Raw genomic sequence first — 1,153,433 nt, forward strand, 5'->3', positions numbered from 1 at the left:
ACTAATGGGACAGCAAAATATTTGGGCCACAAAAGACATTGGAAACCAGTAGCCTATAAATCATGTAGTAGGCAGAAAGTACTGGGATAGGTGGAAGTAGCCAATATGCTGAACCTGTGGCAGTACATCAAGCTATTAAAACAGAACAAAGAGGACAATGTCATATATTTACTGATTCATGGGTGGTAGCTAATGGGTTATCTACATGGATACTCATGTGGAAAAATCAAAATTGGGAAATTCATGGTAAACAAGTCTGGGACAAAAGAATTATGCAAAGATATATGGGACATGTCTTTGGCTACTAATTTGTCAGTTTTTCATGTAGATGCTCATGTGGCTTTACAATGCCAAAATGTGAGTACAACTAGCAAAGATTGCTACTCAACATATTGTCCCTACTCTGACATCAACTGATGATCCAGTACTAGAAAAATGGGTTCATCAAATGGTCAGCCATTTAGGGGTCCAGACCACATACTGGTAGGCACAAGATTGAGGTATTAGTATCTCACATTCATTGTTAAAACAGAGAGCAGAGGAATGTCATATATGTCAACTGAAAAAGGAACAAACTGTTCCTTGCATAATAACTGGAGAGATAGTAAGGGGAAAAGTCCTAGCCCAAATTTGGCATATAGATTACATTGGGCCCCTACTCCAAGACAAAGGATGCAAATTTATATGTACTTGTGTTGACACCTATTCAGGTGTACTAGTGGCTTGTCCTTATAAAAATGCAAATCAGAAAACACATGTAAAATTCTAGATATCATATGTCTATATTATGGAACCCTAATGCAGATTCAAAGTGACAATGGGTCACATTTCAAAGGTAATGAAATGAAGAGATTAAACAATATAGAATTGATATATCATATTCCATATTATTCACAAGCATCTGGGTTAATTGAAAGAATGAATGGATTATTAAAAGAACAGTTAAGGAATTTAAGTTCTAATAATTCTTATTAACATTGGAAAGAATTTGTTCACTGCTTTACATTAGAATAATAGACCATTTGGAGAAAGTTTACCTCTAACCAGAATGATGACCCCAAATTACAAATTAGAAAACAGCAAACACATAAGATCCCAAATACTGAGTATTGGACTGTGAGGCAAGATAACACACTACTGTATCTAGGAACACCTGGTTCAGCAGGATATGATTTACATTGGTTAGAAGACTTTTGGTTGGATAGAAAGGAAATAAGGAAAATCTCTACTGGAATATGTATGAGAATTCCTGAAATAATTTTGGATAGATATTGAATGTATGTATCAGCTGGAGTGATAGATTCTAATTATCAAGGAAAAATTATTGTGCCATTCTAACATTTAGGTAAAGAACCTACACAGTTTTGTAAAAATGGTGATATAGTTCAAATGATCATTATTCCTTGTGAAATAATACCTTTGGGAAAACTGATCCTCCTTCCAAAACAACTATCAGAGGAACTGAAGGGTTCAGTTCTACTGACAGAATAAAATTGGGAGCTTTTAAAGTATGGGTAAAGTGGAAGCCAGATGATGTTCCAAAGGCTGCAGAGGTTACAGCACACAGAAAAGATAATACTATAACTGTTGTTTATTCTCAGAGGAGATGTTTACTAAATTGTGCCTTTAACTCATATATTTTACTGCGAATAAGGTTGTGATAGATAGTAGGTTCATAGATAGACTCCAGAAGCACAGATGATACTATATTTAGCCTGCTTCTGGTTATTGTCTCCTTATTCTTTTTGGCTTTTGTCTGTTCAACTTGTTTGCTAATTTGTCCCCTGCAGACTTAGTGCCCTCTACTTGTAGATGACTGACTGCTTTAGCTGGATGTCACCCTCTGTCCAAGATTGTGATGTGTCACCCCTGAACCTGGCCTCAACCAAGCTCCAGATACCAGCTAAAGCACTGACCCCTCAAATGGGACCTCTCAAGGCAGGGACAGCTTTATGTCCAATCTCAGAAGTAAGCAGTTATAGAAGAGACCTTCATCCCTTACCCCAAGGGATTTTGGGTCCCATTCATTTGAGGATGGAATGATGGGGTACTCATTCTCAATCCCCCACCCTAAGAGATTGTTTTATGTTATCCCTGTTATTTTGTTGTGATGTTATATTGATACCAGTTACCCCTAAACTCCCATTGATCTATATAATGTATACGTAACATCTTGGAGCCAAATATAATGTTAATGGAATGGGAAGATTTTTCTCACCCATTAATAGGCCTATGTGACCTGCTTTGAGTTCAGGCCCAGCTGACTGCTGTGATGGAGCCTGAGTTACATAGAGCCTGAGTCCCAAGGAACCAATGGTGGGAGGAGTTTGATGAATGGGTGGAGCAGGAAGTAGGACCAAGGCAGAGCTGAGGCAGAGAAGCTAGCATGAGTGAGTGAGGGAGAAATTTTACCTAGGGGAGTTTGTTTGTGGGGAGGCCTAATGGAAGGAAGGCTTGGGGATGTCAGTGTTCCCTGGATTGGTAATGTGTATAAACTTCTTTGTTACCATGGTAGAATTTGCTTTCTGGTATCTGGATAAATATCTTGATTTCATCTTTGAAGAAGAGAGATTGTTATATTTTGCTATTCGACCCTGGAAATACATCTGCATACCCATAACAGCTTCTGTGGCTATCACATTGGTGATATACCTCTCCAGAAAAAAAAAAATTGTGTATCTAGCTCCAACTTCAGTAAGCTGAGCTTCATTTTGCTAGCCTTGGTTTCACTTAGGGCTATTATTTGAATGCAATACCTACCAAGTTCTTTCACACCAAGAACTGTTCATCTTTCAGGTCTCACAGGATTTCATGTTGTCCGTAAGCTTGCACACATTCCATGTACTGATAGTGAGTGAAATCATCTTCACAAATGTTTTATTACATTTTTGTGTGTTTTGACTACCAGGGTAAGATCCCTGCCTAACATAGCAAGGAGGCCAAGGTTTGGTGAAGCAGACAATTTTTAGGGCACCTTTTCTAGCCCCTTCCTCATGCCAGGAGGTGAGCAGTAGGATCCTTATAAAAGGCTGCTTAAACACCCAGAGGGCAGCCAAATCCCACTGCTGCTTCAGTTCAGTGAGAAGATTACCTTATGGCCTGGGCTGCTTGTGTGCAGGGTTGTGACCACAGCTCCTGGTGTATCTGCACCTGCTACTTCATCACTTTGCCTGTCATCACAGGACTTTGAAGTAGGTAAAAATGGTAAAATGGAATGGGTGATATCTTGATTCATGTGTAAATTGGATTTAAGTGAAGCAGAGTGATGCCAAATTATTGGCCTTACTCTCTCCCAGAGTCGTCAGAGTCCAATGGCAAGACAAAAGTCAAGACAATTGGTGATGATTCAGGATGCAGTGGATGACTTGGGCATCTTCAGTGTTTAACCAAGTTCTAATGGCTCTGCAGTGATTGTTTCAAGCTCATCTGTAAAATGAGCTGGAGAAGGAAATGGGAAAGCACTCCGTTATTTTTGTCAAGAAGATCTCAAATGGGGTCATAAAGAGTCAGACAAAACTAAATAATAATAACACCTTCTAGGGCTGTTGTGAGGATCAAAGGAGTAAAATCTGTAACTCAGTACAGTTCCTGACACATACTGGGCACTGAATAAATCCCTGTACCATTCTCCCTCCCTCTGTCAAGACAGGATAGGTTTGAGGACTGGAAGAAGCTAGCAAAAGAGGACTCAAGCAGCACCTCCTATCACATACACTGCCTCCAGCAATCACACTCCACACTTTGGACCTCCCAGGGTTGAAGAGGAACCTAGGAACAGGAGGAGAAGTATTACTGATGACAAGCCTCATCTACAATCAGATTCAATTCAATACACCCTTATGAAATGTCTACAGTGAAAGACATTGTGGTAGATCCTGGAGATACTAAAACAAAATGGAAAACAGTCCCTGTTCTAAAGGATCTGATGTTGTCCGGGGATATAACATGTAAACAGACAAATGTGGTCATGATAACTTGAAGAGGAGGAAGACAGTGCAAGCCCCAACAAGAAAGGGAAGGGAAAGGCTTCCTGTTAGAATTAGCGCATGAACTGAGACTTGAACAAAAGTTCGGGAAAGAATGAGTAAGGTAATTGGGCTTCCCTTCTGTGAAGGGAAGTATTGGGTCATTTGTCTAGAAAGGGAGGCTGGAGACAGACTGTGAAGGACTTTAAATGTCTAGCTAAGGAATTTCCATTTTATATTAGAAGAAACAGAAAACTATTAAAGTTTCTTGAGCAGAAAAATGATATGGTCAGATTTAAGTTTTAGGAAGATTACTAAAATAAGAGTATGGAATGGAGTGACTATAAACTGGGAGTCCATTTTGGAAGCTATTGAAATAGTTCAGGAGAGGTGACAATGGCCTAAACTTGGCTGGTGTTGGTGGTCATGTGAATGGAGTGGAGATAAATTGGAAAAATGATATAAAATAGAGGCTTATTCTGAAGCAGTGAATCTGAGTGACTAAGATGAACTGATCATAGATTTAGAGCTGGAAGAGAACTTCAAAGCAATTTAATCCAAATCCTTAATTTAACATTTGGAGAAACTGAGGCCCAGAGAAGGGTAGTGATTTATCTAGTCTCAAGGGAAGTAGAAGAATGTTTGAACACAAGACTTCTTACTCCAAAACCATGCCATATTTCTTCTCAGTGTTGGAGCCCTCAACAGAAATAAGGATGTTTGGAAGAGAGATGAGTTTGGGGAGTAATATAATGAGTTTCCTTTGGGGCATGTTGAATTTGAGATGCCTACTGACATCCACATGTAGATATCCAACATATAGCTAGGAGTGCAGGACTAGTGCTCAACAAATGACTAGGACATCTGAGAATCATCTGCAGAGAGATGATAAATGAACCCAAGGTTTCTATTGATCTCACCAAGTGAGTGAGTGTGGAGAGAGAAAAGGGTTCAAGATAGGACCTTGGGGAAAACCAGGGAAAAACTTGGGGGGGCAAGTAAATGGGAGACATCAATGACGATCCATCTAATGAGACTGAGAAGGAATGGTCAGACAGGTAAAAGAAGAACAGAGAGTGGTCAGTGTCACAAAAACCCAGAGAGTATCGAAGAGTGTATAGTCAATAATGTCAGATGCTACAGAGAGGTCAAGAAGCATGAGGCTGAAGAATGAACCATAGGATTTAGAAATAAAGAGATCAAGTCTGATCACAGAGATCATTAAATCAGCTTTCTTTTCAGGACCAGTCTTAGGGTGGGCCTAAAATGATATCAGAAATCTATATACCAATTCATGGTGTTATCTTTGTTCAGTCATCTCAGTCCTGTCCAACTCTTTGTGATCTCATTCGGGGTTTTTCTTTTGGCAAAGATACTGGAGTGGCTTGCCATTTCCTTCTCCTTCTCCACTTTCCTTTCCTTCACTTCATTTTATAGATGAGGAAACTGAGGCAAACAGGGTTAAGTGACTTGCTCAGGATCACACAGCTAGGAAGTATTGGAGGCCAAATGTGAACTTAGATCTTTCTGACTGTAGGCCTAGAGCTCTATCTACTGGTTCACCTAGCTATCTCACATCAATCCACATTCCCTGTTAAAAAAACAAACACCTATCTCCCTAATTTGCTCAGTGAGGCCTGAAATTTCTTTAAAGGTAGGACAAAACCTTTCATACTAAAATTAGAGATAAAGAAAAGTTTTACAATTCACATATTGGTTGCAATAACGTACTGAATGAAACTCACCTCAAAGTTCATTTAGAGAATACAATACTGGCATTGAGCCCTGAATAAGGTATCTATCTATCTATCTATCTATCTATCTATCTATCTATCTATCTATCTATTTCTATATCTGTCTACCTACATATATATGTGTGTGTATGTACATATACGTACATATATATATATTTAATCATATCTAGTAAGTCAAAAGGCATGAAGGTAATGGTGTGTTTGCAAATGTTTAACAGCCAGGAAAAAAAGGTATGACACACTTGTAAGTTTAATGCATAGTATTAGCATTGTTTCCATCACTTTCTTAAGTCTAGATAACAAAATAATAAATCAATCCCTGCTTTGTAGCTTTTGCCTGTTTCCAAGGTATAAATGACTACAATGAAAATTTAATAACTGACTCTCCAGAACTGGCTCGAACTGGCATTAGTACATCCCTTTAGAAGGTGGCTCTTCCTTATTTTAGTAGGAGGAGAGTCAAAAGACCGTGGGATGGTGCTGTAACCTAATAGGACACTTACCACTGTGGGGAAATGGATGCAGAGAGAGAAGACTCCAGGAACAATGTGAGCAAACTGAAATGACTTACGAATTTGTCCTGGACTAGCCCTATCTCTTTTAATCTGGACAAAAACAAATAGAAACGAAAGAGATGTTTCATTTGTACCAATATGAACATAAAAATTTCTTTTTAAAAATTTATTTATTTTTAGTTTTCAACATTCACTTCCATAAGATTTTGAGTTGTAAATTTTCTCTCCTTCCCTCCCCAAGATAGTGTGCAATCAGATATAGGTTCTATATATACATTCATATTAAACATATTTTTACATTAGTCATGTTGTAAAGAACTATTAGAACCAATGGGAGGAAACACGAAAAAGAAGAAACAAAAAGAGAGAGAGCAAATAATGTGCCTCCATTTGCATTCAGACTCCAAAGTTCTTTTTCTGAATGTGGCTAGCATTTTCCATCATGAGTCTTCTGGAGTTGTCTTAGATCCTCACATTGGTGAGAAGAGCTAAGCCTATAGAAGTTACTCTTTGCACCATGTTGCTGTTACTATGTACAATGTTCTCCTGGTTCTGCTCATTTCACTAAGCATCATTTCATTTAAGTTTTTTCAGGTTTTTCTAAAGTCTGCCTGCTCATCCTTTCTTATGGAACAATAGTATTCCATCACATTCATATACTACAATTTATTCAGCCATTCCTCAAATGATGAGCATCCCCTCAATTTCCAGTTCTTGGAAACCACAAAAAGAACTGCTACAAATATTTTTATACAAACAGGTACTTTCAGTGAGAATGAACATGGCATCAAGGTTAGCTACTGTACTGATGGCAAATTCTTCAACTTGAAAAAGCTACAAGCTAAGACCAAAGTGGAGGGAGTGTTGGTGCATGACTTTCTATTTGCAAATTGTGCACTCAATGCAGCCTCTGAAACTGAGTCAACAAAGTTTGGATCAATTCTCTGCTGCTTGTTTTGGCCTAACAATTAATCAGGAAAACATAGGTGCTCCATTAATCACCACCCCAGCATCTGTATGTGGAACCTTCAGTTACAGTAAATGGAGAAGTTTTTAATGCTGTGGATAAGTTCACTTACCTTGGCATTATACTTTCCAGGGATATACACATGGACAGTGAGATTGATGTGCATATTCCAGAGCTAGCTCAGTGTCTGGGAGGCCCCAAATGAAAATATGGGAGAAAAGAGGTTATTAGACTGACTACCAAACTGAAGGTCTACACAGCCATTGTGCTGACCTCATCGTTATATGCCTGTGAAAGCTGGACAGTCTACCAGCACCATGCCAGGAAACTGAATCACTTCCATTTGAATTGTCTTAGGAAGATTCTAAAGATCACCTGGAAAAGGTAGCAGACACTGAGGTCCTTTCTCAAACTAAACTGCCAAGCATTCAAACTCTGCTTCAGAGAGCATAACTCTGATGGCCTGTCTATGTTGTTCGAATGCACATTGTATGCTTGCCAAAAAGACTATTTTATGGAAAACTCACACAGGGCAAGCATTCACATGATGGTCAGAAGAAGCGATACAAGGGCATTCTCATCTCCCTCAAGAACTTTGGAATTGATTGGGTGACATGGAAGATACTGGCACAGGACCACTCAGCATGGTGTGCCTTTATCAGAGAAGGTGCTGTACTCTATGAGCAAAGCAGAATTGAAATAGCTCAAAAAAAATCCCACAAGATGCACAAATTTAGAGAATCCACCCCAAATGTTCACATAGACTATTTGTGCCTGACTTATGGTAGAACATTCCAAGCTCATAATGGTCTGATCAGCCACAGTCAGACACACTGAAACTTGACTCTAGCATATTAATGTCATTTTGGTCCTCTTCGAGAATGAAGGACAGCAACCATATCACAGCTTGTTCAGCCATTCCCCAATTGATGGGCATCTCCTAAATTTCTAATTCTTGGCCACCACAAAAAGAGCTGTTATAAATATTTTTGTACATGTGGGTACTTCTCCCCTTTTTATCATGTCTTTGGATATAGAACTAGAAGTGATATTGCTAGGTCAAATGGTATGCACAGTTTTATAGTCCTTTGGGAATAGTTGCAAATTGCTTTCCAGAATGGTTGGATCAGTTCACAACTCCACCAACAACTCATTAGTGTTTCAATTTTTCCACATTTTCTCTAACATTTATCATTTTCCTGTTTTGTTGTGTTAGTCAATGTGATAGATGTGATGTGGTCCCTCGGAGTTGTTCTGATTTGCATTTAGAGCATTTTTTCATATGACTATAGATAGTTTTAATTTCTTCCTCTGAAAGCTGCTTATTCATTTCCTTTGACCATTTATCAATTGGGGAATGACTTGCATTCTTATAAATTTTTATCAGTTCTCTCTATATTTTAGAAATGAGGTCTTTATCAGAGACACTGGTTGTAAAAAGTATTTCCCAGCTTTTTGCTTCCTTTCTAATCTTGACTTTATTTGTGCAAAAATTCATAAATATTTCTCTTAAAAGCTCATTCTCACATGAAATACTAAGCTCATTTTTTTCCTGGCTTTGGCCAAAAGAACAGGACTGCTGACAGAAAAAAGGACAGTAAACAAATTAATTACAAATATATTATTCAATTGTTTAATAGTAAAACAACAAAGCCTATTATAACAAAATAGGGATCATTCAGATGTGACTTTTAAAATGAGGTCAACTTAATTATAAAGAACCTTCATTCTTAGAGGACTTGTTAATTTAGGTATCATTGATGAAAGGGAACTTACCTGGAGGAGAGAGACTAATATAATGAGGGTGCATTATTTTCCTTTGTTTGATATTTCTAATAGACATAGGCCTGAGTAGAGCTGAGGCTAAGGTGTGTTGGTACACTAGGATATGTATAGTACTCACTCTTTGCCAACAGATGAAAGAAATAGTGTTCAATGTTTTCTCTTGAATGGAGCTTTGACTCTCTAAAAGGAAAAAGAGTAAGATACACTTATATAATAAGAGTATGAAATCTATGACATTCCTATTCAGAAAGGCCTGAGTATTTCTTCCCAATTTCAACAATAAAATCTTCAAAATCAGATTCAACTCTGTTGATGCAACTAACGTGATAAGTGAAAAATAATTCCAATGACTGGTTTGGCCTCTTTTGAAGATACCCACCTGGCAGAGGAGGACAGGTCAAATATAAACATTTCAAGATGAATGAACTCCTAAGTTTCAATATTTCAATTATCTGGAACATGATATGGTAATATATCTCTGTCTATATCAATTATTCAAAGACATCATCAATTTTAAAATTTTAATGTGTATATGTATCAACTGGGAAATTCATGCATATTAAGACATGAAATTGAAAACCTTGGAAACATTATTTGGTCATTAGTAGGTACTACAGAGCTGCACACTATTGCACCTCTGCTCACAGCTGTGATGGCTTCTGAAATGTGACCTTTAAAAACAATCAATGTCTCAGAGCATTCTAAAAGCCTAGCTGAGCATTAGTCATCCTGTAGTGATGTGCATTTCAGTTTTAGAAAAAACAAAAGCATCCTCATTTAAGATAAAAGCTATATATTTTTATTATAGTCCTGTGATTTGATGCTGCAAGATTACTATATAGATTTAGCTTATTTAGGAAAACGAGCTAATGATAAAGGCATATTGAACTAGAATTGCTGGGTCATAAATCTTGGATAAAGAGAACTATGAATTTTGCTTTGGTAATGTACTTCTCCTAGAAAAGTGGAATAGCAAAACAAAAAGAAGTAAGTACAATAAAATAAAATTTTTTCTCTTATTATATATACACTGGAGTAAAAGCACCTCTGGGAAGAAATAGGAAAATACTTCTATTTATGTATACCAGGTCTATAATTCATTGAGTATATTTTTTAAGCGCAGATTGACATGAAATATTGAACTGATGTCTTTCCCTGTATTGTTCAAAATAACAGGACTACTGGGGGGAAAGACTGATTATGAATAGATCATTTAGTTATTCAATTGTGAAACAACAAAGCTTATTACAACAAAATAGAGATTATTCTGATGTCATATTTCTAGGGATTCTAGAATGTTACAACTAATAATTAGAAAAGAGATCTAAGTATAGGTTATTTTAAATGATGTATTAGGTTTTATTTTCCGTGCTTATTTTTAGGGAAATAATGACTCATTTTTGTGAAGCTTAAAGTGTTTACTCTAAATTGTAATTAAATTACACTGAGATTTTAAATTCGTGCTCTGATACCCAAACATATTGAGATCAAATTAATTATACCAACAATATTCTGTTTAATAGCAAATTGGGTCATGACTCACATCCGCTAGTGGTATTAGATTTAATTTTGCTTATCTATGATTTTAAAAGTGAGCTTTCTTTTTTCCCTCTTGTAATAGATGTATTAATAAGTAAAAATGAATTTTATTTGATAATCTAAGAAAATTGTTCAATACTTTCTGATTTGTAATATATATATAGTTTATTTTATAGCTTCAAAATCCATTATTTGGTTTTATTTTCAGTTTATGACTGAAAATTATAGTTTTTTTGCTTTATGACAGATTTTATAGATATTTTGGAAAGGACCTAAAGCTAGAAATCTTGATGTAGGGCTCTTGTTGTCTAACAGTGTTGTAGCTATTACCTAACAATCTTGGTTTGTAAAGGTATCTTAAATATCACTTAGATAAAAACATCACACAGAATTATTCTTCTTGTTCAGTTATTTCAATCATGTCTGACTCTTCACGACCCCACTTGGGGTTTTCTTGGCAAATATAGTGGAGTGCTTTGCCATTCCCTTCTTTAGCTCATTCTACAGATGAGGAAACTAAAGTTAACAAGGTTAAATGACTTGCCCAAGGTCATACAGCTGGTTAGTTTCTGAGGTCAGATTCAAACTTGGATCTTTCTTACTCCAGGTTCAGTACTCTATCTACTGCACCACCTACCATAGAGAGTAGGCTTGTCATTGACTACATATGCATATTAGAGGCAAGAAGATGATTAATTAGAGGGAAAATGATTGCCCTATCCACTGTACTTTTTCCCCTTTTGTTTTTATGGAAGATCAAAATAATTTGGACATTAAGAAACTCACAAGCCTCAAATCAAGAGTCCTTGAAAGGGTAGTCTCTAAAATAATGCTAATTAGAAGTCTAGCAGTTTGAAAGTAAGCAGGGATCCAACAAGGAATTTCTAACCCTGAGTTATAATATGACCTCTGAAAGAGTCACTGTCCTTCGTGAGCAGGAAATCAAAGTTAAAAAATGAACTTGATCCTGAAGGCACCAGTTAATCCTACTAACAATATATTCTAAAAAGCTTGGCTGCTGAAACAAAAACCACTATCCAGAAAGGAAACACCTAATCCATACAGAGATAAGTGAAATAGATGCCCTGCCTCCCGCAATGGCAATGTTAAAAAGCTTGGAGGATTTTCAGCCAAATAACCAATGGTAGAATGTCTTTTTCCTCTTACAGGGAAGATAGCACCTCAGCTAAGGACTCCAAGTGAAGCCAGAACCAGAACTATAACTTATGTCCAGCAGAGACACACCTAGTATTAACCATGAGACTAGCGGACAACTACTAGATACCAGTATAATAGGGTATGTTCATAGGGTGCTATTTTCATTTCCCTGTGTAGATTGTGTGTGTCCATATAGGTCTGCCTAGAGGTGGCTCACAGAGAGGCAAGAAAAAATATCTCTAGAGTCTCCTCCTTCCAAACCCTTCTTCAAGAGAGAATTTTTTATTCTTGCCAGAAAGAGAAACAGGAACTTGGGGAGAAAGGCTGTTCACTCTGTTCTCCTCAGAAAGAAAGAGAGCATGAAGCTTCATGGATCTGAAAAGAGATTGGAATTGTGCATCTTATCTCTCAATGATAGAAACTAAAAGAGCTCAGGATCTCTCTTCTCTCTGACTGTCGCCAACTTGACCCACTCCTCATGCAGGCAGAGGGCAATGAATAATCAAGAGTCCCAAGCAATTGGCCCTTTGAGCCAAGGATTACACTAGCAAGAAGCAATGATACAAGAGACAGCACATCTGATAAAGACTGTGCCCCCTGAGACCAGCAGAAAGCACATCCAGCAACCACAATGCAATGCCATCTTTGGAAGATATATGTAACCCTGAGGCATTGGAAGCATGAAATCCACCTACACATTTGTGTTCTGGCCACAGGATCATAGATGTAGAGTTAGATGTAGAGTTAGAAGGAGTATCTAGTCCCAAGCACTCATTCTACAAATGAGAAAACTGAGGCTGAGGTTGCCCAGGTCATACAAGTAGAAACACAGGCAGGCATACTTACATGTGTATGTCTTGTTTACATGTTCCCCTCTACCCATGTTCTCTATGTATGTTTTCTCATTATTCTTCCTCAACTGTATTTGTGAAAAATTGTGCCTTCTATAGGGAGAAGTGTTTAATTGCTATTTTGCTCATTAAGTACCTTTGGGAGCTTAGTGTGTCCAAGAAGCTGTCAATGCCCATGTCATCTACATGGATCTGGTAGAAGACACCTATGATCACAAATAGCCCTCCATTAATTTGGGAGATTTGCTAATTTTCCATACTTTTTTGCCCAGATCGCATACCATATCCAGACATATACCAGATCACACTAATTTCTTGTCTCTTTCACCTACTGCTGCAAAACAGGCTCTTAAGGTATTGAAAAGATAACCCGTGACTGGTCTCAGTACTAACAAACCCAGATCCACAAAGGTATTTTGTTGGAGAAATGTCCCCTCTAGTGCAGCAACTGTAGTGACTATCTTCACCAGAGGGACTTTGCCCTATGTAGACTATGCTCTAAACTTATTTAAAGTTGAAAAAATTATAGGATTTGGCAAGAAGAGCTATTGACCCATGAATGGTGCATTCAAGATCTGAAGCCTTCATTTGGAGGAAACCCAGCACCCTAAAGAAGTTCAATGTGCTGACAAAAGCCTCAAACATCTCTAATAGGCAGAAAATTCAACCAGAAAGGAAAAGTGGCCATTTTCTTCAACCAATTTAATTTTGCCTTAGTCTAGATTCCAGGTCACCACAGTTAGCAAACAGGCTCACTGTCACAGAAACTGGAAAACTATCAGCTAGCTGGTGAGTAATAAGGCCATCTGGAGAATGTTTCAGCATGGGAGTCAGCACAGGTGCAATGGAACAAATACTGTTTGGAGTCCAAGAACCTAGGTTTAAATCTCAGTTCTGCTACTTAGATACCATATGACCTTGGACAAGTTATTTAGCCTCTCTAAGCCTCGGTTTACTCATATGTAAAATGAGGGGTTTGGTCTGGGTGCTTGCAAAGGTCCCTTCAGCTCTAGAGCTATGAACCCTATCTAAATCATATTGCATTTATACAAGAAACACAAGACACCTACTGTCCACTACCCACACCCTTTCTCTCCACTACCCACAGAAGAGATGGTAGTCTACGATGGACTGCTTCATCTGTAATCAATGGCATCTGTTTCCCCAGGTTAGGCTCCATATGCACAGTCACACAGAAATTTTGGTGGCCCCATCTCAGCATGATGCCAGCCCTTCGGTCCTATGGAACCCAGAAGAGAAAGAACTCAGTTTATTATAACTGCTCTCAACTCTTACTGGGCTACAGTAGTGAAGCATTCTGTCACTGAGCTGAAACCTTCACAAGGGTATAATTTGTCATGGGTAATGGTAGATACTCACACAAAAATGGCTTGCTCTCCCTTCTGCACAAGCTGCCCAAATAGACCTGAGGCAGCTTGGTTATTCCTCAAGGCTGAGGAGGAAAGATCTGTGGATTTGGAGTAAAAAAAACTTGAAATCAAATCACTTCTACCTCTTGCCACCTGTGTGATCTTGAACAAGCTGTTTACCTTGTGTGGGTTTGTTTCTCATGTTTAAAATTAGGGGATTGTACCAGGTGACCTCTGAGCTCCCTTCCGGCTCGCACCTTGAGACTTCCATCCGCTGCTGGGTACAATGTGTCCCCTGAAGAAAGGCTAGTAGGGGTCAGGCAGGAGTTTTCCATCTACACAGGGATTCTCCCACTTCCTTCTGCCACTTCATAGCCAGACTCCTCAAGGGAGAAGATTTCAGACCACAGGTATACTTGTACCCTGAGCCTTCCATTTCTCCCTGGGAGCCACGTGTCCGCCGAGGAAAAGCTGCTAGGGGTCATCTTCTACTTCCTGCTGCCAGCCCAATCCCCCAAAAGGATGTGGGCTCAGTACAAAGAAGAGCAACCCTCTCTTCAACTTCAAGTCTTCCATCCCCTGCTGTGACTGTCCTTTGAGGGTAGAGGAGTGCCACCCTCCACTCCACGATGAACATTCTCACATCTGGATATACCCTTCACATCCCATTGACTCCTGCAGATCATCATCCAAACCTCACTGCATACCTCCTACTGCCTGATTCTTCATTTACATCCCCCTCAAGCCTCTTGCACCCCAAAGTTTCTTCCAAACACCACCCAGCCTTTCATTGTACCCTCTAGAATGCCTGTTCCATAAGCGACAAACTTCCCTTCGTCTTAAATCTTTCCATCTGGCTTTCTTTCCATTTACGAGCTGTTACTGACACTTGGCTCCCCCCTGATGACACAGTCTCCCAAGTCATCCTTTCCAGTACCAGTTGCCCTATCACTCATTCTCCTCAGCTCATTGGTCAAGGAGGAGGAGTTAGAATACTTCTTGTTCCCCACTACCACTTCCAGGTTCTCCCCCTTCCTCCATCATTCAGTTACCTCTCTTCCCTTGAGGTTCATGCTATTCATATCTGCCACACAATCAAAATCCTTGTAGCTGTTGTCTACTGAGCCCCTCCTGCCCCCAGGTCACTCACCTCTCTTCCTCAACAAGTTTAATACCTGGCTCACATTTTTCTCTCCTCTTCAGCTCTTGCCCTCATACTACAGGACTTCAACACACATATTGATTCTCCCTCAAATACTTTAACCCCTTTTTTCCTCAACCTACTGACCTCCCATGAGCTACTCCAACATCCCACCTCAGCCACACATAAAGATGATCATAACTTTGATCTTGCCATCACCTACAATGTACCATCTCCAGGTTCAAGAATTCTGAACTCTTCTCATTTGGCCATAATCTATCAACTTTTTACCTCTCCCTTTACTTATTAAATCCTACTCTTTATCCATACCATGACCTCCAATCCCTTGACTCCTCAATTCTCTCCCAGATCATCTCTCCTGCACTAGTCATTCTCTCCCCTTCTCCCCATCTTGAACCCTTAGTGAACCAATTCAACACTACACTGACCTCCTCTCTTGAATCCCTAGCCCTCTTATCATATTACTGATTACACCCAAATGAGTCTTAGCTTTGGTCCCACCATTCACTCATCCACCTTCACCCCTACACACATGCTGCCAAAAAGAAATGGAGAAAATCACACAAACATTCTGATTGGATCCGTTACAAATGTATATTACATAACCTCAACTGGGCCCTCACTACCTCTAGGCAATCCAGTTATACCTCCCTTATCAACTCACTATTCCACTCTCTACAAGGGCTCTTCTAAACCTTTTCATCTGTCATCAAACTTCCTATTGCTCCTCTTACCCCGACTCTCTTAATTGAGAACATTGCCTCATATTTTACAGAAAAAAAAAATTGAGGTCATTCTCTGAGAGTGTCCTCTTCCCTCCTTTTCCTCATCTATTACTCAGATGCCTTCTGACACTTTCTCCTCCATCATCCATCTCATAGGTTAAAGTGATCCTACTTCTCATCAAGACTCATCTTTCTACTGGTTCAGGTGATCTCATTCCACCCTGTCTTCTCCAACAGATTACCTTACTGTCATTCCAGTCTTTCATTTATTTTAAAACTTTCCCTTTCCATTGGTTCATTTCCTACTGCTGATAAATACCTTGATGTCTCTCCTATCTTGAAAAAACCGTCATTTGACCTTTCTCTCCTTGCTAACTATCTTCCTATATCTTTTCTGCCCTTTGTGGCTGAACTCCTAGAAAAGGATATTTACAGGACCGCTTTTTCTTCCCTTATCCTCTTCTTAACCCCTAACAACCTGACATCTGAATTATCATTCCACCAAAACTGTCCTCTCCAAAGTCACCAGATCCAATGGTCTTTTCTCAGTGTTAGTCTCTTTGACCTCTCTGCAGCCTCTGATGCTGTCGACCACTCTCTCTCCTCCTTGATACTCTCTTCTCTCTAGGTCTTCATGATACCAGTGTCTCCTGGTTTTCCTCCTACTTGTCTGACTTTGCTGGATCCTCCTCAAAATCACACTTTCTAATTGTAGGTGTGCCTCAGGGTTCTATCCTGGGCCCTCTTTTCTTCTCCCTCTACATAACTTCACTTACTGATCTCATCAGCTCCCAAAGATTTAATTACCATCTCTATGCTAGTGATTCTCAAATCTGCCTACTGTGTTCCAATCTCTCTGTTGACTTCCATATGCCTTTCAGACATCTCAAACTCAAAGTCCAGTAACATCTAAAATTCATTATGTCCGAAACAGAACTCATTATTTTTCCCTAAACTGTTCCCCACTTAAATCTCTCTGGGTCTTAATTTTCTCATCTATAAAGTGGAGTTATAATGGCACCTACTTCCAAAAGTTTTTGCAAAGATAAAATGAAATGATATTTGTGAAGCATTTTGCAAACATTAAAGTGCTATAGGTAAATACTAGCTGTTATTGGAACCTCCAGCAAGCACTTCCTTGCTGCCTGCTTAACACTCTTGAACCTGTGGCAAGTCCTGGGGAGCCAACAGGACTCTAGAATAATATTTCCACTTATATCTTCCACTATCAAATGACTTCTTAGTCCTTGCGACCACCACAGAGTTGTGCTATAACAATTCAATTTGTTCCTCCATGTTGAATATCCCCTTCCACTCATTTTATGCTTCTCAGTCTCACTCCTTGCCCTTCGGTGCCAATGGCAGACAACTATCTGGGACAACTGGAGGTGGGAGAGACTTTCTCCACACCTACAAACTTAGTGTCATCCTTGCCACCATTCACTCACCTTACACATCCATTCTATTGCCAAATTTCATCAGTTCCACCTTCATGACATCTCTGATGAAATGACATCCCCTTTTATCCACTCATATAAACAACTACCCTTACAGGTCCTCATCACCTCTCACCTGGACTGTTGCAATAACTTTCTAGCTAGTCTCTCTACCTCAATTCTGTCTCCACTCCAATCCATGTTCCACTCAGCTACCAAGTTGATTTTTCTAAAGTGTTGGCCTGCTCTTGTGACCCTCCTGTTTGTCATTTAAAGCTCTTTACCACCTGTTCCTTCTTACTGTTTCAATCATTTTACACTTTATTCCCCTCCATACAGTAAATTATTTAAATACATTGATCCATTTGCTGATTTTCTCACAAAAGGCAATCCATCTACTGACTCAGTCCCTTTTCACTGGCTGTTCCCCCATGCCTGGAGTTCTCTGACCCTTGACCCCAGTCTCTTAATTTCCCTGGCCTCCTTCAAGGTTCATCTCAAATCTTATCTCTTGTTGGATAACTTTTCTGGTCTTCCTCCCACTCACACTTCCCCACCCGTAGAAAGATGCCTTTCTTTTTAAAATTGCCTTCATCCACATAGATAGAAATATGGAGAATATAGATTTACATATACATACATATATATGTCTTGTACGTACCCTGCTATTTATGTCTTTTGTCCACCACCCCACTACCCCACCCCTGTCAATTAGAATGTGAGCTCCTTGAGAGAAAGACCTGGGTTTGGGCTGGGGGAGGGTAACCTTTATATTCGCAGCACTTAGCATTACCTGGCACATAATAGGCAGGATATAAATGCTATTGTTGTTATTATTATTATTTCAAGAATGTTAGTTGAAAACAAACAGGAAAGCCTACAAGAAGGGAACAGATAACCCTAGAATCTCTGGACAGTCTTTGCAAGGGAACCAAGCTTGAGTCAGCCCATGGAGCCTCCAAGAAGACAGGATTTTCTAGGAGCTACTGTCCAAATAAAAAGTCCACTGACCTTCCAGCTAAACTCCTCTCATCCACATGCATTCTCCCTGTGTTCCTGTTCTGCTACATATGTACTGACATAAGCTGCCCCATTCAGAGCTACACCTCCTCCATTGCTGTTTGAAGACAGTAAGAATCCATGGTTAAAATCCTCAGTTCCAAGGGATATAGAGATTATATCCAGTACTGAATGGAATGGAAAGCATATGGATTAGAAGAGAGGACTTTGGAGCTAACCTACCACTTCGGCCCTCCAAACCTGGTAAAGACCTTCCATCAATGGCATCTCATTAAAACCATATCCTTGGGGAAGAGAGAGGGAGTACCGCTGTGGGTATGAATGGCATCCACAGATTGGTTAATGAAGAGAATGGCATCATGAGGAATTTACAGGTGATTGGGGATTTGAGCAAGTTGGAAAAATTAATTGTCAATTCACTATATACTTGTGCAAGAGGTGGCATGTGTGTGTATGTATATATATATATATATATATATATATATATATATATGTATATATATACAAATGGGTCAGTGTATTTAAATAATTTACTGTATGGAGGCGAATAAAGTGTAAAATAATTGAAACAGTATACATGTATATATATGTATATATATGTACATATGTATATGTACATGTACATGTATATATGGAAAAAGAGCTGTTTACTGAGAATCATAAAAGGCAAAGTTCTAAAATTCACATGGACCTTGTGCAGCATTTGAATATAAAGAACTGAATCCTCTCTCCTTGCTTAGCTTGACCTCACTGCCTGTCTCCTAGCAGTGAACTCCTGAAATTTGAAGTGCAGAATATGTCTCCTGCTAGCTCCCTTCTAGAACCATTATGAATTTTTTATTTTTGTTTTGCTTCTGTCTCTGACAGTGCTTGCCACTTCTAGCTGTTTACAATTCATTGACTGACTGACCTGTCCATCTGGTTCCTGGTACTGGCTTGTGCTACCAGCCTCTATTTACCCTGGAATTCCCCAGTTACACTTACTTCCCTTTTCCTCCAGCAGAATTTAATGAGCAAATGCACACCCTGGAAATTTCCCAGTCCTTTTTGTATTTGCAAGTGCTTAAACTAGCTTGGGAATCAGACGATAAATGGAAGTGCAAAGAGAAAAAAGGGTTACAAATGAGAATATTGAATGCTCAGAGCAAATTTCATTTATTTCACAATTTTACCTTGGGGCTAGCCCCGCTTGGTTAACCTTAGTCCTGTATCCCTTAGATTCCTTTTCTATGTATTTTATCTTCATTTGGTTACCTTGTTAAGGTATATTGTAGCCAAGTGGCCAAATTATAGCACTATTTCTATTAAACATTTATACTACCAGCTCACCTCCCACTGCTGGACAGCTGGAGGTTCCAAGGTTAACATCCAAATCTACAACCCTGGAAGTATAGAGAGGTGAGGTGTGAGGTAGAGAAGAGAAATTAAAAAGGAAGAGTCATGTAGTCAGTACCATGGGAGTACACAAGAACAGCTGTCAAGGGGTAACAAACTAGGTAGAGAAAAGCATCCAGAAATGGAGATAAGAATCAAAGCATCCAGACCAGCCAATGAGGAACTAGAGAAACAGTCAGGTGCTCACAAAGCTCCAACAGAGCTTTGGGGTGGAGAGGAAAGAGAGTAAGGTTGCTGGGCAACAACACATGGTTTTGTGTGCCTTCTTTTAAGTGGTGAGTTTGGAGTGCTGGCCAGCCTGAGGTCTAATTTCCTTTTAAAGAGACAGGCTTATTAAGACTTATATACCAGATATGCCAGTTCAAGGGGTAGTAAAGCATATATCTTTCATATCTATCTATCTATGTGTATGTATGTGTGTATATATATAATATTATATATATTCACATTTCTATATATATTCTCTATGTGTGTATTATGTGTATATATGTGTGTATGTGTGTGTAGTTATGTGCGTGTATGGGGGGGGGGTGTATGTGTAGAATGGGAATCATTGGGAACATGGCAACAAGCAGTCCTAGTAGCTACAACTGGAGAATAAAAAAGCATTAACAAATATAGATAGATATCTCATCCCTTTAAAGAAAAGCATGGGAAATGGGTCCAAGGTCAAATAAATAGACTTGACATTACCAAATGGAGATGGTCAACTGAACTTAATAAGTGTTTTATCTAATCTTATCTAAACTAAGAAGATTACAATGAACACACTTAGAGAGGAATGGTAGGTAGACCAGGAGAGGTGTTTTGGTTTAGAAAGTCACCAGGATAACGAGTAAAACCATAAGAGACTTGACTGACACACTCTTTCTATTAATTGTCCCAGTATTAGTTTGATTATAGTTGGGGGGAGGGGCAGAGAAGGGAAGGTGCAAGTGTCACAGGCAGGATGGATGGCAAGATCTAGTGTTCCAGAAGGTATAGCCACAGTCAGGGTGGATTGCAAGAAAATGGCCAGGGTGTCAGGTGAAGCATGGCTAGGACTGACTAGCTAGATACAATGAGTTAAATGATACACCAACCAATGATGACATCTCCAGCTCTACTGCAGGAGCTCTAGGAGCTAAGAGGGTTAAATATCATCCCACTCCCCCCAAGAAGAATGTAGCAATTGAATAAATGCCAGGGTCCAAAAGCATGGGTAGGACAAAAAGGAGGGAAACTGCCAGGCCAGGAGAGATCATGGAGAGGGAATATAAAAAAGGCAAAGCACAAAGCCTCAGAGGCCACCCGAACTTAGAGGGTAGAATGAGAAATAGAAGCAGACCTGGAAGAAATATGTGGGAGGGCAACCAAAGGACAGCAGTATTCCAAAAACCAAGGAAGATCAGGGATGATCAGTAGTATAAAATGCTGCAGAAAAGTCAAAAAGTATGAGGACTGAGGAGCCTCCAGCAGTTAAGAGGGCATTAGTGACCTTGGACAAAGCAGTTTCAGAGACGTTCTGAAGAGAGAAATGAGATTAAAAGGGGGGAAAGAGTGAGTGTTCATTAGGAAGCAGAGGCAGCAAATCTAGACCTTTCTAGAATTCTATCTTTGATACTTACAAACTATCTGACCATGGGCAAGTCACCTCATTTTTTGAGTCTTATCTTTAAGATGGGGATAATAATATCAGTAATCACTTACCTCATAGGACCGTCATGAAGGTCAAATGAGATAATGTATCAAATACTTTGCAAATATTAAAGGACAAAAAAATGAGTTATTATTTTATTATATTATTATCATTAGTTTGATACTGATGGGGAAGAGATAAGGAATGAGTATCTAAGCATATTTTGACAAGGCTGAGAGGTAGATAGTACAAATATGAGGAAAATGAGGATTAGAGAAGTTCTATGCCTTGCTCATGGTTACAAGAACCAGTAATTGTTGGGAGTCAGAAAATGCACATGGGTCACTAGTACAGCAAGGCCAGTGCTCCTCTCATTATAACATTGAAAACATATAATTGTTAGAGAAAGAAAAGGAAAGGATGAGACCAAAGATACAAGAGTGGAGAGGTTAGCCCTGGTATAAAAGAGTTACTCATCTTCTGCAATCATAAAGTAGGAAGAGAAAATTAGTAAAGCTATGGAAAGATTTCATTGAGTGCTTTCAGAATCTTCGTGATCCCATTTGGGGTTTTCTTGACAAAATTTATTTCCTTCTCCAGATTATTTTTACAAATGACCAAACTGAGGTAGACAGGATTAAGTGATTTGCCCAAGGTCACCCAGCTAGTAAGGGTCTGAGGCAGAATTTGAACTCATGTAGATGACTCTTCCTGACTCCAGGCTCAGCAATCTATCCACTGCTCCACCTAGCTGCCCTTATGAAATAGTCAATTTTCTTGGTGAAAAGGAGGAGAAAATTGAAGGGAAAAAAATACCCTCAATACGTAGATGAAGAGTTCTGCAAAATAAAAATATGCATCTATCTTTCTGCATTTTAAATTTATTCTTCTCTGTCAAGGAGTCACATTAGTTAAATGACATGAAAGCATCAGAAAAAGTTCATTATAACACAGCCTCTCAGGGACTCATGTATTCAGTAGTCCATTAATTCATTCAACAAACATTAATTGTGTGCTGTGCTAACCCCTGGGCATAAAAAAAAAAGACAAGAAACATAGTCCCTGACATCAAGGAGTTTTTAGCCTAAGTGGGGAGATGAAATACAAGACCAATGTGTGATATGTGGTAGAGTGTGATAGAGAAAAGTAAGGATTTAGACAAGGTGTTATAAAAAAAATTAATAAAGTCAAAGTCACTTCCAACCAGGGGGAATCAAGGAAGGCTTCATGGAAGAAGTGAGGAATTCAGCAGATGGAGAGGAAAAAGTAACATATTCCAGATATGCCTAAGTACACAGAAGTGACAAAATCTACTAGCAAACAGCTAGTAGTCCATCCTGAATGTAATGTGAAGTGTGTGAATGAGCGTAGTATGAAATAAGACTGGAAAGGTGAGTTAGAGTCAGGAAACAGGTAGGGTTATGACTTTTAGACTAAAGAGTTTACATTTCATCCTTTATGCAAAAAGGAGGAACTGAATATTTTTGAGCAGATTAATGACAAAGTCAGATCTTTATATCAGTGACAATATGATGTGGTGTCAGGTTTGGAGTTAGAACAGCCTTGAGTTTGAATTCTACCTCTTATACTTCATAGTGGTGTGACCAGAGGAAAATTAATTAACTTCTCTGAGCCTTAGCTTTCTCATCTGTAAAATGGAGAAAATAATCCCTATAATGCCTACCTCAGAGGGTTGTTATGGGGATGAAATAAAAACGTGTATGTGTAACAGATCTTGCCTTGGGAGCACATCCATATCAACTAGCATGGATGTCCCCTGCATCCATACTATGTGAGTGGAGGTAACCTCCTTTGATTGGCTGCTCAGTCAGAAAGGCTGCTGTCTATAAAATTGGATAGAGACAATCACTTTCCTTCAGGGAGGCACTATGAGCTAAACTAGTGGGTGGGAAAGGACTTCTTTCCCCTGCTCCCTTTTTACTCCAGTTCTGAGAAATGAGCCTAGGGATGATTGTCTTCTGTGTTTTTTGTCCTTCCCAGTTTTAGGTATCAGCAGTAATCTCCACCAGACTGGAGTCTGAGCCATAGTGACCATAGAGTTAAGATTCCAGGTGGAACCATTGTTGAGCAAGTTAGCCTACCAGCTAAGCCCACAGAAGTTAGGATGAGAGCTCAATTTGGGGGAGAGGGTTGGATTTAAAACTGGAACTGGGCTATATAGAAGCCAATCTACACTAGGGACTTAATCCCCTCCCCAGACACTGAGGTGGTGCAAAGAGGGGAAGGGAATTATGCCTTCCACGAGTTGAGGGAGTGAATTTGCATATCTGCAGTTATTCCTTTTGAAAGTAAATATTCCTTTGTTAAAGCTAATCTGTTAGTGGATAAGTAGAACTAGGGTGTAGGGGTCCCCCCTACAACTGGGAGGAGGATATGATAAAGGGGTTAGATCTATTAGCAGAGAGCCTAGCCATTTCGAACCCCTTTATAGGTTCTGGAGAATCTTGGGAGTATGGTGAAATCTAACATGCCTGCCGTTCCAAGAAGTGAAAACCAGGGTAGCAAGTGTTACATATGTTAAACACTTTGTAAAATTCAAAGCACTCTACAAAGGCCAACTATTATTATTATCAGGAAAATTATTTTCAAGGAATGTGAAGAATGGATTGGTGAGAGAAAGACAACTGACCAAGAGATTAGTCAGGAGACTATTATTATAACCCAGGCAGAAGATGATGAGGGACTGAATTGGGATTTTGACAGTGGGAAATCCAAACCCCCACGGATAGAATTCAAGATTGGCTGCTTTATACCAAATTCTACTTGCTAGCAAACAGTACAATAATGAAATTCCAAGGTGCTCTTCTGACTACGTGACATTCATTAAACTTACAAGTCAATAACATAGGCTTTACACATTACCATCTAGGATTTGTTGTATCTTTTTTTTTTTAGCATGTCATTTGATTGGGGATTAACTTCAGGAGCCCTTCTAATCTGAATAACATTAAACAGTGCCTAAAAACTGTGGGGTTCAGAACACAAGTCTTTAAAATTCTATCTTGAAACCTAAAAAAAGCTGTTGCTTTTTAGAAAGTGATTGTTCTGCCAGATGTCACAGCTGTCATTTAACCTGACAAGTGCAAAATGCAGCTACCTGGAAACAAGCATCCAGTCTGCAAAATCTGATGAGATGAGCCAAAACCCACCTGAAAAGCTTCATGCTTCAGCCTCTCCTCTCCTGGAATGGCAATGTGTTTATGTACATGCTTCATTAACAGCTGAGCTCCTCTGTACACTTTTCCCTTAAAATGGCTCGTCCTTTGAGAGGTACTTAAGAGCCGCTATCAAATTAGAATTCACAGAGCAACCTACTTAAAGTGAAGTTCTAAAAATTATAGCGTTGCAAGCAATTCTAGCTACCTTCAACATTTCCACATGCTCCCTATTCTATAGAAAATGCCAGTCCCTCCCATGCTAACTACCTACATGTTCTTCTTCTAGGTCTTTATTGTTGAATTCTGCTCAAATGCCATCTCCTACCAGGTGCCCTTCATGCCTCTCCTGCCCAGCAAGGTGGTGAAATGGATACAGTGGTGATCTTGTAGTCAGGAAGACCTGAAATCAAATGTGACCTCACACTTACTAGCTATGCGACCCTGCGCAAGTCATTTAACTTCTGTTTGATGCAGTTTATAAAACTATAATATGGAAGTTACAATAGCACCTACCCCACAGTGTCATTGCAAGGATCACAATGTGGTTTAGAATAAAATCCTTGAACATATCTAAGTACCTAAGGAAATGATAATTGATTCTAACACTTCATGAATTCCAGCTTTTTTGCTTTTATACTATAAGAAACACAAGTGTGGTCTTAAATTGTGGAAGTTTAGATGAGACGATATTTGTGATGTGCTTAGCACAGAGCGTAGCTTTTCATAAATGCTAATTCTTTACCTTAATAATAAATTCCCTTTAATAAATGCTTGTCCTTTCTCTTCCCTCCCCACCCCCCAGATGCTAATGCTAATGTATTGTGTGTGTGTGTGTGTGTGTGTATATAGACATATATATATGTTTGTATATATTTTGCATGCAGGTTAATGTGTGTGTGTGTGTTATGTCACCCAGCAGAATATAGAATATACTCCTAGAGGGCAGGGGCTGACTTCATTTGGCTTTGGATCCCTAGCATCTAGCACAGTGCCTTCAATGTAGTAAGCATGCACTTAATAAATGCTGATTGATTGATTGAACTCTGAGAATCTGCGCGTCTGCCATTCAAAAATACATAGATTCCCTAGTAAACTGAACAAAATAGGAAAAGAAAATAGAAGCCAAGGTTAGGAAAGAAGTGTGGAATTTTTATTATTCTTATTTGATTTCTTCTAGTCCTGGATTAAATGGCAAAATGTTTATTTTGATGACCATAAGTGTTTACTTGAATGAAAATAAAGAAAACTTTGGGCTAAATTTTGCAAGTTTAACTGAGTGCCAGGTGGGTCATTAAGAGGAACTTTTTTGGAATGAGGTTGCACTAATGAAGTAAGGAAATGATAAACTGATTCTAAGCCTCTTCTGAGTTCTTTCACTTTGATGATATAAGAAAGGCAAATGTGACCTCAAATTGTGGAAGTTTAATCATGGCACTCAAAGATCCCTGCACACGACAACTGTAGCCATGAAATTAAAAGACACTTGCTTCTTGGAAGGAAAACTATGGCAAATCTGGACAGCAGAGACATCACCTTGCTGACAAAGATTCATGTAGTCAAGGCTATGGTTTTTCAGTAGCAATGTAAGGCTGTGAGAGTTGGACTGTAAGGAAAGCAGAACTCTGCAGAATCATCACTTTGTAATTATGGTGTTAGAGAAGACTTTGGTGAGTCCCTTAGAGAGCAAGGAGACAAAAATTAGTCAATACATAAAAAAATAAATTCAGGCTATTCACTGGAAATTCAAAATCAGAAGATTTAATACTTTGGCCACATAATGAGAAGATGATACTCATCAGAAGAGATTCTAATGTTGAGAAAGATTGAAGGCAAAAGGAAAAGAGAATGGCAGAGGATGAGATGGATAGATAGTGTCATGGAGGCAATGAACATCAACTTGGACAAACTTCAAGAGAGTGGAGAATAGAAGGGCTGATGTGACCTCCATGAGGTCACGGAGAGTTGGATGCAACTGTACAATAACAAAAAAAAAATCATGGCACTGCAAGCCTATATTCTAGACTTGAAAGATCACAAGTTTCAGCCTTATAACTGATGGCTAGAAAGCTAACTACAAGGATTGAACATTGATAAAAAGGTAAATAAAGATAAGTAAAAGTACATGAAGGGTTTCTGAAAAATAACAAGTGTAACATAAATATAAGGCATTTTTATTATTCTTTACCAATGTTACAATCCATCCATTGTTCTCAACCTACTAGTTTTTAAATGTTCCAGGGGTTATTTGACTTCATTTGGCCTCTTTCTGTAAGCTTATTTTCCCCTCCTCTACTTCTCACTGTTTGAAGGGATGATATTGCTTATAATTTTCTACCATCTTTCTCCATAAGATTTTCTTATTCTAAACTAGTGTTGTTCTTGGCTACCATATCTCTCCTTTACAAGAAGAGATTTGCTAGGTAAAATTGTTTCTTGGTTCTTCTGATTCCCTCATTTTAACAATTGATTTACATTGATCAAACATCCTTAGGAAGTGTTGACAGTCTAAGTCAATACCTGTTCTTTTACCTTTTTCCCATTTTTCAGCATCCATATCTTTTTAAAATAGATCAAGTAAGAGTTGTTTTAATTTCATGCTATATATTGTCCTTTTTATTCTTTCTTCTAATTCCTTGGAATTAATTTTGGTTTTTTGCTCTAATAAGTTGAGGGCCTAATTACAGAGAGTTAATTAATAAATTATTCTCACATTTATAACCAATCATTTTCTATTTGCTGAAGATAAAATTCTGTTTATTGTGATGCTAGGTACCACCATGTCTTTACTTCTAATTCTATCCTTAAATAGTATATTTATGGTTATAGGTATGAGAATTCCATATCATCCATAAGACTTTTTTCTTTTCTCTTTTTTATCCCTAAATCATATTTTTTCAGCCTAGTTTTTGTCATTATCCCTCAACCGTGTGCCAGAGCCAGCTTGTACAGGATCAAGGGAGATGATGACTAGATTTTTAGTATGAGCATTTACACCTCAGAAATCAGCAAATTCTACAGAGCAGAACTCAAATTATTATTTTGTTGGCTGTCTAAACTTAAGAAACTGATGGAGAAAATGTGAATTATGAAGATTAAATTGAGAAGTGTGCTGCACAAACTTTTTTTCTGTCCAGAGAAGAGATTTTGTTAAACATTTACTAACATACCCTTACTTATCATTCAACTTCTCATTGAAATCACTTCTAAAGGACTTTTTCATTTGTTTGGGATTTTGAAGTTTTTTGCAAGAGGTAAAGATGAGGAAACAGAAAGCCTAGAGTTACGATTTTATCTGCATGGGGAACCCCCACTGTAGAAACATCCTCTATGGATGCAAATCAGCAACTCCTCTGTAATTTATAGTCTTTGAAAGTTGTCTCTTAGTTATACTGAGAAGATAAGTGACTTGTCCGTGAGCATTCAGATAATCTGTGCCAGAAAAGCCATGTGAACCTAGTTCTTCCTGAGTACAATGTTAGACCTCCATCCACATTACTGTGGTGCCTTTGCTAAATTAAAGTATTTATATATTTAACGTGAAGGGTCTTATTTGAGTTCTTGGTAGAATTTGTCAACATTCTCATCTTCAGCCACAGATGGTGGAGTATAAGCTGTAATTATGTTCATGGCATTTTTTTGGTCATTGTTGATACTGTAGGTGTTCATCATAAGCATGATGATAGGAGATGACCAAGTACCTTACAAAAAACAATTCTTGTTACCGTTGGACATGGGATTATTTATGCCTTTATTTTCTTCTCCAAGAAGAACCCATAATGCATCTTTCCTTTTAGGTACAATTTCATTTTATCTTTTGGCTTAATTTATGAGAATATATCAATGATTTGGTTCCTCTAGTAGTAGATACACGCATCAGTCAGTGGAAAAAGGAAGAACCTCACATTTAGAATATCAACAATTGAACTAGTACTCATGGATGGTATAAAAACTGTGATTCTTAGTACCCTCTGTTTCTTCTACCACTATCATTACAGAAACAGAAAAGGACCAAGCTGGACTGAGAGAAATTTTGTATACTTCTTGGTTTCATGGGCTTCCATGGCCAAAAAAAAATACGCATCTCCTAATGCTCAATACACGAGTGTCAAATCTCTCCCCATATAGTTTAGCTGGTACACAGAAAACATACAGATTCTGTTGCTATGACCATATCTACAATAGAAGAAGTCAGAGCTTGTGCCAAAAGTACAACTTGTAAGAACCCAGAGTCACCTCTGTGCAATCATAATGCAATGTGTCAAGACTTTATGAAAAATTATTTAAATTATTTGTAATATTGGTTGCATGGAAATGGAAATAATATATCTAATAGAATTTTATTAATAGCTAATATATAATTCTTACTGTGTGTGTCAAGCATTGTGCTAAAAGCTTTATAACTATTATCTCATGTGAACAGCAACCCTGGGAGGTTGGTGCTACTATTATCCCCATTTTTTAAGTGAGGAAATTGAGACAGTTATTAAATATCTTGCCTAGGTCCACATAGCTAGTGTCTGAATCCAGATTTGAACTCAGGTCTTCCTGATTCCAGTCCCAGGGTTCTATTAAAATGTTTTGAAGCAAGTTTGCAACTTGTTATTCCTTTTTAATGTTCTATCCTTTCCCAAACAGAACTACTGATCTACAGTCAATAGAGTATGTGCTAAATTATTTTCCCAGAAGTACTAATTTTTCTCACTGAGTTATCCATACTCATCTAGTATCCTCTAGGACCAATGATACACATTTGATATAGTTTGTAGTCATATAATTGAATTTTTTTCCTATGCTATCTCACTTATGACTTGGATAATCAATCAACAAACATTTATTAAGAACCTACTATGTGCTGACACTATATCAGATGCAGGAAATACAAAGACAAAAAATTAAATAGTCCCTGCCCTAGTCTTTATTTCCTTAGTCTCAACAATTCCACAGACTCAACTATCTCCCTTTCAGCCTTGCACTAACCTTCTATCCCTTTAACCAAATTGTCCTACTCATCAATTTACTATATCAGTTTGTTTCACTCTCTAATTGTTTCACTTACTTTTTCCTACTCACCTAGCCTTCTCTAAAAGTCTACAATTCTCTTCCTTCTTCATATTCAGGTTCCTCCCCTCTCCACCATCCCTCAATCTTCCTTTCTCCTTGACCCTGCTCTTTATCCAACCCAAACTGAGGATATGAATCAATATCTGGGTCTGGAGATTTTCCCTCAACATCTCCAAAATTTTTCCAAACCAATTCAACATCTGATCTATTTCACTAGTTCAAACTTCTCCAAATTACCTCCACAATCTTCATTTTCTTCTTAATTTAGATCATATCCTCTCTTCTCCTTCTTCCCCTACCAAAGCTTATAAGTGGGAACATAGTGAGTAAGCCATAGCATCTATCAAGCCTATTGTAGCCCCTCAGTAAATATTTAACCAAACCACCTAGACTGAAAGCAATGTTGAAAGCTTTGTTTTTTAACGTGTAGTACCTGGGTCCCCCTTCACTCATGGGCCCATAGAAAGCTACTCAAGTTTTGGGTATTTTTTACATAAGGCTTCTCATCTCCAAACCATAATCTTTGAGCTTCCATCAATGTGATTACCTTTATTAGTCAGACAGAGTGTCCACTTAGTTTGAAGCAAGGGCATTTAATGAAATAACACAGTAAAACAAATTAGCAATGGTACATTCTCCCCATGAACCTGTAGCTCCCTATCCCACAAATACACATGCCCTCAGAAAGAAGAGGTGAAATGTATAAAGGTCCATGGGAATACAAACATTGAGAATGTGTGGCCACTGCACACACATGGAGGGCCAAATCATGCCTCCAACTCTGCAGAGGAACAGATGTATTTTGGCAATGTTACTGCTGCAGACTTAGAACCTCTCAATGTCTGTTGGGTGTCACCCTCTGTTGTTCCTTCATTTCTACTCACTGGGCATCACTAGCTATGGTTCTCTTGCCAGGCATTACTTCTCTGCCCCATGTGTTTCTCAGCTATCTTCAAGACCACTCAATAAGATCACAGTTTAGAGTTAGAAGGCACCTTAGAGGTGATCTAGTCCAATACCCTCATTTTACAGATGACAAATCAGTTTCTTTGACCTCAGGGCCAAAGTAAGTGAAGTGATTTGTTCAACGTCACATAGATACTAAGCAATCAAAGATAAGATTTGAACCTCCATCTCTAAGTTCAGATTCACTATATTCTGTACTAGATCTAATATCCCACAGTATCTTCCCACTGGTGGCACTGCAATTAATAAACTTCTCCCCCATAGGGGAAGAATACAATTCTTTTGCCTGATGGCTGTGAACCATTCTTGGCCTGGCTACAGCAGAAAGTAGAAGATGCCCAGGCTAAGCCCAGGTCTGATCTTTTAACATCTCGCCTTTTATTGTGTCTTGGGAGTATTTCACTCCCAAGGAGGCTATTTAGATTTTCCATTTAAACCAAGTGGTATGCACCATAATCCTAGATCAAAGACAGAGGTCTGAAGCATGAGAATTCAACTCTTGTCTGACTTAATGGTCAAAGGAACATTTAAGTTTTTATGTCTTATCCAACCTTCCTAGCTAGGGTAGGTGATCCTAGGCCTCTCCTTCCCCATATGTGAAAGAAAAGAAGTTAAACTGTAATCAGGAAATTGCTTTTCCAGAGGAGCAAGACCATCATGCTCCTAGTCTAGTCTATAAAAATCACCAGGACAAGGCTGGTTGAGGAAAATTGACAAGATATAAGACCTTTGTCCTGTTTCTCCCCAACAACAGATTATAGCCTATTCCCTCCCCATGCCTATAATTGAATATCAAATAAAGTCTTGCCCAATAAGGGGAGGCAGGATGGGATAGTGCAGAGGTATCAATCATGCAAGCTGTATTCAGCCCACAACATTCCCAAGTACAGCCACAAACAGATTGAAAAGTAGTTCCTTTCTAATTTGAATATGTTATGTATTAATTTAGAAAAAAATAAATATGTAAGCATGTATGGTTTTATAAATCAATGTGTGGTCTGTGGGGATTCTTATGTATAGTTTAGAACCACCACCCCCCCCTTACTCCAATCTCTTTTTGAGTTTAACACCACTGGCATAGTGGAAAGATTACTGAATTTAGGATTGGAATCAGATGTCCTAAATATGTGGGTGTATATGTACATACACATTATGAATATGTATGTATGTATATGTACATATATATACACACATATACACATACATCCTTTTTTGTCACCTACTACCTATATGATCTCGGGGAACTCACTTAACCCCCTCTGCGCCTCAGTTTACTCATCTTTAAAATGAGAAGATTGGATTACATAAGATCAAGGTCCCTCCAAGATTCTAATTCTATGATCCTAAGTTGGTGTTTACAACCAAAAATAGTCAATAAGCTCAATGTGGTATAGAGGAAAGAATGATAGATTTGGAATCGAAGAACATGGGTGCTGGGTTTGAATCTTGACTTTCCTACTTAGTACTTATGTAGCCTTGGACAAATGACTTCTTTTCTCTAGGGGTCCATACCCTTATCAATAAAATTAGGGATTTAGATGATATGATGTCCTTTTCAAAATAATAATGATGATGGTGATGATGCCAGTATTATATATCTATATGCGAATGTGTATATAAACATGTATACACATATGTGTATATGTTTATATCTTTAAGATTTGCAAAGCACTTTACAAATATTAATCAATTTGATCCTCACTACAACTCTGGATGGTAGGAGCTCTTATTATTCCCATTTTACAGCTGAGAAAATTGAGGGAAACAAAGGTTAAGTGACTTGTCTAAGGTCATAAAGCTAGTAAGTATCTAAAACTGGACTTGAACTCATCTTTCTGACTCCACTGAGCCACCTAGAAGATGAATGTAACATGGGAAACCAATCTCTGGTGATGGACTTTGTCCCCTGTGTTTAGCTCTCCTGGTTCTGTTTTAAAATAGTATACATTTATAATCTTATTTAATTTCCAAATTTATGTTTTTGCTCCCTATGTCTTTATATATGATATTTTATATATTATATTGTATTATAGTATATATTATACTCTATTATTATATATTACATGTGTATGTGTATATATGTGTGTGTGCCTGTGTCTACATATCACAGGCTTACCAATCTAACAGTCAGTTAGCCATCTCCCAATTAGACAGACATCTCAGAGTTTAAGAGGCTGTGATATTCCAAGGGAGGGATTCAAAAGAGCAGCACATGTGTTCTAAAATCAGTGGCATAACTAAGCTGGGGCAACCAAACCAAATTTCTGCCTCAAGGTATTAAAACTTCATAGAGCTTAAAACAATTAAGCTTCATTCTAATTCAACTTGAACCTAGCAGGTATAATTATTTTTAAAAAGAAGCTACAAGCCAATGTATCAATAAGCATTTCAGGCTCTTACTGCGTGCTGAACACTATGCTAATTGGTGTGGCTACAAAAAGCGAAAAGTTCCTGCCTTCAAGGAGTTTCCATTTTAAAAAGGAAAGCAAAATATACATAAATTGCTATGGAATGCCTACTACAGTTATCCCTTCCATATCATGACTTTCCCCATCAAGTTTTCAATATATTGCAGGTAAACATAAGAAATTAAAAAGGAATTTTGGGGGAGTTTTGCAGAAGCTGCAAACAACACAGAAAAAAAATTAGAAACTCAGAAATGCATAAAATATATGTATAGTATTGTGTAATATCAACATATTTTATCTTTTAATACCATAATTCAGATTTCTTTTCTGATACAAAGGAAGGGCCAAAAAATATCATGTGGATTTTCTAGATGGGGGCGTGGGGGCACCATGCACCTAATCCCCTTGATGTGGAAGGGATAATAACTGTACTTTAAAACGTAAAATTAAGACAAACAAACCCAGAGAATGGATCACCAGTTCATCACCAGGGACTGGTTTCAAATTGAGGGTCATAGATTTAGAGCTAGAAGTGACCTTAGATGCTATCTCTTCTTACTCCTTCATTTTACAGATGAGAAAAATGAGGTTTAGATAAATAAAGGAGTTGCCCAAGGTCACACAAATAGCAAATGGCAGGGCAAGGAAATAAACATAGAAGAGATGGAAGGTAACTAAGAGGGGAATATACTTAGCAACTGGGTGGACCAGGAAAGGCCTCCTGCAAGGGATGGTGTTTGAGCAGTCTAAATAGATTCTAACTTTCTAAGAGTTAAAAGTTAGGAGGGAGAGCCTTCTGGGCCTGGGATAATTACTACAATGGCCCAGAGAGAAGAAATGGAGCACTGTTTGTGGCTAGACCAAAAAAGCGTAAGGTGAGGAATAATATATTAAATGACTGAAAATATAGGAAGAAGCTAAGAAATATGTAAAGAGGCTTAAATGTTAAATAGAGGCCCTTGTATATATTATATACATATTTTATATACGTTACATATATTATATATATTATATATATATTGCTAACAGGGAGATATTGGAGTTTATTAAGCAGATGGTGATTAGAAGTATGATTTAGGAAAATCACTTTGATAGCTAAATAAATGATGAATTGGAGGAGGGAGAGATGATACATGGAGTACAATTAGAAGGCTATTATATATAGAAGGCTATAATAATCCAGATCAGCTGTGATCGAGTCCTGAAAGAGAATGGTGACTGTGAAAAGGGAATTTTTGTGAATGGAAAAAGAAATTATAAAATTTTAATTTAATTTTAATTTAATTATAATATTCAGCAACTGCTTGAATATGTGGGGTGATCAAGAGAAAAGAACACAGGGTTTATGAACCTGCTTAACGTGGAAGGAAAGTAATGCCCTTGACAATACTAGGATACTAATACTAATATTCTTCTCAGAAGAGGAGATGGTTTTGAGGGAAAGATAATGACTTACATTTGGACATGTTGACTTTGACATGCCTACAAGACGTCTAATTCAAAATATCCAAGAAATAGTTGGTGATGATGAGCACTCAGGAGAGAGACCAGGGCTGGATAAATAGATCTGGGAATTATCTGCAGGGAGATGATAATTGAACCCATGAGAGCTGATGAGATCACCAAGAGAGAGAAAGAGAGAGAGTATATAAAGAAAATAGAGCAAGGCCTAGGACAGAGCCTTGAGGGACACCACAGTTAGTGAGGATGTCATGGCCCAAGATCCATTAATGGATACTGAGTGGTCACACAAGTAGGAGGAGAGCCAAGAGAGGAGAATATCCAAGAGAAGCTGGTTAGATCCTGAAGAAAGTATAATAGACAGTTTATCTCCCCTTCCTTTGGATAGCCCCACTCCAAGGAAGTCTCTTCTCTTCGAATTCAGTCTCTCCACCACTGAATGGTGTACCAAAGACTTAAGGACCAATTTTGTGTTGCTTACACAGAGGCTCTTAACCCCGGAGCAAAAATTATTAATTATGGCTTTGCTGACAAGTCGTGTCCTCAGCCTTGTGAGCTGCCAGAGTTCCATTTTAAGGGCAGATCTGCGGGCTGAAAGCCAGCTGAGGCCAACTGGTAACACACTCTCTGCTTCCTAGGACTTTCCCCAAGGTGCTTTATAATCTTCTGTCACTATTGCGGATAGACCAATCATCTCAAATCAAATGCTTCAATTCTTAAATTATTTTTCCTGATCCTTTCCCCTTTGACTATCCCTCAGAAGGCAACTACTGTGCTTTTTCTTTTGCTTTTGTCAGTAAATACCATTTACCAGACAGTCCTTAGACTGGCTGGCAAATACAATCTTATTTGATAGCATTTCCAAAGTAGCTTGTATATTTTCATTATCTCATTTCTGCCTATCCATAATAACTCCTTTGGGAGGCATGACATCTGTTCCTGGAAGAGAATCAGCTACAAGCTTCCCTTCTGGTTTTAGTCTGTCTGCAAATCTCTAATGAAGTCACTGTTCCCTTATCATTTTTACTTTCTAGATTTCTGTATAGGAAAATGTGAGGAAAGAAAAAAAATCATAACCCTAAAGTACTAATTAGCCATCAGAGTCTCATGAGAGAAGGAATGGATTCAGGAAGAAGGATGCAGAGAAAAGTGGAGGAGAAACCAATGGGATTGAAAAAATTTTTCTATCTTCAAAATAAATGACAAATTCTTTAGTTCTCAAATATTAACCTATGGCAAAATAATATTAATACATGATCTGTCCTAGCTTGAGGATGACACAGTTTTAGAAGTTGAGTAACTTACAGGGTTTTTTTTCTTTTTTTGAGTGTATAGTGAAAAAGGATATTTTGATTTTTTTTTTCTTTGCCAAAATATTCTGAAACACCGTATCTTACAAGTTGCCTGGACCAATTTTCATTATGAATTTCATCACTACAGGCACCGATTCTTGGAGGGGGAAAAACCTGCACAGTGATGCCAGAAGTACACTGCTCTCTTTCTGGTAGTGGCTCTTTAATTTTTACATCTCCTATCCAAGAATTTTCAGCCCAAATTGTACTGAAGCTTACTTCTCCTGATGCCTCCTGATATCTCTAAGGCAAGGAGGTTCACCTCACTCTTCAGGCTGTGACTCTCATTTCATAGCAAAGTGAAACTCCATATTTTAAATAGTGTCTCAGTTTTGATTACAGCAGTCTTCTACTGTTCTTGACCCCTGGGGAAGGGTGTGTGTGTGTGTGTGTGTGTGTGTGTGTGTGTGTGTGTGTGTGTGTGTGTGTGTGTGTGTGCATGCGCACGGGCTCATTGGGGGTGAGGACTTGGGGGGGGGGTGACTTCCTCAATGTCAAAACTATTTTTAAAGTAATACAGTCAGGGTCAGTCAACAAGTATTTATCAACACTTACTAACTGCATGTGCTAAATGTTGGGAATACATATACAAGCAGAAAGACAGTTCCTGTGCTCAGGGAGCTTACATACTAATTAGTGAAGCCAATACATTAAAAAAAAAAAGGCTGAAAGGGGACTCATGAGGTAGGGATGGAGGAAGTTGGAGGTGCAGTTTGGAGAACCTGAATGAAAACAGGCCTGGCTTGGGCACCTTCCTTAAATGGAGGTTTGGGGAGAAACTGTTTAATCAGAGGGAGAAGTTTCAGAGGAGAAGTAGGCTTCAGTACAATTTGGGCTGAAAATTCTAGGAGACATAATGGGTTTGGGATGTACTATAGTATAGATACTATAAGTAGTCCACAAGCCCCCATCACTTTGCTTCTCCCACTGACTATCAGTAGACATCAATTAGTCAGACTTAATTAGCTTCTAGAAAGGAGTATTTATTAAGTTGTATGTTATTAAGATTGTATAAAACAGTCCCCCCAAAATTCTGTAACATGACCCCTTTAGGAAGTTATCGGGTTCCCTTCTGCTTGAGTATGATGTAGCTCTCTTTTAGGTTCCTTGCAGAGGCTTGAAATTACCTTTCCTCAACATGTCATTTGTTCTTGCCTTCCAATACAGATACTGCTGCCTAATATTTTGAGGACCCTACCAGGATATTGATGGGAAATTCAAAATTCTCCACACACTTTAAAACATCCTAGGTCCTCCTCTGACCAAGGTTGGAAGGAGACTGAGGTTGAGGCTCTTCCCCTCCTCCACTCTGTCCCCGTCCCCAAAGAAATTCTACTCTCTCACAGGGGCTTTGCTGGAACAGCTCCTACCCAGTAAACTGCCCAAAATGCCCAATTACAAATTAACTTGCTGGTTTTTATCTCCATAGGGGATGTAACTATATCTTCTCTATAATCTGCATATATACTTATTGTGTAAAATGTCTTCACTTCATCCAATGACAATGAAGTAAACTAAGGATTTTTGACACCTACCGTTTTTGGTTGATGTTTGATACAATAGAGCTGTTCTCACCTGATTGATTACAGTAATTAAGGGGTGGAGTGATTGATTCAGTGGACCCTACATCCTTACACAGGTATCACCAAAGACATACATTTGGTAAGGTGTGGGACTGAAATCAGAACTGTTGCTTTTTCCTAACCAGTTCAGTGCTATGCTCTCTCAGATTGCCCTCCTGGATCAGGCTTTCACTATGCAGACCTGATTAGAGCATATCTCAAGTCATGATTTCTACCCTCTAATACCTCTACAGCAGCAAATCCTACCTAAGATAGAAAGTGCCTTGAAGGCAGAGAGAATTCTCCTTCCTGTGTGTATCTCCCCGTAAGATACCTAGCACACAGTAGGTCAGTGATTCTCTATTTTTTTTAACTTAGGGTGCAGTATTCATTACTATGAAGAGTGAACTTTTAAATAAATGGATGACACTAGGGGACTTGCTCAAGCAGTTTCCCTTAGATTAAAGTATTTACATATGTGCCAAGTACTGCTAAGAACTTTAAATACAAATACAAGCAAAAAGCAGTTATTTCCCTCAAGGAGCTTCTACTCTAACATGGAAACACAAGGGACACAGGAAGAGACAAGGTGGAAAGTAAGTCAGAGAGTTGGGGGTGCTGAGCCATATTAGAAGTGAAAGTGACTGACCAGGCACTTCCTCAGCTGGTCTTAGGGAAGGAACTCAGGAATCTGAGCAGGTTGCAGGAGTGGAAATGTTGCTGGAGTGTGGAGAGATGGAAAGGTAGTCCCTTAAGTAAAAGCAGTCATTTCAGTGGTATTCTTTTGAAGTTCAAATCCTGAATTGTTTTGAGGTTTGTGTATGTGTGTATATATTTGTGTATATGTGACCAATTTTTATCTCTACTGTAAGTAATATACTTACCATACTACATATCCTGAAAATGTAAAATGTATATTAAGCAAAATTATATTTTTAACATCTGCAGGAACACAACCACCAAAATTCCAAAATTTCGCGGCAAACCTTAACAGAACTGGAAACAGCAGTGGATATTCATAATAGCTAACATTTTTACAGCGTTTTAGATTTGCAGAGTATTCTCTCTATGTGTATATATGGTATATACATGTGTGCACGTGTACCTTTGTATGTTAACGTGTGTGTAGATGTACATGTGTGCGTGTACATGTGTGTATGGGCATGTATATATTGTATAATCTCCTAAACCCTGTAAGGTAGGTGTTCTCTCTGTTCAATGCTTTCAAATTGTGCTGCTGGAGAAGACTTTTGAGAGTCCCTTGGACAGAAAGGAAATCCAATCAGTCCATACTGAAAGTTAATTCGGGCTCTTAACTGGAAGGTCAGACACTGAAGGTGAAGCTTAAATACTTTTGAAGACAGGACTTACCGGAAAGAACCCTGATTTGGGGAAAGATTGAAGGCAAAGGGAGCTAGGCAGAGGATGAGACAGGTAGTGTCCCAGAAGCAATGGACAGACGTAGGGAGACGGGGAGGGCAGAAAGGCTTGGTGTGCTGCTTCATGAGGTCCCAGAGAGCTGGACAGAACTGACACCCCAGATCCACGACCGAGGCTAAGGGAGGACAAGGGCTATGTCCAAGTTTGCGGAGCTAGCAGCGTCTGGGGCCAGACTCCAAGCTCGGGACGCTCTGGCCTCCACCGTGCCACCTGCCTCCCGATCAAACGCTGAAATCCAGTTAACAATCTAAAGAAAATCCAGTCCAATCGGCACTGAACGGCTACCTGCCACATCCAAGAGGCTCGGTGTACAAGGACAAAACAAAGACCGGATCAGGGTTAGGATCCGAGGCTCAGGGGAAGAAGCGGGGGGACCCAGGGACGGCGTCTTTTCCGTTCTTGGGTCCCCAAGCCTCGCAAGGTGCCCTTTCTTTGGCAGGTGCCTCCTGCTTGTAGGGGGGTTCTGGGGCTACGCGGCTTTGTGACCTTGATCCGTCCTTTCACCCCACTCGGTCCCTTTTTCCTTTATCCATAAAACCGACGCCGGACTAGAGGGACCCGTTCCTGCCGTGCCCACACCCACCCACCCTTGCCGAGGCTCTAATGTGGTATTTCTCCCTTTGGGTCTGCCCTCTGACCACCCACACACACACACACCCACACACACACCCACACACACACACACACACACACACACACACACACACACACACACACACACACACTCACTCACTCCCATAAATAAATAACACTTCTTCCTAGAGCAACCCGCCCCCGGGAAGGCGCCCCCAGAGAAGTGTTTGTTGACTGCATTTCTTTTCTGCGGGCCTCTGGGGGACCTGAGATGGAGAAACGGTAATCCTCCTCCTCCTCCTTCTCCTCCTCCTCCGGAGGTGAGGCCGGGGATGCCCGCTCCAGGGGCCGGCGCCCGCCGCGGAGGAGGCGCGCCACGGAGGAGGGGAGCCCCAGCGCAGATGCTCGCCGCCCTGCATCCCGAGGTCATCCCGCAGGGCAGAGGGCGCGAGGTGCCCCCGGCGGCTGGGCCCCAGCGAGGGAGGGGGCGGGCGGGGGCGGAGCCGGCGCCGGCGCGGGGCCAATCCCGGCGGGCGGCGTGGTTCTCCCGGGTGGTCCCGGCCCCGCCCCAGCTCCCGGCGGCTCCGGGCTCCCGGCCCCGGCAGAGAGCGCAGGGGGCGGGGCTCCGCTTGACAGTGGCAGGCGCCGGGGGAGAGGAGGCGAGCGGCGGCGGAGGAGAGCGGAGTCAGCGCCAGCCGCGTCTGGCCGAGGCTCCCGCACCCGGCGGCGGCAGCGGCAGCGGCGTTGGGATCTTCGCGGGGCTGGCGCCCGGAGCGCAGCGGGGGATGCGGAGGAGCCGCGCAGGAGCCGCGCAGCGCGCGCGATGCTGAGGCCGTCCCTCCCCGCCCGCCGCTGACCTGGCCTCTCCTAAAGGTAGACTTCCGCGGGCATCGCCCCCTCCGCGCCCCACCCAGCTCCTCCCGAGAGGGGCTACCCCGGCTCATTCCCACCCCCTCCCCTCGTTGCGCCGCTTTGTGTCCCCTGGGCGCGGAGTTCGCAGGGAGGGTGGGTGGGGAAGGATGATGCGCGGGGTGGGGTTGGGCTGGGCTGGACTGGCTTCCCTCGGAGGAAGAGGGTGGGAGCGACGGGAAGAGGGGGAGGGGGAGACCTGGGTGCGGGGAGCAGCTGGCAGCGCCTCCATCCTCCGTCTGGTCTCCAAGCGGTCACATTCCGGGAGCAGGAGAAAGTTTGGTGCTGAGCTGGGAGAAAATGAGGCTGGGCCAAGCCCGAGGCCGGCACCTTGTCCTCGGGGGCCCCTGCCGCGCTTGCCACCGTCAGACGGGCACAGGTGGGGCACAGGTGTCCCTCGCTGTCCGCTGCTTCCCAGCTGACGGCCCGTCCCCATCTTCAGGTTGGGAAAACCCTTTGGGTGTCCCACGAGGAAAACTCGCCCCCCTTCCACCTCTTCCTAAGCCACTCCAGACAAATTGCCCCCACATCTTGCCCCTTTTTGTACTTGCACGGTGCCTGGCGCATAATAAGTGCTCATTAATACTAACAAGGAGTTCACGCCTACAGTTTGGGCCCCTCCCCTATCTCCAGACACTAGCATCAGTCCGACGTGAAAAGCCGTGACAGTGCTGGCCCCAGTGGTGTGAATCGCCATCCCCAGCGCTGGTACAGTATTCCGATCTGCACACCGTGGCACCAGCGGGCACTTCTCACCAAATGGCCCTGAATGTGTCGGGCCACCAGCCACACATCCTACTTCCCACACTGGAAGGTGCAGCACAGCCTATAGCAGGTGTCATGAGCTTTGTACTCTGGGACACCCAGTGCAGCGTACATGAGGTCAAGAATGGAATCAAATCTGCCATCACATGTGCCAAGGTGGCCCAGATGCCATCCCTGACCCTTCACCAGCCTCTCCCTTGCACTCTAACAAGAAATGGCCACCTGGCAGCCTTCACAGGCAGATACACACACTTGCTCTTTTTTCCTGTTAGCCTCTCCCTATATCCCTAAACACTTCTCTATGTGCACAAATATTAAAACTTCATAACCTTGTCAATGGATGAGAACTTCCCATGGATCTGTGAGTATTGTGCATGTTGAATTGCATTTGTTCACATTCAGTCTACTCCACCCTTCCCCTGCTACTTTTGGTCCAAAAGTGAGGCAGTGCTATATATTGAACCCAATTGTAAATGAATTATCTTTGGATATGGGAAAGTTACCAAAAACTAGGGATTTGGTCCCATGCCCTTCAGGAGAATACAATTTAATGAGGTGGTATGATATAAACATGATGTAAAAATGCCTTGCATGAAAAAACCATAGAGCTATATACTGATGTGGAGGAGGCTATTTGGTGTAGTAGTTAAAGTATTGGATTTCTGGTTAGAAAGACCTGGGCTTAAATCCTACCTGTGACTCTTAGTTTTAAGTTGTGATTTGATTTACAATCAATTTATTCTAAAATTTTCTGGAACATATCTATTGGTTTGGGGAGACAGCATGTTATAGTGGAAAGTTTTCTGGTTTTTAGGTCAGAGGGCCAGAGTTCATATCCTGCCTCTGATGTTTATTACCTTGGTGTTCATGGGTGAGTTATTCAGTCTTTTCTCAACTTGCAAAATTAGTGGATTGGACTAGATGGCCTCTGAAGTCCCTTCTAACGCCAAATATGCCATCAGTGAACGTTTGTTAAGCACCCACTATGGCCAAACGCTGTGCTAAGCTCTGGAAATAAAGAAAGACCCAAAAGACAGTTCATGCTCTCAAGAAGTTCACGATCTCAGGGTCTGCCATTTTATCATGGAGGGTACCAGGGATAATTTATGTAACCAGTCTTGTTATCTGTCCATATCTCACTTATATATACATGTTTCCTTGGTCTAAACTCCTTTCTTATTCATTCTCCACCCTAAGTTAGCATCACACATCTTTACTTACTTAAAAGGCCTTGGAAACCAACACCCTGCTTGTTGACATTACATTTTAATTCATACTTACCCATGGGCCAGGAGAAATCACACAGATAAGAGCACAGTTCTCTTTTGTAGGCCTCATGCTTCCTGATTAGCATATGCACACACAAAGCACCTGACATTATAATTTACAGCCTGCAAAAACTTGTCCATGTTTTGAACAGTGGGAAATTCACATATTCCAACACATAGCAACTTCAAGACCCAGCCTCAAACATTCAGACAAGTGTGCACTCATGTGCCTAGAGCAAGTTGTTGTGTAACCATGAGAAGTTCTTTATTTACCAAGTCATTTCACCTGATTGATCATCCCAAGGATTTAAATCAAGCACCAATCTCAAAATACTTCAGATCTGGTTACCTTTTAGGACAAAGGGCATGGGGAGAAAGGGTGACCAAAAGCATTCTCAACTGGCAAGGATGGAGAAGGACCCCAGTATCTGCCCCACTTCATCATACAAATTGGCCTCAACTTAGCAAATACCTAGACACTACACCAGGGGACAATTTTACATCCTTGGAACCCCTTGTCCTTTCTCCATCTCCCCACTTACCTTAAATACAGATATGGATTCCAGTCTAGGCACAGGCAACTTTGCTTGACTTATTAAATCAGAAGAGATTGCAACTGTCGACTGAAGTGAAGTTATTAAGGTTTTCTGTGGATTTCCTTAATCCATGTTATCCCTGAATGCTGTCATTGCTATGAATTATTGAGGGTGGATCGCAACTGAAATATATATATGTGTGTGTGTATGTATATACACACATATAAATACAAAAACACACATATCCCAACATTTCTAGAAATGATAAATTCTTAAAGAACCAGAAATAACTCTTTTCCGCATTATTAAAAATATTTCTCCAGTTCCTATTACAGCATCATATATCGAAAGGATCTCAGAACAAAATTCTTTATAAGATTGTGTGAAGAAAGCTGTTACCATATTTAGATGCTACCACCTGTTGCCTTATGTTGGGTGTGAAATCCTGTGCATAGCAACACACCTTGTCCTCATTTCCTAGACTTATATCTTAACTCTCACTTGGAGAAAGGCCTTTTGCTGGAGTACAAGGCACATTTGAAAAGTGGTATCATGGCAATGAGGCACTATTTCCCCCAGGCTATATAAAATCAATAGTTTTTATTTAACCATTTTTCTTTACAAGAAAACTTGTGGATAGAGGAATATGTATATATGCATATATGTTCCTTGTTGGTGTGGGTTTTTTGCCTCCTAACTCATCTTCTGGTTGCAAACCAAACCACAGCACTAAGCGTTCTTAAGAAGTAAAACGCAGGATTTTGAGCAGTTGCGTTATGCTCTCTGGGAATATATTCCCCAATTAGTATTTTACTTATATTGCCATCATGCTAAAAAGCACAAAATCCCACATCCCTATTTTGGGATTCCAAGTAGACTCTCCTGTCTGATCTTTGTCTTAATGGAGGAAGGAGGAATCTCTTCAGTATAGGGCCTTCCTTGTTCAGAGGAGGCACCCCATAAATACTTGTTTCACAGAATTGAATTTCCTGTCTTCTCTGTGGTAATTAGATCTTGGCTTGTTCCCCAACTTTGGACCCCATCTCTTATTCTAAATGACTTAGGTGGTGGTTGTTGTTTAGCCCTTTAGTCTGACTCTACCTGACCCCATTTGGAGTTTTCTTGGCAGTGAAACTGAAGTGCTTTGCCACTTCCTTCATTAGCTCATTTTGCAGATGAGGAAATGGAAGCAAACAGCTTTAAGTGACTTGCCCAGGGTCACACAGCCTGTAAGTACCTGAGGCTAAATTTGAACTCAGGAGGATGAGTCTTGCTGATTCCAGGCTTGGTACTCTATCCACTTAGGTACTGGAGTAGCCTCATTTGAAATGTATGGGAAGAGTTTGTTCACTACCATGTTTTTATTCTAAGTTTGGGGTGAAAGGAAGTAAGGCAGTAAGCATATTGTTTACACCTGTGTTCCAAACATTGGAAGACATTGTTATTTTGACAGAATTTTAAGTGCATGCAAGAGACAAGTATGATGTAGTGAAAAGACCACCCAAATAAGGGCCAGGGAACCTCTCTCCTGGGTTTACAACCATCTGTGTCTTCTAATACCAAGTCATCTAATATCTCTGAGCTTTAGTTTTCTTATTTCTTATTTATTTCTTATTATTTCTTATTTATCAAATACAGGAGTTTGACTCAATCCTGAAGTTTACCATTTTATATTCTATGATTTTATGACCTTGCCAACTGGCAATGCCAGTTTGTTATGTGTGGGTGTGTACAGAGCCAGGCAGCCAAGAGAATGCATGCCATTTTATATGGGGATTGTATTCCCCTACTCAGTTGGAATCACACATTCTGACTAATCTGAGCTCACTTGACATGATAAGCGCTGACGTTCCCCCATATGTGCATGTGTAGCTGCAGTCATCATCCTTTATCTCCGCATTGTGATTCGAATGCCATGCCCCACTCATCTGCACCCTTCATTCAGTCCTCCTGCTATGCATGTGCTGATGTGGCTGCGTTCTTTGACATTCTGTTAGATATGAAAGTGTTTTTTGTATATTTTAATACTTTAATCATTTTAATCCTGACAAATTGTCATAGATGTGTATCTGTATGTGTGACTATGTATGTTATACACACACATAATATATGTTACACACACGCACACACACACACACATACATACACATATATATAAATGTGCAACTAGGTGGCAAGAGAAGCCAGGAATCAGGAAGACCTCATTTCTAAGCCAGAATCACACATTAACTGTGGGACCCTGGTCAGGTCATTTTACCTCTGTTTGCCTCAGGTTCCTCATCTATACAATGGGGATAATAATAGCACCTACCTCCCAGGGTTGTTTTGAGGATCAAATGAGATAATAATTATAAAGTACTTAGAGTCCTGGTGCATAGTAGGTGCTATATAAATGTTACCTAAGTGTGTGTGTGTATATAAAATATCCATAAATACATGTGTACACTAGCCTCCTCCATCATCATCACACCCCACATACCCTGGAATGTCATTGAATGGATTAGGACAGTTACTTTTCAGTAGCTTATTTGCACAAGCCCATCAGCATACAATGTGACACACATTGCATTTGCAGTTATATTTTAAGAAATACCTGTTGGAAGAGTTTGTTTTTGCTTTGTATTATTTTGTGTATTCTGAAATGAATTATAGAAATATGTGTATATAGTGCTATTTTTGTATATTCTGAAATGATTATATTATAGATGTTAAATTATATACAATATGCTATATGTTATATATAATTGCATGTGTATATAGTATTCTTTTATATATTCTGAAATAAATTTTATATGTAACATATGTACAATTATATTTATCTCTGTGTGTATACGCACATGTAACACACACACATAATGTAACTATTATTTAGATCATGCAGTTTCTCCTGCTAAAAATGTCCCTCCACATACACTGCTGATTTTAAAAACTTGTGTTCCCCTCCAAATCAGAGGGTCTCTCCTTCAGATACTTAGTGGCTATAATTGGGTTTGGGGTTTTCTGGTAGTTTGCAGATCAGCACCTTGATTTTTTTTTTTTTACTTTTTTTGGTGCTCAAATTGAACTTTCGTACAGATACTCTAGTGTACCTTGGGGATGATAGGCTTATAGATTTAGACCTAGAAAGGACTCCAGAATTCATCTCATTCAACCATCTCTTATTACAGATTAGGAAACTGAGGCCCAGCGAGGTTAGTGACTTGCCCAGATCATGCAGGTAGAAAGTGGGATTTGAATTGAGGTCCTCAGACTCCAAAGCCAGCCCTCATTCTACAATACCATGCCTCCTCTCAGTCTGTGTACCATGTTGACAATTCCATTTGCATCTCTCCTCTTCAGTGGCTCTATAATGTCATTGATAAGGGTATCCTCTCGGTACAGATTGCACTCCATGCATGCTTTCCAATCCATATTCTTACTTTGGTTCATTTCTGGTTTTTCATTCAGATAAAACATAAGACTAATGATTAAGATACTTCTCCATTCCCCAAACTTAGTATACCGAAGGAAGACATCAGCCGTTTTAGCTTTCATTTCTATGAACGTGTACTACCCATATTAACCATATTTAATGAAAGCAATTATTGAGTATAGAATTAAAATAAGTTACTTAATCATTACCTTTCCACATTATGCAAAAACTGCCTTTGATCTAGCAGGCCCTTGTAGAACACAACAGTAGTGCTTCAGGGGTATTGATTCTGAACACTCTGTCAGCCCCTTGATCCTTAAGATCTTAGATTTAGAGCTAGGCCCTGTAAGTCCAGCCCCTTCACAGTGTTGTTCAGTCATATCTGACTCCTAACTCCTAATCTAGCATATTCTCCACTGTATGATGCTGTCTCTTCAAGGAATGTTACTGTACTTTAAACTTCCTGATTGGTATTGTTATCCAGTGTGATATTAATCCAGGTCAACAAGCATTTATCAAGTCCTTACTATGTGCCAGGTACTATGCTCAGTGCTAGAAATACAAATACACAGAAAAATAGTCTCTCCCCGCAAGAAGCTCACATTCTAATGGAGGGAAGGTGATAAAAAAGGGAGCTGAAAGCGGGGTGGGAGAGGAAAGTACCTCCCAGAAAGGGGAGGTAGAAAAAGTCGAGAAAGTCAGAAGGGGAGCCGGAAGAGGAAAGAAACCTTGGACAGTCTGGGCATTTTCCTTAAAAAGAAGGTTCTGAAAGGAAGCAGCCACAGGAGTGGGTTGTAAGTCCACTGGGAGAAATCCCAGTGGAGGGAGGTTCCAGGGTGAGAAGGTTTCAGCAGCATGGTAGAGAAAGCCCAGAGTCAGGGGCAGGGCCTGCAAAGGAAGCACAGCTTCCAGGTGTTAAGAGTAAACCAAGTCATTGTGGTGTGTGGTGCAGTTTTTTTTCTTTGGTTGGGCCCAACTCCTACCTGGACTTCAGGAACTGGTTCAGAGCTTATCATTAAACTCTGCTAGCCTCCAGCTTCTGGATCTAGGGGATGAAGGAGAACAAGCATTTAAGTGCCTATTATGTGCCAGGAACTGTGCTAAAGTGCTTTCCATTGATTATTTCATTTTATCCTCACAACCCTTCAAGGTAGGGGCTGTTATTTTCCCCCGTTTTACAGAGAAACTGAGGCAGATGGAGATTTATTTTTTTTAAGTAACTTGCCAGACATCACAGCCACAGGCTGCATTTGAACTCAGGTCTTGCTGACTGCAGGTTGTTGCTCTTACGAACACACTCTTTGACAGGGGTTCAGCCAGTGTAACATAATCATGAAGTTGAAGCTCCACATTTTCAATGGAGGTTTTGGCTATTTTTTAAAAAGAATACATTAGTATATCTATAGAACCCTCTTCAAGTCAATAATTAATATTTAGCACCTCTGAAAGAAGATTTGTAATCTGGTACATCATCACTTGAATGTTTACTTCCAGACAAAATCATTAGTATCACATTATTATTCCCGAGGGACTATTTCATTGAAGCCTCTTAAGGGAAAAGTATTTTCCAAGACAACAAAAGTATGTTTTAATGTTGGAATCCTAATTCCATCAGAAGGCAACAGGTGGCAAAGTGGTTAGAATGCTGGATTTGGAGTCAAGAAGACCCAAATTCTAATCCTTCCTCAGATACATACTGGTTAGCTGTGTGACCCTGGCAAGTCACTTGACCTCCCTCTGCCTCAGTTGCCTTATCTGTAAAAGGGACATCATAACAGCATCTACCTCACAAGGCTTATTGTCAGAATCAAATGAGTCTAAAAGCCTTTGCAAAACTCAAAGCATACTACTGTTATCTGTATTACTGTTATACTCTGAAAGTTAACATTAGTGAAACTAGATTAGTGTAGCTCTGAATTTAGCAGTTTTCCATGGGTTGGACAAAACCATCTAAACACAGTTGGTTTTGTGGCCATGCAGCGATCAAAGATGATCTTTGGGAACCTCAGACATTGTCAGGTACCATCTCCTCCTCTTACTGTTGAAGAAACCGTGTCAGGTAGCAAGAAATATCTGTGGTTCGAATCCAGGTTCCATGATTCTCAATCCAAGGCTCTCATTACTACAAACACATTGCCACTTACACAGAGAAGTTACCTGGGATGGCTCAAGTCTCTAAAAAATAACCTCAGAGCTTAGAGTAGGCCAGCCAGTGCAGAAAACTTAATGCTGATCATACACTTTTCCCTCTGTCCTATCAACAAGCATTTATTAAGTGATCACTGTGTGCCAGGTACTGTTCTGAACACCAGAAATACAAAGAAACAACAAAAACAGTCCCTGATCTCAAGGAGTTCACATTTGGTTATCCAGGTGGTCCCAAGGGCTGCTCTTATATTGAGGTATATCTGTTTAGCCATGGTGACCTGCAGCTAACTTAACACAGCAGTTCACATCATCCATCTCTGGTTTGTAAGTGCTCTGAATTCCCAATCTTTCACTTGCAAATTGTACCTTAAATTACAATTACTTTTGTGTACCTTATCTTCCCCCTCCAGACTGTAAGTTCTGTGAGAGTAAGAACCCCATTTCTTTCTCTATTGCCCACAGCTCCCACCACAGTGCTTCATGATGATAATAGCTTATACTTCCACTGTAGTTTTTCTACTGTAAAGGGTTTTCCTCCTTATGATCCTCTGAGATACAGTAGTTGGCACAGGTATTGTTATACCTGGTTTATAGGTGAGAAATTGACTTGTACCAAAGCCACAGTGTCAGCAAATGGATAGAAGCAAGACTCAAACCAGACCCAGTCCTCCTGCTGTTCTGAGTAAAGAAAGACAATAAATATATGTTGGATGTGGAGTGAATTGAAGGAAACATTGGGAATGGAGGTCTCAGTCCCCTGCAATGCATTCTGGGGTGGGGCTAGTAGCAAAAAAAAAAAAAAATCACATCGTAAATTAAAGAGTCATCTCCTGAGACAACTTTCTGGCTCTTCTGTTTGTAGTTGCCTAATGTTTTTTTTAAAAAGCTTTTTTTGAAGTTCTAGGATATTTCCTCTGAGATCTGTGTATGATGAGGAAGAGGCAAGGCTGATATCTTAGAAGTATTTTATCCTTCCTGATGCGATCTCCTAGCAAAAATATATTTGTTCCAACTGCGGCAGTGACTTCATTCCCTTCACCCTGTGGCCCATGCACAGCTTCCTTGACTCACATCTGGCCTAGCCAGTGAGAATGGACAGCATATTAAAAATATCAAAGAAACTCAGATGCTCCCCTGTGGAGTTTCCCTTCTTGTCCATAGTGAATGTCAGGACATCTTCACTCTCAAAGTTAAAGAGCACTAATAAACATGTATTGGCCCATATAAACCTTTCAGCACAGTTGGGCCCAGAATAGGAGCACCTCTGACATACCACCCCCACCAGTCCCACAGTTCTCAGAGCATGTTCTTTATTTCGCAAAATAGGCTTTTAGAGGTTTCCAGTCTCAGTGCAAGAGTAAAAATGTCACTGTAGGTATCTCATTTGCTTTAAGATGTTTCCTGATGTCCCTGTCTCTCATCAGCACCAAACAACTGGGGCATCATGATCAGAAAGATTTATAGCTGTAACAGCTTCATACTTAAAAATGAGACTGTGCCTCAAATTGTATTGGTTGACTTATAGAGGGAGGATTTCCCAACTTTTATGGCTCAAAGCTGCTGACAACACTTGTAAAAGTCAATGGTAAGGCTTTAGTTTAATAACTACCTTGGATTTTTTTTTTTTTTTTTGCTGTCAGCCCGCACTGCCGGCTTATAAAAGAAGCAAGTTCATAAGGGCATAATTTTAGGCAGTTTGCAACCACACCTAGAAAGTTGTGAAGCCCCCATCCTTTATCCCACACAGGAGTGTCAGTCATTAGAGTTCAGTGCCTTGAAAGCAAGCTTGTCCCTCTTTGTAAATAAATTTCACATGCAACCACTGTTAGTTATCCTGCACAGTGTTTTTAGTTGTGTTTTCTTTTCTTATAATGGGAAGTGAAAAGCACAGCTTCTGTTCCTCAAAGTTCCAGCAAAGACGATTTATTTATACAATGAGGAAGATGAACAGGGTCATTATTCCAAGTCATCCTTAAGCAGTTGTTAGAGTATATCAACTTCTCTTTGGCATGACAGCTACTTGGAAAGCAAAGGACAAAGTTTTGAGTGTGTGCATTTGTCCATTTATAGATGTGCACACATATACTACCACACATATACATATGTATGTATGTATACATGTATGTATATATCTCACATTTGTTCATTCTTCTCCATGAAACTAGTTGTCTTTATTGGCAATTTCATTTTGATATGATCTTTTAGCAAAGATATATTTGGTCTGACTGTGGTGATACCTTCTTCCCAAATTGAAGTGGTTCCCTTTACTCCATGGCCTTTGCACAGCTTCCTTGTGTCATGTCTGGTCTCACCAGGGAAGACAGGCATTTCCTTTTTAGCTTATAAAGCATTTTTTTTAGCTCAAAGTTATAGTGTATAAATATACATCCATGTTGCATGAATTGTTAATTTTTAAATTCTTCCAGTCCTCATTCCATGTTTGGTATCCTATTCAGACTCTTCTCATCTTCTGTTTGCAGTAGTCTCCCTAACTGGTGTCTCTACCTCTTCCCTCTGATTCTTCCTGCATAATACTAATTTTTTTAATATAACATTTTTGTCATAGGATCATAAAGTGTTAGAGTTACAAGGCACCTTAGAGATTCTCTAGCCCAGGTGTCCTTAAAATATTTTTTTCATGGACCCCTGTTTGTAGTTTGGGAAAGCCTATGGAATCATCAGAATAATGATTTTAATTGCATAAAATAAAATATGTGGGATTACAAAGGAAACCAATTATACTAAAATGCAGGTATCAAAATAAGTACATAGATTCCCAAGTAAAGAACCTCTGCTCTATTTTAAGTCTTGTTTTTGTTGTTGTTTGTTTACAAGTAAGGAGGAGAAGAGAGTGTTTGTTTAAGGTCACCCAACTTATTGAGTAGGAATGAAGACTGGAATCTAGATCTCTTAACTCTTCATTCAGTGCTCTGTTAACTGTGTCACAGAATTTAAAAATTTGTGCAATGTGAATATATATTGTTGTGTACTGCTGAATTTAAGCAAAGTTAAAAATGTCCATTTTCCAGTAAAAGCAATTGGGTTTTGAAAATATGCCTAGTTATGTTAATATGAACTTGGTTGTTTTAGGAGGCTCTCAATGATTCTTTTAGACATATTTTCAGTCATTTTAGTCATGTGCAACTTTTCGTGATCCCATACAGATACAGAAGTGGTTTTCCAGTTCCTTCTTCAGCTCATTTTATACATGAGGAACCTAGGCAAAGAGGGTTAAGTGACTTGCTCAGGGTCACCCAGCTAGTAAGTGTTTGAGGCCAGATTTGCATTCAGGAAGACAGTCTTTCTGACTTCAGGCCCAGTGCTGTGTGCACTATGGCGCCACCTAGCTGCCCTTCTTTTAAACACATCTGATGTGCCTTTCTCCTGTTTATTCACTTCCTATTCTTGATCATTTTGGGTCTATATTCCCCAATCTTGGCTATCAGTTCTCACCACAATATGGTGAGATATTATTACAATATTGCATTAAGTGACTTATCTTCTGTAATACGTTAACTGAAGGCTAGTCTTCTCATTGGATTACATGCATATACCTATGGCACCATGGTTATCTTTTATGTTCTGCTGAGCATGGGATTTATGATTAAAAGTTGGTGGGGAGTTATAATAATGAGAATGGTATAAAATTTCAGAAAGGGAGGGAACATAAGAACAGAATCACACTATAAGGTGCTTTACGTGCTCATGAGTAAGGGATTGAAATTAAAGTTATTAAAAGGACTTGACAACCTCTTTCCATAACTCCATTCCTGCTAAGTACTGTTTGAATAGTTACCTAAAATTGTCATTTCTTTGCCTTCTGGATACATTTTCTTCTCAAGTGAACATATGACTATTTGGATGAGCAGTTTCAGAGCCATTATTCTACTCAGATACACAAATGGATTTTTGCTGATTTCATTGATGTAGGGGTCCCCTCCAATGGTACAGATCGAAGCCCATCCACTTTTACCCATGCTGTATAGCTTCTGTCCATGTCTTTCCATAAGTTCACTTCAGGAGGCCCACTCAATATGCTGGGGGCTTTTTTTACTTTCTCAGCACATGTCAAAGATACCAGTGGAGCACTTGGAATGTTCATCTGTCATCCCTCACTGTCATCATGGCACCAACCCATTTTTTGTTGTTGTTTTTTTTTTGTTTTCTTACTCGTACTTTTCCCTGATGACAAGTTTTATTCTATGTCTTCTTTGATGTTCCTTACTTATTATAGTTTGTGTATACCCACTATACACAACACCATTACATGTTGACTTTTATGTTTTGATGGTGGCCACTAACAAAGCTAGCAGTCCACAGACACTGCTCTGAAACTCCAAGATTGCTTCTGGAGAACATGTAAGCAGGTGGTCCCAGTCTTATGAGGCTCTCCTAGTTTCCCTTAGGCAAGTAAGAATTGCACATCTGGACCCTACATCCTAAGAATATCACAAGTAGCCTTATTGTCACGATGAACTGATATTCTAGAATCTACTGATAATTCTCTGAGCAGTCCTACCAATTCTGTCACAGAAGCATAAGAATGTTACCCATCTGCATTGTATCCCCTGGTGGTCAAATACACATGAGTGTCAAGAGGCACACAACCTGATAGTTGGCCTCTTAAAACCCATCCTATCTGCCTAGGAATAGCTACCATTCTGAATCCTTGATTATTTCCCTCCTGCTTAATTATTTCCATTTCTACAGCCCACTCTCAAGTTGTCCGTTCTCATGGGAACTAAGAGCCTATGGATAATTGAAGCCCCTAAATAATACCCAAGCTTCATGGTTGTTTCGATCCTTTTTCCAATTAGACTTTCAGCCAATATTACTAACAAGGAATAAATGGTTTGATTTGTTTCCCCTTCCATTCCCCTTGTTCATCCTCTGATAGAGGTGCTAATGAACAGTGCTGTGGTCAGAAGGCTGACAGCCAGAGAGGAGAAGCAGAAGCCAAGGGCCTGCATAATGTACCAGCTAGATTGATTATGTCAGCCTCTGAACAACCAAGCATCGACCATATTAGGAACAGTTATTTTACAATCACTTCAATCTGACAAGCATTTACTAAGTGCTTACCCTATGCCAGGCACTGTGTTAGGTGCTAGGGAATTCAAAGACAAAAACTGAGAACAGCCCCCACCCTGAAAAAACTGATATTCCCCAAGAGGGAGGTGGGAGAAGGGGTGGCATGTATGCAAATAAAGTTAGACAAACTATATACAGAATAAAAACAAAGTCATGCAGTCTTTGAGTGAATGATAACAACTGGGGAGATCAGGAAATTTCTTGTATGTGGATTGGCACCTGAGCCAAACTTTGAAGCAAGCTATAAAGTCTGTAAGGTAGAGCTGAGTACAGAGGGGGATAGTTTCTTGACAAGGGTAAGAAACAGAATTAGGCATCCTCTTTTCCTTTTAAGTTCTTCATCCACCTGCTTTATCAAAGAACAACCAGTCTGATTCTTTACTATTCTCTTTCTGGCCCCACCTAATGCAACTAGTTAGTAATCTTTTACGCTGCTGACCAGCACTATAGGCTTCTCACCCATCCCCTAGCCCTGACCTGGATACCCACAATTTCTCCCCTTCCTTTATTCTGCTTCTTAAAGACAGCACGCTCCAGCATGAATATACAAATAGAAAGCAATTATTAAGCACTTAGTGTATACAAAGCACTGTGCTGTGCACTGAGTATACAAAGAGAAAAGTCTGTCTGCTGTCCAGGAGCTCATGTTCTAATGGGGAAGCAGCACATATATAGGAGGTTTCACCTGTAAGTCAGATGCAACAATCCCATAGTCCTTAAGGTGCAGCAACTAAGCTAATGGTAATACATCATCTTTACTGTAATTTCCACTGATGAAATCAGTTCAGTTTCTGATGGTAAACTGTTTGACAGTGCCAAGGCCTTTGGTAACAAGAACTGTCTTCTGTGTCTCCAGTAGCTGGAACACCACAGAAAGGATTGCCAGGCTGAATCTCCATGGGAATTGCTTCTTGTACTGATGACTGTGGGGGGCTGAAATAGAAGCAGAGCACGTGAACGTCTTTGTTGTTATACTTTCTCCACTGCCTCACCATGTCCCACAAACCATAGGTCTGCAGAGGTACCTCATGTGCCAGCATCTTTGCCTCCCTTGCTAGCTAGCATGAGACAGCTTCCATGCCTTTCCAACTCTCTCCACCCTTTCCTTCCTCTCCTAATTCTCAGTCCCACTTGCCAGATTCACTCTTCTCTCAGCATTTCCATTTCCTCCCTCTCCCTTGCCTTCTCTTTGTGTAATGCCATTTTCTAGTCCACTAACTTTCTGTTCTGTGAGTGAGGCATGATGTCTCTGGGAAAACAAAACCAAGACACAGGCTACGATCAGCAAAACAAATGAAATCCCTCTGAAATTGACTCTATTTATTCAAACCTATTTTTTCTTCAGAAAGGTAGTTATTCTGTGGTTTGTCTTTTATAATGAGTCCTGTTGTAGCTAACTCAATTGTAACTTTAGATGGGACTGCTGCTTTTCATGGTTAAATTGAAGAAGCTAAAAAGGGCTTATTAAAATTAATCTAGGTATACCAAATCATTTGTTTCGGGTATGTCCTTTATATCAATGCTTGATAATTCCTAGCAGGGGAATATTGATTTTAAGTCACATGGGGCTATGCCTGCTTCTTTGAATAAGCTGTCAATAACATTAAAAGCTTTCTCAGATATGAACATTTGCAAGCACTTACTGGCTAGTGCAGATGAATTGGATGAATGCCTTTCTGGTGTTTTTAGTTTTTCTTCACTGTTTGTTAAACAGTTGAGATATTTGTCAGGAATGTCACTGACAAAGGAGCACAACACAATATGTTATTTCAGTTATGCTCACGCTCAAATCATAAGCACTTGCTTTCTTGATGGATCATGTCCATAGAACTTGACACTCCAGTTCCATTCCAGTCAATCAGTCAATCAAATTTATTAAGGACCTACTATTTGCCCGGCAGTGTGCTAAGTGTTGGGGATATAAAAAGACAATCATGCCCTCCAAGGACCTCACAATCTAGTGGGAGAGACAATAGACAGATATATAAATGTGTGTGTGTGTATTACATACATATATAATATATGCACATATATGTGATAAATAGGAAGTAATTAACACAGGGAAAGTACTAGAATTAAGAAGGGTTGGGGAAGAATTCCTGTAAAAGGTGGGATTGTCGTTGGGAACACTCTTCACAAAAGGAGAAAAGGACAGGTCAAAGTTGGCATAGCCTTCCACCACATTATTGGGTGGAACTCACCCAATAATAGCCTTCCACCACATTATTGGGTGGAACTCACAGTGATCTGGTGGACAGGAGAGAAAACTCCAGTACTGGTGCTGTCTCCACAAGGCAAGAAACCCCAGCCCTATTAATATAGGAGTGAGTCAAAGCTCCCCCGACCCAGGACCATGGAGTTTAGGATGTAGGAGAACAGCTCATGAAAAGAGCTAAAAAGCCTTGATGTAGAGAGCGTCCCCACAGTCAACAGTGGAGAGGCCCCATCTCTCCTTGCTGCTTTTGTTTTTCTCCTTTGTATGCTTTCCTTTCAACTTCCCTGCTCACATGAGCCTTTCTCATTTTTTCTTTTTTGAAGTTTTCTACTGACATTTGAATGTCAATAAAAAAGCCAGCTCCTTTCTTTATTATTGCTGTCACTTGGGTAATTCTCCCGATTTAGGATTACTTTTTGTGGCCTGCTTTATTTGAACTTTTCAAATGCCCCACACTGTATTCTGTAAAAATGTCAAGCTCTTTGTAAGACGAGGCCTCTTGGTGGCTGAGTTTGGGAAGCGTGACCAAGAACACCACCAAACTTCTCTATGTTTTTGAAGAGTTTCACTGGGCCTTGGGATCTGGTTGGTGTGTGCAACTTTCCAAGCAAGGTCTCTTGGAGCTTACTGCATGTGTTGAGTAATAAAGGTAATAAGGTACACTAGATCAGATGCAGTTTTCTCTTTTAAAAAGCTATAAATGTAGATCATTAGAAACCATGAGAAGCATGCATGGCAGTGATATTCATCTGAAATTACTGTTTGATCTTTTTCCATGTCTACCCTGCCCAAATAAAGTGCTTTGTTTACAAATAGAGTCTTTTATTTGGCAGAGTATCATACTCTAACGTGTTGCTTAGAGATTTTTCATTTTCTTTTTAAAGACAAAGTCAAGTTTGTCATTTACCACATCATAAGTATAATCATGACTTACTTATCCAGCTTTGTAAAAGAAGGTGTCCCAAATAAATGAATTTTCCAGATAACTTGCCGCTTGCCCTTTTATGTGCCAAGTCTTTGGTTTTTTTTTAAACTTTTACCATTTTGGATGAAAATATTCCTGAGGCAAGTTAGGTGTTTCCTTGCGTTCCTAAATATGGTGTACTAAGCATAATTTAACCTTTTTTTGATTGGCCAACATCGTCATTGTAAATATTAATTTTTTTCTTATTTTAATAACTTTTTTGTTTTCATATATCTTTATTTCCAAATTTATCCCTGCCCCTCCCCATGCAGTCAGCAATTCCTTGTAACAAAGATTAAAAAAGAAAGAGGTGGAAAAAAGCAATGAATATCTACTATTATATTGTGCCATAATAGAGTAATGCCTTGAAGTTTGCCCTGACGTTAAAGAGTCCCACATGGCTTTGTTCTTAGAGTTCATTTGTATGCTTGCTACAGTTTTTCAGTTTCCTTCATGTATTGTCAATTGTCACTTCTAACAGCTGTCAGCCATTCACTGATTTATGTTATATACATTTGTTTTGGTGAAGATTGAGGATACCCCTATACCTTTTCTTCAAACTAAAGCTTACTTGGGAAAAGTTATACTTTTTAAATTAACAAAAAGAAATATGTAGAACTGAGTTCATTCAGGACCATAAATTTTTATGTTCTAATTATATTTCTCAGAAACTTGTAGTTTTCCAGGGTTTAAGTCCACTTTCTACTTATATGACCTTGGACACAGTCACTTCACCTTTGAAGGCCTTAGATTCCTCATTTGTAAAATAAAGGAGTTGAGTTAGATTCCCCCAAAGGTCCCTTAGATCTATGTGATCCAGTGATCCTAGTTAGAATATGGCACCAAATGATTATATGAAATGATATTTCAACATAATGAATTTGGTTATTTTCAATCCTTTATTCTACAATATTTCAGTACTTTGATGGAGCTGTGGACTCATCAATATGGGTATTATCTGAAACAGTACATATCATTTCCCATCTATGGCAAACCTTCCCCAGCTCCTCTAAATTTCAGTGCCTTTACTCTATCAGTTATTTCCTGTTTATCCTCTTCATAGATTGCTTTGTATATATTTGTTTTCCCCCATTAGATTGTAAGTTTCTTGAAAGCAGGGATTGTCTTTTGCCTCTTTTTGTATCCCCAGAGCTTAGTACAGTGCCTGGCATATAGTAGGTGCTTAATAAATGTTTACTAATTGATCTAGTCCATCTTACTCTTTGTGATTTATGTTCATTTTCTTTCATGAGTCCTCCCTAGTTCATACTGCCAGAATATTAGTGGCCTTTCTTTTGATTATTTGCTGTTGCATACATACCAATAAAGTATACACGCTGTCCATTTATTATCCCTTTGCCTTGTTATGAGATTAGCCTACCCCTCTGTCGAGTCATATGTCTCTTTGATGATATGTTTTATCCATTTTCTGATTGGATAGTTCTTTAACTCATCATGTTCTCCATGCATTTCTCCATTATTATTTGACTTGTTCGTAACTTTAATTCTTTGGAAACTATGGTTCATGTACAGCCATATAGCATCACTGGAAGAATACAGGTTATAAAAGTAGTGCTTTGTTTCAGCAGAAGCTTAGTACTGTTAATGCTCTTAGAATCACTGTACAATTTCACAAATGTATTTAACCCATTCTCCTCATTGTGCATCTACAATATCCACCCAAGATTTATGCACTTGATGTACCAACCTCTTGGGCTGACCTTGGATCTGCACACTCTTTTCATAGGCACTTGTTTTTCATAGGCATTCTTCTTCCACTTGTTTTTTCCTGTGTAGATAGTTAGACTGAACTCTCTTGAGTGACTTGGTATTACATTTAGAAGTCTGCAACATTCTTGGAACTGATACAAACAGCACAATGTTACCCACAAATGGGAGCATCTGGAGAACCTCACCATCTATATAGAATTCCTCTACCATCTGAATTCCACACATTTTCCATGAAAATGGTAAATACCTTTGGCAAGCTTTATGCCTTGCTGCTTTAATCAGGGGATCATTGAATAATTATCTCTCATTTTGCACCTCTTAAGGAATCTTGCATAATTTTAACATATGCATTGAAAATCATCCTTGGGAGACATTTTTAAACATTTATAACCAACAAATAGAAAACATGGAGGCTGAATCTTAATTTCTCTAACCTTATAGTCAGTTGTGTGACATCTAAGATAAGGACTGCTCTCATTTAGGAAAGCCTTTCTCTTCTCTTCCATATTTCCAAAAAGAAAGCACTTGATAAACTGTGTAAATTATTCTCGTGACTATTTTCTAGAAATAAGAAGTTAAATATAATGCCAGTTTCAAAAGCTTCTTCTACATTGGCTGTGGAAACTCATTATGGTAACTCTGTACTTCACATTGCTATTCTGCTTGGCTTGAACTCAAGGGCTCATTTTCCTCCTCCTCCCCCTACCCCCCTTAACTAGAATAGCACTCTTCATTCCTTCTCCTTCACCTTCTTTTTGTTGTATTGTCTTCTCCCATTAGATTGTAGGATCCTTGAGAGCAGAGACTGTCTTTCTTTTTCTTGTTTGTATCCCCAGTGCTTACCACAGTGCCTGGCACATAGTAGGCATTTAACTGTTAATTGAATTGAATCAAACTATTGCCTCTTTAAGAGCGGAGGAAGCTAGGTGTTATGTTTATAACTGTTATCTTATGAGATCCTTCTCTTTATGGAGTCAGAGGGAAGTGTCTATGAATTTCATTTTGATGTGTGAGATAAACTAGGGAGAAGATTTAGAGAAAGAAGATAAGAACTTTCATGTTAGAACTGTTATTTTATTAAGAAATATAAAAAAGATAATTTTATAGGGGGGGTGAATCTAAAGAGAGTCAGAGCAGCTTGAGAGAAGCTCTAGTTTTATTAAGTTCAGTTTTATTGTTACATCTGGAAAGACTGAGAGAGAAGAGAGAGAAATAAGATGGAGATATCTTTTCTCTTCATGAAACTATCCTAACTTTTATCTTGCAAAAGAAGATGTAGAAGATTCTTGTGAAGAGACATTTTGTTAACCTGAATAGGGGGCAAGTTGTGTTCTTAGTAGCAAAGAGAAGTCATTTGCTGTTGTAGTGAGATTTGTGGTGGATCTGGCTGTAATCTTTCTCACAGATAAAATATTTTCAATGATTACATGTCTTATTTGATCATTAATTCCATTTTAGACAAATTAAAAATTCAGTAACTTTAACATTTGCTTAATTCTAGGAGATTAAGAGATTTAATGGAGAGTATGAATAGCTTCTAGGGAAAGGAAGTCTCTCTAGTTTGTTAAATAAATATTGATGAATGAGGGCTTAGGTGGTTAATTGAAATCCAGTAATTAATGAAATATCCAAATATCCCCTTAGCTTACTTTAGAATTCATATGATAAGGTTAAATATTGTAATAAGCCAAGTAGCAGGCTGAGGTTTGACCTACAAGGGAGTGTGGTGGACTCTGATAACCTTTCTACTCATGGGAGCATATGTGTTAGTTGTTGATAATTTCTTGACTCTATAATACACTCTTTATAATATTCGATGTTTAGTCAGTTATTGTGAATATATTTATATCCATTTAAAAATCCTTCTAACAGCTCTGCCCCACATTTATCTATTTAATGTACCTTTTTTAAAGCAATACTTAGTTTCCCTGTTATCTATAATAAACAATGGGCAGCTAGGTGGTGCAGTGGATAGAGCACCAGTGCAGGAGTCAGGAGGACCTGAGTTCAAATCTCACCTTAGACACTTGACACTCACTAGCTGTGTGACCTTGGACAAGTCACTTAACCCCAACTGCCTCATCCTGGGTCATCTCCAGTCATTCTGATGAATACCTGGTTACTGGATTCAGATGGCTCTGGAGGAAAAGTGAGGCTGGTGACCTGCACAGCCCTCCCTCACTCAAAAACAAAGTCAAGTGCAAGCCATGTCATTATTTCTCTGATGGCATGGTCTTCTTTGGCAATGAAGGACGAACACAAATATTATAAACAATACAAGTCACAGAAGAGAGTATCATAGGATTGAAGATTTAGAACTGCAAAGGACCCTAAATGCTCGAAGGGATAAATAAATAGGATTTTTCAAGAAGCACTGATAAATGAGATTTTACAAGATATCAAGGATATTTTTTTAATCTTTTCAGGAACATATATATTATAGTATGTGTTAGAATTTTTTCTTGTGGAATTGGTATGGGCTATACACTGGCTGACTTGGGCTCAAACTTTTATTTTCTTCTCACTATACATATTTAACAATCTGTAGTGTGTCACTGTCATTGAAAAATAAATGAGTCCATAATTTTCCCTCTACTGTATTTAGTAGAGGAATAGAGCTAGTACCACCATTATTTCTTAAACTTGTTAGGGATAATATACATTTCAGCATTATAGACTGATACATTTTAGCGTATGAAGAAAAAGTACGTCTAGTTTTCTTGAAACATCTGTTTGTCTTTATGATAAAATCTCTCCATGAGATAATTTTAAAACAATAATTAGATTAGCTACATATTTCCATTCCTTAAAGAAATTCTGTCACTGTTCTAGAGTTCCAATCTTTCTCACTTTCACAAGGAAGCATTTCGAAACTTGATTTTCTAATACAAAGAGCTGGAAGAGACCTAACATAATATTTATCCATTGACCCCCTCATTGTCAGATGAGGGGACTTTTCAGTTCTGTGTTTGAGATTTCTTGGACTCTTTCTACATTCAGGCAATGAAAATAGAGAATTGGCAATTAGTGATTAATTTGGCTGACCTAGAGACCAGTGGCATAGTGGATAGAGATCTAGCTTCAAAGCCAAGATGACCTGAGTTCAAAATCTTACCTCTGAGACATATTGGTCATGTGACCCTGCATTGCTCTAGGCAACTTTAGAAATTGTAGAAAAATGCCAAACTATACTGTTAGAGGGAGTTTCCTCACTAGAGAGTTCCTTAGACCAGTGAAATCACAGTTGCAGTCCCTAGCCTAGGACAACAGTACCACCTAATACAGATTGGGCCTATGAAATTATGGGCCAGAATTATATATAGATGAGGATCATGTTACTGTTTGGCTTTTAGATTTTGCCTATAGAGTACATGTTTTATTTTTGGAGGTTTATGTTCCAGTCCATTTGATTCTGACAGAAAAACAATTGAATAACATTCAGTTTGTTTTTAAATCTCATTTTCCTGGTATTAAAAAACATAGTATTTCTTTATCCTATCCTTATTTGACTATATTCACAATAAAGAGCCAGCAGATATTTAAATCAGCAATAGATAAATGACAACAGACAGATTTGCACCATTCCTCTTCCTACATGTCTATCTCAGTTTGTGACCACTCTTAAGGGTAGTAAAGGGAGGTATGCCTGACAATGGTAATTTACTAAATTACTTACTTGTCTTTGACTCAGATTCTGAATACATTTGACTGAGTACTTAAGCATGGTAGACAGATCCAGATCTGTTCAGCAATGGGACTCCTGCCATCAGACCTTCAGTTTTGTGAGCCATGGGGTTGTCATCATCAGGGGAAATCGTGCTCGCCAGACATTTTTTTCCCTTTATCTTCAGACATAGACAACTGAAAATTATCACTTGTATGGAGAAAGTCCTGGTCCCTTGCTGCTGTTTTAATGACTTCCTTCATCAAAATCAAGTAAGACACTCATGCTTAATTTGTCATTGTACAAGTTAATGAGATTTGGCATCCTCTCCTAAGGACTGGGGAGGTGAAAATAGGGGGAGGGCAGGTTTTCATAATTATTAAGTTGTCATTACATGATCATTAATATTTTTAAGTGTCTTGTGTCAGAGAAACCATTCTTACCCCCCATAACTGTGTGTCCTTAAAACAGATGCCACTCAGAAAACTTAGAGAAGATTGCTGTGGGAAAGAAAGCAATTGAAGCCAGCCCTGAAGTAGGGAGGAAGGCTCCTTCGGGAAATCTTGGATGACATGATATTGTCAGTAATTCTTGGTTTGGGGGAGTGAGATGAAAAGGAATCCTTTCAATGACTATATTATAATTGTGTCAAGAATTACAAGTCTCTTGTTATTAAGGACCTTAGTAGTCAGTGCTGTAGCAATCCTTGTAATCTGTGCAGTCCTGAAAGACTGACATGTTGGATTAATGATACATGATTGTAGCATCACAGATTTAGCTCTGAAAAAGACCTTAGAGGTTTAGAGGCCATCTCAAGGAGCGGTGTCAAACTCCAGTAGGAACAGAGGTTGCTGAAAACCACATGTTCACATTGTTTATGTTCTACTGTATTTGTATTTATTTTGTTAAATATTTCCCAATTACATTTCAATATGGTTCAGGCAGCACTAATGACTCCAAGATTGAACAGTCTCCTCATTTTACAAGTGCAGAACCTGGAACTTAAAGAAATCAAGACCTTTTCTATGGTCATATAAGTATGTAGTGGCAAAGCCAGAATTCAAACTCAAGTCCCTTGACTCCAGAGCTGATTGATAGATAGATAGAGAGATGGAGAGATAGATAGGTAGAGACAGAAATAGTGTGTATGTATATGTATATATGTGTGTATATGTATATACATAAGTGTATATATCTCATATATACATATATTTTACATACTCCATCGGGGTAGCTAGGTGGTGCAGTGGATAGAGCACCAGTACAGGAGTCAGGAGGACCTGAGTTCAAATCTCACCTCAGACACTTGACACTCACTAGCTGTGTGACCTTGGGCAAGTCACTTAATCCCACTTGCCTCATCCTGGGTCATCTCCAGTCATCCTGATGAATATCTGGTCGCTGGATTTAGATGGCTCTGGAGGAGAAGTGAGGCTGGTGACCTGCATTGCCCTCCCTTACTCAAAACAAAGTCGAGTGCAAGTCATGTCATCATTTTTCTGATGGCATGGTCTTTGTCAACAAAGGACAAACACACACATACTCCATCATTCATGTTTATAGGTCATAAAAAAGAACACAAACTTTGAAGAATATAACTTTATCTGTTATGCTGACATGAAATGATAACTCTATCTTCTGTGACTTTGCAAAGCACCTTGTAATGATGAGATCTGTAATGAGCAAATTAATTCCAAAATGTTTTACCTTTTTCTTTTAAGCACGAAAGCTTTGTTTTTTAAGTTAGCCTGATTGCACTGGTTTATCCTTGTTAGAACATGTATCATATTTCTTTGTTTCTAATTTGATTTCTTGGAAATTATTATCACTAGAATAAAAGAAGTCTTTGATTTATGCATGATGGGAGCAGGGGAAAAGAGTAAGGAATTCTAGTTCAGGAAATGATCTGAGAACACTTTACTTCAGGAAATGATCTCTTCTAATTAATTTCACATTCCATTCTAAAGCAACCCTTCCCATGACTCCATAATTAGAGAGATAATATCCAAATGTGGACATGTGGGGAAATAATATCCTTCTGTGGGACTTCTAGTCTCCACCCACACGCACTAAGTTAGCTTGTTTTATTGTCGCCTTTTCCATTTGAATGAAATTTACTTAAGTAGTTAAGTAAAATCACAAGTAATAAAAAAACTCAGTGATTCACAAAATTTACAGTTTCAGAAATTTCACTGTAGGAAAAAGTTTTCTGTTTATATGTGGGTGACTTGTGAACAAGACAAGTCCTTTGTAGTATGCTTATGGTAAGCCATTCCATCCTCATCAGTTCCCCATGACATGTGAACTTAGTCACTTACAGTGACATTTCCACTGCCTTAAAAATGCAACTGAAAATATTGATATGACACATAGCCCCTCTCCTATGTCTGATAGACTGCTTGGCTTTTAGATGAGTTTTTTTCTAATACATATAAAATGGATCAGTGTCTGATAAGCCAATTTTCCAGAAATAAAAACATCCATATTCTTATTATTACTTCCAGATGATGTTTATTAAATACTCTACCCCCCAAAAAACCAAATATTGTAGCCATTGTACTCAGGCTTATACAGTTTCAAAAAAATAGAAGAGAGTAGAACTCCTGCTGTTTAAGAACCTCTAAGGTATAAATTTTTTACAAAAAGCATATATCTGAAAGTATATAAGCTACAAGTTACATATACAGAGTTGCAATGTATGTAAGAGATCATCTTGTCCAATACCCATGCTTAAATAAGTCAGAATTTGAACCCAGGTCCTCTGGTGTATATGCGTATTAGTGAAATCTCTGGGTCAAAGGATATGGACATTTTAGTCACTTCATTTGTAAAATTTCAAATGGTTATGCTGATTCACGGCTCTACTAGTGGTGTTCTGATGTGCCTATCTTCCCACAACCCCTCCAAAACAGACTATTTCCTGTCTTTGGTCATCTTTGCCAATGTATAGGGTCTTAAGTACAACCTCAAGGTTGTTTTGATTTACATTTCTCTTATTATTAGTGATTTGGAACATTCTTTAATGTGGTTAATGGTTTGCAATTCTTTTGAGAACTGTTCATATCCTTTGACCATGTATGTATTAGGGGAATTACTTTTGGCTACCATGCCCTTATCTGAGAAACTAGATATAGAGCTTTTTTTTCCTCATTTGATTGCTTCTCTTCTTGTCCTAAATATATTGTTTGTGCAGAAGCTTTTCAATTTCATATAACCAGAATTATCTATTTTGTATCTTGTAATTGTTTAGTTTTTTTAGTTAAGAACACTTTTTTAGTTAAGAACATATCTCTCACCTATAACTCTGAAAGATAGATGATCTGTTTCCTTTCTAATTTTTTAATATTGAAGTCATATATAAATTTGAAATTGTTGTAGAATATGGGGGAAGATTTTGGTCTAAGCCTAATTTCCACCAGACTACTTTCCAACATGCCAAGCAGTATTTTTTAATGAAATGGAAAGTTCTTTCCTAAGTAATTGATTTTTAGCGTTTATTGAACTTTGGGTTAATGAATTTTATTGTTTCTGATTCTCTTGTCTAGTCTAATCTAATGCTTTTAGTGACTAATAATTTATATAAAGTTCAAGATCTAGAAGTGCTGTTCCTTCTAAAGTATCCCTTTGGTATAACATTAACATTAACATTACTGGGAGCATTGTATGTGTGTATGTATGAGATAAGTACATATGATACACACAAACACACGTGTGTACACACACACACATACACACACATAAAGGGCAACTGGGTGGCACTATGGATAAAATGCCTAGGCCTAGAGTCAGGAAAACCTAAGTTCAGATATGGCCACAGAATCTCACTAGGTTTGTTACCCTAGGGAAGTTACTTAACCCTATTTACCTCAGTTTCCTCCTCTGTAAAATGAGCTAGAGAAGGAAATGGTGAACCACTCCAATCTCTTTGCTAAGAAAATCACAAATATGGTCACAAAAAATGCACACAACTGAAACAACTGAACAACAACTATCTATCTATATGCATATACATACATATATACATATATACATACATATGCATACACACACATATATATTTTACACATACACACATAATGTACTTGTCTCCTTCATTGGAATATACTCTTCTTGTACGTAGCTATCTTTTTCATTCTTTGTACTTCTAGCACTAGACCCTAGCACAATATTTGGCGTCTAGTTGGTTCTTAATAAATGCTTGTTGATTACTTAACATGTGCCAAATCAGCCATTAGATATTTATTGAGTACCTACTATGTATCAAAAGCATTATACTGAATGCTGGGGACTACAAGAGAAGTTGAAGATATTGTCCCCATTGATTTCATATGAAAATGGTGCATAGGTGAGACAACATATTTAGAAGTTGATTTCCTTGCAAAAGTGCATTATCCTATACCTTTTCCTTTGGGTGTCATGGAAGAAAGAAAAAAACCCTGATTCAGAATCCTTACTGACTTAGGAACTTTGTCTTAAATTCTTAAACTGGATTCTGTGAACTTGTTTTTGTCTGTTATGAAAACTACATTTTAATATCATTGATTTCCTTTGTAATCCTATGTATTTTATTTTATGAATTTAAAAACTTTATTCTGAGAGTCCACAGCCCTCACCAGACTGCCAAAGAGATTCATGATACAAAGAAAGTGAAGAAGTCCTGCTTGAAGCTAACTGAAAGATTTTGCCATCATTTTCTGCTCTGAATAAGCTGCATGTTTCCCCCCCAGCAGTTCATGCCATGTTAGTCTTAATAATTACTTGCTATAAAACGGACTTTAGAGAGGGCTCTGATTATCAGGACCTAAAACTTTCCCTCTTTGGGCATACTTTGATGTTAGCCAATAACTTTTCAGAGTGTGCACCATTAAAGTTGAGGCTGAAATTGTATTTGAAATGTTGCTGGGCCTCAGGTTTCTTTATTTATTGTCATTAAAAGTGGTATTCATCAGGCACATAACACAAAACCATGTGTTCAGTGTGAACAAAATGTCAGCAAAAACATGGTGAAGGACGGACTTTATCAAGTCATATTTTCATTGGTAACTTGTAATCTAATTAATCATAGATCCCCATTCCTAGAAGTCTGATACAGTTTTAAGCCACAATAATATTCAACCTTTCTTAGCTCTCTGTGGCCAGCACTTTTTAGACCTGCCCTCTTCATAAGCTATCAACATTTCTCTGTGGGATTGAGGTTCCTGTTTTGACAGGGTACTTGCCATATACCTATTTCAGATGTCCTCTGCTCTTTCATGGAAAATGTTAACTAATTTAATATATTGCTCATGTCAGAATTAAGTCCCCAGAAGTGATGTAACAGAATTATACAAAAGTTTGTTCTATTTATCACCACTTAATATGAAAATGCTATTTTAGTAGGGACAAGGAAATGGACCCTATAACTTAAATTTTGTCAAGTGATCATGTTCACCTAAAAAAAAAAGTTAGCTATCATTTTTGTCCCTTCCCCAATTATATCATTGTCCACAGTGTGTCAAATGGTAAGGTAAACATTCAATGAGACATCTTGTTGTCTGGCAATACAGATTGACACATAACACATGTCCAAAGTCCAAGGCACATTTCAACATAGAGAGCAGAAGGAAATATTTCAAATGTGTTTCCAAATATATAATTAAAATGTAGGCACAAAGTATCTTGAAATTTTCTTTTCTTTTTTGGGGGGTAATGAAGCCAAATAATCAATAAAGTATTTATTGAGTGCCTTCTATTGAATACCCAGCAGTGCTTTGGAAACAGAAGTGGTATCATGTGTGGCTAGATTTGTGGCTAGACTCTAAGGAAGTGTTTTCATGACTTCAGAAGCACCCAACTGGGAAAATTAGGTGGCACAGTGGATAGAGCACTGACCCTGCAGTCAAGAAGACTTGAGTTCAAATTGGCTACGTGTGACCCTGGGCAAATCACTTAATCCTGATCTCCTCCCAAAATACACAAAATAAACATAAAAGCACACAACAGAGGCTGTTCAGTGTCTAACAGGGTGACATATGTCACTGCTTATACCAGTGAATCAAGGAAGCTAGAATTTTGAGTCTGAATGACCGCAGAGATCATCTCATGCAGCCCTCTCATTTTAGAGATGAGGAGACTAAAGCCTAGTGACATTAAATGACTTTCCGATGGTCTCACAAGTTCTAAGAAAGAGAACTAGAATTCAAAGCTAGGTCTTAGGATTGTAAATCTAGTATTATTTCCACTTGTGAGGAGAGGTGCCCTTGCCCCATTTTTTTTTACACTTGAATAGAACTGTTCCTCCCAATCCCACAGGGCCTTTGTGCACAGCTTTCGCAAATGTATTTTGCTAAGTATTTCTGCCTTGGGTGCAGACATGATTTTCCTGGCAAAGGTTTGATTAAGTCGGTTTTGAAACAATTCTCTCAAAACTCTTTGATTACTGAAGCCTGGCTGCAGATGGCTTCCTCAGTATACATATGTATACATGTATGTGTATATATATACACATATACATATACACATGCACATACACATATACATACACATATATACATATACACACACATATATATACACACACTCACACTCACACACATATGAAAGGGTAAAGCTTAGTTAAGTGAAATATGTTGAGAGACCACTTGGTTAACAAAATGAATAAAGATCCCCAGTATTGCTGGGTAGTGTTCACCTATTTTTATGGGGCCAACTCCTAGTGATGTTAAGACTTCTTGAGGGGCATGTTTGTGGCTCTTTTCCTTGGAGAATATCTAAGATGGGTTGGGTCAGTGGGGCAAAAAGGGCTTTTTTCCATCATCATCTGAAAGGAACTGGGAGCATGATATAAAGGAAATAAAGATTCTGGATGAAATCAGAGGCCTTGGGTTCAAGTTCTGCCCCTTCCATTTATTACCTGTGTAACCTTGGGCAAGTTGCTTAACCTCTTTTAAAGTCTATTTCCTCAATAAGTGGGTTGGACTAGATGACCTCTGTTCTAAATCTGTGATCCCATATCTTATGACTAATTCTTTCCTGGTGACAGGAGGAAATTCGTGACACCTAGTTAATGGTATCAAGTATCTTAGTGATTTACCAATTAATCAGCAAGTCTTTCTTGTGCCTGGCACCACTGGAAGGAGAGTGAGGGTTACAGAGGCAAAAAAGAAACTGTCCCTGACCTCAAGGAGGGGGGAAACATGAACATATTTAGGTATATGTAAAAAATATGGGGAGAGGATTGCAACTAGACCTCTTAGTTATCAATATAGATGAACTTCTTCTGCCAATACAGATTGGTACCTTCAATATAAAGCCTTGGAGACTTGCCCGTGGGCACTAAAAGGTTAAACCACTTGCCTGGGGTCAAGAAATCAGTGTATGTCAGAGGCTTAAGGCAGGTCTTTTTGTCACCAAGTTATCTTTCTATCCACTGCACCACCATGCCTCACAAGATTTCTAGATTATAAATGAGGTAATTTGGAGGTGGGAAGGCAGTTTTAAAGAGTTGGTGCTTGTGCTGAATTCGGAAGATTATGGATCCTAAGAAGTCCATTTTGGGGATGGAGGGCATCCCAGGTGTGAGGGACAGCCAGGGCAGGGGCCCAGACTACAGAACACTAAAAAGGCCATTTGGTTAGACCAGAAAGTATGTGAAAGGTCTTATGTGTAATGAGGCTGGAAAGGTAATGTAGCAGCAGGTTATTGACAGCTATAGGGAATAAAGGCATTTCTGTTTGACTTCAAGAATAAGGGAATTAAAGGCTGGTTGGAGCCTCATTTCCGGAGTCTTGATCTCTCAATTTCAGGACTGTAATTCTAGACCATGTATGCAATGACCTTGTGTCATTTCCTCCACAAACAATGTGACATCCTAGGCATTTATAAAGATCCCCCATCTTACAGCAGCCAAATATGGATAGCATTAGCACAAACATAACATTTTTGTATGGTCATGTATGTGGCACATAGCAGGTACTTAGCAAATGCTTATTGACTAATTCATTTACGCCTGTGTTCTATGAACAAGTCACTTAACCTCTTTGGCCCTCAGGTTTCCCTTTATAAAATGGGAGGACTGCACTAAATGTTCTCTAAAGTCCCTTTCAGCATTATCTTATGATCCTACAATCCCCATTTTATAGGTAGAGGCAACATGATATAATTGGGGTGAAAAGAATCAGGACACCTGGGTTTGAAATCCAGTTCTGCCATTTGGGGTTGTCATTTTATTTTGCTGGCAATCAGTTTCTTCATCTGACCATAGTCAAGACCAAGAGTGGGGAACCTGCGGACTTGAGGCCACATGTGGCCCTCTAGGTCCTCTAGTGCAGCCCTTTGACAGAATCCAAACTTCAAAGGGCTGCTGCACTTGAGGACCTAGAGGGCCACATGCGGCCTCGAGGCTGCAGGTTCCCCACCTTTGGAAGACCATGTCACTTCCCTGCTCTGTGAGTTCCAGGGGCTTTTTATGACCTTTAGGACCTAATACAGATACCTCTCTTTGCCATTGAAAGCCCTTCACAGCCTAGCTCTAACTTAAGTTTTTGCAGGTCTATCATGAATTACTCCCCCCTTCACAGAATCCATCCAAAAACTGTCCCTTCCCACTTTCACTTCTCACAATCCCTAGTGTTCTTCGGCTCAGTCACCACGCCCTCCATGATTCCTTTCCTGATTCCCTTAGCTCCAATTGATTCCCTGTCCCCCTCAAAAAATTACCTTGCATTTGCTTTTCATACATTTTATATATACTTACATGTGTACCTGTTGTTTACCCCCAGTAAAATGCACACTATTTGAGGGAAGGAGTATCTTTTGTTTTTGTATCCCCCACACTAACCAGTGTGACCTGGTGGATAGAACTGACCTTGGAGCTGGAAACACCAGGGGTGAAGTCCTACTTCTGAGACGTACTGACTGTGCAATTCTGGGAAGGGTTCTTAGCCTCCTTGTTTTCTGGGCCACTCTCCAAAGCTATAGGTTGCAAAGAAGATGTTGAACTCTTTAGTAGGAGGAGTTTCCATATTCACCATGTTCTTTATAGCCGTGAAATCACAGGTCCAGTCTCTATCCTTATTTCTTTCTCTACGTGGGCATATAGAATCTCAAAACTCCAAGAATACATTAATGGAGTATCACACATTAAAGGCTGGGTTTTATGATACCTTGTTTGAAAAAAAATTCAAATCCTGCCTTTTCCTTATGTTTTACAATGATGTCTGCCCTTAAAGCACCTATATATTAACACAGGGATTCATAACTAATGGATGCTTTTACAGTGAGATGATTCTGCCAAATTTTTTAAAAAGGAAATTTAAAAATTAATAGCAAAATCATCTTCTAATCCTATGAAAATTTATTAAAACAGCAAATAGAAAGCTCCTTTTATCCATATAATAAGAGAAATATGGAGGATTCACAGTTATATATCTAATTCAAACAAGACCTAAGTCTGGTCCTAAAGTGTAAGTTGAAAATTAATATCAAAGCAAAAATCATGATAAGGTTCCTCAATGTGATAAGTAACAAACTTCATTCTTGGCCTCATCCAAAGTTGTCACCTATATTTTTATATGTAGATGATCTCTCTCTCTTACATAAATATATATTACACATATATGTATATATTTTTCCTTACTTGGTCTTAGAAATGACTATAAAAACTCACTACTAATAAACACAAAAAAGATAATTCACATCCATTCACCAGATGATGAATAATCTTTTTTTTTAACTTTCTATTACAGATGTTCTTAACCTGGTGTCTGTGAGTTTTTTTTTAATATTTTGATAACTGTATTTTAGTGTAATCAGTTTACTTTGTAATCCTCTGTATTTTATTTTATGCATTTAAAACTATTATTCTAAGAAGGGATGCATAGGTTTCATCAGACTGCCCAAGGAGGTCATCACACACACACACACACACACACAGACACACACACACACACACACACACACACACACACACACACTGAGAACCCACACACACACACACACACATTGAGAACCCCTGCTTAGTAGATTTAATATTTTAAAATTTTGTTTTAACACCTTCAGTTTCAAGTGTTTTCCTCCTCTCTCTCCTCCCCAAAGAGCCATCCTTTGTACCAAAGAATAAACAAAAAGAGGAATAATGAACCGCAAAATTAACCAACCTTTCAGCTTTCTCCAACATTTCTGTACAATGTTTCACATCCATGGGCCCCCACCTCTTCCAAGATGGAAGGAAGGGAGATATGTTTTCTAACCTCTTCCATGGTTAACCCTTGAGTTTTTTGTCTTTGTTACTTTCTCTCTAAATCTATAGCCTATAAAAGTGACTTCTAGTCAATAGACGACAGAAAGAATGACTCCTCATAGTTCAGTAGAGATCAGTCAACAAAAAGGGGAAGTTTTAGTTTTGGAGAGTTTTGTTAAACCAACAATTTTTTTAAAAGGGTAATAATCCCAAAGATTATTTCTGTATTTTGTTCCCTCCCTGAGGAGTCTGTTTTGTAAACATTATCCTTTCCCTATCTCCCCCTGGTTGGAGACAGCTAGGTACAGAGTGTCTACAACACTGGACCTGTAGTCAAGAAGATCTGAGTTCAAATTCAGCCTCAGACATTAGCTGTGTGAACCTAGGCAAGTCCTTGAATCTTTGCTTGCTTCAGTTTCCTCATCTGTAAAATGAGCATGATACTAGCACCTACCTCCCATAGTTGTTATTAGGATAAAAGCAGATGGTATAGTGTTTTGTAAACCTTAAAGCACTACCTAAATTCTAGCTATTAGTAGGTTGGAGGGATTAATATTAATTGGTTGTTTAAAATGTTAATATTATGATGATTGTATTATCACTATGAAAATTGCTAATGACCAGGAAGAATTATTTCTAAGCTGATTAGTTTTCATTGTAATTGATGAGATTACTGGAAGAAGAAAGTGGAAGACCCACTTCCCTGCTTTCAGTTCCTTTAACCACTTAATTTTTATAACTTCTCCAAGTAATGGTAGTAAATAAGCAGTGAAATTTCACAGATGTTTTATACTCTTGAAATGTTGTGAAATGAATTCTACCTATGAAATTGGAAGCCCTGGGCTATTCTGTTTTTGCTTGTTTGGGGTTTTTTGCTTTGTTTATTGTTGGTTTTTCTTTTTTTGGTTGGTTTTTATCAAAATGAAATGCTGGTGTATTTACTGTCAAAGGCATAATGTATAATGGCATAAAAACTTGACGATGAAGAATTGTGATGGAAGGGAAGCTTCAAGACATCATTGTCATTGTCCACAGTTAACTCAGAGCATGTTTTCTGCACTTTGTCCTCCCAGGTACTCTTGGGATACAATATTGGTCATTGAATCTTGTCAGAGTAGATCTAGTGAGTTAGTGAATCAGTGGCTTCTGTGTACACCCTGTTACATACATGTCCAGGCTCAGACACATAAACAGGTCACACTCCATTCTTAATTTTTCAAGAATTAGTAGTACAAAAGTTATCACTCCTGACTTATAGGCCTAATGGAAGAATTAATTACCTCCTTTTAACTTATTTTTTAAATTTAATTCAAAATTAAATTGTATTTATATAAGATGAAGAGTTTAGGTGATGGGTAATCAAACCATTGAAAAGATAAATCTCTGGCCAAGCAGAAAGAGCCCCTGCCCCCAAAGTACTTGGGGAAAACGGGCATGCTGTATATGCAGATAAGTATGTGAACAATGTTTAGAGTCAATGCAAAGTTATTTTAGTGGTGGGGTGGCCAGAGGGCACTATCAATTCAGACCTGGGTGCCTTAGGTAGATTTTAGCGTTTGAAAGAATTGGGTAGGGCTTGTCAGATCTTGAGCTCCACTGTCTCTCATAGAGAACTCCGGGTCAGTTCAGAATAGGGCATAAGTGGAGTAATGTAACCTTATCTTGTTTATGTTTAGCACTCCTAAAATAATTGATAGGGGAGATCTTAGATTAAAGAAAGCTTTTTTAAAAACACATCATATCACTTAAAGAGCCCAAGGATGCCAGTGATGAAACATACTTCTCTACGTGGAAAAACAAGGGGCTATAGGTACATAATGCATACATTGTCGGATGTGGTTACTATTATATAGGTGGGAATAACTGAATATGAAAAGTATAGTGGTATAGTAAACAAAACATGGTATTTGTAATAGGGGAATGTGAGTTCAAATATTAACTTTGTTCCTCACTAGTTATGTCAACATGAGCTAGTTTCTTAACCTCTTTGGGCCTCAGTTTCCCCATCTGTAAAAATGAGGGAATTGAACTGAAATGATCTCCAAGCTCCCTTCAAACTCTATATTCTATTTTTGTGAAGCAGTGGAGATAATTCAGAAGAGGTCAACTGTGAATGTAAAATGCTAGGCTAATAAAGGTAAAAGTGGAGAACCTTTAAAATAAAGAGTAGTCCATTACAATTGGTACAAAATAAGGGAGAAATTAGTAATGGAAGATTTAAAACAGTATCTTATTTATTTAAGGCAGTAAAATAGTAATACCTGTAATAGCTAGCATTTACATGGCACTTTAAGGTTTACAAAGTGTTTTGCAAATATCATCTCATTTGATCCTCACAATAGTAGGTACTATTATTATTTACATTTTAAAGCTGTGGAAATTGAGGCAGACAAAGGTTAAGTAACTGCCCAGTGTCCCAAAGTTAGTAAGTATCTGAGACTGGATTTGTACCCTTACTCTGTCCACTGTACCACGTAGTTGGCTCTTATAGGAGAAGGTTATATTAACCAGTTCCATATGACATAAAATACAGATGGTCTAAAAGATATAGGAGAAGAATGATGACCTTGGAGTCCAGAAGACCTCGGTTCAAATCCTGCCTTAGGCACTTACTAGTTGTGTAACCCTGGGCAAGACACTCAGTTCCTTCATCTGTGGGATGGGGATAATAACAGCATCTTGCGCTATTGTTAGTGAGAATCAAATTATATAAAAGATGTAAATGTTATCATTTGTTATTGTTATCATCATAATAAGGTGGATACTCTTCACCTGAAAGAGTGACCCTTTTTTGCCCACTCATGGTAGTGTTGAGACATAGGAAAGTTTGGGAAATGAGCCTAGCTGGGAAAAGGTGAAGGCAATTAACAGTGCTGAGGAGGGAAGCTTCCATGTTGTAGTAAGTCAACTAAGAAGACTGAAATTAGGCTAGGATTCTACTGTATAAAATATGATGAGTAAGGAAAAAGACTAAAGAATTGTGGGCTTGATTTTTAACGATTTTGCAAAAGTGATAGTAGAGGAAATGGCTAGCAACAGTAACATTAATATAAACTTAAGGTTAGTATGAGCAAACTGAGGGAAATCCAGTCCCCTCTGAGCATGTAGCTGAAAGTGTCTTACCATTTATTTCTTCTACATTCCAAAAAGAGACACCTAGCCTTAAAGTTTATTTGGGGTTTTCTTTGAAGGCATCAAAGCCAAGAACCTGGCTGATGCAGACATTGAGCAAAAGGAAGAAGAATATTCATATTTTAAATGGACTAAGAAGGGAGAGGTGTTTAAGAGAAAGAGTTGATCTCAGGCAGCTGAAAGTAGTGCCAGGGAAAGACAACTGGCTAGGAGAAAAGAGACCTAAATTTTGCTACTGGGTAGCCTTGACCAAGTCACTTAAGCCCCTCTATGATGCAGTTTTCCTGTCTGGCATCTGTTTCTTATCTGAGGAGTATGGTTCTCTTAAGGTCCCTTCTTTCACTCAAAGTTTCTAGGAATCTTCTGAACCTCTGAAAAATGGAAGGAATAGAATGAACTCACTTCCCTGTGCCAGGCCAAATTGTACTGGCCTCTAGGGGGAGAAGAAATGAACAGTGCTGTTCACCTTATTAATGCCCTGGTTCTTGATGACGTTTATTCTTTCTGGCTGTACAAAACACTGGCCCACTAACCTCCCACCCCCACCCCTATCCCCAACTTTTCAAAGGCTTCCTAAAACTCTCTGAAATGCAGTTTTACCATCTTTAGTTTTCATTGAATTTCTGTCTGTTTCACAACATTGAAACCTTAAGCATGAAGGTTTGTGCCCATGGTTAATGTTTCCTGCTGTCTGTAGCTTTGTCCTGAAGTGTATGTACAGATGCAGGCATGTGTGTGTATGTGTTTGTCCTTGCCTACATCTTTTCTGTCTCATTACTGTCTTTTTTTGAAATATGAACAACTGAAGAATGAAGACAGTGTCTCCTTTAATTCGCTTTGTTGTTTGCAAAATCAGTCTTGTAAAGATGAGATTTTAGGAGGGCTTTGAGGTGTGGATGAGACTATGCTTTATATACACAGAGAGGGGGGTGGGGAGCTGTTAAACCATGAGACAAATAGGCCAATTGTGAAGTAAGCAGCACCTTTTCACTTCCCCTAACCCTAGAGGTCAGTGGAAATGGTCCAAGGAATTGAGTTCATTTTTTTCTTCCCATACTCATAGACCCATGGAACTCATGTAATCTTAAGCAACCGTGGAGATCCAAACCCTCCATTTAACAGACAAGGAAACTGAAGGTTTGACAAGTTTAGGGGACTTATTCAGGATTAAAGAATTGGTAAGTAGAAGAAGCCAGTCAATCTGTAAAATAAGAGGATTGGATTCAAAGACCTCTTAGGTCACTTCCAACTGTAAATCTATGATCCTATGAATCTGATGCTACCTACTTGAGCCATTTTCTTTTTCCCCGAGTACCTCTTAATAAATGACTTAATCATATCAAGATCACTGATATTTTGTGTAATATACCTAATGTCAAATCCCCAAGAGCACAGGCCACCTCTTTTCATGCACAAAGAGCTAAGCACACTATCATATGCTGAATGAATGACAATAATCAGGGTAAATTGCCAAGGGATGTGTGACATTTTGTGCTTCCAATTAACTGTGGATTGTCAGTGCCTTTAATAAGGAAACTGTAGAAGTGTGATTTTTATAGTACGAGGTATCAATAAGGATGTACAATGAGATCCGAAGAGTTAGAAGTGAAAGACATCTACTATAGGTGCTGATTTGGGGGAGTTCTTTAAGGGTATTTCATACAAGTAAAAAGTCTCCTGTTTAAATAAGATTTGGAAGAGAGGCTCAGTAGCCAGAAAGAGCAAATCATTGGGGGGGTGGAGTTTGGGTAAGAGGCAAGAAAGTGAAGAGTCAGATAACAAGACTGAGCAGAGTAAGGGGAAAAGTTTATGAGGAAAGTTGCAGACAACAATCTTGGTCATATTACACTTGAATTGCTGATGAGCTACTGAGGAGGAGATGCTAAAGAGATAACTGGGAGGCAAGATTCAACAGGATAAAGAGATGTGGGGTAGACAGTAAGATTTAGGAACCACAAGCACGGGGTGGATGGTAGAATCTATGATCTCAGGGAAAGTGTGAAAAAAAGAAGAGAAATTGCCCAAATTCAGAAGCCAGAAGAGATCCAGAATAAGTAGGAGATAAAGCAAAGTCTCTAAGGCTATGTCTACACTACATTTGCAAGGGACGTCTAGTGGACCAAAACATCTTTTAGTGTTCATTGCATACCTCCAGCCTGGAGTTCCCAAAGAAATTTTTGAAACGGATGCTCCGTCTACATACGAGGTAGGATATTTCCTGATTGTTCCTATATTTCCTATGATGTTCTCCACCTCAGAAGTGATATTATTTCAGTTGTAGAGTGGTCAGTGCCAGAATGGATCTTGGTTCCTGACTATTTGGGTTCATTTGGATCTATAATGTGTACATGTCATTAACTTCCCTGGTCATGTGTATTAGATTGAAACTAAATGATCCAGATGTGTTACTGGCAATCTACTTGACATAGTCAGTCAGTCAACAAGCATGTATTAGCTGCTTTCTATTTGCCAGACATTGTGCTATATAATGTAGACTTTACCTGAGTGAATAGTTGAAAATATTATGGAAAAATCCCAGGGAAAAGCATTGTATTAAGTGAATCCTAGGATAGTTAGAATCAAGGGTCCGGCTGTTACCAGACAGGATATATCTACCTACAGCTTTGTAAAAATAAAGGGGCTGTAGAAAAGGGGCAGTTAGTCTCATTGTCAAGAAGCTAATTGTTGACATCATTTTGTTTTGTTTTGGTTTGTTGTTGTTTTTTCAAGCAATAGAGATTTCATTGAAGGAAACTGAGGAGAGATTTATGGGGAAGTGAGAGCATGATTATGCCAAAGTGTGTTCCAGATTATTGTTATTGGGTGAGGGGTAGAAGAGTGAGAATAGAGAAAATGAATGATAACAGCAAAGGTCACTGGGGTCAAATGAAGCTTTTATGAAAATTAGTTTGAGATGATGACATTCATAATTAATGATGTGAAAGGTCATAAAACAACATTTGCTGTACTTTCTTGCCTTTTGGCTTAATTACCCTGCATTCACTAAGATATCTCTTTCCACAGCTGATTTTGTAAGGGTTTTTAACTGTCACATTTGACTAATGTGTGTGTAGTGTATATACATTTAATAACAGGAGTAGGACATGTAATAATATCAAGTTTGTAGCTTTATTATTTTCACCTTAAGTTCTTATCCTTCACTGTTACTCACTGATAGGACTTAAGATTTATTTAAGGATGTTCATATTTGGAAGATGTCCTCTTTTCCCCTATTTTACTCCACTATTCTTGTATAAACTATTAAGTGACAAACTTATGAATTTCTGCTTACAAGACAAACTGGTGAAAATCTAGTCTTTTTTCTTCCAGGCTTGTTTCTTAGTTATTGACAATATGAAAGTCTGCACGGTATAAATTTTTATCTTTAAAATAGAATTATTTTCCCCTTCTGAATGTAGGAAAATCTTTGGGGACTTTTCTGTTGTTAGTCGAATGGAAAAGTCCTATTTTTGGGACTTGACCCTGGATGTTTTAAAATAGTTTTAGACTCATTGCCTCATTTAAGCATAGTATTGAATCAGCTGCACAAACAATTCTACAAAACTGTATTTTTAAAGCACAAAAGCACAGCCACTACTGTATATTTCATGTAGTATCTGTATTTCATGCAGTATATTTCATTCATTTCACTTTTAAAAAAAGGAAAGAAAAGAACCGTGTAGCTAATTAACATGGAGGCAGCCTAAAAGGAACTGGGACACTTTAATTATTTGAGGCAAGTTTTTGTCTTTGAAGACAATAACAGTTGGCCTCTGTGCTTAAGCTGTTATGTACTCTATCCAAATTCAGGTTAATAGCTTGTTTACACTAAAGCTTCTGTACAAGGTGAATAAGACGTTCCAAAAGCTGCCTCTGCTGCAGCAGTTTCAGGGGAAAATGAATCAAATCATGACCACAGTTAGTGGCTAGACATATTTCCAAATTTACTCAGACTTTTAGCTTAAGTGTAGGATAATTGACTACAGATTAAATAACAAAGGGAATTGAGACACAGTGGAAACCTGAAGCCAAGTCGGATAAAGAACCCTATCATAGCCCTCCGTATTGGACCGAAGTGGAAGAGGAATCGGGGATACTGATGTGGTGATAGCTTGTCCTGAAACATTATTCTTTCTAGGTGTTGGCATGGCCCCAATCATACATCTGTGCAAAATTTTTAAGTCTAGTTTAATACTCCAATATTACCCCAAATATATGGGAGCCCTTCTAAAATTGTTACTTTCTGCTGTATATGTAAATTTATATGTGTGTGTATGCATATATGTATTCTGATATGTATAAACGTATTGTAGACAGAGAAAGAGGGGAGAAAAAGAGTGGGGAGAGGGAAGAGATGGAGGGAGGGAGGGAGAGAGAGAGAGAAAAATACCCCCTCTGCAATTTACAGGAAGTTGTCTGAACACTTAGAGATGAGGTGATTTGCCCAGGGGTGCACAGCCTATGTCAGATGGTTGAGCCTAGGTCTTCCTATATCATGTTTCCCTTGGTAAACTCCTGGAAAAATATCAAGGTTTCAAACTGGAAAGAAATGCCCTTATTGTAACAAATGCTTTGCCTGTAAATGTCTTTAAATACTTTTGTCAAAATGTATATTTTTCTTTTTTAAAAAAAAAAACTCATTTTTACTACTTTCCCTCTGAAAATTTTTAATGGAAGTAATGAAATTCATTAAAATATCTTTTGTATATTCGATAATTTATTTGCTGGAGGCCTAAGAATTTTGTGGAGGTGACATCATAGAAACACAAGAAAATAAAAAAAATCCTATCCTGAGATTATCTGTCTTTTGGAAAATGATCTCCAGTAGGAACTCAGGAGTAAGTGTTTTGAGGTGTAACACTTAACCAGGCATTTTCAGATCATGGTAATGAGAATAGTTCTTGTAAAAGAAACTTTAAATCTCTTTGAAACATGTCTAAGCCCTGGAGGACTAAAATATATCACTGTGTCAGTGACCATCATGGATATTTGTAAGTCAATTTCTGAGGCTTTGTTTGATATATAAGTTTGGAGCTTTTGCTTTTAATTAAATTTTCCACTTAGTTTCATGAGATTATATATCATGTGAATTAAATATTGGATAACAAGTTGTTATTATCTAAATATTTATTTAAAACAATACTAAATATAGTAAAGCATAAAGAGATATGTTTCTAAGATTGTTTTCTTATAGTAATAGTGCCAGGATTGCTACCATTGTGGTAATTTGAAATTTATGATAGCTCAGGCATTGGGCACTAATCTCACCCCCTTTTCTCTTTTTATGATAAAAGAGGTAGCTGAGCTAAATACATAATAGAATCAAGATTGTTCTGTTTAACAAGAAGAAATTCTTTTTAAATGGTTTAGAAGAATTTATCCATTCATTTAAATATTTGTTGAATGACTATTATATGTGCAGCTTTGTATTAGGTATTGTACAAATCATTGGGGTGCTATTTATGAATCATCCAATCCTTTCTTTATAGTTGATATTATGAGGAACTCCACTTGCCAAAACATTTTTTAGGCTAGTAGAGGTCACTGTATATGTTTGAAAGTAATAAAAACATCATTTCTTCAAAAATGCCCTAGAATTCACTCATTTGACAAACATTTATCAAGATTCTATATATAAACCTGCTCTAGTAACTAGAGGACTGGTCTTGAAGTCTAGGTAACCCAGGTTCAAGTCCAGCCTCTGACACATGGTTACTGAACCTTTCAGTATCTCTATTAAATTACAGATTTTAGAACAGCTAGGTGGTGCAGTGAATGCAGTACTGGTTCTGGCATCAGGAACACTCATCTTTCTGAGTTCAAGTTGGAACTCAGACACTTACTAGCTTTGTGACACTGGGCAAGCCATTTAATCCTGCTTGCCTCAGTTTCCTCATGTGTAAAATGAGCTAGAGAAGGAAATAGCAAATCACTTCACTATCTTTGCCAAGAAAACCCCAAAGGGGGTCATGAAGAGTCCGACACAACTGAAAAAAAACTAAACAAAAGTTATTGATTTATTAACAATCTGCCTCTGGAAGGAAATTCAAAAATAAAATCACAAATACAGACCAAAAAATAGTGTCTGAGACCAAGTGTTAGGTACTGAGAGAAATACAAAGCTGAATAAGACAAGGCCCCTGTTTTCCAAGAAGTTTGAGTGTAGGCAGTGAGATTAGAAAAAAATGCAAATAACCATAATTCCAAATAAAATGATAAGTATATTAGAGAGGTATGATCAAGACCCATCAGGCAGGCAATAAATATTTATTAAGTACCTACTGTGTACTAAGAACTGTGCTAAGCACTGGGGATATAAACACAAAAAAGAAAGACAGTCTCTACGCTCGAGGGGCTTGTAATCTAATGAGGGGAAAATAATACATCAGAGGAATCTGAAAAGAGGGGTGGGGAAAGGTGCTGGACAGGGAGTATGATGGAGACATAAAAAGTAATACATCCGAGTGGAAAATGAAGACATGGCTGACTGAGTTCCTTCATTATATGGAGGTTTTAGGAGGAGCTCTTCATTTTGCCCTCCAGTCAGAGGGGCAGAGGTTATTGTTGATATGTGAAAATACCAGTGCTGATGAGGTTCCTGGGGGCATGATGCTGAGGTCCAAAGAAGTGTAACCAGGTGGGAAATGGAGGTGCTACTAAAGTTTATAAAACTTGGTGTATTTATAGATAGATGGAAAAATAAAGCATTTATTGTATACATATTATGTATTAGAAACCATGTTTATAGGTTTGCTTTGTCTAAATTATCTTGAATTATATTTTTATTTAATATAACCTTTACTAATGCAGTAATTATTTTCTTTTCATTTACTATGATCTTCTTTAAATTTGTATCTTTAAAAAATGTTTAATAGAACCAGATAAATGAGATCAGTGATTCATTAAAGTCTCATCTACTATCTATATGAACTTCAACAAGTCATTTAATCTCTTTGGGCCTCAGTTTTTTCATCTGTTAAACAAGGATGTTGGACAGGATGACCTCTAAGGTCCTTTCCAGTTCTAAATCTATGACCTCATGATTCTATTTATTTAATTATTCTAAGAAATCTACAGTGATAAGATTCTTTATGAAATGATAGTAAGCATAGTTAAATGGGTAAAATTGCTATCCAAGATAGACATTACCACAATATAAATGAATTTTAGTATATCTTATATTAAGAGGACAAGGTAAGGGAAAAAAATTAAAAGAAATGAAAATAGAAATGTTTGAAAGATTTAAGCAAGAATTTTGTCCTCAGCTATTGCCCAATCAATTATTCTTTATGACACAGATATTTATGTCAAGATAAAATTAAAATAACTTTTTGTTTCAATCAATCAATAAGTAATTATTGCCTGTAATAAGTAATATGCCTGTTGTGTGAAAGATGCTATGCTATAATATAAAGACAAAACAAAACAGTCCCTTCTATCAAAGAATTTAAATTCTACATGGGGAAAACAACACATACTCATAGAAGTAAATACAGAATATACACATGGAAACTTTTGAGTAGGATTGGCACTAGGCCCCATCTAGTTGGTAGCATTTGAACTGAGCTTTGGAGGAAGCTAGGGGACCTAAGAGATAAAGGTTAGGAGGAAAAGCATTCCAGGAATGGGGACAGCCTGTACCAAAGTATGGAGATGGGAGAGAGAATGTAACATGAAGAACAGCAATAAGCCAGTTGAGGGGGGAATGTAGGGTACATGAAAGAAAGTAATGTATAATAACACTGGAAAGGTAGACTGGAACCACAGAAAGGAAAGGGATTTATTTAAATGCCAAACAGAGGAAATGACATTTTCTCCTAGAGACATTAAGGAACACTGGAATTGTTTGAGTGAGGCACTAATATGACTACTTCTCTGTGTTGGGTATATCTTTTCAGCAGTTATGTGGAGGATGAATTGAAGTGAAGACAGACTTGAAGCAGGGAGAATAATTAAGAGGCTAGTGCAGTAGTCTAGATGGCAGGTAATTATGGCCTGCATTAGGGTGGTGGCTGAGGGAGGAAAGCAGATAGATAACAGAGAGGTGGTGGAGGTAGAATTAAGAAGACTTGGCAACTGATTGAATAAGTTAAAATAAAAAGGTGAGGATGACTCAGATTGCAAACATATGTCACCAGATGCATGGTGAAGCCCTCAATTAGGAATAGGGAAATTGGAAAAGGGATGGTTTTTGAGTCAAAGATAATGAATTCTCCTTTTGGACCTGGCAAATTTGAGACGCCTACAAAATGTGTCCAGTAGGCAATTGGTGTTGTGGTCCTTGAACTCAGGAGACTGATGAGGGCTGTATATATAGTTCTAAGAATCAAAAGAGAAAGGACAGCAGAAGAAAACACAAGTCTTTTAAAAACAGAAATAGATCTGGAGGGAAATTTATCGCTATGGGATTATTCAATCTAAATAGGATTCTTATCTAAAGAATAGTTCCTTGGTTTGCACAACACCGACACAGTTGATATTGAATACTCATCATCTCAGTTAGTCACTTCAGAATACCATGGAGGTGACATGAAGCTAACTTTTCCAAAAGGTGTTTTTCAAAGTATTAATTGTAGCTGCAGTGTATTTTAGTCTGTGCACCGATGGACTTTACTGCCTATTCATCTCAATCCACTCCATCATTCAGCAAGCATTTATTAAGCATCTGCTGTTTGCCAGGCATTGTTCTCAGCACTACAGGTGTTACTGAAAAATGTGTGTAGAGTTCCTCGCCACAAAGAATTATCTAAACCAGGGGTGGAGAGCCTGCAGCCTTGGGACTACATGTGACCCTGTAGGCCCTCAAGGATGACCCTTTGAAGTTTGGATTCCATTAAAGGCCTGCACTTCTAGACCTACAGGGCTACATGTGGCCTTGAGACTACAGGTTCCTCACTCCTGAAACCTACCATCAGCTAAACTATAATATCTTTCTCACAGATGAACTGGGAACTTAGTACCACAATCACATATATGCTTTTACTTGACCTAGTTTCTCAGAAAATGTAGTGGCAGACTGCATTCTTATAATGGAAACAGCTCCACCAGCCATCCCCTGTATCAGTGCAGTAGAAGGACATACCTGGTTCTTTGGTCCTTAGTAGATATGCTCCTCTGTAAACATTCTGTTTGAATGATAATATGGAAACCATATTTATCCAGAGCTATCCTTGAGGGAAATTCTAAAAAGGTAATCATTTTCTGTTACAGCAGGATCCACACACTGCATGGAAACATATAATGTGTGAAGAAGGGACCAGCCCTTCAGACATGTGGATCCAGGTGTCTGGGGCACCTTGGAAAATCCTGCTTGTATTAAGGAGTATGGCAGAAAGGAAAAAGAGAGGTAAAAATGGAAAAGAAACAAATTAAAACTTCTGCCAATTATCACTTACCAGTTAGAGTGGCTCTGGTGAAGCAAGGAGCCCCAGAGGAATTCATCTAATTACTGTGGTTACCTAAGCAAAGAGAAGTAGAGAAATGTGTAGTTATCTGATGAATTAAATCAGTATAGACTGCCAGACTATATAATTCAGTCCACTATATGATACTCACTCTACCTAGGAACATGTGTATGAAGAGGCTATTTTTTTTCTGTCTTGCCTAGTTAAATTAGCCATGAAATTGCCACAGCCCCACAACATACGCTCATTTTACTTTATTTACATAGGTATCATCTTTGCTTGAGAAACATATGTATGGGATTGAACTTGACCTGTTCTTAGTATATACCTTGTTTGCTAAGAAAATAATAGTAACTGAGAAGAGTTGTATTTGTCACTGACAATTACCCAGTTAGAATAGATATTTTGTTCTTGGCATAGATTTCTTGGTCCCACAACTTCTAATATTTAATTTTAGTAGTTAGCCATTTGTCTGTTTAAGTGTATCAGGAGACCTTTTGTTTAAAAAAGCTATTATCCAGTGTAATCAGAGATTGATGACATTCTCTTAAGTGCTGAGTCTTATCAACAGTTCTCCAGAGCTGTGATATAACAGATCCTGAGAGTGGTTGGAATTAATTTTTTAGATTAAAAAAAAACAAAGTAAAGACTTTGTTTTGTAAAGGAGTAGATATAAATGACCACAATATGAAAACTAGACTTTTCTACTAAATTTATTTAATGTAATAAAAAGTGTTAACAAGCAAAGTGGAATTAAATATTGGACAGTATTGTCAAAATAGGCTGTTTATAATGGAGCAGCTAGGTGGCACAGTGGATAGAGTGCTAGGCCTGGAGTTAGGAAGACATCTTCCTAAGTTTAAATCTGGCCTCAGACACTTACTAGCTGTGTGACCTTGGGCAAGTCACTTAATCCTGCTTGCCTCAGTTTTCTCATCTGTAAAATGAACTGGAGAAGAAAATGGCAAACCAGTGCAGTATCTCTGCCAAGAAAACCTCAAAAGGGATCACAAAGAGTTGGACACAGAACAATGGGCACTAAGACATGAAATTGTCTTATGTGATATAAGACTTATGATACCTGTTTCTTTGGAGATTATTTTCTTGTTTAGCAGCAAGAATTTTCAGACAAGCCTTGTGGAAAGATGTTAAGGTCTTCTTTAAGACATTAAGTTATCAAATTTGGAAGTGATAACTCATCATGGAAAAAAAAATGCAGGGCATCTAATCTTGAACAGGGCTCCAGCGGTCTTGAAATTTTAAAGTGTGGAAGTGTTGTCCTGTATACTATCCTTACACAGTTGGCTTTATACTATGATTTTATAAGTCCTTTTCCTTTCCTAAACTAAAAATGTTGGTACCTTAAATACATAATTGAATGCATGCAACATTATATTCTGCCTAGTAATTTCCTTCCCTCCTGACTCCAGTATTATAGCTAATATCAGAATAATTATGGAAGTCTTTGGGTTAGGAAGCATGTCCTATTCTTTTCTTGGGTAGGAACCTTCCCTTTGTTTTGGAAAAGAAAACCAAGATAGTTCTTGAGGAGGCCTTGTAATATGGTAACAAAAACAGAATATGCCTGAGACGAATCTTAGTGAAGTCACTTAACAATTCACTGCCTCAGGTTCCTTAATCGTACTGTAAATTTGCCACTCCACAGACCTTAACTTTAGAGGTATGTTATACTTGGGATCATAGGAATCACAGATCTAGACCTGGAGAAGACTTGAGAAGCCATCTAGTTCATTTTAGACAAGATAACAGACCAGTAGAAGTTAAATGATTTGCCCAACCAAGGTCTCATCTGTAATAACAGTTTGAACTTCATGCCCTTAAAGATCCCTTCTCACTCTAAATCATTAATCTTATGATCTATGAACTTGCCTTCTTTAAGAATATCCAGTGACCACTGATATAAATTAGAATCTCCCTGTGACTTAGATTATTTTCATGAGTTGCTGCAGCTGAAAAAGCAGTGAGCTCTGTTGATTGGTGCTGTTCCATTCTGTCTGACTCTTCATAACACTATTTGGGCTTTATTGGCAAAGATACTGGAGTGATTTATCATTTCTTTTTCTAGCTCATTTTACAGATGAGGAAACTGAGGCAAATAGTGTTAAGTGACTTGCCAAGGGTCACATGGTTAGTGTCTGAGGCCAAACTTGAACACAGAAAAATGAATCTTCCTGACTCCAGATCCAGCACTCTATCCAGTGTGCCTCCTAACTGCTTTCTCTGTTGATGAACCTCTCCAAACCAAGCTAAGCTGGTCCTATCATAACAAAAAAAGCCTTCTATTTCAGTGAACCTATTCTCAAAGCCATTTCAGTTTGGAAGGACCATTCAGAGCTTAAACCCTCCTGGTATGCATTTTGGAAAGCATCATGGTATCCTAATCACAGAGGCTCTTTAACCTTTTGGGGGGCCCTGGTGCTTTTTGGCATTCTGGTGAAGCCAAATGACCCTTCTCAGAATCCTGTTTTTAAAGGCATAAAATATATATGATTACAAAAGAAAACAATCACACAGAAAAGGTTATCAGTGTTTAAAAACAAGTTCACAGACGCATACCCTTTGATCCATCAATAGCGCTACTAGGTCTACGTCCTAAAGAGATCATAAAGAAAGGAAAAAGGACCCACATGTACAAAAAATATTTGTAGCAGCTCTTTCTGTGGTCACAAAGATTTGGAAAATGAGGGAATGCCCATCAGTTGGGTAATGACTGAACAAGTTGTGAAATATGAATGTAATGGAATACTGTTGTTTTATAAGAAATGATTAGCAGATGAATTTCAGAAAAACCTAGAAAGACTTATACGAACTGATGCTGAGTGAAGTGAGCAAACCCAAAAGAAAACTGTGTACACCATAATAGCAACATTGTCTGATGATCAACTTTGGTAGGCTTAGTTCTTCTCACAATACAATGCTGTAAGACCATCCAAAAGATCCACATCCAGGGAAGGAACTATGGAGTCTTAATGAAGATTGAGGCATGCTATTTTCTCTTTTTGTTTTTGTTTTTCTCATGGTTTTTCCCTTATGATTCTTCTTTCACAGCATGAGTAATGTGAAAATATGTTAAATATGATTGCACATGTATAGCCTGTATCAGATTGCATGCTTGGGGAGGAGGATAGGGAGAGAGGGGAAAAATTTGGAACTCAAAATCTTATAAAAGAACGTTGAAAGCTAAAAATAAGTAAATAAGCAAATAATTTTTTTTAAAGTTCACAGACTCCATATTAAGAACATGGAGTACAGACAACACAGACTTAACACTTGGTACTTATTAAAATGTTTCTTGATTGATAGTGAAACAACCCTGTATTTGGGTTCAGAAAACCTTAGTTCAAATCCTAACCTTACTAATGATCACTTGTGTGACCTTAGACAAGTTTTTTTCTTCTTTAAATGTGAGTTGACCCTTAAAACTGTAAATAATATTTTGTAAATCAAAGCTGGCACTTTTGCTATCCTTTTTCATCACTCGAATTGAATCTTCACAGAGTATGAGCCTCATCAGTTAGGTATGTTACAGTATTCTGTTATTGAAGAAGAAATACCTAGATGACATTCCTGCTGAATTGATACCAAAATATAAAAGGTTCCCCAGTTCTGTACAGTGTCCAACTAGTGTTTGTAAAATTACCCTCAGTGGATGAGATAATTTTCTTTCTTTTTTCTTTTGTTTTTATTACTGTTATGATTATCTTTCAGAACAATCTTCCGTGTGTGCTGAAATACCCTCAGAATCAAATATTTTCCCTCCTATCCTGTGAAAGGAAAGTTAAGGTGGGAAGAGAATCTGGTGTGTAATAGAATAGCTAGTCTCAAGATACTTAGCCACACCTCTTAGAGTTGCCCATCTTCAGCTGACCCTGGACAGAAAGGCAGCCACTTGTAGTGAATTCCCAACTCTGAGAGCAGCTGAACTTCAAAAGGAAGCAGATTTCACAAAGGGGATATAAAAAACCTACGTCTTACTTAGCCACCCCCTTGTACTTTGGGGAAATTGTTTTTCTTGGGAAAGCAAACCCTTTAGATTCTCTGCTGCTTGATAGATAAAGTCTTGGCTAGTGGAGCATCATCTTGACACTGAGAAAGCTGAGGCTGGCAAGGTTCCTTACACTTACTAAATCATAGATGACCTGTCTCATTGAGCCTCATGTTTTAAAAATACAGGTAGTTAAATTCATTACAAGTTGTTACTTGCAAGGGACATTTCACAGGCATACTCATGCAACTTCATTTTATATTATGTTTATCACAAGCAAATACAATAGCCTGACAAAGTTTTTTTATATACATGAAAAATATAGCATTTGCCAGCATATAACATTGCATGAAACAAATAAATACATAGACCCTACATCCAAGTAAAGTATGACCTAATAATACACAAAACATAAAACTTATTTAGTGCATCAGGACTTTTTTAAACTAATTTTAGTTGCTTAAAAAATAATTATGCTGTCTGGCTTTTTTGGAAAATTGTTTGGTTTGGCTAATGTTTTTATTTTCATAACTAACTCTAGCTCTACCCACTGTTTTGATTCATGCCCAGCCAAGTTAATTGAAGCCCTAGACTTCTTGGTTCACGTTTGTTCTCATGGATGAGTTATAATCACTTTGAAAAATGGCGGAAATGGTCCCATCAGATTTCTTATGTAAATTTATCCTCTTATACTTTAGAGGAAAGTTCATATTGATATATTCAATATGTTTATATATGTGATGTAAAAATATTCCTATCTGCACTTAATTAAAAAGCTTATGGACTCAGGGCCATATAATTTATACAATTTTTGTATATTTTGATGTCATTTTTTTATTTATGAATCAATAATCAATGAAAATAACCATTCTCAGTTCAATCTGATTTGCCCTAAAGATAATACTAAATTGTATGAACCACTTAAAACAACTGAACAACAGGACTAGATTCTTGAAGACTCACAATTCTTTGGACATGTCCACAATTTTTGTAAGTACATATGTAGGTGATATGAGGACACAGATACATCCATTTAGCTCTAGTCCTAATTCAGTGGTTGCATTCCATATTCTTTGTCATTAATCTTATAATATCTCTTTTTATGTAATTATTTTCAGGCCTAGAGGCCTGGAAAGCTCTTTTTCTAAGCTGTGTATGAGGGTCCAGATCAAATCATAAATGATCTGAAGTCAGCCACAAATTTTGTGTTTCTGTGTCCCATAAATATATTCTAAATATTTCAAAGTAGCATTGGAAAGACTTGAAAACTATTTATAGTCATGTACAAAAGAAGAGCCAATTTCCTATTGGAGGATATGTGTGGGGGTAGAGATGTCAGGGGCAGGGACAGAGTTTTAAAAGTTGTGCCAGAATGTTGGCCAAAGGCTTTAAAATTCCAGGAACACTGTCCACAGCAAATTTATTCTCAAGGCCACAGGAAAAATGTGTTGGGGATGGCAGAATGATGGGAGAAAAGGAAAAGGGTTTGGTTTTGTTTTATTATTGAATGATGTGAGGGTAAGGATGAAACCTCCCTAATTATTCTTCTGTCCCACAGGCCTGTTTGTGCTCATACTCTTCTCTCCCTCAGGGATGTCTCTTCTTCCATCCTTTTCTTCACAGTCTCAGGGTCATGGATTTAAAGTCGGAAGGAACCTTTGAGGTCATTTAATCCAACCCCCTCATTTTGCAGAGGAGAAAGCTAAGGCCCAAAAAAGTGAGGTGACATTTAGTATCCCACAGATATTTTGAATCCAGATCCCCTGACTCTAGGCAGGTCTAGTGATTTTTCTACTGCACCATACTGCCTTCAATACCCATCTCAACACCCACCTCCCCACCGCACTCCCTTAGATGAAGCATTTAGGGTGCTTCTGCATTCTTATCTCCTCCCCTGCATCTACCTGAGGCCCCCTACTTTTTAAAATTGGTAATTATAGTTCAGTGAATGGCTGAGAGCTACTGTGTATCCAGAAATGTCCTCAGGCCTGAAACTGGAAACTGGTGGGAGGAAGAAAGTACAGTTATCCCTTCCACATCACAACTTTCCCCATCATGGTTTCAGTATGTCATGGGTTAGCATAAGAGATTAAATGGGAATTAGGGGAGAGCTTTGTAGATGCCTCAGAGAACATGCAAAGCCAGCAGATGACACAGCAAAAGTTTAGAAACTTTGAAATACAAAAAATATATGTATAGCATTGTATAATATCAACATATTTTATCTTTTAATATCATCATAATTCAGACTTCTTCTCTGGTATGAAGGGAGGGCCAAAAACTTTTATGTGGATTTTCCAAATCATAGGAGGAGTCTTGTGCCTTTAATCCCCATGATGTGGAAGGGATAACTATAATTTTTAAAATGGAGAGTTGGGTGAAATTTCCTCTCTCTGGAGTCTTGGGTCTAGTTGGGGTATGCATCTATCCTTTCCTGATGTGGTACTGCCACAGTCAATAAAAATCTGTTAACTATTTCATATGTGCTAAAGCCTGGGGGTACAAATCCAAGCCAAAAAGAAAGACAGTCCTTGTCCTCAAGAAGCTTCAGTCAAAGTAGGGGAAGACAGCACGTAAAAGAAAGCTGAAACTTAGGGTTGGAGGGGCACACACAGGACCATGGTAGCATGAGAAGCAGAGCTGGGAGACATGAAGGATGGCCAACCCAGGTCCTTCCCCAGAATGGAAGTCCTGGGAGAAACTTGCCAATGAAGGTGTCCTAATTCATGAATCCAAGTACACCTAAAGCTTCCTATCTTACCAGAGTTATTACCATATTCTGTAATAGGAATGGTAGGAGTCAAGGGGAGAGATGAAGGCTAAATAACCATTATACATTGATCCTTGTGATTTTTCCCTTATCATAGTGTCCTATCCTGAAAGAGTGAGAGCTGCTCTGATTACCCCAAAGTCACTTCCCCATGGGATGGGACACAGAAAGGTATTTAGTGAGTTCCTTTTGCTTAAGGAGAGGACAGAAGTTGATCCTTGTCAGAAATATTATAGCAACAGCTACCCACAGATTTGTTATTTTCCCTTTTACCTCATAGACTCATTCTGTATCTGCTACGTGCCAGAAATTGTGCTAATACGCACTTTACAAACTCTTACCTCAGTTGCTTCTCCCAGCAGCCCTGGGAGGTAGGTGCTGTCATTACTCTCATTTTGTAGCTGAGGAAACGAGACACAGATGCTGAGTGAATTGCCCAGGGTCACCCAGTTAGTAATTATCTGTTGCTACTGCTGTTGGGTCATTTTTCAGGCATACCAAACTGTGTCTCCTTTTGGAGTTTTCTTGGCAACGATACTAGAATGGTTTGCCCTTTTCTTCTCCAGCTCATTTTTACAGGTGAGGAAACTGAAGCAAACAGGGCTTAGTGACTTGTCCAGCATCACACAGCTGGTCAGTGTCTGAGGCAGGATTTGAACTCAGGTCTTCCTGACTCCATGCCCCACATTGTTGTTGTTCATCCTTTGTTCTCCGAGGACCAATGACATCACTGGGGTGATACCTTGACTTACACATGAACTGGATTTAAGTGAGGCAGAGCTCCACAAAGCCAGCAGCCTCACTCTCTCCTCCAGAGTCATCTGGCCTCAGGGTTCTGTCTGGTACCCAGAGAGACCTCATGAAAGGGGAAAAGGAAAGGAATGGGTATTGGATTGAAAATAAGAGATCTGAGTTGGAATCTGGGCTCTGTTACTTCCTGCATCACCTTAGTCATTAGTTTAGAAATCACATCATTTATACCATGATCACACCCTGGTGTGGTTCATTTATTTTTTTCCCTATAAATTGAAAATGACCCTGTGAAAATCCCTAGTTACTGCCATGTTATTGATGTGAAGCATTCATGGATACATCTTAGGATGTGTTTCTAATTATGGAACATGACAACGTAATTTCTTTTTCTAGATATCTGAGTTAGACTGCTATACTTAATATGGGAAATCAACATTTCCTCTTTTTTGTGACTGAAAAATAGAAGTTAGCCTGTCTATAGTGACAGCTGAGCATGAAATGGAGCCTATTCTCTCACTGTAAACATAATGGACACATGCTTATTAAGCCTCATTATCATGACAATTGCAATCACCCCTTGTCTTTCCCCCTCCACACACACTCCTTCCCAAGACTGGCTGAGCCATCAGATCATTATAAAGAGAGGGGGCTTCAGAGAATAATTACCAGCCTAGCCTAGATTTTTGATTAGTTCTATTTTGTATTCCCTACACTCTTTTTTTTTTCATTTTTCTAGCTGTATTCATGAAGGAGTTGGGGAGAGGGGAGGGAAGGAGAGATATATTAATTCAGAATGGAATAATTTTTTTAATGCCACACAATTTTGCTAATAGTCATAGACTCACTGATATGATAAACTATGTTTTCCATGGGAAAATATTGGAAGTCTTACCCAGCAGGAGATAATATGTACAAAATTTCCCTTTTAAAATCATAAGCAAGGCTAAGCAATAACATATTTTAATACTGTATTAACTTGAAAAGAACAGGAAACACATTTTGTATTTTCTCTCACATAGCTCTGCAGGCACAGCATGATGCTTTTAAATCACTTTTAGGCTAATCCTTGGTTACACAGTCCTTCTTTTACAAAAGCTGAGTGACTGATAAAAACAAACCTGTGTGTTCAAAATTGACATTCAAAGGGAGAAAATGACACCCAGCTATTATCTTCTTAATTCCCAATGTAAAGTTTTACTTAAGAAAATAAATCCAGCTTCTTGAGAGTCAGTATTAATCAACAAGCTGATACGTACAGGACTGACATATGAACTAATTCATGAAATCCTAAATCTAATGTTTGTCGGTTTCACAAATGAATAAGAAAAGGGCACCATGTTGTCATGGTGAATTCCCTGTAAGTTACTCTAAGCAGCAGCAGACTGGTAAATAATTGATATGTTCTTCAGATTAGAAATAGTGATTTGTAGGCAGTTCTTATGTGATGTTCACACATCCATCAACCACTAGAAAGTCGCATGGAACCCCTACAACGGAACAAACAATGAGGATGACACCTTCCCATTTTGTAGGAATAATTTGCTCATGCCATTACTAACTGGGAGCAGTCATATACATACACAGTAAAAAGATAAGAGCCCTTATTCAAAATAACTGTACAGTCCTTTTAAAATGCTGGTTATGAGTCAGGTGAACCTTATGTCCCTGATAGTATATTTTAGTTTGGGAGTTGTTTTTAAGTCAGGTGTTATTAGTTGGAGACAGTCAATTTTCTCTCATTCCTGAAGGAAAGCAATTTTGAATTAGTCTGAGGAAAAGGGTATGAGAAATGCCATGAGAAATGCTTTGCTTTTGTTTATTATCAGGTGATCTTAAAGGAAACTAGTATCATAAAACAAGGTTCCCTTTTTATCTGTTGGAATGTGCTGGTTTCAAGTGTGACACCTAAAATCACAAAGTAATGGAAGACAGGAAAGAGAGAATTAATACTATGTGTCCTGAGGTCATTTCATGGTGCTAAGAGATTATGGAGATTAAAAAACTGGTGACTTTTAGGTGAAGTGGGCATCACCATTTAAGTACAAAAAGGAATGGTTCTACATCAAGGCCTATTCCACTGAAATTCCTTTTCATTTGGGTGTCTGACCTCAGACACTTACTAGCTGTGTGACCACGGACAGTGGTCTTTTGGCCTAAGAGGCAGCTAGATGACTCAGTGCATAGAGTCAAGAAAACCCCAAATAGGGTCTTGAAGAGTCAGACACAATTCAGCAATACCAACAATAGCAAAGCGTAGGAGAAAGGGATGCTAGAAGGGGAGACAGGAAAACCTGGTTCTGAAGCTGGCCTTCCATTCTGACCAGCTTTGTGGCCATCAGCCAATCCCTTCACCTCCCAGAGTCTTGGTAATCTGTGAAATGAGAATCTCATAAGACCCCACTTCATGGAGTTGTTGCAAGGCTCACATGAGATGATAATAATATATGGCAAGCACTTTGTAAACCTTAAAATGCTACATAAATGTCATCTGTTCAGCTTTCAAACAGTGGTCCTGTTTTAAGAAAATGAGTTGCCACCTGAGACACCTAATTGCTCTAAAGAGATGCAGAGGAGAAAGTGCAAAGAAGAGTGGCAAATAGGTCACCTCTTCAGTCCCTTATCTCTGGGTGCTACCAACCTCAAATGTATAGTAAGCCTGACAGAAACTTTCAGAGGACCTAGAAATTTGATGGCAAAAATCAGTTTTTGTCATAACTCTCTTTCTGTCTCAGACTGTCTTTCTGACTCATTCTCTCTCTCTTGCTATAAATATAGCTATGTCTATGTATATGTGTGTATATATGTGTGTATATAAGGATATGCATATAGATATACATACATGCATATCCTTATATACACATGTATATATTCACATATATATACATACATAATTATATTTTTTTCAAGTGTCAGTTATACATAGAATACTTTGAAGTGACAGCCTATTGACTCAGCCAAGAAAGAAAGGAAAAAACCAGACATTTGTTCATTCACTGCCTATTATGTGCCAGGCACTATGCTAAGCACTTTACAAATATTATCTCATTTGATCCTCTCAATAACCCTGTGAGGTAGATGCTATTATTTCTATTTTACAGTTGAAGAAACTGAGGCAAGCAAAAGTTAAATGACTTGCCCAAGGCCACACAGCTAGTAAATGTCTGAGACAGGATTTGAACTCAGATCTCCCTATCTCCAGATCCAGTCCTCTGTTCACATTACCCCTTGGCTACCTTAATAGAGATCTGGGAATCCAGTATAAGAGAGCCCATTATTATTATGTCCCTAAAGTTGCAGTTTAGGCAACTAGGTTTTGAGAGTCTCTATATTCAAATCCAGTATTGATCCCATGGCATCTAGGTGGGTAAGTTATTATTATGAGGATTGAAGTGGTTATGAGGTAAGAGTTTCAATGCCATCTTCACAATAACTTCTCAAACAGATGCAGTACCTGAGTTGAATTCAGAGGTTCTGCGTTTGAATTCTGGATCTGCAACTTGTCAGTTTGGTAACAACATATCTGGACTTGCTTCCTTCCCTACAACCGGGGTGGGGACATATTGGACAAAACGACCTCTAAGTTCCCTTCTGGCTAAATATGTGATGCAATTATTTCTATTCCTCTGTCCCTACTTCCCATAGCATTTCCTTGGAAGTTGGTAGAATTTTCTACTTTTAGCAGTTATCATTGCAAATCACATATTCTAAAACCTGCTTACCTAGTAATTCTTAATGAATGACAGATCCAGATTTTTCTATTTCTCTTTTGGTCAGGTTTCCTATTATGAGAAATAAGTTGATGAAAAACACTTGAAGAATATTATAGTGTAGGTCTAGTTTTATGATCTAGGTATAAGGCATTATGTAGACTTTTCAATATATAGGAATTTATTATAAACAATATGAAAAATTGCCTTGCTGTACATTACTGGTTAAGACTATAAATTTAAATTAAGTTGGATCTGATTTTCTCATGGAAACAGTTCTATAAAAAGGAATTCTCTTCTTGACTACAGATATACTGTCCCATTTTTTATGGGTGTCACTAGAAAGATCATATTTTTTCCCTAAATCAATTAACTGTAAATTATATACATGCAATAAGAGTAATAACAACTGACATATACCCATGTATAAAGTACTTTCCTAATAGCAATCCTGTGAGGTAGATAGTATGGGAATTTTCACTTTACAGAAGAGCAAATGGAGACTCAGAGAAGTTACATGATTTTTTTTTAAGGATATATAGCTAGTGACAAAGATAGCTGATATTCAAACACAAAACTTGTGATTCAGGATTGAATGCACCCTCCTGTATTCTATAGACACACCAAAGACTTCTTAGAACAAAGATCAACATTTGTGTATAAGGACAGAAGAACGAAAACAAGAAAAAGATGTCATGAAATAAAAAAAAGAAAAAAGAAACTTCCAACTTGACCTGTTTAAACAAGTTATTGACAACACAGTATGTAAGTGCCAAAGAACAGTCAAAAATAGTAAGTGCTATATAATTGGAAGGAGGCAGAAAATTCTTATAGACTGGGAGAAATTTCATAGAGGATGTTGGAGTTCAAGCTCAACCTGGAAAGACTAGAAGCTTTTGGATAGATGAGAAAGACATAAAAATGTCTTGTAGGCTAGATGAGAGTGTGAGTGGTCTGAGATAGAAAGAATCTTAGAGGTCATCTAGTCTACCTACCCCCAACCCCGTTTTATAGATTAAGAAACTGAAGCCTAGAGAAGAAAGTTCCCCCAGAGTCATATAGTGATTTAGAGAGTGGTGAGTGTAGACCTCTTTATATCTGGACAGGCCTAATATGTCATTTCTGATATTCTTATTAAAGTAAATAGCTTTTTAACATGCATGTTGGTTGCATGTTATTTGCAAAGTATCCCACTTCATGTTTGAATTGTTTAAGAATATATATTTTCATAGAAACATGCTGTTAGAGATCATCTTGTCTAACTCCCTCATTTTATAGATGGCAAGCAGAGGTATTGAAAATGGTATGAATTGCCCAAGATCACACAGTGGGTAAATTTTGTTTTCCTTTAATATTTCACACTTGGGAAAAATGTATTTTTAAATAATCAGAATGGGATTATGCAGAATTTAGAGGAATTATTAGGATTCTGAATTCTTATTATCTTAACCTAAAAAATTGAAACAAGGAAAACAAAACCCACTCTCTCAGTACTTTCTTGAAAAAGAGTTTGTACTAATTACAGAGAAGGCATGTTGTCAGAGAAGTTTGGGGGCCACATAGCTCAGAAAGCTCATTTCTAAATACCACTCTCTGTCAGAGGTGTCTCTGCTTATGACTAAGAATTTATGTCCCCAAAAAGAGTTTCAAAAGATTCCATTCCATGGAAGATATCAATTCTGGGTAAGAAGAGGGAAATCTTGGAGACTGTCTATTGCTTGTGGCAGAGGAGGGCAGCCAGGAATACCTCACAGAGTCTTAAATAGCCAAGAGAATAAGAACTTATTTTCCCACCCTCAAAATAGGGACTCCACCCTCAGAACATAAAGCAGCCTTCATAAATGCCTGACTGAGGAGACCCATGGGGCTTCTGTGAGCTAAAAACCACAGTGGAGACTTTTCTCGGCTGGGCAAGGCCCTTAAAAAAAAAAAGATAATTTTAGACTCATGAATAGAAAGAGAATATGATGTTAATCAGCTTGGGAAACTAAGTGGAAGAAACTGGTAAGAAGCAGATAGTTTAACAGAAGAGTATTAAGAATCACCTTCCAGCTCCCCTTCTGACCCAAAGAGCAAGCCAATTTAAAACAAACATAAAAATACAAATACTAGTTATTTCTAAATACCAAATCTCAACATAGCTGTCATTATTTTTCATTTGTGTTTGTTTCTTTATTTAAATACAGGAGAGTGTTTGTATTGCTCAGTGCTTCCTGCTATTTGGACATCTATTCCCTGTTTATTTACTCTTTCTTGGTATTTACTGGTTGCACATGAAGTATAAAAGAGAGGGAGACCCACCCACCTACCCACAGCCACAACCACTACTTCAGGGGCTGAGAACCTGTTAGAGAAGCAACTCGAAAGAAATCAATTGAGGCTGAGTCTCAGAAACATTATGCAAGTTTAGGGCCCTGTAAATAGGTGCTCAGATACACAGCAAGTGCATGTTTATTAGAAATGTGCCTTATTAAAAGAATCTTTCTTTTAAACATTATTATTTGAATATTATGATACCCTGTTATAAAGATCCTTTAGTATATTATAGACTCATCTGTATAGTAACCAATCCACAGATATATTTTAAGTGATTATTGTATCCCAGCTCTATGAGGTTTTGTTTTTGCAATTTTTTTTGTTAGCTTCTGTGACTGCATTTGGTGTTGTAACTGCTGATGAGGAAATCCCTCTACCAGTGTAGATGAGAAACTTATCTGTAACTGAAGGAATTAGTTTCATGGGATACTGAGTATTAAGTGATTTGTGTAGGGTTGCATGGATAGATGATAGATAGATAGATGGATGGATGGATGGATGGATAGATAGAAAGATAGATAGATAGATAGATAGATAGATAGATAGATAGATAGATAGATAGATAGATAGATAGAGTGAACATGTATTAAGCACTTTCCACATGCTATGCTACACTAAGCACTGGAGATGCATAGACAACAAAAAAGAAAGACATTTCCTGTCCTCAAAGAGCTAACATTCTAACAACACATAAAAGCAAGATGGAGAAACAGTCTGGGGAGTCATAGGCTAGTCTGAGTTTAAAGAGAGCATGGCTAGCATGCTTTTGTCATTCGGTTCCGTCATGTCCAGCTCTTCATGACCCCATGGGACCTTCTTGGCAAAAACACTGAAGTGGTTTGCCATTTCCTTTTACATTTTTTACAGATGAGCAACTGAGGCAAATAGGAATTAAGTGATTTGCCCAGGGTCACACAGCTAGTGAGCAGCTAAGCCTGGATTTGAACTCAGATCTTCCTGATTCCAGGCCCAGTGTTCCATCTACTGTACCACATAGCTGCACCATACAGGCTTCCTCAAAGTGAGATTCAGACAGGAACTCACACAACCTGTGTGGGTCAGGATTAGGGCTTGAAACCAGATTTGCCTGATTCTGAGGACTTACCTGTTTCCCCATGGCCCTTATCAAATCATGTCTAACTTATCTAGTTCTCTATGTATAAAAGCAATATAATGCAATTATTTTTCACTATAACATGCTAGCACTTAAATTAGGTATTATTGTTATCCTGTAGCAAGTTTTACAATGGAATTAGTATTCACCATAAATTTGAGATTTTTTTTTATCAGGTACCTCTTATGTACAACATTTTGTGTTAGTCTCCCGTGATGTTCATAAAGACAAGAAGCTTAGATTTCATTCATTTGACAAATGCTTATTAAGTAAGTACCTGCTAGGTACAAGTTGCTATTCTAGTCTCTGTAATGTATACAGAGGTAGAATCAAGATGGTAAGGAGTAAGTAGAAGTATAGGCCAGCTCCTCCAACATAACCTCCACTATAAACTGAGAAAATACATTAGACAAAGTCCTAATCAGAAAACCTAAGAAAAAAATCACAGTGAATTATTGTTCCAGCTAAGGTTGATAAAGAGAAACAGAGAAATCAGTGAATATTGGGAACTTCTCTGGCCAGTAGTATGCTGGATTAAAGAGTGTCCAATCCAGTGACCAGGGACTGAGAGAGAACCAAACCTGCGTACCAGGGCAAGATGAGGTCCCAGATTCATACTGGGGTATCACTACCTGACGTAGGACACAGGAGCAGGTGCCAGCTGGTAGCTCTGTTGCTCACTGTGAAGTTCTCAGTGACAGATCCAAGGGTGACTGAGATGGGGATGACATTCCTGAGTGGAGACCAGTCCTGAGCCCTAGAATGAATAAGGGACAAGTTCAGTAGCAATCACAGAAGCACAGTTCCAGCCAGCAGCCCAATCTGAAACTTGCAGTGGAATAACCAGGGCAGAAATGCCAGACCAACAGGGGAACTGTAGTTCTGTTCCTCTGAACTTACAGAACCCAGGTAGCTGATAGGGTCTGACTCTAGCAGCACTCTATTGGAACTTCCAACCAGGTCCTGAAGAATATTGCTCAGACCCAGACCAGGTCAGGAACTTGCTGATTCTAGACTAGCAGGACAATGATCAGACTTTTTCCCTGAAATCTTGGGATAAAGCAACACTTAACATCCCAGGAGAGCAGGATAAAAGCTCAACCCAGACATTTCCCCCCAGAAGTGTATAGAACTCTGGCCTAAAATAAAGTCTAAAGTCAAGAAATAATACTGGGAGAAAATGAGTCCCACTCTAAAAGACTATTATGGTGATAGGTATACCCAAGACACAAACTCAAAAGAGAATGACTCCAAAATAAGCAAAACCTCAAAGTTTTTACAGCCTGAGTATAAACCAACCATAACTCTTAAAGAAGATGAAGCAAGAGTTTTTAAAAAGAACTAAAAAATTATTTTGAAAAACAAATAAAAGCACTTAAGAAGATGGGAAAAGAAAGAGAATCAATAGCTTGGCACAAAAGGCACAAAACCTTTCAAAGAAAAACTCCCTGAAAATTAGAATTGACCAAATAGAATCTAATGACTCCATGAGACAAGAAGAAATGTCAAAACAAAGTCAAAAGGCTGAAAAAAATAGAAGAAAATGTTAGATATCTCATAGCAAAAAACAACTTACCTGGAAGAAAGATCAAGGAGAAAATATTTAAGAATTATTGGACAACCTGAAAACTATGACAAAAAATAGAATCCTAGACATGAAATCATAAAAGAAAACAGCCTAAATCTCTTAGAGCCAGAGGACAAAATAGAAATAGAAAGAATTGACTAGTGTTTTACTGAGAAAAATAAACAAAATGAAAATTGTCCAACATTTTATAACCAAAATCCAGAGCTTCCAAGGTCAGAGAAAAAAATATGGCATGTGGCTAGAAGAGAATTCAAATACCAAGGAGCCACATTCAGGATCACACAAGATTTAGTAGCTACCATTATAAAAAAAAAATAAATAGCTTAGAATACAATATTCCAGAAGGCAAAAGACCTAAGACCAAGAATGACTTCTCCAGCAAAACTGAGTATAATTGAATAGGGGAAAAACAAACTTTTATTGAAAAAGAGGACTTTTGATATACCAAGTAAAAAAAAAATACAAACACAAATCAAAGAAGCATAAAAAGATAAACATAAGAAAGCAATCCTAACAGACTAAATAAGAATAAAGTATTTACATTTTAATAGGGGTAGATGATGCATGTATTCCCTCAGAATTCTACCATCATGATGAACCATAGAGGTAGTCTTATTAGACGGATGACCTTGGAGTGATTCTGTTATTTTTTGATGATCTTTAAAGAAAAATAGAAAGGCAAAAGTAGAGGAATATTCAGGGTCAGGGGAGACTGGGGAAGGTAGAGAAGAGATAAGGGAAATGATCTCACATAACTGAGATACGCAAGTATAAGTCTGTACAAATGAAAATCAAAGGGCTGTAGAGGGGAACTGGTGACACTTAACTTTACTCTCATTTGAACTGGTCAAAGGAGAGAAGAACACACACACACACACACACACACACAGGAGAGAAGAATATATACATACCCCCACACACACACAGGAGAGAAAAATACATGCACACACACACACAGACACACACACACACAAAGGAGAGAAGAATACACACATACCCCCCCCCCCGACACACACACAAAGGAGAGAAGAATACACACATACCCACAAACACACACAGGAGAGAAGAATACACACACACACACACACACACACACACACCACGGTATAGAAATACATTTCACTCAATAGAGGAACAGGAGGGAAAGGGGAGAAGAAAAAGTGGGATGTGGGAATAAGAAAATGGGTAGAATAAGAGAGGGATTAGTCTTAAGTAAAACAGACTCTTAAATTCGAGGTGGGAAACAGAGAGGGAAAAGTATAAGAGAATAACATGAAGGGAAATAAGCAATTCATGGTCATACCTGTGAATAGGAATGGGATGAACACACCCATAAAACGAAAGAGAATAGTGGAATGAATTAGAAAGCAAAATGCTGAAACAGAAAGATGCACAGAGTTAAAAAAAAATATGACTAAAGAAAAAACTCTCATGCTTCCATTAAAGTAAAAAAGGAAGGAGTAGCAATCATATACTCATACATAATAACAGCAAAAAGACCTAGTTTAAAAAGATAAACAGGAAAACTGTTTGCTGAAAGATGTCATAGACAGTGAATTAATATCAATCCTAAGCATATATGCATAAAATGGGATAACATTTAAATTCTTAAAACAAAAACTAAATGAGTTATAGAGAGATATAAGCAGTAAATGCAGGTCCCCAATGTACCCCTCTTAGACCTAAATAAATCTAACCAAAAAAGATAGTGAATACAAAAATGGATTAGATATATGACCTTTGCCCTCAAGAGTTTACAATTCATTCAGTATTTATCGAGTGACTATTTATATGCAAATATGTGACTACTATATATAGTCAAGATTTAATCATAATATAGTAAGTAACATTTATAGAGTGTTTGAGATTTAAAGTTTACAAAGTACTTTGTATGCATTATCTTATTAGATCCTCATAGTTATACTGGGAGATAGGGCCTATCTATTTTACAGATAATCAAACTGAGGTTTGTAGAGGTTAAGTGATTTGTCCATATTTATATATCCATTAAGTATAGGAGGCAGGATTCAAACTCATGTCTTTCCTGCCTTCAAGTCCAGTGTTCTTTTTATTATATCACATTGCCTCTTAATTTTGTAAAAAAAGTGTAAAAAAAAAGAAATGTGATATATATGAATGTGATATGTAAGATAGAAACCAAATGCTACGAAAGGTCAGAAAGAAGAAATCATTTGCTGCTAGAAGACCAAGGATCAGTGAAAGAATGACAAACGTGGCATTTGAGTTGGGGCATGGACAAAAGTGATCAGGTATGGAGCGTGTTCAAGAAAGAGCAAGTCTGGCTAGATCATAGAGTATCTAAATGAGAGTGGTACAAGGTAAATCTATTAAACTAGATTGGATTAAGCTAGATTAGCTGGAGGAGATTTTTCAATGTTAAGCTAAGAAGTTTGGGACTTCATTCAGCAGACCATTGAAGATGTTTGAGCAGGAGAATGACATGTCAGAGCCACATTATACAGATAACATGCATTATCATTTAAATTGCTTATTATTAAGTCCTGCTATAATACTTGTGCAGACTATGAGGATGCCCACCTGATTGAAAGAGTACAATGATAAGATTCATTAAGAATATAGTGACATATACATACATTAATCAAAGAAAGACAAAGACTTTTCAGGAAGGTTACTTTGGGAGACAGAACACAGATGCAGCTAGTTATAGAACAGAGTGATTTAGAAACAGATGACAGCATGACAAGAAGATATAATATTAAAAGGAAATTTCCTTGTCCCCTGGGAAGATTTATTCCAAAGTGATAGGGCATAATGTTTAAGTTATCTCCATTTCTGTCATGTTGTTTATTTCCTACATGTATGTGTACGGTGAAATGTTAGTTATGGTTGACTATATAAACTTCATAAAGGATGTGAGATTCTGGCTGAGATTTGAATGAGATGAGGGAATTGGTTTGAATAATGAATAAGAGTGAGGTAGCTCCAGACATAAAGGACAGCAAACAAGAAATCACAAAGGCTGAAGCATGCCAGAAAACCCTCAAAAATCAGAAAGAGACCATAAAGGAAAGTCACCTTATTTGATAGACAGACATAAGACATAAGGCAGAAAAAGACGTAGGTGAGACAGACTTTTAGGGGATCTGAATCCCCCTCCCTCTCTAGCTCTTAATTTTCTTGACTCTTGCCCCTATTCTTTCCCTTGCTAATCTCATCCATTTACACGGCTTCAACCTGCCATCTCTAGATCCCAGGTCCCAGATCCCCATCTCCAAACCTGACTTTCCTGCTGACTTCCAGTTTCACATATCTAGCTACTTACAGGATACTTCCATTTATATGTCTCAACACCACCTCAGATTCATAATAGCTAAAATGACTTTATCTTCCCCCTTATACCTGCTCTAGTTTAGGATTTGATTGTGTCTGTGGAATCCCTATCGACCCAAATTCCTGTATAGCCTAGGGGCTGTGCCATAATTCTGCTTAAAAAATTTCAGTAGCAATTGAAAAAGATATAAACAAAGTTTATAGAGGCTCAGAGGAGAGAAAGTAATCTGCTCTCTCCTTCTCAAGGGCCTTTATTTATCCCCATAAGTTATGCCATTGGTAATAGTTACACTTTAAAAACCCAGCTGTGGGAGTTTTATGTCAGGACAGAAAGAGAACAAGAAAGAGTACAGATATAGTTTAGTAAGCATACAGCTAGCTGGTAGTATGTGATTTAGAACTGTTCCAGCATAAAATTGCATTTGAGAAATAAATGAAGGTTATCAGGTGACTTTAGGAAACAGATCAAGGTTTTTGTTTTGTTTTAAATCTAGAGATCTTAAACAGTAAAAGGGACTTTTACAGTTTTATTTCAACATAAATAATGCATATAAGACAGTCTTACAAATAGTTTCAGAAAACTAGCCCAATTCAGTTTTATTTGATCCATATAACTTAGATCTCCCACATTTCCCTTTTACTCTCCATTAACTCCATCTTAGTGAGGCTAAGAGAATACGAGACTTTCCCTCATTTGAAGACTCATACAATTTCCTCAGTAAAATGTTTCTGAAAATCAACTAGCAAAATGGACATAAAATGGAAAAGGGAAAACATTCTATTCAACTAATTTCTTTCCCCGCTATCTAATTTTTTTCTTGGTCTTTCCTGATTCCTCTTAAGCTTTGTACATATTCCCTGAGCCATTATTTGAATCCATTTATATTCTTGGCTACAAGTGATCCAAAAAGTAAAGAAAAGTTAGGTGGCTACAGCACATTGTCAGCTAAGATTTGCAATGGGAGAAGTGATCAAAAAGACATACTCAGCAATCAGAAAAGGTGGGCAGATCATGTGGCAAGATTGAGAGGCATAACAGATAAATAGATCTAAAGGCTGTATTGGAATCCACAAATTATTAAAATATTAAATAGAATATTTAATTTTATTATTGTTTCTTAAGTTTACTATTTATCATAATTAATTATTAATTAAAATAGTAGAAGAACCAAAGGAAGATTTCTACCACATGGGAAAGATCTTCTGTGGAATATTTATGGAGAGAGATGAATAAGGATCACACAGGACAAGGCATAGATAGATTTTGATCTTTATGAAAGTATATTCATGGTTGAATTCAGATAAATAAATGTGGTTCCAGGATAAGCTCTCTGATGAACTCAAATGCTTGTGTATCTGTGTGTGTAGAATAGAGGAAGGAATGCAGAAATGTGATCCAAAAAGATCAACAGATTAGAATGAGCCGAATATAATAAGAATATAATAGGGATAAATATAAAGTTCTTCATGGGTTCAAAAAGTCAATTTGCATAAGTATAGTAGAGGTTGTATGTGACTAGTGAATAGTTCCTGTGGAGAAAAATCTGGGGGATATTGTGAGTTTTAAAATCAAAATGAAAAACAATGTGAGTGAAGAAAGCTAATGTTAGCTTCCATTAGATTAAGAGAAACCTAGTGTTCAAAGTAAGGGAGGTGATGGTTCCATCATACTCTGCTCTAGTTAGACACTATCGTGAATACTGTGTTCAGGTCTGGGCATTACATTTTGAGAATGACATAGTTTAAGCTATAGGGCAGCTGGAGGAGGAGGATTAACTTGGTGAGAGGTTAGTGGGATTGCACTGACCGTAAACCGTCATTAAGGCAAAAAGCTCACAGGCGTTAAGCTGAGGTTATTATTATGAGGTTATCTGTGCACCAAGTTATGCTTTGCAGGGTAGGTACTTTACAAAATTCTCATTTGGGGGCAGACATTCAGATTCAGCCTTAGAAATAACATCATGGTTTGTGAACAAATGAATGAATAAATGAAAAATCTTCTTTTGGTGCTTATTCTATACTAAGGATGCAAATATAAAATTGTTAAGCCAATCCCTGCCCTCAAAGACTTTACATTCTGATGGGGGAGACAACACATAAAGGGGAGTGAGTTTTGGTTTAGAAAATTGAAGGGATGTGGAGTAGAGCCATACCGAAATAAATATTAACATATCAGAATTTGACTTGCTTCAAGGGTACTTGAGTCAGCTCACCTACTAGTAACCAAGACAAACATTAAGCATCTTGAACATAAATATATTTATTACAGAGCAGATAAGAACATAAATGGGACTCAAATCTAATTCAAATAGCAAGGAAAAAACTCACAGTATTAATAGGGAAGTCCCCACAACATGGGTGGGGCTGGAGTTTCTTTAGGAAAGACCATGTTTTGGCTCCAGTCCCCCTGCCTCTGGTTTCCCCTTGGAGTCTTGCCCTATTCACTTCACTTGGTCCAGGGACTCAGCATGGCTCGGGAACTTCATGTATTCCAGAGACCTCTCTGCCATTCTCTTGTCATTTTGCATTCCTACCTAGTCCCCGTTTAGGAGCCCCTGCTGCTTGTCTGGAGACAGCTATTGCCTATACCCCACTCCAGTCCTGTAGATCTTGCCTTAGTAGAAAGCCTCAGGCACTGGCTTCTAGCCAGGGCCTCTGCAGCTGCCACGGCTACCACTTGCCATTTCCCAGAAAACTCTTTCCTCATGGTTCATGTCTTTCCCTAGCAACCCTGGCTCATTGCTCTCCTTCATGTGCCTTTGACCTACAGTGTCTGAAAAATAGTCTATCCTTACCATTGCCTTGTTGCTATTATCTCGTTTTGTCTTCACAACAATCCTGGGAGGTAGATTATGTAAAATATTATGTATAACCCCCCTTTTTTTTTTACAAAAAAAAAGGCTGAGATTCAAGATACTTGGATCTGCCCAAAGTCCCACAGCTCCTAGACATCTGACGCAGCCTGAAAGAATAAAGAGGGACTCAGAAGGTGGTGTCAGGGTCACAGCTGTCATCAGTTGCTGTCTTTGCCCAGCCCTTTGGTCTACTCTGTGTCGAAAATTTTAGGAAGCTTATGGCACAGGCCACTGAACGGATACAATACAGGGGAACATAAACATAGACACAAAGGGAAAACCACCTAGGTAACCAGACTCCCAGAGCTGCAGTGTTCATGGGATCATGGAATTTAGAGCAGGAAGGGACCTTAGAAATGATCTCATCAAACTAATTTGCTGTTGTTGTTGTTAATTGTTTCAGCCATGTCCTACTCTCCATGACCCCATTTGGGGTTTTCTTGGCAAAGATCCTGGAGTAGTTTGCCATTTCCTTCTCCAGCTCATTTTACAGATGAGGAAACTGAGGTAAACAGATTTAAGTGACTTGCCCAGGGTCACACAACTAGTAAGTGTCTGAGAGCAGATTTGAACTCAGGACGATGAGTATTTCTGATTCCAGGCTGGACACTCTATACACCAGCTGCCAAAACAATTTTTACTTGTCCAAGGTTCCCACATGTAGTAAGTAACGTAGGTCTTCTGATTCCAAATACTGTTCTCTTTGCACTGAACCACACTGTTTTGCTATGACGTCTTACCTGATTTTACTGCTGTCTCATCAGCACACTCAGCACTGCAGGTACAGTATATAAAGAAAGGGAAGTTTACATATACCAGCCCACACACTTAGATTCCCTTTTTCTTTCTATGCTGCCAGTGGGCAGCTTTGGGCGGGAAGACAGGAAGAGTCCCCTTAGAGTTATTGTCACCTATTGTTTTCCTGTTCTCCGGTCTTAACTACTTGGCTTCTCTTCTTATGGAAACAGTCAGTTTTGGGTTTTCAGTTTTTAAATCTCAGTGTCTCATTCAGTTGTCTACAAAGGTGTTGAGGAATTACAGTCTGTATTACTTGAGGGAGTTTATCCACATCAATGCAGTCGTAGAATCTTTTGATGTTTGAATCTGTCGATCTAAGTCATTATCACTTTATCATGTCAGAACTTCTGTCTTCAGGTAGAAGGTTTTGAGGAGTATTTCAGAAACCTATATATACATAGAAAGAAAGTAGAAGAGGTACCTTTGGAAGGTTTTGTTTGTAACCATGCCATACTGAGTTCTTGGATAAGTATATACTGATGAGGCTCTGATGGATTGTTTGATATTGGAGCTGGTAAAAGGTACATGTTCCATTTAGCTGGTCATGACTTCTATAAGCCTTTGATTTCTTGAGCTTCCAGTATACAAGTTGGGTCAATTTGTTAGAATTTGTTGCTCATTAGGCCATGAATGCTTCCTTGTCTATTCCTGAGCAGATTCATGAGTTCCACAAAGAAGTCACTTCCATAGGCTCATTGTTGTTCAGTCATGTCCAACTCTTTGTGACCCTATGGACTCTATCCATGGGGATTTCTTGGCAAAGATATTGGAGTGGTTTGCCATTTCCTTCTCCAGTGTATCACTGTTTTACAGATGATGTTAAGTGACTTGCCCAGGGTCACACAGCGAGTAAGTGAAGCTGGATTTGAACTCATATCTTCCTGACTCCAGGCCCAATGCTCTGTCCTCTGCAACATCTACCTCATATTGAATTCCTAATCCTGGCCAAACTAGCTTATTAATGTATGTTGTTAATCAGAAAGAGACATGAGAGTCTGAGACCATTGCTACAAAATACATTAATAGTAGTAAAAAAAATCATCTCAGAATAATGTAACGTGCTGATGGCTAATAGTAGCATTATTCCTTCATAACCAAACCAATATATTAAAATAGATGATTGCTTCCCAGCAATTATCTTCACCCTCTCTAACAACTTCAGCTCTTCCTCTTTATATATTTTATATACTGCTGAGGCAGCTAGGTGGCAGAATAGAAAGAACACTGAATTGGAGTCAGAAAGATCTTAGTTCAAATCCAGCCTTGGACACTTACTGTCACTTAACCCCTATTTGCCTCAGTTCCTCATCTGTAAAATGGGAGCCCACTGGAGAAGGAAATGGCAAACCACTCCAGTAAAATTTGCCAAGAAAACCCCATAGAGAAAAGTCTATATACAACATTGCATATTTGGATTGCCAGTCTTCAAAGAACTAGTGAATGACACCAGTATGTAGCACACACATCTCTAAAATGATGCTAAGCATATTTAATCTTCTGTCCATGACACATATGGGGGTACCTCAGGGGTCATTGTCATGAACATCACTTATCATTGCACTAGAAGAATACGGAAGTGCTGATTGTGGAGAGTTATGATTTAGCAAGTGCTAGATATGGTAGGTTTTGCAGCATTTTAATTACTGTGTGACCTTAAATCTGCTTCTTAAAAACCTAAGAAACAGATCCAGAAGAGGAAGGGCTCCCTTTTCAGTGAATGTTCAAGTGCAGTATGAGATCATAGACAAAGGATGGACTTTAGGCTGAAGCAAGAGAAGAAATATTGTTATTCAAATGTTATGGTTGGTTTATTTTTACAAATCATGGTTTTTTCATCACTTCCTCAAAGAAAGTTCTTCAACTGACCTTTCCTTTTTTATAACTAATTGAGATTTCTCCCTTGGGTGCTAAATAATATGTTGGGGGTTTTCTGCTCAAATGTAGGCAATTGTGAACTTTCATAAAATATATTCAACTTTTCATATATCAAAAATATTTGGGAACACATATTAACTTTATGAAGAGTTCAGTATAACAAAAACAGCCAGCGTTTAGATGATTTAAAGTTGCAAACCATTTCACAAATATTATCTCATTAGATCCTCATGACAACCCTGAGAGAGGTGGAAACTGAGGCAAAGAGTAACTTGCCCAGGGTTACACAGCTAGTAAATGTCTCCAGCTGGATTTGAACTAGGTCTTCTTGACTAGCATTTCAGGTCCAGGACTCTATTCACTGTGATATCTATCTGCCTCTTATTGAGCATTTGTAGGGCAAGAAATTAATGTGTATAATAAAAAGCAGAGAGTATGATTAGGAGCATGATCTGTGGGGTAACCTATACTTTCTCCCCCATTTTTGGAGAAGCAAGGATTAAGGAGAAAGGGAACAAGCATCTATTAAGTACTTGTTATGTGCTAGGTACTATACTAAGCACTTTACAAATAATGTATCATTTAATCCTCACAACAACCCTGGGAGCTGGGTGCTATTATTATCCCCATTTTATAGTTAAGGAAACAGACAGAAATCAAGTGTCACACAGCTAGTAACTATCTGAGGTTGGATTTGAACTTAGGTCCTCCTGACTCCAAAGCCAACACTCTATCCACTGAGCTATCTAGATGCCTAGCTATATCTGGATGCCTAACTAGATGCTATCATTGGAAAGTGCCTGGTGACCTAGGAGTATTTAAATTTGCCTGACCTTGTAGAAATTATCTGTTCCTGGAAGACTGATAGAAATTATTATTAATAGCGAATGATTTGGGGAGATCCAAAGTTTTCCCTTTTTCTATAGTCCTCACTTCAGAGTTCAGTCTCTTGAAGTACATTACTGATAATGAGATTAAATTAACTCTCCTCAATCATGGTCAGACCCCACCTAACTTTACAAAGAGTTTAATCCCATTGTACTCTACTCAGGTTTGGCTGGTGATAAATTCTCTGATTAAAGAATTTTAAATTTTTAAATTTAAAGACAAAGCTGAGTGTAATTTAGAAGTAAATGATATAATCAAAGTTCTTTAGAATAGGTCCAGCCTCTCATTGTAATATTCATTCTCTCATTAATTGTTAACCAATCAATGTTGATTGCCACTCTCAGGAACTCTTCCAAGGGCATATAATCTGTGTGCCTGCCACCCTGAGGGTCTCTGTCATTTGAGAGTGCCACTGACCTCTTTTATTAAAACGTTAGCAGTTTTAATAAAATGACTAGTTATCCAGAAATTATGTCTCTCGAACTTTTTAAACATCACACAAGACACTGTCTTCAAAGATGTCTAAATTGGGAGGAGGCTCAACAAACATTGATAGATGAACACAGGATGAATTTTAGAAATCTATATTATCAATGAAGCCCAGTTTTTCTGTGGTAAATTTGGATCAAGATAATATGGATTATTAAAATCTGTAGATAATACTCAGATTTTATCTAGTTTTGAAGCCATTCCCAGGAAAAAGGTTTTACTAACGAGTTGTAACAATTAATTGATTGAGGTCTCATCTCTTCCTACCACTGAGCACCTGTGGCTGGGAACTGACTCAAAGGGAAGAGCAAAGATAAAGGATTGGATAAATTCAATTCTTGGATCATCAAGCCTTGACCTACCAAATCCAGTTTCTGGGGGTGCAACTAGAGATACGGACTAGATCTGGGATTTTATTGGTGTGGGGACTCCCAGATGAAAAAAATATCACGCAGACCAGAATTTTCTCTGCAACTTCTAAGTCTTAGAGAATTGCCTGGGAGACTTAGAAATTAAATGATTTGCTGAGGGTTCCGTAGATAGTATGTGTCAGAGGCAAGCTTGAACTCAGGTCATCCTCATCTCCAAAGCTAGAATTCTATCCACTCTGCCAGGCTGCTGCCTCTCATGCATATTTAGATGTGTGTAACAGTTTAAAAGAGGGAGAAAAAGACACTGGAATAGTTGCAGGTTGTGACAGGAGCTTGGGATAAGTCAGTGACCCCTTACAATACATCATTCAAGATATTTACAAAGTCCTATAGATTTTGAAATGGCTGAATATAATTTGCATTCTGCTTAGTTTTCCGCTTCTCAGCCTTTTTCAGATTCTTCCTTTATCACATTTGACTAAGATGTAGTATAGTGGGAAGAACAATGGATTTAGAGTTAGAAGTTTCACTTGAAACCTAGCTCTTGTCAGTTACTAGCTCTTTGACCTTGGATTTATTATTGAATCTTTCTGACTCTTTTCCCCTAACTTAACAGATGAGATAGTAAGCCTTGACCTGCCCAACCTACCGTGACAGGGTTAAATTAGAGTTAATTTAGAGCATGCATTCTTAACCTGGAATTCATGAACTTTTTTTCCTATTTTGATAACTATTTCATTATAATTTATTTTCTTTGTAATCCTATGTATTTTACTTTATTCAGTTAAAAACATTTAGAGAAAGGCGTATAGAGGTTTTGCTAGATTGTCAAAGGGGTCCATGTTACATAAAAAAATTAAGAACCCCTAAATTAGAGGATATATGGTAAATCTTTTTTTTTTTTTTTAACCTGAGTTTAAATCTGGTTTCATACACTTTGCTCTCTCTGGGACCCTGAGCTAAACCCTTAACCTCTATGTGCCTCATTTGTAAAATGGGGATAATAATAACATCATCTCGGAAGTTTGTGAGGATCAGTTGGGATAACATTTGTAAAAAGCTTTACAAAACTTACAGTGCTGTATAAATACTACCTATCGCTATTTCTTTGGGGGCCTGGCAGAAGGAGAGGAAAATGAGAAGTCTTTCCTTCACTCAGGTTTCTTTTCTTTTTTTAACATTTTTTCATTTATTTTTAATTTATGGAATAAAACAATTATTCTCATAACATCATAATTTTTTTTAAAAAAGATGATTGCATGTGAAAACTGCACATCTATTATGTACAGCTTGCTATTCCTTTTAAACATATAATAAAATTATCATGTAAATTTCTTTTCTTGGAATGGACTATCTGGATTCAAGATTCTTAACAGACTTAAAAGAAGCCCTAGTTCAGATTCTTACTTGGTTAGAACTACTACCCGTCATCATTACAGTGGAGAAATCACTGGATATGTAGTCACAATACCAGAATTTAAATCCCAGCTCTTCCATTTATTAACTATGCAATTTTAGGCATATTATTTCTCCTTTCTGGGTCTCAGTTTTCTCATCTGTAAAATGACAGTTTAGTTTGAGGTAATTCCCAGTGCTATGGGTTCTATGAACAGTGACTCATAGAAATTAGATAGGGCTAAAAGAGTCTCATTTTAATTTCTTTTCTAGGATTGATTGTCCTTTAAACCATTGCTCTTGACTATGAAAGATTCTTATCAATTCTCCTTCATTATTTAGTTGAAAAAACTCATTTACAAATGAAATTTCCCTTCAGCTTTGCCATTCCGTTGGGATTCTGGCTGTCCACCTCACTAATGGGACCTGTGTGACTAAATTAGCCAATTGCTAGCTGGTTACTACTTGGTCACTTCAGTTCACATCTGGAGTAATTCATTAGCAAACCAGTCAGTTTAGACAGAGCACTTGAACCAGCTGTGCTACAAATAAAAGTTTATGCTCATGGAAGTGTTTGATTTCTTAGATTTTAATGACTGAATGTCTATAAGTCCTTCCTCTTCACAAAATCACAAGCTGAAAACAAAACCCCCAAAGTAGGTCATCAAGATGAAAATCTGGTTTAAAAGAGCAAAGAATATATTTTGTGCTGTGGCATTTTCCTGCCCCCATGCTTTTCCTCAAATGGAATAATCATAGTAGTAGCGGCAGCAATAGTACTAGTATTAGTAATAGCTAATATTTACATAGAGGTTTGCGACAAGCTCTACAAATATTATCTCACTTGACCCTCACAACAGCTTCTGGAATTAGGTGACACTATTATCTCCATTTTACAGATAGGGAAAATGAGGCAGAGAGAGATTAAATGACTGGCCCAAAATCATACTGCTAATAAATCTCTGAGACCAGATTCATCTACTATGCCACTGATTTCCCCACATAAATGTTTCTTTCTCCAAACCCTATACTTCCTTCATGGCCTAGCTTGCTTGGGGATCTTTGAACGCAGGCTGGATGACATACTAGTAGTTGCTTATTTGGGGTTCTGCAGAGGAGATTGTTCAGAAATAAGATAAGCCACATGGTCTCTGAGGGCCCTTCTCACTCAAGAGTTTGTGATTCTGTAGCAGAATCTCCTGCAATGGCCTGTGCAAGCAGAAAAGAAACATTATGCATAAATTATCTTTACAGGTCCCCAAAATTATTATTTTTAGAGTTGCCAACTGTGCAGATTTGCAAACAGAAATAAAATACAACCACTATCCTGCCCATCCAGTTTTCTTCCATATTTTCATGTAGGTGGTGCAGTGGATAGAGCACCAGTGCAGGAGTCAAGAGGACCTGCGTTCAAATCTCACCTCAGAGACATGACACTCACTATCTGTGTGACCTTGGGCAAGTCACTTAACCCCAGTTGCCTCATCCTGGGTCATCTCCAGTCATCCTGATGAATATCTGGATTCAGATGGCTCTGGAGGAGAAGTGAGGCTGGTGACCTGCACAACCCGCCTTCATTCAAAACAAAGTCAAGTGTGAGTCATGTCATCATTTCTCTGATGGCATGGTCTTCTTTGGCAGTGAAGGACGAACACACATGCATATTTTCATCTTGCTTTCAAAATCCCTGAGAATACATCCAAAGTACTTATTTAAATAGCTTTTATCAAATGAAGATGAGATGTTTTTTAAAACCCCTTTAGACAGTAGTCTAAATTAGTTCCTAAGGATTAATCAGTAAGATATGCCTTCACCAACATTTGGCCAATACTTTGAATTCCTAATTTTCCTGCATTTTATGATAAGGACTTTGACAAGAATCTTGAGGCATCTTAGCACTTCTTAACAAAATTTTTAGCAAAGTACTTCTGTTACCTTTCTGATTAGAAAGAAGCATAGGAGGGGAGAGACCATTTGATTAGAAATTACAACCCCTAGCATTCCATCCCAGCTGTGAATGACCCTGATTTAGGGAAGACAGCAGACTCAGAAATCCTAAAATTGTACTGAGGGAATTCCTAGTCCTGTCCCCCATAAACTATCTTGTTTCTAGGGAGAAATGAGAAAAGAAGAAGAGATAGTACTGGAATCTATCCACAGTTTTGTTTTCCCTTAATTAGGGTTCATCACCTCCTTATTCCTTGAGTGACCTTGGACAAGTCACTTCACCTCTCTGTGACTCAGTTTCTCCATTGTAATATGCGTGAACTGTACTAAATCATCTCTAGACCCCCTTCCACCTCCAGCTGTAGCTCTGCGATCCTATGATCCCATGACCTGCATTTCTAGGGAGCTAATTGCACAATCACTAAGCTAGTAATGAAAGAACCAGGACCTACTATCACTGAATCTTTTCTCCTTTGCCAGCTCCTATGTACCGAGGAAATGTCCCTGGAAGAGCCCTGTTTGTTTCATTCTAATCATAAGGTACTTTCTTGACAGTAAATACTCAATTTGCCTAGAGAGGAAACTTAAAATTACTTACTTTGATTCTTTCTGGATTTACTACTTGCAATCAAATAACGTTTGATTGTTTCATTTCCTTGTGGGAAGGAGGGGGGCGTTTTCTCTCTTCTATCTAAGTAATATGTCCTTCATCCTGTTCCCAGTCCTTCCTTTTTCATTTCACCATTGCCAAATGTGGTTGCTGTCGTTTTCCTCTGTTTTGGACCCCACCCTTCCTGTTGCTAAGCAGATGAACAGTGTTGCACAAATTGTCAGTCACTGCATTGCAACAATGAAAAGACCAGGCTGCAGGAGCCAGAATTGTTACCAATAGCCACAATCTAGAGAAAATGGCTTCCTTCCAACCCTTGGGATTTAGGATTAGGCTATTCGCAGATGGAAAAGGGCAACGGGTGAAGCTGATTGCCAAAAAAAGTTAGATTTGTACAGTTGCCAACCGTGCAGATTTGGAAACAGGAATAAAATGCAGCCGCCACCACCACCCCTATCCCCATCCAACTTTCTTTCCATATTTTCATATTGCTTTCCGAAATCTAAGAATACATCCGCAGAATATTTACTTCAATAGTGTCTATCAAGTGAGGATGAGTTATATTTTAAAACCCCTTGTTGAAATAGACCTGGCTGGTTTAAAATTCAGAAAGATGCTTTTTTATTCAGTTTTTAAAATGTATTGATATCTTTTGTTTTTACATGACTTTCATTTCTGAATACATACCTCTCCCCTTACCTAACCAGTGACCCATTCTTTATAACAGACTAAAAAAGGAAACACAAGTGAGCAAAACCAATTGATACAACTAAGTCTCAGTATATGCAGTACTCTAGAAAGTGTTCATTTTAACTCCGTACGTTTTCTAAAAGCACACGTTTACCTTTGTGAACTACAAACACACACACAGAAACTAAACTGACTTCTCGCTGGGACTTTTCACTCTCTCACTTATCCAATTTTTTTCCCCTAACATGAAGGGATGGGGAGCAGAGGTGCCCATAGTTTTTGCCCTCAATTAAGAAAATGGCCCCTTCGACATTTTATGGAAAATTTCCACTTGGAATGATTGTGGAATAGGTAGCAAAGATGACTCCCTCGTGTCACAGTGAAGAGAATGTAGCTGGAACAGACAGGGAACCTGATTCTGTCCCCCATTGCAGTTAGGCAGTATGTGCTGGGTGATAAAACTGAGATGAAGCCATTAAGATGTAGTTGGCTTACTTAGAAACACCATTATGTTGTAATGTTCCTGCTATTCTGTTTTCTTTGGAGAGGCAGTCTCTCCTCCAAATGCATTTGTGTTCCCAAGAATGTGAAGTACATACATTACCAGAGCAATGGCGCGAGAGGGCGCTGAAGTAATGCAGATGATGCTTTCTACCCTTCCCCTTGCAAAATCCACTGAGCTCAGCTATGTAGTTGGAAAGGAGTTAGGCATAACAAGCACTGATGGGAAAATACCGTTTATTTTAAGTAGTACTACCACCCACCATCAAGCCTTGTGATGTGGGACAAAATTTTGCTAGTATTTATGTCTTTGCAGAAGTACTTCCTTTCTGTTTTTAACATCAAGGAATCTTAGATCTGAAAAAGTCCTTATAGGTTATCTGGTATTTTTTTAAGTAAAGATAGAATTTATCTAGATGCATACAATGCCTAAAACTCTTAGGGTCATAAGTCTTTCATCTATTAACTCTTGTTTCAGAACATTATGCTTAGATATGAAAGAAGTACAGCTGTAGGTGAAATCACATGGAGTTTAGTGGTCTAGTAGAAGTAGACACAAATAGGAATAAATAAAATACAGGAACTGCATGAGTGCAGAAGATTATGAGAAGACTGAGGGCAAAGGTCATGATGAAGCAGTGAAAGCATCTTGGAGGATGTTGCATGTTTGGGAACACAAAACTGTGTTTGAAATTTTGGGATGCTCTGTGGTCTACTTTCACTTTTTGAATAACAAGTTTATGTATTAAAAAATATTTAGTGATCCTAAAGTTACAATAGGTTGATCATGTAGGTGTTAAGGAGCTGAAATAATTTCTATTTACCTGAAAATCCTTAGAAACTTTCATCAGTACTTGCATGCAATGGTACTTCAAGGATCTTTTATTATATCCATGTAACTATACATGCCACAGATCTGATCTCACTCAGCCTTTATACATAAGCAAATTGTTTCAGGAGCTCCTGTGGTCAGAGGAATTCTCCATTTGTCCTCAAAAGAAAGACATATTCACCCTTACTAGTTTTGTATTAGAAGTCTTTCCAACTTGGAAGCACTGACCAGAGTTTGTGGTCAGCTGGTTTAGCTTGAGGGAACTGAATCCCTTCAAGATAACAATGAAACATAGGAAATAAGAAGTGGAGGACTGACATGTCTTCACATGCATTATTTAGACACATCTAATTGTCAAATTTTCAAATTGGAAGGGACCTTAGAGATCATATAATTCAACCCTCTCCCTTTACGGTTGCATACACTGGGGCCCAGAAAAGCAAAATAACTTGACCAGCACCATAGAGCCAGTAGAAGAACCTGGACCGCAGTCAGCTCTCCTGATTACCCGTTTAATGTTCCTTCACTTGAAGGCAATCACATTCTATCAGTGGGTAGAATACAAACCCCACTAAGCTTTTACTGGTCAGAAATGACAAATATTTCCTGGCTTCTCTCCAAAGAGAGGTAGAATGGCATAGTAGATAGAGAGCTGGCCTCAAAGTAAAGAAGGCTTCTATTTAAGTCCTGCTAGTGACATATCCTGGCTGTATGACCCCAGGAGACTCACTGAGTCTCATAGCTTGATGCAGTGCTCTAAGACTATATGTTGTAGACAAGGTACCTACCTGCATTGGTAGAAGGGGTTTCCTTACTCTGAAGCTCCCTCTGGCAATGAAATCACACTCCTTATTTCTCCATGAATTTAGATTAGTCTGCAATCAATCTGTGAGTAATTGGGCATTTGTTCTGTACTTATACCATGTGTGAGGCACTGTGCCAAGATGTAAAGAATGAGAAAACTCCATTCTTGGAACTCAAGGAATGCACTTCCTAACAGTGGAGACGATGAACAGATAAGTATTCACTAGATAAATAGTGTACATAGATAGAGAGTGTGTATACACACCCATACATACACATGTATGTATGTATGTACGTATATATATAGTGTCAGTGGAAAGCAATTATAGAGGGAAGGCATTAGGATGAGGGCCAGGGAGGGGGTGGCTAGGAAAGGCCTGCTGCAGATCTTGGTGCTCCGAGATGAGCCTTGAAGAAGGCTCAGGAAGCTAGGAAGCAGAAGTGTGGAGGAAGAGCATTCTAGGCATGGGGCTATTCAGCATGGGTGGGGTTGTTAATTCGTTTCATATCCAATTCTTCTTGACTCCATTGAAGGTTTTCTTGGCAAAGATGCTGGAGTGGTTGGCCATTTCCTTCTCCAGCTCATTTTTCAGATGAGGAAACTGAGGCAAACAGGATTAAAGTGACTTGCCCAGGGTCACACAGCTAGTGTCTGAGGATGGATTAGAATTTAGGAAGATGAGTTTTCTTTACTTCAAGCCTGCCTCTACCCACTGAAATGCTGAGCCAGGCAGTACAGGGGTACAGATTTGGAATATTGAGTTTCATATGTGAAGAACAATGGCCAATATGGGTGGATTGTAGAATGTATAGAGGGGAATCAAGTGTAAGACTGAGGGAAGAAGAGGTCAGGCTATGCAAGTGCTTCAGATGCCAAATGGGGGAGATGTAGTTATGATCCTAGATGTAATGGGAGCACATGGAATTTATCGCACGGGGGATGTCATGGTCAGTTCTGCACATTAGAAGGATTACTTTGGTAGCTGAGGGGAGGGTGGATTAGAGTTGGAGGGACTTGAGGCAACAAGTCAGGTCAGAAGGCTACTGTAATAGGTGAGGGGAAAGGTGACATATTTCTATAACAATAACTTTTATTTATCAATTTTATCCATTATTTGTTTATAGTTATATTTGTTTATTGTTTTATATATACATATATAAAATTTTGTCAGTATAGGGTTTTTTGTCATTATAGGTTTATTATCTTTATAGATGTTGTTTATTTAAAAAGTAAAGTCTGTTTTATGTTCATCCAACAAAATAATTGAGTGTCTACTATGTACTTATGTTCTATTGGAAACTTGAGTCGGGGGATACTAAGTATTATATATAAATCTTAGAGTGATGCCTACCTCAAGTTTACTTAAGGACACGCATTACGTATGGATGAAAAGTTTTGTTTTGTTTTTTTTTAAATTCAAGACAATACAAGAAATGTTTTGGCACTGCCTAACTAAACGTAACTGTGACTTCACAGAAGAGAAAGATCATTGAGAGTATGTGTGATTAGCAAAGACTTCATGGAAGAAGTGAGATGAGCTGGATCTTGAAGGAGGGGTAGGTTTTAGATAGGCAGAGAAAAATAAAATGAGTAGACAGCTGAGGTAGGAATGTGCATGGTGTGTTGATAAGACAATGAGTAGAAAAGTCTGACTGATGAAGACAGAGGGAAAATAGTGGGAAATAATCTTGGAGGAGAGGGCTGCAGTCAGATTGTGGAGGATGTTAAATACCAGGCTAAGGATTTTGGATTTTATCTCATAGGCAATGGGGATTCGCTGAAGGCTTTTGATCGAGGCAATAACATGATGAAAGTGGTGTTTAAGGAAGATTAGTCTGTCAATGTTGCATAAAATGGATTGGAACAGAGAGAGACTGGAAGTGGGCAAACCAGTTAGGAGGATGTCACAATAATCCAGATATGAAGTGATAAAGGTCCAAATTTGTGAGATGGCTATGGATTAGAAAGGAAAAGATGATTTGAAAAAAATTAGAATCAACAGATTCAATCAGTGCATATGGGATAGGGACAGCTATAAATGAAATAGATTCCAAGATTTTGAACCTAATTTGGAGAATGATACTACCAAAAGAAATAGGGTATTTAGAAGGATTGGCAAAGCAACCAAATACAAAAGACTTGTACGTAAATGGAGGACAAGTCAGGGCTCAGATGCATTTGCATAGAAATAGTCACTAAATTCATGAAAATGACTGATGAATTGTACTGAGCCTGTCTTCCTCTTCTGACTAAAGAGGTTACAGATGTGGAATGTGATACTTACAATCAAATATGGTTGGTGAGTTTTGTTTAAACGTTTTTATTTGTTAAAAGGAAAAGTCCAATGCCAGGGAAGGGTGTTATAGGGAAATGACTAGAATAAAAACACAAGGCAAATATGTACACATCTATGCAAATGTGTGCGTGTCTCTGTGTCCGTGTATTAGTTAAGTCTATGTAAGAGAATGTATGTGACCTGTGACTTTGTTTAAGAAGACTTAAAATGTGTAAAAGACCTGAGTGAGAATATGTTAGGCTACACAATCATCCTTCTATATATGATGGAATTATTGGGCCAGATTTCAGAGACTATTATAAAGATGACATTTACATGGGAGCAAATTTTTTTAAATATAAGATAATGAATATATGAAGTAAAAAAAAAATGGATCATGAATTTAAAGGAAAGAATGTGGAGAGAAAGGAGTAAAGAGCTGAGGACTGGGAGAAACTCCAAATTTAGGGCATAGGAAGGAGAAGAAGAGCACTGGAACGAGATGGAAAGAGGAAAATGAAGTTAATGTAGCATCCCAGAAGGCAGGGTAGTTTCAGGAAAAAGATGAGATGGTCAATGTTGTTAAATACTACAAAGAAATCAAGGAGTGTGAGTATTTAGAGCATTGTGTATGAGTTTTTAGAAAAAGCCATTGGATTTGAGGTCACTGAAAAATTTTGAAAGGCTTTATTTTAGTAGAATGGTGAGTAAGGGCAGCAACCTTTGTTTGTTGGAGATTAAAAGAGTTGAAAGTAGTAGGGAAATGGGAGTAGCAGGTGTAGACCACAAGTTGCAGGCTTTTGGTGACAAAAGTTCTATCTTTTCGTTGAAGAGTTTGTTTTATTGGAACAGATGCCTTTAAACCGTTTACAAACTTGTATATGTTTATTTTTACCTAAGACCATTTGAGTTGTTTTGCAAAAGCAAATAAAATTTCTTATCGCCTGAAACTGATTTCTCTTTATTTGAAAAAGGGATAATCACACTAAATTAAACCATCAATGTCTTATACTTTGACCATTTAAAGTTAGTGAATATGCACTCAACTCTGCCATTCTCTTTTATTTTCCATTCCCCAAATTAGCTTTGTTTCATGTTTCTGAGTCATAAAATGCCACATAAATTAAAACTGGCAATGATAATTTCCTTTTTGAAATAGTCAAGATTGATAGAGAACTATAGAAAAGCTTTAATGCTCTGGATAAAATAGAATATTATTCCCAGTTACAGAAAAACCTTCAAGTTGTTCTATCACCTTTAAAAATAGCCTATAAAAGGGACTGTGTCCATTGGTGAACTATTCCCTTCTCTGTTTCCCTAAATCTATTTATACACAACACATTCCACTTCCTTTCTTTTGTCACTAGAACACATGCAGACTTATTTCAATAGTCTCGTGATTCATCATAATGTAAATATTACAATCATCAGTGTGTGTGTGTATGGGGGGGGGGGGTATTGGAGATGGGGGATATAAAATAACAGACCAAGTACCAAACGTTTAAGAAGAAAATAGCTCCTGCCTGTTTGTTAGGCCATAAGGGAAAGAGATGAATGATACAGCCTCTGCACTTAGGGTGGGTGTAATCTAATGGGGAAGATGAAAATGTTATGTAAATAACTGTAATACAAATTAGACTATAGTGGATTCAAATCCTGCCACATTTACTACATGTCTGACGTTAGGCAAATCATTTAACATCCCTTCCTTAGCCTCCCTGGGCTTCAGTTTTCTTACTGTAAAGTGAAGGGGGTTAGACAATAGGGCCCCCTGAGATCCCTTCTAGCTCTGTATTTATGATTCTATGATTCTAAGTGTTTAGAAGTTGTTGTTCAATTGTGACCCCATTTGGGGATTTCTTGGCAAAGATACTGGTGTGGTTTTCCATTTCCTTCTCCAGTTCATTCTACAGATGAGGAAACTGAAATAAACAGGGTTAAGTAACTTGCCCAGGGTCACTCAGCTAGTAAGTCTCTGGGGCTAGATTTGAACTTAGGAAGATGAGCCTTCCTGACTTCAGGTATGGTACTCTACCCACTGTACCACCCAGTTGTCTCCTTAGAAGTACTAAATGCTGCCAAGTAACTGAAAGCTGAGAAAGGAGAACTTGAGTCTAGCCAGGCATATCAGGACAAACCATCACAGAATTTTAGAGTTATAATGTCCTTAAAATATCTAACCCAACTACCTTATTTTATATATGAGAAAAGAAAGGCCAGAGAAGTTGTGACTTGCTCAAGATAACACAATCAGCAAGCATTAAGTGCCATTTATTATGCATCAGGCATTTCAGTAAGTACAAAGTTAAGACATGATGAGGCTGGGATTCAAACTCACTTCCACTGACCCTAGATCCTGTCCGTGCTAAGAGTTTTCTTTCTTCCTCCTCCCTTTATTTTGGGGGGGAACTGGTTCTCTCTAACTTGCTCAGGCTAGGTATGCAGTCACTCATAAACTCAATCCCACTGCTGTACAGCACTGAAGCTTTGATCTGTTCTGTTTTCAACCTGGGCTAGAACCAAGTGGTTCTTGAGTTAAATTGAACAGAGATATACCAGTCATATCAGCAAATGATTTGAGAACAAGCTTTGTAAATCAGGACCTGAATTTGGTTTCAATGTCCTCTTCACTAGGGTAGTGACTATAATAAAATATAATTGTGATGTTCTTTAACACAGTAAACCAATATTTAACACCTATAATAATGTTGAACACATTGTACAGGTGAAAAACCATTCAAATGAATGGGCAAAATTAGAAAGTAAAATTTAAATTTGTTGCATAAAATCTCACAGAATTTATTTTATAACAGGTGGAAAGTACCTCATGAATTCTCTCTATAGCATCCTCAATACTTTCTGCTCAAAGACCTCCAGGAATGAGAAATTCACTTCCTAAGACTACCTATCCCAATTTAGTATAATTTTAATAAAAATTGCCTTATATTGAGCTGAAATCTGCTTCCATGTAACTTCGCTTCAGTCCCACTTTGCCTTCCAGTGCCAAACAAAACAAATCTAAGCCTATGTGTATGTATATATGTATGTATGTTCATTGGTCAATATCAAAATAAGCTGACTAGAGAAATGCAAATTAGCAAAAACATGGGCACAGCAGTATTTTACTTCAGTTATTTCAATAGATGATGCTTAAGAATGCCATCCTTGTTATTGTTCTTCCTTCATGTAACTTTATAAAGTTATGTTGCAACACTGCAGTACTGGTGCCATTCCAGGACCTCATAATTGGTAATCCAACTTTGACACTAACGTAGATTTTGTGAATATTAATAGAATTGCTCAAGAAACTCTGATATCTGGGTAGACTCACCTCTTATACTTTTATAAAAGAAAGTAGAGAACTCAGCTGCCTTCTTATCTTGTTTATAAGGTTTGGAACAAGATCTGCCTCTGTCTTAGGACAGGCAGCGCAACCAAGTCAGTGAAGAATATGTATATACATATACCCATATATGTAGACACACACGTGTATGCCTATACACACATATATGTGTATATATACATGTATATTATACATATACATATGTGTGTACACAATATTTTACACTCAAAGTCAGGGTATAGTCCAAGACTTGAGGGAAGTTGTGATAAAACTGACAAAAGTCATGGGTATCATCAGATTAAAGCATTGGCATGATCGACTCATGCATAGGGACAAAATGTTAGGCAGATGAGTTCACAGCTGAGTCTCTAAGTAGAATCAAGAAGCAGTTTCCTCATCTGTAAAACTGGAACTACAGTAGCATTTATTTCATGGGGCTCTTGTGAAGAGCATATGAGCTAGTGTATCTAAAGCACGTTGCAGACCTTACTGTGTGCTATATAAGTGGGCAGCTCTTATTGCCACCATTCCTTGAGATCTTTCTGTCAAGGTCAGATAGCCAGCTGTTAGGAATACTATAGGTGGCATTTTTCCTTCAGGTAGGAGTTGCAGCAGTGTTACTTCAAACTCTAAGATTTTATGATTTTGTTACCATGGTTAATTTGAAAATTCTGTTCAATTCGTCTTACTAAGAAATAACCATTCACAAAGGTAAAATATTGTCCCTCCAATGGTCATTTATTTAAATGCTTAATCCTTACATGTAAGCATCCTTTTTCCAAAATGTCCTATTTTCCATTAAGTTTGAAATCCTGAAGAAACATGTCTTTCATAATTGTGCAGATAGTTGGGTGGAACAATGGATAGGGTTGGACCTGGCATCAAGAAGACTTGAATTCAGATCTAGTTGCGGACCCTTACTAACTGTGTGACTCTGGGCAAATCATGTGACCACTCTCTGACTCAGTTTCTTCCTCTGTGAAATGGGGATGTTAACATTAGCGTCTTCCTTCCAGGGTTGTTGTGAGAATCAGATGAGATAATGTTTATAAAGTGCTTGCAAACCATAAATGCTAACTATTATGATATTTTTATTATTGTGTGATCTTAATAGGAATGGTGTGTAGATTAGTTTTTTTCTTTTAAATATTAATATCATTTGAAGTCAGTGCTTGATTCATTGCTCTTCATGGTGCACCTTCTGTAGCTCTAAAATCCAGATGTGATTTTGGAATTTTAGCTCTTTTTATAAACTAACGGACTAGCAGGAATCCAGGACTTAGATATGTGTGCTAGTTAATTATCCACATCAGGCTAATGCATTTCAGTTAAGTATCGGCTTTGTGAACATTTTCTGGTTTTGTAGCTTCCTCTTCTTACTGCTTTTTGAGTCAAATAAATCCAGTATGGGTTCTATTGTACAAAATACTTGAGAAATTCACCTTTACAAATAACCGAAGAAATAAAAGTAGTTGTGGGCTCTTTTGTCTTTGTGAAGCTTAAAATAGACATTAAAAGAGGATGGAAAGGGATTGTCTCCATTTCAGATTTTACCAGCCATTCTCCTAAAATATTTTTAAGAAACTCTGGGTTACCCAACTGTGAAGGTAGAGGGGCAATTAACAAATTAAAAGACAAAATGTTATGTTCATGAAAGGAATTTAGTATTTGGAGAAAAAGTCCAACATGACTCCTTCCTAGTCCTTAACTCTCTCATAGGAAAAAATTACAAGTAGGGATAGATTTACCATTTAGTCAGTTGCCTCATGGTCATAATACAAAGAAGTTTGCAAATTGGGAATTGCAAACAAGATTTTTCCCATAAGGAAGGTCAGGTCAAATCTCCATGAGGAAATTGACTGTCTTGTTGATTTATTTGGAACAAGAAAAGGTAAAGCACAGAGCAGGATTCCTAACTTAAAGCCATACCAGTAACTCTTGAGAGCTCATTCATCTGAAGAAAACAGAGTTGACAACGCTTTATAGTTTTCTTTTGGATACATGAGAACTAGAATTTTGCCCCTGTCACATAGTTGGTTATACTTGAGAATAGTTTGATGGCAAGGGGTTGCCAGGTCATCCTGAAATCTGGGGCTGACGTGCCTGCTACAAATGTTCCAGCTTCTTTAGACTAAGCAGAAAGTGGCTATAATTAAAGGTGACTTTTAATAGCAAAGACTGTTCTTGTTTTTGTTTTGTGCTTCTTACTATTCTGGGCATTTTATTCAGTGCTGGTATGAGGAGTTCCTTCAGGTACATCTGGTAATGCTAAAGACAGATCGAATGTATTGCTAAATAAAGATAGCCTTTTGGTATGTTCTCTCCTTGAGTTCTCATCACTAGGCTAGGTACTTAATGGATCAGAGGCAGGCAGAAAGCCATTAACCTCAAGTATTTGCTTCTTTTGCACTTTCCTGACTTTCCATTTTTAACCACACTATACCCCTGCCTTGGAATGCCCTTTTTCTCCTCTCTGCCTATTTAATTCTTACTCTTCCTGTGAGGCACAACCCAACCTCTCCACAAAGCCTGGCCTTACCACTTGAACCAGTCAAAATTTAGAACCATGCCTTGTTCCTCTTTGTATTCTCCACAGCACCTGTCAGAGTAGGCACTAGAATGAAATGTATGTATGTATACACGTATACACCTATATACACATACATACATATACACACACATATATAAAAACAAGGCAAGGCCATGATTTCCTCAGTAATGGTAGCTCTAGGGATATAGATAGGCACCTGTTTTACAATTTAGAGTCTTAGAACAATGTCTGGGAACATTAAGAGATGAGTTTTAATTTGATTGTGTGTATTTATTATTCAGGGGTAGCAAGGTGGTGCAGAGGATAGAGAGCCAGGCCTGGAGTCAGGAAGATACATCCTCCTGAGTTCAAATCTGACTTTAGACACTAGCTGTCTGACACTTAACCCTGTTTGCCTCAGGTTTCTTATCTGTAAAATGAGCTAGAGAAGGAAATGGCAAACTGTATCAGTATTTTTGCCAAGAAAACCCCAGACATGACTGAACAACAAATTTATTTGCATAGAGAAGCATTTTCTCCTTCTAGGTAAAAAAAACTGTTATTGGTTAAAATTCATTACTGATCACATTTTGTTGTTTCCTTTTAATATAGTTGGGTGGGGCTGTAGCTTTTAAGGGTGGAAGACCTATAGATTTTAAACTTGGGGCTGACATTTCTCTGATTGAAGTCTGGAAATATTAGCTTCCTTGTTATTGCATAGTCCATGACAGAAAACTGGGTTGTTGTTTGTAAAGCATGCTAAGTGTCCTCCACCATTGTTAAACAAGTATAAAAGGAATTTAGTATCCAAATTGAGTGCCATTTATTTAGTATAACACCATTCACCCAGTGTTACCATCAAAACATTTGGCAGAAGGCTTTAACCGAAGTCTAAACAGCAGTTGTCATGGCAGCAGGAAGAATGCAGAAAGTACATAGGGTTTATACCAGGACATACTTGCATATGCATTAATGTACTGGGTTATATTAGGAGAGTCAATTTTATATTCAGTCCTAATAGGTACAAAATTACTGAAGTTAGTATCTTGGATTATTAAAGTAAGTTTAATCAATCTGTCCTTAAGTGTTAATAATTCACAACAGTAGAAGCTGAGTGAATATGTTAAAAATAATTGGGCAAGTTTTTGGATGATGAGATAAAGCAGGTCCCTCATTTGGCCTATGAGATTCTGATTTTTAACATTATTTTTAGATGCATTGCTTTATTTTTCTAAATTTGAGCATTTTTATCATAGGATCATAATTTTAGAGCCGGGAGGTACCCTGATGTTAATTTATTTACATCTTGTCCAGTTCTTCATGACCCCATTTAGGTGTTCTTTGGTAGGGATACAAGAGTGGTTTGCCATTTCTTTCACCATCGCATTTTATAGATGAGAGAACTGAGGCTGGCTTAAGTAACTTGCCCAGGGTCACACAGCTAATGACTGTCTGAAGCTGGATTTGAACTCAGGAAGTCTTCTTGATTCCAGACTCAGCCTTTTATCCACTATGCCATCTAGCTGCCCCTCCAAGGGAGGTACCTTGGAGATCATGAAAGATCACTCCACTCATTTTACAGATGAGTAAATTGAGGTACAGTAGGTAAAATGACTTCTAGGGTCACACAGCTAATAAGAGATTGAGGTAGGACTAGATAAATCCTTTTGTTTGTTAACCATGACTACACTTCTCCTTAGCACGTGCTCCAAAAGTGTGTTTATTATGCACAGTATTTTATGTAGTGTATTTGCTTGTGCATATAAAATAACTGAGACAAGATGGAAAACATGAAAATGGACAGTTGCTTGGTGTGACTCAGGTCTTATGGGTGAGGTGGAGAAGTATTTGGATTGAGGAAACATAGGCAGTAGTGCTAAATTTAGCCAGTGATAGCATATTCTGAGGACAGCTAGGTGGTACAGTGGATAGAGTGCCAGGTCTGCAATCAGGAAAACTCATCTTCCTGAGTTCAGATCTTGCCTCAGATGCTAGCTTTGTGATCTTGGACAAGTCACTTAATGCTGCTTGCCTCAGTTGCCTCATCTGTAAAATGGGCTGGAGAAGGAAATGGTAAAACCTTCCAGTGTTTTTCCAGGAAAACCCCAAATGGGGTCATGAAGAGTGAGACACAGCTGAAAATAACTCAACAACCACCACAACATCAAGTATATTCTTGTGCCATTCTAACCAAATTGAAAAGATCTGTGCTATCAGCCACCCTCTTTGGTTTAAGCAGCATACTGCTTCTTTTCAAAATATTCCCTTTTATATGATCTCATTAAAATAATTTGCAAAAATAAAATTAAATATTAATATTTATTCATTTAAATTTAATTAATTTTAATATTAAACATTGGAGAATTTTATTGATTAGGATATTAGATGCTAATTATTAATGCAGTGGGTAGAGCAGAGAGCATATCCTCCTATTAGATCTGACTTGTGCAAGGATGGAAAAGCAATACACCATCAGTAATCCAATATGAAGCACCTGGGCCTCTGGGGGTACACCTGAGACTCCCCCCACACCTACCACTGCTCTACCTCCTTCATACGAAACTCTAAAATTCTTCTCTCTAACTACAACCTTTCTACCTCTTACACCTTTGGCTTTCTGACCGAGTCTGCTTTTAACAATCCTTCAATTCCCTCCTCTTAAAAACAAAATCTTTGTTTTAATCAACCAAGATCAACCTTCACTCCCTCCCTCCAAATGAGAAAACAAGAAAAGCAAGGCCCATTACACACATGTAGAGTCACTCAAAACATATTTCTACATTGGCCATTTACAAAAATAATTTGTCTCAATTTGCATTCTGAGTCCTTCACTTCTCTATCACTAGGTGAGTGGCAGGTTTCATCATTAGTCCTCTAGAATCATGATTGGTCATTACTCTGGTAATAGTTCAATACAAGAGTTTTTAAAAATTCATATATATCATAAGTTATTCATCTGTTCCCTAATTTATCCCTTCAGATTCCCATTCTTTGCAACCTCAAAAAGACCTATGATATTTTTGTTTATTCTAGAGTTTGTTTTGTTTAGGATTAATCCCTCTCTTAATCTGACCACCATCTTATTCCCTCTCCCTCCCCTCCACTTATCCTCTTTCTCTTCTATTTCCCGGTTGAGTGAAATGTTTTTTTCTGTACCCAGTTGTATGTGTATATGTAGTCTTCCTTTCTTTTACCAGTTTAGATGAGAGTGAGGTTCACATGACAGCATTTCACCCCTCACCCTTCTTCCTTGTTTGTGTAGTTACATTACATCAAGGCATGAAAGATACACTCTCAGGCTTTCTCCAATTAAATAATTATGTGACCCCGATGATTATAGGGTTCAGAAGGGACACATGTATCTCCATATTTCAATATAATATATAATATAATATTATAATATAATAATATATTCCTTTGTCATTGCTCATTCATATTTACCTTTTTATGTTTCTCTTCATTCTTATGTTTGAAATTTAGAAGTCCTTTTTCATTAAAAGCCCTTTTTTCCTTCTTGACTATAAGTCTATATTCTTTGCCCTCTAGAATATCTTAATCCAAGTTCTCCTCTCCTTTATGGAGATAGCTCCTAATTATGTGATTGTGACTATGGCTTTTCAGCTATTAAATTCTTTCTTTCTGATCATATGTAGTATCTTTTTTTTTCCTTTGGCATAGAAGCCCTGGATTTTGGCTGTGATATTCCTGGGAGTTTTCATTAGGGTATTTCTTTCAGGAGGTGACCTATGGATTCTACTTCTACTTTGCCCTCTGGTTCTAAAGATCTGGGCAATTTTCTTTTAAGATTTCTTGAAATAGAATGTCTAGGTTCTCTTTTTGGTTGTGGCATTCAGATAGTTCAATGATTCCTAATTTTTTTTTCTTCTCAATCTATTTTCCAGTTCAGTTATTTTTGCTATGAGATACCTTACATTTTCTTCTATTTTTAGATACTTTTCACATTTTAATATTTATTATTGTTTAATGGAGTCATTGGCTTCTGTTGGGTCCATTCTAACCTTCAGAGAGTTCATTTCTTCTGTCATACTGTCGCTTCTTGTTTAGATTCTTTCTTCCACAGTTCTCATTTCTTCTCCAATTTTTTTCTCAGTTGTATTTCCTTTATTTAAAAAAAACAAAAAACATTTTGAATCCTTTAAAAAAAATCTTGCTTGCTTCATCTCTTTAAGGAATTCTAGTTGAGTTTGTATCTAAGCTGTGTTTTTCTCTGAGGCCTTGCTTATAGATACTTTGGAGTCATTTTCTTGGATTTGTGTCGTGAGTGTACCTGCCATCATAATAGCTCATTTTTGAGGGTTTTGCAGGAGGGGGGTGCGAAGAGGATGAGGTTGTCCATTCTTCCATCCTACTTCCTTCCTTTGGACTTGATTTTAGGAGTAGTCTCTGTCATACTTCTAGAGGGAAGGCCAAGGCTGGTCCTGTTGCTGCTTTCTTGGGATATTGAATGTTTTGTGTGTTTTTTTTAATTCCCGGGTCTCAGGAATAGGCTCCAGACCTTAAAACTTTCAATGTTCCCAAAGTGGCCTCATGTGGCACTGGTCTGAGCTCTGCAAATTCCTAATCTAGGTTTGAGTAAACCTCAGCTAGACTCCATCTCTTTCAGCCATCTGGAAAGCTCTGTTGGTTCAGAGTAGCAGAATTGTTGGCTCCTCATTGGTCTGTGATTCCTACCGTGGGTTAATCCTCGGTAGCCTAGGCTAGATGCTGAAAGTGAGAACCTCTTCTGCTCCTGGAACGTGAGCTACAGTGCTGCTGCTTGCATCTAAACTTCCTGCTTTTCCCATATGCTGCCAGGGCCTCCCTAATAGGGAAGGCCACACCCCTGCCAGGCCCTTTTCTCAGGCCACACTGAATCTGTGACCTGGAACTGGGTAGTGGGCAACAAAACTCCCAGTTTGCGCATGTCCACATTATAAAGACCCATCGTGGGTCTGGGGCTGCTCCATTATGAGTCTAGAACCTCCCCTTTCCCTGGGGTACAGTCTCTTCTTGGGTGCTAGAATGGCTTTACTCCTTCCCAGTGTTTACAGATCTCCCTGGCTGTCTCCTTTATGCCAAGGCTGGGCAGGACTAGTAACCTTTCTGTTCTTCTCTGGTCAACCCCTTATTATCATCCTCTCCAGCCCCAAAAGGGAAACTTTCCTTTTAATTCACTGAGAAGACTGAGGCTTTTGTTTCGAGTTCCCTCATTTCTAGTCTTTTCTGGCTCAAAATTTCTCTTTTTTTATACATTCTCTATTCCTAGTATTCTGTGTAAGAGGATGTAGTGGTCCTCCTTGTCAAAGCTGATATTTTTAATTACCTATAAGACCTTGATTCTGTTATCCTCTTGCCTTCTCCAGGAACTTGCTCAATGAATCACTCCCTTCTTTTATCTTTTCTTTCCCTCCTCCTCTTCCCCCCTGCCCCCCACCTCCTGGACATCTCTACTGAGATTTCTTGCCAGTAACCTCAAACTCATCATTTACAAAATTTAATTAAACATCTTCCCCCTGCCCCCATCCCTCATGTCAGTTTTCACATTTCATTGTTGACATCCACCATCCTCCCAGTGATACAAGCTCAACTTTCAAGCCATCTTTGATCCTCCCTCATTTTAATCCCTCACAAAATCCTCTTAATTCTGACTCTGTTATCTCTCACTCCTATCCCCTTCTTTCCACAAACACTGGCTATCACCTTCATTCAGGTCTTCATCCTTCACTTGGAATATCAGCCTACCTGATCCCCCACCTTAAATCTCTCTCTTACTTTCACATAGCTGCCAAAATGATCTTCCTAATGCCCAGAATTAGGTAAGCCCTCCCGTTATTCCTAAGACTCCAGTGTCTTTCTTCTGCATAAAATACAAAATGCAAAATTCTCACCCTGACATTTAAGGCTGGAACAATGTCTCCATCTTGACCATTTTCAGTCATTTCATACCAGTCAGTCCAGGGCAGCAAGGTGGTGCAGTGGATAGAGCACCAGAGCAGGAGTCAGGAGGACCTGAGTTCACATCTCACCCTCAGACCCTTGACACTCACTAGCTGTGTGACCTTGGCCAAGTCACTTAACCCCAATTGCCTTATCCTACATCATCTCCAGTCATCCTGATGAATATCTGATCACTGGATTCAGATGGCTCTGGAGGAGAAGTGAGGCTGGTGGCCTGCACAGCCCTCCCTCCCTCAAAACAAAGTGCCAGTCATGTCATCATTTCTCTGATGGCATGATCTTCTTCGGCAACGAAGGACAAACACACCAGTCAGTCCCCTTTACCTCCTTTATGTTTCAGCGACCTTTGTCTGCTATTCTCCCATCTCTGTACATTCACAAGTCTTGCATCTAAATTATTTTATTCCTTGTCCCCCCTCAGTAAAAATACTTCCACTTCTTTGAGGCCCAATTCTTGTGCTGTTCACTTCATTAAACCTTAATTTATCACAGCAGTTTATACTTTCCCCATCACCTCCCATCCAGCTGAAGGTGATCACTCCCACCTAACATTTTCCTAAAGTCCTTGGTCTTTATCTCTCCTTTGCCTCTATCACATTCTACTGTATTTCATATTTACTTGTGTTTGTATCATATCCTTCCTTTGGATTGTAAGCTCCTGGTCTGGGCCCTCTTTCATCTTTGGAAACTCAGTCTTAGTACTTATTAAGTCTATTAAATTGAATGTTTAAATACATGAGTAGAGGCCAGACGCCAACCATTATCATATTCGCCATCATTGTTATATTCATTATTGTTGTTATAAATAGTAATAATAACTAGCATTTATATGGTGCTTTAAGGTTTACAAAATGCTTTACAATTATCTCAGTTGATCCTCCATTGCCATTATCTCCATTTTACAAAGGTGATAACTGAGGCAAAGCAAATGATTTGTTAGGTGATTTGTACAGGTTCACATAGCTAGTAGGTGTCCGAGACAGGATTTGAACTCCTGTCTTCCTGACTCCTGATCCATCACCTTATGCATTGTACAGTATAACTGCCTGATACAGAAGAGAGGGTCCCTCGTATTTTCCTTATTATTTCAGCTTCAGTTGTATGAATTCTTGGATTTAGATTGGAGATTTGGGAAAGATAAGGAAAAGAACCTGCCTTTTTACTCACTTGAAGGTTGTATAATACTGTTATTTTCTTGCCTACATAATCTAATTTTCCTTCTTTGTGGTGGTGGTGGTGTGTGTGTGGGGGGGTGATTGCTGGAAAATCTGCCCTTTTGTTTACTTTATTACAAATCCCAAGCACTGTACCATGAGTCTTATAGGTGGACCCACTGAAATCAGCCTTCTGAGACTGCAAAATGACTGTAAAGGAAATCTTTTTAAATGGATACCTTGTTCAACCAGCCAAGGCATGCACTGCCTTTGGCTTAGATTCCTGAATTCCTACAAGCCAGTTGGAATGGAGTTTGAGGTTGCCTCTTAGTCCAGTGTCAGAGGTCATAGGAACCAATGACTGCTTTTAAATAGGTCACAGTTTAGAAAAAGCTTGGAAATAGGAAATCTTGCTTTTCTGGGGGAGTAGTTGTTGATACTAATCCCATCTCCGTCTTTTTAATGGTGTCTGACTTTTAAGAAGTTATACTGTGTCCTGAAAAGCTGTTTCTCTAGAAGATCCTGAAACAGAAATTGAGGAAAACTCCTTCCTTAGGAAATTTTTATTGTGGGGCAAGGGGCCAACTAGAATTGCCAGGGCTCTAGAATAAGGTCACAGTTCTTTTCCTTTCTGTGGGATAGAGGTTAGATTGTGTTGACACAGCCTGAACAAATAACCCTCCTGTTTATTCACGTATAGGTGCAGATCCCCATATAGTGAGCTTTGGGTATTAGAGTTTCAGATAGCCCAGCAACACCTGTCTTAAAGGCACAGTCCCCAATGGAGGGAATTCACAGACTGAGTCAAAGCTCAGCACATCTTGGTCCGGAGCCCACATCCTGCTCCCACAGTGTTCCATCTTTGAACTGCTCTTCCGCCACCCTGAATACCATTGTTCTTCCTGACCCTGGGTGAACTTTTACCCAAAAACCAGTCAGAAAGGCTGCCAGCTCCTTGAATTTCACTTTGAGGAGCTGGGCCAGTAACCAGGATAATAGGAATTGAGAGAAAAAGAGGAACAAATTGAGTAAGACGTGCTTAATTAATAAACACCAGCGGCCTGGTTCTGATTCTGCTCTCCACGCCTTTTTCCTTTTCCAGGCTGTGGCTTGTAACACTAAAAGTTAGGAGTGAGAGCAGTAAGGCACAAATCAGCATAGCCAGAATCTGCAGATCCCTTTTTGAAAATAAGCTTTTGTAAGCCTTGGGAACTCTTGGTTTCAGTTACGCTTTTAACTGGGTAATTTGGTGTTTGAATTGACTCAGTCAGTTAACGTTAGTGTACTTTGCTTTATGAAGTGAATGCAGTCCTGGAAAAGATGCAAGTAAATAGAATTTTTATGTTGAATAAAATTTTAAACTCTCTGTAGAGGTGAATTCTTTTGTAAATGAAAGTATTTTGTAATAGGAATTATTCTTATTGAGTTCTGTAAATGCAAATTTTCGTCCACTTTACATAGGAAAGGATGGTGTCTTATCTGAATTTTCTATCTCTTAGTACCCATCTGTATCCTCTGCCCACTTTCTGGTTCAGCAGATGTTTGTTGAGTGATTCAAAAAAGTTTGTTAAGTTGGAGTGAATTGTAAACTCCTTGAAGGCATGGGTGGGCATTTGTACCAATCCCACCCCCGCCTAGTATAGGGCCTTGCACATAGCTATTAGCTAGCATTTATCTAACTCTTACCACATTAAGTGCTTTACAAATGTTATCACATTTAATCCTTATGACAACCCTGGGAGAAAAGTGTTATGATGATCTCCATTTTACAGATGAAGGAAATGAGGCAAACATAGGCTAAATAACTTGCCCAGGCTCACACCGCTAGTAAGGGTTTGAGGCTGGATTTAAACTCAGAGCCCCACCTAGTTGGTAAATGTTCCTTGAATTGAATGCAAAGTAGGCTAATGCTTCCCAAAGAGTCAGCGTTTCAGACTCTCAGTTCCCTTGTATTTTCGATGATGAAAACAATCTGAGTCAAAGTAAAACGTAGGAACTCTCTCAAAGGCATCATTCCATACAGCATTCATTTCCCTTATATGTAATGAATTATGAGTTAGGTGAAAGCATGGTAGGTTTACGACTTTATCCCTGGATCAAGCTTTCAATGGAGAAATGACCCATCTAAGAGCAGTTATTTTGCCTTTAATTTCTTTATTGATATTCTCCCTTCTTTTTTTTATGTCTATTTTTACATCTTATGGTCTGAAGCCAAGGGAAGGAACCTTGAATTGCTTTATACATTAAAACTGCAGCAAACAAAGCCCTTTTTAGAATTTAAATCTTTTAAATAATGGCTGTGGCCCAGAAAAGTCTCAATAACTTTAGAAGGGCTGGTACTTTGCTCTAATCTGTGAAGGGACCCTGTCTATCAAGCAGGCTTATGGAAGGTTAAGAGAATAAGCATTTACATGGTCCCCCTACTGTGTACCAGGCACTTTGCTAAGTGTTTTTACAAATATCTCATTTGATCTTCACAACAGCCTTTGGAAGTGGGTACTGTCATTATCCTCATTTTGTAGTTCAGGAAACTGAGACAAATAGAAGTGACTTGCCCAAGGTCACACAGCTAGTTTGGGGCAGCTAGGTGGTGCAGTGGACAGAGTGTCAGGCCCGGAGTCAGGAAGATTCATGTACCTGAGTTCAAATCTAGCCTCAGACACTTACTATCTGTGTGACCCTGGGCAAGTCACTTAACCCTGTTTGCCTCAGTTTTCTCATCTGTAAAATGAGCTGGAGAAGGAAATGGCATACCACTCCAGTATCTCTGCCAAGAAAATTCCAAATAGGGTCATGAAGAGTTGGACATGACTGAAAAATTACTAAGCAACAGTAACAACACAGCTAGTACCATATTTCACCTCATAATCATCATACCCTTTTTTTATTTTAGTCTAAAAATTGATTTATAACCTTTCATTACATAATCATCACATGGTATAATTCTATTTATCATCCCACTTAAACAGAACAGCAGTGTATTCACCAGTAGCATATGGATACATTCATTGAAAGCCATGAGCCTTGAATTTTTAGCCCATGCTCATTGTCAGTGTATGTCCCAAAGCCGACTTGCATGGTCTGTTTAGAGTGCTGCTGTATTGACAGTAGTCCCATTTAACCCAGTACAGAGCTGTCAACACAAGGGGAGCTGGTGAGCAGTGTAAGTCATGTGATATGATAAAACTTGCATCTTCCCAATTTTAACACACATTCATGAGTATTCCATGCATCCTAATCTTGCACCAAAGACAGGTTAGTAGTAAATGATTTTTAAAGTAATTCCAGCCCAGTTTTTTTAAAGCTTCACCTAATGGTTGCATGCCACGTTTTTGGAAAAAAAAAATTGGCATAAAATCTGCAATGATTATGCAGTGAAATACAGTAATTGGTTACAGGCTGAAGTTGAACTTTTCCTGATTGCAGGACCAGTGCTCTGTCCATCTCTGTCCACTCTGCCACCAGCTGCTTGTAGAAAGCAGAGAACATTAGATTTGAACTTAAAGAGATCTGGGTTTAAAAATAGTGGACATTGATGTTGTGCTTTAAGGCCCCCAAAAACACTTTATATGCATTATCCAATTTGATCTTCTAGGTACTTTTATGGTTACTTCCTTTGTGGTCCACTCTACAACCTACTCATGCCTTCTAACTTATTGGACTTTGGTCTATGATCTCCTATGAATCCTTTTCCCCAGACAGACCTTCTAAAAGTCTCCACATTAGATGGCTAGCACTTTATTGGAAAAGTTATTCCTCACTTGTGCTGGATGACCAGCCCACCTCATCATCTATACATCTACCTCTTTGAAGAGATCTTTTTTACTACAGTAATATTATCCCTATTTTATAGATGAAGAAATGACTCAAAGAGACTCAGGGAGATAAAGGAACCTTTCCCATAGTCCCATAGCAGGTTGTGCTAAAGGTAGGAAGGAATTAACCCCAAATCTCTCCTGACCATAGGACCAGTGCTTTTTGCACTACCCCCCAATACTACTTGTGTGTGTGTTTGAGGGAGAGGGTCAAATCATTGAACTTCTCTGGACCTCAGTGACTTCCTCCATAAAATGAGGGATTTTGACTTGAGCTCTCTTCCAACTCTGAAGCCTATGATCATCTTCCCTCTGATCTTTGTAAGATTTGTCAAAGAAAAAGCAATTAAGGAGGAAGCAAGAATCGGGAAGTTAACAGCTTTCCAGGTCATTCTTAGTTAGGCATTCACAGTGTGACTTTTATCATTTTAGTTAATTAAAATGCATGAATTCTTTGAATGCCAGAAACCTTCATGTTCAAATCTAAGCATAAAGTTGAATTACAAAATAATACAAATTATCTTGAATCCTTTACTGAGCCTTTTTCCCGTCTAAAACTGTTGGTTTTCATTTATCACTTACATCCTTTATTAATTAAATGGATAGAATAAAGAGTGAACAAGATATTGGATAAAAGTTTTGCCTGCTTTTTTATATGCATTTTTAAATGAATTATTTTTTTTTGTTTTTATGTTACAGTCATTTCTGGAAACCACCCCCTTCCAATTAACCCTCTTTATTAGTAACTAAGAAAAACAATAACAAAAAACCAATATTTAACATTTAACAAAATTTATACATCTGATAATGTATAAAACACTATGTCCTCATCTGGATTTTCTTAACCCTAAATACAAACTTGAGTTATTCAAGTTTTTAGGTTCATTATATAACTGATGATTTGATGGGCATGGCATTAAGGCATCGGAGAGGGAAGGAAGTCTATAACGTAACAGTTCAAGAGTGGGTTATTCTAAAACATGGAATATTGTCTGGCGTATATTCTAATCCTAGAATTATACTCCTTTATGGATGAAAAGAGAGACAGCACTATATGGTGGATAAAGAATCCACTTTGGAATTGGGAAGATCTAAGGTCAAGTACTTTCTCTGAAACATATCAGAAGTGTGATCCTGGCCAAGTCACTGAGTCTCAGTTCTACCCCAAGCAACTCTTTAAGATGATACCTTGCACAGAGCCAAGATGGCAGAGTTAGAGAAAGTGCTCACCTAAGCTCCCCCAGCATTCTCCTCCAAATACTTTTAAAATAACACCTCAAATTGACTTCTCAAGTGGCAGAGCCAATGAAAGATCAGAGTGAGATATTCTACCAGCCCAAAATAACTTAGAAGGTTGGAAAGAGAGATCTGTAAGGTGGGGTGGAGGCTGGTCCAGAACCCACATGACTCAAATATCAGTGGTGGATCTAGGTGGTAGTGATAGAAGCAGCAGCAGCTTCAGGAGCTCCCAAACCAGAGATGATAAGAGGATCTGGCAACCAGTCAGAAAGAGATTACAAGGAGCACTTGTGCTAGCACTGGACTCAGGACTGACCATTTCTGGGTCACAGTTCAAGGGCAGTGAGGAGCATTCTGGGTAAAGAGTAAGTGAAAGCTTTGAGAGGCAACTATTTAGCAGTTCCATTGTTAGTATCCACTTCTGGGTCACAATTCAAGGGAGGCCGTCGTGCTGCAGACGCGGAGCCCAGCCTGGACCTGCGGCGGCCGCAGCTCCGAGAGGTACAGATCCGATCAGGCTTTAGGGACGGGATCTCCAGCGGCGGCACAAGCCCCCCCACCCACAGGTGACGAGGGTCGGTGAGAGAGTCTCTTTGGCGGGTCGAGAGGGAAGTGGGGTGCCCCCATGGCTCGGGTCCCCCCGGGAGATAGAAGCTGAGAGGCAGCTGCAGACAGGGGCTCCCCAAACAGGCGGGAGCCTGGATCCATTGTGGAAGGTCTGTGCATAAACCCCCTGAGGGAACTGGGCCTGAGAGGCGGCCCTGCCCCGACCTGACCATCTGAACTTAATTCTCACACTGAATAGCAGCCCTGCCCCCGCCAAAAGCCCTAAGGCAGGAAGCAGCATTTGAATCCCAGTCCCCAAACGCTGGCTGGGAGGACCAGGAGGCGAGGTGGGTGTGAGGAGAATATTCAGAGGTCAAGCCACTGGCTGGGGAGAATGCCCAGAAAAGGGAAAAGAAATAAAACTATTGAAGGGTACTTTCTCGGAGAAAAGACACCTCCTCCCTTCCTTTCTGACGAGGAAGAACAATGCTTACCATCAGGCAAAGACACAGAAATCAAGGATTCTGTGTCCCAGCCCACCCAATGGGCTCAGGCCATGGAAGAACTCAAAAAGAATTTTGAAAGTCAAGTTGGAGAGGTGGAGGAAAAACTGGGAAGAGAAATGAGAGGGATGAAAGAGAAGCATGAAAGGCAGATCAGCTCCCTGCTAAAGGAGAACCAAAAAAATGTTGAAGAAATAAACACCTTGAAAACTAGCCTAACTCAACTGGCAAAAGAGGTTCAAAAGGCCAATGAGGAGAAGAATGCTTTCAAAAGCAGAATTGGCCAAATGGAAAAGGAGATTCAAAAGCTCACTGAAGAAAATAGATCTTTCAAAACTGGAATGGTACAGATGGATGCTAAGGACTTTATGAGAAAGACAGATATCACAGAACATAGCGGGAAGATTCGAAAAATGGAAGATAATGTGAAATATCTTATTGGAAAAGCAACTGACCTGGAAAATAGAATCAGGAGAGACAATGTAAAAATTCTGGGACTACCTGAAAACCATGATCAAGAGAAGAGCCTAGACATCATCTTCCATGAAATTATCAGGGAAAACTGCCCTGAGATTCTAGAACCAGAGGGCAAAATAAATATTCAAGGAATCCGCAGAACACCGCATGAAAGAGATCCAAAAAGAGAAACTCCTAGGAACATTGTGGCCAAAATCCAGAATTCCCAGGTGAAAGAGAAAATATTGCAAGCAGCTAGAAAGAAACAATTCAAGTATTGTGGAAATACAATCAGGATAACACAAGATCTAGCACCCTCTACATTAAGGGATCGAAGGGAATGGAATAGGATATTCCAGAAGTCAAAGGAACTAGGACTAAAACCAAGAATCACCTACCTAGCAAAACTGAGTATAATACTTCAGGAGAAAAAATGGTCTTTCAATGAAATAGAGGATTTTCAAATTTTCTTGATGAAAAGACCAGAGCTGAAAAGAAAATTTGACTTTCTAACACAAGAATGAAGAGAACCATGAAAAGGTGAACAGCAAAGAGAAGTCATAAGGGACTTACTAAAGTTGAACTGTTTACATTCCTACATGGAAAGACAATATTTGTAACTCTTGAAACATTTCAGTATCTGGGTACTGGGTGGGAGTACACACTCACACATGCACACACGCACACATACATAGAGACAGTGCACAGAGTGAATTGAAGAGGATGGGATCATATCTTAAAAAAAAAAATGAAATCAAGCAGTGAGAGAGAAATATTGGGAGGAGAAAGGGAGAAGTTGAATGGGGCAAATTATCTCTCATAAAAGAGGCAAGCAAAAGACTTATTAGGGGAGGGATAAAGAGGGGAGGCAAGAGAAAAACATGAGGTCTACTCTCATCACATTCCACTAAAGGAAAGAATAAAATGCACACTCATTTTGATAGGAAAACCTATCTCATAATACAGGAGAGTGGGGGACAGGGGCACAAGCAGGGTGGGGGGGAGGATGGAGGGGAGGGCATGGGGAGGAGAATGCAATCCGAGGTCGACACTCATGGGGAGGGAAAGGATCATAAGAGAATAGAAGTAATGGGGGTCAGGATAGGATGGAGGGAAATATAATTAGTCCTATACAACACAACTAGTATGGAAATCTTTTGCAAAACTACACAGATTTGGCCTATATTGAATTGCTTGCCTTCCAAAGGGAAGGGGTGGGGAGGGAGGGAGCTAAAGAAGTTGGAACTCAAAGTGTTAGGATCAAATGTAATGTTCTTACCACTGGGAAATAAGAAATACAGGTTAAGGGGTCAAGAAAGCTATCTGGCCCTACAGGACAAAAGAGAAGACGGAGACAAGGGCAGAGAGGGAGGATAGAAGAGAGAGCAGATTGGTCACAGGGGCAATTAGAATGCTTGGGTTTGGGGGGGGAGGGGATAAAAGGGGAGAAAATTTGTAACCCAAAATGTTGTGAAAATAAATGTTAAAAGTTAAAAAAACAAAACAAAACAAAACAAAAAAACAATTCAAGGGAGGGAGGAAGTGAAAGCCCTGAGGGGCAGTATCACTTTTGGTCCCAAGGGGTCAGGGACACTTGGTAAGGAACAGAGTACAAACCAGTTGAGCAGTAACCACACTTCTCCCGAGATTATACCACATTACAAGTACCCAAAACTCCCTGTCCCCCAGAACTAGTTCTGAAAACAGTAGTTTGAAAAATCCTGAAGCTTGAGACAATTCCCCTCCATCCCCCCAACCGTGCTGAGAACAGAGCCCAACATTAACATAAAGTTCCAAATCAAGTAATAAGGTAGGGAAAATGTACACCTCTCACCCCCCAAAAAATAGCAGTATGAATTAGAAATGAGAATCAATCAATGTGCTGTATACAAGAAGCTCACTTGAAACAGAGAGACATGTATGGAGTTAAAGTAAGAGGCTGGAGTAGAATCTGTTATGCTTCAGCTGAAGTTTAAAAGACAGGGGTAGCAATAATGATCTTAGTCAAAGCAAAGGTAAAAATAGACCTAATTAAAAGGGATAAGCAGGAAAACTATTTCTTGCTAAAAGGAACCATAGACAATGTAGTAATATCTATACTAAACATACGCACCAAATGGCACAGCATTCAGATTATTAAAGGAAAAGTTAAATGAACTACAATAGGAAATAGATAGTAAAATTATAATAGTGGGAGACCTCAACTCCCCTCTTGGAGCTAGATAAATCTAACCATAAAATAAACAAGAAAGAAGTCAAGATGATGAATTGGAATCTTAGATTAAATATGGTAGACCTCTGGAAAAAACTGAATGGGAATAGAAAGGAGTATACCCTTTTCTCAGCTGTATATGGCACCTTCAAAAAAAAAATGACCACTTGCTAGGATATTAAAAACCTCACAACAAAATTCAAAAAAGCAGAAATCTTAAATGTATCCTTTTCAGACCATAATACAAAAAAATTACATTTAATAATGAGCCATAGAAGCATAGATTAAAAGTATGTTGGAAACTAAATAATCTACTCCTAAGGAAAGGATGGGCAAGAAAGCCAATCATAGAAACAGTTATTTCATTAAAGAGAATTTCAACAATGAGGTAACATTCCAAATTTGTGGGATATAGCCAAAGCATTACTTAAGGGAAAATTTATAACTCTCAATGTGTACATCAATAAAAGGGGAATAGAACAGATCGCTGAATTGGACATGCAACTAAAATAGATAAAGAATAATTTAAAAATCACCAATTAAACACCGAAATGGAAATCCTGAACATCAAAGGAGAGTTTAGTAAAAGTAAAAGTAAGAAAACCATTGAATTAATAAATAAAACTAGGAGCTGGTTATGTGAAAGAAACAATAAAATAGATAAACCATTGGTTAATTTGATTTTTAAAAAGAAAGAGAAAACTAAATTACTAGTATCAAAAATGAAAAGGGTGAATGTGCCACCAATGAAGATGACATCAAAGCAATTATTAGAAGTTATTTTGTGCATTTATATGCCAGTAGAATGATAATATAAGTAAAATGGATGAATATTTGCAAATATATAAATTGCCCAAATTAAAAGAAGAGAACACAGAACACCTAAATAATAACCCCAGTTTAGAAAAAGAATTTGAACAATCAGTGAACTCCATTAAAAAAAAAATCTCCAAGATGAGTTTGAGTCACAAGTGAATTCTACGAAATGTTTAAGGAAAAATTGATCCCAATATGATATAAATTATTTGAAAAAATAGGCAAAGAAGGAGTCCTACCAATTCCTTGTATAACATAAATGTCATTTTAATACCTAAACCAGGGAGAAAAAAAGACAAATTTCCTTAATGAATATCAATGCACAAATTTTAAATAAAATATTAGCAATGGAATTTCAGCAATCTATCATATAAAGATCATACACTATAATCTGCTGGGCTGGTTCAATATTAGGAAAACTATCAGCATAACTGACCAAATTAATAGCAAAAAACAACAAAAATCATGATTATCTCAGTAGATGAAAAAGAAGCCTTTGACAATATATAACACACATTCCAATTAAAAACCATTGGAAAGCATCAGAATCAATTGAGTCTTAAAATGATAAGCAATATCTCTCTAAAATTGACAGCACATATTATCTGTAATGAGGATAAACTTGAAGACTTCCCAGTAAGATCAAGAGGGAAGTAAGAGTGTCCATTATCATCACTGTTTTTCAACAAAGTACTGGAAATGCTAGCTTATCGCAATAAAGCAAGAAAAAGAAATTGAAGGAATTAGAATAGGCAATGAGGAAATAAAACTTACTCTGTGGATAATATAATGATATACTCAGAAATGAACTAAAAACTAGTTGAAACAATTAACAACCTTAGCACGGTTGCAGAATGTAAAAGAAGCCTACCTAAATCAACAGCATTTTGATATACTACCAGTAAAACTGTGCATAACCTTTGATTCAGCAATATCACTATTAGGTTTTTATCCCAAAGAGATCAAAGAAGAAAGAAAAGGATCTATTTGTACAAAAATATTTATAGCATCTCCTTTAGAGGTGGCCAAGAAATGAAAACGGAGGGGGTGTCCATCAGTTGGGGAATGGCTGAACAATTTGTGGTATACGATTGTGATGGAATACTATTGTGCTATAAGAAATGATGAACAGTAAGAATTCAGAGAGGCTTGGGAGGACTTATATGAACTCATGCAAAGTGAATTGAGCAGAACCAGGAGGATATTGTAAGGATGATCAACTGTGAAAAACTCTGATCAAGACAATGATACAAGACAGACCCAAAGGACCCATACTGAAAGATGCTATCCAATTCCAGAGAGAAGTGATAAAACACTGAATGCAGAATGGCATTTTTTTTTACTTTATTTTTATTGTTTCATTTTGTGTTTTCTTTTGCATCATGGCTGATATGGAATTATGTTTTGCATGATGTTACATGTATAATCATTACCAAATTTTTTGCCTTCTCAGAAATGAGGGAGAGAATTTGGAACTCAAAAATTTTAAAAATAAGTGTTTAATTGGAAAAATATTTAATGAAATAAAAATAATTTTTAAAAAATAAGATGATACATTGAATAACAGTTTCAGATCTACTAGGATGCTGATGAGATCTCCAGAGATAGATAGATAGATAGATAGATAGATAGATAGATAGATAGATAGATAGATAGATAGATAGATTGATTGATTTTATCTAGGATCACACATCCACTAAGTATCAAGATCCGGACATAACCTCAGGTCTTTGGACACTAAGACAGGACCTCTTTACTGTGCTGTAATTCTGTCCAATAATTTTTGAGGAACTTTCTCTGCTTTTTTTTTTACTCTCTCTCTTCTTAAAACCAACGTTTCATAATTTTATAGACTCTCTATAAGCTAGAAACATTATTTTTATTAAAAATGATATTTTTGGTCATGTCAATACTAAATTTTATTCTGACCTGAGAATGATACACAGATACTCTTTATATGGTCATTAATAGGAACCGTGGTCTTCTTCACTTTGGGAGTCTGGTATAAAAAAACTGGATCATTTGTTAACATAAATTGTGTTTACTAATTACAGAACTATGTCCTTTTGTTCACGTAAAGTCATCATTGAACTCATATGATCAAAATTTAGTAATTTTTTCCTCCTTTTCTTGCTCTTGTAAAAAATATAGGAACAACTAATGATGGTCAGGTTCTCTAGTATGCTAAGATTCTTTAAATCTCTCAGAATTATTCCAGCAACTTCCTTCCCTGGTAGTTTTCACTTACACTTACAAGGTGTATCAGCACTTTATATGGGCTAAGGAGCAGTATAAGAGATACATAATATGAAACAACAGAAATGAGACAGGGATTGTAACAATAATTTACATTTATGGGACAGCTAGGTGGCATAGAGGAAACTGAGTTCAGATTTTCAGAGACACTTGGCATTGGCCAGGCAACCCCTATTGCCTGCAAAAATAATGATAATAACAATTTACATTTATATAGCTCCTTAAAGTTTCAAAATGCTTTATATACATTATCTCCTTTGAACCACCTACGTGGTTGGTGCTACAGATATTATCGGCTCTCTGTTTACAAATGAGGAAATAAGCCCAGAGATTTGCCTCTGATCACATAGCCAGTAAGTGTAAGAATCAGGATTTGAACCCAGGTCTTAAAAATCCAAATCCAATCTTCTATCTATTATGCTACACACCTCTTAAACACCATGCTGGGGTAGCTTGTAGGCAGGTGGAAGAACCACAGAATCTGAGGAAACTACTGGTGTGTGAATGAATCAGCTGCCCTTCTTCCCCTTTTTTTTTTTAAAATTTATTTATTTATTTAACTTTTAACATTCATTTTAACAAAATTTTGGGTTCCAAATTTTCTCCCCTTTTGTCCCCTCCCCCCACCCCAAAACACCGAGCATTCTAATTGCCCCTATCACCAATCTGCTCTCTCTTCCATCATCCCTCTCTGCCCTTGTCTCCATCTTTTCTTTTGTCCTGTAGGGCCAAATAACTTTCTATACCCCTTTACCTGTATTTCTTATTTCCTAGTGGCAAGAACAGTACTCGACAGTTGTTCCTAAAACTCTGAGTTCCAACTTCTTTTCCTCCCTCCCTCCCTACCGCTTCCCTTTGGAAGGCAAGCAATTCAATATAGGCCAAATCTGTGTAGTTTTGCAAATGACTTCCATAATGGTCATGTTGTATAGGACTAACTATATTTCCCTCCATCCTATCCTGCCCCCCATTACTTCTATTCTCTCTTTTGATCCTGTCCCTCCCCATGAGTGTTGACCTCAAATTGCTCCCTCTTCCCCATGCCCTCCCTTCCATCATCCCCCCCACCCTGCTTATCTATCCCCCACTTTCCTGTATTGTAAGATAGGTTTTCATACCAAAATGAGTGTGCATTTTATTCCTTCCTTTAGTCGAATGTGATGAGAGTAAACTTCATGTTTTTCTCTCACCTCTCCTCTTTATTCCTCCACTAATAAGTCTTTTGCTTGCCTCTTTTATAAGAGATAATTTGCCCCATTCCATTTCTCACTTTCTCCTCCCAATATATTTCTCTCTCACTGCTTGATTTCATTTTTTTAAGATATGATCCCATCCTATTCAATTCACTCTGTGCACTCTGTCTCTATGTGTGCGTGTGCGTGTGCGTGTGCATATGTGTGCGTGTAATCCCACCCAGTGCCCAGAAACTGAATAGTTTCAAGAGTTACAAATATTGTCTTTCCATGTAGGGATGTAAACAGTTCAACTTTTATAAGTCCCTTATGACTTCTCTTTGCTGTTTACCTTTTCATACTTCTCTTCATTCTTGTGTTTGAAAGTCAAATTTTCTTTTCAGCTCTGGTCTTTTCATCAAGAAAATTTGAAAATCCTCTATTTCATTGAAAGACCAATTTTTCCCCTTAAGTATTATACTCAGTTTTGCTGGGTAGGTGATTCTTGGTTTTAGTCCTAGTTCCTTTGACTTCTGGAATATCCTATTCCACGCCCTGCGATCCCTTAATATAGAAGCTGCTAGATCTTGTGTTATCCTGATTGTATTTCCACAATACTTGAATTGTTTCTTTCTAGCTGCTTGCAATATTTTCTCCTTGACCTGGGAACTCTGGAATTTGGCCACAATGTTCCTAGGAGTTTCTCTTTTTGGATCTCTTTCAGGAGGTGTTCTGTGGATTCCTTGAAGACTTATTTTGCCCTCTGGTTCTAGAATCTCAGGGCACTTTTCCTTGATAATTTCGTGAAAGATGATGTCTAGGCTCTTTTTTTGATCATGGCTCTCAGGTAGTCCCATAATTTTTAAATTGTCTCTCCTGGATCTATTTTCCAGGTCAGTTGTTTTTCCCATGAGATATTTCACATTATCTTCCATTTTTTCATTCTTTTGGTTTTGTTTTGTGATTTCTTGGTTTCTCATAAATTCATTAGCCTCCATCTGTTCCATTCTAATTTTGAAAGAACTATTTTCTTCAGTGAGCTTTTGAACCTCCTTTTCCATTTGGCTAATTCTGCTTTTGAAAGCATTCTTCTCCTCATTGGCTTTTTGAACCTCTTTTGCCAATTGAGTTACCCTATTTTTCAAGGTGTTATTTTCTTCAGCATTTTTTTGGGTCTCCTTTAGCAGGGTGCTGACCTGCTGTTCATGCTTTGACTTCATGTCTCTCATTTCTCTTCCCAGTTTTTCCTCCACCTCTCTTACTTGATTTTCAAAATCCTTTTTGAGCTCTTCCATGGCCTGAGCCCATTGAGTGGGCTGGGATACAGAAGCCTTGACTTCTGTGTCTTTCCCTGATGGTAAGCATTGTTCTTCCTCATCAGAAAGGAAGGGAGGAAATGCCTGTTCACCAAGAAAGTAACCTTCTATAGTCTTATTTCTTTTCCCTTTTCTGGGCATTTTCCCAGCCAGTGACTTGACTTCTGAGCTTCCTCTTCACACCCACTTGGCCTCCAGATCCTCCCAGCCAGCGCTTGGGGTCTGAGATTCAAATGCTGCTTCCCAGCCTCAGGGCTTGGCAGGGGCAGGGCTGCTATACAGTGTGAGATTAAGTTCAGGTGCTCAGGTGGGGGCAGGGCCACCTCTCAGGCTCAGTTCCCTCAGGGGGTTTATGCAGAGACCTTCAACAATGGATCGGGGCTTCTGCCTGCTTGGGGAGCCCCTGTCTGCTCCCACCTCCGCTGTTGCCTCCCGAGGGGGCCTGAGTTATGGGGGCACCCCACTTCCCTCTCGACCCACCAAAAAGGCCCTCTCACCAACCCTTGTCACCTGTGGGTGGAGGGACCCGCGTGGCTGCTGGAAATTCTGTCCCTGAAGCCTGCTCGGATCTGCTCCTCTTGGCGCCGCGGCCAAGGCTGGGCTGGGCTCTGCTCCAGGTCCACGACGTGAAGGACCTTTTGCGAGAGGTTTTCAGGCTCTCTGGAACAGAAATTTCGTCTGCTCCGTTGTTCTGTGGTTTCTGCTGCTCCAGAATTTGTTGGGAGTTCTTTTTTTCAGATATTTTATGGGCTGTGGGTTTGGAGCTAGCATATATGTGTCTTTCTACTCTGCCATCTTGGCTCCAGGGAGCCTTCTTCCCCCTTTTGCTACTCTTGGTACCTTGTCCCCACTGCCTGTTACACTGGAATGACATTACACTTTTTGCACAAACCTGTCATCCCTTCCTTGGAATCCATAAGAAAAATGAGAGAAAAGACAGATTTATTTTCCTTTTTGCATGTCTGAAGAAGTTAATTTCCTCTTTCAGATGGGTTGCATTCACTGTGACTGTGAAAAATGAGCAAAGGAATTGTCAGGAGTCAGACCTTTTGACTAGTTGTGAATCAGAAGATTCAGCCTTCTGTGGACAGGGTGACTTTCAGCTTCCTGTCAGCTTTTGTTCAAAATACTTCAGGGTGCTTCGAATGTTTTTCATGGCTTGGCCTGCTCAAGCCTTCTTTTTTGTTGCGTTACCTATATTTGTGTTTCTTTGGATGTGTGAACGGATAACCCTGAAACTTAGACATAACACGTAGAGAAAGTAGAAGGAATAAGAAGAAATATATAAACTTATGAAAATCCATCAACTTCTGCAGGAATTCAGTGGGCACTGGAGGAACCCAAATGAGACCAAAACCATACAGTGTACACAGGTTAAAGGAAACACAGTAAATGCAAAGGATAAAGGGATCAGCAGCTTCCCATGTGTTAATGCCAGTGTTGAAATCTAAGGAAACTTTAAAGGAAACAAATTAGTACTTTTACAATTTCTGACCTATGTAGGGTATAAAACTCAAAAGAGAATTGTTTCAGGAAATCGAAAGAAATAATGGACAAAATAGAGTAAACCAAAAAGAAACATCTTTGCTAAAATAAAACAAAACAAAACAGCTACTGCTTCTACTCTCCCCTACCCCCAAATAAGTATTATAGGAAGAAATAGTTTAAAAATTCTGTCCAGTAAGAGAATACATGATGATTACATGATGTGAAATAGATTTCAAGTTATTCATTTGTTCAGTGAGGAAAAATAAAAAGAGAAGTAATATTAACAAAGTCAGAGACCCTTTATTATTTCTGATCACTGCATATTAGAATATATCTGCATGTGATAGAGCAAAAAAGAATTTGGTACTGAGAATCAAGAGACCTAAGTATACATATAACCTCAAACAAATCATTTAATCTTTCCCCTATAAAAGGAGATGGAAAATTATTTTGTAGTAGAAAAAGCATTGCATTTGGAGTGAGAAGACTTGGACTCTGATCCTGGCCCTGATACCCATAATCGGTGTGGATTTGGACAAGTGGTTTAATCTCTCTGGGCCTCATTCATCTCCTCTATAAAATGAGGGCTTTGGACTAGATTATGTTTATAGATGCTGTGAGCTTTAGATCCTGTAAGTAAAGGATATGTCTGAAGTTCCTTATAGCTGTAAAATATTATGATTTTCTGGGTATGTGTTTGGAATCTATGACCTGTTGTACACCACATTTTTGATAGTGTATACTTATGTGAGACTTTTTCTTTCTATACTATGCACCAGTACAATTGGTGGCTCCTTTTCCCAAAAGGGGCCTTGTAGCTCTTTCTTGCTAGGATTTTCTGGAAGTCCCATGGGTATCTCAAATTCAAAATGTGTAAAATGGAAGTGATTATCTCTCTCTTTAAATCTCCCCATCTCCCCAATTTCACCATTTCTATTTAGGGGCCCCACCATCCTTCTGGGTACCCTGCTTCATAGCCTCATAGTTATTCTTTACTCTTTTAATCTCCTTCTCCTATATCCAGTCAGTTGCCAAATCGTATCAATCTTAAATTCACAATATGCCTGGAATCCATCTGTTTCATTCCCTGACCAGTGGTCATCATCATTATACTTCAGTTTTTCACCATCTAAACTGTGGCGGGGCAGCTAGGTGGTGCAGTGGATAGAGCACCAGTGCAGGAGTCAGGAGGACCTGAGTTTAAATCTCACTTCAGACCCTTGACACTCACTAGCTCTGTGACCTTGGGCAAGTCACTTAACCCCAATTACCTCATCCTGGGTCACCTCCAGTCATCCTGATGAATAACTGGTCACTGGATTCAGATGGCTCTGGAGGAGAAGTAAGGCTGGTGACCTGCACAGCCCTCCTTCACTCAAAACAAAGTGCCAGTCATGTCATCATTTCTCTGATGGCATGGTCTTCTTCGGCAATGAAGAACGAACGAACACACACACACACACACACACACACACACACACACACACACACACACACACACACACACACACACACACACACACACACACACACACACACACACACACACACACACACACACACACACACACACACACACACACACACACACACACACACACACACACACACACACACACACACACACACACACACACACACACACACACACACACACACCCCTAAACGGTGGTAACAGCCTCCTCATTTGCTTCCCTGCTTCTATTCTCCTTTATCTCCCATCTATTCTCCACCCAACTGTCAAATAATCTTCCTAAGGACCAGGTGTGACCAAATGACTCCTCTACTCAATTATCTTTAGTGGCTCACTTCTCAATGCATCTAGGATAAAATGCAAGCTCCTCAGATTGGTATGGATTTAACACATTTCATAATCTGACTCCTTCCTAACTTTCCACACTTGTTTCATATTATTCCTCTATACACACTTTGCAGTTTAGCCAGGTAAGTTTGCAAACTCAACATGCCATCTCCCTCCTGCAAATCTTTGCCCAGACAATCCCTCAGTGCCTCCAATGAACTTCTTATTCACTTTTGTCTTTTTGAATCCCTTGATTCCTTCAAGGCTCAGCTCATGTGCCATCTGTGAAAAATCCTTTCCTCATCACCATAGTTATCATTGTTCTCTCCTTCATCAATTCAGCTTTATTTACTATTTACATGTATTCACCAGTAAAATGTAAACTCCTTAAAGGAAGGAACCATGTTTGTCAGTGTCACTTTTGTCTTTGAATTCCTAGCGCCTTGAATGTTGTAGGTATTTAATAAATGCTTTTTAAATGAAGTCGAATTGTATATACAGATTTAGGAATCATCTGCATGGGGCAATAACTGTACTCACAGCAGCTTATGAACTCACAGAGAGAGAACATAGAGAAGGAAAAGAAGGTGGGCCAGGACAGATCCTTGTGGGACAGTATGAACATGAGATGAGAGATGTCCAGCAAAGGAGATCAGGAAGGAGCAATAAGGGGGAGAAACAACAGGAGCAGTGACAGAGAAGTGAAGGGAGGAAAGAATATTAAAGAAGAGGAAACCATCAAAAGTGTTAGAAGCTGCAGAGAGGTCAAGTAGAACAAGGACTGAAAAGAAGGATGCTGCATGGAGTCGTTAAGAGATGACTAGATGCTTTGTAGAAGAAGGTTTCTGGTGAATGCCAGAGAAACAATTGGGTAGTGTAGAAGTGAAACGATGAGCATAGATTTTATTTCTAGGAGTTTGACTTTATGAGATTAAAGATAAGACCACAGCTTAGGGAAAGGTAAGGGTTAAGTGTATGTTTTTTAAGGTTAGGGAGATAACCTTGGACAAGTTACTCAACTTCTCTGGTCCTCAGTTGCCTCGTGTAAAATGAGGAGGTTTAACTCAATGACCTCTAAGACCTCTTTTAATTCAAAATGTGTGATCCTGGAGATCCTGTGAGCTAAGCACATCTGTAGGTAGACGTCAGCAGAGATGAAAGAGAAGAAGGGAATGACCAATGCTCCTGGAGGAGATGAGAAGTAAAGGCATGAAGGGAACAAATGGGAAGTGTTTACCTTGGCAAGAAAATGGACTACTTCTTTGAAAAATGGAACAAAGGAGGGGAGAATGGGGGTGGGGGAAGCACAGCAATGTAACAGTATGGAGTACGGGAGAAGAGAGAGTTCATATTACATAGTCTTATTAGCTCTGCTTCTGTTCTGTGTGGGAAGATTTTCTTGCCATCAGTGACTTGTTTGCCTCCCTGTGCAAGCCCTTTTGGGCATTAAAACCACTGAAAGAAATTTGAATTTGATTTAAGGAACCAGAGCAAGCATTCTTAACTGGGGGTCTGCAAACTTAAAAAAAATAGTATTTGATAACCATAGTTCAATACTGATTCCTTTGTAATCCTATGTAATTTATTTTATATGTTTAAAATATTATTGTGAGAAGGTGCTCTATAGGTCCACCACACTGTCAGAAGGATTTATGACAAAAGAAAAGTTAAGAACTTCTAAAGCAGAGGAAAGGTAACTTTCTGATTTTGTGTTTTAATTTTATTTTCTAGAATGTTTATTTTGAGCTGAGTCAGAAGATGGCAGGCTAACATGTTAAGATTGGATTCAATAGTTGGGCTTTATGGGTAGGAGAACTACACTTTAAACCAGTACCTTTGAGTGCTTTACTTTGTTGCTTACAGAGTGTGAATTAGCATCAACCACACTTAAAAAGTGGAGATTGGGAACAGCCTAGAGATTTAGAGTAGCACAAAACATCTTGGATTTTAGGACCCATATTACCGAGTAAAAAATTTAGCATCCCCTTCAGTAAGATTGTCTCTGAGGCAGCTAACATTAAATTTTAATTTCATTAAGAAGGAAAAGTGATAGTAATTTTTAAGTTCTGTACAAAATCAAAATGTAATTTGGATTTTTCTTGCCTCTGAATTTGTCTTTGAAAGGGAAATGAAGAAAATGGTGACTTTTCTATAACCCTGTGAGAGGAGAAGAACTAGAAAGATACCTTAATGTCTCAGGTGACTCAGTGGTTTCTCTGGTGATGAGGGTAATAAAAAAAGACCCTAGAAGAAAGGGTAAAGACAAAAGAAGAATAACATAGTTGAAATATAGCGAAATTGGACAAGTGAAGAAAAAGGCAAAAAGAAGCTGACAATGACTGAAAATTGGAAAGAGAGGAAGAAAACATATCATTTGTGGAGTGAAAAGGATCCACACTTTCATCTCAACTACTTAATACTTGTATGCCCTTAGGTAAATCACTTAACCTCTCTGGGCTTCAGTTTCCTCACCTATGAAATAAGTTAGATTATAGGGCTTCCAAAGATTCTTCCATGTGTAATTCTTTGAGTCTACATTTATTGATTAGAGTATTAACCACGGTGTATGTCTTGTAGCAAATTATTTGGAAAAAAGTATAAATGTATATATGTATGTATATGTGTTTATTCACATTATACAAGCAGTAAGATAGTACTATGATAAATATAGTCCTTGTCATAGAATCTCAGATTTGGAAGATATCATAAATGTACTCTAGTATAATCCCATCTAAATCATGAATCTTCTCTGTGACTTTCTTAAGAAGTGGTCCATCCACTTGTTGGTGTCATAGAACACCCTACCTCTCAAGGCCATTTTGGAGAGTTTTAATTGTTAAAAGTTTTATCTTGTAGAAAGCCACAGTCTGCCTCTCTATAACTTTCTATTGATCAAGCAATCAACCAGTTTTTATTAAGTACACCACATTCTGACACAATGATGATGTATGTGTATATGTGTGTGTGTGTGTGTGTGTGCACGTGTGTAATAGATCCTTCCCTCTGGGACCACGCAGCATGTTAGCGCTTTCCCTTTAAAAATATTTTTAGATACACATACTGAATCATTTTCTAGAGACTGGAACTGAAATTGCATGGAACAAAGGGAACCCAATGAGTAAAATGTCACATTTCAAGTATACTAAATTCAATTTGTCATAAGGTTATGCCTCTATTAAAACACTTGACCTACAACTGCATTGATTGGGAGAAAATGTTAACTACCCTGGTTTTCTGAAAATTAATGAGTAGTCTATAACACACTTTAAAATATCATCGTATTATTTTTAATGGATTTTAAAGCCATTATAGATATTGGTTATGTTTTTTATATTCGGAAAGGTCAGATGGGGGTTTGGCCTGAAGAAAGCTCTTTGAATCATAGAACTGAAAGAGTCGTCCACAACAGTGCTTCTGGCCTAGCTGTTTGCTGTACTAAGGACTGCATCAAAATCATTCAAGATCAGTGGTTGATCATACTGACTCTAAAAATTCTTCAGGCCAGAAGTTTCACATCCTTCCTTGGTAGCTTATCTAACTCCTCCTGTCAGTGCTCCTAGCAAATCTCTTAAGATTATAAATTGTAGGGCAACAACTAATCTACATTAGAAGAAGTTGCCATCTCCCTGGGAGTTCTCAATATCCATGAAATCACAGGTCTAGATCCCTCCCAAAAATACAGCAAAACAAAAAAGGACATATTAAAGCTCAAAATAAGCTGATGCTAAGAATAACCCTAAAAACAATAAAAGCATTATTTGTTTTTTTTTAAAGGACGTTGGGAACAAGAAATGGATCAAGCAAGGAATAGAATTTCTACTCAGCATGGATGGGATAATGACCATGGGAAGGCAGAATAACTCAAATTATATTTTCTTTTTCAAAGAAAATGTTTTTAGACCAGGAAGGATTAGACAAATATGGTTAACAGGGAGTTGAAAGCAAAAATAGATGAAGAAAGCATCTAGCTGCCATCAGTGAGTTCCAGTCACTGTTTGGGGATGATTTAATTGCAACACAGTACTGGAAGAATGGGTAGACAGAATTGAAGAGATCCTATCAGTAATCTTTAATAGACTGCAAAGAATTTCAGACTCTAGAAGGGCAAATGTTACCTGATTTCCAGAAAAGAGTGGAATCCATAGAGTGTGTGTTTGGAAATTCCTGGCAAAAACTCTAGAGCCTATTATTAAAGGAATGTCTTATGAGCATTTAGCAAGTAAACCAGTGATCATTAAAATGTAGTATGGCTTCATCAAGAATAGGTTCATGACACCAACACATTTGGGACCGTAAACAGGCCTAGCCATTCGGGAAAGCAATTTGCGATTTTGTTTTTTTAAAAAAGGAAAGGGACTAAAATGTCCACACCCTTTGATGCAGAGATAGGTCCCATTGGGAGCTGTTGAAGATACAAAGACAAAAAACAAATCAGTCTCTGCTCTCAAAAAGATTGCATTCCACTTTGAGGATTGTTCAGAACAAGAGGAAGGGGAATATCCTTTCACTGAAGATTAGCTATTGAGTATGAGTTCAATTCTGGGACACAATTTTGGGAATGATATTGTCAAGTTAAAATGCATCCCAAAAAGAGTGATCAAGATGGTGAATAGATGGAGATCTCATGTCATACGAGGATTGCTTGAAGGAGGTCAGTACGCTTATTCTGGAGAATAGGAAGACTTGGAGGGGGTGCTTGGAGGGCAATATCTATATTCAAGTATTTGAAGAGATATTATGTGAAAGAACAATTAGATCTATTTTGCTTGGGCCCTGAAAGCAGAATCTGGGAACAATAAGCAGAAGTTTCAAGGAGGCATAATCCAGTTTGGTAGGAAAAAATGTCTTAAGGATTGTTGTTGTTTAGTCAAGTCCAAGTCTCAGTGACCCCATTTTGGGGTTTTCTTGGCAAATATACTGGATCATTTTGCCATTTCCATCTTCAGCCCATTTTACAGATGAGGAAACTGAGGCAAGCAGGGTTATGAGACTTGCCTAGGGTCACACAGCTAATAAGTGTCTGAGATTAGATTTGAACCTAAGATGAGTCTTCCTGACTGCAGGCCCAGCACTCTAACCACTGCACTGCCTAGCTGCCTTTCTTAAATTAGGGACTTGTAATAGTTGAATGGACTGCCTGGAATGAGGAGAGATTGGGTTCATCCTCACTGGAGAATCTTCAAGTAGAGACTGGATGACCCCAAACCTTGAGTGTATTGTAGAGGGGTTCTTATTCAAGTACCAGATGACCTCTGAAGTCCCTTCCATCTCTGAGATTTTATCTCATAAGGAAATAGTAGAATGACAAAAGTTTCTTTTTTCACTGGTCATATTCTGTTAGAAAGGAGAGTTGGCTAATAAGCACTTATCAATGTCTACCAGCTTCTCTCCCAGAGGAAACAGTGCTTTGATTTTAAATGACCAATCTGGAGACTTTAGGTAGAAATAATATACCTAAAATGGGAAAAGAAGGTTCATCAAGCTTCAATGAAGTAATGGAATTCTCTTTCTGGAACACCCAACTGCTCTAAATCTATACTCACACAGCAACCTTCTGATTCTGTAGTTGTGGGGTTTTTTTTTCTACCAGTGGCCTTAGTCACCCAAAGGGAGTGCTCTGTTCAGACAACTCATTCCAGTTCTTGTGCCAGATGCTGTGAATTAACAAATTGTTTCTGTCAGAGTCCTGTGAAATTTATTAGTATGAACCAATTTATCACTAGATGAATTGATAAGAACAGATTTTTGAGCCTTTAAGACCAGACCATAGAATGGAGGTGATGTCATCTAGGGGTAGATAACTTAAGAGCCTCAGATTGAAACAGCCTGCTGGTCTCTCTTAAACTATAGCCCTCATTTAAGCCAAGCAAAATGGTTACAGAATATTGGAACATGTATTTTTTTTAAAATTTATACCTAATTTAATAAGGTTCAAAATAGTAAGTATAATAATGTATTTAAATAATACCTCAGTAAACCCTAGCCCAAACTACTTTGCAGACATGCAATCCACTCAGATCCCCAGTCAGATGTTCTGGGAACAGATATACTATTGTCTTTCTTATTTTATAGATGGAAAAAATGAGGTAGTGAATGATGAAGGGATTTGCTCCAGGTCATCCACAGAGTAGGTAACAGAGTCAAATGGCACACATAGCTCCTAATTCCCAACATAGATTTGTAGAAACCATACCTGAATGGTAAAATTATAAGTTCACCTGTCAACATGATACTCAGGGCATTTGTGGGTCTTTATAGATTCTAAGCATGCTGTTATAGTTGTTAACTCTTCCAGCACCTTTCATTTAAGAAGTTCAGTCATTAATTAGTTTAATCCACACAAACTCTCTTGGAAGGAAATAAAGCCTAACCTCTTATGTAGATCAGGACACCAAGACAGTTGTTTCCTGGTGGACAGGGTTTTCATTTAACCAAAACTTGTATGAAGAAACAGGTAGACAATCTGGGAGCTTCTACATAGCTTGTCAAGCAGATACTTTTTTACGAAATATGTCACATGGAATAAATGAACCTGCCGAATTCCACTTATTTTCCAAAGGACATCATTATTTCTAGCTTTTAAAATTACAAATCAGTTTGGGGAGATCATATCATTTTCTATAGTCAGGCTATAATACTTTCAACATGAAATTTAACTGGAATAAATGCAAAGTCCCATATTCTGACTTTAAAACAAGTCACTTGTGTGTGTTCATCATTGCCAAAGAAGACCATGCCATCATGAAATAATGAAATGACTTGCTTTTGACTTTGTTTTGAGTGAGGGAGGGCTGTGTAGGTCACCAGCCTCATTTCTCCTCCAGAGCCATCTAAATCCAGTGACCAGATATTCATCAAGAGGACTGGAGATGAGCCAGGATGAGGCAATTGAGGTTAAGTGACTTGCCCAAGGTCACACAACCAGTGAATGTCAAGGGTCTGAGGTGAGATTTGAACTCAGGTCCTCCTGACTCCTGTACTGGTGTTCTATCCACTACACCTCCTAGCTACCCCAAGTCACTTGTGTAAGTAGAAGATGAAGGAGACACAGCATATTAGTAATTTGTACTTTAAAGAATCTGGGGAAATTTAAAAAATAAAAAAAATCAAAAAGGAGACTCGATAATTTTTTTTACTACCTTGATAAATTTAACTAATAAGATCAGTTTTTTAAAATACAGTTCTTTTTTGTTCTTTGAATATTGCAATATTTATATTTGTTAATGATTAAAATTATAATTTCACATTTTTTAAAATTGTTTTAAAGATCCAAGAAGTTCATTTGACTACAACTCAATAATATGATATGGTTGCTTAGAAAACTAATACAGTCTTGGGTGGCATCAAAAGATGTATGATATTCAGGTCAAGAAAGATAGTCCTACTGAATCCTGGGGTCATCAGACTACATCTGGAATATATAGAATATCATAGAGTCATAGATTTAGGGCTAGAAAAAGGCTTAGCAGTCACCTAGTCCAATCTCCATGCCCTTTTTCCTTCTTCCCATACCTTTTTTTTTTTTAGATGAGGAAAAGGAGTTTCAGATGGGCATTCATGATTAACCATGTGACTGGTTAATAATTTCCCCAAGGTCACATAAGCTTTACATGACAGAACTAGGATTTGAACCCAGAGTCTCTGTGATTTCCAAATTCTTTCCACCATACCTTGCCAGTTCTGGGAACCAGATTTTAATAGAGACATTGGCAGACTAGACTGTTGCCAGAGGAGTAAAACCAGTATGGTGAGAAAGGTATATCAGACAAGGTTGAAAAAACTTGGAATGTTTTGCCTGAAGAAAGAATATACATTTGAACACCACTATCTACAAATATTCAAAGGACTGTCATGCAGAAGAGAAATTAGATTCTCTTTCTGTTATTTCAGAAGTCACACCTAGGATAAGAGGGAGGAAGTTACAGGGAGGCAGATGCCAGCTCTGTAGAAGAGAAAGCTACCAGAATTGTCCAACGGTGGAAGAGGCTGGGAAACTGCTATTTATGGTTTTTGGGTGGCAGAGAAAGAGGAAATCCCAGAGTAAACACTGAGAAGTTCAGAAAAAGGGGCTCATTAAATGAACATTTAATACGGTCAGAGGGAGATCTTAGAGCCAGGATGACTAACTCTGACAGCCCCAGAACATTCTTGGTTGATCATTTCTAGGAATGTACTAGTTTACAGTAGTAAAAAGCCTCTCTGATTTCAGCTTTTTAGTAAGAAGCAAAATGATTTTTTAAATATTGTTTAAGAACGCATAGAAATTGTGGCTGAATGATAATGTTCATTTTATTTTTCTATGAAGCAGTGCAAATCTTGAAGAGATACATAGAAGATTTGATAGGGAGAGGGTCTGAAAACTTGAAAAAGTACACAAGAGATGCTCATATTATTAAATCAGCCTCCTTTAAAACACAATATATCCTCTTAGAGAGAGGAAACTGAAGGTTCACAAACAAACAAAAAGCCTTTGGTGGTCAAGCAGAGTTACAGGGGGAAGTTTAGTGCCATAGTTAAATTCTAAGTTGTGGTCCTAGCAATCAGGCAATGAAGGTACAGTGGGTTTTTCCAACATTAAAATATGATTTGCTCATAACATATCAATGACATTTTTATGAAATAGTATCCACCAGGCCAAAACTATATGGAGTAAACCTATCTACCATTTAGAAATGGAGGTTTATTCAATTTCATGCCTCTCCATAAAAGGACTAATTTGCATTCCTAGCTTTTGTACAAAAATATCCATGTTGTGTTATATATGCAACCTGGTAGTATCAAATTGATTTCCTAATTTTAAATAGAATAGATATATGTATGTTTTAAATGATGTCTGTTATTTTTATATCATAATCATTTCTGACAATATGTTGCTCCCCTTTTCTCCCCCAAATTGAATATAATCTTATAAAGAAAGAACAGTTCACCAAAAATATTCAATGCAGTGACTTCATCTGCAATGTGTGTGTATGTATGTATATACAGTACATATACTCACACAACATATATACACTACACACACACCCCTTTTAGAGTATACATCTAACCCTGAGCTGTTCTATCATTTTTCCTCAAAGAAACAGATTTGAGTAGAATGGAGTCTTATCTGTGTAGCAGCCTTGGGAGTGGCAAGATGATTACAAGCCACCTCCATTCTAATTATAAAATTATAATTTATGTGATTTTTAGGTTTTCAGTTTTGTATATCTGGGAGTTGTTACTGTTTTTTGTGTATATATCTGTGTTTGTGTGTGTGTGCGTAGATATAGATATAGATATATTTCTGTCTTAGTAGTCCCCTTTCTCACAAGAGGAGAACTAACTTTTGTTCAAGGCAACAGATTTTCAGATATTGGGTTCCCTTTAGTGATCTTTTCATTTACATTATTGGGTTGATGTGAACATTTTTCCTTTTGTTCATTCACTCTGCGTTAATTCATACAGTTCTTACCTCATTTTTTCATATTTGTCTCTCCTTGTTCCAAAATAATATCCCATTGCATTCATGGAGCATTGTTTTGAAAATTTTTTTTGAAGTTGTTAATCAATGAGCACCCACTTTGTTTCCACAAAATGTGTTGATATGAAGATTTTGGTGGAAATTGGACCTCTGTTTTTTGACCTCATGCCCAGTAGTGTGATTAGTCCCATTACATATTAATATCATTTAATTAGAGAGTTATTTAAAAAATAAAAATTTATAAGTGTCTCAACTTCTACACTTAGGCATATTCTTTTTTTGACTCATAAAAATGACATCCAATTTTTGGCAGTCAGAAAAGTGGATGATTCAGGAAGGGAGGATTAGTTTAACTTTATTAGACATGAAGATTTTCACTTAAATTGAATCAAGAAAAATTTATCCGTTTGGTCTATTTTATCTATTTGTTCATCATTCAAATTATCAGTCAAATATGCATATGTATATATTCATATATTTTAGGGATATTTTCCCCTCTCTTTTTCCTCTTTAGATATTTAAGAACATACATTTAAAGGAAATTGTTCCTGCTGGACAGTACTCCTTTTAGAATATACCTCTAGACTATTCCATCATTTTTCCTCCAAAAAAACGATTTAAATGGAGGAGAGTTTTATCTACATAGAGGCCTCCTAAACAGAGAATATTTGGGAGTGTCCAGATTACAAGTTGCTAATTCTGATTATAGAATTATAATTTATGTGATTATTAGGTTCAATTGTTTTTTAAGTTGTAACTAAAATCTAAATTCTGAAGGTTCAACTGTTTTTTAAATTGTAACTAAAATCTAAATTCTGAGGGTTCAATTGTTTTTTAAATTGTAACTAAAATCTAAATTCGTAGATAAGGAAATATCTGTATTTGAAATAGATTTTAACATTGTCATATCAAATCTTTAACATATTTAAATGACAAAACTCTGAACTTTATTCCTCCTGTGTTCATCTCTTTCATTCCATAGGCCATCAAAAATCTACTTGTCAAAAGCCATTCCTCCATAGATAAGGGAATGTCAAAGAGTAAGAGCACACATTTCTTAAAAGAAGAATTGAAAGCTATTAACAACCATATGAAAGAATACTCCAAATCACTCATGATAAGAAGAAATGAAAATCAAAACAACTCTGAGACCACACTTCATATATAGAAAATTAGCAACAACGACAAATAATGGGAATAGCCAATGCAAGAAGAATGGTAAAAAGACTAATTGTTGGTAGAGCTTTGAATTGGTCTGTCCATTTTGAAAAGCAGTTTGGAATCATGCCAAGAAAGTGACTACCATGTCTTTAGATATATCTTCCAAGTAGAACAGTGTGAAAAATAAAGGTCCCAAAGGTACCAAAATATTTATAGAAACACTTTTTATAGTAGGAGAGAACTGGAAACAAGGCAGATGTCCATAGCCAAACAAATTGTAGTACATGGCATATTACCGTTCAATAAGAAACATCAAATTTGATGAATATAGAGAAGCAGGGGAAGCCTTAGATCAACTGATGAAGTAAGCAGAACCTGGAAAACAATGCACATAAAGGCTACAACAGTGTGAATGTAAGGACAAAAACAAAAGACTCAGAACTGAATGCTGCAAAATTGTCATGACCAATCATGCCCCAAAGAAGAAATATGTGAAGCACCTCTCCCACTTTCTGGCAGAGATTAGGGATTATGGATGTGGAACCCTGCCTAAAATTTCAGATTCTTTTCAATGAAATGTTCACTTTTCTTGAACCATTTTATGTTTTTCTTTTAGTTTTTGTTATAAAGGATGCCTGAGGGATGAGGCAGTGAATGGAAGATATATACATTGAGAAATGTAGGTGTTGTAAAAAAAATTTTTTTCCATTTAATTATTAATTAAAATTTATTTTTAAAAAATCTCATCATCAATTACATTTAATAGGTCAACAGAAGATAAATAGTGCTGAGTATGCAGATGCAAGTGAACAAGAAACTCTCTACCCTAGAGGAGCTTAAATTCTAATGGGTGAAGACAGCGTGTGACTGGAATCTTGAAAGGGTTGTTGTTTTTATGTTTGTCCATTGCTGAAGAAGACCATGCCATCAGAAATGATGACATGACTTGTACTTGACTTTGCTTTGAGTGAGGGAGGGCTGTGCAGGTCACCAGCCTCACTTTCTCCTCCTGAGCCATCTGAATCCAGTGACCAGATATTCATCAGGATGACTGGAGATGACCCAGGATGCACTGGGAGACCCAAAAGGAAGGTAGAAGAGAAGGAAGGGCAAGGGAGTTTTTGAAGAGAGAGAGAAGACCACATATTGAGCTGAGCTTGATCTCTATTGCTTGTAAATATTACATACGGAATACGCTTAAAAATCAAAAACATGGTCTTTCTATGTAGATGTAGTACATGTGTAACAATGTATCACTGATCTGGATTTTTTTAGCCTCATAGTTCTTTTAGGATACCTACTATAAACAAAAACAAAAGTGTAACTATACACTATATTTATATTTGTGTATGGCACTGTTTGTTAATAATACCTTTCACATCATCTCATTTAGCTTCACAATGTTTATTATGAGTTGGAAAGTGGTAGGTATTATTTTCTCTATTTCATAGGTAAAGAAACTGAAACACAAACAAGTGACTACAAAGTTCATAAAGTTGTTCAGTTGCAAACCCAGACTCAAACCCAGGTCAGCTGATTATTGTTCAATGCTTCCATTAAACGTGGTGTCCCACTTGAAAGGGCTTTGATTTAAAACTAAAATGCTGGGGGGTGGGAGGAACAAAAACAAAACAACTCTACTCTTTTAAATAAATCTTTTTTTTTTTAATGTCTGCAGAGAAAGTCACAGGATATTTTCTGCTGTCCATGGTCATCTTAGTCTCTCTGAATATATTAAGATGTGCCTTTTGGGGGAGAAAGTGGGGAGTGTTATATTTTGCTTTATTTTATGTTTGAAAATCATCCTCAAAGCTTTGTCTTCTTAAAACTATTAATTTTCTGTCCATTAGATAATTATAACATGGAGAATGAGCATGACATCATATATAAAGAACTGGCCTTGGAATTTGATAAGACTGGGTTTAAGTTCCAGTACAGGTATAGATCAGCACTGATGGCAGAAATTTCCCCACACCAATGAAATCATAGGTCCAATTTAAATATATATAAATAAATATAACTATATCATGATTTATGATAAATATATAATATATAAACACATTTAAATTTATATGTATATATTTTATATATGCATATATATGTAATCCGATCTTGTACTTCAAAAATTTACTAATAAAAAAATCAGTTTCTGTTCAGTAAAAGGAAGTGTGGTATGTAGAGTCAGAAGACCTGGGTTAGAATCTTGACATTATTATAGTTATCCTTTATGAATCTGTACTGTCATCCTACGTCTGGGGTAGCTGTAACCTGTGTGCCTTCAAGCAAATCATGTCACCTCTCTAAGTCTCAGTTTCCTCATCTTTAAAATTATAGGGCTGGACTAGAGGGGGTCCAAGGTCTCTTCTTGATATAAATCTGTGAACCTATGTGCTTTAAAAAGTTGTCCAGGATTCTCACTGTTTCGAAGTGTATGTCTGTTTGATAGTGAGCCCCTTCTTCGTGTTTCCAAAGGGCGAGGAATATAGGTAACCCCCAAATTAATAGTACTGGCATAGGAACTAATAGTGAAATTGACTGACTATATAAAGTAGAGTTTATGAGGTTCTGATGATGCAGGAAACACATGTGGTAAAGAAAACTCTAATATTCAAAAAACTTTGCAGTTTAGAAACCTCATTGCTGTAGGATTAAATAGGGGAAGAAATTTCCACTTACTATGGCCTTGATTAGGTAAGACGGCACAACTTGTGAATTTTAACAAAGAGCAAAACCTACTTAGCATCCAGGAAACCTAAGTAACCCAGCAGTTGTTCAGCAACTCAGTGATTTTGAATGGTCCCTTGAATTTCTGTTTTAAAAGCCCATCATTCTGACTATACGCATTTTCAGCACACTGGCACCCATTTTAAATGAGTATAAGCTCAGACTTATTTTGTGTTATGTCTATGTTATTAAAAGTATACCCAGAGAAAGAGAAGATTGAGAATAAAAAGTGAATTTGTTTTTCCTTAGGGGAGAGCAACCACTTCCATTTATTATTAGTCATGAGTGGATATTTTGTATAACCTGCCTTCTCCCTGTCTCTAATTACCCATGCCAGGCAATAGGAAGAGAACAGGAAAGGCTGAAGTCTGACACACAGTGCTAATAGACATGAGGTGTGTGCTGACTGATCTAGCCTTGGGGATCCCTAGGAAAGGACAATAATAGGAATCATGTACAGTCAGCCAGGCAGAATTGTAGAGGAGAGTTCCATGTGCATAGGAAGGGGAGGAGTGGGAATAATGAGCTAGATAAAATATGGAAAAGAAAAAGGGAAGAAGAATTGGCACAAATAGGAAACTGTACAGAGTAAATGCCCCCTTTTCCTGAGGCAGTTGACCCATTGACCCCAAAGATTATAAATCAGGAGGATCCCCACCCCTCCCAACGACAGTAAAATTTTAGTCACCAGCTCCTTAGAACGTAGAAGCTTCTGGAATTAACACTTGTTTCCGGGATTCCTGACCCGAATGCCAGATGCTTTTCAAAGCAGCTCCCTTCCTTATAAAGCCAATTTAGGAAGGAGGAAGAAGTGTACAGTATTTGCTGGTGAGCTCCAACCTTGACATATGCAGATGATAAGATTGTTTACAGATACTTATAATGCTGTTCAGGTCTTCTCTCATCTTGTTTTGCCAGGCTTCTTATTTATTATCGGTTAGATAAGAAATTTATTAAATGCAGAAGTTTATTTTGATCATGCACACAAATCATGAAGTATGTGATTAAAACTTCTACAACGAACATTGATCAATTGAGGCTGTTTGGGGAAATCATAGTAACAACCTTAAAAAGAGAAAGATATACATCTTGCAGAAGCATTTCTTCATAAATAACAAGTCTCCTTTTTGCAGAGAATCTAAGAAATTATAGATAAGGAAGGACCCCTACATCATGGGCTGCTGGGACTTTCCACTTGTTCAAATTTCCGACTTTTTTGAAAGCTATTGTCAACCTAATGATTTTCATGCATCTCCTCCCCTGTGCTATTAACTGTTGGAAAGGAGGGGCTACTTAGTAATTCTACACCTGTCTAGCCCACGCCTATCAACTTGCTAAACTTACCAAACAAGTGTTTGGTAAAGCATGAGAACGTCAGAGCTGGGGATGGCTGCGGCTGCCATTGGCTTCTCAGACTCTGGCTGCTAAGGGCTTACCCTTGTATGATGGCAGTTGATGACAGTAATTTATATTCCAGGACGAAGAACAAACTAAATGCTTCTCAGAATGATCATAAATCTTCAAGACGGAGTAGCCTACCGCCAGAGTTGCTCATAGGAAATGACATTCGAGGAAGACTTCAAAGAAACGTTAAGAATTTGGACCCCGTTCACCTGAGGCGTCCTAAGAAAAGGCCTTCTATATTTCCAGGTAAGATAAATTCTTTTTTTCTTTTTAAACATGTGCCTGCTAGTTAAAAACAAAACAAAACTAACCTTTATTTCGTTAGTTATGCTTTCAATTCAAAATTTGTTCCAGGCATGATTGAACTTTGTAGTTGAAAGGCAAAACAGGCATGCTTAAATTTAAAAATCCAAACAAATCTGCATTTGAGAGAATGCCATCTTATTATTGGGAATTTTTTCCCCCTGCACATTTTATTTTATATGCAAATGATTAGATGAAGAATCTGTGATTTGGGTCTATGGTTCTAATATTTAAAAAATAAGTACATTTAAATGCAGAACTTAATGTACCTTAGGTATATTTCCAAATAGCCAGGCATCAGTCACTGGGCTGTTTATCTCGCAGTTCGGAAGGACCCAACTTGCTGCGTCTCACTGGAACTTATTTGCTTTACTTTCCTAAGATACTGACTTGTTAAATGAAACTGATGTTTATGTTCAGCCAGAAATTAACACCATTAAATACTCAGATGCATGCTTTGAATTCCTGTCCTGCATTGGAGCCTGAAAATATTTGTAGTAGGGTTCAGCTGTACACTTTGGATGGTGAAATTTAGTAATGTACAAGAGAATGTTGAATTTTTAGTTCTGCTTACAGGCTAAATTGGCATTCACTTCAAAGGTGCATGTATATACATGATTTATAGGTATAAGGCAAATTCTTAAAACAAGAAGACACTTGGGGCTACAAACTGTGACTTAAGATAATTGATTTTTGAATTGGATGATTTTAACTATGGAGAGAATTTCAAGTAATTCTTTATTGCAGGGATTTCTAGTAAAAAAAAAAAAAGCACAACAAAAAACTAGAGGTGACTTTCTAAGTAGTCTTTTTGGTTAGATCCAACCTTAAGGGCTGTCTGATAACATAAAACTATTGAAAAGTAAAGAAAAATCAAGGAAGTTTTCACTGATAACGATAGTTCACTTGCTTAAATCAGATGCTCTTTAGGCTGCTTTGGGAAGTCACATAGAAGTGGAGCAGAGGTTTAATATCACACTCCAGAAAATAGCCTTTCTGAAGGATTTCTGCTCCAAAGGTTTGTTCTTAGGTTTGAGATGAGTCCCAGGTGTAAAGAGCAAATACCTTGAAATGGGTACCAAGGAAATGTTCCCAAGTATTTTTTTCTGAGTTATTTTCGTTTCAACTTCCAAAGAAATCTAGGAACTTCCTTCTTTTTCTCTACTTTATTCAACTTATCCACTTTGGGGATTAAAAAAAAAAGTTTTCTCTGTTTTATTATTGTTTCTACTAAACTGTTTTGGAATAAAATAACTTTTCTTGTGGAAATTCCTCTTGCATCTATCCTTAGTAACTTTTCACCAATCTTATTCCTGACTTTTATTTTCCCCTAGCTTTCCCTCTTCTGCTTTCCTTTATCAAGTACATATATGTTGCTTCGCATTTTGCACCTCCCCCCAACCCCAGCTCATTTCTCCTCTAATCTGAAGGAATCTCTTCTTTCCAGCTACCATGATCTTTTCCCTATATCTTATCCTAGGACAAGATCCTAGTACTTGCTCTCGCTATTTCTACCATTCTTAATTTGGGACCTTATATTTCATTACTTCTAAGTAAAGTAGCTTAAGCTGGGGAGCAGACCACCTACTTAGCCTGCCACTTCACTCTGATCTTACCCAGTTTATCTTACCCAAGTTTCTAGGCTAACACTGTAATTAGTTTCACTCAGGTTGCACTGCCTTCCAAATTGGATGTGCTGGGTACTCTAGTGCCTTGTAAATGTTGCCAGAACATTTAAATGTTCTGCATGAAGTGAGATGCACACTCTGATTTTGATGTTGACACCTGTCCAACCTTTCTAATGAGAGGTCAGAATAGAGAGTTTCTGGTGGGTGAATCAGCTTTTATTCTGAACACTCAAGATCTAGATATCTGGTGGCAACTCTTTTTTCCCTTTGGGTTCCATTTTGTTTATTCTCTTTTCAATTATGAAACCAAGGAGTTACCAGTGTGGGAATTTGGCTGAGGATGATTGAGGGACCATGATCACCCTCCTACAACTTTCACAGAATCATATGGCTCTAATATTTGAGTTCTTTCCAAATAATGCCGCACTCTGGATTATTGTTAGGTACAATCATTTATTGGGAGTATAAATAAATATTGGAGTGATGATGATGATGGTGATGATGATGATGGTGATGATGCTGATGCTGCTGATGATGATGTGTTTCAGTCATGTCTAACTCTTCATGACCCCATTTGGGATTTTCTTGGCAAAGATACTGGGGTAGTTTGCCATTTCCTTCTCAGGCTCATTTTACAGAAGGGGAAACTGAGACAAACAAGGTTATATGACTTGCCTGGGGTCATGCAACTAGTGTCTGAGAGCAGATCTGAACTGAGAATATGAGCCTTCCTGACTCTGGACCGAGCACTTCATTTAGTGGGCCACCTAGCTGTGCTAAAAAAATGTGGAAATTAACACTAATAGACATTGCTGTTGTTGTTTAGTCATTTTTTTAGTGAAGTGTGACTCTTTGTGAAAACCCATTTGGGGTTTTCTTTTTGTCAATGATACTGGAATGGTTTGCCATTTCCTTTTCCAGGAGAGGAAACTGAGGCAAATAGGATTAAGTGACTTGCCTGGGGTCACACAACCAGCACATATCTGAGGCTGATTTGAACTTAGGAAGAGGAGTTTTCCTGACTCCAGGCCCAGCACTCTATCTACTGTGCCACCTAGCTGGATGATGATGATGATGATGATGATGATGATGATGATGATGGTGATGATAATGATGATGATGATGATGATGTGATTGATGGTCATGTGGGAACAAGATGAAATACGTATCATCCCTTTTATCCTCTCTGGTACTAGTGTTGTACTAAGGGTGCTTTCATTGAGTCTACATAGGACGAGCTTACATCTTAACACTTCCATTCAACTATAAAAAACAATAATTTTATCCACCTGTGCAAGAATTCAAAAAACATGGTATATAAAGGAATACGAGCATTATAGTAACTTGTCCCAGGACCATTTCTTTCCAAATACCATCCAAAAAGATGAGGCTGAAATAATCATGATATACCTCGCGAGGAATGAGCTGATGAGGACTTCAGTTAAACATCAGATGTTTGCACTCTTTACTTGATTAGCAAGAGATAAATCCTTGTGCTGCAAATACAGACTTCAAAATATCCTAGAGAATACACAAATTGTACAAATTATCATAGAATTCTATCCTACCTCTCTTCACTTTTGCCTATCTCACTTGGTGATCTCATCAGTTCCCATGAGTTTAATATCATCTCTGTGCTGGTGATTACCATATTCTTACATCTATCCTGTCCTGAGCTACATACAGCCCCTCATGCCCAGCTCCCTTTTGAGCATTTTAAACTAGATGTCCCATAGGCATCTCAAACAGCATACTCAAAATAGAACTCATTGTCCTTTCACTGAAAATGCTCCCCTCTTCCAAACTTCCCTATTACTGTTGAAGATGTTACTATCCTAGTCACCTGGGCTTCCTGAGTTTCATTGTTAACTCAGTTTCACTGTTAACTCTCACTCATCCCACGTATCTATTCCATTGTCAAATCTTGTCATTTCTTCTTTCCAAACTCCCTCTTCCTACTCACACAGCCACTATCTTAGTTCATGCCCTCATCAACTTTCACTTGGACTATTGAAATAGCCTTCTAAATGGTCTTCCCTGCCTGAAGTCCCTCCCCATTCAGTCCATCCTCAAACCAATTGCTGAAGTGATTTTCCTTAAGTGTAAGTCTGTCTAGGTGTCTCCCCTTTTCTATAAATTCTAATAACTATTTGTTACTTCCAAGATCAAATATATAGTCTCCTGTTTAACATTTTAATGTCTTCATAACTCAAATTTTGTTGTTGTTCAGTTGTTTCAGTCTCGTCCAAGTTTTTGTGACCCTATTTGGGCAAGGACGCTGGAATGTTTTGCTAATTCCTTCTATAGTTCATTCTACAGATGTGAAAACTGAGGTAAACAGAGTTAAGTGACTTGCCCAGAGTCACACAGCTGGTAAACATCTGAGGTCAGATTTGAACTCAGGAGTTTCTGACTCCAAGCTCAGTGCTCTATCCCCTGTGCCACCCAACTGTCCTATCTTCCTCCATTCCAGTCTCCTAACACTGTATCTTTCTACATGCTACACTCCTGCAACCCTAGTGTACTTGCAATTTCTCACACATAACATTCCATCTCCTATCTCTGTGCCTTTTTATTAGCTCTTTCTTCTGTGTTTTCCTTACCTCTTCCTCTTAGTTTTCCTGGCTTTCTTCAAGACTCAGCTAAAATCCCCTCTTTTGCAGGAGGGCTTTGCTGGTGTAGCCTAGCTGCTAGTTCCTTCCTCTCCAAGATTATTTGCATCTATGCTGTGCTACATTGTATCTGGCTTTTTGCCATTTGTATCAATTAGAATTCAGTTCCTTGAAGGCAAAGATTATTGTTGCCTTGCATTCCAAGCACTTAGCACAGAGGCTGGCACTTGGGAAACTCTTGATAAATGTTTTTGTTTTTTTTTTAACTAACAATGATCCATAAAAACTTCAGAACAACATTTTTTATAGATGTTGCCATAACACATACTTATAGCCTTCATATGACATGAAATGAAAAACTTTCAAAATAAGAGACCCAGCAAAAATCAAAATAATGTGGGAATGGTATGAAGGACATGTCATCCCTCCTCTCGTCCTATCTACTACAAGACCATGTCCTCAGTCAGCCTACGGAGGATGAGTTTACAGCCTAACATTTTTATTAAACTTCAGAAAGCAGTGCTCCATAGTTTGTAGAAGATTATGAAATATGAAAAAATAATAAAGTAGTTACTTGTTCCATGACTTTTTCTATCAGAATTCCATAAAAAAGATGTTTATAGTGAGTTAATAATAATAAACATTAATGTTAAATAGAATATTTGCTTCTCCTAGAATCACGTCTGAACTCTATTGAACAAAGTCAAGAAGAATGGTTTTTCTTTTACTACCAAAAAACATTCACATGGAACTTTCATAGTGTTTCATATACATTATTCCATTTTTTCACAACAATCCTATGAGGAAAGTAGAAAGGACTGGAATTATTTTTCTTATTTTGCAGATGAGGAAAACAAGGTTCCCACATTAAGTGATTTGCCCAGTCACATAGCTAATAAGTAGCAGAGGCCAGATTTAAACTCCTGTCTTCTTGATTCTTTACACTATATAACAATGCTTCTCAGAATAAGAATACATTTTTCTACCATCTAGCTCCCCTTTACCTTTCCAGACTTCTCTCCAGCTATTCCCCTTCATAAAACACTATGTCCCACCCCCATGCAAACCAGCCTCTTATATTCACTATTTAGAGCACACATTTTGCATAATTACCTTCAAGGCCTCCTTCATCAGTCAGAATGAATTCATCAGTTTTTCCCTATCTCCTTCCTTTTATTTGAACCCTCACTCTAAATTTCAAGGCCCAGCACATTTCTTACTTCTTTCATAACCACGTCAGCCTGAAAGCTTTCTCCTCCATTCTCTGAATTTTTATAACATCGCCTCCACCACCACATGCAGTTTTTCTGGAATTTATATATTGCCTTTTAGTCTTAATTACTTTTTAATGTACATCTTTCTTTTTCTCAACTAGATACTATGCTCCTTCAGAAAAAGACCAGAGTTTTATATTCCTTTATTCCTCCTTAGAAGTTGCTTTATATTAAATGTTTTCTGATCAGTTTGTTCCTAACAGGAACAAATCACATAGTTTTCCATTGATTTAAAGAAAAAAAACTGAGCTTGTATATGGAGTATGTGAGTTTGGTTGCTGACATCACTCCAGGTTATTCGCATGGCCTTGTTTGTCAAGAAGGCTGGTTCTAAGATCAGGAAGGAAAACACTGGCAAACATAGGCTGGTCAAAGGGAAGGGTAGGGCTGAGCCTGACCTTTTCCCCCAATATGAACTTTACATGGAAGAAGAGGTGTTTTTCCATGCTATGTGCTCCCCCTTTAGTCCACTACTACTGGGGTCTGGGGGTGAAGAGCAATCTGGGCAAATATATACTAATTTAATATTCATTTACTTACTATTTAAACCAATGTATCTGTCAAGGGGTGGTGTGGGATATATATGCACCTACAGACAAAATAACTTAAAAAAACTAATGATATGCCTCTAGAAGATTTATGTAAAAATCTTAAAAATAAAGTATTAATGTGATTCTTGTGAGAATAATAACTGACTCAGAGGACATAGGGATAAGAAATCAAGAGATGGTGCCTCTTGACTGAGAATACACCCTGGTTCCTGCTCTAGGGTGAATTCCAACTGTCATTAACAAGAGCACTACCCACAGCTAAAGCATTGCCATGGGGCTCAGTTTATCTAAGGAAGGCAAGAGTTTGGGGCTGGGGAAAGAGCTGTTATTATAATATCACAGAGCTAGAGAAGAGGCCTTAGAAGTCAGCCAGTCCCACACCTGAGTCCCAAGAAGGTAAAGTGACTTGCCCAGGGTCCCAGAGATCATACCCAGCAGAGGTAGAACCTGAACCCAGGTTCTCAATTCCAAACCACAGAGAACTTCATAGATTGGACCTGGTAGTAAATGATACTCAGTCTCCAGGTGTAATGAGTTGTCCATTCAACGCCCTTAAGCAAACAGGCTGGTGTGTTTAATCAGCTTGTTTTTACAGCAATCTGTTTGTGGAAAGTTAGAGACCAGCTGCTGAGTGGAAAGAGGCTACTCCATATACTTCTGTGTTGCTTATTTTGGGGACAAATCTTGCAAGAAATGCTCACTACCAGGAAAAATGATGAATGCTGACTGAATTATATAATATTGGCAGCTTGCGTTCACATGATGAAATTGAAACTCAAATTTTTGTTTCCCCAAATCCACAATTCAGATCCACAGTCTGTGAAACAGGGTGTTATTAAATGGTAAATTTAATTTTCTTCCATTCTAACAGGTTTTGAAAGCGTATTGGGGCAATATTTTTTTTTCTTTTCTGTGTGCCTTTTCACTTAGAAATTTGAACATCTATGGTTTGTCCCAAAAGTCTTAGTGCGCTTTTAGGCTACCATCCTTGGAGCCACACTAAGACTTTTGGGACACCCTTTAGCTAAATCAGGCCTCACTTTGCCCAGATTCCTTAGATGTCACAAAGGGCTTGAAGATGGTGTAATCTGTTGTAATATTTTTCTAAGTGTTCATTACATTGAAAGAAGCACTTTAAAATAGATGTGTCTCCTCAAGTTTATGTTCCATGCTACACATCTCAGTCATTCTAAGAATTCCATCTTATTGTGCAGTCATCGGACCCCACTGGGGTTTTTCTTGGCAAAGATCTTAGAGTGGTTTGCCATTTCCTTCATTTTACAAATGAGGAGCAGAGGCAAACAGGGTTAAGTGACTTGTCCAGGGTCACATAGCTAGCAAGTATCTGAGGTCAGATTTGATCTCAGGAAAGGAGTCTTCCTGATTCCTGGCCTGCATTCTATCCACTGCACCAGCTAGCTGCCCAAGAATTCCATACTGGGAAAGTTCAAATTAAATGGGTTTACAATTTAGTAATACTTTCAAGAAAATTTCATTCAGAGCCTTTTGAAGTATATACTTTTAAGAGTTTCCTGTAATCTACATGTTACTGAATTATAAAGTTAGCGTTCCTGAAACAGAGGGACTAATGACATTGACTGAGCTAGGCAAGGTACAAGTTCTACAAAAGTCAATGTATGCATCCTCTCCTTCCCCCAAATTCCATGTAATTTAATCTTGGTCACCTACCTGTTAACCTAAAAAGCCCCAAGCAGAATATTCCACAGCAGGCAGTGGACAAGCACCCGAGCATCAGAGTTCTCCAATGAGAATGTTTGAACCCTGGGCTTTCTCCAAGGTCATCATCATACTTATCCCTTAATGAGTTTGATTGCTTGGTACTTTTCTTTCTGAGAGATTTTCATTCTTCTGTTCTGTCTTAGTTTTATAAGTCTGTGTGGCTTGGCAAGTCAAATATTCCCAACTTGATAAGATCCTTTCCTTCCAACATCAGAGCTATATAGTATTCTGAATGATACTAGCCCACAGATCCAGGGTATTTATTTTCCAAAGATGCCCACTAAATTTTGATGTGGTTGTTCATCACTTTGAAGAGGACCAAGGATGTCACAAAAGTTGATGTCTTGACTTGCAAATGAATTAGATTTAAGTGAGGCACTTAACTTTGAAAGACTTAATTGTAGCTAGGCTGAGTATTTGGATAGAGTGATGGACCTGGAATCAGGAAGTCCTGAGTTCAAATCCAGCCTTAGTCACTTGACTAGCTGTGTTATCCTGAGCATGTCTGCCTGCCTTATTTTTCTTGTATATAAAATGGGGATAGGAATAGTATCTAGTTGCCAGGGTTGTTGTGAGAATCAAATGAGATATTTGTAAAATGTTTTGCAATTTTAAAGTTCTTTGTAAATGCTAACTGTGATTATTATTAATTACTACTTTAGGCCTGTGGTTGGGAAAAAATCTAGATGTAAAGCTGTCAGAGATTGTACTTTCAGTATAATCTTTCACTAGTTTTGTCACCCTCCCCACATGATGTGCTACACTGTCCACTTAGTTGGGCTATGGCTTTGGGGCTTTCATGCTTTCTATAACTGACCCACTAGGACCAAAACCTAATAATAATCACTGACATTTATATATTGTTAGACAGATATTATCTAATTAGAACCTTACAACAACCCTGGTAGCTGGAGACTACAGGTATTATTATCTATGTTTTACAGAAAAAGAAACTGAGGCTCAGAGAGAAAAACTGTCTTGTCCATGATCACATATAGCTAGTAAGGCTGGTTTTTGAACCCAGGTCTTTATGGCTCAAAGTACAACACTCTATCTACTACATCATGTTGCTTTTCAATTCATAGGGAAAAAAAACCTTCAAAATCAAACACATTAGTGAATCTTTATTTTTAAAAAACCTTTTTTGCTTTGTACTAAAATTTTAGTAGGAGGTGAGGAGGAGAATTTCAGTCAGTAAACATTTATTACATTTATTAAACACCTACGCTGTGCTATGGGGCACCTAGGGGGCAAGGTAGATAGAGCACCAGGCCTGGAGTCTGGAAGACTCATTTTCCTGAGTTCAAATCAGCCTCAGATACTTACTGGCTCTGTGACCCCAGGCAAATCACTTGCCCCTGTTTGCCTCAGTTTCCTCATCTGTAAAATGATCTGGAGAAAGAAATGGCAAACCACTCCAGTATCTTTGCTAAGAAAATCCCAGAGAAGGTCACAGAGACTCAAATATGACTGAAAAACAGCTGAACAACAACAAAAACGCCATACTAAGAGTTAGACATGCAATGAAAGGTAAAAAACACTGTCCCTGCTCTCAAGTTGCTCACAGTCTGATATGGGTGACAACATGAAAACTAAGATAAATTGGAGATGAGAGACACTAGAATTTTAGGAGGATTATTTTTTTTATTTTTTATTTTTTAGAAAAGTATTTTTAAAAGTAAGATTTTTAGATAGGATGTAAAGGAAGCTAGGGAAGCCAGGATAGAGATGGGGGGAGGGGAGCAGAACATCCCAGGTATGTTTTAAAAACAGCTTGAATTCAATTAAACAAACATTTAAGTACTTTGTATGTACAACACACTGTGTAGGTATTTGGCATATACCACAGGTGAAGGTTGCCCCAATTCCTGCTCCCTTATGATCTATTCAAAGCAGAATATACCTTCTTGAGTGTTGTTGTTGTTTAGTTGTGTCTGACTCTTTGTAACCTATTTGGGGTTTTCTTGGCAGATAATTATACTGGTTTACCATTTCATGACTTGCCCAGGGTCACATAGTTAATTAAGTGACTAAGGCAGGGTTTGAACTCTTGAAGATGAGTCTTTCTGACATCAGGCTCAGCACTCTTATCTGCTGCAGAGGTGTAAAAATGATTTACTACTTGCAGATTAGACAAAGAAAAGAACTTCTTATATGTTAATATTAGGGGGTTTTGAGTTTTAAAGAAACATTTTTCAAAGTCATTTTTCAGCTGTAGGTCAAATTTGGAAAGATATTTGTAATGGTTATTAAATGAGTTGAAAAATTTGATAAAATAAAATTTGCTGAAGTTTCTTAGGTTTCTTAGACAACTGCATGTGTACTTTTTATAAGATAGAAAATTATGACATTGCTAGCTTTTTCATTATCATTTTTGTAAAGTAATAAAACCTAAAATTCTTAAGACTGTGTTATTCTTTAGAAAATATGCTCCTTTAAAACTGTTTGCATGGCTTAAAGAAGAATTTTTTTCTTAAAAAAAAATATTCCTATCTTTTGATTTTATATCACCATTACTTCCAAGTATATCCTTTTACTTTTTTCCTATCCAGAAGGCTATCCTTTGTAACAAAAAAAAATACAAAATAATTAGAAAAAATCAGTTTAATAAAACTAACAAATACATTAACTGAGTCTGACAGTGGAACACCCATGGTTTTCCACCTCTTCAGGAAAGAGCTGTGCATTTTCTTATCTGTTCAAGGCCAAGTTCTTGGTCATCATAATTATACAGTGTCAGCTTTGAGTTTTTGTTCTTTCCTGTGCCTTTTTGGTAAACATTGTGTATATTGTCTTCTCAGTTCTACTTATTTCATTTTGCCTTGGTTCATATGAATCTGCTGCTTTCTTAAATTTTTCATTTTCATTTTCCTATAGTGCAGTGAAATTCTATAACATTCACGTACCACACTTTTTAGCCCTTCCAGAACCAAGTGGGTTTTGTTGTTGTTTTTTAATTTTGTCACAGCAGCTGATGGAGTTTCAAATTGGAAGGGGAAACATTAGATTTGTAACTAATTCAGTTACTAGCTTTACTCCTCTCACAGTTAGAAAACACAGGGTCATGACTGCAGGTCGAAGCTGATGAGTAAAGAGAAAAAAATACCCTAAATATGTCTGATCTAAGATCTGGTTATTCCTATTTTAGATCCATAGTAGCTGTATAATTTTTTTAAATTTGGGGCTTCCCCAGTTCCTCTCCCCCCTTTTAAATAGTTTAGTTCATCATTATACAAAAGCTTTAATTATGCATTTTCCTCCTAGACTTTATTAATGTCAAAGGGTTTTATTTTAACCAGTTAACTAACCCATTTACTCAGTAAACTTCAGTGTTATTTTTGAAGTATTTCCATCCACTTGCTTGGGTAAATGATGCCACTTTTTCAATGGGGGGAACTGGGGAGGGGGAACTAATCATTTCTATATTTGCTTAATAGTCCTGAATGACAAGAGTCCAAACTCATTGCCTCAGGAATTTTAAAGAACACTTCCTTTTCATACTTAATCATATACATATGACTAAGAAAAGCTTTTATTTGCTTTAAAAATAAATACTGAACTGAAAGTAAATTTGTAGTCACTTCAAGATAGAAACAAAAGCGCAAGAACCCTTGTAACGTGTTTTTCCCCTTAACACCCTTTAAAGTCTTTTAAGCCAGCCTGAGCATGGCAGGAGTTAATCTCCTGCAATTAGTCAAAGGTGTTCTTTTGTCCAAATGAACCAGAAGTGACTGTCTGCCTTAAGCCTGGAGCACCCAACAGTCCATGCAGTCTGAGCCTCACAGTGTGGGTGGTGTGGTCCCATTTCTCCTTAGATCAGACAGCCTTGAGACAGCCTCATCTGGGGAACAGTGGCCATACTTTGGCCTCACCCTGACAGTTAATGAGGAGCTAACGTCATCTTAATAGAATAATCAATACTGGATAGAGCTCTGTGTATGTATGTAACATGCATGTACTTGGGTGTTAATTGATTTTTTTTTCTGGACAGGATCACTGCTCTTTAAAGAACTTGATATCTTTGTGTAAAAATTACAAAATAGGTGACATTGAAGTAAATGACAAATATGACATTAACCATAACATTCATACGGTAAAGATGCTTATTAAGTCTATGGGTTGTGTATGAGGCTCCATACTAGATGCTGTATAGGATATGAAGGTACAAATCCACGGTAATATGCTGCACGTCTTTTATTTTTCACTCGTAAAAAACAATATTGTTGCTAACATAAAGGGAAAGGAGAAAGAGTATTGATTAAGCACCTACTTTGTGCCAAGTACTATGCAAAGCACTTTACAAATTTTATTTCATTTGGTCTTCGCATCAGCCCTAGGAGATGAATGCTTTTTATACAGTTGAGGAAACTGAGATAGACAGAAATTAAGTGATCTGTGCAGGCTTACACAGTTAATAATTCAGGTCTTCCTGACTCCAGGACCAGAATTTTATATATTGTCCCATTTTATTTTTTATGAAGAAAAAAATTGTTCTCAAGAGCAAAGTTCTTAAGCCAATATGCTACAGAGAGTATGTGGTCTGCTGTTGTTCAGTTGTATCTGACTCTTTGTGACCCTAGTTGGGATTTTCTTGGCTAAGATCCTGGAGTTATTTGCAATTTCTTGCTCCAGCTCGTTTTACAGATTAGGAAACTGAGGCAAACATGGTGAAGTGACTTGGCCAGGGTCACACAACTAGTAAGTGTCTGAGAACACTTGAACTCATATAGAGGAGTCTTCCTGATTCCATGCCTGGCACTCTATCCATTGTGCCATCTAGCTGCCCTATATGTAGGCTGAGTGTAGTAAAATCTGGCATGTCCATGTGAGACCCCCAATACTATTTGACAAAATGGAAAGAATAGCAGATTTGGCATTAGGATGGCTAGGTTTGAGTCCTGGTTCTATCACTTCCTGCTAGCTAACCTTGGACCAATCACTTACTTTCCCCTCTGATCTTTTTCTCATATCTAAAGTGGGAATAATGGTAACTGCCCTTCTTGCTACATATGATTATTGTGAGGACCAAATGAGATAATGTCTGTGAAAGGGCTTTCTAAACAATAAAGTCTATACAAGTGAAAAATATTATCATTGTTTTTATTATTCAGAGTTAATTGAAATTCACTGTGCTATTTGCCAGCCATACATAATGATGAATCTTCTCACAGTTAGTACAGAATGTGGTCATTTATTTTCACCGATGGTAGTGAGGATTTATGCTCTACCATGACATGTACCCATGGTCTCCTTTAAGGTCAGTGGTATATTTAGGTCACTCTGAAGCCAACTGATTCAATTCATAAGTTGCCACATTTGGCAAGAACTCATCTGAAAACAGCACAAATACAGGACAAAGGCCTGGACTACCTGTCCAGAAGCCAGTATTCTAACCCCTTCTCTGTGTGTTGTCTGATCAGATGACACTGGGAAAACCATTTGACCTTTCTTTGCATCCTTTTCCCCAACTGTAAAATGGGAACAAAGTGATGTGACTGCCACAGGGACCTCGTTAGAATAAATTAGGTGGATGAGACTTTGAGGACCTTTTGAGTGAGACTATAATAATAATAATACATGTATTATTAAAAATATGTAGACATTATGTGGAGAAGGATTAATGAGGACCATGCATAATACTGAGTGCCAGAACAAAACTACATTGTTCAAAACTGGAGTAAACCATAAAAACCAAAATAAACTGTCTTTTCTTTTGTTGTTGAGTCACCCTCACCCAAAATAAATAGAACCCCATCCGTTTCAAGGAGAAATGTTGCCAAAAGGTAATTATTTTAATAAGGATACCACAAATCAAAATGAGATCATTATTAAAATAAAAGGCAATAGTCTGCAGCTTTGAATGAATTACAGCATTCCATTTTTATGTAACTGATCTTCAGCATACTTTGTGCCAGCATTTTAAAAACTTTAGAACCTGACCATTTCCAACGGACTGAAATACTTCATTCAATAAATGTGACTCCACCTCCTGAACAGTGCATACTTAACCTTGATTCATCCTTGTAATGATAGAAATTATTTTAATTGGCAAAAAGCAAACACCTGATTTCATTTTTCCAGGGGTGGGGAAGAAATGGGAAAGATGACTGTGTCCTTCACAAGTACCTAAAATGTATATATAAAATACAAAGGAACCACATTACATAATTGGGAAATATTTAGCAAAATAAATAAAAATACAGTAAAACATAGATAACATTACATTTTAAAACTAAGTCAATATGCAGCCCTTGAGGAGACTCATTATGAATTAGTGGCCCCATTTCTATTTGAGTTTGACATCACTGGTCTACCCCAAATGACCTCTTATTATAGCCAACAACTTGAGTAAAATGAAGCCTTCCCACAAGGCACCCAAGTTCCCAGGAACATCCCACTCCAAGGAATTCTAATGTGGTTTTTACTGAGAAAAGTTTGTTGATATGGGCCAGGCAACATGATCTACAGATATGAAACCAGGTCTCATCATGCCAGAGAGGCAAGTTCAGCAGTTGACTTAGGTCAGGTGTTCCCTTGGGTAGGTATGCTATCACTGAGAAGCACCCTCCTTGTGTGGGAAGAAGGGAATGCTGTTCAATACCTGGTCACACAGCTACTTAAGGGACAGAAGAAACTCAGGCTTAGGGCTTCTTTTGAGAACAATATTCGGTGAGGGATGTTTGGGTTTTTATTCCCCCAAAAGGTTCTTTTAATTTAACTATGAAAATAACAGTGGGGGGAAATAGAGATTGAGTTTGGGGTTATAAAAGGAGTTTCTTTCCTATCCTTACACACATGCATGCATGCACACACACACACACACACACACACACATACCACCTTGTCTGTTGCCTTTCCCTATTGACTTCAGGGCTTTTACAAAAACTGAAAAGAAAACTTAAGAAATTAAAGTGGGCACAACAACAGATGAGTCTTTCCCTCTTACCAACTTGAAAGTATGCATAATAGTTCTGCATTATACATGACATGCATAAAGAAATGTTTCAAGTCTTGGGACTTTATTTTGTTAGACCTTCTAAGTGTTTTTTAACCATCTAGCTATTCTCTGTTAGCTGGAGAGGAGCAAGAATTATACAAATATGAAATCATGCGAGTCAGGTAGAAAATAGGCACTGTGAACCACTCCCCATTGTTTATTATAGCTAGAGAATGGAATTAAAAAGTTAATTCCAACCTGCGAGGCACTTTCTGATTATGCAGTCATTACTACATTGCTGGTTTAAGCTTACTGGAAATATGGGACCTTGAGACATACGGAGAAGGGGAAGAACCTTGCCCAAGATCACACAGTTAGCACTGTAAGGGTATTATCATCATCATCATCATTATATTTAATTATTTATTTAAATAGCTTGTGGAATTATTAAATTAGCTGCATGGAAGTACAAGTTAATAGATTTTGATTGATAGAGTATTGTAATAAAGAGCCTAATATAGGTTCATATGTGAAATATTAGTAGAAAATTTTCAGATTCATTGTGAATTCAGCATGGAATTGCGTATAGTTGCTAGAGGTGATAGTGTCGTATTTATTTTAGGATTTTATTTTTAAAAGTTGAGAGTCTATTAGTTCATTAACCCTTAGGGCTTCCCCATGATGCAAGTTGGAACCATCCCCTTCTAAAGATAAAATGTGAAGAATGGGTAGTAATACTCAGTATTATTATGTAATTTTTAACGTAATTATTTAAAGGTGCATTATGTCTTACTATTTGTGATTACAGAAGAAAGTTTTGTGGATTAGACTAAGGCCAAAGCTATAATTGAAAACAAACCTAAAAATACAATATTTACTTCAGTAAGTTACAAAAATTCTCTTGTTTTAAACATTATCTTTAAAAGCAGTGTTAGAGTAATAAATATTGCTATCTTTCATTCTATGGCATATTTTTTTCCTATGGAAATGTCTGCAATTGGCATGGAGACCCTTCCTCAAAGTTTTGACCACAGTCCTCTTCTCATTTCCTCTTCTTTACTCATTCATTCACTGAGAAAATATTTGTTGAGGACCTGTTATGTATAATTACTGTGAAGGTTACAGAATTATATAAGCTCCTATTAGTTTGATTACTATCTCTTTGATGATGACCCCCCAGTATCCAGCCCTAGTGATCCTCCCAAGCGCCAGTCACACATCATTAACTGGCTGACAATCCACACTGCTTATCCCAAACTCACTATGTCAAAAACAGAATTCTCCATCTTTCCCCCTCCAAACTCACCCCTTTTCTGAAATTCCCTCATATTACCTAGGACTTCACCATCCTTCTGGACCTCCCAATTGGCACCCTTGGTGCTGTCCTCAAATCACTTTCACCTATCCACTCAGTTGCCAAATATTGATCTCCATGCGCAAAATTTCCTCTCTCTTCACCTCAACTTCTCATAATTCTTGATTTCTTTGAAGACTCATTTCATTTACAACTAGTGGGTGAAGCTTTTCTTGATCCCAGCAGCTGCTAGGGCTTTCCCTCCCAAAACTTTTCATTTTGTATATGTACAGATTGTCTGTCTTATTAGAATAAAAGCTGCTTGAGGACAGGTACTTTTTCCTTATTATTTTTGTCTCCTCACTCCTTATAATAGTCCTTGGCATATTGTAAGTACTTAATAAATACTTGTTGGTTGAAAGAAGGTTAATACCTACCATCAGAAAGTTTACTCTCTAGGAATATCAGCTTGGTGCTGTGGACTGTACTGAAAGTCAGGAGAGATGTGTTCAAGGCCCAGTTTGGCATAGACTAACATTTGAGTTGGTATTAGATGCGGAATCAGGAAGGCCTGAGTTCTAATGTGGCCTTAGACACTTAATTACCTATGTGACCCAAGACAAGTCACCAGTCTTCCGGTTGTCTCAGTTTCCGTAAATTAGGGATAATAATAGTATCCGCCTTCCAGAGATGTTGTCAGCATAAAATGAGATAATGGTTTTAAAGCGCATAGCACAAGACCTGTCACATAGTAAGTACTATATAAATGTTAGTTGGATTAACCTTTCTACTTCCAAAATTTCCTGACTCTCATCTCCAGTACTGGGGCAAGCTCCACAGGAGTGATCCACATTGCTTTACGAGTAAGAAGGATCATGTTCAGCTAACATGATCAAGGAAGGCTTTTGTAAAAGCAGCAGAATTTGAACTGGGCCTTGAAGGATACAAAATTTTCAGTAGATAAAGATGAAAGGAGTATCCTTTACAGCCCCTGGCTAGACATCAGGGCCTAGCCAGACTGAGCTTCAGAAGAAACAATGCCTAGAAAAGTAAACAATGATATTTTTCATTCTTGGCCCACCTTTCCCCATGGACGAGCCTGTTATTGGCATGAGATATTCCTCCAGGTCATGAACATAGCCCTCTCCTTTTTTCCCTGTTCTCTTCTAATGTATTCACTGCATAGATTTTTCTTGAGTACCTATCATATACAAGAAACCATGAAGAATTGTCTAGGTTTCTGTGGTTTCAATCACTACCTCTGTGCTGATAATCCTCAGATCTATAGATCTAGCCCCAGTATCTCTCCTGAGCATTCCACTTCTGCTGTCTGTTCGACATTTCAGACTCAGGGATGCCCAGAGCCATCAAAAGTCAGTGACAGCAACCAAGAAATTGTCCTTTCAACTGTCCCTTAATAGCATTGCTGTTCAGATGTTTTTGTCCCAGCTTCCTCTTGTGATCTGCTTCTTGGACTGCTTTTTCTCGGGACCCTTTCTAGGACACCCTTTTCTGCCCTCCACCTATAGCTTAATGGGGATTTGGGGGGGCAGCATAATATAATGAAAATACTGCTAGATTTAGAGATGGAGGACCTGAGTTCAAATCCAATATCGTATCATTTACTTACTACCTATATGTCATTGGGCAAATCACTTAATACCCCTGGACTTCTTTCCTTATCTTTAAAATAAGGGGACTGAACTAGATGGCCTCTAAGATCCCTTCCTATTCCAGATGTATAATCCTGTGATCTTTCTGGTTCTTGAGAGATTGCTTGTCTTCCTGTTGTTCAGTCATTTTAGTTGTGTCCAACTCTTCACAATCCCATTTGAGGTCTTCTTGGCAGAGATACTGGAGTGGTTTGCCATTTCCTTCTCCAGCTCATTTTACAGATGAGGAAACTGAGGCAAACAGGGTTAAGCAACTTGCCCAGGGTCATACATTATAGCTAGTAAGTGTCTAAAGCCAGATTTGAACTTGGGAAGATGAATCTTCTGGACTCCAGGCCTGGCACTGGTAACAGGATCCCCCATTTATAGCTCTGTTGGACCCAAGTCATTGCCATGACTTTCTTCAGATTCAAAAATTAATGTTGTACGACCCAGAGTTCCTCATGATAAAAGAAACAAGCAAAGATATAGAAGTAAAAAAACCTAATGCATGCCTAGGGTAAAACATGCAGCCCACATTGACTGATCCAGAGGCATCATGATGTGACATAAGGTTGGAAGGTAAGTTGGGGACAGATTGACGTGAGCCTTGAATGCCAAGCTAAGGAGTTTGCACTGTTTTGAGGGGTATTTATGTGCTTTTGAGCAGAAGAGTGATATAATCAGAGCAGTGTTTGAGAAGAATGACTTGGGAAGTTAAGGGTGTGATGAATTGAATATGAGTTTGTAGACAGGGAGGCCAATTAATATTATTGAGAGAGTCGGAGAAGTCAGGGGGGCTAGAACTAGGATAGTGGCAACAGAAATGGAAAAGCAAAAACAGATTTGCGTTTGAGGGTAATTATAGCCACATATCCATATTAGGACGTGACCATGCACCACAGCTTTCCTTTATCCATTCTTAATGCCATTTGCTATGTACCAGTAGAGTGCTGTATGCTGTAGAGAGTACCTAGGAGAATTAATGCAACAAATATTTATTAAGCACCTATCATATGCGAAGGACTATACAAGGACTGGATGAGGTGACAAGAACAACAACAAACCGGTCCTTGCATTTAGGAGCTTGCACAAAACTTGAGAGATATATTATGTCCACAGATAAATAAATAGAATTCAGTTTAAGCAGAGAGGGAAAGGGAGAGGGAGAGAGAGAGAGGGAGAGGGAGGGAGAGAGAGAGAGAAGGAGGGAGACAGAGAACACTAGAAACTGGGGAGATAAGGAAAAGCTTGGAGAGGTAGTACCTGCCAAGTTTTGAAGAAGATAAGAATTCTGATAGGAGAATTTGAAGAGGAATTGGGTTCCACAGAAGATCCCTTGCGTGAAATGCTCCAAGGTGGCGAAGCAGTAGCCACTGGCTATTGGGAAATAGCCAATAGACCTGTTTGTCTGGAACATAGACTGTGTGAAGGAGATAAAACAAATCTGCAAATAAGCACAGATCCTTGAATGCCAAGCTAAGTAGTCTGCATTGTTTGTATTTTATCCTTGAGGGCATAGGAAGCCAATGGAGATCTTCCAGCCAGGATGTTTGACAGTCTCAGAAAGATCAGCAGCTACTGTATGGAGGATGGATTGGAGAAAGAGAGACTGAAGAGAGGGAAACCAAGAAGCAGATGATTATGAGCAAGTTAGATAAAAGGAGGTAAATGCCTGAACTAGAGTGGTATGAGTGGAGAGAAAGGCATGGATGGAAGAGATATTGTGGAGGGAGAATCAACAGGACTTGACAACTAAATGTATATAGTTGGTGAGAGAAGGAAGAATCATTGAGGATGCTGAGGTTATTGATGCAGTTTATGACACTTTTAAATGGTTGCACTAGTTGGACCTAAGTTCCCAGGGATTTTTCAAAATCTCTGGTTGGTTTTACCTTCTGCTCCAGTGTTTCAGCACAAGGTTGTATATATTTTTCTTATTTGATAACCATAAACAAGTCTATTTAAGTAGGCATTACAGGAATCTGGAAGGAAGCATCTATTTTCAAGAAAGCCACTTCCTAATTTAAAATATATATATATCCTTATCATAAATTGTAAACTATTAGATTGAGAGCTTCTTAAAGGCAAGGACTGTCTTTTGCCTCTTTTTATATTCCAGTGCCTGGCACATAGTAAGTTCTTAATAAATGTTTACTAACTATTGATTATTTTGTTGTTCACTTGTTTCAGTCATGTCCAACTTTTCATGACCCCATTTGGGGTTTTCTTAGCAAAGATACTAGAGTAGTTTGCCATTTCATTCTCCAGCCCATTTTATAGATGAGGAAACTGAGGCAAAAAGGGTTAAGTGACTTATCCAGGGTCACATGGCTAGTAAGTGTTTGAAGCTAGATTTGAACTCAGGAAGAGCCTAACATAGTGTTAGACACACACTAGTCCTTGTTAAAGATTTGTTGAATTGAATTGAATGACAAATATGTATGGAACACCTACTATTTGCAGGGTAATACTTTTTCCCCCTTGGGCTAGATTACTGTCCTTGACCTCAAAGAGCTGAATTTTAAAGAAGAGAAGTCTCTTTCAAAGTAGTTAAAGTGGTCTCTGTTTAATAAAATACAAATGTTGACACAAATTCAGCTGTACAGTTTTCCTCACATTCTGACCTCCTTCTTGTTCTTGGTACCAGATACTTCTAGTTCCATGCATTTTCACCTTTCCTTCTCTTTCTGTCTTTCTTCCTTTCCTTCCTTCTTTCTCTCTCTCCTTCCTTCCTTCTTTCCCTTCCTTTTCCTTTCCTTTCCTTCCACCCTCCCTTTCTATCCCCAGTGTTTAGCACAGTGCTGCCAAACACATACTAGGCACTTCATAAATGTGATTGTAGTCATTGTAAGGTAGTCTATGAGAGAGATTGGTGCAATGGAGAGAATGCTAGGCTTGGAGTCAGGAGAGAGCTTGGGGCTCATCCTGCCTCTGGTAAATACTGACTGTATGAGCATGAACAAACCATCTAACTCAACTGAACCTCAGCTTCTCATTCATGAAATACCAATAATACCTGTTGAGCCTATCACAGGGTTCTTATAAGACTCAGGTGAAATGATATCTCCAAAATGTTTTGTAAAATCCTAACATACGAGGCGGCATGTTATAATAGATAGAGTGCTGGACTTGGAATAATGAGGCCTAGATTAGAATCCTGACTCACATACTAGCTGTGTGATCACACAACTTCTCAGAAATTCAAATTCCTAATATGTGTGGGTAGAATATTTGTGCTCACCACCTCATAGGTTATAAAGAAAGCACTTTGCAAATCTTATAACTGTAGGTAAATGAGTTATTATTAGCCAATCATATTAACCATGTTTATTTTTTTAACATTTAAATGATAATTTGATAGGTAAATATTTGATTTATTATTTCTTGCGGAAAACATATTTGAAAACCAAGAGTGAAGAAGTTACAGAGGTTTTTTTTATTGTTATATAGTTATCTTGTTAACTCTGTTGGGCCAAAAAAAAATCATCCTCGGTATAGACAGGAAGAGTTTATCTTTGCTAAAGTTCTTTTGCTAAAGAAAATGTTGGGCTGCATTGAGAAGCCTCACATCCCAGGCTAGGAAAGCACTGGTTCCACTGTTCTAGAGTATTGTATTCATTTCTGGACATCATATTTCAGGTAGATGGTGATAATGAAGAAAGCACTCTGGTGAGAGTGACAGGACTGATAAAGAAACTCAAGCTTCTGCTCTCTGATAATTTGTTGAACGATCTTCATTTTACTAGCTAGAAAAAGGGAGAGGGATGGAAAAATTCAGAGTTAATAATAATTTATATTTGTATTGGACTTTATAGTTTGAAAAACTTTCCCATATATTAATTCATTTGCTCTCTAAAATAGCACTGTGAGTTAGCTTGGAGGAAAAATGAAGAAAAGGAGAGGCTTAATGGTTTGCTTTCCCTAGGTTGTATTAGTAAGTGAAAATAGAATGAGAATTCACACTCAGGTCTTTTGACTCTAAGTGTTTTTTGTTTTTTTCCACAGAGCTTCTCATCCCTACAACGATCTGGTACTATATGTAATTAAATGCATCAGAGACTTAATTTTTTTCTCCTTTGTGGTGGTAATAAGGGAGGATAAATGTATGTCTTTTCTTTTTATGTTAAAAAAAAAAAAAGAAAAATATTTTCTTTTAATTTTTTTTCTTCCTTTCTTGAATGTCTTGGAAGCATTGCTTGGTCCTTTGAATAACCCCACATGATTGGTCCCAGAAGTACTCATGGGACAGCTGGAGGAAATTAGAGTGTTTTGACAGCCTTCCAGATCTTTGATAAGTGCTGATACAAATAGGAAACATGCCACTTAGGTGCTGGGGGGCAAAGGGTACTGGATTGTGGATTGACTCTAGCCTCTCTTGATTGTAATGATGGAAACCTATTCAAAGATTAGAGCAGCAGGTTTGCACTCCTGACTACTTTGTGAACTGCTTTGAGACAAAGAGTCAGCAGGAACTAACACACAAAGGAAATGCTTCAGGGTGGAAGCAGCCTTCGTAGTTCAGTGTTTCAGCTGTAATGCTGCTATGACAGAGAAATTCAGAAGTTTCTCTCCTTGCCATTCTGAAATAGGCATCCCCACCCCCTATCTCCAGCAGTAAAGAAGCAGGGGAAAGGGGAGGGGCTAGTGATGCCACCTGCTTGGAGCTGTGCTCAACTTCTGGCACAGTAACCAAAGAGCTCCATGGCTGGAAGAGTGGGCGGAGTAACAGCCAACTGCCTGAGAGCAGCTGCAGAGGAAGAATGAGAGAGGCCACCTGCTAGATGCTAGAGCAGCAGAGAATTGCAGAACAGTGAAAGAAGCCTTAGTGCATGACTGACTCTAAGGGACTGAGGCCAGACAGGTCACTGGGAAGGGATATTCATTGGAGACTTTAAGTATTTTCCATGAGGTCTGAGAAAAGAGAGATTTGTTTACTTCCATCTATAAAGAAACTTTTTTTCCCCTTTCTTAGCTTTATAAACCATGTACTCGCAAGGACAGTTAGTGGCAACACACTACCTTAGGGTTGTATGGTTATATTCCCAGAATATTTGGGTGGGGGAACAAGGTAGAAATGTATGAAATCCCACAAAGTGTACCGGATTTTTTTCTGTCACCTAAGCGCCTCTGACCTAAGAATCGCAAGAAGTATGAAAAGTGAATGAGCTATTTGCCTTGGGACAGTATAGTCATTGACTTTCAGGCTCCATTTAGTCACTATGAAGCAGTGACCCTATTGACCTGAAACAATTGAATTTTCCACTTTAAAGAAAATAGGACTCATCATGAAAGACAAAGTGTAATCCTCTTGTATTTGAAGAAAATATGTACTTCATGCTTTGTCCAGTATGACAGCAGTCTTTCAAATTATTAAATGAGCCTTTATGACTAGAGAAACTGCTGAAGCCCTTGGAATGAAAGAGAGGAAAAAGGAGGCAGGAGTGTCTGGTGGGAATCCTGACTTGTCTATGACTTCTATGATATCTTAATAGTAATAACAGCTAGCATTTATATAGCGCTTTAAGGTTTGAAAAGTGCTTTACAAATATCTCATGGCTCATTTTATAGAGAAGGAAACTGAGGCAGACAGGAGATTAAGTGACTTGCCTAGAGACAGAAGCTACTAGTCTAAGGATTTCAGCTCAGGTTTTCCTGACTTCAGGACCCGTGCTTACTCCACTGTGCTACCCAGATAAACTGATATTTACCTACCTGTTCTTATGTATAAGTGAAGGTGGTAATATTGCCCTATACATCCAAGAAAAGCATAAGAAATAATTAAGTTCTTCCTAATGCCAAATAACATCTACTTGTCTGTTACTGATGTAGTCTGGAAAAAGGGTTATTTTTTCCCACTAAATAGTAGCAGATAAGGACATTAGGAAATATGCTGTCTTATAAATAAAGGAGTTGATCCCAGTTCTATTTGTATAACACTTCATAATTCATACAGCACTTCCACATAGGCTTCTAACCTACCTCATTAGATCTTCTTGACAATGTCTATGAGGTAGGCAGGGCAGGCATTCATTTAGGAGCCTTACAGATAAGGAAACTGATGCTCAGAGAACTAGCTTGTTAATGGTTTCAAGGCTAAGGACTGCCAAACCTTACTCTTAAATATTCTGATTCTTAATCTTATGACCTTTTCATGCACCACATTACTTCTCTATTTATCTTTCTATCCCATTGTCCTAAATTGCCAAGATCAACTTTCCAACATAAGCCAAGGTTGTAGTTTGGTACTGTCAATTAAAGCTTTGGTACGCTCATTAGTAAGGGATAAGGCTTGTATTTCTGTGGCCTTAAGAGGATTTATCTTGCCAACAACATGTTTGTGTTCACTAGACTCAGTGACCCATAAAGCCAACTCATATGGAGGACAAAGCTTGCTCAGAAACAACCTAGTGAACTTTTCTTAATATGATCTCCTTGTAGTGAGTGTGACATAATACAGATCTTCTTGAGTTAGAGGAGTACTACATGCATTTACTCTTTTTATGAAAACTCCAGATTAAATTGAGAAGATTGGACCAATGTTTTCATTTGTTTAGGTAGTTTATGTTACATATGTATCTTTATTAGAAGACTATATACATATATGTGGGTTTGAAAATCAAAACCTGTAAAAGACAAAAAGCTTGGTAGCACAAAATAAATTTTCATTTTACAGTGAAATTCACAAATGTTTCCTTTCAGGAATATATTTTAAACTGGTTTGTTTAAAAAACAAATCTCTTTTCAAAGTGAATAGTGGTTTTAGGAAGGGAGAGAAGAAGAAGGAAGTGTTCATCCAGGCCTTATTTAAAGACCTTTGGTGAGTAGAAACCATTCTTTCTCAAGATAACTTGTTCTACTGTTGGGCAACTCTAGTTATTTATGAAGATTTTACTCACATCAAACTTAAATGTACTTCTCTACTACTACTACTACTTCTATCCCACTGCTCCCTCTCTGAGACCAAGCAGAATGAGTCTAATCTTTCTTCCCACTGGAAGTGTTTTTCAAACCAGACTCTAACCCAAAGAATCATATTTACTCTTTTCTCTCCCTAAGATAAAATTTAATAAGAATAAGTAAAAATTTCTAGACTTAGATTAAAAATAATTAACTTCACAAGAAAATGATGAAGAAAGCACTGGCAAACTATATAAAAAAGATATAGGTATTTTGCCAGAACACAATTTTGATTTGAGTCAGCAGAGTGATGGAGCAGCCAAAAAGAGGTAAAAGTATTTTATGCTGCTTTCAGAAATATAGTTAACCTTTCATTCATTTGAAAAGCATTTATTAAGTGTCTGCTGTATGCCAAGAACTGTGCTAGGTACTGAAGATTGAAAGACAAAACAAAGTCCCTGACATGAAAGGGTTTATGTAACTTTTGGGAATGGAAAATAACATGAACTTGAGTAAATACAAAATATATGCAGTGTTACTTGTAAGGGGGTAGAGGTGGGAAGGGATACTACTTGTACCTTGGAGGATCGGGTTATATCCAGTATAAGAGGTTATACTTTGGTTATGGACAAATAGGTGGTACAGTGAATAGAGCACTGGGCTTGGAATCAGGGACTTTTCTTTCTGAGTTCAAATCCTGCCCCAGACACTTACTAGCTGTGTGAACCTAGACACAACCCTGGTTGCCTCAGTTTTCTCATCTGTAACATGAGCTGGAGAAGGAAATGGCAAAACATTCCACTCTCTCTGCTGAGAAAACCCCAAAATGAAGTCACAAAGAGTTAAACAGGTCTGAAAATGACTGAAGGAAACTTTAATTAGATCTTGAAGCAAGCATGGGAGTGAAATGGTCACATCTGTTTTAGGGATATCACTTAGGGCAGTGTGGTGAGAGGAGAGACTCAAAGCAAAGAGACCACTTAGAAGACTCTTAACAATAGTCCAAATGAGAGATGAGGAGGGTTGTGTGGTTGTGGTATAACAGCCAGTGATTGTGAGAGGAGGTGATGATTGCCAAAAATACCATGGAAGTAGAATTTGAGAGGAAAGTGAAAAGTTGTTGATCACTCCAAGATTTGCTAACCCAGGAAACCAGAGGAGCTGATTTACTCTTCAGAGAAATAAGTTAGTAAGAGAATGTAAAGATTTGAAGGTAAAGATACTGAGTTCTCTTTTTGATATGATGAAGTGATATTGCCTAAGTATGTTTAGTTATAAATATCCAAATAGAAGAGTAGATAGAGCTCAGGAGGGAAACTAGGGCTGGATATATAGATCTGTAGGTTTTCTACCTTAGTTGAACCTATGAGAAAACAGAAGAGAGTCCTTCGTCCATCCACATCTTGAGGTAGGACAATGATGATAATTCAGCAAAGAGAGGACTAAGACATTATGTCCATCCAGGTGGGAGAACCAGTAGAGAGCATTGTCACAAAAACTCAGGGAGGAGAGAGTACGCAAGGGAAGGTGGTGATCAGTAACTTCAGATACTGAAGATAAGTCAAGAAGAATGAGTCCTGAGAAGAAAACACATGATTTGGCAGTTAGAGGAATTATTGTTAACTTCAAAGAGATGACTTTCATTTGAATGATGAGGTTGTAAGTCAGATTGCAGGGAGTTGAGAAGTTAGTGTAAGGAAAGAAAGTGGAGACATTGGATATAGATAAATTTTTCTAGGAGTTTGGCTGAGAAAAAGGAGGAGATACGTGGGATATATATTCAGAGCCAGAGAGGCAATAGGCAACATTCTTGAATACTCTGTTCAGTCCTGGGTACCACTTTTTAAGACTGTGAGGAGACAGAGAGCATGACTGCCTGTAGATGGTGAGTATTCAAGAAAAGAAAGATGACCATTGTCAGTTAGGTCATAGAGAAGGTCTTGTAACTTGATGACCTGTGAAGTTACTTCCAATTTTTAGCTTGTCTATTTCTGATTCATCTCTTACAACTAGTCACTCAAGAACTCATATACATTTCTCATCACATTCAAACTTTCCTTTTCACTCCCTGTACTGTCACTTGCACTCAGGGACTCGCTTATTCTTCTTTCTTCCCTTCACTATTTAACTAGTATCCCCTTCTTCAGCATCCATCTTACATATCACTGCCAGAGTAGATCTAATCAGGTCATTTTTTCAAAAAGTTTATGTAATATTGAAATTAATTGTTCTCTTAGTGTTTGTTAGAATTCATTTGTGAATCCATCTGATCCTGGAGTTTTTCTGGAAGGGGAAATTCATCTAGAGCTTGTTCAGTTTCTTTCTTTAACATTAAGTATTTTAAATGATTTATTCATTTGTTAATCTGGGCACTTTATAGTTTTGTAAGTATTCATCTATTTTCTTTAAACTTGGTTATCATATAATTGGGTAAAATAATCTGTGAATTTCCTTTATTTCCCCCCTAGGTGCTATGAAGTCTCCTTTTTCATTTTTGATACAAATGATTTGACTTTCCTAGCTCTTTTTACAATCGTTTTGGCTAGTAGTTTATTAGTTCTTCAAAATAAGCTTTAATGTTACATATTTAATCAATTTAATTTACTTTTACTTTCAGTTTTTAAAATCTCTTCGATTTTTAGAATTTCTACTTTGTTGTTTTGTTGTAGATTTTTAATTTGGTGTGTTAGGTTGTGTATTTTTTTAGTTGTGTGCCTAATTCTTTTCTTTTGTTGGTGAAGTATTTAGGGATGTAAATTTTCCCCTGAGGAAGACTTTAGCTTCATCCCGTAAGTTTTGATATATTGTCTCATTACTGTCTTTTTCTTTGAAGAAATTTTCTATTGTTTCTATAATTTGTTCTTTGCCCCACCAATTCTTTAAGACTAACTTATTTATAAATGTCTCAAATTAATTTTTAATTCTTTCTTCAAAGGCCTTTTACTGAATATAATTTATCACTCTCCTATTTAAAACAAGTTGCTCTCTACAGCATAATAAATAAATTACAAACTTTCATCCTATTATTTAATAAAAACTGAATTGTTCCACCAACTTAATAACATTTGCCAAAGACAAATTATCACATATACTTACATAATAAGGAGTAACATCTTACATAAAACCATTAATAAAAAAGGTTGTATTAATACAGTATAATATAATATAAATGCATTAAACTAATACACACAATCACATCATACACTTTTATTGTTCAGTTGTTTTAGTCATGTCCAACTCTTTGTGACCCCATTTAGGGTTTTCTTAGTAAAGGTACCAGAGTGGTTTGCCATTTCTTCTGCTCATTGTATCGATCAGGAAACTGAGGCAGACAAGGTTATGTGTCTTGCCCAGGGTCACACAGCTAGTAAGTGTCTGAGACCAGATTTGAATTCAGTAACATGAGTCTTTCTGACTTCAGGCCCCACGATATATCCAGTGCCCCACACTTTATCTAGCTTTCCATATAATATATATTGTATTGTAGCATATTATTGCTCTCTCAAAGGGCACACATTCTAATGAGGCAGACAACATGTAACTATCTAGCTACATAGAAGACACTCCATTGTCATTCCTCTATAATTAAAAAATGTCTCCATGTGATCCCAGAGAACTCTCTATGCTTCTTTTTGAACCAAAGGGACTCCCTTTCTCTCAGAAGACTTAAATTCCCCCAATCCCTCAGTGGCCCAGCCGAAAGAGAAAAAAGCCTACAGTCTCACTTTCAAACATCTCACTTGAGCCAGGATGTTACTCCAATCAGGAAAAAAGTTTCTCTTGGTATCATGCATGCTTCATGTCATTTCTCACGGATGTTTCCCTCTTTGTTTCCTTCTTTCAGCTTCCTACTTGTGTACAAGTTAGTTTACAGGTAATGGCTGAGTTATACTCTTTGAAATGTCAACTTCTATGGTTTTTACAACTCAGCTGTCTGATTGTTATCCTTAAAAGGTCAGGTTTTTTTCACCTGAATATTTTAAAATTCCATTTAAACACAAAAGAAGTTTCATTACAAATTATCATAAACTTAATAACCATTAGTAAAAAACAAATCATCAAATAAAAATGCAAAATAAGGACTACCATCTTACATAAAACCCTTAACATTTAGCAAAGTAGAAATAAATGAATTAAACACCAAGGAAAAAAATATTTTTGTTGGCTATTTCTTTCTGGGGACAAGGTAGGAGTTGAGGGTGTTGAGATAGTTTTCAAGCCTTTAGAGAGTGATCTTATTTACCTTTCATTTTGAGTAATTTAATTCATTGAGACTTTAACGCTTTTCCATTTTGGCACATATGTCCTGACACAGAAAACTTCAAATGTCAATTAAATTGTATAATATTTTACAGTTTTTTCATTTTTTTCATTTGTTTCTATAGAGCATAAATTGACTCCTTTTATATGGAAGCTTCTTCCTGATTGTGAAATTCCAGTTCTCTGATATTCTCCCTTGACTTTCCACTGTTTGGGGACCACTTTGTAATGGCAGAGCCAGTAAGGACTGTGCCTGTTCTCTTACTAAATACAAGTGTGGTGTAGGAAGAAACAGTAAAGAAAGACACAGATAAAGGGAGTTAGCAACAAAAAACAAGCCCAAAAACTCATAGTTAATTTCTTTTTAAAAAATAGTATTTTATTTTTTTCTCAATTACATGTAAAAACAACTTTCAACATCTGTTTTTTTTTAAAATTTTGAGTGCCAGATTCTCTCCTTCCTTCCTCTTTGCCCTCCTTAAAATGGTAAGCAATATGATATAGGATGTACATGTGCAATCATGTAAAACATATTTCTATATTTGTCATTTTGTGAAAGAAAATTTGAACCAAAAAAAATAATATGCTTTGGTCTGCATTCAGACTCCATCAGTTCTTTCTCTAGAGGCAGTTTTCATCATGAGTCCTTTGGAATTCTCTTAGATCACTGTATTGCTGAGAAGAGCTAAGACATTCACAGCTGATCAACATACAACTTTTTTATTACTGCGTAATGTTCTCCAGGCTCTACTTACTTCACTCTGCATCAGTTCATATAAATTTTTCCAAGCTTTTCTGATCATCCTGCTCATCATGTCTTATAGCACCATATTTAATTTCTAAAAAGTTATTATGGTAGAATATATTTATAACTTTTTATTTTTTCAAAGAAAGTCTTCATACATCTCAATTATATTACAAAGCTGATTCTTTGATGTGTTGAAGTAGATCTCTAACTTGATGGAATGAGAGAACAGACATCTCTAAAACAAGCAACATAACTCCTTACAGCAAGCCCCTTAGGGCAGAGACTTTATATGTTTGGCACAATTATGCTGATTGCGTAGCAGTGCTATATAAATATTTAATGATAGCACCTCCCACGCTTAAGCCTGGCTTGTCTAGTCATCCCAACTTATCACATCCAAAGTCAGAACCCAACGTGTATTGTGCACTAGTCATCTGTGAGGTGATGCCAGTTTATAAGATTCATTTATATGTGGGTTGTTTGTCTTCATACCATCCTCTTTGGGGTTAGGTATAAAACATTGAGCAAAGAAGATTATCTCTTCCTGTCAGCATCTCTGCGCTGTAGAAAAACAATGGATCATTCTCACTACTGCCTAAACCCATATTAGAGGAGGATTTAAAAACCCTTCTTCTTAAAGGTTTAGTCTAAAAAAGTGACCCCCCCCCCTTTTTTCAGATTAGTTATTACTTCCATTTGCATTTATCCAGAAGAAATAAAGACATGAATTTTAAGATCATATCTTTTTTTTAAAGGTCATATCTCTTAATATCAGTAGTGTAATGGAGATCAGGTTAACCTTGGAGTCTGGAAGTTCCAGCTTCAAGTCCTACCTGTGAAATATATGGTTTTGTGACATTCAGGAAGACATTTAACTTCCATGCGTCTCAGGCACTTCTAAGATCAGAAGTTATTGATGAGTTGCTAGTCTATGTCCATAGGAAGGGTTTCTACCTGGGAAGTTCCCTGTACAATGAAATCATAGCTCTAGATCCTCTCCCCAACAAAATCATCTGATTTGTTTTCTTATTCTTTTTTTTTTTGATTGTCATTAACCTAACATTGATTTTGTAACAGATTATCATAGCAGTAATATTCTAACGGACCCCTAGGTGAAGCAGGGAACAGAGCATTAGACTTTAAATCAGAAAGAGCTGAATTCGAATCCTGCCTCAGGCACTTTCACTTTGACCCTGGGCAAGTTACTTCACTTCTTTCCATCTGAGTTTTCTCAATTGTAAAATGTAAATAGAGTCACGCTTACTTCCCAGGGTTGTGAGGGTCGAATGAGATAATGTAGGCAAAATACTTTAAAAATCTTAAAAAGCTGTCTAAATGCTAGCTAGCTATTATTACTTTTCTGAAATTTAATACTGCAATAAACCTAAACATCCAAAACTTTTTAAAATAAAGAACAACTCAAGTCAGATGTGTTCAGGATGGTCACCGAATAAAGATTGGCACTGCGCCAATTCTGATGCTAGTACCAGTTTCTGCTTTGATGCTTCTCTCCTTTGGCCTGTGGATTCTCCCTTTCTGCATAACACTGTGTATACCACCTGTGAAAGAAGTGCATATGTGTGTCCGATATTTCATATCTATGGATTTTTAAAACTAGAACAAACCCCCTTGATATTCAAGACAAATATATAATCAAAAAAGAATTTCTGTTTCAGGGAGTTTGTTTTTAATTTCTTGCTTACTTTTCTAAATGCCATATAAATGTCACCTAATTCCCAGACTATCCTGTTGACTTAGACAGGAAGCAAAGTCTATTATCGTCCTTTTTAGCAAAATGATTGGTCCAGGGTGCTTCAGCACATTAGGGAAAGTCTATAAAAAGGAACCAGGGCTCCTGGTTCCCAGACAGACTTTGTTCAGTAGAGCAGGGTACCTTTGGAAATTCTGTGGTTATTTTCTCCAGATGGCTGGTTTAACTAATTTATAGCCATGTGGATATGTGTTTGTACCCAAAATGACAGTTTAAATGTTATATTTAAAGATTATGAGAAGATAATAGGAAGAAGAATTTCGAATAGTTCTCATTCCCCCTGAAGCCACTGATCTTTTCATATATTTCTGCTTCTGTACACCAAGATCAAGTTTATATCATGGCTAAGCAATCTGAGTTTTCATGCATACATAAGGAAGTGTATATGGAGAGTTTATTTTTAACCTTAATAATCCTAATTCATTAGCTTAACTTTAAACAGTTGAAAGTACCATGTGAAAGCCTAGTTTTTGAAAAGTATTTTCAAAATAATTGAGATATGTTAACCCCTGCAGAATTATGGTGCAAATATTAAACATGCACTTAATAATTTTTAAAAGATATGATTTTATATATATATATATATATATATATATATATATATATATATATATATATATACATATACACATGTAGTCATTATTCCAGTGGGAAGAAATTCTTGGCCTGTGGAACATAAAAGAGAAGCAATGTGATAGAGAAGACAGAGCACTGGTCTTGGAGTCATGAGAGCTGGAATCATGTCCTGCCTTTGACACATATTAGCTGTGTGATCCTAAGACAAATCATTTTATGTCCCAGGGTGATTGGCAACTCTGTAAAATTCTAAGTTAGAGAATTTCTGATCTGCATTAGTGGAAGAAGTTTTAGCATAGGGCATTATCTACCATGATTAATCACCAGTCCAGGAAAAAAAAATTGAACATGAAAATTTTAGAAATGAGCAACATGACTTTCAGATGATAGCATCTCATGGCTTCTATGATCCAGGGCAAAGTGGGGGGGGTGGGGGGAAATGTACTATAACCACTTGGGACAACTGGATCCTTTTCAGAAACATTTCTCTAAAACCATACCCTCATGTTCTTCAGCAAAACCCATTAAATTTGACATCACCTTTGTGCAGTATGAATTCTTTGATGTGCTTGAGGTCTCTGGGGGATAATACTACCTGATTGCACTGCTTTGGAATTTCTCTCTCTTCTCCACCATGATCCAAAAATCTCATTATTGGGGAAACCTCATCATCCTGCAAGATCGAATCAGTCATTATACTCACACCTCATCACTACCTTCTGCCCCTCTGATTCCCATTTGACTGCACACTACTTTGACACTTCCCTGGCATTTCCACGGTGTCCTATGTCTTCCTTCCCCACCTCCTTCAGTTTTGTGTGTGTGTGTGTGTGTGTGTGTGTGTGTGTGTGTGTGCGTGTGTGTGTGCGTGCTTTGTCTTCCCTTATTAGACTATAAGCTCTTTGAAGGCAAGAACTCTCTTTTTCATATGTGTATCCCCAGTACAGTACCTGGAACACAGTAGGTGTTTAATATATATTTACTATTGACTGTTTAAATATTAAGCAACAGATTTTCCCGTCACTATGATACCATTTCCGGAATCTTAGATGGAGATGTAGCTCAATATGTCAGCAACATGTTACCTCCTCTAGAGAATGAATCAACCACACCCATTTCAATGAAAGCTATGGTTCAATGACAATTCTTACTGTGATTTACTCATACTTAGAGTTATTTTTGCTACATTAGGATTGTGCCTAAATATAGTTTAGCATCTGATCTAAGCCTTATTCAGAGGCTCAGCCCTAGAGGAGAAGATCTTCTAGCACTACATTTTAAAAAGATTATCACACTGGGCATGCTCAGACATAGATCTTAGTTATCCCTGGTAAAGTTTCTAGCTTGTGAAAATATTGATTCAGATAATAAAGCTGACTCAATGAAATTGACTCAAATGATGCATATGTGGGTGTAGGTATGTCTATGAGAGTATACTTTCATATATTTGCATATAAGTAATTGCCATTTATACTTGAAGTTACTGCTCTTTATTTTATAGTCATATAATGTTGTTGAAAAGTCTCTGTTGAAAAGTCAATTAGTATCCAATTATAGGATCCTAGTTCTAAAGCTGGAAGGAACTCACATCTCATCTAGTCAACTCTTATATTGTATACGTGAGGAAACTGAGGCCCAGAGAGGTGATATCATTTGTCCAAGGTCACATAAATAGCAGAAATGGGATTTGAATGATGGGACCCTTGGCATGCTGAATCCCACTAAATGAAGCACAACTTTTTGTTGAGGGAGATATTTAATCCACATAAGTAAGTACATGAATTTAGGGGGGAATTTCTCAGTACAAGTACAGAAATGCAATACAATAACTTCTGTAGTTTGGAAATATGATCATTAACAATAACCTTAAAGATACAAGACACACATATATTCTTGGCTAAAAGATGGCAATGAATGACCTTTCTTGGACCCAGTCATGCAAGAAATAACGAATAGAGCTTGGACAAAAATCCAAGTCTCTTAACTCAATCCACTGCCTCTAAATCATTTTTTTTTTAATCTATCACTCTTTCCTAAGACAGTCTAGATAGAACAAACCAGAAAAAGTCAACAAAACAAGTTGCCTCTATTAATTGTGCTGCAATAAATTGTCATTGATATTAGGCACAGAGGAAATTAATTATAAATAATGTTTATTTAGACGCTTCTATGTACTGGACACACAGAGCTTGTGGGAAATGCAAAGCAAATGAGACATAACATAGACCTGCCCTTTAGTAGCTTAAAATGCAGTAAGAGAGAAATCTGCCTCCAAATTGGGTAAAGGAGTGCATTTCAAGCATGGTGGACAGTCTTCAAAATAAAGCTACAGATCTGGTAGCATTTGACAAGTTTTCCTGTAGGAATAATTTCTTGGAGGTTAAGTCAAGATTTGCATGTATGCCCTGCCCCCCCCCATGTATACGCACATATCTATATGCATATATGTACATATATGCTTATATGTGCACATGCACACATGTGTGTTGTGTGTGTGTTTGCTGTTTTCTGGACTTTCCCCTCTTAGGAATTAGGTCAGAATTGTTTTTTTTTTTTTAAACAAGAAACACATCTATTGTCTCACTGACACTCCATTTTTTCTATTTCTGTGGTCCAGTTGCACCAAAGGCAGGTGGCAAGGACAGGACGATGTACTTGAGAAGAGTAAACATGCGTTCTTCATTTGTTGTTTTGAGATGTGAAACAGCTGCTCTGCCTAAACCCACTTGGTTCACCATGTAGAGTGAGAATGTAGCATCTGTTCTAACAAGCATGAAGACTTGGCTGTCCATCCAGTAGCTTGAAGTTGGGGTGATGTGACTGGGGAAAAATGATCACAGGGGGAAAGCCCAAAGTGAAAAATCACAGATGCCGCAACATGCGAGTTACAGGACTGTAGAAAGTTAAAAGAAAGTAGAGAATGGGGAGATGACCGAAGCCAGTGCTGTAGTATAGGCTAAAAAAATAGTACTGGTGTTTGTTCTATGGCGGGTTTTATAAGCTGGATTAGATATTTCCCACTTATTAAAGTCTTAGCCTCTGGTTTGAGTAGTCTCTCATTTTTCCACTTAGTCTCACTGTTTATTTCCTGGTTTTCATAAGATTACAAAACACATTACTTTTAGACTTTTCCAAGTTAGGAATTCAGATTTTCTGACATAAAATATCTTCCTATCTTTTAGTATATCTTATAATTTCTCACATTATGAAATTTGATTTGAGGTCATTTGACCTCAGAAATCCTGCCTAGAAGTCTTTCTGTGAGGCTGATTTAGCATAAAGGAGAAAGTCTTCATTTGGAAAACCTCCTAACTTGTGCATTGCTTCATTTTTAAGTGATATTATACTACACAAGTGTACACATGCACACATATGCAGAGATGTGCATGCAAATATCCATATTTATACTACTTAGTAAAGGACTATTGCATGCTTCTAATGTCAGACTAAAGTGGGGCAGGAGAAGATGAATAAGGATTTATAAAGTGCCTACTACATACCAAGTAGTATGCTAAACACTTTTTACATATGATCTCATTTTAAAAAGCCTAATCTGAACTTTACCTCACAGAACTATGTGTATGTATGTCTTCAAATGAATAGTATTGTTTTTTCAAAAATCACAGATGGGTCTTTGAAAGGTAATGTAGCCCATATTTCTACTGCTATCTTTAAAAGTACTAAAATTTTAGCCTTTTTTTGTAATGTGGACCCCCTCTTGGAGTCCAGTAAAGCCTTTGAATCTCAGAATAATGTTTTTAAGTTCATAAAATAAAATATATAGGATTACAAAGGAAACTAATTATGTTAAATTGCAGCTATCAAAATATATTTAAAAACAAACACAACTTCACATATCCCAGGTTGAGTCCTTAGCTAAGGTACTTTCTAGCAATAACATCTTATCCCCTTCTACCTCTGATCCTATGAACTCTTTCTAACAAGAGTAATTTAAAATTTACCAAATGTCTTTTATTGTCTCCTTTGATCCTCATGACAATTCCTTGAGGTAGGTAGTTACTATAGTGTCATCAACACCCTATTGGAAGATAAAGAAACAGAAGCTCAGAAAAACTAAATAATTTGTTCCTGATGACACAATTAATAAATGTCAGAGGAGGATTTTAAATCCAGATCCCTCCTGAGGCCAAGGCCAGCCCTCTTTCTATTATACCACACTACCTATAGGATAAGACCATCATTAATTAGATCCTGAATGAATTGTCTTTATTATTTCATTAATTATAATAGTGAACATTTGTGTGTTATAAAACCCTAGAGATTTACAGTCATTTCTGGTAATTATAGAAAATTTTATTTCTTTCTCTTCTGAATAGCACATTGCTTAAAAATAAAAGTTGCTGCTAGTCATAAGCATAACAATGCCTTGCATAGACAATAAATGTTTATTGAATTGAATTTGGGGTACAGATTTTACTTTGAAAATGATAAGAAAACACACCATCCACCTGATGGACTTAGAATGCATTATGAGACATATTTCCACATACGATCAACATGAGAATTCATTTTGCTGGACTACGTATATTATGAGGTCTTTATTGTTTAGTCAATCAGTAAACATATTTTAAATGCCTACTTTGTGCCAGGCACTGTGCTAAGCACCTGGAACACACAAAAAAGCAAAAGACAGTCTCTGCCCTCAAGGAACTTACAGTCTGATAGAGGAGACTTTTTTTTAATTCAATGAAGAAAGCAGTGGCAGACAAAGATAATAAATACTTGCAAAATTAAACAATTAAAAAAATAACATCAAACATCATACATACTTCTTTATCATAGTCAGTCTTAGTAAGTCATGTCAGAGTTGTTTAGTGCAACCCTCAGGCACCCCTCAGTTGGACCATTTGCTTGATTATTTCAGGGGTTGGAACATGGATACTACTAGCAAGGAGAGCACCAAGCGACCCAGACAAGTCAATTTTCCACACTAGCATTGTATTCTACCCAGATCATTTTTCTTTTAGTAAAACTGTAGAGGACTATTCCCTGGGCTGAGTTAACCTTTCTCTCCAGCATCCCGAAGCCTGCCCTACAATTTACATGTCCCCTGGCTTGCAGGCTCTAGAACTTAAGGTATCCCATGACCGTGAGCTGAGCAGAGAATGAAAGAAATCGTGTAACTGTCATCTCTTTCTGGTTAAATGAGCAGTTCAGCGATTTGGGGAGATAAACATTACCCTTAGCACAGCTCTCCCTGCAAACACACATAGACACATAATTGGTCTATTGTCACTGAAAACTTTTCCAGTTACATAATGTTAGGTTATATTGCCAGCACATCAGTGCCCTCTAATTACTTTACAAGTTTAACTCTAAAGGATAGTACTCAAAATTTTAAATCATTCTTTAAACAACTTGTGAGAGTTGTGGCTTGTTGTTGGTGGTGGTTGGGTTTTTTTCCCATCTTGAGAAATTTTGCTAGGTATTCACATTTTACCAATGTAAAAGAGTTTTGAAGATTGTTAATCATTCTTTAAACAACTTGTGAGAGTTGTGGCTTGTTGTTGCTGGTGGTTGGGTTTTTTTCCCATCTTGAGAAATTTTGCTAGGTATTCACATTTTACCAATGTAAAAGAGTTTTGAAGATTGTTACATCAGATCCTAGGAGGAAGTATGCTCTAGTGGTAAGAGGACTGATGAGGAGTCAGTAGAGCAGACCTGAGTTTGGATCTTGTCTCTGCCGAGTACGACTGTGATGACCCATGGCTAGTCATTCAGACTCTCTTGGTCCCAATTCTTCATCTGTAAAATGATGGGATGGGGAAATTGAAAACTCTGATAGAAAAATCACTCTTTGACTCAGCAATACCATTTCTGGGAACAGAGGTCAAAGACAAAGGGAAGATCCCATATATCTGAAAATAGTCAAAACTGAAAACAAAGTGGGAACCCATTGATTTGGAAATGACCAGACAAATTGCAATATATGAATGTAATGGAATAATATTGAGTTAGAAGAAACAGGGAGGAATTCAGAGAAACTTGGGAAGGCTTGTATAAATTGATGACATACACAGTGACAACAGTAATTTTTTTAAAGCAACTCTAAAAGAAATCAAAACTCAGAGCGACACTAATAAAATATACCTCTGGCATCTTGGCAGCAAGGTGGACTACAGGCACAGAATAAAACATAATCTGTCATACACAGTCAAATATATATTTGTTTAACTCTGCTCTGAAGAAAGAAGAGTTCTTTTGGGTGGGAGTGGGATATGGTTTTGAGAAGTAATGAAATAAAATGCTCAATAAAACACTTAGAGAAAAACAATAAAATTGGGACCTTGAGCCTTCTGTCTAAGATTTTATTCTGTGACTTTCTCAGTGATCATGGATCAGTGAATCCTATTCAAGGATAGGCCTCAGTTCCACACCCATTAAAAAGATGAGGTTGGGCTATCTGACCTCTCAGGTCTCTTTGAGCTGTAGAATCCTGTGAATAGAGTAATCGGTTCCAAAATACACGTAATATATTCACTCTGCGTAAGGTACTGTTTAAAGTGATGGGAATAAAAGCATAAATGAGATAGTCCTTGTCTGCTAGGAGTTTACAATCAAGTTCAATATATTAATCTAAAATTTCAGTATTTAAAGATTTGCTTTTATCTCTATAGATGCTTCCCATTTTAGAAGATCTTAAGTTGCTGTGGCTAAAAAATTTACTGCTTAGTGGCCAGTGGGTGACTTTCCAGTGATGAGGCTCTGCTTAGCTAGGCCGCTTTTCTGACTTTTGCTGAAAGCATCATCAGCTAACTGCCTGAATTTGATCGCCTTTGAAAACCTGGGGTCAGGCAGGCAGTAAGCAAGTGTGTGCTGTGTGCTTGTTAGGCCAAGCACTGAGTTAAGAGCTGGAGATGCAAAGAAAAACAAAAATGGCATCCCCGCCCTCAAGGAGTTCACACAATCTTGGTCTTAAATAAAGAGAGAAAATTTGCTTCCCACCCTTCTTTGTAGAAGTGTAAGACTGTAGGTGCTGAGTATGACATACTATCAGACTTTGTTGATATGTAAGTTTTACTGAATAGCTTTTCTCCCTCCCTTATTTTTTTTATTATGAAGGATACTGCTAGGGGAAGGGGGAAGAGAGAGAGAGAGAGAGAGAGAGAGAGAGAGAGAGAGAGAGAGACACACAGAGGAGAGAGAGAGGAGAGAGAGACAGACAGAAGAGAGAGGCAGACAGACAGAGAGAGGAGAGAGAGAAAGAGAGAGGAGAGAGAGCAAGAGAGACAGACAGAGAGACAGAGAGGGGAGAGAGAGAGAGCGAGAGCAAGAGAGACAGACAGAGAGAGAGGAGAGAGACAGACAGAGAGAGAGGAGAGAGACAGACAGAGAGAGAGGGGAGAGAGAGAGAGCGAGAGCAAGAGAGACAGACAGAGAGAGAGGAGAGAGACAGACAGAGAAAGAGACAGACAGACAGAGAGAGAGATTCCTGTATATAGCTGCTGATGAATTCTAACCTTGCATTTTTCTTTAGGACAAGTACAAAGCCCTATCAGTTTGGCCCACTTTTTTGCCTGATTGCTTTTCAATCACATTTCCCATCTCATTGATTCTTGTTGCTAATTGAGGAACATTTCTCTGTTCCTTGGAGAAACAAGTAATTTCCTCCTGATTCATTATTTTTTCTCTCTTTTTCACATTAGTACCTGGCTTTACTGTAGGTTTGCAGCCCTTCCAAGAGATGGAGCTGTTAAGGGCCCCCTCCCCACCCCCCTGATGGAGGCTGCTGCTCAGACCTTGACTGGACTAGAGTTTGCCAGTTCTACTCCTGACGAGCTGTGTGGCCATGAGCAAGTCATAGCTCTCTGTCATCAATCTCTTTGAACTATTAAGTCACTAATCTCTCTGACCTCATTTTTCTTATTTGTAAAATGAGGGTACCAATTCTTTTACTACTTTATGAGGTTCTGAGAAAAATGCTTTGAAAACCCTAAAATACAGCAAAAAATGTGAATTTAACAAATTTAACCTGGTCGCTGGACCAGCATCTCACATTCAGTGAAATGACAATATTTATAAATGATTCTTCAGACTCCTCTTTAATGTGAAGAAGCAGTATTACCTGATTCACCCAGGGGTGTGCTGATGCTCACTGTAACAGGCTTGGTGAGTGCTGATCATTAAATGCTCAGTGTGAACGTTTATAACTCAGAAATGAGCAAACGCTACAAATCAAGAATTGACTTACCCTTTTGTTGAATTCTAGAAAGTGAGGAAGATATGTTAATGGTGCATTTCAAACTGAAAAGTGTGTCATGGGTAGATTTTGTTTTTCTTTTGAAGAACTTCAGTCCCTCAGGCTCCCAACCTAGGAGTCATCCTGGATTCCTCCCTGTCTCTCTCACCACCCCCACATCCAGTCTGTTGCCAAGACCTGCCAATTTCACCTTTGCAGTGCCTCTCTAAACATACACCTCCTTCTCTGCTTTAACACTGCCACCATTCAGGTGCAAGCCTTCATCACCTCAAGCCTAGATTGTTTCGATAGCCTCGAGTCTCTCCTCACTCTTATCCATTCTCCAGCCACCAGTGATTTTCCTAAAAGACAAGTCAGGTCATGTCACCCTCCCACCCTTGCCCCCTTAACTCAGTAAACTCCAATGGCTTCCTATTGCCTCCAGGATCAAATACAAAATCCTGTGCTTTGCATTCAAAGTCCTGCATAGTCTCACCTTCTTCTACTTTTCCAGTCTTCTTACACCTTACTGCCCAACACATACTCTTGATCTAATGATATTGGACTCCTGGCTGTTCCACAAACAAGATACCCCACCTCCCAGGTCTGGGCATTCATTCTGGCTGTCCCTCATATCTGGAACACTCACTCTCCCTCTTCTGCTCTGACTGTTGGCCCCCCTAGCTATTAAAATACCACCTTATACAGGAAGCCTTTCTGCTAATTATTTTTTGTTTATCCTGTATGTAGCTTTCTTGATGTATATTTGTTTGCAAGGTTATCTTCCCCAATAGATGGTAAGCTCCTTGAGGGCAATGACTTTCTTTTGCCTCTTTTTTTGTATCCTCCAGCACTTTTAGCACAGAGTAAGCACTTCATGTTTATTGATTGAATTATTGATCGGGCTAGTGGATGAATATTTGCCAGCACACTCCTGGTTCTCTTTATCTGACAATATCAGCTATTCAGAACACAGCCAGGTCGAAAGGGTTCATTCAGTGCTCACTTTGTGCCAGGCAGTGTGCTAAGCCAAAATCCAATTGGAAAGCAAACTAGATTTCTGACTAGCCAAGAGAGAGGCAACCAAATTCATGTGATAAAACTTGTGAAATTCATGTTAAGTCATTGTTCAGTCACGTCTGACTCTTCATGACCCCATTTGGAGTTTTCTTGACCAAGATACTAGAGTGGTATGCCATTTCCTTCTCCAGCTTGTTTTACAGATAAGGAAACTGAGGCCAGCAGGGTTAAGTGACTATATAGCCAATAAGGGAATTTGTTTTGCTTTATTGATTTAAACTTTATTTTAGACAAGATTCCAATAAATTTGCTCATCTGCTTATTAGGACTACTAGAAATTGGAAACAGGAAATCTGACAGAGCACTGGGGATGTGTGGAGAGAATGGTGATTGCTTAGAGACAAGCTTAGTGAAAGGAATAAAAAGTCGAAAGCTAAGAAGCAGGGAAGGACACCAAAACTATAAAAAAACTAAGAACATGCACATGCTCACATTTGGCTCTGCCTTTACTATTTCTGTGACCTCTGAGAGGTCGAGCCATCTTGCTGGGCCCCATTTCCTCATTTATAAATGAGAGCAGTGGATTAGGTAGAGTTGTCAAACAGGCAGGGACATGCTGCCCATAACACTAGGAATGTGGCCTGAACCAGACTAAAATGCAATTGGAAAATGTTTAACAAAATAAATAAAAACACAGTGTACATAGTGTTAATCTGTGGTTTTCTATCAATCTGTAGCCTGCAGAAATCCTTCTGTATAGTTTAGTGGCCTCACTTCTACTTGAGTTTGACTCCACTGAATTAGATCAGAGGTATCAGTGACTTGCAGGGTACAACAGCTCTGGGAAGTACCTCCTGAATCAGATTAAAATATAATTGGGAAATGTTTATGAAATAAAAATGCAGCATCGATAATGCTGATTTGTGAGTTTCACAGTCAACATGTGGCCAGCAGGGGTTCGTTTCTATTTGAGTTTTATACCACTAGATTATATGATAAAAAAATTAATAATAATGACAACATTTATATAGTGTTTACCATGTTCCAGGCACTGTGCTAAGTGCTTCACAGTTATCATATCATTTGATCCTCATGATAGAAGATAAGTGATACTGTTGTCCCCATTTTACAGTTCAAGAAACCGAGGCAAACAAAGGTTAGGTCACTTGCCCAGGGTCACACAGTTTAGTAAGTGACTGAGGCTGAATTTGAACTCAAGTCTTCCTCCAGGCCCAGCACTCTATCCACTGTGCCACTAGCTGTCTCTCTTCCTTTCTAGTTCTAAAACTATAATCTTCAGAACTCAAAAAATCATTTTACCTAGGACTAGATAGCCCTACACACTTCAGTAATACCCCACCACACTCCCAAGTGAGTCAGCAAAGTATTGTAATTGAGGTTCTTATTGATCATGAAGTCTTAAAATCTTAGAGCTGCTGGCAAAGTTAGAGGTCACCTAGACTAGTAGCATTAAACTCAAATATAAGCAGATCCTTGCTGACCTCAGATTGGCCTAGAAAACCACAAATTAACATTCTCTGTGAAGTTTCAATCCAAATACCTACATTGTCATCTCTATAAAAATCTTGGTGAAAATATTTCATTTAATTTTTGGTCTTAATGAGAATATGAAAATCTTTTGCCCACAGTTTTCTATAGCAGCCTATTACTTCACAGTCATAGAACTGCTTAGGAAGTGTGTTAAGATTTTTGTGTCTGCTATGTGTTAGTTTTAAAACCATTTGGTTTGGAGGACACTCACTTTAAAAATTCTCCTCAAACAAGGTGCTCCTCACAAAAGTCCTACTCCAGTGCCTCATCATGGTGTGAAAATGAACCTGGTCCCTCAAAGGCTGTTGTGTGGGATACAGCGACCCTTACTCAAATTAAACTCAGGCTTCTCAAGGTAGAAGGCAAAAAGGAATTTATTACAATCTCATGAGAAGGGGCACTTCTCGAGAGCCCATGGGTGGTGTCAGCAAGGGAGTGCACCCGAACGGAGCGGAGTACAGCATTAGATAGTCCCTAATTCGGAAGCCCACTAGCCTCTCTTCCCATTGACTGGGAATCTAGGCATACAGGCTAAGCAGGGGGATCTAACCCAGAGACAAAGAACATGAAAAGAATCGTTGTTCACCAGTGAGGGTTTTTATTACCAAATATGGAACTTAAGGGAAGAATGCTGGGGTAGCTTGGCACAAGGGGTGGTGAAGGGGAAGGGTACACCAGATCACATGATCAGAACTTTGGTGGTTCTTCTCCATCCTGGAGCATTTTATTTGCCTAAGGGGGATACTTGGTTATTTTAGTTTTGGCAGGAAGGGTGGAGGTTTGGGGGAATTGATGCCTGAGGGGTCTTCACTTAACCTGATTTCATTCACTGTGAAAACCGACCATAAAGTGTAGTAGGTTCTGCCATGTTAGAAAGGCTTTTAGTGTTGTCCAGGAGCAGACTCTCTGCTGTCCAAAGACTGCTCCAGCCAAGCACAAAGAGGATCATCACCAAATTTATTTATTTATTTGTTTGTTTTTTTGTTTATTTGTCTCCTATTCATATAATTAAAATTACTTAATTCTAAGATATGTGGTCACAGAGAGAACTTCATTTAACAAAACACTGAGAATCAGCATCAAACAAGGTATAAAACAGTGTGAATACTCATTTAAGGTGACCTCTATCCTGGAAGATATTCTGTACAGAAATCAACCTACTGATGTAAAGGTTTTCCAAATGTTCCTGTTTATAGGGAACAAGAAATTGATTCTATCAAACCTCAGAATTCAGCAAAACCTCTGGTCACAGGATATGACTAGATCATCTTGAAAACATTTTTCTTATCAAGAACTTTTTGTTTTTCATTTTTGGTATGGTCAGAATTTAATATTACTACAATTATTTAAATGTTCTTTTGAATTCTTGCCATTACAGTGCTTTTTTTAAAATAAAGTCTATCTTCATCCTATTAAAAATACCAGAATAATTTCTAAAAGGTAATAATATAGGCACTTTCTATAGTTAAATTATAGGTATGGTTATTTTGAATACATCCATCTAACCAGAAACTTTGGAAAACAAAGTAGATGAAAAACATCCATTGCTCAATTTATGACATACAGCTGGATAGACAACCCATTGAACTAAGTTGGAAAACCAAAACACACATATCTATAGATATATGTAGGAAGGTAAATTTTGGATCGGTGTTAGAGTTAGACCATGACTTAGGGCCAGAGTTGATTAGAATGAAGAGAAGGCTTTGTCACACTTAGAAAATTACATAATAGCACCAATTATGTTAAACATCTCATTGCTTATTAATGTCAGTATTCTCCCAGTGATGCCATATGACTTGAATACTATGGAACAACTAAATTAAAAGTAATTATTAAATTAAAATCAGTTATTATTTTAAAATTTTCAATTCCAATAAGCTCTCAGACTTAGAATTATAAGGGACATTAGACGTTATCTAATCTAATCTCTTCATTTTGAAGATTAGGAAACTGAGACTCAGAATAGTTTAATGACTTATAGGAAGCTGTACAACTGGTAAGTGATGGAGCTAGGATTTGAACCCAGGTCCTCAGATACCAAATTCCAGAACATTAGAATTGCAGATCAGTTTCATTACAATGGAAAGATACCATGTGTGTATAATACCAAAAAAGTGGCACTGCATTTACATAAAGAGAAAATGAAATTTGTGGGGTTTTGTTTTGTTTATCCCAAGTCGTATGGAGCAAAAAACAAACCAAACCAAAAAAAACCCCAAAAAATAAAAAACCCCAGCTATTCTTCCATTTGTATATGAATGCCCCCCTGTGGTGAGCTGGGTAACTACTACAAGGTAAAAAGCTTTGTGAATGGATTCAAATGTCATGGGATTACAGGAGGCCACAGGTTTTCAGTAAAGGTTTGGTAAATGGTCTGTGATAAATTTCACAAGAATCAGCAAGCATTTGTTAAATCCTTGTTATGTGCCAGACACCATTTTGTGCCCAGGAGATACCCAAAAAAGACAAAAAAAAAGGTGTGCCCTTGAGGAGCTCACATTATGATGGAGGAAACAACATACAAACAGCAGTGTAATTTAAGATTTTCTTTGAATGCTCAGAATTACAGAATAGTAGAGACAGAAAAAATGTGGGAGAAGTTGAAAATGAAAAAAAGTGACATCATAGAAACGTTTGAGCTCTAAGTTATCAAAACTGAAGCAAAAGTAGAGTGGAATTTCAAGACTGAAGAGGCTCTTACAAGTCCAACCTAAAATCTAAGGCAGGAATCTTCTCTATAACATGTAACAGCAAGTTTCTATTTGAATATGCCCATCAGTACTTTCACAGTGAGACAGTTTTATTTATAGTCAATTTTACTTGCTAGAATATTCTTTTTTATGTTGATTGGAAATCTGTTTCCACCATTTCCCTATAATTTCTGTCAGTGGTCCTACTGATGTCCTCTGGAGTCACATAAAATAAGTCTAAATCTTTTTCCACACAATGGACCTTTAGATTCTTGTCCCACCCCCCACCCCCCCCCCGCAAACCCCTCATATCTTCCCTATTCGCTGCTACACATTGTCAGTTCCATTCCTCAGATGACATGGATCCTAGGCCCCAGACCACCCTAGTTCACTCTCCACTAAGCACAATGTAGTTTATCTATGACCCTCTTAAAGTGAAACTAAACTCAACATAGTATTCTAAATGTATCTGCTCAAGAACTGTTACATCCCTTGAGGTTAACTTTTATTAATTAGTGAAAAAGATTGTGACATAGTACTTGCATAATAGAATTTTTTACCCTAGTTGAAGGACTTTACATGAACTTCTGTTGAATTTCATCTTATTTACTTTGGTAGATCTTTACAGTATTTCAGTTTATTTTAAAATCTTAATTATGTCACCTAGTGCTGGGCCTGCAGTCAAAAAGACCTGAGTTCAAATGCAGCCTCAAATACTTATCAGCTTTGTGACCCTGGGTAAGTCACTTAACCTCTCTCAGCTTGTTTCTTCAGCTGTAAAAATGGGAATAATAATAGCATCTACCTCCTAGGGTTGTTATGATACGATCATATGTGTAAAGTGTGTAGCAAAGTGCCTGGTATATAATAGGGGCTTAATAAATGCTTGTTTCCTTCTTTCCTACATTTTCCAATTTATGTCATCTACAGCTTTAAGAAGTATGCTTTCTATGTCTTATTATAGGTCATTGATAAACATGTTGAACAGGACCAGGCCAAAGATAGAATCTTGTGACAGTCTTCTAAAGACCTCTTCTTTCCTTGTTGACATCAATTCTTTATTCCATACTCTTTACCTGTGGTTATATAATCAAATATGGATTTTATTGGTTCATCCATCCTACCTCTTACATAAGTTTGTGATCATAGAATCATTAATTAATAGTTAGAAGGAAGCATAGAGGCTGTTGAATCCAAGTCCTTTATTTTATAGATGAGATCCATGGCTGGGTAGGGCCTTTTTGGTGCTAACTGAACTTTCCTCTACTTAGGTAGTATGGAAAGAGTTAGCAGCAGAATCCCCAGTGCAACAAACCATGAAGACCCCCATAGACATGGATGGAAAGAGTCAGAGTTTTGGTAAGTGGTAGCAGAGGGGGAAGCTGAGTCAAAACCAAAAATCCACAGGAGTCAAGGAAGACAAAGTCCATGATTCAGGCTGCAAGAATTAAGCACCAGATAACAAACAAGGAGTTGAGATAGAACAGAAGAGTAGCAATTCAATCAATTCAGCGTGCTGCTGAGACTTCATACTCTTCTGCATCCTGTGTATCTGCCACCTCTGTTAACCTCCACATAATCTTCAGGACAACCAACCTGAATTCCACACAGAGGTATGATGCCTTAAAGCATACCTCTGATGGTCTGATCTAATGAAAACAATTATAATAATATAGAAGGGTCCTAAAAGTTTCTGTGTAATTTTAGGCTATTACTTAATAGCTTAAAGCTTTTGAAGCTACTGAAAAGCTATTTTTTAAAAGACTTTTTAAAAACTTTTAAGTTATTAAAACCTCAAATTGCACTAACATTTTTGGGATACCCTGTATTTTATAAGAAATTTGGCTGATTTGACATGATCATCCTAAGCCCATAATAACTTCTAATTGTCGCTGAACCATCTCCTTTTTAGATGATTTGATCCTAGCATTATACAAACCTTTTCTCTGCGTCACTACTAGAGTGCTGGAGAAAAAGTCAAAACAGCTTTTGGTAAATCATACTGAAAATTTTATATATATTCTATATAATTTAAAAATTTTTTGGTGTAATGTTTAGCAAGAGTTTTAAATTTAGGGTAATTTTCCTGTGTGTATGTATGTGTGTCTATAACATGTGTGTTTATTATTCCAGGGCATCCCAAAAGTCTTAGTGTAGTTTTAAGCTTTTAACATGTATGCATATACACATACATGTACACACACATGCAAATATATACATGTGTATATATTATATATAAGATGTCCCAAAAGTCTTAGTGCAGTTTTAAGCATTTTATATATGTTACACACATGTATATACATGTGTGCATGTGTGTATATAGGATATCCCCCAGAGTTTTAAGTGCAGTTTTAAGTTTTAATAACTTTTTAAAAATTAAGATTTTGAAAAACAAAAAAGCTCCAATAGCTTAAAACTGCACGAAGACTTTGGGATATCCTATATATGCAAATGAATTGTAAGTATAAAATAATAGGCTTTAAGGATTAGATGGGATCTCAGAAAATCTGGGTGTGCAATGGATCTGTGTTAGACTAGAAGTCAGGAAACCTGGGTTCGAGTTGTAGTTGTGGTTGCTGTTCATCCTTCCTTCTTGTAGAGAATCAGTGACATCATGAGGGTGATGTCTTGACTTACACGTGAATTGGACATGAGTGGACTTGAGCTGCCCAAAGTCATCCGCCTCACTCTCTCCTGCAGAGTCATCAAAGTCCAGTGGCAAGGCAAAAAGTTAAGATGCCTGACGATGGTCCAGGATGCAGTGGATGATGGTCTATTTCTTCCACTGATTAACTATATGACCTTGGGAAAAAATCACTAATCCCTCTGGCCATCAGTTTACACATCTGGAAAATGAGGGAGTTCAGCTTCATGATCTTGGAAATCTCTTCTAGGTTAGTGATTCCATAAATTGTTGAATCTTATCCTTACTGCTAATTAGTCATCTGACTTTGCGCAAGTCGTTAAGATTTGTTCTTCAGCAAAGTATATATAGTCAAGACTTGCACAACTTCCTGTGTCACGAAGATTATTATGAAGAATGCATTTTAAGCCCATTAAAATCCTACCTAATTGTGAGTCAATCAATAAGGGCTTCCTGTTGCCATGCACCATGTTTTAGATGTAGTCTAAACATGGCAGAGAACAGTCGCAATTCTCACTTCTGTCTTTCTTTTTGTGTCTGGACCCTTTCTTTCTACATTTGTAGCCTAAGTACAGGTGAGTCTTTTTAGCTGCTGATTATCTTGAATAATGAAAATTGCTCCTGATAATGATATGGAAGATGCGTATAAGCTGCCTCAGTAAAAACTCGTCCTTTATTATGTGTCTATTAATACATGAGACTTCTCTGCAGAGATGGGAGACTGGGTGTGGAATATCGCATATACCATAAGGCTTCATTGGTGTGTATTTTGCTCAATGTTCTTTTTCCTTTTGTTCTGTTACAAAGCATAGCCAATAGGTGGGGGCAGGGGAGGGATATATGTAGAAATGAATGTGTTGATATTGATAAAAAGCTGTAATATCAATAAAAGCTTGATAAAAAACGAGATCAAAAAAGTCAGGTTTTTTTAAATTAAAAGACTATCAAGGAGAAAGAATAGAAACATGTCACTGTGCAAGTTAGTTTGGTCACAAACGCAAGATTAGGAGACACATTGGTTAAATATATGAAGCTGTCAAAAAACTAACAAAAAAAGAGATGCTGATGCTGTCCCCACTATCCTCTGCATCTTTATCCACTCCTGTTGGAGATTTCAAGTGCCCAGCCAAGAAAGATTATTTAGAAGGTGAAGTCTATCAGTTCCTCTGACAGCATTAAAAATTTCTAACATTGCAGATAATACAGAAAGGATGGAAACAGAGGAAATTAAGGAGGAAGAGTGGGTTATAGTTCTTTATAAGGAAGGACAAAGGGAAGAGTAATGCTGCTTCTCTTGTCTCTTGAAAATAGTGTCAAGAATCCAAAAAAAAAGGGAAGGGGGCCTATTTGTACAAAAATATTTATAGTAGCTCTTTCTGTGGGGGCTAAGAATTGAAAGTCAAGGAGATGCCCATCACTTGGTGAGGCTGAACAAACTGTGGCATGTGATGGTAATGGAATATTATTGTGTTGTAAGAAATGACAAGCAGGATGATTACAGAAAAACTCAGATTTACATGAACTGATGCAAAGTGAAGTGAACAGAACCAGGAGAACATTGTACCCAGTAACAGCAATATTGTTCAATGAAGAACTGGAAATGACTTAGCTATTCTCAGCAGCACAATGATCAGAGATAGTTCCAAAGGATTAATGCTGAAGTATACTGTCTGCCTCCAGAGAAAGAACTGATATTGATTGAATACACACTGAAGCATGCTATTTTTCACTTTTTCCTTTTTTTCGCGTTTTCTTGTACAAAATGACTAATATATAATTGCATACATACAAAATAACTAATATGGAAATGTTTTATATAATTGCATACATATAACCTACATCTGATTGCTTACCATCTCAGGGAGAGGGGAGGGGAGGAGAGGGAGGAAAGGAAGGGATAGAATTTGGAACTCCGAACTTTAATAAAAATATTTTTTAAATTAGAAAAAAAGTTTCAAAACAAAACTATAAGATATGTTAAAGGCTGGATTTAGAAAAGTTATAATCATTAAAATTTACATAAAAAACATTCTCCTGGTTAAAAAAAAAAAAAGTTAAACCTTAAAAAAAGAGTGTCAAGGCCTGGTGGGATGAGCACAATACCAGAAGGCACTTGAATAAACAAGCACTGAAATCAGAGAATACCTACAGGTCTGGGCTGTGCCAGTTTCCTAAGGCAGACTCTGAGGTCACATCCCTTGCCAAGAAGCAACCAATCTGTCCCCCTCCAAGGAGAACATTTTCTCTTTGACTGTACAAGGTGTCACTCAAAGCCTTCCGGTCCGTTTTTGGTGTGCTAAGTTTTGACTAATCATATTAAGTAAGTAATTGATGAGGGGAAAAATTAATCCACATTTCAAAGAAGCTGTTCTAATAGTTTCAGGTGTAAAGAAAATGCACAATAGACTCTATCTGGGCAAATGTGACTAAGTGATTGGTGTCAACTTCTGCCTACCAATCGTGGGGGAAACTGTTAATTCAAGGTGATTTAGAAAGAGAATTGTGGGGTGCCAGCTGTGATAGAGGAAACAGCATTGTTTTTTAAATTCAACACTTCCTCTTGGCCCTCTGACTAGAAATATGACTGGCAAAACAATTTTTAGAATGAATTACTTTGAACATTTTAGCTGTATTGTGTATACATTGTTTCATGTATATGAATACACATGAGATTCTAGGGACTTTAGTGCTGTGAATTCCACTTTTGACCCTTCATGTAATGTCAGTTTTCTGTGTGCCATGATCAGGTTTTTTTGTTTTTTTTAAATCAGGCGGTATTTATTAAATATCAGTTAAGATGAGCTCTGTGTTAGGCCTAAGAAGCTGGAAGAGTGACGAGAAATGAAGGTCAGTCTCAAGCAAAATGCTTGCGAGGGCCAAAGTTTGTGTCTTCCCCTTCCACCCCAAGTACCCAGTGTCCTCTAGTTTTCTCTCTATGCAATTAAGCTGTCATGACACAACTCAGAGACCATTTCATTTGATCTTTCTTTTTCTCTTTCTCCTCTTTAATGTCTCTTTCATTACTGGCACCTTCTCTTCTACTTGCAAAATACTCATTTCTCCCTTATGCTAAAAAAATAACCATCCCTTCAAGTTGCAGCTTTATTTCCTTTCCCTTTTAAATTCTTGGAAAGAGACTCTACACTCCTCACCTCCATTTTCTTATCACCCATCCAGTCCTCAGCCTATTGCAGTCTGGTTTCTGAATTCAACGTACTACTGAAAATGCTCTCTTCGAACATCCTCGTAATTGTTAGATTCCCTAAATAAAAGCTATATAGCTTTGACCCAGCTCCACCACTGGTATATGTGTCCCAAAGTGATCAAACAAATAGTCAAAACTCCTAAATGGACAAAAATAAAATTTGTAGCAACTTTTTTTTCGTGATATCCCCAAAATGAAAACTGAACTGATGGATGCCCCTGTCGATTGAAGAATGGTCAAATTAGTTGTGGTATGTGGATATGATAGAACCCTGTGGTGCTGTTGTTAGAAATGAGGAAAGAAATAATTTTGAAGAAACATGGAAAGACTAATATGAACTGATGTTGAATGAAATATGCAGAACAAAAATAAATTTATATTGTAACATAAATATTATAAAAATTAACAATTTTGAAGATTTATAAAATAAGGAAATGAGAAAACCAAGAGAAAAATTTATACAATAACAGTGGAACTGTAAAAACTACCAACTCTGAAAGCTCTAAGAATTATGAAAAGCACAGTAACTATCCATGTTTCCAAAGAACTGATGGTGATACACAATCTATCTCCTGATAGAGTGGTAACATATTTAAAATTATATATCATATAACATAATTCAATATAAAATATTACATATTGTAGGTAATAGTGTATATATACATAATACAGCATATTATATATACTGTGTGTATGACTGTACACACAGTGGACAGAGAGAGAAAGAGAAAAAGAGTAATTTTCAGTCATGTGCAACTTTTCATGACCCTTTTTGAGGTTTTCCTGGCAAAGATAATGGAATGATTTGCCAATTCCTTCTCTAATTCATTTCATGTATGAGGAAACTGAGGCAAACAGGATTAAGCAGCTATGTCGCCAAAGGGGAAATTTGTTTTGCTTTACTAGCAAACTTTGTTTTTACATACTGTCAGCTAGGTTGGTGATGTAGAGAGAGCTCTGGGCTTGGAGTCAGGAAGACCCAAGTTCAAAGGCTGCCTCAGGTGCTTGCTATCTGTGTGAACCTGGTCACATCACTTGACCTCTGTTTTCCTCATTTTCCTCATCTGTAAAATCGGCATCATAATATCCACCTCCCAGAGTTTCTGTGATGACCAAATGAGATAATAATTGTAAAGTGCTTAGCCCAGTGACTGGCATGAAATAATTTATATAAATGTTAACATTATTATATGTATTATATTATTATAATATAATAAATTATACATATTAGCTTTTATATATTTGCATATTATACATATTTGCTTTTCTTGAATCTTATTTTAAAATGAGGTGGGAAGGAGAAAAAATAAATTTCTGTTCATTGAAAAAACTACTCTTTAAAAAATAGATTGGAGGGCACTACAGACGTGGCATGTTGCATGTACTTTCAGACGAGATCACTGTATTATAAGCTTTCTCCTAATTATTTTGCTTTATTAACAGAGAGCTTCCATGGGTTTGGGATAATTTGTAAATGTTTGTAATATTTAAAAAATATATATATCAATAAAACTTTTTTTAAAAATCCAATAACCTTTTCTCCATTCCTTTCCTCTCCTGCCATTTATTCAACATTTGCTCTTGCCAGCTCTGGACCTCCCTTCTATACCTTGGCCTTGAGGTTAGTGTTCTCGTCTAGCTCTCCTGTCTTTCCTCTCTTTCTAGGTCAACTCTGCCAGATTGTTGTATTTCTGCTGTTTTTAACTCTTTGCTGGAAATCTCCATCTGGATGACTTGAGTCACTTCTAAATCTATATGCCTAAAATGGGACTCTTCATCCTCCCCTCTAAAACTGGCCCTTCTTCTCAACTTATCTGTTTCTACACTATTTCATCCTCCAACTCAGCTAGACTCAAAACTCTTCAATTATTTTTGAACTTCAACACTGAAGGAGAAGGAAGAGTCAGTTAGTTGTAAGACCTATTAATTCTTCCTCCGCAGTATTTCATGAGTCTCCTGCTCTCCATTCACGCTGCCACTGCTACGGTTCAGGCCCCTAGTACCTCTCACCTAGACCCTTGTTTCAGCTTCCTAATTGATCTACCTGCCCTTCTACCAGGTTCCTACCTCTTCTATCCATCCTCTGCAAAGTTGTCAAAAATAATCTGACCATATCACTGTCGCATCACTCCAGAGCTTAGTGCAGTGATAATAAATGTTGATTGAATAATTACTCTTTAGGTCAAAAATCTTTAGGAGCTCCATTGTCCCTTTAGGGTAAATTATTAATGTTTTCTTGCCATTTAAGACTCTTAACAGTTTGTCTCCACTCCCTTTCCAGCCTCATTTCTCCTTAGTCCTCTTTTTACATTCTGTTTTCCAGCCAAGCTGGACTACTAGCCGTTCCCAGATTTCATCCACTCGCAATCAGTCATTCAACATGTATTAAGAGCCTACTATGTGCCAGGTACTGTGTTAAGTGCTAGAAATACAAAAAGAGTCATTCATGCACATTGTCCCCCATACCTGACTTGAATACGCTACATTGGTATACTTGTTGAAATGTTTGTTTCCTCAAAGCCTAGTGAAATACAACCCTAACTGTAAGTGATCTCTCCTTTCTCAGACTGTCCTCGCAAATTTTGTCTGACTCTGCTTTACCTTACCACTTTCTACCTTGTTCTTATAAAGGACATACTCCTACATCGTACTATAAGGTCCTGGAAGACAGTGATTGTGTTACCTTTTACCTTTTTTATCCCCAGCAACTAGCACAGTTCCTGACACACATTAGGAGCTTAATAAATGCTTATTGAACTTAAATGAAATGAATAAAGGAATCTGAAACTGAGTCACACAAAATTGTAATTGCTAAAGAATAGTTTAAAGTATAGCCCTTCCTTAGCAAAGGATACTATCAGCTCCTGTTCAAAGGTTTTCATTTATTCTTCATAATGTATTGAATGAAGTCCATATATTTAACTCAGGCATTCAAGGACTCCTCAACCACACAATTCCCCTTAACCTTTTGGAGCCTATTTTTTCATCTCTGAAAGGAGAGAGTTGGAATAAATGGTCTCTGTCGTCACTTCCAGTTCCAAAACTTTTGTCCTAAGATCAAACTAGACCCAACTTACCTTTCTTGCTTTCCTTTCCTCTCTTCCCAAAAGTCAGAATTAAGATCTTAGAACTAGAAGAAAATTTAAAGGTCATCAATTCCAAACCATTCATTGAGCACATGTGGAAACTTAGGCCCAGAGGAGTTGACTCTCTTGCTCAAGCTTACACAGCAGAGCCAGAGCAGTAACTTCTCATCTCCTGACTGCTAGTCCAGTGCCCTTTTCCTTTATACATCATGTTCTCTGTGCTTTAGCCACATGAGACTTTGCTGTTCTTTAACCAAATGTTCTGCTTACTCAACTCGTTGCCTCTGGTTATTGCATTTCTTCTCTCTGGAATACTGTGCTTATATCTCTATGTAACAAAATTCCATCAAGGCACAGCTTCAATCTCCATAAATAATAAATAACTCCTTCATCTGGGTTTCTGCAACATTCTGTTTACAATATTTATATAAAGTGCTCTAGAGCTGGAAGAAACTTTAGAAATCATTGAAGCCAATGTTTTCATTTTTCACAGGAAAAAATTAGATATCATGGAGGTCAAATGGCTTGTCCAAGGTCATACAACTAGTCAGCAAAAGTGCCAGACTTAGATCTTCTTACTCCCAAGTTCAGTCCTCTTTGCATTACACCAGACTTCTGCTTACCTGTGTGCATAAAGTATATGTTTTTCTCCTCTACTGGAATATAAATTGCTTCTTGGTAGAAATTACAGCACTATAGACTTTGACTCTGGAGTTGGAAGAGACCACAAGAATCATCTAGAATATTTAATCTTTGTATCCTGTACAGTTCCTAGCAAGTACTAGAACATAATAAGTCTCCAATAGCTTGGTTTTCTTAAATTTGTGAATGGATGAATGAATAAATGAAGTGAATAGATATAGGATGCCAGTCACAAAGAATAAGTTTTACGGATTCTTATTAGTAGAAGTATCCTTGAGTACCCAAAATATTTTGAGAAGTCCTAATGCAAAGAGTCATGTGAGAATAGGATTTTAATCAGTGCTGGTATACATCTCCTGTCTTTCCTTCCATGTCCCTTATCTCCTCTGCAAAAGAAAAAAATCAAAATATCATTTTATTTAAGCTAATGTTACTTTATGTATGTTAAATTAATGAAAATAATTGAAACAAAAATAAGAATTACCAATAGTCTGAACACCCTCCCCACCCAGAAAATGTTCGAGTCCCAAAAGAGGAAGCCCAATTAACCCAGCTATCTCCAATGGATGGAGTGTGTTGGGGTCTTCCCTGAGGGTTTCTCCCCCATAATCCGTTCCAAAATACATAAAACTAGTTTTCTCAGGAGTAGTAGCCAAGAAAGCCTCCCTCTGTCTTCTAAGAAGTTCTGTATTCCTGCAGGCTCAATAAGTACAAAACCTCATTGTTAAGAAAGATATAGCAAATACGAAAATCCAGTGAATTGAAAGGTCTCCTTAGCATGTCATCAGAATATCTATATCATTATTACTACCTGGACCACAGTACTACTACTAATAATAAACCACAGTAATAATTCTTGTGCACAATGAAATTTCATAATACACTAAGATTTTGTAGATGGAATTCTTCACTTGAGTAGGAGTTGGAATAGCAGCTAATCTGTGAAGTTCCTTTCAGTTCTGTCTGTAGTTCTGTGATTCTCTAGTCTAATTATCTTTCCCAGAAGGAATATATGACCTTTGTGGAGAAAGTTAATTATTTTAGCAACATAGCCTGTCATTCTGCCCTATTTTAGATCATCATCATCCAGTACAGATAACTTAAAGATACTTTGAAGACTAATTTCTCTAGAAATGCTAGAAGCCCAGAAAATTAAGCATTAGTAGAAAGAAGACCAAATTTGGAGTCAGAAATTCTGGGCTTGAGTCCCGGCTCCTTCACATAGTAGCTGTGTGTCCTTGGCCAAAGTACTTGACCTCTGAGCTGAAATGTCTTCATCTATGGTGTGAGGATATCAGTTCTTGTACTACCTGTCTTACAGGACTGATTTGAGAATCAAAGGAGATGATGCGTATGAAGCTCTTTGTAACTGTGAGGTGTGAGTTATTATTACAAACCCATTCATACAGCATCATAATACTTATTCAGAATAGCAAGAACATTTGCCATTTGACACACAACTGGATGTCCTTTAAATGTTGCCCACCTTTAAATGTTGCCATGAAGTTTGCAAAGAACCCTTTCTCTTTGGTTAAAGCAATGAGGAAAATACTAAATAATCTGAGTCAATGTAATTCAGTCTGTTCTCTGCCTCCCCATCACCACCCCAAGTCCTTTGCATTTCTAATTAATGAGGTTTTGCAATATCTGAAGCAACATGTCATGGGAGAGATGATTTGGCAGACACCAGACACCAAACAAGCGTTTGTGGTGAACTTGGGAGAACAGCTGGGTTTAGAAAAGTGAACATGTTTTCTTCTTTGTAACTCATTTGCCAGTGAATTTAACTGTGTCCACTTAGCCTTAAAAATTACATCACAGAAACATGTAGGGTCCAACACCTGGTTTCCTACAGGGCAATTGAAAACCTTATGTGTAAGTATGCTGATGTAACCAACAAAGATTAAAATGTCACCAGAAGAAATATCAGACAGCTGCCTTAGACTAGTATTAATGTGTCTAGTACCTGGCACATACCTGGTGTACCTGGTAAATGCTTATTGAATTGAATTCCCACAACTTAGCAAGCCACCAGGCCCTCTAAATTGCAAGTGGGTACAGCTGGCGCAGCCCAATTCACTGTTAAGTGAAAGCTAGACAGAGATAGGCACAATCACATGACTTCTTCTGGCTTCCCTATGTCTGCTCAAGCTTCATGCACACCTGAAGGATGCCTGAGTTCTGGTTTAGAAAGAAAATAAATAATGGATTTAACAGTCATTTATGCTCTTAAAAAAACACCCTCCTGTGATATAATCTCACCTCACCTTCCTCTTGGCCAGGCCCTTTCTTTGAGATTTCTATGACATTCTTGCCACTCAGAAGAGAAGAGTAATTTATTTTGGGTAAATTAATTGGGTAATAGGGAAAGAAGCTGTGGAAATTTAGATGACAAGATATAAAGGGCATCCAAGATGTCAAATCACTTTATCTCCAGGTAGGATCTTTCCTGTGGCTTCTTTTATTTTATTTATTCCTTTTAATAGGGAGAATGAGATGCTACAGGACATGGAGATGGAAGACATTGTGGTATGGTGAGAAAGACTGAGTTTGGAGTTGTAGGACCAGGTAGTAAATAGAGTAGATAGAGCTCAGTGGATAGAGTGCTGGGCCTGGAATCAGGAAGACCTGAGTTCAAATTCGGCTCAGACGCTTGTTAGCTGTGTGATGCTAGACAAGTCACTTAACTTCTGTGTCAGTTTCTTCTTCTGTGAAAAAGGTATAATAATAGTAGCTACTTCCAAGGTTGCTGTGAGAATCAGTAGATCAGTCAATGAACATTTATTTAATGCCTGTTCAGTTCTTACCTAGCCTTTAATTGCTGGATGGGTATTGGCTCAGACAGACTGAGACCTGGGAAAAACCTTGACTTAGGGAGGCCTCTGGGGCCATCATCAGTCATCTTGAACTATGTCTTGCCCTTGGACTCCTTTGACTTTGGAACAGAGAGAGAATGATGACTTTGCACAGCTCTGCCTCACTTCAATCCAGTTCCCTTGAAAATCAAGATATCACCCTCCTGATGTCCTCCTAGAGAATGAAGGATAAACAGCAACAACAAATGCCTGCTACGTGCCCAGCACTGTGCTAAGTGCTAGGGATCCAATAAAAAGGCAAAAGACAATCCCTTACCTCAAGGAGCTTACAGCCTGATTGGGTGGGGGTGGGGGGTGGGAATTAGCAAACAAACATGAAAAAAATAAGCTACAAACAGAATAAATAGGAGATAATTAAGGGAAGCAAAGTACTAGAATTAAGAGAACTTGAGAGAGACTTTCTGTAGAACATGGGATCAAATGAGATAATATTTGTAAAACACTTGGCACAAAAGCTGACACATAGTAGGTGCTTAAAAAATACTCATTTCCTCCCTACTTCCTTCCTTCCTTTCCTATCCTGATGAATATCTGGTCACTGGATCCAGATGACTCAGGAGGACAGGGTAAGACTGGCAACCTTGCACAGCCCTCTCACTCAAAGCAAAGTCAAGTGCAAGTCATGTCATCATTTCTGATGTCATGGTCCTCTTTGAAAACAAAGGATGAACACAACCTGTGAGTAGACAGAGCTGCCTAAAACCATCTACCTACCTCTGCTACTTACTATCTTTGTGACCTTGGCCAGCAGTACATATGGAATGAAGTAGAGAACCAGGACAGAAACCAGCGATCCAGAACTGGGGCATTAGTCAGGTATATATGAAACAGACATGAGGAAGAGGACAGAGTACCATGCAGTTAGATGCCTGTCTCTGTCCAACTTCCACTTAGTAAGTTGAGCTAGATAGTACAGTGGATAGAGTGCTAAACCTACAGTTAGGAAGACTCATCTTCCTGAGTTCAAATCTGGCCTCAAACATTTACTAGATATGTGACCCTGGACAAGTCACTGAAGCCTGTTTGCTTCAGTTTCCTCATCTGTAAACTGAGGTAGAGAAGGAAATGGCAAACCATTCCAGTATCTTGGCCAAGAAAACCCCAAATGGAGTCACGAAGAGTTGGACATGACTGAAAATGACTAAACGACAACAACAAATGACTAAACGACAACAGCAAATGACTAAACCGTGGTGACTAGCAACAACAGAAGGGAGCCTAGGTTTCCAGCACTGTGGACAAGTAGGATTCAGACATGTGAGATGTGCTTAGCTATTCTCACACTTAAGGTCCCTTTCAGTTGTTAGTCTGTACTCCTCAGATCTTTTGTAACATCCTATGTAATATCTCCAGTCCATAGCACTGTGCCTGGTCCAGAGTAGGCACTTCATAAGTGCTAGTTGATTGACTCACTGAAGGAGATTGCCCAGGAATTTTCCCCCTGCATTGGGGGCTGCTTGGTAAATCAAAGGTGGCTTTCTTTCACTGACAGTTCTGCCAATGGCTGCAGCAACCAGGGAATTTAGAAGTGAGGAAAGCCTCAGTACCATTGATCAGACTCGCCTACGCATGGTGCAAAATGAAGAGGCTGTGTTGAGGGTCCAAAAGGACGAGGAGAAATGTCAGCAGTGGGGCCTGTGGTGCTGGGGCTCCTGATGGTTTTCTCCTCTTTGTGTCTTCATTGGGGTTCATCTGAGAAATTCACATGTATCTGTATTGGTTTGGGGGTGTGATTTGTACAGCCCAGATATAGCGTATACCACCAGAAGAGGAGGAGAGAGCAATGATAAAATTGTTCCAGCTGTAGCCTGGCACTGCCTGCCTCCCTGTCATCAGCGAGCTTCCTCACATTCCAGTAATGGGGCCAAGCAGCTGGCACTGGGACCTGACAACCTGCACTTATTGGCTTCCCCAGCCCAAAGAGAGCCCTGTGGGAGAAGGTTTCCGTTTCAAGTTGTCCCCATTGAAAAAATTCTGTTCATCTCTTTACTGTAACAAGGCACTATATATTCTGATCATGGGATTTCTACATCATTTGGGTCATCTTGTCTGGATGAAAGGATCATTATTTTGGACCACCTGTTAGAACCTTCTTAATGGGTGTCAGAGATATAGATTGTGGAAGCCACACATCCCTTAAGAATACTTGTTACTACTTCTCATTACTACTACTTATTACTACTGTCTTTTAAGGTGACAAAATGTCATAGGCCATGTTCCATCAAGACCTCACATAAATGAATTCTACTTGTCCCATTCTTAAATCAAGCACAGTGCTGGAAGCCTAGCTTTTTTGTTGCCCTTAGGGAATCTAATAGATGTCCTGTTCATCAGCATGGCATGAGGTAGCTATTGGCCAACTGTATAGTGAGCCCTAAAAAGCTCCTGCTGCTGTTTCCTCCTTGTTTCAGCCCAGCTGGCTTCTCGCCTTTATGTCCCTGTGTGTGTGTGCATTCTATCCACCAAGCCATCAATAAGCATTCATTGTGCTTGCTATGTGTCAGTAGTTTCTGGGAATACAAAGAAAAGCAAAAGTAATTCCTGTCCTCAAGGAGTTTACATTCAATTTCTCACTAACCCCTTTATAGATAGATAGATGTAGATTGCAAGGACTGACAGAGAAGTTTTCCAAAGACAGTGACAAAAGTTTTCATCTCATTTAATTCAGATTTTATAGAATGTCTTTTCCCCCTAATTCTAATTCATATTACCAGCATTTGACAAAATCAGCATGGGATTCTTTGATATAGAGCCATAAATTATTCCAGGATAACCATATCTGTGGATAATTTAATTCCATAGTTAGTACCCAAATCTCCTTTTGTGCATTTCATCATGCATTTCATCAGCCTTTTCCCTGACCAGATATTTTATCAAAATTCATGTAGATATAGCAGAATTGAGTAACATGCCCACTTTTCTGGTCAAGAGGCTAAGGAAAAGTATCTGAGAAGATTAACAATATAAGGAAAGAAAGAAGTTAGGAAATTGAATAACCTAAAATGTATCAATGAAGTCTTTTTAAATTAAATTTTATTTTTTGCTCTAAATCGCTCTTGATTAGAGAAATGCAAAATAAAACAACTCTGAGGTACCACATCGCACCTATCAGATTGGCTAACATGAAAAAACAGGAAAATGATAAATGTTGGAGAAGATATGGGAAAATTGGAACACTCATGCATTGTTTGTGGAGTTGTGAACTGACCCAATCATTCTGGAGAACAATTTGGAACTATGCCCAAAGGGCTCTAAAACTGTGCATACCCTTTGATCCCGTGATAGCACTACTAAGTCTGTATCCCAAAGAGATCATAAAAAAGGGAAAAGGATTCACATGTACAAAAATATTTATAGTAGCTCTTTTTGTGGTGGTAAAGAATTAGAAATTGAGGAGACGCCCATCAATTGGGGAATGGCTAAATAAATTGTGGTATATGAATGTAATGGAATACTATTGTTCCATAAGAAATGGTGAGCAGGCAGACTTCAGAAAACCTGTAAAGACTTGCATGAACTGATATTGAGTTAAGTGAACAGAACCAGGAGAGCACTGTACACGGTAACAGCAACATTGTGTGATGACTAGCTTTATTAGACGAAGCTCTTCTGAGCAATTCAGTGATCCAAGATAATTCCAAAAGATCCATGATGGAAAATGCTATCTGAGTGTAGATTTTCTCTTTTTGGTTGTTTTTTGTTTTTTCTTTCTCATGGTTTTTCCCTTTTGTTCTGAGTCTTCTTTTGCCACATGACTAATGTGGAAATATGTTTAATATGAGCAAACATATATGGTTTATATCAGATTGCATGCCATCTTGGGGAGGGAGGGAGATATGGAGGGGGGAGAGGAGCATTTAGAACCCAAAATCTTATGAAAGCAAATGTTGAAAACTAAAAATAAATAATTTTTAAAATTAATTTTATTTTTTAAATTATCATTTTCTTTTTTTCTTCCCTTCCCCCAACTAATTAAAACAAAAAACCAGTGTAACAAATATACATGATTAAGCAAAGTAGACTCCTACATTAACTGTCCAGAAATGTGATTTATTTCACATACTTAGTTGATCACCTCTCTGTGAGGAGGTGGGTGGGATTCTTCATCATAGGTCCTCTGGAATCATGGTTGAATATTGTGTTGATCAAAGTTCTTAAGTCTTTAAGGTCATAAAATAACTTATCTTTACATTGTTACTAGGTGGCACAGCAGATAGAACACTGGGTTTGGAGTCAGGGAAGACTAGAGTTCAAATCCTACCTCTGACACTTAAGAGCTGCATGATCCAGAGCAAGTCCCACAATCTCTGTTTGCCTCAGTTTCCTCATCTATAAAAATGGAGATAATAATGGTACCTATGTCCCAGGATTTGTGAGGATCAATGAGATATTTGCCAAACACTTAGAATAGTACCTGGCTTAGCAGGTGCTTAGTAGATGCTTGTTTTCCTTCCTTCCTTCCTTGTTGTTATGGTATAAACTGTTCCCTTGGTTCCTCTAACTTCATTGCATCAGTTCATGTAAATACTCCCAGGCTTCTCGGAAACTCTTTTTCATCATTTCTTATGACAGAGAAGTAACAGTATTTGATTAATACCATAGTTTGTTCTGCAATTCCCCAACTGATAGACACCTCCTTATTTTTCAGTCTTTTTACCTCCACAAAAAGAGCTGCTACAAGTATTTTTATGCATTTTTATTTAATGCATTTAGGACCTTTTTCCTCTCTCTTTGATCTCTTTTGGGGATAGGTCAAGTTGTGGTATTGCTGGGTCAAAGGATATATATAATTTAGTAACTTTTTAGGCACACTCTCTAATTACTTTCCAGAATGGTTGGACCAATTTATAGCTCCACCAGCACCCTATCAATGTGCCTGTTTTCCTTCAGTCCCTGCAACATATATTATTTTTCTTTTTTTGTCCACTTCATGAATCTAATTTTTAGGAGGTGGAAGCTTAGAGTTACTTTAATTTCTGTTTATTAGTGATTTGGAGTATTTTTTTCATATGGCTATCAGATAATTAGCTTTTATAAACAGAATTATATACTGAACTTGCAGGCACTTTCTCATGGAAATAAAATTCATTATCAATTCAATGTCAGCATTTATTAATTGCTTGCAAGCAACCTGCGTCCGTATTCTGTATGATTATGATCTATTTTAAAATCATCCTGGAATAGATTAGTGGATCATAGAACTTCAGAACAGAAAAGCGTCAGACGCCATCCAGTATAAACGAGCCCTTTTTACCATAGACCCAACAAGTGATCACAATGTCTTTCCTTAAGACAGTAAATGAGGGAGATTCATGATTTTAATTCTCCAACAGCTCAACCCTATTTTACCAAAGCAGTTCAGCATACCTGTGGCTGCTGTGAAAGGAAATATTAATTTCACCTTGTATTAATAAAGTACATTTTTCCAAGGATCTAAAAGACATTTACTGATTTAATTTAATGCAGGAAATGTTGCCTTTCTTGGAAATAGTCAAAGCAGTTTACATTCTATAGAATAATGTATAATAATAATAATAATGTACATATACATATTTAAAAAGCACAGACCCAGCTCATCTTCTGCTTCCTCTGTGTATTCTTCTTTGCCCATCTCAATCTGAAAGGAATCTCTCCTTCCAGAAGAAGTATGATGTAGAGGAAAATCTCAGTTCCTCTTAGGAAGAGCAAAGAGTTTGAAACCTGTTTCTGAGGCTCACTAGTAGGCAAATCATAGCCTCACTATGTATCAATTTCCCCCCTGTATAATAGGAATACTAGACCATTTTTACCTTTCTTTGTATTTCCAGTCTTAGCCCAGTACCTCACATACAGTAAGGCCTTAATAAATCCTTATGGATTGATTGCCTTATGATCTACCTGACAGATTTTTTGTGATTATCAGATGAGATAAGTGTGCTGTTTTGTGAAACTGAAAGCACTGGAGATATACCATCATGTTTTTCCCCTCTACCCATCTTTGAACACAACATTTATTCCACTGCCTTATTTTATCAGTTTCAAATGTATGCATCTCATCCTGATCCAAACTGTAAGCTCCTCAAGTACAGGGACCAAGTTCTTTGTATGTTCCTTCATACTTAATATAAATTTTTTTTGTGTATTCATTTGTAGGTTGGTTGATTGCAAAGAGGATCCTACAGTAATTCAAATTAATAAATATTTGCATTTGTAGAGGTTTTACTGTTTGTGTTTTGATATGATATATATGTATATGTGTGTATATAGATGCAGTTTGTGTCTGTGTATTAGAATTATTTGCCACCTGCTACTAAGTGGGGTGGGAGAGACAATTGTCTCTTTTACTGTAGTCAAGAAAGGCATCAGAGAGAAGTGAGGTTTCAAATGATCTTTTAAAGATAGAAGCAAGGCTGTTTGGTATGCATGTTCTTCATTTGAAAGAATCAATTAAACAATTAAATTAATTCTTAAATTAAGGAAGGTGTAAGAATAGGAGAGTGATATCAAAAGGCTAGGAACAATATAACAAAAAGTAAGGAGATGTAGGGCAGTCTTGGATAGCCTGGTGAAGATCCTTGAAAGTCCTTGAGATTTTAGGTTTGCAGCACAACACAAGAGGAGACATTGAAATGTTTAGGGTCGGTGTGTTATCATTAAAGTGATGGCACCATCGGTCACAATCTACTCTAACTCACAAATCCTACAAGTGCCAAGGGTGGAGTCGGACAGAACACTCAGTAGTTTCCAGTTGAATGTTCAGTCCCTAGTGGGGGGCTGACTTTTATGATGGTCTTCTCAGCTGCTTTAAATTATAATTTTCATGAGAGCAATCTGAAGAAAAATACAGTCACCATCTGGAAGAAGGGAGTACACTTCCTAGGGGAGCTCCCAGGGGCTGAGGGGAGGAGATGCTAACTTTTATGATGCTTTTCCTTCTTAGTTCCCATGACTTTTGGTTTCCTATGATTGATTTGGATAGTAGCACAGCCATCATTTGTAAGGAGGGAGTATGTTCTCTAGATAAGTTCCCGGGTTCCAACTCGTGTTCTGTGGCCTCTGCTGGAGGCCACTCAGAGCCTCATTCCATTCTAACTCTTGCACCTTTGATCTTCTCAGTAGAGGACCATCTGCCCTACTATTACTCCCTGAGGCACTCAGAGACTTGCCATGTGGTCTGGCCTTTCCATTAGCCATTAGCTCATCATGAACGTGAATCCTTCTTTATTTGTGGTCTCCCTTAATTAGAATGTGAGCTTCTTGAGTTTGAGAGCTATCTCAATTTTGTTTTGTATACTTAGTGTTCAGCAATGTTTCACACCAAGTAAATGGTTAATAAATGTTTTGCTTGACTATTTAACTACCTTCTGACTCTGGGCAAGTCCCTTGAAGTTTCTGATTCTCAGTTTCTTTTACTATAAAAAAAAATGATCCTTGAAGTCCCTTCCAACTCCAAACATGGAGTTCCTAGTGGAGGTGTTATCAGTGGTTGCCACTAGATGTCACTTACAAAGTTAAAAGAGTAGAGGCTCTCTGTTGCTGCTTCCTCTGAACCGAGTTTGGGGGCAGGGGGAAGGACCAGTATGATGATGTCTGGGTCCTGGGACATCAAAATGAACAGCACTGCTTCCCTGGGAGGTTCTATGACATGGAATACTCTGAAGACTCATGTTCCTCTATAGGTCTGAACAGGGCATGGGCTGACTATTTCAGCTGCCTTGGGAAAAGTGCACTTGAAATCGCATTTAGGTGGCAGGAGATAGAGGGATGCTCTTATCATGTTTGGCATCTCCTTCATTAAGATCACTTAGCCTCATTTATTTTGGCAAAGATCCCAGAACCAAGAAGGTATAGAGAAAGTTTTGTTGGCTTTTGCCCCAGTGTTCTCAGCATCACTGAGAAAAAAGATGACATGAGATGAGAGGCACTATAGGGCAGTTGAAAGAACACTAGATTGGCCACCAGAGGACCTAGATTCTAGGTTCATTGCTCCCATTTGCGAGTGACCATAGGGCAAGTTATATAATTTCTCCGAACCTCAGTTTCATCATTTGTAAAATGGATTTTTCATTTCTAGAGGTATTCTTCAGAGTCTCATGCCACTCCAAGACTTGGACCTTTTATACTCTTGGTAAGGAACCATCTGCCTCTCAAGAGTCTCCATATGTCATGTGTGTTGTTTGACATTCGGCATGAATCAGTCAATCACTAAACATGTCTACTATATGTCTGGCACTGTGCTAAGCAGTGGGAATGCAAACAGAGACAGAAGACTCTCAAGGAGCTTACAATCTAATGAGGGAATGAAGTTCCTGTTCACCATTACAGACTAGTTGACCTCCATGGTGCCTTCCAGCTCTAGGTATATGGTTTTATGAAATTCAGAGGTCCAGGCCAAAGGTTGGGGCAAGTCATATCTCATCCCCTCTCTGTAGTCCATTTGTATTACTTTCATTCTTCATTGGAAAGGACCACATGCTAGGTTTATGGGATTGAGTTTTTCTGTCTTCCTTCTTTGGACTAAAAAAAATTAAATTTATAACTACAACCAAGCATTTTTTCCAAAATAAATGTTATGGCACCATAAAAATTCCTACCTTTCCTCCCCCTGCACCTTCCACCCTTACCATTCCATGGGATTTGGGGTCCAGGTCTGCTATATTTTGTTTGAGAGAATTTTTTTAAAATGTATATTCCAAAGACTAAAAAGAAGTAGCACTAGTAATGGTGGACCTGTGATAGGTTGCAGCAGGAATCAGCTAGGTGGTGTTCTCTATTTGTTAGAAAAGTCATCGTGAAGCCCTGAACTTCATAGTCTGTTTCCTAATCTTACAAGTCTCTAGTCTTTTCTCCCTTCATCCTAACCATGACTGAGTGTATGATCTTTTTCATTTGCATCTGGTCAGTTTTGATCACTACTAACCTGGCTCAGATTTCCTCACACTTTTCCTCATCCTTGTCTCTCTGTCATTCTCTTCCCTGACTTTATTTATTTGTGTGGAGAAGATGTCCCCACACAAGAGATCTCTCTGTAATCTTCAAAGTCCCTCTACTTTTTTAAGCAGATGTTTGAAACATGTTTGAAACATGATCCTTGAAGTACTTTCCAACTCCAAACATGGAGTTCCTAGTGGAGGTGTTATCAGAGGTTGCCACTAGATGTCACTTACAAAGTTAAGAGAGTAGAGGCTCTCTGTTGCTGCTTCCTCTGAACCGAGTTTGGGGGCAGGGGAAAGGACCAGTATGATGATGTCTGGGTCCTGGGACATCAAAATGAACAGCACTGCTTCCCTGGGAGGTTCCATGACATGGAATACTCTGAAGACTCATGTTCCTCTATAGGTCTGAACGGGGCATGTTCAATGTTCTGAAGTTTTTGGTTTATTGTTTCCTTGGGTAACAATATCCCATAACCTTTTTGGAGTGGGAAAAATCCTTACGCACATGTAGTTTTTATAAGTAAACTGGTCTCTATCTTGTTGACACTAGCTTGGGAAGGTCGTGGATTTAATCTGCTGATAAGTCTTCAATTTGTATTCACAACATAAATGCAAAAGTCAGGTATTTAAATTTCCTCTTGTATGTATGTTTCTAATCATTTCTCTTCTTCAAGACTTTACTGTACTACTTATAATCAGATCTTTTCTCTAGAGACCTGTGTAGCACTGTCAAGAAAGGCCTGATTTTATGTTAGTTTTAATATATTAAAATTATTATTTGGCCTGTTGACCAAGAGAACATGTCTGTTGGTCCTCCCTGGAGTCTTTGTGTCTTTGACTCTCAGTGTAAATCAATAAATAAACATTAACTAGGCGCCTCCTATAGGGGAAGCTAAGTGGTACAGTGGATAGAGCTGATTATGGAGTCAAGAAGACTCCTCTTCCTGAATTGAAATCCAATTTCTGACACTTACTAACTGTATGACCCTGGGCAAGTGACTTATCCCTGTTTGCCTCAGTTCCTTATTTGTAAAATGAGCTAGAGAAGGAAATGGCAAATCACTCCAGTATCTCTGCAAAAAATAAAATGAGGTCATGATGAGTCAAACAACTGAAAAAATGAAGCAAAAAGAGGCTAAAGACAGTCCTTAAACGCTTACAGTCTAATGAGAGAATCAAGTTCCCATGCAGATGCCTATGCATAGTCTAAGTCTAAGAAATCATGACATAGGACTGGGAAGAAATGTATGATACCACTGGTTTGGACATAAGGGGCCTTTTCAGTTGATGAGATATATCTAGAATTTCCAGGATAGCCTTGGACAAGTAATAAGTTCAAATGCATGTGATATGTATACCTTCCTTATATGGTTCTTCCTGAATTTTTATCCTTTGTCCTCCTTATAAATAAAAAGGATTTCAATAACAGAGTGGAGACCTAATTCTTTTTGCTCTTAAGCTTTTTAGATAGGCTACAGTCTGATAATGACTTTTAGAGCCTTTTAAAAATCCTTCTATTGCAGTTTGTTTATTAAATGAACATTTGCTGGTGGTGTGTGTCCATACTCATAAAAGCAAATTAGCTTTCTCTTATGTCTCTGGAGCAGTTTTTCTTTTAATTGAAAATATTTATTCCCAGAGCTATACTAAGCTCATCAGTACAACTTCTAATGCATGAAAATGTTTTGAGAAATATTCATACAGGATGAGGAGATGATTCCAAACAAAGACAGAGGGAAAATATGTTTCATCATTTTAATAACCACTTTAATTAAGCAGGATAAAGATCCAGCCAGTGAACTGGTTCTCTCCAGAATGCTTCAGAGTGGGGTGGCAAGGTTAAATTGCAAGAACACTTTGTGGAACACTGAAAATCAGATCTAATCAGTTCAGTAATAGAATCTGCCCTGTGAAGATTCTGAACAGGGTGGCCTAGTTGCATAGATTTAGGGTGCCTGTAGATCACCACTGGATAGTGACAGGAAGAATCTAAGGTGTCACTTCTGGAATAGACAGTGGTCCAGGATGCTCCAATTCTTGCAGAAAGAGCTCAAAAGCAAGAAGTAAAAGGATAAGAAATGATAACCATTAAAATATATCATCTTTCCTGAATTCAGTCAGGCCTAAACAAAGGGAGAAAGAAATAAATGTGACAAGAAAGTCTCATGAAAGAGGCATCATTTTCCATCTCTTTCCCACCCACAACCAGAATTCAGTTTGTACGTAAGACCCTTATTTGGATGGTGCTAAAGAATGACAAAGGTCATAATAGGCTACGATTTTTATTTTGAAGCACCTGAGTAGCACAGTGGATAGAATACCGGCCCTGGAGTTAGAAAGAACTGAATTCAAATCCAGCCTCAGTCACTCACCCTGGGCAAAAGTCACTTAACCCTGCTGGCCTTAGTTTCCTCATCTGTAAAATGAGCCAGAGAAGGAAATGGCAAACCACTCCAGTCTCTTTGCCAAGAAAACTCCAAAAGGGGTCACAAAATATCTGTAATAACCAAACAACGCCAGCAAATTTTCATTTTCTCTGCAGAAAAATAATGCCCATTTGGAAGCATAATCTTTTATTTAAAGGATCGTTTTGTAAGATGCCAATATATGGCATATATTCCCTCATCCATTTTAATAGAAATTCTATCATATAAGAATGATTCAGTCCCTGGTTAAATATTCCTGTCAGGCTCAATTTACCCACACCACATTTGAGTCCTAAAATTCAATGTGATACATTAAAACAGCTATCATGAAAAAACACATCTTTGAAATAATGAAATTATATTAGTTTAATGCATGGAACAGTACTTACAATTACCTTGTAACAGTAATAATTACCTTTTAAATGAAACCATAGCAAGCATTCAAAAAATCAGTGTATTTAATAGTTATTATTGAATACTTATAATTTTATTTTTAACATTAATAATCAATGGATTCATTTGTACTTTGCTTATGGATTATTCTTCCTTCTTCCCCATATTTACCAGTCAATTAAATATTTCTGGAGTTTCTATCTATGCTCCAAATGGTGTTCCTTTTGTCCATACCTGTATTGCTTTTCTGAATCTGTGATCTGTGTCTAGACACCTCCTTGGCATGAATGACTAAATTACTGTATGCTTTTGCCTTCTGCAGAATTAATCTTGAAGGTTTCAGAGTTCTCCAAATTGCTGTTCATTGTACCGGCCTCCATTCAGTAATAATCTTTTGTTAGATTTCATTTCATGCATGCCTTTTTCATTATTTTCACATGACTCAGCTCTTGCTTCCACTTTACTATCAGTTCTGGTACTTTGAGATTTTATAATTCAAGTAAACTGTAAGCTTTTTGAGGAAATGGACTCACACATTTCTGTAAAATACTCAGAAGCAGTGCATAGAAGATTACTCCGTGAATCTTTCTTGAGGATGATGGTGTGTTCTTCATTATCTTTCTTTACCCTGCCTTACCCAGATCACTGCCAAATCTCGTCATTTGTAACATCAAGCTGTCTCTCCTGTATGTTCCCTTCTCTGCACTTACACAGCCACAACCCTAGTTCAGGCCCTTGTCACCTCAGCCTTGGACAACTTCAGCAGTCTTCTAGCCCATCTCCAGCCTCCATTCAGTTGCCAAGGGGATTTTTCTAAAGGGCAGATCCGACCATGACCCCTTCCCCACTCGCCAGACTGCCCCATTTAATGGACTCTAGTGATTTTCTGTCACTTCCAATAGAAAAACTTCTGTTTGGACATTTAAAGTTCACAAAAACTTGACCCCTTTTTACCTTTGGATCTTTCTTACACTTTACCCCTCTTCATGCTCTCAAACTCTAGGGACCCCAGCCTACATTGCAAGTCTTTAAAATGACTCTCCATCTCTTATCTTCATGTCTTTGTACGGGCTCTCTCCCATGCCTGGAATTCCCTGCTCTCACCTCCATCTCTCTGGGCCCTGACTGCCTTCAGGACTCAGCTTAAATCTCAGTTTCAGCAGGAGGCATTTACTAGCTCCAGCTTCCCTCTCAGACTGCCTTCTATTTACTCTCTCTATATTTAGTATAAACCTGATTGTGTTGTTTCTATTAACACAGAAGCTCCTTGTGGGCAGGAACTTTGTGTCCCCAGAGCTTAACCCTTAATAAAGGCTTTGTTTAATAAAGACTGACCTATCCACCTCTTCCACTGGAAACTTTTTGCTTTATTATTTCTGATTTTCATCTTTTCTTTAATATTTATTGCTGCACATTCCAACAACAATTTACCACATCATATCTGTTAAACTATCTTCCTTCCAATCCTTCCTAACTCACTCAAATCTCCTCATCTCCAAGATGCATTCTACAAGTACATGCAGCATGGTAAAGATTCCTAGGTCTCCAAAACATCAGTGACAATGAAATCTCTAATAGAATTCAAAAATTCAAGGAAAATAATTTTTAAATGCAATTATTTCCTTGGATATTGAGCACTTATAAGGCAGAGGTGTTGCCTTTTATTAAAATTCTGTAAAGTTTCCAGAACACATGATGGATGCTCAGTAAATTTGAATTCATAAATAGTGATAGAAGTTGTTTGTTTTAAAGTGCAGTCAGTCCAAAAGCATTCATTAAGTACCTGCTGAATGTGGGGCACTGTACTAAGCACTGGGTATATAAATTACAAGTTTAAAAAAAAAAAAGACTCCCTACCCTCAAGGACCTTACAGTCTAATGGGGGAAGACAACAGACAAAAGGAAGCTGAAAGGGAATGGTAAATGAAGGAGAAGGTACTCAGCTCGAAGCAAGATGAAGAAATCAGAGAAGTCCAAAAGCAGTGCAGCCAGAAGGAAATGAGGAGAAGACTGTGCAGAACCCTTTTTTTAAATAGGGGCCCTGCAGCCTGTGGCCAACCTGCCCTCCAGCCAGAGGGTCCAATCAGGGCAGGCTTTCATCCCAGTCATGGGACTCCAAATCCACCCCTCTTTCTACAACATCCCAGTTCAGCCTCTGTGCCGATTTTCATGCTATTCCAGGCATACTTAAATATTCCTCTCTCTGCCTATTCATCTTCTCTAAATGATTGCAGCATCCGATATCCCTCCTTGAATCTTCAGTCTTTTCCCATCAGTTGGGTTAAAGCCTGGCTCTGCTACTTACTAGCTGGATGACCTTAGAAAAAGTCTCCTCCTAGCTAAAATGAGGAGGTTAGATGAGAAGATCTCTAATGTCCTTTCCAGCTCTAAAAGCCTCTGAACCTAGTATTAGTGGAGTTACAGATTGTAATGTAAAAAGCCACAAGCAATGAAAGTTAAAGTTCTTCCCCCACCTCCCATTAATAGGCCTCAGGTGGAGACCATTAAGGAAAGCTTGAGTAGGGGAGGCCCACACCTTTTGTTAATTTCTAATGAGGGCTCTCAAAAGTGTCTGTATATATTCTGAGATGAGGTTTTGCTTTGGGGCTTACTCTTTGGAAGACAGTTTGTGTGATATGACCAGATGCGACTGGATAGCTTTTAAAGACCCCTCCCCAAACATCCACCCCCAGCTTTGAAAACCCAAATGTTGGTGCCTCTCTCTCTAGTAACTGTGTGTAGGTATGTAACCATCAGACAGTTGGATCTGTCTGTTGATCTGTGATGTATGTATTGCTTGTGGTCAGACAGAAGCCCTGTCTATTGGTCTATATTTCCCTGCTTGTATTTTCTCTGTTAGTATATGTAATTAAAGAAGGTTGTTGACCCCTCAAAAGTGGCTTCCCTTTTAGAAAAGGAGATCTAAAGACTTGTGGTAGCAGGCCCTCCAGGATGTGTTAGAGTGTTTGCTGCTACACAGATCTCAAAGAATAGAAGCACTCTCAACTACCTCTAACCTCACTACAGAATTTGTTAATATCAGTCATTGAACACACATTTATAAAGCCTGTTCTGAGTGCCGGGGCTAACTTCTCACAAGGGAGACAACATGCACATGTGTATATACAGGGCAGCTAGGTAATGCAATAGATGAAGCGCTGGGCTGTGAACCAGGAAGACTCATCTTCCTGAGGTCAAATCAGCCTCAGATACTTGCTGCCTGTGTGACCCTGGGAAAGTCACAACCCTGTTTGCCTCAGTTTCCTCATCTGTAAAATAAGCTGGAGAAGGAAATGACCTCCAGTACCTTTGCCAAATACTCCAATGTCTTTGCCAAGAAAACCTCAAATGGGGACATGGAGAGTTGGATGCAACTGAAACAACTAAACAGTAACAAAATATATATATACATATGTATGTACATACATACACACACACACATATAGATATATATACAAAACACATACAAAGCAGGTTTAGAGTAACCTTGTGTGGACAGCACTAGCAACTGAAGGACTAGGAAAAGTCTTTTTTTTTTTTAATATATAATTTATTTTTCAGTTCTTAACATTCACTTCCACAATTGTTTCTTTCTGGCTGCTTGTAATATTTTCTCCTTGACCTGGGAACTCTGGAATTTGGCTAAAATATTCCTAGGAGTTTTCCTTTTGGGATCTCTTTCAAGAGGTGAACAGTGAATTCTTTCCATTCCTATTTTACCCTCTGATTCTAGAATATCAGGGCAGTTTTCCTCAAGAATTTCTTGGAAGATGATGTCTAGGCTCTTTTTTGGATCATGGTTTTCAGGTAGACCAATAATTTTTAAATTATCTCTCCTGAATCTGTTTCCCAGGTCAGTTGTTTTTCCAATGAGATATTTCACAGTCTTCTATTTTTTCATTCTTTTGGTTTTGTTTTATAATTTCTTGGTTTCTGACAAAATCATTGGCTTCCATCTGCTCCATTCTAATTTTTAAAGAAATATTTTCTTCAGTGAGCTTTTGAACCTTTTCCATCTGGCTAATTCTGCTCTTTAAAGCATTCTTTTCCTCATTGGCTTTTTGGACCTCTTTTGCCATTTGGGTTAGTCTATTTTTATTTTTTTATTTTTTTTTTTTATTTAACTTTTAACATTTATTTTCACAAAGTTTGGGGTTACAAATTTTCTCCCCTTTTATCCCCTCCCCCCCCAAACCCAAGCATTCTAATTGCCCCTGTGACCAATCTGCTGTCTCTTCTATCCTCCCTCTCTGCCCTTGTCTCCGTCTTCTCTTTTGTCCTGTAGGGCCAGATAGCTTTCTTTACCCCTTAAGCTGTATTTCTTATTTCCTAGTGGTAAGAACATTACAGTTGATCCTAACACTTTGAGTTCCAACTTCTTTAGCTCCCTCCCTCTCCACCCCTTCCCTTTGGAGGACAAGCAATTCAATATAGGCCAAATCTGTGTAGTTTTGCAAATGATTTCCATACTAGTTGTGTTGTATAGGACTAACTATATTTCCCTCCATCCTATCCTGTCCCCCATTACTTCTATTCTCTTATGATCCTTTCCCTCCCCATGAGTGTCGACCTCGGATTGCATTCTCCTCCCCATGCCCTCCCCTCTATCCTCCCCCCACCCTGCTTGTGCCCTTGTCCCCCACTCTCCTGTATTGTGAGATAGGTTTTCCTATCAAAATGAGTGTGCATTTTGTTCTTTCCTTTAGTGGAATGTGATGAGAGTAGACCTCATGATTTTCTCTTGCCTCCCCTCTTTATCCCTCCACTAATAAGTCTTTGCTTGCCTCTTTTATGAGAGATAATTTGCCCCATTCCATTTCTCCCTTTCTCCTCCCAATATTTCTCTCTCACTGCTTGATTTCCTTTTTTTTTTTTAAATATGATCCCATCCTCTTCAATTCACTCTGTGCACTCTGTTTATATGTATGTGTGCGTGTGTGCATGTGTGTTTGTGTACTCCCACCCAGTACCCAGATACTGAAATGTTTCAAGAGTTACAAATATTGTCTTTCCATGTAGGAATGTAAACAGTTCAACTTTAGTAAGTCCCTTATGACTTCTCTTTGCTGTTCACCTTTTCATGGTTCTCTTCATTCTTGTGTTTGAAAGTCAAATTTTCTTTTCAGCTCTGGTCTTTTCATCAAGAAAACCTGAAAATCCTCCATTTCATTGAAAGATCATTTTTTCTCCTGAAGTATTATACTCAGTTTTGCTGGGTAGGTGATTCTTGGTTTTAGTCCTAGTTCCTTTGACTTGTGGAATATCCTATTCCATTCCCTTTGATCCCTTAATGTAGAGGGTGCTAGATCTTGTGTTATCCTGATTGTGTTTCCACAATACTTGAATTGTTTCTTTCTAGCTGCTTGCAATATTTTCTCTTTCACCTGGGAATTCTGGATTTTGGCCACAATGTTCCTAGGAGTTTCTCTTTTTGGATCTCTTTCATGTGGTGTTCTGTGGATTCCTTGAATATTTATTTTGCCCTCTGGTTCTAGAATCTCAGGGCAGTTTTCCTTGATAATTTCGTGGAAGATGATGTCTAGGCTCTTCTTTTGATCATGGTTTTCAGGTAGTCCCAGAATTTTTACATTGTCTCTCCTGAATCTATTTTCCAGGTCAGTTGTTTTTCCAATAAGATATTTCACATTATCTTCCATTTTTCCAATCTTCTCGCTATGTTCTGTGATATCTGTCTTTCTCACAAAGTCCTTAGCGTCCATCTGTGCCATTCTAGTTTTGAAAGAACTATTTTCGTCAGTGAGCTTTTGAGTCTCCTTTTCCATTTGGCTAATTCTGCTTTTGAAAGCATTCTTCTCCTCATTGGCTTTTTGAACCTCTTTTGCCAATTGAGTTAGGCTAGTTTTCAAGGTGTTAATTTCTTCAACATTTTTTTGGTTCTCCTTTAGCAAGGAGCTGATCTGCTTTTCATGCTTCTCTTTCATCCCTCTCATTTCTCTTCCCAGTTTTTCCTCCACCTCTCTAACTTGATTTTCAAAATTCTTTTTGAGCTCTTCCATGGCCTGAGCCCATTGGGTGGGCTGGGACACAGAAGCCTTGATTTCTGTGTCTTTGCCTGATGGTAAGCATTGTTCTTCCTCATCAGAAAGGAAGGGAGGAAATGTCTGTTCTCCAAGAAAGTAGCCTTCAATAGTCTTATTTCTTTTCCCTTTTCTGGGCATTCTCCCCAGCCAGTGACTTGACCTCTGAATATTCTCCTCACACCCACCTCGCCTCCTGGTCCTCCCAGCCAGTGTTTGGGGTCTGAGATTCAAATGCTGCTTCCAGCCTTAGGGCTTTTGGCGGGGGCAGGGCTGCTATTCAGTGTGAGAATTAAGTTCAGGTGGTGGTGGGGGGGTGGCATGGCCGCCTCTCAGGCTCAGTTCCCTCAGGGGGTTTATGTACAGACCTTCCACAATGGATCCAGGCTCCCGCCCGCTTGGAGAGCCCCTGTCTGCAGCCGCCTCTCAGCTTCTATCTCCCCGGAGGCCTGAGCCATGGGGGCACCCCACTTCCCTCTCGACCCGCCAAAGAGACTCTCTCACCGACCCCCGTCACCTGTGGGCAGAGGGATTTGTGCGGCCACTGGAGATCCCGTCCCCGAAGCCCGCTCGGATCTTTTCCTCACGGTGTAGCGGCCGCGGCAGGGCTGCCCTCTGCTCCCAGTCCCGGCGCCCAGTCCACAGCACGAAGGACCCCCCGCGAGAGGTTTGCAGGTCTCTCCGGAACAGAAATCTCCCTCACTCCAATATTCCGTGGCCTCTGGGTGCAGAATTCACCGTGAGTTGGTCCCCTCTAGCCGTTCTGTGGGTTGTGGGTTCGGAGCTATGTGTATGTGCGTCTTTCTACTTCGCCATCTTGGCTCCACCCCCGGATTAGTCTATTTTTTTTTTATTTTTATTTTATTTTTTATTTTTTTAATGTTTAACAATCACTGCCATACAATTGCGATTTTATCCCTCCCCACCCACCCCCCACTACCTCCCTCCCTCCCCACGACTGCATACAATTCTGTATAGATTCTACATATACTTTCCTATTGAGTATATTTTCACTATAGTCATGCTATGTAGTCAGACTAAGATAAATGAAAGAATCCGTATAACAAATCAGAACATGATACACAAACAGATATACATACACAAACATGATCTGCTACATTATGTGAGTGACTTCCATATTTCTCTCTCTGAGTGTGGAAGGCATTTTGCCTTGAGGTCCACCATTGGGATTTTTTTTTTTTTTTCAGAAGTTCTTGTGTTATTACAAAAATCTAAGTCTACCAGAAAAAACTCTCACACACTGTGGTTGTTGCTGTGCATAAAGTTCTCCTGGTTCTGCTCCTTTCACTCAGCATCAGGTCATATAAGTCCTTCCAGGCCTCTCTGAAGTCTTCTTGTTCATCATTTCTTATGGCACAATAGTACTCCATTACATTCATATACCATAATTTATTCAGCCATTCCCCAATTGATGGACATCCCCTTGACTTCCAGTTTTTGGCAACTACATAGAGTGCTGCTATAAATATTTTTGTACATGTGGGACCCTTTCCCATTTTTATGATCTCTTGGGGATATAGTCCTAGTAGCGATATTGCTGGGTCAAAGGGTATGCACATTTTTGTAGCCCTTTGGGCATAGTTCCAAATTGCTCTCCAGAATGGTTGGATGCGCTCACAGCTCCACCAACAATGAATTAGTGTTCCAACTCTCCCACATCCTCTCCAGCATTTATCATTTTCTTGTTCTGTCATGTTTGCCAATCTTATAGGTGTGATGTGGTACCTCAGAGTTGTTTTGATTTGCATCTCTCTAACCAATAGTGATTTAGAGCATTTTTTCATATGATTATAGATAGCTTTAATTTCTTCCTCTGAAAATTGCCTGTTCATATCCTTTGACCATTTATCAATTGGGGAAAGACTTGTATGATTATACACTTGGGTCAGTTGGATTAGTCTATTTTTAAAGGTATTTTTTTTTCTTCAGTATTTTTTGGGTCTCCTTTAGCAAGCTGTTGACTCGTTTTTCATGATTTTTTTGCATTATCATTTCTCTTCCCAATTTTTATTCCAACTTTCTTTCTTGATTTTCAAAATCCTTTTTGAGCTCTTCCCTGGTCTGCATGTTTATTTTGGAGGTTTTGGATGCAGAAGCCTTGACTTTTATGTCTTTCTCTAATGGTATGCATTGTTCTTCCTGATCCAAAAGGATGGAAGAAAACACCTTTTCACCAAGAAAGTAACCTTCTATGGTCTTATTTTTTTTTCCACTTTTTTGGGCATTTTCCCAGCCAGTTACTTGACTTTTGAGTCCTTTGTCAAGTAGAAGGTATAATCTAGGGACCTGTAAGTTCTCAGTTCCTGAAAGGTGGCACAATCAAGGGAGAGGAGTTTACTCCTCTCCTGGCCTGCACTCTGGTCTGGGAGCAACCACAAGCACTCTTTTGCCCAGGATCTGTGAGTAGGATTCCCTCTCTAGAGCCTCCACCAGCTCCACCATGCTACTGTTCCTCCTTACCCTAGAGCTGCCTCTCAGAACTGAGACCCATATTAGCAGTTCAATTCACACAGGGTCTTTAGGCTGAGGGCTCCAAAAGTGGATGCTGCAACGTTGACTGCCACTGCCCTGGGGCTGGAGCTGGGACCAGACCTCACTCCCCTCTCACCCAGGTGAAAGAGCTTTCTCACCAACCTTTGAAACTGTCTGTGGTATTTGTGGGTTGAGAAATCTGGAAACTGCAGCTGCTACCCATGATTCCATTCCCTGAAGCCTGCTCCAGTCCTGTCCATGCTCTGCAGCCAAGGCTGGGGTACACTCCGCTCATTGCCAGGTGTGATAGACCTTTCCTTTCGGCCTTCCAGGCTGCCTTGGACTGGAAATCTCTTTTACTCTGTCGTTTTGTGGCTTCTGCTGCTCTAGAATCTGTTTAGAGTGATTTTTTACAAGTTGTTTATAGGCTATGGGGGCAGAGCTAGAGCAGGTCCATCTTTGTACTGAAAAGTCTTAAGTCTTGAAGGAAGCCAGGGATTCCATGGTGTGGTGATAAGGTGGGAAGGGGAATCATTCTGGATATAGGGGACAGCCACTACAGAGGCATAGAGGTAGGAGATCCAGGGTTGGGTGTGATGGACACTAAAAAGGCCAGTTTAGCAGCCCTGAAGAGTGCACAGAGGGCACTCTTGTGTAATAACCTACAAACCACCAAGAGAACGCTCACCTATAAAGAATACAAGGAGACGTGATTCTGCCTCCCCACTATTCTTGGGTCTGGTTCTTGGATATATGAGATTAAACATGAAGGTATGACCCAGAAATTCAGTTCTGTGAAGAAAATAGTCTCAGAGCTTTTGTTTTTACAAACAAACCAAGATGAAAGGAGATAAAGTGATTTGCAGACCTTTAGTTATCACTGTTGTTATTATAAATACACCACTCCCAGTAAACAAGCTGCAAGTACCTTTGAATCCACCAATCATGAATAAGCTAGGGATTGTCAGTATTCTTTTCCTTCTGCATCCATGGATCTACCAGTCATTCTAGTGGTTATTCCCTCTTCTCCTACGGGAAATAGCCCATTCTTGCCAGCCAGGCTTCACTGGAATCTGTTCCTGATCTCCCCAGTGCTAAACTCTGCACAAATTATCTTATATTTACTTATCTTTGTATATGATATAGACCCACCCTTTGGTAGAATGTAAGTTCCTTGATGAGATTTTCATTTTTGTCATTGAAACTCCAGCACTTTTCTTTGCATGTAGTAGTTAATTCATGAATATTTATTAAGTTGAAATGAATTGAATCATATGTTTGTAAATGAGAATTTTTTTATTTGTGTATTGAGTTAATTGTTAGGTCCCTTCTATGAAGTGGTAATTGAGAGTAGGGAGGCATTGAAAATTGACTCTGTAGTAGCATAGTGGTTACTTTTTGTGGAGGAGTAAGAGATATACCTAATTTGGTAGGGTGGAATTCGGTGGTGCTGATGTCCCAATATTTCTATTCCAGAATAATCTTCAAAGCCCATGCTTAAAAAACAAAATCTATTTTTATTCTTGCTTTTCCATTTGACTCCTTGGCCCACTACAGGTAAACTGTGGTTTGGGTTTGGGACCTGGTGGTCCTTCAGGGATTTTTTTTTCAGATGGGAAGCAAAAACTTTAAAAATAATTCTGCTAGTATGGGACTGCTTTAATTAAACTGCACCAGTGTCATTATTCTTTGCAAACCTCCATTTGATTTGTGCATTTGTTTGTTTTCAAGCATTCACTCAGTAAATTCAGACTTACTTTCAAATGTTCTTGAAACATTTTGGTTGAGACCAGAAGGAAAGAAGCGATGCAGCAGTGCTTTTATAACCCACAATATGGGTCAGATCCATTCAGCCTCATGACCTTTATTTTGAGAAGGATCTGAAGAAATGAAAAGGTCACTTTCAGGAACTGACACCCTACAAGAATGCCAATGATGCTTTGATGTTGGAGAACATTATATGTTGTGGCCTGTTGCTTTATGACAATCCCAAAGTGTCCCAATTACCCTTAGTTCAGAATCTTTGGCACTCCCAGTCCCATCCACCCTTATTCAGGAAACCACTTTTATTGAAAGAGCATCTATTCAAAGGGATGAATATTCTTGCCAAGGGGTGTAGACTGGAAAGTAGCTTAGATGACCCCCTTAACCTGGCATGGATTCTTGTTTGGTTTTATAGTGCTGTAATTGTCAGAAAGAACAAGGTAAAAAAAATGACATCAAATTATGAAATTCACTTGCTTGAAAGCCAATGCTAACATTAACAGGCTTTCATTCCTCCAAAGAAAGTTGAACCCTTTTGAGAGCCATGGAAACTTTTGACAATCTGGTGAAACTTAGGACCGCTTTCTCAGAATATTTTTAAATGCATAGAATAATACACATAAGATTACAAAGGAAACCAATTACAGCGAAATACAGTTATCAAAATATTTTATTTTAAAGGCTTATATATGCTAGGTTAAAAACCCCTTCTCCAAAACAACAAAGAGTAAAGTGGTTGATTGGGTTCCCTTGTGTTTTGTTTAGCACACCTGGTCTTACCTCTTAAGGGAGGGTGGTTTAAGTGCCATGTGATTTTATTACAGTCTTTCCCTCTTCAGGGTTCAATCAAAGTCGAGGGCCAGTCTTTTTCCAGTCAATTCAGTTCAATTCAACAGTCATTTGTTAGGTGACAGGCATTAAAGTCCCAAGGACATTTCAGTAAACTTGTCCTTTTTCTTCAGCTGGTTAGCTCAGTGCTAATGAGGGCAGGCTCTTGGATTTGATCCCTGCTTAAACCAGTTAGCCTCACCCTGTTTCACAGCCACAGAATGCATCCTGATCCTGACCAGCTGTCTAGAACATGCATGCCCTTGGACTCAGGGGACACCAGACAAGGAAATTTGGAATATTCATTGAACTAGCATCATTACTACTAAATAGTAGGGTCTACTTGACAAAGATGATTGAATTTCCCTGGTCCCCTTTGTATTTTACCTGCATTTATGAGTTACATATATAATATGTCCAGTACCTCTATCTTATTTATATTCTCTATTAATCTTTCTTTCTTGTCTTTTTTCTCATGAGGCACCACCAAGTCTAGCAGAGCAAAAGATTTGGATTCTAGTAGTTTAAAAAATAGCCTTTCTGGGTTAGAGGTAATAATCAATTGCTAATTTTGGGAGGTAAGGTTAACTGAACCAGGAAAATGGCATTGGTGCCATTATATCTACAGTACTCCATTACTGTCACATCCAAATCTGCTGTCAGAAACCTAGGTATACTTAACTCTGATCCATTTTTATACATAGGAACCAAGTGTTCCAACATCTATTTTTTTTTTTTGCCAGTATCTACCCTTTCATATTACTTAAACCACATTTAAAATTTAATGGACTTTCTATACTAAAGGCTATATATCTCTCATGATTTCTCCATATGTTTGCATAATGGTTTCAGCAGAAAATGAAAGTACAGTATTAATATTTTTATTAGATCCTAATAGGAAATGTCTTGGGTCCTTATTACTATTCTTTGAAGTAGGTAGGTAGATTTGCTCAAAAGAACTTACTGTTAGGCCAAATAGATCAGAACAGTTGATCAGTCACCTCTTGAAACAGACTAGTTCCCTTTTTGGACAACTCAGATTGTTAGGAAATTTTTCCTTACTTTGAACCTCTCTGTAACTTCTCCTTACTACTCCTAGTTTTACTCTCTGATTACACAGAACTGTGCAAATAGAATCTTCTTTTCAATTCTTTCTCTTCTGGTTAAACCTCCCCACTTTCTTCAGTCAGTCTTAACTTCTTACATCATGATTTCAAATGTCTTAGCATTCTGGATACCCACCACTGAGCACAGTCCAGTTTGCCCAGATATAATCCTCTAGATGTGATATGATCAGGACTGAGTATGGTAGGCCTATCACCTCTCCTGTGCTGGACAATACACCTCTACTAATGTAACCTAAAACCACATTAGCTTTTTTGGCTACTATGTCACAGAATTAGCTTACCTTAAGCTTGAAGTTGACTAAAACACCAGAATCTTTCCCACAACAATTTTCATTGAACATTTCCTTCTTTTTGTACTGGTACAGTTGAATTTTTTAGTCCAAGAATAGACTTTATGTATAAACCCATCACCGCCCCATTTACCATCAAGGTTTATTTGAGTCCATCTATGTTGGTAAACATATTAACTTTCCTTTCTAGCTTTGTTTAATCTGTAGCTGTGGCAAGCATGTGTTCTATGCTTTTGATGAGGACATTGATAAAAATGTGGAATAGCACAAGGCCAATCACACCTTATTAGAGTACTCCAGTAGAGACTTCACTTTAGGTTGGAAGTCATCCATTAATTGCTGCTCTTGTAGGTTCAATCATATTAGTTCCCAGTCTACATAACTAATCATCATCTAGCCTATATCACCCTGTCTTGTCCACAGGAATTTCATAAGAGACTTTGTCAGACCTTATCTTTGTGAAATTTGTCTATCAAGTTTATGAAATCCCTAGCTTAATACTCTATGTAGCATGGAATAACTATCATAACAACTGGATGAGGAATTTCACAAGTAGGACTTATTCAAAACAATACTTTTTTTAGCTGTTCCATAACCTGAAATAAAAATGTTTTATTGATCCATACTCTTTTTCCACATAATTTTCTAATTTATTTATAAAAGTTGTTGTTCACTATTCAGTGTTATAGAACAGTTGTTTATTTAGATCTCTTGGGGTGATGATTTCTCATAATAAAAATAATTAGCTTAGTAGTGCAGACAAAATGTGAACAAAAATAATTTTAGGGTAGATGTACCACAAACGCAGGTATGTGTTTGCATGGAGAAGCTGCCATCTTGGATTCATGTATAATGTTGTTTGTGTTTGAGAAGTTGAAAACAAAGTCTGTGGAAGGAGTGAGGGACTGAAAAGCATGTCAAAGGGGTGGAATAAATACCCACAAATATGAAAATCATGCATGGGATTAACATTTTCATTTCTCTTCATTACTTGCACTATTATAGGCATTTATCAGTTTCTTAAAATATTTATTATCTTTCCTTTTGAATTTTGAAGTTGGGAATAAACCTTTCAATGGAATGGGTACAGATGAACCCTCCATTTTGTTTTCTCTAAAGATATCTCTATATTTTTGTCTCTTCTCCCCAGTGCTTTCTGGGAATTTTTCTGCAATCCCTGGGAGGAAGTTAACTGTCTTTTATGTTGGAGCTGTGTCTGTGCCAGAGGAGCCTCTGGAGCCACAATAGGATTCACAAGATTCTTTTAAGTTGCACTGTGTTCTTTGAATCCTGGCTCACTGAAATATCTATGGGTAGCTACAGGCATAGCCAGAATCCACCATCTGCTTCTGCTCTTGGGAGTTTGAAGAGATGATGATCATTTTTAATGCTATTAATTATTCATTATTAGATAGTTAATAAAACTCTACAATGTGTTGTATGCTAGAACTGAATGGAAAAAGGGCCTCTGCCCCTGGGGCTCATAATCTAGATTAAATAACCTTATGAAACAAAAATGAGATTAAAAGAACATCATGTTTTTTCTTTAAAAATAAAAAAAGTTCACTAAATCCAACTTCCCCCCAAAAAAGGTAATCAGAGTGAACTGTAAAGACAAGCAAAGTGGGATTTTTGTCTTTCTTTTTGGAGTTGTTTTCCAGGCTCAGGCTCATTGAAAACATCTGAAGGATTGATCTCCTTTGAACCCTGATAGTTCACAGCTGTGCTGAGTCATGTAGGTTTTAATGCCTAATTCTGAGCCAATCAGGAGCCAAGTCTTTGTTATATATGTTGGGAGGTTGGTATTTTATTTTGTGGGTTCACTTCTGAGAAGCACCTTGTGATTCCCTAGTCAAGACTCCAAGTAACCATATGTTCAGACTCCCTGATTGCTCAGATGTAAAGGCTCTCTCAATCCAGGGATGTATGTAAAGTATATAGCAATATTGCTTTGATTCAGGCAGTAGAGCCCTGTCTGTTGGTCTTTATTTCTCTACTTACATTTTCTCTGTTTGTATTTTCTCTGAAGTTCAGAGTGCTAACTTTTCCCCTGAACTAGTGAATGTAAATTAAAAAGATTCTTGACCCCTTCAACAGCTATCTTTCCTTGTAAAGTAGATCTAAGAACCTGTGCTAGCCAGTCATCCTGGGTATACTAAGGTGCTTGCTGTTACATGAACTTGTCTTAGGATTTCACATTTCTTCTTCTTAGGAGTTAGAGGCTGGAGACAATAGGCTGAGGTCAAAGCAAGAGATTCAAAGACAAAATACAACAGTAGGTGGCATGTAGTTTTTGACTGGAGTTGTTATCCAGACGGAGTTGTCTATTCATTACCTTTAGGTAAGGGATATCGTCCACAGTACTTTTATAGTTTGGGAAAACTGATTTCATCAGTGAAGGTATTCCCTCCTTCAGTGCAAGTAGCAATCCTTCTTGCCTGTGAGAAGTGGCATAAGAGACACTGTGGTGGACACTGATGGTTAGAAAAGGAATAGGGACAGTTACATAGCAAGAGACAAGAAAAGACAGCCAATGGACTGTGCACCTGGTACGAATGTGGTAAAAGTCCTCTTTTGCATTGAACAGAACCTCATTGGATAGTGATAATGATCATCATAAACCGAGAAGTTATGAGATGGTAGCAGTTCTCTTAGTAGAATATTATTAGCAATGCTGCTGTTCAGCAATAAATACTTAAAAGTACCAGCCAGTCATCTAGTGAATGAGCCCTTGTTTAGGTAGCAGTATCAGTGACAATAAAAGTGCATCAAGAATCTGCTTGTTGCTTTGACTCTCCAAGTTAAGTGGCCTATTTCTAAAATGTTCCCTCATCAAAGGAAGCATTTGTCATAATAGACCATGTAGCAAGTGCCTTTGTCAACCATTTCATTCTGTATGACAAATCAAGGTCAAATGCATCTAATGTATTTCATTTGGAACATGGTGAATGGAAACTGTTTTAATAAAGGAAAGAATATAGCTATTTTGTAGCAACCAGCTGAAAGATTGGGGTATTCTTGTTAGAAGGTGTCGGAAAGTTTGGTCAAATATGAAGCAACATGAGGAATTCAACACATAAAGCAAACTGTGGCAATCAGTGAGGTGGCATGGCATGGCCAGATCAACTGCACATCAATCTCAGCATTCACTTGAGCTCTAGGAAAAAGCAATTTTCAAAACAAGCAATAAACTGGAAGTGATCTTTGGCAGTCATCTAGTTCAACCTTCTCATTTTATAAGCAGAGAAACTAGGAGACTGAGAAGTTTGTCTTGTATCTGACGGGGGTCGGTCCTAGGCGCCTGGGTGGATAGGGGCCTCCCCGGGAGTGGCAGCCCACCAATCCGAGGGAGACACGGCTCCCATAGAGGAGTTGTGAGCCCACGGGATTGGTCGGGTGGGCTGGATCCAATCGGGTGGTAGGCCTCGCCCTCGGGGCGGGTTAGGATGGCAGCCCGGAAGAACCTCCCTATATAAGACAACGCCCTGAACTGCTCGTGGGACTCCTCCATGCAATAAAGCTATGAACCTCCTGCGCATTGCCTGATTATTGCCTGCCGCCGTGTCCCCCGGGGTAGGTCCGGAGACGTCCGAAGCGGTGCCCACCGAAGGGAGATTCTCACTCGAAGGTCCCGGGGACAGACCCGGGACATGTATCCACCAAGTCATAAAATGGTAAAGCTAGATTCTTAGATATCTTCTAGCTCTCTCATTTTGCAGATAAGAAAACTAAGAAAAGAGAAATAAACTTGACCAAAATTATATAGTTAGCAAGTACCAGAATTGAAACTTCAACCCAAATATTTCGATCCACACATCTTTATTTTAGCATACATCATAGTGAAGTGCTAAAGTTTGTGAGATTTTTTTTTTAATAATGTAGATAAGTTTGTGTATATCTCTTTAGCATACTTCATGTATTGACCTGGACATTCTGCATTGATTGCGTGCTATACCAAAAAAAGTAAATAGAAATCAAAAGAAAATATGTTCGTATGCAAAGTTGAGTTACCTAAAAGAGGACTGTTATGAGTCTGTGTATTGCAGTAAGAAGCATCATGTTGTACTAGAAAGAACTCTGAATGTTCAGGAGACCTAGCCCTGCCCTGACTAACTGTGTGAGCCTGGGCAAGGCCCTCAGACTTTCTGTATGTGCAGCTCCCAGTCTTTAAAGTGGGGTTAATTATATTTATGCTACCTACCTCATAGGGTTATTTTAAGGGTTAAAGAGGAGAATGTATGAGTAGTGGTCAGTGACTGCCAACTGCTGTGTAATCATGAGTGAATGATATTATTACTAAAAGAATAATAAGTGCTCTGTAAAGGCAGGCTATGTTCCTTCTACAAGCAAATTCTCAATTGGCTAAACCAATGGTTATCAAGCATTTAAACAAAACTTTTGCAGACTGATGGCAGATCTTTAATTTTTTTATGTCAATTACTAGTAACACCAAATAATATGTGGCCAGTTTAAAAGACGAGCCACAAAACAAAAGAACCACTTGCAGTTTTAAAATTTATTTTCATTCAGATGTAACTACTAGAAATAGTTTTCTTAGAAGGATGTGACTTCTTAGTTTAATTTTTATGACTAGCGACAGCAGGAGATGCAATAGCTCTTCAATTGCTTACGATCATTTTCTGTTTTCTCTTTTGCTTATATAAGCCAGTATTTGGTGTTAGTATTTCAGTTCACCACCTTTTTTCTTCAGAATTTTGAGTTTTATTTTTAAATTCACTGTTTTGTTTGTAAATTCATTTATATTTTTTCTTGACTCATAGAACTATTTTTGTAAGTTGCTAGTAATATATACTAAAATCATAAGGCAGATGTAAGCTCAAAATAGGGACATAAGAGCTTAGATGTAGAACTAGAAACATCTCAGAGACCCTGTGGTCCAGTCACTCCATTTCAAAGATGAGGTTCATGGACTTGCAACAGTTCACACAGGTAGTAAGCATGGTTATTGCATTTTTTTTAATCACCTCCATTTTTGTTGCAATATTCTAACCAGGTTTGTGAATATTTATTTCTTCATTGGAATTTTTAGCAATTTGTACTTTCGTTTTCATATCTCTTCAAACTAAGAACAGACCGGTTTTCTGTGTGTGCTCATCTTCTGCCATCACAATCTTTATCTTTGTGGAACCACTTAAATTGTTCTGTGGAACATAGCATGAGAAATGCAGAACTGAACCATTAGCCATGAGGTCAATTTTTATGCATAATGGTCATAAAATGATAAATATAACTTGTACAGAACTCGTTCATATCTTAAAAAATGGAATGAGGCTAGAAGCAGATCCATTGCATGTAATTTACATATAAGTTAAAACTTCAATAGAGATTTTAAAATAGGAATGTGTCAGATAAATATTCTTAGTGTGAGATAATTTCCTAATAATGTCCCTACTTTAACACATACAAATTTTTTTTTACCTTCTTTGTGCTTTACCATTAATAGTGAATCAGTGCTGCTAATGCTATGATCAATGATCATTTTCTTCATGGCCCATAAAAATGCACAGAGATTAAATTAGATTAGAAATGGAATCTGTATACAATGTGTGATTTTGTTTTTCATTTTTTTCCTATATATTTTCTCAATCTGAATCACTTAGATCAGTCCTCAAACACTAATTAGAGCTCTCTCATAGTTATTTCTCAATTCAGTAGTGGAGGAGAGTTATTTTTCCTTTTTTGTGGCATAGAAAGGGTAAAGAGACCTATGAGACCAATCTCTTTCCATATAGAATTTGCCTTGCTTCTTTCTCAATGTCATTCTGGGCATTGTGCAATTTTAAGATGCTGAGATCCTCTTCTACTGAATAATAAATAATATGATGTATCTAAGCTTGCATATGATAGAAACTAAATTCTGATAATACAATATTAAATTTTCCTTGTGAAGGAAGAAAGGGGATGGCATGTAGATAACGTAGGAAATTCTCACATAAATTCTTATTTTAAGAGGACATATGAAAAGAGGAAAGTGGTGGGGGTACTTTACTAAAGACAAATACAACAGATTTGTATGTCTCTGTAGTGATAATACCTGGCAGGTATATTTTTAAAATGATTTAAAAGCTTTTTAAAGTCTTTTCAATATAGAAAGAAGAATATAGACCCATTGCTTATGAAAATATTATTGAAAGACAAAGTGAAAAAAGAATTTGCTTAAAAGAGGTAATGGTCATTGTGCTTATTAAATATTTAGTGAAATAGGATGGATTGAAAAGCAAGACGTATTCAATTGTAATTTTTACATACTCTTCCCTTTCAGTTAGCATGATCTTAAGGTAGGGAAGGATGAAACTAGTATGGGTAGAGAGAATTAAAATTCAGGATAGTTAAGGAAAAGGCAGCTAACAACTAAAGCAATGTAAGACTTCCAGCTTTTGTGAATTACAACTCAGAATACTGAAATTATTTGCAGGGGCTAATTGTAAAGAATGAGAAGCTGTTGGAAGAGTAAAGATGAAGGAAATGTCATTCTCATTTTCAAAAAATAGATTCTATATTCCTCAGACTGGTGACCTTGACACCAATCCTCATCAAATTTGGGGGCACTTATGATGGGAAGTGGTGATTGCTTGCCAAGCGCAGAAATACATTTATGCCAAAGAAAATGTATTCCTTTTTTAAAAAAATAGTTACTAGACTGGTAAATAAAGGAAATAATGTAGATGATGTATATCTGCATTTCAGAAAAACATTCAACAATTAGAGACTGTCAAGGTATCTGTGTGGATGTATGAGCTATCCCTCTTCCCTGGAGGTCCCTGTTCTCTAGAATTGTGTGAGATGAGGCTGGATATTGTAAGATATATTCCTTCCTGGGATAAGAAGTTAGACTTGGTGACTTACCTGTCCCTAACAACAAACAAACAATTCAATGTTCTAAGACAGGACTTGGACCAAAAGTGTTTAATGTTTCCAGGAGATATGGTAGAACTATAGAGCTTCTCCCCTGCTTGTCTAGCTTGAATGGCTACAACACAGGAACCAGAATTGAGGAATTTGCAGTTATCCTTTCCTACAAATCTTAGCACTTTAGATTCATGAATGACAACGTTACAGGACAAATAAATATGACACTGTCTCTTTGTTATAATTTCTGAAATGCCACCAGCATTATTTTAATTGGTTTTCTAAGGGACATCCACAAAAGTAGTGGAATGGATGTTTTGCCTCCTCATATGACCATGAACCAGTATGGCTAAATCTAATCCCTCAGTTTCCCCATCTACAAATCCTAAAGACAGTATAATTTCCAGAGCCGTTATGCAGATTACTTAGTTCCTGCTTATAAAAGACAGCCATGTGAAATCCATTTACCTCTCTTGCTTTCAGCAGCCATTGTCTGAATGACCAGTCTTGTATTTCTGTTTCAGTGCAAATTATGCCTTGTCATTTGACAAGCATTTGGAAGGCTATTCTGAGATTTCATAGGTCATGTGCTGCATCTGCCTTGTTGTTTTCAAAGGTTGAGCATATGGCATTTAGGGAAAATTTGCAGTGATGAGTGAAAACTTTGAAATTAATCTCTGGGGTTTTAATGCAGAAGAATAACATTCTGCACATCCTACTTTTGACATTTCGCATGCATCTTAGAGTATCTTGCTTCCTCCTCTGTTTCTTCTACCTTTCTAGAAAAACCCGCTTGAGTGAGCCTTAACAAAGACCTGGTTTTTTTACTTCTTTGAAGGATTGAGGAGAGATCTGCCGTCTTCTCTCTTGTTTTATGCACATAGATATAGAAAGGTAGATCAGTGGAACAGAGTAGACATACAGTTTACAGCAGCAAATGACTATATAACCTTGTGTTTGATAAGTGTAAAGACTTGTGTTTTGAGATTAAGAAAACATTACACTTAAATTTAAGTAGCCAGGTAGAATGCCCCCTACTCTAGTGCATCATCCCTTAGTTCTGGATACTGTTAACAGGATATTGCCAAATTTATTTTAAGGGCAAAGGGTACAAGCTTTTATCCTAAAAGGGATTCCTAGTTGGACTAATCACCTGGGAATCTCTAATGCCTCCGGGTAACTGGTCAATAGTGAAAAGATTTCAAGGTCTCATTGAAAATGTAAATAGCTTTAAAGCAAATGATCCACCAAAGAAAAGAAATCCTACAGTTAACAATGAACAGTAGTATACATTATTCTCTGCATTCATTCCTTTTCACTGCAAAAAACAAAAATTACCATTCCAGTTTCTTGTTGTTTTCCTACCCCTCCCCCCCAACATCTGCACCTCAAATTATAGCCAGTCTATAAACCTTTGTAGCTTGAAATGGCTATTCTGTAAGTATCCAGGGTCTGTATTGGGCTGCTGGAATATTAGCATGGATAAAACTTTATCTGCCTGTAGCTGATGATAAGAATTACAAATGCATATAGTATCACAGACCCAGTGCTGGAAGGGGTCTCAGATGAACCATCATGTCTAGCCTCTCCCTTCTAAAAATGAAGAAACTAAAGGCCAGATGCAGGAATTTCTCCAACCATCACATAGCTAATAACACAAGTAGTATCAGGTCTTCCAACTGCAAATGCAATGCCCAAATGCCAACAGGAATAGGAAGAGTAGAAGGAGAAATGAGAAAGCAAACATCAGGGGGGAGAAATCCAGGATCTTAGGTGAGGGCCTATTTTTTTTTCTCAATCTCTCTCTTCCTTCTTACATGAATCCTCTCTAGACCAAGCCATGCTTCATGAGACTGGACTTTGAGACACCCACCAGTAAATGATTGTTGCGTGATTAACTGACCACCCAACCCTCAGACAGATCTTAAGAAGCCTGAGAAGACCTCAGATTTAAGGATCACAAAAAGCCTGAGATTGAGCCAGATTCTGAAAGGAAGAGTGGCCTTATGAAAATTTTCAGCAGGATGGTTAGAACAAGATTTTTATATATATGTATATATTTACGTAATACATAAAAAGGAACAAAGATGCAAGAACATTGAGCAACATAATGACCAATCATGATTTCAAGGAAGTGATGATAAATGCTACCCACCTCCTGAGTGAGAGGTGATAGACTCAGAATACAGGGGAGAGTCATATATTTTTTAACGTGGCCAATGTGGGAATTTGTTTTCCTTGGCTATACATATTTGTTGCAAGAATTTTGTTGTTGTTTATCTTTTTTTCCCAATAGATGGGATGTGATGGGAAGGAGAGAAAAATAAATCCTTGTTCATTTAAAAAATATAAAGTTTAATATAAGATGATAGGATATAATGTCATGTAATAAATTGCCTGTCCCCACTTACTACCTTATACCCTTCAGTGTTCTGTATGTGCCCTAATCCTTCTCAAACACTTTGTTTTCCAAAGTTACTTGTTACTTAATTCAATTAAATTCAACAAGAATTTTTTAAGCACCTGCTGTAGATACAAAGACAGAAACAAAAATAATCCCTTCCTTCAAGGAGCTTACTGTATGTACAGACATGAGTAAATAGAAGATAGGTACAAAGTAAATACAGATTTATACAAGCTAATTCCTACAGACAGAAAGCACTCCCAACTTGGAGAGGAGGGGTGTGTCAGGAAATATTTGTTCCAGGAGGTAGCCCTTGAACTTCCTTTAAAGGAAGCTAGGAATTCCAGGAGGCAGGGGTGAGTTGGGAGCATTTCAGGCATGGGGACAGTCTGTGCAATGTCCTAAAGATGGGAGATGGAATTTTGCTGTCAGTGAACATTTTGACCCAGACACAGAGTGCACAATTAGAGAGTACAGTCACTTCTGCCATAGCGCTTGTTTTGAAAATGCAAATTTTTGCCAATGGGATTGAAATATTAGGGCACAGTATGAGCATAATGTAAATATGTTTGCTTATGTGAAAGTTAGTCATGGAGAAAAACAACTCCGTGGCAGGCGTGCATAAGGGGAGTGTCCTCAACAGATGGGCTGGAGATGGGGAGAGCACTACCAGAATGCAGTGGGGCCTGTGGGAAGAGATGTTTGACTCCAACTAGAGGAAAGCTCTGCAGCAGTCATCCATCTTCCTGGATCCAGGATGCAGTGAATTTATGGGGAGAGGGGATGGGGGCAGGGTAAAATGGGAGAGAGAGAGATAAGGAGGCTGGAGAAGAAGGCACAGAAGGGAAGGGAAAATAGAAGGCTCTCCAATGAGCTGTGCCCTGCCACTAAAGAACAGATTCGATTAGGGGGATCCCATCTGTGTTCCTCAGCCAGTGGCTGGTATTGTTTGACTAGAATCCCACAGTGTGTGTTTCTACTTTTGTAGCTGCAGTGATTTTTCCCTAGGACTGAGTTTGAGTATTGTGTCCCTAACCCCATTTCCCCACAAACCCTAAAGTTTTTATATGTTTGATTTGGCAAAGAGCAGAGATTTTAAAAACTCAAATTATGGCAGTCATGCCACATTTCACCCATTTAGTTTTATTATGCTATTATTATATCAATATTATATGATATTGTTTTTATTATACTGTTATTACATCAGTATTATGCCATATTATAATTGTCTAAAATATGAATCAGTTTGGAAAGGTCAGACGGGTTGGGGTCAGATTGTGAAGGGCTTTAACTTCCAAATTGAGAAAGTCACATTTTACTTTAGGGTCGAAAAAGAGCAACTGAAAATTCGTGAGCAGAAGAGCAGCGTGGTCACATCTGTGCTTTAGGATTTCTTTATTATAAAGGGGTGAACTTGTCCTCCCTCTCTGTCTTATAAGTGAACTTTCTAAAAGAGATTGGCATTATGGAACAATGAAAAGAATGCTTGATTTGGAACCAGACTTGGATTCTCAACTTTGCTGCTTACTTACTAAATGACCTTGATATATCAGCTAATATCGCTAGATGCCTCAGTTTCCTCATTTGTAAAAAGACAGGGCAGGAATAGATGGATCTCCAAGATCCCTTTGAGGGAGGAAGAAAACAGTCATTTATTAAATGCCTACTATGTGCCAGGCACTGTGCTAAGTGCTTTATAAATTATTACTTCATCAGATCCTCATAATGTCCCTGTGATGTGGGTGCTGTCATTATCCCCATTTTACAGTTGAGGAGACTAAGGCAAGCAAGTTAAGTGACTTTCTCAAGATCACAGAGCAAGTAAATGCCTGAGCCTGGGTTTGAACTCATTTTCCTAACTGGTGTTCTATCCTCTGCACCACCTAGCTGACTCTAGTTCTAAGGCCGATTTTGTAAAGTAGTAGCAATCATTTATCCTTGTCTTTTTCTATACAAATCCAAACATTTGGCCTCATATGGTATTTTTGTGCTTCTCCTCAACCTGTCAGTTTTTTTCAGTAATGCAAATATAGTTTCTAACCACCACTTATCTTTACAGAGAAGCCAGCCCTTCATCCACATATTTGTCTTTCCTCTTTTAGGTCCAGTCTCATTTTCTCCCTTAATCTTACTTTTTCTTCCCAGTATCACTTGTCCCAAATGTAAATCTTTTGAAGATCTCTAAGTGCCTCTTCTGGTTAATAAAAGACCTCTTGAAGACAAGATCTTTTTCTTATTTCCTAAAGAATATATCCAGTCAATCATCCTTCTCCTGCCACCTTCCCACTCTCACTTTTTTCCTCATCCCAGGGGAATAACTTGGTCTAAGTCTGATACATGCTCTCATTTTTGCTGTTCACTATACAAGTGTTTGCTTGCTTTCTTCCTTTTTGATATTTCCCCTCCAATACCTTATCCCCTTTTTCTGCTTTGAACATTTCCATTTTCTCTCCCTCCAGTCATATTCTACCTTAAATCCTGGGGCAGCTAGGTGGTGCAGTGGATTGAGCACCAGTGCAGGAATCAAAAGGACCTGAGTTCAAATCTTACCACAGACACTTGACACTCACTAGTTGTGAGACCTTGGGCAAGTCACTTAACTCCAACTGCCTCATCCTGGGTGATCTCCAGTCATCCTGAAGAATATCTGGTCACTGGATTCAGATGGCTCTGGAGGACAAGTGAGGCTGGTGGCCTGCATAGCCCTCCCTCACTCAAAACATAGTCCAGTGAAAGTCATGTCATCATTTCTCTGATGGCATGGTCTTCTTCAGCAACGAAGGAAGAACACACAAAAACTGTAAATCTATGAAGTCTTACATAAGGACCAGAAACAAATCTTCACTTCACTATGTATCTTTAGTGAGAGTTTAAACTAGGAATTTTGGTGCTTTGGGTAAATACCTCAAACTGGAGCCTAGGGAAAATAGCACATAGTGTGCCCTTAGTTTAGGGGTAGATACAGAGACTCCAAGATCTGAGCATGAGCCTACTGCTTAGAAGTTGATTATGTATCTGGAGGGACTCACTTCAGCTGCCTTCTGTTAGCTCCCTATTTTAACTAAATATTCTTGGTAACTAGGTGCTAGGCTTGGTTATTTCTACTCTGTAGAAAAACTGAAAATGGTATCAATGTCCTCTAAATTTAGCACTCTGGGAGAGAGTTCCATTTACCCCACCCTAGTTAGGGTTCTGTAGTGTCCCTAGAGGTCCATCATTTTGTAGTACAAAAAACCGAGTCCTATGTGGAAAAATTGAGGCACCAATGCACTGTAGAATTGTGAACTGGTCCAACCATTCCAGAGGACAATTTGAAACTACACCCAAAAAGTTATAAAATGTGCATATCCTTTGCCCCTACTACTAGTTCTGTATCCCAAAGAGATTGAAGAAAAGGAGAAAGACCTGTTTGTGCAAAAATATTTATAGCAGCCCTTTTGTTGGTGGCAAAGAATTAAAAATTGAAATGATGCCCATCAGTTGGGGAATGACTGAACAAGCTGTGGTATATGATTGTGAATAAAGTACTACTGTGCTATAAGAAATGGCAAGGGGGATGTTTTCAGGAAAAAACTGGGAAGACTTGCATGAACTGATGCAGAGTGAAATAAGCAAAACCAGAACATTGTTCACAATAACCAGAGTCTTTGTAATGATGGTCAACTGTAAAAGAATTAACTATTCTGATCAAGACAATGATCCAAGACAATTCCAAAGGATCCATAATGAAAAATACTGTCTACCTCTGGAGAGAGAACTCTGAGTACAGAGTGAAGCAGTTTTGTTTTTTTACTTTGTTTTCCTTGGTTTTTTTTGTGTGTGTTTATGTGTGTATGTGTTTTCTTTTGCAACAAGGCTAATATGGATATATGTTTTGCATAACTTCACATCTATAACCAGTATATTGCTTGCCTTCTTAAAAGGGTGGGGAAGGGGCAGGAAGGAGGAAGAAAACTTAGAACTCAAAATTTTTTTTAACAAATGTTTAAAGGATTTACGTGTAATTAGGAAATAGTTATTGAAATAAATAAAAATATGTACAGATAAAAACCAGAAACTGAGTCCCAGAGAGGTCTGCTGCCAGAACTAAAGCCCATATTTTCTTTCTTCTTAAGGAAAACTGGAGTTTCAGGAAAAGTCACTGTGATTCTTCTCAGCTTAAGCTACATGCCTCTAATTTAAGACTAGTCCTGGGTTTCTCAAGATTATTGTATAACATGAAAACTGGCAGTCAGACATCTTTAATTGTCTGATGGCACATGAAAGCAGCTTCACCACTAGATGGAGATGCAATGCCTTCAGTAACCCCAGGATGTAAGGGAGAAAAATATGGCCAGCCTTGAGATAGATGGTACACAAATAAATGAGAATATGAATACTAGATTACTTGGTGAGTTAGGAAGCTGGTATTCAGTGTTGATCAAATTTTGTTGATGAGACAACATAACAGATTCTCCATTTCACTTGGAATTTGGAAGATCTAGTTTGTCTTTCATCATCCACAAGTAGTTAAAGAGTAAAATACATATGTATGTATGTATATACACACACAAACACACACACAAATACATAAATCACATATTGCGCCAACCTACCCATGAGATTTTTAGATTTTTCTCTTCCAAGTCTGGACACTGTTTTCTTTATATAGAAATGTTGCCAAGTTATGTGGTACATGCTTGACTTGGGACATTTCATACGAGGATTGTAGCTAACCAGTGTTGAGTAAGCAAACAGCTTCTAAACTTTCTCCTTTTAATTTTTTTCAAATACCTTTAGTTTCTTGTGAAACAATCTGAAAAGATAGTTTTGAGGGGGAGGGAGAGAAAGAAGAAAATTAAGATAACAAATTTCAAGTATGTAGCAGTTTTTAAACTGGCACCTACCTCTCCATCCTGCCTCCCCACCCCCCAATCTCATCCCACCCCCACATACTTCCACCTTTGTTTTATTTCATCATTCTGCAAAATACTTTTGAGCTTTTGAGGTAGGAACACATCAATGCTTCAATGGATCCCTAAAAACTCTGATGTGGGCACGCCCCCAAATGTTACTGGCCACAGCTTATCCACACTCCATCCTGAGTGATATGTCTTTACTTAAGTTTTATCTACCCCATGCACTGGAGGCCTCCCTCTAGGTATTTCAGCATCCTGTAGGAATCCTATAATGTATCATTGGGCTGGCTATCTGCTGTGCTTCACTCTCACTAGACAGTAAGCCTCCTGCTCTAGTCATCATACCCAGTTTTATAAATTAACTGAATTCCTAAGGACTTTGTGACCAAGTTAAATTTATTGTTAAGACTAGAACCTTCCTTCCTTCCTCACTAGGTTATACTACACAGCCAAAAAATAGCATTAATATAGATACTCATTATTTAATAGACATGTTTTTTCATGTTTGTACTGACTGGCTATATGTATGTGCTTAAGATAATTGCCTGCATTGCTCTTATTTCCCTTCTTAAATTGTCATCTTCTAAAGGTCAAGGACCAGCATATTATAAATCATGTAGCACAGCACAGCGAACAGATGGGCATTTAAAAGTTCTTCATGATGAGATCAGTGATGCTCAGTGAAGCAGATGCCTCATCTTTTCAAAGCAATAATGTAATGAACAAAAAAATTCATAATGAAGTCATGATACATTCACTATAATAGAAATAGTGTTGCATTTGGATTTAGAGGGGTTTAAGTTCCAGCCCTACAGCTTATTACCTGGATAGGGAGGGCAAAGACATGATCTCTCTGGGATTCAGTTTTGTCATCTATACAACGAAGGCATTGGATTAGATGACCTCAGAGGCTCCCTAAAGCCCAAAATATGTCCTTGGGAGCTTTTTTAAAAAAATGTTCCATGTTTGTTTGTTATGGAGTATATTTCCAGGGAAAAAAAGATTATCCACTATTAACGGAGAGAAGGGATGAATATCAGAATTAGAATATGTAGAAATAATGTGGACCATTGCAGTTAACCAGAGTTGGGTAACTTCTCCAATTTGATTTTTTTTTAGAAATATATCTTGTAGTAATGAGTCTGTTTTTCTTTTGGCTCTGCTGTCTTTATTCTACATCACTTACTAAATCTTTGTATGTTTCTCTCAATTATTCATATTCATCATTCCTTTTAGGACTGTTTCATTATATTCATACAGCATATCTTGTTCAGCCATTTCCCAATCATCAGATCTCTACTTTGTTCCAGCTTTTGGTTATGCTGCTATTAACAGTTCTGTACATACAGGTCTTTTCTTATTGCCAGTAATCTCCTTGAGACATAATCTCAGTGATGGAATCTCTGGATTCGAAAATATAGACAGTTTAGTAACTTTTCTTACATAATTCAAAATTATTTTTCTGAGCTCTTGAACCAGTTTTCAGCTCCACTATCAGTGAATTCATGCTCCTATCTTCCCACAGCCCTTCCAACAATTTCCCCTTCTTCCTCCTCCCCCTTTTTTTTTTTTTTTAGCAATCTTGCTAACTTTATGAGTATGATGTGCTACTCCATAACAGTTTCAACTTGCATTTCTCTGACAACATTTTCAGGCAGTCAGTGATTATACTTCTACTTTTCAAAACAATTCATGTCCTTTGACCACTTTCCTGAAGCAGAAGGCTCTTACTCTTATAGATTTGTGTCAATTCCCAATAAGTCTTAGATGTTAAGCTTTTTTCAGAGATATTTAACACATATTTTTCCCCCTTAGGCTGTGTTTTTTTAATTCTAGTTGCATTGGTTTTGTTTGTGCAAAAGTGATTTCTTTTATCCTTTGTCTGGCTATTTATGCCTGCTTTCCAAAGATATAAACTTCCATTCTCAACTAGTTTTCATGATGTAAATTTGTTTTTATTTAGATTATTTTTCTACTTGGAATTTATTCAACAATATAAGATGCTGATCTAATCTTTTTTTTCACTAAATTGTTTTCCAGGTTTCTCAGAAGTTGTTATCAAATAGCTCCTTTTCCTTTCTTTATTATATCTTTCAATATTTTAGCCTTTTGTTTCTCCAAATGAATTGTATTTCTTTAATTATTCCATGAAATTTCCCTTTGATAATTTTATTGATATAGTACTTAATCTTTAATTTGAGTAATATCATTTTTATTATAAAATGAGAACATTTGTCCTTTTCTTTGCCTTATGTTTATTCCTCAATTTCTGTGTATTTTCTTGTTGCTAAATCTGGCATTTCTAGAACTCTATCAAATAATAGAGACCAGGGCCATCCTTGCTTTTACCCCTGATTTATTAGGTCATGAGGTCATAGATTTAAAGATCTCACAGAAGGACAAAACCTGAGGGAGCGTCTGGTCCACCTCTGTCATTTCAGAGATGAGCACACTGAGACTCAAAAAGGTTATCGCTTGTCAAGGATTACACAAGTACTCATACCATAACTAGAACTCAAGTTCAGTGCCCTATAACATGAGAAGGCTTCCACTGTTTCTCTTTTATAAATAATGATAGTTTCTGGATATAGACAGAAGTTTTTGGTCACATGAAGGAAAAGTCTTTTTCTTGCTGTGCTTTTCGGTATTTTTGAACACAAATTAATATCGTGTTTTATTGAAGGCTTTCTTTGTCTACTTTTATTGATATAATCATGAAATTGTTATTTTTGTTATTGCCTTGCATTTAATAAATGTTTGTGGATTAAATTAATCTGTTACATTGGTAGTTTTTCTAATTTTATATCATCTTTGCATTCACAGTATAACTCTTACCTGGTCAGAGTGAATAATTTTTAATATATTGCTATAATCTCTTTGCTAATATTTTATGTAATATATTTGTATCAGTGTTCACTGGTAATAAGAGAAGTCCATAGTTTTCTCTTGGCTTTCTCTCCTTGGTTGGCTACTGGGACCATATTTGACTCATAGAAGGAGTCTGGTAAGGTCTTTCCTTTATCCATTCTTAGGAACACTTTATATATATATTATAGGAATTACTTGTTTATATTTTTGATACTTGTAAATCCAGCTTAACAAGGTGTTTTGTTTTTCTGTTTTATTTGGGAAATTTATCTTTGACTTACTCATTTTTTCTTTGTGAGACTGGATTGTTTAGATTCTCTACTTTTTTTAATCTAGGTATTTTGTAGTTTTTAAAATATTCATCCATTTCATTGAAATTTTTAGTTTTATTGGCGTATTTTCTGGTAGTTGTCACTATTTACTGTAGTCATTGTGAATTTTCCTTCTCATTTTTTATGTTGGTAATTTGGCTTTTTTCTTTCTCTCTTCATAAAATCAAATTAGCTCAGTGGAGTTGTAGAGCATTGGACTTGAAGTCAGAATGACCTGAACCTCTTCTGTCTTAGATACTTACTAGCAGTGTGACACTAGGCAGATCACTTAACCTCTCTCAGCCTCAGTTTTCTTATATGTTAAATAGGAATAATAATAGTACCTACCCAGAAGGATCTTATGAAGATGAAGAATAACATAGGTGAAGGACTGTATAAATGTTCAGATGTTTTATAAATGCTGTTAGTACTTTATTGATTTATTTATTTTAGTTCTTTAGTTCTCAAAATGCATTACTTATAATTTTTCTAAGGATCACATAGTTTGTAGCCATTATTATCCATTATTAGTTTTGCAGATTTAGGCACATCTTCATTTATGACTCAAATTTTACACACAGGTGCCAGTTTTCCTTTAAGCAGAGCAAAGCAATTTGATACATAGCTCATTAATTTTCACAAAATATAGTAAGCTATCTGTTCCCTACACTTTATTATTCCTAATTGATTTTTTCTTCCCAGGTCAGTTACCTCTGAACAGCCAGCCAGAGTATGCCTAAGGAATGTCAGTTGCTTCTAATATTGGCTTTGTTAAAACATAATTGGAAAACTAAATTTGTTGTTAAAACGTTGTTATTGTTGTAGTGTTCGTCTTTTGTTGCCAAAGAACACCATGCCATCAGAGAAATGATGACATGACTTGCACTTGACTTTGTTTTGAGTGAGGGAGGGCTGTGCAGGTCACCAGCCTCACTTCTCCTCCAGATCCATGTGAATCCAGTGACCAGATATTCATCAGGATGACTGGAAATGGCCCAGGGTGCACTGGGAGACCTCCTTTAGGCCTTTATCCCTTCCCTTCCCTTTCCAAAACCTTAAACCTACTGCACTCTGAAGCCCATAGATTGGGCAACACTAGGCCCCCATCTCAGGGGTGTTTTCTGGACTGCACTTTAAAGTAATCATGAATTACTGTGTTGATGATATGTTTGAATAAAGGATAGTTTTCTATTTGTACAGTTTATTCCAAAGCCATATTTTGATGACTTGATATCTTTCTGTGCCACTCACAGTTCATCTCTAGCACATATAATCAAAGTTTGATTATATCTCTGGATGACAAAATAATCTGGTGCTAAGGAATGGTATCTCTGATCTAATATTGGAGTTATGTGACCTATGCAAAGTTACATATTGGCAGAGTTCAAAGATCATAGGTCAGACGATCATAAAATTAGAGTCTGATTGTACCTCAGAGGTCATCTAGTCCAAACCTTTTCATTTTACAGATGGGAGCACTGATGTCCAGTGAGCTAAGTGATTTGCCTTGTTCACACAGGTAGTAAGTAAATGGCACAGCTGGTGTTTGAATCTAATTCCAAATCCAGTGTCTTATCTATAACACGGAGAAAGATGACAGTCTTGATTCCTGATACAATGATCTTTGTAGCTGGATAGTGTATAAGGGATCATATCCGTGAGAAAAGCCTTAGAGGCAGTTATTTAACTTAAATCAAGTGATAAGCCTGACCTTAATAAACAGAGCCAGAGCCAGTTCTAGGCAACTAGGTAGCACAGAAGAAGACCTGAGTTCAAATTCACACTTAGTAGCTATGTGACCCTGGGCAAGTCATTTAGCCTTATTTGCCTCTGTTTCCTCAACTGTAAAATTAGCTAGAGAAGGAAAAGGCATACTACTACTCCAGTATCTTTGCCAAGATAACCCCAAATGGAGACACAAAGAGTCAGACCCAACTGAAATGACTGAAAAACACCTACTTTCTATGGAGCATTGGTATGAGAGGGCAGTATGGGGTAATTTTAATATTTTTTGTAAGTATGCATTTTTAATTTCAGAAGATTTCCACATTTCATGGCATATAAGTTATTTGTGAGGAGTTGGGTTACAAGTGTTACACTGGAAATTTGGCATCTCTCTGGTGGACAGTGACATAGAGAGGAACAATTTTCCAATACAGGGAGTTGCCATTTTTAAACATTGCCTAGGATGCAAAAATGTTTGGTCCCAGCTCTGAGGTGTGTCTTCTCTTCTCTCCAGTCTCATTAGTTACAGAAATTTACATTTCAATACCTGACTAAATTATGTGGACACATTAAAGAGGAAATATTGTGAGTCCCTCAGGCTCAATGCAATTTTCTTTTACCTATGGAATTAGTATTTGAGTTCTGGACCAAGAGGCAGCCTAACTAGGTGGAAAGAGCACTGGAGTTGGAGTGGGTCAGATATTTGCTGGCCATGTGCCCTTGGATAAGTCATTGAACCTTTCTCAACCTCAGTGACTTTATTTGTAAAACAAAAATAATAGCACCTACTTCACCTAGTCTTTGTGAGGAGAAAATGTACTTATGTATAATACACATATATTTGTATATATACATATGTATATATGTGTTTGTATGGTACTTTGCAAACCTTAAAGCACTATTATTTGCTATTAATATTAATGTTATTTCAATGAACCTGACCCTAAATTGAACTTAGATAAAGATTTTACTATTCAGTCATATTAATGAAGTTTTGCTGAATTCCCCACTCATCACCCAGTGCCTAGCACAATACCCTGCTAGAGATGGCAGTTTGTAAATGTTTATTTAATTGACAGCACCCATGGCCATATATCTGCCTATGTTGTGTTCTGAGCTCCTGAGGATTATGCAGCCCTTAACTAGAATATAATTCCGTGTCATGTGGAGTTACATGCTTAGACGTAGATTTTGTTTTCTGGTAATAGCATAAGAATATTATTAGCATTATGTGATAGACAGTTTCATGTTATCAGGATCTGTGCCTTCTGGTAATCATATTTTATAAATGCTGAAAATTGATAAAAATAAAATAAAATAAAATGTAAAGCAGACATTTAAACATCATTTGAAAATAAATAAAAGTTTTATCATTGCTTTTTGTTTTAATATTACTGTCATCTCTGTATACTGCCTTCTCTGACTTCCTTTAAGTCCCAATTAAATTCCATCTTCCACTGGAAGCCTTTCCCAACCCTTTTTAATTCTAGTACCTTCCTTCTCTTAATCATCTCCTATTAATTTTGTATATAGTTTGTACATATTTGTTTGCTTGTTGTCTTTCCCATAGTAAGCTCCTTGAAGACAGGGACTCTGTTTTTGCACCTTTTTTTATCCAATGTACTTACAATTGGCAGCTAGTTGATGCAGTGGATAGTGTACCAGGCCTGGAGTCAGGAACACTCATCTTTCTGAATTTAAATCTGGTCTCAGACACTTACTAGCTGTGTGACCCTTGATGAGTCACAAATAACCCTATTTGCCTAAGTTTCCTCATCTGTAAAGTGAGCTAAAGAAGAAAATGGCAAACCACTTCTGTGTCTTTGCTAAGAAAACCCTAAATAGGGTCACAAAGAGTAGAACGCTACTGAAGAAGCAACAAACAAGTGCTTAGCACAGCACCTGGTCTGTCCAGTAGGCCCTTAATGCATCTTTACTGATAGAGCATTGTTTCACTCAGAACCTTCCCCAAGACTAAGCACTCTCTTGTGACGTAGAGAAAACAGTTAAGTAAAACAGTGGGACATAGAAACCTTGTCTGGAAGTGTATGTAGCATTCTGTATCCATAGTCCTCCACTTTTCTCTTGGGAGGAAGGAGTTAAATTTCATCATCTATTCTCTGATACACATATGTTAATCATTATTACTCAGTGTGTTACTTCCTTTTAATGATCTCTTAATTCACATTATTGTGATCATTGTTTTCTTGATTCTGCTTATTTCATTCTCTGTTACTTCATCTGTTACTTCATGCTTCATCACTTTATGTTGTCTTATATTTTTCTAGAATTCTTCATATTAATCATTATTTCAGGTACAGTAATATGCCACTGTATTCATACATCACAGTTTGTTCCACTATTTCCCAGTCAGTGGATACTACTTTGTTCTCGTATAAATAATTTCCTACGTATGAAGCCCTTTTTTTTAATCTTTAAACTCCTTGGGGAATAATCCTAATAGTGGGTTCAGTGGATGGAATTCTTCTCCTGCATGTCACACAGCCAGATATGTTAAGAGATGGGATTTAAACTCAGGTCATCCTGACTCCAAGACCCAAACTGATATAACTCTACAGTGGATTCTCCTTATTCTCCCCACCCTACCCCCAATTTGTACATCTAGTCAGAATTTGCCCCTGGTCTTTGCATTCAGAAAATCTCTGGAATCAGCAGAAACCCATAGTTCTAGTGACTAGAAACATCTGCATTTGAACCAAAATATATAAGAAAAAATTATCTGAAGCAGTGAATTCTCTTTATTTGCAAACATTTCTCATGTAAACATTTCCAAAGCTCTCAGGAATCTGTTTTCATAAATATGATTGCTTGTGGGTTGACTTTTTTGGAAGGTGGGAAGAAAGGAGAAGGAGGAGGGGAGGAAGGAAAGCCAGGATTCCTGTATTTCATGTTTGACTTATGAAATAAATGATATCTGGTGCTATTTCAGCTTTTCTGTATATTTTTTGGAATGGGCCAGAGCAGCACACGTGTTTTTAAAATAGATCAAAAGAGCAGTTTCTGATTTATCTGGACACATTGTTCTCTAAGTTCTTTCTAAAATACCCCTGATTCTACTAGTTTTAAAAACAACAAAAGTAACAGCCCCTACCAAATCCACCCCTCACCAATATGCTTTGTCATCACTCATCTTGGCTGCTATGTTTCTAAATCAACTCTTTTTCTATTTGATGTAGTTTTGAAAGTCCTCTTCTTTAGGCATATCCTAGAACGTTATTGATATAGTATGCTTAATGCTATTCTCCAACATAATGGTCAAATATGAATCTCCTAGCCAACCATATATCAAGCCAGTTTCCCCTATGTTAAATGATTCCCTTATTTCCTCAAATCCTTTAATTAGTTCCCCAGATAGAAAACACTGTACTATCCCTGTGTATATCCTCTACATGAATTGTGAAAAATACTTTTACATGCTTGTACACGTAAACCTTTCTATTTCTACAGCAAATTGAAGCAGATGCCATGTTCTACAGAATTGTAATCTTATAACCATGTTGGAAATCATGTAGAAACTGGAATCACAGGACCTAAGTCTGCATCCTAGTTCTGAGACTTACTACTTGTATTGATCTGAGGCAACTCACTTAACCTCCTTAGGCTTTAGTTTCTTTATATGTAAAATTGTTTGTTGTTTGTCATTGGAGTCCAGTGGCAAGACATAGGTCAGGATGACTGGAGATGACCCTAGATGCAGTGGGAGACCTTGGCCGTTTTAAGCTAGGTCTTAGTTTGTCTGAGGCAAATTAAAGCTTAGGTAAGAATTGAGCCAAAAGATGGCTTAGTTTACCTTCTCAAAACAATCAATCTGGGGCTGGAGCAGATGAATTTTCAGGTTCCTCTTATATTACATTTTTATATTTTTTTATATTAATATACCATATATATTTTATAACATGTATTATAAAATACTTTAACATTCAATCAGTTCTTGTCAAATAGGGAGTCATTCCCTAGGTAATTTATTCTCTCCTATATGAAAATTGCCTCTATGAATGCAGCACAGCAACTTTTCTCCAGCTTATAGTATTAGAGAGTTACATGAGGCATTGAAAGGTTACATGACTTGCCCAAAGACACACAGCCAGATATGTCAGGAAATGGAACTAGAACTTAGATCTTCCTGACTCCAAGGCCAGCTTTCTATCCAGTATGCCATGCTACCTCTCAAGGCATGTGTACAAAAACCATGTAAAATGTTATTATGACATATAAAAAGTAAACATGTAAGGTCATACAAAGGCTTGCAGAGCACATTACACAGCATCAAAACAGCATATATACTGACTATAACTACATTAACAGCAACAAAGCCTACTCAGAAGAAAAAAGTTCAGAAGCAAGTAATTTATTATTATTATTATTCTGTTAAAGTTTACAAATGGAGAGTAATATATGTTTTCTTTTTAATTAAACTACAGTTTATGGTTTTATATATGATTTTAATATATTTTTGTTTATTTGAGATTTTGAGTTATTAATGTCAAAATATTTTCTCACAGATAAATATTACTAGATGCAATAAAAGGCAGTGTGTCATAAATTCCCTCAAAGAGGGGCCAAAAAAATTGCTGTAGCAGATCAGAGGTCAAAGGAAGTACTATCTGAGCTGGTAGGAATTTGACAAGTAGATATACAAAGCAGAGAGAACCCCCCATATTGTGGAATGGCATAAGGAGAGGTATAGTGACAGAAAAGCACATGGAATGTTTGGGGATGGGGAGTCACTAAGTTTGTTTGGAGCTTAGGGTATCTGTAAAGGAGTAGTGGGGGTAAGACTGGCAATTAAGTTGGAGCCAGACTGTAGAGGACTTTGAATGCTGTGCCTTGGAGTTTGGATTTTTATATGGTAGGTTTTAGAAAACCATTTGGAATAGGGAAATGACATGACTGAGATTGCAGTGGTGGCCAAATGTAGAATGAATTTGAGAAACTAGACATGGGTCCACTTAGGAAAGTATAATAGTTCAAATGAGAGACCTTGAATTGAGGCAACAGTGGTGGGAAAGAAAAGAAAGAACACATGCCTAAGTCAAAGCAGGAATTGATAGTTATTGGTGCCCACATATAAAAGGTAAAGACCGCTTTCAGATTTCCACTCAGGTGACTCAGAGAGAGATGGTTACATTAAGAAAGCTAGGAAAGTCAAAAGGAGGATCTACTTCTGCTGAAGAAAATAATTTAATTTCAAATACATTATGCTTGAGGTGCTAAATAAACACATAAAAATGGAAATAACCCAATAAACATTTCCTTTTTTGACACTGTTAACCACCCTCTTCTTCTAGATACTCTGTCATCTCTAGGCTTCCATGACACTATTCTCCTCTGGTTCTCCTTCTATCTGGTTCAGTCTCAGCCTCTTTTTTTGGATCTTTGTCCATATCACATCCTCTAATTGTTAGTGTTTCTCAAGGATCTTCTCTAAGTCCTTTTGTTTTCTCCCTCTATCTTTTCTCAGTAATCACATCAGCTCCCATGGGTTTAATAATCATTTCAAAGATATTTATGTAAATTTCTCTATATTATATGTGTTTACATGTTCAGCCTTAGTATCTCTCCTGAGCTTCAGTCCGTCATCACCAATTACCTACTGTACATTTCAAACTGGATGTCCTATAGACATCTCAAACATGACCAAGAGGGAGCTCATTCTCTTTCCCCTTAAACTATCTTCTCATCCAAATTTTCCTGTTTCTGTGGAAGACATCACCATCTTTCCAGTCTTCCAGATTTATATCCTCAGCTTTATCCTTGACATATGGCTCTCTCTCACCCCTCACGTTCAGTCAGTTGTCTCAGCCAACATCTTAGTTCAAGCCCTCATGTCCTCTTAACTGGATTATTGCAATAATATCTTTCCATGCCTCAAGTCTCTTACCACTCCAGTCCATGCTCCACTTTTCTACTAAAGTAATTTTTCCATAAGTGGAGATCTGATCCTGTGACTCTCCAAATCAGTCAACTCTGGTGGCTTCTAATTTACCTTTAGGATAAAATATAAAACTATTTAGATTGTGAAGTCCTCTGCAACCTGGACCTATTGTATATTACTCCCCCTCTTATACTCTGTAATTCAGACAGATTGATTTCTTCTGTCTTCCTTAATCATATCTTTGTGGTGGCCATATCACATGCCTAGGATCTCCTCCATCCTTACCTCTAACTCATACAGGATCTCTTTTCCTTCAAGACATAGCTCAGATTAATACAGATAGTTAATTCCTGCAAATTTGCCAGTTCCTTTCAGATTGGTGTCTTAGAACTCAATTTTACTCCAGGGCAGAGTCTGAGTAAGTAGTCAGTAGAGTATTCATCTACTTATAAAGTCTTCTCTAGGCTGAATTTATCTTCTTAGAGGTTGTCAACTATGGTCATTTTCTTGATTGTGGTCATGAGCTCATGGAAACAAATTACTTCCTTTCCTGTACCTCTAGAGTATACTGGGCACTTTCTTAGCTCCCTACCTCATCGTGATGTCTGCTTCTATGCCACAGACTTTTACCACTTTTCTCCCCTCCCAACCCTTGCTTCCTTCAGTATCTCTTTTTAGATCTAAATGTAAAACTTTTGTTTCATTCAAGCCTATTTGACAGAGTTATAAGAATTATATTTTCCTTTTGGTTCAATACACAGCCTGTGTTCTTGTTATTTCTTTTAAAAATGCTAACCCTGATTACCCAACTTTAGGAGTGTGTACAATATATCTCATTTCCTCATGCAAATCCAATATTCTTCTTTAAATAGGAATCTGTCTTCTTAGGTTCCCTTCTGCCGTTTCTTCAGAGTTGACCTTAAAAATCTGCCTGTTTTGGCCCTGAATACCCACTTATTATTCTGGTACATTGACAAATTTCTGTTACCATTGAATTTGGGGGTGTCAAGATGGTAACAATCTCTGTGGTCATTTTTGCCACTCATCAAGTGTTCAGTAAGACCTCAATAAAGAAGGAAGAAAAGTAGCGAGAGATAGAAAAGCAGGTCATTTCAAGAAAACTTTCATTTTTTCTGAAGTCACAAGATAGAATAGAGTCCGATTTTATTCCTAAGCAATCCTTGGGCTGGTTGAGTCGCTCCTGAATCCAAGCACCTCTATAGTTTGCTTTTTTATGACTAAAACTGAAGATAAAAGGATAAATGTTGAATCCAGGTTGACAGCAGGTATCATTCTGCTTGATTTATAGTCCCTTTTTAAAAGCCTTTTCTACCCTTTCATAGCATATACCTCTTCCAAGACATCCAAATTTTAAAAAAAATTATACACTGGAGAAGAATTCAAGTTTTAAGAGCAAGAATTGTGATCTCTAACACTGATGCATTCACATAGAAGACTTAGAAGAGGCCATTGGCAAAGTTTCTTCTAAGTTGTTCTTCAGATTTTTTTCTGGTTCTTTTTAATAACATCTTTATAGCTCTTCAAATTCTGTTGCAAAAGCATTCTCAGCTAGTTAGTAATTCATATGGAATAGTTAAAACTTAAAGCCAGGCAGTCTTTCTTTTCATAAAGCCAATAGGAGGATCCTTTCTAAGTCTGAATAAAAAAAAATAGCCATTTTGTTTATATGTATGTATGTGTACACACCCATATTATATATATACTATTTACATATACATACATAATATTTTATATGTTATGTATAATATATTTATACTCTTTACATACTATACATGTACACACATGTATATGTGTGTACATATACATATATACATGCATACATATGTATTCCCATCGCTGAGGAATACTGACTTTGAGATCCTGGTCAAGGCACTTTATCCTCTCAATGCTCTAGGTAACTGTTTAAGACTATAAGTTGCAAAGAAGGTGTCAATGTGCATTACTGGGGGTGGGGTTCCTTATCCAGGGGTTTCCCATGCCACAGAACTTCAAATTCCATTCCCTGTTCCTATCTATACATTACCAAAAGGGTATATGCCATTAATATTCAAAAGATGTAGACTTTTAGAAATCCTTTATAGAATCTCAAGAATTCAATTTATTGAACACACAGCACAACACCAAATATTCATAGTTTTATACTATGCCATGAACCTTCACACTGGAAAATGGAGAAAGAGAAAGTCCTTATTGAGCCATCAGTCAGACAACAAGTTCAACATATGTCCCAGACTACTTTTCCTTCCCTTTCTTAGATGAGGTGTATTACAGTGCAAAAACTTTAGGGTCCTCATTTCATCTAAACAACTCTCATATTCAAAGCCCAGATGAGAAAATCAGTCTGCACTTGGCTGAAGTGTTTGGGGTAAAACAGACATCAATCTGGTTATAGGTTTCATGAAAGATACGTACATGCACATGCATCAGTTGAGTTGTGTTTTGTTTATTCAAGACTTTTGCTTTGTGAAAAGTGGAGAATTTAATAAAATTTGTCCCATCAATAAAGGGTATTTCAGGACATGGCCCTAAAATTACCCTTCTTAATGGATGTTTACATTGTGTTGGGGGCAGTTAGGTGGAGCTTGGAGTCGCAGAATCATCTTCCAGAGTTCAGATTTGACAACAGATGCTAGCTGAGTGACCCTGGGAAAGTCATTTAACCTTTTTTGCCTCAGTTTCCTCATCTGTATGATGAACTTGAGAAAGAAATTGAAAATCATTCCAGTATCTCTGCCAAGAAAATCCCAAATAAGGTCACAAAGAGTAGGATATGACTGGAAAACAACTGAACAATACCGCATTATATTTCCTGTGTTACATTGGTGTGGGTACTCTTTCCAGACCCAGTAGTTCATTTCTCAGGTTGCTTGTCGCAAAAAAACCGCAACACAACACCTGGCCATTTCATATGTATGTTGTTGTATGTGAGGATATATAGGTATGAAATGCAGCCTAGCGTAGTGAGTAGAAGAGAGTCTACCACAGAATCAGGGAGACCTGGGTTCAAGTTTTGTCTGAGGTTCTGGCTCTGTCACCCTGAGTAAGTCATTTAATCTCCCAGTGCCCCAAGTCACTATCTGAAATTATAACAAAGTTGCTAATCCGCCTTGGTGAAGGCAGTTTCCATACTTAGTCTTCTACATCAATGAAGGCACAAATTCAGTCAAAAACAGATACAATTAAACACATATACGTGTGATCTTGATTTGTGCTTTTACTTGGAACACCTAGTATGGAAACTTCCTTCATCAGTGTAGACCAGCAACCAATTTACAATTTACAATCTTAGTTACTTGGCTTCCCAGAGGTCATACAGCCAGTACCTGTCAGAGTCAGAGTTCTATCCACATTACTTTTCAGTTAATAATAATAGCTTTATAAAGTACACTCTGTATTTTCCCTTTCCTTGCTTTCTGGTATGAATTCATATTCTCTGTGTCTATATGTTTATATTTATTTGTGGGAGCAGCTGAATTTTTGCTGTGTTAATAAGTCATGCTCATCAGTTTTAGAAAATTTTGATTTCTTTTGCTGGAAAGCCTTTTAATGATGATAGCCCTGAAATAGTGTGCAGGCAGACAAAATAGAAAATCCACTCTTTATTTATCATGGGTTTTTTAGGGTTAGTGGCTAAATCCCGCCCACACAAATGTCATTACTAAAGTACAATGCCCCCCTTTTTTTTTTTTTTTTAATCCTACTCAGGCAAGTGAAGTGACATGAACCACAGCTAGCTGAAACCTGAGAGCAAGAATTCATGGAGTCAAAAAGCTATGGTAGGGCAAAGAAAACTGATGCTCTTGTTTCTTGCCCTCAAATATCAGCAAAATGAATAAATAAATACGTAGATAAATAACATCCCAAAGCCAGTTTGCGAGACAGGTCCATTGTGATGTGGCATGCAGTGAAATTGAATAAACCCACAAAATGAGGAGGAGGAGGAGGAGGAGAGAGACAGACAGAGGAGACAGAGAGAGAGTACTTCTCCATCCAGTACCCGTTGTGCCAGTGTGGCTGCTCCTCTCAATGTGCGGAAGAGTGACATAAAGTGAACATTTGACTGTGGTTGAGGAGGGGTTAAAAAAAACTGAAGGAGAAAATCTCATGGAAAAATTGTTTTGTTGTTCTGGATCTGCAATTGCTCGCGACCTACTCTCCCGCATCTAGGCTGAGGGATGGATGGGGCTTTTTAAACGTCATTGCAACCAGATCCACGGGTGCAGCTTCTGCTTTACCGCAGAGTGATGCAGTTGTGTATAATTCAGCATGTGGTGCCTGGAAACAGGCTGAGGGGGAAGTAGCTGACCAGAGGATGCATGCGATGTGCAGGGGAGGCTTCTCTGAAGCGGAGAGGCAGAGAGCGAGAGCCCCACGGAACCTGGGAAATTCCGCCAGCCGCGGAGAGGGAGGAGACGTTTCTCAGGGAGGCTTCAAGTTGATACTGTGAGAAGGAAGGAGGTGCTTGGAGCTGGGTCACTCAGCCTCCCGGCCTCTTAAAGGGAAGCAGTTTGGACAGGGGGGAGGCTGCACCTTGGGAGAAGCCCAGTTAGCTCGAGCCCTCCCCTCCTCTCCCAACCCCCCACCCCCACCCCCCACCCCCTTCTTTGAGAACATTGCATACTGTGCAGATAGCAACTACCTGTCTGAAACGGAGCATGTGGACAGGCAGCAGGCATCTGGGGCCGTGGCAGCCCAGCAATGCAAACAGCAGCAGCTTCTGAGGGGCTGCAGGGGGAAACAGAAACCCAATAAAACTAAGTCCAGGAGCTGAAGGAGGAGCAGAGGCCAACCATCGCCTTCTTTTTAGCCTTTTCTTAGCATTATTTTTTAATGAGGACTACCTGCCAAGGAGGGAAGAAGCAGATCTGCAGAGCCTTCGTTTCCTCTCCTGACCTCTAGTTTACATCACTAACTGGTGACAGTCACATCTCCATACACAGTACCTGCCACTTCAGCTGCTCAGAATCATAGAAGCGCCTTTGTATGCCGCAGACATGGCTAGCCAGCAGGATTCAGGCTTCTTTGAAATCAGTATCAAATATTTACTGAAATCCTGGAGCAATAGTGAGTAGTAGAAAACTGATCTCTTTTTCATACTGTGTAATGTTTGCTCAGTAATGTGGGTAACTCAGATAATAACATCCCAAATTAGGCTTGGATACTGTTATTGCGAACCCAGGAAGTTTTTTTTTTTTAATTTTGCGTATATCTGTTGTAAAAAAAAAAATCAAGATGTCAGAGATTTAAATAGCTTTCATTAAGTGAAAAGGCTGTAATGGGATTACTCTAGATTTTGCTTGATTAAATTTTCAAGTTAGACTTGCTTTCAGACTCCCTGGTACATCCAATACCATGCATTCCAGGCAGCATTTCCTGCCTTGATGTTTATTTGATTTGTTCAGGCTTTATCTAAATATTTTGTGAAGTGCTGTTTAATCAAAGGGGTGTGGCATGGCTCTGCCAGTACTTTGTAATTATTTTATTATGGCATTATTGTCTAAGGAAAAAGTACTTGACATTCCCAAATCCGAGATTCATCATTTTGAGAATAGCAGGCTATTTGCAGATTCATTTTCTCTGTCTTGCCACTCTAGCTGATATTCAGATTCCTGTGTTGTACCAAGAATGGGGAGAAGAAATTCTATCTCCATACAAAAAACAATAATACCCCAGGTATTTTCATGGTCTAGATAGGGAGCCTTGTAAAATGTAAACAAGTGAGATTCAAATGCTTCCCCATTTATTACAATATTAGCATACTGTAGATTGGGGAGTTATATTCTGAGCCTATCTAAAGATTTTCAGGAATGTGTTATTTCATAAAAGAAAATCTTCAAACCTTTGTGATGCCAGAAGATGTAGTTAAATCAAAATTAGGCCTTCAGGTGATCCATGATACCATCTATTTTTGTCTGGAGTTTAAAAAGATAGTGTCATGTCTCTTACCAGAAGGCTTTGTGCTTGTTTTGGTTAGAAGACCAGCAGAAATTTTAGACTTCTTAACAAAACCATGCTTCATAACTAGGCACAGTTTGGAGTGAAAACAACGTCTCCTGGAAAATTCTAATATTGGATTACGTACATGCTAGTGATCACAGATCTACAATTAATTATCCCCTGCACAAAATAACCTGTGGCAATGATTAACCCCATGCAAGCAAAACCTTTGGAGAAAATCCTGTGGTTTAATCACTATGAAAAAACAAAAGTATTTCTACCTGGATGATAGGCTGGGATACTCATGTCTAAATGATATTCATAGAAACCATTTTTTCCAGGTCATTTTACGCTACCCAATTCACTATAGGACTCATCTGTGGATGTTTTTCTACCATGAGGGCAAAAACCATTTGGGAATAATACTGTTATCCACACATCATTGCTTTACTTATTCTCATAATAAACCATTTAATTCAGATTCATCATGTATGTTATATACATTGTTCCTAAAGATGAATCTTGGACTACTTTTTGATCAGTTTAAAGAAATAGGATAGTAGACTGCTTTATGACACTGACATGACAGTAAATACCCCAAAACTGATTGTAATACTATGAAAAGAAAGAAATTACTTGTGGTTTTATTCTCAATATGGTTTATTTTAGCCCTTATTTGAATATTCTCAAAACAAAGGCCAAATTCTACTTTTCCTCCCATATTTTTGTCATCATATCATTATAAGTGATGTTGTGACAATACTCAGAGCAATGGTATTTGTTGAAAAATCTCCCTCTCTCCCTCTCTCTCCCTCTCTCCCCCTCTTCCCCTCTCTCCCTCTTTCTGTCTTTCTCCCTCTCTCCCTCTCTTTTTCTCTCCTCTTTCTCTCTCCCTCTCTTTCTCTCTCCCTCTCTCTCCCTCTCTCTCTGTCTCTCTGTCTCTCTCTCTCGTTCCCTCTCATTCTCTCTCTATCTCTCTGTCTGTCTCTGTCTCTCCTTCTCTCCCTCTCTCTCCCTCCCTCCCTCCCTCTCTCTCTCTGTCTCTCTCTCCTCTCCCTCCCTCCCTCCCTCTCTTTCTCTCTCATCACCTCATTCAGTCCCTCACTCTTGTCTCTCTTCACTCCAGGAAATGTTTTAAATGATTTGTGTGTTTCTCTATCAAAAGCCTGGGTCATACTGTGTTACTCAAAACACTGTGCAACAGCCTCCCTCCTTTATTACACAAGAGTAAAATGGACATTTCTCTGATCTTTCTTTATAGACAGATTTCTCAGCTCTTGCCTAAAAGAGAAAGAGGAAATAAAATCCTTACCAAGTCTTTCTCAAGCTTGTTGCAACACTAACCAGCTTACAATCCAAGATGAGCCTGCTTACCCAATTTTACATAGTTTTCAGTGGCTGGTAGATAAAGGAATTTGTCTGTTCAGAAGACATGGTAAAACACAGAAGCCCGAGGGCTTGAAACTGCTGGGTTAAACCTGGTTTGGGGGAAGCATCATAGCATATGTGGCTGCCACACTTGCACATGCATGCCTCAGATCATATTTTAGGGAAGATATGGGGCCTGTCCACATACCTGAGAGAAGAATCAGCTCCCTAATTATGTTACGGTTCCTGCCCAGCAGTAGTAATACCTGCAAAAGTGCAATTAAAAAAATAAACAAACTATATGTTCATAACTGATAGCACGCCAGGAAGGTGATGGTAGGAAAGTTGATTCCATAAAAGTTTCCAGCTTGAGATTTTGATTAAACTGGCACAGAGTGGAAAGAGCATTTGTGTCCATGTATCTACACTTGCCTCTTCCTGAGACCAAGTTCATTGAATTAGGCATTGCCTGCCACAATGTATTAGTTTTCTACACAAAGAATTCACTATGTGACTTTTCTTCCTCCTAAGAGCTGGAACTGTGTCCCTTTGATTGATGTGTGATACCTGGATAAAATGTTCTCAGTACTCACAAACAAAATACTAGTTTAACATTACATTGTTGACCCTCCCTCTCTCCTCCCCTCTCCTCTCCCCCCCTCTTTCCTCCTCCCCCTCCTCCCCGTGTATGTACACACACACACACACACACACACACACACACACACACACACTACACACACACACACACACACACACACACACACACACACACACACACACACACACACCCACCCTTCTATACAGATATATACCACAACTACATGAATTTGTCCCTTTACCTACAATGTCTTCTTTCCTCCCCTTCTCATCATCAGGGTTCAATACCTTCTTTTCCCTTCTCTATTTCACATCTCTTCAGCATGCTCAGTGAATACTAAGTAAAGCAGGAGGCCTCCATGGGCAACTAACATAGCACAGTAGAAAGAATGCCTGATTTGAAGTCAGATCATCTAGGTTAGAATCCAGCTATGCTACTTATTTGTGTGACCATGGGCAGGTCACTTCAGTTTCTCCTTATTTAAAATGAAAGGTTGAACAAAATGATCTCCAAGGTCACTCTTACCTCCAAATCTGTGATTCGAAGCAGCAGATAATAATAAAAGTTGTTCTTGTTTGATTTTTCCCCCTCAAGTCTACCTTTCTGATTATTTTCTTAGGCTAATATTAAAATGAGTTTGCCTTCTTTCAACACATACCAACTAGTGAAGGGTGGGTTATGGGAGAGGAAGTGGTTTGGGAGTGATCTGGATAACGGTTTTAAACCAGCATGGGCTTTAAAATGTACTGTAGAAAATCTACAAGTATATAACCGAGAGTTGTATTTATGTCAGTTTGTGTTTAAGAACGTTGCTTTGTGTTATCATTCATGTTGGTTTATGAGTATGCTGCCTCTCCCAACTACACTGGAAACATATTAGGAGCCAGTCTTTTTTTTTTCTTTTTCTTTTGTGTCCACTCATAGCTGTTAGTCATTTGAATATATGCTCATCCATGAATGAATGTAAGGTATATTTCAAAAACTCGCCAGCAATGCCACCTTATTTATTCTTCCTAGAGCTTCATTGTTCTTGTAAAGACTTTTCAGCTAGTCTGGTCTCCTCACAATGGGCAAGGTCTTCCAACTGGTTACAGGAATGTTTTAGAAACATGTTAATTAACTCTTTCAGATATGGAGGGTACCATTTGGTAAATTAAATCCTATTTGTGAACTGCCTCTTCCTTGCTTTCTTGTTTTTTTCTTTCCTTCTTGATTTCTTTTCCTTCCTTCCTTTCTCTTTCTTTCCTTCTCTCTGTTTCTTTCTTTCTCTCTGTCTCTTTCTTTCTCTGTTTCTTACCTTTTCAGCTTTGTGGCACGAAAGAGTTAATGTGCTTTGCAAAGTCCATTGTGCCACAGGGAGGCTTCTGCCAATCAGGAGAATCTGACTCAGCACTTCTGAGTTGTGTTGTTGAGATGAGTTGTGGTGATAATAGCTCTAACTCTGTTTAACCCAGAAATGGAAAATTGTGTGAGCCCAAAAGAAATCATGCTATAGGCAAGTCGGAATTGAAAAATGCCATCCTTTAGCAATGGTCCCCAGTGCATTTATTTATTTAGAATATTGATGCTAATGGAAACCTAAGGCATCATCTCAAGGACACTGGTAAGGAGGAGAAGCATTTGTGAAAATTCTATAGGATGCTGAAAGTGGTTTTAGACCCAGGGCTGACTGAACAGTGGAGGAATCCAAAGAACAAGGAAGTACAAGGAGAGCATGGTACAGTGGGAAGAGCACTAGATTTGGAGCTGGAAGATGTGGGTTCTAATCGTGGCTTTTTTAAGAGGTCATTTAGGTGACCCTGGGCAAATCACTTAAACCCTCTTCAGTTTTCTCATTTGTAACATGTCCCTTATTACCTATCAATCAGTGATCCTGAATGATTGGCCTAAAGCTGAGACTTGATCAAGTATTATAGCTGCATTCCTAAGAAGCCTTCACTTGCTGTTCTCTGAACTCATGAGCAGATGCCTGGAACCGTCCTTGGCACTTAAGAGTATATAATAAAGATTTGGTATGTGTCTACCCTCAAGTACTTTCAAATGCTATAGAGAAAGAAGACAGAAAAACCCATAGTCAACATAAATAGATGATAATAAAGAGGTTCAATCATAGTCCATCCCTCCCTTTCAGTAAAGTATCTATGCATATCCTGCCCAAGGCACTGTGGTAAGGACTATAATTAATCCATTTCAATTTGACAGTAATTTAATGAGTGCCTACTGGTTGCAAGGTGCCATAGGATCAGAGAGATGGTAAAATCCCTACAAAGCAGATATAGAGGAAAAACCTTGGATATCAATTCAGAAGACCTGAGTTTGAGTTTTGGGTTTGTGATTCCAGGCATTTCGCCCCTCTGAACCTCACTTTGCTGCTCTGTAGAATGGGGGCAGTAATAACATTTGTGTTACCTACCTCATCAGGTGGTTGTGAAGATCAAATGAAATAACAGATGTTAAGCATTTTTTTAATACTAATGTAAATGAATGTTAAGTGATAGATGATGATAAAACCATCTTGGCCTGGTGGATGGAGAACCAACCTTGGAGCCAGGAAGATTTATGGCATGGTGTAATACAAATTGGATTCGTTCAAATCCTGTTTATTCGACTATCTGTGATCTTGGTTAAATTACTCTATGTCCTTGGACCCTAATTTCCTTATCTCTAAAATGGATCTGGACCAGATGACTTTTGAGGATCCTTCTGATTTTTAATCTTTATACCTGTAAACCTGAGTTTAAGTACTTCCTTTGACACAAACTAACTTCATAACCGCGGGGAAGTCTTGTGTTCCAGACTGCTTAGGCTCCAGGACTATAAATTGCAGAATAGTTACTGATCTGAATTGGTAAAGGGAGTTTTTTCACCTTTACAATAAAATCACAGGCTTGGCCAAAAAAAAAGTATGTGTACATATACATATACATACATATATTCACATGCATATATTCATACATGCATATATACGTACACTTGTATATGTATATGTGTATATACATATCTGTGGAGGGGGGAAGAGAGAGAGATATGGAAAGCTTACAATCTAATCAGGGACCCAAAGGAGTCTCAGAGGAAAGAGAGAGACAGATTACTTTTCTCTTGTGGGGGTCAAGGAAGATTTCATAGAAGGAAGAAAGGAAGTAACCAAGCATTTAGTAAGCACCAGCTGTGTTCTAAACTTTTCCCAATATCTTATTCAATCCTCCCAACAACCTTAGGAGACAGGTGCTATTATTTTATTTATTGTTGAGGAAACTGAGTCAAACAGAGGTTAAGTGACTTTCCTAGGGTCCCAGAGCTTGAAAGTATCCAAGGTCAGATTTGAACTCAGGCTTTTCTGACTCCAGAGCCAATACTCTTATCTACTTTGCTACCTAGCTGCCTCACATGTGGAAATAGAAAAGAACTCTAATAAGATGCTTGAGGAGGAGGAAAAATAAGTGATCTTAATATAGTATTCTAATATTTGCAACGCTGTATACATGTTATATGTATACCTGTGTTATAAGTGAGGGTAGCGGCACCCCTCTTCCCTTTCTAAATTTAGCCTTTATTCTTATCCAAGGTGAACTCTGTGCTCCCTGCCCTTTTCTTGAAAGGAAGGGTAGCATATTAGTTAGACTTCTGGACTTGGAGTCAGGAGGCCTCGTTTTAAATAGATTTCCAAATGTATTGTCTCCCCAATTAGAATGTGACCTTCTTGAGAGCCTGGGAACAGGGACAGTCTTTACTTTTCTGTTGGTGTCTCCCGTCCTTAGGGGAGGAATAGCTTTGAATGACAAATGATCAGTTTTGTTTTGAATATCTTGGGTATGAGGTGCCATCAGGATGTTCATGGTGAAATATGTAGCAGCAGGTCATTGAAAATGTGTATTTTGAAATATGATGGGTTTATGAATGAAGCAGATCATAGGTATTTTGGCATTTAAGAATCGTTTGCTGCTAACATTCACAAATTAGAACTAGTTACACAACCATAGACTTCTCACGACCCTCCAGGATCTCCATGAGTTACTCTCCTAGCTTAATGTACTTGCCTTATTTCCCCTCCAAAGCCCAAAGTCACAGAAATGATATAAACTTGATAGATACTCCTTAAGTGATTATCACTGTCAGTTCATGAGATGCCAGGGCCAGCTTGCAAGATCGTTGAGTGAAGCCCAGCTTTTCCATTTGACAGATGCAGAAACTGAGACCCAGAGAGGAGAGGGAAGGGACTTGCCCAAAGTCACAGAGGTAACTGAAAAGAAAAACCCAGAGCTCGGATTCAGATCCAGGACTTCTAAGTCCATATATTTCCATTATGCTCTACTTACTGGCTCTTTTCTTTTTAAAACTTAGAAGCTGATTCTTTGTGGTCATTGTCAAGCCAACTTTTGGTGGGTAGAGTAATAGGTAGGGTTGATAGCTCACAAATTAATTCATATTTTCAAGATACATATACCCTGTACTTTCCTAAATTAATGTTGTAGATATTTGCTCACAGCTAAAATCCCACCTTCTACAGGAAACCCTTCCCAATCCCTCTAAATTCAAGTGCCTTTCCTCTATTGATCTTCCCCACTATGTAACTTCTTTGTAACAAAGTTGTTTGTGTGTTGTTTTTCTCAAGCAGACTATGAGCTCTCCAGGAGCACAGACTGTCTTGATTTCCTTTGTATTCCCAGTGATTAGTTCTGTGCCATACATAGTAAGGTACATAGTAGGTGCCTAATACATTTATTGACTGGCTGGGTTTTGTTTTTTGTGGGGAATTCCTGGGGGGAGTTGTCTAAGACGAAACAAACATATTGCAAGGAAACCATCCTTACTTGTTATTTGTTTCTTTAAGATTCTTAATGTTTATTTCTTTCTTCCATAATTTTTTTAAAAGATAATTTTAGCGATCTGGGAAAGAAAAATGCGTCAAGAGCTTTTCAAATCTACATCTCTTCTGTAATGGGGGTGATGCTTATCTTGTTGAGTAGAGAAAATTACTTTAAATGTGTTCTCCTTCAGTTGAAGAAACTGCCACTAACTCAAATTGACATATAGCAATAGAGGCTAAAGAGAAAGCCAGGAATATCACAATCTGACCATAATCCAGAAATCTGACTTTAGCTGGTAGTTTGTCTCTGTCCTCATGAAATCGTTTACTGAGCTGGCGGCCGAGGAATGATTGAATTTCCCTTTTTCTCCTTCCCCGTCTGACCGTGATGCTGCCTGATTCAGTCATCATCAAACTCTGAGATGGGGAGGAGGGGGAAAGAGGAGAAAAGGGGACCTGGGTAATGGAGATCCTAGTTCATCACCTCCAGGATATTGCGAGAGTTTCCTGTATCTGGATGTTTCAGGAAGTATAAAATGCAGATGTCAACAGTAAAATCAACAAAAATAAAATTCTCCATATTTGTTTTTATTATAAAGCCTCTGTAAACTGTAAAGTTTATAAAGTACTCTCCTCACCACAGCCATAGGTGGTATCATTCAACCAGCAAGCCTTTATTAAGTGCTTACTATGGACCAGGCTGAGGGTTGCATAAAGACAAAAGCAGAACCAGCCCCTAACCTCAAGGGGCTTATGTTCTAACAGGGAGACAGATACACTAACATAGATAAATATAAAACACGTACAGAAAGATAACTTTGAAGAGAAAGGAACTAATAGTAGCTCAGGGAGGCAAGAAAGCCCTCGTATAGGAGGTGGCTGTTGAGCTTTGGCTTGATGGAAACTAGTATTGTTATACCCATTTTACAGGTGAGGAAGCTATGGTTCAGAGACACTGTTTGCCCTAGTTCACATTGGCAGAGTCAGGACTTGAACCCAGGTCTTTTGACTTTATAACCAGTGCTCTTAACTGCTGAAATGTTAAGAATATGTGCTAGTGATTTTATTTGTTATTTGTCTCTGTTTAATCCCCCTAGATAATTAAAACATACTAGTTGAAGATACATATTTTAAGAAGTTAGAGAAGGATATTTTTGGTGAAAGACATATTTCTGTATGTAACTTAGAGTATTCCTAAAAATTAATGTACCTCAATATTGGATGTATCTGTTGGGTTCATGTTGTAGTCAAATAATGACATCCTTCTTAGTATATCTGGGTGGATAGGTGGAGAGATAGACAAACAGCATGTTTAAAGTGCTTACTGTGTGCCACACATTGTGGATGGGAAGCAGTACAAGACAGAGGCAACGCAGGACAGTGAAATGGGCACCAGACCAGGAGTTAAGAGACATGGATTCAAAACTGGCCGCATCACTTGCTAGTGGTGCAGTCTTGACCAACTGACCCAAAATGCCCAACATGTCTCTGGACCTCTGTTCCTCATTTCTAAAATGTGGGGGCTGAATTAGATGATTTCTGAGTTTCCTTCCATTTCTTAATCTATACAACAATCTATTTTTCCCTCATTCATATATTCTTTCTCTCTATCTCTGTCTCTCTCTCTGTCTCTCTGTCTCTCTCTCTGTCTCTCTCTTTCTCTCCATCTCTCTCTCCCTTTCTCTCTCTCTCTCTCCTTTATCCAAAACTTCCTCTTTTCTCCTCAAGATTCCTGCATCCCTTCCCCCTCTGAAGAGGATCTCATATCCAACTTTATAGAGAAAATAGAAACAAACTCTAAACTTCCGCTTCTCCTCCTCTCATTTTTCAAAAACCTTCAACATCATCCCTCCCATTCTCTCCTCCTTTGCTTCAGCCTCTGATAAAGGGACTTTTCTCCTGGCCAAGGCCAACCCTTCTACTTGTGCTCTTTATCTAATTTGTCCTGGATATTGCCCCTTTAATCATCTCCCTTTCCTTCTCTTCACCATCCCTCCCTTCCCTTTCCCTATCTACTGGCTACCTAAAAACATACCAAGGTCTCTTCTGTCTTTAAAAAAACAACAACCTTCAGTTGATCCACTAAGCTGCCGTCCTAGATCCCTTCTTTCTTTAACAACCAGACTCCAAGAAGGAAGCTATCTATACTTATGCCCACTTCTCCCATTGACTCCTCAGCCCTTTGTGTAATGTTGCTTTCGAACTCCTCACCCAACTGAAATTGCTCTCTCTAAATAATTAATAATCTCTTTGTTGGCAACAATGGCCCCATTGCAGTGCCCATGCTTCTTAACATCTCTCCAGGATTTGATTTTGTTAACCTCCTAACTATTATCTTTTCCCAGGTTTTCATGACAATGTTCTTTGCTGATTTCCTCCTACTTTTCTGACATCTGTTTCATGGTACCCTTTGATGAATCATCTATATCCCAACCCCAAACCATGGTTATCATGAGTAATCAGATGCCTTGGCCACAGTCATACATGGAATTAAGTGTGTAGTAGAGTTGCAATTTGAGTTCATATCTTTTTATGACAAATCCAGCATTCTTTCAATTGCAAGAATCAATGGAAAGTCACCCAGTTTTATAAACTTGAGGTCATCCTTGTGTCTTCCTTCTCCTTTACTCCATATCCTATCAGTTACCAAACCTTGTTTCCTCCTCTACTATATATCTTGTATCCATCCCCTTTATTTATTTACACAGCTTGTATTTAAGGTTAGACCCTCATCATTTCTTAACTGAACTGTTACAATGACTTTATTTGGATTCCCAACTTCTGTTCTCTCTTCTCTGCATTTCATTTAACACAAAGTGGCCAGAGTAACCCTCCCAAAACACATCTGACCACATCATTCTCCGTGTTAAGAATCTTTGTTGACTCCCTATTGCCTCTAGGATAAAATATAAAATCCTCCAGCTGACATTTCTGTTGTTGTTCAGTCATTTCAGTTGTGTCCAACTCTTCTTGACCCCATTTGGGGTATTCTTGGCAGAGATACACTACAGGTTGGCCATTTCCTTCTTCAGCTTATTTTATGGATGAGGCAAATCAGGTGAAGTGACTTGCTCAGGGTCACACAGCTAGTAAGTATCTGAGACCACATTTGAAGAGTCTTCTTGACTCTAGGTATAGTGCTTGTATACTATAGCACCACCTAGCTGCCCATTTATAGCCATTCACAATTCAGTTTCAACTTAACTTTTCCAGACCTAGTTCACATTCTCCATCATGCACCAAACTGGCTTGTTTAGCCAATATGTAGCTGTATGTAGCCAAGACTTGGTATCTAGATGGCCTGCCCTGTACCTCTGCATAGATGGACCCACATTACTGGAATGCCCTTCTTCCTCATCTTGTTCTCTTACAGTAGAATTCCTGTCTTCTTTCCATACTCATCTCATATGCCGCCTCCTAGAGGATGCCTTGCCTAATCCTCCTAGCACTTACTCTCTCTCTTTTCTCCTGTATTTATTGGTAACTATGGTCAGACAGTTGGACCTGTCTGTTGATTTGTGATATGTATGTTGATTATGGTCAGACAGAGAAAGCCCATGTCTGTTGATCTTTGATTTCTTTGTATTTTCTCTGAAGTTAAGGGTGTTGACTCCCCTGAACTAGGTGAATGATATATGTGCTTGATTGTGATTGTTAACCCTTCAAAAGTTGTCTTTGCTTTCATGAATGCAGATCTAAGAATCTGTGATATTAGCCCCCCCCCCCCGTGTATGCTGGGGTGCTTTTACAGCTTATATGAGGATCAAGTGAAATAATAATTGTAAGGTGCTTAGCATAGTGCCTGGCACATAGTAGGTACAGTATAAATGTTAGCTATCATTATTATTATTAACTAATTTTAATTAACAACATACAATCATGTTTTGCATTCATTGTTTTTATCTTTTTGTGAAATTAAAGCCCATAAAACTTTAATACCTAAAGTATATGATTAGTGTCAATTTAAGAAAATTTCTCATGAATTCTTTTTTTGCACCCTCATTTCTTTTACTACTGTTTATTTTATACCTTTCTAAATCTTGGCCATGCTTTTCCCTGTTTCCATCCCACCCCATCCCCAAATCCCTCCCCTACAACTCCCCCTTACCATAATGTCTTTTGGGCGTAGACCACAACTTGCATGCCAGGCAAGTGTAGCAAGTCGCTTAACCTCAGCTAGTTCATGAATACATGGATGGCATTTGTGGAATAGTACTACATGTTTTAGACTGACTTTACTCTTATGTCCTCTACACCATGTTTATTGAGTAGAATTGCCACATCAGAGAAGGCTTATCTACAGGAAGAAAGGAAGGAAGGCTCATGAAAGATTAGAAAAAACATTATTCTCTCCTCAAGAAGTCTACAACACTGCCTTCCTAAGTAAGCTTTCCTAGAAATCATCTAGCTTGAACTTTTCACTTTCCCTCAAAATCTCAGAATCTCAGAATTGGAAGGGACTTCAAAGGTTATTTAGATCAACCTGTCCTGGATCAGAATGTCTCCTCCAGTGGAGCTGACAAGTGACCACCTCGGCCTTACTGGAAGACCTCTAGTGAGGAGGGAGCTTTCTCAGGCACCCCCACTGAGGTCAGTACATGGGGCCATGGATAAAGCCCTGGCCTTGGAAATCAGAAAGACCCAAGTTCAAATCCAGCTTCAGATACATACTAGCTGTGTGATCCTGGGCAAGTCACTTCACCTTGGCCTCCTCAGTTTCATTAACTGTAAAATGAGAATAATGATAGTGCCTACCTTCCCAGGGTGATTGTGAGATAACATGCTTATTTCCTTCCTCCTTTCATACTCCACTTTTGGATAGTTCTAATTTTTAGGAACAATTTTGACCCTTTGCTCTCTGTTTTACCTTCAGGGATTTAAGAAGGATGAACATTTCTAATCCTTTTTCATTATAGGTCTTCAGTGACTTAAAGAGACCTAAACTGTCTCCAAAAACTGAATCTCTTGGTGACTCTGGAGAGGAAATGCATTTATTATGAATATCATATAATTCTATATTTCCATCTGTTAGGTTTAGTGATGCTATCTCTCGTATGCATATATACACATCCTTTCTCATTTTCAAGAAGCATGTAAGCAGATAACTGTTAGTCACCAAGAAGTCCAGTTGCTAAGCAATAAAAGTTTATTCTCTGCCAAGGTATCAGACTCTCTGATGAGCCTGATTCGGTTTAGTCATTTGTTGAGCAGGAAGGGAAAACTTAAGGCAAGTCATTATTATTTCAAGTTGGTGCTTAAGGGATTTTAAACTTTTTTTCTAGAAGCCATTCAAATCTGAATTAAATGTTTTTATTACATAAATTTAATATCAGAGTTATATTATGTATGTTGTTGTTCAGTTGTTTCATGACCCCATTTAGGATTTTCTTGGCAAAGATACAAGAACGGTTTTGTCATTTCCTTCTCAGCTCATTTTACAGATGCAAAAACTAAAGCAAACAGAGTAAAGCGACTTGCCCAAGGTCACACAACTAGTAAGTGTCTAAGGTCTCATTTGAACTCAGGCCTTCCTGCCTCCGGTCCCAATGCTGTATCCACTGGGTCACCTTCCTGTTTGTCCTTTTTGCTATTCTGAACTGACTACAAAGTAGCAAAGCAGTTAAAGACAGGAAATCAACTTTGAAATTTCTAGTTTCTAAGTTAGTGCCACAAGTGTAATGTTATGGAAATTTACAATTAAGTTTCCATTAAGAAAACTCTGAAAGCTTAAGAAACATTAGACTGGTTTGTTTGAGTACAGCCCTTAGTAGATAAATATGTGCTTTGGCAGCTTAAATGAAGTTAAGGCATTAGATTAACTAGGACAATGCTCTTGTAAAATTCCATTTGTAGTTCTTGCGTTTATTCAGAAGAGACAAATCAATAATAGAGAAGAAAACAGATTTAGATTTTCTTTCTTATGCTTTCATTGTTGGTGGTGATGGTGGTGGATTTTTTTTTCTGTGATCTATGCATAGACTAGGTTATTACCTTACTATATAAAATAGACATACTTCATATTTGCTTTCTTATTATTAATGTGAAAAGTGCTTTAAAACCCTCGATGAAACATGCTCTAGTATTTTTATGATACCTCTCCAGCAGCATCATAATCATAATTAATATGAATCACATAAATAAAGCCTGTCTGACATGGACATACAATAGTAACTTTTTAAATTCAGAATGTTCATATTGTTTTTTGTTTTATTTTTTTTTTTGAAGAAGGAAAAGTTGTATGATTAGAGACTTTATCAGATTGTCTTGTTAATTGTACGGTATGTCATTGGGGTGTTTCACTCCATGAAACTTCACTAGAAAAGAATAGCTGGAGTCTGAACAAGGTGCCTAATGTTCACCTATCTAAAGCCTAAATCTTCTGGATCCGGGCCTTCCTTAGTAAGCTCTGCATGGTCACAGTAAAATTTGTTTTTGTAGGAAAAGCAAGGCTTCTTCTACTGCCACAATTTTATTTGAAAACACATTGGCATAGAAACAGGAAGACCATTTTCTTGTTTTTTTGCATATAACATGCCTGAGTTAACCTGTCTAGGGACAGCTTGAGGAAATAGGTCAGAGAGAGAGATGTAAAGGTCTGAGAAAAATCTGCCTGAAACATTTAGTTATGCCTTTCCTTACGATTATGATAATTATTGAGCATCTGGGCAGCTAGGTGACACATTATTGGGCCTGGAGTCAGAAAGAACTGAGTTCAAATTTTACTTCAGACACTTCCTAGCTGTGTGACCCAGGGCGAGTCACTTCACCATGTTGCCTCAGTTCCTCATCTATAAAATGAGATGGAGGAGGAAATGGCAAAACACTCCATTATCTTTGCCAAGGAAACCCAAAAGATGAGACCACAGAGTTGGATATGACTGAAATAACTCAACAACACAGTTTACACAGTGCTTTAAGTTTTGCAAAGCATTTTACAAATTTTATTTCATTTAATCCTCACAATAACTCTTAGAGGTAGGTTCTGTTATCTCTAATTTACAGACAAAGAAACTGAGGTAGACAGAAGTTAAATGAACTGCCCATCATTACACAGTAAGTGCCTGAGGCTGAATTTCAACTAGGTCTTTCTGACTCCAGGTCCAGCACCCTAACCAGTTGTACCACCTTTTCACCTAAAATGGCCATTGCAATGTTAGTTTTGTGACATGATCAAAGAAGACATTAATAAAACTTATTTTTAAAATGTTAGTTCTTGAAACGTAGAAACCACTACTGAGTGTGAAGTTTTCCATCACTGGTAGCTTACTACGGTGTCATGTGTGGATTAGATGGCAGAATTTAGGTTATATATTTTATAGCTGTCTCTACATAAGACCAATTGTTTCTAAATTGTTACAGATTAGGAAGTATAGGGGGCATTGTGTATTTTTAAGATGAATATCTTAAAAATAGTAGCTTTGGAGCTATTGAAAACAATAGCACAACAGATACCAGCATGTATGTACAAGCCAACGTTATGGAAATAGAGTAAGTCAAAAGCAATCCCTGTAGTAGGTGAAGGAAAGTTTTCTGGACCTTTTCATCCTGGCATTTCAAACAAACAAACAAACAAACATTTCTCAATGCTAATCTCCTAGCTGGTCACCTACATCTGGATCACTCTTTTGTTGTTGTTTTTTTCCAAATGGAAAGGGTTTCCAGTTACTAGTCCCAGACCTTCCTTTCTCATGCTACCTTTTCTTTAAATATAATAATATTCAAATACTTGAGTATTGCATCAATTAGCTCCTCTTTTTCACAAAGAAATCATTTTAATCTTATATATCTTGTATGTATCATCTTTTCAATGTGGTAAGGGAATTTTATTCATTATGCTTAGCTTTAAAAGAAATCAATGTTGTATTAATTTATTTCAACTAAAAAATGCATTTTAATAAAGCAAACACATTCTTTTCATTCTCTTCCAACTGAGAGCAGAAGTTAATGTGAAAAGAATATTGAATGTCTCCAGTTTCTAGGCTAAGACCTTCCCTTCTTGTGCTACCTTTTCTTTACATAGTAATGCTCACTTGAATATTACTGAAATGTATTTTTTTAGTTGAAATAAATGAATACAGCATGACTCTCCTTGAAAGCTAAGTGCCATAGATGAAATTCTCCTAACACATTTAAACTATGATACCCGCAAAATATACAAAAGATAAAAAATATTTTGTTTTAGGTCCATCAAAAAGCTTTTCTTAAGCACCAGATACTTTTCTAGGTGCTAGGGGATGCTCTTATTTCATGTTGAATAGCAATAGTTGACCCATGTTTATTGAACAGATATTTGTTGACCACCTGCTATGTACAAGGCATTGTATTAGTCATTGTGGGACAACAACCTCACAGAGCTTGCCTCCTAATCAAAGGGAAAATGTATGCATACAGTATAATACAAGGTAACTAGGTGACAGTGCCACTGAATTGTACCTTGGTCAGGCTACATCCGCAATATTGGTTTCAGTTCTGCAGTCCATATTTTAGGAAATTACTAAATAGTAATTGTTTCTCTTTTACCCAGGAACCCTGAGGGTCTTCCCTTCCCGGTTTGCTTTTTTTTTTTTTTTTTTTATTAAAGGGGCCATCCCTTGAGTAACTACTTAAAGAGACCTGTTCACTGTATTTGTATTGAGTGTATCTCACTCAAAGTAAGAATGTGATCAGACCTTAGCCTGAAAGGTCCAGGGTCTCCCATTGCATCCTGGGCAGTCTCCAGTCATCCTGATGAATCTGACCACTGAACTCAGATGGCTCAGGAGAAGAGAATGAGGTTGGTGACCTTGCACAGCCCTCCCTCACTCATATCAAAGTCAACTGCAAGTCATGTCATCATCTTGATGTCAGGTCCTGTGGTCCTCTTTGAGAAGGAAAGACAAATACAACCACAACCACCACCACATTTTAGGAGGTATGTTTAAAAGTTGGAATATATCCATATTAGTAAGTTGACTCAAAGCATGTCATCTGTGGTATACTTGTTTGTCTTAGAAGAGAGAGAATTTAGGGATGACATGGTTATTTCAACAAAGTGCCATGATGTACTGAAAAGAATTCAGAATTAAGAGACAGAGGAGCTGGGTTCCAATTCCACTTCTGCCATACTACTTCAAGTGATCTTAGGCAAATAATTTAATCTCTCTAGGCTCCAGTATCCTTATCTGTGAAGTGACAGGGTAACTTCCTTCCAGTTCTAAATAAATGAATTCATGATCCTTTGAAACATTTGAGAAGTTGTCATGTGGAAGAGAGAAAGAAGACTTTCTTCTGCTTAGCCCCAGATGGTAGAACTAGAGCCTCTTGATGGAAGTTATAGCAAGGCAGATTTTAGCTCAGCATCAAGAAATTCCTAAAAAGTAGTAGCGTTGTCTAAAAATGAAACTATGTGCCTCAGTAGAATGAGTTAACCTCACTGGAGGTCTGCTTGTAGAAATGTTCTGGAAGGAAATTAATGCTTCAGATATAAGCAAGTCCAATTTGAACCTCTGAGGTTCTAATTCCCATATATTATGTATTTTAGAAGGAAAATCTGAGAGGTACTCAAAGTACAACAAAAGGGTAATTCAACAGTCTTTCAATTAAGTTTATACTTCCATTTTATGTATATTAGTAATAAGATTTAGCAATTACTTTCCAGGTTTTCCCACTGTCAATTAATTTTATCCATCTTTCATTCCTGTAAGTAGATCTACAGTGGCCTAGCAAAATAGGATACATTTGAAATATAAGAGAATAGGAAAAAAACAAACTCAAAACTCTGAAGTAACAGGATTTGGAATATTCATAATTTCTGTTAAGGAATCATAGGGCATAGAATAAGTATATAGTCAGCTAAGGAGTAGAAATTATTTTCATGTATATTACTGAATATTGAAGTTTTATCATATTGCTTTTTCCCCCAAATTACAAAATTAAATAATCTATTCATTTCCTCAAGAAAATTTTACCTAGAAGATAAGTGAAAAATCTAATGTTAAAAATTAGGAATTTAACCTGTGCATGGTCCCTTTGCCTGAATATATTGCCAAAGATTCACAAAATTTTCCTAAAAGTGTGATAGGTGGAAAAAAGATAAGTATGAAACTCTTAAGTCGGTAAATACAATTCATTCAGGAGTTAGTAAATAAAACAGCTAGGAATAATACTTGTTTGAATGAAGAGAATGTTGTTTTATTTTCAAAATATGAAGATCTTTCTTTATAGCCAGAAGTAAAACCTTTATTATTGTGTGGCACTAGCTTTCTTTAAAAAGATACATGGAATTTCTGTGGATATTTATTGAACATTCTATTGATGAAACATAATCAGAATGTCTTTTCAACTAGAGTTAGTTCTTAAAGACAGAATATGATAAGGAATAATGAGTAATTTATGAAGAAAGTAGAAAAAGATAAAAAGTTTATGCTACGAGGTCATCTTTCCATTTTTCTCTGTGGAAACACTCTTTCTAGGATCACTCCCTTAACTCTCATTGGTGCTGTAACATTGTGTCCCAAGAAGGACAGCTATTGCTGCTCTCAGGAATCCTGGAAGTAACCCTTGGGGTGGATACCCTGCTGATGCTGTAGCTCAGAAAGCACCCACTGGTGTGCTTGATCTTAACAACCAGCAAGTAGACTCAAATAGCTTTGTAGAAAAGGCATTTACTCAAATGGGATAGCAAAAAACAGTAGTTACAAAGCATTTCCTTCCAAACTTGGGGTCTACAACATAAATATACAGAGTCTGTAGGGGAAAGAATGGGAACAAACCTACAATACAATGGTAGTGAGGCACAGCTGTAGGGAACACCTGTGGCCAGTATAACTCATTACCTTGCAACTATGAGGCCCCAACTTCCTTTGTGTCTGTGGAAGAACCTCTTGAAGTTGACTGTGGGTATGGCATCACTGACAGAGGAGTCACTCCATGGCATCAGTGGCATAGGTTGTTCTCCTATGACACCTCAGCTGGGTCAAGCCACTCTTAGGCTGGGTCAAACAGGTTGCTCAGCTGTAGAGCAGCTTCTTCTCACCAGATTCAGTTAATGCTGGATTGAAACGTGCAAGTCATTTGGCAGCTGGGATGCTATCAAACTGGGCTAAGAAACTCAATCAGCCACTGAATGCTGGCTTCCCGGGCTCAGCTGCAGAGCTTTTTACAAGGTTTGGTGTCTCTGTTGGACAAGTCCATCCAGTGGACTCTCTGGATGTGTTCTTCAATGAGCAATTATATTCTTCATCACCTTTAGCTGCTGAACATTGTTGCTTTTTTCAGCTGGGTGTTGCAGGGCATTTTTCAGCTGGGGTGCTTTGACACTTTTAGGAGGGGCAGTGACCCCAAATCTTGATTCTTGAGTTTCATCACCTTTTGATAAGAGAGGATAATGATCTAATGTCTTCCATTCAATAATGCTTCTCATGTCAGAAGTGGCTTCTGTCAATAAGAGACTCCATTTTTATTTATGGTGATCAGCCAGTTGTATTTTTCCAAATTTCCATTGGAAATTTATTCAAATGAGTGGCTGGGAACAAAGCTATTGAAACAATATGTACCCTGGAGCAAGTCTATATAAGGAAGTGCAATTAAGCTATTCAAGCCTCAGAACCTTTCTGAAATATAGAACACTTCCTTTATATCTCAAAAGACTTCTTTCATTTCAGTCTTTTTCTTTTTGGCCTGTTAGACCCCCAGTTTTGTAGAAGACTAAAAGGGACACAGGGTAGCCAGGTAATGCAGTGGACAGAGTGCCGGGTCTAGAGTCAGAAAGACTCATTTTCCTGAGTTGAAATCTGGCCTCAGACACATACTAGCTGTGTGGCCATAAGCAAGTCATTTAACCTTTTTGGCCTCAGTTTCCTCATCTGTAAAATGAGTTGGAGGAGGAAATGGCAAACCACTCCAGTATCTTTGTCAAGAGAACCCCACATGAGGTCACAAAGAGTCAGATATGCTTAATCAACAAAACCAAAGGGGGCACAGTCTTACATCAGCAGCAGTCACCGACTTATTTATTATGGTATTTTATTCAGTTTGCAGACTTGTAGTTGAAGTAAGACATGAATAACATAGATATTCATTCATCCATTCATTTAATAAACATTCAGCATCTACTATGTGCCTTGCATTGGGCTTGATATTGAAAATAGACAAAAATGAAGCAGTTCTTGGCTGTCCAGGACAAGTTGAATGATGAAAGAATTTCATCTATTAAATAATGAAAAATTTCAGTGTTTGAAATCTGTAAGAACTGGGAATATCAAAGGTAGAGAAGCAACTAGCTGGAGTTAACTCATATGACTTTTAGGTATCTGAAAAGTTGCTATATAGAGGATAGTTCCATGTCCAATAAAGAAGGATTTAGTCTAGAGCAAAGATGTTTCCTGATTTGAATGGTTGTAAAACATCTAAATTCTCTCCCAAGGAGATTATAGAATTATTCTTTTCTGAAGAGGATTAACCACCCAAGGGTCTTTTGTGTCCAGAATGGTGTAGGTGGGCTGACCTAGAGCTCCCTCAAGGTCAGCAGGATGCAAAGAGCAGCTAGAAAGTAACAAAATTCATTCTGGTGTGTGCCTTGCATAATCAGTATCATACCTCATACTTGTGAATTAATGAGATAGGTAGTCTGGGTAAAAAATATAGTGCAGACTTCCTATCCTCTGTTGGCTAAAAAGGTTGTCACTGAAAAGATAGTCTGATTTCATCAACAGCGTAAGGAGTATTGTAACAGACTTGGCAAATACAATGACTGTCTTGGAATTTTAAAATTGATTTAAAGATCACTCCTTTTCTGAGCACCACCTCAGTATAAAATAGGCAAAAGTTTAAAAAAAAGGTCATTTTAAAATTAAAAAAGTTAATTTTGCTGTGGTTTCTTCTTACTCTTCTCCACAAATTTTTTGAGTTGTGATGCTTTTATTAGCAGTCTTTTGTTAATGATTAAGACTTAGCAAATCTTGTTGAAAAGTAATGGTAAGTAAATGTATCCTGCTCTTCAGTGTTCTCTTAGAAATGATCTTTGAAGGTAAAGGACATGTTTTAGAACAACTAGTTCCCAAATAATTATGTCTCAAGTATCATTTGACACTTGGTTGCAAAATATCCCCCAAATTAATAGAAAGAATTTTCACTCAACATAGAAACAAGATATTATGAAAAAAGAACATTAAAAGATTACAGGGTTAATTGAAGAAGTAGGAGTATTTTGTTCCTTCTCAGCCTTTTATTTTAAATTCATATTAATTTATTAACTTGTAATTCTCATGCAGTTTCTAAATGTACTTTTGGGAAGCATCATTTCATATTTTGAAGTAAATGGCTAGTTGAAGTAAAAGTGTTTAATTCATATGAGAATGACTTATAGAAAAGATTTCAAATCCAGTGAGTTTGAAGTAGCGTGAACTGGAATGATAATGTGAGTGATTGGGGCAAGAGAGAAGTGGGTTGTTTTTTGTTAATGTGAATCCAACCCTCCTCCCCCATTCCATATGATTTTGTGTATATTTTTAAATTTACTTATCTGCGTACATGTTGTTTCCTTCCGAAGGAATATTGGAAGCACCAGCAAAAACCCAATTGCTTCTGAAGGCAGGGACGATTTTCTATTTTGTGTTTCTTCCTACGTAGCCTGTTTCCAACACATAGTACCTTCTTTAATAAAATGCTTGCTGAATGACTAAATGAGTTGTAAGACATTGCACTCATTTCTGGCAGAGGGGCTACAAGCACTTACCAATGAGTGAATTACTTGAGACAAAATAAAATAATTAGATTGACATAAAATAAACGTTGCAAATTTTTATATCCTTAAAAACCTTCTATGTACCATTTTCTTCTTTAGCTGAAATTATTTTATATAATTTGTCATTGAGATCCAAAAATTTTGACTCATATTCTTTATTTCTTCATCATGAAATCACATTTTTATTGCATTGAATTGATCAATAAACATTTATTGAGGGCCTACTATGTGCCAGGTGCTCTGCTAAGCACTGGAGATCCTAAAAGTAGCAAAAAACAGTCTCTGCCTTCAATTATCACTTTCATGGGTTGCTGAAAGCAAATGGGAGATACAAGCCTAATGGGAGATACAACATCCAAATAGATACAAGCTATATGCAGAATAAAAAGAAAATAATTAACAGAGGGAAGGCACTAGAATTAAGAGGAATTGTAAGCTTCCAGTAAAAGATGGAATTTTCAGTGGGACTTAAAGAAGGCCAGAATATTAAATATATTTTTCAAGAATGGAATATTTTCCCAAGTCTAGCCTTAGGCTGTTTTAGTAATTCATTAACTAATCAGATGATTTGGCAGCCATGGTTTGTCATTTATTAGGGTTGTTTTCTAATTACTGTACTTTCCTTTACACTTTTGTAGAATGGATGCTATTTCATTGTGAACTGGAACGAGCTTTGAAATGCTTGACTTTCCCACACAAACCAGTGTTATGATATCTTTAACAGCCTTGCTCTTTGAGGGCCACAATTTTTGCATATTGTCTTAAAACAGAAGTTCTTAACCTGGGGTCTATAAACTTAGTTTTTAAAAATGCAGACAGTTTTATTCCTTCATTTCAATATGATTAGCTTCCTTTGTACTCTTATGCATTTTATTTTATGCATTTAAAAAAATATTATTTTGAGAAAAGGGGTCCACAGGCTTTACCACACTGCCAAGAGGGTCTGTGATACCTTACCTTGGAGTAATATCCATGCCTAAAAACTACAGAATTAAAAACACAACAGAGAGCAATACATGGGTAGGGCATGAAATCTAGTACTCAGCTGACAAAAAAATTAATAACTTGGGGTGAAATCAGCTCATTCCAGTTTTTATCCAGTCAAAGTCAGATGTCTAAGTCAGTCTAGCTTCCGTAGAAGTTCACACATGACTATGGCTGTCACAAATTGAAACCATATAAACATTATCATTTGTCCTAAGTAATTTGCACGCCACTGGACTGGAAACACTATGCTTATGCTATCAGCTGAATCAGAGTCAGCTTGGTGTAGAGTAGACAGATTATCTCTTTCATGGGTTGCTGAAGCCAAAGAATTTCTCCCCTAATGCAGCAGGCATCATCTGTCACAGAGTAGTACCCAGTCAATTCCCAGGATCATCAGAATATAGGACTTTTGTATGGGGAAAGGATTGTATAAGTTTATCAAGTAAGTAGCTTGCTGAAGAAAGGGTTAGCTAATACAGTCTTCACAATGTTGTCACTATTTTTTATCTAAAAATACACATTGCCACAAAATTTGTATCCACCCTAATCTCTAACCAGTTATTACAGAGGGATTCCCAGACTACTCCCTTCTCCTGGTCTGACTGCTTTCTTAACCCTCTTCCAGGACCCCCTTAGAGGTCCTATCTCTGCTCACTAGGAAATCTTTTGCTCCCTTTCCTGTGACCAAGTACTCCTTTTCTAACCAGCTTCAAAGCATGCTGGTACATTCATTTTGGAGCTTCAGTTACCATCTGTCCGTGAACAATTCTTTATTTCCTCATCTCTCCAGCACTAAAATTCCCTGCTGATCTGCATCCCCAGCTTTTTTTTTTCCCACTAGCATGGGTAAAGAAGATAAAACTTGTTTTCTGCATTCTGGAACTCATCCTCATGCTCAGTTTCTCCATCACTCACCAAGGAAGAGATGTGAGTCATTTTTGACTCCTTGCTATTGGCATTCAAGATATATATTTTATTACTAAAACTTGTCATGTTTGCCTTTTCCAAACATCCCCAACATCTGGCCCTTCATCTCTATCTCAACAGCCAAATCTTTGTTCCAGGCTCTAATCACCTTCCATCTGGACTATTGCACACCATCCTTTCCTTGGCTTCCTGCCTCTTTCACTGCTTCCTTATAATCAATCCTGAATGCAGGTCTTATTTCCCATGTCTTTACCCACTTCAGTTGCTTCCTTAAAATCTTTGGTGTCTGCCTCAGCCCTACAGATTTATGCTCTCACTTGTACATAATTGCAGAGCACTAGTTTTTGATGTAGATAATTACAAATCTGTGGGTATTGTTTACAAATCCTTAAAAACAGAGATTAGTGTCTAAACCAATTTTATTGACCATATGTATTCAAAACACTGGTTTTTCTTAAGTGTACATGAACTATGAGTGATAAACTTAGTCCCTTCCCATGGATGACAAGTCAAAGTGATTCGCAGTGTATTAGCCAATGTCACAGGCTAGGGAAGTGTTGAAAGTATGATCAGAGTGTTAGAAATACTCTTTAAAGCACATTCTCTTGCACACATCTATATACTGACTAGGCTTAAGGAGGAGGGCTTTGGCAAGGCATAATAAAGCAGTAGGAGAGAGTTCCCAAAAGCAAGTAACTGCCTAAAGTTAAATAATAGACAAAAAAAGCAAAATATAATAATTGAGTTAATATTTTGATTGTTCCTAGGCAGAGGATATCACTTTTGTTGGAGTGTACACACTTCAGGGATGGAAGCCCACTCTACAATTCTCAAGTGTCCCTTGTACACAAAATAACAGCCATCAAACTGGTCCAGTAAGCTCATTAAATATCACATTGTTCTGCCAGACAAGGCTCTTGTTTTAGGGCGTGACTAAGACACTGTCACTTCTTGGGCCAGGGGGAGAGAGAGATCGGTCTTCAGGCTCTGGGAGAAGGGTAGAAGATGTTCCCCAGTGCAGATTGTGTCTGATTGTGCTGTATGTTTTATATTTAGGGAAGGCTATAGGCTTTGCCCAACTCACGCCAAGGCCAGGATTCTCAAGGAATTGCTACAGCAATTGAGGAATTCTGAGATGTATTCATGCCAGGGTTAGAAAGCCAGGTGTGAATTCAAGATGCAGACAGTACAGATGCCTGGGTCAGCCAATGGCAGGAAAAGAAAGAATTAAGTACTGCTATGTCATTTTTGTGGCATCTTCCCATTTGGAGATGTGGATTTTCAGGGAAAACACAAGTGAAACACTCTGTTCACTGAGAGAGGGATGACTGCAGAGGGGAATGAGGCAGCACTGGTCACATGGCATCAAGGATAAAGCCCCATTATGCAAACCTCGTTCATCATTGTTTTGGTGTGTAAAGAAAGCTCCAATAGAGGGACTCACAAGTAGCATATGATTGTTGTTTATTGAGCTTGGCTCTGTCTCTTATTGTGACAGTGCCTGTGACATTTGCCTTGTTTGCCTGTGCTGTCTTTGGGATTGCTTGAGGTTCCTGTTTGTTGTTCAGTATGAAACTTGGAAAAGTTTTATTTGAGATAGCTAGATTATGACTGAATGGTGGCAAGGGAGCTGGGCTATGTGATTTTGGGGGTCCCTGGAAATCCTATATCCTATAACGTTTTCATTTCAGAAGTTTTATTGATATAAATCTTTTTATTACATGTAGAAATGACTTTGGTGGATTTTAATTATTTACCAGTAAACTCTGTGTATGACTGAAGCACACTGCAGTGTCTCTGTGATACCATCTTGGGGATCTATGCCTTGGTGCTACCCGGTTGAGGAAACCACTTTACAATGAAGTCATTTTGCAATTTGGGTAAATAATCCTTTTGAATGGATCCAGAATGGAACAGCCTCGTGCAGTTAAGGTGTCCAGAGAATAACAAAAACAACAAAGGATCAGTGTGTATTACAAATTTTCTTTAAGATTAAGTCATGTTCTGCCAGCCTTGTTTCTTTGACCTTGAACATGATTCTCGGAACTAACCTGAAGCTATTTGATTCCTGATAAGAATGGGTACTTATGAAATCTTACATAATACCTGTCCTCTAGGTGCGTCAGTGGATCAGAACATAGAACACGTGAGCTTTCAGTAGATATTCAGTCACAATAACAATAATGGCTGAAGCCCTGTCAAAGATTCATTTCGGTCTTTAACCACAGTTTGTATGGCATTATTTTTAGTATTAGCCACAAAGACTCTAAGATACCTCCTAGCCATGTTGCTGTGCTCTGGCCTCTACTCTGGACCTAACACTATGAGCTTTTGCCCTGGGACCTCTGTCTTCTGTTGGCTGAGCATTTACCATTTCTTACTTAGACCCAGACCCACCAGACCTCTCCTTGATAATCTTCATCCTGTGATGTGTACTATTTTCCCCATTTCTGCTTTCTGACTGGCTTCATAAATAGTAATCAACCCTACCAGAATACTCTTTCCTGGCCACCATTCCCTATGTGCATAGTCTTACCCAATTAAAATGTCAGCTAATTAAGAGCAGGAAATGTCTTGCTTGCTAGCATTATATCTCCAGCACTTAGCACAGTGCCAGGCATATAGAAGCCACTTAGTAAGTGCTCATTTGCTCATTCAACTTTGATATCCTCAAGTTTTTTCTTTGGATAAATCCAGAAAGCTAAATTGAATTTATTTTATCGGCATGACAATATGGACTTCACATTAATCATATAGTCATATCCACAGAAACCAAAATAAGGTATAAATAGAACATTATATTTAAATGATGTCCAACCAAATTTAAGTAATGTTTCTTGAATAAATGAAGTGTTTGTGAAATGTACATATGTTTATTTTGAAGGGATTTTTATGCTGTTAAAAGATTTTTTAAATAGAAATATTATCTTTGCTTTATCCTTGTGTACTGACATGGCATGTAAATTGGCATGATCCACTTTAAAATTATAAACATTAAATTGAGGTTTGGGCATTAACATATGCGTCATTTCCTCCAAAAGTCCTCTATTATCAGAATCTAAATCCAGAGTTATATAGTAGTAGAATGTGGTGAGGCTAGATTTGAACCTAGCTACCCTGACTCCAAAGCCAGGCATTTCTCTCCTATACTTACAGAATCTTAAAGGTAGAAAGTATTTTTAAGTGTTTGCTTTGCTCTAATGCCTATGTGGCTTCAGATAGACAAGGATGTGAAGGGAAAGAGCAAATACAGAGGATAATTCTGAATATTTTTTGTTACCTAAGTGATGCTCTAGGTAGCAGCAGAGAAATAACTCAGAGAGAAACCACCATAGGGCGCTTCGGCTGGCAAGCCTAGGATGACTTCCTGCTTGGAGAATTTCTTCCAGATCTCACAAATCACAGTGTTCTCTCCCTGTGGCAGCAGAATGATGCGAGTCTGTTTTTATGGCAACAGCCCAGGCCCTAACTCACCAGATGACAGTTCTTATAGTGGTTCTTGGCCACTGCTCCCTCTTCTGCCTCTGAAGAGCTGATTTTACTCATGCTCTGGACCCCATCCTCTTGACCCTGCAGATGAAGTTCCTTGAGATAATAAAAGTAACTGTCATTAATATAGTGTCTCCTATGTACTGTGTGCCTGGCAATGTGCTAAGGGCTTTATAAATGTTGTCTCATTTGGTCCTCATGACAACTTGAGGAGATAAGTGCTATTGTTATCCCCATTTTATAGGTGAGGAGACTGAGGCAGCTAAAAGCTAAATGAATTACCCAAGGTCACACAGCTAATAATAAGTGTCTAAGGCAAGATTTGAACTCAGTTTTTCCCAGTGCCAGGCCTACCACTCTATCTGCTCTACCACCAAAATGCCTACTACACTTAATACAAAGTGAGAGTTCACATTGATGCAAATAGGAGGAAAAACCCCACTGAATTCATGACCTTTATAGAAAGGATTCCATCTTTGTTTCTTTTGGTGGTATAGAATAGGAGAGATTATCCACAAGAACCTTTCATCTTCTCCAAACTGACCAAGCTTTAGTCTGGAAAGCTCTTCTTACCCCTTTTCTTGTGGATCCAATAAGATCCAATATGTGTAAAGAGTTTGCAAACCCCAATACTCTGTATAACTGTGACCCACTATTATGTTCATTTAACAGAAGACCTAAGGCAATAATTTCCAAAATTTTCATTGTTCAGTTCCAAGATAAAACTCATCTAAAGTGTTCTTTGAAAACCAGTTGCACATATGTGTGTATGTGTCCATACAAAGAGTTGTTGGTATGTTATTTCCCCTTTTTAGAACATGAACACCTTAAAAACAGGGACAACATTTCTGCCTTTTTTTGCATCCCCAGAGCTTAGCCCAGTGATGAACAGTTGGTCAGCAAGCATTTATTAAGCCTTACTGTGTACTAGGCATAAGAGCTGGGGATATGAAAAAGATAACATGGTACCTGAGCTCAAAGAACTCCTATACTAATGGGTAAGACAATATACAAAAATGCACGTTGTAAATGGAAGACATTCTCAGAGGGAAACTATCTGTTCAGTACATAGTAGCAGCTTAATATATAGTTCTCAATTGATTTAATAAGACAGCTTATTAAACAATATTTCTGATACTGATTCTTTTTCCTGTAGTCACTGACTAACCCACTGCTGAGTATATAAGAGAATAAAATGGGAGAACTAGGCTTCAGGGAGAAGAAAAAAAACAAAAACTTTTTCCAGCAGTGGGGAATTGGTTGGTGACACCAACATCACACGGTTGTTATAAAGCTTTGATAGCCTCTATTCATAGGTAGAAATATTGCAGTAGAAATGGTTCTTATAGTAGAAGTATTGTGGAAATGTAGTAGAAATATATATGTATGTACGTCATTTCAAGTGAGAATGTATATAAAGCATTTTGCATATTTCAGAGTACTATCTAAATGTTAGTTATTAGTCAAAGAAAGATAAAACTCATCTAAAACTAGGAATTCTTATTATGATTCTTATATAATTATTATGTATTTTATTCTTATAGAATTCTATTACAGAATGATTATCGAATTTTATTGTTATAGAATTCTATTATTAAATTATTATTGTTGAATTCTATTCTGTTATAGAATGATTATACTTAGTACATACTTCTCATTACAACTTGGGAATATGTTGTTTTCCCCTGGTCAGTTCCTTGAGGATAGGGACAGTTTCGTTTCTGTCTTTGCCTGGGATATATTAATGTGGGCTGATTTTTTTAAAAGGAAATCAGTTGATGAAAAATATTCCAAATGCCCTTGATGAATATCAGTGTGTAAGGGGAAGAAAAAGGACTTCATTTTATAGTATATAGACAGCATACAGTCTTTAATGAGGAAGGGGAAGAGTGCCAGAATGAAGTCAGCATCTTAATATTTCTGATTGCATCATCGACTCCAGTCATTATTTCACCTTCAATCCAGAGCAGGCATGACTAAGTAAATCAAGCAAACTGTGGTTTTTTTTAAATTGTAAATGTAAAATTAAGGTAGGGAAGCAATTGCCTGAAAAACAGTGTCTAAAGGATGATGCTTTGGCTGGGCAGAAGCTATGCTCTCTATAGTTTACTTGAAGGGAGCAACGGTCACTTTAAAATTACCTATTAGCAACACTTGCCACCATTGAAAATAAAAGTGCCTTTTCCACAGTTGTTATAGCACAGTCCCTCTTGTTTGATGGATATTGACAATTTATAGACTGGCAAGTGCATATTGTTTGTTTTCACTGATAACAAATGCCAAGATGCTGCACTCTTGAATTGTTTAAATGTGCAAAAAGGCACTCTGTGGACACGTCTGGATTTCCCAGCAAGATTGCTTTGGGATGATTACAGTGTGTCAGCTAGCCTTCACTAACTAACTGCTTTTGGATGGGGATGCCTTTCGTGAAAATAAGACGTTATTACGTAGGAGGAACCCGTTGCATTAGCAAGGCCACACAGAAATTGCTTAAGAAAACACAACAGAGGATTATGCCTGCTCTTTTCTTAAATCCCAGCAACAGCTGTTCTGGTGAACAGTAACAGTAGTTACACCATTTGTTTCAGTCTTCCCTTTCCATCTTTGTGTGGGGCAGTAGTGTGCTAAAGTGAGCAAATAAAAAAAGAAGGTAGAGGGAAGATAACCTGTTCCTCCACAGAGTTGTGGTATCAGTGAAGTTCAGAAAGTCAGATGCAGAGCTAGGAGGAACATCATATTGTGAAGGAATGTGTTGGGTGGGAAATGAAGAGATGGCTGACTTGAGTGCCCCCCTTAAACAGAGGTTCAGAGAGAAACTCTCATTTGGTCCAGCCTGGTCATTTTACAGATAAGGAAACTGACACCACGAGTGGCTTACCTAATGTAAATAAGTGACAGCGCCAGAATAATAACCCAGGTCCTTTGATTCCAAATTTAATGCTCTTTCCATTTAGTCTTTCCAAGTCTTCAGTTTTCTGATGGCATGTCTCAGAATAAGGTGAATTAAATTTAATTTTTTACTACACACACACTACTCTCTCTCTCTCCCTCTGGCCCTCCCCGCCCCCCCTACACACACCAGAGAGCATTTCTAGGAGAAATGACAAAAATAATAATAGAATCACAATTCCAGACAGGTTGAGAATTACTCTTATAAGATATAATGGCATAAAAGGGACAACATCCATGCGAACAGATATTTCAGATTAGCAGCAGCAGAAGGGAATTTTAACATAAAGTGAAGAGGTCATGTGTTTAGGTAAAACAATATTTATCATGTTTTAGTTCTTTCCTCCTAGAATATGGGAGGGATATTTCTTTAGACAGGAAAATAATAATTTCCCATCTTTGTTTGGTAAGGGAGGGTTTGAGGAATAGGTGATATTTTAAAAGGTCTTTGAAGGAGGGAGGAGATTACTTGGCAAAGTAGGGGGGAAAAGGCATGTCAAGGAGAATTTGTAAAGCCACTGAGCTGGGAGTGGGAGCACCAAAGGAAGGGAGTGGTGAGAAGGTTGGCATAGATAGATGGAAGGTAATTAAAGAACTCCCTACTCCAATGAAAAAGAATCCTAAGAAAAATTTATAAGCATCTCAACCCAGTTAAGATACTCCTTCCATCCTCAGCCCTTCTTTCCTCTAGCCTAAGGTACTCCTCAGTTTGAAGCTTGGTCTTATTTTAACTCTGTGAGACCACCAGGGGATATCATTCTCTCCTACAGTGCAAATGGATTATTTGTTCAAGTGCCTAGCATTTGGTATCATAAGTTTATATGAACATTTCTCACTCTGTCTGTTCCTTTATGTGATTTTTCCTGCCTTAAATTTAAAAAATCCATTCTGCAAATAGTTCATGAACGCCTCTCATTCTGTGCTTCAAGAAATGCAAAGAAATATAAAGCAGTCCTTATCCTCAGGGAGTTTATAGTCTGCTTCAATTCAATAAGCATTTCTTAAGGACCTACAGTTTTAGTGGTCCCCAGGGCTAGGGTTACCCAGATGAAATATGACACTGTTCCTTGTAAAATCTGAAGTCTTTTAAAGGGCATAAGACACATTAAACTTATTGTCCTTTTGTTACTCCTCATATGTATGTGATATTCCACAGTCCATCTCCATGCCTTTGTGTGGGCCATCTGTTCCCATTACCTAGACTGTTTTCCCTCCTTTTCTCAAAGTTCCTCTTACTCATGACCTTCTCCATTAAGTCTTTCCACATCCCCACCAATTCTAGTGCCTTCTCTCTTCCTCAAAACTCATATTGTGTTTGTAGATTCATTCTGCATATGTGTTATTTCCTCTTTGAGTAGGTATCTCAAACTCAATATATCCAAAACCAAACACATCTTTCCCACAATTTTACCCCTCTTTTGAGCTTCCCCTGTTTATGTCAGAGATACCACTGCCTTAGCCACTCAGGATTTCAAGGTCTGTCTTATCCTCCAAGTATTCTTTCTCATCTCACGTACATTCAGCTGCCAAATCTTGTCATTTCTTCCTGTACAACATCCCTGGCATCCATTCTCTTCTCTCCACCCACACAGCCAGCATTCCAGTTCAGTCCTTCATCACTTCTTGCATGGGCTATTGTATTATTCTCCTAATTAGCCTTCCTACCTCTAATGTCTCTCTATTCCATCTAATACATCATCTTCCACACAGCTCCCAAAGTGACTTTTCCTAAACCACAGGTAAGATGATGTCATTACTCTTCTTAATAACCCCCCAGGAGCTCCCTATTATCTCTAGGGCCAACTATAAATTCCTGAGTTTGGCATTTAAAGTCCTTTGTAATCCAGCCCCAACCTACCTTTTCAGCATTGTTACAGATCATTCCCCTTCATGTATGCAATTACTGGTTTTTGTATCTTGTACCCTATTTCCCACTTGTACTGTCTCCTCATGATTAGAATGTACTCCAGCCTTGCCGCCACTTCTCAAAATCTTAAAGATTTAAATCTCAAAGATTGAACTGAGGCCCAATCACCACCCCCTTTCAATAGGAGACTGTTCCTCATAACCCCAGTTGCTAGCAAACTAATTTATTTCCATTTTATATATTTGTACGTATTGTATTCCACAATGGAATGTAAGCTTCCTCAATTTCTAGAGGGTTCATTTTTCTCTTTGTATGCCCAACATCTAGCACAGTACATGTAGGTCCTTGACAAATGTTTTTTGATTGATGAATTGATTTACTTATGTATCAATTAATACATTCTGGAGTTCCAAAAGGAATTCTGTTTTACGGAGGGGCCCAGACCAGCCCTTGCTGGCTCCAAATAAACTTTCTGAACTTTCCTGAGACCAGACCTCCCAGAAGGCATAGGCATTTTCCTTTTCCCTCCATTTTTGCTCCCTTTTTTGCGATGCCTTCCCCCATTAGACTATAAACTTATTGAAGACAGGAACTGTATTTTTACTTGTATTTGTAATCCTGAGACTTAGTACGAGTGCTTAATAAATGCCTGTCACCTTAATGAGAATCCAGAGAGAGGTCAAAGAAGGGAGAGAGATGTGGGAGAAACACAGGAAAAGATAAATAATTATGTAAGAATTAAATGATACTAATGGCAATAATGATAAAAGAAATAAATCACAATGCAATATATGATCATTTAGCAACTGAGTAGTTACTAAATGAATAGTGTAGACCAGTATTACCAAACTCAAATAGAAATAGGGCCACTAATCCATATACAAGGATTCATGCAGGCTGCATATTGACTTAGTTTTAAAATGTAACATTATCTATACTTTATCATATTTTTATTTTTTAATGTTTCTCAATCATATTTTAATCTGCTTTAGATACACTCAGGAGTTTTGTGGGCTTCATGGGGTTTGATGGCAGCTTATTTGACACTTCCAGCGTAGACAATGATTGATGTGAGGTACTTAATTTATAAAAATGCAACTTCTAGGACTTCTTTAAATACACATAGCTGAGTTTCATTCTGCTCAATTCCAATCACCAACTCCTTTTATGTCTCTGCTATGACCTGGGTTCTGGGGGCTACAAAGACAAAAAGAAGATCATTCCTTCCTTTGTGGAACTTACTTCTACATTCTTCCAAACCTATAGAGGTCCTCATTGCTCTTATGTATTCTTAATGATGCTATTTTCACTTCTTGGCTTGTGTCTGTTGTTTAATTTGTATGTGGATCCACTGGAGTACCATGCTTTCCAAACTCTGTGACTTTTGCTGGTGGTTTTAGCTTGTTAAAAGTTCCCCATTTGTTTTTCTGATGTGCCCTCACCTTCATAATGCTATAGCAGGGGCTGTAATGGGGACAAAACAGTTTCCCAAACCATTGTCCAGCATGGCCCCATAGTCCTAAGCAATAGAATGGTTTCATAATGTCAAGTAATGATATTCTACACCTGCATTTGTTGTTGATGTTGTCTCGTACTGCGTGTGCTAAGTGATTCCAGGCAGTGAAAGCCAAGGTTGTCATTCTGCCCATTGAGTTGTAAGAACTGAACTTGAATAAGGTGACCTACATTAGTGCAGGAACATGGTGTTATTTCTGAAATGTTGAGGGATGACCCCATCATACTCACTCAGTGTATACTCAGAAACTGCTTCACAATTTTAACTTATCCTTTTACTTATTTTCATCCCAGGTAACAGTGTTTCTGAGCTGTGCTGTTCAGGTTTCAGTTCTTTTAGGTTCTAGCCGGTCCGCTCTCCTTCTGACAGGAGAACTTTATTAGTTTAAGGTTCCGTGGAACACAGCATCAAAAATAAAATGTCACTAAACCATAGTTCAGGGTGGAGTTTGAAAATGTTGGAAACATAAGCATCTCAAATGCCCTTTCTTTTTTTCCTTTCTTAGCTCAACCTTTGGTGAGATAGGTCCATTCCCCTTTACAGTAAGGAAAGTGAGGGAATTGAGGGGATTGATTAGGACAGCAAGTGGTTAATTGTAGGAATTGAATGAACCATACTGATTTGTGATTCATTTCTGGAGCTGTATCAGTTTCTCTTCAGTTATGAGTCTAGTTCAAATTCTGTCTTTTGAGAAAAGTTTACTCAATTGTGGGAACTGGGAGAAAACTTTATTGTATTATTTGAACCTAGCAGTGAGATGTAAAGATTGATAGTTTTGTCATAATTTTATGTCTTAAGCGGCCCATATGTCTTATCTGAAAACTGGCCCCATACTGACCAATCATTATCAGTTAATGTTTCCATGTTCTTTTGATTGTTTACAGATGCTTTAGGGAGTGGGGCACCTCCTTTTCTGATTTTAGGGAATTATACCTATTTGCTCTCTCCCTTCCAACTTGGAAAGGCCCTAATATTTCATCCAATTAGAAATCAAATAACCTAATGTATTGTTTCCTTTTAATTGGCCTATTTAATTCATTGTTTTTAATATATAAATTCTGTCTCCCTCTGAATTTGGGGTACAGGCCTAAGCTGAGGAGGTCTGGCCCTGGTTTGTTGGGCAATCGGCATGTATTGTTAATAAATCAATATGCTTAGCAAAACAAACCTTCGTTTCCTCAGTCATTTCATTTTTTTATCCATCACAACAGTAGCAGGTGTGTGACACCTGCATTTGCCTGAGAGTAACCATCTGTCTGCCATAGGGAGTGTAGAAATTATAGATCAGTGTCCATTGAATGACCTTCAGAGTGACCAAGATAGATGAGGATGCACTGCATATTAGAACTTTTTATATCTCTAATATAAGTGCAGATTCTTCCCCAGAGTATTCAGAGGTAAAAGATACAGTGTGAGCTCTTCTGTCACAGAATTCTCAAGTATGGAATTTTGCTGTCTGTAAAATTAAAATTGTTACAGCTGGCTCATGAAGGTGGGGACTGGTGCTGGCTTGCCTTGGAAATATCAACTTGTACTATTGCAGTTTTGTTCTCTTTTCTAAATAGAAGTAGTTTATAAACTTTGTCTTTACATGAATATGTATAATTCTCAAGTAGGAGGTTCCCAGTGTTTTGAAGCAAATGGATTGTAGACAATGGAAGGACAGTAAATGGATTGGTATATTTAATCCAAGAAAACTTCTTGCATGGAAAATAGTAACTAATGTTTATAGAATGCTCTAATGTTTGAACATCCCCTTGACTCCATCATCTGACATGAGCTTTCCAACAGCCCTGTGAGGTAGATACTATGGATATTGTAATCCTCATTTTTGAGGAAACTGAGCCTCGAACTCTAGGATCAAAGATTTAAAACTGGAAGGAAACTTGGAGAACATCAAGTTCAATCTCCTCATTTTGCAGACTAGGAAACTGAGGTTTGAGGGAGGAACGGGAAGGGAATAGATATTTATATTACACCTACTAGATGCCAGGCACTGTGCTAAGTGCTTTTTACAAATATTATCTCATTTGATCCTTACAACAATTGTGCAAGATAGATGCTATTATTTATCCTGATTTTACAGGTGAGAAAACTGAGGCAAACAGAGGTGAAGTGACTTGCCCAGGATCACACAGCTAGTAAATACCTGATGCTAGATTTGAACTTAGGTCATCCTGACTCCAGGCCCAGCACACTATACACAGTGCCACCTGCTGCCTCCCAAGGTCTAATAAAAATTGTAATTGCTAATAAAGATTAGAAGTGAAATCTGAACCCAGGTGTTCCAGACTCTAAATCTAGCACATGCATAGTGATAGGCCATAGTATAAGTCCATACATTACATATTGACCGTAAGTGTTGTTCAGTTGTTCCAGTCATGTCTGACTTTTCTTGACCCCATTTGGAGTTTTCTTGGCAAAGATATTGGAGTGGTTCACCATTGTCTTCTCCAGCTTATTTTAGAGATAAGAAACTGAGTCAAATAGGGTTAAATGATTTGCTCATGGTCACACAGCTAGTAAAAGTTTGAGTCCAGATTTGAACTCAGGAACATGAGTCTTCCTGTCTTCAGACTTGCCATCTAGCTGTGCTGACCATAAGTAGAAATATGTTATTTTCATTATTACATCTGAGTCCTGACTACTGGGAACAATGAATCCTGAAAAGTGATCACATTATTCAAATTTGCACTGCATATTTCCATTGGGCTGAAACCAGTGATCATATTTTACAAAATTATAACTTTGAAGAGTGTAAATTTGAATGCGTGCAACTTCACAGGGTTCATTATCACACTAATTGAAACTTAACTGTGCTTCATTTTCCTAATCATTACCTAAAACTCTAGAAGATTATATGTGTCAAACCTAGGCAAACTAACAAAATTACCTGGTCATTTATGACAAAATCTTCTATGATTAAAGTAGCTACTAAAGTCTTCCAGAGGGCCCCAGAATGATTAGCTTCAGAGATAACCAGTGATCAAGGGAAGCTACTGGTTGATCCAAGAAGCTCCCATGCCATTCCTGAAAAAGTTTTTCATTCTTGTTCTCCCAAAGTCTAGTGATAACCTATGAAGTTGTCTTTACACCTTTATGTCATAATCTCCAGATCACTTTCTCATCACCTACACAATCTCACTGCTTTGTTTAGTCATTTGTAAAGCATCTACCTGCGCAAAGCACTGTTCTAATAAGTAACACAAATACAAAGACCAAAAAAAAATGGATCTGCCCCTGCCCTCAAGAAACTTACGTTTAGAATACGTTCAATTATACGTTGCTCTCAAGAGTTTTTGCTTTCTTGATGTTCTGAATATATTCTTTGAGAATTCAACTACGCTTCTCATCTTGTGAAAAAAAAAATCCCCTAATAAAACTTTAATACAAAAACTAATAATCATAATAAGTAGGGGGATTAGGAAAGGCTTTTCCACAGGTGGTGTGCCCTGAGTGAGGCCTTAAAGGAAGCTAAGAATTTTCTTTAGAAATTTGAAGCCATGTGTTAATAAATGGTTTGAATAGGCAGTTTTTTGATAAAGAAATCCAAATTATATATAGTGACATGAAAATGCTCTAAATCATTGTTATTCAGAGAAACACAAATTAAAACACCTTTGAAATATCTCACACCTATCAAATTGGGGGAAATGACAAATGCAGTGGATGTGGACAAACTGGGACATTGTTACACTGTAAAACTGTGAACTGATCCAACCATTTTGGAGAGTAAGATGGAATTATTCCCAAAGAGTTGTATACCCTGTGTATAAACTGTGTATACCCTTTGACTAAGCAATACCACTATTAGGTCTGTTTCCTGAAGCAATCAGGAAAAAAGGAAAAGAACCTACATGTTTGAAATTTTTTATGGCTGTTCTCTTTGTGGTATCACAGAACTGGAAATTGATGGAATGTCCATTAACTGGGGAATGGCTGAACAAGTTGTAGTATATAATTGTTATGGAATATATTGCACTGTAATAAATGATGAGCTGGTTGATTTTAGAAAAACATGGAAAGACTTGCATTAAATAATGAAAAGTGAAATGAGCAGAATGAAGAGAAGTAACAGCAGTAACAGCAAAGAATAATGGTGAACAAACAAGCTATACTCAGTACTATAAATATTCAAATTAACCATAAAGGACCCATGAAGGAAGATCCTGTCTACCTCCAGAGAAAGAAATGAGAAGTAGAAATGAGGCATAGCATAATTTTTACTTATATTTATAAATCTGCATCAAATGGTGACATTCCCCAAAGCAGATTGAGATGGGAGAGGGAGACAATTTGGATCTTAAAATATAACAAAATAAAGAAAATTTGAAAAGAAAAAAAAGAACTTTGAAGACATAAATGTTTCCAAGCCTTTTTCCAGTTATTCCTTTCTGTGAGCTAGTATTCCTTCTCCCCACAATTACTCTTTCATTTTCATAGCCTAGCGAGCTAGCTGGCTGGAATGCATATAATGCTGTAAGGTTTCAAAAGCATTTTACAGATACATCATTTGACTCTCACAACAACTCTGGGAGTTGTTGTTATCCTCTATTACCGGTGAGGAAACTGAGGCAGACTTACACATTCACAGAGCTGGAAAGTACCTGGAGCAGGATTTGAGCTCAGGTCTTCCTGATTGCAGTTCTAGCACTCTATGTATTGCACCACCTAGCTGCTTCTAGTATAACTAATATATTGAATATCTATCTCAGGCAAGTGGCAAAGAATTTCTAAAAACTAAACAACTGAAAATTTGATTCTTGTGCCTTTTATTCTGCAAATTATTCACGTGCTATTACATAATTACCTAGTAATGTGAGATAGTAGAGGATTCTTGGGATTGCTGAAGGTTTTCAAGCACTGAATGGAAGGTCCTTTGGAGTCATCTCTTACCTGAAGCCTAATACGTGGTGGACTATGTGGCCAGACAGGTGGCAGTATTCCAGGCCTTTGGCTATGCCAGAACAAACCAGTATTTTCCTAGAGGCTCACCCTGTAAACATCTGCATGATAATATTTGTTAGTAGCATATGTCTTTAGGTAATGACAATCCCTTGCAGATTTTACCTGCAACTCATACTTTTAAGGAAAAGTGTCCTTTTCTAATCTTAAATGTAGAGCAAAATATCATGGAATCATAGGTAGTTTGAGAGATCGATGTCATAGAGGTCATAGGTTCATAAGGTTGGAGCTTCAGGAGAACTTAAGAGGTCATCTAGTCTGATTCCCTCACTGCCCTCATTTTACAGATGAAGGTAAGGCTTAGAGAAGCCGCCAAAATGGCCGAACTAGTGGTTGAGCTCAGGTGCTATTCACCAAAGTCTTCACACTGTACTAGAAGAACACTGAACCATTATAATCTGGTTGGCATAGGTAAGAATTGTTAGCAAGTTGCTTATTGAATCCACTAACACCTCTTTATTAAATTTTCAGAAAAATTAAATCTATTTGTAACCATAAACAATGAGATTATCTTGATTACTAAAATATGTTGCTAAAAACTATAAATTTCAGCATCACCAAAATTTCAAAACAATAGCAGTGCTTGCTAGTCCTCCGTTGAAAGAATAAACGTTGAAGGATTGGGCTACCAAATCATGGACAAATAAGGTCAATGGTTGTCCCAGTTTGTTGTTAGTGTTTTTAATTGGCTTAAATATAAAGATGGTGCCACAACATTTTCATCTGAAATAGAAGTGTTAATCAAAATAGACATGATAGAATCAGGAAAGACTGGGTTCAGATTCCACCTCTGACATGAGCTATGTGAGGATGGCAAGTCACATAATAAACTCCTTGAGCCTCTGAGACCTCATTGTAAAATGATGTTGAGAGTATCTGTAGTACCCACTTATCAGGCCTTAGAACCCTTTATTATAATGTCAGTAGCTATTTGTAATCTCTCCGAATCTGTTTCCTCCTCTGTAAAATGGACTTGAGCTATTGTGAGGATCAAATAAGATACTTTCTATAAAGTATTTTGTAAACTTTAAAAGGCTATATAAAGACCAACTATTACTAATGCCCCCCAAAATCAACTTCAGGAGTGGCTTTTATAACATTATAGAGTGAATTATCTGGACAAATGTCCATGTAGGTGAATAGAATTTGTCATGTATTCTTCCTATCTTAAGGTTGGAATGATAGAGTAGGATATCAATCAATGGTTTGATACAGGCCATTCTTGGAAGGAGTAATGGATAATAAATGAATTCTCAAGATACCTTCTACCTTCTCATAACTTGTGATAGATGGTAGATGCAGTGGATTAAGGAGATTTCAATTTGTATTTACAATCCTGCTACCAAAAAAAATGCAAAAATGTAGAGGACATTTTTATGGATGGTTGACAGGTTCATTTTTGTGGATGAATGAACAGTGACAGGGAAAAGAAGAGGAAAGCCAAAAAAACTCAATCCTTTAAATAACAATAAGAAACATTTACTATATGCTGTACTACTAAGCACTGAGAATACAAGTACAAGCAAAAAGCAACATGTGTGAACTCAAGGAGCTAACATTCTAATGGAAGAAGACAGCAAGCACATCAAAGGAAGTGGGAAAGGGGAAGGGGAAGAAGAGGGTAGTTCCCCTGAAACAGGGGCATTGATGGTATACTCTGATGAGTATACATAAAAAGATGATGACTGACCTGCTGCCCTCTTTCAGTGGAAGTTCTGGGAGGAGTCATCCATAGGGAGGGTAGAAGGTACTTCAAGGAGTGCAGAATGTGGGGAGGAACATCACAGCTTTAAAATATCAGTAATAGGGTATATTTTGTTCTTTTAGTATACACAACAGCCATGCGGCTAATAAAAATACAAAATGGCCATCATTCCTCTGTGATCCACTTTAGTATTGGTTGTGGAGTGGTAGAAAAGGGGGCAGAAGATAATAAGAATCCCCCAGTTCTTAGATCCTCTTTAAATATTAATTTAACTGTTAGTCCTCTGTGAGACTGTGGCCAGAAACCAACCATTTGGTACAATCCTGGCAAAACTACGCTGTGTACATGTAACACTTTATTATGGGACGCTCACGTTATTAATGGAGATGCCCCAAGCCTTACATCAGACACAGGGCAAAGTTATCAAAAGGGCCAAAGAGACTCAATCTCTTCAGCATGCTTTGAGTTCTCTTTGGTCTTCAAGTTGCTTTGGACCTTGCCAATGGACAACCTGAGTACTATGCTGGTAACCATGAAATATTAAAAGAGAAAAACCTCCAGCTCCCTGAGTATATACTCTATGGAAGGATATTGTAAAAATAAATATAGGAACAATCCAGTTGAAAAGATTTATGATTTGGAGTCTGTACTGAGAAAATTATCAATGGTGATGATCTCATAGGTGCATTGAAATATCTAATTATTATTAGGGTATGCAGTGTTCCTTCTGAGCTAGTTTTCCTTGTTTATGAAGCTATTTTAAATACCAAAATATTTTTATTTCAACTATTCTGCAGTAAAATATTTACAGATTTTATAGCATACTTCTTAAATGATTTAAAATAGATTTTTATTTTTCCTCCATGATTCAGTAATCAATATAGACACCAGTTTTTAGATTATGGTATAATATAATAATGTACCTTAAAGGCTAATGTGGTATTTACGACTGTTTTCTTCTAATTCACTAAATACTCTACTTTTTTAGTGTGTGCATCTGCTTTTATAGTCTCTCTAAGTCAAGCTATTAGTTGTTACTTCCTGCTGAGCTTGGTATGCATGCCTTTAGTAACTCAAACATCCTTCCCTCCCCTCTCTTGTGTTCTTTCCCCAATTAAAGTTATATGGGCTGAATAAATCTGATAATCATATTGTTAGAATTGCTTGTAAAGTAAGAGCTAATAGGTGGCAGGAGAGGCGGAATCTCCTTTATGAGCAAAAGGTACAAGCTTTCAGTATGTTGACTACAGGTACTATTTTGGCTGTGAAATCTTTTGTGCCTATTTCCTAGGTTTCCATCGGTGTTCTAAAAGGATGAAATCATTTGATGATGTGACTGTTAAATAATAATATCAAAACATATTTGTATAATAATATACTATTTACAAAGAATTTTTGAATCACACCTCTGATTTAATCTTCAGAACAATCCTGTGAGGTGGAAAAGGCAGGTATCATTAGCTACCTCTTACAGATGAAGGCCTGAGGGCTCAGAGAGGTCAGCTGACCTCTGTGGCCATGGAGCTTTCTTTGGGCTAGTTGAACAGATGGCCTCTGACTAGCAAAAGTAACAAAGGCACAGTGTAAAAAAATCACAAAGTACTAAAGTCAACCTCAAAAGGTTTAAATAGGCAGTAATTTTTGTAAGCCATATTTATGTAGGTTTAGCCTCCATAAGCCCTGGGGTCTTGATCCTAGCGCTTTATCACACTGAGGGGTTAGGTCTCCCTGAGTAGGGGTGACCTGATCTTCTCTTCATGGTTCTAGGGGTGTACATGTATAGTTAGGGGTCTTCTCTAATACTATTGGCTTGTGCCTCATTCCACTGAGTTCTTAATATCCTTTGCCAGTTATTTTTTTCAATATGATCCAGTGATACCATTTATCTCCTCAGCATCATCAATGATATTAATTAATGCTCAAGTGTCATTTAGCCAGTTAACATCCATTCATTTTTACATGATTGTTTACTGAGAAGATATAATAAGAACATTAGTACAAACATATCCCCTGTAGAACCCTGGGGTATATTCTGCCCTACAGTACCTCTGTCTCTAGGCAAAATGGGCTCAGACTTCAAGTGATTACTACAGAGTATTTTCTCCCACCAAGTTCATTTCTATATGTATCTTAGCCAGTGGACAGAGTCGATCCATTGCCACAACAGGAAATGGGGTCTCAAAGTCAATCCACTGCTTGTAGGTTAAGCAGGTCACTCCTCAAAGCCTCACTGGCACACCAGGCTTGGTTGCCAGTTTCCGGACCTCTGGGGGCCTGTTTTCCCAGGCTTTCACAACTCACGAGGTCTTGGCTTTCTCCAATACCCTTCACTTAAGAGTCAATCAGTCAATAAGCATTTATAATTTATTATGTGCCAAGCACTGGGATAAGCCCTGGAGATACAAAGAAAGGCAAAATATAGCCCTAGAACACTAGCATTTAGGGAGATAAAGGAAGATGGGATTTATCTGGGACTTAAAAGAAGTCTGAGAAGCCAGGAGGAAGAGATGAGAAAGGAGAGAATTCCAAATATGGAGGACAGCCAGTGAAAATACTTAAAGTTTAGAGATAGCATGTCTTGGGTGAGACCAGTGTTACTGCATGCATCACAGAGTACTTGGGGTGAATGAAGAGTAGAGAAGACTGGAAAGGTAGGAGAGAACGAGGTTGTAAAGGACTTTAAACGACAAATATATTTTATATTTAATCCTGGAGGTAATTGGGAACTACTGGAGTTTATTGAATAAGAGAGTAACATGGTCAGATCTATACTTTAGGAAGACTGATTTAACAACTGAGTGGATGAATTAGAGTGGGGAGAGACTTGAGGCATGGAAAGCAACAGACTTTATAGCAACCAGGAGTGAGATGATGAGGGCCTTTGCCACAGTGATTAAAGTGTCTGAGAAAAGAAGGGTGTATAAGAGAGAGGTTATACAGGTAGAATCAACAGACCTTAGTAATAGATTCTCTCAGGGAAGGAAGTAAGAGTTAGGAGTCAAAGGTGACCCCTAAGCTGTAAGCCTGGGGGACTTGAGAGGCACCCTCAACAGTAATAACAAAGTTCAGAAGTAAGGATTTGGGGAGGAAAAAATGAGTTCAGTTTTAGATATATTGGGTATAAAATGTCTTTGGGACAACCATTTTGAGATGTCTAATGGGTAGTTGGAGAAGTGAGTCTGGAGTTAAGAGAGAGTGGACACAACAAAGAGAGAAACAACAAGAGGGCTGTTCTCACAGATCGTGGCCCAAGTGTAGATAAGGCCCAAAGCTTCTCCCTGCCACCCTGCTCTACCCAGTATTCTTCCCTTAGTCTCCCCAGGAAAGAGAGAGGTCAAGTAGTCCCACTGGAATCTTTGTATGCACACTCAGTTCCAGCTCAGCAGCCAATCAGAGGCCTCGAATACATGGTAAACAGACAGGAAGCAATCGTAGAATCCCTGGGCCTGCTCCAAAGTCCACATAGACTTGTATCAGAGTATTCTGTACATGCTTTTAACAGCTGAACTCTCATTGGCCAGCTGTCCTTTACACAGAAGTATCAAATCATGCTTAGAAACCTCAATCTTTAAAAGTCCTATAATAAAATCAGAGTTTTTTTCTGGAAAGAAGATAAATGAAATGAGCAGAGATGGATTTTATTTCCATATTCTTGGGATGCTAACATAAATAACATTGTTTTTATTGAACAATGAGCACAACTTGAAAGGTTGATCTCCAAATAGCTCAGGCAACTTGGAAGCTGTCAGAGGTCAAACTTTAAGTCCCATTCAGGCCCCTGGTTTTTGGTAAAAGATAAATTGAATGAAAGAACTCTGTTCACAAACTCTTGACATGTCTGTGGGCACATACTATATTTGATCCCATTTTAGTAATGCATAAAACAAAGGCTTTATTTCCTCCTTAGCTTTCACATTTTGAGATAAAATCCCTAAAAACTAGGATTCTGTCATTTTAAGAAGTTTTAACCAGGATGGTATTAAGTCCCAGCCACTACCTATGTCTGTTTGATTATAGTGAATAGTCTTTCTTAATCTGAAATGTCCCCCCACCCCGACCCCATTCAATAATGAAAGAAACAGAGAAGGAAGTGAGGAAGGGAGAGAACAGTAGGTCAGCAAGCAGTTAAGTACCTATTATTTGCCAGGCACTATATTGAGAGGAGGATACAAAGAGAGGAAAACCCTTGTCCTCAAGGAACTCACAGTCTAATCTCTAATGCAACTGGAAATAGAAAGGAAGGAAGGAAAGATGAAAGTAAGGATCAGAAGGAAAGAAGGACTTCCAGCAAGGAAGGAAGAAGGGAAGGAGGAAAAGGAAAGAGGAAGGAAAGGAGAGTGGGAGAGAGGGAGAAAAGGAGGGTTTATTAAGCGTTTACTATGTGCCAAGCACTTTTATAAGCAGTAGGGATACAAATACAAAGGCACGGACAAGCCCCGACTTTAAGGAACATATGTTTTGATATTGGGGACTGGTAGCCAGAGAGAGGCATTTTGGTCTGGAAAGTTACTAGACTGGTGAGTGAGACTGTCTCTGAAGAAAGCCTTTCTTTAATGAATTAAACAAAAGTTAGAACGTTTCTTGTCTTACGGTGATAGTCATATTTTCTTAAACTTCCAAGGATGAGAGCAGGGCCTCTTTCTTATTTCCCTCCATCCTACTCAGGACCTTTGGCAGTGGTGTACAATAAATGTTTGTTAGGCAAATGAATGAATGTCTACACCAATTTTCTGTTAGTCAGTGAAAATAGATTTTATAACTAAAATTGTGCCCAGGTAAAGATCAATTCATTTCATTTTGGTTCAAGTAAGAATGATTTTGAATTTTCCTTTTTCATGTCTTAGTCATTATCCTGTAAAGCCTCTCTTCTCATAAAGGGCAAAACACTTAACACATACAAGGCTTGGTGCACCTTCTTGCCCTTACAAATTAAGTCCTTAGGTTGGTTTATGTTGTGTGCCTTTTTAAATAATATAATTATAGTTTTAAAAAACCAATCACACTTCCTTGAGTTATTTCAGCCGATTTTAAGCATGTCATTTTCTTTAGGGGTGTGTGGTTTCTCCCTGACTCTTGACTTGGAAAAAGGATTGTCTCTTGTTGATTTTGTCTGAAAGAATTTAAGCTGTTTAAAGACCATTTGCACTTCTGGTGAAAAGTTCAAAAGCTAGGGTGTTTATCACCCATCCTATGTTACCTCCCTCCTTTACATTTCTTCAGTCCCAAAAAAATCAACCAACTCCAGCTAGTTTGGACTGTGGGAGAATGAATGTATTTGGTATGCATGGATTGTTTATGGACAGACTGGGGGGGGGGGGGGGTTCAGTCTCATGTTCCTGGAGTGCTTTGACTGGTTTCACTAATCTGTCAGTAGAGTATGTACTTGGGAGATAAATATAGACAGACAGCAACCCTGAAAGTTGTAGGTCACTGTCATACTGTGGAGCTAAAAATTACCCCTTTGGTATGGAGAGTGCCTGCTTGTACTGAAGACTTGCTTTAGTTTGTATCTTACCATAGGTCTTTAGCACCTGCCCAAGAGTACACCTTCTCTCCTCCCCTTTCCCCCCCACCAAAATAAGACACAAGCCAGCCTGTTGCTGAGACATTTATGTCAGAAGTGAGTTACGGGACCATGGAGTTGGCAGCATTTCTTGCTCTGGAAAACAGTCTGTTTTAGAGGCTTGAGAATTTAGTTTGTTATACCTTCTTAGGCTCATGGAGATTACAACAGCCTGTTGGAGAAGATCCTGTGTGATCAGCTTTATCAAGGGGCTTGGTAGGTATAAAAAAGTCTGTTTGCATAGCCGTTTCTGTCATTTATTTACTTAAATGCAGTTTAGAACACGTATGGCATGCTTAAGAGGGCAGTGGATTTTTAGGGTCCGTTAGAGACAATAGGCTTTCTGCAATGTTTATGTTCAGAGGCAGGACTGTTTCCTACCTTTTAAGTGATCTGATAGAATGGGCTTTTATAATCTATGGTTGTTATGTTTTCAGAGGCCATGACTCGGTCCGTATTGTAACTGGACCTGCATAATAAGTCATTGTAACAGATTTTTCTCTATAGTGAACTTCTGAAAATTTGGATGGTATGAAGTACTCAGTGGTTATAATTATAAAAAACAAAAGAATCAGTGTATAAAATAGCTTAAAAAATTGTGTGTTCACCCCAGTATTTTCCTCATTATCCTTGGTAGTGAGACAGAGGACAGATTCAGCTCAGCTTATTCTAAATACTGTAACTCCTTCTCTGTCACTGGGATTTAAATACAGAGATATGGATTCTACCTCTATAGTTCCATGCTTATCTTTCTCTGACAATTAAAAAAGAAAATATTTTTTCCTGGTTGCTCTTTTAGGGGGGAGTTCAGGGGAGGAGAAGAAGACTGAGGGAAGTAAAGGACCAGATTTGTGATGTTTCAGTTTGGGCAACTCCTGGTATAGGAACTCCTTCCACCAAAACTAATTCCTAATTTATCTGTGAGTTACAGCTGTGTGACTTGCCCATAGCCAGTATGTGTCAGGGGCAGGACTTGACCCCAGATCTGAATTCCAGTGTGGCTAGCTAGCTGTGTGACTCTAGGCAAGTCACTTAACCATGGTTGTGTTTTCATTTGTAAAATGAGCTGGAGCAAGAAGTGACAGACCAATCCAGTATCTTTGCCTTAAACCCCAAATGAGGTCATAGAGAGTCAGACATGACTGAAAAATGAATGAACAACAAGAAAAGATACTTACTAACTATGTGACCCTGGGCAAGTCATTCAACCTCTATTTACCTCAGTTTCATCATCTGTGAAATGGGAATAATAATAGCATCTACCTTCCAGGTTTGTTGTGAGGATCAGATGAGATAATATTTCTTAAAGTGCTTAGCACAGTACCCGGCATATAGTAGGTACTATATAAATGTCAGCTGTTGTTGTCTGAAAAAAGAAAACAACTAAAAAGATCTGTGGGTTTTGATAGATTGTAAGCTAAATTTAAGTCAACAATAGGATATGACAGCCAAGAAAGTTAATGCAGTCTTAAAGCCTAGTGTCTAGGACTAGGGAAGTGCTAGCCCCTAGCCCCTAGTGCTTTGCCCTAGTCAATCTACATCCATACTGTTGTGTTCAATTCTGTGTGTTGCATTTTTAAAGAGCATTGGAGAGCTAAAGAGTATTCAGAAAAGGTTGACTAGGACAGTGAAAGGTCTCAAGTTTATATCTTATGGGGATCAGTTGAAGGAAATGGGGGTATTTGGGCAGGAAAAAAATACGTGGGAAGGCATAATGATTATCTTCAGTGAACTATTATCTATGTGAAAATGTCTGTCTGTTTTCTTTGGCCCTAGATAGGAGTTCTTAGAAAGGTTATCTGTAGACTTTTTTTTTTTCATTATCTCTTTTTAAAATTTTTATTTATTTTATGCTTAATTTATGAAATAAAACAAGCATTTCCATAATAGTATAATAAAAAGATGATTGCACGCAAAAGTACAAAACTCAATATTTTTAAAAATGTTTTTGATAATTGTATTTCAGTGTAACTGGTTTCATTTGTAATCCAATGTATTTATTTTATGCATTAAAAATATTATTCCAAGGAGGGGTTCATTTTCTTCACACCACTGAGATCTATCACACACACACACACACACACGTTAGGAACCCCTGCCCTAGACAGGAACAGTAGGTTGCAGGGAGATAAATTTAGGTTTGATATAAGAATTACAAATAGCTAGCAATTAGGATGATCCGAAAATAGAATGGGCTTTTTCAGGAAGTAGTAGATTCTCCTCATTGGAAGTCTGGTAGGCAAGGCTAGATAAACACTTGTCAGATTTTCTTGTAGAAAGAATTCTTATTCAAGTATGTTTTGAATTAGATGAAATTGGATGAAATTCCTTTCAGCTTTGAAATTCTATGATCTGTGTTCCTCTAGTATCAAAGTTATGGTAGTAACTTTCATTTTAACATAAAACTTTAAGCAGTCTAACTGTGGGCCTCCATTTCACCTTTCTGTTTAAAGAGATGTAAGAATAAAATAGCATATGATTGATGACTAGTTAATATGAAGAAGAATCATACTGAATTCTTTTGTTAACAAAAGCAGCTTAGGGAGCGTCACACATAGAACGTTGGACCTGGAGTCAGAAAGACATATCAGTTGGTTAAGATACTCATTGCATTTATTGTTAACACTTTTTAATCCGTGTAGGGTGGGGTTTTTTTTAACCTTCAAAATTTTAAAAATGATATACCATATATACAGTATTGTTTCTTAAATTTGAAAGAAAATGCTGTTGTTATTTTGTGCCTCAACATGAAAATCTTCCCAGTCCTCTTATTTGATAACCCTGAGATATCACTGGACCATGTTATAATTGCCTGTATCCCTACCTTCTCTTATCTTCCCCTTTACAAATAGCTCTACTAAATTATGCAGAGATATCTTTTCATGGGTATAATAGACAAATTTTATTTTAAGTACTCCATGTTGATTTGTATATTTCTATATTAGTATTAATATTTCATATTTATGTAACATTACAAGTTTTGCAAAATACTTTCCTTTCCATACATTAATTATCTCTGATTCTCCCAACAACCTTGGAAGGTTATATTTGCATTTAACAGGAAACTGTAACTCAGGGAGTTGAAGTGATTTTTTTTTCCCCCAGGGGTCATATAACTGATGTGGGATTCATGCTGAGGTCTTCCTGATTCCCAAGTATCAGAGCTCTGTCTGCTTACACCATGCTGCTCAGTCTACAATCATCACTGTTTCTGATACTAACCTGTAAATACCTAGTCATGGGCTGTGTTTGTACATGATGTGTATTTCACTTCACAATTCTATGTGCATTGAATAAGTATTTGGATGTTATTTAGACATACATACTTCAAAGAGCTGATCTTTCACTGGAGTGGGTACTCTCTCCAGTGATGCAGTTCATGATCCCTTTGTGCCCTAACTATCTTATTTTCAAGAGTTCCTGTGACCAAAAAAAGAAAAAGTAATCAACTTCAGACCAGTCTTCCAGTGATGAGCTGGAACTTAGCTCTGCTGATGTGCAGATGGCGGATGTATAGTCAGTGTGGTGCTGGGCTCAAACTTGAAATCTTTCCAGGTGGGTAGGACCTGTCAGGGCTTGTACTCTGTTGTCACTTCATTCAAGAAGAATGGAGGTGATATGATGAGGTGATTGTGTTATGCATAAAACACACACACGCATGCACACATGCTAACTCTGCCATGAAGACTTTGGCATAAGGATATGTCCCAGATAGGAAAGAAATAATAGTCCTCGTAGTTGTCTTGGATCATCTTCATCATTCTGCTCAGCTCTGTCTTCCATAGCCAAGGATATAAGACAGCTCCTATCACTAGGGTCTGGGGATACTTTGATCTCTTATGTTTTATAAGGTTGGAATTTTTCAGGACAATACTTTTACTGGTCAACTAGGAAAAAGACAAACAAACAAGAAGGGAATGACAGAAATCAAGAAGTAGAAGAGGTGTGTGTGGTTTAATCTTGAGGGAAATAGGGGCTAATTACAGATCAGTCTGACTGACACAGCTCATGGCCCCCTTATCTTTAATCGCTCTGAGAGTTTTCTCTCCTTTCTTCTTCAGTTATGCTTCTGTTCCTTGATCTGAACCTGGTTTCTCTTTGGTCTGGGGTTCTTAACCATTTTTGTGTATCATGGAGCCCTTTGGCAGTCAGGTAAAATCTATATATGCCTTCTCAGAATCCTGTTTCTAAATGCATGAAATAAAATATGTAGGATTACAAAGGAAAGTAATTATATTTAGCGTAGTCATCAAAATATATTTTAAAACCAAGTTCACAGACTCATTGTCCTAGTCCCTCCGTTGCTTTATTGACAAGCACCATTGTCCCTGGAGTCTATCTGGATATTATAAAATCCTGTGCAGTATCCAGGGGGGAAAAGTCTTATTTCTATATCCGGACTTTCACCCTATTAATCTGCTCACTAAGCTTTGATTTCCATCTTGGGGGAAGCCTCTAATACTTAATTTGTTTGGACAGTAGAGATAGATAAGTCTTGAGCTCACTAAGGTAATAAGCCCTGGTTGCCAGCCCTGCCCAACAGCTTGGGTTTTCTTGTCATCTTCCTTTATAACTCCCAATGAGTCTTCTAGCAGATTAGGTTTTTTTCCTTCCCCCTTTGATCCTGTTGCTAGAGGGTTACAGTAGAAAAATACTCCATACCCATAAAAATGATAACTGAAAATTATAATTGGAAAAAATGTGATATGGTAGGAAGATCATAAAATGCAAAATCAGAAGACCTGAGTTAGAATTCTAGTTCTGACCTTGACAGTGTTATTTAGCAAATCAGTTGTCTTCTCAGGGCCTCAGTTTCCTCACCTCTTCTTTGACGTTATGTTATTCAGTAAGTAGGGGTATCATAGTTGCTACAATGTCACTATGGTACTATGTTTTTACATATGTATGCACACACATACGTGTGTACATTTGTCCACATACACACAAGTCAGTGCGTGTAAAGATATTAACTAAGCATGACAGAAGTCTCCATTTTTATTGGGTTTTCAGGTATAATTCTGAGAAGATTCTAAAATATGATTTTATTCAGGTTCTTGTTGGAGTAGCCTTCTGTTTGTTCTCTCTGCTGTCAGTCTTTCCTTTATCATATATATCCCAGAAATCACCACCAGGTTATCTTTCTTAAACTATGACTTTGAGCATGCTACTCCCTTCTCCCGCCCCCCCTCCCCAAAACTCCAATAACTCCATTGCCTACAGAATAAAATTCTAGTTAGCTTTGTGTTCCAAATCCCTTATAATCTGGTCCCTTGCCTATTTAACTCCACTCATGGACACTCTGCCCAAGCCAGGCCTGATTTCTTGGCCACACATTCCACTTTCCCACCTGTTGCCTTTTTTGTTCTGTTGGCCTATCAGAATCCTGTCCTTCCTTCAGAATCCATTTCTGATTCCCACCTGTTACATAAAAGTCTTCTCTGACCTTCTCAGCCAGAGGAGGTTTTTCGCTTCTCTGATCTCTTTTCATTCTCATTGACTATACTAGTCATATAATAGCAAAATGTGGAAATAGGACCAGGAAAATCTGGGATCAGGTCCTATCCTGACTGTTCATTGATTGTCTGACTTTAAGCAAGTCATTTGACTTTCCTGAGCATCAATTTCCTTGTGAATGCCTCATCATAGATGGTAATAATGTACTACAGAAATGCAGATTATGGTTGATTTGGCCATTCCTAGATTGTCATCTGATTATCTGTACATGTGCCTTGTCTATCCTAGTGGATTATAAGTCCCTTGAGTGCAAAGCTTATATTTTATGTTCTTCAGTGTCATCTGTACAGCCTTTCAACCAATATATCTACTGAATGAATTAATAAAATTTGGTGCACTCTTAACTTCAGTTTTCCAAGCACCTTGCAATTCATTCTTCTGAGCTCACCAATTTAAAATCCCACTTTCATCCTTTCCAAATGAACAAGTATATATGCCTTCACCAACTAAACCACAATCACTAATATTCTTTGATCAAAGTCATAACAGCATGGGAGCATGTGGCTCAAAAAGGAGGAATTTGGGATCTTGTAAAAGTAGACATCAAAGGGGAGATGGGAGAGTCAAGTCAATAGGCATTTATTAAGAGTCTGTAATGTACAAGCACAAAAAAAAGGCACAGAAGGTCCCTGTTCTCCAGGAGCTCATAGCCTGATAGAGGAAACAATATACAAACAACTGTGTACAAATAACATACATACAGGATAAATTGGAGATTATCTCAGTATGAGGGAAGTAGAAAGTAGAAGGGAAAGTAGAAAGAACTTCTTGAAGGTGAGATTTTCGATGAGACTTGAAAAAACCCAGAGAGCTAAGATAAGGAGGGAGAGAATTTCAGGTCTAGGGGACAACAACTGAAAGAGTATTGTGTCAGGAGATGGAATATTTTGTGTCAGGAACACCAGGAGGGTCAGTGTCACTGAACTTTGGTGTATGAAGCGTGAAGTATCAAAAGGACAGGATCAGGTGGTAAAGAGTTCTGAAAGCTTAACGGAGGCTTTTATATTTGATCCTGGAAGTAGTAGGGACCCAACAAAGTTTATTAAATGGAGGGAGGAGGAGATGGGGAGAAAGACATGGTCTGACCTCCCTCTGTTTTAGGAAGATGACTTTTACTAGCCAAGCATCAATACTAAGAGCATAGAAAGTTTTAAAAGGTAAAGGAATTAGGCATCTCTCATGGTATGCAGAGGAGTATCCCTTTGTGAGTGCTCTTCCTGCCCCTGCCTCCTGGGGACACCTTTTGTAAGTTAGCTTCTAAATATTTGCTTCAGTATATACTAGATAGTATTATTGAATAGTAAAAATTGTTGCTTTGAATGTGTTAAATCTTTTGCTGCTTCTGGTATGGCTCGTCACTCTCATATGTATAGAAGTCACACTTTGACCCTCCAAATCCATGTCAAATCAGCAAGTTAATAAGCATTTATTGAGTTCCAGTCAGTGTGTTAAATGCTGTGTGTGTATAATCTGTTCATTTATCAGGCCTTTTGTGGAACCCATAAATTTAGGTGTTGTTGAATGAATCATGCAGAGGACTTCATTACTGGTTCAACATCCCATAACCAAGCACAGATCAGTGGAGGTATGGGACACCTGTTGCCACATTGACATTAAACCCTTGATGACCACCCTTTGCATCCAGCCATATAACTATTTCTGAATCACTCTAATGTGGTAACATATTGTCCATATCTCTTCCATCTTCTTCATAAGAACAGTATGAGATTTTTTATCAAAAAAATATGACACATCATTAGAAAATATGACACATCATTTAGAGAGAACCTGGAAAATCTGGGTTTAACCCCTTCCTCAGATAAATACTGGCTGGGTGCTGGGCAAGGTACTGAACATCTCAGTGCTCTAGGCAACTTTCTAAGACTATAAATTACAGAGAAGGTACTGATCTGCATTGGTAGAGGGATTTGCTCACATGGGAGTTTCCTTGACCAATGAAATCATAGGTTACTCCCTATCCTTATTTTATCAAAAATGTTGCAAAAATCCTTGTAAACTATATCTGCAAATTTAGTGACTGTCAAAAAGGGAGGGGAGTTGAAAATGTCTTTTAATAGTTAAACATTCGCACATCAACGATCACAGTGTGCGAGAGTTTTTTCTGGTAGACTTGGATCTTCATAGCCAATGCAAGGACAAAAAAAAAATTCAAAATGGTCTTCTAAGGCAAAATGCCTTCCACATTCAGAGAAAGAACTATGGAATTTAGTTGCGGAATGTAGCAGATCATTTTTGTGTGTTTGTGTGTGTATTATGTTTTGGTTTGTTACATGATTTCTCTCATTTATTTTAGTTCGTCTACACAGCATGACTATAGTGAAAATGTATTCAGTAGGAATGTATGTGTAGATCCTATATAGAATTGTATGCTGTCTTGGGGAGGGAGAGAGGTGGTGGGAGGTAGGGAGGGGGGGAAATCTAAGTTTTATGGTAGTGATTATAGAACATTAAAAATAAAAATTTAAAAATTTAAAAAAAAAGAATCAGTCAAAGGGAAAAACTTGGTATTATTAACCTGGTGACTTCAAGTAGTTAATGGATCTCTTACACTCTTTAGCTAAAAACTGCCTCCTCTTTTGTACTTGGTTTGTAAAATACAATTTTGCATTTGTCAGTTAAAAAAAAAAGAGAGAGAGAAAAATAATACTAATTAAACATTCATCTTTGCTAGCTTTATTTATACTATTAATTTGTCTAGCGGCCTTTTCTTCCAGTTACTATAAAGGTAGATTTTATCTCAGCCCCTATTCATATTAATCACAAATTGCTGATAACTGGAATCCAGATTAATGAGATTGTTTTACTGCATAAAAATATAAAAGCAGTGTTTAGGAAGAAAATATGATTTGCTAAATAAAAGAAGGGAGAGTGGAAAAAGGAGCAAGAGAGAAAGGATAGAAAGCAAGATTTAGTAAGAGACAGAGTACAATATGTCATTAACAAATGTTTACTAAATTGTTAAATCAATGAGAGACATCAGTTGGGGTCAGAAGAAATAAGAGGGTTAATTCAAGACTACCTTGCCTACAACAGGGTATCTGGTCATCATATTAACGAAAGACCTTGAAATGGCCAAGTGGCTAGTCCTTTCCTTATTTTTGTAGATCTTGGCAGATATTCTTTCAGGCTGTAACAGAATTGGGGGATAGTCCATACCATAGCATCTCAGCAGGGTTTCTCCAGTAGAATAAATGACACCAAGGGCAAAGGAAGGTTTTGGAAAGAGAACACAGAAATAGGGAAAGGAAGGGAAGAGAGTGGTAAGGAAAGGAAGGAAAGAGAAAGGATATAGGAGAAGAGAAGGAAAAGAAAAGGGGAAGGGAAGAGAACAGAAACAAATGGTAGGAAAGGGAAAGGGAAAAAGACAAAGGGGAAAAGGTGAAGGGGGAAGAGACATTTATATAACATCTATCACATGCTTAAGTTCTTTACAAATATGATCTCATTTGATCTAATGGTACTGCCTTCTCTCTGATTCCAGCATATTTCTCAGTAAATCTCATACATATAATATTTTCTTTTTATCTGATAGCAAACTTTACACACCTGGATTGCATAGGCCTTGTCTGTGACTTATCAGTTCTCTGTGTCTCTTTGAATATCACTCCATAGGTATTAGAGTAAGACTCTGACTTTTCTATGAGTTAGAAGATGTTAGAACTAATCAAGGAAATTTAGTCTTAGGAAGCAGAAGAAACGAGCCAAAAACAACCAACCAGGAGTGAAGGATCTCAGGAAGTGATTTTTGCATAAGTTTAGGGGGCAAGTGTTTCATTTTTTTATACTCTGACATACCAACCTATGGCATAGTGTCAGAGAAGGGCCTGGACATAGGTGCTCACAAATTAAACATTCCCATCAGGATGGTGCTTTTTTGTTTGTTTATTTTTCAAGAAATTCCTCAGGAATATCTTTTGGAAGCCCAAGGCTCCATGGAACATAGTTTAAAAACAAGTGGATTAGGTGTACTAACTTAGGGAAGATAAAGGAAGAACATGTTCAACCCACTTCAAAATTAGTCGCCTCTTTTTTCACCTCCATTAACTTTTCTCTGGTCCAGGCATGCAAAATGTGCACTGAGTTACTGAACCTGCTGCTCTTCCAAGGCCACAGTTGTTCAAGCCTTTTTCTCCTTTAAAGCTCTTTGCTAAATCTACTTTAAAATATGCAAAACTCCTTAGAGGTCATCTTTCTAAGGAGTCTTACTCTTGAAGACATTTTCCAAATACCCTATTTTTTTTTCTCTTCTCAACTTTGAATCACTTCTGCTGGTATATTTCTCATTACCCCTTGAAGGAATTCTTTCTGAATCACATTTATGCATTTTCCTTGGGCTTTATTTACTTTGCCTAAGTTTCTGTTCACTTCAGAAATCCAGGACACATAAGTGTTTCCTTTTGAGAATGTGGTTTTCTAAACACACTCATAAATACATTAGTGGTCCATTTATGGTTGCTGAATATGCTTGTGTTACCTGTTCTCACAGTCACTACATCATCCTTGGCCTGTTTTGTTTAAAGAACTGTTCCTGTAATGTCAGTTATCTAGAGGAGTCCTATGGGAAAAGGAGGAGTGAGAGGGGAGAATGCTGTCCTGAAGTAAGGAAGACCTCACATCTTGTTTACTGAAAGGGTTTGTCTTCAGAGCTGTACAGGATGAATGAGCTGCCTTGCTCCCCAGCTTTGTACAGACAGATGCAATGAATTACTCCTGTCTAAAAGGTTAAGTCTTCTATTGGTCTCTAGGAAAGTAAAGTACTTGTGACCAGCATTTCTAGGAAGAAAGAGAATTTGTTTGTACTGCTAACAGCGACCAATCTCACAAGTACTTTAAAAGCCAAACAACTTTTGGTTTTGAATGCTTTAGGTCAGATCCTAGTTATCAGGAAGAAAACAGAGGATATAGTTGTTTTAATCCACTCAGTATTTATTCATTTTTTTTGCAAATGACTTTATAGGCAAAGTTTTGCCTTCTCCTGATTTTGAGACCTTTGTATCTTGAAGGAAGCTCCAGTTCATATTATCATTGGCTGGGCAAGGATCCCATGAGAGGCAACATAGTACAGAGCAGTGAATCCTGGACTTAGAGTCATGAAATCTGAGTTTCAAGTCTGGCTCTGTCACTTCCTGACAATGTGACATTGGTCAGGTTACTTCATTTCTCAGAAACTCAGTTTTCTTATCTGTAAAATGGGAATGGAAACATCTTCTATAAGAATAATAAGAGCTGAGGGGAAAGGGGGAGCCAAAATGGCAGAGTAAAATCAGGGACTTGCTACAGCTCTCCCTCCAAACCCAGTCAGGTACCTGTAAAAAAAAAATAACTTCAAACAAATTCTGAAGTTGCAGAACCCACAGAATGATGGTGTGAAGCAAATCTGTAGCCCAAGACAGCCTGGAAGGTGGAAGCATCTATTGTGCTGCTGAGAGCAGAGCCCAGTCCAACACAGGCCATGCCAGCACAGATGAGACCTGAACAGGCCTGGGTGGGTTGGGGGGTGGGATGGGGGATGGACTGAATGTCTGGCACCTACAGTGGTTTCTAGACTTCACAACCCCAAAATGCCAAGGACAAATTCGAAAATCAGTTGGAAAAAACCTGTGGGATCTATGTAAGAGAATAGAATGGTCCAGCCCCAAGGTGGCAGAGGGGTTGAGGAGCCCACCACAGTCTCAGGAACAGCAGCAGCTGCTTTTTCTAGAATTGTAGGCCCACCCATTGTGGGGGGATCAAGTGGCTGACCAACCTCACTGGAAGCAGAGAACTGCCTTGACAAAGAGCTCAAAAGTCAAATAAATGGCTGGGGAAAGGAGCAAAAAAAGAATCACACTGTAGAACTTACTTTGGTGATAAGGAAGACCAAAATATATAAACAGAAGAAGACAACAAAGTAAAAGCTCCTCCATCCAAAGCCTCCAAGAAAAATATGAAATGGTCTCAGGCCATGGAAGAGCTAAAAAAGGATTTTGAAAATCAAGTAAGAGAAGTAGAGGGAAAATTGGTAAGAAAAATGAGAGTGATGCAAGAAAATCATGAAAACCAAGTCAATAGCTTGCTAAAGGGGACCTAAAAATGCTGAAGAAAATAACACCTTAAAAAATAAACTAACCCAAATGACAAAAGAGATGCAAAAAGCCATTGAGGAGAAGAATGCTTTAAAAAGCAGAAGTGGCTGGATGGAAAGGAAGGTCCAAAAGGTCACTGAAAAAAATCATTATTTAAAGATTAGAATGGAGCTTTATGAAAAATCAAGAAATTATCAAATAAAACCAAAGGAATGAAAAAATAGCTGACAATGTGAAATATCTCATTGGAAAAACAACTGACCTGGAAAATAGATCCAGGAGAGACAATTTAAAAATTATTGGACTACCTGAAAGCCATGATTAAAAAAGAGCCTAGACTCATCTTTCAAGAAATTATCAAGGAAAACTGCCCTGATATTGTAGAACCAGAGGGTAAAATAGATATTGAAAGAATCCGCCAATCGCCTCCTGAAAAAGATTCCCCAAAAGAAAACTAGGAATGTTGTATCCAAATTCCAGAATTCTCAGGTCAAGGAGAAAATATTGCAAGGAACCAGAAAGAAACAATTCAAATATTGTGTAAACATAATCTGGATAACACAAGATCTAGGAGCTTCTATATTAAGGGATTGAAGGGCTTGGAATATAATATTCCAGAGGAATGGAGCTAGGATTAAAACCAAGAATCACCTACCCAGCAAAACTGAGTATAGTACTTGAGAGGGAAAATTGGTCATTCAGTGAAATAGAGGAGTTTCAAGCATTATTGATGAAAAGACCAGAGCTGAATAGAAAATTTGGCTTTCAAATATAAGAAGCAAGAAAAGCATAAAATAGTAAACAGGAAAGAGAAATCATAAGGAACTTACTAAAGTTGAACTGTTTACATTCCTCCATGGAAAGACAATATTTGTAACTCTTGAGATTATTCTCAGTATTAGGGTAGTTGGAGGAATTACATACATATAGACAGAGGGCACAGGGTGAGTTGAATACGAAGGGATGATATCTAAAAAAATAAAATTAAGGGGTGAGAGAGGAATATATTGGGAGAAGGAGAAAGGGAGAAATAGAATGGCATAAATTATCTCTCACATAAAAAAGAGGCAAGAAAAAACTTTTTCAGTGAAGGGGAAGAGTGAACCTTACTCTCATCAGATTTGGCTTAAGGAGGGAATAACATGTATACTCAATTTGGTTTGAAAATCTATCTTAAACTACAGGAAAGTGGAGAGGAAGGGGAGGCATGGAGGAGATGATACAAGAGAGGGCAAATGGGAGGAGGGGGTAATTAGAAGTAAATACTTTTGAGGAGGGGCAGGGTCAAAAGAGAGAATAGAATAAATCAGGGGCAGGATAGGATGGAGAGAAATAGTCTTTCACAACATGTCTGTTATGAAGGTGTTTTGCGTGACTACACATGTATAACCTATATCAAATTGCTTGCCTTCTCAATGGAGGTGGGTGGGGAGAGAAGAAAGAAGAGAAGTTGGAACTCAAAGTTGTCAAAACAAATGTTAAAAATTGTTTTTACATGAGACTTGGAAATAAGACATATATAGGTAGTGGAGTATTGAAATCTATTTTGTCCTATCAGAAAATAGAAGGGAAGGGGATAGGAGAAGGGAGGCAAGATTGGGAGAAGGGGTAATGAAAATGCATGCTGTCTCAGAGTGGGCAGAGGGGAGAGATGGAGAGAAAATTTGGAACTCAAAATCTTGTGGAAGTAAATGTTGAAAACTAAAAATTAATTTTAAAAAGGAATAATAAAAGCTAGCATTTTTATGTAGTGCTTTAAGGTTTGCAAAACACTTTACAAATATTATCTCCTGAGCCTCACAACAAGCCTGGGAAGTAGGGTTCTTCCCTGTTTTACAGATGAGGAAACTGAGGTAGACAGGTTAAATGACAGCCCGAGTCTGAAGTCAGATTTGAACTCAGAATTTCCTGACTTCAGGTCCAGCACTCTATTATCAGCACTACCAACAACTACCTTGGGGTTGCAGTGAGGGAAAGATTTTTGTAAACCTTAAAGTGTTAAATGGATATGCATTATATTTGTGTGTTCTTATAGACACACACACACACAGATAGGACAATCTGAGTGCATGGATTAGTATTTCAATTACCCTGTAGAGAGACTATTTCATAAGCAGTGGAGTTGAATGGGTTTTTTTTCTTATCACCATTTTCCTACCCTCTATATTTCCCTCCTCAGACTTCCTTCCTTGGACCTTTGCCCTATGGAACACCTAAAGAGAGGAAATAAATGTATGCAAAGCATCTATTAAGTCAGAAATTAACTCTGTGTCAGCTATGTAACTACTAAGAATAACCATAGCTATGTTTATGATGGCTTAAGTTCTGGTGGAACTTTATGTAGGATCATAAATCATAGCTCTAGACTTAGGATGTACTTTAGAGTTAATCTTATCCAACCCCTTCATTTTACTGAAGGCCCAGAGTGCTTAATTGTCTTGCCTGAGGTCACACAGGAGGTAAGTGGCAGTGCCAGGGTCTGAACTCAGGCACTGGTGACTACAAAGTTCAGTGTTCTTTCCACTTCTAGCTCAGTACTAGAGGGAAAGGAACTAGGATTCAAAGAGGTTTAATCACTGCCTAGGGTCACCCAGAAAGGAAATAGTCACACCAGGACTTGAATTCAAATACCATGATTGTGAGTTTATCATTCTTTCCATCCTGTGAGGTTCCTGCAGCTCTTCAGTCATGTCCAGTTCTTTGTGACCCCATTTGAGGGTTTTTGGCAAAGACACTGGAACAGTTGACCATTTCCTTCTACAGCTCATTTTAAGGATGAAGAGCAGAGGCAAACAAGGTTAAGTGACTTGTCCAGGATCACACAGCTATTAAGTGTCTGAGGCCGGATTTGAACCCATTTGAACCCAGCTACCTAGCTGCCCTTGAAAGATATGATTAACTCTATGGTAATATTAGGAAAGGAACTTGGATTTCTGACAGATTCAATGACTTGATCAATGTAATGCAGATAATATGTGGTGGGATTTACAGTATAGAGGAGGTGTGTTTACAAAGCAGTTTATCTGAAAATAATCTAGGAGTTTGAGTGGGCTTCAGACTCAGTGTGAGGCAGACATATATTAATGTGCCTTCCAGAAATGCTAGTGGGATCTTGGACTGCCTTAAGAGAGAAATAGCTTCAGGAAAGATACCAACCATGCTTCATTTCATTCCTGACTCTGTCCTTTTCCTCTGTAGCTAAATGGTCTCTTCTCTCCCCAGAGAAATTTCTGCCCTACAGCCTGCTTTCCTTATTCTTACTATCTCCTGTATTTGAGAAAAGGCCCCATCCACACTCCATCTCTTCAGTCAACTCTTTGGCCATAGCCTTGACAGCCTTTCCCCTGACACCATTTCCTTCCTACTCCCACTCATTCTACAGTTCCGGAACCAGGAACAGTGATCAAATCAGCTCTGCCTTTGTTCCTGGATGGGGGTGTGTATCCATCTACTGTTTCCTTACCCCACTCACCATCCCAATAATTTTCCAGACTAAAGTGTCCCACTCCCAAATGCTACTCCCCTTTGTGAGTTGTCTCCCACAATTAGAATATAAGCTCCATGCAGGCAAGGACTAGTTTTGCTTTTTGCATTTATAATCCAGTGAGTTTATCACAGTGCTTGACACATAGTAAACAGTACTTTTTTTTTTTAAGTTTATGGGAATAAGGAGGCAGCAGATAGTTCTGCTGCACTCTGTCCTGCTCAGACTACATTTTGAATGGAAGGATGTCAGTAACTGGATAGCATCCAGAGAAGAGTAACAAGGATGTGAAGGGCCCTAAGTTCATGTCATAGGAGAATTGGTAGAAAGAGCCAAGGATGTTTTTGTTTGGAGAAGAGAAGACGCAGAAGGCATACATAATAACTGTGTGCAAGGAATTGAAAGGTCTATGGAAGAAGGATTTGACTTGCTCTGTTTGGTACCAGAGGGAAAAACCAGAAATAATGGGTGAAAGTTATAAAGAGGCAAATTTGATGTCAGGAAAAACTTCCAGGCCATTAGAACTAAGCACAGAACTGCTAGGGGAAGTAGTGGGTTCTGTCTAATTGGAGGGCTTTATGAAGCTGCGTATGGCTGATATGAGCTGACCTGGGTGGCTGCTGAGGTACCTTCCAACTCTCAGAGTCTCTGATTCTGTGATGAGCTCCAAATATTTTGTTAACCTGAAAGTGCTGTAGAGATATCAGTAATGAGAACACCACTACCAACAAAAACATTTATATCACAGCCTGAGGTTTGCAGAACCTCATACATTATCTCAAGGATCCTCTCTGCAGTCATATGTGGTAGGTATTTTAAGCATGCTTGCCTTCATCTTACAGCTGAGGAAATAAGTTTAGAGGGGATCAGTGACTTGCCCAGGGTAACATAGACCATGTCAGTGACTGGATTGAAACTCAAGTTTTTTGTGATTCAAATCCTGCATGCTTACCACTATATCATGCTGAAATAAGGCCCAGAAGCAGAGGTAGTTGAGCCATGTGCTATAGATCTGGGAATTATATTACCTCTCTGACTGTCTTTCTGGGGATAACAGTTTTTTCTCTATGTAGAGCTAGATCAGACCTAGGGACAAGGAATGTAAGAGTAGACATCTCACATTTGGAAACAAAGAATTTCCTTTCCTTCCCCTTCTGTATTATAACAAAATACAGCTGAAGAAATATCTGTATTGAGATTGAGATTGCTGCTTTGGTTAGTGGACTGGTAAATTGAAGGGCACAGTTGGAGTAGCCCCAGGGACATGCATCACAGCCAGCTGAGATCTGCCAACCCGAAGATTGAATGAATTGTCAATGAGCTGGAAACAAAGAATAGAAAGATTTTCAAGAGATGGTCACCTGCTGGCAAAACTGGATCTGGTCAAGAGAATGTGAATGAGCCAAAAAAAGACTCCACATCAGACTTCCTGGAGTTTGGAGTATGAACCCAGGCAGCTGAAATACCAAGTGGGACACCCAGGAAAATAGCAAAAGAAAAAAAAATAACAAGTTGAGCAAATAATGCCTCAAATAAACCATGGAGCAGCATTGATCAGAATCGAGGATTAAAATTCAGTTCAGCAGAAAGAAACTTTGGAAAAAAGAAAATGATAAAGCCATAATAGGTTCCAACTCCCAAGCAGATGGTTAGAAGAGAAAACAAAATTAGCATTTACATGAGAAACAATGAAAAAGCATTTTTCAGAAAGGTTAAGCAATCAGGAATCTAATTCCTATAGGAAACTGGCTTGTTCTCTAAACCCGTATCAACTTTCTTTTCCTTGAGAAGTAGACATGAATAGCCATCACTGAGCCTCCGGATGCAGTTTTTGAGTCATTCATTCTGGAATAGGGCTGTTACTTGGGGAAGCAAAGACAGGAAAAAGTTAAGTTCAGAATTTTAAATAGAAGGAGCTGTAAGGAAATTTTTTATAATATGTATTTATATAGCACCTACTTTAGTGCCCAGCTCTGCCCTAGATGCTGTGAATGTTGTTAAAGAAGCATATGACTGTGTGGTCTACACCAGTGCTGTCAAACTCAACTAGAAACAAGGCCACTAAACCATATAAGAGGGCAGCTAGATGGTGCAGTGAATGGAGCAACAGACTGAGAATCAGGAAGATTCATATTCTTGAGTTCAAATTCAGCCTCAGACATTCATTAGCTGTGTGACCCTGGGCAAGTCACAATTCTTTTTACCTCAGTTTCCTCATCTTAAAATGAGCTGGAGAAGGGAATGGCAAACCACTCCAGTATCATGCCAATAAAACCCCAGATGGAGTCATGAAGAGTTGGACCCAACTGAAACGACTCAATAACAGCAGAAAAAAATCTGTTTTATTGTATTTTTATTTGTTTTGTAAAATATTTCCCAATTACATTTTAATCTGGTTCAGGTTACCCTTGGAAGTGTTACAGGCTGCATGCGACCCTGTTACTTCTTGTCTAGATTACCTCCAAGGTCCCTTCACACTCTCTGATAATGCCATTTTTTCCTACCAGTCAGAAGTACCAGATGGGTTCTGAGAATATTAAATATTAAAATTTATAGAATAAAAGGAGGAAAATCTATATGGGCTGAAGTAGGCAGAAAATATAAAAGAAGGTAGAACTTGAAAAAGTCTTTAAAAGATGAATGAATAGAATGTGAAGAAAGGAAATAGAAGTATGAGGAAATATTCCAGAATGGTATGAAGGTGATCCAAATTGCATACCTGATGTGTTGCCCCATCAGGAAAAATTGCCCCCCCCCCCTAAAAAATCAGATCTGTTAACCAGTCAGGTGTTTACAAATACTGTAGCCAAAATGTGCATTGAAATACAAATGAAAATGGATATAAATACTATAGGACATCCAAAAATCTTAATGAAGTTTTAATCTTTAATAGCTTAGTGAAGTTTGAAGTAGTAACTTAAGCTTACTAATACATTTGGACATGTCCTGCGTGCTTTATAGAAGTCCTAGATACAGTTTACGGAAATTTGCATTTATACAAATCTAAATATACATTTTTAGATAAAAAGGAAAAATGTGTTTTAATTAATAGTAAATTTCAAAATTTGACTTGAGTCATGGTGGCCAAATGAAGTTGCCTTTTTGAAAACCCTTAAAACCAGTAAAACAGTAAAACATTGGTTATCTGCAACCCTTGAAAAACAAGTCATTCTAAATAACCACATTTTGCAGATAGTTGAGAATTTTCCCTTTTACCAAATTTAAATTTTAACCAGAAACCATAGAATATTTTAAGTAGAAGGGAACTTAGAAGTTATGTAGTGCAGTGGTATCTTGCTCAAATGGAAACAGATCCCTGCTAGCCCTGTATTGACTTAGAAAAACAGAAATTACATTGTCTGTGTTGTATTATATTTTTATTTATTTTGTGAAACATTTCCTGATTCCCTTTTCATCTGTTTCTGGCCACTTGGGAGTTTTGCCAGTTGTTTGCCATATGTTTGATATCTCAGTAATCCATTCCTTTCAATTTACAGATAAAGACAGTTAAGATCAGGTAAATGAAGTAAATATTCAAAGGTCATGTAATTATTAAGGGCCAGAACCTGGACTGGAATTGAGGTCTTAGCACTCTTTCCCCTTTACCCCAGTGGTAAGGAACCTGGGGCCTCAAGGCCACATGGGGTCTTCTAGGTCCTCAAGTGCAGCCATTTGATTGCATCTAAACCCTTGGTATAGGGTAGAGTACCAAGACCTCAATTCCAGTCTAGGCTCTGGCCCTTAATAACTGTACAACCTTGGAATATTCACTTCATTTACCTGAACTCAACTCTTCTTATCTGTAAGTTGAAAGGAATGGATAGCGAAATATCAAGCATATGGCATCTACAGTTCCCCTGCCCTGTACCATGCTTCCCATCTCGCTGCCAGTTGGAATTCTGTCTCTCTTTTGATCCTGGCACAAATGCCACTTCCACGTCGTACCTTTTCATTGTCCCTCCCTGTGTCACTTTTCAGCAGTAATCCTTTATTTTTTAAACTCTCTCAGAGCTTTGTAGTTCTTATGTATCTTCACATTCTACTTTGTCTAATATTTATTGGTGTCTCATTTCTTGATTCCCCTTTTTTGTTAGAAGCTTCTTAAGGAGAGGGGTCATATTAGGTCAAAAAGCTTTTATTAAGTGCCTATTATATGCCAGGCATTGTTCTCTGCCCTGGGGGGATACAAAGAAAGGGCAAAAAAATGTACCCCCTCTAAACAAGCTCATGGTCTATTGCTGGAGATAACATGTAAACAAATGTACAGACAGGATTATAAGGGAGAAATTGGAAGTAATCTCAGAGCAAACGTGATAAAATAAAGCTTAAAAGTTACTGGAAAGGATTTCTTGTGGAAGGTGGGATTTTAGCTGGAATTTGAAGGCAGCCAGGGAATTCAGAAGATGGAAATGAAGGGAGAGTACTGCCAGTGAAAATGCACAGAACGGAGAGATGGAAGTGTCATAATTAAAGAACAAGGAAACTAGTATTACTTCATTGCAAAGTAAATAGAGAAGAGCAGGCTTAAGGAGACGGAAAGCTAGGAAGGGGCCAGGTGTAATGAAGACCTTTAAAAAACAAACAGAGAATTTTCCATTTGATTTTGGAGCTAGTAGCAAGACATTGGCGTTTATTGAATAAAGGGATGATGTGGTGAGACAGGCTTTTTAGGAAGATCATTTTGACAGCTGAGGGGAAGATGAACTAGAGTGGGGAAAACCTTGAGGAAGGGAGACCAGATAGCGCGAGGTATTGTAATAGTCTAGGTGTGAGGTGATGAGGGGCCTCTGGATGGTGCAGTGGATAGAGAACCAGTCTGAGAATCAGGAAGATTCATCTTTCCGAGTTCAAATTCAACCTCGAACACTTACTAGATATGTGATCCTGGGTAAGTCACTTAACTCTGCCTGTCTTAATCCATAAAATGATCTTTGCCAAGGAAACACCAAATGGGGTCATGAAGAGTCATATACAACTGAAACAATTCAATAACAGCAATAGAGAGGTGATGAGGGCCTGCACAGACTGGCAGTAATATCAGAGGAGAGAAAAGGTTACATATGAAAGGCAAGGAAGGTAGAATACATAAGACTTGATAACAGATTGAATTATGGGGAGGGAAGGTTAGAGTGGGGAGTCAAGGATGATACCTAGATTGTGAGCCTGTGACTTAAACGATGGTGGTACCCATGACAGTGATAGGGAAATTCAAAAGAGAGGAAGGTTTAGGGAGAAAAAGATAATGAATCAGTTTCAGACATGTTTAGTTTAAGATGTCTATGGCAATCCAGTTCAAAATATCCAACAAGCAGTTGGAAATGGGAGACTGGAGATCAGAAGAGAGATTTAGGCTGGATAAGTAGATCTGCTGATCTTCTGCATAGAAATGATCACTGAATCCATGGTCGCTAATGGCAGGCTAGTATAGAAGGAGAAGATAGAGCATTGAAGGATACCCCCAGTTAGTAGTGGGCCCTATCCACCTGGATGGGAATCCAACAAGGAAGACTGAGAAGGTACAGTGAGGCAAGTGGGAGGAGAATCCAGAGGGAACAATGGTATGAAAGCCTAGAGAAAAGACAGTATCAAGAAAAAAAGGGGGAAAGATCATCTATGTCAAAGAAGGGAGTCAAGAAGGATGAGAATCGAGAAGAGGCCATTAGATTTGACAATTAAGAGATCACTAGAAGAGTTCAATCCTGTTTGTGTCTTGACTAAAGGGGACAAATGTTACTATCTTAAATTCTAAGGGGAAGGGACCCCATTCCTCATAGAAGGTTGTGAAAGTGGATCAGGCCTCTGAATATATCCTAGAGAAGGCAGCTGAGTATACACAACTGACTTAGGAAAGAAATATTTCAGATGAGAAAATTTCCGACATAATATGCAGGGCCTGACTGTATAACTTTCCCTGTTTATTTTTCCTCTAGTTATCCATAGTGATGAGACCCTGTCTCCCCATAGTCCCACACTACACCTGTGTACACACATATTTGCCTTACAGAAAGTGAAGAAACCTACATTGCATTTTTGTTTAAAAACCCAATACATTCATGCTCTCTTAGATTATCTTGTTCTTTTATTTTTTATTTATTTTTTTCCTTATCTTTGTCTCCTCGGAGCTTACCACGGTACTTGCAGGGCACATAGTAAGCACTTGAGAAATGCTTGTTGACTAGTAGCTTTTCCAAAATTTGCTTTCATAGGATTTTAATGAGAGAGTGGCTGTCTTGGGAAGTGTTTTGAGGTGGAGATTAGGTGACTTGTCCCAGGTCATACAACTAGTAAATGTCTGAGGCTGAGTTTTAAACCAGGGCTTAGAGTCAGGAATTCAAATACTGCCTCAGACACTTACTAGTAGTATAACCTGGGGCAAGTCACCTTACCTCTGCCTCAGTTTCCTCAACTATAAAATAGAAATAATAATAGCATCTACCTAAATAATATCTAATGGCATTAATAATATAATCTAATAGTATCTACCTAATTAGTATCAATTAGTATTAATAGTATTAAGCTTATAGTATTTACCTAACTTGGATGTGTTTGTATTAATACTGTTGATCTAATTTTTTTTGTTGTTGAGTCATTTTTCAGTTGCCTGACTCTTCATGACTATATTTAGGGGTTTGGGGAAAAGACACTGGAGTGATTTGCCATTTTCTTCTCTAGCTCATTTTGCAGGTGAGGAAACTGAGGCAAATAGAATTAAGTGACTTGTTCAGAATCATACAGCTAGTAAGTGTATAAGACAGGATTCACATTTATGTCTTGCTGACTCCAAATCCAGTACTCTAACCTCTACCCTAAGCCTGCTGGATAGAGTGTGACAAAAAACTTCTCTAACAGTAAAGTCAAATGGCTCTTCAGACATCAAGATGCCCATCTGGGTGTGAGTGGGGGGGGAGTTTAAGAGTGACTTTGGAACCTAAAGCATGTGTTCATGTACTCAGGTACTAAATCTGAACCATCATCGAAGATTGCAGGCACTAAAAATCTCCTGTTTGTTTTCGCAGCCTCTCCAGTCGGTAACGGTTACATCAAGCCTCCAGTTCCACCTGTTTCTGGCACACAAAGGGAGAAAGGGCCTCCCACCATGTTGCCCATCAGTGTTGACCCGGAGAGCAAACCAGGAGAATATGTGCTCAAAAGTCTATTTGTTAACTTCACCACTCAAGCTGAGCGCAAGATTCGTATCATCATGGCAGAGCCTCTGGTGAGTAAATCAAATGAGAGGCATCAGCCTCCTTCCAGTGTCTTCCTCTGGACTGTGTGTAGTAAGCCTATCTTTTATAAGGAAGGGTAGACTACCAGAGATGCCTTCCTCTGTCTTGTAAGGCTTGTTGATTTTTATAAGAGCAGCTTTTAATGTTTATGCTTAGCATGACTGAGAGGTAATAGTGGGCTCTCAAAGGCTGTGTCAGGGAAGCAAAAGATATGGTAGCATCTACTAGGCTGGATAAGTATCTAATCCATGGTCAGTGAATGGCGTCACTGGACCAGCCTCACTGAGTCCAGAGAAAGTCACCACTGGGCCACCTGCAGGGCTGACTTTTGATAACTGTCAAAGACCAGAGAGGCTACGATTTGTGGCTGTGGAGGGAATATCTGCACCAACTGGAACCGCACTTCTTTAAAGTATTTTCTTTGAAAATGCAATAAAATTGCCTTTGCCAATTACATTAAATAAGAGTTGATCTTCATCTTCTATGTATAGCTCCTTGAATACAGATACTTTTTGCCTTTCTTTGTATACCCAATGAGCCTGGTACATTATTATTGTTGTTTAGTAATGTCTGATTCTTCATCACTCCAGGGACAGTTTTAAAGATACCAAAGTGGTTTGCCATTTCCTTCTCCAGTGAAATAAGACAAATGGGGTTAAGTGACTTGCCCAGGGTCACACAGCTAGTAAGTGTCTGAGGTCAAATTTGAACTCAGGTCTTCCTGACTCCAGGTCCTGCTGTCTGTTCACTGAGCCATGTAGCTGTCTGGTGCATAGTAAAAATGTAATAATTGCTTGATTGAGATGATTATAGTAGTACTTCTAGTAGTAACAGAAGGTCATATCTATATAGTGCTTTAAGGTTTACAACGAACTTTATAAATATTATCTTGATTCTCATAACAACCCTGAGAAGTAAGTGCAGTTATTATGCCAATTTACAAATGAGGAAAGTGAAGCACACAAATTGAGTGGATTGCCCAGGGTCACATAGCTAGTTTGTATCTGATGGAATTCAAACTCAGGTTTTCCTGACTCCAAGCCCAGAATTTTATCCATTGCCCCAAAGTTATCAGCATGGTTGATAATAAAAATAGTAATTATACACAAAGTTAATGTTCAGGAACTGTCTGTCCCCTTTTAAAATCAAGAGAATCCCATGTCATTACAATAATCATTACAATGGCCCTGAAGAAGAGCTAGGACAATGAACTCCTCCTCTTTTCTGGGAGAGGGGTTAGGTGAACTAGAGCTAGGAGTTACATACTGTGTCATGTATGGCTTTTAGTTTTGCTCTACTCTTGTGTAGAGTGGGTGTGGGCAGGAGTATAGAAATGGTACACAGAGGTGACTGTGGTATCATAACGAAAGGCATTGATGATCGCATCTGGATTTTTTTTAACTTATAAAACAGTATTTTAAAAAATAGAAAACCAAATGATTGTTCCCCAATGGATGCCTAGAATTTCAGATATTGACAACATTGTTATGATGCCTTCTTGGGGTCTTACCGTCAAACTTTGTTGTTTCCAACAGCGAGTCAGTGATAGAAGTTTCAAAAGACAGGAGATTTAGATTCATATTCACCTGGCTTGGGTCATGCTTTTTGTTGTCACGTAGATGATGATGCTCTTGTCTGTTAAAGGTTTCCTTTCTAGATTCAGAGATGGGAAGTCAGGGATACTTAATATTATTATAACTACATTAGGGGAATTCTAAAAAAAAAAAAAAACCAAAACAGTAGTTTGCTTTGCAAAGGGAAATACAGATTACTTGATTTCTGACCCTGTCCTGGCCCCTATAGCAAAGAAGAAGGAAAAAAGTCATAGAATTGCAAGGGATGAAGATCTCTTTATGAAGCCTGGGCTTGTGCCTTCAAAGAAGACTAGTAGCATGATGGTCATTGACGTAGTCAAGATGGATTTTGCTTCCTAGCCTCTAAAGTTAAACAAATGGAGTAGATTATTGTGCTTTGATCAAAATGCAAACCCTATGGCCATTTACCAATCATAGCATTCACAAGTGCCACTTAGAATAGCAATTATGCTGAACTATTTTTTTCTCTTTTAGTTCTTTGTTGTAAGAGATATCTCTCTGAGAGGTAGATGGATAAAAGATATATTTGAAAATTTTAGTGATTTAAAAACAAAAGATATCAATTTGTAAAACTATACATTAAAAAAATTACCATTTGGGGGATTGGGAATTTTTTAAAAATAGTAAATGAAAATCACAATATCCCCAAATCACAATTTATTAGAATTTGGTACTAAGATTTAGTCCTTTATGGGACTCTGAACTACAAATAGCAACCAAAGAAAGTCAGCCTCATTTCATTATCATTTAAATTTTGTATAGAACCTTGTGCTTTCATATTTATCATAGAGATTTTATCTTCCGAATTTTTTTAATATGTCTGCTTTTTTGAGATGGTGATTCTTTCTTTTTTTACTTCAATATCTACATTCTCACCTAAAACAATAAATAAAAAGACTTCCTTTTATTTGAGTCAGGCAGTTAAAGAGGTAACCACCATTTCCCAAAATAATTCCCAAGAGTAGATTCCTCTACATTGCTTTGTCAGTGCTGAGGGAGTGAGTGCTCCCCTTCACCTTGGGAAGGGTTTTATATCATTTTTGTATCAAGGACCCTTGGGTGTTCTGGTGAGGCCTGACGTTTGTTGCCTATATTCACAATTGAAAAACCTTAGATCTCAGAAGTTTGTGAAAAGAAAGATGTCATTTTTTGTCATCCAAGTTCACATACCCCCTGAAATCTATCCACCAGGTTAAGAATATTGACACAGAGGAATGAAGTTTCTGTGGGACTTCACTAAGCTATGCCACACTAAGGAGTAAGGGAGAGATTGCTTTTCCCCTTTCATTCTATCGAACCATGCAAAGGGTTAGATTACCTCATGGACCATGGTTCCCTGATGTACTTGTGCTGGAGCCAGGAAAACAGTGCAATTCTGAATATGGAGAAAGACCTGAAATATTTGGATCCTGAGTATTTGTGAGCCATTTTTAATTGGGAGTTGGGAACAAAAGTGGTGTGTGAGAATCTTTTCCATACCTACACTATCCTTGAGTTTAGGGATGTCATTTCTTATTCCTGTTCTGTGAGAGATTCATATTTAATTGTTCCAGAATGAGATAAGGGGAAAAAAACAGAAGAGGAAAGGCAAAAATTATCAACAATGAACACTGAGTGCTTAATAGCGATGAAGCCCTTTGCTAAATTGTTGACAACAAAGTAGATAAAATAGGAGTGAAAGAAATAAGCATTCATCAAGTGCCTACTATGTGCTAGACACTGTGCTAAATGCTATACAAATATTATCTCAGCTAGTAAGCCTTTGAGGCAGGATCCATTCTCAGGTCATCCTGACTTCTGCCCCAATGCTCTCTATCCATTTTATCAAATATATGTTGGCAAGTATGCCAAGTATACATTGAGCTTTCATATACTCTACATTATGTGTACATTTTTTCTTTTCAATAAATTTTAGAGTGTAGCTTATTTTTTTTAAAAAGAGCTTTTCCAACTATTTTAAGTAGAACCTATAAACTTCCACTTCAGTATTGGTTTCTTGTCTGTTGAGAAAATGCTAAGTCATTACTTATTTGCCTCTGGGAAAATTGGTATTACTGAATTGTATGGCCTATTATGCCATTCTAAAAATGCAGGTGTGCATCAGGCATTCTGATCAACCATGTCAAGGATTGTAATCGTTGACACTTTGGGCATCAACCTGACATCTTGTGAGGATGTACTGTACATTTTGCATGAAAGATGAAAGTTGTTATCTCTTATTTTGGGTGGGAGGCATGAGGCAGAAACCTATAGATTCATTAACAATAGAAACTCTCTCCATCAATAACAATCGGCAACTTAAATTATGATAATAGATAAATATAATATGTAATATAATATCAATTGTTATGTTATTATAAGTATTATATTATTAACATACTATTTATTATCATCTTATTACTATCACATAATATATAATAAATAAATATAATAATAAATAATAACTTAAATAATCAGCAACAATTAAATAACTTTTATCTTGAAGAGTTGCCTGGTACCTTGAGAAGTTAAAGGACTTATCTATGATCACATGAGTAGTATATATATATATATCAGAGCCACAACTTATACCCAACTCTTCTCAACATCCGTGGCAGCTTTTTCTCCACTATATCTTGCTGCCAGTCATCTTGCACATAGCTAGAAATTTGATGGGGGAAGTTCTAAGAATGCCTAAATATGTATTTATCTCGAAGGTGTTATATAACAGAAAAATATGTAGCCCATGTTCTTAAGGATTTCACATTACTTTGTAAGGGATGAGTTATAAGTCATTCATATGTCATGAATTATTCACAAATAGTTATGTTAGAAAATTATTAAATGTAAAGGAGAAGTTAAATAGAATAAACTGAAAAATTCAAGGAGGGTTTCATGAAATAGCAATAACTGAGATAGTCCTTGAAATAAGGGAGTAATACCTGTTTGCCTCAGTTTCCTCATCTGTAAAATGAGCTGGAGAAGGAAATAGCAAACCACTCCAGTATCTTTGTCAAGAAAACCCCAAATGGGGTCAGAAAGAGTCAGATATGACTGAACCAACTGAACAACAACAACCTTAATAAGTAGGGATGGGAGGGTAGGCTGCACAAAGACAGAGATTCTGTAAAGGACAGGACAAAAGCAATGATGATTGAAGAGTGACTGGAGGAGAGACTGAGTAAAAGAGATAAGACTGGAATAGAATATAATTTCCTTGAGGATATGAACTGTATCATTTTTCTCTTCATATCTGCATTGTACTGCACAGTAGGGGCTGAATATTCTTATTGATTGGTTGGAAGTGTATGTTGGAGCCAAATGGTGGAAAGGTTTGAATGCCAGGCTAATGAATATGTACTTTCACCTTTGGTGGTGTTAATGGTTGTAGGAGTAGGAGGAGCAGCAGCAGCAGTAGAAGAAGAAGAACTAGTGATAAAGACAATATTTATGGAGTACTTTACATACATCATCTCCTTTTTTGAGCTGCAGAATTATGTGCTTAGATCTGTTCATCAGAAAGATTCTTTTGGCTGTAGGATACAGAATGGATTATGCAGAGGAGATGTTGGAGTCTGCTGAGAGCTTGGAATTGGAAAGTGGGCCCAAAAGTACAAAGGATCTGTGGAACATTACAGCGGTAGATTCACTAGAACTTGCAATCAGTTGGATAAAGTAGATAAAGTGAAAATTAAGATTGATATTTTGAATTTAAGTGAGTGGAGGTGCCATCAGCAGAAAAGCAGAAGTGGGAATAAAGGCAGGGTTTGGAAAGAAGAGGATAAGTACAGTTTGGGGCATGTTGAATTTGAGGTACTCTAAGGACATCCAGATGGAGATATCCAGTAGAAAAATGAAAATGGAGAATTTGAAGTGAGAGGTGTGATCAATTTTTGATACAGACTTAGGAGTTATCTTTATAAAGACGGTAAATAAAGCTATGGAAGTAATTGAGGTCACCAAGAGAGAGAATGTAGAGAGGGAAAAAAGGGCCAAAGAAAGACAGAGCCTTAAAGGAAATCCATCCTGAAGTGGTAAACTCTGTAGGACTTGGGAGGATGCTTATCTAGCTTTGTGAAATAAAGGTGAATTCCCCACTGTATGCTAGGTGCAAGTGATACTGCTTCTCCACCCTTCCACCTTAGGGCACCTAAGGATATCTAATTATACATTGATGCGGTAACCTGCTTCTTCCCCCTTCCCCCTCCCCCCCTCAAAGAGAAGGGAGAATCAGATTAACTGATACCGTATTACAGTGAAAGCCAATCTTTGTCTTCCTTGCAAAGGGCAGTAGAGTTTGACGTCTTTAACCTAGAATTCTCTTAGTAATGGTGTAACAAAATCAAATCATAGGTCTAAAGAAATGAGTTAGTTTATTCCTCCTACCTTGATACAGGACCTTTTTTGGTAGATAATATTCTATCATTCTATGGCCATCCATTCTAGAGTTTAACAAATCCTCGTTATCAAGAAACCCTTCTGTCTAAACTCCTGTCTCATATTGCCTGGCATTTCCTTTTACTCTATCCCACAGGAGATAGATGGAGAACACTTGGCTACCTAATACTCCATTGAGGAGCCTTCCATATATTTAATGCTCTTCCTTCTCCTGATTGACTAGTCTCAATTTCTTTAGCTTGTCCTCAAGAAGGTTTTATTTTACATTTATCCCCTTTGCCCTTTCTTCCCTTCCCATCCACCTATTGAATTCAAATGACACCTCCAGGTAGTCTTCCCTGACTCACCCCTAAGTGGTAATGAACTGCCCCTTCTCAGGGCCCACATAACATAGCATGAATCATAGATTTGGAGTCAGAAAGGCCCTTAGAAGACATCAGTTCCAAATCTATCCTACTCATTTTAAAGATGAGGAAAGTGGGATTCTTAGAGTAAACTGCCTTACCCAATAGTAAGGAGCAAAGTCACTTCAAACTCAGGTCCCCTAACTCCAAATCCAACCTTTTTCATTTATTTTTTGACATTTCTCTTATGCACTTATCACGTATTATAATTCTTTGGGTAGTATACTTCCCAAACCCTTTGAGAACAAGAATTGATCTAAATTTTGTATATCTCTCAGTATGTAGCACAATGTTCTCCACACATTCGGTGATTGATCAGATATTTGCTAAATGAACAGAAGTCCTATTTGCCAATCTGGACTATTGTGGGAAATGACAATCTAAAAATAAGAATAATGGAGGCTAATGCTAAACAGAGAGATACTGGATAAACCATGACTAGGACAGAAGCAGTAGTCTCACTCTGTATGTGTATGTATTTATTGTCTAACCATGTATTTCACCAGCATCTATCTTTATATATGTTTATGTTTCCTAGGAAATCACTTGTCTAAAAGACTGGCCAGCATTTTTAAACTCAAGAATCCCTTCCATGCTAGATTCAAAGATGTATGAGATAGCAGCAAGGATCATGGGGTAGTTCCAAGAATGCATGGCCACCAAACCCAGTGACCTCTGCTGTCAGGTTGTTGTTTTTTCGTGGGCGAGTTTGACCTTGAGCTACTCCCTCTCTTTGTTTTCACTTTTAAAATTCAGTAATCAAATTGTATTTCTTAATAGGCTAATGTATGTGGTACAGAATTCAGCTCTATGAAAAACAAGTCTAAATAAATATGATCTGTGCAGAAAAAGGGCGGGGGGAGAGTAGGGAGGAGGAGGCGAGTACAAGTTATGATAAAAGGAGAAATGGTGGCAAAGAAAAACCAGTAGGGGTCACCATGAGCCAGGATGGCTGGTGGCAGGCAGCCACAGGGTCTCTTAACTTTTGGGGGCATGGATCTCTGTGGCAGTCTAATGAAACCTATGGACCCCTTCTAGAAAGAAGATGTTTAAGTGCAAAAAATATATAGGATTGCAAAGGAAACCAATTAAATGGAAACAGTTATTAAAATGTTTTTAAAAAATAAAGGTAACAAACCTTAGGTTAAGAACTCCTGATTTGGTAGTCTAGGGGTATCACAGATTAGGACCTTTTTCTCACCCCTCTTTTCACAGTGGAGAACATAAATAATAACATTTGTTCTCTAGTCACTTAAGGACCTCAGTTACTGTCTCTCTGAGGTTATTTATTGTCTGTACAGTTGGATGCTCTCTCCAAAGACACCACTCCCAAGTTTTCAAATCAATGAAGTCATTAATCATTATTGTTATCATCTACAAGGGAGCTAGAGTCTCAGGAACTTAAATCCAAATGTGGTCCTCTAATTGTGACAGCAGTATGTTCTTCTGGAAGACCAGCAAATCTTGAAAATATATTCATGTACTATTTTTGAGTCACTTCCCAGAAGTTGATGTATTCCATCCATATATATATATATATATATATATATATATATATATATATATATATATATATATATATATATATATATATAGCTGTAGCTGTAACTATGAATTGAGAAGATATCTAGATAAGAATATAGACAACACGTGTTGTTGTGTACAACAAGCAAGCTGTGTACAGCTGAGGCCTAGGCCCCAGTTCTAGCTCTTGTCATAACTAGATAGATGACCTTCAACCTTGAACAAGTCATTTTAACTCTCTTTCTTCCTCTTTAAAATGAAGACTTAGGTCTAGATGACCTCTAGTGTCCCTTGTAGATCAAAAATTTCCCCATTTCTTCTATCAGTGGATCTATGAATAAGCATATTTAGATACATAATTATTTTAAAGTGAGAGGCAGCATGGAATAGTTAGTGGATAGGGAAATGGTCGCTAGTCAAGAAGACTTCCATTCAAGATCAGCCCATACTAACTTTTAACCCTAGGGAAGAAGGCACTTAATCTCTCAGTTTCCTAAGTAACTCTCTAAGACTGTAGTTTGTAGAGAAAGTACCAACTTGCTCTGGTAAAGGGAGTTTCCTCACCTGGAATATTCCTCTCAATAACAAATGAAATCACAGGTCTGGTTCCCATTCCTAAGTATTTTTTTTACAAAATGAATGCTTTTATGTTCTTGTGTACGACAGAAATCAGATGTACGTATTACCTTGACACATCTCTAAGAGCTCACAGGCAACATCTTCTGGAAGGGAGACTGTTTTAAAAATTTTCCTGTTAGAGATAGTAACTAAGAACCAAAGTCAAGATAGGTAAATTGGCCAGAGGGTGTCTTTGTACCTTGATCCTTGAGAATTAAATGTCTGTAGGAAGAGTAAAGATAAACTCTCATTAGCTAGACTGTAACAGTGACAAAAAAACATTAGTTCTCTTTGAACTTTGAATGAAACCTGGAAGGAAGAAGAGATCTGTTTGACTTTAAAAGAAGAAAAAACAACTCAAATATTCCTCTTGTTAATTAGCAGAGAGCATGGCTTTGTGAAAAAGAAGGACTTGCTTATTTATAAGGTCCTGGAATTTGTGAAGCCTTTGTGATGAAAGACAATATGTAATATAAGTTATTTCCAGGGGTCTTCAATAGTGACTAATTTCTCTTTGTCCCTTATCCTGGTTCATGGAGTAGGCTTTTGACAGGTTTCAATGGCTTGCTTACATTCATGTTGTGTTGAATATATTCTCTGTTATACCACTACTAGGTCTGTCTCCAAAAATGATTGAGGGAAAGGGAAAAGAACCTATTTGATCTAAAATATTCACAACACGTCTCTTTGTGGTTGCAAAGAACTGGAAATTGCAAGGATGTCCGTCAAGTGGGGAATGGCCAAACTAGTTGTGATTGATTTATAATTGTGATGGAATACTATTGTGCTGTATATGATGAGCTTGGTCATCTTAGAAAAACATAGATAGACTTGCACAAAATAACCAAGAGTGAAATGAGGAGAGATGAGAACATTGTACACAGTAACAGCAATATTGTTTTAAGAACAACTTTCAGCGACTAAGTCATTTTCTCTCTTATAAATACCCAAATCAACTACAAAGAACCTATGAAGGAAGATTGGAGAAAAAACCGATAAATAGAAGTAAGTGGAGAATGATTTTACATGTGTATGCAAATTTATGTCTAATGATAGACATCTCTAAGGCAAGTAGGGGAGAAAAAAAGGAACAAAGAAATTTACATGATAAATTTATTATATATTTAAGAGGAATAGCAAACTGTACATAACAGATTTGTGGCTTCGTGTGCAGTTATCTTTTTTTATTCTGTTATGGAAATGCTTGTTTTATTTCATAAATTTAAAAAAATGATTTTTTTTAAAAGAATATATTCTATGATGTCTCAAGAATGTATTAAGTGCCTTTTTTGTGCTAGGTACTGTCTTAAGTCCTAGGGATATAAGACAAAGAATGAAACAATCCCTACCTCTCAAGGAGCTTATATTCTAGTGGGGAAGATAAAAGCATATGTAATATAAATATAAAATCAATAAATACAAATATATACAAAGTGTTTAAATATAAGGTTTTGGGAAACTAGCAGTTGGGAAAGGCTTTATGCAAAAGGCAGCACCTGAGATACTACATCTTAAAAGAAGAGTGGGACTCTGTGAGGTAGAGTATGGTAGGAGTGCATCCAGCATGGGAAATAGACATAGCTAAGCCAGAAAGATGGGATGAATGGCCAATGCAAAGTCAAGGAGACGTGAGATGGAATGTTGCCTGTGAGGATGAGAGAGAAGGTCAGAGCATGGGAAGGGGAATAATGTCCAGTGAGAATGGAGAGGTAGATTGTGACCAGGTTGTAGGGGAGAGGGAGGTTAAAAGCTAAACAGAGAAATATATCTATTTTATCCTAAAGACAATAGGAAGCTGCACGGCCAGTTCTAGGCTAAAGAAGAATCACTTTAGGGGCAGTATGTAGGCTAGACTGAAACAGAAAGAGACTTGAGATAGGGAGACAACAGGTTATGAGGGTTTGAACAAATATGGTACTGTTTGAGGGGGAAGGAGTTGGGTAGGAGAAATATTGTGAAGATAGAAGTAGCAAGATTTGGCAACTAATTGAATTTGCAGAGAGTGAGGGATTCCAGGATAAGGCTGAGATTATGAAGCTGAGACACTGAAGAGATTCCTAAAAACAAAATAGGGAAGTTTGGAAGAGAAGAGGATCCAGGGAGAAAGTTAATGCATTCAGTTTTAGATATGTTGAATTTTAAATGTTCCTGGGACTTTCAGTTCAAAATATCCAGAAGGCAGTTGGTGATGGGGAACTGGGGTTTAGGAGAGAGGCAAGGGCTGGATATGTAAATCATCTGCATAGAAATGATAGTTAAACCCATGTGTTAGCCTTCTTGTGATATTTCACAGAAGTGCTCATTGTAATATTCCGGAAGTGAAAGCTTGAAGTCATACTCTCCCCACCTGCCTCAAAAAAGAAAGGTCTCTTTTCTTTGTATAAGATAAAATGTTCTATGGGATATTTTTTTTTTACCTTTTACTTTGAGATGGAAAAGTTAACTTGTCAAGAAAAACAAAATTAGGGAACTGACTGACTCTGAAGGAAATCTGGATGCCAAATTTCATTGCACCACACATGAATCTATAATGAAGCATCATGCATAGAGATTAAAGTATGCCAACATTAGTCATAGCTAGCTAATATAAACATGTATAGTAGAAACAATTAACCACTTGCTGAATTGTTGTTAATTATATTGCTAAATGTTTACAGGTGTTAATGTTTCTCCTGAATTTACTATCATTTCTTGGCTTCTGTTAGGAACAGCCATGACTCTGGTGGGGACCCTACTAATTCAGGTTCCATGTTGGGATGAAATGAGGCACTCATAGGTCATTGAGCAATTAGCCATAATATAGAGATAATATTCAGTAAGGATACACTAGCACTTAGCCCAGCTAAATGTTTCCCCCACCTTGTTTCCATTTCATATGGAAAGGTGTCTAGTCAGGAAAGAAGGGTGTGTTAATTCACACAGTCTTGAGACATGCCCCAAATAAGGCTTTGTGTGTGATACATACACCTTTATATGTCTGTAGGTGACCTGGATTATTTATTTATTTATTTTTGGTTTTCAATGTTCACTTCCATAAGATTTTGAGTTTTTAATTTTCTCCTCCTTCTTTCCCTCCACCCTCGCCAAGATGGTGTGCAATCTGATATAGCTCTACTTATATATTCATATTAAACATATTTCCACATTAGTCATGATGTGAAGAAGAATTAGAACTAATGGGAGGAACCACAAGAAAGAAGAAACAAAATAACAAAAGAAAAGGAGAGCAAATAGTCTGCTTCCATCTGCCTTCAGATTCCAAAGTTCTTTCTCTGGATGTGGACAGCATTTTCCATCATGAGTCTTTTGGAGTTGTCTTAGATCCTTGCATGACCGAGAAGAGCCAAGTCTGTCAGTCAGTCATTGCACAGTGTGGCTGTTGCTGTACATTGTTCTCCTCATTTCACTCAGCATCACTCCATACAAGTCTTTCCAGTCAACCAATGCACTCAAATAATTTCCTTACATTACAACATTCCAGGTAAATGTTATTCATAATGACTTTGTTGACAAATTGTTCAAACAGATTGTTTGATGGCCAACTGACATCAGTGTCTGGATGTCATTTTAGATTTTAAGCAAAGTTCAAAGAGAGATAAAATACAAAATCCTCAATCAGGCGTTTAAATCCCCCTACAATGTGATTCCAGCCTAACTCTCCCTGACTTGTTCACTGTACTCCACACACTGGGCATGCCAGATAAACCATCCTACGTATATTTCCTCAGGCCTCTCATTCTATCCCCATACTTTCCTACATGCTGGCCCCCATTCACCGCATAAACACCTTCCTCAACTCTAACTCTTAGAGACCTTAACTTCCCTTCAAGACCCAGCTCAGGTCACCCCTTCCACATATAAAGCCTTTCCTAACAACCCTTCCCACCCCTTATGAAACTTCTCTCCCTCCCCAGATTATCATGTGTGTGTATATGTGTATGTGTATGTGTGTATGTGTCTGTGTGTCTCTGTGTGTGTGTATATGTGTCTAAGTTCTACCATCCAGTAGAATATTAGCCTCTTGAGGGCAGGGAATTCTTTTTCTTTCATCTTTATGTCCACCACCCAACACAACAACTTACATTCCATTCTTGAATTGAGTTAAACTGAATAGAATAGTTATTAGTACTGCTGCAGTTATAAGAAGTAACAAAAAAGGAAGATTTTATTCTAAGGGCATTACAATTCGAATTTTAGATGATAAAATCTCTCCCTTTTCTGGCCATAATCTCCAAATAACCAAATAAACCAAAATAAGATATTAACCTTTGCTGAGGATGCAACTGCTACTGAAAATGGGTACGTCTGTATACACACAATATGGTATGTGTTACATGTATGTTTCCACATGGTACTTTATTATGTATAGATATATATGTATTTGAAATAATCTTAATAAATTAAATAACAGTAACAACTCAATGAAATCCCTCTACATAGATTCTATCAAAAAAGCTAATAATTCACTCTAACTCAGAAACCAAGCATTATTTGAGGATGAAAGCAAAAGATAATGGCTGTGAGGTTTCATTTTAATTACTGAACGAGGCTAATCTTTCAAGAGAGCTCACAGGCTAATTTTTTCTGGGTGATATTCAGTGTAATTTCATTTCTCTTACTGATGATGGTACCTGACATTTCAGATATATATATATATATATATATATATATATATATATATATATATATATATTCAAAGCATCTCATTTGCTTTTTCCATTCAGGAACCTTATTGTGGTTGTGACTGTTCAGAAATTAAATTAAATTTGCCACAAATGTAAAAGTCTGCATAGTATAGAGAAGGGAACTTTTCCTTCAAAAACAGGAAAAATATTATGAAGCAATTTTTGAAGTCAGAAAATTATTTGCTGAAATTTCATGTGTTAATGATTTTCAATATTTTCTTCCCACTTACTGCTGTCAAAAGAATATTCTTGATATTTTTCCTTACATTCTAGCAGTCAAATAAAGTATACATAGGCTCTCAAGGTTTGTTAGTCTTTTTTATGAAAATCAAAGACATTTTAAAAATATAAATCGAAGAGCTGTCTTTTGGGGGTATTATGTTGTCATGTTTTACAAATAACAGACATGATGTACTAAAAAAACTCAGTTCCTGGATGTGGATCTCAGGGCTGAAATACTGAACATAGGTACCCAGCATCATCATCATGCAATAATCCACTGTCAGACTGCTTTCCCATTGTTTGCATTTCAGAGCCTGTGAATGCACAAATGTGTACTTGTTGGCAGCAACGACCTTTGCTATGGCATTATGATTAATTTTTGCAACCAGGACAGCTCTTACTTCAAAAGGTTGTGCCCTATTATTCACATGCCATTTCCTTCTGATACTCCAATAATACTTCCCACCAATACAGCATCTGAGTTAAATAGAATCTTTTGGCTTAAGTGTTTTGATTGGCTCTAAGAAGGTGGCATAGTTGCTAAGTAATAAACTGTACTAAAGGACTGAAGGTCATTAAATCAAGAAGTCAAGATACTCCAATTTTTGAATAGCTTTGAGGGAAAGGTTTTTGGTTAAAAAAAAATGGACAATGTCTCTCCAAGACAGCAAGAAATGGAGTTATATGGCCAATTTAAAACAGCCTTTATTCAAAACAAGGAGTCTATTTGCCATCTAATACAGATTTTTCTATGCTTGCTTATCTGATCTTCCTCTCCTGGAACCAATCCTTTCCTTTGCTAAAGAATTACACCTCTTTGTTCCTCGACTGGGATAATAAACACATTCAGAATTTAACTAGGGCAAATTATGTTTTTTTTCCTGAGCCATGTGCACTTAAGCATGAAATCAGTACTTTCTGGTATTAGTAATTATGAAGATTTTGCCTATAAATTTTCTTTTTCAGCTCATACAAAAAATTAAGACCCTAAATACTTATGATTCTTGGCAGTTTGAAAGAATTAGAACTGTGTAAGCTTATGTGCTAACCAGATCTCTGATCAGAAATGGTACTCTCTTTCATTCCTGTTTCTGATTTAGTCTAGGTTAGTCTGGTAGTTCTTGCAATATCTATATAGTTTTGTTCTGGAAATCTCCTTTTCAGGATGAATGAAATGGATTTTGCATCTTTGTTATGAGCATCCTCTAAATTGGCAATGCACTGAGATAATTAGCTGAAAATGCCTTTTTAAAGGTGTAGCACTTACAACGCAGAGGTAACTGCTCTAGAATCTTCCAAGTACTGACATCAAATAAATCGTCAAACACAGATGCATTTTCACTAAAGATGTGTACAAAAGTCCTGTCAAAAAAAAAAATCCCCCATCAATGGTGAGTTTCTTCAAACAATTCTAATCACAGATTACAGGAGACTAATTGCATTGAATTCTGGAATGCTACAAATCCTTCTCAGTGCAACTCACAGTAGTATAAAAGGCATAGTTTAACAAAGTGGATGAAAAATGCATATTGCTTATCCTGTGACATACAGATGGACAAACCACCTACCTAACTCATTGATCAGTATGTGCCCAGGCACTACCCATATTCAATGAGTTGAATCTAGAATTGATAAGAGGAGATTTTCCTTATTCAGCTCAAGTATTACCTTCAGCATGATGTCCCTGCTGATGCTTTAGCTGTTAGTGTCCTCCTTATATTTTTTGCATGTATTTCTTGAATATATGTATATGCATATCTTCTCTCCTTTGATAGAATGTTAGCTCTCCAAGGTCAGCAAATATTTTTTTTTTTGGTCTTTGTATCCCTGTACCTTGAACAATGCCTAGCACATAGTAGGATCATAGAATCATAGATTTAAAGCTGGAAGGGAGCTTAGAGGTCGTTGAGTGTAAATGCCTCACTTCAAATGAGAAAACTGAAGAACGGAGATGTTGTGGCTTGCCCACAGTCACATCGTATGCAAGTGTCTAAGTTTGGATTAGATCTTGACTTCCAAACTCCCAAGGCCAGCACTCTGTCCACGGCATCGTAGTGTTTCCTAGGTGCTAAATAAATGTTTATTTGATTGATTATGTCTAGTGAAAATCTACATATTTGTAACTATTCTGTTCTCTGGAGCTAAGCAAAATCATTCTAACCCTACTTCCAGATGAAAGATCTTCAGATTTGTAAAGGTATCTTTTATCTTCCTACCAAGTCTTCTCACAGGCTAAACATTACCAGGTCTTTCCACTGATCATCCTGTGGCATGGTTTTGCAGCTCCTCATCATTTCTGGTTGTCTTCCTTTGACTGGCCTCCAGGTTTTCAAAGTCCTTCCTAAAATGTAGCTCTCAGAATTGAACACAGTACTCCAAATGTGCTCTTACCAGTGTACAGTAGAATGGGACAGTACTATGTGTATGTTTGTTTTAAGTCTCTTTATTTATCTTAACTATATTTATCTTTATCTCAGTTATTTTTGCCCTTTAATTCCAGGTCTTCCTATAATTTTCCTGAGGTGGGGAACAAAAGAGATGTCACTATTTTCACCCTCTCACCTGTTATTTTCCCGTGTCCTTCTTTTATTCCTCTCTTAGGATCCTAGAAGGTACTTAGAAGTCATCTAATCACCTTTTGTCCTCAAAATAGATATTTTTAAAGCCTTTTTGGTTGTCTTTAATTAGATATAAAAATGAGTTTGTTTTTTAAGCACAAGTGCTAACTCAGGTAGCTGGAGGACTGAGGCAAAAAAATAGACTGACTGTACTTACCACCTCCCACACCACCACCTTACTTCAGATGGACAGCTAAGCTTGTTTTTTTTATCCTGTTAAAGCCTGTACTTGACTGATATAATTGTATTTCTTATAAATACCAATGGTTGATCATGTCATTTGCATTTCCTTGTATCCTTTGCCTATGGCATGAAGACTTGAATATGTGTCTGGAAGACACATAGGAGAAAGTAAATTCATAAATATTATCTCATTCAATCCTCACAGCAGCCTTGTGAAGCAGGTGCTGTTATTATCCCCATTTTACAGCTGAAGAAATTGAGGTAGAAAGAGGTCAAGTGACTTGTCAAAGGTCTCACAGCCAATAAATATCTGAGTCTAGGTCCCTGGTACAAGGTGAGAATCCCAGCCTTGCATGTCTTCTCATCACCAAAGCCCATGTACTTCGTCCCGTAGTCCATTGTTAGAAAGTTGTCATTCTCAAATTAGGGCATATTCACAAGGCTTCATAACATACTTATAAAGGCAGAATTACTATAAAACTAGGGTCTTTTAAATCTGCCACATGGGACCACAAGCCCAGCACAATGACCTCGATGATTACTGTGCTTTAGCTTTGCTCACAGTCTTAAACAGCCTTTTTCATTCATTTTAAATTATCTGCTCTGGATTGCATCTTGTTGCAGATGAACCAGATCTGATAAAGAAGTCATTAAAGAAATTACAGAAAAGACCCTGGTAGCCATAGAGAAATCTGTATCTCAGAAGGTTGCTGCTGCTATTCCAGTTTGAGCTGCAGGTAAACCCTCAATATCCAGCTCAATATTCACCTTCTCAGCAAGGAGTAGCTTTCAGTTCTGAAGCTAAGCAAAGAGTTATTCAGATGGTAAAAATGCAAAAAGATCCAACTGAGCCTCCAAGATTGAAAATTAATAAATCTGAGTTGGTCAATGAATTCCCTGTGTAGCCACATCAGTTTCCTTAAAGAATGCCCCCATTTCTTCTTCACAGAAGTCACTTGTGTTGATTGGAAATCAGTAAAATTTTGTTCCTGTGAGATCCACATTGATTTACATCAACTTCCCCTACAGAATCTCAGATCAGGGGTTCTTTGATATCTGCTCTCAACATAATACCTGGCACACATAGTAAGCTCTTAATAAATGTTAACTGATTGACTGATTGTGTCCATGTTAGTCAGTGAGTGGCTTTTCAGTCCTTATTAATCATAAGCTCTAAAATAATAGAATCCCTTTCTCCCAAGCTTTAGGTATTTCAACTTCTGCAATCATATCTTCCCTATGTCAGAATTGGATCTACCATAGTCATTTCCCTCATTTCTTTCTCCATCTTCTGAAGGATATATTTTTCGGCAAGGCATAGTAGGACAGTAACTTATCTGCCGCTTTGCTTTGGCAGAGAGACCTCTAACAGATGTCTGGATAGTTGAATTTACTCATCTCTATTGTCACAGAATAAGCCTTGCTAATTTTGAAGAAATTCATTACCAAGTTGACTGGGGGTGATGAATTTTTCAGCTGCAATTAACTCAAAGGTCATGTACTAAGTTTAGAAGGGTTGTGACTTCCTCTGGTGAAAGGAGTATCCATACTGGCACAAATAATTTCTGTATTCAAGAAAAGCAGAATTAGTTAAATAACTTGATCTGGCTGCACAGAGAAGTCATCAACCAATTCAGATTTTAAAGAGCTATATAGAAGATAGAAATGATGGCAGATAACCTAAAATTAATATAGATTTATATAAAAAAGTAATCATATTGGCATAAGTTGTTTGGTTGGGGTATTATTTTCATTCAGTGCTTTTTAAATAACATCAAAATGACATTCTTTGGAAGGTATACAATATGCAGCCTTTCGGTTATCTTTGTGATAGTCTTTGTCCATATCCTCTTTCTGGCCAAATGGTCCATAGCATACTCTCACTAAAACAAAAAACAATAATTACAGTTTCTGTGGTGGAAATACTCTGTCAGATACAGAGATACTTGAGACAATATGTGCTTTTAAAAAAATGTATCATTTAGTAGGGCTAATAAACCATGTATAAACATTTTTGACCTCTGAGGGTAGAACTAGGAACAATATGTAGCTATCCCAAAGACAAACAGTTGGGAATATAAGGAAAGTATAGATTAGTTATAATCCTCACTATAAAGAAAAAATTCCTAACAATTAGAGGTGGTTATATTGGTTACCTTGGGAAGTATTGACTTTTCTCTTACTGGAAATTTTTAAGCAAAGGTTGAACTTAACAGGTGCACCGAAGAAGGGATTTTCCTTCAGGTACAAATTATACTAGACAACCACTAAGGTCCCTGAGTTTCCGTGATTCTATAACATAACCGCAATAATGAGCAGTACTTGACATATGCCATAAAAGTACAAAGTCTAATAAGAGCTTGGAAGAGAAGAAAACAAGAGGTTGCATCTCACTGAGAAGATCAAGGAATGTTTCATGGACAAGGGATCACTTGAGCTGGCTCTCAAGAGGGTGATTTTGATAAGCTGAGAAGGGGAGATTGGGCATTCTTTGTACCAAGGATAATATGAACAAAATGAAAAGGCAAGAAGGCCACTGTTTGTTAAGCAGTAAGTGCTTTTAATGTTTATGCAGTAGAGGAATAGGAAATATTATCAAGAAAGTAGATAGGTACAAAACATGGAGAACTCTGACTGACAGACAAAAGATAATTGGAATTTAATAAGTAAACAAGGGTGTACTTTTAAAAGTTGTAACAAGGAGAAAGAAGTGATAGAGTAGTTATGCATTATGTGTAGTACAGATTACAGCAGAGAGATCAAGTAAAAACTCAATTATAATAGATTAACAAGCTTTAATGTCTTGAAATAGAGTGGAACCAATGAGAGAGAAAGAGCCTTTATTTTTACCTTTTTCATTGTCAATCCACCCTCTAGATTTGAAATGTGTCTTGTTAGTAATTATCACCTTCAGACGTTGTTGTTCAGTCATTTTTCAGTGTATTCAACTCCTGGTGACCCCATTTGGGGTTTTCTTGGCAAAGATCCTAGACTGCTTTGCCTTTTCCTTCTCCAGCTCATTTTACAGATGAGGAAACTGAAGCAAAGAGTATTAAGTAACTTGCCCAGGGTCACACAGCTAGTAAGTGTCTGAGGCCTAATTTGAACTCAGGTCCTCCTGACTCTAGGCCTGGCACTCTATCCACTGTGCCACCTAGCCTCCTCAAGACTACCCTACCTCTTAAATTCTCTTCTCTCACCTGGTCCACAGTTCTTTTCCCTGGAAAGTTAAATGTTTTTCTATACCAAATTCTTTGTATGTGAGCGTATAACTGAATATGTATATGTTAAAATCTCCTTTGCCAGTTAAGATAAATAAGGTTCATACATAGGCTACTTCCCTCCATTTCCTCCACATTTGTAAAGTCATATCTTTCAGCCAGTTATGAGTAGTAAGTTTCTTTCTTCCTTTCCCTTTCTTCTCTAATGTATTACTTTCCCCCTTCTTTTTCTTTTCTCTCTTGATACAATCAAAACAGAAGAGATTCACTTCAACATCTTCTATCTAATTTTTTTCTCTGTGACCCTTCAAGACACTAAAACTCTGTTCAGATGAATTTATATTGCTAGGTTATCCTTCACTCCTGTGTTTGAATTTCAGATTTTCTATTCAGGTCTGGTTTTTTTAATGAAGAATGCTTCAAAAGTCTCTATTCCATTAAAGATCCAGTTTCAGTTTTGTAAAACGCTCAGTTTTTCAGTGTAAGTAATTTTTGGTTATAAACTTTTATCTAATTAGCCTTTTGGAATATTTATTTCTAAGATCTTCTCTTTTTTTATAATGGTAGCTGCCAAGTCTGGTATGATCCTGACTGTGGTTCACTAGTAACTTGGCCTCTTTCTCTCTGGTGTCTTGCGATATTTTTTTCTTTGATCTGGAAGCTCTGAATTTTCACTGGAAGTTTTCATTTTAGGGCTTTCTTTTAGGAGATAACCAGTGAATTATTTCTGTTTTCACTTTGTCTTCTGGTTCTGAGAGATCTGCACAGTTTTTAATATGTAATTTCTTAAAATACAATATCCAAACCTTTTTGGAAAGTCAGGTTATCAGGTAGTCCAAAGATTCTTAGATTATCTCTCTGTGACTTGTTTTACAAGTCAATTGATCAGTTAGTCAACAAATATTTATTAAGTACTTACTATGTGCCAGGCTCAGGAGAGATTAGGACTGGATATATAGATCTGAGAATCATCTGCATAAAGATGACAATTGAACCTATGTAAGTTAATGAGATTGCCAAGTGAGATAGTAGTAATCGATGAAAAGAAAAGAGGACTTTGTAGGAGCTTTGGGGAATACCCGCTATTAGAATATGTAGCCTGGATATATATTTAGCAAAGAAGATTGAGGAGTAGTTAGACATATAAAAAGAGAAAATAATGTCACCAAAAAAAAACTAGAAAAGAGTATCTGTAAGAAAAGGGTAATTTACAGTGTAAAAGACAGTCAGGCCATTAAATTTGGCAATTAAGAGATCATTACTGACTTTGGAGAGAGAAGTTTCAGTTGATTGATGAAATCAGAAACCAATCTGCATAAGATTCAGAAAAGAATCGCAAAGAAAGGAAGTAGAGGCATCAATTATAGCTAGCTTTCTCAAGGAGTCTAACCATAAAAGGGAGGAGAGGTATATGTGTAAAACTATTTGTTGCTTGAGATTTTTGTTAGCTCTATTGTATGTGTGTCTGCCTTCACATTTCTGTAGAATGATGTTGTGCCTTATCACTAGTCATGAGTCTTCCTTTCACATCCAGCAGGGCGGAGACAAATTTGCATTGCTGTCTCACAGTACATCAGCTTGTCATTTCCTTGAAGAATTGTTTCCATTTTACTCCCTTGAATGATGTCTGATGTGTTTTTCTTGACATTTCCTGGTAGAAACAGATATTTGTGGGTGTTTTTAATATCCTCAAATGTTACTTTATATTACTTGTAGACACTGAATAAGAACAAAAAGAAAGAAGAAAAAAACGTTTCTTCTGTCTTTCTTCCAAGGAGTTACTACTAAGCATTAAATTATTGGGTCTAGTTGAAGAGAAGGGATCTCTGTTGGCATAGTTTGGTTCTCTAATGCTCTGTGAAACCACCAGGTTAGACCATGAACTGTTTATTCAACCAGCATTAAAAAATACACATCAAAATGCATCAAATCCCTCATTCATTTTTAATGCATGAGAATGTTCTTATCAGAAGCTTGGTATTTTGAAGGCTCAAGAGCTTTTTGACATTTACTTGGATGTTTTCATAACCACCCTACTATTAAATTAAAAGGTCTCTTATAAGCTTCATGTTAAAAGCCAAAGTCAGTTCTGCTGGTAGATTTTTTAAGGGATATGGGCAATTGCTGTTTTTATGGCCATCATTTTTAAAATTGTGTATAATATAACTTTCTAATTATACTTAGATGTTTCCAAGAAATTTAAATTAAAGCTTTAATTAATACCAACAGGAATGTGTATAGCCTTAGGAAAGGTACTTAGAACTTAATTTCAGCTCTTGAGAAATATAAAAGATGGCACACAGTTTAGTTTCATCTGATCTGGATAGCAGCAATGTTTTTAAAATTCTTGATGAAATCATGTTGGTCTCATTGGGTTGGGTTTGGGAAAGTTGTTTTAATACAGTTCTGTGTTTTGTTAAAGGGCACCAGAATGTCTTTGTCAGAGAGATTTGCAGCATTCTTTCTCTTTCTCGTATATTTTCATAAGAGCAGTGGTGTTATCTAGTGGCAAAGACCAAAGAAGTACAAAGCTTACAGAAAGTAGCAGAGGGCCATGGCTATGTGCTCCCAAGAATATTTGTCCCAAGATCAACCCTTAGTTTATAGCTGAGGGAAATGAGGGACAGAGAAATTAAATGACCTGCCCAAGTCATAATCTGGTAAATGTGCAGTCTAAGATTTGAACCCTCGTCTTCCTGACTCCAATTTGAGTGCACTATCAACAACCACTAAGCTATTTTCTTTCCCTTAGACTTTGTCAGCTTCTTAGGTTATGAAAGGTGCCAGTCAAAGATCACTGGACTCTGACAAAAGGCAATGCTTGATTTTTAAAACACTTAGTACAACAGATGATTCTAATATACCTTTACTAAATTTCCTTTCCATAGCCTCACTATAGTGTGAAGGTGACCTTGGGTTCAGACTAGTGGAAGGTAAGTTCTGACAGGTCCTCTAATGCCAGAAAAATTTTCAGTCTGTAACCTAATGACCATCCTAGCTAAGTTCAAAGACACTCATCACCAAAAGGTTGGTCTGAGATATCGAGTTTGGAGGGGGTCATTAATAAATTTTCTATTAAGTTGTAGAGGTTTTGTGATTGGTATCCATGAGAGGAGGCAGCTGGGTAGCATAATGGATAGAGTTAGGCCTTAATCAGAAAAGACTCATCTTAGTGAGTTCAAATCTAGCCCTAGATGTTTACCGGTTGTATGATGACAGACCAGACACTTAACCCTGTTTTCCTCAGGTTCTGTAAAATGAGCTGGAGAAGGAAACAGCAAACAGCTCTAGCATCTTTGCAAAGAAAACCCCAGAAGGGGTCACAATGAGTTGGACATGACTGAAAAATGACTAAACAACAAAAATCCATGAGAGGAGAATCCCCACTGGTAATGTCATGGAAATTTAAAATATTGATGCTGATAAAGTCCCATTCAGGTTGTATATAGTCAAATTGTTGGTGGAGAAGATGTTTTGCTTTCCTTCCTCCCTGTTTCCACCTGGTTTTGTAGAATATATTATTTTCTAATAAGTAGATGGATATGCCTGATTCTTATGATATAAGTTTTAAAACCTCTGCAGAGGCTATGGGCTGAGACTACTCTTGTATTTTGTATATTCTTACAGAAGGGTTTTGTATTTTCTGCTCTCTTGACATGAGTGTCTTCATCTTTAAACTAGCCTCTGCTTCAGCATAAATTAAGCAGGTACACCTAAACACCCATTTCATTTCTCCTACCCCAGATCTTTTGTAAGGTCAGCCACAGAGGCACTCTATCCAGAGGCCAAAAACAGACTTAGCAGATAGCAAATGTTTATTCCCCCTCCCCAAATACAACAAACCTCTCAGTCCCAAGGCCAACTAGGGACATGAAGTTATGGAGCCAACTATCTGACCCTCGTTATTTCTTGATACTCTATTTATTCTGGTTAAAAATGACTTGTGCTCAGAACTCACTAGCTAGCTGAAGAAATTTTATAAATAAATTGTTCTGTGATGGTTTTCTACCTGACCTTTACTTCAAATTGTTGAAAAGTAGTTCTTTTTACCAAGACACAGTGAAATTAGTTGATTCAGTGACATAGCATTTATTGAACACCTATACAGCACCAAGAAGTAGGCAATCACTAGGTAGATCCAGCTGAGCAGTTATTTCAAGGATTAAAAATATTTAGTAGATCACTGCTATAATTAAATCCTACTCCGAGGAACTAACAATAGTTTCTAACAGGTACTATGTCATTCTGACTTTGGACACAGAATTGTATAACAAGTTTTTGGCAGCAAACACTCCAGTGCACATAATCCTGGTGTGTTAAATTGAGTAAAGTACTGATATGTAAACCATTACAATTAGCACTCTAGCTTATGTTGAAAATTGGTCCAACCTCCCCCACTTCTCTTCGGGGCTGGGGATGGGGGTACAATATGGAATACTGCAAATATAATCAGACTTATTTGATATGTTTATTAGGTTGTTTGTTTTTTCTAAATGGTTTCTTTAACTTTCTCCTTCTGTGTTAAAAGGGAATATCTTGCTAAGTGGAGCTAGCTCCAATTTGGAATTGGAGGGAATATAGAAATAAAAGAAATCAATGAAATTTTCACAAATTTAGTTAATATAGATAACACTGTATATAATTGTATTGAAAATTCTCACTTACAGTATTCCATAGAGATTTTTTTGGGCATCTTAATTTGTTAGAAGAAATGTATAGGAATTTGACCAAGAAAAGAGAAAATATATTTGACATTAGGAATATGTATGAAATTTTGCTTTTGTGATCATGTTGTCTTCGGTGTATCTGTGATCTCTTGGGGGGTGGTGATGACACCACCTAAAATTCATATGTGATAACAATATAGCTTTATTTCACATTTGTTATATTTATGTATACATCTCTGAACACATTGCAAAAATCACCTAAATCCTGTTTTATTAATAAAGATCCTCCTGGATAAATATAATCTACTTGTGATTGCTTTCTTTTTAATCCACTATAAAAACTTCTTCTTTGGTAAATGATTTGTCCATTAAGGACAGATGAAATTTCAAAATGCCCATCTTCCTATTAAGATATAGTTTATATGTTGTCTGGTTACCTACATCACCATAGGTGCTGGTGTAGTCTTCATGAGTTGTATAGATAACTATATAAGAAATTTTTTAAAAACAGTCATAGTGTGTGGTGAAATTGTTTAAAAACCAAGGTAGAAATCAGTGTCTTTTCTCTGCCCTTTTTAGGGACATGTGAATACAAAGAGCTTTTAGAATTTTTGTTTTCTTAAGGGGAAGGTGGGAAGAGATTTGAACTCCCTGAGGTGTGAAAAACACAACTAAGACCTGAACTTTTCCTGTGAAAATACTGAAAACCCCTACAGTGTTCCAGCATGAGAAAATAGTTGCATTTATTTGATGGGCTCAAACAGCAGTTCTCATTCATTGACCAGTAGGGAGGAAATCAACCTCAGAGAAAAGCCCACTGTGTAGACTAAGAACTAAATCTGGCCTTCCAACATAGAACTCAAGAAGTTTGCCACCCAGTCCTTCCTGATTTGCAGGGGATAAAGGGAGAGTGTGAGGAATTTAGACCATTTACCACTCCCTTAAAGGATGATTAAAATTTTCACAATAGAGCTAGTAGAGGACATTTTACTTTGGTGATCCATATTAGGTTTTGAAAATGAAGTATTTCAAATTCACTTTGAGAAGAGTAATAAATCTCTGACACTTCACACTATGGCATGGTGGACATTGTCAAAGGGTTTATTTTCTGCTCTTTTGACCTGTCTCCTCTTTCATTTGATACCATGATGTGAATCGATGTTGTTGTTTAGGAAGGCATACACCTAGCATAGTAGTTTAATGTTTGGAAAACATCTCTTCTTTCTCCACATCTTACCCTCAAATAGTTCGTGTCCTAGCCAAAAGAGTCTACTTTCTCTCTCCTGAACATGGCCCCAGTTCACCTCACTTTGCTCTCCTAACTTTGCTCATGCTGATACTTATGTTTGGAATGTCTTCTATCTCCATCTCCTCCTGCTGATTGGTTCTGTAAATGCTTCCTCTATTATGAAAGCTGATACCCTAATCTAGAAGTTACCTGTCTCTCATCTCATCTCATAACACTTCCTACTCATCAGTCATTAATTTATTAGCATATAGTCCATCAGTCAACAAGAGTTTACTGAGTGCCTATTATGTGCCAGACTTCTTGCAGAAGGTGGGATTTTTGGTGGATATTTGAAGAAAGTCAAGAGAGAGAGGAGGAAAAGATGAAGAAAGAGAAAGTCCAGGCATGAGTGATAGCCAGTGAAAATGCCCCAAGTGAGGAGTGTCATAGACAAAGAGGAATAAGGTATAAAAAGACTGGAAAGGCAGGAAAGGGCCAATTAGGAGGATTTTCTATTTAATCTTAGAAGTAATAAGAAGCCACTGGAGTTTATTGACTAGGAGAGTGACATGGTCAGACCTGCACTTTAGGAAGATCATTTTGATAGCTGATAAAGTGGGGAGTGATTTGAGGCCAGTAGGCTAAAAGTCCAGGCATGAGTTGATAAGGGCCTGCACCAGGGTGGTGGCAGTGTCAGAGGAGAAAAAGGGACCTATATGACTAAAGTACAAATGACGGGACTTGACAAATGATTGGATATTGGTGGGGAGGGGATGAGAAAGTGAGACATCAAGAATGAGACCTGGTTGTGAGTCTGGGTGTCTGGAAGGATGGTAGTACCCTTGACAATAGCAAAAAAAAAAAAAACAAAAAACAAAAAAAAACTTTAGAAGAGGAGAAGCTTCCAGAGGAAAGATAATGATTTCAATTTTAGATTTGTTGGATTTAAAATGCCTACTGCATACCCAGTTTGAGATGACTAATACGCAGTTGAAGATGATACTGGTGATCAGGTGAGAGCTTTGATATGAGAATATTTAGCATAGGTTTGATCATTTAATCCATGAAAGCAAATGAGATCAGCAATTGAAATAGGATAGAGAGAGAGTGGAAGTAGGCCCAGGACAAGGCCTTGAAGTACACCTATGATTTATAGGCATGACCTGGGTCCAGCAAAGAAGACAGGGAAGGAAGCATTAGACAGATAGGAGGAGAACCAGGACAGAGAAGTGTTGTGAAAACCTAAAGAGAAAAGGTGAGGAGGGCAGTCGTCAATGTCACAGACTATGGAGTTCAAAAAGGATAGAGGCTGAGAAAAGGCCATTAGAGATGTTAATTTTAAAAGATCACTGATAGCTTTGGAGAGAACAATTTCAAAAAAGTGATGAGGTTGGAAGCCAGACTGCAGATTGTTAAGAAGAAAATGAGAGGAAAGGAAGTGGTGGCATGCTTTGTAGGTAGCAACTTTTATATGGAGGTAATCCACAAAAGTTGGCAGGGGTGGAAGGAAGAGATATAGGGTAATAATGGCAATGGATGTAAGGACTTTTTGAGAAGAGGGGAGACATCAAAATGTTTATAAACAGTATGGAAGCAATCAGTAGGCAGGAGAGATTGATATGTGATATTAATATAATAATGGGAGAATTATAAAGGGGGTAATCTGCTGGAGAAGATGGGAAGAAATGGGGTCACTTGTACATCTAGGAGGATTTTTTGATTTGGCAGAGAGGAGAGCTACATCTTCATGTGAAAAAGGTATGAAGGAGGAAATAGTCATAGAGAGCATCTGAGTGACAGGAGCTGAGGAAGAAGGGAGAAGAGGGAGCTCTTGGTGAATGGAGTGATCCAAGGCTGCAGTTTGGCAGGGCAACATTTTTGCTAGGATAAAGAAGCATGGACCTCAAGAGAAGAGTGTAAAGTTGAACTGGTTCACCATGAGGTCAAGATGGGGAAGGAAAGAGGATTGCAAGTGTAAGAGTGATGGCTTGGAAAATAACTTCGGGATGAAGGGTTGGAGATCTCAGTGAAGACAACCCATGGGGTATGCAAGTCAGGGAGAGGTGGAATGATAACAGATTATCAGATAAAGGAATTTCAGAGATCATGAACATGGATATGGAATACTTGAGGGTGACAATAGGATCGAAGTTATGACCATTTCTTTGTGTAGCTATGGTAGGGTGGAGGGGTAGGTCATGGGAAGTGAATAAGTTGAAGAATTGAGAGATCAGAATATTTAGCTATGTATGCTGAAGTCCCGTAGTATGTGGACAAGAATTGGGATGGAGAGAAAGGCTATGGGCCAGGCACTGAACTGAAGAAAGGAGTGTATTCTGTGGGTTAGTAGATAACAAGCACCAGAATCTTGATTGGGTGACTAATTGTGGTTTGTCCTTCATTTTCAAAGAGGACCATGACATCAGGAAGATGGTGCCATGACTTGCAATTGAATTGGATTTAAGTGAGGAAGGGCTGTACAAAGTCACCAGCCTCACTTTCTCCTCCAGAGTCATCTGGGTCCAGTGGCGAGATATAGATCAGGACAACTGGAGATGGCCGCTGGTGACAGATATGGATTGGATGAACCTCAGAGGGTCAGAGTTTACTGAGTGTTAGTGGCAGAAGGAGAGTCTGTAAGTGGCCATGGAAAGCAAGAAATATTTCTATTGCCAGCTGTGACAAGTGGGTCTTGGGTCTGAGTGAAAGCACAACCAGTGCTGGAAAAGTGAGCCAGGGAAGCTGTCGTTAGGAGGGAGTCAGGTTTCAGAGAGAGTAGGATGGAGAGAACAAGAAAGCAGAAGGATTAAGATCAAAGCCAGTCTGTTATCTGCAGAGCAGGCATTTACAAAGGGCATGGTAGAAGGGCTGGTTTGCTTCATTTGTTCATTGTTTACTGTGTGCCAGGCACTCTACCAAGGAAAGACAAAAACAATTCTTTCTCTCAAGGAGCTTACATTCTAATGGGGGAAACAGCATGTGTGAATCAAAACATAAAAGATAAAAACAGACTAGATAGAAAACAACCTTAGAGGGTATGGCTCTGGTAACTGGGGAAAATGAGGAAAGATCTTAATATGTACCTTTGATATTTTAGTTTGTATTATATTTTTAATTTACATTTTTTTTCTCTGAAACATTCCTCTGTGAAGTACAACTTCCCTCTCAGAGCAAATTCTTCTTTCTGTGTTTCTTGTTTCTAAAGCAGCATTTTCAGGTCCTTTCAGACCTCCCTGTATTCATTTCTCCCCTGAGCTTCTTTCTGACCAAGAACAAATCCCTAGGGTCTTGTAGGATCATCCTCTTCTTCTTTCTGAGCTAGTACAGATCTCTGGATCCAGAGAAACCCCTGGGCTCGGAAGCCATCTTTATATTTAGATAGACTGTAGTAATAATCTCCCTCAACTTTTTTTTTTTTTTAGTTAAGCTCCTCTAAGATGCAGAATGGGTGAATGATTCAGAAACTTTTTTTTAAGACTGGAATTAATTTGCTGTACAACTAATATAGGCTAATTACAGTTAAGCAGACTATCACAAGATTCACTTACAAGAGAAAGGCTTGGTAGTCAGCCACAAGCTGTTGGTTGGCTTGGAGTTCCAGTGAAAGAACATTGGGCATTAATAATCAAATCCGTCTGGCATGTTGGGGGCCATTTACACAAAGCAGGAGTGCTAAGCATTTTTTGCTTATCGATGGGGACAAAAATGTCAAGTGGTTAGTCGATGACGAGTGACTTCGTGTGCCTGACAGACATCGCAGTTTTTGTGATGTCTTTGAACTTGATTGCTTTCAAGTATATTCTTCTGAAAAGAGATAGTGGGTGGGCACTGTGCCCTCCCTGAAAGCAAAGCTCAGTGACAACCTGCTGAAGCAGGTTTTCTGTAGAGCAGTACATTTGTGAAGGCCGTAAAGGGCTGGGAGTTGAGCCCTGCATCTATATTTTATTCTCTAAAGTCTCCCTCCTGTCTCCTAGAATCTCATTTCCTTTGGATTATAGCTTCTTCCCACCCAGATCCACTTCTCTAGGTGGTAGTTGGTGGTCAACATGATGAGTTTCTTTTTTATGTGAAAGTATTTGGGGTTAACAAGTAATTAATAGAAAAAGGAGTTACTTCATGGTGGCAGTGTGGAACAGTGGGGAAAAAATCAATGGCTCTGCAGTCCCGGGCTTATTATCTTATATCTGATTCTTATTCCCTTTGCAAAACTCGCTGGGCCTCAGTTTCCTCATCTGTAAAATGGGGAGGTCAGACAAGATGACCTCTTAGGTGCCTTCCAGCTGTTATCCTATTAACTCAATACTAGTCTTAGCAACAGAATTTAGCTCCTGAACTCCACCTTTGTGTATGTTTAACTTACTCATATGAATAATATGCAGTGGAGAAAGTGAGGAATGGAATATATTGCCTCCCTGGGTAGTACTAATGTAGCCACCACCCTCCAATATATTTACAATTGTATATAGGAGTGAACATAAAATATGTTATTACTCAGAATTCCCTCCCAAGCAGTAGCACGCAATAACTTTCTTGGATTGGAGAATTTACTCAGTGCCACGCCAATGTCAACACCATCACCTCTTCTACCATTAGTGTTGGTCCCCAGCCCTAACCAGACATTCTCATAGCCTTTGGGGAAAAGGACTGAACACTACAGCCTGAGGCACTGAGAGGGTCTATTGGCTATTTTGCCCATTTTTGTACAAAGATGACCCAATAAAATAATTACTTTAAAAGGAGTTCAGGATTGTGATTCCTAAGGCTGGATATCTGAAACCTATAAGGCAGTATTTATTCCCATTAATGAGGGGGTTGGGGACATGATGTAAGCCCAGCACCACCCTTCTCCACTTCCTTGTTTTGCATATTTGAATGTGAATAGCTTTTATCTTAGTGTTTTAAATGGCTTGGTAAACTGCATAAAATTAATGCAAAGCTTTCCATAGAACTTGGCAGACAGAGGTAGCTATGAAACTTGTGCCTTCCTGTGCAATCAATAACTTGACTCCTTTTCTTTCTCACTGAATTTTTATTCCATCTCTCCATTTCATCTCAGACACCTGCCCCGTGGCCATTTTGTCCCAGTGGGTAATAGTTGAGAAGAAAATGTTTATTGGCTCCTAACAGCACAGAATTACCTTCATTCTGGATTTACAGATATTCATTAGATCTGTTAACAGAGAAATTCCTCCAAATTTAGGGGAGCAGACGGGACAAATAGAGAGAGCCCCCTTGCACATTCATGAAGAGCAAAGACATTCTCTTATCTGGTCTGTACTTGCATAAGGCACATATTCTATTTTCTAAGGGCTTTCTTTGATCTGTTTGGAGAGAATAGTGTCCTTTAGACCATCTACATTAATTCAAGCCCTATACCCTGTGAAGAAGAAGGAAATAAGCATTTATATAGCACCTGCTATGTGCCAGGCATTGTGCTCAGCACTTTTCTTAAACAGTTCTCTCATTTAATCTTCATGATAACCCTTGGCACATAGGTGCTATTATTATGTCCATTTTACAGATGAGGAAACTGGGGCAGAGGTGAAAAGGGTCACCAAAGTGTCAAAGGCTGGATTCGAAAATGATTAGTGATCATGAGGTGGAGGAGCATGATAATGATGATAACAAACATTTACATAGAAATTACTATGTGGCAGGCTAACAATTACTATCTTGTTTGATCCTGATAACAACCCTGGGAGGTACGTACTATTAGATAGGATTTGCACTCAAATTTTCTTAACTGCAGACCTGGCCTGTCCACTGGGCCACCTACTATGTCATGTGATGTGTGTTACATAATTTATATTTGGGCGAATAAACCCCAGGTAGACTTAGATTGGATGTAAATGTCTTTCCCCAAAATGAATTTTAATACAAACGAGGAATAAATTGCTGTGAAATTCTGATTCAAAGAAGTAGTCAAGATTTCCTAAGTGGAAAAAAAAAATTGAGAACCCTAAATTATTGTTACACAGGTTTGGATATGCTTTTGATCAGAGCAAGGCCTCCAAAATGTTACTACATCCAGGAAATGCCTAATGTTACCTCCAAATACATTATAAAGAGCCTATTTTGTGGTGCTTTTAGATGTGGGAGACCTGGAGACCCATGCTCCCTTTTAGGTTCATTAATCTATCTCTGTCTGTTGTTATGTCTTTCTCTCTGTCTGTCTGTCTCTTTTGTCAGTAACTTACATGTGTTCCCCAACTGTATAAAATATTATTATAATAAAATATAATAGTCCCTAATAATTTTTGTGTTTTTTTTCTTTTTTTAGGAAAAGCCATTGACAAAGTCTCTTCAGAGAGGAGAAGACCCTCAGTTTGATCAAGTAAGTGGAAGTGTATTATGTACTGTTCAAGAATGTATTTCAAATACTTTTTTTAAAAAAAGGCAGAACCTGGCTGCCCATTTAGTGAGCGTAATAATGGGCTTCTATGAATAGCATTGACATATCGCATTTAATCAGTGTTATCATTTCCAGAGCAGAAAAACTAGAGAATTTGTAGAGATACCCAGGCTAGGTCCTCAGAGGATTTCATCCCTAAATCTTTGGATACCAGCACTAAGGAAGGTTGAAGAACAAATTAAAAGGAAGATAATGAACGTGTTTAATATTGGAGTATATGTTCAACTGTAGCATTGTGAAAGAACCAGAGAAAATGAATAGACTCATTTTTAAAAGATTTTAGGTGATGCCTATTTTGGTTCACAGAGGAAGTTATCAAAGAAAGTTAGGGATGTTTCATACTTTCATGGATCCATAGTTTCATCATTCCGTGTCCTCCTTCCTTTGATGGTGATCATAGTCCCTCTAAATCCTCTCAGGTTAGAGATGTTTTTGCCCATTTTTTGTTTGTTTTTTCCTGCAGTAAAGTCTCCATGGAAGATCTGTCTGGTGTACTTGAAAACTTTCTGTTATCCTTTTGGTATCTCAAGGACAATAAGCCACTCATGCTTTCCAGTAATGTTTTCTATTTCACAATATAATCCCTCTCCCACCCTTTCTGGTCATCCATATACTTTAGAATATCCCAGACTAATACTCAAGGATTTGGCTTGACTTGTGCTATAAACCATGTGTTTGTTCAAGGGACAGAATGGATCATAATTTTCATCTTTCATCAACAAGTTAGCAAACTCAAAAGAAGCACAAAAGAAGAAATTTTGATAATGAAAGGAAAAATAGATAGAATAGAAAATAAAACTACAGAAATTATGAACAAAACTAAAAACTTTAAAAAGACCAACAAAATCATTAAACTCTGAGCTAACCTGATTTTTTCAAATGGATGAGGTAAATTCACAATAAAGAAGAAAGAAAATAATCATTAGACTAAACTAGACAGAATTATACCTGCTCAATGGAAATGATTACCTGCAAAAATATGAAATTATCGCATTAATCAAACATACCCTAGAGCTCTTAAACAGCTCAAACTCAGAAATAAAATCAGTCACTTAAGAAATTACAATAAATAAATAAATAGAACCTGGTCTGGGTGGATTAACGTGAATTCTATCTAAGTTTTAAAGTACAGTTAATAGCTGTTCACCAGATCATCTGTCTCCATTCCTGGAATGAATGTCCTCCTCACTTCCACTTCCAAGAATCTCTGGTTTTCTTCAAGTTTATGCATTACTGTCTATATGAAACTTTTCTTCACCCCTCCAACCCCATAACCCCATAACAAGCAACATTCACTCAAAGTGATCCTGTATCTATTTTGTGCATATTTATGTATAAACATGTCTCCTCCAGTTTGAGTCAACTGTTTTACTGTTTTACTTTTGTCTTTGTATTTCTGTTGACTAGCACAATGCCTGACACATAGTAGGTGTTTAATAAATGTTTGTCAATTGAAGGGGGTGGGGGTGCGGATTTGCACATTTTAAAATGTTCTATAAATGTCATTGTTTATTGTTGGCATGCCAGTAGTACTGAAATACATTATGCAAGTAAATGTCTCTGGTATTCAAAAAATACTCGATGCTCATAAACATATAAGCATTCTGGCTCTGTATCTATCAAGGAAAGCAAAAGAAACTTAGGTGGCTAGAGGGCTGTTCTTAGAATTAGCTCAATTTGATTCCTGGTTCAGACTCTTCCTAGCTATGTGATCCTGGTCAAGTCAGAACCTCTTTCTGCATTATTTCCTTATCTGCAAAACAGGGATTAATAATTGTACCTTCCTTTTAGTATTGCTTTAAAGATCAAATGAGATAACAAATGTAAAGTGCCAAGCACTTTATAAAAATTAAAGAACTATATAATGTTAACTGTCATTATTTTTGTTATTGTTAGACCAGTTATAAATGCTAGTCTGTTCATATCAAGGGCAGTGATAATTAAAAGACTAAAAAGAAGAACAAAACGAGTTAAAGAGAACAACTATAGAAGGCAGATAACCTAGATGGTTGTTTTGAAAAATAACAGCAGTTTACATTTATATAGGCTTTCCTCACAACAGTCTGAGGAGGACTGTAGTTCAAGTGTTATTACTCCATTTTGCAGACAAGGAACTGAGGTTCTAAAAGATGAAATGATGTTATACTAAAATAGTAAGTGTTTGAGGTGGGAATTGAGTCCAGATCAGTCTGGACACATCTAGCAACGTGTCAAATCTTAAAAATATTCAAAACCACCAAGTGTCACACATTAAAACAAGCCTCTGAGCGGCTGCCAAATAACAGCAGCAGCTAAATATGAAATAACCACGTACTCTGCATGATAAGAGAAAAGATAACACTTGGCCAGATAAAAGATAACTTGGCCAGAGTAAATAATTTTTTATTATGTTGTTTTAGTCTTTCTGCTTTAATTTTATTTAAATTTTTGCATCAATATGCATTGGTAATGTTAGCCTATAGTTCTATTTTCTTGCTTTCTTCCTCGCTGAGTTTTATATTATAAACCATATTTGTCTCATAAACAAGATTTGGTTGACTGTTTCTTTCTTAATTATTGAGAATTTATGGAGAATAAGTATCAACTGCTTTTTAAATATTTGATTTGGTTTCACCTGTAAATCCTTCTGGATCAGAATTTTTTTTTTTTTTTTGGCCATTCCTTAATGACTTGTTCAATTTCATTTTCTAATTGGACTATTTAAGATCTCTAGTGTGTTTTATTAATATGAGTATTTTGCATTTTTGTAGGTAACATCTGCTTTCTTTAAACTCACAGTTTTGAGTGAAAATAATTGGATCTAGTGTTATTCTAATAATTGTTTTTTTCTTCTCTGTTATAAGTTTACTTTTTTATTTTGACAATGTGCTTTTTTTCTCTTTTTAAAATAAAGTTTAACTAAGGGTTTTATTCATTTCGTCTTTTCTAAGAGTAGTTTTTAGTCTTGTTCATAATTTCTGTAGTCTTTGTTTTCTGTTTCATTTATTTCTCTTCCCATTTTCGAGATTTCCTCTGCGCTTAAGTTTGTCAACTTGTTGCTTCTTTAGAATTTTTATTTGCAAATTCAGTTCATTAATCCTTTCTCTTTCATTAATGTATGGTTTAAAAATATTATTTTCCCTCTGAGAGTTTTTTTTGCACTGACTACAAAAAATTTGATTTTATATTCTCATTCCCTTCTCCTTTACATAGTTCTTGTTTCTCTGATTTGTTCATCAACCACTCATTGTTCAGAATACTATTATTAAATGCAGGATACTGTATCTTTCACATGCATGTGTTAATTTCTGTTTTTACTCTATGTTCTATAAAATATATATTTAGTATTTCTGTCTTTTTACATTTCTGTATGATTTCTCTGTTGCCTAGTGTATGGTTTATTTTTAATATTGGTAAAGTGCCTGGCACAGAGTAGACACTTAAAAAATGTTTGTTCCCATTCCAATAGTACTGTCTAATATTGAGAATATGCATGATCTTTAATCTTCCCATTAATAAGATCACATGTCTTTCAAACTAAACTCCTACAATACTTTGTTCAGCACTATATTTTTCCTTCTCTTTGTAATCTCATACAGGTCTGAGAAAAGAACTCCCAAAGGGACTAATAGACAAATTAATGAGAAAATTCATTTGAAAGTCTAGAATCTTAAGGGAAATAATGAAAACAGTAGGAATGAAGGAGGAATAGGATGTTATAATTCAGTGATCATCATTAATCTTGTAAGAAGAGATTTGCTGAGTAGGAGAGTTGGAAATTTGGAAACAAATTGCACCCTCTATATACTGTATATACTATATGTAAAGATTCTTATCATAATTCCCATTCATCAATGAGTCTGGGGCCCCAAAGAAAGCTGAAAAAGCAGAGTTCTAGGGGTATTTCTGAGGAATTGGAGGTAATTTTATAAAGCCATTGGCTCAAGACCTCACTGGTGTACTCCCCAACCCCATACCAAGATTAACAATTGAGATTACCAGATTTTAATTAGCCAGCCTTAACTAGGAGGTTTTTTTTTGGGGGGGGGGGGGGTGGAGAGGGGATTGTTTTTGTTTGTTTTGTCTTGTTTTGTCTTACAAAGAGGTATTTACTGAAGTGGAATAGTAAGAATGGTCGCTACAAAACCTCCCCCACCAAAAGTCTACAACATAATTTCCCGCAAGTGTATTTAAATTCCATGATAAAGTAAGCTTAAGTTTTGAAAACATGTGGCAAAGGGATAACTCACAGTTCCTTGTTGCTGGAAGTCCTTTTCTCCATTTATGGGGTATCAATACACTTCAGCATGTGTCTAATCTGCCTTTGGCTCCAAATGCAAACCCAGCTGTCAACTTATCTGAAAGCCCTTACTGGGACACCAGTGAGAAGATGTGGAGTCCAACATTCTGTGGACCCTTCAAAGCTCCCAAGATTGAAACTTGGGCTACTCCTTCCCCTGACCTCTGTCACACCCTGTGCTTCCTTCTCAATGGGCTTAGCTAGGATGCTGCACTCACTCCAATTTCTGGCATCCTTTGATTCCATCTAACTTGATGTTTTATGCCGGGCCAGTAGAGCTATGACTAAATTCCTAGACATCCTATCTACCATCCCCTCACTTTATCTGAAGATTTTCAGTGATCTTTCACAGCTAGTTCAAGTTCCATAATTGATTGCTTGAATGAGACACATTCTTACCAATAAATGTATCAGATCTAAAACAAGGGTGGGGTGATTTTGACATCACCTTTACAAATATGATGTAAAAACAAAAGATATCAGTACAATTAAACATTAAGAACAAAAGAATCTATGATAACAGATTGATCTGATTCTTTTTTTGATAGGATCACTAGACAGGTAAATCCAAGTGTAGCCCTCTCTCAAAACCAGGCCATGCAGCATCTCTCAGTGGTTTAGGGCAGAGGTGACAAACTAAAATACAAACAAGCAGCACTAAATGGTACATAAGGATCCTAGGTGGGCACATATTGACTTAGAAAACCACAGATTAACAGTATCTGTGTTCTTTAGTATTTTATTTATTTTATTGAATATTTTCCAAATACATTTTGATCTGGTTCCTGCCCCCAGCCGTGTGTTTGATCTCTATCTAGGTACACTGAGACAGGTCTCTTACTTCCATTGCTGTCAGCTCAAACACCCACTACCAGTGCTCTACCACTAACCACATTGTAGGGACCAGTTGTTAGCATTGTTGTTGTTCTTCAGTCATTTCTGTTGTGTCCAGCTCTTCTTGGTTTGATTTTTTTTAGCAAAGATACTGGAGGGGTTTGCCATTTCCTTCTCCAGCTCATTTTACAGATGAGGGATTAAAGCAAACAGGGTTAAGTGACTTGCCCAGTCACACAACTAGTGAGTATCTGAGGCAAGATTTGAACTCAGGACGATGAGTCTTCCTGACTTCGGGTTTGGTATTCTATCCACTGCACAACCTAGCTCTGCCAGTTCCATTTAATCACTTAGTATCAATTAGATTTTATAGTAATATATATATATATATATATATATATATATATATTTTCAAGATATAGTAAGAACAAAGGTATAAACATTTCCCCTCCAAAACCTCAGGGACATTCTCTTCCCTACAGTCCCACCTCAGTCTCTGGAGATCACAGGTTCTAAACTTAATTCAGTTCTTATATAATATTAGTCCCACCAAGTAGATGGTGTGGTATTACTGAAGAGCGAGTGGTCATCTCAGCTTCCATTGCCCTGGGTTCAAAAGGTCACTCCAAGAAGTCACTCTTTGCTCCTCTGGATAGAGATACTGAATAATAAAATTTGGTCTGGACCTTTAATTCCCAGATTCCTTAGACACGTTTCTGATTTTTTTTTAATTTACAAGGTTAGAGACTCCACTCTTATCACCTAGAATAAAAAAATAACAAACACAAAGCCCCAGGATTTCTCAGGGCCTCATGGCCTCATGAGAACTTATCTTTGGAATTCTTCTGTCAGTGGAGTCCAGCAGATAGACAGGAGAGACTTGGTAGAAACCAGCTAAGGCTTTTTGAATATCCTTGTAATTATTCAATAAGCTTCCAATTCACCATATGGCTAGCAGATTGGAACCAGTTACAGAGTGAATGTTCTATGCCCACTCCAAAGTCTCTTCAGGGTACTGACTTCCCTTACACATCATTGTGACTTCTAGAAGTTAGCTCCTCAGTGTTTCCATGAGGAGAGATACTATCCAAGCCACTTGGTGAATTTTCCAAAGCTGCATTACATAGAAAAAGCCATGGATGTATAGTTTACCTATATTTCACTGAAACATTTGACATCTTTCATGCTGTTTCATGGATAAAATGGAACAGTATATAGGCTATATACAATAGTATCATTCTGTGGATTTTGAACTGGTTAAATGGCCAAAGAGTAGCATTAATGGTTTGATTTCAGCTTGGAATAACAATATAATGTTTTCTCATTTGATTTGGAAAGAGGTCTCTCCCTGTGGGTGGGATTATATAACCTCTGAGCTGCCTTCCAACTCTCAAGTTCCAAGATTCTTGGAAAATGAGATGATCTCTTAAATCCTTTCAACACAAGATTCCTATGATCCCATAAAAATCAAGAGTAATATGTCATGGAAATTAAGAAAAGATAAAGCATTTGAAGAAATGGGGAGTGTTCAGCCTTTTGAAATGCCACAGAGAGAGCAAAAAAAAATGAAGACTGAGAAAAGACCACTGAACTCAACTATGTGAAAGTCATTGGTGGTGGTGAAAGCAGAACAAGAACAATTTGTATTGGTGACAAAACTGTAAAAAGAAACAACTTTGAAACACTTAAGAATTCTCAACAATGCAATGACCAATCACAGTCTCAAGAGGACCCATGATGAAACATGTTACCTCCTGCCAGTCAATAAATGTTAATTAAGTGCCTACTATGGGCCAGGCACTGTGCTAAGCCTTGGGGATACAAATCTCTTATTGTGTTTGTTCTTTGTTTTCAAAGAGGACCATGACATCAGGGAAATGATGACATGACTTGCAGTTGACTTTGATTTGAGTGAGGGAGGGCTGTGCAAGGTCACTAGCCTCACTTTCTCCTCCAGAGCCATCTGCATCCAGTGAGCAGATATTTTTCTCCTTGATGAGTGTAAGGATGTGCCAAGGACATCATAGAGTACAAGTCTATAGAAGGTGATGATGGTAGTTCACAAGCAGTTATCTCAAGAAAGGTGAAAAGCACTCAAATGAGGAGAGAGTGATCCTGAAGAGAGCTTGACGTGAACCAACTAAGCCAGATCAACCTGTTAGAATTTGTATATAAGTAAAGAAGACAACAGAATCTTAAAAAGGGGAAGATTCCAATAAAGTGTAAAAGATCCTGGATTTAAAAGAAAGGATACAAATAAAAACAAAGACAGTGTCTGCCTCCAAGGAGTTTACAGTCTAATAGAGAACAACAACTCAAAAAAGGAAGCTGGAAAGTGAGGAGAGAGGAGATATAAGGGCATGGTGGAGAGTTCTGAACAAGTTTAAACCTATTTATAGCTGGTTGGAAAGGATGAGAAAAACTGTGCTGAGATCCCTCCTTAGAGGCTCTGGAGCTCACGGACCTGCCTCCAATCAAAGAGGGAGTGGGTGCTGATGATATGTGAGTAGCAAAGCAAATTCAGTCTTTCAGCATAATGAGATTTTCCAATGATGAGTCTCCTGGGGAAGGAAGGTATAATGGAAGTTCCAAAAAAGTCCAAAAGCAGTGGAGATGGTGGGAAATAGGTGGTGGATTCAAGGTGCAGAATTTTTTATATGTGAGTGTGTGGTTATGTACACACTCCCACACCTACACAGATATAGCTATATACACGTATAGATATGTATTTATATTTATACACACATATATTTGGACATGGCCAGTATGGAAATTTGTTTTGCTAATGTAAAGGGAGTCTGGAGCATGTGACAAACAACATTACACTTGACTATGCATATTAGTTACAAGGGTTTTCTTTTTCCTTTTCCTTTTTTTTAACCAAGGGGGCTGGGTGGGAGGAAAAGAAAATCAATGGCTGTTAATTGAAAAACTAAAATTTAATTAAAGCATTTCTGAAAAAGAAAATTACAGGTGATCATTGGTTGTGCTATTTCAATGTGTAACTTCTAATTGACATGTAAAACATTTTTGTTAGATATTTAGATTGGTGTTAAATAGTGCCTGCAACTTGCACATCTGTGTCTTAGGATGATTGACAGGACTTAAATATACTAGGGGTGATTGAGAATACACTCACTGTATTTGCAAAGCTATACTGTACATGCAACAGCAGAACTGAGCTCACAAATGTATCTTCAGATTTTCCTGGCATTCTTTTTTTCATTATAGGTAGGTAAATTGTTCTAGTACCCAAGCCTTGTTGCCCTTTTCTTTGTTTGTATAAGATGTTCTTCAAGTTACAGCAGGAAGATGAAGGGAGTGTCCCTTATGACTGAGAGGCCTGGCACATTCTGTTACTTTTGTTTTTATTATTATTATCATTATTAAGCATTTTTGCAGCACTTTTAAGATTTGTGAAGTGCTTTACAAATATTATCTCATTTTATCCTCATAAGACCCTTGGGAGACTGGTACTATGATTATCGCCATTTTATAGATGAGGAAACTCAGGGAGACTCAGATTTAGTGGCTTGCTTAAGTTCATACAACTTGAAAATGTCCAATGTCAGATTTGAATTCAGAGCTTGCTGACTCCAGGTCCAGCGTTCTATCCACTGTACCACTTAACTGGAAGGATTTCTACCAAGCTCTCTTCACTTCCCCAGATTCAGCGAATGGGATGCCTAGGTCCTTGGCCTGAATTCTTCAGTGATGCAGCTTGGCAATGAAGAGAAAACCCAGGAGTTTTAGAGGGAGGTGTGGTATCTTCTAGCAATCTCACTGATTTATCTGTGGTGTCAGAGGCAGGGGGAGCTCCAGGGATTAACTAATGAGAATCTGTGGACTATAATAGGGTTGGATATTTCTAGCATGAATTTTGGCATGGAATAATTCTACAAAATGGGTATAGACTAGGGTGCCAGGCAGGAAGAGTCATGTGTAGAGCAGACAATCTGTCACCTCCAAGCCTTATGACTCTTCAGAGAGCCTCCAAAATGGAGATTTTTCAGATTGTCACAACTGTTTTCCTGCCTTTCTTTTTTTTAAGACAGCAAACAAAGCTATTCAGCCTTTTCTTGATGGCTCAGGGTTAGCATTACGAGCATCATTTATCGCGCTGAGCTGAGATACTGTGATACTCTTGGGGGCTATCAAGGTCTATACAACTGTTGGCCCCTATGGTAAAAAATCTCAGGCTGCTGTATTTTTATAGTTTTGTGCCTGCTTTTCATCGGTCTCTCTTCTCCTTTAGTGTTAGCTGTCATTTTTCAGTGCTATAAAAGTGTCTGTCTCTAAGGGCGCCTTCCTCCCTCCTACCCACCCAACCCCCTCCATCATCACTAATTTGCTGTTTCTAATCTTCTGAAGGCGGAGAAAACAGATAACCAAGCTTGTTAGAATTGCTTATAATATGAGGTCAGTGATAGCAAATCAAGTCTGCAAATATTTATCGAGGATCTTCTATGTAAAGGTCATCATGCCAGGGACTGGGAAGGATACAGAGAATTGTAAGATAGTCCCTGTCCCCAAGATGCTTACAGGAAACAAGAGGCAAGGACGTGAGAGTAAATAACAGTGGAAGCTTTAATTAACAGTTCAGTACTACCAAAGGAGAGATGCCACAAGGAAGTATGTGATTAATTGCCCACTGAAAGTGTAGGCAGCTACATGCTATAATAAGTCAGGAGGAGAGAATTCATTAAGCTAAGGCAGTTTGGGTGCTGGTTTATGGTAAAGGTGTTTATAGAATTTGTACAGATGGCTACCTTCGTTCTCAATCATTCTGTCCTTTATACAACTACTAGAATAATTTTTCTTACAGCGACATCTGGCCATGTCACTTCTTTGCTCAAAAAATGTTAGAGGCTGTATATGAATGTAATGGAGTACTATTGTGCCATAAGAAATGATGAACAAGAAGACTTCAGAGAGGCCTGGAAGGACTTATATGACCTGATGCTGAGTGAAAGGAGCAGAACCAGGAGAACTTTATGCACAGCAACAACCATAGTGTGTGAGAGTTTTTTCTGGTAGACTTAGATTTTTGTAATAACACAAGAACTTCTGAAAAAAAAAAAAAATCCCAATGGTGGACCTCAAGGCAAAATGCCTTCCACACTCAGAGAGAGAAATATGGAAGTCACTCACATAATGTAGCAGATCATGTTTGTGTATGTGTATGTGTTTGTGTATCATGTTCTGATTTGTTATACGGATTCTTTCATTTATCTTAGTCTGACTACACAGCATGACTATAGTGAAAATATACTCAATAGGAAAGTATATGTAGAATCTATACAGAATTGTATGCAGTCATGGGGAGGGAGGGAGGTAGTGGGGGGTGGGTGGGGAGGGATAAAATCGCAATTGTATGGCAGTGATTGTTAAACATTAAAAAAATAAAAAAATTAATAAAAAAAAAAAATTAAAAAAAAAAAAAATGTTAGAGGCTCAGACTTATAAAAATCTCACAGTTAATTAGAAGGGACTTTGTGGACCATCTAGACCAATGGTGTAAAATTCAGATAGGAAGAGAGAGACCACCAAATGGTACATAAGGATCTCTGCAGGTCATGTTATTGTTGTTCAGTCCTTTATCAGGAAGGTCTGACTCTTCTTAACCCCTTTTGGGGCCTTCTTGGCAAAGATACTATAGAGGTTTGTCATTGCTTTCTCCAGCTCATTTTACAGAAGAGGAAACTGAGGTAAACAAGGTTAAGTTCTCAGGATCTCACAGCTAGTAAGTGTCTGAGGCTGGATTTGAACTCAGGAAGGCATCTTCCTGACTTCAGGCCTGACTTTCTCTCCACTGTGCCACCTAGTTGCCCTGTAAGTCACATACTGACTCAGAAAACCACATCTTAACATTATCTGTTATCCATTTTATCTAAAATTACATTTTAATCTAGTTTAGGCTGTGTGTTTTACACCTCTGATCTAGCCCAAACTATTGCTGAAAAAGAATCCTCTCCTACAACATACTCTACAAGGGACTTGACAGTCTCCACTTAGGGAACTCAGTATCTCTCAACACAGTCTGTTCCCTCTCACACTCTAATCTGCATCTACTGCTCTACCTGGCTTAACTCCTGGGAACAAGATGCCTCTCCTGCATTAAGCTCATCATCTCTAATATCATCACCAGGCTACTAACTCAAGCCTTGATTGATACCAATTCCCTCGTCTCCTCTCCCTTCTGATTTGAGGGTGGAGTACTAAAGTCCTCTCAGTGCCTTCCTTTATAGAGAACAGAAACTGATTTTGGGGGCTCACTCCACTCTGCATCTGTTGCTCTGCTTGGTTTCAACTACATGGAACAAGGACCCCCTGGTTTTCCCTCTTCCTATTCTGTCTTCTTTTCTATGTTGTCTCCTCCCATTAGATTATAAACTCCTTGAAGGCAGGGACTGTCTTTCTTTTTATTAATTGTATCCCTATTAGTTAGCACAAGTAGCTAGATGGTTCAGTGGATAAAGACCTGGAGTCAGGAAGACCCATCTTTGTGACCTCAGACACTAGCTGTGTGACCCTGGGCAAGTCACTTCACACTGTTTACTTTTGTTTTCTCATCTGTAAAGTGATTTGGATAAGTAAAAGGCAAACCACTCCAGTATCTTTGCCAAAAAACAGAAAAATTCATATGGAGTCATGAAGAGTCGGACATGACTGAAAAACAGCTGAGCAACAGCCAAGCAGTTGGCAGCTAGAACGCCTTCTCCTCTGACTATTCACCAGTTAAATTCCTACTCATACTAAAAGTCCAGCCACGTGACCCTTATCCATGAAGTCTGCCCAGATTCTCTCTTCTCCCTTCAAACTCACATTGCATTGCCTTTAGCAACTGTCCAATGTCTTTCCATAAGGGCAGTCACTATGTCATATTACAGTAGTTTACTTCTTCTAGTGCCTAGCACAGTTCACCGCATTCAGCAAGCACCTAATAAATGTTTTTGAATGAATAAATGAGTGGAACAGAGAAAGAATAGCATTGTATATGAGGATACAAAAATACAAAGGTGGAAAAGTACAGGAGGTATTCAGAGGAATATGAATAAGGTACCTGGACTAGTGAATTCCTACAGAGGAACAATAGAAAATAGTGATATAAAGATAAATGAAGAACACACATTCAGTTAAATTCAATAAACATTTTTAGGTGCCTACTTTGTGCCAAACACTGTGTTAAGTGCTGGAGATACAAATAAGAAAAAGAATGATAGGCCTTGCCCTCAAGGAGCTTACAACCTAATGGGAGAAGACACAAAAAGAAGCTGGAAAATAGGGAATGTGGGGTAGAGCAGGTGGTACCCAGCATCTTGTCCTGTGGAGCTGAGACCAAGCAGAGCTACCTTTGGAAAACAGTGAACTGCAAAGCCCAGACTCTGCCCTCTGGCTAGAATTTAATCCTCCATCCTCCAGGCCTCCTGTCAGAGGGGAGAAGAGGCTGAGGGAGCTGGGAAGATGTTGAGTGGCCAGGGCTAAATGAGCAGCAGGTGATGAAATCTGAAGTGATCAGCGGATCCTGGGAGAGGCATCTTGAGTTGAAACCAAGCAGATAGAAAGTAAAGACATATGTGTGTATTTATATAGAGACACACATATTTATACGTAGGCACACTCATATACATATATGTCTATATGGAGTTGATAGTTGAAACTGAGAGTTATTTCAGTCAGTATGACCTTATCCAAAGGTCCCATGGAGTTAAGACAATTCAATTCATGCTGGGTTGGGGAAGGAGATGAAAGTTTGTCTTCAGTGAAAGACTTTGTCAGCAAAGTTTTTGTCCTCTAAACAGTCTCAAAATGTCCCAAGACCAAAAACCTCATCTCCTTGATGTGGCCATGTAGATCAGAAGGCAGCCATGTGCATAGAACAACAATCAAATATAGGGGCAGAGATAAAAATCAGAGTGGAGAGCCAAATCAGTTGTTGCTTGACCTTCATTTTTGGAGAGGATCAATGATGTCTTACGCATTAATCGGATTTAAGTGAGACAGAGTCATCAGCTTCACTCTCTCTTCTTGAGTCATCACAGTCCAGTGGCAGGACAAAAGTCAAGATGACTACTTGGTACAATATGGCAGCCAAACAAGTTAATGTGAGCTTGGATTTCATTAGAACAGACAGCTTCCAGGAATGAGTGGATAATACCACTGTTCTCCACCATGGCTAGACCACATTTGGAGCATTTTGTTTAGTTCTTGCCACCACTTCTTTGGAACGCCATTGAGAAAATGGAGTATATCCAAAAAGGGGCAACCAGGATGTGAAAAGTCTTGGTTCTGTGTCATTTAAGGATGGATTGAAAGATCCAGTGATATTTAGCCTACTGAAGGCTTGGGAAATAATAGCTGTCTTCAGGTACTTGAAAGGATGTTAAATGGAAAAGAGAGTAGGCTTATATTGATAAGCTCCAAAGGACAGAACTAGAAGCAATAAGTAGAAGATGCAAAAAGGCAGATTTAGACTCAACCTAAGGAAAAACTTCCTAATGGATATTCTACACAAAAATAAAATGGGCTGTCTCAGAAGTAGTGGGCTACCCATGAGTAGAGGTCTTTAAGAAAAGACTGGGTGGGCGGAGCCAAGATGGCAGAGTAGAAAGGCACACATACGGAGGCTGCCCCCACACAGCCCATAACACACCTATAGAGACGACTCTCAACAAATTTTGGAGCAGCAGAAGTGGAGAACAACACAGTGGAGGAGATTTCCAGCCCAGGGTGACCTGAAAGACCCACAGGAAACATCAGTTGCACCAGATGTGGAGCTCAGAGTGCAGAGCCGTGCAAATGGCTCGTGAATAGCCCTCCTGGGTGGAATCTCCAGTCGCAGAATCCCCAGTCCCAGCAGCAGAGGGTCTGCAGATCCCTCAATGCACAGGCACCAAAGATCAGTGACAGGGTTTATTCAGCTGGCCAGGAAGGGAGAAGGGTCTTCACATCGGGCAGGCATCAGGAGTTCTCAGGGCAGCCCCTACAGCAGCCTGAGACCATAGCTGGATCATAAAAACCCCTGAGGACACTGAAGAGCTGAGTCTTACCTCAGCCCTGTGTAGACACCCTGAGGCAGCTGGTCTTTGTCTCATGCTGAATGGAGGCTCTGTCCCCATAGCTTGACTGAATCCCACCACGCCCCCCATTGCTAGCTTGGTGGAACTGGAGGTCAGGTCCCTGTAGAGAGGAAACACTGCTAAGATTCTGGGCACAAAAATCCTTCCCTGCGCCCAGACCAGCACATACTTGATTGTGTCACCTTGGAGGAACTGAGATCTTACAGGTCCTCAGAGTATACCCTACTCTTGACAAAGGACCCAAAAGTCAAGTAACTGGTTGGGAAAATGCCCAAAAAAGGGAAAAAAAAATAAGACTATAGAAGGTTACTTTCTTGGTGAACAGATATCTCCTCCCATCCTTTCCAATGAGGAAGAACAATGCTTACCATCAGGGAAAGACATAAAAGTCAAGGCTTCTGTATCCCAAACATCCAAAATAAATATTCAATGGGCTCAGGCCATGGAAGAGCTCAAAAAGGATTTTGAAAATCAAGTTAGAGAGGTGGAGGAAAAACTGGGAAGAAAAATGAGAGAGATGCAAGAAAAGCATGAAAAGCAGGTAAACACTTTCCTAAAGGAGACCCAAAAAAATGCTGAAGAAAATAACACCTTGAAAAATAGGCTAACTCAATTGGCAGAAGAGGTTCAAAAAGCCAATGAGGAGAAGAATGTTTTCAAAAGCAGAATTAGCCAAATGGAAAAGGAGGTCCAAAAGCTCACTGAAAAAAATAGTTCTTTAAAACTTAGAATGGAACAGATGGAGGCTAATGATTTTATGAGAAACCAAAAAATCACAAAACAAAACCAAAAGAATGAGAAAATGGAAGATAATGTGAAATATCTCATTGGAAAAACAACTGACCTGGAAAATAGATCCAGGAGAGACAATTTAAAAATTATGAGACTACCTGAAAGCCATGATCAAAAAAAGAGCCTAGACATTATCTTTCATGAAATTATCAAGGAAAACTTCCCTGATATTCTAGAAGCAGAGGGCAAAATAAATATTCAAGGAATCCATTGATCACCGCCTGAAAGAGATCCAAAAAGAGAAACTCCTAGGAATATTGTGGCCAAATTCCAGAGTTCCCAGGTCAAGGAGAAAATATTGCAAGCAGCTAGAAAGAAACAATTCAAGTATTGTGGAAATACAATCAGGATAACACAAGATCTAGCAGCTTCTACATTAAGGGATAGAAGGGTGTGGAATATGATATTCCAGAAGTCAAAGGAACTAGGACTAAAACCAAGAATCACCTACCCAGCAAAACTGAGTATAATACTTTAGGGGGAAAAATGGTGTTTCAATGAAATAGAGGACTTTCAAGCATTCTTGATGAAAAGACCAGAGCTGAAAAGAAAATTTGACCTTCAAATACAAGAATCAAGAGAAGCATGAAAGGGTAAACAGCAAAGAGAAATCATAAGGGACTTACTAAAGTTGAACTGTTTACATTCCTACATGGAAGGACAATATTTGTAATTCTTGAAACTTTTTTCAGTATCTGGGTAGTTGGTGGGATTACACACACACACACATGCACGCGCGCGCGCACACACACAAACAGAGAGAGAGAGACAGAAAGCACAGAGTGAATTGAACAGGATGGGATCATATCTTTAAAAAATGAAATTAAGCAGTGAGAGAGAAATATATTAGGAGGAGAAAGGGAGAAATGGAATGGGGCAGGTTATCTCTCATAAAAGAGGCAAATAAAAGACTTTTCAGTGGAGGGAAAAAGAGGGGAGGTGAGAGAAAAAACATGAAGCTTACTCTCATCACATTCGACTAAAGGAAAGAATAAAATGCACACTCATTTTGGTATGAAAACCTATCTTACAATACAGGAAAGTGGGGGAGAAGGGGATCAGCAGGGTGGGGGTAATGATAGAAGAGAGGGCAGTGGGAGGAGGGAATAATTTGAAGTCAACACTCTTGGGGAGGGACAGGATCAAAAGAGAGAATAGAAGCAATGGAGGGCAGGATAGGATGGAGGGAAATATAGTTAGTCTTACACAACATGACTATTATGGAAGTCATTTACAAAACTACACAGATATGGCCTATATTGAATTGCTTGCCTTCCCAAAGGGAATGGGTGGGGAGGGAGTGATGGGGAGAAGTTGGAACTCAAAGTTTTAGGAACAACTCTGTTGAGTACTGTTCTTGCAACTAGGAAATAGAAATACAGATAATGGGATATAGAAAGTTATCTTGCCCTACAGGACAAAAGAGAAGATGGGGATAAGGGAAGGGAGGGATGTTAGAAGAGAGGGCAGTTTGGTCATAGGGGCAATTAGAATGCTTGGCGTTTTGGGGCGGGGGAAGGGGAGAAATGGGGAGAAAATTTGGAACCCAAAATTTTGTAGAAATAAATGTTGAAAAGTTAAATAAATAAATAAATAAATTTAAAATTAAAAAAAAAAAAAGACTGGGTGACACTTTTCAGATGTGTTAGAATTAGGATTCTTTTTTGGATGTGGATTGAACTAATTGGTTACTGCAGGACATCCCAACACTGAAACTGTGATTCTGTTACTGTGCTTGTACTTATTTTGGGTGAGCATTTAATCTCTAATGCATGGAGCTATATCTGCTTCCCTAACCTCTCTACATGGCAACCACCACAGATGGAGAGCAGGGATAGGAGAAAAAACAAAGTGTCAAGGTTCATTTAATTCCATGCCTGCCATTTTTCAGTGTGCCACAAAAGTGTGTATTTCCAAAGCATTTTATTTGTGGTCATATCAGCAAAGTTAATACTTAAACATCCTAAAACATACAAAAATATTTTAAAATTCCACTTGGTGATACCATGTTCAGTAGGGAAGAGCATAGTTAGTTTTCTAGAAAGGAGGAACATTTTGGGTAAAAGAATCTGAAAAATTCTCATCTTAGACTTGTCATAAACTTGAGGTAACTTCATTGAACTTCCTTGCAATCTCTGTTCTTTCATCCCCATATTTATGTTAGGAAATGATGATCTTTCCTGGATGCTTTGTGACCAGGCTTTTGAGGAAAAAAATGATACATCTTGATAGTATTATACTTTACTGTTGCAGTATGAGATCACGGTGACCTATAAAATTTCCCAGTGTGTATCCTGTGATTTACAGAACATGTGATTGGGTATTTTTGTTAACTTCTGTACTACTTCATTTCTGATCATTTATTTTCTACTCTTATTTGTGTGTACTTCATTCTTCTCAGTTCCCTTTCTGCCCAGGAAATACATGGCAAAAATGATATTCCCATATCTGTATTCATAAAGCTAGAGCTTTTGACAAGGAAAAACAGTCTCAGGTAGTAATGGAGTAATCATATCCCTGACAGATGATAATTCAGATCTTCCTGTGCAGCCTATATTTTTAATTCATATTTTCTGTGGAAACAGATTCCAAATATAAAGTGACATGATATGTGCAAAACAATCATGAGTGCTACCTGTCATGGAGTGCCTTGCCATACCTTCCCATCCATGGCAAGAGGGGAAATTAAATCGAGAATCAGTAGAATTGCATTAAAAGTACATGTCAGTGCACCATTCAGATCAGATCAGATCAGATCAACCTCAGCAATATAAAATATAGAATGTTTCATAGGAGAAATTATTAAAAATAGTTATGTGTGAATTTTTCCTTTCATTTACCTAGTATAAGATGCTTATGAAAAATTAATGTCATAGTAACAGCATGAAGAAAAGTTTCATTTAGTGTATTTATACATATTATGCCAAAAGAAATATTGAGAAAACATTTACATAAAGTACATGGAAGGCCCTGTGCCCACCAGGATTACAGCTCTGTGCTTTCTATAGCCCTTATATCCTTGAGCTGTATGGGGCCTAGCTCATTTCTGATGGAAAGACATGACATTTAAGGGCAACAAGGACAGATTTGTCTGTCGGCCCACTCCCTTTCAGCCAGCTGCAGCACAGAGCAAGGATTCATCTCACCATTGGCTTTTCTTCCAGTAAATGAAAGAGTGGAGCAACCAACAGGGTGACTAGACCTTCCTCCCTTCCTGTGCTGAGGGAGCCAGGTTTTTTGCCAGTTCCACCCTTCCTTCCTGACTGGACTTAAAAAAGAGCAGTGACAGACTTTTTTTTAAAGCTCACACACAACCACTCTATGTTGACCTTTTATGCTGCTCAAGGCAGCTTCTGTAAATTTGCCAAGGAAAGTAGGCCAGGTAGGTCCAATACCAAGAATTGCTTAAAGCTGACTTTTTAAGGGTGACCAAAAATGAGTCTAGCTTAGACTTCATGATGAGTGTTGACATGCGCAAAGAGAAATGTACAGTCACACCTCAGGGAAGTAACTGTCTGCACGTTGCTAAATAGTTTCTCCAGAGGTGTCTGAGTGTCAGAAGTGCAATTTATTTTATTTATGGTGACAGCAGTGGATACTTGAAAAGTGGAATTTTTAAAAATAGGTAGGTAGGTAGATTGTACCCCAAGCCTTTGTGAGTTCCTATAAGTTAGTAACATAGACTTTTAGATCAGTATGAGAGAGAGAGAGAGAGAGAGAGAGAGAGAGAGAGAGAGAGAGAGAGAGAGAGAGAGAGAGAGAGAGAGAGATTTAAAATGTTCTCCTATAGATCTGTCAAAAACCTGGCCTACAGATGAGTAGTACTACGTCAGTGTTGTTTTTTACTAATCCCCACAGCCCAAGTTCCACGAGGAATGGGGGGGAGGGGAATTTATTTTTCACAAAAGCCCCTTAATTGTGTAACTTCCTTGGTTTCTTGGAGTTCCCTGGCTTCAGCAGCTGCCATCCTTTTACTAGAGTTTCTTATAAGAGGAGGCAATGTTTTTGATGGGGAAGAGCAAGATTTTAGGATAGTTCTTAGCCTTTTCCTTTTTTGTTGTGAATTTTCTAGAAACAGTTACATTAGTTATTTTTTTATAAGCTCACCCCCAACAAGATTTTTTAAATCACCCAGGCAGACCCCAGTTTGTGCCTGAATACTGTATGTAAAAATCATTCATGTATACAGATGGGGGGGGAGGGGAGAGGGAAAGGAGTTCAAAGCCTAAGGCCCCTCATCTATGGGGACAAATGCTCTTTGTTTGCCAGCTGAAAACATCTGGGGAGTTATTTACCCATGCAGGTGATTTATCCTATGCAGATGAACAGGTGTAGGGCATTAATAAGTTATTGGTGCCCTGGGAATCTACCTCATCCCTAAGGCGACTCATCACCCCTGCACTGCTTCGAAGAGAACTGCTGCCATCCAGGGTCAGGAAAATGCTGTCTTAAAATGTGTTGGGACTTAGAATTAATTTTCAAGTGGAAATTAAACTATAAAGGTAGTTAGGCATTGTAGAAATAATACTATTAGAATTATACTCAAGTATCTTATGGGGTAAATGTTTTTAAAAAGTGTTAAAAGTGTTTGTAGGTTGATCTGGAAACCAACTACTCTTTATAACATTGTTTCTAGAAAAATGCATTCTGAGTATTTTCTGAGGACATGACTTGGCTTTCAAGGGAACCTTTAAAACTTATCCTATTTATAAATTGGATAATACCTAAATAAACCTTTTTGTGTGATTTTGTGCTCCTCCCAATTTGAGGTGCTCAGATATCTTTGGTTACTTTGTAAAAACAAGTAACAAGTAGGCCTGCTCTTTAGGAAATTCTAGGTTTAAATGGACAAACCAAAGTAGGGCACTTCATAAAATAGAGCAGTGTTGGGCTTCCTCTACAGTCAATGTCTACTTTGTTCATACTTCATGTCAATGGGAGAAAATGGGAGCATGCTGAGCCTAAATAGAAAGGAGTAGACCACACAGAAAAACAACCAAAAAGCCACACAACCCAAGAATTTCAATTAGAGATAATAGTGGAAAGAATCAAAATCATCAGTTTTCATCATCTGAACAAGTTACCTTAGCTCTCATCATTCTCCTGTCCTCTCTTTAAATATAACCATAATGCCTACTCATGTCTAATGAGAGGAATATTCAGATGGATTTGTGATTTCAGTAATTCCAGAGTTCCCTCCAACAATGCAGCTTGCCTCCTATCAATGGTTACCCATCCTCTGTGCTCTCTATGAACTACCCTACTGGTCCAAAACAGGATCTCATCAGTGAGATCATTCACTTCTATCTCATGGCAATAAAGCAAAATCTACATTTCTGCTAGCTAATCCATGACTAGGCACTGTATGTTTGTCCTGTAGTCCCAAAATAGTTCTAGAAGTCAGTGTTTTCCAGCTCTCCATTTTAAAGTTGTCAATCATTGTAAATTAAATGCTGTGAAATGAGACATTGCAGCCATTTTTATCCAAACTAAATGCCTGTGGGCTACTTTTTCCATGTTTCACTCATAATGGTCCTTGATTTTTGTCCTTTTTAATTAGCAAGTGTTCACACCTCGTTACACTACCATGTAATTCCTTCACAATGCCCTTCTATTTTATTTTGGAGTTCTTCATCTAGCAACCTGGAAGACAACTATGAAAACTCAATCCCAAGATAATAATCCCTTCCTCTGAATTCTATTAGCATACCTGTACTATTCAGAACTCATTCTCAAGTATTGTCCCTTTCATCTTATGATAAACTTTGTAAAGTTAACTATTATCATTATTAATAATCACCTTACTACTGGATTTTCTGATTAGCTCTGTTTTCATGTTCCATCTTCTCAAATTGATTATAAATTTCTTAATGATCATAATTCATACTTGTTAGTATGTTAGTATTTGTGAATTCATTGTTTGTAAATATGTGCATCTTGAAAGACAAGCACTACAAAAATAGCAGAATATTTTTTCATATATTCAAGATAAAGGGCCCCTGTGGTTGGCAGTATTTCCAAAGAGAGGCCTATTACCTTCCCAGATAAGTAAAGGAGAACTTGCTGACTATTTGACCACTTCTGGTGATTCACATGGACACAAAATGGTACTGCCAGAAGGAATGTGAAAAGCTCTGCTAAGAAATTATGAGTGCTAGGGCAAAAAGTGGGTGACCTTGGGAACATAGATGGTATTTTCATTACTGTTGCTTATTGGAAGCAAAGGCTTCAGAAGAAAAGAACAAATCTCTGATGGTGAATTGTTCATTGATGATGATGATAACAGTAATAATTATAGCATTTATATACCTACCTAAAATTAAAGGAACAGTATCTGAGAATGCTTTGGATTTTTTAACCACAGTCCCAAATGTAGGTTCCTGGCCAGAGATGGAGGGCCCCCAATAAAATGGATTACCACATCTGTTACCTAAATGGGGAAAAGGTGGAGTTGCTCAGCTCTTAATTTGGTTCTTCCTTGGAGAATAATCTCTGGACGAGAAAGAAAAGTAGAAAAATGGTTAATTAAATATTAATGTCCATGAAAAATAGAGGTAGAGAATATGAGTGCCTCATTATCCTTAATGAGTCTGAAGTCACCTTACATCCATGGATACGAAAAGAACTGGCAGATTTGATAATGTTGAATCATTGGCAGTGAACAAAGCATAGAGGATCACAGATTTAGAGGTAGAAAGGATTGTAGAGGCTGTCACTTTAAAAACTTAACTTTAAAGATGAGAGAAATAAAAACCAGAAAGGGTGAGTGAGATTCCTGTATTCACTCAAGTGACGGAAGTGTGATTTGAACCCAGGCCCTCTGACTCCAAAACCAGTGCTCTTTTCACCATGCTGCTGAGAAAGGGGCAGTGGGCAGCAGGCCAGGAGAAGAGAAAATGACCCAGTTTTCAAAAACAAGAAGAGAATGGAGTCTGCATACTTTAGGCCAGTGAGCTTGACTTAGATTACTTCATTAAATAAATGGTCAATAATCATTTGTTGTTGTTGTTGAGTCATGTCTGACTCCCTTTGATTCCATTTGGGCAAAGATGGACTCCATCTTGGCAAAGATACTGGAGTGGTTTGCCATTTCCTTCTCTAACTCATTTTATAGAGGAGGAACTGAGGCAAACAGGGTGAAGTGACTTGCCCAGAGTCACACATCTAGTAAGTGTCTGAGGCCAGATTTGAAATCAGGTCCTCCTTGCTCCAGGGCCTGCCCTCTATCTACTGTGCCACCTACTTGTCCATATCAGTAGTTATCCATATCATAGTTGGAACATAAAATGGCATTGCGCTGATTGTACCAAGTCCTGGAAAAATTATTATATAGATGAAATTGGTTAGTAAGTAAGAACACATACATGTTAATAGTAATTTTCAAGTATGAAAGAGTTACTATGCACTGAATAAAAGTGATTTCCTGTACTATTTGGAGAATAGAATATTTGTTTAATTCACAGTTAAGAACAGCAGGAGAGATTTATATAAGATAAAGAAAAAATTAAAAGACTCAAAGAACCTGAAATAAGAAAGTAAGTTTATCCTATGTAATTTATATATAATATGTATTACACGTGTTATAATATAATCCTATATATTGCATTATATTATCATGATATATTATAATCATGATATTATAATTATATGATATAATGTTAGAGATTACTGGTTATCTTTAGTGATTTATGACAGAGGAGAAAAAAGTCACACCAAAAATAGTTTAGATTCATCCTTGTGTTGCTAACCTAACTAGAGACAGGCAGTCATGTTTTCCAGCTTCTGGTCCATGCCTTGGCATAAGTCTAGAGGAATCTTTTTCCAATTTGTAAAATTTTTACTACCAAAGCTCCTTACTTTTTGACACCTATTAAATTTTAAAAGTGAGTGTTCTTCCTTCATCCTTAGACCTCCTTCTCTAGTATTCTTAGTCCTAGAGTGCAGATTGTAAATAATAAAAAAAAAAAACAAAACCAGAGAGCAGGGGCTGTGGATTACCACAAAACCAGGCTAAACTTTAAATTGAAAGCAGTTAGTTAAGTTCTTAAAGAATAAGAATCATTCTATTAGGTGAACATTATACTAGTCAGAATCAGACCGATTCTTACGTTTTGTCATTTTTGCAGTGCTGTATTATGGTACTGTTTTGTTGAATTGTCAACCCGTAACAGCTGCACTAAAATCCACCAGTGCCTCGTTCAGAGTAGGTTCTTAATATGTCTTTGTGGATTGGTGGATTACTCTTAACTACCTGAGCAACCAAGCCAGGATGCCAAAACTTCAAAAAGGAGAGCTGTCCCCAGAAGAAAAAAAAAGCACTTTTTTTTTCACTGTATAGTTTGGATTAGGAGATACTGGACTAGATGACCTCTGAGGTCTTTTCATGTGATACAAGTTAACCATGACTTCTTCTTTCAACCAGTCTTTGTATGGCATGAGCTCAAGACCCTTAACCATTGTGATTGCCCTCTTTGGACAGCACTCAAGTCTTTACATCCAGCCCTCATCTGTTTCCTGAGCTGCAGTCCCATCTATTCAACACTCAGCTGCACATCTCTGCTACATGGGCATCTGAAACTTAACTTATGTAGAACTGAATTTATTTTCTCCAGCTCCTAAAATCCATCCTTTCTTCTGCTTCTATCAAGGACATAAACAATTCTTCTTTAAGTCATCCTTGATTCTTCACTCTAACTCACCATCTCCTCTCCAATCATATGACAAATTTTATAGATTCTCCTACCTCCAAGACATCCATCGCATCCATACCCTTTTCTTTATTCACATGGCCACCACCCTAATGTAGACCTCATTGCTTCTCACGTGTATTATTATAATTCTTTCCTACTTGGTCTTTCTGCATCCAAGTTATCCCTTTCTAGTCCACCTTCCATACTGAAAAGCACAGTTCTTCTGCCTAAGAAGCTTCTGTGATTCCCAGTGCCTTGAGGATAAAACCACAAACTTCTCTGTTTAGCATTGAAAGCTCTTCCCATTTGACTCCTCCCATCTTTCCAGGTTAATTATATATTATTGCACATCGTTGCACTCTGCATTCCAGTCAAAATGACCAACTTGCTCTTCACTATTCTTGGCACTTTGTCCCCCTCTCTAGATTCCTCTCCTTCATCTCCGCCTTTTAGAACCCCTGACTCCCTTCAGAGCTCTGCTTAAGTACCACCTCCTACAACTGGTCTTGCATGATCCCTCCAAAAAAAAGTTTCCTCTCCAAAAAAATGTTAATTGGTATCTACTTGTCTGTGTATGCATTATTTTTCCCCAGTAGAGTATAAGCATCTTGAGATTGTAGATTTTTTTTTCTTTGACTTTGTATCCTCATGATTTAGTATAGTTTCTGGCCATCGAAAGTGACCTGATAAATTAAATTAAATTAAATAAAGATCTTTGAAACCATCAACTGACTTTCAAGATAAAGGAGAAAACTTATGTTTGCATAAACAATTGTTATGTTTTGTTGAGAACTTTACCAGTTCAAGTTTTGGTGGGACTCATGAATAATCTGTTTGCAATTAAAGTCTAATTTCTAGCATGAGTGGAATTAGAATCAGTGTAATTAACAGAATTGTTAGAACATAAAGGGCATCTGTCAGTATTGATGGTTTTGGGCTCCTGGAAATGTAATCATAAATAAAATTAACAAAATTGCTTGGGATATGCTTTTTTTAAATAAAATGTTTCTACATAGATGGAAGCACTATGAGAACTTTTAAACTAACATTATTTTTTTTTCCTTCCTATAGGTAATAAGCTCAATGAGCTCCCTTTCAGAATACTGCCTGCCTTCCATTCTGCGAACATTATTTGACTGGTATAAGAGACAAAATGGCATTGAGGATGAATCTCATGAATATAGACCCAGAACAAGCACTAAATCCAAAAGGTAAATATGTTTCCTTGCTGTGAAAACCATAGTTTCATGTTCAGGAGACAGTTGCAGTAGGCTTAAAGGTATTGATGAAGGCAAAATGAAAATTGGGAAAGCTGCTAGAAATTCTTGCCAAATAGAATAAAATGATTAAAGTATTTGTACATGTGTGCTCCATTTATATTGAGGAGAGCTTCCTGATACCAGGGGTTGTCTTTTGTCTGTACTAACAACCAACATATTGTGAGCATTTACAATGAGTAAAATTTCACACACTTCTGTATTTTGATTTCTTTAAAAATAAATGCATCCATTAAACCTACCTAATTCTTAGCTTTGCCCCACCACCCAAACATCCCCTACAAACACTAAATAAGTTCTTTTTAAAAAGATGCAGTCCACTAACATTAAAAAACCTAGATGCTTATTCCATATTTGTTAAGGGCCTTGCTATCTGAAACTGCTATTGCTGAATATTTGCAAAGTGAACAGCTGGTTAAAAAGATGATGTTGGAGAATGGCATATGGATTTCTAGACCAGGTTATAGCTCTGAGGATAGGAAAGGGATAAAATTAATGAGGGTCAAGGACAACATGTATGTCTGGAGATTTGTAGCTCTGATCAACAGGGTCTGTAAATCAAAACTGCTAAGAGAATTTCCTATACCTGCTCAGCCACATGTATCTTACATATTTATATCTGCTGCCATATATTCCCAGAGAGTGGCAAATAAGACATAGGAGAAGAATTATTAAGAGACCGAGCAATTCTATATATACAGACTATAATATCCCAGAAGAATGGAATATTGATATTCATTGCTTCAGTTTTTATACACAGAGCATGGGAAATACACAAGAAAGAGAAGATCCTGGAATCTAAAATTGGAAACGAAAGTGGCTCAAAAGAAATGGAATGAAAAATGAAAGGGAACTGAACTTGGGATAAATAAGAGTGGTTCAGTCCTATGAGAATAGTGTCATTAATGCTAAAGGCCAGGAGGAATTGAAGACCATGATGAGTGTTATGGACTTTGCTGGCTATTTTGAAGAAAAACGAAAGACCAAAAAAGACATTCCAAACACTCAGAGTGGATGATGATGGACGGCCAAGAGAGCAGAACTAGGCGTCTCTTACTTGGACTCTGTTTTCTTCATCTCGGACAATGATTTTTCAGACTGGAAATAGAGAACAAGGAATGGTTAACAAGAAATTGAAATGCAAGAACAGTAGATCACTGTGCCTCACTGAAAAAGTTCAAGTCACCAGACCTAGATGCACTGTGTCCCTGACTGAAGGAAGTTTGGGATCTCTGAGCTGATGCTGTAGATGCCTGAAGAGAAACAAACTAGAGAACAGAAGGAGTGCTGCAGGATAGTTGTCCAGATCTTTCAAGGGGAAGGAAGGTGGATTCTGAAAGATGTTGGCCAGCAAACTTCACTAGGATGATGAGACAGGGTGGATTACAAAGGGTGTACTTGGATTTCAGCAAGGTATTGACAGATCTCTCCTTCTGGACAGGATGGAATAATATGAGCCAGATAATAACACATTCTGGTTTATTTGAAACTGATGTACATCCACACATAAAGAATAGTGATTGAAGAATTATTGTCAGCATAGTGTGGGTTCTCTATCAAAGTGTCCTAGGGATCTGTTCTTGGCCTTTTTTTGTTCAACATTAAAAATAACCAAGATGAAGGTATAGATGGCATGCTTATTCAGTGGTCATAGGACTTGAAATTTGGAGGTATATGGTGAATTACAGTATCGGGAGGCAAAGGATCTCAAAAGGCTAAAGTGATGGACCAGATTCAGTAGGAAAAATTTCAATAGAGATGAATATAAAGTACTACACTAGTATTCAGGAAACCAACTGCTTAAATGCAGACTGGGAGAGACATGACTAGATAGTAAGTAGTTCTTGTGAAAATGAGTTTAAATGGATTCAGCATTCAACAGTGATTCAGTATGCAAAGAAACAGATCAGACATAAAACTTTGTGATTAGAAGCACAGACTCCAAAAGGACCCTTCTAAGATCAGGCCACTTCTGAAGTACTGACAGATCCTGATTAGTACAAAAATGAATACCATGAAGTGGTTATAAGTATACTAAGTCATACCATTCAGAGTTAAGATTATGTAAAGTACAGAAACTAGTTCTAGCTCCATGGAAATATTCTATAAGAATTTGAATAATGTAAACACTTGACAGTATCCATTATTTGCACTAATCAGGACCTAGCTATCTTTAGTTCTGGGTCCCACCATTTAAGTAGGACAAGCTGATGCATGTCTCAGAGAAGGTGAGTAGGTTTAGTGAAGGGAATCAAAACAGTGCCATAGAAGGATTGATGTACCCTGGGAAGAGAAATGGACAGAGTGAAGTCTTCAAACTTTTTAAGAGTTTTCACATGGAAAAAGGAATAGACTCATTCTCCTTGGACCCAAAAGGCAGAACTAGAGATTACAGAGATGTTGATGTAGTCTTATTGTTAGGAAGTGCTTTGTGAAACTAAGATTTGGAGCTGTCCAAAAGTTCAGTAGTCTTCCAAGTCATAAACTTGTCATAGACCTTGGGCTGGAAGACCTCAAACCTCGCTTTGTAGATGAGAAAACTGAGGCACACTGGGACATTAAGTGACTTCCCCAAGATTAGACAGGTAAAATATATCCAATTTGGGATTTGAACCCAAGTCATCTGACCCCAGAACCCATATTGTTTCCACTGTCCTGTCCTCAGGAAGTAGTTTCCTCTTACTGGAGGTCTTCCAGAGATCTTTCTAACTATTTTAGGGATGTTTTTGTAGGCATTCCCACTCTGGTACTAGGTAGACTCGATAACCTCAGAGTTTCCTTCCAGCTTAGTGATTCTGTTACTGTTATCTGCAGAACAAACATTGAAATTCATTAAGTTGGGGTAGAAAGGGCATTGAACTAGAAACCTGAATTCTAGTCCTGGTTCGAGGTTGAAGACAAGATATTGGGTGCCCTTGGTAAGGTCTGAAAATTGTACCTCTCAGCCTTAAAAAACTGAGCCATGTATTGTCATGGCTGCCACAACTTTGAAGGTATAACACATACAGCTTGATTTATCTCAAAATAAGTGTCTATCTGTCATAGAAAGCAGGATTTACTGGTATTAATTTAAAATATATGTATTTATAAAAAGTGATATTTTAGAAATGCACTGGCATCTGTTCTTATGCATTGGAGTGGGTCAGAGATGACTCTGGGTTCTCAAAAGCTTTGCCAGCAAAGTTCTGTCTTTGGCAGATCCCATCAAGCTGGAATGATCTCAAGTATGGGTTTAGCAATGGAATGCATTTCTGGTGCCTGCGAATCAGCCTAGCTGAGTACAGGGAGTCTCATCACTAGTCTGATGAATTTTTTAAACAGAGTAATTCTCTAAGAGAAGGGTTTTTAACCTTTTTTGCATCAGACTGTCTTTTGGTGAAACCTGTGGACCCCTTATTAAAAAAATTAAATGCAGTAACTAAAATAAATAGGATGACAAAGGAAAACAATTATATCAAAATACAGTTATCAGAATTATTTTTTTTTAAAGTTAATAGACCCCAGGTTAAGAACCCCTGCTCTAAAATCACTGGCTAAGTTGTAGTGCTGTGATCTGTTAGGGAAGAATACCCTCACAGTTAATAATAATAGCAATAGTAATGATAATAATGATAACATTAATAATAATTAACATTTATATAGTGCTTTAAAGTTCTTAAAGTGCTTTCCATATCTCACAACAACCCAATGAGGTAGGTACTGTTATAATCTTAATTTCATATATAGTGAAACTGAGACTGAGAAAGATGAAGTAACAGAATAACCAACCTATTAAAAGGCTATTACAATTATCTGAATTAGAAGAGATGAGATCTTGAACAAGGAGGTTATGGTAAGAGGCTAAGTCAGTAATGCTTAGCAACTGATCGGATGGTTGGAATTTAAAGAGAGAAATGAGCCAAAGAGCTTCTGTGACTGGGAAGTTGTTGGTGCCAACAATAAAACTAGAGAAGTTAGGAGTAGAGGTGGGGAAAGATAATGGGTTCAATGTGGAACATGTTGTATTTTAGATGGCAGTGGACCATTAAGGGGCTAAATACAGAGATTTGCAAGTTTTTAGCATGGAGGTGGTCATTTTGAAGCCTTGAAAGTGAATAAGATCCCAAGATGAAATAGAAAAGATGGCCAAGAATGCCCTTGGAAGGTATCCACTTTTAAAGGATGGAAGAAAAATGAAGAATTAGCAAAGGAGCCAGCAAAAGTAGAGTCAGAGAGATAGGAGAACTTGCAAAAGAAATCCAAGGAAGAATAAGTGAGCCAAAAGGTGACTGTGGTCCACAATGTCACATGTTTCCAAGAGGTCAGGGAAGATAAAGACAGAAATAGGAACATTGGCTATAGTCATGAAGAGATCAATAGTGGCCATGGAAAAAAATTTTCAGGATAACAATGAGGACAGAAACCAGATTGCTAGTCTGTTGTGAGGAGGTGAAGGCAGTGAGTGTCAACCATTCTTCTTAGAGGTTTGACAGTGAAGAAGAAGACAAAGATAGGCCAGTCACTTGAAAGAATAGGAGGGTCCAAGGATTTTTTTTTTAATTGGGGAGATTTGAGCACATTTATTGGATGTGGAAAAAGAGCTAGTCTAGAAGGAGAGATTCAGGATACATGAGAGAGAAGAAACATTTGATGGAGATAAGTCAGGGAGGAAAAGGAAATAAGATTGAGGACATAGGTAGAAGTATTAGCTTTGGCAGGGAAAAAAGTAATAATAATAGGATTTACAACATTCTTTAATTTTTACAAAGCATTTTACATATGTTATCTCATTATAACTTCATATCAACCCTGTTGGATGACCGCTATTATTTTCCCCATTTTATAGATGAGGAAACTGAGGCTGAAAGAAGTTGAGTAACTTGCCCAGGGTCAAAGAAATACTCAATGTCTAAGGCATCATTTGATCATGAATTGAACAGGTCTTCCTGATTCCATGTCCAGCATTATATTTACAGTCCCACATAATTGCCAACCTACCTCATCTCCAAGGCTGTTAAGAAAGAAGAGAAAATGGATGAGAACATTGAGAGTTTAACAGGAATAGAGAACTGTGAAGAATCAAGATGGTGGAGTCTAGGCAGCAACACAGCTGAACTCTCCCAACATTTCCTTCCAAATGACTTTAAGATAACACCTCAAATCAAATTCTAGAGTGTCAGAGCCAAGGAAAGGTCAATGAGACATTTTTCTAGCCAAAGACAAATTTGGAGTTTAACCAGAGAGGTCTGTGACATCAGGGTGGAGATTGGCCCAGTGTGTAACACATGCTGCTGCAATACCAGCAACAGGCCTTAGAGCCAGCTGTAACAGCAGCAGCAGCAACCTTGGGAGCTCGCAACCCAAAGATGGTAATAGGCTTGGACAACTGGTCAAAAAGAAATTATGTCAGACCCTTTTCTGGCTCTGGGGGCATTGCCCAATCACAATTCCAGGGTGAAGAGAAGCACTAATGCTTATGGTCACAGGGGATTAGGGGCCCTAGTCACAATTCAAAGATCAAGAAGAGTGATAGCTCTTATGGTTTCAGAGGAATAGGGGTCCTGTTCACAGTTCCAGGGTGGAGAAGAGTGTTTATGGATGCTCTCAAGGGAACAAGGTCCCTGATCTCAATTCCAAGGCAGAAAGGAGCATTAGCACTTGTGACTGCTGCAGAGCAGGGGACTTGGTCACAGTTCCAGGGCCAAGAGGAGCACTAGGACTTGTGGCTGCAGGGGAACAAGATCCCTTCCTGAGTAAAGACCAGATCATAGGCAGGAGAGTAGTATGATCTTTTTGGATCATACCACCTTGGAAACACCAAAAACTTACATATTTGTATTTCTGAAAACAACAGCACAAAACCTAAAGTTTGGGACAATATCCCTTCTACCTCAGGAGCAGAATCTAATTTTAATGTAAAGTTCAAAGTCAAGAAATAGACTGGAAAAATGAATAAATGACAAAAAAGAACCTGACCATAAAGAGTTACCATGGTTACAGAAAAGATCAAGACACAACCTCAAAAAAAAAAAGGTATCAGTGTCAAAACAACTACAGGCAAAGCGTAAATTGTACACAGGCTCAAAAAGAATTCTTGGAAGAGCTCAAAAAGAATTTTAAAAATCAAATTTAAGAGGTAGAGGAAAAATTAGAAAAAGAAATGAGAGTGATGCAAGAAAAATTATGAAAAGAGAGTCAGCAGCTTGGTAAAAAAAAAAAAAAGGCACCAACAATACCGACAAGAAGGACTCCTTTAAAAAGCAGAATTGGCCAAATCGAAAAAAGAGGTACAAAAATTAGAATTGGAAAAGTAGAAACTAACGACTTCATTAGATATCAGAAAATAATAAAACCAAGTCAAAAGAATGAAAAAAAAGAGGAAAATGTGAAATATTACATCAGAAAAACAACTGACCTGGGAAGTAGATCAAGGAGAGATCATCTCAGAATTACTGGACTAAGGGACAGCTGGTTGGCACAATGGATAGAACATCAGCCCTGAAGTTATGAGGACCTGAGTTCAAATCTAGCTTCAGACACTTTGTGTACACCTGAGCAAGTCACTTAACTCTGCCTCCAAAAAAAAGAGAAAGAACAAGAAGAATTCTTGTACTACCTGAAAATAATGATCAATAAAAGACATTATATTTCAAGAAATTACCAAGGAATACTGCTCTGATTTCCTAGAATCAGTGGATAAAATAGAAAATGAAAGAATCCACCAATCACCACCTGAAACAGGTGAAAATGATAACTCCCAGGAATATTGTAGCCAAACTACAGAGCTATCAGGTCAAGGAGAAGATATTGAAGCAACCAGAAAAAAGCAAATCAAGTATCATGGAGCCACAGTCATGATCACACAGGATTTAGCAGTTCCACATTAAAGAAGCAGAGGGCTTGAAATATGATATTCCATGAGGCAAAGAAGGTAGGATTACAGCCAAGAATAACCTATCCAGAAAGACTGGGTATAAACTTTCTGGAGGGGGAAATGAACATTTAAGGAAATAGAGGCCTTTCAAGTTTTCATGATAAAAAGACCAGACCTGGAAGATGGTGGAGTAGAAGGATGGACCACCTCTAGCTCTCCCCTCATAGCCCATGAAATACGTGTAAAAAATGACTCTAAACAAATTTTAGAGTGGCAGAAGCCACAAAATGATAGAGTGAAACAGATTTCCAGCCCAAGACTGCCTAGAAGGCCAACAGGAAAGGTCTATTGCACCGGGCTTGGGGCAGAGGGCAACCTAGCCTGGGAACAGACAGAACTGGAGCAGGCTTCAGGGCACCAAATCCCAGGCAGCTGCTGCAGTTCTCAGATTTCTTAACCCAGAAACACCAAAGACATCTTCAAAGGTCAGTAAGAAAGCTCTTTCACCTGGGTAAGAGAGGAGCATGGTGCGGCCCCAGCCCCAGGGTGGTGGCAGCCACTGCAGCAATAGTTTCCACTTTTGGAGCCCTTGGCCTAAACACCCTGGGGGAACCAAGTGGCTGATCTGGGTCTCAGTCCTGAATGGCAGTCCTGGGGTTAGAAGGACTGGCTTGACGGAGCTAGTGGTAGCTGTGGAGAGGGAATCCTACTTGCAGTTTTAGGGCAGAAAAAAAGTGCTTTTGGTTGTTCACAGACCAGAGCGCAGACCAGAAGAGCAGTAAACTTCTCTCTTTTGATTGTGCCACCTTGGAGGAACTGAGAACTTACAGGTCCCTAGAGATACCTCAGTGAACAGCTGCACAAAACATCTGAAGCCTAGGATAGTATACCCTCCACTTGACAAAGGACTCAAAAGTCAAGTAACTGGCTGGGAAAATGCCCAAAAATGGGGGAAAAAGTAAGACTATAGAAGGTTACTTTCTTGGTGAAAAGGTATTTTCTCTCATCCTTTTGGTTGAGGAAGAGCAAAGGATACCATCAGAGGAAGACAGTAAGATAAAGGCTTCTGCATCCAAAGCCTCCAAGAAATATATACAATGGTCTCAGGCTAAGGAAGAGCTCAAAAAAGGATTTTGAAAATCAAGTAAGACAGATGGAGGAAAAATTGGGAAGAGAAATGAGAGTGATGCAAGAAAATCATGAAAAGCAAGTCAACAGCTTGCTAAAGAAGATCCCAAAAAAATGCTGAAAAAAATAACACCTTTAAAAATAGACTAACCCAAATGGCAAAAGAGGTTCAAAAAGTGAGTGAGAAGAATACTTTAAAAAGCAGAATTAGCCAAATGAAAAAGGAGATTTCAAAAGCTCACTGAAGAAAATAGCTTTAAAAATTAGAATGGAGCAGATGGAAGCTAATGACTTTATGAGAAACCAAAAAATTAGAAATTAAATTAGAAATTAGAAATTTAAGTTAACTTAAATTAGAAATTATAAAACAAAGCCAAAAGAATGAAAAATAGAAGACCATGTGAAGGATCTCATTGGAAAAACAACTGGCCTGGAAAATAGAACCAGGAGAGATAACTTAAAAATTATTGGTCTACCTGAAAACCATGATCAAAAAAAAAAAAAACTCCTAGACATCATCTTAAAAGAAAGTATCAAGGAAAGCTGCCTTGATGTTCTAGAACCAGAGAGTAAAATAGAAATGATTGGACTAGTTTACAACTCTGCCAGCAGTGAATTGGTGTCCCAATTTTTCCTTTTTAATTTATTTATTTTTTAGTTTTCAACATTCATTTCCACAAGATTTTGAGTTCCAGATTTTCTCCCCATCTCACCTCTCTGCCCACCCCAAGACAGAATACATTCTGATTACCCCTTCCCCTAATCTGCCGTCCTTTCTATCACACCCCTCCCTTTCCTTATCCTCATCTCCTCTGTTTTCTTGTTGGGCAAGATAGATTTCTGTACCCCATTCCTGTATTTCTTACTTCCCAGTTGCATGTAAAAACAATTTTTAATATTCATTTTTAAAACTTTGAGTTCCAACTTCTCCCCCTTCCTCCCTCCCCCACCCATCCCCACTGAGAAGGCAAGCAATTCAATATAGGCTATACATGTGTATTTATGCAAAAGACTTCCATAAAAGTCATGTTGTGAAAGACTAACTATATTTTCCTCCATCCTATCCTGCCTCCATTAATTCTATTCTCTCTTTTGACCTTGTCCCTCCCCAAAAGTGTTTACTTCTAATTACCCCCTCCTCCCATTTGCTACTTGTATTACAAAGTGGTAATTATCCAAACAATGTGGTACTGACTAAGAAATAGAATGGTAAGTCAGTGGAACAGATTACATACATAACACATAGTAGTAAATGACCATAGTTAAGATAATATTTGATAAACCCAAAGATCCAAGCTTTTGGAACAAAAATTCACTATTTGATCAAATTGCTGAGAAAAGTGGAAAGCAATTTGGCAGAAACTAGGTATAGACCAACATCTCATACCACATACCAAGATAAGGTCAAAATGTGTACATAATTTAGACATATCATAAGTAAATTAGGGGAACATGGAAAATTTTCCCTCTCTGAACTACAGATAAGGAAAGAATTTATGACTAAACAAGAGATAGGATTACCAGAAGTAAAATGAATTGTTTGGATTTCATTAAATTAAAAAGTGTACTAACAAAACCATTGTAGCCAATATTAGAAGGAAAACAGGAAACTGGAGAAACATTTTTATAGCAAGTTTCTCTTATAAAGGCCTTATTTCTCAAATACATAGTGAACTGAGTTGGATTTTGAAGAATATGAGTCATTCCCAAATTGACAAATGGTCAAAGGATATGAGCAGACAGTTTTCAGAAGAAGAAATCAAAGCTATCCATAGTCATGTAGACAGATATATAGAAAATAGATAGATGGAAAAAATGTTCTGAACTGCTATTGATTAGAAAGATGCAAATTAAAGCAACTCTGAGGTACAACCCCACATCTATCATATTGGCTAATATGAAAGAAATGGAAAAAGACAAATATTGGAGGGGATATGGAAAAATTGGGACACTAATGCACTGTTAATGGAGTTATGAATTGATCCAACCATTCTGGGAAAAAAATTTGGAACTATATCCAATGGGCTATAAAATGGTGCATACCCTTTGACCCAGCAATATCATTACTAGGTCTGTATCCTATATCAAAGAAAAAGGGAAAAGACCTATATCTACAAAAAATATTCATAGTATCTCTTTTTGTGGTGACAAAGAACTGGAAATTGAGAGGATATTCATCAGTTGGGGAATGGCTGAACAAGATGTGGTATACGATTGTGATGGAATACTATTGTGTTATAAGAAATTATAAGCAGAATAGTTTCAGAAAAACCTGGAAAGATGTACAAACTGATGCAAAGTGAAGTGAGCAAAACCAGAAGAACACTGTACACAGTCAAATCAATATTGTAATGATGATCAATTATGAGTGACTTAGTTATATTGATCAATGCAATGATCCAAGACACTTCTGAAGGACTTAAAGTGAAAAAATGCTTTCCATATCCAGGAAAGAACTGAAAAAGTTTAAATATAAATTGAAGCATTATTTTCCCTTAGTTTTTTTGAATGTAACTAATATAGAAATATATTTTGCATGATTTCACACATGTAATTAATACCACTTTTCCTGCCTTCTCAAATGGCAGGGGAAGAATGGGAGGGAGAGAGAATTTAGAATTCAATTTTTTTTCAAACATTAATGATAAAAATAATAACCTTTAAAAAAAAGAGGAGTTCTTATCATTTGGATTGGCCTCAGTCTCGTGAGTAATGTAGGTGAAATCATCTGCTTCTCAATAAAAGAATAATCCTAAATTATAAATTTAGAATTGACAAGGACCCTTCAGAGTTCATCTGATCCAGACCCTCATTTAACGGACAAGGAAATTGAGACTAGAAAACTGAAACAGAAAAAAATTAGGTAACTTTTCCAAGGCCTTACACAGAGAAAGTGTCACTGCCAGGATTTGAACCCAGGATCTTGATCCCCTGTGTAACACTCTTTCCATTATACCATTATAACTCTCTGAGGAGACATTGGACGTTGGAAGAGCAATGAGATTTCTGACAGTTATGTGACAGAGAATCAAGGATCCAGCAAATATCTGTAGTGCAGACAGCCCAGTTATGATGAGATAGCAAATATTTGTAATGTGACCTGTAGTCCGTGCAAGCTAGTTTCAGAGATAAGTGTTCACCCACCTGTCAGAAGCACGTTAACTTGATTTAAAAGTTGCATAGCCAGGTGGAGAGCTATGGAATAAAGTCTTCCTTAAGTCTTGGATAAGTAGCTGTAACATTGCAGAGAAAGTATTAAAAAGAGAAGATAGGAAAGAATAGGAAGCGTGCCCCACTTTTCACCCCCTCACATTCCAACACTGCTTAATCAACACTTCACTAAACACTGATACCTCATTTCTCACTTGATAGTGCCCAGGGATAACATGGAAAATGCCAGAACAGAAGGGTCCAACATCCGATCCACATTCAGAGTTTTGTTTTATGATGCTCTGCCTTTATATATAATCCCTAGGAATATGGTATTTAATAGTGGAGATTACCTCCCTAGGGAGAGTGGAAAGGAAAGGGTGCAACTTATCATTGTTTTCCCTAGACTACATTTGTACTGATAATGTAATAAGATTGAAGGCAGATTTTTAAATACTTAAAAGGAAACACTTTAGGTAGGTATCATTAGTATTTATATGCCAGCCATGGCTATAGAAATTACTTTGATTCTTGGAGGAATCTGTGATCTCATTGATGCTTCCGTTAGTGATGCTATAGATAGCAAGGCATCCACGTCTACTCCTAGGGTATAATTCTGTACCTTCAACAGAAATCCTTACCGAACTCCTAATTCTAGTGTCTTCCCTCTGTTAATTATTTTCTATCTGTCTTACCTTGTTTGAACGTAACTTGTTTATTGTCCCTTCCATTGGACTGCAGACTCCTTGTGTTTTGTCTTTTTTTGTGTTCCAGTGCTTAGTGTTGTGCCTGACACAGAGTTGGTGCTTAATCAATGCTTATTGACTAGTTGAGTCATGCCCATATATTCCTACATATCTTCCACAGCTGGTCCTCTGGCTTTCCGAACATCACAAGAATCCCAGTGGAACAAGCAAGCTATCTATTGGTGACTCCTTACTTTTTTCAGAAAGTAGCTAACCTTCTTCTCTGGTCAGACATACCTCTAATGGCATCTTTATTCTACTTCCCATACATTATTTTTTATTAGTGAAGGGGTAGTGTACTCACACCCACCATGCTCCTGTCTAATATCTTTTTGGTGACTCTCAACTTGAAATCTTCAAAGATTTTAGTGTGCCACCATTCCATAACTAGCAAGTATATAGCATCACTAGAGAATATTGTTTTTAAAATGTGTTGTGCTAGTTAAAATAATTTTTATCCATTCACTAAAGCAGGCCATTACTAGATATTTTGTTAACTCAAATTATTATACCACTAGAAATAAAATTATTACAGGGTGGGGGGGACGATGGAAGGGAGGGCATGGGGAGGAGGGTGCAATTTGAGGTCGACACTCACTGGGAGGGACAGGATCAAAAGAGAGAATAGAAGTAATTGGGGGCAGGATAGGATGGAGGGAAATATAGTTAGTCCTATACAACATGACCATTATGGAAGTCATTTGCAAAACTACACAGATATGACCTATATTGAATTGCTTGCCTTCCAAAGGGAGGGCGTGGGGAGGGAGGGAGGAAAAGAAGTTGGAACTCAAAGTTTTAGGAACAACTGTCGAGTACTGTTCTTGCCGCTAGGAAATAAGAAATACAGGTAAAGGGGTATAGAAAGTTATTTGGCTCAACAGGACAGAGGAGAGGATGGAGACAAGGGCAGAGAGGAATGATGGAGGAGAGAGCAGATTGGTGATGGGGGCAATTGGAATGCTCAGTGTTTTGGGGTGGGGGGAGGGGACAAGGGGGGAGAAAATTTGGAGCCCAAAATTCTGTGAAAATGAATGTTAAAAGTTAAATAAAAATAAAAAATAAATAAATAGAAATAAAATTATTTTCATTAGAATATAATTCAGATATCTTATTCACTCAACATAGTCATTCCCCACAATTATTTTGAATTAACGAGGCTTTCCTAAAGTTCATACTGTTATAGAACTGAGTCTGGGGGTTGGCCTAATGGAATTTGAAGTTTCTTCTAGCCTCATTTGTAAAAAATTAATTGCTAAAACTTTATGAATATTTCATAGATTCATTTAAAATAGAAAATGAAGTAATTACCTCTCCCTGAATTGACAGTGATGTTTCCCTTTTAGTTGTATCCCTGATTGTTTTGAGTCACTGCTGAGCTCCCACTCAGAATCAGAGCTCTGGAATGGGATTTTAGTAGCATTTCACAGTTAGTATTTAACAGTAAAAAAAAAAAAAATGGATATTTGTGGTTGAAAGAAAGCCAGAAAAGCGTGGGTCTCTAGGGCTTCATCTAGCTAGCAATGTGGACTTCTTTTTACTAGAAGAAATTTAGGGAAATACAGGAGCAGCTGGAATTAGGCAAATGCGAGGGGTGTACATTTAAGTTCTAGTTTCCCAAGATGAGTATGATCTTAACATTTCACGTGCCAAAATAACTGTTGTAAAATATTACTGGCAGCTAGACCTCAAAACCATAATCAAACCAAACCCTTTATTTGAAAGGTATTTGCCTAAAACTTTGTACTGGAAAGCATAAATATAATGGAATCCGTGGATCATCCATTTCACTTTCCAAACTTGGAAGCACTGTATAAGTGCTACAGAAATTGTATATAAGTGCCAGTTTGTGTGAGACTCAGCCTGGCACTTTTAAAACAGTATTCCTGCAGTGATGCTCTAAGACAGGTCCCAGGATATTGCACTGTTTCTGAATAACTGAAATTGAGAGTCATCCAAAGGAAGTGTTGGTGTTCAGCTGTCTACTGAGAGAGGGTCATTCTTGGAGAAAAGGTCAAGTTGTCCTTCTGACGTACACTAGCTTTGTGACTATGGAAAAGTCACTTAACCTCTCAGTATGGCTATAATGCTGGCAGGGACTGGCTTCTTTTTCTCGTATTTGTATCTCCAGCATTTAGCACAGTGCCTGGCACATAGTAGGTGCTTAATAAATATTTATTGGCTCTTTGACTATTGGCAGTTTCAAGTGAGTTGCTGATCTGTATTAGTGAAAGGAGTTTCCCACCAAGAATTCAAAATGTCTGACTACACCCAGTTAGTTTTTATTGTTGGTAAAGGGACTTTATGGCATCTTTCAAAGTGCCCTTTTGGGGATTGCATGTAAATCTTCTATTCCTAGACTACAATTCATTCCCTTTCATGACAGATCATAGAGTTACTCTTCTAGAAATGAGGCATTCAAGACTCTGAGAGGGTTAATGACTTATCTAAGATCACAAAGCTAATCAGGGATGGGAACAAGACTTGAACCCAGGTCTCCTGGCTCTATTGATAACTTTTTTTGCATTATATTCTGCCTCCTTTCTCCCTTTTTGTCCCTGTCTGCCCTTCCAGACACCATTCCCTTTTTCCTTACTCCAAAATATATCGTAAACTTCCATTCTTTAAGGCTGCCTTCCACCCCATATAGTTTTCCCCCCAATGACTTAAAGCAACATTTTCCAGCTCAGTAACCCTCTAAGTACATCACAGAATGAGAGGGGTCTCCTGAGTCATTTGTGTCCATTTCCTTTCCTCCAGGCAGAACTTGTAGTTTAAGGTATCATGTACTAAAAGAGGGACTCAGACTGCTAATACATTTATTTCTCCATGGAAAACAATGTCACAACCTCCTCTGCTAGCTAACTCATTCTATTATCTATCAAAATGACTAAGCAAAATTATTCCCTATGTCACATTAAAATACCACCTGTTTATTTATGCAGATGTTCTATTCAGAATATAAAGTGCATTTAATTTAAGAAATTTCTACCAAAAAACCCATTTTTTTCATTTTTTCCTTCATGGATCTTATTTTATCCTACTCTTAATCATTTAGCTGCCCTAGTATGGCTCTTCTCCATATTTTCTTTATCTCTAACAAGCTGGGAAATCTCAAGCTAGAATCCCTGTTAGTCTGGGAAAAGAGCAAAAAAGGAGAGAAATAAGTGTGATAGGACTTTTAAGAGAGTGCTTTAATTCTACTCTTTCTTACCTCACTTCTCAGCAGGTAAAAGCCACTTTGTTGACTTTTCCTCTTACTTACAGAACTTTCCTTCTCTTCTTTTTCCTTTCCTTTTCCCCAACCTTTCCTCTCCCCACCCCAATCCCTCTGCTTTTCTTTATTCACTTTGTGCCCTCCAAGTGTTATCCCATGTACGTCTTCCACAAGCCCTCTTTTCAAACTCCCCTTTATGCTTTGTCTTTCCCCATTAGAATATAAGTTCATTGAGGGCAGAAAGTAACTTGCTTGTAGTCATATACCCAGCATTTATCATGGTGACTGACACATGGTAAACACTTAATAAATGCTTTGTCTAGCTATCTATTCCTTCTCTGTTTCCTCTTTGTGAGAGAATGTAAGGAGAGGGGAAAGAGGAATTTCTTCTGAACCTAAGGACCTCCCATGAATGATTTTATATATAGTAAAAATATCCCAAGGATGATTGTAATATATGACCATATGTCTAGACTAATCCATTCATTTTACAAATGAGAAAATTGTACCCAAAGAGGTCAAGTCACTTGGAAAGTTAACCACTGTAACAGTAGTTCAGCAACATGTTTAATTTATGGGTGGATCATTGTGATTTCTAACTTTTTAATGGATCATATTGGAACTCCTAATAGGAACATTAGCAAAAATCATTGCTCCTACTTACTGCCATATTTTTATTTTTACAGTGATGAACAGCAACGAGATTATTTAATGGAAAGAAGAGATCTGGCCATTGATTTTATTTTTTCTTTAGTGTTAATAGAAGTTTTGAAGCAGGTATGTTACCGTTTTAATATTGCTCCAAGATGAAGTTTGTCATTTCCGAGTCTGGTTGACATTAGAAGTTCTAGCTGTTAAATTATCAGTAAATTCCAAATCTAATTTTAAAACCAATAATATTTCTATGTGCTGAATTATTCACATTTGCTGAACTGAAATAAAATATGTTATAAATTTTGGTAGATGACATTTCAATTTTGCAGTGTATTCACTTCTGAATTCATGTTACATAGTATGATAATAGAAATTAGCCTTTGGTGTTTTCCCAATAATAACTACTAAGTCATGTTAACAGTTTGGTGTTCTTGGTAAATTATATTGCTAAAGGCCACATACAGAATTATGATTTGCATTGTGAGCAAGTTAATATTTAGTATTCCCTTGTCAGCTGAAAGATTATTCTTGTATTTCCAGATTCCGCTTCATCCTGTAATAGACAGTTTGATCCATGAGGTTATTAACTTGGCCTTCAAGCACTTTAAATACAAGGAAGGGTAAGTAAGGATACTGCATAAGTAGATTGCTTAAAATGAAATCATTTGTCCTTTTTAGGTCACCAATGCTTCTTATATCACCTCATTCTGTCTTGCTAGGTACCTTGGTCCTAACACTGGAAATATGCACATTGTCGCAGACCTCTATGCAGAAGTCATCGGGGTATTGGCACAAGCTAAGTGAGTAAATGTAGCTTCTGGTCATTCTACATACATGCATGTATATGTATGTGTGTATGTGCACATGTGTGTGCATGTATGGTTTTCCGTTTTCTTAAAGAGCGGAAAGAAGGATATCACCAGCCTTTTAGGTTAAAAGTTAGCATTGCTTATGCAAGGACCTAAGACAACTCCAAAAGATGGAAAATGCCATCCACATCCAGAGAAAGAACTATGGAGTCTGAATACAGATCAAAGCATACTGTTCGCTTTCTTTTGTTTTGGTTTGTTTTTCATTTCTCGTGGTTCCTCCCACTTGTTCTAAGTCTTCTATATAACTTGACTAATATGAAAATAAGTTTAATAAGAAGATATATGTAGAGCCTGTATCAGATCATGCACCATCTTGGGGAGGAGGAAGGAGGGAGGTGGAGAAAATTTAAAACTCAAAAGCTTATGGAAGTGAATGTTGAAAACTAAAAATAAATATTTTTTTTAAAAAGCTAGCATTACTTTATCTTTCCTGCCTTCATCTCTCCTATATCTTCTTTGCCGACTTATCATCTGCATCACGCCTCCTGGCAGTGCATGTTGCCCGGGGTTCTCTCTTGGACCTTCTTCTCTACTCTCTTTTTTAGTAACTTTATCAGGTCCCATAGGTTTAATTATCACCTCTCTTCCTATGACTTAAGATCAGTAAATCTAGCCACAGACTCTCCCCTGACCTTGTTACATATCAGTAATTAACTATCAGACATCTCAAGCTAACCAGTTTGCAAAATCTCCCAGAGACATCTCAAACTCAACCTATCCAAAACTGAGCTCTTTATATTTCTGCCCTAAATCCAGTTCTCTCCCATACTCCTTTCTTGCTACCAAAGTCACCACTATCCTCCACAAGTCTCCCTGATTTGTAGGCACTGCCATTATCCATAATTCTTTACTCTCCCTTAGGACTCATCTGACCAAGATTTGATCAAGTGCCAAATGTTGCCATTTCTGTCTCATATCCAACCTCATTTTTCTATTTACACAGATACCTCCTTAGTTCAACCTCTTATCAACTCTCACCTAGATTATTGCAAGAGGTACCTAGTTACTCTCCCTGCTGGAAGTTCCTTCCCACTCCAGTGCATCCAACACACAGCTACCAAAGAAATTTTTTTAAGTGCAGATCTGACCATGTGACTCCCAAACTGAATCAACTCTATTGTGGCTGTTCAGTCGTTTCTGACTTTCCATGAACCCATTTGGGGTTTTCTTGGCAAAGATACTGGAATAGTTCACTTTTCCTTCTCCAGTTCACTTTACAGATGAGAAAACTGAGGTAGACAGGTTGAAGTGATTTGCTCAGGGTCACATAGTTAAGTGAGGCCAGATTTGAACTTGGGTCTTTCTGACTCCAGGCCCACTGCTCTATCCACTGTGTCCGCCCAGCTGCCCTAATCAATGTTAGTAGCCCACTATTTTCTCTATGATAAATTATAAATGCCTGTGTTTTAACCCTAACACCCTTCACAACCTGGCTTGAACCGAACTTTCCATTCTCATTGTATGTTACTCCCTTTGCTGCACTCTGTTGTGATCCTCTTTCTGTTCCTCACACATGACCCTTCATCTCCTTCTTTCCATCCAGTTATCTAGCACAGTGCTTAGCACATATTAGCTCAGGGCTGGGAAACCTGCAGTCTCAAGGCCACTTGTCATGCTTTAGGTCCTCAAATGCAGCCGTTTGACTGAATTACAACTTCATTGAACAAATTCCATTAAGAAAAGGATTTGTTCTGTAAAACTTAGACTCAGTCAAAAGGCCACATCCAAGGACCTAGAAGTCCACATGTGACCTCAAGGCCACAGGTTCCCCATCCCTGCATTATTAGCCTATTGGCTTGTTTGATGGGCCAGATCTTTACTTTGGAAGGTCATAGATTTCCAACTCCTGCATGAGAAAACTAAATTTTTTAGGCTAAGTAGGACTTTCTCAGCCCAGCATGGTTCTCAAAAACTTTATAATATTTCAGATGTTTGTTTTTTCTTGTTCTGTGGGTAATAGTTTTATAAAGTATGAAAGAATCCATTTTAACATGTTCCATTACTATATACTGCTGTCTACTTATTTCAGTGGAGCTAAAAATGTCCCAGATTCTGTCATGGAAATTCTCATTGCTAAATTTATCTGGCCCCGTAGCACTTGTAGGAAACTGGAATTGAATCACATTAGTCTATTAGCAATTTATACTTGTAGAAATGATGTCATCTCCTACTCTCTTGTCTGTATCTCCCTCCTCCCCTTGGATCAATCATGCAAGGCTCTGATACTTTTAGCTTCACCTTGGTTAATTAAACATGCGTCCTGGCTCTGTGATCTAACTGATATGGAGAGTGCCAGTAAGGAGCTGCCAGTGAAGGTCATCATCTTCTGTGTGACTTACAGTCTTAGAGCACTGAGAAGTTAAGTAATTTACCATCAGCATGGAGACAGTATTTGTCAGATGGGACAGAAGGCTTGAGGCTTTCTGGTTCCAAATCCAGCCCTCTCTCTATTACTCTACATTGCCTCTCAAGTAATCATATAGGAGAAATAATGTGAAAGTTTCATCTGTGGACCCACTCAAGAGCAATAATGCTGCCCAAGTTACTGTGGAGTACAGTTCGTGGAAGGTTACTCAGTGAATCAACAGGAACCTACTATGTTCCAGGCACTGTGCTAAGTGCTGATAACACAAAGAATGGTTTAAAAAAATAGTCCCTGCTCTCAAAAAGATCTCAGCCTAATGGGGAAGATATCGTACAAACATAAGATATAGTCAGGATAAATTGGAAGTGTGTGTGCTTGTCCTTTGTTGCTGAAGAAGGCCATGCCATCAAAGAAATAATGACATGACTTGCACTTGACTTTGTTTTGAGTGAGGGAGGGCTGTGCAGGTCACCAGCCTCACTTCTCCTCCTGAGCCATCTGAATCCAGTGACCAGATATTCATCAGGATGACTGGATATGACCCAGGATGAGGCAGTTGGGGTTAGTGTGACCTTGGGCAAATTGGAGGTAGCCTGAGAGGAAAAGGAAGAGGGAAGAAGGAGGACTAAGAAAGGCTTCTTGTAGAAGGTCAGCTCTTAGTGGAGACTTTAAAAAGCCAGGAGGCAGAGAAGAGTAAGGAAACCTTTCTAGGGATGAGAAACAGTCAGAGAAAGTACCCAGAATCAGAAGACAGAGCATTTAGTGGGAGAAACAGCAAAGAGGACAATGCCACTAGGCCTCAGACTACATAAAGGTGTGTAAGTTACAAGAAACCTGGAAAGGTAGGAAGGGACCAGGTTATAAAGGGCTTTAAAAGCTAAACAAGTATTTGTATTTGATCCTGGAGATAATAGGGAGCTACTGGAGTTTAGAGGAGTGACATGGTCAGATCTGAACTTCAGGAAGAACGATTTGATAACATGATGGACTGGAACTGGAAGAGACCTGAGGCCAGGGGACCGACCAGCAGGCTATTGCAATAATTCCAAAGTGAGGTGGTGAGGGTCTGCACCAGGGCAGTGATGGGTGGCAGAGGCAGAGGAAAAAAGAAATCTGGAAAATGTAGTTTGCTGAGTTTTACTAATTATACTTTCTTTTTCCTGAGATCATTTATCTAGCAACCCTAGCTATCTATATGGCCTGAAACCAGTAAAAAAAAAAAAAAAGTTTCTAATCATTCAAAATAAATTCATCAAGAACATAGACCCCTAAGCTCAAGAAGACCCAAAAATGAAGACTGTCACTCCAGATCACACAATAGGAAGAAACTCCGAGCTCTTCAGATTTACAGCCTATTGTTTTTCGTACCACATAATGCTACCTTTGCGTAATTAGTACTCATTATAATGACCCTACAGTCCTCAAGAAAAGATTAAATCAAGTTTGGTTGAAGGAGGTTAGAATGTGCATAAGACTAAATATTAGCAAGATTTCTGCTGAAAATGGGTTACAGTTTTTTTAAAGCATTGAGGACTGAAAGTTCAGTTATTTAGAAAACTTTTGTTTCAGTGGCATAATTCATTCCACCCAAATGCTAGTTAAATGAAGGGTTACTCTTATCTTTTTACAAATCAGTCAATTCTTACATTTCACAAAACTGTAACTTCTTTGTTGCAGCCTCAGAGTAATTTTCTGTTTTATTTACATTAGGTATTAAGTAGCAAAGTTAAAGAAACCACTTTCATTTTCCTTTGTTTTGATGGATTATGTACCATGAGTATCACTTACTGTACAAAGACCTCCCACAGGTATTTTGCTTTCAAATTGCTTATGGGTGTGAACCAAGCCAAGGAACAGACCAAAACGTCAGTCTCTTAGCAGTAGTAGCAGAAAGAATTCAGACTAAATGATAATAGTTTATAATAAGTTAGCATTTTTATAGTGATTTAAGATTTGCCAAGCACATTATATAGGTTATTATCTCATTCAATCCTCCAAACAACCCTGAGAGGTAGGTGCTATTATTATCCACAATTTTTTGTTGTTGTTCTTGTGTAGTTGTTTAGTTGTGTTTGACTTTTCATGACCCCCATGAACTATATCACACTATCTGTGAGATTTTTTGAGCAAAGAAAATACTGCAGTGGTTTACAGTTTCCTCTCCAGTGGATTAAGACAAACAAAAGTTAAGTGACTTGCCCAGGGTCACACAGCTAGTATAAGGGTCTGAGGCTGGATTTGAACTCAGGTCTTCCTGACTTGAGTCCCAATGCTCAATCCACTGAGCCACCCAGCTGCCCCATCCACATGTTACAAATGATAAAATAGGATAAAAGTGAATAAGTGCATAGAGTCACACAGCTAATAAGTTTATGAAGTAGGATTTAAACTCAAATCTTCCTCACTTCATGTCCAGAAGAATTCTACCTAATGTACCAGCTTTAAGGTCCATTCTAGCTCTGTGACTCTAGGAATTAAGAAAGGAAAAAAGCCAAATTAATAGCTGATTATTAATAGTTATCATGGGAACACAGGAATGCCATATCACAGGAATGCCGTATCAGTCAGGTCTGTTGCAGCTAGTTTCTGGTAGTATGTTGTAGTAGAAAAAATAGTGATTCTGATGTCAGAGGACTTGGATTCAAATCTCATTTCTAACACTACCAGTATAAGCGTGGGTAAGTCACTTCATTTCCCTGGGCCTCGGTTTCTTTATCTGTAAAATGAGGGGCTTGGTCTAGGTGCCTCTGAGGTTCCTTCCAACTCTAGACTTAATCCTATGATCTGCCAGAGTGCCAGCACTGAGTCCAGTTCTATTAGTAGTTCATGGATCATTCACATTTAGGAGATGTTTTAAGGTCTTTATGGTCATTTGCATAACCTTTAGAAATTTCTTTCTTCCAGTAATCTCATACTTAAATTGCTTTAAAGAGTTAATACACTCTCCATTGGTCAAATAATTAACATTTATCAAAGATTAGCATAGTATCCCTTAAGTCAGTTACTTTCCAAGTGACTTTTCATGAATTAGTACTTTACTTCCTGTTCTCTAGTAAGATCACCTTCAGTGTTCAGTTGAAAATTTTCCAAAATAACACATTTATCCATTGGAAAAAATAACTAGGCATAAGTAGTACAATACAGTTACATTTTCTTCTAAATAAAGTTATTTTCATGAAATTATTTAATGTTATTTCCCATAGTAATGAGATTCTATAGTGTTATGGGGGGGGGGTTTCCTCCTATAACTTTAGTTAGTATAAGGATTATGTATGTAGTCGGATAGAATTTTAGCAGCATCTTGTCGGTTTAATGATGATAATATTGCCTTGGAAAAATTATCTTTGAGTGTAATTCAGAGAGTGGGTTAAGCTTTTAAAAACCATTTACATTGAAATTAGGTAAAGATAGACTTTGAGTAGAAGCACGGTGTGCTTGAATTTGCATCAGATCCATTTAAATCATGATTTAGATCATTTGTCCCAGAGCTCTCAGATTGTAAAAGTATATTGTTGTTTGATATGACTTTAATAGATATTTCGTAACATGGAGTTTGCTTCTTAGACAGTATACATTATTCATTTCAAAAAAGCAGTAGCTTTTGCTGTTTTTCGGATTGGTTTTAGAGTTTCATCAGAAAACTGAATTTGGTTTTCATTTCTTAAAGTGAATGGAACAGATCCTTGGGAAGACCTTGAGAAATGAACCATATCCATATAAATCGGTTAATCATAGCTATGTGAAAATGTCGTTTCCACACTGCATTGGGACAGCTGAAAGTAAAAGATGTTTAAATTTCTTTTCATTTATAATATAATAGGAAGAAGCAAGGTGTAGCCCATAGAGACCTGGTCACTGAGTCAGAAAGACTCCTGATCCCCTGATACATACTAGCTTTTTGAGCCTAGACAAATCAATTAACCTCTTGGTGCTGCAGGCAGTTTTTAAGACTTTCTGTCACAGAGCAGGTAGGAGTTATGAAAAGTACAGATCCAGTTTTGTTTGTTTTTGGTTTGTTTGGTTTTTTTTAAAAAAACAGAATAACTAACTTATAGTATTATGGATATTGTTCTTCCAGGATTAACATTTAAAAACAGAAGCATATACACTTAAACAAAAATCAAGTCAACTTTCTTGTTAAGATAAAAAAACTAGAAATATTTCACTAAATAGCTCATTCTTTACCTACCTGCTTTTTCATATTTTTCTCCCCAAACTATATAACTAGATACTATAATTCTCATTGCAGTCTTTTTTTGAGTTCTAACATACTTGGATGAACCTTTACTCTTACTGATTGATGTGAATGCTCTCCCCCAGTATATCCAGCAGCTCTTCTCTTCTTTCTCACCCTGGGTGGTTTCATGTCCTCCCATAAGCACTCCATAAAGGAGCCTCCCAGTAGCTTGGATAGTTAACTGGTTCTTTTTATAGTGGGGAGGGGATGAGGGAGAATACTGAGGGAGTACTGAAGCCCCTCACCTCTTATATCCTATTTTCTCATTCCTACCAATGTGACTGCTCCATTTGCTTTTCCTGTCATACAGTTCCCTAATGATATTTTAATATGACTTTTCATGCCCATCATCTTCGCTAGTAATGTCCTGCCACTTCCTTATCCCCACACTGAGGCTTCCCATTATCCTTTGAATTGCCTGCATTTTAATTTCTCTGAGATCATAGGATTTCAGGACTTTTTATCCATGTGTCATCATGGAGACAGTATTAATGATAATGAGTCAGGATGCACATGCACGGAAGCACTGTAGCACTGTTCAGTCTCCCATATGCCATGGATCCGCAATCCCATCCATGTAGGCATTTACTCCTTTCATTTTGGTTGTGGCTTTTCCATGTATTATGTCTAATCTGATTCAAATCTATAGGTCCTCCACAGAGACTGTTTCCCCCACCCCTGACATTCTGGAGGGCTTTTTTGAAGTCTCTATATACATTGCATGAGTACCAGCAAATATTCCTGACATCCCAGGTTAGCACCCTGAATTCATTTCCCCAAAGATCTACTACCATGCATGTGTTTATGTTCTATAATTCTGTTATGTTACAGAATAACTCAGCCACATTATGCATCTTTTTGTGGACTGGCTTAGGAACCTAAGTGAAACTACTTTTATGGAAAGATATATTCTGAGATCCAAATAGCCAATTTACAAGTTTTTCAATTAATATTGTTCTCCATAGATAAGAGGCAGCTCTATGGCACAGTTCTTAGAGACTGGAGTTTGAATCGGAGTCAAACATTTACTAGCTGAGTGATCCTGGGCAAGTCACTTAACCTCTCTGTGCCTCAGTTTCTTCAACTGTAAAATGGAGATCATTAATAAAATCTACCTCAGGGTTGTTATAAGGATCAAATAAGATAGCATATCATAAGCATTGTCAGCCTTTAGGCATTACATGAATGCTAGTGATTATTATTATTAATAGATGACAAACCTACCTCATTTTCCAATTGAGGATTTCCTCAATGATATCCTTGCACTATCCCTTGTGCATAGCACCTTATTAGAAATATGCTGCAACCTTCTTGTGTTCAATGTACATTGGCCTTAGGGCTTCCTACGTTTATGATTTATTAAAGCACAGGATCTTATTTGGCTTTCCTTGAACTTGTTTGATTTTTTTTTAACTTATTTTGGTCACTATATTTCAATACTGTGTTTCTTTTGTAATATAAATAAAATAATGTTTCCTTTGTAATCCTACATATTTTATTTATGCACCAAAAACATGAATTCTAATAAGGGCATCATAGCATTCACCAAACCACTAAATGATTTCATGATACATATAAGGTTAAGAACCCGTGCCTCAGAGATTACACTTTCACAAGATTTGCAACAGTTTGCTCATTTTAGTTGGACATTTATGTTGCCAAAAAAAAAAAAAAAATGAGCCTTTGTACCTTGGAGCAACCTTGGAGTTCTTCAGAACCCTGGGCAGTTTCCCAAAGGCATCTCAGCCTGCTGTCATGCTCCTTTCTGGGATATGCTCACAAAGATTACATAAGTAAAAAAATCTCATCATGGGTCATTTCAAAATTTTTGTCTTTGACCATGATACTAATTGATAGGTTAGGGATATAGCTTAAGCATATGAGCTTTCTATCCATAAATGTATCCATTTTGAAGATGTGTTTTTATTTATATAAGCATATATGTGCTTGTGTATGTGTGTATGCATATATCAGCTACCAGTTAATAAATAAATTTTTTCTTAGACTACCTCATTAATGCCTCTCAGGAATTCCTCTAATTCCAGTATTCCAGAATAGTAACAGTTTCATAAGTAATTGTTGATTTGATTTTTTTAATTATAAAATTTTCCTGTATTTTCAAAATAGATTTTTTTTTAGCAGTCAATAGATTACTTTTAAATGCAAATTTTGGAATTTTAGGTGGCAATTTGACAGTGGCACCAAAATTCTTCAAGTATGTGTGTGCCCTGCATTCTGCAATCAATTAATTAATGAATGAGCATTTCCTGAATGCCCACTATATGCCAGGCCCTATTCTAGGAATTGAGAAGATACCAAGGTCAAAATGAAACTGTCTTTGCCCTTAAGAAGCTTATATTCCATTGAAGGAATTCAACATACATGGATGTGGCCCACTATGGCATTTCTTACACTCTTATAACCCTGAAGTTCCAGTGCTTTGAGATCTAGGACTGTAATATAACTTAACTCAAAGAAACAGAGCTTTATCCACTCTCAGCACAGCTGCTATAAGCAGAAGCCTAGCCATTTAGAAAGAGTCCAGATAACCCGCATGCTTCATCTGCTGAGTAGCTTAAATACAGTACAAGAGAATCTGAAAGAGAACTGAACCTTTCACCAAATCCTGGCCTTTCCCAGAAGGTGGAGATTACCCTTAAACTAAATTTAAAACATCCTGTTGCCCAAACTCTCTCCTGTAGATATTCTGTGAAGAAGGTCTGTGTTAAAGTGATTTTCCTATCTGGACTTGACCAAACATGTGTGTCTTTTACCCTCAGATTTCCTGCTGTGAAGAAAAAATTTATGGCAGAACTGAAAGAGCTCCGGCACAAAGAGCAGAGTCCATACGTGGTTCAGAGCATCATCAGTTTGATAATGGGGATGAAATTCTTTCGCATTAAAATGTATCCAGTGGAGGACTTTGAAGCCTCTCTTCAGTTCATGCAGGTGAGACCCTGGGCAGTAAGGCTAACTTGGAATGACTTGGAAAGTCCATTCCATCTAACTTTTTGTACTGTGAATTGGAATTTTCTCAGTTACTTTGTTGATGTGTGATAGTTTTTTGCATCATATTTTAGAGCAGGATGGTATACTGGCGGGTTCCATTGAGTTAGTTATTGTTTCTTCATTGGCTCTCTCTCGTGCCTGGTATTCTCTCCCTCCCCATTTCTGTCTCTGGTCATCCTCCAAGACTCAACTAAAATTCTACCTTCTTCAGGAAACTTTTCCCAGTTCTTAATTCAAGTGCCACATCCCTCTGCTGGTAATATACAATCTATCCTCTGTGTTGCTTGTTGAAAGTAGTTGTTTTCACGTTATTTCCCCCATTAGACTATGAGCCCCTTGAGTGCTGGGACTGTTTTTGCCTTTCTTTGTTTCCTTGGGGCTTAGCACGGTATCTGGCACATAATAGGCCCTTAACAAATGCTAGTTGACTTGTTGACTTCTTCCACTGGAAAAATGTTTGCCAGTTGGTCTGGATGGAATTTAGCTAGTTTAATACTCCTTATGTCTCATAATAATTAAGATACTCTCATGCCCCTGATGTATAGCTGTGAGAACTTCAAATGTGAGCAGAAAGAAATCATTCTCATTCATGCTATAAATAAGTAGCTGATAAGCATACGATTTTAAAAGAGCCTCCATTAAGCTGTATGAACTTGAATGTAGATAGTGTAGTGTTTGTCATGTTTTACTTGAGAAAAATTCTTGGTAATGGGAATGTAGTATAGTAAGCAGGCATGAGATAAAAAGCATAGAATCTGTTTTATCAGGTTCTGCTACTGGCTTATTTTGGATGATGGTCTTAATCTGTTGAAAACTTGAGTTTTCCCAGCCACAGATGAAGAATATTACTCATACATGTTTCAAGTGAACTTGGCTCCATGCCTTGGGTCAAGCCTGTGACTGAGAATTTTGGTATAAATATGTAACATAAAATTATTAAAGGGCTACAATAGTTCTAGGAATCTTTGTACTCTGTCTTGTGTCAGGAAATGTCTAGCTTTCTTTTAGGATAAGTTCGTATATTTCAGGCAAAAATATTATTAAGTTACTGATAGATTGAGGCCTTTCTCATTATGGTCCCAGTGTTAATTAGACATCATATAATGAAAGTATTTAAATGTCATAAAATTACACATGGTTAATTTAGGTTATCATTTCCATAAAAGCAATCCCTTATGAAGACCGTTATGTATGGCTAACCTGGCCAGATGACAGAATAATAGTGTCCTAGTGGTAATCTAGCTGTGGGGTCAACCCCATAGAAAGGAAATTCAGATTGCTGAAAATCTCTCATAGATGTGCTGCACTGACCAGAAACAGATTGTATAGGGTTCCATTCCTAATGTGTACTCTGAGACATCAGAACAGACAAAACAGTCAAAGAGATTAATTAAATATCTGTGTATCCAAAGCCTAAACATAATATGGCCTCGGGACTCATATTATATATATATTATACATATTATATATATTCATATATATTATATATATAAAACAAAAATATAGTTTTAGTTTTTAATATTATTTAGTCCCTTATATAATCCTTTATAAACTGCATAATTTTTTTCTGACTGAGATTCTGTTATAAACTACCACTTTCTGTTATAAACTACCATCATCAAAAAATATTCATTAAATACTTAATTCTACATGGCATTGTACTAGGCTCTGTACAAAAGAACCAAATACGGATAGTGCCTGCCCTCCAGAAATATATACAATATATATAATACATAGTATACCATATATCTTATATGTATATAATATAGTATAATATAATATCTTCTGCCTGTAGATAAAATTCCATTTCATTTGAATAATCTAAGTATCTCTGTTGGCAAAGGAACTGGTAAGTATATCTGCTGCCAACAGATGGTCTGTTATTTTTGCATATAAGATTGAAGTAGGAGGAGGTAGAGATGATAAGATGGGTAGCACTGTCAAATGGGGGATGAGATAATTCTGACTTTGTCCATTTATGATGACTTTGCCAATATGTTTTTTTCTTTTACACACTGAGATAGTTTGAGAATTAATGAAGATTAACATCTTTATTATATGTTATCCTTTTTATTTAATGAAGATTAACATCTTTATTATATGTTATCCTTTTTATAGGTAACGCAAATACTAGATTGAATTATAAACACTTTAGGCTTGTTTCATGTCTTTATTCCAACTTTTCATTGCTTTGTTTTGTAATTCTGTTCTAATTCATAGGAATGTGCACATTATTTTCTGGAAGTTAAAGACAAAGATATCAAGCATGCGTTGGCAGGTCTCTTTGTTGAAATTCTCGTCCCTGTAGCAGCTGTGAGTTACATTTTTCTTTCAATGAATTTCTCAAAGTCAGAGAAGGAAAGTCAACATTTGATTAATGATGTTAATATTACATATGTCTTTCTTTCAGGCTGTTAAGAATGAAGTGAATGTCCCCTGCCTTAGAAATTTTGTTGAAAGCCTTTATGACACAACACTCGAACTGTCTTCAAGAAAGAAACATTCCCTGGTTAGTAACCATAAGCAAGGAAAAAATTAAAGCACCAAGGTATCCAAGACTAACATTCCTCAACAGAAATCTGTATAGGTAGGAGTCGTATGGACTGTAGAATCATGGTTCAGCAAAGTCTACTTTGGCATTGCAACAGCATACATTTACATTGATTACCTTTTTTGGTTGCATAATTGTAATGAGGGGATTAGATATGATGATCTCAAAGATCCTTTCGTCTTTAAGATTCTATAACGTTGTGTGAGGTTTGCTTCAAGTCTAATTTTTCTTTAAAAAAAACTTTGTGGATCAAAAGCTTCAGCTTAAAAAATAATTTCTCCTCATAACACACAAGATTCCTCCCTAGTAAGTCCCTGTTCTGACAAGCAGAGGAGAGACAGGGTGGAGAGGGAATGGGGAAGCAGATAGTCGCCATGAGAAATGTGATGACGTTCGAGAAACAAGTTTATAGAAAAAGATTTGTTCTATATGGCAGCAACTGAAACCTTTTAAAATAGGAATGCCTTCTACCCTTTAGGTCTACTAAGTACTTTTTGATTTTGGATCCTTCTCAAAGCTTTACAGAATTTCAGCAGCTGTATTTTTTGGTAATAGTGTGGTTGATGGCCTAATGACAGCTTAAAGTTGTTCTAAAGCAAAATTGGAATATTAAACAATCTTTCATTAACAAAGTGCATCTTATAGTGGCATGTTTTCCTCATAGTTCAAATAATATATCATTTTATTTCCATTTCTGTTGGCCTTAACTTACTTTGCATCATAGTGTAAGAGTCAATTAAACTGATTCAGTGAAACAGGGATCAGAGTGGCCCTTGTTTATTCTTTGGGTAGCCTTCCAGTAACCTTTCTGCCAGCATCTCCCCCAGGGGCTTTGGGTATTTAGATGCGTGCTGAACAAGCACAGTACTGCTTCTGTTTATGTTGATATAAGCAGAGTCTTCTTGTAGCAACATTTGCCATGGTTATTGATGAAATAGCATTGCTTTTGGGAAGCTCACTTAATTATGGTAAGTTTGCATGCAGAAAAACCCACACACACCTACATTCAAGACAGAAACCAAGTGAACACTAGCAGATGTTTCTGGGGAAATGGGCCAGTGATAGTTTTTATAAACAAGGTTGCATGCATACTTTATTTTCTGTGGTTTGGGAGAGCAGTGTAAGGCTTTCTTCTTTCAATATTCAGTCAGAAGTTATTTAAAATTCTGAATTAGGTTTCCATATTGTTAAATAAATTATTTTATTATTCTTATTATAGGTACTTTAATATTTTAATGCTCCCTTCCTTGGGAAAACATAGTTTTAGTTTTTAATATTATTTAGTCCATTACATATTTATACAACCTATAATCTTATATATAATTAATATGTATTAATATTATTTTGTCCCTTATATAGTCCTATATAAATTATATAATTTCATTCTGACTGAGATTGTTATAAACTACCATCATCAAAAAATATTCATTAAATACCTAAACTGTACATGGCATTGTACTAGGTCCTGTATGAAAGAACCAAACATGGATAGTGCCTGCCCTCCAGAAAGCTAAAATCTAAGATAGGTTAGAGGTGTGATTTTTTTTCTTTTTTGCTATTCTTAATATATTAAAGTAACCCACCATAAGGAGGTAGGCAACATGGCCTAGGAGAACTAGCAGTGAACTAAGGTTTTCCTCTCTTAGCTGTTGTCCCTTGTTTGTCAGGTGACCTTTGCCAAATTGTACAGTGGAAAGGACTCTAGGCTTGGAAGTGGAGAACCTAGATTGACATGTCACATCTAACATCGATCTGGTATTGCCTGCATTAGCATGGGCAAGTAACTTGCTTCTCTGGGCCTGTTTCTTTATTTGTAAAAACAAAGGTCCCTCCCAGTCATAAATTAGTGATCCTATATATTTAACTTTTCAGGACCTCCCTTTCTTCATCTGTAAAATGAAGCAACTAGAGTAGATGCTCATTTGAAAGTCCTGCCAAACTCTTAAATTCTGCAACTCTGAATAGGGCACGTCTTTTGAGCTGGTTTGCTAGCACTATGATGAAGTTGTTACGTTGTCTTTCTGGTCTCCATGGAATAGACTCTATCTATGTATTTTCAAGATTACTGGCTGGAGTTAGAATTACATTCACTGACGTTTAAACAAAAGGTAGCTAACTTTTATATAAGGGATTAAACCCATGAATTTAAATTCATTAGTCCACATTCTAACCAGCTGAGATTGTTGACAATTGGGAAAAGCAAACCCACTAATAACTAATAAAGGAAGGAAAGTTTGGCTATGTGGTGCAACTTTGCAAGAGACCTTGAGGCAGGATGAAGGAAAATGAATAAAATGATCTGGTACTCAGCCAATAAACATTTATTAAGGGTCCATTATAGTGCTTAGTAGGCAGTAGATTAACAGATATAAAAATATAATTTTAAATATACTTATGTTTTTCTTATAATAGTAAAAAAAAACTAACAATCAAAAACCACTTTGAGTAGTGCTTTACAAATATTATTTTATCCTTATAACAGCACTGAAAGGTAGGCTTTATTATCCACATTTTACAAATGAAAAAACTGAGGCAGACAATGGTTAAGTGACTTATCTAGGATCTCACATCCAGTAAGTGTACGAGGCTGGATTTGAACTCAGATCTTCTAGATTCTAACTTCTACCTTCTAGCTACCTTATCACGTAGCTGCCTGTGTTCAGATTCTGCCTTTCTGTAGTAATGATATTTCATATATTTTTCATAATTTAATTATGAAATTCCTTTATTTCCTTTCATTAAAATGCCATATTCCATTTATTCCCACAGTCTCATTGGAGGAACATTGCTTTTTACATTGTTATGCAGCAGAATGTTTATTTTGGCTGACTCCAGCCACAGGAGAAAAGGTTATTTTAATAGTTCTAGGGAAACTTGGTTACCTGGTTTGTTGAAGTGTAAATAATCTTGTGATGTCTTCTTTTTCTTCCTATTTAGGCTTTGTACCCTCTGGTGACGTGCCTGCTGTGTGTCAGTCAGAAGCAATTCTTCCTAAACAGATGGCATGTTTTTCTCAACAACTGCTTATCCAATCTTAAAGTTAGTATTTCATTTTCAAAAAAAAAAAAGCTTTTAGCAAACTAGCTTATGTTTCCAAGATGAGGTTCTAGTGTAATTGTCTCTGAGTGTATAACTGAATGTTTGAATGAAGAAAAAAGCGCATATTAAGTATTTACTCTGTGCCAAGCACTGTGCTAAACTCTGAGAATACAAATAGAAAAAAGCTAGACAGGACACTGCTCTTAAGAAGCTCCCACTCTAATGGGGGCAGAAAACAGGTATAGGAAATTTCAGCTGAAAGATCTCATGAGCTTTTTGACACAGCAGCAAAGCAAATAGTAATGCATCTTCTTTAGTGTTATTTCCACTAATAAGCTCATATCCCATATCTAACGTTGGACCATTTGATAGCAACAAGGACTTCAGTGATGAGAATTTTCCTTTCCCAATCTTAGGAAGGATGCCAGGAGCGATAGCTCCTATCAAAACAGTGGCCAAGTAGCATCCCCACAAGGGTCAGTCCCTTACATGATGGCTACAGGGTCTGGGCTGGAAGTTAGGTTTGCCATGAAGAGGCAGAAGTGTCCAGGAAGTAGACTCCTTTTCCTGAAGCATTTCAAACTTTCTTTTATTGGAGAAAGATTATTCTGGATTACTTGGGTCATGAAAGTAAATAAGTCATCATTTTTCTTTCCCTTTATCAAAGTGTAAATTAGGGAAGTTAAATAAAAATCGTGAGATTTAAAGTTGAAAAAAAGCTATTAAATAATAATAGAAAAATAGCAAGTGGTGGCCGTATAAACTGAGCCATGATTATGTTATCTCTAGCTTTTCTTTAAGACACATGCCTGTTGTAAGCATATGAACTATTTTCAGAAGCATGCGATATTAAAGGGGAAATATATCATGAGTATCCATAAACTGATTTTTTACATGTAAAAATTATACTCATTACTGAAACATGAAGATACGTGTTTCAGATTCTCTTTTCTCCTGGTGGTGATGAAGGGGTGTTTCACCTGGGCCCCAGGACCTATATTAGTGAGACAGCTGCTTGGAGTTAGTGATACCAGTGTGACCAGAGATCCTCACAGGATCTATACAGCCTTGCAATCCTGGCCTCAATGGCACTATTGTCTAACTTTTAGAAGCGTAGACAAGGAGAGAGAAGGATAGGGAAAGTGAAGCAAAGAACATGGTAGGGAAGGACATGGAAAGGAAGAGAACAGGGAAGGAAAGGGAAGAGAAGGGAAAGCAATAAGCATTTGTACAGCACCTCCTATGAACCCTGCACTGTCCTAAGTACTTTGCAAATGTTATTTCATTATGATCCTTACAACAACCATGAGGGATAGATATTATCATTATCCGAATTTTACAATTGAGAAAACCAAGGTAGACAAAAGTTAAGTGACTCATCCAAGGTTTTTTAAATTTTGTCTGTTTAGTTGTTTTCAGTCGTGTCTGACTCTTTGTGAGGAAGCCTGGCAAAGTCAATAGTGGACTGGCCCTGAAGTCAGGCTTATAGAGTTGCCAATCATCAAAAGTTCTCCTTCGGGCACATATTGGCCATAACCCCACAATGCTTTCAGGCAGTGCAGTGACACTGTGTTACAGAAGAATTGCCTGCCCACACTGACAAAAGGGACTTCTGCTCCTAGTTCAAATCTGATAAAAATCACAAGTCCAGACCATGCTTTCAATGAATTGATCCTACAAGTCGTACAGCCATGCACTCTTCTAAAGCAGTTTATGTCCTTTATAGAAATCGATTTCTGCTATAGGCTTGAGGTCTGCACCTTTATTGATGCTCAAATAAGCTAAAGGGTTATAGATGTTGGATTTTATATCTAGAAATAGAATTATCACTTAGTACTAATGAACATAAGAAATGCCACATTAGATTCCCTCACACAGGAGTTTTCTATAGAAATAAAACCATAGGTCCAGTTCCCATCCCCTTTCCATGCATTGGGTTCTACCAGTTTTGAAGATTGTTTTTTTTAATAATTATATTGAGACTTTTTTTTTTTTAAGAGAGAATGGGCATCCTCCAAACATTATGGATAGTCACAAATCATCCTTAACTTTCCCTTTGAATATTTTTCTAAACCTGTACCTACTAACATTTTTAGGGGATCCTACCCTTTTTTCCATAAAATTTCATAATTCACTAGTTAGTCGTGTAAAGTACAACCCCTTTTATTGTTACTAAAGCTTTCTCTTTCCATTCAAAGGGTTGTCTGCTACTTCTGATATCCTGAGATTGATTTTAACCTTAGACTCTATCCCTGTCAGTCTTCATCCTTCCAGACTGAAAAATGCTACTAAGTGATGGTGGTTTCTGTGATAATGATGAATATTTCAATTACTATCAGTGTTTTTTAAGCAAGGAGTATAATCATTAGGATGTTTAAGAAACATAAAAAGCATCCTATGGACCAGAAAGTCTAGTGCATGAAGTAAAAGTCCCAACTGATGTGTGTATTTTGTATTCAGTTACTTTTTTCAGTCATTTCTGATTCTTTGTGACACCATTTGGGGTTTTCTTGGCAAAGACAGTGGAGTAGTTTGCTATTTCTTTCCCTAGGTCATTTTGCAGATGAGGAAATTGAGACAGAGTTAAGTAACTTGCCCAGGGTCACACAGTAAGTAAGTGTCTGAGGCTGGATTTGAACTCAAGTTTTCCTAACTCCAAGCCTGCCTCTTTATCCACCATGCCACCTAGCTGCCCTGATGTGTGTATGGCATATTGTTATGTCTGTCCTAGGGCTTCTCAGAGAAATTGTGAGTCTTCCTTTAATGTGATTATTTAAAATATGATTAGTTTGACTCTAGGAAAATGGTTTCTTCATAATTAGTGTTCTCTATTTTCAGAGTATTGGCCAAGGGAGCTTAACAGTTCCTTCCTCTCACTGTTAGTTGTGATTCTTTGAAGATATTTGCAATTTATTTTCCTGGCTACATTCTAATTGAGGCAATTATACATAGCTTTTTGAGAATCTCCCAGTCCTGAAAGACCTTCCAGGAAGAAATGACAGGACTTGGTGCCAGATTAGAGGTAGAGGATTAAGGAGACTGAAAAATCCAAGGTGATTCCAAAGTTTCTGGTATTTCATATTTTAAAACTAATTATTATAATTGACTTCAAAGTGTCTTAAAAATTTGAGGTTCTAAAATACTCTTGAAATTAAAATTACATTTTTACACTCATAGTGGCAGGTAGGTAGCTTAGTTGATTGAGCACTGGGCCTAGAATTAGGAAGACCTGAATTCAAATTCAGGCTCAGTCATTTCTTAGCTTTGTAACCCTGATCAAGTTACTTAACTTCTGTATACCTCAGTAAAATGAGTAAAAATGAGGGTAATGACAGCACTGATCTCCCAGAGTTGCTGTGAGAACCAAATGAGATAATATTTGTAATTTGTTTTGCAAACCTCAAAGCAGTATAAGTATTATATATAAGTATTTAATCACTATTGTTAGTGATTAAATTAAAATAATAGCCAACATCAATGCTAACTGATATATTTGTCATTTTAAGTAGTACATAAACTTTGTATTTCCACATATGATACTGACTTTCTCTCATAGAGATTGATGGTGATCAGTTTCATAGAATTTTTGAATTACAGCCTATTTGGTTGGTTATACATCTTGTGGATATGTTTATACATGCTTCTGTGGTTGTTTTAAGACACTATAATTTTCACAGAGTGCTTAAGATTAATTATGCTGTTTTGGCACTTACTATGATTATAGCCTGGTCCGCATAAGAAAAATTGTCTTTAAGAATTCTTAACTATAAATTGGTATAAAAGTTCGACTGCCTAATCCAAGGTGAATGTCATTTTCTTCAAACTATCTCTGAGACCTCAGGATAGAAATAACCAAGGAACTAAACTTCTCTCAGTGTTTTTGATAATAAAATGGCTTCCAGGATTAGCAACCATTATATTGTCACCACTTTCAAATATTTGGTTGCTGTGGAATTTGTTTTATGTACCGACAACACAATCCTAAATTGCAGGATGAGGACATTTTTCTCAGTGTTGGCATATTGTAGGTGGTTAACAAATGCTTGATTGATTAATTAGTTTCTCCTCCCTTCAGTTACTCAGTTATCTTTTCCCCTTAAATGATGTCTCTTTCCAGTTGCTTTTTATACAAAAACAGAAAGCAATAATTTTGCTTAATAGAAAAAATGAGGTGGGAATATAAAAGAATATTTATAGTGTTGGTTTCTTGAATTTATTCATTTAGAGGTTGTTTAGGAAGCTATGGCAAAATACTGTGCTGAACACCATTTTAATGTTGTTGGATTTTCTTTAATTTATCTTAAATATTAGGATCAAATTCTATCAGCTCTATTTGTCACTGTGACTAGAAATAATAATTCTAAGCATTATCAAGAACAGTTTGGGAACTCGAAAAGCCTAATTTGATCATTGAGACAGTTGTTTCCCGGCCTAAGAAGCAACGTGTGGTTTTGGTCAGTACACCCACAGAACAACCCAGAGAAACAAGAAAAGCTTAGAGGAATTTAACTAAACAATCAAAGGGGATGGAAAAGATTCCATCTGAAAAGCAAGCAAAAAATATTTAAAACTCCCATCTAGAAAGATGAAGACAGAGAATGGATGAGTGAGAAAGGTTTATAGGGCAATCATGATCAGAACCTCAGAATTTTGTAAAATTACACAAGTTTTTGTTTTGTTTTATTTTGCTTTAAAAAAACACACATTATTAAAAATCTGTTGTTTCTTCAGAATAGTACTAGTCGCTGTGGTTACTACCAAAGACAAAAGGTCCCTGCCTTCAAGCAGCTCACAGTCCTACTGGGGAGGCAAAACATATATAGTAAAACAGATGACAGTATGGTGGTCTATACTTACATGAGAGGATGATGAGTGGGATGGACAAGCAGAGGAATTTAACTATTAAGAGATTGTGAAAGAGACCGACATGTTAGGGTGCTTCTGGTACCACCTCCGACCTTGAAAGAGGTAGTTTGAGAAGAGTTAAAGAAAAAAGTAATAAACGTAGAATTCACCACTACAAAGCTAGAAACAGAGAAACATCCATAGTGGGTGATAATACTCCGTCTCTTACTTAAAAATAGCGTAGAAGCCAAAAGAAATTTTAAAAAACCAAGTTATCCTCAAAGTAGTCATGAATGTAGGGGGGAAGTCCATAATTCTTTAAATGTTAATAAATGTTCATCAAAGAAGGAACCACTAGCCAAAAAAAAAAAAAGGCAGTGTGGGTGGGTGGGTGGGTGTGAGTTTCTGATTAGCTTTGGTGCTTCTTAGAATTCAGAGCTCAAATGATAATCATTTCTTAAGAAACCACCAAACCCACCCCATTCTGCTTGTTCTTATTTCCCCATGCTGCCCTCTACCCTGCTGGGTAATCATGGACTTCAGCATGCACAGAACAATTTGTACAGTGTTAGGATTCTGAATGTTTGTCTTTGGCAATCATCTTTGGTTTATTCAAGGCATCCAGGTGGTAGGTTGAAATATGGCAGTATATAAGTGTACCCTTACAGTAAAGAGCTCCACCTTTCAAAGTAAACAACAAATCTGAGGCTGCACATTAATTTCTTATCAATGCCTTGGTTTATCCTCAGGATTTGTCTGTCAGCAGCAGCCTGCTGTTACAGGACAAACACATATTCTTGAATATTAACACTTAATTATTTTAGCCAGTCTTACAGCAGTAATACTCTGTACAGAGTAGTGAGAAATACTGAATGTCATCTCTTTAAAGGAGCAGACTGCAGTAAGTAGCAATTATTCACCAGTTTCCTTGGTTCTTTTCTTTGTTTTCTGCTTAAGAACTGAGCAAGTGAGAGATTGTGAAAACCATAGTGAATGAAGCAGACTGCCATACATACTATGAGAAGTTCTAAAAGAGGAGAGAGTGGAGCTGGGCATTTCCTCTTACTGGTGTTTCATTATTTGTATAACATTTATGAAGTGTTCTCTTTGACACAGTACACTAGCCACTATTGCCTGCCTACCTGCCTTTCTTTTACAATTCATGAGATTTGAGGAATTTTCCATACTACCATAGTATTAGAGAAATTAATATTAATTTTTGTCCACTGAGAAATTTTTTTAGATCTCCTAGGGTAAGAAGTCTTTTACCCCTTCTCCTTAATGACAAGATAAATAGGGATAAGGATAATAGCAATTATAATAGGAATAATGATGCACTGTTCCTCATCTACTTAAGCTGAAGTTGATATCTATCAATAGGACATCATCCACTTTGAGTTGTTTCTTCTGTAGTGGTGATGGCTTACCTTGAATGATTCACAATCTCTCATCCTACCTCACTGGTAATACTTTTCATTTACAGTTTCTCCCAGATTTTGACACAGATTCTTATTATTCTCCAAGCGTTTCTGTCAAAGAAAAACAAAACAAAATGCTAGACCTGGAATCAGAAAATCCTCAGCTTAAATCTGTCCTCAGATTCCCAGCTGAGTGACCTTGAGCAGTTCATTTAACCTCTATTTGCCTCAGTTTCCTTACCTATAAAATGGGGATAATATTAGCACCTACTGCTCAGGGCCATTGTGAGGATCAAATGAGATAATAATAGTGAAGCACTTAGCACAGTGCTATAGCACATTGTAGGCGCTATATAAATATTAGCTATCCTAATTATTTTTTTAAATAACATTAAGAGGACATTCAGGGGGTAATAGACAGATACATCACGATGGACATGAACAAACTGCCACACATTACCAGTGAGAAATGGTTCAGGATTAGGAGTATAAAGGATATCTGAAGATATGTGCTGATGAAATATATAACCAAAAGCGAAAGTAGTCTGCTCATGCCACAGAACCAAGAGATAACCGATAGACAACAAGTATTCTCCGTTGATCTCCACATAATGTTAAGAGGCATAAAAGAAGACACTTCATCCCCAGCAGTTTGGGCCAACTCCCTGTGGAAAATATATGGAAAGACACAGACAAGAGTTCTATAGGATGAGAAGACATGAGGGGTAAAAGTATTTCTCTTTGGAAGGAGTCCCTACATGACTGAAATCAAATATACTGAAGTCCTTGTTGTCTGTTCCTGTGAAATAGGGAAAGACGAGTATGATTCATCCCATTTTTTTGAACTAAGGAAACTGAGGCACAGGCTTGGGAGCTACTTCCTCTGATTCATGGTCAGGGTCAAAGCTTGAATCAAGAAAGGTCTGCTCATTTCTAGTCTAGCAAATATTTCATCGGGCTGGAATTTCAAGAAAGTGTTCCTGATGATTGCCTGTTCTTCCCCACTTAAGCAATGTTTCAGTCTTGTGACTATCATTGCTGTTTGCAAATTGTGCTTTGATGTATCCATATAGTAATATGACAGTAGGCTGATGAATTAATATATGAACGAATGGATTTTATCAGTGAATAGACTGTAGCAAGAATAGGTTACAAATCTCATTTAAGACAACATACCGTATGTGTAACATGTATTAAAACGTGTTCAATTTTCATATTTCACATTCTTTTTAAAAGGTGTCCTGCAGTGATATAGTGTTCATCATTTCAAATTAATTTCTCAGATATTGAAGTCATTCTGATTTGACGTTAACTCTCTAACACTGAGAGAATCTCTTGTTCCTTCCTTCCATTGACATGTCAAAATGGAAGCAGAAATAAGTACTTCAAAGTGATTTTATGAATACCAATTAAATAGTGCTAATTAGAGGGATCAAAGGTAAGTGCTTGGTGATCCAAAAGATATGAATTATTGTCTATAGAAACCTCATAGATCCAACAGTTGGATATGAGTTTTTCTGAATTGCCATAAGGTAATTTTAGTAACAATTTCAAATCTTTGCACAGATACCTTGTAAAAGAAAGACATTAGGAAATAGAAATTATTGCTAAATTAATGTTAAAGAAAAGCAGGAAAAAGAGAAGTTATAGACATAATAGGTATAAGAAGTATATCAATTTTGGTTACTGTTGAAAAATAGAATTAATTTGCTCTTGAATTAGTTTGCATAGCAGCCAGAGGCATTTTGGGGAAATAGGAAGGGATCTCTCAGTACTAGGGGCCATTGCAGTTTTGCTCATTGAGTCCATGGGATAATCTGGAGAAGACCCAGGACAATAACACAGACATAGGATAGGGGTTGAAGGAAGGGTGGGACATAACACAAACAAGAGTTTAGACTGAGGGACCATAAGGGCAAAGAGAAGAAAAGGGGTTCGGAAGACAGGATTAACAATGCCAAAGGGCTTCTCAAAATGATGTCATGATAACTTATGGGAGAGTTCACATATGTGTCTGTGGGAAAAAACTTTTTTGTCACTTATTTTGCCATGCTATTCAATTAGATATATTTTACTTTGCAATAATACATCCTCTGATTCTGATCAAACACATCAGCAAGGGCTTGTGAGTCAGTAAGTCAATTAGTATTTATTAAGTGCTAGGCACCATGCTAAGAGCTAGAGATAGAAAGAAAGGCAGAAAACAGTCACTGTTCTCAAGGAGCTCACAGTCAAATGAGAGAGGAAGGAAAGTAGGAAGGGAGGGAGGGAAGAAGGAAGGAAGGAAGGATTTATTGAACACCTATTATGTGTCAAACACTATGCTAGACACTTTACAAATATTATTCTCATAACAACCCTGAGAGGTAGGTGCTATTATTGTCCCCATTTCACAGCTGAGAAATCTGAGGCAGGCATAGATTAAGTAACTTGCCCAGAGTCACATAGTAAGTATCTAAGACTGGATTTGAACTTAGATCTTCCTGACTACAGGCTCAGTACTTTGTATACTTTGACACCTAGCTGACCTCAGGGAGGCCATCAGGGAGACAACATGCAAACAAATATTACAGATAAGATATATACAGGATAAATTGGTGGTAGTCTCAGAGGGAAGGCATTAAGATTAAGGGGGACTGGGAAAATCTTCTTGAAGAAGGTGAGACTCTGACTGTGACTTGATAAAACCAGAGAAGCCAAGACATGGTAGAGATGAGAGAGAGAGTCTTAGTTATATTGGATCACCAGAGTTGGGAGATGAAAGTGTTATGTTCCAGGAACAGCAAAGAGACCTTGTGAGCTTTGGTTTTTCCACTGATGCTGACCCATCAAAGTACCTTGAACTTAGAATACTTTTCTTGGGGGGACATCAATGTATGAAGGGACCCCAGGGTACTATAGTTCTCTGTGTTGCTTGGCCCATATGATCTACCCCTCAAAAAATTTCTTCAGTTCCCTTCAAGACCCTTATAATCAGGACTGTACTGAAGCCAGCTGAAACCTTTAGTTGTTAAATTTTCAGTGTGAATATCTACACCTCAGAAATTGGCAAATAGTACAAATTAGGGTTTAATTTATTTGTTTTGTTGATTATCTAAATTTAAGAAAGTGGAGAAAATATTAATAGTATAGATTAAACTTTAAAGCATCATGATTTTTTGAGAGCCAGCTATTAAATACTTAGCAGCACACCACTACTTTTAATATCACCATTATTGCCGTCCAAGGTTGCTCAGATGACTAACAGACCTTGCTGTGGGTCAGTTTATAGAAAAGAGTTCCAGTCATCTGACAAGTGAACAGCCACAATCACTATTTAAACCAGTACTTAATCTCAGCAACATGAAAGATGTTAAAAGAAACCAAAATCTTCATTGTAACATTTATTAAATTTTCTTAAGTTTTCCCAATACATCTACTTCCTCATTACCAGCTCTACCTACCACTATGCTAAAAGTGCTTTCTCAAAAATTACTAATCACTATGGATTTTAGTGACCTTTTTTTGAATCTCAGCTTTCTTGGCATCTCTGTTGCTCTCAGAACAATCCTCCATGCTAGCTTCCCAGTCTCTCTCTTCTAAGCTCTTTCCATGCACTTTACACTGTGGTCAAACAAGACTATTCTTTGTACCCAATATATACAACAAGCTTCTTGACTCCAAGCCTTTTCATACAGTCAGTCCAGTTCAACATTCAACACCCACCTTCTTATTTTCACCTGTGAAGTTCCTTGCCTATCCTTTAAAGTCCAACTCACTACAATTTTATCCATTTATATCCACCCTCTCCCCAAGTCAGCAACATCTTTCTCTTTGGATAGCTCTTTGTATTACATCTCCAATGCATCTATAATGTAATGTTTTGTATTATACTTTCAGTTACCAATGTTGATGCCTTATTCCCTCTGGTCTCTAGCCTAGCACTAGCACCTAACATAATATTCTATATGGATTCAGTGTTTATTAAATGTTTGTTTAACTGACTTAAGTGTGAAAGCACTTTCTAAAGCACAAAACTGGAGCAATTATCGTTATTATGGACAGTTTATTATCTGTAATTATTGGAGAATATCCAATCTGAACTAATGAAAATTTTTTTTTTATTTTCAAAGAAATGCAGTGTTATTAGTCTCAAGACCATATAGTATCATTAACAAAGTTGCCAAGTGATAGTCCCTATCAGACATTTAATAAATAGATAAGGATTCCTTTTAAATATGTAAATGCAGACTTCTAAAATTATTTTAGGAATGCTTGAAAATCTAGTTTTCTTAAATTACCTAGTTCCCCTTGCGAACCTGCTTTCCATTTTTCAACTCAGTGATAGTGCAAAGATAGACTTTGGCCAGACCTATTTTACAGTTGTCACAAATTCAGAATTGGTATGTTCCCAATTAATTCAGCTAAGAGGAAAGCTAGCTAAAGTAAGAACAGCAAGTTAATTGAATGGAAAAAGAAAGAAAAGTGAGACAGACTGTGATAATAAGAAGATTAAAGACAAAATTGAAAGGATGGAAGAATAGGAAAAGTCTGTGTTCATAGACTAAAGGAAAGGAAAATGGATCTAGGCAACAAGGGTAATATGAAAAGAGTAAGAAAAATTAGGGCAGGTTGAGTCTTCCCTTCATACTGGGAATTATACATGTTCTAATGAAAATAGAGTAGGCAAAACTCTGCAGTTTCCTTCATTCTGTATGCTCTGCTATGTTCATATCTAGATATAGGGAAAAATAAGTTGATATTTTTGGAAATTGCTCTCCTGACTTCTCTTGGTGATCACCTAAATTCCCCTCTCCACACGTATGTGCAATATTCAGGCACTGCCTTGCCCCTGGGGTCAAGGATCTGACCACTCCCCACATTCCCCGGTGAGTGTGCTCAGGTTATCATAGTAGGTTCTCTAGTCCCAAGATTACTTAGATGAAGAATATTTCTCCTCACTGCTTAAGTGTGAATTTTACCTCTTTGTTTTTGTTATAGAATAAAGACCCCAAGATGGCCCGAGTTGCACTGGAATCTCTGTACCGACTACTGTGGGTTTACATGATTAGAATTAAATGTGAAAGCAATACAGCTACTCAGAGGTAAAGTTTGGGTTTGGGTTCACAGTCAAAATGCTCAGAGATGAGTGGATTGGCATGTTCACCTGCACTGTGATCTAAACTTGTATTTGAACCAAGGAATGATTGCTTTTAAAGGGATGCCTTCAGAACAGTTTCCCAGGGTTTATTTGGTTGTCACTTAAACAGTTGTTAACCAAAGCAACTGTTCTCACAAGGGTAAATGTGCTCTGCATTTGGAGGTGGTTCTCTGCAGGGAGCTCAGTGACAGCAGCCTAGACCAAGAACTGCATTACTCATGATAAAAGGAGGAGGGGAGACTTGAAGAAAGCACTTATCTCCTAACTACGCTTAGCTTTCATAAAAAGTGTTTTCCTATAAAAAAATTTTTTTTGGTAAATGAGACTAAGGGGGCGAAGATGATTTGTGTTCCTTTTTCTCCCCCACATTTTCAGTGATACTTAGACAAGAAATACCATCTGCTATGTTTCCTTAAAGAATGAGAGCTCAGCCAACAATGCTTGTTTTCTCTCTCTTGTGCTTGTTTTTTCCTTATCTTTTAGCCGACTTATAACCATCATCACAACACTTTTCCCCAAAGGATCCCGTGGTGTGGTACCCAGAGACATGCCTCTGAACATCTTTGTGAAAATCATCCAGTTCATTGCTCAGGTAACAGAAGAGCCCCTGCCATCAGGGAGCTGTCCAGGGTCATTTAGGGAACCTCCCCCAATCTTAAAAAAAATACACAGATGAAGGAAAATCTAAAATGAAAAAGAAAATTATGCCTTGGCATTAGCTAGCCTAGAATTATATGACTATTCTGGAACAGTCAAATCATGTCTCCAGAAAATAACAAATATTTTTTGTGTACTCACTATATGTTGAGTTCTTTGAAAATACAAAGATGAGTAAAAAAAATACAAAAATAAGTTAAAAAAATGCACTTGTGGATTACATGGTCTCTTATTAGGAAAATTGTGGGCACAAATAACTGTAATACTATCAGTCATTCCACAAACATTTATTAAGCACTTATTATGTTCAGACAACAGGAATACAAAAATGATGAAGTTCCTATCCACAAACATCTTACATTCTTTTTAAAAATTTATTCTATTCTCAATTCATTGAACTTTTGGAACTTTTATTCCATAACACAGTATAAAAAAAAGGTGATTGCACATGAAACTGCAAATCTAGAATGTGCAACTTCCTATTCCCTCTGAATATGCAACAAAGTTATCTAAATTTCTTTTTCTTCCTTCCCTCTCCCCCCACACCAGAGATAGCTTTCATTAGACACAAAGAGGAATGTGTATGTGTATGTGTGTAAAAAGTTATTTTATACATCTGTTTATCTGGATGCAGATAATATCTTTCTTCTCATATCCTTTATTTTTAATTTGTATATTTATAATAGTCAAAATGACTTAGTTGTTCCAAGACTTTCTTACAAACGGTATTGCTGTTACTGTATACAGTGTTTTCATGGGTCTGCTCACTTTGCTCTTCCTTGTTTTATGCAGGTCTTTCCATGGTTTTTCTAAGATCATCCTTTTTTATAGCACAGTATATCCCATCACAGCCACACACCACAACTTGTTCAGCCATTCCCCAATTGATGGGAATCTCTGCAATTTCCAGTTCTTTACCACCACAAAGAGAACTTCTATAAATATCCCATTCATATTCAAAATTATTACTATTTGTAAATTTTCCTCTATCTTATTTTTATTCACTGTTTTCTTTCTCAGCCTCTCTTTAAAACTGTCCCTCTTACCTTCTCCCCCCACCCTCTCACTCTCCACTTCATCCACCTCTCCTAAAGTCCTCCCATCATATCCCCCCACCCTTCCAAATCCCAATCCTGCTTTGGGGGAGGGGAAGAAGGAACATCCTTCAGTTTTCCTCCACTCAGCATCTGCTGTTCCTTAGATGAAAGTTTGTGAGGTAAAAGTGTTTTGAGGTGAAAGTTCCTGAGACTGTGAGGGGAAAGTTTATGAGGTGAAATTCTTGAGGCTCAGTCTGCTTCCGTCAGGGCCTACTGTTTATTGATTTAGTGGAGTTGACTTGGAGGTGTCTACACTTCCTTCAGACTAGACCTCAGCCCCTGGAGGCCCTGTCCTTTCTAAGGTCCTCTCAAGTTATTCTAGGATAACTATTCTACCCTCTTATTTTTGCTGCTCTGCATTCATTTCATGGTGATTTTCTGTCTGTTTGTGGAGGAAATCTGGAGAACCTGAAAATTTCTGACCTATTCTACCATCCCCTTCCTCCTTCAACAAATTATATTCTAATGGAGGGAACAGCCTATATATATAGCTATAGATATAGATACATAGATATAGATATATATAGATATAGATATATCTATAGATATAGATATGCCACGTATATATATATACATATATATATATATATACACACATGCAAAATATGTTCAAAGTAGATATAATTAAACTTAGAGGGGAAAATACTGGTGGAGGATGGGGAAGCCATACCAAATATGGCCTCTATAGTGAAGGTGATTCTTGAACTTTTAATGAGGGATTCCAAGAGGAGGGAAAGAACATTCTGGGTATGGGGGACAGCCAATGCAAAGGCACAGAGAGAGGAGATGAAACATTGTGTTTAAGGAATAGCAAGTCAGGCAGTAAGCATTTAGTGAGTGCCTCCTGTGTACCAGGCACTGTGCTACATGCTGGATGTTTAAAAGCAAAAGTTAGTACTACCAAACTCTGCCTTGGTCAGCTGTCTGACATGTTCTGTTCAGTTCTACACAGCATGTTTCAGGAGGAGAAAGGAGAAAAGGGAAGGGAACAAGCATTTATTAGTCTCTAGTATGTGCCAGGGACTGGGCTAAGTGTTATACAATTATACGTCATTTGATTCTCACAGTCCTGAGAAATAGGTGCTATTTTTATCCCCACTCAGCATTTGGGGAAATTCAGGGAGACAGAGGTTAAGTGACTTGTCCAGGGTCACACAGCTCAGGTCTTCTGACTCCAGGCCCAGGATACTTATCCACTACTCCACCTAGCTGCAGTTAAAATGGAGACACAGTAGAGCATCAAGAGAAGGGCAGCTAGAATAGTAGCAGACCTTGAAAGCGTACGTCACAGGAGAAGCAGCTGAAGGAACAGGGAAAGGTTAGCTTAAAGAGAAAAGACTGAGACACAGTTGTTTTTAATCAGCTTTTCATGACCTGTGGGCCATAGCATGGCAATATCATTCATGAGGTTTTCTTGGCAAGGATACTGAAGTGATTTGCCATTTCCTTCTCCATTGGATTAAGACAAACAGGGTTAAGTGACTTCCCCAGGGTCACACAGCTAATAAATGTCTGAGGTTGGATTTAAACTCAGTGTCTTCCTGATTCCAGGCCCAGTGCTCTATCCACTGCACCACCATACTGGCCATTTGTGTTACATAAATAAATACTCTTCCTCAAATAAATATCCTTCCTAAAAATAGCCCCTTCTTACTGAATCTGATTCATCCCTTGCAACTTTGGTTGTAGGAAGAACCACAGGCTCCTAAATGTTGGAGAAGAGTGAAAATTTGCCATTTCTAATAGTAGTTCCAAAAATAGTGACGAGGAGAAACATCACATTTTATATAGGAAAATACCAAAGCTGCCATTAGAAGTAACCCTAGTTAGAAATTTGCATAAGCTCAGATATCATGTTAAAAAAAAAAAATTTGCTTTTTTTTTTTTGTATTCTTTGCTATAGAGTCTAATTGCATTTTTGAAAAATATCTGAAGCATCAGTCAGCAAAAAAACCACATAAAAGCAAAAAGTTTATTTACCTAAGGTTCAAGCCTGTATTCCCTTCCCTCAGGGATTCTCTGTGATCCAAATAAAATTCTACATAGGTTGCCTTTCCTTTAACAATAGCCATTTTGAGTGGACTAAGGAGAAGACACTGGAATTGTGATTCTGATTGGTATAGGGACTTCTCTGGTAAGGAAGCCCAAGCTCGCTTCTGCCAACATAAATTATACTTTCCCTTCCACCTGCAATCTGAGAGAACTGCCTAGAACCCCAAGAAGTTAAGTGATATACCCAGAGTCACTCCGTCAGCTTGTGTCAGAGGCTGGACTCAAGCCTCAATCTTCTTGGCTTCAAAGCTGGCTCACCACTACTCCAGGTTGTCTTTTGAAGAAGCAGAAGACAAAAAGCAATTCCGTGTTGAGTTTGTAACCAGAAATCTCTTTTGTCTGTTTGTTTCTTCTAAAGGAACGTTTAGATTTTGCAATGAAAGAAATTATTTTTGACTTCCTTTGTGTTGGAAAACCAGCAAAAGCTTTCAGTCTCAATCCAGAGGTATGCAACTTTTTGTAAATTTTATTCTGGCTGTGTGTTTTATTCTGACAGAGAAACATTTTTACTATGAGGGATTGGGGTAGGGGAGGGAAATCTTTCCTAAAACATTAGAAATAGGTTTCTGTCAAATGTCATGTTATTTGAATAAACATCATAGTGTTCTGGTATTTCCAAAGTAAAAGTTTGGATGAACAAATTTTGAATTTGAAAATGTCTGATTGCTATTTGGCTATACAGGGTGCCCCAAAAGTCTTAGTATGATTTTAAGCTAGTGATGCTTAGCCCTGTAGTGAGACTTTAGGGATGCTAGTGCATCCATTCCTGCCCCCAAAAGTACAACTCAAAGGAGCACCGATTTAGGAGTGGAAGGAGCTTCAGAGACCATCTAATCCCCCACCTTTACTTTGCACCTCCCTGAGCCCATGGTTACACAGGTACTCAAGGGCAGAGTCACAATTCAAACCCAGGTCCTCCGACTCTCAACCCAGTGCTCATTCCACTGGCCCATGGTTTGTCTGTTTTTTGGAAAAGGAAAATTTGAAACATTTTGATTTTGATTGTCAATATTTGCTTTTGTGAAATTGGATTCCAATGTATATTGTCAGTTGTTGAAATAAGAATCAAAAATCACCAAAACATGGCATTTTAAAATTTTAGAACCAGGGTTCTTAATCATTTTGGGATGTCATAGACCCTTTCAGCAGTCTGGCAAATCCTATGGACCCTTTCTCAGAATAATTTTTTTTTTAATTCATAATTGAAGAAAATGCTAAATTTTAGTTTGTTCAGTTGTTTCAGTCATTGTAATGTCAATGCAATACTCATAGCAGCAGCTATGAATATGCATACATATTCCCAGGGTTTGTTCACAAATATATAATAAACTCACTTCCTTAAAGACAAAACCAAAATACTTATTTGGAATGTTGCTATTAGGTCACCAGAAGGCAAGATTTAGTAAGGTACTCATCACCAATCCAGGTCACACAGAGGAAGTAACCCTAGGCAAGTTCTTCCCTCTGCCTGTTTCCCTGCCTGCTTCTCTCTCCACCCACACCTTACCCTCCTAGCAATACAATATAAACTGTTTCCAATAAAAAACTGGTTACTTGATTGGCTTAGAGAAGCTTGGAAATCAGCACTTAATTGGGAAGGTGTGAGAATCCCTGTGGCTCAGAGCCTAATTGGCTCTGCCCCAGGGCTCCAAGTAAGACCTATTAAAGGGTGGAGAAGATCTTATATCCCATTACCTTTACAATCATGTGGGACTTTGTGATTCCATTTGGAGTTTTCTTGGCAAAGATACTGTAGTGGTTTGTCATTTTCTTATCCAGCTCATTTTACAGATGAGGAAAGTGAGGTAAACAGAGGTAACTGACCTGTCCAGGTTCATACAGCTAGTGCACTCCATCCACTGCACCACCTAGCTGCCCTTACAAATTTTAATTAGATGTTATTAAGAATTAAAATGTTGATTTCTTTTTCCCCATCTAAGTTCACGAACTCCTTGACATCTCTCCATGGACTTCAGGTTAAGAACCCCTTCCTTAGATATGGAAGAGATCTTAGAGATAAAGTTCAGCCCTTCCATTTTACAGGTGGGAGATTGAGTGCCATATTGGTAACAAATGCCTTGCCCAGGGTCATATAGGATGTTGAGACAAAATCAAGACTGGAATACAGATGACCTACAACTCTTAGTCCAGTGTTCTTTCTATAATACATACTACCTCATTTGTAGTTAGAAACATGTCTGGTAATCACCAAGGTAGACTGAGGTTTCTATCTGCTGGCCTAAAAACAGTGACCACACCAGCAGTGTCTGGTAAGGCAGCCAAACACTCCACCAATGTACTCAAACTTGTCTTGGCATTTTTTATATATAGAACATGTTAACTAGCAGCTGCTGTTGCTGTTACCACCACCCTTAACTCTGAAAATAAACTCCAGCAGTCAGTCATTCAACCAACAACTATTTGCTGAGAATTTCCTCTATGCTCGGTCACTGAAGACCGACAACCTATGGTGACATTTGTCAACAGATAAGCTCCCCTGTGTCATTCTTCCTCCTAGGTACTCAACCCTACTGAGCCACTAACAGAAATGGCAGTCTTGGTTTCTAGGATTGTTAGGAATATTAAACACCTACAAAAAAAGTCTGAACTTTAGGGCTCACCTAAGAGACAGACTTCCCCAGAAAGGTGATAAATTACCTTTTGATAGAATTTTATAATATGAAGGATTGTGCATACATTCGTTCATTTCATCCATATGATAACCCACCAAAGTAGAAATCTGAGGTTTAGAGTAGTTCAATGACTTCTCTTGTCATGAACTAGCTGTTCATTTATCCCGAAATGGGCTTAGAATTAAGACTTGAGTCCAGATGGTCTGCACCCACAGCTCCCACTATATGTGCATCACTGGGAGGGAATAATCTTTAAAGCAATTTTCTTATACCTTATAGCAGACATTATAAAGAAAGGTGCAAGTGTAAGTTGTGTGGGCAAAAAAACAGAATGAGGCTGATTAAGAAATGAGACAAAAGATAAGGTAATTTCATAGTAGTTATATTGAGTTCAGTCATGTGTGCCATGCATTTCAGATGAAGATTGAAGAGTGATTTTATGTGGATGTTTACAATGTTTTCACGAAATACCTGAAGATTTTGTGATATATCCTGTGACAATGAAATTTTGCTCTAGCCCTTGAGGTGTTTCTGATACTTAATTACTCTTACTTTTACCTTAACTTAAAATAACATGGAGCATTGAAGGAAATGATTAAATTATCCTTGCAGATAAATTTCAAAATTTACAAGCCTACAATAAAATATTTTACCATCCAGGACAATGCGGAAAACTGAACATTGAGGAAAAAAGTACAGCCCATGATAGAAAATTGGGCATTTGCCTTTAGAATGAAATAGAAAATGTATACTTAGCAGTATCTCCTCTCCCCATCCCCTACAAACACATACTCACATACTCCATCACCTCTGTTCTTGTCTCAAAAATCATCTTATCTCATCTCTGTTGTAAATGGACCAGGACCTAGCCCAGCAATAAAGGCAAAAAGGCCTTTGGGTTGCTGTGGATAGTCTAGAAATTGGATTTCATTGGTGCATAATTGAGAGTTGACTCCATTCATCCACATTTACTCATAGTGATGATATACTTAATGGCATTATGCATCATGTGTCTTTGCTGTGTATAGTTCCATTTTGTGGCACCATAGGACCCAGAACTAGAAAAGGTGTAGAAAAGTATATCTAACATAAACAAAGGACAGAAGGACTTCTGTACAATGATAGATTGAAAAAATGGAGGAAGATGATCAAGATCTATAATGATGAAAGATAGGGATAGGAAATAGAATACTAGAATTCTAGAATACTAGAATACTAGAACCAATGAACATCTCTAAAAGTTTAAAGGAAAAAAGTTTTAGAATGAATAGAAGTGAGTAAGTTCCCCCCAAAAAATAGTAAATTTTTTGAACTTGTTATCCAAAAACTGAGAAAATATAACTAAGGATTTAGATACAAAGTTTGTGGCTTATCATATTTCTTTTTTATTATTTTTATTAATATCTTTTTTTCCAAATATGTCCCCCAAAAAAAAGAGCCATCCTTGTAACATATAGTTAAAAGATTGTTAAAGAAAATTACCGATGGTTGGTGGGCACATCCTAACTTTTAAAAGTCAGCATCATAGAAGGCTGCCTCCATGTTCTAGTTGGGAACCCTTGGTCTGAATGGACCACTGTACCAAGCTAGCATGGATTTTCATATGTTTCAGTATTTTAGCAGTACCATGTGTAGATTTGTATTTTTTCTGAGTTAAATTTGGGATTGATTTCTTACCCCTTGTTGACCCCCATGACCAAGCTCAGATGATACTCTGGGTATTTTGTATGTGAGAGTGCTTTATGGATATGGCCAAATTTTATTTCTCCCAAAGAGTTGTCTTTTATTTCCGTAAGAATAATAAAATTCTTTCTTCTTCACCCTTCCTATATTTTCTCTTACAGAGAATGAACATAGGTTTGAGGGCCTTCTTGGTAATTGCTGACAGTTTACAACAGAAAGATGGTGAGCCTCCTATGCCAGTAACAGGGGCTGTCCTCCCTTCAGGAAACACCTTGAGAGTGAAGAAAACTTACTTGAGTAAGACTCTAACTGAAGAGGAGGCTAAGATGATAGGTGAGTGATATACATACTTTGGATTTTAACCTTCTTGCACTTTTGGAATGACTAGGACATACTTTTCTTTAGTAAAACTTATTTTTAAATGACATTATGAAAGTAATTAGTGAGAAATCTTGTCATCTAGTCTTTTGATTAATTCATGCTGTGCTTTATTAGATTTCTTTTAATCTTCTTGGCACTTCCTGGATGAATATTTTGGCTTCAAATGTTGAGTTTTTATCTTTGGTCTTTCGAATCTTTTAATATTGATAATCCAAAATCTGCAGCAGTGTGCCAAGACATCTGTGTGCTTTAGGAGATAATCCTGTTTATGAAACAGTCCAACAGAAAAACTTTATTTTATAGTTCATTTCTTTCTTCTTGTTGTCCTACAGCAAATTGTCTAGTGTATGCTTTAAATATCCCAGATCCTAATTTGAGCCATATTCCCTTCTGAGTTTTTTCTCTACATAAGATTTTCTCAACAAAATTTATTATTATTTACCAAAATAATGTTGAATTTATTTGCACGGATATTAGCTTCCCACAAAGCCCCAGCATTTAGAAATCTGGTAAAGAATCTGTGTAATAATTGCCAAGTGGCAGATATATTGGGTTTAGGGCCTAAAAAGACAGGAAAGAAGCATGGAAAGAAACTTCCTGCATTAAAATAGTTATCAATAATTGTAGAATTCACAAGTATGATAAAATAAAAGGTTTAAGCCAGAATAAGACAAGCCACATATATTGGTAGTGATTTTGATGAGATCCAAGGTTTTTGATTCCATTTTTTACAGGGTGTCTATTTACATGCAATCCCTATTTACATTCTGCTGCAGGACATTAATCCCACATTTAATAGAAAATCATAAAACCATGATCTTTCCAGTCTATGAAAATATCTAGAATGTTAAGTTTAATTCTTCTTTTCCTAACTCTAAATTATATTGTGCCTCAAAGCTTTTCTTCTCTATTCTATTAAAATAAATCCTACACTGACAGTTCAGCAGCTGATATTATGAAGCTATTAAAATCCTGAACTAGGATAAGACTTATCATTTATTCTTTTAATTATTAATAATGTGATTTTTTTTACATTAGAAAAGAACCAAAATTTTAAATTAGGGCAGCAGTATTTATGGCATAAAATACATACTATTTTCTGATATTTTATAACCTTCCTATGGTTAATTTTTCCTCCAGGCATTTGAATTCCTCAGTAAAATGTATGTAGTCAAAAATGCAGTTACAATGTCGATCTTTTCAGGTATGTCTCTGTATTACTCTCAAGTACGAAAAGCTGTAGACAACATTTTAAGACATCTTGATAAAGAAGTAGGAAGATGTATGATGCTGACAAATGTTCAGATGTTAAACAAAGAACCTGAAGACATGATCACGTAAGTTCTAATAAGGACTAACTTTTGAGTGAATGAATATTGATATTATATTCAGTTTATGGTGAGTTATGGGTTTATGTAACCTATCATTTAGTTTTATTTTATTACAACTAAATTTTTAAAAAAGGGATTGGGGTTGTTGCCAACATTTATGCCAATTATAGAAGTTAGGATGAACCTAAAAATTCAGCAACTCAATGCAACAAGCATAAATTAAGTGCCTACTGTGTACAAGGTACTGTAGTAGCCACTCTCTTAATTGTGTCTCATCCAGTGGAAAAGGAAGCAGATATCCACAGCTGTCTGAATTAGTGCTTTTTTTTTTTTTTTTTTTTTTAGGAAAGAGATGTTGAGCAAGGGTAGTTGACTGCCAGGCTCTACCTCAAGCCCATATCTTGTGGAATGTTACCAATTCCCAGAAAGCACATCCTTATAAATCTTGCCTTCATCTCTTCCCTAACATCAAAAGAATTTGCTCAGCATATTGATCAGAAGTCATTGAACCCTACTTAGCACTGCTGGTTATACCAGCTATCTCATAATAGATAGATGGGGCAGTGAGGAGAGCATTGACCTGGAGTCAAAAAGACCTGAGTCTGTGCCTTAACTTGCGTTCAAGTCATTTAACATCTGTTTGCCTCAGTTTCCTCATCTGTAAAATGGAGATAATAACATCCTCTACCTCCAAGGATTGTTGTGGGGATCAAATGAAATAATGTTTGGAAAGTTCTCTGCATACCTTAAAGCTACTATTGGTAATACTGATTTCTAAGGAAGACTGGATAAAAGAGAAATCAGATGTCCTATTATATTATACTACAATCATTTTTTCAACCAAAATCTAAGGACACAGATAGGTAACTGTGCATCACTAGAGAGAAATCATCCTATTATCTGTACATTTTAATTGTCATTAACCAAAAAAGTGATTCAACCAGCTAGCATTTATTAAGCTCCTACTGTGTACCAGACACCAAGTGGTAGGCATATTAAAAAAAAAAAAAAGGCAAAAACCTATCCCAGAAAAGAAAATAAGAGGATTAAGTTACAGTTCTACATTTTTATTTGAAAGAGCATTTAGAGTCATTAAACTCTCATGTTTGTGGGAGTACTGGACACAAAATCCTACTTATGTAAATGGTGTTTTCCATTTTCATACAGTTACGTCCCACTGCTCATGCTAGAACTAACACTGAGTGGAGTGTTTCCATGACTGGCTCTCGCACTGGGTCTGATGGATGATGGGGAGCACAGCTTGCTTTGGGTTGATCTTCATAGTAATCCCACCAAGTCTGCCTGGGGATTGACCGAGATCATCCTTAATCAATACATCATTCAGGGCTTTGTTTCTCAACTCACAGTGCTTAGTAGGGACACTGAAGAGTCTCCAACTGAAATGGTTTCGTTTTTCTATATTCTTAGACCACATGGAAATAATTCTACTGACTGATGATATATATTATATGAGTGTGTGTGTACGCACACATATATACATACATATGCATATGTTATATATGTACATATAATATGTGATGTACATAATAATTTTTGTTAATACCATTAAAAGAAGTACTTCTAGGAAATAACCACTCCCAAACGGTAGAAGTTAAATTTTTTTTCTTATATATGTATGTGTGTATGCATTTTATACTTATGCCATTTGAGAGTGGTTATTTCTGAATGGTTATTTCCTCAAAACGTTTCTTTTAATGATGTTACTAATAATCATAGCGTACATTTACATTGCATTTTGTAGCTTGCAAAGTACCTTGTTTACGGCTCATTTGGTCCCCACAACAATCCTATGAGCTGAATACTAGTATTGGTCCTATTCTAGATTTGATAAAGCTGAGAGTTAAGCAGCTTGTCCAGATAATAAGGCTCTAAGTGGGATTTGAACCCAGGTCTCCCTGACTCCAAGTCCAGTACACTGGACGTTTTCACAATCCCCCTTAATTCTAGTGGCTTCTTTCTGTTGATTCTCTCTAATTTGTCATATCTATATCTGTGCATGCACACATATACACACACATATATGTATATGTGTTATATTCTCTATACATGTATTTATGTGTGTATTTATGTGTGTATTTTGTTTGTACATAACTGACTGTTATCTCTCCCATTAGACTATGAACTCCTTGAGAGTAGAGATTTTTGCTTTTTTATATCCCCAAGTGCTTAGAATAATAGTAGGTACTTAATAAATGCTTATTGACTGACTAACCATAAGTACAATACCTGACTAATAGATATTATCAATGATAATCAAGAGAAAAAAACAGATTAAATGTTTTGTGAATGTGGTTATGCTAAAAATTTGTACGTATGTACAATACGTATGTGTGAATAATGAATTTGTGTAGTAAGCAAGCCTTATTCTATTATCTCTGTGTGAAAAGTGACTTTGGCTGATCAAAGACAATTCCAGTGGAATCTAAGCTCTGGCAGGTTTTACTAAGGTGGAAAGGCTTCAAGTGTAGGCCTAAGAATAGATTACATGTCCCGTCTCTGAGGACTAGCCTAGCTAAGTTTGGAGAGACCCATTACATTCTATCCACCAGGTTGTCCACTACCAAGTGATAAATGTTTTAAGTCATAGCAATTCATAAAGGCCATCTTACAAAGTGTGGAGGGTTATGATCTCCATCAACAGAGGTAGTATATACATTAATCAAATTGTGAATCTTTTAAATCATATAGCAGATCATCTAAAACTTTATAAACTTGCTCACGGAATAATAGATAGAGAGTCAGGACCTGGAGTCAGGAAGACCTGAGTTCAAATATGGACTTACTAGTTATGGGACTATGGGAACGTCACTTAATCTCTGTTCATCTCAATTTCCTTATCTGTAAAATGGGATAATAGTAGCAACTACCTCCCAGAGTTGTTCTGAGGATCAAATGAGATAATAATTGTAAAGCACTTAGCACAGTGCCTGGCCAAAGTAGGTATCACAGAAATGTTAACTGTTATCTTCATCATCATCATTATTGTTGTCTTTTCCCAACCTCAATGACCCAGGCAGGATAACAGATAAAGTAAGGTTTTACAAATTTAGCTGAGATTTTTTTTCCATGCTTGAACCATATCAATCAGTCAACATGCATTTTATTTTTAATTAAGCGTATATTTTATATGAGCATATAATTTAATGTATAAATTATATAATATTTTATATAAGCATATATAATTTAATTAAACAGGCATTATTTACCAAGACCTGCTAAGTACTGAATATACAAATGTGCAAAGGATATAAAATATTCACAGAAAATAAATATAGGATAAATACACAATAAATACGCAGAGTTTAACGGGGGAACACAATGTGAAATTTTAATTCTGCCTTTCCAAAAATAAAATGGAAAGTGGACGAGTCATTTAAAATAGTCTAGTGTAAACCAAAACCAAAAGAGTTAAATATAATTAGTAAGAGGTGTAGCTCTCTCAGTTAAGTTCAACAGATAGTAAAAGCCTACTAGGTTGTGCAAATACCTAGGTCTTCCTAACTTAACAGGGTCCATGAAACTAAGAATGTGGAATTGAGATTTGTGGTTGTGTCTACAACTTTCCTAGTCCTTCTTCCTCTAGATATGAATTTGAACATTAAATAAGGATACATCGCCACTCTTTGCCCCTTTTATGAGTTAAGCTATTGTTAGACATCTGAGCTAGCCAAAGATAATGGCAGTAATAAAAATGTTAATAAAGAATTTGGTGTGCTAATAATGTTTCTTAATTAAAGGTTGCTCTTGGTTCTCATGCTTCCCATAAAGAAAGTTAGAGAGGAAAAGGAAATCATGAACTAATTAAAGTTTTTAATGCAGGCAATGCCTTATCAGTCTTGCAGAGCTGATTTTTCTACTTTAAGCCAACCAAGGTCAGCTGTTTCCAGGCAGCTCTAAAACTAATCACAGCTGTTTGAAACATCTGGTAAGCAAACAGGAGAATTTTTTTTAACTGTATACATTAGTACAATGAAGAACATGGATAGATCACCAGGTTCCCATTGCACTGTATCTAGATGAAAGTTTGGTTTAAAGGCATAACTTCCCATCAGTGGACGAAAGAAACTTCATTGTTATCGTTCCTCAGGAATCATTTGGAATTCACAGAAACTCACTATTAAACTGACACAGAATACCTGCATTTAATTTTGTTTTTTGCATGAACAGTTCTGTACTAAAGATAATAACCTCATAAATAAATGCTGAGAAACAATCCCACACAGCAAAATGTCATCCTAAGAAACACTGCAAAATGTCTGTCTGACTGTAACTTTCCTGTTGTAATGAGAATGAATTCCAGTTGATATATATGTTTGCTATAGACACCATTTCAGCAGTGAATGGCTTCTCGTGCTACCTGTCTCCTGACAGAGAGGTAATAGATCCAGGATGCATGAGTCCTGTACATTTGGAGACATGACCACTGTAGAAATTTGGGTTTTTGATGATGCGTAGGTGTTATAAAGGTTTTTATTTTCTTTTTTTCAGTGAAGAGGTCAATTGGGAAAGATAGAAAATAATTGACTCTTTAATTGAAAAAATAAATTTAGGAAGCAAATTATAACCTGGACAGGCTTCTAAGTTGTTTTGTATTCTCAAAACTATCTTTTTCCTAACAGGATATTAACTTTGAACCAATCTGGCATTCTCTGTCAAGAAAATAAAATGTTAGAATTTAAGTATATCATTATAGCCTCTCACGAAGTAAATTATCTTAAAGAATTTCTAGTCAACTTTTTCTATAAAATTATTGAGAAAGTAAGTGACAGAGAGTCAGATAGACCGTATATATAAACAATGAAAAGTCAAAGCAGTTTGCCATGAAATATATTGTTTCCTTACTAATTTTGCACAGTGTAAATACATGATGGTCAGGGTGCTTGAGGTAGGTATGCCTTGTGTACATCCTGCACATTCTCAGCAACATGATTGAAAATGAGATGAAATATTTTCACAGAGCTCTGTCCTGCCTGTGTAATTTCAAAGATCAGAAATGCAGTGCCCTCTTATCCCTATATGATGGCTATGCTCTTTCTTTTAGACAGGGCTAGATTGTGGAGCACATTTTTTGGTGTTAGGCCCATTGTGTTCCCCTGTAATATGTAGAAAGGAGGATAAACTTCTTAGAGATACCTTCAGTTGCCTGTTGGAGGAGGCTGTAGCCTTATTTTTGAATGTTGTCTTTGAAAATGTATAGTATATGAGTTTGGTGATCTTTTCAATAGGGATAGAGATGGGGACTGAACTCACCATTTGATTATTATAGGGAACTCCCAAATGAGAAAACCCCCTCTACTAAAATGGGTCAACTAAAATGTAGCTTAGAACCCTAAGAGATTAAGTGAATCTAAACCTAGGTCCTTCTGACTCCAAGGCTGGCTTTTTGTGCACTCTTCCATACTGGCTTTCATGTTTTCAGTGTAACCAATAAATACTTGGGCTCCATAGACCTGCAGAATGAATGGGAAACCATTAGAGTCTGACAGGTAGAATAGAGTAGAACAAGCTTTGGATTTACCATCGGATGACCTTGATTCTAACCTCAACATTGCCACTTTCTACCTGTGTGACCCTGTCCAATTTCTTTCCCTTCTGTGGCTTTCACTTTCTTCATCTATAAGATAAATATATGAGAATTGAATTCAGTGACTGAATTCCAACTCTAACATTCTGTAATTCTATGATACTTATATCAACATTTTGGCACATAAATGTTTTTTCCTCAGATCTAGAGTTATACCTTTGATTTAAGCTTTCTTCAGATCTCTTGGAGCTGACTGGTATAGATGTTTATATGTTAGAAAATAATTCTAGTATAATGAATTTAATGCTGGACTGAGAGGACCATTTGGTTCTTGTTCCTTCTCTGTCACAAACTAGCTGTGTGACCTTGTCCAGATGAATTAACTTCTTAGAGCCTCAGTTTCCTAATCTGAAAAAATCTGAAAAAAAAGATAGCTAACATAGCTGTCTTTAAAATCCTGTGATTCCATATACCATATATACATATAGAGATATAAGTTCACTTTTAAAAAGTTTCAGAATTCTTTTTAGTTATAAATAAATATTGTTTTCAATTTTCAGGGGTGAGAGAAAACCCAAAATTGACCTTTTCAGAACCTGCGTTGCTGCAATTCCTCGACTGCTTCCTGATGGGATGTCCAAACTTGAGCTGATTGACTTGCTGGCCAGGTAAGTGAGTGAACAGTGCAGTAACTTTGGGGGAAGCAGATTACAATTGGCTTCCATGCTGGGTAATATTTCTCAAAAGACAAAATGGTTGTTAATTCAGTCACCAATATTGAGAACATACATACTGTCAGCAAACCATTGTTAGACACTTTGGGGGATGTTAAGAAATGGGACATGATTTGAAGGCATAAATAGTCTAAGTTAGATAAATGAGTCATGTACATTTTGCAATGTCTGTTATAAATGTTTTTACCATAAACTCCAGTGGTTCCCTATTACCTCCCAAGGGTCAAAGTGAGGTTGAAGTTATTTTCATTATAATACTTAGACTATTTAATTTTTTACTGCAGTAAATATCAAATTCTACTCCATCTCTGAACATGCATTTGTTAAAAACTTGCCCTATCAAATGTTGTGTTAAGCCCTGGAGATATAAAGACGAGAGTGAAATAGTCTTTTCTTCAATAGAACTAAAATTCTGTCGGTGAGATGCTTGTAAATATGTAGGTAGATACAAAATAAATAGTAATGGAGAGAGGAGGAGTAGACATGGGAGAGCTCAAGAAAGGCTTCCTGTGGAAGGTACTGTTTGAGCCAAATCTTTGAAGGAAATGAAAGATTCTGAGGGTGGAGGAGAGAAAGGAATGCACTCCAGGAGTAAGGGAGAGAAGTGGGCAGGGCAAAAGCATGGATTCAGGAAATTGAGTCAGGTATGAGGAATGATAAGAAGACCAATTTACCCAAACTGTAGAATGTGTGACACGTATGATAAGGCTGGAGAAAGGTAGATGGGGACCAGGTTGTAAAGAACTTTACACTCCAAGAAGAGGACTGTGAATTTAATCCTAGAGAGATTTAGTAGTCACTGGAATGAGTAGGGAAGTTGGATGCTTACTGAGGATTTGAAATGCTACCCATCCTAACCAAGCACAGCTAAAATTCCATCTCTTCAATGAAGCCTTCAGTGTTCTGCCAGCAGGAAATGATCACTCTCTCCATCCACCTTCATATAGCATTTTGCTTGAACGTCTTGCACAGTTGCTTTGTATTACATTTTATTTATGTGTAAACATATTTTAGCCCCTTCACTGCACTACAAGTCACTTAAAAGCAGAACCCATGACTTAATTATTTTTGTATCTTCTTCAGTGTATAGCTTGATATCTAATACATATTAAGTAGTTTCCCTCCCCCCCCCCCAAAAAGTTAGCATTATGCTAGATTTCAGATCTAGTCTTTCTTTTCCTTCTCTGAACTGAGGGTGAACTTTTTATTAATTTCTTCTTTTCATCTAAAAGTATTACAGTTCCTTTACAGAAAGTAGTTAATATATGTGAAATATTTTGCCAACTTTAAAGTTTTAAATAAAGGTCAGCAGTTATTATTATTTGCTCTATCCAAATGGCTTTAACACTTGAAGGTTGGGTTGTTGCCTCCTGCTGAATTGATAGGATAAAAAGAGAGGGCTAGATGCAGGCCAGGGAAAGATTAAAGAAAGGAGAATGTATTATTGAAGGTAAGCAGATAAAAAGATTTTCTCAGGTTTTATGTCTCCTCTTTAGTACAGGATTGGAGAGGAGATTCTGTATTTCTACTTTTTATTTTGATGATACACAAATTGGTAGGTTTGGAGGAAGGATTCAAATGATCTTGTGGCTGTACTTCTATGTTTTCTAGAATCTGTGTGGACCTCAGTGACAGATGTTCAGAGATTTTATAGGATTCTCTCACTCAGAGAGCTAAAAGCAGAGTATCTGGCTAGTCCATGTAGAAGACTGATCTTTACAATTCTCTTAACAGCTTAATCAAACAAGGCCTGAGTCACGTAGGGGAGGGAATTCTGCTTGATTTCAATGGAATGCAATTGCTATTTTTAGTGTGGCATATTTATTATTATGTACATTCTTACGAAGCCAAAGGCAATGGATCCTGTTTTTATAAGTGAAAAGAACAAATAAATATTTTTGTACCTCCTAGTTTTGAGGAGAAGTTAAGAACATGGCAAAGATGGTTGGCAGAGCCCAGTACAGAAACTTTGTCATAGAAAACCTCATTCAGTTACCTCAGATAAAATTAATTATTTGATTTATAGCCTCCCCTCAAAATAGGCATCTTCAAATATTTTATGGGCTCAGAGGACACAAATCAACTAGCATATATTTTTTTTCAAAGAATGCGGATATAGAAGGCAGTCAACATATAAAAAAGCCAGAGAGCTTGTGGAACTTATCGTTTTAGAAGTTCCACTATTATTGGCCTATCAAAAGCTGTAGAAAAAGGTGCTACTTTAATTTTCAGAGTTTAAACTAACTTAAATAGAAACTTTGCCATTCCTTCCTACAGGATAATGTGTGATCTGAAGTGCTGCTTAAATATCTGTCTGAATCCAAAGATACTGAAACTATCTCTGGTTTACTATAGACTAGAAGAAGCATGTGCTTTTTCTAACATGCTCTTCTGTTTTTTTGTGATTCACTATTTAAACATGCTTAGGGAATATAACTATGAACATATTATCATAAACTTGAAATGACATATTTTCCACACTTCTTTCTGTGTCCTGGAAAGTAAGTCATTGTTCATGGCAAGGCAAGGCAAGTCAGCAAACATTTATTGAGTGCTTAGTGTATGGCAGCACTGTGCTAAGCCCTGGGAATACAAATACAGAGAGGAAAAAAAGATAATTCCTGCCCTCAACGAACTTACATCCTGGTGGGGGAAGGCAACTAAAACAAACCAAAAAAAAAGGCTGAAAAAGGAAGGGAGAAGTACCTGCTCAGGAGTATGGTGACAAAAGACAAAGGATGGCTGGTCTTGGAAACTCACCAGAGGAAGAAGTGGGCTACAGGAGATGCGTAGCAATAGAGATGAAAATCCCAGAGTCTCAGATCTGGAGAAGGGACCACCTCAGGCTATGCATTTGGTTTTCTTCAGTAGTCATACCAACTGGGACCACCACAGACATCCTTTTCTTCTTCCCTGACTGACTCTGTTCCATTTTCCACAGTAGCTTTTCCACATTTTCCTCTGTCTTCAGACTTTCTACATCACCTCTACCTCCTTTCCTCATAGGAAAAAACTTAACCTCCTACTTGACTCCAGACCTCTGTAACACATAGACTTAGACTTTTAGGCATTCAAACTTCATTAAATCAATGTATGCAAACAATACAAACATTAACCTGCTCTAAGAAAAAAAATCACTAAGGTGCTTCTTAAAAGTTCCCTAAGCTGTCTTCATACCAGTGCCCATGACAGGTTCCTTTCTCTGCCCAGCTGACCTCCCTTCCACGGGGTGTCTGACAGGTTTATGTCAGTCAGCACTGCCTTCAGGTGATCACAGGCTGAGTCTGGGATGTAGGGAATGCAGTCCCAGTCAAGACCAGGAGAAGGCTGATAGGGCCTCTGGTAGGTTTCTTAGAGTTCTAGCTATGGGTATTCCTAAAATTTTGTTAACCACATAATTTGATTGGCAGTTTATCATAGAAACTACTGATAAAGTTTTTAATAATATTTTTTCTCTTGATATTCTCTCCTCTCAGAGAATGTGTTTAAAACATCAAACTGCATAGTGCTTGCATTTTTCTCTCTTATTTTTGCCTCAGTTACATGTAAAAAAAGTCATCATTCTTTTTTTTAAATTTCAGTTCCAAATACTCTCCCTCCCGCTCACTGCTGCCCCCTCCTTGAGAAGGCAAATGTTTGTCTTATTATTGAGAAACAACTTATAGAAAAACAACATGGAGGCTTTAAAGAAAATGAAGTTTAGTTGTCCTAAATCCAAGTTCAAAACCTCTCCTGACTGTTCCCAGCATCTGTTTCTTAGCTTCATTTTCTGAGGAAGAGGTGAGCCCCCTCCTTGCCAAGGACAACCTCCCCCCATTCCTATACCTGATCCCATTAGGGAGCTTCCTCTTTCAATCAGTCCCTTTCTTTTTCTCTCATCTTCAGGGATCTCTTATCCATTAGCTCCTTCCTTACTGCCTATAAATGTGCCCATCTCCTCCTTTTACAAAAATTAAAGCTTTATTAAAATTACATTAAATTAAAACTTTTAAAACAGTTGCCTTTTCCCTCATACTATATTTTTGTATTTTCTATATTTCTTCTCTCTCACCATCAAAATCATAGAAAGGGATATAGAATTCTGTACTTAATGCTTCTATTTCCTCACTTTCAACTTGCTTCTCAATCCCTTGCCATCTAATTTCTGACTCCCACCATTCAACTGAAAATCTTCTCATCAAGGTTAATAATGGCTAGCATTTTTTTAGTACTTACAGGTTTGTAAAGCCCCTTTGCATGTGTTATCTCATTTGGTCTTTAAAACAGTCCTGTGAGAGAAAGGATATCACCAGTCTCACCTCTCTGTAACTCGATTCTGCTGACGTTGCCTTCTCCTGGTCTCCTCTCTGGTCCTCTTTCTTGGTCCTTCTCCTCCTTGTTTGCCTGATCCTTCTCAATCTCCTTTGCTCACTCATTCTCCTCCTCTCACCCTCCAGGGGTAGAGATCCTCTCTAGCTCTAATCTCAGTCTACTTTTCTTTCTTCTCTCTCTAGACTTCTTTTCTTGATGAGTTCAATCAACATCTTTAGGCACATAACTCCTGAATTTAATATATCCAGAAATAGAAGTTAAGCTAATCAGCCTAAAACTTGACAATTCTAATTTCTTTCCCTTTTAGAAAATTGAGACATTTGCCTATTTTCAGTCCTTTAGACTTTTTTCCATTCTCTATATTTCCTTAAGTGGATCACTGAGAGTAGTACAGTTGTTTATAGTGTCCTGGTATATATAATTCCTGCTTTCTCATTTCAGTCACGTCTGACTCTTTGTGACCCCATTTTGGGATTTTCTTGGCAGAGATACTGTAGTGGCTTGCCATTTCCTTCTCCAGCTCATTTTACAGATAAGGAAACTGAGTCAAATGGGGTTCAGCAACTTGCCCAGTGTCACATAGCTAATAAGTATGTGAGGCTGGATTTGAGCTCAGGAAGATGAATTCCTAACTCCAGACCAAGAACTCTATCCACTGGGCCACCTAACTACACCATGTAATTCACTAGGAGACTTGAACTTTTTGAGGACAGCTAGATTACTCTTCTCATTTATCTCTACTTCCCTGTTAAGCATTAGTCTGAAGAGCATTATCCTTGGTAAAGAAAATGGAAAAAAAAAACCCAGAAACTATGAATTCAAGAGATCTCTCTTCTCTCTGTAAACCTTTGTCATCATCTGGTCCAACCTAAGCAGCAGTTCTTTCTCTTCCTTATTCCTTCTATTAGCCCCAGCACTTTAAAAAATTTTTATATTGCCCCTACCACTTTTTTTTAAGCCTCAAATCATGCAGTAAACCTTCTTGATATCATACTTAGAGGACTTTGCCTTTCCAGGTTCTCCCTCTTCCCCACCTAACTGTTCCTTCTCTGTCTCTTCTATTTATTCCTCTTTTGAACTCTGAAGAAGGGTGTTGCCCAAACTTCTGTGTTTATCCCTGTTTCTCCATGCTCTCTGTTGGTCAATTCATAATGCATTTATTAAACGCTTAATGTATGTCAGGCACCAAGATGAGTGCTGGGGATACAAATTCAAGAAAGAAAGATAGTCTCCGCCCTCAAGTAGTCTAAATTCCAATTAGGGAAGATAACATATAAAAGGAGCTGCAAAGTGGTGGGGAGGGGAGAGTGACATGCAGCAGAACCCTGTGGGCTAGAAGTAGCATTAAGGCCTGGAGCTCAGCAAAATGAAGCAAACCCTGACCCATCAGAGCTGAGGGACCCAAGAGCAGAATCCTGATCACTGCAGGGAGGAGGTGGAAGCAATAGCTGAAGAGAGGCACGATGGCCCAGAGAAGTCTGGGACACATCTACCCCCAGGACTGCAGCTACTATTTCTATGCAAATAGCTTCGAGAATCTGTATCTCCAAACCTAATCTCTCTTGAGCCCTGCAAATCCAGATCTGCATCTCCAGACATCTATAGGGTATTCACTTGGATGTCCTACCAGTACCTCAAACTCGGTGTGTCCCAAACCATATTTATCATCTTTCTCCCAAAAGTCAACTTTGTTTTTGCTTAGAACCATTTGCTTGATTCTGTAACTACAATATCTCTCACATATATCCCATGGTATCTATGCCTACTGCTGCCAGCTGAACAGAGAGCCCCATTATCACCTATCTCCCTGGACAGTTGCCTCAGGCTTCTAAAATGTCTTCCCACTAATTTGTTCTCCCATCCTCCATTGCTTCTCATAACTGCCAAAATAATCTTCCTTATGACTAACTCTAGATATATCATGCCAGTGCTTAAAAAAAAAAATCTTTATTGATTCCCAGTGGCCTACCAATTCATATTTAAACTCCTTAATTCCTTTCAAGAAACACTCGTTAAGCATCTGTTATGTGATACAACACAGTCTCGTCTCCATGCCTTTGCTTCCATTTTTCTCCATCCCTGAAATGTCCTACCCTCTTCACATTGCCTGCTGACTTTCTTCCTGTTCTCTGCAGCTCCATTCAGTTGCTATCTCTTCCATTGTGAAGCCTTCCTTGATCTCCTCTCTGCTAACAGGGGTTCTTAACTTTGTCTGTGCCATGAACCCCTTCGTCAGCTAGTGATATCTATGGACCTCCTCACAAAATAATGGTTTTAAAAGCATAAAATAAATAGGATTTTGGAGGAAACCAAATCTAAATGAAAATAAAGAGGCAATTTTTTTAAACCATCTGAGTTCCTAGGCCTGGTGAAAACCAGACTCCTTAGGGATCCCCTGGTTAAGAGCCCATTTCAAACCTTGTGTAGCACTTTTGTTCATACTTCTGTATAGATTGTCACATCGAACATAAGCTGCTAAAGGATAGGAATCATGGCCTATCTAAAAATTTGTATCTCCCTCAGCACCTTGGGCACAGTTAATCTTCTACATATAGTATGTATTAATAGATGTTCATTGAATTGACTTACCTTCAAGTAAATGTTTCCTATGAAACATCCGAAGTTTGGTTTGTTATGAAAGTGACTGTGGAAAATCTGGGGCTTTTTCCCCTTTTTTATAATATTGAGCAGCTGTGCCCTTACTTGCAGCTGTGCCCTTACTTACTCAGTAACAGCCTTATAAGAGGAGCACATGCCCTTGTGACCACACAGCTCAGTGACTCTACAATGCTCCTATGAGGGCTTCCAGGACTCTTCCCTGGCCTACTCCGCCCCTGGAGAATGCAGTAGCATGTGTGCAGAGGAATCTGAGCAATTGGAATCATGCTTTCCCTGGGTTAGGACTCCTCATGCCAGCTGGTTGGAAGGGGGCAGCTGTCAGTCAGGTCAGTCATTCTGGTTTAATTCGGCATGCTTTCATGCCATACTTTTGATTATAGAGCTCTTTGTGGTTTCAGTTAGAAACGTTTAGGAACCTGAATATCTATATCCTACCTAACACTCTTGATACTGCAACAGCCTTCTAGAAGTTCTAGCAGGATCCCATCCCAGGCCATTCAGTCCATCAGTAAATATTTAATAAGTGCCTGCTATGTGCCAAACACTGTGCTAAGTGGTGGGCATACAAAGAAAGGCTCCTAAAGAGCTCACAACCTAACAGGGGGAAGACAGTATGAAAAAGAAAGCAGAAGGGCAGGGAGGGTATCCCACTCGGGGCGTGATGAAAATCCAGAGGAGTGTAGCTTGGTCAGGAATGAAGAGATGACTGCCTTGGGTGCCCTTCCTTGAATAAAAGGTCTGAGAGAAGCTCTCTGCTTCCACCTTCCACTGTCTCCAGCCCGAGGGAAGACGAAGCCCCAGGGGCATCCTCATTGTACAAAGCTTGCTTCCTCTTAGTAATTAACAAGTAGTACCTATAAGTTCTTTTCTTGAAAGACAATTTTTATTTCTTAAAAGCTTGAAATTGCACTGAACATAGTAATAGATTTGGTGTTAGGAGACTTGGAGTTTGAAAACTAGTTCTGCCCATTTACCAGCAGAGAAACCTAGGGCAAGTTATTTGTCTACTTTGTGCCTCAGTTCTCCTTAAAGGAACAATAATATCTATACTATCTATCCTATAGGTTTGTTGTAAGGATAAGATACATATTAAATAGGGTGTGTGTGTGTGTGTGTGTGTGTGTGTGTGTGTACATATGTACCACTTTACAGTGTAGACAGTGCTATATGTTTCCATAGGACCATATGAACTATATAAACTACATAGGCATATATATAAAAAATATCATATACCCCGTGAAGTGTTATATACTTGTCATCCCTTACTATTTATTGTGACTTCCATTGGCATCAACAATCAGAAAGCTTCTTTCTTTTCTGGTAGGTTTCTCTGTAACTGGCATTTCCAACAGTGTACAAAGTTGACTACGTTATTCATTGCATGTAATGGGTGCTTTATGAATACTTATTGAAATTGCAGTAAAGTCCTACATTATGTTTTTGTTTTGGAATTTGGGTTTGGTTTTTGTTTTGCTTGGGTTTGGTTTTTTTAGCCAGTTTCTTAAACATGAGTACCATCAGTTAAGAGTAGTGACTTCCCTGTTACAGTTAACCTGTTGTTGGAATTGCCTGGTGCACTCAGTCTTATAATGGTTCCAAATTGTGTGATTTGACATTAGAAACAGATTCTGTATTTTAAATTGTGCTGAGTGAAGGGTGAAATTAATCTCATTTGAGATTGAACAAACTGACCTTTACTTAAAAATTGCATCTAAATTGACCATGAAATGGCTTTAATTGTTGATCCTGAATATCTTTATTTGCCTGTTTTTGTGACCAATCACATCATTACTGGTCAGCATCTGTTGAGTTCCCCAGATATGCCAGGTGTCATATTAGAGACTTTGCTGCTGTCATGGTTTAAGTTGGAGATTAGAGTCTAAGTCATTAGTCAGTAACAGAGATATAGTCAAGGAGAGTCTAACTTGAAAATAAGAGTAGATGATTTATGACTTGTACCTTTAAATTAGAAGCCCAGGTTAAGGCCCTATCAGTTTTATTTCTGAAACAAAATATCTTTCTGAAGCAAGGATCACCTAGGAATAAATCACCTAAATTGAGGAGACTCCCACTGAGGAATTCTAACATCCTTTAGGGATAAAGAGTATTTGCTTGTTGGCCTATTGAAATATAGTCTGTCATTAATTTAATGCTATGTAGACAGAGCAATCAATCAGAAAACATTTATTAAGCATCTACAATGTCTCATGCGCTGTACTGAGTGCTAGGGATACAGAGAAAGGCAAAATACATAATACCTGTCATGTATCTCATGTTCTAAAGAAGGAAACAACATGCACACAACAATATACATCAATGATGAGAGGACTGATCGTGGGGTGAGGAGGAGGAGAGAGAGGGAGTCCAAGAAAGGCCTTTTTCAGAAAATAGAATTTGTATTGAATATTGAAGGAAACCAGGAACTCCAAAAGGGGAAGATGAGGATAGAATTCACTCCAGGCCAGGTACTTAGTAGGTGCTTAATAAATGCTTGTGCACTTGACTTGGTGACTAGTCAGTGAAAAAGAACAGTCAGAAAATAGAGTCTCATCACGAATGGTGCTACAACATGCCCTAATAGGTGAAACCTAAAATACATTTTCTTCCTTTCAACCTACAGTCTTGTTACTCATTTAGGGCTGCTTCTGAAGCAGGCATTTCAGTTCTCTTGGACTTATTATCTTACCTTTAAAATAAGATTATTTCATAGGAAGTAGTATCTAGAAAGTTGTACGTATTATTTGCTTTTTTTTTTTTTTTTTGGACCACATCTGTGATTCCATTTATAAGGAACTTCCAACGAGGAAGTTCCCTCTACCAGGGCAAATCAGTAATTAATCTGTAATTGGAATTGAATGGGCACTGAGAAGTTGTAACTTACCTGTGGTCTGCATACATTATTTATATGAAAAGTGGACAAAGTAAATGATTTGCCTGTGTTTCTTTTTAATCCTATAGGCTGTCTATCCACATGGATGATGAGCTTCGCCATATTGCCCAGAATTCCCTTCAGGGGTTACTTGTTGACTTCACAGACTGGAGAGAAGATGTCTTGTTTGGTTTCACTAACTTCCTTCTTCGAGAAGTCAATGACATGCATCACACCCTCCTAGACACATCCCTGAAACTGCTGCTCCAATTGCTTACTCAGTGGAAACTTGTCATCCAGACCCAAGGCAAAGTGTATGAACAAGCCAACAAGATCAGAGGTTCAGAGGTATGTTTCAGGAAGGAAATTGGTCCCATTCAAGGGGTCTGCTCAGTCTTGTCCTAATAGTTTTCTCTCCAAATTATGTTCTTACATTTTATTCATTTGCATAAATGCCATCCAGAAGAATTCTCTCCATTCATTCATAGCTTTACCCAGGTCTAGTCTCCCTACTTGTGAACTTTTCTTTCTCTCTCATAAAATAGGACTGAGGAGTCCAAGAGATGAGACCAGGCTAGGTTTGTTAACAGAAATGGAGCTGCTTTATTTCAAAGAATGAATTTTCTTACAGATTTGTTCATGAAAGAAAATCTTTAAATAATTGGGAGTTTTAAATTGGGTCTAGGCTAGAACTTGAAAGTGCATATAAAAGGTCATAGACTGTACCACTTCACAGTGGCCATTTATGAGAAGTGTACTTGTCTCTTTATGAAAAAAAAATGCTTATCATCCTCTTACCTCTACCCAAGTGGAAAGAGTGTGTGTGCTCGAGGAAGTTATCTCAAAGAGAAGTATATAACGTAAAAATCAGAGGATGTGGGGATTGGCAAAGCAGTGAGCAGGTAGAGTAAAAGGGCTGTTGCTACAGAATGAAACAAACCAGGAAAATAGGATAAGACAGGGCATTCCAAAGATCAGGAGCATTTATTATTCTATTTATTATTAAAACTATAACTAATAATAGGGAGTCAGCAATATGTAGTGAATAGAGACTTGGCTTTGAAGCCAGGAAGACCTGGATTCAAGTGCTGCCTCAGTCACATACTGGATGAGTAATCCTGGGTAAGTCACTTTTCTTCTCACTTGCAGAGAAGATACGAACCTGAATTTATAGAATTTTCTTATCCAGGAGCCCCTAAACTAATGAAATCACAAGTCCAGTCCCTATTACTACTCTAAAGTTATTACTATTTAGATCATATTTAACAACATTAATTTAAATTTCTGCTAATAAAATTTATTAATAATTAATGTTAATAACCAAATAATAAATATTTAATTTGTTTAAGGGCTGATCACATATACCTGTAATCCCTGCTACTGAGGAGGCTGAGACTGAACTGCAGTAGGATATTGGGTACCTAAATTAAGTCTGTCACCAATATGGTGAGCCCTTGGGAACAGGGGCTACCAGGCCTCCTGAAGAGGAATAAACTGGCCCAGGTTGGAGACAGAGCAGGTGAAGTCTCCATACAGATCAGTCGTGGGTTCAGGCCTGTGAGTGGCTGCTGCACTTTTAGCCTGGACAAAGTAGTGAGACTCTGTCTCAAAAAATGATTTTGGAATCTGTATTCTTCAAGATTCACTTCAAGCTCTATCTTCTACATACCGCCTCTTACCCATTTACCTTGTAACTGCTGGTATATACTCTTCCTGATACAATATCATTTCCTTGAGCACAGGGACTGTTCCATTTTTGTCTTTTTATCTTCAGTATCCACTCTAGTGTCAGGTATATAGTAGCACTTCATAAATGATTGTTGATTAATTAGTATTTAGAAAAAGATATTTCTCATTAGAAGCAATAGTTATTGAATATATGGCAATAGTTGAATACATTGCAAAATAAGTTAGTCTAGAACAATAAAAAGGGATCCCTGATATATATGGATTCACAGGCATCTGTGTTACAATGTCAGTTTTTGAAAGAATTACATGGTCCAAAAGACAAATATAATACTATCTTCCCTTCCTCCAATGGTGTTTTTGTTTTCTGAATGGGCTGTGCTTGTTGTATTTCAGCTAATCCCAAATGGATCCAGCCACAGAATACCAACAGAACGAAGTCCTTATTCCAGTGTATTGCATGCTGTGGAAGGATTTGCCCTTGTATTACTATGCAGTTTCCAGGTGGCCACACGCAAATTAGCTGTTTTGATACTCAAAGAAATCCGGGCTTTATTTGTTGCACTGGGGCAGCCAGAGGTATGGAATTTTCTTTCTGAATTTTCAGGTGTAATTCAGAGATTAACAGAAAACAAACAAAAAAAAACCCTACAAATAACCTGTCAACTTGTCTTCAGTTGGACTGTACGCACCTTACTCATGACACACTAAAAAACACAGATCACAAACTTCAGTAGAATTTAATCCAAACACTAACCACTCATTCCCTTACAGAGTGCCTACTGTGTACGCAGAACCGTGATAGGTTCCATGAGGAAGTTATAAAAGAAAAAGAAATTTCTTCGCTTTTCAGGTTGGAGGAGGGAGACCCCTTTACAGTCTAATTGGAGACACAAAATGTATGCCTAAAAACAAGGATAAGATATTAAGATTTATTCTTCTTAATCTTGTTGTGCGCAATTCACATAAAAGGTACATACATATATGTATGTATGTATGTATGTAGTGTCCCAAAGTCAATACAATTTTCATCTGTTAAAGTTAAAAACTGCACTAAGACTTTTGGGATACCATATAAATACTGTGAGCATGTATGTGTGCATGTGTGTGCATAGAGATAATCTTGCCTCATTAACAGATATCTGTAATACATATCTACAGCACTAATTAAATATCCAATAATAACGAAAATCAAGTATATCAATGCAATAAACTATATTAGTCATGCTAAAAACTATAATATCAAATTCACAACATTCAAATATCAAATAATATCAAATTCAGTAAGATCTCTTAAAATCCCAGTGCTTTTAAATCTAAACCTTAACTTATTTTACTTCTTTAGTCAAAACTCAGTAGGTTATACGTAAGGAGCTAATGAAAATATGTTGATGAAAACTGATTAGTAACACTGTGTAAATAAAAGGCAGCTCCGTGGTACAGCTGACTGCAACAGAGTCAGCTGGAGTTGTACCTGGGATCAGGAAGACTCATCCCATGAGTTTAAATCCAGCCTCAGACACAAACTAGCTGTGTGACCTTGGGCAAGTCACTTAACTCTGTTTACCTCAGTTTGCCTTATTTGTAAAATGAGCTGGCTGAAGAAGGAAACAGCAAACTACTCCAGTGTCTTTGCCAAAAAAAAAACCAAAACCCACAAAGGGGTTGTGAAGAATTAGACATGATGGAAAACAACTAAAACACTATGTAATAACTTTAAAGGTTCAACTTTCCTATTCTTTGAAAAGACTGGTTTTTGTATATAATTCTTTCTTGGAGAATAATTATATTGCTTGATTCTCCCTTGCATGTCACAAACACTGCCAGAATTCATCCCCTCTCTGAGATTCCATGATTCTGAGTGAAGGAAGGCAAAGACCTTTCTCCTCAGCCTCCTCCCGTAGTTTCTCCCTGAGCTCTCCCAGCCGCCTGATACTCTCTGATGTCACTCTAAGATAACACAGGACTCCTTATAACTTCAGTGGACTTTCCACTAATCCACGCACAAGAGAGGTTCTGAGTTCTGAGAGATCAGAGGGAAGATCATTTCCAGCTATAGAGGATGAGAGGGGAGATCAGTGAATACTTGTACGGGACATAAGCTATTACTACACACATGATAACAGATCTCTTACTAAAATTAAATAAAATCTAATGCCTTAGAGAAAATGTGCTCTCGGTCAGAGGTCCAGATATATACTGTGTTTAGATTCATTGTTCCAGGTACTTAAAGTTAACGATAAGAGAATGTTTTCATGAATACTATATAGTATCAGTATTTGGATCCCCTTGAGGGTATATTAAGATTTATGAAATTTAGAGGACAGGGCTGGATTTGAGTTGTGCAACACCCATACAAGAAAGAATGGTCTTCAGTACCCCTCACCCACCTACCTCCATACCCAATATAATCCTTCAGGAAGCTTCTCTCCATTCAATTCAACAAATATTCAAGCATTAAATTATATTATATTATATTATATGCTTTGCTGAGCCCTGGGCAGTGCAACCCATGCAATATACACGTTATCTTTATACACAACAGCAACAGGTGACCAACATCAAATCATGAACATTTAGTTCATGATTTGACATTCGTGTATGTATATATATGCATATGTGTGTGTATAAAGATATCAAAGTCATCAGGTTGCTAAATGCCACAAGGGCTTCTCCATTAAGGGATGGTCACACTCCAGTGTAGATATTCTAAAGAATTCATTCATGCAATACTTATGAAGCACCTACTCTGTGGATGTGCTCTTCTAAGCACTAGATAAGACAAAAGATTAATAAGACATCAAATCAGATAAGGCATGAAATAAAAATCATGTTCTCTCAAGAAGCTAATGAAAGATGCACATAAGTAGACATGGAAAATTAAAATATGATAAATATGAAAATAATAGTTCAGTTTATATAGTGCTGAAATGCTCACAAAACGCTTAAGTCACAACAAACCTCTGAAGTAGGTAATGTGAGTTTTATTATTCCCACTTTTCAGATGAGGAAACTGAGGCTGGTGAGAGGAGTTAGTGACTTATCCAGAGTCACAGAATTAGTAAAAGAGCTAGATATCTAATGCTCTAAAGAAAATGTACTCTAGATTCAGGGTTCAGAGGCATATATTTAGACTCACTGTCCTGGGTACTTAAAATTAATAAAGGAATGTTTTCATGAACAGCATACAGTATTTGAATCCCCTTGAATATGTGTTAAGTTTTATGAAATTCAGTCAAGTACATGTCTTTTTCAGTGAAGTACAAATTGTGTCCAGTAATTACCACCACTTAAAGCTTGAGAGACTTCTTAGGGAGAAAAAAAATGCCAAGTTTTGTCTTGTGAGTCAACCACCCAGCTCTCTTAGGAGCCACATTCCTTATCACCATCTTCCAGACAGTTCTGCATTAGCAGCTAGACAGAGAAGGTAGGGAGAACAAGGGATGCATTTACTTTCCTGTGGAATGTAATTGTCTGCCGTTTGTACAGGATGATGACAGACCTATGATTGATGTCATGGATCAGCTGAGCTCTTCTGTTCTTGAAAGTTTTATTCATGTAGCAGTCTCAGATTCAGTAAGTACCCATTTGATTGTGGATTGTGCATGGCTCCCAGACTAAAAAAAAAAAAGCATTCCCTACCAAAATAAAAAATATTCATGGAGACAAAGAAAGATGCTGTGAAGAATTTGGGAGTTTTTATTGAATAATTTATCAGTCTGCTAGCAACATGTAAAAAACAAGGACAACTTTCCTAATACTAGTCTAGAGTTTGTCCTTTGATCATGCGCCATAGAATCAATAGTATTAATTTCTTGGAGAGCTACAATTTCTAAGAATTTGACAAGAGATTTTATTAGCTTGACATTGATTTATCACCACCTGAATATATTCTCCCCATTAAAAATATGCAGTCAGTTCTCAATTTTCTGCGCAAATCAACAGTAGCACAAGCACAGCTCACAATTTTATTATCTCCTTTTTAAAATGAAAGTACAGTGTTGGAATCTGTGCTTACTTTGGATAGATATTGAAAGAGGCATATATAATGGGCACTGGGCAAGAAAAAGTCCCATAAGTGTCCACAAAGCATATAGTGCAGAGAAGTTGCCTAAAGATAACTGGAAGATAGCTATCTATTTATATATGACCTGAAGGCATATGCAAGATTTACATGGTCTTATCTAGTAGAGGTCAAACAAAACCTCAACATATTTTCAATATCCTTGTTTCTCTGTAGGTCATTAATAATGATCTTAAATTTTATGTTGATGTGTATGATTCCTATATTAAGTAACTGGTACTGCTTTTATTAAGTATTTCTCAAAATAAAAATATTGTGCCAGGTGTAAATTAGATCTGGTATATCCTCAAAGCACTTGGGGTTATGCATGAACTTCTTTTAAGTAATGGGATAACAACATCATATGTAGGAACTCATGAGGTCCAAGAAATCTTGTATATCTAAGTACCCCACTTAGACTCTGTCAGGAGTTTATCCAAAGGCAATGTAGTCTCTTAGAAAGAACACCAGATTGATAATCTCTGACTCATTTATTTTCTATTCAACATTCACATCCTGACTTTGAAGATGATAAAATCTAGGAATTTCTTTATCTTCCAAGGTGTTTTGAAATGTCTGACTTTGTGGTTTGGTGCCACAGGGCAAAAATAATACAGAGTTCCAGATGAGAATCAGTTGGCTCATTTTCTTGGAAATGCAAGGGAATGGCATTAATAAAAGCCATTCCACTTCATTGCCTCTCTAAGCCGAAGGAAAGAATATTACCATATGGGAAAAATAAAACTAATTCAGGGAGAAAATCAGCTATTATAACACTTACCATGACTGTATCTAAGGTTATTAAGAAATTGAGTGGTAGATTTTCAGAATTTGTCGTGTTTTAAAAGAGTATCATGAAAATTAATGATATCATTTAAAGATGATACTTTGCCAAGACTGAATACCGTGTAATTATAATAACCAAAGTTGGCACTGAAGAAAAGATGAGAAAAGTCACGTTTTTCCTTCCCTGCCAAAGCAGGGAAATCTGGATGCAGAACATTTCGTATATTATGAGATCAAGTTGATGTATTGGTTAGTTTTATTCAACTGTGTCTTTTTTTCCTCTCTTTTTATCCTTTGCTGTGAGGGAGGGGATGTTTGGAAGTTAAGGTCATATAAAAAAAATCAACAAAAGTAGGAAAAAAATTTTTAACTTTGAAAAAGAAACAAAGATGATACTTTGCCTCACTGACTGATTTGATTCATTTGGTCATCCAGTAGATACCTTTACTGGATGCAGGAGGAATTGTGTAGCATGCAGTTGTAGTGTGGAGCACACAAACAGTCTTTGCCCTAAGGAATTTACAGTCTAGTTAAGCTAAGGCACACACAGACACAGAGTAAAAGCAGTGTATGAGAAGTGATATGAAACTGACCCAAACCAAGTGCTCTTGGAATTTAGAGAAGACAGTGATCACTTTTGGCTGGTTAAGGTGACCTAGAAGGATGTCATGAAAGAGGGAGCTTTCAAGATGGACATACAGGGAAGGATTTGGAGGTCAAAAATGGCCTGATAACAATATCTGGGGTTTTTTTCTACCAACAGGCAACATTACCACTGAACCACAATGTGGATTTGCAGTGGTTGGTAGAATGGAATGCAGTCTTGGTAAATAGCCATTATGATGTCAAGAGCCCATCCCATGTCTGGATCTTTGCCCAGTCGGTCAAGGACCCCTGGGTTCTTTGCCTCTTCAGTTTCCTTAGACAAGAGAATTTACCTAAGCACTGTCCAACTGCACTCAGCTATGCCTGGCCTTATGCTTTTACCAGACTTCAGTTGGTGATGCCCTTGGTGGATCCAAAGTGAGTATATTCCTATATACACTTTTCCATGATAGTATTCTCTAACTAAATGCCTCATCATTTTCAGTGAGAAACTGAGAACTGTCATAGGGCTCTCTTTGCTCAGTAAAATAAAATTAAACCTTTATTTTTCATTTTTCCAGTTATAAATGATGTTTTTTCCCTAGTTAACCAATATGAGTGTTTGAAATTTGTATTCATTTAATATCTGATATCTCTGATAACCAGGAAACTGGACTTCATTGTCATTTTTTCTAAATATCTGCAGTAGTCCCATTAATGCAAAGAAAACCAGCACTGCCAGTAGTGGGGACAACTATGTTACCTTGTGGAGAAATTACCTGATTCTTTGTTTTGGAGTCGCCAAACCCAGTATTATGAGCCCTGGACACTTGCGGGCATCTACGCCTGAAATTCTGGCTACAACTCCAGATGGCACCATGAGCTACGATAACAAGGTGACATGGCATGCTCCAGAGGCATGATTTCATTGATTTTTGGATCATTCACCTAGATTCACAGGGCAAGTTGCACTGAACCTGTCCTTGGGACTGTAGCATGAGCATCTCATCCTACACATTTGCAAACTACACTGGCCTGAGCTCTTGTCCCAAGAATTTATAAGAATAAACCTGATGTTTTCCTTCTAGGATAAGCAGAGAAACGAAGATGCAAAAGTGTTGAATTTTTCTTAAAATACTGCTGAGTGACTTACTGGCACTCTTGCATTTATAAGAAATGGGGAATAGGACTGAACTTAGGATTCCAACTCCCTCTGCCAGCGTTCAACATGTCAATGCATTCTTTGCAATTTACAGTGTTAGAAACCAGTGGTGTCTAACTCAAAATACAAAGGGATTCTTGTGGAAGTCATATTAACTTAGAAAACCACAAATTTACATTATCTATGTTTTGTGTTCTTATTGATTTTGTTACACATTTTCCACTTTATATTTCAGTCTGGTTCCTGCTCACTAAGGACTTTTCCAGTTTGATATCTCAGACCCAGAGCACTGAGAGGTTACAGAGTCACATAGTCAACAGGCGTCAGAGGCAGAATTTAAACCCAAGTTCTCCCTGGCTTTGAGGCAATTATACTGTGGCTGGCTCTCATTGCAGTTATTACAACCCTAAATTTCCATCCTGTGGACTTGATTTTTATCCTAAGATATTCCTTAATTAGACTATTTGATCAATGATTACTTTGCAGATTTTGAAAATAAAAATAAGATCACCATGCTACAATATTACTCATGCTTTGAGTTAATGGGAACCTACCATCAGTAAGCATCCATGAGATTGTAGACTTTCCCAAGTTGGGAGGGAGCCACCATGCTGTATTTAATTTGTGTTCCTTAAGTTATGGCAACACCTTGGAATATGATTCAGTGTTTTGAAATCTAAATAAGTGTTTATTCTTTCAGTTGAGTTAACTCTTGAGTTAACATGTTACCTTTTTCACTTTTAATAAATACTTTTTAGGTTGTAGGAACCCCATCTGTGGGAGTTCTGTTGAAACAATTGGTGCCTTTGATGAGACTTGAAAGCATTGAAATCACAGAATCTCTGGTATTAGGATTCGGAAGAACAAATTCACTTGTTTTCAGGTACGGTGCTCAAACTGATGTTTTAAATTCCAACAGTGTGCTGTTTTCATAGCCTTGTTTTACATTGGCTGTATATTAAGTCATCTCATTTGTCATTCATGGGTGCATAGGCCCTGAGAGTTTGCAGGTTTTGCCTCCAGTGACTTGCTTCAGTTTTGTGATTGAGCAAGCCCTCTTTGCTTGCCACTTGGCTACCCCATGCACATTTAAATTTTAGGCATTATAGCTTCATTGTTACAATTATCTTGTAATGGTGTCTTTTGAAAAATGAAACATTTTTTTCTCTCAGAAGAAAGCTGAGAGTTTTGAAACTCAGACATGGACTTTCAGGCAAATAGCCAGGCTGTCTTCTGCCGAAGCCATACACTTGTGAAGGGGGTCTTCATAAAAATACAAAGTGCACATCATCTCAAAGAAAGATAGAATTTCAGAGTGAGAGAAGACCTCCATGGCCATCTGAAGCACGAGTGTAAAAAAATGCCCTCTACTAACAGTAAATAGTAGCAGTAGCTGGAGTCTGTGTAGCACTTTTAAAGTTGGCAGAATGCTGCGCATGTTGTGTTGTTGGATCTTTCCAACAACCTACTATGTTAGGTGATATTCTTATTCCCATTTCGTAGAGGAAGGAACTGCAATTGAGAGAGAGAGGTTAAGTGATTTTTCCAAGATCACATTGCTAGTAAGGGTCTGAGGCCACATTTGAACTCAGGTCTTGTGAGCTATAAATCCAGTGCTTCATTTTTTTTTAAATGAGCATTTATTAAGCACCTGCTATGTGCCAGGCTGAATGCCAAGCACGTTACAAATGTTAGCTCATTTGATCCTCACAACAACCCTGGGAGGTGCTATTATTATCCCCATTTTACATTTGAGAAAGTTGAGGAATACAGAGGTTAAGTGATTTGCCCAGGGTGATACAGCTGATGTCTGAAGACACATTGGAACTCAAGTTTTCCTGATTCCAAGCATAGCTACTCCCTGATAAATGGTGATAGAGCCTTTGAAAACTGCCAAGGAGGTACCTGATGACTTCACCAAGGCAGTCAGAGCAGGGAAAACAAAATAAAATATTTTCCAAAATTTTCACAGAATTAGAAAAGAAAAGACTCCTAGAAGTACAAGCGTATTTCAAAAATAAAGTTTGATTGTGTAATTTAGAAACTAGAGGTGGATCTAAAGAAAAAGAGGGGCAGTTGCAAAAGACTTGTCATAACCATTAGGTTTAGGGAGTTTCCCTTTTAAAAAATACTGCATGATTGCCCATGTATAATTTAAATCAAATTGCTTGCCTTCTCAAGGAGGAGCAGGGGTGAGAGGGAGAAATTTGGGAGCTCAAATTTTTTAAAAAAACAAGTGTTAAAAATTGTTTTTACATGTAATTAGAAAAAATAAAATATAAATTTTTTAAAAGAAAAATTTTAATTTTAAAAATCTTATAAGTTCTGGTTAGCATGGGGTAATAGAAAAATTCTAGTTTTCCTCTCAGAAGACCTAGGTTTAAGGACCAGTTCTGCCACTGGGTTGCTCTATGACCTTGGACAAGTCCCTTCCTTTCCTTGATCTCACTTTCCTCATCTGTAAAATAAGGGAGTTAGACTAGATGATCTCTGAGTTCCGTTTAATATTCTACAAAACTCTGATTCTCTTTACTGAGGTACAAGTTAACCAGAGTTTTCTTCTAGATGAAGGCCCAAAACATACAGATGTAACAGTAACAAGAGTAGCATGTTGGTCATAAAAAGCTTACAAGAGTTTTCATTAGCTTTCATCATAACCATGATATAGAAGGAGACTATTATATTTATTCCTTTTAATGAGAAAATTGTAGCATATCTAATCCTGTGATTTACCATCTGAGGCTGTATCTCTAAAGCCCTCAGAACATTTAAAAAGTCCTTAAGTTCCCACATGTTCAGGTGTCTGACATAATAGAGACAAAATAACTGGACCCTTGTCTGAACATGGTTTTCATTCATGCCACCTATGCACCCCAGTTCTGGTAACTTTGTTCCCGTTGCCATTTACAAATGATTTACCTTTTATCTAATAATTCAATAAATTAATACAAATCTGAGATTCAGGGACAATAGACTCATCAAAACTGAAAGTTTATCATCTAGAATATATGACATGGGACCAAGTAAGTTATAGGTATTTTTCTACATAGGAGACAGAACTGTTTCCTGTGGTATGTTGATTCTGGTATCTCATGAATCCATCTCATAGTTAAATTAAGGAAATTTACTGACTGAAGTATTAAAGATGATATTAAAAAAGCAGACCCATAGGCAGATTCCCCCTAAACCAGGGGTGTATGGATTCAGTCAAAAGGCCACCCTTGAGGACATAGATGGCCACAAGTGGCCTCAAAGCCGCAGGTTCCCGATCCCCACCCTAAACCATATCATAGTAAGTATTATATGGAGTAATTTTTCATTGGGATACTCTAGCCCTTAAAAATCAAGCAAACAAGTACATCTTGAGGCCTACTTTGTGCTTTCAACTCTAGAGGCAATAAAAAATATAAAAATGTATGATTTGTACACCACCTCATTTCCTCTTATCTGAGCTTTTGAACAGCCTTAGAAATGGTCTCCCTGCCTCATGTCTCTCTCCACTCTGGTCCAGTCTCCACCTACCTGCCAAAATTATTTTTCTGAAGTATCGGTCTGTCCATATCCCCTCCCACACACACACACATGCATACGCATGCACACACATGCACACACACTTCTAGAATCTCCCTGTTACCTTCAGAATCAAATGTAAAGTTCATTTGGCATTCAAACCTCTTCACAACCCTAGCCCTTCATACCCTTCCAGTCTTCTTCCACTTTGGTAACCCCTGCCTCCTCTGAAATCCAGATACATTGGGGCAGTTGCTGCTGTCCCTACCCTCCAGCACTGTCTCCCATCTACATGCCTTTGCATTGGTTATCACACATGCCTAGTGTTCTACCCCCTCACCTCTACTTTAGTTTCTCTGGCTTCCTTCAGGACTCAGAGACCTTAACTCTGAAAATATCTTCAATGTCTCTAGTCACTTACATATTGTCTCTCCTGTTAACATGTAAACTCCTCAAGAGTAAAGATGGGGTGTTGTGGGGGATTTTCCTTTCTTTGTATCTTCTTTGCCTAGCACGATACCAGACATACAGTGACTGCTTAAAAATAAATGCTTATTCACTGACTATGGGGCAGCTAGATGGCATGGTGGATGTCAGATTCATAACAGTTTTGGTAAAATTTTTTAAAATTTCAATGCTTTTAAATCTAAACCTCAACTTATTTTTCTTCTTTGATAAAAAATCAGTAGGTTACAGATAAGGAGCTAATGAAAATATGTTACTGATAGCCTGTGTGTTAGCACTGGGGAGACTCGATGGAGCACTGAGCCTGGAGTCAGAAAGATATGAGTTCAAAGCCTACCTCTGTGGCCCTGGGCAAGTCTGTACAATGAGCTGGAGAAGCAAACGGCAAACCACTCGAGTATCTTTGCCAAGAAAACTCCAAATGGGGTCATGGAGAGTCAAACATGATTGAATGACTAAGCAGCAACAACAAATTAACTGTCTTACTTGGGCCTGACCCTCAAGGAACTTAGTGTCTAATTAAGAAACGACGAAGCAAAGAGATTAAATCTAAGATTTTTTTTTTAAGAAAAAGTGAATATAGGAAAGGGGCAGGTGCATGGGAATATTGAATATGAACTTGGTTCCAGTGATCATAGTCTTAATAATTGTTTTAATACAATTTTTGAAGCCTTTAATATTTATGAGACAGAATGGCTGCGTGTGTGTTTGCTACATACTGATTGTGAGACCCTGGGCAAATCTGTAAATTGAGCAATTGTTATTCTTGGTGTTCTGGACAATTCTTAAGACTAGAAGTCTCAGAAAAGGCACTGAATGACTTTGTTAGAGGGCATCTCTTCTATGCCACTGAAATTGTAATTCCAGTCCCTGTCCTTTAATTATACATACCTGTTTCACCACAACAACCCCACAAAGAAGGCAGGGCAGTTTCATTCCCCGTAGTTTATAGCATGATCCCTGCCATTTTTTATAGTGATGGATGATGGTTTGGGGTTTTTGTTTTTTTTCTTCAGAGAATTGGTAGAAGAGCTCCATCCATTAATGAAAGAAGCATTAGAGCGAAGACCAGAAGTAAGTGTAATTGGATTAGCATCTTGGCTTGCTTTAGGCACTTTTATAAAGTGAAATGCAGTGAAGTGAGCCTTCAAAAACAGAAGTACATAGGCATGAAATTGGCAATGACTCTCACCATTTTTTATTTCTATTCTTTTTCTAACGGTAGAGACATTTCAGCATTCATTGAGCACCCATTTTGACATAATTCCTCTTCTCAAAGGTGATAGGCCCTAAAATTAGTAGAGCAATATACTTCAATAGTCACATAAATAATAAATTGCGACTTTATTCATTGAATTGAGGCTCTTAAGTTTGGGATTGACCTTGGGAGCTTACTGTATGTTTGTGTTTTTCATAGGAAAGGACCAGGGTGGGAAATACTCCATTGGAAGATGCAGATAAGATGTTAGTCTGCACTGGTAGTGAAAATTCCTCACCTGAAAGTTCTTCCCTATTCTAGCTAAATTGCAGATCTAGTTATAGAAAAATACGTAGTAGTCCCCCAAAAAAACGCTGGTCCCCATCTGGTGAGTGAGACCAGTTAAGTCCTAACATTTTTGTCTTATAAATATTTATTGGGGAAGTATTATCTGATCCCCATTATCTCCCCTTTTCCAACAGCCTTATCATAGCAAACCTTTTCTGTAAGGATTAGGTAGGCAGAAAAATAAATGCACATCACTTGTTAGGTTTAGAAAAATGAGTATGATTGGATTACTATTATTACTGCCCTTCTAAGATATATTTGATTTTCTGAGGCAACGTTTTGTATATGGTTTTGAATGTGACCTCCTCTTAAACAGAACAAGAAACGCCGAGAAAGGCGGGATCTACTAAGACTCCAGCTGCTGAGAATTTTTGAGCTTCTTGCAGATGCAGGTGTGATAAGTGACAGGTAAGGTCATGATCACCCAGAGCAGTCACCTTTTCCATTTGGTGATCTCATTTTTCACTATTGCCTAGAATATTTCTAAAAACGGAAAAGGGGGTGTTTATATCCTGGGAAGGTCAACAAACTTCCTTGGGTTTGATAGTTGATTCTTCACTGCAGAACTTACTACCCTGATAGGGCGCTGTCTAAAAGCTTCAATTCTCCTTCATTCTAGCACCAATGGAGCCTTGGAGCGGGACACGTTAGCACTCGGAGCTTTGTTCTTAGAATACGTGGACTTGACTCGGATGCTGCTTGAGGCTGAAAATGACAAAGAGGTTGAAATTCTCAAAGACATCCGAGCCCATTTCAGTGCTATGATAGCCAACTTAATTCAGTGTGTTCCAGGTAAAGTGATACACCAATGAGTGTTGCACTGTTCACTTGAAACATCATTTTTGTTCCCCTTTTGCCTCTGTGTGGCTCAGGGCTGGATGGAAGTGTTTTATTTATTTTTTTGGACAGTCAGAAGTGCCAGCGAGAACAGATTGCAGCAATTGAAGAGAAATGGAGAGAGAGCAATAATGAATTAATTTGACTTTGTCTTTTTCTTGTTATTTTTGTCCTTTGTTTTAGTTCCTGTGTGAAATAAAGAACCTGTGTGATTTCAATAGGAAAGAACTCATTCAAAGGAAAGCCTCTGGAGAGACTGTGAATTTTGTGTTGTTTTTTTCTTCTTGGTCTCATTGTGATAATGTCTTAGTCACTTCAACTTAATTCTTACAGTCGGGTTCTAGCCATAGTCAACAAAGAAGCCAAAGTTTCTATTTTGTGTTTTATTAAGTTCCTCATTATAATTATTGTTACATGGTTAAATAGAATCTCTCTATCAGATCAAGTAACTATAAAAGAGATCCAAACTGAACAAGAAGATTCAGGTTTAAAGTGGTCAGTTCAACAAAAAATGAAAATAAACTAGTCACATAAATGAAAGGGAGGATAAGCAGGGAGGGGTTGTCATAGTATATACACAAGTACTTGGCTAAAAGTTTCACTTGGGGACCTATTGTTTTGGTGTGGACCTATTGTGTGTGGACACAGCTTTAATGTGGTGTAATTGAAAGAATATTGGACTTTAAGTCAGAAGGTGTGAGTTGGAGTCTGACTCTGTCACTTCCTAGCTATGTGACCTTATTCAAATCATTAAACATAGTAGACATTTGCTCAAATGGTTAGTTCCAAGGAGCACTTAGCATTTATTAATGGGTTACTTATTACTCTTAAGTACTTAATAGTACTTATTAATGTCAACTTGGAGTAAAGAGTAGTTAAGAGCTCTGGCCTTGACCTTGGGCTCATCAACATTTTATCACTGACATTTATCAGTGAAGGCATAGATGACTTGTCAGATGTGCCTAGTGTGATAGTTACCATGGTAGATGACAGAGTCAGGATCAAAAATATCAGAACAAGCTAGAATGATGGGTCACATTTAATGAGAGGGGAGGTGATAAATGTAAAGTTGACATTTGGCTTCAAAAAGTCAACCTCAGAAGTATATATTGGGAAAGGTGTGACAAAACAACAACTTCTAATAAAGAATCTGTTAGTTTTAGGAGATTAAAAATTTGATATGAGCTAACTAACGTAACATGGAAACCAATAAAGGTAATGCCATCCTAGGATGCATTAAGTGTAGTTTAACATGCAGAACAAGCATTTCTGTTGTATTTGGCCCTAGAGCACATGTGGAGTCTCATATTGGAAGGAAGGGAGGAAGGGAGGGAGGGAAGGAGAGAGAGAAAGAAAAAAATCAAGAAAAGCCTTGCTTTCAAGGAGATCATACTCTAATCAAGGAAAACAACATATATAAAAGAAGATTCAGCCATGAAGCAGATGGAAAGATCCAGAAATCCTAAGGGGATAGCAGTGGAGTAGGTAGTCCAAGGACCATGTAAAGGTGCCAGTTTTTTTTTAGTAGGTAGTCCAAGGACCATGTAAAGGTGTCAGGTTTTTTTTGTTTTTTTTTTTTTTGGTATCTACTGCTCACTACCTTGGGCATTAAGGGAAATTATGTGCAAAAGTAAGTGAAAAGAAGACCTAAGTTTTTCATAGTCTTGTTTCATGAAACAAATGTTGTATAAGCTAAAGAAATTTTTAATTTGCCATTTTTTTTACTTTTCTAAAAACTTGAAATATATGTATTGTGAGGGCTCAGACTGCACTGTTTCATTCCCCAGTTCATCACAGAAGATTTCTCTTCCCCCAGCAAAGTTTGAGGCACCATCTCTTCATCTTATTTAGTCAATGGGCAGGACCCTTCAGCATTATGTTCACACCTCTGGATCGTTACAGTGATAGAAATCATCAGATAACAAGATACCAGTATTGCGCGTTAAAGGTAGGTAATTGTCTTTTCCTTACTATGAAATGCTACTATCTCTTTTCTAGGAAAATACTCATAAGATGTGAGTTTATATTTTTAAAAAATCCAAGATTACATCAATGTGGGGATGCTTTCCACCTTGCAAATCCCATCACTTTTTAGTTGACTATTTTCTTGAGCTGTTATGGTCAAAAAATGTCTTTCTGATCTCATCTGAGCTGGTCCTCAGGTCTGTGCTTAGAGTCTTTGCAACCTGATAGTATGTTTTAGAAGTTACACCTCATCCAGGGTCATCTCCAGGCCATGATGAGACATCAGAAGCAGATGTACATAAAAATATATATGCATACATATGTATGTGGATATGTGTATTGTATTATGGGTATGTGCATATATACATTTGTTCATGCATAAATGTATATATACACATCTGTATATGCATTGTGTTCATTTACATGCATATACATGTGTGTATGCACACACACATACACTTAGAGTTGCACCCTGCCTCAAATGTGCCAGCTTTAACAGTTCATCAGTTTTTCTAAATAAATGTCAAGAATTTTTCTTTTCTGTAGTTAACCCTTTAAGTTTATTGGTTAAATGTTCATTATCCAAGCCAAATTTTAAAACTCATATTCTACTTATAAAGAAATAGTGTGGCCTACTGGATCTCAAGAACTGTCTTCAGAGGCAGGAAGACCTAGGTTCAGCTCCTCCCTCTGACACACACTGATTGTACAATGTCTAGGCCATTTGCCCTCATTAAGACTAATTTAAGTCGAAGAGCTAGTACTGATCTGTGTTAGTGGAGGGAGTTTCCTCCCCTGGGAGTTCCGTATACCAATGGTCTGCTCCCACTCCCCCCAAAAAAACTCCTCTGATGTTCAGAGTCCATTGACTGGAAACTGTTTAGCCAAAGTCCATTTTCTTTGAAGTGCCAAGAAATAATCATTGCATTTGGAATGTCACTTCCTCACTAAGTCTAGATAAAACCACAAAAATGCATACCCTTTAAGTGAATGGATCATTTATAAAGGGCTGAAAATTTAGGGCCTGACATTTGGTGGTAGGATTAACTAGGGAATATTTTAAGACATAGCAAATACTTACAGTGCTTCAGATGGTCCTCATAAATTATAAATCTAAGCTTTCTTTCAAGATTGCTTAGTAGATTCAATCAAATATCACTAAGAATATCCAAGACTTTACAAAGCCCTGATCTTACCTCTGTATTTCTCTCTATTTTTTTATTTTTAGGCGATGTCAGCAGTGCTGTGCTGTGGTCCAGTTTTTGACAATGTGGGCCTTTCCCCAGATGGCTATCTGTACAAATGGCTTGACAACATTCTGGCTTGTCAAGATTTACGAGTAAGTAGCTGCCTTATTTTAAAATATGTTTTGTATTTTGTCCTATTAAGTTCTTGAGAACTGTAAACAGTTTTCTTCATTACTTCCAAAACAAACCCATCAGCCTGTTGCAAGCATTTAAGTGGCTTCTGTTATATACAACATCAAGTCACGTTAGAAGAATGAAGTTTTGCATGGGGAATGCTTACTGTTTTTCTACCTCTGTCTATATTAGTTGCTATTTTAATATGATAAACTATTGTCAAGTGCGTTGCAAAGATATGATGAGTTTTTATCTGCTGCTAAGTAGCAAATCAGGGGTATCGGCCAAGTGCCAAAATTAATTGAGTTCTCCTTTGTAAGAGCTCCATCCTACATAGCATTCTCATCTGCTTCTAGACCCTGGAAGTAAGTAAAGCAACCTTCATTTTTTTCTCCCTCACATCCATTGCTAATGAAGACAAAATGGCAAGTATATAAACTTTAGGTGGAGGCAAAAAATTAAAAAAATTTTAAACTTGCTAGTTGAAAGGGAAAAGAAGGTCACAGATAATAGTTTCTAGGTCTGTTCTGAACAAACATATATAAATCAACTTTATGATGTTTGAAAGCATTTCTGTAACCATCATTTAATCTTTTCATTATCTTTAGATTAACTCATGTTTAATACTAATTAAAGATTCTAATGAAAAGGAAGGACCCTGAATATTGTTATCATTTTTTTCAAATATTGACAGATGAACCACTTGTAGGTAATGCCTAGTAATTAAATTCATAAACAATATTCCCGCCATGTTTTATGCTCTAAGTACAGTCATGCTACATAAACTACAAATACTATGACTGATCACATGTGAGCAGGGCTTAGTGTTGTAATCAAATAGAACTTACAGTAAAGTTAACCTACCTGAATACATACGATAAAACATTTAATTATATGCCTAATGGTTAGTGTGCTACATGATAATTTAGCAAATCAAAGTTTAACAGGTTTTCTTTTATCTTTGTTAGTATCTATAAATGTCAGTATCTATAAATCTATAAAAAATATATAAATTTTTAAAAAGTGTTTACATGTTTCCTTTCAGTAAGCTATCCAATCCCTGCTCTCACACACAATTGCCCAAGTACTCATAAACATTTGCATTCATACAGACACAGTTCATTATAAAACAGCTTAATCAAGAGTCCAGAACAACCTAGATTTCCTAGACTCTCTTTCCAAAGGAATGGAAAAGAAAGAAGGGAGATCCAGACTAAGGGATAATGAAGATTCAGGATAGTAGGCTAGAAGAAGAAAAAGAGGATGGTGAAAATGGACACTCGGAGTCTTAGGACAGAGGGAAGGGAGAAGGTCTTACAGTAAAGCAAAATAGAATACAGATTCTAGAACTTGTAGAAAAGATGATCTACCGCCCTACTAAAGTGTGAAAAACTAATATTAAATAGACATGAGGACAATGACAGGCAGGAATGGAGAAGAGAGGACAAAAAATAATTTTTTTTACCAGCTTGGCATATGGCACCTAGTTGTTTTATATCCCATTGCTGCTACCACTACTACCATTTTCTCACTGATAAGTCATTCCTGTTATCCTTTTGTTGTGGAATTGTATAGCACTCTCAGGAAATGAGTCTTAGAAGCCTGGGAGTGAAATGGGTAGTTGTTTCCAGCCTTTTAGAAGCCAAACTTAGATGAAGTCCATCACTAGATCAAGGTTGTTCTCTGTCATGGGATATCAGAAATTAAGAGTTCAAGGGCAGAATGGGAGTTATGCTGTATAACTTTTTCACTATGGTCAGTTACTCTACTTCCTTTCCTCTGGTCCCCAGGGTCCTCTTTTTTGAAGCAGTGGGGTAACTGGATATGCCTCACTTTCTGGAGCTTTTCCCACCCTGTTTTCCTAGCATTAAGGAAGCAAAGATAGCAGAACCCCAAATCCCAGAGCCCTATATCTCTTAAACACTCTCTTCTCTCTCTCTCTTTTCCCTCTCTCCACCACTCCCTGCCTCCCCTTTTTCCCCTTTCTCCTTCTTCTTGGTAGCAAGGCCCTGATGGTTAACACTTCAGTCCCTTCATTATCAGTAAGCACAAACTACTTCCACCCATTTCTTTCCTGCGCCAGCCCACATTTGCTCACATTTCTCTGTGAGGAAGGAGGTGCTACTGAAGGGGAGAAGGGATAAGACTTGGAGCACCTCAGAAAACCTTTGTCCGGGAGCAGTCCTGATTACCTAGAACTCTGCTTAGCCTTGGGTGAAAGGAATTTCAGACCTTACACAGTTTAAGGATTGGACTGTTCACAAATGGTTATCCATTTTTAAATCTTAATATAAGACTGAGTGGCAAGAGAGGTGGTTTGAAAACCAGCAAAGCCAGTTCAAGTCCACCTGCTGACATCTGCTGGGCAAATCACTCAGCCTCTCAGTGTTCTTGGTAATCCATTAAAGCAATAAAGTGTAGAGAAAATCCCAACCTACTCTGGTAGAACGAGTTTCCTCATCTGAAAGTTCTCCATACCAGTGAAGTCATAGAACCTGTCCCTATGACTATCCTAATCAAATATATCTCTCTGTACTTTGAGAGTTTAAAAACTAGAGTAAATACCATTAAATGGATCCCATGTTTTTCTCTGCATAACTTGCCAAATTCAATTTTAACCTTCTCTTATTGTTATGAAGAACTTTACACTCAACATGCAGAGATATTTCTTGAAAATTGACACTTATGTGAATCTGAAGGTGCTCCATTGCTGCCTCTGCTTTGTGGGCAGTCTGTGGCCTCAAGGCCACACATGGTCTTCCAGGTCCTCAAGCTTTACAGAAGAAGGCCATGTTTGGCCTCCAGGCTGCAGGTTCCCCATCGCTGGTAGAATATTCTTTTCTTCATCATAGACATTTTGTGTATGAGCCTCGAATGTTCTTTCTGTATGTAAGAATAATTCAGTGAAACCAAATATTTTTTAAATACTTACTGTATTTGAGACCCAACACTGTACATGACAATAGACATTGTTTTGTGTATCTTCAGGTCCATCAGCTTGGCTGTGAAGTTGTAGTTTTGTTATTGGAGCTAAATCCTGACCAAATAAATCTCTTCAATTGGGCCATTGACCGCTGCTACACGGGCTCCTACCAGCTTGCGTCTGGGTGTTTCAAAGCCATAGCAACTGTCTGTGGAAGCAGGTATGTAGGTATAGATATATTATCGGTGGTAGTCAATTGTTTTCAGTTGTGTCTGACTTTTCATGACCCCACTTGGGGTTTTCTTGGCAAAGATACCGAAGTGCTTTGCCATCTGCTTCTTCAGGTCATTTTATAGATAAGGAAACTGAGGTAAACAGGGTTAAGTGACTTGGCCACTGTCACGCAGCTAAAACACTTACTAAGTATCAGAGGCTGGATTTGAACTGATGAATTTAGGGAGGTCAGTCTTCCTGACTCTAGGCCCAGCACTTTATCCACTTTGCCATCTGGCTGCCCGATATAAATACAGGCATAGGTTTGGCATAGATATTGGTATAGATGTAGATATAGATAAAGATGTAGATATTGATAAAGATATATAGGTGATGTTGATACAGGCATAGATATAAATGTAGATATAGATATAGGTGATATAGATAAAGGTATAAATATAATGATATAGGTATAAATATAGATACATAGGTATAGATGATATAGACATTTATCAGTTTAAGAAATAAACTTGAAAATTGGAATTAAATCTGCTTTTAATAATGCAGATCATTGAGAGCTGATAATATTTGAAATTATCTGAGCAAAGCAAAAATAATAAATGAGAATACAGAATAACCCAGAATATCCCAAAGAGTAAGTCTTCAGAGCAAAAAAAAAAATGCTAGTTATACTATACTGGGTACTGTCCAGAATACATGTGGACCATTGTGTTCAGTTCTGAGCGTTGGGGTGTTTTGGGTTTTCTTTTTTTTCTTTTTTGGTTTTTAAAGAAAGACATTGAAAAAAAGGAATAAAATGCCTCCCCCCAAAAGAAAGGCATTCAGGATGGTGAGGAGATTCAGAGTCATTTTATATGTAAAATAAATAGTTGAAGGAATTGGGTATGTTTAGTTTGAAACAGAGAAGTCTTGGAGGGGCAGAGAGAAGATAGCCACTTTAAATATTTGGAAGAATATTTGGGAGAAATTAGACTTATTTTGTATAACAAAGAAGGCAGAGCAAGGACCACTGAATAGAAGTTCTAGTGAGCCAGATTTAGGTTCCATATCAGGAGTGGTTACCTAATGATTAAAGAGCTCAGAAGAGTGAGCTGCCTTGTGAAAACACTTAGGTGGACATCACTGAAAGTGTTCATGCAGTGTGGATGATCTGTGAGGGATTTTGTATATGGGATTCTAGCATGGGAGGATCAGACTGGCCTGGATTACTTATGAAATCCCATCCAATTCATTTATTCAGAAAACATTTATTAAACACCTACAACATGCAAAGAAAGCACTGCTAGTTACAGAAGGAGGTTTAAAAAGATGGTCCCTGCCATCAGTTATAACCCAGATGAGAAGTAAAACTATGGATGTACATAAGTAACTATATTGCAAAATAAATGTAAGTGAGTAAGGGGGGTGCAGAAAGTATATGAGAATTCCAAGGAAGGAGAAATCATTTCTGATGCCTGATGAGAGAAGTCTCTAATGGAGGAGACAGCTTCTGCCTTCCCTCACAGACTACCTTGTAGTTTGAAAACTTTGTATTCATTTACATTTTTTCTCTTTGAACATATGTATTTACTAGTTGTCTATACACTTATATATGGACTAGTCATCTCCCCTTAGGAGAGTAAGCCCTGTGAAAGACAGGATTGTTTCATTCATTGAATTTCTATCCCTCGAGCCTAGCATAATGCTTGTCACAATGTAGGCACTTAATATCAGTTGATATTAATGGAAAAGGTACGTTCCACGTGTGGAAAATAGTGTGAACAAAAGTCATAGAGGTGAAGAATCAGTGGGTGAGTTAGGTCAGGAAGCAGTAAATAGTTCCATTTGGCTGGATTCTATATGGAAGATCTGTATATAAAGTCTGGAAGCCATGTTGATTCTTTCATTCTACCAAAAGAGTAATTTTAAGTTCTATAAGCCTTTCTTTTTAACCTCAGTCCCTAGTGAAGTATTAAGATGGAAATGATGAGACCTCCCAGATGAAAATGTCTACATGACAACAGTTTCTCCAAAAGAATCTATAGAAAGTCTTATGGAATCCTTGGGGCTCTACAGAAAACCTACTGCAGCTCGAACCAGTCATTTATGCCCTGGGCTTCAGTTTCCTCCTCTGTGTGTTAGGAAATTACTGTCTAAGGCCTCTGAGGTCTCTTCCAGCCCTAAATCGGTGAGCCTTTGATCAGCCCCACCATGCTGGAAGAGCCTCCAGTCCCCTGAACATGCAGCATGATTTTTAGGGACCCTGATGAGAAGAAAGGGTCAAGGGGCAATTTCTGGGAAATGATTACCTTTTCCCCTAAAGAACAGCACTGGAGAAACTCAAAGAATATAGTTGAACATTAATTTGTACAGAATATCATAGAAATCTGATGTAGTTACTTTTATTTTTCACTGAATAGTGCATTTTAAGCAACAATCTTGAATTATCAGACTGAGGCAATAAGAGTCTGTCAGTCTTTAATTTTAATCAGTTAAGTTCCACTGTTATTTAATCAAAATGTCATTTTTTATGAGGCACCTAATTCTAATAGTATAGAGAGACTAAATCCTAGAGTCAGTGTAAGTAACCAAATATGTATAATTTTATATGTATATGTATGTATTCATGTATATGAAACATGTGTATATACATATATGAATAGACATTCAGTAGTTGGAATCTCATGCTTTGATTTTTCATAAATGGGAGTTTCTATTTTTTTGTTCTCTGTAAACACAATGGCAAAAGAACTTCATTGAAATAGTCCAAATTTTCCTTTAAAATCATGTTTCCTGCTGCTTAAAAAAATGCAAAAACAAAAACATGATTAAGGAAAATTAATCATCATGAGAAATTCCCAGGAAATTTTGGCAGTTTTCTTTGTCTATGTTTTACTTCTCTTGCAACTTTTTTGATAGCCACATCTTTATGTTTTTGACTATTTTTACCTGGGAACTGAAATACTATCTTGTCTTCTCTGATTTGGTTCTATTTTCTCTGAAAAAAAAATAAAAGTTATTAATATTTACCCATGGTAAACTTAGTTTGAACTGTCCTAGACAAATTTAATCCTTTAGCCAGATACCTTATGAAATGACATACTACCTTCCTCTGAGGAGACCTGGGTATTTTTCCTGTAGGAATGCAAATAAAGGATACATGATTTTAGCAGTATATGTTGTAATTTCAACAAAAATAACGTGTCAGAAATCACAATCAGTAAAGTACTCTAAATTTAAAGTATTTGGGGGTGAGGGGGCGCTTGACAATTTAGGTGTCTGATTTTTTAAAACTATTAATTTGCATTTTTTATAGTCAGTAAGCATTTATTAAGCATCTGCTATGTACCAGGTACCATGCTAAGCTCTGGGGATACAAAGAAAGGTAAAAGACAGTCCTTGTCCTCAATAAGCTCACAATCGAGTAGGGGAGACAGCATGCAAACAACTATGAACAAATAAGATCTATACAAGATCAATTGGAGATTAGGAATAGAAGGATTGAATTTCTGTCTCTTCTCTTAGCCTGCCTTGTGACATTGGATAAGAAAAAAAAATTGTTTTCTCTTTTTACATGGGGCATTTCCTAATTCCTCCCCCCCCCCACCAGCTGCTGGTGCTCTCCCCCCAAATTTTATTTTGTATATACTTTTTAAAATGTGTATGTTCTCTCCTTGGTAGAGTACAAGCCTCTTGAGGGCAGACACTATTTAATTTTGGTTTTGTCTCTATCTCTAGCACCTAGCATAGTCCCTGGCACACAGTAGGTGCTTAATAAATGCTTGTTGACTGATTAATTGCTTGTGTAGTCATGCGTGTGCCTAACAGAGAATATAGACTAGAAAAGCTTTTTATAAAGACACTGAAACATCCTCATCTCATTGACACAATCCATCTTTCACTGTGTCAAGGCAGCCCAGAAAGAGGCCAGGACTGGAGGGTCCAACAACTTGAGTTTATGTCCTAGCTCTGCTACTTCCTATCAGTGAAATCTAGGATAACCTCTTATTTCCCTGATCTTTAGTTCTCTTATCTATAAGATGGAGATAATAATATCCACACTATCTCATAGCGTTGTCATGAGCATCAAATGAGATAACATGAGCCCAAATTTAGAACTGGAAGGAACTTGATACATAACATGATTTGAAAATCTTCAAATTCTAGAGATTAAACTATTAATGAGTCGTTGATACATTTTAACTCCCTCCCCCGTCCGCCATTGCCTCATATGTGTTGCGTCCCCCCTTAAAATGGACGTTCTGTGAGGGGACAGAGACTATTTCACTGTTATCATTGTATCCGAAGCACTTCATATAGAGCTTAGCACATATTAATAGTCAATAAATGCTTTCTATTCATTCAGTAGTTTATATTGCAAAGCGATAGAAACATAGCCTCATTTTTCACAATAATGTGTTCCTGAAAACTTAGATGGTGATTAAAGTACATGTGAAGTGCCAGAGAAGAACTGTTGTGAATAATTCTATTTGATGAGGAGAGGGAAACCAGACCTGTGATTTTATTGGTTTAGAAAGCTCCATGCAGGTCTTCAACCTACAGCTTTAGGTCAGGAGTTCTTGTCCTCTTGGTGTCTCATGGAAACCTTTGGCAATCTGGTGAGGCTTTGGACCTTTTCTCGGGGGGTGGAATTATGTGGGCTTTTTTAAATTGATAATTAAATGAAAAGTTGATTTTCAGTTAGAGGTTAATGAAAGTAAAGATTTTATTGTTTTCCCATTCATGTCCATGGACCCCCCTCTCAAATCTACTGGGGGTCTGTAGATCCCAGGGTAAGAACCTCTGCCTTAGAGAGTTTCCCTGAGAGATTAAGCACTGTGTCTGTCACACAGACAGGATATGTCAAAGGTAGAACCCAGGTCTGCCTGACTCTGACTCTAACCACTTTATGCCGCCCCGGTACTCATGATAAATTCTTAAATAAAAGTAACTTCTTATTTTCATAAAAACAAATATAAAATGACATTTTTACAAAACATAGCCATTTCTCAATTTCCTTTTCTTATCTCATTTTGGATTTGTTTTATGTTATGTAGGTTATGTAAATTTGTTTTATTGCTAGGATATTATTGATTGTTAAAACAAGGCAGTAGTATACATTTTTAATGGTTTATTCAAGTTTAGTGTTTTTCCCTTTAGTTTCAGAAAAGGACTTCAGGCTTTTATATTTTTTCATAAATCTTTACATTAATAAGCTGCGATAATCAAGTTCAACTCCATACCAACTTTCTTGTGCCTCATGTTTTAAGAAGGATCTTCTAAGGATAACAGTATTCCTAATATTCTTACATCTCAGTATACACACCCACACCAAAGTATATTGGATAAAGAATAGTCAGGAATGAGTAGTTAAAATCATTCCTAAAATAAATAGAATTTGTTCATCTTTAATTATTTGACATTGCTGTTATTAGACCTCATCCCCCGACAAGGAGAAACTTATTTCTCAGACCACTTTTTAAAAGTTTATTTATTACTCTTCATGGCTATGTGAATTAACATGGTTCTAATGCCTAGAAAATTAATTGAGACAATGAGCTTAAACTAAGTTTATTAGACTTAGGCTTTGTTTTCTGACTTTGGAATTGATTTTCCATGGGAAATGCTTTGTGTGAACTATGTGCTTGCAGTCAAAACCATGGCTAGAGTTCTCTTAGCCTGGTGATACTGAGAGGAGATAGAATGAATGTCCTGAGGAGTAGGTACAATGGTGTGAATAGTGGTGAACTATTGGTACACTTTAAAAAAAAAGTCATGGAGAGACAGGACGTTATTATAATTACATACATGTTACCACAACCTGTTAACTAGGCTGATTGAGTTTATAAATAGGCATTATTTATATGTTCTGACCATTTATTCGTCAGTCCTTCCTATTCATGGTTTCTATTTGAGATCAGTTAGTGATGGTGGTCTATTTTTTGGATGATTTCTTCATTTTACAGATCAGGAAATTAAGACATATTGAGATTCAGTGACTTTTATAGGGCTGCCTAGATACTTGGACAATGTTATACATGTTTTCTCTCAGTAGCTCACCAAAGTGGACATACTTAAGGAAGGACATGAATGAGAGTCCTACAGAGTGGGCAGGCGTGGGTGGGCTGTGACCTGCATCATGACATAGAACCTCCTGATTATTGAGACACAGGTTTCATTTGAGTATTGAGTCACTTGCCAGTTACTATTTTCTGGGGTTTGGGATTTTTTTTTTCTAAGTGCATTTGACTGCTATAGTATCCATATGCTTTTCCTTTAATCTTTCATCACATATAGCTAAATATGTTTATATTGCATTTTGTAATTTATATTGGAGCTTTAAGGGTTCTAGTAGTTTGGGATTAAGGGCCCTAAAGCAAAATTCCTTGCATCTTTCTGTTTAAATACTGGCCCCACATCCTGTCAGTCAGAAACTAGTGTCCCTTTATCTCAAGCAGATAGCATCTTCATGCCTCATAATGTAAGCCTCTCCTACAGATGTGCCCTTGCCCATGCTTCTTTGGTCCTCAGCCATTAAACGGCCCAGCTCTAGCACTCTGCTTTGGGACATAGTCACTACTTTGTGTCCATTCATCTATCAACATGAGCAGAATGGTGTTTTAAAATCCCCCAATGTCAGAGAATCCCATGTAAGGCTAGCAGTGAAAGGTAATATATTTGGGCATCTTTAGAGATTCTCTCAAAAATTATAGAAGCCCTTTAAACTTATTAAATGGGAAATTGCCTTTAAAGAGACAACTTCATGCACTGATGATTTTAAAAGAAATGGACCTGCATAGCAATCATTTTTCATGTCACTGTTTTCCCAGCCCTCATGCTCATCTCTTTTTAAACTTTCTTCCTGATAGGAATGTATTTGTAGTGGGCTGGTACCTTTCAAAAAAAATTTTTTTTTAAAATGGAATTTCTCAGACATTATAATTACTACTGAAAGTTGGTCCTAAATCAAAAAGGAAATAACAGGAAAGAGAACAGGTATGGAATGTTTATACCTCCAGGGTAACCGCAGCACTCTGAGGTTAGACTTGAGGTGAATGTCAGTCATTTTACATTTACAAAGGTGCCATTCACCAACTGGCTACCTCACTCCCAAGTATGAAGAGTGACCCATTTTCAGCTCTAGAAAAGAGCAAGTGTTAAAAAATGTACACATCTAACAGCAGTCATCTTTAAACTAGTATTACATAGCAAGAAATAATGTATTTAATAACTGTAAATTCTGCATCACTACCCTTATAACAGTCATGTAATTAAAGATATGCCTGTGTGCACCATGTATAATTTGTACTAAGCAGTGAACTGCCAAGAAATAACATACTGTTTTTGTCCCATTTTTTGGTTTTCCATGCAAATGTGTTTGTGGAAGAATTCAAGTATATTTACTTTGTACCACTACCAGATTTGGAAACAGAGAGGAATGTTTTTGCCTCCACATCTGGTGATATGAGCGGTAGCAAAATGAGGCATGGGTGGCTAACATGATGAAAATGGTATTGGTAAATATGAATAAAATTAATGTACTTTCAGTGGGCCACATAGAATTTCTATAAACCTAATTAATGATTTCAAAGTTATCAGGTCCAATGACTCATAAAATTGTATTATTTATTTTTCAGGAACTATCCCTTTGACATAGTGACTTTATTAAACCTTGTCCTATTCAAGGCATCTGATACCAGCAGAGAAATTTATGAAATTTCCATGCAACTCATGCAGGCATGTATTATTTGCTTTTTTGAAATATTCTGCTTTTAAACACGGAACAGAGATGTTTGATCTAATTGCCCATAAAATACACTACCGGTCTCCACAGTTGACCCTCTATCCATTATACCACACTCTGCCTGCCTGTCTCTGTCTCGCTGTCTCTCTCTCTCTCTTTGTCCCCCTCTCTCTCTATATAAATAATCTTATACTTATATTATTTCATTATACATGTCATTATGCATTATGTATTATATTTATGTTTTTGTGAATAATGAGCTGAAATCAAATTCATAATGAGATGAAAATATATATTCTCTTGCTATATATATATGATATATAAACACATTCAGCTCATCAGTCTCCAAAAAGTATCAGTGATTAAATTATCCAGGAAATAATTCCTGTGTTTAATTTAGGAAAATATTTGATCCCTTGTCCTTTAGTGCTCATTTTAATATATTCATTAACTTTATTTTTTTTAAATATTACATTGAAATGCTAACAGTCAACTAATGACTGATGGGGTATTATTGGTTTTTTTGTGTCATTTCTCACTTTTCTACTTCTTCATAGATTTTAGAAGCAAAACTTTTTGTATATTCGAAGAAAGTAGCTGAACAAAGACCTGGCACTATCCTCTATGGAACGCATGGTCCATTACCACCTCTCTACAGTGTATCACTAGGCCTACTGTCGTATGAACTGGCCAGGATGTATCCTGAGCTCACTCTTCCTCTTTTCTCAGGTATCTAAGGAATATTTGATAATCTTACATACAATAGTTTATTCAGTTATAGAAGTCACTCTCCTTGTCAATTCAATTAAGAGCTATCCTAATGATAAAATTCAGAATTCCTTTTGGCTTAGTTATGACACAGTGCCTGGCATAGAGGAGGCACTTAATAAATGTTTGCTATCATTATTATTATTATTATTATTATTATTATTATTATTATTATTTTAATAAAGTACTATGCTGCTTTTCATTCCACGTGCTTATCTTTAGAGGTGAGCCAGAGATTCCCTACAACACACCCAAATGGGCGTCAGATCATGCTCACTTATCTGCTTCCATGGCTTCACAACATCGAACTGGTTGACAGCCGGCTCCTCCTACCAGGCTCGAGCCCCAGCACTCCAGAAGATGAAGTCAAGGACAGAGAAGGAGAAGTTACAGTTTCATTTGGCCTAAAAGGAAATGGGTGGGGTTCTCCCGAGGCTACTTCACTGGTCCTTAATAATCTCATGTATATGACTGCCAAGGTAAACCAAGAGAAATGTCTTTTCTTGAAGAGTCAAGCTACAGTCGTTTGTTGGTTTTTTTTTTTAAATATAAAATGCTGCATATTATAGACACCAAGGAAAAAGGGTCTCTAACATTCTCACTGTTCACCATGACATTGTGTCAGGAGTGGCCTTTTTTACTGCTAGGATCCTTTTTACTGTGAAGTGGCATCTTTTGAAGATGAAAAGCTTAGGAGATGTGCCTCATGGTTGGTACCCCCAAAGAGAGATTTCTTCTAAATGGTTATGTGTATGATTTTTTTTAAAGAGTCTCCCTATTTTTCCTGGGCCAGAAGTGGAATGGCCACTTACAGACACAGTCCCAGTACCAACCAGTATAGAAGCCCTAACCTGCTCCACTTTTTTTGACCTGGTGACATGAACAGTAGCATATTAATGTATTTCAGTGGGCCACATAGAATTTCTATAAACCTAATTAATGATTTTTCAAAGTTACCAGCTCCAATGACTTTTGCCCCTCCTTAGTCAGCCTAATGGCCCTCTGCTCCTGAGGGCTCCCCATATTGTTGTCAGACTTAGTATGGACACCTAATTGACTTTAACCCCACTCTAATTCAGACCCCCCAAACTCAAGGAATCCCTCAACCTCAGCCTCCCCATAGTAGGGATTATAGGCTTGCGCCATTGTCCCCCTTTTCTCAAGTTCCTCTTTTTTTATTTCTCTCTTCTGTAGTATGGAGATGAAGTTCCAGGACCAGAAATGGAAAATGCTTGGAATGCCCTCGCCAACAATGAGAAGTGGAGGAATAATTTGAGAATTACCCTGCAGTTTCTCATCAGTCTGTGTGGAGTTAGCAGCGATACTATCCTCTTGCCTTACGTGAGTTTTGAGGATTTGTTTTTATTTTAAGTAGATCTACTTGCCATATACTGAATGATTTAATATTTGTTACAGAAATGTGAGAGTTTTCAGATCATGGAGATCTCACTGCCCAGGAGACAAACTTCCTGATATTTTTAGTACTAAGGTTGGTAAGAAAATGGAGGTGTTTGATTATATGATACCTTAATACTAGGAAGAAATAATCTAAATCTAGACCAATTCAGTTTCCTTTCCAGGGAAAAAATAGAGTAAAAGTATGTGAATAGATTTCAGGTATTATTACAGTCACTTAAGCTACCCTACGTGCTTCCTAGGCTAGAGGCCCATTAATATTTGCTCCCTGAGTTGTACTGCGCCAGGTCAGGAATCATGGGCAAATTAACTGGAAAGGTAAAAGCAAAAATCTTGGATAGTGGTTTGAATGTGGAAAAATGTTCCCTTAAATTTCTCAGACTTCTTTCCTTCCAGAATAGACCTCAGCAACACCCTGAGAGTAGCTGCCAGTTAGTCTACTGCCCACAGGAATCCAGTACCCTAAGCAGAAACAGAGTATCTCAGGGTCAACAATCATTTACATTCTCAGTTTCTTCTAGCAGGCACTGCCATCTTGTCCACATTAGAAAGCGCAAGTGCCTTTGAAGATGTGGCCTCTGACATCAGACAGGGCTGATAGGGATGATGACAGCGATGATGGTGGTTAGCGTTTATATAGTGTTTTAATATTTGCAGAGATTTTCATGATTATTATCTCATTTTATTCTTAGCCACAACCCTGGGAAGTAGGAGAATCTGTATTCTAAAGTGTTTCAAGTTGGGGTTCTGTTGCTACTGATACAGTATCTACAATGCCTTCTTGATGACAGATAGATAGATAGATTTGTACATAAAACTGTTTTCTCTCCAAATTTAAGAGGTAGGAGAGGGGAAAAAATAGAACATAATATTTCTTGGATTCCAAGTATTTTTGTTTGTATTTTTAAAAGATATTAACTAAACTGTTATGTTAAAACACATTTATGAAGATTGATGTTTTTATGGTTTCTAAAAATGCTTTTTTTCTCTGGGAAGTTTGAAACTTCCCTGCCTTGGTGCCTTGTAGGCAGAAGTACAAGCATGACTTACTTCAGGCTGGATAGCTAGCTGGGTTGGCATCTTTGCCTACTGCTCTACAAAAGCTTTCCTTCCAACTTATTTTTAAATGGTACAGGTACCAAAAGCAGCTAAAACTCTCTTGTTTCTTAGAGAGAAGGGAGTGGCAGAAGGTTGGGTTCTTTTTTAAACAAAAATAACTAGAATATTTTTCCATGTTTTATATAAATAAAACTATTTCCTAGGATATGGCCTTATATGCCAAGTTTTCAGTTTGGAGAAATTCATATGCCCCAAAAGCAAAGCACATGAGTTTCTTTTAGACTCAGTCATTGGAAATAACAAAATCTTTAGAGCTGCCAACTTGGCCCTCTTTTCAGGAAGATAGATGGATGGATAGATAGATAGATAGATAGATAGATAGATAGATAGATAGATAGATAGATAGATAGATGGATGGATGGATGGATGAATGGAAAGATAACAGATTTGTGTTTGTCCTTCATTGTCGAAGAGGACCATGACATCAAGATGATGACATGACTTGCAGCTGACTTTAATTTGAATGAGGGAGGGCTGTGCAAGGTCACCAACCTCACTTTCTTCTCCTGTACCATCTGGATCCAGTGGCCTGATATTCATCAGGATGGCTGGAGATGGCCCAGGATGCTATGTTGGACCCTGGGCATTTTAGGCTAAGGCCTTATCAGAGTCTCACTTTGAGTGAGATACACCCATTCAAAGAATAGGCAGGCCTCTTTAAGTAGTTATTCAAGGGATGGCTCCTTTTAATAAAAAAAAAAAATTAAACTGGGAGGGGAAGACCCTAAGGATTCCTAGGTAAAAGAGAAACAATTATTGTTCAGTTAGCAAATTACATAGATAGAAATGCAAATATGTGGGATACCGGAAGTGCAAGATCAGCTAACCCAAGAGTAATCCTCAGAGTCAGAGAGTGCTTTGTGTTGATTTCATCTCCTTGGTAACTTTTTCCAAATCTGGCTGGGATGCCTTTGGATCAGTGGATGGGTCACCATCTGTGCCATCCTCAGCCGAGGCTTCTTACAGCTTGCAATCTGAAAGTGATCCATTTCTTCTCACTTAGATTAAGAAGGTAGCAATATACCTGTGTCGCAATAACACCATTCAGACCATGGAGGAGCTCTTGTTTGAGTTGCAGCAGACAGAGCCAGTGAATCCCATCGTCCAGCATTGTGACAACCCACCCTTCTACCGTTTCACTGCCAGCAGCAAGCCCTCCGCTGCTGCTTCTGGTAGGAGTTTCAACTTTTTACTCGGTGTAGAACTTAGTATTCATTTACTGCTGTGCGGGGAGCAAAGGCAGCTAAATGGAAAATGATGTCATATGTTCAGAGGTGTGCTCGAGCCAACTCTTACTGACTGGTGAGAGCCGATAATTAAATTTTCAGTATCAGCATTTCTATACCTTGGAAATTGGCAAATGCTACACATCAGGGATTGATTTCTTGTTTTGTTGAGTGTCTAGAGTTAAGAAAACAATAAGCAGATTAAACTTAGAAGTGTGCTCTGCATTTTTAAAGAGCCAGTTGTTAAACATTTGCTAGCACAACACTGAATATACCTTTGATTTGCCTTTTTCTCTCTGTAGAGAAGAAAAAAAAAACATTCTCATATAATTCCATAGTTATTTGTATGGGTATCTTATAGACAGGCTTGTCTGAAGGACAGTTTAGGAATATTCTAACTTGGAGAAGGTTGGCTTGAAGCCTTAGGTCTATAAGTAGTTATTAAGTTGGTTTTGTACAATATCTTCTTGGAAAAGTACATAGTTTAATAACTCCTGCTACTTTTCAATTCAGGCTAAGTCCAGGCAGTCAATAAGCATTTATTAATAACTTACTATGTGTTAGGCACCATGCTAAGTGATGGGGAAGGCAAAAATACATTTGCAACCTTTCTGTTAAGTCAGTCACCTCTACTTTTTAGTCCCTGTTTCCTGGACCTTAACTTGGGGGTACCTTTTCCCATGTCTGGCTAAAATACTCCCAAGTCATATTACCACTTTTAATAAGTAGGCCTCTTCAAAAACGATAAGTGCCATGAGTGAGTGATACTGATTCTCTAAGAGTACCCAAAGAATGGAGAAGAAGGGGAGGTCTCTTCTAGCTGAATTGACCATGACAGCATAGGGTTTGAGTTAGGCCTTGCAAGGCAGGCACAGGCACAGACTGGGGACAGAACATTTTGGATAGGAGGAATGCTGTGATGACAACAGTGACTGTGACAATTCACATTTGCATAGCCAGTTAAGGTTTCCAAAGCTCTACAATATTATAATCAGGAAAATAGGAGCAGAAAAGCCCAAGGCAGCAGAGTAGACCAGTTTGGCCAAGGACATGGTTTATGTAGGAGTGCATGGCTTAGAGTCAAATTCTGTCATGCTGAAGGATTTGGATTTTTGTCCTCTAGGTAGTAGGGATCTATTGAAGATTTTTGAGCAGGGGAATAACTTAATCTGAACAATGAAGTAGGAAGATAAATTCAGACCAGAGGGAGGCAAGGAGACCAGCTAGGAAACTTTCCAAGTACTCCATTTATAGCTAATAAGTATAGTGGTAATGGGGGAAGAGGGAAGAGAGATAAGAAAAATATGTGAAGGAAGAATTGACAAGATTTTATGACTAATCAGAAGAAGAGGGGGGTGGGGAGGGTGACTTTTCAAAGCTTCAAAGGTTGGTGAAGAGAATTCTTGTACTCTTATGGAGTTTGGGGAATGAAGGGGGTGATGCATTCCATTTTAAACATATTATATTGAAGGTGTTTTGCTTTAGCAAAAATTTTAGCCTATCCCTATTGGCCTTCATTCCAATGCGCAGTCTGCCTACTATATCATATGAGGACAGAAAGGAGGGCAGAAGAATAATGAGGCATGTCAGCAGCAGGTTGGCCATGATAAACAAGCTCATCCTCTGGGTGGCCAGGAAATCAGAGTTTCAGGAATGTTGTAGACTTAGTTTATAAGAAGGTTAGGGAAATTTGGTTTTGACCATAACAGATGTCTGAACCATCTCCCTTTTGGTATTATGGTCTTTGGAGGGTGCTCACAGACTCTGAGACTTTGCCAAGAACATTAGAAATCTTTGAAGAGCCTAGATAGAGAATGCTGTCCTCAGTTGACTTGGGATCCCAGCCAAGGTCCTTAGGCTGCATCCTTGTTTTGTTTGTCAGTTTATTCTGAGTGTCTTTCCATCCTCTATACAGGAACCACTTCCAGCAGTAATACTGTAGTAGCTGGCCAGGACAGTTTCCCGGATGTGGAGGAAGGCAGGACAGTGAAAGAAACTGATGAGAGGTTGGTGCACATTTAATTAAATCTTCAGCATGCCACATGTTTGCTTCCTTTTGTCATCTGGGATTATTTTTCTCTTGAAATTGGCTCACCTCCATTTCCTATCCTAATCTACTTCTTCATGTGCTGTCTAATTGGCCCTCTCATCATATCGAGGATACGAGCTACATTGCTAGTTTAGTTGCTTTTCACTGGATGTATTTCTTTATTGTTATCCAAAGGTTCTTAGTCCTTTTCAGAATGTCCCAATGGTTCCAGGTTAAATATGCTCCCTGATGGGAAAAAGAAGAAAAAGCATGGTGCAGGTTCACTCTTTCCCCTTGCCTACTATGTTAGACAAAATTGACTTAGTTCTGGAAGCAATGACTCTGCAAGTTTCTTCTGCCATCTTTACGTCCCAGGGGAAGAAAAAAAAGGGATCCTAGTAAGTAACTCTCCCTCTGGGACACATTAGCTGACCCATGAGTTTTAATAAATACTAGTGAGTAGATATTCTGTTGAACAAATGCTATTGGTTGTTCCATTTCATGAATAGTAATTATGCAAATAGAGGAACTGAATTTAAACCTAAAACCAAACAATAAAGAACAGCTGATTAATGGCTGATTTCTCATAAGCAAGCTGTGGCAAATGAGCCATTGGGGGTGAACTCAGTAAAAATGGGAAAACCTTTACCATGGATTGATTTAGTGACTGTTTGGCACATAGTAAGTGTTTAATAATTGTTAGCTGGATGATTATTAGTTGACAAAGGAGACACTATCCCAAAAGAGTATGTTCTCCAAAGCAAATGATGTCACTCGGTTTGATCAAGGTTGAGTCAGTCTATCAGTGAATAGTGCACTGGGACTGGAGCCAGGAAGACTGGAGTTAAAATCTGGCCTCCGTTACTAATTCGCTGTGTCACCTTGGGCAAGTCACTTAACCTCTCTTTGCTTCAGTTTCCTCAACTGTGAAATGGGGGTCACATTAGTACACATTTCCCAGGATTTGTATGAGGATCAAATCAGATCATATTTATAAAGTTCTTAGTATAATACCTGGTATGTGGTAGACAGTTAGCAAATGCTTGTACCCTTACTCCCAAAGAGCTGTCTTGAGCCCTAGAACCTCATATGTTACAGGCACACAGTAGAGGCTTGCGGTGAATGAATTAATGAATGGGTAGATAGCTGGATGAATACATTGTTGAGTAAGGTCAGGACTCTAAGTGGAAGATTATTGGACAAGGGCCATTTTCACTTGGAGTTGATTCATCTTCATCCAAGTAAGAAATTTACCAGATTTCTCAAGATTTAAACAAGAAATTGCATTCTAGGGTAGATGCTCATCCACACAGGTGTGTTTCCGTTCAGAGCCCAAGAGATGCAGGCCGTCTGGATCAATGAGCCACAAATTACAGGTTCTCTTTCTAGAGCATTAGTCTATAATAAATTTGCTCTAATTCATAAAGGTTTTTAATACTGCATGGATCAGATGTGCTATGTGCTCATTCATCAACTCATTATTTTTGAAGTTCAAATTAATAATATCTTTGTAGTTCTCCTTTAAAGAAAATATATGTAACATTTTATTTTTTAAAAAAACACCCTTCAGCCATATAATTGCTGTGAGGTTTTTATTTTTTTAATTAAAAAAATTGCTTGTTTTAAAAGTTTCCACTGGATACATGAACAGAACATTTCTAAAATGAGTACTCCCCATGTGTCTTTTAACTGATCTGAACTTGTAAGATGAACTTCAGTCTTAGGCACAATAACTCACTACTTCAAGGATTGGTCATTTCTTCTGTGTGGGTATTTTCTCCAGTGACACAGATAATTGCCTCCTCTGTGACTTAATAGATGATCTTTAAGAGTTACTGTGGATAAAAAAAAAAAATCTTCATCATTATAGCTCCTCTGGCAATAAGCCTCTTTGAACTCAGGCTTATCGTCAGACAACAGGCATACAGTGTCCATCCCTGGAACCAAACTCAAAACTTTTCCCGTAGCCTGCACCTGTCTTTCACTGGCATTGCCTTCACAAAACCAGAGTCATCTCCATACCCCATTGGGGTGTCCTAGGACTTCAGTGGAGGAACTTGGGCACAATATGAGACAAAATGATGGAAATGCTTCATGCTGATAGATCATTTATTAAGTCCTTACTATGTGTCAGACATTATCCTGAGTCCTAGGGATCCAAATGCAAGCAGAAAATATTGCCCCTACCCTCAATGAGCTCAAGTTACAGTGGAGGAGGGGGACACATAAAGGGGAACCAGAAAGCCCAGAGGAAAAGGGGGAGTGTCTGATTGGGGAAAGGCTGCTGATGAGAATATGAAGCCTGGAGAGAAGGAAAAGGAGGCAGCAGTGAAGTGAGCATAAATAGCCTGGGCACCTCATAAACTTGTGGTCTAAGCCAGATATTTACCAGTTGGACTAGAGGGTCCCAGGACCAAGGCATCTCCAGGGTGAGAAAGCTGCTAGTGAGGAGATGGAGAAATCCAGTGACTTGGAAATAGAGTCTGTAGTGAAGCGAGAATGTTTTCCTTTGAAATGGAATGAGCTAGTGTGAAGTATTCGTCATTCCTTATTTAAAATCTGATTTTTCTGTCATGATTCAGTTGGAAATATCTTTGAAAATACTGTCATACCACCAAGGAGGTCACTTTAAGACCAGAGTTTCTAAGCACTCATACACATTGAATTATAATGATTATAATAATATCTAATATTCATAGTGCTTTAAAGAGACCCTTTACAAATAGCCTTTCTAGTTTAGCTACCATTTTTCTGACTGAAAAAAATGATGCATTAATTCACCTATGTAATTATAATGTATACATATACAATTGTAATGTAAACATACACATATATTTAAGTATTTGCATGCATGTACATATTGTTTATATGTACATGCATGAACATAGTTCAAGGATCCATGATCTCATTGGTATGGGTACAACTTCTGAACAGCCTATTAGATGGTCTTTGAGAGTTGTTGTGATTGAAAGATTTGTCACCCTGTAGCCAACCTAGTGTTAAGTCTCTCCGAGTATAGCTACATCGATCCTAAGGTGAAAGGTACGCGTACTCATCACTTGTGCCATATGTGTCAAGTTTGGTAGAACCTGCCAGAGCTTGTGGTCCACTAGAGTAACCTTCCAGAACCCAGGGTTATCTCCATTTCACAGTGAGGCATCAAAGGAGGACTTTGTAGAAATGTATGTGTGTATCAAGTACTATAAAATTAAATTCCATAGGGAATGGAACCCTGGAGAGGACAAATGTTTTCAGGATTACTTAGGGATGAAACTCTGGATCAGTCGCAGAAGCCCTGAATTTGTGGGCCCCATTCATCCATGTCCGTTTTGATAGGATCAATGAAATCAATAGAACAGTTGCCTGAGGGTGAAGTGGCCCCTTTGAAATAATAATCTTGTGTTGCTTCTTTTTTCACAACTGGGCTTCTTTGCCTTCTGTTCCTCAGGTATTAGAATTTCATTGGAGACTGAATGGCTATAATGTAATTGAAATTCAGTTTTGTTTTGTTTTTGTTTTTAAATCCACCAGAAGTTTGCTCTTTTGTAAAAGTGTTTTCTGCAAGAATTCTGCCTTTTCACTAAGTTTTAGGGATGTAATTAGAACAATAATCATAAGACCCAGAGAGGTACAGGCCCACTGTTTTTCAGTCAGTCAGTCAGTAAATATTTATTAAAGGTTTGCTTTGTGCCAGGCACTGTGCCAAGGATTAGGGATACAAAAAGAGATAAAAGACAGTGCCTGCCCTCAAGGAGCTTACAGTCAAATCTCGTGTTTCAGTCAAAGGCTTCCAGATACCCTGAGAGCTTGGTGGCTGGTAGCAAGCACCTTGTAACAAGTTTCTTGCCTGAATCCACAAGTTCTACTTTGTCTGCAAAAAACCTGAAAATATTCTGGGTCCTTGTGTCTAGCTGGAACCCAGGTATTGTTGGAACATTACTTCTAACTGGATTCAACTCTTGAGTCTGGGCATCCCTGGCTTAGTCAATGCCCCTAGGATAACATCCCAAACCCACAATACCAAAAATGAATGAACCCTAAAGGCCACCAAACTGTCTTGAGGGAATAGTTAGCAATGTTAACATTTAAAATCTCCAAAGGAAATTCCACAGCCTTCCTAATAATGTGTTTCAGTCAGTCAACAAGCATCTATTGAGTATCAGCAATGTGCCACACACTATAGAAATGTCTGGGGAGACAAAGAAAGGCCAAAAAAAACTAGTCCCTAATCTAAGACTTCATGGTCTAAAGGGTTTCATGGACTCAGTCTGACTTAAATCCTTTTTGCTGCAATTTAAACTCATTATACTCTGGGGGAAGGCAGCATTACAGTATATAGTGGATAGAGAGGTGACCTTGAAACAAGGAAGGTCTGGGTTTGAATCCTTCCTCAGACACACAGTAGCTATTGTTGTTGTGTTCATCCTTAGTTTTCAGAGAGGACCATGACATCAGAGAAATGATGACATGACTTGCACTTGACTTTATTTTGAGTGAGGGAGGGCTGTGCAAGGTCACCAGCTGCACTTTTCCTCCAGAGCCATCTGAATCCTGTGACCTGATATTCCTCAGGATGACTGGAAACTGCCCAGGATGCAATGGGAGACCTTGGCTTTTTAGGCTAAGGCTTTTTTAGGTACTCACTTAAAGTGAGGTAATGCCCACACAGTAGCTATGAGACCCAGGCCAAGGGAGTTGGCCTATAAGGAACTCCCTAAGACTATGACTTTCAGAAAAAGTGACATCCTCACTCGATAGAGGGAATTTCTCAACAAGGATTTCCTTATATCAGTGGAACCAAAGACCTAGTCCCTATCACTGCCCTTATGTTATTCAGGATTGCCTCAGTAGTAGTCTGGTATACACTAATGTGAAATTGATCCAAGCCATCAAGGACAGGTGCAACTAGATGCTGCAATGGATAGAGCCATTGGGCTTGGAGTCAGGAAAACTCCTCTTCCTGAGTTCAAATCCAGCCTCAGACATTTACTGGGCAAGTCACCTTGTCAGGCCTAGAGGCCTAAGGGCTACCCGAGTCTTACCTTACCTATCGCAGGTCTTCAGCTGGCCAAACCAGATAAACGTATGAGAGAAGAGACTTTCCAGAGTCGAACAAGGGTTAGGCTTTATTCAGGGTCTTGGTTACATGTGCAGGGGGAATTCTTCCTGAGGAGAGAGGAATCTCCCAAGGAGGCAAAGATCTTACAGTAAGAGAATGGAAGCGGAAGTGGGAGAGGGAGAGAGGGAAGAGGAAAGAGAGAAGAGGGAGAGAGGGAAGAGGGGCCTTCTGTCCTCTAAGGGCCCCTCAGCGCTAAGAGCACCTTCAGACTTTCCTGACCCTACTTAAGCTCTCCCGCCGCATAGTTTGCACCTGAATACTGTGCCTGTTAGACAACAATAGGTGTGCTCAGACCCCGGGCCAATCTCGAGGGCGGGGATGCTCTCTCCCAGCACGTTTCCCACGGGAAGAGGCGGAAATGCACGAGATAGCCCGGGTCTCACACCTCAGTTCCCCGCTGTTCCCTGGGGGGCCTCATGAGAACTCTAAGGTTTAGAAGTCCTCACCTTTACCTGCCCGAGACTGTCCACATGGAACTGAGCTTACACCCCCAACATCACCTAACCCTGTTTGCCTCAGTTTCCTCATCTCTAAAATGATCTGGAGAAAGAAATGGCAAATCACCCCAGGATCTTTGCCAAGAAAACCCCAAATGGGGTCACAAAGAGTCAAACAATGACTGAAAAATTACTAAATATCAAGAATAAGCCACTTCGGAAGATATTTTCTACCTATAATTCTCTTTAAATACAACTATTTTAGTGGCATAGTTCCTAACACTATATGCTTATATACATACAAACATGTATGAATATGGATATGTGTATATAAATATAAAGCTGTCATTTGGCCTGCTTCTTTCTTTAAAATTCCTCTTCAACCCAGAGTGAAATTAATTTCTTCAACCTAGGAAAAGAGTAAAAATAGTGTTGGCACTTGGAATCTTGATTTCTTTTTTCTTTACTAATTGTGCTTTACTGAGACACACAAAATCAGACCTTCCCAAGCCCTCTAGAGTCCTGCATCCACTTAATTCAATTAAATTCAATCAGCATTTATTAAGCAGTTATTATATGCCAGGAACTGTTCATTAGTCTCCACTTTTCCTTCTCTAGACTTAGACTGTCACCAAGGTAGAACCCTTTTTGTTGAGTAAACAAATTCTGACACTGCTCCAGCCTGCTTTTGGATCTCTATAAAGGGAAAGGAAGAGGATTGTCATTAATTCTACACCACATCTCTTCTCCAAATGGGATTTGATAGAGTTATGGGGGAAAAGCAGCTTATGTCACAGTTCCTTCCTGATATTTACAAAGTCAGCAGAAGCTGTGAGTCCATGGAAATCACCAGATGTGGAGTTCTTTCATTGAACTATTTGTTTGCTTTACCAAATGATGTCTGGGCTCAACACATGGTGTTTATAGTTTTGATATCAGTATAAATATAATTATAAAGAATTTCTTCACAAGGTAATAGAAAGTTTGCCACTGTTCTAATTTCATAAGTAATGTCTCATTTGAAGTATTGCCTAGCCTGATTTGGAATGCCACTTTATGAAACTAAGCAGATGTCCCAGATGTTTTGTTTTCGAGGTTCAGAAAGGAATAACTCAAATAAATAAAACAAAAAAAAGATAATGGGAAAGAATATATGGAGTACAAAGTTGCTGAAAAATCTTGGTTGATGTCAGAGGAGAAGCTGCTAGTTATATCTGAAGAAGAATGAATTAAAACCAAAGTCACTGTAGTCATTTCTGGACTTAGTTGGCAAGGATCATATTGTTTTTACATTATTAATTTTTTGTCAGGTCTCTCAAAGACATCTTAGATAGAGGGAAGAGGACAGGAAACTGTATTTCCTCCATGCATTTGGCAGAGCAGAGCTGTGTGACAGCTTCATAACAGTGTTCTCCCCCCATCATAAGGAGAAGGAAACAGAAGGTTGGCCACTGTATGGTGAATGACACTGGCACTGCACATTCAATCACAGTAATTCAAGGTTTAAAAAAAAGCCACCTTTGTTTGAATTGGCCAGGTGTGCTCCAGGGATAGTCCCAGATTTGCTGGGTAATTGTTCTGGGTGCATACAGAAAAGAACAAAGCTTCTCTGTGTCTGTTCCCCATTGTATAAGATAGAAACCAGAGTGCCCAGCCCTCTCCTCTATCTTGTAGGCTTATTGTAATAGTAAACCTAATATTAGCTATGAAATCCCTTTGAGCTCTGAGGAGGGAAGGTACTTTATGAATCCAAAGTGTTATTATTACTTGTTAACCCCAGGAAAGAGACTATGGAGGAAAGCCTCCCTTTGTAATTAGACCTTCATGCTGCAGCTATTTCCTGAAAAGCCTCAGGCCAAGTGAAGCAACAATCCAGAGGACGTGGTCCAACACTTGACATACCGTGATTTTTTTCCTTCTTCTCTTAAATCTATACTGTGGGTTGCATTAAAGCCTTTGCATATTTGCCAGGTCAACTTTGCATATTTGTTATAGTAAACTAGAAGACTGTGAACATTCAGAAATAAGCATAAAGAAAACTCCCACCACTGTGATCATATGGCTGAGAACAAGGGCAAACACCAACCAGTTAATTGCTCCACATCCTAGGTTACTTAGTGGAGAGAGGGCTGAACTTGGCGGCCTCAAGTGCAAATCCTGCCTTAGACTCTTACTAGTTGGGTGACACTGGGCAAGTCATGTAACCTCTGCCTTCCTTAGTTTCCTCATCAGTAAAATGAGGATAATAATAGTTACAGTCTTTCAGGATTGTTGTGAGGTTCAAATAACCAACATATGCTAAAACTTTAACATACTATATAAATGGTAGCCAGCCCTATACTCTTGTTGTTCAGTCATTTTACTCATTGTGACCCCATTTGTGGTTTCTTGGCAAAGTTACTGCAGTGGTTTGCGTTTTCTTCTCCAGTTCATTCTACAGATGAGGAAACTGAGGCAAACAGGGTTAAATGACTTGGCCAGAGTCACACATCTGGTAAGTTTCTGAGGTCAGATTTTAACTTGGGTCTTCCTGACTCCAGGCCCAGAGCTCTACCCACTGTGCTACCCAGCTGCCTGACCCTATATAAATGTTAGAACTATTATTATTATTTATGAAACATTTCCTACGTGCCAGGTGTGGTACTCAGTGCTGGAGATACAAAGGCAAACATGAAATAGGCTCTGCCTTGAAGGAGTTTGCATTCTATTAGGAGAAACAAAATGCATATAAATAAGCTTTTATAAAACATATTTTAAAAAATAAATCCAAAGAAAAATTAGAGGGGGTACCTATAACAGCCTCCTTGATGAAAAGAAAATGTGAACTTTTTGCATGGGTCTCTACAGTATTTCTTGAGATTGAATCAGAAGTGGTATCTGAAAGAGGTGTCCCCTAGAGTGATTAAATAATAATATTTATGATTAATTATGCAGTATTTTTAAATGAAGGTTTATTTTTTTCATTTGAAGGTTCAGTAATGTCATCAGGGCTCACACTCGGCTAGAATCAAGATACAGCAATAGCTCCGGAGGCTCTTATGATGAGGACAAGAGTAAGTACTAATTGATGAATCTATTAAAGTGAAAATGGGAAATGCTGGAGAATGAATAGACTAAGCATCATAATGCTCTGAAGATTCTTCATCTAATTAATTACCAGATAGTACTGGAGGGGCAGCTTGGTCTAATGAATGGATTTAGATTCCATTTTAACTCCACTGTCCCTAGTCAGGAAGACCTGGCCTTGTATCCCATCTCTGACTGTAGGACCCTGGGTAAGTCGTTTAACCTCTGTGAGTCTTGACTTCCTTATCCATAAATGAGGAAGAATAATAATAAACAGAATTTTATTCAGAGACTGTATATATAAAACACTTTGAAAACTGCAAAGCATTCTATTAAAATGTCAGTTATTACTATTTTTATTATTATGGCACCATAAATGTGATACAGCCAGGAACTTACTCCTGCCATCAGCATAGGGTTCATAGCCTGAAGGTTATGGGGAAATTAAAATTCAAAATCCTGCCAGATCCTTGCTTTTATATTTTTGCATAATAAATATAAAATGCTTTATCACCATAATGTACTGTAAATGTGAGCTCTTAATCAGTGTGACCTATATATAACATTCTTCCTTGCTGCTAGAAAATATGCATATGTATTATTGACATGATAAGGGTGAGTTTGGAAAGGACTGGTAAATATTTGACAATTGGTGGAGGGCGGGAAGAATAAACTCTATGCTTTGTTAGATGCTTTAAAAAAATATCCACGTGCAAGACTCTCCTGGCCTGTGAACCCAACTCACCTAAATCTCTCTGCTTCATTGCTGGTTCTATCTGTATCAGGCATTCAGCTGACAGTTAAAATCTATTTGAGCTCAGAGATAAATTTGCAACATTATTTTTCTTGTAATTTGGGCAGATGGACAAACAAAAGAATCAAGTCATTTTATCTTAGCAAGCCCTAGGCTTTTCTGCTTCAGGCGCCAGCGTACAAAGTAGCACTTGTCTTCACATGATAGAAATGCCGGATCAAAATAACAGCCCTAATAGCATATCTAAGAGCCAAAGAGATTAATAAAGGGAATCTGGGGATCAGCTATTTCTGCTTTAACATGAATCATGAATATGGTGTTGTCCTCCTATAAGGTAAATTGGTTAGGATAACCAAACATAGTGTTACTGTGGGAAATGGGAACTTAAGTAAAGAAGATAGCCAAGTATTTGTGTTGGAATGCTCTCTGAGTTAATGTACATTAATTCTCGAACATCTTGGATAGTAAGAAAAAGGAGTGATTGAAAATCTATAGATGCTGAAATCCTGCTTTCAGCTGTCTGCCTTACACTCCTTTGGAGTGGGGGGAAGGGTCAAGGGTGGAACTAGGTGAAGCAGTGGATAGAACACTGGGTTTGGAATCAGGAAGACCCATTTTCATGAGTTTAAATTCAGCCTCAGACACTTCCTAGCTGTGTGACCTTGGGTAAGTCATTTAACCCTGTTTGCCTCAGTTTCCTCATCTGACAGATGAGCTGGAGAAGGAAATGGCAAACAACTCCAGTTTCTTTGCCAAGAAAACCCCAAATGGGGTCATGAGGAATCTGAAATGACTCAACAATGACACTGTTTTTCACAAGAGCTACCAACAAACTAATAGTCCAATAAAATGAACTGATATGTGATCCTGGGCTAATCAGTTCACCTCAGTTTCCTCATCTATAAGATGGAAATCATGATAGCACCTATCTCCCAGGGTCATTGTGAGGATCAGATGAGATCATTGTAAAGGGCCTGGTACATAGTGAGTGCTACATAAGTGCTAGGTGGTATTATTGTGATTATTTGCACTTGTCCTCTATGGCCCTGGGTCACCCCTGGTACAAGTGCTGACTAACTAGCAATGAAGTGGATGCTGGCAACCCAAATACTAGGCAACCAATTTCTGAAAAATGGAGAGTTGTTGGTTAAAGAAAAGTCTGGTTCATCTGGCAGTATACTTGAATTCACATTTTGAGGTGGGGAAATTGGATTATGCAAAGATGATGCCTCGTGTTCCCGACTGCCATCCCTGCTTCATGGTGGGCTTAGCACAGCAGAATATATCTCAAGGGGATGTTACATTTCCTGAGCAATTTTGTGACACAAATACCTCGGTACTTTGGACAAAAGGACCAATGAGTATATTATTTCACTTAAATCTTTGGGTCATTGATGATGTATATTTATGTATTCTAGGCCCCAGGACATAGAATCGACCAGGGAGATGTAATCAATAAAATACCAAAACTTAAACTGCCTATTTAGAGCCCTCTTATATAAAAACCTCACACACTTAGCAGTTACTAGATGAACGACTCAGAGTGTAATTATAATTTAAAAAACAGGCTCATAATTATGCCATCATTTTAACTTAACTCTACTGGCTCCAGGGAGAGCCACAAAACTACAGAGGAGTAGAAGTCACTATAAATTCAGATAAGACATGAATTGTCATTTCATGCTATACATGTTCTTATTCTTTCTTATAAATGTGAAATCTGTTGTATTTTTAAATAGACTATTGGATTTGGGATTTTTTAATTGGTAAAAAGTCTTAGTAATTTAATTGGTAAAAAGAAAATGTTAAATTTGTCCTTGGAATACTATGAGACAAGTTTAATTTACATAGTCATTATAGGCCACAAAAATCATTAAGAGGTAAACATTCATTTAACCAGAATATTAGTATGGAGAACTGTGTTTTAACTTATTACAAGCTCTCCAACTTGATGCCTATCAGAGACACCATAAGCTTCCCAGGTTGGGACCATTCTAATATAATATTTACTAATCATTTTCCAAGAATTCACATTTCTTTGGCACTTTAAGATTTACAAAGTGCTTGCCTAGAAACAACCCTGTAAGGTGGATAAAAAAGGTAATGTTATCCCTATATTATAGATGAAGAAATTTTAATCCAGACTTTAAGGTAACTGCCTTTAGTCATGTGACTAGGGCCGAGTTAGCCTGACTGAATTTTGTGCTCATCTCACTACACAATCCCACCATATATGAGAAATTGACAAGGTTTTCTGGTTTCCCACCATCTTTTCAATCTAGCCACACTTTAAGGATATGGTGGAGGCTTAGGGATGAAGCATAATTCAGCCCACTCAGATCTGTCCCCAACTTGCTAAAGACACCTGTCACAGTGACCCATTATTGCTCCATTTTATGCCAGGTGGAGTTCACAGGGATAGCAAAGACTTCGTGGCATTTTACCAATAAGGTTCAGGTTCTTAACCTGTAGTTTGTGAACTTTTAATGACTGTTTTTCAGTATAATCAGTTTCCTTTGTAATTTTCTGTATTTTATTTTATGCCCCTGAAAACATTAATCTGAGAAAACATCCATACATGGGCTTCACCAGACTACCTAAGGGGTCCCTGACACAGAAGATATTAAGGACGCCTGCTCTAGAGGGAGTAATAGCATCTGAATCTAAATCCGGATCAATGAAGTAACTACAACATATTTATCTAGAAAGAAATCAACCATTTCGGGGCTCATATGAAGAGACCTGGAGCCATAATCTGTTAGTGTGTCTGGATAAATAACAGAGCTGTAACTAGTTCATAACTGTCTATGACCCTAGTTTAAGAACCCTTGTTCTTGGGCAAAATGGATCATTAATATTAGCAGAATGCTACTAGGTCTCCCGTCCCCATGGATTCTACTTGAAATAAAATGAAGTGATAATGGGTACCTGTGACAGATAGGGGACAGAGCAGAGCGGGCTGAATTATGCTTCATCCCTAAGCCTGTACCGTATCATTAAACTAGTTCATCTGAGGTCAGTCCATGAGCATACATGTGATAGGCATTGCACTCAGCGCTGGGTAAAAGATAGCCCCTGCCCTCAAGGACTTTACAGTCTGATAGAGGAGACAACACACAAATAACTTTGTACAGACCAAATATATATATATATGTGTGTGTGTGTGTGTGTGTATGTATACATATATATAATGTGTGTGTGCATATATATATATATATATATATATATATATATATATACATCTTTGTATATATACATGTATATATGATAAATAGGAAATAATCAATAGAGGAAAGGCACTAGAGTTGAAAGGAGTAGGAAAAGGCTTTCCTAGAGAAAGTAGGATTTTATCTGGGACTTGAAGAAAGCCAGATATTTATCTGGATCATTTCAGTGATAAAGGCCTGCTTGTACAAAAGGTTTCCTCTGTTCCTTTCTGGGTTTCCAGATCTCTGTTTCAGTATGTTTTACATTTGCATTGCTTAGAAGAGAATTACAGTCACAAGAGCAGTCTCTTTTTTAACATCAGATTTTTCTTTTCTTTTAACTTTCTCTTTTTTTCTTCCCAACCCCCACTGTATGTTATGCCATGGAATATAGTTTTCCGTCTTCCAACTTGGCTGTTATTATTTGAGCAGGAGTTCTTCAGTCACTTTCTCTGTAGGAAAAGACGTTTTTTGAAGTCTCAGAGGACCCATGAAAATGAGGAATCACTTGTACGGAGCATGCAGAATATACAAAGACTTGGAAATAGGAGGTATTGGAAAGAGGAGATATTAGTGAGAGGCATCATGCTGCAGCTCTGGACCTAGTGTCAGAAAGACCTGGATTCAGAACCTCTCCACTAGTCTATTAAATGAGAGGGGTTGGACTCTGTGAACAGGAAGTATAAGTTTGAGTTCCAACTTCAGTTCTTGCTAACCATTTGATCTTGGGCAAGTCAGTTTCAGTTTCCTCATCTATAAAATGGCTGTGTAAATAGGACCCCATGAAGAGGACCAAATGAATGAAGCTGCCTATGAAAGCTCTTTGTAAAGTATAGAACAATGTACCTTAGGGTATTTTTTGATCACATACATTGCATTTGAGCAGTTTCCCCAGAGGATATAATATTTTGTTGGACTGAGCTCAACAGCCCTCCTGTTCATTCTTTGCTGAGTGAATTTTGAATTGAAACACAGGTGCTAATTTGTTGCCTTTACTTCCCAAATCAACTTAGAGTTGAATGCTATTAACCTCATTCCTCATTGCACTAGTTAATTACATACAGTAAGCACCTCCTTCATAACATCTGCCCAATTCAGTAAATTTGAGTTTAGCATTTTTTATTCCAGCATCCCCTAGAACAACTAATGTAAGCAAGCAAACATATCCACCACTAGTAGAGTTTCCTAGCCCAAACAGCTGTGTTGTTTAAGCTTTAATTTTGAAAGGAGAGCCTTTTATTGCATACTTTATGATTAGGGAGGTGCGCTATTAAAAATGAAGAAAAATAATAATTCAGCTACAGCTTTTCAAATGCGAACAGCTTGCTTCTGAGACTTCCTGCAACATATGTTCAGCCTGGAAAAGAAAGGATAAATTATGCGACTTTATTCATATTGTGTAGACATGAGAATTCAGTTGTCTTTCCAAGGTCACCTAACAACCTCCTAATTGCCAAATCCAGTGACCTTTTCGTATTATTCATCTTCCTTAACCTCTCTGCGCTCTCTGCAGCATTTGACATTTTTGACTATCCCCTCCTCCTAGATCAGAAGTTCTTAACCTTTTTTTTGTGCTCATAGGCCCCTTCTTAGAATGAATGGTTTTAAATGCCTAAAATAACATATGTCATAATACAAAGAAAACAAATTATTTTGAAATATAATTATCAAAATATTTTTTTAAGTTCATAAACCTCAGGTTAAGAACCCTTCTCCTAGATACTCCCTCCTTTCTTGGCTTCCAAGACACTATTCTTTCCTGTATCTCCTACCTGTCTGCCTTTTTTTTGAAAGTCATTTCAACTGCTGACCTCTAAATCTGAGAGCCATTCAAAGCTATGTCTTCAGCCATTTTCCTCTTCTTTCTATGTATTTTCTTCCTCAGAGATTTTATTCACTCCCTTGACTATAGTGCAAATGGTTCCCAGATATTTATGTGTGTATATATGTGTGTGTGCATATTATGTATATATGCACACACACACACATCTTGCCTTAATGTCTTCCCTGAGCTCCGTTCATCCTCACATCTTCGTCTGTCTGTCTGTTGGCATCTCCACCAGGATGGCCCTCTAGCACCTCAAACTGAACATATGGAAAGGGATTATAAGGAAAGGGTTATAAGAATGATCAAAACCACTGTAACCTGTCATCTTCTTTTATTAAAATTGCCTTTCCCTAAACTTTACTCTTTCTGCTAAGGTGAGGACCCTGTCATCCTCTTGGTCACGCTGGCTCAAGATCTCAGTCACTTCTGATTCCTTCCTCCCTAATCTTCCATCATATCCAATCAGCAACCAAGTCCTATTGATTCTCCCTCTATAACATCTCTTGTATTTCTCTCTTTTCTAAACATACCATTTTTGAACTGTGGTAATATTTGTATTTGTACAGGTTAACCTTCAGGGCAGCTAGGTTGCACAGTGGATAGAGCACTGAGTTAGAATCAGGAAGACTCACCTTCATAAGTTCAAATCTGGCCTCAGACACGTATCAGCTGTGTGACCCTGGGCAAGTCACTTAACCCTGTTTACCTCAGTTCCTCATCTGTAAAATGAGCTAGAAAAGGAAGTGGCAGACCACTCCAGTATTTCTGCCAAAAAAAATCACATATGGGGTCACAAAGAATTGGACTTGACTAAAAACCAACTTAATAACAACCAATCCCTCTATGCCTAGAATATGCTCCAGCCTTGGCCCTGCCTGTTAAAATATTCCTCTTCTTTAAAGGTCCAGCTGAGGTGCCTTCTCCTCCATGAAGCCTTTTCTATGGTCACCCCTTGAAAGCTGCTTCTCTCTCTTTAGATTTTTGTGTTATAGAAAATAATTGATTATTGTCTCTCCTTTGCCCAATCTCATTCTGCCTTCTATCACACACATACAAATATATGTGTGTGTGTGTGTGTGTGTGTGTATGTAATTTTCCCTCTCCCTATTATATTGTTAATTCCTTGTGGGTAAGACCTGTGTTGTTGTTTTTAATCTTTATATCCTCAGTACTTATTATAAGACTTTACATAGAGAATCATAGATCTTAGGCTGGAAGAAGCCATCTCATCTAATTCTCTCATTTTGCAAATGAGGAAATTGAGACCTAGAAGGAGTTAAGTGACTAAAAGATTCTTAATAAGTTTTTGACCATACTGAATAGATGGAAGTCATTGTAACTATTGTGAAATTTGTAGGTTGTCTTTTAAATAGCAAATCAGGAGGTCCTAAGTAGTATAATAGAGCGCTGAATTTGGAGTCAGGAAGACCTGGTTACAAACCATAACTGGGACATAAACTAGCTCTATGACTATGGAGAAGTTGTTTAATCTCTGTGAACTTCAGGGAACTCTATAAGCCTATTAGGGATATATTGGTTATGAGTGTGTTGGTAGAGGGAGTTCCCACAATAAGGAAATCACAGGTCATTGATATATCTGTCTTCTATTTACTAAGTAGTAAAAAGGGGCATCTTCCCTCTTGGAAATGAAGTATAATTCTCTCTCTTGCCTTGTAGATGATCCAATTTCTCCATATACTGGATGGTTATTGAATATCACAGAGACCAAACAGCCACAGCCTTTGCCAATGCCCTGCACGGGAGGATGCTGGGCACCCCTGGTTGATTACCTCCCAGAAACCATCACTCCCCGGGGACCACTCCATAGGTGAGTTGACTGTTCAGTTAAATATAATAAAATCTTAGTTTGATTAGTCTTTTCTCCCAGAGGACCTTGAGGAGCCTACTTTGAATTCCAAAATGGGTTGGTCTTTAAAAATGCTCACAACATTGTTGTGTTTGTCCTTCGTTCTCAAAGAGGACCATGACATCAAGATGATGACATGACTTGCATTTGACTTTGATTTGAGTGAGGGAGGGCTGTGCAAGGTCACCAACCTCACTTTCTTCTCCTGAGCCATCTCACTCACAACATAGTAGACTCTTAATTATCCATGCATTTACTGGATTTACACTAGCTAACATATATTCTTGTCCTAGTTGTAAATCACAAAACCTTTCTGGCCCATTCTGGTTTTTCACTAGAGTCTTCCCACGACAACTTTAATTACTTGGGGCTTCCAAGATTGAAGCAAAATAAAGACAAGGATCTTGCATTCCCGCTGGTAGATGTCACAGTAGATAGTGTGGACTTGAAATCAGGAGGTCCTAAGTTCAAATTCAGCCTCAGATACATATTAGTTGGACAAGTCACTAACCCTCTCTGTGCTTCATTTCCTCGTCTGTAAAATGAGGAAAATAATAGTACCTACCTCTCAGGATTGTTATAAGGATAGAAATAAGATATTTGCTAATACCCCATCATACCATCCTCCCACCACCTAGTAAATACTCTGCTTATATTTCCAGACTTTTTTTTTACATTTTCCCCATCACACACTGTAAGTTCCTTTCAAGTTGGACTGGTTGTTGTTTCTCATTCACAGTATCCCACCTCCCACTTCCATGCCTTTGCACAGGAGATCCTCTGTACCATGGATGCTCTTTCTCCTCATTTCTGTGTGCTGTAAAACTTAACTTCCTTCCAAGCTCAGCTCAGGTCTCCTCCTGAACATGCCTTTTGTGATCCAAAGCCTCTCCCCTCTGTGATTAGGCCTTGTCTGTCCATAAAAATGCATATTTGCATTTTATTTGATTTATTCAAATGTAGGTTCCTTGAAGGCAGACACTGCTGGTTTTATCTTTGCATCCCCAAAACCAAGCATAGAGCTTGGCACATAATAAATGGATACTTAATAAATGCCTGTGGAACTGAAAGAATCAGTATGGAGCCATTTCTTGGAGCAGGGACCTCATACGCTCTATTTTCCAACTTAGAGCATTTTCTCTCTGTTCCCCATTTCTGAAATCCTTTCCCTGCTCCTCTCTACCTCCTGGCTTCCCTGGATTCCTTTAAGTCTCTACTAAAATCCCATCTTCTGCAAGATTTTCCCAATGCTCCACAATTCTAGGGCCTTCCCTCTGTTATTTCCCGTTTATCCTGTGCATATCTTGTTCGTAAGTAGTTGTTTACCTGTTGTCTCCTCCAAGAGACTATGGGCCTCTAGAAGACAGGGAATCTGTCTTTCGCATTTCTCAGTATTCCCAGCACCTTGCACTGGGCCTGGCTCATGGTAGGTGCGTAACCAATGTTTATTGATCCATTGATCTGCTAATTCAGAGGGCACTGGGAGGTTTTAATTTTACCAAGATTTAGTGATATGCAACTTTGATAAACTTGGCTCTTCTCAACAGTACAATGATCTAAGACAATTCCGAATTGTCATGATGGAAAATGCTGTCCACATCCAGAGAGAGAACTATGGAGTCTGAATGTGGATCAAAGAATGCCATTTTCACTTTTTTTGTTGTTTTTTCTTTCTTGTGGATTTTCACTTTTGTTCTGATTCTTCTTTCACAACATGACTAATGTGGAAATATTTTTAATATGAGTGTGCATGTATAGCCTACATCAGGCTGCTTGCCATCTTGGGAAGGGGGAGGGGAGACAGGGAGAAAAAAATTTGGAGTTCAGAATCTTATAAAAGTGAATGATGAAAACTATTTTTACATGTAATTGGAAAAAATAAAATACTAATAAGTAGAGGGAAAAGATTTAGTGATGTGTTATTATATTTATCCTCTCCATCTCTAATTTCACATTTTTTTGATCAGGTGCAATATTGCTGTTATTTTTATGACTGAGATGGTTGTGGATCACAGTGTGAGAGAAGACTGGGCCCTTCATCTACCCCTACTACTTCATGCTGTCTTCTTAGGTAAGGCTAGTTCCAAGAAGAATCATGATCCTTCTGTATACCACATGGGCACAAGCTGAGAAAAGGGATTTTGTTAGTATTCTTTTCAAACTTCATCACTCCCATTCTTCATTATAGAACATTGCTTTCCATTGTTCATTGGGTTTTCATGTTAGCTTCAGGACCTACAATTAAACAATAATCCAAATACCCTGGAAAAAATTGGTGATAATATCAGGAGGCACCTAGGTGTCTAAGTGGACAAAGTGCTGGACATAGAAGCAGGAAGACCTGATTCAAGTCCAGCCTCTTCTCAGCTGTGTGGTAACCTTTCTGTTTGCCTAAGTTTCCTCATTTATAAAATGAGTACAAAAACAGCACCTGCCTCCCAGCGTGGTTGTGAGGAAAAAATGAGGTGACATTTGTAAAATGCTCTACAGACCTTAAAGCACTATACAAATGCAAGCGATCATAATGCCATTTTGCTGTAGAAGGAAATTCAGTGTTAAGTAGGTCCGTGAAAATAATGATAATCTCTGACAAGAGGAATCATCAGCAGTAGGTGACTGAAGTCATAAGACAGATCCAGTCCCCACTGGATGGGGAAAGTGTAGGCAGCAGGATTGAAGAGACAAGGATGGATCGTCAGAGAATATCCACAGCTGTGGGGTGAGGGAAGAAGAGAAACCAGGAGAAGAGACAATTGTGGCTAAAGAATTAGCAATACAATCTGGAAAGTGCAGCATCATGGAGATTGAGGGGAAAGGGAGTGGAAGCAATATCAAATGCTCTTGAGGGGCCAAGGAGAAGGACCCAGTTACCCTTACTCCAAGGTTTTGATGTAAGGAACAAGGCAGGTTGCTTTCCTTGAGCCTCACTCTTTACAATGTTAGCTCATTTCAAAGGTAAGAAAATTACAAACCTTCTACTCCACACGTTCCTTTAGGTGGGGATGCCATGACTAACCCTGGAATTTTTATTATTTCTGTAGTTTCCCAACTAACTAAAAATATGTTTATACAAAGAGATTTCCTTTTTCCCCTCAGGTTTGGACCATTACCGGCCTGAAGTTTTTGAACATAGTAAAAAGCTGCTTCTCCACCTGCTGATTGCTCTTTCTTGTAATAGTAATTTTCATTCCATCGCATCAGTCCTTCTGCAGACCAGAGAGATGAGTGAAGCCAAGACACTCACAGTCCAGCCAGCTTATCTCCCTGAATACCTCTATACAGGTAACAGAAACAGAAATTGTTGGTGTAGAGTGAGTTGGCCTCTAAAATGCTGAGACTTCTGAAGATTTCAGAACAAATAATTTCTGTATTGCAATTATAGTTAGTCTTCTGCATGACGACCATAACAGTAAATCCATAAAGTCTTGCTAAATGTTAATTTCCCTATGTGAATGCATGGCCAGTGTTTCATTTTACCAATGAAGAAAATGAAGCCCACAGAAACCATGAGATCATCAGTTTAAAGCTGGAAGAGATTTTAGAGACCATTGCCTTCATTTTATATATATGAGGAAACTGGATCCCAAAGACGTTAAGTGATTTGCCCACGGTTATACAGCTAGTAAAAAAACTAAGGCAGTATCTGAATCCAATTTTTCCTCACGCGTCTAGAACCTCCACATTGACCTTAAGGATCATCTCACTCTTTCTACCACCTATTCCTCGGAGAACATAACATGTACTGCATTTGTCAACTTTTTTTTTCAACTTTCTGTTGTTTTGGTTTGTTTGTTGTTTTTTTAGCACAGAGACTTTTTAAAAAATCTTTTGTTTTTCCAAATTCTCACTTTCTCCCCACTCCTTCCCCCACCTAATGAGAAGACAAGGGGAAAAAAAGCCTATTACAGCTATATAGTCATAAAAAATGAATTTCTACATTAGCTATGTTCCCCTCCAAAAAAAGGAAAGAAGGAAGGAAGAAAAGAAAGAAAGGAAGGAAGGAAGGAAGGAAGGAAGGAAGAAAGAAAGAAAGAAAGAAAGAAAGAAAGAAAGAAAGAAAGAAAGAAAGAAAGAAAGAAAGAAAGAAAGAAAGAAGAAAGAAAGAAGTTTGTACTCTGACACTATCGACTCTCCATCTGGAGGTGAACAGCATGTTTCAGCATGAAGTCCTTTGGAATGGGTCATTGTGTTGATCAGAATTCCTAAACCTTTCAGAGTTGCTTGTTTTTACATTATTTCTGTTACTGTATAGATTGTTCTCCTGGTCTGAACATCATATTCTGTATCTGCTCCACCATACAATAAGATTATTCTCTATTTCTTTTTCTGGGAACCATGCTTTTATTCCTGAAGTTTAAGATTGCATCAGCATTCTAGGCAACCACCCCACACTGATGACTTCTGTTTAGCTTTCAGTCAACTAAAACCTATACATCTTTCCACACTGACTGTAAAGGAAAGCCTCTCTCATTCTGCTTTTGGGCTGTTGATTTTGAGAACACTTACGTATGTATCTATTAAATTTTATTTTGTCAAATTTGATCATTCCTCCCAGCATCCTGAGATATTTTTTATAGCATTACTCTTTCATTCAGTATTCACTCTCCTCTTCAGCTTTCTGTCATCTCCAAATCTGATAAGTATGCCTTCCCTCTTCATCCAAGTCATTGATATTTTTTTTAATGGTAAATGGGACAAATCTGAGCCTTGCATCTCACCACTAGTTCTAGTATAAAATCAGAGTCTTAACATTCAAAGGAGACTTTCCTTAGAGGTCAGATAGTCCAGCCTATACCTGAACAAGAATCTCTTTCATAGCACATTCACCTACTGATTGTCCAGTTTTTGGCTGAAATACCCCAATGAAGAGGAACACATTCTCTGACAGGGTAACCCATGCAACCTTTCAACGGATCTCATATTAGGAAATGTTTTTTTGCATCTAGCCTGAATTTACCCCTTTACAATTTCTACCCATAGTTCCTAGTTATGCCCTCTGGGGTTGAACAGAATAAATTTAATTCCTCTTCCATATAAAGGCCTTTCAAATATTTGAAGATAGTTACCATGTTCCCCTAATGTTCTTATTTTCAAGCTCACTTTTTCTAGTTCTTTGAACCAGTTTTCCTATGGCATGAATTCAAGCCCTTTTACCATCCCAGTTACCCTCTACTCAGTTCTCTCTAACTTAACAATGTCCTTCATTCAATTGCAGACCCAGAAATACAATACTCCACATATATATTCTGACCAAGGATAGAGTATAGCAAGACTATCTCCCTCTAGTCCTAGACAAAATGCCTCCTGATGCAGCCCCAGATCATATTAGCTTTTTTATCAGCTCTAACAGATGGTTGATTTCTACTTAGATTACAGTCCTTGAAGACCCCACAGATCATTTGAGGTGTATGACTTTCTAATTATATATCCCCTATCTTGTACTTGTGAAGGTGGTTCTTTGAACCCTACGACTAGAGGACAGGACCATGGGCTTCTCCAGGGCCTCTATTTAAAGAGGGGGACTCAGCACAGTTTTTCTCCCCATTTTCCACTAGCCACACTGCTTTTGGACTTCTCTAGAACTCTCCATTGTGCCCCTATCCCAGATACCTTCTTGCCCACCCCCACCTCTGCTTTGCATGTTGTCTTCCACCATTAGATTGTAAGCTTCTTCGTTGACAAGAACTGTCTATGTTTTTATTTGTACTTGTTTCTCCAGCACTTAACACAGTGCCAGGCACATAGTAGGCACTTAATAAATATTTATTGGTTAATTGAACCCAGTTGTAAGATTGGCATTTTTCCCTATACAATTTCACCTTATTAGACTTATAAACCCAATCTTCTGTAGTCTGTCAAGATCTTGCTGAATCCTGACTCTGTCATTCAGTGTGTTAGCTATCCCTGTCAGCTTTGTGTCATACCCCAATGTGGTAAGCATGTCATGTATGCTTTTATCCATAATATTGATGATTTTTTTAAAGAGATAATACAGAACCAAGCACAGATTCTTGGGACATCCCCTGGAGTTTTTCTTCCAAGTTGACATCAAACCATTTATTACTATGCCTCGGATCTAGTTAGTCAACCGGTTATGAGTCTACCTAATTGTACTATCATCTAGCCTGTATCTCTTCATCTTTCCTACAAGAAATACTTATGTTAGGACCTCTGTCTCAGTTTACATCTTACCCATACTTTGGGCATCAGAGTATATACATTTAACATTATGAACATTATCTCCTTTGACTTTCTAAGTGTCTGTACTGCCATTCTCCTTCCTATATTATAGCTCCTTTTCATGATATCTAGCTTGTAGATATTCTTCCTCTTAACTTTCTCAGTGTAATTAGATTTACAAGATAAAAGACAAACTTATTCTCCCCAACTCTTGTTAGGTATATCCAATCCCTAACCAAAAGTTGCCATTCCTATTTCTTAAGCCATCCTCCAGAAATCCAAATCCTATTTTTAATACCATCTTGTTATCCAGATGTTCAATTCCCAGGTCTTCCTTTGTCTTCTGCTTTATCTTTAATTGGCATAACCCTATGCCAGTAAAGTCTTCGATTTTTCTGCAAGACTTTATAATGCTATCTAGTTGTCTTCTTCTGGTATCATGTGTGCCTACACGAATCACCAGAAGTGAGGAATATTATTGTTTGGTTGTTTCAGTCATTTCTGACTCTTCATGACCCCTTTTTGGGGTTTTCTTGGCAAAAGTACTTGAGTAGTTGGCCATTTCCTTCTCCAACTCATTTTACAGATGAGGAGACTGAGGCAAACAGTTAAGTGACTTGACCCAGGTCACACAGCTAGTAAGCATCTGAAGCCAGATTTGAACTCAGGAAGAGCCTGACTCCAGGCCCAGCATTCTATTCACTGTGCCATCAGCTACTCAGTGAGCAATATAGTGTGACTTAACACCTCCTTCTGGTCTGACCTGGATCTTTGTCAACACTCAGTCATCAACTACTTTGTAGTGACCACTTCAGGACACATTTGTTACATCTTGTTCATGATTATATCATGAGAGACTGTCAAAGGCCTTTCTGAAATCCAACGCTTACAGGATTATTCAGATCTACCCGTCTAATACCCTTCTCAAAAAGAGAAATTAGGTGGCTTTGCCATAATTTGTTCTTAGTGAATCTAGGCTGACTCCTTCCCAATGTTCCTGTTCAGAGAATAGAAAAATCAAATCGAATTATGACAATGTAGTCTTATGGTATCCAAGAAAAAGGTTTGATCTTATGTTTAAAGGAATACAGTTTTCAAACTTTGCTTAATGTACATACGTATGCTTTGTCCTGGATGTGTAAACTAACTACTTTGTATACACTCAATCAAATGGTTATGCCTTCCGCTTACATTTTCTTCATCACCACCAAATACTGGTAATTCTAAGTTTAAATTTTAAAAAATACATGTTTTCGATGACAGTACCCTTGATATCATTAGTCACACTTTTTCAATTTAGCAATATTTCCATTTTGGAAATTCCTTTTAAAAGTATTAGAACCAATCTATTTAATAATCCATTCTTGAATTTTACCGGGAAATGACATCAGATTCAACAGTCTAGTTCCTAGAATCCCTTTCCCCCTTTTGAGAATAAGAACAATATGTGTCACTGGCAAGTTCTTTTATACATGTCCCATTTTCCATAATTCCTATTCTTATTAAACTATATGTTATTGCTCTTTCAAAAATACCTATTGACTTAAGCCTTCAGATTTGAACTCTTGGAAAATGTACTTGAAAAACCTGACTGCCCCCTTTGTCTGGAAAGAAGACCTTACCTATATATTACTAAAAATCCAGTATTTCCAGCATATCAGAGTCATTACTAAGTAAGTTTTCTCCTTTCAGATAATTACTAGTTCACTGAAAGAATTAATTTTCACCTTATTGAGTGAACAGTATGCTTCCTGAAGGTAGTTTATTATCCTTTGGAGTACTTTGAAAAGTAGTGCTGATTTCCTGATGTCAAATATTTCCCTTAAATATAGCTCTTGGGAGATATAGACAATAGGCAGCACTTGGATTTTAAAAACAATTTTATGCCATTAAGTTGTTATTTGATGGAATTCTCAGGACAGCTGATGTATGTATTTTACTTAGGACTGCTGCCTGAAAATAATGAAGTTTTTTTTTTTAATCCAGTTGGTTGGTACAATTTAAAAACCAGTCTTTGTATTTGAAACTTTTATATCTTGTATATGATGTGTTTCCCTTCCACTTGTGCAGGGATTATGGCAGCCTGGCAGGAAACCAGGAGAGGGTACTAGGAATCAGTCTTTAGACCAAATACAAAAACATTTGCAAAATGTTAGGGAGCAAGGTGGTGAAACATTATAAGTAGTATTGCTTCATAAAACAGAGAAGCAGAGATGAGCAGGTGGACTTTAGAAAAACCTGAAAAGACTTATATGAACTGATGTGGAGAGAGCAGAGCAGAACCAGAGAAACATTGTACACAGTAACAACAGCATTTTTCGATGGCTAACTTTCAGAGATTTGGCTCCTCTCAACAATGCAAGGATCTAAGACAGCTCCAGAAGATTCATAATGGAAAATGCTGTCCACATCCAGAGAAATAACTTTGGAGTCTGAATGCAGACAGAAGCAGACTCTTTGTTCTTTTTTTGTAGTTATTTTGCTTTGTTTCTTCTTTCTTGTAGTTCTTCCCATTGGTCCTAGTTCTTCACAACATGACTAATGTGAAAATATTTTTAATATGAATGTAGATGTAGAGCCTATATCAAAGATGGCTTAACTATCAAAAGGTGATTAGAAGAACATTAGTAACCACTAACCCATACACTTACTTTCTCATCTGCCTAAAATCTTTAAAAAAATTATCTACACATGTACCAAGAACATTTTTGCTGGAAAAAAGGAGAAGGGAACAGGCAAGCTTTTGCTGAAAGAAACAACTCAGTCTCCAGTATGATATACCACATCACCTTTATATATCAAATGTATGATAGGGTTGTCTGCAATTACATTCAAAAAAAAAGATTTGGTGCAATGGGAAGAGAACTGGGTCTGAAGTCAGAGGGCCTGCTTTTGATTCTCAGCTCTGAAACACTGTCACGATCCTAGACAAGTCACTTATTCTCTCAGTTTCAGTGTTCTCATTTTAAAATGAGGGAGTTAGACTAGTTGGCCTCAAAGGGTCTAAGTCTATGATCCCATGATGCCATGCTGTATGGATTGCTGTTGTTGTTTCTCCTGTGTTCTCAAAGAGGACCATGACATCAGGAAGATGATGCCATGACTTGTAAGTGAATTGGAGGTAAGTGAGAGAGGGCTGTGCAAGGTCTCCAGCCTTACTTTCTCCTCCCTGGGTCCAATAGTAAGCTATAGATCAGGAAGACTGGAGCTGGCCTCAGATGCAGTGGGAGGCCTTGGCCTTTTTAAACTAAGATCTTTCCAGATTCTCACTTTGACCAAGACAGCATCCATTCAGTGACTAAGGTGAGGTAAGATTGCTTGGTTGACTGGTTGTTGTCCTTTGTTCTTGAAGAAGACCAGAATGACCTCACCATGTTAGGGTCAAGTTTTAGTGTGTCCAGCTGTGGCTTATCAGGCCAATATAAGACTGGAATGCTGTACCACCAGTCAGGCACAAATACTCCATGTGAACATTGGGGTGGATTCTCTAAATTTGCTCATCTTGCATTTCTTTTTCAGCTGTTTTCATTCTGCTTTGCTCATAGAACACAGCATCTTCTCTCATGAGAACATGCCAGTATGTGAATTACAAAGATAGTGGAACCTCATAGGCACTGTTAAAGACATTAAGCAAACATTTCATGTGTTTTTGTTTTCTGTTCATTTATTTGGTTCTTCTCGATTACATATTAAGAGTTTATGTATAGTTTATCCTTTATGCTTGGCCAGGTTTTTCCTTTTCTTTGCATTCCCTTACACTGATCTCGTTCTGAAACTGAATTACCCGAAGCATTTTAAGTTACCTTTTCTTTAAAATGCCCCAGGGAGTTCATCTCTACAGTGGCCATGCCTTTAGTCTCTTTGGTCAGTCAGTTAATATTTATTAAGCTCCTACTATGTGCTAGCTCTACAAAGACAAAATCAAAACCAGTCCTTCCCCTCAAGCAACCAGCAGCCTACAGAAGTAGACAGCACACAATGTGATAAGGTAATGCGACTGGTTTCCATAAGTGAAGCACAAAAAACTAGTCTTGTTACTCTAGAATTAAACCTCCCAATTGCTTTTTTTCTCTAAGTTCAAATCATGGGGGTATTCTTGCAATTTGAAGGGAGCAATCATGTATTGGTTTATCAGTTTTGTTAAGAAAGCTGGCAAACACACTGGGGTAGTGCATTCTAACCTTCTCTTCCTCTCCCACCAGGTGGCTTTGACTTCCTCAGAGAGTACCAGTCCTCCCCCGTGCCAGATTCTGGCTTAAGCTCTAGCTCTACCTCCTCCAGCATCAGTCTGGGAGGCAGCAGTGGGAATCTGCCACAGATCACCCAGGAGATAGAAGACATTGACACAGCCACTGAAACTGATGAGAAGGCAAACAAGCTTATTGAGTTCCTGACTACCAGGTAAAGAGGGGGTCTGTCATCTTAGAGCCATCATTTGGAAAAGTACCAGAATTTAACACTGAGAGAAAGATGACACCAACTTCCAGCAAATTCTAGTGTTTTCCAAGAATCTGCTAAAATTACCATGAATGAAAAGGACTTTTTTTTTAAACTATGATGTGACAACTGGTAGGCAGGAATTTATGATGCCCTGTAACAATCCTGATTAAGCCTGGCAGAGATGAGGTGTTCTCTGGCTTAATACCTTTATACCCAAAATTCTCCATTAGTTGTATCCTACCAAGGAGCAATTACTGAGAAAACTCATTAAATTGTAAATTCCTAGAACTGCCTTTTACCTTTCTTAATATCCCCAGAGCTTAGTACAGTGCCTGTCTCATAGTAGGCACTTAATAAGTGTTGATTGACTGATTGATTGATTGATTGAAAAACTTCCCTCTGTTCATCAGCTCAATGAGGCCATAAACAGCAGGCAGAAAGAGATTGGGAGGGTAAAGAACATTTTTTTGTCAGTCACTGGGTTCACTGACAACCATTTATTAAATGCTTACTCTGATCCAGGCATAGTGCTAAGTGTTGGAAATAGAGAGACAAGGAAAAATAGCCTCTCCCTTCAAGGGGCTCGCATTTTAATGGGGAAACACTGTGTAAATAGCTGGGCATGCACAAGTTATAGAAAGAGTGGGTGGAAGAAACCTCAGAGGGGAGGCAATAACAGGTAGAGGGTTGTGGAAAGACCTACGGAAGATGGGATTTAAGCTGAAGCTTGAAGGAGACCAAGCAAATGTATGATAGGGTTGTCTGCAATTACATTCAAAAAAAAAGATTTGGTGCAATGGGAAGAGAACTGGGTCTGAAGTCAGAGGGCCTGCTTTTGATTCTCAGCTCTGAAACACTGTCACGATCCTAGACAAGTCACTTATTCTCTCAGCTTCAGTGTTCTCATTTTAAAATGAGGGAGTTAGACTAGTTGGCCTCAAAGGGTCTAAGTCTATGATCCCATGATGCCATGCTGTATGGATTGCTGTTGTTGTAAGAGGAGACAAGGAGGCGGAGCATTCCAGGCATGGGGGATGGCCAGTGCAAAGATACGGAGAAAAGAGTTGAAGAGATATGTTACAGAAACAGCGAGTAGTTCAGTGTAACTGGATCATAAAATGTAAGAAGACCAGAAAGGTAGGAAGGGGCCAGGTTGTGAAGAGAGGACTTCACATTTAACCCTGTTACCCTGGTAACAGGAAGCCTCTGGAGTTTATTAAGTAAGGGGAGGAGTGACAGTCGGACTTTCACTTTTTATTTGGAGAAAGCTTGTGAAAGAAATGAATGGGTCCTTTCTTAATATTGAGTGGGGCTGGCTCAAATAATCTTGTATTGACTGTTTATATTTTGTCTTTGTTTTTCTGTTTATATATCATTTCGCACAATGGAATTGTGGACAGGCCCTGTTTGATCTTGTCTTTGTGCCCCTTTATCAAACATTGTGCCTGGCATAGAGTAGGCACTTAATCATTGCTTGCTGAAAGATGAGAGGACCATAAACAGTATTACTTGATTATATGACCATTTAGTTTGCCATATTTAAGGGATCAGGCATTTTTCTTGGGAAGGAAACATACCCCTCGTTATTGCCCCTGTAAAAAGGATTCTCTCCGGGAGAGATGGTGATGACAAAATCACTAAAAAAATAGCCAAACAATTTCTGTGTGTAGTTTATCCTGTGAATAATGGGATTATAGGAACATAGCCTCCTTTATATTAGAAAACTGTCATTTCTTTATCCCAAGCAATGAGAATACCTGAGTTAAGGATACTTGAGTAGTAGTCCAAACTGTGCCATAGTCTTTGTTTCACACGTATACAAGCTCAATAACAGGAAAACCAAACTTTTCTTAGAGAAGGAAAATGAGAAAAATGTTTCTTCAACAAGAAAAATGTTTTCTCTAGTAACTGTCTCTCCATGATGGTCCAGGAGTTGGACCTGATGACTTTGAAGGTCCCTTTAGGCTTAAGATCTTTGCCTCTATACCTGTGTTATTAGTAAGTTAACTCTGCATTCCCCACCCTATTCTTGTACATAATTAAATGGCTCCTGTTTGCTATGTGGCTACAACAATGAGCCTAGGGGAGATCAGTCCTGTAAGGGAGCCCCAAGTTTCTGGTTGCAAATGTTTCTTGCTGACTGTAATTTTCAAACTGAAGTCCACCTATATATTTTCTTAAAATAGAAGAGGAACTATGGAGTCCTTGATCTCTGGGCTATACTATATATGAAACATCAGAAATCCTTATTGAACATATTGTTAGGGGGAGAACTAACTCACAATAAAAATGATGTTTTAAGCATTTAGCAAAGGTGCTATTAGAGAAGAAATATATCACAATATATTGTTTTTCTAATGCAAAGTCATAATTTATTTGTCTTATATTTTATGTCTTTTAAGGGCTTTTGGTCCCCTTTGGTGCCATGAAGATATCACACCCAAGAATCAGAATTCCAAGAGTGCTGAGCAGCTCACTAATTTCCTACGTCATGTTGTGTCTGTGTTTAAGGATTCTAAGTCAGGTATCTTATCTTGTTCCTTGGAAGTATACCTTCACCTTTTCCACAGTGGGACCCATTGTTTTTCTTTGATCTGACATGTTATTCTACATTTGACACTTAAAATAGAGCACATTAAGGGTGGTTTTCACATTTGCCAAATAGCAGACTAGAGTTTATTTTTGCAAAAACTCAGAGTAATAGTTATATCCTACATAAGGTTATTAAAATTCTCAGAAACTGACTATATAATTTAATACTGCTTGATGTCATCCATATCTGCATTACCATACTTAAAGTATTTTTCCTACTATCATTTGATCTCCTTGTTTCCTTTTCCACTCAATTCAGCCACTCACTGAGGTGGCCATTGCTTAGACTTCAACATCACCTATCACTATACCACCTCTAACGTATTGAACTTTGAAATTCCACTTTCTGACACTGTACCTTATCTTTCCACTTTTTTATATTCCCACTCTCACTGAACCTTCTCTTCTTCTTCATCATGACTGCTGACCTAAAATTTCCTCTTAGTTTTCCAAGTCCATTAATTTCATTCTGGCTTTAGTTGCTTACCCCTTCAACCTGGAGACTGTATTCCTGTGTATCCCTGATCCCCCAGTATAGTGCGTGGCACATAGTAGGCACTGAATAAATTCTTGTTGATTAATTGACTGATTGATTAATCTGCTACCTCTAATATAAGGAATTCCTACTCATTCTTTAAAACCAAACTCAAATGCTACTTTCTCTCGGAAGGCTTTCCTGATCTCCCTTGCCAAGGAGATTTCTAGTGCATGTGACATATAATACTCTATATTTATCAATCTGTATTGTATATTGTCTCACTTCTATACATTGGGCTCTATGAGAGCAGGGACTGTATCTTATCTAATCTTTCTGTCTTACCTTCCCCAATACAGTGCTCTGCACAAGTAGGCATTTAGTAACGGTTTGTTAACTGGCAAATTGCATCAGTGGTCTGTGAATGCATTGATTATTCTATTGAGCCAGTTTTATTTCTAACCTGCTAAATTTCTTTTAGGACCAGCAAGGTCCTTTGCGGACTTGTTGGCTTAGATGAAATGTTAACACCTCCGCTGCTCTCAGTGTGAGCACATTCCTAAGGATGAAATATCTGAGCCTGGTATCATAACATGCTAATCTTTATCAGAGGAATTCCTTAGAAAAGAAATGGTAGTAAACTGGGGTGGAGGAAGTATTCCTGGAGTAGGGTTTCCCATGTCTTGTTTTTAGATTCCCTCTTAAATTACTTCTGAAAACCCCAGAGCATGGTGGTGGTTCTCCTGGCATCCAACAAAACGGTCACCTTTTTGTTTGTATAGAAGCTGCGTGTCTCCTCCACAAAGAGACAGAAAAGGTTAAATTTGGCACATGATTAAACAGGAAGATTGTCTTGTACTTAACAGTCATCTGAAAATTGAACATAGCCTAAGAGAAAGGAATTTATGGCTTGCGTATGAACGGTTAATTAACTCAACCCTGGTCTGGGGAGTCCAGAAAGAAAATAAAGCGATGACTTCCAGCTTAGAGAGACAACAACCTCAACCAGAACACTCCCAGCTGCCCTATTGTATTCTCTACTGTCCTGCTGTCCTTGCAAAGTGCTTCTTTTGCTTGATCAACCTATACTTGCACCTAGGTAGTCTTCCATACCTTAGCATAAGCCTAGAGTGACCAGTTTGTCCCAGCTTTTCCTTCCATCCTTCATTAAATCTGCTCTTGGAACCTTTCTCCAGTAAATTGAAAGCATGGTACCCATTCAACACACATGCACACACACTGCAAACAGAATTTATATATTCTATACTTTTTTGTCCCATAAGTTCTTTTGTTATGTATATCTTTGAATCCTAGCATCATTTGTTTAACATTTTCAATCTCTGTTTTTATTGTTTTAGATTGCAAGTATCCTGAAGGACAGAGATAATGTCCATTTAGTTGGGTGGACATGGCACACCAATCTGTACCACTTGCTTTTAACAGGGACTTTTAACATGCCTTTGAAAATTAGATCTGTATGACACCCAAGACATTGGTATCATTTGACCAGTGGTGCTATGGATAGAGTGCTGGGCCTAAAGTCAGGAAGACTCATCTTCATGAGTTCAAATCTGGCCTCAATACTTACTGTGTGACCCTGGTCAAGTCACTGAACCCTGTTTGCCTCAGTTTCCTCCTCTGTAAAATGAACTGGAGAAGGAAAAGCAAACCACTCTAGTATTTCTTAAAAAAAAAAAAAACAAATAGGGTCATGAAGAGTTGGACATGACTGAAAAGTGATTAAACAACAACAAAGAAATTAAAAAGATGAAAGAGATTACTGGACATAACAATGAAATCACAGGTCCCTGAGGGAAACTCCTAACTCAAAGAGTTTACAACTTAATAGAGGAAGAAGAAAAGGACACAGCCATGCACACAAATGCAATATAATTAGAGCATAAGAGAAATATAAAGTGCAGTGGTCCTAAATAGGGAAAGCCCACTTCCAACTGATATAATCAGGAAAGGCTTCATGGAGAAGCTAACAATTAGGCTAGATCTCTCTAGTCTTCAGATCCTAGTAACCCTTGCCGTCCATTCAGCCTTGGTACCGGCTGCAAACTCTCAACAGATAAGCACTGTGTCTTTCTTAATTAATAAGGACAAACTAAGAAGGTAAGAAGTTATCATTAGAGACGAGAGAGTGCATACCAGGTCTAAGGAACAGAGTGAACAAAAGAACAGAGGTGCATGCTTGGAGGGAAATAAGCAATCCTGTTTGGCTTGATCATAAAACAAACGAAAATAGTGTGACATAACTAGGTCGATGGGTCCCCCATGACTCCCTTGCCCAAAGCCTGAACCAGTTCCAGGGCATACAACTCTACAACTGGAGGCCAGCTAGTTCCAAGCTGGAGAAATACAGAGGCACAAACCTCGTCTGATCACCATGCTTACAATGTAACACCTTGGGCAAGACATTTAATTTCTCTTCTTTCCTGTTTTTGAAAAGAGGAGGTTGGTCTGGGTTCTGTCTGAGGCTTCTTGGCTCCTTCTAGTTCTCAATATTATGACTACACAAAGCAGAGACATCATATCCAAAAATAAAATCCTCCTAAAAAGATTGTTCTTAATGTTTTGCTAATTGGTTGCCATCACTTATTGGGGCTTACAAGTCTTCATCTTAGAAGCTATTTGTTTCCTCCAGTTTTTGTCTGTAACGAGAGTAATCTGCCCAAGGTGAACACACTCGAGTTACAGCCCCATCATAAGAACTCTCAGTCTTTCCATAAGCACTGTCAGCAAAGAAAGATGCTTTTAAGTTATATTTTAAAAATAAAAATAGAATTCTTTATTAAAACTACAAAGTAGAAAGATTATTTCTTATTAGCATATCATCGACAGCAAGGTTTAAATAAATATGAGCTTTTAGATCTAGTGTGGTGCCATTCCCACTAATTTTCAACTGTTAATCAATTACTGTTTAATCCGAATATGATTTTGCCCATACATTTGAGAAAATTAAATCACACTGGGTTATTATAGAGGTTTGACCCTTCAAGGAGTCAAGTATGCCACCAGACCTTTAATCAACTTGGGCAGCTAAGGGTCCTGGAGTTAGGAAGACTTAAATTTAAATCTGGCCTTAGACATTATGTAGCTGTGTGACCCTGGGCGAGTCATCTAACCTGTGTTTGGCTCAGTTTCTTTCTTCATCTGTAAAATGGAGATAATAATAGCACCTACTTCTCAGAATTATTGGGAAGATCAGATGAGATAATAATTGTAAAGTGACTGGCACATAGTAAGCACTATATAAAAATTAGTTATTAGTATTACTATCATTATTATCAAAAATCCTTCCAGGCATCTTCTACAAATGTCATTGTAGTAGATCTAGTTTATTTATTCTGCTGAGGTTAATTAATAAGGTGGGACCTTTTTTGTTAGAAGATCCTTAAGAAGATCCTTCCTATGTGTTCATAGGAACAGTGTTCCCTATAGCTCATTGCCTTCCTGTGTCTTGTAGTAAGGTAGAGAGATGTCCATAGTGCTCTGTGTGTGCCATACAAGCTCTCCTCTGACTTTTTTCCTTCAGTCATTAATTAATTTCCCTATCGTCTCTACTTTCTAAGTCTTATAATGTTAGGGATTATTATTACAGAATTTTAAAACAATAAGATTTACATGGTTAATATCACTTATCCTGTTCCTTTATACTGTAACTTTATAATCGTAGCTGCTTACCTACTTCTAATTCAACCTTTTAGCTACAATTCAAGCTTAATAAAACAATAGTTCATAAAACATATTAAAACAAAAGTTTAGAAGGATTTAAGCAAAGTTACAAAATAATTTCTGCTATATGCATCATTAAGCTTTATTTTTCTAGTAAGTAGGAACTTTACCACTATATTTTCTGATGGCAAAAGTTCTAAGCCTATTTCCTGACTCATTCAGTGCTTTTTACAGAAACTTTACCATAAGATTTGGTGGGCTCAGCAGCCCAGAGAGGCTGAGAGAGACCTTAGTGACCTCAATTTGTCACAGCTCATTCTTTTTATCTAGTTAGTTGGGATACAACCAAATGGATCCCATAGCAGTCCAGATCATCATTGATGGCCACTGGGAATGGTTTCTCTGTACATATATATATATACATATATATATATAGTCCCAGTGGTTTCATTGCCTTCAGCCATGAACCTTTTAAATGATCACCAGAGTTCCATGATGATGTCCTTCACCATCTGATAAAGTGGTCAGCTGAGGATAGAAGGCTATGATTTTGTCTTACTTCCACTTTAAAAAACATAAGTAGGATAGATATTAAGTTGTAGGATCAAATTTGCATTGCAAGCTTACAAACCTCTTACAGATGCCCATTTGTAGCCTCCATCTTGAGGAGACGAAGACATTGCTGTGTCTAGATGTGATCACAAGTCTTTTGGTTGGGTTTGAAGCCTCCATAGTTTAAAAGGGGCATGAATTTAAAGCATTACTATCCTTGCATTCCATGCATAAGAGGACTAAAAACTTGCCAACTACTTATGTGGATGAGGAAGAGCAGGTAGAACTCAAAATATTGAATGTGAAAGGTAAAATAGAAGACAGTTTGGAGAAAATTTCAGGAATCAGAATTGTTCCCTTGAAGTTAAATATGAAAGCATGGTTTTTTGTTGTATTGGGTTTTTTTTCCAATTCTTTTCATTCAGAAGGAGTAATATCGGGAGTTTGGTCAGGTCAGCCCATTATAAATGGACAAATGAGTTCTGGAAATATGTGAGATTTTTTTCAGTCATAGTTATATTTGCATTTATTATCCCAAAAGGAATGGGAAGCCACGTTGGGGCAGGGGATAGGCTAGGGGGTGTCATACATTTCCCCCTCATTGCTGGTCTCCCAACTAAAATTTAGATGACAACTTATTGGGGATATTATTAAGAAAGCTTTGCATTAGATGGCCTCTGAGCTCCCTTCCAACTCAGAAATGATTCATTGATCTCTCTGTCTGTCTGTCTGTCTGTCTGTCTCTCTCTCTCTGTGTCTCTCTCTCTCTGTCTCTCTTTCTATCCTCTCTCTCCTCTCCCTTTCCCTATCTTCCTCCTTCCCTCTTCCTCTCCTTCTCTCCGGCTGTCTCTCAGGTTTCCATCTGGAGCAGCACCTCAGTGAAGTTGCATTACAAACAGCCCTGGCCAGCTCTTCTAGGCATTATGCAGGTCGCTCTTTCCAGATCTTCCGGGCCCTAAAGCAACCTTTGTCAGCCCATGCCCTGTCTGACCTCCTCTCCAGACTGGTGGAAGTTATTGGAGAACATGGAGATGAAATTCAGGTATGGAAGCAAAGAGTGGTGAAATCATTTGGTGTGCGGTGTGAAAAAAAAAAACATGAAGCTGGCTTTGGTCTGTCTGCTTTTTTCCGCGCTTAGTCATGCATCCTATCAATAACAATAATGATGGCTGGTTTTTATAGAGTAATTCTAGTTGTGCTGGTTACTTTCAGAGCAGATGATGAACATAACATCTGTTTGTTTGTTTGTTTTTATGTTGGCAGCCAAAATTCATTGCATTCCCATTTGCTTTTGCTACTAACCTAGGATTACCTCAAACAGTGATGTGGGGGGCAAGGAGTTACTTTTTTCCTCCCCTAAAGCCCTATGGTAGTTAAGGTTTGCTTAAGAGAGGGAGGAGGAAGAAGGATAACAAGAGGGGAGGAAGAGGTGCTACTCTACTCCCTGGGAAGCTCTGCCAACGTTATGTTCTCAGTGGCTTTGCCCATGTCGCTATCTCAGTAAATCCCAAAGCACTCAGGAAGTGGGCTGCTCAGCAGCCGCCTCCCTCTAGCCCTTCTTAGTCTGGGGTCCATTCACTTGGCATTTTTTTTTTTTATGTTTTGCTAACTGTATTTCAGCAGAAATGATTTTCTTTATAATCTTCTATATTTTATTTTATGCATTTAAAATCATTTTGAGAAGGGGTCCATAGTCTTCACCAGACTGCCAGAAGGGACCAAGAGAAAAAAAATGGTTAAGAACGTCTGCTGTAGCTTATAACTAGTCCCGTTCCCTGTAACCTGAAGGCAGCATTTCAAATGCAGGAGCCCTCAGGAGTATGACCAAAAGCTGTGGCAGCCAAATTACCTTATTAGAGTCAGGAATAGTGATGACAGTAGCTCACATTTATATAACACTAAGCTATATAACATGTTCTCCCATTGTTACCAAATGGTTGGTCTTGACAAGCCTGTTGTAGATCTGACATCCACCCACCAACTCCCAAAGCTGTTTTCTTTGCCTCAGTGTACTGATTATGTCTCAGGAATCAGAAATTCTTCAAGCTGGAGGACTTCTGAGAGCTCACTGAACATAATACCTACCCAATATCTGAGTTCTCTCTACAGCACCTTCAACAAGTGATAACAAGCTTCTATTTGAACCACTCCAATAACAATCAATTGGTATTTATTAAGCACCTACTGTATACCAAGTCCTGTGCTAAGTACTGATACAAAGAAAGGTAAATGATAATCTTTGCCCTCCAGGAACTTGTAGTCTAACAGGGAACTCACTATCATGCAGTATAGATCAGCTTTAATTTATTAGGAAATTTTATTTTGTATTGGGCTAAATTCTAATTTCTGGTAATTTCTACCCTTTGGTCCTATTTCTGCCCCTTGAAGTTATATAGACTGCATTTTAATTCTTCTTCCATATGACTTTCAGGCAGACATTTTCAGATGGTTATCATGTTCTTATACTCCCCAATGCCGCTTTCTCTAGGCTAAATGTTAGTGAGTGAGATAAACTCTTCTTTCTTATCCCTTTTATAATAATAAACCAATCCAGCAACAGTGTTCTACAGTGAGAGTAATCTAGTGTTATCTGGGCATAAATAGCCCTGAGTAACTTGAAGAGTAGTATGGAAAATGGTATGGTGGAAACACTGATGAACTTGGAGATAGAGGACAACCTGCGTTTCAATACCAGCTCTGCCATTTTGTACGTGTATATCCTTGGAGAAATTCTTTAATCTCTCTGGTCCTCAGTTTCCTTATCTGTAAAATGAAGGACTTGATCTAGATGGCCTCTATGATCCATTTCAGCTCTGGAGTTATCATATATGATTTTATGTAATTTCTCTTTAGGTGTTAAGTCAGTAGTCATAGCATGCAGAAATACATCATAGACTCATAGACTTAAACTTGTAAAGGACATTAGAGGTTTTCGAGTCCATTATTTTATTGATGAGGAAACTGAGACAAACCAGAGAGTAAGTGACTTGCCCAGTGTCACATAGCTAGTGATACTTATGATGGGATTCAAACCCAGGTCTTCCTAACTCCAGGTCCACTGCTTTATCCAAAGATACTTCTTTGGGGTTTTTTTTTTTTTAATTTTTAAAATTTAATTAATTTGTTTTCAGTTTTTAACAATTACTTCCATTAAGTCTTCAATTTTCTCCCCCTCCTTCTACTCTCCTTCACTGAGACAACATGAAATCTCATATGGGTTCTACACATATGTTCTTATTAAACACATTTTCACATTAGTTATGTTGCATAGAAGAATTAAAACGAATGGGAGAAATCATGAGAAAATTCAAACTAAAGCAAAATGTAAAACAAGAGAAAATACTTTGCTTCATTCTGTGTCCTGATTGGATAGTTCTTTCTCTGAATGTGTGGGGTTGTTTTTAAAGAACAGCAAATTCATTTTCATATTGAAATGGTTGATTTCTGTGTTTGGCAGGGTTATGTAATGGAAGCACTCCTTACCTTGGAAGCTACTGTGGATAATTTGTCAGACTGCTTGAAGAACAGTGATCTCTTGACTGTACTATCTCGGTGAGAGACAGGTTTCATGACATTTGGAAATCAAGAATTCTGTAAGCTTTTTTTGAACATTTGAGAAGTGTCTGCTCTGACATAAAATAAGTTCAGGAAACATCTATAAAAACTCATTTGAATCACTAAAAGAAGAAACCAATTTTTTTTAGTCTCATGGCTGATTCTTAGACTTTCTTTTATGCCCTCAGCATGAAGTCAGTGCTCATTCTCATAGCTTTGTACAGATGAGTCAAAAAAGAAGAATTTACAAAAGTTGATGTTTCCAAAAGAGTAGGCATGAGCCCTCCCTTAACATCACCTGAGATGCATTTGACTTAATTGAGAAGTGTGCGATTTTCACAGAAACTCATTGGCATATTCTAATAAATGTATTTATTCCTATCCCTAGCTCATCATCCCCTGATCTAAGCTCAAGCACGAAGCTGACAGCAAACCGAAAGAGCACAGGTCAACTGAATGTGAACCCTGGAGTTGCCAGTGGCAACACAGCCACTGCAGAACGAAGCCGACATCAGAGGAGTTTCTCTGTGCCCAAGAAGTTTGGTGTTGTAGACCGAACTTCAGACCCACCTCGGAGCGCAACTCTAGACCGGATCCAGGCTTGTACCCAACAGGGTCTCTCCTCTAAGACCAGGAGCTCTTCATCTTTGAAAGACAGCCTCACCGACCCCTCCCACATCAACAATCCAACCAACCTATTGGCCACCATTTTCTGGGTCACCGTGGCCTTAATGGAATCTGATTTTGAGTTTGAATATCTAATGGCCTTAAGATTACTCAATAAGTTACTGACTCATTTGCCCCTTGATAAAGCTGAAAACCGAGAGAAACTTGAAAAATTACAGGGCCAACTCAAGTGGGCAGATTTCTCAGGGCTGCAGCAGCTGTTGCTCAAAGGATTCACTTCCCTCACTACCACAGACCTCACCCTGCATCTCTTCAGCTTGCTAACACCAGTGTCACGAGTATCTATGGTCGACTCATCTCAGGCTATTGGTAAATCCCATGAATCTTTCCCTCTTGTGTGTTCTGTTTGCCATTATGCTCAAATTTGTTGTAAACATACAAAAGAATATACATTTTGAGGCTTTTTAAAAACAATTCTGTTCAGTTGCGGGGCAGAAAGAGTGGTCCTGGACCTAATTTCATTGACACTGAAAACTCTCAGGTAAGGAAACTCCTTCTAACAATGCATATCATTTTGGTATATATAGTATATGTCTTTTTCATACTATATATATATATATATTATATAGTCTTTTAACTAATATTCTCTCCCTGCCATGCCTCCTATTGAAAAAAGAAAAAGAAAATCCTTACAACAAATATGTATAGTCAAGAAAAAAACTCTCATTGGCCATGTCCAAAAAATATGTTTCCTTATACACCCCCTAATCTATCACTTCTCTCTCAGGAGGTGAGTAGCATGCTTTGTCATCTGTTTTCTGGAGTCATGGTTGGTCATTGACCTGATCAACATAGTTCTTAAGGCTCTGGAAGTTGTTGGTTTTTATAGTCTTATGTATAATTTTTCAGTATTTTATAGTCTTAGAGCATTGCCTCAGACACTCAAAGCATAAATGACATTTTTTAGGGTCACGTAACCAGTATGTATTAAAAGTGGGTCTTGAACCCAGATTCCCTGACTCTAAGTGGATTCTACTCACCATGCTGCCTCACAAAATGTTCTGTGGTAATGTGGACCTTTATTTTTTCTCTCCCAATTCTCTACAGTTCATTCATTTGATTATTTATATCAGAAAGTATTTCTGTTTCCAAGGCAACAGTGAATATATTCTTCTAAAATTAGATTTATCAAGGGAAAAAAGAAATTAAAAAGTTCGCTACCCTTCTAGACTTGTAGATCATAATTGTTCCTTCTCATTGAGGTTTTGTAGGCTAACCTCCAGACTTTTCATTCTGCTTTGTCTTTGTATTCTGACTGTTCTCCCAGACTGTTGCTGCTTTTCATAAAACCAAATAAACCCCATTTTTTAATGCTCTAAAATATAGCCTAATATTCTTTTTGTTGATAGAAAGCCTGGCATTTTGATGAACAGCCTACATGCCAACTGTTGTTATTTAAAGAGCCTTACAGTAATAATGATTAGGCCCAAACTTAACAAGTCTCTTAATTCTCATGCCAGGTTTTTAAAATAAAACTTTTTTCTCCTTTATGCTGTTTTAAGAGATACTTCAATACATTATTAATATTGTTAATAATTCTGTCAGCCAGGTAGTCAGTAAGAGTCTTTATTTCAGAATTTAAGATCAGTGTTAAACAATGATTTGGTAAAGGTTTTCTCTTGCACTATTGTGATATCAGTCTTTTCCTGGCTTTTGTATTTTGTCTAAAGTTATCTCAAAATAGAGTAAAGCATTTGCTTTACCTCAGGGGGTATACATTCTTTAATATAACTGCCCAGCTTAGTCTGCTAATGAGCAAAAATACACGTTTTTCTTTCCCTTAGATATCTCCATTGTATCCTTTTTTTCCCATTCCAGGATTTCCATTGAATGTCCTTTGTCTCCTGCCTCAGCTGATTCAACATTTTGACAATCCCAATCAATTCTGTAAGGATATAGCAGAGAGGATTGCTCAGGTATGGTGTTATATTATTACCAACATGTAAATCAGTATGGGTTTAGGAATGCAGGCCTTGACAAAATTAGACAAACTCTTAAAGAAATAAAGCTACAAGTAATTTTTTTTAGCCATATACTTCTCTAAGTGGCAAATGATAATCTGATATCTGATAAATTATTTAAATGACCTCTAAATACAGGGAAAATTGTGGAAATATTATAAAACAATTTCCCTTTTAAAAAATCAGTCCTGTATCCTAGAAGTCTGTTTTCTAGATTGCTAGATAATCTTTGAGTTTAAAATTCATTTTCTTTCTTTCTCACTGGGACATTTCATTTTCATTTTTTAGGTTTGCCTGGAAGAAAAGAACCCCAAGCTTTCAAATCTTGCACATGTCATGACTCTTTATAAAACCCACAGCTACACAAGAGACTGTGCAACATGGGTCAATGTCGTATGTCGATACCTTCACGAAGCGTTTGCTGACATTACTCTGAATATGGTGACATATCTGGCAGAGGTGAGGAATAGTAATGAAATCCCAGGAATCGTCTTTTTCTTTCTGATAGATACTGCCTGAAGGTCCTAGAATGGATGATCTCAAGGGAGGTCATGGCAGGAAGAATTCTGCCTCTATGTGTATGGACATTTAAAGAGAATACATCATGCTTTGGTATTTTCAGTCATCCGTACTTCCACTAATTAAGAAAACATATGGCTCATCATGGATGGAGGTAACCTTTGCAGAGTACACATTCCAACAAAACAGGAAAAGCCCTGAGGTGTAAAACTGATGATGGACTGGATTGTGTGTCTGTCTATAGACGATGCACCTACCTAGGGATGGAGATGAGTTGGCCCTGTCAAGGCCACCTCCTCAATTGTAGAGTAACTGCTGCCTGTGTCTTTGGAGGCAGGACCCACACTGAGGAAATAATGGACCTTTTAAAGCTAAAAAGAAAGACAGTTTTGAAATAAACTTTTGTAAAAGCCAGTTGTTTTTGCAAACTGAAATGTTGAGTTGTTGGGTTTTGTTTTTTATCCTCATGCAAGTGTGATTCTGACACACCTCGAGCAAGCAGTTCCTCTGCTCGTCCTGTTGTTACTTAATACTAGGAAGGGGAGCAATGGGGGTGGGGCAATGTAGTACAGTAGAAAGAGCCCTGGATTGAAAGTCGGAGGACCCAAATTCAAATCCCAGTTCTGCCACTTGCTAAGTGGTGTTAGGAAGGTCACTTAACCTTTCAGGGCCCCAGTTTCCTCATCTATAAATTTGGGAGGTTAGATTGTAAAATGGGAGGCAGCTTGGTGGAATACCAAGAGCACTGACTTTGGAGTCAGAAGACCTGGGATTCAGATCCGATGTCTGCTACTACCTGTATGATTTGGGGCAATTCACTTAACTTCCTGGGCCCCAGTATTTTTGTCAAATGATGATATTAGATTAGGTGGCCTCTAAGGTCCCATCCAGACCTAGACTCTCTAATTAGGTAACTTCTTAAAGATCCTTCCACCTCTAAATCTACTCCTTCATAATGCAGAGGTAAATTTTTCTTCCCGTTTCTATACAGTTTAGTTATTTGATCCTGTTAAACACTGTCGTGCTACAGCAGTGTTGACCCATGTTTAGTGTCTTACTCTCTGCCCTGAGGAATTTAATACATAAAGATGTGAAATTTGTTGACATTGTACTTAGGTGATGTCACCTGCTTTTTTCAGAATTTTTCATTTTTACTCTTTTTTTTTATATGTAGGCATAAATCTTCTAATACTACTATGATCTTCCATTTACATAGTCCCTTATACTTTACAAAACAATTTCCTTACATCAACCCAGTGAGGTAGGTTGCATAAGTGTTAGCCCCATTTTTTAGTTGAGGAAAATGAGTTTTCATGAAAGGTACATCTGAGGATACCAGTGGATCACATGCTCTTTGCTGGCTCTAACTTCCTGTCTTGTGTCACCAGTGGTAACTTATGGACATTCATTTCTAAACTTCATTTTTGCATTTATATTTATTAGTTCAGCAAGCACCTATTAGGTGTCAATTATATACAAGGCACTGTGCTAGGTTCTGGGGATATGAAAACAATGATAAAACAGCCCTTGTCCTCAAGAAACTTAGATTCCATAGGGAGGAAATAACATGGCTAAAAGGATTTAAACTAAAATGTTGACAGTACTTGACCCAGGTCACATCCCAAGAAGTTCTGGAGCCATATCTTTAAACTCCAAATCTAGTGTGTGTTAGTTATCCTGTGTTTTTTCAGAGGATTCATTATGAGGCCCTTTTCAGAAGATACTCTGATTTCTAAATAACCCATCCCATTATGTTTAGTTGCTTCTCTTCCTTGAAGAGGATAGACTGGTCAAGGACTAAATTGAGCTTCTGAAATGTTTTAAAAGGTTAAAAGCTTCTAATCCAAATGAACTCATTTGTTTTAGGCTTGATAGTATCAACATTTCTAGGCAATTTGGGGCTTTGATTTAGAGCAAAGATACACGTGGCACTCACTTCTGAAAGTTTGTTGACCCATGTTTTAGAACATGACAACTGGACTGGGGAAAAGTAGACTTATAGGAACAAGGCTGACGAAGCTATGTGAGTAGGGTGGTTTTACCAAATGAAATTTAGCTCCTTGGAGACAGAATCTTTTGTATTCCCATTTAGCCTTGTATTTTCAGGTCTAGAAAAGTGCCTTAAACATATCAGGTACCTAGTAAATGCTTGAGATTCAGTTAAATTAAATTAAACTGAATTGAATTCTAGAGAGATAGATGGATCACTCTGCTTTACATTGTCCATCCCCTACAGGGTAGTACATTGATCATAAAGAAAGTTTTTTAAAAATAAAGTTACTTAAATACTAGTATTACAGAATCATAGAAAAGAGCCCAGAGGCCACCTAGATTAACCCATATCTGACCAAGAATCCCTTTTACCACACATCCTATAGGTGGTCATCCAGATTTTACTTGAAGACCCCTCTGTGAGGGATAACCCATTAATTCCCATGGTAGCTCAATTAACTTATATTCCTATGAGAATATGATACTCAAATGAAGGGTTTTTCCATTAAAAAAACGAACTTACTCCCTTTGTACTTCTTGCTTCACAGCTCCTAGAAAAGGGTCTTCCAAGTATGCAACAATCCCTCCTACAGATGATCTACAGTCTGCTCAGTTACATGGACCTCTCAGGTGTTCCTGTAAAGCAATTTAACATGGAAGTGTTGAAGACTATTGAAAAATACGTGCAGGTAAAATGTTTTTTTAGCTTCTTTTACAAGAGAGTATGAAACCAGGCCCTCTCTTTAGGAATTATTATAAGTCTTTCCTGTTGTTTCACATATTCTGCGGGGTAACATTAAAGCTGTTCTTTATTTGACATGTAATTACTTTGAAAGTTTGCATGGGAACTGGGATCTCTTATCCAATAATACTAATAATTTATTATTATAATATATATATCATATTATTACAGACATTTATGTAGCACTTACTATCTGCTAGGTACTTTACAATCATCATCTCATTTGATCTTCACAACAACTCTGGTAGGTAGGTACATTATTGTCCCCATTTTACAGGTGAGGAAACCAAGGCAGATAGTGATTTGCCCAAGGTTACACTGACCTCAGTGTCAGAGGTCAGATCTGAACCCAGGTCTTCCTCACTCCAGCCCCAGTACACTATTCCCTGCACTACGTAGCTGCCCATAAATCTGTGGAGATCTAGTCACAGCTATACGGTGACAAGGTTCCCAGAGGAAATTCTGGGTGGGGTAAAACAAGCCAAAGAAATAGGATTGAATGGGTAGGAAGAGGCTCTCTAAATTGAACCCAGTCTATTGAAACCCAGAGAATTGTGATTCCAAGGCATGGGTTTCACTGAAATAGACTTTTTATACTGTTTAAATGTCATAATTTGTGTAACCATTACCTAATTAGTAGAAATGTTGTTTCTTATTCTTTGCCACTACAAAAAGTACTATAAGTATTTTGGTGTTTATAGGGCCTGTTTTTCTGTCTTTGACATCCATGGAGTATATGCTCGTTCTTACAGGTTAAGTGATGTGCCCAGCATCATATAGGTTTTCGGTGTTAGGGGCAGAATTTGAACTGGGTTCTCTTTCTCCAGAGTTAATGTTCTTTCTTCTGTACCTTCAATTATAAAGTCTTATGAACTAATGAACTTATAAACTAATAACTCTGTCTTATATAGAAGGATCAACTATCTAGTATTGTTATTTAAGAAATTGTATTGTGAGTGGGGGTGGGGGAGCAGAAGAAGGAAATTCTAATACTCTCTTTTCTCTCCCCATGATTTTTACCCTAGAGTGTTCACTGGAGAGAAGCTTTGAATATCCTGAAATTGGTTGTTTCTCGATCTGCCAGCCTAGTCCTGCCTTCATACCAGCACAATGATCTTTCCAAAATAGAAATTCATCGAGTATGGAATAATGCTTCCAAGGAATTACCAGGAAAAACTCTGGATTTTCACTTTGATATATCAGAGGTATGCACCCTAATGCGTTTATTATTTCTGTAATTTCCTACATAGATTTATAATACAAAGAGTGAAAATTAGTTGCCTGAGAGAAAAAATAGCTACATAAGGAAAAAGGATAGAAAACAGGGGAAAATCACCAAATAAAAACATTCCTTTTAAGAAATTTTGAATATAATATTCAGAAACCAAATTCAGATTTGGAATTTTCTTAGAAATAAATTGGAGCATTGACTAACAATACCTAAGTTTTAAAAAGAAACTAGTTTCTAAGTCTAAACATTATTTTTCATATTTTATTCATTAGGGAACCTGATTCAAATAAATTTTTAACAAACATGATGATACAGAGAAGTGTAAACCAAGAAATTTCTCCTAATCTCTTTGACAGTTATGCAATTCTGTAATATCAGCCATCTCAAACTAGGGGATAATTGTCATATGCAGAAATATTATTAAAGGCTCTTACAACTGATTTCTATTTGTCAGTATTTATTCTCCTTTAAGCTATGGTGAATATGTTGAATCGTCTAGCATTTTAGAAGACTTTCAGCTGCATCCTTCAGAAAAACATAAATATATCAATGATTAATTAAACTAAAAATTAATAAATCTAATTAGATTCCTTTGAGTTTAAAGGCATTCTTAACTAGGGGTCTCCAGTTATTTCATAACCTGGGCTTTCTGACATAACCTATTAATTCCCAAGGTAGCCCAATTCACTTATATTCCTATGAGAATATGATACTCAAATGAAGAGTTTTTCCATTAAAAAAATTATTTCAGTATTTTGAAGATATATTTGCCTGCCACTAAGTATAAATGTTATTTGTATATTTCATGACAGTTAAAAATATTAATCAGTCATTTAGGGGCAGCTATTCTGACATTCAAGAGAGGCAACATGGCCTAACAGATTGAATGCTTGTCATAGAACTTTTCACTGTTCCAAAGGTCATGTTGCGCAAGGCATAAAACATGAAAGAATGGGCCTAAAGAATATTTCTTAAAAATATATACTTCAGGAAGAAAAGAGCCAAATTATAATGTTGAGCTTCTTCAGGTCTAATTTTTAGATCCAAGCCCAACCTCTCTTAAGGTTCTACTCAGATGTCTTGCTGTGTTATAGAAGTTACCCTGTATTCTCAAAGGTGATATCAGCCAAACCCTAAGCTCTGATCATCTGTACCAAAATGGGAAGATTTTTTTGTACAGGTCCATGACATATACTGTATATATTTTATCCTAGGAAAAAATCTAGTTAAATATGAAAATGTTGATCATCAGAATGTCAGCTCTCCAGAGGATGACTTTCTTTTGGGGGGTTGGAGGGTACTGATGAAAACCAATTAAGAGGGGTGGCCATGTGTCATTGAAATGAAGGGAGTTCCCACATTAGTGATCAGAGTATTTAAAAAGCTATTCTTAGGGACCTTGGGCAGAGTTATTGAGTAGTTTTATAGGTAGGATGGTAAATACCATAATTTTATTCCTTCAACTCTCCAAGGAAACAGAGGGATTCATTTCTTACATGTGCTTTCTCTTAAGACTCCAATCATTGGGAGGCGTTATGATGAGTTACAGAGTTCTTCTGGTCGAGATGGGAAACCTAGGGCCATGGCAGTCACTCGAAGTACTTCTTCCACTTCATCAGGCTCCAACTCCAATGTCCTTGTTCCTGTGAGCTGGAAAAGGCCTCAGTATTCTCAGGTAGCCCTTGCACACCTATTTGGGAGGGAACCTCTGGAGAACCCCTGAGCCGGAGTCCCAGATGGGAAGCTGGCTGAATCATTGTAGCACCATCCTATCCCCAAAGATGTCAGTATATCAGTCCCAAACTCATGCCATTGAACATCCAAGAGAGGAGTGGGGCTTAATCGAAATTCACTCCTTATAATCAAGACCATGCTTATTAAGTGTAGAGGTAGTAGAGATAGATTCCTGGCTCTGAAATAAGAACTAGAGATAAAGTGTAGCCATTTCTTGGGAAGGAACATGTCAGAGTGTAAAGAGTTCTGGAGTCAGAGGACCTGGGTTTAAATCCCTCCTCAGATGCTTACTATCCGTGTAACCCCGAGTAATCTCCTGACCTCCCTGGGCCCAGTTTCCTCATATGTAAAATGAGGTGATTGTCCTTGATGGCTTCTGAGGGCCCACATAACTCTAAATATAAGTCTGTTATGGTCTAAGTTTAGAAAACTTCAGCATCCTTACATTCTCACACTTGGTTTACTTATCCAGTCATCACTATCCTAGAGCTTAAAGACTACATGTTAGGAGGAAATCCTAAGTAGAGCTGTGGTGCTAGGAAAGTGGGGCGTGATACTCTTAATCCTGGTGACCTGTCCTCAGCTTTGCTCAGAAGCAAAGGAATGGCCACTAAGCATGAGAGAAACAATATAATAGATATAGAGTTTCTTACTATCCCCTAATGATCACAGTCTTCCTCCTCCCCCATCCCCCACCAAATGAGAAGATCTGATTGAGAGTTATACCATACTAATTACTAACATACAGTTATGCTATAAACAGGACCATGCAGTGCCCTATTTTGGGAACGGGTGTGACTGGACATAATTCTCCTGAGGTTGAAGAATCCCTACTATGGTTTTAAAAAACCCAAAGGGTTTTCCTACATAGTACAGTCAAAGGTATCATGAGCAACTTAGGTTTCATATAAGGACAAACCTAATGATATTGAGGGTTATTAGACAACGAAAGAGAATTCCAAGGGAAATGTTAGACTCTTCTTTGAAAGATCCCCAGGGTCAGTTCTCTTTGGGGAAGGGATTTGACTTGGAACGTGTAATCTTATGATCAAACTTTCTTTATTCATTTATTTTCCAGAAAAGGACAAAGGAGAAGCTGGTTCATGTACTTACTCTGTGTGGCCAAGAAGTGGGGTTAAGCAAAAATCCTTCAGTAAGTCCTTCTCCAGTGTTTTCTCTAGGATTGAATAACTAAAGGAATTTGATGTAATTTAAAGGCTTTGATGATCAATCCAAGTGTTAGTGCGTGATGTACTCACTAGAAAACCCATTTAGCCTTTCACCTCCAAACTACTGTTTTTAATCTGTTCTATTTTAGAAATAACCAAATGTGGCAAATGGCTTCCCTAACTTTCCTGTCTCCATGGGGACACTTCTTCTGATTTCACAAGTTCATTAAATTCTTACTCAATGTGAAGAGACTGCCTTATGGATATAAAAATTTTTTAAATACCAGCCCACAAAATGTTCATGATCTCTGCTCCCATTGGAGTTGCTTCTGCTCAAAAGCACGCAGCTCTTACCATGCCATATCTTCACCTCCAATATACAGTCAATGAGGATAAATATAAGACAACATAGCGTTCCTTTTATATAGACATCTACAAGTATTAACAAGTCTCTATTTTACAAGTACTACTTTATAAGCCTTCCTTGACCCTTCTATCCCATCCAACTACCAGGTCATTTTTCCTTCTTCATAGCCAAATGTCTCTTAAAAAGCAGTCGAAACCAGATGGTCTCTACTGTCAACATACTCATTCTTTCTTCTCAGCCCCTTGCAATATAGTCTCCATCCTTACCACTCTATTAAAATTAATCTCTCAAAAGACATCAGTGACCTACTTAGAACCAATTTGAATAGCTATTTCTCAGTCCCTGTTCTTCTTTACTTCTCTGAAGCAACTGATCTTTTTTCATTATATCAAAAATTTAAAGCTAGAAGGGACTGTAGAGACTATGTGGTCAGTCCAAACTCAAAACTGAGGCCCAGAAAGGTTAAAGTACTTGCCCAGGGTCACAGAAATGCTGAGTAGTACTAAAGCCAGGTCAGCTGACTCCAAAGTCAATAATTTTCCTGCCATATTGACCATTCCCTCCTAGATAAGATCTCACCCCTTAGCTTCTGAGACACTACATTCTTCTGGATCTCCTACCTCCCTAAATGTCCTCTCTCTGCCTCCTTCAGGATTCTTCTTCATGACCTCCCAATAGTTATGATTCCCAAGTCCTATCCTTGATTTTCTTCCCTCCTTTGACAAACTCATTCATTCCCATGAATTCAACTATGACATCTTTGAGGATGCCTCTTTATCTCCATGTCTGTCTTCCCTCCTGAGTTCCAGACCCACATATCCAAATACCTATGTGACATCTCCATTTGGGTGTTCCATAGGCATCTCAAACTTGAGATGTCTAAAAATTATCCTGTTATCTTTCAGTAAAAGGCCCATTGTCCCCTCTGACTTCATTATTTCTGTCAGTGACACTATCCTCTTAAACAATCAGCCAAGCAGCAAGCATTTTTTCTGCTATGTGCCACGTACTCTGGTAAGTACTAGAAATACAAAGAAAAGATTCAGTCACCCAGGCTCCAAACCTCAGTCATCTTGGACTTTCCCTCTCCCTCGCACATTATCAAGTCCCAAATGATTCTGTGTGCATGTCCTCCTTTGTTCCTGTTAAACCATCTTAGAACAGAACTTTATTATCACCTACCTAGACTGTTTCAGTGATCTGTCTCTCTACCTCCTATCTCTCCCTTCTCCATTCTGTCTATCACAACCCTACCAAATTACTCTTCCTTATTAATTCATCTGCTCATCTGCTCAAAACCCTTCATTGACTTTCAGACCATTTCATCTGACACTCGAAGCCCTTCACAGTCTGGTACCTCTCTCCCTTTCTGACTTTATCTCATATCATTCTCCTCTACCCCCTTTATGCTCTAGTAACTAGAATCCACCTAAATTGAACCACTCTATCTCTCTGTCCTTACAACCTCCTGAACGCTTTCATTTCCTTTTCTTTTCCTTTGTATATGATTTCCCCCCATCTGGAATGCCTTCCTTCTGCCTTACTCTGTTCTTCCACTTCTTTAAATCCGCTTAAGCCCAGCTCAAACACCCTCTCCTCCATGAAGCCTTTCCAGATCCTCTCAGTTTGTAAGGATCTTGTCCTCCTGAGACCTCCCCTGATTTTGTCTACACTTCTCTTAATGTTCTCATCAGACTTTAACTTATAGTTCTTTGCATATGTATTGTGTTCCCTGTACCAGACTATGTAAGTTCTAGGGGGGTAGGAATTGTGCCTCACATTATCTTTTTATCTCCTCAAATGCCTAGCCGTATTCTGCATTTATTCAGCTAAAATTATTAATCACCTACTAAGTGCAAGAAGAGAATGGTTTAGGGAAAAGAGTACTGAGCATAGAATCAAGACTGAACTTGGTTTGAATCCTACCTTTTAGCCATGTGACTGTGATCAAGTAACTTAAACCCTCTCATCCTCAGTTTCTACCTGTCAAATGAGTATGCCAATACCTATTATACCTATCTCATGGCGTTTTGTGATTTTCATGATAAAATTATATTGAAATAAAGTTATCAAAATGTTTTTAAGTTTACATGCTCCAGGTTAAGAACCCTGCATGGTTGATTGACATTTCTATCTATCATCAAAACACTGGCCAGTTTTTATCAAGCACTTGGTAGAGTTTAATATTCTCTATAGTGGTAACTATCACTTTTAGGTACTGGGAATTCAAAGATTTATTAAACAGCATGGCCCTTATCCTTAAAAAGCTTACATTCTTCGCACATAAGAAACATAAAATAGATGTTTGTTGAATGATTGGAATGAATGTATGGAAGTAAAAAAAACCATTTCTACCCTTTTACTACTTTAAAATATGCATGTGAACTGCTAAATGTTTTAAGTATTAGCAGTGAGGAGGCAGCTGCAAATTTATGGGATTTATATGACTAACAGATTGTGTGAGTTTGTATGTGTGTAGCCAAAACAATTAAAATTAGCAGGGATCAATTCCACAGGGTATACTTATCTCATTCATTCTATGAGAAGCAAGAGAAACTGCATTAGTTTAGTGCTAGACTGCACTAATTTAGTGCTAGACTGGGAGTCAAGAGAACAGGTTTGAATCCAGATGCATATTTTAAGCACTTGTTAGGTATCTTCTATATGCAAAGTACTTTGGATACTGGACAGCCAAAAGCCAAACAAAAAACAGTCCTCTACTGAAAGGATCTTACATTCTGTTAATGCCTTGAGGTATCATCTGCACCTACCATTAATTTTTCTTTCAAGACAAACAGCATACACTCATGAAGACCTCAATCCCAGTTCTCATTGCTGAGTTGGCCCATACCAGTGCTGTGCTCATTGCCCCGTACACAAGCTATGTGCCAAAACCACGTACCAATAATATTAAATCAGTCAGTCAACTAATAAACATTTATTAAATACCTACTGTGTGCCAGGCATTATGCTAATCGCTGGGGATACAACAACAACTAAAAAAGGCAAAAGACAGCCCTGCCCTCGAGGAGCTTATAGTCTAATGAAGGAGACAACATGCACACAAAACATACAAAGCAAGCTGTATCCAAGATAAATAGGAAATAAAGGAAGGAAAGCACTGGAATTAAGAGGGGTTGGAAGGTTTCCTGTAGAAGGAGGGATTTTAGTTGGGACTTAAAGGAAGCTGGTGACAGGAACCCTGTTGTTTTCTTGTAGTAACTACTTAATAATTCTTCTGTCTAAATGAAGTTATAGGCAAGAGCAGTCTTGGTCTCCCCAGAAAGAAAGAATCTTAAAAATCCACAGTATTGATATCATGGCATTTCCAAAAGCATTCTTCCTCTTTAATTACTGTCAAATGTGCTCTATAGTATAATATGTTTTATAAATGTTGTTCAGTCATTTCGGTTGCATCCAACTTTTTGTGGCCCCATTTTGGGGTTTTCTTGGCAAGGATACTACAGTGGTTTGCCATTTCCTTCTCCAGCTCATTTTGCAGATGAGGAAACTGAGGCAAACAGGGTTAAGTGACTTGCTCAGGGTCACACAACCAGTAAGTGTCTGAGGCTGGCTTTGAACTCAAATCTTCCTAACTCCAGGTTCATTACTGCCTAGCAGCTCATTTTATAAATAATTACCCCTTTTTTCCCAGAAAAAAAATAGTAAAGTGCAGAGGTTTAGTAGAAAAGAATGTGAACTTCATTTAGGTCACATGAAACATTTAAGGTGATTTGTCAGGTGTTGTATGTGTGTATTTTGCAGTCTGTATTGAGATGTGTTAAAATACTGAATTCTAAAAATAGTTTCAACTTCAGTAAGACAAGAGCTTGAGACTAAATCAGGGTCATCTATAATATTCACAAAGTAAACAACCATTTACTCGAGTACCTATTACATTCTAGTTAGAAAGTATTTATTGTGTTTGCTAGGTACTAGTGGTAGTGTAGTCCTATTTCCTGGCACCTTCTGTGCCTAGCTAAAGGCTAATCCTTTCTGAATGGGTTAAATTCTTTGCTATTTCAATGCAATAACATTGCTCGGTATGACAGTAGCTCTTAGAATTTCATTCCCATATGTATATTATTATACCTAAACATTTAGGCATTGTCCCATTTGCAGCTATTAGGAGGTAGCTAACTGTTGGACAGATTCCTGCAGCATGAAGTTTCGTCTTTGCACAAGTCTAATCTGAAGGAACCTGTCCAACATAAATAAGGGAAGAACACACGCTAAAAATACTCATTTAAGGAATTAGGTGTGTACTGGAAATACAGTCTTCTGACTAACCAGTTCCAGTTTCTAATAACAGAAACAACTGGAGGGAGGACTATTTTTCAAAGGTGGAATCTTGATTCCTAGGTGATTTTTTCCTCGTGTGGAGATCTGGACCTTCTAGAGCACCAGACAAGCCTAGTATCTTCTGAAGACGGCCCCAGAGAGCAGGAGAACATGGACGACACCAACAGTGAGCAACAGTTTAGAGTCTTCAGAGACTTTGATTTCCTCGATGTGGAGTTGGAAGATGGAGAGGTACAGTATATTCTCCATGAGAATAACCCACTTCAGCTTTTTCTTTGGCTAAAGGCACAGTTTGGTTTTGGTTTTTTTTTTTCTCTCTTCCTTACCTGAGAAATAGGGAGCTCTTTGTAACAGGGAAGTTCAACTGCCAAGCTGTAAACTTGATTTCAAACCAAGGTATTCACAGCGTTAGTGCCACAGCCAAGCCCTGGCAAAAAGTTGCCATGCCCTGCCCCTCTGTCTGAGCCAGTACTGACAACGACCGAGTTGTTACTATATGGCAGAGACCGAAGCCTCAGTGACCACACAAAGGGCTAAGTTTGTGCAGCTCAGAGGTGGAGTATTTTTAAAGACAAGCCCAGGAAATACTGAAGTTCTAAACCAGCTTCCAGGATGATCACTCCCATCCTCCCAGCTCCTGAGGCTACAATTTTGTGAATGTCCAGGTCCTTAAGGAAAAAATTCTAAACATTTGCTCTAATGCAGTTTGTTCAACCCTTACATGCCAAAACATGAAGTCAGAGCCCCTGGTGTTCGGAATTGTCTGGATTTGGTCTGGTTTGGTTTTAACCAAAGTTGATGAAATCCTTAAGCCTTTAAAAAAAAAAAAAAGGTATTAGCTCACAGAACCAAGTTCAGCTTAAGGTGCTAGAGTTATATTGTCAGGTTTTGCATCAGCACAGACACCTGGAGGGTCTGGATTTGAGTCTCAATTGGTTTAAAAAAACCTTTTGATTATATATCGAATATACTGTATAAATATACTGATGACAGTATATACTGTCATCAGATGCTTTCCGTTATGAGGGGGTTTTTTTTTCAGGTTTTGAAAATGTTTGTTGGGATTTTCAAATTTTGGAATAAAATATAATAAAAATATGAACACACATTAGGGTCAGGGTGACATGAAGAGTAATGTCAGTCTTATTTAGGTCCTTTTGATATAAAATTTTTAAATTGAGCATTTCTTTGAGAGAGGAGGATTGAAAGAAAAAGTTTTCTCTTTTCTCTCTTTTTTTTAAGTGACTTTTCTGGGTGAGAAAAAAACAACCTCCTAGGCTGGCAAAATTTCTATACTTGTCTGACTGTTTTGCTTCATTTTTTTTTTTTAATACAGGACCTCTATTTCCTCATGCTTATTATTTAGAAGTTCAGACCTAGGACCATCTGACCCAATTTCAGAACTGATATCTGTTAGCCCCAGGCCCAAGACCCATGCCAAAAGTTTTGGTGGTTGTGGCCCTCCTTGGAATAGTTGCCTACCCTTCCTCATCTAAGGAAATGTCATACCCAAAGAGTCTTATATCTGGCAAGTCAAAACAAATCATGGCCAAGAGATAAGATAATCACTCCCTCCCACTGCAGCAGGGGAGGGAAATCTTGCTACAACTAGGGACCAGTGTCCAGTGAAGAACCTTCTTTACCATGGTCCCAAAGCTAATCCTTTTATGTGAGGGGAGTTGCATCACAGAACCTGGTATAGCTACTGGACAAGGGTTTGCCTTTTCCCTGTTCTCATAGCTCCAGTTCATAGACAAATTATTAAAGTGACTGGCAAAGCCTCCTCAGCATCTTGCTTTACATATTGTAATTCGTTAGGCAACAGGTCCTGCACTTTACAGTTTGGCAATAAATATATAAAGGCTCTTTGGCCTCAAAACAGTCAGAGAAGGACTTTTCTTAGGACACATCCTCCAGTCCACACCATCAAAGACTGGGATGCTTGCTTAACCACACCTCACGCTAACTTGGGCTCCGTGAAGAAAAAGAATAAACACCTAAGACAGCCCTTGGCTTCCTTCTACTAATCATGATCTCAAAACACCCACCTTCTAAAAAATCAAATGAAACTGAAGTGGCTGCTAGATTCTTCATATGTAGTTAATAATTTCACTTGAAATTGTGAGACCCTATATTCAAATCCTAAATCATGGGATTGTAGATTCCAAGCCCAAAGGGCCCATCTGAGCCAAGCTTCCCTTACCTCATTTTAGAAATGAAACTGAGACACAGATAACTTCAGTTATGAGTCCAAATGTGATAAGCTAGAAAGGCAGGCCATACCTTATCTAAACTAATATTCCAAGTCCTTTGGAATAACAAAGGAGAGGATTTAAATTAGAAGAAAAATTGACAGAATTCAGTGAGTGTAAGCAGCTGTCAGCCCGCACTAGTGGTAAGTGTAAGGAAGTGCTGACAGTTTGCTATAGAACAGTAAATTCACATGGCAGTTTTAAGGTTCAGATATTTAAGATCATTTTAACATGAATCTTCAGATCCTTACCCAGGACCTCCTTGCCTGTCATTTGTATCACCATCTTTATTTCTCTTACTTTCACAAGTAATTCTGCTAGATTATGGGCAAAAATGAACCTTCAAAAGGCCCTCTGTTGTTTAGCTATTTAAGTAGATTGACCTTTATAGGAAAAATAGAGAAAGAATAGGTAGTTAGGTTTGGGGTATTTTCTTATTTCTGTCGAACAGATTCTTGACTTTTTTTCCCCACTAAACTTACCAAGTTTATCAAGTAGAAGTGTTAAATGCCCTTCACTTTTAATCTAAAATCATAACAAAAATTGGAAGTCAACTATTTTAAGAAAAGGGGGCATGAAATAGATCCCCAGTCAGTTTAAAAGTAAACTCATCGAGCACAGCTTATAAACAATCCAAAGATTGTCTTGTGGGCATCTTTAAGATAAGTTGGGATTTGATTTGCAAGTTTCATTCTTTAGAATTTATCCATAAATATAAAAGGGAAACATTCAAATCAATAGAGTCTGCGTTTCTCATTAGTCTGAGACATACTGAAACTATGTTTATCATTTTCAAAGTTTATCTGAACCAGGGCTGCAGATTATATCAGAGAGTTGGTTACCCTGTCCCTCTAATGATCAGTCATAGATTAACTGCTCATCTCTCCTGTTGACTGTGTTTGTACTTGCTAAGAGATTGACATCCAAGGATTGAATTCTTCCTCCTTTTGAAAGTTAAAATACAAAAGAGAAAGGGGGTGGGAGGATGTGTAGAGGATTGATGAGGCAGAAGAGTAAAGGGGAAGGATTCTGTTTTCACTCAAGAAAAAACAAAACACCAAGTGAAATGTCCCAGCGTGAATGATGCCCCGTGTTTGTGTTGCGAGGGAATGTACTCAGACATTTCAGAGCATCTAATGAAATTTAATCTTTGCCAAAGTAATGAGAAGGGAAACCTGAGTAGCCCATCCCTGGAATTTTAAATAATATTAATTCTCTGTGTCAGGGCAAATAAATAATGAACACTTTTCTTTCCTTTCCCGTTTCTCCTTCTATTCTTCTAGACAATGAAAACAATCTAAATAAACATCTAATCCCCTTTTGGTTGATGTTTTATAGGAAAGCACAAGGGATATAGAAATATTTAGTGTACTCCCAAGTCAAATATAGTGTGAGGGGGGTATTTAAATATTTCTCAATAAAATAATAACAGAATTATAAATATTAGAGTATGCTTACATTTGTTAATAGTTCTAATGCCTCCTGACTTGACACCTCTAAGGGTAGAAGACTGCTCAAGCGTATCCTTTTTCTCTCCAGTTATTTATCAGGCCAAAGCTGCGCATAAATCAAGGCCCCTTTCCTTGTCCTGTTTACCAGTTCCTCTAATTTCAGACCTTTGTTGAGTCAGATTTCAGATCGTTTCAATGAGTTTGCCCTTGAGTCTTCAGCTTTTTTCAGTCTTTCAAAGCTGCTCTGTCTTCTGGTATACTTACACTTCAGTAATAAACAGATCAGGAACCACAAACATTTTTAACCCTGGTCACAATATTAAGTAATGACGCATTTCACCAGCTGATGACACTCATACATTTTTGTGTGATATAGTGAAGCAGTTTTCTCACCCAATAGAAATTTAAGCTGAATAGAAGTGTTAGAGTCCAAAATTATCATAGAAGCAGAAAAGCTATTTCTAAAATATGTGTAGTTTGTCAAATAGGTCACTGAAGGTTATACCCTCCACTCAGTCTAAGTTCTGATTCTCTGCTGTTTGATACAGACTTTCTCGTCTGGGGTTAATGCATCCTTAATGGTATCTTTTTAAAGATAAGTTTACTGAAGTAAATATTACTAGTCCTGTTCGTTTCTGTTGTGGTAATACTGAGGCAGATGCTTTTGAGTTTTCTGATTTCTTCAATATAATCATTTTAAATAGACCTTTTATTTGTTTTTCTATCCATTCAATCTGCAACCCAGGAACTCCAGGTAAGAAAAATGCTATTTTTAACTCAGACATGCTAGTAGATGTTATGCATCATCGCAGACTTGTAACAACATAATTGCTTTTTCCTCCCTTCTAGAAGTGTGCGTGTGTGTGTCTGTGTGTGTGCGCGTGTGCGTGTGTGTGTGCATGTGAGACAGACCAAAGGGGTCCCCATGGCTGCTCTGCTACAAAAGTATTTTCTAAAGTTTTTTCTAGAGGAAGTTTTTTTCTTAAAAGCTGTTATGCTCCTAGTTCTCAAAGATGCATGTTTGTCTTTTTCTGAATGAACAAGAGATTTCAAATATGTGCCTTAGAAAACACTTCTGTTCTAATCTGAGGATCAAGTACGGTTTATGGTTTTAATTTCCACATCATAAATGTAAGCAGTAACTTGTTCAGTGTATATAGGACACATCTCACACACACACACACACACACACACACACACACACACACACAATTTCCAGAAAAACCTTTAGATTTTGTTAGACTGGAGTACCTTTTTATTGATCAACATGACATCCAAACCCTTTTAAAGGGGATTCTGTTATACACATGCACATACATGTGTATATATTGATGATACCATGAACATTTCACTATAAATCTGATGTTGCTAAACTTTAAGAATTAACATCAGTTGTTAATTATCATACTTGAAAATAAATCCTGATTCTTTAATTCCTGCAGATTCTCTGATTGAGGGCAGTTATCCATATATATTTTCTGACTTATTCTCCCCAACAGCTTTATGATCTTTAACTTTGTATATAACATCATAGAGCCAGGAAGGCACAGCTAAGGATTTGAACAACCACATAAGGAAAGACTGTTAGGATTACTCTCAAACACTATTTTTACTATGCTCAATTTAAGTGATTGCCTTTTTTGGAAAAGGTAGTGGGAATTAAATTCTTCAGCCAGTGAAAAAGAGCAAGCCCAGCACTGTTTTCATTGACTGCCAACAGGGGTGTTCTTTTGTCTCACTGGGAAAAACTGTTTCCTTTTTAATCACCATGGACTTTGGGTGAGGCATGGCCACAGAACTATTCAATCACAACTCCTGAACACCAATTATATGAGTTCATTTCCTGATAGAACTCTGGAAGAGTTATTCTTTATTATCCTTAGGGACTGGCTTCTTCACAATGGCCCGATCCCCATTCTTTTTTATTTGGGGGGTGAGAATGAGGCAAAGCTGGGTACAGAAGTTAACTGAGTGACAAGAGGACGTTTTATTCACTGATGAACGTTTTTCCACATCTTATATCCTTCCTTCACTCTTTTTCTTTCACTTTCTTGTCTTTCATCATCTTTTTTTCCCCTTTTCTCATATACTTCTTTCCTTTCCTTTTTATTCAAATCTCAGCTTCCTTCTGATTTTTCTTTGTATTTTTGTTCAACTAGATAGTTTAGGATGGTAGCAGAATGAGGCCTGTTAGGCTTTTCCACCAAAAGAAAGGCAATTTATTGGGAGTTTATCCCAACAAAATGGAAAAGTTCTATGGTTGACTGTCACCCTGGTTTCTCTTCTTCAACTCAAGTTGCCTTATGAAAAAAATATAAGCCTCATTTATATCACATGGTAAATAAATAAAAGCAGTTCACATCCTCTCTCCAACTCAAGATATGTCTATGATTGTTGCTTCCCCTGTCATTGCTAAGAACTGGGATAGCAAAAGCTCAATTTCCCTAAAAGGGGGTAGAAGAAGGGCAGAAAAAAATGGTGAGCCTAATCGTGTGCTAAAAAAAAAAAAAAGAAAGAAAGAAAAGAAATAGATCATTAGCCCGGGGAAGAGTCACTGAATTCCTTGAACACTGCTCATTTTTTCAGCATATTGGCATGGTATAGTGGAGGGATTGTCAAACAACAGTCTTTGAGCCAACCACCTGTTTTTCTACTGTCCATGAGCTTAGAATTTTTTTTTACTTTAAAATAAAGTTTTATTGCATTTAGAATTATAAAAGCTATTCTTAGCTCATAGACTGTTCAAAAATAGGCAGAAGATCAAATCTGGCCTGTTAACCATAGTTTATGAGCCCCTGGTATAGTGGATAAAGAGCTGCCCAATGAGACTTGTAGTAAAGTCCCACCGATGACACTTGCTGGCTGTCCCTTGACCTCTCAGTGTCCCCCCAGCAATTCTCCAACCACAAGTGTCAAAGTCACAGGCCATGCCCCAGCAAAACTCCTGAGTGAGGCCCAGACCACATTAAAATCTAATTGGAAATGTTTTTTTAAAAAATTAGAATACAACACGCATAATGTTTATTTGTGATTTTCTTGGTTTCTATTTGAGTGTGACACCACTGCTCTAAGACTGAGCTGCCAAACAGTAATCTCTGTGAGAGACAGAGGGAGTTCCTATGCCAAGGTTTCCTACTTTCATTAATTCATAGATCCAGACCAAAAAAAAAAAACAAAACTAGTTAAATCTGTGGGATTAGGAATACTCCCTGACATTCACTTAGCTTAGTACTTTGCTATAATAGTATGCAAACAGTAGGTACTTAATAAATGTTTATTGACTTGAACTAACCTGTTGCCAAAGAAAAATACTTCCTTTTCCAAATAATATCTGCTTTGCTACGTGCTTATAAAAACTATTATGTCATTTACCCTTGTAGAGCACATCAATGCTCTGGCAACTTCTCTGGGTTCCAAGTGATATTTTCTCTTGGTCATATTCAGCTTTGACCATCAAAGGATAGGGTTTTTTAGATTTAATTATCAAGCAGTATTTCATTTATGAACATCCTTGGTAATAAAGATAATTTAGAATTTGTTAGGTCAAAATTTAATTCCTTTTTTATGCCCTGTTTGGTTTTATTTCAACCCTCAATTAAGTATATTTAAATAGGAAGCCATGCTTATGGTGAAAATAGAAATCATGTACCCACACTGTCCCTTAATCAGTCAGTGAGTTAATCAACAAACATCTGTTGAAGATCTACTGTGTGCTAAGCACTAAGTGCTGGGATATACAAAAGTGAAAGTTCCTGCCCTCAAGGATCTTAACATTCTGATGGAGGAGACAACATGTACATATATATTTCAGAATATTTACAAAATTAAATGAAGGTAATTTGGGGAGGAGGATACTAGCAACTGGGGAAAATCAGGCAAGGCTTCAGTATAGGAGATAGGGCTTGAGTTGAGTCTTGAAAGAATCCAGAGATTCAGGAGCCAAGGCAAGAAAGGAGTGCATTCTAGACATGGGAACAGCCAGCCAGCCAAGGAAAAGGCATTTAAGAGAACTGTTCCACAAAATGGGTAGCTAGGTGGTCCAGTGAATAGAGCACATAACTTGGGGTCAAGAAGACCCGAGTTCAAATCCAGCCTCAGATATTTACTAGTTGTGTGACCCTGGGCAAGTCACTTAACCTATGTTTGCTTCACATTCCTGATCTGTAAAATGAGTTACTCCCAGGGTCTCTGTGATGGTTAAATGAGAGAATGATCAGAGAGCACTTAGCGTAGTGCTTGGCTCCAAGTATGCCCTATATAGATGTTATTATAGTGATGACTGTTATTACTCCCCAGTGTATCTGAAAGGTCCCAGCATTTTCTTTTACTCCCTTTTCAACACAGGGTACCACAGAACCCACATTTATTTCTCTGAAGGTCATGGAAGCTTGAAAAAATTATGTTAACCATTTTTTTCTTTATGTTGCCAGTGAGCCAATTTCTTTTTACATCAAACCATCTCTTTCCAAAATGAGGTTTGAGGCTAAGACTTATGTGTGTCCTGTCTAAAACCATCATGGTTTTCCCTCATTCTGAAGATATTCAAATACGTGCCTTGAGCAAAAGATGCTTTTAGCCTTTGCATTTTGCATGTTCAGTTCAATAATGCCCAGCTTCATCCTGATAGCCCTTAACACTGCATTTTATCTTTATTGGCTGTGAAAACTGCTGTGGCAGAAACCAGTGGGGATGTTTACATTCTGTTCTTAGGCTGAATACACAAAGGATTTAGGGAGTGTGGGACATAACCATATAGTGGCATGGAATGGCCACCTTTTTTTCCTCTGAAAACAGGCTTAGACAGAAAGGTCTTTTGAAGAGCTTTTAAGTCTATTATTGACTTAGTACCTTTTTTCTTACAGATTTTTAAAAACAGACATGTTCTCATCATTGAACAAAATCAGTGTTTGAAAATGTAAAATCACTTAGTATGTTAAAGAGAAATAATCATAATGAAAATAATAATAGCTTGCATTTTTTTTCTGTTTTCTCCTATTTGTAGGATACGTAGTAGTGGTCGAGGTTTCTCTTTACAACTGAAATGTACATTTACGTGGACGTAAATGCTTTTTCACATCCTACAAAAATAACTCTAGTCTACAGTGTCATTTTGGGTCGACAGTATTCATTGTTTAAAGGTTTTTTTTTTCTAAAGTAGGCAAACTAATGAAATGTGTGAAAGTGTAAATTGTGGAATAGAGTTTGGCATAGAAATCAGGCTTACACTGATGATGATTTCAGGGTGAGAGCATGGACAATTTCAACTGGGGAGTGCGCAGGCGTTCTCTGGATAGCCTGGACAAGTGTGATATGCAGCTATTGGAGGAGAGCCAACTTTCAGGAAGTACTCCCAGCCTAAATAAAATGAACCATGAGGATTCAGATGAGTCATCAGAGGAGGAGGACCTCCCAACCAGCCAGATCCTGGAGCACTCCGATCTAGTAAGTAGCGCCATTTACTATTTTAGAAATTGGCAGATTTGTTCTAATTGATTCAAGTTTACTGTTGCAGCTAAAGAAACTTTGCAAAGCTGCTGGATGAGAATCTGGGCTGATAGGCTCTGTCTAACTGAATGGAGTGGGTTATTTTTTTTTCTGTAGGTGGCAAATGCAAAAAAAAAACCAAAACCTAGCCACTCTTAGAATCATTGTAAACCCAGAAAGCAAACACCAGATCTGATAAGGCTAACTTTCCTTTCCCCCCAACAGGCCTGTATGCCTGATTCACTTTAAACCCTTCTCTGTCTTCTGAATTTTTAGGAAATGTGTCGAGCCCTATGATGTAGTTTGAACAAATACAACAATAAATACCTTACAAGCCTGCGCCACGTTACTGATACCTTTTGCTATAGTTAAGGTCAAATAGACAAGTAGATCTGGGGAAAAGAATGAATGCTTAGAAAAGGAAAAACTAATGAGTAGCCATGAAACACAACACCTGTGTAAAGAGCATAAGCACATTTGAAAAAGAGTCTCTTCACATCATTTTTTCTCTTCTTTTAAACAGATCATGACCCTTTCCCCCTCTGAGGAGGCAAATCACATGGACTCGCTCACCATATCATGTGATACGACTACTGCTGATCCTCGCGCTTTTAACACCAGAACATCTAGCTTTGATGTTTCTTTGACTGATATGAATAATCTACAAGTGTCTGAGGGTTCTAAGGTGAAGGACTTTTGGGAGTTCTATCATTGTAGCTCCTTTTAAATTCCTCTTTTTAAATAGTCTTAATTTTCTAAGATTTCTCTGGGGATCGATTGTGGGCGATATATTCTTTTCTTCTTCTTACTCCATTTAAAACTATATGAAGAGTGTGTCCATGGGACACATCCTTACCAGATTCCTGCATGCTGATCTTCTTAGTTTAAAAAAAAAAAAAGATTTGATTTGGGGCCTTTTGAATGAAGTATTTTGCACTTTCTGCATAGCTCAAGAGCTGCTGATTAATGGCAAAATCAAATCTGTGTGTGTCTGAAGTTGCAGAGCCTGGGGATCATTGCAGCTGTTCTCTGAACTGAATTGTGTGGAGTAGTGTTCACTTGGGTGTGGGTGTGCATGTTTTCTTGTGAGATTTTTCCATATGTGGGAACCAATTGTGTAGTTTGCCCATGGCATTCAATTCTTGCCCTTTGGCATATCCTTGAAATTTTCCATGCCAATCACAGTATTAGGCTAGATTTGCACAAAACAGTTCTTGCCAGCTGTCTGAAGTGAACCGTGAATTATGGACATGATTTCCTTACTAAGAAAGGTTGGTTTTTTTTTTTTAATCTGTTTTGATTTATGTGAATTTCCTTTTATTTGTAACTTTTATCAGAATAGCCAAACAAATCTTACCCACAAAATGATCTACCATTCCCCATGCTCCCATATCACACATTTGGAATAGGGGGACTAGACTTTTGATTTTACTGATACAGAATGAGGAAATTCCCTCTACCCATCCAAGTCAGCACCTTCTTTGTAATGTATAATCTTCGATAACTGCTTAGAGAAGAGAGAGAAAGTAACTTGTCCAGGGTCCCACAGGCACTATGTATCATAAGTAGGACTTCAACCCAGGTCTTCCTGATTTCAAGGCCAGCTCTCGGTCCTCTACTCCATACTACCTTTCTACACATAAGTGTGTTAATTAGATTAGTCATAACTGACATTAGCCTAGTACTTTTAAGATTACAGTTCTCTAAACATGCTAATCTCAGTTGATCCTCAGGTTCATGAGGTAGACACTGCAAGTATTATTATCACCATTGTTATGCGAAAAATATCCCCTCTCTGAATTCATGTGGTGAGCAATTGCTGCCAGAATTTACCATAGTGCAGAAGACATTATAGAAACCTATGTTTTAATATTATGCTCAAGTATAGGTTCAGGCCTCAGGGAAAACGATATACTTGAAAATCATTAGGATTCTAACAAGGCCTCTTATAGACAATCTGACATCATAGTAACACAGAAATAATTCTTTTCATCTTGCAGTCTTCTACATTCCATAGATCCGTACTTCTATACTTCCATCAATGCCATCAGAGTTGAACAAACTTAGTTAAACAGAGTCATAACCTCATTCTTCTTCCCTGAAGAAACAAAGCTCATCAAAGTTGATAGGCAAATTTAGTCAGGTTACAGATTAAACTACATTTAGAGAATTCACAAATACGCTGATTAAGGAGGACAATTTACATGTTACCAAGGAATGCTTAACACTCTTAAGTGAATTTTACATCCCCTGGAACAAGTTTTGGTCAGGTGAAAGTTAATATTAATAGAAGACAGGCTTTCAGTTAACCAAAGTTGCAAGAGGAATAAAAGGAAAGAAAAATTCCCATTATACCATTTTATAGATGAGGAAATAAAGGCTCAGAGGTAATGTTACTTCATTGTGGTTATTAGCTAGCAGGTGTCAATAGTGCTTCTCTCTTTAGAAAAAATATTAAATTCCTGTTGGCCTATTCACATAGGCTAAGACTTAATTCTTCTGGATTTGATTCTGTATTATATATATATATTTGATTCTAGAGGGGAAGTAGGTGATTGAAGAAGACAGTAAGGGATGACTTTACAGAAAAATATTTTTCTAATTCTAAAAGCTCACTGGTGAGTCAACAAGCATATAAATTAATCCCTACTATGTGCCAGTTACCAAGCCATGACCTTTTATAAAACTAATTCATTTGTAGGTTTTCAGTTCTTCCTGAAGTCATAAACATTACAAGTGCCATATGCAACAAAATCTGCTTTAGTTTTTCTTCCTTCGAACATGAGGTTTCATCCACAGTTTCTTAAAGAATTCATGTGAATGAGTTTCATGGTATACTCCCTCCACCCCCATACAAAACAAGTTCTATTTTTTAGGATCAGGAAATGCTCTAAGCCCTCTTCATAACTTATATCTCATGAGGTCCGTAAACTGAAAAAGATCACAAGTGAGGAAATCTATATTTTATAATGTTTTTTATTTTTGTCCAGACCAGTGGTTTCATCATTGTGAGGAATTCCCCATGTACTCATCATCTGTAATTTATAGGTTTAAAGAGTTGCTTGGGGCACTGAGAGGTCAAACTAGAGGTTAAAACTAGTAGATATCAGAGGGAAAATTTGAATCCTGGATTTCCTGACTCCACAGCTGGCCCAGTCTCCATGCCTCCTCATTTTGCCTCTCATTTCGCTACTAGGCAAGCAGATTCTATTGATCAGCATATTTAATTTACATGAGGAGCATTTCTGGGTTGATTTCATTATGTAAGCACTAGGACCAAGAGCTTTGCCAAGTTAGTATAATTTTTTTCCTAAAATTTTCTAAGAAGCAAGGGAGCTTTATGACTGGAGGAAATACAAGCACCAGGGATCTCCCATTAAATGTAGAAAGTTTTTCCTTGACATTCTTTATCAAAAGAAAACCAGAGTAAATGGCATTGCAGTTTCTTTCCATATTAAAATGTTTTATTGTTATTATTTTCTCCATTTTTCTACGTCCAGTTTTCACATGGAGAAAACTAGCTAAGATTTGACATTTTTAGGGCTCACCCAAATTTAACTTTTTTTTTTAATCTGGAAAAATTTGACTCATTGCTTAATATTAGTGTAAATCAATGCAGAACCATCCATCTTTCTTCCTGGGGGCTGAGTTTCCTACATTGCTTGAACTTTCTATGAAATAGGGAACCCCAAAGCTCTTTGAACCCCGATCTTACCATGGCAACAAAGCTGTTGTTTACAAGGAATAAGTAATGAGACCTGTTAAAACGCAGTAGTTCCTACTCCCTAAAGACTTGAAAACATAGCCTAATGATAAGAGGTCCTTTCTTCCTGCTTTAAAATTCCTGTGAATTCAGCTAGACCTTTGGCCTCACAATGCCACATGCCCAGGAAATTGTCAGATATTAACTTGTGATAATCTTTCATTGTGGATGTTGGTCACATTCATGTAAATTTCTATTCTTTTTGTTTGTTTGTTTTTGTTTTAAGAAACTAATTCACCAAGGCATATCCATGTGCTTTTTTTTTTTCCACTTTCGTCTTTTGCTCTGTGATCCAGTTGCCTTCCTTCCTTTCTTAACAGAACAATCAGTTCTCTGGCTGGTTTCCCCCTGGCCCAGGTTCAGGCACACCCTCCTTTTCCGTTTCTTTACTGTCTTGTTCCTGCCCTTTAGCAGGCCCAGTTCAGCTGTATTCCACAGACCTTTCACTTGGATGCCCAGCTCAGCCAAGTTAGCTCTTACCTTCAAAGCTGTCATCCTTACTGGGCTTCTCCTGGGGCAGAATGTATAGCTAGTGCATCTTAGGACATTTCCAATTTGGAACAGGCCAAGAGAAAATCCATCTGACTCTGAATCACAAGATCCAAGGTACTTCGCATCAGAGAGTTTTAGGTTTGAAGCTGACTTTGAGAGTCAGAGGGTGTGGGTCCTTGTCCAGGGCTTTGCCAATGAGACTACTATGACCTTTACCTCTTGGGGCCCCATTTCCTCATATCTAAAATGGGGGCATCAGACAAGGGTATCTCTAAGGACCTGTCCAGCTTCTCACATCATGATTCTATAAGGCAAAATAAGGAAGACTGGAGAAAGAGTAACCAGTGTTTAATAGAGATATTTGGAAAATGACAAAGTCATGAGCTAGAAGATGGATTTTTTTGGTAAATTAATGCCCTCGTTACCTATCATTTTAAAGATTTCCCCCTCTCTTTTTTTGTCATTTTTCTTTTCTCTAACAGATTTTCCTGTTAGCAAGTTTCCTTACAGTTGTAACATATTTGTTTTTTCTTCTCCATTTGTCCTTTCAGGCTGAAGGTGTCAATGAAGAGGAAGACACCACAGTCCACGAAGATGACCTTTCTGGTTCTATCAATGAACTCCCAGCAACATTTGAGTGCAGTGACAGCTTCAGCCTAGACATGACTGAAGCTGAAGAAAAAGGGGACCGAGCATTGGACCAGTTCACTCTTGCAAGGTAAAAAAAAAAAAAAAAAATTCCTCATACGGCACTGAGTGGTGCTATTTTATAACTTTATTTTAGCCCATGTATAACTAAGAAGCTTCTTAACTGTTTTAACAGCTCAAAATCTGCAAATTCAGCAAGATATTTATTAAGCACCAACTGTGAATAAGGTTCAGTATTAAGCTGGATAGTCCAAAATAGTTAAATGAAGTATTTTAAAATGTGAAACCTAATGCTTTACAAATATTCTTCATTTGATCCTTACAACAACCCTGGGAGGTAGATATTATAGATATCCTATCTTACTGATGAGGAAACGAGGCAGACAGATGTTAAAGTGACTTGCCCAGGGTCATAAAACTAGTAACTAGGTCAATTTGAACTCAGGTCATTACATCTGTTTTTTCAAGGGTTCCAGGGGTTACCTCTCCAAGAGGTATCTGACTTCTTGCCAGAAGTAACCAAAAAAATAATCCTGCCCTCAAGGAATTGACATTTACTGGCTCTTCATTACAAATGACATTCTCTCTCCCTCTTCAATACTTTTGCCCTCTGTCCTTATCTCCACTTCAGAGGATCCCTAAGTTCCTTCAAAGTACGTCTCAGATACGACCTCAGATACATGAAGCCGTCGCTCATGCCTCCAGGTGTTAGTTTTATGTTCCACTTGCAGCTTCAAGGCATATACAAAATATTTCCTTATTTGTATATAGTTGTTTCCTTCTATCAGAGTGTAAAGTAAGCTTCTTGAGGTTAGACACTGTTGAATTGTGGGATACAAACAGGTAAGCAAACAGGTACAAGCTAAGTGAGAAAAGTGAGAATCCTAGCAAACTATAGCATTTGACATAGTTTCAGCTAAGTGCAGAGGGATAATGCCTCTTCAAGTCTGTTGCCCCCCCTTAACAGAGGGGCCTATTTGACCATTTGACCTGCTGTTCTCAGGACAGAGCATCATTTGGGTTACAGCCACCCCGCCTCATGCTGTGCAGGTTTCCTGAGCTTTGTGAAAGCAGAAAGAGAAATTAGCAAAAGAACTCATCAAAACAAAGGACTTACCACCAAAAAAGCAAGAAAGATGTGTGTGGTTAAATTTGTGTAGGTTTTAAAAGACTTAAATATAATAAACAGATGGCAAGCCTGGAAATAAAAGGGTTTTCATAAACTGAAAGATGTTTTAAGTTCCTTTAAGTGGCTACTTTCAGCATGGTGGCTAAAATTCAAAGATTTGTTTCATTTGGCCTGGGAGCATTGGTAAAGGAAGATTAGGAAAGGACAAAGACAGGATCCTTGTGATGAACCCATGAAGTGGTCTTGAAAATGCTAAAGACACCAAGAACTCCTGAATCCACCCACTATTAAAGGTCTAAAAAGTGAGCAGAAACTTTTAGATACTATTATGAAAAAAAACCCTCTGTTAAGATTGATGGATCAGAGCTTCAATCTATCACCCTCAATCCATAGAGAGGTAATGGATAAACAGTATAGGATAAGGGGGCAGCTAGGTGGCACAGTAGTTAGAGCACTGGCCTTGGAGTCAGGAGGATTGGAGTTCAAATTTGGCCTCAAACACTTGACACTAGCTGTGTGACCCCGAGCAAGTCATTTAACCCCAACTTCCTCCCCCCAAAAAAAATTGTATAGAAAAAGGCAGATATCATCAAATGTTGTCGATGTTTCCATTTGTTTTTACGATACTCTGTGATTAGAAAGGATTATTCAGAAATATCAGTGATGGGGAAAAGGCATCAAAAACCTTATTATTTTTAAGAAAAGATCCTCTTATAGGGAGAGAAGGAAGAATCAGTGGGTAATATGCAAAAGAAGTAGAATGTTAGAGAAGACACAGATGACATTAATGACATACACTGATCTATCACTTTCTCTCCCTTCTTTCCTCAGCCCCTTATCTATCCTTATCTTATCTATATGTAGATGTATGCATTCAATATCCTTTCTCCTTTCCTGTCTTCTTCCTCTTTTAAAAGGCTTATCATAGGTGAAATTTTGGAGGCTTGAGGAACATCAAAAGATCATAGAGTCATAAAAACATAGATTTAAACTAGCAAAGACCTTAGAGGTTATCAAGTCCAGCCCTTTTATTTTACATATGAGAGAAAAGAGTCATGTAGAAATTAATTGACCCACTCAGGGTCACACCATTAATATCCGAGACAGGATTTTAACTCAGGTCTTCTGGAATGCAAGTCTATTGTGCTATGGCCCCATGCTACCTTGAATATGTGCTATATCCTATGCTTTCCTTTCCTTGATAGAGGAAAAAATGAAATAAATTTGATGAAAACTGGGGAGTAAATAGTCCTAAAGTACAGAAATTAATATTCAAAGACAGAAAATAAAAGATGAAATATCTCTTAATCTAGGTAGAGACCATATTGAAAACTTAGAAGAATAAAGCATTTCTGAAAGATTAGAGAGGATATGTAGAATTCAAGGGTTCTATTTTTTAATTGTTATTTTGTCATTTCAGTCATGTCTGACTCTTTGTGACACCATTTGGGGTCTTCTTGGCAAAGATACTGGAATGGTTTGCCATTTCCTTCTCCAGCTCATTTTGCAAATGAGGAAACAGAGGCAAGCAAAAGTTATGTGACTTGGCCAGGGTCACACAGCTAGTACATGTCTGAATCAGGTCTTCTTGTCTCCAGGCTTGACACTCTATCCACTGACCCACTTAGCTGCCCCCATTCTTTTCTTCTTTTTATCTAGAACTATAAAAGAGCGCTAGAGAGATAAGAAAATGAAGAGCCAATACTGAAAAGAGCCTTGGAGAGAACTAATGGGAAGAAATGGTCTATTTCATTTTATTGGTCAGTTTAGAGCTTCTGAGGATTTGTACAGTTTTGTACAAAGCATGGCTTGGCGAGGTTGGCAAGTCTTGTTTCCTCTCTTCCAGCTATGGAGATGGAGACAGGGGCATCTCTCCACCACCTTCACCCTTCTTCTCTGCCATTCTGGCTGCTTTTCAACCAGCTGCTTGTGATGATGCAGAAGAAGCCTGGCGTAGTCATATCAACCAGCTCATGGGTGACTCAGACGGCTCCTGTGCCGTGTACACGTTTCATGTGTTCTCCTCCCTGTTTAAGGTAAGTCTTTGGATGAAGGCATCAAGGTTACTGTAGCTTTAGACTCATGTGAGCAAGTTCAAAAGTATAGCCTTCCCTTTAATTTGTCAGCCCTAAACCTTCTTTTCCATTATTCTTTACTCCAGAACAGAAACTTCCCTTGGAAGACTGGTCAGAAATGCTTATTATATCTTTCTCTAGCCATTCTGGCCTCTTCTAAAGCTGTCATCTCCATCAAGAAGAGTCAGATGGGTACAGCTGCTACTGAGTGGCACCATCTGCCCCTCATTCCCATACCCTTACTTCCCCAAAACTGCTTTCTTTGATCTCTGGTTCTCCTTTTCGTTTCTCCCATGTCTCTTCAACTCATCACCTCCTTTTATTTCACCCATTTCTTTGTGCCTTTGCCTCCCATCTACTCTTTAGACATGCCAGTGGTGGTTACAAACATGGCCTACTCCCATTCATAGTGGCTCTGTCAACTGAGCTAATGAAGGCCATTCTCCATAACTCCTCTCTGGATAGCCCTTTCAAACATGACTTGCTACCCTCTCCCACCCCAGCAATTTTTCAAGACCGCACCAAAGTGCAGGGACACTCACCCTGAGAGCAGTACTACTGAAGATCACTCTCTCTGGATGCCTCTCTTCCTCTCCCTCTGTCTCCTCTCTCTGTCTGTGTGTTTGTGTCTCTCTCTTTCTCTCTCTTTCCCTGTTTCTCTCTGCCTCTGTCTCTCGCACACACTCACACACGTATATCTTTGATCTTCACCTAATCCTCTCTTTCCTTTTTTCATAATTTCTTTTTTTACTAGGAACCTAATGATCATCAGCAAACATGAACATTCCAGTACACCGGATTGCATGCAGAATTGTGAACTTTTTACATTGTGTCTAAAGGGGTGTTATATTTAACATGGTAGTCATAAAATTACCCTTTGTTTGTGTCCCCGTCTGAACTTTCTTGTTTTCTTCTATTTTAAATGTTCTATTGATACTCTTTTCTATGTTGTGTCATTTTTCTTCCTGCCCAGTAATGTACTTCACTCCATCCCAAGCCCTCCCTTTTAACAAATAAATGTACTCAAACAAAACAAATCAACGCATTGGCCATCCAACCTAACTTTAAATTTTCTGTTACACCATTGGTTATGGTCTCCCATTGTCCATTGTCTGACCTGGTTTGTCTATTCTGATAAAGAGTACTTGCCTACTTTCCTCCCTGCATTCCATCTCAGCCTCTGGCCTGTGCTTGCCCCCCCTTTCACCATTCTTGGCTCACATTTCCTGGTTATAGACTCCCAAATCTTACCCTGCCCTGGTTTGAATTGTCAGTCTCAACACTTGTGTACCAGATTGACCATCCTCATCCCTCCCTAACCATTCATAGTACCTTCTGTCCTAACCTTGCTCACATTCACCCCATTAGGGCAAGTGCCTAGCACCCAGCCCCCAGCTGAAACCAGAAGCCAGGGGTATTAGCAGATATTCCACTATACATCCCACTCAGCAAAAGAATGTGGGGAGCTGGAGGACCCGAAAGACATTGACTCTCTCCAGGCCCTGCACAAAGCACTGAGTCTGCCCTAGGGATATCACAGGGCTATACTTTATAAAACACAAAGAATTTCAGGGTTGTAGAAGACAACATTATTGCCCCAGAGATGTAACTAGGTCTCATATGGGTGAGGTGGTGCACCCACATCCATCATTTCTGAGGCAGAGTTTTCTGGAAAACTAAGCACTGTTAGGTGGTACCGTGATAGAGCAGTGGGCTGGAAATCCAGAAAACTAATCTCCATGAATTCAAGTCCAGCCTCACACACTTACTACCTGTGTGACTCTGGGCAAGTCATTTAACCCTGTTTGCCTCAGTTTCTTCATCTATAAATTAAGCTGGAGAAGGAAATGGCAAACCATTCCAATATCTTTGCCAAGAAAACTCTAAATGGGGCCACAGAGAGTTGGACATGACTAAACAACAAAACCACTCTTAAAAGATGACATTAGATAGCAAATCTCTGACATGAAAGTTTACCCTTTGGGGAAAAATCCAGACTCTTGATTCTGGTGTAGGCCCAGCCCTTGCCTCAAAGTTAATCTGTTGCTAAAGTGACCTTCTGAAGATGTTTTCAACTACATAGTTATCCACCCAGCCTTAGTTCCTGCATACAGCCTTCTTCAGCCCACCTGACTTGTCTCCTCCATTAAAGTCCCTATTTTTCCCACCTGTGTCCTATCCAGCCATCTGGTGCTTATTTACCAAGGCATTGGTTCACATTTCAAAACTGATCTGACCAAATACTTTCCCAGTTATCCCTCCCTCAACCCTGATGTAGCAGACTTATTTAACCATTAACCTTTTTCCTGTATGGATAATACTTGCTGCCCTGGCCTTGGCTATTACTGAACTAGGTGGAGAGAATACTGTCATTAAAAGAAAAAAGACCCTTCCTAAGCTGAGCAGGAAAGGGAAGTTTTACTTGGTTTTTGTCTGTCCTGGGGGACAACTACGAGGAGTATGCTTCTCAGCATGGGCCATCAACTTGGCTTTTTTCAATAGATCAAATTCTAGCTTTGCCTTCTGAATTTTCCTCATCTCTTAGACATTGTTCTCTTCCATAATAAAATGGTTTAAGTTCATTTTCTTCAGCTTCATGAATAGAAAAAAGGCTTGTGTTTACTTTGTATCCATTTCTACCAAATATTACCTAGTAATAACAGAAACATATTGTGTAGCAAATGCAGATGATAAAATATGTGCAGACACCTCATGTTGAGTTTACTTATAATTAATCCTCTGCATTGCCTGATAGTATCTATTTACCATCTTCCTATTTATTTTCTAATAAGTCTGAACATCTCATGGCTAGGTGTGTAGACCTGTATTTAATTAAAGGGGAATTTTGATTTAAAAAAAAAAAAGACAGAAGACCCTGGTAGCACTGCTTGTAATTTTAGAAGCACCATACTACATATATTTTTAATTGTTTTTCCTTTATAAATTTGTTGCATTGTTGTCCTACCAATCTGGTCTCAGGAAGCCCTCAAACATAGACAGTTCCTTATAGCTGAAAGAACTGAATGAGTTGTGTCATATAGGGATGGCAGTTATAAACTAAATGAGGAAACCTGGGTTCTGTAGGTCCTGAAGATCCATGCACACACCCCCCCCCCCCAAATGCCACTTTAGTGGTGGCAGAGAGGATACAAGAAATAGCAGTGTGCTATCCAACCAGGAGGAATTTGCAGGAATAGATGCCTTCTTCCCTGAATGTGTGTGTGATTCCAGGAACCCACTCATACAATAAAAGACAAAATAGTTTCAATCTCTTCAGCTCCAGCGTGGCCTCAGAAGATTATTATTTAGGAGACTTTTTAAACAAACATTTGCTTCCCCTCAAGGGGAGAGAACTTGTTTCACACTTGTTTTCATTGTTTAAAGAAAGAAAAAGAAAAATAGTTTGGGGGAATGCAGACAACTCAACTCCATGTGAGAAAGATGCCAATGAATTGGGGGATGGGGGATTTGCATGTGTTTTTCAGAACATTCAGAAAAGGTTCTGCTTCCTGACTTGTGACGCAGCCAGTTACCTTGGGGACAACCTTCGGGGAATTGGCTCCAAATTTGTTAGTTCTTCCCAAATGCTGACCTCCTGCTCTGAATGCCCAACACTTTTTGTGGATGCTGAGACAGTGAGTATCCTCCATCCTGGATTAACAGGGAATGGAATGCCCAGTTTAAACAGTCAGGCAGTCAATCAACAAACTTTCATTAAGTGCTTACTACGTGCAATGCACTCAGCTACATCCTAGAGTTAAAGGCTCTGTGGCTTGGCAGCAACCAGGTGGTACACTGGGCCTGGAGTCAGAAAGACCTGAATTTAAATCCAACCTCAGGTCTTCCTGATACTGATTAGCTGTGTGGTCCTAGGCATGTCACTTAACCCTCTTTACCTCAGTTTCCTCCTCTGTAAAATGAGCTGGAGAAAGAAATAACAAACCACTCCAAGAGAAAATCACAAATGAGAGCACAAAGAGACAGACATAACTGAAACAACTGAACAGTGGCAACAACTAATAACAGGATAGCATTGAAAACTACTGGAGAAGATATGGAAAGAAAACAGGATTAAAGCCAGGAGGCCCTGGGTTTGAATCCTGACCCTGACATTTATTAATCTAAGATCCTAGACTCTCTGAGCCTCAGTTTCCCTGTCTGTAAGGTGAAACTAAACATACTTATACTACCTACCACCTCACCCCACTCTTTAAATGCTGTAAACCTTAAATGTAACTTATAAATATGTACATTAGTGTGTGCATGTGTACATATACACACATATATGTTGTTCAGTCATGTAAGAAGCCAGATTTGAACTCATAAAGATAAGTCTTCCTGACTCTAGGCCTGAAATCTATCCACTATAACACCTAGCTGCCCACACACATAAATACATATATACACAATCAAATATGTACACATGTACCCTGGTTATATATATATACAGTATATGTATATTCCTATATTAGCAATATTTCTGAATAGTTTCTTCTCAATTTGAGCAGTCATGCCTTTATATAACTAATTTTATTGTTGTAAAATTTCTTCCTGTGTCTTTAGCTCCTATCCTGTGGACTTCTTGATAAGCTGAAGTTCAGCGTTCTAGAACTGCAAGAATATCTGGATACCTACAACAACAGAAAAGAAGCCACTCTCTCAGTAAGCCATGTTTCTTTGCTCTTAGATTAGTTAATGCTAAGTGTGGCCAATAAGCAGCAAAAAGAATATTTGGATTGGGGGAGGTTCCCAGTATCTGGATTCAAAGCCCAGCTCCATTGCTTTTTACCAGAAGGACCTTGGACCTACTTGGGCTTCTTCTCTAGGCCTACTGAAGAAGATGACTTCAAAGACCCTTGCAACTCTCCTTCTTTAAGTGTGAGTTGTGAGGCATCATCAGAATCTTAAGGCCTCTCCCTATCTCCTTGTGGGGTAGAGATGATAATGACTCCTTCCCTTTATAGAGATTAGAACGTGAATTTAAGATCAGGAGCAAAATGATGCTGGGTTCATTTATGTTAGTGACATTTTTAGGAAAAAAACATATCAGGTAGTGTTCTTGACTCTGTAATGACTCTATCAAGAAGCCAGGAAAAAAGTGGGAATCTCTTTTGAGTTTTAAAATCCTTTTTAAGTTCTTCCAGGAATTCTTTTTGGGCCTAAGACCAATTCACATTTTCCTTTGAGGCTTCGAATGTAGCTGTTTTGACTTTATTGTCTTCTGAGTTTGCTTTTTTTAATCTTCTCTGTTACCATAGTAACTTCCTATGGTCAGGTTCTTTTTGTTGTTGTTTTCTCATTTTTCCAGCCTGTATCTTGACTTCTAACTTTATGTTAAAGTTGGGCTCTGCTCTCAAGCTTCATTCAGGTTTTTCTATACTGCTATTTTCAGAGCTAGTTCTGGGGTTCTGTACATTTCCAGTTCTTCTTAGGTGTTATGCTCTAGGGAAAGATGTAGTCATTGCTCTCATGGCCTGTGCTTCAGGCTATGAGCAACCACAAGCACTCTTTTCCACCCTGTTTTCCACCCTGCTTCCCTGAGGCCACATGTTCTAGTGTTCTAGTGCTCCTCCTTGCCACTGTGACCTGGAAGTGCATAAGGGCAATGCAGCAGAGTTCTGCACCTAGTAGAAGCAAAGGGTCCCCTGTAATCTCCTTCTGACCAGTTGTCTGGCTTCCTTACTATCTGTGGGGTGAGAGCTCCAGAAGCTGCAGCTTTGGATTCAGTAACACCCCACCACCTCACCACCCTAAGGCCTACTGCTGGCTTGCCAGGTGCTGCTGGACTGTGCTCCTCTCTCACCCTAATGAGGCAGACCTTTCCTGACAACCTTCTAAATTGTTGTGGGCTAGAAAATTGTTTTACCCTGTCCTGTTATTGGTTATGTTGCTCCAGAATTTATTTTGAGGCATTATTTTTAAATTGTTTGGAAAGGAATTTGGGAGAGCTCAGGTGAGTCCCTGCCTTTTCTCTGCCAGCTTGGCTCTGCCTCTAGGCATCTCTTTTGAGATGTCATCCCCTCAATTGATGAAGATCTTTTTGCAGGGATTTGAAGTCATGTGTTTGTAACTTTCAGGCACTATTAAATTCTTCCTCGTATTTCTTCTCTTACTGAGTTTATTGAAATGGTACATAGTTCTATTTCTGAAAAATTGTGTTTAAGTGAGATTTTTGTGTAAATTGTCATATTTTTAAACACAGTAGGGTTTCTCACTGTTTAAAGGGTCCCTGTAATGGATCCTTTTGTAAAGCAAAGAAATTGTTTTCTAATTTATTTGTTTTATAAGACCCAATCTTCATACACTGTGATGCCTCCATTTTATCAAGCATCATAAAGAAGAAACCATTCCATTACTTAATAATGGAATATAACACAGCTAAGTGACTGAGTGGATAGAGCACTGGGCCTGTAGTCGGTTATGGCATTAGTTCAAATCTGGCCTCAGATACTTAGGTGATGTTTACCAAGGTTAGAGAGATATAGTTTCAAATCATTTTATTAATAAGCCCAGCAGATTATTAATAAAAGGTTGGTCATTTGGCCATCTCTCTTAGACCAAAGATAGTCATGACAGTTTCTGTACCCTTTGAAATAGTAGGTGGTCCATGGAGCTGACACATAAAAATTATCTCTACTCAGACCCCCAGCAGTACCAGACCACTCCCATCCTTGGGCTATCTAGACAAAAGTTTCTGTCTCTATCCAAACTTGAGAAGAATACAATGGGCCTCCCCATTCTAGATTAATTTCTTTGCAAGTTTGGGTGGGATATGACCACGATAAGGAGCATCAGTGCAATCTAATTATCAGTAATGTCCTTCCACAAAAGGGAGCTTTTTAGAGAAAAGGGAGGGCCTCTGAATCTCCCCAAGATATTGATTACTAATGATCATTTCTCACACTTACTGGATGTATGACCTTGGGCAAGTCACTTAACCTGTCTATCTCAGTTTCCTTATGGGTAAAATGGGGCTAATTATAGCACCTGCATCCCAAGATGGTTGTGAGGATAAAGTGAGATCATTGTAAAGTGTTTAGCACAGTGCCTGGCACACAGTAGGTGCTATGTAAATATTAGCTGTTATCATTAGGACAGGTAGGTGGCCAGCCTCAGACAGCCTAGCTGTGGCTAGTCACTTAACCCTGTTTGTCTCAGTTTCTTCATCTGTAAAATAAGCTGGAGAAGGAAATTGGCAAATCACTCTGTTATCTTTGCTAAGAAAATCCCAAAATGGGGTCATGAATAGTCAAACATGCCTGAAACAACTCAACAAATTATTATTATTGTTTTTGTGGTTATATGTCCATCACAGGAGCTGATGACTTTGTCTGCAGCCTTCTGGGCTTGCTGTCCTAGATGGCGCCTGTCTTTGGCAGACCTAACTTCAGCAGATTTTTGCCTTTGTTTTTAAGCAACTGATTCTGAGAGGACTTGAAAGGACAGACCACAGTTTTCTTACCCAGATCAAGTCCTTAGTCACAGTGCATCTAACTTTGTTAACTAGTTCTTAAGCAGCTAATTATTAAGTAACCAAGCAGAGAGCTTTAAGGACAAATAATGACAGCTGGTTTGTATTTGTTCTTCAAATTAAGCTAGTCTCACCCCAAATGGAAGATGAGCATCTCTTTAAAAACTTAACCAAACTACAAAATGTGGCTCTCCTGGCCCACCCTTTCCTCTGTCTTCCTGCCTGTTTGATCCAATCAGAACTTTTGAGTCAGAACTAGATCTAATCCCGAAAACTCCTAATGATATCCTGTAAGGCGAGCTGAACGGAGCTCAGCTTGGCATCTGATAAAGACATCATGTTCTGAGCTGAAAAAGACCTTAGAGATCCCCTTACCTGACATGTCATTTTATAGATGAGGAAGTGGAATCCCAGAGAGGTTAACTTAACATGAGCCAGGGCACACGGCATCACATCCCAACTTCCTGACTTCCTCACCCAGTGTTCTCTCCAGTATATCGTGTTGTCTGATCCTCTCTCTGCTTTGATTTTTTTCTCCTGTCTCAGTTTCTTTCCCTTACCATTTTCTCATGTACTGATGCCCCTTCATGCTGACGTCTAAGGCCATCATAAGCTTTTCTTTTTAAACTTTAGCTTAGCAAAGTGACTAGTCACATTAGGGGTTTCCAGTTTGTCTCTACCGCTCCTAGCAATTTTTGTTATTGTCAGAGGCTCACAGTGTATTAACAGCCGAAAGAAATTACCTCTTTTCTCTTAAAAAAAGAACACTTTGAGATTCACCTTTCTTCCAAATGCTTGAGATAGCAGAAGTCAGATCATTAAAATAGTACCGTTCTGGAGATTACTATATTGTACAGACAAGCAGAATGTGCCTGTCCACTCAGAACATAATTTATGACATTCAAACGTATCATGAATCAAATCATGTTCTCTTAAAACACAGCTACTTAATTAAAAGCTTAATCTAACATAGCTTATAACAGGGTTAGTCCTCCTGTTCTGGAACACCAATGTTCTAAAAGTTTATTTGTTTCTTTATGTGTTTTGCTATAAAAAGTATTTGAGAGATAAATTTAGAACTTAAATATTCTAGGTATATACCTACATTAGGCAGGGGCTTATGAAATATATTTACAGGACTTGAGATTTGAACAGCGCTAAAACCAAGAGTTAAAATGATCATTGAACCCATACAGAGAGAGATAATATGGTTTCAGCCCAGTTTAAAAGAAGAGAGTTTTCTAAAAATTCACCAATGCAAAAGCTTATTATGCCATGTACTAGAGACAGAACAGATTTTATCTTAGGCTGAAAAGAATTGACATTAAAACATTATCAAGTCATCACTAAACCTATCTGTGTCCTTTTCTTTCTGATGCCTGTCTTTTTTCTGAAAACAGTGGCTTGCAAATTGCAAGGCAACATTTGCCGGAGGTTCAAGAGATGGGGTAATTACTTGTCAGCCAGGAGACTCAGAAGAAAAGGTAATAAAGGATTTAGTATTTTTCTTTTCTGTGCTTTGATATGGTGTGCTGGTTTTTGTCCCTCTGCCCCCCATCCCCATAAAAAGTCTGTGCACTGAGTTCATAAGGTAAAGTTGGCTTTCGTGTGTGAAATGTAAAATGCAGAACTCATTTTGTAAAGTAGCTAGTGAAATTTGAGTGTAGGAATAAGGGAAAAGGGGGGAGACATGCCATGTATTTGTGTAAAAGGCAGATGGTCTCAGTATTATTAGTCATAGGAATCCACACCTTATTGGAAAGAGCATGTCAGTGTGTTATTGTGTGTTTATTTGCTCTTTTTAAGAAACAAAACCATATAAGTATGCATCCCTGATTTTTTGCTTACTACTTAACTATACTAATCATCTTCTAACAAATCTTTATTACTACAGCGTATAAAGAATTTGATTAACACTCACTTTGCTGAATCCTTAGAGTTGTTAGAGTTTAAGATCTGGAAGAAATGGAACCTTAGAGATCATCTAACCTGCCTGCCCCCTCCCCTTTTACAGATGAGGAAACTGAGGCCCAGAGAGATCAAGCGACCTGCTCATGGTCACACAGCTAGTGAGTAGCAAAGCCAAGAATAGAAGCCAGGTCTCCTGACTCCCACTCCAGTGCTCTTCTACTGTACAACACCCTAATTAGTTCTTACAGAAGATCTAAGGTCACTATGAGACTTTCAGCAAAGATTGCCAATCACAACACGTTATGTCAGTATTAATTTTAATGCTACAGCCACAGAATGTAGCTGAGCAGGCCATCTTGTAAACGTGTGTCATTGTCACTACATGAGAATATGGGTACAATTGTTCCCAATTCACCACTGCCACCAGAAGAGGCAGCTAAAGCATGTGCCCACCTGAGAATGGGCCAGAAGCATCATATGCTTGTGCAAAAGTGGCACATGATGAGGGTAAAAAGAACTCAGCTGTGAATTACAGAATGTTTCAATTCAAGTCCCGCTTGGTAATAATGACTGGAAACAATCCCTGCTGAAAGGACTGTTGCTATGGGTGTGTTTATTTTAAACTCTTAGGATAAAGAAATGGAAGGAATTTTAGAGATGCTCAGCCCCTTCCTTTTACAATTAAGAGAAGGTCCAGAGAAATTGTCAGTTGTCATGCCCAAATCCCCAGGCTACATATCCAATGTACTTCCCACAATACTACATTCCCTTTTCTTCCTTGTCTGTTTCAAGATGGTGGCAACCTACACCTCAGCTGAGGGAGGTACCATCTTTTACAACCTTAGGCTTGAGCCCCTTATTATAGTCTTAGTAGAAAAGTTTTAAAAAAAAAAAATGAGCAAGCAGAGAAGGAGACCAAACATAGCAAAAGTTTCCTCTTAAGAAAACTTGAGACATATTGAGAGGGTGACAGAGAGAAATCTTTACTTTCCATATGGCTACCTGAGAGAGAGAGCAAGTTTTTGTTTCTAGAATTACCATTATGGGACCTTCTTAAACATTACAGTTGGCTTTCTTAAAAATAAATCATAAAGGTAGCAAACTATGTGGTGGAAAGAACACCAGATTTGGAGACAGTGTCCCGGGGTTCTACTCCTGACTTTGCTGCTTACTACCTGTGTGATCTTGGGCAAGTTACTTAAACTCTCTTGGCCTCAGTTTCCTCATCTATAAAATGGAGGCCAGTTCTAAATCTGTGATTCTATGAGCCTGTGACCAGATATGAATAGCTGCACTCCATGGCCCAAAACCAAAGCTTTAAGTTTGTATAGCCTGACTTCGTTGGTGGGGGGCTGTAAGGGTGAGGGGTATTCCTCATACAAATCTCTTTTTGCTTCTTCTCCTTCCCCCAAGCTTTCTCCTTGAAGAATCTGGTTCAATTCTGGTTCTCTCTTGAAAAAGGAAAATAGCCCTCGGCTCTCATGCAGTAATTCAGGCTAACAGAAACAAGAGATACAGGGTGTCCCAAAAGTCTTAGTGCCATTTTCAGCCATTAGAGGCTTTCACACAAACAAAACTGCAAAGGATTCATATCTTCCATTAGGATGTAAACTTCTCTCACAGGTATTGTTTCATTCCTTGTATTTGTGTCCCTACTGCCTAACATAATTCTTAGCACATAGTAGGTGCTTTATAAATACTTGTTGATTGATTGATTGATTGATTGATTGATTTGTGCCCATAAATCATCCTTTGCTCACCAATTGGCCACACTTCTGAAGCATATACTTGTCTGGTCCTCCAGGCTTATAATACTACCCTGGGTCAACCTACAAGGATAGTCACACCTCAAGGGATAAGGGGTTTGCTCAGGGTGGAAAAAACCCTGCCTTCCCCAATTTCTATAGTCCACCTAATTCACTGGCTGTTCCTTCACTGCCCCTTCATGTTCTTTGGCTTTAGCTCCTGCTTGCTCCCTTTGATCTAAAAGGCTTGATGTAGGAATTCTTCTACTGGTCCAGGAATTCCTCCTTGGAGGATCAAGTTCCCTGGAGGGGTCTTAGGACTGCCCAGCCTTTCCCTCCAGGGGACCAAGTCCATGAGGGCCCTACCACTTTCAGTCTAACTTCACCTGGTCAGCTCTGGTCCTCTCTCCAGCTCTCCTTTGAAAGCTATGCCCAAACCCAAGCACCTAGCGCAGTCTAAGAACAAGAAGTGATTCATCAATTATTTATCCTTAATGTTCTGGGACAAGAAGTTCCCCAAGTCAAGTTAACACTTTATTACAGTTAACCATGTCAAGTGAATTTCGCACTTTATTAAGGAGCCTGGTCAATGCTGAACGATGTCGTCCTCAGTGGAGGCTGAGGACCAAAGATTCTGTCCAGGAATGCCCACTGCTTACAAATTAGCTTTTTTTGGTTTCTGAGAATAGATGTTCAGAATGTCTGCCTGCATGATAGAGAAAGGAGGCAAACAGAAACGAGGCATGAAAACTTTTTTTAAAAAAGAAATTGCACATTGGAACAGTAGAAAGGGTTTTGTCAGCAGTGAATACCATTGTCCCCCACCTCTGTGAAACCATAGGATTAAATAATTGTTTCATTGCGTGAAGTAAAGGGGAAATAAGAGAATTGATACTTTTAGGGCAAATACCCTTGTATTTGTCTTCCCTCTTTAAAACTGACTGGCTCCTGTGCTCCAAAATGCACCCTAGCACGGCTGCTAATCCCACTGTCCCTTCCAGGGGCAGCCAGAGCTGATCACAGTAACAAGAGCAGCATTTTTATAGTACTTAGGATCTGCAAAACCCTTGAGATAGATAGATAGATAGATAGATAGATAGATAGATAGATAGATAGATAGATAGATAGATAGATAGATAGATTAGATTGGATGGATGGATGGATGGATGGATGATAGATGGATAGATGGATGGATGGATGGATGATAGGTAGATAGACAGATAGATTAGATATATATATGAAGGGGTTTTAATATATATGTGTATACATGTACATATACATGTATGTATATGTATATATATATATAAAATCTCATTTGTTCCTCCCTGGGAGGGAAGTGCTATTATTATCCCCACTTACAGAGAAGGAAATTGAGGCTAAAAGAGAATAAATGACTTGCCTAGGCTCACACACCAGTCAGATTTTTTCTATCCAAGTCCAATACCACCTAGGTGCCTAAACGTAGACAACACAAGGTGCAACATTCTGGGCAGGGTACAACAGAGACTTTTTACAATACTACTTTTTTATAAATGCATATCTTTATGCCTGAAATTTCCATTCTTCATAACAGGTTGGTATTTAGTTTGTGGTACATTTTGTGGCTACATTGGAGTGAAAGTTCAAGGCCTCTGTTAGACAAGGGAATACAGGGCAAGTCCTATTTTTTTTAATGCAGAGGATGCAGTTTTCAGTGTGCTCAAAAACTTTGTTCTAGTTCTCTTTCCTAGCACCACTCTGGTCTCATGACAGGCATGAAGTGAAAGAAGAAAGGACAGTGAGCAAAGAGGATGAATAAAAAATACCATTGCTGTATCCTCTTTGTCTACTAAAAGGGGGTGGGTGGATTTAAACTGTTTTTAAGAAATAGCAGAATAGCTTCTGTCCAAATTTGGTTTTGCTGTATTGAAAGCAAGAAAAAACACACTGAATCATAGGAAAATGTGCTCATGTATCAAGGAGTGAGTTAAGAAAGCAGTTCTCTGATTATACATTGGGACTAGGACAGATCTGACCCAATTTCCCTTTTCTATTTGCCTCAAAGTTCAGTGCAGTGATCATGAATTATCTAAACGATGATCCCAAGGTACTTCAAGATCTTCACACATCAAAGAGGATTGATTAGAATTTACTTACTAAGTCAGGAAAATGGGTTGATACATTTTAGAAACACTCTTTAACAAGGACCAAAACAGAAAGAGTTTTCTAGTTAACACCAAGTTAATCAGAAAATTCATAGAGCCAAACAAAGTACTGTGCTCGACAAACATTTAGGTTGAGGTTCTGCTATTCATGTCTCGCATATTTTAAGAAGAAACATAAAACATGTCTATAATTTTTTGTCCACTTTGCTCATTCATTTGCTTCTTTATGCTGGTCCTTCTCTCTTTCTCTTTGTCCTTATGCCTTTTCTCTTATTCTTCCTTATTCTTTTCTTTTTGCTCCTCTGATTTTCTCCTTTCTTCCGCTCAGTCCAGCCTTCTTTCTCCCTGCTCCATCTTCTTCCTCTTTCTCTTCTCCGTGTATTTTGACAGAACTTGACAGTTGAGAGGGCACCAGGATGTTTATTCATGCATTCAGTACTGTCAGGTGCTGGCTTTTGTATACAGAAGAAATAGAAAGTATGATGGCTGGCCTCAGGGAACTTAAAAACCCAGGTTTGCTGACCAAACATTCTTCAAAAATAAGAAAACAATTGAGCATCAGATGGCTCTACAAGCATTTGGGAGAAATCTCTCTGAGTTCATGTGGTGGGTAAATGGTGTCAAATATGTATTTGCCACCAAACAGGAATGATGGAGATTAAAAACTTTGGTTTTATTATTATGCTTAAGCATAGGTTTAGAGAAAAGCTGAACAAGTGTGAGGATTCTGCCAAGGCTTCGTACAGGAAAAATTAAAAAGCAGAGTGATGGAGAAATAGCAACCTTATTTCAACTCATAGTGAAGTTGGTCTCAGCAATCGGAAAATGGCCAAAATGTTTCCTGAGTGTCCTTGCCAGCAGCAGGTTGCCCCCAGCATGAAAAAAAGTAATCGAAGGAACTGTTTTGGATTCTTTGGGAGGCATAGACTATATTTAACAGACTGAGGCTAGTCTAGAGACCTAAGTTTAGTCAGTCTAAAATTGCTCTAACTCTTGACAGTTTAGGCAAAGGAAAGTAGTTTGTCTAAATCACTCAAATAACAGCTTCAGCTGGCCACTTTACTTTGCTAATAGAAACCTGGAAATAGAGTCATGCCTGGCACAAAATCCATGTAACATACAAGTCTTGGGAGAGTAGCCATTAACTGTTTTACTAGTATGAGTATAGAAAAAAAAAGTTTAAGAGATGTAGGAGGCTCACTCTTGCTAACCTGAACTATCCAAACTCTCTGGCCTCAAACCCAAAAGTAGTTCTCAAGAAAAAGTTAAGACCCAATACACAGTTTGCTTTTGCATGGATCCCTTCAGTTCGGGCTGTTTTCAGAAGCCTAGCTTTCTATTTCTTCTTGAATAACTCTTCCTCCCCACATATTTGCAAGAAATTAGAACTTTTGAGGGATGTAAAGGGCCCTACATCTTAGGGATAGATAATAGGAGCAAAAGTTAAATTTATAGACTCTATACTTGGGATGTTAATTTCCATTAAAAAAGATCAAAATATGCCAATAACAAATACTGAAGTGTTTCAGAGATTTGTGTGTGTTTTGTGGCATGAGGGTTAGTACAAACCTTTGTAATCCAGTAACTAGGCCAAGAGGCTCGTTTCTTCTTCCCAATGACATTCATTCAACACAGTGGAGCACGTAGTAGAAATAAAAACAATAAGCAACTTTAAAAAAGACACATGGATAGTAGAGGAAACACTTATTAAGCACTTACTCTGTGCCAGACACTGTACTTAGTGCTGGGAATAAAATATAAGCAGAATATCAGATTGCATGCCATCTTGAGGAGGTGGGAGGAGGAGAGGGGAGAAAATTCAAAACTTATGGAAGTGAATATTGAAAATTAAAAATAAATAAATTAACTTAAAAAAATACAAGCAGAAAGAAAGATAGCCACTCACATAAAACGGTTCTGAAAAACCAGAAGAGGTGGGAGAGGTACCCTGGCAAGGGCAAAGTGTGGAATGATTCTGAGGAGTCATGAGCTGAATGTGGAGAAAGCATGGCTGGCATGGGTGCTTCCTCAGTCAAAGATTAGGGGACAAACTTACCACCACCACAGGAGGAGATTTGTAGTGGGGAAGGCACTGCCAGAATGAAGCTAGACACTACGATAGCGCTTCAGAAGGAAAACATATGAATTTCTCTCCATAGTACCCAACCATATGCCAACCGAAATCTATCTTTCCCAATAGCTTTTATTTCTCTCCATTTAAAGCAGACATAAGTAAGAATGCTTGAGGAAGAGTCTCTAGAAGAAAGAAACTGATAGTTTTTCCCCCAGATAGTGAATGTTTCTTTTCCCCATTCTGCTTTGTTCTCTTGAATAAGAAATATCAGACATGTATCAAAATGTAAAAAGTCAGAGACACCAGAAAGCATTATCTCTGAAAAACCAAAGGCTGCCCCTCTCTGATGGATTACCTGCTTAGGATGGCTATCAATAGTAGGTTTTTTCCAAAGTTTAACTCAATATCCCAAGGACACTTGAACCTTCATCCTACAGAACTGGTCCTGAAAAAAAGAGAGAGACCTTTATTGAAGGAAGACAAATTATCCTTGAAGGAAAAAAAAAGGTGCTAAATGGATGATTTCTATTTCTTGATCATTTTGTCCTTGATTCTGCAGAGTGATACCTAAAAGTTTCTGTTCTTGATTTCATGTTCTTATAGTCACATCTCCTATAGATGCGCTTTCAGCCTGACCACTTACAAAGAGGAGAGGAAAATGCCTTTATGTGACTGGAACTCAATACTTATGGATAGGAGCTAAGCTTCTAGGGAGGTGTCATGGTGAATTAATTTATACAAAAGGCATATTCATATAGCCTGAACTACTATTTATAAGAGATTTATGTATATATAATGTTTATATAATTTATATATTCATGTAATTTTTTTCTGTAATAGCCTCAGCTGCTGTTTGGAGAAAGCTGAATATTTACAGTTATTTCAGCTGGTATTGGGGGGGAAAATGAAAGAATTGGTGTAGGACATTTGCCTTTGACTCTAGTTACTGACTAAGCAATATAACTAGACCACTGGCCCTAGGACAGCTAGAGGGGTTCGTTCCAACCTCATCTTTTGCTGAGCTGAAAGTGAGACATTCCATGGGAAAGAGAGCCAAAGCACTACACATCCCTGATCCTCAAAGAATCCAAGGGAAGCAGAGACTCCGCTTGACTCTTCCCAGGCTGACTCCTAGCCCTCAGGACCCTCCCATTCAATGACTTGGCCTGATATCTGCAATCTGAAACTCCAGCAGCATGTCCTACCATGACGGAAGCATTCCTGTGGTGAAAAGCTATCCATCATCACCCATTTGAGAGTCATAAAACTGTCATAGATGACTTCATAGGCGGGTGCATTAAGTCACAAGTTAATGGATAAAAAAGGAAAACAGCATTCTAAGCCTGAGTTTTTGCTGACTGCCCTTGTAAAGATCTAATCAAAGCAGCAAATAATGAGGGAGGCCCTCTAACACCCACACCCACACAGCCTACTTCCTAATACAGCTTCATGAGCAAATATTGCACAGACAGTCTATTTACACATCTTCTTGTCCCTGTATTAAGGAGAAAAACGTAATTTGTTAGTGAACGAGCCAGATTTGAAGTCAGCAATCTATGTTTGAATGATAGCTCAGAGACCATTACCACTTAAAGCAAGCAGTAGAAATATAGTGATCATGGTAAATGTCTTTAAATAGATATAAATTAGTCTTTAAATATGAATACAATATCAGTATCATCTCCCAGGACCTGAACATGGCCTTTACTGTTTCTTGGATGACTTAGGTAAGGACTTACAACTGAGAAGAACTGTGATTGGATGGTTAAATTTGCACAGTTTGAGAACCAACTTGGAGGACTAAGTTCCAAGATGGAAGTTTTAAGAAAGAAAGCTTGCCAATGGTGATATATAGGAAGGATTTCAGAGTGCCTCTTTTTCTTCTTCAAGCTGATGAGTACTTATTCTTGCCTGATTCTTAAAGGAGCCATGTAGGTAGCCTGAATCTGCCATAGTCATATTGTAAATGTTTGATAGCTAAGGTAAAAGTCTAAACTCTAGACTTAATAAAAGTCTATAAAATATGAAATATTAATAAAATCCTTAATAAAAGAATTTATTCTGTGAAGTTTGGATTCTGTCGAAGGGCCACTCTTGAGGACCTAGAGGGCCACATGTAACCTCAAGGCCATAGGTTCCCTACCCCTGGTCTAGAGTTTTCTCCTGTAGCAAGGATCCTACGGGATGCTGTCCGTCCTTTCAAAGACCTAGGTCTAGCCCCAACCTATTTTACTTAGTAAGAAATTGCTATAAAATTTTCCAATCCTGTGAGAAATCGGGTTCTTATTTAAGTGTCAAGACAGAATGTAACTAAAATAATGGCTTTTCCTAGGAGCCTAATGGTCTTTCACTAGGGTTGCTGAAGACCTTAGGACACTTCAGCAAACTGCTGTTTAGGTACAGTATTATTTTTGCCTCAGTAGTAAACAAAAAACATCTGTGTTTGGTTTTGAGTGCAGAAAATAAAATGTCTACTTTACCTTTGGGCCAGTTGTCATCTGTATTTTATCCCACAGAATTTAAAACAGTGATTCTCAGGGTTTAACATTTATTCATTCAATATCCATTAAGCACTGAGTATGTGAAATGTTAGTGAAGTAAGTGAAGATAAGTTATAAATAAGACAGTCACTGCCTTCAGAAGCGAATGCTGACAATAGATTTTTAAAATACTTATGACACGTTTATATCTTCATAGTCAGATTCGTTTATATGGTTATTTCCCTGTTTAAGTCCCCAAGACTAAATAGAAACATGATTAAGAACCTTTGATGTCATTGTTAATAAGCATTGAAACTAGGGGGTTCTGGGTTGCTTTGCTCCTGGCAGAACCCCATTCTGTTTGCCCATTGTCTGTGTGTCCCATCTCCAGGATTTGAGATCTTGGGGGAGTTGGTGGAGTTTTTGTTTTAATCATTTTTCCTGTCAGGAAAATATATCTTTTAATTATATGTCTTTGTGACTATTTTAGGAATCAGGGTATCCCAAGAACACAGAGCCAGAACTTAGGGAGGTTCTTGGGAGCACAGAAAACAATGAAATTTCCTCCATACTTTAAAGAGGAACTTTAAAACTTTGTAACATTGAAAATGTTTTATGGCTTGGGTCTCCCCAACCATAAAAGACCTAAAAGCGTAAAAGTAGCTTAGGAAATACTAAAGGATCAAGAGGTATGATATAGTACAGCAAGTGTCAAACTCAAACACAAATGGATACTTCTGGACTTTGTGCATATGTTCTTAGAAAACCACAAATTTGACATTTCTAGTGTAGTGCATAGAGAGCTGACTTGGAGTCAGGGCAAGCTGGGTTGTTGTATACTGGTTATCAGTCTGGTGAAATCATTTAACCTCTCAGGGCCCTAAACAATTATCTGAGACTAGATTGCTAGCCAGATAAGTCTGGTATGAAATGAAATCACAAGTCTGAGAGTGAGGGAGAGGAGGAAAAAATAGAGAGGGAAGAGGGGGGGAGAGTTAGGGAAAAAGGAAGAGAGAGAGAGAGGGAGAGAGATCATAGACCTAGACTTGGGAGGACCTCAAAGATCATCTAATACAACTGACTCCCCTTTCACATGTAAGAAAACTGAGGCCCACAAAGGTTAGCTGACTTTTCCAAAGTCCCCCAGATGATGAGTAGGAGCTAGAATCTGAATCAAGGTACTCTGATTCTAAAGCCCTTATTCATCCAAATGCATGAAGAAGCTCCATTCATTTGTTCCTCAGAAAGGTGCTTTTTACCATCCATTTTGGTCATTAGGGACTGAAAATAAAAAGTAGACTGTAGCTTAGGCCAAGTGAACTCGGTGGTAAAAGCTCATACATATGCAAGTCATTCCATTTCAGTCAGGTCCAATGCTTTGTGGCCCCATTTGGAGTTTTCTTGGCAAAGATACTGGAGTGGTTTTCCATTTCCTTCTCCAGCTCATTTTATAAATGAGGAAACTGAGGCAAACAGGGTTAAGTGATTTGGCCAGGGACACACAGCTAGTAAGTGTCTGAAGTCTGATTTGAACTCTGTCCATTGCACCACCCAACTTCCTTTTACATATGTAAGTTCCCACTGTAATGTTTGCCTAGATACAGTATGATATAGCAGATAAAGAGCTGGCCTGGGTACTACCTTTGACTTCCGTGACTAGTTCACACTAAGCAAGTCACTTAACCTCATACCCTTCAGTAATTCCCTAAGTTTCAGATCCTTTATTGTTTCCCAAACTCTTAACTTTCAGAGAAGGTGTTGACCTGCACTGGTAGAGGAAGTCTTCTGATGCAGGGGTTCCCTAATGAAATAACAAGTCTATTCCCTGTCCCTTTTAAGTTTTCAAAAGCACTCTGAATACGTGACCTCATTTGAGTCTCCCAACATTGCCATGAGGTAGGCACTGTATCCTCATCCCTGTTTTATAGACAAGGAAACTGAAGGTCAGAGATGATTTGTCCAGTCACCTAGCTGGAATGTGTTAGTCAGAGTGGTAATTGAATCCTAGATTTTCCTTACTCCAGGTTTCACTGTATCCACTGTGCCATACTGCCTTAAGGATGCTTGAGTTCTCCTACCTATGAAGGTCAAGGACACCCTGAGCTCTATTAGTCAGAAATTGGCCAGCCCCCAAGAAAGACATTATTTTGCACTAAAGAGAGCAGAAGAAAGAAATTGGCCAGCATTGCATTTCCTTAGCAGCATTTCCTTTGCCTTTATTGACTGGAAAAGATTTTATTTCAACGAACTTGATATCCTTTTTTGGCTTGCATTGATCCCTTCCTTTGGAACAGTTTTCCTGACTTGAGACCATGTAATTTACTCAATTTTGCTTCCTTCCGTGCTTCCAGAAAGTAAATTCCATAGTGGCAAACCATTAGTGACGGTAATTTGCTAAATTGTATATTAAATGCTTCAGTCCTATTTGAAGTTATCCTCCAGTTTTTCAAGGTAGAAAAGGAATACAAGTGAACTTTAATGATTGTTGGCTTCTGAATCTGCCCTGTCTCTTGCGCAGATTTCATTAGCAAAGGCTTGGTTATGAAAACTGCATGACCCTGCTAGTTTTAAAGCTTTATTTAAAACAATAAAGCTATTAAATATTCTCAGCTGTTTAATTTCTGTCATGGGTTTGAGGTATAAAATCTCAACCATTGGTAGAATTGTGGAATCTATTCACTATCAACAGCGTGAAAATATCCATGTACTGGTCCCTAGTGAGATAATTAATAGAATAAATGCCATTGTTCGGGGGATTTAAAATTAATGTTTAGTATGTCATTGTCTATGCATTTTTATCATAAGGGTTTTTGATTATTATTTACATAATCAGAAATTCACAGGGGGCTTGGTGCATTAGGTTGGGCCTTGGAGCCAAGAAGACCTGGGTTCTTGTGCCTCAGACACATCTTGGCTGTGAGCAAGTCCCTTAACCTCTCAGTGCTCTAGGCCAGAGGTGTCAGATATGTAGCCTAAACCAGATTAAAATGTAACTGGGAAATGTTTAACAAAATAAATTAAAATGTAAGCAACATAGATAATGATAATTTGTGGTTTTCTAAGTCAGTGTGGGGCTGGCAGAGATCTGTTTCTATTTGAGTTTGACACCACTGTCCTGCTAATTCTGTAAGATCTAAATTAAAGACTAATTGCTTAATTGCATCAGTGGAGGGAGTTTTCCACTCTGGAAGTTCCCCAAACTGATGATAAGGGCACTGAAGCACTAGTGGCCTAAGTGTTATTTATATGAATGTCAAATGGACAATATTATAAGCATGAAGATAGGACTTCTTGTCATCATGGGTCGGTGAACCTTAAGTTAAACTGATCTATAAACATTTTGATAATTCAGAATGAAGTATATACTGGTTTAAGACTAAGAATAGGCAAATCAGTTCAGAAAATAATTCCAAACCTCTTTATGTTCTCCGATCTTCCTTAAGCCAATACTGGGATTATGACTTAAGGAAATCAAAAATTTACTGTCCTTGAGCTATTGTCCTACCCTTCTCTCAAAGTTTTCATCTCCTATAATTAAAAGTGACTGGCTTAAAAATGTAACTTACTAATTCCTTTTGGCATAAAATAACCATCATGGAATTTTTTTTTTGTAAATTGTCCATTTTGTAAAGTTTGATCATAAAAGTACAACAAATGTTCACATGTGCAATGTTCCTCTTTGAGGAGGGGGAAGACCACCACTATCCTTTTGAAAGGAGCATTGGCACTCCTGTTCAACATTTGCCAAGTACAGAGGAATCAGTTTTGTAATGAAAATGATCTTTGGGGTATTAATGGCATTTGTATTTATATTATCAATAAATATTTGTTTAATTTCCAGAGTGCCTATGATTTCAAAAGGCCTGTTAAAGACACAGACTTGAGCCTCCAGCAGCTTGTTTTATGCTCTAGTCCTATAAATAGCTTTAAAAATTACTCAGTTATCTTTTGACAACTGAATTATATTCCTAGATGAGCACCTCAGAGTCAAGGAGCAGTCCTTCAGGCACTAGAAGCTTGACTTTTGGTTACCTGGCTGCCAAAATCTTAGCAAACTAAACTTGTAAAACCTACTAAATGCTGGTTCCGTTATTGTAGCCAATGGCACTCATCGTTGTGTGTAGAGCTTGTGTTTAACTGGAATGCGGTGCATGTTGTGGGAGTGCAACACTAGTGGCCATTGACAAAATTGAGGCAAGCCATGCTAATACTGCTGACAGTGATGGTCTTAGAGAGGGCTGTGCTTTCTGTTGCATGCAGTACACTGACCCTCTACTTTCTTTCCTTTCCTTTTTTTTCCTGTGCCATGCTTGCTGGGTAGCAAATGGAATCTCTTGCAGTAAGTCAAAAGTTCTTTCATACTCTTTGTCCATTAAGCTATGGACCCTTAAATGAACCCTGATTTTACTGTTACTGTTACTGTTATATCTCTTAGCCTGTTGTCCCATTTTTACTTCTGTTAATTTATTTCATAGATTATTAGAAACTTGCCATTTATCAGTAGCATTCTGAGTTGTTTTCCTTTAAAGAAGAAACCCTAATTTCTATGATTTCTGATATTGTCCATGAGTCATTTAGAATAGTAATTTATATTACACGTAAATATGTATATGTGTGTGTGTAAGTTTATTTGAAGCTTGTGTACATCACAAGTCCTAATTAGGGTGTTACATTGAATTAAATTGGAGAGCTCTCTCTACTGAATTCTAGAACTGCCGTTTGGCTTTCTTTTCATTTAATAGTCTTTTTTTTGAAACTATCAACAGAATAAGATTTTAAATAGGATTTAAAATTCTACTAAGTAGAATAAAATTTTAAAATTCTACTAAATAGAATTCATTCATTAATAAATCAGCTGTTAAAAGCTGTTAAAAACTTTCTATAAAGAAAAGTTTGTTATAGGATGATAAAATAATGCACCCTAAACCAGTGGTGTCAGAAAGAAAGAGGAACCACAAGACTGTGCATAAAGGTCATTGCAGGTCACAGATTGACTTCAAAAACCACATGTTAATATTATTTCTGTTTTGTTGTATTTTTATTTATTTTCTCAATTATTTCCAAATCTAGTTCAGCAGCACCCAGAGTATTGTGGGTAGCATGCAGTTTGATACTTCTGCTTTAAACACTGAAAACTTTGCTAGGAAGTACTTGAAACCTAACCTACTGGCCATTTCCCAGAGGTCAACTGAATCATATTTTCTTTAATCAAAAAAGTAATCCAACTTCATTCAGCTTAGATATGTAGAGTTGGATCACATATCAGTCAGTTTTAAAAATGAGATAAGATTGTGCTGTTTAATAACTAATGATCACATTTTCTTCCCCAGTCCTTATTTTAAATCTTGTCAGACTGTTTTGGGGAAAAGATCTCTCCAGTAGTTTATATTTAACAAAGAGCTAAATTCTAGTAACTAGATTCATAATTTCTCCTCCTTTGAGATATTCTTGGATTGTGAGTAAAAAAAAAAGAAATGTCTAACATTGTTTTTATTTAATCCTAATTAAGGAAAGGTAAACACTGGGTGGTTTTGATTACCAAAACTCAAGTCCAGTTGTTTTATGTGTGTCAATCTTAAATCAATTCAGGAAACAATAATTAAATGCCTATTGCATGCCAAATACAGAATTCTGGGGGCTAGTTCACATCATTTTGAGTAAACTTTCTTATCAACTACCTTATTCATCATACTAACACTTGAAGTATCACTGCCACATTTTAGAGAAAGTAGCTATAAAAAAAAAACCAATAATAACCAATTCACAGAGACTGAATAATTCCCTTAAGTGTAAAAGGTATTGACTCTTTTTTCCCAAAAGCATGTATGATCTATTCTGATTTTAATGGAAATAACTTTTTTAAAGTCCAGAGTTATCCATTTCAATGGAACTGAGTGGCCAGTTCCTGCAATTACTGCTAAATTTATTTTCCATAAAAAATGTCATACTTTTCCTGTAAAGCTTTTATAAAAAGCACTCCCTTTGACTACCATTGTGTATAAATCTTCCCTCAATAATGATAAACCTACTTTTGATGTCTTGAAAGCATTTTATTGTCTTGTAAAATATCTTGTACGTCTGATCTTTATAAAAAAAATTTTTAATTGTCTCTGTGCACTATAGATAGTAGTTATAAATAATTAGGAAAGACTAGCCAGTCTGAGATTCTGCTTATATAATATAATGCTATGGTCACCCACCCAGAGCAAACTTACTGTAAAAGAATTTTTTTTCAGTTTAAAACTAGATTACCATCTTATAAAATTATAATCATTGCTAAGCTTTAAGTTTTAGGCATTTGTTGGAAAACAGGATAGATCACCATGGTCTTCTTTATCAGACATTCCTCAGGGGACTATGGCTACTGCATTGTTCACAATGTTGAACTCTACATAGGTAGTCCATTCATTAGACTGGATTTTTGTTTTTGTTTCATTTTGAATTAAAATGGTTAATTATATTTAATTTAAAAAAAACTGAAACATGGCCCCATAGATTTCACTTATTATAGAAAACTAATTCCAAAGTTAAAAAAAAAGTGTTCCTTAATAACTATGTTTTCCTCTGTAAATTTTTTCTTTAGCAATTGGAACTGTGTCAGAGATTATATAAACTACACTTCCAGCTGCTGTTGCTTTTTCAGTCCTACTGTAAACTCATTGGCCAGGTGCATGAAGTTAGTTCCATGCCAGAGGTAAGTCATAAGCCCAACCCACTCTTTTCATTCAGGTGATCAGTTCTATTATGTGTTCCTCCTCCCACCCACCCCACCCCACTCCACCCTCTCCCCTGACCTCATAACAATATGAGATTTCATTCATTCACAGGTAATTATTTACTTCAGACCCACGGTGACCCACGGTGCGAAAATAAATCCCTCATATATTTCTGTCCTCATAAAAAAAAGTGGTAGAGTTCTCCTGTACGTTTTGCCTGATAGGCATTTGGAGAATCATTGACAGGTTTTAGAAGGAGGTGCTATGAACAGAGCATGATGGCACAGCACATCTAAGGGGAAATGATACTATTGCTCTCAATTAATCCTAAGGAATGGCTAATGACTCCCTCCACAATTCAGATATATAATGATTTAATAGGCAAGCCAAGAAAATGTCATTCCCTTTACTGAGATAAAAAAGCAGCATTATGTTTATTCAACTTTTAAAGATTTCCCTTAGGAACAACTAACATTGACTTCAAGACTATGGCATTATGCAAAAAAAAGGAGTTTTAAATATTAAAATTGAAATTATTCTAAATGTGAAAATATTACCTTTAAAGGCACTAGCACTGTCAGAGAAATTGAGATTCCTTTGGACCTTTGTGTCTCCTCAGGACCAAAAAAGCAAGGTAGGATACTCACTACCTGACTGATCAGTTCAGCCCATCACTAGGGAAATTAGCACCTCCAGGGTGAAAGTCTGTAAACCATCTAAAGTTAGATCATTAGAGAGATGAACTATAACCTGACACTAACCATTCAAAACTTGAGAAGAATGAATATATATTGATATTTTGTATAAAAGTGAACAGTATTATTCAGTTAAAAGAATAGGATGCACCCTGTATTCTCTTCTGTTTAGTCGCTGAGTCTCCACGAGACAGTTTATGAAGAACATACATCTCGTAAACTTTGGTTTTTCTCAGTTAACTTACAAATGACCCTGTGTCAGGGGAAGTGAGGTTATTTATTTCTGGGCTAAATAGACCAGACTAAGCTTTGTTCTCCTCCCTGGTTCTTGGCTTTTCTGATTATAAAACAGACACAGAAACTAGAGGAAATGTTCCAAATCAATAAAAGAACAATTCAAGTTTTATTTTAATGCAGATTAGTAGAAAAACACCAATATTTAAAGAAGGAAAATGCTCATTTCCCAGTTTCAAAAATGAAACTATAGAGGACACTTTTAAATCTTAACTAAAAAGAATTTTTAAATAAAGTATCAGTAAATCGATATTTATAAAAGAGCCTGTAAAAGTCTCTTTTGACCATATTTTAATAGCATATAGGATCACATTGTCCAAGTGGATGAAGAAAATGTTATAAAACTTGAAATATAAAAGATGATATACTTTGCTAGAACAAATTTTCCTTTACAGAAATAGCCAAGATCATCTTAAATCCTTATCTTAAAAAAAACACTTACTTTAACATCTCTTTTGTGGAATACTCTCAAAATCAAATTACAAGGAAGTGTTCTTGTCTTATTACACTTTTTAATCACTGAAAAGCAGCAAAGATTCTTTTATCTGATCAGCATCTCTTTGAGAACCAGAAAACTGGGTCTGTCTTATCTAGGAGAAAAACCCCTGGTCACCTGTGTAACTTCTAAAATGCAATCTCAATTTGAGATTTTCCCTACTTCCTTCATCTTTTATATAAATATTGGAAATTTCTGTCGTGATATGGAAAAGCGTGGTAAAGAAGAGAAGTAAAAATTGTTTTGGATATGCTTCTGCCTCCCACGGAGTCGATATGAAGAAAGTTAACAATAAACAAGTTTTTGAGGGGCGTGTGTAGTAAATGGGGGAGTATGTCTCTGTCTATACAGCACACTATAAAACATCATTATCTCCTCTACATATAAACACACTCTGTGCCATACTATGTCACTTGTCACTTTGGGGTCACCAAGATTCTTTTTGCTTAACCACATGCACAAGACATGCAAACACAAAAGTAAATGCCCCTGTCTGCACCTAAGTGTGGCTTCTTTTCTTTTTCTTTCACAGCTGTTGAATATGTCCAGAGAACTGAGTGACTTAAAGAAAAACCTGAAGGAAGCAACAGCTGCCATTGCAATGGATCCTCTCTACATTGAGTCTGCCTGGCCTGAGCCTACATTCAGTTCCACGGAAGCAGCCATCCAATCCATGCTAGAGTGCCTGAAGAACAATGAACTTGGCAAAGCATTACGACAAATCAGGGAATGCAGGTAAGTCTGATCCACATAAGCAGTCTCTCTCTTGCTGTCATTGTTATGTGCTACCTAGCCCTCACCTAGGTATTCCTAAGGGAACAATAAGACATTCCATTATGTGCTGTGGGGAACTTTACCATTGCTCTGCCTAAAACAGACCCATTTTGTGGAAGGGGAATCTGGGACCCAGGCAGGCCCCATAGGAAAGTGCACAGAGTGCTGGCTTTGGAGTCAAGGAGACCTGCGTTTGGCCGGACAAATCACTTAACCTCTCTAGGCCTCCGTTTCCTCATCTGTAAACTAAGGGGGTTCTACTCAACATCTATTAAGGTCCCTTCCAGCTCTAAACCTTAGATTCTATGCAGGGCAAGGCATTGCTTGGGGTCACATAGTTTAGAGGGGGCAAAGTCAGTTCTCAAACCCAACCCCATTTCTCTTACTACCAGGTCTCACAGCCAGAAAAAGAAACAGACCTTGATATTTAGAAATCAATATTGATAGTTTTGTGTTGGTCACTGAATAAACCTCATCCTTGTTGTATGTATCATACCTAAAATGATGAAATGATTGAAAACACATGCCATGTAATTCATTTACAAGTTGGACTAGATGACCTCTGCCATCCCTGCCAACTCTGAAATTTTATTATTCTTTAAAAACTAATCATTGAGTTTCTTTTCTCCACACTCGGTTATTTTATACTGTTTTGTTTTATATGTAGTGCGGGCACAGTGACTAAATCTCTATGCTTAACTGGGTCAGTGGGACAATTTTTGCTTCTAGTTTGTTTTGTTTTTTTTTTTAACAAAAACGCGAATGAATTAATGCATACTATGAATCAAACTCTCCTAACTTTGTAAGTGATGTTGAAGAAACATGTATTGTACTTCTCCCCCTGCAGGAGTTTATGGCCCAATGACATCTTTGGGAGCAGCTCCGATGATGAGGTCCAGACGCTACTGAACATTTACTTCCGACATCAAACACTGGGACAAACTGGTACTTATGCACTAGTGGGATCCAATCAGAGCCTTACAGAAATCTGCACCAAGCTGATGGAGCTCAACATAGAGATCCGGGACATGATTCGCAGGGCTCAGAGCTACCGAGTCCTCACAACTTTTCTCCCAGACTCCAGTGTTTCAGGCACAAGTCTCTGACAGGAGTCTTCCGTCCTCCGTTGGTTCCAAGCTGGGAGTGCTGCCATGCTGGAGTGACATCATCCAGTGTCTTTTCGGTCTTCAGAAGACTTAGTCAGGCTATTCTCCCTCTTGTTACCTGTAGGACGTTTTCTACAAAGAGGTGGGCGGAACTTCCAATGTGTAGCAATACTGTCAGAACAAAGGTAGTGTAGAACACACCGGACAGTCTCAAGTCTCCGTACTGTGTTGCACAACAAGTTAGCATTTCACTGAGCAACCACAACTCACTACTGAAGAGGCAACTTCCATTGCATACCAAAGCCGATGACACTGAACAATACCTTCCTTTCTAGAAACTTGTTTTAGATTGGCAAAAGTGCAATGTTCCCTTCACTAATTTTTTTTGTATCCTAAAACTTGTATATTATTTCCCTATATTTTTCTTCTTTTCCTTTTCTGGGGGGAGGGGGGTGAAAAAGGGGCAGGCAGAATGAAGCTGGCCAATGGAAATTGTGAGACAGTTGGTCAAAAGCTGAGCGCCTGTGTATATGAAAACAAATTGTAAATGGACTACAATTTAACGTACACTGTAATTTGAATACGATTACTGTATCTAAAATGAGCTGCTATGAAGTACATTTCTTAATGTTGCTAGGCTACTGTCTCTGAAGGTACTGGATTGCTTTGCAGAGGTCTGTTATTAGGACCCAAGTACCAGAAATGGTATAGGTAGATTTTTTTTTAAGGATCTTGGCTGCTTTTTCCTAGAGGGTTGCTTTTATGAACATATTTATACTACAAAAAAAAAAAAAAGATGGTTGTTAATTTGAATTAACTTTGCCATTTTGTAGAACAAAGTTAAATACATTCACATTAACAGTCTAAATCCTCTAACCTGTCACGCATGCATATTTTAATTTAATGTCCACTTGGATAACAGAAAATAGAACTATCAAGTGAAGTGCAAGTCCTCACTTTAAGTTTCTTAGATAATATTTTATTTGTAATATAGATATATAAACCCATTCTTATAAATTTCCCCCTCACACTTAATGCTGTCAAGTGTTAAAATGTGGGTGTGTAAACTTGTTGCACATCAGAAACACTTCTATTCAGATGTGATCTATGTAACTTATTCACTCTGTAAATACACTTGCAGGTTTTGTGAAGTAACTTGGGTTGATATTTTGTTCAGTGCGTCTATTGAACTAAAAGATAAAAGGCACATGATAGCATTTTATGGCTAATGCATGAAGATGTTTGTCTTTGACTTAAGTTTATCCTCCTGTCTGAGGCAGCAATGACCTAGCTTGTTTCAGGAACAAAACCACAAATATTGTACCTTCCACTAAGCACTCGCTCTATATTCACCCTAAACAAAAGCAAAATTGTCAGAGTAAATTTCAAATTATCTCAAACCTTAGAAACTCATTAGAATGCAAATCAGAAATGAGGAAAGCATTGTTTCTAGAACAGGAGACAACAAAGTATTGCTTCAAATGCAGCCCGTGACTGTTTTTGTATGGACCCCAGTTAATAATGGCCTTTAGATTTTTTAAATAAAGTTTCATTGTTTTTTAAAAATGTAAAAATCATTCTTAGTTTGGCAGGCTCGTAGGCAACAAGCCAGACTTGGCCCACAAGTATAGTTTGCTGACCTCTATTCTAGGATAAAGCGCAAAGACAAGAAGTCAGATTTTCAATTTTCTAATCCAGATAATTGTAGATTATTTATCATTAATAGATGGGGGAAAGAAAAGAGTAGAAAGTACTATGGCATCAAAGACCTATAGTGATTTATATTTTTCTCTAGAATATATGGTATATTCTCTTGTTACTTGACCTCCCTAATTATGTTTAGTCATTACAATATTAAAATTCCACTCCAAGCTCCACTCTGATGTCTCATCCTGGCATGGAGGTTTTGGCCCTGTATTCTTAATGATTATGCTAGCAGACCCCCAGCTTTAACAGATTCTGCCATGCTAGAACGACTTTGAAGATAGACCTGAAAGTAGAAGATTGGCCCCTACATGATGACTGTGGGGGTGGGGGGCCATAAGCAGCTTATAAAAACTAGCTCATTTTCTAAAGCATGGAGAGACCTCAACAAGGCCATGGATTCTTGAAGTATTAATTAATAAGCAATATTAAAATTAGTTTGGGCTCCTTGTCCACATACTAGAGAAGTGGACAGTGCTTAAGGATGGGAATTTGTTGAGTGACCAAGAAATCTGGGCCTGGAAATAAAAAAAATATATAGATTAGTTTTTTAAATAACACTTGAAAATAAATAAGAATTGATTTTTTAATCATTTCTTTGATGCCAAAAATCACAGTTGAGAATATATTTATTCCGCAATCAACATCTGAAAGGCATGAGTTTTGCCAAAGTTTGTATTGACTGATAAACTCTTGGGCTTCCTAAAAGTCATAAAATACAGTTACAGTTACAGAATCCATTTTTTTCTTTTCTGCCCAGAATAGAAAAGACTGGCCAAGTACTGGCTTTTTTTTTTTTTTTTTACCATCTCCTCTTTTAGCCAGGAATCACAGCTTGTAGTTTAAACTTCTAACTGTAGAAGACAGAAAGAATAAAGGACATCCTCACCTATAACCTATGACAGGTAAGAACATCACTCTCACTCACTCTCACACACACACACACATTTGAGGATCTGCTATGTGTTTGGTATTGTGCTAACTAGTTTGAGAGGTACAAAGTACCTGGTGCTATCCTAAAAGAAGAGTGCCCTGGGAATCACCAGCCTAAGAGTCAAAAGACTGAAGTTGTACTTCTGACTCTGCCACTAAGGAGATCTGCGACTCCAAACAAGGCATGTCATTTCTCTGAATCTTGCTGTCCTCACATGGAGTTGGACAAGATCATCTCTCAGGTCCCTTCCAGCTCTGAGATCACATATAGTGAACATACCCCCACCACTCCTATAAATAAAATCAGCCCTCCCTCACTCAAAACAAAGTCAAGTGCAAGTCATGTCATCATTTCTCTGATGGCATGGTCTTCTTCCGCAACGAAGGATGAACGAACACCCGAGAAAGGAAGTTGAACAAGCTACCTTTCCTTAATGGGATAATCCCTTAAGAACCTCAGTCTAATAAGATTCTACAGTTAAAACGTTTCAGTTAAACTAAATTGTCTCTGTAGTAACTTCCAAAACTGGGATTGCAAGTTATCCCTACTCTACAGTCTTGGAGGGCAGATAACAGCCACAACAAAGACAACTGTAAGGCAGCGTTAAAATGCTAAATTATGTAATATGGCATAATTACTATAAGAGTGCTTCAGGGAAGGAAAGTCCATAAGGGCTGCTGTAAATAATAATCTCATAAAAGAATGAGACGTGAGATGGGCTTTGAAAGATGGATTGCAATGGGAATGATATGACCAGAAGCAACAGAGGGGATAATGAATGTGACCTCAAAGGAATATACAAAATATATCTGACTGAGGCTGGGGGACAAGGAAATGAGAGTAGTTAGCCAGTGAACATTTCTGAAGTGCCTACTGTGTGCTAGGCACTGTGCTAAGTGTTGGGGATACAAATAGAAGGAATGATAGGTCCTACACTCAAGAAGTTTACAGTGTGATGAGGAAAAGACAACATACAAAGGAAGCTAGAGGGGACAGCGGGGAGGAAAGAAGAGGTACTGGCATAGGGCACATCCAAAGGAGTGCAGTTCATGGGAAATGAAATGCACTAAAAAATCACTAAAGTCCCTTGCCAGGTAATAAGTATAAGAGTCAGGCAGACAGAAAGAAAAAAAGCATATTAAACACCTGTGTGCCTGGCACTGTATTAAGTACTTTACAAATATCTCATTAATCCTCACAACAAGCCTGGGAGACAGGTCCTATTATTATCATCCCCATTTTACAGTTGAGGAAACTGAGGCAAACAAGTTAAGTGAATTAGGTCACAAAGCTAATAAATGAGATGGTATTTGAACTGAGATCTCCCCAACTTCAGGCCCACAGCTGGAGTCTATCCATTATGCTATCTTGCTGCCTCACCCAAGTCCTTGGCCTCTAGAAGCAAGGATTCTTTATGCTCAGCCATGCTGTTTCCAATTGAGTTCAAAGCTTAGAATGGTAGATATGGGAATCATAAGCATAGATGATAATTAAAGGCACTAAGAATTGTTTAACTCTAGCAAAAAGGGGAAAGGGCAGAGGCCCAGGGAGAGCTAAGAGGGATCCTTAGAATAGGAGAAAGGTATGTCCCTACTGAAGCTAACAAACAGGTAAGGTCTAAGTCAGCAAAAAATCTCATCTGCCTTCTAGGGACAGGTGTTGTATTTGTGGGGCATTAGATTCCATTGCTTCTCTTTTGTTCAGTTTCTTACCTCCAGCAAGGTAAGGCAAAGTGTAAGAAGTTCAGGGATTCGTCCTCTGAGATGTTTTCTTTAACCAGGTACCCTCAGAGGCAAAGTTTCCACAAGCAAGTTAAGAGTGGTGAATTCATAGTTCCTTCTACACTTCAATAGGAAAATTACCTTGGAAGACTTGATCTAAGATAAAATCTAATTGAGGGGTGGGAAAAAGAATAGAGAAGAGGGAGGAAGGGAGAATGGAAGGGAGAGAGGGAAGAAGGAAGGAAGGAAGGAAGGAAGGGATTTCAAGTTTTTTCTCCACGGAGATAGTTTTTAGGATAAATCATTAACAGGATTTGTATTCAACTGTTTCTTTCCTACCCAAAGTCATAAAACTTTGTCAGGCTTCTACTTGGGGAAATATCAAGCTGAGGTCCACTTACTAGGAAGCCTAACTGGGACTCAATCTGAAATGTTAAAACATTTGGTATTGTCTGACTCCATCTTGATGTCATGCCAACTGTCATACTAACCTTCAGCCTCACAAAAGAAGAAAAACTAGAGCATCATGAGATTAGAACATAAGGTGGCTCAATATAATCACCAACAGTGCCTCATCTATCAACAGCCATTGCCACCATGGTCCTTTCACCTGTCCCTCAAGAGAGTGGTAGATTACTCCATTAAAAAGGCTAATTAAAGTTGCCCTGTTGTGCCTGTCTTACAGAAAAGAAATCTTAGATTCAGGATTCAAAAGCTTCAAGAGAAACTAAACAGCAGCTTAACATTTAGCCATGCTAATTGATACTACTTTGTGAAAGCTGTTCTATAGAACAGCCAACATATCTTAAGAACCAAAAGGTGGAACATTCACCTCTATAAGTGCCATTTGTCACTTAGAATTAACCCTGGCCACAAGTTTAGAGGTGACTTATCTGTGTTTTTAGCCAACCAGATGAACCAAAGGCATCCTTTGAAAGGGGTAAGTACAATACCCACTTGCAGAAACTAGAATGGTATATATACATTCAATGAAAAGGTTCGTTTTTCTATTTCAGCCTGTTTATGCATATTCTAAATCTATTTTAACTGACCATAAGGTGAGTGGCTAAACTTTACTGTAGTCTACTCAGCTGCAGCCAAAGAGATCCATTATCCACTTTTCTAATGGGTATTTCTCTACCTGTTCTTCCCACAATTCAGTCTTAAAACTTTTGCCTTCTATCAGTCAGCCTTCCACTAACAAGACAGAATAGAAGATTTGTTTCTTGCCTTAGCGGGGTACAAAGACTATAGCCCGTCCCCACCCAACCAATGTAGCTGTCAACACTAATCATGGATGTAAAATAATATTACCCATAGCCCTCTACTTCATTGTCTGTGCCCCACAATCACCACACTTAATGTGCTTTTGCCATGAATTTTACATGAGTCAATTTTATTTTATTCTATTTATACTATTCAAATTTTCATGCTCCAAATTTTACAAAAAGTACAAAAGCCTAATCCAGTTTCCAATGCCAGGTCAAAGCCAAATGACAAAAGAATAGACAAAAATGCAACAAAAGGAGCCCCAGGACCCCATCAGCAGCCCTACTGCTCTTCAGACAATGTACTTAAAGCTGTAAATATTATCACAGGAGAGTGTCTTGTCTTTGCATCGGCCACAGAGTTCCTGTCGATGAGGCCTCTTTAGGTCAATGTGTCTTTTCTTCTGAGGACAGGAGCAATGAGACTTTGAGCAAGTCTTTAAGGAAAAAGAACATTTCATTCATTTTAGGGGGAAAAAACAACTTAAATGATCCCAACACACCATTGTTGGAGTATCTCCCACATCTAATTGCCATCTTGCTTTTATTTACATAAGGAATTATAAGTCAAGTTGAGCCAAAACTTGGGTTTATTCCAATCTCATACTTTTTGTGGAAAAGATATCAAGAGGAAATAGATTTTGAAGAGGGGGAAAAATTTGACCTTAAGAAGACCTCTAAATTACATAGTTTTGCTTTTTTAAAAAATGCTAATAATAATGGGTAGCATTTAGATAATGTTTTAAGACTTGCAAAATACTTTACAAATACTAGTTCATTTAATCTTCATTACAACCCTGGGATGTAGGTGCTATTATTATCTCCATTTTACAGGTAATGAAATTGAGACAGAGATCAAGCGACTTGCCCACGATCACCCAACTGGTAAGTGTCTGACAAACGTCAACTCGGGTCTTCTTCAGTCCAGACCCAGTGTTCAATCCGCCATGCCTCGCTGCCATGACATCATGATTATATACAGATAGGCACAGAGTACAAGAACAAGATTTCAGGATTCCTATCTCACTTAGCACAAATCAGATCCATAGAAGTATTAGGGCTATAATTAATTCTGTGCTTCAAGAGTTAAGAAGAAGCAGATGACTTGGAACAGGATTTAGAGGAAAGCCACCAAAAGGAGGAGCAAACATATGTGTAACCAGATTTAATGAAACTGGGACTTGATCTGAAAATACTAACAGTCCAGTATATGAAGCACAGTGCCTAGCACATAGTAGGCCCCTGATGAATGTTTTTTGGTTCATTTCAGAGAATTACCTACAACTCAGTGCTAGATCAACCTGGTACAGAAGAGAAATGGAGGTGCTATAGAGAGATTTAAGTTGAGAATTCTTCTGAGAAGTGTTGAAACATAATACCATGTCACCAAAAAATTATGAAATCATTTTCTCTAGTGAAAATTATTTTTTAAAATATTTTAAATACTTTCTTCTGGAATGGTTTGGACAGATTATTTTGTACACTTAAAGGACAGATTTAATTCTAGTCCTATGAATTAGTGATTACACCTTTAATTTCTCCCAAACATGGTAAACAAAATTCTGGCTTACCTGACATTGGATCCCTTCTACTCGATAAGGGTTAAAGCTCTTTTGGCACTTGCGACAGAGTTGTTTGAAATAAACCTGAAGAGAGATTTGGCATTTACACAAGTTTACATATCTCAATTCCTCCATTCTTAATCCAGGTAAAATTGATCCCATCCTTATCTACAAAGGGCAAAAATGAAGGCAAACTTTAATTCAGTGTGTTGATGTGCACCTAGTTCTCAAGGTCAGGTTTAGACCACTAGTCTTCTGCTCAAGCCTCAGACCAATCACTGCTTCTTTCTTTTTCCTTCCTCTAGGAAAGCAAGCTTTGGATGTCGTACCATTACAGTGGGGCACTTCATTCTCATTGCCCCATCTGGTGGCCTAACAGTGAAAATTTCTTGATTCCCTAAGAAAGTGGTTCATACCATAAGAACAAAAAAAGTCCATCTGATCTAGATCACTGATCTAGAGCTGGAAGAAACCTGGAAGGTCATAGAGCCCAACCCCCTCATTTTATAGATGAGGGAACTGAGGCTCAGTGAGATTTAGTCATTTGCCCAAGTCACAAGGAATAAGCTTCAGAAGATATGAATCCAGATCCTCTGATCCCAAGGACCATGTTCTTTCTATTGTACCAGAGGCAGAAAAGGCAAAATACCAAGTTAGGCCAATGAAACTGAGCATGAGACTAGTCACTGGCACAGATATGGTATGAGTATGTGAGTGTGTGTGTGTGTGTGTGTGTGTATGTAGATATATATATACACCCACATATGTATATGTATGTATACATCTGTATATGTATATACACTATATATACATGTGTATGTACATATATGTGCCTATACATACTTATATAACTAATGACCAATGCTACATAAGAAGGAAAAACAAGCAGCAAATTCATAAACTGTGGTCCTATTTGCCTTTTGTAGTAACACTTTTTAAAGTGGGGTTTTATGTTTTGTAGGGCAGAAAAGCTCTAACCTTGGTTTCCAGTGCTAAATTCAAAAAAGGCTGAGAGTCATCATCATTGGCATCCATGTGATAAAGGGTGGATGACTATTTGTGTGAATACTTCCAACTTGAAGGAAGCTACCAGACCTGAAATCAGTTATTCTACTTTTGGACAGTTCTGATTGTTAAGAAGCTTTTCCTGACATCAAGTTTCATTTTGCCTCTTTCTGATTTCCACAAACAGAACCAATCTAATAATCTCTCTTCCACATGATAAGCCTAAAACAGCACATTTCCCCCGAGTCATCACTAGACTGGGGTCCTTGATTGCTTCAATATATCACATAGAACAGACATGAGGCCCTTCACCATCCTAGTCATCCTCATCTCTATGCTCTCCAGCTTATCAAATTCCTTCCTAAACTGTGGAGTTCAAAACTGAACTTGGTATTCCAGATGCATCCTGACCATGGTAGAGTACAGAGGGATATTTTTGGTAGTCTAGGTCAGTGGTTTCATTAGTGTAGGGAATTCCTCTAGAGCAGTTTCCTCAAAACACAGAGAAATTAATTGACTTGCCCATGACCACACAGCCAGAGATGGGACTTGAACTCAGTCTTCCGAAGCAGATTCTTTATCTCCTAGTTCACATTACCTGCATTACATGCAAAGGCATTACCTCACCTCCTTATTTGTGGAGAGTGTGCCTGTACGTGCAGCTCAACATTGCATTGACTTGTTTGGTTTTGGTTCTTTTGGGTTTTTTTTGGCAGCTACATCACACTGATGACTAATGTTGAGTTTGCCATCCTTTCAAACACACAGATCTTTTTGAACAAATTACAGTCTGGTCATGCCTCCCTTATCCTGTACTTGTGAAGGTGATTTTTTTTTTTATTCTAATTGTAAGGTTAAGAATGGTTATTCCTGGTGAATTTTATCTCATTAGTTCAGCCCGACTTTCTAGCCTGTCCCTGGACCCACCATAGGTTTGATCATTCCTTAGTATATTAAGTAAAACTCAGAGCAGCAGCAGCACAAGGAAATACCTAGGTCCTGGCTCTTAGAGCATTCCTATGTGAATGGAGAGTCAAGACACCAATCTTGTATGCATTTCTCCTTTCTAGCCCCTGGGGCCAAGAGGTCAAGAAATAATTTCCCTTTAAGAGCTGGAAGAAAAATTCTTGTCACTTACCTTATTACTCCCAGAAATACACCAGACATAAGCACTCTCCCACCTGGTTTTGCAGTCTTTACAATGAAAGTAACCATATTTCTGTTCCAAAAACTGCAATGAGAAAGAAAAAAAAACAACTTATGACTACCCTCAAGATATAACTATTTCCTCAATTGCCTTTAGAATCTTGCAAAACATAAAAGATAAACCAAAAGGAAACAAGTTCTCTCAACCTTTTGTCATTAGGCTCCACTGCTCCTAAACAATGGGATTCTCTGGGGTTTGGAAAGATGCTCTGGATTCTTTTAAGAACTCTAAGCAGCAATAGTAAGTCACTTTATCACCTGGGCCTCAGTTTCCTTATCTGTAACGGACTGAGGTTGAGCTAAATGATCTCTAAAGGTGCCTCCTAAGCTCTAGCATTCTATATCTCTATAAGCATTGCACGCCATCTTTAAATATCAAAGAATTTCAGAAGCAGAAAGGACCTAAAAGGCTATTTGATGTAACCCAGAACAGAAAAATCATCCCTTCTACAAAATCCCTTTACAGTCATCCAATCACTGCTTGAAGATCTCCAGCGACCAAGGTACCAGCTCATCATTTTGGGACAGATGCAATTGTTAGAAGTCTGTCTTTACAGAGAGAACAAAAATCTGTCTCTTTGCAGTTTCTACCCATTGTACCTCATTTTGTCCCCTGTGGCAAAGGGAAAAAAAGTCTCATACCTCTGCCATATGACAATCCTTCATATATTTAAAGAACTAATTCTCATTCTCTCTCCCAGTAGTCTCTACTTGAGGCTAAATAAACATTCATTTTCTTCAGCTATCCCAAGTTCCTCATCATTCTCATTCTAGTAGCCCTTCTTTGGACAGGCTTTGCCTTGTGTAACACCATAGCCACCATGGATATGAATGCATATTTCCAGGGTAAATTCACAAAATATAAACTCTTTTCCTCAAAGACAAAACCAAGACATTTATTCAAACACTCAAAAACCAATCCATCATTCCCCAATTGATAAATGGTCAAAGGATATGAACAGGCAATTTTCAGAGGAAGAAATTAAAGCTATCTATAATCATATGAAAAAATGCTCTAAATCACTATTGGTTAGAGAGATGCAAATCAAAACAACTCTGAGGTACCACATCACACCTATAAGACTGGCAAACATGACAGAACAAAAAAATGATAAATGCTGGAGAGGATGTGGGAGAGTTGGAACACTAATTCATTGTTGGTGGAGCTGTGAGCGCATCCAACCATTCTGGAGAGCAATTTGGAACTATGCCCAAAGGGCTACAAAGATGTGCATACCCTTTGACCCAGCAATATGGCTACTAGGACTATATCCCCAAGAGATCATAAAAATGGGAAAGGGTCCCACATGTACAAAAATATTTATAGCAGCACTCTATGTAGTTGCCAAAAACTGGAAGTCAAGGGGATGTCCATCAATTGGGGAATGGCTGAATAAATTATGGTATATGAATGTAATGGAGTACTATTGTGCCATAAGAAATGATGAGCAAGAAGACTTCAGAGAGGCCTGGAAGGACTTATATGACCTGATGCTGAGTGAAAGGAGCAGAACCAGGAGAACTTTATGCACAGCAACGATCACAGTGTGTGAGAGTTTTTTCTGGTAGACTTAGATTTTTGTAATAACACAAGAACTTCTTACAAAAAAAAAATCCCAATGGTGGATCTCAAGGCAAAATGCCTTCCACACTCAGAGAGAGAAATATGGAAGTCACTCACATAATGTAGCAGATCATGTTCGTGTATGTGTATGTGTTTGTGTATCATGTTCTGATTTGTTATACGATTTCTTTCATTTATCTTAGTCTGACTACATAGCATGACTATAGTGAAAATATACTCAATAGGAAAGTATATGTAGAATCTATACAGAATTGTATGCAGTCATGGGGAGGGAGGGGGGTAGTGGGGGGTAGGTGGGGGGGGATAAAATCACAATTGTATGGCAGTGATTGTTAAACATTAAAAAATAAAAATAAAAATAAAAAAACCAATCCATCATAGTAACAAAGAAATCTATACACGTTATTAATGCAGGGAGCATGGCCATCTCCAAATCTTCCCTCCATTAGGCCTCCCCACAAACAAGCTCCCTTAGGCAAAATCATTCCCTTTCTCTTGCTAGCTGCTCAGCTCTGCCTCAGCTGTCTCTCACACTCTCTTCTTACTGTACCCTTCCTGCTCCACCCACTCCACATGCTCCTCCTACTATAGGCTTCATATGACCAAGCTGTGGACTGGGCCAAAGCTCAGAATAGGTCACATGGGCCTATTATCAGATTGCTTGCTCTCTTGAGGAAGGGGGAGAAGAAAGAGGGAGAAAAATATTGAAACTCAAAATCTTATTAGAAATGAATGTTGAAAACTATCTTTACATGTAATTGGAAAAAATAAAATACTGTTTACCGAGAGAAAAAAAAAGGCTACAATGGTCACACTACTACTTTTACAATGTGGCCATGGGACTGCATGGAAAAAAGGAAGCCTAAGAGATGCCCTAAAATTTAACATCTTATGTAGCACAAGGAAGCCTTTTCATACTACCACCACCAAGGATTTTTCCAGAGGAATGGGTTCGGCCCCTTGCCCTGTCACAAGCTACTGGGTGCTGGAACCAGGCAAGATGTAAACTTAGGTTTTATCTCTAGGCTCCAAACTAGTGCTTACCTTACTGTAACAGGGGCCTCTCCACATGAGAATTTAAAGCCAAAGGCTAACTGGAACTTGAAACTAGTCTGATAAGCTCATAATAGAATAGATTCAGAAATTAAAAGGAACTTAGAGGTCATGTAGTGTACATACACACATACATACACACACGCACATACACATATGTGCAGGAAACTGAGGCCCAGAGACTTGAAGTGATTTTCTGTAACCTTCCTGGGAGAAAAGCTGGTTTCTATTAGTGAATGCAGACAAAAATCACATAAAAATGCTTATTATCCTCTTTTTTCTTTCCTCAAACAAAAGAAAGGTAAGTTTGCACACAGTTTTTTACAGACCGTTGGAAATCGCTCAGGGATGGAGCTGGCGCAATCAGTGGCAAAGAATAATTGGGGAAAGGAGGAATGAGCAAAGATTCTTCCCAGGGGGCTCACCTGGAAAGTGGGCTTCTTGGGAAGAGTGGCTTCCTCCTTCTGAAGCTCTGCCTCCCCGTCTTGGGTCTCCTGCTCCAGCGCAGCAGTCAATTCCTCCTCCTCCCGGGACTTCTCTTCCAGCTGCGATGGCTGTTCCTCTACCTCACTGGTCCCTTCTGACTCTGGCAAAGGGGGCTGCTGAGGTCTGGACTCTACCACCTCTGAGGATGCCTTTCCTTTCCCCTGGCCTTCTTGTTTGCTAAGGCAGATCAGGAACCCCCGACCAAGCACTGGAGAATAAAAGCCTCGTGTGGAGAGGCCAGAGGGGCTGCTGCCTTCATGAGGGGAGCTGCTGTACAGGGTCCGGGGCCCTAGCGAACACTGGATGAACTTATCCACTCGTGGGCTCACCTGCACCCCTACATCTTTGGTGTTTGCTTTGCACAGCCTCAGGCTCATGTTAGGGTTCATCTGAGACAGGATGGCCTTGAGCTGTGTCCTCTTATAAGTGTCCAAGTAGTCGCCGGGGTTGGCAGGCACCTGTCCAGGACCAACCAAGAAAGCAGAGGGCCCAGGATGTTTCTGATTGGGGTGGCCAGGCCTGCCCATGGTCAGTGGGTTTCCATACCCCTGATAAAAGCTATAGGGGAAACAAACGTATCTCTCCATGACCCCACTCCCTCCTTGGGCAATGCATCCAAAGTCTAGAGCTATTTGTCTTTGTTTTCAATGCCTCCACACCTCCTACCACCTCCAAACCTTCCCTCTCCTAATCACATCTCAATCTACCATCAGCTTCTCCATTTATCTCAAGATTGTGGCAGGAGCTGCTGCCTATTACCCCTGATTGAAAGAGGAAACTAGAAAATGCCCACTGTGTTAATTGCACCTGGTTCTCCACCACTAAACACCATTCATTCTGTCCCCTTCCAGATTAGTCCAGATTTTACTTCCACTACCATCTTGCCCTACCCCATTCCCTTAAATTACACATTTCAGTGCCTTCCTCCAGGCCCAGGCAGTGCTGTCTCTCGTCTTACACCATTTGAACTATGGATGAGGATAATTGTGTCAGTGTAACTTGCCTTTATATTTCAGCCATTCCAATAGTCATCTTTCTGTTAGCACAGACAAATTTGTTTTCATGAGCTGTGAGGACATAACTGTATCTGTACTGGGACTTGATACATAATCCATGCCATGCATACAAGTAAATAGTACAAGTACATAGACATACTTGATGACAAATATAAAGAAAGAAAGGAAGGAAGGAAGGAAGGAAGGAAGGAAGGAAGGAAGGAAGGAAGGAAGGAAGGAAGGAAGGAAGGAAGGAAGGAAGGAAGAAGCAGAACCTAGAACTGGAGTCTAGGTGAGGAAAAAAGAAAAAGGGCAGGGGAGCAGAAGAATATTATATCAAGCATAGATTGATAATGACGAACACACTCTCACCACCTTTTTTCTTTATAGAGGAGGTGAGAAACAAGAGGAAAATTTGTAGAATAGAATGGAGGGAGTTGTGTATTACAACTATCATTAGTATGAATGTTGTTTGGATGAACTCATTATAAAACATAAAAGGATAAGAAAATGAATTAGAAAGCAGAATACATCAATATGTTGTTTTTAAGAAACCTACTTGAAAGAAAAAGATTCACAATTATAATAAAAGGCTGGAGCAAAATCTATTATGCTTCAGCTGAAGTTTTTGAAAAGGCAGGAAGGGGCAGCTAGATGGAGAGAGCACTGGCCCTAGAGTCAGGAGGACCTAATTTCAAATTTGGCCTCAGACACTTAGTACCTGTGTGATCTTGAGCAAGTCACTTAACTCCAATTGGCTTTAAAAAAAAAAAAAAAGCAGGAGGAGCAATCAATATCTCAGACATAAAATTATAAATGAATTACACAAATAAATCCAGTGTTTCTAAAATTAAAAGAGAAGCAGAGAGATTGGGGAAAAAATCTTTGTAACATAAAGGTCGCATTTTGAAGACATATATAGGGAACTTATTTAAATGTATAAGAATAAGAGTTATTCCCCAAAGATATGAACAGGCAGTTTTTAGAGGAAGAGACCCAAGTGATCAATAGCTGATAAAAAAAAATGCTCCAAATCACTAATAATTAGAGAAATGCAAATTCAAGCAACTCTGAGGTTCCATCTGGCATTCATCAGATTGGCTAAGATGACAAAAAAAGAGGCTGTGGGAAAACAGGTCCATTAATACACTATTGATGGAGCTTTGAACCAGACCAGCCATTCTGAAAAGAAATTTTGAAATATGTCCCAAAAGCTAGTATATTATCCATACCCTTTGACCACTACTATTTCTATATCCCAAAGAGATCAAAAAAAGAAGGAAAAGACCCATATGTACAAATATATTTTAGCAGCTCTTTTCATGGTGGCAAAAAAGTTAAAACTGAGGAAAGACACATCAGTTGAGGAATGGCTGAGCAAATTGTGGTTATTAATGTGACGGAATAACATTTCTGCTATATGAAATGATAAAAAGAACAGTTTCAGAGAAGGTTGGTAAGACTTATATGAACTAGTACAAAGCAACAATCAAATGGAATCAAGAAACATTTATTAAGAACTTACTATATTCCAGAAACCATGCTAAGTACAGAGTATATAAATATAACCAAAAAAAGAGATAGTCTTTACCCTCAAGGAGTTTATATTCTAATGAGGAAAGACAATACAAAAAAGGAAGATGAAAACAGTAGGAGAGGATTATACTCTCAGGACCTAGATAGACAAAGTCCAGAGAGTCAGGAGTCCAGAGGAATGAAAACATGGCTAGCCTGGGGATCCCATTTAAAATGTAGGTTCTGGAAAGAATCATTCAATTAGGAGGAGAGGCCACAGGGAAGGAGGGCACTTGAAATGTGAGAAGTCCAGTGGTGAAATGAACTTCCAGAGTGAAGAAGTTTTCTTGAACAACTAGAAATAAACTTCTTTGGCATATGCATCTGTTTCTTTGTGGATCCAAGTAAAAAAATATTCTATATCCAGCACTATACAGTCAGTCAACTAGGTGACACAGTGGATTAACAATGACAGAATTTATTAACAATAATAGTATTTATAAAGCACCTACGATATACCAGGCTCTGTGCTAAATACTTTACAGCTACTTTCTCATTTTATCCTCAAAACAACTTGGGATGTAGGTGCTATTATTATCCCCATTTTACCACTGAGGAAACTGAGGTAAATAGAGGGTAAGTGACTTGCCATTCCCCAACTGATGGTCATCCTCTCAATTTTCAATTCTTTGCCACACTAAAGGAGCTTCACTCTTTACTCTTATAACCATCACCCTAGTTCAGGCCTTTACCTGGTAGGAGCTGGTTGTTGTTTTTCATTCTCAGAGGACCAAAATGACATCACTACATTAGAGTCAAGTATATCTGACTATGGCTGATCAGACCAATATGAGCTCAGAATGCTCTGCCACAGGTTGGGCAAATGTATATTTATATATTTATAATACTATAATAATATAACATTATATTATCTATAATATATTATAATAAATATTAAGATTTATATATTTTATATAAACATTTGGAATGGATTCTCCAGATTTGTTCATCTCATGTTTCTTTTGAGTTACTTCAATTCTGCTTTGATGATAAAGCACAGTATCTTCTCCGAGGTGGGCATGCCATGCTGGGTAGTCCTATGTCAGTGTCTCATAGGACACAATCAATTCCAAAGTTCTTAAGAGAGACCTTGAGAGTGTCCTTGAATGATTTCATCTGACCACCATGTGAGTGCTTACACTGTGTGAGTTCTCCACTAAATAGCAAGTGTATGTTTGGCATTGAAGCAACATAGCCTGCCCATCAGAGTTGCATTCTCTCCAATAGAGTTTGAATGCTTGGCGGTTTAGATTAAGAAGGGACCTCAGTGTCTGTATTTTATCCTGCCAGGCGATCTTCAGAATCTTCCTAAAACAATTCAAATGGAAATGATTCCGTTTCCTGGCATGATGCTGGTAGGCTGTCCAAGTTTCACAGACATAGAACAAAGAGATCAATCTGGCAGGTGAAGTGAATGAAGAACACACCACCTTCCTTATCTGCAAAATGGGAATAAGAATAGCACCTTTCTCCTTGGGGTCTTACATATAAAATATGTCAAGTGCTTTGTAAACCTTAAAATGTTACATAAATGTTAACTATTCTTGTCATCCCTCCACTGAGTTATTACAAAGGTCTCCTAAGAGATCTCTCAGTCTCAAGTCTCACTCACCCATCAAAATGATTTTAATAAAGTGCTGGTCTGACCATGCCACTCTCCTCCTCAATACGGTTCCTATTAAGTCAAATCAAGAAGCATTATTAAATGCCTACTATGTTCCCAGCACTATACTAAGCATTGGGAGTACAAAGAAAGGCAAAAACAGTTCCTACCCTCAGGGAACCACAATCTAATGGGAGATACAAATATATACAAATGAATGGGTAATTAAAGGAACAATCTTAATCCAAGATTAAAGATAAAACCCTATGTTTGTCATTTAAATCCTTTCACAAATTGGCCCAAATCTATCTATCCAGCCTTAATCTACTGGATATCCCAAAAGTCTTTAAGCTTTAATAGTTTACTCCCTTTGTTTACTGTACAATCCAATCAAATGGAACCTCTTGCTATTTCTCACTGTCATGTAATAACACAACTAAAATATCCAAACACAATTAGGAAATTAAAATTGGATGCCATTCGAGAAGTACACAAAAACAGAAGAATAGATTTATACTGAAAATTGTCTACTTTTAAAAATAATGGATTTTTATGAATCTTTGGTTTTTATATTATCTAAATTTCTCCATATCCCTCATCCTTTCTTCTCTCAAAGCCTTGCTGTTTATTCTTTGTTCTCCAAGAGGACCATGAAATCAAGGAGGTGATGCCATGACATGCAAGTAAACTGTATTTAAGTGAGGGAGAACTGTGCAAAATCACCAGTCTCACTTTATCCTCCAGAGCCATCTGGGTCCAGTGACCAGATATGGATCAAGACAACTGGAGGTGTCCCAGGAAGCAACAGGAGAACTTTGCAAGATAAGGTCTTCCACAGGTCTCAGTTTCACTGAGGTAGCTCCCATTCAGATTAAGGCTTAATGTATGTTCATCCTTTGTTGCCAAAGAAGACCATGCCATCAGAGAAATGATGACATGACTTGCACTTGGCTTTGTTTTGAGGGAGGGAGGGCTGTGCAAGTCAACAGCCTCACTTCTCCTCCAGAGCCATCTAAATCCAGTGACCAGTGATAATGTTTAATTTAAAATTTTAGAATAATCTCTTTGTTCTCTCTGAAGCAAACTCAGAGAGTGCCTCTTCCTATGTCAACAAAGCCAGCCAAGGCTGACTCTACATTCCTTAAGGAGACCTTTAACCTAAGATACTATCTTGAATAATGGGACGTTTTCCATATCTTAATATTTGTAGACATATACTATGTTATGGCATGTTAATGGTAAAGAAAATATAGACATCTTAGGTCATAATTTCTATTGAACTTTGTTTACCCTTTCCTATGTCAGTTATCTGTTTAGGGCAGGAAGCCTGCCACTCACTAGTGGTGGGATTTCCTTATCACCGAGACATATGTTTATCCAGCCTGGAATCCCAAGGCCTGACCAACATTGCTTTGTTAATTGTCCTGTCTTACTGAATTTATGATTTGCTCAATTAGGAGAGTTCCTTTCTCACGGCAAAATGTATATAAGCCAGAAGATTTCTGCACTGGGCAGCCAGAACATTTCTGGCTCCATAATGCATTATGTTACCGTTTTCTTTAATAGGGAATTGATTAATTAATTAAATCATAAAATGTATGCATTTAGCCATGTTGCCTTTTCTTGGTAAGTTTTCAGGTCAACACCAGATATTCATCAGATGACTCAGGATGAGGCAATTGGGGCTAAGTGACTTGCCCAAGGTCACACAGCTAGTGAGTGTCATGTCTCTGAGGTGAGATTTGAACTCAGGTCTTCCTGACTCTTGCACTGGTGCTCTATCCACTGCACCACCTAACTGCCCCTTAAGGCTTAATAAAAATGAAGGAAAGAATGGCTTTAAAAAAAAAAATACCTCTGGAAGGTGAAGACCCTTAGGGTTTCTGGCCAAAATGAACACAATTGTTATTTACATTCATTCTGAGCCAGTTAGGGCCCAAACAGTAACCAAGAGGTAATCTGAGACCAGGATGATTTAGGGTTAAGACTGGTCTTTAAGAGAGAAAAACAAAACAAAAAAGGTTCCATTCCCTTAGCAGGTAAGTGTGTGATATCCTACGTCAGGCCTGCACAACTTGCAACCTGCTGGCAGCTTACAACCCTGCAAAGTAGTTACTGGTTTATCCTCATTTTATGGTGAAAAAAACTGAAGCAAACAGAAGTTAAATGGTCCCAAGGTCACATGGATACTAAGTATCTGAAGCTGAATTTGAATACAGGTCTTCTTTACTCCAAGTCTAGCGTTCTATCTGCTGAGCCACCTACCTGCCACAAAAAATGGCAAAATAACGAAGTATACTCAAAGAATTATAAATTTAGAGCTGGAAGGGACCTTAAAGGCACCTTGTCCTTTTATAGATGATGAAAGTAAGGCCCAGGTGATTTATCCATGGTCATATAGGTAGTAAGTTGTAAGGTCAATAATCTAAAAGCCAAGTACTCAAACTACAAATCCAGCATACTTTCTCCTGTGGGACGCTATTTTATGTAATCAGTCACCTCCTACTAAAAACCCAAAAGGGATTTTATACCATTCATAAAGTGAAATTTTTAATTACTTTCTCATCTTTCATATTTTTGTGTTTATTTTATAATACGCATAAGCAATTAGTACAATAGAATATGTATAAAATTTATATATTGGAGGTTGGTACTCAGAAGTTTGGGGTTTTTCTATTTTTCTTGAGAGAGATGTACAATTGTTGAAGTGGCATGGCTGACCCTGAAAGGAAGAGCCCAGAAGGTAGTAACAGGTAACAACATTTGGCAATAAGATACCGAGAAAGTGACAAGCAGAAAGCACCAGAAGAAACTGTATGGCAAGACAGGCATATGATATACTCAGCAAGGAGCAGACCCTATGACACAGAGAAACCATGCTCTACCTATACTTCCAGTAAGCCTAGCAGAGACTGTAAGAGGTCTCTCCATACATCATCACTATGAATGCTTGCTTCCCCACTGATGGTATGTATTTTCATGGAAGAGTATTCCCAATCTTTATAAGGGAAATAAGCTATTACAAATCTTTCGACTTTGTTATTTATTATTAAATGTCCTTGCTTTGAACTAATTATGTCCTCTGATAAGCAGTATCCTAGAGCCAGCTCTAAATGACTTGTTAAATTTTCAGTGTGAACTTTTAAATCTCACAAATCACAAATCAGGGCTTGAGTTATTGTTTTGTTGATTGTACAGACTTATGAAAATGTTAATGATGCAGATTAAACTTAAAAGTATGTATGTATACCTAGATCTTCTCCTTTAACTATCAACACATTCCAACATTGCTGTATAAACACTGGTTAAGCTCAGCAGGAATAAGCAGAAGTCTCTGGGAATGAAGTCATCACCTGACTGGAGGCCAAAGAACTACAGATTAATAATAATAATGACAATGGCTAGCATTTCTATAAGTTTTAAGGTTTTGCAAAGTATTTTACATCTATTATCTCATTTGAATCTCACAAAACCCATTGACCAGCTAGAGAATAAGTAAACACATTGATTAGGGCTCCAGAGCTATTGATTTGAGTTTACTAGTCCTGAACGGTTGTTGTTGCTGTGACAGAAGGAGGGTGATATCACAGCTTGCAAGGGAATTGGATTTAAGTGAAGCAGGGCTGTGCAAAGGTATCTGCCTCACCCTCTCCTCCAGTCATCTGAGTCCAGTGGCAACACATGGGTTAGGACTACTGGAGGTGGCCCCAGATGGCATGGGAAACCTTGGCCTTTTTAAGGTTTTTCCCAGGTCTGTTTGTTGGAGGCAACACCCATTCAGTGATTAAGGCCAGGTAAGAAATGAGACAAAAGATGGCCTAGTTTGCCACCACCACCCCCCCCAAAATAACTCTAGGAGAAGAAGACCCTCAATAGAATAGAAACAATTGCTATTTACACTGACCATTAAAACCCAAGCAGGTTGCAATCCCAACAAGGGAGTTGTGGGAAGTAAAGTTGGAAAGGTAGGATTGTTGTTTGGTAAGACTAGTGACAGTCAGTTGGGTACAGTGCTAAGTGGTGATATAATCAGAATAGTGCTTTAGAAAGATTAATCTGGCATCAGAACATAGGACTGATCTATGCTAGGCACTTTATAAATACTGCTTCACTTGATCCTCCCAGCAACCCTGTGAGGTAGATGCTATTATTACCTTCATTTTACACTACAGCAAACTGAAATAGGCAGAGATTAAACGGCTTTCCCATGATCACAGAGCTAGTTAAGTATCTAAAGCAGAATTTGAATTGTTGGCCCAGAATTTCCTATGGGTAGAAATCATAGATCAAAGATTTAGAGCTGAAAATGGACCTCAGAGGCCATCTAATCCAACTCATCACTGGAATGAAAAGGTGTATTGCCAAGACAACATTTACAGCATTGGTGGTGACTATGAATATGCTGGCATAGTTCTCAATGGCAAAGTATAACAGATTTCTATATAGAAAGCAGAAGAAAAAATTTATTCAGATACCAGAAAGCTAAATCCCAAAACCAGAAAGTCAGATCCATCATAGTAGCCAAGAAGTCAATTCACATTAGCACTGCAGGGAACAAAGCCATTTCCAAGCCTCCTCCATACCCTCACAAACAAACACTAGTTGTCTGCTTGCCTGTGTCCTCTCTCTCTCCACCCTAACTGCTTGAACTCCCTTCCTCTCAGTTTTGCTCCACCCTTCCTATTCTACCTGCCACATGTGACTTAGGCTTCCATGTGATTTAAGCAGGACACATAGGCATATTAATGAATGGGAAAGATCTTCTCATTTAAATTACCATCACAAAAGACAAGAACTAGAATCAGGGAAAACAAGTTAGGAGGATATTGTAACAGTCTAGCCAAGAGATAAAGATGGCTTTAAATCCTGATTCTACCACTGATGTGACCTAAGACAATAGAAGAAGAACCATAGTCTAGAAAGAAGACTAATTCTAAAAGACTAGAACCTGGACTCTAAGCACATTTCAGAATATTGCTACTTGGTAGGATCTTGGAGAGATCATTTATCCCTCTTTAGCCTCCTCTGTAAAGTAGGGGAGAATAAAAACACTTCCAGTTCCATTTGGCAGGACAGCAGCAGGAATGAAAGAAGGGGAATAGTAATAGTATAATAGAATTGAAATTCACCTCCCACCCTCTCCACCTAATGTCTTACCTTGCCCCAGGTACCTTCCCCCTATCCTCTTCAGTCTAGAATGTGATATTTAAACTCTAACATTGTATGTGGAAGATGTATTACTTCTATGTCCTTCTATGCCCCATTCTCCATCTCTATAACTTTCTGGACCAACGCATCCCTCAGTGGCTACTCCCCTCTATGTATTTACTTCTGTTTCAAATGCAAACTCTTTGAAGGTGGGAGTTGTCTTTGCTTTTGTATTTGGGCAGTGTTTGGTGCACAGTGAGAATGTATTTAGAACAGCAAGCACCCAGGCATACGCAGGAGGGCCTGTTGTACAGGTTCTCAGATTTGCTTTTCTACAAGGAAAGCAACTTTTGAGGGGTCAACAATCTACTTTAATCAAGCACATATATCATTCACTTAGTTCAGGGGAAAAGGTCAGCACCCTGAATTTCAGAGAAAATACAAACAGAAATAAAGATCAATAGGGCTTCCAGCTGTGTGACCATAAGCAATACATACATTATAGATCAACAGACAGATCCAACTATATTACATATGTACATAATTACCAGTGACAAGCACCAACATGTGGATTTTCAAAGCTGTGGGGCTCCTTAGAGGCTTCCCAGAGTTTCATTTGGCACACAAACCTTATTCCAAAAACTAAAGCCCCAAAACAAACCCTCTTCAGGGTATTTATACACTTTTCAGAGCCAGAAGGCAGGACCCTCTGATCCAGTGCCTCAATAGAAATTAACAAAAGGTATTAAGGTCTATTAATGGATGAGGAAGATCTTTAACTCTTCCCCCACCCCCACCATTAACCTTAGATTACCATTACAATATTAAAGGCCTCTTTGTTCATTCATCAAAAGGTCAGAATTCACAGCACCTTCCCTCCGTTCCCCTACTACCAATCTATCCTGTCTATACCTTGTTTGTACATAGCTGTTGATAATCATTTAATATCATTTTTGGACCTTACTAAGGGCCAGAGCCTGACTTAATCAACCAGAAGAAGAGCCCGGAGCCAACAGCTTCTTTGTTCTCTGAAGGAAACTCAGAGAATACCTCTTCCTATGTCAACAAAGTCAGATGGGGCTGACTTAAGAGCATTTTTCCTCTGTTTATAACCATTAAGGATGAGATCCTTAACCTGAGACACTATCTTGAATAACCGGACTTTTTCTTACTTTACTATTTTTATTTTATGGATGCATACTACATTACGGCATGTTAATGGTAAAGAAAACAGATATCCTGGGTCATAATTTCAATGGACACTTTGTCAACTCTCTTATCCTATTGTATCTGCCACCTATTCAATTAAGAAAATTCCTTTCTCATAATATGGTTAAACATATATGGAGATCATAAATTTGAGCGACACAAACATGCTGAGGTGGGATTTATTCTAAAATGTAGTTAAGCCTGGTCATTCTTGTATCAGAGTGTGAGAACTTACGTTTTGGCTCCTTGTACGTACAAGGTCCCTAGCTTTGGCTAGCTTTAGGGGAATAAACAATATGGATTTACTTACCACCTAACCTGCTTGCCTTCTTTAACCAAACTTTCAGGATGACGCTGTTCACATGTTGTCTACCACTCTGGACTGTGAGTTCCTTGAAAGCGAGGGCAATCTTTTAACTTTCTGGGAATCTCCAGAGCTTAGCAGATACTCTTTTCACTTGACTAACTAGATAGGGTTCATTAGAGAGAGGACCCAATGGCCTTTTAGCTTGTGCACCTGGGAGAATGCTGGTGTTGTGACACAAACAGAAGGAAACAAAAAGACCTGGATTTGTTTTTTGTGAGAGTGTGGTAACAGGGGGGAGGGTAGGGACAAGGGGTAAGCCTTCCTCAGAGTGCAGGGCTGAAGTTCTATGGAGGCTAAAATGTGCCATGGGAAACACTAGTGGGGATAATTCCAATGCAATCAACTTTTATCAAGCATCCACTAAGTGCAAGGCACAGCGCCATGGGAGTCAAAATAAGTACCCTGCCCTCAGGGCGGGTTAAGTCTAGTCTGAGCCCCTGGCGCCCTTCTCCTCCTCCTCCAATAATCCCCTTTACTCTTCTGCGCACTGCAGTACAGTGAATAACCGTAAACACTGTCACCCCCGGTAAATAAGGACAGCCAGCGTTTATACAGCGCTCCGAAGTTATGTATCAACTCATTAACTACAGTGTATCCCTATTTTACAGAAAAGGAAACGGAGGCAGAGAAGGTGGCAGCGGCTTGCCTAGGGTCACACAGCTGGAGGTGGGATCTGAACTCAGCATTTCTGAACCCAGGTCCTGCTCCACCTAGCTTTCTTAGCAAGGTTATGCTCTAAACCGCATAGCTCCAAAGAGGTGACACCGCCCCCAGAACAGGCCGAGCCCCGAACCTCTAACAGAGCGCGGGGGGAGGGGCCGCCCTGTGGCCACGCCCACCAGACCAGGGGGGGGGCGCAGCCACGCCTCTCGCCCGGCCCCGCCCTCCGCCCTACGTCTGCTTAACGTCAGGCGCAGTGGGTGGGGAGAACGAGGAGCGCACGCTCATGCGCAAAGCAAATGCTCTTGGTTCCTCCCCCGGAGGGGAGGGTGGGGTGAGGGGTCAAGTGCACCCTCGTCTCGTGCCAAGCCCTCCGACTTGTCTTCCTGTTAGCCAAAGCCGCGCCGAGTCGCGCTTCCGGAAGCCACGCCCTGCGTCTCTTGGTCACGTGCCGGCTCGGCTGATTTTGGGCGCGAGAACTTGAAATATCATCGAGATTGAGTGCAAACGGGATTAGTCATCGGAACCTGAGGTGGGCGTGTGCGCCTGCGCGCCCCACCCCCTTCCGCCCCCTCCCCCCTCCTGCCTCGGTGCGACCCGGGCCGGGAGTTCCGGTCCTGCCTCCCTGCAGGGCTGCACTCCCAGGGTCACTTAGTGCCGACTTGAGGTGACCGAAGCTCGGCCCGTCCAGCTTCTGTCCCCAGCCCCGCTGACCCAGGGATTGGAATTCCGAAAGAAGCAGGATTCGCCGTGAACCTTCCGGGCCTCAGTTTACTTCTCCGTAAAATGGGAGGGTTGATCCCCGGCTCGGCCGCGGCCCTCTTGGGCGCTCGTATTCACGGATAGCCCCCCGTTTATTTCTCCAGTCGTTTTTCTACCCCCTCCGCTTTGCGGACTGCCGGGGGCCAGAAAATGCCAGCTGGAAACCAGGGAAAAACGACTTTTTTGGACGTTTTTAAGACCCGGTGCAGTGAATCAGGTAGGGTGTGTTTCTTCATTGGACGGTCTTCACATCAGAAACGGTTTTCAACACTTCAGCCCTCCCCCCAGGCTTTTTTAGAATTAACATTTATTCTCAGGCAGCACGCTCCCTGGCCTCCACTCTCTCTACGTCTCCCTCTCCCCTGGTACAGCGCCTTGTGCCCGGCATGCCAGTCAGCAGTGTTTCTGCAGTCATCGCTGCTATGTAAAAGTGTGTGTATGGGCCTTTCCAGTGAGAGATGACTCTCAGTGATGAGTATTGGGCCCCTGCATGTTGCTGAGTGTGGCAGGCTCCTTGGATAAGTTTTAAGGCACAATTAGAAACTATTTGCAACTTACGGATGATTCGTGGGTCTTTAGGAGGTAGTGATAATTTGTATGACTTTAGCAGAAATGGGGTTTTTTGCCCCTATTTGCTGTAAGATGTGATAACAATATTTTAATTGCCTGAGAAGTAACTTTAATACACACTTATTAATTACTGTAGTGTGTTATTACTTGTGACTGGATTGTACAAGTGTACGTCAGGCTTAGAATAATTGATTATTGAAGATTCAATTCAGTAAATGTTTATTTAGCGTCTGTTATGTGCCTGGCACTGTAACTGATGTCTTCATGTCACTTGCACACCTGATGAATGTCCATTATGCAATGTTTGCAATCAAAAATGTTGGTAAAATGTGTAGTAAGTCACCTGCCTGAAACCTTTCACTGAAACATTAAAGAGAAGACCCTTTGGTTATATTAAAGAAGTAACACCAATACTACCATGTTTCACGATAGCTTAATGTAGTTCTACTGTAACTTTCTAATGAGTTTTTCTCTTATAGCAAGCATTTCTTAAGCATCTTTTTGTTGTTCAGGCATGTCCATCTTGCAGATCAAGGTGAAAAAAATGCGATACAAAGTTGAACATTTTGTATCTATGTTACAAAAATAAATAGTACTGATTTTTATACATAAAGAACAGTCAATAAGTAAACATTTATTGTGTACCTACTATGTGTTGAGCACTGGTGATACCTAAGGCAGCAAAACACAGACCCTATCTTCAGGGAGCTTGCTCTTTAATGGGGAGACAACATATAAACATATATACAAAGGAAATTGTGTGTGGGATAAATAGGAAATAATTAATAGATGGAAGGCACGGAAATTAAGTGGGGCCAATCACTTGGTGGTATAGAAATGAGAATAGTGGGTGAAGAATGCATATTGGAGGGAAAAGTTGAGCTTAAATTATTAGTGATGCATTTTTCCAGTTCTTACACAAATCCGTACTGTAGGCTTGCAGTTTATTAATTCTCCTAGGCAATTTCCCACTTGTACCTTGTGCTCTTTCCTCAAATATTGTTTCTAATCCAATGAACGTTGATGCCTTATGAGAGCTTGACTTCGTGCTAAACAGAATAGCAAATTAGAAACAAATTGATCTAATTCTTACCATTTTTTCATTTACCAAAGCCATAAAATCTCATGTAATGAATCTATGTCCCTGAACATGTAGATGACATTGATCAAAGCTTAAGGTATAAGGTATTTGGGTTCGTTTTTTTTTTTTTCACAGATTTAGGGCCAATAAGTTTTAACTGGTTTGAAGAACTTACTTCAGAAGCTCCACCCTATAATTATGAAACTTCAGAAGACCATGGAAATAAAATTGAAGTTATTGAGTTGAATTCTTTTAAAACACCTCAGCGGAAAACTTTTATTTATAATCAGCTGGCATCTACACCATTAATCTTCAAAGAACAGAATGTAAATTTTTCATTGTATTCATCTCCTTTAAGAGGACCAGATCATTGCAAATTAGACATAGGTAAGTAACTTTTGTTTTAATATAGATGCTTTATAAATATAAATATTCACAAGAGTGGATTTTTTTTCTGTACTAAAAGTTCGGGTTTGTTTTGATTTTATATATGTATGTGTATGATATATATATATGTATATATTAAAAAAGCCAAACTATGATACATTTGTATGTTGCCATATAAGACACAAAAGAGTTGTCAATGAATCAAAAAAGATCTAAGCTTGACTCTGTGTTGTTGAATATTTTTATCAGTGCCTTTGATAAAGGCGTGGATGATGTCCTTATCAGATTTGCAGATGACACTAAGTTGAGAGAGATACTGACAAGGGAGGATGATGAGGCAGATCCCAAATGATCTTAAAGGGCTAGAATATTGGATTAAACCAGTAATATGAAATTTAACAAAGAGAAGTTGAAGTATTACAAATTTTGATACAGAATATCAACTTCACAAGTATAAGATGTCTGGAGACATGGTGAGACAGCAATTTGTATGAAAAAAATCTAGAGATTTTAGTGGACTAGAAACTCATCCTGAGTCTACAATGTAATATGGCATCCAAAAAAAGGGAACATGACCTTCAGATACATCAAGAGAGGAACAGTTTTTGACAGTAACTATGTTATTTTCTTATGTTTAGACTACATCTGGAGTACTGCTACAATATTGAGCTACTTCTCCATCTTTTGCACAGGTCTATCCTTGATGTGTGAGTCGTTAACTCAGTTAACTTCTGTGGCTTCCTGTTGCCTCTAGAATCAGCTACAAAACCTTCTGTTTAACTTTCAAAGCCCTTCACAACTACATTGGATATTGATTGCTTCCTTTTCTAACGTTTTTTGCTGCTGACAGCTTCTCTCATGCATACCACCTTAATTCAGGGCCTCATCACCTCTAGCCTAGATTATTGCAGCAGTGACTTAGTCTCTCACACCTCTAATCCATCTACACACTGCTGGCAAAGTAATTTTCATTAATCACAGTTCAGTCTGTGACATGTGACTCTCCTACTCAGTTAGTTGTTCATTGGCTTCCTGTTGCTTCTAGGATCATTCTCAATCTTGTTGGATATTGCTTCATTTCTCAAACTCTGTGATCTAGCCAAAACTAGCCTTCCCTCTTCCTCCCACCTGATAGTCCATCTCCCATCTCTGTGCCTTTGCACTAGCCATCCCACATACTTGGAACGTGGTCTATTCTTCCTTTCTCATAGAGCCCTTTTCTTTCTTTACAGTGCAACTCAAGCACCATCTTTTGCAGAGTCTTTCTTGATCTCCCCCAAATACTAGAGCCCTGCCTCCCAAGCCACCTTGTATCACTTTGAATACCTTTGTATTTATTCACTTATGTTGTGTGGATACATATATATGTGTCTGTACATACGTAGAAATTTATGTGTGTATACACACACATACACACGTACTTTTTGTCTTTCCCGTTAGATTGGACTCTCTAGAGATTGTTTCTTTCACCTTATATCCTTGGTATCTGGCACTTTAAATATTGAACTATCTCTCCATCTTTTGCAGAGGTCTATCCTTGATGTGTGAGTCCTCTACTCAATAAATGTTCATTGATTTTATTACATTCCATTCCGAGCACCATGCTTTTAAAAGTGCATTGTTTAGCTATACAGCATCCAGAGGATGAAATCCAGGATGGTGAATTGCCTTGAGTCCGTGTTGTTTGAGGATCAGATTAAGGAATTGGGAATATTTAGCCTGGAAAGAAAAACTCTCAGGGAGAGTGGAAGCTGTATTGAGGCAAATTTAGGCTTCTTGTAGGATCTCAACAATTAGATGTCTCCATCAGTGGAATAAGAGGTAGTGGTAGTGGGTTTTCTCCTCAGTGGAACAAAGTCAAACAAAGACTGGATGATGACTTGTTCAGATGTGAGTTGTATTAGATGTCTTGTGAGATCCCTTCCTGCTCTTGAAATTCTATAATTCAGAAAACTGACTGGATGTATTGCTTCATAGTAGATGCTGCTGTTTTTGCAAAATATGAACATAGCCCGTATACTTAGGGAGCCAAAAGTTTATTGGAAGTATAAAGCACTGGGACATGCAGTCAGTCAGCTCGCATTTATTAAGTGCCAACTATGTGCCAGGTGCCCTACTAAGTGTTGGGGATGCAAATAGGCAAAAAAACAAAAACAGTTCCTGCTGTCAAGGAGCTTAGTCTAATGGGGGAGATAGCATGTAAATAATTGCATGTAAACAAGATATGTACAGGAAAAATTGTAGATGAATTTGGAAGGTGAAGAAAACTTTGGGGGGGAGGGAGAGAAGGGGAGGGAAGAAGGTCATATAGCCCCTGCTTTGTTCCAGGTATTTTGCTAAGCTCTTTTTATGAATATGCTCATTTGATCCTCACAACAATCCTGAGAGATAGGTGCTGTTATTATTCCTATTTTACACGTGAGGAAACTGATGCAAACAGACGTTACGTGACCTGCTCAGTTATTAATAGTCTAAGGCAGGATTTGAATGTAGGTCTTCCTGACTTCAGACCTAGCACTTTATCTACTGTGTCACCACCTGCCTTTAGGGAAATGTTTGTTGTACAAAATGGGACTTTTGCTGAAATTTGAAGGAAGCTGGGAGGCAGAGGTGATGAGGAAGAGCATTCCAGGCATTCCAGGGACAGCCAGTGAAAATTCTCAGAGCCTGGAGATGGGAAAGTTTGAGGAGTAGCAAAGAGGCTATTGTCCTGGATTGCTCTGTAAAAACAGGCATGGCTCAAATTGTGAAGGACTTTGGAAGTCAAAAGAGATTTTATATATTTGAACCTGGAAGTAATAGGGAGTCACTAGAGTTTAATGAATATGGGGGTGATATGGTCAAACTTTTGTTTTAGGAAAATCAGTTTGACATCTGAGTGAAAGAGGGATTCAATTGGGAGAAACTTGAGGCAAGTAGACCCATCAGTAGTCTATTGCAATAACCTAGATTAGGAGAGGAGAACCTGCAGCCTCAAGTCCACATTATAGACCTCTAGGTCCTCAAGTTATGGCCCTTTGACTAAATCCAAACTTCACAGAACAATCTGGATTCACTCAAAGAGCCACACTTGAGGACCTAGAGCGCCACATGTGGCCTCGAGGCTGCAGGTTCCCACCCCTGGACTCTAGGTAGAAGGTGGTGAGGTCCTGCACAAAGGTAGTGGCAGTGTCAGAGGGGAGAACAAAGGATGTATACAAGAGATGTTGTAAAAGTAGAAATGATGGGACTTGACAAATGATTAGATATGGGAAGACTGGTGAGAGAGGAGGAGTCAAAGATAACATCCAGGTTGTGAGCCTGGATAACTCGAAGGATGATGGTACCTACACAAGTAATAAGGAAGTTAGGAAGAAGAAAGAGTTTAGGAAGGAAAAATGAGTTCTGTTTTGGACATGTGAGTTTAAGATGTTTATAGGACATCCAGTTTGAGATGTCTGAAAGGCAGTTGGAGATGAGAAGAATGGAGGGTGGGAGAGAAGTTAGTACTGGACCATTAGATCTGAAAGTCATTTGCATGGAGATGAAAAACCCTGGGTGCTGGTGAGATCACCAAGCAAAAATAGTATAAAGGGAGAAAAGGGGCCAGAACAGAACCTTTATAGAGGACACTCGCCATCAGGAGGCATGGCATGGATGAAGCTTTAGCAAAGGAGACTAGAGTGGTCAGACAGGTAGAAGGAGAACTAGGAGAGAATAAGGTCACAAAAATTGGAGAAAAGAGAATGTCGAGGAGAAGAGTGTCATTAACTGAAGAACAGTCAAGAAGATTGAGAAGTGAGAAAAGGCCATTAGATTGAGCAGTTAATGAATCATTAGTAACTTAGGAGAGAGTATCATTTGAATGATGAAGTCAGAAGCCAGATAGTAGAGAGTTAAGAGAATGAGCTGAAAGGAGGTGGAGTCACCTTTAATAAACAACCTTCTCTAGGAGTTTAGTCATGAAAGAGAAGGGAGAGATGCAGGTTTTTAGCTAGGCATAAGGACTGGATCAAGTGAGTTTTTTGAAGATGGGGGAAACATGGGCATATTTGCAGGCAGGAGGGAAGCAGCCAGTCAACAAAGATTGATTTAAGATTAGTGAGAGAGTGAGGATATTAGAGGGATTAGATATTAGAGGGAATACTCTGCCAGAGAAGGTGGGATGGAATGGAGTCACTTGTGCATAGAGAGAGTTTATGTAGACAAGGTGAAATAGGTAGAGGAGATAGTGTCAGAAAGCATCTGAGATAGGGAAACAACTATGGTCTGAGAAGGCTTCATCTGTCACCTCAGCAACCTGCAGCTCCAGGAGGGGTGGCAGCTGTCATCCTGTCCCTCTTCTTTCCTGTCCTTTCTGGCAGTTTGGCAGCCAAGCCTCACAGGGATATGGGCGGCAGCCTTGAACTCTGCCAACATGATCTACTTCATATTACTGTTCAGTTGACAAGGGAAATTAAGGTTGCATAAGTGGCATGCCACACTCCCTGATAAAGAGAAAAAAAAAGATTACCTGAGAAATCGTACAGATGATTCTGTCTCATGGTCAAAAGACAAGCAATTTTGTTGACTGGAAGGATCTAAAGCTTATTTATTAAAGATATGCTAGCTTATAGTTTTGCTGTGTGGTGGAAAATCAGGACAATGAACTATTTACTCTAGAGATTGTACATTGTTATGTGGAATTACTGGACAAGTATTTTGGAAATGTCTGTGAGCCGGATATTATATTTAATTTTGAAAAGGCATATTTTATCCTTGATGAGTTTATAATGGGTGAAGAAATCCAGGAAACCTCAAAGAAAACTGCTGTCAAAGCTATAGAAGACTCTGATATGTTACAGGAGATAACAAAAGAATATATGAGCAAGCTCTGCATTTTAACTGAAATATGTACTTGACAATTCAGTGATGCTGCATGTCATAAATCTGCAAAACTTCAGTTGAATGTGATTCTTTTCTGATGTGTCAGAGCCTTTTGCCAAAAATAACTTAAATGGATTGTGTGTGAAACTTCTTGGATGCTTTGGGATACTGTGTTCACCTAGCAAGACTTAAAACTGTAGCATGTTTGTAACAGGTACATATCTATATTATTCTCTGTACATGGATTCTTTCTACTGTGGAACTTAAAACAACCATCATTCAGTAGACTGCATATTTTGTTTGCACAGTGATTTTACCAGCAAGCCAATGATTTTAAAATATTTTTAAGAAATGAACTATGGTATTTTTTTGCTAGTATTCTTAAAGGACAAATTGGCAACTATTTTGTAAAAAATATGAATGTACTGCCTATCTTGTACAAAAACAATACTTTTTCTAACTACATAGTTATTCCTTATTATGATTTCATAATGTGTGAAAGTAATATAAAAGGTCAGTTATTAGACAACTGTAGGCATATTATATATATACATATACATAAGATATCAGCGTCTTCAGCACCTAGTAGCAGGCTTGACTGTCTTACCTTGAATTTCTTATTCAGGCTAGACTTTGGGGAAATAACAGCAATGACAAAAACGCAACTATCTGTCATTTAAAACAAAAATGAAATCATCAGGAGCATCTGTCTAGGATGAAATTTTGGCAGTCAGAATTGTAAAGTATATGAAGAATCCCAATTTGTATTTTCACAAAAATCACAGAATTTCACATTAGAAGGGAGTTGAATGGCCATTCAGTCCAACCTATACTCCAAACTTACTAATTTACAAAAATGGCTTTTATAACTTATTTTTTATTTTTTAACAACTCAAATGATTTGAATGACAGTTTCTATGACTTCCCTGAGAGCTGTGATAAGATGATTGCGTTATCTTCCCAAATCTACACAGGATAATACCCTGGGACTCTAATCAGTTCTTGCTGTTGACTCCAGTGTCAACACTTCTCTCTTTGGATGCATTAAGAATGCATATCCTTTGAAATGAGACATCTGTATACTCAAAGGATTGAAAGCCTCCAGTTAGTAAATATTTTGTAGTTTTTAGTCACAAATTTCTAACATCTTAGTACTTTGCACCACCTGTTTTCCTTAGTGACTGGACGGAAAAGTTCACTCATATTACAGTGAATGGAGAGACAATCATGGTCAGTTTTCTTGAGTGATGAATCTGCCTATTACATGGATGTCTTTAGGAAATTTTGGATGGGTTGATTTCTAAAGGAATTTACTAACTCTAAAAATTACTTTTTGCCTGCCTTCATAGACATGTGTACACATTTATTACACAAATTCTTTGTTGATAAGACAAATACATTTTAAGTTTTTTCTCCAAGTAACACCATTATTAAACATTAAACACATAAGCACTAGAAATGCTTACTGATCTTCATATATGTTTCCTTGAGTAATCATTTAATGTCAATCAACATATAAAGCTGAGGTTTTACTTGATCTGTTTTTTATCATTTGGTGTGTTTGGAGCATTCATTGTCCAGTTTTATAGTTAAAAACCACCATCCAGGACTTTACTACCTTAAGAAAATAAGGATGAACTTTGCAAGAAAAAAAGCATCTGAGATGAGGCAACACAGAAGAGAGAGCTCTTGCTAAATAACTTTAGTTTTTGGTTTTTTTTTTTTAGTGACTGAAGCAAGGTTCTTAGTTAAAATGGTGGGAGAAGGCTTGGAAAAGCCACTGTGATAATGTTGGGATGTTTAAAGGAATTGCCTTGCCATAGTGAGGGTCCATCTGAGATCATGTAACAAATTTGTAGTGAATTCAGTCAGCACAAAATTAGGAATTTATCCAGCTTTGTTAAGCTCATAAGAAAGAATGAATGCAGTGGGTGGTGGGAATAATCTAAGACTGTAGTTTGGAAAGGCAAGAACTTCCATTGGATGAACCTACAATGTGCAAAGCACTGGAGACAGGAACACAGAAGTAATGTTTTCCCTGCCCACAGGAAGGACTTTACATTTTGTTGTGGGAGACATATAAATGAATTTTTTTCCCTAAACAAAATACATTTAGGTACTTATTGTATGTCAAGCTTTGGTTATACAAATGTGAAAATGAAATAGTCATAACCCACTCGTGACTTCTCATGGATGCATTTCTTATTTTTTTTTTGTCCTCTTATAAATCCTAAGAATCTACCAAAGGTGCAGGAGTATGTCCTCTAGGTCTCTTTTACTTTGATAAATACAACTTTGAGGCTATTGTTTGTTAGCATAATAACTTTGACTATAGAACTAGCTTTACAAACCTACTTTTTAAAATGTAAATTTTATTGATCCCACCTACATTTCCCAGTTATTCTTGCCTTCTCCGTTTTCCAGAGAGGTAGCCCACCCAGAGAGTGGGAAGTTTAGCAAAATTAGCAATTACTTCAAACAAAGCTTATCTTATCTACAGTGTTTCACACCTGTAGTCCTTCCTCCTTGTCTGAAAAGGAGGGGGAGGTGCCTTATGATACCATTTGAGGACAAGCTTATTCATTGTGTTTTGTGAGTATTCAGTGTCATTGCATTATCATTGCCATTGTGTATATTATTTTCCTGGTTACACTTACTTCAGTTTGAATCTGTTCTTATGTATCCTCATGTTTCTCTGTATTCTGGAGCAGCTAAGTGGTGCAGTGGATAGAGCACCAGTGCAGGAGTCAGGAGGACCCAAGTTCAAATTTCACCTCAGACTCACTAGCTGTGTGACCTTGGGCAAGTCCCTTAACCCCAATTGCCTTATCTTGGGTCATCTCCAGTCATCCTGATGAATATCTGGTCACTGGATTCACATGGATCTGGAGGAGAAGTGAGGCTGGTGACCTGCACAGTCCTCCCTCCCTCAAAACAAAGTCAAGTACAAGTCATGTCATTATTTCTCTGATAGCATGGTTTTCTTTGGCAGCAAAGGAGGAACACACAATTCATTCTGTTTATTACTTCTTTCAGCATAGTAACATTCCATTATATTGATGTGCTTCCTTAATGCTAGTGCATTCTCTTTTTTGACTATCTCCAATTTATCCTGTATATCTTTTGTTTGTACATTGTTATTTACATACTCTTTCCCGTTAGACTGTAAATTATTTGAGAGCAGGAACTATCTTTTACCTTTCTTTATATTCCCACTGCTTGGCACACAGTAGGCACTTAATAAATCCTGTTTGACTGACTGAATTTTAACTATTTCTGCCTCAAAGGGCATCTACTTCATTTATAATTTTTTACTCCTGCAAAAGATGCACCACAACTATTTTATTGTGTATTAGGCCCTTTTTGATATTAAGCTGCTATAAATATTTTTGTACAAATAGGTCCTTTCCCCTTTTCTTTGATCCCTTTGGGATATAGAGCTGGTAGTGGTACTTCTGGGTCAAAAGATATGCACAGATTTATAGCTCTTTGAGCCTAGTTCCAAATTGTTCTCCAGAATGGTTGGACTAATTTGCAACTCACCCAGCAATGCATTAGTGTCCCAGTTTTTCCACATCCTGTCAAACATTTGTCATTTTCCTTTTGTGTCAGGTTAGCCAATTTGATAGGTATGCGGTGGTATCTCAGAGGTTTTTTAATTTCCATTTCTCTAATCAGTAGTGGTGTAGAGCATTTTTTTCATGTGACTATTGATAGCTTTGATTTCTTCTTTAAACTGCTAGTTCATATCCTTTGACCATTTATCAATGTGGAATGGCTCTTATTTTTATGGACTTGACTCAGTTTCCTGTACGTTTGAGAAATAAGGCCTTGATCAGAGAAATTTGCTTTAAAATTTTTTTCCGTTTCCCATTTTCCTTCTAGTTAATTTTGCTTTTGCAAAAGCCTTTTAATTTCATGTACTCAGAAATCTGTTTTACTTTCTATTATCCTCTCTATCTCTTATTTTGTCATAAACTCTTCCCTTATCCATAAATCTGACAAGTACATTTTTCCATTCTCTTCTAACTTAATCTCCTAACCCTAACACTTTATCACCCTTTGTGTCTAAATCACTTGTCATTTTGACCTTATCTTGGTATATAGTGAGATGCTGGTCTATGCCTGTCAAGTATATGCCAAACTGCTTTCCAGTTTTTCCAGCAATTTTTGTCAGATGGTGAGTTCTTGTCCCCAAAATTTGCATCTTTAGGTTTATCAAACACTAGATTACTATGGTTATTTATTCCTGTGTATTATGTACCTAATCTGTTTTACTCATTCACCACTCTGTTTCTTAGCCAGTAGTAGATTGTTTTCATGATTTGTATTATAGTTTGAAATCTGGAACTGGTGGCCACCAACATTTTTTTTCATTGATTACCCTGATATCCTTGACTTTTATTCTTCCGGAAGAATTTTGTTACTTTATTTTCTAGCTCTATACAATAATTTTTTGGTAATTTGATCAGTATGGAACTGAATAGATACGTTAACCTAGGGTAGCATTGTCATTTTTATTATATTGGCTCAGCCTACCCATGAGCAATTAATATTTTTCCAGTTATTTAGCTATTGACTTTATTTGTATGAAAAGTGTTTTGTGATTGTTTTCATGTCGTTCCAATATTTGTCTTGGCTGGTGGACTCCCAGGTATTTTAAATTGTTTGTAGTGATTTTAAATAGGATTTCACTTTCTATCTCTTGCTGCTGGGTTTTGTTGGTAGTATATAGAAATGCTGATAATTTGTGTGGGTTTACTTTATATCTTGCAACTTTGCTGAAGTTGTTAATTGTTTCCACTAGTTGATTCTCTAAGTATATTATCATATCATCTGCATAGAGTGATAGTTTTGTTTCCTCCTTGCTTATTCTAATTCTTTCAATTTCTTTTTCTTATCTTATTTCTATAACATTTCTAGTACAGTATTGAATAGTAGTGGTGAGAATGGACATCCTGTCTTTACTCCTGATCTTCTTGGGAAGACTTCTTGGTTTTAGGTACATTCTACTTAGCATTTTAAGAAAAGTTCCATTGACTCTATGCTTTCTAGTGTTTTTAATAGAAATGGCTGTTGTATTTTGTCAAAGACTTTTTCTAGTATTAAAATCTTTGCATCGATATTCATTAAGGAAATTGTTCTGGTTTTGCTTTCTCTGGTTTAGGTAGCAAAACCATATTTGTGTCATAAAAGAAGTTTGGTAGGATTCCTTCTTTGCCAATTTTTTTCAAATGGATTATATAGTTTTTGAATTCATTGTTCCTTAAATGTCTGGTAGAATTTATTTGTAAATCTGGTCCTGAAGATTTTTTCATAGGAAGCTCATTAATAGCTTGGTCAATTTTTTTTTCTAATATATTGGACAGTTTATATTTTTTTAAGTATTCATTTCATTTAAATTGTCGGTTTTGCTGGCATAATTGAGCAAAATAATTCCCAATGATTAATTTCATCTTCATTGGTGGTGCTTTTTGCCCTTTTCATTTTTGATAATAGTAATTTGGTTTTCTTTTTTAAAAAAATCAAATTTCCAAATGGTTTTTCTATTTATTGGGTTTTTTTCATAAAACCAGTTCCTACTTTTATTTATTGGTTCAATGTTTTTTACTCTCAGTTTTATTAATCTCTTCTTTGATTTTCAGGATTTCTCTTTTGGTGTTTAATTGGGAATTTTTAACTTGTTCTTTTTTTCTAGTAGCTTTTGATGGTCACGTGTAGTTGTTGATGCTAAAGAGGTCATTGTTGTTTGCTCGTTTTTCCACCCTATTTCTTTAGTTGGAACTTTATGTTAATGTTGGGCTCTGTTCCTGGCATAGTTGGGGGAGGGGCACTGTTGCAAACTTCAGGCTTTTTTTGCACGGTCTTTTTGAGAGCTCCTTTTTAGGACTTTGGAAGTTTTCTGTGCCTCCAAAGTGATGTGATCTGGGGAGAGGTGTGGTCACTATTCTCTTGCTCTGCACTTCAGTCCTAGCTCGGAAGGGTTCCTGATTCTTTGGGATTATAATTGATATTGTTCCTCGGGTTCCTTGATCACTGGAAGTGATACTGACCCTCAAGGCTTCTTTTCTCTTCTGACTACAAATATACCTCCCCACCCTTGCATTACAACCCTGAAGTGAGTATAGTGGAGTTGCCAAATAGCCCCTGGTCCTTTACTTAGTGCTAACACAGGGGTCCCCTGTAATGTCTTTCTGACCAGTTACATCCTGAAGTTGCTGCTGCTTCCCTTACTACCACCTACTCTCACCTCTGATGTTTCATCCATGTGGGCTCAAGGCCAGCCTCCACTCTGTGTCACAGGTCTCTCACCTCCTGTGTTGTGTTAGGCTGGAAGAATGTCTCACTCTCACTTTTTTTTGGTTCTGCCACTCCAGAATTCAATTTGAGGTTACTTTAAAGTTGCTTGGAGGGGAATTTGGGGTTGTTGTTTTTCCTTCCTTCTCAAGGAGGACCATGACATCAAGGAAGTGATGCCATGCCATGCAAGTGAATTGGATTTAAGTGAGGGAGGGCTATGCAGAGTCATCAGCCTCACTTTCTCCTCCAGAGCTATCTGGGTCAGCTGGGGACATATAGATCAGGAGGACCAGAGATGGCCCTGGATGCAGTGGGAGACCTTGGCCTTTTTAAGCTAAGGTCATTAACAGGTCCCAATTTGACTGAGACAGCTCCCATTCAGTGATTAGGCTAGGTAAGAAATGATGCAGAGAATGGCCTCTTTACCTAGGCCCCCCCAAAAAAAAACAAAACCTGGGAGGAAAAGACTCTCAGGGTTTCTGGCCAAAACAGAAACAGTTGCTATTTGTATTCCTGTCTTTTTTTTTTTAATGAGTCACTAATGAAATTTTTAGGTTGTGTTCCTAATTTCCATTTTTCACTTAAGTTTTTATTGCATTTTTGCATAGCATAATGATTTTTTAGGAATGCATAGGTTGCATTATAGCAGAGTTGACCATATTAATTTCCCTGTCTTACATCTCATTTGACTCCAATTCTTCTTCCACACAGCTGCCAAAATAATTTTTCCAAACTTCATTTCTGTACCTGCCACACACCTTCTCCATTGTTTGCCCCGGTGGCTCCTTGTGACCTCTGGGATCAAATGCATAGTCTTCTGTTAGATTCCTAAAGCTCTCCACACCTTGACCCCTTCCCTCCTTCCATTCTTCTACATAGTCCTTGTTTCCATTAGTTCTCTGGTCTAGTCATACTATGCCACTTGCTGTACCTCCCTTGTGATTCTGTGTTTCTTCTCTGTGCCTTTGCATCAGCTATTCCACATGTCTGAAGCAGAGCGGGCTCTCGCTCCACCTTTACCTCTCAGAATCCCTGATCTCCTCAAGATGCAGCTTAAGCACCACGTGCTGCCAGAGCCTTTGCTTATCTCTTCCCCATCATCCTCCCGTTAAAGCTTACTTTGTAAATATTTCTATGTATGTGTGTACATATTGTTTCCCTACAGTAGAATGTAAGCCCCTTAAAGAGAGAAACTGACTTGCTTTTACTTTTGTATCCCCAGCACTTAGCCCAGCCAGTGCCTGACACTTGTTAATAAAACTTAAACTTCTCATTTTTCCCTCCAAAACTTCTCAACTTTAACTTTTGTGTTTTTGGTACCTCTATGCTTCTAATGACCTTGGTTTGTAACAGGTCATTTTTGACTCTCTTCTCTCCTTCCCCCTCCTTCATGTCTATTTATTAGTTAAGTCCTTCGATGTTTCTTTCTTTCATGTGCTTCATCAGTTCCCACCTTTCCACTCCTGCTGTTATCCTAGTATAGGCCCTTATTATATGGACTGCATAATTGTTTGGACTATTGTGTAAGCACTTCCTGACTGGTCTCTTTAACATCTGTCTTCCTTTCCATTCCATCCTTCACATGCTGCCAAAATAATCTTTCTAATCCCTTGGTTAAGTCACTTCACAAATCTTCCAAGGCAACTCATTGTGGGTAATGTCGACCTTATTTTATTCATGTTGTCACGAAACCTAAATTGTCGTTCTATTCCTCTGCCTTTCTGCAGGGTCCAGGTGAAACCACTCCAGATCAATGAGAATTTCTCCTAATTTTAAAGACTCCTACAGAGGAAAAATTAATAGTCCTTAACATTGCTTATTGTAATTATTTTGCTATATTTCAGGTAAGGATAATGCAGTTGACAAAGAACTTAGGAAAAGTCGTTACATAATGAAGACCAAATTAGGTCAAGCAAATGATGTTACCAGCCCACCTTTCAGTGCTTGTCTCAGTGAAAGGTATGATGAATCTATGAATATGAAATGAAATTCTTTCTTGCATTTAATTTGCTTTGTTTTTTACATGATTGTCTCAGTAACATTTTAACCAGCATACAGAGTGCTAAAGTTACGTTATTGAAAAATAATGTTCTGTGAACCCAAAGATCACAGTAGTCAGGGCAAGAACATACTATTTGATAAAAACTATTTGGGAAAATTGGAAAGCAGTCTGTCAGAAACTGTGTATAGACCAACATTTAAAACCAAATTTAGAGCAACTCAAGCTCTAATTTAGACATATAGTGTGACACTCAAACAAATTAGAGGAACCAAGCAGAAATTACCTTCAGGTCTTTGGATGGGGAAGATGTCATGACTGAACATGAGATAGAGAGGTTCACAAGAAGTAAAATGCACAATTTTGATTACATGAAATTAAAAAGGTTTTAAACAAAACCAGTGCAGTTAAAATTAGAAAAGGAACAAAGAAGGAAAAACAAATCTTTGTAGCAAATTTCCTTGATAAAAGTCTCATTTCTAAAATGCATAGGAAACTGATTCAAATTTATAAGAATGAGCCATTCACCAACGGATAAACATTCAAAAGATATGAACAGTTGATTCAGTTCATGCTCTCAATAACCAAATAAAAATCATTAATTAGAGAATTACAAATGTAAAAAACTCTTGAGGTACCACATCATACCCACCAGACTGGCTAAATTGACAAATGCTGGAGGGTCTGTGGAAAATCAGGTACCTTAATTCATTGTTGGTTGAGCTGTGAACTGATCCAGATGTTCTGGAAAGAAGTGTGGAATTATTCCTAAAAAACTGTTTTAAACTGTGCATGCCTATTGACTCAGTAATAACATTAAATCTTGTAGTGGCTTGTGACAGCCACTTGTTAAATTTTTAGTGTGAGTATTAACAACTTGAAAATGAGCAAATGTCACACATCAGTGCTTGATTTATTTTTTTGTTGATTGTTTAGACTTAAGAAAGTGGTAGAGAAAATGTTAATAATGCAAATTAAACTTTAAAATATGCTGAACGTTTTTTGGATACCCAGTTGTCAAAAATTTGCCAACTCCCCCCTTATATATCCCAAAGAAATCAAAGAAAAAGAACAAGGACCTCCTATATACAAAAATGTTTATAGCACCTCTTTTTGTGGTGCCTCAGTCAATTGGGGAATGACTAAACAAGTTATGGATTATATTTGTGATGTATTACATTTTTGCTACAAGAAATTCTGAAGGGGACAGTTTTAGAGAACCCTGGAAAAACTTGTATAAAACTGTATCAGAATGAAACGAACAGAAACAGGAGTACAAATAATATTATTGTCCTGATAAAAATCTGTGATAAAGTGAAACTGAGGCACAAAGTTCTGAGCATAATTAGTTTATTAACAGGGCTAGCGATTGCCTATTAATGGGATCCAAGACTCCTCAGTAGCCAGGGATACAACTGACAGGCAGAGCATCACTTTTATAGTATTTACACAGTTACTGTTTTTAATCTCACTTCTGATTGGTTGATACGCTCTTACATCATGATGTTCCTCACCTGGTAGTGTAAACTAGCTTAACTAACATCCTTTGAAAGGTTTGATGGTTAACAATTTCTGGGTGGGGGTGGGGGACAGAGGAATAGGACAGGAGGCTTGTGTTTTACATGCTAATACTTAGAGATGGATTTAGAACCTTTGCGGTTAGAAAGCACTGAAAAAAAAGGTACCAGGAATTAGGCACCTGGAATTGTTTTCCTCTGTTGCCAGTGTTGTCAGGCAGCTTGTAGAATGTGGATGGCAAGCTGCAAGGGTGTAACAAGGAAACTGAAGTTAGAGGATTGAGGAGCTCAGATTCACTCAATGAAAGAACCCAACCAAAACATAATTGATCAAACCCAATGAAATAGAGTGGAAATCTTATTAAGATTCAATTCACTATACACTAATGATCAGTCTCACATTATCACAACAATACTGTTAAGATAAATGACTTTGAAAGACTTAGGGACTTTGAACACAGTGACCAACCACAATTTCAGAAGGTTCATGATGATAGATGCTACCACCTCCAGATGGAGAGGTAATGAACTCAGAGTATGGATGGAGACTTTGTCTTTGGCCAGTTCTGTAATTTGTTGGATATCGTTTTTTTATTTCTATTTTACAGTATTGTCGATTTGACAGCTGTTATACCTAAGCTTCTTAAATCTTTCAAAATTTAAATTGTTAGCTACTCTTCTATAATTTTGTTGTAATTAAATGTTATACAGTGTAATTTCTTTCTAGTTATCTGTTGAATAATCTAAGTGGTTTTATATTTTTAGTCCAGTGGTTTTACGAGGCCCCTACAGAACTCCACAGAGGGAAAAACCTGGTATGAATAGCCTTACTTTTTTTGTATGTGCTTTTTTTAAACCACATTTTGATTTTTAGATTTGTTAAAATATCTGGTGGCTTAACTGCTTTTCCCTCCATTTTTTTTAGTGGCATATGGAAACTTGTTTTATACTCCTAAACTAATGAAGGTAAGTATTATTTTGTTAATAATATGAGCTTTTGCCAATTTTTTGTACTGTATCTTTGCTCTGAGATTTTCCATGCAAATATTTTTAATCTTCATTGCAATTCTTTAAATTAACTGCCATTTGTTAAATAAGGCAAATATGTGTCTCATTTTAAAATTGTGAATCCAGAAGCATACCAAGACATATAGAACCTTTCAGGGCTGAAGCTTATTTTTTTCACAAGCGTCCGGTAAATACACACGTGTATATGCATATGTGTGTATGGGTATTATTTAAATATATATGTATGTATGAGTACACATATATTTGTATATATGTATATAAATATATACGTATGTATAATTTTTTTTTCTGCTTTCAGGTTAATACATCAAAACACATTTCTGAAAGTCTAGGAGCAGAGGTGGATCCAGAGATGTCTTGGTCTAGCTCCTTGGCCACTCCTCCCACCCTCAGTTCAACCGTGCTAATCGGTAATGTTATCAGAAATGTTTTATATGGTGAAAAACAACTGGTGCAAAGTAATACTTCCCATTCCAAAAAAATAAAAATGTAAAAATAGCAATGGTCTAAGTGGTGGATTATAATCTAGTTCTCTGCTTCCTTTAGCAGGCTGTTTCCCTGCAGCTCCTTTTGGGGATTTTGTAGGCATACGGGGAATGCTGTATATGTGATGTTAACTGAATGAAGAACATTATTTTGACTCTCAAATAGGCTCTAAATTTGGACATTTATTTCTTAACCCACAAGCCTCAAAGGATGTGATCTCATGTATGTAAATTATTTAGATGTTTGAAGGCAGTATTTTCCTACTAGGATAAACCAAACTATAAAGGCCTAAGGATTGAAAAGGGGCTGAGTCTGAGCAGATTATTGATAAAATAGTGAAGTCAGAAAGGGGTTTAGGAGTAAAGAGGGTAAACTTAGTTTGAGGTATTGGTGAGACATCTAGGTATAGATGGTCAGTATATAAGAATGATCAGTGTATGATGGTTAGATATATGAAAATTCAGGTGTGGACCTCAGAAGGAAGGCCAGGCCTAGAAGGCTAAATTTGGGAGTCATTTTCTTGCAGAGAATAGTTGAAGCTGTGGGGAACAGTGAGATGGTGAGGGTAGAAAGTGCAGAGGGAGAGGAGGGCAATGAAGGACAGGAATGTGGGGAAGAGTATGAAAAGCCCTCAGAGGACTCAGAAGCAGAAGTTTGAGAGAGAATGATCAAGAATGTGGTGTGTCTAAAACCAGAGGGAAGATACCTAGTGGAAGGGGTTGCTCATCAGGGTCAAAAGCATTGGTAAGGAAAATCAAGGAGGCTGAGCTCTAAACTAAAAGACCGATGACTTTGATATTAGGAGCTCTCCAGTGACTAGTAGAAGCAGTTAGAACGATTGAGGGGGAAGTGAATTGCAGAAACCGAGTACAGTAGAGGGGACTGAAGTTCAATTTTAAGAGGTTGAGAAGAGATTGGTTTTATTAGAGGCATAGGGTGTAGAAAGCATCTACAAGTAGTTTAGCAGTGAAGGAGAAGAAGGAAATGGAACTATGGCTGTTTGGGATATTAGGATCCAGGGAAATCTTTTTTTCTAGGATTGGGGAGACCTGACCATGATTTAAAAGTAGATGGGACTGAGCGGTAGCAAAAAAGAGAATGAAGAAAAGATCAAGTGATATATTGTTTGTAAAGCATTATATAAATATCAAATGTTTGACGAGGAGTTCAATGATTAGAGAATTGGGTATGGCTACTCGAACGTTTACCTTAGTTCCTATTAGGAAAACCTTTAGTGATAGGTAAGAAGAGAGAATGGGTGATGATAGCAAACATTTATGTAGTATCTACTATGTGCCAGGAACTGTGATAAGTCATTTATAATAATGATCTAATTTGATCCTCATAACAGCCCTGGGAAGTAGGTGAATGAGGCAAACAGGAATTAAGTGGTTAAGTGACTTGCCCAGGATTATACAGCTAGTAAGTGTCTGAAGCTGGATTTGAACCAAGGCCTTCCTGACTCTGGGCCCAACACTTTATTCCCTGCACCACATTTCAGTGGATGATGTTGCTAAGAAATTGGAGTCTCATTCTTAGGGAATAGAAGGCTTATTTACCCATTGGAAGTGTGTGAGATCAAGATGAAGTTGAGCACTTGAGGAGAACTGAAAAGGTTTGGCATATGGAGAGAGGAAGAAGAGTTGAGTTGAATGGTCACTTCTGGAGCACCTTGCTTGATGTGAGGCACTTTTGATTTGTGGTAGGTTAAATAGGGCACATCTGTGAACCAGGAGCGCAGCAACCAAGAAATATAAATGGGGTTTCTCTCAAAATTGCTTCTCTCTCTCATTGCTTACCAGACAAATGTTTGTTTATTAAGCTATAAGGACAATTATCCACATTACCTTTCCTGACTATTGACAGTCTTGTATAAAATTTAACGTTTTTCTTTCAGTCAGAGATGGTCAGACTTCTGAAGCTAGGATTCCTAATGATACTACAATTGTAAGTACATTTTACAGATCTGTGGTATGCTGTTTTCCTTTGTACTCCCCTTATATAGTACTTTCAGATCTTCAGTAATTAAAAGCAATAGCCCAGCATTCAAAATATAAATTCTCAATCCAGTAGAATTATGTAAACAAAACAATTCCAAATAAGCCAAGTTTTGTTTAATATGCATGTTTCAAAATACAGCCCCTAGCCAAATGGTTTCCTGACCAGTTTAAATGGTACCATAAATGGTAGCTTTAAAAAAGTGATACATCTTTGATTCATTAAAATAATTTTTTTCCAGTGAACTAAAAATCATACTTTCTCTTCCTTCTACCCCGTCCCTCATGTAAGAAAGAAAAGCAAGCAAAATTTCATTTGCTATTTTAATTAACAAAAATACTTTCTATCATTTCTCCCCCCAAATAATAAAGAAAAACAAAACTCTTATTCCAAATAGGCAATCAAAGCCGCATATGTCTTGACCATTTATCAGTTGCGTAATGGCTCTTTATAAATTTTAATCAGTTCCCTATATGTTTAGAAATGAGACCTTTATCAGAAAATCTTGTTACAATGATTTTTCCCCATTTAACTGCTTCTCTTATAATTTTTGCTTCATTGGTTTTGTTTGTACAGACTCTTTTCATTTTTATGTGATCCAAATTATCCATTTTTCCTCCTTGGAACCTCTCTGTCTTGTTTGGTCATGAAGCTTTCCCCTATCAACAATGGGTTCTTCACCCAACAGCTGTGGTTCCCACATTTATCAGATATTTGCCTACTATGTTCTTTTGCTCATGTATGTTGTATACATTCTATGCTATTGCTTGCTCTCTCTATTTCTTAACCATTACCTAATCATTTTGAGGATTACTGCTGTGTAGTGTGGTTTGAAATCTGGTTAGCCTGGGCCTCTGCCTTTCCTTTTTTTTTTCTCCCTTTTGATTTTCACTTATTGTTCCTCTAAGTGCACTTTGTTATTTTTTTCTAGTTCTACAAAATAATCCTTTGGTAATTTGGTTGGCATATCACTGAATAAGTAAATTAATTTAGGTAATATTCTTAGTATAATGGATCAGCTTACCCATGAACAATTAATATTTCTCCAATTATTGAGATTTCTCTATTACTAAAAAAGATGTTTTGTACTTGTATTTATATAGTTCCTGTGTGTCTTCATAGGTAGATTCCCAAGTACTTTATGTACTCTAGTTATTTTAAAGCAACGTTTCCCTTTTCATCTCTTCCTGCTGGATTTTATTACTAATACAAAAAACGCTGATGATTTATATGGATTTATTTAATTTCCTCCTACTTTGTTGACATTATTTCAACTAATTTTTTACTTAAATTTCTAGGATTTTCTAATTAAACCATTATGTGACCTATTTAAAAAGGAGTTATTTTTATTTCCTTTTTCCTTCCTATTATTGAGATGAAGAGTTTTCATTTTAAAAGAACTTGTATACCTGGTCTATAGTCTCTCTTTTACTTCTCTCATGCTATGCTGCCTTCCTGCTTTGTCTATTCTAGAAGAACATGATTGACTTTTAAAGTATCTAGAAGTTTTACTACAATGGAAAGCAATGTTAGACTATAGGTTGTTGTGTTTGTCCTTCGTTTTCAAAGAGCACCATGACATCAGAGAAATGATGACATGACTTGCACTGGACTTTGTTTTAAGTGAGGGTGGGCTGTGCCAGGTCACCAGCCTTATTTTCTCCTGCTGAGCCATCTGGATCCAATGACCAGATATTTATCCGAATGACTGGGGATGGCTCAGGATGCAATGGGAGACCTTGAGCTTTTAGGCTAAGGCCTTTACAGGTGTTCGTTTAAAGTGAGGTAATGCCCATCCAGTGAATAGGCCTCTTTAAAAAGTAGTCTGGGGGTGGCCCCTTTAAATGGAAAAGAAAAAATAAACAAATCAAGTTAGATGGAGCAGAGCCTCAGGCAATATGCTGATTAGATACAGTGCCTATGTACTGATGTTTCTGGCTTTTTACAGTAACTTCTACGTGTTTATTGACTGTTGACTTCTAATTCCCTTCTTATTGTATCCCTTATTTTTGCTTTTATAGTTCAGGGTTGGATTTCCTTTCTCTCAGTTGCCATGTTCATTAAATCTCCCATTTAGGTTTCAGCCGTGGTCTCTAGTCAGGATTGCTTTCTTCATTGCCAGGGCTTGGCAGGTTCCATATTTTTTCCTCATGAAGGGAAAAGAGATATGGGGTTCAGATTGGATCCATAACCAAGAAGAAACTTCACGGCAGTTAGAAATCGCATAGGCCTTTTCTGTCTGAAGATTGAAGGCTCCGTGAAATAGCTGCATTGGGTTATACTTGTCAGGGGACAGATGAGTAGTAATGTAGCATTCTGGTTTTTTTCATTTGTTTAGTTTTTTAGTAGGATTATCTTGTGGGGAAGTTTTCCTTTTGTAATTTTTGTCACTATTTGACATTAATTTTTTTTATTTGAGTTGGTGAACCTGGGAGTTAGATTGATACTCATTTTTTTCCTCTACTATCATGTCAGAAGTCCCAAATGACTAAGGAAAGTAAAATGATACTTAAGTGCAGAAGAGTAGTTTGAACCAAATACATTTTGAGGTCAGGGAGAAAAAGGCTTGTTATTAATTGGCTCTAATTCTTTTTTAACATGTTTGAGCAGAGAACTTTAAAAATTGATAGTGCCTAAGCAGTGTTTGGATAAATAGAAAATGGCTTCTTGCTTTGTATATGAGGTTGAACTTGAGGACTGTTATTTCTTTGTTGTTGATTGTCCTTTCTAAAGAAGAAATTGGAATAATGGGGTTTTTTTGTAAAGCCTTATTAAAATAGTGCACTTTTTAAACATTGAAATCAAGATTATCTTATAGGACATGTAATCACCATAGGGATGGAAATCAATAGCCATACATTTGTTCTCAGGTACTACTAGTGTCAAAGACATGTTTGCCTGGCATCAGGTTTGCCATGAAGAAACAGCAGTGATATCCCCAGCTGTTCTGCTAGGAAACTTTTAATAATAGTAATACTAATAGCATTTATGGAGTGCTTTAAGATTTTCCAAGTGATTACAATATTATCTCATTTTTTTCCTTACAACAGTAAGGAAAGTAGGTGCTATTTTTATCCCCATTTTATAGATGGAGAAACTGAATCAAACAGAGTTTAAATGACTTGCCCAGTATTACATAGATAATAAGTGTCTTAGAAGGGATTTGAAGTCTGCACACTTTTAACTATGCCACTTAGCTGCCTAATGAGCATCTTTTGGAATAAGATCACCAAATTTATGGGTTCCTTAAGAGTTAAGATTGTTTAATTATTTGTATTTGTAGCTCCAGCACCAAAAGCAGCACCTGGAACATAGTAGATAATTAATGTTTGTTATGCATGCCGTCTTCTACTCCCAATCTTCCTAGAAAAGACATGGGTTAGGACTTGGGACCTTACATGAAATCAACTAGACAGTTAATAATTTATAGATTTTTCTCAAACAACTTTCTATGTCCAGTAAGCTGTATACATCAGTCCCTTTGACACTAAGCTGAGTAATGCATAAATGAAGAAAATTTAATCTTATTTTCAAAGTTAATCTGCCATGTACTTAATGATACAGTCATTATTATGCTGCATGGTAGTAATGCATAAATATACAGTTAATAGAGTTGTAATTAGTACTATATTTATGTAGCCAACCCAGCTTTCTCTATACTTTTAACTTCTAAATTTGGGTGAACAAAATGGGGAGGAAGGTCTAGCCAGTGACAGAGAAGAAAAAGATCTCTCCTACCCCGTCAGGCAAGGAGGTGTCTTAGTGGAAAGATAACTGGGCCTGGAGTCAGGAAGATCTGAGTTCAGATCCTACCTCAGATAATTAGCAACTGGGCCAAGTCACTTAACTTTTGTCTGCCTCAATTTCCTCATTTGTAAAATGGGGTTAATAATAGTACCTACTTCCCACGGGTTATTATGAACATGAGATAATATTTTGCTTTCTAAACCATAAAGTTCTTTGTAAATGATAACTGTTATTACTATTACTGTTAATTCTAATTTTTTTTCATTGGTCTCATGGGATAGTTTCAAAGCCTTTCATCATTCTATTTGCTGTCTCTTTTATGTTCTCCATCTCATTAATGTCACGGTGTACCCAGAACAGGACATAATTTAGATATAGCATCATTGGGCAAGATTGCAACAAGAGTGTCACATATGCTCTCTCACTTTGGATACTCACATTAGCTGACTCATTACAATCTGTAGCCAAGATTTGGAACAGAAAATGATACCTTATTAATGAAATTTCATTTGAATCATTTCTAGGTAATTATTGCCCTGGCCTTGTGGTTTCATTGGTACTGGGAACTCCTCATGAAAAGATTCCCTCCACCGATGAAGATTGATGCAGTGTAGAGTGTTAGGGAGGTACAGAGAGGGTGAACGGCTTAACCAGGACTCCAGGGCCAGTCTGTGTTGGAGACAGGACTCAAACCCCAAGTGTTCTTGACTCCAGAAATTTCTGTCCACTGTGACACACTGCCTCACAAATGAATCTTTGGTAGAGTAGTAGACATGGTAAAGTTTTGTTTGTAGATTTATTCAAAGCTAAGGCTTGTTATTGTAGCTTCAAACAGTATTCTTAATCTTTGTGGGAGGGACTTCTGAAGTTAGGGTTATATATTTCTGTTGGGACCTGATTCTTCCTCACTCCATTGTTGCCAATTTATCCTGTGGCATTTATCCTTACTTCTTAACAGTTCTTGCTTTATGCTTAATCCAAACTGAAATTGTGCTCTCCTAGGTTCCAGTCTCAAGACTTTCATAACTTTGCTTCCCATCTGAATCTGTCTTATACCACAGTTTTGGTATCTTCCTATTCCACTTTTCCCACTCTTTATTCTCTGTATTATTTTTCTTCACCTGTAGTCCCATATACCCTAATAAGTAATTTATTTAAAATTTCTATATAAAGTAATTTATGAGACTACCTTTAGAAGTAAGTTCTATCACTGATTTCTTAAAGTTTAGGTGTTTAGTCCATATAAAAATGCAAAACTTAAGAATTTCCATATTAGTATTTTAATTTTTGTAGATGTTGCAAAAGTCTTTATCTCAGCATGATGAAAGTCCTGAGAGACTTGATAGAACCACCTCTTCTGTACCAAACATTGAAAACACACGTCCAGAAGACTATGTCACTAGCCAGGGTAAGAATCTGTGTTTAACTGATTTGCTTTGTTTTGTTACTATTTGTCTACAGTTAGAAGCTTTCCTTGCCACTCAAGTGAAAAGTCCATTCTTGTCATAAAAGTCCACTGTTATAGAAATCTCTGTTTTTACATCATCCTTATGATGTAATTAGTGAGAGTGTTCTTACTCCCATTTTTATTTTTGGGTAATAAACCAACGTGAAGAGACTTGCCCAAGGTCACACAGCCAGAAAGTGTCCCCTAGGACTGAAACCAAGTTTTTCTGTCTCTTAGTCCAATTTCATTACCCAGTAGTAGGCTACAGTTTTGTTTTTTTCGGAAGTGAGTATCTAGATTTCTCTTAAAATTCTCTCAGCATAATAATTTCATTTGGGGAGTGAATAAAGAGTACATACTGGAGGAAAAAAAGATTATTTGATTTGAGTGTCATTAGTAAAAGTATAATCTGTGGCTCACATTTATACAGGCTATTCCAAGAGTCTTAGTGCAGTTTAAAACTTTAATAAAATTTAATGGTGACTTTTGGCACACTCTGCATTTTTAGTGAGTTGTAAGGTTTGTGAAGTACTTTGGACAGTTATTTCATTTGATCCTTATGGCAACCCTATCAGGTGCTTTTTCATACCTCATTTTACAAATGAGACCACTGTGGCTCAGAGAGAGTTACTTGCTTATGTACATAAAGTAAGTCTCCATGTTGATATTTCAACCCATTTCCCTTGACTCTAAAGCCCAGTTTTCACTCCACTACACCTGTTGTCATTCTCAAAAGAATAGAAAAGAATAGAGGACACTATAAGAATAAACAATATCTTGAGCAGTTTGGCAATTTAAAAACATGAGTATTCTTTAGGTACTTAATAAGGCCAGATCTTTAGATACTTTGTAAGTATGTGATGAGATAGATATTATAAATAGTACCAAGATGACCTTCTCAAGGACCACTTTGTTTTTGACTTTGTATCCCGAGTGCTTAGCACATAAGCACTTAGATTGTTGAGTTGAGTTTTTCAGCCCTGTTGCTGAAAACATGAGAAACATGAAAATATGAAACAGTAGTAACTGAACCTTAAAATCTAGGGCAAAGACTTAAATAAAAATTAGAATTATTAAGTATATTTGAAAATGTTTAGCATTTTATTACTTTCATGTAATTTGAATGGAGTTATATATCCCTCTCCCCTTTCTATTCAACTGATTATATATATATATATATATATATATATATATATATATATATCAGTACATGACTATTTTTGGAATAACAAAATAATTTCATGTTATCTTTGTGTTATTTGATATGAATTGAGTGGTACTTTTAAATGATTTACATAATGGTATGTTTTTAATTTAATAGAATTGGAAAAAATGATAGATGATTCATTTGGTGATGGAAATAACTTTGAAGACCATGATGGAAAGATGATGAGAAATATGCCAAATGTTATGGAAGATGAAGTATGTGATCCAGATATTGATATACCTATAGAAGATGATGCTTTATTCAGTTTCCCTGGTTATAAAGTGGGAAGTCTACGAAAAGTAAAACTTGATAAAACTAGGAAAAAATATTTTAAAATAAAAACTAATGAATGTGAAGAGACTGAAAAATTAAATAAGAAGGATAAGTATTCAAGTACATCTGAAGCTGAACTAGAATACTGCTATCCATCCATTTCAGACATAACAAAAAATGAAATTCAGAAACATGTTGAGAATGTTAATGAAGAATTGTTGAAGGATGATGTACCATGCTTAGCAACTCAGTGGTCTCAACTAAACCTTTCTGATCTAGATGTAACACAGATCGAGAAAACGCCACTGCCACATACTTCTTTTTGTGACCAAAATTCAGGAGAAAGATCAGAAAATTTGGATAATGAATGTTCTGGCCTAACTGTTTTTAAAAATGTGGAAATACCAGTATATAAGCAGGATGAAGAGGAAATTACCACACCTCAGAAGGAAACTATACTGTTATTAAAACAGACCTCCCCTGAAATTTCTCCACTGAATTCTTTATCTCAAAATAAAACAAATTCCATGTTCAAGATGGGACAAACCTCTGAAGAAACCATCAGCATGAATGGTTCTTCCTTTTGCATAGTTAACACAAACATTACAACAGTATCTAAAGTTTTTGGAAATAAATTGGAAAATCCCAAGTCTTCTGTCAGTGATATTGTCTGTCCTGGAGAGCATGATACCTTATCTTCAAATACAGATGGTAAAGGAAACTGCCCAACAATTAACAAATGTAACTCATCACCTTTGAACAGTACAGGTATAATATCTCATTTAAAAAAGAAGACAAAAAAATTTATTTATGTTTTAAATGATGATTTATCTTGTGAAGGAGAAAAAATACAGAAAGCTCAAGAAATAGGATCAAAGAACTATTCTGCATCATCCCATTTAGAATCGAATTCTTTTGAAGTGCATCCTGAATTCACAGATCCTATTTCAGGTACTTATATTGCCACAACTGATTATGAATTTCTTACTATTATGATTTAAGCCTACAGCATTAGGTGTATAAACTCCTGTGAATAAAAAATTTACACAGATACAACACTGATATCAATTTGACATCTGTTTTATGCTTCATCTAAATTCAGACCATTTATAATTATATAAGTGGTTTGATTTTTTGACTAGTAATTGATTAGATCTCTGTGTTTAGATACATGTATGTCCTGAGTGAGAGTAAGAACTTCATAAATATCAAGACCTTAAATAAAAACTGTATCCTCGCTATTACATTTAGCTTATGTTTTGTATTAAATGTATTAAAGTTTGTTGCATAGATTTTTCTGAAACATAATTATGCAACCGTGCAGTTGCTTTTCTGAGTTTAATGAAAAGCACTTAATAAAATTATTTAGCAGTTTATCAGTCATGTTTCATACAAGCTCAGCCTTAAGTGCTTAAAATACTTTTTTGCTTTTGCTGTCTTTTATTTTCAAAGACCATAGTACCAATGGTTGCTCTACATGTATATAGATATAGATGAAATTACCAATTGTATATATCTTATTAAACACAAATTATTTTTTGATTGTATAAACTATTTGAGGAACAATGGGATAGGTATGTAAAAATATGAATGTTGACAATTTGAGTTGGGTAGTCATTGGTATTAACTTTTTAGAGCAGTTTCAGTGGAATGAGAGGGAAGAGAGCTTGATTCCAGGATACTGAGAATAGAGAGGGTAATGAAGTGGAGGCATCCATAATACAATTTTTTTTTGTTCTTTTCTTCTCTCTCCCCACCTCTCCCCACCCCACAGCTGAGAAATGTGAATAGCAGTGGACTTGTGGCACAGTAGTTTAATGGAGTAAAAAGCCCAAGAGGAAGACTGTTAGGATTAGGAAATCTGAGCTTATGTGTAAGCAGATAGGAAAGAACCATTGAATGAGAGATGGAGAATAACTGCTAAAGCTAAGTCTTGGAAGAGGCAAGGGAGAATAGAATTAAGGATACAAGTAAAGGCACTTAGTGAGAATTAAGGATACTTCATCTTCTGTGATCATAAGGAAGGAGACAATAGATAATGATGCTGAGAAGCTTCAGTGTTTTCAATTAAGTAATCAGAGAATAGAAGAAAGGAGAAAGTATGTGGTATACTTGAGAACAAGATAAAGGTAGAACAGAATTGTAATCAAGTGGCAGTGAAGCACAGCTCAATTTATGTAACATAAGTTTATAGTGCATAAAGTCAGAACTGTTTTGTTCATTTTTCCAGTGATGCTCATTAACCCTGGAACTCTAAAGAGAAATTAGAACTTAAGGAATATTGTGATTATCAGCTCTGTCTACCATTAGTTTAAGAACTTAACTGTCATCTTGGACAAATCTACTACTTTTTTGCTCATTGAACATTTGCTAAACTTTGAACCAGTTTCCATGATCAGCTATTCAAATTCAGAATAAGAAGGCCTTTAAAACAAAACTGTTCTGTTGTGATGATCTTTATCACAGTTTACATTTAAAGTCACACATGTTGGAATTTGTAGATTGCAAAATTTAGAAATATATTAAGCTAAAAAAAGACCTTAGAAATCATCTAGTCCACTAAGTGTAAGGGGAGAAATTTCTTAAAATTTTTAACCTTTTACCTGATATTGTGTTAATTCATAAATTAATGGTCAGGTAAAGTGAGTATCTTTTAAATTTGTGTGAGGGATGTCTTAAAACATATAGTGCTATAGATTAAATTAACTACATATTGTAAAATAGAGAGGCACTGGACCTGTGATTTCATTTTTATGGGGATTTCTCAGATGAAGAAACTATAATAATGCAAATTACCATTGGATAGAATACTGGGCCCATAGTCAGAAAAACCTAAGTTCAAATATGGCCTCAGTCACTTAATAGATGTGTGACCTTGGGTACATAAGTTAACCTCTTCCTATCTCAGCTATCTGATCTATAAATATCACCCAACTCCCAGGGATTGTTGTGAAGATCAAAGGAGATAATATTTATAAAACACTTTGTAAACTTTGGGGGTCTATTTAAATGTCAGCTTAGTAGTCATAGTCATAGAGAAGTTACCCAGAGTGCCAAGAGATTAAGTGATTTTCCCAGGGTCCCACAATGACTGTGTGAAAGTCAAGAATCTAACCCAGGTCTTCCTGGTTCTAACACTAGCTTGCTGTCCATTAGTTCATGCTGCCACTCAAATACAGGGTGTTCCAAAAGTTTTAGTGCAGTTTATGCTGCCTTTTTAAAACATACCAATTTATTGCCATTTTCCTGGAGAATAGTTTAACTTTTGGGATGTGAATTTTAAGCATTAAATTAGTGAAACTGATCTTTAGCTCATCATGTAATCATTTTCTTAGAAGCTGAATTTTTTTTAACCTAGTGAAAATTTTCTACCAAGTTCATTATAGCACTGTTTCTAAATTGGACTCTTCTCTTTTGTTGTTCTTAGATGTTTTGGATTCCTCTATCAAAAGAAAATGTTTACAATGTAATCCTGAAAAACAGATTGTCTCCTTAACTGGGCGTGACAAAACAATGCTGAAAAAATGTTTTAATGAAAGTTCTCTTCAGAATGAAGTAACACCTCAGGATATAGATTGTAAAGAAGTAAAAAGAAATAGAGAGGATCTAAGAGAGTCAACTGTAACAGAAGTTAGTAATCAATCACACTCTCAAAAAACAGGCTACAATAATGCTTCAGAAAGTCCAGGAGTTTCAAGTATAAAAGAACGAGTCTTGGCTGCAGCATGCCTCCTACCAAGAAAACATACAGAAATAGAATTGTGGAATATTGGACAAAATATTCACTTTCCAACAAAAAATAGAACTTTAAATGACCCCATTGATTCCATTATTAATACTTCAACTCATCTTCCTCAGGATCCACCTGAATTTTCTGTCATGATTTCTGGAGGAAAGGAACCTTTATGCAAAATGAAACAAAAACTAAGATTTAGGAGAAACTCTGATTCAGCTTTTATCACAAATAAAGTTAGTTCTGAACTCTCTATTGAGAGCTTTACTAATAGCCACTTTAAAAAGAATCAAGAAATTGAAGTTTTAAATGAAATTTCAGGAGAGACTCAACAAAGGTCATCTGAAAAATGCAAAGAAATATCATCAGTTTCTTCGGGGACACAGGTCAACAGAAATGCTGACCTCTTTGTAAGCGTAAGAGATCAGGAAAAAACTATTTTGGTTACGGAAAAAGCAGCTCTCAAACCATATTCCAAGGAACATTTGCCTTTGAATAAAGATAATTTCCTTTTTCAAACAATAGAGAAAAAGAATGTACAGTTTAGGGACGGTTCTGAGAAATTTTTTGATACTAATTTCTGCTATTTAGGAGAGTCTGTTTCTGAGAACTCTACAGAAATAGATAGTAAACAGGCATTTCAAGAGTTGTACGCTGAAGATTTTTTTTCATCAGAAATGGTTCCTGAATTTACAGGGAACAGCCAGAAGAAAAACCAGGATCCAAAATTGGCTTATGAATGTACATCACAATGTAAAAATTTTTATTCAAAAAGTTCTATTGATACTAATGTGAAATCAAAGGAGAATGTACATAATTATTTGGGAAAGCGAGTGGGAAATTTCAGTCCTGACTCAAATAAGAATTTTGGTAGTGGATTCAAAACAGCTTCCAATAAGGAGATAATACTCTCTGAATACAGCATTAAGAAAGGGAAACTTTTCTTCAGAGATATTGAACAGCACTGTAACAGTTACTCTTCTGTAGAAATTGTGAATATGTCAACTCCAATGGCAGCAGAAAATACCAAGATTGATTTAGATACTGAAAATCAAATCAAGAATTCTTTCCCAGGTTGGAATTCAGAAGCAAGCCTTACTATAGCTAAGGATGTACAAAGTAACATATTTGTTACTAACGAGAAAGATACTGATGGAACTCTGGATGATTTATCATCAAAAAAAGATCTTAATCTTAGCCATAGTTTAACAGCCAGCCAAAAAGCAGAAATTACAGAGCTTTCTACAATATTGGAAGAAACAGGAAGCCAGTTTGAATTTACACAGTTCCAAAAGCAAAATCCTATAGTACAGACACTTGAAATATCCAACAAGAAAGCAACAGATGAGTTAGGCAGTTTAAATACTTATGAGGTCCAGAACACTGTTGAACTTGATGGTTATTTTGGAGCTAAAAATGAGATAGATAATAACAGAGCTCCTGAACAAGATTTAATTTTGAATTCAGAAGTGGTAATTAATGTAAAGCAAAAAACAGTTGGTTTACCAAAAAGCAACTCTGGACAAGTTATCTTTACTGATAGTTTTACTGAAAATAAAGTGGAGTTTAAAGGCTTTTGTTCTGCTCTTGGAAGAAAGATGAATATTTCTAATGAAGCCTTACAAAAAGCTATGAAATTATTCAGTGATATTGAGGAGATTAGTAAGGAAACACCTCTGCAGAATTTTAAGAATGATTCTTTAGATAGAAATCATAAGTCTAATGTTGTTCCTACATTCAAGATTGCAAAGTATAATAACAGTGAAGATTTTAAATGGAAAGATGTTAAATATGTACACAAACCACAAAACAATGTTGAAAATAATACTGACATTCTTGAAGAAAATACATTAAATTGTAGCAGAGAACCAGAAAATAAAAAGAGTAGTGGTCCATTGTCTACTAGTTCACATAAAGATAATGGTAAGTTAAAAGAATCTATTGTCCCTAATTCAGATAATAACTGTCAAAGAGAAATAAATGGCTTATCATTGATTGGTCAACAAAATATGCATCTGAGAAAGTCTAATCAATTCATAAAACAAGAAAATTATCAAATTAAGGAAGAATTCTTAGATTTAACTTGCTTGGGAGAAGCTGTTAAAGATAAAGAAATGTTTACCTTTAATATAAGCCAAGTGGAGCAGTTGGTTTCTAATCAAAAGGAACCAAAAATAAGAGAAAATGAAAATTCTTGTGACCTACAGCATTTTCAGACTGCAAATGGTAAAAATATTATGGTCTCCAAGGAATCTTTCAATAAAGTTACACATCTGTTTGCTGAAGAATGCTCAGTAAAAGAATTAAGTAATTTTTCATTTCCTTTGATTTTGAAAACGTCAAATGTTGCTTATAATAAACCAATGGAGCCTTCAGGAAAAAAGGAAAAAAACTTAGTTGAAAGTGAAACAGAAGAGATGACTCTTGGTGCTACTAAAAGTCAGTTGATATCTATCCAACAGGGACCAAAAATTGAAAACAAAAAATTGAAAGAACATGGTATGGTGGGTTTTCATACTGCTAGTGGAAAAAAAGTTATAATTTCAAAGGAATCTTTGGCTAAAGTAAAGCACTTTTTTGTTGAGGAAAATTTAGAAAACGATGTTACTAGCATTAAGAATCTTGAGACAGAACTTTTTAAGGAAAGAGAAAAAGTTAATGAAAAACATGGACAAGCTTATGAGATGGTTAAGTCAAATAATGCACAAGTGTGGGAAGAAATGCAAAGTTATCAAGGTGATAATGGAAAGGTCCTTATTTCTGTTACAACTGCAGATCTACCTAAAATAACTGATTATTCTTCCTCTAACAAACCTTCAAATAGTGTTTTATTTGAAGAAAAACTATCTGAAAATAAAGAAAGCAAAGAAAATTGTATATTGTCTGATACAAAACAGTCTACTGGTTTGCCTGTTGAAGTTTCAGCTTTGGGATTTTACACAGGACATGGTAAAAGCGTTTTTGTAAGTGAGACTTCATTACTGGCAGCAAGAAAATGTATTAGAGAGAAAGATTTAAAAGATTTAGGAGGAAATGCCTCTTATGTTGATGAGACCATGTATTTAAAAGCAGACTCTGATGTCGATGCAAAGAAGCTTGTGCCTTTAAATACTTCAAATGATACATCATCAGTTGAAGACAAAAATTGTATTTCTGATAAGCAAGATTCAGCTAATTTAAATAACAGTATGTCAAACATTAAACATAATTTAAAACAGGACACAAAAAGATCTGATTTTTACCATTCACATAATGCAGATTTCTTCCCAGAACAATTGTCTGATAAAGGAATGTCATGTCTTAAGGCAAGGCCACCTGCATTTGCTACAGCAAGTGGCAAGACAGTTTGTGTTTCAAATGAAGCAGTACAGAAAGCAAGAGAGATGTTCATAAATGATTGTGATAAGTTTCTTAAACCAGACATTGAGACCAAATCAGAAAATGATGAAATGGAAATTGTAAAAGATTTTTCTAAGACATTGGAAAACAAAGAGGACATTTCTCTTAAATCTTTTGATGGCAAGAAAAAGGATATGTCCACAACTGATATTTTCATTTCAAGTAAAAAATACAGTAAACTAGCACAACTTGAAAATATGTCAACAAATACAGGATTAGAGATGGACTCTAAACTGTCTCATTGTCAAGTAAATTCTAAAACTTCTGATTTGTATAAATCTACTATGGGAAGACTGCCCAGCCGTAGCTCTTCTGTTGGGATGTTTTGTACAGCCAATGGCAAACCTGTGCAAGTATCAGGTAATTCATTAAAGAAAGCCAGACAGGTTTTTTCTGAAATAGAAAATAATTCTGAGCAATTACTTTCCATGACATCCTTTAAAGATAGTGAAAGCAATCCAGAAACATTAATAGAAGAAAATGCCTTGTTACATGCAAAAACTAACCTATCAGAAAAGAAAGACTATTTAAATAATATGCTAAATAATAACTTTGGATTTAGTACAGCAAGTGGAAAACAGGTTTTAGTCTCTGAAAATGCATTGAAGAAAGCTAAAGGTATGTTAGCAGAATTTGACTTAATGAAAAGCGATTGTTGTGTTGAGCATTTACCTGAATCTACACAAAATGTTACACCAAAAGCTCTGTCTTCTATTCTTTGTATTGGTGGTGGTAAAAACCCCAAACATATTGCACATTCCAAAAGTGAAACTTGTAATAAAGAGCTTAACTTCTCAAATAATTGTAATGTTAAAATAAATTCTTCAGAAAATAATAGCACTACTAAAGGTAATTGTGATCAATTTAAGCAAGATGAAATGCAGTCACCTTTAGAAACCAAATTGACTCCTGCTGAAGATAGTTCATTTTTGAAAAAAGAACAAATTGGTCTTAAGAATGTGAACGTGGAAGGTGATGAAATTTTAGATGATCTTCCTGTCAAAAGAAGTCTGCAAGTTTCTTCTCCTGACTCCAAAGACCCAAAAAATTCTCTTGAAAGAGAAGCAATGGAAATTGCCAAAGCTTTTATGGAAGATGATGAACTCACAGAATCTGAATTGCCTCATAGTGCCAAACAGTCCTTTTTTACTTATAAAACCAAAGAGCACATGCAGCTAAATTCAAGATATGGGAAAAGAAGAATGGAAAAACGTGCTTCACATGGTAAGTTTCTTACATTTTTTTTTCCTTGTACCGTTTAGTAGTTAAATGAATCCCTTTGTGTGATATTATTGATCTAACCAAATTGTATTATACGTATGTAGTTTATGTTTGGGGGAATGTAATTTGTCTTATTCTGAATCCATGAAATACTCAATCCTAATGGGAGTCAACTTATATTTAGGTATTTTTACAGTGGTTTATAATAACACCAAGTGATTGTATTTACAGTATTAATACCATATGAATGTTACAGGGTTATTTAATAACATTTTACATATATAGATATGGAGCAATCAGGTTCATTTCACCAACCCATAGCATTTTCCTTTAGAAAAGTGAAAAAAATCAAATGGTGAACAAAATCTTAAAACTATGAACTCTGAACCATTTGCATTTTGATTTTAGTAGAAAATGTAAGTAATTCAAGTGAATCATCACATTACATCACATCATATTACAAAATGAATCAAAGTTTCGTTAATAGGAATGCTCTGTAATAGTTTAGTTCACAGCCTGCAATTGCTTCTTCTTTTAGTCCATAAATATAGTGTTTACAACTTTTACCTTTTCAAATTTACGTATGATTTTTCTGTGACTGAGAAGACAATTAATATGGATTGAGCAAAGAGTGGGGAGAATGTAAATTCTTGACTTCCAATTCCCTTTATACTTTAATACCTCAAAATTCTATTATAATGAATGTGGCTACTCTGTTGCCATAATTTGTAATTCTTCTATAACTTAATGAAGAGTTTCATTGTCAAAAAATTTATCATTTTGCAGTCATTTTGTTGCTTAGCTAGGCTGGTTCTTGAATGACAGATTTCACCAGGGCCATACACGAAGCGAAGCCCTTCTGGCTTAGTATAAGATCTTCTAATTTGCAAATGCTATCGTAACCTTCAAGAAACCTATAATAAGGTTTCAGGGAAAGACTTTAGTAGAGGATGGGTGTGTGTGTGTGTGTGTGTGTGTGTGTGTGTGTGTGTACATACCTACATATATATAATATATACATATTATATATACACACACACACACGTGTGTATTGATCTACTTCATAACTTCATCTGTAACTTTTAAATTTACCTTTTTAAATATATTTGTCACATTTTGATAAATTGGGTTGCCGAAAGTTACTAGTTTTCTAGTTATTTCATATTCAATTTTCCTTCAAAAATGTTATTGCTGTGTGGGATATGAGATACAATATATGGCACCTATATGTTCAAAATTAATATGCTCTTTTTAAAAAATCTTTTATTACCTTATTTTTAGCTTTTAATGCCATGCCATTTGAATTTAACTTTGTTAGCTATCATAGCAAAGCCAGGTAGTTGTAGCATGATAAATTTTGGTTTATCTTTTCAATTTAAATCTGTTTATATCTTTGGGGATTAGATCCTATAAACAACATATTATTGGATTTTGATTTAAAATCATTCTCTTACCCTTTTTCATTTTATAATCCATTTATATTTCAGTTCACCTACATTCCATCACTTCTTTATTTTGTCTTCTGTTTTTCTTCATTATTTATAATTCATTGTTAGATTACCAGTTTTTTTGCTTCCTTTCCCTAAACTCAAGAAAAACAAAACATCTCTAATAATCTTTCTTTCCCTTCCATTCTTCTGCCTTTTTCCTTTTTCTCAAATGCTCTCTTAATTCTTTTTAAAAACATTTTTAGAGGCAGCTAGGTGGCACAGTGAATAGAACAATAGCTGTGGAGTCAAAGGGACCTGAGTTCAAATTCTGCCTCAGATACTTAATGCTTACTAGCTGTGTGACCCTAGGCAAGTCACTTAATACCAGTTGCCTCACAAAAAAACCCAAAACAAAAAAAATCTTATTTTTGCTTATTTGTGTTCTTCTTACTCCCACCCCTACACCCCAGCCTAACTGGAGCTTAGCACAGTGCCTATGATAGTATATACTGGCATATATATAGATAGTATGTATACCCTGGTAACTGATATAGTACCATAATTGGTTTTTATTACACTGTTGTGATTAATTTAATATAGTTACTTGTTAATTACAATTGAAAAGTATTTTTCTAAGTACTTAACTTTTCATATACCTCCAAGGTTCTCTTAGGTTTTTTTCACATCTGGTCCAAAGGATCATTTTTAAAGCTAGATACCTCCCACCTTCCCCCATGGCTTGTAAAAAGTAATCTTAATTTTAAAATACAGTCTTGGTCAAAAATAATACATGAAACTTTCTAGGATTGAGGCCTAATTTTTTGTTTTTAAGTTTCATGTATTTCTTATTCTTACTCCTTATGAGATCTTTCTGGTTCTTAAAGGGAAGAATTAGTGAGGTAAATGGATGAACAAGACTTGGCAAAATACTGGATATGCAATTAAGGCAGAAGCAAGAGTCAAGGATGATTCCAAGGCTACAGAGCTTTTGTGGCTTTTGTCACTGTCCTCTTCTGGGACAGTATAGTCTCTTCTCCCTTGGTTTCAGTACTGCTACAGCCTTGATCCTTCATTTTGTCTCTCATCATCTTATTACTGTGCGCAAAGGGTGGGTACTACCTAAGGCTTTTTCACAACCAAATTTGAGAAAAGAAAGATACCAGGAACTCATCCCACAAAGAGAAGGAATCCCCAACATAACATACCCAACACGTGGTCATCTAACCCCTGTTTGAAGACCCATCAAGGAGGGGGAACACACTACTTCCTGAGACAGTTGTAACTTCATTCCACTTTCAGACAGCTCTGAGTGTTAGGAAGTTTTTCCTGTCATCAGCCCTATATTTGCCTCTTTGCAGCTTCTGTCCATTGCTCCTAACTCTGTACTCTGGAGACAAACAAGAGATATCTTCTCCCACAAGACAGTCCTTCAGTGACTTAATATAGCTATCCTGTCTGGTCTCAGTTCCCATGGTTTTAGTTAATTATTATGCTGATGACTGCTCACAGGCATCAACAAATTCTAATTTTACAAAATGAAACTTATCTTTCCCCACAAACTTATCTCTTTAAACTTTACAGCCTACTTTTCTGATCTTATTCCGTGTTATATCCTATGCTATCTATATTTGTTGAACTGGTTCACTAGCTGTTCCCCATACACAGAGTTCCATTTTCTTTTGATGTGCCTTTGCACACGTCTCTCCAGTCTGGAATATATTTCTTTCCTCACCTCTGCTCATAGTTTATTTCAAAACAACCCTCTAATTCTTTGCCTATGCTCTCTACATCTTCAAATTTCTTATATCATCTGTGCATATTTTATACTTACATGTGTGCTTTTTTTATATCTCCAACATCAAGTACAGTACCTTGCACATACTAGGTTTTTAATAAATGTTTTTTTAATATTTAGATCCATCCAATAAAAATTATTGAGTGCCTGATATGTGCCAGGCACTGTGCTAAGCATTGGGGATATAATTAATAAAAAGACAGACAGTCCCTGCCCTCTAGGAACCTACGAATCTAATTGGAGGGCAAGAGGGACAATGCACAGAAGAAGACAGGAAGGCAGGAGAGGAGGGAGAAGAGTAGGTCAGGGCATCTTATTCTGTGGAATTAAAACCAGGCAGAACAGCAGACACAGAGTGGAGTAAGCATGAAAAGTATAGTTTCTGCCTCCTATCCACCCTTCAGCTCTCTAGTTAGAGGGAAGAGGAGGCTGAAGGGGAGGTGGTGTTGTCAGTCAAAGTTTGAATTAGCAGCAGAGTAGATCAGAAGAAAATACCTGGATCACATTAAATCAGCCATTACAAAAAATGCTTACATTGAGTTCCTATTCAGAATTATTGTCTTGACCTTTATTAGAGATCCATATAAGAAACCCATTTGATTTGTGAAGTTTTTGTGCCCTAATATTTAGTTAATTTTTGTGAACTTGTTACATATGGCTAAAAATGGGTATATTATGTTCTATTCTTTATTCCCCAGAAGGCTGTCATATATAAATTTTCTAAAATTCAGTTCAGGTTCTTCATCTATCTTTTGGGTTTTTTTAGATAGATTAACATAGGTCTATGAGAGATAAATTAAGGTCCCCTTTATCATTTTACTATATATTTTCTCTTGTAATTCATTCAGCTTTTCCTTTAGGGATTTAAATGCTAAGACATTTAGTATATACATGTTTAGATAATAATTCATTGTCCATGGTACCTTTTTGCAAAATATAATCTATATTGTTGTTACTTTGTCTGAGATCCTAATTATTATCCCTACCTTTTTTCTTCATCTAAAGCATAATAGATTCTATTACAGCCCATTGTTTTAACTTTGTGTGTCTTTCTGCTTCAAAGATATTTCTTATAAACAAAACTTTTTTTATTCTAGTTTAAGAAATAACAGTTCTTTGTCTTTGTCATAACAACAGTTGACAACCCTCCTCAGTATATTAGAGTGTCTCAAATCAGAGCTCATGCAATAAATTACTTATTGAATTTAGCCACAGGGAAAAAAAATTTCCTCCTGACCAATTGTGTTTTCTTTTTAAAAGACAGTGAAAATATAGAAAACAAAAAGGGAATAATTTAAAACCAAATTTATTGCCCACTTATATTAATTATTTCATCTTGGATATTGAATAAAATGTAATCCATATGTTTTCTTTGCGTGGTCTTTGTTTTGTTTCTGTCCTTAATTGTCCTATTTTAATTGGTTAATTTGTTAATTGTTTAATTTTGTAAGCATCTTAAATTCTGTGCTTGAATGTCCTTTTCTCTGTTATAAATTTATTTATTGCTGTAATTAGAAAATCATAATTTTTTTAAATCATAAAGATGAGGATGTTGCTCTTTAAATTGAACCCTTTCCTTTGTGAATTCTCTGTGATAGTGTTCATAGGACAAATAATGCAGCAGGAAAATGAGTGTTTTAAAATGTTTTGTTGTTGAGTCATTTCAGGATTTTTTGTGACCCCATTTGGAATTTTCTTGGCAAAGATGTTGGAGTGGCTTGCCATTTCCTTCTCTAGCTCATTTTACAGAGGAAGAAAGTGAGGCAAAGGGTTAAATGATTTGCTCAGAGTCACACAGCTAGTAAATGTCTGAGGCTACATTTGAACTCAACAATATGAGTCTTCCTGACTCTAGGCCCACTGTTCTATCTACTTTGCCAAGTAGCTACCCACTTTGAAAAGTTAACCCCAAAAAAGACTATTTCAAAAATATTCTATTGGGTATATTGTGTATGTTCTGTTGGTAAAGCAGGATATTAAATTTTGACATTTGAAAACAGAAACTACACAATTACCTGGAAAAATCAAAAAGACCATTGAATGAGAAAAGACTATTCAAAAAAGTAAAGAGGTTAAGTAAAGAAAAGAGAAGCATTTATTAAGTGCCTACTCTGCCAGGCACTGTGCTAAATACTAGGGATATAAAGAAAGGTAAAATACAACTCTTGATCTCCAAAAATTGATAGTCTACTGGGGGAGAGAGAGTATGGATTCAAAGATGACACCTATATTGTGAGCCTAGGTGGTTAGGAAAGATGATGGTGCCCTTAGGAAGAGGGGGAGGAAGAGGAAAGATAATGGACTCAGTTTTATACATGTTGAGTTTAGGATGTTTGTGGGACATCCTGTTTGAAAAGTCTCTGGAGGTCAGGTGAAATGTAAGGGGAAGTAAATAGATTTGAGACTCATCTGCTTAAGTATCACAATTTGATCTATGGGAATTGAGGAGATCACCAAGTGAAATAGATAAAAGAACAGGGACCAGGAAAGATTTTTAGGCAACACTAATCACATGTAGCCAATCACGTATAAACCAGTAAACTGATAGACCTGAAATGGATTGGTGGCCTACTTTTCAAAGTGCTCTAAAACCAGATGTTAGTAAGATACATTCAGGTAAAAAAAGAAAAGGAGTAGAGAGAAAAACTTCAGAGCTACTTTAACTGAGCAAAATGCCAGGCTGTAGAGGTTTCAGTATCTTAAGAGCAAGTATTTGGGTAAGAAAGGGTTCCCTTTCCATGTGTCAACAGAGTTCTAGACAGGTTGGAATTTTGGGACTTAAAAACAGTGTGGGTGAGAGATCTGGGCCTTTTTTTCTATTCTTGTATCTTTTTTCTCATTCTTTCTCATCTTATTTACCTTCTTACTCTTTTTTTTTTTTTTTACCCTGGATATGTTTCCTTTAGCTTAATATAATACAGGCCTAAGTATATTTTTGTTTGTTATACTTATTTAATTTGTTTTTGTTACCTGCCCTTAATTTAAAAAGTAAAAGAGCTGAACTTTGTATATTTCTCAAGGAGATAAAAGAATTAGTTTCGTTTTACATAATTTATTTTTCCTTTGGTTCAGTGGACCTTGATTTAAAAAATTTCCATCTTCCTACCATAAAATTACCTCTATCATACTTTTACTGTTTTCACCTATTACACACAGTTATGGCTTATTCATTATATATGCATTGTTTTCCAAAAATTAGGAGATACTCTTAGAAATTTAAAAACCTTGCATAGTCTGGCTATATACAAAGAAATAGAAATAACACATAGAAAATCAGAGTCAGAGAGCCTGGCCAAATGAGATCATTTTCACCTAGGAAACTTGTCTTGGAAATAACAATTTTCGGAGCATTGAAAAATCATTTTCTGAGGTGTCTCAAAAGGTTGATTCAATTCAGCAAGTCAGGTTTAATTCGGTTGAATGAAATTTATTAAGTACTTCATGTAAGACCCTGTACCTGGTGTTGGGAATACAAGGGCAGAAATTGCTGTCAAGAAGTTTGATGGTTCTCTTGAGGAAATATAGCCTGTGCACAAATAAATAACTACAAAAACCCTTCTGGAAATGTGGGACAGCAATTGAAACTTGAAGAAAGCCCAGCATGGGTTCTAAGATGAAGACATGAGATGGAATTGCATTCGTGATATGGGGTTTGTTCGGTGTAAGGCATGGGGGCAGGAGATGGAATATCCTTTTTGAGGAATAGCACCTTGTAGGCCAGCTTAGCTAGAACAGAAAATATGGGGGGGGAGGGAAAATATAAAATCTCAAAAGACAGATTGGAATTAGGTTGAAGGACTTGAATCCCAAATAAAGGAATTTATATGTGAACTTATGGGCCATTTAGAGTCACTAAAGCTTCTTGAGCCAAGGAGTGACCTCTTCATGGATACATATATCTTTCAAAGATTGTTTTGGTGCCTCTTTGAAGGGCGAAGGAAGATATTAGAAGGAGGAGAGATGATCAGTGGGGCAGCTTCGTGAAACAGTGCAAGCTGTGGGATCACAGACACATGAAGAAGAGCCAAGAGCCAAGGAAAGAAGGGGAGGAAGGAATAACATGAGGGCATTTGGGGATATAGAATTTAGGAGAAGAGAAAGCTTATGGCCTCTATTTCCTTAGTAAGGTCAGGACCAGGGAGGGTACTTTGCTGAGAGGGAAGTGGGAGGCAGTAGTGTATGGGGCTTGAAAAGAAAAGATTTGGAGCAGACAGCAGCACAATAGAGGCAAAATAGAGAAGAATGAAAGGATTGCCATACTGCAGTGAAGCCCAGCTAAGATTAGGAGGCAAATTTGTATTAGATCTAGTTGTCACAATTATGTGACTTTAGCAGCATGTAAGAAGGAACAAAGAAGCTGTGTGGCATTCTTGGGGTCTGGCAATATGTGAGTTACAGTTGTTGTTATACACCCTTGGTTCTCAAAGAGGATCAATGACATTAAGAGAGTGATGTCTTGACTTGCAAGTGAGTTATATTTAAATGAGTCAGAGCTGTGCAGAAGTCATCATCCTCAGTCTGTCCTCCTCAGTCATTGGAGTCCAATGGCATAACATAGGTCAGGAAGACTTGTGATGGCCCAGGTTGCAGCAGGAGACCTTGGCCTTTTTAAGCTAAGGTCTTTCCCAGGTCTGTTTGAGACAACACCTATTCAGTAGTTAACCTTCAAAAAAGAATCAGTCAGGGAGGAGAAGACCATCAGAGTTTCTGGCCGGAGCAGAAAAAATTGCCGTTTACGCTCATGCTGAGCCATCCAAGCCAAAACCGTTAATAAGTGAGATTTGAGCTGTTACTGGGATCTGTTATTGTCCAATCAGCAAGAGCCAGAATGAGTTGGGTTTAAAGGTGTATTCTGGTAGCTCCATTTGAACCCCAATGGGCTTCATCATACCTGAGTTTTCAGAGCAGTACTTCAAGAAATCATAAATGAAAACTATGTGACACAAAAGAGTTAACTGTCCCAGTTTTTCAAACAAACAAAAAAAACAATGATAGAATAAATAAATAGGGAAGGAAAAAGCCCCTGAACCCCAAGATATCTACGATCAAAATGTATATTCTTTCAGGCAGAGCATCCACATGTAAGTAGAGTCACAGTAGACCAACAAACAAAGGTAGAGGACACAATAAAATCAAACTGGCTAACTATAGGGTTAGTATTTCAGTTGAAAGAAATTAGTATTAGAATAGCAATGGATAGATGGACTCAAGGTCACAGTAAAGACTGAGGATTTAAGGGAAGGAGTGGGAGAGATGCCTAGAGAATGGTGGAAAATATAAACTGTTTAAAATCCCAGAAGAGACAATCAGTACATAAATAGCTACCAATCTTGATGTATAATCTACCTGTATATCAGGGTTATACTTGAAAATACAAAAGAGGAATAGAAAAGCTTTGCAAATGGTTCTGTACAGCAGATTATATCTTCACAATTAAAAAGTATAGAGAAGACAAGATGTGTTTTGGGATTAGCAAAAAGTACTTGACTGGACCAAAGAAAGCTTCTGCCCACAATGAGTCTCTCATGCGTATATAACCACAGAAATCTCTTTTCAGTGTATTAATGTCAGGTGAGGTATAGCAGAAATATATGCTTATCTGAGGTGTTCACTCATGAAGTATATTTGACCCAGACAATGAGGTCTTATGTACCTGTTTCTGGATGGCAGATTAAATCTATCAAGTACCAGAACATTGGAGGGCCTTCTCAGTGAGACCCAAGATTATTGAAAAGACATTAATTGTTAGAACTCATGTTCTTTTTCCACTTCCCTTTATGGAATTTCTCTAATTTTGTTGAAGACATCACCATTCTTCCACCTTCACCAAGATAGCCAGTCATTTACCAAATCTTGCTCTTTCTCCCTTCACATCGTTAACATCTAACCTCTTTCTCTACTTAATCACCACCTTAGCTCAGGCTCTCATTACCTTCCACCTGGCATATTTCAGTAGCCTCTTAAATGATCTCCCTTTCTCAATCCAGATAGCTGCCAAACTGATTTTCCTTAAGCACAGATTTGACCTTTTTACTCCCCTACTCAGTTATCTGTAGTTCTTATTGCCTCAAGGCTAAAATAAGAACTTTTGTGTTTGGTTTTTAAAGTTCATTGCAACTCAGCTCCAAACTGTTTTTCCAATCTCCTCATCCATTACCCCTTTCAAAAACTGCAGTCCAGCTAACCTAGTCTTCTTTCTCTTCCTTCTGCATGGTATTCTATCAACTATTTTCTTGCCTTGTCACAAGCCTAGAATGCACTCTCTCCTCTGCCTCAAGAATCCTTTTTTGTACCTCATTGAACCATTCCCCACCCTACCCCTAACTTTATGCCCTCTCTTCCTGACTGCCTTGTGTTTTATTCTATCTCTGCCCTTAGAACAGAAATACTTTCATCCCAGGGACAATTTCATTTTTTGCCTTAGTATTCCCAACACCTCGTATAGTTTCTGACATATAGTAGGTACTTATTGATGGTTGTTGGTTGATTGATTGAAATAAAATATATGAAAAATTCCTAGACTGTTATGAAGCTGAATAAAGAGCTAAATTATTAGGTTCATACACTGCCAATACAGTAAAGTGAATCCAGAATTGAATAGGATGAAAAGAACAAGCTAGATTACATTAAGGAAGTGTTATAGGCTTTTAATGGTTCTCAAGCTTCTCCCCAGAGCAAACATCTTTTCAACATGAATATATTTTCCTGTTAATGATGTGTGGTTGTGAATCATGTAACACTGTATTCTCAGAGGAATAACAGTTGTGAATGAACCAAAGGATGCAATGGATACAAAAGATATGGTAAGCACAAGTAGGCTGTCATTTTGGAACTTTTATTGATGCTTCTTATTATACCTCTTATGTATAACCACACATACACACATACACACAGCAAAGAGAATGAAATCTAATTGAAAAAAACTTTTAATAGCATACTCTTATACAGCATTATGTTCTTCCATACTTTTCTACCAAGCGGAGAGAAATGCAGTTATCTCCTGTTCTCTGAAACCATGACATAACATTGTATTAATTTGAATTCTACCTTCTTTTAATGTTTTCTTTTACGTTTTTGTTGTGTGTGTTGTTCATCTGGTTCTACTTATTTTACTTTAATTCGTATACCATAAGCTATTCTGCCATTCCTCAATTATTATGCATCCACTTTTGTCTCCAGAGTTTGTCTTGATCATATTTATGGTAAGTAGCATATGGGATATCATCAACTAGATATATGAGCAGAGAAAGTGTTAGGTTGATCATCTCCAAGGAGGATAAAATGTATAGTCTGAGTATATGTATAGTCCATTGATACAGTGTTGGAAAGTATACAGCACGATCTCTGACACATTGACAGATCTTCCCAAACTGCCTTGTATAAGAATTACTTGTATGTGTTTATATTTATTCACTTTATGTTTATACATACAGGTACATACTGGGGGGGTGCTAGAATGATCCAGGGGGATGGTAGTAAGTAGCCTTGGATGCAATTAAAGGGCATTGAATAAAAAGAAGGGGGCAGTGGAACCATAAGGAAGGAAGAGAATTTTGAAAAACCATTCATACATGTTTCATCTGTTGTATAACAGAGTTAAAAGTGATAGTGATTACATTATTTTCCAAAATGCAAGTTGTTACCAATCAGTAGTCAAGTCTGTTGACAGATCTTAATAATCAAGTGTTAGCAGGCAAGTGTGTCACACATTTGTCAGTAAATCCAGCATACATCATATGTGCACGTAATGACTTGTTTACAATACAGTACTATACAGTTTCGTGATGAAATATTGTGTCATCAAAATTTCAATACAGGAAAACAAATTTGCAATAAATTTTGAAATTTAAAATAATTTTTTATATTTTTTTTAAATGACACAAATTTTAAAAAAACAACCTGTTAAAGGGTTAAAGAAAGATTTTCAGGGGGCGCTGAGTAATATTTTTTTTGTTGTTGAAAAGGGGATGGTAGACAAAACAAGTTTGGGAACTTCTGCTTATACATAATACTTTTAAGGAGCAGGTTTTTTTTAGTATGGACATTCCCACCTCCCACATAAGTAAGCTTCTTTATGCTTTAGCTTTCGCAAACAACAAGAGAATAAAAATGTTATCCTATGATCAACCTTCTAGTGATTGATGGACTTTCCCAAACTTGAGGGGTGGTCCTCAAGCATAATCCTGTACTCAAAGTCTTTCTATTGTGGAGTAGGACACTGCAGAACTTACTCTATACTTTCTTCAGGTGACTTCCATTCCAGGAGAGGGCATCAAAGCAGGGCTGATTTGATAGAGAATTTCTTCCTTTATATGGTCAGAAATAGTGCTGGGTGAATTTGGCATTGGAGAATTATTTCTTTCCACTAGAAAAGGGACGGCTTTGTATGATGTCATTTATAATGCTTATGATCTTAGGCTAGAATAATATTCAAAGTAGTTTAAAGATAGATGGTTTATAATTTCAAGATAGAATAGGTAATAAGTACAGTTTTTTAAAGATATTTATTTTATTTTAGGAGAACCCCCAATGAAAAGAAAATTGTTACATGAATTTGACAGAGTGGTGGAAAATCAAGAAAAATCTTTAAAACCTTCAAAAAGCAGTCCTGATGGTAAACATCTTTTTTGTTTTTTGTTTATTTGTTTTACTATGTAGGTATCATTATATAGCTTTTTAAAAGTTGGTATATAAATTTTTTTTGGAGCAAGATTCTCTAAAAAACTACAGTTATAAAACATTTTGTTCTTTTTGTTGTTTGAAGTATTTCTTCTTTGTTAATAATATAGCACAGTGCTCAGTACATAGTAGGTGCAAAAGGTGTAAAGATTAAATAACAGATTTTCCCTCAGGGCCCATGTGCAAGGGATATCTCTTCACTTCTATCTCATCCACGGGCTTCTCCTACTCCCAGACCATACCTGCTCTCACCCCCCCACCCCCACCCACCCTCTACTCTTTTGCTTGGCTTGAGGCTACCACCCATGAGAGTCCTCTGACCATTCTGCCACCATCCTGGTGCCTGGTAACCAGGCTGTTGCTCAGTGTTCATGTTCGCATAATATACTCAAATTGAAGAAGACAACTGACCGCACATTTCCCCCTGCTTGCCACCTTCCTTCCCATCTTTACCTCCTGCCAAGAGTTGGAATATCTAGGCATTGTTGGATTTACCAGTAGGACACAGGACACACTGAAGAAGGGCCATGCAATCTTATCTCCACTCTACCCCTACCAGTTCATGCATTCTTCAGCAGTCGTCTTGGGGTGTACTGAGATCACAAGCTTTTCCTTCCCCCTACCCCTTCCGGGTACCAGAATAACTAATTACAATTATAATAAGTAGCTATTAGATGTGGCCACAAAGTAATAGGACTCTTGAAAAATTACCAGAAATTGTGCGTCCAGATAATTGTTATCTTTCAAAGCAATTGCCTAGAAAAACTATGCACTTATACCAATTTTGTCATTACTTAAAAGGTTTTTGGAATTGTTCTTATTGTATTGCCTTCAGAACTAGTTTTTAGTTCACACAGTAAACCATGTTTCATCATTTTATAGGTAATTTTTTAAAATTATAATAATTTTTTTTTAAATGAACTTTTTTTTATAAAAAAGTAATGAGATTTAGAGCTCTTTATAATAAGGAAAACTAAGGCCTAAAGAGATTAAGTGAGTTGGTTAAAGTCACACAGGTAATAAGTGGCAAAGCCAATTTAACTAAAATCCTTAGTCTATAGAACTGGTTCCTGCTGTCACTTTTCAAAAGTCCAATCTATTCTCAAAGACTTAAAGTTTACCACCATTTAGGATATATAAAAAAAAAAATAAAATAGAGGTTTTGAAAGCTATACTAGGGCAGCAATTTCAAGAATGTTTTTAAGTAGTATCATCTAGTTGAAATTTAGTGCACCAGTTCTTAGGAACTGGATTGGGGGGATTGAGCGCAACATTCATATCTGTTTAATTTTCAGTATTTTTGTTAAGAATCTATCTTATCTTCTTATACTTCTACTTTGTACTTATTAATTTTTTTTAATTTAAAAGATATAAAGCTAGTTCAAACAGAAATATATAACTTCAAAACAATTACAAGGCTGAAATTTAAATTTAGTCTCTAAAAGCTATGATCTACATAAAGATTTTAGGTTTTTTAGATTGTTGATACTGAGAAAATTAATGTAAATATATTAAACATTGACACTACCTGATAGTATGTTATATGCTAAGCAATTCAAACAATTTTGTGAAACCAAAATTTTTCTAGCAGTTGTGAGTCAACTTATATTTATCAGCACTATTGGTAGGAAACCTAGGATAAATGTTTCTTTTGAGTAAGCATTTATAGTAAAAGTAAAGAGATAAGGAGCAGTAAAATTAGCCATTTGGTTTTCGTTAATACACTTTAATACGTTTCTTTTAGGTACAATGAAAGATAGGCGAATGTTTATGCACCATATTTCCTTAAAGCCAGTTACTTGTGATCCCTTTAGGTAAGAACTCTCCTTTTTTAAATGAAAAAATGATCAGGTAAATTTTTATTTAATTTTCAGATCTGTGTTCTCTTTCTCCCCATTTCTACTTTCTCTCCCAATTCCCCTTTGAGAAGGCAAGAAAAACAAAGCTCCTGTTACAGACACATATAGTCAAGCAAAAGAAATTCTTGCTTTGGTCACATCCCCCTCCTCCCAATGTCTCTCTCAATATCTCCTTTTTCTTCCAAAAAAGAAAGGAAATTAATATATTGTACTTCTTTCAAGCTCCTGCTCTCATCAACAGCTGTGGGGAAAGAATATTGTATTATCTCTAATATTTTCTGGAAATATATTCCTTTTGTCATTAAAATGAACACAGCATTGCAAAAAGGGAATGCAAAGGCAGCTAGGTGGCATAGTGGATAGAGTACTAGGCCTGGACTTTGAAAAACCTGAGTTCAAATTTAGCCTCAAGCACTTACTGTGGGACCTTGGGACAAGTCATGTAACTTGTTTGCCTCAATTTTCTTATCTGTAAAATGGAGATAATAATAGCACCTACCTTGCAAGGTTATTATGGAGATCAAATGAGATCATATTAGTAAAGAACTTAATATAGTGTCTGGTATATAATAAGTGTTATACAAACACTACCTTTTTACTATTAACAATAACTGTAATAAGGAGGCTATTCAGTCAGAGATTTAATGTTAGGATTTAATGTGGAGATATTTTTAGAGTAAGCCTGGGAGAAATGTTCAATTCACAAATTATAATTTATTTGCTGAGAATATGTGAAAAGGTGATGACCATATGATTACAAAGTTGTTAGGGAACAGTCTTCTGCTCATTTAACAGACAAAACTGATCGTCGCAGTTATGATTTGTCCAAAGCTAGTCGAATCATTGAATAGATATGGAAGCTGCTTTGTTCGTTAGAGGTAATTTTATACAAGTTATATATGAAAAACCCAGAAAATTTTATTTTCACTTATTTTTGTCAAGAGGTTGTGAATTTGAAAGGGGAAAGAACAAATAATTTTCTGGAAAAGAATATTAGATCTTAAAATCTTATATGTATAAGATGGAAAATTATCTTCACTAATTAGATGATTTCCTTATACTAAACCTCATTCTGTTGCATATTCAGTTCAATTTCATTTGCACTCAACAAATATTTATTAAATGTCTGTTAAATTCAACATATTGTGTTAGAAACCAGGCATATAAGGATGATCTCTGCCTTCCTAGAGCTTATAATCTTATTAAAGGAGGCACTTTACCTCCTTTTTCAGGCAACTGTCTTGGCTTGAAGACCCTGCAGGAAATTACTACATTGTAAAAAATTAAAAGGAGCAATAAAACTGTAAAAACTAACAAAACAAAAATATTTTCTCTCTGTGTAGCCCAACTAAGGAACGGCAAGAAATGCGGCTTCCCAATTTTACCGCACCTGATCAAGGATTTACATCGAAATCTCCCTTTTTTTTAAAACACCAGACTTTGGAACATTCAAGCTCTAAGTCACTTTTGGGAAGTCCATCATATAAAGTTTCCTCAACAGGTAATGGAAAGATGAAACCCATGACTGTTATGGGCAAGCCTGCCAAAGTCTTTGTTCCACCTTTCAAAACTAAGTCAAACTCTTTAACAGATGAAGAGTATGTCAGTAAGAGACTTAAGTTGAAGGTAAAGGAGCACACACAAGAAAATGAGAAGCAAAAATATGTAGATGGACATACTACTAAAGATAGTGAAAATAATGAAAATTATCTTGCTGATGAAGATAATTCCAATGAAGCAACAACTGATGTTTTTGAAGAGTATGGAGACTCAAACCTAGGTACTGTACATGTGGTTTTGTTTTTGGTTTTTATTTAGGTATTCTTTTAAAGATGATCTTATGTTTTCCATTTCAAACAGTGGATAATGGAGTTCTGTGCTTTCCCCATTGTTTAAATGTTATAGCAGTGGAGTTGGTTTTAGTCATTATAAAATAGTAAGTATTTTTAAATTTCAGTTCTTAAAACATCAATATGGAATCCTCCAACTGAAACTTTTGTAACTTAAATATATTATTAACCAATCTATTAATTTTCTTTCCAAACTGGAGTACAAACAAAATTTTTTTTTTCTTTTAGGGATTACTTATTTGAACTTTTCTCATCCATTTCAAATGTTAAAGATTTTGGATGCTTAAATTCAATGAAAATATTCTTATTGTTTAAGAAGATATTAAATATATTATTTACCAGTCTACTAATTTTCTTTCCAAATTGAAGTACAAACAAAAATTTTTTTCCTTTTAGGGATTACATATTTGAACTTTTCTCACCCATTTCAAATGTTAAAGATTTTGGATGCTTAAGTTTAATGAAAATATTCTTGTTATTTAAGAAGATATCGAAATATGATGTCTTTGTTATTAACACAAATGAAAATTTCATATTGTTTTATAATTGGAAAACCATTTTGGATTTTTTTCCCTGGTGTTTTTCTCCTAATAGAGATGATTGCAAATCTTCAGAATGCCAGAGAGATGCAAGATATGAGAATTAAAAAGAAACAGACACAACAGATTCATCCTCAGGCAGGAAATCTGTATCTTAAAAAAACATCTACCAGTCCTAGAATATCTCTCAAAGTAGCAGTGGAAGGCAGAGTTCCCTCTACTTATTCCAGTAAACAGGTATATTTTTGTCTGAAGTGCTAATAGTTTCACATGATTATCAACAAATTATTTTAAAGCTTACTGATAAGCGAAATTGTCATTAAAAATTTATTCACATGGATTTGGAAATCACCCAAACAATTGAATTGTGATGTAACTATAACTGAAGTTGTGAAGAAACAGAATTAAGTTTGAAATAAGAAAATGAGAGTTGGAAGTCTTAAGGATTTTGTTTCTAGTTCTTTTATTACCTCATATAAGTACTTCTGTAGTCACTTTTAAATGTGCATGATAGGAATATTACCTCAAATCAAAATCTGCAAATAGTTGAGGAGAGATGTAGACTAAGCAGTAATACAGTTAGATGAATTTCAGAACCTCTTGGATGGCATAACTTCTACAAAAATGGAGCTGTTAATGGTTCAATGGTAGCATGGCAGGAGGTCTCTAGTGAAGTACCTCAGGGATCTCTGCTGGTTCCTGTATTATTTAACATTTTTGTCACAAACTTTAAAAACATAGATAGCCTGTTCATCAGATTTGCAGATGGCTTTGAGTTGAGAATGACAGCTAACTCATTGGAAGATTGCCTCAGGATGCAAAAGATCTTGGGAGGGTAGAGCATTGAGTTAAATCTAATAAGGTGAAGTTCAGTAAGGATAAATGGAAAGTCTTTAACTTGAGTATAAAAAGTAAGCTTCATAAGTGCAGAATGAAAAATGGTAATACAGTAGTTCTGAAAAAGATACAGAGATTTCAGTGGATTACAAATTTAATATGAATGAGCAATGTGATACATCAGCCCAGAAAGTTAATGTAATCTTGAGCTGCTTTAAAGAGAGGCATAGTTTCTAGGAGCAATATTTCCATCGTTCTCTGCCCCTAGACTTTACGTGAAGTGCTATGTTCAGTTCCTGTGCCATAGTCTAAGCTTGACAGTGTTCAGGGGAGAGCAACCAGGATAGTAAAGGACCTTTAGTACATGCCATATGATCATAGGTTGAAGGAACTGGGCATTTAATTTGGAAAAGAGAAAACTCAATAGGGACTTGATAGTTATCTTAAAGTATCTAAAAGGCTATCACTTAGAGAAGGGATTAGATTTATACAGTTTAGTTCCAGCAAACAACCAGAAGCAATGGATAGAAGTTGCAAAAAGCAAATTTAGCCTAGAAAGAACTTCCTAAAAATTAGAATTCTTCAGCAGTGGATAGGTTTGCCTAGAGAGGTGATTTTTTTTACCCCTTTCTTGGAAATCTTCAGGCAGAGGCTGGAAGCCCAGGTGCCCTGGGGTTCTTTTGAAGTACTGGTGGGACTATATGATCATTGAGTACTTAGTGCTAAAGGAATAAGGATGCACCAGTTGCCAAACAGTTTGGATTCCAAATGTTCTTTTGGAGGTTAGTTGTTTGTAATTTCATGAATTTTTCATTAGGAACATTTTAAATAGTGGTTAGACTCTTAGGCTTGTGAATAAAAACCTGTTATGTGTGTGAAGTATGGATTGGAAAGGGAGAAAGAAGTCAAGAATAAAGATATTGCAGTAATCCAGAAAGTTCATCATAAGAATGTTGAGGTTTTTGTTGTTGTTTTAAGAATAAAAAGGAGAGAGAAGTTATAAGAGCTAAGGCAGAGGCAGAGCTGACAGGACCCTAGTCAAAATTCTATACTTTCAGTATATCTGTGTTCATGAAGGTCTTAGCAATCTGATGGAACCATGTTTTAGTGCATGGATAACTAACTGATAACTAAAAAAGATGCTTATAAACTCAAGTAAATATCTAATTAGTAGAATCTGTCTGGTGAAACAGAATCAAGTAAAAAATTAGGTGATACCATGGACAGTGCTTTCAATGAAACATATCATGTTTGCATTAAAGCCAAAACTCTGAGTTTGGACCTCCTGACATGTTCCTACTTTTTAACAGCTTCCTCCATTTCTAAAGTCACAGATTCTCAAAAAGCTTTACTTTGAGTTTTTTTTGTTTTTTTAAGTTGTAATTCCCATGGAAATTAAACCAGTGATACCAACAGTGAGGATAATGGGATACTGAATACAGTTTTTTGTAAACATAGATTATTTGTGAATCAGAGTCTTATAGTGTTTCTGTGATCATTATATGTATATATATATATATATATATATATATATATATATATATATATATCTTCTTAATGAATGATTTACACTTGATATATTAAGATTTATTGTAAATTCATTTTTCATTTTCTGTAACTTTGTAGTCTTGTAATTTTTAAATATTCCATATATTAATTTTACTCACTACCCTTTTTTCTTAACAGTTATATATGTATGGAGTTTCGAAACAGTGCCTGAGAATTAACAGCAAAAATTCAGAGTCTTTCAAATTTCATAGTCAAGATTACTTTAGTAAGGAGTATTTGTTGGATGGAAAAGGAATACAGCTGGCTGATGGTGGATGGCTCATACCTAGTGATAAAGGAAAGCTTGGAAAAGAAGAATTTTACAGGTATTCCAGTTTTGTAGAGGATTTTGCATGAAGGCAATATGGTACCTTAGAGTTATTGGGAATAAAATTTCTATGGGAAAGACAGACTCCCAAGGTAGATGAGGCAAGCTCATTAATTTTACGGTTCTGGCAAGAAGCCGGTGTGCCACTAGAACAGACACACAGCTACAGAAGTGAGAGAAAACACCTTTATCCCTATCCTGAAATGTGAAGTCCCTCCCTCATTTCCTCATTGGCTGAGTACTGTGAGGTACATAAGTTTCTGGTACATCTACTTCATGTTTCCCCCTGATATCTTCCTCCGTCCCTCACCATACATGGCATGTGCATTAAAATGAGGTTTGGGTCCTTCGGGGGGAGGGAGAAGTGAACACACACAGACACACACATACACACACCCTTTGCCTTATTCTTGACAGCAAACCTGGGTGACGCTAGTGTGACTGTGACCTTTTCCTCCTTTTCTCTTGACTCTTAAGTATTTCTGTTGCAAGAAAGTACATTTTCCTATATCGGTGTGGAAACAATCTTTTTATATATAACTGTTAAATTTGGAATCAGAAGACCTGGGTTTGAATTCCAGTTTTCTTATTTAACACAACTGCTATTTATATAGAACTTTAAAGTTTCCAAAATATTTGACATATAGTGTTACATTTGAGCCTCTGTCGTTATAGTCTGCATAGAGCAGGTGCTGGTCAGCATAAGTGGGAGTTTCCTCCCTGAAATCCTTATACTACTAACTAGATCCATAGATTTGACCCCCCCAAAAAACAAAACCAAACAAAAACCTGAAAATTAAGTATAAATCAAAATTTTTTATGTATTAAATTTTAAAAGTACTAGTACACTTAATGTTTACACAAATTGTATAGTTAAAAACCTTATGGTTTTGTTTTGTTTTTTTACTAATCCCCTGCTACTTTATGGATTTATAAGGTCATTTTTCTATATTGGATTTTCCTAAAGTAGGATACAAATTAGTGTATATATTTTTGTACAGCACATAGTCACATATTTAATAGACCTTGGTTTCTGTGTACAGCATGTTTATTGTCTATATAGTATAATGTCAGCTTATTCTTTATTAAATAATATTTGAAATAGATACATATATATATATATACATATATATATACTCTGCCAACATTTGGCAGTATTTGGAGCTAGTAAAATACAAGCAAGATGTCAACATACTTTAGAAATAAATGACTAATAACAAGTTTCCACAAAATCCTTCCCCAATGCCTCATCATGGCATAAAGGTGGCACAGACTTCTCAAAAGTAAAGCCATACTTTGGTAATTTCTTCTGTGTAGGAGAGGTTTCAAATATGGTCCTGGAAACAGGTTTTCTAAGGACTACCTTAGCTCAACTCAGAGAAGCTCATCTTATCACTAATGGGCCAACTACTTGGTGATTAACTTCTTGGCCATTGCAACCCATGACACAGAGAAAAATACAAAGTGACCTTTAATTCTCTGTGACTGCTTTCATCTTTTGTAGTGATGGAGGCAGAGTGGCAGAGTAGAGGATATGGGGACTCAGAGTTGCACAGTTTTTAGACCTTCAATAAACATGAATTCAGCAGTTGGTTTTCAAAATGTGAGATGTTCGTCCAGTGACCAACAAATGGGCATACTACTGGAGTAACTGAATCATACCAATCTTGGCATTCTAATAATAAATGTTGCAGAAAACTGAAGGAAGTTGTCATTGAATGGGAGGATGACTCACAGATTCTCTTTGGAGAAGCAGATAAAAGTGCCAGCAGAGTTAAAGAAATACCATTTTACAGGACGTGGTTATCCAACACTGCAGAAAAGGGTACTGTGATAATAATTTGCAGCTTTTTGTATTGAAAAATACAATTTAGAAGTAAAAAACAAGAGTAGCTAAAGATTTGTAGACTACATAGAAACTTCACACCTCTCCATCATGGATACTTTTCTTCAAGAAATGTCCAGGATATGATAAACATCCAAATAACATCACAAAATATGAAACTGACTTTTTTAATAGGCAAGAAATAACTCATCATTAATGTAGGAGTCATTTTTGTATTAGCTATTTTTAATGAAAAACTGGAAAAATTAAAAAGAATATGCAATTAAAATAATTCCAGTCTGATCTTTTAAAGAAATAACTGATGCTGAAAAATGAGAAATGGATGAAGAAAAGTATATCAACACTGACTGAAAATTTTGTATAGAAATTAATAGGCTTCAGTCATAAAGAGTAAATCAAGAGTCCCTAAAAAACTTCCTCATTGGGCTCTTGACAGAATTGCCAGAAAGAGAGACGGCAGTCAATGGCAAGACCAATTTAGAATATAAATTCATTTGTAATCTATTCCAGGGACAGTGGTGGAGGATTATAAACTATCTCCTCACAAAATAAGCAGGAGAAGGAAAAATAAAAGCAGTTTAAACAATGTTGACAAAAGACCAAAAAGTAGTCACCCTAAGGAAATTTTAGGATGAAACTAGAAGGACAACAGATAAAATACAGAAAAGATCTGCAAAATAAACTCTTTACAACTGTTGACAGTGTAGAAACCATATTTTGAGTCTAATATTTTGGAAGTGCTTCTAAAGGGAGTGGAAAAGGTGCTGAGGAAAACAAAGGACAAGTAGCTGACTTAGATCAGCAATACAAAGAATGAAGGCCATGCTCAAGAGTTTGATCCTCAAGATATCTGAAAGAAGAGAAAATACTCAAGGCATGGAAAAAACCTAGGATTTTATTCTCCATTTAAAAGGTGACTTAGAGAAATTTTTTAAAACTACTGTCCCATATGCCTGTTTTCCTATCTATATTAAGTTTTTATGATAATAATCTACATGCATAAAGGATATCCTCAATGAGTATATTAAATGGGAACAAGATGACTTTTCACTAGTAATATTTCACAGTGAAACACTTGTTATCCTCACACAGTTTCCTGAAAGGTATAGGCAATGCAGCATTTCTCTGTGCTTGTTGGTAACTATAAAGAAGCATTCAAGTTGGTAGCTCAGGTACCCTAATGTATAATATAAGCTATATTTTGATAAGTTGTCTTATGCATATCTTAAAATTATGCAAGAGTTCTTGAAAGGTGATAGCAGAGACAGCTTTGTTCAACTCCTCTGTTCATTAATGTTGGAGAAGGAATGAAAGAGAGAGATCCATGCTCACCAATAGTATTTGCCACTGTCATATAATGGAGCTTACAGTCCAAGTTGAAGAGAATTTCCTATAGGTAGTGAGGTCTTCTAGATGTATAGTGCTGCTTGCTTTAAGCCCCCAGAACATTGTAGTGCCTCCTAAATGAAATCCATTTCCTTTGTCACCCAAAAGACTTTGGTTTAACTATCTACACTCAAAAAAACCAAATGGTTGAAGAATGTCAATTGTCTGGACTTTGATATGCAGTTCAATGATTAGCCTTTAGAACTGCAAATGGACTGCAAGTGGATAGTGAATTGGTCCTAGAATTGAACAGGCTTCAGAAAGAATGTTAGAGTATCTTTGGAAGATTGCAAAGTTCTTTTTAATGTTGCCAATCTATTCACCTGTTAGGTTGGAAACTTCCTGTGAACAGAACTTGTCCTATCAATCAGTCAAGCAGTTTTTTTTTTTCCAGTGTCTACTGTAATAAGTGCTGGGGATAGATGTGAAGACAAAAATAGAAAAATACTCTAAATAATCAGTTTAGTAATTTTGCATAATTATACACAAAACATGTAAACTCAGGTTGATGGGGAGCACTGAGCACTGGAAAGAATTACAAATAGTTTGTTTCAGATTAGAGCTTGAGCTGAGTTTCAAAGGATTTTGTGAGGTGGAGTTGAGGAGGCTATATAATTCCAGGTACGAGGGACAGCCAGTGCAAGATCATGAAAACAGCCATGGAGTGCCATAAGTGGGGAACAGAAAGGAAAGGACACTTTGGCTGTACAGTAAAGTGTGTGAATGGTAAGGCTAGAAATGGAATTGGAGCCAGCTTGTAAACAATTTGGAGTTAGTCCTTCATGCTCAATTTTAGTATTTCCTTTAGTGCCTAGCACAGTAGTGCTTAAATGAGATGAATGAAAACCCTGACAGAGTTTCTGGGCAGTGAATAATCAATTCATTAATTAGGCTAGGAAATAACACTAAGTTGATGGTCAGTGGTCTCTCTCAGTAACCAAAGTAACAAAACCATGGAGATTCTTGAATGCCTAAATACCTTTGGAAAAGGACAAGTGGAAATCAACCCTGTTTGGTGACCAATTAATGAGGAAGTGGACATATTAATGAAGAGCTGGGCCAAATCTTCAGCCGCTCCTGGTGAGAATGTGGCTTGACCATGAGATTTAGCTGCTTCTAGCAGTCCAGATAAAGGAGGCCATCTCTACCTAGACTGCTCTGCTTGGTTTTCTCCTTCATAAGCTGGGTTATCCTAAACTCCAGTGGAGGGCTACAAGGACATAGACTTACTTCCTAAGGGCAAGAATTCACCTAGATTATTTTTGTAAAGTCTTCTAGTTGGGTGGGGTACTGCCCAAGATTGCAGAACATGTTCAGGGCAATCTCATCTATTAGCAATTTCCTTCAGAGACTGACTGATTCATCTACAGGGACTGGTCCATGAATAAGGAAATAAAAGGAAAAACTTTAATCCTAATTTTATAGTTGATTAATAAGATAGAAAACAGTTTCTCTCAGAAAACAGTGATGTGTTTGTTGAATTAATTGAATTCTGCAGTTGTGTAAATTGGTCATTATTTTCCTTGTGTAAACTTCACAGATAAAATAAGTTTGTTTGAAACTAGCTGATATATCCTGAAGGTATTTTGATTTATTGCCACAGTTATAAAAGCTCTTAATGGTTGTTAAGTAAAAAAGATTCTTTTAAACCATCATGAAATAAATTGTAAATTTTGTTTGAAAGACTTCTGCTGTGATGGTTCTGTTCTCATTCAGCTAGTATTATTTCATTTATTCCAGGAGCCTTATGGCTTAAATGGAGGTCTCCTCTGGCATATTCTGACTTTTAAAGTTCAATAATATGAAATGGACCACAGGAGAAGCTAAATGGCACCGATTTGTGTCTTCATATTTATCTCTGGAATGGGGGATTTTCTCCTGTCTTCATTTTTTATTATTTTCTGAATCTCTGTGTACCCTCTGCCTGATAATTGACAAGAGATAAGATGTTCATTTTACAGGGCCATATTTCTTAGCCTCTGCATAACTTTGCAGAATTTGTATTTTTTCATGTTCTAGAATATTTTCTGTTTTATTCCATTTTTTAAACCCAATTTTAATATAGAAATATTAAGTTCTACAAATATTTTCTCAGTATTCCTTATTGTCATAATTCAGTACCAGTATGTCACTGTAATTATATATTTCTGTTAAGCAAAAATTCTAACTCTTTAAAAGTAAGATCTTTAAAATTTAACTCTGAAAAATGTTACTCTATTTTTCTTAGAAAGATCCTGAAAGTTATTTGATTTCTTTATAGTTTTTGCATTTAAATCCAAAAACAGTTGATTTTTGTTAAAGATTTTTTTTAAAGATCATCTTTACTTTTTTTTTAAATCTCAGCTTTTAAGAAAAATACCCAAAGAGTGTTTTCCAAAAGCCTACTTTCAGATGTGAAATTTAAAAGAGATAAAAAGAAATATCTTTGTTTTGACATACATTCTCTAGAAGGAAGCTGAAGCATTAAGATTTACAAAGCATTTTATATGTATCAACCCATTTTTCTTTTCAATAACACTGAGAGGTGGGTGCTGTTATGCTACAGTTGGGGAAACTAAGGCTGACAGAGGTTCAGTGACTTGCCCAGGATCACAGAACTAAGAAGTATCTGTGGCAGGATTTGAGCTCAGGTCTTCCTGACTCCCAAGTACAGAGCTCTATCTATTCCCTTATCATTCTTTGTATTCATTTCTCCCCAAGAGAAAACAAATTATAAATGCTGGCACAGTCATTGGTGGTAAGCCCTGCAACGGACCCTCTTGAAAGCAGTGTTGAATGATCATTGGAGCCCACACATTTTCCGTTCATTAACTGGGTTTATCTTAAGCAGTGATTGTTGCACCACTTTTCTTAGTGGTTTTGACACCCTGGGCCAGTCAGATTTCCTCACTGAGTCAGTTCTTATCTCCACCTTCCTTGGCTCAAGCTTTTTTTTTTACCTCACCTCGATCTTATGGCTCCTAGAGCCTCATGGTATCCACAGGGTGTCCTGTTTTCTCCATGGCCAGGGCCCATCATCTTCATTACTGTTGTTTCATACTTCCAAAGTTTCAACAATAAGAATATTACGCAAAATGGTATATTACTTAAATAAAATTGTTATTAGCTCAGTATTCTGGTGATAGATAATTTTCTGAATTTAAATTACTTATATATTACAAATATACAGTAGAATTTTGTTTTGTTTTGTATTGTGTTTTTGGTGCAGGTAAATCATTATCTATTTTTGTTTTTTAATTCATTTTATGTGCAGGGCTCTGTGTGATACTCCTGGTGTCGATCCAAAACTTATTACTAAAACCTGGGTATATAACCACTATCGATGGATTATATGGAAACTGGCAGCTATGGAATTTACCTTTCCTAAAGAATTTGCTAGTAGGTGCTTAACTCCAGAACGGGTGCTTCTGCAACTGAAATATAGGTAAATATAAAGCAGTAGTGTAGATGATAGAGAGATTGACTATCTAGACTGTACCTCCAGAGAAGATAGTGCTTAGATTTTCATTGGTACATAGATTGGGTAGCACTGCAGCTCATCCTCTTCCTACTTATGAGACTCACTGTCTATCATTGTCATTCTTCCCAACAATGACAGTCATCACCTAATATGAAATTCAAAGTTATTATAAAACCCCATCCTTTTGAAATTCCAGAAGAATATGAATGGCCGATCTAGCAAATTATTTGCTAATGCTAATGACTTTGTATAGTAGCATTACTGTTTTAAATTTGTATAGTTTTTGCTTATATTTAAATGGTTAAAACATAAATTACCGAATTTAGCATAAAAGCTAAATTTATCATTCCTAAATGTTTCTGTAGGATATGTTTTAGTTCTTCATTGCAGGGTGATTATTTTTCTCCCATGACTTTCTAGTTCACTAAATATAAAACTTGTACTTTTTAATATTGTATCTTTTTAGATATGACATAGAAATTGATAAGAGCAGAAGATCAGCTATTAAAAAGATAATGGAAAGAGATGAAACAGCTGCAAAAACGCTGGTGCTTTGTGTTTCTGAAATAATTTCATCAGGCACAAATACGTCTACAACTGCCAACAGTAAAAACAGTAATGTGGACACCAAAAGAGAATCGGCAGTTATAGAAGTTACAGATGGATGGTATGCAGTCAAGGCACTGTTAGACATTCCCCTCTCAGTTCTCTTACACAGGGGTAAATTGACTGTTGGTCAGAAGATTATAACCCATGGAGCAGAACTGATAGGCTCTCAGGAGGCATGCCCACCTCTTGAAGCTCCAGCATCTCTTATGTTAAAGGTAAAGATTAAACTTTTGGGAAAGTAAAAACTTCCTATCCCAACTATCTATCAGTGTTTAAAATTCAGTTGTGACAAGGAAAGCAATAGTGAATTTTGGATCAAATGTTCTGGTTCAGCTATCCCCTCAGTGCCATCTTACCAGCTTCCTCCCTGTTGTCCTCCCTCAATATAGCCTCAGGGATTGGTGCAACAAGGCCATGATGGAGCATCTCTTTTGCACAAGTGCAATGTCTATTTTGAAAAATTGAATATAGGCAAAAAAAGAGAAAAATCATAATTATTTTCTTCTCTTTTGAGAACTTTTAATTTATTTAATTTCATTTATTCAGCTTTCAGCTAATAGCACTCGACCTGCTCGTTGGTATGCCAAACTGGGGTTCTTTTCAGATCCCAGACCTTTTCCACTGCCCTTATCATCACTCTTCGGTGAAGGCGGAAATGTTGGCTGTGTTGATGTAGTTGTTCAAAGAGTTTATCCTACTCAGGTATGACATAAGCTTAATACTTCCCATTGGATTCATTTAAACGTTATTCATGCTACACACAGAAATATAGGCAAGTCTCATCATTCATGGAAATTATGGTCTATAAAGTCACTATGAACACTGAATTAGCAAATACCAAACCATTTCTTCTAGGAAAAAGGAGGGTTAGGTTCCTTGTGAGCCTTTGGTCACAATATTTACTTCAGCACTTTCTGCAATTCTCTCACTGACACATCAGTGAATTACCTCTTACTTCTGGATCACATTGTTGATTCATTAATATTGAACTTATGGCTAACAGCACCATAGCTCATGCCTGAAGAAAGCTTATCTAACTTACGTATTTTCTCTCTAAAGCACATCAAAGCTGTCTTGTGCTAGGGAATACTAGACAGTACCTTAGCACTATTCTTATGGATCATTTTAAGCAACAGAAAACCCACAAAGATGTGAAAAAACAGGGCACCTTGAAAAGAGTTCTTATTTATAGTGTGAAAACTGAAACAAGAATGTAGAATGTTGCCTTATTTGACCTCCCATAGGAATGTGCACATCAGGAAACTCAAATTTTTTCCCGCTCTGTTCATGTCTGCAAAAGCACACCAAGTATTAATTTTTGGGGTACAAATAAATTTTAGCAAGTAGGCAATACCACAAGTACAGTATTCCCAAATAATGAGGATCAACTGTATATTCATCTTCACTAAACAAAAGTCTCTTTGCCATTTCCATAATATAGAGTATCCTACATGATAACTTTTAACCTTTCTTAAAAATATGGCAATGTATAGAAGCTGGATTTTTAAAATTAAATGTAAATATATTATGTCAAACATTCCAGTGGATGGAGAAGACAGCATCTGGATTATACATATTTCGTAATGAACGAGCAGAAGAAAAAGAAGCTTTAAAACATGCAGAATGTCAACAAAAAAAATTGGAAGTCTTACTTACAAAAGTACAAGCAGAATTTGAAAAACATGAAGGTAAAGATTATTTCAGAATTTTATTTACTAATATAAATGTATTAATTATTGGAAGTTGTAAAATTTAACATTGATAATTGGATAATTTCTCTTCATATTGTTGGAAGGGTTTATAAGTTTTTCTACCAACTTGGAATTGGTCAATATATTTAGCAATTGTTGGTGTTTCATTGTTTTCAGTCATGTCCAATTTGGACATGATCCCATTTGGGGTTTTCTTGGCAAAGATACTGGAGTGGTTTGCCATTTCCTTCTCCAACTCATTTTATAGATGAGGAAATTGAGGCATACATGGTTAAGCAACTTGCCTAGGGTCACACAGTTAGGAAGTGTCTCAGGTCAGATTTGAACTCAGGTCTTCCTGACTCCAGGACCAGCACTCTTTCCAGTGCTCTATCTAGCAGCCCCATTTATGCTTAGTATTCTAGTTGGTTTTCCCTTCTTTTTTAGCTGTGTAAAATTTTCAGTGAGCTAGTTCAAAATCGTCATATTTGTGAAAATACCAGTTGCAGAATGGTGTCCTTAAAGCACAGATCTGACATGTCACCCTGTTATTTAGAAAGCTCCAGTGGCTGCCTCTGACTTGTAGGATCTGATAGAGACTCCTCTTTCTTACATTAAAACCCTTTCCACTCTGATTCCAGCTGGCCTTTCCGGACTCATTTGACATTAACCTCCTTCACATACTATTTCTCAGTCATGTTGTTTTGCTTGTACTCACATTGGTTTATCTTGTACACGATATTTCATCTTCTGTCCCTGGGACTTTGTATTGGCTGTCCCCAAGTTGCACTGTTTCCTCCTCCATGCCTCCTAGACCCTTAAGCTTTCCTGAGAGCTCTGCTCAGGTACTATCCCAAGCCCTTTCTAATTAGTTCCTCTCACCTACAGATATGACCCTAAGGGTCATATTTGTAGTCAGTAGAGAATGGACCAATAGACAGGGAGATACTGAAGTGAGAGTGGAGATGATAGAGGTAGTAATCTGATGGAGGAGAGGGGATGCAGTGGGATCATTTGTTCAAGTGAAGGGGTTAGCCTTGATAAACAGTAAGGCCACATCTTCATATAAGACAAAGATGAAAGAGGATGTAGTGGCAGAAGGCACATGAGTGAGAGGAAATGAGGGAAAGGGGAGAAGAGAAAGGTCATGGCAAATGGCCTCAATCTTTTCTGTAAATTAGGAAGCAAGGTTTTCAGCTGAGGGTGGCGGGGAGGGGAAATCATGGGAGGTTTGAAGAAGGATGAAAAGGTTTAGAAGGGCCACCTTGGGGACTGGGATAGTGATTTAAAGGAGGTATGGTAGAATTGTGTGGTAGCAATGAGGGTACAGTTGAGTTTTTGTAACAAAGTTGTAAGAGACCTAGTGAGAAGAGCTGCATGATTTCCTTCACCTTCATTTTAGTAGTACATGTGTAAAGCTGTAAATTGTGGGAGTGATCCAAGACTGAGGTTCATCAGGGTGCAATCAGTGAAATATTAAGATGGCTTCAGATTCAAGAGAAGAGGACAATGTATTTAGAGTTGAACTGGTCACCAAAGAGTAAATATGGGAAAAGGGGAGAGAATGACTAGTGCAGAGAGGGAAATGGCCTGAGGGAAAATCTAAAGGTTTTCTAGAACTTAGAGATTGAGGGATTGAAGATCATGGTATATACAAAGAGTAGGGTTTAAGTAAAGGCAGAGGAAAAGGTCGAAAGTCAATAGATTATGGCCAGGGTAAAGGGGGGCTGGGAAATTTTAAGCATGAATGTGATACATTTGCGGGTCATGGCAAGATCAAGGATGTGAACATCTTTGTTGCATGCGTTAGGTGGGGTGGAGGAGTACCTCATGGGAAGTGAGTAAGTTGAGGAACTGAGTGGTTGGGATGTTTGAGGCAGACTCAATATGTATGCTGAAATCCATAAGTATGAAGGTAGGAGGTGGAGAGGAGAGAAAGTTGTGAGGCTTATGCCAAACTCATTGAGTAAAGGAGGAGAGTAACCTTGAGATCTAGCTAGGTTTTGGTTGAGTAGTAGATATGGATTGTATTAAACTAAAATGAGAAGTTACTGAGTGATGGAGATAGGGAAGGAACCTAAAGGTAGCAATAGAGAGCAAGGAGTTTTATTTCAACTCCCTTGTCTCTACCAGAAAGCTGAGGAGAATGAGTGAAGGTGCAGCCAGGATTGGAAGAAAGTGGCCCAGGAGGCCACATCATCATTGGGGAACCAGGTTTCAGTGATATCTAGAAGATGGAGGGAGTAAGAGAAGAAAAGATTTAAGATGAAGAGAAGTTTGTTGCCTGTGAAATAGGCATTCCAAAGGGTACAGTGGAGGAAATAAGTGGACTTTGGAGGAGGGGCGTAGTTGAAAGGGATGGGAATATGGTAGGGAATGGGATTTGGATGATGACCTACAGGGATTCAGAATCCCTGGGATGACCAAGTGTGAGAATGATTATTAGTAAGTGGAAGGGGTCATTACTCTATCCCAGAAGATGGTGGAAATCAGGCTAGAGACAAGCACCTGAAAAAGATAGAAGGCACATTATAAGAAATGACAAGCAGAATGATTTCAGAACAACCTAAAAACTTCCATGAACTGATGCAGAGTGAAGTGAGCAGAATCAGGAGAACATTATACACAGTAACAACATTGTATGATGAACAGCTGTTAATGACTTCGCTATTCTCAGCAATACAGTGATCTAAAACAGTCCTAAAGAATTCATGATGAAAAGTGCTATCCACTTCCGGAGGAAAAACTGGTGGAGTCTAAATTCGTTCTTTCTTCCTTCCTCCCTCCTCTTTCTTTATCCTCTAAAATGACTAGTATGGAATATTTTTTACATAATTGTTCTTGTATAACCTACATCAGAGAGGGAGAGAATTTGAAACTCAAAATTTAAAAAAAAAAAAGAATAAATTTTACATGTAATTGTGGAAAAAATAAAATACTATTAAAAAAAAAAGATGGAAGGCATGTGGTCAAATGGGTGGCCTTGTTAGAAAGGGAGACTCCTCTTCTTACTGAAGTTTGAAGAGTACCAGGAAAAAGTGCAGTGGAAAGAGTATTGAATTTGGAATTAGAAGATTTGAATTCAAATCCTGACTGCTACTTTCTTATGATCATAGGCAAGTCACTTGTTCTCTTTCGGCCTCAGTTTATCATCTACAAAAATGAGGAAGTCTGACCTAGCTCTAATTTTATGATCCTGTTAAGATTTTTTTACATTTCTTAATTTTTTGGTTTTATTGATTCGCTTTGCTGTTTTTGAGGCAGGTGGTGGCATAGTGGATAGGGTACTGGGCCTGGAGTCAGAGGGATGTGAGTTCAAATTTGGCCTCACTTACTTAACTAGCTGTGTGACCTGGGGCAAGTCATTTAGCCACAGTTTCCTGAACTGTAAACTGGGGACAATAGCATCACCTACCTCCCAGAGTTATTATGAGAATCAAATGAGATAGTTAGAGAGAGAGAGAGAGCAAGCGTGTGTGTGTGTGTGTGTGTGTGTGTGTGTGTGTGTGTGTGTAAATGTGTATTTCCTTCTCTTCCCTGTTTTTTTCCTTGTCACTCTCAATTCTAAATAATCACCATGTCCAGTGCTGTGTCCATTTTAGCAATAGAACGTAAGCTCCTCTGAGGACAGGCACTGGTTTTTTGTTTTTTCATTGTATCCCATGCACTTAGCACAATGCCCAGCAAAAAGCAATTTAAAATACAGTTATTAGATTGTATTGGATTGTCTTAAAATTTGATATTAAAGTTATTTGTTTCATCATTCTATGGGAGCGCAGTGACTCTTAGATTCTCTTTCCATGCTATTTATCACCCTTTATCCCAAACTACAACTTAACTTCTGAAGGGCAGAGGATTGTGGGAGAGATTATTTGATGACTCTTTCTCTGTTGTCAACTTGTAGTTTCTTTAGGTTTTCCTTATGTTTCTCATTTGTACAACTTTTTAATCTCCATATACATATTTATTTCTGGTTTGTATATCCAGTCTACAGTCATTAGAAGCAGCAGGTGAATTTTTCCACCATATGTAGATCTATCTACCTTTTTGTTTATTTGTTTGAAGATTTTGTTTAATACTTCACCTTTTCCTATGATACTAATTTGTACATCTTAGAGAAAATAACAGGGATATCATTGGTTTAAAACAGGTCCTTAGATCATTGTTATTTTGAATACACTTACGTAAGTAAATTCTTTCCTTTTTATTCTGTAGTAAATGTATTACTTTCAAAGGAATGAGATGACTAGTTTGGTTTTATTAGAGGAGTAGTTGTAATCTTAATAATTACTTTCTGGGTTTAGTATATATAGCTTTTGGAGTATTCTCTATGTCACTTGGTTCACTAGTTTATGATTTATTTTTAAAAGTTGTAAATAAATGTATGTACATTACTGACATTTTAATTTTATTTATGTTTTTAAAAAGAGAACAGTGCAAGACAGTATGGGCTATCACGTATTTTAACAAGACATCAGGTTCGTGCTTTGCAGGATGGTGCAGACCTTTATGAAGCAGTTAAGAATGCACCAGATCCAGCCTACATTGAGGTGAGTGATTTAGATGATAAGCCCAGTTACACTAGCATCTAAGATGGGAACATTGGGCACTTTAGAAAACTGCATCAACTCCATTCCTTCATGCATTAAAATAGTAATTGAATATATGGTACCCCCTCAGGAGTCTAAGAAAGATGATGTAATTTCTAAAATTAGATAGCAATAAGAAGCTAAATTTCTGGGACTGGCTGCCAAGGATTAAAGGTGGAAGGATAGCTGACTGATGAGACTGATGAGAACTATTGATTACCATTCTCCTAGATAGCAACCCTACAGACACTTTATACATAAATCTTCCCTTAATTTCATTTGCTTTAGGTTTTCCTTATAGATCTTATTCATCTTTCTTCTTTTGACCTCTACTCAAGTCAGAATTTTCCATCAAATCCAAATTATGGTAGCCGTAGTATACCTACCCTCAAGTCATTCTTTTTTTCTTAAGGAATACCTACATCACCATCTTCCTTTCATCTAACTCTTGACTTTGCCCTGGATTATTGCTGCTACCTTCCTCCTCCACTTCTACTTGAGCTACTGAAAACAACTGAAGAAGTTTCACAATAACATAATGGTTGTAAAATTAGCTGTTGATATGAGCAATAAGTTACCTGTATGTAAAATATTACTATTTTTTAGTAATGTCCTGACTCGGGGGAAGGAAAAGCACCAAATATGCAATTTCAGAAATTTCCTAGTTTAAGAAGTAATCTTTCTGAAAGTAGGAATTTTCTCTTTAATCAGAAAAACAAAGTGACACATTGAATTTTAAGTTACCCTATTCCCTAATAAATTACAGTTATAGTAGAGGAGACTTGTAAGTTGGCAGCTTCCTCTGATGTTATCTCTTGGTAAACTCAGGGTTTGAGAAAAGGTTACAGAAATTATTGCTGCAGTATGTTTAAATCAGTACCTGAAAGCCTTTCAGAAGCCTTGGCTAAAGTTTCAGGCAAAGTTTTGTCTTATATTAGGGTGAGGTGCTGTTGTGATTTCCCACATGATAGTTGTTGCAGTACGCTTAAGTGTTGGGAGGGGGTAGAAAGTGTCAGTGTATGAAACCATACTTGAGAAGTTAACATAAGAATAGGTAACATTTATAAAATGCTTCAGGGTTTACAAAGTGTGTTATGTAAATTATATACATTTTCTCATTTGACCTTGTGAAATAGTATAGGATCTATCGCCACTTCACAAACAAGAAAATTAAGGTTCTGTGATTTCGTGATTTGCTTACAAATCATAGGTACCAAATGTTAAGGCAAGCAAAGTAGGATCTTTTGTTGTTTTTGTTTTAGTATAAAGTGCTTCTGATTGAATAATGTGATTAAAGAAGATCTTCTCCACCCATTAATGGGCCTGGGAAGATTTGTAGTAAGGCCCACATGTTTTATTAATGAGGCCCTGGTTCTCAAGGGTTGTGATGACCTCTGGCTCTAAAAAACCTTACTCTGAGGGTGGCTTACTGACTGGAAGTGTTTGTTTGCCCAGATGAGGTCTCTGGGAAACCGCTAAGGAGCCTCCAGCTTTGAAAACCCACATGTTGGTGCTTCCCTCTCTGGTAACTATGGTCAGACAGTTGGATCTGTCTGCTGATCTGTCAGACATTTGGAAACATGTCTGTTGACATTTCTCTGTATTTTCTCTTAAGTTCAGGGTGCTGACTTTTCCCCTTGAATTTAGTGAATGATACATGTGCTTGATTAAAGTGATTGTTGACCCCTCAAAACTTGTCTTTTCTTTTATAAATGCAGATCTAAGAATCTGTGATAGCAGGCACTCCCCTCACCACCACCACCACCACCCTCACTCCCCGTGTATGTCAGGGTGCTTACTGTTACACTAAGTCTTAGAGGCAGAATTCAAACACAGACTTAAAAAATTACAAATCACTTTTACCTATGCCAAGTTCCAAATTATAATTAGGAAATTGCTTAGGTACTGAAAGAATGTAACAGTTTATGGCTTCAAATGATAATAATTTTCCAAATAATTATATTGTTATATTATTATATCACGTAGTAATCTCACCTTCAAGATTTACCCACTCTATAAAGATTTTCAGCACATTTTAATCTCTAACCAGTGTCTTCCCTACTGGCTGCAAAAGACAGATTTTAAAAAATTATTCTAAATATTTTCTTGGTCAACATTTTAAAATGTGTACATACATATGAAGTTTTCTTTGTGGTCACAGGGCTGCTTCAGCAAAGAGCAGTTAAAAGCTTTGAATAATCACAGGCAGATGTTGAATGATAAAAAGCAAGCACAGCTCCAGTCAGAATTCAGAAAGGCCGTTGCAGCTGCTGAGCTGGAGGAACAAGGGCTGTCCAAGAGAGATGTGACTATGGTTTGGAAGTTACGAGTCATCAGCTGTGAGAAACAAGAAGATTCAGGTCCGTTTTGAGAATATGTAAATGTTTTTCATTAGTTTCTTTAATCAATACAAATGCAAGATGGAAAAGTAGTTGTGTAAATTGTATTGCTTATATCATTATTAATGAAAACTTAAACCAGTTCTCTTTTGAACTTCGTTACCTTTTTAAAAGTTAGCTCATGTAACTCTGTTCTTGACTTTAAAATATTATTTTTAAATAGTTATATTGAGCATCTGGCGTCCATTATCAGATATATATTCTCTGCTAAAGGAGGGAAATCGATACAGAATCTACCACCTGGCAACATCACCATCTAAAAGCAAATCTGATAGAGCTCGTATCCGATTAACAGCAACAAAGAAAACTCAGTATCAGCAGCTGCCGGTATGAAACCTTTAACTTTCACAGTAAACAGTAAATTTGTACTAGTTTTATGAAATCTATGGAAGCTGAACGTTTACACACTGTTTTTTGTAGATCTCTCATGAAACTCTCTTCCAAATTTATCAACCAAGGGAAGCACTGCCATTGATCAAGTTAGTGGATGCATCCTTCCAGCCCCCTTGTGCCGAAGTTGACGTAGTAGGGTTTGTGGTTTTTATCACCAAAAAAACAGGTATTCTACATGGGATTGGTACATGGCATTTTATTTATGTGTCCTGAATTTCATCCCTGGTGGGTAGTGGTAGTAATTTTATGTTTATTTTAATCTTTTAACTTTTTGTTATTATTATGAGTATTAGCTGACCACAATTATAGAAGGTGATACAGTGGATAGAGCACTGGGCTTAGAATCAGGAAGGCTCATCTTCATTGGTTCAAATTTCACCTCAGAGACTTCCTAGCTATGTGACCCTGAACAAGTCATTTGACCCTCTTTGCCTCAATATCAAACCACTCCATTATCTTTGCCAAGAAAATTCCAGATGGGGTCATTGAGAGTCAGCCATGACTGAAACAACAGAACAACAACAAAATTAATTATAAAGGATTACAGGAACCTCTTGGTACGTATTGTAGGCTTCAGTACTGTACATAACCGAGTAGCCTGTGAAGCCAATATGAATGAAAAAAAATGACCCTTTGGTACCTTAAGATGCGCATAGTTCTCTGCTTCTCTTACCTTGTTTGATTTCACATAATCCTTCAAAAAGATTGTTACTACAAGTATTTTTACCTTTTAAAGATAAACTTTAGTCTTAGAGAGATGGTAATTTGCTTGTGATCTTTTATACCTCCTCTTCCAAGTGGCAGAAGTAGAATTCCTGACCTGACTGATTCCAAATAGAGTGTCTTCACATTAGAACATTTAAGAAGAATTTTTCAAATGTAGATTTTAATGTAACAAGCTAACTTTATGTATTGTTCTTAATTCTTATATTGTAAAAATTAATAAATATTTGCCCAGACCAAAATATGATTATCTATACCAAGTAATTTCTTTTTGATCTTTAAAATATTTTTGTTATTTATGCAACAAGAACCCATTCAAATTGTATATCTCATTCACTGAAATGGTGGTTGTTGTGTTTGTCCTTCATTCTCAAAGAGTAATTTGGTCTTAATGATTTTCTTCATCTCTTCCTACTGTTTCCCATTCATTTGAATACCCACATATCCAAATGGGGCTAATAATACAACCATATGATTGTTTAATCCCATTCTTAAGCTGGGGGTATAGTAAATAGAGCCCTGGACTTAGAGTCAGGAAGACCTGTGTTAGAACCCTGCCTTGAACTCCAGCTGTGTGACCCTGAACAAGTCACTTAACCAATCTATAAAATGGAATATTAATAGCTCTCATTTAAGGAGTGCTGTAAGGATCAAATGAGATGTGATTAGTGGCATGCAGAACTTAGAGTGCTGTAAAATATTAATACCATCATTATTACTATAGTCAGTGTGTCTGACCTTGATTGATGTGAAATTCTTGGGGATAGATCATTTAAGAGACTCTTGAGATTTTCCAAATTAGTTTGCTTTAGTTTTGTTTTTATCATTGGGATATGCTAAAAATGAGTTAGGCACATTTATATTTGTCTGCATTTCTGAATTTGTCCTCCTGTATACATGGTAAATATTTTTATTCTTTTAAAAAAAATTCCAGGTGTTGCACCCTTGGTGTACTTGTCAGATGAATATTATAATTTATTAGCGGTAAAGTTTTGGATAGACCTTAATGAAGATATTATTAAGCTGCATACATTGATAGCTGCAAGCAACCTTCAATGGAAAGCAGAGTCAAGATCAGGAATCCCCACCTTATTTGCTGGAGAATTTTCTTCATTTTCTGCCAGTCCAAAGGAAAGTCATTTTCAAGAGATATTCAACAAGTTGAAAAGTTCTGTTGAGGTAAAATTGCTTCTTATTATAACCATAGGTCTTAAAGTAGTAAAAATAGCAGGAAACTTTTTTTTAATGAAAGTTAGATGTTCAGGCTCAATCTGGCATGAAACAGTGCTAAGGAAGAAAAAAGTGGCCTTTACATTGATTGACTTAGTTAAGGGAAAGCATAGGAAGGAAGACAGGAGATGCAAACCAGTGAAGGGCCTATGTAGGTTAAACATCAGAAATTCAGAATAACTTATAAGCTAAAGAGCCATCTGGGGTTGAATTCAGTTCATCCATCATTGTGGTGGCAGCTTTGATTTAGTGGATAAAACACTGGTCCTGGAGTTAGGAAGAGCTGAGTTTAAACCCAGGCTCAGACACTTAGTAGCTGTGTGACCCTGGGCAAGTCACTCAACCCTGTTTGCCTCAGTTTCCTCATCTGTAAAATAACTGGAGAATGAAATGATAGAGCACCGTAGTAATTTTACCAAGGAAACTGCAAATGAAGTCACAAAGAGTCAGATCCAACTAAAACTTCACAGCAACAACAAATCACTGTGGTGCCTACTATATAAGTTAGCTATGTTGTCAGAAACTATATATAAACTATTTGTTTATGTTTAAGATTCACCTCAACATTTTAGGCTGTTTGCCCTGATATTATGATATATGTAGTTCTTTATGGGAAAATTATTTTCACTGTACCCTGTACTAGTAGGAGTATATTTTGCCTAAATCTACGTCAGATTCTTTTGTATCATCTAAGTGAAGGAAAGCAGGCCTTTACCTTTTAGTTGAAAGAATAACAAGTGGCTTTTTGTCTGTCTCTCCCTCTCATACTTCTTCTTTTGTTTGTATGAATAATCTGATTACATTGGGCTCCAGGTCTGCCAATATTGGCCTCTGGTGGGGGCAGGCCCTGTTAAATGTTGAAGTACGTCTTAGGGTTTTTAGGGCCGTCATCGTTTTCCCCAGGCCCTGCTTTCTCACCTCATCCTTTGATTCCAATTCCTAAACATACCTTGAAACACAGATTGTGAAGAGATTGGGCTTAGATAGATCATCTCTTAAGACTCTTTCCAGCTCTAAATTTATAAATCTGTTGTTGTGGTTTCCAGTTCACAAAGTTTTTAAAAATTTGTCATTTTAGAATATTAACCAGTTTTGCAATGATGCAGAAAGTAAACTTATTCATCTGATTAACACATATAATTCCAAACAACCGAATGCAGTCAAAGAATATAATTTAGACTCACCTTCTCCTCAAGCAAGACTTGGCCTGGTCCGTGTGGTAAGTTCATGTGACTAAGAGCATGTGCAAAGTGACCATGTGATGTTTATAGATGCAAACATTTATTTCAAAATGCTAGTCATATACATTTGGGCAAGTCATTTAACCTCTCCCAACCTGTTTCCTCCTCTATAAAGTGGGTCTAATAATAGTACCAACTGTACAAAGGTCTTATGAGGATTAAAGGAGATCAAGCTCTATAAAGCACTTTACAAACCTTAAAGTACTGTAGAATCCTAGGCTCTTCTTACCACTATGATTATTCCTGGATATCAACAAAGCATTGGTCAGAATCTGTCAAGGTATCCTTGGGGACAAGATGAAGAGGTCTCAATACATCAGCATATTTAAATGAATTTAGAAGTTCGTTGATTGGTTGTCTAACCATACTCAAAGAATGTCATTGAATGAACTGATGTAGACCTAGGAGGAGGTGTCTAGTAAGGGTGTCACAGGACAGTTGGGCATATGGATTATATTTGACATGCTTGTCGGATTTGCAGATGAAGTGAAGCTAGGAGCAATAACTAATATTTGATAGATTTCAGTGATTGATTAGGATACAAAAATATTTTGACTAGAATTATAAGTCAAACTGCAAATGATTGAAATTTAGGGAATCTATATGCTTGGTTCTTGCATGGTTCAAAAAAATTAAGTACAAGGACAGGAAGGGACAGTTGTGGTCAAACATAAGTTCAGGTGAAAATGATCTAAAAACCTTATTTGACTCAGAGTTCATTAGGAGTATACTTTGTGTCATAAGAGCCAAAAATAATAGTTCGGGCTTAGGCTACGTTAATAGAAGTATAGTGAGTAACCTTTATTCTCTGCCCTGGTTAGGTCCATTTGAAGTGTTTGTTTGGTTTTCAATGGGTTTGGTTGTTTTTCTAAAGATTATTACTAAGCTGGAGAAGAGAGTGACACCGTGCTATATGGAACTCCCATTAAAGGAGCTGGGAAGGAACCTGAAGAATAAAGTATTGGAGACAAGTGGGATGGAGAGAAGGAGAACATTAATTATCTTGAAATATTTGAACGGTTGCCATGTGAAAGTGGATTTTTAGGTTAATTCCACACGGCTCCCATCAAAAGAACTAAAATTAAAAGATAAATGGTAGTAGCAACGGATTTTTTTAGTATATGGAAACTTCATAACAATGAGAGTGAGCTAAATATCCAAGGACCTGCCTAGTAAGGTGGGAAGTTTCTTGTCACTAAAGGTCCTCAGACTGAGGCAGAGTAGTGCCAACGCTTGTTAGGGGCGTCAGAGTCAGCTGATGTTTTGTATGGCAGTTCCTATTTTAAGTTCCTTTCAGTTCTGTTATTTTAAGGAATGCCTTTTTCATCTTTATCTTTTTATTAAGAGTAGCATCCCTTACTGTATATCCTACAGTTTTATTTCGAATTTTGCATTGCAGTAGTTGTTTCTAGAATTAAAATTCAAGATAGTATTATGGTTTTTTGAATATACCTGTCTTTGTTATTTTTTGTTAGACTGTTGTCTTTATTTAAGCCTGTAAATTTTCACCTTTTTTCTCCTGTGATCAGTTTTTCTTCTGTTATTTTGAAATTCTTTTGTTCTAAAATATTTCCTTCTGAAAGAAGAATTACAAGTGTTATTAAGTAATCTGACCTATGCTATTAAGGCATTTATTTTATTTATTTTTCCTTTGTTGGACTTTTGCCTTTTTTTTTAGATATCCACTTCTCATAGTGAACCAAGTCATCACTGTCCTGAAGGGGATTCTGGCCTTATCACCAGCTCTGTCAAAATAACCCCAACATCAGATTGTAAAGGAGATAGAAAAATGGATGATGCCAGAATCTGCAAGAAGAGAAGATCACTGGATTTCTTCAGTAGACTGCCTTTACCTCCACCAGTTAGCCCAATTTGTACATTTGTTTCTCCAGCTGCACAGAAAGCATTTCAGCCACCACGGAGCTGTGGCAACAACTACAGCAAACCCATAAAGAAAAGTACACTGAACTCTTCTCAAGTGACAACATTAAAAACATTTAGTGGAACAAATATGGTGGAAAATGATTTGATTGCAGATGAAGAACTGGCCTTGATAAATACACAAGCCCTTTTGTCTAATTCACCTGAATAAAATTAAGTAAATAACTTAATAAAGATATTATGGATGGATTCACCAGCAGAGAACCCAGTGGTTCAGGGGAACACTGGGTACTGAAAAAAGACTGTCCTAAAACTGATTGAAGTGGAAAATATTTCTCAAACCAGTACTGAAGAGACTAGGATTACTAGGTAAGACAAAAATGAAATCACAGTTTTATCAGAAAAACTCAAGGTGACAAACTACCATGACAGGAAGCAGTACTACATCCTTCATTTCCATTTCTATTTTGTAAAGACTTGTATAGTTTATACTTGTATGTAGGTATTCTTTTTTCCATTTTAAATATAATAACATGTAGAATGGGAGAAAAAATTTGTCTTATTTTCAAGATCCTGTAAGTATTCTTAATGATGTATATATTTACTCCATGGGGAAACATGCCTTAAATTAAAATGTATTTTTTCACTATTTACATGTTTTCCATGCTTTTTATTTTCCATTGTGCTATTGGATAAGACCTGTTTAATGAACCTCTTTTTACAGGTAAGGGCCATTTTTCTTAAGCCTATGATGGCATAAGTTCCCAGTATTCATTTTGAGAAGCCTTAACTACTTAGCAGTCATTTCTTTGATACATTCATCCAATTCTGCTACAGAGGGGATTATAGTTGTTGTTTTTAAACCATCTAGTATCAGTTGTTGAATTTTGAAGCATGCTAGTGTTACAACAGGGTTTTCCCTCTTAATAAATATTTATTCATCAACATTCTGACTGCAAAGATGACAATACCATATTCAGTTTAATCCTTCTGTCAATTGAAGTTTAATTGTAATGACAAAATTAATACTGTTGCTTCAATTAAAAATTTAAATTTTAAAAAAAGGTATTACTAAACCAGAAGGTTTTTGTTTTTTGGGGGTTTTTTTGTTTTTTTTAGAAATAAGTACCATTATCAATAAGTGCTTACTATGTGTCAAGCACCATGGTAACCATCAAGGATGCAAAGAAAGGCAAAAATGTGATTCCTGCCCTCAAGGAACTCATTCTAATGGGGGGAGATAGCGTGCCAGAAACTATGTACAAATAATAGATACATGCAGAGTAAATGGGAGGTAATCTCAAAGGTAAGGTAACAAGGAATGAGGGGTCCAGGAAAGACTTGAGTCTGGAAGAAAGCTGGGAAGTAGAGATGAAGAAGGGAGAGTATTCCAGGCATGGTAGAAAACCACTAAAAGGCACAGAGTTGGGAGAGTTTGAGGAACAGCAAAGATTTGAAGGAAACTAGGAAAGATGAAAGGCAGAGATGAGAAAGGAAAGAGTTCTGGGCATGGGTGACAGTCAGTGAAAGTGCCCCAAGGCAGGAGTCTCATGGGCATGGAACAGCAAGGAGGCCAGAGTCCTTTGAGGGAATGGAGTGTAAGAATAATAGAAAAGTAGGAAGAACCAGCTTGTGAAGGACAATAAAAGCCAAACAGAAGATTTTATATTTGATCCAAGTGATAATATATACTGGAATTTATTAGGTGGGATGGGGAGTGGAAGAAGGCATGGTTAGACCTGGCTTGTACTTTGGCAGCTGAGTAGAGGGAGGTGGGCTATAGTAGAGAGACTTAGGGCAGGGAGACCAGCCAAAGGTAAGGTGATAACGGCCTGAACAAGAGGCAGCTGTGTGAGTGGAGAGGAGAAACGTGATGGTGGAAATGGCAAGATTTGACAACAGATTAGTTATGCAGGCTGAGTGTAAAGGAGTTGATGACAAATAGGTTGTGTTCCTGTGTGACTGACTGGAAGAGGATGTTGGTACATTTAATAGTAATGGGAAAGTTCAGAAGAGGGAGGATAAGTTTAGTTTTGAATATGTTGAGTTTAAGGTGCCTATATGACATCCAGTTGCAGACTGCTAATAGGCATTTGGTGATGGGAGACTGTAGGTCAGGAAGTTAACTAGTGGAGTCACATTGGAAAAGTTGGGAGAAAATGGAGTTGTGTGTGTGTGTGTAAAAGAGATGTGGGGTTAGGGGCGTTGTTTGGCCTTGGCAAGGAGAAGAAAATAGATTTGAGAATTATCTGGATGGAAATACAAATTGGATCCACGGAATCTGATGAGATCACTAAACAAGATGGTATATGGAGGGTTTCTTAACCTGGGATCCATGACTTTGTTTTTAAGATTATTTTGATAACTATATGTCAATATAGTTTGCTTTTTGATTTACATTTATGCATTTAAAATGGTTATAATGACAAGGGATCCATAGACTCTACCAGATTGTCTTAAAGGGTCTGTGACACAAAAAATGTTAAGGATCCCTGTTATAGAGAAGAAAAGGTCCAGTACAGAGCCTTAGGGAACAGTCAGAGTTAGTAGGCATTACCTGGATGAAGTTACATCCAAGAAGACTGAGGATCATCAGACAGGTGAGAAAAAACTCAGGAGAGGGCAATGTTGTGAAAATCTAGAGAGAAAAGTGGGCAGTCAGTAGTGTCAGAGTCTTCAGAGAGCTCAAGAACGATGAGGATGGAAAAGAGGCCATCTTGATTATTTACAGCCTAATTCTCCATATTACCCTTTCTAGCAAATCTTGCTTTTCAGGTTTTTCACATTGTCACCCACTGTACTCATTTCACCCTTTGATGTTTTCACAGGACCTAGATGACAAAGCCTTTTAAACTTAAACCATTTTCTCCTCACACAAGGGAGTCCAGATTCCAAGACAGCTAATTTAAAGGGCATCCCTGATTAGGCTTATGGCTAAGTTCATCATAGAAAGAAGGGGCAAGTAATGAGAAGAGTATGGCAACTTTATAGTTTTTTAGTTTTTATTGAACCAGGTGTTCGCAGCATGACTTCTTTATAAATAATACTTAAAAATATTAAATAATCATTCTAAATCCAAATACTTGGAATAATTTTGGTGTTTTAGAAAACAATAACTGGCATTTTATAGTGCTTTTTAAGACTTGGGAGGTAATGTGGGATGGTGCAGAGTCCAGCCTTGAAGCTAGAAAGACCTGGGCTCCACTCCCACTCCAGACACATGCCGGTCTTGTGACCATGGGCAAGTAATTTTCTCTCTCCAAGTGCTCTAGAATTTACAGCTCCAAGGACAAGAGAAGTTCCTTACCTACATTGCTTGCTAGAGGGAATTTTCTCATTCAGGAGTTCTTTTACTAACGAAATGATAGATCCAAGCCCTAAATCCCTTCGCTGTTTGCGAAGTGATTTAGACACATTCTCCTGTTTGAGCCTTGCTGTGAACCTTGTCCATTGTGTGGCTATCTTATCCCAATTTTGTAGTCAGGGAAACTGAGCATTATGAAGTTTAAGTGACTTGCCCATGATCATATAGCCAATGTCAGAAGTAGTATTAAAACAGATCTTTCTGACTCCAAATTTAATCTTCTCCTCATGCATTCAGATTACCTTTCATTTGTAGTTTTTGTCCTTTATCAGCATGGTTAATTGTCTTTAAATTAATTTGTCTTTAAAAATAATTTAAATTAGAATAATTTGCCTTTAAAAAGTATTACTGTTAAGATCTTTTCTGCTGGTGCTACTAATCTATAATGAGCATCTTTGTTTTATGGATTTTATTTTCATTGCCTAATTTACATTAGACCCAGTTTGTTCCTAGATTTTGTAGAATAATAACCTACATTTTTTGTAGAGTCTTAAAATTACAGAGTACTTTCCTCTCTCCCTTGGGATGAGGACAACTGAGAACTAGAAAGTTGAATTAACTTTTCCAGAGTGGGGAACCTTTTCATGTTAGAAGGCTGCATTAATATTTAGCTATAATCAAATAAGGCCACATTCAAGAAACTTCAATTAGATATACTTTAAAATGTACATTATTTTATAAAATTCTAACTACTATATACTTAGTAATTTCAAAAAAATGAAAACTCTTTGTTAATCTAAAAGTTTAACTAACCTTTTTAATGGCTTTAATTGTGTCTGCTTTTTGTTGGAAATCATTTGAATATCTGGTTGCAGCATGGAGGTTGCAGTTTCAATTGATCCTCTAGATGAATGTCAGTCATTTGTGACCTGTGATTTGGGTTAGGTAGGAGAATGTAGATTTGCAGCAATAAGTAAGTGGTTAAAAAGCAAGAAAGCATGTTTGGGACACATATTCTACTGCGTTTTTCCATATTTCATTTGAATCTTAGCATCAAACAATGACTTTAAAATGTCATCTATTGAGAGCTCAGTGAGTTCCATCTGCAGTTCTTTAGGTGCCTTGAGACTCTCAACAAGGTGAGGCTGAAATGCTGATTGGAGGGTGATGTCATGATTCTCAGTCAGTGAACCTTTCATTGTGTTCTCCAGTTAATAGGTCTGTGACAGCTGCGTGTTCTTCAAATGATTCGCATGTATGATCCTGCGTATCAGTGACCTTTGCTAACGGGAAAATGTTCATTCAAAGCTTCCTTTTGAAGAAGTGTTTTGAAAAAATATCTTTTTCAAAATGCTTGGGGTTTTTTGCCACAAACCATATACAGACTTAGTTTTACCTTGCAAAGAAATGTTCACGTTGTTCTTATTTGACATGATATTGCACAGAGATGCAGCACTCCTATAGACATTCTTTAGTAATTCACATTGCTGATTCTGTTCTTCATAAAATTTAACTGTCTGTTCTCATAGGGATAAGATTTTAGCCAACGCTGTCCCTGCAGTAGCCAGCGCACTTGAGAGTGGTGCAGCAAGTCCACACCGAGTACTTGTTGTTCAAGTTTAGCATGTCACAAAACTGATGATGCCGTGTTGCATTTGCACAGATACTTAACTTTTTGCAAAGTGTCATTTAAAATAGTAACTTTAGCACGGAGATTTTGCTGATGCAAGGTACAATGAAAAGAAATGAGAACATCAGGATATGTTAATACTTTTTTATCTGTGCAATAAACCCTTCATGTTTTCCTATCATGGAAGGTGTACCATCTGTATGTACACTCACTAAATTTACCAAATTCGGTCCAACTTCACAACATTTATCTTGAAAGATGTTGAAGGATACCTGTTCCCTGTGTTCTGTTCACAAGAGTGCCAAAGCAAGTAACTTTGTAGCAAAGAAAATCTGTTTTGACCCAAATGAAGTATAAAACCTGTACAGTCAGTAGTATCAGTGGATTCATCTAAAACAATTGAATTTTTTATATATATATATATATATATATATATATATATATATATATATATATATATATATATATGTATAACATATGTATATATTCCGTTTGAAGTATTGCATGAAGTTGTTCTGTTAAATTGAAAACTAATTCATGCAGCCGATCAGTCATTGTTCTCCTTAAAAGAGGCAGTTTGTATTTTGAAACGTTATCAGAGTATAAGCATTCTACAATTTGGACAGTACATTGTTTCACACTTTCTATGTCACTGAATGGCTTCCCTTTTTTCCCAAGTATATAAGCAACTTTATAAGTTGCTTCAGTGGCATTTCCAGATCTTATTGCTGCTTGAAAGAATTGTCTTTGCTTTTGCTTTTCATTTTTTAATTTTTGCAATACAACCTTTCATTCCTTTCCCTCTAATTTAAAATATTTGTGGTGCTTATGAGTGTTATAATGCTGTTGAGCACTGAATTTCTTTAATGTTGATATTGCAGTATCACAAAGCAAGCACATCATCTTATCTTTAGCAGAACAAGATAATATTGCAATTCCTAATCCTCATTAAAAAAAATGTTTTCTTAAAAATACTGTTGAACTGTGCAACTATTCACAAATTCCACTTCAAAAAGAAACAGTCCACTGTTGTCAAAAGCTGATAACACACTGGAGTACTTGACCCTTCATAAACCCTGACCAACAGCCTTGTGTGATAGTGATGCCAGCTAGGCGGGGGAAGTTAGAACTAAACAATGAGCGTAACAGCCATCAATTTAGCCCTTGTGGCTTATTACTATTCTTACTAACGTGCTGGTCAATCTGGGAACATTATTTCATTGAAATTTATTTTATTCTTTGGCATTCTAAATATGTTCATTTTTTAAAATAAAAATGTAAAAGATGAACAAAAATGTACTAGTAAAAATAAAAGAATTTGTTCTGTAAAATTTTGGTTCAGTCAAAAGGTTGCACTTAAAGACCTAGAAGGCAATATGTGGCCTTAAGGCTGCAGGTTCCCTACTCCTGAACTTGTCTAAGGGCTTATAGCTGAACAGAGGCCAGGTTTTGAGCCGTAGTCTTCTAGGTCTCAGTTTGGTCTATTTCCACTGCAACTTACTGCTTTAAAGAATGTATTTCTTCCTAAGGGCTCTGAGCGTGAAAAGAGACAAAAAGAGCAGTGTTGAGATTATCATCTTTGAGGTTTACCAAAGGCTTCAAGAAAAACTGTTCTTCCAGAAAAAATCTAGAATAGTGATCTCAAAGCAACAATAGATTCTTAGAAAGGAGAAATTGGTACATTAGGGAATATGGCAAAAGAAGGTAGACTTTCAAAGTATCTAATGTTTATGGTGGTGGAGGAAAATCAAGGTACATTTGGCTACTCCCTATTGTTCACTAAAAGCATTTAAAAGTTGTTAGTAGCCATGAAAAAAATTTATTGCATAAGCCATCTGACATTTGGTAGTATGCAAAATTATTGTGCAGCCTGGTAAGCAGATATTCATATTGTGTAAATGATAGTCAAAAAATATTGTTGAGCACCTAAAAATAGCTAGTAATGTCAATGGGATGTACTAGTAGTGTATAAATGAGTGCTGGATCCAGAGTCAGTCAACATGCCCTGGGTTTCTTTCAGTCCTGGCTGTGACACCTCTGACCTCATGTGACCTCAGGCAGGGCCTAGTTTCAGATAAATATACCACCTATTTCACAAGGTTGTGAGGAAAATGATTAAACAAGTACACAAGGGGAAGCTATACTGTAAAAGTGAGTTAACCTTATAAAAATAGCCATTTAAAGGGGTAGCAGAAGGGGTTGGAATTGGGGCAGCAGGGCAGCTAGAAAAGGGAAATTGCATGGTGACCCTTCCTTTATGATGGGGCAGGCAGGGTCCGAGCACTCCAGGGCAGCCCTTGATTGGCAAACCCATCCAAACTCAGGTGTTGGGAGGAAGGTTAAAATGGATACAGGGTCCAAGAGGAAGGGAGGCTCACTCCACTTTCCAGAAGGGAAAGGGTGACCCTAGAAATGAAAAGAAAAAAAACATTATCTTCAACCATAGGTATTCTACCTTTGCCACAATTGCTGAAGCTTCTCTTGAGTAGGGGTGATTTAAGGACTTCCCTGCCCCAAAACATTTTGCAGGGTCAAAGATCTAAATGTAAAAGCAATCTTTGTCTAACTACCAAGTCTAGCTCTCCTCTGTCCCCCATTTTATAGCTGAGGGGCTTGAGAACTGAGGTAGCTTAACCCAAACTCAGGAGATGTAGTATCACTGAATCTGAGTACATGTAAGAAGACAGGAAAGGTAGGAGGGGCTAGGTTATGAAGGGCTTTGAATAACGAACAGGATTTTGTATTTGATCCTGAGGGTAATAGGGAACCACTGGAGTTTACTGAGTTAGAGGAATGACGTGGCCAGACCTGAACTTTAGGAAAATCACTGGCAGCTGAATGAAAGATGGACTGGATTGGAAAGACTTGAGGTAGGCAGACCAAGACCCAATAGGAGGCTATTTAAATATTCCAGGTGTGAGGTGATGAGGAGGGCAGCCAGGGGTGTGACAGTGGATGGAGTGCCAGATCTGGAGTCAGGAAGACAGGAGTTCAAATCCAGCCTCAGACATTAGTTGTGTGACTCTGGGCAAGTCACTTCTCCCTGTTGCCTCAGTTTCCTCATCTATAAAATATGCTGCAAAAGCAAATGGCAAACCCAGTATCTTTGCCAGAAAAACTCCATTGGGGGGTCATGAAGAATTGAACACCACTAAAAATGACTAAACAACAAAAACAGGTGATGAGGGCCTGCCCTAGAGATGTGGCAGTGTCAGAGGAGAGAAGGGAGCATGTTAAAGAGATGTTAAAAAGGTGAAACCAAATCAACTGGATATACGGATTACCTGGAGAGGAGTTGAGGATGACACTGATTGTGAGCCTGGGAGATTAAGAAGATGGTGTTGCCCTCAACAGGAATAAGGAAGTTTGGAAGGGAGGAAGGTTAAATGGGAAAGATGAGTTCAGTTTTGGACATGTTGAGCTTAAGGTATTTACTGGACATACAGTTCTAGAAGTCTGAAGTTGAAAGGCAGTTGGAGATATGAGACTGGAAGTCAACAGAGGCTGGGACAGAAAAGGTAGAGCTGAGAATCATCAGCATACAGATAGTAATTAAATTCATGTGAGCTGAGGAGCTCACCAAGTAAAGTAGTATTGTTCAATCTTCATAGTCAAAGAGAACCAGTGTTATCACAATGTTGGGGTCAAAATACAATGTAGCTGACTGGCTGATCAGATCAGTACAAGCACTAACACAAGTCAGGAGCAAGTAGTCCATATGAGTCCACTCCATATTTGGAGTGGAGATGGCTCTAAATCTGCTGACCTCACATTTTCAATTCTGTTTTGCACATAGAGCCTTCTTTGATGTGCACACCATCTATGCTGGGCAGTCCTGTGCCAGCATCTCTCATGTTTCACAATCCATACTCAAGTTCTTCAGAGAGACCGTAAGAGTGTGCTTGTATTGCTGCTTCTGACCACTGGGTGGGTAAAAAACCTTTTAGGCAAATACATGATTGGCATTCAAACAATGGCCAGCCCATTGGAGTTGCGTTTTCTACATTAGAGTTTTAATGCTTGGCAGTTCAGCTCATGAAAGGATCTACAGAATCTTCCTAAGACAATTCAAATGGAAGCAGTTCAATTTTCTTGCATGGGAGAAGAGAGGAAGGCACAGGATAGAATACTGAAGGACACCTACAGTTAGAGGGAGTGATGTGGAGAAGGATCCAGCAAGGGAGACAGGAGTGGTGATAGGAGAACCAGGAAATGTTATTAAGCGGCTACTATGTGCCAGGCACTGTGCTAGGAGTACTAGGGGTACAAAGAAACGCAAATTGCATCTCTTCATTCAAGGAGCTCGTGTTCTAATGAGGGAGACAACTTACTACCTATGTACAAACAAGATAGATACAGAACAAACTGGGGTAGTTTTGGGGGGAAGGCACTAAGATTAAGGAGGGCTAGGAAAGGCTTCTTATAGAAGGCAGGGTTCTGAGACCTGAAGGAAGTCATGGAAGCCAGGAACTGGAGATGAAGAGGGAGAACATTCCAGGCATGGGCAACAATCAGTGAAAACATTTGGTGTCAGGAGATGGAGGAATAGCCAAGAGGCCAGTGTCCCTAAAGTGGAGGGGGGAGTAAGTTTTAAGAAGATTGAAAGGGCAAGTAGGTACTCCCATGACTTTAGATAGCCACAGGACCACTGGGTAGCAGCGATGGGGAAGAGTAAGAAAAGGTGCTCAAACAGTTCAAAACTTTGTATAAGGCTAGTCATTATTATTATTTTATTTGTTTATATATTTATGTGTAAATATATAGTATATATTTATGTATTTTATTATTATTACTATATTTTTAAGGAGATCACTGGTGTTGGAGATGTGGGAAGGTGTCTAAAAAAAACCCTGCGGGGCCTTAGTTTTTGGAAGGTTTGTGTGCCAGATGAGACTCTGGGAAGTCGCTAAGGAGCCCCCCGGCTTTGAAAACCCAGTTATTGGTGCTTCTCTTTCTAGTAACTATGTAGCTACCAAAGGAATTGAGCAAGCAAAGGTCCAGAATAAGGTCAGGCTTACTGTTTACACACATAATCAACTGATCACCAAAGGTATGAATGAATGGCTTGGCAACTGGGAAGAAAATGGGTGGAAAACAAGTAAAAATGTAGATATTGTCCACAAAGACCAATTCATTAAACTGGATAATATGACTCGGGATATGCATGTTGAGTGGAAGTACGTACCTGCCCATTTGAAAGTTAAAGGCAATGCTGAAGCTCAACGATCAGCCAGAGAAGCAACTAGAAAGTGAGAAGACTCGATCAATACCTTGCAGATGGTGAAATTTAAGAAAAAGTGTCCCTCTCCTTAACCTTGCAATATAATCTCCAAATCAGTCTCTATGCTTTCCTCCTCCTTGTGTTGTAGCTGTCTTCCATGGCTCTCTCTGGTCATTTTCTTCATTTGCTTTCTTGGTTTTTCTATGTGCTATTTTAATTTTTCTTCAGTAATATAAACAAAATACTATATATGATTCTATAAACATACCATAAATAACTGTAGTTGTTATTCACATTGTACTAATGATAAAAAGAGAAAGGCAGATGTCCTCATCTCTGTCAGGTCCTACTGAATTCTTGACTTGCTCAACTCTTGCCCCAAACCACATAGAAACCAATCCAGACTGCTTGACTGCTCATGTGACTTTGGGGTAATGGGGGTCACCAACTTTTCCTTTAGGTGAAATGGACTGTGAAACAAACCTTGCTATCTTCCCTGACACCGCTTTCTAGGGACTTTCTGGCTTTATCATTTGCCCTGCTTGTACACCCTACAATATCCCAATATCATCTGACCTTCCAACAATCTGAAAATGCCTGTCTGGACCATACAGTCTGCCCCTCTGGTGCATTCTTGTTACTTTTAGGACTTAAGACCTTGGCTCTCTAATTTATTGTCTTCTCCCCACAAAGTATGAACTTGACCATAGACTGTCATTTTATAATTGTGGTCCATTCCTAGTACAGAGCATGGCACTTGGAACTTAGTAGGAATAGAAATTCAATAAATGTTTTTTTCATTAATTAAAAAACAAACCCTGGGGAGGCAGTTCTGTAGTGATGCCTCTAGGGTTTTTGATAGGAATCTGTCCAGGATTTGTTGCACAGCAAATGAAGGGTATGATGACTTTTCCCTTTGGGGAATATAGGTCTCTTTCCTGCCACCTACAAAAATGCCCATCTCCATCCTTAAAAAACTCTCAAGTAGGGATTGTTTCCTTCACTTTATTTTTATCCCCAGCACACAGAACAATGCTTTAACAGAGAGGTGCTTAATACTTACTGATGGATTTCCACTAACCATCCTATATCCCTTTTCTCATTCTCAGCCAAATGCCTTGAAAAAAGTGTCTACACTTCATGCCTCCGTTTCTTCCTGTTTAACCCCTTGCTGTTAGACTTAAGATCTCAAATGAAACTGTTCTCTCCAGTTATTATTTCTTGATTGCCAAATTTAATTATTTCAAACCTTTTACTTAATTGAATTTATAAATGAAAAAGTGAAAAAAGCATTTGTTAATGCTTAAGCACTGTGCTTAGTGCTAGAAATACAGAGGGAAAGGCAAGATAATCTCTACTCTCAGTTTGGTGGGAGAGACAACACATATGAGATTTCAGTTCTAAGTCAGATGGAAAGGCCCAGTGATTTCTAGGATACAGCAGCCAAGCAAGTGGTAATGACACATCTTCTGATGTTATTTCCATTGATAAAGCCATATTGAAACATTTGAGAGTGTCAAGGCTATTAAAAGGTAAGAACTTTCTCTTCTGGGTCTTTAGTAGCTGTGCAGGGCTGTAGTTCTGCCAGAAAGATCCCAGGTCACATCCCCATGAGTGTGACCCCTTTCTGTGATGTTTTCAAGGACTAGGATCTGGAGTGCTATATTTCCAGGGCCCATAGTTTGACCTGCTCATTGTAGCAGTTAGTTAGTATTTCATGGTGGTGGTGGTGACATGGTGGGCAGATTTCTCCTCCACAAGGGTTGATCTCCTTTATGATGGCTGTGGTGGCTAGGTTAGAAACAGGCTGACATATCTTAGCAGTCCTAGATACTACTGACTATACTCTTCCTAATCTCTCCTTTCTGGGTTTTCATGCTATTCTCCTGGTTTTCCTAACTTTCTTGCTTCTCAGTTTTCTTTGTTGATTCATTATCCTTTATATCCATATCAACATATTATGTTTACTAGCTGTGGGTACATCCTGAGGCTCTGTCCTGCCCATTTTCCTCTGTACCCTGTCACTTGCTGACTTAATCAGTTCCCATTCATCCTGTTATCTCCAGTTACTGTTATCCCTGAACTTTATATCCAGCCTTAGGCCTTCTCTAGCTCTCTATTTCCAACTGCCTATTGGAGAGAAGTGGATCCTATATGCCCCTTCCTTAGATATTACTTCTCTCCTGAATGCTACAATTCAACCATACTAGGAACACCACATCTCCTATCTCCTTATCTTTATCTTGTCTCTCTCTCATGGCTACAATGATCCCCCCATTCATTCCACCCTCTGCCAGTTTATGGAATCCCCCTTTTTCTTCATACTCAGATCAAGTGTTACATCTCCTTGAAGCCCTTTCTGGTCCCTCTTGCTGCAAACAGATCCCTCCCCAAACTATCTGGTCTACATCATGCATATACTTTTCTATGTCCTTGTTGTACTCCACATTTATATACAGGCTGCTTGAGGGCAGGGACTTTAACAAAATTTTGTCTCTTATCACTGCTGTTTAGTACTATGCCTCACACATAGTAAGCCCATAACTGAAGCTTTTTGACTGAGTGATACACTCTTAGAGCTTAGTAAAAATTATGATGACACTTTAAATTTAAGCCTGCTATCCTTTAGTTCAGACTTCAGTAGCAACATCTGTCAAAGTCTATGGGATCTTTCTGTTAAAAAGAAATAACTTATGAAAGTTAATTTAAGTATATTCATATGTATATTTATATATGTATATGCACATATACATGTATATTTATGCACATACACACATCTTTTTCCTGGTAGCAGGCATTAAGATACCTGCAATAAAATGAAAGTCAAGTATTGCCAGATTATGGAATATTAAATAATATCTCAATCTTTCAAACTGATGTAGGGAAAACTTTTATAGAGCAGATAAATGTTAATTTCACTTGCTCACCAGCCCTCTTGCCACTTGAGGCAGGCTGGCAAGCAACTGAAAGTAATGAATTTTTTGACTTAGAACAAGAACTTGTACTTACAGCATTTAATTCCTAACATATTAAACTAGCCTTCTGGCCGTAATCTGGGCCTGGCAATAGACTGTGTGTTTTTCACCTCAAGGTCAACCTATATGAATCAGGGGATTCATCAACAGGGTTGGTCCAACCATGACGTTTGGGTTTGTGTGGGTTTCTTGGGGGGGAGGAGGGCACAGGGCGCTGTTTGTTCTTTGCCACAGCAACTCATGAGGAGCAACCGTCTAATTTTTGGCAGTGAAGGAAGTAGAAAATCATGAGTGTTCTGAAGTACTGATGTATATTGGTAGCATGTAAGAAAATAGAATGTCATCTCCAGAAAACATAGTTTACATTCAGTATTTGCCTTGTTAAATTCATATAAATACAACATACATTAAAGAATGAATTAAAGCACCATTGTTTGAAACACTTTAAAAATGAGAGATTACAAAACACTAGAAAATAGAGCCTATAGAGAACAATACTACATTAGCCAAGAGCAAATGGAAAGCTACACGTGCTATTGGTTTGTCACTGTTTTCAATGAAAAGGTAACAAGGAGAAAAAACCTAATTAATTTGCACTAAGGAAACAGTCCTTGTTAACAGATACGTTTTCAGTGTTCTAATTGGAGAAAGGGACATTTCCAAGACACTCTCTTCTTGCACATTGTGCATGGTCTCCGTGCTACCATATTTAAAGATGCTAGTACTCTTCAGATTATGGTTTTTATCCATTTGATGTATGACTGATACTTAGCTGAGTTCTTCAAGATTTGGTCTTTCTGGTAAACTAGAAACAATGCTTCTATACAAATCTAAAGATCCTTTTAACAATTGGGCTTAGCTATAATATAAAGCTCTTGGAAACGAATGAATGAAGTGGGTGATCAAGAAGGGGCTATAGCTGTGATTTCATTATTTCATGTGACTGGTTTCCTTCCCAAAACATTTTGGGCAGTAATAGCAGTCCAAGACTGAGCTTTCTTATTAAGGTGGCTACTTGAAAGAGAAGATTTGTCTGGATATATAAATTCTGCTACGTTTGTTTAGAAAGCAAAAATATCCCCCTTTTGGTCACAACTCATACATTCCCTAGTACAGATATCTTAACCAAAGTAGCATATGCAATGGGACAATCTAAAATGAGATGGAGACTCCCCACCGCACCACACAAGACATGCATGAGTGTCCTAGGGTCAAATACATCTAGTGAAAAAATAAATCCCTATCTATCACAGAGAAATCAGTTGCACTAATGCTTAAATATGTACAATAGAAACACTTTATGAACTGGTTCAATTTTATTCAGTCACATGGCCATGTCCCCTGCACCTGAGCACATACTTATCATCTGTTTCCAACTGCCATTTCATTCTCAGAGGAAGGGACTGTACCTGTTTGTTATAGTCAGCTGTGCACAGGCCCTCAGCACATGTGGTCACTTAATAAATTCCTTTTTATGATAACAATGACTTAGGCACAAAGACTTCCCCAGTTCAGTTACCTCAGAATTACTTTAGAACTCTGACAAACTGAACAGATAATAAAATACAAAAATTTGAAGTAAAAACTGATTTAGGAAAATTTAAAACAGCTGTAAAGATAAAATATAGAACTCTTAATATCCATAATGGTAACCCCCCCTTCTGTTAAAGTAGCTGTCATTTGAGAAGCCCCCAGGAGCTCTCGGGTTTGGAAACCCTGAGTAGGTGTTCCAGTATCCTGCACTGCTGAAAGGCGGCATGTGCCTGTCCTGGCTTCTGCTCAGTCGGCTTGGTTTCTCAGAGTGAAGCACACTGTGAAAGGTCACATCATGCTCATATTGTTCTTTCATTCGGTATATTTTTTCTTTTGGGACCCCGTGTGTGTTTCTTCTGCATTGAAAAAAAATGGAAATATTTTAATTACACTAATATGTCAAAGCCATTTTCTTATGCTAAAAAGCATGAAGATTCACTGTACAATTCCTATTCTCAGAGCTTAACCAGGAAAAGGTGAAATCTGACCCCTAAGTTGCCATGGAACCCTGCCTTCCTCTTGCCATGCACACCAGTGTATGCGCAAAGCAAGGAAGCAAGAACAAAAAGGGCACCGATATCTGGACCAAAGTGAAAATTCCTCTCAAACCCAAGGATGATCATCAGATCTCATCAGGCACTTCACATTAATAATTATGATTCAGAGGAAAGCAACAGGTATATTGGAGTCCTACCATGGGAGTTAGTACCAGGTTGGCATCTAATATTTTTTTTTACCCAAGGGATATTTTAAAACATGTAATAAATGCACAATCCCATATCCAGAACACTGCATTAAAATGGCCCATTTTTGTGTTTTCTTCAGTTGACATCCCCCCTTTGGCAAGATTTATTTTTTCAGTTTTTTACTGATTTTTATATGACTTGTTTTCAAGTATGTACCTCCCCCAACTCACTCAGAAAGCCTTTGCTTATATCAAAGAATGGGGGGAAAATACAATTCAGCAAAATTATCTAAAACTTCAGTTGATTGACAGCATATGCTGTATTCACCACTGACAGTCCCTCACCTCTTCAAAGAATGGAGGAAGGTACATTCTTATATCTCTTCAGAACTAAGCTTGGTCATATAATTACACAGTACTCTGTTTCAATTGTTTTTATGCTTTCCACTTAATATATACTGTTTTCCCATTTTGGGTTCCCTGATTCTATCAATTCATAAGTCTTCCCATGCTTCTTTATGTCCTCCATATACATATTCACCACTACAGTTTATTTAGCCACTCCCCAATCAACTGACATCTGTTTTTTCTAGTTCTTTAGCAAAATATTTGTTTAAATAAAACCTCTCAGCACACAATGATAAATCTATGAAATTAGTAGTTTTACCAAAGGAATTAGATTTTGCTGAGGTATCCAGTTCTAGACAAGGTGGAAAGTTTAACCATGAATATTGTTTTTAAAAACAGACTTAAAAATCTAACACTCATAATTTGAGAGCCATTTCCAAGAATGATCATTTCTGACCTGAAAACAGACGTGTTCATTCTGAAATATTTTAAAACTGCAAGATATATACATGATGAGAAGTACTAAAGAAACAAACAAGTACCTTGCTAACTCTTGAACATTGAACTTCCAGCAAGTGTCAGGTTCTCGGAATATAACTTCATAATTATTTTCAAGTGCCTGATTTAAAAAGAAAATGCAAAAAGCACTGAGGACATAAGTATGTGTTTGATATTAATTATTCTGCTATTTAACCTTTATTCTGTATCTTTTCTAAAAATCTTTTATATTGTTGGTAATTCACAACCTTGGTCATATTTTTACTTAATGACTTTTCATAGTGCCTAGAACTGATTCTTTGATTACAGTACTTCCAAATTTCACACTAGTTCCTGGGGGGAGGTTCTTTAATTTTTTTTTTTTTAAGTTTTATTGGTGCTGAGAGGTGATGTCAGAGAAATGTCATAAAATCCTCTCTGGAGGTGTTTAATGAGAAAATGTAAAAGTCTGCTCTCTTTGGGTTCATTTTGACAAATGTAATCCTGTCTAAAGACATCAGGAATTCCTAAATGACCTCTAAATTCACCTCTGTAATTTAACTTAGGAAGTGAGAATGTTGGGTATGTTTTTGATAGTTGGGATTTTATTCCTCTTCCAAGGTTTGGAAAAAACACAGAAACTCTTCTGTAACATCTGAGAACAAGGCACCGATTTTATTTTCCCATTAGATTGTTATGGAATACTAGTCAAGAAAGGTATCCAGGCTTCCACCCTCAACGGAATGAATGAACTCAGAGACACTTAAAATCTGCCTAAAGATCATCCTCTTCCCAATTTGGGAATAAAGCTTACCAAAAAAACAGTACAGTCATACTGACTTAACCTCCCTGGACATTCTTCCCCAGAAGGAACTCTCCCTGCCATTCAAGACCATGGGACCTGAGCCTCTTTTTCCCCTTTCCTCAATCAAGCCATTTTCTTTATACCTTCAAACATACATGTCTACACATACACATTCATGTCTTATGTCTTGTCCACTTTCCTCCCTGTTTACTAGCCTTATATAATATTTAATAAAAGCAACAAATTTTCATTTTCCTCTTCCTCAAATATAATCTTTTCTCCCTAACTGGAGGGTTATTAAAGTAATTTAGAAAGCACCTAATTCTTATAAACTCATGAAGAACCACTGAATGAACTCTAAGGAAAAAAAAAGGAACATATCTAGAAAGCTTAAAAATAAGACCAGTTCATACACTAAAGTCATCCACTTCTTGTTATTCCTTGATTCTTATTCCGAGTTCTGCTTTTCCCCATGTATCCTGCTTATTCCTTCTTCATCCCAGAACTAGCCAGCACCAACTACCCGCCCTCACCAACCACCAGACAGTATAATCTGAACCCATGAAGAGCAATGAGAAAAGAAAGAGAGGAACAGGCAGGCTGAAGTTTAATGCTTTGCCAAAAAAAAAAAATAATAATGAAGTGGATGAGTCTGGTGTTTGCAATGAGAATCCAATATGTAATCAGAAGGGTCAGCATGAGTCCATTTTTGAAGACAGTCAGTGCATGATTACCCATGTGGAGATCACTGGCAGCAAATGTTATATGCCAGTCTGTCCTCTCCCTGGTACCCCATGAGCTTCTGAATGCCTTCCCCCACTATCAGTAGATGTGTGGGGGAAAAGAAAGGCAAAAAAAAAACTTGGTTTAATATCAGTACAAAGAAGATGTACTTAGGATAATAATCTGTTCGTCAAAAACCAAATTCCAGAGTCAAAGGAAAAATATCTGGGAATTATCCAAGTTAGTTTTTCCCTCCATAGTTAATATGGATGTCTGATAACTGAATTATAGGCATTTGTGTATGTTTATAAAATGCATATATACATATAACATTATAGTGTTTGTCCCAGCTTAATTTTAAGACTCAAAAATTCTGTGAAGTTTGGGCTTACAAAGAAACAGTCATGCATAATATAAAGAATATACTGGCTTGTTAAAGTACGGAAACATGAGAGAGACAATTAACAGACAACTCTTCCTTTTAAGCCATCTGACCCAGCCACCTCTGTTTCTGAGAAAACCTCAGTGTCTTCCAAATATACTGGCCCCAAACAGATCATCTGCCAAGGACCCAGAACAGGAACAAGGAAGGATTTGAAAATTGTCATATTATCATCTCCTAGGGTCAGAGTAACATCTGGGGAGGTGTCATTTTTGGAAAATTTCAGCCACAGAACAGCCAAGGCGAGCAGCAGAGTGAAGCCTCAGCCCCTTTGCTCCCAGGAAGGAGATGGACCACTGCTGCCAATAAATGGAAGCAGAAAATCAAGAAGAGAGGAAAGAATGAATGTTTCCACTTTCCCACCAATGTCTATAACTGAAAATTCAGAATGATACTGCTTCCTACCATGACTGCATAGGGCTTCATCTCCCAGGCGTGAAGGTTGGTATTATCAATAATAATTGGGGATATGCCACTCCTCATTGCTTTCCTTGCTGCAACACAACATGTTACACAACAGTAAACAACATGCAACAAACAGTGGAAGGGCTGAGTGAAATCCACAGGGTTCATTTTTGTTTACTCTTGGACGTTACCATTACACAGCTTTACTGCCCTCTCTTCTAGCTCTGGTCTGTGTTAGAGATCCCTCCTGCGTAGATGCCACGGAAATAAGTTGGCTCATATGAGCCATGTTGGGAAACAGTGAATGAAGCTGCAGCCCTTCCTGACAACATGTTCCTCCTGATGCCCCCACACTCTGCCTGGCATGCAAAACATGTGGGACCTCCCAGGGGCCTGGGAAGGCTTTTATCACCTCTTTTCTGATTCCAGTCATGAGCTTCCTCCAGGACATCAGGGTTGAACTCATAAGTACCATCTTCCTTGAAGAAAAAATCATCTGTGCTGAAGATCAGGGCCCTGGGAAAGTCATGCTTCAGTTTTCTGGAAAATAAGAGGAGGACATGTGTTGCTTTCCATTCTAGACACAGTTACAATGGGATGGGTTTCCCTCTGGGGAAGTAGCAGTCTTGATGGCCCCCTAACATCCCCTTCAAGCTCTGAACATTCTAGGAGAATATGATTCTATGACAGGACTGCAGAAGCCAGGCTTTTCAATGGTTAAAATTCAGTTAACATGAAGAAGTCATTGGCATCATAGAATAAGGCAAGAAAGGGTGAGGGTTCCTGGGATATGCCTTGTCAGGCCTTGTAACAGAGCCAGACCACGTGCCTATTGCGGCTTGGGGCAGGCCAGGCTAGCCCTAAGCAAAACTATGAGTCAGGACAAGTCCTGTTTGGGTCATTCTTCTATTTCTCCTTTTAGTATGCTGATTCCTACCACTCCCCTCTCCCTGCTCCACAAGACACTCAGGATCTTCTACCTAAGAGCTTTCTTTCACTATGGCTTCCCTCTTAGGAAATGCCCCAGACTCTGCACCTTTTGTTTTCATGCCCTTCCCTCCCTCTCCCCCCCATTCCCAATCAATACTTACTTACCTTCCCTGTCTCTCATCTTCTTAAGAGACCTGCTCTCTCCTGAGGCTACTCTGATCAGTTCTTTGATGCTGAGATAATAGTGTTAGTAAGAGACAATACTTCATCCCAGCAATTTATATAGGGGTTAAGGTTCACAAAGGGCTTTCTTCCCTCATACCGATTCTGTAGATATGTGTAAGTTGTGTTACACCTTATTGTACAAATAAGGAAACAGGTTCCAAGAAGTTAAAGTGACTTTGCCCAGGGTCCCAAAGCTAGAATTCAAACCCAAGTCCAGCAGCCTTCTTTTCATTATGCTACCATAATGCAGGCCATAGCATAGAATAATTTAAGGTGAATGGTATGAGTAATGGGGGAATTTCAGGCACTATGGCTGGCTAGTAGACAAGCAGCAGCCCCAAGGACACCCTCAGGGTAACGAACCTGACAGACCATGAGTATAGATAGCACCAATGGAGAGACAGGCAGACTCTCAGCTTTCTCTGTCCCTCCTCTCAAGGACACACCAGCTTATTCATAATAATTACTGGTCATAGAGTGATTTAAGGTTTGTGAAGTGTTTTACATACATTTTCTATGGGCCTCACAACCTTGTGAGCTTAGAAACTACAATTCTTATCCCTATTTTATGGGTGGGGAAATTGAGACTCATAGGTTGATTCACCCAGTCACATAGCTAGCAATTTTGGGAACACTTCTCCACTGTGGCACATAGGTCCCTCTTTAAATTTATTCTATGCAGCACTTAACTTCTCCTACTTACTTGGAAGGGAGCAGTACAGAAAGTTTCTGTATTTTAAAATACAGAATTTTCCACTGGAAATACCCATGTATTTCCTACATCTGGGGAAATCTGCATCCAAGAGCCCTGGGTTCAATACACATGGCTGTATTTAGAATAATATACTGGAACCATGCCCCAAAAATGTATGAGCCAAGTGAGATACAAGGTATGTGGCATACAAGCCTGGCAGCCACACAGAAGCAAAACAGGCCCACCCCTCAGCCTGGACTCCTGATGACAGCTTTGTCCTGTCTGCCCAAATAAGACACAAGCAGGAAAGTGAACATTAATTTTTGAGATCCTGTACGTGGCAGGAGGAAATATATCAAATTGCTTGAAGAAAACTAATGTGTTCTTCCAAACTGTGCCACAAATATTTAATTTACATTTTTTACCTTACTATGAACCATTGAGGATGGGATGTGATCAGAGAAATGCAAGCAAACAGCCCGTGCCTTCTTTACAAGGACATTCCCTCCAAGAAGCCCAGGCACATACTGAACTCTTTGAAAATAAAGGGTGAGAGGGAAGATGCAGAAAGGAGAGTTGCTGAAACTAGGGTTTGTTCTTCTGCTTTCTATTTTTTCTGTTTTACTTGACATAAGCCTTTCCTGTTAGCAAACTGTCTCCCACTGCTGACAGTTGTTCTACACTCCTTTTCAGAGTTCATATGATTTGCTCTTTTTTAAAAAAGCCTCAAGTTGGAACTAGGCTTATTTCCTAAGTCTCTAAGCAAATGAAACATCAATTAGTATGCCTGAAGATCAAATTCAGTGGTGTCACAGTAGTAAACGATGTATTGATTTCATGGATCAATCTACTCATTCTTGTTAAATTATTACCTATGTACTTTTGAAGCATCTTTGGCAGTCAATGACTATATTTGCTTTTTAATCCTGGATTTGAAATATGTAGGATCAGTATCGTTAACTTGCTACTGAATCTTTAAAAAATGATCACTGGTGAACAGATGGTGAAATGTACTTTCTTCCCCTTAGAAAGGTGGGAGGCTCTGGGTGTGGAAGGCTATATAAGCAGGTACTCTTTAGTTTGGCTTAACTGTTCTTTTTGTTACTAGAGGGTGTATAGAGAAATGACTGGTGCAAAAAAAAAGATATCAATAGAACATTAAAAAATTTTAAAATGTTGAAATTTTTAAGTTTCTTAGACATATATACCTACTAATTAATCTTGACTGCTTTTCTAATCTTTGAACTGGATCTCATTTTCAGATTTTGTTTCTCCCAGCCCTTCAGAGCTGAACTTTCTGTTCATGAAAATACACATTTTGACCCTTGTTCTCCTCAGGCATACATGCTAACAGCACTGTGAAATAGTCCTGGTCTTGGTCCAGGACCTGGGTTCAAATGCTTGTTCTACCATTCAATAACTAGGTGACTTTCGGCAAATCATGACTTTCTCTCAGTCTGTTTTCGTTTTTTTAATGGGGTTAATGATACTATCAGTACCTGACAGACTTGTGAGGGAAGTGCTTTGTAAATTACATATCTCTATAAACATGTGAGCTCTTATTCTTTATGAACTCTTCTGTTAACCCTGGTTCGGAGAAGGAAAGAGGAAAGGTTCCCCTAGAAAAAGCTGTTCGAAGCATGTTTCTGTTTGGTTTGTAGCCCAAACGCTGCTGTTCCTGAGGGAGAAATTCTATGAACAAAATACAAGGTCTGCTTGTACAACTTTATGTAGCTAGGCTGATCTATTAATTTACATACATTTTATCTGTATGTATGTACTATATGTATGAGTGATCAGAGAAAGAATGGTCTCTGTTAGCTGTAAAGACAAAAGACTCAAGTTACAAAGTATTCGCTGGCTTTCAATTTCTGGCCCTTTCGTTGTTGGTGGCCTTTCTTAGCTCAGTGCCTGGCACACAGTCGGCACTTAATAGATGTTTATTTATTAACTGATTTATTGTATGGCCTGGCTTTAGTACCATTCCTTTCGAAAATTGATTGGTTCCAGTTGAATTTGTAAAGACTCCTGGGGAGTAGCATGTTAAGAGTAAAGAAAGACCATACAAGTACATGTATTTATGGAAGAGAATTGGAGAGGTGGGGGGGGTGGGGGGGGTGAGGTGGGAGGGGGACCTTGTAGAAATCATCGACTTCAACCCTATCATTTTACATGTGAAGAAACTGAGGGATGATACGAATCCAGGTCTTCTGATTCTAAGCTTAGGGCCCCTTGTAATTCACCATTCTCTTTCCCCAATGCAGGCCATAATACTGAGTTGTACACTGACCTCTTTCTCATTCCTTTGAGCAGAATCATTGGCGTAAACGTGATTTCAAGCCACTCAATCTCATTTCTTCCTAGAGCCCTGAAAAACCTTTACCTCATTAGGTTCTCATCCATGATCTCCTACCGCTCATGTGGATTTGTTTCATCGTTAACTCCTTATGGATAGGACTGAGAATGGGGCTGAAACAGGTAGAGGTAGGAGTGGAGGGAAGGGAGCAGTTGGAGGAGGATATTGGGCCTGGGGCCAGAGAGGCAAACGAAGGGTCTCGGAGTTGGCACAGCCTCCTGAGCCATCTAATCCAACCCTCTCATCTTGGAGCAGGAAGTCTAAAGCAAGAGATTAGGTGACTTGCCCAAAGTCACTGCAAAAGTGGAATCTGAACTAAGATGGGTGCCTGGTTCTAAAGCCTCTCTCCATTGTACTGCAGGGAAGTGATGAGTCATAGTGGAAAGTGGAGATTAAGGCTGGAGAGAGGAAGTGCAAAATACCCCCAATTTCCCACATCCTCATTAAACAACTAAGTGACTAAACAGGCAACTGGGTTTAAAAAATGAAACAAAATACACGACTGGCTCTGGAATCTGTTACATTGTAATCTCAGTAAGACTTGCTTCATTATTTGTTACTAGCATGCCCAGGGCCTGGCATGTAGCAGGTTCTTAAAAAATGACTGCTGACAATCAGAGCCAGAGAACACAGGTTAGGATTCTGGCTCTCCTGCTTAATTACCCATCTGATCTTGGACAAATGGTTCCCCCCCAGCCCCAGCCCCACTCCCCTGGGATCTCTGTGACCTCACCTGAAAGTTAAACTAGATGACTTCTGCCCCTTCCAACTCTAAATCTATGTTCCAAGAGACAAGGCACTTTATATTTAAACTGTCTGTTCCTGATCCCCAGTGATGTGGATACTCAAAGTAACTTTAGAACTGCTTTAAATTTAAATATCTCTTATGGACTTGTGATTCATGAGTGAGTAGTCAACAAGACTCAGCACATTAATAAACATGGATTAATTTAAGGCTGCCCCAATATTTTCTGGACACCCTCTCCACCCCCGACCCTCTAGAACCTAGTCAGATTTAAACAAAAGAGGGATAAAAATGAGATCCATTAAAGCTTAAAACTAAAAATAATCTTGCTCATCTGGCTGACAAAAGCCACCCTATTTATGGAACACTAGTTTTCTGCCTCTAGCTAGTTGTGTTTTTTACCTCCCAAGATCTTAGCTTCCTCCTCTATAAAATGAAGAGACTGGGCCAGATGACCTTTAAGTTTTCCTGCTTCTGTGAAGCAAAGTGTGTGAAGTGTGGAGTGAGTGTGTCTGTCATATGTGTACACGGGACCAACTCAGACTTTAACAGGTGAGATCAATCTGCTCAAACCTTCTCCAAGGGTACATTAGAATTCCTTAGTATAGTATGCTATGACTACTATACCAACCTAAATGAGAATAGCAGCTAACATTTATATAGCTAACTATGTGCCAAGCACCATGCTTAGCTCCTTATAAAAATGACCTCATGTGATCCTCACAACAACCCTGGGAGGAAGGTGCTATTATTATCCTCAATTTATATCTAAGGAAAAAGGTAAATAAGTCACTTGCCCAGGTTCACATAGCTAGAGAGTGTCTGAAGCTCGCTTTGAACTCAGGTTTTCTTGACTCCCACCACCTAGCTAAGATAAGGGTAAGTACTTCAATCCCAAATGAAATTAGACCCCAAAGCCTGCCCTCACTACTAAATTTTGCTGAGGCAAGCCTATTTTTCATTTGCGCAATGTTGACACAGCCTAATGAAAACTGTAGCCTTGATCTGAAATTCTTCAAAACAGCTCATTCCAAAACTGCAGCATCTACTGCAATATGTTGATTTCTTAAGGAGTATGCAATTTTCTTAACTTGACAAGTTTCTATAGACTAAACTATAAGAGAACAGGAGGTATCTAAACCACCTTTCAGCTGCCTATTTGAGATAAATATTGCCTATTAATGAAGCACTGTCACCTAATATAATATAATATGGAAAATTAAGACTAAAGCTTAAATTAAGCATATTATGTCCAAAAAATGGAAGTATAAGGCTTTTTATTTTCAGCTTTATTAAGATTAGGTGCTATAGTAACCAAAGTCAGTAACAGTAAAATGCTGAATTCTCTTAGCATAATCTTGATGTCTTTTTGAAACCCTCTTTTCCTAGTCATCCATGTTTAATAAACAGCCTTTATTCAGGCATTTGAATTTAAATTCAAAACATGCATCAAATTTGGGGAAATTCTGTTTACCACATGATCTAGTTATGCTCTACTTGCAAATATACCTAGAGCAACAAAAAAAAACAATTATGTAAAACAGAAGTATTTTCACTTCTCCATTTGCTGTGTACTGGCCCTTTAAAGGAGGCTAAATTGAAAGCAAAGCAAAAACAAGAAAGAACAGAGATTCCCAATCAGGTTAAGACACACTCAGAGATATGCGTATGTGGGTATGTATGTGAATGCACACACACACATACACATGGTTGGGAAGTCCCCCAAACTCAGAAGCAGGTTTGGTGTTGAGCACTACAGAGCCAGCCCAGTCTATCTGTTTTTCTGTGACCCTCGGGGGAAGGGAAGGAAATGGGTAAAATAGCTAACTAAGAAAAAGCAAGCCATGCAGGGAGCGCACAAACTCTTCATCACGTGAAACCACAGCTGGATCTCACGCCTTCTTCTGTTCAGGTGATGAGGTCCACTGATGGCTCCGGAAGAAAAGGACTCTTTCTACTGGGAACCAAAGAGAAAAGAAGGACGCCAGGATACAGACTACCGATGTTTTCACACAGTGTTTACCAGAGAAGAACAAAGCATTAGAAAATGAGCTAGTCCAGACAGGCCAGGTGGGCAGGCTGCCAGCTTCTGGGAAGAGATAAATGGCGGCAGAGAAAGAAATGATTGTCATCATTAATGTGGCTTCCACTCTCAAAGGGCAGAGGGCAGAAGAAGAAAATAAAGCTGAATATAAGTGAATTATTAAATGGATATACCTTTTTTTTTTCTTAAACTAGCCACTGAAGAATTCACTACAATTATATCTATTGACAAAAAGGTAAGGTTGTCCCTAAAACTGTAGGGTTTGCCCAAAAGGAGGTAGAACAATGTAGGGATACTATAGTTTACTGAAGTGCAGTGATTTTTAACTCCAGTTAGCCACAGGAGCAGCTTCCTCTGGGTACAATTCTTCCTCCATCCCCACCACACACACCCTCCCTTCATCCCAAGGATGGTGCAGGATCTTCCTGCAAAGACTAGGCAATAAGGAAGAGAATGGAGGGCAGGAGGTCAGCCTCTTCTCTGCTCTGTGTCACCTCCAGCGTTCTTCCCCCCACCCCCACAGACCAATCAAGCCAGGGTTTTTCTTTGAATCACAAGTAAGTTCTCTGTGTACCAAAACACCCACATCTATCACCTCTGCAGTCTTTGTCTTTTCCTACTTAGGTCTAAGTGAGAGGAGAAGTACTAGGTACATCTGGAAAGGCAGCACAACAACAGATTGTGTGGGGTTCCTGAGTGCAAGGGCTAAGGAGTTGGGACTTTATTCAACAGATACCAGTCACTGCAGGGGGTTGAGGAGGGGTGATATGAACATGTCTTTGCTAGCAATAATTAACATTTAGGTAGTGCTCACTATGTGCCAGACACCATGCTAAGCATTTTACAATTATTATTTCTTTAGGTCCTCACAACAACCCTGGGAGGTAGGTGCTATTATGATCCCCATTTTAGAGATGAAAAAACTGAGGCAAACAAAACACCACAATAGTACTCTGATCCTGGGTAAACTGATTCACCTTAGTTTCTTCATTTATATGAGGGAGTTGGATTAGCTTAATTCTGTTCTCTTCAAGCTTTAAATATTACAAATTTGTTATTAATTTGACATGCATGCGCACAACAGATTGGAGACAACTGCAAAAACCTAGGCAGAACTCTACCAAGGTGGTGGCAATGGGAATGAAAAGAAAGAGACAATGAAAAAGGTACATGACTGAATCCTACAGAAGGTCTCACTGAAATCACAGGAGAGGGATTGAAGTAGTAAATTAAATCTCCAGCTGGGACAATGCTTGGGGGCTGAATGTTTGCTACAGCATCTTCCTATTAAGATAAAAGTGAACATCTCTAAGGGAATCTTAATATAATCTCAGGAGTGATTAAGTTTCATCTTACAGTATACTGGGCCTTATGGCAAGAGATTACATGTAGATTAATTTCCCCACTGTTCAGTGACAAGAGTCTACCATGTGTCTTCAATGCTGACAAATTACTAACACTCTATACATCAAAACATCCTATTCATATTCAAAGACCTTTAAGGACGAGGAAGGGAAGAGGAGGAGGAAGGGAAGAAATGAGAACACAAGATAATTAAACCACCAAAAAATACAAAGGTGAATAACAGAGGCCAATGGAGCACACACAAGATGAAACCCCACCCTGACAGAAGTATACTTACTAACCAAAACACATTTTGGTAGCATCACAGACTGACACACAGAGCCTTAGGTAGGAGGAACTAATGAAAAATAGAGAGTTGGTGAGAGCAGAGCAGGGACATGAAAGGAATCTGGAAGTTCTTTCATCTAACTTGTCCAGTTCAGGTCACCAAGCCAGAAGACAGCTAGCTGTCCAATATTAAAAACCATAACTGGGCTGTCACTCAGCATCACCCACAGCATTTAACCTACTTATCTTCATGTTTTCCCTAGAGTATGTGATTTGCTATCTTCAACTGTAAACTCTATGAGTGGGATCAGTGTGGAACTACCAACAAGTCCTTCCATATGCAAATAAATAGTAATTTATTTGTGAGTTCTTTGAGAGGAGGGCCTGTCTTTTTGTATCCCTAGTGCTTAGCACAATGCCTGGCGCATAGTAGTCATTTAATACATGTTTGTTGGCTTAACCAATCAGTCTCTGTCTCAAGTCTTGCCCTACTACTCCAATCCAATCCTCCAGACAACTGCTACAGCAAAGTTCCTAAAGCATCTCACTCCCCACTCAAACTCCAATGTATCCTCTAGAAGGGAATGTAAAGTCCTCTGGCACTGAAAGCCTTTCACCACCTGATCTACCTTTCTAACCTTATTACACATTACTCTCCAGCATCTGACAGTCCACACTCACCTTCTCACTGCTTCTCATATCCAGCAATCCACTTCCCATCTCTTTGCACTGGCTGTCCCCCATGCCTGGGATGCAATTCCTCCTCACCTCCTCTTAGAATCTTGTTTCCTTCAAGATCCACCACAAGGGTCACCTTCTCCATGAAGCCTATGGGAGCTATATAAGTTTAGGGGCTGTGAACCAGGAGAATGAGGGTCTAGAGTGGAGAGAAAAGGGAGGATAGACAGTAAAGTGAGAGACGGAATGAAATTCTCTCTGGAAAGGGGGTGGGGCAGAAAATGAAAATTTAAAAACAAATGAATAGGAAAAAAGAGATGAAGAATGAAATAAGCAGATAAAAGCAGGGGAGAAAAAAAGAACTAGAAACAAAACTCCGAAAACAATGAGGAAGCAAACAGGGGCAGGGGAGTTGAGGAGAAAGAGAGCCAGGAGAAACAGGGGTACCTAAAAAAAGATTTAAACTAGAATAACTAAATAGACAAGTACTGTGATTACAAGAGAAGGGGAAAAATCATAACTTGGGGAAAAAAACATTAGCTATAAATGAAGGAAAATATAAACCTAGCTTATAATTTTAAATTTGATTGAATTAAATAATCCAATAAAATGAAAAACAGTGACAGATTGGTTAAGAAACTAAAACTCCACAATCTGTTGCTTATAAGAGACACATTTATAAAACAAAGACATACAGTGAATAGAACTGAGGAGCTGGGGAAAAAATTTACTATGCACCAAATGAATCCAAAAAAACCAGAGCTGCAATCATGCTCTCTGACAAAGCAAAAACAAACATTCAAAAAATAAAAAGTGACAAATACGAAAACTACTTTATGCTGAAAGGAACTATAGGTAATAAATCAATATCAATATTAAACTTATACACTCATAATGCCTTAGAATCCAAACCTATAAAGGAGACAATCAACTGAGCTACAAGAATACACAGATAATAGCACTATAGTGACAGGAGATTTCAATATCCACCAGTCATGACTAAGTCTAACAAAGTTAAATAAAAATGAACAAATTGCTGGCAAAACAAGAACTAAAAGACTCATGGCGTCTTCTAAAAGGAATTGCAGAAGAATACACATATTTCTCAGCACCACATAGAACTTTACAAAAACTGGTCATGTATTAAATGGCCACAGAGATTTTGCAAATGTATAAATGGCAGAAATAATAAATACATCCTTTACAGACTACAATGCAATAAAAATAGTCATTGGTTCACAGAAGAGACCCTTATTCCAAAAGCCAAACAGTCCAACCTGCAACCCACCAAGAATTCCTTCAACCATAGGTCCAACAAGTGATCATCTAGTTGTAGCTTTAAAACTTCTAGTAAAGTAGGAATCTGCTATCTCCCAAGATCATCCATATTCCACTTTGAGAAAGCTCTATTAGGAAGTTTATGACTCTCTCAAGCTGAAATCTGCCTCTGCAACTCCCCCATAATGTTCCTAGTTTTGATCTCTGGGATCAAGCAGAACAAATCTAGAGAGCTACAAGTACTTACAGGGCTCTCGTGAAAGATGATTAGACTTATGTCTCTGTTAGACTTTATATCAAGACAAGTATCATGTTTCTCCTAAGCTTTCTGTAGGCTAAACATTCCTTAATTCCTCCAAAAGATCCTTGTATGACATGATCTCAAGGTCCTTCCCAATTGTTTGTCTACCTTGAGATAAGAGGTGTCAAAGATGCAGCCCATGTGGCCTAACCAGATTAAGATGTAACTGGAAAATATTTAACAAAATAAGTAAAAATATAATAAAATATAGATAATTTTACATTTTTAAGTTAGTAAATGGCCTGAGTGGCTTACTAGAAAAGAGACCCCTATTTCTATCTCAATTTGGCACCATTGCTTTAGATGGTGTCCAACTTATCAAAGTAAAATGTGACAACTAGAATTAACAGAAGAATCCAGGTATAGCCTGAATAGAGCAGTATACTGAACTCCACCCATCTTATTCTTCTAATGTGGTCTAATATTAGTGAAGTTTTTTGGTTACCATACCACTTGCTCATTCGTATTACACCTGAGATCCCCTAAAACCCTAGTTTTTTTCAGGAACGTTGTTGAAACAATGCCTTTGCCATTCTGAACCTGTAAAGTTAATTTCCTGACACAAGGTGTAAGGCTTTATTTACATTTATCCCTACTGAATTTCAGCCCATTAGCTTTGGCCCAATGTTCAAGCATCTCAATCTTTTGGGATTCTGAATGTCATTCTATGTATTAGTCATCCTTCCTAGCACTGCATCACCTGCAAATCTGCTGAGCATGTCATGCACCTGTTCTTCTCTAAGTTACTGATGAAAATGTTAATAGCACAAGGCCAAGCACTGACCCCAGAGATAGTCTAGGAGATGATATCTAACCATTTATGAACACTAGGTTCCAACATTCAACCATCTGTGAATCCATTTAACTGTAGCTCGCATATCTCCATGTTGTCCAAAAATAACATGAGAGACTTTGTCAAATGCTCTGCTAAAAATCTAGGTAAACTAAATCTATAGCATTTTCCTGGTCTACTAGTCTATTAAAATTGAAAAGAAAAAGGGAATATCAGTCTTGCCTGACCTATTCTTGTATAAGTCTTTACTGGTTTTTGCAACCATACCTTCTTTTCTAGATGTTCATTCACTAAACATTCCTTTAATAATATGCAAATACTATAAATGGTTCTTTGTAGTCATCAATGTGGATTTTACTTCTAATGATGCAGATAACTCATCCATGCCTGGTAATTCTATGTAAATCTTCTCCCTGTCCCCTCTTAAGTTCATCACAGGAGATTCATCCTAATTGCTGGGAGCTTTTTTCACTTTCTCTTGATATCACAAAGGTACCAGTGGAGAACAAGAGCTTTCAGTTACCTCTTGCTCTTATATGACCAACCCCATCTTTTTTCTACATAAATTTGATGACATGGCATGATTTACTTGGATTCTTCATAGTCATTTATTATGTACTGCATTATATTCACATCCTCCATTGCCCCTTGAGAGATACTAATTTTAAATTTTTTAGAGACTGGAGTGTTCCATGATTTGCACTCATACAGCACCAACAGTAGAATACTGGTATTAAAAAGATGGGTCTCTGTTTCAGGGAGAATGTTAGGTTCATTCAGGGGGCTCTATATTCCCAAAGGCAATCTAGCCCACTCTCCTATTTAATGTCAGGTCTATCTCAGGTCCATTTGCAGTCTATCAAAGATAGATAGAGAGATAGATAGATAGACAGACAGACAGGAAGGAAAGAAGGAAAGAAGGAAGGAAGGAAGATATACATACATAATCTTTATATTATCTGGGAAATAGACATTTCTTAATTTACTTGGGATTTTTTGCATAGATTATTAGTTCAAACTCTTTTTCATGGTTAAGGATCTCACCCGGGAATCTCTGTAGTAGGATCCTGGGGTTTGATGCAATCATTCATGAACAGGAGAATCTTAAGAGACTTCTGTAGAAAACTTTTCTTCAACTTGAAATCTGTGTTGGATATCCATGAAAACGCTGCACACCTTCTTTTTTGAGAAAATGTCTTTTTTCATGCACTTCACTTGATATTAGTCATCAAAAAATGTCCTTTCTATTAACTGTATTTTTGAAAGAATTCTGCATAATTTTGACATATGCATAGGACATAACTTACTAAAAATGTGTCTTTAAGACAGCATTTTGTTCTATTAAAGATTTGTTTTTTTAAAAAATAGACAACAAACAGAAAGCATAGTGAGATTTTGTCTTCTTTCAGTCAACTAAAACATGGCATAGAAGTTATCTACATTGAATTCAATTATAGAAGTCTGTTCCTTTCCTTCTAGCGGGAAAATAGCCTTCTGGTTGATAGTTGTTCTCTTGGTTGTCTTTTTTTTGTGTGTGTGTAGCATAAAAAAATTTCAAGATTTTTATATTTTCTTCCTTCCTATACTTTGTAATTTGGTCCTCAATGCCCAATACAATCTCCTCTAGGTATGTCTGGTCCAATTTGGCTACTTTAACAGTCTTTGCTTTTTAGTACTATTTCTACCTTCTCTCCAAGTTCATCCAAGAACACAGTGTTAGAATCCAAACGTGTTGGCTCCAGCTCCATTGTTATCAGTGGTGAAAAGAATATGCAAACAAAATGTTAGCACAAAACCAACCCCCCCACAAACACACACACCAAAAAGAAAAAAAACCAACCCAGATGTGCATGAGATTTGTAGTTTCATATACACTAGTCTTTGTTCTTTGTATCATGTTCATGTTTTTGCTATTTATCAAGTTCAAAATAACAAAAAATTAAATAAACTGAAAATATTTGCAGAGCTTCACTTTCTTTTGTTATCGTCCTTCAGAGTCATCCTTAAATGCCCTCAGGATTATTCTCTTAAGTTGGGTCTCTTTGCAAGCTTTCTCTAAACAGGTTTTGCAAGGTGATATTGCTCATAATCTTTTGCTATCCTTCTCCCTAAGATCTCACAAACAAGTTTATATACAAAGCCAGCATGTTACCTTAGCTGCCATAGCTGACTAAAGCATTTTTAGGCACTTTTGGTCTCTTCATTATAGCTGTTTAAATGGCTAAACTTCTATAGGAAATTATTTCCCCAAACGTCTGTTCCTTCCTTCCAATCATATCCCATTTTTGATTACCAGCAACTTGTCTAAGTAGGTCAAACTGAAGTTTTAAAAATTAGATGTCATATTGTTTTCTCACATTCTTTCTCTTAGCTCTGTACAAATTTTTATCTTTGCTGTAACAAGGTAGTTGGTCCGACTATACAGGCAGCTGATTCAGGAATGACTCCAGTTATCAGTGAATCATTTTCTAGCATAATCTGTTCTATGTAAAATTTTCTAATATGACGTGATTATCTGTATAATTTTTGTGATGTTTACACAGTTGTTTGCATGTTGCCTCCTTCGTTAGACTGTGAGCTCCTTGAAAGCAGAGACTATCTTTTACCTTTGTGTCCCCATCACTTAGCATGAGACTAGTCATAGTAACTGCTTAATAAATATTTGTTGTCTTGACTTATTAATTACCTATCTTGTTTAGGATAAGGGAATTATATATCTAGAGATGGTAAGGACCTCAGAAAACAACTAGTTAACCCCCTTATTATAGATAAGGAAAACTAAGGCATAGGGAGGTCAGTGCCTACCCTCAAAGGGTTTACAGTCTAACAGTCTCAAGGCAACACATTTAATGAACAAACATCTAATGTAATGTTTAAAGACTGTCTAAAAATGAAGTAATTCTTAGCGCCCTCAGCCTCCTTTACCTCTGCCATCATCACTGCAGAAAGAGAAGGGGGCCACGTAGTTCTGGAGACCATTTTGTATTTTTGTTGTTGTTCATTGGTTGCCATGGCTCAAGAATTCATGACCAATGGTCTAGCCTACTGGTAATAAGCCCCTCCACACTTAGCTATGCTGATCGCTGGAAAGCAGACTAAGTCCACTGCCAGGACCACACACAGGTGGACACAATGAGTATGTGTTGGTTAATAACAACACTAACAAACCCATGATTTTATATTTGTTGGTTTTACATTAGTTCAGTCGCGTCCAACTCTTCATGAACCCATGAACCATACTGAATATAGAGTATTCTTTGTAAAGATACCACAGTGATTTGCCATTGCCTTCTCCAGTGGCTGACTTTATATAGCACATTATAAAGCTCTTTTCTTCAAATACAAGCTGTCATGTGAGCTTCACAACAGTTTTGCCAGGAATCAAAATCAAGCTCACTGGCCTATAGTTTGTAGACTCCATGTTCAGAGACACGTATCCTTCCCCAGCCTGCAGTACCTCACCCATTCTCCACATTTTTTTCAACCTTCACTGACAGTGGCTCAGCAATTCTATCCATCCATTTCTTTCTGGAGTGGAATGGAGTTCATGTGGACCAGGTGACATAAGCTCATCAAGGGCACTGGAGTTCTTATTACATCCTCACTTATATATTATTTGACTTCTCTATTAGCAACTTCTATCCTTCATGGTCCAAAGATTATGCTCCTTGACAGAACAAAAAATAGCAAAATAAAAGCTGAGGAGAGAAAGAGACAGAGAAATTGAGGGAAAAAAAGTACCCCGGAAGATCCTAGAAAAATGAAATGATCCCATCAGAGTTATATCCTATGTCTCTGCCTGGCTTGTAATATTTCCAAAAATCCTCATCTGTTTCTTTTCCCCAAGAGAAGCTCTGACTCATATTAGGGAAATTGGGTTTGCTACCTGTTGCTTCCAACCTGTGTGACCTGGGACAGCTTGCTTAACCTCTCTAGACCTCAGCTTTCCCAGCTGTAAAATCAGAAGGTTAGACTATGAACTTCTAAAAGTCCCTCCCACCTCCAGACTCATGAATTCTAAGAGCCTTTGAAACTATCTTGCATAGCAAGAACAGCTGCCTAAAGAGAAGGGAGATGGAGGGGAAGGGAGGTCAACCATGCAGCTCCCACATAAGTATTCTAGCATTTCAAATCAAACTGAATAATTATTAAAAAAATCCAATGAGAAATTTGTTTTTAAAAAAGCCTTTTTCCACCCCAGAACAACAACAAAAAAAAGTTCTAAGTCCAGGGGTTCTGAGGTCTAATATTATGTTCCGAGATTCCAGAAAGAGCCCTGAAGGTCTCATGCTTTGAACCTTAAGGTGTGTGGAGAAATGTTACTAAATTCCTGGAGGAATAGGTCAGCATAAGAACCTAGGAGACCCAGGTCAAAACCAAACAGGACAAAGCACCCCAACCCAAAGCTGAATCAGAGAGTAAAGCTTGGCCCTGGCATAGCTCAAAGACCCACTTTGGACTAAGACTGGAGAAACTAATATTTTTTAAAAACATATTAATCAGTATAAAAAATTATTGCAAATCTAACTTGATAACTACGGGCAGAGATTCAAATAAAAAATGGATTTTTCACAAGGAGTACATGAATATCAAGAAGAAATAAGGAAATGAAATAAAGGTTCTAGAGGAAAGAACTGAAAAAATAAGTAACTTAAAAGAAAAAATGGTGAACTTTACCTAAGAAATGGAATGCCTGAAAACCAGAATAGACCAAAAAGATATCAGTGAGTTCATGACATAACAAGAAATATTCAAACAAGATCAAAAGATTGAAGAAAAAATAGAAGAAAATAGAAGGAAAACCTGGAGAGATATTAAGAATCCCTAGCATCCCCGAATGACATAATTTTTCAAAAGCTTGAACTCTATATTTCAAGAAATCTTAAGTTAAAACTGCCCAGTTCTATTAGAACCAGAGGGCAAAACCATGAAAGAATCCACCAATCACCTTCCAAAAGGAAACCCAAAAGTAAGTCTCAGGAATGTCATAACCAAAATCCACAGCTCACCTATCAAAGGAAAAATGCTGCCACTTCCAAAATAAAATGGTTCAAGTACCAAGAACAGTAAAGATCACATAAGGCCTGGCAAGTGTCTACTAAACATGAGAGATCTTGAACACAATATTCCAAAGGACAAAAGAGATAGGCTTACAGTTAAGAATAAACTTACCCTGCACAGCTGAATACAATCCTACAGGGAAAAAAATGGAATAGAAGACTTTCAAGTATTTCTGATGACCACACCAGAGTCGAGAAGAAACTCTGAAATACAAACACAAGAGTCCAGAGAAACCCAGAAAGATAAATTTATTTGAACAGTTGGAAAATATATGATGATACTGTGCTAACATTCTAATAGGAGAAGAAGCATGTGTTCCTTCAAATCCTTAATGTCTTCAGAGGCTATTGAGGGAGTTAAATGAGAAAAACAGACATCCCAGGTGAAAGAGGATTGATTGGTTTGAATGTTTAAAAAGAGGGAAAAGAAGGCAACATAAAAGGACAAATATATTAGTGTAGCAAGGAGGAAGAAACAAGTGGCATGGAGAAATTGCTATTTCTCATCACTGGGGAGTGACAATAGACAATACAGAGGGTTGGGGGAAATAGGCATCAAATGGAACTCATTCATATCAGAAAGAAAAAATGGAAGATTAAACACACACACACACACACACACACACACACACACACACACAGAGTTTGGTGTAGAAAAATACATGGGAGGGAAATCACAAGCAAAACAAATTTCCTGATCCTGATAGGACATGAAAGGGTGGAGGGGAGGAAAAAAAATCCAAAAATTATAATCTAAGTATCAAACTCAAACAGGAGGGCCACTAAACTATATACAAGTATCGCTGTGGGCCACATAGTGACTCAGTTTCAAAATGTAATAATATGTATCTGTGATTCCTTATAAATTTATTTTGTTAACAATTTCCCAATTATGTTTTAATTTGGTTCGGGCAGAGCCCAGGAGTGTGGTAGGGCTCTAAGGGAAGCCCTTGGATGGCCTCTGGGACAGGAGAACACAGGGGACTATCATCAGTCAGCTCTGGGTGCAGACTCTAAGCCCAGCCTTCTTTTCTGCTCCACCACAATGACTCAGAGGTTGGTAAAAGAGAATTAACAATAACAATAATTATCATCATAATAGCTAGCATTTCCACAGAACTTTTAAGATTCTCAAAGTGCTTTATATACCTTATTTCTTTCTCACTTATTAGAAAAACTCCATGTACATCCATCCCCCAAGGATGGTGAAATCTCAAGAAGGTAATCTTCACATATGAAGGGCTATATACCTCATGTTGCAGATACTCCTAAAATTTAAGCGTACTCTTCCTTCTCCTTCCGCAACATTCCTCACCTGACAATACCTCTCTGAAAATCTCTCCCTGGCTCAGTTACTTAAACTTTTCAATCCATGGGAAGAATTCTGAATGTTTTCTCTGACAAGTTTCTACTTGAATTAACTTAAACATCCCTAGAATTTAAACTGGAGTCTTCCTCATTTTTCAATCATTTCAGACTATAAAAATGTAGTGTAAAAAATAGTGAGAACCTGACCTGGTCCTGATCCCTTCCTTTCTCGGAATTCTTTCCTGTCCCAGAATTTGTTTCTATTCCCAATCTCACCAGGAAGAAACAACTACACTGATCTGGGAAACAAGACATGACCAAATTTGGAAAAAAGTGATTTCCCCTACAATTGCACCTACAAGAATGATCACAAGTCATTATCTTGTGTTCAATTCTCTCTCACTGAGCTGCTTTTTCTATTGAAATATATAGCTGCTGGAGTTCCTACTTCTAGGTTTACATACACCAAGCAGCAGAGAGGTGTAAATAAAGAATTTTGGCACAAGGGAAAAAGGACTGGCTCTGGAACCAGAGGACCTTGGTTCAGATCTTACCTCTGACATTTTATAACTATGTGATCTTAGACACACATTTAATCTCTCTGGGTGTCAGTTTCCTGATCTGTAAAAGGAGGGAGTTGGATTAGATGTCCTCTGATGAATAAGAACACTGCATTCTAGTATCTGTTGGACTACGCCACTAATTAGGTGTGACTTTGGATAAGCAATCAAGGCTGGGCCTCAGACTTCTCATTTGTAAAATGAAATAGCTGAGAGTTGAAAAAAAAATTATGGTGCTAGAGGTCCATTTCCACAGCCTAATTCAGAGGAGATTCTTCCTTCTTACTTCCCCTAGTTCACAAACAGACCAGGGCCCCCTTGGTGCAAAATTGAGCCCTCTAGCCCTATTTCTGCAACCCTAGGCAAACTGAGCTTTGCCCCAAGTAACAAAGAAGCTGATTAATCCCACACCCCTATAGAAACTGTCAGAACCACACTCTCTTAAAAAATAGAAGATTTGACAGCCAGAAAAGTCTTGATAAAACATTTAATACAAACCCCGCATTTTACAGATGAAGAAATATGTTCAAAGTCACATGGCTGGTCACTCAGCCAAGAGGGAACCAAATGACCAGTGTTCTTGGAATAAAGCCAGAATGACCACATCTGAATCGCCAGTAATACCATTAGGTCTCTTAAAATATAATGGTTTTGTTTTAAAGGTTTCTAGGTGAACCAAGAATTTTAATAAAAATTGATGCATCCCAGTTCCAGTCCAATACTGGTTTCTGTTCACCAATGCTCAAAGGACCTCAGATCCTTAATCTCTATGTTCTATTCACCATGATTCATTACTGGACTGTACTATTATCATGCTAAACAGAGGAACAGAAGGTATATTGGACTCCTTGATTCATAAGTATGTCTTCTTTTTATATTCAACAAATGTTTATTAGAATATTCGATGTGCAAGGGTGCTAAACTAGGCGCAGAAGACCCAAACACCCCCCCCAAAAAAACCCCAAAGATTCTTGCCCTTAAAACAATTATAATCTAATGCAGGGCTGAGACACATACAGAAATAACGAAGGGTACGGTAGAAGTCAAACAGAGGTCTAAGAGATTCAGAAAGGGAAGAATTACTTTTCTTAAAAGCAATCAAGGGAGTGTTCTTGGAGGCACATGACATTTAGGGACAAGAATATCTAACAGGGAAGGGAATCTTTTCCAGAAAGGAGGATGAGAAGAGAAAAAGTAGTATGGTGTGGCTGGAGCACAACGATTGGAAAGAATGTGAAAAAAGGCTGATAAGGTAGATTGGAGTCTGTTTGGGGACCCATTGGCTGTTGAGTTCATACTTACTTAAGTGGCCAATGTAGAACCAATGAGAGTGCCATGACCAGACCCTGTTCACCAGAAAGATTACTCTGGCAGTGGAGGAAACGGAATTAATTGTTAAGAGGTCAGCAAATTTGGTCACTAGTAACCTTGAAAAGAGCAGTTTTAGACTAAGGAGATGAGGAAGGAAATCAGTGAACTCAAAATTTCTGCACATCTGCTTTTTTGGGGGGGTGGAGGGACATGCCTTCTTGTAAGGGGTCACAGAATGTAAAATAAAAGCAAGGAGATAAAATGCCTAAACTGCAGTGGGGATAGTGGGAGTGGAAATGGATAGTGTGAGTAGGACAGTAGAAGCAACAGGATTTGACTTACTGGACACAGTATGAAGGAGGGGGTAAGGGGCAAGAATGATTCCAAGCTTTCAGGACTGGGTGATTAGGAGATCAACTGTGCAATTAACAGAAATGGGGAAGTGAGGGCACATTTTTTAAAGTTCTGTGCTGGCTATGTTGAATTTGAGGTGCTAGATGGATGGAGAGATAACAGCCAGGCAATTGGAAATCTAAAAAGAAGGGGAAGTGGAGGAAGAGGGGATATCCAAGGAGAAGGCTGGCAATCAATTAGAAATGAGGACCAGAGCTGAGGGCCAAGACTGAGTATCTGAGGAGTTGACTTGGGAGTCGATTGCTTAGAGATGACAACAATCCATGAGGGTGGATGAAGTTGCCAGGAGAGTACCAGGGAAGGAGGTGAACTCCTTGACAAGAAATAGGAAAAAAATCGTAAAGTAACAGGGAAGAGGAAGCCCAGGAAAGGGACATCAAGGTTTGGGTGTTTGCAACAGAGTGAGATGCTGTACGTCAAGGTGGAAACGGGAGTTTAGAGAGGCCGGTGGATGTGGTCCCTCACTGGTGACCCCGGAGAGAGCCGAGTGATGAGGAGGAAAAGCAGTGAGCTTGAAAATGCCGCCCGTCTTCCACTTCTGCATGCCTCCTTGAGTGGGTGCGGGGTCGCCAAATTCAGAAATAAGAATTCCAGTGTTTTCTGGCACTTTTATCCTTATTATCATTCAATCCTCACCGCAACCCTGCAAAAGTCGATCGTCCAAGGGTTCCTCTGCCCATTTTACAGGTGAGAAACAGGCTCCAGAAAAGCCATATCCCACGCCCAGGTAAGCACGGGCCGCAGGGTACGCAGTGGGCACTTCGCAAGTACTTCTACCCGGGTCCAGGGAGCACTTCGGGGGCTGCGGTGCTCACGTGCGCCTCCTGGCAACCCCTCGGACCCCGGCTGACAGACCACCCCTTCCGGACCGGGGTTTGGCCCGAAAAGCCGAAGGGAAGGCCCCCGTTGTTTGGGTGACCCCACACCCACCTGCCCTCCTCCGTGGCATCTCCGGGGGGTCGGGCCCCGGTACCCGCTCAGCGGGCGCTCTTCCTCCCCCTCCCCCTTGGGCCTCCTCCTCCCCCCGGCCCCCGCGGGGCGCTCGGAGAGGAGCGCGCTCCTGCAGCCCCGACACCCCCTTCCCGGCCCCCCGGCCCCCCAGCGATCTTAAGGGGGCGCCGGCGTGGGGCCGGGGGCCCCCGTTACCTGGCCAGCGTGCTCTTCCCCGAGCCCGGGAGGCCGCGCAGGAGGTAGAGGTGCTTCCTGAAGCTGCCCCGGCGCGGGGGTCTGCGGCGCGGGGGCGGGGGCTGCGGGGGCTGCTGGGGCTGCTGGGGCTGCTGGGGCTGCAGGCTCAAGCTGCTGAAGGAGCGAAGGAAACTCTCCTCCATGGGGAGGGGCGATGGGGCCCCGGGGTCCCCCGCTGCCGAGCCGCGCTCCCCGCGGGGCCCGATGTTGCTGCTGCCGCCGCGGCTGCTCTTGTTGTTGTGGCTTCTCGGCCATGTGACGGGGGCGGGGGCAGCAGCCCCGGCTCCTCCTCCCCCATCCCCGCCCCCACCCCGGTTCCTCCTCCCCCACCCCCGCCCCCATCCCGGCTCCGGGAGGAGGGACCCCCGCCGAGGTGGGCGCGCGTGCCGCGGGGCCCCCAGGGCTGGGGCGCTTTCCACGGAGCCCCTCACTCAGACACGCTGGGCTCCTCCATCCCCAGCTAAAGTGTAATCTCCCTGAGGGCAGGAACGGCCTTTGGCCCGTATTTTCAGTCCCTGGCGTTTAGCCCAGCCTTGCCTACCGAGGGAATGCTTTTTGACGACAGCTTGTGAGGAGGGATAAGGGGGCTCTTTTTATTCCCATTTTATAGATGAGGCAAATGTGGCTCACAAAAGTTAAAAGGACTTGCCCAGAGTCTGAGGGGGAGTTTAATCTAGATTTTCCTGCCTCAAACCTACCTCTACTCCTAACCCCAATCTGGTTCCGACCCTGCAACCGAACGTCCCAAATGCCTAACAGAGTAAGGCGGGGATACCTCTCAGAAAAATAAAAATAATTAGTCCCACACTACACCGCCCATTCCCCCCTAGGACAATCGCTAGACTGCATGCTGGCCGTTTACCCTCGGGTTATTCTACAAAAGGGAATTCGTTATTTTACTCGCTAAACCACATTCCTCCAAATTTTCCTATTTAAGGGGAGGGTATCCTCCAGTCTGCCCTAGAAGCATCATAAACTCAGTCATCCTGTCTCTTCCCCTCCTACGCCAGATTCTGGTCGATCCTACCTCCCAGACAGATGACCTCTATCTTTCGCATCTGTCCCCCGCTCTATCCCCACGCTGCCACCACCCGGATTTAACATACTTGTCTCCACTACTTTAACAGGTCACCCCGCTTTCAATCTGCCTTCTCAGTCTATCCTCCACACAATTGCCAAAGTAATCCTCCCAAGGCATAGGTCTGACCCCATCACTCCTCAGAAACTTGAGGGATTCCCTAGTGTCTCCGGAGCAGACTCCCCAGCCTAGCATTTAAACTCCTCCACGGATTCATTCCAAATTCACTTTCCAGATATATATCACGTTATTTCCCTCCGAATACTCTAGGGTCGGGCCAGAACGGACTGCCAGCTGTTTCCAAAAGTGTTCGGCATGCCACCTCCACACAAGCTGTTTCAAGTTCCTGTTCTCTCTCTCTCTCTCCCCTCTCTCTCTCTCTCTCTCTCTCTCTCTCTCTCTCTCTCTCTCTCTCTCTCTCTCTCTCTCTCTCTCTCTCTCTCTCTCTCTCTCTCTCTCTCTCTCTCTCTCTCTTTCCTCCCTTCCCTTTCCCGAAAGCCTCCTCCCCACCCCACCCCCAGTTGTCGAATTCCCCTCAAAGATAACAAAATGCGTTTGAGGACAGGGACTGCTTTCGATTTGAACCTTAAATACAGTAGGTTCTTAATAAATGTTTAACTACAATATCTAGTACCACTGCCCCAGCTCTTCTCTCCTTTCCCCGTTAGCCTGAAATTTGTCTTTCCCTTTTGCCGCCAAAAGTATCTCCTCAGAGCATTATTATATCTGAATAATCTAAAATCTGTTCATTAGATCTCTCCATTGAAATCCTAGATTGTTTCCCTGAAAGTAGCAAAGAAGGAGCAGCTCAAACGTTACAGGGTTACAGGCTCAGGGCAGAAGTATAGGTGGATTGCCCTTCACTGAAATGGACCTTCGAACTATTTACATTGGCAGGGAAATATAACAAAGTCCAACAAATGCACTTGTTTATGTAGACAAATACCCAGAATTCAGACTTTCCATGAATAGGTAAGCAAGATAGTATTCTGATATGTTCTCTAAAAAGTAAATTCATACTCAGGACTGGAAATGAGCAAGTAAAAATAAAATTTCAACTTCGTTTTCTGGCCTGAAAATAGTGGAAAGGTACTTGCGAACCTGCCCTTTTTCCTTAAACAAACAAACAAACACAGAAACCAATTTGGCTGCACTGGCATAATTAAGACATAGAACAAGAGGAAGGCCTCCAGCAAATTAAGTAGTTCCTCTATGGAGCATTTGTGGTAAAACTTGGGCAAAAGTCACAAGAGAAAAAGGTATTATAGGGCACCACTTGCTTTCCTGAAGGAAGTAACCATATAGAAAATTGAAAATCGTTCTAAATAAAAAAAGTGAACTTCACTTCTTGAGATATTAACTTGAGGGATGAAGTGGGGGGAGAGAGAGACAGCGACAGAGAGAAAGAGAGAGACAGAAACAGACAGAGAGAGAGAGACAGAGACAGAGACAGAGTCAACAGTAGATATTCAGGAAGACCTAGGTTCAAGTCCAAGCTGCAACTCCAATGGTTTTGTGACCATGGGGCGTGTCACTTAACATTTCATTCCTTCCAGGCAATTCTGACTGTCAGTTACAAAGGAGTTGCCTATACACACTGGCAGTAGAAACTTTCATACAGGAGTTCCCCCACCTCAACATAAATACAAGTGCTACTGTACTCTGGGAAGGGAAGGAAAAAAGGAAGCAACTTGTGGAGTGTTAAAAAATCCAATAACATTTCATAAGGCTTATCACATAAGGAATATGATATTGCACATACAAATGGTCTGTCCTAGTACCCTACCCCTGAAAGATGTGTGTGTTCGTCCTTCGTTGCCCAAGAAGACCATGCTATCAGAGAAAGAATGACATGGCTTGCATTTGACTTTGTTTTGAGAGAGGGAGGGCTGTGCAGGTCACCAGTCTCACTTCTCCTCCAGAGTCATCTGAATCCAGTGACCAGATATTTATCAGGATGACTGGAGATGATGCAGGATGAGGCAATTGGGGTTAAGTGACTTGCCCAAGGTCACACAGCTAGTGAGTATCAAGTGTCTGAGGTGAGATTTGAACCCAGGTCCTCCTGACTCCTGCGCTGGTGCTCTATCCACTGCACCATTTCATTGCCCATAGAAGGGAATGTGGAGAGTATTGAATATAACACCCTCATTTGGAGCAATAAAAATTTCACATTCTATAATATATGCCCTCCCATATCCACCCCCTCCCTTTACCAGGGTTCCTCAACTCCACTCCTAAGGGACCAGGAGGCAGTGTGCTATTAATGAAAATAGCCCTGAGTCACAAGACCTATCTTTAAGTTCTTGCTCTGACAATGACCCTGGGCAAATTGCTTAATCTTTCTGATTCTTAGTTTCCTCATCTGTAAAATAGCAATAATGGTAATTCTTGTATTACCTACCTCACAACAATATTTTGGAGAAAAGAGCTTTATCAATTGAAAAGTGGTATAGAAACATAGGTTATTATTACCCAAATCACTAAGTAACCCTAGGTATGAGTTGTCTTGGGCCTGGGGCTGGGGTTGTCATTCAAGAAACGACTAGGCCAGTCCTGGCCCAGATTTTGGAGGGCACAGCCTCATGTGGCTTACAGAGAGATACACACCAGAGTCTGAGACACACCTTTAAATATTTTCAGGATTTCCTAGAATCATACTGTGAAATACCATAATGTTCAGCTCTCCCTGAGATTGTGACTTTTTTTGAAGACTTCATAAAACATCAAGCAATTTAATGGGCATAAAGAGATTCACAAAGTTTTGATAAAACTAATGCAAATTCCAACATAGATTTTTCGTATCGCCATAAAGATTTAGAATGCAGAAAAATTCCCACAAACTTTACTGTAACAAAAAACAACTATAATAGATAACAGTATGCTTCACTCAACTTTATACTCTAGGAACTTTTATGTAATGGATAGGTAATGAATAACACAGTAACACTATCCAAGAGAACTCAGGACAGTTAATCAAACATGATCTGAATCCCTGAAAGACAGTTCATAGTTAACATGCTGCTATGTCAGTCAGACTGGGCACACTAGAAATCATGACAAAAATGTCTATGTGGTGATAAAGACTCCAGAGAATTCCCTCAGAAATGCCTGCAATTGAAAATATGGGGAGCCAAAGGACACAAAGATCAGGACTTTGTACCCTAATAAAGAAATGAGAAAAGTGCCTATAATCAATTCAAGAAGCACCTTGATAATAGTGTAAAGAACATTAGCTCTTGGGAGACTGGAATTAGATTCCACCACATCTACTTCCTAGCTGTGTGACCTCTGGACAAGTCACTTAACATCTCTGTGCCTCTGTTTCCTTATCTGTTAAGCTTCAATAATAATACCTGTTATAATAACCTGCCTTATACAGTTATTATGAGGATAAAATGAGATAATATTAGGGGTGTCCCAAAAGTCTTAGTGCAGTTTTGAGCTCTAATAATTCAAAACTGTACCGAGTTATTTGTGGCACCCTGTATATGAAAATACCAAAACTTAAAAACATTACAAAACTTATAAAAATGGTGAAAAATAAAATATAAGAAGAGTCATTGAGGAAAGTTATTTCTATGAGATTTATAGGGACTCTTTCATGACTCTGACATACATGACACTACAAATCCCTCTGACGTGACATTTTGCCTGGTTAAACTTTAAATATGTGTAAATATTATTATGGAATACATTTTTTAAAAAGATATCACTAAGAAATATTGATGTCTTGTAGTCTTTATACCCTTCAGTCAATAGTATGACTGTAAGGATATTAAAAATAACAATAATAATATAATGAATGACATTTATATAGCACTTACTATGTGCCAGGACCTAAGTACTTTACAATTATTAATCTCATTTGATCATCACAACAACCCTGGGAAGGTAGGTGCTATTATTATTCCCATTTATCAGTTGACTAAACTGAGGCAAAAAAAGGTTAAGTGATTGTTCAGGTTAACATAGTTGGTAAGTGTCCAAGGCTGGTTTGAATCCAGACTCTAGGCTGAGCATTCTACCCACTGTGCCACCTGGCAGATTATTATCTGCTAGAGAATATTGTTTGTGAAAGCTTGCCATTCCCTTCTTGAACCTTAACTGAAGATGCCAATGAATGAATATGTAACATTGTCCCACCGTGCAACCCTCCTCCCAACTCACATTGGCACTGGCAGTCTAGATCCCCCGAGTAGTAAGCCAAGATTCTGGGGGTGACCATACGGGTGGCTATCTTCCTAACACTAGCTTATGAGCTCCCACTGGTGTATTTCCCTTAACAATCAGCAAGTATACTAAGTTTTTTAGCAAAGGCATATACTCAACAGTTTAGCAAGGATAATGATTACCAAGTAAAACCAGGGGTACCCTCTCCCACAAACACCCATCAAGTACGCAGGGGTGAGAAGGTGCAAAGAGTGGTCATGAACTTGAAGTAGTGAGACACACATGGTGAACACATACAGCCAGGCAACTCATGACTCCAGAACTTCAAAGCCTCCATTTCCTTTCTTTCTCCAGAAGGTCCTTATAAAATTCTCTGTGACGGGGTGTTTGAGTGCATGTACTTGCGCCTCAATTCTAAAATCACATTTTTCTTTAAAAATCACATTTCTCCCTAACCTCAAAATACTATCTCAGGCAGTTTCTTCCCAACCCAAGGACACAGGCTGCCCTAGCAACAACCATTATCTCCCTTCCTGCTATAGTAGTCATCTATACCTATAGAATTTATCACTTAGAGCCAGCTGCATACTGACCAAACTGGCTGTGTACTGGGTCATAATGACATTTACTACTCAATGACCAATACATGATGACCAATCATATGTATCCTAGACTTGGACATACCTATACTCCCTTGCATTAATCTTGTCTAACAAGACATTGATGAGAGAAGCCTGATTTTTCCTGACTGTTGGTTGACTTAGTGACGTTTCAGGCCTAAAGCCACACCTCTAGGTAGCCCCTGCTTGGGCTATTTCCCAATGGATGAATTTTGGGTAAAATACCTGTGCAGTAGATACCAAAAGTGCATGTTCCTTTAAGAACTGACCACTCCTTAACCACTCCCTAATCCCAACCCAAAACGCCTTGTTAGCATATTTGGCACAAGTGATACTATAGAATATCCTATATAAACTTTCCCTGTACCCCTTTAAGATTGCAAGTTCCCTAAGAACTCTTGCCCGCTGGAAAGCGTAATAAATCTTTACCTTGACTTCGACAATGCCTGAATTTGTGAATTCTTCTCCAGACGACCTGTCCCTGGTACCCTGGTCTTTGTGGGGATGTCACAACCCCTTTCCAGCCCTCATCAGCTTCAGGGTATGGCATCAGTTATGGGTTAGTGGCTCTCCTAGTCTGGCTCTTCCCCAGGCATGGTATCACTAATTGATATGTAGTTCTTCTGGACTTTGTCAAGCAGGTTGCTTGACTTCTGTATAAACTAGGCAGGTAGATTGGCTTTGGGGCTCAACTATTTCTTAGATGAGTCAGAAAGGTCACTTGGTTACTAACCTGATGCTGAACTGGCCTAGATTCTGTCATGGGATGGTGGGTACTAGATGGGGTCAAGTAGGTCACTTGACTGGTAGGTTCTTCTCAAAGCACTGGAATGATGCAAAATGAGACATATATTCTTTGGAAATAGCCACCGTGGGAATCTGTTTTGCTTGACCATGCATATTTTTCTTTTTTTTTTAGTGGCAGTCAGGTGGGGAGAGAAAATGAATGCTTATCAACTGAAAAAAAATCAAATTGTGAAAAAAGATAAGAGGGCAATGCATGGCCACTGGATATATTATTAATTAGACGTACAACATGGTGTAGTCAAAAGGGCATTAAATTTGGATCCAGAGAATCTGGGATCAAAACCTTAGCTTTCATCCTTTCATCATCCTTTCATACTAAGAAAAAAATCCTAATCCTTTCATTTGGTGCATTTTAGAGTCCTTTTTGAGAGAATTTTTCCTGCTTTCTTAATGTTTTTATTAGTGTTGGGAGTCAGCAACCAGAACTTCATGCAACATTTCAGATTTCACTATATCCTGGTTTTGTACAAAGGTAAAAAAATATGCTGGGATTTTGTTTTTCTTCATATCCCTGATCCTGAGTACAGTGCCCGGCACATGGGAGCTCAATAAATACTTGGCTGTTATCGTTTTGTTTGCACATCTCCTTTGTATACTTTTTTGCTTAAGTATTATTTGAATAATGGGACTGCACTATTTATCTGTTAAGACTGAACATAGGTACTTCCCCACATCACTAACAAGAAGAGATGTAAATCAAAATAACTCTTGAATTCTCACTCCACCACTGTCAAATTTACAGTGATGATGAACGATAGAAATAGTGTTGGAAGAGATGTGTGAAGCTGTGAGTGAAGTTGGGCACACTAATGGATCACTGGTGGAGATGTTAACTGATCCAACTACTTTAAAAAACAGTTTGGAATTTTTCAAGAGAATTGGCTTAGTCATTCACAACTTTTGGCTTATTACATTTGCTATCCTTCCTTTACTTAGGAAGGTCCCATATTGACCAAAATATTCACAGGTAGCATTTATTTTTAGTAGCAGAAAAACTGGAAACAAAGTGAGTACCCATCATTTGGGGAATGACTGAACAAATTGTATTGTACAAATATAATGGAATATAAGTAATTACATAAGTCAAGTGAAGCCAACTAGCATTTATTAAGCCCCTACTGTATTTCAGGAATTGTCCTAAGCACTGAGGATACAAAGAAATGAAAGAATAATTCTGGGAAACATGAGAAGACTTGTATTGACTGATGACACTAATGTAAATGAAAACGATAAAATAAACCCAGCTAAACTCAGCTAAAAAGCAATGACTACAACTGGTTCCAGAGAACAGAAGATGAAACACCACTTCATGTCTCTTGCAGGACAAATGGGAAATTATAGGTGTTCAGTGTTGCTAGGCTGTTAAACTCCATGACTGTGTTGCTTGGTTTTGCTTAATTGTTTATTTTTGAGGAAAGGGAGGATTCCATGGAGATGGGAAGAAATCAGGAAATAAGAAAATGCAGTGTAAGATACAAAAGACACCAATACAGTTTTAGCGAAAAAAAGTATTAGTTTTCAACTTCTAGTTACTTGGGTAAATTTAATTTGTTTTGAATATATTTCCATTAAGCAATATGACTAGTAAAAATTAAATAGGCAACTTGATTAGATATTCTCTTAAGGTAGGTAAAGAGATATGAATATTTTAAATCTGTGGATAGACCAGAACTTGTTTATAATTAACAATAGCAACTCCCATTAAAAAATTACTTTAAGGATTGCAAAGCACTTTACAATACATTACCTCATTCGATCTTTAAAACCTCCCTGTGACATAGGTATTATAGGTATTATTATGTCCATTTTATAAATAAGGAAATGAGACGCAGGGTGATTTGCTCAAAGTCACACAGTCAGTAAAAGTCAGAGGTCTCTACTGACTTCAAAACCAGTCTTCTTTTGATTATATTAGTATGGTGGGGACTGTAGTCTTATATCTATTGTTTAATATAACTATCTGAAGTCATGAGCATTTAAAACACCTCACACTAACAAAGCCATTGTAAATTGAAGGGTGAGGGTGGAATGAAAAGGAGGTGGATTTTTGCTGCATATATATGTGTGTATATACACTTTTTAAAAAGTCATTGTGGAGAAACAGATGACAAGTGGAAATAAGCATAGTATGGTCTTACATATATGTGTACAAGTGTATATGTGCATATATGTTTATAGATATCCATTTATATCTGCTCTTAATTGTAGCCTGCTTTAGGGCAGGGAGGGAAGGAAAAATAATAAAATAAAAAGTGTACAGAAGAGAATGAAAGAAAACTACAAGGAAGCAAAGAAAAGCTGGGCAGTTTTGAAAACAATGTGTAGTATTTATTATACGGTCTTTCTTGAAATGAAATTTATTGTTTTATATTTAATCTTCTCTTATGTTATGCTGTATATATGGCAATTTTTTTCTTTTCTCATTTTGTATTTAAGTTTAAAATAAATTTTTTAAAATTACCAAAAAAAAAACCCAACCTGATTTGCAAAAAAACAAAAAGTCATTGTGAAAACTCAAGTCAAGAAAAGTTTGTCCTGCTCCTTCAACCCATTCCTGGCGGAATTGCAGCCTTTTGTTATTCCAGGATAAGGTATCAGCATTTAATCCTCATGAAGAGCATCAACCTAGATGATAAATCTCTCTTTTTACCCACTGTCCTTCCTTCTTTTCTCCTTTCTCTCTATCATGAATTTTCATCCTGGAGATGGGGAAAGTAATCAAGTATTTTGTTTTTAAATGCACTGGCAACTGAGCCTGAGGGTGGAATTAGGGATAGGTTTTATTCACATGTACAATTTAACAGAAATAAGGACATCATCAGGGGAGTTAAATAAACAGAGTAAAAGATCATGCCAACAAAGGCACAATCAAGATTTGCTATGGATAATCTGGATTTGGATAATCTGACTATAAAAATGGAGAAATACCTATACTGTAATAAGATATGATTTACCTCACACTATGAATCTGTATCTTATTAGTGCATTGGTTTAATAAACTATTTTTTAGAGCTGACTTTCTGTTCAGTTTTCATACAGTGTGATGGAAAAGTTTTACTTCTCTTTAGTGAAAATTGTAGCTATACTAGGAATCAAAGAGGATCTTTTAAGTGATACTTTGATAGACCTATGATTTCATAAATATAGGAATTCTCCTCCAACACCTTTTCATCCTGCGTGACTCATGTTCCTGTCTTTCTACTATTAGGAGTGGGTTGTTAAGAGTTGATATAAGCCATTCCATTTTGTTCTAATTCACCATTTACTAAGTATGTCTCCAGTATTTCTGCAGCGTAGGTTACAACAGTTAGTTTTCAACAGTGTCTTCTTTTTTATTTTAATTGTTCCAAGGACATTCTGTTCCTCTTTTTTATCTTACATCTCAAGTGATGTATACTCCCTTTTCTCTCATGTGAATAGCTGTGCTTTAACAAGCATACATTTCATCTTTATCTGTTGTAATGAGTGATATATATTTTCTTTTAACAAACATAATTCTTTTTTTTATTAGTTGTTTTATAACAAGCAGCCATTTCTTCATCTCATGTAAGAAATGGCACACACATAAATAAATTATGCAATACGTATATGTGTACATTTACGTACTTTATACAGATATATAAATATATTTAACTAATTTGGAAGAGACACACATTCTCATCCATTTGCTGGTGAAGTTTGTCTCACTCTTTTTAAAAATTATTATTTATTTCTATTTAACATTCTTTTCTTTTTAATTTTGAGTTCCAAATTCTTTCTGTCTATCCCACTCTTTTCCCCATCCACGGAGAAGACAAGTAATATGAATCAATTATACATGTGAAGTCATGCAAAACATATGTCCATATTAGCCATATAAAAAAAAAACAAGAAAAGGAAAGTGAGAAAATTATACTTTAATTTATATTCACAATTCTTTAGTTTTTCTCTGGAGGTGGACAGCATTTTTTGATCATGAGTTCTATGGAATTGTCTGGGATCATTGCATTGATCAGAGCAGCCAAATCCTTTACAATTGATTATTGCAATATTGTTATTCCTGTACACAATGATCTCCTGGTTCTTCTTACTTCACTTTGCATCAGTTCGTATAGGTCTCTCCGTGTCTTTCAGAAACCACTCCCCTCATCATTTCCCATAGCACAATAGGACTGTGTCACAATCAAATGCCACAATTTGTTCAGCCATTCCCCAATTTATGCATATCCCCTCAATTTCCAATTCTTAGCCACCACAAGAGTAGCAAATTTTTGTATAATTAGGTCCTTTTCCCTTTTCTTTGGTCTTGTTGGGATATAGACCTAGAAGAAGTATTACTAGGTCAAAGCATATGCACAGTTTGCTCCTAGGGGTAGAACCAAGATGGCAAAGTAGAAGCAGAGACCTAGTAGTGCTCTCCCCTCAACCCCCTCAAAAACCTGTAAAAAATGACTCTTAACAAATTCTAGAGCAGCAGAAGCCCCAAAATGACAGACTGATGCAAATTTCCAGCCCAAGACAATCTAGAAAGTCAACAAGAAGGGTCTATCGCACTGGACTGGAAGTGGAGTACAGTTCAGCATGGACGAGCTGAAGCAGGCCTTTGGGGACTGAATCACAGGTGGCAGCTGCAGTTTTCAGACTTCTCAGCCCACAAACACCAGACAGCTTCACAGGTCAGAAGGAAGGGTCTCTCATCTGGCTAAGAGGGGAGTATGATTTGGACCTAGACACAGCACCAGGGCAGTGACAGCCACTGCTGAAGGGGAGGCTGCTTTTGGAGCCCCTCACTTAACAAAGAGCTCAGAAATCAAGTAATTGACTGGGAAAATGAGCAAATGGGGTTTGGGGGGGGGGAGAAACAGACTATAGATTCTTACTTTCTCAGTGAAGAGGTATTTTCTTACATCTTTCATGATGAGGAAGATTGAAGCATACAACCAGAACAACACAACAAAGCCAAAGCTCCTGCTTCTAAAGTCTCCAAGAAAAATATTTATTGGTCTCAGGTCATGGAAGAGCTCAAAACAAGATTTTGAAAATCAAGTAAGAGAAGTAGAGGAAAAACTGGGAAGAGAAATGAGAGTGATGCAAGAAAATCATGAAAAATGAGTCAACAGCTAGCCAAAGGAAATCCAGAAAAATGCTGAAGAAAATAACACCTTTAAAATTAGACTAACCTAAATGGCAAAAGAAGTCCAAAAAAAGTCAATGAGGAGAAGAATTCCTTAAAAAGCAGAATGGGCCAAATGGAAAAAGAGGTCCAAAAGAAGAAAATAATTCCTTCAAAATTAGAATGGAACAAATGGAAGCTAATGACTTTATGAGAAATCAAGAAATTATAAAACAAAACCAAGAGAATGAAAAAATAGAACACAGTGTGAATTATCTCATTAGAAAAACAACTAACCTGGAAAATGAATCCAGGAGAAATAATTTAAAATTTATTGGACTACCTGAAAGCCATGATCAAAAAAAGAACCTAGATATCGTCTTTCAAGAAATTATCAAGGAAAACTGCCCTGACATTCTAGAACCAGAGGGTAAAATAGAAATGGAAAGAATTCACCCATCATCTCCTGAAAGAGATCCCCAAAGGAAAACTCTTAGGAATATTGTAGCCAAATTCCAGAGCTCCTAGATCAAGGAGAAAATATTACAAGCAGCCAGAAAGAAACAATTCAAGTATTGTAGAAATATAATCAGGATAACAAAAGATTTAGCAGCTTCTACACTAAGGGATCAGAGGGCTTTGAGTATGATATTCCAGAGGTCAAAGGAGCTAGGATTAAAATCAAGAATCACCTATCCAGCAAAACTGAGTGTAATACTTCAGGGGGAAAAATGGAACTTCAATGAAATAGAGGACTTCTAAGCATTCTTGTTGAAAAAACTGGAGCTGAATAGAAAAATCGACTTTCAAAAATAAGAATCAAGAGAAGCAAGAATAGGTGAATAGGAAAGAGAAACCATAAGGGACTTATTAAAGTTGAACTATTTACATTTCTACATGGAAAAATAATATTTGTAACTCATGAGACCTTCCTCAGTATTAGGATAGTTGGAGGGAATACGTATACACACACACACACTCACATACAACATATATACATATGTGTGTATATGTGTATATATATATATATATATAGGATATATATGGAGGCACAGGGTGAGCAGAATATGAAAGGATAATATCTAAAAAAGGAGTGTTGAGAGGAACATACTAGGAGAAAGACAAAGGGAAAGGTAGAATGTAGTAAATTGTCTCACATCAAAGAGGCAAGAAAGAGCTTTTACAATAGAAGGGAAGAAGGGGAAGGTGAGAGGGAATAAGTGAACCTTCCTTTCATCAGATTTGGCTTCAGGAGGGAATAACACACACACTCAATTGGGTATGGAAGTTTATTTCACCCAACAGGAAAGCAGGGGCAGGGAAGGGGATAAGAGAGAGGAGTTAATAGAAGGGATGGCAAATTGGGGGAAGGGGTAACTGGAAGCAAACACTTCGGTAGAGGGACAGGTCAAAGGAGAGAATAGAATAAAGAGACAGTGGGACAGGATAGATTTGCATCCTTTGACTATTTATCAATTGGGGAATGGCTCTTATTTTTATAAATTTGGCTCAGTTCTATATTCAGTATATATTTGAGAAATGAAGTATTTATCAGAGAAACTTGCTGGAAAAGTTTTTTGACATTACTTTGCTGTCTATGGTACCTTTCAGCAAAATGTAGTTTCCCAGATTATCAATTTTAATTAGGTTCATCTTTTATTTTGTTTTTTTTTCTGAGATCATGATTGCCAACCCTGCCTTTTTTTTACTTCTTCTAAAGCATATTAGATTCTTCTCTAGACCTTTATTTCTAACTCTCTGTGTGTGTTTCTGCTTCAAGTTTCCTTCTTGTAAACAACATATTGTTTCTAAAACATTCTACTATCTACTTCCATTTTATGAGTCATTTCATCCCATTCATATACAGTTATGATTACTAACTTTGTATTTCCCTGAATCCTATTTTCTTCTGATGCTTCTTCTTTCTCAGTTTTTATCCTGTCCCTCCTCAAAAGTGTATTTTGCTTCTAACCACTGCCTTCTTAATTCTGTCCTCCCTTTTTTCCTTCCCTCTTCTTTTGTCTTATCTACTTCCCCTCCTATTTCCTTATCGGGTAAGTTACATTTCTATACATAATGATGTGTGTGTGTGTGTGTGTGTGTGTGTGTGTGTGTATATTCTTACCTTTTTGAATAAATTCCAATGAGAATGAGGTTCAAGCATTGCCCCCCACTACCACCCCCGTTTTCTCCTCCGCTATAAAGAGCTCTTTCTTGCACACCTCTTTTATGTGAGAATTCTCTCCATTATACTTCTCCCTTTCCCTTTCTCCCAGTGCATCCCTCTTTCTCACCCCTTCATTTATTCTGGAAATCATTCTGACTTAATCACCTCACATCCACATCCTCAGTCTATGTAAACTTTTTAAAATTGCCCCAATAATGATTAAGTTCTTTGTAATTATATGTATCATCTTCCCATATAGGAAAGTAAATAGATTAACTTTCATGTTTACCTCTTTTATGCTTCTTTTGGGTCCATGTTTGAATGTCAAATTTTCTATTTACCTCTGGTCTTTTCATGATGAATTCTTGAAAGTACTCTCTATTTCATATCCATTTTTTCCCTGAAGAAGTATATGTCCAGTATTTGAATTGTTTCTTTTTATCTGCTTGAAGTATTTTTTCTTTGACCTGGGAACTCTGGAATTTGACTGTAATATTCCTTAGAATTTACATTTTGGGATTGCTTTAAGGAGGTGCTCAGTGGAATCTTTTAATTTCTATTTTACTCCCTGAATCTAAATATGAAGGCAGTTTTCCTTGATAATTTCTTGAAATATGATGTCTAGTCTTTTTTTTTGATCATGGCTTTTAGGTAGTCCAATATGTCTTAAATCATCTCTCCTGGGACTCTTTTCCAGGTCAATTGCTTTTCTGATGGGATATTTCACATTTTCTTCTATTCTTTCATTCTTTTGAATTTGTTTGATTGTTTCTTGATGTCTCATGGAGTCATTTGTTTTTACTTGCCCAATTCTAATTTTTAAGGTATTATTTTCTTCAGTGTGATTTTTGTAAAAAAAAAAAAAAAAAGTTTTTTTTTTTTTTCCATCTGGCCAGTTCTGTTTTTTTAGGATTTCTTTTCTTCGGTATTTTTTGTGCCTCTTTTACCAAGCTCTCTTTTCATTGTTTTCTTGCATCACTCATTTCCTCCCCCCCCCCCCATTTTTCCTCTACCACTCATCTTTTTCTCTAACTCTTCCAGAAATTCTTATTGGGCTTGGATCCAATGAACATTTTTCTTTGAGGTTTTGGTATATCTGTTTTCACATTACTATCTTTTTCTGAGTTTGTATTTTGGTCTTCCCTGTCACAATTGTAGCTTTTTATGGTCATTTTTCTTCTGTTTGTTCATTTTTCCAACATATTTTTTGACTTTGCATTTTATGTTAAAGTTGGACTCTGCTCACCTTGGGGTGAGGAGGCACTGCCTCAAGCTTCAGGCTTTTTTCATGCTGGTGTTTTCAAAGCTAGTTCTGGGGGCCTGCAATTTTTTGGTTTTTCCAAGGAAGGAGAGGTATGGTCAATGTTCTCATGGTCTGTATCCTGATTTTTACCCAGGAAGGTCCCCTGATATCCTGTAACCATAAGTGCTAGTGCTTTCTTTGCCTTGGAACCACAACCAGGGGACCTGCTCCCTTGTAACTGACCCCCAGTGCTTCTCTCTGCACTGGAACTGTGACTCAGAACTGCATTAATGGGCAAGAGTTACCAATTAGTGCCATCTGTACCCAGTGACCCCAAAGGGTCCCCTATAATCTCTTTTTCATGAGTTGTGCAACTCCCTTACCACCTCTGAACTAAATCCTATCATTGCTGCAGCTGCTATTTCTGCTGTGGTATTTGTAGGCTCTAGATAGGTTTCCACCCCAAAGTCATAAACTTTTCTTGCTTACATCCTAAGTTGTCTTGGACTGGAAAAAAATGTCTCACCCTGACCTTTTGTTGGCTCTGCTGCTCCAAAATTTGATTTGAGGCATAATTTTAGCTGTTTGAAGTGGAATATTGAGAGAGTTTAGCTGGGTTGCCTCCAATCTGCCATCCTCAGAATTTGTCTTACTCTGAATGAATAAAGTTACAGGTCCCCTTTCTCTGTCTCACTGATGGTCTATTGGCTTTGGCTAGTCAACAAAAATAAGGAGTCATGTGACAATTTTGGCACCCTAGATGGTACTGCAATAGTTCAGACTCTTTCAGATCTGCAACTTTGGCAACTTTTCAGCATGTATCAGGTGAATTCACCTATTTGGAGCCTGCTGGGGAAGGGGAAAGAGGAGAGCTGATGAAGTTGTAGACTAGCACTTTTGTGATCTAAATTTTGACTCATAGAGACAGGTTAGTATTTTGTGTGCTTTCTACTTTTGTCTTTTGATATTATCTGTCTAATAGTGTGTCTCTTAACCCTTTCTTAAACTTATGGTATGGATGTAAGTTTGACTAAATCTTGAATATCTGTCTAAATATCTATCTATCTATCTCCATCTCTGAGTGGTCAGTAGTCAACCTTTATTAGGAATATAAACATGACATAAGTCGCAAGTGGTCAGGGTCAATCTTGATCCCTTAGTCATAAATCTGATATAAACCTCAATATCCATTTGAGTAGTCAGTGGTCATTGTGGGATCTAATTGGGAAAAAATTCCAGGAATGATGTCTGTCTAAATCTGTACTCATTTAACTCTGTCCATCTAAATGACCAATCTTTACCTTTTCTATTAAATGGCTGTGGCCACCATGTGATACTTTCAATCATGAAATTTTAAAAATTCTAAAGGGTAAAATAGAGATTCAATTCCTGAAACAAACGAGTTACTGTTTTATTTGGGTGAACCCTAAACTGCAAAAATGTTGTTAAATTGTAAAATTAAAAAAAAAAAAAGATTCTTCTTGAGAAAAGAAAAAAATACCACCTTATGAAACTTCCCCATATGATGAGTTCTAATCCCCTTTACCACAACCACTTCCTTCAGCATCTAGTGTACCTTTTATTCTTTTTCTTCAACCCTCAACTGGTTTCTCATCTTCCCTGACTTTAACTCCTTCTTCAGCTTTGAATCTTTCTCTTGATTTCTCTTCAAACTCCACCATTACCCTGATCTTTCTGTCCCCTTAACAGAGGATATTAAGAATAGACTCTGGAAGAACTCCTTTCCATTTGATCCTCTCTGGAGACATAGGCATTCCTGAGGTAGTATCTCATTCCCTTACAGAATGATATAATAGCTCTCTGCTACCACATCTCAGGGTAACAAGAAAAATTCTTCTCTGAAATCCTCTTGGTGATGACTTTTGTCAGAATTGGTGAGATGGAAAGAGAAAAAGGGAAAAAGGGATAGAGAGTCAAAGTCAGGAAGAGTAGCACGTGCAAAGGTCAGATGTTATGGTGGCACCATCCTTCAGCAAGGCTCTAATCAACACTGACCCTCTGCCAAATATAAGGGAAACCAAGAATTTAGGGAAATCCTTAGAAACAGAAATGTATAAGAATGAAGCTTAACAGGCCTAGATTTGTAATTAGTACAAACAACTTGAACAGATAAATTATTATTCATAACATAATTGATTTTTGCACTGAGTGGTAACTACTGGTGCCACCTGTGTAATTATAAGAGCAAAAGAGATACCTACTCTACACTGGTCACTGAATGCTGGTGTGGAATTCCAAAATTAGTAGGCAAATGAAATATTTTTTTTCATGTAAGATAATTCAGAGATTCATTTAATTTTATTAGGATACTGTGTCTATCTTTTAAATCCATGACATTGTTCTATGTTAGTATTATGCTTATAATTTCTTGTATTGAGATTTGGGGAAACTTATATAAAAGTGATATTAATTTATGGCATAATACCTGTAGTGTAATAGATTTGTATGATTGAGAGATTATCTCCTCTTTTGATATGAATTCTGTGAAATTATGAATTTGACCTATCACTTATTTGAGATGCCTATGGGATGGTGTCCTTATGGTTTAAAACTGTAGTAAGCATTCAAATGAGTATATTTTGCTTTAAAATATTAATGATAATTACTTAGTATTTGGAAAAAGTACAAAAGACTTTGGAAAATCTCATTATCTGGGAAATTTTTTGAGTACTTTCCAAGTCCTCTAGAATGTCAGCCTTGGAAGTCATAAAATCTTATCATCTCTAAGAAAAAACTATAAGAATATATGTGAATAATGAGAACATTGTAAATTCTAAAATAGTAAATTGGTTTACAGAGGAATTAAGATTCCCTCCTCCAATACAAACACAAAGGAAGGATTACATAAAAGTTTACTTATAGAGTAAAAGTGATTTATATGATGAATTATCTGAGTACTGATCATGAAATCTATGAAAACTAACAGGATAAATTGAACCCAGAGTAAGTTACATCTCTGAGCCACCTTAGTATCAACAGATTCCAATTTAATAGATTCTCTTTTCTAACCTAGGATTTGATATGGAAATCCTTAACATATCCAGGATAACAGTAGCCAGTGTCTTTCTGGGTATCAAGTAAACTATCATGCATTAACTTTACGTGTAAAATCCCAGAAAGTGATAATTTTCTTAATTTCTAATGGTCAGTTTTTGAATCAGGATGTATCAAACTAGGAGAAAAAAAGTTTTCAAAAGGTCTTGTCACTTACTTAAGAAGTGTTCAGTCATTTAAGTCATGTCTGATTCTTTATAACTCCATTTGAGGTTTTCTTGGCAAAGATAGGAGAGTGGCTTGCCATTTCCTTGTCCAGCTCATTTTATAGATGAGAAAACTGAGGCAAATAGGGTTTCATGACTTTCCTAGGATCACAAAGCTAATAAGTATCTGAGGTCAAATTTGAAATCAGGGCTTACTGCTTGTCGTATGTCTGACAATATCAAGAAACAATGAGATATTTTGCAGGTCAAATCATCAAGGATCCTTTTCAAGATTCTTCTATCATTGTTCATATCATGCACAGGTCTTGGGCAAGATAGAAAAAACAAATGGTATGTGAAAATTGGAACTCTCTAAAAATTTCAGATGCATTAAAGGTGTCCCAATTGGATATTCTTCCTATAGTACTGATATTTATAAGATTGACTCCACAAGGTTTGCACTGGATTTTACCACATGAACTAATTACTAGAAGGCCAATGTAATTAATTTTTGTAAGGCTCTACTAACATAATAATTCTTATCATTAGTGGACTTAAATATTCACAAGTGGCATTGCATACCTTGGAACCTGGAAAGTGGATCTACTGGAGGAAACACCTAATGTTATTTTGCCCTAGAAAAAAGGTAGAAAGGTCCATCCCAATGTAAGGAGATCAAGCTGGATAGTTTGTGGAAGGCAGTCTAGGACAGACTTCATTGACAGAATTTACAAGAAGCAAACAACCTCATGAAATACACAGCTAAACTCAAGAAAATGGAATGAGAAACCTATTATCTAAATGTACATTAAGATGCATTCTTTTTAATTTTTTGTTCTTCTGATTATACAGTTATGTTTATTGTCCATCATCTCTTAGAATGTCCCATTTTGGAAAGGTAGCTAGGTGTCAGATTTAAGACACAAATTGGAAGTTTAAATCTAGTTCCTTGCAAAATTACTGTTAATAATGTCTCAGTCTATGTCTGGGAGCACCTTAGGTCCCATAAAAAGGCTACGCTTGTGCTCCAGGTTCCCACATCTGAATGTGGCTAATTTTGATAAATAGTCACTACTGCTCAAAACAATAGCTCTGGGAGCTAAGTAGGGAAAGACTGAATTTTGGAAATTATTATGAGTCTTCATTCTTGCTAAGAAGTTTTGTTTAGGCTGTTATATGTGTGTATAGGTATTTCTTCTCAGATTTATTGAGGTACAGTTGACTGATATCTACTACTTAATTTTTAAGAGAATATCCTGGGTTTTATAATATGTCAGCCACATGTTTTTGTTTCATAATCACTATAATCCTCTTTGACCTAAATTGCTAATTTTGCTATACAAACAACTGACTTACTATATTGAGAATCTTATGTTTAGGTTAGATGGCCCAAGAATAAATTTAATCTAGATGAAAAGGGTAAATGTTAAGAATGGATTCTTAAAGCAATGACATAACTAATTTCTACTGTTTTCTATGTATGACCCCAACAGACAGACAGATTGATGGACAGATAAATCTGTATAGGTCCTTCTATATCTATATCAACATATGAGTAGCTAATCTGTAAGAGATACATATTCTCATCCACTTGCTGGTCGAGTATGTCTCATTCTTAGTGAATAAAGCTGCATTCTCACTGTCTCTTCACATTGCTGGTCTATTGCCAGTTTCTAGTCAATAAACTCAATAAGAACTTGAGTGAGTAACACATAAATGCATCAGAGGGTCCCAGCAACATGCTAGACACATTTTAATGCTTCAGAGTGTACCAATGTACCATTTTGTTTATGTATCTGTTACTTCTTATTTTCAGTGCATGGCTGGCCGGTTTCCTTTTCCAGGCATTCATTTCCTCAACAATGTTACACTATTTCTTGAAAACACATCATTGTTTAAATGTTGTAGAATGCTTATGCTCATGACATGCTTAGTCCTGGTCTTCCTTAATGTTGGTATTTTCCTTCTGTTGATTGTCTCCAATTTAGCCTTTTCATAGCTTGTTTGTACATAGTTATTTGCATATTGTCTTATAAAGTAGACCATGAACTCCTTGAGAACGGGGACTGTCTTTTGCCTTTCTTTGTATCCCTAGAGCTTAGCACCATGCCTGGGACACATATTAGGCACATAATAATACTTAGTGACTGATACAATATCACCACAAGAATATTGGCATTTATAACATGTGCTTTTGTGGCAGAGAGAACACTGAAGTGTCCCAAATGCAATCCTGCCTAATATATTCTGCTATTTGATTCTGGGGCAAATTCACAATCCTGCTATAGCTTCTGTATGATATATATATATATATATATATATACACATGTTGATGATTATGAGTAGCCCATCTAGCTACAATGTACATTTTTTTTATCCATTTTGTTTTTTCAGGTTTAGGCTAATCTCCCTCATCGCTATAGATTTCAAAGAGCCGACTTTGTAGTTTCCAATTTGCACAATGTCATGTTGGGCAGCTAGGTGGCACAGTGAATAGAGCACAGGACCTAGAGTCAGGAAGACCTGAGTTCAAATTCAGCCTCAGACAATTACTAGTTGTGTGACCATGGGCAAGTCATTTCACCCTGTTTGCCTCAGTTTCCTCATCTGTAAAATGAGCTGGAGAAGGAAGTGGCAAACAAGTATCTTTGCCAAGAAAACTCCAAAAGGGGTTATGAAGAGTCAGATATGACTGCATAACAACAACAATGTTAGATGTAATAGGAGAATTTAGAGGGCCCTCAATAAGGAATCTTTCTTTGTTTGGATTGTGTGTAGGATTGTAAGTGATAAGATTTAAAGTTAGAAGAGACCTCAGAAAATACCCAGTCCAATCTCTTCTTTCTTCAAAAAAGAAAACTGAGAATAGAAATGGAAAAGGATTTGTCCAATGTCAGATAAGCAGGAACAGAGCTGGGATTCAAGACCAGTTCTTCTAACTTCAACTTCAGTTTTTGTTTTTGTTTTTCCTTTTTTTATCACACTGCTTCATCTTTCATGATACTAGTACACACCTCACATGAGCACATATTTCCTTAAAACCTTGTTTGATATCAATACTTAGGGATTACTGAACAAAGGCATCTCTATGGCCACATTTGTCCAAGTCTCCTTACATTTTAACTTGTGTATATGGAACACTTTGAAAATTACCTTCAAAACTGGATTTTGTTCTACTAAATCAGATGCTTAAAAAAATGCACAAAAGAAATAATGAGTTAATATTTTCTAGACTTGTCACTCAGATGTATAAGTATGTAGAAGATGTAGTCTTTTAAAGAAATTCATCTGTGAAAACTTGCTTGTTCCTTTCTCATTTTTTTAATCAAGCATATAAAAATGGTTCTCAATATTTAATAGCCACACAAAAACAGGTATACAGGTCAGTAACTGCTATCAGTTATTAAAATAGTACAGCTAGGGAATCTGCTAAGTATAATTTACCTAGATTTTAGAGAAGTTTTGATTTGACAAAATTTTCATAATATTCTTATGAAAAAGACAGAAAGTTAACATTTGTTACTTTCAAGAGTAAAGGCTATTGGCTATTTTTAAGAAGGGAGTAAAAGAATCATTTACTCTCTTTGCCATTCTCTAATAATCTTTCCTTCTTTTTGACAATTGCTCCTAGAGTCCTTTTAAAATTGTCACTTCCTGCTCTTTATTACCTGTTTAAAGTTGTCACCTACAGGATAGATCTCTTTTGTATGTATTTGATCAAGTTTGGTCCCTCTTCCCAGTTTTATGTTTTAAAGTTCCTCAGATAGTTTATTTGGTACTGAAGTGGCAGAATTTAAATGTGGTAGTTTCTCTATATTGCAAATGAAAACAGTTCACTATAAAAACACTGGCAGATCTGTTCCATTTCAAAATTGTTTGTTATCTTCCTTCCAGTTTTTTAAATGAAAGATCATAAGATGATTAGGCTTAACTGGATCTCACCAAAAACTTTCTGCAGGTTCATTTTCCTCTCAACTGTTTTTCATTGTTTTTTGAGGCAATCCTGCTTAGTCTTATCCTCCTCCTCTGGAGTGCTTTGCATGTTTAATATGAAAGTAGTGGTTCTGCTGCGGCCTTTTGGTCCCTAAGCTTGGCAAATTCCCAAATGATTACTGGACTCTTTGGGCTATATGACTATGGACAAGTTATTTAACTAACCATTCAGTGCCCCAAGACTATTCTCTAAAACTGTAAGTTGTACAAGGTACCTACTTACTTTAGCAGAGAGTGTTGCCACACTGAGAATTCCCTACACCAGTGAAATCACAGATCATGATAAAAAATTCTTTAAGAAATGGTGACAGAGTCAATATCTTTACTTTTGCCACTTCCTATATTAATGAGCTAATGGTACAAACTTTTAGAAAGGAACATAGGTTGAAGCCACTGTAATTGCTCCTTATTTTTATCCTTTCTTCTAATGTGTTACTTACTTGGACTTTTGCTCTAACCAGTTGCATGTGGACAGCTAAGTCTACAGTGACTTCCATGTTTTCACCTAGAGCTAGAATTTATTTTTTGATATCATTCAGTGCTTGTTATTTTAAAAAAAATTTTCTTGAAGAAAGTATCCATTATACACAGGCTTTAATTTCTGAAGAGTCTAAAACTTTTGTCTTCCTTTATTCTTGACCATATTTTTCATCATATTTGGGAAGCAGCTAGGTAGCACAGATCTGGACTCAGGGAATTGTTGTTCAGGAGTTTTTCAGTTGTGTCTAATTCTTCGTGACCCCATTTGCACTTTTCTAGGCAAAGATATTGGAGCAGTTTGCCATTTCCTTCTCCAGCTAATTCACAGATGTGAAAACTAGGTAGTTAGGGTTAAGTGATTTGCCCAGCATCACACAGCTAGTAAGCATCAGGAAGACCTGAGTTCAAATCCAGTCACGGATACTGACTAGTTGTGTGACCCTGGACAATTAACCTCTGTATGCTTCAGTTTCTTCACATGTAAAATGGGAGTGATAATAGTACCTAGCTCACAGGGTTGTTGTGAGGATGAAATGAGATAACTGTAATGCACTTAGCACAGTGCCTGCCACATGGTAAGTGCTATATAAATGTCAGCTATTGTTATTATTTTACTGTCTTCCCCTGTGGCCACTTTCATATGGAAATCATCAAGTATTAATGTATATTTTTACTTAGAGGACCTGTCAATTTTTTCACAGAGTTCTAATTCTTCATCTTTTACATTGAATGTTAGTACATAAATTTCAGTCATGTTCATGGTAGTCTGTTTTTTTATGTTCATTGTGAGCCCTACAAATCATGATGACTGGATGTTCCAAGAAATGCCTTAGCATTTCAAACACAAACTGGCTGTGTTTACATAAGATTTATAAAAAGCACTTTCTTCACAATAACCCTATGTAGGTCATATCTCCATTTTCTCCATTTTACAGGTGAGAAAAATGAATCTCAGGACATTAAGTGATTTCTTGCAGTCACATAGACCAATAGTTTTGGAAGCTGAACTCAAACTGAGGTCTTCTGATCCTGTCCAGTATGTATTTTAATATGAGATTTTTTTTCTCTTTGGGTTTTCAGCAAAAAGAACTCTCCCAATTCCTTAATTCATCTCTCTGAGAAGCCAGCATTCCAATTGGATGAAACTTTTTTTTGGTCTTCTGATTTCACTTACAGTGAAAATATTGATAGGAATACGGTTCAGTTCCACTAGAAGGATATAAAATCATTGCTTCTCAGACAAAGATTACACAATAAGTTTCAACATTAAATGCATGATTCTGTAAGTTTTTGCCTCATTTTCTACTTCTCTGTCGTCTTCACAGCAAAAATAGTAGGGAGCTACAGAGGAGTACAAGCTATTTAGTTTTGCCCATTTCATGATCCATTGCAGTCAAAATAATTGATCACCTGGTGGCCCATATTCTGATAATAAGTCTCTCCATCTTTTGCTGGGCTAGTGCTCAGACAGAAGACACATATTGTGTACTTAAATCCATTTCAGCTACTGCTGCATCAAAAGAAATGAGGAATATGAAGAATATAGCATGGTAGGGTGCAATGTTAATTATGCTAATTATGTTAATGAGAGTTAAAGATCTTCCCCACTCATTAATGGGCCTGCACTGGTTCTCAAGGATTGTGATACTCTCTGGTTCTGAAAAGTGTATATATACTCTGAGGTGAAGTTTTTTTGGGGTACTTACTCATTGGAAGTGTTTGGCCAGATGAAACTCTGAGCAGTCACTAAGGAGCTTCTCCCTCCCTTCGAAAACCCAGATGGTAGTGCTCCTCTCTCTGGTGACTATGTAGGTATATATATACGTATATATACATATATATATATATATATATATGTGTGTGTGTGTGTATATATATATATATATATATATATAAATAGTCAGACAGTTGGATCTGCCTGTTGCTCTGTGATGTATGTATTGCTTATGGTCAGATAGTTGGAAGCCCTGTCTGTTGGTCTTTATTTCTCCATTTGCATTTTCTCTGAAGTTCAGGATACTGACTTTTCCCCCTGAACTAAGTGAATGATATATATGCTTGATTAAAGTAGATTGTTGTCTCCTCAAAAGTTGCTTTCCTTTTAGAAAAGCAGATCTAAGAACCTGTACAGCAGGCCCTCTTGTGTATGCCAGGGTCTTTGCTGTTACATATGAAAAGACCTATATGAACTCATGAAGAATAAAACAGGCAGAAGTAGGAAAATATATCTCAACAACCTCAACAATGTAAATGGAAAGAACAACATATCAAAATTAAATATTATGCAATTATAATCATCAAGCTTAGCCCTAAAGAAGGGATATGATAGCATACCTCCTTCCATTCTTGGCAGGCAAAGGGAATTGTGGATATAGAATACTGAACAAGCTTTTAAACTTGATTGATAGCTATGTGGATTAGTTTTCCTTAACTGTTTTCCATTTTTTAAAAAATTCTTCATTATGTACGATGCCTTTCTGTGTAGGAAAGTGGGGGAAGAGCTATACTGAGAAATGAAGGTGATATAAAAACAAAAGATAGCCATTAGAATCCTTTTTCAACATTGGTACAATTGAGCAGAGATTATATTCCAATAACCTAGCCTTGGGGCCCCAGTGCCTCTATCATGCTGGGACGAGGGAGTGGAAAAGGACTTCTGTAAAAGGGGCTGCAAGAAGTTTTTTGAAATTAAAAAAAGAAAAGAATGTGAGCTCTTTGAGGTCCACCACTGTCACGCTTGCTTCTATTTGTTCCCCCTGTGCTTCGGCAGTACCTGCTCTGCAGAAAACCCTTAATAAAAACCATATCACTCATTCATAAAAAAATAAATAAGTTAAGAAGTGCAAATATTAATTTTGTTTTGTTTTATTGTTTAATGGGGGAGGGGAGGAAGAGACAGGGAAATGCATATAGCTGAGTTAGAACAACATGAACTAACTAATGCAGCCTAGAAATTTTCCACTCAATTCTATAGCTTCATTTCTAGTATTTGGATATAATCAAATGATCCCTTTTCAGGCCCTTCACAGAATCACAGAATTTAAGGGTTGACAGAAATTTCAGTGGCCATCTAGTCCAACTCATACCCCACAAAGCACATCTTCTGCCATATACCTCATAAGTGCTTGCTTGAAGCTGGGGATGAGGGGGTGGGAGGGCGGGGAGACAACGAAAAAACCTACAACTTCCTGAGCCCGTCCATCCTTCTTTTAAATAACTCTAATTGTTAGGAAGTTTTTTCTTTATATGAAGCTCAGATTTGCAACTTTGTAACTTTTACCCATCACTCTGTGTATAGGCAGAACACCCTAATCCCTCTTCCACATGACAACTGTTCAAACATTTAAGCAGAAGTGTCCTAATCCCTTTTAAATCACTTCTCCAGGCTAAACATCCCAGTTCCTTTAACAAAATCCTTATTTGGCACGAGCTCAAAACCTTTATCCTGTATGTCCTGGTCTGTACCCTCTTTAGCTTGGCAATGGCTTTCTTGAATTGGAACCCCTAGAAATAAACATGATCGTGTCCTTACTGTTGGATGCTACAATTCTCTTAATTTAGTCTAAAATCCCATTAGTTTTTTGGATTGTCATAGCATACTGTTGACTCATATATACCTTGCGCTGCACTAAACCCCCCAGATATTTTTCAGACAAACTGCTATCTACCCATTGACTTAAGAAAATGATTCTTTGAACCTGTATCTCTCCTAAATTTTAACTTACTAAATTTAATCCACTTTAAATATTATAATACAATTCCTAATTTACATAGTTCCTATTTCAAAGGTTCTTAATCTGGGGTCTGTAAAATTGTTATTTTTTCATGTGTTGATAAGCATTTCAATAGAAATGGTTTCCTTGGCAATCCTATGTATTTTATTTTATGCATTTATAAACATTATTCTGGGAAAGGCTCCATCCATAGGTTTACCAGATTGCCAAAGTGGTCCATGACATGAAAGTTTAAGAACCCCTTTTTTTCCACCTGTTGAAGACATTTAAGACATTTTCACTATTGCTAACAAATAAATAATAACTTTTTCACGTTGACTGGATAGCTGGGACAATTACAAAGAGTTAGCCAAAATTCTAAATAATAAAGGAATTTGAAGAACATAAAAGTGATATATATATATACATATACATATATACGTATATATACACACACACACACACACATATATATGTATATATATATATATATATATATATATATATGTATATATATACATGTATATATATATATCTCACAGCATAACAATGCCTCTCTCCATTTTTTTGGATAGACCAAATGAGGATTGTAATGGAATGGAAAAGACTTTGAGGGATAGGATACACCTGTGAAACACAGTAACAAAAAACTGTCACTTATGCAAAAGCATTAGAGTAGGTAGAAAGGGAACAGTATAGTTCTACATATTATGATACTGTAGACTTGTGTGGAAAATGTCACCAACCTGCCAGGGAAAGCCTAGCAGAAAATATGTGAATGAGGGTAAAGTAAGGAGAGATAGATGTGATCCTAATGTGGGGATATACTGTAGATAGATCACCTGGTCTATCTGAAGAAGTGGAAAATGAGTTCTAGACACAGGTCACAAAAAAAATAACAGAACCAAGATGTAATTGTAAAGGATTGCAGCTGCCTGGGCATCTGCTCAGAACTCTTTTTTTCCCATTAATAACAGAGTATCTCATGCTTTCTTGACCTAGTTTGTTGGTAACATCATCTTCAGAAAGTAGAAGAAACACATTTAAAAAAAATAATGTGTCAAGATGTCAGGCTGACAGGGAGGAACTTGTTATCAAAATGGAAACAAAAGGGACCTTTGTATGAAGTGCTAATACCATTCTAGAGGTCCTAATAGCCAAGGAAGATGCTGACTCTACTCTCGCATATATGCAAGACTTTAAGAATTCCAGAGAAAAGAAAGGTATAATTCTCATAGTCTAGGATGAAAAATGGAAGATGGAAGGCTATAACGTCTGAGAGACTCCTCCCACAGGTGTGCTTCCTGTGTTACTATTCCATAAGTTTCATGAATTTTGGATCTTTTGCCTTTGTGAATTTTACTATATTGTACCCCAAAACTCACAATCTCACAAATCTCTCTTTGAAAACAGGCATACAAATTTACTATACTTATAGAATTAAAAGATATATTCATCATATTGGAAGTTCAGCTCATTGACAAGTATGTAAATCATCATTTTTTAAGAAAAGAATTAGCTCAACTAAATAACTAGTTGACATTATACACTTAGCCTTACCCATTTCTAATAGTAAACACATACACAGAACAGATGTGCAGAGATGATACTTACACAGAAGGGAGTGAACGGAGGTAAAGGTTCGAAAGAAGATACATAGTGCTAGAATACTGGGGATAGAAGTACAGACTGTGACTTGCCATCTAAGTACTTTTGGAAAGATGGGATAGGACAATAGAGAAAGTAACAGTAGCATATGTACTTTCAGCTCTTCTCCAAGCCAAAGAGCAAAAGAGATTTAAAAAACCCCACAGATAACATTACCCAACACAAAACAAGAAGTAACAGCAAGAAAGAAGAAAAGAAAGAAAGCATATAACAAGAAATTACCCTCTTCAAAACAATGGCAAGATAGTAAGAGAGAAAAACCCACTCTTTAACACCCTCCTCCAAAAAAAACCTTGCCTCTACTTTTCAATACAGATACAAACTTTTTTTTTTAGAAAACTGCAAAATACAGAGTTATCGCTGACATTCCTGCTTTCCCATGGTATAAATTTATGTAGAAAAACTCTGTTCTAGTCTATGTCTTTCAGGTGTAGTCTTGAAAACATTTGTTTCTTTTTTATATAAACAAGTTAGATAGCTACACAAAAGATCATTATAGAACTCAGGTATCTTCTTCAATGACCATCCTAATTTACTTTGGGTAGGAAAACCTTTGGTGACTTACCAGAAACTGAATTCTGTCAAATTTTGGTCTGAGAATTACATGTTAACATTGCATAATTTGGGGAAGGGGGCAGGGAGATTTTGGTTTCTTTTCATACTGTTTTTATCTTGGGTAATATCTTGTTGCAGAATTGTTCATTCATGTCCTTTATCTTCATACTGACCAAGAGGTATAATAGTTAGGTTTGTGGTCAGCAAGGTTGGGGCAATGCACCTTTCATGGGACAAAAAATATCTTCAGAAAAAGCTTTGTGAACCTGTTATTCCAATCCTATCTCAATGTTCCTGTGCATATATTCATCTATCTACAATATTCAGGAGTGACATTCAGAACCATGGTTAGGGTTTCAATATATCTTTCAAGGGGGCAACTAAGTGGCACAGTGGATAGAGCATGGGCCCTGGAGTCAGGAGGACTCATCTTCCTGAGTTCAAATCCGGCCTCATACACTTACTAGCTGTGTGACTCTGGGTAAGTTACTCAACTCTGTTTGCCTCAGTTTCCTCATTTGAAAAATGAACAGAAGGAAATGGCAAATCACTCCAGTATCTTTGCCAAGAAAATTCCAAATGGAGTCAAAAAGAGTTGGACACAACTGAAATGAATGAACAATATGTCTTTCATGAGCACCCCACTGAACCTGTCAACACTCAAGAGTAAAATTCTGTCAACACAGTGTAGAATGATTCCAATGATGAAGAAAAGAGTAAGCATCTAATTAAATCCATCTGGCTACAGAGAGCTCTCTGATAAGCTCATATTTTAAAAGGACACAAAACTGAAAGTAGGAACACACAACAAAGGGTGTGGCATGAACCAGCAAAAATAATGTCCAGAAGAACAAAGTTAATAATGAGCTGAACCTTATGAAAAAATAGTGCAGACAAGAAAAGGAGCTGTGTTGGGGTTTGCTTTTTTTTTTTTTTTTAAACCATATCCAGGAAAAAGATGTTTTTGGTCCATGGACAATGTTAATGGATGACCAAGACAGAACAGAACTAATTAGTTCCCATTTTGTTTCCATATTCTCTTATCTAAAGTAAATTAACTTCTGAATGAAAAGGGTGAAACAAAAACTAAGAGGAAACTGAAACCTAAACCATGTAAGGGGGAGACAGCTCATTCAGAGTAAGTACAAATCACTTTTCCTGGATGACTCCTACAGTAATTAGGGTAACCTCAATTACTTTTATCTAATGCTTTAACACTTAAAAAGCATCTTCCACAAAACAAAATGTCTCATCAGTTGACAAACATTTATTAGGGACTTACTGTATGTTAGGCACTTGGGATACAAATACAAAAAATAAGATAATCTCTGCTTTGAAGGACTTTACATTCTCTCAGAAGGGGACTGTCCATAGATGTACACACACCATGAACAAGAGGCAGTTAGGAAGGAAGGGCGATAGAGGTTGGGGTGGGGGTGGTGTGTGTGTGTGTGTGTGTGTGTGTGTGTGTGTGATCAGGAGCAATTGCAGGATGGTTAGAACAAAGTCACTAAGACAGGAGATGAAGTGCCATGTGCGAGGAACTGGAAGAAATGCAGTTTCTGAGTGTGGGAAGAGAAGCAATGTATAATGAGATGGGAAAGATAGGTTTACCAGGTTATGGAGGGCTTCAAAAGCCAAACAGAGGAGTTTTTATTTTATCCTAGAGGCAATAGGGAGCCACTGAAATTTCTTGACTAGAAAAAGGGCATGGATAGATCTGTGCTTAAGAAAATCACTTTGGGAACCATGTACAGGATAGATTGGAGTAGGGAGAAATCAGAGCTTAGGAGAATAATAAAAAGCCACTGTAGCGGTTTGTGCAAGAAAGTGGTAAGTGCCTCAGTTAAGATGGTGTTTGTATGAAAACAATCTAGAGATGTTATAGAGGTAGAAATAGCAACTGATGAGATATTGAGAGAGAGTAAGGAATAAGCCCCGGTACCCGAAAGAGAATGTATTTGCATTTTAACAGAAGACTTTAAGGACTTAAATCAGTAGTAGTGGTTTTTGTTTTGTTTGGAGTGGTCTCCTTATCTCACCTGGGTTGGAACTGTTGTGGCCACCCATGGGCTAAATCCCATCGCTCATCAACACAGGAAATTTTATCTCTTCTCTTTTTTCTGACTTTGGCAAGTTAGCCTGTTTTTAGGCAGCTCCCAGGGTTCACCATATTTGTGCTAAACTTTGTGAACACCTTTTTGCTTTTGGCCCTGCAGTAGCTCAGAATTCTGGAACTCAAAAGATCCACCAATCTCAGCCTCCTCCAGGCCCTGCCCACTGTGGGCTTCCTTCCTCCTATCTCCCTTTTTCAGCTCCTTTTTGTGCCTTTCCCAAATAGATTGTAAACTCCTTAAGAGCAGAAATTTGTCTTTCCTAATTAGATTGTGAATTCCTTGGGGGCGGACCATCTTTGCTTTTTTTATTTATATTTCTATCCCCAGGGCTTAGCACAATGCCTGGCGAGTAGGAGCTTAATAACTGCTTATTGACTGAATTACATATGTGTAATACTGAAGTGTTAACAGTAATAATAGTAAAAGTACCTTCACATTCAAGATCTTATTTGATCTTCACAGTCTTGTGAGAGGCAGGGCACATATAGTTCTTCCTCTGTCATAGGTGAGAAAACTGAGGCCCAGAGAGGTGGCTTATCTAAAGTCAGGTGACTAGACAATAGCAGACAGAGGTCTAGAACCCATGCCTGATGCACAGAATTTAGACAGAAGGACTTTAGAGAATCATTTAATCCTACCCAATCATTTTAAAGATGAAGAGGCCCTAAAAAACTCATGATTGCTGAACTATTGTCAGTGATCTTTGAGAAACTGTGGAGACAAGAGAAGTACTCTAGGCTAGAAATGGGCAAATATGGTCCTGTTTTCAAGAATGTAGGCAAATAGATTCCTCAGACTATATACCTATGAATCTAATGCCCAAGCTCAACAAAATTTCTGAACAGATTACTAAACAGATGGTTTGTGAACATATATAAAGAGATGTAGTAATCACCAAGCATGATGAATAGGTTCACTAAAAAAAAACCAACCCCACCGGATTCATTGTATGTCACAGAATCGCAGAGTGGGAAGGGATATTAGAGTTCAAAATGTATCTGAATATGAATTCTCTCTGTAACATTTCCAAAAAAGGAGTCATCTAGCCTTTGTTTAATGCCCTGTGGTAAGGGGAAATCTCTCCTTAATCTCCTTCCACTATTCTATTTCTGCCCAATGGGGCCGAGTAGAACAAATTATTTGAAGATAACTTTCACATCCATAGGCCCATGCCAAATTTTCTCTTTCCTATTCTGGTCACCACCGCCCCTTCCCAAATGGACATGGTTTAATTTGTCAACAAGATAGGGTATAGGGACTGGGCCTATAACTTCCCTGGTATAGGGAATTCTCAGAATAGGGGAGTACTGGTATAGTATTGGTATAGGAGAAATTCACTCTGCTACTGCAGGTCAGTCCCATCTCTGCAATTTGTAATCTAAGAGAGTTGTTCAAATTACTGAGAGACTAAGCAATTTGTCCAGTGTCACAAAACCAGTATGTGTCAGAAGTGGGACTTGAATCCAAGTCTTCCTGGTTTTGAGATAAGGTATTTATTCATGATGCCACACTCTCTCCAACCTGTGAACATTCTTCCTAAAACATAGCACCCTGAACTGAATGTTCTAGACAGTGTCTGAACAGGGCACCTATCATCTCATTTCCTCCAAAGATGGTTACCAGAGTGAAAGATCAAAGAAGTGACATACACATAGATTAACTCAATTGTAGTGAAGCATTTCACAAGATGGAGAGACAAGAGCAGGACTATAATGTACTGCTTTAATGAGAGAACCAAAAGAATGATCGAGACAAGGCTCAGTCCTCAGTCCTCTCCTACTGAACGTTTTTATGAGTGACTAATATGAAGACAAAGACTGCATGCTTATGAAATCTGCAGCCAACACGAACTGGAGGAAGATGGCTAATATGTCAGATGAATCATGCTGCCTCCCAAAATAGCTCTGCCAGCTGGAACAAGGGTCAGAATCCAGAGAGATGAAATATAAAGGTGGTGTGATCTTGAGGCCCCTGATCATCCTGGTCCAGCTTCTTATCAATGCCCTTCAGAAAATGTGTCACGCAGAACTACACACAGCACTCCAGATACGTTTGGCCATGGAGACTGCCACTGTTCATGCAACCTAAGAACAATTTGCTTTCTTGGGCTGCCATATTGCACTGCTGATTTTCATTATTAAGCTTGCAACCTAACCCTGTGGCTTTTTTTTTTTTACTTTTTTCTTTCTTAAATGGAAGGAAATAAAGCCATTTATAAAGCACTATTAATGAAGAAAGACAATCTTCAGTTAGATTAACTTTAGCCCAAATGAAAATGAGGAACAGAAAGTCCAGACATGGTCTCAGCTCTGAAGACGTGTCTAATGAAGCTGGAAAGAAAAAATACATGCATGAGAATTATAAGAACTGATACCAAGAAAATCCATAGATAAGTGTGTGTACACCTGGGCAGAGTGGTTTGACTCAATTCAGCACCCGAGTAAGTCACATACCCCCTCAGCAATGAGCAATTGGTTCCTTGCATTTTTAAGCCCCTTGCTTTATGGGAAAGATGTATTCCTTAGGTGTTAGATGTATTCCTTAGGTGTTAGATATAAAAAGGGAACTCTATACAGAAAGAAATCATAGACTAAATTCTTTTGTAAATTGGTCAATTACTTTTCATTTCTTTGGGGGGGGCAGGGAATATAAATTTTTCATATTTGGGGGATTTATTTGAGGCAATCAGGTGGTGCAACAGGTCTGAAGTCAGAAAGACCAGAGTTCAAATTGAGCTTCAGACACTGACTACCTGTGTAACCTTGAGCAAGTCACTTAACCTTTGTTTGCCTTGGTTTCTTTAACTGTAAAATGGGGATATCATATATAGCATCTGCTTCCCAGGGTTGTTTTCAGGATAAAATGAGATAATATTTGTAAAGTACTTAGCACAGTGCCTCATACATTGTAGGTGCTATAGAAATGCTGATTACTATTATTTTTACTTTTTATACTTAAATAGAAGGAGGGATAGAACAATATTTTACTATAGGACTTGGCTATAGCAATCTGATTCTGGACCTGCAGAGAGAGAGTATGCTTATCAAATATGCAGACAACACAAAGCTGGGGTAGAAGGGACAGTGGCTGGCCAATATAGGGGAGTCAAAGATATCTTGGTGGGCTAAAGCATTGGGCTGAGTCTAATAAGATGAAACTCAATAGGGGTCAATGTGAAGTCTTACAGAAGGGTTTAAAAAAATTAATTTTTTTCACAAGTACAAAAGGGAAGAGTCATGGCTAGACTTTATTTTGTCTGAAAAGGATCTGAAGTTTTCAGTGAGCTATAAGCTGAATATGAATTGGCAATGTGATGTGGTATCTAAGAAAAGCTAATGTGATCTTGTGTTAAGAGAAGCATGACTTCCAGGTGTAATGGAGAAAACATTCATTGGAATGGCCAATGAAAGCTCAGTCTTTGGAGCATGCTCAATGTTCTCTGCTTGCTGCATACCCATATGGTGACTTGGTGAGCCTAATTATGTGATGGAGAGGTCCTTTCCCTTTGTTTCAGAGCAGATACCAGCATTCTCTGATTGTTATCTATTGCTGGATGATGAAGAAAAGCCTTAAATTAAGTTGACCATTGAGCTAAACAAATGGCTGTTGAACCAGTATGCACACCAAAGGCTTGAATGATAAAATCTCTCCCTTTTCTCTAGTAGTAAATAGGCTAGAACTGCTGTAAGTAAGCCTCCAAATGTGGGCAGAGGTAGTAGCAGTAGAAGTGACCCTGGAAACTTCTTTATCTCCCCATCTGGACATCATGTGACTGTGAATGCATGTCTGATAACTCTTTTGTCTGTGTATTTCTTTACTAATCTTAGGTGAATGGGTATCAGAGAGAGAACACATGAGGTTATGATTTTGTGGGTTTCAAAAGATGAGAAGAACCAGGAAAGGTCCAGCAACTGGAGTCCATAGCAAAATCTACCAATAGCAAGTGCAGTGAGAAGTCATCCCAGAGGGATCTGTTTGATTAAACTCAGCAATAAATCAACTCAGCCAAAAAACACCATGTCCTATCTCTACACAGGAATAATGCTTCTATCAGCTATGTCCAGGGATGTGCAGGTAAATGTTTAATAAACAGTTCTCCAAAAAAAAAAAAAAAAAAAAGTATGCACAATGTACTTTCAAATTTAATATGTATTATCAACATTTTATCCACTTCGTTCTTAAGTCCAGACAATTAATAAAAATAAGTCCTGTTTTGCAGCATTTGTTGATTTCTGAAGAATAAATGCTCATGCTGAAAATTTAATAATTGGCTCTCCTAATTCCATTCAAGTCAGTCTACTGCAGCCCTATTTATGCTACACCTTGAAGTAAACTTGATGGAGGAATGTTTTGTAACAACCATTTTAAACTTGAGCCCAGCTTCCACGGAGACTGAGGTGGCTTAGTTTGCAAACTTTTGTAATTTGGTTCTTGCTATATTTTCTTAGTAAATATCCCTTTGTAAAAGCTAAGTAGCTAAAGTTAACTGGTCAATAAATAGTGGAGAGAAGCGTAAGATGGGGATTTGTGAATAATAATACTAGAAATAATCACTCCAAGTCCAGAGCAGTAGCTTTTCTGTGGGGACCTGCCCTGCTAGTCCAGGTGTGGGATGGGAGGGAGCTCTAGAGTTTGCACTACACCGGGATAAGTAGGTATCACCTGTACATTGTATACTTTGGCCACACTGCATCTGAAGTACTGTGTGTTAAGTTCTGGTCATCATAATTTGAGAAGGGCCCTGATAAGTGGAAAAATGCTCAGGGGGCAATTTGGAAGGGCTTTAAGTCCATGCCAGATGGGGACCAGATGGAGTAGATACAGATGTTTAGTTTGGAGTAGAGAAGACTGGGGGAGGCCAAGTTCAAGGATATGAAAGTCTATCAAGAGGCAGAAGGACTGGATTTATTCTTTGTTTGACTCTGGGGGTAGGACTAGGAGCCATGGGTGAGAAGCACCGACAGACAAATTGAGGCTTGACATCAGGAAAAATATTCTACCAGTTAGAGCTATGTATAAGTGGATGGGGCTATTTCAGGTAGCAATGGGTTCTCTATCACTGGAGCTCTTCAGGCAGAGGCTGCACAATCACTTTTTTGAGTGCAGGATGGTAGGGATTCCTTTCAGGTAGGGTTGGAACTGGGTGGCAGCTGAGAGACCTTCCAACTCTAAAATTTTGTGATTCTGTAATTATCCTCTTAATTTTAAAACCCTTTCATATACTACATAGCCTATAAATTCTTTTTCCTTCTTTTTTTTCTATTTCCTTCTTTAAAAGAGAAATTATTGGTTTTGATAAATATTTGGGGATTTAGAGGCTAGTAAAAAAAATGTTTTCAAAATATTACCTTTCTCTTTGATGAGGTGTTTTATTCAAATAACTCTTCAAGAATGGTTAGATGTAGTATCCAAAATAGGACTTGTATTGGCCTGGAAATTATTCTTTATGTCGACTTTGGGAAAGTTTGTTTCAGAAAGTGTTTTAAAATATCCTTGACTTTCTTGATCAGGTTTCTCAGTATCATAAAAGCTAGTCACACCTACTACAAAGAAAAAAAAACTATAATTTAGGGTTAGCCCTAGGCAAAAATTGTAAAGCAGGCAAAATTTATCTTTGGTACTCCACTTTTGGCACCCAAGGTCCTCACAATGTCTCCCAACCTCCCTTGACCTGCAGATGCAGTTGCCTTCAACTACCTTCCCCAAACCAAGAAGTACCTTTGCCATGAATGCTCCTTCCCCAGATCCCTATACACCTCTTCCATCCAAATAGCGTTTACCACTTCAGTGGCCATTCCTTTAGCACTCAGCAAGTTAGTATGACAAATGTTTTTGTAGACATGCTAAATTCAAATATAATAATTAGCAAATAATTTATAATAATATAATCATATTATTAATTTATAGTGATATAAATTTATTAATTATAGGTTTACATTATATATGTATTAATAAGCACATAATGTACATGCTTTTTTTTAAACCATAGATATAGAGATAATGTCTTAACATGCAAAAAGAGAACTCTGACAGTAGGAGAACTTTGTGGCAGGCTGGGCCTTTGGATAGACAACAATGGAGGCTGGCTTCTCTAACTAGTTGCTTCTTCTTAGAATTTCTATTTGTTCCCTGTTGTTAATGTTAGTCTTTCTGTTTCTGTCCTTAGTATCTTCAAAACTGTCTTTTTTCAACATTTTTTAACCTTCTGTAACTCACATCTTACTCAGCCTCGTTTCTCTGACCTGGCCCTGCTGTGTCCTCCTAGCGTTCTTCATTGCACCTTAAAATTACTTCTTTTTAAATCCCAAATGAAATACCTTTCCCCAACACCTCTTAATTCCAGTGTTTTGCCTCTGTTAATTGCTTCCTATTTATCCTCATTATAGCTTGCATTGTATATATTTGTTTGCATGTTGTTCCCCCATTAAATTGTAAGTTCCTTGAGGGCAGAGGCTGTCTTTTGCTTCTTTATGCATCCCCAGAATTTAGCACAGTGCCTGGCCATAGTAGGCACCTAATAAATGTTTATTGGCTATTGATTGATTGATCTTCCTCTCTTCCCCAACTCCCATAATTTCTTTGCTCATCTTCCCAACAATTCCTCCACAACCTCTCATCTTTTGCCATATAAGGTATAACCCATATTCCCAAATGGCCTCAAATTTCTAAGCTTTTTTCTCAAATGACTTAATTCTTCCCTCTTCCTCTAAGTACTGCATTCCTCTTCTAACAACCCTAAGTCTTTTTTTTAAACAGCTAAATATATAATTATAAATGAAGAATGGGCATACAGTATGGTTTGAGAAATAAATTAACTTAAATAAATTAGTTTTAAAATGACTGAAGATAACATATGGTATATGTACAGTACATAATTTTCTTATCAGTTAGAAGCAGTCCTGCAGTTCTGTGCATACGGAATAAAGACAGCTGTGTTTATTTCAACAATTGGCATTCAAACAAATGTGTAATGTGTTTATTTAACATCCCCTTGATAACAAATTTAGAATATATTCTCATGTGAACATGAGCTTTTCTACATTTTTAACCTATTTTCCTAGGGCCTTTTAAAAAAATTTACTTAATCATTATCCACATTCCTAATTCCCTTCCTTCTGGAAAAAAAAAGCCTCTTCAAACTCTTGAGAGAACATCATAAAATATGTTCAACCCAATAAAACTAGGAAAATAAATGCAGCACCAATAGTACCAGCACTGCTATGGTCCAAAAAAAGGAACTAAATTTATAGGAAGTCTTACATTTGCAACAGCACATAGGTTGCTATAGCAACAAATTAAATTTTCTTGTATTTTAGTTTTTAAGACTAGTGTGGCAATAACACTTTTTTTTAATACCAAATAACATTAACATTTATTTCCTTCTGGGCTTAGAGTCCTGTGGGATAAATTGTACTTACCAATCAAGGAATTTTCATTTTCCTTTCTAATCTTCTCCTGCCGTTCCTAGAAATCATCATGATAAAATGCATATGTTGAAAAGGGAATTCAGTGTTCAATTTGCATTGCCATTAAGCTTCAAATCAGAGACCTTCCAAGGGGAGCAGGACCAAGAGGAACTGAAACCTTCCCAGTGGAGCACAATGAAAAATGATAATTTTGCTTGCTAAAATATTGCTGTTTTTCAGATTGTCATCAGTAGATCAGAAACTGTAAGAGGTCTTTAGGAAAAAAAATTATTTTGTCTGAATAAATGGAATAATAAACTACTGCTTTCATGATAGTGTTTCCATACACACACAAGAAAAAATAGAAACATCTATTATCCTGAACTTTTAGATTTCCAATGCTCCATTACACTTCAATTATTATAATTTTGATTTCAAGATGCACTAACCATGTCTATGGACACACTTAATTCAACATACAATAACAATAACAAATCCAATGAAATAAGCATCTATTGAACATCTACTGTGTGCAGAGCATTGTGCTGCATGTGGGGGGACATACAAAGTTTAGATAAGTCATAGTTTGTGTCCTCATGGAGCTCAAAGCGCTGCAGGGGGGAATATGACACACACAAACAACTATAATACCAAATAATATTTGAAAAATTGCATAAAGCAGGTTCAAATAAAGAGTTGTGTGAGCTTTCAGAAAGGGCACAGGTTGAGGACATCAGAGGCAACAGCTCATACCTTTACAATAATCTCACCTGTACTCTCATCATCATCACTTAACATTAACTGAGCCCTCACTGGGGGTCAAAATTGTATTGGATTTTCTAGAATTTTGACTGATAAGGTTTCTACCTTCCCATTCAGTCTTCCCACATCCATCAGTGAAATTTCCTGACAAAATAAATGGATCAGTGACACCTTATATCACAATATAGGACCACTGAAGTCTAATGAATGATTTCTGAATCTGTAAAGTGCATCTAATTTTTAGTTTAGTTATATATTGATAGATAGCTACAATAATAGAGAGCTAGACAGAAAGATCTGGGTTCAAGTCCTTCTCACACACTGTGTGATCCTAATTTCTCAGTGCCTTAGGCAACTAACTCTCCAAAATTATAAGTTGCAAAGATCTGTAATTTCACAGGTTTGGAAGTTACTGGCAGGAAAATTCTTTCTACCCACTCAGTATCATCAACTCCTCTGTTGTTTACAGCCATAAAGAGCTGCTAGTCCTATTGGGAGGTTAAAGGGCTGGTCCAGGGTCACAGAATTAGTAGGTATCATAGTAGAATTTGAATTTAGGTCATCCAAATCTGGTCTTCCATCCAATATGCCACACGCTGCCTCTCCAGTTTATATGACATCCGAAAGATAATCAGATCAGGGAAAGGAAAGAGGGCTAAAATAACTATATATTTATATCCATATTTTTATATATCAATAGAACATATGTGCATATGTATTTATAAGGATATAATTTATAAAGATGTAGAGATAGAGATGTATAGCTGTAGATAGATACAGATAGAGATATGGTGACAGATAGACAGCCAGATAGATACAGATATAGGTATAGACATAGAGATAGATACAGATACAGATATAAAAGATATAGAAGTGGATAATAACTTCACAGAACAAATCCCTTCAATAAAAGTATTTGTTCTATAAAACTTGGAATCAGTCAAAAGGCTATACCCAAGGACCTAGAAGGCCACATGTGACTTCAAGGCAACAGGTTCCCCACCATGATATAGAGAGATACAGAGAGAGAGCAATATACATAGAGGTAGAAACAGATATAGATAAATATAGAAATATGGACAAATACAGACAGATACAGTGATAGAGATATATAATGCAAATGGATACATATAAAGGTGTAGACAGAGATAGGTACAGATAAAGATATACATGTAGATTCAGATATAGAGATACAGATATGTAGATATAGATATAAATAGATACAGATACATGTAGGTATAGACATATATATATATATGGTGTTCTAAAAGTCATAATGCAGTTGTAAGCTTAAACAGCTTAATTAATAACTTCAAATGACACCATGAGTTTTAGGACACTTATAGAGTATCCAAATTGGTGGAGAGACCCTTCTTTAGAGAAAGTCCCTGAATCCTATGCTATGGACATCCACAATATAGAAATCCTCTTAAAATATCTCAGCTTACAGAAAATCTAAGCAAACAAAAACTATTTTGTTTTGTTAACTAGTTGTACAACACACAGTGTCACATTATACATCCATATATTTCCCTACTTTAATCAGTGATATAGGCTTTACTATCCAGGGGTTTTCTTATGCTTTTCTTCCAGCTATTTTTGGTTAAGGTGGTGCGTGTGTGCGTGTGTGTGTGTGTGTGTTTAAGGTATCAGTTTGTGAAGGGTTTCTTTAAAAGCATAACATTATACCTCTATTGATGTCTTCCACTGCAAATAGATCATCTTTAATGTTTTCCAGTCGAGAGTAACTACATAGTCATCAAGCAACAAAGATTCTGTAAAAAAAAAATAAAATAGGATACACTTTGTCACTAATGTCACAGAGGACTTTTACTTTACATAGGAATATAGATATAGATAGATATATTCAGATATACAGATAGAGATACAGATAGATATATAGATGTAGGTGTAGAGATACAGAGATAAAAACAGATAGATTTAGATGTAACTATATCTAGATATAGAGAACAAATACAAGACAGCCTTTACCCTTAAAAACCTTTTAGAAATGTGGATTAAAACTTGGAACTGCTTCCAGATACCAGAATAACAGGAAGTTGTTGGTTAATGAAAAGCATGTGGACTTAATGAAAATGATTATTACACAAGGTAATCCTATGCATACATAAAATTTAAATGTATGTGGTTATTCATATCAAGTAGAAGTAGCACCCAACATAAAAAGGAAAAAAAAAACAAAATAGACATCTTTTCCTGTAAAATATAGAGGCATCTAGGTGGTGCAGTGGATAGAGTGATGAACCTGGAATCAGGAAGACCTGAGTTCAAATTTGACCTTAGAGACTTTTAGCTGTGTGACCCTGGACAAATCAGTTAACCTGTATTTGCTTCGGTTTCCTCAACTGTAAAAAGTGCCTAGCACGTAGCAGGTGCTATGTAAATATGTATTCCATGCCCCCTTCCCATTATCAGTACATTTAAAACATCACATTTTTTTTAAAGTATTCTTTTGAATTGATCTTTTTATATTTGGGTGTCTGATAAAAAGAAGTAGTAGCCAATAAGAATTGCTTATGATATGTATCACAAATTCATACATACTAACCATGACCTAGATAACCAAAAAATATTGCTTGGTACTAAATCTTGCCAAGGCCAAATTCAGGCAGAGCCATAGTCAGATCTTCTCCAAGACTTTATCACCCACTTTTAACCTATGTGTAACAAACGTGTACAACACCACATTTTTATTATGAGATATAATTTTGTCATGTAGCTCCCCTCCTACAAAATCCTAGCCACATTCAGGTATACTAGTTACTTGTTCATTCACTTTTCAGTTTGACTTAGTCAAGCAAATCTATTCACACTGCTTCACTGACATTCCTACCCTCCAGTATAATTCTCAGCTTGGATATTCTTTCCTACCTTGCCTTTCTCTAGGCAAGTTCTTTCCCTCCTTTAAAAACAGATTAAAACCTGATTTCTCCATGAAGCCATCCCAGAAATCTAAGCCAGAATCACCAGTCTCTTCCACAATCTTTTTAACATTTCTCTTACAACTTTTATATAATGCTTATGTCTCTGTCATTTATTTTTGTCTTTTCCATATAGCAAGTATTCCTAAAGGTACTAGTCTAGATTCTGTGAGTAGGCAGAACTCCTAGGGCATGTGCTTGGGTACTCTGACTCAGTCACTGTTATATCCCAAATTCTTACATAGGAAATCGCTGGAGTTTACTGAGTAGAGAAGTGATGTGGTCAGAAATGTGTTCAAGGTAAGTCATTCTGGCAGCTATGTGGAAGATGGATTAGAATGGGGAGATACTGGAGGCAGGGACACTAATTAGATAGTTATTGTAATGCTACAGGTGAGAGTTATGAGGGCTTGAACTAATATGGTGGTCATCTGAGTAATGAGAAGAGGCTGAATATGAGAGAAGCTATGGAGGTAGAAGCAAGATTTGGCAGTTAATTGGGTGTATGAACTTAAAGAAAGTGAAAAGTCATGACTAATATCAAGATTGTGAATCCAGGGATTGGAAAGATGATGGTACCCTCAATAAAAATAATGATATTCAACAGGAGGTGGGTGGGTGGGTTTGGAGGCAAAGATAATGAGTTCAGTTTGGGAACATTGAGTTCAAGATACCTTCAGGACACGTTATTGAAAATGTCAAATAGGCACCTGGTGATTCACAACTAGAGATCAGGAGAGAAATTGGAATGGATATATAGATCTGTGAGTCATCTGAATAGACATGATAATTAAACCCATGGGAGCATGTATGAGGAGCACTATTTGCTATGTAGGTGTTCTAAGCTGAATCTACTCAGGGCAGTCCTCTAGTAGTTTAGGTTTAGTACTGCAACAACGTGAAGCCCTCATGGATCATTCATTAGTTAACAAAAGATTTACTGAGCCATCATAGCAAGAGAAAGATACTCAACAAGAATAGACATTCAGGACAGCTCAAGCTGTGTTGCTCCTTGCTTCAGTTGCCCATTGTTTTCCACCAGACAAGTATCAGTGCGCACCTGGAACTTCCCACAGCTGCTTTGTACTCAGGTAACCCGAAAATAATGACAATAGCCACAGCCTTTAATCCCTGAGCCAACTAAGTTTCAAGGACGGTCTCAATACCATTTAAGGAAAAGCTATCCTAACTTCGATGGGGGTAGGGGTTAGGCTGTTATACCACATTGACTGTATTGTCCCCCTGAAGATGACTCTACTCTGAGGCTGAGTTGATGACTAGTGAGTCCCTGCCCAGAACTACCATATCATTTTCCCAGCCACACTGCTCAATTCCCTCCCAGCTTACTCTCCACACCAGCTACCTTGCCTTCATTCAGCTACAACTCCATCCCTAGCCATACCTTCCCATCTCCCCTTTAAGTGTTTCCTTCCCCCATTAAAATATAAGCTTCTTGAGAGAAGGCCACCTTGCTTTCTTGGGTTTTATATCCCCAGTGTCAACACAGTGCTAAACACATAGTAAACGCTTAAGTAATGCTTTATCTGTTGGCTAGATTAATTTTTCCTTAAATAGTATTGGAAACATCCTCAAGATCTAATTGGCTCAGGAGACTAAAGCCTGAGTCATTGATATAGCTTTCTGATACCCTAAGTACAAAAGTCAGCTCACAAGAAGACAAAAGTTGCTCTGTCACAACTGACTGGTCTAACAGGATGGTCAATGCAGAGGCAGGGAAACTGGCTCAAGTTAGTTCATTCTACATCCTTGATAAGTATTATTTCTATACTATGGATAAGTATACCTCTTTTTGTTAATCGTTAGATGGGGGTGTATGGGATGTTCAGCAGGACTAGCACTTCTGGTGTAAGGGGTTGCTGCTGCTCATCCACCTCTGGTGTCCACCTGATTCATCCAGCTCTCTCACCTGTGACTCCAAGAAGCTGCAGCATGCACAGCAGCCACACTTTGGTAAAACATGCTGGCAGATGGGCTAAACTAAGTTAAGGTTAACCAACAGGCCTCCAACCTGTCAGTATGTTAGGGTGATGTCTACCCCAACCACATGAAGACTTCTTCTGGCACAATGGATAGATGAGAACAATTTGTTCCAAAGGCCATGAAAGGTGGCTGAAGCACCTATGGAGGTGTGGAGCATGTAGAACTTGGTCAGACATTGAAGATGCTTAGGTCATCCATTGTATCCTGGGCTGTCTTCAGTCATCCTGACTTTTGTCTTGTCACTGGATTTCAATGACTCTGGAAGAAAGAGTGAGGCTGATGACTCTGCACAGCTGTGCCTCATTTAAATCCAATTCAAGAATAAGTCAAACATCACCCTATGAGGTCCTTTACAAAATGAAGAACAAACAATTGTTAGATAATCCACAAGTGTCTCATCTCATTGCACTTCCAAATGTGAGATACCAGGTTGGCCTGAATAAGGTCTAACCTATGACAAAACTGATGAGGTTGCCAAATGAAAGCTTAGAGAGAAGGAAGTCCTGGGAGATAGTCTTGGGGGTACACCCACAGTTAGGAGGCACGACATATTTGATGAGCCAGCACAGGGGGGAAAGTCAGTCAGACAAGCAGTGGGGAGAGCTGAGGGAAGTCGTGTCAAAAAAAATCCAGAGAAGAGAGAGCACTTAGGATGGGTGGTCAAAAATGTCAAATGCAACAGAATGGTCAAGAAGGATAAGGACTGAGGGAAAAAAAAAATTTGGCAATTTAGAGAACACTGGTAACGTTGGAGGGAAAAATTTCAGTTAAATGATGAGGTTGGAAGCCAGAGTGCAAAGAGCTGAGAAACAAGAAAAGAGGAAATGGAGACAGTGAGTGTAGATAGCTTTTTTTCTAGGAGTTTGGCTGAGGAAGGGAGGAATACAATAAGGAAATAACTTGAGGAGATAATAGGGACTAATAAAGAATTTTTTTTCTTAAGGACAGGGGACAGTTGAGCATGTTTGATGAAGGAATGGGTAAATGAGAGAATGGAGATTATAGGATGAGGGACAATGATTGAGAAAGCAATCTGCTAGAGAAGAGAGGAAGGGATGGGATAAAAATCACATATGGAAGAGTTGGCCTTGGAAGGAAAAGGCCACCTCATTACTGCAGACTGGAAGAAAAGAGGGGAGAGTCAACTTTCCTGCCTACGTATTGAACATCTTGGTATACTAGTTCAGTGTGCTAGAGAGAGCAACTCTTATCCCTTCATGGGCTGGCTTTTGTACTTAGGACATAAGAAAGCTATGTCAATAGCCCAAACCTTATCTCCTGAGCTTAAATATCTTGGAAATGTCTGGGGGATTTGCAATGAAAAGAAGTGGAGAAAAGAGAGCTCACAGGAAATTAAAAGATGTCTTCAACTGAGGGAGTTGGGGGAGGGGAGGGAGTAAAAGATATGGAAAGTTTGAGGAGAAAAGGTTTTAAAAACCCTTTTAGCAAGTGGGAAAGGAAATCAGTTAGGGAGGAGTAGAAGGATTCCTTGCTAGAGTGAGAGCCCAAATAAGGTTAGATAACATAAATTTGTAAGTGGATGCATTAAGTTGGCTGGCTGGACCTTCTCCAACTTGATTCAGCAGCAAGTTAAGTAGAGCGAGTTAAGAGTGGGGCCGGTAATCAGTTTCAATTTCGCAAGGCATGAGTGGAAATAGGATAGGGTAGAGCACAAAGAATTTGAGAATAGAAGACAGTGTGGTGCTGCACTGGTTAATGAGAGAAATGAGATTGGAAAGGGAAGAAAGTGAAGTTAGAACAGGGGTAACAGCCTGAAAAAGTCCAGAGAGGTTAGAGGGCACAATGAAGACAAAGAATAGTTAGGAGGAGCAAGTCAAAAGGAGAGATGAGATGATAGGAGGTTATGATCAGAGGTTTCTCAAGTTTTTTGATCATGGAATTTGAATACTTGTAGGTGATTATGAGATTTAGGATGTCACCATCACTGTGTGGGACTAAGAGTTAAGGAATAGGTTATGGAATTTGAAGAAACTAAGGAACTAGAATGTTAGGGTATTTAAAAGAAATGTCAATATGTGTATTGAAGTCTCTTGTGGCAGGAGCTGTGGAAAAGACAGTGAGCCAGGTACCAAACTCCTGAGAGAGGAAATTAAAAAAATAACCATCGCAACAATAATGATAGGTAACATATATGTCACACTTTGGGATTTGCATTGCCTCATTTGATTCTCACAACAATCGAGGAAGGTAGATGCTATTTTTATCCTCATTTTATAGATGAGGAGACTAAGGCTGACAGAGGTTAAATGACTTCCCAGGATCACAAAGCTAGTTAGTGTGTTTAGAGCAGGATCATCGTCACTTAACATCTCTAAGCCTTACTTTCCTCATCTATAAAATGGGGTTAATAATAGCACCTGTTGTGAAGATCAAAAGAAATAATAGATATAAAGCACTTAGCAAACATTTTAAAAGTTTTTAAATTAAAAAACCAAATATAAGTGAATGAATGTGCCATATAGTATTTCTAAGATGGCAGAAAGTGAAAACACATAGCAGTTTCTTAAAGGTTGGGAATCACTGCTTTAAAACATTAACAGGATTCAGAAACACCAAGAACAACAAGTCACTGACTTTACCTTTCTGGCCATGAAATTTATTGCCAATTTTTGGTAAGATGTTTTTGGGGCTAAGATGGCTGAGATTGTCAAGGAGCAAAAGAATGATTAAGAACAGAGTGGAAAAGTGAGCAAGCAAGCTAAGAAAGAGCAAATGAATCCTGGTACCCTGGAGGGCACTGGAAAGCCAAAGTATGATAGAGGAGAAATTGACAGTCAGGAGCCTTAAAAAGGATGAAACACATGACACACAAGCATTGGTATCTTAGCTTAGTCACTTTGCATTCCCTATGCCCTGAAAGAAGAATGGCTAGGCTGCTGTTCTGCCAAAGGGATTTTAAACCTGGGGTCCATGAATTTGTTTTTAAATTATATTATATTTAAATTATATTTTAATATAATTGGTTCTCTTTGTATTATATTTAAATTATATTTTAATATAATTGGTTCTCTTTGTAATCCTATGTATTTTATTTCATGCTTTTAAAAACATTCTGAGGAATAGTCTGTAAAGTTGGCCAGACTAAGAAAGAGATCCATGACACACAAAAAAAGGTTAAGAACCACTGCTCTCTGAGTTTGATCACTACATATTCAGCAGAAGTTGGGCATGCAGACCTTTTTAGCTTCATGTCAGCTGGTATTTTAAATATAGCTGATCATGTATGATTTTTTCTTCAGAATAAAAAATGTTTTATATTAAACTATTTAGATGTGTACTAATCCATATCATAATCAATTGCATTTTATATACAAATAGATTTTTAAAAAAACCTTAATCTAGTCACAGAATTGGGAAGGGAACTTGGAAACTATCTAGTCCAAATTCCCTTTCTTTTACAAAATCCCTCAAAGATGGTTATCAAATCTTATCTTGAATGGACTTGAGGTTTTTCTTTTTCCTATTTCCAGGTTTTTTTAATGATTAATTTATTCTTAGAGCTCAACCTGAGCTATAATTTTATTATAACTGTGAATGAAGACAAAGTAGGAGTTATGTGCAGAGAATTTTGACAAGGTGGCAGGTTCTGAGAGAAATAAAAGTTTAGTTTCCTCAGTAGTTCCTGAGTCACTCATTTGTCCAGTTTGACCCTCATTTTCTCTCTTCATTCTCTCAGAGTTTATTTAGATTAAGAATGCCCATATAATATCATTCCCTCACAAATAATAATAGTATTGATGAGAAAGCACTATTTGTGATGAATCTTCTGATAGCAAAACTGAAAAGCTCTACGCAAGTAATAAAACTATATGAGAACAGTCAGTGAAACACAATGTAATAACTGATAAGGCAACTTGTGGTATGCAACTGAAAAATTCATTTTAAGAAACTGAAAAAAAAAGTTACCTATTGGAACTCCAGGAGATCCAAATAGATTTACAAGTTGGAAAGCAAATCTCTGGGATAAGGGCAGACCAAAGGAATTAGGCACAACACTTAGTGAATCTCGACTGTCTTCAGCTTGTACATATTGTGATGACTTGGACTCATTTCTTTTGTGAACACTGGTACCAAAACTTCCAGAAAAAATATCAAAGTCGAAACCAGGATGCTCAGAAGAAACTTCAGCAGACAGTACAATATCAGACTTATGATCTGAGATTTCCAAAGAAATTAGATCTCCTTCATTCAGCCTATTCCCCACTGTTTGTGATTTAAACGTCAGAATTCTTTTCTCACTTGCAAACAAAACCTTTAAAACGGCCCTTCGAGGAAGATACAAAGTCTGTCTCAGCTGATGGAATGGTACTTCATGAGACTGAAATTCTTCTCCAGGGTTGGATGCAAGACCTATGGGAAAATCCTGGTTAAATCGCAATGGATTATTTTGGAGAGTCATTCCTTCTGGCTTATTCTTCTCTTTATGATTCATTTCTGAAATTCTGTCATTTTCTACAACCAAAACGTTTTTAAATGTGTGACTGTCTGTTAACAGAGCATCCCTGTTCTTTTCCTCTACACTAAACACAGCTTGTCTTGGCAGGTGAAAGTTTGGAGCCAAATTAAAAATCCTTCTGGGTCTTCCCTTCTTAGTAATTACTGCTGATGTTTTCCTTTGGACACATATTTCAGGCAAGTTGCTTCTAAGGACATTAGTTACTGTCTCTATGAATGGAATTAGGTCTGTAGGTTCTCTTGGAGAAGATGTCAGCTCCTCATTTCTCAATGCATCAGCATTCTTCTCCATTAGTGCTTGCAAATGGTTTTCTGGTTCTGTGTCTTCATATTTGTGGACAAGTCTCATCAGTTCCCCAGGGCTGTCAGGACAAGTCTGCCTGGAACACCTAGCTTTCTTTTGTCTCTGTGGGTTTATAAAGTTATGAAGCCCCTCAGGCCAACCAGCAAAAGAGGGCTGCGCGTCCAAATCCCACTCTAGTTTTTCATCAGATAATGTGGCTGAGAAAAAAGCCCAGCAATTTGTTTGATTCCTATTTGCTCTGTGCCCATATCTTAAATTTTCATATGAAGAGTCAAATTTGCATTGATTAGGCTGCATTTCTTTATCACTGAGGCTTTCAGCTGACATGCTATCCTCTTCTGTAAGAACACAAGTGGCTTTAGAAGACATAACTCTATCCTTAATGCTGAACACCACGGAATGACTCAGTTCAGCATGACTGTCAGCCTTCATTTCAGAGGATTTGACACTTGGTACACAGGGATTATTCTGTCTTCCTACAAAGTTTTGAACCATCATCTGATGATTAAATATGTGTCCAAACACATTTTCATGAGGAATGGATGTCAAACTTAACTGATACAAGCTGTCACTTTTTGCAGTTGAGTCACATCTTGGTGGACTTTCCAAAGTTGCAGACGTGACAGATCGAGCATTAGAAACACTTTCTTTTTCAAATTCAGGTTTTAGGCTTTTATTACTTTCCTCACTGTGTTCATTTATAATATCTGTTGATGTACACCCCAGATCTCCAATGGACATGGACACTAAATTTTCATCATTCTCATCTTCTGAGTAATGTCCTTCACTTTCAGATGTGCCTTCATCTTCTGGCACAGGATGACTTAGGGTTCCATATGATCCTTTCTCCATCGAGTTACCATTACTATTCTTCAGTTTCCTATTTCTTCTCCTGTTTCTCCTCTGACTTGCTTTGCTAGGTTTCTGTCCAGTTTTCTTCAAATTTTCTTCTCTAAATATAGAAAACAGATATTAGAAAATTTACAACTATGCTATTTAATTTATTCTGCATGACAAAATGATGGTGGTTTTTGTGTCATGTAATGATATTAGCAGACTTCCAGCACTATACTGCATAGACCTAAACAATTTATGTGTTCTCAAGAAAGTAGAAATGCACATTATACACAATCAAAAATTTAAATACAAATACAAAATAAATTTACTTTTAAAATTCCATATATACTTTAGCATATACTTTAAAGTATTCTCACATAACTTTTTAAATCAATCAATTTTATAAAATAGTTACAGTGGCAGTTTCTTGAAACAAAGAAATTCTGTCTTCTTAGTACTGCCTCTTAATCTACCAATAAGCAATTGAGATGTCAAAAAGTAAATTCATTTTGAAACACATTTTGTTCATTCTCGGAACAACAGTGGCTTCCTAATAGACCAATCCACCTAACTTAAACAACATTTATTAAGTTCATAACATGTGCCAGGCACTGTGGCAGGTGCAAGGCATATGTAGACAAAAAAAGTACCTACCTTTAAGGAGCTCACTTTTTGACTCACAAAACTGATCTGCGATATTGACTTTTCATATCAATACTTAGCCCATCCCTGCGTCTGTTTCCAAAATCTGGGGTGAGCAAATTCCCTAAATGACAATGATTATTTCTTTGTCTAGCTTATAAAAATGAATTTGCCTTATTTGACTTTATGGTGGAAGTGATTTTGTCCTAAGGGATTTTTCTTTGTGTGTGTATCACTTTCCCTTCAACCTTTATATAAAAATGTGGTTGTTACTTTTCTAACAATGAGAAAGTAAAGAGGGATAGGATAGAGTAGGTACAGAGAATGAGGGGAAAAAAACAGGCAGAAAGACAAAAAAAGTACACAAAAAGGAGGAGTAGAGGAAAAAAAAAACACAGCCACAGTGAAAGAGGGGAAAGGGTAAAGAATGAAGCAAATAGACCATGGACCTTAAGAGTTGAAAAGAGTAAGCAGAACTTTACTGACCTTGTACCTGTTTTCACTTTCAGATTGTGGAATAATTTATGAGAGGTAAGAGGTGAACAAATCAATCTTTTATCTTCCAATAAGAGATAAAAGTTCTATTTCCATGTAACTGAATATTGGTTTAGAAATGTGAACACTACAAGATAATGATCTCAATACAATTCTGATGGGACTTCTGTGAGGACAGCCAAACTGGAGGGACAATTCCCAAACAGCAGTATCATCAATTATCTCAAGGGTCACTAAAGTAAATGTTTTTAACAGCTAATCTCTCAGAGCCTCAGTTTTTTTCATCTGTATGGTATGGTGTGTTGTCCTTCATCCTCAGAGACCAAAATGACACCACCATGCCAGAATCAGGTTACATCTGACTGTGGCTGATCAGGCCAACATGAGCTCAGAGTTAGGCACAGGTTAGGCAAAATAGTCCATGTGAACATTTGGGGTGGATTGTCTAAATTTGTGCATCTTGTACTTCTTCTGAGCTATTGCAATTCTGGTTTGCTCATACAGCAAACGCAGTTAATACCTTTCTCATAGGGTAGTTGTGAAGAAAGTGCTTTACAACTTTTAAAGCATTATGTATCAATGGGGTAGCGATTTAGTTCCTTAGGGTTGGGCATGGTTGTGAGCCATTCTTACTTTCCTTTGTACTTTTTTGGGGATGGAGTCATTCATCCCTTTGAGCACTCCTTCAGCTGCTTCCCTCTGGGAAGGTCTGTTTGTTCTAAAAATGGCAGGTTTCATCTCATTACTAGCCCAGGTAGTTACAGTTACAGACCAAGGAAGTCTATGGCACCAAAAAAGGATTAAGAACTTGGTATTCATTATCTGTTCTATGAAGTTGTAAAAATGAATCTCTAATTCTTTTTTTATTTTTAGCTCTGAGCCCCCATTTCACAGAATTCTATCAAAAATGCTGTCACTATCTTCCAGGAAGAAATCCTTCAAAAACTTCTTTCCAGATATATTCCCAAATAAATATAACTAGAACAGCAAAATCTAGAGTTACCAGTTTATCACAATTGCAAGTTTAAGGAACAAAATAAATGTTTTAACAAAAAAGGGTCAACAAACTTTTAAGGAATAGACATTCCTCCTTCCAGCTGGAAAAGGCACTGATCTCCAGTGGGGTAAGAGAGAGAGCTAATGAGAAAAGAAAAATGAATCACTACCTTGGACTCTTCACTGGGATTGGGGAAGGATAGTAATACAGCATCCTTCTCAACCACCTTGTGCATGATCTACACCCATAACCTGTGTTGTGGAGTCTGGCACTGACCATCTTATAGCATCACTTCTCTTCCCTGGCTTCTACTGTCCAGTTCCTGTGACTTTTCCATCTTCTTATCTTCCATTCTTACAGCTCCTCTGCTTTCACAGCTTCTCTGTATCTATCATCTCTCATAGCTCCCTCTCCTAACTGATGAGGGGAGAGACTAGAAAGATTAGCTAGGGTTTTATCATACTAGACCAAGTGGATGCGAACAAGAAACAGTAGTGAAAATGAAAAGGGACACTTGCCTGAGATAGTTCCTAGGTTTGACCAAAAGGATTTGGCAATGAATTTGAGATATGGGGGAGATAGAAATAGAGGAAGGGAAGTATCAGTAATGACTCTGAAGTAATAAGCTTGGGTGACTAGGAAGATGGTGGTGCCAACAGAAATGGAAAAGACAGGGAAAGAACCAGGTCTAGAAAACAAAAAGTTCAGTTTTTATCATGCTGAATTATAGGTTTTAGCTGGACATCCAGGTAGAGATATCCAGTAGTCAAGGGGAGATTTGGAACTGAGGCTTTAATGGAGATTAAGGTTGACCTAATGCGTAGAGGTATGGTTTTTCAGTCATGTCTGACTCTTTGTGACTCCATTTGGGATTTTTTTGGCAAAGATACTGGAGTGGTTTTCCACTTCCTTCTCTAACTCATTTCACAAATGAAGAAACTGAGGTACCCACAGCTAAGTGACTTGCCCAGGGTTATAGAGTTAGTAAGCATCTGAGGCCAGATATGAACTTAGGAAGAGGAGTCTTCCTGATTCTAGGCCCAGCCGGCTATCCACTGACTAGACCCTAGCAGCCCCACATATAGTATAGAGCTATATGAGAGGATGAAAGTGTTATGGGAGAGTATAAACAAGAGGATGGAAGACCAGGTCTGGAGGGATGCCTAGATTTAAATGGAAAAGGAAAAAGTAAATGAAACTGATAGGGTTTGCTGATGAAAAAAAGCAGTGAGAAAAGCTATCAGAGAAAATATCAAGGTAGAGGGGTGATGAGAAGTGTTTATCAGGCTGATCAATGTTGTCAAATGTTGCAGAAAGGTCAAGGATGAGAACTGAAAAGATACCCTTGTAAGTTTTCAAAAATAACAAAAAATGGGACTAGTCCATGTTGGAAGGATTATAGAAAGACAAGAACACTAATGAATGTGTGGAGCTGAGAGTTGGTTCAGCCACTCTGGAAAATAATTTGATTATACAAAGAATATGATTTAAATATTTATACCCTTTTTGGGGGGCATTTTATATTAATTTAAAAAATTTTTATTTTTTAAAAAATTGTTCAGTAATGGTATATCCCCTTTCCTCTCTCTTTTGCTTGATTGAGCAAAAAATAAAACAATAAACCAATTTAAGTGATCCAAAAATGGCCAATACCAATCTTTCTCCTGTCTGAAGAGTTCCAGTTCCATTTAACAAGAAACTTTCTCCCAATAAGAACTGACAGGAATTTGATATTGGATATAAATAGTATGTGTATAACACTTCATTTTCCCCTTCACAGATTACAACCCCAGACATTCAAAGAAATAGCCAAATATCTTCCTTGGTTGGGCTGCAAGATACTAATGGAACCTGAGGTTTCTCTTTATCCTACCTTTTGATAGGAAGATATTTCTTTCCCAAGTCCCTATCCTCAACCCTCAGTCATAGAATTGTCAGCCTGGTCCTCATTTCTGTCATTCCAGCTGACTATCTAGCAAGGTTGCTACACAGTAGCAAAATTAGCATACTCTTTTACACAAAACTTCTACAGCTAGATATATAACCCAAGAGAGTAATACAAAATAAAAGGCCATATATACTAAAGTATTCATAACAGCACTTTTTGTAACAGAACAGAAACAGAAAGAATATGCCCATCATCTGGCAAATGGCTAAACAAACTTTGGTATATGCATGTAATGGAATATTACTGAGCGTAAGTTAATTATTGTGTGTAATATGACTAGAGAGAGGCACAGGAAATACTTTTTTGAACTGATGCAAAGTGAAATAAAACTAAGAAAACAATATACACAGTGACTACACCAATGGAAATGGGGGATAAGAAGAACAAAACCAATGAAATTAAATACTGCAAAATTAGAATGACCAAACTTATCCCTGAAGAAAAGATATGAGATTGTATCTTTCTGAGCTTCTTTTAAGAACAGTTTTGGAATACTGCGTATAATGTCAGATTTTTTTTTTTTACATATTGTTTAGTGATGCTTCCTTTTTATTCTTTGTTATAAGATTTCCTTTTTAGGGGTGGGAGAAGACATAGATTGGGAAATGTAGGTGATGTAAAAACAAGAGAGTATTTACTATTTTAAAGAATAAGCCATCAATAGCCTTGAAGACAGCTGGCATAAACTTCGGAGAACAGCTATCTATAAGGCTTACGTGATTCTTTGATCAGTCCATTATTTCATAGGCAGATACTTTCTCTCCCTGTATAAGTAGCAATGCAGTTCTTCTTAATGTATTTCTATGAGTCATCCATAGAGGATTTATTCCACGTGCTAAAGGCCTCCCTGTGGTTCTCCTATTTTGGTATACCAGTGAAGCAATTAGACCATCTATTATTCTTCACTTTTGCTACATGACCAGCCCACTTCCTTCTCCAGGCGTGCAAGTCAGGGATGAGGTCTTCAATACTCCTGTTTGCAAACATAATTCTTATTGATAGTAAAATACAGCATACTTATACCAATCATATATTCTTCTAATTTCCTTTGGCTTACTTGCCATTGTGATTTAGGGCATTCTTTAAATTACAGCTTCAATGTAGCACCAAATAAATATTCCTAATAAAAATATGGACTTTTATGGCAGTGAACAGCATGGGATCACTAAAAGGGCTGTGAAAATTCCCAAATATAATTCCATCTATTTTTCTCATTTTTTGCCCAATTCACTATTCATGTGCAGTGCCTATCCAAGACATATATTGATAGAATCATTCAATGGACTTCCCATGCAAATAATATATGTTGCAATTTGAGAAATATACATTTAAAAATATCTCTATTGGTGTTCTTTCCCACTCCCAGCATTGAAAATTAATAATATACATCCTCCCCTTCACTAAACACTCCCTCTTAACAAAGAAAAAGAAACATTGAAAAAGTGACAAAGTATGCAACATTCTGCCACCAGTCTCACCTACCTGTTTAGTTAGTCAACAAACATTAGTTAAATGTCTACTATGTGTCAAGCTTGGTGCTGGATACTAGAGATACAAATACGAAGAATGAAACAATCTCTACTCTTAAGGGGTCTGCATTTTATTGAGAGGAATGAAGTGTGTTCTATCATCTATTCTCTAGAAAAGATTGCTCATTGCAATTAATCTGAATTCAGATGCCATTCTTTTTAGTTTGATCATTGTAGACATAGTGAGAATTGTTCTCTCGGTTCTACTTTCCTCGTTGTGTATTACTTCATATAAGTCTTGCCACATTTACTTGGATTTCTTATATTTGACAATTCTCATCACATAAAATTGCATTCATATGCCACGACTTGTCATTCTCCAGTAGATGGACATCCACTTTGTTTCCAGGTTCTTGGTGCCACAAAAAAATGTTGCTATGAATATTTTGTTATATTTAGGGGCAAAATACATTTGTGGACAGGACACAGGGCTTGGGGTCAAGTAGACCTGGCTTAAACTTGCCCAACTGTGTGACCCTGGGCAAATTAAACTCTCTCAACCTCATAATGTTATGTCCTACATTGGTTCTCCAGGATTCATAGCAGAAGGAACAAATCTCTCTTTTTTTACTTCCTACATCCTAACTGAGAAACTATGGTATTCATTTATTCACTCAGCAGATATTTCTTGGGCACCCAACACGAATAAGGAACTGTGTAAAATGCTACAGTAGTAAATAATATCCTTTATTGTTGTTCAGTTGCTCCAGTTATGTCTGACTCTTCATGCCCCATTTGGGGTTTTCTTGGCAAAGACACTGGAGTGGTATGCCATTTCCTTTTCCAGTTCATGTTACAGGTGAGGAAACTGAGACAAATAGGGTTAACTGGCTTGCCCAGGGCCGCACAGCTAGTGAGAACCATACTGAACTCAGGAAAATGAGTCCTCCTGACTTCAGAGGCAGTACTCTATGCACTGTGGCATCACCTAGCTGCCCCAAACAATATCCTAGACAAGTATTTATTATAGAGACTGACTCGAGGAACAAAGTAAAATGAATGGGTTGTACTCAATGTCCTCTAAAGTCTCTTCTAGCTCTAGATATATAAGCTCAAGATCTTCCACTTGGTTTTTCTGCATGGTTGACTACACCAGTATCTTTTGAATAATTATGGATCTGAGGAGGGTGCAGAAGCTTCCAGGCTCCATGCAAGCAGCACCATGTCATCTATGAACTCAACACCTGAAGAACCTCATCATCAATGGGGGAACAGCCTTCTTTTTAACTCTGCATAGGAGACCCTCCACATCACTGGCAACCCTTTTGGTGAGTATTCACATCCCTGTCATATTTTCCTTGGCATTGCTCAGTGGACTGTTGAGCAGAGCTATCTCTGATTCTCTGTGACATATCATTAAACTTTAAATGACTTTAACACAATGGTGGAGATGATCTTCACAAGAGAGATATTGCTCAGGGTCACACAGGTAGTAACACTGTGCCACTTAGCTGCCACTGTTTGTAGGAAATTATATGCAAAAGCATAGCCATTGTCTTCTCATTTTTTTTTTTTTAAATCAAGGAAGTCTGTAACAGGTTGCCTTGATGATTCTCATGAAGACTTTGGAGACAAGAAAAGACAGGTGAGTGGCTGTTATCTTTTCAGAAACCTTTTCTTTCCTTTTTTGGTGGTGGTGGTGGTGACAAAAAGCATCTCCTATGAACATTTCTATTCTTTTGTATTCTTCTCTTGCAGTCTCAAAAATCAATCCCTGGAAACCTTTAAAATTCTGTCATGTTCAGCATGCATTTCTTCTCTATATATCTGATCAAGTCCAGGTGGTCTTCTCAATTTCATGTTCTCAAATGCCCTTGATATGTCCTCACCTAACATGTTGGGTACTTTTTAAAAATGGTGTTTGAGATAGAGAAGTAATATTTGCTTTCTAGGTGTTCCATGAGAATGTCACTGCATATACTCATAGCATGGAGACATGATCTAATCCATGCTATCAGTGAATATGTATGATGAACTGTGTCAGACTGCAGTCCTACTGCACAAGGCATGACAAGTAATAAGACTGACCTGAGTCTTTAGTTCTCAGAATCACATGACTTTTCCAGTACGTTATTTACTCTAGCCCCTGTGTAGTGCCCTGTGCACATTGGGTTCTTAATGAATACTTGCTGAATGAATAAATGAACTCCATGATTCCTCGGTGAGGACATAGGAAATAAGGAGAGAGACTCATTGCCTCTACTTTAAACCCCAGGGAGCCAACATAGGGCAGATTATTTATAAAACCAGATCCCTTCAACTTTCCTTGAGATATCTGTGCCTTTTCTGCTTAAAAACACTACATTTCTGTTACAGGATTTTCAATTTCTAGGAATGAAGATTTAGCTTAAGGTCACTGAAAAACATCTTGGGAGTATTTTTTACTTATTAAAAATACGGTAACTAAATTGACACTAATTTTAAGAGCACTGAAAGTTCAAAATCTTCTCTATTGCCATAAATATAAAATGAAAGAAAAAATGAAATGATATGCTTGTCAATCACTACCTCATCTTATAAAATGCATCTTACTATCTAACTACTGCTAGCCTGGCTCCTCAATAGATACCCACATAGATTTATACTATTTTTACCTTTGTTTTTAAAAAGACATTGTTCTTGGTCTAAAATACTGAAATAACTCAAAAATTACATTCCCTGGCCTTCGACAATCTAATATAAAGGGCACTCGTATTAGTTACTATAAGCAAAAAGTACATACCAAGGAAGATGTATTTAATGAGTTTGCCCTAGTCTTTCATTCTAGTTTCTGAATTGTTCATTCATTGTCCAGCAAATTGTTGGTCACCTGTATCATAAATAACACTCAAAAATATTTCATTATTGGGAAAACATCTTTTGTTTAAAAAAACCCAAAGAAACAAATATATCGTTGCAAATATGAACTGATATGGTCCCCTGCTAAATAATAGCTTTGAAATTTAAAAAATTATCAAAGTTCTAAGCATATAACTCACAAAAACCTACTGGTAATATTTCTACTCTGTGGAGTAATTATGGAGGGACAGGGATAAGATGAGAAAGAATGGATGGGTTGCAATCTATAACAGTAACACACTAATGAGATTATCGATCTGCAGAAATATCAGGGGATAGCAAATGCTTGAAATAAAACAGATTTAATTAGGGAAGGATAAGAAAGTAAAAGGAGACTTGGAGAGAAACTGAATGGGCTTCTAAATATTTTCAAGAGTCTGGTGGAACTAATTCACAAACTGTTTTCTTTTTCCTTAATACAGAAGTATCATTAGCATTATATTCATGCCTGTCAGTCATGATTAGGATCATTTCAGAGATCACAAATTGAGTAGAGTGAGGACAGGTGAGCAAGATTGTTCTAAAGAAAACTCAGCAAGAGCTGGAGACAATGACCAAGTAGAAAAGAAGTTAAAGCATGAAAATAAAGATGAAAAAGAGGCTGGATGAACTGGAATTCATTGGGAAGTAATCAAAGAAAGAGGAAAAGTTTCACGGAATGCTGTGTTTACACAGTCTTTCAGAGGAAAAAGGTGGTAGGGAAGACACTGAGTCAGACAATTTCATGTATGGGCTGCAGGTAGCACTATCAAATTGGGCCAACTTAATTGCTGTCTGGAGGGACCTCCAGGAGCCTGGTAGTGAGATTTAAAGGTACTGTGAAACTAGCTAGTTGTGCACATGGATAGTACATTAGAAAGTTGACTACTGGCAACTCAGGGAATATCCGTATTATATAAACTGCTGGCAAGCATTTTAATTTAATAATGAGGATTTATATGCAAGCAGTCATGGAAATCATGAAGTGTGTTTATTATAACTACCTCTTGAAGGATTCACAAGCTTACCAAGCTAGAATAGACATCTGTATAATAATAACTCATTTATGCCTTCTTATCTTTTAACTTGTTCATGTCTCCCATCAGTCCACCATAGACATCTACTCAACATGCTGGAGGCCTTCCTCTAGGTCTTTCTATGAACCACAGTTCATAAAAACAGGAAACCAAAACATGAAGTTTCTAAAAACAAAAATTTCTATGATATATATAAGGGAAACACAAGTAAATTGTCAAGAAGCATTCTTAAGATAGCCTTTGGTATTTTTTTAAGTTAAGCAAAATGAAGGAAAACAATAGAAATAAAATTTGTGCTATAAGTTTTAGCTATTATCAAACTGTAACTTAAGTTAATCATAATCAGTTCATTCGGGAACATGACTTACAAAGACATTCCAGCATGCAAATTCAGTTCAGCCATTGTATATAATTTCCTCGGGAACATCTGAAAAGTCCTCTACAACAACTGATGGCCTCATAACCTTCTTGCCAATCAAATGCAGAACTAATTTCATTTCTAGAAATGATGCACTGAGGTGATTTTTCTGCTTCTGTAACATAAATTCTCAATATTCAGACCATGACAGACACTATTCTTAAATGAATTATTACCATCAATAATAATGATGATGATGAAAAGTAATATAAGTTCAACAAGCCAAAGTGACTAGTTTAGTAGTTGACACGTGAGAGGCACTTCTTCTCTTTCTTCCTTCCAACATCTGCTTTAGTACTTAAATGTGATTATCAGACTCATTTTACTTATCCCTACAAAAGAATGTAGAAAGTAAACTTTGTTGAAAAATATTTTTAATCCAAACTAGCGTTTTCTTGACATTTTGATTCCTTGGAGTGAATAATTAAGCCACATCTTCTCAAAGGTCTATCCGCAAACCCAGCTAAGTCCCAATTACTTCAACTAGTTAGGTCAAATACAAAAAGCCTTTTACTTTACCTTAACAACAGCACTGTCACCTGTATAAAATAAAGCTGATGAGTTATGAATTCAATGTTAAGTCATGTTAACTCAATCTGTGACAATTACATCTTTCCTATGCTATTGAAATACTAACTTAGCTTCTGAGACTCAATTCACTTCACTAATAAGAAACAGATAAATATATTTTGCTATGTACAGCCAAGAAAAATAGACAGCTACACATAAATAATTTTTTCATGGATTCCTAAGGATACATAGATGTCATGTTAAAAAAAATTGCTATTCACACCTAATTAAAACCATAATTAAAGGCATAAAATAGCCTAGAGAATTAACTTGCCTCTATGTAAGTTGCAGGTTGGGATCAAAAACTATTTTCTTAGTGACAAAGACAGATGAGGAATGCACTTTTGAAATGTGCTGAAACAATTAAGTTTTTTTTTTTGTTTATCACAGAATGACTTAACAGTTTCTTTAATTTGCTCTCCTGCTGAGGAAAGAAAGACCTCTTTTTCTGTTCCGTTGACCTGCCTGCTTACCACCATTGCCTCTCACTGAGCAGATACCCAGACCTTTTTGGGGGGGACCCTAAAGAGGATAATGGGAATAGAAATTGAAAGCAGACAAATCTACAGATGTAGGGGTCTACAGGGGAGGACTGCTCTTATAGCATTGAGAGAATCTTCTTGCTTAGTGGCTCATCAGTTATTATGACCCTCTACAATGAATAAGGATTTTGTATATTCAAATACCTCAACCAGACTTATTCCTGTCATATTAAGCAGAATCTGGGCAAAAATATCTGTAATAGGTCTGATAGATATAAAACTGAAAGTAAGTCCACAACACATTAATGTGTAATGCAATGGCTAGCATGTCAAATTTGGAATCAGAAACATCTGTGTTTGAATCCTACCTCAGACATTTCCAGCTATATGACCCTGGGCAAGTCACTCAAACTCTACCTGTCTCAGATTTCTAATAGGTAAAATAGAGATTTTTGTGGTACGTCACTCAAAAGAGCTGTTGTGAGGGTCAAGTAAGATGTATATGAACTATTTTGCAAATCTTAAAACACTATATAAATGTTCATTATTATTATTATTATTATAACTGATAATGGCCGCAATATTCAATTCTATAGCTAATATTAAATTCCAGAATCCTTCTACCACCGGGGGAGTAGGGGTGGCAAGGAAATCATCTGGTATACAGGAAAAACTATGGAAAATATGCTATTTACCATCAAAAGAATCTCTTTCCAAATGGAGAATATTCACAATGCTATGGATTTCACTGATGTGTAAAATAGAAATACTACTTTTCTTAGGTGGAAAAATGTCTCAAATATGTCAGAACTATGTTTATACCTTGGCAAGTAAAGAATTGACTACTAACTTAAGTAAATGTTTTTTATAATATGGAAAAACTTATTAGTGAGAGTATTTTAAAGAGCTATCAGAAAAAGCCTTTTAAAATTGGTAGTAAACATCCAAAGAGCATTTAAGCCACCATTATCCAATGGGACTGTGAGCTAGAGAGTGCCCCCAGCTGGCCAGAGGTCAATGTGGGTACTGCCAAAATTTGTTGCTGAGGGATGAAATCCAGTGAAATGTAATCCTGGCTAGAATCATCTTGATGGAGGTCATCTGGAAATCCCTTGAGTGAATGCTGGGAGATCAGGTCTAAAAACAGAAGCTGGAATAACCCTGAGGTGAGAGGATGGTTCTTAGGTAGTCTAGTTCTGATTTGCTAGAGAAAGCAATATGCTTGAGGTGATTTCCAGCTGAGCAATGTATTCAATTGGGGAAAACTAAAGAAAGAGAAATGATATGCTAAAAATATTCCCAGAAGGTAACAAGGAAGTCACACAATGGAGACAAGATGTTAATGGCATTTGAAATGCACGGAAAACGGAACAAAGTGACTTAAGCTGACTGGTTCAATTCAACAAGCATTTTACTCTTTGCGGTGGCATTTGCAGGGTACATAAGTGGTACCAAACCCCACTTCACTTGGCAGAAGCATGAACAGTGAACTGGTCAAGCTTTTATACCATTCTTTTTCCTGGAAAGCCTTCCCAAATGTTGGAACTGAATTTTTTAGAGTAATGTTGGTGAAACACCTTGACTAGTGTCAGAATGTGGAGTTGGCTGGAAGGTGCCCAGGCCTGGATTTTTAACTTATTTTCTTGTCAGGTAACAAGGTCCTGAAAGCAACATTTGCTGCAGTTGAAAACAAGATTTCCCATACCACAGACTTCTTTTGGTCTTCAAAAAACTGGGGAAGCATAAGGGAATGGTGGGGAAGGACAGTGGGTAAAACTTGGAGCTAGGTAAGTGTTGTATAATAGTAATAAATGAAATGCAGGATGGTTTCAGAGTGAGTAGAGGACCTTGGATCAGAAGGCTACAAGACCAACTACCTACAAGATGGCTAAAGAACTGGTCCTCCAATTTTCTGGAAAGCAGGTGAAGCAGAGGTTCCTGGTAAACAGCCAACCTGTCCTTCTACCTGGAAGGGTTCCCTCAGAGTATAGTGGTGGCAGCCAGCTACTTATAGGCCACCTTGAGGGTTTCCAGTGTGGTCTGCAATTCAGTCTGGATGATTTCAAAATCTCCTAGGTAACCATCCACAAACTAAGATCAGGGTACAAATGATGGAAACTGGGAAAACAACAGCAGCAATCAGGGTTTGCCAAGAAAGGCTTACTATTGGTGAAAAGATGAATGGTATTCTAACAACAAATCTTCATAGTGGGAATTAGGGTGGTCTAATCATCATGGGAAGAGGTACAGCTTAGGTAGTGATCTAAGGAGCAGTTGGTATTCTCCATTTGCCCAAAGGATTATGAATTATATGAAACAGACAGGTTGATTTTGACTAGAATAACCAGTCTTCAGGTACAGATGAGGTGGGAAGGCAGTTTCTGAAGATTCTGGAAATATAACCAGAGAGCTTCAGTAGCTGTGGGGGAAACACAAGAGAGGAAGTGGACCACATCTGTTTGTATATTGTCCCCTGCCAAGAAAGAGACCTGATTCTATAAGGTCAGCCAATAAAATCCAGAAACAGGGAGGATCAAGGTTGCTGCAAGACAGAAGGGGTGGGAATAGACCTGCTGGTTTCTGCAGTGGGTCTCCGGCCAACCCACTTTTTTACAGGTATATACATGACAGACAAATTCAGAGTGGACCTATATCATCAAAAGTTCTAGGTGACCAGGTGCAGATTTCCAATAGGAAACCACTTTGACAAAGAACAGAAGCATGTATCCTTAAAAAGCATGGAAATGTGGTCACTCATGCACAAAAGATCATCCAAGATGGATTCTTAGGTGTGATGGTTGAATCATTTTGGCCCTTCCAGAAAAAGACTGGCCAGTTCTGGTTATCCTGGGACTTATTTTTTATTTGATTAGTCAAATAGGCTGAAAAGTAGAGTCCACTAGAATTGGGGCTATTTTTGTTCCTGGACTATATGATAACTGGATGTTAATCCCCTATTAAGATGGTATTTAGCATTCCTAGAAATCATTCTTCTTCCCAGATGGAACATTTGGTCTAATATGTTTTAGGCATATATTGTGTTGGACTACAACAGGCAGCTTGCAGGTTAACCTGACAGTCGGTGATTACGTCCAGGTAACCCTCTTGGGTTACATCCATGCAGGATTTAGCCAGAGTTATTGAGACTCCAAGAACAATAGGAGGAGTGCAGTGATGAACTTGCCTCAAAATTCTTGAAAATTTGTTCTACTACGTCCAGATATTAAAATGATTTGGGAATTTTCAACAGGTCAGTGATGAGAACCTAATAATGAGCTGAAGATAACAACCCATAGGAAATGTTCAAGATCTGTCAACTTACTGGTAGCATTTTTATGTTAGAACGTTTATCTTCCAGTGAGCCTTTCCAATACCATACCTACCTATTAGGTGCCCAGGAAATTATAGCTATTTGTTGAATTAGGACATTTGAACTTCCCAGAGCTGGTGATTGTGAAAGTATACTAGAACCAGATGGACTACTTGGACATGGCAGTTAGGGCCCTGTAAGAAGCTGAAGGTGTCATGTACCTATGCTACCACTTTACAACTTAATTATATCTTAGAAGATGGAGTTCACAACATATTGAAGCATAGTTGAAAGATTAAATAAGCTGAAGGGTATGGCTATGTTCCTAATATGCAAATGGGATTTGGAAGAGATTTTTCTATCCATCCCACTTGCCAACATGGACCTCCAACTTGATAAAAAGAGGCTCACTTCAACTGGTTCAGAAAGTCCAAGAAGAGAAGTAGCAATAACTAACTCCTTATTGTAATGGCAGTGGGGGTTCAATCATTGTGACACAAACAGACCTTGTTCTTTTTTCATAGAGCACTAGTATTCTAGTGCAAAAAGTCTGTAGGGGTTGATCTCCAAAAAACTCAGAAAACCTAGAACTTGAGTTCTAATATGGCACAGAAGGTGCCACAACAGCCAAGTCTAACACACAGCAATATCAGGAGAAAGTGATTCTTTACTATTGAAACATTTCCCCTATTTAAACAATATTTCCTGGGGAGTAATGGGCTAAAAGCTGAAGGGGTAATGTGGATGGCGGTAGCTTAGAATGGGTATTAAAGCACTACTGGAGGCAGTAAGAGTTGAATAAGGCTCCAAGAAATATGGATATCATATAAGAAAAACCTCAGGATCCTGAGTACATCCAGGAATAGTAGAAATTTGGTGACTCCAGAGGTAATGACTTCTCGATCTACAGGGGAAGGTTTTGTACATTACTGAGCTTACCTAGAGAGAGCATCTGTCTAGGGTTTCCATGACCACAGGTGAAGCATGCCCATGATTTCTAGTTGCCCCTCAGTTCATGAGGGTCTACATCCAGAGTTTATGGTAGCCATGAAGCCCCAGATAGGAAAAGCTGATCCACCAGCTAAGCCCCTACTGATGGAGGCTAGGAACTGAGAGAGTTCCACAGAAGGCTTAGTCACTGAAGAACCTGGCCATTTCCTGTTTCAGTCCTTGGGTCTTTAGTGGGTCGGTCTGTGGAACAGTATCCTGTCAAGCTAAAGTACAAACAAATTTTTGCCAAGCAAGTATGCATTCAACAAGATAAGTTATGACTTGAGCCAACACTGAGATTACTGTCTTGTACTGGTGCCTGGGGCAACAAGCAGGGTCCACCCCCATAGATGGGTTCATGTATTATTTTCGGAGAGATTACGATGGCCTTTGATCTTTGTGCACCACTGCAGGGTAGGTGATTTGTTTTTGACTAGAGTAAGGAACTGTTTGAAAAGCACAGCTTCATTCTTTCTTAGGTTTATTGAAGAAGATTCAGGACTCAGCATAAATAATATCTGACCATGGCTCCACTGAGACTGCAACTGCCTGAAGTGTACATCTTGTCAAATACTCATTGAATCTCCTGGATGGCAGCATTCAAATTTCCTAGCAATAAGTCATCAGTTAAGGAGGACATGGTTCGTAACTAGTATGATCTAAGTGACATGACAAAATGAACTCTACCTTGGTCCAGGAAGTGGGGAATGGAGCTCTAGAACACCAAGATGTGTTTATTGTGCTCTATAATTTTTTGCATTAGCTGCTTTGCCAGGCTTTGGAAGGGAGACCTTTCCTGAAGTGCTCTGAGAGCCATGTTTTTCCTTCTTGTGGCTTGCCAATAGTGCTGTAGATTTGCATTCTTTGCTTGTAATTGGTCCAAATTAACCTACAAGGTATGATCCCTCTGCTGGAATAAACTTAATTCATTCGGTATCTAATACAATGATGTTTTCTGTTAAATCCTCTATGCCCACTTGGGAATAGAAGCAAAACAAAATGCTCAGACTGTGGTCAGAGAAGCATCCCCAAGTGGCCAAAACATGAATTGGCATGAGCTTTATGAGAAGATTCCTCCTAGGAGAAGAAAATCCTGGAAATGTAGCCTGGAGGAGTTGGATAAAACACAATAATGCAGGTCAACTGGAAATCCATCAAGAGAGATCCTAGAAGATACAGTCTGGAGGCAGAAGTTGGGAGTCTCAGTGAGATGAGAAAAAGGACCTAAAGCAATTTAGGTCAGATCTGCCAGGGACAGTAGGGCAATTACGTTGGGGCAATTCAGAGGTCAGCAACAAAATTTGCAGGAATAAATTGGGAAAGACAAAGAAGCAGGTCATAAGACAAAAATGGAACCTAGACAAGTATAGGGAAAAATAAAGCTGCAGGGTTGAGGCAGGAACAGGAGAGAAAATGGAATGAAAGTGCCTAGTCTTCAAAAGAATTTTGTTTTGACTTTTTCTAAGACATCTGGTTAAAACTTGGATGCTAATGATGACCCTGCCTTTTGGAAGGAAGCAAAACAAGTTAGGTCAAGCTCTTTTTGCATTATGAACTCCAAAACTGTGGAGAATTCAATAATATCAACAAATTTTGAACTTCTACAATGGGCAAGGAACTGTTATTAAGATCGAGCATTAGAAACACTTTCTTTTTCAAATTCAGGTTTTAGGCTTTTACTACTTTCCTCACTTGTATCCATTTACAGAATCTGTTGATGTATATCCCGCATCTCCAACGGGCATGGAAACTAAATTTTCATCATTCTCATCTTCTGAGTAACGTCTTTCACTTTCAGATGTGCCCTCATCCTCTGGCACAGGATGAGTTAAGGTTCCATATGATCCTTTCTCCATGGAGTTACCTCACCTGAGAATAAATTGTAGTGCTCTTCAAAACACACCACGTAGAAAAGACTTTATTTTAGATGTTAAAAAAAGCTTTACGTAACTATCCATATACCCTAATCTTGCTACCAAAGTAACAAGTGTGTAGTCTACATACAGTATCATATACAGCACAATCGTAACACTGTATTTAATAGTTCAGAGTGTACTCTTTTTAAAAGCCAAGATAAAGGAAAAATTTTCACAAAATCACAAGCTCTTTTATACCCTACATCTTACAAAGTCTACAAAATTTTTCCCCAAAGAACTATTCATAAAAATCCTTGAAATTTTAATGGTTAGATTACTGTACCTGTGGCACCTAGGTGAATTCCATTAGTGAATTTCCACAAACCTATCCTTTCATATGCACAGAACCACTCATCTGCAGATGTTCAAACTGTCTTGTTCATGATCACACAGTCAATGTGTGTCAGGGTTAGGATCTGAATCCAGGTTTTCCTATGCCATGTTGCTTCTCAAGAATTCTTTTTTTTTTTTTAAATCCGTTATTGGTGGGAAAACTCCAAGTTTGTTTGAACTTTGCATCAAATAAGTCCAATGAGGACCTAGATTTCAAGAAATCTACTGTGGCTGCTTTTCTTTATTTTCAAGGCTCTCAGGTATGTAGAGAGAGCTGCAGATGAGTGACCTCTATTTACATGAAGTGTCACTGTATGTATTTATATGTTATGATCCTGTTGTGAATCTCATCTCAAGTGCAACCTTCACTTGCCTATCTGCAAATGGTTCTAGCTGATAATTGAAGATACATGGAAAAATTCAAATCCTGGTAAGGATAGGTCAGATATTGAATGGGTCTGAGTCTTCCATCTGGCTTTCAGCATTTGAACTGCACACCCTAAATTCTTTAATTGTTATACTTGTCCTTCAAAGCTGATGAGACTATCAAATGTATGTGGTTAAAGAGATGAAATGTGTGATTAAAATGATCATTGTGCTTCCCACTCTATGCATGTGTGGATACTGTCTTTCAATATATGGCTACAGTCAGTCACTGTTGGACCCCTTTCCTATTCTGCCACACAGGATGCACAATACCTACTCTGGTCAGAAAGAACTCCATCTCTTATGAGTTATGTTGAATATGGTCTTATCTGTTGTTTCACAGCATTACAGGGTTAAGTTGCATTGCTTTAAGTTCATAAAAACAGAGTTAAGAGCTAAAAGTGACCTTAGAGGCCATCTAGTAAAAATTCCTTTTATAAATGAGGAAACTGTAGCCTAGCGAGGTTGTGACTTGCCCAGTGTCACCAAGAGCCAGGATTCAAATTCAGTTGTGCTTAAAGTAAGTTCCTGTGACTTTCTGGTTCTGCTTAAATTGTCTAATTTACATCATTTGTTTTGTAATTCTAATGCCATTTAGCTGTAGAACAAACACATCTGGCACAGCATAGTTGTATGACCTCATGCAGGCAGACAGACAGGTTGTGTTAATGGTAATCCTATTACACCAAAATGGGTCACTGCCCTGAAGACATTAGGTGACAGAAGGTGACACCTGAGGCAGGTCGAGGTCTCCTAACTATAAACATGGAGATAATGCAGACATTCAGCTGTGTTTAGCTTGAGGTATTTATACCATACTGCTGACCTTCAAGTGATGAGCTCATTGATTTCTAAAATTTTTACTTGGGATTTTTAAAATGGGATTTTGATGGAATTTAAAATTTTTACAATGGGATTTTGAACATTTTTGCATCTTTGAATATCAATACTTGTAGTAAACAGCATGGAAGCCAGGCAGATAAATGTAGTGACAGTTTTCTACTCTGTAATGCTGGTGAAAATCCTGGGCTATAGGTAGGATTTTCATAATCTCAATGTCATTCCTATAACATAATATGCATTCCATGCACGCACACATGATCCTCTACATGTCTTCTAGTATGACTGAAATGTGCAGTTTTTACCATAGAGTAAACAGCACTAACTTGTATAGCTGTCCTAAAAACCCTGGAAGCTGGTTTTTATTAACTTGGGTGAGTTTTAGAGAAGACTGAACATGAAGTCTAATACCAATTTCCAGATTCCTTAAGATGTTGACTACAACTATATATATATATACACACACACACACACACGTATATATACATATATGTGTATATGTATGTATGTATGTATGTATATATGTATATGTATGTATGCATGTATATACACACACTATATATATACATATACATACACACACAGGACTAAATAAAACCTGCTTTTATATGTATATATATATATATATGTGTGTGTATAGTTTACTTTGTGAGAAAGGACCGAAAGGGATTTCCAGCCAATTTGGATGCCCAAATAGAGGAAGCCCAGCTCCCACATTTCTACTCCAATGAAAACCTAAAAAACAGGATCAAAACAAATAATGATCAAGTAATCCAACGAGGAACTATTTTAAGAACCTTCACCTACCCAAGAACTGTAAAAAAAAAAAAAAAAAAGAGTCAGTCAGAAGTCCACGGGCAATGGGAAAAGGAGCCAAGCCAGGATAGCAGCTATCATCATGGGTCAACAAACCAGAGGTCTCCCAGCACAACAGAGGAGGATCAGAGTCTACAAAGCTCTGTATCTGGAGGCAGCAAGAATGAAGACCTCCCATCAGAAATCCCTAGTGCGGATTGTGGAAGCAAATAGAAGCAGCAAAGACTAGTATGAAAGAAGCACTTCAGACTGCAGCTCCCCAGGCTCAGGAGCTCCAAAGTTCCTAGCACTCTGTTCTGAGATGCCCAGAGAGGGCCCTGATGATCCAGTATCTTGAACTGCAAAAGCACAGAGGGGTATAGAACCTACCAGCACTTTTAGTATGGATATATCCCAGGAGGTAAAGGTCAGCAGAGGAGCTCAGGTGACACAGGTAAAAATGAAGTAGGGCTGACCAGCTCACCCAAAAGTCCAGTAGGTGAGAATGGCACCAGAAAGAAGCTCCAATTCAGCAACTCAGGCTGGAAACGTGAATAAAAAGAAGCCACTGACCACTATAAGAAATGATCCAGAATCACCAGAAAATCCATCTAAAAAGAGAGCAATTCTATAAGTACACTAAGAAACAAAAGAATTAAGTGGATTTCCCAGTCATCTTCTCCAGCAGGTTGGCCCCTCCATCATCCTCACTGACTAAATCAGCTGGTTCCCTGCTGCCTACATCCTTGAAAAATCCTTGTTTGCTGCATCCATCTCTGCTATCATCCCTCTCCCTCCCTTCTGTGGCTTAACCTCCTTTGAAGAAAGTCATTTACAATCAACGCCTCCACTGCCTCTCCTCTCACTCTTCTAAACTGTCTGTAGTCTGATTTCTGAACTCATCATTCAACTGAAACTGCTCTTTCCAAAGTTATCAATGATCTCTATTGCCAAATCTAATTCTTTTCTCAATCTTAATCATTCTTGACCTCTCTTTAGCCTACGACTCTGTCAATGACCTTTTGGATTCTCTTTTATTTTTTGGGGGGGGGTTTCTAGGATTTTGGTTTTCTGGGTTTAGGTTTCTAGGTTTTCTCTAAACGTTATCCTCCCTAGCTGAGCATTTCTCAGTTTCTTTTGCTGGATCTTCATCCCAGTCACAATCACTAACTCCTGGATGTTCTTTTCTTCTCCCTTTACTAACTCCCTTGAGGATCTCATCAGCTCCCATGGATTTAACTATCATTTCCATGCAGATGACTCTCAGATCTGTTGATTTATTCTTAACCTCCAGACCTGCACATCTAAATGCCATTGGACATCTTGAACTTAACATTTACATAGCACTTACTATGTGCCAGGTACTGTGCAAAGCATGTTACAATTATCATTTCATTTGGTCCTCACAACAAACTCAGGAGGTAGGTGCTATTATTATCTCCAGTTTACAGATGAGGAAACTGAGGCAGAGGTTAAGTGACTTGCCCAAGGTCACACAGCTAGTAAGTATATGAGGCTGGATTTAAACTCAGGTCTTCTGCAGACCTGTATACCTAACACCAGCATCATTAAGGTTACAAACCTTCCTACTTCCAAATTTCCCTATTTCTGTCAATGGCACCACTATTCTTCTAGTCACTCTGGCTTTGCTGTTATCACACTCTCTCTTACCCTACATATCTAAGTCAGCGGTTAAACTATGTCACTTCTATAGCCACAATATCTCCTGCACTCATCTCCTTACCTCTTTTCACACTGCCACCACCCATATTCAGGCACTTATGACCTCCATGATTTCCCTGACTTGTCTCTGCCCTCCCCAAACCAAATGATAGTTACTCAAGTACAGGTCTGACCACATTATCTTTCTACTCAATAAGCTCCAATGGCTAGAATCAAATATAGTTTCCTTTGATTAGTCCTTAAAGCACTTTACCATCTGGCCCTAACCTGTCTTTCTACAGTGGTTATCCACTGCTCCCCTTCAAATACTCACTGATCTAAATAAACCTTGGCCTACTTAGTGTTCCCAGGTACAGGATTCCAGCCCTGTATCTGCGCAGGCTGTTGTGGTCCACACCTGAAATGCTCTTGTTCATCTTCCTCTTCACCCCTTAAAAATTCTTTGCTTCCTTTCTTTCCTCAAGCATCACCTTCAACATGACACAGTTTCTGACAGCTCTAGCCGGTAATGCCCCACCCTCCACCTGTTACTATTTAATCTTGTTTTTATTTGGCATACACTTTTAAGTGCATCATTTCCTCTCTCCAACTTCACAGAATGAGAGGTCTTCCAATGTGGACTTCTCCCCATTTTTTTTTTTATCTAAGTGTTTTTGTCCTGCCCCAGACAACTACCAACTCCATGTCCTGGGGCAAATCACTTAGCAAGGAGTGGGGAACCTGTGGTCCTCTAGGTCTTCAACTTCAGCCCTTTGATTGAATCCAAACTTCCAATTTGTTCTGTGAAGTTTGGAATCAGTCAAAGGGCCACACTTGAGGACTTAAGAGGGTCATAGGTTTTCCACCCCTGCAACTCTTGGTTAAAATTTCCCTATCTGAACTTTGAGTACATTAAACTGAGAAGTTTTTGCACAACCAAACCCAATGCAACCAAAATCCGGAGGGATGTAGTAAATTGGGAAAAAATTTTTACAGCTAAGCTCGGGGATAAAGGCCTCATTTCTAGAATATACAGAGAACTGACCCAAATGTATAATCATACAAGTCATTCCCCAATTGATAAATGGTCAAAGGATATGAACAGGCAATTTTCAGAGGAAGAAATTAAAGCTATCTATAATCATATGAAAAAATGCTCTAAATCACTATTGGTTAGAGAGATGCAAATCAAAACAACTCTGAGGTACCACATCACACCTATAAGATTGGCAAACATGACAGAACAAGAAAATGATAAATGCTGGAGAGGATGTGGGAGAGTTGGAACACTAATTCATTGTTGGTGGAGCTGTGAGCGCATCCAACCATTCTGGAGAGCAATTTGGAACTATGCCCAAAGGGCTACAAAAATGTGCATACCCTTTGACCCAGCAATATGGCTACTAGGACTATATCCCCAAGAGATCATAAAAATGGGAAAGGGTCCCACATGTACAAAAATATTTATAGCAGCACTCTATGTAGTTGCCAAAAACTGGAAGTCAGGGGGATGTCCATCAATTGGGGAATGGCTGAATAAATTATGGCATATGAATGTAATGGAGTACTATTGTGCCATAAGAAATGATGAACAAGAAGACTTCAGAGAGGCCTGGAAGGACTTATATGACCTGATGCTGAGTGAAAGGAGCAGAACCAGGAGAACTTTATGCACAGCAACAACCACAGTGTGTGAGAGTTTTTTCTGGTAGACTTAGATTTTTGTAATAACACAAGAACTTCTGAAAAAAAAAAAATCCCAATGGTGGACCTCAAGGCAAAATGCTTTCCACACTCAGAGAGAGAAATATGGAAGTCACTCACATAATGTAGCAGATCATGTTTGTGTATGTGTATCTGTTTGTGTATCATGTTCTGATTTGTTATACGGATTCTTTCATCTATCTTAGTCTGACTACATAGCATGACTATAGTGAAAATATACTCAATAGGAAAGTATATGTAGAATCTATACAGAATTGTATGCAGTCGTGGGGAGGGAGGGAGGTAGTGGGGGGTGGGTGGGGAGGGATAAAATCGCAATTGTATGGCAGTGATTGTTAAACATTAAAAAAAATAAAAAATAAAAAAAATAAATAAATAAAAATTTCCCTATCTGCAAAATAGGCCCACCTACCTCTCAGGGTTGTTGTGAAGATCAAGTGAGATACTTTATGTAAAGGTCTCTGCAAATCTTAAAGCACTACCTAATTGCTATTCCAGTCATTGTTATGCACTCCAAGTACTACTAGTACAGTGGTTGACACACAGCATGTGCTTAACAAATGCTTGGTGATTATGAGGGGACACCAATTAGGCAGTGATTACAATATAGTCCAGGTGAGAAGGGATGAAGGCAACAGCCCATATAAATTGAGAGAAGGGGTCAAAGGTATAAGAGTTGTGTTAGAGGTGGACAGGGCAAATGGAATGGGTATCTCAGACAAGGAGGTGAGTAGTCAAGAGTAATGATGAGGTTGTGAAGTTGGGAGACTGAAAGAATGGTGGTGGCCTTAGTGGAAATAGAGAAGTTGAGAAGTAGAGAGGGTTTAGGGATGTTTGTGGAGAGGAAGATGCCTGTTTGGAACATGCAGCATTTGAGATGTCTAATGTAATATCCAATGAGCATCTGGTGATGTGAAACCAGAGCTTGGAAGAATAGGGCTGGAGCCATAGATGTGTAAATCATCTGCAAAGAGATAATAATCAAACAGAAGGAGGTGAAAAAGCCACTAAGTGAAAGAAGGTAGAAACAGGTGGCCCAGGATAGGATCTCGGGGTGCACGTACTTAGCAGGAATGACGTGGATGACAAGGCAGCAAGGAAGATTGAGGAGCAATGAGTTATCTAACATAGGAACCATGAGAACCCCAAGAAGAAATAGTATCCAAGAGGGAAACAGCTATCAATACCATCAAATGCTAGATTCCAGATGGACAGACAAATACTGGTTAGTAATGAAGAAATCACTCATGACTGAAACTTCAAAGGTACTCACACCCTGAGAAGAAACAATAGGCTCAAGAGTCCAGACTGAAACAATTTATTTGAACATGGTCAATATAGTAATTTGTATGGCTTGACTATACATGTCTCCATGAACAGCCAAACAAATATTTTGTTTTTCTTGCTCTTTCTGATGGGGGTAGCAGGGAGGGGAGGAGAGGGGGATCTTTGTTTGAAACAAGTAAAATTTAATTTTAAAAAGATCACAGGAGATTGTCTCTGAAAGTACTTGTCATAATGAGAGGATATAAATTGTCAAGAGAAGCCTAAATATTAAATTTACTGTAATCCAGGATTTCTTCTTAGAAACCTAAAGAACAGATCTGAAGGCTGGGTGTTGAGTACATACAATCATATTTAGAGATAAACTGGCAAGTAAACAATATCCTATTGTCTATCAATCTGGGCATCTTTTCTTCTATCCAGGACCATATATCCCACTAATTCTCTAGCACTCAATATGCTCTTAGTTCTTTTCATTACATAAGCAGAATTTTTAATATGGAACTTCTAGTAGGTGAGCTCTCAACCAATTGTGGCTTCTGTTTCTAATTAGAGAGAGGGTTGTTTTCTAACAATCCCTTCCAAACCTAAAACACTATGAAGTCTCTCCCCCAATCTCTCAATTCTCAGAATAAAAGAATTTTACCCCATTCAAATCTGTGCTTGAACCAACCAATGCAAAATGCCCAGACCAAATCTTATATTTAACTAAAATTCTTTTCCTGTATCAACGACATTTATTCCAATATACATACTATATGTTACCCCAATTGACAACTTATTGATAGTCAATAAACATTTATTAAGCAACAGAAATACAAAATCTGTTAAATGTCCCTTTTGTCCCTATCTCCACTATCATACATGATCTTGTGAAAATTAGTTTTCCTCAACTGTAAAAATGGTGAGGTAGGATGGGGTAGATGATCTACCTTTCCAGTCTTAAAATTCTGTAATTCTACATTTTTCACATCTCTCAGTTTCCTAGACTGGGAACAATATTAATCTATTCCTAAGGTTAATGCTTTTCCTCCTTAAATACTGCTTAAAGATAAAAGTCTCCGAGGTTCACAATTAAAGACATCTGATCTGGTAGCGGAAAGTAGACAACAAATATTTATTAAGAACCTACTTAACAGGTGCCAAGCACTAAAAGGAAAAAACAAAACTCAAGTAGGTTCAATCACTTGCTTTATCCCAGCATTTTTTTCATATAAAAATTAAAGGAATCCCTTGACCGTAAGCTAGTAAGTCTTCATACACCATTTAAATGCTTTTCTTATAAACATAGGAATGCTGAACTCTTGCACATCACTCATTCATGAAGTAATACTAAATGACTATTACTTTATTGCTCTTTAAGTTCTGGGTTTAATTACTGATAGTATGAAGCTAAAAAAGCATAAAAAAATCTTTTTTTTTTCTTTAAGAGGAAATAATTGCAATAGTAATGTTGTAAATGACAACAGAATGCTTCCAATCCTTTAAAATACATACATAAAAAACTTTATTTTTACATATATTCAGCAGACTGAAATAATTTCCATGACTTCTATCAGCAAATTTAGATGAATCATGAAAGTTAAAAAAAGATGGGTACAGACAAATGGTGTGGAGAATAAGATTTCAGGAAAGATTGACTATTAACTTAACGAAACTAAAAGGTAATAGGTAGCTCACATATTTGAACAATCTCAACACTCAACAATTTAGGTGCAACTTATTAAAATTATAGAAAATATCAAAACAAGTATGCTTAAAATTGTAAATATTTTACCCCATTCCAAGATATCAACCAAGTGTACATAATTCCTAACAATAAGCAATATACTAAAAGGACTTTAAAACCTTTTACAAAGTACTTCCATGCCAGTAGCTTGCCTGAAGGTCAGGAAGCTCCATATACTTAGATGCTTTACTATAACTCATTACTCCAACACTAGACTCATAAAACAAGGTACAATTAGCAGAGTTGAGTACAAAGGGACAAAGAGATTACCTAACAGCTCTTCAGACACCCATATACCACCCCATCCTTTCATTCTGAGATCAAAATGAAGTAGCTGATAAATCAGGTGCAACCAAAACGCTGTCCTGCTTTATTATTTTTCAATACCCTTCACCAGAAACACCCTTATCACTACACTGTAAAAGCTGTGAGGGATCTTTCTGATGTGAACAAAATTTAAATAGTGGCTTTAAAACCTTCTGCCTTTTCCTCAGCTGTTTTTCTATACAACATCTTGATTTACAGTATCTAAAGGTCTTAAGGTCTATTTGTCCATTCCAAACAGACACCACATAAAACCACAAGCACTGTTCTGAGGATCGTAAAGAAATTTGTTGAGAAATAGAGATTAATATAAACATTTCCTAGAATGAACTGAAATTTTAAACTGAAGGGGAAAATGGGGGAGGAGGAAAGTATGGTGAGGTGATAACAAGTAAAAAAAAATGCAAGTAATGAATAAAACAGAAAAATGAGAAATGAGTAAAGGCAGATCATGAGAGAATGGATATATAACCTCCAAAATGTTCCATTAATTTATTATACTCAGAAGTAGAGGAGAAAACCTAAGATATCAAGAGCACAATAAGAAAGAGGGAGACAAAGTTGTAGGCAAAAATTATCATCTTTGGAAAAAAGTTAACTAATTTTTACCTGTCCCCACATCTAAAAAGACAACTAGAACTCTAAACATAAATATTCCAAACTATATATTTCAATGACCATTATAAAACCAGAATACATTTTAAAATACAAATCTACAGGCTATTTTTATTTCTTTAATTGATGATGGAATTTTTTAAAAAAGCAACAGTAACCTTTAAAAATTCAAAGTATATTTTCAAAGATTTTTCTAATTCACCACTTTAGAAAGAATGTGAGACTATTAACAACTATAAAGACAATCTTTGATTAAGGCCTTGGTTACTCAATAGATACCTAGTCAATGTGACTCAAAGTTGTTCTAAAATTAAAGCAAAGACTAAGCATGTGTGTTAAATTAATGAGAAATGGATGATTCAAATTCTATTTGATCTTATGTTTTTTTCTGAAATAGTTATTGTGCATCTGACTGCCTCCCTTTTAGGATGTGTACATAATTTCATTCAAGGGGAAGCATAAAATTTTATTTCCAAGGGCTATGTATTTTAACTTTTCATTCTTAGTCTCTCAAGGATTAGATCAGGTGAAAAATTATTTTCTCACTTTTAAACATTTAAATTATGCAATTCATTCTGGTCTATGTGTAAATGGTAGACATAAAAATGCAACTTGTTTTCTGACTTATGACACTGAGATAATAAGATTTTTCAGGCATCCACTTTTAAAATATTATCAACTACCACAAAAGTAAATATTTCTTTGAACTAAAACACCTCACAATTTGAACCCAAATGTTTAACAATTTCTTTTCCAAAGGCAAAATAAGGCCACAAGTCAGGGCAGTTTCACATAGCTACTGCTCTACCCTCTCTGAAGACCTATCTATTGTAACAAACTTACTACTAGCTAACTCCTATTTGTCCTGAAGTTTATACTTTCATTAGAAACATGGAAGAAAAATCTCACGTAAATTTCTAATAGAGCATCAGATTTTCTCACTCTGAACCCCATTTTGAAAATTAATCCAATCCCATCTACTTGCTCTCAATTTATGTGAATGGCTTTTTAACAGTAAAACCACCTACTGTTTCCTTGTACAGTACTGGTGACAACTGGCTTTAACTTGAGTTATTTGAGTATTTAATTCAGGTTTAGAAAACTGAACATATACTTACTTCAGTCATACTTTCATACTAGATAAAGATGCAACCAAGTTGGCAACCAATCACTCAAGGTGCTAACCTGGATACTTTGGCAATAATGATTAAAAACTACTTTTCTTCAACATTTTCCACTAACTGTATACCACTACTGATTCTGAAAATATTTTCAAATCTAGTATCAGAAAAAAAAATCAGCCATTTCTCTAATAACAAACAATAGTTCCCCAACTAGTCATGATCTCTCAGAAGCTTAATCCAATGTAGAATATAGAAAATCCTAAACAGATTACATTACTAACCAGTATCTACTTCCAAATATTTGAACTCCAACAGCCCACAAAAAATACAACCCAGTCTTTTGCAAACAATATTTTAAAGAGAGAGTTTATAAACAAGACTAAGATTCCAGTTAAGCAGGCACAGCACAAGGAGTAAAGAATATTAATTCAAAACAAAGAAAAAAGACAAATATAACCAAGTTCAACTTGAGAGACCATGCAAGTGGGTTTTTCTGTTTGTTTTTTTGCTTTTTTAAAAAAATACCACCAGGATTTATGGCACCTAAAAATCTTGCAAGTTAGTTTATCCCAGGGGCACAAATATTTATATAAAACCTATGAAAAATGTAGCTAAGAACTGTGATATACTTTACAGCAGCAATTCACTCATATAAATGACCAAAGTAGGATGTCTGCTATAAATTTTAGACTCAGGTTAGGCAGGGAGTGCTGGGAGATAATACACAATATGATCTAATTAAAAATAAATTAATTAACTCTGCTGGGCAGGGAGGGGAGCAGCCACAAAGATACTGTCAATACAACCTAAAAAAATTTCATATTTGTAATTTAACTATTTCACTGTTAGGTGATCACCTAAAATATTAATTTGGAAACCTAAGTTAAACAGATCACTTGTCTATCCTTTTCTAATGTTACTATGCAGAAAGTGAGAAGGGAAGTCATAATTAACCAGAATAATTTTTTTTGTTTTTACCAAAAACTGTTACTTTGGCCCTTGTTACTAAAAATTTTCTTTAAAAATATATTCCCTTGTGGGTCTTACTATATATGGTCTAACTAAGGTAATTAAATCTTTATTTGATGCTTCAGATTTTTGAATGATCATTTTGGAGTATCATGGATATAAAGACTGAAAGATTAGGTCTATAGTAGATTATAGGAAAGGGGGCTGAATCAATAGTAATCACAAGATATACCCTATGACCCTGTTTTCCTGTTACTTGCCTCTTGTTCCTAAAACTAAGTGTGGATTACTATATTCTGTTTCCTAAGAAAAACTGTGAAGGGGACAGAAGCCAAAGGAGGAAAAAAAAAAAAGATGAGTTCTGTTTTCTTCCCTGCAGAAACTCAAACTCACTTCTATTGACTCCCATATGTGACAGTGTACTTTAGAAATATGGTACTTTGGAAATAAGATTATAATAAGTACTCTTCTGAGAAAAAAGAAAATATGGAACATGAGTCGGCACATGTCTGTATTTATATATTCAGATACCCAGATATATGCTGAACAAGAGTGAAGTAACACTCATTCAAAACTAAACATGGCACTGAATTGCACAAATATGTAAACCCTGAGGTAACTTCCCTAAAGCCTGCTTCAATATTGCATCTAATTTTAAATACTATGATGCAAAAGTGATGAAGAGGAAAGAATTGAGAGGCTAAGTTTAACAGAATGGCAAAATATTAAGAAGCAGCAGAAAAAAAAGGTGCAAAAATTGGGAATGCTGGATTTAGAACAAAAGCTTTAAGGATATAGACAGTTTTTAATTGGCAATGGATGTTAAATATGACATACTTATAACTTATGAAGGGGAATTATAAATGTACAATGCCATCAAGTCCTCTATAAAGCTCTAGGGCTTCATCAGGTAATCCTGAGCACTTGATGGCTATGTAAGAGGAACACAAGTTCTGATGGGCCCTTTCTAGCACCCAGCAACGGGTCATTTGCCCTACTGATCAAGGACAAAGCTAGGTAAGTTGGAAAAGGCTTTTTAATATAAAGTTGGCCATTTGGTAATAAACTGTTCTGGCCACAGCAACTCATAAACCATCTCCTATGGCACAGAAGGTTTGTAATTGCATGGATGCACATTTTATACACCAGTAAATCACAGGTTTCTTTTAAAAAATTTTACTGCTTTTGAAGGAAATTTGAAGGGAATAATGAAGGAGCTTGCTGGAGACCTTAAAGAATAGAAAAGATCCAGGGCAACTGTACAAAGGCAGTAGAAAAGGCAATTGGAATCAAGAGACCAAAAGTTGGGTTTGAATCTTCTCTCTTGTTTGAAGCTTTGAGCTACATAGACAAAACACTTCACCTTCCTGGGGCTCAGTTTTCTTAAGTATGAAATTAAAAGACTGTACTAAATGATCCCTCCAGTGTGTATAAAGGGGTAGTAATTAGGGATGGAAGAATTTAGTGGTGTCTGATTGTAAAGGGTCTCAATGTTTAGTTTGAACTTACTCAAATCCTGAGCTTAGCACAGTACCTGGTACATAGTAAACATTTTATAAACGCCTTTTCATTTATCTATCAGTTCATTCTAGCTCTGTACATGATTATTAGACTTTGCCTGAAATTAAGAGGGGTGAATTATATTAACTTAGAGTGTTATTTTACAATTTTAATTGATGGAATTCTAATTCAATATAAATTGTTGCTCAAGAAATATAAGGTGCTCCGTATTTTAAAAAAAAGTGGCAAAAGCAAAATATCCTAGGGCAAAATTTTATTACAAATCTAAGGGACTATTCAATTTATTTTTAAAATTAAAATCTACTGGTTGGAATTTAGAAATGTTTCGGTGGACACATTTGTAGAAACAATATTTTCCCCACATGAAGAAATGAGAACCATATAAAATATTAGAATACACTGTAACAAGTCAGCTATGTTTTGCATGTTCCAAGTTGTTTGTGAGGAAGAATAGTAAATATTTTATCTATAACCCATTTTTACAATAAACTTATTAAAAACTGCTCAATGGTTCCTACTTTGGACATCAAAATTATTTAAGATTCAACTGAAGTAAAGAATTCTGTTTCACACCACACTATTCAGATGTTCTGCTAAAACCAAAACTAGTACAATAAAAATTATTAAAAATAATGTACAATTTATATACTATTTTTTATTTACATTTTAAAATTTAAACAGTTTTCTGGGAATAAACTCTGTGAGGTAATGATGGTTCTTTTTTTATTAGACTTGAACCTATTTAAAAACCTCCAGAAAGTCTCAATGCTTGTTTTTTAAGGGTAAGCCACAAGCCCATTTTAGTTGAAAGCAGACTGAATATTAGTTATTTTGCAACATCAAAGTGATTCCACGAGTCTACACAGCCTCCCCACCTCTGTCTTCGAAGTCTCTCAGACCTTCTATGTGGAGGTTCCACTGAATTCATTACAATAGAGATGGACATTTTATATTCATAATGATCCAACATCTGTGCAATCTTTTCACGAGATACCCCATGTTTATTCCTCCTATAAAAAAAGAAGAATGTTTACAATTTTAAAAAATACAGCTTGTTTATATATTAAAGATTGGCAGAATACCAAGTGTTAGGTTTTTGTATTTTAAAAACTGACATTATGTAAGACAGTCCATCTATATACATTTTAGATGCAACAGTTAAAAATTGTACAGCACTTCATAGGAAAAAGTTAATTATCACTGAAATCTAATCTTCTGCAGCTTATGAAATACCAATTTAAAAACTGAACATTATTAGGACTCTCATGATGCTATTCCAAGTATTTTAAACACATTACTTAAAATCATCCACTGAACAGAAACAAAAACTTTAATATTTTAACTCTAACCTAAAACTATCCTTTGTAAATAAAATACCTATTGAATTGTTTCACTGACAATTTAGTAATCTGAAAATTTTCATACTTTTAAGCAAAATCAATAGTTCTTCCTCCATTTTGTTTAAGTTAAATGAACTAAAAATTCCTCTATAAGACTGAATTGTTTGAAAAGATTCATTCGAAGATTGGAAACCTGAAATAGCTTTATATAATCACTACATGATTAGGATCATCATTTTATTTTCTCATGCTTAATAGGAAGGCAAGCTATCCTAGTAATATCAAAAGAAGGTAATATAATTCTAGTGCATTTAAAATATTGAATTATTGATATTAGAAAAGTAAATTTACTGGAATGCTAATGATCACTTTAATAATTTGATACTTTAAAAAACAAATAGTTGAGGAAACACTAGTCAGGAGATAATACGGTTGGAAATCCAGCTAAAATAGATGATTCCTTTGAATCTCAAAAGATGACAACAAACAGAAATAAACAAATAGATGGAACAGATCTGCTGATGTTTTGATGGAGCTATTTTCAAAGACAGTTGTACTAACATACTTAGACTCTACCAGCTCTGTGAAGAAGCCATCTCCTTAGTTGTATTTAAGCAAATGAAATTAGGACGGGCCAGAATGAGCAAATACAGAAAGAAGTCCATGCTAGAGTGGACATAATTTTAAAAGCACTCAACGATCAATTCTTAGAATATCTCAAGGAGAGGAAGATTCCAAATGATCACAGAGAGCACTATTAATAAAAAAAAAAAAAAGAACAAGTAGATATCAGCAACTACTGACTCCTTTCTCACTTCTAAAAAAATCTGTATAAAATTGTTCTCTCCATGAACTAACATCCTCAATTAACACTTGAAAGAACAAGCAAACTGTGCTGATTTTTTATAACAAATCACATCTTCACAGTCACCTGAATGAAAAGTGTGAAAATCTAAGATCCCTCTGGTACTTGTTTAGAATAAAAGGGTTCAAAACCAGAAGGTGCATTAGAGATTATTTATTTACAGATGAGAGGATCAGGGCAAGGAGCTGAAGTGACTTACCACATGGTCACTCAGTTTGGAAGCAACATTTTGTTACTGATTTTTAGAAAAGGCTCAGAAGAGCAAAACACAGCCTTGAAGCTTTTCTTCATACCGAATTATGGAAATCACTTTAACAATTCCCGGAGTTAATATATCAAATGTAGTATAAAGCAGGGAGAGATCTGTTCAGCTAGGATATCTGTCCATGTTACAGAAGCCCTACTGTACACCAAGGAAAAACAAAAGGCTGTCTCAAGTGTATCTTTTATCTATAACTCGATTTGTAAACAGTCCCCCAGCAAGACTAAGACCATAAATTCAACAGGTGACACCAGTTTCATCATCATCACCACCACTACCACCACCATTATCTTCATCCATAAGCATTTATTAAGTGTCAGGCATTGTGCTAGGCACTAGGACACAAAGAAAGGAGAAAAACAGTGTCTCCCCTTGAGGAGCTTACATGCTACTGAGAGAGACAACACGCTACTGTGGATCTGGAAGATACATACTTATATATATAACACACCCAGTGCAAATGAGAAGGAATCTCAGAGAGATGGCACTTATTGGGAGCTGAGAGTGAAGAATGTGGAAGGTGAGTTTTGAACTGAACTTGAAAGAAGCCAGGAGGTAGAGATGAGGAGAGAACATTCCAAGCACAGAGCAGAGCCAGTGTGTCAGTGAAAAGACAATGAATAGAAAGTGAAGAGTCTAAGGCGTGTTTTCTGAGGAGAAGACATTTGGGAGGGATAAGAAAACTTCATTCAGGATGTGACAGTAGAGCTGAAACTTGATAGAAATAGGGAATATTAAGGATTACTGAGAAAAGGCTAACAAATTTAGCAATTAAAGGATTATTAGAAATTTTGGAGAGAGCAGTTTCAGTTCAATAAGATCGGTGAGTGAAGAAAAGTGAGAAAAAACTATAGGACAGTTTGATAGCTTGAGGGAATGGTAGGAATACTGAAGGTTTTTTAAGGATGGGGGAGATAAAAATCTAATATTTCTCATCTTTCCCATCTCTATGTTAATGCATTCACTGTTCTTACATTTTCCTCCCAATTTTCTGTTATGCCTTGTTCTTAGAAATATTAATTAATTAATTATGGGAGCAGTGTCAAACAGGAGAGTGTCATGTGACTGGAACCACTCTGTGTCCTCAGCCATGCTCCCTGTCTTTAACCAGGATTACTTAGCACCATTAAGGCCAAACTGTACCCTATCTCTACTCTATGTCCCCACCTCAGTCTCAATGCTAACTTCCCTTGAGGTGAATGGGATTTCTCTGTCCTGGGATGAGATGCAGTCCTTGGGAGGTACAACCTTCTCTAAAAAGGTGATCTCGTCATGTGCATTACAAAGTCCTGTCTCTTACCACAGACATACACTTCCCTGCTCCCAAAATGCATGTTCTTTACTGCCACCTAATCATCTCCTCTTCTGGGGTGAGACTCTTCCTTTCCTCTCCATCCCAATGCCTTCCCTTGATTGTCTTTATCTTTTCCCCACATACTTTCCTCACTCTGATTGTTTAAAGTCTGAAGAAATTATTATCCTTTATCTATTCACTTATGGATCTGGTAAGGGTGCATTCAGTTCCCCTTTTTTATCTCCCATTTCCCTTTATATAACTTCTCACTGTTTCCACTACCACAGGAAGAATCTGACTCACTTATGGGGCATCAATAAGATTTAATCCTTGAAACATTACTATAACTTGGCTCTTCCTCCTTCACTTCTCCTGATTCTTTAAGTTCCCCTTAAATATCTAGTTTCTTGGGTTCTTCTTAACCCTTGATAATCCCTTAGTTGAATCTCTTTTTAAAAAGCCCAAAAATCCATAAACATTACAATACTGACTTTATTACTTGTTTTTGCTTAACTACAGTGTGACCTTGAGCAAGTAATAACAATGTCCTCAGGCCTGTTTCCTCATGTGTAACGTGAAAGGGTCTCAGTAGACTTTGAGATACCCTCTATACCGTTATCTCTTTTTGACAATTATACATATAAATCCTTTTTATATTTCTCCTGGTTAGAGAGTTTGCAAGTCAAATATTCAGCTCACATGAGTTTCATTTTCTGCCTCAATATCTCAAATGCCTCTCCTTTGTTGTCCATTTTTCCCCCCACAGACAACTAGGCTAAGCTTTTTAGACTTCCTATGAGTAAATAACCCCTTAGCCCCAACTTTCTTAATGACCTCAACAATTCCAATGGGTTTTAACTCTCTTCTTATACAGGGTTAACTCCTAAGTCTACACATCCATCTTCTGCCTCTTCCTTAAATCACTAACAACTTGTTGGGCATTTCATCGTGATGTCCCAGAGACATCTGAAACTCAACATGTTCAACACAATCAGTATCAAAGGATCATAAATTTAGAGCTGGAAGGGACCTTGTAGGACATTTAGTCTAACCCTTCAATTCACAGATGAGGCACTGAAGTCAGAAGAGGTTGAGTAACTTTCTCAAGGTCATACATGCAATAAGAAACTCTAGGTCTAGCACACTTTCCACTCACTCTGCCTTCATTATCTTCTTTCTTCTACTACCCCTCTACAAAATTTCCATATTTCTTTTGAAGGCAACACCTTTTTCCACAGTCTTGCAGGCTTGTAACCTCATCATTATCCTCCTTTCTCTGCAGGCCCCTCTTGCTGTATGTCCAATCAGTTGCCAGATCTTGCCATTTCTATCAGAACAATACTGCTTGAATCTGATACTCTTCTCTTTCCTCATATAGATATCACTTGGACTATTGCAGCAACTGCCTAATTGGTTCTTCTGCCTTAAACTTCTCTCCCCTCCAGTCTATCCTCCACATAGTTGACAAAATAATATTCCTTAGACACAGACCTGACCATTACATTCTTGCACTCAACTTCACTGGCTCCCCATGGCCTCCAAAATAAAATATAAACTCTTAATTTTTTTTTAAAGTTTTAAAAACTCTTCACAACTGGGTCCCAATCTAGCTCTCTGGACTAAGTTTATAATAACTCTCCTTCCCCCTCTATGGCCTAGTCAAACTATCACACCTGTCCTGACAATCTGCTCATATACCTACAATGTCCTCTCCTTGACTCTGCCTAGTGGATGGAACTCAAGCACCACTTTCACATGAAGCTTTTCCTGATCTTTCTGACTGCTACTGAACTCCCTCACTTTAGAGTTATTCAATTTATATTTTATTTTGTACTTATTCTGTACATATTTACTTTGTATATACTTCTATATGTAAATTCCCCTTCTTTTCCTCCCCTCAATAAAACCTAAGCTCTTTGAGAAAAAGGGCTATTTAATCTTTGGTTTTTGTATTTTCATCAATGAGAACATAGTGGATGCACAATAAAGGATTGCTGAGTGATTAGTTACATTATATCTGGCAAATGATTCCTCTTTCTGAGGTTTGTGGATTGCAGAGACTTGCAGAAAACCATTCCTTCATCCTGCAAATAATGACACTGCAAACTCCTTTTGATGATCCCAAACTATAGTACATAAATATATGTTGCTATAAAAGTTCACTTCTTTAATATCAATATTTTTCTAATGATGCTCTATGACTGTGAATCATGTAACATCAAGATCTACGAAGCACCCAAATCATAAGTAACCCAAAAAGCAAAAGATGTATCTGTGGAACAAAATATGTGAAGAATACATTTGACCAAAAAAAGAAGACAAAATCAGTTACATAACAAAAAATGAAATATAAATGATGGACAACCCAAGAGATGTAGTGGTATCTTCAAGAACCAAAGTATAGCTTCTGGAACACTGGAGCTTCTAGGAAAGATTTATAAGAAAGCACAGACAAGAATTACAAAAGATGAGAAAGTCTTGTGGGACTAGAAGGCAGGCTGGATTTAGCAAAGAATGAAAATAAAATTATTTTTCAAATACTGGTAGACGTTTGTATCATTTCCTTCACTCTCCCTTCCATATTTTACATGATGAATATGACATGTCAAAAAGTACCTGGAAATATATTCTGTGCTAAAGTCTAATATCCACACTTTCTTAACTTTTTTTCCCCTGTCACAATGATATGATAGGGAAAAAAATGAAAAGAATTACTTTGATCACTGCTGATGCTTTGTACAAGAGGTAACGAGAAGATCAAAACGAACAAGTAAGACTACTTCTCTGAAAGTGTATGAAATTGAAAGAAACAGGTCTAAAGAAAAAGGTATAAATGGAAAGCCAAGAGGTATGCTGGAACAGAGGTGACAGTAAAGCAGAAGCAAAATGCAGACCTGGCCTACTGGGATTACTGTGCTGAGAGAGGACAATAAAGGTAATGATTATTTCCAACATCTTAGAATTCACATGAGATAAGGAATAATTTAAAGAAACTAAAGTCAATAAAAGATAGTTAATGTAATCAATGACAGGATCCTTTAAAAACTATGCTTTAACATTAAAAAATAAATGTTGCTTGGATATACAGTCAAACTGGGGTGGGCGGGGAAGGAATGGGCAGCTAGGGTTGTTGGGTTTGCTTTGCTGAACTGTTTTTCCTTCTTAAAAAACCTTTATTATGAGATGTCTTGCTGGGGTAGAGGAAGGTATATATTAAAACACAAGTGGCATAAAAACAAAAGGTATAAATAAAATCAAAATGTAACAAGAAAAAGAGTTCCACTTAAATTAAAAGAACAAATTTGATATAATTGTCACTTCAGAGAATTCTTTCTACACAAAGCAATTTAAGGGAGACAGCAAGATATGTTACAAAAGCATCGAACTAAATCTGAAGATCCTAATTCTAATCCCACTTATTAGTTTGTGACTTTGGGTAAATCGTTAAACCTTTGTGAAATATAAATACTTCCCATTATGCCTACCTCAGAAATTAGTTGTTAGAATTAAGAGATAATAAATGCAACAGTGCTTTCTAAATTGTATAGCTCAATATAAAGTATTATTTTCAAGTGACTTAGCAGTGTAAAAAATATTCATTTGAGAAATCAGTGTATTTTCTTACTTTTCTAATTCATCAGGATCAAATTTCCACCATGTTTCAGGTTCATGGAATTCTACTTGGTATCCTTTGCCTATAGCCTACAGAAAAAACAGATTTAAAAAAGCAAACAGTTAAGATTTCCTAAAGTAAGAAAAAGCTGTACACAAAGCATACATATTAGGCAGCACTTTAAAATTTCCTAAGAAACACTGTAAATTTGACATTTTTTACACTTAATATATTAGAAATTTTTGTTTTAGTTTAACAACACTTACTTTATTTCAATTACTAAATTAATTCTGACATAAATTTTGGTCAAGTGTACTTTCACCTACATGAGGATCATCATATACAATTTAAAAATAATATTTTCTGACATAGGAAGGAATTTAAAGATAAAGCTTCTAAATTGTTAATATTTTTGAATAAAAGTACAGAGAGAAAACAATGACCAGATCAAAATGTTCTATTATTCATATTTACCATTTCCACATAAGGTTTCATTTCCCAAGCTTGGGTATTAGTGTTATCTATTATAACTGGAGATCTTCCCTGATCAATAGCTTTCTTTGCTGAAAGAAAAAAGCAAATTTCAATAAAAACACTCCAGAAACACAAAGTAAATATGTACAATAGAATTAAATGGTAACAAGTGATCATTCTACTAAATTTTCTAGAAAAAAAAATTGTTTCTTTGTTCTAAATCAGGCAGGACTGTGAATTTACTCTGACTAGTTTGCTTGCTACAGCTGTTTTAGCCAAGTAACTGGAGCCAAAAAACCTCTAAGTATATGTCACAATCTTAGCTACTTGAGTCACGTAGTAACATATTTATTTGCATGTGCTTTCTTCCTCTTAGGACAATGTGGCGAGAAAGCACTTGTACTTGGAAGAACTTGCGGCTACTTCCACACTGGTTCAAACTTCAAAACAATTCATGGGGGAAATAGGCCCAATACAGAGGTCAAAACAACATTAATGGCTGTAGCACCTACCAATATGGTCTAGAACCCAGGGTTTACAACAGAAAAATAGCACCATATGACAGAACCAGATTGGCTAAATACTACTGTTCTTCTACCGTAATGAAGGGGGATGGCAGGGTCTATCACTTTAAATGGCAACAGTGAAAAGGTCAAATCAGGTCAAAAATAAGTACCCTATTCCTGAAATTCTACCCATCAGAGATTTTCTTGGATTAATGACCCTACCATCCTTCTGGTCACCTAGGTTCACAACCAAGGTGTCATTCTTCATTCTCTCTTACTTCCCAAGTCCAATCTGTGGTCAACTCTTGCTGATTTTTACCTTTGTAATTTCTTTCATATAAGCCCCATTTCTCTTTTCTGACATTACCACTATCCTGGTGCAAGGCCAAATCACCTCATACCAGGACTTCTCTTTGTGTCTCAATTCTCCTCACTCCAGTCCTCCACTCAGCCAACAAAGTGACAAGTCTGACCATCTCACTTCCCCTGTGCTCTTCCCCTTCTATAATATTTCATTTGGTGATCTCATAAACTCTCATGGATTCAATTGTCATCTCTATGTGGATGACTTTCAGTAATCTATGCTGAACTCAGTCTTCCATTTCCAACTGTGTTTTGGAAATCTCAAAATTGGATGACCTGTAGACATCTTAAACTCAACACATTCAAAATTGAATTATGTTTCCTCCCAAACACTACCCCTTTCAAACTTCCCAATTATTGCAGAAGGTATCACCAACCTCCCAATCTCCCAAGCTAGATGTCACCCTTATGGCTTCACTATCTCTCATTTTCTATATCCAACCTGTTTGCCAAGGCCTGTCAATTTCACCTTCGTGACATATCTCAAATACCTCTTTCCCCTTGTCTCTTCTGATACTGCCACTACTTTGATGTCCCTCATCTCCTCACATCTGGACTACTGCAACAACCTGTTAGTTGTTCTGCCTGCCAAGTCTCTCTCCATTTAAATCAATCTTCAACACAGCCACCCAAGTGATTTTTCTAACGTACAGTTAGGATTATCACTGCCCTACTCAATCAACTCCAGTTGCTTCCCATCACATACAAGATCAAATTTAAAATCCTGTTTGGTATTCAAAGATCTTCATAAGCTAGCCACCTCTTTCCCCATCCATTCCCTCCCTTTCCCCCATGTACCTGTGATCCAGTCTTGTAGTTTCTCAAACAAATAACTCCACTCCTGACTATAGGTATTTTCACTAGTAGTTGCCTTGACCATGCATATAATGCTCTCTCTCCTCATCTCTACCTCTTGGCTTCCTTCCAGACCCAGTTAAACTCCCAACTTCAATAGAAAGTCTTTCCTGATGCCTCTTAATTCTAGTGCCTTCCTTCTGTTGACTCTTTTCTATTTATACTGTATATAGCTAGTTTGTTCTGTTATCTGCATATTGTCTCTCCCCATTAAACTGTGAACTCCTTAAAGGCAAAATCTTTTTCCTTTCTTTGTATCCCAATCATTTAGCATAGTGCCTGGTACATAGTAAGTCCTTAATAAACACTTATTGGCCTAATTTGAATGAAGATCTCTGAAATGGAGGTAAACATGGGAAGGTAAAACTCAAGAATCATTCACTCCTTCCTTACTACCAGAGTGACCTTGGGAAAGTCATTTAACTTCTTTGAGCTTCAAAAGGAGGAGACTGGACTTAGATGATCTTTAAATTCTTTGTTCCTATCAACTTATTGTGCATTATGTTAATCAGATGATCATAATGTTTTTCTAATAGGAGTTCTAAAGGGAAAGGGATAGGGATAAGGAAGGGTAGTTTTAGAGATAAGTCAGAAGTGAGAAGGACAGATCTATATGTAGTACTATAGCATTGGGCTTTTAGCAGCCAAAGACCAACATGAAGCAACAGTGGGAGAGGCAGAGGTGCTGAGAAAGGAAACAAAGTAGCCAGTAGAAAACACAGAAAGGAGGTGCCAGACTCACTTAATCATCTCTTTTGCACCTCATGACAGCTTAGGCAGGGTTGGGGAAGCTGTGGGCCTCAAGGCCACATGTGGTCTTCTAGATTCTCAAATATAGCCCTTTGAATGAATCCAAACTTCACTGAACAGATCCTAAGGGGTTCTGCTCTGTGAAGTTTGAATTAGTGAAAGGGCTACACTTTGGCCACACGTGGCCTAAAGGTAGCAGGTTCCCCACCCCTGGCCTAGAGTAAAGTTTTACAGGTATTATCATACCCATTTTACAGATCAGGAAGTGAAAGCTGAAAGAAGTTTAATGTTTTCATAGAACTACGAACTGCCCTATGTGGGCCCTGAACTTTCTGACTTCAAATATAATGCTCTTGTCTATGGCACAGCTCTAGTCTTCCAAAAACCAGACTTGATCAGAGATGAGACACCAGTATGCAGAGGACCAAGGATCAATTATGTAAATAAGGTTGCTTAGTCTGAAGAATAAAAGACTCTGAGGGATAGGAATGAAAGGGGTAAGGAGGGAGGAGAGGGGAAACCACACAGAATAGCTACCTAGCATTTCAAGTACTATCACACAGAAGGTTCAGGCTTGTATGGATTGAGCCCAGAGGACAGAAGGGACCAATGTGTGGAAGTTGTAGAAAAGTTGATTTTTAGCTGGATAGAAGGAAAAACTTTCTAACAAATAAAGGTATCCAAAACAAGAAAGGGTTTCTCAGGAGGCAGTAAGTTCCCCTTCACAATATGATTTCAAGCAGAAGTTGGATGACCATTTCTGGGGGATGCTATAGAAAGGACTCCTGTTCAGAAATGGGTTATTAAGGGGTCTGTTCTGTGAAATTTGGATTCAGTCAAAGGGCTGCACTTGAGAACCTAGAGGGAAACTTGTGGGCTTCAGGCTACAAGTTCCTCATCCCTGGGTCAGACTACGCTGAGATTCCTTCCAAATCTGAAATTCTACATGCTGTGATCTCGATGCTGATTTCAGCAGGAACACAGAGGCCTGTTTTATTTATTTATTAAAAAACCTGAGAGATGTCATCTAATGTTATCACACCTCTGCTCTGATTCCAGTCATGGGCATCACCAAGTTGTCTAACGTTATACGTATACCCATTTCGATGCCGAAAATAATCATCAGTGCTGAAGACGATGCCACCACGATTTTGACCAAGCAGAACACTGTCAATAAAAGCAAAGAAATTAGGTTATATACAGAAATATCTACATAGCTATAAGTAAGTTTTAGAAAACCCTCAAAAAGCATGTTAGCTGTACTTAATTAAAGTAATACTGAAATGAGTTAATCCAGTTCTGGGCATATTAGCCCTTCAAAGATAACATTAAGTGACTGATGTCAAAATCCAAGATGATTTTAAATTTCTGCCACTTTTTAGGCTCTTCACAAATTAGAAAAACTCTTTTTCTTTCTCTTGGCTTTTTTTTTTTTAGAGAGGAAGTAATATTTATTAATATATGCTTTTTATAGAAATATCTCTACAATGCATTATATATCTCTTTGTCTTAGAAAATTACTATAATGTAATCTTTCTAGTTAACTAAAAAATTGTCAACTACTCTGTAATTCAGTGACACCCTCAGGAGTTCTTGAATTGAGTTATGGTTGTCCTTCCCTACACCGAATGTTCACAAATCACAAGATTCTCTATTTTTTTCTCTCTCTTCCTTTGTTGTCTGCTGTCACATTTTATTGTTGTCACAAAGTCTACTTGAAAGGGCTTTTATACTGCTCTTAATGTGTTGCTGGCCTTAACAAAACAAACATGTCAGGGAAACCAGATTTTCAAGCCTATTAAGCCAGTAACCTTACACACACAACGGTAACAGTTTGATACCTTGACTTTATCTTTAATGTCTTTAGTAGCTATATAATTAATGCACCTTCAATGAACTAGTAACCTGAAAATGAGCACTGTGGAGGTACTTATTCTGAAAAATCCCATATTTGGCTCGAGGCAACTCTGAATGACAAATAAAACAATATCATGGAGGATAATTTAAGGTAGAGGTTGTGGCATAAAATATCTGACCTCTACTACAGAATTTTTTAATGGAATTCAGCTGGGAGTGAAGAGGTGGTAATTAAATAAATTTAGCTGAGTAGTAAAGAAGAAAGGACCTTTATTTAACAATATGCCCAGAATTCCCAAGTTCCAAATAGAGAATGTACCAAGTTTTTACATAACCAATGGGAGAAAAAGGAGGTGAAGATATACTGAGAATGACTGGGCAAGAACTACATTCCTTCTCTTCTCTAACCATCATCATGCCTGCATCAATCTGGAAATACCATGAGGAAGAAAAGCAAAGGAAAAGAAAATGTACTTTCCCAGGATGCTTTAGGGTCACTGAAAAAATGACAGGATACAGTAAATTCTCTAAAAAATGGTAGGCTAGCAAGGTACAAGGTACTCTACCTTATTACCACCAATACAAGCACTATCAACAATATAAGGATGCTACATTTGTTAACATGATACAATATCTAATTTAAATAACTCTCAAAACAGACAGTACAATATGAAACAAACCCTGCCTTGGGTTTTTTCCTCCCCAAAGTTCAAGCAATTGTCATTGTTCCAAAATCTTATTCAAAAAGCAGAAGATACTAATCTGCCCACATTGTGCATTTGAAAAATCTGCAATTTTATTTCATAGGGCTTTTGAAAACTTCAAAAAGAAAATGTAATAACTAGCAGAAGCTTTTAAAATCAAATTTTAGGTGTCTGAGAAACCTTCACTACATCTCATTACCTTACTGCACACTCCCTTTCATAATGCTGTTTAGTACTTTCATATGTTTATGACAAACTATGCTTTAATTTCTTTGAAGAAAGATCTGTTGCTTTTATGTGATTTAACTTTCCCCCATAGCATTTACATGTCCTCACACAGGGACTACTTGATAAAATGCTGCTGACAAACAATAAAAGCTAGAAATAAGCTATTTTATTTTACCAACTCTATTATATCCTCCTTATAAACAGTGTCAGTTTATACAAATAATGCATAGGCAAAACTGAATTCCCCCTCCCCCATTTAGTAAGGTTATTTTTTTTCCAGCAGAGGGTAAAATAAACATGTTTAGATACCATTTAAAAATTTCTTGAATTAAAAATCTCCAAATTATGGTGCATTTTTGACTTGAGAAAAAATACTGAAAATGGACTTTTGCACTTGCATAAAATATTCAAAAGACGAATATCAAAATAAATAAGCAAAAATAATTGAAAAAAGAATTTCAATTAGAAATTGAAGGCACTTATGAAAAATACTTGAAGCAATGCTCTAAGAAAATAAAAACTTTTGAAAGTTCTTTTAGTAAGATGCTGCCCGAAGTCCTGGATGCACGTCCATATACCAAAATGAGTAACAAATTTAGTTACATTCTGAATAAACCTAATAAAAGAAATAATTAGAAGTCTAGTGATAACATGGACTACATTTTAAAAATATATTTCCTGGACTAAAGGGAAGGGATACTAGTAATGTCTTTAACCCAATTCAGTACCCTGCCCGCTTTCTGACTCTACCTTCTTCCTCTTTAAGAAAGATAAATACCAAAATGGTTCCCCCAAGTTAACAGGCTTACTTCCGATTTCCTATGGTTGACACTTACTCATCTTTTAAGCAAGGCCTTAGAGATCAAATCTTATTTCAGATACTAACCACCTCCTACCTATGTAGATTAAACACTTTCTTCATAACCTATCTCTTATTAAGAAACATTTACTAAATGTTTAATGATTCTAAGGTACTATGTTAAGTGGGACTATACTGGCAGGTATAAAATTTAGGTCTCATCTTCACAGAAATTATTTTCTAGTTGGAGAGACAAAACGTACATAAAGATAAAAAACACAAAGTTTTATACTAGTGCCAAATGGGTAGTATGAACAGTAATTGGGCAGCAATTTAAAGGAAGGCAAGACCACTGTGGGCTCAAGCAAAGGAAAAGTGTCGTGGAGAACATTTGGCAAGGTCTTGAAGATGGGTAGAAAAATGTGGGAAGGTAGGGATGTTCTCATCCTATGCTCTTCCATCTCTTTGGTTGTGCTCATGTCATGGCTGAAACACCTACACTAAATATGTAAGATCCCTCCTCTTTTCCTTCAAGTTCAAATTTGGGTGCTAACTATTCTACAAAGTTCACTTTTGCCTTTCTTTATTCTCCAAGATGAAAGAGATTTTTCTATTCCCTACTCATATTCTTCATGGAAGCTGGTCTAGACCTCTTCTTTGTACATGCCACATTCTACTTTATATTACAGTTATTTGAATGCATGTTTTATCTACCCTTCTCCCCTAGATGATAAACTCTCTGAAGGCTGAATTTGTTTCCCTTTGTCCTAGCATGGTGCCCAGTAGGATAGTGTTTGTTAAAATAAACTTTAATCCTGCCCTTGTAACTATTAAACATTACTATCTTCTAAATTCACCAAATAATATTAGGAATTCCCTCAATCTCTGTCTTTCCTTCTTTAAAATCAAACTTCTTATAAGTGGTTTTTTCTTTCAAAGAAACTCAGCATACCCCAGATCACCATATTCACACTTAACAGAATTTTACATTTATGCAAATTATAACATAATAAACATTAACTTGTACTAACCATTATAGCTTATCTAATCTATACTGTCAATACTTAAAGAAAAAATCTGCACCACATTTCTACAAAAGTGCTAATGTGGTGATTTTTTTCATTTAATTCATTTACCCACTTCATTCAATTTTAACGTTCACTTCTGAACTTTGACCCTCTCTCCTTCCCCTTCCCCATTCATTTTGGAGGTATGAAAAACAAAACCCAAGACAAATACATTTTTTGTTGTTGTTCAGTCATGTCGGACTCTTCATAACCCCAAATGGAGTTTTCTTGGTAAAGATCCTGGAGTGGCTTGCCATTTCCTTCTCCAGCTCATTTTACAAATGAGGAAAGTGAGGCAAACAAGATTAATTGACTTGCCCAGGGTCATGCAACTAAGTGTCTAAAGCTATATTTGAACTCAGGAAGATGAGTCTTCCTGGTTCCTGGCCTAGCATTCTATCCACTGTAACACCTAGCTGCACCATTACAAACATGTATAGTTAGGCAAAAGAAATTCCTAAATTAGCCATGTCCAAAAAAATAAAAACGAAAAAAATAAAATGTGTTTTAATATGTTTAAAATAAATTTACATGTTCATAAGCTCTCTATCTAGCAGTGGATAGCATGTTTCATAACTAGTCCTTGGAAAATACAGTTGGTCATAGTGACGATCAGAATCTCTAAGTCTTTCAAAACTGATTACTGTTTACAGTGCTACTGTCACTGTATATATATATTGCCCTCCTGATTTTTTCACTTTGCTTTTCATCAGTTCATACAAGTCTTCCCAGGTTTAAAAACTTCCCCTTCAGCATTTCTTACAGCACAATAGTATTCTATCACATTCATATATACCATAACTAATTCAGCCATTTCCTATATATATATATATATATATGGGTCCTTATCTTTCCCCCATCCTCCTTTGGGGTATAGTTCTAGTAGCAGTGTCACTAAGTCAAAGGCGATGCAGTTTAATAGCTTTTTGGACATAGCTCCAAATTGCTTTCCAGAATGAGTGGACCAGTTCACACTCCAACAACAGTGTATTACTGTACTGATATTCCCACAGACCCTCCAGCATCTATTATTTTCCTTTTCTGTCAACTTAGCCAATCTGATGGGTATGAGGTGGCTATCTAAGAGTTATTTTAATATGCATTTCTCTAATTATTAGTGATTTATTAGATCATATGGCTACTGGTAGTTGGATTTCCTCCTCTTAAAAAACGACTATCCATAACCTCTAACCACACATCAACTGGGGGAATGGCTCTGAATCTCGTAAATCTGAATTGTTTCTCTATGACGGCCCTTTTCTTAAAATTCTTCCAGTTGCCTCCCCGCCCTTAAAAAATATTAAGAAATCCTATTTTCTCCATGTCCTTGTCTTTTAGCCTTTGTACTCTTCTGAAAGAAATAAGCCTTATCAACAAGGCTTATTCAAATGCCAAGGTATCTAGGTGGCATAGTAGATAGAGTCGGCTTGGAACCAAAAAGATTCATCTTCATGAATTTAAATCTGGCCTCAGCCACTTAATAACTATGTGATCCTGGGGAAGTCACAGCTTCAGTTCCTGTAAATGAGCTAGAGAAGGAAAAGAGTAAACAGTATCTCTGATACCAAGAAAACCCCAAAAAGGATCACAAAGAGTCAGACACAACCAAAATGACTCAACAACAACAATCAAATGACAAGGAGAAAGTATCACTATCTGAAATTCTTTAAGGTCAAAAGAACTTCTAAAGGGAAAACTAAGTCACAGTTCAAGGAAGAACTCTTGATATTTCAGAGAACACAGAATTAGTGTGTTTAGATCTTCTTTAATCTAATTGGGATCAATGCCTTCTTTTCCACTTTTGCTGGTACTGAACAGTTTCTAGTAGTTTCCCACAATTCAGGGAAAGTTGTTAATATTGTTCTATTTGATAAATCAAACACTGCTCCTTAAATTCCATAGCCTGGCTTAATCTTGAAATATACATCTTATAAGATACATAAGACCTTACCTGGGTAACAAGAATTTCAATTAGCAAAGAATTTACTTCTAAGCAGCAATGCCTATGCGTGTGTGTTACACATACATGTAAACCCACATGAAGTTGTAAAAGACTTAAAGCAAATAAATTAAGAGTACTAAGTTTTATTTTCCCACTTGTGTTCAGTTTTAATATATTTTGTTAAGTCATCCCAGATTACCTAAACTCTAACCTTTCCTAACTACAATTACTCAAAGCACTCTACTCAGGTAAACCTAGTCAACAATCTGCTTTAACCAAATTTCCTAGTCCCAACTATTAATTTTTTCTAAAGACCTTCTAGAACATAATTTGCATTTGCTATAACTTTGTTCTTCCTATAAATACTGGTGAAATCAGAATCTCCACAAAACCTTCAGTAATTAATATGTACTCAAATTTAATTTCAGCAATCAACATTTACAACATATTACTACTACTAAAGATATGGAGCAGCTAGGTTGTACAGTGGATAGAGCAATGGGCCTGGAGTCAGGAAGACCTGAGTTCAAATTTGAACTCAGACACTTACTATCTATGTGATCCTGGAGCAAGTCACTTAACCTAGTTTGCCTCAGTTTCCTCAACTCTAAAATGAGAAGGAAATGGCAAACCATTTCACTATCTTTGACAAGAAAAACCCAAATGGGGTCATGAAGAGTCAGTTGCACATGAGCTAAACTACTGAACAACAACACTTAGAATATACAAAATTAAATTAGTAAAACACAAATTCACCCAAAAGTATCAAAATCACCAAGAAGTTCCACCATTTATCTTCATTTGTAGCAAAAGCGATAAAAGTTCAAATCCTGCCTTAGACACTTACTAGCTGTGTGAACCTGGGTAGGTCACTGTGTCTCAGTTTTCTCATTTGCAAAATAGGGATGATAGCATGTACCTCACAGGCTGTGGTGAGGACTGATGTAATATTTGTAAAGAGCTTTGCAAACCTTGAAGCACTATATAAATATCTATTTTTTGTTAACTTTTAACGTAGCTAGGCTGCCAAGTGTTTAGTGAGGAACCTACAAATTCTCAGGTAAGTCCCTTGAACCTCTCTGTGCCTCAGTTTTCTCATCTATAACTATAGATGGGAATGATAATGCTACTTCATAGGGCTGTAGTGAGGATCAAATGAGATTATACTAGTGATTTGCAATTCACTAACAACTTCCTTTTCTCCCCTACTGCTCAACTTATACCTCCCAGGTGCCTTTTGTCACTATCTTCACACCTTCAGCCCTATCAAAAATATAGAAGTAGCTCTTCTCCTTGCCAAGGCAAACCCATCTAACTGCACAAATGATCTCATTCCACCCTCTTTTCTCCAGTAGCATTCTGTCATCTATACTTTCACATGCCTTCAATCTCTCCCTGCCTACCAGCTGCTTTCTTCTGCCCACAACCATGCCCACATCTTCTTCATCCTCAAAAAAACCGTCATTTGATCCCTCCATCCCCCAAAACTATCATTCCACATCTCTCCTTTCTTTTGTGGATAAACCCCTTGTGAAAGCCATCTAAAACAGGTGCCTGCAGTTCCTTTCACGCTCTTTGTAACTCTACAGTCTGGTTTCCAAATATATCATTCAACCAAAACGTCTCATTTCAAAGTTACTTACAATCTCTTCATTACCAAATCTAATGAACTTTTCTCAGTCTTTATCCTTCTTGTCTCTCCAGCCTGTTAACACCCTTGATAACCCTCTTCTCCTTGACAGTTTCTTCTCTACAGGTTTTCAAAACACTTTCTCCTGGTTCTCTTCCTACCTAGCTGACCACTCCTACTCAGTTTCCTTCCTTAGATCTTTGTGCAGGTAAAGATAGGTGTCCTACAAGGATCTGGGCCATGTTCTCTTCTCCCTCATTTGGTGGGATCATTTGGTGATCTCACTGGTTCCCACAGATTCAATTATCATCTCTATGCTGATGATTCTCAGATCTACTTATTCAGCCTTAACACCTCTCTGCTAATCTTCTGTTTCCCATCTCCAACTGCCTATTGGACATCTCCAACTGGAGGACATGAAGTCATCTTAAACTCAACATTTTCAAAACTGAATTATCTTCCTCCCCAAACCCTCCCCTCTTCCTAATTTCCTTATTACTGTCCAGGGCACCACCATTCTCCCAGTCCCTCCAGGTGGCCACAACCCCTCCACAACCCGTCCCTCTTTTTCACTCTATCCAATTTGTTGCTAAGGTCTGTTGATTCTACCTTCCTAACATCCCTCACATCCATCCCCCTGCACCACAGTGCAGACTCAGACCTAGACTACTACAATAGCTTTCTGGTTGGTCTCTGGCCACAAGTCTCACTCCATTCCAGTCCATCCTTTCCTAATCTGTCTTAATTCCTGATCTCCCCAACCGAGAGAATAAGACTTCCCTCTGCTGATTATCTCCAATGTATTCCGTATACAGCTTGTTCATACGTAGTAGTTTGCACACTGTCTCTCCCATTAAACTGAGCTCCTTAAGACTAGTAACTATCTTTTGCCTTTTGCAGAACTTAGCATAGTACCTGGCACATAATTGGAGCTTGATCAATGTTTAATAGAAGACTGATGAGAACACTGGAGAGATAGTCACTTTACATATAAAGAGGTTCAATGAGTTGCCCAAGATTACACAGTTAACAATGACCAACAGCAATGACCAAAATCTAGTTTTTCTGACTCCTAGCCAAGTGTTAAGTATCTTATCTAAAAAGTAAAGGCTAACATATGCTTATTAAGTATTTGCATGCATAAATTTGCTCTAATTAGCATATATATTCTAAGCACTTAGATTCTCCTTAAAGCCTAACTCCCTTTCCCATAACAGTAATGTTTCTCTGTGTACTTGAAAATAATAAATTTGTATTTCCTTAAGATAGTCTATAACTCACCTTCTCCTCAACTAGGATATGTTTTATTATACTTGGAATGTGAGAGTACTTGCTATTGATTACAGTAGTATTTTTATTATCGATTAAGACCATTAAGATGACCAAATAGTCCCAATACCACTAACTATTTACCTACCGAGACAATGTCGTTTTCCCTGAACCAGGCAGACCTCTTAAAAGGATAAGTAGCCTCGTTAGCTTTTCCTGTTGGAACTGCTGGTTTATAAACCTGTTTGTTTTCTCCAACTGGAATAAAGAAGGGTCTTCCCAAGATTCTTCTCTTGTTTCACAGAAACCATTACTTTCTTGTCCATCTTGTTCACTGTGGCCGTTTCTAGGAGCCTGTATGATACTGCTCCTCTCATCACAATCAGAATATCTGTTAATCTGATCAAATGTTGGGCAATTCCAATTTGTGTTGCCACTGTTTACATTACATCCATTGTACATTTCACATAATTTAACATCTTGAGCATGGAAAATATTTGGTGGTGGAGATGGAGAGGGATTAAATCTCTGAAAATTTAAATGATAATTGAACTCAGAAGGAAAAAGGCCATGAGGAACTAAAGAGGGTCCCACTGATTGCCATTCAGGCCTAAAGGAAGGAACGGAGTTGTTAAAAAATGTAGGCTCCACTTGTCCATTAACTGAATATTCAGTGTTCCAACCAACTGGCTCATTACTAAAATATTGCTCATCACCAGGGGGTGAATATATAGTACTAAACCAACTATCTTTCTTTTCTTCATCAGATTTTAAATTGTCATTGTAATGGCCTTGATAATAGAAGCTAAATTGTTCCTGAGGGGGTTTAAATTCCTGACAATTGCCTTCCAAATCTTCTTTTTCACTCTCAAGCTCCTGAATTTCTTTGTAAAACTGAGATAACTCATTGTCTATATCCAGTTTATTAGAAGGGTTCTGTTTGTTTTCCAGTCCACCAGTGACTTTTTTTGAGTGATATTTTCTTTTATCTCGTTTATTTTCCTCAGGACTTTTGTAAATAGGTCCTATGAATGCTTTGCTTGTGCTATATTCCACTTCCTCTGCACTAACTGGGATAGCTACCTTGTGATCACTTTCCATTCTAATTTCTTTAATATTTCCAGAGACATAAGTACAGTTATTTCTAGATACTTCACTGATGTTCATGGAAATTACTGCAGGATTTGCATGCCGTAAGCTTTCTGAAGGAAATGATTCAATAATATCCGGCCTATTATAAGAGATTACATCCCCCAAAGGTTTCAACAAAACTGTAGTTTCAGTCTTGCTCTCCTGAGTTTTTCCATTTTCCTTGTCATCAAAGATGGATAAAGGTATTCAGTTGTTCTCTGTTTTCTCTTAGGATGTGTGAAAATAGTCACCACCATCATGGCTATATATGCCTCTTCTGTTGATTTCAGTTTTTTATTGCATGTTTCACTTGTTAGGTTTTTTTTTAACCATGTCCCAAAGAATTAGCTTAATTTTCACAATAAGGCATCTGGAGGAAAAAATTCATACAATTAACAGCTATGTTATTTAGTGCAGAATTAATTTTTTTTTTTTTAGAAAAATCTAAACTCTGAAGTTTTAGTACGAAAAATCTAAAAAATTAAAGATAAAGATAGCAAATATCTATATTTAAATATATATTTAAACATAACTTTCATTTTAGTTTTTTAAATAAGATTCATTAGAGATAGACGAATAACCTTTAAGCAGAAAATTATTTATGTGATAAGATCCCCTTTTTTTTTTGTTTCTCTCACCCCTAAAATTGATAGTCAATTTCAGACCTGAAGCATAGTTCACTATTTTTTCAAAGGAGAGCATAAGCAAAATTTGAAATGTGTACCAACAATGAAGGTGTTTATGATGTAGACGCTTGTCTACAAGAACTGGAATGATATCACCGATTTGTCTTTATTGCCAAAGATGTTTGAGGTAACTCTGATAACCTCTTTTCCACTTAAAAACCATATCATGCATCATCTTATAGGTGAAATGATAGTAGATTCATAAGTTCTAATCAACCACTGACCCTTTCCAGTTGCTAATCATTAGAATAATTTTAATACAAATATTTAAAGAACTTATCTACTAAGTACTAAAAAATGCCAATTCACAAATCAATACATCATTTTAATACAAAACATAAAGTTGGGGTTGTTTTGGGTTTTTTTTTGGTAGCACAGGAAATAACACAAATACAGTGTATTGTTACAAAAAACATGGCACTTCCCATGTTCAAAATCCTAAAAGGATCTATGGATATTTTGCTTAGTTTACTTTTGGCTAAGAAAATGGCACAGACACATAACCTGATTTATTTTTAGTTACTCATATTTGATAGCTGTATATACTTTATGAAAAAAAAGATCATTCTAGGACCCTCTCCCTTTCTAATTCACACTGTCCCTTCTCGTACTTAAATTTCATAGAATCTCAGGGTTTCTCAACAGGGGCTAGAGACTCTTCTAGTTCAACCATACCTAAAGAACTGCTTCAACAACCTATCAACTAGCAGGTCAGAGAGCCTTTGACTGAGTACCTCCCCAAAGAAAGGAAAAAGTCCACTCTCTGTGGAAGCAGCCTTCTGCACGTTCAGACAGCTCTAACTGAACTTCGCTTCTTTGCAATTTCCACCCATTCCCCTAGTTCTGCTCTTTGGCGGAACAAAGAACAAGTCTACCTCCTTCCGTGTGGCTGACTTTCCAATACTGCTTCTCCACTAAGTCTTCTCTTTCCAGTCCAAGCAGACTCGGTTCTTTCAACTCATCTTCCTACAGCATGTACTTCCCATTTATAGACCAAGGGGCTCTGAGAACTCTCACCCAGACACACCATCTCTCACCTCACTTCGCACTCTTCCACATCTCGAAAGCCCACCGTGCCCCCAAATCACAGGAAGAATCATGAAATACAGACAGCTGAGCAGACCCCTCGGGGAGTCCTGTTCCCTTCAGTAAGTTAAGGCATCTCTATTTTATAGCTGAAGTCTCTGAATTTGGCTCCTCTTGGACAGTGGATGGGGTTCGGGAAGGCCCTTTCCTCTTCTTCCTGTCACACTCCGAGGGTTCATCAGAACGAACTCTCCAAGAAGCTGGGTTCAGTTTCTCCCATCATACGTGACTTCTCTCTACTCCAGGATCTCCTGAAGTTCCTCTCCCTTCACAACCTCCCTCCAGTCTCCCATTACTTACTTGTTTCAATTCTACCAACCATCCTGCAATCTCCCGGAGGGAAATCAAAGTTTTAATCACTTTTGTGTCCTACCTAGGGCCTCATACCTTCCTCACCGAGTGAAACCAGCCCCTCAAAGAACCGACTGTCTCTCCGTCAGACATACTTGAAGCACTCACAGACACAACAGACGGAGGGCCACAAACACGAATACAGAGCCCCCGCACACAATGGATTGGAGGAGGGCAAAGGCCGAGACCGGGCAAGCCCGGCTATCTAGAACGCCACCTTCCCGGGAGCTCCATTCCCTGAATTTTTGCCAGCCCGGGCACTCACCTCCTTACCGAGAACTCTACAATAAACACCGGAAAGCGGAGGTGGGGGTGGGGAACGGGAACGCCGGGCTCACAGACAGGAAGCGAGGATACGTCATTTCCGGGTCCTCTCTCGGAGTCCCGGAGGTCTCCACCGGCCAATGATTCCCAGGCGCCCTCCTCAAAGTCCTTGGACGTCCCGGCCAGAATACAAGCCATAGGAGGCCCGTGGCGGGAGGCAAAGGGAGGAAAAAGGCCCAAACGCCAGGCGCATGTGGCTGACCACAAGGCGCTTGGTTACCATGCTCTCAAGGTAGAACCCCCTCGTAGTTAGAAACCGACCTGTGAGAAAGGAGAAAAGCAAGCCCGGGAGGTCCCGGCTCTCAGGCCTGGGGGCCGCGGGTGAACCCCTGGGCCTCCGTCCACAGCCGGCAGCGCCCCCGTTCTCTTGCAAGATGGCGACTGCTCTTTCCACATCCGGGCAGCGGCCCCCGGTGCGCTAGGCAGATAGGAATTGGAGTCTGGAGCATCGGACCTCCCCTGTCAATCTTGTCGTCCTGGGACTACATCTCCCAGAATACTTTGCGAAACAGTGTTGGTGGTCATTTTTTTAAGGGTCGGGAGGAACTTCCCGGAATTGGACCTGGGAAGTGCTATAAAGGGAGCTCTTTTTGGCTTAAATCGCGGAGGTTTGTTTGTTGTTAAAGGGAGAGAGAACACGTGGAGTGTCTCTAAAAGGACTCAGGAATTGATGATTTCGATGCATTCCCATAGCGATGACTGCCCAAACCCCAGATAAAACCTGGAAGTTCCCAAATACCAACCTGTTTGGAGCTTTATAGGTTGTATGTATTTTGTGTGTGTGTTTTAAACGAACATTTTTTAAATGCCCTTTAAAAAAGCTACTGTCATTTCTGCCATTTCCTCAATAAGCGCCTCCTTTATTCCAGACCCTATGCCCTTGTGCTCGGTGCTGAAGATACAAAATCAAGATAAAATAGTCCCAGGATTCAAAGAGCTTGTTTTGATATAAGCAGGTTTATTTATATCGTGCTTTGAGGCTTGCAAAGAGCTTCGCATAGGTTATCTCACTGTATTCTCACAACAACACTAGTATACCCATATTACAGATGAGGAAACTGAAACTGACAGCGGTTCCGTCAATAAGCACCTGCTTGCCCAGTTAGCTGGCCAGTGGCGGAATCAGGGTTCGAGCCCAGGTCTTGCTCAGAACAGGTCCAGCACTATCCATTCCAGAGGTGTCCAGCCTGAGGCCATGGTAGCCAGAGTCCCGCCAAACAAGATTCTAACATAACACAGAACACAATAGAATTTGACACGATAATCCCATTTGGGATTTTCTTGGCAGAGATACATCAGCAGTTCGATATTTCCTTCTCTGCTTAATTTTACAGATGAGGAATTGGGGCAAACAGATTCGAGTAACTTGCACCGGGTCCCACACCTATTAAGTGTCTGAGACCAGATTTGAACTCGCTAAGATGAATCTTCCTGATTCTAAGCACAGTGCTCCGTCCAGAGTACCACCTAGCTGCCACAATAGAATATAGATCATGTTAATATATGGTTTTCTGTATCAGTATGCAGCCTAGAGGGATCTTGCCTTGGGTGTAGTCGTTTCTATTGGAGTTTAGCACTATTGCACTACACCACCTAGTTTACATTATTTGGGCAGAAGAAATAATGTATACACATATAAGTGGATACAAAGTACATACAAAGTTGTTTGGGGCTACAGAATAGGACAGAAGTCTAACAGGAAGGGCAGTTTGTTAATTAATAATAGAACAGAGTATAGGAATGTCCATCAATTGGAGAATGGTTGAACAAGTTGTCCTATATGATTGTGATGGAATATAATTGTGATGGTTTCAGAAAAACCTGGGAAGATGTATAGGAATAGATAAAAAGTGAAGTGAGCTTAGCCACAAAGGAGAGCATTGTACATGGAAATGGCAATATTTTTAAGGATGAGCAGCAGTGAAAGACTTAATTACTCTGATCTAGACAATGAAGCAAGACAATCTGAAAAGATCCGTGAAAAATGCTATCCACCTCTAGAGAGAGAACTGATGAACACTGAATGCAGATTGAAGCATACTTTTCTTTATTTCTCCGATTTTATTTTTTTATCTGCATTTTTCTTTTTTTGCAGTGTAGCTAATGTGGAAATATGTTTTGGGTGACTTCATAGGTATAATTGATATCAGATTGATTGCCTTCTCAAGAAAGGGGGGAAGGTGGGAGGGAGAAAGAATTTAGAACTCAAATTTTTTTTGAGTAAGATTTTTTTACATATGATTGGGAAATATTTAACAAAATAAAAAATATTAAAAATAATAGAACAGGGTAAGCCAGAGGACACAACAAAAGGTAGAGAAAGAACACCTGAGAGATGGGCTGATATTGCATATAAAGGAGCTTGTCATGATGATCAGAGAAGGGAATATCTGTGTCAGCAGCCTACAATTCAGGATTGCAGGGATTCGGAATAGAATCAGAGGAAGTAAATTGTCATGACCAATACAGATAAACAGGATAGCTTTGAAAGTTTCATGTTCAATTTATTATAAAAGGAAAATTCAAGGTCTATGTAAAAAAATTCATAATTTCATGTAAAATCCTTTTTTAAAAATGTTCTGCTTTGTAAATGAAGATGCTCATTTTATTTCATTAAGTTCAGAAATTACATATATATGCATATGTATGTATCTATGTACATATATATAGAGAGAGAGACTGACAGACTCTTATAGCTTTTCACAGTAGCGAAAGTAACAATCCCTGATATCCATTACCAACCATGATTTTGTATGCCTTCCATTGTAACTAAGAAACGTAGTTAAAGAAATCCAAGAGGCCCAGGACCATGTGGAATGAAATATACTGATGGTCTGCCTTTATGCATCCACCATTCCCCAGAAAAGAGAGACTCATCCCAAGTGCTAAGCTTTCTGATTAAAATTACATGGTATTCAGCTTCCTTTCAGTGTAATAACAGAGTTCTTTTTGATTCACAAAGGTAATTCACTAAGCATTCCACAGATATTTAATAAAATCCTACAAGGTGGAACATGCTAAGCATTAAGAGGGAATGCACTTAAAAACCTTCAAGGAATTTTTAATTTGTAATTATATGTACTACCATTCTGTTCATTTGAGTCTCTCACGAAGTTTGCTTTAAAGCTTTTTTTCCCACTCTATTACCTGTGGTTTTATGAGGAAATCCCTCTTATAGTCTTCCAACATCCTTCTCTGTAAAACTTGATAAAATAATTTTAATTTTGGGTGCATGCTGACTAAAGTGTTTTCAAATTCTTTTGGTCAACTCCTTAAGATAATTTAGTTACATCAGTTAAACCATAAATTGTCTTAATATGCATCCATGTCCTTTTTTTCCAATCCAGTTCCAATTTTGGGGTGTCAGTATCTTTAGGTCAGATTGGAGTGGTTTTTTTTTTTTAATTTAGCTTTTTTTCTAAATTCTCAGTCATTGTTTTCCTTCCCACTTCTCTCCTTTACTCCCCTCCCCCAAAGAAAAACAGAAACAAATCTTATAACAAATAAACATAGTCAAGCAAAACAAATTCCCGTATTGACCAGTACAAACTTATATGCCTCATTCTGTATATTTATTTAGTCAATCACTTCTGTGTCAGGAAGTGAATAAGATTCTTCGTCATCAGCCCTTGGAATCAAGATTGATCATTGTTCAACTCAGAGTTCTTAAGTTTTTCAAAATTGTTCATTTTTATAAAGTTGATATAATAGCATAAATTATTCTCCCCATACTGCTCACTTTACTCTTCATCAGTTCACACGTCTTCCTAAGTTTTATTTCTTATAATGTAAAAGTATTCCATTACATTCATATACCATAATTTGTTCCAATATTCTCCAATTATTGACCACCCCCTTACTTTCCAATTCTTTGCCACTACACAAAAGCAGTTATAAATATTTTTAGACACGTAGGGCCTTTTTTTCTTTCTCTGATCCCCTCAGTGGTATTTGCCTAGAAGTGGTATATAACTGAATCAAAGAATTTGCACAGTTGAATAACTTTTAAAGCATAGTTCCACACTACTTTCCAGAATGGCCAGATCGATTTACAACTCCATCAACAAGCACACTAATGTGCCTTGTTTCCCTATAGCCATTCCAACATTTGTTATTTTCCTTTTTGGTCAGCTTTGCCAATCATGTATATAAGGCAGAATCTCAAAGTAGCTTCAAATTTCATTTCTCTATTAATCATTTGAAATTTTTAAAATAGCATTAATTAGCTTGGGTTTCTTCCCTTGAGAATTACTTATTCATATCCTTAAATTTATTGGAGAATGTTTCTTATAAATTTGAATCCATTCAATATGTTTGTATGTATGTAGTAATGTGTATATTTATAAAACATGATATGTATATTAAGCATCAGACTTTTATCAGGAAGACTTTTGGCAAAGTTTTTTCCCTTTAGTTAATAATTTCCTTTCTAATCTTAGTGCACTGGATTTGTGTGTGCACAACTTTTAAAATTTTATATTATCAAAATTGTCCATTTTATCTTCTGTGGTCTTTTCTGTATCATGTTTGGTCAATTGCCATAGATTAGAAAGGTAATTTCTTCCTTATTCTTCTAATTTAGCAGTTCTTAAAGTATAGTTAGAAGACCCTTGGGGATCTTTGAGGCCCTGTCAGAGGGTCAAGTCAAAACTTTTCACAATAATGTTATGGGCTATTAAAATACTCTTCTCTTTTCCAATGGCATATCTGTGTGAAACCAGATTTTCTTCATATATTTTAACCAAAACAACATATTATAATGTATTGCAAGTAGATATTGGAATCCAGCTGTCTTCAGTTAAGCCAGACATAAAAGAGATTTGCAAAAGTATGGAGAACAATGCCATTCTTCTCACTGATTTTTTTATGTATGGCAAATATTGTTATTTTTATTTTAAAAATATAGTATCATTTCATATGTAATGGGTTATTTTAAATAAATTCATAAATATTTTTAAAATATATCTTTTAATTCTGAATATGGAAAATTATCAATAGCAATAGCCCATAAAAACTAGTGCTCTTTGGGGTCTTCAGTAATTTTTAAGAGCATAAAGGGGTCCTGAGGCTGTAATGACAATGCCACATCCATAGCAGTCACTATAAATATGCATGCTCATTTCCAGGGTAAATTCATAAAATATAATAAACTCTCTTCCTCAAAAGCAAAATCAAAATATTTATTTGGGACGTCATTAGAATACCAGGAGGTAAGATTTAACAGGGTACTTATCACTAATTCAGGGAGCCACAACATCGTAAACCTTCTTTCTTTCAGGCCTCCCCTAGACAAATTCCTCTTTCTGCCCACTCACAGCTTGCTTTTCTCTCTCTGCTCCTTGGGCAAGCTCTTCCCAGTCTGACTCAGGCTCCATGTAACCGTAGGCTCCATGTGTTAGGTTTGTTAATGGGTGGGGAAGATCTTTCTATTCTATTAACTGTACAGAGGCCAAAAAATTTGAGAGCTGCTGCTCTAATTTGTTTATAATATAACCTTTCATGGCTGTATCATCTTTCTATTTAGAAATTATCTTGCCATAAGGTATAAGGTGTTTGTTTGTATCAACCTGATTTCTGCCAATCTTCTGTTCAGTATTCCCAGCAGTGTTTGTTGGATAATGTCTTCACCCTAGCAACTGGGGGTCTTTGGGTTTATTGAAATAGGTTTACTTTTGTATGATGTGTATCTAATTTGCTACTATGGTCAAATTCTCTGTTTATTTAACTAGTACCAAATTATTTTGATGATTTCTACTTAATGATATAGATTAAAATCCACTGCTAGACCCCTTTCCTTCTCACTTTTTTTTCATCATTTTCCTTGAATTTTTTACTTTTTCTTCCTCCATATGAATTTTGTTATTTTTTCTAGCTCTATGAAGTTACCCACCCATGAGAAATTAATGTTTCTCCAATTATTTATATCTATATTTCCTGAAGTTCTGTAGTTGTATTGTATCTGTGTGTTTCTTGGTAGTTAGAATACTAAGTCTTTTGTATATTTTGTACTTATTTTACGTGAGACTTCTCTTTCTATCACTTTCTGCTGGGTTTTGGTGGCCATCCTGTTATACCCTTATCATACCCTTAATTTTTATATAGATAGATATGTGGGAAATAAGAAAGTTCTGTTGTCCACATTCCTAGGTGATAAGGGTTGTGACCTATCATGGACAAGTTAGAGGTCAGAAACTAAGGCACAGGCCCACGTTGCTGTGTGAGGAAGGTTCTATCAGAGAGGAGAACATGGAGTCATATGGCCAGGGGACAGTGTGGTGGGAGATAAAAAAGTTCAGAAAACAACATAATAAGCAACATCTTCCTGCACATGTTGTAGTCTTCCTGTAATCTTACTGGGGGAGGCTACCCATCCATTCAGGGGGAATGGATGTAAAGATTAATAAAGGCTTTCCTGATTTCACAACAGGTATTGTTCTTTATTTAAGGTGAGCATGTTTCTCACTGTTGGGGGCTTGTTAGACAGGCTCTCTTCTAATAATTCTTGGGGGCTTGTAGCAGGATCTTTAGCATCAGAAAGGTTAGGATAGAATCTTGCTTGTGGAGAATGGGAGCACGCCCATTGATTTTTCAGTGGCCTCAACACCCACAGGCCCAGTTCCCCAGTTCTGACTGCTAACTTTGTTTGGAATTGTTGTGAACTCAGGAACACAGCTAAAATAATGGATTGAACAGCCAGAGGCAGAATAAGTCAGGGACCTGAACAACAGCAGGATAATCAGTGGCTAGGTACTGCCTTGTGTACCTTGGGATCTTAGGCATGACCAGCCCTTCGAGCCTTCCGGAGCATAAGTCCTAAGAGGGGAGTGAGTGCTCAGTACCAGGGAGGGGATGAGTAATCCTCTGGGTACTCTTTCGGAAGGCCATATGAAAGAATGCTGGCTATATTCCTTCCTCTGTCTGTAATCAGGGAGGGAAGGAGAGGAGAAGATGAAGAGATAGCAGAATTCCAAGGGAAAGTCCTCTGTCTGACTGCATGGCTGCATAACACTTCACAAACACACAAACACAGAACAGATAGAGCAATACAGATACTCTCTTTTTAGGAAATAAACTAATTTTAGATTAGACCAGTCAAAATTCAATTATTCATGTCAATTTACTGACTGATTCCAAGCCAATTTCAAAGAAATCCTTCCCAGAATCTAGATTCTCCCTCCCCCCTCTTTCTCTCTGCTCTCTCTCTGTCCAGAGCAGACAGAGGAAGAATTTTGGTTGTGTTAGAAATTGTGCTACATGCAAGGGATTCAAAGAAAGGGAAAAAACCAGTCCTTGTCCTCATGGAGCATACATTTTAATGGACAGACATAGTATAAATAACTAGGGATAGTAGCAGGTGTCAGATGAAACAAAATATTCACAATCCAAGTGGTGGTATTGAGGAGTTAATGAGAGACAGGAAATAGAGGATTGTATAGAATTTTTCAAGGAGTTTTGTCTGAGAAGGGAGAGGGGAAATAAGATGAAAATTCAAGAAGTGTTAAGGTCTATTGAAGGTTTTTTTTTTAAGGATGCAGAGACTTAGGAAAAGCCATCAGGGGGAAGTGGACTATGTCCACTGCTCCTCTGTTCCAGGAGTTGGGGGGAAGTGGTGAATGGTGTTCCAAGGATAAAACTTTTGTCCTCTAAATGTAGCTTAAGATCTCTTTATTTCTTTTACTTACTAAATTTGCATTTATTCCTATTAAATGTCATCTTATTAGATCCAGTCCATCAATTTAGTCTATTAAGATCCTTTTGGAACTTGACTATGTTAGCTAGCTCATCTAGCTTCATGCTGTGTGTAAATATAATAAGCATGGTATCTATACCTTTTTGAAAAAAAAAGTTTTATTGATACCCTTTCTTTTCTCTCTCATTTTTAATGACTCTTTCCTCCTTTTTCCTCTTCCCAATAAAAATCTCCTTTGTAGTAAAAGGCTACAGTTAAGCCAAATAAATCAGCACACTGACCAGGTCTGATAATCAATCTACAGGCAATTTTTTAAGTGCTTACTCTGTGCTAGGTAGGCACTTTGCTAAACGCTGGGACAATGTATGTTTCATTCAGAGTCTAAATTCCACTACCTCTTTGCTGAGAAGAAGGAAACATTCTCCCCCCCAGTCATCTAATTTCAAAATTGTTTTCCTTTACATTATGATAGTTATTGTATAAATTGTTCCCCTGATTCTGCGTATTTTACTCTGCATCAACTCATACAAGTTTTTCTAGATCCCTCCAAATTAATCTTCATCATTTCTGCACAATAATATTCCATTACATTTATTTACTGCAGTTTTTCCTCCAGCCCTAATATGACCAATAGGTATTCATTTTTTTTCCAGTCCTTTGCTACTACAAAGAAGTCCTACTATAAATATTTTTTGCATACATGGGAACTTCTCCTCTGTCTTTGACTGTCTTACTGAATCCTACTTCCAGATTCCATGGGAGAAGATTATGGAAGAAGGAATGGGAGAGGAGAGAGAAGGACTTGAACCAAATAAGAAAAAGAAGACAATGGTGTAGGTGAATTGGACAGGTCTGATAATGAAGTAGATCAGAGGTTGAATTTGGGATGAAAATTTGGAGGAAACTGAGGAAATTTAAGCACAATCTTCAAGACATATCTGGTCCAGATTCTACCTCTGAGTTACAAGAGAAGTAGGATCAAGGACAATTTAGGAAGTTATAAAAGGATTAATGAAGATCAAGGAGGCTTAGAGTAAAACCTAAAGAGGTAGATTAAAGTATAAGGAGAGGTAGATGACAAGAGAAAGGTAAGTAAGAAAAGATTTGGGGGCAATCAGGGCAGAAGTTCTTAAACTCCTACCCCTTTTTTGTAATAGACTCTTTGGCAGTCTGGTGAAGGCCATGGACCCTGTTTTTCATCATCTTGACAAGAATCAGTTCTCTCTTCCACCTTATGTCCTTTTTCACATGTCCCTCTCCTCCCCTTTGTTTAAGCCTTGCTTCTGTTTCCTTTAGGAAACTTTCAGTGTCTCTAACAACCTGGAGTATGGAGAAGTGTTCTTTGAGTCCTTTCAACTTTTTCTCCAGGAGATATATAGGCCTACACTAGGAGCATAAATAACAGTCACTTGGCTCAGTCAGAAATACAAACATCTCACAAGTTAATGCACAATTTCCTCCACCCTTCATGATGGTTGAGATTTTCAACTTTGTTTCTTGAAATTACTTCTGAGTGTTCGCATCTACCTCTGAAAGATCCAGTTAAAACATTTTACAGGCAATTATTACTTCTTAATAATCTGACAACTCCATTTCAATTCCTTTCCCTTATCTCAAGACTACAGCCACAGTCAAACCTAGCATTCGCCAAATTGTCCCACCAACTGATTCATTCTGTCATTTTGGTTAACTCTCTGATTAAGAGATTCTTAACTTGAAATCCGTATACTTCTTGTTTTTTAAAACTATTTTCATAATTATATTTCAATAGAATTGGTTTCCTTTGTAATTCTTTGTATTTTATTTTATACATTTAAAAACATTATTCTGAAAAGGGATGATCAACTTCACTAGGCTGCCAAAGGAATCTACCAAAAATGTTAAGAACTCCTGATTTCAATTATCTTCAGAGTCAATTAAGTGACTTCAGTTGAACACAGGGGGACAAAAAATAAATTCTTGGTTGTTTCTTTGGTGACCTCCTTCCAGGTAGACATTCTACCCATTAATGACTCATTTTTTTAGTCTGATTTTTTGATCAGTTCCCTATATGTCAAAGTGTTCTATTATCTAGCTAGCAATTCTCCAACTTTTCTACAAGAATAGCATGAAAAATTTTGTCAAATATCATCTGTCAGATTTGCCAAGTATTAGAAGACCTGGGTTCATATCCTGGCCCTGCCACTTACACGACCTTGGAGTCTCTCAGAACTTTATTTATAAAATGTTTTCTCATCTGTAAAATAAGGTTGAATTAGATAATTTCTGTCCATTCTAACTCTTAAGTCCTATGATTTAGATGGACTCCCACTCTGAGAAATACTCCACTGAATTATTGAAGAGAAGACTGATGTGGAACCCAGAATTTCATCCACTGAACATGGGATATCAGCAAAATTAACCCGATAAAATTTTGACTTAAGTACTATCAGTACTCAATACTAAGGGGAAATGCTGGGGATGGAAGCTCAATTCCATGTGGACAGTCTCGGGAGGGTAAAGGTGGGAACTTCTAAATCTTAGAGTTCTCATGAGGCCCCCCAGAAAACAGCAGGGAATCGAGGAGTGAGACCGAGCAATCTCGTGTATTTCCGCCTCTTCCCGTGAGAAATGTGATGGGAGGAGCATCCCCCTCGAGATTGTCCCGGATCTGGGCACACCTATTGTTATCTAACAGGCATGATATTCAGGTGCAAACTATGCGGCTGGAGAGCTTAATTAGGATCAGGAAAGCCTGAAAGCGCTCTTAGCTCAGGAGGGGCCCTGACAGACAGAAGGCCTCTCCTCCCTTTCCCTCTCTTCGCTCTCCCCTCCCCCTCTCTCCCCACTTACACTTCTGCTTCCAATCTCTTATTGTAAGATCTTTGCCTCCTTGGGAGATTCCTCGCTCCCTCCTAAGGAAGAATTCCCCCTGCACTTGTAACCAGGACCCTGAATAAAGCCTAACCCTTGTTCGACTCCGGAAAGTCTCTTCTCTCATACGTTTATCCGGTTTGGCCAACCGAAGACCTGGGACAGGTAAGGTAAGACTCGGGTAGCCCTCAGGCCTCTAGGCCTGGCAGTTGGCGTCTCCAAACAGGGACAGGAGCGCAGATATCCTGGGTGCTTGGGAACACCCAGAAGGGGCTGTGAAAGACGCGAGTCCCGAATCCTAGATTCGGAAGGAGAGAAAGAGTGAGTAGCTTCCCACACCCATGGGAAAAGGGCAGGGATGAGGAATCAATTGCCAGTAATAAAGCCAGAGGAACAGGAGGTCTGGGCTGAGATACTTTACAGGGAATGCAGGGAGGCGGGGGTCACTATAGAGTTAAACGACCTCCGAGAATTTTGTAAAAGGATTTGGAAAGTTTCTCCTTGGCTCGAGCAGACCGGAATATCAAGAGAAAGATGGGGAGCGGTCGGAGAACAAATGACCGCTTATGAACAACAATGCCCCGGGGAGCTGGAGGATTTAGATTTCCTGATATTCGGTGTGATTAAAAGTCTTTTGGAAGGCCCGGAGAGACCAGGGCGGGATTGGAATGAGAGTGGAAGCGGAGAGAGGGGAGGGGAGAACCCTGGCAAGCAGAAAGTTAAGGAGTGTAGAGAAAAAAATAGGTTCGGAGCTCCATCTAGCAGATGGGAAAGGCGAGGCAGGGGAGAATACACCGTGTCTTCCCTCTGCGCCTCCTTATAGCACGCTCCATACTGGAGCAGATAGGACCTGCCTTAGCGGTCGCTCAGTACCCCGGCACTGGAAGCTCAAAGAAAGCCAGAGACCAGTGTGGGGAATAGGAGGGTGCCAAAATACCTTAGAGACAATGCACCCAGTAAAGTGGGAGGCAGAGGATCACCAAGGGACCGTATGGCCGTTGGTGATTCCAGGACTTAGTTTTAACATCTGGGGCAGAGACATCATGAGCCGCCTGGGGATGAGGCTATCAAATTTTTAGTAAGGGCCATTGCAGTTGCACTGGAGTCCCTACCCTTGAATTGGAAGTCAGACACCCCAATTTGGGTGGAGCAATGGCCCCTGACTCCAGAAAAACTCCAGGCACTACAAATATTGGTTAAGGAGCAATTAGCACCCTGGAATGCTCCTGTGTTTGTTATAAAGAAAAAATCTGGAAAATTCAGGTTCCTTACAGATGTTAATCAAGCATTTGTAAGCACCAGGCAGCAGCAATACCAAAATAAACAGCCAGTATGCATTCTTATCAACTTCACCTTAAAGGCGATCCTCTCTAAACAAAAAAGGGGAAGAGGTCGCCTAACACAATCAGAGCTTGATACAACTGTCTCAAAAAACTCACATACTACTCCAGCTATGAGACATTTTGTGACTATTCCACGACAACCCCGCAAGGAAAGTAATACCCAGGCTGGAAATAAGGACACATGGGCCATGGTAAAGGATATGGCCTCAGGGAAATGGCAAGGTCCGTATAAGATACTAATATGGGGTCCAGGGTATGTTTGTGTCTCCACAGGAAAAGGGGATGCGTGGATTCCCATTAGAAGGATCCGTAGGTGGAAACTGGTGTTGGAAACGACGGAGACGCAGGAGGCGATGAGCCCGGAGACCCCGGAGACCCCGGAGAAGGATCATGCACCACCTGAGTCTGCTGCTGACAGCTTTAACCTTGCTGCCCAGAGAGGAAGCAGCACTCATCCCAACCACTGACATTGCTGCCCACTCCATCTAGGCATCTCCTTTCAGCGGCTGAAGGAGGACTTTGGCATCACAAACCCAGGACACATGACCAACTTTTCGGGAGATGACCAACTTTTCGCCTGAATACCACAGGCTTGGCCATTCAGGCTTGGCCGTTGAGATCCATTTGCATGACTGAGGGGGTGGTGATGTGTAAGGCACCAGCACTAGCTACTTCTCTTAGAATATGCTTTGGAATTAGTGATTGCCCTTCCCCTTGTTGTAATTCAGCCATTTAGCTTCATCTTTGTTTTATTTGATGCCTCTCTTTGTCAGTTGTGCTAGCTGCAGATTTCTGTGTAAATGAAGTTCTTGTTGTGGGGTACTCATATGCTAAAGGCCTTCCTAATCCACTCAGCCTCCAGCCACTATTTGCTCTAGAGCCATGTGCGCGCTGCGCAAAACAAAAAAGGGGAGATGCTGGGGATGGAAGCTCAATTCCATGTGGACAGTCTCGGGCAGGTAAAGGTGGGAACTTCTAAATCTTAGAGTTCTCATGAGGCCCCCCAGAAAACAGCAGGGAATTGAGGAGTGAGACCGAGCAATCTCGTGTATTTCCGCCTCTTCCCGTGAGAAATGTGATGGGAGGAGCATCCCCCTCGAGATTGTCCCGGATCTGGGCACACCTATTGTTATCTAACAGGCATGATATTCAGGTGCAAACTATGCAGCTGGAGAGCTTAATTAGGATCAGGAAAGCCTGAAAGCGCTCTTAGCTCAGGAGGGGCCTTGACAGACAGAAGGCCTCTCCTCCCTTTCCCTCTCTTCGCTCTCCCCTCCCCCCTCTCCCCACTTACACTTCTGCTTCCAATCTCTTATTGTAAGATCTTTGCCTCCTTGGGAGATTCCTCGCTCCCTCCTAAGGAAGAATTCTCCCTGCACTTGTAACCAGGACCCTGAATAAAGCCTAACCCTTGTTCGACTCCGGAAAGTCTCTTCTCTCATACGTTTATCCGGTTTGGCCAACCGAAGACCTGGGACAGGTAAGGTAAGACTCGGGTAGCCCTCAGGCCTCTAGGCCTGGCAGGGAAAATTGTTAATTTTTATTTCTATAGTTTGATAGGCCTGTGATCTCATCAGTGTGGGTACTTCTTCCAACAGTACAGAGAAAGCCCATTTGCCCCTTTTCATTCATATACTCTCATAATCCTCTATAAGGGGTTCATTAGATGTGCTGGGAGTCTTCCTCTAGATCTCATAACATCGGGAAAGTATTAGTGGAGCACATGAGGTGTCCATTGGTTTTCCTCTTCTAATATATATCTTCTTGGAAAAATCCTTTACATCCTTTTAGGTAGATGTTTATTTATAATAAAAGCAATATGTTCTCTTTGGGTATCCTTTGGGTTCTCACTATATGACATCACCAAAAGAATATTTGTGTTAAAAACATGGGTCTTTTTTTTTTTTAGGGAGAAGCATGGAATCATAAATTTCCCAAATTGCACAATTTCCCAAATGCAATCCAATCTGTTCTTTTCCTTTTATTTTACTCTGAGCCAAATTCATCGTCTAACTACAGTCTAAGATTTGTTAAATTGCATAATTTGCAAATTAGTACCCTATAGTGGATTAATCAATCATAATCATAAACACTAAACAATTTTCAATGCCTACTATGTGTCAAGAACTGAGCCAAGTACTAGGGATACAAAAAGAGACAAAAGATAGTTCTCACCGTCAAGGACCTTACAATTTAATGTGAGAGACAACAAGCAGAAAAATACAAACTACATTTGGAATAAGTAAATAATTAAGAAAGGGGAAGGCTTTAATAGAGGTTGGGAAAAGACATCCTGCAGGAGGTAGGGTTTTAATTTTAATATTAATTTTTAAAGCCAGTCTTTTCAAAGTTCGTAGCACCAAAATGCCACAATATGCTACATTATTTTAATTGGTTTTTATAATAGTTTGATGCTATGTATGGCATCATTTGTCATTCATATAGGTATATTTTATACATTGAGAATATGTAAATAAAGAAACTGAAAGATTTCTCAAGAGATAGTCAAGTGTGGGGATAAAAATTATTCAATCTACAATAAGAGAGACTGAGGCAGAGATGCGAGCCAATGGCACTTTGTTAAAGGATCCATGGTCCCCTCTAATGAAGTGGACCTCAGATCTTCTTCATGATCTGACATGCCTCGTCCTTCCAGGGCCTTGTTTTTATAGGGTAAGGTGTCTAAATATTCAAGAACAGCTGTGTCAAATACAGAATAATTCCATTGGTTGATATATGATGCATAGACTAAAATAAGCAAACAATAGAGCAGTGGGGTCACAAGTTGGGCAAAGCAAGAAATATCTCCACTGACTAGATGGTCATCAAATGGTCATAAAATGGACACCTGCTCATATTGGACAAGACAGAATGGTTCAGAGGTACAAAAATAGTTAGAGGACTTTCCATGTAGTTGAGTGACCTCTGTCACACTGGGCTTGGTCACCATGACATGGGAAAACAAGGGTGGAGGGCCTCTAGCTAGCTTCTGATGATTACGCAAGTGATCTTACCATTTGCATCTCACAGCTCCAGAGTCAAATATACAAATAATCACTACTCTTATGTGAAATTGATTAATATTGATTAGAGTTTAAGTTGGCATCCTCAAGGAATCAATTTTCTCCTAAGTTAATGTTTACATCCAGTCAGTCAACATGTATTATGCAGTTTCTGAGCACCTTGGGTCTTCTGCCTAAAGATTTCTATTTAACGTTGTTGTTGTGTTCATCCTTCATTTTCAAAGATCAGGACATCAGAGAAATGATGACATGACTTGCATTTGACTTTGTTTTGAGTGAAGGAGAGCTATGAAAGGTTACCATCCTCACTTTCTCCTCCTGAGTCATCTAGATCCAGTGACTAGATATTCTTCAGGATGACTGGAGATGGCCCAGGATGCAATGGGAGACCTTGGCCTTTTTAGGCTAAGGCCTTTTCAAGTACTCACTTAGAAGGAGGTAACCCCATTCAGTGAACATACCTCTTTAGGAAGTAGTCAGGGAATGGCCCCTTCAATGATCAAAAGAAAAAATAATTAACTCAAGCTGGAAGGGATGGGAAACAGTTACTATTGATAATCACTCTAAACCAGGAGGGTCCTGAGAACAGTCATTAAGTGGAGCTTGGATGGGACTTATTGTTGTCCAATCTATGGGCTTCAGAGTGCACTGAGAGTGGAGAAGAGAATGAATTGGGGTAAAGGACGGTAAGATTCTTGAGGGCAGAGCTGTGTACATACCTAATATATACAGCGTAAATATGAAATAATCAGAGAAGGCATTAGCAATGGGAAAGATAGAGAACTGCCTTTTGCAGGAAGTGGAATTTGAGCTGACTCTTGCTGGAAAACTAGGGAAGCAAAGAGGAAGAGGTGAGGAGAGGGAGCTTTTCAAGCACAGGCACAGCAAGTGAAAAGGGATAAAGTCAGGAGATGAAATGTCACAAAAGAGGAATAATAAGAAGGCCAGTATTTCTGTATCTGAGATTGTATGAAGGGAGGTAAAGGAGAAGCAAAGGCAGATAGGTGGCACAGTGGATAGAGTGCCAGGCCTGGAGTCAGTTCTGAGTTCAAATCTTGTCTCAGATACTTACCAACTATGGGACCCTGGCAACATATTTAACTGTTTGCTTCAGTTTCTTCATCTATAAAATGAGCTGGAGAAGGAAAGACAAATTAAGAAGAATTTTGTTGATGGTGAAAGAGGAGAATGTAAAAGCTGGCTTGTAGCTTCATATAAAAAAACCAAAAAAACAACTAAGACGTTGGCAACTGTTCCCATCACTTCCTGGCAAATAGAAGAGGAAGAAATGGAAGCAGGGTCAGATTTTATATTCTTGGTCTCAAAGATCACTACAGACAGTGACTTCAGCCATGAAATTAAAAGACACTCCTTGGAAGAAAAACTATGGCAAATTTGGAGAGCATACTAAAAAGTAGACATCATCTTGCTGACAAAAGTCCATATAGTCAAAGCTAAGGTTTTTTCACTAGCAAAGTATGGATGTGAGAGTTGGTCTATAAGAAAAGCTGAGTGCTACAGAATCAACACTTTGAAATTGTGGTAATGGAGAAGACTTTTGCAAATCCCTCCCTAAGGAGATCAGATCAGTCAATACTTAAAGAATTCGTACTATTCACTGGGAGGTCACATACTGAAGCTGAAGCTTAAATGCTTTGGCCAGATAATGAAAAGATGAGACTTATTGGAAAAACCCATGATGTTGGGAAAGATTGAAGGCAAAAGGCAAAGGAGAGGGCAGAGGATAAGAAGGATAGATAGTATCATGGAAACAACAAACATGAACCTAGACAGACTTTGAGAGATAGTCGGGGATAAAAGACCAGGTACGTCATGGTTAGGAAGAGTTACATGTGGTTGAACAGTAACAAATATCTCTTCCTAGAAAACCCCATACAGGGTCACAAAATGTTAGACACAATGAGTCAAACATAACTGAATAATAAAGTATAAACAAGGTAGGAAGAGGACGAGTTATGAAGGGCTGTAAAAGATAAACAGATGATTTTCTATTTGATGCTACAATTAATAGGGAGCTACTGGAGTTAATTGAGTGGGTAGAGGAGTGGTCTATAGTTTAGAAAAATTACTTTGGCAGCTGGAGAACTGACTTGAGTAGGGAGAGACTTGAAGTAATAGTTTAAGAATGAGGTGATGAGAGCTTGCTGTGGGACAGTGTCTGTGTGAGCAGAGAAAAAGGAACACATACTAGACATCTTGTGAGGAAAAAATGACAAAACTTGGCAACAGATTGCATATGTGGAGTGAGCATGAGAGGAATCAAGGATGACAACAAAGCTGTGAGCCCAGGTTATACCAAGGTAATAGGGAAGTTTGGAAGAGGTTAGTGTCTAGAGGGGAAAATGAGATTTATATTGTACAGGTTGGGTTTGAGATGTCTAGAGGACACTCAGTTCAACATGTACAAGAGAACATTGGAAATGTAAGCCTAGAGCTCAGGAGATAGATTAGAGATGGATATATAGATCTGAGAATCATTCTTATAGAGATGAAAATTTAATCCATGAAAACTGATAAGATTATCCTATCTGGATTGTTATTGTTTTTGAGTCATTTTTCAGTTGTGTCCAACTCTCCATGACCCCATTTGGGGTTTTTTTTGGCAAAGATTCTGAAGTAGTTTGCCATTTTGTTCTCTAGCTCATTTTACAGATGAGGAAACTGAGGCTAACAGAGTTAAATGATTTGTCCAGGGTTTGAACTCAAGTCTTTCTGACTACGTTTGGCACTTTATCTGCTACACTGTCTAGTTGCCCAGATGGTCATATGGATAGGGACCAGTAAAGAAGACTGAGAAACAATGGTCAGACAGGTAGGAGGAAAATCAGGAAAAAACAGTATTATGAAAACCTAGAGAGGAGAGAGTATTCAGGAGAAAATTGTAATCAACAGAATCAAAGGCTGAAGCAAGATCAAGAAGAATGAGGCCTGAGAAAAGGCCATTAGATTTGGCAATTAAGAGTTAAGGCAAGGCAACAAGAATTTATTAAGAACTAATATTCTAGATACTGTGCAAAGCCCTGGGGATACAAATACAAGAAAAGAGACAGTTCTTACCCTCAAAGAGCTTCTTTTCTTTTTTTTTTAAATAATATTTTTCCCTAGTTACATGTAAAGACAAATTTTAACATTCATTTTTAGAAAGTTTGAGTTCCAAATTTTCTCTCTCCCTTCTTTACCTCCCTCCTCCCTAAGACAGTAAGCAATTTGATATAAATTATACATGTTCAAGCATGGAAAACATATTATCATATTAGTTATGTTGTGAAAGAAGACACAGACCTAAAGGAAAAAAAAGAAATCCAGAAAGTGAAAACTAGTATGCTTTGAATAATAGTTCCTATCTCCTAGGGTTGTTGAGAGGATCAAATGAAATAATATTTGTAAAGCACTTATCTCAGTGACTGACACATAGTAGGCGCTTAATAAATACTTACTCCTTTCCATTCCCCTCAGGGTACTTGGGGAGAAGTAAAACTTGCTGCAAAGACTTTTTTCTCAATATATCCCTCTTAATCTTAGCTGTAGTGGATTTATTTATACTAAAGTTTTAAAATTTTGTCTGTTCAAAATTATTCACTTTCTGTGATCCTCTCTATCCCCTATCCCTGAAATTTCCTTCTATCTATAGATTTGGTAGATAGATTTTTCTATGTTTCTCTAATTTATTTATTATGTGACTTTTTATATTGAGATCACTTATCCATTTGGAGCTTATCTTGGTATAAAATGCAAGGTGTTAGTCTAAGTCTAATATCTTCCATATTGTTATCCAATTTTCCCAGCATTTTTATTAAATCAAATAGTGAATCCTTATTTCAGTAGCTAGAATCTTTATGTTTATCAAGTACTAGACTACCAGATCAATTTGCTTCTGTATGTTGTATATCTAATCTGTTCCCACTGGTTTGTAGGGAGCAGAGAAGAAGCCAGTAATTGGGGAGAGATTGAAGATTAAAAAATATGGAAATGACAGACGGGGCAATCTGCTGGAGAAAGTTAAAAATGACATCAAAGGCACATGTACAAGGGTTTGCCTTCAAAAGGAGAGAGACCACCTTTTCCTGTGACATAGTGATAAAGGAAGTGATAGTTAAGGGAGATGTCTGAGTGATGTGAGGTTAAGAAAAGGAGAGAGGAGAATACTGTGTGTAGATGCTTTCAGTTCTTTAGTGAAATATGAAGTGAGGTCCTCAGCAGAAAGGATTGGGGAAGGAAGTGCCATAGAAAGCTTAAGGAGGGTATGAAAGGATTTGGAATATCTATTGTGCTGAGTGGGAGTGTGAAAATCTGTTAGGTTTAAAGGGTTTACCTTGCTGCAGTAAGGGTCTAGTTAAGATTATGTAACATAAATTTGTAGTATACTCAGTTACTATGGTTTTGTGAATTTCTCCAGCTGTATTCAGCAACACTTGAATAGATAAAAAGGCAGTGGAAATATTCCAAGGCTGGGGTTTGGCAAGGTATTATCAGAGACAGGACAAGGGGGCAAAGGATTCAAGTGCAAAGGATAGTGTACAGTTGAACTATACTTGACTGGATGGTGAGGATGAATATGGCAGTGCAAGATGTAATGATAGAAGGTTATGATCAGATGAAGGAATTTCAGAGTTTATGAACATGGAAATGGAACAATTGTAGGTAATGGAAAGATCAAGGTAGTGACCTTCTCTGGGTAGCTGAAGTGGTCATGAGAATTGAGAAGACTGAGGGACTGGGAAGTGAGGGTACTTGAAAGAGTATCAGTATATATGTTAAAGTTCCTTGGTATGAGGGAAGTATTTGAGGTGAAAAGAAAAGACTTTGAGCAAGGCACTAAAATCATTGAGGAAGGAAGGAAAGTTTTCTGGATGTCAATGGAGAACACCCCCTAGGATCTAGATTGGGTGATCAATTGGAATAATGTGAACCTCAAAGGAGGAGAGATTTCTGATTCATGGTGATAGATGGAGAGTCAGGAAGTAAGCAATGGACAGCAAAGGAGGCTCCAAATACCTTGTCACCACCAGTGAGTTGAGGATGTGTGTGAAAATGTTAACAAGTACTGCAGTGTAATTAGGAAAGAGCCAAGATATAATGAGAACCAGAACCTGGAAGGAAGAGAAAGGAAAAATTCATAATGAAAGCAAGTGTGTTAATTCTTCAGAGAGCACAGTAGTAGGAGCTGGTAGATCTGGAGTGGGTCATTTGGAGGGCAGAGTTGAGAGAGTGAGCACCTGGGGATGGGGAATGAGGCTTAGATTTTGGAAAACCTGATTTCCCTTTACTAACTATGTGATCCCAAGCAAATCATTTTATTCCATAAACATGACATTTATGTGCTTCATATTTTCATAGCTTGGATACCAAATTCTGAACTCATTCATTATGAGAAAGCCTTTCTTTTGGGTTGATGTTAAAAGACTTCTTAAGACCAGCTTTTTCTAGTCCTGTTCCCCATATTGTATCCATGAGCAAATAGTTTAACCTTTGATTATTTTGTTGTTGATGCAGACACACTAATTTATAAAAAGGGAAAGTGTGATTTTGAAATGGAAGACAAGATGAAGGCTGAGCATAGTTTGACCTGTACCCTAGACTTTAGAAAAATGGATTTCGAAACATTCAGAATTGAGAGAAAAGATTGGTAAGGAACCATTTCTTGACACTCAAAAAAGGCAATTGATTTAAGAGTCACGGGAGGTTTTTAATAATTAGGTTTTTATTATTTTTTTAGGCAAGGCATGGTTGTTGGTGGAATAGGGAAGATCCATAAGCTCTTCAAATGCAACATGTCCAGCCAGGACTAATCATTACCTTTTCCCATTACACTGGGAAATTCTTACATCCTAGACAGAGCCCTTAACTCCATCCTCTGCACTGAGTGCATTTGTTCCCCAGGCCTCTGAAACTGAAATGCAACAAAGAATGGATTGATTCTCTGCTCTTTATGCTACTTTTGGCCTGATAATTAACACCAAGAAAACACAGGCCTCCACCACCCAGAACCACAACATTCATAGTGGAACCATGGGTTACAGCAAATGGAGAAATTTTGAATACTGTGGACAAGTTCAGTCACCTTGACAGTAATACTTTCTAGGGATGTACACACTGATAATGAGGTTGACACATGCATTGCTGTGAGTGCCAGCAGGATGGGATTTTTGTTGTTTTTTTCTTGGAGTTCAGTGTTCCAGTCTCATGCTAAATTGTAAACATCTGAAGGATTAATCTCCTTTGAACCCTGGTAATTCATAACTGTAGCACATCAGGTGCTGAGTCACTTAGGTTTTTGTGTCTTTTGACTCTGAGCTAATCAGATGCTGAGCCAAATGGGCTTTGGTGCCTTCTGGCTCTGAGTCTATATTCTAAGGTGAGGTATTGCCTTGGGGCTCACTCATGGGAAGAATGTTTTACTTGAGGTCTTTTTGATTTCCTGGATGAGACTCTGGGTAGCCATTGTTAAGAGGCTCTGGCTTCGTGAACCCAGATATTGGTGCTGTCTCAGTCTGGTGATATATTACTCTGTTAAGACAGTTGGAGCCCTGTCTATTGAATACCTTCTATTATTTTGCTGTGCCCAGAGCCCAGACTGAAGCAGCCCCTCCCCATGAAAAGCTAGGGGAGGACAAGCTGCCCCAGAGTTGGGGTGGTGCAGACCCAAGGCAGAAACTAGGGGTAGGAGCTCCTGGAGCCTGCTGTACCTGGACCTAGACAGGAGTAGGGAGAGCTTGGAATGGAGCAGTCCCTTCTTCTGTGAGATGAGACATGAAGCAGGAGTGGAGAGTTGCCTGTGGGTGAACCCAGGCAGGAGCCAGACGTGGTCAGCCCCTGCACTTGCAGGAGGAGCTCAGGACTCAGCCCCAAGTCAAGATGGAGGCTTTGCAGCAGAGCAGGAGCAGTGAACATGCTTTCTTCCCACCTTCCCCTGATTTGGGTTGGGACCTGGGGGTGGAATTGTCTATGGTGGGAGGGAGGAAGTGCCATGTCCCCCAGCGACCCATCCTGTTGGCTTTGTTACCCCACCCCTCAGGACTTGAAAGTAGGGGGCAGGGGCTGAAGCAGTATTAGAACTTGGCCTCTTTGGCTCATTTGAGCATGCCTGTACTTGAGAGTGCCAGATGGGAGCCTGCAACGGTGATGTGGGGAGAAGTACACATCCCTAAGAGGACTTTACTTGGACACTATTTGAATTGAGGGGATTGTAACCTACTGTGACCTGGGGTGAAGTGTGTTGTTTTTTCTGCTGTCCCCGGGGATGTGCTGTGTTAAGTTGTTAAGACCCTGGCCTGGGATCCCCTGATTATATAAACAAGTATAAGATGGGGGGTATGCAATGTTATATACTTTTATGTCTGTTTAAGACCATGTGGCCACCCTGGTTGTAAGCTGTTATGTTGTTATGGATTCTGATATTATCTTGTGAATGCTAATTATCTTAGTTTCTTGAATAAGGTTTAGTTTTGAACAGAGTGTTTATTATACTGTATGATTTGACCCTAAATATATATATATGTATATTCATAGCAGCTGCTCATATAGTGTTGGTGGTTCAATTGCCAAAGGTAGTATTTGGGAGGCTCTGAGACTAACTGCTAAATTGAAGGTCTACAGAGCCATTGTGCTAGGATAGATCTGGAGAGCTCCATTGACCTGGGAGGAAAGGACCAGGCATTATGCTAACAAGATGAGATGTTGGGGAGGAGACTAGAATGACAGCTGCTACTGAGTAGGTAAGTCCCAATCCCCTAGCTCTTTCCCTTTTTTCTCTTATTTTACAGAGATTTTACAGTTTGCAGAGCTAATCCTGGTTGGGGCCTCATCATTGAACTCCTTCCTCTAATCCTTCTGAAAAGCAAGAGAAAATGGTTTGCATACAGAAATAACTTGTCCCTCAAGTTTAAGGGTATTCCTATGTAGGAAAATGAACTTTTACAATTTCTTCCAAGCATTCTTTTTGAGAAAATCAAAGTTGGAGATTCTTTGAAATTCAAATACAATGACCAAAAAGTTAGCATATTTAATGAGCTCAAAGGAGTAAGTGTGGTAAAGTGGACAGAGTGTAGGGTTTGAGGTAGGAAAAACCTGGATTGAAATTCTACCGCAGTCACTAGCCAGTTACATGACTTGGGAATTAAACTGAACCTCTGATTCCTCTTCTGTATTGCTGATAAGCACAAAAGAAAAACTATGAAAATCAAAGGAAAAAAAGACAATTGAACTGAGAAATAAGACTTAAGAACTGTCTTTTGCAGGGAAAAAGCAATAAAATAGACATAACTAGTAAATCTAACTTTTATTTAAAGAGAGGAAAGCTAAATTAGCAAATTAAAAAAATAAGAAGGTAGAAATTCATCATGATTAGAAAAGATTTAAAAGAATCACTTGAAACTCAATACAGAGATAATTCTTAGTCCAGAAATCTGAAAATTAAACATACTATCCACTTCCTGCCAGAGAAGCAATAAAATTAAAATTCAGAAAGAGTCATATATTTCTGGGTATGGCCAATGTGGGAATTTGTTTTGCTGAACTATGCATGTTTATGGTGAGGGTTTTTATTATTATTGTTCTTCAATTGAGGGAGCAATGAGGAGGACAGATTATAAATGCATGTAAAATAAATCAACAAATTTATTTAAGAAGCTAAAAATATCAGAAACCATTATACCCAATTGTATGTCAACAAAACTAAAAATATAAACAAAATGGCTGAATATTTACAAAAATATAAAATACTCATACTAACTGATGATTATTTGAGATCATTTGAGGTCCCCTCCCCCCATCGCCTGAAAAACCCCAAAACCTAGACTAACCAATCAGAAAAGGCAGCCTGGTTGGCATAATCAACATGCCTTAATTTGCTCTGTGAGTGAATCCAAGCTCTCCTGCTGACTAGGAACATTCTTCTTCTAAGGACCTCACTCACCAGATATCTTCCTTATCTTATTGTTTTATGACTCTCCCTTGTTAGTGACTATCTTGATGATGGCATCCCTCTTTCCTGTGTTTATGAGCACTGTTATGTTACATTATGTTATGTCACATTTATGATAGAAGAAACAGACATCCTGGAACTATAATTTCAATTGACACTTTGGCACCTCTCTTATCTTATTGTTTTATAATCTACCCTATTAATAAATTCCTGTTTCATATTATAGCTAACACATATGGGCACTATGATTTTGGTTGACACAGGCATCTTAAGTCAGGAAGGAAGAGGGGATTGCTTTAAAGGAATAGAAATCTCTTTCTTCTGGCTTTTTCTCTGAGCTCAGAATTAGTTTGACCTCCTATGCATGCGTGATTCTCTGGCCTAAAGAGAATAAATAGCATGTGTAGCACATGTACAACCTGATGATGCTTGTTCTTTTGATCAAACCTCCAGTAAAGGGTGAACTCCATTCTGTTTGTTCTCTTTTGATCAAACTGCTGGTTAAGGATAAGAATCTGATTCTGTTTGTTTCTTTAGACCAAACTCTTGGTTTAGGTTGACATAACAAAACAAGAAATTTAGAATCTAACCAACTCAATTTTGGAAATAGAAATCAATCAAAGCATAAATGAACTCTCAAAAAAATAAAAAACAAACACCCAGGCCCACATAGATTTATAAATGAATCCTATCAAACATTGAAAATACAAATAACTGTTTAAAAAATAGAGAAGTAAAGCAATCTACTGAATTCCTTTTATAGGACAAATGTGATTCTGATCCCCAAAATGAAGAGAGACAAAACAGAAAAAATAAACCAATATCAGCAATGAATATTGATGAAAAACATCAAATAAAGTTAGCAAAGAGCTTAAAGCAATATTTTCAGTTAATTATTCACTACAACCAGGTTGAATTTTATAGTAGCAATGCAAAAATGATTCAACATTAGGAAATCAAGAAACATAATAAATCATATGAGTACAAACAGTATTCAAAATTTATTTTAAATTACATTTTAGTTTATTTTTAAGTTTGCATTCTTTCTTTCCCACCTTTCCCCTACCACATAGAGAGATCAAGAAAAAGAAAACTCATTAAAAACATAGATAGTCAAACAAAACAAATTCTTGCATTAGCTGTGTCTCTTTCTCTCTGTCTCAGTTTGCATTCTGAGTACATCACCTCCCTGTCTGGAAGTAGGTAGCATGTTTCATCATGAGTCCACTGGAATTATGGCTGGTCATTGTATTGATCAGAATTCCTAAGCCTTTCAAAGTTGTTTGTCTTTACAGCATGATTGTTATTATGTAAATTGTTCTCCTGTTTCACTTTGCTTCATATCAATTCATACGAGACTTTCTAGGTTTCTCTGAAACCATACTCTTCATCATTTATAGCACAACAGTAATCCATCACATTCATATATCATAACTTATTCAGCTATTCCCCAATTGATGGGCATACCCATAGTTTCCAATTCTTTGCCACCACAAAAAGAACAGCTATAAATGTTTTTGTACATATGGATCCTTTTCCTTTTTTTGATCTCTTTGGGGTATAGACCTTGAAGTAGTATCACTGGGTCAGAAGGAATATATATATATTGCAGATACTATTGCACATAATAGTTTTTTGGGCTTCTAAATTGTTTTCCAGGATGGTTGAATCTGTTTACATTGTATCAACAGTTCGTTAGTATACCTATTTTCCCACAGTTCCTCCAGCATTTGCTATTTTCCTTTTCTGTCTACTTTGCTGGTCTGATAGGTGTGAAATTGTATCTGAGTTGTTTTAATTTGCATTTCAGAAAGAATTTTATTTAGTCATAGCAAAGGAAGGACGTAGGGGTATAGATTGTATTCAGAGAAAACTAGTCCCTCTGGTGTGAGGTCTGCTGAACCCTTTTCAGGGCTGCCTTTCACCTTTGGTGTCCACCCGATCCACCTAACTCTCATGTGTGACTTCAAGAAGCTGTAACATGCTCAGTAGCCATACCTCAGTAAACTGTTTTGGCAGATGGGCTAAGGTGACTGAGGGGTTTCAAACCTATTGGTAAGTTAGGGGGGTGTCTACCCCAAGTATATGAAGACTTCTCCTGGTGGAATGGGCTGATGAGAACGGTTTGTTCTAATAGCCATGAAAGCAGGTGAAGCAAGTGCTGTGGAGCACTTAGAGCTTGGTTAGACATCCAAGATGCGAAAGTCATCCACTGCATCTTTAGCCATCATCAGTTGTCTTGATTCTGTCCTGCCACTGGACTGTGATAACTCTGGAAGAAAAATCAAGGCCAATGACTTCATGTGACTCTGCCTCACTTAAATCTGACTTATGCATGAATCAAAAGATGTTATCCGTACCATTTTACCATTATATCTATCTCAAAGTCCTGTGGCAACAGCTAGTGATGAAGCAGCAGGTGAAGATACACTGGGAGTTGTAGTCACAATCCTGCATGCAGGCACCCCAGTTTTATGCTGATAATAACAATCCAAAGTGTTTTTATGCTACCCTGAAGGCTATTTATGGGCCAAAGACATGGTGCATTTCAACTCCTCAGTGCTGATGGAACCACATTGAGTGATATGGTCATGATCCTGGAGAAATGGGCTGAACATTTCCACAGTATTCTCAACAGACCATCCTCAGTAAATGTTGAAGCCATTGACTGGCTACTTCAAGCTGAAGTCAACCCCTGTAGACAAATTACCAACCAAAGAAGAGTTTTTTGAATGCTGTTAGGCTCCTGTGGCAAAGCACCTGGTACTGATTCTATTCCAACTGAGATTTACAAGGTGGGGGATCCATTGCTCAAAAGCTGACTGAAATTTTCTGGGTTATATGGCAAGAGGTGGTTATCCCCCAAGAGTTCAAGGACACCACCATTGTCATTTCTATAAAGGTAAAGGAAGTAGATTTTCCTGTGACAATCAGAGGTGGTGGTGGGGGTTGGGTCTCTTTCTCTCTCTTAGGCATTTCTGGCAAGATTCTTGCCAGAGTCTTCCTAGGCTGGTCTTTCATCTGGATGTGGTCATCTGCCTGAGAGCCAGTGTGGCTTCAGAAAGGGTTGAGGAATGATCAATATGGTGTTTGCTGCCTGACAACTCCAGGAGAAATGCCAACAGAATGGAAGTCTTTACACAATGTTTATAGATTTGACCAAGGCCTTGAGTATTGTCACTTGTAAAGGTTTATGGAAAATTATGTTAAAATTTGGTTGCCTGGAGAAGTTCATTAGTATTGTATGTCAATTTTATGACAATATGCTTGCCTGGGTTCTGGGTAATGGATAGTGCTCTCATGCTTTCCTAGTCACCAATAGAGTGAAACAAGGCTGTATGCTTGCTCCCATGCTTTTTGGCATGATGTTATCAGCCATGTTGTCAAATATCTTCAGTGAGAATGAACATGGCATCAAGGTCAATTACCACACTGACTGTAAATTTTTCAACTTAAAAAGGCTACAAGCCAAGACTTCAGTGGAGGAAGAGTTGTTGTATGATATTTTTGTTTGCAGATGTTTGTGCACTCAGTGCAGCCTCTGAAGCTGAGATGCCAGAAAATATGCATCAATTCTCTGCTGTTTGTGCTAATTTTAGCCTAACAATTAACATAGGGTTTCCATCAGCCAGCACCACACCATCCATACATGGAACCATTGGTTACAGCAAATTAAGAAATTTTGAATACTGTGGATAAGTTCACTTAACTTGACAATAAGGGATGTATATGCTGATAATAATGTACACATGAAAATATACACATCCTAGGGATGTACACATTGATAATAAAGTTGAGACATGCTTTGCCAAGGCTAGCTCAGTATTTGGGAAGCTCTGAAGGAAAGTGGGGGAGAGAAGAGGTGTTTGATTACCAGACTGAAGGTCTACAGAGCCATTGTGCTGACATCTTGTTGTATGCCTATGAAACCTGGATAGTATACCTGCACCATGTCAGGAAATTGAATCACTTCCATTTGAATTGTCTTAGGAAGATTCTGAAGACCACTTGGCAAGATAAGGTATCAGACACTGAGGTCCTTTCTTGAGCTAAACTGTCAAGCATCAAACTCTATCTACTAATAGAGAATGCAACCCTGATGGGCTGGCCACATTGTTCAAATGCCAAATATATGCTTGCTTGAAAGACTTTTATGGAAAACTCATATACAAAGTGCTCACATGGTGGTCAGAAGAAGTGATACAAAGATATTTGCAGGGTCTCTCTTAAGAACTTTGGAACTGAATGCATGTGATGGGAGACATTGGCAAAAGACTGCCCAGAATAACATGTCTTCATCAGAGAAAGTGCTGTGCTCTTTCAGAATTGAAGTAGCCCAAAAGAAATGTGAGATGCACAAATTTAGAGAATCCACTCTGGATGTTCACATGGACTATTTGTGCCTGTCCTGAAGTACAGTATTCTGAGCTCATATTGTTCTGATCAGGCATAGCCAGCTACACTATAATTTGACTCTAACATAATGATGTCATTTTGGTTGTGAGAATGAAGGACAACAACCACTAACAAAAGTATTTTTGAAAACATGTTTATAGGGGCAGAGCCAAGATAGTGGAGCAGAAGCAGAGACTTGTTAGAGCTCTCCCCCCAAGCCCAGTCAAATACCTGTAAAAAATGACTATAAACAAATTCTGGAGCTGCAGAACCTACAGAATGACAGCGTGAAGCAAATCTCCAACCCAAGGCAAGGTGTCTAATGCCTCTCTGAGAGCAGAGCATAGTCCAGTGTGAGTTGTACCAGCACAGACAGGAACTAAGCAGACCTTGGGGACTGAATCTCTGGCACCTGTGGTGGTTTCCAGACTTCACAACCCCAAAATGGACAAATTGGAAGGTCAGTGGAAAAAACCTGTGTGGGACCTATGTGGAAAGTACAGTGGTCCAGCCCCAGCCCTAGGTGGCAGAGGGGGTGGAGGAGCTATAGCAGCAGCAGGGGCAGCAGCAGTGGCTGTTTCTGGAGCTCTAGGCTCACAGATTATCAGGGGATCAAGTGACTGACAGTACACCCCACTTCCACTGGAAGCAGAGAACTACCTTGACAAAGAACTCAAAAGTCAAGTAAATGGCTCGGGAAATGAGCAAAAAATGAAAAAGAATCAGACTACAGAATCTTATTTTGGTGACAAGGAAGACCAAAATATACAAACAGAGGGAGACAACAAAGTCAAAGCTCCTATATCTGCAGCCTCCAAGAAAAATATGAATTGGTCTCAGGCCATGTAAGAGCTCAAAAAAGATTTTAAGAATCAAGTAGGAGAAACAGAGGAAAAATTGGGAAGAGAAATGAAAGTGATGTAAGAAAATCATGAAAAATGAATCAACAGCTTGCTAAAGGGGACCCAAAAATGCTGAAGAAAATAACACCTAAAAAATAGACTAACCACAATTTGTTCAATCATTCCCCAGTTGATGGGCATCCCATTGATTTCCAGTTCTTGGCCACCACAAAGAGAGCTGCTATAAATATTTTTGTACATTTGGGATGCTTTCCTATTTTTATGATCTTCAGGGCATACAGTCCTAGAAGCAGTTTTGCTGGGTCAAAGGGTATCCACATTTTTGTAGCCCTTTGAGCATAGTTCCAAATTGCTCTTCAGAATGGTTGGATCAGCTCACAGCTCCACCAACAATGAATTAGTGTTCCAGCTCTCCCACATCTTCTCCAACGTATACCATCTTCTTGTTTTGTCATGGTAGCCAATGTGATAGGTGTGATGTGGTACCTCAAAGTTGTTTTGATTTGTGTCTCTCGAATCAATAGTGATTTAGAGCATTTTTTCATATGATTATAGATAGCTTTAATTTCTTCCTCTGAAAATTTCCTGTTCATATCTTTTGACCATTTATCAATTGGGGAATGACTTGTATTCTTGTATATTTGATTTAGTTCTCTATATATTTTAGAAATGAGGCCTTTATCACAGACACTAGTTGCAAAAATTCATTCCCAGTTTTCTGCTTCCCTCCTAATCTTGGTTGCATTGGGTTTGTTTGTGCAAAAACTTTTCAATTTAATGTAATCAAAATTATCCATTTTGCACTTCATAATGTTCTCTACATCTTGTCGGGTCATACATTTCTCCATTCTCCATAAATTTGACAAATACACTATTCCTTGCTCCCCTAATTTGTTTATGGTATCACTCTTTATACCTAGATCATGTATCCATTTGGACTTCATTCTTGTGTATGGGGTCAGGCATTGGTCTATGCCCAGTTCCACCACACTTGTTGTTTTCCTAGCAATTTTTGTCAAATAGTGAGTTCTTATACCAGAAACTGGAGTCCTTGGGTTTATCAAACAGTAGATTGCTATACTCATTGACTACTGTGTCTTGAGTACCTAACCTATTTCACTGTTCTACCTTTGTTTCTTAGCCAGAACCACGTGGTTTTGATGATTTCTCTTTCATAATACAATTTGAGATCTGCTAGGGGTAGGACACCTTCCTTAGCATTCGTTTTCATTAGTTCCCTTGTTATTCTGGACCTTTTGTTCTTCCAGACATCAAGTAAGTCTTGTAAAATACATTAAGGCTGATCAAATTTTATTACACTGGAGCATTTGAAGATGATAAAAATTTTTCAACAGCCCCATCTGCTAGCTCCTTACGCAAAACTAGCTTTAAAAAAAATCACCAAATTTTGTATTTATTATTTATAGATTTGTATTTACTTATCTACATTACTAAAGCTAGAAATTTGTAAATCAAAATAAAGTAGGGCATTCATGTAATGTAATGGATTTCTATGTTAGAAAATGGATGTCATTTGCTCATCTTGAAAGAATAGTCATAAATAATAATAAATGAATGGATCTGTGATCTCATAAGTATGATTACTCTCTTCTGCAACACAGATTGCAAACTCTCCATATATAATTACTATATAATAATTTAAATGCTTATGACACTTAGAATATATTTGATGCTTTTCTTACTATAGCTATATGAGGTAGGTAATAGAAGTATTATTAACCCCCGTTTATGGAAGAAGGAGCTGAGTCTCAGAGAGATAGAATGACTTGTTCAAGGTCACCCAGCTAAACAACGGCAGACCCAGGATTTCAACCCAGGTCTTTCAAGTCCTGATCCAAGGTTCTTTCTACCATCCCATACTATCTCTCACCAAGACTCTCGGTATAATAATAATTATTTTTAATAAAATTGTTATTGATATAGTTTGTTTTTACATCACTGAAATTTCCCCCCTACATTTCTCTTCCCTCACAAGGGAGTCATTTCTTATAACAAAGAATTAGTGAGAGAATTTGATGTTAAAGAAATGGGGTTGGGAGGGGGTGGAGAAAGGTCTGTGGAGTTGTGGAAAGCAGGATACAATTTCTGAAATATGATTAATCTTCTCTCCCTATTCAATTCTGAGTTTGGCTCATTTAAATGTGTACATGGGGGAAAATCTGTATGTATGTATACATACATACATATATACATAATGTGTGAATAGTCATACCCATATATATCTATAGATCTCTATTGTGTATGTTTATGCACACACACTATATGTCTATATATGTATACATACATACATGCATACATACATGTATATAACTATTGAGACCCTGGGAAAATTACTTAAGTTTTCAGTACCTCAGATGGTGATTGAAGACTATATTGGGGAGAAGGTACCAATCTGCATTTGTGGAGGAAGTTCTTCACTGGTATCTCCCTACGCTGAAGAAATCACAGGTATGGAATATATAAATGTGTGTGTGTGTGTGTGTGTGTGTGTGTGTGTGTGTGTGTGTAATTATCTTAGGAACTGAGGTTATTGCAAGACCTTGAGTGGTTTTACCACTTCACATTCCTAGAGTACTAGATTCTCAGTCTGTGGAGGTACTAGATCTATTATTATTTTTTTAGTTTTCTTCCTTTCCCCCGATCAAAGAAATCATGTTTTCAGTTTGTTCGAGAAGTTCTAAATCACTAAATTTATTTTATTTCAGCCCAGTACATATGTTGTTGTCATTGATGTAATCATATAGCTTCTGCACAGAGTATCCTGTGGGACACAATAAACACACATTCCAAGTCCAAGTTGAAGTTCCTACTGATGGCAAAGTCCCCCAGATTCTCCTGTTCACAGAGGACATGGTGCTAATGGTATTAAATCCCACAACACTACCTCCTTGATGAAAGCCAATGATCATTTGAAACAAATCAGCCTAGTCATCTACTCAGGAAAAAAATAAAGTGGATTTAAAATGCATATCATTCAGATCATAGCATGCCGCTGGATGAACAGTCCAACAAGTGAGTCCATTAGCATACATATATACATACATATTTGTGTTTATTTGTAATAAAAAACAAACACATATATACATACATATATATAATTGGAATATTAAAGCATAAAAAAGAAATTTATACAACTTTATTATATATTTAACTGGAATAGTAAGTTGTACATAATAGATGTACGTTTTATGTATCTTTTTATTATTATGTCATAGAAATACTTGTTTTATTCCATAAATTAAAAATAAAATAAATTGAATCACACATAAACAGAGCTTATATCATTTGTATTAGCAACTCCAGGAGTCATTATAATGAAATAAATATAGTAATTTAAAAATTTAAAAAAACCAGCCATATATCAAAGCATTTTATATAATTTCCATTCTGATTTAAATACTTCATGTGTTATCCCCATTTTACAGATGAGGAAACTGATGTGTAGGGAGGTTGAGTCACTTGCCCATGATCACATAGCTAGTAAATATCAGACATGGTTTGGGACTAGTATCACCCTGTAAGAACTATTCACAATGCCATGATGCTTCTCCTAAGCATTTTTCATTCGCATTTTTATAAACTATAGTTGACTTTTTTAAAAAGATGATTTGGTGGATAATGAATATTTGCTTCCAAATACAAGTCTCTATTTCTTCTAGAAAGCAAAGTTTAAAAAAACAACACCCCTCAATGTCTCAACTTTAGAGTTTTATCTTGACCAAACACAGTCAATTAATTATAGTTCTCCTCTTGTCTAAGATATTTCTGAGAAGTAATAAAATATACAAAAATACCAAACAAATCCCTGGGCAGGGCAAAGTTACTGATTCATGGAAGAACTTGCCTGAAGGCAAGGCATTTTTTTTCCTGTCCTCTTACACGTCTCCAAGTGATTCTGCAAATTCATCATATATTTGTTCAAGACTTAGGTTAGACTTAAGTTTGAAGGAGAAGCAAACTTCTGCCTGTGAGATGTAATGGAATTTTTTCCATAACTCCCTTTGCTCAGTTAATTAGGAAATTTTTTTCTACTAAAATAATCAATCTCTGTAAAATCTTGTGACCTTAGGGGAGTCCCTTATCCTTCAGGGTCCTCCCTTCCCTTATATGGGCAGCTAGGTGGCACAGTGGATAGAGTGCCAAGACTGGAGTCAGGAGAACTCATCTTCCTGCATTCAAATCTGGCTTCAGACACTTATTAGCTGTGTGATCCTGGACAAGTCACTTAACCCTGTTTGCCTCAGTCTTTTCATCTGTAAAATAAGCTGGAGAAGGAAATGGCAAATCTCTGCAGTCCCTGACTATGTTAGCTATTATTTTTACTCCTGACCTCCAGATCCACTTTTTTCAACTGAATTTCCAGCTCATTATCCTGCTACAGCAATTTGAACTCAGTATATTTAAATCTGTATTAATCAACTTTTCCCCAAAACTTGTTCCTGTTTTACTGATGTTAATTCTTCTAGGTACCATTCATTTGTTGGTCAGACTGTGTTTAAATGTGATCATCCAGAACTGAGACAAAACAGTTACATATCTGTGATAAGATTTGAAAATTGTGGTGCCTCACAAAGAAAATATGAACAAAATGTTGTGTCTTATAAAAGTGATCTACTTGAATTTAGAGGTACCAGATACAGGGTCAATACTCTCTATTTGCCACTAAATTTACAACAGTTTTTTCTTTCCATACACTAATACATCCAACTCTTACCCGTGGCTTCACAAAGTTATAGCATGCACAGTGGCCACACCCTGGTAAAACCATCTCTGCCTCACTTAAATCCAATTCACACACAAGTCAAGACATCACCCTTGTGATGGTCATTGGTCCTTTTCCAAAAGAAGAATGAATAACAACATTTGAACAGAGTATAAAATTTATAGGAACATTCATGTGACCTCATCTGCATTGGTCAACATTTGATAAACAAAGATAACTCTTCATCAAGTCTGGATTTTTTGAGGCTTCATTATAACATATCACTTTATATCAAGTATATTTCAATTTCCTTACTAAAATGGAGATACCTCTCATAGTTGCTGTGAGACTCAAATGAGATAATATTTGTGCCTGGTACATAGTAGGTATTTAATAAGTGCTTGTTTCTATCCTTCCTTCATATGACCCCAAATAAATACCTATTTGCTACAGAGAATGGAATCTTCTAGCATTTTAAATATGTGCATTGTACACATACACAACTAATGTTAAAAAGCATTCTTCATTGTGTCCCCTTGCATATTGTGCCCTTAGCAGCAATTGACTTTGCTTATCTTTAGTTCTGGCCCAGACTTCCTCTTAAAATAATGGAAACATTTGTGGGACTCAGTTTAAAAACTATGTGAGGAATAAGGATAGATCAGTTATTTAGGATTTAAAAAAAATTCTTGACCATTTACTTCCTTATGGGATGATTTCTTCTCATCTGAATATATGGCTCTATCTAAGACAAAGTAAAACTTATCCTTGAGAGAAGTATATGACTTCTGCTTTTTTATTTTTGCATGAAACTGTTCTAATAAGTGTGCAGAGCAGATCTTGGTTGAGGAAATTCTCTATTGATCTGTCAGCAACTGAGAGTGAGGTTCACAGGGCCAGATTATATCAGAGGTGGCTTTTGGACCCAGGACATCCTGGCTTACAATAAATTTTTGTTCCATAGCATAATGATTGATATCACTAAAATGAAGAAAAATCTGTTCTATGTTTTTAGATTTGTTTTATTTTAAAGGGATTTACCTAAACTTGTATCAATTTAAAGTATTTTCTTTTTCAAAGTTTTGTAACAGTTACAAAGGAGACATAGTAAAATGATATTTGTATAAGGAGTTAAAACAGCATTCCAACAACAGATTCCATCGCTTACAGTGTGTCTAAAGAGACTTCCCAGTATTTAGTAAGTGCCAATGGATTGCACACATAATTAAATTATTACTCTAGAATAAGAGTGAATAGTAGTTGCTTTAGCTATTGCAAATAGTAATTTATAGCCAGCTTCCCCAGAGGCTTGTTCATCATAGTGGTTTGTTTTGTATGACTCCTAAGGGAATCCAAGAAGACTTTATGAAGTCTGTATGACTGTTTAAGTCAGTCTGTGTCTCCCTACAACCCTGTACCCTCTCCCCGCTCCTCCCTCCCCACTTTGCAAACTGCCTGTACAGAGAAGTTTCACTCATTGGATTATAAGTGAGAAGTGCTTTACAATTATTATCTCATTTGATCCTCATTTGTTATGAACTAGCATGCCAAAAAGAGCATAAGCAACCAATACCTAGAAAGTCTGGATCAATAGATAATTGTAATTGATGATTAATATAATTAAATGAATAAATACTCACCTCCCTGGAAGCATCATCATCATCATCACCAATATCACTAGACTTTATACAGCACTTTAAGGTCTGCAAAGCACTTCACATGTTATCTTATTTGAGCCTCATAACAACGCTGGGAGGTAGGTGTTATTATTAATTCCATTTTACAGATGTGGAAACTGAGATAAGAAGAGGTTAAGTGACTTTCCCAGGTCACATAGCTAGTAAATGTCTGAGGCACAATCTGAACTCAGATATTCCAGGTTCCAAGTCCGATGTACTATTGGCTATACCACTTGGCTACCTTGATTTTTGATCTGTGACTCACTTAAAAAAAAAAAAGGTGATTCCTATCTTAAGCACATTTTCAAATGTGACCCACTATTTTAAAAAATGAATATTCCTAGTTTAAACAAGTAAATGCAGTTTATTTTGGAGATCCTCACCTTCCTTAACAGCCCTTCTTATCCCCTACCCCCAAATTCAGACACACTAAGAATCACTACATTTGTATAGTTTGTACAGTTATCTCTGCAATGTTAACTTATTGGAGCCTCACAACACAACCCTATGGGATAAGTACAGCCAGTATTATTATCTTCATTTTAAGCATGAAAAAACAGAGGCTGAGAAATGTTAAATGATTTGCTAATAGATACACAGCTAGTAAGGATGGGAAGTAGAATGCAAAGTCAGGTGTTCTCGACTTCCAATCTTATATGTTATCTCCTTATTCAATTGTCCATCTGTATGTGCACACTTGCATGTATATACTGTATCAGTAAACACCCCAACATACGCAGGGGGACCTGCTATCACAGATTCTTAAATCTGCATTCATAAAAGGAAAGGTAACTTTTGAGGGGTTAACAATCACTTTAATCAAGCACGTATATCTTTCCTTTAACCAAACACATATATCATTCACCTAGTTCAGGGGAGTCAGCACCCTGAACGTCAAAGAAAATACAGAGAAATCAAAGATCAACAGACATGGCTTCCTTTGCTGAATTCAACAGACAGTTGGACCCCAACTGTCTGACCATAGTTACCAGAGAGGGAAGCACGACATCTGGGTATTCAAAGCTGGGGACTCCTTAAAGTGACTTCCCAGAGTCCTCTTCTGGCACTCAAATCTTCTTACAGAAACTAAGCTTGAAAGTAAAAGCTCACCTTTTTTAGAGTATTTGTACACTTTTAAGAGCCAGAGTATTTATGCACTTTTATATACTTTTTAATACACTTTTTAGTATTTATACACTTTTTGGAGCCAGAGGGCATAACCCTCTGACTCAGAGCCTCAAGAGAAAAAACAAAAAGTACTTGGGACCCTTCTATAAAACAACTCCTCTAATCAAGCTTCCCACAATGGGCAGGTCCATTAATGGATGGGAAAGGTCTTCTTTAATCACATTATTCAATCAGAGGTACTTTTAGTAAAACAAAAACAGTAAAAGATCCTAATTTGATTGCCATCACATATACATATATGTACACATACATATATGCACATGTATACACACATTCGTATATACACAAGCAGTTTTGCGTGCACACACACATATGTGCATTGCATGTATGCAAACATAAGTGCATAGACATGTATGCACACATGCATATGTGTATATACATATAGGCACACACATACAGGGAAACACTTATAATGCATATATATGTGTATGTGTGTATATATGTATATGCATGTATATGTGTGTATATATATATATGTAAATATATACATATAGACACAGCCTCTTTTTTTTTTATCCCCAAAGTGCATAGTGCCTGGCACAGAATAATCGAGGTTAATAAATACTTGTTGGTTGACTGACTGATTGCTTTCTGCCACTAGAATACTTGGTTTTTACTAAGGTATTAGGGTTTAATATCCCCAGGAATATTTTTAAAGAACCATACAGTGAGCCCAAAGCTTAACACAAAGTAGAAAATCACCAAGGAAAGAATTTTAGGTACCCGTAGGGGAGGTATTTTTGTATGGAGGGACCTTCCTGTTATATCCTAATCATATAATGTTGGTGACTCAGTTTGGTCTCTTGCTTAGAAGAAATGGTCTACTTTCCCACTTAGTATGAATTTTAAGGGCATTCAGAAGACCCCAATGCTTCCTGTTCATTAACCTCCAAAAATTATCAACTGCTTCCTTTTGCTTACTGATTCTTGACATTCTCATTCCCTCAGACCCCTGTTCTTTACCAATGTTTTAGGGTGCAAATAAATTAATTTCACTTGATTAGATAAAAGCTACATTTTAATAAAGGTCTTTAGAAGATAACTTCAACCAGAGAAGTTTGTTTAATGTGAATAGTGGAGCTCTGGAGCTACTGGGTAGGGGGTGCATTTCTGGGGAGAGAGGAGTCTTTGGCTTACCCTGAATAACCTACAAAGATGGCTTCTTCTGAGTAGGGGTAGCCAGTCTTCCTTAGACATAAGTAAGCCAGATAACATAGTTATAATCCAGTATATGTGCAATCTTTTCTTACATGGGTTCCCTTGTTCCTCCCAGATCCTGGCCAAGATAGAATATTTTTATTCCTCTAATTTTTCTACTGTTTCTATAATGTTGCATTTATTCACAGTCTACTTTAGCTATTGCTTACATCTTTAGTTTTTTTGTGACTAATACTATTTTCATAAATATGATATAAAAAACCCCACAACAATAACAACATTCCTGGTACAAGGTTCTGTTTATTTTGTCAGCCAGGAAATAACCTATTTCCAAGTGATACCAGTTAAAATTCCAGACTTTCCAGAAATAATTTTGTTGTTAACCATCTCTAGAGATGGTTTCTTCCAAGTACTGAGGAATTTTGAGGGTCACCCAGTGTTACAGGGTTACTTGGGTGATACTTCCTAGCAGTGATACTGTAGGGGATGTTGCTATGGGGGTCTGCAGGAGGTAGGGAGGGGAGGTCAGTTTCAAGATAATCTTAGTTTTGGGGAAACAAGAGGCCAGAAGGCAGGTTTTGTACTGAGTAGATGAAATCCAAGAAGAGGTTGTCAAACATAGATCCCAGGAAGGGCCAGAAGTAACATGTTATTCTATCTATCTTAGCAATCCATTTGGCAACAAAAATTCAGCAGGCTCTGAGGGAGCAAGGAGAATCAAAAGCTTGTGACCAAAGTGAGAATCAGAAAGCTGGATGATAGCCAGATCTAAACTTGAGCAAAGAGTTCCTCTGATTTCTCAGTCACAGAGGGGATCTGGCCTAGGGTGTTTTAGGGGGAAATGCTAGGTCTACAAGCCTAATCTTCTGTATAAATGGAAGCCATATCCTTTCCCCCCTATGCTTCTACTTCAAGAAGTGTTATGTATAAAGTTCAGACAACCTGAAGATCCAGATGGGTGAGAGGTAGACATAGGTCGTTCCATATTGTAGCTGTCATGTGGCCTTTCATGGCTGGAGATAATTCTACTAACCATGTTCTCTCTGTTTTTTTTACCCTGCTCACACAAATTCTCTGATTTGACAGTGTAGACACTGTTTGTAGAAACTTATGCTATTTGTGATGTTCAGGCCATACATCTCCACTGAGTGAGTTATTTAGAGGGTTTATTTGTCCTTTTTATATGTGTTAAATGATACATTTAACAGGGTAGATCATGCTGCTTGCCCATTACTTTAGACCTAAACGCTGAACAGACCACTGAAAAGTTTGAATGTTTCAATTTTAAACAACATATCATAACTTTGCTGCTTATTATATAATCTTGGCAAATCAGTTAATTTCTCTGGGTCAATTTCTTTAATGGTTAATTGGGAGTAATAATCATTACATTATTGACCTCATGGGGTTGTTGGGAGAAGCAAATGAGATAATGTATGTAAAACTTCTTGTAAATCTTAAAGCAGAACATATATTTCAGCTATTATTTTTGTGCTGTCACTTCAGCTCTGGAATACTATTTTTCATTTCTATTCATCCATTTGATACTGTCTGTCAATGAGTTCATTGGTATTGGTGATCATTACTTGGTGATTCTGGTCATATAGTTCAATGAGATGTTGCCCCTATAACAATTCTAGGTCTCAGCACTTCATACAACATTAGACTCTACCATTTTAATGCTAGGTAGCGAGTTTAATAATTTTTTAATTTTTTTAATTATTAATTTATTTGTTCTCAGTTTTCTACAATCACTTCCATAAGTCTTAGATTTCTCCCCTGCCCACCCTGCTCCCTTCCCAAGATAGCATGCAATCTTATATGGGTTCTACACATACATTCTTATTAAACACATTTTCATATTAGTCATGTTGCATAGAAGAATTAAAATGAATGGGAGAAATCATGAGAAAAACCTAAACAAAACAAAACATAACACAAGAGAAAATATTCTACTTCATTCTGTGTTCCAATTCCATAGTTGTTTCTCTGGATGTGGATGGTGTTTTGCCTCGAGTCCTTTGGGAAAGTTTTAGGTCCTTGAATTGCTGTGAAGGGCTAAGTCTACCAGAAAAATTCCTTGCACTCAGTTTAGTGTTGCCAATGTTCCAAGATATTCAGTGTTTCTGAATTCAATTCTCTACTTTTTTAGTTGATCATTTGTTTTTTAATGGTCCTTATGGTTCTGAAAAATAAAATTTTCTCTGAGTAATAATTCTATTTTTTTTTTTTGCACAAGATTCTACTAGGGCTAAGCTCTTTTTACTTCCCTCCACCTTGACTTGCCAGAGATTTGCATTTTACTGTATATTGTGAAAACTATGAAAGGTCTTAAGATCACTTTAGGGCTTGAGGAAACATGATGTAAGTTTGAAGGACTGTGGAGTAGTCAGATCTTTTCTTCACTTGAAATAACTGTATAGCAAAGTATGTTTAATTCACATTTTGGAACTTCAGGAAGATATATTGTTCACTGAAGTCAGAGGAGATGGTAATTTATAGTTTTAGTTTCAGCACACTGTCATGACAATGTTTTGTGAAAGCGGAATGTTATGTTGTTTTATCCTACTATGATAAATTAGTTTGCATAGCAACATAACCTCATCAAGTGTTGGTATAGCCTACAAAATGTGGTAATCTGAACTTATATATTTATAATTTATATATATTATAAATATATTTATATATTTATATTATACACATTGCAATTTGACTTTTCTTATCCAATTCAACAAGCAATTATTAAATGCCTATTATGTGTGTGGAATTGTGCTGGGTGCTGGTGATACCTTTATTCTGGGAATAAAACTCTTTTGAAAGTGCACTCATACAGGAAAAAAAAATCTCATCAGCTCTGGGTTGTTGGCAGTGGCGGCTGAGGTGACAGATGAATGTATTGGTACTCAAGTAACTTTGGTAAGTCCAGAGCCTGATCACATTCTTGGGGTTCCTGCTTTCTAAGGGGGACAGCACCGCCTAGATAGGATAAGACTAAGGGAGAAATCATTCCAAGGGAAGTGAGAAAAGTCCTGGAAAGCTGGGAGGACCTCTCCTCTCTATCTGGAATCAAGAATAATGCTTCCCATACAATGATAACAGTCGTAATAGTAATAGCATTCATATGTCATTTTAAGGGATGCAAAGCACTTTACACGTATTATATCTTTTGATCCTCGCAACAACCCTGCAAGTTGAGGTACTATTTTTATCTTTGTTTTATAGTTGAGGAAACGGAGGCTTTGAGAGGTTAAGAATCTGAAGTAATAGACATAGATTTTTTTTCTGATTCCAAGTCCAGCACTGACTAGATTGCACCATCTAGTGGCCTCTCCGAGCCTGATTTCTGTGGAGAGAATTCGTGTCCCGTACTATTTCTATTGAAACAAAGTTTCTAAAAAGTGTCATCATAACGCATTCTCTTCATATGTATTATGTATAATATATATACACACGTGATATATACGCATACATACACACATACATATATGTCTGCCTATCTGTCTGTCTATCTAATCTATCTTTCTACCTACCTACCTTTCTATCATCTATCTATCTATTATCTATCTGTCTATTATCTATCTATCTATCTATCTATTATCTATCTGTCTATTATCTATCTATCTGTCTATTATCTATCTATCTGTCTATTATCTATCTATCTATCTATCTATCTATCTATCTATCTATCTATCTATCTATCTATCTATCTACCTATCTACCTTTCTATCTGTCTGTCTGTCTATCTATCTGTCTATCATGTGACATTGGCCATTACCAGAATGGAAAGGGCAGTGGGATTTACTTTTGTAAGAAGGCATAGAGAAAGTGAGGCCATAAGCAATATAAAAAAAAACAGAGAAAAGTGCGGAAGAGGAAACAGCAGTTTTGTGATAATCTCGATAAAGGCTCTTATGAAGAACCATATAACAAAGTTCGGAGTCCAATCCAATGAACATTAACGCAGCGCCCATTCTGCGTCCCTGTCCTCAAAGGGCTCTCAATCCAAAGGGGAAGGAAGATAACACAAAAGGTGGAGAGGGTATAAAGAGGACGATCACCTTGCTTATTTTTTTCTAGACTGAAATGCGCGTTGAGGACCGTGTAAAACAAACCACCACCTACAACAAAAAAAAGAAGCGAAAATACACCGTGTAGAATTGCTAATTTTGGAAGGTACTTCAGATTGGATCAAAGTTCCCGTCTAAGTGCAAAGCGAGCAGACCACGGAATACTGCCAAATCTCCCTTTCCAGAAGAAAACTCATTCTAGTTTCTTATCTTCGGCTCCCAAAACGCAGAGGTCGGCTCGCTATCTGCTTCTTTTCCTAAGAGACGCCAAAGACACCGAAGCTGCGGGTTGATTGGCAGCTGCCGTGTGGGCGGGCGCGTGCTTGGAGCGCGCACCGCGGAGCGCGCGGGCGCGTGCTTGGAGCGCGCACCCCGGAGCGCGCGGGCGCGGTTGGCCGGGGAGGCGGGTCGGGCGGTTGAGCGACACCCGGTCTGGCTGGTCTGCTGGTCGGTCGGCAGGGGGCGCTGCGCCCCCGCGCCGCGCTCCGCCTGCCCCTGGGTGCTCTCCGCCGCGGTTCGATTGGAGCTGCCGCCGGAGAACGCTTGGCGCCATTTTGAAGCGGAGAGGAGGAGGAACGGCCGGGCTAGCTGCGGAAGGGGAGGGGAGGGGGGAGGAGGAGGCGATTGGATGCGGCGGCGGCGGCGGCGGCGGCGGATCCCGGAGAGCGGCGGAGTGAGAGGAGCAGCGAGCCCGGCAGCCGGAGGTAGGAAACAATTCAATTAACGGGAGAAAGGTCTCTTCTTGCCCGCCCGGGCGCTCCATTTTCCCGCGGCCGGCGGTGTGTGTGCCTTTGGCGGGGGCTGAAGCGCCGCCCGCCCGCCCTGCAGTAGCCGCGGCCGTCCTGCCTCCGGCTCGGCTCGCCTCGGACTCGAGGGCTGAGCAGCCCCTTGGCCGGGAGGTGTCTCGTTCTCCGGGCGGGGGAGGGAGCGGGGGCCAGGACCTCCTGCACCCCCCTCGGACCCCCTGCACCGACTCCGGCGCACACACACGCGCACACGCGTGCGCGCGCCGCTGGCTTGATCCACGGCTTCTAAGAAATTAAACTTGCCGCCTTCCTCCGGGCGGGGCGGCCGCGGGGCCGGGTGACCTTGGCGGCGGGGGCCGAGGGGCAGCCCGGGGTTCCAGCCGCCCCCTTCCCGCGCCTCCCCTCCCCCCGCTCCCCGGTGGCCGCCGCCGGCCTGGGCTCGGGCTCGGGCTGTTTCGCGGACCGCAGGCGGGCGGCGCGGTTCTCCTGTTGAATCCTCTGGCGGGTTTTTTTTTTCTCCTTTCCGGGGGTGGGGTGGGAGGGGGAGGGAAGAGCCTGCGCTGCGAAAGCTGGGGGGCCGCAGCGTCCTCGCTTGGCCCCTCTCCAGGCGCCCCCGCAGGCTCCCCCTGAGCCCCACGAGCCCGGGGTTTCCCCTTTGCCCCCACGTCGTCTCAGCCTTTGCTCTGGGCGAGGAGAAAAGGATACAATGTGTCCGTTTGCTGTCTACTGTAACTTGTCAGTCACCGGAGGTAAATCTCACCGGCCGCCGGGAGGCTGTGGGGAGGGGCAGCCTGGGATCGAATGGAGGAGGACTGGGGCTCACTCTAAATTACTGCACCCTGGTGACAGTTGGGTTTGGTCTGAGCCTCAGGGAGCCTTGCAGTGTGAACCGGAATGAGCGCTGGCAGAACTGCGGAATAATCAGAGATTGTTGCACCTCCGCGGCTGGTTTTGGTCTCCCTTGTGCACACTTCAAAAAGTTTCTGGTTGCGGGGCATGCCTCGTATTTTAATTCTTCGGGACATGCATTAAACTTCTTGTTTTAAATATAGTTATTTAAGTGTATGAATTTGAGCCATGAGGTGTAAACCTGCACCGCACTGTACTGCATTACTTAACGAGATGCCGTGAGTTCAGTGCGGGTTTGAATCAGGAGAAAGGGATATCTGCATAGCACTTGAGCGTAATCCAAACCCTTAAGCAGGAGTTAACATTAGAAAATATATTTTGAAGGGAAGCCCTCTGAAAGTGCCTTTATTTTTGTCGGTTCGTTTTATTTCATTTCTACTCTTTTTCATGAAATATGTTAGTGGGCTGTGTTTTCTGCTTTGCCGTAGTGTTTATGAAATGCATGCCGAGGTCTCTGTGATGGATCTTTTCTACATTTAAGAATATTTTTGCTGTATAACATCCTATATTCTCTTCCCAAGTAAAGGTAACCCTTAAAAATCTGTTGATAGTTTATTAGAAGAGACAGAGTATAAAAATTTTTTGAATTTTGCTATTTAAATTTTGAGTGGCATTCTAAATAACGTGCTTGTTTAACAAACCTAGATGTAGGTTTGAATGGATTTTCTATCTGAACCAAGTAATCTACCAAATAAGAAAGTTAACATAGCATACAACACAAATCAGAATTAAGGTTTACATGAACACATTTTGGTCTTGGCACCCTACAGTACACATTTCACATGAGATTGACATGACTAAGGACAATAAGCCTTCCCTCAGGTATATGAGTTGTCCAAGGGCAAGTTCAACCTCTAACTTATGTTACTTTTAGTCATTTAGTCAGCGTGTTAACATGCTCAGTCTTATTTTCGTTATCAGCACAGAACTTACTTAAAATGTGTTGCTTGTGAAACAAGTAGTTAAAACTCTAAATTGTAATGGTTTGATTTCTGGATTTCAAAATTAAATTTTTTCTGAGGAATTCTATGAGTAATGAAAACATCTTAGAAACATAAGTAGTTCATTTAAAAAAATGAACTAATAAGATGCTCATTTGAACACTTAAGTATATATATGTGTGTGTGTGTGTGTGATTTCAGAAATGTTTATGTCTGCAGAAATACCAAATGTACATTTAAACTTTTTTTTTAACTTTTATACTTTTTGTTGTACTATTTCATTTCTTTGTGGATCTGAATTATGTTCTTTTTTAAAAAATAAAATTTTCTCGTCTTCAGCCTTTATTTTGTTCTTTCTCCATTGTGGTTATCTCCTTAGCTCATCCTTTTAATTCTAGTATTCAGATTCTTCTTCCTCCCCTTTTTTTTACACCCCTTTCTTCTTTTTCTCATTTTTCTTATAAGTAGAGGAAATGTTGGTGTTGAGGTTAAGGATACTTGCTGTCATGAGAAGTCATGTGATCAAGCTTGCTTGTTTAAAAATATGATTTGCCACTATGAGTTGACTCCTGGAAAAAAAAAGTAGGTTTGTGTTTTGAGATTATTCTGTAGAATTGATTTAAAATAATCCTTTTAGACTATGGAATTATCAAGCAATTTATTATGTCTGAGGAGGAAGTGATATCTTTCATTACTCAAGTTACTCTCTTGAGAACTGTGATGTGATGGAATTATGTCTAAAACTGAGAAAACAGAATTGTTCACTGCTTTCATTTGATGCAAAGGGTCTTTAGAATTTTTTGAGTTGTGATTTTTTGGGAAGGACTATCATCTGATTTGTGGAAATAGCATTGAGAAGACAATTATTTGCTTTTTTAAAAAATATGTTCCTCTTGTTAGAAAATAAGCAAATTTCAGCGATTGGTACTAGCTGTATGAATATTTATAAACATGGTATAGCTTTGTAGGATTATAAATTTTAGTGCTGCAAGAGAACTTAAATTCAACTATGTACATTCAACTCCTTTGATTTTGAAAATGAGGAAACTGATGCCTCAGGTTAAAGTACCCTCTACCAGATATAGGGTGATGGAACCTGCACTCCATGGAGTTCAGGTCTTGACTCCTTGTCCAGTGGGTACTCCCATTTAATTCTTAGTTTGTGTGGGGGAGTGAGCCAGAGCCTGAACATAGGGTTCTTTGTGTGGCAGTAAGTTATTTCTTTCTTAGGCCACAAAATCAGCCAAGAAGTAGCATTTCAAAGTAAACTACCAGATGTTCCTTTGCTTAATCTAGTTTTGACAGCTTCTTTTGAGGTTGTGTGTAGTTACCTGCTTCTGAAAATGTCTGTTTGCTTTTGTTTGGTTTTAAGCTGCTTGTTTTTTCATGGTGTAAATTTCCTTATATATGATATTAATTTTTATTTCTGAAACTTAAAATTTGGAAAATTTAATGTTATTTTAAAAATTCAAGTTTGTATACATTTTTTTCTTAATTTTCAGTCTGCTCCAGAGTCAATATCCATCATAGGGTTTCAGATATTTAGAAAAGTTTGTGTTTTATCTTGCATCCTATTGTAGGGTAGAGAGAGAGAATGAATTTCAGTATTATCACTGAGAGTGAATTTATCTTTTAATTTTCAATTAGAGGCTACCAAATAGTTTGCAGTTTCATTTGGGAGGAATGTTAAGGACCAATTCTTTGCCTAAAATATAGGCAAGTTAGTTATACAAGTCTTTTTACAAATGTTGCCCTGGTGACAGTAGGCTACTACTATATTTTTGTCTCTTGTTACCAATTTAAGATTAAGAATTAGTGTGTTTTCACTGCTGCTTTGAGATCAAGTCTCTTTAATATCATTGTCAGTGATTGATCATATTGTGTGACCAACATACTGAAGACTGAGTATATATCAGCAGAATTTAGTTAGCATTATAATGAAGTTAAACTTAAGAATTTACCTGACACATTTAATGATAAGCAACAATTGTTATGCTGCTTAATAAATGACTAATATTACTCTTACAAGTCAAATCAAGCATTTTTAGAATAATGTGGCAGGAGGGAGAGGGAAAGTGGAAAGGGAAGCTCTTTCAGCAAAACCCAGAATCTTGTAACCCACGTGAGCTCAAATAATCTAGAACTTTTTCTGTCAATGTTACTGGCCTGGGTATTTTGACAAGATCTTTTGCTCCTGAAGATTGGGAGCCAGGGACTCTTATTGCATTTTTCTTAGTGGTAGTGGGGGGTGGTTGTTCTTTCTGTGTTATTAAGGAATGATAATTAGTTAAGACAGCTTAGAGAGTAGACCAGTGATCCAGACTCTTCCTCATTGTAGAATGGGAAGAAGAAAGTACAATTTGTGGTTCTGGAGCCAGGAGGAAGTAAGTCTCTCTTGTTTCTATGACTGACTGACTTTAGGTTAATTTATCTAAAGCCAGTTTGCATAATCTGATCCCTTAGAAATGATATTTCTAATAAATACTTAAGTTTTCAGCGTTTCATATATGATGGTAGGTAGGTGGATAGAGGTCTGGGCCAGAAGTCAGGAACACCTGAATTCAAATGAGGCCACTGACAACTTACTAGTTGTGTGACCTTTGACAAATCACTTAACCTCTGTTTGTCTCAGTTTCTTCAACTGTAAAATGGGTATAATAACAGCACCCACCTCCCTGGGTTGTTGTCAAGATCTTCCCAGGTTTTTATGAAACCATGCTGTTTGTCATTTATTATAGCATAATAGTATTACATCACAATTATATACCACAACTTGTTTGGCCATTTCCCAGTTGATAGGCATCCCCTCAGTTTACAGTTCTTTGCCACCACAAAAAGAGCTGCTGTGTTTTTGGACAAATAAGTCTTTTTCCCTTTTCTTTGATCTTTTTGGGATACAGACCTAGTAGTGGTATTGTTGTGTTAAAGAGTATGCGCAGTTTTATAGCCCTTTGGCCATAGTTCCAAATTGTTCTTCAGAATGGTTAGACTAGTTCATAACTCCACCAACAGTACATTAGTGTCTCCGTTTTTTAACATCCTCGCCAACGTTTGTCATTTTCTTTTGTTATCATGGTAGCCAATCTGATAGGTGATTTCTCAGAGTGGTTTTAATTTGTATTTCTCTAATCAGTAATTTAGAGCATTTTTTCATGTGCCTGTTGGTAACTGTAAATTTCATATTTATTTTTAAAAAGTATCAAATCAAAGACAATCAGGCTGATGTGATGTAGTGAGTAGAATACTGGACTTTGCAGACGGGGAGACTTGGATTCAGATCCTATATATTACCTCTGACACTAGCTATGTGACTATGTCAAGTCACTTTTCCTCTTTGATCACTGGCACCTCCCTAAGACTTTTTGGTAAAAATTATTTTATTTGTTTTCAGGTTTCTACCATCACTTTCATATATCTTAGATTTTTTTCCCCTTCCTTCCCCATTTCCCCTTAACCTGCCAAGGCATAGGCAGTTGCTGTATGTTGGTGGACTATCTTCCCACACCAAGGAAATCACAGATCTTTGTCATATTATTGATATATTTACCAAATAATAGCATTTTGTATACTATAGGGCAGTTGTAACCCCTTTTAAGCAATTATACCTCCTTCAGCTTTTTAAAAAACTAACTTTGTGCGGCAACTAGATAGCACAGTGAGTATCAATCAGCCTTAGGGTCAGGAGGACCTGTGTTCAAATTCAGGCTCAGACATTTACTAGCTTTGTGACCTTGGGCAAGTCATCTAACCCTAATTACCACCCAACCCCACAAATACAACTGCCTTTGTGCATTTTATTGATTTGTTAAACAAATTAGTGATACTCAGTGTTGATTTCTGTAACCATCCTTTGACAATAAAAGTCAAGAGAATAAGATAATTATGCTGAAAGCATTTTGAACTCTCTTAATTTTTATGACATTGAAATCATGATGATAGAGGATTTCAAATATTAATTAACATGTAGAATCTAATGTTATTAACAAAAGTCATTATAAATATTTGCGTTTGCACTTAAGGCTTCAGACTTTCTGAACAGCATTGATAATTTACTAGAAAGGAGAAAGGCAGTATGGTATATCGTGGATAAGAATGCTGGACTTAGACCCAGGAAGACCTGGGTTCAAATCCCACCTCAGACACTTATTATGTATCTGACTCTGGGCAAGCCACTTAACCTTTCTAGGGTTCAGTTTCATCATTTGTAAAATAAGGAGGTCAGCCTTGTGCTGTTGTAAGGTCCCTTTTAGTTCAAGTCTTTGACCCTATTAGCCTATGATAAATGGGGGAAAGCTACTTGTCCATTGATCTTTGTTCTCTCTACACTTGAGAGTACTGTCAGACTTCCAGAGGCTCGGATAGAGATGGTGGATAGCTGCTGCTTAGAATTCAGGATGCTAAATTTCAGTGATGGTTTTTATCCTTAGCTGTCAGTGAAGCATACCACTATTTGTAGCAGTTTTACCTTGTTGTGTAAATAGTGGTGAAGGATGTATTAGGCAACAGTCTGCATGCCCAATCTATGTGTACTTCACATAGTCCATATGAGACGATACTTCTTCTGGTAAAGGATGTTCCAGCTATAGCTTTGAGACAAAGGCAAGGTACAAACAGTGAAGTTCTCATGATTTTGTGTGTGTGTGTGTGTGTGTGTGCGCGTGTGTGCTTGTGTGTATGTGCTTGTATTCTCCAAATACGATGGCAGAAGTGGAAGGAATATCCTCTCTGAGTTGATAGTAGCTGATTTTAGAAATTTAAATAGTAATCAGAATAATATCTTGACTATGGTTGACCTACCTAAAAAAAATAACACATCTTAGCTAAAGTAATATGTGGAAGAGTTAGAGGAAGGGATTGTTGTTGATTGGGGTATTTGAGAGAAAAACCATTTTAACATCTAGGAAGATGTTTGTAATGATTTAAGTTGCTGAGAATGCAACATAGTGCAGAGGAAAGAAACCCAATCATGGAGTCAGTGTACCTGGAACCTAGCTAGTCCCTATGTGACTTTTGACAAGTCTGATCTCTCATACTCTTTATCTGTAAAAAGGAGGGGTGATAATTGTTGTACTGGCCCTCTTACAGGACAGATGAGGGAAAAGTGTTTGGTAAACTATAAAGCTACTAAATAAATAAATAAATATATGCTGACATGACTGTATCTGTGCTGCTGCAGCCTTCAAAGTTAGTGTCAGAAAAAATTTATTGTTTATGTGAAGAGTATAATTTCTAAAGTATAGTGCAAATTGTAGTGGATGCACAAATTCATGTGAATTGTGGGTTGAATACAGCCTGTTGCTATAAATTTAAAAGCAGAGTATAATTACACCTGTTTGTGGATCCAAGGGAAGGATTTTAGACCCAACTGAGTATATAGGAAGTCTAAATCAAAGCTTCCTAGTAAGTCCTATATGAATTGGCCAACCAAGATTCATTATTCCTACTAATCAATTAACAAGCATTAAGTACCTACTTTGTCTTAGATACTGGGGATACAAGAATATAAACTAAACAACACGTGCATTCAAGGAATTTATATTCTCTAGGAAGAGACAGTATGTAAATATGCATGAAAGTAAATGCAAAAATCTGTACAAAGTAATTTTGAACATGGGACAGCAGTAATTAGGGGAGGGGGAATCAAGAAAGGCCTTATGTAGGAGGTGAACTTGGAAGGAAGCTAAAGATTCTTAAGAGATAGAGGAGAGGAGGGAGAATATTCCAGGCAAAGGCATAGATAGTCTGTGGAAAGGCACAGACAGGAGATACAGAATGTTGTGCTTGGAGTCTTGTAAGTTAAAGTTTGTAAGAGGGAGCATGATGTAACAGTCAATCAGCAAGTATTATTAAATGCCTACTGTGTTAAGCACTGTGCTAGTCACTTGAGATTCAAGCACAATGAATGAAACAAGTTTGGAAAAGGTAGGTTGAAGCTAGATTGTGAAGTCATTTCAATGTCAAATAGAATTTGTTTGCTCCTAGAGGTTATAGGGAGCCATTAAGAAGAGCTAGTTTGACAGATATGTGGAGGATGAATTAAAGAGAGTAGTGACTTAAGGCAGAGAACTTTGCAGTAGTTCAGGTAAGAGGGGATGAGAGCCTGGAACTAGGTTGGTTTTCTTATGGGTAGAGAGAAGGTAACTTATGTGAGATGTTTTGGAGGTATAACCAAATAATCCCACAAAATGTGAGAACTACTTGGATATGTGGTAGTGGGATAAGGGAGAGTGAGGAGATACAGATGATTCAAGTTTGTGCATCAGGGTTAGTGGATGGACAGTGATGCCCTTCATAAAAAATAAAGAAGTTAGGAAGAGGGGTGGGTGTTTAGGAGGAGGATAATGAGTTCAGTTTTGGAAACTCTGGATTTGATTTACCTATCAACATTCAGTTGGAAATGTCTATTAAACACTAGCTTTCTTCTTTTACTGGGGCCTTGGATGATGAGGTGGCCCTTTTCCTCGCAAATGCAAACCCATTTATGTACCCTCCATTCCATTCCTGCTTATCTCCTCCAGCAAATTACCTTTTCTGTTATCACTTGCTTTATCTTATTTTCTTATCTTGTTATCTATTGGTTATCTCCCCTGCTGCCTACAAACATTTTTTTGTTCTCCCCCCCCCCCCTTAAAAAATCCTTACCTGATCTGAGCATTCCCACTAGTTGTCATCTTATATTTTGCCTTTACTACTTAAGAAAGTCATAGATGACTCCATTTCCTCTCCTACTCTCTTCTGAACTCTCTAGAATCTGGCTTTTAACCTCATCATTCAACTGAAACTGCCTTGTTCAGTGTTACCAATGACTTTTTCATTGCCGTATCTACTGACCTCACTCTCACTCCTCTGTAACATTTGTCACTGTTGACCACATTTTCTTCTTAGATGCGTTTTCCTCTTTAGGTTTTTTTGATACTGCTCTTTTTCTGGTTCTCTTGCTTTGTGCAGCCACTCCTCAGTCTACTTTTCTAGTTCTTCATCCATGTCCCACCCACTAAATATGCCTAAAAAGGCCCTTTGTCTTATGGCTTTATAGTATCTTAACTTGATTCTTTTGGTGTACCTGGCACATAGTAGGCACTTAATTAATGTTTATTGACTGATCTCATCAACTCCCATTGGTTGAATTATCATCTCTTTACAGATAGTTCTCAAACCCTATAGTCCCTTCTGAGCCCCAATCTAACATATTTAACTCCTTTTTATGACATCTCAAAGTGCATGTTCTGTAGGCATCTCAAATTCAGTAGGCCCCAAACCTTCTTTTGCTCCCATTTTCCCTGTTACTTTCAACCTCTCTATCATCCTCTACTGCTCCCTCATCTTCATATCCAATATCGTCATCTCTACCTTCACAGCATATCTAATGTAGGTCCTCTTCTTTCTCCTCATAGAGCCACAGCCTAATTCACCTCATTTGGGTTATTGCAGTAGCTTTCTGGTAATAGGTTTTTGACTGGTAAGGGAGCAACCAAGAAAAAACAAAGTTATACCCACAAAGGAAGTATCCAGGAAGAAGAAAGGTTAGTAGTGTCAAGTGCCACACAGAGGCCAAAAAAGAATGAACACTGACTAAAGGCCTTTGGATATGCCATTTAGGAGATGGAGATCATTGCTAACTTGGAAGAGCCGTTTCAGGTGAGTGATGAATCAGAATTCGCATTGCAAAGTGTTAAGAAATGATTGAGAAAGGATGTGGAGTTTTTCTAGGAGTTTAGCTGTTTACAGAGGAGGGGTAGGTAAGTTGTGAGACTGGATATTAGATGAAGAGGGAAAGTTATTGCAGGGGAAATCTGCCTGAAGAGTAGAAATGGATTGGAATCAGAACAGGTAGAGAGATTGATTACCTTTGAGAAGAGCCTACTAGTTATCACATTGTAGTGTAGGGAAGGAGAGAATTGGAGACAAGATGTTTTGAGAGGTAATGAAGGGAAGAAGAGGGAGTTTATGGTGGATTGTCTAGTTTTTTCAGTTCATCGTGAGCTTCTTTTAAGGGGGTTATGGGTGATATGACAGGATTGAGGAAAGGAAGAAAGAACTGTGACAAATGGGAGATTTTAATTAGGGACAAATAAAAAAGCCTTTAATTCCTTTCAGGCTTTTACTGTAGGCAGTGTTGAGTTGTAGTGAAAAGAATATTGCTGAACAAAGCAAGGAATTTTTGTTTTAGCTTTTCCACTCCTATTTTGCTGTGTGATCTTAGAGAAGTCACTTAACTTCAGTTAATATAGAGATAACCATCTGTCTGACTGAGTCCAGGAGTTGTTACTGCTTGGGCTCTAGGTTTGGTTCATCACAGCTCTAACAGTGATGCTTATAAAAACAGGATTAGAGTCCAGAGCATATTTATAATCTCATTAAATCTTCAGTTATTCTTATTTCAGTACTTTTACTGGAAAGAATAGCTTCTTTTTTTAATTGTTATTTTAAGAAAGCTTTTATTGATCTTTTTCTTTCTGTCACCAGAATTTCTCCCAATATCATTCCCTATCACAGACAGCTATCCCATATCAACATGACTTATCAATGCATCAAAACAGTCTGAAAATATGTACAATGTAAAATACTTGTGGACCCCTCACCTCTTCGAAGGAGTAAGATAGTAGTCAGAGTGTCTTCTTTCATCTCCCCTTTTGAGCCATGCTTGTTCTTATACTTTTGCAACATTCACTTTTGATACCTTTTTTTAGTGGTTCTTTCCATTTACATTTTTGTAGTAATTATGTATTTTTTTTTTGCTTTATTTCAGTTTTTGTAGATTTTTACATACATTTCTCTATTCATCCAACTCAGTAACATTTCATTATTGGTGGGTTCCACACTGTTTAACTATTTCCTAATTGACAGAGCATCTACTTTGTTTCCAATTATCTGCTGTTTAAAAAAAATGCTGCTCTAAATATTTTGGCATATATGCCAACTTTCTTTTGTTTCCTTGGTTTCCTTGGAGGATAAGCATAGCGATGAAATCTTTGGGTCAAAGGGTATGAACTTTATGGTTGTTTTATTTGCATAATTCCAAACTGTTTTCCAAAAAGGCTGTGCTGATTTCAGAGTTCCACCAGTAGTTCCACTAATATACTTAATCTTTCCACACCTCCTCCAACATTGACTGTTCCCATCTTTTGTCATCTTTGCCAACTTGCAGGGTGTGAAATGAAACCTCAGGGTTGTTTTGATTGGCATTTCTCTTAGTGTTGGAGCATTCTTTCATATTTTTGTTAATCTTTTGTATTTCTTTTGAGAACTGTTCCCATATGTATGTATTTGCTTATTCTTATACACATACACACTTATATGTATGTCTATATGTAAATACATATTACCTGTCTATATGTATGTATATGTGCACATGTTAATGTATTTGTTGTTTATGTATCTTTAATACCAACGCTTATCAGAGAAATTATAAACAAAAGATTTTTTTAACCATTTGTTTTCCTTTCTTATGTGCATTTGTGTAAACACTTTTTAGTTTCATGTAATCATAGTTATTTGTTTTATCTTTTGTAATTCCCTCTGTCTTCTGTTTGGTTAAGAACACATCGCCTGACCCTAATTGTGAGAGGTGTATGTTCTGTTTTTCTTATTTGTTTTATAATATGATCTTTATTATTAAGGTCACATAAATATGCCGAGTTCTAGGCATAGTTCTTATTAAAGAACACTGCAAAGTAGGAAAGAAATATGAACTTCAGGTAACTGTGTCATTAGGCTAATTGATAGAAGAATTCACTTCAGGCCAGTTAGTTTTAGATGCTCATTCTTATGCATGTTGGCCTGATTTTTTTCAGGGATAGCCTTATGTAAGAAATAAGCAGAGTAGTGTTGATAAAAGTTAAATCTCTTTGCCACTCTGTACTAAATTTCACAAATTTGAATATTTCTTAGAGTTAATAAACATATCCCAGAAAGGTTGTGGGGAGGTTGTCCATATCTTAATAGGAATTATTTTAATCAGTTTATTTTCCTAATGCCTAACTGGGGGGGTATGAATGATAAATGATAAAAGCTTTCATTAGGCACTTATTATGTGCCAGACACTGTGCTATGAGAGTATTGGTGGTAAATTGGAGTAGTAGGATTCAGCATTTTGGAAGCTTTGGTGTGTGTTACAAAGGAAAAGCAGGAGGGCTAAGAAGATGACCTAGAGTAGTTGCTTGATATGAGGTTTTAGGAACATAGATGGTCCCAAAAGTCTTAGTGTGGTTTTAAGCTTTCAAAATTTAAAACTGCAGGAAGGCTTTTTGGGATACCCTGTATAAAAGGTACCATACAGAAATGCTGGTGATAGAGGGAAGGTAAGTGGTGGGACAGGTGGAAATGGGAGAATAAATTTTGCTTAGGACTAGTCCTTTCTTCTCTCTGAAATCTACTTTCCCAGGAGGCAGTAGAGATGCAGTGGAAAGAGCTGTTCAGAATTCTTAAAGTACTTGTGTTTTGAGTTCTGACTTTTGTCCTTATTGTGTGGCTTCTGGCCCTTAGTTTCGTCAGTAAAATGAAGGAGTTGGAGTGGATGATTTTTCTACATCCTCTTCCAGCCTGAGAACTATGATTCTATGATGCTATTTCTCCTTGTGTTAGGTTATTCTCTCTTGCTCTTTTGGGGTGGGACTGGGGGGAATAAAGAGGTATGTTTTTTTAGTCCTGGAAGAGAAATTTCTCCAGTCTACAACCAGGAGAATAGTTCTTCACTTTTGCTTAATTCTTTGTTGATATTACTTGAGAAACATCTGTCTTCTTTGAGTTAGCTGCTGCTGTAAACTGATGGCTTACATTTCAGATTACACAGATACCTTCTGTCATAATCTCTTCCTTCACCACAAGAAGAGGTGGCCTTTCTTGCCAAGGCTAACCCTTGTACATGCACAAATGATGCCATACTCTATCCTGTCTTTTCCTAGAGATTGTCTTCTGTTTCATTTACATTTAGTCTCTTCCTTGCTACTGACTGCTTCCTACTGCCTACAAACATGCCCACATCTTCCTCTTTTTCAAAAAACCTTGTCTTGTTCTTCCTCAAAAAACCCTTCATTTGATCTATTCTTCCCTTCTACCTGTCATCTCATTTTTCTCATGCCTTCTTTGGCCAGGCTTCCTACTAACTCCTATTATAGGAGCCTCTGTTTTCCTCTCACTTTGTTCTTAATGCTCTACGCAGTTTGACTTCTCACATAAATTCAACTTAAACTACTCTCTTCAAATTTCTTACCAATGATCTGTTAATTGTTAAAATCTAATGACCTTTTCTCAGTCCTCATCCTTTTTGACTTTTCTAAGCTTTTGACACTGCCAGTCCTTGTCTCTTTGATACTCTATTCTCTACGTTTTCAGGACACTATTCTGTCCTGGTTCTCCTAATTATCTGACCACTCCTTTTCTGGTGGATCTTCATTCAGATCTTTTTCTGACCTGAGCCATCTTCTTTTCTCCCACTATATTATTTCTCTTGATAGTCTCATCATCTCCCTTGGATTCGATAATTGAGTCTGTGCTGATGATTCTCAGATAAACTTGTCTAGTCCCAACCTCTGCTGATCTTCAGTCTCCCATCTTCAAAAAGCCAGCATGAACTGGATGTCCCGTAGGTATCTTAAACTCAATAAGTCCAAAGCCACACTCATTATCTTTACCTCCAAATCATTCACCCTTCCAGACTTCCCTTTTACTGTTGAGCACTACCATTCCCCCAGTCCCACAAGTTCACAGTATTACTCATTCTCATTGTCTCCCACACCCCATATCCAATCTACTGCCAAGGCTGGTAGATTTTTGCCTCCTTACCACATACACCTCTTTTCCTCTGACATTATTATCACCCAGTACAGATCTGACCATGTCAATCCCTCTCCTCAATAAACTGTAGTGAATCTTTATAAAACTCAGGGTATTTCAAAACCGTTCGGTATCCTTGTTACATATACTTACTGTGTTAGGGCTGAGTAGAACTTTTGTTAAATGGTCAGTGATCTGTTCAGTGAGTACTTCATTTCATCCCAACATTAAACCAAAATAGAGTGCCCTTTACCCTCAACTTTCCAATTATCTTATACTTTACACTGGACCATTTACTGTGTAATCTGTTGGTACTAACCTCCTTACTGTTTCTCAAGGCATTCTGTCTTTTGACTCCAAACATTTTCACTGGCTGCCCCCTTGCCTGGAATGCTCTCTCTTCTCTTCCCTGCCTCCTAGCTTGCCTCAGGTCCCAGCTAAAAACCCCATCTCCTATAGGAAGATGATCTCTTAATTCTAGTGCCTTTTCTTCTGTTGATTATTTACAAATTGTTCTGTATATGTCTTATTTGTACAGTTATTTGCTTTTTTTCTCCCCAATTAGCTCCTTGAGGACAGGGCTAGCTTTTGACTTTCTTTGTTTCCACAGTACCTGGCAGACTCTTAAGAAATGTTTATTGATTGACTGACAAAAATACTTAGTGGCTTGAATGATTTGATTTCCTACCTTGTCAGTGGTATTTGTAATCATGGCCAAGTTACTTTTATCATCATTTGTAAAATATATATGAGATCTTATGTACAAATAACTATTATCTTGTGCATATCATAGAAAAAAGTTGGTAGTTTTAGGTTAATGTTCTTTAATAGGAATTATGCTTGAAGTCTAACAATTGGGAAAAAATATTGCAGCCATCCTTTCTGTGCTGAGTACTGGATGTTGGGGGTACACCCTGAAGACTGACAGTTCTAGTTTGATGTTAGAATGAAATGAAGCACTCATTGAACTGGCCATTGAATAGTTAAAAGATGATTTACTTCATGCAGAAAGGACACTTAGCTTGGGATGATAATTTCTTAGACACATTTAAAAGCAACCCAGACAAATAGGAATTCAAACTTAAGAGTAGAAATCTATCAAATATAGAACAGTGTTCAGTCTGGGAGCCATGCTAGAGCTCTCCCCTATTTGGAAATGGGTCTGTTTACCTTAGCAGCCCTAACCCTACTTGGGTGGAATAGCTAGAGGCCCCCAGGAATTTAAATCTGTTTGTTTTAAGGGACTAGTAGCTATATACATATACGTACATACGTACAAACAATATGTATCCAATGATATATGCCTCATTAGTCCCTGAGGGTAGATAGGCAGTACTGCTCATAGAACTCTGGGTCCAGTGTCAACAAGACCTGAATTCACATCCAACTTCTGCTACTAGATGCATAGTGCTGGATAAGTTACTTAACCGTGTCTGTCTCAGTTTCTTCAGCTATAAAATGGGAGCATTTTATATCTTCTTCCTGGGGTGATTGTGACAATCAAATGAGATAATATTTGGAAAACTCTTAGCACAGTGAACATAGTACACTGGGAAGGGAATAAACATTTACATAGTGCCTACTCTGTGCCAGGCACTGAGTTGTGTGACTCAACTATGATCACACATCTAGGAGTTATCTGAGCTGAATTTGAACTCAAGTCTTCTTACTGTAGGTCCAGTGCTCTATCCACTGTACCATCTATTGTTTAATTATGGTATTCCCTGGAAGGGGGCTAGAGGCTGGACCTGTGACTTCACTAATAAAGGGTGCAAGATCAGGAAACTCCCTATACTAGAACTGCACAATTTGGCAGTGGGTAGGGGCCAAAATTATAACTGGTTAAACTTCTGCCTGCAGATAGGTTAGATTAGAGACACTGATGATGGTTGGTTGACGAGAGTCACATGACAAACAGGAGCATGCTCTCAGTGGAAACCCTACATTTTTCCACTAGGCTGCCTGAAGTCTTTTGGTGGACCTGCCCTGTACCAAAGTAGGTCCTTATCTTCTTTGCTATATATGGTCTTAGAGAATTGCCTAGAGCACTGAGAAGTTAAATGTCTGAACCATTGTGGTCTCATAGCCAGTGTGTATGGCTAAATGCTAGAGACTTCAGGGCGGTTCTATCTTGTACACTTTGCTGCCTCCCAAAATATAAACCTCTTAAGGGTAGGGGCTGTATCTTTTTTGATTTTGCACCTCCAGTTCCTTGTAATTTGTGAAACAGAATAGGCACTTAATAAATACTTATTGATTGATTAGGGAGAATACCATTCAAGACAGTTAAAATATACATGAAATTGTTGTTAAGGAGGTTATTTGTGGTTTATTTGTTTGTTTTTTTTTTTTAGTTTTTGGCATTCATTTCCACAAGATTTTGAGTTCCAAATTTTCTCCCTATCTCTCCCCTCCTCTCACCCCAAGACATCGTGCATTCTGATTACCCCTTCCCTGAATTTGACCTCGCTTCTATCATACCCCTCCCTTCCCTTATCCCCATCTCCTCTATTTTCTTGTAGAGCTAGATAGATTTCTATACCCCATTACTTGTACTTCTTATTTCCCAGTTACATGTAAAAACAATTTTTAACATTCATTTTTAAAACTTTGGGTTCCAATTTCTCCCCCTTTCTCCCCTCCCCACCCATCCACACTGAGAAGGCAAGCTATTCAATATAGGTTATAAATGTGTAATGCTGCAAAAGACTTCCATAAAAGTCAGGGTGTGAAAGACTATATTTCCCTCCATCCTCTCCTACCCCCCATTTATTCTATTCTCTTTTGACCTAGTCCCTCCCAAAAAGTGTTTAATTCTAACCACCCCCTCTTCCCATTTGCCCTCCTTTCTATTATCCCTCACACACCCTACTTGTCCCCGTCTCCCGTACTTTCCTGTAGTGTAAGATAGATTTTCATACCAAATTGAGCGTACATGTTATTCCCTTCTTAAGGCAAATGTGATGAGAGTAACCTCCACTTTTTTCCTCTCACCTCCTCCCTTTTTTCCCTCCATTGAAAAAGCTTTTTCTTGCCTCTTTTATGAGAGATAATTTGCCCCATTCCATTTCTCCCTTTCTCCTCCCAATATATTCCTCTCTCACCCCTTAATTTTATTTTTTTAGATATCATCCCTTCCTTTTCAACTCATCCTGTGCCCTCTGTCTAGATGTATATAATCCCTCCAACTACCCAAATATTGAGAAAAGTCTCAAGAGTTACAAATATTATATTTCCATGTAGGAATGTAAACAGTTCAACTTTAGTAAGTTCCTTATGATTTCTCTTTCTTGTTTGCCTTTTCATGCTTCTCTTGATTCTTATGTTTGAAAGTTAGTTTTCTATTCAGCTCTGGTGTTTTCATCAAGAATGCCTGAAAGTCCACTATTTCATTGAATGACCATTTTTTTTCCCTGAAGTATTATACTTGGTTTTTCTGGGTAAGTGATTCTTGATTTTAATCCTAGCTCCTTTGATCTCTGGAATATCTGTTCTAAGCCCTTCGATCCCTTAATGTAGAAGCCACTAGATCTTGTGTTATCCTAATTGAATTTCCACAATACTCGAAATGTTTCTTCCTGATGGCTTGGAGTATTTTCTCCTTGATCTGGGAACTCTGGAATTTGGCTACAATATTCCCTAGGAGTGTTTTGACCTCTTTCAGGAGGTGATTGGTGGATTCTTTCAATATTTATTTTATCATCCGGTTCTAGAATATCAGGGCAGTTTTCCTTGATAATTTCATGAAAGATGATGTCTAGGCTCTTTTTTTGATTATGGCTTTCAGGTAGTCCTATAATTTTTAAATTTTCTCTCCTGGATCTGTTTTCCAGGTCAGTTGTTTTTCTAATGAGATTTCACATTGTCTGCTATTCTTTCATTCCTTTGATTTTGTTTTCTAATTTCTTGATTTTTCATAGTCATTAGCTTCCATCTGCTCCATTCTAATCTTTAAGGAATTTTTTCTTCAGTGAGCTTTTGGATCTTCTTTTCCATCTGGCCAATTCTGCTTTTTAGGGCATTCTTCTCCTCATTGGCGTTTTGGACCTCTTTGTCATTTGAGTTAGTCCATTTTTTAAAGTGTTAGTTCATCAGCATTTTTTTGGGTCTCCTTTAGCAAGCAGTTGACTCGTTTTTCATGATTTTCTTGCATCATTCTCATTTCTCTTCCCAATTTTTGCTCTACTTCTCTTAACTTGATTTTCACAATCCTTTTTGAGCTCTTCCATGGCCTGAGGACCAATTCATATTTTTCTTGGAGGCTTTGGATGGAGGAGCTTTGATTTTGTTTTCTTCTGTTTGGATGCTTTGGTCTTCCTTGTCACCAAAGTAAGATTCTAGTCTGATTCTTTTTCTGGTTTTTGCGCATTTCCCCAGCCATTTACTTGACTTTTGAGCTCTTTGTCAGGGTAGTTCTCTGCTTTCAGTGTGGGTAGAAGGTGTACTGTCACTCACTCCATTCCACCACAGTCTGTGGGCATATAGCTTCAGAAACAGTGACTGCAGCTGCCCCTGCTGCTGTTGTGGCTGCTGTGGGTTCCTCTGCTCCCTCCGCCCTCTGCTGCCCTGGAGCTGGGGCCAGGTCACTCCACTCTTGCACTGGTCCCACAGGCCTTCCAATTTATCCTCAGCGTTTTGGGGTCATGAAGTCTGAAAACCACCACAGGTGTGAGAGATTCAGTCCCTCTAAGGCCTGATCAGGTCCCCTCTGTGCACTCACAGCCCACACTGGACTGCACTCTGCTCCCCAGCATGGCTCGATAGATACTTCTCGGTGACCTTCTAGGAGGCTGTCTAAAGCTGGAGATTTGCTTCACTCCGTCATTCTGTGAGTTCTGCAGCTCTACAACTTGTTTAGAGCCTTTTTTTACAGGTATTTGGCTGGTTGGGCTTGGTGGGAGCACTCTAGAAAGTCTGTGCTGTTACATTGCCATCTTGGCTCTGCCCCTAAAGAGGTTATTTAGAAAGTTAAAAATACATGTCTTCTCAGATATGATCTTCCAAAATTTTCAAAACTCTGTAAAATGCTAAATAATTGGCCTTTATCTCATTAGTAGTTCTGCCTTAAATAATTTGTGGAGCACCTGTTTGTGTATAGCTCTTATTTAGAACAGTGATTCTCAAACATTACATACTTGTGGACAATTTCATTGAACAATGGATCTATCACACTACTTATCCTAATGGTTCCTGATTGCTGTCATGAAAATCTTCATTGGAAGGTTTGGTATTGCTTTTGAAGATGCTATAAATTATATCTTGCTTTTATTAAATATTACAGGATATTTGTTAGAAATATTTTATGCAGTGTTGCCTTATCCTGAATGGTGGTGGGATACATCCCAACTTACTCTTTGTCCTTTTAGTATACCTTAAAAGCCCTTGGGTTAGGTGAATTTTAGAAACTGCTTTGTGTTTGCAATTAGGTAACTGGGGAGTTAACTTTTCGTAAAAAAAAAAAAAAATCGTTATAAACTTAACCACTAACAAGGTCAATATAGAAAACAAGGAGGTAAAATCTTATATAAAATCTTTAATATTGATGAAACAGAGAGCTGATGTTTTCAGTGGACTTGATGAACAGTATATATCAGCAGTGTGATATGGCTGATTCTTAGGCTGAGTTCATTATTTGTGAAATAGGGGTCAGTGAAGAAATTCAATGAAGACTTTTGATAGGAGGTAAGAGGCCAGGTGTGACTGATCAGCATAAATATTTTCCCTAATTTCAATGAGCCTTACCTACCTCAGAGGGTTGTTATGAGGACCAAATGAGATATATAAATGAATAATAGAGCATTTATTAAGTGATTACTGTGTATTTTTTGCTAATCATTTGGATATAAATACAAGAAAGCAAAGATTACTGCCCTCAAGGAGATTACAGTTTAGTCAGGGAAGACAACATGTAAAGGGGAATAAAAAAGAGTAGGGGACAAGCACCAGGTGCATGTTTTAGAATTGAATTATAAGTGATATAGAGACCTTGTTCCCAGCAAGATAAAGTCAGAAAGTCCAGAGTGTTCCAGGGGAAGAGTTCAAGATTTGGGTGGGAGAAGAATAAGAGAGGAAGATGGCTGGAGTTCAAACAGCATGGTTTAGAAATGGCCAAGAAGTAAGTGTGTGTGTGTGTGTGTGTGTGTGTGTGTGTGTGTGTATACATACACATACATATATACACACATACACATATGCAGACATACATATACAGACACATATATCTATATGTAGAAGAGAGGCACAGACTCCTTTCTGCCATGCTGCTGTAGCTCTTTTCTCTTCTTCCAACCCAGCATTCTAGCTCTTGCCCTTGGCCCAGAATTCTTGAAAGGTGATAATTCACCATTTCTAGGCATCTTCGCCATGCCACTATCCCCACCCCCAATCCCATTTTTTGCTCTGGAGACAGTACAAATCAGTGCTACCTTTTAGAGAAGTTAATATATTCAACTTCTTAATCTCTTATAATCCTGCTTCAGACCTCTTCATTCCACTGAAACTGCTCTCTCCAGAGTTACCAATGGTCTCTTGTCAAATCCAGTGACCTTTTCTCAGCCTTTATTCTTCTTGACCTCTTTTTAGCATTTGACACTGTTGATTACTCTCTTCTCCTTGTTACTCTTTTCTTAAGGTTTTTGGAATAGCCCTCTCTGAGTTTCTCAGTCTCTTTAGCTGAATCCTGGTCCAGATCATGTGTTTTAACTATAGGTGTCTCACAGGACTCTGTCCTGCATCCTTTTCTTCCTCTTCTGTAATAACTTCACTTTCTAATTTCATCAGATCCCATGGATTTAATTATCATCTCCATGCTGATAATTCTCAAATCTACTTATCCTGTCCTAATCTCTCTGCCATCTTCTAATCTGGCATTGCTCACTGCTTTTCAGGCATCTTAAACTGGATGTCCAGTAGACATCTTAAGTTCAACAAGTCCAAAATGGAACCCATTATCTTTCCTTCTAAAATCCCCTCCTCTCACAAACTTCCTTATTACTTCCTTCCAGTCCCACAGTTTGCAACCTATGTATCATTTTTCATCTCCTTACTATCTCTTATTGCCCCTTTGCTCCCCTCTGCCCTGTAGACATTTCTTGCCACCAAGGCATGTTGATTTCACCTTTGTCACATTTCTTCAACACATACTTTCTCAAACCTTTGATCCTGTCACCATCCATGTGTAGGCTCTCCTCACCTTCTGCCCTGGACCATTGTAGTAGCCTGCTGGTGAGTGTGCCTGCCACAAGTCTCTTCCAACTCCAGTCCATCCTCTGTTCCTCCACTAAAGTGATTTTCCTTAACATGCCAACTCCTGCCTCCCCCAGCCCCCATTGGCTTCCTATTACCTCTAGGATCAAATTCAGTAAAACCTCTCTTTAGTGTTCAAAACCCTTCATACTCTAGCATCCTTTCTTGCCTTCCTCCTAGTCATCTTAAATCCTACTCTCCACTCTCATGATAATAATACTCTCATGTGTTATTATCATGTATTATTAGAACCAGTGATACTAGCCTTCTTGCTATTTCATGAACATGATGCTCCTTCACTCTCATTTCTTCTGCCTGTCCTCGATGTCTGGAATGCTCTCTATCTTCATTTCCACCTCCTGGCTTCTTTCAAGTTCCCACTAAAATTTCATCTTTCACAGGAGGCCTTTTCCACACCTTCTGATTCTAGTGTCTTCTCTCTTTTATTTCCTGTTTATCTTGTATATAGCTTATTTGTACTTATTTGTTCATTTGTTGTTTCCCCCGTTAGTTTGTGAGATTCTTGAAGGCAGGGAATGTCTTTTGTCTCTTTTTGTATCCTCACTGCTTAAGCATGGTGTCTGACACATGGTATGTGCTTGATAATGACTGACAAATTGCCTTATGACTCTACTCATCATTCCTGTGTCTTTCCAAAACACCTTCCCTGGCACACCAACACTTCCCTATCTAAATTGTCTTCCACTACTAGACTGTAAGGTCCTTGAAGTCAGGGACTGTTTTTGTTATTTCTACTCCCAGCCATTAGCACAGTGTTTGGCATATGTAAGCATACCTTTTCATCCATGCATCCATGCATCCATCCATCTATTCATCCATCTGTCCATCCATCCAGCCTATTTTGTCCAGGACTAGTGAGGTGATATTTCCAAATATATTTTGTTTAGATTGTATTTGGAGTATCATGTTCAGTTCTAGATGCCACATTTTTGGAAGCTGCTTGATAAATCTATAGAGTGACCAGGAAGAGAAAGAGCATTAAAATTATTCCTTATTATTGGGTGTGATGGCTTGCTTTGTTGAGTCTGAGGCTGATGAATTGATCATTTGAACTCTGGAGTTGTTGCAGTGGGGTTAAACTAATTAGACACATTAAGCCTGGCAACAATGCAAGAACAATAATAATAGCTAACTTTAATATAGTGCCTACCATGTCTTATACATTGTGCTAACACTTTGCATTTCTAAGGAGCCTCTTGTTATGGAAGACTACCTGGTTACCTAAGGAGAGTGGAAAATGGAGCAGGTCAAAACTTCCATGCTGATTGGTAGTGGGATTAGGCCCCTGAGTGGTCACTGCACTTCCAGGCCTACATGAGATAGGGGCCCCACTCTCAAAAACAAAGAAATTATGCCATATTAAGATAAATTGGAGGAACCAGGATTATTTAAGTCTTAAGAAGAGATTTATATGATAGTTGTTTGAGTATTTGGAGGGTTGTCCTGTAGATTAAGGTTTTTATTTTACTAGTCGCTGAAGAGGTAGATAGAGATTTGATAGGTGAAAGTTCAAGAGTATCTGATTTAGGCTTACAATAATACAAGACTGTAAGTAAGTTCTTCCTAATGATGAGAACTGTCTAAATGTAGAAGATGGTGCCTTGAGAAGTGGTAAGTTTCTTCTCATAAGACTTAGGTTTTACAAAATACACAGGTAGGGTAATGCTAAGAGGTAAAACTTTTTCTTTTTTCTTTTTTTTTAATGTTCTACAATCACTACCAAAAAGCTTAGATTTTTACCCCCCTCCTTCCCCAAGATGCCATACAATTCTATATAGGATCTACATACACTTTCCTATTGAATATGTTTTCACTGTAGTCATGCTGCATAGATGAACTAAAATAAATGGAAGAAATCATATAACAAATCAAAACATAATACGTACACACACACATATACAAACATGATCTGCTACATTATGCAAATAAATTCCATAGTTCTTTCTCTGAGTGTGGAGAGCATTTTGCCTTAGAAAACCATTGGAAATTATTATTGTTGTTATTATTTTTTTAAGTTCTTGCATTATTACGAAGTTCCAAGTCTACCGAAAAAACTCTCTACTGAAAAACTCTTCGCACACTGTGGTCATTGCTGTGCACAGAGTTCTCCTGGTTCTGCTCCTTTTGCTCAGCATCAGATCATATAAGTCCTTCCAGGCCTCTCTGAAGTCGTCTGTTCATCATTTCTTATGGCACAATAGTACTCCATTACATTCATATACCACAACTTATTCAGCCTTTCCCCAAGTGATGGGCATCCCCTTGATTTCCAGTTTTTGGCCACTACAAAGAGTGCTACTATAAATATTTTTGTACATATGGGTCCCTTTCCCATTTTTATGATCTCTTGGGAATACAGTCCTAGTAGCAATATTGCTGGGTCAAAGGGTATGCACATTTTTGTAGCCCTTTGGGCATAGTTCCAAACCGCTCTCCAGAATGGTTGGATGAGCACACAGCTCCACCAACAATGAATTAGTGTTCCAACTCTCCCACATCCTCTCCAACATTTATCATTTTCCTGTTCTGTCATGTTTGCCAATCTTATAGGTGTGATGTGGTACCTCAGAGTTGTTTTGATTTGCATCTCTAATCAAAAGTGATTTAGGGCATTTTTTCATATGATTATAGATATCTTTTATTTCTTCCTCTGAAAACTGCCTATTCATATCCTTTAACCATTTATCAACTGGGGAATGACTTGTACTGTTGTACATTTGACTGAGTTCTCTATATATTCCAGAAATGAGGCCTTTATCCCCGAGATTAGCTGTAAAAATTCTTTCCCAATTTACTACATCCCTCTGAATTTTGGTTGCATTGGGTTTGGTTGTGCAAAAACTTTTCAGTTTAATGTAATCAAAGTTATCCATCTTGCATTTCATAATGTTTTCTAACTCTTCTTTAGTAAAAAATTCTTCCCTTCTCCATAAGTCTGATAAATACACTATTCCTTGCTCCTCCAGTTTGTCCATGGTATCCATCTTTATACCTAGATCGTGTACACATTTGGACTTTATTCTTGTATACGGTGTCAGACATGGGTCTGTGCCTAGTTTCTGCCACAATGTTATCCAGTTTTCCCAGCAATTTTTGTTGAACAATGAGTTCTTATCCCAGAAGCTGGGGTCCTTGGGTTTATCAAAGAGGAGGTTGCTATATTACTTGCCTACTGTGTCTTGAGTGCGAAGTCTATTCTACTTGTCTACCTTTCTGTTTCTTAGCCAGTACCAGGTGGTTTTGATAATTGCTGCTTTATAGTACAATTTGAGATCTTGTAGTGCTAGGCCACCTTCCCTAGTGTGTGGGATGGCTCAGGTCCCTACTTAAAGTAATTACTCAGAGGCCTCTCAAAGTGATGACAGAAAGTTTATTTATTCGATTCTTGAGAAGCGGGACAATCCTATACCAGGTCACCTGGAGTAGGAAAGCTGAAGACAAAGAAAAGGCAGTGATTTATATAGACCCTAATGCAAGTCCGTCCCTCCCCCACTGACCATTATCCTCATTAGCTGAGAATGTGATCTTACATTCTAGACACGAAATCTGACCAACCCTTTTGAAATGAAGACATCGAGGAATTATGTAAGTTTTATCCAATCATTAAGACCCTAATACACTACACAGTTTTATCTCCTTATATGGAACTATTCTATTCTAAAAATATTGTAACCTTGAGCCTCTAGGTCTTACCTCACCCCTGGGAGAAGAATTAACGATCTGAGATGTCTTCACTAAACCTGTTCCACTCACTAGCATTTCTTTTCATTAGTCTCTTTGATATTCTGGACCTTTTGTTCTTCCAGATGAATTTTGATACTATTTTATCCAGCTTTAGAAAATAATTATCTGATAGTTTAATTGGCATGGCACTAAATGAGTAGATTAATTTAGGTAGAATTGTCATTTTTATTATATGAGCTCGACCTACCCCTGAGCAACTGATGTTTTTCCACTTACTTAAATCTGACTTTATTTGTGCAAAAAATGTCTTGTAATTGTATTCATATAGTGTCTGGGTTTGTTTTGGTAGGTAAACTCCCAAGTATTTTATAGTGTCTACCCTAGCTTTAAATGGGATTTCACTTTCTGTCTCTTGCTGTTGGACTTTGTTACTAATATATAGGAATGCAGAAGATTTGTGCAGGTTTATTTTGAAACCTGAAACTTTGCCAGAATTGTTTATTATTTCAAGTAGTTTTTTACTTGAATCTCTGGGATTCTCTAAGTATATCATCATATCATCTGCAAAGAGTGATAACTTAAAGTTTCTTCTTTGCCTATTCTTATTCCTTCAATTTCTTTATCTTGACTAATTGCTACAGCTAACATTTCTAGTACCATATTGAATAATAGTGGTGATAAGGGACATCCTTGTTTCACCCCTGATCTTATTGAAAATGCATCTGACTTATCCCCATTGCATATAATGCTTGCTGAAGGTTTTGGGTAGATACTGCTTATTATTTTATGGAAAGTTCCCTTTATTCCTGTTTTCTCCAGTGTTTTTAATAGGAATGGGTGTTGTATTTTGTCAAAAGCTTTTTCTGCATCTATTGAGATAATTATGTGGTTTTTGTTAGTTTTGTTGTTGATATGATCGAAAATGCTAATCGTTTTCCTAATATTGAATCAGCCCTGCATTCCTGGTATAAATCCTACCTCGTCATAATGTATTATTCTTGTGATGAAATGCTGTATTTGTTTTGCTAAAATCTTATTTAAAATTTTTGCATCCGTATTCATTAGAGAAATTGGTCTATAATTTTCTTTCTCTGTTTTGTCTCTTCCTGGTTTAGGTATCAAAACCATATTTGTATCATAGAAAGAATTTGGGAGGATTCCTTCTTCCTCAATTTTCAAAAATAGTCTACATAGTACAGGAATTAACTGTTCTTTAAATGTTTGATAGAATTCACTTGTAAATCCTTCTGGCCCTGGAGATTTTTTCTTAGGGAGTTCATTGATGGCTTGTTCAATTTCTTTTTCTGAGATGGGGTTGTTTAAGTATTCAACTTCCTCTTCTGTTAATCTGGACAATTTGTATTTTTTAAAATACTCATCCATCTCATTTAGGTTATTGAATTTGTGGGCATAAAGTTGGGCAAAATAATTTCTAATTATTGTTTTAATTTCCTCCTCGTTGGGGGTAAGTTCACCCTTTCATTTTTAATATTAGTAATTTGATTTTCTTTTTTTTTAATCAATTTGACCAAAGGTTTATCAATTTTATTAGTTTTTTCATAAAACCAACTGTTGGTTTTATTTGTTAATTCAATAGTTTTCTTAATTTCAATTTTATTAATCTCCTTTGGTTTTCAGGATTTCTAATTTGGTATTTACTTGGGGATTTTCGATTTGTTCTTTTTCTAGCTTTTTCAGCTGCATGCCCAAGTCATTGATCTCCTCTTCCTCTATTTTATTTATGTAGGCATTCAAAGATATAAAACTTCCCCTGAGAACTGCTTTTGCAGTGTCCCATAAGATTGGGTAGGTTGTCTCATTATTGTCATTCTCTTGAATGAAGTTGTTGATTGTTTCTATGATTTCTTCTTTAATCCATTCCTTCTTTAGGATTAGATTATTTAGTTTCCAACTGATTTTTCGTTTATCTTTCCATGGCCTTTTATTACATATAATTTTTATTGCATTATGATCTGAGAAGGATGCATTTATTATCTCTGCCTTTCTGCACTGGATTATGAGGTTTTTATGTCCTAGTACATAAAAACCAGTTTTGTAAAAATCAGTTTTTATAAATGTGCCATGTACCGCTGAGAAAAAGGTATATTCCTTTCTATTCCCATTCAGTTTTCTCCAGAGATCTAGCATATCTGTCTTATCCAGAGTTTTATTTACCTCCTTAACCTCCTTCTTATTTATTTTGAGGTTAGATTTATCAAGTTCAGAGAGGGGGAGGTAAAACTTTTTCTAGTCATTCACAGTGGCCCTCACTTGTCAGAAGAGCTCGTCGAATTTCTAAATTAAAATTATTTCTAAAATAAAATGTGCTGTCGTTATAACAATAATAGCTCACATTTATATAGCACCTACTCTGTGCCAAGCACTGTGCTAAGTGCTTTACAAATGTTATCTTACTTGATATTCACGACAACCTGAGAGGTAGATACTATCATTATCCCCATTTTACAGATGAGAAAACTTAGTCAAACAGGTTAAGTGATTTATTTAAGGTCATATAACTAGTAAGTGTCCAAGGCTGAATTTGAGCTCAGGTTTTTCTGACTCCAAGTCTGGGACTCTTATCTTCTGTGTCACCTAGCTGCCCCTGTTATATGTTATATGATATATTATATATTTATAAAAGTGTTTTATAAACGTTAATGTTCTGCATTTCTAGGAAGGTTAACATTTCCTACTTCATGTAGACTTATAAAATAATTAATTTCTTAGACTTCTAAGTTTTTTAGACTTAAGAAGAGCTACACTATTTTTTATTCTTTCTTAACAGTCTACAGTTTTGAAAAAATGCACAACTATAGGTCATTTATCTCTTTCCTGAAGGTATTTGTACTCTTTAGGTAGGGAGAGGAAAAAGGAAAATAAGATAAGTTACTCTTGAACCTGGATTCAAATACCACCTGAGGTGATGTGTGACTACAACTCAGTCATTTTACTTCTCAGAAACTCAGTTTCCTCATCTATGAAACGAAGATAATATTTGCACTGTATATTCCACAGGGGTTGCTGTGAGGAACCAGGCGTAAGTTGTTAGAGCAACTGTTTGTATAGTGGGTAGATCCTAGGTTTGAATCCTTACTAGTACTGTGTCAACTTGAACAAATCATCTAACCTTTTAAAGTCACTTTTTCTTTTCCTCATCCATACAACAGGCATAATGTCTTTATTACTTGTCTCCCCAGGTAATTGTGGTACTCAAATAAAATGGTATGTGTTAAATACTTTATGAAACTTAAAGTGCTGTGTAAATGTCAGTTATTACTAATATTATTGATAGGGTTTTGAGATTAGAGGACTGAATGTAAATTGATATAGCCAGATTTTTAGGAAGCGATTTGATAGTCTGTCACATGATAGCCTATCACAGATGATCACAGTCAGAATAGAAAGATAAAATAATTAGGTGGATTCAGAACTGATGAAATAAAAAAAGTACATTTGGGATATTAACCTGGATAAAAAATTGTTTTGGGATGCTTGAAGGCTCTGTTCTAGTTCAGTTATGTCTGATCCTTTGTAATCCCATTTGGGGTTATTTTGGCAGAGATACTGGAGTGGTTTGCCATTTCCTTCTCTAGCTCATTTTATAGATGGAGAAACCAAGGAAGACAGGGTTAAATGACTTGCCCTGGATCACATAGCTAGTAAGTATCTGAGGCTGGATTTGAACTCATATTTCCTGACTCCAGGTCTGTCATTCTCTCCACTGCACCATTAGCTGCTGCAAGTCTTATGCTACTCAACATTTTTATTTTATTGATTTTTTTGAAACTTAGCTCTCATTTTCAATAACTTCTTTATTTCTCCCTTACTCAGTGAAACATGCCTTTTACCACAGAATAAGGAGAAAGAAAAAAGCAGTTCAGCAAAATTAACCAACACATTAGTTGAATTTGACAATCTATGTAATATTCCATGTCTTTAGTCTTCCAAATTTCTGAGAAGGGAAGGAGGTATGTTATCTCATTTCTCTCTTGGAGTCAATCTTGGTCATTAAAATTTCATAGAATTCAGGATTTTTTTTGTTCCCCCAATTTATATTGTCATAGTTATACAACATTTTAGTTAATTGCTTGGTTCAAGACATCAGTGGTGTGCTTATCAGATTTGCATATAGTGATACCCAATACTTGGTATGACAGAATCATCATTCAATAAGATGTTGTCAGGCAGAGAAATGGATCCAATATAATCTGAAATTTTGTAGTGACATATTTAAAGGCATATATTTGGGTTAAGAAAAATCAACTTAACAGGCATACAGTGGTGAAGTGATTAGTAGACATTTCCTATGAAAAAAAGATCCGAATGTTTTAGTAGCCTGAAAGTTCAGTGAGAGAAGTGTGATATGGAAGCCTAGAAAACTAATATGATTTTAGGCTGCAGGCTTAGAAGCATCATGTCAAGAAAGATGGAGGTGATAATCTCTTGTACCGTCTTCTATTTAGGTCACATCTGGAGTATTGTGGTCAATTCTGGACATCATGTTTTAGGAATGCTATTGGTAATCTGTGTCTTGAGGGATGAACCCTTATTTTTCTGTAGAACTATAGAATTTGGAAATGGAAGAAACTTAGAGATGATTAGGAATCTAAGATAGTCAAGTGACCTGTGGAAGGTCAGTCACATAGTTTGTGGTTGAGTTGGGATTAGTTCTCAAGTCTTTGGACTCCTTTTCCAGGGTTTGTTCCACTGTTTGATTCTCCTTGTGTCCACATAGTACTTTCTTTAATCAAAGGTAATGCTGAATAAACTCAGTCTTAGGAGAAAGGTTGAAATGGGTCACATAGGATTAGTTGCAGTGACTAATGTCCATGACATTCATAAGAGTAATAGTACAGATGTTTGGTCCCAAAGTTATAAAATAACTTTGGAGCCTGAGGTAATAAAGGACAGTCAGGGAGCTGTCATCTACTTCCCTTTGAGACTCTTTGAAGGCTAAAATTAGGCACATTCTGGAAATTATGGAGGAACCTTTTTGGAATTCTGAATTACTCATTTTGCTTCTGCCTCTTTACTTTCCATTGACTTGCCTCTTTACTCTCCATTGACTTCTGTTGGTTGTGTAAAAGAGTGGGGTAGGAGGGGAAAGCAATCAGATCATTTCCATGTTTTGCTAAAGGAATTTGAAATTAAGGAGGAATTTGGAAGAAATGAAAGTATACTCATATGATCACAGGATTGTAGATTTAGAGTTGGAAGAAAATGTGGAGGTTATTTAGTCCAGTCTTGCATCCGGGGCCATATTCAGTCATCCTGATGAATATTAGGCCACTGGATCCAAATGGCTCTAGAGGAGAAAGTGAGGCTGGTGACTTTGCACAGCCCTCTCACTCAAATCAAAGTCAACTGCAACATCATCTTGATATCATGATCCTTTTTGAGAACAAAGGACAAACACAAAAACAGCAGTTTTAACAGATGAAAAAATGAGGCCAGGGAGGTTAAGCAACTTGTCTAATCATAGGTAGGATATGGTAGATATTGTTTTAATTTTGTAATCATGTAAGAGGAGCTCTTTTAACTTCACTTTCAAAAAATCATTGCTATGTTATTTGGAGTTAGTGTGATAATCATGGGAAAAACAAAGAGTTTAAAGCTGGATTACATAGTTGACTTCCAGTCCCAGCTCTGCCATTTACTTCCTCTGAAGCTTTGGGCAAGTCACTTAACCCCCTCTAAGATTCAGACTCATCTTCAGTAAAATAAGGGAACTGGATTAGTTGATCTCTAAACTGCTTTGTAACTTGAAATTTGTGATCTAAGAAAATGTTTCACTATTAGTAGGCATCTAAAAGTAATTTTAAAATACTTTACTGAAATTTTCATTTAAGTTTTATTTAAATAGTGATGGACTTTGCTACTGGAAACAAGAAAGGAAAACTATTATACTAAATGATCTCTGAGATTACTTCCTGCTTCAAAATTATCAAACCGGTTAATGGGCACCAAGAAACAATCTTTATTTATTTATTTTTAATTTAACTTTTAACATTCATTTTCACAAAATTTTGGGTTCCAAATTTTGTCCCCTCCCCCCATCCCAAAACACTGAGCATTCTAATTGCCCCTATCACCAATCTGCCTTCTCTTCTATCATCTCTCTCTGCCCTTGTCTCCATCTTCTCTTTTGTCCTGTAGGGCCAAATAACTTTCTATACCCCTTTACCAGTATTTCTTGTTTCCTAGTAGCAAGAACAGTACTCGACAGTTGTTCAAAACTTTGAGTTTCAACTTCTCTTCCTCCCTCCCTCCCCACCCCTTCCCTTTGGAAGGCAAGCAATTCAACATAGGCCATATCTGTGTAGTTTTGCAAATGACTTCCATAATAGTTGTGTTGTGTAAGACTAACTATATTTCCCTCCATCCTATCCTGTCCCCCATTACTTCTGTTCTCTCTTTTGATCCTGTCCCTCCCCATGAGTGTTGACCTCAAATTGCTCCCTCTTCCCCATACTCTCCCTTCCATCATCTCCCCCACCCTGCTTATCCCCTTCTCCCCCACTTTCCTGTATTGTAAGATAGGTTTTCATACCAAAATGAGTGTGCATTTTATTCCTTCCTTTAGTGGAATGTGATGAGAGTTTCACATTCATGTGAAAAAACTTCATGTTTTTCTCTCACCTCCCCTCTTTTTCCCTCCACTAAAAAGTCTTTTGCTTGCCTCTTTTATGAGAGAGAATTTGTCCCATTCCATTTCTCCCTTTCTCCTCCCAATATATTTCTCTCTTACTGCTTGATTTCATTTTTTTTTAAGATATAATCCCATCCTCTTCAATTCACTCTGTGCACTCTGTCTCTATGTGTGTGTGCGTGTGTGTGCATGTAATCCCACCCAGTACCCAGCTACTGAAAAGTTTCAAGAGTTACAAATATTGTCTTTCCATGTAGGAATATAAACAGTTCAACTTTAGTAAGTCCCTTATGACTTCTCTTTGCTGTTCACCTTTTCATGCTTCTCTTGATTCTTCTGTTTGAAAGTCAAATTTTCTTTTCAGCTCTGGTCTTTTCATCAAGAATGCTTGAAAGTCCTGTATTTCGTTGAAAGACCAATTTTCCCCCTGAAGTATTATACTCAGTTTTGCTGGGTAGGTGATTCTTGGTTTTAGTCCTAGTTCCTTAGGACACCTGTTCCCTTCTCTCTCTTCACATAACCATTACCTGAACTCATCTTCTTCCTGATTTATTGCAGTAGCCTCCTAATGTAGCTCTCTAACTCTAGTATTGCCTTTTTGTAATCCTCTATGGACAGTTAGTTGTCCAACTAATACATCTGTTTATTTTTTTTAAATTTATTTTATTTCATTCATTTATTTTTATTTATTTATTTATTTAACTTTTTAACATTCATTTTAACAAAATTTTGGGTTACAAATTTTCTCCCCTTTTGTCCCCCCCGCCCCCAAACACCAAGCATTCTAATTGCCCCTGTGCCCAATCTACTCTCTCTTCTATCATCCCTCTCAGCCCTTGTCTCCAACTTCTCTTTTGTCCTGTAGGGCCAGATAACTTTCTATACCCCTTTACCTGTATTTCTTATTTCCTAGTGGCAAGAACATTATTCGACAGTTGATCCTAACACTTTGAGTTCCAACTTCTTTACCTCCCTCCCTCCCCACCCCTTCCCTTTGGAAGGCAAGCAATTCAATATAGGCCATATCTGTGTAGTTTTGCAAATGACTTCCATAATAGTTGTGTTGTGTTAAGACTAACTATATTTCCCTCCATCCTATCCTGTCCCCCATTACTTCTATTCTCTTTTGATCCTGTCCCTCCCCATGAGTGTCGACCTCATTTTGCTCCCTCCTCCCCATACCCTCCCTTCCATCATCTCCCCCACCCTGCTTATACCCTTCTCCCCCACTTTCCTGTATTGTAAGATAGGTTTTCATACCAAAATGAGTGTGCATTTTATTCTTTCCTTTAGTGGAATGTGATGAGAGTAGACTTCATGTTTTTCTCTCACCTCCCCTCTTTATCCCTCCACTAATAAGTCTTTTGCTTGCCTCTTTTATGAGAGATAATTTGCCCCATTCCATTTCTCCCTTTCTCCTCCCAATATATTTCTCTCTCACTGCTTGATTTTCATTTTTTTTTTTAAGATATGATCCCATCCTCTTCAATTCACTCTGTGCATTCTGTCTCTATGTATGTGTGCTTGTGCGTGTGCATGTGTGTGTGTGTAATCCCACCCACTACCCAGCTACTGAAAAGTTTCAAGAGTTACAAATATTGTCTTTCCATGTAGGAATGTAAACAGTTCAACTTTAGTAAGTCCCTTATGACTTCTCTTTGCTGTTCACCTTTTCATGCTTCTCTTGATTCTTCTGTGTGAAAGTCACATTTTCTTTTCAGCTCTGGTCTTTTCATCAAGAATGCTTGAAAGTCCTCTATTTCATTGAAAGACCAGTTTTTCCCCTGAAGTATTATATTCAGTTTTGCTGGGTAGGTGATTCTTGGTTTTAGTCCTAGTTCCTTTGACTTCTGGAATATCCTATTCCACGCCCTTTGATCCCTTAATGTAGAAGCTGCTAGATCTTGTGTTATCCTGATTGTATTTCCACAATACTTGAATTGTTTCTTCCTAGCTGCTTGCAATATTTTCTCCTTGACCTGGGAACTCTGGAATTTGGCCACAATGTTCCTAGGAGTTTCTCTTTTTGGATCTCTTTCAGGCAGTGATTGGTGGATTCCTTGAATATTTATTTTGCCCTCTGGTTCTAGAATCTCAGGGCAGTTTTCCTTGATAATTTCATGAAAGATGATGTCTAGGCTCTTTTTTTGATCATGGCTTTCAGGTAGTCCCATAATTTTTAAATTGTCTCTCCTGGATCTATTTTCCAGGTCAGTTGTTTTTCCAATGAGATATTTCACATTATCTTCCATTTTTTCATTCTTTTGGTTTTGTTTTGTGATTTCTTGGTTTCCCATAAAGTCATTAGCCTCCATCTGTTCCATTCTAATTTTGAAAGAACTATTTTCTTCAGTGAGCTTTTGGACCTTCTTTTCCATTTGGCTAATTCTGCTTTTGAAAACATTCTTCTCCTCATTGGCTTCTTGAACCTCCTTTGCCAATTGAGTTAGCCTATTTTTCAGGGTGTTATTTTCCTCAGCATTTTTTTGGGTCTCCTTTAGCAGGGTGCTGATCTGCTGTTCATACTTTGCTTGCATGTCTTTGATTGCTCTTTCCAGTTTTTCCTCCAGTCCTCTAACATAATTTTCAAAATTTTCTGAGCCCTTTTTGAGCTTTTCCCAGGTCTGATCCCATTGAGTGGGCTGGGATACAGAAGCCCTAACTTCCGTGTCTTTCCCTGATGGTGAGCACCACCGCTCTTCCTCATCAGAAAGGATGGGAGGAGAAACCTGTTCACCAAGAAAGTAGCCCTCTATAGTCTTGGTTTTTTTCCCTTTTTCTGGGCATTTTCCCAGCCAGTGGCTTGACCTCTGAATATTCTCCTCACACCCACCTCGCCTTCCGGATCCTCCCAGCCAGTGCTTGGGGTCTGAGACTCAAATGCTGCTTCCTAGCCTCAGGGCTTTGGGTGGGGGCAGGGCTGCTATTCCGTGTGAGATTAAGTTCAGGTGCTCAGGTTGGGGCAGGGCCGCCTCACGGGCTCAGTTCCCTCATGGTGTTTATGGGGAGACCTTCAACAATGGATCCGGGCTCCTGCCAGCTTGGGGAGCCCTGGTCTGCTCCCGCCTCTGCTGTTGCCTCCCGAGGGGGCCTGAGTTATGGGGGCACCCCACTCCCCTCTTGACCCACCAAAGAGACCTCACTGACCCCCATCACCTGTGGGTGGAGGGACTCGCGCGGCTGCTGGAGATCCCGTGCCTGAAGCCTGCTCGGATCTGCTCCTCTCGGTGCTGGGGCCGTGGCAGGGCTGGGCTGGGCTCCGCGTCCGCAGCGTGACGGACCTTTTGCGAGAGGTTTGCAGGTCCCCCTGGAACAGAAATCTCTTTCGCTCCACTGTTCTGTGGCCTCTGCTGCTCCAGAATTCGCCGTGAGTTACTTTTTACAGATGTTGTATGGGTTGTGGGTTCGGATCTATGTGTATGTGCGTCTTTCTACTCCGCCATCTTGGCTCCGCCCCCCCCCCCCCCCCCCCCCCCCCGACTAATACATCTGAAGCATAAGTCTGAACATGACACTGCAGTGCTCAAGAAGACTGAACTTGGCCTTCCTTAATGCCTCTAGGATAAAATACAGATACTTTATATTGACATTTCAAGCCCTTTAAAAAATTGACCCATGAGTATGAGTCACTCTTTTATCAATCAGTTCACAAGCATTTATTAAGTGCCGTGTCACTGGGGACACAAGTACAAAGAATGAAACTTGAAAGGAGCTTACACTCTAATGAGGGAAACAAATTTATACCTAAGTATATACAACATAAATATAAACAAAGTCGTAGCACTGAGAAGTGATGACAGCAGTGGAATACAACCAAGGTACTGCCAAGAAATAACAGCAATGGGGAAAAACATCAATGAAACAGTTTTTTAAAAAGCTAATTAAATTTTGGGTTGCTTTAAGAGAAACATCTGTCAGGAATACGGAAGTGACAGTCCTGTACTTTGCTCCAGTTCAACTATATCTGGAGTATTGTGCTCATTTCTGAGTACCACAATTTCAGAAGGACATTGATAAACTGGAGAGTCCTCAGAAGAGGGTAGCCAGAATGGTGAAGGGCCTTGAGTCTGTATCATGTGAAGATTGAAGGAACTGGGCTTGTTTTAACTAGCTAAGAGAAGACTCAGCAGGGAAATAGTTGTCTTCAAGTGTTTGAAGGACTGTCCCGTAGAAGAAGGATTATACTTGTTCTCGGCCCCACAGAAGAGAATGAGGACAGTGAGTGGAAGCTACAAAGAGGCAAATTTCATGGCAGGAAAAATTTCCTAACAATTATAGCTATCAATCAACAAGCATTTATTAAGTGCTAACTATGTATCAGGCACTATTCTAAGTACTAAGAATACAAAAGAAGAGGATGAGGGGGGAAAGTTTCTGCTCTTAAGAAGCTTACAGCTTTATGGAGGAGACAACATGCAAATGTACAAATAAGACATACAGGATAAATTGGGGAAGGTTTAAGTTTATGGAAGACTTGGGAAGAATCTCTACATTAACTGAGACTTGGAGGAAGCTGTGGTAGCTAGGAGGTGGGAAATATGAGAGGGAAAGCAGAGTGGACTGTGTGGGTTTACACCAAGGATGGGGAACTTGAAGCCACATGTGAACCTTCTAAGTCCTACGGTGGGGCCTTTTATTAAGGGGATTTGTTCTGTGAAGTGTGGATTCAGTCAGAGGGCTGCACTTGAGGACTTAGAGGCCACATGTGGCCTGGAGGCCGCAGGTTTCCCACCTCTGGTTTATACTGTCCTTGAAGATCTTGTTGGACTAGATGACCACTGAGGTCTCTTTCAATTCTAATTGCTGGATTCCCTAGCCAAACTAGGAGGAGAGTAGGGAGTGGCATAAATACTGGGGGAACAAGTAGGATATAGATGGAAAGGAATTAGGTGAAAGGAGAGTTTAAATACACTGACAGGAATTAGGGTATAAGGAAGGTTTGTTAGACACTGAATGGAGAAGCACCAGTTGACTGGGGCTCCTATTCTTCTGGGTCCTCTGTACTCTTTATTTGTAAAAGGGGAGTTATAATACCTACTTAAAGAATTGTGGGAATTAAATGAGATGATGTATATGTAGAACTATGCAAACTTGCAATTGTTATTTAAATATTTTATCCTTATTTTTAATAATTTCTAATTTTATTGGCTTAGAACTCCCAGTTTGGAAAATCTAGCTCTATAATAGAGCTAGATTTACAACTCATCAAATCATTTACAAATTAAAACTTTAGGGAACTGACTGGGAGAGTTGGTGTCATTGAGAGGTTAAGATATTTGTTTCATGGTTTGATACCTAATAGTTGTCAGGGACATGATTTGAATTCAAACTTCCTTAAATTGAGCTCCGGTCCTCTATCCACTTTAGTGAACTGTAGCTTTTCCTTTTTTCCCCTTTGATATATTCTTGTGTATAGTAATTAGACCTAAATAGTAAATAAGTTCCACAACTGAAATCTGAATTACAAAAAGCTAATGGTAGAGGGGAAGGCAGATTAGTTTCCAGTTCTCTCTCCTCTTTAGAAGACCATTGTTTTGTGCTGTGGAGGAGAGAGGGTGTGCCTCAAATTGGGAGTCATGGTATTAATGCTCTTTCCGTTAATGGTTTCTAGAGCCTAGAGACCTAGTTTTAAACTCTCCCTCTGATGGTCTGTTCCTTTGGGCAAGTCACTTAACCTCCACATCAGTATTCTTATCTGTATCTGTACTTGGGACTAGATTACCCTTGAAGTTTCTTCCAGTTCTATCCTGTGACTATTTTTTTGACCCAGCTCTTCTTCCTGCAGTGTTCTATGTGGCAAAATTCTGTTTCTTCTTCTTAAGTCAAACTACATCTCTGGTAGAATTTCAGATTGTGTGGGTACTCTTCTGTAGCAGATGGTGGGGGGAAGAGGGAGACCACTCACAAATCACTTTTTTCTTACCCAGCTTTTTTAAAGGTCACTAGTGGGAAGACTAGTGGAGGAGGCCACTGATGAGTAGTGATATGAAAGAAGGCTCCACATTGAAATTCATAAAATTCAGAGGATTTTAGAGCCTGAAGAAAACCTTGGAATTCATCTGTTTCTATAGTGGTTCAATTCACTTGAATATTAACTTCTTACTCTGCAATATTCAGCTCTTGAGATTGTGCACTGTGTTTGATCATATGATTTTCAAGTTGAAATTGTAAAGACTATCTAGTTCTACTCTCTCACTTAATCTTTTTAAAGTTTCCTTACATGAGGCCAGAAGAAGTTGTGATTTTCTCAGGGTTACTCAAGTAATTTGAGAAGTAGAGGGGGGAAGATGGAGTCTGTAGACTCCAAATTCAGCTGTGCTTTCACTATATAACATTGTGACACTACTATTCCTGGGGATTAATTTGTGTTTATAGGCAAAATACCTTTGGAAATGGAGTGCTGGGGATGTTAGAGTGTGAATAAATTACTTAGGTTTAGGAAAGCAAAGTTTTAAAATTAATCCACATTGAAATGCTTTAGCAAATGTTAATTTTGATTTTGGGGTAGAGCAAAAGGTAATCTTGGAATATAGGGCACCTTGGGGGGAGGACATAATTTGAGGAGGTACCCTTGTGGGGGCTTTAGACATGTGGGGACTGAATGAAGTCACTGAGAGTTTGTTGTATGGAAGCATCAGTTTCCAAATTTTCAGTGACAGGGGTGGGAGGAAGGGACAGACCAGTTTCTTTAGTCTTTAGTTGAGATTACCTACTGTCTAGCTGGGGGAACATTCTTTGTCCCTCCCTATTGGCAATCTCATTACAGAATTTCCTTTTTTCTATTTGACTTCTTGATATTCAGCAGAAGACACAGTGAAACATACAGGAACTTGGAGATTCTTTTTTTTCTGAAAGTTTTTTATTTTCAATGAAAAGTATGCCATTTCCCTCCTCCTCCCCCCCTACAGATGAAAAAGAATAAAGCAATAACCTGTTATAAACATGTATAGTCAAATAAAACAAATTTCTCCATTGGCTATGTCTAAAAAAATTATATCTCAGTCTGGAACTTTTTTTAGGAAGTTGTAATCTTTTTACTAATTAATTTATTTCACAAGATTTTGAGTTCCAAATTTTCTTCCCATTTCTCCCCTCCCCCCCAAGAGGGTGTGCATTCTGATTACCCCTTCGCCCAATCTGCCCTCCTTTCTGTCAGTCCTCCCCCTTTTCTCTTACCCTTTTCCTTCTATTTTGGTGTAGGACAAGATAGATACTTCCTTTTCCTTATTTCCCAGTTGCATTAAAAACAATTTTTAACCTTTGTTTTTAAAACTTTGAGTTCCAGATTCTTTCCCTTCCTCCCTCCCCACCCACCCTCTTTGAGAAGGAAAGAAATTAGATATAGGCTATACTTGTGTAGTCGTGCAAAACATTTCTATAATAGTCATGTTGTGAAAGACTATTTCCCTCCATCCTATTCCACCCCCCACCCCCCATTTATTCTGTTCTTTTCTTTGACCCTGTTCCTCCTCAAAAGTGTTTGCTTCTGATAACCCCCTCCCATCTATCATCCACCCAATTCATCCCCTTCCCTCCTACTTTCCTGTAGGGTAAGATAGATTTCCATACCCAATTGAACATGTATATTATTCTCTCCTTAAGTCAAATCCGATGAGAGTGAAGTTCACTCATTCCCTCTCACCTCCCTCCTCTTCCCCTCCACTGTAAAAGCTTTTTCTTGCCTCTTTTATGTGAGATAATTTACCCCATTCTACCTCTCCATTTCTTCTTCTCCCAGTACATTCCTCTCTCACCCTTGAATTTTATTTTTTTGATATCATCCCTTCATATTCAGCTCACCCTGTGCCCTCTATGTGTGTGTGTGTGCGTGTGTATTTTTATTCCCTCAAACTATCCTGATACTGAGAAAAAGATCTCATGAATTACGAATATTGTAAACAGTTTAACTTTAATAAGTCCCTTATAAGTCCCTTATGATTTATCTTTCCTATTTACCTTTTCATGCACCTCTTGATTCTTGTATTTGAAAGTTAAATTTTCTGTTCAGCTCTGATCTTTTCATCAAGAATACTTTGAAAGTTCTTTATTTCATTAAATGTCTTTATCTTTCCACGAAGAATTATACCTGGTTTGCTGCGTAGATGGCTCTTGGTTTTAATCCTAGCTCCTTTGCCCTTTGGAATATAATATTTCAGGCCCTCAGATCTCTTAATATAGAAGCTGCCAAACCTTATGGTTTTTTTTTCCCACTATGTGTTTCTGCAATACTTGAATTGTTTCTTTTTGGATGTTTGCAATATTTTCTCCTTGACTTGGAAACTCTGGAATTTGGCTATAATATTCCTGGGAGTTTTCCTTTTGAGATCTTTTTCAGAAGGTGATTAGTGGATTCTGTCATTTTCTATTTTACCCCCTGGTTCTAGAATTATCAGAGCAGTTTTCCTTGATAATTTCTTGAAAAATGGTGTCTAGGCTTTTTTTTTTTTTAACATGGCTTTCAGGTAGTCCAATAATTTTTAAATGATCTCTCCTGGATTTGTTTTCCAGGTCAGTTCTTTTTCCAATGAAATGTATCACATTTCTATTTTTTCATTCCTTTGTTTGATCAGTTTTTAGCTTCCATTTGCACCATTCTAATTTTTAAGGAATTACTTTCTTCAGTGAGCTTTTGGACTTTCTTTTCCATTTGGTCAATACTGCTTTTAAAAGCATTTTTTTCTTCATTGGCTTTTTGGACTTCTTTTGCTGTTTGGGTTAGTCTATTTTTTAAGATTTTATTTTCTTCTATTTTATTTGGGTTTCCTTTTGCAAGCTGTTCCTTTAGCAAGCTGCTGCTGTTGTTTTTCATTATTTTCTTACATCACTCTCATTTCTTTTCCCAATTTTTCCTTGACTTCTCTTACTTGATTTTCAGAATCCTTTTTGAGCTCTTTCAAGGCCTGAGACCAATTCATATTTTTCTTAGAGGTTTTGGATGTAGGAATTTTGACTTTGTTGTTTTCGTTTGGTTCTATGTTTTGTTCTGTCACCAAAGTAAGATTCTGTAGTCTGAGTTTTTTCCCCACTGTGTGCTCATTTTCCCAGCCAATTAACTTGACTTTTTAACTCTTTGTGGAGAGTGTACTGTCTCAAGCTTCAGGGGTTTTGTGCAACTGTTTTCAGAGATACTTCTATGGACTTGTAGATTTTCAATTCTTCCAAGGTATTATGATTTAAGGAGAGAAGTCTACTTCTCTCTTGTCCTGTGTTCTGCTCTGTGAGTGACCACAAGCACTCTTTTCTACCTTGAGTCTATGAGGATGATTTCCTCTCCACTGCCACCACAAGGTCCCTAATGCCAGTACCCCTTTTGCCCCAGGCCTGCCACCCAGGACTGCAATCCGTATCCAGGCATGGGCAAAGTAAGAGAATCTTGCCTCAGTGCCAGCAAAGAGAATCCTGCAAATCCCCCTCTGATCAACCACTTGATCCTCCTACTGTCTGTGGGCCAAGAGCTTTGGAAGCAGCCACTACCGCTGCTTCCTTGGAGCTGGGATTGCATGGGTTCTTCTCTCACCCAGGTTGGACAGACTTTCTTTCTTTCTTTCTTTTTTTTTTTAAGTCTTGAGGATGACTTCAATACCTTTTAAGGCAAAACTAGACTAGCTTGTGTGGTAGAGATGATGTTCCTACAACAACCTCACATGAGAAGTACTATGACAATAGACCATAGAATCATATGTTTAAAGCTGCACCTCAGAGGTCACCTTGTTCAACCCTTACTCCCTCCTCCCCCATTTTGCTGTGAGAAAACTGAAGCCCAGAGAGGTAAAGATGATCTGGATAAAGTACTGGACTTAAGAGTCAAGAAAACTTGGGTTTGACTATCATAATGGATTCTTGCTGTGTGAACATGAGCAATTTACTTTACTTGGAGCTTTAGTTTCCTCATGTATAGAATAAGGAGAATGATATTTATAAGCATTACATTATATCATGTTATAATAATACTATTTATATATGTATGTGTATATGTGTGTATATCAGGTTTTATTCTGTATTTCTTCCAATGGGCTTCAAGGGGCATCATCTCATTTATTTTTATCACATTCCCTTTTTCTCCTTCAGTATCACCTCAAGGAAATATCACCATATTTCATAGATGACATAAACAAGGCACAGAAAAGTTAAGTGACTTGTTTCAGATTACAAAGGAAACAAGTGACAGGACTGAAGCTAGAAGCCTAGGCTCTTCAGAGAGGGAAGCCTCTACATGTGGGTTTTCACATTTCCCTACAGCCCTGAGGGATGGGATAATAAAAGCAGGGTAGCATAGATCCTTGGACAGACTTTCCTACTGACCTTCTAAGTTGTCTTTGGCATCTGTGGGTTGAGAAGTCTGGAAACTGCCACAGCTGTTAGTGATATGGTCCTCTGAGGCCTCCTCCAGGTTTGCTGGTCTGGGCAGGAGCACTGGACTGTGTGCTTCTCTCTTAGACTGGTGCAGCAGACCTTTCTTGTCGACCTCCCAGCTTGTCTTGGGCTTGAAATTTGTTTCACTCTGTCATTTTGTAGGTTTTGCTGCTTTAGAATTTGTCATTTTTTTTTTACAGGTATTTGGAGAGGATTTGGGGGGAGAGCTCAAGCAAGTCCCTGCTTTTTTTACTCTGCCATCTTGGCTTCCATCATCTTTTTGTTAGGTAGATTCCGGGGAGGGATTCTTCATCTGGAGTAATCTGGAGGGATGGTGATCTGGAGGGAAAATAGAGTTTGCCACTTTTCATGTCTCAGTATTTGTCTTTGTCACCAAGAAGAGACATATGTGGGGGAGTTTGATTTTGTAAGATTAACAAGTTTTGGTAACAAAATTATTCTCTGTTATCTAAGTAAACTTCTCCATAAGAGAACAGACATTTTTGTACTTTTTAAAAAATAATCTTACCTGTGCTTCAGTTTTACTTCTTGCATTCCCCAGAACAAAATATGATAGCTAATATCTTGTACTATCATATCCTTTCATTTTGATGTACATCCAGTACATGTTTCTTAAGTTTTCTTTTCACTGTCACCAATGAAGGTATATAGGAAAAGATGAAGAAGCATTCTACACGGTCTCCACAGTCTCTATCTCTATCTTTTTCATAGTCCAGCCAACCTTGCCTCCCTGGAGGAGCTTTCAGCCTCTCCCTGCATCTTCCACCTTCCCTCAGATTGTTGACCATTTCTCTCAGACCACTGTTTAAAGAAGGCCATACTTCCACTTTATTCTCTACTCCTGGCATCTCCACAGCCTTAGATAACTGTCTTGCTACCTCCTGCATATGCCCTTTCCTTCTTCCCGCTTCCTTTTCTCTCTTTCCCCCTTTTTGGATCCAAGATCCATGGAATCAACTTTGCTGTTCCTGAATGGGATATTTCAATCTGCACAGCCCTCCCTCCCTCAAAACAAAGTCAAGTGCAAGTCATGTCATTATTTCTCTGATGGCATGGTCTTCTTTGGCAACAAAGGATGAACATACATTTCAATCTAGTCTACTATGATCCTGTTTACTATTTCTATAAATTTCTGAACCAGTGTGCCCCTCCCCTGCTCATCACATCCCTTTGTATATTGTTGCCCTCCGCTTAGAATGTAAACTTCTTGAGGGCAGGTACAGTCTTTGCCTTTATTTTATTATCATTGCTTAGGGCATAGGATAAGTTCATAGTATGTGCTGAGGTGGCCACATTATAGATTTTCTCAAGAAGGTTCATTTCCTTTCCTTTCCAAGTGACTGTGAGAATAAATTAGATGAAGACTTACTAAAGACCTACTCCTTTCTTAAATATGAAAAAGAGTAAAGTTCCCCTCGCCCCCAGTTTTTCTTATTGTCAGTTTACTTATCTGTCCACAAGAGGGTACTATACAGCCAAAATTAAGAATTTTGGCTATCAAAACTTTATAATTTAAAAAAAGAATTAAACAAGTTCATATATTGGTTACGATTTATTAGATAATTGCCTAGAATTCACTTGTCTTAAATTATGAGCCGTTGGGCCAAATAATTGAAGTCCAGATGTACGCAATTGAAGGCCATGTTAGTTCAGCCATATCTGTATAGGATTTTCCTCCACAACATCTCCAACAAGTAGTCATCCAGCCTCCATTAGAAAGTAAGCTCCTTGAGTACAGAATGTTTCATAGTATGTATTTGTATTTTTAGGCCTACCACAGTAGTAAGTGTTTAATTAATGCTTGTTGATCTTGTTCTTCACCTGAATATCTCTAATGAAGGGAAATCCATTACTTCCCAAGTCAGTCCATTCCATTTTGGTTAGCTCTAATTATTAGAAAGTTTGCCCTTAAAGTGAAATAAATCTCTCAGAAATTTCTGCACATTGATTCCCTAGGGCAAAGCAGAACCCGTTTAATGCTTCTTACATGTAATCACCCTTCAAGTAATCAAAGATCCCTGCTTTTTGTATTTTTTTGAAATTGATAGTTTTTTTAAAAATGCAGTTGTTTTGATTTGCCTGTTGATGAACTCTGAAATTCCCTTAACTGACAGTAATCTGTTATCTGTTTAACTCTCCCACTGTCTTGCACTCCCAAACCTGTCTTTGCTGTGACGCTCCAATCCTTCTACCCTTCAGTTCTTTCCCAGACCACCATCCCTGTAATGTCTACACTTTCCTCCATTCCCCATTTGACCCACTTGGTGAACCAGTTCAGCTCTGTGCTGCCCTCTTCTGTCACTTGCCCCCTTGTTGAACTTTAGCCTTGGTTTACTCCTACCATTCACTGCCTTTGCTCCCATTCATGTGCTGCTGAATGAAGCTAGAGAAAATCACAAAACCATATTGATTTGACTAAGTCCCCTACAAGTTGATGTCAAATTATCTCAATTGGCTCACTGTGGTCAGACAGTCCTTTACACTTTTCTAATCAATTCACAGTTGCTACACAATCACTTCCAAACCTTTTCATTCCTTCTCTAACCTTTGATAGTTTTTTCTTCCTACACCCACTCAGGTAAGCACTTTTACCTCATATTTTCCTGAAAAAAAATTTTTGAGGCCTTTTGTTGAAAACTGCCCCTTCTTCCTTCCTCCTCATCTCATATGGCTCAGACACCTTCTGCCACGATCTCTGCCTTCACTGCTATCTCACACAGTATGCTGGCCTTCCATGCTAAGGCATATGCCTCTACCTTATGCAAGTGATCCCATGCCATTCTGTTTTCTCCAGCAGATTGTTCCCTCTGTCATCCCACTCTCCCACTTGTCTTTATTGCTTCCTATCTATTGGTACTTCCTTTCTGCCTTACAAACAGAGAGAGTTTTCTCATCTGTAAAATGAGGATAATAGCAGCAACTCCCAGGGTTGTGAAAATCAAATGAGATAACATTTGTGAAGTGTTTAGCACAGCGTACAGCCTGGCACATAGTAAGTGCTTAATAAATGCATATTTCTTTTCCATTCTTCCTTCTTACCAGTATACCTATGACTTCCAGTCCTCAAAAAACTCACTTGGTCCAATCATCTCAGTTAGTTCTCCTGCTATATCTCTTCTCTCTTTTGTTGTTAACCTTGTTGAGAAGTTTGTTCAGGTTTTTTTTTTTGAAAACTTAGCACTTTCCTTTAACTCTCATCTCAAGTTCCTGCAGTCTGATTTCTGATCTCATCATTTAATTGAGAATGCCCTCTTCAAAGCTGTCAGTGATCTTGCCAAATTATAGTGATCTTTTTTCAATCCTCAACTATCTTGCACTCTCTTCAGCTTTTGACACTTCTGATTACCATTCTTTCCGTGATATTTACCTTTTAAAATTTTTGTGATGCTGAGTCTCCTACCTCTCTGACCACTCCTTATTCTTCCTTGCTGAATCTTCATCTAGGTCATGTCTGCTTACCATGAGTGTCCTCAAGGCTCCATTCTGTGCTCCCCTTGTTTTTTCTTTTTATACGTCTTCATTTGGTGATCTCATCAGGTTACATAGATTCAATTATCTTCTGTGATTATACTTCTCAAATCTACTTATCTAACACTGTTCTGTCTACTGACTTTTAGTCTTACATCTCCAACTCCTTTTTGGACACAGCAAATATAAATATAATTTTTTTTATTTTGTAAAACTTAAAACTATAAGACATATATGTCCCATAGATACCCTAAAATCTATGACATATGTATGTCCCAGAGATAACTTAAAAACTTAAATTAAGTATTGTATTTTCCACAAAATCTTTCCCTCTTCTTCTGTTTCCTATAACTGTTGAGAGCACCACCTTCCTTCTAGTCACATAAGCTCACAACCTTGAAGTCATCCTTATCCCCTCACTCTCACTTCCCATATCCAATATTTTGTCAAGTCCTGTTGATTTTACCTGCCTAACATCCCTTTATTATATGACTTTTTATTTCCTCTGACACTACCACTACTCTGGTGAAGGCCTGCGTCATTTCACATCTTCTACTACTGCTGCTGCTGCTACTACTACTACTACTTAACATGTATATGGTAGTGCTGTGCTAAGCACTTTATAGTTATCTTATTTTGTCCTCACAACAATCCTGGAAGGGCGGTGCTATCATCAAAAACAAAGATAAAGTGACTTGCCCAAAATCAGATAGCTAGTAAGTTTCTGAGACCATATTTGAATTCAGATCCTCCTGACTCCAGGCCTGGTGTTGTAGCTCACTGTACCGTACTTGGACTATTGTAACAGTCGTCTGGTTTGTCTCTTGTCTCAAGTCTTTCTCTAGTCCAGGACAGGAAAGACTGGAGAAGAGGGAGCCAATTATGAGAGAAGATAACTTGCTGAAAAGATGGAGGGATGGGAAACTATGAAAGGCTGGAGGAGGGATGAAAAGGTTTGGAAAAAACATTGTTGTTTAAATAAGATAAGTGAATTGATTTGGGAGTTATCTAAGGGGAAGAGAAATAAGCATTTATTAAGCACCAGGGCACTGTGCTAAGTACTTTAAAACTGTAATTCATTTGATTCTTACAATAACCCTGTGAGGGAGGGACTATTATCATCATCCCCATTTTATATTTTTAGAAATTGAGGCATTCATAGATGACTTTGTGTCATTTAAATGATATAGCTAATTAATGTCTGAGGCTAGATTTAAAGTCAGAGCTTGACTCCAGATCCAACTTTATCTATTCTGTCACTTAGTACCTAAAGGCATTGTAATTCTACAAGTATTACCCTGCCACAGTGAGGGTTCAATTGGTATTTTCTGATACCAATTTGTAATATACCTAGTTAGCATACTTTTATGAATTCTGCTTTGTTCAGCAGCATGAAAGCGTGAGTGAAGGCAGCAGTTGGTGGCAATAATCCTGGGATGAGTTTTAGTAATGTAAAGTTTTAGACAAGATAAAAGGGCAAGTGACTGAAGAGAAGTTCATCAAAGGGTCAAGATCAAGAAGGGAAGAGAATGTAGCCACTGTAGGGGTGATGGCTTGGGAAAAAATTGAGGGATAGAAGGATTGGAGGTCACAGTGAGGAAAGGGAGTTTGCAAAGCAGGGGGAGAGGTGGAATAACAATAGATTATGACTAGTTAAGGGAGTTTCAGAGTTCATGAACATGCAAGTGGTACATTTGTGGATGATGGCAGGATCAGGGGTATGACTGTCTCTGTCTATAGCAGAGGTTGGATAGAGGAATAGGTTATTGGAAATAAATAAGTTCAACCCTTGAGAAGTTAGAGTGTTTGAGGGGGTATTATGTATGTAAAGTCCCATTAGGGCAAGAATTGGTGAGCAGAGATTGAACCAGGCACTGAACTTGAGGAAGGAAAGAAGGGAAGAAGAAAGGAAGGAAGGAAGAAGAATGTTGTAGATGTTGATAGAAAATAGCTACCAGAATCTTGATTGAGTAGCAATTACAGATTAAATGATCCTCAAGGGAGGAGGGGCTCATGAGTCATGGTGGTAGAGGGAAAGCCTGAAAGTGGTAAGGAGCATTCCAATACCTGACCACCACCAGTGCAGTCAATACTGGAAATGGTGTCCAGGGAAGCTGTGTCATCAGGAGCCTGTGTGCACGAGAAGAAGGAGGGAAGAAAGCAAAAGACTTAAGATGAAAGCATATTTGTCATCTGTGGATCAGGTATTCCAGGGAGCATAGGTGGAAGGGAAGGTCACTTGGGAGTGGGATGTAGGAAATATTGGGTTGAGGTGAATGGTAATAAAGGAGCAGTCCATGGGGACAAAGAATATTTGGCTGCCACAGGTTCAGAATCACTTGGATGATCTGGTGGTAATATGTTAATCAATGAAGAATTAAATTCAGGTAATGTTATCATTTCTATAGGAGTTTGATTTTGAGGTAGAGTTGTCCCAGGATATTAGGCACCTGGGTGTAGCTGGAAAGGTCAATTGAAGGGTGGTGTAGAAAATTCCTGATTGCAGTGAAATTATGTATGTCCATAGTGTGATGGAAGGAGGCTGATGAAGTCAAGGCGCAATATAGCTTTTCTTGCATAATTCCAAATGGATATGCAGAATGATTGGACACTTCCACTGACAGTGTTTGTCTTTCTCCAGTCTCTCCAGCATTGCTGCTTTCATTTTTGTCATGTTTACCAATTTCCATGTTGTGAAGTTATCTGTTATTTTAATTTGCATTTTATCTTATCCTCTTTGGGAACATGTTTTCATTTGTAGTTTATACTTTTCAAATGTCTTTTTCCCCCCACATCTTTAGACCGCTTATCTTTTGGAAAATGGCTCTAGGCTTTATATATGTGTTAGTTACCTGTTTTGTTGTTGCTTTTTAGTTGTTTCAGTCTTGTGCAACTCTTCATGACCCCATTTGGGGTTTTCTTGGCAAAGATACTGGAGTGGTTTGCCATTTCCTTCTGTAGTTCATTTTACAGATGAGGAAACTGAGACAAACAGGTTAAGTGACTTGCCCAGGGTCACACAGCTAGTAAAGTATCAGAAGCTGGATTTGAATTCAAGAGATAAGTCTTCCTGACCCTAGGCCCAGAATTCTCATTTACTATACCACCTAGCTGCCCCTTCTGTATACTGTACATCAGACCTTTTTGATAGAATTGATGCATATAATTTTTCTTCTGTTTTCTACTGTTCCTTCTAATTTTCACTTCATTGATTTTATTCATGTAAAATATTTAAATATTTTAATTTAATTTAAATTAAATATTTTTATTTAAAAATTTCATGATATGAAGTTCCTGTCCTCCTACTGGAGCTGTAAGCTCCCCAAATACAAGAACTATATCCTGTCTACATGTCAGTCTCTGTAGACCCCTGGGCCATGAGCTGGTTCTCTCTGCCATAAAATAAGGGTTACCTGATATAATATTCATGTCATCTTGAAAAAAATGCCTGTGTTTTGTTTCAGTACGCTGATAGGCACTAGTAAATAGATAAAATTTCTTGTGTAAGATACTTATAGAGTTATAGTATTTTATAGACATGATAGTTAATTTGGTGAGATATATTTTATAACTCTTAGGATTATATTTCATCAGTAATTACTTTTCATTCTTTTTCAAGCCTAAGAGACGGTTTAGCTACGATCCTCAACTCTTGTCTTTTTTCTTTTTTTGGCTCAGTGATAGAGATGATAGTTTTAATGTCAATTTTTGTTAAGCATCTTCTTTGTAGTATCCAATAGAGAATATCTGAGGGAAAATTTATTATTTCCAAATTTTAATCTTTTAACTGATCTTAAACATTGTCCCCACTGGATTTGGTTATCTTAACTTTGTACCTTCAGTAATTATGGACATTAATCAGCTTCCCACTGGGGAGCTCATAAAAATCATGGTCTGTCTTATTTGCTCAGACATTTAAAGAAGAAAAGAAAACCACTATTTGTTCCATTGTACAAGTTCTCCAATTTTTAAATAATTTCTGAGGTTTTTTTGCCTTTTTGCACTTTCTGCAAGAAAGGCCTTGTTTTGAGTTGCACCCCAGCACATAAAACAGAAAATATTTTTCTGCTTGCCTCCTGTAGTTTGTTTAAGCAAGCTAAATCCTGACTCTCTTGCCAACTCTGTCAACTTGGACAAGTCATTTGACCTCCCTGAGTGTCAGTTTCATTAACTCTCAAATGAGGTTGAATTAGCTGACATTTAAGGTCCCTTCCAGTTCTAAATCTGTGATCTGGCTGTGTGTATTAAAAAAAAAGTTTACTTTCCTAAGGCTATTTACTTTTTTCCCAACAAAATGTTTACATTATGGCAGATTCCTAGACTTTTTTTTAATGATCTAAAAGATTTTCTTAAATATTGGTTGGTATGTGTATTCTTTTGAAAGCAACTGTATTTCCTGTTGATTATAGGCTGTCTGTAATTTCTATCTAATTTTAAGTTTTTAAATTACTTTTAAGAAATAAATTCTGCTAATTTTTAGTAGTTGGTTGGTTTTTGTCCTTCCTTCTCAAAGAGGACCAAAATGACACCACTATGTTAGAATCAAGTTACAATGAGTCTGAATATGGTGGGAATGCTCTGCCATAGTTGGGCACAAATAGTCTATGTGAACATGGAGTGGATTCTATGAATTTGCACATCTTGCTTTTTTTTTGAGCTACATCAATTCTACTTTGCTCATAGAGCACAGGACCCTTTCCAATATGAGCACGCCATGATGAGCTGTCCTGTGCCAGTGTCTCCCCTGTCACACAATCAGTTCCAAAGTTCTTAAGAGAAACCTTGAGAGTGTCCTTGTATTGCTTCTTTTGACCATCATGTGAGCGATTGCCTTTGGTAACCATTGAAATGAATAGGTAAGTTTTAAAAAAATGTTCAGAAAAGAATAGAAGGAAGTATAAAAGGAAACAAACAAGTGGGACAGCTTTGAAAGCTTTAGGTTGAATTTGTAATGTGTGAATTATATATATTCATAATGTAAAAGGAAATGCAAGCTATATAAGAGATTGACTGTTTCATATACAACTCTTCGTTGTCTTTTCTACTTTGTATGTTGCAACACCCCTTTGGTGGTAAGTTCAGAATAGTAAAAATGGTTAGGCAGTTGTCACAAAGGTGCAGAACATGAAGATTAAGGACTTTTTCTTAAAGACTGCAGAGGAAAGTAGAAGAGAAAGTTTGAGTCATGCATTTAAACTGCATGCTGATTTTGGCTCTTGCAACTACAATGTAACATTTTATTGTTGGCATGATAAAATTTTTGTAGTTCAGATGAATTTAGCCAGCAATTACCCATTGTTGAAATAGTTTGTGAAATGAAAAGTATTTAGAAGGTGCTTTGTTCAGTAATAATATCAAAGCTTTTCTAGCTTTCAATTCTGTAAATTGCGTATAGTAAATGAAACCCCACCCTATTTGCTGAGAATAAATATCTGCTTGACTAAGGCACTGCACTGTCCCCCGGTCCCCCTCTTCCCCTGTGATTTTTTTTTTCTTTTAAGTTAACTTACAGTACAAACAGGAAGGATCATAGATTTAGAACTAGAAAGGATGTTAGACATAATCTAGGGGCATTCCCCTCATTTTACAGGTGAAGAAACAAAGCCAGAGAGGTTAAGAAGCTTTCCCAAAGTCATGCAGGAAAGACTAGAGCTGGGCTTTGAAACTAGGTCATCTAACTTGAAGTCCAGTATATTTTCTTGTTATTTTACTGTCTTGTTTACAGATTGGTGTTAGGGAACGAATATTGGACTTGGGAAACAGATCTGAGTTTGCATCTAAGCTCTACTACTTATAGTGGTGTTGTAGTGGAAGAGTTTTGTAACCTTTTTGAGAATAAGTGCTTTCATCTTTAAAATGGGAGGGGGAATACTTTCCAGCCTACCCCAGAAGGTTGGCATTATTGTATTGTTTGTAAACAAATGCAAGTGTTTTATATAAGTGTAAATATGTGTGTGTGTTCACACACATGCCCACACACATATAAAATCATTTAACATGGTGTAGTATAAATAACATTATACTTCTAGATTGGCTTTTCTACATTATCTCTTTGCTTGTATTCCTTTTTAAACTTGCCCCTTTTCTGATATTTCTTTTTTCTGTTGAGGGCCATCATCATTTAGGTTTTCAACTTAAGAGCCATCCTTGATTCCTTCCTCTATTTTGCATCTCATATCCAATCAGTTGAGTATTTTTATCCAACTACCCTCTATATAGTCTAAATCTGATATTTTCTCATTTCCTAAGTTAGTACACTTCACCTAGACCACCTAGACTATTGTAGTAATTTTTAAGTTGGTTTCTCTGCTTCCAGTCTCTTTACTCTTTAATCATTCTTTCACATAGCTGCCCAAATAATTTTCCTAAAGCAAAAGTCTCACTATGCCACTTCCCTATGGTCCCCTACGACTTTTATGCTAAAATATGAACTTCTCAGCCTGACATCTGAAGCCCTTCACAATCTGACTTCAGATTATTTTTCCCCCATTTTTTAAAATTAATTTTTTTCTTTTTTATTATGAATTTAAGCTTGAGCATTTTTGAACATATAAAGGAAAATAACTTTTAAATAATAACTTTAATTATGTACAGTATTTTAAAATAGAAAGTGTATATTACATTTTGATACAAAAAGCTATCCTTGTCTGTGTGTCCTTCTGAGCTTCCTGCTGGTTGATTGTGTGTATTTTAAAACGTTTTATTGACACTTTTTTGACATCATGATCATCACCTACTTACTCCTCCCCACAAAAAAGCCCTCCCTTATAGCAAACAAGAATAGTCAAGCAAAATAAATACATATGCAAATATATTAATTTTCATATCTGAAAATGTCTCTCTCCTTTTGGACCCTCTAGACCATCACTTTTTTTCAAGAGGTAGGAAGCATGTTTTTTCCACATCTTCTGATGTAATAGTTGATCATTGTTCTTAAGATCAGAGTTCTGACTTTACAGCATTGTGGCCATTGCATGCATTGTTCACGCTTTATCATTTCACATGTCTTCTTAAATTTCTCTGAATCCATTTATCATTTCAAATTCACAATTACATATTATTGCATTTATATAGTTATGTGAATTCAGCCATTTCTCATTTGACAGGCTATCATAGTTTCCAAATTTTTGCCACAACAGAAAGGTGTTGTCATAAATATTTTTGTACATATAGATGCTTTCCCTCTTTAATATTGTTGGAGTTTATCTCCTTCACTGGATCTTCATCTCGGTCATACCCACTAACCTTGAGTGTCCTGCAGAGCTCTATCCTGGACCCTCTTTTCTCCCTCTATACTTCACTTAATCTCATCAACTCCCTTGGATTTGATTATCTTTTCTGATGATTCTCAGATCTCTTTATTCAGGCTTGATCTCTTTGCTGATCTCCAGCTTGCATACATCTTTGAACTGTAGATATCTAAAACTCAGTATATCTAAAACGGAACTCATTAGTTTTCTCCCTATCCTTCTCCCCTCTTCTAAACTTTTCTAATTACTGCTGAGGTTCTCAACTTAGATGCTCCTCAGTCTGTCTCTTTCCCCATATCCAATCTGTTGCCAAAATCTGTTGATTTTACCTCTGTGACATCTCTCCAAAATATCCCCTTTTCTCCTTTGACATTGCTCACATGTGGATTATCACAATAATAGTGCTGGTGACTCTGCTGTTGACTTTCTACCACAAATCTTTTCCCACTCCAGTCCATCCTCTATTTAGCCACTTACAGTGATTTTTCTAAAGCATGGGTTCTGACCTCACCCACTATTCAGTAAACTCCAGCATTTCCCTATTAGTCTCCAGAATCAAATATGAAATCCTGTTTGTCTTTCAAAGTTCCTCATAATCTCCTGCCCTTGCCTCACTCCATCACATCACCTTTCTAAGTCTTCTTACACCTTTGTCCTCTCCCCAATTAATTTTGAGTCAATAACACTGATTTTCTTTGCTGTTCCTGGAACAAGACACTCCATCGTCAGATTCTGGACATTTTCTTTCTCTACCTGTCTTCTATTCCTGGAATGCTTTCTTTTCTCATGTCTGCCTCTTTGTTTCACTGACTTCCTTCCAAATCCCAACTAAAATCTTACCTTCTACAGGAAAATTTTCTTGATTTCTCTTAATTCTAACTCCCACTGTTGATTTTTTCCTATTTATCCTGTGTATAGCACATTTGTATGTAGCTATTGCATGTTGTCTCCCTCATTAAATTGTTAGCTTCTCAAGGTTAGGAACCATCTTTTGCCTTTCTTTAAATTCTCAGTGCTTGTCATGGTGCCTGACACATAGTAGATACCTCCTAAGTGCTTATTGACTGACTGTATATCCTTAGCACACTGGTATTGCTGTTCAAGAGATGTATGCAGTTTAGTGACTTATTGGATATAGTTCCAGATTTCCAGTTCACCTTTCTGTATACCACATTGTTCCCTTTCTCGACTTGTTTCCCAAAATCTGCATTATTTGACCGTGGCTTTGCACAGGTGTTTCCTATTCCTAGGATACATACCCACCACACTTTCTCTTGTCTTCACCTGACACTTCCTCTTGGAAACCTTTCTTAATCCCACTGTTATTGACTTCCCCTTATCTATCTGTGCTCTAGCTTTGTTTTTTCCTTCTGGATTTTTATTTTACTTTGTTATTCTGAAATGAACAAAAATTAGCAAACATCAGCATTTTTTTAAGCAGAATTAATCCAGTTTGTCAGTCTAGGCTCTCAACCTAGGTGTTTTTCTTAATTCTTCTCTCTGTCTTACCTCCTTAACCTCCATATCCTATTTGTTGCTGGGCTGGTTGATTATACCCGGGCAACATCTCTCCATCACTTTATTGGGCATTTACTATGTGTCAAGCACTGGGGATACAAAGAATGGCAAAAACAAAACCCTAGTTCCTATTCTCAAGGAATTTACAAGGTGGTGGCGATAACGTGCAAACGACTGTACAAAGAAGCTATATATAGGATAAATTGGAGGTAGTCTCAGAGGGAAGACACTAAGATTAAGGAGCACTAGAAAAGGCTTTTTGCAGAAGGTGGAACTTTAACGGAGACTTGAAGGAAACCAGGAATTCCAGGAGGCAAAGATGAGCAGGAAGAAAGTTCCAGTCATGGGGGACAGTCTGTGAAAATATTCTGAGTCAGGAGATGGAGTGTTACATTTGAGGAATAGCTGGTTTCACTGGGTCATAGAGTACAAGGAAGGGAATGAAGTATAAGAGGACAGGAAAAGTAGGAAGGACCATATTATGAAGGGCTTTAAAAGTCAAACAGTACCCAGCAAAACTGAGTATAATACTTCAGGGGAAAAATTGGTCTTTCAATGAAATAGAGGATTTTCAAGCATTCTTGATGAAAAGACCAGAGCTGAAAAGAAAATTTGACTTCCAAACACAAGAATGAAGAGAACCATGGAAAGGTGAACAGCAAGGAGAAGTCATAAGGGACTTACTAAAGTTGAACTGTTTACATTCCTACATGGAAAGACAATATTTGTAACTCTTGAAACATTTCAGTATCTGGGTACTGGGTGGGATTACACACACACACATGCACACACGCACACATACATAGAGACAGAATGCACAGAGTGAATTGAAGAGGATGGGATCATATCTTAAAAAAAAAATGAAATCAAGCAGTGAGAGAGAAATATATTGGGAGGAGAAAGGGAGAAATGGAATGGGGAAATTATCTCTCATAAAAGAGGCAAGCAAAAGACCCATTAGTGGAGGGATAAAGAGGGGAGGTGAGAGAAAAACATGAAGTCTACTCTCATCACATTCCACTAAAGGAAAGAACAAAATGCACACTCATTTTGGTATGAAAACCTATCTTACAATACAGGAAAGTGGGGGAGAAGGGGATAAGCAGGGTGGGGGGGATGATAGAAGGGAGGGCATGGGGAGGAGAGTGCAATTTGAGGTCGACACTCATGGGGAGGGATAGGATCAAAAGAGAATAGAAGTAATGGGGGACAGGATAGGATGGAGGGAAATATAGTTAGTCCTATACAACACAACTATTATGGAAGTCATTTGCAAAACTACACAGATTTGGCCTATATTGAATTGCTTGCCTTCCAAAGGGAAGGGGTGGGGAGGGAGGGAGGTAAAGAAGTTGGAACTCAAAGTGTTAGGATCAACTGTCGAGTAATGTTCTTGCCACTAGGAAATAAGAAATACAGGTAAAGGGGTATAGAAAGCTATCTAGCCCTACAGGACAAAAGAGAAGTTGGAGACAAGGGCAGAGAGGGATGATAGAAGAGAGAGCAGATTGGTCATAGGGGCAATTAGAATACTTGGTGTTTGGGGGGGGAGGGGATAAAAGGGGAGAAAATTTGTAACCCAAAATTTTGTGAAAATGAATGTTAAAAGTTAAATAAAAAAAAAAGTCAAACAGAACTTTATATTTGATCTGGGAGGCAATAAGGAGTGACTGAATAGAGGGACAGGAGGTGACATGGTTAAACTTGCACTTTAGGAAGATCAGTTTGAAAGCTGAGTGGAAGATGGATTGGAGTGAGGAGAGAGGGGAGTCATGATCACTGTACTCCCTCTTTCTCCTTGACTGGTTCTGTCCTCAAAGCCACCCTCTCTTGTAACTCGTAAGAATAGTCAAGCAAAACAAATCAACACATTGACCATATCTGAAAACATATATATGTCTGCTGCCTTACCTTAATTCTTCTGTCAAGATTTGGAAAACATACTTCATCATTATTCTTTTGGAGTCATGATTGGTTATTTCATTGGTCAGAGTTTGTAAGTCTTTGGTGTTATTTTTTATCTTGTTGGTCACTGTATAAATTTTCTTATATTTTGTATTCTGCTATCTTCACTCAGCATCAGTTCATATAAGTCTTCCTAGGTTTCTCTGAATCCATCCCTTTGGTCTTTTTTTTTTTTTTAAATAGCACAATAATATTCTCCATTGGAGAATCTGGGAGTTTTTAAAGGCAGTAGGGAAGTATTAGTAGAAAGGAGAGACTGAAGACAAATGAAACTGATCATAGATAGAAGGGACAATCTGCAGGAGAAGATTGAGATGGAGTGTATCATTCTTGCAAGTAGAATGTTTTACTGTGGAAAAGAAGGGGGCCTCATTTTCAAGGTAAAGATAGTGACTGAAGGCATCTGTGATTGTGAAAGCACGAGGCAGATAAGAGAGGGAGCTCTTGACTGATGGCCTCAGTTTTTCAGTTAAATGTGAGGCAAGGCTGTCAGCTTGGGATTGCTTTAAGATTTACATGGTAAGTTACACATGATATTTTGTTTCTTCTTCATAATATTGTGAGGTAGGTGTTATTACTATATTTAATTTTACACATGAGGAAATTGAGTAAGTGACTTGCCCGGGATCATACAGAGTCTATAGAATTCTGTCTGAGATAAGATTTTAGCTCAGGTCTTCCTAACTCTTAGTCCGTTGCTCACTGGAGTACAGAAATATGCTAAGAAGAAAAAGGGGAGAGTTGCTGCATGTTAGTTAGATTCGAAATCAAGTGCATGGACAGCTGCTGAAGTAGAAAGGGATTAATAAGATTAGGAAGAGAAAATAAATACCTTTGAAAAGGTGGAATTGGATCTACTGCATTGTATCTTGAGAATGGTGATAGTGAAAAGATTTGGAATTAAGAGTGTTCTTATGGTCCTATTTCTGTTGAAATTGTTGGACAGTTGGGAGTTCTGTTGAATACAGTTTTATGTTTATATGAACTCCTAGAACTTTAATCCCTTTTTGCTTATAAGTCAACTATTGAAAATCTTTGAGGATGAACTGGATATAGGAGGGAGGGTGTGAGAGATAATGAAGAATATAGGATGACTCTTAGGTTGTGGGCCTGAGGTATTAGAACTTTATATTAAATATAGTCTAAAATATTAAATATATAACATTTAAAAAATTACTCTCATCTTTGTCTTTGATAAGAATCTAGCATTGCCAAGGTTTTGGGTTCTATCTTAGTTAAGGCCTCTTACTAAGTCTTTTACCATGACTTCTTACTCATCCTTGACAGTTATTTTTCTATATTTTGTTGGTTCCTTTAAGACAAAAATAAAAAAAAAAGTTGAAGATACAAAAAATGTAAACTAAAAAGTAAAGTTAAATTAGAGGAGCGGGGAAATGCTTTTTTTTTTTTAAAGATTGCCTTAAATGAGAAGTACCTCTAAGATATTTGAAATAATTTTAATAAAAAAAATGTACGTTACTCTATAGGAACTCATTTGATGTGGAATAGGTATTAAAAATGCATGTTCTAATAGTATGTCAGTAGCATGTTTGTGAAGGATGAACACCTGTACATGAGTAATACCTTTTCATTTGAGTAGCATGATATAAAATATGTGGATATTATCTTCCAGTTGACATTTTAAAGGGGATCTTAGTTCATTTTGTGTATATCTTTATTTTTTCTCTCTATGATACACATATACCCAATTTTTAGTTGTAGATTGTCTTCACTTTTCTGTTTAAACATGGTCCAGAAAGCTTGTCTGCATGGAGAGTACCATCTACTGGTTGTAGTGGGAACTAGTTACAGGGAATTTTACAGCACAATGAATGTCTTCAGACTAAAAACTTGAGAATGGTTTTCCTCTTATGACTATAAAATTAATGCCTCATTACGGATTTTTAGAGATAACTGTATCTTTTTAAATTTTCCAAGGTAGATTTTAAAGAATATAACTGCTGTTTCTCCCCTTAATTCTTTCATGGTAAGTTAGTGGGACTAAAAGGGGCCTTATTGATCATATAACCTCAAGCACCTTAATTTACAGAGGAAAATGTGAGATCCAGAGAAGTTGTGACTTGGACCTGTGTCTCTTTGGACCCTGTTTCATTGTCATTCATAATAGAGTTTAGTTTTATAGGGATCTATAGTGCCTAATAATGCTAGGTCATATAATCAGAGAGTAAGGAATGATGATTTCAGTTTTGATTCTCCCATACCTAGCACCAAGTAAGATTTTTAATAAATACTTTTTTTTTTTTCCATGATGAGACCAATAGAACCTAGAAATCCCTCCCAGCCAGCAAACACTTGATCTCCTTGCCAAGGGGAGAATATGGCAAGGTGCTAAGGGCTGCACCAGTCCAGAATATAAATTCACCTTGAAAGTCTTAGGAAAAACATGCAGTATTATCTCACAAAACAATGAGAAGTAGTGGAGAGAGAAGCAGGATTAATGAAACTTGGCTAGAATCTTAATTAAACCAAGCCACAAGGGGCAACAAACAGATGAAAAGTGGAAACCACTTATAGAGATTTTAATAACAAATAGCCTTGTGAATGGTGAAACCACCATTGGGACTTTAGACTTAATAGTTATGGATGTGTAGGAAAGGCAGCCAGACCAGACCAAGTACATAAAGAGGAGGTCTGTACTACAAGTGTCACAGTGATGAGAGTATCAAATCATTTCTGAAAGCATATGAGAGAGAATGTGGACCAAAGACCAAACCCTTAGACCTTATTATTACACAAATACAAAAAGAAATTTTAATACTTATTAACTATGTTTAATATACTATATTAAATTATATTATTAAATATGTTTGTTAAATATTTGTTAAGTTGTTACAAAATTGGGGGAAAAGAAAAAAAGCAACTGTGAAAAAGGACCCTTATTTCAACTTTTCCATGTATACAAAATTTTCATGACAATCTGTTGCTTATTTTGGGTATTTTTTTTTGAGTTTATCACAAAGGGGCAGGCAGGGAATTTTAGAGGAGGGGTCACAGCATAGTGGGATTGAGGAATGGGCAGATTGTAGGCAAAATTTTGTATTAGAATGGCGCCTATGTGGTGACATACAATTTTCTTTATTTTTGGGGGGGGGGGAGAGGTAACCAAGGTTAGGTAACTTGCTCAGAGTCACACAGCTAGTTAGTGTCTGAGGCTCTTATCAACTTTGCCATCTAGGTTCTCCCCTTCCCCCTTTTGAGGTAGTTTAAAAAAAAAAATTAAAATTTTACTGTTAATTATCTTTTGTTTTTGCTCCACAGACATTTCCAAATGTATTCCTCCCATTTCTTCCCAGAGAGCCTATCTTTATAACAAGCAATAGCAATTAGGAAACAGGTGATTCAGTTTAACTAACATATTGAGCCAGTTTGAACTTATAATCCCCTTTGCAAAGAAGCAGGGTAAAGCATTTTCTCATATCTTTGGGGCCAAACTTGAGTCATTATATTTTTGCAGCCTTCACTTTTGATTGTGTGTTTTCTTGTGTCTGTTATTTCGTGTAAATTTTTTTGTGCTTCTCTGTATTCCTCATATTAATCGTTTCTTAATGTTAGTGTACCAGAATCTGTTTAGCAATTCTCTAGCCTTTGGGCCTATGCCTTGTTTCTCTTAATTATTAACCAGAAAAACTACTGCTATTAAATATGTTGATATACATGAGATTTTTCTGGCAGGCTTTTTTTGAGGGGAGAAGGCTATATGCATAGAAGTGGGATCTGTGTCAAAGAGTGTAGACATTTTTTGTTTTTTTTTAACTTAATTTTAAATTGTTCCCTAAAATGACTTACCTAATTCAAAGTTCCATCAACAGGGTATAATTACCATACATGTCTTTCCACAACCTCTGTAGCATTGATTGTTCCTAGCTTTGGTTATCGTTCTCAATTTTCTGGGGGTGAAGTGAAACCTTAGAGTTGCCTTGATTTACTTCTCTTCCATGATTTTGGAGCAATATTTCCTGTGTTGTTAATAGTTTACGATTTCTTTTGAGAGCATTTGTTAATCTTTTTTGACCATTTATCCCATGTTGAATTCATTTGTGCTGGATAATGTAGAGACAAAGACAGTAGGACTTGGTAACTGATAGAGATGAGAAGAAAGAAAGAAAACTGAAGATAGTACCAAAGTTTTGAAGTTGAGCAGGTTTAGAAGATAATAGTAATTCACATTTATATAACATGTAAAATGTATAATTACATAATGACTTTTATAAAGCACTTAACTCCAAACAACCTTGTGAAGTAGATAATACAATTATGTTTATTTACAGATAAGGACACTGTGACTCAGATAATTAATTTAGTTCATGGTCACACAGCTAATAAATGTTTAGAACTGGAATGTGAACCTATTTAGGTATCTTGGTTCTAAGTGCACTGTTCTTTTCATTATGCCATTAGATTCTGTTTGAACATGCTGGTTTTTGGGGGTAGGGGGAAATACATGTGGTTTTGACTAAGTAGTAGTCTCTCCCCCCAAATATTCCTTGAGAACATTTAGGTGTTTAAGTCTTCCTTCTCACTTTTACCTCTGAATTCTTTCATAACTCAAGTCAGGTGTCATCTTCTTTTTCAAGTCTTCCCTTGTCCCACCGGTTATTTCTTTCCACCTCAATTTTCCTTGTAATATGCTTCATGTTGTATCACCTTTGTAGTCCTTGAGTAGAATGAGCTTCTTGAGGGTAAGAACTTTTTTTTTAATCTTTGTTTCCCCAGGGATTGTCTAGCACAATGCCTAGCATATAGTATTTGCTTCAAATGCTTGTTGAACTGAACTATTGATAGTGCATTTTAATGTGTATTTTTGTAGTTTACTGTTTAACTGGAAGGAAGGTTGTACACTTTAACTTTAGCAATTTTCTACCAGCATTGTCTCTTGTATTTGATAACGTTTTGTTGCTTTTGGTGGTGTTTTTTTGCATTGTAGTCTTTTTTATATTGTTGTTTTGACTTTGCTTCCTTTTCTCTTACTCATTTCATATAATTCTTTCTAGAACTTGTTGAATTTAAGATGTTTGCAGAACAAATAGATGGAGATATAGTTCTGGAATTTAAGAGAGTGGTTAGGGCTATAGATAAAAATTTGGGGGAATCAGCCATATCAAACCATGAAGCAAAATCAGATGATCATGGAAGAAGAGTAAAGAAATGAGAACTGGGAACAGAATTTTGGGGAACAGTCTTAGGGTGGGGGTGGGATGATAGCATCAAACTAAAGGTAATGAGTCAAATAGGAAAATAAAGATTATAGGAGTGAAGACAAGCATCTCTTTGAAGCCTGCTAAAGAGAAGATATTTAGAAGCTTTGGAGGAAGTCAGTGATATCAATTATCATAAAAATGTCAAGGAAGCAGAATTGAAAAAAAGTGCCTTTAGATTTATAGCTTTAGAACTGGAAGGAAACTAAGAAGTCATATATATTAAACCCTTCATTTTATGATGAGAGATTTGAAGCCTAAACAGGTAGAGTAAGTTGCCCCAAAGTACAAAAGGTAGTAAGAAGAGGCCGATTCAAGATTTGAACCAAGATTTTCTGACTATAAATCTATTAACTTTTCTTCTGCACCACATTGTTGTTCAGTTAGGAGATATTTGGTAGCATCTACCTTTTAGATTTCAGTAGAAGTGGTAGGAGCTGAAGAGAGTTTGCAAGCAATTGAGGAGAGAATAAGTGATAAGAATGCAAGTAATTTTTAATAGATTTTGCTATCATTTATTTATGCTCTAATAAAAAAGGGGGAAAAGTGCCAAGAAATATGTATATTTTTTGGACCAGTTACTAAATCTGTCTTGGAAGAATGAAGAAGTGAAGCTTTTTCCTTACCTGTAAAAATGAGAGATTGGAACTAGATGATCTTTTAGGTCTTCCGCCCCCCTAAATGCTATGACCGACCCCTCTGGCTTGGCAAAGTACTATGAGCAATTAGAGAAGTAGAAACCGAACTTCTTGGAGGTTGGTGGCCTTTGTGGAATTCAAAAGGAGATTTGGTGAGGAGTGCATTTCATGCATAGGCAATTTGTGTTGGTAAGAGTATAGAGGAAAAGGGTGTAGTCGGTTTAGGAATGGTGAATAGTCTGACTGGTCACAACCACATAGAATATTTGAAAAAGGAGTATTTGTAAGAAAAGGCAAGAAAAATAGGGGCAAAGAATTCTGTTAGCACCAATAAAGAATAGGTTGGCCACAGAAGGAGATTCAGAATTAGGTAGTCAGATTAATCAAAATTATTTAAATTTTGGGTAAAATTTTATAAAGTAATTTAAAAATAACTTTAATTGAGGTCTTTTGTTTTTATATCACCTGCATTTCCTCATATATCCCTTCCCCTTTCCCTCCTAGAAAACCAGCCTTTATAACAAAGGATGAAAAAGAGGGGGAAAAAAAGTTCAGCAAAACTCACCAGCATATTGAACAAGTCTGAAATTATATTCAGTGTCGCCCCACATCTGCAACAAGGGTAGGGCTGGGGATGAAATACTTTCTCATATCTTCTTTGGGGCCAAGCTTGGTCATTATAATTTTTCAATCTTCCGTTTCAGTCGTTTTGTTTTTTGTTTTTTCCCATTTTCATTGTTGTAGTCGTTGTGTATATTATTTTCCTGGTTCTATTTCACTTTGTACCAGTTCATTTTAGTCCTCCCATAATTCTTTGTATTTATTTCTTATAGCATAGTAATATTCTATTCCATATATTCCAACTTCCTTAACCATTCTTGTAGATTGATTTTTATGCACCTCATTATATCAGTAACAAATTTCAAATTAATTTAGGCAATAATTTTTATAACTTAGATAATAGCTGTACTTTAATTTGTTTTTGATTGTGTTTTCCTTGAGAGTATTTTATAGGCATATTATTCCCTATTTGTTTCATGAAACTATGACCATAAAGGAAACAAAAGGTGGGGGAGGGAGGAGGGAAAGGGGGGAATAGGAGTAGGAGTTTTCCTGCTCAGGAGTTGGGAAAATTAATGAATGGGGTTGTGGTGGGGTATGGTTATGATACCTTAATATTATTAATGTTCAGGAATTATAGGGCAAGATTATACGGGGCTATGTCTGTATTGATAATTCTTTGTCCTGTATCATCTAGTTAATAATTTATGTGTGAATATACAAAATGTATCTTAATTTTTTTTTCTTGTTTTAGGGTTGAAAATATTTCAATCATGGCTCATTCAAAGACAAGAGCCAATGATGGAAAAATTACTTATCCTCCTGGCGTCAAAGAGATCTCAGACAAAATATCTAAAGAGGAGATGGTGAGACGGTTAAAGGTTAGTACTCTCTGGCTATATTAAAAACCACATCTGTTTTTATTTTGTATTTTTTGTGATTGGACCTGTAAAGAATTTTTTGTGGTCAAACTCCCTCTACCAATGCAGAGTGGTACCTGCTCTGTTTCAGAGAGTTGCTGAGAGTACTGAGGAGTTAAATGACTAGGCCATTATGAGTCAGGTGAAAGACTTGAATGCCAGCTCTTATTGACTCCAGCCTCTTGGTGACCTCATCAGCTCCATGGACTTAATTATCATGTCTCTGCACATGACTTCCAGGTCTATATATCCAGCCCCAGTTTCTCTTCTGAGCTTGGGTCCTGTATTAAGAATTGCCTGTTACATTGGTGATTTAAGCTCAGTGATTCTAAGAAAATACTTGAATGGAAATGAGAGCACTCAAGTAAAGTAATTTTATTTTTTCTTATTTTTAATTTTAAATGTTATTGATATCTTTTGTTTTTAAATCACACTCATTTCTAAATGTATTCCTATCCTCTCTCCTGGATGGTGAGCCACCCCTTATGATAAAGAATAAAAATAAAGACAGAAAAGAAATCCATTTCATTGAAACTAATACCAACCAAGTATGACAAGATTCTGCTCCCATAGTACTTCAGCTCTTTTCTCACCAAAAAAAAAAAAAATATTGCCTGTTACACATTGAACTAGATATATGTTAGATACCTCAAACTCAGGATGTCCAAAACAGAACTCATCTTTCCAAAAATTTGCCCTTTTCCCAAACTTCCCAGTTATTGCACTGCTCTGCTTCTAGTCACCCAGGTTCTTACCCTTTCTTTCATCTACAACTCCTTTCTTCACATACACAATAGTCAGATCTCCTCAACCTCTCTTGGATATGCCTCCCTGTTTCCACTCACATAGCTAGCATTCTGTTCAGGCCCACATCACCCTCTCACCTGGCCTATTGTAATAGCCTTCTAATTGGTCTTTCTACTTCTTATCTCTCCTCACTCTAGTTTATCCTCTATGATTTTTCTAAAATATAGCTCTGACCACATCTTCCCTATACCTCTAGTATAAACTATAAACTCTTTGGCGTTTAAGACTCTTTGAAATTTGGCCTTTTCCTACCTTTCCAGTTGATTTACTGATTACTGTTTTCCATGTTTTTTTTTTTTTTTTTTTTTTTAACAATTCAGCCATTTTGTCCTACTTACTATTCTTAATGATGCCCAATTGTCCATCTTTCTGCCTTTTCACTGGCTGTCCTCTTGTCCTGTTCTGACAAACTCCCCCACCCTCCGTTCCTGGAATTCCTGGTTTTATATATTCAGTTCAAGTACCAACTACTGTTAGAGATATTTCTTGGTCCTGGCCAAGTGTTAGGGCTTTCCTTGCCATAGTTATCATATATTTGTTTAGTATGTGTATATATTGAATTTATATATGCATGTCTACTCCATTAAAATATAAGCTCTTTGAAGACATGCTGTTTTGTATTTATATCCCCAATGCTTAATACAGAGCTTGGCTTATGATCAATGCTTAATAAATTCTTGCTGATTGCCACTCTCAGTAATCATTTATTTTAGCACTTCATATGTAGAAAGCACTGCTCCAAACACCAAAAAGATAGAGATATGAAGTATTCATGTATATTTTGAGGTAGCTAGGTAGCATGATAGATAGCGGTAGATAGCGACCTGATTTAAGGTCAGGAAGGCATTCTGAATTTGAATATTGCCTCAGGCACTTCCTAGATATATGACTCTAGGCATGTCCTTTAACCTGTCTCAGCCTCATCTCATCTGTAAAATGGGAATAATAACACTACCTACTTTCTAGGGTGGTTGTTGTGAGGATCAAATGAAGTAATGTATCTAAGCCTTATAATCCTTAAAGCATTATAGGAACGCTCACCACCACCATCACTACTACGACTACTATGACAACGACCACTACTAGTAATGTCTTCACTGTCATCATCATATGTCTAAAGAATTTTTTCATTAAAATTAAATCAATAATCAATTTAGAGTCTTTGTTTGATAGTTTCTATCCATTATGTCTACCTGTCTGTGCTTCCTGAAAACATGACTGAAAACATTGAATTGAAAAATAGAACAATATCTTATGTCTACATGGTGTATTTTTGTAACCAGAAGTGACTTTAATATGTATTATAGATTTGCATGCATTGTATCTGCAGAATGACAACTAGCAGCAGGTGGTCTTTTTAAATCAAGTAAGAAAGCATTGAATAGATTTAACATGCTGGCCTACTTAATTTACCAACATCTGTGTATGTTAGAAAGGCATTTCAAAAATTATTATTTAAATAGGGCTCAATCATGAAACTTGTTTATATACTTTTTGATAATATACATTTTCATTATATTAATATAAACTCAGTCCACTGAAACTCTGCTAAAAGTAGAACAGCCAAGAAGTTCTTGATTTGCTTTCCTGGTAATTTTATTATTCAGAGTGAAGTGAAGGAGGGATATTATTGCTGTTTTTTACTTGATTTTGACCAGTGAGTAGGAATGACAGAAACATCAAGATTAAGTGATGATGCTGGTAGATATGGAAATACCAGATAGTGTTTGATACCTTGCTCCTAGGCTCTGGTTGGACAGATTTCAGAATTCAGAGGGAAAGGATAGTTGGATTACATGCTCTTAAGATTAGATATAACAGGTCAGTTTAAAAGAGATTAGGAGATACTTTCAAGAACAGAATTCTGATTATAGAAGTACACATGGTTTTATTAAGAAAGAAAGTGGAGATCTATTAAACTTCTGATGCAGTTGTCCAGGAACCTAATTTACTTCTTACATGTTAAAGGGAGGCATATAGGAAACATAGAGAGTGCTAGACTTGGAGTCAGAAAGATCTGTTCGAACCATGCCGCAGACATGGACTAGCTTTTTGACCCTGGACAAATCATTTAATCTTTCTAAGTCTTAGTTTCCTCTCTTGTAAAATGAGGATGTTGAACTTGATGACCTCCATGATCCCTTCCAAATATAAATCTACCATTCATTCAGTAAACTCAATAAAGAAGTAAGATAGGTAAATGAGAATGAATATAAAGTGTGTGTTTATTCCTCCTTTGTTGCCAAAGAAGACCATGCCATCAGAGAAATGATGGCATGACTTACACTTGACTTTGTTTTGAGTGAGGGAGGGCTGTGCAGGTCACCAGCCTCACTTCTCCTCCAGAGCCATCTGAATCCAGTGACCAAATATTCATCAGGATGACTGGAGATGACCCAGGATGAGGCAGTTGGGGTTAAGTGACTTGCCCAAGGTCACACAGCTAGTGTGTGTCAAGTGTCTGAGGTGAGATTTGAACTCAGGTCCTCCTGACTCCTGCACTGGTGCTCTATGCACTGTACCATCTAGCTGCCCCTGAATATAAAGTAGCACATTCTTATAAGAATAGTTATCAGCAGTGTCTAACCTGAGAATGAGGTACACCTGGGGTGTTGAATGCTAGTCAACAAAAAGAATTTTTAAATCTGTGTTGGGGACAGTAGGAAGATTAAGTAGGATAGTTGCCTAAAGGTTGATGGTGCAAAAATAAAAGATTCTGAAGATGATAGAAAGAAGACAAAACAGATCCTTTGGATCTTGGAGCTGCCATGGAAAAGAGAATTAGCTTTTGATTTACTTTTTTTGGCTTTCTCTATTGCTTTTTCTATAAAATGAGAGTTGTACAGGATAATCTTTAAAGCCTCTTCCAACTCAAAATCTTTGATCCTGTGATCAAACTGTTGTTTTTCCAGAATGTGAATGATTTACAATGACCAAGACTCAGTATTTAATATATGCATTCTTATTATGTAGATATTAAAACCTGTGGACAGTAGTGACACAGAATGAAAAAGGATGCTTGAGATTGCAGTCTTTTCCATTTTAGGGGTGATTCCCATTGAGATTACAGATCTATCTACTTAGGGAAGACTGACTTGTTTTGTGTTTTGTGAATTTTCTAAAATTTATGCTTTATCACTATTTAAATTAGTTATTTAAAGAAAGACATAAATTTGCATTTTTTAGATATGTACAAGTATGCTACACCATTTCTAAACTCTTTTAAAATTTTGTTTTAGATTATTATTTCATGTTGGTACATATCATTGAAGGGATCCTCACCCTCTTTGACTAAGGTACCAGGCTTATTATTCATGCCATTATCTAATATTTAAGCCCCATGCTACTACTCCTGTAACTACCTGGGTGCCGTAATGATAATTCTGCAGCCAAACTAGTTTTCATCTGAAGAGCAAATTTGAAATAGGTTAGAGATACTAGTACAAGTTTGGGTCACTTCTGCTTAGGCATGAAGTAGCAAGTACATACCTCTTAATATTGTACTTTGTTTTTTAGTTTGGACCTGTGATTTCAATGGTGTAGGGAACTTGAATGTGGAAGTTTCCATGCTGAATGGTAGTTTCCTCTTAAAGGCTTAGAGAATTACCTTAGAGCATTGCGGTTTAATGACTTGCCATGGTATCTGGTATGTGACTGAGGCAGAGCTTTAACCTAGGTCTTCTTGACTGCAAGACCAGCTCTCTCTATATTATAGCATTCTGACTTTCAGCCTTGCATATATACTTAATACATGTTTGATGACTGTAAATGAAAAATGACCTAATACTTTTTGGTTTGCATTTGTAGCACCACCTAGTGGAAGCCAAGTAGGGGACCTTTTCTTTTAACTAGATATAGATTAGATAGATAGATAGATAGATAGATAGATAGATAGATAGATAGATAGATAGATATTTGAATATAAAGTTCCTTTAGCTATGAGATTGTCTTGATTCTTCTCTGTAAGACTGTAGGCTCTTTGAGAACAGATACCTAGTATACCTAGTGTAACTGGCATTGTGATTTACACATAGGGACTTCATAAATGCTAATTGACTGACAGAATATTCACTAAGAACATTATGCCTGGTATTGTTTTTATTTTGATCATTGTAAATAATATTTCTTGGGTTAAATTAGATTTAATATTCCTTTGCCCTTAACAACATTTCTTGTAGTTTCTAATTTACCTGCTCTGTTGTAAGGTGATTCTAGAGAAATATAGTTTTGGGTGGCATTTCGTTTCCCTATTCTCTGCTACATAAGACTTTATTATATGCTGTATTGGGACAAAGCAATGGGCTATATAAACCAGTATGCTATTTCCATCAGTAAGGTGGTATTGTAGTTGTCATTTATAACAAAGAGAATGTATTCTGTGCATACCTAACCTCTTCACAACATATATATCTATCACCCATAAATTTCTTTAAATCCTTATTTTGTCCTTTAAAAAAAATAGCACATAGACTTCATTGGGGGAGGGGCTTGACACTACAAATAGGAAGCTAGATTATTTTATTTTATAGTGCATTATTTTCCCTATCATTATTTAAGGAATAAAGATATTAAGGTAAAAAAAAATAGTTACATGTTTTGGAATATATGCTCATTATTTACAAAAAACAAAACAAACCATAAAGCTCATGGTTCTAGAAGTATAAAATGTTATGAGTTCTTTCCTCAGTAACCAATGCATGAATCTTAATGTTTTGAACAACCTGAATCAATGTTAATGAATTTGAAAGAACTTCTTAAAACTTCATTCAGGTATTGAATAATCTTATATGTTGTTCTTTCAGTATTTGTAGAAAAGTCCAAATATATTTCATGATTTCTAGATTCTTGAATAAAAAGCGAATGACATATATTGGTTATAAAACAATGTAATCAATGTTTCTTAGCTAAACTGCGTTTTACATGAAAAAATATTTGATTGAGATTTTATTTTTATGTAGATGGTTGTAAAAACTTTCATGGATATGGATCAGGACTCAGAAGAAGAAAAGGAGCTGTATCTAAACCTTGCTTTACACCTTGCTTCAGATTTTTTCCTGAAGCATCCTGATAAAGATGTTCGCTTACTGGTGGCTTGCTGTCTTGCTGATATTTTTAGGATTTATGCTCCTGAAGCACCTTATACTTCACCAGACAAACTGAAGGCAAGTATGATGTATTTTAAAATCTTCTTCCAAGGTTGATGCCATGTTGTAGGTTGTCATAGGTAAGGTCATTCTGTAGAAGTTTAGTTGAACCTTTTAATTTAAAAAAAGTCAGCATCAGTAGAGCTCATCAGTTTTTGGTCTTTGAGTTGTTTTTATTTAAGGTGTGACAATAACTATCAAAGTAGGCAGTAAAGAATTTGATATTTCTTAGAGTGCTATTATGCTTACAAAAGCCCCCCCCACCCTTTTTTCTTCAACTCATTGAGTTTTGATCATTTGAGAATCTTTTTTAGAACCCTAAAGATAAAACATGTTAGTGTAACTCATTATTTCTGTAATAATACTGTCAACTCCTTCTTAAGTTTTTTTTTATTATGAAATAGAAAATCACCAGCAAACATGAACACTTCTGTATGCAAAGGTGTCCAGAAAAATGAAGATTATAGCTGAAACCATGAATCTGTTTGCTTGTATTTCAGAGATAGATAAGAACTGGACCTGTTATGTCATTGGTGTAGGAAACTCCCTCTACCAATAAGATCAGTACCTTCTTTGCAATTTATAGTCTTTGTCTAGAGCAAAGTGTCATATATGTGGCCAGCAGTGGACCAGAGTATACTCCTGAATATAACTTGAAGCTTATTAAAATTTAATTGGGAATTATTTAGTGAAATAAAAATATAATAGAACATAATGTTAATAGGTGTTTTTTTTAGTTAAATATACCAGGATTCCTTGTGTGTTGTTAGTGGTACTGTTTTCATTTGAATTTGACAACACTGGTCTAAAGCACCAGAAGTTTAAGCAATTTGCTCATTTCTGCAGCCTATATGTCATAGGTGGGACTAGAATCTAGATCTTCCTGATCCCAAGGCTGACTATCAACCCCACTGTAACATGTTGCTTGTTTTGGGGGAAAAATATGTGTGTGTGTGTGTGTGTGTGTGTGTATAAGTAAATATAACATGATTATACCAGAATTTCCCTACTTGTCTGTGTGTCCTTCCAAGCTTTCTTCTGCCCTTTTCTTTATATTTGAAAAATGTTTTATTGATGCTGTTTTTTTCTGATCACTGTTATTATTCTCTCCATTCCCTTGTCTCCCTAAATAAAGTCTTCTTTGGTTAACAAAAGTATAGTCAGGCAAATGTTTCCATGGTAATAGTTATGTGTGTCTCATTCTGCACCAAGAAGAAGAAAATACTCCCACTTCTAAGTCCTAATTAGTCATGGCATTGATCAGAGTTTTTAAGTCTTTCAAAATTGATTTCTTTTACAATGTTGGTGGTGGTCATTGCATAAAGAGTTCTAGTTTTTCATGGTTTTACTCTATATTAGTTCAAATACTCCTTCCCAGGTTTCTCTGAATCCATTCCTTTTGTCATCTGTTACAGCATAATAATATTCTATTATATTTATCACAATTTGTTGAGCTGTTCTCTAGTTAATGGGCACTTGCTTGTTTCTAGTTGTTTTCTTACAAAAGTAAGTGATGTTATAAATGTTTTTTAACATGTATCCTTTGTTTCATCTTTTTGGGGCATATATCCAGTATATGTTGGGTCAAAGGATATTTACAATTTAATGATTTTAGGGGTAGGATTCCAAATAGCATTGTAGAATTATTATACTAATTTATAGCTATAGACATTAGTTCATTAATATTTCTGTCTTCCCATAGGCCCTCTAACAATTGTCACTTTCTTTTTCTATCATATTAGCCAATCTGATAGGTCTCAGGCTTCTTAAACTTATTCCACTTGTGACCCCTTCAGCGTTTCTTCATATAGTTATAGATAGCTTTGATTGTTTTGTCTCAAAACTGCCTGTTCATATTTTTTGATCATTTATTAACTGGGGAATCACTTAATATTCTTACAGATTTGACTCAGTTCTCTATATATTTCAGAAATTAGACCACGATAAACTTCTAAAGGATATATGACCAAAATATAAATAATCATATCATAAATAGAGTAAAATAAAGGGAGATAACCTTTACAACTTAGGATAAGGATGAAGATAACCACACAAAGGATGGAGAGGGACACAGGAAATAAATGGACATTGATTACATAAACTGATAAGTGTTTTTACAAGGAAAGGCAATACATTTAGAATTAGAAGGTGAAAAGTTAACTGGGGAAAAATAATTCAAAACAAATTTATCTAATAAAGGTTTGATATTCAAGTTATACAAATATATAAAAATAAGGGTCATTCCGTAATAGATAATCAAAAGATACTAATAGGCAGGAGAAAAAATGAAAACTATCAAGAACCATGTAAAAAGTGCTCCAAAACAAAAACCATTAGAGAAATTCAAACAAAATTCTGGAGATTAATTTGGAATTGTGCCCAAAGGGCTATACTCTTTCACCCAGCAATACTACTACTAAGCCTGTATTCCAGAGAGATTTTAAAAAAAGGAGAAAAGGACCTATATGTACAGAAAATATAGCAGCTCCTTCTACAGAGGCAAAGAATTGGAAATTGAGGAATTTGGAGAATGGCTGAACAAGTTGTGGTATATGATTGTGATGGAATACTATGTTGTAAGAAATGGTGATGCTCTCAGGAAAGCTTGGAAAAACTAACATGAAGTGATGCAAAGTGAAATGAGCAGAACTAGAAGTTTGTCCACAGCAATAGCAATATTGTAGGATGATTTACTGTGAATGACAGCTGTTCTCAGCAATAGTGATCCAAGACAATTCTGAAGGACTTAGGATGAAAAATGCTATCCACCTTCAAAGAAAGAACAGTATCTAAATGCACATCAAAACATACTTTTAAAAACTTTATTTTTCTTGTTTTTTTGTTTATATTTTCACATTTTCTTGTTTCTCTTTATTTTTCTTGTTCTGTGTTTTCTTTCACAACATGATTAACATGAAAATATGTTTTGCATGGTATGTACATGGTATGGTACATCAAATAACTTGCCTTTTCAATGAGGGCAGAGGGGAGGAAGGGAGAAAATTTGGAACTGAAAAAATTTTAAAATGTTGAAAATTCTTTTTACATGTAATTGGGGAAAAATAAAATACCAAAGAAACTTATTGTCATATGAAGTATAAGATTCTAATTTCTCTCAGATTTCTTTCTTATTTTAACTGCCTTTTCTTTGAGATTGAACCTAAGAATTATTTTGAAGATAATCCCTTTCTACTTCCACCCTCATATTTTGAAGTTATATTTATTTAAAATTTGAATGTTGTTTTATAAATGTTAACATGATCGAGTTCTTTAAAACATGTTTAGGCGTCATTAGAATGTGAGCTCCTGGTGAAGGACTACATTTTTTCTCTTCTTCCCTTGTACCTAGTATAGTGCCTTGTCTATGATAGACATGTTTTATATTTTGTTCACTTGAATTGAGTGACACATTTAAGAAAAAGTCGAAATATCCAGATAGGTTTTACAAGAAATAATTGAGCAAGAATTTTATGAAAAATTAAATCTATTAAAGAATGAAGAATTTTTTTAGAGACAATAGCTAAAGCTTTGTGAGGAGACAGTTCCTGGAAAATGGAAGAGAAAATTGGACTTAAGTGATCAAATAGTGCTACCAAAAAGAATTGAAGACTTTGATAGGCAAACTAGAAATAAAATGAGGAAAAAAGAACTTTGTGAATACTAGGAGTGATAATGGACATTTATAAAACACTTCTAAGATATGAAAGCATTTTACCTGTTGTCTTATTTGAGCTTAACAAGTGTTCCATTTCTGCATTTGTGGACTCTGAGATTCTCTTACCAGATCATGCTTTGTGGTTCCGTTTTTCCTTTTGCCTTAATATCTAAAACATTTTTGTCTTTATTGTGACTCTTCAGAACTATTATCCTTCACTTCTTCCCACGCTATCACTCTTGTAATATCTCTACTTTCCTCCATTTCCCATTTTTGACCTCCTGGGTGAACCAGTTCCACTCTATACTCGTTTTATGTCACTTCCCTATTATTGATCGTATTTTACCAAACTAGCCTTGGATTACTCCTGACAGCCACTGCCTTGGCTTCCATTCATGTGCTGCTGAATGAAGCTAGAGAAAAATCACAAAACCCTATTGACTAAGTCCCCTACAAGTTGATGTCAGATTATCTCAATTGGCTCACTGTGGTCAGACAGTCCTTTACACTTTTCTAATCAATTCACAGTTGCTACACAATCACTTCCAAACCTTTTCATTCCTTCTCTAACCTTTGATAGTTTTTTCTTCCTACACTCACTCTGCTAAGCACTTTTACCTCATATTTTCCTGAAAAAAAAAAAAATTGAGAGCGTTAGCTGAGAGCTGCCCCTTCTTTCTTCCTCCTCATCCCATAAAGCTCAGACACCTTCTGCCACGATCTCTGCCTTCACTCCTACCTCACATAGTATGCTGGCCTTCCATGCTAAGGCATATGCCCCTACCTATGCAGGTGATTCCCTTTCATCCTTTTCTCTCCAGCAGATTGCTCCCTCTGTCATCCCACTCTCCCACTTGTCTTTATTGCTTCCTATCTATTGGTACTTCCTTTCTGCCTACAAACTGGGAGACAGTAAGTTGGACACAGTAGATAGAACACTGGACTTGATGCCAGAATGACTTATGTGATCTTGGGCAAGTCACTTAGCCTCTATTTGTCTCAGTTTTCTCATCTGTAAAATGAGGATAATAGTAGCACTTAACTCCCAGAGTTGTTGTGATGATCACATGAGATAACTTTAGCAGTGTATAGCCTGGCCCATAGTAAGAACTTTATAAATGCTTATTTCTTTTCTTTCTTCCTTCTTATCAACATACCCATGACTTCCCAATCCTCAAAAAACCGTCACTTGATCTAATCATCCCAGTTAGTTCTTCTGCCATATCTCTGCTCTTTGTGGCTAATCTCCTTTAGAAGATTGTATTTCCTTTCCCCTTACTCTCTCAAATTCCTACAGTTTGGTTTCTGATCTCATCATTTAACTGAAAATGCCCTCTTCAGAAGTTACCAATGATCTCTTAACTGCTAAATGTAATGGCCTTTTCTCAGCCCTCATTCTTCTCTGCAACCTTCTCTGCAGGCACTGTTGATCACCTTCTTCTCCATGATTTTCTTTTCTTTCTAGGTTTTTGTAGCACTGCTCTCTCCTGGTTTTGACCACTTGTTCTCAGTCTCCTTTACTGGAACTTCATCTAGGTCATGCCTGCTAAAAGTGGATGTTTCCCATTACTCTGCCCTGGACCCTCTTTTCCCTATATACCATTTCAGTTGGTGATCCCATCAACTCCCATGAATTCAACTATCATCTCTATGCTCATGAGTCTCAGATCTACTTACTTAGCCCTAATCTCTCTTTTGACCTTTCGTCTGACATTTTCAAGTGACTATTGATTTTCCTGATCTGGATGTCCTAAACTGAGTCTTAAACTCAGTGTATCCAAAACAAAATGTTTCCTTTTCTCTCAGAACCCTCCCCTGTCTTTACTTTCCTATTACTGTTGAGGCCAACACTATCCTCCCCAAAACCCAGGTTCAAAATCTTATCTACAGCTTCACACTCTTTTCCCCCTCTCCCCCATCCAAACAGTTACCAAGTCTGGTCGATGCTACCCTTCATTACATCTCTAGAGATGCTCCTCATACCCCATTTTCCCTCACTCCTGCCCTTTCGCTCTGGTGCAGACCTCCATTACCTCAAACTTAGGCCATTTCAGCAGTTTACTCGTTGGTGTCTGTCTGCCTGAAGTCTGTTCCCTTTCCAATTCATTCTCATTCAACTGTGAAAGTGATTTTCATAAAGTGAAAGTCTAACTATGTAACACTCTTCCCTCAAAAAACTTTAGTGAGTCTCAGTTACTTCTGTAACTATATATGTATGATCCTGTGTTTTGCCTTTTAAAACCCCTCATAACTTCTTCCTTCTTACCTTTGTAGTCTTTTTATATTTTTACTTCCCTCCATTTACTCTAGTATCCAGTAACACCAGTCTCCTTTCCATTCCTTGAAAAAAAAAAACATGTCTTGGCTCTGTATTTTCATGATCTGCTGCCCATCCCTGGAATCCTATCCCTCCTTTTCTCCATGTCTGGTTTCCCTAGCTTCCTTCAAGTCTTAGTTAAAATTCTTTTAACATATGCTTCTACAAGAAGCCTTTACTTGTTTTCCTTAGTATTACTGGTTTTGCTTGGAAATTATACCTCCAGTAAATGTCTTAGTTTTGTACATAGTTCTTTGCATGTTGTCACCTTCATTTGATTGTAAGCTCCTTGAGAGCAGGTACTATCCTTTTCTCTTTCTTTGTATTCCTGGCACTTAGCGCAGTGTCTAACACATTTAAACAGGTGCTTAATAAATGTTGTACACTTGGTAAGTCAAGAGGGATCTACTTGTGGATTGGGTACTATAGAATTATCATTCTCATTCTACAGATGAGGAAATTGAAGAATAGAGAGGTTAAAGGGCTTACCCCAATGTCCAGTGTCAGAAGTGAGATATAAATGAATTAAACAAAGTAAGGAGCTCTGTGAGCCAAAGGTGAGTAGGATATGCATTTCAGGCCTGGGGCATGGCTAGAAAGACACTGTTATAGAGAGAGTGAGAGTGTTTTGTGTGAGGAACAGAGTTTGGTTAGACAGCAGAGTCCACTGAAGAGGAATCATGCATAATGAAGTTGAAAGGATGGGTTTGGGGCCGGGTTGTGAAGGGATTTAAAAGCCAATCAAAAGAATTGATAGATTGTATAGAAATAATAAAGCACAACTGTGGCATATTGAAAAGGGAGTTATATGGTCAGATTCTTCTCATTTAAGAGAAATCACTTTTGTTTCTGTGTGAAAGATGAATTGAAGTAGGAAAAGGCATCAGTTAGATGGTCATTGCAGTCGTGGAGGTGAGAGGTGACGAGGGCCCGAGGGAGTAATTTAAGGGAGGAAGATATGAGGGCTGTGGAAATAGACATGACAAGATTTGGCACCATGTTGCTTATGTGTTTTATCTTGGGACATAATAGAGTCAATAGGAGAGACAGCATGGAGAGAAATTAGAGGAGGGCTGAAGACACTGCACTGTGGTACATCCAGAGGTAGGGGGGCATGAATATAAAATTCATAACCTGTATTTAAAGTTTCTCAAATTGATTACATTCCAGTAGTCCTCAAGGATTAATTCTTTGATGTTATTAAGCTTTGTGATATAGTAGTCAGACTTCCCACCTTTTTTATGTTTATGAGTTTCTTTCAAGTATGAATTCTTTGATTTTTGTATCAATTGTTTGGTCAGGTGACATGCCTTCCCACGTTTATAACATTTATTGCAGGAATGTATAATTAAAAGTTTTGCTTTGCTTTGTAACAGTATTAAGAATTTATTGTTTTATATGAATTTCTTAATGGTTGTCTTTGTCTTAGTTCCGATTGTTGCCACTTACTGGGTAATAGCTCTGATTTTTGCTTATCTTCGTATTATATGTGTAAAAAGTGAGTACTAGGACTTGATTTTTTCTTTAGGTGTGTAATTAACTGAACTCCTATTCATTTTCTTTTTTAAAGGATATATTTATGTTTATAACAAGACAACTGAAAGGATTAGAAGATACAAAAAGTCCACAGTTCAATAGATATTTTTATTTACTTGAGGTGAGTAATATTTCATACCTTTCACTTTTATTGCTAAAACTTTTTTCTCAGTAGATCTTTATATTTTGAATTTTTATAATTACATTTTTCTCTCCATGTTTCCTATTCTTCAATTTTAGAACATTGCATGGGTCAAATCCTATAACATATGCTTCGAGTTAGAAGATAGCAATGAAATTTTCACACAACTTTATAGGACCTTATTTTCAGTCATAAAGTAAGTTAATTTTATTTGATGTTCGTTTTTATCCCAAGATATGATTGGTATTAGTTCAGTTGGATGCTATGTTTCTGATTGAAAACAAATTTTAAAAGTCACAAATTCTTAGTTTTCATGTTTAAGTAATTTAGGACATTAAGTTTGTAGGTAAATTGTTCTACTATGTTAATAAAACATAACAGTTGTGGGAGAGTTGTAAATTTGTTTTAGTGCTGACTAGTGTATAATTAAAGTAAAATTCTTCTGATGCAAAATTTAATGAAGGAGGATCATCAGAGTACTTAATAGGTGAAGAGCTTTCCTCTACATAACTGCTGACATGGTAGTCATAGTTGTAGTAGGTGATCAGAGAAAGCAAATGAGCTCTAAGTAACCTATTGAAGGATGAGGTGGATTCTGTATACTCCCGTGAGTGACTGATTCCTTTACTCTCTCTTCTTTGTTTGGTGATGAATGTCTGTTTTAACATATTGCAGCTTTATTATAATGATGGTCTTGGGATCCAAGTGATAAACTTTAGAATTGAGGCTGCCAATGCCCGAGCTCATCTGGTACTTATTTTTAGTAACTTCAGTCTTTAAACCTTTCTGAGTGACATCAGGTTGTTCCTTCCTCTCAGACTGAATCCCACTTCATAGTACATAACATTCTGTATTAGGTTAAATGGAGTATAATTTTGGAGTGTAATAGTTTAGAAAATTTTATAGTACATTTCAAAGCCAGCTTAAATAATTTTGGATTATTTTAAATTATTGGCCATTTCCATTAGTGTGATTAGTTGAGGGTTGAAAGATTTTTAAAATTATTGTTATTAGAAATGACTTGCTAGACTGAATTTTGTCAAAACTGTTTACCTTCCAAATTTTTAAATTGTGGTATAGAATATTTGGTTATAATATAAATTGATAAGAAATTGACTGCTCTGTTGATAATGCTTCAAAACACAAGAAGGGATATAAAAATCTTAGCCTACTGTATTGTTTTTCTATTTTATAAAATACAGTGCTTGTCATCACTCTTGTGATTAAAATGTTATCTGCTGTCATAATCCACTAAAAATATTAAATCTTTTTCTCTAATTTTAGCAATGGCCACAATCAAAAAGTTCACATGCACATGGTAGACCTGATGAGCTCTATTATTTGTGAGGGAGATACTGTTTCTCAGGAGCTTTTGGATACAGTTCTAGTAAATTTGGTGCCTGCCCACAAGGTAAGTTAGAATACTTTATTCATTTAACAAGTATTAGTTAATCATGTACCATGATGAAAGAATTGTGTTAAATGTGGAATTTACAAAGATAGAGATATTTGTCCTCTCACAGAGTTTTCATTCTAGTGAAATTGTGAATAGAAATCATTTTAATACTTGACCGCATTTGTGCCTAGAATTCATATTTTGAAAAAATGATAAGGCTCCATATAAATTAGTTTATTGTTTATAAATATTAACATTCATAATTTTATGGAAGTGTTATGGTTTTAATATTTCTTAAATAGTAGATAATTAAAATAGAAACCAAAATTTTAGTATGTATTTATCTGCCCAAATATGTCTAATTTTTCATAAAATTGTCTTGACATCTTAGTAAGAAACAATGTATAAATTTTATTTCAAGACTTTTTATGGTTTTGAAACTCTTGTGTCATATTGTGTTACATAGTCCTTATATGTAATCTAGTTTAATAGTGAAGCAGATTTTGATACAGGGTAATATGGCTTCATTAAGATTGGGAACATTTTGGATGAGGAAATTACCTCTACCATTTCATACCTTTCTGCACCCTTTCTGTAACTTCTTGTCTCAGAGAAATGCCTCAAGAACTGAGAGTTAAAGTTACTTATATGAATCTTATATATTAATATATAAGAATAATATATCAGAGGGGTGAATCATTTAAGAAGGAGAAAAGGAGACTTTTTTAGTCAAGGAGGGGAAGTTTACAGAGGAGAGTTTTTCTAGGAATCTGTATATATCTGTTACAAAGATGTTGACTTCCATGAAACATAGTTTTTTATGAAATTTGTAGATTTAGCACTTCCTCCAATATTAAGGTAATTCTTCTTGGTTTGGTATTTAACCTTGATATTTCAAGAAGATGCTTCTTCTGAGGGTTGGCTCCTTTTTTAGGACTGAACTAGAGTTTAATCTTTACTTTTGAAGAGGCTAGATGACTTCCAAGGTCCTGTCCAATTCTAAATCTATGATTCATTCTCTCTGTAGCTTATTTACTAGTATTAGGTTCTAGGATTAGAAGGGTTAAAGAGAAGCAGATTTGGGAATGGAAGAATCATAAAGAAAGAGAAAGAATATGAATGGAAAAAGATCTAGCCATCTTTTGTATAGGAATTCAGGCTGTATGAGTAAATAACGTAGTATATAAGTGTGTGAAAAGATCATTGAACTAGGAGTCAGAAGACCAAAGTTTTAGTTCCTCTGATGACGCCAGCTTTGTGAATTTGAATAAGTAATTTTCTTAGTCTGTTTTTCATTCATAAAATGGACATTAAGTATCAGATGAAAGGATATATGTAAAAGGACTCTGTAAACTCTTCAGTGTCATGCAGATAGTTATTATGGGGGAGGAGTTTAACAACTGTACAAATATTAAATGCCTACAAAGTGCATAACAACGTGATAAATGCTGAGAATAGGAAGACGAGTCCTGTCTCTCAAGGACCTTGGCCCAGAAGTATAGTGGTAGAGAAGTGTCACGAAGTACGTTAATTTTGTCTTTGAAGTAAACTTAATATTTTTGTTTATAAATTTCATATCAGCAATTAAATTCAACCCTGTAATCCACATGTAGGGCAGCTAGGTGACACAGTAGATAGAGCACTGGGCTTAGAGTCAGGAAGATTCTTCTTTATGAGTTTAAATCAAACTTCAGACACTTACTAGCTGTGTGACCCTGGGCAAGTCACTTCACCCTGTTTGCCTCAGTTCTTCATCTGTAAAATGAGTTGGAGAAGGAAATGGCAAACCATTTTTGGTTTATCTTTGCCCAGAAAACCCCGAATAGGGTCACAGAGAGTTGGATATGACTGAAAAACATGCTTTTTGAAAAATGTTTAATAATTAAAGGTGTTTGTTATATTTATATTTTTCAGAATTTAAACAAACAAGCATATGACTTGGCTAAGGCTTTACTGAAGAGGACAGCTCAAGCTATTGAACCCTATATTACCAATGTAAGTCCTAAGTATAATTTCTGTCAGTTAATGTAGGTAGAAGTATTGAAATTTTCACAAATCATATACTATACTGAAATAATATATTTCCTTTTGTCCCCTATTTAAAGAAATAATTATTTGGTGTCACTTTGTTTTTAATAAGATTTATCACCTTGGACCTAATTTTACTGGTGACAAAGTAATACCCAGTAGTTTTGAAAGACAAATAGTTAGAGACATTAGAGGCAACTTTGTATAGGAGTTGGTACCTGAGTTGAAGTTTGAAAGAAACTAGGAATTCTTTGAGATAAAGAGACCACGTATTCCAAATGTTGAAGTATTATTGTGCTGTTGTTGTTTGTCCTTCATTCTTGAAGAGGACCATAAAATCAGGTAGGTGATGTCATTACTTGCTAATGAATTGGATGTAAGCAAGGGAAGGCCGTGCAAAGTCACCAGCCTCACTGTCTGCTCTGGAGCCATCTGGCAAGATATAGATCAGGATGACAGGAGACATGCTATAGTTTGACTGAAATGGAGGGTTTGTGACACAAGTCGAATGAAATAAAACTAGAAAGGTAGGTGTAAGTCATTTTGTGAAGGATTTTAAGTACTAACACAAGGTTTTTTAATTTTACCCCAGAGGTAATAGAGTGCTGTTGGAGATATGTGGAAAGTGACATGGCATGCACTTGAACCATCTAGGTCACTTCATATCTAAAAAAAGTCCTAATAAAATACCCCCAAAGTGATCTTCTAACTTTTGCATGAATGTTTTCAACATGGGAGGGAGTATACTACTTTCAAAAACACTCTAACCAGATACAAAGGACCAGCAGCTGATATTTGTATAGCTAAAATGTTTTTCTCACAGAAACTTTGTGAGAAAGATAGTTCATTTATTATTTTCACTTTCCAGATGAGCAAAGTGAAGCTCAGATTGCCTCAGTGGGTTTTAATTTGATCACATTTTAGGTAAGATACGATTCTAAGCCAGGCCTGACTCAAAACTGATTGTTCTTTATATTTCAGTATGCTATCTTGTATTGCATTGATTCTGGGAGACATTCATTGTTCCATAGAAATAGCTTTTAGGATGTTATTCTCCCCAAATGCTGTCATTATGAATTCCGAGGACTTTACAAAGTTCTTTAGGGAAACTAAAATTTACCAGATATTTCTTGCACTATAACTTTGGAGTTGGATTTAGCAGTCAATCTAACAGTTATATTCCTTGTATAATAAGATACCTATATTATCATAATTACATTGATCATTACATCCTTTGGGGAAAAAAGAGATCTGTTCACTTAAAAAAAAAAAAACCCCAAGCCTTTTTTTCACATAATCTTTTGTTTAATATTTACAGTTTTGGTGGTTTAAGGTAGAAGTTATTATTTTAAATAATAACCCCCTCCAATATAGGAATATCTGAATTTACATAAAAGACAAATTAGAAGTTGTTTTACAAAACAATTCCTATTTTTTTTTTAGTCTTTTGACTTTGTTTCAATATTTCTTGTCTCATGGAAGCAATCCTAATTTTCAAACACAATTTTTTTTTTGATTTTTAAACTTTTTTGATTTTTTTTATTTTAATTAATTTATTTAACTTTTAACATTCATTTTCACAAAATTTTGGGTTCCAGATTTTCTCCCCATTTGTCCCCTCCCCCCACCCCAAAACACTGAGCATTCTAATTGCCCCTAGCACCAATGTGCCCTCTCTTCTATCATCCTTTTCTGCCCTTGTCCCCATCTTCTCTTTTGTCCTGTAGGGCCAAATAACTTTCTGTACCCCTTTACCTGTATGTCTTATTTCCTAGTAGCATGAACAGTACTCGACAGTTGTTCCTAAAACTTTGAGTTCCAACTTCTCTTCCTCCCTCCCTCCCCACCCCTTTCCTTTGGAAGGCAAGCAATTCAGTATAGGCCATATCTGTGTAGTTTTGCAAATGACTTCCATAATAGTAGTGTTGTATAAGACTAACTATATTTCCCTCCATCCTATCCTGTCCCCCATTGCTTCTATTCTCTCTTTTGATCCTGTCCCTCCCCATGAGTGTTGACCTCAAATTGCTTCCTCCTCCCCATGCCCTCCCTTCCATCATCCCCCCCACCCTGCTTATCCCCTTCTCCCCCACTTTCCTGTATTGTAAGATAGGTTTTCATACCAAAATGAGTGTACATTTTATTCCTTCCTTTAGTGGAATGTGATGAGAGTAAACTTCATGTTTTTCTCTCACCTCCCCTCTTTTTCCCTCCACTAAAAAGTCTTTTGCTTGCCTCTTTTATGAGAGATAATTTGCCCCATTCCATTTCTCCCTTTCTCCTCCCAATATATTTCTCTCTCACTGCTTAATTTCATTTTTTTAAGATGTGATCCCATCCTCTTCAGTTCACTCTGTGCACTCTGTCTCTGTGTGTGTGTGTGCGTGTGCGTGTGCGTGTGTGTGTGTGTGTGTGTGTGTGTAATCCCACCCACTACCCAGCTACTGAAAAGTTTCAAGAGTTACAAATATTGTCTTTCCATGTAGGAATGTAAACAGTTCAGCTTTAGTAAGTCCCTTATGACTTCTCTTTGCTGTTCACCTTTTCATGCTTCTCTTCATTCTTCTGTTTGAAAGTCAGATTTTCTTTTCAGCTCTGGTCTTTTCATCAAGAATGCTTGAAAGTCCTGTTTTTCATTGAAAGACCAATTTTCCCCCTGAAGTATTATACTCAGTTTTGCTGGGTAGGTGATTCTTGGTTTTAGTCCTAGTTCCTTTGACTTCTGGAGTATCATATTCCACGCCCTTCAATCCCTTAATGTAGAAGCTGCTAGATCTTGTGTTATCCTGATTATATTTCCACAATACTTGAATTGTTTCTTTCTAGCTGCTTGCAATATTTTCTCCTTGACCTGGGAACTCTGGAATTTGGCCACAATGTTCCTAGGAGTTTCTCTTTTTGGATCTCTTTCAGGCAGTGATTGGTAGATTCCTTGAATACTTACTTTGCCCTCTGATTCTAGAATCTCAGGGCAGTTTTCCTTGATAATTTCATGAAAGATGATGTCTAGGCTCTTTTTTTTGATCATGTCTTTCAGGTAGTCCCATAATTTTTAAATCGTCTGTCCTGGATCTATTTTCCAGGTCAATTGTTTTCCCAATGAGATATTTCACATTATCTTCCATTTTTTCATTCTTTTGGTTTTGTTTTGTGATTTCTTGGTTTCTCATAAAGTCATTAGCCTCCATCTGTTCCATTCTAATTTTGAAAGAACTGTTTTCTTCAGTGAGCTTTTGGACCTTCTTTTCCATTTGGCTAATTCTGCTTTTGAAAACATTCTTCTCCTCATTGGCTTTTTGAACCTCTTATGCCAATTGAGTTAGCCTATTTTTCAAGGTGTTATTTTCTTCAGCATTTTTTGGGGTCTCCTTTAGCTTTTCATGGTTTACTTGCATCTCTCTCATTTTTCTTCCCAGTTTTTCCTCCACCTCTCTAACTTGATTTTCAAAATCCTTTTTGAGCTCTTCCATGGCCAGAGCCCATTGAGTGGGCTGGTATACAGAAGCCTTGACTTCTGAGTCTTTCCCTGATGGTAAGCATTGTTCTTCCTCATCAGAAAGGAAGGGAGGAAATACCTGTTCACCAAGAAAGTAACCTTCTATAGTCTTATTTTTTTTCCCTTTTCTGAGCATTTTCCCAGCCAGTGACTTGGCTTCTGAGTGTCTTGTCCACCCCCACCTCGCCTTCAGATCCACTTAGCCAACATTTGGGGTCTGAGATTCAAATGCTGCTTCCCAGCCTCAGGGCTTTGGGTAGGGCGAGGCTGCTATTCAGTGTGAGATTAAGTTCAGGTGCTCAGGTCAGGGCACGGCTGCCACACAGGGCTCAGTTCCCTCAGGGGGTTTATGCAGAGATCTTCAACAATGGATCCAAGCTCCTGCCTGCTTGGGGAGCCCTGGTCTGCTGCCGCCTGTGCTGCTGCCTCCTGAGGGGGCCTGAGTTATGGAGATACCCCGCTCCCCTCCCGCCGAGCCAAAAAGACCCTCTCACTCACCCCTGGCGCCCATGGGTGGAGGGACCTGCGCAGCCGCTGGAGATTCTGTCCCTGAAGCCTTCTGGGATCTGCTCCTCTCGGTGCCACGCAGCCAAGGCAGGGCTGGGCTCTGCTCCAGGTCCCGTGCGCTACGGACCTTTTGCGTCAGGTTTTTAGGTCTCTCTGGAACAGAAATCTTGTCTGCTCTGTTGTTCTGTGGCTTCTGCTGCTCCAGAATTTGTTGGGAGTCCTTTACAGATATTTTATGGGCTGTGGGTTTGGAGCTAGAGTATGTGAATCTTTCTACTCCACCATCTTGGCTCCTCCCCCTCCACAATTCTTTCTTTTCTTTACCTTGACATTTTCCCCCAAAAAGCACTATGTTATTCAGAGTCACAGAGCATAGAGGGAAAATTGGGTTGGTGCACAAAAATAAAACACCTTTTAAAAGAAGCTAGTAACCTAATAAAAATAGCAGCACATTTTTATACATGTTAAATGGTTAAGAAATACTTAAATACTACAACAATTGGCCTTGTGTTGCTGCTCAGATGACACCCTAGACAACTATGCAAGCAAAGAAGTTGAGCAGGGCACAACACCCCCAGAGGCCATGGTCTAAAGGGAAGAGAAGAGAATAGGAGTGGGGGTTAGGATTGTGTACACCGTACTTTCTCCTTTCATAATTCTTACTGTATTAGAAGATAGATAAGAAATTACATTTTACCTTGTCAGAGACCTAGAATTTACTTGTGAAAGTGAGTAGGGGAAGGGTTGAAGCTTGTTAGTTATTGTGTAGTCTGTATTCTTGTTGTTTGTTGTAGAAAAAAGTAAAAAAGAAGTAAATTTGAAATTTGAATTCTCCTCACAGTGTTCCCTAATTATTATCAGTTATGTTGGAACAAATTTGAATTTTTGAAAAGTACAATAGTACAACTGACTCTGTTCTGTTAATTAGGTTAGATTTTGTAACTTTTCTACTAAGCCTTTAATTCTCCTTCCAATTATCTCCTCCATAATTCTCATTTCTTTTCCAATTCTTTCCCCTAGTCTTCTCATTTATTTGTCAACTCATTTTTAAAAATTCTTGCTTTTATAGGAATTGTAGAGTACTCTTTTGCCAGGCTGTGTTTTTCTTTGAGGCTTTGCTTGAGTCATTCTCTTTTGAGTTTGTATCTTTGGTGTCCTTGGTATTATATAATAACTTTTTTCATAGGAAAAAGTTTGTGTATGTTCCTGTTTTTATTTCTTTATCCTTGTAGTCTTATTTTCTGAGTTGAAATTTTGTATTAGAGCCAAGCTCTGTGGACTTTTGGAAGGAATGCTGGGGCCTTGGGTGGTTCTAGTCTCTATTATCTGGAGTCCTGCCATGGCTTTTTCTGTGTGTTGAGAGCTGTGTCCTTCAAGAATCAGAGGGACAGCTCAGACTAGGGAACTTCAAACTTTTGGTGGAATCTAAACAGTTTGATTTAGGGTGAAGTTTTATAACAGCCCTCCTGTACTGAACTTTCTGGGCTCCAGAGCTTGATTTGGATCAAGTGCAGACTTGAGTAGAATTCTTTTAGACAAGAATTTGTCTGTTAGGTGGAAGACTGCATGTGGGCAGGGAGACAGAGATAGAAAGAGATCAGAGTGACAGAGCTTCTGGCCTACCTTTGTTGCGTGGTTTCTGCCCTGGTCACAAATTTGTAATCATGAGCTAGAAAAATGACCCATGATGGTTTCTCTTTTGGTTTTGTAATCTTGATAAAGTCTTACATTCTTCTTAGATCTTTGTTGTAGTAGTTGCAAGGAAGGGTGGGTTGCATAACTTCTTCCTAGTCATACGTCTTTTGATGACTAGGAATTAAATATAGCAAGCTGCCTAAATATATTTGAAGTAAAATGTTCAGTTTTTCTTTTGAAGGAGATGGCATAGAAATAAATAATAATACTGAAATAATGCAAAATGGAAAAATGCATATTTAAAGAAGATACAGAGTACTTTGTGAGTTGAGACAATATCAGGGAAAATTTCACAGAGGAGGTGACATTTCAGTTGGGTTTGAAAGGATGGATTAGTATGTGGGAGGGTATTCTAGACATTAGGAACATCCTGAGTAAAGGCAATAGAGATATCAATTTAGGTTTGTCTGTATAGTGAAAGGAAAATACATTAGTTTCTTTATTAGCATATAGAAGAGGGAGTATGGGTAAGGAAATAACATGGGAATGGATTGTTGATAAATTAATATACACAAATGACAGATATTTTATGTAAATATCCACATGACCATATCTGTATGTAGGACTTGGTGAAAAATCTTAGTCATCTGTAAACCCTGTAAGTACTTATGAACTTTGTATAAAAGTTTAGTATGAAATAATAAAATATGATTTTGTAATAAGATAAGTAGGAAATGTAATTTTTTTTGATGTTTGTAATGCTGACAGCACTTTATTTTCTTTCCAGTTCTTTAATCAGGTTCTCATGCTTGGAAAGACCTCTATCAGTGATCTATCAGAACACGTCTTTGACTTAATACTGGAACTCTACAATATTGACAGTCATTTGTTGCTCTCTGTTTTACCACAACTTGAATTTAAACTAAAGGTAATTGCATTCTAAAAATTGTATTTGAGTTAGTTAAAATAATATTTTTTTGGCCTTTTTGAGTTTTCATACTGTAAAAATATATCGTAATATAAAATACTTTTATTCTTCAGACTTAAACCTTATAACAAGTATCGGATAAAAATTGCATTTTAAAAAATGTTTTAGATATTTAAAATAAACAAAACACATTCCTTCCATAACACCAAGTCCAACCAAACAAAAATCAAAACAACAGTTTCATGAACCCTTCTTTGTAAGATACAAAGTTAAACAAAAACAAACCCATGTAGTGACTTCATCTAAAAATGATTGTGACATTTTGTACCGCATTAATACTTCTTCTCTCTATCAAAAGAAAGCTGCTGTTTGCTTATCTTTTCTCTATGGACAAGGAAGGGAGGGAAGAATCTTTAACAGTGTTGAATGTTACAGGGAAGTCAAGTAAGACCAGAATTGTAAAAAGGCCATTAGATTTATCCATAAAGTACACACTGGCAAACTTGGAGAGAAGTTTCAGTGACTTTTGGGGCTGGAAGGGCTTAAGAAGTGAGTTGGAGTTGGGAAAATGTAGGCAAAAATACACAAAGGAGAAAATGTAGCTTGAAAGACAAAGTTGGTAAACATTTACTTAGAAATGGGTTCCTGAGAACTAGACTAGACCAAATAAATCAATGACTTTGACAGAGAGCAAGAATTAGTCAAATCAAATTGAAAGATTGAAAAAAATAAAATGAAATAAAAGGTCTGATGTAAACAATAACTGATCTGGAAAATAGACCAGGGAGAGAACATAACTCCATGAATACTAGGATATATCCTTTCTTACCCCTCAGACAAAAAATTGAACACTCTTCAAATAAATTATAAGTGAAAACTGCCTAGTCAGAGGGCAAAGTCAGAGGGCAAAATAAAGAAACAATCTATTGATCACTTTTTGAAAGAAATCTCCAAAGGAAGAATCTCAGGAATGTCATGGCTCTAATTCAGAGCTCCCCTGTCATGAGAAATACTGCAAGCATCCAGAAAGAAATAGTTCAAGTACCAAGTACAGTAGGTTTGAAAAAGATGTGGCAGATTATACTATACAAAACTAATTTACCCTGCAAAGCTACATATAATTCAACAGGGAAAAATGAATTTTTATTCTAGTAGAGCACTTTGACTTTTTCTGATGAAGACTGTAGAGTTGAGTAGAAACTTTAAAATACAAATATCAGAGTCCAGAGAAACATACAAGAAGTTAAATTTTTTTGAGTAATTGGAGTTATATGATTTCTTACAATTGGGAGGGAGCGTGCAAGAATGGGAATGTGCAACCAAGGAAGAAGGGTTAATGTAAGTGATCGTCATATGAACATCACTCGTGTGAAATGGGCAAAGGAACATTCACCACACACAATTTAGTGAGGAGATAATATCAGATTTAATAAGGAAACCACGAAGGTGGAAAAATCTTAAGAAGAGGAAATCAGGAAGGGAATATTCATAAGCAAAACAAACTTTCTCATCTTGAGGTGTTAGAGAATCAGCTTCTGGAATAAAGAATTAATGTACAGCAGTAGAGTCTAATTAAACTTATAATAACATAAATTTGTTGTGGACCATATCAGCCCACAATTAGTTGACTTCTTCCAGTTGTGTTCGGTGTCATCTAAGTATGCATAGAGAAGGTCAATGGTAAGAGTAATTCAGGGTTTTGTTTTTTGTTTTTTGGGTTTTTTTGGAAAGGAATTTGAAATTTGATGATAAGCTAAAGTTAAGAATTGGGTAAGGATTTTTAATGAAAGAAAATAAGGTCAATGTATGGGTGATGATCTAGGCAAGCAGGATAGGATTGCATGAAGGCTGCAAAAGGAATGGAGAATTCATTTAGGAGGGGCAAGGTTATCAGGAGAGATGGTCAAATAGAGGAAATATCACAGTCTCCAAATTCTTAAAGTTGTTGGTCAACATAAGGGTAATGGTGAAGTATAGGTAGGTTAGAGGTAGGGGAAAGTCTCCCATGTAACAAAATATTAATAGTATTCCTTTTTTTGGTACTAAAATACTGGCAAAAAATAGATATTCATTAGTTGAGGAGCTAAACAAATGATGGTATGTGAATACAGTGAAATGGGATTGTACTATAAGAAACCTGAGGAATTCAGAGAAAGTCAGATGAATGTCTCAACTGATACAAACTAGAGAATATATTTCCAGGATAACAGTATATGTTATGTCATGGTTACAGTAATGTCATAGAAGTCAGTAATAAAAGGCATCCAAAATAAGTTTTATTTATATGGCAGATGTCAAAAGCTTCCTACAGTATGTCTTGCACTTAACTTTCCACTTAGGATTTTATTTTGTATCATTTCTCATCACATTCTCATCTGCCTTTGCATCGATACTCATATCCCCATTTCTGGGGAAATTGCTAACAAGCAGCTCCCCGACTGGAGGCTTGAGGAATCCCTAGCTTCTTTCGCCTTACCCGTGATTGAGCTCCCACTAGAGGCCTTTCCAACGTACCTCCTGCTCCTAGTTATCAGTACTGTCTTTCTCCTCATGTTACTTTGCATGTACTTATTTATATCGCCTAGTAGTTAGTGCTCTTCTCTTCCTGAAATTCTCTCCTGTAGAAGGTAAATTCCTTGAATTCAATAGTTATTTAATTTTTGTCTTTATTTCCCCAGAACCTGGCATAGTTGCACATCATAAATTCTTAATAAATGGTTATTGATTAATAAAGTTAGTTGAATTGAGTAGCTGATATTGGTTTCAGAAGATAGTTGGTGAAATACACTCTCTTTCTGTTGGTGGAGAGGAACAGGTCTACAGGAAGCCAAATAATGCTCACGTTCCCAGAATTGATTGCTGTCAGTTGTTTTTATGTAAATGTTTTTCTTTGTTGCATGGTAGGATTCCTGGGAGTGGGTTGATTTAGGGAGTGGAAGGGGTGATATATTGGGAAATGAAGCAAAAAATGGGAGAGGTAGGTAAGAGAATACCATTTACATATAGTGCCTGTATGCATGCCAGGCACTGTGCGAAGTGCTTTTTGCTAACATCTCATTTGATCCACACAAGAACGCAGGGTGTTAGGTGCTGTTATTTGCCTTTTTTACAGCTAAGGAAACTGAGGCAAATTTAAGTTAAATTAAGCAAATTGCCCAAGGTCCCAGCTAGTAAGTATCTGAGATTGAATGTGAATTAAAGCCTTCGTGACTCTAGGTCCAGTCTTCTATTCACTGGGCCACCTAGCTGCTACTCTGGTATGTTGTTTCTGGTGTCTTTTCAAAATTGCCTCAGAACTTTTTTCTGTATGGAATTATGTCAGAAAAAGAGTGATTTTGCTTCATAAAATTTCTGCCTGTTTTCTTCCTAGTAGAGAAAGTAAAAATTTTGAGGGTCTTCTGTTCTTTGTTCTTAGTGTGAATTCTCCCTTTTGTTTTTTAAATTAACCAGTTCAATTTATCCAACTTTTTTCTTTTTTGTACATTTAATTTTTATTTTTTTTTCTCAATTACATGCAAACAAAAAATTTTAACACTTATATTCTTCCTTCGTCTCCATATTCCTTGCGAGGGCAGACAATTTAATACAAATTATAAATGTGCACTCATGCAAAACATTTTCATATTAGCCTTGTTGCAAAATAAAATGCACACCAAATACCCCCAAGAATAATGAAGTAAAAAAAAGGATGCATCAATCTGCATTCAAATTCCATCAATTCTTTCTCTGGTGGTAGATGACATTCTTCATCAGAAGTCCTTCAGAATTGTCTTAGATCATTGTACTGCTAAGAATAGCCAAGTCATTCACAGATGATCATCATACAATATCACTGTTACTGTGTACAATGTTTTCCTGGTTCTGTTCACTTCACAGCAGTTTATGTAAGTCTTACCAGTTTTCTCAGAAAGTAGCCTGCTCATCATCTCCTATAGCACAATAATATTCCATTATATTCATATACTACAACTTGTTCAGCCATTCCCCAGTTGATGGGCATCCCCTCAATTTTCAGTTCTTTGTGATCACAAAAAAGCTGCTATAAATATTTTTTAAGTTAGTTTGTTTGTTTTCCGTTTTCGACAATCACTTCCATAAGTCTTAGATTTTCTCCCATTCCCTCCCTGAGATGGCGTGCAGTCTTATATATTTTTGTACACATAGGTCCTTTTCCTTTGATCTCTTTGGGATATAGACCTAGTAGTGATATTACTGGGTCAAAGGGTATGCTTAATTTTATATACCCCTTTGGATATAGTTCCAAATTGCTCTTCAGAATAGTTGCATCAGTTCACAGCTCCACCTACAGTGCTTTAGTGTCCCTATTTTTACACATCCCCGCCAGTATTTGTCATTTGCCTTTTCTGTCATATTAATCAGTCTGATAGCTATGATTTTTTTAAATTTTTCAGAGTTGTTTTAATTTTCATCAGGCATATTAAATACTTTTTGTGTGCAGAGCACACAATTGGGAAGAGATGTGACATAGTTCTTTCTCTCATGGCACTTAGAATTACAGAAGAGTTCCCTTGGCAGTCTAATTTGTACTTATTCATTTTTGTTAACTCTTACTATTTTTTGGTCAAGACTTTCAGTTTCATTGGTGTAGGGAACTCCTGGTGAAGAAATTTTCTTTACCAGTATAAATTGACAACTTTTCTGCAATTTGTAGTCATAGAGAATTGCCTGGGTCACTGTGGGGTTACGTGATTTGCCTAAAGTAATTAACCTATCTAGTATGAGTCAGAAGTGGGCATGAACCTAAGTCTTTCTACCAGTCTTCAGCTCTCTTTAAAAAAAAAAAATAATTTGAATTTTAGTAATATCTTTGTTTTTTGTATAGCCTAGATTTCCCAGGTAATTTTCTTCCTTCCCACCCCCTGCCATAAAACCATCTTCTATAACAAAGCCTAAGTTTTTTTAGAAAGAAAGAAAAATTTCAGTAAAGCTCATCAGTACTTCAGCAAAATCTTTTGTGAGCAACGTTTCATACCCAAGGATCTTGACCTCTGCAAAGGAATGGGAAACATTTCCATTTGGGGGGGGCCAAGCTTGTTCTTTCTAATTTTACTACATATAGTTTAGATTTTTTTAGGGGTGGATATTATTTCTATTTATATTCTTATAATCATTGTGTGTATATATATATATATATATATATATATATATATATATATATGTATATATATTTTTCATGATTCTGCTTCCTTCTTTGTATCAGCTCATCTAAACTCCAGGGTTCTCTGTATTCATCCTGTTGGTTGTTCCATGATGTCTTTAATCATTTTCTCATCCCTTTTTAAAGATGATGTGGTGGTTTGCTTAGAAAATCCTAGACTATTTGTAAAGAAATTAACCAAGACAATTAGTAGCTTCAGTAATTTGGCAGGCTCTAAAATAAGCCCACAAAAATAAAAAAAACATAGCCATAGGATAATAAAAAAACCCACAAGACAGTAATAGAATCTCATTTAAAACAACTACACGATGCAGAAGATATTTGAGAGTCAGTCTACCAAAGCTCACTTAGTATAGGTTTAGTTGCAAAATATTCTTTAAGTAAATGAAGACCAACTTAAATAGGGAATGTTTAGCATTTGTCACTCATGGCAGTATGTTAAAAATGACAAAACTGCCAAAGCTAATTACAGATCTTTATCTGACTACCAAAGGGATATTTTACAAAGATAGTTAAAAATAACAATAATAAAAAGTCTCTGTATTAATGCTAGTTTTGTAACCACTACTAAAGATTTCTCAATAAGATTTTTTTTTTCCCCAACCCGTCTTCTCACTGGAGATTTTGTAAAGGCTAATTTTTTTTCTCCTGGGAACACTTTAAAACTCAGTTTAACAAAATACTTTTTTAAAAAAGTTGCCCAGTGATTTCTTCACGTGAATTTCAAGTGCTGAGTACTTTCTTGGAAGACTGCAATATGCTTTACTTCTTCCCGGTGATTAAATCTAGAATTATGGGAAAGCAAACATGCTGTGTGCTTGGTTAGGGCTTTTGCTCTTTGTTCTGTCTAAATGGCATCTGCAAATGAGATATTGGAGTAGGTATTAAAGTTAAAAATCTCTTAACATTGGGAAACTTAGCTAGATATCTATGTCTAAACTTTAAAAATTGGGAAAAGATAATTTAGTGCTTAATGCAGTCCTGATCTCAGAAAGATGAGACAAAGTATGATTTCATGATTCTAAGGCCAAGAAACAATACTTAGCCCTTCCTTTCAGTAGTTCTAAGTTTCTGCCTTAAGTACTTAATTTAGCTATGCTAAATGCTTTACAAATATCTTATTTGCTCCTCCTTACCCTGTGAGGTAAATATTATTATTTTTATCTCCTTTTTTATAGAGTTGAGGAAGCTGAGGTAGACAGACAGAAGTCAAGTGACTTCCCTTGGGTTACACAGTTATTAGGTGTCTGAGGCAGGATTTGAACTGAGGTCTTCCTGACTCTAGGCCTAGGGCTTCACCACTATACCACCAGCCTACCTTTAGGTAATGAACCACCCAAACCATGCTTGATCATTTTTGAGTTTTAATGGCTGAGTGAGTGTAAATAGCAGTTGTTTCTGTTCTGTCCAGAAATCCTGAGTGTTTTCTCCTCCCAGATCAATTCTTTTGAGAAGGCAAAGTAGACCATCTTTTGCCTCATTTCTTACTTAGCTTTTAATCACTGAATGGGTCTTGCCTCAGACAAATTGAGACCTCGGAAAAACCTTAGCTTAAAAAGGACCAGGTCTCCCATTGCATCCAGGGCCATTGCCAGTTGTCCTGACTTTTTTTGTCTTGCATCTGGACTCAGATGACTCTGGAGGAGAGGGTGAGACTGATGACTTTGCATAGAATTTTCGCTCACTTAAATCTAATTCATTTGCAAGTTGTTAACAGAAAATCACACCTTCACAAAACTTAAATGAAAACTAGGATTATAAGAGGAATGAACTTGCATGTGGAAATCAGAGCTGAAGCAAAGAGTTCACAATCCTTGCTGAAGTTTACATTTTTATAATAGCAGAGGGGATACCAGAAAGGGGGTGTGACATGGGAAGGGGAATGGTGCAACAAAGGAGGGGAAAAAAAAGACAAGACCACTGCCTGTGGGGAGGAACAAGGTGATGGGCAAAAGCTGCATTTTTTCCCCTTAGGAGCTGCTAAACTATGAAGACAGGAGGGTCCACTTATCTTCAAAGGACCCTCGATGCATAAGCATTATCCCAGCCTGGCACAGACTGGCTGGTGCCTGTCTTGCTTCCCAAGGCCATAGAAGGAGTTTACCCTGCAGTACAACAACAGATTATGTCAGCTCAGGGTGATCTTTGTCCTTAACACACTGCTGCATGCTCTGAGGCCAGGGTTTCTGAAAAATACGGTAACCCAAAAAGGCAAGTTTAGGTGATCCCTTAATAGCCCTTAACCAAAGTCATGACCTTACTCTCCTGATGTCATTGGTCCTCTTTGAAGAGTAACAACAAACAAGGTGATGAACCTGTAGAAGTCCATAATAGCAGGTGGAGAAATCAGATAATCCTAATTTCAAATACAGATGTGCAGATCTCTTTTGTAATTATACTAGAATTGTAGCTTTAGAGCAAGAAGAATAGATAATATTGACTAACTCATTTTACAAATGCATTGAGGTGAAGTGAATTTTACAAGGTAACAGAGGGAACATTTGGCTGAACTAGCATTAGTTACCAGGCTTCTTTTTCTTAATTTACCTGACATCCAGTCTTTGAGGATATATTTTTTAGTGTTGTTTGAGAACATTTGATAAAGTAATATATTTAATTTTATGGAAAAAATGTCTTCTGTCAATATTGTTTAGGAGAAATGTTCTGTTAACTGAAATACATTCATAAATATTTATACAGAATCACAGGATAACAAATTTGAGGAAGCTATTGCACGTCTTATGATTTTTATATGTATATTATTGAAATTGCTATTAAAGAAGTTCTTGTTGATATTTTCATCTCAATGCAGTTGAAAAATGATATCATTCAAGTTTTCTAAAAGCTGATCAGAACTGTTTTCAATAAAAATAGAACAGGCTATTTTGTGATTACTTTTAAGAAAACTTGAATGAATTTAATGTTAGCAATATTTTAATTTCTTAATAATAACCTAGTATTGAAGTAATATAATAAACTGCGTATTTGACAATACAGTTACATTGAAATCTAAAACAGTTGCAGTGTTTTGCTTTCAGCATTATTTCATAAAACAGCATATTCTTGAAATTATAACTTTGGTCTCTTTAAAAATTTTTTTATATATGCTATTTATGTTTTGATTTCTTGGTGATCTCCCTGAAGCAGTACAGTATGACATCTGCTTATGTTTTTAATTAAGGTTAATTTTGTCTTGAATTTTTTTTTCAACCTCAGAAACCTTGTGGCTGTCTAAATTCAGGATTCTTGATCATTTTGTGGGACATATTCCATATACTTTCTTGATTGTATATTCAGTAGTTGTATTCTATATAATTTCTAAATTAGCCAGTTGGATTACGAAGTATTTATACTGAGAAAAGTTTTTCCAATTAAGACGTAAAACTTTTTGGAATGTTGAAATATATTGTAAATACTTTATAATTTTTAAATATGACTTTAATACAGTTGATGTAAATATGGTAGAAAAGTATATTCTTGGAGTACATTTGTATGGTAATTTTTTATAAATTGCTTGTTAGCCACCTTATCATCACTTTGAATGTGTAGTCTATTCCCAAATCAGTTGTTCTAGTTTATAGTTCTTTATCTTCAGGTAAATCTAAGTTTAGCTTCTTTATTTCATTTTATTGCATAGCCTACTCTGATACAAACTTTTGTTTTTCTGATGTATATGTTGGTATAAACATGTTATTTTATATATCCTGGACACATCTTTATTTTCCAGAGCAATGACAATGAAGAACGCCTGCAAGTTGTTAAACTGCTAGCAAAAATGTTTGGGGCAAAGGATTCAGAATTGGCATCTCAAAATAAACCACTTTGGCAGTGCTACTTGGGAAGGTACGTACTGTTTTATTTCTCTCTCCTTAAGGGAAAATATTGAAGTGTGCGTACATTTCACACATCTTTGCTTTTAAATGATATGAAGGACTAAGTCTAAATTCTTCATATTCATCGTAACAGAAATTGTGATGATCAGTATCTCATATGTGATTTTTGAGAGCTGGTAATAACCAGCCATGGTCCTCCTCACCCCCTTTTTCTTTAATTTGACTTCTTTGGTAAACTTACAGCTAGCTGGTAAGGTGACAGAATTTAGGTTTTTTTCCCCTTCATACTTAAAAGCTACCCAAGTATTTTGTGAATATTTAGTGTGTCATTGACAAAAGTTTATATGAAGGCTGACATTCCTGTACTGAATATTTCATTTTGATATATTTCAATTTATTGAGGAGTGATGATGGCTAAATACGGTATGTTTCTTGCAGTTGACTTTGAAACGAAATATAAAGGTAATTAAGTGAAATATTACTGTAAATTTTAAGTATAAAAATATAAAAATTATTTTTGTGTTGGTATCTATGCCTTAGTTTCCTCATCTGTCACATATAATTTCATAGCTCCTGGATATGAAACTCTTTATAATTTTCTGATTTATTGTATGTACATCAGAATGATTGCCAACTTTTTGCATTTTGGTTATTAACATAAAAGCAAAATATTACCATTTGTCATCAAGAAAATATTTTTAAAAACATTAAAAAAAGGTAGAATAAAACTTTCGGAAAGTAAATAGCAAAATAATCTCATCCTTAGTTAACTCTTTAAAAATGATTTATTAGAAATAATAATAAATAGTAATACAAGCAACTGGGTTTGTTTTACAAAGTAAATAATAAATTTTAGTGCATAAAATTGCAACTTTGAATTTATTCTCTCCAAATCTCTTCATTATTTTTCTGTTTGTTCCTGTTCACTTTTCTTCCTAGTATGTAGTTGGCTCTTTGGATTCTGCTTTTTCCTGCTGTGTATTATCAGTCTGTCTGTATTTCTTGTGTTTCTGTCTTAATTGCATTGTATCCCATTACACTAATAGTACTATATTTTATTTACTCATTACCTCTTTTTGAAAATTTCTTAGTTCATTTGATTACCTAGGCTAATTGAAATGAAAAAGGACCTCTAATAAAAAACAATAAATAACCCTGATGTCATTTCTTTGACTTTAGAATGCAGTAAGAATATATACGAACTCAGATCAGCAATATTCTACATGAGGGCTTAATTGGATTTTGAGATTGAGGTAGCTCAATTTTAGAGCATCCATGAATAATTCACATATTGACACTGACAATTTATTTTAAAATACTTTGTTACTTTTTAAGAATTACAAAATTTAGAGCTTGAATTTTAAAAATATGTTTTACTGAACTATTTGTCAGAATGTTTAGGGTTCTTTATTATAGCCATTTATTATTTAAATGAATATTTTGATTCTAGAGTGTGTGTATTTCAGTGTTTGCCATATAGACTTTTGGACTAAATGGTTGCTTCTGTCTTAAATTTGAGTTGTTGTTTTCTCAGTGCAGAAATTTTAGCTTATGAATTTCGTTAATGGAAATTTGGCTATTAAAAAAATAGTTTGCAATGTAAAATGTTTTGATTTTGGTTAAAGTATCTGCCCTCTAACTGGTGAACTTGGGAAATCTCCAATGTCCATATATATATATGTATGTTAATTTCCTTTTATGAAAGGATTGAACTCAGTACCTTACAAAGTCTCCAATTCAGTTATAATCCTAAGATAAAATTAAGTGGTTTACATAATGAAGTTAAAATTTAAAACATTTTAATTAATATTTTGAAACTAAATCATGCTTTCTAATTACACTAAGTTTTAATGCTGGTTCTAAGGGAATGTACTAATTTATACTTTAAATGAGTTTGTGAGAATAATTCTATTAAATTGTATTTTAAATTTTAATAATTTTATCTGTAAATTAACTGTAGTTATGCACAAATACTTTGTAGACATTCTATGAGTATTTTGTTAAATTAACTTGTGATATATATATAGCAGATATTTTTATTCTCATCTAGTAAATCTGGAAATCTAAGGTGTTAAGAGGAATTTAGCATCAACCTTCTTTTAGTAAACTATTTCTTAAAACTTGAATTAGGGATATGGTCAAGAATCCAAATTTGGGACTTCCCTTTATTGTATGCCAAATCCCATAAATCAAAGCACTTGATGTAGATAAATGATTTATGGTTAAATTTGGCATTTGGTGTCAGCATTTTTTTTCTTATTTATAGCAATCAGCAGTTTAGGTTTGACTTTTATTTTCCTATCTGTGTAATATGGAGTATTTAGAAGCATTGTGTCATAGTACAGAAAAAGCCTTTGAGTGAGGAAGAGCTAGTTTCATGTGATCTTTGTGAATATTGCCCCAAACATTCTTTAAGAATACCAAAAACGAATTGTGCTGATTTTCATCAGTAGACAGAATTTCCATAATAACAATTTCTCCTACTGGTGAAGTCATTTATTTGAATCTCCTCCCCCTCCAGAAAAAAGAAAGTAGAGGGAACGTTAAGAAAAAGTTTCAAGAATTGTATTTCTCAAAATTAAGAGTTTTGAAATTTTAAATTACGAAATACTGGTTCAAATTTAAATAGTTTTTTTTGATATTTCTAAAATTTTATTCAGATTAGTAGGAGTTTTCTGACTGAGTAAAATTAGCCAGTTCATTAATATAAAATTGGATTAATGATAGTGTCCATTTGTGAAATAACACTTGATGCTTGCAAACTACTTTAGTTAAGGAAGCAAGCTCAGAGACTTAGGAGACGTGATCAAGATCACTAGCACCTAATGAAGCTAGTAGAAGTGGAACTAAAAACCAATTCTTGAATTTTGGTTTTCTTTCCACTGTACTATGTTGCTATATTCCTTTTTTTTTTTTTTAATTTAAGGAATGTCAACTTTTACTTAGAGATGTCTAACATTTTGTTGTAAAATAAAATCAAGTACAATTTTCTTGTTATTTAAGTCATACTTTTTTTTTTTAGCACATTCTTAATAAAATTGAACATTATAGAGTTTTATATTTAAATCAACTTAATCATGTTGCATTAGTGCTCCACACCTCACTCCTTTCAAAAAAAAATCACCTCTTGCTAAATGAGTAATTCTTCTATAAAAGTTTGCTCTGGCCTTCTTTAAAAAAAAGTTCTTTGAAAAATTCTTACTTCCCTACAACATTCAAATACATACAAAATCAACAGACTTGGCAAAATATTTTAGGGTTTTGTGGTACAAGAAAATAGATACTTAAGTGGTTCTAATCCAGTTAGCTTGTGAAAATATCTTTTCTTAAATAAAATAAATGCATATTTTGGAGTAAGAATTGAGTTCACAATTTTACTGTTTATCTCATTTTAAATATATTTTTTCCTTTTTAAATTTTAAATAGGTTTAATGATATTCATGTACCTATACGGCTTGAATGTGTGAAATTTGCTAGCCATTGCCTTATGAACCATCCTGATTTGGCAAAGGATTTGACAGGTACTGAGGAATTTTTTAAAAAAATAATTACTCATAATGTATATATTGGGGACTTTTAACAGGTGAATTGCATTTTCTCCTGGATTAATAGCCGCATTTTTAATCATTGATGAAGCTGGTCTTCTTTGTTTCTGTTGTTGAGTTGTTTTCAGTTGTGTCTAACTCGTATTGACCTCATTTGGGTTTTCTTGGCAAAGATAATGGAGTGGCTTGCTATTTCCTTCTCCATTTTATTGAAGAGGAAACTGATGCAAAAGGGTTAAGTGACTTGCCCAGTGTCATAAAACTAGTATGTATCTGAGGCCAGATTTGAACTTAGAACAATGAGTCTTCCTAAATCCAGACCTGGCATTCAATCTACTTCTTCTTAGCATGCTAAAAATTATAACTATAATACAATGTTGAAGACATCTGATGAAACCAGGAATCTTTGGAGAGAATATGTCTCCTCAGCTTCGGGCAAGTCTAGGGGCTTTAGGATTTCTGGGGTCTCAAGTAGATTTAACTCTGAATTGTTGATTATTCCAATAGGACTTCACTTTATAAAATGACCTAGTTTTTAGGTAACTGTGTTTAAAAGGTTAAATAATTGTAGATCCTAATTGTAGATTTTTATGGGAATACAGAAATTCAGAACTTGGTGTATGTGCTTTTCATTCAAGTAGTAAAAGAAGTTTATAGCTTAACTAAAATGATGTTATTTTATCATTGTGATGTTTGAAATAAACTTGTTTAATCATAGTCATCAAACTTAATGGGAAGTCTGTTAGGAAATTTAGGGAATTTGAAATTAAAAGTCATGTTATTCCGCATAAAACTGAAGCTAAAATGTTTAAAGTAACTTTTTATATAGTTTAATAATTATTAGAATGTTTTTAATTTTTTCATGGAATTTGATGTTTTTCTTTCATTTCTATTTTTGTCTTTTTTTCCCCCTAAGTACCTGCCTATTCTTTGTGGTACCTACCTAACTCATGTCAGTGTTTGATGAATAACTTTGGAAACTAGCACTATGAGATATAAGGACAACTACTTTATATTTGATTTTGGAACGTTTTAAACTGACTTTCATAGGGATATTCAGATGTTCATTGCTATTTATTAGCTATATGACTTTGAGCATATCACTTTTTAAACAAAATTGAATTTTACAAATATTTAATGCCTAATATATGCAAAGCAATTTGCTAGTTACAGAGGATACGGAGACAGAAGGGACATTGTCCCTTTCCTCAAAGAATTTATATTATAGTTGGGGCAAATACAACTTGTGTACAGATAAGTATTTACTTATAAGTATATAAGTCAATTACATGGTAATTTGAGGAGAGATCAGAACAGGAAAACTTTGCAAGAAAGATACTTTGGGGAAATTGTTCTTAACCTACTTTGATCCTCTATGTGAAACAGTTTGTAAACTTTAAAATTCTCTCTCTCTCTCTCTCTCTCTCTCTCTCTCTCTCTCTCTCTCTCTCTCTCTCTCTATACACACACACACACACACACACACACACACACACACATTAGCTATTATTAGTGAAGTTAATAGTCTACCAGTGCTTCCATGGTTGCTACCTTTGTTCCTTGTCCATATGGTATGAACCTTCTCCAAGGGATGTCATTCTAGGCCTCTTTGGAGATTGTTGTTGCATTGGGGAGTGCTTCCTTTGATAATCTTTATTATGTTCTTCAGCAGGTTCAAGTCTGTAGACCTTTATAAATTAACCTCTCTATAAAGTGATGAAGGAATTAGATTAGAAGATGACCTGTTCAGATTGCTTCCAGTTCTAAATTCTATAGTCCTATGAGATTTGATAATTGTGTTTCAGATTATAAAATTATGTGAAGACCTGACTCGCGAAGAGCTAATAAATTTTTCAGTTCCCTTTTTGTTTTCCTGCATAGCTTCTCAGTTCAATTCATGATCTTAGTGACTATTATCTCTCAACCCTAGGTCATTCTTATTCTGCTCACTTCTTAAGCCTTGCCTTTCTATACCACATGAGCTACACAGAGATGATCCTATCTTTGGTCTAGCCATCACCCACAGCTGATCTACTTCTGTGTTCATGAATAATGAAATCCTTTGTTCTGATGATATTCTTTTATCATTCTATCTTTCCCAATGCCTTGACTTCTGACTCTTCTCAGTTTTCTTATACTTTACTCCTCTTCACTCTACATTCCAGCTGTTCTGACCCATTTACTTTTCCTAACATCTTGCCGCTATACCTTTGCACTGACTCTCTGTCTACTTTGCCTGGAAGTCTCCTACTTCACCTCTGCATCTTAGGCTTTTTGTATTCCTTCCAATTTGCTTAATGCAATATATTTTCCGTAGGAGACCTTTCTCCATCTTCCCTCCACAGCTATGTGCAGTAGTGTTTTCTTCTAATATTAACTTTCATCTGCTCTCTATATGTCATAGTTATTTATGTGTTGTCTCCCCATTAGAATATGAACTCCTTGAGGGTGAGAATAATGTTTTTACTTTTCTTTGTATTCCCATAGTGCCTGATACATAGTAAGTACTCATCTTCCTGAGTTAAAATCTGTCCACACTTACTAGCAGTGTGACCCTGGGCAAGACACTTAACCCTGTTTGCCTCAGTTCCTCATGTAAAATGAGATGGAGAAGGTAATGACAAACCACTCCAGGATCCTTTGTTAAGAAAACCTCAAATAGGTAATGAAGAATCAGACAGGATTGGAAAACAACTGGAACAACAACAAATTGCATTTGAGTGGTCCAGGAGATAGAATTCTGGGCCTGGAATTCCAATCCAGCCTCAGACACTTAGTAGCTGTGTGACCCTGAGCAAGTCACTTAACTTGTGTCTGCTTCAGTTTGTTCTGTAAAATGGAGATAGGAACAGCATTTATTCCTAGGGTGGTTGTGAGAATACATTGAGATAGCATTTGTAAAGTACTTTGCAAACTTTAAAGTCTGTGTAAATACTAACTATTATGATGTTCAAAACAGAATTTACTCTCTTCCCTTTTCTTCCACTCCGATTATTTCTGGTCATCTAGATTCGCAGCCTTAGCATCAGTCTTCACTCTTCTGTCTTTTTTCCCTTGTATATTGAATTCACTGCTAAATCTAAGCAGTTGAACTTCCATAATCTCTCTTTGGTCTGTCCCCTTTTCTCCACACATGGCCCTTACCTTAGTTTATATCTGCACTTTTCTCTTGCCTGAAGGACTGCAACAGCTTCCCCTTGCTTATACTCTACACTATGTCCTCTACACTGTTCCCAACATAGTCTTTTTTTTAATTCCCCTCACCCCCAGATAGTACTTCTAAAGGACAGATCTGACCATGTTATTCCTCAGCTCCTCAAGAAACTTTAGCAGTCCCAAATAGTCTGTTTCCTGAATTCAGCATTCCATTTTCTGCCTCCTTGTTTTTGTGTCAACCTGCTTCTCTTGGAAGCTTCATTTTTGCCTAGTTTGCCTAGTAATCCTAGTTTCTGTTAAATCTCAAGTCCTATGCCATCTCCTTTGGGAATCATTTCCTTATCTACCTAGTTTTTTGAGCTTTTCCCCGTGTGTGTGTGCGCGCACATGCATGTTCACATGTGCATGTTGTATATGTGTGTATATATGTATAGATAGATATAGATATGTTGTGTGCTGAGTGTGTGTATGATTGAATGTTTATGTTTGTATGTGTTGTACTCCCCTTAAGGGCATGGATTACTTTTCATTTTTTCTTCATACCCTGTACCTTACCCTTAGATCCACTTAGAGAAGGAGATGGATATAGACACGGATGCTAATAGTGGGTCTTTATATGTGCATAAAGACTGTTGTGTAAAGTTCGTGTCCATTTCTGAGAAAAGTGGAAATCAGTATCTGTTCTTTAACAGCCTTATCTTACACAGACACACACACACACTCACACACACTCTCTCCCTCTCTCCCTCTCTCTCTCTCTCTCTCTTTCTCTCTTTCTTTTTCACTCACTCACTCTCATACACACACTGATTCACATTCTCCCTAAGAATCCTCAAAAAATGTTTTCATCATTTCACCAAGACCCTACTCAAGTGTCTCATCTTTATAGAAGGCAGCCTTTGTAGTATAAGGCAATGCCATGGAAACATAGTCTCTAGTAGGTCCTACCAATCTGGAAAGGTACTTGAGTATAGGTTTAGTGGTAGACTATGTTTTTTTTTGGCAGAGAGGCTCATGAACGTTTAGCTGCAGGTTGATCAGTTTTTCAACCATGCAAGATTATCTGAAAGATTATCTACTAATCATCGTCAATGGAGGGAGATGTTGGTAAAATTGTAGATTTTTGAAATAGGGACATTATCTCAGTCGATAAACTCAATCAATTTTTTGATGAAAAAGTGTTTACTATGGATAGGCTACCTGTTGGTAATTCTTTAGTGAATAATTTCTCTTTGGTTGATAGATTCTAGCATTTTGCCATCTGACAGATATTTTAGTAATGCTATGATCATTTTGCTCTTATTACCTCCTGTTTCAGTGTTACAGTTTATGGAGTTGGATGCTTAAGAGCTGAGAGGGGTCTTAGAGATTATTTAATACAGCCCTTTAATTTTACAGATGAGGATACTGAGGTTAGATGAGTTAAAGAACTTAAGCAAAAATCACTCAGCTAGTAAAGGATAGAGCTATCTATAGGTTCATTTGACACCAGATCTTCCCATCCCCCTTTCCCGCCACCTCCCCACTCGCCCACTATTCAACATTGCTTTCTCTCCTAATACTGGCTCCTTGCTGTTGGTCTTCCAGATAGCAACATTTTCATTTTCACAATCATTTTCATGGTTGACTGAATGAGAGCAGTTAAGTCTTAGAATTCCAGTGACCTGAATAATGTAAAAAAATTTTTAGACTCTTCAGTTAGGTTGTCTTGACCATTTTGTTTTAGTTCAAGGTTTTACAAATTTGAAAGCTCAAGAATTTTCCTCCCTTACATTTACTACTCTTTTAAAAATCTCTTTTTATAGTCTATGTTATTTGTCATTCCTTATATTTTCCATTAGGAATAATAAATTCCTTTCCATATAATCTTTTAGTATCTTATATTTTCTAGTGTTTCTAATTTTTAAATTTTTTCTTTTTATTTCTGTAGCCTTTAAAGTTTCGAACATCTACCTTTTATATAATCACTAATTCTTTCCTGGAAATGTCAGTATTTAATAATTGTTAAGTCTTCATGGACAGTTCTCTACTCCTTTTACTTATGATTTATCATTTTTTTCTATTATCTCTCTTGAATTAAAGGTATCTATTTTCCATTTTCTCTTTCTTAGGTGAATTAACGTCTAAAACCTAAAAGATAAAAACTTAATAGTTGTCCCTTCCCTCATGTAGTTTTCAGCTTTTCATAAATTCTTTTTTTTTTTAACTTTGGTTTCATTCTCTGGTGCATTTTGTATTAGATTCTTATTAACCTAATTTGTATTCTTCAGAGTTTTCTGGAAGCTTCTTACAGTCTTTTCATTAATTCTTATTGGAATAACTTATTTTCAGTTCTCTTTATTTCTTGTTCTAGTGATTTAGATGAACTAGCCCTATTTCCCCTCCTTGAATAAAACTAGCAGCTTTTCCCCTACATAATCAAATTTACCCATAGAGTATTTTTTCAGGCATTCACATTCTGATTAGCTTGTAAATACAGATTTTAATTTATATCAAAGCTCAAAACTACTTAATGTTGAATTAAGCTAGCAAGAGCAAGACAGTGATAATATAGGACTATTCTGTAGGCCATGTAGTGTTGTGAGAATAGGTAAAATGGGCTTGATTTATATTTTGGAGGTGAACAAAGCTGTCTTTTTGACAGTTGGGCTTGGCGTTGGAAAGCAGGGCATTTCAGCTCTGGGGACTATTAGCAAAAAGTAGAAGAAAAATGACAGGATGAGTGAAGTTCAGAAGAAGTGATTCTCAAATCTGATCTGATATGCCAGAGCCCAGGTACAAGGAGTTCTTGAGTTGAGTGGGTTGTGAAAATGTGGAAATACATCATCTAGCCTTTTATCTAGCCTTTTTTTTTTTTTTTTAAAGAAGTGTGGCTGTGAAAAGGATTAGAATTTAGCTAGAAGGACTAAGAAAAAAAATTTTTTTTTTGAGATTGGGGAGAATAAAGCTTCTTTATAAGGCAAATGAGGAAGGGAGTTATTGACAAGGGAGAGACTAATGAGAGAGAATGATGGTTAGAGGAAAATCAAGAGGACAAGGCTTGGATTTAAAGATCCCAAAAGAGGGATTAGTTCTAGAAAAATCTTCTGTTGTGCCTAGAGAAAACAGAAGAGGGAGTGAGTCATACAGAAAACTTTTAAGGCCTAGAAGAAAGGACTTGAGGGAGTCACTGTTGAATGGGTTCAACATTTTTGTTGAAGTAGAAGGCTGTCGTATGTAGCATCTGCATCTGGTCTTTTCAAATGCGTAGAGTATCATTGCTGATTTTTTTCATCTGCTAATTTAAATAACCTGCTTCTATCCACTGTATTAATTTCAACTTATCTTTGACTTTAAGCCTTTCAGTCATTTGCTAAATCATTTGCATTTCTCAATATCTCTTTCGTTTTTCAAGTGAAGTTTTTTTTCTGTCATCTCTCCTAAATTAAATGTATTTTCTCCTAAATATCAGTCCTTTCACAAAACTTTGTGTAATTTAAGGGATCATAAAGTAAACATTCTGATGGGTCTCCAAAAGAACAAATTTACTTTAACATTATAATACATTCTAACCCTCCTCCTACAAAAAAAAAAATCCATAAAAGAGATTTCTCTTTCTCCCTTTTATGAGCAATAGCAGAGGTCAAGAAATAATGGTAAAGAAAAAAATCTGCCACCCAGATACATTAAACTAATATAAATAAACAATTCAGTTTCTGAGGACACAATTTTTGTTAAACTTAACTAATTCCTTTTTTCTTTTTGAGGCATGTTTTCATTATTTATATGATTTATTTAGTTTAAGCTATAAAAATATTAATTCTCATTATAGAAATTTTTTCTTTCAGAATATCTTAAAGTGAGATCCCATGATCCTGAAGAAGCCATTAGACATGATGTTATTGTATCTATAGTTACAGCAGCTAAAAAAGATATTCTACTTGTTAATGATCACTTACTTAATTTTGTGCGAGAGAGAACATTAGACAAACGGGTAAGTAGCCATGAGTGGTAATTTGTAGTTTGAGCTGCTAAATATTTCAGATTTAAATATATTTCAACATTTTTTCCCCTACCTTGATAAACTTAGTAACACATTTGCTAGAGAAATAGGGATAGGAACTACATCTGTGATTTTACGGTGTGGGGAATTCCTTGTTGAAGAAACTCCCCAGATCTACATATCCTGTACATCTTGGGTAACTCATAGTGTTGGTAGTTTCTTGGAGCATGGAAATAGGAAATGGACCTCTAAACGTTAACATTTAACATCATAAAAACTGTACTGAACACAGAGAATAAAAACATGGGAATGAGAAAGAATGGTTTAAGTTCTTGAATTTACCGCTACTGTAACCAGTCTCATTTCTAAGTTTAAAAACGAGACACTAAATAACTGTTTTGGGCATTAAAAAGCCATTAAAAAGTCGAGAGGCAGTGTCTCAGGGTCTCATAGACGGTACTGGTTGTGTCAGACATAGGACTTTAACCCAGGCCTTCATAATTTTAAGGCAGATTCTCTTCTGCTACATAACACTGCCTGTCTGCTGACTTTTTAATGGCATTTTAATGCCCAAAACAGTTATTTAGTGTCTCGTTTTTAAACTTAGAAATGAGACTGGTTACAGTAGCGGTAAATTCAAGAACTTAAACCATTCTTTCTCATTCCCATGTTTTTACTCTCTGTGTTCAGTACAGTTTTTATGATGTTAAATGTTAATGTTCAAAGGTCCTTTGGAACTCACACCTTATTACATTTCTTCATCCTTTTTCTGTCTCCTGTCAAGATGTAGGTGCCAATATCAATGTTAACTCAATGAGATCAATGTATGTTTTAATGAAGTATTGTTTGTAATATTGTTGCCATGCAGTTGTATGCAATAAAAAAACCTAAGCAAGATCTAGTTCACTTTCTTTAGCCTGGAACTTTGTCTTTGGAAATAGCATATGTTCTAATCCAGCACTGAATTATCTTAAGTCAACAAGCACTTAGCTCAGTGCCTACCACATAATAAGCACTTAATAAATGCATGTTGACTTCTTGACTATAACACTGGCAGGTGATTTCTTCTAAGTGAACTTCCCACCCTGAGTAAAATGGATTACTAGTCTGTTATTGTTTTAAATTTATTTGGTGAAACATTGGATTTAGTGATATACTCAATGTAGGTAAAGAAAGTTAGGGAACAACAGGTAGAAATATCTGTCAGGTTTAGTTATCATATTTGGCTCTGTATGTAATTCGAAACATTCAATACCTAGTCTTTCCAGTTGTGCCAGCAATTGGACATATAGCATACAGACATTTCCTGTTGTTTTTTAGTATTAGACAGGATAGCAACATTATTTAATTGAAATCCAAAGAAAATCAATATTTCCATCATAGATTTTAGTCAGATCAATCAGTAAACAAAAGCCTGCAATGTGCCAGGCACTATCCTAAGTGCTGGGGATTCAAAAATCAGCAAAGCAAAGTTCTTGGCATCAAGGAGTTTACAGTCTAATGGGGGAGACAGTAGGTAAAAAAATTATACAAAGCAAGTTCTATATAGAATAGATAGAAAGTAATGGACAGATGAAAGTACTAGAATTAGGAAGGGTTGGAGAAGACCTTTTGTAGAAGATGGGATTTTAGTTGGGACTTAAAGGAAACCAAGAAGGTCAGTAGTTAACCTGAGTTAAGGAAGGACAGTGTTCCAGATCTGGGAGATAGCCAAAGAAAATACCTGAAGGAAGGAGATATGGAGTGTCTTGTGCATGGAACAGCCAGGAGGCCAGTGCCACTGGATCAAAAGTATGAGTTGGGAAGTACGGTGTGAGAAGACTGAAAAGTAAGAGAGGGCTAGGTTATTAAGAGCTTTGAATGCCAAACAGAGCATTTTGTATTTTATCCTGAAGGGCAGTAAGAAACCACTGGAATTTATCAATTTTGGATGGGCTTGAGGAGTGTATGTGACGTGAAAGAACCTGCCTTTTAGGACATTGACTTTAGTTGCTGAACGTGGAGTGTTCGAAGTGGGGAGAGACTGAGGCAGGCCAACCTACTAGCAGACTATTGCAGTAGTCCAGGTTTGAGGTGATTAGGGCCTGCACCAGAGTGGTTACAGTATCAGAGGAGGGAAGGGGGCATATTCAAGAGATGTTGCAAAGCCTTAGCCATAGATTGGATTTGGAGGGTGAGAGATAGTGAGGAATCCAGGATGACTCCTAGATTTCAAGACTGAGGGACTGGGAGGATAATGTTGCTCTTGACAATAGGGAATGTGGGAGGTAAGGAGGTTTTAGAGGGAAAAATAAGTTCTGTTTTGAACATATTAAGATATATTAAAGGGAGTTAGAGAGGTGATATTGGAGGTTGTATTACCAAGGCAATATTCACAGCATTGATGGTGATGATGAATATACCAGTGTAGTTCTGAATCACAAATGTAACAGATTCTCCATATAGAAAGCAGAAGAAAAACATTTATTTAGACACCAGAAAGCTGAATCCCAACACCAGAAAGCTAAATCCATCATAGTAACTAAGAAGTCTATACACATTAGCCCTGCAGGGGACAAAGCCATTCCCAGACCTTCCTCACCCTGCTGGGCCCTTCCCACAAGCAAACACTCACAATCCTAGTTGTCTGCCTGCCTGTGTCCTCTTTCCTTTGCTCTAATTGGTCTCACCAACTTCCTCCTAGCTCTGTTCTGCCCTTCCTGTTCTACCCATTCAGCAAGCTTCTCCCACCACATGTGACTTAGGCATCCATGTGATTTAAGCAGGTTACATGGGCCCATTGATGGGTGGGAAAGATCTTCAAATTAAGCAAAAATACATTAACAATACAGTGGTCAGCAGAGATATTAGGGCAGGAAAGGTAGATTTGAGAATTGTCAGCATGGAGATGGTTAATTAAGTTTATGGGAGCTGATGAGATCACCAAGTGAAGAAGAGTAGAGGGAGAAGAAGGGCCCAGGATAGAATGCTGAGGGACACCTACAGTTATTTAGCCTGATCTCGATTAGGATCCAATAAAGGAGATAGAGAAGGAGTGGTCATATATATAGGAGGAGAACCAGGAGAGAGTGATGCCTGAACATCTAAGACAAAAAAGTTTCAAGGAGAAGAGACTGATCAGTGGTATCAGAAGCTGAGTAGAGGTCAAGAAAATTAGAAATGAGAAAAGGCCATTGGATTTGTTAACTAAGAGACACCAATGATTTTAGAGAGAGCAATTTCAGTGGAGTGATAAGATCAAAAAGGCCAAAATGCAGGTAGCAGGACAGAAAAAAAACAAGAAGGGAGAGAAAAGTAAAATAGTTGTACAGTGTAGAAAATGGAAAGGTTTTACATCATAGAATGTAGAAAATTAGAGGTCAAGGAGACCTTCAAGGTTATTTGCCAGCCCTGTATTTCTGTTTCATCTTTATAGTTTTACAGATGAGGAAAATGGATCTCAGAGAGGTTAAATGGGTTGCCCAAAATTACACCGCTAGATAATATTGATTAGTGCTTTAAGGATTAAAAATTGCTTTCTTTAAAATACTGCTTCAAGGTAGATAGTGCAAATACTTCCTCACTTTTATAGATGGGGTTCTAAGACTCCAAGAAGTTTGTGTTTGAGGTGAAATTTGAATGTAGGTTTCCTAACTCCAGGTCTAGTTCTCTTTCCACTCCACCATGTAACCTCTATTAGTTAGTCTTAATAAATGGTAAGCATTGGGCATGTCCCAGTTGTTTGAAATGCTCCTCTTTCCCTCCACAATTCAAACCAACATGACCACCATCACTGCCTTGATCACCACCTCTCCTCAGACCCTGATGGGTACCACCCAGTACCACGAAGTCTAGGAGCAGTATGCCCACTCCTATCCTTAGACCTACTTCCAGCTCAGCCCCCAAAGCCATTATTAGGAGAAGAAATCATTGTTGAGAGGGTGCCGACCTTCTTCATTATTAGCAGGAACAACTTCTGACCAACTGCTATCAACCATCAGATAGATGCAAAAACTCTGGAATCAGCAGCACTTCCTATGCTACCAGTCCTGCTTCTAGACCAGCTCTTAGAGCCATCATCCAGAGTAGCAACGTCTCTGAAGAAGAAACAGCCATCCCTGTGAATTGTAACTCAGAGGGCAGGCAAGCTATCCTAACTGAAGTGACGAAGCAGCCTGAAAGAAAGACAGGAGGCAGCATGCTCTAGGCAAGTCAAACCACCTATTTTGACTACCATCTTGTCTTAGGCCCTGATGGAGATAGTCCAGAACCCTGAACCAAAGAGCCCTGAGAATAACAGTGCTTACAGCTTCAGTGCTACTAGTTGTCATCCTGGGAAGCAATGCCTGTGGAGATGTAGTCTGACAATTGCTCCTGCTACACCATGGCTAATGAAGAGTGGTAAAGGAAAATTCTTGCTACCAAAGTCCTTGTTCTAGCAAAATGATGTGATTTTTATCTGTGAAAATGACATTAAAGAAGAAGAATTATCTTATTTTTTGCAACTGCTCCCTGGCAAAGAACTGGAAATTGCAGGGATACCTGTTAATTGGGAAATGGCTAAACAAATTGTGATACATGTTTGTGATGGAATAGTACTCTGCTGTAAGAAATGATCAACTCAGTGGTTTTAGGAAAGCAGGAGTTGCATGAAATAATGAAGAGTGACATGGAAGATACTGTTCACATCCAGAGAAAGAACTGAAATAAACATACACGCATTTGTGTCTAATTGGTAGCCATCTCTAGGGTGGAAAGGAAGGGAGAGAAGGGGGAAAAAAACATCACGTGGTAACTTTTGTATATTTGAAAGGAATAGCAAGTTGTACATAATGGATCTGCAGTTTCAGGTGTAGTCCTCTTTTTCTATTCAACTTTATTATGGAAATACTTGTTTTATTTCTTAAGTTCATAATGAGTGTTTTTAAAATGTTTTCTAAGTTCATAATTTTTTTTAGGTGAAAATAACAAGAGAATATGGTGGAATGTTGTGATCAGTGTCATTACATATCCTTTGGATAAGTAATGAAGATGAGTAGTGACTAAGAGGAAGAGTCCAGCCTGGACTGAAATGAGGGGATTCCATAGGTCTTTTATAAGGCATCTCAAGTTCTCTGTGAAGGACATGAATTTTCTAAACAGTATTTTCTCAGTTCTCGCTTTGTGAATGTAGTAAATCATAGAAAACACCACAAGCTAAACAGTCTAAGTCTGGTTTGCCAAGAGAATGAAGATCTGCTTACTTGATATAATAGATAGTAACATATTACCAATGATAACTTGAGCACAAAAGTGGTATAAAATATAATCCAGAAAATTTGTGATTTCATTTCATTTAAAATTTTAAAATATTAAGTGCTTATTGTGTGCAAAACACTTTGCTGAGGATACAAAGAAAAAAGGAAATCTCCACTTCACCCCAAGGCGTTTATATTGTTCTGAGGGATATGATGTGCACTAGCAAGTGAAGAGGAAATAATAACATAATTTAAAAAGGGTTTGAGTATTAATAACAGAAGAGAGAGAAGAGCAAAGATGTTAAGTAGAAGGAGTCACTGAAGCTGTAGTTTGAAAGAGGCTTGAGATGTTTGCATTTTATTGTAGTGGCAGTAAGTTGCCACTTAAGATTTTTGAGTTAGGGTACACTTTTCAGATTTGTGTTTGAGAAATATCAATTTGATAGTTGTGTGAGGGACATTTTGGAGACAGAAGAGAGAGGAAATAAGAGAGGCCAATTTGGAAATGGTTGTAGTACTCTAAGACCTGAAAAGACGATAAACTAGTCATGATTTCAGCATTTAGGCACAGTACCTGGCACATTGTAGGTGATTCATAAATGTTTGTTGATGATGATGATTTATCTAGTAAAGCTAATGAACTCAATTCCCTAAGGCCCTTTGTAACCTGGGGAAAGTTACTTATCCTCTTTGGCTTGAATTTTCTCTTTGCCAAAATTGAGGGAATTGGACTAGTTGTTTTTTAAGGTTCCTTGCAGTACGGAAATCCTGTCATTTCCATTATGGTGCCTTCTCATGGAATTCATGTGATCTTTAGGTTCGTAAAGGTTATGTCATGAAAATATTAATTGTGGATAGTTCATCTCAATTTGGAAAGATTTCAACTATGGTTCCAAGGGTAGATGTTCTAAAGATCAATCAAGCTAAGTTTAGAATTTTCCTCATTGAAAGGTTAGCTTCTGGGTGATAATATTTCCTGTCAGAATACATTTAAGCTATCTCCCAGGGCTTGGGATACTTTGCTGGGGAGTTATTTGTACTGTTGAAATTACGTATTTTTAGTATTAAGGGAGTAAACCTTTGTACCTAAGCTACTTTTAATTGTCAGGAAAATATAAAGTTAAGTTTTGCAAAGCAGTTCTACATTATTTGTCTTTTTATTTGTATTCTTAATTTTTGCATCTTTAAATCATGATAGATATTCAGAAACTTAAAAACTTCCCCCATTAAATATAACAAAATTCAAATATAAATTTTGACAGACTTTTCGTATATGTGTTTTCTTATAGAGAGAGCATATTCGTAGGCATATTTGGTTGTTTAGCAAGTTCATGTGTAGTATCTGTTCTTAGAGAATTTGTGTATCAGGAGATGCTTTTTTTTTAATAAAGTGAAGGGAAGATAATTTTAAAATGACTGCTTCTAAAGTTATTTAATAAAAGTGATTTATTTTTAAAATAAGACTATATGGTTTGTTTTTTTTTAAAGTGGCGAGTAAGAAAAGAAGCAATGATGGGACTTGCCCAAATTTACAAGAAATATTCGTTACAGTCAGAGGCTGGAAAGGAAGCTGCAAAACAAATTTCATGGATCAAGGACAAATTGCTACATATATATTATCAAAACAGTATTGATGACCGGTAGGTTTGAGCCATTGGAGCATTATCAATTTTTTTTTTTCTGATTCATTATAGAGATTTTCAGAATGACTGTTGATCTCAGTGTCATGTGAACAAAATCACATATATACTTGTGTATAAATTTATTTTTTAATTTTTAGAGAGAGAAAATCAAAACCAATTAACTAAGTCCACAGTCTATGAGATTTTATTTTTAAATTCCAAACTTTTTTGTTAAGGGTTAACTGGAAAGTTGTTATATGGAATAGTGGATAGCAAAGAGTTGAGATTTTCTTCATAGACTTGATAATATGTTCCTATTCCAGATTTCTGATGTAGTTTCCCTTAGGCCCACAAAAGTCTGAAACTAAAAAATGTATGGAGGAACGAAATAGGGAATCTACCTGGAAGGATTTAAACAGAGCTCTTTCAAAAGTATCTAGTTGTAATCTGAATCTGGAAGTATTCCTGTTCTGCGTAGTTCTGAACATTCCTAAAATCCTGTGATGGTGTTACAAGTACTAGAGATCTACAGAGAAAAGAGTGGGAACCTTTCTGTCCTAGCAGCATCAGATAATACTGTTGAGATTTAGGACTTGACTTCAAAGCAGTAGTCGTACTTCTTTCTTCTACACTTACCCCGGTGGTCAGAATCTTGGATTGCATGACTATTGGAAATTATAGCTATTGTCAGTGATAAGGAAATAATTTGAAAAAACGACTGTGTTCTAAAAAAAATCTCTATAGCCTGTTAGTTTTCTTTCTTTGATAATACGCTTGCAGCTTTCCCAACTCTCAGATTAGTGTAGAACAAAGATTATTGCTGATTAGGCCTAACATTGCTGCAATTTCAGTAGTGACCTCTCCATAATGATTTTTCTACAAACCACTTGAGGGCAAGGTATGGTTTTTATCTTCATTTTAAAAAATAAAATTGTGCCTCATTTCTTAGTGGAATAATTTTTGGAAGCAAGGGTTACTTAGTCTCTGTCTTCTTTTAAGTTATTTTTTTGTCAAACTGTGTTTCATAAGGATCTTAGATTTTTTAGTTTTGATTGTTTTTTTGTCTTGTGAGATTCAGAAGAGAAAAAAGAATCCTTTGGTCTCTAAACATTTAATAAGAATACATACCAACCTGTTTGATATGAATTTGTCTTCAAAATCAAGGTTGGGCTATGTTAATGACAAACTGAATAATTTGAAACCAGTAATAATAGTCATAAAGAGTGCTGTTAGCAACCTTATTGCTTTTAACAGAAACAGTTGGCCTTACTTTAATGCAGAAGTGAAGACCTTTCCTAATTGTCAATCTTCTGAGATATGGAAAAGTACCGCTTATGGTTTGTTATGTATTGATTATTTCCTTAACAAGCTTTGCAGTTTTTCATGTTAAAAAAAAGTTCTTATACATAGATTTTGTAAACTTTTCATGCCACTGCACAGTAATTTTCTCATAGTGTCTAGTATTTTTTAACCTATTGCCAGAACTTTACCCATGATGGAAACAAATATGAAATAATCTCCATAATTCCTTTTGCAGTTATTTATAACTTATTTCATGTATACCTTGTACTACCTTTTAAAAATCCTGTGTGCAAAACTTATGTGACCATTGCTTTTTATTCCATTACAGGTTGCTTGTTGAACGCATCTTTGCTCAGTACATGGTTCCTCACAATTTGGAAACAACAGAACGAATGAAATGCTTATATTACCTGTATGCCACATTGGACTTAAATGCTGTGAAGTAGGTTTCCTAAGACATTCATATTAGTTTTTATTTTTGCAATGCAATCACATTTGATGAAAGGAACATAAGGAACAAAAATGTTTTAGTTAGAAAATTCAAGTTCAATTAAACAAGCATTTATAGGCAGCTAGGTGGTACTGTGAATAGTGGTCTGGGTTTGGAGTCTGAAAGATTTAAATTGAAATTCACTCCCTGACACTTAACAGCTTTGTGTCCCTGGACAAGTCACTTAATTTCTGTCTCCCTCAGTTTCCTCAAATGCAAAATGAGTGTAATAGTAAAATGTGCTTCCCAGGGTTGTAGTGAGGATCAAGTGAGATAGATTTGATGAAGCAGCACTTCTCAAATTGTGGGTTGTGACCCCATGGGGTCATGAAAAATTTGACAATAGTAAAAGGTTTCTGAACATACAACCACCAAAAATTAATTAATTAATCAAATATGTAATGAATCTGAGGTGCTTCTGGTAGCACTTGTCCTGAGTTGCATCTGGCAAACCTCACTGCTGCCTTGTACATAGCATACCCACTTATCACTTCCTTCACATGCCCTCAGGCCATGCAATGCTAATTAATACTAAAAACGGGTCTTGAGTGGAAAAAATTCAAGAAACCCTGTAAAGCACTTTGCAAGCGCTAAAGTTTGTAATAAATGTTGGCTATTTGGTGTTGCTGTTTTTGGGGTTGTTATAACAATAATGTTACCTATGTATATGGTAGTTATTCAAAGAGAAAAATTAAAACAGTCTTTGCCCTCAAGAAACTTATGATCTGCTATGGATAAGAGACCATATGTGCATGAATAAGTGAACACAAAATTTATACAAAGCAGTTTTGAGAAGAGGAGGATGACATGCTAACAACTGAGGGAATCAGGAAAGGCCTTGTATAGAAAGTGGCATCTGAACTGAGCCTTGAAGTGGAGATAGAGATTCTAAGACATGGAGATGAGGAGGGAAAGTATTCCACATATGTTGAATAGACTGTGTTTAGGATACAAGATCAATCTGGAATTATAAATTGAAGCCAAATGTGATGTATGTTTTAAAAGTCAAATAAGAGGAATTTATATTTTATACCAGAGCCACTAGAGGTTTTTGACCAGTAGATAGATAAGTTCAGACTTGTGCTTTAAAAATATCAATACTGCAGTTGTGTGGAGGATGGATTATATTGGACATGATGAAGTCAGGAAACCATAATGGTGAAGTTTGGGGTGCTCAGGACCCTAAAACACCAATACACCGGGTCTTGCCAAATGAATTCGACTCAAACCTTCTTTCAACCAAAGTAAAACAAAGTTTATTTAAGATTCACCATATTGGGGGGGCAGAGCCAAGATGGCAGAGTAGAAAAATGGACTTGTAGAAGCTCCCCCACATACCCCATAAAATACTTGTAAAAAATGACTAGAATTCTAGAGCAGCAGAAGTCACAGAATGACAGAATGAAAGAGATTTCCAGCCCAGGACAGAGGCTCTATCCCACTGTGCCGAGCAGAATGCAGCCCAACCTGGGCCGTGGGGCTTCAGGGAGCCACCAGTAGCAGCAGTTCCCAGATTGCTTGGCCCATGGACGCCACAGACAACTTCAAAGGTCAATGAGAAAGTTCCTTCATCCAGAAGGGATCACGGTCTGAACTCAGGGCTGCTGCTACTACAGTGGCAGTGTCCATTTTGGGAGCTCTCAGCCTGGAACCCCTGGGGGAATTGAACAGCTGATATGAATCTCAGGCCTGAGAGCGGCCCTAGGATGGTGGAGCTGGAGGTGGTTGTGGAGAGGGAATTCTACTTCCAGGTCCTGGGCAGAAAAGTCTTTGGTTGCTTCCAGACCAGTGCACAGGCCAGGAGAGGAGTAAACTCCTCTCCCTTGAAGAGTATGCCCTCCTCTTGACAAAGGACTCAAAAGTCAAGTAACTGGTTGGGAAAATGCACAAAAAAGGGAAGAAAATTAGACTCAATCAAGTAAGAGAAGTGGAGGAAAAGTTGGGAAGACAAATGAGAGTGATGCAAGAAAAGTGAGGCAACAGCTTGCTTAAAGGAGACCCAAAAAAATGCTAACGAGAATAACACCTTTAAAAATAGGCTAACTCAGTTGGCAAACAAGGTCCAAAAAGCCAACGAGGAGACGAATGCTTTAAAAAGCAGAATTAGGGAAGCTAATGACTATGAAATAAACCAAGAAGTTAGAAAACAAAACCAAAAGTTTGAAAAAATAGAAGATAATGTGAAACATCTCATTGGAAAAACAACTGACCTGGAAAATAGATCCAGGAGAGACAATTTAAAAATGATGGAACTACCTGAAAGCCATGATCCAAAAAAGAGTCTAGACATTATCAAGGAAAACTGCTCTGATATTCTAGAACCAGAGGGCAAAATAAATATTGAAAGAATCCACCAATTACATCCTGAAAGAGACCTGAAAAGAAACTCCTACGAATATTGTGGCCAAATTTCAGAGTTCCCAGGTGAAGTAGAAAATATTGTAAACAGCTAGAAAGAAACAGTTTGAGTATTGTGGAAATGTAATCAGGATAACACAGAATCTGGTAGCTTCTCCATTAAGGGATTGAAGGGCTTGGAATAGGATATTCCAGAAGTCAAAGGAACTGTGATTAAAACCAAGAATCTCCTACCCAGCAAAACTGAGTATATTACTTCAGGGGAAAAAATGGTCATTCAATGAAATAGAGAACTTTCAGGCATTCTTGATGAAAAGACCAGAACTGAAGGGAAAATTTGACTTTCCAACCCAAGAATCAAGAGAAGCATGAAAAGGTAAACAGGAAAGAGAAATCATAAGGGACTTACTAATGTTGAACTGTTTACATTCCTCCATGGAAAGATAACATTTGTAACTCTTGAGACTTTTTTCAGTATTTGGGTAGTTGGAGGGATCACACACACACACACACACACACACACACACACACACACACACACACACACATGTACATATACTTAGAGAGCACAGGGTGAGTTGAATAAGAAGGGATGATATCTAAAAAAATAAAAGTAAGGGATGAGAGAGGAATATATTGGGAGGAGAAAGGGAGAAATGGAATGGAGCAAATTATCTCATAAAAGAGGCAAGAAAAAACTTTCAATGGAGGAGAAAAGGGAGGAGGTGAGAGGGAAAAAGTGAAGCTTACTTTTCACATTTGGCTTAAGAAGGGAATAACATGCTCACTCAGTTTGGTATGAAAATCTTTCTTACACTACAGCAAAGTAGGGGACAAGTGGGGTGGGGGGATGATAGAAGGGAGGGCAAATGGGAGGAGGGGGTAGTTAGAAGAAAACACTTTTTTGGAGGGACAAGGTCAAAAGAGAATAGAATAGATGAGCAGGATAGGATGGAGGGAAATATGGTTAGTCTTTCACAGTTTTAGTTTTAGGAGCGAATATTGAGAATTGTTTTTGCATACAACTGAGAAATAAATACAAGTAATATAGAAGGTAGAAATCTATCTTGTCCTACAAGAAAAGAGAGGAGATCAGGATAAGGAAGGGAGGGGTGTGACAGAAGGGAGGGCATATTGAGGGAAGGGGTTATCAGAATGTAAGGCATTGTGGGGTGGGAGGAGAGGAGAGATGGGGAGAAAATTTGGAACTCAAAATTTTGTGGAAATGAATGTTGAAAACTAAAAATAAATAAATTAAAAAACATAGATTCGCCATATTGGACTGACTCTTAAGAAGCTTGACCATTTGTGACGCTTTTATTAACAAGCTGGCCTGATAGAATCAGAGCTAGATTGAATCTGAGGACCTTCATGAGGCAAGAGTGAGCTTATATACAGAAAGACTATGGGCAAGATCCAGAGGTGGCCAAGTAGTCTTGATGGAACTGGGATAACTGATCTAGGGTAGGAAACAGTTGGAAGCAATCAGGAGGTAGCAAGACAATGGAGGGCTGGGGTAAGAAGCAAGTGGAGACAATCCAGAGACAACTGACAGACTAGGCCAGGGGTAACAGGTTTGGGTATGAAAAACTGGATTAAGTGGGAAGCTTCAAGAAGAGCTCAAGGGGATTCCCAGAGTCTGTACCTCATCATTCCCCCCTCAAAGAAATGGGACCCAAATTCTTTTGAGGTAAGGGGCAAAAGTCTCAGCTTCTGAAACTGCTTCCTGCTGGCAAGGGGAGTAGAGCTGTTCTTGCCTCAATGGATCCTGTTCAAGGGGTACATAGCCTGAGTTGTCATCTGAAAGTTGATGGCTTGCACTCTGAAAAAGACAAACCTGGCAAGGAGGTTAAGCAAACAAGGATCAAAAGGAGTATAGAGAAAAGAAAATTTCGCAGGCATAAAAGGCAGTTTCTCTGGAGAGAATTAAAGATGACTATGGCAAAGCCACAACATAAAAGGGCATGTTTGATAGGGGAGTTTTTTACTGTCAGATATCCCCTTTATTTCCAAATTGCTCCATGGGCATGTAGAACATGGAAAACATATTTTGAGTAAAAAAACATTAACTGGTCTGGGGTGATGTCCTGAGGTATGGGTTAAGACTCCCAAAGCCTGTCCCCTCCTTTCATCAGCATACAGAGTGAAAGGTTTTTCTAGATTAGGTTTAGTTTTCAAAGTCTCGAAAGCTTTAGCCTGGTCTGAGTCAGGGCCTTGAGTAATTAATGGTTGCAGTGCCTCCCAGGCTTTGGCCTTAATTAGTTATTGACTGCTATGAGGAAACACTTTAGGATCTTGAAGGCAAACAACTGCTGGGGTGGCCAAAGTAGCTTGCCCAGAAATTCCCGGATCCCAAACAATTGGCCCGAACTGTCTCCTACACTTTAAAATGAACATAGGGAGATGTGGTGAACAGAGGGAAAAGGGAGATAGGAGGTTTGACTAGAGAAAATCAACTCACCAATTTCAGCATCAGGTCCTTTCCCAACAAGGGGGCAGGGCAAGAGGAGATCATAAGGAAGGAGTGTTTAAACAACAGATCCTTCAATAGACAGGGGAGGGGGTATGTCTGGAGACATCCCTTAATTTCCTCTTTGATGGCCACGACCCTACAGGTTGAGGGGCAGGTAGGGAAAGAGTAGTTAGTTAAAACAGAGAGCTTAGCCAGTAGGAAACCTTACCTTCAGCCTTGATTTTTGTCCAGGTGGAGAAAGTGGGAGTGCTGCCAAGCCCCCAGGCTCCTCCATCATTCTGAGTCTTGAGTAGACTGGAGCACAGGGTACTGGCAGGCAGCTCCACCACTTTTCCAACCTTGGGGACAATCCTTCCTCCAGTGTCTCTTCCGGTCACATGGTCATAGTTCCACAGGTGTTGGTTCCTGGGGCTCCCTCTGAGGGGCGCCCTGGAGGAGCACTCCTTGGACCAGTGACCCTCCTTGTGGCATCTAAAACAGGTTTCTCCACTGTCCAAATTGCTGGGCTTCCTCCCTGGGTCTTTTCCTGGCCATGGCAACAGCCAAGAATTGAGCATATTCTTTGTCTCTAGCACTTTCCCTGAGTTCTGTTTCCTCTGCTGCAACTAGGTCTCTGTTGTTAAAGACTCCAAAGGTTATCTCCAGTAATGAGCCTGAGTTGTTTGGGGTCCCATTGCCATTTTCTGCAGTTTTCTCCTAATATCTGGAGCAGACTCATTAATAAAATACATGCTAAGAATTGCTGCCCTTTATTTTGAGTCAGGATCCAAATTTGGTGGGAATGGAGGCCACAGAGAGGAGGGGGTCATAAGAAAGGGGTTACCCAAAATATCCAGTTAACCCCCGTTACCCCTTTGTGGGACAGCTCTAGCTATGAGCATCTTAAAATCTTTTCTGAGAACAGGATTCTGAGAGAGCTTGACAAAGATCATTATGTAGGAAACTTCTATCCATTTTCCTTCTCAGTGGCAGTATAATTCTAACTGCAAGAGAGTATTTTTAAAGTCTCAAGAATGGTTCATGCTTCATGGCACTTTAGACAGTACTGAGGCCAAACAGTGTTGCAAAAGGGGGGCTGTTGTCCAGATGGGCTGAGGAAGAGGATGGGTGACCAGCACTTAGCACAGTACCTAGTGCCTGGTAGGTGCATAATGAATGCTTTTTGACGCCATTAGAAGTAGGGAGTGAGTAAAAAATAGGGGTGGATATGAGAGGTTTTGGAGATGGAACAAATAAGACTTAGCAATTTATTAGCTGTTGGGGCAGGGAGGAGGGAAGTTTTGGGTGAGGGGAAAGGGAATTGTTGAAGATAATTGCAAAGTTGCAAACATCCATAATTAAAAGGACAGTGATGCCCTTCACAGAAATAAGGAAGTTATTAGGAAGGATGGATTTAGTAAGAAATATAATGAGTTCAGTTTTGGACTTGATGAATTTGAGTGGTGGAGCTGTCAGTAGGTAGATATTTGGTTATTTAGGCTAGAGCTAAGGAGAAAGAGTAGGGCAGTGTATATATATGTATAGATAGATTGGAAGTCTCCTGGTGATAATTAAACTTGTGGGAGCTAATCAAATAACCAAGAGAAGGAAGAGAAAAAGGCCCACGAATGAGTCCTGGGAGTATAGTCTTGCATAGGTGGTCTGACATCAGTGATAACTTAGCAGTTGGAGGAAAATGAAGAAAGGGCAGTGTCATGTAAACTCAGGCAAGAGAAAATATCTTGGAGAGAGAGAGGAAGGTCAATAGTGTTAAATATAGCAGAGGTCAAGAAATTGGATGTTATTTCCCCAGTTAGACTGTGATCTTGAAAGCAATGAGTATTATTTACCTTTCTTTGTATCTTTAGGGCTTGGCACAGTGGCTATCACATAGTAGGTATGTTGAGGTCAAGGAACCATAATGTTGAGGTTTGGGGTGCTTTGGACCTCAAAATACTGACCTCGGGTCCTGCCTGAATGAATTCGACCCAAACCTTCTTTCAGCCAAAATAAAACAAAGTTTATATTAAAGATTTGCCATATTGGATTGACCCTTAAGAAACCTCACCATTTGTGACACTTCAGTGGACTAGATAGAATCTGAGCTAGGTTGAATCTGAGCACCTTCATGGAGACAAGAAGGATCTTATATACAGAAACACTGTAGGAGAGATCTGGGGGTGGTGTAGTATTCTGGGGTGATGGGAGGAGGGATTTAGGAGGGTTTAGGGGTTTAGGCTCTTGAGGGGAAATCCAAGGAGGATCTTAATGGGACTGGGGTGACTACAGGTCAGAATGTGGAGTGTGGCATTCTGATGTGATCAAGGGTGAGAAACTATTGGAAGCAATCGGGATATAACAGACAGTGGAGGACTGGGATGGGAATCAGGAGGGGAAATCTAGAGGCAACAGACAATAGAGCACCAAGTTAGGTTTAGGGTAACAGATTTGGGGATCAAAAGCCAAATTAAGTGGGAAGCTTCAAGGACAGTTCAAGGAGGTTCCCAGAGTCTGTACCTGGTATGTTTATTGAATGATTGTTGCCCTGATTTGAAACATAATCCTGAGAAAGCAGTATTAGATCTATTATTTCAGAAATAATTGTAGAGTGGTGGAAAACCATATTGTTATGGGTTAGGATGTAGATGGAAGGTGAGGAAGTAGAGGCCGTAAGTATAGATATATGTATGAGTGAGTATAGATGTTTTTTCTAGTCTGTGAAAGGGATACATTTGGAATGATAGCTTATGGGATGGGAGGATCTAGTGAAGGTTTTTTTTTTTTTTTGAATGGGAAAATCTAGGTATGTTTGTAGGCTTCATTAAAAAAACACTAGTGAATAAAGATTGAAATGCAGGAAGAGAAAAGAGATTATTAAAAAATTCTTAGAAGAGATCAAGGCTACAGGTACAGGGGTTGTTGTCCTTGTCAAGAAAAAAGGCCATCTCTTTCCTGAGACTTGAAAGGGGAAGAAAATAGAGATTGTTTATGTTGGGAAAATTTCACATATGGAATTGGGGGGAAAGGGAGCTCACATTTGAATTCCTCCAATTACTTGATAAGTTGTGAGGCAAGGTCCTTTGCTGATAGGGAGGGGAAACAGGCTGTATAGGTAGCTTGAAGAAAGATTTCTTTCGTCTCCCTTTTTTGGAAAATCAGTAATTTTGACTTTTCTTTTATCCTGTGCTATCCTCTTCTGTTCTCTGGGATTTTTCTGTCACCAACAGTGTTTCCTTTCACATTTGCTAGTTGTTTAAGTTGCTCATCTTGGCCAATTGACTTGATTCTTACGTGTTTTGTGTATCAGTACCCAAGTAGCTCTTTCTTCTGTTTTCTTCAGTCCAAAAGTCATTATCCTTGTCAGGTAAATCTGAATAAATTAGGAAGTATGCAGGTGTGCTTTTTCCTGATTATGTCATTGTTCCAGTCATTTTCAGCAGTTATCTTGTCTTTTCTTCTGTTATCAGTTCTTATATCAGTCCTTCTATCCTGCTTTAAATTTGAAATAATTATTGTTGCTTATAGCCCAATTTCATCAAATCTGATCCAGTGGGATGGTATTTGTTAAGTACTTAGCATGATACATAGTAGGCCCTATATAAATGCTTATTACTTTCCCCTTTCCCTCCATAAAATTTCATTGCCTTTATGTTACAGTTCATTCAGCCATTCCTCAGCAAATACTCACTTTTCCCCCAGTCTCTTACTTTAACAAAAACAAAAGGCTATTAGAATATTTAGTACAAATGGGACTTTTTTGACTGAACTATTTGGGGTAAATGTCCCATAGTGGTCAGAGGATATGAATAGGTTAGTATTAATTTTGTTTTATTTTCACCTCTGAACGATGGAATCTTTTCAGTAGCGCTTCATGTATTGATTGGAAGATGGTTTAAAAATTCTTTTTTTTTTTTCTGAGTAAATAAAGTTGAAGAAAGTGTTTCGTTTTTGTGTTGGTGTTAGATTTCCAGTGAAATAGCCCAGATATTTCAAAAAAAATTATGAGACTTGCAGATATGCAATAGGCATGATATTTTTTGGCTTTGAAGTACCACAAGAAAATTTTAGTTAAACTTTTTTTTTCCATCAGCAAATATTCACTTCCTCTCCCTCCTTCCTCTGTTAAGAAAGAAAAACAAAACCCCAGTTACAAATATGTATAATCAAACAAAACAAATTCCAGCATTGGTCAAATCCAGGCATAATGTCTCTCTGTCAGAACTGGGTAGTATGTTGCATATCTGTCTTTTGGAATCATGGATGTTCATTGTGTTGAACAGTTTCTAAGACTTTCAAAGTTCTTTGTCTTTGCAGTGTTGTAGTTATCATATAAATTGTTCCCCTGTTTCGACTTACTTCACTTTGCTTCAGTTCTTTCCAGTGTGCTCAGTTTTCTGTAGAACCATCCTTTCTATCCTTTCTTGTAGCAAAATAGTATCCCATCTCATTTACATATCATAATTTGTTTAGCTGTTCCCAAATGATGGTCATCCCTCAGTTTCCAATTCTTTGTCATTGAAAAGGGAGCTACTATAAATATTTTTCTGCAGATGGGCCCTTTTCTTCTTTGATCTTTTTGTGTTATACATCTAGTAGTGGTTTGTGGTATTACAGGGCCAGAGAGTATGTGCAATTTAATAATTTATTGGGCTTACATAGTTCTAAATTGCTTTCCAGAATAGTTGGACTAGATCCCAGTTCCACCGACAGTGCAGTAAGTAAATGTACCTATTTTTTGATAGCTCCTCCAACATTTGTCATTTTTTTTTTTTAATTTGGTCAATTTTGCCAATCTGATGTGTGTGAAATAGAACCTGAGTTGTTGCCTTTTTTTTAACCTTAGCAGAAATTAGTTTAATCAGATTGCTTTTGCTTTTCCCCCTCCAATTTTAATTAAATTTTATTTTCACTTTAAAATTTCCTTTCTGTTCTCTCTCCCCCAAATCCATTGAGAAGGAAAGAAAAACAAAATCCATTACAAATATGAACAGTCATGTAAAATGAATGCTTATGTTAGCCATGTTTTAAAAAGCAAGAGAAAATATGCTTCCATTTGTAGTTTTGAGGCCATAATCTCTCTAGGTGGAGAGCATGTTTTTATCATGAGTTCTTTGCATCGTGGTTTGTCATCGTGTTGATCAGAGTTGCTAAGTCTTTCAGAGTTCATTATCAGTTATTGTTGTTATTTTATAAATTGTGTTCCTGGTTCTGCTTACTTCATTTTGTATCAGTTCATACAAGTCTTCCTAGATTTTTATGAAACCATCTTCTTCATAATTTCTTATAGTGCAATAATATTCCATAATCTTCATTTGCCATAACTTCTTTAGCTATTCCTCAAAAGATAGGTTTTCCCTCAGTTTCCATTTCTTTACCACCACAAAAAGAACTACCCTAAACATTTTTGTATATGTGCATCTTCTTCCTTTGATCCCTTTTGGGTTATAGACCTAGTAACAATAGTGTTGAGTCAGAGGGTATATGCAGTTTAATAGCTTTTTGGGGCATAGTTTCAAATTGCTTTCCAGAATATTTAGACCAGTTCACAGATCCACCAACAGTGCCTTAATGTGCTGTTTTCTTATAGCCCTTCCAGCATGTCATTTTCCTTTTTGTCAGGTTAGCCAATCAGATGGATGTGAGGTAGTATCCCAGAGTTGTTTAATGTTTCTGTGCTTATTAATTATTTAGATACCTTTTTCCCATATGGCTGTTTCTTCCTCTGAAAAATGCATGTTCATATCTTTTGACCATTTATTTATTGGAGAATTTATTTATTCTTACAAATTCTCTTTATTAGAGAAATTCACTGCAAAGATTTTAATCATTTTCCTGCTTCTCCTAATTTTAGCTGAATTGAGGTTTTTTTTTAGCAAAAATTTTTATTTAATAAAATTTGCCTATTTTGCTTTGTGATCTTCTTTATCCCTAATCTGGGCATGTATTGTTTGCACATACACACACATATGATATAACAGATAATTTCTTTATCTTATTATTTATGATGTTAATTTCTTAGGTATGTACCTGTTTGAAGCTTATTTTGTTATGTGTTGTGAGATGCTGGTCTGTACCTAGTTTCTACTAGATAACTTTGCTGTTTTCCAGGCAGCTCTTTTCAATTAGTAGTCACTTCATCATCCTGGTTAATTAACTTTGTATCTTCCCTAAAATGTGGTACAAAGACCTGAACACAGTACTTAATGTTTCATTTCAGTAGACTAGTGTAAAATGGAACTATCAGTATCTCCTTCTTTCTGGACATTTTGCTATAATTAATGTAGCTCTTGAAGAAAAATACCATCACTAGCAGTACTCTTCTAGTAATGCTATGTGTAGCTACACATTATGTAGCATCATCACAATCCCTGAAATTTCAAAATTTTGTCACTGAATTGAATTGTGAGCGTTCCTGGTCAGATTGTAGCACATTATTACCAAAGATTGTTTTCGTGCAAGATGTGATGTAAATGTAACATATGACTGAATAAGAATGGACAGTGGAGGTATCCTTGACCTCCTGGGGTGTAACTTCTTCTTGCCATATAAACCTGTCTTGTAAATCTGAGCTGGGATGGAATTAGCACCAGGTGTTTTGCCATACTAGAGGAACCAAATGGCCTTCAAAACCCCTTGCTCAGTTGAAAGTTTGGTTAGAGAGGGATTTACTTCAACTTGAGGTAAATGATCAGTGGCTTCAACATTGACTGATGAGGGTCTGTTGAGAACACTATAGAAATGTTCAACTCATCTCTCCAGTATCATGTTTTTATCACTAATCAGTGTGACTCCATCATCTCAGAGTAGTTGAGATGTACCATAGGTCTTTGGCCCATAAATAGCCTTCAGGGCATCATTAAAGCATTTTGGATTGTACTCAGAATAAAAAACTGAATTTCATCTGCCTTGTTACTGAGCCAAGAATCCTGCATCTCTCTAAGTTTCGCTTGAAGTGCATGCTTTCTTAGAGACAGATGGATTATCTTACTGGTAAACTGTGTGGAGTTTTCATTTTCCATTTAGCAGCTTCTGAATCTACTCATCATTTTTGTCAGACAAGTCTTGATGTCTCTGACTGTTCTTGCCTATATGAGTAAATGTGGTGCTGTATACCAAATATCTGAAAATGGTCCACTCTTTTGCTGCTCCACTGTTGCCAACTGTGTGTTGCCTTGCCTCTCCCTCCAAGTTAGCAACAAACTGTTCATGCTCAGAGAAGTGCTCTAATCTGCTGACATTAGGTCTTCTGGTAGTTATCTTGCCTTGGGACCACTGCTGTTGTTGAATGTGAATATTTAGCTTGGAGAGGACAAGTCTATGATCAGTCTAGCATTCTTTGCCATACATGGCCTTTGTCACTCTCACATTTTGTCTGTCTCTTCTCATTACAATGCATAGTCTACTAAATGCCATTGCTCTTTCTGACTCCATTCCTTCCAGGGACTTTGTGCCATGTCTTTATAGTTTATGCTTTGGGGGCAGCTAGGTGATGCAATGAATAGAGCACCAGTGCAGGATTCAGGAGGACCTAAATTCAAATCTCACCTCAGACACTTGACACTCACTAGCTGTGTGACCTTGGGCAAGTCACTTAACCCCACTTGCCTCATCCTGAGTCATCTCCAGTCATCCTGATGAATATCTGGTTGCTGGATTCAGATGGCTTTGGAGGAGAAGTGAGGCTGGTGACCTGCACAGCCCTCCCTCACTCAAAGCAAAGTCAAGTGTACATCATATCATCATTTCTCTGATGGCGTGGTCTTCTTTGCAATGAAGGACGAACACATAGAAGAGCTGACAATATCATGACTTGATAAACTAGTATCCACAGAATATTAAAAGACCCAGGAAACAGACTCTGGTGAGTTAGATATAGCCTTTTTGAAGGATCTATGAAAGCACATCAATAAGAATGGCATAGGTTGTGAAGATAGAGCTAGGTTGCAATTTGTACCTTTGAAGAGTATGCTTGAATGAAGATTATAGTGACTTCTTAAAGGATTATAAAGATTGTCTATCATGTAATCATGCTTCCTCCATCCTATGCTTGTATAGTTGTTCTTACATAATTATATGTCTTTACATTTATCCACATTAAATTTCATGCCTATAAGATATGGCATGTTGTGGTGGATGTAGAACTGGTATTGGAATCAAGTAATCTTGGGTTTAAGTTGTGCTTCTGAGACAGACTTCTTGCTATGGGCTGTATGCTATAAGGACAAGTCATACAGCTCCTTATTCTTGTAGGCAGTGCTCTATGACTATCAACTGCTGACAAGTGACTCATCTGAATCAGTGAGGGAGGTTCTATGCAGAGTTACTCATGCACAGATAAAATCATGAGTTTGAACAAGAAAACATTCCCTTCTAAGTTCTGTTAATCAAAAAACATTTATTAAGTGCGTATTAGGTTCCAGGCATTGTGCTTTTTATCCCTTTTGTTGGGGATACAAAGAAGAACAAAAATGTTCTCTGCCTTGAAGAGGCTTACATGCAAATAAAGGAGACATGCAAATAGCCATGTACATTTAAGATAGTGGAAGTTAATTTCAGTGTAGAAGGCTCTACTAACTAGGAAAATGAACAAGTAAAGGTAAAAATTGAGCTAATGGAAACCAGGAAGCATAAGTGAAGAAGGGGAGATAGAGGATGATAGCTAGCAGGGATGGATGGATCACGTGAGAGTTTCTTTAGAATGAGAGGAACATTGATATGTTTGTAGGCAGGAGGGAAGTTGTCACTAGATAGGTAGAGATTAAAGATTAGTAAGAGAGTGGGCATGATTTAGGGGCTGGTTTCCTAGTAAAGAGAGGATGAAATTGGTTCACTTGTGCATGTGGAAGGGTTAGCCTTGACAAGGAGAGGGGCTACCCTCCATGTGAGACAGGGGTGAAGGAGGAAAGGATGGCTGAAGACATTTGAGTAGTGTGAGATGGGGAGAATAAGATTGCTTTTGGCAAATGGCCTTAATTTTTTCAGTAAAACATGAGATACCCATTACTCTTAGATGACTTGTGTGATAGGAGAAAATTACGTGGAAAGCTTGAGGAGAGATGAAAATGTTTGGAAAAGTTACCACAGTGAGTGAGATGGTGAATTGATTTGGACATGCAAAATAATTGCCTTGCTGCAGCCTCCCAGTCATGATTTTGTGATTTTTGCCATCTAGGTTTAGCAGCAGATATACCCATATAGGAGTGAAGGCTGTTAGTTGAAGGTTGAAACTTACATAGCAAGACATGATCAGTTTGGGTTAAAGAGAGAGGAGTCTGGAGCATTGAAGATGGTGTGAAGTTGAACACCAAAAAGGGTCAAATTATGAAAGAGAGAAGAATGTAGGCATTGTAGGGGTGAAGGCCTGGGAAAGAACTGAGAGTTAGGAGATTGATGGTTGTGGTGAGCTCAAAGATCAGGGTTGTGTTGTAAGACAGAAGGAAAAAAAAATAATGAAGTCTGATGATCATTCTCCTTTGTGGTGAAAACTGATGCAAAAATATTTACAGTTCAACTAGTGATCCTGTCCTTGTCATCCTTAGCATTCATTGTGTGGCAGCTCTCTTTCTTGCATTTGTCCTCCTTTATCTCCTCTTTTGTCTTTATATTTTAAAATCTGGTTTTTAAAATCACGCATTAGGAATTCTGATTTATGACTACTTTTGTCTTTTTAAACAACTTCATCTTTTTTCCTTCAGACTAGTTTGTATTACCAATAGTTGAGTTTTGAGAGCCTCAATTTCCATTAAGCATACCTTCCCTGGGATTTTAATTATCCTTTCTTCGACATTGAAGTTCTTCTCCCATAAGTTTATGATGCACACCTGAACTTGCTTTCTATTTCTTTCTCTGTGTGTCATGAATTCTAAGATTTTGTGTTTATGCCCTTTTACTTTGATCATTAATCATTTCTTTGGTAAAATCTCATTCACAGTACTAGCTCTCCTCATGGTACAATGATGTAGAAAATTCAGGATGGGAATGGAAGGCAATCTAAGTATTTGTCTATATATGTACATATATGTGGTTGTGGAAGAGAAGAGAGATTTTTTTTCAAATGTACTGAGTATGGGAAACATTTGGGGTATATGGCTTAAAAATTCTAAAATATGTAACTCAATGAAGAACTAAAAGTATTCCATTTCCTCCAGTTTTCTTTGTTTACTTTTCTTACTCCCACTTCTGTGGTTTTGATGGTCTCTCTCAGAGGTGTCACACTTAGGGCTAGATGATATTATACAGTCTGCAGAACTCTCCATTATGGCCTGAACCAGATCAAAATGTAATTGGGAACTGTTTTTTAAATTAAGTAAAAATACAGTGAAACATATGAATTTGTGGTTTTCTAAGGCAATATTTGAGTTTGACACCACTGGTCTATATTGCTTTTTATACTTATGTAAAGTATCTCCCCTGCCTCCCTAATTTGTCACCCCACTCACACCCCTCAATTAAAACAAAACAGCTTGGTATAGTGGAAATGCTTTGTGTTCTGGAATCCAGAGACATGATTTCATATTTTGCCTCTTATGCTTATAGACACTTGACACTCACTAGCTGTGTGACCTTGGGCAAGTCACTTAACCCCACTTGCCTCATCCTGAGTCATCTCCAGTCATCCTGATGACTATCTGGTCACTGGATTCAGATGGCTCTGGAGGAGAAGTGAGGCTTTTGACCTGCATAGCCCTCCCTCACTCAAAACAAAGTCAAGTGCAAGTCATGGCATCATTTCTCTGATGGTGTGGTCTTTGGCAACGAAGGATGAACACACACACACATACTACCTGTATGACCTTGGGCAAGTCACTAATCTGTCTGGTCCTCATTTATGAAATGAGGAAGTTGAACAAGATGACTTTTAAGATCCCTTCTAGCTGAAATCTGTTATCCTTTTGATCTGGCCTTGCCTGTACTTGTGCAGGAAATTTAAGCAGAAAGACTTTTCTCTTCTAGACCAGTGCTGTTGAACTCAAATAGAGAAGAATCTCTGCAATTTTGACATGTAAGCCATGACACCTCTGCTCTAGACATTGTATAAATCAGTTACTCTCAGATAACCAGCAGTTCTGAATGTATTCTATCCATTACCCTTGTCATAAAGGGGTTCTTTGAGAAATTCCATGAGAATTTCTCAGTTGTGCTTCTAAGTGCCACATTCTGCAACTCTTAATGAAAAAAATTATTTTTAAAAGGATCAAACTTTGAATTTTTTTTAGGCAAGGACAGTTTACATGTAGTCACCTGTAAAAGAGGATCTCAGTATATGCAATAGATATATCACCATGTTTTCATTTATGCAATTCAGTATTTTCCCTAAGATTGATGAATTCAGAGGTGTTTCTTCTTCATTGATGGTTGATTTTCTGTTGATAGTATAACATGATATTTAAAGTTTATCAGTGTTCCTGGGTTTTTAAATGTATCAGAGTATCTTATAATTTAAAGGAGTCCTTCGTGATTCATTAAAAAAGCAAATAATTCTTTTTATAATGTAAAAGATAATTCCCATGTTTTGTAAGTTGACTTTCCTCATATTTTAATATTCAGCCCTAACTAGTCTTAAAATCATTGAAATTATACATATGTTGTTGTTTAGTCATTTCAGTCTTGTTTGACTCTTCCTGATCCCATTTGGGGTTTTCTTGGCAAAGGTACTTGGCAAAAGTGGTTTGCCATTTCCTTCTCCAGTTCATTTTACAGAAGAGGAACTAAAGTAAACAGAATTAAGTGACTTGCCCCGGGGTCATATAGTTCTATCTGAGGCCAGACTTGAACTCAGGAGGATGGGTCTTTCTGATTCCAGGCCAGGTACTCTTATCTACTACATCATTTAACTGCAACAGCTATAAATGTACATGCATATGTATGTACACACACTTTATATATATATATATATATATATATATATATATATATATACACATACACATATATATATACACAGATATTTGATATCTGTACATAGATACATAAATATTAGAAAAGTGAGCCAAATATTGGTAAAATGCTTTGCTTGACATCTAATTCTAGGATTTTGCTTTTGGTTAATTGAAGGATTTATCAATTCTGTGATTTTTTTTTTTTTTACTATATTGTATTTTTTCCCCACATCCATAAAGTCTGATTTCCTCCATAAGTTCATATTGCTAACTTTGTTCCTGAATCATAGCTTTTGTAACTTAATATTATTTCAATTAAATCACCATTAGGATATTGTCTTAAGTAGCTGCTCATAATGCAGTTGCTATCCTTTTTATGACAGTTGTGTAGGAGTGATTAGCTGGAAGTTGGCCATAGTTTTAAAAATAAATAAATTCTTCTTGATGGTGGTGGTGGTTATAAAATATGTAGTTGTAAATTTGGTATTACTAGGAATTATGAATGCCACATAATTTTAAAACATTTTAACATTATTGGAATATTATTAAGATAGTTCTGTTTTGGGCTTTATATTTATCTGTTGATATTTTTCAGAGCATTGAATGAAATGTGGAAATGTCAAAACCTTCTCCGGCATCAAGTAAAGGATTTGCTAGACTTAATCAAACAACCCAAAGTAAGTGTTGGCTTTTTGATTGCTTAAATTATTTTTGGTGTTGAATTAGTGTATTATTTTCTCAGTTTGAACATGACACTGGGGATACAGTACCAGAGTTGCAGTCAGACATGTATGCTTTGCCTTGCTTATTTGCTGACCCTGGATAGACCACCTAATCTTGTAATTTCACAGGCAGATTTCTAAGACTGTAGAGTTGCAGATAAGTTGTAACTCTGCTTTAGTATAGGGCATTTTCAATTTAGGAGTTCCCTAGACTAATTAAATCATTGATCTAGACCCGGGGTGTAGAACCTTTTGCCTTGAGGCCACATGTGGCCTTTTGACTGAGTCCAAGTTTTACAGAACAAATCCTTTTATTAAGGGGATTTGTTCTGTGAAGTTTGGATTCAGTCTAGGGGCTGCACTTGAGGAAGTAGAGGATCTTGAGGCTACAGGTTCCTCACCCCTGGGACTCTACTTTACCACTTAACAACTCTTCCCCCAACACATATACATATACACATACATAACTCACACACAGAGTTCACACGGAGTACACACAGACACAGGGAAAAATTTACTTACGATTTCTTTCTTCTTTATGCATAGTGTAGTACTAGGTATTTCTTCTTATGACATTTATAAGACATGTCTCTTTTAAGGTTTTTACATTTTAAGGCACCAGAAGTCCAAGCCATTATTTTATTCTGAACTTATCAAAGATGCAAAACAAGAATACTTCCATATATAAAGTGGAACAAGAAAAGAATTGTATGTAAAGTTATATATGAATCTCTATTTTTTTATGACTGGCTTAAAAAAAAGAATACATATGAAATTCATGACATTGCCTTTAAAAAAAGGCATACTAAGTGTCATCTTGCTTTAGGTAAAAGAATGACTTTGTCCAAGTGGTTTGATGAGGAGAGGAATGAAGGGTTGTTGGAGAGAGAAAAAGTGACTGTAAAATGAAATCACTTCATCTGCAGTCCTGTGTTCTGTGACTACTTCCTAACTTGTCCAAATACTTTCTCTGCACCTAGTTTTTGAGCATATGCTATCACTCCTCATTAAAAGATTTTTGCATTAATTGTAGAAACAATGGAAAGGAATGGACTGATGCCGAGTGAAATGAAGAGAGTCAGTATTATAAAGACAAAGAACTTTAAAAGACTTGGAACCTTTGATCAGTGCAATGAACAACCATAAATCTCATAGGCTTATTAGTTCATGAAGCATGTTTTCATTATCATCATCCTTTAAGTAGTCTTCTCATGTACATTTTTTGCCATTTTGGATATATGATAGAACAAATTCTTTCACTCATATTGCGTACTTTACTCTGCATCAGCTTATGCAGATCTTTCCATCTTTCTATGTATTTGTCACATTCATAAGTTTTTACACAATCGCAATATTCCATTACATTATTGTGCCACAATCTTTTTTCGCCATGGTCTTGTCAACAGGTGTCTACTTTGTTTCCAATATTTTGCTTATCCAAAAAAAATGCTGCAATAAATATTTTGGTATATATGAGGACTTTTTTCTTACCATGGTTTCCTTGTAATATAAGCCAAGCAATGAAATCTCTACATTGGTTGTGGCCATTTTATTCACATTATTTGCATAATTCCAAATAGCTTTCCAAAATGGTTATGCTAATTCACAGCAATCCACTAGTGTGTTTTTCTCTCAACTTCTGATTTGACCTTCAAAGTCTCTAAGAAGCTTTCTTCTTTTCATTAATGTCCTATATTTCAATTTGCTTGTTAGGTTAGTCTTGGCTATGAGCTTCTGTCCTTTTTTTTCTGGAATATCGTATCCCAAGCTCTCTATTTCTTTATGGTAGTGGCAGCTAAATCATGTGTGATGATACCCATGCCTCCTTGGTCCTTAAATTCTTTCTTTTGGGCTGCTTGAATTTTTTTTTTTTTTTCAAATCTGGAAGCTCAGGATTTTGGCTATGTTGTTCTTGAGAATGTTCATTTTAGGGTTACTTTCAGTAAGTTACTGATGAATTCTTCAATTTTCCATTTTGTCCTCTAGTTCTAAGTGATCTGGGCAGTTTTAAAATTTCTTGAACTCTAAATAGGCTGTTGTTTTGGTCATGGCTTGCAAATAGACCAGTGATTGTTATTTTTTTTTTCTTGATCTGTTTTTCAGGTCATTTTTTTTTTGTTTTTGTTTTTGTTTTGCTATGAGTTCCTTTTAAGTTCCTTCTTTTTTAGTCTTTTGACTTTGTTTTAATATTTCTTGTTTTCTCATGTGGAATCATTGATTATTCTAATTTTCAGTAAGGTTGTTGTTTGGGTAAGATTTGCCAGGCTGTTCATTCCCTTTCTAGTTCCTTCTTGTATACTTATCATTTCTTTTCCAATTTTTTCCTCTAATAATTTGTTTCATTGATAAAAATAATTGTTTTAACTTAAAAAATCATTGCTTTATATCTTTTCAAAATTCTAGTTGAATTTGTCTCCAGTTTATGTGTTTTTTTTTTAAAGATTTGCTTGTATATATATTGGAGTCTCTTTTTTTCTGGGTTTATGTCTGGAGTGCCCCTGTCAGCAAAATAACTTTGTTATGATGGGATTCTTTTTTTATTTTTTCATTCTTTCTGTCCACTTTCTTTCTTTCAACTTTATATTAGAGCAGGAGCCTGTATATTTCTGGAGGGAATGCCTGGGCTGGTTCTGCTGTTTTTGTACTGAGTTTTGTGTTATTCTGGGATCTCAGGGACAGTCCAGTCTGTATATCTGCAAGTTTTTAGTGCTACTCAAGTGGTCTGTACCAGTACAATATCTAAGTGCTGCTCTTCTGGTTCAAGTTCTATAAGGTCCTGATCCGGGTTTGGGTCTGAACAACAGTAGACTGTTGCTGGACTCAGCCACTGACAACCAACTAGGGAGCTCTTTGGTTCAGTGACAGAGCTGCAGACTTCACTTTGCTTTGAGATTCCAGCCTTTGTTTTTCCTATAACTTTGTGCTACTCTGCCATTTTGGCTTCTCTCCCATTTGAGTATTGTTTCAGAGAGAATTCAGCTTCCCACATGCACAAAAATATTTATAGCAGCTCTTTTTGTAGTGACCAAGAACTGGAAATTGAGGGGATGTCCATCAATTGGGGAATGACTGAGCAAGTTATGGCATACGAATGTAATGGAATACTATTGTGCTATAAGAAATGACGAACAGGCAGATATCAGAGAGGCCTGGAATGACTTATATGAATTGATACTGAGTGAAATGAGCAGAACCAGGAAAGCACCATACGCACTAACAATCACAGTGTGCAAGGACTGTTTGTAATACACTTAGCCCTTCACACAATTCAAGGCCCTAAAAATTTCCAAAAGACTCTTGATGCAAAAATACCATGCATATCCAAAGAAAGAACTATATATAGAGTTGGAATGCAGAATGAAGCAGACCATTTTCTATTTTGTTATGTTTTGTTTTGGTTTTTCTCATGATTTCTCCCATTTGTTTTAAATCTTTTATGCAACATGACTAATGTGAAAATGTGTTTGATAAGAATGTATGTGTAGAACCCACATAAGATTGCATGCTGTTGTGAGGAGGGAGGGGGAGAAAAATGTAAAACTTACAGAAGTGATTGTTGAAAATTGAAAACAAATTATTAAAATTAATAATAAAAAAAGAGAACTCAATTTTACCTTGTTCTACCAACATAAATGAGATAGAGGGTTGTTTTTTTCTCTATATCCAGCTAGAAAACTGAGGCCTTTTAAACTTGAGTTTTTTGTGTGGCCGCCACAGCATAAAGAGTTGAAAACATGTCTATGAGTTACATAAGCAGGATTTGTTAAAACCACAAATAATATTTTCAGAAAATATAATGAAAATTTCAAACTCTAATATTCCTGCTTGTAATAGAGTGATGGGAGAATTTGTCTTATTGTTGACCTTGTTTAGGGAAATCTGTTGTAAGTACATCCAATTGGCAAGCATTTTTTTCAGAATAGAAACTTAGCTATTAAGGTATAAAGATGTTTTTGGAATTTAATTTATGTTCTTTTTAAGGTGAATTGACATGTTATCAATGCATATCAGCACAAAACATTTACCTTGCCTTTTGTCAGTGGCACTAAGTCTTATGAATGGAGAACATCGATAAATCATGCTTTTAAAAATTATATGTAATGAAAAATTAACTTTTTAATGAAATACATAGTTTATAATGAAAATTATAGAGGCATCATGGTGTAGTAGAGTACAGATTTAACTCATATTCAAGATTATGTGGATTTAAATATTTTTAATTATTAAGTAGTTCATGATCCTGGACAAGTTATTTAACCTTTCTGAGCCTCAATGAACTTACTAGGACTTATAAAATCATACTAATTGTCTGTCTTCGTAAAGGACAGTGTTCCCCTTCTCATGAAATTAAAAAAAAAATACTTTACATATTTATATATGATGAAAATTTTTTGCAGTAATTTATAATTTTGGTTTTTTTATTTTGTGACTTACAGACAGATGCCAGTGGTAAAGCCATATTTTCTAAAGTGATGATAATTACAAGTAAGTCTTTTAAAGTCTTTCATATAATTCTCAAGATTGAATTTGAATAACCCTTTTAAGTATGAATTTTAAGTATTTTATATAGTTGCCTGTAAACAATAATATAGGAAAAGTAGATACTCTGTCATCCTTACTAGCTTTCTTGTTAGTTTTTGTGATTTGCAATTTTTTGATGTTCTCTTTTTGTATGTGATGCTGCATGTGTTTTAAGAGAAAAACAATGAGAGGATAGTTATATGTTCATATCCTCTCAAATACTTGGATCTCCCAGTTCTTCTGTGTATATAACTCCCATTTCTACCAACTTCAGTCCACCTCAGCCACACGTTGGAATGGTCATACCATTGCTGAGAATATCACCCATAATTTTTCCAACTTTATTATGTAGAATATTGAAATGCCTCTATATTATTATAACTTTGTAATGTTATATCTCCTCCTGTGCCTCAACCATCTTAAACCTATTCTTAATATTCACCGTGACTTAATCTTCCCCATTCTCTCTATTTCCTTCTGTATTTCCCCTTCGTTACTCCTGTTTTGGTCTCTTTCTTCATTCAACCATGCACTATCGGCCCTACTTGAATCCTTTACTCCCCTGTCAAATCATTAATGAAGCCTTTCTTAAACCTTTAACTTCATTACTCATCCTATGTACATGCTACTGAATGTTCCTGGAGAAAATCAAACAGTCCTGCCAATTGAGCTAACCATAAATTTATGTCATGTAGTCTAAACTGGGCCTTCACTAGTTCGTGGTGGTAGTCCTTCACTATTTGATTCTATATCACACTTTTGACATGAGCTTTTCAAAAATCTTCTTTTCTCAGACCTCCTGAACTACCTTTCTACATTTACCTCTCACCAAGAGTCCTTGCCTCCTACTTTAATAGAGGACATCTGTTGTGAACTCCTGCTTTTTCCTCACTTTTATATATATCTCAAAGCCCATCTTCATTTTCTTTTATTCTTTCCACCTTTGCTCAAGTCTTGTGGGAAAGTTTTTCTTTACCAAATCTCACTCTTTCACATATATTCTTAAGTCCTATTTCTTCTGGGAACTCTACTCTTTTATCTTTTCTTTCTCTCATCTTTATTCTTTTTCATCCATTTTATCTTCCTACTTGCCTATAGACATTCCCAGATTTCCTTTATCTTTAAGAAACTTGCCACACCTCTACCATCCCCTCAAGCCACAGTATGATATATCTTGTACTTTTCATAGCCAAATGACCAGAAATTGTTGTCTGGGTTTTAACTCTGTTTCCTCAATTTCCACTCACTTTTTGGATCCTTGTTATCTGGCTCTTGAGTCCCACTACTCAATTGGAATTGATTTGTCTAGTATTACCAACTACCTACCTAACTGTTGAATCCCATATCCTTTTTTTAGGCTTGACTTCTTAGCATCTTCTGTCACTTTTCCTGAATATTCTTTTTTCTCTGTTTTTCTATCTCACATTTGTCACACTTCTGTTTCTCTCATCATTTATTTGTCTCCTTTTGGTGTAGACCATCATCATCTTTCTTCTGTTCATTTAGCGTAGATATTCCCCATGGTTCTGTCCTTGGCTCTTGTCAATTCTCCAATACAATCTAAGCTACTTGAGGGCAGGGACTTTAGTATTTTTATCTCCAGTACTTGGCCCAGTATCTAGCCCATAAGTGCTTCACAAAATTCTTGTTGGTTGATTGGTTGATGATTTCATGAACTCCCATTGGGTTTAGTTATATTTATGCAGATAATACCCAAATCCACATTTCTGTCTCTTATCTCTCTCCTCAATTCTAGTCTGAATTATAGATTGCCTACTACATATCTCTACCTAGATATCAATATCTTAAGTTTGACATGTGTAAAGTAAAACCCTCCCCTCTCCTGCGTCCAAACACATCCATTTTACAAAACTCCATTTCTGTTGGCAATGCCACCATTCTTTCATTTCCCCTCACTCTATACCATCTTCCATACAGCCACCAAACTGATTTTTCTTCATAAGGATGGGTCTGACCATGTCACTCTCCTACTCTATTGGCTCCTTATTGCCTCTGGAATGAAATATAAACTCCTCAGTTTGGTTTTTAATGACTTCACAATCAGTTCTCAATCTCTCTCTCCAGCCTCATTGTGTGTATTTTTTCTTCTCTTTATTTTACAATCCAGACAAACTGGCCTTCTTTTTGTTCCTCACATAAAGAACTCCATCTCTCATCTCTGTGCCTTTGTTCTAGTGGTCTCTCATACCTTGGATGTCCTTTTTTCTTATCTAGGCCTCATAGAGTCCCTTTCTTCCTTCAAGATGAAATTCAGGTCTTTTCTTCTGTATGAAGTCATTCCTGTCCCTTCTGTCTGCTAGTGTTCTCTCCTTCTGACTGATTTGTATCTATCTACCTTGTACATATTTGGTTTTTATTCTTTTTATAATTTTTCTGAATATACTTAACATATATATGTGCATACATATGCATATTCATACACATACACATCAGGGCCATCACTAGTTGTCCTGATGTATATCTTGCCACTGGACCCAGATGGCTCTGGAGGAGAAAGTGAAGCTGGTGACTTTTCACAGCCCTTCCTTACTTAAAGCCAATTCACTTGTAAGTCATGGCATCACCTTGCTGATGTCGAGGTCCTCTTCAAGAACAAAGGACAAACAGTTATGCCCTGGTTTCTAACCTTGGAGTTATCCTTAACTTTTAGGTCTTCTTTGTCAACTCCACATCTCTTTAATCCTTACTTGTCTGTTCACTCACTCAGTTTCCACTCTAGCTCCTGTTCTCATTATCTTTTTCCTGGGCTATAATGACCTTCCTTCTTCAGTTTATACTCTGTATAGCTGCCAAATTGATATTTGTAAAACACAAATCTCACCATGTTACCTCTTTTACTGAAAAATCTTCAGTGGCTCCCATTGCCTCTAGGGTATGAAATACGAATTTGTTATACTAGCAGTTTGTCTATAGTCTCTTTGCTGTAGCACGAATGGTCTTTCCCATCTGGAATGTACTCCTTCCTCACCTCTGCTTTATTGAATCCCTTCTTTTAAAGCATAGTTCAAGTTCTTCTATTTCTGTGAGGTCTTCCCTAATCTTTATCAGTTAATCATGCTCTCTCCCTCCTGAAATCACTTTATGTATACTTTGTATTTCTTTGGGCACATATTGTATCATACCTCTAGAATGCTTGCTTCTAGAAAGCAAGGACTGTTACATGTTTTATCTTTATTTGCCAAGCACCCTACTTGATGTTGAATTGATAGTTGTTGGTTGTGTTGATTGATAGGGTTGGTATGTGAGAACTTGATGGAACTACTCTGTTACCCACATCTCCTTTTCTTCTTTTCAGGAAATACTGTTTTCTATTCAGTGCAGGAAATTCATTACTGCTTTGTCAAGTCAAATCAGCAAGCATTTATTGAGCACTTATGTGCCAGGCAGAAAGAAAGACAGTCTTGTCCTTAGGGAGTTAACACTTTGATTAGGTGGGGAGGTGGAGGGGCAGGGGCATAGACAATACATAAAAGGCAGCTGAAAGATGGGGAAGGGAAAGGGGGTACAGGAAAAGAGATGAAGCTTTTTAACCTGGTGACATGAAAGAGAAAGTTTGAAGAGTCAGGAATGCATCCTGGAGATAGATGACAACATAGTTGACCTGGGCATCCTCCTTAAATTTAGGTTCTGAGATGAACCAGTCAATCAGAGGGAATAAAGTTGTTTGATTATGAAGAAAATTTTCTATATAGAATAATTTCTTGGAATTTGAATTTATGTCCAGCTTTAACTTCACAGTTAATCCTCTGATTAATCAAAGTTTACATTAAAGATACATGTTAATTATATAAAAACTTCTTTGGAAATAGATTGATTGTAGTATTTTACTCACAATTATTCTATATCAAATCTAGATCAGGTTGCCAGGAATTACCTAATAGGCCTTATCATGAACATAGAGAACAATTTAAAAAAAGAGTATTAGAGCTCAAGGTATTACCCATGTCTACATTTATTCTCTCCTGGGGGAATGAAGAGAGATGGAGGCTGCGTGTAAATCTTCTTCCATCCCCTTCCTTGCCAGACAGACAAACAAAAAAATTGTTCCGCTATAATACTTTTTCTTCTTTGTCACTTGTTTTATGAATAGGGACAGCTTTTTTTTAGCTTTTCCATGACTTAATTGTCTCATCTTTAATGGATAATAATACTTGGAATACCAGCTTGACAAGATTATGTGTCTCAAATGGGACAATGTATGTGAAGCATTTTGCAGAATTGAAAATGTAAATTATTACTCCAGATACAGGGTTGTGGACATGGTTGGGGAGTGTTTTCCAGAGCCCCAGCTCTGATTGGTCCCAACGAAATACTTGAATGTGGCATGTGTTAAACTGAAGAAAGAAAAAAATGTGGTTTCTGAACTTAGACAGTGACCTAAGAAAGTTTGGATTTTGGAGAAATAAGGTTTTAAAGAAGCAGTATGGTTAAGTGGTAGAGTGCTGGACTTGAAGTCAGGATAAAGCAGTATTCAAATCTTAGTTCTTAAAATAGCTATGTGAAAAATGGGCTAAGTCCCTCAACTTGCATCTTAGTAGACTCTCACTATAATTCCAAGTTATAGATCCATTGCATTCTGAAGAGGTGGAGGAAGTTCCTATATTGTATCACTTATATTTAATGTTCAGTTACTATAGCTAGGTTTATGGTATTTGACTTTATATTTCCAGACGTGGATGTAGAGGTTAATCTCTTTAAGAAAAGACTGTTAATATTAAACAAATTGTATCAGATATTTTAAACTAGGTAAATTTATATTAGTATCACACATGTGGGCACTGTGTGCTCTTAACAGTTAAATATGATCACTGATTACATAACCAGTATCAGATAAGAAATAAATTTAATTATCATACAAACGATGAATATTAGTTAGTTTTAACATATATTCTGCTAATCAAGGATACTGTGAGGAAGGTAAGAAAACAATGCTGACTCCTACAAAGAATTCACTTTTCTTAATGTAGTCACTACACAGTAGCTGTACTGTCTAGAGCTGGTTGCTTCTTTTCTGTTATTTCCAATTGATCATAATAATCTCTTTGTGTGAACATTTTCTAATTTGACAAAATGTTCATAACCAAATACCAATTGAAGTAAAACAACATCCTTTAGAGAACAATTAAGGTATTAATAGTTATCACCACTTACAAGGGATGCCTTTTAATATCAATAGAATTTGGGAAATTGACATCACTGTGGGTTTGACATTTAGTATTATTACGTTCTATAAAAAGCTACCTAGGATTAATCTGTTTAGTCCTTTCCAGTTTAATCTTCTAATCTTAATGATTCTCTTTCTAGAATGCAGTTTACTTCCACAGACTAATTGGTGACAAACAAGTTAACTTTCTTCAAATGAGGCTTGGCTCTTGGACTGTTTACTGTCCCAATTCCCACCAAAATCAAATTAATTTTAGGATTAGTAACTCCAAAATTGATATGAGACAGAATACATTCATAACATAAAGTTTTGAGAATGTCTTTATTTGCAGTTTAATTTTATTTCCATTATTTGTTTAAAGGAAATTTGCCTGATCCTGGTAAGGCTCAGGATTTTATGAAAAAATTCACACAAGTTTTAGAAGATGATGAGAAAATAAGAAACCAGTTAGAAATGCTTGTTAGTCCCACATGTTCCTGCAAGCAGGCTGAAGGATGTGTGGTAAGGATAAATTTCAAATATCTAATATTTTATTTATTTAAAATGTTTTATTTGTTTAATTTGTGTATCATTTACTTGCCATTTACTTCTGCACTCTAAATCCGCCCTCATAACAGAAATCGTGAAACAAACAAAAAACTGATAGTCATCGTATTAGACGGAGTCTAAGTAGAATTTGCCATCTCTTATCCTGTAGGAAAGTATTCTCTTCTATCCTTTGAGAACAGTTTTGGTAACTTAATTTAATCTAAATTCTGAAGTTTTTTAGTGTACTTTTCATTTAAGTTACTGTAGTCATCATGTATCTGGTCTCTACTTTCTCCACTCTATTATTTCATGTCTACTGATGTGTCTCTGAATCTCTTATACTCATCAGATCATATAGCACAGTTATATTTCATTAAATACATAGAATACTGTTGGTTCATCTGTTTACCAGGTGATGGTTACTTACTTCATTTACACTACTTTCCTGTAACAAAACGTGCTACTCGGAATATTTATAGAACTTTTCCTTTGGAAATATATCTTATTTGATGTATATCTTTCTTATTGTGATCATTAGGTTAAAGGTTATGAACAGTGTAGTAAATTTTCTTGCATTTTAAATTTGATAGTTTTGAAGAGCACAGCTAAAAATTGTTTTAATTTACATTTTCCCCCGTACGTGGATGATAGTTGTCCTTTTCTTCTGAAAACTTCATATCTTTGATTTTTAATAATTTGGTTTTTTAAAAAATTATGTCATTAATATTGTAAAATATGTGTTACAGCGTGAAATTACCAAGAAGTTGGGCAACCCCAAGCAACCTACGAATCCTTTCCTGGAAATGATTAAATTCCTCCTGGAGAGGATAGCTCCAGTACATATAGATACTGAATCTATAAGGTATTTGCAAATATAAATGTCTCTTATCCTGTGAATTCTCTTATACTTATGCACTAGTATTTCATTTCCTTTGCCATTTATGTTAATTGTTTATAGTAACCTCTTACTCTTCAGTTTATTTTTCAGTTTATGATGTATTACCATCATATTCCTTGTTTGGTTTTGACTATCACTTAACATATATCTACGTTACCTCTCCTGTCACATGACAAAACTCAAGTGATAGATATCTTTTAGTACCACCTTAAGCAACTATAATTAGAAAGAAAAATCTACTGCAAAGCAATATGTACTATGTTTTGTGCAGACATTTCAGAGTTGACCATTTTAAAAAGTCCTGCTTGAATGATCATACAAAAATGATTTTTAAATTTCTTTCACCTGTAAAATTGAACTAGCTATATATTTTGCCTGTTTTGTAGAAAAAAAACTTTTATCTTATGTTATGTACTCCTTGAAGGAAAGATATATAAAGGTTTGATTCTGTTACTGTTCGCTTCCTTTTTTGGTGGATTTCAAATTACTTCATTGTCCTAGAAATGTCCTAAATGCTATATTAAATCATGCCAAAAATGAATTTGTCTAAAACCTAAAATAGTTTTGTTGTCCAAAGGTACTGTGATGGTAATTATGAGGAGATTTGATTTGTTAAGTAAAAACTAGTTTTTTTCTTTTCATTTCAGACACTTTTTTTGTGTTATGATTTTGACTCCTCCCTATCCAAATCCCATTGTAAATAAATTAAATTTCTTTCTTTTATCACTTAGCCTATATGCCTTTCTGTTATTAATGTATGATATAGTCTTTTTAATATTATGTCTTTGACCACATCCTTTCATTTCGCTGTACTTCACTTTTCTCATTTCTAAAATAGGGGGACCCAAATTATTTCTAAATTACTTTCAAACTCTCAGAGTTTCTTTGGTTACTTATCAAAGATGTTGATAAAACTATAGTGTCAGTCTTATTAACTGTGTTACCTTAGGCAAGCAACTTGACTTTCTTGGGCCCTTGTTTTTTCGTTTGTAGAATAAAGGAATTGGGTTGGATGGCTTCTGAGTGCCCTTCCCTCTCTAGATTTGGGACCCTATGAACTTTTTTTGGGTGTAGTTCATATTGGCTAGTAACACTTTAGTAAATCCTAGATATCAGTATTTTTTTTTAAAAAAGGTCCAAACATGATACCTATAGTGTCAACATAATGGATGTTATTGAACTTGCAGAAAATGTAATTCAGAATTAGTTGTAAAAAAGTGAATTTATTTGGTAATAAGTAATAAATGAGATTCTGGTTCCAGTATTCATATTATTTTATTTTGGCAGAGATTTTTATAAAATATCCAATACATACCAAATGCAAACAAAGAGTAGGATTATGTAAGGGAAGGTAGAGGAAGAGGTGAAAAACCAATAGATTATGGCTAGATAAAGGATTTCTTAATTCTTGAATATCAACATGGTGCATTTGTGTGTGATGGCAAGATCTAGGGGTATGACTATATATGTAGCTGAAGTAGGTCAGGAGGTGAGTAGGCTGAGGAACTGGATAGTTAGGATTTTAGACGGGTCAATATGTATAAAGGTGGAAGTTGAGGAAGAGAGCATAATCCTAGACCAAGTAGTGAACTTCTTGAGGAAGGAAGACAAGTTACCTTGGGGGTCTGTAGACAACAGCTACTAGGATTTTCATTGACTGGTAGATATGAATAGCTTGGACCTCAAAGGAAAGAGAGGTTACTGAATGATAGGAAGAAGGAAGAGAGCCTGGAAGTGACAATGGGGAACAAGGAATATTCTAATTGCCTTTCTTTGATGAGTGAGCCAAGGAGAATGAGTGAAAGTGTAGCCAGTACTGGGAAGGGTGTCCAGAGACTGTGTCATTAGTAGAGAGTCAGGTTTCAGCACGAGTAAATTTAATTCAGTTTGACATTTAATTTTTACCTTGGTATCTTTTATAAGAAACCAAGTTAGGCTCTAGAAATCTGAAGACAAAAATAAAAGAGTTCCTAGTTACAAGGAGCATACCTTTTTCCCTCATTCTGTCCTTGGGCAGTTGACTTCTGGATTCACATGTAGGAACTTTATATTTCTTCATATTAAATTTCATGTTACATTTAGCCCATCATTTTATTTTGAGGTTTTTTTGAACCCTAATTCTGTTATCTAATGGATTACATAATCCTTTCACCTTCAGATTCCTTATCATTTTAGTCATTTTGCTTTTTATAAAGTTTTCATTTAGTTTATTGATAAAAATTCTGAATACAACATGGTCAGGAACAGAGCTTTGTGACCCTTTACTGGAGAAATCTCTCCAAATTGACTGCAGTACATTAATCCAAGTCCTTTGGGTCCAGTTAGTTAAGTAGTTCTGAACAATTCAACAAGTTTCTATTATATGTAGAGCAGAGGTGTCAAACTCTGGCATGGACCCTTTCGCATGTAGCCTAGGCTGTTAAACTCCCTGTTGTAGCTTGAACCAGATTTAAATATAATTGGGAAACAGTTAACAAAATTAATAACGTTTAATTTGTAGTTTTCTGTATTAGTGTGCTGCCTTTTTGATTCTATCACTAATGTAAAGCATTATGCTTGGCACTGGGGAGAAAATATGGACAAGATATGAACCCTACTTTCCTCATGCTAATTTTGTGGTTTATGAGAGTCACAAATAATTATAACCAAATGATACTTAAGTATAGTAGACAGGTGCAAACAAAATAAGGTCAGGAAAGATGTTATTGAGGAGGAGGTATTTGAGTTGAACTTTAAAGGAGATGTAGTAATTCATCGTTAAGAGTAGGGAGGCCATTCCAGTCAATGAACAAAGGGATAGAAACAAAAAATTCCAGGGGATGTATATATAAGTATGTGAAGGAGAGTAGTTGGCAGTCAATAATGCTGGAGAGAGGTGCTATATTACGGAGTCTTGAATGCTATGCAACATTTGGAAATATACAGCTGAAAGCAAGTGAAGATTTTTCATATTGTAGTGACATGACCACACTTGTGGATTAAGATTATTCTGGCAGTGGTTAAAGGATTTGTTTGGAGTTGGGAGTATAGAGTTGACAGAAATACAAATAGATGATAATAAGGACCTGTACTAATTTGATGAAAGTGGTAATAGAGGAGGAGAACGAGGATGAGAGATGAAGAGAAGGAAATCTTAAAGATGCAACCATGAAGACTTGCCACTGAAAATTTTTTTAAAGTATTTTTTGGGGAAGATTATGAACAGGTTTGTATTATCTTATTCACAAGGATATGATGAGAAATCTTACTAGATGAAATCCAGGTAATTCTTGGACTTCTGATAGTAACCTTGTCAAAAAGGAAATGAGTTTGGTCTGTCATGACTTATTTTGAGGCCATATGGGCTTTGGTGCTCAAATTAGCCCCTTTCAAGTGCTTACAAGCCTTTTAATAGAATTCCTTCTAAAATTTTGCCAATTATTGAAATGAATTCCACTGATTGGTAATTTCAAGTATCCATTTTCTTCCCCTTTTTGAAAAAAAGGAGATAATGTTTGTCGATATTCTTATAAGTTTATCCTACTCACCCTTATTCCTCAAAGATTCAACAATTGCAAGTTCATTCAGTACCCAGATTAGGTATTATTATCTCTTGATGCTGTCTTATATTTTTACTTATTTTGGATTTCAGTTCTCTTTTAATCATTTTTGTTCTGTTCATTTTACTATAAAACCTTTAGTATTAGTGCCTTATATACATCTGGTGCAAAAAATGTGTTTATTATATTGAAAGCTGTGATTCATAGGAAAACAGTAAAAACAGCATTTCACTTAATGCCTTTTCTGTAAATATTAAACTCTCATTATATTGCTTATGTTTTTCTTTCCCTATATTCCCACCCAAATGTTCTCCATCATTCTTAATGGGATCAAGAATATAGGTAGTGCTGTTAGTCTGGGAAAGGAAGGTCTGTCTTTCTGAAGCAGGAGGGAAATAGGAAAGCTTAAGACAAGAAATATATATTAAGTTGGACAGAGAGGCTTTAGGAAGCTTGTTATTATTTGATGGCCTTGTTAGTAAATTATGTGGCAAAATTAGTTTTTGAAAACAAGGAAGGTGCCAGGATAGATTCAAAGCTTCTGAGAGGAAAAGTTTTGGGAGAATAGAGAAAGGAGTCATCAAGAAATGAAGGAAAAGGTTTACTAAGCAGCAGGGAAAACTCAGTAGCTTGTAGTGGATCTGGTTAGCATAGTAAAGCTGTGTAGTAAGGGAGCAAACTTTTTCCTTCTTTTACTCCCTTTGTCTCTTTCAGTTTCTTCCTTTCTGCTATCCTTTTTCCCTCAGCTCAAAAACAGGTTTTTTCTGTCCTTTAAAAAAAAAAAAGTTTTTCTAGTGTTTTAAGTATTCCTCAAAAGAGGAATAGCAGACTGATCTGTTAGTAGCAGTTGTAATCTGATCCCCTTTTCCTCTAAGTCGAAGTGAATGTTCTCTCTCTCAAAGGTTGTAAGAAATTTGGTGTCTTCAGGGAGAAAGACAGGTTTTAGTTAAAGATAAGCAGTGAATGCAGTATTAGTTGAAAAGTTCCGCTAATAATAATAATTATTATTACTCTAGGAAAGTTCATTAATGTCATCTCTAAGTTTCTTCCAGGCTTCTGTTAGCTGCTATAATTAAATACACTGACAAACAGTCCCTGACTTAGGTAGATATTGCTTCATTATCTTTTAGAGCCTAAGGATTATGGTGTAATTCTCTGACTGGATGGAAAGAAATCTGATAATAAGGAAGATTAACCTATTCCTTTATTCCAAATTCCATATGCAAGTCATAGTTAGTAATATGCTACAGTCAATGTGGAACATGCTTATACTGTTGATAGTTGGTTGATGTGTTCATTGGTTTTTATTGCGTTTTTCTTTCTTTTTCTTGTAAAGAAGGATTAAAACTCTGAAAATGGTTAGGAGAAGGGATGTATTAAGAAATTATATGAAAACAAAAGATTAACAATTTAAAAAATTCTACAGCCCACTTAAATTCACTATGCAATATATTACTATTCTTTGTGTCACATGAAATTTTATTATTTCTTTTGAACTAATGCCTATATCATTATTATGAGAGTATTTCATTATTTTATTGAATCTGAGATCACCTTTAATGGTGCTGATAGCGATAAGTCCATACCTAAGTGTTGTTTGTCCTTAAGCTGCTGTAAGCATCCTTTATAAGATCCTGTTCATTTCCTCACATGTATTAATTTTGATGTCTTTTGAGTACTTTTTTCGTGGTTTTAATATCTTCTGTGATTTTGGTCAGTAGGTTAGTATCTTTTTCCTTTTGGATAGCTTTAGAATTGATCTCTCAGTATTTTAAAAATTGTGCTCTCTGGAGCACAGATTTCTTCTATATATAACAGGTATGGTCCATCTATTCTTCTCTTTTTCATTTCATCAGTTCCATTTCTACTTGCTCATGTGCCACATTGGGTACTGAAATATTAGTCCCCCTGTGACAGCTTTATTGTCATGGAGAAATATGTTCTGGAAACATCGACATGTGCTTTCCATATTTTTAAAAAAGTGGGTGGTATTGTCCTTTAAATATTCCTGAATTGATTTAGTTGAATTAAGTTTCACACCAAGCTTTCTCTAAACTTTTTTTTTGTCCTCTTTTCTTCTTGCTTTGTTATCAGCTGATACGGCACCTAATCGTCTGTAGTTGTTTTCTATGATATTTTTACAAGTCATTTTATTTTCTAAACAAATGTTCCTGACTGCCGAGTTTCTCTATGACATTCTGTGATTCTATTTGGTCTGTCAAGTATTTACTACATGCTAGGCATAGTACTAAAGTGCTGAAGATCCAAAGAAAGGTCTTTATCTAGAACCTGTTCTCGGGAAGCGTACAATGTGAGATGGAAACAATATGCAAATAATTGTGCACTAACAAGGTATATGCAAGATAAATTGGAGATAATCAACAGAGGGAAAGTACTAGCATTAAGGAATAAGTGGAAAAACTTCCTCCAGAAGGTGCAATTTTGGCCAAAACTGGAAGGAAGTCTGGGCACTCAGAAGGCAGAGAAAAGGATCGAGAGCATTCCAGGGCTGGGGGACAGCGAGAGAAAATGCTTAGAGGTGGGAGATGAATTATGTCTGTCTTATCCAAAGAATAGCAAGGAGGCCAGTGTCATTGGATCACAGCTTAGAAAGGAGGGAGTAAATTGTAAGGAGACTAGAAAAGTGGGAAGGAATTAGGTTAGGGAGGGCTTTGAATGCCAAACAGTGAGTTGAATGTTTGATTCTGGAAGTAAGAGGCAGTTTGGCAAGGACATCAGGTGTTTAGTGGTTGAAGTTTCTCTTATGGTTTCCTAGTGGTTGCTTTACATTAGTTAAATTTCTGTAGGATATTGTGGTAGTCTCTCTATATGGCTATTCTTTTATCCATTTCTCATTTTTTGATGTGAATGATTTGTTTGGTTAGGTCAGATTTGACTTACTTTAATTACATACTCTTCATCTGTGTCCTTTCTTCTCATCTAATGAATTATAGCACTGGTCTTAAAATTAAGAAAATCTTGATTTCAAATCCTACCTGAGATACTTAATGACTGTGTCCCCCTTGGTGAACCACTTAACTTCTCTTGTCTCAATTTCTTTATTCATAAAATGAGGAAAATGGTGACTGTAGTAATTAACTAACAGGATTTTTGTGAGAATCAGATAAGAAAATGTATATTTTCAAACCGTAAAGTTCTGTCTAAATGTTTGATCTAAGTCATTGGTCTGATTATCCATAAGCAGGTGATTCTTAATATAATTCCTCTATCAGTGACCACTCATTTTTTACATGGTAAGACATAGTCGATTTCACTTTTTTAATTTAGTATTTGCCACGTCTAATGCTCTTTTTCTTTTGAAAAAAAGTATTCATGATGTATAGATGTAAAGTTTCTATGTAGTGGTTGCCCATCCAGCTTTATGTTCAAATCTGGATACTGCGCATTTTCCATTTACTTTTTTTTTTTCCTGTATGGATTCTTAGTTCAGTTTCTTGTGTGGCTGTGGACCTCATTGAAGAGACTATCATATACTAGGGCTTGATGAAAGTCAGCACAATGTCAACAAATAGAATCCATCTCTTTTCTCTCTCAGTGAGGTCACTCTTTCATTTGGATTATGTATAGGGCAGTTTTCATGACCCTGCTGAGTATGTGGAGTGAGTTCTAGCTATTGTGATTGATAGTGATCCCCAAAGGATTGAATGAAGCTCTCTGACTGCATCTATCAGAGGGTCTGCATGATTTTTGTAGGGCAGACATTTTGTTGGAGATGAGACTTTGTAACTATGACTTGCCATTGCTCAGTAAAAGGCTAGTTTCGTAATAGTAAACACCGAAGTCTCTTGATACTATCAGTCATGTAACTGAAGATTCTCTCTGCTCTAGCATATTATTTGCAAAAAGCTGCTGTATCTTTTTGATACTTCAGTTAATTGGCAAGCATTTATTAAATGCCTGTTATGTGTGAAGCACTGTGCCTGCTGATGGGGATACAAATAAAAAAATTAAACAGTATCCACTTTCAAGGAATTTTCCTTCTTTTAGGGGAGATAACATATACAAGTGTTTACAAAATAAATAAAAGATAACTTACGGAATGAAGAAGGGGGCTGTTAGTTGGCAAAAGAAGAAAGATTTTGAGTAGAATGTGATGCTTTAACTGTGAGTCTGAAGTTGGGGATTCTTTCAGGCCAAGGTGAATAGGCAATGCATTCCAGGCCTGAGGGATTGCCATAAAAGGCACATGCCATGTGATTAATGCCAATAAGATGAGGATTCAGTTAAAGACTTGATAAAGATAAACAACTTTCAGATCTCATATATGTTCTCCAGAGCTCTAACTCACTGTTGTGTTGTACATTTCTGCTTGGATGTCTCAAAAGGATCTCAAATTCAGCATGTTTAAAATAGACGGTAATTCACCATTACATTCAGGATTAAATATGAAATTCCTTGACTTTTAAAGCCCCTCATAAACTGACACCTTCCGACTTTACCATTTTTCTTATACCTTACTCTCCTCTGTATTCTCTTCAGTCCAGTGACACAGGCCTCCTGATTGTTCCTAGCATAGAATATTCCTTCTCCTCACTCTGGTTATTTTCACTGGCTTTTTCCCATTTGTGGAATCCTTTCCTTTCTTGTTTCTACCTCCTGAGTTTTCCTGGTTTACTTCAAGTTTTAACTAAAATCTCATCGTTTGAAAGAAGCCTTTCTCCTTTGCCTTAATGTTAATGCCATCTGTCTTTTGATCTTCATTTTATCCTGTATTTGTTTGTATGTCGTTGTTTGCATATTTTATTTCCTGTCATACTGTGAGTTCTATGAAGGGAGAGACTGTCTTGTTTTTGATTGTATTCTTAGTCCTTTGCACAGTTCCCTTGTATGTAGTAGTAAGTACTTGGTAAATGCTTGAGAACTTTCTGCAACTTCAACAGTAATATGAATATCAACTACCTGTGATCTGTAAGACTGTCCGGTAGTGGCTAGGGACACAAATACAAAAAAATGAAACAGTCTGTAGCCTTAAACTTACATGTTCCTTGGCCATTCCTGTACACAATGAAGTATTGTTATACAAGGTAGATTGAGGAGGCAGAGATCATTAGTTACTGGGAAGATCATAGGATCTTGGCTTTCAAACTGGAAGGGGATTCTGCAGCTGGCAGCATTGACCAAGCTTCTCCCTCCTTCCTAACTCATTTGACTCCCTGAAACCCTAAAGAATGTAAATGGAAGTTCACAGAAGGATTAAAGTGTTAGGGGCAGGATTGATTTGAACCTCTGGTCTTCTTAACCAGTTAAGAAGCATTTATTTATAAAAAGCTTCTATATATCTCAGGTATTACAAACTATTGGGAGATAGACAAAAATCAGATTCTCTCAGTTCTCAAGGAGCTTACATTATGTCAGAGAAAACATCAGGATCAAGGAAGGCTTCTCAGGTTAAGGTGGCATATCCTTTGAGAGAAGATGCAGTAATCTGATCCTTTATTTGATTTATTATGTATTTATTTGTTTGTTTGTTTTTTTTGTCTTGATTTCTGTAGCCTTTCTTAAGCAAAGGTGTGAAACAGAGCTGTCCTTTTGGAAAAGTGACACAGAGCTAAGAGGTCAAGCTAACACATTGAATAACAGCATTCAAAAAGATTTTGACAGGTTGAAATATTTAGTTTAATTAAATTAAATTAGACTGGGTATGGAGGCCCATGCCTGTAATCTTTGCTACTGAGGAGACTGAGACTCTTAGATTGCTTGAACTTTGGAATTCTGAGCCAATAGTGTGCCAAGCTGATCAGGTATCTAACTGTCTGGCACCAAGATTGAGAGTTCTTAAGATCAGGTGCATACCACACCTAAGGGGGGGGCAGTCTTATGCAGGTTGGAAAGCAGTTAGTCAAATCTTCTTTGCATATCAGCACTGGATTCGACCTGTGAGGGGCCTCTGCGTTTGGAGCCTGGGAGACGTAAGAGGACCCATACTTGTTCCCTCAAAAAAAATTAAATTGAGATGAGTATAAAATCTTATCCTTGGGTCCAAAAAATTAACTTCAGAATTATAGGATGTGAGAGACATGATTAAATGAGAGTTTGAAAAAAAAGATAAGTGGGTTTACGGGGACTGCAAGCTTAATGTGAATTAGCGGTGTGATATGGTAGACAAAAAGACTGATTCAGTCTTGTGCTGAATTTCCAGGAATGAAGGAGGTTATAATTTCTCTGTACTTTGCTTTGATCTTACCATATCTGGAGTTTTATGTACTTTTCCGGGCCCCACGTTTAAGAAAAGAACATTAACAAGAATCTCTGGACAAGGGAATAACCAGGGCTTTAAGCTTGTGTTATAGAAAGATCGGATGAAGGGATGGGAATGTTTTAACCCAAGGTACTGTGGGAGAAGATGAGAAGAGAGGGTGTGCTAGTTGAGTTCTAATATTTGAAGGGCTGCTGGGAGGAGCAGTTATTAACTTTGTTATGTTTAGACCCAGAGGGCAGAACTTGGGGTAATGGATTGAAACTTGTAAAGTTTCAAAATAAAAGTATAAAGACATATGGGCTTTCCTGTCAGAAACAATTTCCTGACTATTGTAACTGCCCTAAAATGAAATAGGCAGCCTCTGAGGTTGGCGGTTTTACTCTCTTTGGAGGTCTTCAGGGAGAGGCTGGATGAACATTTGTTGAGCATGTTTTGGTTGGGGGTTTCTTTGGGGCATGGTTTGTGAGGTTCTTTCCAACTCTAAATTTCTGTCATTCTTTGATTTGTGTAATTCTTTTTCTTTTTTCCACCCCATAGTTATTAATTTATTTGTTTTCAGTTTTCAACATTCATTTCCAAAAGTTTTAAATTATCTCCCACTCCTTCTGCCCTTTCTGCCCAAGACAGCAATCCAAATGGGCTCTACACATACAGTTCCACCAAACACATTTTCACATTAGTCATGTTACACAGAAGAATCATAGCGAATGGGATATAATTTTTTTCTTAATGTTATAGTGAAGTTCTACTATGTCTTTACCACTGTGATAGCTATTGTTTTTACTATAGAAATAGATAATTTTTTTCTTTTTTTGGAATGCATTATTTCTATTCTTGATTGCACCTAAAATTCTCCATCTTACTGAACTAAAAATTTTAGATATTTTTATTTTGACTGTACTCTTTGGCTCTATAGCGTTGGTAGATTTTAACAAATCTACTGCCAAGTCATTATATCATTCTAATAAAGTTTGATCTTTCTAATATTCTCATAAGTGGCTGTAATTAGTAAACATTATTATTAGGTTACTTTCTGTGAAAGATAAAAATCAATACCCTTTTAAATTTTTCTTTCCTTACTTTTGAATAAATTTAAAAGAAGTGATATTTCTGAAAAAGTGCCAGCATTTTGGAACTTCTGTTTTAATTTTGAAATTCTCTATGGTATTTTTCCAGATGAAATTATATGGAACTCTAATTTGAATACATGTGAAATATAATTTATATCTATCTGGAACTTCTGTTTTAATTTTGAAATTCTCTATGGTATTTTTGCAGATGAAATTATATGGAACTCTAATTTGAATACATGTGAAATATAATTTATATCTATCTATCTGTGAGCAATTTGAGGATTATTTTCTTGATCTTTGGAAGGGGTGATTTTTCAAAGTGGCAAATTCTTTCTTCTTTAGTGCTCTTATTAAGCAAGTGAACAAGTCAATAGATGGAACAGCAGATGATGAAGATGAGGGTGTTCCAACTGATCAGGCAATCAGGGCAGGCCTTGAATTGCTTAAGGTACGTATTTTTGACATTTGACATTGAGTGCATTCTTACATCTTCCCCACTGAAATATAAATTTCCTGTGGTTAGTAGTAGAAGCACTGAATATTAGAGTTGGGAGGGAACTCAGAAATCTATTCTATAACCACTTTATTTTACATATGAAGAAACTGAGATTCAGAGTTTTAAAATAAGACTTGGTTCATAATCAAATTATTAGTGTTAATATGTCTGTTAGATAATATCTCTTGTTTGGTAAAGAATAACATTTGAACATTTATGTAATAACATTTAAAAATTTTTTTTAAGGTACTCTCATTTACACATCCTATCTCATTTCATTCGGCTGAAACTTTTGAATCTCTTCTGGCTTGTCTAAAAATGGATGATGAAAAAGTAGCAGAAGCTGCATTACAAATTTTCAAAAACACAGGAAGCAAAATTGAAGAAGACTTCCCACATATCAGATCGTGAGTTGAATTTACTCCATTTGTGTTCACTTTTTAAGCAAGTAGAAATACTTCTCATAGAGCTAATTCTTTTCTAATCTTTTGCTTTTCCCAGAAAATTAAATCATAAGCAGTCTCAGAACTTTTGTTAACTAGAGCAATAGTATAGTTTAAAACTTAAAATGTATTTTTCTATTTGGGTGGAATTTGAAAAAACCCTGGAAATTCATAGCAATATTTTCTGTAATAAGGTTGGAATCTCTTGCACAAAACTGACTCCTTATTTTAAACTGACAGTGACAAATACTATGTCAGATAATACTGAGATCAGAAAGATAATTTATGTTTTGGTGCTCTACAGTCATTTGTCCCTTTGAGAGTTTTGGGGTAAAAGTTTTTATAAGAGTATTGAAGAGCTTTAAATAGTTGTGTTCATCTACTCTTGAAATATTTTTAAAAAATCACTAAGCTTTTCTGTGTTTTTTGCTATAGAATATTTCCATTAAATGTATGGGGAAGGTGGAGGTATGTGGGTGTGCGCAAAGGTGTGTGCATGAACATGTGCAGGGGAATAGAAGAGAGGGGATTTAACAGTGAATTAAATGTTGACTTAAAAGGAAACATTTAAACATCATTAAATTAGGTTTGTCTAATCTCTCAAAAGGATAATGTAAAGCAGAACAAGCAAAAATTTTTTAATGTCAGTGGGATTTCCAAGAGTGAGATTGTAAATTCATAGGTACACAGTTAACTTTTCAAAGTCAATTTCTAGACCCACATCATTTCTACTTATATGTACAACTCTCCAAATTTCACAGGAAAGTAAACTTTTATTTCAAATGTAAAATATAAATCATGGAAATAAAAGTAGGCAAGCTCTTTCCCAGTATGTTTCAGTTCAGTTCAACAAACATTATTTGCTTTAAGCCTTTATTTTATGAGAGGTACTGAAGCATAAAATTTAAAATAAAAAAAAGCCCTTCTCTACTCAAGGAGTGTAGACTACTCAGAGAGAATGAGACATTTTCACAAATAACTAAAATATAATTGGAAAATTATTAAATTCATAGAAGAGGTGAAACAGTGACCTCAAGATATTTACTGAGGGGAAGAGATCGTTTTTTGGTAGGTAAATTCTGTGAAGGAAGAGGCATCTGAGGCCTTGGAGGCAGCTTTGAAGGTGGGGTAGGAATGAAGAAGACTTTACAGGCTTGGGAACAGCATGGGTGGAGGATGGGAAGGATGAGAAATGGGGAGAGGCAAGGGAGGTGTTCAATTTTATTGAAGCATGCAATCTGAAAGGAAAATACAGTAGAAAAAAGCTGAAAAGGTAAATTGAAGCTAAATTATGCAGGGTCTTGAATTGTAGGCTAAAGGATTTGTATTTTTTATAGGCAATAAAGAGACACTAAAAGTTTTTTGAGTGGAGAAATTGTGATTACACCTGTGCTTTAAGGTGATTCTTTAACATGGATGGGAAGGATGGGTTGTTTTAAATTTTATGCTTCACTGCCTCATAAAATAAAGGCTGGGAAATAGAAGCTGTGACTCTAGTTAGGAGAATCAATATAGGCAGGTGATTCGCATTCTGATCTAGTATATTAGGTTGGGAAGGAAGAAAGATGCTTAAACCTAGAAAATGTATAGAATTGGCAGGCCTTAGCAACTGATTGGGTTTGGCACTTCCAAAAGTGTGGAGGATTCTACACTTGAGGATTCAGGTCTGATTGGCTTTGATAAAATGGTGGAGCCATCAGCAGAAATGAAGATACTACATGGATGGACAGGCTTTAGTGGAAAGGACAGAAGAAAGGAAACAAGCATTTATTAAGTATTTACTACCTGCCAGGCCCTGGGCTAAATAATGAGGATACAAATACAAGCCAAAAGAAAGACAGTCTCTGACCTCAAAGAGCTCACATTTGAATTTTGGAAAATAATACACAAAAGCGGGGTATGCACGTGTATGTTTTTTTTGGAGGGGAGGGGAAGGGATGGGAGTACACTTTCCAATATATTTAAAGGACTCTTTATACAAATACCTGTAGAAATAATCAGTATTTTGGAGTGCAGTAGCATATTTTGGTGCTCATAGATAAAAGTGAGAAATGCTTCCACAATTGCTTTTACCTTGACTTTCTCCTTTCCTTTCTTTTGGTTTTCTTACCATCCCGCTGTCACACTCCCATTGTTTCTTTCTCCCTTCTTGATATTTCATGTTTACAAGGCAATATTTTATTTTCCTCTTTCATTTCTGCTCTCTTTCTTTTCAACTCCTTTCTTCTAGGAAAGGCCTATGATTTTATTGATATAAGGCACTCCCTTTTCCACTGGTGGTTAGCATCTTCTCTGAAACTTGAGTCTGAGAGAATTGTACTGAATTGTACAGTTGTATTGTAAATCCAAATGGCTTATTTGTGCCAAAAGATAGTTTTTGGTTTTTTTGTTTTGTTTTATTTTTTCCCTTAAACAGTTAAAATAGGATATATTCCCAGAAATAACATTATAGGGAATCTATGGCATATCATCATGCGTATTCTTAGATTTTGAGGCCTTCATACTGTCATGCAGCTCAGAGATTATCACTTGCCACTTAAACTTCCATTTAAGAGATGTTGATACTGTCCTCTGTGGTTTCTAGAAGGATCTTTCCAAAAAGACTTCATGCAAGCTTACTTGTATGCCTGCTTGTTCAGGTTCATTCTTTGAACTCCCACCATTATGTGTATTATAATACAGGCCATAACTACTTTGATTTATAGTAAAATATAAATTTTATATAAAAACATAATAAATTGTTGAATGTCTGACCTTTGTGGGGCTGATTTAAATGATTGGAATAAACTTTTTCATCTGAAATCATTTAAGGCCTATAATCAATTAACAGTTATTTATTAATAACTCTTAATTTGTCTGGTCCAGTGCTAGATGCCAGGTCTTAACCATTTTATCTTATGAAAATTTACTCTCATGTTCGAGATAGAAATTACCTTTTAAGTTAGGCTTCACCCATAACAGAAAATTGCTGTCAAAGGAAAAAAAGTAGACATTTAAATAATTATTTAAATACTTTAAAAATGTTTACTGTGAAAGATTTCTTTACATATTTTTTGAAATTTAAATCAAGATGTTTTCATTTTTCTAATCTGTCTACAATATGCCATCTTTTCTGCCATGGATTGATATTAACAGAATGACTAAGCTGTGCTTAGGTTTTGTACAATTAGACTGCATGGAATCACAATCCTAACTGACCTACCTGTATAAGCATGAGAACATTCTTCAATCTTACTTGGTTTCTGTAACTGTAGAATTAAGGAATTAGATTTAATGCAGAACTCTCTAAGACTCTCATTTAATTATTTTTTTATTAAAAGTTTTTTCAATTATCAAACATGCCCCTCCTATCTCCTCACCCCAATCCCATCCCATCCCAAATAAGAAAACAAAAACCCTTGTACTAAATATGTACAGTCAGCCAAACAAACTCTTCTGTTGGTCATATCCAAAAATGTATGTCTTATTTTGCATAATTACTCCATCTTTTTGTTAAGAGTTGAGTAGCATTTTTCATTTTCAGTCTTCTAGAATCGTGGTTGATTATTTCATGGATGAGTCAAGTCTTTCAAAGTTGTTCGTTTCTACATGTTGTTAGTTGTATATTCTTTTGTTTCTGCTCATTTCACTCTACGTAGGTTCATACAAGTTTTCCTGAGTTTCTTTTGAAACCATAGTTTCATTTATTGGAGTACAATCATATTCCCTTACGTTTATATAACAAAATTTATTTTGCCATTCCCTAATTGATTGATTGTTTCTGGTTCTTTGCCACTACCAAAAGAGTTACCATACATGTTTTTGAGTATACAGAACCTTTTCCTCTTTTCATTGATATCTCTGGGATATAGACCTACAAGTGGTATCATTATGTCAAATGGTAGGCACAGTTCAGTAAAATTGTCCGCTTTATTTTCTGTGAACTGATTTATCTCTTGTTTGAACATGAACTCTTGCCCTATCCATAGATCAAGTGACCCTCTAAGTACTATCCAATTCTAAAAAAATTTATTATTCTATGAGTAGCAAAGAATATTTCCGATACTTAGATCAGTATGGTAGTATTATGAAGACTATATATATCACTGTTATTAAAAACAATTATTATTAGAGCTCATTTATGTTGTGTTTTATGGTATACAAAGCATCTCTCTGAGAATAACTCTAAGGTAAGGTAATGAGAAGTATTTCTACTTTACAGAAATGAAGACTGAAATTTAAATGATTAACTGTAGCACACAGTTATTAAAAGTGGAAGCTGGTCTTATGACTGTGTTATGATGTTTCTTCTATACAAAACACCTCCTTGAATGTTCTAGACCACTCTGCATTTATTAAAGATCTTTCATTCATTCAACAAATATCCATTGATCACATTCCTACTTATAAAGTATTCCTTTGTGCATAAAGTAATATAAGACATTTCTCCAATTTAAGGAGCTTATAATCATGTAAGGGAAACAGGACATAAACACAAATATTTATAAAACAAAACAATATGGATAACTTCCATATGAATTGTATAAACTAAGAGGTGTAGTTCTATGGAGACAGAATGGATTGCTTTTATTTGGCATGGTAATGAAGGTATTTTTATGTGAAATTTAAGTGGGACCTTGAAGGATAGGAGAGGAATTTGATAATTGAAATGTATGGAAAGAAATTCCAAACAAAAAGTTAGTGTGGGAATTTGTGAGTATGGTGGATGTTGAGGGAGCATTCCAAATTAATGGATGTTAAGTTCATGTTAAAAATCAGTAAATGATTAGAATAGAAAGGTAAATTAGAACAGGCAAGATAGTTAAGACCTTGAAATGAATACTAGGCTAAGTTTAGATCGCCTTGTGTAGATAATATAAGGTGATAGGAGCATAGCTGTGGTGGGAGGAGGAAGACTGAAGAGCTAAAGGAAAGAGTGGGCCATAAATGTTATATTTAATATTGCCATTTATTTAATTAAAAATCCATTCTTCTAATTTTCATCTATAAATGATGAAACAAAGCAGAATCTATTACCCTTACAATTAGTTTTTACTACACATGAATTTATATTAAAATTTATTTTGAGTGAACCTCTGGGAAATTTGTCTGTCTATACTTAGGATACTTTAAATGCATATACAATAAAATATGAAGTGTCTATTTTTTGTTTCTGTTTACCTATTCTCTTTTTTTATTTTAGGGCATTGCTTCCCGTTCTACATCACAAAGCTAAAAAAGGGCCTCCACGTCAAGCCAAATATGCTATTCACTGTATCCATGCAATATTTTCCAGTAAAGAGACACAGTTTGCACAGATATTTGAGGTAAAAAATTCCTTAAAAAATTAGTCTGTTTCCTACATTTTAATTATATACAAATGTATGATTTTGCTATCTGATCAAGACTTGGGGTATTTTGTCTTATTGAATGTTTGTTTTCTAGTATTTTTGAAATGCATGTGTTTGGAAAATTTATAGATCTCAAAGCAAAAGCTATGAAAATACATTTTTATGAGTATATGAATAACTTCTAAAATTGATTTTTAACAATTCAAAGGGGCTTGTGGAAAGAAATTTGATTGTGCTTTCTAATCCATATCTTTTATTGTTGATGACAATTTTTTAGGAAGAATTACACACACACTCTAAATGCTCGCATGAATTAATTATGGAAGTTCAATTAATCAGCAATTATTTATTAAGCACCTGTACACGGATAGGCAGTGGGGAATCAAATGCAATGAATAAAACAATCCCTGCTAGTAAGGAACTTACATTTTAACAGGCTATAATAAATATAGAGAAAGTAAATACAAGTGTATTTAAAAATCATTAAATACAAAGGAGTTTGAGCGAGAGAGCACTGAAAGTTGAGGGGACTTGGGATATAGAACATAGTGTGCTGCATCATGAAGGGCAAGAAACATTCTATTAGAGGTGAGAAGGGAATGCACTATACATGTATTAGGGGATGGCCAGTGTGAAGACAGAGACGGGAGATGAAACACAGTGAAGGCTGCATGAGAGTCATAAATGTACACTGAAACTGAAAACATAGTTCAGAACCTGGTTGTAATAGACTTTTGAAAGCTCATCAGAGGAATTTATATTTTAACCTAGAAGCAGTAGAGAGCCACTGCAGTTTACCAAATGTTTATGGTTAGATCTACTATTAAATGAGTGAATAAAACGTGTTGGAACATATTTTTGAACTTTTGGGTTTTATTGAAAGTTTTTTTTTTAAATATAGATGACCTGTTGACATTGTCAATAAACAAGTAATTTCTTTAAAGTTGTTTATTTTGTATTATTAAGTGACAAATATAACATATCAAATTAGCTGAATATATAGTTCTTGGAGAATACTCATTAAGGTAAAATGATTCCATTGGTGAAATGCTCCTTAGTTTCCCAGGCAGCTCTCTAACACTCCAAATAGTAGAGCAGTGACCATTCTGCATTGATAAAAGGAGTTACTTCAGTAGAAGTTCCCCATACTGATGGAAGTCACATAAATAATAAAAAAAAATTTAATATTTTCAAAATAAAGACCAAATAGATAAATTTTATTAGACCAAATAAAAATATTCCATTAATGTTTTCTTTATAGTTTTTAGCCTTTTTGTGGGCTTTAATTTTATTATACAAATATAAGCTATTATCTGCTACTTTGCCCATTGGAGGTCTCTGGAAATCAGCATTTATGATTTCCAAATAAAAATTTTTAGTAAATATGCTAAATCTAACCTAAATTATTGCAATGTAAGTAGTGTATGGTGATCAAGTGTACCTGTTCTAAGAGTATCTTAATCTTTTTCACTTGTAACTGCTTCTTTCTTCATCTACCTTCTCCTTTCCTTATTCCTGTCCTTTTCTCTTTCTCCCCTCTTGGAGCTATAAAGCAGTACTCTTTTTTTAAACTTGGCTTTAGCACTATTAATTATGAGTAGCAAATGCTGTACTATTTTCATTCAAAGTTTTATTTTTAAGGAATAGTTTTTTTTTTTAAATTTAGTTTTGTTATATGAGAATGGCTTTAGATTTAGGTAATTCTTTTTTTTTTTTTTTATTTTGTAATGTTTAACAATCACTGCCATACAATTGTGATTTTATCCCCCCTACCTACCTCCCACTCCCCCCCTCCCTCCCCACGACTGCATACAATTCTGTATAGATTCTACATATACTTTCCTATTGAGTATATTTTCACTATAGTCATGCTATGTAGTCAGACTAAGATAAATGAAAGAAATCGTATAACAAATCAGAACATGATACACAAACACATACACATACACAAACATGATCTGCTACAATATGTGAGTGACTTCCATATTTCTCTCTCTGAGTGTGGCAGGCATTTTGCCTTGAGGTCCTCCATTGGGATTTTTTTTTTTTTTTTGGTAAGAAGTTCTTGTGTTATTACAAAAATCTTAGTCTACCAGAAAAAACTCTCACACACTGTGATCGTTGCTGTGCATAAAGTTCTCCTGGTTCTGCTCCTTTCACTCAGCATCAGGTCATATAAGTCCTTCCAGGCCTCTCTGAAGTCTTCTTGCTCATCATTTCTTATGGCACAATAGTACTCCATTACATTCATATACCATAATTTATTCAGCCATTCCCCAATTGATGGACATCCCCTTGACTTCCAGTTTTTGGCAACTACGTAGAGTGCTGCTATAAATATTTTTGTACATGTGGGACCCTTTCCCATTTTTATGATCTCTTGGGGATATAGTCCTAGTAGCGATATTGCTGGGTCAAAGGGTATGCACATTTTTGTAGCCCTTTGGGCATAGTTCCAAATTGCTCTCCAGAATGGTTGAATGTGCTCGCAGCTCCACCAACAATGAATTAGTGGATTTAGGTAATTCTTAACAAAAGAAGTTTTTAAGAATTTTAGGTGGTCTCCATATTTTAATTTTTCTCATGGATCTTATTGGTAACAATAATATCTTACATTATTGTTGTGTTTTAACTTTCAAAGTTCCTCTGTGAACTGATTTGGTTCTTAACAAGCCTCTTTACTGGAACTTCCCTCAAAGGATTTCCCTAGAGTTTGGTTTCAGACTACAAAAGAAGAGTTGGGTCCTAATTGGGAGATAAAGGGAAATAATAAAGAAGAAGACTACCCGGAATGTCACAGATTAAACCATTTAACTATCTTTTTTAACTCATTGGCATTTCTTATTGGTCTAACAGGATAAACTTTAGACTTTACTTTGGTGTTATCCTACTGGTTAATTATTTTCTCACCTCTAGTTTCACAATTTTTAATATGGATCAGAATACCCATCTTTAAGTAATATTTCCAATGTGCTAATAGATTATTTAAATTTGTACTACTCTTCATCTAATTATTAAAATAATATTAACAGCATAACAGTCTTCATTAAGATCTTTGATATAAGATTACTACAAAAATACCATCATATTTATTTCTGATGTACTACTTAGTTGAAATTTTTTCCACTTTTGGACTTAACATTCAGTTACTACATGAACAGTGAACTTTTATGTTGAATTTTCAAAATGTAGAACATGAGAGGTGTTTTGTTTTTTTTTTGTAAGTTTTAAAATTTATTTTAAACTTAAATACAGAATGAGAAAAGAAAAAAATTACAATGTACACAGCAGAATAATAAGAAAGGAATCAATATAAAAGAATAAATTTCCATTTCAAGAAAACCTATGTAATAAATATTATACATTTCTTTCAAAGCTTATCTTTGCTTCCTGGTTGGATTTCTTTTGTTCTCCACTATGCACTTTTTACTCTTATTTCCCCAAAGGGAGCACCCCCACCCCCAAAAGGCTATAGTTAAGTGGGAATATATACATATACATAATTATCTGCAAGCATACACATACCTACACAGACACACACGTATGAGACCATATTGTGCTTCTTTCCACCTGTCATTTGTTTCTCTGAAGGTGAATGGCATCTTCCTTCATAAGTCAAGTCTTGTTCATATTTTTCTAAATCAACCAGCTCATCATTTTCTAGACCACAGCAATATTCCAGCCTGATCAAATCCTGTCTGAGAGATGGTCTGTGAAAATTTTTGTCAATTCTCTCCCTTTTCTTTGTTTGTTTGTTTATTTATTTATACAAGAAATTTTTAATTTAAAATAATTGAAATTATTTATTTTACACTTCAACAGTGCACACATCTTATAGTTTAAGGTCTGATACTACTGTATATACTTCCCTTACCTCTTTTTTCTCTGGTTTCTTTGAGGTTCTTGACCTTTTATTCTGGTGTTTTTTAACAGGAAAAAATCCATCAACATTTGACATAACATTTCTTGTTTCAGCCACTGCATAAAAGCCTAGATCCAAGCAACCTTGAACATCTCATAACACCATTGGTTTCTATTGGTCACATAGCTCTTCTTGCACCAGATCAGTTTGCTGCTCCTTTGAAATCTTTGGTAGCTACTTTCATCGTGAAAGATCTTCTCATGAATGACCGGGTAAAATAGCTTTTTGTTTTGTTTTTTACCTTAGATTTGTCTTTTATATATTTTTTAATATCTAGAATATGTTGCAGTAATTAGGAAAAAATCAAATAAAAAAGAAAATAACATGTTTAGACTTAATAGTAGTGTTTCATAGACTTGTAGTCTGTAATATAGTATTATAATAAAATATAAAATATTTTAATTTTATAAATATTTATATTTTATATATTTACGAAATATATAAAAGATATAGTTTTACATAAAATATAACACTATATAATAGTAATGTTTTTAGATTTACAGTAGTGTTTTATACCTATAAATATATAAAATATACATATATACCCACATATATACACAAATATGTATATTTGTGTTTGTATATGAAATATATATGTATAGACACATACATACATACATATATTTGTATATACATATTTGTATATGGAATATCACAAAAGTCTTAGTGTAGTTTTAAGCTGTTAAAGCTTAAGCCTTTTGGGATACGTAATGTGTGTATAAAAGAATTGTGACTATAGTCTTTAGTTAAATAAACAGCCTACTGAGAGCACATGTCAAACCAGGCATAATCAGATCTATGACTGAACAGTATACACCAGCTATTACCAAAGGGTACCCTGGTATTTAACATTCTCTGCCATCTAGTTTTACCTTATATTCTAGCTCTGTCTCATATCACTGCCTCCATCCCAGTATGTCCATATGATTTTCACTCAGTGACCTTTTTTGCTCCGTGCTCTCTGTCCTTTCACTCCCAGTTTGCTGTTGAATTATAGCTCATCCTTTCAAGATTAACTTAAATGCCACCTGCTTCGTGAAGCCTTCCCAAATTCCCTATCTATAATCATAGTTGATGAAGTTGCTGGGGCTATACTCAGAGCCTTTGCAGTTTAGTAGGACCTCAAAAATGAACTTTAGAAATCATCCCCAAACCCGTTAGTTTACAAACGACAAGACTAGAATTCAGATGGTAAGTGATTTGGCTAAATGCATGTATTTGTATATGTGTATTTGGACATGTAAGTATACTTTTTTCAGAAGCCTTAATTTTGTTTAGCTTCCAGGGAAAAAGACAACTAAACTATGGGTTCCTGATGAAGAAGTTTCTCCTGAAACGCTAGTTAAAGTGAGTATTGAATGTACATTTGGTAACTTAAATTTTAGCCACCTATTGTCATACTAGATTGTCTTGATATTTGTGTTTGTTACTTATAAAACTTTTTTTTTTAACTGGATGTATGATATTTTATGTGCATTGAGAGTGTAGAAAGTAGATAAAATAAATTTAATTTATTTAGCTACAGATAAGAAGATTCCGTTCCTCCCAACCCCGCCACAAAACTGTTTAGCTATTTGGTCATGTTGTATCAAAAGTCTATTATGAGCCTTCCATTTTTCTTGGCCCTAAAATTTTCAAACACTGAGCTACATTTTTCCTTTGTATTCATCATTTTGTTGCCAGTTTCATAATTAGTCCTACCTCCCCTAGAACTATCAACTAGCCTACTTGTCTTCTTCACTGAAAAATCTTTAAAATTGATATGATCCAGATTATGTTCTCCCTGGCACAAAAGAATGGAGTTAGAGGTTAGAGTCTTAGATTTTGAGTTCTGAGGAAGTAGTTCACTTTGTATGGAGGGGATGTTAAATACTTATATAATTATGTTTTGGGTCCTTATTCAAACCTCTCATATGACCTCTGGTGCTTTGAAGATGGTTCATCCCTCACTTAGAAATTGATAGAGAGGGGGCAGAGCCAAGATGGCGGGGTGGAAACAGCTACTCACCTAAGCTCTTAAACAGACTCCTTCAGATAGATACCTCTAAGGAAAGAATCTGACCAAACTTTGGAGGTGCAGAATCCAATAGGAGACATACTATGGCAGGTTCACAGCCCAGGACAGACTGGAAGGTTGACAGGAACGATCTATTCTGTGGAGGTGAGCCCACAGTTCAATGTGTCCAGCGCAGTGGAGCGGGAGGGCCCCGGGAAGACCTGTGGCAGCAGCAGGCTGAACAGTGGAGCAGCAGCTCAGGGCTAGAGAGCAACAGAGCTGAGTGAGTAACAGCCACTGAGACCCAGATATCAGCCACAGCAGCTCCTGAGACTTTCAGCCCATAGATTAAACGTCTGTAAGTTACCTACTTCAACTTCTGGGAGCTAGGATGGCAGAGTGATCAGTAAATGCTCTCTCCTCCTCCCTTGATGACCTCGAAAGAACCATAAAATATTTCCCCAGAAAAATCCTAGATCATTATGAACAGCAGAGGGGGCAAATAGTCTCAAAACACCTGAGGCTAGGAAAATAGCTAAGGGGGATTCCTCCTACTGTGGTATAGGCGAACCAGAAGGAGAGGGGCACCGGGGCAGTAGAAAATCTCACTAGGACCCAGGTGTGCCTCAGCACTCCAGGGGAAACATGAAGACAATAGGGCAGCTGTGATCAAACCACCCCTCCCCACACTTAACAAGCTAGCCCCAGGGCTGATTGGGGAAACACAAAACAAAGATAAAAAGACACCTGCTCTTAGCTTTTTCCATACCAGTCAGCTCAGCACCCCAGAAGCCACAACATGAGCAAGAAAAGCAAAACAAGGGTGAAAAAACCATAGAATATTTCTATGGGGACAAAGACCAAAACACAAATACCAAAGAGGTCAGTAGTGAGACTGTACTTCCATCTGAAACTTCAGAAGGGACTATGAACTGCTTGCATGCACAAAAAGCTCTCCTGGAACAGCTGAAGAAGAAAATAGAAGAGAAACTAGTCAATTATTTTAGAAGTATGAAAAAAGAATTCCATGAAGAGAACATCTCTTTGAAAAGGCATATCGAGCAAATGGAAAAGGAAGCACAAAACCTAACTGGAAAAATTGGACAAGTGGGAAAGAAAGTGCAAAAACTAACTGGAGAAAATAATTCCTTAGGGGGGGCGGAGCCAAGATGGCGAAGTAGAAAGACGCACATACACACAGCTCTGAGCCCACAAACCACAGAGCGGCTAGAGGGGACCAAGCCAGGGCGAATTCTGCACCCAGAGACCACGGAGTATTGGAGCGAGGGAGATTTCTGCTCCGGAGAGACCTGCAAACCTCTGGGGGGGGGGGGGGGGGTCCTGCGCGCCGTGGACTGGGCGCCGGGACGGGGAGCAGAGTGCAGCCCCGCCGCGGCCACGACACCGAGGGGAAGAGATCCGAGAGGGCTACGGGGATGGGATCTCCAGCGGCCACGCGGGTCCCCCCACCCACAGAGGGACCTGCAAACCTCTCGCAAAAGGTCCGTCGCGCTGCAGACGCGGTGCCCAGCCCGGACCTGCGGCGGCGGTGGCGGCCGCGGCTCCGAGAGACACGGATCTGGGAGGGCTCCAGAGATGGGATCTTCAGCGGCGGCGCAAGCCCCCCCACCAACAGGTGACTGACGGGGGTAGGTGAGAGAGTCTCTTTGGCGGGTTGAGAGGGGAGTGGGGTGCTCCCATGGCTCGGGCCCCCCCAGGAGATGGAAGCTGAGAGGTGGCTGCAGACAGGGGCTCCCCAAACGGGCGGGAGCCTGGATCCATTGTGGAAGGTCTATGCATAAACCCCCTGAGGGAACTGAGCCAGAGAGGCGGCCCTGCCCATGACCTCAGCACCTGAACTTAATTTAACACTGAATAGCAGCCCTGCCCCCGCCAAAAACTCTAAGGCTGGAAGCAGCATTTGAATCTCAGTCCCCAAATACTGGCTGGGAGGACCAGGAGGCGAGGTGGGTGTGAGGAGAACATTCAGAGGTCAGGCCACTGGTTGGAAAAAATGCCAAGAAAAGGGAAAAGAAATAAAACTATTGAAGGGTATTTTAGCGGAGAAAAGACACTTCCTTCCTTCCATTCTGATGGGGAGGAACAATGCTTGCCATCAGGCAAAGACACAGAAATCGAGGATTCTGTGTCCCAGCCCACCCAATGGGCTCGGGCCATGGAAAAGCTCAAGAGGAATTTTGAAAATCAAGTTAGAGAGGTGGAGGAAAGACTGGGAAGGGAAATGAGAAGGATGAGGGAGAAGCATGAAAAGCAGATCAGCTCCCTGCTAAAGGAGAACCAAAAATATCTTAAAGAAATTGGCACCTTGAGAACTAGCCTAACTCAGCTGGCAAGGGAGGTGCAAGGGGCCAATGAGGAGAAGAATGCTTTCAAAAGCAGAATTAACCAAATGGAAAAGGAGATTCAAAAGCTCACTGAAGAAAATAGATCTTTCAAATCTGGAATGGTACAGATGGACGCTAAGGACTTTGTGAGAAAGACAGATATCTCAGAACATACCACGCAGATTCGAAAAACGGAAGATAATGTGAAATATCTTATTGGAAAAACAACTGACCTGGAAAATAGAATCAGGAGAGACAATGTAAAAATTCTGGGACTACCTGAAAACCATGATCAAAAGAAGAGCCTAGACATCATCTTCCATGAAATTATCAAGGAAAACTGCCCTGAGATTCTAGAACCAGAAGGCAAAATAAATATTCAAGGAATCCGCAGAACACCGCACGAAAGAGATCCAAAAAGAGAAACTCCTAGGAGCATTGTGGCCAAAATCCAGAATTCCCAGGTGAAAGAGAAAATATTGCAAGCAGCTAGAAAGAAACAATTCAAGTATTGTGGAAATACAATCAGAATAGCACAAGATCTGGCACCCTCTACATTGAGGGATAGAAGGGAATGGAATAGGATATTCCAGAAGTCAAAGGAACTAGGACTGAAGCCAAGAATCACCTACCCAGCAAAACTGAGTATAATGCTTCAGGAGAAAAAATGGTCTTTCAATGAAATAGAGGAGTTTCAAATTTTCCTGATGAAAAGACCAGAGCTGGAAAGAAAATTTGACTTTCTAACACAAGAATGAAGAAGAACCATGAAAAGGTGAACAGCAAAGAGAAGTCATAAGGGACTTACTAAAGTTGAACTGTTTACATTCCTACATGGAGAGACAATATTTGTAACTCTTGAAACATTTCAGTATCCGGGTACTGGGTGCGACACACACACACACACACACACACACACACACACACGTGCACACACGCACACATACATAGAGACAGAGTGTACAGAGTGAATTGAAGAGGATGGGATCATATCTAAAAAAAAAAATGAAATCAAGCAGTGAGAGAGAAATATTGGGAGGAGAAAGGGAGAAGTTATATGGGGCAAATTATCTCTCATGAAAGAGGCAAGCAAAAGACCTATTAGTGGTGAGATAAAGAGGGGAGGGAAGAGAAAAACATGAGGTCTACTCTCATCACATTCCACTAAAGGAAAGAATATAATGCACACTCATTTTGATAGGAAAACCTATCTCATAATACAGGAGAGTGGGGGACAGGGGCACAAGCAGGGTGGTGGGGAGGATGGAGGGGAGGGCATGGGGAGGAAAATGCAATCCGAGGTCGACACTCATGGGGAGGGAAAGGACCATAAGAAAATAGAAGTAAAGGGGGACAGGATAGGATGGAGGGAAATATAGTTAGGCCTATACAACTCAACTAGTATGGAAATCATTTGCAAAACTAAACAGATATGGCCTATATTGAATTGCCTGTCTTCCAAGGGGAAGGGGTGAAGAGGGAGGGAGCTAAAGAAGTTGGAACTCAAAGTGTTAGGACCAAATGTAATGTTCTTACCACTGGGTAACAAGAAATACAGGTTAAGGGGTCAAGAAAGCTATCTGGCCCTACAGGACGAAAGAGAAGACGGAGACAAGGGCAGGGAGGGAGGATAGAGGAGAGAGCAGATAGGTCACAGGGGCAATCAGAAAGCTCAAGTTTGGGGGGGGGAGGGGATAAAAGGGGAGAAAATTTGTAACCCAAAATTGTGTGAAAATAAATGTTAAAAGTTAAATAAAAAAAAAAAATATAAAAAAAAAAGAAAAGAAAAGAATTCCTTAAATGGAGTGATTGGACAGATGCAAAAGGAGATGCAAAAGTTAACTGAAGAAAACAATTTGATAAAAATTAGAATTGGGCAAGTAGAAACTAATGATTCTATGAGACACCAAGAATCAGTCAAACAAAATCTAAAGAATGAAAAGATAGAAGAAAATGTAAAATATCTAATTGGAAAAGCAACTGACCTGGAAAATAGATCCAGGAGAGAAAATTTAAGAATTATTGGCCTACCAGAAAGCCATAATGAAAAAAGAGTCTGGACAATATCTTCCAGAAAATCATCGAGGAAAACTTCCCAGAAGTGTTAGATCCAGAGGGCAAAATAGTCATTGAAAGAATCCACCATTCACCTCCGGAAAGGGATCCCAAACTCAAAATCCCAAGAAATAGTGTTGCCAATTCCAGGACTATCAAGTGAAGGAGAAAATACTACAGGCAGCCAGAAAGAAACCATTCAAATATCAAGGAGCTACAGTCAGGATCACACAGGACCTTGCAGCTTCTACATTAAAAGATGGAAGGAATTGGAATCTGATATTCCATAAGGCAAAGGAGCTGGGACTATAACCAAGGATCAACTAGCCAGCAAAATTCAGCATAACATTTCAGGCAATGAGATGGTCATTCAATAAAGTAAGGGATTTCCAGACCTTCCTGACAAAAACGCTAGAACTTAATAGAAAATTTGATCTTCAAACACAGGTCTCAAGACAGACTTAAAAAGGTAAACAGCGGGGAAAAAGAGTTGTTACTCAATTTGGGCAAACTCTTTACCTCTCTATAAGGAAGATGATACCTGTTATGATACCTGTTAGTCTTGAGAATTGTACATCTAGTATAAAATATAAAAGGGATATACATAGAGGGAATGCGTATAAAGTAAATGATGTGATGATAAAAATATGATTTAAGCATGTGAAGGAATTGTAACAGGAGTGTGAAAAGGAGGAAGCAGAAAATGGTAAGTTACATCACAGGAAGAAGTGCAAAATTATAATAGAGGGAAAGAGGGGAGGGAGATGAGCATTGTTTGAGAGGTACTGTCATCTGATTTGGTTCAAGGAGGGAACAATAAAGTTAAGTATATAATTCTAACTAGCTCTATAGGTAGTAGGAGGGGAAGAGGGAAGAAAGGGGAGGGGAAGCTAAAAGGCAGGGAAGAAGCAGTAAAGGTAATGGGGAGTAAAAGGGAGAGGGTCTAAAAGAAGGAAGGGAAGGCTGCAGGAGGTGGTGGTGGAAAGTGAAAACTATTGAGAAGGGGAAGGGAGATGGGAGAACTAAAAGCACAAATACTGGGAAAGAGGATGGAGGGAAATACACAGATTGTAATCATAACTGTGAATGGATTAAAAGCCATAATCCAATAATACGTTGTTTACAAGAAACACATTTGAAAAAAGGCTACACACAGGGTAAAGGTAAAAGATTAAGCTGATGTAAGAAAAGCAGGGGTAGCAGTCCTAATCTTCAAACAAAGAAAAAGCAGAAATAGATCTAATCAAAAGACATAAGAAAGGAAACTATATCCTACTAAAAGGCACCATAGACAATGAAGCAATATCATTACTAAACATGTATGCTTCAAGTGGTAGAGCATCCAAATTCTTAGAGGAGAGGTTGGGGGAAATTGAAGGAAAAAATAGACAGCAAAATTATACTAGTGGGGGACCTCAACCTCCCCCTCTCTGAACTTGATAAATCTAACCTCAGAATAAGCAAGAAAAAGGTTAAGGAGGTGAACAAAACTCTGGATAAGGTAGATGTGATAGATCTCTGGAGAAAACTGAATGAAAGGAATATACCTTTTTCTCAGCAGTACATGGCACATATACAAAAATTGACCATGTACTAGGACATAAAAACCTCACAGTCCAGTGCAGAAAGGCAGAGATAGTCAATGCGTCCTTCTCAGATCATATTGCAATAAAAATTGTATATAGTAAAAGGCCATGGAAAGATAAACCAAAAATCAGTTGGAAACTAAATAATCCTAAAGAAGGAGTGGGTTAAACAACAAATCATAGAAACAATCAACAACTTCATTCAAGAGAATGACAATAATGAGACAACCTACCAAATCTTATGGGATACTGCAAAAGCAGTTCTTAGGGTAAGTTTTATATCTTTGAATGCCTACATAAATAAAATAGAGAAAGAGGAGATCAATGACTTGGGCATGCAGCTGAAAAAGAAGAAATTGAAAATCCCCAAATAAATACCAAATTAGAAATACTGAAAACCAAAGGAGAGATTAATAAAATTGAAATTAAGAAAACTATTGAGGTAATAAATAAAGCCAATAGTTGGTTTTATGAAAAAACTAATAAAATTTATAAACCTTTGGTCAATTTGATTAAAAAAAAGAAGAAAATCAAATTACTAATATCAAAAATGAAAGGGGTGAACTCATCTCCAGTGAGGAGGAAATTAAAACAATAATTAGAAATTACTTTGCCCAACTTAATGCCCATAAATTCGACAATCTAAATGAGATAGATGAGTATTTTAAAAAATACAAATTGCCCAGATTAACCAAAGAGGAAGTTGAATACCTAAACAACCCCATCTCAGGAAAAGAAATTGAACAAGCCATTAATGAGCACCCTACGAAAAAATTTCTAGGGCCAGATGGATTTAGAAGTGAATTCTATCAAACATTTAAAGAACAGTTAATTGCAATACTATATAGACTATTTTTGAAAATTGGGGAAGAAGGAGTCCTCCCAAATTCTTTCTATGATACAAATATGGTTTTGATACCTAAACCAGGAAGAGACAAAACAAGGCAAATTATAGACCAATTTCTCTAATGAATATAGATGCAAAAATTTTAAATAAAATCTTAGCAAAACGAATACAGCACCTTATCACGAGAATAATACCTTATGATCAGGTAGGATTCATACCAGGAATGCAGGGCTGGTTCAATATTAGGAAAACTATTAGCATTTTTGATCATATCAACAACAAAACTAACAAAAACCACATGATTATCCCAGTAGATGTAGGAAAAGCTTTGGACAAAATACAACACCCATTCCTACTAAAAACACTGGAGAACATAGGAATAAAGGGAACTTTCCATAAAATAATAAGCAGTGTCTACCTAAAACCTTCAACAAGCATTATTTGCAGTGGAGATAAGCTAGATGCATTTCCAATAAGATCAGGGGTGAAACAAGGATGTCCCTTATCACCACTATTATTCAATATGGTACTGGAAATGTTAGCTATAGCAATTACACAAGATAAAGAAATTGAAGGAATAAGAATAGGCAAAGAAGAAGCTAAGTTATCACTCTTTGCAGATGATATGATGATATACTTAGAGAATCCCAGATATTCAAGTAAAAAAATACTTGAAATAATAAACAACTTTGGCAAAGTTTCAGGTTTCAAAATAAACCTGCACAAATCTTCTGCATTCCTATATATTAGTAACAAAGTCCAACAGCAAGAGATAGAAAGAGAAATCGCATTTAAAGCTAGGGTAGACACTATAAAATATGTGGGAGTTTACCTGCCAAAACAAACCCAGGGAGTGTATGAACACAACTACAAAATACCTTTTGGACAAATAAAATCAGATCTAAGGAAGTGGAAAAACATCAGTTGCTCATGGGTAGGTCAAGCTAATATAATATAAATGACAATTCTACCTAAATTAATTTGCTTATTTAGTGCCATGCCAATTAAACTATCAGATAATTATTTTCTAGAGCTGGATAAAATAGTATCAAAATTCATCTGGAAGAACAAAAGGTCCAGAAATATCACAGGGACTAGTGAAAAGAAATGCTAGGGAAGGTGGCCTAGCACTACAAGCTCTCAAATTGTATTGTAAAGTAGTAGTTATCAAAACCACTTGGTACTGGTTAAGAAACAGAAGGGTAGACAAGTGGAATAGGCGAGGTACTCAAGACACAACAGGCAATGAATATAGCAATCTCCTGTTTGATAAACCCAAGGACCCCAGCTTCTGGATAAGAACAAATTGTTGGACAAAATTTACTGGAAAACTGGATAACATTGTGGCAGAAACTAGGCATAGACCCATGCCTGACAACATACACAAGAATCAAGTCCAAATGTGTACACGATCTAGGTATAAAGGTTGATGCCATGGACAAACTGGAGGAGCAAGGAATAGTGTATTTATCAGATTTATGGAGAAGGGAAGAATTTTTTACTAAAGAAGAGATAGAAAGCATTATGAAATGCAAGATGGGTAATTTTGATTACATTAAACTGAAAAGTTTTTGCACAATCAAACCCAATGCAGCCAAAATTTGGAGTCATGTAGTAAATTGGGAAAGAATTTTTCCAGCTAATCTCGGGTTTAAAGGCCTCATTTCTAGAATATAGAGAGAACTCAGTCAAATGTACAACAATACAAGTCATTACCCAGTTGATAAATGGTTAAAGGATATGAACAGGCAATTTTCAGAGGAAGAAATTAAAGATATCTATAATCATATGAAAAAGTGCTCTAAATCATTTTTGATTAGAGAAATGCAAATCAAAACGACTCTGAGGTACCACATCACACCTATAAGATTGGCAAACATGACAAAACAATTAAATGATAAATGTTGGAGAGGATGTGGGAGAGTTGGAACACTAATTCATTGTTGGTGTAGCTGTGTGCTCATCCAACCATTCTGGAGAGCGGTTTGGAACTATGCCCAAAGGGCTACAAAAATGTGCATTTCCTTTGACCTAGCAATATCACTTCTAGGACTGTATCCCCAAGAGATCATAAAAATGGGAAAGGGTCTCACATGTACAAAAATATTTATAGCAGCACTCTTTGTAATGGCCAAGAACTGGAAATCAAGGGGATGCCCATCAATTGGGGAATGGCTGAATAAGTTGTGGTCCATGAATGTAATGGAGTACTATTGTGCCATAAGAAATGATGAACAACACGACTTCAGAGAGGCCTGGAAGGACTTGTATAATCTGATGCTGAGTGAAAGGAGCAGAACCAGGAGAACTTTGTGCACAGCAACGACCACAGTGTGCGAGAGTTTTTTCTAGCAGACTTGAATCTTCATAGCAATGCAAGGACATTAAAAAAAAAAAAATTCCCAATTCATCTTCTAAGGTGCCTTCCACATCCAGAGAAAGAACTATGGAATTCAGTCACAGAATGTAGCAGATCATTTTTTTGTGTGTGTGTATAATGATTTGGTTTGTTACATGATTTCTCCCATTTATTTTAGTTCTTCTGCACAGCATGACTATAGTAAAAATGTATCCAATAGGAATGTATGTCTTGATCCTATATAGAATTATATGCCATCTTGGGGAGGGAGGGGAGTGGTGGGAGGTAGGTAGGGGGAAAAGAAATCTGAGTTTTATGGTAGTGATTATAGAACATTAAAAATAAAATTAGTGTAAAAAAAAGAAATTGATAGTGAAGGTACCTATTATAACTTGAAAAGAAAAAAATGCAATACTGATAAAGGTATCCTCTGTCTGAAAAATTTTATGATTTTCTTAGATTTTTTTTTTGAAAATTCTTTTAAAAAATTTTCTCTTTGATTTTTTTTTTTTTGTTGTTGCTTTTTTGTCTTTTAAGATTCAGGCTATTAAAATGATGGTGCGATGGCTGCTGGGAATGAAAAACAATCACAGCAAATCAGGAACTTCTACACTAAGATTATTAACAACAATATTGCATAGTGATGGAGACTTAACAGAACAGGGGAAAATTAGGTATGCATTTAGTCATTCAGAGTGATGTGAACAGCATAATTGCTTAATTACCTAATCCAAGAGTGAATAATGTTGGACAGTTCTTTCCACGTTAAAAAAAGGAACTGATAAACCTTTGTAGTTATTGTTTGTTGTGTTGTTTTGTGCGATGAGGGGCAGTTAAATAGAAAATACATTTCAAATAAATAGCACAGAAGAATATGTCACTTAAAAAATTAGTCTGACATTATTAAATGTTAGCCTAAAGGATTATATGGTATGATTTTTAAAAAATACTTGCTATTATGATCTGATTTGTGGATGTTTCTCTCTCCTTCCCTTTCCAGAATTTCATCATCCCCCACTAATTTACGCATTTTGTTTTACCACATAGTATTTGATGCTCAAATCTTCACATTAGTAAATTAACTCATTGCTGTATATTAGAATTCATCTAGTCCCTGTGTCACCTAAACTTTTTAATATGAAATAACCAACTCAGAATGAGATTTACCTTCACTATAAAGCTGTAGCAATTCAGTAACTCAGTCCACAAAAGGAGTCATGATACTTTTCATACTGTTATTATATTTCCTATTGCTACCTTGAGGTCATGGGAAACTTTTAAAAAGTACTAAATACATATAAATATATAAAGTAAATAAATATTGATCTTTATCAACTGAAGTTTATAATTCCATTGAGCCTAGATTGCTGTGAAATTCAAGTCGACTGGTAGCAATAAAAATATCTATGATCTTTAGATCCACTTATCCAGCTCTAACCTCTCTCTTAACTTCCAGACTTAGGTCGCTAAATGCCTGTTAGACATCTAAAGCTGAATGTCCATAGGCATCTTACACTCAGCATGTTCACAGATAATGAACTTAGTATCTTTCTTCCCAGACCATCCTCCCTATTACTGTAGAGGGCACCACAGTCTTTTTCCAATCGCCCTCGCTGGAAACTTGGGTTTTGTCCTCTTCATAACATCTCTAAGTGCCCATCTCTTCTCTGATACTGTCACTATCTTGATAAATTTCTTCGTTACCTTTCTATTGCAGTAGCCTGCTAGTTTGTCTTTGTGTTTGAAGTCTCTTCCCTCTACAGTCTAATGAGAGACTAATGAGAAAATTTCTAGCTAATTATGATTTCAGTTAGTTTTAACATTGATATGGTCAGTTATGCTGATAGTTTTCCTAATATTGGACCAGCCCTGCATTCCTGGTATGAATCCTACCTGGTCATGGTGTATTATCCTTGAGATAAAATGCTATAATCTCTTTGCTGATATTTTATTTAAAATTTTTGCATCTGTATTCATTAGGGAAATTGGTCTGTAATTTTCTTTCTCTGTTTTGGTTCTTCATGGTTTAGATATCAGCACTATATTTGTATCATAGAAAGAATTTTATAGGATTCTTTCTTCACCTATTTTCCCAGGTCATTTATGAAGTATTGAAATTAGTTGTTCTTTAAGTGTTTGATAGAATTTATATGTAAATCCATTTGGCCCTGGCAATTTTTTCTTAGGGAATTCATTGATGTCTTGTTCAGTTTCTTTTTCTGAAATGGAACTATTTAAATGTTTTAATTCCCTTTCTATTAATCTTGGCAATTTATATTTTTGTAAATATTCATTCATTTCACTAACTACCCCTGCTTTTTTTTTTAACTTCAGCTGAACCATAATATGTTCTGCTCCAGTCTTTTACCTTTACTCAGTGTGTGTCCCTCTGCATCAGACTTCTTTATTCTAAACAACATATTGTAGGATTATGGTTCGTAATCCTCTCTGCTATTCACGTTCATTTTATGGGAGAGTTTGTCCCATTCACATTCAGTTATGATTACTATTATCTGTGTTTTTCTTCATCCTCTTTTTTTCTGTTCTTTTCTCTCTCCTTTCTCGCTTTCCCTCCTCACTAAAGTTTTGCTTTTGACCACTACCTGCTTCAGTTTGCTCTATTAACCCCTGCCATTATCTTCCCCTTTACCCTTAATACTTCTTCCCTCCCTTCTATCCACACCCTCCCTTTTCTTTTCCCCTAACTGATTGTTATTATCCTCTTTAAGCCAAATCTGATAAAAGTTCAAACAGTGCTCTTCTCCCCTCCCTTCTTTCCTTGTACTGTAATAAGTTTTTGTGCGTTTTCATGTGATGTAGTTTACCCTTGTCTGCATCCTCCTTTCCTCTTCTCCCAGTACAATCCCTTTTCACCACTTAGATTTTTTATCATCACATCAAAGTCAGCTTATATTCATGCCCTCTCTCTATGCCATCTTCCCTTGTAGGGATGTAAGCAGTTTGCCCCTGTTAATAACATGTTTTTGTTTTTTTCTTTCCTGTTTACCTTTTTATACCTCTCTTGAGTCTTGTATTTGAAGATCAAATTTTCTTTTGAGCTCTGGTCTCTCATCACGCAGGTTTGGAAGTCCCATCTGTCTTTGATTATCCATCTCCTCCCCTGAAAGATTGTGCTCAATTTCACTGGGTAGTTGAAGCTTGGTTGTAGTCCAAGGTCTTTTGCCTTACAAAATATTGTATTCCACACCCTCTGATCTTTTAATGTAGAAGCTGCAAGATCCTGTGTAATTCTGACTGTGGTTCCATGACATTTAAATTGTTTCTTTTTGGTTGCTTGCAGTATTTTCTCTTTGACCTGGTAATTTTGGAATTTGGCTATGATATTCCTTGGCATTTTCAATTTGGGATCTCTTGCAGGAGGTGATCAATGTATTCTTTCAATGACTGTCTTACCTCCTGGTTCTAGGATCTCAGGACAATTTTCTTTGATGGTTTCCTGAAAAATGCTGTCCAGGGTCTTTTTTTTGTTATGGTTTTCGGGTAGAGTAATAATTTTTAAATTGTCTCTCCTGGATCTATTTTCTAGGTCAGTTGTTCAATCCATGAGGTATTTTACATTTTCTTCTGTTTTTTCTTTCTTTTGTTCCTGTTTGATGGATATATCTCATAAAGTCATTAGCTTCTACTTGTCCAATTCTAATTTTTAAGGAATTGTTTTCTTCCATTAGATTTTGTATCTCCTTTTCCATTTGGCCCATTTTACTTCTTAAGGATATCTTCTCTTCATTGAGTTTTTGTGGCTGCTTTTCCATTTGACCATTTGTACTTTTTATGGACTTGTTTTCTACAGTCAGTTTTTGTCCTTTTTCAAGCTGTTGACTCTCTCTTATATACCTCTCATTTCTTTTACCTCCCTTATTTGACTTTTAAAATCCTTGAGCTCTTCCAAGAAGGCTTTGAGGTTTCAGATGGTATTCTCTTCTGAATTTGTGTCTTTATCTTCCCTGTCCCCATAATAAGAATCTATGGTCCTTGTCAGTTTCTGCTTTTCGCTCATGGTGTTTGCCTGATTCCTGGCTTTTAGAGTTAAGCTCTCCTGCTGGAGAGGGCACTGACCCAAGCTTCTTGTTCTTGTTGCTCAGGACCTGGTTACTGGCTTTGTGTGCTGGAGCCCGCAGGTATTGGCAGCTGGAGACTATAGGGGTCTGGCAGCTTATGTGGTGCAGAGCTGGGGCCAGCAACTCTGGAGCTCTCAGGGTGGGGGTAGGGACTCTGGCCCCTGGGGGACACTTGCTCACATGGGCCTTGCACTGGCTCATGCTCACCTAGACTTTGCACTCGAATGTTTTGCTACTGGAGGATGTCTGCCTCCCTCCTGGAGCTTTGCCTCCTAGAGTTGTGCTGAAGCACTGGGAGATTTGGCTGGTTGAGAACGCCAGACCACGTGGTGGTTTTCTCAGCTAATATCTGCAGTTCCCCTGCCTGTGCTAAGGCACTTGTGGGGTTCTGGTGTTGGTACTTGGTTGCTCTACAACCCTGGGGCTCGGGATCTCCCCCTGGTTTGCTGAGGTGGTACTTGCTGCTGACTTACTGGATTGCCTCCCATCCTGTGCTGCTCCCCCTTCCCCAGAGTGAGAAGGACCTTTACTGTTAGTTCTCCTTAGCTACAAGACTGCTGTGCTACTGCTGGCTCAGCAGTTCCAGGGTTTTTCCTGTGGTAATATTTTCAAGGCCTTCTGAAGTCATTGAGAAGGGTGAGAGTGACTTACTTCTTACTCCACCATCTTGACTCCCAAAAACAGAACCTCTGGCTAATAATGAAATATAAAATCATTGACAAATTATTTGGTCATGGTCATATATGTGCTTATGTTGTCAGCAAAACCTCTTCCCAAGATCATGATTTTTATTAAGTTTTTTATTGCTGTCATTAAAATCTTTGACTTGAATTTCACAAATACATATGAATTGCACAAGCTTGAAATTTTTTTTCAGGGCTTCATAATATACTAGAATTATTTGTTTAACTCAGGTTGTTAAATTGAATGGTTTTTGTCTTTTCATAATTGATCAGGCTTAGTGTAGCAATCATTTACTACAAATTAGGGATTTGCAGCTTTTAAGGAAGAGCAATCTTTGGTAATATTCTTAGAATGTTAATTTTTAAGAAGATGAACTTTATATAGTTGTAGAGTATACATTCTATTTTCTGTTGATTCCAGAAATAATTTATATAAATTGGCATAATACAAAGAGAGACCAAATAATTTTGTGTCTCTAGAAGACCCTTTTCATAATTTACATATATAGCTGAAAAGTTAAGGTCTCTAAGGAATTTTAGAGCTATATCTCATTATTGAATTAGCTAATTATCACCTTAAATGGAAATTAATACTTACCCCTCAGGGAAAGAAATGTGGGGCAATAGTGAGCACAGCATCCTAAGCCAAGGCAGCTTATAAACTCTTAAGAGGAGGAGCCAACATACCTTACATATTTGTATTTTTTAATTTATCTCAGTCCTTAACGGAATACTAATGCACAAAGTTGGTGGTCAATAAATAATTCATTAGTTAATATTGAATAATATTTCTTCATAACAAAACTGCAAACGTGACCTTATTTTATAGATTTTCTTTCATTAGATATCCCATTTCCTACAACACATGTATTATATAGTATGATAAATACTAAAATTATATGTATGTATAAAATATAATACTATAGTAGTGTGATCCCATTTATTATATGTGTACTTTATTTACATTTAAATTGCTACACGAAAGCTTATAAATAATTTTTAGAATTTTGAAATTTAAAAACAGTGCTTATTTGGACATTGTCTTGTCTTTCATTATTACTATTTCAAAAATTGTTATTCAGTAGAAGTTAGCCAAATGTAGTAAAAAGAGCTTTGGAGTTTGTGCCAAAAGACCTGGATCTTGGTCTACATCACCAACCTTGGGCAAATCACCCAACTTTTCAGAACTTTCATTTGCTTATCTGTGAAGTAGGGACAATTATACTAAATAGAAAAGCCCTTGGTAAACTATAAAGCTTTATATAAATGGAAGTTAATATTAGAGTGCTTGCCATGTCAATTTTGGCTAATAATAGATCTTTTAAAAATCACTTTTTAAAGAAATCATATCTGAGATTTCATTGATATAGAGAGTTCTTGATGAAAGTAATTTCCTCAATGAGTGCAGATAGGCATCTCTTCTGCGGTTTTATTAAAGATTACTGCCTGGAATATCTGGGGCCAAAGATCAGTCTCTACCTCCTACTAGTTGTGTGCGACCCTGGGCAAGTTGCTAAATATCTCAGTGTCTCAGGCAACTATTAAAAGCCAACATTTTTTAAAGTTTATTTTTATTAATTAATTTTTGTTTGACACAAAAGACACTTTCCAACAAGTATTCAAACAAGTGTTCCTCTCAATTCAAAGCATATTCCTTTGAAAGTTATATAAAACCACACATAATTATGACTGATATAATTTGTTATTTTTGACTTTTAGATGTTACTGATTATTTAATGGATAATATATTTACTTAAACTTGGATAGTTTGGCTTGGGATAGTTTAGCTCTGTTTGGATGAATGCCTGGCATAGAAATGACTTCTAGTCATGCAGACCAACAAAGAGTGTGTTATTTATAGTCTTAGAGAATTAGAGCTTATGTAGCTTGGCCATGGTGGCGCAGCCAGTATCGATCAAAGACATGACTTAATTTCAGAGTTCTGTTGATTCCAGTACCGGCTCTTTATGTAGTGCCTCTGTTTGGTTTCACAGCAGATATTTTATAAAAATTTAGTTATGGCATATTAGGGATCAGTTATTTCTCTTTCTCCACCTCATTTGTAGGTGGAGATGAATCTGAGACCCAAAAAGGGGAAATGACATGCTACTCATGTCAAACAAGATCAGTCAGATCAGACTTGGTTTCCTGATTACCACTAACTCATTGTTCTTCACACAGTTTCATATTGTGGCTGTTGATAAATTAGACATTGAAACTTGCTAATTTACATACTTAGCATGGCCATTAAAACACACATACACACACACACACACACACACACTGTCAAAAGTCACATACCATGTCTGCAGATTTATTTTAGATGTATCAGAAAGTTATTTCTTAAGGGGAAAACAAAAGGGTTGTTAGCATGAAATTAGCATAGATTTATATTTTACTACAGAGGAGAGATATTGAAGATTTGTTGAATCTGATTTTACAAATATTACATATCATTACAAAATAAAATCCAGGAACTAGCAACACCATGTGCAAAAATTTAAAACAAAAACTAATATGTTTCTTCTTTCTTATTTTTAGTAAACCAGATATGTCCCGTCTGAGACTGGCTGCTGGAAGTGCAATTGTGAAGTTGGCCCAAGAACCCTGTTATCATGAAATCATCACATTAGAACAATATCAGTTATGTGCTTTAGCTATCAATGTAAGGAAAATGGCTACCTGTTATAGACTATGAATTTCAGTAAGAAAAAATCTACCCAAAAAACATTAAAAGATTAAAAACTTAAATGAAGCTTTAGTTTACTTAACTCAGTCATAATTATTTTTTTAAATCTGTAGTGCTGAACTTTTAGTTCTCTAATTAGCAGATGGTGGTGTAGTGGATCTAGAACTGGAGGAAACTTAGGGGCCATGATATGCAGCCCTCTCACTTACAGGCAGGGAAATGGAGGTCCAGGGAAATAAAGTGGCTTGGTGAAAGCCATACAGATGGCAAGTGTTAGAGGTGAGATTCGAACGCAGTTTCTCTCTAGTCCTTGCTCTTTGTACTCTTTTTGCTCTTTCTAGGCCATTTCCACGACTACCTCTTCAGCCACTCACGTTGTGTAAGTGTTGCTAAAGCAGTCTATGGAATGGACAAAAAATTAGAAATCTATAATTAGTCATCAGAATGACATGACATAATCACCACAGCAGGCCTATTCTGATATGCTAGTTTTTACTTCTCAGCAAGACTTTTTTTTTTTTAAATTGAGAGCAACTTCTCAAACCATCTACTAAGGCTCAGAAATGTTCAGATTTGGATTCAGGAGAAAACAGCCAAAACAGTAATATAAAAAGGCCTTGGAGAATTGAAGTGTAAAATACGCAATCTATAGCAGAACTTACTAGTTTTTCATTTTAAAGAACTGAAGTAATTTTCTGTAATTATTACTTGGGTTCTACATTTAAGAGTATTTATTATTTTAATGTGAATTTTTTATTGGAACTAACATTTTAGAATATTTTAAGATAAGAATTTCAGTCACTTTCTGTAAATGATATATTATGCTATGAATTTTTTGCTTTATGGTCATATATAAAATCTTATACTCTTGTCCTCCATTTTTGTATATATAATTCTTCATGTTTTAGTACTTTAGAGACCCAGTGAGTTTCCATCCATTTCTGTCAGAATTTGATACCTAACATTTCTCATTACGTGTACATGGTCTTGTCTAATCTTTCTTTTTTCTTAAGAGAGTATTTTGCATAATTGATCTTAGAACAACTTTTGAGTTTTTTTATTTCAGAGATTGGAGACTAGACTGGAAAAATGAAATTTGGGGGAAGTTACAACTGCATAAATGTCAGATAATTGGGTCAATAATACATTCTATCCAGCTATTTCATAGGAACATAGTAAGAAAATGTTTTTCAAAATTATGAAAATAAACAAGAAAACCTGTCCAAATATGTCACATAAAACATTATCCTAATGGATATTTCCAAAATTCTGTTGTAGCTTAACCAGCAATTCAAGTCAGAATGTCTCAAGATTCAATTAATGCATTATTACAAAGCTAGTTAATGATTTTAGGTAGGGTGTGCATATATATATATATATGAAACAGAATAGGAGTCACTCAGTTGTTGCTTTCTAAAAAGTTCACACATCAAACCATCAGACAAATGTGGTTGTACTACTCTAGTCAGTAGTTGATAGGATCATAGGAATTAGAGAGTTCCCTGGAGGCCATTTGATCCAACCCCCTTATTGTATAGATGAGAAACAGAACCAGAGAGATTGTGACCCCACCCAAGGTTGCCTAGGTTACCAAACTAGGATTTGAGCGCTGGGTCATTTAAAATTGAGTCCTCTTTCTACCCTTGTTATATTGGGTTTGTTTGTTTGTTTGTTTGTTTTAGTTAAGGGTCCTAGAATTTAAGTAGTTTTGGAAATCTACAGAGTGTTCCAGATAATAGAATATATTTTAATGGAGTAGAAAAAGTACTGCATCAGAAGAGACACTACAACAGACTTTAATATTTTAGAAGATCTATAATTTCATAACTTGGATCTTCTCTCTACCAATGCATACCCCAGTCCCTACCTTGCCTGATTGAACAATTTCATGAGTTGCTATGGCCGAAATCAAATACCTTATTTCAAGCAATCTGGTCACCTAGGCTATTCCTCGAAACTACTTTCTATTTCTTGACGCATTGTTACTGCCTTTCCCATGTGGTAGGGCTTTTATCAACTTCTAGTCTCTTAAAATAAATAGCCTTCAGGAATACAATGGGTTCTGTCTACACTATGATAAGACATCAGCCCTAGGACCTTAGTTGGAAATTACAGGAACTAACAAAATTAATTATTTCCCAAGTATTTAAGAGTATGTTCTGTTCATTTTAAATGCAGAAAAGTTAATTTCAGGTGATACATATCGTACCTAAGAAATTTGAGGGAAATAAAATATTTTGTTTTCTATTTTGAAAGTCACCTTCCAAGATTTGTTTTGCTCTTTTAGCATGTAAGAAATTCAGTTCCTTGTACTTAATAATTCTGATGTACACACAATATACTCAGTAAATATTGAATGAATGAATTGCTGCTTTTTATTTCAGTATATTGCTGTCACTTATGGCATTAGGTATGAGCTGTAAAATATTTGGTTTCTTTAGAATTTAAAATGGCACTTCTGCAATTGAGCTTGATGCAGTTTTATAAGAATTTTATACATAGGTTTTTTTATCCTTATTGTTGAGATTCAAAAATCAAATAACTTATTTTAGTGAAACACCAAATTAAAAGTGACCCTAGGAAAAAGACCTTAGAAACCATCTCTTGGAAACAAAGGCACAGGGAAGAGTGACTTACTGAAGATAGTAGCAGAGTCTAGTCTTCTGAATACAAGTCACTTTCCACTATACCATGTTTTCTAGGATACTGGCATATTTCAGCCTCAAAACTCTTTTGAGTTGATTTTTCATAAACGTGGAATACTTTTTTGCTTTTGGAAATAATTCAGTGTCTCTCTTAGGAGTAAGAGTAAAGCAGCCCTTTTATATCTTTTTAAATTTATATTCACTGGCTCAGCATTGTCCAGCAGCATAGATTTTATTTCATCCATAGTTTACTCATAGTAAATTTGTTGATAAGATAATTAAATAGCTTACAGTAGAGTGTCATTTACCTGTTGTGATTTTTCAACCTTGTGAGATGGGTACTGGTATAAATATTGCTCCCTTTTCACTGATAAAGGAAACTTGAGTCGAAGAAGTTAAATCACTTACCCAAATCACCTAGTGCTAGGTCCTGGGGCTATAAAAACCATGTGTAAAGACTCATGAACTAAAACATAAAAGAACAATTAAGTATTTTAGTTGCTTTTAATATACTTGGTGAAGAAGTGAGATGATAAATATGGTATTTTACTATTATAATTAGTAGTCTACCCTTATTTCTTTTTTCTCTTCCTTTTGACAAAAAAGAAATCTGTCCCAGACAAATTGCCTAGAAGTGGGAATCTGCTTGAGAATATAACCATATATTTAGACTTTTGTTGAAATATTTTATCACATGAGCTTTTGAAACCTACTGTATGTTTTTCCCCATGTTAATCGCTTAAATTCTTTTATTTTAACAAACTATATTAATGCTTTGTGAGTATTAGTTTATGTCCAAGTTGAACACCCAAGTCTTGAGATCAGCCTAAGATAGGTTCCTACTTTCATCTTAGCTTGTTAAGCAGAAAACCCAGGTACTGGAACAAATAACTGTGCATACAGGTTTATGCACAACACACATACATACACAGTATTCCAAAAGTCTTAGTGCATTTTAAGTTTTAATAACTTCAGAAATCTAAATGTTACAAATTTATTTTCAAAATTTGAAAAATTTTTAATATTTAATTTGTAAGAAATATTGGTATTTTTTAATATTAAAATTCAACATAACCACTATCTTGTGCTATATGTTGCTATAGTTGATTTCTGAACTTTGTCAAAACTTTGATCAGATGAGGTTTTGGTGCTTTCATGACAGTTTTGACCTGACCCTCACAAGAAATGTGGAGAGGACCTTCTTTAACAATCCCCTGGTCTGAGAAAGTTTCACTTAGAAAATTAAATTAAAATTTTATTATTTGAAATCTGCAAAGCTAAAGAAGTATAAAGTTAACAAAAAACTTTCAAATGATATTTTTAGAATTTTTTAGTATTTATACTTCTGAAATAATATAGTTTAAAACTTTAGTAAGACTCTTTGAATAGCCTATATATAAATGTGTATGTGTTTGTATTTGCGTGACATATACAAAAGAAATTTAATTTTTTTTCTCCATAGGATGAATGCTACCAAGTAAGACAAGTGTTTGCTCAGAAACTTCACAAGGGCCTTTCCAGATTAAGGTTACCACTTGAATACATGGCAATCTGTGCACTGTGTGCGAAAGACCCAGTGAAAGAAAGAAGAGCACATGCCAGGCAGTGTCTGGTGAAAAATATAAATGTGAGACGAGAATATCTGAAGCAGCATGCAGCAGTTAGTGGTAAGAATATGGGGAAAGTGTTATAAAATTAAAAAGCAAACTTCAAGTTTATATAATTTGAGAGTTGTATAAACACAAACCTAAGCTATGTGAAGTTTCTTGAATTGTTACTTTAAAAAAATTTAAATTGTTTTCAATACTTAATTTCATAAACCGTCAGCTTACAAAAATGACACAAATATTTCAATGTCAGGCTTTTATTCATTATCTTTTTATATGGAAGATGAGACGAGAAAAAAGGCCAGGAAGAAAAAGCAGGATATTGAGAACTACTGTTGCTAGGTGGGTATATTCTTTAGGTTTATAGATTATCTAAGAATTATCAGTTGAAAGAAAGCTTAAAGTGAGAGGCTTTGGTTACCATTGACCATAGCTATCACTTGACTCTAATTGAGAACAGGTATTTCTGTTTCTGTCTGTGTACTTCACATCTTTCCATGATGGTATTTGTATTTTGGCATGAACTCTACTCTTTCTTAAATTTTATTGCTGCCAAGAAAAAAAATTGCATGTAGATTGGTGTTTTCTGAATACTATTCTTTACAAATCTTCTCCATTCTTAAAAAAACATAAGAAAATATTTGAAACTCTTATACATGGTTGCTTAAACCTAATATACATCTTTGGTTCTTGAATTATATAGAAAGTTTTTGAGTTTAGGCAGTGTAATAGTTTAACTGTGCACAGAAGTATGAGAGTTTAATTAATAATTTATTGAATTATGATTATAATCAGGGTCCCCCTTAAAAAAAATCTTGGAACAAAAACAACTAAATTCATATAGAAATTTACTGATTTTATGCAGTTTCATTGGTGTGATTAGTGATGTTTTACATTGTCCTGGTACTGAGTATTTGACAGAAGAGGCATTTCTTCATGAACAATGCTGACTGAAAAGATGCACTGGTGGGCGGACCTATGTGAGTAGTCTGATGTCTAACAGGGACAGACTGGGGTTCCATGGAAGAGTCTTGATTTTGTGGTGTAGTAACAGCTGCTGAAGGGCATCAGGCCAAAGATACTGAAGGTTCAGCTAGGGACGATTGATGAATTTGTTTGTTTTGCCTTCTCAGTTGTTTCCTGGTAATCTTACCCTATTTCTTAAAATCTTTCTAAATCAGAGAAGAAAAAGGCTTTATAGAAACAATGGTATTTTTTTTTTCCATTAAAAAGGTGATGTGAAACATGAGGTTCAGGAAAGTAACTGCTCTTTAATATTCTGAAATTCTCAAAGAGGAAAGATTTAAAGAAATAGCAAGTGAAATATATATATATATATTTTTGCTGTAAATGTGTCCGTAGTCCTAAAATGGAATATTTCTAATATTATTTTGTTTTTCTGTGTTTCCTGGTTAATTTGTTAACCTTTTAAAATTCTTAAAGCCTGTCTACTGGTTTCATTTGATCAGAACATAAGATTATAGAATGATAGATCTAGAGTTGGAAAGGAACTTGGACTTCATCCAGTTCAGGACTCTCATTTTGCAGTTGATGAACCTGAGACAAAGGCACGTTAACTGAACTGTCAAGGTGATGCAGGTAACCTGTGACTGAGGCAGGATTTGAACCCAGGTCCCCTGACTCTAAAACCCATACTCTTTCCTGGACTTAAGATAGTTATTAAATGAAATATTTTGAATTCATATAAAAATATAGTTTAAAATGATAAAGCAAATTTGAACTACAGAACTGGAAGAAATTTGAACCGATAGAAATGGGAAGATGCATTTGAGGCCTTTCAGTCATTTACCTTCTTGCTTGCAGTGGAGGAAACTAAGACTAAGGATAGTTGGTTATAGAGCTGAACTTTGAATTAAAATCTCTTGACTTGAGTGTTTTGTGTTAAACCATGCTGCCTCTCCATAATAAAGTTAACTCACATTTTAATTTAAGTAATTTAATGTAATTGTTTCTGAGCATACTCATTCACTAAATGTTAGGGAAATAAAATAGCATTTATAACTGTGGAGCTTCCTATAATGTAAGAAACAGAATATATCTCATAGTCATATAACCCACTTCATGGGTCAAGTGCTATTTTGACTCCTCTGATTTGGTGAACAGTTCAGTTCTGAGAGTTGAAATTCAGATACAGTCCAGCCTCCTTTTTCCACAATAGACTTTTTTTTTTAATCCACTTGGTATTTCTTTGTGACTGGTAACAGTTAAAATTTTTGAGTTGATTATTTGGGAGAATCTGCAACAAGGTCATCAGTTGCAGAGAGGAGAATCTGGAGCTCTTTACCATTTATACACAATCTCTCTTGAATTTCAACTCTGTACTGAAACTTCTCTCTTTGATGTTTCCTGCTGGCATATGGTAGATCTTAGTAAGTACCTATTGACTGACTTGTGGCAGACACTCTTGATTTCACTGTGAAATAAGAAGCTAAGAAGAAAAATATATTTTTAATGATTTCATGTGTATAATCTATATCAAATTGGTTGCCTCCTCAAGGGTGAGAAGGGAGGGAGTGAATTTGGAACTGAAAAGCTAAAAAAAAGCAAATGTTAATTTTTTTTTTACATGTAATTAAAAAAAATAAAATAAGACAAAAAAACCCCCAAAAAGTTAAAAAGAAAATAATTCTTAACATTAATAGTCTTCTGAGAGATCTTATAAAATGGTGGAAAAGTATAAAACCTGGGGTGCCAGCCCTGCCTAAGTCCTGTCACATCATGGTATTATGGAAACAAATACTGACCCTGTGGTCAAAGGATGAGTTTAAATCTAGCTTCTCTTGCTAACCGTATGTGTTTGGTCAAGTTTCCTAACCTTTCCTGGGTCTCAGTTTCTTTAACTGTAAAATGAAGGAGGTAGACTGGATGACCTCTGGAGTCCCTTCTTATTTGTAGAGCTGTGGACATTTGATTGAGAAATACCAACAGACCTGTCCTTTTGCCTCACCAAAAAAGGAGAAAGCAAGGGGAAAAGGTATGACTACTAGTACATCCACCTGTGGAACTACATTATCCTGTTTTATATAGCATTTTGGAGCCTGTACTGATCCTGACCTGGTTTATACCACTTATCATCAAAAACAAGAGCCATCTGCCACTACTTGTCTCTCTACCTGTTTGGAATAAGGATTAATTGGGGTCTTTTCCCACTCTAGCTCCAGCCATATGTGTTACCCTCAAATTAGCACAGATAGACCCCAGCACATGCAAGCCCAGAAATTCTGTAGGATATTGCTACCCCACCAATGTAAAAAATGCTAGGAATAATTGTGTTGAAGGTATCCCTGCCTTCTCCCTTCTTTTCCTCTTCCACCAGAAAGTTACTCTAGTGCTAAAAGTCCTTAACTATTGTTCAACCTTGCTCCCCTTTTCTCCCACTCTGCAGGAATTAGCTCCACATATTGCAGCCTCCATTCTGTGAACCTTGGTCCTAAGCCTCATCTTCTAATGAGAACATCAGAACATCTCTTTTGCTATGAGGCTATGTTACCTTCTCTATCCCTGAAAACCAGAGGACATTCTCAGATTCTCTCCCTACTCCTTATTAGTCGTATCACAGGAAATACTTAACTTCACTTACATACCTAAGCCTAACCTTAATAGATTACATTTCAGTAGCAGCTCCAACTCATACCTGGGTCATATTTGTTAATTTTACCCTTTTTTTCCTTCAGTAATAACGGAGTTTTAAAGAAAAATTATAACCCAATGGAGAATTTCTGTAACATGAAAGACCTAAGGATTAAAATTCCTTAAGAAATTATAGGTAAATAACTAGTGGATGAGATAGAATAAAATGCAGTATGCTAATAGAATGAAAGGAGTATTCGAATTAAGCTTAAAAATAATGAAAAGGAAAGAAAAAAGAAATTGTAAAATCCAGTGTGAGACACTTAGAAGCTATGTGATCCTGGACAAATCATTTGATCATTGCCTTAGTCTCCTCAACTGTAAAATGGGTATAATAATAGCATTTTCATTGCAGGGTTTGTTTGTTGTGACAATCAAAAGAGATATTTGTAAAGCACTTTGTACAGTATAGTCCTTGCCCATAGTAAGCATTTAATAAGCCATTCCTCCATCCTTCTCTCCTTGGCTGAATTCTTCACAACATTTTCATTAATGACTTAAAAAGTCATAGGTGATATGCTCATCAATTTGCAGGTGAACCAAAGCTAAGAGGGATAGCTGGCTTTGTTGTCACAAAATAAATATCCTAATGAGGTCAGTATCTTAGAATAATGGACCAGATATAATGATGACAACAATACTATTAGCTAGCATTTCTATAGTTCTTTAAAGTACTTTACAAATATTAACTCATGTTGTCCTCACAACAGTCCTGTGAGGTAGTTGATGTTATTATCTCCGTTTTACGCATAAGGAAGCAAAAGTAGAAATGAAATAACTTGCCTGGTATCACACAGTTCATTAATGTTACTGGAGTAGCATTACTGGATTTGAACTTAGTTTTCTTGACTCCAGGCCCAGCACTCCGTCCACTCAAGGTGAAATTGAAAAACAACAACAACAAAAACAAGCTATGCATAGGGTGACAGAGACAGGGTTTTTCATAATTTGTATGAAAAAGGTCTAGGACTTTTAGTGGAGTGACAGGCAGACCAACCTAAGTCTATATACAATGTGTGTGGCAGCCAGAAAGTTTGATGCCTTTGTAGGCTATATTATGGAAAATATAATAGCCTGAAGAAAGAGATGTTATAATAAAGCTGTATTCTGCTCTATTTAATGAAAATACTAGTAATTACAGAATCTGTGGAAAAAGATAATAGAATACTTAACATTAGACACAAAAAGGTAAGAATCTGGAGGTTTCATCTGGTATATTATATTTGGTTTTGGGTGCTGAATTTTAGGTAGGAATTTAATAAACTGGAGAGTGCCCAAAGGAAGATAATTAGAATGTTAAAGGAAATCAAAACCCAACCTCTAGGAAACTTTTGAAGGAACTACAGATGTTAAACCTGGAGAACGTGTAATAACCTTGTCTAATATTAGAAGGGCATTTATGTAGAAGAGATTTTAGACCTTTTCCCTGAGGAGCAATTGATGGAAGTCATTGAGTGACAAGAGTTTGTCATTCTATAATATAATGAAAAAATTTTCATTAATTCTGCCCATAAATGGAACAGTTTATCTTAAATAGGTAGTAATTGGCAAGCCCATCATTGTGGCTTTTCCAGCAAAGACTAGATAGAAGACAGTATTTCAGAGGTCATAAATTTAGAGCTGAAATGAGCTTTCATCATTGATATTGTCTGCCCTCTTCATTTTAAAGGTGAAACAATTGGGGACCAAGAAGGTTAGAGAACTTACTCTAGGTTACCTAAGCAGTTGGTTAAGGATTGAGACCTTTTTATAGCCTTTAACACCTTTGTCCACCTCCAGAACATTTTTTTTGGGTTCTTCTGTTTGCCTGACCCTTCCTTCTTGGTCTCTCTTACTATATCTTCATGTCTCACCCACATTTGTGTGTGTACCAAAAACCTTTGCTTCTGAAATCTTTCCTGTTTTTCATTCTCTTACTTGGTAAATTCATCAGTTCCCATGGTGGGTTCAGTGAATAATTTTTTATGCAAATTATTCTCATATCTAGATATCTAGTCCCAGACTCTTCTAAGCTACAGTAATATGTCACTGACTGTAAGACATTTCAAACTGGTCGTCCCTTATGCATCTTGAATTCAACATGCTTGCAACAGAACTTACTGCTGTCTTTATCCCAACTCTTCTCTCCTTTTTCCCTATTGAGTGAAATGTACTTCTGCACGCAACTCTGTGTGGGTGTGGGTGTATGTGTGTGCTATCCTTTGGTCATTTCAGATGAGAGGAAAATTGAAGTGTCAACCATTCCCTTCACCCCTTCCTTCTTGTTTGTCTAGGCTTACCCATTGAGAAAGCTGGATGAACATGTATAGTCAAACAAAACAAATGTCCACTTTGCCATATTAAAAAGAACATTTCTCATTTTGCACACTGAGCTCTTTACTTCTCTATTGAAGGGAATTTCATCATGAGTCCTCTGAAATTGTGGTTGGTCATTGCATTAATCAGATTTCCTAAATTTTTCAGTTGTTTGTCTTTACAGTATTGTCATTGTTTCAGTTGTTCTCTTGGTTCAGCTTGCTTTACTCTACATCAGTTCATAACAGTCTTCCCAGGTCTCTCTGAAATCATCCTCGTTATCATTCTATATAGGACAAATAATACAACATTTGTATATCATAACTAGTTCAGCAATTCCCACAGTTGTTGGGTACCTTCTGTTTTCAATTTTTTGCCTCAACAAAAGAGTTGCTGATATTTTTTATATTATTAGTTATAGTTTTGCTTGGGATTAATGCCTCCCTTAATCTGCCTGCTTTCCCTTTCCCCTTTCTCACTCTTCTTTTCCTCTTATTTTCTTGTTGAATAACTATTTCTCTAACTGTGTGTGTGTGTGTGGCCTTTGATTAGTTCAGATAAGAGAGAAATTAAAGTGACAGCCCTCTACCTTTCTCCTTGTATGTAGTAGATTTCTACTTGTATGAGAGAATTTCCCTAGCCTTTCTTCCCTCTCCCCCCATTATTTTCTTTTTCTCCCCTCCCTTTTCATTCTTCTCTTAAAATATTTAAGACATAATATAGCTATTCCTAGACTTGCTGTCTAATTAGACTCCTTCTAGGACTGCTAATGAAGATACTTTTTAAAAGGTATGTGTGTTTGATCTTCTCAAAATAGAATGTAACCAGTTTATCCTTATTTATCCCTTATTATTCATTCATGTTTACCTTATGTTTCTCTTAACTGTTCTGTTTATCCTTCAAAGTTTCTACACAGCTCTGATTTTTTCATCAGGAATGTTTGGAAGTCCTCTAATTTTCTTCTGTAGAATTACTCATTTTTGCTGGAGAAGTTATTCTTGAACTTACAAAGGCTTTGCCTTCTGGAATATTATCTTCCAAACTCTCCACCCCTTTATAGCAGTGGTTACTAAATCCTGTGTGACCCTAACTAAGGTTCGTTGGTATTTGAATTCTTTCTTCCTACCTACTTATGTTATTTTTTTTCTTAGATCTCAAAGCTGTAGGAGAGCAGTGGATTCTTTATTTTTTTTCACTTTACCCTCTGGTTCTAAGAAATCTGGTCAGTTTTCTTTTATGATTTCTTGAAATATGAAATCTTGATTCTTTTTTGGGGGGGAAGGGAAGAGGGTCATACCTTTCTGGTAGGCCAGTGATTTTTAAAACTCTCTCTCTGATCTATTTTCCAGGTAAGTTGTTTTTTAATATATTTTAAGACTTCCGTTTTTTTTTCAGTCTTTTGACTCTGCTTTGAATATTTCTTGTTTTCTCATAATTATTGATCTCTTTGTGATCCATTCTAATTTTCGAGAAATTGGTTTCTTAGGTAAGATTTTGTATCTCTTGTTCCAGGCTGTTAATTTGCTTTCCAATTCTTTCTTCCGTAGCACTAATTTTTTCTTTTCATTTTTCCCTAACTCTGTTTCCCTATTTCTTTCCCAGTTTTTTTTCAATCTAGTGCCTCTCGTTTATGAAAATTATTGTTAGCTCTTTTTTTTTTAAACTCTTGCTTTATTTCCTCTAGGAATTTTATTTTAACTTCTGCCCAAACTGTATTTTTATTTCTCTTTACTTATAGGTATGTTGAAGTAATTCCCTTTTTGTAGATTTGTGTCTTAAGCATCCCTATTACCATAATAGCTCTTCATGATATTCTTTTTTTAATTGTTTGTTCGTTCTTCCATCCCTATTACTTCCTGACTTCAGGTTTTGTATCAGGGCCATTCTCTGTACATATCTGGAGGAAGTATAGCTGTGCTGTGCTTTAGACAAAAGTTTTGTTTTGTGTCCTCTTGAGTCCCAATGCTATTTTCTTGGGATATTGAGTGTTGTGTTATTCCAGGGTCTCAGAGACTTTGGATCTGTAAACTTTCAATATGACCAGAATGATCTGATCCAGTATGAAGTCTGAGTATTGCAAGTTTCTGACCTGAGTTTGAGCAAAATGTGACTTGCCCTTGATTGGAGCTCTGGTAGACTGTTTCTGGCCTTAGTCACTGCCTGCCAAATAGAAAGTTCTGTTGATTCATAGTGACAGAACTACAGGCTTCCTTTGCACTGAGGGTCCTGCCATGGTTATTCCTCTATAGGTTTTTGACTGGGGTTGAGGCTGGAATTGAGACCCTGTTCTTCTCCAAGAGTCGTACAGCTGCTGCTCACTTTTGTACTTGCTCTTCATTCAGTACATAGACTAAGGCCAGTGACTGCTCCTTACCTTGGATGATCACCGCTAGGCACATTAGTCCCTACTGAATCTATGACCCTGGAATGGATTCTAATGCCAAATATAGCTGTTTGTTAGCTACCTGTTCCTGCTCTCTGCTCAAGGTTAACCTTCTGTACCTGATGTAGGATCTCTTCTTGCACTGGTGCAAGGCATTGGCAGGCTCTACATCCATCCATCTAGGTGGTACAATGGATAGAGTGCCAAGCCTTAGTTAGGAAGACTCCTCTTCCTAAGTTCAAATCTGGCCTCAGACGCTTATTAGCTGTATGACTCTGGGCAAGTCACTTAATTCTGCCTCAGTTTCTTGTCTGTAAAATGAACTGGAGAAAGAAATGGCAAAGAATACCCCAAATGGAGTCAATGAAGTGTTGGATATGACTGAAAAACTACTGAACAACAAAGATCCATTCCCGTGCTGCATGCTCCTGTCTAGCCTTTCTCTTTATCCAGTGATTTCTTATTCGGGCTCCTTATGCAGACCTACTCCCAGACAAATAACTCTTTGTAAATATTTATTGGATTTTCCAATCAGGTCTTGATCTGGCACATATTCTAGATTTTCATGTAGGGGTTGTGAGGGAAAGCTGGACTGTTCTTCCTGCTACTTCACCGTATTGACTATGTCTACCTTTGTGCAGTTTGAATACACTGCATGTTTCATCATTTTTCAAGTTACTTCAAGAGTAATCAACTTTTTTCATTAAAAAGGAAGGCTCACATTTTTTAAATTTTATTTTAATTTTTAATTTATTTATTTAACTGTTCAATATTTATTTCCACAAAATTTTGGGTTCCAAATTTTCTCCCCATTTTCCCCTCCCCCCACCCCAAAATGCCAAGCATTCTAATTGCCCCTATCACCAATCTGCCCTCTCTTCTAACATCCCTCCCTTCCCTTATCCCCATCTTCTCTTTTGTCCTGTAGGGCAAGATAACTTTCTATACCCCATTACCTGTATTTCTATTTCCTAGTTGCAAGAACAATGCTCAACAGTTGTTCCTAATACTTTGAGTTCCAACTTCTCTTCATCCCTCCCTCCCCACCCATTCCCTTTGGGAAGGCAGGTAATTCAATATAGGCCATATCTATTTAGTTTTGCAAATGACTTCCATAATAGTCATGTTGTGTAAGACTAACTATATTTCCCTCCATCCTATCCTGACCCCCATTGCTTCTGTTCTCTCTTTTGATCCTGTCCCTCCCCAAGAGTGTTGACTTCAAATTGCTTCCTCTTCCCACTGCCCTCCCTTCCATCATCCCCCCCACCCTGCTTATCCCCTTCTTCCCTATTTTCCTGTATTGTAAGATAGGTTTTCATACCAAAATGAGGGTGCATTTTATTCCTTCCTTTAGTGGAATGTGATGAGAGTAAACTTCATGTTTTTCTGTCACCTCCCCTCTTTATCCCTCCACTAAAAAGTCTTTTGCTTGCCTCTTTTATGAGAGATAATTTGCCCCATTCCATTTCTCTCTTTCTCCTCACAATATATTTCTCTCTCACTGCTTAATTTCACTTTTTTAAGATATGATCCCATCCTATTCAATTCACCCTGTGCCGTGTGTGTGTGTGTGTGTGTGTGTGTGTATGTATGTGTATAATCCCACCAACTACCCAGATACTGAATAAAAGTTTCAAGAGTTACAAATATTGTCTTTCCATGTAGGAATGTAAACAGTTCAACTTTAGTAAGTCCCTTATGATTTCTCTTTGCTGTTTACCTTTTCAAGCTTCTCTTGATTCTTGTATTTGAAGGTGAAATTTTCTTTTCATCTCTAGTCTTTTCATCAAGAATACTTGAAAGTCCTCTATTTCATTGAAAGACCATTTTTTCCCCTGAAGTATTGTACTCAGTTTTGCTGGGTAGGTGATTCTTGGTTTTAGTCCTAGTTCCTTTGACTTCTGGAATATCATATTCTGTGCCCTTCTATCCCTTAATGTAGAAGCTGCTAGATCTTGTGTTATCCTGATTGTATTTCCACAATACTTGAATTGTTTCTTTCTAGCTGCTTGCAATATTTTCTCCTTGACCTGGGAACTCTGGAATTTGGCCACAATGTTCCTAGGAGTTTCTTTTTCAGGAGGTGATCGGTGGATTCTTTCAGTATTTATTTTGCCCTCTGGTTCTAGAACATCAGGGCAGTTTTCCTTGATAATTTCATAAAAGATGATGTCTAAGCTCTTTTTTTGACCATGGCTTTCAGGTAGTCCCATAATTTTTAAATTGTCTCTCCTGGATCTGTTTTCCAGGTCAGTTGTTTTTCCAGTGAGATATTTCACATTATCTTCCATTTTTTCATTATTTTGGTTTTGTTTTGTGATTTCTTGGTTTCTCATAAAATCATTAGCCTCCATCTGTTCCATTCTAATTTTGAAAGAACTATTTTCTTCGGTGAGCTTTTGAACCTCCTTTTCCATTTGGCTAATTCTGCTTTTGAAAGCATTCTCCTCCTCTTTGATCCTCTTTTGCCAATTGAGTTAGCCTATTTTTCAAGGTGTTATTTTCTTCAGCATTTTTTTGGGTCTCCTTTAGCAAGGTGTTGAACTGCTTTTCATGCTTTTCTTGCATCTCTCTCATTTCTCTTCCCAGTTTTTCCTCCACCTCTCTCACTTGATTTTCAAAATCCTTTTTGAGCTCTTCCATGGCCTGAGCCCATTGAATATTTATTTTGGATGTTTGGGATACAGAAGCCTTGACTTTTATGTCTTTCCTTGATGGTAGGCATTGTTCTTCCTCAATAGAAAGGATGGGAGGAGATATCTGTTCACCAAGAAAGTAACTTTCTATGGTCTTATTTTTTTTTCCCCTTTTTTGGGCATTTTCCCAACCAGTTACTTGACTTTTGGGTCCTTTGTCAAGATCTCTGTAACTGTAAGATCTCAGTTCCTCCAAGGTGGCACAATCAAGTCTGGGCACAGGGAAGGATTTTTGTATCCAAAATCTTAGCAGAGTTTTGTCTCCACAGGCACCTGACCTCCAGTTCCACCAAGCTAGCACTGGGGGTGGGTGGGATTCAATCAAGCTGTGGGGGCAGGGCCACCATTCAGAGTGATACAAAGACCAGCTCCCTCAGTGCCCACAGGGGTTTTATGATCCAACAGTGGTCTTGCTGCCATGAGATCTGCTGCTGCCTGCGCACTGTGGCCTCTGCCGCTGCCTGGCCAGAGCTATGAGAAGGCCCTTTTCCCTTCCTGGCCAGCTGAAAAAACCCCGTCACTGACCTTTGGTGCCTGTGGGTTGAGGGATCTGAAGACCGGCTGCTGCCACTGGAGATTCTCCCCCTGAGGTGTCCTCCTCCCAGAGTTTCCTCCAGCTGGGCTCTGAGCTAGGCTCTGCATCCGGTGCAACCAGCCTTTCCCTTGGGCTTTTCAGGTCACCCTGAGCTGTAAATCTCCTCCACTCTGTTGTTCTCTACTTCTGCTGCTCCAGAATTTGTTGAGAGTCCTTCTCTACAGGTATTTTATGGGCTGTGTGGGAGAGCCTGCATTTTTTTTTTTGTCTTTCTACTCCACCATCTTGGCTCCACCCCCCAAGGCTCACATTTAATGACTCAGTGGCCTACAAGATGGCAGATTGTTCACTTTTTCTAAATTGCTTCATAATCTGCCGATCTTCCGTAAAAGGAATTATGTTCCAAATGTAGAGTGATTACAATTAAATTCACAGAAGACACTTTCTAAAAATGTAAAGTTCTTATGAATTAACACTAGATAATTCTGGTACTTAACATGCTTCCTGCGTTCTTCCCCGCCAGTCAGCATACAAGCCTTTCAGGAGCATAGGCAAATTTGTAAGGATGGTGCTGTAGTGACTCTTGCCCAAAGCCTCTTTTCTCTACCCCTTTGCAAAAAATAGTAAGTCCTGATTCTTCCAGTTAAATGAAGGAAAGGAAGAATTGGACAGGTTAAAAACATGCTGCCTTTTGCCTGCTGCCTAGCTTTACAGTAAAGATTGCCTGCTGTTGCAGTGACTGTTCCTGAACACTCCTCATTAAGTATGGAAAGACTCTACTCAACCCTGGGAAGAAAGTAAGTCCTAAGGGTAGAATTTGGAGGGGCACCAAAGACCATGATAGTGTCTTAATTGTCTCCCCAGAGGTTATATAAAACAAAGGCTGAAGACACTGAATCCTGTATCCTCTAGCATGGGGAGGCTTTGACAGTTTTGCAGCCCAGGCTTCGTTATTTTCTCAGTAGCAAAGAGAGAGTTACTACAAGTAAATGATGGGATGATACTTTTTTTTTTTAAGATCAGTCTCCACAGATATCAAGAGGAAAATCCTCAATAAAATCCCCATACATTGGTCAGTTAATCAACAGGAAATATCCTAAAAACAGAACAAAGAATAAACAAAAATATCAAAAAGAATAGAAAGATCTTAATAAATTACCTGAAGGAAATTGAACTTAACCAGTACCTTCTGGGGAAAAAAAAAAATCCTGTGGGCTCTCCAGATAGCACAGATCAGCAAGAGGTACCTCCAGAATAGTTCAAAAGAGAGCTAAAATCCATAAATGCAGAAATGAAAAATATTCAAATATTGGTCAGAAATTGGAACTCTCAGTGCACATTTTAAAAACAGGTTAGAAGAAAAATGAGTTTGTGAGGGAGTCTCTCTTTAAAGAAGTGAAAAATTAAGTTACTAAGAACGCAAAAATGTTGAAGTTTGACAGACGGAAGCAAAAAACAATGTTAAAGAACATAAATTTTTCAACTATATAAGCCAGAGCAACTGTCCTTGAAGACAGAATATGCAGAGATCACTTAAGAATATGTTTTAGAGGGGATTTCTACTCAGATTGGACTAAATGACCTCCGAAGTCTCTCTGAGCTCTGAGATTCTATGATCTTCCCTTCTTTCTTTGGAAAAAAAAATTACTTATTATTAGTTTTCATTCACTTCCAAAAATTTTGGGTTCTAAATTTTCTCCCCCTCACTTTCTTCCTTTCTCCCCAAGACAGTGTGCAATCTGATATAGGCTATGTGTACATATTCATATTAAACATATTTTCACATTGGTCATGTTGTAAAGAAGAATTAGAACCAATGGGAGAAACCACAAAAAGGAACAAACAAACAAAAAAAGAGAGAGCAAATAGTATGCTTCAATCTACATTCAGATTTCATAGTTCTTTTTCTGGATGTGGATAGCATTTTCAAATTTTTGGAGTTGTCTTAGATTGGATCTTCATTTCTAACTAGGAAATAGCATATAATGCTTTAAAGACGTGCTTCGATTCCCATAGAATAAGAAGTCCTTAAATGGAAGGACAATTTTGTTTTCTTCTTTTGTATTCCCAGTGCCTCACACAATGTTTTTCTCACAGTGTCTTAATAAGTCTGAGTTTCATTGAACTACTTGGCTATTCTGCAGCCATATTAAGGCAGGAATTATTTCTTCCCTCATAATAGGCTTAAATAATATTTTAATATCTTTTGTGCCCATAACAGACCTTTATTCTGTGTTTATTAGATTTTCCAATAAAGCAAGTCCGTTTCATTTATATTTTCCTAAGCTCATGAAACAGTAAATGAGATTTGACATTTCAGATTGATTTTTGATCATACTTTTAATACAACACATCAGACCTTCATTATTTGACATCTTTAAGCACTCTGCAGTCCAGCCATACTAGCTTGCTTGCTGTTCTATATGCTTTGACCCCACTCTATCATGGGGTTGGAGTGTCTTTTTTGCTATCTCTGGAGCCCCCTTTTTTTGTTTGTTAGGAAACCATCAACTAATACCTCCTGGTCCATTTAACCACTTATCATTAAATTAGTTTTTACAAAAGGATATTATCTCTTTCTCCCTCTCTTCTCTTTAGCCTTCCACCTCCCTCCCCCATATGTACATATATACACATATACATATACACAGGAATCCATACCTGTGTGTGTATATAATTACAGACATTCTCTTTTCCCCTCCTTAAACACCTCAGGGTATTGATCTCCTTCCCAAAACCCCCCCGGGTAGGTAGGAGAGTTAGATTAGCAACTTACTGCAAGTCCTACTTAGTATTGGTCCTCCCAAGTTAATGTCCAAGGTAATAGTATCACTGCTGGCTTCTTCTGGGATGGAGTCCCAGAGGTCAGGCCAGATTTATTTATTTACTTGTTTGTTTGTTTGTTTTTGGTATCCCTGGAGGCCTCTATTTACCACCTAACTGCTCTCTTGAACTTCATTTTGCCCTCCAGAATCTCATCATCCTTCAAGATCATATCAACCTTGAATCTCAAATCTCCTTAGTAATCCCTTGCTGCTGGTGTACCCTCTAGTTTAAGAGATTAGGAGGTGGACAATGAAGAGTTCCCCCTAGATCCTCCATTTAAGGAGGGAGCCCAGGGCATCTATCTCAGTCATTTTCTACCAGGCTGCAGCCCCTAGACTTCATCTTGTTCCTGTGCTGGGTATGTTTCTCCCTGTTTGCTGTTACTCAGCTACTTCAGTGGCTCCCTGTTACTTTGTCCTTAGGGAGCTTATAGCCTAATGGAGGAAATGGAAGAAACATGTATGTAAAATGGAAATACAAAATACAAAAGGCATAGATAGAAGGTAGACTTAGAGAAGGTAGGCACTAGCTACTGGGCTAGGAAGGATGTTCTACAAAAGGTGGCATTTTAACTATGTTTTGAAGGAAGCCAAGGATTCTAAAGGAAGACAGTAAGGGACAAGAGCATTTCAGACATGGGGGAGAGCCAAGGCAAAAGTGTGGAGCTGGGAGAGAGAAAGTCATAGGTGAGGAAGGGCAAATAAGCATGTAAAGAGACTGGAAAGAAGGGAAGAGACCAGGTTGCAAAGAACTTTAGATGACAGACGGAGGAATTTATATTTTATTTTAGAAGTTCCAAGAAACCCCAAAGGTGCTGGCTGGCATGGTTAACCCTGAGTCACTTTGGGAGCTAGTACTAGGTGGGTTGGAGTGGCAGGAGAGATGAAGCAGGGAAATCAAATTAGGACAAGATTAGTTTTAGTCTAGAGGAGGAGATGAGGGCCTGACCTAGGATAGTGACTATGTAAGTAATAAGAGGGGGCAATGTTCAAGGCATGTTGTGAGCAGGATAGCAAAAAACCAAAAAACTAAAGGGAAGAAAAGAAAAAGCCAAGTGAGGTGAAGAGAGAAAGGGAACAGGGCAGTGGCAGTATTGAAACTAGATAGGGAGGAGTCTGGAGTAGGAAAAGCAAGACAGAAGAGGGGAAGCAGAAGTATAGGAAACTTAAACACTTAACTGTCAGTCTAATTAATGTATTTAATAGTGGATAAAGAACATTAAATTCTCTAGAGCAGGCCTGTACAACTTGCAGCCCTTGGGTTGCTTGCGGCACACCAAAGGCCTGTATGTAGAGGAAATCCTTTGGGCCAAAAGTTGTGCAGGCCTACTCTGGAGGATAAATGTGACAAGGAAAGGAACAAACAAATTTAAGTGCCTACTATTTGCTAAACGCTTGACTTTTTCATTTGATCTCACAACAGCCCTGTGAGATAGGTATTCTTAAAATCCCCATTTTACAGTTGAGAAAACTGAGGCATACAGTGACTTGACTGGGTGGGGTCACACAGCTAATGCATGTCTTAGGTCCAACTTGAACTCAGTTCTTCTAGACTCTAGACCTCATTCTTAATCCACTGTGCCACTTTATTGCCTGTTGCTCCATGAAGGCCAGGTCTGGATGGGTTTTTTTGTTTTTTTTTACATTTGTATCCTCAGCATTCAATCTCTCTGCCTTTCTCCCTAATTTCCCCCCCACCCTCCACTAGGTTCTTGTTCTGAGAGTTATTAGTTGTTTTCCATAGAGACATTAAATAATTTATTTGAGCCTCATTCTTTTTTATCTAAAGAGTAGAGATGATACTTTACTACCTTACTTGTAAATCTTTTGTTAGGACCATATATGTGAATTCTTATGTGGTAGAAGCCAATATAAGGCATATGCACAAAATACAAAGAAAAGGAGAAAGCAGGACAAGATTCAATAATAATTTGATTATTATACATGACTCAGAACTTTAAGCATTCTAAAGATTGAAACCTCCTAACCCTTAATGCCAGCCCCAGTAATGTCACCTAATGTTTGATTCCAGACCTTGAGGGGATGCCCTTTCCTATTTGAACCAGAAGCCACTCCTCTAATCTCCTGGATTGAATAATGTTTATCATGAAGATAAATCTTTTAATGAAAATACAGACATATCACTAAAATTCCCCTTTCCTCCTACTTCTGGGTTCCCCACCTGCTTATTGGGTGATGCTTAACTAAGAAATGTTTGTTTTAATTGTTAATCTCTCTTTTCCCTGCCTCTTTAATTGTGGATTCAGAGTAATTTTTTTTCAGTTGCAAAATAAAGGTTTCAATAAATTGAAACAATGTTATTTGTTTAATTGTGTACAGTATAGATTTTATAAACCAAAGTAGTACACATAAAACTGGAAGGATAAGTCGGAATCAGGTTGTGAAGGACTTTGAATGCCAGGCTGTGATGTTATTATTTTATTTCTTTGGAGAAAGCATTTTATAATTTGATATTAATATTTTATTTCATTAGGGCAACCACTGAAAGCTTTTGAGTCAGAATGTGATGTAATCAGATTACTTTCACAGTGGAATTAGAGAGAGGGTGGAAAACATATCAGTTGAGAGGCTGTTACATAATTGACTAGTCAAACTCAAATAGAAATGGGGCCACAAAACCATATGTAAGGATACTTGCAGCAGATTATTTATTGCCTTAGAAAATCACATTATTTGTATTCTTTTGTATTTATTGTATTAAACATTTCCTAATTATATTTTAATCTGTTGGAGGGGAAGTGTTGGCAAATGGGAGAGTGGCAGGCCTCTAGTCTAGATGATTAGACTGTTAGTAGGATGGTAGGATTAAAAGCAAGGTAAAAAAAAATTCAAAGGCAGAGCCAACAGTACTTGACAGCTTATTGCAAGGAGTGGTGATAAAGGAAAGAATTAGAGAAAACTCAGACATTTTGAGATTGGATGAATGGAAAAATTATGATACGAACAGTAGACAGTAAGTTAGGAGTAAAGGCTGGCATAGGAGAGTGTTTTTGAATTTAGTTTTAAATAGTAAAAAGAGTATTGGGATTTGAGGTCATATGATGAAGTTGTATATCATAATTCTACTAAGTAGTGGTGGCTTTTTCTCTCTGAAGCTGCTTCTTCATCTGTAAAATGAGAGGATTGAACTGGATCACTGATCTCAGATATTATATGTGCTCCTTAGAGTGTTCACATGAAAATCCACTGAGGATGCAAGAACATATTGTGGGAATTTTTGTTTGTTTTTATTGTTTAAATAAGCCTAATCATTAATAATCATCTATAGGTTGACCTGGGTGCCCTCATTTGTTTCTGTATGTGAGATGGTCTTCTGTCTATTATTGTAGCTCAGGTATTCTAAGAATGAGGAACTAGCTCCACAAAACAAAGAGAGTAACTGTGACTCTGCCTCTCATTTACTTAATTTAATGTATAACAATTTACTTATGCCTGATTAAGTATAATTTTGTCTAGTTTAGCTTTAGTCCTCACAAAATGGACAAGTGGCTTAAAAAGATGCCTGTAAAGGAGCTATGGGTTGATGATAATATTAATAATATGAACACAAGTAAACAAGAAAATTGCAGTGCTGATATTTGTATTTCTTGTCTGAGCACTTCGTTGGTCACTCAAGGTACTAGCGATGATCTGATTATATCTGACAACATTGACCACAAGTTGTCAAGATTGTTTGAAAGATGGATTCACATCCACCGCCATTAGTTCTGAACCTCACTCCAAATATATTGTACCTTGAGAGATTATTTTAGATTAGATCAAGGTGTCATATTTTCCCAATATAGAGTAGATTTTTAAAAAACCAGTGCACATTGAGCTCATGAACCAAAACAATTCTCTCCCTCTTTCATTAGCCCTATCTCCTTGGACACCAAATAATCTTTCAGATTTAGAATACTACCATAAGGGTGGGACCATTCCCAATAAAAAGGTACTTTAAAAGTTGTTAGAGAATTGAATCCTTTCCCTAGGACCTGAACAGTCCATATAGCTGAGTTACAGTGAAGGGCAAGGCCCAGGTTTGCTCTCACCTGTCCCTTAGCAGACATTAATTTTGTTGTCATTATTCTGAATTTGACAAATATTAACAAACATGAGCATTTTCATATACACAGATGAACAGAAAAAGAGAATCATCTATGAAATCATGATCATTATATGCAGCTTGCATTTTTAAAGCATAGTTTTGTCAACTTCAGAGCTATCATGTTTATCTGTGACTCCTGAATTCTTTCTTTTGTGTCCACATTTTTGTTTAAATGCTTCTTTGATGGGCTTTTTTTTTCCCTTTTGGCATCATCAGTGCTTCACCTTCTCTTCCCAAATCCCTGCTTTCTTCATTTAAAACACTTTTGTAACAAATAAGTGTAAACAAAAGAAATCCACTCATTAGCCATGTCCAAAAGTACATTTCTCACTCTGAATCTCAAATTCTCTACTGTGGCACCTCAAAACAAACAAACAAACAAAAAACCTTTTGTAGGCCTGATATCAACCAGTAAGTTTGAGGCAAAAAGGGAGTAAATATTTAAGAAAGGGCCATATTTTCACAATGTATCCATCCCTTTTCCAATTAAAAATAGCATATTTTCATAGACACTGGTCCTTAATATATTTGTGAACAATCCAAGCCAGAAGAAACATGAACTTCATAGGGTTTTTGCTTATCAGAGTGTGAGACTTTATTAAGAAGGTAGGCTTCATTATTATTTCTTTTAATTATACTCATGTACATGTAAATCATGAATCCCTCCACTTTCAGTTACATTTTGCTACATTCATATTGTTGAAATACAGAAGGAGAGACATAGCTGTGCAGAGCTTATGCTGTGTACAGCTGTGTTTTAACCCAATAGGTGTCACACCCTATTTTCATGTCAGTTGAGGAATATTTAATATAAAATATATATAGTATACTCACTCTGTGTGTGTGTGTATACACGTGTATCTTTTGCCTTCTAAACCAAATTGTCTTTCCTCCCTTTTTTCTTTTTCAGAAAAGTTATTATCACTCCTACCAGAGTATGTTGTTCCTTACACTATTCACCTTTTGGCACATGACCCAGATTATGTGAAAGTCCAGGACATTGAACAACTTAAAGATGTGAAAGAGTAAGACTTTTATCTGCCCCACCCCCCTACTCCCTTTTAGCTCTGTCATCAGTTACATTGTAGCAACTGCTGCTCTCAGATGTCATGTTTCTTTGGAGAAACTTGGGAGTGGTGCTGGTGGAGTCTTTCCCTGCGAATGCCCTGAGTTCCAACAAGCTTCCCTCAAACTACTTCACCATGCTTCATTGTTTTGTTGATCTGACCTGTTTTTTCAGCCCCTTTCTTGCTTGTATTCTTAGACAATGTTCATATCCTAAATGAAAATTCATTGGAGACAATTCTTGAGTGAGGGAGCCTCTCCAAATTTAACTAAAATGTTTCTTAAACTGAAGACCACACAGTGTAAAAAGCTGGATACACACTTCAAGGCTTTCTTCTGTAGCAAGACTAGCCAGTGCTTTCCAGCATGGCCATTTAGAGCCCTGGTTAGCCTCTGTTCTGTGAAGAGGCAGCAAAATAGCACTTTAGTGAAAGGAAAGGGCTTAAAATAAATGGAATACAGTCTCTTCCTTCCAGATACTGGAAACCAGGTTTGAATTTTGCTTCTAATATCGCTATTATATTTGAGCCACTTCTTAGAACTTGTTTTCCTTTTGGCTGAGTCTAGAGACTTTGACCTTACCTTTGCTTTAGTTGCTGTGAAATTTTACTTTATTTTAAATTTTATTTTATTACTTCACTGTCAGTATTCTTTGGAATAACTCAGAAGGATTTATATTCTCATTACTAGTCTGTGTTTAAGTGGTTTATGTGTTTATGTTTAGTGGACCTTTTTTTCTTTACCATGATTTCTTGAAGATTCTTAGATGTTTTGCTTTTGGTTTTCTTGGATTTATTTTGTGAAATCACTAGATAGATTGTTAACATTATGGCCCACTTTTCTCTTACTTTTTTTTAGATGTCTGTGGTTCATCCTGGAAATCTTAATGGCTAAAAATGAAAATAACAGTCATGCTTTTATCAGAAAGATGGTAGAAAATATTAAACAAACAAAAGATGCCCAAGGACCAGATGATGCCAAAATGAATGAAGTATGTATAAGTTGGTATCATTGGAATTGTCTTTGTTCTTACATTCATTCTCATTCATTTTGTTTAGTTCCTCTTCTTTTTCTTCTCTTTCTCCCTTCTTTTCTCTCCCTCCTTCCTTCCCTCTCTCACCCCACACCCCAACGCCTTTTCGGTCTAGACCTGAGATTTCATTGCTGTGGTTAATTTCAGGTTTGGAAGCTCATCTATCACTTAGGTGTAGAGAAGAACTTGATTCTTTGGTTATAGGACTAGTATTTGTCAGAGGCAGGACTTGAGCCTAGCTCTTACTAACTTGAAAGTTGGACTAATATATTTTTTCCCTTACTTTAGCTATGTCCTGATTTTCCTTTTATGGCAAATTTCTATCATCATGGCAGGTGACCAGAAGATATGAACTCAGTATTAAATCTTTATCTCATAGACTAAGGCTAGAGCACATCTAAACTACTGTAAGATGCAGGTTTAAAGCACTGAGAAATTCAACCTGGAATTATAGTCCTTTCCATATCTATCTTTAAGTAGATGAATACTTGGCTGTGTCATTTGCCTGTTACTTGTTATGTATTCATATATAAGGTGAGGTCCTTGTAATATCTCAGAGTATTATGGGAAGAGTTAGAATCAGACAATATTGCAGCAGTTTGTGCAACCAAGGTTTAAACCTATTGTTTAATGAGGTTAAATCAGAAGTATCTTTAGTTGTTTCTTTTTGGAGTGGGAGGAGGCAAGGTAATTGGGGTTAGGTGACTTGCCCAAGGTCACACAGCCAGTGTCAAGTGTCTTGAGGCTGGATTTAAACTTAGGTCCTCCTGACTCCAGGGATGGTTCTCTACTCACTATGCCACCTAGCTGCCCCCAGTTTTATTTTAAAGAAAAAGATTTTGGTGTAGTCAGTAAGCTTAAAGGAGAACAACTTATGGAACATCCTGGGTTTGAAATCCACTTTTACATTATATTTGTCATTTAATATGGGATAACACTTGTATAATAGAGCATGCTCTGAAATGCAGCAAATTATACAAAGTTTTAAAGAGGATTTGAGAGCAGTGGTCAATGTGGATGTAATAACTAGTTCATTTGAACATGGTTAGTCATCAAACATGTTTTATTATAGATCTTTTGATTCAGTCTGGAATTACTTAGTCTGTTCAGATACCCTATCACAGCCTTCTGTTACAATTGGAGTAAAATAAGCATCTCTTAGGTCATTTATGTGATCATTAAACTTGGACATAGAAGTCACCTATTTATAAGCGGTGTTGTTATTAGATCATTAGCAGAATCTCCTTCTCCTAAGAAGGAAGTGAGCAGCTAGAGTGTTTAACTAGAGTAAATAAACTGAAAATGAATAGCTGGAGTGAAAATTTCATTTTGAGAAAATAACAAGATCAGATTTTTTAAATATATATATATATGTGTATGTATATGTATATAAATATATACATACCTATATGTACACATGTCAGATACAAAAACTGGGTTCAGAATTACATATTTACATAAATAAATGAATAAAACAATTTCCCAATTTATATCACAAGACAGCTAGGGCAGCTAAGTGGCGCAGTGGGTAGAATGCTAGACCTGGAGTCAGAAAGACTCATCTTTGTTTGTTCAAATCTGGCCTCACACACTTTTTAGCTATGTGACTCTGAGCAAGCCACTTAATGCTCAGTTTCCTCATCTGAGGAAATGAGCTGAAGAAAGAAATGGCAAACCACTCCAGTATCTTTGCCAAAAAACCCCCAAATGGAGTCACAAAAAGTCAGACACAACTGAAATAACTGGACAACAACGTTACGTTTTACTTTTTAGATGAACCAGCATTTACCCTTTTTTATAAAGTGCCATGATGAATGAAAGAAAAAGAGAAAGAAAAAGACAAACAAGAAGAAGCATGTATCAAATGTTTGATGGATGTCAGCCACTGTGCTAAGTGTTAAGGATACAAATAGAAAAGAAAGGCAATCTTTGCCCTCAAGAAGCTTACAGTCCATTTGGAGGAGACAACCCACCTAGAGGACGAATGGGGAGGGGGTGGAGGGAAGTTTTTGTGTTAGAAATCCCAGGGCTGGTAACTGAAATCAAAGGACAATCAGTTGGACATATCTTTCAGAAATACTGGTAGTGTTGCTTTGATTACTCTACCCAGAATTGAAGCAGAGATTAGTGTACAAGTGGGGTATAAGCTAGAGTTAGCTCTGGACTATGAGTCAGAAGACTTAGGTTTTAACCCTGCCTCTCTCTACCTTTAACAAGATATGTGTCCTTTTATAAGTGACCTAAATTTGGCCTCAGTTTCCTCATGTATGATATATAGTGTATGGATTACATGATCTTTAAATATCAATGATTCTATGATTCTTTTTATAATATGCATGATTCTATATTAGTGTTCTTAATATTTATGATTAACGTAAGTTAAGCTTTAGTAATTTAAATGTTCTTTGTTAAAATAATAACATGAGCTTGTAGTTATATAATATGTAGTTTACAAAGTACTTTTCTCATAACAGTCTTATAAGATAAGTAATGTAAGTATAATTTTGGTACATAGGTCATTCTCCCATTTTTAAAAATTGTGACTAATTCTTATCCTGCTATTTTTTCCTTTACTAGTTCATGGTTATTTAAAATTCCACATTTCTTTATTTTAATAATATTGTAGAAACTATACACAGTGTGTGATGTAGCCATGAATATCATCATGTCAAAGAGCACCACATATAGTTTGGAGTCTCCAAAAGACCCAGTACTTCCAGCACGTTTTTTCACTCAACCTGACAAAGTAAGTATTTTGAGTAAGTTGAAGCAACCTGTTATATCAGTATGGAGTCATAGGCAGCTATTGGATAGGGCAGGTCAAGGGGGACAGGACTAGGCCCATAGAATCATCCTGTAAGTACTAAGGTTGAAGGTTAGGAGTCTTCAGTAATCAAACTGGAATTGCATTTTGATACTTGAGCCAGGTTGGGGTTACAGTAAGAGGCAAAATCGAGACCCAGAAAGGAGGAAGAAGTGTGGTCAAAGTATGCAGCTGAAGGGTTACTATGTGAAGGCTCACGATTAAAACATCTAAAGGTAAAGGCCTAGTACAGGGGTGGGGAACCTGCAGCCCCAAGGTCACATGCAGCCCTCTTAAGTCCTTAAGTCCTAAATCCAAATTTTACAGAACAAATCCCTTAATAAAAGGATTTGTTTTGTAAAAATACAGTCAGTCAACAAAGCCACACCCAAGGACTTAGAGGGCCACAGTAGGCATGGCTCAAGAGCTGAGTAGTTCCTTTCAGAGCAAAACTGTTTATAACTATTTCTCCACTATCCGCTAACTTCTCAATCTCTTAAAACTCACTTTTGATTGCACCACTCAACAAAAACTACTCCGTTCAAGATCAGCAGCTGTCTCTTTATAGCTAAATAATAGCCTTTTCTTAGTCCTCGCTTTCAGTTCTTTGCAGCATTTCACAATGTCAACAACCCACCTTCCTGGATAATCTCTCTTCCTTGATTTTTGGGGACAGTGTGCTTTCCTGGTAGTTCTTCACCTCTGACTAATCTTCACTTTTCTTTACAGTGCCCATGCCCTTTCCTCTGGGTATGAGTGTACCCCAAGATTCTTTCTTGGAGCCCCTTCTTTTAATTTTTGTATTAGAAACCTCATAATCTGTAAGGATTCAATTATCTTTTTGTAGAGGTCTCCCAAATACATATAACCAACCTTCTATATCCTGAACTCCAGTTCCACATCACTGACTCCTTGCTAGAAATATCCACTTGGATGTCCAATAGTCATTTGAAATTCAGCATGTCCAAAACTAATCTCATTGATCCTTAAATCCATCCATCTTCACTCCCTATATCTATACCACCATTCTTCTAGTCCACTTGAGTTTTCAAATTTGGAGTCATCCTTGATTCTTTACTTTCCTTCCTGGCCCAATAGCCAGTCATTTGGGTCAATTTTTACTTTTATAATATTTCTCTCTTCAGTCCCCCTTTCTCCACTTAACCATTCAGCCTTAGTTGACACCTTTTTCCTAAATCTTTGCAATATATTACTGACTTCTTCAATTCACCCTCAAGACATCTGCTGTATTATTTGCTATTCTTTATGCTGATTCTAACCATGTCATTTTCCTACTCAGGAAGCTACAGTGATTTGCTGTTGCTTAGGATTAAATGTAAACTTCTTTGATATTTCAAATTATGTCACAATCTCACTTCAGCCTTTCTTTCCTGCTGTTATTTGTCCTTACATAGTTTATTTTCAAACTATAATGACCTACCTGTCATTCTACACATGTAACATTCTGTCTCCTTCATGCTTTGGCTCTTGGTGGTGTCATGCCTGGAATGTTCTCTTTTCTCACTTTAATCTCTTAGGATCTGAAGCTCTCTTTAAGTGCTACCACTTTCAGTAGGCTTTTCCTGATTTTCCTCATTGTTGGAGCTTCCTGTCCCTATTTACTTTGTTTTTACTTGTTTATATTTCATAACGTATGTGTACATGTTGTTTTCTTCCACTTGAATGTAAGCTGCTTGAAGAAAGGGGCTGTTTCATTGTTCTCTTTGTAATCCCAATACCTGCCACACAGTGCCTAGCAAAGACTAGGCACTTGTTGGAATCAAATTTAGCTGAAAATTAGCTACAAAGAATGAAGTTGAAACTGGAAAAAGTTTGTTGGAATTTGGAACAGGCAATTGAACTTACTTATCCGTCCTAAAAACACAGGAGTATGACTACTCCAAATACAGGACTGAGTCTTCTGTTCATTCTTCATTAAGTTATAATTTGTGAATTGAAGTATAATTGAACAAATAATGGCACAGTTAAGAGGATTTAGTTTATATACACATACAGATACCTCAAATAATTGAAAATAAAATTAAGATTTCAGATGATTTTTATTTAGTAGCGTAAAATTTGTTATCTTCTATCATATATTTAACCTTCTTGATATCACAGATACATTTGACCATGTTTGTTGATTACTGTTTTCCTTTGCTTTTAGAACTTTAGTAACACCAAAAATTATTTGCCTCCAGAAATGAAGTCCTTCTTCACTCCAGGAAAGGTACATTTTGATAAAAATTAAAGATTCTGTTTATTGTAAAGTCGTTTCTTTTCATGAATGTGATCACTGGCACAATTCTGTCTTACACTTTTATTTCTTTCAAGAATTCACATAAGCTAGAAAAATTACTTTTTAGAAACATTCTTATTGGCTAATAAGTAATTATTTTATCCCTTTCCAAAACTGCAAACTAAAGCATGATAAATTGCTAGTGTTTCGTCAGCAAGCCTATAGAATTTGGAATAAATCATGGCACTTTAACTTTTAGACATCTTCCTTGAATATCAAAATGTAAATTCTGAAATAAAATATAATCACATTTTTCTATAGAGCAAGTTTAGCCATATAGCTAGTGTTGTTGATTGCAGCATTTATTAGCTTTTGATTTCCTTTTGAACCTTTTTCCATGTAACTGAGAAGCTACTCAATTTGCATTCCATGTGGCTTTAAATGTGTGTTTGAATAAAGTTTATCTTTATTTATAAATTGAATTTTTTAAGACTGAGTGTCTGTCACACCCATACTGGAAGTTTAGTGGCCTTTCATGGTCCTGATCCCTTTGATACACACAGGTGTTTTGATATGCTCCGTTTCTGTTGCTTCCTTAGGCAACGTGGTGATTCCCCCACCCCTAGGCTCTCCCCATAATGATATCAAATTTAGTACCTGATCAGCTAACCCAACTACTTCTCAGAACTCTCAAGCCCATCCTCAGCACCCTGGTAGCAGGAATTAGAGACATGTTCTACTATACCCAGCTCAAATTTAGTTTATAAGACTTAATGCTTACAGGACAATTCATTCCTGTTGATTTATAGTCAGATATTTTGACAGTAATACCTGTTGTTTCCTAATTATTTCATGTGTAATTTATTGTTTTTAATTGAATGATCAAGCTTGTATTTTTTATTTCAGCCTAAAACAGCCAATGTTCTTGGAGCTGTTAATAAGCCTCTTTCATCAGCAGGCAAGCAATCTCAGTCTAAATCTTCAAGGATGGAGACTGTGAGCAATGCAAGTAGCAGCTCAAATCCAAGTTCTCCAGGAAGAATTAAGGGAAGGTATGTATGTGATAGTTCACATTTAACAGTGATTATGGATGTTATCAAGTTAGTTAACTTTAAAAAAACTTTAACCTGAAATATTTTGTGTGAGTAGGTGTCACTATTCTGTATTCTAAAATAGGCCAGCAGTCTTCTCTAACTTAAGATTTATAAAGGTCACATGAAATGCTTATTTTTCCCCCACCTATAGACTCCCTTCTCATAGCAAGTATTGAAAGAACTTTCCTATAATGATATGACAATAACCTAATTTTAAGAGAAAGTGTCATATAGTGGATACAGAGCTGGCATAGGATCCAGGAAAGTGGCATAGGAAGTCAGACCTAAGTTCAAATACGATCTCAGGCACTTAGGAGCTGTGTGTCTCTGACCAAGATACCTGACTCCTCTCTACCTCATTTTCCTCATCTGTAAAATAGGAATAATAGTAATAATGATAGTAGTTTCCCTTGGTGGTTATGAGGATTGTATGAGATAGGTGTAAAGTGCTTAACACAGTTCTTGACACAGAGTAGGTGCTATGTAAAATGCTTGTTTCCTTTCAGGAAGACCTGGACTCAAGTCCCTCCTCTGACCCATATTTCTGTGTGACTTGGGGCAAATCACTTAACCTCTCAGTTAGGCCAGTGGTATCAAGTTCTAATAAAAACAGATCCTTTAGGACTCATATTACTTAGAAAACCACAAATTAGCATAATCTGTGTTGTATTGTGAGTTTATTTATTTTGTTCCCAATTACATATCAATCCATTTGGGACCCTGTGGAAGTCTGGCAACTCTGTTCTAGTCAGTTCTCTAAGAGTAAGAAGATAAGATGTGTGTGAACCTAAATCACTGGAGGGAGATTCTTGTTCTGGAAGGTCCCTATATCAATAAAATCACAATTCTGGTCCTTTTGCATTTTCTCATTTTAAGCCATCCTTTTTTCGCTTTGCTTTTGTAAAGGTTTATTATACAACTAATTAAATTTTGAAAATTCCTCAGTAATTTTAGATGTTCAGAGACCGATATTTGCTGGATTTATATTACTTTGATTATGGTGGAACGTCACAAAGGCATTAGTTACTGCCAGTTTGGTGAATTGCACAACGGATGATATATGGAATACGATATTACGATATTCCTGGCAGTAAAAGAAGGGAAGAATGATATTAATGTCTTTTTTCAGTAACCTTTCATATAGGCATAGGGGTTATATTTCTGGTTAATCCAAAAAATTTGAAATTGGAAGTGATGGGTCAGAGCTGTGATTTCATCTGTGTGGGGACTCCTGTTGTAAGAACTCTGCCTTCAGATGGAGATGAGCAGCCTATTTGAAATGTATAGCCTCATATGCTTTGGTGAATGTCAAGAGATTCTCCTGTGTTCAGAGTATTTTTGGAGGCAGAACCAGAACCTATGTCTTCCTGACTCCAAGAGTGACACTCATTCTACTAGGCCACAATTGCCTTTCTCTGATGATATTCATGATGCTGTCCAAATCATCTGCCCAGGAGCTTCAATGATTAATGTATTGACATTGTAATTCCCTATGTTATTGTGTATTCAGCTGTCAACTGGACACATTCTCTTAGCTATCTTCAATTGAGTCTAAAACACCTTGGCTTCCAAAGTGACTTTCTTGATTTCCAGTTTATGTCAAGAACTGCATTTTCCTAGTCACTTACAGACAGTAATAATCTCTGAGAAACATCTTTGATTCCTTCCTTTGTTTCTTTCAAAGCCAGCCAAAAAGCTCTCTTTATAATAACCTCTTCCTTCTGTACATTTCTTCTTCTACCACTTAGTTTCAGACCCTTGTATTCAGGACTAAACTACTGAAACAGGTCTCTTAACTGATTACCTTGATTTTTTTAATCCATATTCTATACCACCAACAAATCAGCATTACTAAAGCGTGGTTTGATTATACCAAAGCTGATCTTATTATTTCCCCAGCAGTCCATGTTTGTCCCTTTCCTTGAACTTAGGTTCATGCCACTTAGTGGGTATTTCATCATATAAAACTTTTGTGGTCATAGGATCATGCATCTAAATCTGGAAAAGACCTGTGAGGCCCATCACCTCCAAATCTTTATTGTCTCTTCAATGAAAAATAAGTTCTTTGGGGGAAGGATTGTCTTATTTTTCTTTTATATTAACATAACATCTTGCATGTACTAGATGATAGATGCTCAGTAAATACAGTTGAGCTTCATGCTTCTGTTTGGTGAGACATGAAAAACCCCCATTTTCTTTTCCTTCTTAACATTTTCCTTTCTCCAGATTTCTTTCCTTCCTCCACATTTATATAGACAATCTCTTAATTTCTTTAAAATTATTGATAACATTAGAATTTTAGCTCTAAAAAAAAGGACTGTAGCTGGTATTGAATGAGTTGTGGAAGAATTAAATTATGCAGGTTCTAAAAGAATGAGAATCCTCCAAAGGATTTACAGTCCTGTCCTATAAAGCTATGCTAGGCAGGTTTTTGAGAGAGAGAGAGACATAGACAGACAGACTGACATGTGTAATGGTATGTGTAATAATTGTAAATAATGATAAATATTTGTTTTTAAAGGCTTGACAGTTCTGAAATGGATCATAGTGAAAATGAAGATTTCTCAATGTCTTCACCTGTGCCAGGAAAAAAGAGTGACAAGAGAGACGACTCTGATCTTGTAAGAGTGAGATGTTGGATTGTGTCTGATAAAATAATTATGTTATAAAACTAGTACTATAGTAGTAGTTTTCAGCTTCATAATGCTAGAATAAATTAGTTAATTTTTCTTTTTTTTTCCACCCTGAAGATTTTTTTCAGTGTGTTTTCCTATTTCAAGTAGCAACTTTTAAACATTAACATAAACATCCTACTACCTTCCTCTCCTTCATTGAGCAAACATTAATAAAACAAACCCAAAACAAATCCTTCAGTACATAGTTCAGTAAGCCAAATTCCCAAATTAGCTGTGTCAGAAAACTTGTATCTCTCTGGATTTTGAGTTTATTGCCTTAGTGTCATGAGATGAGCTCATGAGCTTTTTGCACTCATGTTTTACCATTGCAGAATTCTCAGTCTTTCAGAGTTCTGAGAATCAGAGTTGTAAAGTCTTTCAAAGTTGTTTTTTCTACAGTGTTTTGTCATTGTGTACATTTTTGTTCTGTTTCTACTCACTATATACTCTTTGTCATTTCATAAATGTTTTCCAATTTCCTCTGAGATTATCCATTTCATAATTTCTTACTGAACAGTATTATTTCATTATTTTAATATACTACAGTTTGTTTAGCCATTTCCCAGATAGGAGGATACCCCCTTTAGTTTCCAGTTTAGGGCTACCATAAAAATAGCCTCTATAAATTTCTCGGATGGCTTCCATAAATTTTACTTCTCAAGTTTGACAGTTGATTGTCTTTAATATGGTGACATAGGAATCCTACAATTATTAAATGTATTCACTTTTTTTGTCATTCCAATTAATAAATTTTACATCTTTTAGCTTAGTAACAAACTACTTTATAATACTATCGATAGTATTCTGCATTTTTAAAAATTAGCCATGTAATAAATACATTCTTAGATGATTTGATCCAAAAAGTCATCTAATGGCAAAAGATTAAGATCTTGACAGATTTAACATTTTGGAGATTAACATTTTAACATTTTGGAGATTTTATAAACATGGTATTTTTTGTTTCTAATATAGTAGAAAAGCTGTGCAAGTTGCTTAAAGTCTTAAATTTTTACATCTTAAATGTTTATATTTCAGTAGTTTTGGTATGTATGTATGATAGAAACAATTTGAAAATGGCATTTAAAGGTAAATCTGTTAAGAATTTTAGAGCACTTGACCTCAGAATATATCATGACAAGAGTATTCAGTTTGATTTTCCAACCCCATGAAAAACTAATTGACATTCCTAGCTCCTTTGTTCTCCCAAAGAAAGTGGCTTGGTTGTGAATATGTTGCATGTTTACCATGACCTTAACACAGGAATTCAAGTAGCAACTGTTATGTGAACAAAGGTGATTCACATCTCCTTTCTGTTTTTAAAAAGAGAAAGGAGAAAGAAAGTTGTATTGTTGTAGCAGAGTGGATGGAACACCATCCACATAAAAAGAAGACATAATGGATTTAATTGTTATTTCTGTGAATTCCTTTGAAGTGGTTGTCACATAATTGCTATTTTCCTTTGCTCCTTCCCAATCTCTCAGATCACGGTTTTCAGTAATGATATCGACTGTTTGAAATCTTCATTCAGTTAGCAATTAGATTTTTATTCATCATATCCTTCTAGTAATGGTGGGGAATTTTCTTCTTATAATTTTTAAGAAATTCTACTTAATAAGATTTAATTTACAATGACCATTTTTCATTTGTCACAGGAATTTGAATTGAGATAGACTACAATTTGTTGCAGTGTAGTTGTTTTAAACTTCAAAATACCTAGTTCACAGTGTTGTTTATAGGTTATTTCCATCATCTATAACCCAACTCGTTTAAGTTTTAAAGTGAATAAAAACTTTATGAATATCCTGTGTAGTGCTGTAATCTAGCAAAAAATTAGGTAAGGACTTTGAGAATGATTCTGAACTTATTCTCCATTAGGTTGAGATTTTTTTTTTTTTTAACTACTGTAAGTGATTAAGTTATTGTTTGTGGCCCTGTTTGATGATACACAGGTTCCATGTTAAAATAATTGTGTTTGTGTACTTTTTTCTAAATCTTTTATTGAATTCCAATTTACTTAAAATTGAAATTGTTTTCAGTTGACATCAGGGCTTTCTAGTTAACTCTATTGCCCATATTGCCTCTCTTGTTATCCCCCCTTTTAAACTTTTTACTATAGCATCCTATTACTGATTTATTTTTTCTATTGAAACAATATTTATAATTTTTTATTGACTTTAAAGCAATTTTATTCCCAGATGATTTTTAAAAAAAGGTGAAAGAAGTAAGTGATTCTATCATAGAATCTGTGAATTGGAAGACACCTTAAGAAGTTACCTGGTCATATCTCCCACATAACAGAAATCCTTTCTGCAATATCCATGGTTCATCATTGTCTGATCTATGTTTAAATAATTCTAACGTGATGAGCTCCCTGCTTCATGTTGCAGTCAAGTCATCCCATTGTTTTGATTGCTTAATTATTATGAAGTTTTTCTTCTTTATAAGAAGTGAGAATTTGCCTTCCTTTGCTTTTACCTTTTGTAATTAATTTTGCCTTTTGGAGCAACTGAGAACAATTCTTCCATGAAAACTTTTCAACTCTTTGTATATTTCTAGTACAAGTCATTTGTAGATCCATTGGAGTCACTCTATGACCTGAGCCCTTGTAGAATGAATTTGATGTAATACTTACATAACCAGAGGACCTTTTTGTAATTCTATCTCATTTAATGTGCCAAAAGAGAGAGTGTAATAATTAAGTTGTATTATTTTAAGAATGCTAGAAGCATTAAGAAGGTTGACTTTTGTTTGTATACCATGAGCTACATGAATGCTTATTGAATAATTTCCAACCTTATTTAAGAAGTATTCAAAATTCAGATTAACCTCATTTCTCAGGAAGGCAGTTCACCTGTGTTTTTTTCATTGCAATAAGTATAGAAAGAATATTTGGTCAAACTATAGACTCCTAAGAACTTTGGCAGTTCCCTTCTGCAGTATATGTGATGCCAGCTACTCTTCCATTGCTGTGCTAGTAGTAATCATGGAGGTAATGTGAATGTATAGTAGTTACTGATTTTTTTATGTGCTTTCTCAGGGGACCTTAAGTGTTATTGTGTCAGTCTTAAGTGTCAGTCTCTAATTGAGTAAGACTCCTTAAAACAGTAAATTTCTTAGTGGCTTGACATCTTAAGAAAATATTTTCAGTCTCCATCTGCTGGTCAGTGCTATAAACTCCAAATAAAGTAACATTGCAATTTATTGTGAAATTTCATTAGTTTTCATTGTTTGTAGTTGAAAGGAGTATTATTTGGGTGAAACAGAAGCACTTTTTTTGTCTAAAAATATTTTAATGAGCTTTTAATTCATTTACTACTTCTATACCTTTGCATTCTTCATTTATGAAATGAAAGGAATCTTTTGAAATATTTACAGATTAATAATAATAATAGTGCTTATGTAGAATTTACTTATATCTTGACCTATATGTAAAATTACCATTATTGTTGACTAGAATAACAGGTTCATTGAAGATTTCTGGATTAATTAATCAGAACTGATTAAACAGAGGCCATCTGGTATAGTGGCTAGAGGAGTGGTCTTAGAGTCCAAAAGATCCAATCTCCAATCTTGCCTCTGATATATAGTTGTGTAGCTGTGACTTAACATCTTAGTGCCTCTGGCAACTCACTAAGACTATAAATTACAGAAAAGTTGTTCATCTGCACCAGTGGAAGGTTATTACTAACCAGAATTGCCTGTATGTTCCTGGTCCATGCTCCTGTTCCTCATTCTATCCCCACCCCAAAAAGAACCCAAAAAGAACATACAAGAATGATTGAGATGCTTAATCCAGAAATTCCTTTTTTGTAAAATAGCACCTCTTCTGCTTGGTTTTATATTGTAATAATAAATTATTGTTATTCTGGGGTGTTTCCATTTAGGTATACATACCTTAAAATCAAGAATACTCTCTGATTGATTCCATAAAAAAGGATTAGTCATACTTCTGTTATATTTTAAACATGTTATTCTTAGTACCTTTTCTTCGCAAACATTGATAACTATAATTTTTACTTGCTACATTTTTCACTTACATATAATTCTTTTCATTAAAACAGTCATCTGATTTTTGATTTTCAGTCTGAACTTGAGAAGCCAAGGAGCCGAAAGAAGACACCTGTTACAGATCCAGAAGAGAAGTTAGGTATGGATGACTTAACCAAATTGGTTCAGGAACAGAAACCAAAGGGGAGTCAGCGAGGAAGGAAAAGAGGCACAGCTATGTCTGATTCTGATGAACAGCAGTGGCCAGAAGAGAAGAGGCTCAAAGAAGATCTCTTAGAAAATGAGGATGAACAGAATAGCCCTCCCAAAAAGGGCAGAAGAGGGCGACCCCCTAAAGCAATTGGCAGCACCCCAAAAGAGGAGCCAGCAATTAAAACATCTAAGAGAGGAGGCAGAAAAAAACCTGGCCCCCCAGCAGCAGAGGAGGAGGAAGAAGAAGAGAGGCAGAGTGAAAATGTGGAACAGAAACAAAAGGGCAGACAACATAGAACGCCCAGAAGAGCACAACAGAGGTGGGTGCCTGTGACTGTTGACTGCTTATGTTTTAGTTATGATATCATAAATCATAATTTGATGCTATCAAAATTTGGGTCTTCCCCAAAGCAGAACAGAATCTTCTGAAAGTAGTGCAGTTGAATCCACACAGTCCACACCACAGAAAAGACGAGGAAGACCACCAAAAACGCCACCACCATCACAACCAAAAAAAAATGTGTAAGTTGTGAATGCAATAATATTAAATTGCAAACAGATTTCAAATAACTAAAATTTCATTATAGTGTATCCAGTGCTTTATTTAAGCCCACACATATTAATCAACCCTATTATCCTTGGCAAAATAGAATTTTGTCAATATTTAACTGGGTCATCAAGAGCCCAGTTAGCCCACTGGCACCACTTTAACATTTCAGCGAGCTTGAAAATAAATTGTAAATGCATGCCAAATGCTTCATTTCCACTACACATGGAGACTCTGGTAACTGTGTAAGCTCTTTATGAGGGGAATGGTCACAACACTTTGGACCTATCGTTTTCTCTTTTCCTGCCATTTTTCTTTGCACTCCTCTTTGCCTTTAAAAAAAAATTTAACTCTTCCCCTTTCAAGATTCATCTTTGTAAATATATTGGAAAAAATACTCTTATTGAAAAATAGCATTCCTCTTTCTTAGATTACTATATTACTATTCATTTTCCTATAAATATTTTTCTAATGATTCGTCTGGCTTATATTTGTTTTCAGATCACAAATACATATACATGCAGGTACATAATTATCTGTGCATAGAAAGTTTTATGTAATAGAACTGTTGGATCAACTTTCAAAAATAAGTTTTGGTTCAGAATCATTGTTGCAAAAAAAGTATAGTTCCCTCCATTATTCTTTTTTTCTGAATAATATAAATGTGAGAGATTCAGAATAAAATGATTTAATCATATTAGTGAAATTTATTAATACTTTTATGTATGTGTAACATAAATGATATTTTAGGTAGTTATGTCAACACCTCAATTTAAAGCATCTTTACAGACATGCTGTTGCATGTGTGGTTGAGTCAAACACCTATTTATGCTAGATGCAAGGGAGGACCAAAACCCACAGACGGTCTTGTTCAGATTTGCATGCTTCCCTCTTTCCGGTGGGAGGAAAGAAAGCTATACAGGTGGGTATACTTTTAAGAGATTTTATGTTGAAGCTTAAAGTGTGGAAAACCAATAATTTGTAATTAAAGACTCCTTAATGTTAAAAATTTGTAGATTAATTCTCTTACATGTTAATCAAGTGAGGAATAATTTGTGAGAATCAGAAAGTTATTAATTTTTAGAGGTCATAGTCTATTTCCTTTCTGATATTGAATAGTAGGATTGAGTATGCATTATTCCAAAGCAAGTGGATATCCTACTTTAAGAAACACTACTGGAGGTGATCCTGCAGTCAGCTCTGGTAGACTTTTTATTTTGAATCTTGAGTGCTGAATTCTAACTTAGATTTAATGTAAATTGCATCTCATCATTGGCAGTGTTGTTCATCTTCCTTTGTTAATCCACCTATATTTGAAAAAGCATTTGAAGTTAAAAAATTATTTTTGGTTCCCTGTTAATTGTACAATATCTAATTAAGCAATATTGAAGCTCTTGGGGTAGTTTACTTAGGACGCAGACTACCAAGAAATTTGATTCTGTGTATTGTGGGAGTATTCCATGCTCTTCTGAGATTTTGAATACTTGCTCTTGGTCAAATTAATGTCATCTGAAACAATGAGAAAATAACTAGTTGCCACTTTTCGGTGTGTTATTAAGTTAATGCTATGATATATACACACACAATATTCAAGTCTACTTACTTGATATTTTCCATTGGTGATACCAGATGTATTCTGACAGGTAAACACAACCATCTGTATGTATATTCATTTCTCTTTACCATGTTTCCCTTAAAATGCAGTTTCCAAGAACATTTCAACAAAAAACCCTGGGACCATTTGACTTTGTCAGTAATTGATGAGTAGGACCATTAAATTTAATTCAACAAACATTTATTGAGCACATGAAATCCATAAGACAGTGAAGGAAATAAAGTTAAGTCTCTGTCTCAGATCTTAGTAAACTTAAGATTTACATATTTATAGCATTTTAATTATTTCACTGGTTCCTTGCAGCATTCCTGTGAGATATATGTCAGGATCATAGCAGCATTGATTTGTAGCTACAAATATTCTAAACCCTAATTATAAACAGGCTCAGAGCACTGAAGTTATTTGCCCATAGTCACAGAGTAGTGGAGCCTGTACTTCAACCAGGTTTTTTACTTCCATGATGCTTTGCTATTTCTGCCTTACCATTGTTGCCCCCACATAATTTTTGTTCTGTATCAGATTTCAGTGTCCTTGAAGTGTGGGGTGACCCAAAGTCACCAGCAACAGTTGAAAGAACAAATACTATTTCAATGGTTATAAATATATACATTTTAGCAGGATCTGGCACATTTTTGTATCTGGGAAAGTCATTATTCTCCAGGATTAAAATACCATGGTTTTGGATTCAGAATAATAGAAAAAATGTATTCAGTCTCATTTAAAGAATTGCTGATAAAAATGAGCAATGAAAATCCATGTAATATTTGAAAGTGCTTTTTCTCTAATACTGAAGTTTGATGATTATAACTCAATAATAATTTAATTTCTTGTTTTTGACTCTAGCCGCACTGGACGTTCCAAACAAGCCTCTAGTAAAGAAAATGAATCAAGTGAAGAGATGGATGTTTTTCAGAGTAGCTCTCCTGTTAACGATGACATTCCACAAGAAGAAGTAATGGAGGAAGAGGAAGTCTCTACAATCACTGTATGTGTTGTAATTTCACGTGCCTCAGCTAGATTGGGATAAAGGGATTGAGAAGTAAGAAAAATGAGAGTCTAGTCAAGTCAATCTAAGAATTCCCTTTGTGTACATCTAAGAATTGGATGTTCTTTTCTACTTTATTAGTTCTCTAAATGGGATTAGTGAACTAATCTTGCTTGTACTTTAATCTACCATTGGGCTTGGTTATTTTGAATTTGGTTATTTAAATACTTTTAAGCTTCTATGGTTTCACTGTCATGGGAACTCTTTCCTTCATTTCAGAGTACACATCAGCCATACCTTTACAGAAAGTCTTCACCAAGGTTCTCTCCAGTGCCTTCTTCTCTTTTTGCTCTATACTACTTTCTCATTTGGTGAGCTTATCAAGTCCCATGAGTTTAATTATCATCTCTGTCCAGATGATTTCCAGATCTGTGTATATAACCCTGGACGTATTCTTGAGGTACAATCATGGATCTTGAAACATATGTCTTATAAGCATCTTAAACTCAATTTTTCTGAAACAGAATTGATTATCTTTTCTTTAAAAACTTCTTTCAAATTTTCCTCAGCTTCAAACCATCATCCTTCCAGTCATTAAGGCTCCTAGTCTCAGTGTCATTCTTGATTTCTCTCACTTCACATATCCAGTCCATTGCCAAATCTGATTTTTTTTTCTACCTTTACATCTTTTGCATACATCCTTTCTCCCTATGCAGATAGTCATGATTCTAGTTCAGGCCATTGTCTCCTCTCATCTGGATTATTTCAGCAACCTTCTCACTGGTCTCTGCCTCAAGTCCCTCCCAATACTAGTCCATTCTTCACACAGCTGCAAAAGTGATTTGTGTAGATCTGATCATGTCATGGCCCTGCTTAGTGCATTCCAACAACTCCCAGTCTCATCCAGGATCAAATATGAAGTCCTCTGTTGATATGTAAAGCTCTTCGTAATTTGTCCCTTTCCTATCTTTCCAGTCTTTTTGCCCTAAACTTCCCTCCACCCACTCTGTGATCCAGCTGCAATTACCTTCTTTCATTTCCTTGCATATGGCACTACATCTCCTATGTCTGCCTTTGCACTGGCTGTTACCCATGCGTGGTATGCTTTCTTTCCTTCTCTCTCTACTGGTTTCCCTGACTTCCATCAACACTTAAAGAACCTCTTTTTGCAAGAGGCCTTTCCTTTTTCCAGTAGCTACTATAACTTCTCCCTGAGATTACTTACCTTCTTTCCACTCTGTATATCTCTTGTATATATTAACTTACTTACCTGTTGTTTTCTCCCATTATAATGTATAGACCTTGAGGGCAGAGACTATATTTAGCCTTTCTCTCTCCAGCACTTAATTTAGTGCTTAGCACACAGTACTTTGCCTCTCTTGACTGGTTACTTTAGACCGACTTCTAAAGGTTCTCCAATCTCTTTCTTTTTTAGCGTGATTTTCTGAAATTTTGCTGGAAACAAAGTCAGGCTCAATTAGACTAGATTCAATTCTTCTTCCTTTTTTTTTTGAAAACCAAGGGATTTGCCCTAAATAAGTCCTGAACTTTCTTTCTTGTTCTCCATATTTAATTCATTTTTGATAGTGGCTTGGTAATAAGATCTTACCAAATTTTTTAGGACCATAGGATGTAATTCTTCTGGGTCAAGTAACCTAAATCTATTAAATTCAAGATCAAATGATCTTTACATTGACATTCAAGATATCTATCTATGCACACACAGATAGATATTTTAAATGTTGATTCTCTTTTACACACTAAAAATTATTGTCTCTCCTTATTTCATATTCCCTTGACATCATTCCTCACTATTTTTTCCTTTCCTCATCTCTAGTAAAGAAGTAACTCTTCTCACTGATTCCAGCTCCTTCTACATGTGTTCTTAATTTCATCCCCTCAGATATTCAGCAGATTTTCTCCACTATCATCTTTCTAATATTTCCCTATCTACTCTTCCTTTTCTACTGCCAATAAGCACTAACAAATTTCCCCATCCTTAAAAACCTATCATTGATTTAAACTCTTAGCCTTTTAGCTCTTCTGTTCTCAGCTAAACTCCTAAAAAAATCTTTCTACCTTTTGGTTGCTTTTTTACTTCATTTCCTCCCATTCTTCCAAACTCTCAAAAAACTGGCTTCCAACTTGATCACTTAACTGGAATTATTCTCTCTTGCTCTCTCCAAAAGTACCAGTGATCTCTTAATTACCCCATGTAGAGGCCTCTTACTCCTTATCCTTCAGCTCCTGCAGCATTTGACAGTGTTGGTCACCCTTTCTTCCTGGATATTCTCCTCTGGCTTTTTGTGTTACTATTCTTTCTTAGTTCCTGTAATTATCTGACCTTTTTCAGTCTTGCTGGCTGGATCACCATCTATTTCATGTTTCCAACTGTGGTTATACTTTAAGGCTCTGTTCTAGTCTCTCTTCTCATCTCTGAATGTATAATGACCTTCTCAGCTCCCATTTGTGGTGCCTTTAGATGGGCATGCCTGGAATGTATTGCCTCCTCATCTTGGAATGCCTGGTTTGCTTCTGAACTCAGTTAAACTTCACCTTCTACATTAGGCCTTTAGTGGCTTCACAGCCAAGATTATCTTGTTTCTGTTTTATATGTATTTTTTTATAGACCTATAGATGAATATGTTGTTTCTTATGTTAGACTATAAACCACTTTACAGCATAGACTTTCACTTTTATCTTTAGTGCTTCACAAGTACTTGTTGATTCATTAGCTGAAAAAATAAAAACAAAATAACAATTGAAAAACTTTGCTTTATCATTTACCCATTTATCCATCCCTCACCCCCTAAATAAAATACCATTTATTCAGTCCACTCCAAACAGCATTCCTTTTCGAACTTTGATCTTCCTCTTTCCCCTACAGAGTGTTTAGCAACCTTTTTGTTTCTAACTTCTTTTGAACTAGATCACTCAAGACACTTTTATCCTCTGTTACTTGTCCTTGTTTCCATTTTCTCTACATGTATTTTAAGAATCTAAGTTGTGCATTTCTGTTGGTTTCTTCTGACAAATCTTGTTTTTCTTCCCCATTGGCATTGTGTCTTTGTGTCTACAAGAATTTCATTCTTACAGACTTTCTTATTCCTTCCATGCAGACTTTTCCTTTAGAAATTTAGTCCAAGGACTCCTGTTTATATTTTCTCCAAACCTTTTGAAATCTATTCTAAAAGAAGATTCTTGGATTTCCTGTCCTCTGTCATAAACTGTAATATGTGTTGGTCCCTTCAGTATTCTGTATTCAGTATTCCCATCATTTCCATCCCAGCAGCTAGTTCCTCCCAGTTTGTAAGAATCAGGCCCAGGGAAGAATTTCCTCTTATTAAAACATGAAAATATCGTTAGGGCAGTTCAAGAAATTATTAGCTATTCTCTTATGGAAGAGAGTGAGCTTTAACAGATGACTCAATAAAATTGAAGTCTTCTATCACTACTGCATCATGCATTTGTAGCAGCCTTGTAATCTGCTCCCTGAATATTTATCTTTCCTCTTTCCATCCAGCTGGTCTGTCATATACTCCAGTGACATTATTGCTTATATTTCTTCCTTTGATCTTTACCCAAAAACTTGCACCATATACCTCCCCTGGTCCTGTTTTCTACTCAGTGCTATAGATGATACAGGGATCCTTGTTGCAAGTAGTTGAAATAAGGTCTTAATGCAGTTAGTCATAAGCAAGATTGTCTTGCTATCTGTTATAGAGACATAATAGTAATTATTGTCTTCAAAAATGAAGAACTTATGAGCAATTAACTGCCCTGTTTATACTCCTGTGAGCATTTTTAATTTTTAAAAACTAATCTTTCTTCTAAACTCTAGTTTACGTATTACCAATTACCTGTTAGATGTTCTCACCTGGGTGCCCTATAACCATCCTAAATTCAGTATGTCCAAAACAGAAGAAGTCGTCCTCAAATCCATTCCTCCTCCACATTTTCCTGATTTTCTTTAAGACACCAGCATCCTTTCCAATGTCCCACCACAACCTAGGTATGAATATTGAGCATTTCTCTTCCTCCCACATCCTATGGGCTGCCACATCTTGTCAGTTCCAATTTCATAATACCTTTGTTCTTTCCACTTACACATCTATTGTTCAGGTCTGTCACCATCTCTCTCCTGAATTCTTGCAATAGTCTCCCTTCTTACCCCTGCTCCCCACTTTCCACTGTTCCATCTCCTCTATCTCCTAGTCAACCATCCACAGACTCCTCAAATTAATAGGCTAGAAGAACAGATCTGATCATTTTACTTCCTGTTGCCTTGTATGATAGGGTTTTGTTTTTCTTTAACTTTTTTTGTGTTTTGGTCCTGTTTGACAGTATGGTGAAGCTTGTGCATCTCCCCTCAGAATGTTTTGATTTTTTAAATTAATAATTGAAGGAAATGCTCAATTTCAGTTAGAGATGAATGAAATAAAAATTCACTTTTCCCCATCCAAGTTTATAACATTTTTACCCATCCCCCAGCCCCTAAAGCTTTCCCCATTCTAGACCCCTTGCCTGGTCTGTGGTCCCCAGATTATGAATCTTTATTTGAGGATAAAACAGATGATCCTTAACTTGACTTTAAAAGCCCCACACCATAATGTTCCCATCTACATTACCAGTTTTATATAATTTGCTTTTAGCTACTCCTTATTTTAGCTGAACTGGGCTGCTGTCTATTACCCCTACACAGCATTATATATCTCACTTTTGTGCCTTTGTACCAGAGGTTTCGCCATGTCTGCAGTGCAGTCTTTCCTCTTCTCTGCTTAACAGAACTTCCAGATTCCTTCAAAGCGCAACTTAGGTCCTTTTTACTACAATAGACCTTTCCATGTGTTCTCTCCTTAGTATTCTCTCATTCTTGAATTTACTTTGCATTTTGTGTTTTCTTACCCATTCAGAGTTACATTCTGCCAATAAAATTGAATGCAGATACTGGATGGGATTTTTTGAGGGGGAGGTAACCCCCCTTGTGCATCAGCAGGCCTCTAATCAGTTCAAAAATAAATAAATGAAAACCCTGTTAATTTGAGTTGAACTTACTTTTTATATCTTCCAAGACCAATTTTGCACATGAATCTCAAAGAAACCACACAGTTTATTTTCACATGATATATGTTTGGCCAGCACAGAGGCTTATAGCATCTACAGTGGAAGTATAAACCAATAAAAATGACTCTAATTAGTGAATTTATTCATTGTTCTTGGCTACGAATGTTAGTGTTTAGTCTTATGACATTAGGCATTTCAGCAAACAGCATGTATCTCTTTTCTTGTTTCTGGAAAAATTGTATTTTTACCAGGACTCTTTTGGTGGAGGTACTAAAGTTGAGGAATCATACAGTATTTCTAAGTCCTAAATTTGCTTGGGGATAACTTTAAATGGTAAGAATAATGAAGGAAATGAATGTGATAGTAATAAGTGAAAGAATGGAATAGAATGCAAAAAAGCATTTATCAAATGCTTAAAATTGCTAAATGCTAAGCTCTGGGATATAAATAGAAAAGCAGAAGGCCCTGCTTTCAAAGAGCTCACATTCTGATATGAGGAGACCACCATATAGAGGGAAATTTGATTTATAGAATGGATGGAATGGCCTAATGGTCTTGATTCTTGAGGGTGTGGTAACAGGGCAGATGATGAAACCTAGAGCTCTTTAAGGTGTGATGCAACCAAAGTTATCCTAGAGCCAAGATCTTGGAGGTGCCTAGACCCACAGCAATTGGGAAGGAGAATTATGTTGGAATCACAGAATGAGCACTGCCCTCTGACTCCTGGTGGTAGTAATCTGGGCTGCCATGGATCAGATTGGGGCCAAAGTAGGATTAAGCAAGAAAGAATAAGGAGGTTTAAAATAGGATATCTGTAATGCCAGTTATGGCTTAATTTTCAAAATGTGAACTTCTCTTAAAACTGTCTATAATTGATTTTAATAGGTGCGACGGCGAACCTCTAAAAGGGAAAGACGATGAACTACCAAGTGAAATTTTTGAGGAATTCATTTATTGTCAAGTTTAAGTTCAAGGCTTAATGAAGCTGTTGTTGTACATCGGGATTGTTGAAGAAAGGAAGATTGAACCTTGCTTTTACTGCCCCACGCATTTGCAGTTCCTCAGTCACAGAGCTTTAGCCACACACATGATGATATTGACTGAGTTTTTGTGAAAGTGTAATGTGCGTTGGCTGTGTAGACACGAACTAAAGAGAAACTTGTAAATATATCTTTTTCTTAATGTTTCTGACTTCTAAAGTGCTTGTATAGCTTTTATTTGCGGCTTTAAAAACTGACAGTATCCAGCTGTTTATTGGATCTACATTTCACTATATGGATATGAAAACAATTTGTTAGAATAGATCTTAAGCAGTGTCTGTCAGTGTTTGTATTTGTACTCGGCATTTTACTGTGAAAAAAATCAGTTTTGGCAAATAGTGTCATTTACGTGCCACTATTTGTTGGAAAGTTGACTTGTCTTCTTCCTTTTGTGTATCTAATCTAGTGTTCACACTTCTGGGCACCTGTTACTCTTCAGAGGTGCTAAAGTGCTCTGCCATTACAGCTGAATGATGTCTAATAGGATGACGACACCACAGGTGCAAATTGTGGAATAGAACTTAAGTTGTTTGAATTTACACCTCAGTATTGGTGCCAGAATATTCTGGTCTTTTGTGGCATTGAACATTTGAGGGGGGAAAAAGAGAGATTTAAAATATTTTAATTTTAAAGTGTGTGCTGTTAAATAATGTACTGAATTCCTTACCCATTTATCCCCTTTCAGTTTTTATTAATCTACTGTATCAATAAAATTCTGTAACTGAGTAAGTTTTTAATAGTCTAGTATGTTAATGTGTGTAGATATTTCCTCATGAACATTATGTTCACAAAATGAAAATTATTATAATATGAAATCTGATATAAACATTAGTGAAATTACAGTTCTTAATACAATGTAAAGTTAATCAGAAAGAAAAAAATTTTATTGATGCAGTGTGTCTTTATAAAGCTGTTCTTGAAAGCCAAGTGTTTTGTATTTTATAGTGAGTTGCATGTTTATGGAAAAAAATGTGCTAAAAATGGGATGTAATCTTTTCTGGAAATTCATATCTAGCAGTAGTATATGATTGCCTCATAACAGAATTTTCCACCAAGAGTTTATTATTGTACTTCGTTTTTTTGTGAACCATTTTTTTTTTTTAAGTATCTGGAGCTTACATTTTTATTGACTTAGCAGCAAAAGATTTTGCAGTCTTACGAAGTCTGTTTGGAATTCCTTTGAGGGGAATAGGAGAACTACCATTATGTTACACTTAGAGTAGTTTAATTTTTTTATTTACTGTAATCTGCAAAAGCAAATGAATTACTCGACAGTATCCTCTATACAGTTTTATGAACTGTGTCTTTGAACCAAAATGTATAGGTTAATACTTTTATGTTTAGCTAGATTCATTTTATTATTTCAGATGCTGTTCTTTTGTTTCTTTGCAGTTGACATGAAAAAAATCAATATCTAACTTATTAAATTTTATCTCACTGAAAAATGAAGCATTTTTGTGTAACCTACCAATGTTTTTGTTTTATTTCCAAGATAGGTTATAATAGATGGTGATATAATAAAGAGGACATTTTTGTTAGAAAATGTCTTTTTACCATTTTCCAATGTATATATCATAAATGATTTGATTTTCTTGTAAATATTTCTTTATGCTAATGGAGCAGTCAAACCTTCATTTTTTTAATGTAGGAAATTGTGTTTAATGACCTTTCTCAATATTTAGCTATTCTTCATTTTATACCCATAATGGCACCACAGATTATGGGGAGACTGCTGTATACTAGGACAGCTAATGTTGAGTTAAAAGGTATATTGGTTGTGAAATTTCATTAGCAAAATTCTTCTAAATAGGCTACTTCTGTTTGAGCGGTGCAAATGCAAGTTTTTCATCTGCAAAATAAAGAATAAAAGCTAGCTTTATATTTTCTTCATTGACTTGATTACACTGAAAATATTTATGGTGAATGTATCTTTGAGAGCATTTTATAAAAAAATAAGAAAAACAGCTTAAAACTGCTTGTGAATTATCAAAAGTTTATTTGCATGATCACAGCTAACCAAATTTCATCAAACATTAATGATGTACACCAGGTCATAATGATGTTATAATGCAAATTCTGTCTATATTTAATGCTGGTTTGTCTGTTTCACTATCTGTTCTTTTCTTGAGTCAGATTGTATAATACTCATTATTTGCTGGGCAGATAGGTGCAGTGATGAAATGAAATTCTCCTGATGTTTTGTGAATCTCCATCTTAGGTGATTAACCTCATTTTCTTAAAAATTTGTATTTCATGTGCAAACATTTTTTAGTCTTACCTATAAATAGTAGAGCAAAAATAACTATAAAAATGTACATTTCTAATAGCATATCTTTTCTTTAATTATAATGAAAATACATACTGCAGTACATTTTAAAGAAAAACGTTAATTGCACTCACAATTATTTGCAGTTTGCTATTCTGGGGATATTATAGTTAAGCTGTCTTACTGCAACATGTAGTACTATTGCATCTAATTTTTATTACAATTAATTGTCTCCGTGTGATATAAATTAGAAAAGTGGCAGTAAGATTTTTTTCTAAGTGGTAAAGGATAAATTACATTCACTATCAATCATGTGTGATTTTAAGTTTCTTTTTCTCTACTGAAAAAATATCAGATACCTAAGAAGTTTTTGAAATGGTGATTTTAAATTAAGGTATAATAAACCACTTGTTTTTAACTGGGAAGGAACAAAATATCTTCCATGTCACTTTGCAAAACATTGAGTGATTAGATAGGTGTGAAATCAGTTTTTAAGCGTAGATATTGGTCTTCATGTTTTAATACCCTAAGACATCTTTTTTTTTTCTGAATGGGAATATTGGTGATCTGTAAGTTTAGAGACTTATATAATGAAGAAAAGTTATACATCCAGTGGTGCTAGGGTTTTTTTGGTACAGATTTGTCATTCAGAATCTTGATCGACAGGTACCAGTTACCATTGAGAAATTGTAAAGCCCAAGAGAATTAGTCTGCTTTATATTTTTTTGAAGTAAGTGACAAGTCTCTTGCGTAAGTAACATTGGAAACAAATGACTGCTGGTGGCAACTTCTTGTAGATTTTTTCCGAGAATGCATCATATGTTCCTTGCCCATAGTCTGAGTACCTGTTTTATCAGTGTTTTGTGTATTGGGGTGGGGTTGGGGTAGGGTGGACTGCAGCTCTCTATTTGAACTATAAATTCTTGAAGGAGGGAGACGTACTTTTTCCCCCAAATAAAAAGTTGGGTAATTCATAAATTCATCTGGCATTTCAGAATTTGAGAGTGTATATTAGTAAGAAATTTATTTTGATATACTAATGCCTTAAATTCCTGTTTTGGGGAATGTGTTTTTTTCTAAAATTCCTGGTTAATCCATTTAAACTGTGAAACTACCTAGGGGCAAAATACCCCTGCCTAAGGATAGAGGAATCTTATCTATGCCTTTGGAATTTTTTTTCAAGAGCACACAAATACTATTTAATCTTAACATTATATTTTAGGAATCAGCATGTCCCCAGGCCAACAATCTTTTGTCCAGTAAAAATTATCACTGATATCTGATAAATCAAGAAAAAAGCATAAAGGGAAAAAATGAAATCCTTGCAGAAAATTTTACATCAGTAGTAAATTTTAGAGATCCATAAGAAATGTCAAACATTAGAATAGTGACATTTGGGCAGAAGGGCTCTGAAAAACACTAGGGTAATTGAAAAGTACTCATTAATTAACTTTAAAGCAACATGTAAAAAAAACTGGAGCTGCCTCAGGATCTCTTACTGCAGTTAAATTATCTTTTCTGCTCAAATAAATATGAAAACCAGATAAAAATATAAATCAGAAAAGTTTTAAATAGTTTAAAGTAATAATGAAGTGTGTTGACTATAACTTGCTTAAGATTAACCTAATTCCTAGATAACAGATTTCATTGTAGTTATTTTTAACCAAGACCTTAAACAGTCTTTCTCTGATTTATGTTCTTCTAACTCTATTTTAAAGGTTCTTACTTTTGAATATTCTTTTTTTTCTTAATCAGAAGACTTCAGATAGGTTTTGAGGATTTCTGAATTTTGAACTCCTCTCCCTATCTCACTAGCCTCACTCTGTCAGCCCAGCTTTTCATGTAATGGTTCACTGCAGTACACAGGCACTTCAAACAGTGGCTGTTGCTGAAGGTTCTGCTAATAGCTCACCAGGAGATATTATCTAATGTTTTATAAATCCTTCTTGTTAACTCTCAGAAGTGAGTTATGAAAATCAACAACATGTTAATAAATTTTTATCAAAATAGTCTGTAATTACTGTCACGAAAAGTATGCCATGCATGTATACATTGCATGTGTGAAGTTTTCATCACAAGCTATCAGTATTTAAAAATATTTAGATAAGATAATTTTATAAACCTCAAACTTATTTGCAGTGGGCCTTTCCAAATACTTGACTGAAAAAATTGTGTCTGTCATGATCTCCCTCTTCTCATCTGTACTCCCTCATTCTATCCTTTTCCCTAGTCTTAGAATAGGTGACCTTTTTTGCAAATGCTAGTTCCTCTGTTTGTACTTTGCTCCCAGGAGCTTCCCTCTGCAATTACCTTTCTAATTCCTACTTTTCATTCTCTCCTGATTGTCTCTTTTCTGCTTAGAAATATTCCCAGATCTCCTGTGTTCTTTAAAAACAAACAAACAAAAAAAGACCTTCACTTCAGCCTTCAAAAGGTAGTTGATGAAGTGAAAAAGAAGTTCTGGAGAGAGACTGGGGCTGGATTGAGAGAGCTGAGAGTCATCTGCCTAGAATAAGTATGGAACCTACAGGTATCAATGAGATCACCTAGAGAGACCAGGAAGAACCCTGAGGTGTACTGATGCGTAATGCCTGAACCATGTGGCTGATCTAGCCATTTCCTCAAAGTGCAAGCCTTTTAATACATATTTACAAACATTTCTTACTTCTCCCTCTGCCTACCCCTCATTTAACAATTTTTAAAACTGAAAAAACTTTTATAAATACATATAATATAGTAAAACATATTCCTGCTTTAGTCAAATATAGAAGTGTATGTTTCATTCTGTATTTTAAATCTCATTACCTCAACTAAAAGGAGGTTGATAATGTGTTTCATCTTCACTCCTCTGGCCTATAATTTATCATTTCATTGATCTGAGTTCTAAAGACTTTCAGAGTTGTTTTTCTAATATAATGTCATTGCATAAATTGTTCTAGCTCTTAAACTGCCTCAATTCATAGAAGTCTTTAGTTTCCTTTGATACTGTTTCTTAATTGTGCAATAATATTCATATATACATTTATAATATGTGTTAGTTGTGTATATATCCATATCAAGGGTGGGGAACCTGTGGCCTCTAGGCCCTCAAATGCAAGCCCCTTGACTGAATCCAAACTTCACAGAACAAACCCTGTAATACAAGGATTTGTTCTATAGAACTTGGACTGAGGCAAAAGCGTTCACCCAAGCACCCCAGATACACATACATACATACATACATACATACATATATATATGTGCACACACACACTTATGTATACACGTTTATCTACCTTCCTACACATGTACATGGACATATATCCCAATAGGTGGTTGCCCATTGCAAAATCTAATGACCTTTCAATCCTAATCCTGATTGACCTCATTGTAGCATTTGGCACTGTTGAAACATTCCTTTTAGATATTCTCCTTGTGTTTTTATGACTGCCCTTCTGGTTTTTATATTACATATCTTCTCAGTTTCTTTTACTTGATTGGCAACTGTTTTGCTCCTTGCTCTTGGTCCCTTTTATTTCTAAGTAGATGATTCCCAGATAGTTCTCTCTAGCCCCATAGTCTATCTCTTGAGCCCCCTTATATTACCCCTTGGACTTCTGAAACAGGAATGTTCCATAAGCATCTTAAACTCAACTCTTTCTTCCCAAATCATCCTTCTTCCTTATTTCTCTTTGTGTTGAGAATACCACCATCCTTCTATTCACCCTCCCACTTAGTAGTTGCCAAGTCCTCTTTCTATCACCCCATCTCTCACATGTTTACCATTCTCTCTACTTAGGCATCCACTAACCCTGCTTCAAGGCCTCATCATTGCTCACTTGGTGGACTATTGCAACAGTCTTCTCATTACTCTCCCTGCCCCAGGGTCCTTCTCTTCATTCCATCCTCTACACAGCTAAGAAGTTAATGTTCCAGGTCATTTCTCTGCTCAGTCAGCTCAGGTAGGAGGGAGGTCTTTGCCTACAGAGTATAGTAAAAATTTCTCTCTGACTTTAAAAGTTCCTTATAATCTGACTCCAGTCTTATTACACATTGTTTTCCTTCATGTGTTACATGTAGTAGACAAACTGCCCTACTTGCTGATTCCCTTATGTACTTTGCATGAGCTCACTCTGATACCGGAAGTGCCCTTCCTCCCCTCCACACAATCTCTAGCATTCTTCAAAGCTCTTTTCAAGTGCTGCCTTCCATTGTGAAGCCAATCCTGATTTCCCCAGTTGATAGTTTCATTACCTGGAAATTGTATTGATTTTCATATAATTTTCTCTGCATTGTTTTCTTCAATACAATGTAAGCTCCTTGAGGTTAAGGTCTTCATTTTTGTCTTTGTATCCCTTGCACTTAGAGCACAGTGCCAGGCACATATTAGGAATTTGATAAGTGCTTGCTAAACTGAATAATCCTAGCAGCAGCAGAGTGTTACTGAGGATTCTCAAAGAGAAAAGTAATGTGGTCAGGCTTACTTGTTAGGAAGATTATTTTAGCAACTGTATGAAGACAAGAGAAACCAATAAAGAAGCTTTTGCAAGTCCAAGCAAGAGGTTAATGAAGGCCTAATTTGGATGGTGACTGTGTGGATTGAGAGTAGGCAATGGATAGGAGACATTCTAGAAGTGGAATTGATAAGGATTACTATATTTGGGGGCTGAAAAAGAATAAAGAGTTTTAGAATGGCTCTTGGGCTGCCATCCTAGAGGCAGCTAGGTGGTGCAGTGGTTAGAGCTCAGATCCTGCAGTCAGGAAGACCTGACTTCAAAATTGGTCTCAGACACTTATGAACTGTGTGATTCTGGGCAAGTCTCTTAACCCTGCTTGTCTCGGTTTCCTCATCTGTAAAATGAACTGAAGAGGGAAATGGCAAACCACTCCAGTATCTTTACCAAGAAAACTCCAAGTGGGTCACAGAACTGGACACAACTGAAATGACTCAACAAAAAAAGCTGCCATCCTGGGTTATTGGAAAGATAGAGGTGCTTTCAGCAGAAATAAGGAACTGTAGAAGAAGTATAAGTTTAGGGGAAAATAAAATTACTTCTGTTTTAGATATGTTGAGTTTGAGATGCTGTGGGATGTAGGCTGATGATGTAGGACTGGAGTTGAGGGATTGGGGGCGGGAGGCATCTACAACTATAATAGACTAAGTCCTGCAGAGCTAATGAGATCATTACAGAAGGTAAGGAAGAGAAAGGAATGGGGTAGGGGAGGAGCACCTACCACTGAGGGCAGGACATGAATGATGATCTAGAAAGGAAGATAAAGAAGTTCTTAAAAAGGTAAGAAGGCACTTGTCTGTCCTTGGTTATGTGTTCCTCCTTCCACCTTTGGTACAAAGCCTCAAAATCAGCTTGTTAGAAAACTCCCTATGCAATCACATTTAAATGTTTTCCTTTAGGATTATTTACAATAACATTGTAAGAATAAATACAGCTTTTAATTTGTTAGAAATTCCATGAGGTTCCATTTGTCCCAATTACAAAAGCGTGGCAGACTAATAAAAATTGAATAGTGAAAGTAGAAACTGAAGAAAAAAATCACTTCATAGAATCTAACTCGTAGTCACACGATGTTATTAAATTCACTGATAAACCACTTTTATAGAAATCGATTTACTGATCACCTACTACGTGTAAAAAGGACTAAGGAGCAGGAGTCAGGAGTTGCTATAGACTAAGAGAGGAAGCTGTGTTTGCTCATACTTGACGTGTTTGAGAATGTTCCATTATCTTTGATACATGCTTAATTCAAATATATATCTACATCTTTGCTGTTTTCAATTCCGCACACTATGACATACTGCTGTATGGCATTATTAAGGCCCCTAGGTGATGTTGTGGGTAGTATACTGACCTTGGAGTCAGATCTGAATTGAAATCCTGCCACTTTACCAGCTGTGTGCCCATGGAGGGAAGTCATGTAACTTCTATCTCATTGTTTCCTCATTGTAAAATGGGGATAATAATAGCAACTACTTCATAAAGAAACAATTTCACAAAGTTGTTTTGAGGATCAAATGGAATAATATATGTAAAACTTTTTGCAAATTTGTAAATTCTATATGTGTTAACTATTATCATTGAAGATACAAAGATGATAATACAGACCCTAGCCTCACGAAGTTTACAGTCTAATGGGAAAATGTGACATATTCACAAATAAGTATGACACAGAAGTGAAGTATAGGTGAAATGTCCTGAGAAAATTTCAGGAGAGAAAACGTTCATCTGAAAAGATAAAAAACCTTTTGTGGAAGACCAGGTGCAAGGAAAGTGAACAGTCACCAAAGACTTTTGCAGTAACCTTAGTCATAGGTGGTCACTCCATTCTTTGTCCACTACCATTCCAAAACTACACCACCGAAAGTGAAATTAGCTGCAGATTCGGATAGACCAAAAGCCTTTGAAGTCACTTGGAAGTTTATCCAACTTCTGGCAGCACCCCTCACCCCCAGGTAAATAACTTAAGCAGCTAATGAGTCAAAAAAAATTTAAAACTACCTGCAAGTAGAGTGAATAATCACCAAAGACTTTTAACTTGCTTTCCATAATGGAGTCTCCCTTCAGCAGTAATTTCATAAGAGCCTTCCCCTAACACTATGGAGGGCATCCATTTAAGAGTTAAGGGGTATGGGCTAGGGGTAGGGGAATGATTGAGGAAATCACATCAAGAAAAATTCAGTGTCCTAGGATAGGATAAGTTAAAACCAGATAAAGAAAATCTGTAATAACTAAGAAGTCTTTAAGGACTCAAGGAATAGTTTATAAAGACATGAATAATAAAGGACCTGTAGAAGTAAAATCTTCCACAGTGGAACTACCCAATGTGGTAAGGACTTTCCTATTGGCATTGCTTGGCTACCACCGTGCATGCAGGATGGCCAATCCTTGGTCTTGCTACATGATTGGTCTACTTCCTTTTTCAGATATAAAATAAATCTCTCTAATGATATTCTTTACACCATTTCTGCCCAATGCATTGGTAATATTTAAAGTCTTCTTAAGACCAACAGGCACTTTATTGTTTGGAAACAATTTGCAACCTAATTCTTTGGAGACTAGTATTGTACAACTCACAGGTATGGACAGAAAAAAAAAATCAGTGCTAAAATATATGGGCCTCTGTTTCAGGCAGAAGCTTGGGATCATTAAAATCATTCTTCAGTTTCTTGAAAACAGTCCAATCTACTCTCCTGTTCAATTCATTATTCAATCCCCATGTTTGTCCAAGATACATGTATGGGTGGCCTCGCTCTGTGGACTAACATACATATGCATATCATAGTCTAGGCCAAGAGTGCTTAATCTTTTTTGTGTCATGGAACCCTTCATCAGTCTGGTGAAACCTATGGAACCTTTCTCAGAATATTTTTAAATATATAATATAAAATACGTAAGGTTACAAAGGAAATTATATTGAAATAGTTGTCACATTATTTTAAAAGTTCTTGGACTCCAAGTTTAGAACACCTGGTGTAAATGATGGCCATTCTTCATTTTGTTTTTCCTGTGTGGATAGTTGGCTCAATTTTGACTTAGCTGAACATCCTCCATGACCATAACAAGCATTTTTGGCAAGTTTTATTTTGTGCCTTGCTTGATATAGTTGGACAAAATCATAGATCCTTTGATATTTACATATTAATGATGAGAAATTATTATAATACTGTAACAGCCAAGGACCCCTCAGTCTGGATCTCTTTATGGCTCTATTTCCCGCCATGGTGTTATTGGAGTACTTCTATATTCAAATTCATAGCTCAGGAATTCCATATATGGATCTTTCACCAGATCAAATCTGATCTATGAATTCAAAGCAAAGAAATGTGGTAAAGTAGAATAGGTAAAAACAGCGAATTGAATTAGGAATTTAAGTAGATATTAACCTTAGACCAGTTCCCAAATGACTAAGGCCTCCACACACTGCTCCCAATTAAGTACACTGTTTCCCCAATACAGCAGAAGAGAGATGGAAAGTTGCTAGGAAAACTTACTACAGAGCTGGGAAACACTGGATTTCTTTGCATGGAACATGAATGAGATGCCCAAGCTCAGATGCTCTTTCTTCAGCCCAACATTTTGCCTTTGTAAAACTTCTTGACTAGTCCCTTATAGTACCTCAGTTTCCATTTTTAATGTTTTGGGAAAGACAGTATAGAATGGTAAATATGAGAACCCATCTAGAAAATCTGAATTCAAGTGCTGTGTGATCCGGGTTAAACCCAATTAATTTTCTTCCTTTCTTCCTTTCTCACATTGTAAATAGCTTCCTTAATCTGGCACCTGCTCCTTCTCTCCCTTGTCTATCATATGCTCTAGAACAACAACAACAAAACTGCCTTATCAAAGGAAAGAAAAAACTACAAATCAATATGTCCTCCCAGGACAAGGGAATTAGAATTGAATGTGAAAGACCAGATGGTTTCCAAGATTTCTAACATAATATTTAAGTCATTGAGTCTTATGTATCTAATTAGAATTTATGAAAATCTACACTAGCATCCTCTTCCCTCACTATATTCATTTCTCTGGTGGGCTACAAAGAGAATGGTGTCTTCTACCGCAGAATACCCCCACATTGATTTGGGGGTTCAACCCCCTTGGTACTCTACAATGAACTCAGTTTATTTTTCAACCCTACGATCATTCTTAGCCAAAAACAAAGAACTTAATTGCATGTTGGGTACAGAGGTATTCTGCCAGTACTCTTTTTTAACCTAAAATCTAATTTCCCTAATCTCCCAGCCAAGGGAAAAAAAGATAATATTAATACCAATCTCTGCCCCCCCAAACGCATAAAGAAAAGCCCATCAATTACACTGTTGCATATATTATCAATCAGTGAACATTCATTAAGCAACTGTTATGTGCAGGACACTATTCTATGTGCTAGATATAAAAAAAGGAAGTGAAAGATAGTCCATGCCCTCAAGGAACTTAAAATCAAATGGGATTATCTCATCAATAAAATAGGCATCATAATTGTACCACTGAATTGATTGTGAGGGAAGGGATTTGCAAACCTCAAAGTGTTGTAGAGATGAACTATTATTAGATTCTTACAATAATCCTAATGAGGTAGGTATGTATCTTTATGCTAATGTGAATTGGGACATTATGAAATGACCATATCAAATGGTCACAAATGGTTTGTCAGACATGGTAGGATCCATGCCTACTGAATGCCAGCCAATTGCTATCTCTATTGCACACTTTTCTTTTTATTGTTTCCTAAATTAAAACCTAGTACAGGTCCTGTAGACTCAGCTTATATGGCAATTTAATGGAATACTTGTTGAGAAAAAATTGAGGAAATCTTAATATAAGAAAACTTCTCTAGAATCTGCTTTTGACATTTTCACAAAGAGGCATTTTCATAATGACTTTAGGGCTGTAGCCAACCTTGTTAATGACAATTTTTTAGGACAACTTCCTTTTGCAAGTTTATGTTCTTTTTCTTTCTGCCATTTATAAAGTATCATTGACTCAAAAATACCTATCCACACTACATCCCTCAGGGATGGGTTATACTCTAAAGACTGGACATATTTGTTATTTTTTGTTGTAAGGAGGGATTCTAACTTTGACCGTTGCAGCAAGGAGGGGAGGAAACAGTTGATGTTTAAACAGTTAACCTTTTAAAAATTTAACTAATGTGCTTGAGCTGAAAAGATTTTTTTAATTATTATTATTTACAAAAGTGAAAGGAAACTATAATTTAAATCCAGTATTATGAACTTAGAAAACTAAATAAATTTCTAATTGATGGAAGTATAAATCCTTGGAAATTTAAGACTCTCTGATGAAGGCCGAAGAGTTGAAATACTCCTAGCTCCCCTTTGCCATTTCCAGGTTCTTCCCCTTCTTTCGTTTAGTAACATCTTTCTTTGAGGTTCATGTTATTCATATCTACCACCCAATCAAAATCCTGGTTTTTGTTGTTGTTCAGTCCTGCCCAACTTCGTGACTCAATTTGAGATTTTCTTGGCAAAGCTACTGGAGTGGTTTGCCATTTCTTTCTCCAGCTCATTTTATAGATGAGGAAACTGGGGCAAACGGGGTTAAGTTATTTGCCCAAGGTAACACAGCTAATAAATGCTTGAGGTCAGATTTGAACTCACAAAGATGAATCTTTCTGACTCCTGGCACAGCACTCTATCTGCTGTGCTACCTACCTGTCCCCCAAAATCCTGGTAGCAGTTATCTACAGACCCCTGGGTTATTCCCCTTCCTTCTACAATGAATTTGATACCTTTCTTACAATTTTTCTCTCTTCCCAAACTCCTGCCCTCATGCTAGGGGTTGAAGTCCCTAACGTAAATATCGATTATCCCTCAAATATCCTAAGCACTCAGTTCCTCAACCTACTCCCCTCCTGTAGTTATTCCTCTACCCCACCTTAGTCACACACAGTGTTGGTTGGTTATATGCTCGATCACCCACAAATGTACCACTTTCACATTCAAGAATTCTGAAATCCCTTTAACTGACAATAATCCATTGGCTTTTGACCTTCCCCTTGTCCTCCTTTAGATTACCCTACTCTACTCTTCATCCTCATGTTGACCTCCAATCCCTTGACCCCTCTATTCTCTCCCAGGCCATCTTGCCTGTACTAATCACTCTTTCCTCTTCTCTCCATCTTGACTCTTTGGCGAAACAATTCAACCATACATTGTCCTCTTCTCTTAAATCCCTAGCCCTTTTATTATAATTGCCTATCACACCTAGCTAGATCTCAACCTTGGATCACCCTCACCATTCATTCCTTGCTCCTGTGCTTACACATGCACTGCTGAATGGCAGAGAAAATCATACTAACTTTCTACTGGGTCCACTACAAATTTATGTTTCATAACCTCAAATGGGGGTGGGGGAGGCCTTAACTGCTGCTAGGTAATCCTACTATGCCTCACCACTACAGTTTATTGAGTAGGGGGGTGACATGATTGGACCTGTATTTTAGGAAAATCACTTTAGTGGCTTTCTCTGCTACCCACAACATGATGACGTGGCCTTACTCCTTATCAAGGCTAACCCCTCTACCTATTCAAGTATTCATTCCATTCTGTCCCATCTTTTCTAACAGATTGCTCTTGGTCATCCCCACCTTCTACTTATTTTCAACCTCTCCCTCTCCACTGGCTTGATGGAGGATGGAGTGAGGAGAGGCTCGAGGCAGGTAGACCCACCAGCAGACTATTTTTTTGATTGGTTGATTGATTTTCAGTTTTCAACATTCACTTCCACAAGATTTTGAGTTCCAGATTTTCTCCCTGTCTCTCCCCTCTCCCTACCCCAAGACAGCATGCATTCTAATTACCCCTTTCCCCAATCTGCCCTCCTTATATCATACCTCCCCATTCCCTCATCCCCTTCCTCTCTATTTTCTTGTAGGGCAAGATAGATTTCTATAATCCATTGCCTATATATCTCATTTCCCAGTTGCATGTAGAAACAATTTTTAATATTCATTTTTAAAACTTTTGAGTTCCAACTTCTCTCCCTTTCTCCCTCCTCACCCATTCCCACTGAGAAGGCGAGCAATTCAATACAGGTTATACATGTGCAGTCATGCAAAACACTTCCATAGCAGTCATGATGTGAAAGACTAACTCTATTTCCCTCCATCCTATCCTACTCTAAGTTCATCACAAGGCATCATCTCAGAGTACTGTGGGACTTCCCTGAGTTCTTGCATTGAGAGGATACAAGAAGAATTCATGGACTATCCATTGATTATTTTCTTACTTTTGCCTGTCTTCTTTCTTAATCTATAGCATCCTTTATTCTAGGTGTTTGTGGTGCCTTATTAGATATTCCAGCCTTCTCATATCAGCCATGCATTTCTCTATTGTCCTGTGAGTAATCCTCATTTTAAATTCTCTGGAGACTAGTTTTCCAGGTCAGTCATACAACAGAAGTAGATGTTAAGAAGAGAGACCATTTCTCAGGGAGGAACTTGGCTTATTACTAAAACTTTGCGATTTTCCAAAGGCAGTTAGCCTACTCTCTTCCATCTACTCAATTCTGCGCTATGCCTTGTCTGTCTTTTGCAGTTTGTCCAAGATATACATGCCTATGGATTAGCTCTACAGATCATCTATCTAACTGGACAGTAGGCATTCTTCATCCATTCATCCAATTTTTCCTGTGTGGATAGGCTAAACTCTTGAGTTTCATCCAGGAATTTCTCTACTATTCTAGGACTTGATGCAAACAAGCATAATATATGCAAATAAGAACTTCTGAAGGATTTCACCATCTATAGGGAACTTTTCTTCAACTTGACTCTATACTGGATCTACTCCAGGAAATGGTGAATACATTTACTGACCATATATCTCCCTGTTACACCTTGTTTGATATTAATGATCAGAGAGGGTTGTTGAATAATACGTGGTTCAGGAAATGTAAAATAGATATGTGTATGTGTATACATACACACACACACACACACATATATATTAATCCACATACATATATATATGTATGTATGTATGTGGATATAGTGACCTTAATTGATGATCAGAGATTTTATACCAGAGAGAAGCCTTACAAATGTAATCTATGTGGAAAAGCTTTTATCTGGAGAAGTAATCTTCTTCAACATCAGAAAATCCACACTGGAGAGAAACCTTATGAATGTAACCCATGTTGAAGGACATTTATCCAGAAATCTCACTATTTAACATCATATTACACACCGTGAAGAGAAACCTCATCAGTTTAATTAATATGATATTTATAATTGCAATCAATGTGGTATATACCACATATGATATTATATATGTGTGTGTGCATGTGTGTAAATACACACACACATATATATAATATATGTTTATATTATACATATGTAGTGAGTAGCTGTCATTTCGTTTCCACATATACTTCATATATATATATACACACACATGTTTATATATATAGACATACACACAGATGTATATATACAGATGTATATATATATAGATATATAGAGATATAAAACATGTTTGTATATATATCATATATATAGTGGGTAGATCTCTTTTTTCATTTCCACATATATTTCATATATATACACACATACATACATATACACATATTTACCAGGAAGCATTGTTAGCCGTTGTTCTTTTATATTCAACAAGTTTTGGGCTCAATCACCTGAGGGGGTGGTACAAGGGAATTGCCAGCTGCTCAGCAATTCTCAGATGTTAGGTCACTTGTCCTCTTGCTCTATCTCTTATCTAAGTGTAGTTAGTGTGGATCTATCCAATCAGAAGAACTCTAAGATCCCACCTATTGAAAAAATTCTGTCCTCTTCCTGAATTTGCTACACACACACACACACACACACACACACACACACACACACACACATATGCTTGGATATTTTATACAATATTTTATTATGTTAATAGATACTAGAAGGAATAACAAGCATCTACTTAAACATCTACTATGGGTCCACAAACCCAAGACTTTTAGAAAAAAACAGTTCACTTTGTCCAGTCAGTCCTTCTGACGGTGTAGAAGAATAGCATTGCGCCCATTGTTCCCAATTTATGATATCTAGGGCCAGTCACCATATAAAGGGCTTTTGAAACTCTCAGTCCAGTTCTCTGTTCCTTTTCCTGCCTTAATGCCAAAAAGAAAATATAACTTACATTACGTTATAATTTGCCACAACTACCCTAATAGGAGAGCATATCTCACTGTAAGTGAGACCACAGTAGGATTTAATTTCAGAACAAATTCTGACCTGTGGGACAGGCACTCAAACAGTGCCTTTGCCGTTCTGTTTCCTGTCACCATCATGGACTTCAAATTGCTCCTTGTGACTAACTTATCACTAGTAAAAAGGTAAAATATAAGGCAGTGCAGATGTAATGCCAATCAACACAACACACTTGAGGACTGCTACTGTCAGTACACACACACACACACACACACACACACACACACGTATATATGTGTGTGCATGTGTGTGTATGTTTAGAGTTGAATCACACAGTATAATAAGCACTCTATTTACCACATGGTCTTAAATAGACACAGAAATAAATAACAAAACATGGCATACCCCCCCACTTTATACATTCTTTGGGGGTCAAAATCTTTGAGGAGTGAGCAATCAGCTCTTCGCTAAGGTACTGTCCCAAAATACTTGTTTATACTATTGGGGGATCCCAGGCCCAGGTCTTCCCTTAATGAAGCATATCCCCAGGCATAGCAGAGAACACAACACCCTCCACCCCTAGGTCTCAGTAGGTTACAATACCCTTAATCCAAACAGAGGGTCCAAGTAAAGTCCTCTTGGTCTGTATGCTTCTCCCCACGCTGCTATTACAGGCCCCCACCTGGTACTATCAGGTGCACGCATGCTCAAGAGCCAAAGAGTCCAAATTCTAGCACAGCTCTAGCCTCTGCTTGCAAGTCGTGAGGGACAACTTGGTGACCAAGCCAACAAGGTAATTACCAGGGGGCCATGGCACTTCTCCCCTCCCACCATACATGACTCCACCCCTTGGGTCCCAACCCATCCCAGGGACACAGCTGAAAAGCATTCTCACTGCTTTGGTTCTGCTGCAAAGCCTCCATCTTGACTCCAGTCCTGACCTCTGGGGTTTCTCATCCTGCAGGTCCAGTGGCCAACCAATCCTAGCTTCTGTCTGGGTCCACACACAGGCAGCTCTCTGCCCCTGCTTCACATCACACCTCATGGGGAAGGGATTGCTCCATTCCAAGCTCTGCCTGATCCTGCCTGGGTCCAGGCATAGCAGGCTCCTGGGGCTCCTGCCCCCAGCTTCTGTCTTGGTTCGCACCACCCCAACTTGGGGCAGCTTGTTCTCCCCTAGCCTTACATGGGGAGTGGCTGCTCTGGTCTGGGCTCTGGGCATAGCAAAATAGAAGGTAAAGGTAAGTAAGTACCCAAGAAAGACTAATATCATCTGCTAATTCAGGGGAAAGGGTCAGTACCCTGAAAGTGGAGAAAATCCATTAGTGATCCAATAGACAGGGCTCCAGCTGTCTAAACAGAGTAGGCAGAATGATTTGCATACCTCTTCAGATCGAGAGAGCACCAACATCTGAGTTCACAAAGCCCAGAGGTCTCTTAACAACAGCTACCCAGAGTCTTGTCTGGAAAAATCAAAGAAACCTCAAGTGAAATATTTTTCCCATAGGTGATCCCCAAGGCAATATCTCATCTCAAAATATGTATACACTTTCAACTTATAGGCTCAGAGCCAGAAAGCACCAAAGCCTACATGACTCAGTACCTGATGTGTTACAGCTGTGAATTACCAGGGTTCAAAGGAGATTGATCCTTCAGATCTTTACAATTTAGCATGAGTCTAGGAAACTGAATTCCAAAAAAACAAAAACAAAAATCCCACCTTGCTTGCCCTCACAGAAGGCCAGATAAAAAGAGAAATTTTCACTGTCCAATTCAGTCATCTTGCTTCCTTTGCTTTTCCTATGTCTCTGACTTTGTGCCTTTTAGTTCTCATTTGCCCTCTTGTTCCTTCTCAGCTTTTTGGCTTTGTTGACAGGGCTGTTTCAAGGCACAGAACTATTGTCATTTGATGGGTATAGATATTTAATATCCCATTGCTCCTAGTCTTGAAATATTCATAGGAGATACTTTTGTGGAACTGACCATTTAAGATGCCAGTTTTCTCTACTAAATCATTTAAAAAATTTATAGTCAATAAGTTATATGTACAAGGAGATCTTATACTCAACACAACATCTTTTAGGTAACTGAATGATGATGAAGATGTGTTCTACTGTGACTTAAAAGATTCAGTACTGTGCTAATTGTTTTAAAATGTAAGTGAATTAAATTCATTTGGGGAGCATTTTGAAGTTAGGGGAATGACAGGCTTAAAACAATCTCTTGGGAAGATAATTTAGTGTAAACATTTGGATAATGAATTTAGAGCTGGAAAGGGACCTTAGGGAAACCGTGGCCCAGAAAGTTTAAATGACTTGCCCAGGCTCACACAGAAAGTGTCTGAAATGAGATTTGAATATGGGTCTTCTGGTTTTCTGCTCCAGTATTCTATTATACCATTTGTGCTCTGTAAAGAATAAAGAAATGGCTAAAAAAAAAATTGTCCCAACATAGACAAATACAGTAATGAATACGAACGGATTTTTGTATGAAGATAAACAAAGGTTAAGATACTCATTTGGAAACATACAAGCCAAGAAGGGATAGAAATGAAGTCATGAAGAATGCAGATGGAGTGAAATTCGTCAACAAGTTCCCAAATTATATAACAACCAGATAATACTGACTAACAAATGAGCAGTCAGTGACCCACTGAATAAAGCACCTGCTGGACATGTTTTTCAGTGTGCTTCTCTTCCCTCCCTTTTTTTAAAAAAATTATTTTTATTCTCAGGACTTACCTGGTGGCCATTAACCTTCAGAGGTTTGATCTTTCCTTCCAAGGTCAATGAGATATTCAGGGAAGAGAAGTAATGGCATAGCCACTTTGCTAATTATACTCACCACTGCCATCACCCTAGTGACTACCAGGCTTGAGTATACTAAGAATATCTGGTCCCAAGGATTGTTCTCTTCTTTCCTCAAAAATCTATCATCTGTCTTAGCGCTTGGGTCACTGAATGCCCAGTCAGAAATCTCTTTGGCAATGTCACCTTGGATGTATAGGGATATTACCTCTCACCCCTAGTTCTTTAGATTTCCTCCCTTTTACAATTTCTCTTTAATGTCCTGCATATATTCAGACAAAATATCTCTGATCCAGACAATAAAGCCATCTTTTTATTTTGTTCCCAAAAGCATTATAATATTCTCACAAATTGATATTGCTGGAGATGAGAAAAAGTGATTCCTGGCCATGTAGATATCTCTAACCTTTGATTATAGCATCATAAAGTGTCAATACCCTTACTTACAGTCTGACAATATTCTACTGAATGGATAACTGGCCTGTCTCAGAATGGCTATTTTATGTTCTTATTATACTTGACAAAAAAATTCTTTCCCTTTTTTTGGATTTGAAGAAAATGCACATGAAAGATCATCAAAGGCCTAGGCAAAAAATCCCATTGCAGGGACCTTGGCTCCAATCCTAGGTACTTTAGACAGCCATAAGTCAAGAGATTTAAGGAATTTTACGCTCAGTTGGAAGTCTCTCATTCTCTTCAACAATATACTAGCACTTTCTCCTGATATAGCCTTGGAAAAAATGGAAAAAAGGAGTTACTCCACTATCCCAAATGGATTAACACCTTCTAATGAGTTGGTCTTTTAAAGTGAGAGTAGGCTGTTGCATGATAGGATAAGCTAGAAAAACTCAGACTAATTTGCAAAAATGTGGCAGTTGACTTCTAGTCTCCACTGGTACAATTATTCCCTCAAGGACTAATCCTGGTTATTGTTTTGACCTCAGCCTCTCAATAATTTTCATCTTGATTCTGCCGTCTTTGGCTTGCCTGCTTTGGTGAGACCTGCCTATTTTTCTGTCTATATTTCTTCACTGAATGACTCTAATCTAGTCTGACCCTGAACCCTGATTAGCCTGCTTAAACTCTCCTCATGGTTTCCTTATCAATTGGATCAGATGATCTCAAAGGTTCTTTCCAACTCTAAATCCTCTATTTCAAGCTTTCTTGGTTCAATCTCCCAACTCAGAAAGGAATTCCCAAATCTTAATGTTTTACACTTGCTTGCTAGCCACATCCATGAGTCACAGACCTTTCTAGCCCTTTCCCAGTCAGACTACCAAGTGTAAGAATATTCAGCTGTCCATCTGAGCTGCTTTGTCTTTCTTTATGATGGAAGTTTGTATACCTCCCCAAAGAAAGTAGTTTTCAACTTGAATCCCCCTTTAGCATTTTCCTGTATGGTTCACTCAGACTCCACTTGGGGGACCAAGCATGAATCACCTCTGCCCAGGCACATTATAATGCTTAGATTTTGTTTCAGTAGCTGAACTGTTATTTTGCCCTTTGTCTATCTTTTTTTTTTTTTTTTGAAGAGACACATTCTGAACCAATCCCTCAATATTCACATAATTATCAGTGTTTTGTATGTAAATGCCAAGGTTAGAGATCTGCTAAGTGAAACCTAATTTTTAAAAATGAACAAGCATATTTGGAAATCAAGAGATGACATTTTATTTGTACTTAATATTTACACATAACTGTCAGAACCCAATTACAAAGCCAAGATCCCAAGGGATCCTGACTAATATTAATTGGTTCAGATGATGACAAATCATCAATTGTATTATTATGTTTGTTTGGATTTCTTTCTTTACTCAGATGAAAATCTCACTGTCACGTTACACTAAGACTCTTTCTATGGCCAAAGACTTTCAAGCACCAGGTAATGACTCACTTGTTTTAATCAATATATTCAGTAGCATCAAGTTTTAGAAAGACCAAAGTTATCTAGGGCCAAAGTCAGTCAGTCAGTCCCTTGGACATCCTTGTAAACACCCCGTCCCCACCCCAATCTAGATTAGATTGGAACACTAGCACAATAATAATACCTAATATTTACATGGCCCTTTATACCTGTTCTTTCTTTTGACCTACACCAATCTTGTTGTATGTAGGCAGTATAGATATTATCCATTTTTCATAGGTAAGGAAGTTGAAATTAATAGAGGTTAAGTTATTTGCATAAGGAGCTAAAAGGAAATCTAGTACTTCGAACTGGGTCTTCTGATTCCAAATTTAGTGATTTTTAAAAAATAAGATAAGCTTACTCAATCAATTAACAAGCAATTATTAAACACCTACTGTGTGCAAAGCACTGGGGAATATAAAAAAGGGCAAAAAAAGAGACTCTCCTCTCAAGGAGGTCAATGTCTAATAGAAAGAAAACAGGGAAACAAGTATGTACAAGTAAGATATATAGGGGGATGATTAAGGGAGAGAAGACAGTAAGATTAAACAGGATTGGGAAGTGTTTCTTGCAGATGGTAGAACATTTCCTAAGACTTAATGGAAGCCAAGGAAGTTCAGAGGTAGAGATGAGAAGGAGAAGAGTTCTAACCATGGGAAATGGCCAATGAAAATACCAGGAATAGGGAAATAGAACATCTTCTTAAGGAATAACAAGGAGGCTTTTATCACTGGATTGCTGAGTTTCAGGTGGACAGGGAGGAAAGAGGAGTAAAGAGTAAGAAGACTGGAAAGGCCAGGAGAGATCAGGTTATAAAGGACTATAGACACCAAATAGAAGATTTTATACTTGATCCAGGAGGTAACAGGGAGACACTGGATGGGATGGGGGTGGATTTGGGGAAGGGGAGAAAGGCTATGACCATGTAGTCAGACTTGTGCTTAAGGAAGATCATTTTGACAGATAAGTGGTGGAAGGACTTGAATGGGGAGAGACTTAACGCAAGAAGACAAGCAGAAAACTTTTGCAATAATCCCAGTAAGGGATGATTAGGATCTGTACCAGGGTAGTGTCAGTGTCAGAGGGGAGAAGAGGGCTTATATGAGAGATGTTACAAAGGTAAAAGCTACAGGACTTGACAAGTGTTTGGATATAGAGGTGAGAGAGAATGAGGAGTCAAAGAGGACACCTAGATGGTGAGTCTGGGTGATGGGGAAGATGATGGTGCTCGTTGATAGTAATGAGAAAATTATACAGAGGGGAGAATTTGAGGGGGGAAGACAATGAGTTTAAGCTCTGGACATGTTGAGTTTAAGATGTCTACAGGACAACCTGTTTGAGATGTCTAATAGATGGCAATATGAGACTAGAAGTCATGAGAGAAGCTAAGGCTGGACAAAAAGATCTGAGAATGATCTGTGTAGGGATAATAATTGAATCCATGGGAACTGAAGAGATCATCAAATGAAATAGTATAGGAGGAGAGGAGGGAAAGTGAGGGTAGAGAAAAGGAGAGAAAAAGAAAAGAGAAGACAAGAGAAGTCCACAACAGAACCCTTGGGTCATCCACTATTAGTGAGTGTGACCTGCATGAAGATCCAGAAAAGGAGACTGAGAAAGAGCAGTCAAACAGCTAGGAAGAGAACCCAGAGGGAGCAATATCATTAAAATTGCATTTTAGAATGAAATGTTCTTCAAATAATTTCTAATTTGGAAGTTAGATCAGATAAATATTTTGAAGCTTGTTCAAAAAGTCTCATTTAATCAAGGCCATTACAAATAGGTACATCAATCATTTGTAGGCTTACAGAATGATGGCTATAATCATAGGTTAGAGATCATCCATTACTGATTTTATAGAGAAGGAAACAGAGGCAAAGTATGGAAGATTATATCTCAAATATGGTATTATGTTTGACAAGGGTTTTATCCTTAGAAATTCAGAATTTATCATCTTCATAACATATGGATTCTAATGTGTTGTTTGTCAGGAAAAAAAGCCTGTGACTAAGGTATCAATATTCAGTAAATATTGGTGGCTTCTTGATCTGTTGGTCTAGAGAATTAAAGCTACCATTATGAAGACTGCATATTTATTGCAAAACAATACTTAAGTCTTGGTATAAAAGTGCTTTTGGTAGTCTTATCATTAATAATAATATTGAGGCCTTCTAAAACTTGCTTTTAAGTCCTTGCGTTTTCTAGGACAGAAATAAAGAGCCAGAGCTTAGTTCGCCAGAAGAGGTAACATTGGGACTTTTGTAGGTTTAATCTCTTTATTGTTATGTAAATTTAGTACTTCTTTGATGTCTAAAAGAAAATAGAGCCTAGAAACCCAGCTGATTTACTGTTGAACTAGATTCCCTCTGCACTAGAATAATTAGCATTTTAGAGTGCCAGACTAGAATTCAAAATAAGATAGACCTCTTGAATGTTAGGAAGAACCAACAGGATGGAATTCCATAAGAATAAGACTTAGATTGTAATATATTTGAGAGGAAAACATGGCTTAGACTACAGAGCCATAGATTAAGATTTAGAATATTTGGTTCCTGGTCCCAGGTCTTCCATTCAGAAACTATGTGACAATGCAGGACAAACAAGATGTGACCTTGGATAAATGGCGCAACTTCTTTACAGTTTCCTCATCTGTAAAATGAAGGGGTAGAATGAGATAATTTCCAGATGATTTTGGTAAAATGTGAGCTTCTTGAGAGCAAGGACTGTTTCATTGTTTTTGTACCCTAAATTCCTAGTTTTGCACATCAAAGTGTTTGTTAATTGATTTGAATCCCTTCCAGATCTAATATTGTAATTATATATAATTTATGGAATACAAAACAGGAAACAATAGACAGTGTATAAGAGCAGAAGAAGAAAGATCTGGGGGTCCTAGAGGACCACAGACTGAATGTGGCAGCCAAAAAGAAAGTCAGATACCAACCAAAGAAGTTACAATGCCCAACAGAGCCCTAAATGGAATTGTTTTTGCCCTGGATACTTTTATGCTGGCATTCATCGCCCAGAGGATAATGGGCATTTTTCCCCCCTCAAAGGCTGTAGCACCGTAGTTCACAACCTCTCTGTCTTTCATAGAATATTGTATTGGAAGGGATTTTAGAGGTTATTGCTCCACTCCACTCCATTCTTTGTAGATCGTCCTTTGTACCTCAGTGTATCCAGTCATGTGCATCTCCTGATAATCACATATGAACATAAGCCATGTTGCAGTTCAGCTTTAATTATTTTTCTACAGTGGAAGAACTCTCAGGTTACAAACTACAGGTCAATTAGAAGCAAGTGTGGTATAGTTTAAAGAGCATCAAATTTGCAGTTGGAGGTTCAGTTTCAGTAGTTTTTCAGTTGTGTCTGACTCTGTGATTCCATTTGGAGTGATTTGCCATTTTCTTTTCCAGCACATTTTACAGATGAAGAAACTGAGGCAAAGTTAAGTGACTTGCTCACTGTCACACAACTAGTAAATGTCTGAGGCTGGATTTGAATTCAGGAAGATGAGTCTTCCTGACTCCAGGCTTAGTGCTGATCTACTGGTTTGTGCATGTATCGGCTGGGCCCAAGTTGAACTCTCAGATTATTCTACTTTGTATCTGTTGCCTTGCCTGGTTTCAATTCCACTGAACAAGATGCCCCTGAGGGGAGGAACTGTCTTTTTATTTAATTGTATCTCCAGTGCTTAGTAACATCTATTGGATTGGAATGGGTGTGGTCGAGTAAGCCATTTAACTGTGTCTTGGGTTCCATACTTGTAACACAAACAAACAAACAAAAATTGTGCTAGATGACCTTTCAGGTCCCTTGCAACTCTAATTGTCTAAGATTCTAAGGGACCTGATACTTAATTAGGCTAATTTGTGTTAAAAGTATGAAAGTCTCTTAAAGATACTCCCATTTTGTCACTCTTCTAATCAGCCTCTTCCTCTATCTCTACCCTTCCCCACTCCATCCTTAAAGTTGCTGAATTCACTTTCTTGGTTCCTGGAGGATTAGTATCTTTTTCTCAGCTATTTAAATCCTCTGGATTTTGCTCACAGAAATTCCATGACTTGTCCTGGTGATGCTGAACCTGCTAAGCTCTCTTGAATCTGACCTTCAGTCTTGAACAGGTCCCTGAATACCTCCACTCTCTTTCTTTCTTTCTTTCTCTCTCTCTCTCTCTCTCTCTCTCTCTCTCTCTCTCTCTCTCTCTCTCTCTCTCTCTCAGAATTTCCCTCTCTTTTCAGAAATCCCTGCATCATCATCATCTGGGGCTCCCAACCCTAGGTGTTGATGCTCCTGCGCCTGTAATTGGCCCAGGGACTCTGGTGGTTCTGTGCACATCACCATTTGGGGGTCTTCAAGATAGGCAGCAGCAGGTCAGAAGGGCTCCATATGTACACAAGAGCCATCCAGAGCTGGGCGGTTACTCTTTTCCTCTCCCCTGCTCTGGTTCATGTTGACTTTTGATTTGAATCTCTTGATTTTCTGGACCACTTACTACTTCCTTACCCCACTGCAATCTGGTTGGCTTGGTTCTTGGCCTGATTCCTTGGGAGTTGCTTGCTATTGTTGAATACTCCTCTTCCTTACTCTCTCTAGTATGACATCTCCCCTTGGACTCCTTTTTAACCCTTCTCCCTGGGGAGTGTTGCCATTCCTCAGTCTTGTGTCCAGGCTGCTGCTGCCCTCTGCTGGCCTGAATCATCTAGGCGTCCAGATAAAGCCCTGTAAGGCCCAGTCATCCATTCTATAAGATTCACCCTGGGATGCCCAACAGCATTTCTTCCATTACAACTTTTATATAATTCTTCCCTCATACTGACATTTAAACATATTTATACCACTAATCTTGTCCCTACCCTGCTACAAATAAGTTTTGGGAACAACCCTGTAGGGACTAACCAAATGAGAACTAAAATGTAGGTGTCTTTTCACCCTTGAAACTTTTTATTTTTAAGTAAGGTCTTAAATATCTAGTGTAGATGTATTCTGATGTTGATTTTTGAGTGTTTTCCAACCCCCTATATAAAATCACATACTCAACAGGGTCTTAAAGTAGTTAAATTAGCTTGTAATGGCTAAGAGGAGAGAATGGTCCTCTAAATAGCACATTATAACATTATAATGCACCTTCTGAGGAAAGAATTACAGTAGAAGTTGAACCTAAATTGTAAAAGCGTCAACTTAGAAAAGCATGAAATTGCACCTTAGGGTATAAATGAATTGATAGCTTCTACTTACTGGTGGGTTTTCACCTTGGTTTCACCAAGCATACAGGTCTAATTTCCTACCATGGAAGAGCACATCTCAAAGCTGTGTCTGCTGAAAGAGAAACATTCCCAGAGAGTATGATTTTATTTAGACTACCATACTTCTGGAAAGTTTAACTTCTACCAAATCCGTAAACACTCTCAACACTATCTTTTCCCCACCTCACCCCCCCCAAAAGAAATTTGAAATAATCATATTTACCTCTTTATATCTTACGGCCCACATGAAAAAACCCACTCATTGGAAGACTAGTGCCAGTGAATGTCCAAGTAGACTCTCAGTGAAATGCACAGAATCATTTAGAACCATTCAAAATTCACTAAAGTGGCAAGACACTTGGAAAGAACTTTTAATGATGCCGGTGCCAGTGATGACTGCCTTGCTAAACTATGTTGCCAATAGAAAGTACGAGTGAATGATACTGGTATCTGATTTATATATCACTCAAAAAAAGACAGATAATTGAATTGACAGAATTAGGAACCCCAAAACTGCTAGGCTAAATCACAGAACATTTATGATATGTAGTAGGGATAAATGTGACATTCTGCATAATACCAAAGTGCAGGATGAAGGGATGTAACCAGACAAACCATTTGTATGAAAAAGATCTGGGAATCTGAGTATATTCAAATTCAAATTATCAACAGTGTGACAAGGTAGCCTAAAAAAAGAGTGGCATTTTAGGCTATATCATTTGAAATTCTACTACTTTGCCTTTGCCAGACAGTAGCTGGAATATTGTGTACCAGGGCCATGTTTTGGAAGAGACATTAACAAACCAGAGCATGTTCAGAGGGATGGTAAGGGATGTCATAACGATGCCACATGAACATACATTGTAGTAATTTGGAATGTTTAGTTTGGAGAAGAAATGACTTGGTGGGGAAGGGATTGGGAATATGGTTGCCATATTTATGTGACATTGGCTGTCACATTAGAAAGGGATTAGATTAATGCAGAACTAGAAATAGTAGATAGCCTCTTACTCAATTTGGATTCTCCCTATTTATTCCTCTAGGAGAGTGGAAGAAAGAGATAGAGAAATGTGCACCCCCAGTCTCAACATCCATTAGTATGAGATTCTCCTTATTGGTGGAGATGAGTATCCTGCCCTGTGAGAGGGGTGGTGGGAGTGGGGTGGGGTGAAGCTCTTCAATTTTCTTCCAGTCTTCTTCAAGTTTTAAATTCTTTCTGGCTTCTAGTTTCAAGAGAGAAGATGAATGATGTCAATTAATTTTGCTGAAGGAAAAGACTGTGGGAAGACATGAGAGGAGCTGACAGTCTCCATCACATCCCTATTCTCAGCTTGTTACTCTAGAGATGTCAGGGAACTTTCCCTTGGGTGAGATCCAGAACTTTCACTCTCTCTCTTGGTTGAGCTGAGTTACCTTGCTCCTGATGGGAGGGCTCCTTCACTTGGTATTGCATGGTACATATTTGCCTATGTGTACATTCTGATTTCTGTTTTGCTACTGATTTGAATAAATGAGTTTCTTGGCTAAGTGTTATGTGGAACTGGTATTTGGAGGGAATGGAGTCACAGAAATGACCCCTTTATAGATGTAGAGCTTGGGGTCCTCCTCCCCCAATAAGGAAGCAGTGAGAAGTTAGCTGGAACCAGATCACCACCCCCAGGCTAATAAAACTTAAAGGAGCAGATAATTCTAGCCCAGTACCCTTGTATTTGGAGAAGAACAGAGTGGCAGCCTCTGGCCCCCTTCCCTCCTTTTTCCCCTCCTGGTAGGGAATAAAGTCTCCTCTAGAGAAGGGGGGAGGGGCAGAGAGAAGAAACTAGAGATGTCCATTCTGCCTCCCTTTGAGCCACAGGCTCATGTTAGATGTAGGAAGTCTGCCCTCATCACATATGTAGCCTTCCTACATGGTTACCCAATGATTAGGAATGCTAACCCATGCTATATTTTAAGATATCTTTTATTTGTTCAAATTTTCTATAAATATTATTTCAAATTATATAATGAAATCCTCTTGGGGTAGACAGGCATGTTGGAGGTCATGGGGGAACCTATAGTTTGAACACCACTCTCTTTCCAAACTAGATATGGTTTGGTTATTTGATCAATTATAAATTAAACAAAGCCATTTATGGTAAGCTTGTGTCTAAATATAGAGTACAGTATTAATAGTGATATTTTCCTAAGGTAACTCAGAAGGGAAAGGAAGGCACTAGTGGCCAATGGACCGAGAGCTCTCCAACAGAAGATGGTGCTGAAGCTGAGTCTAGAAGGAAGCCAGGGATTTTAAGAGGCAGAGAAAAACACTCATTTCATTCCTCGCCACCCCCAAAAGCTCATTCTGCTTCCTAACTTCCCTCTTTGTCAAGGGCACAACCCCCAAGTTCACAATTCTGTAGATATTTTTGACTCTTCACCTCCCTCAGCCCCCATATCCAATCAATTGCGAAGTTTGTCTATTTTATTTCCACAAACTCTCTCATATCTTCCCTTTTTTCTCCACCCACATCTCTTTACCTATGTTTGGGCCCTCATTACCTGTGGACTACTGCATTACCTCCTAACTGATTTCTCTCTCTCTCTCTGTCTCTCTCTTGTCTTTGTCTCTGTCTCTCTGTCTCTATCTCTGTGTGTGTATCTCTCTCATTTCTTTCTTTACAATCAGGGAGCTAGCTGAACCACTTTGCAAAAACCAATTGCTATATTTGTAGAATGTGAACTCACACCTCAGAAACCGGTAACTGCTGCAAATCAGAATGTGATTTGTTGATTGTCTATATTTAAGAAAGTGATGGAGAAAGTGTTAGCAATAAAAAGTATATCCTGTGTATATGTTTTTTTTCCCCTAGAAAGCTGGTTGTTAAACATCTATCAGCACACCTCTGCCTATAATCCATTTTCTAGCACAGGTCTATAATGTCATGTCATTATGTCATGCCATTCACTGAGAAAATGAACATAAGTGAAAAAAAGACAAAATTATCTGTGGTTACAGATGATACAATGGTTTATTTATAGAATTCCAGAGATTCGAGGAAACTAACGAACCAAAACAATTAGTAATTTCAGTAAATTAACAAATTTAGTAATTTCCATAAAGCAATAAAAAAACTGAAACCCACAAAATTATCTACCTTTCTGTATTTTACTAACAACACCCAGTAAGAGGAAATAGAAATAGAAATTCCATTCAAAATGGAATTAACCCACCAAAATATTCTCTAGACATATAACTATAAAACATTATTTTACAAAAAATAAAACAAGACTTAAAATACTTAGTGAGATATTCATTGTTTATGGATAGAATATGCCAATAAGCAATTTGATAATACCTAAATTGATTTGAAGATTTAATATAACACCAATCTAATTACAAAAGAGTAACTTTATAGAAAAGAAAGAAATAACAAATTCATTTGGAGGAACAAAAGGTAAAGAAAGGTAAGGGAAATAATATAAAAATAGGAATAAAGGACATTGTAATATTAACAGATCTCACACTACACTATATAGCAGTCACTAGCAAAATTATTTTGTACTGGTTGAAATATAGAAAACTTATCAATGAAACAGAATATAGAGAAGAAAGACCTAAAATCAATCAAACATAATAGCATAGTATTAATCTACTCAAGGACACCAGCTATTGATATAAGGACTTCTTAGTCATCAAAAACTTCTTTAAAAAACTAGAAAAAAGAAATTTTGCAGAAATAATATTTAGACCAACGAATTAGGCCATACACTACCAAGAAGTATTAACTGGATACATGATTTAAATATAAAAGGTCTTATCATTTTTAAAAAAGAAATTAGAGGAGAATAGAAGGATGTACTTTGTAAAACAATGGCTAGGTGAAAAATTCTCACCCAAACATGGGAAAGAAGTAATCATAAAAGATAAAATGAACAATTCTTATTATATATAGTTGAAAACCTTTTGTACAAACAGGTTCAATGAAGCTAGAATTACAGAAGTAATTGGGGAAATAGTTTTAAAATTAATGTTTAGATGGTGCTTTTAGGTTTACAAAGTGCTTTACATATATTATCATATCTTACAATATCCTTGTGAGATAGCTGCTATTGTCATCATTTTATAGAGCAGAAAAATGAGGCTAAGAGGCTGTTACTTGGCCAAAGTCCAACTAGTTAGCATCTAAGGCAGAATTAGACTCAGGTCTTCCCGACTCCTAAGTCTGGCAGTCTATCTGCTATACCACTTAACTGAGCCACACAAATGTTTCTGATAGAGGTCTGATATTCAAAATAAGTAGGGAATTGACACACAAATACCCACACATATATACATGTCATATATATCTATTTCTATCTGTCCATATTTGTTTATATTTCTCTATATATCATTCACCAGTGGACAAATGGTCAAAGAAGATGAAAAGATAGTTTTCAAATGGAGATATTTAAATCGTCAACTATATGAAGAAATATTCCAAGTTACTAATAATAAAGGCAATACAAAATTAAAAGTAGACTAGTAGACAAAGAGCTAACCTTGGAGCCCAAAAGACTTATGTTTAAATCTGCTTTCTGACAGTTACTGACTATGTGAAGCTGGTCAATTCGCTTAACCTTTAGATACCTTAGACAACTCTGTGTTGAAGAGAAAGAACCAGCCCGTATTGGTAATGGGAGTTTCTTCACTTGGGAGTTCCCTATACCAAATAAAATGATAGATCCAGGCTCTATCCCTCTAAACTGGATCAAGAGAATACCCTGACAGAGCATAGACAGAGATTCTCACAAGGTATTGGACAAAGTCTTTTAAAATATCCTCATGGACATGATGGAAATATGTGGACTAAACAACATAATTAGGTAGATTTAGAGCTGAGTTGCCTAGGCCTAAACAGTGGTGTGGGGTCTTTATTAGACAAAAAGCCATAAGGTACAGTAATAAGTGAAAAGCCATAAAAATTTAAACTCTGTGAAAGGTAGAAGCCTGGACATGATGACCTATTTACAATCATAACTTAGATACAAAATTATGTTATAGACACTGAATCAAAATTTAAGATATTATGACCTATGAAAGCCATAATAAGAATATTGTGACTCATATGTGACCAGTACATGATCCAGAAACAAACTTATGTTTGGGTTTAACATTGGCTTAACTCTCAAGCTCATTACTAAGAAGAAAACCAAAAATATCCACCAATCACTAATGATGCACTCCTCCTGCGTTTGTTTTCTATAATTACTCTGGGGATTTGGGGGGTTCTTAAAGGGGGATCCACTGAACTGTCTGGCAGCCAACCCAGACCGAAGATTGCCCCTGTTTGTAAATATTCATAATCATTGATTAAACTATTACCTATAATCAATCTTAAGCTCCATGGATTTTTCCTTTGGTTTCAAAAGAACATCCAATGGTTATGGGGGAGGTACAGGGTTCCCCAGCCAGGGGAATTCTGGGTCTTACAAGTGGTGATTGATAAATGAGGGTTAACTTGGAGAGAAGTTTCTA

The 1,153,433-nt window shown here is 37.4% G+C and overlaps 6 protein-coding genes, 3 long non-coding RNA genes and 1 pseudogene across 40 annotated transcripts; 4 read left to right on the plus strand and 6 right to left on the minus strand.

Annotated features, from left to right (window-relative positions):
- The first annotated feature begins 39,912 nt into the window (after nucleotides 1–39,912).
- FRY (FRY microtubule binding protein) lies at nucleotides 39,913–606,172 on the plus strand. Of its 9 annotated transcripts, none has more exons than XM_072611868.1 (63): nucleotides 39,913–40,135; nucleotides 166,045–166,217; nucleotides 345,906–346,105; nucleotides 377,738–377,791; nucleotides 402,616–402,755; nucleotides 418,602–418,692; nucleotides 419,110–419,189; nucleotides 419,289–419,369; nucleotides 428,824–428,992; nucleotides 431,273–431,365; nucleotides 431,463–431,561; nucleotides 434,541–434,642; nucleotides 445,886–445,989; nucleotides 446,529–446,637; nucleotides 450,210–450,296; nucleotides 454,329–454,500; nucleotides 455,753–455,885; nucleotides 461,985–462,092; nucleotides 472,047–472,305; nucleotides 474,040–474,222; nucleotides 477,133–477,219; nucleotides 479,256–479,515; nucleotides 479,784–479,973; nucleotides 480,998–481,122; nucleotides 485,231–485,288; nucleotides 486,077–486,168; nucleotides 486,380–486,552; nucleotides 488,385–488,545; nucleotides 489,791–489,901; nucleotides 492,912–493,066; nucleotides 500,697–500,796; nucleotides 501,361–501,532; nucleotides 501,794–502,050; nucleotides 502,766–502,912; nucleotides 505,110–505,278; nucleotides 507,248–507,338; nucleotides 515,888–515,970; nucleotides 523,449–523,599; nucleotides 525,606–525,709; nucleotides 526,735–526,920; nucleotides 534,021–534,219; nucleotides 536,661–536,782; nucleotides 542,413–542,600; nucleotides 545,016–545,110; nucleotides 545,502–546,109; nucleotides 547,619–547,716; nucleotides 548,050–548,220; nucleotides 550,821–550,961; nucleotides 552,040–552,219; nucleotides 553,759–553,920; nucleotides 555,058–555,132; nucleotides 559,878–560,048; nucleotides 568,762–568,962; nucleotides 569,528–569,689; nucleotides 573,811–573,977; nucleotides 576,883–577,072; nucleotides 580,597–580,746; nucleotides 581,675–581,773; nucleotides 585,983–586,066; nucleotides 599,258–599,275; nucleotides 601,520–601,630; nucleotides 603,670–603,872; nucleotides 604,759–606,172. In XM_072611868.1, exons 3-63 carry the CDS (start codon nucleotides 345,986–345,988, stop codon nucleotides 605,015–605,017), a joined length of 8,910 nt encoding a protein of 2,969 aa, XP_072467969.1. In that variant the 5' UTR covers nucleotides 39,913–40,135; nucleotides 166,045–166,217; nucleotides 345,906–345,985; the 3' UTR covers nucleotides 605,018–606,172. The 9 variants fall into 9 exon arrangements, with proteins under 9 accessions (XP_072467969.1, XP_072467964.1, XP_072467971.1 ...); XM_072611863.1 differs by lacking the exon at nucleotides 39,913–40,135 and adding an exon at nucleotides 75,637–77,522; XM_072611862.1 differs by lacking the exon at nucleotides 39,913–40,135 and having other exon boundaries at nucleotides 163,996–166,217.
- Nucleotides 40,309–115,801, minus strand: LOC140505667 (uncharacterized). 3 transcript variants are annotated; one of them, XR_011967598.1, is made up of 8 exons: nucleotides 115,503–115,801; nucleotides 99,976–100,143; nucleotides 84,712–84,774; nucleotides 70,811–70,917; nucleotides 58,279–62,146; nucleotides 52,097–54,324; nucleotides 47,136–47,197; nucleotides 40,309–44,730 (listed from the first exon to the last, which is right to left on the minus strand). It is a non-coding gene; the product is annotated as an uncharacterized lncRNA (long non-coding RNA). The 3 variants fall into 3 exon arrangements; XR_011967600.1 differs by lacking the exons at nucleotides 40,309–44,730; nucleotides 47,136–47,197 and having other exon boundaries at nucleotides 53,525–54,324; nucleotides 100,019–100,143; XR_011967599.1 differs by lacking the exons at nucleotides 40,309–44,730; nucleotides 47,136–47,197 and having other exon boundaries at nucleotides 53,525–54,324; nucleotides 58,279–58,432; nucleotides 115,503–115,799.
- Nucleotides 202,605–220,819, minus strand: LOC140505670 (uncharacterized). The gene is made up of 2 exons (XR_011967602.1): nucleotides 220,608–220,819; nucleotides 202,605–203,983 (listed from the first exon to the last, which is right to left on the minus strand). It is a non-coding gene; the product is annotated as an uncharacterized lncRNA (long non-coding RNA).
- Nucleotides 275,273–282,092, minus strand: LOC140505669 (uncharacterized). The gene is made up of 4 exons (XR_011967601.1): nucleotides 281,833–282,092; nucleotides 280,915–280,972; nucleotides 278,041–278,126; nucleotides 275,273–277,842 (listed from the first exon to the last, which is right to left on the minus strand). It is a non-coding gene; the product is annotated as an uncharacterized lncRNA (long non-coding RNA).
- Nucleotides 606,173–610,751: 4,579 nt separating the features above from the next.
- Nucleotides 610,752–618,841, minus strand: ZAR1L (zygote arrest 1 like). Its single transcript, XM_072611871.1, has 4 exons — nucleotides 617,481–618,841; nucleotides 614,350–614,442; nucleotides 612,216–612,290; nucleotides 610,752–611,081 (listed from the first exon to the last, which is right to left on the minus strand). Exons 1-4 carry the CDS (start codon nucleotides 618,126–618,128, stop codon nucleotides 610,938–610,940), a joined length of 960 nt encoding a protein of 319 aa, XP_072467972.1. The 5' UTR covers nucleotides 618,129–618,841; the 3' UTR covers nucleotides 610,752–610,937.
- Nucleotides 618,842–629,412: 10,571 nt separating this feature from the next.
- BRCA2 (BRCA2 DNA repair associated) lies at nucleotides 629,413–706,061 on the plus strand. 4 transcript variants are annotated; one of them, XR_011967603.1, is made up of 26 exons: nucleotides 629,413–630,077; nucleotides 631,647–631,898; nucleotides 644,888–645,002; nucleotides 647,325–647,374; nucleotides 647,485–647,525; nucleotides 647,887–647,998; nucleotides 649,972–650,021; nucleotides 655,113–655,227; nucleotides 656,588–657,697; nucleotides 660,174–665,102; nucleotides 676,843–676,938; nucleotides 678,748–678,817; nucleotides 680,206–680,642; nucleotides 681,307–681,488; nucleotides 683,775–683,962; nucleotides 690,450–690,620; nucleotides 691,123–691,323; nucleotides 691,812–691,967; nucleotides 692,809–692,953; nucleotides 697,385–697,506; nucleotides 699,707–699,905; nucleotides 700,108–700,271; nucleotides 700,365–700,503; nucleotides 701,995–702,239; nucleotides 703,369–703,509; nucleotides 705,210–706,061. XR_011967603.1 is itself a non-coding variant. In XM_072611872.1 (26 exons), exons 1-26 carry the CDS (start codon nucleotides 630,011–630,013, stop codon nucleotides 705,621–705,623), a joined length of 10,068 nt encoding a protein of 3,355 aa, XP_072467973.1. In that variant the 5' UTR covers nucleotides 629,413–630,010; the 3' UTR covers nucleotides 705,624–706,061. The 4 variants fall into 4 exon arrangements, 3 of the variants coding, with proteins under 3 accessions (XP_072467973.1, XP_072467975.1, XP_072467976.1); XM_072611872.1 differs by having other exon boundaries at nucleotides 691,123–691,480; XM_072611874.1 differs by having other exon boundaries at nucleotides 676,846–676,938; nucleotides 691,123–691,480.
- LOC140505672 (AP-1 complex subunit sigma-3 pseudogene) lies at nucleotides 636,205–636,860 on the plus strand (annotated as a pseudogene).
- A 12,773-nt stretch (nucleotides 706,062–718,834) lies between the features above and the next one.
- On the minus strand, nucleotides 718,835–745,765 carry N4BP2L1 (NEDD4 binding protein 2 like 1). 4 transcript variants are annotated; one of them, XM_072611876.1, is made up of 6 exons: nucleotides 745,436–745,765; nucleotides 740,809–740,900; nucleotides 724,373–724,500; nucleotides 723,961–724,049; nucleotides 721,651–721,727; nucleotides 718,835–720,431 (listed from the first exon to the last, which is right to left on the minus strand). In XM_072611876.1, exons 1-6 carry the CDS (start codon nucleotides 745,727–745,729, stop codon nucleotides 720,176–720,178), a joined length of 936 nt encoding a protein of 311 aa, XP_072467977.1. In that variant the 5' UTR covers nucleotides 745,730–745,765; the 3' UTR covers nucleotides 718,835–720,175. The 4 variants fall into 4 exon arrangements, with proteins under 4 accessions (XP_072467977.1, XP_072467978.1, XP_072467979.1 ...); XM_072611877.1 differs by lacking the exon at nucleotides 740,809–740,900 and having other exon boundaries at nucleotides 745,436–745,726; XM_072611878.1 differs by lacking the exons at nucleotides 740,809–740,900; nucleotides 745,436–745,765 and adding an exon at nucleotides 736,681–740,793.
- Nucleotides 745,766–778,106: 32,341 nt separating this feature from the next.
- LOC140505674 (uncharacterized) lies at nucleotides 778,107–849,453 on the minus strand. 11 transcript variants are annotated; one of them, XM_072611885.1, is made up of 11 exons: nucleotides 849,285–849,453; nucleotides 845,594–846,946; nucleotides 836,992–837,116; nucleotides 833,476–833,564; nucleotides 833,014–833,090; nucleotides 826,503–826,637; nucleotides 793,440–795,244; nucleotides 786,259–786,344; nucleotides 783,820–783,865; nucleotides 781,750–781,941; nucleotides 778,107–778,731 (listed from the first exon to the last, which is right to left on the minus strand). In XM_072611885.1, exons 2-10 carry the CDS (start codon nucleotides 846,610–846,612, stop codon nucleotides 781,787–781,789), a joined length of 3,537 nt encoding a protein of 1,178 aa, XP_072467986.1. In that variant the 5' UTR covers nucleotides 846,613–846,946; nucleotides 849,285–849,453; the 3' UTR covers nucleotides 778,107–778,731; nucleotides 781,750–781,786. The 11 variants fall into 11 exon arrangements, 8 of the variants coding, with proteins under 8 accessions (XP_072467986.1, XP_072467981.1, XP_072467983.1 ...); XM_072611880.1 differs by having other exon boundaries at nucleotides 781,750–781,944; XM_072611882.1 differs by having other exon boundaries at nucleotides 781,750–781,944; nucleotides 848,973–849,437.
- A 42,057-nt stretch (nucleotides 849,454–891,510) lies between these two features.
- Nucleotides 891,511–1,123,934, plus strand: PDS5B (PDS5 cohesin associated factor B). Of its 6 annotated transcripts, XM_072611888.1 has the most exons (37): nucleotides 891,527–891,653; nucleotides 953,856–953,973; nucleotides 954,667–954,793; nucleotides 960,598–960,801; nucleotides 968,326–968,412; nucleotides 968,532–968,629; nucleotides 969,718–969,844; nucleotides 971,744–971,824; nucleotides 978,283–978,423; nucleotides 987,330–987,445; nucleotides 990,862–990,956; nucleotides 997,964–998,109; nucleotides 1,004,823–1,004,974; nucleotides 1,006,587–1,006,700; nucleotides 1,024,033–1,024,114; nucleotides 1,028,596–1,028,644; nucleotides 1,034,227–1,034,366; nucleotides 1,035,140–1,035,255; nucleotides 1,046,466–1,046,571; nucleotides 1,046,866–1,047,026; nucleotides 1,052,245–1,052,368; nucleotides 1,056,368–1,056,526; nucleotides 1,057,593–1,057,661; nucleotides 1,068,040–1,068,176; nucleotides 1,074,806–1,074,929; nucleotides 1,079,061–1,079,265; nucleotides 1,098,612–1,098,726; nucleotides 1,099,625–1,099,757; nucleotides 1,102,426–1,102,545; nucleotides 1,104,770–1,104,832; nucleotides 1,105,748–1,105,893; nucleotides 1,108,457–1,108,556; nucleotides 1,112,694–1,113,130; nucleotides 1,113,225–1,113,332; nucleotides 1,114,193–1,114,279; nucleotides 1,115,816–1,115,957; nucleotides 1,121,907–1,123,934. In XM_072611888.1, the coding sequence occupies exons 2-37, from the start codon at nucleotides 953,879–953,881 to the stop codon at nucleotides 1,121,940–1,121,942; spliced, it is 4,542 nt and encodes a 1,513-aa protein (XP_072467989.1). In that variant the 5' UTR covers nucleotides 891,527–891,653; nucleotides 953,856–953,878; the 3' UTR covers nucleotides 1,121,943–1,123,934. The 6 variants fall into 6 exon arrangements, 5 of the variants coding, with proteins under 5 accessions (XP_072467991.1, XP_072467989.1, XP_072467990.1 ...); XM_072611890.1 differs by lacking the exon at nucleotides 953,856–953,973 and having other exon boundaries at nucleotides 891,511–891,653; XM_072611889.1 differs by lacking the exon at nucleotides 1,114,193–1,114,279.
- The last annotated feature ends 29,499 nt before the right edge of the window (nucleotides 1,123,935–1,153,433 follow it).

Source organism: Notamacropus eugenii, chromosome 5 (assembly GCF_028372415.1).
Source record: "Notamacropus eugenii isolate mMacEug1 chromosome 5, mMacEug1.pri_v2, whole genome shotgun sequence".
In the NCBI taxonomy this organism is placed as follows: domain Eukaryota; kingdom Metazoa; phylum Chordata; class Mammalia; order Diprotodontia; family Macropodidae; genus Notamacropus; species Notamacropus eugenii.

Excerpts from the sequence above, each read along its gene's own strand:
- FRY (XM_072611862.1), top strand. The coding sequence starts at position 166,010 with ATGATGGCAGTTGATGACAGTAATTTATATTCCAGGACGAAGAACAAA. Across the intron at positions 450,297-454,328 it reads CTTTCAGTCTCAATCCAGAG|AGAATGAACATAGGTTTGAG; the intron begins GTATGCAACTTT and ends TTTCTCTTACAG. Across the intron at positions 603,873-604,758 it reads CGACAAATCAGGGAATGCAG|GAGTTTATGGCCCAATGACA; the intron begins GTAAGTCTGATC and ends CTCCCCCTGCAG.
- ZAR1L (XM_072611871.1), bottom strand. The coding sequence starts at position 618,128 with ATGGAGAGATACGTTTGTTTCCCCTATAGCTTTTATCAGGGGTATGGA. Across the intron at positions 614,443-617,480 it reads CCAAGAAGCCCACTTTCCAG|TTTTTGGAACAGAAATATGG; the intron begins GTGAGCCCCCTG and ends TTCTCATTGCAG. Across the intron at positions 611,082-612,215 it reads TAGAAGGGATCCAATGTCAG|ACTTGCTCAAAGTCTCATTG; the intron begins GTAAGCCAGAAT and ends TTTTCCTTAAAG.
- BRCA2 (XM_072611872.1), top strand. The coding sequence starts at position 630,011 with ATGCCAGCTGGAAACCAGGGAAAAACGACTTTTTTGGACGTTTTTAAG. Across the intron at positions 650,022-655,112 it reads TTCCTAATGATACTACAATT|ATGTTGCAAAAGTCTTTATC; the intron begins GTAAGTACATTT and ends TAATTTTTGTAG. Across the intron at positions 697,507-699,706 it reads CAGATCCAGCCTACATTGAG|GGCTGCTTCAGCAAAGAGCA; the intron begins GTGAGTGATTTA and ends TTGTGGTCACAG.
- N4BP2L1 (XM_072611876.1), bottom strand. The coding sequence starts at position 745,729 with ATGGCCGAGAAGCCACAACAACAAGAGCAGCCGCGGCGGCAGCAGCAA. Across the intron at positions 724,501-740,808 it reads ATTGTATTCAGCTGTGCAGG|AAAACTGAAGCATGACTTTC; the intron begins GTAAGTTTATTC and ends CTTATTTTCCAG. Across the intron at positions 720,432-721,650 it reads AATGTTCAAGAGTTAGCAAG|AAGAAACACACACGGGGTCC; the intron begins GTACTTGTTTGT and ends TTTTCAATGCAG.
- LOC140505674 (XM_072611880.1), bottom strand. The coding sequence starts at position 846,612 with ATGAACATCAGTGAAGTATCTAGAAATAACTGTACTTATGTCTCTGGA. Across the intron at positions 783,866-786,258 it reads AGTGGAAGACATCAATAGAG|GAACGGCAGGAGAAGATTAG; the intron begins GTATAATGTTAT and ends GATGATTTCTAG. Across the intron at positions 781,945-783,819 it reads AAATGAAAATTCCTTGATTG|TAGGTGTGACTAGCTTTTAT; the intron begins GTAAGTACAATT and ends TTTTCTTTGTAG.
- PDS5B (XM_072611888.1), top strand. The coding sequence starts at position 953,879 with ATGAAAAAGAGGGGGAAAAAAAGTTCAGCAAAACTCACCAGCATATTG. Across the intron at positions 978,424-987,329 it reads AACTTGAATTTAAACTAAAG|AGCAATGACAATGAAGAACG; the intron begins GTAATTGCATTC and ends TTTATTTTCCAG. Across the intron at positions 1,047,027-1,052,244 it reads GACTTCCCACATATCAGATC|GGCATTGCTTCCCGTTCTAC; the intron begins GTGAGTTGAATT and ends TTTTTATTTTAG.